Source organism: Geotrypetes seraphini, chromosome 6 (genome assembly GCF_902459505.1).
Source record: "Geotrypetes seraphini chromosome 6, aGeoSer1.1, whole genome shotgun sequence".
NCBI lineage: Eukaryota > Metazoa > Chordata > Amphibia > Gymnophiona > Dermophiidae > Geotrypetes > Geotrypetes seraphini.
In genome coordinates, this window is record NC_047089.1 from 248,021,272 (window position 1) to 249,025,314 (window position 1,004,043).

At 44.4% G+C, this 1,004,043-nt stretch overlaps 3 protein-coding genes and 1 pseudogene across 6 annotated transcripts; 2 read left to right on the forward strand and 2 right to left on the reverse strand.

Moving 5' to 3' along the window:
* The first annotated feature begins 14,640 nt into the window (after nt 1-14,640).
* On the forward strand, nt 14,641-86,706 carry ATP6AP2 (ATPase H+ transporting accessory protein 2). The gene is made up of 9 exons (XM_033949445.1): nt 14,641-14,803; nt 32,211-32,341; nt 42,513-42,641; nt 44,674-44,769; nt 46,067-46,204; nt 47,683-47,736; nt 51,999-52,148; nt 74,862-74,981; nt 84,595-86,706. Exons 1-9 carry the CDS (start codon nt 14,764-14,766, stop codon nt 84,787-84,789), a joined length of 1,053 nt encoding a protein of 350 aa, XP_033805336.1. The 5' UTR covers nt 14,641-14,763; the 3' UTR covers nt 84,790-86,706.
* A 2,982-nt stretch (nt 86,707-89,688) lies between these two features.
* On the reverse strand, nt 89,689-309,172 carry MED14 (mediator complex subunit 14). Its single transcript, XM_033948560.1, is given in 37 exon segments — nt 89,689-90,811; nt 94,503-94,692; nt 94,831-94,956; nt 107,121-107,228; nt 107,315-107,494; nt 116,036-116,271; nt 134,669-134,851; nt 135,394-135,525; nt 146,450-146,561; nt 149,720-149,872; nt 157,820-158,089; nt 168,161-168,313; nt 169,362-169,453; nt 169,538-169,684; nt 169,769-169,929; nt 184,868-184,944; nt 186,627-186,761; nt 199,277-199,471; nt 202,052-202,211; nt 215,497-215,575; nt 220,940-221,065; nt 229,647-229,667; nt 229,670-229,712; nt 229,714-229,758; nt 230,734-230,772; nt 230,774-230,830; nt 230,832-230,849; nt 230,851-230,886; nt 234,888; nt 236,955-237,087; nt 245,765-245,872; nt 247,644-247,772; nt 265,328-265,457; nt 267,777-267,950; nt 279,918-280,023; nt 281,056-281,082; nt 308,788-309,172. Coding segments are annotated over 37 exon segments (4,338 nt in total). The 5' UTR covers nt 308,970-309,172; the 3' UTR covers nt 89,689-90,737.
* Nucleotides 309,173-350,893: 41,721 nt separating this feature from the next.
* USP9X (ubiquitin specific peptidase 9 X-linked) lies at nt 350,894-940,633 on the forward strand. Of its 4 annotated transcripts, XM_033949377.1 has the most exons (47): nt 350,894-351,568; nt 369,145-369,398; nt 403,777-403,922; nt 442,113-442,192; nt 453,418-453,530; nt 473,802-474,020; nt 477,820-477,935; nt 479,044-479,295; nt 511,931-512,069; nt 528,520-528,672; nt 530,764-530,868; nt 540,586-540,792; nt 541,017-541,079; nt 562,765-562,901; nt 591,857-591,990; nt 605,850-605,937; nt 619,915-620,257; nt 643,848-643,943; nt 644,371-644,582; nt 663,048-663,288; nt 671,891-672,040; nt 674,658-674,778; nt 676,110-676,240; nt 710,435-710,716; nt 718,440-718,565; nt 719,105-719,230; nt 719,666-719,832; nt 746,991-747,099; nt 747,380-747,526; nt 747,649-747,795; nt 779,368-779,575; nt 789,226-789,446; nt 794,195-794,385; nt 794,981-795,154; nt 798,478-798,619; nt 803,205-803,955; nt 824,215-824,338; nt 830,441-830,666; nt 833,104-833,233; nt 846,280-846,465; nt 885,227-885,447; nt 885,855-885,943; nt 896,550-896,706; nt 904,797-905,009; nt 905,648-905,692; nt 929,738-929,833; nt 937,943-940,633. In XM_033949377.1, exons 2-47 carry the CDS (start codon nt 369,303-369,305, stop codon nt 938,075-938,077), a joined length of 7,755 nt encoding a protein of 2,584 aa, XP_033805268.1. In that variant the 5' UTR covers nt 350,894-351,568; nt 369,145-369,302; the 3' UTR covers nt 938,078-940,633. The 4 variants fall into 4 exon arrangements, with proteins under 4 accessions (XP_033805268.1, XP_033805269.1, XP_033805270.1 ...); XM_033949378.1 differs by lacking the exon at nt 905,648-905,692 and having other exon boundaries at nt 350,895-351,568; XM_033949379.1 differs by lacking the exon at nt 541,017-541,079 and having other exon boundaries at nt 350,895-351,568.
* LOC117363225 lies at nt 474,125-474,293 on the reverse strand (annotated as a pseudogene).
* Nucleotides 940,634-1,004,043: the final 63,410 nt, after the last annotated feature.

Here is a 1,004,043-nt window from a genome sequence, read left to right on the forward strand (position 1 = left end):
GTCTGTGTCTCTCCCTGGCCCCCTGTCTGTCTGTCTTTCTTTCTGTCTCTGTCTCCATGTTCCCCTGCCTGCCTGTATTTCTCTGTTGTGCCATGCCTGCCTGTCTCTCTGTGGCTCTCTTCCTATGTCCTTAGTGCCCTCAGTGCCTCCTTTCTATGTCCTTAGTGCCCCCCAGTGCCACCTTCCTATGTCCTTAGTGCCCTCATTGCCTTCTTCCTATGTCCTTAGTGCCCTCAGTGCCTCCTATGTCCTTAGTGCCCCCAGTGCCTCCTTCCTATGTCCCCCTCACTGCCTTTCACTTTGTCCCATCCCCACCTCCAAAGCCTCCCTCCCTCCCTCCCTCCCATCTCCCTGTGATGACATCATCAAGGACGCAGCAGAGGAAATCAGGGCAGTAGAAGGCCCCAAAACAGCGTATTTAGAATGCTGCGGACGCCGCTGGAGCCAGGTTTGTCAGTCATCTCGCAGTGGGAGGGTCGGATGGGAGGGTCAACGGGGGTTCGGATGCGGCAGGGAGGGGTGCGCGCCGGAGGGGGGGGTCGACGACGACGAACAGCGGGCCTTACAGTGAGTCAGGGCGGGAGGAGGGGAGTGGCCAGAGTGTTCCCCGCCACTGCGTTCTAAAATAGAATTTGGCCACGGATCAGAAAACACGGTGGCAGGGATCACGAAACCCTGAGTGCGCATGCGCGCTTAGGGTTTTATTATATAGGATTTCTATACTGTTCTCCCGGGGGAACTCAGAACGGTTTCCATAGATTTATTCAGGTACTCAAGCCATTTTCTTTGTCTGTCCCAGTAGGCTCACAATCTATCTAATGTACCTGGGGCAAGGAGGGGATTAAGTGCCCAGGGTCACAAGGAGCAGTGTGGCTTTGAACCCACAACTTCAGGGTGCTGAGGCTGTAGCTTTGACCACTACACCACCTCTCAAAGAACTCCTAATTAGCTAGAGAAGAAATACCTACATTTATAGTTAAGCGCACCTAAGAATGGAAACCCTGGTTGTAAACAAAGAGCCCCTAGTAACCTCAGTGTCTGTCTCGGGTTCTTGACCTGTCTATTACCTTCCCAGAAATCTGCAAACAGAGAGGGCAGACTGAAGGTTATCACGCACACAGCTGCTGAGAAGGGCCCTACCAGAAGCTGAGTTAGTAATCAGATATTTTTAAAAAAATGCCTGGCAGCTGGGTAGTAAACACCCCGCAGGATCACAGATGTGGATCCAGCCACACAACGACAATGTAAGAAAACTGGAAGCACTCTAGCGAGGAACTGCGGCAATCTATTTTTCGGGATATGCCTGCGGCCGATGTGCATGTGAAGATCCGATCCCCCCCCCCAAGCCTAGTCAAGTCCTTGTGTCCCTTTCTGATACATCCTTAAAATGTAGAACAAACACAAGTTTTATTATGGTAGATACACGGCCATCATAAATTGAAACCTTCTTTCCCTCCTGAAAGTAGGTTGGGGAAAAAAAAATCATTGGAGAAAGTTCCCATGAATTAAAGTAAAATTATTTATTAGGATTTATTCACCATCTTTTGGAAGGAATTCACTCAAGGTGGTAAACAGCAGTAAAAATATTTAAATAACAGTTCAAGGTAGGGCACAGTGTGTTAGAATGCACAATAAAACATTTTAATTGAGACAGACAGACCAAATTTTATTTATTTTGGTTTCGGATTTGGCACCAAAACCAATTTGAAATCCAGATTCGGGTTTTGACAGAAAATACTGATGCATTTTCAACTGAAAGCAAAACTCTTCACCCCCATCCCCACCGCCACTCCCTGGCTGGCCATCCAACCCCCAACTCAACTTCCACCTGAAGGGCCTTCCCAGCCAGGCCTACATTTAAATAGCCTGGTGGTCGAATGGCTTCATCTGGGCAAAAGCTCCTGCAGGTTCCTCAGCCATAATGGCTGCCAAGACTTCCTGGAGCAGCATTATGAAACTGCCGTGGGAGGTCCCAGGAGCCATTTTAGGATTAGAAGCAGCATAGACAGTCACTCCTGCCTATGCTGAGCTGCTAGGACTCCCTGAAGCTGTGGGGAGAGGCCTAAAGGTGCCAGAGCCAATCAGGACCTTAGGCCCCTCCTAATGCATCCCAGAATGCACCAGGAAGGGGAAGGCCAACCATTTTGAAGAGGTGGGCTGAGGCAGGAGGAGTGAACTTCAAGGAATGGAGGGGTCCTCAGGCAGAAGAGAGTGGGCAACCCTCCTGCCCAGGGCTGTCCAAGTCCGGTCCTCGAGATCTACTGGCAGTCCAGGTTTTCAGGATATCCACAATGAACATGCACGAGAGAGATTTGCATACCAAGAAGGCAGTGCAGGCTAATCTCTCTCGTGCATATTCATTGTGGATATCCTGAAAACCTGGACTGCCAATAGATCTCGAGGACCGGACTTGGGCAGCCCTGCTCCTACCTATCATTGGGGGGGAGGTCAGTCAGGGGGTGGGGTGTCCTCAGACAGGAAGGAGTAGGCATCCCTCCTGCCAATTGTAAGGTGTGTGGTGTGTTATTTTAATTAATTAATTAACTTTTGTATTTTATTTTATTTGGACCAGCTGTTATGCATTTGTTGTGTGCTCACACAATACGAGCGCAGCATCTACTGGGAACTCCGGAGCTGCTGGAAAATTTCAGCACCAACTCTTCGGTATGGGGGGGGGGGGGGGCATTCCCTTTAGTGCATCACAAGAAGAGCTCTTTAGACAACTAATGAGTGGCTGATATAATGATCAATGTGCATTGGCAGGAGAGCTTTCCGTGATAGTAAGACTGCTCTAACGAGTCTTACAGCCACAGAAAGCTTTTGAGCATCTGGGCCTGAATTTTGAAGACTATCAGGCTCATTAAAAAAAAGAAGAAAAAAAAAAAAAGATATCCAAAAGACAGCACGTGGACGTCTTACTAGTCAAAACGAGCAAGTGGGCATTCTCAAAACAGACGTTCTAGATGTCTTTCTGAACGTTTTGTCTCCATTGCATCCAAATCTTAAGAGGGCGTGTTAGAGGTGTATTTTGAGCGGGTTTAGGTCTTGGACCCTCTTCAGGTGTGATCAAACCTTTGACAATAGGTCCTGGACTTTTTTTTTTTAGACATTTGGAGCTAGACCTGTTAAAAGCATCTAAATGCTAAAAAGGTGCCCAAACTGACTATATGACCACTGGAGGGATTAAGGCATGACCCCCCCCCCTTACTCTCCCAGTGGTCACTGACCCCCCCCCCTCCCACCACCCAAAAATGTTTAAAAAACCCAGTACATTCTAGCCTGTATTAGGAAGGGGTGCTGAAAAGTTCTCAGCCCAAGCAGCTTCGGATGTTAACACAAACATTTGAGCCCGGAGAACAGAGGTTACTGCAGTGAATTTCACATTAAAAGTTTCAGGTACAGATGTCACCGCATCCTGCACTGTCCTACTGTCCCAATGGTCAATCCACCCTGGTCTTTAAAATATAACCTTGACATCAAGTTTATTAGTTTCTTGCTATACCATCAATCAAACTTATCGAAAAGGTTTACAATAAAAGTAATTACAAAAATTAATTAAAACCTTTTTTGTTTGTTTTTTTTTTTATAAAAATTAAAGGGGGTTCACAGACAATAGTACATAACTAATATGAAGCCAATAGGAGGAGGGTAAGGGGAATACATCGTTACATTTAGCAAAAAATAAAAAGGATGCTGAGCTGAATAAAGAGAGGTGTAACCAGTAGAAGGACGAAGGTGTTGATGCCCCTGTACAGGTCGTTGGTGAGGCCCCACTTGGAGTATTGTGTTCAATTTTGGAGACCGTATCTGGCGAAGGACACAAAAAGGCTTGAAGCAGTCCAGAGGAGGGCAACGAAAATGATAGGAGATTTGCGCCAAAAGACGTACGAGGAGAGACTGGAATCCCCTAGAGCAGGGGTAGGGAACTCCGGTCCTCGAGAGCCGTATTCCAGTTGGGTTTTCAGGATTTCCCCAATGAATATGCATGAGATCTATTTGCATGCACTGCTTTCAATGCATATTCACTGGGGAAATCCTGAAAACCCGACTGGATTACGGCTCTCGAGGACCGGAGTTCCCTACCCCTGCCCTAGAGGAAAGGAGGAACAGGGGAGATATGATTCAGACGTTCAAATACTTGAAGGGTATTAACATAGAATAAAATCTTTTCCAGAGAAAGGAAAATGGTAAAACCAGAGGACATAATTTGAGGTTGAGGGGTGGTAGATTCAGGGGCAATGTTAAGAAATTCTACTTTACGGAGAGGGTGGTGGATGCCTGGAATGCGCTCCCGAGAGAGGTGGTGGCGAGTAAAACTGTGACTGAGTTCAAAGAAGCGTGGGATGAACACAGAGGATCTAGAATCAGAAAATAATAGTAAATATTGAAGAACTAAGGCAGACTTGCACAGTCTGTGTTTGTATATGGCCGTTTGGGGGAGGATAGGCTGGGGAAGGCCTCTATGGCTGGGAGGGTGTAGATGGACTGGAGTTTGCTTTGACGGAGACTTCAGTAGTTGGAACCTAAGAACAGTACCAGGCAGAGCTTAGGATTCTTGCCCAGAAATAGCTAAGAAGAAGTAGAAATAAAAACCCCAACAAATTTTTAGATTGAATCAGGTTGGGCAGACTGGATGGACCATTCAGATCCTTTTATCTGCCATCATCTACTATGTTACTATGTAAGGCAGGGGTGTCAAAGTCCCTCCTCGAGGGCCGCAATCCAGTCGGGTTTTCAGGATTTCCCCAATGAATATGAATGAGATCTATTAGCATACAATGAAAGCAGTGCATGCAAATAGATCTCATGCATATTCATTGGGGAAATCCTGAAAACCCGATTGGATTGCGGCCCTCGAGGAGGGACTTTGACACCCCTGATGTAAGGGGAAAACATAATAGGTAGGAATAGAGTTGGTCATCCTCAAGTGAAGTGTTAATTCTCATGTATTGAATGCATCCTTGAACAGAAACGTTTTAAGTTGAGATTTGAATCTTGGCAGATCATGTTGTAGAATCAATATTAGTATTAGTTTTTAATGTCTAATTCCCAGCCTGAACAAGCATGTCAAGGCGGTTTACAAACTTAGTAGTATGTCTAAGCGTGAAATCTTTGGGTGGCGCTCCGAGCATTCTCGTGTTTACACTGTGGCCCTTTAAGGTTGGAGGTGGAGCCCACTGGACTAGCATATCAAAGAGGTTTAGAATACCAAACAACAAAGGTAGAAAAAGTACTTTATTTTGAATTTATTAACTGAAATGTGTATAGCAGATGTCTTTTTATTGTTTTCAGAAGAAAAGGAAATACTAGGGTTACCGCATTTCCATGGACATGTCCTCCTTCTGAAGACATGTCTGGGGATCCGGACAGCTTTTCAAAACCCGGCACTGAATTTCTGTGCAAAGCAATATCCCACAAACTTTTTTACAGTAAACTCTGGACCGCGGCTGGAGGGCACCCGGAGATGTGCGGATGTTGACGTTGACATCTGTGCATGCATGAAGGCCCTCCAGACAGGGCCCTGAGCCGCCAGTGAGGGGTGCTGGAGCAGGAGAGGCACCACAGAGGAGTGCTGGATGACTGCGTACAGGACATGCCGCTCGCCGTGAGAGGCATGTGCTGTAGGCAGTCAGCCAGTGCATTTCCTAATCGCTGGCATCTCACGACACACAGTTTGTAAAGGATTCCATATCTCTGAAGCATACATGGAAAATTCTTTAATTTTGATCTCGATTTAACCCACCTTTAAATCTATCGTGATACACAACGATGCTTCCTGAAAAGACTGTGTGTTTTGTGTGCTAATCTTTCTGTCTCTCCGTTGTTTGTGTCTTAGGTGTGTTTATATCTTTGCGTGTGTCTGTTTCATTTGTGTTTTGGGTATATGTTCTGAGTATGTGTACCTGACATAGCAAGAAGAGAAATTGTTCCTTTAGAGACCCTGAGCTAGTGAGAAGGAGAAGTTCTAAGTAGAGAATGACACGGTGACAAAATTCATCACCGTTCCCGTCCCCGCAGATAACCGCGGGAAACCATCTTCATGTCATTCTTTAAGGAAAGAGGGAAGAATCAGAGTATGAATGGCCACAACCACTGACCCGCAAGCTTTGCTCTGAAGAATGCTGGTGTAGAAGGACCGAGGTTGAAATAGACACTAGAAAATGACATGGGATTATTTCCCGCGGTTATCCGCGGGGACGGGAACGGTGATGAATTTTCTCACCGTGTCATTCTCTAGTTCTAAGCGAAAATATTACCGAAAAAGGATCTAGGTGTATAATCTTCTGCTCAATATGGAGTAGCTGCGAAGAAAGAAAATAGATGGTTAGGAATTATTAAGAATGGAATGGACAACAAAACTGGAACTAGAAGTCTGCACGGGAACGGGGATCACGGGAATCCTGCGGGTCCCACAGGAATCCCCCCCCTAACCCACGGGACTCCCACGGGTCCCCCCTCTAGCCAATGGGACTCCAATGGGGATGGAAGGCTTTGGAAGCAGGGTTTGTCCATAATATATAATGGACACGTCAGCCTTAGTAAAAGAGGGGGTTTATAAGTGAATTACCTGAACAGAAAACAAAAAAAGGGTTCCACCAAAGAGATTCCACAAGGAAAACAGCAGCGCAAACACAAAAGAAACTGTGGAATTGATGATCCTGTCAGAAGTAATTGCTGCTTTTTATGGGGACGGGCAGGGATGGAGGTAATTCCTTGCGGGGATGGGTGGGGACGGAGAGGATCCTGACGGGGACGGGTGGGGACGGAGAAGATCCTGGCGGGGACGGGTGGGGATGAAGAGGATCCTGGCGGGGACGGATGGGGACGGAGAGGATCCTGGCGGGGACGGGTGGGATTTCTGTCCCCACGCAACTCTCTAACTGGATCTATTATAATGCCTTTGTATCACTCCATGGTGAACCACACCTCGAGTGCTGTGTGCAGTTCTAATCACTGCATCTCATAAAAGGTATAGCGAAATTAGAAAAGGTACAGAGAAGGTCAACAAAATTGATAAAGGGGATGAGATGATTTCCCGATGAGGAAGGGCTAAAGCAGCTTAGAGAAGAAACGGCTAAGGGGAGATATGATAGAGGTCTATAAAATACTTATCCCCTCCCCCACCTCCCACTTTTACAAAACCATAGTGCGTTTTTTTAGTGCCGGCTGCGGTGGCAACAGGTCTGATGCTCATAGGAATTCTATAAGCATCGGAGCTGTTACCGCTACGGTTTTGTTCAGGGAGGGGAGCTTAGTGGAGTAGAATGGATAGATGTGAATCGCTTGTTTACTCTTTCCAAAAATACTAGGAATAGGAAGCATGCAATGAAACTACTACTAAGTAGTAAATTTAAAACAACCAGAGAAAGTATTTCTTCACTTAAGGTGTAATTAAACTCTGGAATTTGTCACCAAAGAATATGATAAAAGCAGTTAGCTTTAAAAAGGTTTGGCTAATATTCTAAAAGTCCATAAGCCACTATTAAAAATCCACTGCTTATTTCTAGGATGAGGCATAAAGTTTATTTTACGGTATGTGGGATCTTGCCAGGTACTTGTTATAAGAACATAAGAATTGCCGCTGCTGGGTCAAAGACCAGTGCCCGGATTGAGTCTAGCCTTACCTGCTACGTTTGGTTCAGCAGGAACCTGTCTTTATCTACTAAATCTATTCCCTTCATTATCTTGAGTGTTTCGATCATGTCCCCTCTCAGTCTCCTCTTTTCAAGGGAGAAGAGGCCCATTCTCCAATCTCTCACTGTACGGCAACTCCTCCAGCCCCTTAACCATTTTAGTCGCTCTTCTCTGGATCCTTTCGAGTAATACCGTGTCCTTCTTCATGTACGGCGACCAGTGCTGGACGCAGTATTCCAGGTGAGGGCGTACAACGGTATGATAACCTTCTCCGATCTGTTTGTGATCCCCTTCTTAATCATTCCTAGCATTCTGTTTGCCCTTTTCGCCGCCGCCACACATTGCGTGGACGGCTTCATTGACTTGTCAACCAGTACTCCCAAGTCTCTTTCCTGTGGGGTCTCTCCAAGTACTGATCTGAATAGGTAGGGTTACTATATGTCTGGAAAACCCTGGTTGACTTTTCAAAACCTGGCACTTTGTCCAGGGTTTGAAAAGCTTCCAGTTAGCAGTGACGTCGGGACAGCATCTGTGCATGCGTGGATGCATGTAATGAAATCATGTCATACCAGTGCATGCGCAGATGCCCTCCCGACAAGCGAACTGGGCATGACTCGGGCGGAATGGCCATGGCAGCTGGGCGGGCCTAGGGGCAGGGCCATGGGTCTGGATTTTATTCCAGAAAATGTAACCCTTTGAATAGGCTACTAATGGAAACAGTATACTGAACTTGATGGATTTTGGGTCTGTCCCAGTATGGCGAAGGCGATGCTTATGCTCTTATGCCTAAAGTCTGAACCAGGCAGGGCTGGCAAGGCAAACAAACCAGAGCTGCTCTGTAGCATCACTGAATCTCCTTGCGTTTCCCGGGAGAGATTGAAGAATGTGACAAGCTGCGGAGATGATGAAGCCACCAGTGATGTATTTCAACACAAGTGGAAGCACCTCCCCTCGCCCTTCTCCCTTTGAGCCCCTGCTCCGCTCCCCGTGCCGGCCCCTCCTACTTCCTTCCGACTTCTCTTTCCTTTCAGCTAGACCCCACCTCTCCTCACCCAGGCCCTCCTCACTCATTCCTCTCTAAGCCAGGCCCCGCCTCCTCTCTCTTCCTCTTCCCGCCTCTGAGACAGATCCCTCCTCTCCCCATTGCCAGCCAGACCCTAGGCCCTCCTCCTTCCTAACCTTTTGAATCAGGCCCTGCCTCTCTTCCTTTCTTTTAATCCCTTCCCTCCTCTGAGCCAGGCCCCGCCTCTCTCCACTCAGACAATCCTCATTTCTTCCTTTCTGAGCCAAGCCCCACCTTTCTCTCTCAATGGAACCTGCCTCTGAGCTAGACTCTTCCTCTCCTCTTTGCCAGCCAGGCCCTAGGCCCACCTCCTTCCGCCCCTTTTGAGCCAGGCCCCGCCTCTGTTCCTTTCTTTGATCCTCTCCCTCCACTGAGTCAGGCCTTGCCTCTCTCCACTCAGACCCTCCTCATTCCTTCCTTTCTGAGCCAAGCCCCGCCTTTATCACTGGAACCTGCCTCTGAGCTAGACTCCTCCTCTTCCCTTTGCCAGCCAGACTCTAGACCAGAGGTGTCCAACCTACGTCTCAAGGACCGCATGCGGCCCCATGAAGTATTTTGTGCAGCCCTGGTGGAGGACGATGCAGTGTTTTCCTCTGCTGCCCCCGAGTATTTACCGTCTTGCTGGATCCCTCCTCTATCTTGCTGCAGCGTTTGCATGTTTGTGTGGCCCCAGAAAATTTTTTTCAACCAATGAGGCCCAAGAAAGCCAAAAGGTTGGACACCCCTGCTCTAGGCCCTTCTCCTTTCGCCCATTTTGAGCCAGGGCCCGCCCCTCTGCCTTTCTTTTAATCCATTCCCTCCTCTGAGCCAGGCCCCACCTCTCCCCATTCAGATCTTCCTCATTCCTTCCTTTCTGAGCCAAGCCCCACATCTCTCTCTCTCTCTCTCACTCACTCACTGGAACCCGCCTCTGAGCTAGGCCCTCCTCCTTCTGCCCCTTTTGAGCCATGCCCCTCCTCTCTTCCTTTCTTTTATCCAATCCCTCATCTGAGCCAAGCCCTGCCTCTCTCTCTCTGGAACCCGCCTCTGAGCTAGACTCCTTCTCTCCCCTTTGCCAAATAGGCTCTAGGCCCTCCTCCTTCTGCCCCTTTTGAGCCAGCCCGCCTCTCTTCCTTTCTTTTATCCTCTCCTTCTCTGAGCCAAGCCCCGCCTCGCTCTCACTGGAACCCATCTCTCAGCTAGGCCCTCCTCCTTCCGCCCCTTTTGAGCCAGGCCACGCCTCTCTTCCTTTCTTTTATCCTCTCCCTCCTCTGAGCCAAGCCCCGTCTCTCTCTCTCTCTCTCTGGAATCCGCCTCTGAGCTAGACTCCTCCTCTCCCCTTTGCCAAATAGGCACTAGGCCCTCCTCGTTCTGCCCCTTTTAAGCCAGGACCTGCCTCTCTTCCTTTCTTTTATCCTCTCCTTCCTCCGAGCCAAGCCCCATCTCTCTCTGAAACTGGCCTCTGAGCTAGACTCTTCCTCTCCTCTTTGCCAAATAGGCTCTAGGCCCTCCTCCTTCCGCCCCTTTTAAGCCAGGACCCGCCTCTCTTCCTTTCTTTTATCCTCTCCCTCCTCTGAGCCAAGCCCCACCTCTATCTCATAATGGAACCCATCTCTGAGCTAGACCCTCCTCCTTCTGCCCCTTTTAAGCCAGGCCCCGCCTCTCTTCCTTTCTTTTATCATCTTCCTCCTCTGAGCCAAGCCCCGCCTCTCTCTCTCTCTCTCTCTCTCTCTCTCTGGAACCTGCCTCTGAGCTAGGCCCTCCTCCTTCTGCCCCTTTTGAGCCAGGAACCACCTCTCTTCCTTTCTTTTATCCTCTCCCTTCTCTGAGCCAAGCCCTGCCTCTCTCCCTCACTGGAACCCATCTCTGAGCTAGGCCCTCCTCCTTCCTCCCCTTTTGAGCCAGGCCCCACCTCTCTTCCTTTCTTTTATCCTCTCTCTCCTCTGAGCCAAGCCCCGCCTCTCTCTCTCTCTCTCTCTCTGGAACTTGCCTCTGAGCTAGACTCCTCCTCTCCCCTTTGCCAAATAGGCTCTAGGCCCTGCTCCTTCCGCCCCATTTGAGCACCGCCCGCTTCTCTTCCTTTCTTTTATCCTCTTCCTCCTCTGAGCCAAGCCCAACTCTCTCTCTCACTGGAACCCATCTCTGAGCTAGGCCCTCCTCCTTCTGCCCGTTTTAAGCCAGGCCCCGCCTCTCTTCCTTTCTTTTATCCTCTTCCTCCTCTGAGCCAAGCCCCGCCTCTCTCTCTCTCTCTGGAACCTGCCTCTGAGCTAGGCCTTCCTCCTTCCGTCCCTTTTGAGCCAGGACCCACCTCTCTTCCTTTCTTTTATTCTCTCCCTCTTCTGAGCCAAGCCCTGCCTCTCTCCCTCACTGGAACCCATCTCTGAGCTAGGCCCTCCTCCTTCCTCCCCTTTTGAGCCAGGCCCTGCCTCTCTTTCTTTCTTTTATCCTCTCCCTCCTCTAAGACAAGCCCCGCCTCTCTCTCTCTCTCTTTCATCTGCCTCTGAGCTAGACTCCTCCTCTCCCCTTTGCCAAGGCGTTCTGGGGAAAAAGCAAGTACTACAGAAAGGATGGACTACACCTCAACAAGGAAGGAGCAAGAGTATTGGCAGGCAACATGAAGAAGGCCATCGAGAAGGCTTTAAACTAATAAATAGGGGAAAGCCGACAGTCGATGGCACGGACGACAGGATGCCCCGATGAAGAAACCATGGGCTACTACTCATACACAGGAGGGGATGACCTCACAGCAAATAAGGAAGACAAGGCAGGAAGGGACAACTCAGACACAGGAGGGGGTGACCGTACAGCAAACAAGGGAGACAACACTGGAGCGGTTAAGGAAACCGTGAAAGAAACAGTAGAGACAGTAAAGAGTAGAAAGTCCAAAAAGGTAACACGAAGAGAACTCAAATGTATGTATACGAATGCTAGAAGTCTAGGAAACAAAATGGGGGAACTAGAGACAATAGCAAGACATGATAAGTTGGAAATCATTTGCATAACAGAAACATGGTGGAATGAAGAAAACAAATGGGACACAGTACTACAGGGATACAAACTATATAGAAGAGATCGAGTAGGGCAGAAAGGTGGAGGTATTGCCCTATATGTTCAGGAAGGAGTAGAATCTGTTGAAGTGGCTACGACGGAAACGAAAGAGAAGCTAGAGTCCCTCTGGATCAAGATTCCTGGCCAAAACAGCGCAGACACGAAAATTGGCCTTTACTATCGTCCCCCAGGACAGGCGGAGGAAACTGACTCAGAAATGTAGAGGAAATCAAACAAGAATGCAAGACGGGCAATGTAATAATATTGGGAGACTTCAATTTCCCGAGGATAGACTGGAAACTAGGAACCTCCAACTGTGGCAAGGAGGCCAAGTTCCTGGAGGCGCTAGGGGATTGCTTCCTGGAACAAATGGTAAAAGAGCCGACAAGAGGCAACGCCACCCTGGACTTGGTACTAAATGGCCTCATGGGTCCGACAAAAGAAGTAGAAGTTACGGTACCACTGGGGACGAGCGATCACAATGTGATCAGCTTTAAGCTTGACATCGGGAATAGAAAACGTGCCAAAACCTTAACCAAAACCTTAAACTTTAAAAAGGGCAAATACAATCACATGAGAGCCATGGTGAAACAACGACTCAAGAAAAAGGTGGACAAACTTGAAACGGTAGACCAGGCATGGTCCCTACTGAAAAATACTATCACAGAAGCACAAAATCTCCACATTCCGAGGATCTCCAAAGAGGGGAGAACAAAAGGTAAGGGAGAACCGGCATGGCTTACCAGACAGGTGAGGGAAGCCATAAAAGAAAAGAAGGACTCTTTCAAAAAATGGAAACACATGAAAACAACCGAAGCATGGAAAAAACATAAAGATGATCAGAAGAAATGTCACAAGGCGGTGAGGGATGCCAAAAAGGACTATGAGGAAAAAATAGCGCAAGAGGCCAAAAACTTCAAACCCTTCTTTAGATACGTGAAAGGGAAAAAACCCGCAAAAGAGGCGGTGGGACCCCTGGACGACCAGGGAAGAAAAGGGTACATCAAGGAAGATAAACAAATTGCAGACAAACTAAATTCCTTCTTTGCGTCCGTCTTTACGGAGGAGGATACCGCAAAAATACCAGAAGCAGAGAAAGTGTTTAGTGGAGTAATAGAAGACAGCCTCACCACAGTTGAAGTGGAGTTGGACCAGATATACTACCAGATCGACAAACTTAAAAGTGACAAATCCCCTGGACCGGATGGAATTCACCCGAGAGTTTTAAAGGAATTGAAGGTTGAAATCGGAGAGCTATTGCAAAAACTTGCCAATCTGACAATCAGAACTGGACAGATACCAGATGACTGGAAGATAGCGAACGTCACGCCAATTTTCAAAAAAGGATCGAGAGGGGAACCGGGCAACTACAGACCTGTGAGCCTTACATCTGTCCCTGGAAAGATGGTTGAAGCACTGATCAAGGATAGCATAGTCTGGCACCTAGATACACACGACTTGATGAAACCCAGTCAACATGGGTTCAGGAAAGGGAAATCATGTTTAATGAATTTACTTCAATTTTTTGAGACCGTGAACAAGCAAATTGATAGTGGAATGCCGGTGGACATAATATATTTGGACTTCCAGAAAGCATTCGACAAAGTTCCACATGAAAGACTTCTCGGGAAACTACAAATCCATGGAATAGAGGGAGATATACAAAGGTGGATAGGCAAATGGCTGGAAAACAGAAAGCAGAGAGTGGGCATAAATGGGAAGTTCTCAGACTGGGAGAAAGTGACTAGTGGTGTGCCCCAGGGCTCGGTACTTGGGCCGATCCTATTTAATATTTATATCAATGACCTGGAAGACGGAATATCCAGTGAGATCATTAAGTTTGCAGACGACACAAAGCTATGCCGGGCAATCAGATCGCAGGAGGATAGCGAGGAACTCCAGAGCGACTTGTATCAGTTAGAGAAATGGGCAGAGCAATGGCAGATGAAGTTCAACATGGAGAAATGCAAAGTAATGCGTTTAGGTAGTAAGAATAAGGAACACGAGTATAGAATGTCAGGCGCAACTCTGGGTAAGAGCGAACAAGAAAAGGACCTGGGTGTACTGATAGATAGGACCCTGAAGCCATCGGCACAATGCGCGGCAGCGGCAAAGAAAGCAAACAGAATGTTAGGCATGATAAAGAAAGGAATGACGAGTAGATCGGGGACAAATGCCAGGAAGTTCTGCTTTACACAGCGAGTGGTGGACACCTGGAATGCTCTCCCAAAGGAGGTTATTAAGGAATCCACTGTGCTGGGATTCAAAGGCAAATTAGATGCACATCTCCTTATGAGAGGCATAGAGGGATATGGGTGACTAAAACTACATCAGGTGTATACCTGACTGGGCCTCCGCGTGTGCGGATCGCCGGACTCGATGGACCATGGGTCTGATCGGGAGATGGCGCTTCTTATGTTCCGCCTCTTTTGAGCCAGGCCCCGCCTCTCTTCCTTTCTTTTATCCTCTCTGTCCTCTGAGGCAAGCCCCGCCTCTCTCTCTCACTGGAACCCGCCTCTGAGCTAGGCACTCCTCCTTCCGTCCCTTTTGACTCAATCCCTCCCTCCTCCGAGCCAGGCTCCGCCTCTCTCTCTCTCTCTCTCTCTCTCCTCTCTCTCTCTCCTCTCACTGGAACCCGCCTCTGAGCTAGGTCCTCCTCCTTCAGCCCCTTTTGAGCCAGGCCCCGCCTCTCTTCATTTCTTTTATCCTCCTTCCTCTGAGCCAAGCCCCGCCTCTCTCTCTCTCTCACTGGAACCCGCCTCTGAGCTAGGCCCTCCTCCTTCCGCCTCTTTTGATCCCATGCCCCGCCTCTCTTCCTTTCTTTTATCCTCTCCGTCCTCTGAGCCAAACCCCGCCTCTCTCTCTCACTGGAATCTCTGAGCTAGGCCCTCCTCCTTCTGCCCCTTATGAGCCAATCCCTCCCTCCTCCGTGCCAAGCTCCGCCTCCGCTTGTCAGCGTTCCGTTGTCTGTCTGTTGCGCTCGAGCTCGTCTCGTCTCTTCTCGTGCCGGGACAGGCGGCGCTTTGGGTGTGGGGGCGATGGAGCGGCTTCTCCTGCTGACGGCGGCCTGTGTGACGGGTGAGTCTGACGCTCGCTCGAACTTGATACCGGCCCGGAACGCGGTGGGGTCTGAGTTGGGCGGTTGGAGTGCGAGGCCGTCGGGCCAAAGCCGCCGCCTTTCCTGTCGGCTGCCCCCCGGAGAGCGCGTCAGGCGACGGCCAAGCCCCGGACTAAGCCGGCGCACGGGGGCTCCGTGGAGAAGGCGCCGAGTTAGAGCCGAGCCGATCACCTCCGTCATTGACTGGCCCCGGGTCATTTGCTAGTAAATGACGGCAGAGGAAAAGCTGGACGCTCCATCCAGTAAAAGACACGATTGGATTAACTCGTCAGTAGATGACGGCAGATAAAGACCCGAATGGTCCATCCAGTCTGCCCCTAAGTTATAGCCGGTAAAAAAGACACGATTGGATTAACTCAGTAGTAGATGACGGCAGATAAAGACCCGAATGGTCCATCCAGGCTGCCCCTAAGTTATAGCCGGTAAAAAAGACACGATTGGATTAACTCAGTAGTAGATGACGGCAGATAAAGACCCGAATGGTCCATCCAGTCTGCCTATAAGTTATGGCCAGTAAAAAAGACATGATTGGATTAACTCAGTGGTAGATGACGGCAGATAAAGACCCGAATGGTCCATCCAGTCTGCCCCTAAGTTATGGCCAGTAAAAAAGACACGATTGGATTAACTCAGTGGTAGATGACGGCAGATAAAGACCCGAATGGTCCATCCAGTCTGCCCCTAAGTTATGGCCAGTAAAAAAGACACGATTGGATTAACTCAGTGGTAGATGACGGCAGATAAAGACCCGAATGGTCCATCCAGTCTGCCTATAAGTTATGGCCAGTAAAAAAGACATGATTGGATTAACTCGGCAGTAGATGACGGCAGATAAAGACCCGAATGGTCCATCCAGTCTGCCTATAAGTTATGGCCAGTAAAAAAGACACAATTGGATTAACTCAGCAGTAGATGACGGCAGATAAAGACCCGAATGGTCCATCCAGGCTGCCCCTAAGTTATGGCCAGTAAAAAAGACACGATTGGATTAACTCGGTAGTAGATGACGGCAGATAAAGACCCGAATTGTCCATCCAGGTTACCCCTAAGTTTTGGCCAGTAAAAAAGACACGATTGGATTAACTCAGTAGTAGATGACGGCAGATAAAGACCTGAATGGTCCATCCAGGCTGCCCCTAAGTTATGGCCAGTAAAAAAGACATGATTGGATTAACTCAGTGGTAGATGACGGCAGATAAAGACCCGAATGGTCCATCCAGTCTGCCTATAAGTTATGGCCAGTAAAAAAGACACGATTGGATTAACTCGGTAGTAGATGACGGCAGATAAAGACCCGAATGGTCCATCTAGGTTACCCCTAAGTTTTGGCCAGTAAAAAAGACACGATTGGATTAACTCAGTAGTAGATGACGGCAGATAAAGACCCGAATGGTCCATCCAGTCTGCCTATAAATTATGGCCAGTAAAAAAGACACGATTGGATTAACTCGGTAGTAGATGACGGCAGATAAAGACCCGAATGGTCCATCCAGTCTGCCCCTAAGTTATAGCCGGTAAAAAAGACACGATTGGATTAACTCGTAGTAGATGACGGCAGATAAAGACCCGAATGGTCCATCCAGTCTGCCTATAAGTTATGGCCAGTAAAAAAGACACGATTGGATTAACTCGGTAGTAGATGACGGCAGATAAAGACCCGAATTGTCCATCTAGGTTACCCCTAAGTTTTGGCCAGTAAAAAAGACACGATTGGATTAACTCAGTAGTAGATAACGGCAGATAAAGACCCGAATGGTCCATTTAGGCTGCCCCTAACTTATGGCCAGTAAAAAAGACACGATTGGATTAACTCGGTAGTAGATGACGGCAGATAAAGACCCGAATGGTCCATCCAGTCTGCCCCTAAGTTATAGCCAGTAAAAAAGACACGATTGAATTAACTCGTAGTAGATGACGGCAGATAAAGACCCGAATGGTCCATCCAGTCTGCCTATAAGTTATGGCCAGTAAAAAAGACACGATTGGATTAACTCGGTAGTAGATGACGGCAGATAAAGACCCGAATTGTCCATCTAGGTTACCCCTAAGTTTTGGCCAGTAAAAAAGACACGATTGGATTAACTCAGTAGTAGATAACGGCAGATAAAGACCCGAATGGTCCATCCAGGCTGCCCCTAACTTATGGCCAGTAAAAAAGACACGATTGGATTAACTCGGTAGTAGATGACGGCAGATAAAGACCCGAATGGTCCATCCAGTCTGCCTATAAATTATGGCCAGTAAAAAAGACACGATTGGATTAACTCGGTAGTAGATGACGGCAGATAAAGACCCGAATGGTCCATCCAGTCTGCCCCTAAGTTATAGCCGGTAAAAAAGACACGATTGGGTTAACTCGGTAGTAGATGACGGCAGATAAAGACCCGAATGGGTCAAATTATGTATGAATTGATAGTTATGAGGAAGCCAATTTTAACCAAATAAATAAAGGAATTTATTAAATCCGGTAACCCTATTATTTCATTAACACACATGCGTGATGTCATCACGTCAATGCACGCGCAAAGGCCCTCCGGATGGGCCCTGAGATGTGAGAAGAGAGTCAGAGAGAAGTAGAGGCTGATTGTCTACAGGACGAGAGTCACGTCCTTGACGCCTCTCCTCCCCCTCTTCCCAGCGGCCCACCTGAAATCTCAGGAGGCACACAGTTTGCGATACGCTGGAATAACTTGTCTCTTCTTTGATATTTCATGGCCGGAGACTGTAAATTCCTGTATTGTTCTAGGTTCCAAATGTTGAAGTTCTTTTCTCCCTCCCCCACCCCCTGTTAATTTAGCAACTTCCTTCCCTGCCACCCCTGGGCTGCAAAGGTGACCTTCAGCATCACTGCATTCACAATATTATTGATTTATTTAATTCATTTTTTATCCTGCCTTGTCCAAAGAGCTTAGGATGGATTACAGGTTAACCAGTGGCGTAGTCCAGGGAGGGTGGGTCCGCTCCGGGTGCTGTTTTGCTAAGGGCGTGGCATCCCTCCTGCTCTCTGCTCTACCCCTCCCCCTTCTCCTTGCTTTGCTGCCCTCATCTGCGCTCTCTCTCTGATGTCACTTCTGGGACCCACACCTAAGAAGTGATGTCAGAAGGCGAGCCGACACCGACGTGGGACGGGAAAAGGGAAGGGGGGCACACAGCGGGGTGGGGGAGGGGTGTCATTGCCCTGGGCACCACGCACCCTTACTGCGCCACTGAGTTTAACATACATAATATACAGTTAACAGGTTACAATGTAACATAATAAATGACGGCAGATAAAGACCCAAGTGGTCCATCCAGTCTGCCCAACCAAACATGCTCCATGAATTAATTTTGTTTAAATGGTCCTTTTTCTTAGATATTTCTGGGCCAGAAACCCAGAGCCCTGCCCGGTAGTGTGCTTAGGTTCCATCTACTGGAGTCTCCATCAAAGCTCATTCCAGCCCATCTTAACCATCCCAGCCATCGAAACCCTCCCCATATACAGGACACAGGCCGTGTAAGCCTGCCCAGTACTGGCCTTAGTTCCTTCAATGTATACCCGTTATTTTCTGATTCGAGATCCTCTGTGTTCATCCCAGTACGAGTTTTTTTTCTAGTACAAGTTTTTATCCACATACCGAGGATCTTTTATCAATGTACATTTCTTTGTAATCTATCTGTCATAGGCGGGAAAGTTGGGTGAACAGTTATGTTTTTATTGCTTTCCGGCTACCCAAGAACTGTGATGATGCCAGGTTCTGCACCCTGTCCCATCTCCCTGTCCTGTACCCTGTCCCCCCTCTGGTGGTTTAGTGGTAGGCTGGGACAGAAGGAATCTGTCCCACCTGTGTAACAATTTTTTTAACCCCCCCCCCCCCCTGCTCATGCGTACCTTTTTTCGCCTTTTTTAATCCAGCGGTGTATCAGCAGGAGCAAGCTGGATGGCTGCCTCAGATCTCGTGTCCAGTGGCGCACAAGGTAGGAGTAAGCTTTTCACGCTCCCAGCCTGGGCCCGCGCCACTCCCAGGATGGCTACCGTCTGTTCTCACAAGACTTTGTCGTATTTTTACTTGCTAGACCCAGACTTGTCCCCATTACTGGTCCTCTTTATTCTCAACCATAATCTCCTCTCCTAGGCCCAGCCCTTCACCTCCATCAATGACTGCCCTAAACAAGACCTTAACTTAGCTCACTTTCTCCATTACAGCCTGACCAGTCTCTAACTCCAACCGTAATCTCATGTAATTTCATCCTTGTGTTGACTAGATTGATGCTTCTCTTTTTCTCAGTAGATATGTAACACCTTATCCCTTTCAAGAACTTTAAGATTTATTAAACAAAATGGTCTCTTAGTCCCCACGTTCAGGGAAATTTTCTTAGATCCTATTCGCAGCTCAATCTTCTCTGTACAGGGTCCTGAACTATGGAATCTACTGCCAATCCATCCTAGACTTCAGATTTTACTCAATCTGTTCAAAAAAGATCTTAAGTCTTTTTTATTTTCTGATGCTTATCCTTAACTTTCCCCATAATCCAGATTTTTACATCGTTCTAGGTTGATATTAGCTAATCAGCTAAAACTCTGAGATGTGCCCCTGCCTTTTGTCTCCCCTTCCCTAACTTTACCATTTTTATTGTAGTTCTTTCCTTTTCCCACACATTCATATTAGGTCTTTATACACTTTTTTCTTTATATGTATTGTAAGCCGCTTAGACATTTTAGCGATTGGCGGGATATCCAATTTTTAATTAAAAATGGAAACTTTGGAGCCATCTGGAAAGATCACAGGGATCCAGGAGGTATGGGATGTTCAGATTATTGTGGGACCTTTTATTTGGATGACAGGGATGTTGGCTTTGAATTTTTGCAGGCTGAGCACCTCCAAAGAGTTGCGTACAATGGAGAAAGCGAAGTTACTTACCTGTAATGGGTGTTCTCCATGGACAGCAGGATAAGTCAGCCACACTTAGGTGACGTCACTTAAGTGTGGCTGACTCATCCTGCTTGTCCATGGAGAAAGATAATACAATCTGTCTCAGATTAGAGATGAGATCTTCTTTGGGGCTGGCGGCAGAGATTTAGCATAGTTCTGCCTATGCAATGACTTTAAACCTTGGCTGTGTTGTGTTGGTTGCCTTAGTACTTACATTGTGCCAAAGAGAGCTTCTTTCTGGTGTTAAAGGCGTAAGTCAAAGTGTATTTGGAAATTATTTTTAATCAGACCAGTTGGTCCCAAAATAGTTGAATATTTCTTTATCTATCTGCATTGTTTTCTTGGCTTTATTTATCTACCACATTTCTTGGTGTTGGAAGGTCTTCTGTCTCACCATACATCATACAAGGTACTCACTTGGTACTGACACTTGTTCGGTTCTTAGGTGTCTCTCCTATGTATCAAGCGTGTCTCAAGCATGTAGAATGTCTCTAGTGATCAGAACATCTTCACTCTCTACAATTCTCTTAGGGTTGTGCTTTTGTGGTTCGGCAATGCTATAGTGATTACAGGTGTTCTGACGTCATTTCGTATCAGCCAACAAAAAAGATTCTAGTTCTGTCTTACAGAATCCGCATTAGTCTGTTTTTATTCTTGGTTGCATGGACAGGACGAGCCACCCAAGCTAAATGGCCAGATTTGTCTTTCTGCTGTCATCTACTGTTATGTAATTTTACGCTGTCTGACCATCTTATCTGCAGACCTAAACTTTAACCTTCTCGGTGGTCTGCGCCGCGCCTCTGTTCCTGACAAAACTGACTAACCCGGCATCAAACTGTCTGTTGCTAACTCTGCTGTCGACTTTAGTTCATGTAATGTATTCCAGACATGAGACTGATTAATCATCAGCCCTGTCTTATCCCTCACTTCTTCTTTCCTTTCTGTCTGTTCCTGATTTGAAATTGACTCATTTCGGAACTAACCCTTACAACAAACTGGCTGAAGTTTAACCCCTCCTGTGAGACTGTCTGACACCTAACTGAAACTATTGCTTCAGTTAATTCTGGCAAGGCACTTGGGGCTGGATTCACTAACCTGCTCGATTGGGCCCCGATCCTGGCAGATCTGACGAATTCAGCAAACGTGAACATGCAGATGAGGGCGATTGGAGGAATGCCCCCATCTGCCTGCACGGCTCACAAATGCTCGATCGGTGCGCAGGCCGCGTAGACCGTCCTAGCTGCAACTTTATTTATTTATTTATTTATTTTTAACTTTCAACTTTTGCAGCCCGTGGGTTTAACCAGGCAGGCAGGCATGTTCGGGGCCCGACTCTCCTGCTTCCATGTGGCGGCGGCAGCCTCTTCCCTTCAGTGCGAGTCCGCGGGTTTAAAGCGGGGCTGCACTGCGGCTTGCAGCCCCGCTTTAAACCTGCAGGCTCACACTGAAGGGAAGACGGCAGAGCTAGGGGGAGCAGCAAGGACATGTCAGGCCGTCAAGCCCAGGGGTACAGGACCGCGAGAGCCAGGGCAGGCAGATCAGGGCTTCAGGAGGTGTTTGGGGCTGACGGGGCAGAGAGCAGGGCTTCAATAGAACAGGAGAGTCGGAAAGACGTTTCCAACTGCTCCCCAGCAGTTGCTTCTTCCATTGATCGACCAGCCCTGTCGGATGCAAAATTTTGTGTAGTGAATTGCGTCGCTGTCCAATTTGCATGCCTTTCTCATTTGCATGCACGGATTCGAAGAGGATCGCAGGAGAGGTAAGTGAATCAGGCCGGAGGGAAATTTGCTCGTTAAGGGGTCGCAAACCGAACGGTACCCGATTGGTTTGCTTAGTGAATCTAGCCCTAACTGACCTGATCAAGCAAATTATGTCCTGGATTAAGATAGTTTGCTTGTGTCTGGCTTTCCAGAAGTCTGTCCAGTCTGTGTAGAAGGAGTCGGGGAAAGAGGGGAGAGTGTGGCGCAGTGGTTAAAAGCTACAGCCTCAGCACCCTATGGTTGTGGGTTCAAACCCACGCTGCTCCTGTGACCCTGGGTAAGTCACTTAATCCCCCCACTGGAACAGATAAGGTAAATGCTTGAGTATCTGAATCAATTCATGTAAACCCTTCTGAGATCCCCCTGGGAGAACAGCAGAGAAAACTAAATAATGTGAAAAGTTTCTGTCTCTGGTAACCAGAGCTGAGATTGTGACATCACAATGCCTCATTCCACCAATAAGAGCCAACCTCATCAGTGATGTCACAATGGCTGGATTGTCCTTTACTTGGCTCACTTTTGCTACATTTTGATTTCTAGAGTGGCGCAGTGGTTAAAGCTACAGCCTCAGCACCCTGAGGTTGTGGGTTCAAACCCATGCTGCTCCTTGTGACCCGGGGCAAGTCACTTAATCCCCCCCTAGCCCCAGGTACATTAGTTATCTGAGCCCACTGGGACAGATAAGGTAAATGCTTGAGTACCTGAATAAATTCATGTAAACCCTTCTGAGCTTCTCTGGGAGAACAGCAGAGAAAACTAAATAATGTGCAAAGTTTTTCTCTCTGAGCTGATACTGTGATGTCACAATGCTTCATTCCACCAATAAGAGCCAACCTCATCAGTGATGTCACAATGGTTTGATTGTCCTATACTTGGCTCACTTTTGCTACATTTTGATTTCTAGAGTGGCACAGTGGTTAGAGCTACAAGCTCCGCACCCTGAGGTTGTGGGTTCAAATCCCATGCTGCTCCTTGTGACCCTGAGCAAAGTCACTTAATCCCCCCAATGCCCCAGGTACATTAGATAGATTGTGAGCCCACCGGGAAACACAGGGAAAAAGCTTGTGTTCTTGAATAAATTCATGTAAGCTGTAAGGAGAATGGTAGAGAAAATTGATTGAACAAATAGGTGCTATTAAAGATACAGTGTAGTAGTGCAGACACCATACACATGCCCGGTGTTATAAAGTGACCCTGCAGGTGTGACCTTTCCATAAAATGGAGGGATTGTGAGTGGAATATAGCTTTCCTGTGTATACTGCGCCAGGTGAAGCACCAAGTTTGGGACATTAAGGCAAATCCATCAATATAATTTTGAACGATCGCAGGAGCAGCCTCAACTTGCAGGAAATTCTGCTTATCTAGGCTTGTAGAGAGAGGCGTATCGTCCTCATACCTCCAGCATTCTGCCGAGATAAGGGAGAGCTTCCCATAGCAGCACATTCTGGGTTCTGGTGCCTGGTTAGCTCATTAACAAGCAGAGTTCATAACCTTTTTTATTTCCACTATTTCTGTGGAAGTACGGGTCAGCAATTTGGAGGTGATGTCGCGTATCCTCTCTCCATCGGGTCCATTGTGTATTTCTGTGACGGTGTGCAGAAGGACATTGAAGGGCAGACCTTCACTTACATATTTGTCAAAGGCAGCTTTTACTGCCTCGGTTTGCTCGAGTTGAGCTTAGATTTGTCTAGCTGACACCAGTCAAGTACGTGGAATAGGCAACCTTAGTCCACTGTAAACAGATATCGTAATGGGCCTCTGCCTTGAACTGTTTTGGGGACAATAAAATCCTTTGAATCGGTGAAAAACACTGGCACCTTCTAAATACCTGAATTCGAAATTAAAATTCATGTACAGGGCCAGTGGTAGCCGTCACCAACCATATGTACAGCCCCCTGAATCTCTTCTGAAACGGATACCACTTCTCAGTGAACTGGAGCAGTTAATCTCCCATGCTAGTTTATCCTGGCTGTGACAGTTACATGGGGATTGGGGGGCCTTGTGGAGCCCCAGACAGCCAAACACACCAAGTCCTATCCCTGTTATCACAGGCCAGGGCCTCTATGGTGACCTGACAAACCGCTGTCAGACGAGGCAAACACCTGGCAAAAATCCCAGCCTCGTAAAAATCCTAATAAATTCACCAAAAGCAAACGCCATCGCAGCAGCCTTAATAAACGCCAGATCTGTAAACGGCAAAGACCTCATCCTATTAGATGCTATAACAGACGACAGATGGGACCATGGTTGAAGGACAGACAGGGCCACCCTAGGTGCCCTACAAGCACACGTGCCATGGGAGCTCTGTGTTAATCAGAGGGAAACAGAATGTGCGTGCCAGAGAGATGGGAAGAGCCAGCTTGGAGGGACTGGGCACAGGCTACGGGAGAGGTTGAGATTGGCTGATCTGGGATTGTGGGAGAAAAGGGAGAGAGAGCCCATAGGTAGACGAATAGGGTGGGCAACTGGGGCCATGACCGGGCCATAGTTTCCCCAACTGGAGAGCTTGAGGGTAGGGTTGGAATGGGCTTGTTTGGCCAGTTTTCAACCAAAAAGCGGATGGTCTGCCTCCGAGGGCAGCTGGCAGCCAGTTGAGAGCAGTAGAAATGCGGTCCAGTGAAAAGATATCCCCTCGAATTTGGACTTTGCAAGCAGCAGATTATAGCGCAGTGCTTGGCAGATTTTCTATCTTGAGTAGAAAATATTCGGGAATCCCTGAATTTCTCTTTAGGATTCTGACTAAGAAGCTTGAATAAACATGTCTTTGTAAAAAGCATCTTAGGATGTAAAATAGTCCTTGTTTACTGTCAGCAGTTCTGACTGTTGTGTATTCAAAAGACAAGGTTCTGACCTTCAGAAGCTTGAAATGGTCCCACTTTTGAAGAAACGCCGGAATTGTTTCCCCTGTCTGAGCTCTCCAGATTGTGATCCATTTAAATCAGTGGTCTCGCACTCAAACCCTTTGCAAGGCCACATTTTGGATTTGTAGGTTCTTGGAGGGCCTCAGAAAAAAATAGTTAATGTCTTATTAAAGAAACTAATGTTTAAGCCCGTTACATTAACGGGTGCTAGAGTAGATGTCTGTCTGTCTTTTTTTTTTTCTTCTTCTTTGTCTCTCTCTCCTTGGTCGCTGCCTGTCTTTCTGTCATTTTTTATGTCCTTAGTGCCCTCAGTACCTCCTGCCTATGTCCTTAGTGCCCCCAGTGCCTGCGTACTGTGTCCTTAGTGCCCCCAGTGCCTCCTTCCTGTGTCCTTAGTGTCCCTTCCTATGTCCTTAGTGCCCCCAGTACCTCCTTCCTGTGTCTATAATGCCCCCAGTGCCTCCTTCCCATGTCCTTAGTGCCCCCAGTGCCTCCGTACTGTGTCCTTAGTGGCCCAGTGCCTGCATACTGTGTCCTTAGTGCCCCCAGTGCCTCCTTCTCGTGTCCTTAGTGCCCCCAGTACCTCCTTCCTGTGTCCTTAGTGCCCTCAGTGCCCCTTTCTATGTCCTTAGTGCCCCCAGTGCCTCTGTCCTGTTTAGTGCCCCTTTCTATGTCCCCATCACTATCTTCCAGACTTTGCCCCCCCCCTGATGCCAGCCTGCCTGGTTGCCTCCCATCCCCCTGAGCAGCATGTTTCCATTTAACCCCCCCCCCTCGATGCCAGCCTGACTGCCTCCCATCCCCCTTAGCAGCATGTTTCCATTTAACCCCCCCCCAACATCGACCCTACCCGGCACACCCGAAACCCCCGTTGACTCTCCCAGCTGACCCTCCCACCACTAGATGGCCAACAAAGCTCCTAGCTCCATCAGCATCCGAGGCACAGTAAACATGCTGCTTCGTGTCCTTCTACTGCCCTAATTTCCTCTGCTGCGTCGAGGTTCGGCTGGAAGGGTCAACGGGGGTTTCAGGTGTGCCGGGTAGGGTCAGCGCCGGGGGAGAGAGTCGCGGTGTGTTACCTGCCGCTGGTCATTAGAATAGAACCCTAAGCGCGCATGCGTACTCTTACCTGCCACGGACATACAGATCCAGGGATCAGGGAACACGCAGATAAGAGTGCGTATGTGCGCTTAGCGTTTTATTATAGTAGATGACAATTTTGCATGAGGTAAAACACTTTATAGTTTATAAATCTTTCCTTTTGGCTAAGTCTTAATAATAATATTGTCATTTCTAGCTAAAGAGACATATGATCAAGAAACTGTTTTATTTTACTTTTGTGATTATGATAAACATACCGAGGGCCTCAAAATAGGACCTGGCGGGCCGCGAGTTTGAGACCACTGATTTAAATGAATACCGGTCGTTATGGCAAGCTTCTCGGTCGGTTTATTCGTAGCAGAGGCTAGGAACATGGCACTTAACTTCACCAAACCAAATCCAGTCACAGATATAAGGCGAGTGCATTGCACAGGTTTCCAGAGCAGATCCCCAGGTGCATCTTAAAGAATTGAGGATGTAGGATGTAGGAAGCGTGCCGGGCATGAGGCCTCCCCACCCACAAGGATGAGCAACCGGAATCAGCTGTTGTGTAAAGCTTGAAAGCAGAAGCATTAACTAGATTTTTTTTCCCTCTTTTGCTTCCTGCTTTAGATTTGATCCTTGACAGTTTCTTTCTCTAGCAAATCAATTTCATGATGTTTTTGGCTCTTAAAGGTGTGCACTAGAGTAATAATAATAATAATAACTTTTATTTTGTATACCGCCATACCCAGAGAGTTCTAGGCGGTTCACATCAGTTAAACAAAGTTACAAATGAAGAAGTCATTTGAGTTTGGAGAGAACAGTAAGAAGGAGTAGGCAGGGATTCCAGTACAAGGTGGGGGGGGGGCGGAAGGGGTTAAGGGTTCTGTTCATGGAATAAGTGTGTTTTGAGTTGTTTTCTGAAGGCGAGGTAGGTGGGGGCTTCGAGTATAATTCAAGCTAGCCAAGGGTTATGTTTGGCTGCCTGGAAGGAAAAGGTTCTGTCCAAGGACCTTTTGAAGTGACATGATTTTAGAGAGGGGTAGGTGAACAAGTGAATTCTGCGGGAGCTCTTGTTGTTGTACTTTAGATTGAAGTGAGGGTTGAGGTAGCTTGGTGATATGCCGAATACTGTTTTGTAGCAGAAGCATGCAAAAGCTTTAGAGTAACATCCCTGAGTTTGTCTACCCGTGCAGTCATCCTTTTGGTTTGCATTGTTCCTTTCTTCCAGTCAGGCCTTGGTACATCACAGAGAGAGAGAAGACTACTGCTAGACAAGTAACATGATGCCAATATGATGGCAGATGAAGGCGAAATGGCCCATCCAGTCTGCCCATCCGCAGCATCCACTATCCCCTCCTCTCCCTATTGGCTAAGGCTCTTTACCCCTGCATTGTGAGATCTTAGAGCTTTATGGTTATAGACACGGTTTAAAGACCTGTTTTCTCGGTTTTCATTGTTGCTGTTTTGCATTGTTAATATGAGCAGAATTTATTTGCGTGTTGGGGAATTCTCCCCGTTCCCCTCTCTCTTCTTGTCCTCTACAGATGTTCCTGGCTGCTTTTATACTGACTGAGGAGCTGGGGTACTTGCACAGTGATGAGGTATGATGGGGAGGGGGTTTAAGTCTCTGAAATTCTGAGGCTTCCTACAAAGTCCTGGCGGGTAGAGGGAAATAACCCACCGGTCCCGGAATAAAGTGTAGATTTGCAAGAGAGAAGATTAGCAAAGGTAAAGAACCTAATCTTTCATTCTACAACAAAGTACAACTGGTTTATATCTGTCTATATAAAAACATAGAAGCACGATGGCAGTTAAAGGCCAAATGGCCTAGCCAGTCTGCCCATCCACTGTCTCCTCCTCTCCCTAAGAGATCCCACGTGCCTGTCCTACACTTTCTTGAATTCATAAGAACATAAGATTTGCCGCTGCTGGGTCAGACCAGCGGTCCGCTCACTAGGCGGCCCTTAGGTCAAAGACTAGTGCCCTACTAGAGTCTAGCCTTACCTGCGTACATTCTGGTTCAGCAGGAACTTATCTAACCTTTTCTTGAATCCCTGGAGGGTGCTTTCCCCTATAACAGCTTCCAGAAGAGCGTTCCAGTTTTCCACCACTCTCTGGGTGAAGAACTTCCTTACGTTTGTACGGAATCTATCCCCTTTTTGTAATTTTAGCGAGTGCCTTCTCGTTCTCTTCACCTCGGAGAGGGTGAACAATCTGTCTTTATCTGCTAAGTCAATTCCCTTCAATATCTTGAATGTTTCGATCATGTCCCTTCTCAGTCTCCTCTTTTCAAGGGAGAAGAGGCCCAGTTTCGCTAACCTTTCACTGTACGACAACTCCTCCAGCCCCTTAACCATTTTTGTCGCTCTTCTCTGGACCCTTTTGAGTAGTACTATGTCCTTTTTCATGTACGGTGACCAGTGTTGGACGCAGCATTCCAGGTGCGTACCATGGCCCAGTATAACGGCATGGTAACCTTTTCAGATCTGTTTGTGATCCCCTTCTTAATCATTCCTAGCATTGTGTTTGCCATTTTTGCCTCTGCCGCGCATTGCGTGGACGGTTTCATTGACTTGTTTACAAGTACTCCCACATCTCTTTCCTGGGGGCTCTCTCCGAGTATAGCATCGGACATCCTGTATTCGTGCATATGATTTTTGTTTCCTAATTATCCATTGCTAATTTACAATATGGAGCTCTTTTAGATAATTTAAACTGTGACATTTTCATGTTTGTCTGAAAATATCAACTCCCAAGAAAGAGCGAGCTTGGGAAATTCACTATGCTGGGTAAAGTCTAAAGGAGTAGGTGGTGAAGTTGGCACTCAGATACATGTTGAAATGCATACTATTTAAATGGGTGGAGAATGGGGTACCCAATAGAGAATGGCATGGGTAAGTTTTCCCCATCCCTGCGGGATCTCTCCATTCCTGTCTCTGCCCCATTCCTGTAAGCTCCGTCCTCATCTGCACAAGTCTGGAACACTTTAAAATCCTATGTAGCAACATTCTAGAGCTCAGATCGTGATGTCATATTTCCTCATTCCACCAATGCCTGAGCTCCGTCCTCATCTGCACAAGCCTCAAACCCTTGAAAATCCTAAGTGGCAACATTCTAGAGCTCAGATTGTGATGTCATAATGCCTCATTCCACCAATGCCTGAGCTCCGTCCTCATCTGCACAAGCCTCAAACCCTTGAAAATCCTAAGTGGCAACATTCTAGAGCTCAGACTGTGATGTCATAATGCCTCATTCCACCAATGCCTTAGCTCCGCTGTCCTCATCTGCACAAGCCTCAAACACTTTAAAATCATAAGTGTTCGAGGCTTGTGTGGTTAAAGCAGATCTTGTAGGAATGAGTAGGGACAGGATGGGGATATTGAGATCCCAGGGGGATAGGGACAAATTTGACCCCATGTCATTCTCTAGCCACTTAAGTGATGTAAACAAATGTCAGGGCAATGTAAATAGATACAATTCATTTGCAGGTAAAGAATGATCAACAAGTGGATATGTTTATCCATAAATGGTACAATTTTATTGAACAGCTACTAGCTGAGAAGAAACAATTGATCAATACCACTTAAGGGCTCTGCTTGATGCTTAAATTTGGGCTCTGTCAGCTCCCATAGGAAAATGACGGTTTAAAAGGTTACAGGAGAGTCCTGACCAATTATAATTTAAGAGCAGGCTGAATGTGGAAGTTATTAAGGGCCTAATTCACTGAGCTTATCCGTCAGAGATACAGAACAGGAGAAGAGCTCTAGGTAATGACTGTATAACCATTGACGACCCTAATTTATTCATGCATATGCCATATTTTTATTTAACTAAACATCTTGTGTAGGATAATTTACTACTAATTTCTTTAATGCTTTTAGGCATGCAAGACATTCTATACACATACACGTGAAATGGTCCCTCCTCTGTGGACAAATAAGAGATTAGGGAATTTTTATTAAGGGAATTAGAGAGTTGCGCGGGGACAGAAATCCCGCCCGTCCCTGCCAGGATCCTCTCCATCCCCACCCGTCCCTGTCAGGATCCTCTCTGTCCCCACCCATCCCCGCAAGGAATTACCTCCATCCCCAGCCGCCCCCTAAAAAGCAGCAATTCCTTCTGACAGGATCATCAATTCCACAGTTTCTTTTGCTGTTTTCCTTGTGGAATCTCTTTGATGGAACCCTTTTTTGGTTTTCTGTTCAGGTAATTACTAAGGCTGACGTGTCCATTATATTATATGGACGAACCCTGCTTCCAAAGCCTTTCATTCAGGGGGGTTTCCGTGGGAGTCCCGTGGGCTAGAGGGGGGTCTCCGTGGGAGTCCCGTGGGTTGGGGGGATTCCCGCGATCCCTGTTCCCATGCAGACCTCTAAAGGGAATAATCAAATCAGCGTTCCTGTTTAAACAGGTACGTAACTAAGGGGGTTAAGATTTAAAAGCCACCTCAAAGCATGGCTTTGAATAGGACCAGAGGAGCATAGGAAGACTATTCCAGGCTTACGGCACAGCAAGGCGGAAGAAACAGGGTCTGAAATTTGGTGGCGAAGGAGAGCCCAGAGTAAAGTGACTTACCCAATGAGCCGAGTTCCCAAGGAGGGGTGTGAGGAGAGAGAACGGAGTAGCTGCAGAAATAGGAAGCTAATGGTTTGAGGAGAGGGGTTATGTGACTGTAGGACCACTGGTGAAATGTCATTTAACTGAGTTTTGAATAGATTGACTTTCTCAAGTTTATTTAAAAAATTTGATTAAATTGCAATATCTCAAGAACACTCAATACACACAAGACTTAGATAATATCAGATAGAGATGGGTCAGTGGGAGATCTGTGAGGTGGTGAGAGCATGGATAATGGTTTTGCTAATGTATTTAGAAAGGAACGGATATATTTTAATGCGAGAGAAAGAAACCCTTTTTAGCAGTGTGTTGGATATGTAGAGAGAGAGAGAGGACTCAAAGATGACACCATGGTTGCCAGCTGAAGGGACTGGGAAGATGCCAGTGTTATCCACGGAAGTAGAGATGGGGAGAAGTGGGTTTAGAAGGGAAAGCTAAGCCCCAATTTAAGTTTCAGATGGACGTGGGACAACTAGGTGGCAGTTGTCAGGCAAGCAAGCTGAGATTTGGGATTGGATTCCTAGTGAAATTCTGGTATCGAAAGCTAGATCTAGGTGTTATCAGTATAAAGATGGCACCGAAAGCCAGGAGAGGACATTAGAGCACCAAAAAGAAGAGGCCTCAAGACAGAGCGTGTCTTGGAGCCCCACCATCTTTGGGCTTCGGCAGGATACAGTGGGGATGCACAAGCCCCACAGCTGAAAAGATTTACTGGCTGCTTCAGTCCCACATACTAGCGCTTCCATGCATGCTTAGAACGAACCCAGCCAGATTAGGCGACTGAAGCACCCTGTTGGCTTCCTTTCTGCGGAGGCAGCATGGGTGGGGGCTCAGTCGGCAGACCGCTTGTGCTGGCAGGGCTCTGGCATCTCCACCAGCAAAGGTATGAATGGGGGAGCAGCCAAGAGAAAATGCTTGGGGGGCCCTTCCAGAAATGTGGCCGTCTAGCTACACCCCTGCCCTGAGGTAAACTGTCTGCAGTTCCTTTCTTTGTCCTCGATTTATCGTATCTTCACTGCAGATTTCTTGAATCTTCTTTTTCTTTATGTCCTCGCTTTCAAAACCTTCCATGAAACGATTCCGTACTAAGTGAAAACTAAACTACAAATCTACTTCCCAAAGCGACCGCTGAGGTCCCAAGGAGAAAAATGACTGACCAAACCTCCTGGCCGCTCCCTCAAAACTGGAACAGCCCGCAAACGCTCCTACTCACATTTCTTACCCAGATCACTAGACGGACTCTGGAACTTCAGGAAGGCCGTGAAAACCTTCCTCTTTACTAACCCAGCGCCTTAAAGTCCTTCATCCAGAAATGCCACTCAATCAACGCACCTACGCCACCTAATCTCACCAGACGCTACTTAGTGCATATGTTTTATTGTCATGTCTATATTGTAATTTATGTCATCTCTGTCCTGTCTCGATTCTTATGGATGTACAGTGCTCCCACACAAATTCACAGTCGGCGGTTTGCGGTCCCAGTCATTCGCGGTCAAAGCAGCTTCTGATTGGTGAGGCCCAACTTTAGTACAGGAAGAGGCGGTCGGAGAATATAGCAAGTGATTTCCTTCACTCGCTGGCGCTCCAGCTGCTCTCTCCTGTCTCCCCTGCCTAAAAACTTTGTTTGTGGTTTTTTGAAATTCGCGGGGGTTCCTGGAACGGAACCCCCGCGAATTTGGGGAGAGTACTGTACTTTGTAACCCGTTCTGGGCTCCTTTGGGAGGACGGGCTAAAAAATTGAATGAATAAATAAGTAAATATTACATTACATAAAAAATAATTTTACAAATTACCTCCCATTGAAAGGTTCGGATGCTGCATAATACGAGTTAATGCCAGTAATATCTAGCAGCAGGGTTTTAATTTATGGTTTTACTCAATTCTATTCTGTTTTTCTTTGAAATTGCAACTCCAGGGTTATAGATGCGTTGGAGTAAAACCAGGACTGCCACTGCCGGCTCTGGTGCCGCTGTCAGGGGAAGGTTTATTCTCATTTTAGGAAAAGTAAGAGGTGCAGAGATGCTGCTTGGAAGGGCGGCTTGCTAGTGATGCTTCAACTACTTAACTGAAAGGCATACGCAGTGCTGTACATTTTGACATTGTAGTTACTTGCTTTTCTGCTTTGAATTTCAGGTGTCCTGTCTGATGAATTCATTGTGCTGCGATGGCCTTCATACGTTACTTTCCGAACCGGCAGCTGGCCTCTCCCTGGGGAGCGCATACCGGACTTGACTGCTCTCTCCATGGGCTTCTCTGTGGAAGAGGTGTGGATCTGAGTAAAGTTAACATTAATTGCATATCTTTGTACAGACACACACAAAGCTTTAAAAAATAACAGTAAATTTTGGCAGCTAGGTGGTCCATCCAGTTTGCCCCACAAGGTGGCCAGAATTGAATATGGCAGTCTGTGCAGGTTACGCTTCTTCGTGGTTAAGTTCTGGCTTTATAAATTGGGCAGCCGGCAACTTGACACCTTGCCAAACTCATATGGGCAGTTACATGATGCTATTTTCCCAAAAGTTGTTCAGAGATCGAAATTTCTGCTGGCTGGCTTGAATTTTCCCACATGCAGGAGAGGCAGACTCACTCACTGAGGTTTACTGCGGCCATTAAGGCTGGGCCGGAGCCAGCTTCCGTAGAGTCAGGGTCTGCCACTTTGAGTACCTCACCCTCCTTGATAGCAACTTTGAGGTCTGGGGAGGCAATTCAGCCAGAAGTAGCTCTATTGGGGCACAATGTTGCTCCCTCCCCTAGGTGGCCCTTTTTTCGGGGTGGGGGATGGGGATTGCTCCTGAGTTGGTTTTATTATGGCAGCAACCTTAATATCACTCATTAGAGTATCGGACTAAAGATATGAACTCATAGATTAATAGCCTAAATTGGACAGCTGCGCCAGCCTCCCAGACGAGCTAACACAGTACCCACTGACAGCATGCAACAAGACCCTGCAGACCCTTCCTCCCCTCACCCCCTGAGCCCATCCCCTTTCCCAAACAAGCTCCCCCACTCCCAGCTAATCCACAGCCACACACCCTCATATCAAGAACCCCAAACTACCCCATCCACAAAAAGCACACACACACACAGACACTCCCACAAACCCCCCTCTGTAAAAATGATACCATAAACCAGTCCACAACCTGTGTCCCAGAAAACAAAGGAAAAAGAAACCAAAAACAAAGCGAGAAGATGTAAAAGCACCATCACCCACATATTCAAAGTGCACTGGTCCCAAAAACAACATCACCAAATTTGTTCACTGCACGGCCAACAGGGACACCCAACAAAAAGTCTGTAGACAGGATAGCCAAGCCTCAGGCCCCTTCTGGAAAAGAAAGGCAGGGGAAACTGGAAACCCCCATTACAGAGGCAGCAAAAATCCTCTCCAGGTCGGACCCAAGGCTGCAGTCTCACTCAGTACATCGCAAACTAGTCCGTCCCGCCGGGAGTAAGTGAGAAAGTAGTAGAGACGCCACTCTCCAGCGGTCCACTCTTCTCCTATGGGCATGGGGCAAGCAGCCAGTATAAGCAGGGCCCTGGCTGGCTCTCACCTATTACCCACTGGATAGGGAAGCCTGGTGTAGAGAGCCACCAACCACAGTCCGGGCCAGCGCTCCATAAACAAAAAGCTGCAATCCAAACCAAGAGTCGAGACAAGAGCCGCATCCCAGCCAAACAAGGCTCCAAAACCATCAGCCACCCAACTCCTCGACAGGGCTGGCAGCTGCTCAATCAACCGCTTCAGGTCCTCCACCTTTGCAAGGGTAATAGTTTTATTCTCATAAGTGAGGCGCACTTTGGCCGGGTATAAAAAGGCAAATCTGATACCTCAGGTTACCAGCTGGGAGCAATAAGGGGTGAAAGTGTGGCATTGCTCAGCCACCTTAACTGAGAAATCCTGAAAGATCATAAGCTTAGCACCCTCATATTCCAATGCTCTAGATTTTTTGAAGAGGTCATGAAGTGGGCCAACACTGGCCTCATCCGGCCATTGCTATTTCCTTCCTTCCGTGGCCCATCTTGATGGACGCATTCCACAACCACAGGCCCCATCTGGTCAGATAGGCCCAATTCTTTCGGCAGCCAACGCTCCACCAAAGTGAGAAGGTTGGAGTCAGTAGCTCCCTCTGGGACCCCCAACAATGTGAAGATTTTTCCACCGGGCCCAGTTTTCCTGATCTTCGACCCGGTCCATCAATTGGCACACTCGGATCTCCAGGGTGTCAAGCCGGGTGTCCGAGGCCACCATGTGGTCTTCTTGGGCCGAGATACATTCCTCCACTTGTTGAATCTGTGTAGCATGTCTGGCTAAAACGGCCTTTAATTCCTCCATCGAGATGTGCAGCTTTGCTAACTTATCGTCAAGCAGCTGCAAAAGGTGCCTCATAGACACCTGTAACATGTCGTCTGCCATGCGGTCCGTTGCTGCCTCCATCTGCGTCCCGGCTATCTTGCCTGAGTGAGCCCCAGTACTCTTGAGCACCTTGGGAGTTTTTGGCGGCATCCCCTGTGCCACCAGCAGAGAAAACACTGGTGAATAGCCAAATAAAACCACTGCGGTTAGAACAAGCTCTGCTAGTGATTTAGGAGGTTAGGCACAGGTTGGGATTAGAAAAAATAAGGTGGTTTTTTTTCAGGAGAGTTGGAGTGGAGCTCTATGCCCAGGCATCCGCTCAAGACCCAGCCATCACGTGACCCCCTCATATTACATTACATTGCATTAGTGATTTCTATTCCGCCATTACCTTGTGGTTCAAGGCGGATTACATAAGAAGTTATGTAGGCATTTCCAGAGGCATTACAGAGTGGAGAGCGGGTTGCTTCAGAGCAGTGGTCTCAAACTCAAACCCTTTGCAGAGCCACATTTTGGATTTGTAGGTACTTGGAGGGCCTCAGAAATAAATAGTTAATGTCTTATTAAAGAAACTAGTCTTTAAGCCCGTTACATTAACGGGTGCTAGAATATGTATGTGTGTGTGTATTTCTTTCTTTCTCTCTCTCTCTCCTTAGCCTGTTTCTGTATTTCTTTCTTTCTGTCTTTCTTTTTCCTCGGCGGTCCACCACCACCCCTTGCCTGCTCCCCCTGTCCATTCTCCCTTCCTTTTTCTTCCCCTGTGTCCACCACCACCCCTTCACTGGTCCCCTTATCCAGCAGCAGCCCTTCTCCCTTTGTTTTAACTCCCCCCCTGTCCAGCAGCACCTCTTTCTTTCTCCCCCTGTCCAGCAGTAGGCCTCCCTTCCTTTTTTTGCCCCCCCCCCCCCCGTCCATCAGCACCTCTTCCCCTGTCCAGCAGTACCTCTTTTATCCCAGGACAAGCAGGCAGCATATTCTTAACGCATGGGTGACGTCACCGACGGAGCCCCGGTACGGACACTTTTAACTAGAAAGTTCTAGTTGGACGCACCGCGCATGCGCGAGTGCCTTCCCGCCCGACGGAGGAGTGCGTGGTCCCCAGTTTCTTCGTTTCCGCGGAGCGAAGAAGACGCATGTGTTTTCAACGGCCGTTGAAAAACTAATTTTTGCCTTCCTGCTCGCGTATTTTTTCATTTTCTTCTATTTTTTCTCTTCGGATTACCTTTATTTTACTTTCAAAAAAAATAAAAAAACTCGACGAGTTTTCCTTATTTTTTTCAGGCCGGCCCCGGCAGGGCCTGTTGCCACCATACAGGCCTCCAGCTTCGATTTTGCGGAGGCCGTCTTTCCCTTCATGCCCCCTCAACCGGGCTTTAAGAAGTGCCAGCGGTGTGCACGCCCGATCTCTCTCACTGACCTGCACTATTGGTGCCTGCAGTGCTTGGGTCCGGAGCATCGGGCTGACACCTGCACCCGCTGTGCTACTCTTAAAAAGCGCACATTGAAAAATAGGCAGATCCAGCAAAATATTCTTTTCGGTACCGGATCTGCCATGGAATCTGCTGCGACGTCGACGGCACCCCAAAAGTCGGCACCGACTACTTCGACGCCACTGGATCCTTCTTCGGGACCGCTGGCCCCAGGTAAGCCGGCTAAGAAGCCTTCCACTTCCCTGGAGCGCCCTCCTGCCACAGTTGCAACTCCGGTCCTCCCGGCACCGCACCGACCCCGCAAACGCTCCGCTCCGATATTGGTGAGTGCCTCGTCATCGGCCTCCTCATCGCCGGAGTGTAGAGCGGCACCTATGGTACCGAAGAAGAAAAAAGCGGTACCGGTGCCTCCCCTGGACGACCGCATTGCGGCCATACTCCAAGCCCAATTACAAGAGCAGCTGCAGCAGCAACTCCAACAACTGTTGCCGGCGATGCTGGCCCCACACCTTCTGGTACAGGACTGGTCTGAGCCTCGCACGATCACATCGGTGTCGACCCCCTCGGTACCGCTTAACACTTCCATGCCGGTGCTCTCGGCTGAACCACACCGTTCCCAACCTACGGTGCAGGCCCGCTCTGATACCGACCCTTCCCGGTACCAGGAACGGCACCGGTCTTCCTCTCCCGGTACCGCCTCTGTACGCTCCGGCAAGTCTCTCTCCAAGACCCACCTTGCCGAGCACCCCACACTGATGTCCCGCCGTGCGCACCCCGACATCAGGGACCCGGACTTATGGGAAGAATCCCCGCACGGTACCGAGGAAGACGCTTCATCGACGGACGAGGAACCCTCGGTGGCTGATACCGTTTCAAAACCTGAACAGTCTTCTTTCACCAAATTCCTCAGGGAGATGTCGGTGGCTCTTTCCATTCCCTTAGAGTCCGATCTAAAAAGTCCCAGGCTTTTCTCGATGCCCTAGACTTTGAACAACTTCCCAAAGAATTCCTTAAGTTACCCGTCCACGACATCCTACGGGAAACTTTTTATAAAAACTGGGAGAACCCTCTCACTGTCCCTGGGGCCCCTCGCAAATTGGATAGCTTGTACCGGGTCATTCCCATCCCAGGGTTTGACAAGCCTCAGTTGCCCCATGAATCTCTCCTGGTGGAGTCCACCTTAAAGAAAACTCAGGGCTCCAGTGTCTATGCCTCCACCCCTCCTGGCAGAGAGGGTAAAACTATGGATAAGTTTGGCAAGCGCCTTTTCCAGAATGCCAACAGGGCAAATAATTACACCTTTCACTTCTCCTTCTACATGAAGCATCTGGTGCAACAACTCTCCTCCTTACAAAAATACATTCCTGAACGTAAGGTCCCTCTCTTTCAACAACAAATTTCCAGTCTGCTCCAACTCCGGAAATTCATGGTGCGCTCCATTTATGACTCCTTTGAGCTGACCTCTCGAGCATCTGCCATGGCTGTTGCCATGCGGCGTCTGGCCTGGCTGAGAGTTTCTGACCTCGACATTAACCACCAAGACCGCCTGGCTAACGCACCTTGTCTTGGTGACGAACTCTTCGGGGAGTCCCTGGACTCAACAACCCAGAAACTCTCAGCACACGAGACCAGGTGGGATACTCTGGTGAAACCTAAGAAGAAGACTCCGCCTGCTCGCCCCTACAGACAGCAGTCCTCCTACCAGCGCAGATTCTCGGCCAGACCTCTCAACCCGCCTCAACAGCAGCCTCGCCGTCCTCGTCACCAGCATCAAACTCAGGCTTGCTCCCAGTCTCATCAACCTGCCAAGCCTCTCCCTCCGTCAAAACCATCTCAACCCTTTTGACTCTTTTCTCCAGGGCATAGCCAGTCTCCCTCCATCATTGCCTCTTCCTCAGCCTATTGGAGGACGCCTTCAACTCTTCCTCAGCCGATGGGAGGTCATCACATCAGACCAGTGGGTCCTCAACATCATTCGCCACGGCTACTCTCTGAATTTTCAGATTCTTCTGCCAGACAATCCTCCCATAGAGTCTGCTTCCCACTCCTCCCAATCCTCCCTCCTCCTGAGGGAGGTCCACTCCCTCCTTCTTCTCAATGCCATCGAAGAAGTACCCTCAGACCAAAGGGGTCAGGGATTCTACTCCCACTACTTCCTGGTTCCCAAGAAGACAGGAGACCTCCGTCCCATCCTCGATCTCCGGGACCTCAACAAGTGTCTGGTCAAGGAAAAGTTCAGAATGCTGTCCCTTGCCACGCTTTACCCTCTTCTCTCTCAACACGACTGGCTATGTTCCCTAGACCTCAAAGAGGCCTACACTCACATTCCAATCAATCTGACTTCACGCTGCTACCTCCGATTTCAGATACAGCACCATCACTATCAGTACAAAATGCTACCCTTTGGCCTCGCATCATCACCCAGGGTGTTCACCAAGTGCCTCATTGTGGTGGCGGCCTTTCTCAGGTCTCACAACCTCCAAGTGTTCCCCTACTTGGACGATTGGTTGGTGAAAGCACCTACGTCTCCACTTGTGCTACAAGCCACTCAGCACACCATCTCCTTCCTCCACCTCCTGGGGTTCGAGATCAACTACCCCAAGTCGCATCTGCTTCCCACACAGCTTCATTGGAGCCGTCCTCGACACCACTCTGATGAGGGCGTTTCTCCCCTCAGACTGCCAACGGACCCTGCTCCAACTCTGCCGCCAGATGCTCCTTCGTCGCTCCATTCCAGCTCGACAAATGATGGTCCTCCTGGGCCACATGGCCTCGACGGTCCATGTGCTTCCACTGGCGCGACTCCACCTCAGGACACCTCAATGGACTCTAGCCGACCAATGGTCCCAGACCACGGACCCTCTTTCTCATCCCATCTCTGTGACATCGTCTCTTCAGCAATCTCTTCAATGGTGGTTGAACTCCTCCAATCTTTCCAGGGGTCTACTCTTCCATCTACCCCCTCACTCCATGATCATAACCACAGATGCCTCCCCCTATGCATGGGGAGCTCACCTGGCAGATCTTCGCACCCAGGGACTCTGACCCATCAGGAGCGTCAACATCACATCAATTTTCTGGAACTCAGGGCCATGTTCTATGCTCTCAAGGCCTTCCAGCACCTTCTCTATCCTCAGGTTCTTCTCCTGTGCACAGACAACCAAGTCGCCATGTACTACATAAACAAGCAAAGCGGCACTGGATCTCCCCTTCTCTGTCAGGGGGCCATCCGCATCTGGACCTGGGCCACGGCCCACAGTCTCTTCCTCAAGGCTGTCTATATCCAGGACGAACAGAACTCCCTGGCCGACAATCTCAGCCGCATCCTTCAACCTCACGAGTGGACTCTGGATCCTCCCACACTCCACTCCATCTTTGCTCGGTGGGGCACTCCTCAAGTGGAACTATTTGCAGCTCCTCACAACCATCAGCTGCCCCTTTTCTGTTCCAGACTCTTCTCTCCTCATCGTCTGGCCCCGGATGCATTCCTGCTCAACTGGACGGATCGGTTCCTCTATGCCTTTCCTCCACTACCTCTGATGTTGCGGACGTTATTCAAACTCCGCAGGGACAAAGCCACCATGATTCTCATCGCTCCTTGGTGGCCTCGCCAACATTGGTTCTCCCTCCTGCTCCAGCTAAGCTCCAGAGAACCCATCCCTCTGCCTGTGTTTCCTACTCTACTTACACAGCAGCATCAGTCTCTACTGCATCCCAATCTGTCCTCGCTCCACCTGACAGCTTGGTTTCTCTCGGGCTGACCTCTCCAGAGAATCTGTCTCAGCCTGTCCGTCGTATTTTGGATGCCTCCAGGAAACCGGCCACCCTCCAATGTTACCATCAGAAGTGGACCCGGTTCTCCTCTTGGTGTCCGCTACATCACCACGATCCCACCTCATTGGCTGTGGAAACTGTTCTGGACTATTTGCTCTCTCTGTCCGACGCTGGCCTCAAGTCTACCTCAATCAGAGTCCACCTCAGTGCCATCACTGCGTTTCATGAGCCTTTCCTCGGCAAACCTCTCACGGCTCACCCCCTGGTTTCCCGATTCATGAAAGGTCTCTTCAATGTCAAACCACCTCTGAAGCCTCCTCCAGTCGTCTGGGACCTGAATGTGGTTTTGTCAGCCCTCATGAAACCTCCATTTGAGCCTCTCGCCACAACTTCGCTCAAATTTCTTACATGGAAGGTGCTTTTCCTCATTGCCATCACCTCTGCCAGGAGGGTTAGTGAGCTGCATGCACTGGTTGCTGACCCACCTTTCACTGTTTTTCACCATGACAAGGTGGTTCTGCGTACCCATCCTAAATTCCTTCCCAAGGTGGTCTCGGAATTTCACCTCAACCAGTCCATTGTGTTGCCTGTCTTTTTCCCTAAACCCCATGCTCATCCTGGGAAACAGGCGTTGCACACGCTGGACTGTAAGCGTGCCCTTGCATACTACCTTGACCGTACCAGGGCTCACCGCTCCTCCCCTCAGCTCTTTTTGTCCTTCGACCCTAACCATCTAGGTCGTCCTGTCTCTAAACGGACGCTTTCCAACTGGCTTGCTGCCTGCATTGCGTTCTGTTATGCTCGGGCCGGTCTCTCACTGGAAGGTGCTGTCACGGCCCACAGGGTCAGAGCTATGGCTGCTTCTGTGGCTTTCCTCCGTTCCACGCCCATCGAGGAAATCTGCAAGGCTGCCACTTGGTCCTCAGTCCACACGTTCACTACTCACTACTGTCTGGACACCTTCTCCAGACGGGATGGACACTTCGGCCAATCTGTGTTACATAATTTATTTTCCTAATGGCCAACCATCCCTCCTCCCTCTCTGTTCGCTTGGAGGTCACCCATGCGTTAAGAATATGCTGCCTGCTTGTCCTGGGATAAAGCACAGTTACTTACCGTAACAGGTGTTATCCAGGGACAGCAGGCAGATATTCTTACTTCCCACCCTCCTCCCCGGGTTGGCTTCTTAGCTGGCTTATCTTAACTGGGGACCACGCACTCCTCCGTCGGGCGGGAAGGCACTCGCGCATGCGCGGTGCGGCCAACTAGAACTTTCTAGTTAAAAGTGTCCGTACCGGGGCTCCGTCGGTGACGTCACCCATGCGTTAAGAATATCTGCCTGCTGTCCCTGGATAACACCTGTTACGGTAAGTAACTGTGCTTTCTGTTCCCCCTGTCCAGCAGTAAGCCTCCCTTCCTTTTTTTTCCCCCCCCCCCCGTCCCTCCCCCGTCCATCAGCACCTCTTCCCCTGTCCAGCAGTACCTCTTTTCTGTTCCCCCTGTCCAGCAGTACCTCTTTTCTGTTCCCCCTGTCCAGCAGTAGGCCTTCCTTCCTTTCTCCCCCGTCCATCAGCACCTCTTCCCATGTCCAGCAGCAACCCTTACCTCCACCGACATCTGCCTAAAGCCGCCGTGGCCTGCAGGCACCGACAGCCTCTGCAGCCTGCTCCCACTCCTTCCTCGCCGTCCGTCTGTCCTCCCCTCCCCCCGGGAAGCTTCGTTTCCGGCTTCGGCAGCCTCCTGTCTTCGGGCCGGCCGCCCGCACCACAGCTCCTCTCTCAATCCCCGCCTGGTGCGATTCGAGAGAGGAGCCACGGCGGGTGGGTGAGGAGGGTGAGAAGATCCTGGCAGGTGCGCCTGTGCCCCCCCTCCCCCTCCGAATCAGCGGCAGACTGCAAACCGCCAAATGCGCCGAAGACGACCGCTGAGAAAGCTCCACAGTCGCGCGTCTCCAGCCCCCGTATGCGCCCTGAGGTTTAGGATGTTGCCACAGAAGCACACCTCAGGGCGCCAGCGCTCACGAATTTTCAAGAGCGCATGCGCCTCTAGCATTTTATTATTATTGATGACAATTTTGCATGAGGTAAAACTCTTTATAGTTTATAAATCTTTCCTTTTGGCTAAGTCTTAATAATAATATTGTTATTTATAGCTAAAGAGACATATAATCAAGAAACTGTTTTATTTTACTTTTGTGATTATGATAAACAGACCGAGGGCCTCAAAATAGTACCTGGCGGGCCGCATGTGGCCCCCGGGCCACATGTTTGAGACCACTGCTTCAGGGGATTGAGATGATTCTTGCAGTGTTAATTTGTCTTTAAGGATTTCTTGAATAGCATGGCTTTTATTTCTTTTCTGAAAGTTTTGTAGTCTGGGGTTGTGCTGTTAAATGCATCCATAAGCCCTATATATCTTGGTTTTTACGGCATTGCTTTGATCTGGTGTATGTAAGAACATAAGAATTGCCGCTGCTGGGTCAGACCAGTGGTCCATCCTGCCCAGCAGTCCACTCACGCGGCGGCCCCCAGGTCAAAGACCAGTGCTCTAAATGAGTCCAGCCTCACCTGCGTACGTTCCAGTTTAGCAGGAACTTGTCCAACTTTGTGTGAGGCTTTGGTTTGTATCAACTATCGGTCTTACAGTTCATCTCTTCTAGAATCCTGAAGTGCTTTTACCTTTCTTAGTATTTCCCCAAGGGCAGATCTGAAAGCTGAACAACCTTTTCTTAAACAGTTTCCTACATGTTAATGTGTGAGCTGGTTTATTATCGTAAGTGTGACTAGAATACCATATTCATCTCCCAGTCTCTTCATTTTGCCTCGGAAACATGGGGAATTTTAGTTGAAAGTAACATTGTGTTTGGAAATTCTGCAGGACCTTTCCTGGCCAGGGCTTACTGTGGGAAACCTATTTCACCGACCAACAGCCACCGTTCTTGTGACAGTGAGAGGGGTGGGCACGCTGCAACTGCCCAAGGCTGGAATGTCGTACCCTATAGAGAACGTGAGTATTGGCCAGACACTGGGATCCCTGCAGTGTTCTCTGCTGATTTGTGAAACATTATTTTTTTATTACAAAGAAAGGATTCCAATATTTTGAAGGCTTTGCCAGTTTGTAGCTTTCTTACCTTTTCCCAAGGAGCTGATGGTTGTGTACTAGCTGTGCTGTGAGAGCTGGACACGTCACCTTTAATACAGTGGTTGCCAAGCCTGGTCCTGGAGGCACCACAGCTGGTCAGGGTATCAGGATATCGACGATAAATATTCATGAGAGATTTGCATGCATTGCCTCCACTGCATGCAAATCTCTCTCATGAATATTCATTGTGGGATCGGTGATATCGATCCTGTTCTGGCAAGCGAGATAGGGCATTGAGCGGAGCCTGGTTTTAATATTAATGACCTCATTTGCATGCCAGAATCTGAGAATGTACAACCCCCTGGAATACCACGCAGTAAGCCGTTTTGTGCCAATCTGATCAGTCACTAAACCAATTTAGAATATTTAGAATATGATGTATTAGATACAAAAATGATATTGTGTATTTATTAATTGTAATTTAAAATTTTGTACATTTTATGTAAAAATTGAAAATTAAAAATATTATATTAAAGTAATAAAAGGGTGGGGGGAGGGGGAGGGGGAAAATCAAATTTAGATATATAATGTATTAGATATAAAAGTGATACTATGTATTTATCAATTGTATTTTAATATTTTGTACACTTTATGTAAAATTTAAAAATAAAAAATAATGGGAAAAAAAATATTGACAGGAGTCGCCATGCAACAAATCACTCAAAATTGGAAGGATTATACTAAATTGAATTATACGTTCTGGTGGAACTCTGTTTGTCACATCTACAAAATGGAAAAAGTATTAGCGTTACAACAAGGGAATCTTCACAATTTTGAGAAAATTTGGCAACCATTGACTAATTATTCTAATGATTAGACTTCTTAGCACATTGATAGTAATTATATAGGAATGGGGTGGGATATATATAATTTTTGGAAATATGAATTGGGAGAATGGGGAGGGATTTATAATTTATGATTATATATAATTTATAATATATAATGTTTATAAGTTAGGATGTATTGATGATAGATACAAAGATATATAGTATTTAATTATATTAATTGTGATTCAGTTGTTGTAAGAATGGAAAATTTAATAAATAAAATTAAAAAAAAAAAAAAAAAACCAATCAAACTGGTTTAGCAATGATCATTAGACGATCAGAGACTTTAGTGCATCTAGCCCAGTGGTCTCCAACTCCAGCCCTTTGCAGGGCCACATTTTGGGATTTGTAGTTACTTGGAGGGCCTCAGAAAAAAAGAGTTAATGTCTTATTAAAGAAATGACAATTTTGCATGAGGTAAAACTCTTTATAGTTTATAAATCTTTCCTTTTGGCTAAGTCTTAATAATAATCTTGTCATTTATAGCTAAAGAAACATATGATCAAGAAACTGTTTCATTTTACTTTTGTGATTATGATAAACATACCGAGGAGCCTCAAAATAGTACCTAGCGGGCCGCAAGTTTGAGACCACTGATCTAGCCCTAGGTGCTTGCTTAATTTCCTTCTATACAATAGGCTTCTACCAGGTCCTCAGTTCTGGAATTACCCCCTTATCTATTTTGAGAACCCTGGGTTCGAGATGCAACCTTTTCTTTAGTGAGTCTTTACCAAATAGGCTGCTTTCTTTGTTCAGTTTTGGTTGCCTGATTGCCACACATGGGTAATCATGTCAGAGGGCACAAGCTAGAAAAGCTGCAACGTTTTGAGTAATGAGCTAAGGTCGGTCTGCTCCCAAAGCACATCAACTCGCATTTCAAGAACGTTCTCTCTCTGTTAATACTCCTTGTTAAGTTTATGTATTATGAATTCCATTATTGTTAACCGAGTCAAGCTCCTCTTGGTTGATGACTTTGGCCTATAAAACTAAGTTTTAGTTTAGTTAAAAGAAAGAGGAAAGCAATAGACTCTGCTTTCTACTTAGAATCTTGTGTCTGGTTTATCCTTCAGGCTGTTCCATTTAGTCTGGACAGTGTTGCAGACGCGATTCACTCTTTGTTTCATGAGGACACGCCGGTGGTTCTGCAGCTGGCTCCCAGTGACGAGGTGAGTACCAACTGGCTGAGAGCTGACTAATGGTTTCTTTTTCCAAGTATCGCTTTGATTTATATTTTCTATCTTCTTTAACCTCTGTCCTAAAGAGCCTTGGATGGGGGTGTCGCAGTGTGTTTTATAAAGCCTTTCGAGACACTCCGCTAGGGGTCCCTGGGGTGGCTGACAAATTTATCCCTACTATGCAAGAGGCATCAGTTGGGCATTTCAACAGGATGATGGAGTTTGTCTCCTCGACATAGTTAATTTAAAAACCTGAACTTGTAAAAATCTGTAATGATTTTATGTGTTAAGGCTAGCATTTCATTCCATGCCTGAAACAGTCTATTATACCATTACATTACATTAGTGATTTCTATTCCGCCAATGCCTTGCGGTTCAAGGCGGATTACATCAAAGTTATCAAGAATCACATTAATAAATGGGACATCCACGTGGGATCCCTACGAAGGTCGAGCTAAGGAACTAAGTCATATGCACTCAGACTTAATGGGGTGGGTCAGTAGAGTGGGCAGACTTGATGGGCTGTAGCCCTTTTCTGCCGTCATCTTTCTATGTTTCTATGTTTAAAAGTTTGCGGGAATAGTATAAGCGATGTCATAATATTTACTTAAGAAGTACCAAAGAGTAGTCGAGATCTTAAGGTGATAAATGTTGGGCTTGATGGGATTTCAAATTTTCTATGACTGATTTAAGTTGTATTAAGAAATAATATTTCTATATTTTTTGTGTAAATTCCCATATCCTGTATACTTGTTTGGATACATTAATAAATTTCAATAAAAAAAAAAAAAGAATTACTAAAGAGAAGTTGAGATCTTAAGGTGATAAGTATTGGGTAAGTTAGAAGCATTTTAGACTTTGTTGGGTAGTTCGAAGCACATTAGAGAGTAATAAGGGTATAGAGGGGATTGGGTAGGGACCACTCTGTTTCGGAACTCATAACGCTGATCTTGTGGCCCAGCCTAAGCAGCATTTCCTGCAGATATTCTGTAACCTAATAATTTGATGTCTTGCAAGAGTATCTCAACAGGGTTTGGTCCTAACGAACATAAGAAGTTGCCTCCACTGGGTCAGACCACAGGTCCATCCTGCCCAGCGGTCCACTCCCGCGGCGGCCCATCAGGTCCATGACCTGTGAAGGGGTTCCTGACCATTTTTTATAACCTACCTCTGCTTCTATCTGTACCCCTCAATCAATTCAAGATTTATAATAGACTTCCTCTTAGAAGTCCTTTGTTCTAAGGACCCCTGTTAGCACTGACTGAACATGTGCCTCCTTTTCCTTCAGAGAGTTTACATGGTCGGGAAAGCGAATACAGTCTTCGAGGATCTTCCCATCACACTGAGGCAACTTCGCAGCCGACTTTTCCAGGAAAACTCAATTCTCAAATCCCTTCCCTTCAACTCTTTGAGCAAAAGCAATGAGGTAAGGAATGGCTGCCTTTGCCAAGTGTTAGCTCCTCTGCTATCTGCCTGTTCAGAATATCAGTTTCATGGTGTTTGCTGAAACCAAATAAGTTGCCTCCCCCAGGTTCATTTTCAGTCTCCTGGGATTTAGGGTGTCTCGGCCATAAGAGCCCGTTGAATGGTGTTGGACCTTGAGAAGAGACAGCCAGGAATGCAATTCTTCACGGTAGCTGTTGCTGTTCGAGAGGCAACATACACTATCCTTCTCAATACAGGGCATCACTTGTCAAACAGTGCCACCATGTCTTGGGTTAGGCCAGGGGTGGGCACCCACAGCTCACGAGGGCCATGACCGAGTTAGGTTTTCAGGGATTTCCACAATGAAAACATGAGATTGATTTGTGCATACTGCTTGCATGGTTTATAAATCCCTGAAAACCTAACTGGGTTGTGGCCCTCAAAGGCCGTTGTTTCATGAGTCTCTTTAGTAATGGGAGAACTACCTTTTCCCTTGTCTAAAAGGCTCAAAGAGTATGGTTATATTAGTGCAGGTGATTTTCTTGTGGCACTTGGATGTAAAGACTTTGTGTACTATAGAGCAGGAGAATAGCGATAAAGGAACACTTGGTATATGTGATGTAATATGGGAGGGAGATATATTGTAATATGGGAGGGAGAGATAATAGAGTATCTATTTATTCGATTTATAGACTGGGTCATCTTCATGTAATAAAGCTCGACTTGGTTTACATCAGTAAAAAAATATAAAAAAGAACATGAGTTTACAATTTAGAGAATGACCGTGATTTACGAAAAAGTTGAAATGAACCTAATTCTCTTAGCCTTAGAGGAATGTCATTCCATATTTCTGTTAGTTTGAAAGGATAGGATTTCCCTAATTTACCAGTAAAAGCAATTCCTTTAAGAGAAGGAAAAGGCAGTTTGAGTCTTTGAAAGTTCCAGGAAAGAAGAGCAAGTGAGGACCATATGCCAAATAGTTAAGCAGGAACATTTGAAAAGGATCTTGGAGAATATCGGAAGTCAACGAAGTTTGGCCAGTAGTGGAAATACATGTTCAAATTTAACCTAGCTGCGGGATTCTGAATCAACTGGAGCATCTTCAAGCTAGTTTTGGTTAGACTTAGATTGAATTACAATAATCTAACCGAGAATAGAGAAATGCTGCTGCTGAAAATAGGACCTGACTCTCCTCAAAATGTGAAGGCCGAAAAAGCAGAGAGTTAATTTGTTCATTGAATGACAGGGAAGAGAAAGTCTAGATGGGCTACCTTAGACTTACGGCTAAAGTTTGAAATAATTTTGTGCAATATTCCAGTTTGTTAGGATTATGTCTTCATGTATGTTCTCAGTGCTCCGCTTTGTATATAAATAAGAAACGCTACACAGAGCAGTCTCACGATCTGCGCTGCGTGTTTAGGCTTTGGTGGTACAAACAAGAAAAAAACCCAAAATTAACTGAGCTTGTGTGAATTCCAGGTCGACCTGCTCTTTCTCTCGGAGCTCCAGATGCTACACGATATTTCTGCCTTGGTAAGTACCAGAACTACTTCTGCAAGTTTGCTTTGAGTTTTCCTTCTGCTTGCAAAGAGGAGGCGGGGCTTAAAATCTTAAAAACTATAAGGTGACATCAGTTTACTGCAATGGCCTTGCTTAGGGCCTAAGGGAGAATGTGCTGTTTTGCTCAGACACATTTCCTTTTACCTCTGCTTAGCTAGACAGTTCTTTCACCAATACGAGTTATAGCTGATGCAAAAGGTGCTGTGCTTTTTCTCAAGGTATTACAGTGTGATGGTGCCTTTGGGGCTTTGCTGAGGGAAGAGGTTGTAAGGAGTTAAGGCTATTGGTGTGGACTGTCTGAAGAGGGCATGGAATTGTCTCAAGCTGATTTAAATTTGAAGCGGGCTGCTGGCGTTGTACAATAGAGACTGACACAGGGACAAATTTGTTCCCATCCCTACCGGAGATCAATTTCTCCATCCTGTCCCTTTGAGTTTTGTCGCTGTCCCATTCCTGTAAGCTCTGCCTTAACTGCACAAGCCTCAAACTCTTATGATTTTAAAGCGTTTGAGGCTTTTGCAGATGAGGACGGAGCTTGCAGGAATGGGGCAGGGACAGGAAAAGAACTTAAACATAGAAACATAGAAGATGACGGCAGATAAGGGCCATAGCCCATCAGGTCTGCCCACTCTACTGACCCACCCCCAAGTCTACTATCCTAGGGATCCCACTCCTGGTGACAGGTTCCCTTGGCTTAACCCTCTAAGGGATCCCACATGGGCATCCCATTTGCTCTTAAATTCTTGCACGCTGTTTGCCTCGATCACCTGCACCGGGAGCTCGTTCCAAGGATCAACCACTCTCTCGGTGAAGAAATATTTCCTGGTGTCGCCATGAAATTTCCCGCCCCTGAGTTTGAGCGGATGCCCTCTTGTGGCTGAGGGTCCTTTGGGAAAGAGAATCTCTTCTTCCATCTCGATACGGCCGGTAATAAACTTAAACGTCTCGATCATGTCTCCTCTCTCCCTACGTTCCTCGAGTGAGTACAGCCGCAAAGTTTTCAGCCTTTCCTTGTATGATAGATCCTTGAGCCCCAAGACCATCCTGGTGGCCATCCGTTGCACCGACTCTACTCTCAGCACATCTTTTCGGTAGTGTGGCCTCCAGAATTGCACACAGTATTCCAAATGAAGTCTCACCATGGTTTTGTATAATGGCATTATGACTTCAGGCTTCCGGCTGACGAAACTCCTGCGGATGCAACCTAACATCTGTCTTGCCTTAGATGAAGCCTTCTCCACATGATCAGCAGTTTTCGTGTCTGCGCTGATGATCACTCCCAAGTCTCGTTCTGTTGAAGTTCTAGCTAAGGTCTCACCATTCAAGGTGTAAGTTCTGCACGGATTTCTGCTGCCGAGGTGCATGATCTTGCATTTCTTAGCGTTGAAGCCTAGCTGCCAGGTCGAGGACCAAAACTCCAACAAATGTAGGTCCTGTGTCATACTATCGGGTGAATTGCCGTCTCTCACTATATTGCATAGTTTGGCGAGGACAAGATGGGAAAATGAGTTCCTGCAGGGATGGGAAAAAAATTTGTCCCCGTGTCATTCTCTACTTCAGAGAACAGTAAAGAAAACTGAATAAACAAATAGCGTGGAGAGTTTCAGCCTCTGATAATCAGAGCTGGTATTTTGACATCATAATGCCTCATTCCACCAATAAGAGCCAACCTCATCAGTGATGTCACAATGGCTTCATTGTCCTGTACTAGGCTCACTTTTGCTACTTTCTGATTTCTAGAGTGGTGCAGTGTAGAGACAAGTTTTTCCCCGTCTCCGCAGGAACTCAGTTTCCCCATCCCGTCCCCGTGTGTTTTGTCGCTGTCCCTGCCCCATTCCTGTAAGCTCCACCTTAACTGCACAAGCCTCGAACACTTATGATTTTAAAGTGTTTGAGGCTTGTGCAGATGAGGACAGAGCTTGCAGGAATGGGGCAGGGACATGAAAAGAATTTGCGTGCACGGGACGGGAAAATGAGTTCCCGCAGGGACAGGGAAAAATTTGTTCCCATGTCTTTCTCTAGTTATATAGCTGACAGTTGACTCAGTTGAGTGGGTATACAGAGAGAAAGAGGATGCGTGCCATTATGCATGAAAGGCTTGGTGAGAAAAGATTTAATTGGTCAGCGAGTGCCTGTTGTGGGTAGAATTAATATTGCAGAGCCCACAGACAGAATGTTTGGCTGTAAAGAATTTTACAGGAAGGCGTGGTGTGAAAGTCAAGAGAGAATGAGAAGTTATGTGACAGGCAATATAAATTTCAGTTAATAGCTCTCCAACTAAGGGCTCAGGCAGAAGCATTTGTTGAACATTTCAGAGGAAAATGTCTGAAGTTGAAAGGAGTTAATACTTCTTATTGTGACATCATTTGTTTGGTGTTAGAGGGGAAAACTGTAGTTAAAAAAAAAATTCATTCTTGGGAATGATAGACAAAGTTGTGAGGACAGACAAACATTTTACTCCTGGTGGAATTCAACACAATGCAGAATTCCCCAGGGATGCAGAATTATCTGAGATGTGTGCAGAATTTTGGGATTGGGTTGGCACTCCATCTTTGCAGCCCAAATTTCTGCTGGCAACTTCTTCGGGAAGCCTGCATGGGCTCTGCAGGCTTCTTTCTACCTCGGTCCTGCCCTCAATGATGTCATTTTCTCTTTCTTCGACAGAACCATAAGATTTGCCACTGCTGGGTCAGACCAGTGGTCCATCGTGCCCAGCAGTCCGCTCATGCGGCGGCCCTTAGGTGCCCTGTTTGAGTCTAGCCTTACTTGCGTATGTTCTGTTCCAGTAGGAACTTATCCAACCTTGTCTTGAATCCCTGAAGGGTGTTTTCCCCTATAACAGCCTCTGGAAGAGCATTCTAGATTTCTACCACTCTCTGGGTGAAGAAGAATTTCCTTACGTTTGTACGGAATCTTTTCCCTTCTAACTTTAGCGAGTGCTCTCTCGTTCTCTTCACCTTGGAGAGGGTGAACAATCTCTCTTTCTCTACTAAGTCAATTCCCTTCAATATCTTGAATGTTTTGATCATGTCCCCTCTCTTCTCTTCTCAAGTAGAGGGAAGCCGGCAGGTTGCTATTGACTGGAATCGGCTTCACTGAGGTAGTGGTACACGGGAATGCTGGACTAGGGACAAGGAGAAGACAGTGAGAGATGCTGGCTGGGGGGACAGGGGTGAGAGAGTTAGTGTTGACTGAGAGGGAAACAGGATTGAGGGGAGTGAGAGATGTTGGCTGGGGGGAACAGGGTGAGAGATGGCTGGTGGGTGGAATGGGTGAGAGATGTTGTCTGGGGGGGGAACAGGGGTGAGAAATGCTGGCTCGGAGATAGGGGAAGATAGCATGAGATACTGCCTCGGGGTGGGGGGAGAGTGATTCTGGCTTGGGATAGGATAGAGGAGAAGGAAGAGTGAGAGATGCAGACTTGATGAGGTAGGGGAGAGAGGCTGGCTCAGAGGTGAAAGATCCTGCACACCGAGAGGCATAGATACAGAGAGAAGTGATCCTAGATGGGAACTGAGCATAGAGACAGGGACACTGAAGCAATGCTGAGCATGGAGAGGGACAGACATGGAGAAGATTCATTGGGAAATCAACAGTGATAATAGTAACATCTATTATATATAATGTCATACCACACTTCACCACCAGGGTGTTCACATTTATTGTTAATATATGAGCAAAGAGAACAGTAATTAGATGTATGAATATCAAAATGATATCCCAGCCTCAAATTAGGGGCATATGCTGCCAAGACTACTTCATAGATAACCTTCAGTTTCAAGGGTTTAATCCATGTGTCATGAAACTCCCAGGTTTTTCCGTTTAATAAACACCATTGGAGACGTATCGATGTTGTAAATATCTTGGAAATATTGACTCTGTTCTGACTTTGTCCAATTCACCTTATAACTAAAGACTGAGCCATATAAACTTAACATATTTTAGATCAGGGGTAGACAAGGCCACAGGCAAGTCAGGTTTTCAGGATATCCACAATGAATATGTGTGAGATGGATTTGCATGCACTGCCTCCTTGAGATGCAAATCTATCTCATGCATATTTATTGTGGATATCCTGAAAACCTGACCTGGCTCCGGCTCTTGAGGACCGGAATTGCCTACCCCTGTTGTAGATATCTCTCCCCTTGTAAATGTGAAGATTAGGAGATGCTGAGCTGGTGAGAGAGAACTGACCTGTTTTTCTCATATTAGTTTCCTGTGCTTTCTCCCTTCAGCTGTCTAAACACAAACATCTGGCAAGGGATCACTCCCCTGATGTGTACTCTCTTGAGCTGGCTGGCCTGGAAGAGATTATGAAACACTATGGAGAGGTTTCTCAGCAGTTTCTGGATGCATCTCAGATCTTAGCAGAGTCTCTACAGAAGGTAAGATAGCATTCTTTAAAGCGTGCCACTTTGTTAGGCTAGAACCATCCATGCATTTTTAGGTCAGTCCAGTTTGGGCCATTTTTATCCATTTCATTTAAAAAGGAGATAGAGCAGCTTTTAAACTAGAAACTGGGGGAAGGCCGACAGTCACTCAAAAGAGGACAAGGTATCTTTAAAAGATATTATTATAGAAGAGAAGACAGGACATCCTGATAGTGAGATTGCAATACAGGCCACAGTAGACCAGGTTTCCTAAAATTCAGAGCAGGCTGATTTTAAAAGTTGCAAATTATCTATGCCAACTGCTGAGCAAATTGTAAATAGATATGACAGACACTGTTTGAAATGTCTGTATGCAAATGCCAGAAGCCTAAAAAACAAAATGGGAGAGTTAGAATATATTGCACTAAATGAAAAGATAAATATAATAAGCATCTCTGAAACCTGGTAGAAGGAAGCTAACCAATGGACACTGTCATACCAGGGTACAAGTTTTATCTTAGTGATAGGGTGGATCGAATTGGTGGAGGCGTATGTTAAAGAGGGCCTTGAATCGAACAGACTCAAAATTCTACAGAAATACACCTTGGAATCCCTATGGGTAGAAATTCCATGTGTAAGGGGGAGTAGGGATGCCAAGATATGTTTCTGCTTCTGTAGAATTTTGAGTCCGTTCGATTGCTATACCTTCACCGACCCAGATGAACGATCAAATGCTGAAATGTTATCAGAAATTAGGGAGGCTAATAAACTGGGTAACACAGTAATAATGGGTGATTTCAACTACCCCGATATTGACTGGACAAAAGTATCATCAGGGCATGCTAGGGAGATAAAATTCCTTGATGAAATCAAGGACTGCTTTATGGAGCAGCTGGTTCAGGAACTGACAAGAGGTGAAGCAATTCTAGATCTAGTTCTTAATGGAGCATGTGAATTGATGAGGGAGGTAATGATGCTGGGGCTGCTTGATAATAGTGATCATAACATGATCAGATTAAATATAATCTCTGGAATAAGTTTACACGGGAAATCCAATACAAAAGCATTTAACTTTAAAAAAGGAGACTATGATAACAAGAGGAGAATGGTAAAAAAGAAACTTAAAGGTCAAAACTATACATCAGGCATGGGTGTTGTTTAAAAATTCTATCCTGGAAGCCCAAAATAGATATATTCGATGTTTTTTTTTTTTAAATATTTTATTTATAAATTTTTCATTCTTACAATAAATTAATTTTACATAAACTTCAATTAATACATGAAAAATTGTGATTACAAGTAATTCATCTTATCACATAAAATATAACCCTCCCCTGTCTTCATTTCTTAAATCCATATAATATACATTATCCCAGGACAAGCAGGCAGCATATTCTTAACACATGGGTGACGTCACCGACGGAGCCCTCGGTACGGACCTTTTTAACTAGAAGTTTCTAGTTGGCCGCACCGCGCGTGCGCGAGTGCCTTCCCGCCCGACGTAGGAGTGCGTGGTCCCCAGTTTCTTCGTTTCCGCGGAGCGAAGAAGACGCGTGTGTTTTTTCAACGGCCGTTGAAACCACTTTTTGCCTTCCCGCTCGCGCTTTTTTCCTTATTTTTTCTTTCTTTACCTTCGGGTTTATTTTTTCTTTGATTTTCAAAAAAAAAAAAAAAAAACTTTGCTTTTTCCCTTTTTTTCTTTCGTTTTGCCCCGGCGGGGCCTGTTGCCAGTATACAGGCCTCGGGATTCGATTTTGCGGAGGCTATCTTCCCCTTCATGCCCCCGCAGGTCGGTTTTAAGAAGTGCCAGCGGTGTGCACGCCCGATCTCCTTAACTGACCCACACAATTGGTGTTTGCAGTGTCTGGGTCCGGAGCATCGGGCGGATTCCTGCACCCGCTGTGCCACTCTTAAAAAGAGAACTCTTAAAAACCGAAGAATCCAACAAACTCTTCTCTTCGGTACCGAGTCGGCGATGGACTCCTCACCTTCAACGGCGGTACCTCAAAAATCGGCACCGTCGACCTCAACACCGACCGACCCCGCATCGGCGCCGCTGGCGCCAGGTAAGCCGGCTAAGAAGCCTTCCTCTTCCCTCGAGCGCCCTCCAACTACGGTGGCGACACCGTCCTTACCGGCATCGCACCGGTCCCGCAAACGCTCCGCCCCGATCTCGGTGAGTGCCTCGTCATCGGCCTCCTCATCGCCGGGGCGTGGAGCGGCATCTAAGGAACCGAAGAAAAAGAAAGCGGTTCCGATGCCACCCCTCGATGACCGTATCTCGGCCATCTTAAAGGCTCAACTCCAGGAGCAGTTGAAGAAACAACTTGAACAACTGTTGCCCACTATCCTGGCACCGCTCCTTCCGGTACCAGACCGGCCCGAGCCCCGTACCGAGCCCCCGGTGTCCACCCCTTCGGTACCGGTGAACACCTCCATGCCGATCCTTTCGGCCCAACAACTTCATGGCGATCCAGTGGTTCATTCTCAGGCCACATTGGATCCTCCTCGGCACCAGGCGGTACGGCACTCTTCTCGGGACCGAGATAGACGCCGGTCGTCCTCCCCTGGTACCGTTTCGGTGCGCTCTGGAAAGTCTTTGTCCAAGACTCGCCATACCGCGCCCTCCACCCCGGTGTCTCGACATACACCAGAGGTCAGGGACCCTGACTTATGGGAGGACACTCCTCTCGGTACCGAGGAGGATCCCTCCTCATCTGATGAGGAACCATCGGCACCCGATGCCACCTCCAAACCAGAGCAGTCCTCTTTTTCTAAATTTCTGAGAGAAATGTCTGCTGCCCTGTCACTTCCTCTAGAATCTGACTCAAAAAAGTCTCAAGCCTTTCTAGAGGCCTTAGACTTTGAACAACCTCCTAAGGAGTTCCTCAAGCTTCCCGTGCATGACATCCTACGGGAAACGTTCTATAAAAACTTGGAAAATCCCCTCACGGTACCGGGAGCCCCCCGTAAACTGGACAACCTTTACCGTGTCATTCCTATTCCTGGATTTGACAAATCCCAATTGCCCCATGAGTCCCTTCTGGTGGAATCCACCTTAAAGAAGACTCAGGGCTCCAGTGTCTATGCCTCTACCCCTCCTGGCAGAGAAGGTAAGACCATGGACAAGTTTGGCAAGAGGCTTTACCAAAATGCCATGCTTGCCAACAGGGCAAACAACTATTCCTTCCATTTTTCTTTCTATCTGAAACATTTGGTCCAACAACTGTCTGCCCTCCAGAAGTACCTTCCTGAGCGCAAGGTCCCGTTATTCCAACAACACATCTCTGGTCTTCTCCAGATGCGAAAATATATGGTCCGCTCAATATACGACTCTTTCGAGCTCACCTCTCGAGCCTCTGCCATGGCCGTAGCCATGCGTCGATTAGCCTGGCTCAGAGTCTCCGACCTGGACATCAACCACCAGGATCGTTTGGCCAACGCCCCCTGTCTCGGGGATGAACTCTTTGGAGAGTCACTGGATTCCACCACCCAGAAACTCTCGGCCCATGAGACCAGGTGGGACACCCTAATCAAGCCGAAAAAGAAGGCTCCGCCTGCTCGACCCTATCAGCCTCAATCATCTTACCAGCGGAGGTTCTCAGCCAGGCCACTCAATCCGCCTCCTCAACAATCTCGGCGACCCCGTCAACAGCAGCACCATGCCCAGGCTCGATCTCAGGCCACTCAACCCTCTAAGCCTTCTCAGCCTGCTAAACAATCTCAGCCCTTTTGACTCTTCTCTCCAGGGCATAGCCAGTCATCCACCCTCGCTGCCTCTTCCACAGCCTATAGGGGGTCGTCTCACCATTTTCTCAAGCCGTTGGGAAGTCATCACGTCAGACCAGTGGGTCCTCAACATCATCCGCCACGGCTACTCTCTCAACTTCCAGACTCTTCCACCAGACAACCTTCCCGTAGAGTCTGCTTCTCACTCCTCTCAAACCCCCCCTCCTCCTGAGGGAGGTTCAATCCCTCCTCCTTCTCAATGCCATCGAAGAAGTACCTCCAGATCAAAGGGGTCAGGGATTCTACTCCCGCTACTTCCTTGTACCCAAAAAGACGGGAGACCTCCGTCCCATTCTCGATCTCAGGGACCTCAACAAGTGTCTGGTCAAGGAAAAGTTCAGGATGCTCTCCCTTGCCACACTTTACCCTCTTCTTTCTCAACACGACTGGCTATGTTCCCTGGACCTCAAGGAGGCCTACACTCACATCTCCATCCATCAGAACTCTCGCCGCTACCTGCGGTTCCAGGTACTACACCACCACTACCAGTACAAAGTACTACCATTTGGCCTCGCTTCCTCCCCCAGAGTCTTCACCAAATGCCTGATAGTGGTGGCGGCCTTCCTCAGGTCTCACAACCTCCAGGTGTTCCCCTACTTGGACGATTGGTTGGTGAAAGCACCTTCATCTCCACTCGTGCTACAAGCTACTCATCACACCATCTCTCTCCTCCACCTCCTGGGGTTCGAGATCAACTACCCCAAGTCGCATCTGCTTCCCACCCAGCGACTTCAATTCATCGGAGCAGTACTGGACACCACGCTGATGAGGGCCTTTCTCCCCTCAGATCGCAAGCAGACCCTGCTCCATCTCTGCCGTCAGGTACTCATGCATCCCTCCATTCCTGCCCGCCAGATGATGGTCCTCCTGGGTCACATGGCCTCGACGGTGCATGTCCTTCCCCTGGCGCGACTCCACCTCAGGACACCTCAATGGACTCTCGCCAACCAATGGTCACAGACTACAGATCTTCTTTCTCATCCCATCTCTGTGACATCATCTCTTCAGCAATCTCTCCAATGGTGGTTGAACTCCTCAAATCTTTCCAGGGGTCTACTCTTTCATCTGCCCCCTCACTCTATGATCATTACCACCGATGCGTCCCCCTACGCATGGGGAGCTCACCTAGGCGACCTACGCACCCAGGGACTTTGGACCCCACAGGAGCGTCGTCATCACATAAATTTCCTGGAACTCAGAGCCATGTTCTACGCCCTCAAGGCTTTCCAACATCTTCTCTGCCCTCAAGTCCTCCTCCTGTGCACAGACAATCAAGTCGCCATGTACTACATAAACAAGCAGGGCGGCACCGGATCTCGCCCCCTTTGTTTGGAGGCTCTGCGCATCTGGACCTGGGCCACGGACCGCAATCTCTTCCTCAGGGCGGTCTATATCCAGGGCGAACAGAACTCTCTGGCCGACAATCTCAGCCGCATCCTTCAACCTCACGAGTGGACGTTGGACCCTCCGACTCTGCTCTCCATCTTTGCTCGATGGGGCACTCCGCAGGTGGACCTCTTTGCAGCACCTCACAACCATCAGCTACCCCAATTCTGTTCCAGACTCTTTTCTCCTCACCGTCTGGCACCGGATGCATTCCTGCTCGACTGGAGGGATCGGTTCCTCTATGCCTTCCCTCCACTTCCTCTGATGTTGCGGACCTTGTCCAAACTCCGCAAGGACAACGCCACCATGATTCTCATCGCCCCTCGGTGGCCTCGCCAACACTGGTTCTCCCTCCTGCTCCAACTCAGCTCCAGGGAGCCCATTCCTCTTCCTGTGTTTCCTACTCTACTTACACAGCAGCATCAGTCTCTACTGCATCCCAATCTGTCTTCCCTCCACCTGACAGCTTGGTTTCTCTCGGGCTGACCTCTCCGGAGAATCTATCTCAACCGGTCCGCCTCATTTTGGACGCCTCCAGGAAACCGGCCACTCTCCAATGTTACCATCAGAAGTGGACCAGATTCTCCTCGTGGTGTCTCCGGCATCATCAAGAACCCACCTCTTTGGCGGTGGAAACTGTCTTGGAATATTTGCTCTCGCTGTCCAACGCTGGCCTCAAAACCACCTCCATCAGAGTCCACCTCAGTGCCATCACTGCGTTTCACGAGCCTATTCTCGGAAAACCCCTCACGGCTCATCCTCTGGTTTCCAGATTTATGAGAGGGCTCTTCAACATCAAACCGCCTCTCAAGCCTCCTCCTGTCGTCTGGGACCTGAATGTGGTTCTCTCAGCTCTCATGAAACCTCCGTTTGAGCCTCTTGCCACAACTTCTCTCAGGCTTCTTACCTGGAAGGTGCTTTTCCTAATTGCCATCACCTCTGCCAGGAGGGTTAGCGAACTGCATGCACTGGTTGCCGACCCACCTTTCACTGTTTTTCACCATGACAAGGTTGTTCTGCGTACCCACCCTAAATTCCTTCCCAAGGTGGTCTCAGCTTTTCACCTCAACCAGTCCATTGTGCTACCCGTCTTCTTCCCTAAGCCTCACTCGCATCCTGGGGAACAGGCGTTGCACACGCTGGATTGTAAGCGTGCCCTTGCTTATTATCTTGATCGTACCAGAGCTCACCGAACAGCCCCTCAGCTCTTTTTGTCTTTCGACCCCAACCGTTTGGGTCGTCCTGTCTCCAAACGGACACTTTCAAATTGGCTTGCTGCCTGCATTGCCTTCTGCTACGCTCGGGCCGGTCTCTCACTGGAAGGAACTGTCACGGCCCACAGAGTCCGAGCTATGGCTGCTTCTGTAGCTTTCCTCCGCTCCACGCCCATCGAGGAAATCTGCAAGGCGGCCACTTGGTCCTCAGTTCACACGTTCACTACTCACTACTGTCTGGATGCGTTCTCCAGACGGGATGGACACTTCGGCCAATCTGTGTTACAAAATTTATTTTCCTAATGGCCAACCATCCCACCTCCCTCTTTGTTAGCTTGGAGGTCACCCATGTGTTAAGAATATGCTGCCTGCTTGTCCTGGGATAAAGCACAGTTACTTACCGTAACAGGTGTTATCCAGGGACAGCAGGCAGATATTCTTACGTCCCACCCACCTCCCCGGGTTGGCTTCTTAGCTGGCTTATCCTAACTGGGGACCACGCACTCCTACGTCGGGCGGGAAGGCACTCGCGCACGCGCGGTGCGGCCAACTAGAAACTTCTAGTTAAAAAGGTCCGTACCGAGGGCTCCGTCGGTGACGTCACCCATGTGTTAAGAATATCTGCCTGCTGTCCCTGGATAACACCTGTTACGGTAAGTAACTGTGCTTTCCCACCCTTCCCCAATCTAATATATCCATTACTAATGTGCTATGAAACCTGATCATTGGAATATCGCGTCAATGGTTCCCAAATTTTCTTAAAATTATGAATATTTCCCTGTTGTAATACTATTGTTTTTTCCATTTTGTATATATGACAGACTGAATTCCACCAAAATGTAAAATTTAATTTGGTGTAATCCTTCTAATTTTGAGTTATTTGTTGCATGGCGACCCCTGTCAATATTAATAATAGTTTGTTATTGTTTGCTGAAATCGGACTCTGAGTTCTCATTGCTGTACCAAATAGTATAGTATCATTTGAGAGTCCTACATGATTTTCTAGTAGTTCATTAATTTGGGGCCAAATTAGTTTCCAAAGTGCATTTATACAGGGACAAAAAAAAATTAAATGATCTAATGTCCCGACTTCTACTCTGCAATGCCAGCATCTATTAGATCTAGTACTATCTATTTTTTGTAAACGCGTAGGGGTCCATAAAGTTCTATGTAACAAAAACAAATATTCGATGTATTAAAAAAGGAGGAATGAAGACCAAACGGCCGTCAGCGTGGTTAACGAGTGAGGTGAAGGAAACTATTAGAGCTAAAAGAGAATCTTTCAGGAAGTGGAAGAAGGATCCGACTAAAAATAATTGTAAACAACACAAGGAATGTCAAGTCAAATGCAAGGCGCTAATAAGGAAGGCGAAGAGAGATCTTGAAAAGAAGATTGCGCTGGAAGCAAAAACACACAGTAAAATCTTTTTTAGGTATATTAAAAACAAGAAGTCGGGAAGAGAATCGGTTGGACCGCTAGACAACCGAGGGATAAAAGGAGCTCTCAGGGAAGACAAAGACATAGCGTAGAGATAAATGAACTCTTTGCCTCGCTCTTCACTGAGGAAGATGTGGGGGAGATACCGGTGCCAGAAATTGTTTCTGTTGAATCGGAGAAACTCGTACAAATCTCTGTAACACTCGATGATGTAATGGGTCAATTTGACAAACTGAACAGTAGCAAATCACTTGGACCGGATGGTATACATCCCAGAGCGCTGATAGAATTGAAAAATGAATTTGCAGAGCTATTGTTAGTAATTTGTAATTTTTCTTTAAAAACCAGCAACTTAGAAAATTTTTAAAGACTAATCAGGGGGATGGTTTCAGAGCCACTGCTTGTCATCTTTTTTTTTTTTTTTTTTTTTTTTTTTTTTAATTTTTTTTAATTCATTTTCATATATCAACAAGTATAACATAGAAATTTAAAAAGATCACATAAAACATACACTTGAATTCCTTTCATGTATCACTGTAAATACAATATATTATTCTGTATTTATAAACAATAATATCTGTATTACCTAATATGTTTGGGGTTTTTTTTTTTAATTTCTTTATTCAGTTTTGCATATCACAACAAGTGTATCAGAAAAAGTCATATGATCTTATAAATACACACTTGATTTTCCTTCATGTAACACTTTAAGTACAACATATCATTCTTATATTCATCTTAAGAGATGGAATAATCATTTGCATCTCAGACAGGGAGGGAACAGAAAATGATGAACGGGTACTAAAAGATAGGGATTCAGATTTAATGGGAGAACAAACAAATTAGTGAAGCAAGATCTCCCTCGGCTGAACCCATGCTGACTCTGTCCCATTAAATCATGTTTGTCTATGTTCAATTTTATTTTTATTTTTTTATAATTGTGTCCACTAATTTGTCCCGCACTGAAGTCAGGTTTAAAGGTCTATAATTTCCTGGATCTCCCCTGGAATCCTTTTTAAAAATTGGCATAATATTGGCCACCCTCCAGTCTTCAGGTACTACAGACAATTTTAGCAACAGGTTACAGATCACTAACAGCAGGTCAACAATTTCAGTACCCTGGGATGTATACCATCTGGTCCAGGTTATTTATTACTTTTTAACTTGTCAATTTGTCTTGGTAAATCTTCCAGATTCACCAAGATTTCTTTCAGTTCCGCCACATCATCACCCTTGAAAACCAGTTCAGGTTCAGGTAGATCTCTTACACCTTCCATAAAGACCAAAGCAAAGAATTCATTCAGTCTCTCTGCTATGGCCTTATCCTCCCTAAGCACCTCTTTTGATCCTTGATCAGCCCATGGACCCACAAATTCCTTCACAGGTTTTCTGCTTCTGATGTACCTAAAAAAATTGTTATGAGTTTTTGCCTCTTTGGCAAGTTTCTCTTCATATTCTTTTGTAGCTTTCTTTATCAATACTTTGCATCTAATTTGCCAGTGCTTATGTCTCTTCTTATTTTCTTCATTTGGATCCTTTTTCCATTCTTTAAAGGATGGTTTTTTTTGGCTCTAATAGCCTCTTTCACTTCACCTTTTAACTGTGCCGGCTTTCGTTTCCTCTAGAGAATGACACGGTGACAAAATTCATCACCATTACCGTCCCCGCGGATAACCGCGGGAAATAAACCCATGTCATTTTCTAGAGTCTATTTCATCCTCTGTCCTTCTACACCAGCATTCTTCAAAGCAAAGCTTGCGGGTCAGTGGTTGTGGCCATTCATACTCTGATTCTTCCCTCTTTCCTTAAAGAATGACATGAAGATGGTTATCCGCGGGGACGGGAACGGTGATGAATTTTGTTACCGTGTCATTCTCTAGTTTCCTCCTCTTTCCACATGTGGTCTGGGCTTCCATGATGGTATTTTTAAATAACATCCATGCCTGGTTTACAGTCCTAACCTTTGCAACTGATCCTTTTAGTTTCTTTTTAACCATTTTCCTCATTTGATCATAGTTGCCTTTTCGAAAATTAAATGCTGCTACAGTAGATTTTTTTTTTTTTTTGCAATGTCACTCCAGGTATCAGCTCAAATTTGATCACCTTATGATCACTGTTTCCCAGTGGACCCAACACAGTCACCTCCTATGCTATGCCTTGCATTCCACCAAGGACCATATCTAAAATAGAAACATGATGGCAGATAAAGGCCTTCCAGTCTGCCCATCCGCAGTAAACTCTTGACGGATCCTGGACCAGTTGCTACAAGAAAGTCATTTAGGACATCTAGGAATTTTATCTCCCTAGCACTCCCTGATGTAACATTTAACTAGTCAATGTTGGGGTAATTGAAATAAACCATTATTATGATGAACCTTGCAAAACCCTATAATCCATCAGCCAGGAGATGTCACTGTAGAAACATCAGCAATGGAAGAAATACGGCCTGCCAAAAAATGGAGCTAACTAGAAGATGAAACATAGAAACATAGAAGATGACGGCAGAAAGGGGCCATGGCCCATCAAGTCTGCCCACTCTAATGACCCACCCCCCATGACATTACCCCCCCTAGAGTTCCCACATGTATATCCCATTCCATAGCAAAGCAGCAGATGAATCCAGAGACTAGTGGGTATAGCTCACATCGACCAGCAGGTGGAGATAGAGAACTGATTAACAGTTGGCCTTAAAGCCTGGTGTTCCTCCTGTTGATTCAGTTTTGCTCTATCTCCCAGCAGGGATGGAGCTTACTCGTTAGCTCCTGGATTCTGGCTGGGGCCGGTTTAAGTGTGTTCCTGTGGCTTCCTCTGTTGAGACTAGTTCTCTTCAGTAGGACAGGGGTGCCTGGCTGAGCGGTGCCGGCTTTGGGAGCTACACCTGGGCCCTCCCAGGTCCCTTCTCCACCCTCCCCTCCGTTTGTTTGAGCGGTTTCTTGGGCCACTGCAGGAGTGTTGTTCTTGGTTTCTTCATTCCAGTAAAAAAAACAAAAAAAAAACCACGACTTCCTGCTTGTGCTGAGCTGTTTTCGAGTGGCTTGCAGTACAATTACCAGCTGTAACCTGGCTTCAGTTTGAGCGGGGGACCGGTTGGTGAGTAACTTTTTTGGCTGTCTGCTTCATGCTTCAGTAGTCGGTTGTTCGTTTTCGTGGACCGCGGTAGCTGGGGGGCGGAGTCGGCGGTCGGCGGCGTGTCGCCGCGTGTGTAAAAAAAAAAAAAAAAAAGTTTTTGTGTTCACCGATTGAAGAGATGGCGGCGGAGGCTACTCTGCGGTGCTCGCGCTGTGGAAATCTTCTGGATCCGGGCGAGTGGGAGTTGTCTGCTCGAGCGTTCGGCATGCTAGTCCGTCGTTGGGGGTTGCCAGAGATGGATCTCATGGCCTCGTCCCGCAATGCGAAGTTGCCTCGGTTCTTCAGCAGACGCAAGGAAATGGGATCAGAGGGGGTGGACGCGTTAGCTCTCCCATGGCCTCCAAATTCCCTTCTGTATGTGTTCCCGCCTTGGCCCGCCGAGTGTTACAGCGCATCTCTCGCTTTCGCGGCAAAGTCATCCTGGTGGCTCCGGATTGGCCGCGTCGGCCGTGGTACGCAGATCTGATTCAGCTTTCGGTAGGCGAGCGGGTAACGTTCCAGGTAACCCCGGACTTACTGACTCAGGGTCCAATATTGATGGAAGATCCGGCCCGCTTTGGTCTTACGGCCTGGCTATTGAGCGGTCAAGGCTAAAAAAGAAGGGCTATTCAGAACGGGTGATTGCCACCCTGCCTAAAGCTAAGAAAATTTCGACTTCAGCCTCCTATGCGAGAGTCTGGAGAATTTTTGAGGCGTGGTGCGGCCGCCAGGGATTGGCGCCCTTCCAGGCATCTCTGCCGGCTATTCTTGCTTTCCTGCAGGAGGGCGTAGAGAAAGGGTTAGCCTATAACTCTTTAAAGGTTCAGGTGGCGGCTATTGCCTGTTACAGGGGCCGGGTGGCTTGCTCGTCGCTCACGTCACAGCCGGATGTGGTCCGTTTCCTCAAGGGGGTTCACCATATCCGGCCGCCGGTTAAGCGGATTTGTCCAACATGGAACCTTAAACTCGTCCTTGGGAAGTTGCAGGGGGCACCTTTTGAGCCCCCGTCGGCGGCCACTTTGAAAGATGTCACGCTGAAAACAGTGTTTTTGGTGGCGATGGCTTCAGTAAGGCGGGTATCGGAACTACAGGCGCTTTCTTGCAGAGAACCCTTTTTACGTTTTTTGGAAACTGGGGTGTCGGTGTGTACGGTGCCGTCCTTCCTCCCTAAGGTTATTTCTTCCTTTCATGTGAACCAGAGTTTGTTTCTCCCATCCTTCCGGAAGGAGGATTGGGGAAAACGATTTTTGTCTTTGCGTCTACTGGATGTACGACGTGTGCTTCTCCATTATTTGGGGGTGACGAATGATTTTCGTAGGTCGGACCATCTCTTCGTGTTGTTCGCGGGTACAAATAAGGGGATGGCGGCGTCTAAGGCGTCCATTGCGCGTTGGGTCAAGGAAACTATTGCTTCGGCTTATGTGTTGACAGGGAAGAAAGTACCGGAGCACCTTCATGCTCACTCCACTCGGGCTTTGGCTACGTCTTGGGCGGAGTCCGGGGGGATGTCTTTAGAGGAAATTTGCCGGGCGGCCACTTGGTCGTCGGGAAATACCTTTTCAAAGCATTACCGGTTAGACGTAGCGGCCCGTTCGGAGGCAAGTTTTGGCGCTGCAGTGCTAGCAGAGGCGGCATTGGCGTCCCACCCGGTTTGAGTTTGCTTTGCTACATCCCACTAGTCTCTGGATTCATCTGCTGCTTTGCTATGGAAGGTAAAATTATGGTCTTACCTGTTAATTTTCTTTCCTTTAGAAGCAGCAGATGAATCCAGAGCCCCTCCCCAAGTGCACTGTCTGTGTGTAGGGTGTTTGTTTAGTTGTTTGGTTAGGCTATGGTTGGTAATTGTATTATTTCATTGCTGAGGGGCACATTTTCTACTGGAATGAAGTTTTATGGATGCTCATTCTCCTTTCGTGATGCTTGGGCAAAGTGCATAACTGAATCAACAGGAGGAACACCAGGCTTTAAGGCCAACTGTTAATCAGTTCTCTATCTCCACCTGCTGGTCGATGTGAGCTATACCCACTAGTCTCTGGATTCATCTGCTGCTTCTAAAGGAAAGAAAATTAACAGGTAAGACCATAATTTTACCTTTCCTTTTAAAGTCTGGCACGCTGCTGGCCTCAATCACCTGAAGTGGAAGTTCGTTCCAGTGATCAACCACCCTTTCAGTGAAGAAATACTTCCTGGTGTCGCCATGAAATTTTCCACCCCTGATTTTCAGCGGATGCCCTCTTGTGGCAACACCTTCCTCCGAGCTCCAATTGAATATAATCTAGACATCAAAAGCTGGCAATTGAGGCAGATCAAGCAAAAAATGCTAACACCATCTAAATAGTAACACTCTATAACTAATTCCCCTTTCTCAACCCTCTTTAACAGCCCCCTCCCCTTCCCAATTTGTACTGAAGAACAGAGACAGCCTTAGGGCTAGATTCACTAAGGACACTGATCGTGTCCCGACCACTTTGCGACCCCCTAACCCGATTCACTAACCTTGCTCCTGATCCGCACATGCAAATGAGGGGGAATGGCATGCAAATATAGGAAGACAGCAATTCACTAAAAAATTTCATGAACACCAACTGGGCTGGCCGATCAAAAAATAAGCGACTGCTGAGGACCAGTTGCTCAGGTCCTCTCCGATTTGCCTTGCTATCTCTCACGACTCTCCTGCTCTCTGCCCTGACTCACCACTTGCCGCCCTGATATCTGCCCTGACTCACCACTTGCCGCCCTGATCTCTGCCCCAACTCGCCTCTTGCCGTCCTGCTCTCTACCCCGACTCACCTCTTGCCGGCCTGCTCTCTGCCCCGATTTGCCTCTTGCTCTTTGCCCTGACTCTCTTCTTGCCGCCCTGCTCTCTGCCCCGACTCACCTCTTGCCACCCTGCTCTCTGCCCTGACTCTCCTCTTGCTGCCCTGCTCTCTGCCCTGACTCTCCTCTTGCTGCCCTGCTCTCTGCCCTGACTCTCCTCTTTCCGCCCTGATCTCTGCCTCAACTCGCCTCTTGCCGTCCTGCTCTCTGCCCCGATTTGCCTCTTGCTCTTTGCCCTGACTCTCTTCTTGCCGCCTGCTCTCTACCCCGACTCGCCTCTTGCCACCCTGCTCTCTGCCCTGACTCTCCTCTTGCTGCCCTACTCTCTGCCCTGACTCTCCTCTTTCCGCCCTGATCTCTGCCCCAACTCGCCTCTTGCCGTCCTGCTCTCTACCCCGACTCACCTCTTGCCGGCCTGCTCTCTGCCCCGATTTGCCTCTTGCTCTTTGCCCTGACTCTCTTCTTGCCGCCCTGCTCTCTGCCCCGACTCGCCTCTTGCCACCCTGCCCTCTGCCCTGACTCTCCTCTTGCTGCCCTGCTCTCTGCCCTGACTCTCCTCTTTCCGCCCTGATCTCTGCCTCAACTTGCCTCTTGCCGTCCTGCTCTCTGCCCCGACTTGCCTCTTGCTCTTTGCCCTGACTCTCTTCTTGCCACCCTGCTCTCTGCCCCGACTCGCCTCTTGCCACCCTGCTCTCTGCCCTGACTCTCCTCTTGCCGCCCTGCTCTCTGCCCTGACTTGCTGGCCCTTCCCTGCAGTGCGAGCCCGTGGTTTTAACCCGCGGGTTTATTTATTTATTTTTTTTTATTTTTTCTTTATTCATTTTCATATTTTACATGAAGTGTACAAAATATTGAGTTACAACTAATGAATACACAATATCACTTTTATATCTATTACATAATATTCTGAACAAATTTTTTTTATCCCCTCTCCCACCCCCCACCCTTCAAGTACTTTCCAATCACCTTATACATATTGTATACCATATTATAACATATTATGTAAAATTATTTTCACTACCCCATTCAGCATATAACCTTAATTATACAACCCGTGGGTTTAAAGCAGGTTAAAACCATCGGCTCGCAAAGTAAAAAAGTTTAAAAAAAAGTTTGGTGTATGATATTGAAAATTTTTCAAGTGATGTTGTATTATATTTGGTTGATATTTACTGTACACTTGATGTAAGTTTAAAAATGAATAAAGAAATTATAAAAAAAAAGTTTCAAGCTCTGTAAGCATGCACAGACCATCTACACAGGCAAAGAAAATGGTCTGCGCATGTGTTGGGATCGCTCTTCAGCGATCCGTGTGGTCGGTTGGGGGCATGACTCCGATCGCCCCCATTTGCATAAGGACACTTCGTAAATCAGCCCCCTGGCCACGGATCAGATCGGATTGGATCCCTGGGCTTAGTGAATCTAGCCCTTAGTTCTTTAAGCCAGATAACATTCTAAAATACACAGTCAAAGCTTCCCCCCCCCCTCAGAATTTGTTGCGGCTTGTTCATTAATTATGCACAAGCCATTTAAGACAACACTCCTGGCTCTAGTTGATAAGACATGAATATAGTCCCTACCATTGTTTCATAAATCTCCATTAGTCTTCCACCCTCATTTTCTCATCACTATTAATTCTGATGCAATGAGGCCCTCCAGTGCCAAAAAGGAGGTGGTTCACAGTAATTCTTGCATGTAAGTCCTTTTGATTTACCCCATCACCTGCCCTTTTCCAGTCCACATCCTTCACCTCTTACCTTCGCGTTTAATAGCACTTGATATACCACTGTATGAGTAGCCCTTCAGAGTGGTTTACCATATCAAAATTCAATATGAAAGAGAAAATAAATACATCAGATATGAAAGGGAGAGTGGAGGTTGCTTAGCTAGAGACCCGCATTACCCCAAACAGTCCATCATGCAGCAAAGTCTAGTATTAAATGCATCCTTGAACAGAGAGGTTTTTAAACAGTCTTCCAAGCGTAAAGATATGAAAAGGATGGAGTCGTTCCAGAGGAAGGCTACAAAAATGGTGTGTGGTCTTCGTGATAAGGCGTATGGGGACAGACTTAAAGATCTCAATCTGTATACTTTGGAGGGGAGATATGACAGAGACGTTTAAATACCTACATAATGTAAATGCGCATGAGTCGAGTCTCTTTCATTTGAAAGGAAACTCTGCAATGAGAGGGCAACGGATGAAGTTAAGAGGTGACAGGCTCCGGAGTAATCGAAGGAAATACTTTTTTACAGAAAGGATGGTAGATAAGTAATGATAGATTTAATATTGGTAACGATTATAGTAGATTAAAGTAAATTTAATTGGATAGTATTAAATTTTAAGATGAATAGAATTCATTAGTAATACATATTAACTAAATGGTTTTATTGAAGGCATATTAAATTGGTGGGAATCTATTATTAAGTACTAGTCTTTAAGCCCGTTAACATTAATGGGTGCTAGAATAGATGTCTGTCTTTCTTTACCTCTCTCTCCTTGGCCGCTGTTTGTATCCTTCTGTCTCCCCCTCCCCCCCGAGCAAAGCTGTCTGCCCCCAGCACCCACCTCCCCCCCAAATGTCTCTCCATGGCCCTCTTCTGTCTTCCCCCCCAGAGCAAAGCTGTCTGTCCCCAGCACACCTCCCCCCTTCCCTATCTCTCCATGGCCCCTTCTGTCTCCCCCCAGCACACCCCTCCTCCCAAAGCAGCCCCCTTTCCCTCTCCCACTGACTCTCTGGCCCCCTTTCTCTGTCTGTCTTTCTGTCTCCCTCCCTCCCGCTGTCTGTCTGTCATTTTTCCCCATTTCCCTGTGCAGCTGCATTTCCATCCCACTTCCCTATGCAGCAGCAACAGCATTTCCCTCTTATCCCCACCTTTCCTGTGGAGAAGCAGTAGCAGCATTTTCCCCCACCCCCCTTTCCCTTCTCTTACCTGCTCCGTTCGGCCCCTCCCCCTTCTTTTATTGCTGTTGTCCTGCTCGATCTGGTCTGCTCCTGACCCTCCCACCGCCGACAAACCTCGGGGCTCCAGCCGCGTAGGCAGCACTTTAAACACGCTGCTTCGCGGCCTTCTACTGCCGATTTCCTCTGCCGCGTCTGTCTCCGACGATGTCATCAGAGACGCGGCAGAGGAACTCGGCAGAGAAGGGCGCAAAGCAGCGTGTTTATAGTGCTGCCTACGCCGCTGGAGCTGGGAGGTTTGTGGAGGGTCAATGGCCAGAGCAGGGCTGCTGTCCACCACTCGTTTGCTGCCACTGGTGCTGCCTACTCCGCTGGAGCCGGGAGGTTTGTAGAGAGCACAGTCACGCGCATTCGCCTCCAGCCCCTGCAAGCGCCATGAAGTGTCAATTAGAATGTTGCCACAGAAGCACACCTCACGGCGCCAGGACTCACGAATTTTTGAGAGCATATGCGTGCTCTAGCGTTTTATTATTATTGATAAGTAATAAGTAAAGAATATAAATAATGATTGATTGAGATATACATGATAACCTAATTAATAATAGAACAGAATAGAATAAGGAGAATTAAAAAGGGGTAATATAAAATTTTAGGGGGAATAGAATTGATATAAAGTTCATATTACTAAATATTTTATTAGATGATTTATTGAAAATATGGGATTTAATGAATTGAGAAGTTTTCTTTTTAATATATGATCTAGTTTATTGATATTAGAATTACACCTAAATATTTTATTAATTTTCCAAAGAATCCAGTTCTATATTGCTATAGGAAATAGTTGTAATTTAATAATACTTGTTATTTCAAGTATATAAAGTTACAGAAATATATTTTTATTTTTAGAATGAATGGATTCTTGAAGGTTTATATTATTTAAATGTTTACATTTATCAATAGCATAATTCAAAGGATGGGTATAAAAGTTAGATTAATAATATATAATTTATGTTTCAGATTATAGAATTCTTAGCTTATTATAATTGTATAATTAGTTTTTAAATTTAGCCTGTGAGGAGTTTTTTATCACCTGATTTCATATATGCGTTTCCAAGTTATCACTATTAATTTAGGAGGGTTGGGGATGTGGTTATGGAGGGAGGGAATGGGGGAAAATAGGGGTTTTTAAATTTGGGAGAAATGATTATTTAGTAAATAAGAACATAAGCAATGACTCTGCTGGGTCCAGACCTGGGGTCCGTCATGCCCAGCAGCCCGCTCACGCGGCGGCCCAACAGGTCCAGAACCTGTGCAGTAATCCTCTATCTATACCCCTCTATCCCCTTTTCCAGCAGGAAATTGTCCAATCCTTTCTTGAACCCCAGTACCGTACTCTGCCCTATTACGTCCTCTGGAAGCGCATTCCAGGTGTCCACCACACGTTGGGTAAAGAAGAACTTCCTGGCATTTGTTTTGAATCTGTCCCCTTTCAACTTTTCCGAATGCCCTCTTGTTCTTTTATTCTTTGAAAGTTTGAAGAATCGGTCCTTCTCTACTCTCTCTATGCCCTTCATGATCTTGTAAGACTCTATCATATCCCCTTTAAGTCTCCTCTTCTCCAGGGAAAAGAGACCCAGTTTCTCCAATCTCTCAGCGTATGAAAGGTTTTCCATCCCTTTTATCAGACGTGTCGCTCTCTAAACCCTCTCGAGTAACGCCATATCCTTCTTAAGGTATGGCGACCAATATTGTACGCAGTACTCCAGATGCGGGCGCACCATCGCCCGATACAACGGCAGGATAACTTCTTTCGTTCTGGTAGTACCCTTCTTGATTATACCTAGCATTCTATTTGCTCTCTTAGCGGCCGCTGCGCACTGTGTAATTTGAATTACGGGAAAATATTTGTATGCATTATGTATTAACTAGTATTTTAGCCCGTTATATTAACGGGTGCTAGAATATATGTCTGTGTCTTTTGTTTCTGTCTCTCTCCCTGGCCCCCTTTGTATGTCTGTCTTTCTGTGTCTCTCCCTGCCCCTGTGTCTTTCTTCTTTTCTTTTTATCTATCTGTCTCTCTCCCTGCCTCCTATGCAGCAGCATTTCTCTCCCACCACTTCCCTGTACAGCAGCCACAGCAGCATTCCCTCCCCCTCCATTTCCCTCCCCCCACACCACTTCCCTGTGCAGCAGCAGCGTTTCCCCAACCCCCCCCTTTCCCTTCCCGCGGTCTGGCCGGCTCCCTTAGTCCCTTCCCCCCCTTCCCTTCCCGCGGTCCCAACAAACCTTCCGATTCCAGCAGCGTCTGCAGCACTCTACACGGGTGCTAGAGTAGATGTCTGTCTGTCTGGGGAGGGGTTTCCTTTGTCTCTCTCTCCTTGCACGCTGCTTGTCTGTCATCTTTTCTGTCTGTCTCTCCCTATGTCCTTTGTGCCCTCAGTGCCTCCTTCCCATGTCCTTAGTATCTCTTCCTATGTCCTTAGTGTCCCCATTACCTCCTTCCTGTGTCCATGCCCCTAGTGCCTTCTTCCCATGTCCTTAGTGCCCCCAGTGCCTCTGTACTATGTCCTTAGTGCCCCAGTGCCTGCGTACTGTGTTCTTAGTGCCCCAGTGCCAGCGTACTGTGTCCTTAATGCCCCCAGTGCCTCCTTCCTATGGCCTTAGTGCCCCCAGTGCCTCCTTCCTGTGTCCTTAGTGCCCCCAATGCCTCTGTCCTGCTTAGTGCCCTCAGTGCCCATTTATATGTTCTTAGTGCCCCCAGTGCCTCCTTATGTCCTCATTATCTTCCAGACTTTGTCCCACCCCCACTCCCGATGTCAGCCTGCCTGCCTCCCATCCCCTTCCATTGACCCCCCCACCCCCATACCAGCCTGCCTGCCTCCCATCCCCCTGAGCAGCATGTTTCCATGAAACCACACCACCCCCCGATGCCAGCCTGCCTGCCTGCCTTCCATTGAAACCCCCCCCACCCCCCCCTCCGTTGCCATCCTGCCTTCCTCCCATCCCCCTTCCATTGAACCCGCCCCACCCCCATGCCAGCCTGCCTGCCTGCCTCCCATTGAAACCCAACCCCCCTCCGATGCCAGCCTGCCTGCCTGCCTCCCATCCCCCTTCCATTGAAACCCCCCCACCCCCCATGCCAGTCTGCCTGCCATCCCCCTGAGCACATGTTTTTAACCTACACACACACCTTCCCCCCCCCTCCGCCGACCCTACCCGGCATACCAGAAACCCCCGTTGACCCTCCCAGCCGACCCTCCCACCGCTACACAGCCGACAAACCTGGCAGCTCCAGCAGCGTCCCAGGCACACTAAACATGCTGCTTCGGCTCTTATACTGGCCTAATTTCCTCTGCTGCGTCCCTGATGATGGTGTGTTAGTGGTGTGGCGGGTAGGGTCGGCGGCCGGGGGGATGGAGGAGTGGAAGTCGCGGTGTGTTACCTGGCCGGTCCTTCGACGCTTCTTGGCGGCCGACAGCTCCGCATGCGCACTCCTACCTGCGGGTCCCTACATCGCAGGGAAAACGGGCACACGCAGGTGGGAGTGTGCATGCGAGCTTAGGGCTTTATTATAATAGATTAAATAGCAGCGGCCCGAGCACCGAGCCCTGAGGGACACCACTCGTGACCCTCCTCCAGTCTGAGTAGTGGCCCTTTACTCCTACCCTGTTTCCTGCCCGCCAACCAGTTTCTGATACATCTATGTACGTCTCCTTCCACACCATGGTTCTTCAGTTTCTGAAGTAGGCGTTCATGGGGTACCTTGTCAAAGGCTTTTTGGAAATCTAGATATATGATGTCTATGGGGTCTCCTCTGTCCATCTGTTTGTTAATTCCTTCGAAGAAGTGCAATAAGTTCGTTAGGCACGATCTCCCCTTGCAGAAACCATGTTGGCTGGTTATCAGAAGTTCGTTTCTTTCAATGTCAGCATTTATGAGACAAAGTTGTTTTTTTCTGTTGCATAGAGCATTCTGGACCCCTGTTCGTTTACAAAAATTGGATAGCTCTAAGTCTAATAGATGTTGGCATTGTCATCTTGAGGCAGGGACTCTAGATCAGTGTTTTTCAACCAACGTGCATCAGGCCCAAAACAGTGTTCTTCAACTGCCAGTCCACGGTGCGATCGATGCGGCGTTATCTTTGAGCCAGCTCCCTCTTCCTAACTGATTCAGTGCACAAAGCCATGGGCATTGGCTCCTACGCGCGTCCTGCGCCTGAACTGGAAGCCTTCCAGATGAGGCACGGGACTTGCAAGGTGCAATTAGTACTATTTTGGGGGTGGGGTTTGGGGTGGAGATTGGGTAGAGATGGGCGGGGTCTGGCCCACTACTTAGCTCAGTGTTCTTCAATCGCCGGTCCACAGAATAATTATTTTATTTCTGCCAGTCCATAGGTATAAAAAGGTTGAAAAACACTGCTCTAGATCATTTATTATTCTATTGTCCATTCATTTTGGCTTTTTGGAAATCGATATGGGGCCAAATAAATTGTTTATTAGAAAATCTGGTGGCTTTATCATATGATACTATATTATTTGGAATGTCAATGAGGAAAAAAAGTCAAATTTCTGCAAAAAATCATAAGTTATTACTTATTATGACAGGAGTAGCCATTCAACAAATTACATTTAATTGGAAAAATTGGAGTAGACTTAACTACAGTTTCTGGTGGAACTCTCTGTGTCATATATATAAGATGGAAAGAACGCTAGCCACACAAAAAGGAAATTCAATAAATTTCAGGAGGTTTGGGGTCCATTGATAGAATATTGTGATGAGTAAATATCATTTTTCCCTTATTGGTACAATTGTAAAGTGAGGGATGGGGAGGGAGGGACTTCTGATCTGATATTAAATGTTAGATTAATAGAAATATTATATAATATATGATATATGAAATAGTAGGGAGGGGAGGGTGAGTTTAAATATTATAATTTAAGTTGTATATGAAAACTCAAGTGTTAATGTATAAGTTCAAATGATATTTTCTGATACACTTGTTGTAAGATGTAAAAATGAAGAAAGAATTTTTAAAAAAAAAAGAAAGGATGGTAGATGCGTGGAACAGTCTCCCAGAAGAGGTGGTAGAGACAGAGACTGTGTCTGAATTCAATTCAAGAAAGCCACAACATCTGAGTGGCAGGAGGCTGCTTTGGGGCTTCCCCTGCCGCTCAGCTGTTCAGGCTTCCCCAAACCAGCTCTATGCACATGTAACAGCCTGTTTGTGAGCGAGCGATCAGATGAGATTATGGCTGGCCTCCACTAAACTCATTTGCATGAGCAGCTGTTTGAACATTGATCACTGTTTAGAAATCCACCAAAAAATTGGGTCACAGCGACTCCCACGGTCTTAGTGACTGTGTTTTGTGCATCTAGCCCTGAGAGGGCAAAGGATGAAATTAAGAGGTGATAAGCTCAGGAGTAATCTAAGGAAATACTTTTTTACAGAAAGGGTGGTAGATGCATGGAACAGTCTCCCAGTAGAGGCGGTGGAGACAGACTGTGTCTGAATTCAAGAAAGCATAGGACAGGCACATTGGATCTCTTAGAGAGAGGAGTGGATGGGCCATTTGGCCTTTATCTGCCATTATGTTTCTATAATCATAAAGCTCTATGACCTCACAATGCAGGTGTAGAGAGCCTTAGCCTATAGGAAGAGGAGATTCAAATGTTAAGAGCCTTAGCCAATAGGGAGAGGAGAAGATAGTGGATGCTGTGGATGGGCAGACTGGATGGGCCATTTGGCCTTCTTCTGATTTTAACTCACCTTGAGCTTGCATTTGGAAATAATTACATCTAAAATCCAGATGAATTGGGTAATGAAATCAAACAGCATTTTGAAAAAGGAAAATTGAAATACTTTTTCTGCCTGTGGTTATAGCTTGGAGAGAAACACGTGACTGTACCCTCAGATCATAGGGTTCACAGTGTTCTACTGTTATCTCTTTAAAGAGTTGCTATCTTTCACCCTTTCCATGTGGGCTGTAGCAGAATCCATATGGTTAAATAATTTGATTCCTAAAATGTTGAGTTCTTTGACTCGTATACTAATACGCTGATGTTGATCACCTTTCAGTTTGCAGATGAGATTTTCCACATCTATGCGGGGAATGCAATAGTGGAAGTAGTGACTGTGAAGAGCTTTGAGACACCCCTTGTGCGAAAGGCGCGCTCCATCCTCGAGGCAAAGCAGACTGTAAGTGTTAACTTAATCGTGCCCAAAATAATGGCTGAAAGAGGATTACAGTAGAAGTAAAAACAGACATTATCATCTTCGCTAAAAGTAAATTTGACCATGTCTCCCCGCTCCTGGCCAAGCTCCACTGCCTTCCGATAATCGCCAGGGTCCACTATAAATGCGCCTGTTTAGCTTTCAAAATCCTACACGGTATCCTCCCTCCCTTTATCCCTCTCTCTTGGAACTCCTCAAACCCTAATACCACCAGATCCTCCCACAAATTAAAACTATCCTTCCCCTCGCTAAAAGGCATTTCCCACACAGGAAAGCTAGGGACCTCCCTCCACTTCAAAATCACTGAGCTCTGGAACAACCTTACCTCCCCTCTTCGGAACTTGAGCTCTCTCCAAGTTTTCCGCAAGCTTCTGAAAACCTGGCTTTTCTCAAAAATGTAAGTCTCCCTCCAAATTAGGAATCAAGGAAACTCTTATATCTTGGCATCCCAAGTCCTCTAAATTTTCTTCACACTTCTACCTCTAACCCTCTGTTGTAGTCCCTTCCTGTTTCTCCTACTGTAAACCGTGCCGAGCTCTACGAACGTGGAGATGATGCGGTATGCAAACCTAAGGATTTGATTCGATTTAGATACAACACGTTGAAAGTAAGAATAACAAAAGCATAGTCAATAAGAAAATATTTGTGAAACAGCCATTTTTTCAGCAATCGGCAGCATCATAAATAGATTGATATTGCAATTCTAGGGCTTGAGCATTTCATAATTCTTGGCCAATACCAGTCATATAACATTTCTAAATGCATTACTAGTAGGCAGAATCACTCTATATAGAGCATCAAACGTAACTTCAATTCTGCTTATTCCAAATGACCCTTGAATCCATATCTATTGGGACCAGACCATGCAAAGTCTTAAACAAGGTGCGTAACAACAGTTTAAATTGGAGCCTTGCTTTTAATAGGTAACCAACATCATTTAACTGATCTAGTAGCATTAGGATTTGAAATGTTTGTTAAAACCTGGGGAATTGTGGGTTTTATATACCTGTTTTATGTTCTATTCGATATTGAATCACTTGAGTTTAAATGCCTTTTTGAAAACATACGAATAGCCTTACTGATTCAGACCAAAGGTCCATCAAGCCCAGTAGCCAATCCAGGTCACTAATACCTGGCAAAACCCCAAATAGTAGCAACATTCCATGCTACTGTTCCAGGGCACACAAATAGGGGCAATGAACTTAAATCATTCAAAAATCGAGTGATTAAAGAGAATATCGTAGATGCAGAAAAAAATCACTCTTAATGGTATTTATAAATGCACTGTATTGGTAATACATGAACTATTAGTAAACTCTATGCTCAGAATCATGGAGGCAATAACTGGGGAGAATCCCGACACTACTGCCTCACCGCCCAATCATCGCATATTCAAAAAGGAATTGGAAAGGACTTCAAATATATAAATTTATAAAGTCATGTGCCTCTGGAGCTAAACTTATCTACTTGTGTACGTCTATAGTTAGAATATGAACAGCAAACTTATCTTGTAGCTTGCAGGTTCCAACGTGCCACGTTTCGTTCCTGCTTCAGGGAACCAATGATGATTTACAAAAGGTTTCTAATAACGGGCGTGAATGATTCAAAAAATAGAATGGCTCTCACATATTTAGCGAAAAACAATTCACAAAGCTTCCTCCTGGTTTACATGAGCATAAAGTTTACTAATAGTTCATATATCCACTGATACAGGGCATTTATAAATACCATTAAGAGTGATTTTTCTGCATCCACTGTTTCAGGGCAGGCAGTGGCTTCCTCCATGTCTTTCTCAATAACATTCTATATGGACTTTTCTTCTAGGAAGTTGTCCAAAGCTTTCTTAAACAGACCAACAAAAAAGGCAAGGGAGGTGTCTTTTCAAACAATAATCAGTCTTTATTCCCACTGTTTTGAATAAAGACTGATCATTGATTGAAAAGACACCTCCCTTGCCTTTTTTGTTGGTCTGTGTTCTTCTGCCTGCCAAAACTTTCTTAAAACCAGCTACGCTATCTGCTCTTAACCCAGTTGTGTACCGCTCTCTGCGGTTTACTTAAATCTAGAGCGCAGATTAATTCACAGTTTCAGTGCTGATTCATTGGGTAAGGGTCATCCTAACTTTTTCACGCCCAAGGCAAACCTACATTAACAATGTGTGGCAGGTCAGTTTCTACATGAAAAGCATTCAAATGGCCCTCAGAAGAGTTGGGGGAAACACCAGTGTAAGACCAGATAGCATAGCTAGTTTTAAGAAAGGCTTGGACAATTTCCTGAAGGAAAGGTCCATAGTCTGTTATTGAGAAAGACATAGGGGAAACCACTGCTTGCCCTGGATCAATAGCATGGAATGTTGCTACACTTTGGCTAGGTACTAGTGACCTGGATTGGCCACCATGAGAATGGGCTACTGGGATTGATGGACCATTGGTCTGACCCAGTATGGCTGTTCTTAAGCCATTATATCATCACTGATGAGATTGGCTGTGAAGCACCGTGGAATGAGGTATTATGACATCACAATCTCAGCTCTGGAATGTTGCTCTCATTGGGGTTCTGGAATCTTGTTATTCTTTGAGATGCTGGAATGTTGCTACTCCTTGGGTTTTGGCCAGGAACTAGGACCTGAATCACGGTTGCAGGTTTCTATGGTCCACCTTGGGGGGATTAGTGCCCAAGAAAAGGATCTAGGTGTCATCATAGACAATACGATGAAATCTTCCGCCCAATGTGTGGTGGCAGCCAAAAAAGCAAATAGGATGCTAGGAATTATTTAAAAAGAGATGGTTAACAAGACTAAGAATGTTATAATGCCCCTGTATCGCTCCATGGTGTGACCTCATCTGGAGTATTGCGTTCAATTCTGTTCTCCTTATCTCAAGAAAGATATAGTGGCACTGAAAAAGATTCAAAGAAGAGCGACCAAGATAGTAAAGGGGATGGAATTCCTCTCGAATAAGGAAAGACTAAAACGGTTAGGGCTCTTCAGCTTGGAAAAGAGACAGCTGAAGGGAGATATGATTGAAGTCTACAAAATCCTGAGTGGAGTAGAATGGGTACAAGTGGATCGATTTTTCACTCCGTCAAAAATTACAAAGACTAGGGGACACTTGATGAAGTTACAGGGAAATACTTTTAAAACCAGTAGGAGGAAATTCTTTAGCACTCTCCAGACCAGTAGAGGTTAACTTTACGAATGGGTATATATCTAATCATGACCAGCAGGTGGAGACTGAAAACAAAACTTTGGGACAGTATATCCTAGCCCCTCCTCTCTATTTCCCTCAGTCTTCTTTCAGTCTCCAGCAGGTGTTGAGTGATCTGTACCCATCTCCCTTGGTAGGGCTGTTGGAATTTGTTTAGGGGGTTTATTGTCCCTGTTTTTAGCCGGACGGAGCTTGGGCGGACTCTGTTTGGGGGTTCGTCCGACCTCGGGGGTGTTAAACCTGGCGGGTCACGAGCGGGGTCCCTCCCCCCACTTCCTCCACCTCCCCACATTTTTTTAGAGGAGCCTCAGCAGTATCCCTTGCCCCCTAAATCAAGCAAGGCATATTGCTTTGAGAGCCTGTGGAGTCTGTTCTGTAAAAAAAAAAAAAAAAAATCCTGAGGTAGTGCTGGTCTGGAGGGTTGTATCCCTTTAAGAAAACAGTATTTTACTGTATTTTTTTCATGTAACCAGCACTTTTTTATAGCTAGGTCGCGTATGGAGCAATTGTGCCCTTCTCCGGGGGAGTAGGACACAATTTTAGTCCAGCCGCGAGGCACTCGCGGTCGGCCTGAACTCGGCGGTTTGGGTCGGTGAGGTGGTGGAGCTCCGTCGGCAGCGGCTGCAGGCGCCCAGAGCTCCCCGCCGATGGTGCCTCGCGAGTCGGCTTGGAGCAGTGGGGAAGCCCGGTCTTCCACAACCGCCCACGGAGGGATTCCCCGAAGGATTCCCTCTCAGCTGATTTTTTGACAGCTGATGCCGGCTTGCCTGCTTTAGCGGCTGAGACTATTCAGGTTTCTCAGCCGCTTCAGGCTATGGAGGGAGCTTTTTTGGCGGGAAAACCGCCATCTTCTCTGTCTGGCCCCTCCATTTTGTCTTCCACCTCAGGTGACCTTCCCCCTGTTTTGACTATGCAGGGGCAAGGTTCTGCTGGGTCCCCTGCTGTGGCAGGGAGTCCCTTGGGACCCTCGGGGGGTTTTTCTCCTGAATTTTTCTTTTCTTTATGCAGAGCCTATTTTCAGGCGGCTGGGGGTCCCGGTTGCGCCCAGGGGGTTTCGGGGGGTGGGTTTTCCTCCGCGCTCCCTGCGGCTTTGCCTCTTTCGTCTGGCGTGACGTCCCCTCCGCCGCCTCCCTTGTCCAAGCGTCCGCGGGTGTCGTGGGACGAGAATTTGTGGTCGGAGGAACGGGTCGGTCTGGAGGAGGACCTGGACCCTTCTGAGGAGTTCCAGGACTCTCTGGAGGGGACGGAAGCTGGCGGCGGGTTGTCGGATTTCCCGTTCTCCAGTGACGAGGCGTCCGTGGTGCGCCTTTTTCAGAAAGATGAGCTGCCTGACCTTATTCAGCAGGTTTCTTCGGTTTTGCGTTTTGAGGACGCGCCGCCGGAGACTCCGCGTGTGGGGGACCCCCTGTTACGGGGGATCCGTTCCGTTTCCCGCTCTTTTCCTATGCATCAGGATATTCGGGATATTATTCTGGAGCGGTGGAAAACGCCGGAGACGCTGTTTCGGCTGGCGCGCAGCATGGCTCGCCTGTATCCCATTCCGGAAGGGGATCGGGCTACGTTAGCTTCGCCAGTCGTGGATGCGGTGGTCTCGGCAATTTCCAAGCGGCATACCGTGCCTGTTGAGGGCGGTTCTGCCTTGCGGGACTCTGAGGAGCGCAAATTGGAGAGCATCCTTAAGCAAAATTTTCAGGTCTCTGCCTTTGGGGTCCAGGCGGCTATTTGTGGGGGACTGGTCGCTCGCGCCGTGTTTCGGTGGGCGGAGCGGGTCTTGGATCGAGAGTCTGACGACTGGTCTCTGGTGGATCAGGAGGTAGCGAAGATTGAGATGGCGGCCTCATTCCTCTCAGATGCTCTATATGACTTGGTGCGGATCTCGGCTAAGTCTATGGCTTTTGGCGTGGCCGCAAGGCGTGTGTTGTGGCTGCGCGCTTGGGCGGCGGATGCTGCGTCCAAAGCTAAGCTTACTAAATTTCCCTTTCGGGGGTCGTTTTTGTTTGGAGAGGACTTGGATAAGTTGATTCAGACTTTGTCGGACTCGAAAGTTCCCCGTCTGCCGGAGGACCGTGCCCGCCCGGCGTCTCGGGGGGGTGCGGCCCGGGGGCGTTTGCGGGATTTTCGCAAGTGTCGCCCTGGGCGTGGGGCTGCTTCTTTCCAGTCTCCGGGATTTTCCCGGGGTCGGTTCTTTCAGCGCATGCAGCCCTTTCGGGGGGCCCGTCGGGGGGCAGGGAATCCCTCCGCCGGTTCCCCCGCTTCCCGTCCTGCGCAATGACGCCTTGCCGGAGCCCCCTTTGGTTCCGGTGGGGGCCCGGCTGCGCGAATTTTTCCCCAAATGGGCCGAGATCACGTCCGATCAGTGGGTCCTGGAGGTGGTGCGGGACGGTTATGCCCTGGAGTTCGCCCGCTCTCTGCCGGATTTTTTCCTCGCTTCTCCGTGTCAGACTCCTGTGAAGACGCAGGCGTTTCGCCAGACCCTTCAGCGCTTGCTAGATCTCAGGGCAGTTGTACCTGTGCCCCCTCCGGAGTGGGGCACGGGCAGGTACTCCATTTACTTTGTGGTGCCCAAGAAGGAGGGGACCTTTCGGCCCATCCTCGATTTGAAAGGGGTCAACAGGGCTCTCAAGATTCCCTCTTTCCGTATGGAAACTCTGCGGTCGGTCATTCTGGCGGTTCAGCCGGGGGAGTTTCTCACTTCTCTCGATCTGACGGAGGCCTACTTGCATGTTCCCATTCGGGCCTCTCATCAGCGTTTCCTGCGCTTTGCGATCTTGGGTCGGCACTATCAGTTCTGTGCGCTTCCCTTTGGGCTGGCCACGGCTCCTCGAACGTTCACCAAGGTGATGGTGGTCGTCGCGGCAGCCTTGCGGTCGGAGGGCATCCTGGTACACCCCTACCTGGACGACTGGTTAATTCGGGCAAAGTCGTTGCAGGAAAGCTCCCGGGTTACTGCTCGGGTGGTGGAGTTTCTCCGGTCGCTGGGCTGGGTGGTCAACCTTTCCAAGAGTCGGTTGGTCCCGGCTCAGCGTCTGGAGTACCTAGGGGTGCTGTTCGACACCTCCTTGGGGAAGGTCTTCCTCCCAGAGGGCCGGGTGAGCAAATTGCAATCTCAGATTCGCCTGCTTTTGGCGTCCCGGTGTCCTCGGGCGCGAGATTTCCTCCAGGTCTTGGGGTCGATGGCGGCGTCCCTGGACGTGGTGAGGTGGGCGCGAGCCCACATGCGTCCTCTCCAGTATGCTCTGCTCCGGAGGTGGTCTCCCCAGAGGCACGGGATGGATGTTCCGGTTCCCCTGCGAGGCTTGGCGCGCTGCAGTCTGCGTTGGTGGCTCCAGACCCCTCACCTAGTTCAGGGGGTGGGTCTGGATCTCCCGCAGTGGACGGTGCTCCTGACGGATGCGAGTCTCCTGGGTTGGGGGGCTCAGTGTTTGGGTCACTCAGCTCAGGGCACCTGGTCCGCGGAGGAGGCCGCCTGGTCGATCAACGTGTTGGAGACCAGAGCGGTCCGTCTGGCGCTGTTGGCTTTCCACTCCCTGTTGCTGGGCAAGTCGGTCAGAGTACTGTCGGACAATGCCACAGCGGTGGCTTATGTCAATCGTCAGGGGGGCACCAAGAGCACTCAGGTGGCGCAGGAGGCGGCTCTGCTCATGGTTTGGGCGGAATCCCATCTGCTGGACCTCTCGGCCTCTCATATAGCCGGAGTAGAAAATGTTCAGGCAGACTTCCTCAGTCGTCACTTCCTAGATCCAGGAGAGTGGTGTCTCGGCGCCGAGGCGTTTCAGTTGATAGTGCAGGCTTGGGGGCAGCCCCTGATGGACCTGATGGCCACGGGTGGCAACGCCAAAGTGCCCCGCTTCTTCAGTCGTCGCAGGGACGGTCTGGCCGAGGGTCTGGATGCTCTGGTCCAGCAGTGGCCAACGGAGGGGCTGTTGTATGTGTTCCCTCCTTGGCCGCTGGTGGGCAGAGTGCTTCTTCGCATTGTTTACCATCCAGGTTTGGTGGTGCTGGTGGCGCCGGATTGGCCTCGCCGTCCGTGGTATGCGGATCTGGTGAGGCACCTGGTTGCGGATCCTCTTCCTCTGCCTCTCTCGGACGACCTTCTGATGCAGGGTCCCATTCCCATGTTCGACCCGTCTCCCTTCTGTCTTACGGCGTGGCTCTTGAAAGGGGTCGCCTTAGCAAGAAGGGATATTCAGACAAGGTGATCTCTACGCTGTTGGGGTCCCGGAGGCTTTCTACCTCTCGGGCTTATGTGCGGTTTTGGCGTCTATTTGAGGAATGGTGTCGGGCGCGGGGAGTGTCCTCTTTTCGCGCTTCTCTGCCTAACATTCTGGAGTTCTTGCAGGATGGCCTGGATAGAGGCCTGGCTTGGTCTTCTCTCCGGGTTCATCTTGCGGCCCTGTCGGCTTTTCGAGGGTTAGTGTCAGGTCAGCGTTTATCGGCTCTTCCTGATGTGATTCGGTTTTTGCGGGCGGCCAAGTTGCTTAGGCCTCCCCTACGGCCCTCGGTTCCCTCTTGGGATCTTAATCTGGTTCTCTCTGTTTTGGTGCGTCCGCCTTTCGAGCCTTTGGACGTCTGTTCTTTGAAGGACCTTACTTTGAAGGCGGTCTTTTTGGTGGCCATTACTTCTGCTAGACGTGTTTCTGAGCTGCAGGCTTTCTCTTGTAGGGCTCCCTTCTTGGAGTTTTCTAGGGAGCGGGTCGTCTTGCGGCCTGTTCCTTCCTTTCTGCCTAAGGTTGTTTCTCCTTTTCATGTCAATCAATCGGTGGTTCTCCCGGTCTTGGGTGGTCGGGAGGGCTCTTCTGAGCAACGGCAGCTGCGCAAGTTGGATGTCGGTCGGGTCCTTCGTTCTTATGTGCAGCGGACCCAGGAATTCCGGAAGTCCGATCATCTCTTTGTCCTCCTGGCGGGTCCTCGTCGGGGAGCTGGCGCTTCTAAGGCTACTATTGCGCGCTGGATCAAGGAGACGATTGCTTCCGCTTATCTTCTGAAACAGCAGCCTGTTCCGGAGTTTCTCAAGGCTCATTCCACTCGGGGTCAGGCGGCTTCTTGGGCTGAGTCGTCGCTCGTGCCTCCTGTGGATATTTGTAAGGCTGCTGTTTGGTCCTCCTTGCATTCCTTTGTTCGTCATTATCGGGTTGATGTGCAGGCGCGTCGGGACGCGGTGTTCGGTGAACGTGTACTGGTATCGGCCCTTCGGGGGTCCCGCCCGTGAGAGGGACTGCTTTGGTACGTCCCATTCGTAAAGTTAACCTCTACTGGTCTGGAGAGTGCTAAAGAAGGAGAAATTAGGTTCTTACCTGCTAATTTACTTTCTTTTAGCTTCTCCAGACCAGTAGAGGTCCCCACCCTGTCTGTTGTTGTTGTTGTTGGGGCTGTTGCGCGGGCAGTTTTTGGTTTTTGCTGCGGGTTCTAGTATTTTTCTAGGGCCGGGGAGAATTGAAGAACAGCGGCTGTGGCTCGGCTGGCTTAGCTGGCGAGCTGTGGGGACATTCTTCCTTCGGGAATTTCTCCTCTGCATTTTCCAACAGCATTTTGGGTTTGTTATTTGTTACTCCTTTCGGAGTATTGTTTTTTCTCTCTGTTGTTTTCCAGTTCTTGGTTCTGCTTGGCTATTCGGCAGACTGAGGGAAATAGAGAGGAGGGGCTAGGATATACTGTCCCAAAGTTTTGTTTTCAGTCTCCACCTGCTGGTCATGATTAGATATATACCCATTCGTAAAGTTAACCTCTACTGGTCTGGAGAAGCTAAAAGAAAGTAAATTAGCAGGTAAGAACCTAATTTCTCCTTTCTTTTCATTCAGAGAATAGTTAAGCTCTGGACCGCATTGCCAGAGAATGTGGTAAGAGCGGATAGCGTAGCTGGTTTTAAGAAAGGTTTGGACATGTTCCTGGAGGAAAAGACCATAGTCTGTAATTGAGAAAGACACGTTAGCATGGAATATTGCTACACCTTGGGTTTTGGCCAGGTACTAGTGACCTGGATTGGCCACCGTGAGAACGGGCTACTGGGCTTGATGTAACCATTGGTCTAACCCAGTAAGGCTATTCTTATGTTCTTAGTGGTTCACATGGATATAGGGCCCAAAATGTCAGCTGCAGGTTCCACTCTGCACAAACACAGAGGGTTTTGGAAATAAGGCCTTCAAGTCCAATGCAACTAATATGGACTTAGCAGGTTTTGGAAATAGTCTTTCAATTATGGTTGAGCTTTCTAGGGCTAAATATTTGTTTGAGATCTAAACAAACTTAATGATATCCTACTCTGTTATAACTGAGAGCCTGATGTGTACCTTTTATTGTGTGTTTAGCTTTTCTGTGACCCTAAATACATCAAAATTTTAATTTTTGCCTGTCTTTCCATTCCCACTGACTAGAATACTCCAGACAACTTGTATAACCTGGCCTACCCCTACAACTTCAACTATGCTGTAGTCTTTAACATTATTCTCTGGCTCATGATTGGCTTGGCCATCGCAGTGATTGTCATCTCGTACAACCTTTGGAACATGGATCCTGGCTATGACAGCATCATCTACAGGATGACCAATCAGAAGATCAGGATGGATTAAAGGGCTACAGAATCCCGATCAAACGCAATTCCTCAGGGCCCAGCAGAGGTCTGTCTTTACCCATGTGTTAGAGGAGTTATGGCTCTCACCAAAGCCCAAATGGTTGAATGAGGTCATTTGGGCTTTCCCAGCATGCAAAGTTCTTCCCTGGCTTGTTGAAATTTCAAATTGATGAAAATTTCATTGTGATCTAAGTAAACAGCAAAGCAAGTGCTCATCGTAGGCTTCCAGCTGTCCAAGCTCTGGTTTTTAATTTTTTTATTCTTTTTCTTGAGGTTTGACCACCTAATTCTTAACTGTTCCTTTTTTTGTGTGTACTTTCCCAGCTTTTGATAGCAGAGGTCTAAGGGACTTTATTTTATCATTCCTGCTTTATCCAGTGATGCGGCTCCTAATTCCATAAGTGGAAAAGACTTTAAGGCAGATTGAACTTCAGGCCCTGATGTGTATCCTGTGCAAACCTTCTAGTTTCTTTAGGTTTAATTTGGGAGATTTTCTAGACTAATGGTTATCGGATCGATCCTTGAGGGAGGTTGCTCACCCACCCCAGCCTCTAGTTTTTCAGAACATACTTAATGATAATTATTGGCAAGCATCCACCTTAAACACTGAAGGCCTGACTCTGGAAACGGTGCCTGCCGTGTGTGAATCATTTCCAGTATTGCGTCTGTTTTCTTCTACAGACTCCTTAAATGTAGGGCATCGTTTTTCAGGCCTACATTTAAGGCATGTGACTTGTACCTACAAGAAGTGCCTATGCCAGCCTCTGTACGTGCACAAACAATGCCTACAGTGTAGACGTCTTTTGCCCCTTCAATTTAAAAAAATATACAGTGCATCCCAATTGGTCTTTTAGATGGTGGTAGGACGCCCACCAATCGAGACACCGTTTTTAGAATCAGGCCCTGAGTGATTAATTTTTATAAAGTGTATTTGGTGTAGAGATCATATATTCTATGTGCAAATTAGCTCATAAAATTGGTTGGGGGGTGTCCTCCATAATAAGCAGACGCACTGCAACGCTGCATCTACTTACCCTCCTCTAAGCTGTGGTAGAGGTCTCTACCACAGCCCGGAGCGCTAAATGCTCTGACTCTCATAGAATTCCTAGCACTGGGAGCTGTGAAAGAAACCTCTACCATGGCTTAGTAAGTGGGCCTATTTGCAGTCGGTGTGTGTTCCCAGGCGCATAGTTTGCAGGGAATGGAGTGAAGCGGCACTGTCCATGTGTGCTTTTTCTAAAGTGTATGTACACCTGCTCCAAAGGTATAATTTGTACAGATGTTCTGCAATACTAGATTATTTTATAAAGGCACAGGGGTGCCAGTGTCGTCTTTGTAACATCGGAGCAGTTTTGGCCATTGTACTTATGGGTCCTGTTATGAAATAACCCCCTGAATTGAAAGCTATCTCCTGAGGGCAAATGGCATTGCCTTCGAGCACACACAGTATATAGAAGTAATGTACTGTATAAAAATGGCCTAATACTGTTTGGGCTTCTGTGTTGTACATTTGTTTTAATCTGAGGTGTCAATTTTTGTTCAAGCCGTGTATATATCTCCTATTTGGTGCTCTGTGATGAGAAATGTATATTAAGTTATATAGGCAGATCAACTTTACTATGTTCACTGCTGGGTGGGGGGGAACCTGTCCAGTTAAAACCAAACTCGTGACTATTTTCTTTTTTATGAGGCGCTTGGCTGTCATCCAAGGTAAACAGCAGGATGTGGAATTGGCAGGAACAGCGGCCGCTGTGAAGCTTTCCATCCTTCATTCCGAGATGTTGTCTCCTACCTTGTTGACTAGTGTTTCCTGTCCTGATCAGAAAGAAAACTGTCTTGTATTTTATTAGTGAAAGTGGACCAGTGATTGTATAATGAATTAGAACAAAAATAAAGAGATTGGGATTCAAAACAAGCTTGTTTGACACACACATTTTTTGAACCCATAAATATACTCAAAAAGGCAACAAGAAATAGCTGTTTCCTAAGTGTTTTTAATTTTGAGAGTATTTGGTGTATTGCTTCAGGGCAACAAAGTGCAACTATGCCCCACACATACATATCTATGAAACCGTTCTGTATTATTGATGGATGTTCTGGAAACAGACTTTGGGGTAAAGCAGACGTAACATTTTTCACACTTGGCTTTTGGATGCTTTTATAGCAAAATGTGAACCTGTCGGGCTCTTCTGATACGTTGGTCCCCACGGACCCTCTGGTCACTAGTGCTGCTCGATTCAGGGAAATAATTTTTGATTCGGCCTATTGAATTGATTTTTTAATTCTATTCAATTTGCTTTTCCCACCAGCGCTGTGATATAATCACAGTAAACAAATAAAGACTTTCCCTCTCTCTTTAAGTCCTAGTTCAAGCTTGCTGTCTTAACATCAGCTCTGGCAGGATACACATTTCAAATCTGACATATTGTAATCACAAAGTTAAAAAAAAAAATTTTCTACCTTTTGTTGTCTGGTCATTTTATTATTCAAATCATGTTGGTCCCAGGCTCTGGTTTCTGTTTGTCTTCTGTTAATTAGCTCATCAGAGTCTTCTGCCCATTTGATGTTTTCTTCTTTCTCCGTGCTCACCATCCATCTTCCCTCTCTGTACCTTCCCACTGTCTACCACAGGGGTGCCCAATAGGTCGATCGACCGGTAGCTCGCCAAGGCAAAGTGAGTCGATCATCCAGGACTCCCTTTGCCTTGGCGATCTATCGGGCCGATCAATCTTCCTCTCCGACAGCAGAATTGACCGGCCCGAAGCAGAGAGCATGGGGCGGCATCAGCTTTGGGGCCTGTTATCCATTGGTGGCGTTTGGGTCCTGTTTCCCGATGGCAGTGGCTTGAGGAAGGGCAGGGAGAGAGGAAGAAAAAGTTGGGGGAGGGAATGAGGTTTGAAGGAGAGGAAGCATACAGGCTGAAAGAAAGATTGGATGCACAGTCAGAAGAAGAAAGTGCAACCAGAGACTCATGAAATCACCAGACAAGGTAGGAAAAATGATTTTATTTTAAATTTAGTGATCAAAATGTGTTTGAATTTATATCTGCTGTCTATATTTTACAATATGGTCCCCTTTTACTAAACCGCAATAGTGGTTTTTAGCGCAGGGAGCCTATGAACATTGAGAGCAGCGCTGGGCATTCAGCGCAGTTCCCTGCGCTAAAAAATGCTATTGTGGTTTAGTAAAAAGGAAGGGGGGTGAGTATTTGTCTATTTTTGTATGGTAGGGACCCAAGGTAGATGATCTTAAGCCACACAGTTCACTGGATTTTCAAGAACAGCGCTATCAGGGTGGATCGGCAGCACTTGCTCAGGCTGTACTGCCCTCGGTGGGCAGCGGATGCAGCACTCTGCGGGGCATCCTACTGCACCACTGCCGTGAAGATCTCAGACAGCCAGCTCCTGCTGGAAAAAGGTGCTGGTGCTGGTGCCAGACACTGGACTGAGGTGAAGTCCAATCACAGGGAGCAATCCTCAGTACTTCCATCCAGGGCTCAGTGTCCGATCTCACCGTGGAAGCCAAGACTATGAATGCCTCATCTCAAGAAAGATATAGTGGCACTAGAAAAGGTTCAAAGAAGAGCGACCAAGATGATAAAGGGGATGGAACTCCTCTCGTTTGAGGAAAGACTAAAAAGGTTAGGGCTCTTCAGCTTGGAAAAGTCTACAAAATCCTGAGTGGAATAGAACGAGTACAAGTGGATTGATTTTTCACTCCGTCAAAAATGACAAAAACTAGGGGACACGTGATGAAGTTACAGGGAAATATTTTTAAAAACAACAGGGGAAAATATTTTTTCACTCAGAGAATAGTTAAGCTCTGGACCGCATTGCCAAAGATTATGTTAAGAGCAGGTAACATAGCTGGTTTTAAGAAGGCTTTGGACAATTTCCTGGAGGAAAGGACCATAGTCTGTTATTGAGAAAAACATGGGGGAAGCCACTTCTTGCTGTGGATCAGTAGCATGGAATGTTGCTACTCTTTCAGATTCTAGAATCTTGTTACTCTTTGGGATTCCGGAATCTTGCTATTTTTTTTGAGATTCAGTATGGAATGTTGCTGCTCTTTGGGTTTTGCCCAGGTACTAGGAACCTGGATTGGCCACCGTAAGAACGGGCTACTGAGCTTGATGGACCATTGGGCTGACCCAGTAAAGCTATTCTTATAATGAAAATTTGTCAGGATCTGTTGTACAGAGATACAGGGAAAAGAAGTGAGCAAACAAGTAGTAAGGTTATATGTAGTAAAAAGAGAGAAAAATAGCACATACAATCTGAATGGGGCAGTGCATGTTGTTATGAGCCAGACTGCACCTCCCCCCCCAAAAAAAAAAAAAAAGAAAATGTAGCACAAACTATGAATAAATGAGTAAAGTCAAGCAGAAACAGCAGGCTGGTTTAATTTGGCATACACAGGTGCCCCCTGAATTACAACTATCAGACTTACGAATGGGGGTTCTGCCTATCCCTTTGGTGTCCCAACATTCCCCTCTCCCTCCCTCCAGTCTGTGTCCCAAGTTTGTACCTCCCTCCTGCAGATAGTTACCTTTTGGCCTGCTCCCTCCTCCTCCTTCCAGCCACACTAGTTTCTCTTCACAAAGCCATGGGCAGCGTTTCCTACACATTGCCTGCAGCTGACCCAGAAGCCTTCTTTCGAATGTCAGAGAAAGCTCCCTCTGATGTCATAGAAAAGGCTTCCGGATCATCTGCAGGCCGCATGTAGGAAACGCTGCCCATAGCTTTGTGAAGAGAAACAAGATCCAAGTCCCATACAAATTCAACTTAAGAACAGTTTTAAAAACAGAACTCATTCTTAAGCCAGGGACTGCCTGTTCTGCCCCCATTAAAGGTGGTGTGGAAAAAATGAGAAGAAAAATTAAGCTCATGCTTTTGAATCATACACCCCAGATCTGGGTTGTATTTGAGAAACATCCTAGAGGTTTGTTTGTTTTTTAAAGTACAGAAAAGGTCATAATAAAGATAAACTATGGAAAGATGCTTACTGGTTTAAATGTATTGGGAGAAAAAATCCTATCCAAACATGTTCAAAGGGGAAGAGGAATTGAATTGCATTCTACCAGTATGTGGACAGAACCTGCCAGGCTGTGTATGAGCAGTCATTTTACCTAAAAGTAGACAACACACCGGGGAACTACCACTCCTGGATATAGCAGTGACATAGAAACTTTCTTGTTCTCCGAATGAAGGAGACTCCACTGTGGCTGTTCCCAGCAGCTCTCTTCAGTCTGTGGGAAAGGATGCCCATTTTTATCCAACTGAAATATCAGCCATTTTGAACCCTGAGCTCTAATAACCTTTAACATAGAAATTCAACTTTTTTAGGACACGATTGAGAATTTCACTTATAAATAGGATGGAAGAGGGAAGACAAAGTGAAAACAGTTTGTCCAATGAATGGTCACCTTCAGCAAGTATTGCTCAGATAAGGTGTACTTTAACGGACATTTAAGGTCAATATTTAAAAATAACTTTTTCCAATTGAGTTTATTAAATATTGCTCTTGAGACTTGTTAGGATTCAAAGCAATCATATTAAAATACAGCTTCATTTATAAAGTCTGTCACAGTTCCAAATGATAGACTTACTTTAAAAAAAGTACTATTACACAAAAACATAAGAAAACACTTAAATAAACCAGTTTGGCATTTTCATAATCTTTGCAGTATAAAACAGAATATTAAATGTCACTTTCAAGCTGATCCATAAATCTATACCCTAGTTTGCAATGTGTTCTAATAAAACACACTGTACAAGAGAACTATACAAAATTAGGGTTTAAACAATTATTTCATGAAAGAAGTGCATCCCTGAATGTATGTCCCAGTCATTAGCGCTTTAAAAAATAGTTTGATCTGATATAGAAATGTTCATGGCATTTTCACCTCCTCCTCGAGGTTTATAATTCACATTGATAAAGAACAGCTTATGCACGGCCACCAGAGGGCAGTGTAAGGTTAGCCATTAAATCACGCACAGCTGCAAATATTGTGCATTCACCTGCAAGAGAGAGAGAGACATTCTAAGCAACTCCAAATGGCCAATACGGATTTAAAAGCGAGAGAGCAAATATGTTCTAAAAAGGAACCAGTGGCAGCTTTCAGCTTTCACATTTGCAGTATAAGAGCATTAAGACTGTCAGCACAGTAGGTTCCTTACCAAAAGAGCTTACCATCTAAGTACATGCCTGTGGCAAAGGCCGTATAATCGCCTAAAATGTAGAGAAGAAAGAAAACAAACCAAACTAGAAAAGGCATAAAAATCAATTAAGTGGACCTGGCTCTGTGTTAAACTGGCAGAGTCACCAATATTTATTTATTCTGTTTCCAGTTTGAGATTTGCCATTTTTCTTTTAAGGACTGGAGAGTTTATTTTCAATTTTTTATAAGAGTCCTACTGAAAAACTGAAAGAAACAGAGGTCCATTTCTTAGGTTTTTGTCTGTCCCTGTATTGGCAAAACACAGACTTGCACCATCTGGTCCTTCTAATGTTTAAAATATATATTTTTGTTTTCCTCCGATTTGTTTTTTTTATTGTGTTGCAGTGCCTTGATATGGAGGTCGGTTCTTTAAAGCACTAGACTGCTTTGTTTTTCTAAGATGATCTGGCTGAATGCTGGGCAATTATTACAGTTTTTGGCGAGACTGATACCAGTCGGTCCTTTTCATTTCACCTGTACTTTGGCATAAACAATTTTGGAGCCTCAGGCTTTCCCCATGCCTGCCTTAATATCTAAGCTGTTTTTACCAGATGCTTTGGCAACAAATTCTAGAGTTTAACTATTTTCTCCTATTTGTTGTACACATACTTTTTTTAAGTTCATGGTATCTACCTGTTCTGCTTCACTCGGGTTTCTCCTCCATGCCGTGAAGCCCTAGCTTCTCCTGCCTCTCTCTTCAGAGTAGTTCCATTCTGGTCACTATTCTTTGTTCTTTTCCTAGAAATTCCCAACATTTTTTGCCTTACACTAAAGAAAAGATTTCCACATTTTGTTCATAATGCTGCCTAGATCCTTTTCCTGGATAGCGACTCCTACTGTGGAGGAGTTATTTTTTCCAGTTTGCATTAGAGAGCTGCACGGGAACGGGGATGACGGGAATCCCCTTTGGGTCACGGGGATCCCGTGGGGACCCCCCTAGGGTCGCGGGGATCCCGTGGGGACGCCTCAGAGGGTCGCAGGGTTCCTGCGGGGTTGGATCGCAGTGCACTCGAGCCGCGAGGGTAGTCTCCTTCTCCTTACCTGCCCTGTCGCAGCACACAGCCGAACAGAAATCTTCCCGATGTCAGCGCTGACGTCGGAGGGAGGGCTTAAGCAAAACCCTCCCTTCCTCCGACGTCAGCGCTGACATCAGGAAGACTTCCGGTCGGCTGTGTGCGGCAGGGCAGGTAGAGAGAAGGCAATGGCGTACGAAAGAGGGGGGAGGGGGTGGTCCGCCCCGGAGAATGTGCACAGCCGGTCAGGTCCCCCGATCGACCGACAACAGGCCCGGCCGACAAATCTCCCTGCCCTGTAGCCGCGAATCTAAATTACCTCTTACAGCAGCTTCACTACTCCAGCTGCTGTAAGAAGGTAATTTAGATTCGCGGCTACAGGACAGGGAGATTTGTCCGATCGGGCCTGTTCTGTTGTCGGTCGGGTGCAAAAGCGCCACAAAGGTGGAGGCAGGGAGGGAGGAAAGGTGGAGTGGAGAAGAAAAGACGCTTAAGGGGGGAGAAGGCCGCTGAAAGCACTGGGGAAGACAAAGGGGTGGAAAAGAACGCTGAAAGGACATGGGGTAAACGGGAGGAAGGGGGGGAAGGACCCTGAAAGCACTGGGGAAGACAAAGGGGTGGAGAAGGCCACTGAAAGGACATGGGGAAGACAGAGGGGGGAGAAGGCCGCTGAAAGGACATGGGGAAGACAGAGGGGGGAGAAGGACGCTGAAAGGACATGGGGAAGGCAGAGGGGGGAGAAGGATGCTGCCTGACAGGACATGGGGAAGATGGTGGGGGAGAAGGACACTGAAAGGAAATGGGGAAGAGGGAATGGGAAGAAGACGCTGGCAGGGAAGAAGACAGAGGTGCCAGACTATGGGGGGAGCGGAGGGAAAAAGATGGGTTCCAGACCAATTTGGGAGGGGGGAGAAAGGGAGAGGCACAGTAACAGAGCAAATGGAAGACATAGAGAGAAGAGAGGCAGTGGATGGAAGGAATTGAATGAGAACATGAAGAAAGCAGAAACCAGGCAATAAAGGTAGGAAAAAAATTCTTTTTTTTTTTTTTTTTTGCTTAAGGATAAAGTAGTATATTAGCTGTGTTGATAAAAATTTATAAACATTAGAGGCTCTGGTAGAAACCCGTTTACAAAGTATGTATTCTTCCCAATTAATATTTCCAAATTAATAAAGTCTTTTTGCTTATTTTTAAATGGGTTTCTACCAGAGCCTTTAATTCAGTAGCATAATTAAATGAAATAACTATTTCTGTAGTTTATAGGGACAGGCGGGGACGTAGGGGATTCCTCGCGGGGACGGGTGGGGACGGAGGGATTCCTCGTGGGGACGGGTGGGAGTCCTCGTGGGGACGGGTGGGACTTTGGCGGGGACGGGTGGGATTTCTATCCCCGCGCAACTCTCTAGTTTGCATTACTTTGCTTTTGTCTGCATTAAGTTTCAGCTACCATTTGGTTGCCCAGACTCTCAAGGTTATAGAAACATAGATGACGGCAGAAAAGGGCCACGGCCCAACAAACCTGCCACTCTAATGACCCACCCCCTAAATTCTTCCCTGAAGTGATCCCACATGCTTATCCCATTTTCTCTTAAAGTCCAGCGTGCTGGTGGTCTGAATTACCTGCAGTGGAAGACTATTCCAATGATCAACCACCCTTTTGGTGAAGAAGTATTTCCTGGTGTCACTATGAAATCTCCCACCCCTGAGTTTCAACAGATGTCCTCTTGTCGCCATAGGTTCTTTAAGAAAAAAGATATCCTCTTCTACCTCAATACGGCCCGTGACATATTTGAACGTCTCAATCATGTCTCCCCTCTCTCTACGCTCCTCGCGTGAGTATAGCTGCGACTTACCCAGCCTTTCCTCATACGGGAGATCCTTGAGTCCTGAGACCATCCTGCAATTTCTCACAATCCACATGTGATTTAACAACTTTGAATAATTTGGAATCCTCCTCAAATTTGACAACCTTACTTATTGTTCTATATTGAAGATTATTTATGATATGTTAAAAAAACCATTGGTTCCAGTATAGATCCCTGTAGCACTCCACTATTCACCTTCCTCTATTCAGAGAACTGGCCATTTAACCCTACTTTAAACACTTCCCAGTCCACAACCGGGCATCGCTTCTTGCCCTATGACTTTTCATTTCCCTCAGAGGTCTCAGAAAATCCAGACACATTACATTAACTGACTCACCTTCATCCACCAAACGTAGCAGATTGGTAAGGCAATACTTCCCTTGTCCTATGAACCTCATCTTTAAATGTTTTGATCTTTGAAGTCCTGCACTTTGCCTTAGCTAAAACAGGGAAACAAGGACCAAAACCTAACAAGGCCATCTAAACCCCAACTGACTGACTATGTCTCTGCTGGCTGGTGCCAGATCGCAGCTCAGAATAGTTGGGAGTAACAGACAGAATCTCGACAAAGAGCTGGATGGAGCAGGCAAGCTGCAGAGCTCAAGGGTGTTACCTGGTCGTGGCGAGTTCATCTCTGCAAACCTCTTCAGAATGCTGCTAACCATCATGGGTGCGGCGAGTGAAGAGTTCTGCTGCCGGGGAATGTCTGCCTGCTGGGTGGTACCTGAGGCCATGTCGTAAATGATCGGGACAATGATGCTGACAGCCTCTTGGGGTACCGACGTCCTCTGAGTGAGCTGAAGCTGAGGATAATAAATGGAAGAGATGATACTCATATACTAGGGTTTTGGACAGGAGCAAGAGTAAGGGTTAGCGGGGGCAGGGAGGAGCGTTTGACTTAACATGCCAATTCCACAGCCCTCACTCTAGGGGATACTTACAAAAAAGAGCATTTTGGATTTGAGCACCACAGCAGGGGTTCCTGGAGGCGCTATAGGTGGTGCACTGGGAGGAATGGTCAGACAAAATTGCACATTCCACTTCAGCTGCGTTGCTTGATCAGGGAACTGTAGCAGCAGAAGAAGAGCAAGGAACACCGTTAGTCAAACTAGCCCAATACAGCATAGTATACTTTAGGTCTGATACAACCCCCCCCCCCCCCCCCCCGAGCAACAGAGATTTTGAAATGGACATTTGATTGTTAAACAGCTAACTAGGCAACATACATAAATACAGGTCATTGCAACTAGCACACATGATCTGTTATATGCAACTGTTTGGCCTCATGCTAGGTGGTGTGTTTATTCTTTCAAACTGAGCTAAAATGAATAATGATATTTGGACGGGAACTATTTATAATAGCAGGAAAAAGAAAGATCTCCACAAAAAGTTGCCTCTAGTGAACAATCCAGTTGAATTTCTGAAATCAGATTGGTCATTATGGGCAGGTTGGGAAGGTGTTCTGTTTTGGGGTTTTTGGATTTTTTTTAAACAAATAGGTCCAATGAACCAAAGCACCTAACCATGCACACACCAAATTAAAAAGTAAAAAATGAATAACACGTACCAATGACACAAAAGAAACTGTCTTCAGAACATACAAGGGATGCAACCACAGTCACAAACTGAAAAGTGTCGACTTTCTTAATATAAGATGCGTTTACCGTTTTAATGGGAGCTCTGGGCTTTCTGGATAAAATAAGCATTCTGAATCTCTGTTTCAGTGTTCTGATTTTCACAATCGAGTCACTTTTCAGACCGAAGTGGTTTCTTATTTTACATCTGAGAACTATTAAGATGAGAGAAGTTGATTTCACATAAGTACGTTGAAGCAAAAGGAAGAAGTTCTGTAAGAGCCATTTTTGCTAGCTGGGGGTATTCCCTTTTCTGCATCTGCCAATAATGCAATACTTGCCAGGCTCTCATTTTGAAGTTTCAGGGCGGCAGAGAGAAGGTCCCAGAGTGGCAAAAGGATTGAAAAATGGGTTCCAAGATGATGCCTACAGACAGTCTTGCCCCCTCTCTCACATCTCATCTGCCTTCAGCCAGTCAGCTCTTTCTTTCTCTCTCGCCGACACACACACACACATACATATATTTCACCTGCTCTTAGCCTGTCTGCCCCCTCCCTCTCTTAGACAGCTTGTTGATTTTGCTGTCTCATGAGAATGGGAGTAACAAACCTCAACACTGATCTCCCTTGATAAATTTAAAGACCATTCTTTTCAAAGACACATATACTTAAATTCCACCCTACTGCTTGACTCTCCCATGGCAAAAGCTTGATGGATCACAACACAGATACCCTTCCTAATGTTTTGCCCACCCTCCTCTTTACTATAAAAGTTTTGGAGTTCGTTCCCTTTTCCATCACTGTCATGTTGTTGATTAGCACATTTCCCACTTCCCTTTTTCTTTTAGATATTGTAAGCCAAGAGGCAGAAAACATTCAATTGCTCGGTGAAAGACGCCTTGCTGTTGGTGCTAATGAGTGGGGGTTCGTATCAGTAGTGTTGGAAACAGATGCAACATGCAGTTTCCTGGATGAGAATTCTAGGAGGAGTGGGAACCAAACCAGACGTGACCGAGAGGTGCTATGAAGATCATGATGCCTCTATCTTGGCAAAGTTTGAGTAGAGGTCCTCTAAGTGTTTCCTCCAATACCTTACATCAGGAAATCTGTCCCTCCAATAAATGAGGAAGGCATCCAACACAATGCGATGGAGGTGGTATAGAGTCTGGAGCAGAAATGAAGAAGTTTGTTGTGGGGTGGGAAACAGAGATCTATATCTGGTGTTCCCCAAGCGGAGAAAATCTGATATAAGATGGCTATGCTGAGACACCATTCGTGCAGCTGAAGAAGTCTGCCCAATTTGTCTGCCAAGATGCTTTGCTTCCCTGTTAAGTAAACCGCTTTGAGAAGTATGCCACAAGCAACTGCTCAATTCCAAATCTGGATCACTTCATGTAAAGATGGCAAGAACCTGTGCCCCCTTGTTCAGATAGAACATGGCAACTTGGTTGTCTGTACAGACAAGGCCTACTTGATGAAGGAGATGGTTCTGGAATGTTTTTAGAGTACAGTACTCCCCCGGTCATTCGCAGTCGGCAAGTCGCGGTCTTTTCCAACCGCAAATGACCGGGCAGGAGGGTAGCCGGAGAGGCAGGAGAGAGCAGCTGGAGCACCGGCAAGTAAAGAAAATTACTCGCGGTATGCTCCGACCGCCTCTTCCTGCACTAAAGCCAGGCCTCACCAATCAGGAGCTGCGTGTCAAAGCAGCTCCTGATTGGTGAGACCCAACTTTAGTGCAGGAAGAGGCAGTCGTAGCATACTGCAAGTGGTAACCTTCACTCGCCGACACTCCGGCTGCCCTCTCCTGTCTCCCCCACTAAAAACCGTATTCGTGGTTTTTCAAGATTCGTAGGGGTTCCTGGAACGGAACCCCCCGCGAATATCGGGGGAGTACTGTATTGCCTATTGCTTGTAGTTCAAGAAGATTGATATTCGTGGTGAGATCATACTCCTTGAATGTGTAGACTGTCTAGATGAGCACCCTGTCCAAACATTGAAGCATCTGTAGATAGAAGCTTTGGATGGGAGGCTGCTGGAAAAGGAGACCTTTGTGAAGAACCCTCTGCCACTGGAGAGTGTGACGGAGGTCCAAAGTGACTTGAATAGGAGCATAGCTGTCCCATGACTCGAGACCAATGAGTAGATATGATGTGCACCGTTGACACCAAATGATCCAGAAGGCATAACAGTTAACAAGCAGAAATGCGTGGTAGGGTGAAGACTGTTTAGCCAGGTGAATGAGATCATCTGGTCTGTTTCAGCAGAAAAACTCAATCCTGAATAGCATCCAAAAGAGCCCTAATGAACTTGAGCACCAGAGAAAGGTTCAGATGTGATTTTTGGTAGCTGATGGCAAACCCAAGGAGCTCCACAAGACAAATTGTTGAGTTGATGGTATGCTGAGCTGTTTGTGATGATGAAGCCTTGATCAACCAGTCATCTAAACAGGCAAATATGTGCCCCCCCCCATGTGCGAAGGGCTGCTGCCACTACCATCAGGCATTTGTGAAGGCTCAAGGGGCCAAAGCAAGTCTGAAAGGCAAGATTTTGTATTGGAAATGTTAAGAACCAATGTGGAAGTGAAGATATTTAAGGTAGGATGGATATGTAAGTGTAGGCCTCTATTAGATCTAAAAAGCATAGCCAATTGCCTTCTTCCAGTAGACATAGAAAGGTTCCCAGACAGATGCAGCTAATGCTCTTGTAAATAAATGTCAGCCTGCAAAACTAGTTGCTTGAATATCTGACTATGTATACCGTGGAGGAAAGAAGGGATAGAGGAGATATGATACAGTTATTTAAATACTTGAAGGGTATTAATCTACAACAAATCTATTTCAGAGAAGGAGAAGCAGTAAAACTAGAGGACATAGTATGAGTTTGCAGGGTGGTAGACTTAGAAGTAATGTCAGGAAATACTTTTTCACAGAGAGGGTGGAGACAAAAACGCATGGGATAAACACAAAGGATCCCTAAATAAAAAATGGATAGTATCGACACAAAACCTGACAGATCGAAAACTATTTTCATTTATGATGCGCAGGAGTGATGCTTAAATAGAAGCCCAACAGTGGGGAAGGAAGATGGTGCCAGATGGACTTTTACGGTTTGTGTCCCATATATGGCAAGATGGATCAGGGAGGGGGGAAGTGCTAGAGTTAGCTGTTACAGCAACCCCAGCCATCGGGCAGTGTGGGGCGATGTAGCCAATGCCGGACAGACTTCTACGGTCCACGTCCCATATGCGGCAAAAAGGACCAGGAACAAATTGTCTTGAGTACAGGCCTAGAATATGATAAAGGCAGCTGATTGTAATGTCTAGAACAGGTCTAATGTAGAGATTGAATAATAGGGGGGATAGTAGAGCCCCCTGTGGAACACCATATTTGATTGGTTTTGGTTTTGATAGCGTGTCATTGAGCAGAACACTTTGGGATCTGTTTTCTAGGAACGAGGAGAACCATTGTAGCGCAATGTCTCTGATTCCAATTTCAGAGAGCCGTTCAATAGTGTTGAACGCCGCACTGAGATCTAGAAGCACCAAAAGGACATCATTACTTTTGTCCATAAGTTTCCAGCAGTCATCGATGATGTCTAAAAGAACAGTTTCAGTACTGTGGAATTTCTTGAATCCTGATTAGAAGGCGGATAGGGCTCCTTGTTCGTTGATGAAGGAGAGTAATTGGCTTAACACTGTTTTCTCCAGGATCTTGGAGACGAAGAGTAAGTTGCAGACAGGTCTAAAGTTGCCAGGCATATTAGGGTCGAGTGTTGGTTTTTTCAGGATTGTCCTGATAACTGCCAACTTCCAGTCTGAGGGCACTAAGCTTGTTTGTAGTGAGGTGTTGATGAGAGGAAGGATAGAGTCTGCAAAGGTGCCTTTCACCGCCATTAAGGGTCCTGGTTGGAGCCAGAAGAGTGAATTGTTTCTAGTATTTCAGCGATGTCATCATGGGAGACTGTTTTGAAGTTACTTAGACAAATCAATTAAAACCACAGCTGGAAACCTAAGTCAGGGGGGGGGGCAATGTTCTCAGTGTGGCAGAGTCAAGGTGAGACTGTATTTTGTCTACTTTGTCAGCAAAGTAGTCTGAGAGTGTTGCACTGTCGAGTTCAGTGTTAAAGTACCGATTGTCTTCTTGTGATGTTGTATCTTTTTTGTTAGTTTGAAAAGATTTTTTGATCTATTGCAGGTCCTTGATAGCTGTTCAGCATAGTACTTCTTTTTAACCTTTAGGGTGGCTTTTTTATATTCTTTGTGTAGTTCCTTCCATATGAACCTGTCACCGTTAAGTTTGGATTTGTACCATTTTCTTTCCGCTCACCTTAATTCTCTTTTCTTAGTTCTTAAACCAGGGGGAGGAATATTTATGGGGTAGTATTTGATTTCTTTGACAGGAACTAGCCCTTCTTATAGGTTTTTACCTCAGTGCGCCAGTCCATGGCAGCTTCGTCAACAGATTGAGAGTTTGATTTTGAAGATCCTGCTAGGTTAGAAAGGCCTGTGGAGAGATTTTCTAGGTTGATTGCGTTGGGGTTGCTTCCTGGTTGATGGTTACTTAGTTGTGTAGGTGTGAGATAATAAAATTTGCGGACGATACAAAACTATTTAGTGGAGCTGGGACTAAAGAGGAATGCGAAGAATTGCAAAGGGACTTGAACAAATTGGGGGAATGGGCGGCGAGATGGCAGATGAAGTTCAACGTTGAGAAATGTAAAGTATTGCATGTTGGAAACAGAAACCCGAGGTACAATTATACGATGGGAGGGATATTATTGAATGAGAGCAACCAAGAAAGGGACTTGGGGGTAATGGTGGACATGACAATGAAGCCGACGGCACAGTGCGCAACAGCCGCTAAGAAAGCAAATAGAATGCTAGGCATAATCAAGAAGGGTATTACAACAAGGACAAAAGAAGTTATCCTGCCATTGTATCGGGCGATGGTGCGCCCACATCTGGAATACTGCGTCCAATATTGGTCTCCGTACCTTAGGAAGGATATGGCGTTACTCGAGAGGGTTCAGAGGAGAGCGACACGCTTGATAAAAGGGATGGAAAACCTCTCATACGCTGAGATTGGAGAAACTGGGTCTCTTTTCCCTGGAGAAGAGGAGACTTAGAGGGGATATGATAGAGACTTATAAGATCATGAAGGGCATAGAGAGAGTAGAGAAGGACAGATTCTTCAAACTTTCGAAAAATAAAAGAACAAGAGGACACTTGGAAAAGTTGAAAGGGGACAGATTTAAAACGAATGCTAGGAAGTTCTTCTTTACCCAACGAGTGGTGGACACCTGGAATGCGCTTCCAGAGGGCGTAATAGGGCAGAGTACAGTACAGGGATTTAAGAAAGGATTGGACAATTTCCTGCTGGAAAAGGGGATAGAGGGGTATAAATAGAGGATTACTGCACAGGTCCTGGACCTATTGGGCCGCCGCGTGAGCGGACTGCTGGGCATGATGGACCTCAGGTCTGACCCAGCAGAGGCATTGCTTATGTTATGTTCTTATAGATGTATGGTAGAATGTGATCAAATGGTGATCAGACCAGGATACCATTTTTTTTGTTCTATAAGACGCACACTCCCCCTCCCCCCTACCCCCCATAGAGGAGGAGGAAAAAAAATTTGGTTCAGTTTTTTTTCTTGGTTTTCCCTCCTCTACAGGGGGATGCTTCTGATGGTCTGTTGCTGGGAAGCCCGAAGCAGCCTGCCCTTAGCCCGCCGTCCCCTGTATCTTTTTAAACTGGCAGTGGTCCAGCGTGGTCTCCTGCCTTTCGTTGCAGAGCAGTGCACAACGCAGGAGCGCAACCTTTGCACTTCCTGTCTGGTCCCGCACTGCTCCTTGATTGGCAGAGGTCTAAGCACTCTGCACAAATGTCAACGCCTGAGTCATAGGAGGATAGGTGTCAGGTTCCAAGTCTTCCATCAAGCTCAATGTTGATGCTGAAACAGTATCAAAAAGTTTTTCGAACTAAAGCTTTTGGGCTTTCAGTTACCTCTTTTGCATGCTCAGACAGAGGTCACAGCGAATGTCCCAATGCTCAGGTCCCAGAAACTGGATATACCAATTATGTGGGTCAGAGCCTGAAATGGTCCAATTACATCAAGAACATTTCTTAAACCCATTCTGTACCCTCTTTGACATGGAGAGGAAAACTGTAAATACCAGGTCAAAAGGCTCAATGGTCTTGGGAGGTAGAGTAACTAGAATACCGAAAAAGGTCAATGTTCCCGTAAGTTTAAAAAAGGGCTCAGAGTGGTTCAAAGGTGAAAAAATGAAAAACTGACAAAAATGAACTAAAGTAGGGTAAAATACCGGAACACAATAAAAACATGAAATTATGAGGAAAATACTGAAAAATAAGTATGGGAAGGCACTACAAAAGCAATAGTTTGACATGATGAAGAGAAAACTGAAAGCATAGCTTCTCAGCTTCATAGAAAACAAAGAACCAATGGCCCTGTGAGCCGACATGAGGCAGGAAGGTACTGGCACATGCACAGTACGAGCCCTGCCTAAAGATTTAAACTGACCGTGCACTTGGTGGTGGCCATACCAGGTTCCATTACCCACACGTGAGAATATTATATCTGCTTGTCCTCAGAGAAAATGCAGAGAAGAGATTACTGAGAGACACTATTCCTCTCCTCCCCCCAAGATAGCAGATGTCCTTGTCACATAACCTGAAACCGAAAGACAGCTGCTTCTGCTACCCAAACATCCCTCTAGACATGATCTTACTTTCCAAAAGTCCCTCTTATTCTACGGTCCTTTTTCTATAATTTCCTTAATTCTGTTCTACAATCATGCATTCAAGGATCCAAAGCAAACAGCACACTCACACCCTAGGAATGGAGACTAGAAATACCTAGAGCTATTCACATTCAGCATACAGTAAACACCATAGAGCTCTACAGAATTTCCAAATGGAATATGAGGGGGTGCTGATAAGTCCTTGGCTTTGTAAAAAAACAAGTTACGGGACTGAAAAAAACTATTTATCCTACATATTCACCAAGAGCCTCACACACTTACGACTTTGTTGTTCTAACTTCTTTAATCCATCCAAGAAAAATTATTTTGGTTCTGCTGCAAATCACTCATTCACTGCTAAGGTGCTATTCTCAATGCCTGAAAATGTTCTTCCCTTGAGGTGTTTCTTGAGGTTAGGAAAGCGGTAGTAATCTGAAGGGGCCAAATCAAGTGAGGAGAACGGGTGTTTCAGAACTTCAAAGTGAAGATTTGCCAATTTCTGCTCCATCGTGGCCTCCTTGTCAGGAGCGGCATTGTCTTGAAGAAACAAGATTCCTTTCAAAAGCTGCCTTGACGTTTGGAGACCAGTTGCTGCTTCAGTTTGTCATGAAGTGCAACGTTTACTTTGCCATGATCATTGCACCCTTTTCCAGGTAAGCTACAAGCAAAATTCCATCTTTGGCTCAGAAGACAGATGGCAGCACCTTGCTTGATAACTTCTGTGTCTAACTTTTTAGGATGTGCGGAGCCACATACATACAAGTTTCATCCATAGTTACGAGATGGTACAATATGGATTCAGAGGCAGCCCACTCGATCATAGAACATAATCTTTTCCAGAGAAAGGAAAATGGTAAAACCAGAGGACATAATTTGAGGTTGAGGGGTGGTAGATTCAGGGGCAATGTTAGGAAATTCTACTTTACGGAGAGGGTGGTGGATGCCTGGAATGTGCTCCTGAGAGAGGTGGTGGAGAGGAAAACGGTGACGGAGTTCAAAGAAGCGTGGGATGAACACAGAAGATTTAGAATCAGAAAATAATATTAAATATTGAACTAGGCCAGTTACTGGGCAGACTTGTACGGTCTGTGTCTGTGTATGGCCGTTTGGTGGAGAATGGGCAGGGGAGGGCTTCAATGGCTGGGAGGGTGTAGATGGGCTGGAGTAAGTCTTAACAGAGATTTCGGCAGTTGGAACCCAAGCACAGTACCGGGTAAAGCTTTGGATTCTCGCCCAGAAATAGCTAAGAAGAAAAAAATAAAATATAAAATAAAATAAAAAATTTAAATTGAATCAGGTTGGGCAGACTGGATGGACCATTCGGGTCTTTATCTGCCGTCATCTACTATGTTAGTATGTATGTTATCATGCTTCTGGTCAGCATTGAGTCATTTAGGACCCCATTTGGCTGAGAGCTCTCTCATGTTTAAGGGTGGTTTGAAAAGTCTGGAAAAAATCCCCAGTTATACTCTTCAATATAGTTTCCATTGCAACCTGTACACTTAGTCCAGTGAGCGTCAAGATTTCCATCCTGTTGTACAAATAGAATTTGTCAAACTTAAAAAATGTTTGTTTAACTTGGGTTTTTTTACCAAACTTTTCAAGCTGTCCTTGTATAGCCTACTCATTCTTGGGCTATCTATAGGGTCTCTGCTATCTTTTTAGCAGATATTCTTCGATCGTCCAGGATCATAGAATGAATGGCATCCAAGTCTTCTGGAACTGTCACTCGAGTTGGTCTCCCAGAATGGCCTTCGTCTTCCAGTGTTCCAACGTCCTGTTCTAAATACAGCAACTCAGTTCTTGACTGTGGAGCACGAATGACATGTATCCCCTAATGCAGGGGTAGGCAATTCTGGTCCTCAAGAGCTGGAACTAGATCAGGTTTTCAGGATCTCCACAATAAATGTGCATGAGATAGATTTGCATCTCAAGGAGGCAGTGCATGCAAATCCATCTCATACATATTCATTGTGGATATCCTGAAAACCTGACCTGGCTCCGGCTCTCGAGGACCGGAATTGCCTACCCCTGCTCTAATGCAACTGACATATGAATGTAAATTTATTTGGCCGAGTTCTCTTTTTGGAAAAGATATTTCATTACCACTCGGCACTCTTTTACAGTGAAATCTCCATTGATCTGCACATTTTAACTTCAGAAGTGCAAAAATTTAATAATCAGACTACAATTATGAAATTTAGATCAGACACAAGGGAAACAAACTTTGATGTGATGAAAGTATTCTTAGTCTAAAAGTAGGTGAAATAAGAAAAACCAAAAACATCAGCACCCCCTTGTAATGTCAGGTTTTTAATACTTTTGTAAGCAAAACCATGGCAGAATGTTATCAAAGAAATGAAACATGAACTTACAGTCTTGTCGAGGATAAGGTATCACCCACCAAGATCATCTTAACACAAACCAAAGGCATAGTAAGGGGGAGGACCACCCTGTGCATCACACCTCTCCACCCTCTCCCAGGAAGTGACATCAAAGGGAAAGCCTATGCCAGCGCAAGCAGCAGGTTGGAGAAGCTGCTTGCACTGGCGAAGATTTAAAGAGGTACGGGGGTGGAAAGGGAGGGTGTGAGTGTGGAAGGAGTGTGGGGGGCAGAGTGGAGGTTGCGGGGAGGGCGCCATCACCCCAGTTGCCTCCAACTCTTGATACACCATTGACACAAACCACCTAAGCATTACAACTCTGTGCACAGGGCACATCAGAGCTTATCTTGTAGACAAAAAGAAAGTGAAACTGTGGCGCCAGAGACAGAAGTAGGGAGTAGTGCTGACCAATTCACATCGGTGAATCAATTCGAATCAATTCATTTTCTTAAAAAATCAGGCTCCCCGATTCAGTGGCCAACCCTCCTCCCCACATACCTTCAGACCTCCTAAAGCAGGAGCAGCAGCGCTCTGGCAGCAAAAAGCCTGTCCTACGTGCTGCCTCTTGCTTGTCGTCCACTGATGTTGCTATTCCTCCTTTAGGATGTCCAATGTCAGAGCTCACGGTGACAGGGAAGGGGGTTGTTGGTTGAGAAATGTGGCATAGTGGCATAGACGCCAGCGCTGTGGGTGCCCGAGCACCACCAATATTTTGGAGATCTCACATGACACATTACCCTTGGTCCTGCAGCTTTAGGTGGCTCTCCGAAGGCCAGCATGTTTTCTCCTTCACTCCAACATCATCCAACTTCCCCCTGACCTCATCTTAAAAACTAATTATGGCCTGCAGAGCATCGCCTGTGTAGTAGCGATTCTAGCAGGCTGCCATCGGCCTCCGCTGCATGTTCCCTCTGCCATGGTCCATCCCAGACCAAAACAGGACATCACGTCAGAGGGGCAGGCCCGCAGCAGAGGGAACATATGGCGGAGGCTGCCGGCAGCATACTAAAATCACTACAGTACTGGCGATCCTCTGCAGGCCATAATTAGTTTTTAAAGTGAGACTGGGAGGCCAGGGAGAAACCGGACAACTGTGGAGAGAAGGGGAAAACATGCCGGCCTTTGAGGGGGGAAGATCATGCTTTAGCTATTAGATGTACACAGGAGGAAGGGAGAGAAGGAGGGGACCCAAAGAGAGAGAAATATGCTGGACTGAGGGTGGGGGCGGGAGATGAAGGGGAAGAAATAATGGGTCTGGAAAAAAAAAGAGGAGAAGAAGAGAGATGGTGGACAACGGGATGGAGGGAGGGAGAAAAAAGAAAGGGAAAGAGTTTGGACCAAAATGGTGGTATGGAGGGAGGGGGGATAGAAATACTGGATAAGAGAGTAGTGGGGAAGAGAAAGGGGGAGATGGTGGGGCCTGGGGTGATGGGGAAGGAGGGAGAAATGCTGGATGAAAGGGTTGTTTAAAAAAAGGAGAAATGGTGGATCTGGGGATGGTGAGATCCATTGCTGTAGTTGCTCTTTAATTCTTTGGGCTGCTGGAAGCATGAGTGAAGTAAACACACTGCCTTCCATGGCTGGAAGCTTTCCCTCTGCTACTGCTTCCTGGTCCCGCTTAGCAAAGCAGTAGCAGAGGGAAAGCTTCACCCATGTTGCTGGTGGCCCGAAGAGCACAAGTTTACTGCCTTATCGGGTCCCATGGAGGAGAGGAACATAGGGGGGGGGAGGAAGTGGTCATTAGAGAAATGCCAGGACTGTGGGGATGGAGACAAAAAAGGAAAAATGCCAGGCATCCGGGGAAGGGGAGGACAGAGATGGAAGGTGAGCATGGAGAAAGAAGAAAACGTAAAATGGGCGGAGACCTTGGCAAGTGAGTTAACAGAAGACAAACAGAAACCAGAGCCTGGGGCCAACATGATTTGAATATTGACCAAACAATAAAAGGTAGAAAAAATAATTTTATTTTCTGTTTTGTGGTTACAATATGTCAGCTTTTAAATGTGTTTCCTGCTAGAGCTGGTGTTAGATAGCGAGCATGAGCTAGTACCTAACAGAGAGGAAAAGTCTTTTTTGTTTATTTTGTTTACACCACAGTGCCAGTGTGGGTAGGAGAGGGCAAAGGGGGTGGGGTGGGTGAAGAGGCTACAAAATAAACCCGCCAGGACATTTGAAAAAACACACTCAATTGGGCAGGAAAATCCAATCGAACTGAATCGAAAAATCAGTTCAACAGGCTGAATCAAATCGAAACTCTTTTCCCTGAATCGGGCAGCACTAGTAGGGAGCAGAATGACTGTTCTCTGCTCCAGGTTCACCTCGTCCCCTTCTCTTCCCTGCAGGCTGCCTGGAAGGGAGGAGCTGGAGCAGAACATCCATACAGCTCTGGAGCTGGAAAAGTGGCTGGTCCCCCCAACTACATCTATAAACATTCACACAGAAACAGCTATTTTTGGGCCAATCCAGGGAGTTTGTTTTATGCTTTTGTTTCTAAATGAAAAGAATAATTCTTACCAGCTCCAGCTTCATTATGTGTACACAGTCTCGAAGGATGTGTGTAGGAGCCCCTAACAGCTTGGTAAAAGCTATCAGAGTGTTGGCTTTGAATGGTGGTCCTGCAACCTACAGTAATAGAACATCATGAGTACATTTTCCCCAGCTCTAAATAACGCAGATAAATATTGTTAAAACGGCAGCGGAATACACACTCTTGTTTCAAAGAACTTCTCCAGGACTTGCAGCTCCTCTGGTTTCCATTGACCTGCATTCTCTGGGGTCACCTTCAGCTGCAAAGTCTGGTTGGTGCTAGGATTCAGGGCAACACGACACTTCAGGGCATCCGTCTTGAACATTATTACACCTGGTTCATTGGAGTTTATGAGCTGCAGCTGGAGAGAAGATTTGTGATGTGAACCAAGAGATACCACTAGGCTTCCCTTTATAGCAGGGGTGTCAAATGTCGCTCCTCAATCCAGTCGGGTTTTCAGGAATTCCCCAATGAATATGCATGAGATCTAATAGCATACAGTAAAAGCAGTGCATGCAAGTTTCAAGTTTTATTTGAGTTTGATGAATCGCTTATTTAGTTTTACTAAGCAAGATACAACATTAATAAAAATATGAACATATATTTAGACTTACCATTTAAAATAATGGCTTAGACCAACAGACTTACAGACTAATCAATACACAGGGTAAGAAGGGACAGAACTACAATGTTTTAAAGTACAGAGGAGAGCCATAAATGGAAAGAACATTAGGGAGGGAAAAGTGGAAACCTGGAAGGAAACTAATATAAAATTTGAACATAATTTAAAGATTAAAAGCATCTTTAAAAAGGAAACTCTTTAAGTTACTTTTAAAACGACTAAAATAGATCTTCATGCATATTCATTGGGGAAATCCTGAAAACCTGACTGGATTGTGGCCCTCGAGGACCAATATTTGACACCCCTGCTCTATAGATTGCATTTCTTCCTGAAATGGCCAAGGGCGCTCTGTGAAGTTATTTCATAAGGTCTTCCTGCTCACTTTAAGCTTAACGGATGGGAGAGTTAGTCTCAAGGCCTAATAGTAGGAGGGGCTGGAAGAGAAATGGCCTGACAGCAACAAGTAACAGTATCCATGGACAAAGGAATACAAAAGTTCAAACATCTATTAAACCCTACAAAAGAACATAAAAAAATAAAACAACAAATAAAAGCACCGAGTCATCCACCTGTTCTTAATCTTTGAAAGTCATCACAACTAATTCAGCCTGCTTGGAAAGGGCTGATTTCCATGAAAAAGCACCTTACAGAAAGCATCAACAGTGCACCTTCACACTCCCTTCTAAAATCAGGAAATAATTGTGTCTGTGGACTTTGTTCCAGTATGGACAGTTTGTTAACTGTGTAGGCAATATTTACACAAAATAATAGCAGTACTGAAAAGCAATGAAAAGAGTGATTTGGTGAATGGTGTACTGTCAGCAGGGAGAGCATTTGGGCTGCAAAAACCAGAGGGAACGGTACAGTTTAGGGGGTGAAGAACTTTTGTGCACGACGGAAGAGCGGGACTTGGGTGGGATTGTATATGATGATCTTAAGGTGGCCAAACAGGTTGAAAAGGTGACGGCGAAAGCTAGAAGGATGCTAGGTTGCCTAGGGAGAGGTTTGGCCTGTAGGAAAAGGGAGGTACTGATGCCTCTGTATAAGACTCCGGTGAGACCTCATTTAGAATATTGTGTACAATTTTGGAGGCCGCACCTTCAAGATATAAAAAGGATGGAGTTGGTCCAGAGGAAGGCTACTAAAATGGTGCCTGGTCTTCGTGATAAGGCACCATGAGGTCAGACTTAAAGATCTCAATATGTATACAGGAAAGGCGGGAGAGGGAAGATGTGATAGAGACGTTTAAATACCTACATGGCGTAAATGCACATGAGTTGAGTCTCTTTCATTTGAAAGGAAGCTCTGGAATGAGAGGGCATTAAGAGGTGATAGGCTCCAGCGTAATCTAAGGAAATACTTTTTTACCGAAAGGGTGGTAGATGTGTGGAACAGTCTCCTGGTAGAGGTGGTGGAGAGGAAGACTGTGTCTGAATTCAAGGCCTGGGATAGGCACGTGGGATCTCTCAGAGAGAGAAAGAGATGATGGTTACTGCGGATGGGCAGACTGGATGGGCCATTTGGTCTTTATCTGTCTCTGTTTCCAAGGATTTCTGGGTTCTGTGCATGTGGTTTTAGGAAATCTTTGTTAACATACAGCTCTCCCTGCAGACTGTTCACCAAATCATGGCAGCAGTCACAATTTCAATAAGAGTGGCGCCACGAGTGCTGATGAGCGAGGATAGTATGACAGCATCAATGCCTCATGAGCAGGTGCTGGTGTGAGGCTTGGATGGGGTTCAGGTCAGGCAGTAGCAGACTGAGGAAAGCCACAATTCTTTGATGAATTTAAATTAGGTTTATCAGCTAAGTTTCTGAGGGGAGCAGCAATGTTTATGAGCCTGCTAGAAGGTAGTAGGTTACCTAAAACCAACTGAGCAGTATAGAGCACATGCACGGATTTCCAGAGCGTGCTGAAGTTGCAGCCACTTGGCCAGGGATTACCACAAAAGCAGACTGGTGGAAGAGAGGGTAGGATGGACTAAGTAATGGTTTGAGAGAAAGAAGCTAGTGTAAAAGTTTGAGGAACACATCATTCGACTGGTGATGTAGTGCCACGAGGGAATTTCCCCTCCCCTACTGTGTCTAGCAACTGAGGGTTTATGATGCCCAACAGGGCTACTAGAGTTTGAAGACCCAACACTGAGCAACAGTAAGCTACTGGACAATCAATGCACTCTTAAAACTAAAACCAGCAGGGTGAGGGAAAAGCAGCTGCTTCCTACAAGTCTAATGCAACATAAGAATACAACCGATTTTATAGACATTTGACCATGAAATACAGAATAATTTCTATACCAGTGCTTCCCAAACTTTTAACCAGTTTGACCCCATTTTAACAACTAAAAGGTGTTTCCAAAATGATGATGGAAACAAAATAGGATATCTTCATCCCTCATTCCCTTCTCTCTACTTATCTTAACATAAACGTAGAAGCAGTCAGCATAAGGTCCCAGATCTTAGTACTCTGTGTGGGTTTCAAATTCCTGAACGATAGGGGGATTGAAGGATACAGATAGAGGTAGAGATAGGTTTTAGACAGAGTATGGATAGAAGGATAAAAGGGATTAGAGAAGGATCACATTACAGGTCATGGGTCTGATGGGCCGCCGCGGGTGCGGACTGCTGGGCACGATGGACCTCGTGTCTGACCCAGCGGAGGCAACTTCTTATGTTCTTAACAGGAAGCCAACGCAGCAGGAGGAGGTCAGGACCTATGAACATTAACAAACTCAAAGATCCCATGCAAAAGGGCACGCCCACCAGCAGGGGGAGCAGCCCTGTTTCTGTAATCTCCTTTGGAGTCCTGACCAGAGAATGATATAGGGTCCTGTTTCCACAGTAAAACCGCAGGAACGGCAACAAATCCAGGACAATTACTGCAAGTGCAGGAGCAAAGCTTTTTACCACCCCAGGGAAGCAGTAAAAGCTTTCTCTCCATGGTGGAAAAAACCCCGCTGTTTACTGTGACTGAGTCCCAACCTGAGCAAGCTCTCCTACCTCCACTGGCGTTGGCCTCCTCCTCCTCCTCTCAACTCTCTCTCCAGTGCAGCATCACAAAGAAGAGGGACGACCAGTTAGCCTTGTCCTCCCTCCACCTCCCATGTGCCAGGGTTGGAGAAGAGAGCCCAATAGCAACCGCCACACACATTCAAAATCCCTGGGTGGGATTTGATTGCAGTGGTGATTAGAAGCAGGTTGGAGCCAGAGGTGAGGTAAGCAGAGACCAAAGATTGAAGTCTTTGTCAAGAGTTCTCACAGAAAGGCTTCTTTAAAAAAAAAAAACCCCACCAAAAAAACAACACCTTCTCTCCTATTGGTAATCAGCCGATCACAACACTTCTCCCCTGCCTGCTCAGCTGATCGCAGCTCCAGTGCTGGTTAGCTGATGTTGGCAGGGAAGAAGATGTTTTTGTTTTGTTTTTTTAAAGTGAGTTTGATAGGAGGTGGAAGAGCTGTGCTGCCATTGAAGAAGAACAGCCACTTTGGTTTGGGAGGAGGGGAAGAAGCATGCAAGCTGAAAGGGTGTAGGCCCTCTTTTTAAATTAAAGGAAGCCTTTTTACCTGTGCCTAGTGGTAGAGTTGCTATCTTAGCCACCTAATAATCCTCCAGTGCCCCAGGTACAAAATAAGTACCAGTGTGTGTGTGTGTGTGTATATATATATATATATATATATATATATAACTATATATATATATATATATATATATATATAACTATATATAAAACACTCCCCACAGATAAAGAATCAGTTGCAGCAGACAGAACTTGGTCCATACAATGGCCATACTTGATACAATGGGCAGACCTCAACAAACTCTATAATAAATACAGCCATGCAGCATGCAACCTCAACCACTGCCCCCCATACCTATTGAAATCCGCCAGTATGCTATTTCACACCCAGGTTTTACAATGGATCCAGACTCTACTCACAGACGGCATTTTCCCACAAGACCTCAGTGAAATCATCATCACCCCAATCCTAAAAGACCTCAAAGGAGCAATAGACCAACCGTCCAACTATAGACCCATAGCCTCAATACCGCTCAATGTCAAGCTAATGGAAGGCCTCGTAGCCAAAGCCCTAACCTCATACCTAGAAAACTACAACTTACTCCACCCTACACAGTCCGGATTCAGAACCAACTACAGCATAGAGACCCTCCTAGGTTCTCTCATGGACACCGCTAGACAACACCTCTCCACAGGCAAAAAAATGCTGATTATTCAACTAGATCTCTCATGTGTCCAGACCGACACAAGGCCTGCTAAGGTCCCAGTTAGGCCAGGGGTAAAAGTAAAGGGGAAAACCCGGAAGGCAAATCCCAAGGGCTTTCCAGACCAGGATTCTGATAATTTCTCCTTTAACCACCAGAGGGAGCCTGTTCTAGCTGAGAGTGAGGTAGATGAGTTGTATCCAGGTCACCACCGGGGGAGCCCAAGAGCCTCATTGCACACTGCTGACTCAGCCAGGGTAGGGCGTGTCCCTAGAGTATTTAAGCCAGCAGTGGAGAGCAGACAGGCAGGCCGGGTAGGGAGAAGGTTTAGGCCTTGTCTCCCTGAGGCACTCCCTGGGCCAAGCAGGTGCACTAACCCTACACCGATGGAAGTGGAGGAGTCGGGACCAGCTGAGGAGCTGTCTTTGTTGGATGCTGAACTGCCCATGGAATGCCAAGAGAGTTTTCTTGAAGGAGATACCAATTTTCCTGAGGCCATGCAGGTGGGCCTGACTTGCAGCTGCAAACAGTGAGTTTGGTTTTCAAGTGACTGTTTGCCTGTTTTGGACTATTTTGTTTTCTGTAAAGCTAAGAGTGTCAGTTTGGGGAGAGGTTTTGTTGTCACCCTGGGTGGGAGTTTTGAAAGCCATTCCTGAGGCTTTAATTTTGCAAAACCTAAGACACTCTCCTTTCCTGGCAGTGGACTAAATCTGCCAGAGGCTTTATTTTATTTTGCAAGCACTGTGAATTGCTGGAACCAGTGCACTGAACTGTATTGAACAACCTGCTTAGGAGCAGGCTTGTGCTGGCTCTGAGGAGAGCTGAAACCTCAGCTGCCATTTTGTCTTTATTTTGTGCTGCTTTATTTTCCTGCCTTTTTTGCATTTTGGCTTTGCTGTTTGTTTTGCCTACTGACATTTGCATTTTTATTTATGAACTGCTTATCTTTGTGTTTGGAACAGTAAAGCTGAATTATGTTCCTATAAACCTCATTTGTGAGACTCTGATTTGTGAACTTCTGATTGAGTTCAGTCCAGTCCTGCAGGGTGACTCCATTTCGGGTCACACGCTGGTGTAATTCATCTAGGTAACCACTTGGAGTGCTGTAAAGCCCTGGTCTGGGCTACAGTGTGGCTACACTCTGCAACTTTTGATCTGGTGGACCATGACATCCTTCTACAAATACTAGACTCGATAGGAATCACCGGCAAGGTACTATCATGGTTTAAAGGATTTCTACAATCCAGAACCTACAGAGTCAAAACAAACAATGAAAAATCTGAACCATGGTCCAACCCGTGCGGAGTACCCCAAGGATCACCTCTGTCAACCTATACATTGCCTCCCTCAGCTTCCACCTAGATAAACTAGACTTAATCTCTTACAGCTATGCAGGCGACATTACCATCCTCCTTCCTTTTGACCAACCAATACCCTCCATGACAGACACAATACACAGAACACTCGAAATAATAGCAACATGGATGAAAGAACACAAACTAAAACTAAATCCAGACAAAACAAACTTCATTCTACTAGAAAACAGCAAAACCACAACCATAACAAACCTAGTCATAAACTCTTTCTCATACCCCATTCAACCCACTAGCATATAATAATCTCTTCTCCTGATTACATCCCTCTTTTTATGCTTTGTAAACTCTTTCTCTTCTCTCTTCCCATATTTTTTAAACTCTGTAAACCGTGTCAAGCTCCACTTCAGTGGAGAAGATGCGGTATATAAACCTAAGGCTTAGTTTAGTTTAGTTTAGTTTAAAACTCCTGGGAGTACTGATAGATAGACGCTGTACCATGCTGCCACAAAATCAATAAAACACTAAAAAAATCATTTGCAGTTATGAGAAACCTAAGGCAAGTTTGAAAATTCTTCGACAGAAAACAGTTTCAACTTGTGGTACAATCCCTAGTCCTAGGACTAATAGATTACTGCAACATACTATATCTCCCATGCCCAGCAAACATGATAAAACAACTTCAAACAATACAAAACACAGCCCTAAGACTTATCTACTCGCTGAAGAAATATGACCATATCACAGAGGCATACCTCGAAATACACTGGCTCCCAGTACAAGCGAGAGTACTCTTCAAATTCTACTGCCTACTATTTAAATGGAGACAGCCCAGAATACTGGAATAATAGACTAATTCAATCCTCCTCAACCAGACACAGCAGAACCCACACACCATTCACGTACCCGCCGACAAAAAACGTCAAACGAAAGAAACTGTATGACAACCTCCTAGCTACTAAAGCTGCAAAACTGGACCACCAACTCTCCAACCTACTAATCACGACCACAGACTTCAAAACCTTCAAAAAAGAAACAAAAACCCTACTATTCAAAAAATACATTAAACTAAACTAACACAACCAGACTTGACCCAAGCACTACCTGTAACACTCCTGATCCTTACCATTTTAATAAAATTCCAGACTACTTCTTATGTATCTCCAATCGACCCAATACCTGTAAACTGTAATAATTATAATAATGTAATCCGCCTTGAACCGCAAGGTAATGGCGGAATAGAAATCACTAATGTAATATAATGTAATCTCTTATAATAAAACCCTAAGCGGCGCATGCGCACTCCTACCTGCGTGTTCCATATGTCTGTGGCAGGCAGGAGAGCGCATGCGTGCTTACAACGGGCCCACACTCGAGTGCTGTGGCCGACTGTTCAATTTATTAAGAGCGATACCGCTTCTCCTGCACATACCGGCAGAAACCTCCCTCCAGCGTTGGCAGTGACGCGGCAGAGGGACTCAACGGCAGGAGAAAGCCGCGAAGCAGCCTGTTTAGCATGCTGCGGCTGCCAATGCTGGAGGGAGGTTTGTTATTAAGGTCATCTCGCTGGGAGGGTCGCATGGGAAGGAGAGATAGCAGAGTCAGCGGGGGTTGGGCTGGGAGGGGAGAGAAGCAGTCTGCCTCGGGTGCTTCAAGGCCTGGCTTCTTCGGGCAGCAGCAGCGTTTATAATTCGCTGCTGTTGCCGGCTTCAGGCCTTCCTCTCTGGCGGGTCCTGCCTACTTCCTGTTTTCATGAAGACAGGACCCGCCAGAGAGGAAGACCTGAAGCCAGCAACAGCAATGAATTGTGAATGCCGCTGCCCGATGAAGTTCAAGGAGGAAAGGGAGCAGAGGGGGAGAGAATGGTTTGGAGGGAAGAAGAGATGGCAGGGCATGGAAGGAGGAAGGTATGCCAGACCAAGGGAAAAGGAAAGAGGAGATGCCATATGGAACAGAGAGAGAGAGGGCAGACACTGGATGGAAAGAGAAGAGAGGGCAGTGAATGGAAGGGGCAAGACAGAGGGTGAACAGTAGATGGAGGGAGAGAGACACTGAATGGAAGTGTGGAGGACAGGGGGAGCAGCCGTTGGAAGGAAGATGGGAGGACAAAGAAAAAAGGCCACATGCAGGATTGAGGGAAGATGATAGAGTTAGAAATAAAGATAGACAGACAGGGAGCCAGGGAGAGACATAGACAGAAAGAATGACAGCGTCCAAGGAGAGACAAATTAAAAAAAAACCCAGACAGACAGACATCTACTCTAGCACCCATTAATGTAATGGGCTAAAACACTAGTGTGTGTGTGAGTATATGTATATGTATATGTGTATATATATATATATATATATATATATATATATATATATATATATATATATGTAAACCACTTTGAATAAAAGTGGTATACAAGTCCCATTCCCCTAAAGAATGCTGTTCCCTTTTATACTTTAATAAAAAGGCAAATATATAAAGGTTTGTATGGATACTGGGGAAAGATCTTGTGGAGCCTGGACTGGGGATAGATCTTTTCCCCATGTCATTCTCTAGTCCTGACTCATCACAGTTTGGGAACCACAGCTCTGTACCTATCTCTATTAATGTTTCATCTCACTTCTGAGCTCATGTTCACGTGAAAAGCTTTAGATTAATACACACTGCTGCAGACCCTATCTCTCTATATGGCCAAATGGAAGAGGACTGCTGTGTGGCCCTCTGACCTCAGGAATGCAGGAAGAAGTCTGTACCGTTTCTTGCTGGATTATCCTCTGGAGATGCCGCCTCATATTAACCGATCCCAGGAAGCGCTCGAGTGGCGAACAGAGATAGCTGCCCGCTAACGCTGGCACTAAACCAGGCGTAGGGGAGGGCAGTAGAAGAACATGCAAGGCACCGTGGGTCAGGATAGTGGGGATGGAGGCCGCCCAGGAACGCTGAGGTAGTTTACGAGGTGGTGGCATGTTAGTGGGCATCATTTGGGAACCTGTCCAAAATGGAAACGGAACAGTCATTATATTGTCATAAAATCATCTAAAGAAAGATTAGGTTCTTTTCTTGTAGATGTGTCTAGTGGTCCTGAACACTAGGTCTTGTATCTGAACTAGCAATTTGCTTACAGAAAACCGTCAATCATGTTGTCCAATGCCACTTTCTTCCCAGGGAGCTGCTCCTGCCCCCTCAGTTTGTACAAAAGCAATCAAGTAGCACGTAATAAACAGGAAGGAGGAAAATGGGAAAAATCTCTGACACTACAATTTTGTTCTGCTCTGCAACAAATACTGTATAGGAAATAAAATTATAACATTCAAACTTCTGCAACTAGCACCAATTATGTATACAGCTCGTAGCTACTCATACGACAATGTGTCTAGTGGCCCTGAACGCTAGGAAAAGTACCAAAGCAGTCCCCAGAGTCTAGGGTAAGCCTGCTGTGCCTGCCTTTAAGACGGCGGCCCTCAAAAGCGGTGTCCTTCCCTGCTGCTACGTCTACCCTATAGAATCTGAAGGTATGAGGGGTAGCCCATGTAGCCCTCTACAAATCTCCTCGGGCAAGACAGCCCTAGTCTCCGCCCATAAGGCAGCAACTCGTCTAACACTCCACTAGTGTTTATCACAGCCCACATACGTGGAGGAAATGGCTATTTTAATCCATCTGGAAAATCAAGGCTTTAGTCCCAGAGTGAGAAGATCCACTTGGACCAGAAGTCTGAGGTCTTTGTCTCTCTGGGTCCACATACCATGGTTTGCGAGGCCAATTGGGCACCACTAGGACTACCAATCCCGGATGAATCGCAATCCTGCAAATGACTTGACCAAGCATGGACCACAGAGGAAACATGTACAACAGTTCATTCTCCAGCCGCAGTTCGACTAAGTGGAAATAAGGAAGAAGTAGGGAATTACAGGCCAGTAAGTCTGTCTGACTTCTGTGATAAGCAAATTAATGGAAACGCATATATTACTCAGCTACTTTGTAGTGTTTTTGTTGCCTGCTGCCTTTGGTTCCTTAATAAAAATTATTTACAAACAAAACAGAGAATGGTGACGTTTCTGGAATCCTGTGGATTACAGGACCGGAGGCAACATGGATTCACTAGAGGTAGGTATTAGTCAGACAAATCTGATCAATTTCTTTGACTGGGTGACCAGAGATTTGGATAGAGGAAGTGCACTAGATGTGGTGTATTTAGATTTTAACAAAGCCTTTGACATTGTTCCACATAAACGTCTAATAAATAAACTGAGTGCCTTTGGGATGGGCCCCAAAGTGACAGGCTGGGTCAAGAACTGGTTGAGTGGAGATCGCTGTGAGGAAAGGGATGTTACCAGTGGTGTGCCTCAAAGTTCTGTTCTTGGGTCTGTTGTTTAAAAATTTTTTTAAAGCAATATTGCTGCAGAGCTGTCAGGTAAGATTCACCTCTTTGCGGATGATACCAAAATCTGCAATAGAGTAGACACCCTGGATGGTGTGAATAACATGAAGAAAGACCTAGCGAAGCTTGAAGAATGGTCTGAAATTTTGCAGCTAAAATTTAATGTTATGAAATGCATGGCCATGCATTTGGGCTGCATAAACCCAAATTAATGGTACAGTTTAGGGGTTGAAGAACTAATGTGCACAACAGAAGAGCGGGACTTGGGTGTGATTGTATATGATGATCTTAAGGTGACCACCAAATAGGTGACGGTGAAAAAACAGCAGTTAAATTTATTTACAGAGAAAAAAATATGACCATGTAATCCCCCACTTCTCCAAAACGCTCACTGGTTGCCCATCACATATCGTATAACATTCAAAATTTTTCTGCTTACCTTCAAAACCAAACATCAACAAATATCTAATCCCCTACACTCTCTCTCGGACACTTAAATTTAACAACCAAAATTTACTTAACAATCCATCTATCCACGAGATATTCTCTGACACAACCCGCAAAGCCATCTTTTCAGTCGCAACACCCTCTCTTTGGAATGCTCTAGCATTAGACAGAGTAGAATCCTCCCTGGACAAATTTAAATTCAAAATTAAAACTTTCCTTTTTACAGATGCTTTTAGCTCCTGAGGCGAAACCCTGTACGCAGAAAATACCAAGATCACAGCTGAGAAAGACAAACGTTTCTTATGAGGCGACCTCCCCCTCCTACTGTGTTCCCCTCCCCCTTCTTTTATTTTCAATCTAGATGTATTTTTTCATTTCCCCTTCCTCCTCCACTCCTATTGGTTCTAGTATGTATTCTTTGGTTCATTATCCCCTATCATCATTTTTAATTGATATTTTTTTTTAAGTTTTTATAATATTGTAAACCATTTAGTTATCCATTGATAAGACGGTATATCAAGTGACAAACTTGGAAACTTAGGATGAGGTATGGTCAGTAGGAAAAAAGAGTTAATGATGCCCTAGGCGAAACCTCATTTAGAATATTGTGTACAGTTCTGGAGGTCACACCTTCAAAAAGATATAAAAAGGATGGAGTCGGTCCCGAGGAAGGCTACTAAAATGGTCAGTGGTCTTCATCATAAGACATATAAGAACAGACTTAAAGATCTCAATATGTATACTTTAGAGGAAAGGCGGGAGAGGGGAGATATGATAAGAGGCGTTTAAGTACCTACATAGTATAAATGTGCATAAGGAAGCTCTGGAATGAGAGGGCATTGGATGAAGTTAAGAGGTGATAGGTTCAGGAGTAATCTAAGGAAATACTTTTTACAAAAAGGGTGGTAGATGCATGAAACAGTCTCCCGGAAGAAATGGTGGAGACAGAGACTATCTGAATTCAAGAAGGCATGGGATCTCTTAGAGAGAGGAAGAGGTAATGGTTACTGCAGATGGGCTATTTGGCCTTTATCTGCTATCTTGTTTCTATGTTTCAGAGCCACATTGACTAGCTTGAGGTCTAGAATCGGTCTGCAGTTGTCTGAGCATTTCTTTGGCATGATGGAATATATGGCGTACCTGTCAAGCCCAAGTCTGCGTCCAGGCCTGAAGAGCCAGAAGCCTTTTCTCTGTAGCCTGAATTTTGAGAGCTCTCTCCGGCCATAGTGGTCTGGCAGGAGGGCACAAAACTCTATTTCGTACCCCTCCCGGATTACATTTATAACCCAGCAGTCTGCGCCAATCTGAGATCAGATCAACCAAAAGGCTGACAGCCTGCCCCCTATCTGGCCTCTTACCATTGTGCTTTCTTAGTGGCTGAGGGGTGAGACTGTAAGGCTTGCTGTCTCCTGCCACTGCTGAATCTCTGACGCAATATCTGAAAGGGTCTTTGCATCGAGAGCCTCAAAAATTGCCCCGACCTGAACTCTGGCCATCCGGGTTCTGCTGTCCAGAATTTGGGGCGACGGTCCATCACACTGGCCATCAGGTCATCTAGGTCCTTGCCAAATAGCATCTGCCTCTAAAATAAAAGCCTGCTTAGCATGGCTTTAGAGGTAGCATTCTCCTGACCACTCTCTGATCCAGAGTATCCATGGGGCGGAGATCACATAAGAACATAAGCAATGCCTCTGCTGGGTCAGACCTGAGGTCCATCGTGCCCAGCAGTCTCGCGGCGGCCCAACAGGTCCAGGACCTGTGCAGTAATCCTCTATCTATACATAGGCCAAAACCTTGCTCATAACTCTGTTAAGATCATACAGAGTATCATCAATAAAATTCACCCCCGAAAGATCTTCCCCATCTATCGAGCCAGAGGCCCAAAATAAGAGTGTGCCAAGCGCGTGCCATAAAAAAAGACACAACTACCACCTTAATCCCTAGAGCCAAAGCTTCAAATCAATGCTTGAGGTTCAAGTCATCTTTGCAGTCCTGAGGATCCTTTAATGTCACTCCTCCTTCACTAGAAAGGGAGGTTCATTTAGTGGCCTGTACCACCAGAGAATCCACTTTTGGATGAACAGCCACTGGAAATCTGGCGCCATAAGATACAGCTTGGTCATAATTTTAGCCACTCAAAGGGATCCCTCTCCCAGTGGTCAGTGACCAGCTTAATGATGTCCGAATGTGAGAGAAAGAATGTGGTTGAAGTCACAAACTTGCTTATAACTGATGATTGAGAAGAAGCAGCTGACGGGACTTCCAGCTTTAACTCTCGCAGAGAGGTAGAAATAATGCTCGAAAGCACAAGGGCCCTAAACAATAAGTACACTGTGGGGTCTTCCCCATGATCCAGTGTTGCCACCACCTCTTGACCGCTGTCCTCCTGCATGGAAGCAGACTCTGCCAGGGAGGCTTCATCCTAGGACAAAAGTGGAATGGAATCAGACTTGCAATCCTCCCAGTTCGTCCTTATCTGGGTGGGGTGCCTGTCGAGGGGGTAACCCCTGTGCTGCCACTTCTGGTGCGCTGTTAATAGCCACTGAGAACATAAGAAGCGCCATCTCCGGATCAGACCCTCAGTCCATCAAGTCCGGTGATCCGCACATGCGGAGGCCCCGCCAGGTGTACACCTGGCGTAATTTTTAGTCATATCCTTCTATGCCTCTCGTAAGGAGATGTGCATCTAGTTTGCTTTTGAAACTTAGGACGGTCGATTCCACAATAGCCTCCTCTGGGAGAGCATTCCAGGTGTCAACCACTCTCTGTATGAAGCAGAACTTCCTGATATTTGTCCTGAACTTGTCCCCCCCTTAGCTTCATTCCATGTCCTCTTGTCCGTGTCAAATTGGACAATGTAAATAATTTTTTCTGCTCTATTTTGTCAATTCCTTTCAGTATTTTGAAGGTCTCGATCATATCCCCTCATAGCTTCCTAAGGATGATATGTAGATGTTGAATAGGGTAGATGATAGTGTTGAACCTTGTGGTACTCCCAAGGGGTACTCAAACACCTGGAAAAACCCATCAGGAGTACCACAAGGTTCACCACTATCACCCACCCTATTCAACATCTATATATCATCCTTAGGTCACTTCCTGGAAAAGCTAAACCTAAACTATTATATATATGCAGATGACATTTCCATTTTAATCCTAGTGAACAGCATAACAAACGAGACCTCAGAATACATTTCTCATATTATGACCGAAATAGAACAGTGGACAATAAATTTCAAACTGAAACTAAACAAAGAAAAAACAAAAGTCTTCCTTGCAAGCCCAACAGACAAAATTACCAAAACAACGTTACGTGTAAAAGATCGCGACTACCCAATTACCAAAACAATAAAAATATTGGGAATCACATTAGACACTCATTTGACAATGGTTGAACACACGAACATAGTGGTAAAAAAGTGTTTCCTGACATTAAGGAAGTTAAAGACCATCAAAAAATACTTTGACCCATTATCATTTAGACTACTAGTGCAATCGCTAGTGCTTTCTACACTGGACTATTGCAATATCGTTTATATGGGTATACCCAAAAAAACAGTGAGGAAACTTAGAATTGTTCAAAACACAGCGGTCTGTTTGATATTTGGATTGAAAAAAAGCGACCATGTTAGCCCCTACTACAAACAGCTTCACATGGTCGGGTTGGGCCCATGTGCCTCAGGCCCCGCCCCCAGGAGGGACCTAAGGCTCCCGGGCCTATTCTGATTGGCCCAGGCGCCTTAGGCCCCACCAGTAGGCGGAGCTTTGGGACGGATGGGCCAATCCGGCCTCATTCCATCATTGGCTGCCTGCCGGACAGGCGGGTTTGGCTCCCATCTGTCCGGCCAACTACAGAAAAGTACGGGGAAGGGGGTTGGGGGTGTCGTGGGGGTCAGCCTGGGGGGTCGCGGGTCGGCTGGGGGGGCGGTCGGAGGTTCTTGGGGGGGACGGTCGTTGGGGGGGAGGCGGGTTTGCGTCGAGGGCAGGAGGGCCTGGGATCCCTCCTGCCCGTAATGTAGTGCAGGGTGGGGTTAGGGGGTCGCCGTGGCCAGGAGGGTTTGGGCTCCCTCCTGGCCCGAACAACTAGCGGGATGGGGGGGTCACCAGGGCCAGGAGGACTTGGGCTCCCTCCTGGCCCGATATTGTCGGGGAGTTGGGGAATCGGCGGGGCAAGAGGGCTTGGGCTCCTTTTTGCCCCGATCGTGTCAGGGAGTCGGGGAGTCAGCGGTCCTTCGGGGTGGGGGTGCGGGTGTGTGCGAGCGGTCCTGCGGGGGGTGAATCGGACGTCGGGGGGGGGGGAAACTATGTAAAAAAAATTTTGTACAACGCGCTCAAGCGTATAACGCGCAAGGGTATGCGCGGTACGTAAAAACCACGTATAACGCGCGCGTTATATGCGAGAAAATACGGTAACTTGTTCTATTGATCACTCTCTCCTCAAAAATGGATTTCCTGTCCTATTAACCCTCTTTCTTCCTCCCCTCTTAAAGTCAATCACTTTGTACCTTTGCTTAATCTTTGTAAACCGCATAGAACTTCACAGTATTGCGGTATATAAGCTGTTATTATTATTATTATTAACTGACACAAATCGCTCTGGAGTTCCTCGCTATCCTTCTGCGATCTGATTGCCAGGCATAGTTTTGTGTCATCTGCAAACTTGATGATCTCACTGGATGTTCCTTCTTCTAGGTTATTGATATAAATATTAAATAAGATTGTCCCAAGTACCAAGCCCTGGGGTACACCACTAGTCACTTTCTCCCAGTCGGAGAACTTCCCATTTATGCCCACTCTCTGTTTTCTGTTCTCTAGCCATTCGCCTTTCCATCTTTGTATATCCCCTTTTCATGGCTTTGTAGTTTCCTGAGAAGTCTTTTGTGTGGAACTTTGTCGAACGCTTTCTGGAAGTCTAAGTATATTATGTCCACCGGTTCTCCACTATCAATTTGTTTGTTCACGGTCTCAAAAAACTGAAGTAAATTCGTTAAACATGATTTCCCTTTCCTGAAGCCATGTTGACTGGCTCTCATCAGGTCATGTGTATCCAAGTGCCGGACTATGCTATCTTTAATCAGTGCTTCAACCACCTTTCTAGGGACAGACGTAAGGCTCACAGGTCTGTAGTGGCCCGGTTCTCCTCTCGATCCTTTTTTGAAAATTGGCGTGACATTCGCTATCTTCCAGTCATCCGGTATCTATCCAGTTCTAATTGTCAGGTTGGCAAGTTTTTGCAATAGCTCTCCGATTTCAATCTTCAATTCTTTTAAGATTCTTGGGTGAATTCCATCCGGTCCAGGGGATTTGTCACTTAAGTTTGTCGATCTGGTAGTATATCTAGTCCAAGTCCACTTCTACTGTGGTGAGGCTGTCTTCTATTACTCCTTTAAACATTTTCACTGCTTCTGGTATTGTTGCAGTGTCCTCCTTCGTAAAGACGGACGCAAAGAAGGAATTTAGTCTGTCTGAAATTTGTTTGTTTTCCTTGATGTACCCTTTTCTTCCCTGCAGCGGTCGTCCAGCGGTCCCACCGCCTCTTTTGGCAGTTCAAATAAGCTTTACACATAAGGCTCACAATATCCAGTGTGAAGCTTTGTACTGGGGGGTCTCTCCAACCCTGGCAGAAACCCCCTTGCTGGTCCTTCTTGGGTCCGCGGCCCCAACATGACTGATTCGGAGGGTCCTGGAAGAGGTCTTTTCCTCTGGGGATGCGCCTCCTACAGATCCCCCTCTCCCCCGCATGCTCCATTGTATGCGGGACATGGATGCTCCTTGGCTGGCCATCCAGAACAAGCCGGGCATGATATAGTGGTAAAAAGGCTTGAGGAGTCCACCCCAGTCGATTTTGAGCAAAATCAAAGGGTTTTGAGGCAAATGGAGATAAAAGAAAAAAAAAAAAATATCATTTAAAATCCAAGATTGGTGCCACCAAAAAAATCAGAGGACAAGAGGCTTTAGAGAAGGGAGAACTGGGCTCAGAAACCCTCAAATTCAACTTTTATTCCCCCCCTCCCCCCCTCCAGTTTTCCCCATAGGCTTCAATAGCCTTACTTACTGTTCTTTGTGGTGCATGCTTGCTTCAGGATAAGATTTCAGCAGGAATTAAAGGGAGAAGAAATCTGCCTCACAGAGTCACTGGATGAACCTAGTCTTCTGGCTGCCAGTCGGATCGAGATCAGACTGAACCTCAACCCCCGGAAAACCATGCCACAAAAGAGAAGACCACTCAACAGACCTACTGTTAGTCCCGTCCGAGCTGGGAAGGATCCCACTCGACCTGTGCTCAAGCTTCTGACTAAATCAGAGATGTGAACAGCTTCACAGGGGACGGCCCCTGAGCTCTAAAAATTCCAGCAGGCAGGCTAGCTAGGTGTCCCCAAGAGGCTGATCCCACTAGTAGCAGACTTCCACCGTGTGAGTCTGCATCTTCTCCCAGGCAGAGGTCCCACCAAGTGGGAATCTCCAGGCACCGAGCCTCCAAAGAACATTGAGTAAAAATTCTCCAAAATAATAAATCCGCAGAGCAGATTAAAGACATTTCTGAGCAATCTGATTGCAGAAAACAAACTGAGGGGGCAGGACCAGCTTGCTGGGAAGGAGGTGGAGTTGGAAAACATGATTGACTGTTTTCTGGAAGCCATTTGCTGGTTCAGATACAAGACCCTACGGTAAGGACCACTAGACACACTGCACTTAAATACATATTATCCGTCTTGGATTCCAATGGAAATGAATGCATAACTTCCATACATGCCTATATGTTTATGGATTCTTTTTTTTTCTGTCCTCCATTTTCTTGTTCCCTTCAGAGAAGCTACAGAATGAGTATGTCAAGTCACACCATGCCCACCATTTTGTGGTAATAAGAAAAACATCTAAGATAGCACCACCTTTATTGGACTAACTTATTTGCTGACTAGCTTTGAAGGCAGAACCTTCATAAAATTATACAGTACAGTCTCAGTTAACTGGGACTCTCACTCAACCTGCAATGGGGGGAAAAAAATGGCCCCCGAAGCACCAGCGGTCCTGAACCACAAACCCCCCTCCCTCCCTCAAACCACAAAGAACTACAAGTGGCTGCAATCCTGAACCGCAAACCCCACTTCCCTCCCGACCCGAAGCACCAGCACAGCAGTGCCCTGAGTCACAAATCCTCCCTCAAGCCCCGAAGCAGCCACGAACCCCCCACCTCCATCCTGAAGCACCAGTGCGAACCACAAAGCCCTCCAAGCAGTTAAGAATCCCCCTCCCGCCCTGAAGCACCAGTGCAGCAGCTGTTAATAGCCACTGAGGGCCCTTGGCAGTTCAAATAAGCATTACACATAAGGCTCACAATTATCCAGTGTGAAGCCTTGTACTGGGGGTCTCTCCAACCCCGGCAGAAATCCCCTGATGGTGCCCTGCTGCAAAGCCCTTCTCCCTCCCTCAACCTCAAACATCTTAGTGACAGTAGCAGGCGGTGGTCCTGAGCCGCGAACTCCCTTTCTCCCTCCCTCCCTCCTTCCCTCTCTCTCTTTCTTTTACCTGAAGTGCAGCCAGCCCCAGCAGGATCTGACCTCTTGACAGGTCATTTCTGATTCATCAGAGGAAAGACCCTGCCAGGGTTGGCCATGGGCAGCCTATTTTGAGGCTGCCTCCTGCTGACCACAGCGCTTCAGGTAAGGAAGAGGGAGCGAGCGAGCGAGCGAAGGAGTTTACAGCTTGGAACCGCTGTTTGCTTCTGCCACTTTGGGGCTTGAGGGAGGGAGAATAGCTTTGTGGCTCAGGACTGCTGCCACTCTGGTACTTCAGGGCGGGGGGGGGGTGGAATTGAAAATGTGTTAGACAAGGTTTCAAACACAATCTCAATTAACTAGAAAACCAGTTATCGAGTATTTACCAATCCCTATGGATGTCGGATAGCTGAGATTCTACAGTACTTATTTGTCTGCCATCTCTCCCTCTCCCTCACCTTACCCACCCCTTCCCTCTTCCATCGGAATGCCAACATTTCTTCATTTCTGATCTGAAGGTCGTGCTATTGCCTTCGAAAGCTAATCAAAAAATGTATTTAGTCAGTCCAATAAAAAGGTATCTTGTTTTCTTTCTATTTATTACATGTTGCCTAAAAGCCTTAAACCCGGAACCCCTGGCAAACCAATTATATCTGGTACTGGCACAAATACCTGGACTTAGAGGGGGGGATTCTTAAAGCCTTGGTGCACAAGACAAACTGCTCTATTTAAGACATCACAGAATTTCTGAACAAATTAAAAAAAAAAAACATCAAGCAGCTTTTTCTGGTCACAATGGATGTAGAAATCACTACACAGCAACATTTCCTATGCAGATGGCATAGCTGCGTGTGATAAATTCCTAAAAACATCTAGCCTGGACCATCAATACTTATGGAAGCTATTACAAAATTAATCACATTTAGCCTCCTTCTGATGTCAAAAACCAATGAAGTAATCACTCTTAATTGTATTCAAAATATACTATTTCAAGCATTTATGCTCGGAGTCATGGAGGCAATAACAGGAGAGAACCCCCAACACTACTGCCTCACTGCCCAACCATTGCATATTTAAGAAACTTTTGTAAGTAGTCCGGTTGTTTGAATTTCTAACATCATATGCCACTCAGGCTAAACTGTTTGCTCTATACGTTTATGATTTGAATCTGAACAGCAAACTTATCTTATGGCTTGCAGGTTCCGACGTGACACGTTTCGTTCCTGCTTCAGGGAACCAACAATATTTTGCAAAAGTTTTCTAATTATGGGCGACGTAGACTCAAAAGGGTAGATACGTCTTACATACTAGTCGAACAATGATAGGAGAAAGTTCAAAGCATTGTTCGGCTAGTATGCAAGACGTGTCTCCCCTTTTGAGTCTACATTGGATTTAGGATACTTTTCCTAATCACTCAACTCTAGGAAGTTTTGAGTTCTTTGTTCCTTCTGATGTCAGGCAGCCGTTTGAGTTTATCGGCTGGGTGCTGTATGTGCAGCATTGGTTCCTGAAGAAAGGGCTCGCTGCCCTGAAACCAGCTTGGTCGAACCATTTTCCATCTCGAGGTTTTCACTGTTTGAAGTAACCTCAATCATCAGCTACTACTGTTTAAATTCAGCTAAGTGTTTCTTTAATTATTGTTTCAACTTGGAGGGGGCCGAGTCTTGCTTAGAGCCACACATTTTTATGACTGACTGGTATTTAACCACCTTATTGATTTGGTGATTGTGGTTTACATTTAATTATTTTTATTCACTATGCACACAGGGCGTTTTCCCATGATGGTGTGCGGGTTCAGGAGAGGCTTCTGTCTCGCCTTAAGAGCCGCTAGTAAGCGCTGGAACAGTGAAGTCTCTCCGCTCCTTATGCTAGTTTAGTCACACTGAGGAAACACCTATATCTATTATATAAAAATTATTATATTTTTTCTTGTGATTATTTATCAATTTTGGTGGTTGTGTGGTTCTCAGTCAGCCCCGATTGGCACTGCTGCTTATTTTTGACATTTTCAAGTCTTCAGAATATGCCACTGTAAAATCTACTACACATCAGAAGTTACCATGTCAGAAGAAAAAAATCATGTTTCGTGTAACAGAAACAAACCAAGGAAGTGTAGACAGGTACAAGAAACAGCCCACTATGGGAAACCACAACACTGACTATGGTTCAAGGGTCTATAAAACATGAATCGGCATTTAAAAAATCCTTATTTTAGATACATAATAAATTTAGGCCCCTTTTATCAAGCCACGTTAGGGGTTCTTTTTATCACCGGCCGCTGCAGTAAATACCTATGGGCATTGGAGTTTTTATCGCAGTGGTCGGTGATAAAAAAAAACCCTAAGAGGGTCACGTGGTGTCATGAGCGCGTGAGGACGTCTCCTCGCTCGCTCCGGGGCTGCCCTGCCGAATTTTCCCCAATATATGCTGCCTAAACCCCGCTCTTCGCGCGCACGCCACGGATTGTGCTTGCGCTAACACATGGAACAGTACCTCACCAGATCCAGGGATTTAATGAACGCGAAATCTGCCCGCAGGGATCGGGATCGGGTGCGGCCGGGTGACCCCAAAATGGCGGCGAGTCCCGCGGCGGCGGTATCGAGCTTGACGGAAGCCGCATTGAGCGACATAAAGGAAGCTCTGGCCCAGGTCCTGGGACCGAAATTGGAGGTGCTGACCGCACAAATCACTAATATAGAAACGCTGCTGGAAACAGCGTCGGCGCGCACCACAGAACTTGAACAGCGGGTCTCTTCCCTGGAAGACACTGGTAACACTCAGAGTGCCGACCTTCTTGCATTACAGGCGCAGGTTCGAGCCCAAGCTGATAAATTAGATGACCTGGAAAACCGGTCTCGTCGCTCGAACCTGCGCCTGATGGGTGTCCCGGAAACGCTCCCGGATCGCTCGCTGCCGGAATTGATGGAGGGGTGGCTGCGAGAGGAGCTGCCGCTTTCCTCAGCTGCGGGGCCTGTGCGCATTGAAAGAGCGCACCGCTTGGGCCCTCGCCCTGGCTTGGAAGCCAGACCACGTGTGGTCATCTTAAAGCTCTTAAACTACCGACACAAAGTGGAGATTCTACAGCAGTACAGAATCAAGAAAGATGCTTTGAAATATGATGGCTCCCCGATTCGCATCAGTCAAGACTACTCTTTGGCCCTGCAGGAGAGGAGAAAGCCTTTCTATTCACTGTGTGCACAGTTGTCGGAGCTCAAGCAGAGGTTCCAATTCAACTACCCAGCTGTATTGCGGATCCAGCGAAATGGGATCTGGAAATCCTTTCACTCGCCAGATGAAGCGGCTGCATTTATCAAACTTCTTGGTAGCCCAGATTCGGGGGCTGACTGACTGAACTGTTCCTAGTCTTGCAGTGTGGTTTATTTGTGCTAGTGGCTAGTTCTGGTTCATTAGCGGGGGGATTGTGTCTTTTGATGGGGCGGGGCGGCCCTGGACGGGACGTCTTGGGTGACCTCTTAGCTCCCACATGTGGGGGATGATTGGGGCTGTTGGGGGGATTTGGGGAAAGGGGGGGTCCTGGGTGGCAGCGACATTGTTACTAGTTTATTTTGTTTTTCCTTTTCAGGGTTGTCCTGGGCTAATTTCTTTCAAAGTGGTGGGGGTGTCTACAAAGTGTGTGTGTGTGAGTCTTGGGGTGGGGCTGGGCACCCTGGGACTCTGTTTTCCAGAACTCATTGCTAGCTGTGGTAGGTCTGGTGTTGGCCCCTGATGGGTGACCGGAAGCTGCGTATACTTTCCTGGAATGTATCGGGCATTACTTCCCCCGCTAAACGCACAAAAATTTTGTCTCAACTGAAACATCACTCGGCAGACATAGCCTGTCTGCAAGAGACTAGACTTACGGATTTAGAACACCAGAAATTACGCCGGGGTTGGGTGGGGGACTTGCATTATGCCTCCTCCCCTGGAAAAAGGGCGGGGGTGGCGATTCTCTTTCGGAGAGGTCTGCAGTGTACAGTCCAGGTTCTGGGGCGTGACACTCAGGGTCGGTACCTTTTGGTGCGGGTGGTTGGATCTGGGGGGCCCTTTCGGCTTCTGGTGGGATATGGCCCTAACAAATATCAGCACTCATTTTTTCAAAACTTGGTTAATATTTGTTTGCGAGATTCAGACTGTCCCCTGATTGTAGTGGGTGATTTGAATCAGGTAATGGACCCGGGTGTAGATCGCTCTGGAGGAACGGGGTCATCGTCTGGGAGGCTGACTAGGGGGATCCCTTATCTTTGTCGAGCTCTGGGACTGGTGGATCCTTGGCGGCTATTACACCCCACGGAGAGAGATTACACTCATCAGTCCAGAGCCCATGGTTCTTTCTCCAGGATTGACTATGCACTTTTATCTGAAACGCTGTTTGCGCGGGTCTCGGAGGCCACCATTGGCCCTCTTGAGGTGTCGGACCATCACATGATTTGGTTAGATGTTGCAGTGGGGGGCCCTGCGAGTTTGGGGGCGGGATGGAGATTCCCTGCGTACTTGCATGAAGACGTTCATTTCCGGGAATTTTTAATGACCAAATGGGAGGCCTATTGTTCCTTTAATGCGCAACACATAGAACAACCTATTTTATTTTGGGACACAGCTAAAGCGGTGTTGCGTGGAGATATTATAGCTTACGTTGCCTCTAGGACCAGACGCATTGCACATCGCATAGTTCACCTTGAGCGTCATTCGCAGCAGTTGAAACGTGAACTGCTGAATTCCCCGTCGGTGGCTACTAATGACATGTATAAAACGGTTTTGGCTGAGCTGAATACTCTTATACATGAACGCACGAAGAAACTGTTATTTTATAGAAAGTTTCGATTCTATAAACATGGAAACAAGACGGGGAAATTGTTAGCATCAGTAACAAAAAGCTGGTCGGGTTCTAGATATATTCCTATGATCCGTGAGACCTCGGGAAACATATTGACCTCAGCAGTGGCAATTGCTGATTGTTTCAAAAATTATTTTGAGGCCTTTTATGCTTCCCCTGGTCCCTATATGGGTCCTGATGTGAGTGATTACCTAGAGGACGCGGGGATGCCTAAATTATCTCCTGCCCAGAAATCTAGACTAGATAGGCCTTTACACACACAAGAAGTGTTACGAGCAATACAAACATTGAAGACTTGTACGGCTCCGGGGCCGGACGGTTATTCTCCGGAATTCTATAAGATTTTATCTTCGGTCCTGGGGGAGCCCTTGCTAAATTATTATTCAGCAGTTCGCGACTGCGGTACATTTCCCTGCTATGCGAATGACGCTCTCATTACTTTGATTCCAAAGCCATCTAAACCGCCCACCGAGATTGAATCTTACAGGCCGATTTCGCTTTTGAATGTTGACATAAAAATTTTAGCTCGAGTACTGGCTGATAGGTTAGCGCCTTTGTTGCCTTCCATCATAGTGCCAGAGCAGGTGGGTTTTGTTCGGGAGCGGCACTCGGTTTTGAACGTACGGAGAGTGTTGATGGCGTTCTCGCGGGCACAGCATACTCAATGTCCGGGTCTGTTAGTTGGACTGGATGCGGCAAAGGCCTTTGACAAGGTTCAGTGGCAGTACCTCTTTCATGTATTACAGCATGTAGGACTCCCGGACAGTTACTTGGCCTTACTCCGACCGCTTTATTCAAGCCCCACCGCCTCGATATTAGTAAATGGAGTGCGCTCTACTGGCTTTGTTGTGGGTAGGGGGACTCGCCAGGGATGTCCTTTGTCTCCGCTGCTCTTCTTGTTGTACTTGGATCCTTTGTTGCGTACTCTACAGAGAGATGATGAGATTGTAGGATTGTCCGAGGGTTCTGCCCAGTTGCGGGTGTTGGCATTTGCCGACGACCTTTTACTCACTCTGGGGGACCCACATCGATCCCTGTCTCGAGCGTTGGACATCCTTGATGAGTTTCATCTTTACTCTGGCTTGACTCTTAATAAGCAGAAATCCCTGGCTTTGCCAACTTCAGATGTGGTACGTCGGGGTTGGCAGGGGGAATTCCCGTTGCAATGGGCTTCTTCTTCTTTGCGTTATTTGGGGGTGGTCATCCCTCGGGACCTGGATGGACTGTACACTGCAAACATCTTACCTCTGCTCCGTCGTACGGAGTCTACTCTTTCTAACTGGAGACGCCTTCCCCTGTCCCTTTCGGGCCGTGTTGCCCTCTACAACATGATGATCCTGCCCCAATGGCTTTATATCCTACAAATGCTCCCCCTCATGCTTTCCCCGGCACATGTATCTCAACACAATTCTCACCTTACCACATATCTATGGCAGGGGAAGCGGGCTAGGATTTCTTTATCCAAGTTGATGTTACCTCGTAGGAAAGGGGGGTTGGGTCTCCTGAGTGTTTCTAGATATAACCTTGCCTGCCAGTTACGACATATTCACGATTGGTTTTGTGATACTAACTATTTTTCCTTGCCGGAGATTGAATGCTATTGTTTTAAACCCTACCATTTTAGCTATTTATTACATGCTCTCCACTTGCCAGACCTGCCACAGCTTCGCTCGCATCCACTTCTGCCGGCCATGCGCAGAGCTTGGAAATCACTGTGCAGACTGTTGAAGATCAACTCCAGGGTGACGTCTTGCTTGCCCATTGCTGGTAATGGAGATTTCTCACCTGGTCTAGATTCTGGACCGTTTCATCGCTGGACTTCAATGGGACTTCAGTACGTCTCCCAGGCTGTACACCATACGGGACTTCCTATCTCCTTTCCCGATTTAACCACGCAATTCCACATTACCGCAGCTGACTGGTTTGCCTACAGACAATTACATCATTACTTGCGGAACTTGACGCCGGCGGCGCTGTGTGAGGAGACCTACACTAAATTACACGAAGTACTTGGACTGACCGCACAGGACCTGATACCCCTGAAAATGTATCATGGGTTACTGCTAGACTGCTTGGGAGATATAGACTTCCTGGCACTGGCCAGGAAATGGACGGAGGATTTGCGGGTGTCCATCACAGCTGAGATGATTCAAAAGGGACTTCGTTTGGGGAGTGCTTTACGCCTCTCTTCCATGGAGTGGGAACGTAATTATAAATTCATCTTGCGAGCCTTTTACCCCCCCAAGAGAGCTCATATAATGAGGATTAGTGCGGAGCACAGTTGTGGTAAATGCGAACAGCCCATGGCATCTTTTGGCCATATGTTCTGGACCTGCCCACTGGTGTCTGCCTTTTGGTTGCAATTGATATCTGCCGTGGCCCAGTTATGGGGGTGTTCTTGGAGACTACATCCGAGTTTCCTTATTACTTTACAAATTCGTTTCCATCCACCCAAGCCGGGCTGTTCAGCTTTTCTTAAGAGGACTATCCTGCTGGGGAGGAAGTGTGTTCTGTCGCAGTGGCTTTCTTCTCAGCCCCCGACTGTTCAGCAGTGGAGAGCATTAATGCTACAACAAATGTTGCTGGAGCGCAAAGACATTGTGGACTTGTCAGCCAAGTCTGGCAGACTTTTTCGTCAATGTTGGTATTCTTTTAGTTTGACCTTTACTCCCTGTATTCGTAGACAACTCTGGGATGCTTGAGATGCTTCTTGTTTCTTTCTCACTTTGGTTCTAGTCGCTGCTGCCTGGGTGGGGTGGGCGGGGGGTTTGGGGGGGGATTGGGAATTGAGATGGTATGGAGAAAAAGTTTTGTTTGCTGTATGCTGTCATTTTATTCTCTTGTTCAATAAATATATTTACACATATTTGTAAAACAGATATGGCCTATAAAAAAAACAAAAACAAAAAAAAAACCCTAACGTGGCCTGATAAAAGGGGGCCTTAAATAGCATGATAAAAACTATTTAAAAAAACACATTTACAATAATCAAAGCAAAATATAAATAAAGAAAATACATAAATGGAGACAAACTATAAACCACACACCAACTACCAATGGCAAATCAATCTATCAACAACCCAAAAATTAAAGACTAGATACAAATGTTGGTAATTCTGCGCAGTTCTAAGGCACATTAGGTTTTTGCACAATATTTTTTATTGTTGACTGTCCTCCTGTATTTGAAGTTTGCTAGAGTGGATGCAAATAAATCTTTACAAAATGGCATATTATTTACTCTAAACATTGTTTTTTGTTGTTGCTTCATTTTTACTGCTTCTCATTTTCGATCTTATGGTTTATGCATTGGTGCCATAAAAGGACGAATGTTTGTTTAATATATATAAAATGTGTGTATGTTGGAACTCAAAAAGATCTGTTTTTTGAGTATTCATTTTTATCTTTCTTGAATAAGCTCTTCCATAGTTATTTTTTCAGGTTGGCAACTCAACTTATTTCTCAAACCAATTTACCCTCCTTTTACAAAACCACGAAAGCAGTTATCAGCGCAGGCCGACACGCTAAATGCTCTGCGCTGCTCCCGACACTCATAGGAGTTCCTATGTGTATTGGGAGCAGTGGAGAGCATTCAGTGTGCTGGCCTGCGCTATAAACCGCTTTCACGGTTTTGTAATAAAGGGGGGGGGGTTAATTATAAAATACTTGTCCTATGTTGCGCCTTGTTCCTTTCATGTTTCATTTTTAGCTGTTTTTTTTCATTTGGATTTGTTGATAAATTCATTTGCCACAGAATTTTGAATTGTTTTGCCTATGTATTATTTGTCTCCATTTATGATTGTGTATTTTTTTAAATATTTTGATTATTGTACACCTAAAGTTTACTTTTATACAGTCTTCTTTTATAGTCTGTGCTTTAATCCATGTTAATTATGTTTTGATATTTCAATTATATTTACATCTATAATTTGAGGGGTTTTTTGTTTCTTGTTTTATAGATTCCTGAAACATGGTCCATGTCAGGTCCTACAAAAAATATTTGCAGTTTTTAATAGTGGACAGCTATACTCCCTTTGTCTGTCTTCTGTAATTGTCTTGCCGATTTCTGCTCTTTGTTGTCCTTATGTAATGGAAAGTCATCTTTCAGTCAATGAGGTACCCCCTCATACCCTGATTTCTGGGAAGGACAGCAACAAAAGCGGCTAAGGAAAAGGCTGCACATTTACAAGGTTTTATGGATACAGAACTACGGTGCTTTAACACGAAACCTACTTGATCCAGCCCGCGGGGAATGAGAAACATCAGGAACTGGAGAATGAAGAGACGGGTTGGCGGGTGACATTCCAGGCAAGCGCGCTGCTGGTGAGGGGCCTGACAGCTGTGGAGACCCTGGCCACGTTCCTGCACGCTGACTGGGTGACATCATTGTGTACGGTGAACTGGGGTCTATGGTACCTGTGCAAGTTTTAAAATGAGGTTCAGAGGCAGCCAATGACACAGTATGTTGCAAAATGGCAAAAACATCCTACATTTCAAAGACATTCGCTCATCTAAGACTAGCCATGCCACACACCAAGAAAGCCTATGACAGGCATGCACAGAACTCAGCGTGCCCTGAATTTGACCCCTGAGGTTCATGAATGCTTTAAGCCTTCACAGCTTCTGACCACAGCTGTAGCTCATCTGTACTCTGCTAGTGTAGCCTATTCAGGATGTACTCTGAGGCCTTGAGTATCTTGTGATGTTCATTCCCCATGCTCTCTTACAGATGACAAACAGATGCAGCCTCTTAATTTTATGGTTGGTAGGAAACCCAGTTATCAGCAAACCAATAGTATTGTGCTGGGCCTGAAAATCTGGGTAAGAGCACTTCAGCTAATCTACAGCTGACAGATTTATTTGTCTTATTATATAAAACCTACATTAGGCATAGAAACGACAGCGTAGTCAGCCTGTACTGATAAAGCAATAGCCATCCAACTATAGAAAGCGCTTACCATGTGGGCTGGCAAAGTTGGCTGTTTGCCCCATGCTGATTCCTAGGGAAGAGGGAGAAGGAGTAGGGCCAAATGCTGCTGGGGAGGGAGCTCTAAGGGCACCACTGGGTGAGCTGGCTGCATGCAGATTTCCTGAGACACAAGAGAGACAAATGAATTGCAAATCCACTCCAAGAGGAGTTCAAGGCTGAAAGTGAATTCACACACATTAAACAAACATAACTGTAGTTTGCTGAGTTTATGAGATTTTTGAAACAAGCAGACTATATGGCCCCTGGACACATTTCACAAAACATAAGACAAGCAAACATTGCAAATTTAATGTCACTTCTAACATGATTGTTACTAGGGCCTTTCTTCTATTCTGCCTCTTAACTGCTTTTTCATGGAAGGGCTGGTATATGGTTTAGAGGTGATTCGGGAAATTAGAGACTGGTGAGTGACGTCGGTGCCAGGCAAAACGGTCGACTATTATATAAATTGTAGTTCACTCTCAGTCCTTTTGTGCCATGTCAGTCCGTTCTGTCTTTGTATCGGATAATATGTATTTTTGTTGTGTATTTCCGATTTTAAATATTTTGCATAATTGCTTAGTATTACGATAGGCGACATATCAAATAACCATGAAACTTGAAACTTGAAATAAGCATGAATTGATGACATAAAGCCAACATGGATTTAGGTCAAGGGAAATTTTGCCTCACCAATCTACTGTATTTCTTTGAAGGGGTGAATAAACATGTGGATAAAGATAAGCCAGTTGATACTGTAACAAAGTAAATGACGGCAGATAAAGACCTGAACAGTCCATCCAGTCTGCCTATTAGTTATTCTCACTAAAAATACATGATTAAATTAACTTGTCTCTTCTTTGATATTTCTGGGCCAAATGTGTATTTGGATTTGACAAAGTACCTCATGAAAGACTTCTGAGAAAATTGGAACGTCATGGGATAGGAGGTAATGTTCTATTATGGATTAAGAACTGGTTGAAAGACAGAAAACAGAGAATAGGTTTAAATTTATTTATTTATTTTAAAAATTTCTTGTCATGGTCAATATTCTCAATGGAGAAGGGTAAATAGCGGAGGACTTTGTCTATTGACTTTCATTAATGGCCGTTAACATATCGCCCAAGACTGAAGGAATCATTTAAGGAATTATTTGAGATTTAAACAATATAAGAGAAGAATTATGAGATATATATACCATTTAAAAATAGGTCTTTAAAGGAGGAGGTTTTTATGCCAATGAGGTTTCTCCCTCAGCTATCTGCTTGAAGATTTACATTTTGCAACAGAATGGAGTCTGAGACTTTTTCCTCCCTTTTGTAATGACCTGATGATTGTAAGATTTCAAATCTCTTTGGTTTATTTTAACCCTTTCCTGGGCTGAGCCTATGAGGGAGTACATAAGGTAGGTATGTTGGTAGATAAATAGTGGGGTTCCCCAGAGGGGGGAGGGGGTCTGTGCTAGGACCACTGCTTTTTAATATATTTATCAATGGGGGGGCGTGGCTTAACGCGAGACACGAATGGAAGTGTAGTCGCAAAGCTCCTCACCATCTAGGCACAAAATATAAAAAAATATTTTTCCTTTTGAATAATTTCATCAAAGAAATAATTGATAAAGAAGAAGAACATAGTATAAATGAGATGACCTCTTTAGCTGAAGTTAAAAACGAAGCCTGAGGTAACTGAGAGCTGAGAAGGCAAAGTACCGTTTTCTATCTCTAACGATATTGTGAGAATTGAAATGCAGCGCTGAGGCAGCCTGTGAGTGAAAAGCCGAAAGAGAGGAATACCGGCTTTAGAAAAGTGAGTCGTTAAAAAAAAAAAGATAAAAATAACTCAAAGTTAATTGAAATAACAGATTACTTGAGTGAATTTCGCTCTCCTATATCACAGCTGCGATTGGGCTTGTGAGAGGAGAGCTGCAGGAGGATTGCCGATTTTTTTTTCCTAAGCATTGAAACGGCGTGATATTGAAGATAAGTGACGGATCGGTGCACCATCGGAGACAAATAAATGACAGAGGGAAAATAATATGGTGAGTGACTAACAGCGAAAGGAATTGGAGAGGGAGAGAGAGCTGGCAGTTTGAATCTACCCTCTTTTAAAACTGTGAAAAGACTCAAAACTGCAGATTTTATTTCACTGCTGAAACGGCAAGACATCGAAGAGCTGGAATGGTGAGGCAATAAAGAAGAAATGCTGATATTGAAAAGAATAGTAGCTAACTAAAGAAAAATTGCTGATTCTACCGAATTGTCTTTAAGCTAATGTGAAATGACTGTGAGGAAAGGCTGATATATTGAATTGGCAAACGGAAGGAAAAAGTTTCAATACAGTTTTAAAATTAATACTGTTAAAGCTATAATTATTAGAAGACTTGTTTAAAAGTAAAATACTAACTACAAAAAAAAAAAGTATAAGAAAGATTATACTCTTAATGTGGATGTTGTCAATAGAATTCTTAAGTGTGGCAGTTTGAAGCGGCCATTTTCAGCTTAATGAAGAAATGGAACACAGAGTAACTAACTGAACTTCTGCCTGAAACCTATCTATTTGTTTATTTTTCTTCAATAATAGATAGATATTGAGATAGATAACAAACAAGAAACTGCTGACACTGAAAAAAGACTGAGAAGAAAATAATTTTTAACAGCTTTTCTCTGACTGATACAGGGAGGTAGTGAAGTCAAGCTGGGGAAAAATTGACCAAAAAGAGGAAAGTTTTAAAGCGGTACTAAAATTAGTACTGTAAAAATTATAATTGTGTAAAAACTGAAACAATACAGATTATTGTGAATTCTGACCAAAAGAAATTATATAGTCTCCTGAAATTACAAAAAAAAACATTATGGCAAGTACCAGACAAAGCAAAAATGAGGTTGGAACGTCAGCGAAAAGACAAAAACAAGATCAAATAACACCAAGCAAGATCCCACTTCCAGCAGAGAAACCCGACATACTAAGTAAAGCTGAAGTTATGGAAGAACTAAGACAAATAAAGCAAATGCTTAAAGAAACAATAACAAATATGTCTGAAATGAAAGAAGAAATAATAAACATTCACAGACAAATGGAAAGTAACAACAAAAGAACAACTGAACTAGAATCAAAAATGGAAGTCTTAGAAATTGAAACAAATAGATGCAAAAATGATAGTATGGAATTAAACAAATTAAAAGATCAACTGGAAGATTATGAGAATAGAGGAAGAAGGAAAAACATTAAACTTTTTGGAATACAAGAAAACTTGGAGGGAAAAAATGTTATACTTTTTCTAGAAAATCTAATTCCAAAAATAATACAAATGGATCTGAAACAACCTCTAGAAATAGAAAGGGCGCATAGGATCCCAATCAAAAATACGGAAAACAAAAGCAGACCAAGACCAATAATTTTCAAAATGCTTAGATACCAACAAACATTGGAAATATTAAACGCTGCAAAGAAAGACAAAAATCTTAATTATAAAGGATCTAGAATATGGTTCCTACCGGACTTTGCCAAAAACACAGCAAATAAAAGAAAGAGACTATTAGATATGAGACCTCAACTAAAAGAAAAAGGTTTTAAATATGGTCTATATTATCCAGCGAAAATGAGAGTGTCATCTGGTGATAAATCCATATATTTCGAAGATCCTGAAAAACTGAAAGCTTTTCTTTCTAAACCAGAACCTATGATATTTTAATATAAATTCAAGATGTATAAGAAAGAAAGAACAATACATGGAAAAAGCATTAATAACATACTAAATATATGATTTAAGATGAAAACTTAATGATGTAAATAACAATACCAAGAAATATATAAATAAAAACTGTTAAATGGATAAATATATATTAATGAAATGATATGAAAATATGACTAAAGATATTAATGGTTAATATAAATAGATAAAAGGAGAATTTAATGAATAATAATTGCCTAGAGGGGAGGAGAATGTTTGGATTGCAATCCAATGTGTGTCCTTAAGCAGCTATTATATTGGGTGGGTAAGGGAGGGAAAAAGATAATATTTACTAGAATGTTTAAGGAAAAAATAAAAAAGGGAATATATATTTTAGGGGTAAATATGTGTGTCGTGAAAAACATTTATTGGATTTTAGAAATAGAAGAAGAGAGGAAAAAGATTATAATGAAAAATATTAAATTGTATAATGTCTTTTAAAATATATTCTATTAATGTCAATGGCCTGAATCACGTAATCAAGAGGAAAAAAGTATTAACATTTCTAAAACAGCAAAATGCGGATATTTACTGTCTGCAGGAGACCCATCTTAATATGAAGGAATCACAGAAATTATCAGGTGGGTGGGTAAAGGAATGTTTTTTTGCTCCAGCAGTGGGTAAAAAAGCAGGGGTTGCAATTCTTATAAATAAAAAATGTATGGCCAAGATTAAGGTAAAAAATTCAGATCCACATGGAAGATGGATACATATTGATATAAGTATGGGAAATGATACCCTGACGTTGTTCAATATATATGCCCCTAATTCGAATCAATCAGAATTTTTAAAAAAAATACAGAATATGTTATTACCACTGACTGCCTCTAATTTAGTGGTAGCTGGAGATTTTAATGCTGTAATGGATCCATTATTGGATAAAAAACCAGGTAAAAGTATTAAATCTTTAGGTCTAGATAATTTGGTTCAATCATGTGACTTGCAAGATATATGGCGTATTCTTCATTTTAATGATCAGGAATTTTCATTTTGTTCACAGGTTCATAAATCATTTTCAAGAATAGACTATATTTTTGTTTCAACAAATAAGGTGCAACAAGTGATTAAAGCTTCCATAGATCCTATTATTATTTCGGATCATGCGGGAGTATGGAAAGAATTACAATTAGATCAATTAGAGAATGGTAGACCTCTTTGGAGATTTGATAATGCATTGCTTGTGGATGACAAATTTTTGGAAAATTTTAAAACACAAATTAACGATTTCTTTCAAATAAATTTAGTAGAGGATACATCTATAGAGAATGTATGGGATGCATTTAAAGCAACTATGAGGGGTAATATTATATCATATTCAGCTTTTAGTAGGAAACAGATTAAAATGCAATATATAGAATTAGAAAAAGAAATAAAAATTTTAGAAGCTAAATTGGTAAGTAAATGGGAATATAATGTTTTGCAAGCTCTTTTGAAAGCAAAAGGTAAATATAATGAATTAACTTCAAAAATGATAAGAAGAGATTTGTTTTCCAAGCAAACAGTGTATTATGGAAGCTCTAATAAGGCGGGGAGACTATTGGCAAATTATCTTAAAGCAAAAAAAAGAAGAACTAATATTAATGGAATAAAAGATGAGAATGGTATAATAACAAATCAAACAAATATAATATTAAAACAATTTTTAAAATTTTATAAGGACCTATATTCGTCCGAGCCTTATTTGGAGAGACAAAAAGACGGAAAAAATTTTTTAGATTTAATTAATGGACCTAAGGTTCCTGATCATATAAAACGGAGTTTAGATGAACCTATATCATTAAAAGAATTAGAAACAGCATTGAGATCTCTTAGAGTTGGATCCGCTCCAGGTGGTGATGGTTATACAGTAGAATTTTATAAAACATTTCAAAATATCCTTTCCCCACATTTATTAAATTTATATCAGACACAACTTATAAAAGGTAATATTAAAGGTACTATGGCTGAATCAATAATAATTGTTTTGCCTAAGCCAAATAAAGATCCTACTTTGGTTTCAAACTACAGGCCTATATCTTTGATAAATGTTGATAATAAACTTTTGGCGAAAATTTTGGCTTTGAGATTAGCCAAAGCTCTCCCACATATTATAGATATGCATCAAACAGGTTTCGTTGCTAAAAGACATTCCTCTAATAACTCTAGACTATTATTTCACATGCTAAACTTATCAAAAAAATTGAATGAACCGGCTTTTACAGTTTCATTAGATGCTGAAAAAGCATTTGATAGGGTAGAATGGAATTTTATGTATCAAGCTTTAGAATGGTTTGATATAGGTTCTGGATTTATACAAATGGTAAAAACATTGTATAGCTTCCCAATTGCAAGACTAAATATTAATAATAAGATATCTGATGGTTTTCAATTACAGAGGGGAGTTAGACAAGGCTGTCCTTTATCTCCTTTGTTGTTTGATGTTGTATTAGAACCCTTATTGTTAGCAATACAGCAAACGAAGGAGATACAAGGTATTCCATATTCAGATATGGAATATAAAATTTCGGCTTATGCTGATGATATTTTGCTTTATTTGAGAAATCCAGAGTCAACCTTATCTTCTCTATTGGAATTAATTGATAAGTTTGGTAAATTTTCAGGTTATAAAATTAATTGGAATAAATCTGAAATTATACCCTTGAATGTTCATTGTGTAAAAGGATTATTTGATACTTTTCCATTCATATGGAAAGAAGAAGGATTTAAATATCTTGGCATTCAAGTTAAAAATACAATTGAAGATACTGTAAAAGAAAATGAAAAATATGTATTAAAAAAAGTTACGGAGTTATGTGAACAATGGAACCCATTACATATTTCTTGGTGGGGAAGAGTTCAAACTATTAAAATGATGATATTGCCTGTGGTTTGCTACCAAATGAGTATGATACCTATTTATTTTCAGGGGTCCTTTTATAAAAAACTTAATAGCATTTTAACAAAATTTCTTTGGCTTGGTAAAACACCTAGAATAGCTTTAGTAACTTTACAAAAATCAATTAAGGAGGGAGGGGTAAATTTTCCAAATTTCTATAGGTACCATCAAGCCTATATTTTACGTCAGGGTATGTATTGGATCCTCCCAGAACTTATAGATAATGCACCAGATTGGTTATATTTGAAATGGCGCCTTATGTTTCCCCTAAATTTAGTTCATTTGCCAAGTATTAATATACCCAGAAGATATAGAGAAAATAAAATAATAATGGATACTTGGAAAACGTTAAGATTTATTGATAAATTAACACCTATCCCAATATACAAATCAACTAATCAATCTATATGGATAAACTCCAAGATCAAAATTGGCGGAGCTCAAATCCTTTGGAAGAACTGGATTATTGCAGGCATTAGATCTTTAGATGATGTTATTTCAGAAGGTAAACTGCTGGATTTTTCACAATTGCAACATAGATTTGGTCTTAATAAAACACAAAGTTTTAAATGGTTGCAATTGAAGCAGGCCATTCAGGTAGGGTTCCCTGAATGGAAAACATTGAACAATCAATATAGTTTAAAATTCTTATGCTTTAAAGCAGACTTCCTAGGACATCAAGCCGCATTGTGGTATAAATTAATATCTGAATATTTGAATAAAAAACCAAAAAATGGTCTAAGAGACATTTGGAACATTGAGATTGGACATCAAATTAATGCATCTCAATGGCCACTAATTTGGTCTTGGAAAATGGGATGTACAGTGTCAGCATCTATGAGACAAACATGGTTCTTTTTACTACATAGAGCTTTTTGGACCCCAACACGTTTGCAAAAATTAGACAATTCTAAGTCCAATAAATGCTGGCACTGTAATCTAGAACCAGGGACATTAGATCATTTATTATATCATTGTCCCTATATTAAAACTTTTTGGAATTCAATTTGGCCACAAATTAACAAATTAATGGAAAATCATATTGCAATATCATATGATACAATTTTATTTGGAATGTTGATGAGAAAAAAAAGTCAAATTTCACCAGAAAATAATAAGCTTTTATTAATTATGACAGGGGTTGCCATTCAACATATAACTAATAACTGGAAAAATTATAACAACCTAAATTATACATTTTGGTGGAATACAATATGTCACATTTTTAAAATGGAAAGAACAATAGCAATACAAAGAGGGACATATACTAAATTTAAAAAAATATGGGGGCCATTGACAAAATACTATAATGAATAAATAATAGGATTTTTTTTTTTTCTTCTTTTCTTCTTTTAAGGAATTTTTTTTTTTTTATGACACACATAGAGGGGGGTAAGGAAAATAATTTATACAAAATAAGTTATAATATATTATACAAAATGTAACGTATGAATAAAAGGTAATAAAAGGATGGGGGGAGGGAAATGGGACAAAATTTGTTTAGAATATATTGTATTAGATATAAAAAAAGTTATTGAATATTTATCAATTGTATTCTAATATGTTGTATACTTTTTATAAAATTTGAAAATTAAAAATATTATATTAAAGTAATGAAAGGGTGGGGGGAGGGTGAGGGGGAAAATCAAATTTAAATATATAATGTATTAGATATAAAAGTGATACTATGCATTTATCAATTGTATTATATTATTATGTACACTTTATGTAAAATTTGAAAATAAAAAATAATGGAAAAAAAAAAATATATTTATCAATGATCTAGAGATGGGAATAACTAGCGAGATAATTAAATTTGTTGATGACACAAAATTCTTCAAAGTGGTTAAATTGCAAGAAGATTGTGAAAAATTACAAGAGGACCTTGTGAGACTGGATGTCAAAATGGCAGTTGAATTCCAACATGTTAGCCTTAAACATACAGAAAACAAAAGCTCTACTCTTTCCATAGAAGGGAATAAACTTGAGTGCCTCTGTTACTCTAGACAATATTCACTTGGATCTTGTAACTTCATTTAAAATACTTGGGAGTCATCATTGACGATAAACTCTCCTATCACGAACACTTAAGTAATATTATCAAATCCTGATTTTATAGGCTGCGAATGATTCGTTCAATTTCCAAGTTTCTGGAACCAAAATCGCTAAATATATTAATCCACTCTTTAATTATTGCAAAACTCAATTACTGTAACTCTTTATTGATAAGTATTACACAAAAAGAAAAAAAGCGCCTTCAGAACACTGTCATTAAACTCATCCACAATGGTAAAAAATATGATCATGTAATACCTTTTCAGATTAAATCTCTCTGGCTCCCAATTAACCATCGTATTATCTTCAAATTTTTACTTTTAGTATTCAAAAGCCTTTCCACTAATGAACCTCAATTCATTGATAAATTACTTATCCCTTATAGCACTTCGCGTTCTCTCCGGTCTACTAATCAAAAGCTTATAGTAGACCCTCTTTGAAAGTTCTTGGAACATGACGCCATGATATGTTTTCAGTAATGGCACCACAGCTTTGGAACGCCATGCCTCAACATTTAAGAGAGGAAAATGATTTGAGTCGTTTTAAAAGTAATTTAAATAGTTTTCTTTTTAAAGATGCTTTTAATCTTTAAATTTTGTTTAAACTTTATATTAGTTTTCTTCTTTGATTGCACTTTTCCCTCCCTATTGTTTTCTCCATGTATGGTTCTCCTTTGTACTTTAAAACACTCAATTGTAGTTCTGTTCCCTCTTATCTTGTGTATTAGTCGGTCTGTAAGTCTATTTGTCTAACCCATTATTTTAAATTTTAATTTGTATGTCTAAATATATGTTTATATTTTTATCAATTTTGTACCTCGCTTAGTAAAACGAAATAAGCGATTCATCAAACTCAAATAAAACTTGAAACTTGAGTAAGTGCAGAGTGATGCATGTGGGAAAGAGGAACCCGAACTATAGCTATGTGATGCTGGATTCTATGTTAGGAGTCACTGCCTAGGAAAAGGATCTAGGAAAGCAAATAGAATGTTAGGAGTTATCAGGAAAGGAATGGAAACAAAGATGAAAATGCTATTATGCCCTTGTATTGCTCTATAGTACGAGTGCACCTTGTGTGCAGTTCTGGTCGCCGTATCTCAAAAAAGATATAGTGGAATTAGAAAAGGCACAGAGAAGGGCGATGAAAATGATAAAAGGGATGGGATGACTTCCCTGTGAGGAAAGGCTAAAGCAGCTAGGGCTCTTCAGCTTGGAGAAGAGATGGCTCAGGTGTGATATGATAGAAGTCTGTAAGATAATAAGTGGAGTGGAAAGGGTAGATGTTAATCGCTTTTTCACTCTTTCCAAAAATACTAGGCGTAGGGGGCATGCGATGAAGCTACTAAGTAACAGATTTAAAACAAACTGGAGAAAATATTTCTTCACACAACGTGTAATTAAACTCTGGAATTTGTTGCTGGACAATGTGGTGAAATCAGTTAGCTTAGTGGGGTTTCAAAAAGGTTTGGATAATTTCCTAAAAGAGAAGTCCATAGGCTATTACTAAGCTGGTTTGGGGAAATCCACTGCTTATTCCTAAGATAAGCAGACTAAAATCTATTACTACTATTATTATTTCTATAGCGCTATCAGACACATGCAGTGCTGTACAGAGTCTCAAAGAGTAAAAAAAACAGTCCCTGCTCGAAAGAGCTTATGATCTAAACAGGCAAGACAGACAAACAGGATGTCATGGATACAGTTAAGGGGAAGGGTTAATCAGCTGGCTGGGTTGGAGGACAGAGGAGTTTTACTACTTGGGATCTGGCTAGGTACTTGGGACGTGGGTTGGCCACTGTTGGAAACAGGACACTGGGCTTGATGGACCTTCGGTCTGTCCCAGTATTGCAACCCTTATGTTCTTATGTCAGCCAAGTCTAGGACAATCAAGCCATTGTGACATCACTGCTGAGGTTGGATCTTAGGCATTGGTGGAATGAGGCATTATGACATCACAATCTCAGCTCTGGAATGTTGCTACTCTTTGGGTTTCTGCCAGGAACTTGGGACCTGGGTTGGCCACTGTTGGAAACAGGATACTGGGCCTGATGGACCTTTGGTCTGTCCCAGTGTGGCAATTCTTATGTTCTTAAGTGAGCCAAGTCTAGGACAATCAAGCCATTGTGACATCACTGCTGAGGTTGGCTCTTAAGTATTGGAGGAATGAGGCATTATGACATCACAATTTCAGCTCTGGAATGTTGCTATTCTTTGGGTTTCTGCCACTGTTGGAAACAGGATACTGGGCTTGATGGACCTTCGTTCTGTCACAGTATGGCAGTTCTTATGTTCTTAAATAAGCAGATATTTAGAAGAAACTTTACTCCAGTCTACACAGAAATAAGCTTGTTTCCAGCTGTTGCACAAACTTAAAAAAAACCCTTACCTGGAGACTGAGAGTACATAATGGAAGGAGAAGGAGTCACTGTGTTGTGATAGGATGTAGGAGGTGATGTCAGAGGATACGCTCCAGCTGTTCCCGTCTGCTTTGCAAACTGCTTGAAATGCAAAGAGCTTATTGTAATGACAATAAAATTCAATCCTGAATTAATAGGCAAGAACTTAGAGTCAAACTATAGAACACTTTAGTTAAACCTTTTCCCCCCCATCACCCTTTCTTCCAACTGCAAACATAAGCAGTAAGTTATGTAGTGGATTCTAGAAATTTTGCCATGGTGCCTGGAGAAGGATCTTAAGCCTGGCTTTTGGCTGGAGAATGAAAGCACAGGGTAATGGCTCAACGCACCTCAGTCAGGAAAATAAGAAAGGCTGATGCAGGAGATGAGGAAGGCGACTGGGTCATGCAGAAAAGATTTAGCCATTATTATGCATATCGGAAATATAGTTACATTCTCCTAGCTGATCAGATCTGATGAATTAAAAGTAACTAAGCAATTGTTTCCGAGATTAATCCAGTGCCATGATTCAGAAGTTCCTTATGCACTCTGGAAGCTCTGGAGGAGGTGACTTGTTAATTTATTTTATTATTCATTATTTTTATTTAGTCATTTATTTAGCCCGTCCTCCCAAAGGAGCCCAGAACGGGTTACCGGAGTATATTCATAGTATGGGTAGGACGAATTTTAGTGAGACATACAGACTTTATAGCATTTACAGCATGGACAAAGGGGTTTAGATTACAGCAATTACAGTATAGACATAACATGCAGACTTACAAATAGAGACTTAAGTGGATATAGGGTGATTTAAATTGCAGCATTTTCAGTGTAGGCATACTTGGAGGTGAAATAGCTTTTCTTTGCAGGTGGGTGCATCTTTGTTGTCAGAGAATATGGTAGTAATTCAGGTTATATTTGCGGTGGCATGCGAGTTTCCATGCGGTATATTAGGTGGTATCATCTTTGGGACGTGGGTCTTCAAGGAGCTGGGTTTGTAAAGAGGAAGGTTTTCACGGCTTTTCTGAAGTTCCAAAGACTGTCTAGTGATCTAATGGATGGGGGGGATGATGTGCCACATTCTGGGTACGTAGTGAGAATATGAGCGTATTCGGGCTGTCTCAGACGTGAGTGAGCGGCCTGGTGGCAGGACCAGCCGTTTTTCTGTTTGGGATCTCAGTGATCGGTTGGGGACGTAATTTTATAGTTTTGATGCTATGTAGTTTGGTGTCATTTTGTGGAAGGTCTTTAAAGCTAGCATTAAGGCCTTAAAGGCGCACTGTTTTTGGATAGGCAGCCAGTGCATGGATGTTAGTGCAGGGGGTAACATGGTCGCAGAAGCCTAAGCGGGATAGTACCAACGCGTATAAGTAGCTGGGCAAAATCGTTTTCTGAAAAGTAAGCACAGATGCATTTTAGTTGGCGGAGGTAATAGAAGGAAGAAGATATTAAATATGATACATGGTCTGAGAGCGACACATTTGAGTCAAGAATCACTCCTAGGCTGCGGATGTTGTCTTTGGCTGTAAGGGTGTCATTTCCCCAGGAAAGAGATGGGCGGGGGTATGCATAGGAGTCTTTATGTATCCAGAGAAGTTCTGTTTTTGACACATTGAGCTGTAGTTTATTTGCAGTCATCCAGTTTTTTATTTCTGGTAGGCAGCAGTGAAGTTTTTTCATTTGTACATCTCGATGTTGACCTAAGGGGAGGTATGTCATCTGCATACGAGTGTATTTTGATTTGGTATTTTTCTGTGATGTCGAGTACTGGTTTGACATAAAGGTTGAAGGGTTCATAGACAACAGCGCGAAAGACAAAAGCGCGCGCCGACAATTGAGCGCAGTGCGCGCCGCCGCGCCGCTCTAAATTACAGTTTTTAGGGGCTCCGACGGGGGTTTTTGTTGGGGAACCCCCCAGTTTACTTAATAGACATCGCGCCGGCGTTATGGGGGGTTTGGGGGATTGTAACCCTCCACATTTTACTGTAAACTGAACTTTTTCCCTAAAAACAGGGAAAAAGTGAAGTTTTCAGTAAAATGTGGGGGGTTACAACCCCCCACACCCCCCACAACGCGGCGCGATGTCTATTAAGTAAAGTGGGGGGGTTCCCCCCCCACACCCCCCCGTCGGAGCGCTAAAAACAGTAATTTAGAGCGGCGCGCGCTGCGCTCAATTGTCTGGGCGCGCCTTTGTCCCGGCACGCTTTTGACCTGACACCAGGTTGAAGAGGAGTAGGGATAGTAATGCACTCTGGGGCACTCTGTAGCAGAGAGGTTTTGGTTCTGATAAGGAGGATTCCAGTAGTACTTTCTGAGACCTTTCGTTCAAGAAGGAGGAAAACCATGCTAGTGTGATATTATGGATTCCGATTGAGTGTAGTCTGGTTAGGAGGAGTGAGTGATCGATAGTATCGAAGGCTGCACTCAGGTCTAATAGGACTAGTAGTGTGTCTTTCCCCTCATCAAGGATTTTCCAGCAGTCATCTATGATGTCTAGAAGCACTGTTTCTGTGCTGTGGTGCTTCCTGAATCCTGATTGGAAGTTGGAGAGGGTGGTGTTTGTTTCCATGAAGTCTCGTAGTTGGGTGAGTACTATCTGTTCTAGTATTTTTGAGACAAATGGGAGATTCGAGACTGGTCTATAGCTGCTTGGATTGTCTGGGTCCATGTTGGGGTTTTTTAGTAGTGGTCTTACTACAGCAGATTTCCAGCTCTGTGATATTATGCCTGATTGTAGGGACTCGTTAATTAGAGGTAAGATGGAGTTCAGGAAGGATTCACTGGTAGCTAGAAGTGTGGTGGATGGGCATGGGTCCAGGATTGATGTTTTGGGGTGTAGGGAGACTATTGTACTTTTTAACTCATCAATAGAAACTGGTTTGAAAAAGCTGTCTAGAGATTCTATCTTGTGTAGATTGTTATTTTGTATAGTTTTCGGGATGCTTGACAGAGCTTTGGCTTCTAAGTCTAAGGCTTCTTGTATCTTTGATATCTTATTATGGAAGAAATTTGAGAGAGATTCACTGTCTAAGTTTGATTGTTGGATGTGGTGAACAGGTTTTTCGACAGTGAGAAGATGGCCTTTGATCTGTTAGGGATTTTGGATATTAGGTTTGTGAAATATGCCTTTTTTGTTTCGAGTGTCACTAGTTTGTATTCTTTCAAGAGGCTTTTCCAGGTGGATTTGTCCTCGGCATTGTGTGTTTTGCACAAGGCTCCAAGCCTTCACAAAGGCCTCACTTTCCTCAGCTCCATCTTACCTGCTGCTGTGGCTGCACCTGCTGTTCGGGCTGAAGTTGTGATATCAACGAATCCATCATGTCCCCACCAATAGGAGAGGGAGGGTTGTCGTCCTCATTCGCAGAGGGTCTTCGTGCATCCTGATTGCTATCAACAAACATGTTCAGGAATGTCTGTAAAAAGAACAATTCGCATCTCATGAAGAGTCAAAAGAAAATCTTTTCATCCAAGAGCTTGAGAGTTGGGCAGAGAACTGGAAAAACCACCACTGCAAGACTGAAAATTCCTACCAGGTCTAGTGCTCATAGTGCAGTCAACCAGTTAAATAACTGGAGTGGCTGCCAGAACACTAGATCCTTTTCCTGGGCTATAATACTGTGATGTACTTTAGATTTGTGTGACTGATTCAGAATCCAACAGCACAACTTTGTTGTAAGCTTCATCGTATGCCAATGGTGTGGTGGCTGTGTTAGTCCACTTTCCAAGATAATACGATATAAAGGAAAAACCAAAGGAAATAAGGTAAGGGTTACCCTTCGAAAGCTCATCATAAAATGCATTGAGTTAGTCCAATAAAAAAGATATTACCTTATTTCCTTTGTTTTATTTGCATATATTACCTTGAAAAGAGTGAACAAGTGATTCACATCTACCCTTTCCACTCCACTCAGTATTTGATAGACCTCTAGCATATCACCCCTGAGCCATCTCTTCTCAAAGCTGAAGAGCCCTTCACAGGGAAGTTGTCTCATCTGCCTTTATCATTTCTATCACCGCTATATCTCCTCTTTTTTTAAGATGTGGTGGCCATGGAGCAATACAAAGGCTTTACATTCTCATTTTTGTTTTCCATTCCTTTCCTAATAATTCCTAATTTTCTATTTGCCTTCATATCCACCGCTGCATACTAAGAAGAGAGTTTCAATGTATCGTCAACGATGACACCTAGATTCTTTTCCTGGACTATATTACTGCACCACCACCATCAACTCCGAGTCAGAATGTTGTAAGCAACATGATCTCATCACACCAGGGCTAAATTTAAAAACTCTGTTTCTGATCTTCAAGGCCTTTAAAGGAAGTGGGCAGTGTCTCCCTCTATACACCTCCAAGATTGCTAAGGTCCTTGGAGACACTCCATACTCTCTCTAAAGGAAATCACATGATGTGACAACTGCCAACAGGCCATATCAGGAGCAACCCCCACACACTTAGAACACATACCCACAAACATTTCACTTAATGCAAGACTCTCTCCACTTCAGGAAACAATTATAAGGCTGGCTCTTCTCCCAAACTTCTAATGGAAAAGGCAATTAGCTAGCTAGTCACACACATATTGCTACAGAACTTGCTTACCACATGTGTTCTAGCTGAGATTAGTTGCATCTAATCTTTTCTGACTGCCTATGTAATACATCTAAAGTTAGCCACTCTTATCTAAAAAGAGATTATGTTCCTCCTACCTTGAAAATATATTTTCCAGCAGATAGGAGAGACATTCTAGACAAGTGGTACATACAAATATAGTCCCAAAGAACTAGGGCAGGCTGACTGCACAGGCCCTCAAGACCGAGGACCTGAAGGCGGAGTCCTGTCTTGCTGCCACATCAACTCTGTAAAATTTAGAAAACGTGTGCAAAGTAGACCATGTCGCTGCCCTGAAAATCTCCTCTGGAGAGCCCGGTCTAGATTCGGCCCATGAAGCTGCCACACTTCTGGTAGAATGCACCTTTATTACATTACATTACATTACATTAGGGACTTCTATTCCGCCTATACCTTGCAGTTCAAGGCGGATTACAAAAGAGCTAACTGGACATTTCCAGTGAAGTTACAACAGTTTGGGGTTTTTGTTTTTTGTTTTTTTTTGGTTACAAGGGAGGAGAGGTACCTGGATTAATTCTGGAAGAACTTGCAAATTGGATATTAAATTGACTGTACGTTACTGTGTGATATAACAAATAGATTACAGTTAGAGTACAAATAAGATTACGTTACATTTCAGGGATCTGAATACTTGGTTGGTGTTTTGGGGAGGAAGAGATTATTTAAGTGGAGGTTTTGGGGGAGAATTTATCTAGGAGGAGGGGGAAGGGTTGGGTTAAGATATCTGGATAAATATAGAAATGGGAGACTGTTTCCCAGAAAGAATATAGGCTGATGAAATGGCCTTTTGGATCCACCTGGAAATAGTGGCCTTGGAAGCAGAAGCGTCCCACTTGGAAGAATGAGTCAGCACAAACAGATGATCATAGAGACAAAACTCTTTAGTGACCCCCCCCACCCCGATAGAGTAGAAGAGCTCTGCGCTAGTCAGAATTTTCTCAAAATCTGATCCTGTATCTTTGAGCCAGAAGGCTGAAAAAAAGGTAAACACACCTTCAGCAGAAAGGAAGGAACCGTGTGCAGGGATATCCCAGTATCTGAGATCCTTAGGAAGGGCTTTGTAGTACTTGCAGGCCTGAAAGGGCTCAAGGGCCTGTAAGTCTAAGAACAGCATCGTACAGTTTCATGACTTGTTTGTCTCTTTTGACCATTGCTCTGGATGACTTATGACTTTAGGCAGTTCGTCCTGAGTTCTTGTCAGTATTACCTGGTATCTGTTGGTTGTTATGCAGAGAGAACAGATGTCCTCTCTGACCGTGTTTGAACCTTTATATATTGATAACAGCAGACCTTCGGACATGTGCTATCCTTTCTATGTTTGCAAGATAAACATTGCATATGACAGCCACTATAAAAGAAGCCATTCAATTTTGTTAAGCTCATAGCTCATCTGCGGAGTGAACACATACATTGCCCAGAAGCCTCTTCCATGGAAATGGCTCCTAGTCTGACCGTTGAGGGGCTACCCGATTTGTAAGAGACTAAAGGATGCAGTTTCTATCCATGGTGATGTATCTTTTCTTTACTAATAAATATTATATGTAGTTTTAATAGAATTTGGTGTGTGGCGTTCTATTCTCTTTATAGAAATTGGTGGGTTGTCAAAAGTTTTGCACTGGTCTGTTGTATGGTACGGCTAGGCAGAACAGGCTCTCGACAAGAAAGAGCCTAGAGTTCTGAGACACATCTCGCTGAAGTAATGGTGACCAGAAAAACAAACAGTCTTGAGCATCAACTCCAAGAGGAAAGCTTCTCAGAGGCTCAAATGGAGTTTTGGTAAGGCCAGACAGCACCAAGTTCAGGTAGCAAGAAGGGAACGGTGGTTTGATTGGTGGACCTAATACAAAGAGCACCCTTCAAAAATCTGGCGATATTAGGGCGAGACAAAAGCAAGGAAGAATGATCCCAGGCTTTGAAACAAGAAAGCCCAGCAACTTGGACCCAAAGAGACATCATAGTAAAGTCTTTATCAAGGTTCACCTGGAGGAAGGCAAGGCCCACCAAAATAAGAGCTCCATCTTCTCCTGGTTGCACCAATGTTAGAAAGTAGAGAATGACACGGTGGCGGTTTACCCGCGGCCACCGAATTTAAGCCGCGGGTCACCGCCGAAAACGGGGAAGAAAACTAGCAGTCGCTGCGGTGACGGGGACAAGGCCATTCACCGACCGCGGAAACGGTGACAAGGTTTGTCCCCGCGGGCCAATGTACCCCCTTCTAGGAACCGCTATTTACCTGTGTTTCACCGTGCTCCTAATCGCGGCAAAGATCTCCCTGCCGTGATTAGCATAGTGACCGCGGCTACGGCTGCAAGTCTCCCCTCCCCCCAGCGATCACGGCAGGAGGGCACCCAACCCCTCCTGTAGACCCCCCCAACGGCCCTCCCGACAATCGCAGCAGAAGGGTACCCAACCCCTTCTGCCGGTCCTCCCAATGGCCTCCCCTAAGATCGCCGGCAGGAGGGTACCCAACCCCTCCTGCTGGACCCCCCCCCAACGAACCCTCCCACCCCGGAACCCCCTTAGTCTTACTTTCCAAGTTGGACCGGACAGCTCCTCGCTCGTCTGGCCAGCAGGCCTGCCTCCGTCCAAATGAGGCGGGCCCGCCCCTCCCCTCCCCTGCCTAACCCACAGGATCCTAGGGCCTGATTGGCCCAAGCACCTAAGGCCCCTCCTATAGCGGGAGTGGCTTTAGGTGCCTAGACCAATCAGGCCCTAGGATCCTGTGGGTTGGGCAGGGTAGGGGCGGGCCCGCCTCATTTGGACGGAGGCAAGCCTGCTGGCCATACGTGTGAGGAGCCGTCCGGTCCAACTTGGAAAGTAAGACTAAGGGGGTTCCGGGGTGGGAGGGTTCGTTGGGGGGGGGGTCCAGCAGGAGGGGTTGGGTACCCTCCTGCCGGCGATCTTAGGGGAGGCCATTGGGAGGACCGGCAGGAGGGGTTGGGTACCCTTCTGCTGCGATTGTCGGGAGGGCCGTTGGGGGGGTCTACAGGAGGGGTTGGGTGCCCTCCTGCCGTGATCGCTGGGGGGAGGGGAGACTTGCAGCCGTAGCCGCGGTCACTATGCTAATCACGGCAGGGAGATCTTTGCCGCGATTAGGTACAGGATTGCAGTGGCGGTGACGGGGCGGTGAATGGGGTGGCAGTGGCGGTGCGGTGAAGAGGATGGTGAGACGGGGACGGGGATGGTGAGACGGGGACGGGGCGGTGACGGGGATGGTGAGACGGGGACGGGGCGGTGACGGGGACCAATTTTTTCACCGTGTCATTCTCTATTAGAAAGTATTCCTCGTCTTAGCGTATGAAGACACAGTAGTCGACTTCTTTTTTTTTAAAATTTATTTTATAATTCTTTATTCATTTTTGTATGTTACAACAAGTGTATCAATTAAACTCATATAAAACTTAAAGATACACACTTGATTAACTCACATATTAGCATCAAATTTAACATTTCATTAGGAAATTAGTATTCCATAATGTTAAAATATTATGTAAGAAATCTAAATTTATATCATTCTTATTGAATATAATAATCCCCCATCCCTCCCTCCCAATTCAATAATACATAAAATCATCTTTATTGTGAATTCATTCAAATATTGATATATTATGTAATAATCAGAAATAAAATCCCACTCCTTTTCCCCCCTAATCAAATATCTTATCATGGGAAAAGTTAATCATTCATTACAAAAATCTGTTAACGGTCCCCAGACTTTCTGAAATTTACTCACATAACCTTTTTGCGTTGCAATGGTGAGTTCCATTTTGTACATATGACATACAGAATTCCACCAGAAATTGTAATTTAACCTGTCATATTTTTTCCAATTGTATGTTATTTGTTGTATTGCTATTCCAGTTAAAATAAACAAAAGTTTGTTGTTATTTGACGAAATTTGACTTCTTAGACTTGAGCAGAGTAGCAATGACTACATCAGAATATCCTTTGCACACTAAGGCTGCGCACTCAATAACCATACCATAAGAGCAAAGTGATTCGGTTCCTCCATGCAGACCGGACCTTAAGTAAGAATGTCTGGATGTGTGTGGAACCACATGCCACGACCCTGATACAGACACATCAGATCTGTGTACCACGGTCTAAGAGGCCAGTCTGGAGCCACCAGAATGACCCATCCCTAAAGGGCCGCAATTCGCTGAATGACTCTGCCTAGCATAGGCCAGAGAAAAAAAACATACAGAAGGGAGAGCAGGACGGAAACACTCCTTCAGGCATGCATGCAGAAGGGAAAAAACTACAGGTGGAGCTAGAGCTCCCTTGAAGCAGAGAAGGATCACAGAAAAATTCCAGACTGGATTCCTTATATATATGGCACGCGGCTATTGGGAGATAACCCACTTGTCTAGAATGTCTCACCTATTGCACTGGAAACTTCAATTACTCTCTTATCTGTCTATATGTTGTAGTTTTGTTTGTCTCCTTTGCTGTCTATTAAGATGTTTTAAAGTGTATTGTGTCCACAATGGTGACGGGTCAAAACTGTGCGAGACATAGCCGCGTCAACAAACGCGTGCAGGATTTAAACAGTATTTTAAATTGCTCCGAAGAGGGGTGTGGGAGGAACCCCCTACACTTTTCTTAGAACTGTTGGTGCTCCTGTTGGGGGTGGGTGGGGGGGAACTCCCCCATTTTAGAGGAACTGTACTTTATCCCTAAAAAAACAGGGAAATAGGCTGTTTCCTCTATAATGGGGTGTTCCCCACCCCAACGGGAGCGCTACCAGTTCTAAGTAAAGTGGGGAGGTTCCTTGGCTACCCCCCCCTCGGAGTGCTTTAAAATACTGTTTAAATCCAGCGCACAGATGTCCTGCGCGCAATTGTCCGAGCTTCATTGTCCTTACGGCTTTGACTCACGTGGTTTTCTCTATGTACCAACCACACTGCAAGTAGCATACAATGCTATAGTGTGTGCTGTCATTTGAATATTTTACTATTGTAATTATTTATTGCCTATGTCCAAGATATATTTTGGTGAATTCAAAGACACGGTGAATATATCCTAACACACATGCATACTAAAAAGGATGGAAAAAGTTAAGAGGATTTGGGATAAAAACAGGAATAATCAAAATTTCAGAGAATGAGCTTTAAAATGCTAAAAACTGTAAAATTGCATCAAGCAGCTATGTATCGACAAAGGGTGACAAATCTTTTTGTGAGGCAAGTAAATAAAAGTCAAGGAAAAGAAGGCCGCTTTGGTTCTCAAAAGTAGTAGTTGAGAAAGTAAGGAATAAGAGGTTAGCTTTCTTAAACTACAAAAGATCGCAGAAAGAGGAAGACAGTCAAAAATATCTGGAAAAGTTAAGAGAGGCTGGTCAAGTAGTCAGGAAAGCAAAGATGCAAATGGAAGAAAAAATAGCTGACACGGTAAAACGGGGAGACCAGACATTTTTTAGATATATCAGTGATAGGAAGAAGTGCAAAAGTGGCATTGTGAGACTCAAAAGTGAAGGGCAAAAATATGTAAAAATTGATAAAGGTTGAATTGTTTAATAAATAGTTCTGTTCTGTGTTTATGGCTGAAGATTCAGGAGCGGAACTGCAGAAGACAAACATGAATAGGGATGAGGAGTGGTAGACCCTGATCGATTTTCAGAGGGTTGTATTTGTGAGGAGCTAGCTAAATTAAAGGTAGACAAAGCGATGGGATTGAAGGAACTTAGGGAAGTTCTGGTAGCTCCGCTGACTGATCTTTTCAATGCTTCTCTAGAGTCAGGAGTGGTATCGGAGGACTGGAGAAGAGCAGATGTGGTCCTTCTACACAAAAGTGAAAGTAAAGAAGTAGGGTAATACAGGCCAGTAAGTTTGACTTATGTGGTAAGCATATTAATGGAAATGCTTTTAAAACAGAGAATGGTGAAATTTCTGGAATCCAGTGGATTACAGGACCGGAGGCAACATGGATTCATTAGAAGTAGGTCTTGTCAGACAAATCTGATCAATTTCTTTGACTGGGTGATCAAAGAATTGGATAGAGGGTGTGCGCTAGATGTGGTGTTTTTAAGATTTTAGTAAAGCCTTTGACAGTGTTTCATACAGATGTCTAATAATTAAACTGAGTGCCCTCAAGATGGGCCCCAAAGTAATGGGCTGAGTCAGGAACTGGTTGAGTGGAAGACGACAGAGGGTAGTGGTCAATGGAGCCTAATCCCTTCACTTAACTGAGATAGCCAAGCCAAAACAGGAGCCTTATTGGACACGCTGAGCAGAGACGAAACCAGGAGCAGGAGAGAGACCATCCAGCCACCTGGATAGCATCTTAGCATACCATCCTATATATGACAAAGCTCAACTTGGTGCTCTAACTCTGCCTGCTGGTGGATGGGCATAACCCACTTGTCTCTGGATTCATCTGTTGCTGATGACAAGGAATTAATTTTTACTACACATTTTTAACTTGTACTGTGCCAGAAGATCAAGCTAGATCAGGGATCTCAAAGTCCCTCCAGTCAGGTTTTCAGGATTTTCCCAATGAATATGCATTGAAAGCATTAGCATTAGCATGCATAAAGATCTCATGCATATTCATTGGGGAAATCCTGAAAACCCGACTGGATTGCGGCCCTCAAGGAGGGACTTTGAGACCCCTGAGCTAGATCAATATGCTGAAGGAGCTACTTATATGCACAGCTGTCTTGGAGGAGCATCTTCTAACTCCTCAGGGAGTGCCTTACCTATCAGCAAAAGCAGTAACAAACTGCACATTACCTTTAGACCTGGTGCTGGATGAAATCCTTCAACTATTTTACTGTTGTCAAAGAGGCTGTAAGCTCCATCACGTATGGCCACAACACCCCGGCTCCGACAGTAAATATCAATGCAGTACATGTTCCTGAAGGCCAGCCTGATGTGCGTGGGTGACTGTGGGAGGATGGAGAAGCACTGGTATGCTGTGTTCGTTCTCTGCGTAAGACCCAGCATTGGCACCGTGGGAAGTTTGTTGATGGCGGTTAATGGACCCTGAGTATCAAACAACACCTGGAAAACAAAAAGGTATCTTGAAGTTCCAAGCCCTAATTCTGCATGGGGCATGCTCTCCTTTTCCTATAGTCGGCACATGTTTTTTAGCCTAATCACTAGGCCCTGTAATCTCACTTGTTTTCATGTTTGTATCAATAACCACCAACACTCCCATATTATTTTCACATCTTCCAGGTTCAAGGTACACAAATTTTCGGTGCCATTTTACTTTTCATTCATTTGGTTTATGCTTATTGGACGCTTCTATATTAATTGCTACTAATGACTGGGGAGTCAATTCAGAGCAGTTTACGTGAGCTTTGGTAATGGTGTTACAATACATGAGCTCTGTAAAGATGTTACAATATAGAGAGCATTTTTTGAGATGATTTTCAATACAGACACATTTATACCATAAAGCACAGTTACTTACCGTAACAGGTGTTATCCAGGGACAGCAGGCAGATATTCTTTACGCATGGGTGACGTCACCGACGGAGCCCACGGTACGGACCTTTTTACTAGAAAGTTCTAGTTGGCCGCACCGCGCGTGCGCGAGTGCCTTCCCGCCCGACGGAGGAGTGCGTGGTCCCCAGTTAGTATAAGCCAGCTAAGAAGCCAACCCGGGGAGGAGGGTGGGACGTAAGAATATCTGCCTGCTGTCCCTGGATAACACCTGTTACGGTAAGTAACTGTGCTTTATCCCAGGACAAGCAGGCAGCATATTCTTTACGCATGGGTGACCTCCAAGCTAACAAAGAGGGAGGAGGGATGGTTGGCCATTAGGAAAACAAATTCTGAAGTACAGATTGGCCGAAGTGCCCATCCCGTCTGGAGAAAGCATCCAGACAGTAGTGAGTAGTGAATGTGTGAACTGAGGACCAGGTGGCCGCCTTGCAGATTTCCTCAATGGGTGTGGAACGGAGGAAAGCAACAGAAGCGGCCATAGCTCTTACCCTGTGGGCCGTGACAGCACCGTCTAGTGACAGACCGGCCCGAGCGTAACAGAACGCAATGCAAGCTGCAAGCCAGTTGGATAGCGTTCGTTTAGAGACCGGTCGACCCAAACGATTCGGGTCGAAGGTCAGGAAGAGCTGAGGGGACAAGCGGTGAGCTCTTGTACGATCAAGATAGTAAGCCAGGGCACGCTTGCAGTCAAGACTGTGCAATGCCTGTTCTCCGGGATGTGAATGAGGTTTCGGGAAGAACACAGGCAAAACAATGGACTGGTTGAGGTGAAAAGCTGAGACCACCTTTGGAAGGAACTTAGGATGGGTGCGCAGAACCACCTTGTCATGGTGAAAAATAGTGAACGGTGGATCGGCAACCAGTGCATGAAGCTCACTAACCCTCCTGGCAGAGGTGATGGCAATGAGGAAAAGAACCTTCCATGTCAGAAATTTGAGCGAAGTTGTGGCAAGTGGCTCAAAGGGAGGTTTCATGAGGGCAGACAAAACCACATTCAGGTCCCAGACGACCGGAGGGGGCTTCAGAGGTGGTTTGATGTTGAAGAGGCCCCTCATGAATCGGGAAACCAGAGGGTGAGCCGTGAGAGGTTTTCCTAGGACAGGCTCATGAAATGCTGTGATGGCACTGAGATGGACTCTGATTGAGGTAGATTTGAGGCCTGCGTTGGACAGGGAGAGTAAGTAGTCCAGAACAGTTTCCACCGCTAAGGAGGTGGGATTGTGATGATGACGGAGGCACCAAGAGGAGAACCTGGTCCACTTCTGATGGTAACATTGGAGGGTGGCCGGTTTCCTGGAGGCGTCCAAAATGAGACGGACAGGCTGAGACAGATTTCCTGGAGAGGTCAGCCCGAGAGAAACCAAGCTGTCAGGTGGAGGGAAGACAGATTGGGATGTAGTAGAGACTGATGTTGCTGTGTAAGTAGAGTAGGAAACACAGGTAGAGGAATGGGCTCCCTGGAGCTGAGTTGAAGTAGAAGGGAGAACCAGTGTTGACGAGGCCACCGGGGAGCTATGAGGATCATGGTGGCTCCGTCCCTGCGGAGTTTGGATAAAGTCCGCAACATCAGAGGTAGAGGAGGAAAGGCATAGAGGAACCGATCCGTCCAGTCGAGAAGGAATGCATCCGGGGCCAGACGATGAGGAGAGAAGAGTCTGGAGCAGAACTGGGGCAGCTGATGGTTGTGAGGAGCTGCGAATAGGTCCACCTGCGGAGTGCCCCAGCGAGCAAAGATGGAGTGGAGCGTGGGAGGGTCCAAAGTCCACTCGTGAGGTTGAAGGATGCGGCTGAGATTGTCGGCCAGGGAGTTCTGCTCGCCCTGGATGTAGACAGCCTTGAGGAAGAGACTGCGGGCCGTGGCCCAGGTCCAAATGCGAAGAGCCTCCTGACAAAGGAGGCGAGATCCGGTGCCGCCCTGTTTGTTGATGTAGTACATGGCAACTTGGTTGTCCGTGCACAGGAGCAGAACCTGAGGGCAAAGAAGGTGCTGGAAGGCCTTGAGAGCATAGAACATGGCTCGTAGTTCCAGGAAGTTGATATGATGAAGACGCTCCTGCGGGGTCCAAAGACCCTGGGTGCGTAGGTCCCCCAGGTGAGCTCCCCATGCATAAGGGGAGGCATCCGTGGTGATGATCATGGAATGCGGGGGCAGATGAAAAAGAAGGCCCCTGGAAAGATTTGAGGAGTCCAACCACCATTGTAGAGATCGCTGAAGAGACGATGTTACAGAGATGGGATGAGAAAGAAGATTCGAGGTCTGTGACCACTGGTTGGCCAGAGTCCATTGAGGTGTCCTGAGGTGGAGTCGTGCCAGGGGAAGCCCATGCACCGTCGAGGCCATGTGGCCCAGGAGGACCATCATTTGTCTGGCAGAAATGGAGTGATGAAGGAGCACCTGACGACACAGGCGGAGCAGAGTTCGCTGACGATCGGAGGGGAGAAACGCCCTCATTAGGGTGGTGTCGAGAACGGCTCCGATGAACTGAAGTCGCTGTGTGGGAAGCAGATGTGACTTGGGGTAGTTGATCTCGAACCCCAGAAGATGGAGGAGAGAGATGGTATGATGAGTGGCTTGTAGCACAAGTGGAGACGTAGGTGCTTTCACCAACCAATCGTCCAAGTAGGGAAACACCTGGAGGTTGTGAGACCGGAGGAAGGCCGCCGCCACAATCAGGCATTTGGTGAACACTCTGGGTGATGAGGCCAGGCCAAAAGGTAGCACCTTGTACTGATAATGGCGATGGTGCACCTGGAATCGTAGGTAGCGACGTGAGGACGGATTGATTGGGATGTGAGTGTAGGCCTCCTTGAGGTCCAGGGAACATAGCCAGTCGTTCCGAGAGAGATGAGGATACAGTGTGGCAAGGGAGAGCATTCTGAACTTCTCCTTGACGAGACACTTGTTTAGGTCCCGGAGGTCGAGAATGGGACGCAGGTCTCCTGTCTTTTTTGGAACTAGAAAGTAACGGGAGTAGAATCCCCGGCCCCTTTGTTCCAGAGGTACTTCTTCGATGGCATTGAGAAGAAGGAGGGATTGGACCTCCCTCAGGAGGAGGGGGGTTTGAGCTGAAAGAGAAGCAGACTCTACGGGAGGATTGTCTGGTGGAAGAGTCTGGAAGTTGAGAGAGTAGCCGTGGCGGATGATGTTTAGGACCCACTGGTCCGATGTGATGACCTCCCAACGGCTGACGAAGATGCGGAGCCTGCCTCCGATTGGCTGAGGAAGAGGCAATGAGGGTGGAAGACTGGCTAAGCCCTGGAGAGAGGAGTCAAAAGGGCTGAGAGGGTTTGGCAGGAGGAAGAGCCTTGGCCGGTTGGTTAGACTGGGCCCGAGCCTGGGCGTGCTGGTGTTGGCGGGCCCGCCTAGGTTGTTGTGGAGGTGGATTGAGCGGCCTAGCGGAGAACCTGCGCTGGTATGAGGTCTGTGGCCTGTAAGGACGAGCAGGTGGAGCCTTTTTCTTAGGTTTAATAAGAGTGTCCCATCTGGTTTCGTGGGCAGAGAGTTTTTGCGTGGTGGTATCCAGGGACTCTCCGAACAATTCATCACCAAGGCATGGGGCGTTGGCTAATCGGTCTTGATGGTTTACATCCAGATCAGAGACCCTGAGCCAGGCCAGACGGCGCATAGCCACAGCGATGGCCGATGCACGGGAGGTGAGCTCAAAAGAGTCATAGATAGAGCGCACCATAAATTTTCTCAGTTGAAGCAGGCTGGAGACATGCTGTTGGAAAAGTGGAACTTTATGCTCTGGCATGTATTTTTGCATGGCGGAGAGTTGCATTACCAGATGTTTGAGGTAGAAAGAAAAATGGAACGAGTAGTTATTCGCCCTGTTGGCAAGCATGGCATTCTGATAGAGCCGCTTGCCAAACTTGTCCATAGTTTTGCCCTCTCTGCCAGGAGGGGTGGAGGCATAAACACTGGAGCCCTGAGTCTTTTTTAAAGTGGACTCCACCAGGAGAGACTCATGAGGGAGTTGGGGTTTATCAAATCCTGGGATTGGTATAACCCTATAGAGGCTGTCTAATTTACGGGGGGCCCCAGGCACAGTTAGCGGATTCTCCCAATTTTTATAAAAAGTTTCCCGTAAGATATCATGCACGGGCAACTTTAGGAACTCTTTGGGAGGTTGATCGAAATCTAATGCCTCCAGGAAAGCCTGTGACTTCTTAGAGTCAGATTCTAGAGGCAAAGACAAAGCACCCGACAACTCCCTGAGAAATTTTGAGAAGGAAGATTGTTCAGGTTTAGATGCGGTATCGGGTGCCGAAGGCTCCTCGTCCGACGACGATGCATCCTCCTCGGTACCGGTAGGGGATTGTTCCCATAGGTCCGGGTCTCTGACATCGGTATGTGCGTGTCGAGAGACTGGAGTGGAAGACTCGGCATGGTGAGTTTTAGACAAAGATTTGCCTGAGCGTACCGAGACGTTACCGGGTGATGCAGACCTGTGTCTGTCTCGGTCCCGGGAAGTACGGTGCCGGTCAGAGTCGTGGGGAGACCGGTGTCCTGCTCGGTCCCGAGGAGGATCGGTCGTCGTCAAGGCCATAGTCTCGGCATGGGAATGGAGATGCGGTGCCGAGAGAATTGGCATGGAGGAGTCCATAGGTACCGATGGAGTGGATACCGGTTGGACGGTGTGGGACTCGGGCCGGTCTGGTACCGAGAGCAGCGGTGCCAAGATAGAGGGTAAGAGCTGCTTAAGTTGCTTGTGGAGTTGGTCCTGCAACTGGTTCTGGAGGATGGCCGCAATGCGGTCATCCAGGGGAGGCACCGGAACCACTTTTTTCTTCTTTGGTTCCATGGGTGCCGCTCTACACTCCGGCGATGAGGGGGCCGATGACGAGGCACTCACCGAAATCGGAGTGGAGCGTTTTTTGGCTCGGCGTGGAGCCGAAAGGACTGGCGTCGTCCCCGAGGTGGGAGGGCGCTCAAGGGTGGAAGGCTTCTTAGCCGGCTTACCTGGCGCCGGAGGCGCCGATGTCGACTCAGGCGGTGTCGAAGTGGTCGGTGTCGATTTCGACGGTGCCGCAGATGAAGAGGTCGAATCCATAATCGGGCCGGTGCCGAACAGTAGATTTTGTTGGATTTGACGATTCTTTAAAGTGCGTTTTTTAAGAGTGGCACAGCGGGTGCAGGAATCCGCCCGATGTTCCGGTCCCAAGCACTGTAAGCACCAGTTGTGTGGATCAGTGAGGGAGATCGGGCGTGCACACCGCTGGCACTTCTTAAAACCGGGCTGCGGGGGCATGAATGGGAACACGGCCTCCGCAAAATCAAACCCCGAGGCCTGGATCGTGCCAACAGGCCCCGCCGGGGCAGAAACGAAAAATAAAGCAAAAAGAATGAAAATTTTTTTTTTTTTTTTTTGAAATGAAAGAAAAAAGCACCCGAAGGTGAAAAAACCGAAAAAAGAACGCGAGCGGGAAGGCAAAAGGAGGATTTCAACGACGTTGAAAAACACACGTCTTCTTCGCTCCGCGGAAACGAAGAAACTGGGGACCACGCACTCCTCCGTCGGGCGGGAAGGCACTCGCGCACGCGCGGTGCGGCCAACTAGAACTTTCTAGTAAAAAGGTCCGTACCGTGGGCTCCGTCGGTGACGTCACCCATGCGTAAAGAATATGCTGCCTGCTTGTCCTGGGATAATCAATCATCCTACATATATTTATACTATAGTTAATCATCTTACTTATACACACATATAATACTAGTATCATGTACTATGCTCATACTAAATTCTACTTATTTGCACACATAATACCTGTATCATGGTCTATGTTGTGTTCCTAATGGGGACTAGCCAGCTTTCTCCTCTATGCTGCTTTATTAATTAAAGTAGTCTGTGAATGGTCTTTATCCCTTTCTTGAACTTTCCGCTGTCCTTTTCTAGTTTTAATTCCTTCGGAAGTTCCACTACCTTGGAGCCATCACTGAGAACACTCTTGTCCTAACGCTTTTGTATCTGATGTCTCGAAAGGAAGGTACTGTATTTCCAACAGGTATTCTTGGCTTGAGCACAAGGCGCGTGCTGGTGTACGATAATATAGTCTGGCTGTTAGATATTGCAGTTCCGAGAGATGAACAATCAAAAACTTTGCACTTCACAGTTTACACACACCATAAGAACATAAGAAGCGCCATCTCCAGATCAGACCTTCAGTCCATCAAGTCTGGCGATCCGCACATGCGGAGGCCCAGCCAGGTGTACGTAATTTTAGTCACCCATATCCCTCTATGCCTCTCGTAAGGAAATGTGCATCTAGTTTGCTTTTAAATCCTAGAACGGTGGATTCCGCAATAACCTCCTCCGGGAGAGCATTCCAGCTGTCCACCACTTGTTGCGTGAAGCAGAACTTCCTGATATTTGTCCTGGATTTGTCCCCCCTTAGCTTCAGTCCATGTCCTCTTGTCCGCGTCACATTGGACTTCAATGCTTTGGATCAGTTGGCGCTAACAGCGTTCACTGCTCAGGGTTTGAGCTGTGAGCGCTATTAGTGCCAACTGATCCAGTGCATTGAAGCAACGGCGTATGTGAGCCGCACATTGACACGGAGTGTGTGACCGCAATGATTTTGAGCCAGTGCCTTGAAGTAGCAGCATGAGCCACGAAACGATGGCCACTGTTGGGGAATCTTATGTTGCTCAGATAAGCATTTCAGTTTACAGCACTTTTTTGGGCACTCTGTAGAGGTTCTACTGATTGCTGACTTACTTATGTTATACATATAGAAGGGACTGTCACAGACAAATGAAGGTTTTTTTGCCCATGATGTTTTGTTCAGAGTAGAGCTTTAGTGAGCTGTAATAGTGTGCTCACTCCGTGAGTGTGTCTGGAACCTGATACAGGCCACCTGAGGCTTTTTTCCTTCATCATGATTTAAGTGTTTGATATATATATTCATTTATTTGTTTGACTTTTGATACTCTCCTGGCTTAGTATATATAATAAATGTGGGTGTCTGGAATAGAAAATGACACAGGGACAAATTTGACCCCGTCCCCGCAGGAACTCAATTTCCCCGTCACTGCACTTTTGTCGCTGTCCCTGTCCCATTCCTGTAAGCTCATCTGCACAAGCCTCAAAACACTTATCTGCCGTATATTTCTATGTTTCTATGAGGCTTGTGCATATGAGGACGGAGCTTAGGCATTGGTGGAATGAGGCATTATGACATCACAATCTGAGCTCTAGAATGTTGCTACTCATGATTTTAAAGGGTTTGAGGCTTGTGCAGATGAAGGCGGAGCTTAGGCATTGGTGGAATGAGGCATTATGACATCACAGTCTGAGCTCTAGAATGTTGCTACTCATGATTTTAAAGGGTTTGAGGCTTGTGCAGATGAAGGCGGAGCTTAGGCATTGGTGGAATGAGGCATTATGACATCACAATCTGAGCTCTAGAATGTTGCTACTCATGATTTTAAAGGGTTTGAGGCTTGTGCAGATGAAGGCGGAGCTTAGGCATTGGTGGAATGAGGCATTATGACATCACAGTCTGAGCTCTAGAATGTTGCTACTCATGATTTTAAAGGGTTTGAGGCTTGTGCAGATGAAGGCGGAGCTTAGGCATTGGTGGAATGAGGCATTATGACATCACAAGCTGAGCTCTAGAATGTTGCTACTTTTGATTTTAAAGTGTTTGAGGCTTGTGCAGATGAGGACGGAGCTTGCAGGAATGGGGCAGGGTCAGGGAAAGAACTCTCGGGGAGGGGACGGGAAAATGAATTCCCGTGGGGACGGGGAAAAATTTGTCCCCGTGTCATTCTCTAGTCCCTATATGTAGAATGGCAACTATTAAACTGCTGAGATTATAATTAGAGTACAGTTTCTTAAGGCCTGAGCCACATGTGAGGTTGCAGTGCACGTCAATGGTCACATGTGCCACAGAAGAGAGCTACACAGGAACGGGGGCAATGGGGATCTCTTCCAGACCCTTTGTGATCCATCCGACAGGGATGGGAGAGATTAGTCCGGGACTCCCATAAATGTACAATCTTCCTCTGGGTCCTCTCTTTAGGCCTGCCAACAGCGTTCCTTTCTACATGCTGCCAGCGGCTAACATGGAAGCCTTTCCTCTGGAGCCCCCCCGATTCCACATTTTCAGGGGCAGTGAGAAGAAAAACTGATAATCCACCACTATATGCCACAAGAATATCATTGTGTGGGCATTTCCAGGGACAAAAACATAAAATATTCTATATGTTTAGGCTGACAATCCAGTTTTATGACCATCACCATGAAGTGGAGAGTGTAAAGTGACTGCTATAACCAAAATAGGGCAGAACAGAGCAGATTATGGAGCCCTTTCCTCACCATTACCAATCTATAAGGTGCCATCATATTTGATGCAGTTCACTTTATTTTAATGCATAATGTATAGGGGGAAAACAAAGTTACTTCCTGTACTCACTTCATTGGCTTTCCATCCTTTTCCGAATACAATTCAAACTCCTCCTACTGACCTACAAATGCATTCACTTAGCTGCCCCTCACTATCTCTCTTATCTGCCCCTGTGTCTCCCCCCCCCTCCCCGTGAGCTTCGCTCAACTGGTAAGTCCCTCCTGTCTGTGCCCTTCTCTTCCTCTGCCAACTCCAGACTCCATTCCTTCTACCTTTGCTTAATCAAATGCTTGGAACAAGATGCCCGAATCCCTATGGCGAGCTCCATCTCTCGCAGTGTTCAAGGCCCAGTTAAAAGCACCACCTCTTCAAGACTGCTTTCGACTCCTAACTCCTCTCACTTTGAGTTCTGCACCCTTAACCCTATATGTGATGTCTGTCCAAGTTAGATTATAAGCTCGTCTGAGCAGGGACCGTCTTAAATGCCTTTCAGTGCTATATAAGTGATAAATAGTAGCAGTTCTCCACAGGCAGCAGAATATAAATCCTTACTCGGGTGATATCAGCAAAGGAGCCTGGTTCAGAAAGCAGTCTCTTTCCACCTGCCATTGAGTCCATTACAAGACACAGAAATACAACTCCTTGGGAAGGTGGGAGGGTTTTGAGTATTTATGTCTCCTTGACCTCAGAGAACACCTGCTATAGTTAAACTTGCTTCATTTTCTAATCAAGCCTCATCCATGGGATTCCCCAGCTATAGGCTGCCTTCAGCAGAAAAAGGGAAAACAACCACCAGTGCTGCGACACTTTGGGATCTTGCCAGGGACTTGTGACCTGGGTTGGCCACTGTTGGAAAAAGGATACTGTGCATGATGGACTTTCGGTCTGTCCCAGTATGGCAGCTCTTTTGTTCTTATTTATTTATTTAAAACATTTATATACCGCTTAGAACTATGCGGTTAACATGTTGGTTCCATGCATAATACAGTCAAACCGCGGTTTGCGAGTGTTTTGCAAGACGAGCAAAACATTTTCGCAAATCGTGACTCGCAAACCGGGCGTTTGACTCGATTTGCGAGTCCCCGCCCCCCTGCCCAAACTGAAGCCTTACCCCAGCATCTCTACCTGTGTCAGGGGTCAGAAAGTCTTGAAGTTTAGTATAAAAGATCAAATAACTGAAGTCCCAATGAAAAATCTTTGCCCAATCAGTCTAACAGTTAAGCTACACCATACGTTCTGCTGTGCAATTCAAAAGTCAGTCCTTGGTTTCATTACCTGTAGAAGCTGTACCACATTGGGGGTTCTGTTGAACATCTCTTGGAGCTGATGTAGGATGATATTATGACAATTACTACACCCTGAGTTAGGGCCAACAGTTCCCAGGGAGATGTGAAATTTATGAAGAACAGAATTCCATTGAATAGTTATCTGTAACACATAGAAAGCAAAGCACTCAGTAATAAAGAAAGAACCCTACTTGCTCACATTACCAATACTGCTGCTAAGGACCTCTGTGTAACTAAATTTTACAGAGGGATGGATGGAAGCATAGTGTTTTCTCTGTTTAAACTATACTGCAAGGCAGAAAAATTCAAATATGATTTAAGGAAGCTAGATGCATCTTCAAGAGGCTGGAAAATAAGACAAAGCAAAATGAAAAAAGGTCAAGTCATGCATCTGGAACACAAAACATAAGGAAAGGCATTACATTCACCATAGAAACATGACGGCAGATAAAGGCCAAATGGCCCATCTAGTCTGCCCATCCGCAGTAACCATTATTTCTTTGTCTCTCTGAGAGATCCCACAGGCCTATCCCAGGCCCTCTTGAATACAGACACAGTCTCTGTTTCCACCACCTCTTCCGGGGGACTGGGGTGATCCCAACTAATGATTTCAAGGTTGCCAAATACCACAAAACGGTAATGAAAGTTGTGGGTATTCTAGGAGAAATTTTAGAAGAGATAAACATTCCATTGTACAGATCAATGGTGGGACCTCATCTACGGAATTATATCTGGAATCTCCATCTCAATTATAAAGTAGATGAGGACTACCAAAATAGTGAAGTCTTAAGAGGCCTTGCCAAATGTTTCTTTGAGACATTCCTCCCCTCCCCTTATCTCTACCAAAGTAGATGGGTGGGGGTAAAGGTGGGAAGAGGTGGTCTCCTCTACCACAACTCTTTAGGGCCTGAGTCACAGAGCTAAGTGAGAAAAGAGAACATGATAAATCAGGCTCTTCATGCACCCCAGCAGGCCACTGGCAGATATACACAGCCAACACAAAAATCATCCCCTACCCAGTCTGGACTAGGTTTTTGATATGTACTGTGTAAATATATATTTAATTATAAGAGCTTTAATGCCACCTCTGTTACAACTTGCCATGAGGAAAGAAAATCTTTTGGGTTGGATCCTTTGTATCTTTTTCTTCTGTGGGAAAAGCAAGCAGCACACTTTTGATCAGGACTTACTGAACTTCCCTTTGTCGTTCCATAACACAGGATAAGCTTGCGATAGTTGTAGAGACGAACCTCTGAGAAAATGTTCAAGTGAGGGGGAATTTCTGTTTCAACAAACAAGATTAAAAGGTGTATTCACTTCAAAGAAATAAAACCGCTTGGCATATATCCAAAGAAACATTTGCTACCTGGTAAGCACCGTGTAAACTCCAGGACACATTCATAGAGCCGAGCGATGCTGTTCCAATCACTGAGGAACATCTCTACAACTTTTCGCCCTCCCACGGGTTCAGACAGTGGGTTTTCATAAGTTAGATAGACGTGACGGGTCAGGCCTGTAGGGATGGATGTAGAGACACTATGAGTCCATATTCCATAGCAGGGGGGAGCAGCAAAGGCAGAAGCAATGAGCCTTTAACCTTGTTCTCTGGAAGAAGTGCTGTTCAGCGGACAGTTGGCAAATACCAGCTCTGCCACCCAAGTTCGATTGTTTCTGCCTTGCAGTCGGAAAGTGCAGTCAAGAAGGGATCGCTCCAGGGATTTCTGGGTTTCATCAGTTGTGCCTTTACAAGGGGGAATTCTGTGGGAGAGAGAACTGCTATAAAAATGCAAGTCTAAAAGTCAACCATAAAGGACCATTGTTCTACACAATTTGAAATGGCTTTCTTTTAGGAAATTGGAAATCATATTCCCCTACTCCCCAGACCTGTTCACTCACCCTCAAATTTTATAAAGTCCATCTAAAGTTAGGCGCCTAACATGCAAAGTGCAATTCTATAAAAAGGAGGCACCTAGTCCAAATCAAAGGAATGTTTTAGACTTAATAATAATAACTTTATTCTTGTATACCGCAATACCATGGAAGTTCAATGCGGTTAACAGTAGAAGAGACTGTACATTTACAGCGATGTTATATATTATAACGGTGTTACATTTACAGCGATGTTGAATATATGGCCATGAAAAGGCATATACTATGGAGGCCTGAAGGACCATTAGATCAAAACAGAGATTTGGGTAAGAGTGGCCATAAGTGGCTTGATAAGGAGGGCGAAGTCAGAGGGAATGGAGGCATATCGAGGTCGGGAGGGTGCAGGGAAGGAGGGAAGGCAGAGTTAGCGGAATTTGTCGAAGAGGTAGGTTTTTAGTGACTTCCTGAACAGGTGGTAGGGCGGAGAGTTGGAGATGAGGTCGCTACTGTGCGCTTAACTTAGACACAGGCATTTAGGCCGAGAAAACCCTGGCATAAATACTGGTGTGCCTAAACATTAGGATGCCAAGAGACGCTTAAGGCTGCTTTTGCAGTGCTAAGCGTGGTTCTACACAGTGGGCTAAATTTTTATAGAATCGTGCTTAGCGTCACACTAGTCTGCACCGATTTTTTTTTAGGCAACATATACAAATTTGGGGCCTTAGTGTAACATGTATGTTGAGTCTGACCAATTTATTTACACAGTCTTCTCTGCAATCACATCTTTTAGGATAGGACACTACTGAAAAAAGCCACCAGGATTTTATCATTACCTTTTCTTAAAGTGTGTGTGAATAAACATGTGGATAAAGGTGAGCCAGTTGATGTAGTGTATCTAGATTTTCAGAAAGCTTTTGACAATATTTGAGATATTTGGAGCATTGAGATTAAGCATCAAATTAGTGCATCTCAATGGCCACGTATTTGGTCCTGGAGGATGAAGTGTACAATGTCTGCATCTATGAGGCAAACATGGTTTTTCCTGTTGCATAGAGCACTCTGGACCCCTGTTCGTTTACAAAAATTGGATTGCTCTAAGTCTAATAGATGTTGGCATTGTCATCTCGAAGTTGGAACTTTAGATCATTTATTGTTTTATTTTCCATTCATTAAGGCTTTTTGGGTGTCTATTTGGGATCAAATAAATTGCCTGTTGGAGAATTTTATTTGGCATGACAATGAGAGCTAAATGTCAAATATCTGCTAATAATAACAAGCTTTTATTGATATTAACAGGAGTTGCCATCCAACAAATAATACATAATTTGGAAGGATTGTAGAAGACTGAATTATTGTTTTTGGTGGTCTTCAGTTTGTCATGTGTATAAAATGGAAAGAGCGTTGGCTGTTCAAAAAGGTTATTATAATAAATTTAAGGATGTGTGGGGACCTTTATTAACCTCCTGCTCAAGAGGAGGCAGTTGCGGCTAGCGCAGCCAGCAGTTTAGCGCGCGTTAAACCGCTACCGCGGCTTCGTAAAAGGAGCCCTAAATTTCTTTTCATCTTGGATACATTTGCAGCATCGCCTATGAGTAAACTGCGTACTAGACACATGATTTTTATTCATATTTTATTATAGCTTTTGCTGCTACTTCCTGTAAGTATTCTGTTGTATGTGCATTTCCTGTGGTATCAATTGTTTCTGAAAGAAAGAGACTCCCTTCTTTTGTTGTCATATAAGCACATACAAAAGAGTCATTGTGGACATTACTCCACCCATCAAAACTTACCAAAAAATTTAACATTGCATGAATATACAGCCTCATGCTACATAATTAAAAACGAATCCTTATTTCATGATGAATAACTTTTGGATTATAATGTATCTTAAATTGATAGATTTTTCCTCAAAAAAGCACTTTATTTTTTTAATTGGATTTTAAATTTTTATAAAATCATTGATTTTTATCCACCCTGTTCAAATCTAATACTAGGCGGTTTACAAAAGAAAATATACATAAAATATTCCACACACAAACATAAAACCAAAACAAACATAAAACTAATTCATAATACTAATATATGGTACCCCACCACTCTCAATGTAATCAGTTTGTAAAATAAACTCCCCCTTTACTTCTTCAATGTACCACCTTCAGTGTCTATTTAATTATTTTTGAGAATTCTACCCCATCTACAACTAAGCAGCTTACAAAACTAAAAATAAACATCTACAATTTTTACAAAAATACGGTAAAACTGGTGACAATAATGTCTGACCTTCTCAATCACTTGCTGAAAATACCATCTGTCTGTCCAAACAAAATATTTTACCTAGAGGTGAATGCCTGCAAAAACAAATAGGTCCTCAAATTTCTCTTAAACTGATGAAATACTGGACAGAATTCAAGGTGCCACAAAAGACAAATATCAGGAAGTTCTGTTTCACGCAGCGAGTGGTGGACACCTGGAATGCTCTCCCAGAGGAAGTAATTGCAGAATCCACCGTTCTAGGATTTAAGGGTAAACTAGATGCACATCTCCTTAAGAGTGGCAGAGTGTGATACGGGCAAGGGTAAATTAGATGCACATCTCCCTTGAGAAGCATACGGTGATATGGGGACTAAAACTAGGCCAGGGTACACCTGGTGGGGCCTCCGTGTATGCGGATCACCGGACTTGATGGACACAAGGTCTGATCCGGAGATAGCAATTCCTATGATTCCATAGATTGACCCAGCCATGGAAAAAGTTCCAGCCACCATATCAGCATAATGAATGGTGTTAAGAGCAGGAGCCACAAGATGTTTTTCAGCCAACAGATTACAAATTACATGAAGATACCAAGGGGCTTCCATCCCTGGCAATATTGAAGTCCATACTAAGGCCCTGATTCTCCAAAAGTGCGTCCCGATTTTAGGCAGCTGTAGGCGTCCTACAGCTGTCTAATCAGCCAATCGGGATGCACGTTTTTTTAAAAAAATGCTCCCCAGGCAGGCCTGAAGGCGCCTCCGGGAGCCTAGGGAGACCCGCAAGATGCCTAAACTCGCCTACAGGCCTTAGGCGGCCCTACGCGTCTCCCTAGTAGAGGAAGAGACGCTTAAAATGTAGGCCAGCAAAATGCTGGTCTACATTGTAAGTAGACGCGGCCGCTGTACTGATCGCGGCAAGGGATCTCCCTGCTGCAATAAGTATAGCGGCCACGGCCGCCTGTCCCATCACCGACAGGAGGATGCCTAACTCCTCCTGTCGGAACCCCGGAACCCCCTCACCCCCCCAAACTCGTAATCGCCGACAGGAGGATGCCCAACTCCTCCTGTCGGAACCCCGGAACCCCCTCCCCCCCCAAACTCGTAATCGCCGACAGGAGGATGCCCAACTCCTCCTGCCGGAAAGCCCAACAACCCCCCGCCCCAACTAATCTCCCTCCCCCAACTAACCTTTCAATGTTGGTCGGCTGGACGGGTCTTGCTGCCGTCCAGCCGACGGGCCCGCTTCATGGAAATGAGACGGGCCCGCCCCTTCCCGACCCATCCCCGCTAAATCTAAGGCCTGATTGGCCCAGGCTGTAGAAGCCTGGACCAATCAGGCCTTAAGCATAGCGGGTCCGCCCATCCCCACTAATCCTAAGACCTGATTGGCCAGGCGGCCAATCTGGGTCGGGAAGGGGCGGGCCCGTCTCATTTCCACGAGGCGGGCCCGTCGGCTGGAAGGCAGCAAGACCCGTCCAGCCGACCAACATTGAAAAGTTAGTTGGGGGAGGGAGATTAGTTGGGGTGGGGGGTCGTTGGGCTTTCCGGCAGGAGGAGTTGGGCATCCTCCTGTCGGCGATTACGAGTTTGGGGGGGAGGGGGTTCCGGGGTTTCGACAGGAGGAGTTGGGTATCCTCCTGTCGGCGATTACGAGTTTGGGGGGGAGGGGGTTCCGGGGTTCCGACAGGAGGAGTTGGGCATCCTCCTGTCGGCGATTACGAGTTTGGGGGGGAGGGGGTTCCGGGGTTCCGACAGGAGGAGTTGGGCATCCTCCTGTCGGCGATTACAAGTTTGGGGGGAGGGGGTTCAGGGGTTCCGACAGGAGGAGTTGGGCATCCTCCTGTCGGCGATTACGAGTTTGGGGGGGGAGGGGGTTCCGGGGTTCCGACAGGAGGAGTTGGGCATCCTCCTGTCGGCGATTACGAGTTTGGGGAGGGGGGTCCGGGGTTCCGACAGGAGGAGTTAGGCATCCTCCTGTCGGTGATGGGACAGGCGGCCACAACCGCGGCTGCTATACATATTGCAGCAGGGAGATCCCTTGCTGCCATAAGTATAGCGGCCGCGTCTAATTTAACCCGATTCTCTATCCGGCGTCTGTACCATGGACACCGGTTACAGAAGGAGAAATTAGGTTCTTACCTGCTAATTTACTTTCTTTTAGCTTCTCCAGACCAGTAGAGGTTAACTTTACGAATGGGTATATATCTAATCATGACCAGCAGGTGGAGACTGAAAACAAAACTTTGGGACAGTATATACTATCCTCCCTTCTCTATTTCCCTCAGTCTGCCGAATAGCCAAGCAGAACCAAGAACTGGAAAACAGGAAGAAAACAATACTCCGAACAGGAGTAACAAATAACATACCCAAATGCTGTTGGAAAATGCAGAGGAGAAATACCCGAAGGAAAATGTCCCCACAGCTCGCCAGCTAAGCCAGCCGAGCCACAGCCGCTGTTCTTTAATTCTCCCCGGCCCTAGAAAAATACTAGAACCCGCAGCAAAAAACAAAAACTGCCCGCGAAAACAGCCCCAACAACAACAACAACAACAGACAGGGTGGGGACCTCTACTGGTCTGGAGAAGCTAAAAGAAAGTAAATTAGCAGGTAAGAACCTAATTTCTCCTTCTTTAGCACTCTCCAGACCAGTAGAGGTTAACTTTACGAATGGGACGTACCAAAGCAGTCCCTCTCACGGGCGGGACCCCCGAAGGGCCGATACCAGAACACGCTCACCGAACACCGCGTCCCGACGCGCCTGAACATCTACCCGATAATGTCTAACAAAAGAATACAAGGAGGACCAAACCGCAGCCTTACAAATATCCACCGGAGGCACGAGCGACGACTCAGCCCAAGAAGCCGCCTGACCCCGAGTGGAATGAGCCTTGAGAAACTCCGGAACAGGCTGCTGTTTCAGAAGATAAGCGGAAGCAATCGTCTCCTTGATCCAGCGCGCAATAGTAGCCTTAGAAGCGCCAGCTCCCCGACGAGGACCAGCCAGGAGGACAAAGAGATGATCGGACTTCCGGAATTCCTGGGTCCGCTGCACATCAGAGCGAAGGACCCGACCGACATCCAACTTGCGCAGCTGCCGTTGCTCAGAAGAGCCCTCCCGACCACCCAAGACCGGGAGAACCACCGATTGATTGACATGAAAAGGAGAAACAACCTTCGGCAGAAAGGAAGGAACAGGCCGCAAGACGACCCGCTCCCTAGACAACTCCAAGAAGGGAGCCCTACAAGAGAAAGCCTGCAGCTCAGAAATACTCCTAGCAGAAGTAATGGCCACCAAAAAGACCGCCTTCAAAGTAAGGTCCTTCAAAGAACAGTCGTCCAAGGGCTCGAAAGGCGGGCGCACCAAAACAGAGAGAACCAGATTAAGATCCCAAGAGGGAACCGAGGGCCGTAGGGGAGGCCTAAGCAACTTGGCCGCCCGCAGAAACCGAATCACATCAGGAAGAGCCGATAAACGCTGACCTGACACCAACCCTCGAAAGGTCGACAGGGCCGCAAGATGAACCCGGAGAGAAGACCAAGCCAGGCCTCTATCCAGGCCATCCTGCAAGAACTCTAGAATGTTAGGCAGAGAAGCGCGAAAAGAGGTCACTCCCCGCGCCCGACACCATTCCTCAAAGAGACGCCAAACCCGCACATAAGCCCGAGAGGTAGAAAGCCTCCGGGACCCCAACAGTGTAGCGATCACCTTGTCTGAATATCCCTTCTTGCTAAGGCGACCCCTTTCAAGAGCCACGCCGTAAGACAGAAGAGAGACGGGTCGAACAAGGGAATGGGACCCTGCATCAGAAGGTCGTCCGAGAGAGGCAGAGGAAGAGGAACCGCCACCAGGTGTCTCACCAGATCCGCATACCACGGACGTCGAGGCCAATCCGGAGCCACCAGCACCACCAAACCCGGATGGTGAACAATGCGAAGAAGCACTCTGCCCACCAGCGGCTAAGGAGGGAACACATACAACAGCCCCTCCGTTGGCCACGGCTGGACCAGAGCATCCAGACCCTCGGCCAGCCCTTCCCTGCGACGACTGAAGAAGCGGGGCACTTTGGCGTTGCCACTCGTGGCCATCAGGTCCATCAGGGGCTGCCCCCAATCTTGCACTATCAACCGAAACGCTCCGGCGCCGAGAAACCACTCTCCTGGATCCAGGAAGTGACGACTGAGGAAGTCTGCCTGAACATTTTCTACCCCGGCTATATGAGAAGCCGAGAGGTCCAGAAGATGGGACTCCGCCCAAACCATGAGCCGAGCCGCCTCCTGCGCCACAGGAGTGCTCTTGGTGCCCCCCTGACGATTGACATAAGCCACCGCCGTGGCATTGTCCGACAGGACTCTGACCGACTTGCCCAGCAAAAGGGAGTGGAAAGCTAACAGCGCCAGCCTGACCGCTCTGGTCTCCAACTCGTTGATCGACCAGGAGGCCTCCTCCGCGGACCAGGTGCCCCGAGCTGAGTGGCCCATAAACTGAGCCCCCCAACCGAGGAGACTCGCATCCGTAAGGAGCACCGTCCACTGCGGGAGATCCAGACCCACCCCCTGAACCAGGTGAGGGGTCCGGAGCCACCAGCGCAGACTGCAGCGCGCCAAGCCTCGCAGGGGAACCGGAACATCCAAATCTTGCCTCCGGGGAGACCACCTCCGGAGCAGAGCATACTGAAGAGGACGCATGTGGGCCCGCGCCCACCTCACCACGTCCAGGGACGCCGCCATTGACCCCAGGACTTGGAGGAAATCTCGCGCCCGAGGACCCCGGGACGCCAAAAGCAGGCGAATCTGAGATTGCAATTTGCTCACCCGGGCCTCTGGAAGGAAGACCTTCCCCAAGGAGATGTCGAACATAACCCCAAGGCACTCCAGACGCTGAGCCGGGACCAACCGACTCTTGGAAAGGTTGACCACCCAGCCCAGCGACCGGAGAAACTCCACCACCCGAGCCGTAACCCGGGAGCTCTCCTGCAACGACTTTGCCCGAATCAACCAGTCGTCCAGGTAGGGGAGAACCAGGATGCCCACCGACCGCAAGGCTGCCGCGACGACCACCATTACCGTGGTGAACGTCCGAGGAGCCGTGGCCAGACCAAAGGGAAGCGCACAGAACTGAAAGTGCCGCCCCAAGATCGCAAAGCGAAGGAAGTGCTGATGAGAGGCCCGAATTGGAACCTGCAAGTAGGCCTCCGTCAGATCGAGAGACATCCAGGATGGGCCGAAAGGTCCCCTCCTTTATGGCCACCACAAAGTAAATGGAGTACCTGCCGGTGCCCCACTCCGTAGGGGACACCGGCACCACTGCCTCGAGATCTAGCAAACGCTGAAGGGTCTGACGAAAAGCCTGCGTCTTCCATGGAGTCTGACATGGAGAAGCGAGGAAAAGGTCCGGCAGAGAGCAGGTAAACTCCAGAGCGTAACCGTCCCGCACCACCTCAAGGACCCACTGATCGGACGCGATCTCGGCCCATTTGGGGAAAAATTTGCGCAGCCGGGCCCCCACCGGAACCAAAGGGGGCGCCGGCAAGGAGTCATTGCGCAGGACGGGAAGCGGGGGAACCGGCGGAGGGATTCCCTGCCCCCCGACGGGCCCCCCGAAAGGGCTGCATGCGCTGGAAGAACCGACCCCGGGAAAAACCCTGAGCCGGGAAAGAAGCAGCCCCACGCCCCGGGCGATACTTGCGAAATTCCCGCAAACGCCCCCGGGCAGCCCCACACCTAGACGCAGGGCGGGCACGGTCCTCAGGCAGACGGGGCACCTTCGAGTCCGTCAGAGTCTGAATCAACTCATCTAATTCCTCTCCAAACAAAAAGACCCCCTAAAGGGAACTTTAGTAAACTTAGCTTTGGACGCAGAATCCGCCGCCCAAGCGCGCAGCCACAAAATACGCCGCGCGGCCATGCCATAGACTTAGCCGAAATCCGCACCAAGTCATAAAGAGCATCTGAGAGGAACGAGGCAGCCATCGCAATCTTCGCTACCTCCTGATCCACTAGAGACCAGTCATCAGACTCCCGATCCAGGACACGCTCAGCCCACCGAAACACGGCGCGAGCGACTAGCTCCCCACAAACAGCCGCCTGGACCCCAAAGGCAGAGACATCAAAATCATACTTAAGAAGAGTCTCTAACGCACGCGCCTCCGAGACCCTAAGAGCAGAACCGTCCATAACAGGCACGGTATGCCGCTTAGGAAGTGCCGAGACCACCGCGTTCCCCATTGGCGAAATTAAGGTAGCCCTACCTCCCTCCGGGACGGGATACCCAAGAGCCAAGGCGCACACCAAACGAAACTGCGCCCATAGGCCACTGCGCCAACACAAAATCCCGCAAATCCTGACGCACAGGAAAAGAGCGGGAACCAGGACAGACCCCCTGAAGCAGAGGGGCCCCCATACGCGGGGTCTCCGGCGGCGCCACTGCAAAAATGCAGCACCAAGGAGACCTGCTACACAGGTCTAAAAGCTCATCCCTCTGAATAAAAAAGCGCACCACGGACGCATCTGCTCTGGAAGACGGGAAACCCGCCGCCCCGCTGCCAACAGGCGTCCCCTCTAGAGGATCCTGGAAGCCCGCCAAAGCAGCCAGGTCCTCAACCAGGCCAACACGCTCCTCCGCCCACCAATTCGCAATCCAAGCCCCCCCGCGGGCGCTTGGATGAGGGAGGAGGAAGAGGGGACGCCAAACGAAAAGAGGGAGGCAAAGCCATAGGGGGCGCGGAGGGAAACCCCCCCCCAAAACCCCCCAGGCGCACGTGGGACCCCCAAAAGTCCGCACAAAGAAAGAAAATAAATTGGGGGCAAAAAACCCCTGGGGGTCCCCAGGGACTCCCTGCCCCAGCAGGGGTCCATGCTGAAACCTGCCCCTGTGTTCGCCATACAGGGGGAAGGTCACCTGAGGTTGCAGACAAAATGGAGGGGCCAGACAAAGAAAATGGCGAAGTTCCCGCCAAAAATGCTCCCTCCATGGCCTGTAGCGGCTGAGAAGACTGAACAGTCCCAGCCGCTAAGACAGGCAAGTCGGCATCAGCTGTCAAAAAATCAGCTGAGAGGGAATCCTTCGGGGAATCCCTCCGTGGGCGGTTGTGGAAGACCGGGCTTCCCCACTGCTCCAAGCCGACTCGCGAGGCACCATCGGCGGGGAGCTCTGGGCGCCTGCAGCCGCTGCCGACGGAGCTCCACCACCTCACCGACCCAAACCGCCGAGTTCAGGCCGGCCGCGAGTGCCTCGCGGCTGGACTAAAATTGTGGCCTACTCCCCCGGAGAAGGGCACAATTGCTCCAGACGCGACCTAGCTATAAAAAAGTGCTGGTTACATGAAAAAAAAACAGTAAAATACAGTTTTCTTAAAGGGAAACAACCCTTCAGACCAGCACTACCTCAGGATTTTTTTTTTTTTTTTTTTTTTTTTTTTACAGAACAGACTCCACAGGCTCTCGAAGCAATATGCCTTGCTTGACTTAGGGGGCAAGGCTTACTGCTGAGGCTCCTCTAAAAAAATGTGGGGAGGTGGAGGAAGTGGGGGGAGGGACCCCGCTCGTGACCCGCCGGGTTTGACACCCCCGAGGTCGGACGGACCCCCAAACAGGGCCCGACCAAGCTCCGTCCGGCCAAAAACAGGGACAATAAACCCCTAAACAAATTCCAACAGCCCTACCAAGAGAGATGGGTACAGATCACTCAACACCTGCTGGAGACTGAAAGAAGACTGAGGGAAATAGAGAAGGGAGGATAGTATATACTGTCCCAAAGTTTTGTTTTCAGTCTCCACCTGCTGGTCATGATTAGATATATACCCATTCGTAAAGTTAACCTCTACTGGTCTGGAGAGTGCTAAAGAATCGGGGTTTAGTATAGGCCAATTCTGAATAGGACGCCTCTCCCGGGCGTCCTATACAGAATCAGGGCCTCGGTGTCTTGCGGGCCTCACCTTCAATATAGGCGGCCTGCCTGAGGAGCATTTTTTTTTTTAAAAACGTGCATCCCGATTGGCTGATTAGACAGCTGTAGGACGCCTACAGCTGCCTAAAATCGGGACACACTTTTGGAGAATCAGGGCCTAAAAGCCTACTTTTTCAAGGTTGCTTTTAACTCATAACTCCTCCATCCTAAAACACCCACTGTAGCCTCCTTGTGACCCTGGGCAGGTCACTTGGCACTCCACTGCTCTAGGTTCAAAGCTTAGATTGTGAGCCCACTAAGGACAGAGATAGAACCTGCATATAATGTGTGCAGTGCCAGAGAAATGATTAATTCTAGTAGTACTTGATAAGCTAAAGTCAACACTTCATTCTGAATGTCATAATGCACTTTTAGCAGAAAAAACAAAAGCTCTGATGAATGAGGTTCAAAAATTTCAGAAAATCTGTTTGTAAGTGAAACTACAAAGGGGGTCTACATCAAACATTTAAAAACACAACCCAGGCCTAAACAAACACTTAATGGCATGGCAGACAGACCTGAATTGTATCATTTTGAAAGATAATTGGGAAGCAGCACACAGAAAGGACAGACCAACTCTAATTTCCTCAGTGATCTTGGAAAACAGACAAGATCAGATAAATGGCACTTGACACCTCACAGACTGAATGCAAATGAATTGCTTTCCCCTGCCATCAGGCAATTGTTGGAAATCATTTGGCACGAAAGAGACTAGATACATATGGAGATAATGGCTGAAACTAGCACAGTTCTGGCAGCTTTATGTACAAGGCGAATAAAGCTGTACTGAAGTGGAAATAAATGTTATTCTTGCCAGGTCTCTTCTCAGGAGAACTAATTGATCACTTAAGAGCAGCAGAATTATTATAATAATATTCCTAGAATCACAGACTGGATCAAAAGATATTAGAGCATGTATTCTACAGAAAATAAAAACAAAAACTTATAAATTACCATATTTCCCCATGTATAGGCTGGAGGAAACACCGATTTAAGTTTTAAAACTCTTAGTTATCTGTTACTAGCCACAGCTTATCTAAGAGTTTTAAAACTTAAATCGGCCTATATATCATCCCCCCCTTAAATACCTTCCTTGCCGGTAATCCTGGACGGCCGTGCCTGCCTCCTCCAAACACGCTGTGCAGGGCAGGAGCGATGTTTGCGATTGCAAGCCTCGCTCCGCACCCTTCCTGATTGGCTGCCATCAGTTCTCATGACGGGAACCAACAAAAGACCTATCTGACAAACAAAGTTCTCATGGTGGAGTGTAGGGATAGATAAGCGAGGAAAACTACTGAAGAGATACAGAGTGAATACACTTATAGTGCAATAAGAGGAGTTTGAACCGTATGCGGAAATGGACAGGGAGCCAGTGAAGCAACTTGAGGAGAGGGGTAACATGAGCATAACGACCCTGGCGGAATACAAGATGTGCAGCAGTGTTCTGAACAGACTGAAGAGGGAGAGATAGCTTAGCAGATGACCTGCATGTTGCAATAATCTAGGAGAGAGGTGACAAGAGTGTGGATGAGGGTCTTGGTAGCATGCTCAGAAAGGAATGGCTCGATTTTAGCGATGTTGTAAAGAAAGAATAAACAAGTTTTGGCGGTCTGCTAGATATGCAAAGAGAAGAAAAGAGATGAGTCGAATATGACCCCGAGGTTAGAGAATGGAGGAAGGTCTAGGAAGAAAAATAGGAGCTCAGTCTTGGCCATGTTTAATTTTAGATGGCACCAAGATATCCAAGGTGGCGATGTCAGATAGACAGGCTGAAACTCAGGCCTGTGTTCCTGTAGAAATTTCAGGCACAGAGAGGTATATTTGTATGTCATCCGCATAGAGGTGGTACTGGAAGCTGTGAGAGATTAGAACACCAAGGGAAGAAATGTAAATAGAGAAGAGATCCTAGGACAGAACTTTCTTTTGAGGTACTCCAACTGGTAGCAGAATAGCAGCGGAGGAGGATCCTCTAGAGCTCACACTAAAAATGTGATGGGAAAGATAAGAACTACAATTTGATAACAGAACCCTGAAACCCAAGCAAGGACAGTATATCAATGAGGTGGTGATCTACAGTGTCGAATGCTGAAATAAATCCAGAAGAATGAGGATGGAATACAGGCCTTTAGCATTGGAGATTCTAGCAAGGGCAGTTTCAGTAGAACGAAAAGGGAGGAAGCCCAATTGAAGCAGGTCAAGGATAACTTGAGACAAAAGTCAATACAATGGTGGTGGATGGCACGTTCTAGTAGTTTGGATACAAAGGGAAGGAGGGAAATGGGGTGATAGCTGGAGGGGCAGGTAGGGACAACAATGGTTTTTTGAGGCGTGGAATAACCATAGCATGTTTGAAGGCATCAAGTACAGTTGCAGTTGAGAGATAGGTTGAGGATATGGCAGATAGAGGGGATGAAAGTAGGAGAGAAGGAATGGGATCAGAAGAGCAGGTTGTGAGTCTGGAGGAGAGAAAATGTGCAGGTTCCTCCTCCATGATTTTAGTGAAGGAAGATAAGGTGGCAGGGTGGACAGGAGGGGGGAGAGGCAGAGGTAATTCAGTTGAGAACTCAAGGTTGATCTTGTGAACCTTGTCACGAAGTATTCTGCCACAGTCCAGGGAGAAAGTAAAGGAGCAGTTGGAAGTGAGTGTGGATGATACCAAAATTGATACCAAAATCTGCAATAGAGCAGACACAACTAATCTAAACTAAACTAAACTAAACCTTGGGTTTGTATACCGCACCATCTCCATAGTTGTGGAGCTCGGCACGGTTTACAGGAATTGTAATGAGAAAGGAACTCAATGAAAGGGCTAGATGAAGATCAGAGGGGAGAAGAATGTTAGAGGGCTAGGATGTCAGAAGAGGGGGGAGTGTTAGGTTTTGGAGAAGAGCCAGGTTTTCAGATGTTTATGGAAGGGTTGAAGAGCACTCAGGTTTAGAAGAGGGGAGGTAAGGTTGTTCCAAAGCTCGATGAATCTGAAGGAGAGTCCCCAGTTTTCCTGGGTGGGAATTGCCTTTTAATGAGGGGAAGGATAATTTCGATTTTTGGGTAGGTCTGGTGGTATTAAGATTTGAGGAATTCCAAGAAAGTGGAATTAAAGGAGGAAGGATGCCGTGGAGGATCTTGAAAGTTAGGCAGATGCTTTTGAAGTAACTCTGGAAATTATTGGGAGCCAATGAAGCTTGGAAAGGAGCGGTGAGACGTGATCGAATTTACTTTTTGCAAAGATAAGCTTGGCCGCGGCATTTTGGATCCGTTGGAGTCTGTGAAGGTTTTTCTTTGTTAGGCTTATGAAGATAGAATTGCAGTAGTCCAGTCTGGAGAGGATGATGGATTGGATGAGAACGGCAAAATGTTTTTGGTGGAAGCAGGATCTTACTTTCCTCAGCATGTGTAGGCTGAAGTAGCATTTTTTTTACCAGGGAGTTGAGGTGGTCATTGAAGGACAATGTAGAGTCAATGATGACGCCCAGGACCTTGCTGGAGAATTCGAGCTGCAGAGTGGAGCCAGAGGGCAGTGGGATTGAGGTGGGTAGCTGAGCTAAATTTGGGCCAAGCCAGAGTAGTTTTGTCTTGGATTCATTCAATATCATTTGGACGGTGTGGGCCCAGGATTGGAGGTTCGAGATACAAGAGGATATGTTCTCTGAGAGATTAGTGAGGTTCGAGTCGGTCTCGAGAAGGACGAGGATGTCATCAGCATAGGTGTATATTGTTTCAAGGGGGGATAGATGGAGTCTTTTTTGGAGGTTAGAGATGGAACTAATGGAATGACCAACATGAGGAAAGACCTAGCAAAACTTGAGTAATGATCTGGAATTTAGCAGCTAAGATTTAATGCTAAGAAATGCAGTGGAAGCATAAGTCATCCCCCACTCCAAAAAGTTCAAGGCAGAAAAATCTGCAGGCAAAGTCATGGCATCTGTCTTCTGGGATAATGAAGGACTTTTGCTTCTGGAGTTCATGCCACACAAGACAACCATAACTGGCGAGAGTTACGCCAACACAATGATTGCTTTGTGGAAGTCAATCAAGGAGAAAAGATGAGGAAACTTCACAGCATGTGTGCTGCTTCTTCAAGACAATGCGCCAGTGCATATGTCATGACAATCATAGGCTACCATCTGAGAATGTGGGTTTCAGCAGCTGAACCATCCACCTTAGTCGTGACCCGGCTCTCTCGGATTATATCCTTTCCCAAGTTTTGAAGAAATCTCTCTGTGGACAGCGGTTTTCAAGTGATGAAGACATCAAGGAAACTGTGACATCCTGGTTTGAAGGTCGAACAGAAGAATTCTTTTCAAAGGGGTTAAAGTCATTTCAGGAAAAGTGGATTAAGTGTATGGAACTATCAGGGGACTATAATGAAAAATAAAAACATTTTTTTGAAAACTCTTTTCTTTCCTACTGAGGTAAATAAATTATTGAATGCCCCTGGTAATAATAAAAATTAAATAATGTCTTTAATTTTGTTGCCTTATAATAATTACAATTTCTAATGAATAGCTTTCCACTACACACAGTTGCATGTAAATTTGGTCAGTGGAAAGGTTTGCACAAGGGCTGAAAATTTTGCACACCAGCTGTTAAGAGAAAATAAACATTAGCACACACAACAGTATCTTCTTACTTTAACAAGCGTATAGCGTGGCTGAAACCGTCACCTTCCACTTGGACGCCTTGGTGTGGAATCTCCATGTTCGACAGCTACAAACAACAAAAGTAAGGCATCGTGTATTAACACAACCTCTCTCAAGAATTGGAATTCTGTCATGCTATGAATCTGCTCTCCAATGCAGAGTGCACTCGTTTCCTATCCCCCATTTGATGATTAAATGGACAACTCTGCAATTGAGAATTATACCCATTCTCATCCCTCCCAGAACACCTCTACTCAATCCAAATAAAGACAAGCAAGTTGACCCACATACCAGGCAGGCAGTTTTATAAAAGTCTCTCTTCCTGAAAAAAGGCACCATTTTACCCTCAGAAATGCTTCCGAATATTGCCTTCAGTGTTTCTTAAATGGTCCTCATTCATCTTTAGTGGTTCAACCAAGGCCTACCTGCTCTATAGCTTAAGTGTGAATCTAGGGCTTTTTTTTTTAAAGGTAGGTGGCCAATTTTGTCATGCAATTACTAACACTAAACACTTCTCTTCTATTTGTTTTAAACATACTCCGTCTTCTTTTTCAAGGGTCCCACGACAACAAGAGGGCATCCGTTGAAAATCAGGGGCGGGAAACTACGAGGTGACACCAGGAAATTCTTTTTCACTGAAAGAGTGGTTGATCGCTGGAATAGTCTTCCACTACAGGTGATTGAGGCCAGCAGCGTGCCTGATTTTAAGGCCAAATGGGATCGGCACATGGGATCTATTCACAGGGCAAAGGTAGGGGAGGGACATTAGGGTGGGCAGACTAGATGGGCCGTGGGCCCTTATCTGCCGTCTATTTCTATGTTTCTATGTTCTGTCGGAAGCCTTTCCTCTGCTGTCCCTTTCACCTCCCACCCAAGGTCTAGAGGCCCACCTGAGTCTCCATACCAAGTTTTCACATGCATTTCTCATTAACTTAGGAAATAACACTTTCATGAACCTCTGTCATTCCTCTCTCTACTACCTAACTCCAACATTTCTTAAAATGCAGCCACCAACATTACACTTTCTCTCATGATCACCATGAATGAAGAAACCAGACAATGTTACTGAGCATTTTAGGGAAAATCCATGTGCTTAATGAAAAGAATTGGTGGCTATGTTCAAAGGCCAAAAGAAATTTGTTTCAAAAACCCCCAATCTATTCTTCTGTACAATCTGTATCTGTAATAGAGAATGACACGGTGACAAAATTCATCACCGTTCCCATCCCCGCGGATAACCGCGGTAAACCATCTTCATGTAATTCTTTAAGGAGAGAGGGAAGAATCAGAGTATGAATGACCACAACCACTGACCCGCAAGCTTTGCTTTGAAGAATGCTGGTGTAGAAGGACTGAGGTTGAAATAGACACTAGAAAATGACATGGTATTATTTCCCGCGGTTATCCGCGGGGACAGGAACGGTGATGAATTTTGTCACCGTGTCATTCTCTAATCTGTAAGTCCTTTCCCACCTATGAAATTCATCACAAGGTCTAACAGTGCTCCTTTTCTCCCTGCTCATCTCATTCCTCAACAAATGTCGGAAAACAAAACCAGTTCATTTCCTCCCATTTCAGTTCAAACTCCACATTAGTACTCAGAATGCTTCTGAGAAAATTCAAGATCCTCCTGACCACCATGTCTCAAATCTGTCACCAGGAAAACCAAGCTTTATTGTTTTTTTAGCTAGGTAATTTGTACATAGTGCACCGAGTAGTAGGGCTTCAGAATACATTCATATCTTTTACCTCCAGGCGAAGTCCTATAAAGGGCATATTTGTATCGCACATGGCCACCAGGTGGGCTAGCACTTTATTGAAGGCACACATTTCTCCTGAGCGTTTGGGTTTCTTGGGTTCCACAGGACCCTGGTCACCAGACAACTGGAATTGAAACAAAGCATAAAAATGCAAAGATAACATATTTTGGGTTCTGAGAGGGAAAAAAAATTGATCATTTTCAAATGTATGTCCTGATGATCACAGCCATAATTGCTGCAGAAAGAACATTAGAGGTAAAATAGACCAGATACCCCAAGCTGCTTCCCCCCCTTAAAAACCAACAGAGCAGATGTGTGCAATACAGTGTCAGTTTGCAGATCAGCAGTGGCACTACAAAGAAAGTTTGCACTAGGGCAGAGGTACCTGACATCACCATATCATGTGCCTCCCCCCCCATATGCACCTTTCCCCGTGTCTCCTCTCCCACCCCTTCAGATCTATGCTGGTCGCAAGAAGTGATGTTAGAGAGCACTCTTTCACCAACAACACTTCTTTGTTTTGGTTCAATCAATCATTTTGTCAAGGTTGGATTACTGCAACTCAGTGTATTTGGGTCTTTCAAAGGTCAGTCTGCAGAGACTTCAATTAATACAGAACACTGCAGCTAAACTTATTTTCGGTAAGAGTAAATTTGACCACGTAACCCCTCTGTGCTCAAGGAATTCCATTGGTTCTCAGTGTATCTCAGAATTCAATTGAAGTGCATTTGTATCGCATTTACGATCCTATTTGGCATTTTAGACTGGAATGTTCATAGATCTCATCTTGCCAGAAGTTCCCAAAATTAAATCTTACATTTCCCTCTCTCAGTGGTAAAAACAGAACCTTTAAGAGATTTAGTCATTCTTTGGCTTTTAAATGAACCAAATTCTGGAATGCTTTACCACTTACATGAAGAAGTTTAGGTTCTTTTGCTTTATTCCGGAAAGTTCTGAAAGTTTGCAAAACATTTTGGAAATTAACTATTTCAGTCTACTTTTCCTTATCAAGGATATGTATTATGTATTACATTATTGCTAACCGAATCGAGCTCCTCTTGGTTGATGACTCGGTCTATAAAACTAAGTTTTAGTTTAGTTTAGAGAGAGAGGATGAGGACAGCATGAACAGTGGTTAAGAGATGCTGCTTGTATATGGGTGGTGGGGACACATGTAAGAATGCATGCGACCAGGTGGATGAGGAGAGGTGCCAGTGCCTCCCATGATAGTTGGCCTCTCCCCCTTACAATGCCAGTGTGGATAAGGCCTTCTACTGGTGACTCTGCACTAACAATAAGTAGAGAAAACCAAGTTAGAACATAATTAAAAACATAAGAATTGCTGTTATTGGGTCAGACCAGTGGTCCATCATGCCCAGCAGTCCGCTCACATGGCGGCCCTTTGGTCAAAGACCATGCCCTAACTGAGACTAGGCCTACCGGCATACGTCCTTGTTCAGCAGGAAATTGTCTAACTTTGTCTTGAATCCCTGGAGGGTGTTTTCCCTTATGACAGACTCTGGAAGAGCATTCCAGTTTTCTATGTTTGTACGATATCTATCCCCTTTCAACTTTAGAGAGTGCCCTCTCGTTCTCCCTACCTTGGAGAGGGTGAACAACCTGTCTTTATCTACTAAGTCTACAGGATCCTGGGACTTGAGGAGACTGAGCACTCCACAATGAGCTGCCTTCTCCTATCCATTTTCTTGTAACTATACTGACAGCTTACTCCTCATTTTTCTTTTTACCGTCTCCTATTACGCAGCGGTCCAATCTATTTCTGGTTTTGCTCTATTTCTGTATTTACCTCCGCTAGTTTTGATTGCAAGGGGAACAGCTTGAGTCACCTCCCTTTGTGTATTTTAAATACCCATCTAAGTAAGATTTGAAACAAAAAATAGAACCCTTCTTGGATGGATTTAAACCATCTTATTTGTCAATCTTTACCCTGTCAGGTACATCTCCCCGTCAACTTAACCAAACCTATTTCCCTGCAATGATCTTTCAGACATGAGCTTAATGTCTCCATGAGAGCAGTTTCTTCTACATCCCATCATAGACAGCTGTTTTTGTTTTTTTTTTTTAATCTTTATTAATTTTCAAAACTAATACAAAGTGCCAGGAAAGCAATGTTACTTACCGTAACAGTTGTTATCCAGGGACAGCAGGCAGCTATTCTCACTAGTGGGTGATGTCATCCGACAGAGCCCCGATGCGGACGTCTCACAAGCATACTTGCTTGAAGAAACTTCAGAAGTTTCGAGATGCCCGTACCGCGCATGCGCCAGTGCCTTCCCGCCCGATGGTCCGGGCGTGTCTCCTCAGTTCAGGTAGCTAGCAGAGAAGCCAACCCAGGGGAGGTGGGTAGGATGTGAGAATAGCTGCCTGCTGTCCCTGGATAACAACTGTTACGGTAAGTAACATTGCTTTATCCCAGGACAAGCAGGCAGGTATTCTCACTAGTGGGTGACCTCCAAGCTAACCTCAATGGGATGGAGGGAGAGTTGACAACTTAGGAGAATAAATTTTGTAATACTGTTTGGCCAAACTGTCCATCCCGTCTGGAGAAAGTATCCAGACAATAGTGAGAGGTGAAGGTATGAACCGAGGACCAAGTGGCAGCCTTACAAATCTCCTCAATCGGTGTCGATCTGAGGAAGGCTACAGAGGCCGCCATTGCTCTGACCTTATGGGCTGTGACCTTACAGGGAAGGGGTAATCCAGCCTGGGCATAGCAGAAAGAGATGCAAGCTGCCATCCAGTTGGAGATGGTGCGCTTCGAGACAGGGCGTCCCAACTTGTTCGGATCAAAGGAGACGAAAAGTTGAGGAGCAGTTCTGTGTGGTTTGGTGCGATCCAGGTAGAAAGCCAAAGCACGTTTACAGTCCAGAGTGTGAAGAGCTGATTCTCCAGGATGAGAATGAGGCTTTGTGAAAAACACAGGAAGAACTATGGATTGGTTGAGATGAAATTCAGAGACCACTTTAGGCAGGAATTTCAGATGAGTGCGAAGGACCACCTTGTCATGATGGAATACTGTGAAAGGTGGATCCGCCACTAAGGCCTGAAGCTCACTGACTCTGTGGGAAGAAGTGAGGGCAACAAAAAAAAGCACTTTCCAAGTGAGAAACTTCAGCGGAGCCTTGTTGAGAGGCTCAAAAGGAGGTTTCATAAGTTGAGAAAGGACAACATTGAGATCCCAAACCAATGGAGGAGGTTTGAGAGGAGGATTGACATGGGAAAGTCCTTTCATGAATCTGGAAACCACAGGATGAGCAGAGAGAGGTTTCACTTGCAGAGGCTGATGGAAAGCCGCAATGGCACTCAGATGGACTCGTATCGATGTAGACTTGAGGCCAGAATGAGACAGGTGTAGAAGATAGTCCAATACAGAAGATAAGGAGGCTCGTCGAGGCTCCGTACGATTAGAAACACACCAGGTAGAAAATCTAGTCCATTTCTGGGAGTAGCATTGTCTAGTAGCAGGCTTCCTGGAAGCCTCCAACACATCCCTCACCGCTTTGGAAAATTGGAGAGGAGTTACGTTGAGAGGAACCAAGCTGTCAGGTGGAGAGACTGCAGGTTGGGATGGAGCAGAGATCCTTGATGCTGAGTAAGCAGTGAAGGAAACACTGGAAGAAGGAATGGCTCCCTGCTGCTGAGTTGAAGTAGAAGGGAGTACCAAGGCTGTCTGGGCCACCGAGGAGCTATCAGAATCATGGTGGCATGGTCGGACTTCAGCTTGACCAGAGTCTTTTGAATGAGAGGAAACGGAGGAAACGCATACAGAAAGAGATTCCTCCAGTCCAGAAGAAAGGCATCTGCCTCGAGGCGATGAGGAGTGTAGATCCTGGAGCAGAATTGAGGCAGTTTGAAGTTGTGGGAAGCCGCAAAGAGTTCTATCTGAGGTGTCCCCCACTGAGAGAAGATCTGATGAAGGGACTTGGAATGGAGAGTCCATTCGTGAGGCTGGAGAAGACGACTCAAGTTTTCCACCAAGGCATTGTCCGCCCCCTGAATGTAGACAGCTTTGAGGAAGGTGTTGTGGCGAATCGCCCAATCCCAGACTCTGAGAGCTTTCTGGCAGAGGGAAGCCGATTCCATGCCCCCCTGCTTGTTGACATAATACATGGCGACCTGATTGTCTGTGCAAATGAGGACCAGGTCGTGAAGCAGATGTTGAAAAGCTTGAAGAGCATTGAAAATCGCCCTGAGTTCCAGAAGATTGATATGGCACAGCCGGTCCGCACTGGTCCAGAAGCCTTGAGTGCGAAGACCGTCCAGATGAGCCCCCCATGCATAGGTCGAGGAATCAGTCGTGAGAACCTTATGGTGGGGAGGAGTGTGAAACAGCAAACCTCTGGATAGATTTGAAGAGATCATCCACCAACGTAGAGACTGCTGAAGAGCAGGAGTGACCAGGATGTGACGAGTCAAAGGATCTGACACCTGTGTCCATTGAGAAGCCAGGGTCCACTGAGGAATTCTGAGGTGAAGTCTGGCAAAAGGAGTCACATGAACTCTCGAGGCCATGTAGCCCAGGAGAACCATCATGTGTCTCGCTGAGATGGATTGGCGAGAAGACACTGACTGGCAGAGATGAAGCAGAGCATCCAGGCGCTGAGGAGGAAGGAATGCTCTGAGCTGAACAGTATCGAGAACCGCCCCGATGAAGGGAAGAGACTGGGTTGGTTGCAGATGAGATTTGGGGAAGTTGATCTCGAACCCCAGACTCTGCAGGAACCAAATAGTCCGTCGGATCGCCGAGATGACCCCTGGAGCCGAGGCGGCTTTGATGAGCCAGTCGTCGAGGTAGGGAAACACCTGAAGACCATGGTTCCGGAGTGCAGCGGCCACCACCACGAGACACTTTGTGAAGACTCTGGGAGACGAGGACAGGCCGAAGGGAAGCACTCGATATTGCAAATGCAGATGTCCCACCCGAAATCTGAGGAATTTGCGAGAGGCCGGATGAATGGGAATGTGAGTGTAGGCCTCTTTTAGATCCAGAGAGCATAACCAGTCGTTCTGCTCGAGGAGGGGGTAGAGAGAAGCTAGGGTCAGCATACAAAATCTCTCCTTGACCAGAAACTTGTTGAGCACCCTGAGGTCCAGAATTGGACGCAGGTCGCCCGTCTTCTTCGGAACAAGGAAATACCGGGAGTAAAACCCCCGGTTGTGTTGGTCCACAGGGACCGGCTCGATGGCCCGTAGCTGGAGCAAAGCCTGAGCTTCCTGAAGAAGAAGGGCGGTCCGGGTCAAGTTTGAAGGATACTCTCTTGGAGGATGGTCCAGGGGGACCCGATGAAACTGAAGAGAGTATCCCTCTCTGATGATGGTAAGGACCCAAAGGTCGGTGGTTATAGCCATCCATCGATGGTAAAAATGATGGAGGCGACCCCAAATTGGAAAGAAAGGGGATAGCAGAACGGTGTTGGTTATGCTCCCGACAAGAGAATCAAAAAGGCTGAGGAGCCTTGGGAACAGCAGAAGGCTGAGGTTTTTGTTGAGACTTCTGCGGCGGCTGTCTCTTCGCTGGTTGCCTCGCAGCAGGAGCCTGCCGGGGAGTGTAATTCCGCTGATATATCAAGGGCGGTCGAGAAGGTCGAGACTGAGCAGGTTTAGGCTTGGGACGAAGGATGGATTGGAATGACTTTTCATGGTCCGACAGCTTCTTCGTCACGGTCTCAATAGACTCATCAAACAAATCCGCACCTGCACACGTGACGTTGGCAAGCCTGTCCTGGAGGTTCGGGTCCATGTCAATGGTTCGAAGCCACACCAAGCGACGCATGGCCACGGAACAGGCGGCAGCCTGTGCCGAGAGCTCAAATGCATCATAGGAGGATTGCATCAATTGAAGACGCAGCTGGGCTACGACCTTCTCAAATTCAAAACGAGCTTGAGATTCGATGTAAGGAATAAACTTCCGAAGTACTGGGAGGAAGAACTCCAAATAGGTGGCAAAATGGAAGGTGTAATTGAGAACTCGGGAAGCCATCGAGTTCTGGTAGATGCGCCTCCCGAACTTATCCATGGTCCTCCCCTCTCTGCCCGGTGGCATCAAGGCATACACCTGGGACGGATGAGATCGTTTGAGGGAAGACTCAACCAACAGTGACTGATGGGAGAGCTGGGAGCCCTCAAAGCCCTTATGATGCACCGTGCGGTACCTGGCATCCAGTTTGCCAGGAACGGCAGGGATGGAGTACGGTGTTTCAAAACATCGCATGAAGGTTTGGTCGAGGAGCTTGTGCAGATTTTTTACAAAATAACAAAACGACAGAAGAAAACACACGATTATGAGAAAATTAACTCAAAACCGCGGCACTAGAAGGCAAGAATACGGGTTCACTCAGCGCAGAGTTGAAGCAAACTTCTCAGCTCCGCGGAAAGAAAAGAACTGAGGAGACACGCCCGGTGCATCGGGCGGGAAGGCATGCGCGGTGCGGGCATCTCGAAACTTCTGAAGTTTCTTCAAGCAAGTATGCTTGTGAGACGTCCGCATCGGGGCTCTGTCGGATGACATCACCCACTAGTGAGAATACCTGCCTGCTTGTCCTGGGATAATTATATAGATATTAATAATCAAATCATAGACAGCTTTTTTTTTTTTTTTTTTTTTTTAAAAAGGCCACTAACTTTTCTACCAGTAAAACCACCCCTCTTCCACTCAGTAAACATTTAGAAACCGATTAAGAACCTGACATTTTCCAGTTCACTTGCACTCAGGTGTACAATGATATACAGGTCACCCATTTTTGTGTATTTCCCTAACAAATATAGAAAATGACAGCAGATAAAGCATCTGAGAACAAAAGTGAGCAAGTTCACTTTGCTGCTCCACAAGATTTATAATTAGAGGTGGGCAACGATTAAAAATTTCATCTGAAATTAATTGTGGGATTAAAACATTTAATTATACCATTAATCGCTGAAGACTATCAGCATCCCCCATATGGCATTTCTGCCCCCCACCAGGTGATCAGAAGCTCAACTCTCCCACCCTGCAACACCTCTGGACCCCTCCGAAATGTTCCAATTTTTTGCTGATAGAACGCAGCGATTCAAACCTGCTGCTGCTTGTGATGCGACTGCCTGTTTCTGCACAGGTAGAACCAGGACAGTTCGGACCCATTGTGAGCAGCAGCTGTCAACATAGAAAAAAAATGCGGGGGAAGGGGGGAGCAGAAGGAGACATTCTCATAGCCATCCACTTTAGGCTCGGACCCACCTGAACAAGCGCCTCATCCAAACCACTTCAACCAGGCACAGGAAAACTCACACCCCGTTCACACACCCTCCAATCAAAGAAGTGAAAAGGAAAAAACTATATGATGGCCTCCTGGCCACTCAAGCAGCAAAACTTGACAACCAAATCTCCAATCTACTGATAACGACCCCAGACTACAAAACATTCAGAAAAAAAATAAAGTCTATACTCTTTAAGAAATTCCTGAAAAAGACCTAACACCACAAGTCCTCTTCCTTCCCTCCACTAACTCCCCAACCCTCAGAAACAACCTACTCTACTCTTTATTCTCCCTTAAATTGACCTGACATCTTTTGTAACCGCGAGGTAATGGCAGAAAGCACAGTTACTTACCGTAACAGGTGTTATCCAGGGACAGCAGGCAGATATTCTTAACGCAAGTTCTAGTTGGCCGCACCGCGCATGCGCGAGTGCCTTCCCGCCCGACGGAGGAGTGTGTGGTCCCCAGTTAAGATAAGCCAGCTAAGAAGCCAACCCGGGGAGGAGGGTGGGACGTAAGAATATCTGCCTGCTGTCCCTGGATAACATCTGTTACGGTAAGTAACTGTGCTTTATCCCAGGACAAGCAGGCAGCATATTCTTAACGCATGGGTGACCTCCAAGCTAACAGAGAGGGAGGGGGATGGTTGGCCATTAGGAAAATAAATTTTGTAACACAGATTGGCCGAAGTGTCCATCCCGTCTGGAGAAGGCATCCAGGCAGTAGTGAGTAGTGAATGTGTGAAGAGAGGACAAAGTGGCAGCCTTGCAGATTTCCTCGATGGGCGTGGAACGGAGGAAAGCCACAGAAGCAGCCATAGCTCTGACCCTGTGGGCCGTGACAGCACCTTCCAGTGAGAGACCGGCCCGAGCATAACAGAATGCAATGCAGTCAGCAAGCCAGTTAGAAAGCGTCCGTTTAGAGACAGGGCGCCCCGGACGGTTAGGGTCAAAGGACAAAAAGAACTGAGGTGAAGAGCGGTGAGCCCTGGTACGGTCAAGGTAGTATGCAAGGGCCCGCTTACAGTCTAGCGTGTGTAACGCCAGTTCCCCAGGATGAGCATGGGGTTTAGGGAAAAAGACAGGCAATATAATGGACTGGTTGAGGTGGAAGTCCGAGACCACCTTGGGAAGAAATTTAGGATGGGTACACAGAACCACCTTGTCATGGTGAAAAACCGTGAAAGGTGGGTCGGCAACCAGTGCATGCAGCTCACTAACCCTCCTGGCAGAGGTGATGGCAATGAGGAAAAGCACCTTCCATGTGAGAAGTTTGAGCGAAGTTGTGGCAAGAGGCTCAAAAGGAGGTTTCATGAGGGCTGATAAAACCACATTCAGGTCCCAGACGACAGGAGGAGGCTTCAGAGGTGGTTTGACATTGAAGAGACCTCTCATGAACCGGGAAACCAGAGGATGAGCCGTGAGAGGTTTTCCGAGGATAGGCTCATGAAACGCAGTGATGGCACTGAGGTGGACTCTGATTGAGGTAGACTTGAGGCCAGCATCGGACAGAGAGAGCAAATAGTCCAGTACAGTTTTCACCGCCAATGAGGTGGGATCGTGATGATGCAGGAGACACCAAGAGGAGAACCTGGTCCACTTCTGATGATAACATTGGAGAGTGGCCGGTTTCCTGGAGGCATCCAAAATGCGAGGGACAGGCTGAGACAGATTCTCTGGAGAGGTCAGCCCGAGAGAAACCAAGCTGTCAGGTGGAGCGAAGATTGGGATGTAGTAGAGACTGATGCTGCTGTGTAAGTAGAGTAGGAAACACAGGAAGAGGAATGGGCTCCCTGGAGCTGAGCTGAAGCAGGAGGGAGAACCAGTGTTGGCGAGGCCACCGAGGAGCGATGAGAATCATGGTGGCTCTGTCCCTGCGGAGTTTGGATAATGTCCGCAACATCAGAGGGTGTGGAGGAAAGGCATAGAGGAACCGATCCGTCCAGTCGAGCAGGAATGCATCCGGGGCCAGACGGTGAGGAGAGAAGAGTCTAGAACAGAACTGGGGCAGCTGATGATTGTGAGGAGCTGCAAAGAGGTCTACCTGTGGAGTTCCCCAGCGAGCAAAGATGGAGCGGAGCGTGGGAGGATCCAGGGTCCACTCGTGAGGTTGAAGGATGCGGCTGAGATTGTCGGCCAGGGAGTTCTGTACGCCCTGGATGTAGACAGCTTTGAGGAAGAGACTGTGGGCCGTGGCCCAGGTCCAGATGCGGAGAGCCTCCTGACAGAGGAGGCGAAATCCGGTGCCGCCTTGCTTCTTTATGTAGTACATGGCAACTTGATTGTCTGTGCACAGGAGAAGAACCTGAGGGCAGAGAAGGTGCTGGAAGGCCTTGAGAGCGTAGAACATGGCTCTGAGTTCCAGGAAATTGATGTGATGTTGACGCTCCTGAGGGGTCCAGAGTCCCTGGGTGCGTAGATTTCCCAGGTGAGCTCCCCACGCATAGGGGGAGGCATCCGTGGTTATGATCATGGAGTGAGGGGGTAGATGAAAGAGTAGACCCCTGGAAAGATTGGAGGAGTTCAACCACCATTGAAGAGATTGCTGAAGAGACGATGTCACAAAGATGGGATGAGAAAGAGGATCCGTGGTCTGTGACCATTGGGTGGCTAGTGTACTGAGGTGTCCTGAGGTGGAGTCGTGCCAGAGGAAGTACATGGACCGTCGAGGCCATGTGGCCCAAGAGGACCATCATCTGTCAAGCTGGGATGGTTTGATGAAGGAGCACCTGACGACAGAGGTGGAGCAGGGTCCGGTGTCGGTCGGAGGGGAGAAACGCCCTCATCAGAGTGGTGTCGAGAACTGCTCCGATGAACTGAAGTCACTGTGTGGGAAGCAGATGCGACTTGGGGTAGTTGATCTCGAACCCCAAGAGATGGAGGAAAGAGATGGTGTGATGAGTGGCTTGCAGCACAAGTGGAGACGTAGTTGCTTTCACCAACCAATCGTCCAAGTAGGGGAACACCTGGAGGTTGTGAGACCTGAGGAAGGCCGCCACCACAATAAGGCACTTGGTGAACACCCTGGGCGATGATGCGAGGCCAAAGGGTAGCACCTTGTACTGATAGTGGCGGTGCTGAATCTGAAAGCGGAGGTAGCGACGTGAATTCAGATTGATGGGGATGTGAGTGTAGGCCTCTTTGAGGTCTAGGGAACATAGCCAGTCGTGTTGAGAGAGAAGAGGGTAAAGCGTGGCCAGGGAGAGCATTCTGAATTTCTATTTGACCAGACACTTGTTGAGGTCCCTGAGATCGAGGATGGGACGGAGGTCTCCTGTCTTCTTAGGAACCAGGAAGTTGCGGGAGTAGAATCCCTGACCCCTTTGGTCCGGGGGCACCTCTTCGATGGCATTGAGAAGAAGGAGGGATTGGACCTCCCTCAGGAGGAGGGGGGTTTGGGAGGAGTGAGAGAGCAGACTCTACGGGAGGATTGTCTGGTGGAAGAGTCTGGAAGTTGAGAGAGTAGCTGTGGCGAATGATGTTGAGGACCCATTGGTCTGATGTGATGACCTCCCAACGGCTGAGAAAAAGTTGGAGGCAACCTCCGATAGGCTGAGGAAGAGGCAATGATGTTGGGAGACTGGCTATGCCCTGGAGAAAAGAGTCAAAAGGGTTGAGATGGTTTTGACGGAGGTAGAGGCTTGGCAGGTTGGTGAGACTGAGAGCGAGCCTGAGTTTGATGTTGCTGCCGAGGTCGGCGCGGCTGCTGTTGAGGCGGGTTGAGAGGTCTGGCCGAGAACCTGCGCTGGTAGGAAGACTGCTGTCTGTATGTGCGAGCAGGTGGAGTCTTCTTTTTAGATTTAATCAGAGTGTCCCACCTGGTCTCATGTGCTGAGAGCTTCTGGGTTGTTGAGTCCAGGGACTCTCCGAAGAGTTCATCACCCAGACAAGGTGCGTTAGCCAGGCGGTCCTGGTGGTTAATGTCTAGGTCAGAGACTCTCAGCCATGCCAAAAGGCGCATGGCCACTGCCATGGCAGATGCGCGAGAGGTCAGCTCAAATGAGTCGTAGATGGAGCGAACCATGAATTTCCTGAGTTGGAGGAGGCTGGAAATATATTGCTGGAAAAGATATTTCTGTAAGGAGGAGAGCTGTTGCACCAGATGCTTCATGTAGAAGGAGAAGTGGAAGGTGTAGTTGTTGGCTCTATTGGCTAACATGGAATTTTGGAAAAGGCGCTTACCAAATTTATCCATGGTTTTTCCCTCTCTGCCAGGAGGGGTGGAGGCATAGACACTGGAACCCTGAGATTTTTTCAAAGTAGATTCCACCAGGAGGGACTCGTGGGGCAATTGAGGTTTGTCAAACCCTGGGATTGGAATAACCTGGTACAAGCTATCCAATTTACGAGGGGCTCCAGGAACCATGAGGGGAGCTTCCCAGTTTTTATAGAAAGTTTCCCGTAAGATGTCGTGGACGGGCAATGCCACTGCCCCTTCCCTTACCTCCCCTCCATGGGCACCGTGCTTTCAACAGACTCTTCTTCCCATTCCCCCCGACTGGCATATTTTTCTCTCTGGGTGCTCCTGCAGCTTTTTCCCCTGCCCCACCCTCCCCTTCCACTACCACGTCCTTTGTTACTTCCACTTCAGCAGCCTTTTGTCTCCTGCTGCCCGCATTTTTCGATATCTCATCCCCTTCCCCCTTGTGGTCTCTGATCTCTGTATTTCCTCTGAATATCTACTTATTGTATTTCGCTGAATGTCCAGCACTCTTGATTGTAAACCGCCTAGAAGTCGCAAGATTGTGGCGGTATAGAAGAATAAAGTTATTATTATTATTATTATTATCATCTTACCTGTATACAGGCTGCTCCATTCTAGCCAGAATCCTCCCATAGGAAATGGAAGTATCGTCAGAGGAGGCAGGACGCTAGAGAGGGCAGACCTTGGCTAGAGCAGAACAGTCCATATGAAGGCAAAATTGAGGGCTGCCAGGGGGAAGGGGATGAGATACTGGAGGAATGATCTGACGACATCAGGAAACAAAAGGCTACTGAAACAGATGTATGAGAGAATGTGGCAGAAGCTAAATGAGAGCCCGGGGCAGCGGTATGAGAGGAGGAAATGGGGCGAGAGCACCTTGATGTGATTAATGCGAGTTAGAATTTTTAGCGTGTTAAAACAAGTTGCATGCACAACCCTAGTTTGTCAAAAGTCTGTACATATCTGCAAAGTCCTCCCATCATCATCCCCAAGAATGCCGCTGTATAATTTAAGTAAATTACTCAGGTTCATGGCTGTATGCATGTAAATTTACATTTATATGAGCAACACAAGTTTATGAAAACTACTACACACAGTGCTGTTTGGCCTACAAAAATTCCTTTTAAATTATCCTCTCGATACTTCAGTTCAAGAAACTCTAATTCGGTTCAGGATCAGGTACCTTCCGCTTGGTTCCGGCCTTTGTTTGTTTTCCACTTTGTGTGTCCAAGGTCAGCTCCTCAATATTTGGTTTGAATTTCTGCAATAAGAGAGCTGTGGGAGGCCCATCCTCTGCCTCACCAGGATTCACAGACAGAAAGTGATACGTGTACTCCAGCTCGGTGGGGCAGCCGGGAATGTCAAACATTTCAACTACCTACAGAACACAAATAGAAAGCAGAACATTCTAGATCCAGCATATTTTTTAAAAGGTGTCAACTTTGCCCTGTCATGTACCTCTGACTACAAGATCTCTCACCCACTTTGAAGTGAAAAAGCATGATGATCCTCTGTGAACTTTCCTCTACACAAAGTCTGATAGTATTTGGCCCATCCATTTCAGTTATACAAGGAGGAACAAAAATGGGCACTATATATTCTCTCCTCGTCCCTCTATGAGCACCATCTCCTTCCTTCTCTTCCATTCCTCGCCATGGGTGCAGTGGTTAGAGCTACGGTCTTAGCATCCCGAGGTTGTGGGTTCAAATCCCTTGCTGCTCCTTGTGATCCAGGGCAGGTCACTTAATCCCCTCATTGCCCCAGGTACACTAGATAGTTTGAGCCAGCCGGGACAGATAGGGAAATATGATAAAGTACCTGAATGTAAACCACTTAGGACATAAGTGGTATATAAATAATGAAATAAAAATAAACTACATAAATTTCTTATGAACAAACTACTAGCCCAGCTCATCCCCTATACATCTCCAGGAGTGTGTGGCACAGTGGTTGAAGCTACAACCTCAGCACCCTGGGGTTGTGGGTTCAAACCCCGTGCTGCTCCACTGCCCCAGGTACATTAGAGAGATTGTGAGCCCACCAGGACAGATAGGGAAAATGCTTGCAGTACCTGTATGTAAACCGCTTTGAGTGTGGTTGTGTCCCAATCCCTTTCCCTGTCATAATGCCTCATTCCACCAATAAAAGTCAACTTCATCAGTGATGTCACAATGTCTTCATTGTTCTATACTTGGCTCATGTCTGATATTGTATTGGAGGAGAGTGTGGAGCAGTGGTTAGAGCTACGACCTCAGCACCCTGAGGTTGTGGGTTCAAGCCCTTCACTATTTCCTGTGACCCTGGGCAAGTCACTTAATCCTCCACTGCCCCAAGTACATTAGAGAGTTTGTGAGCCCACCAGGACAAATAGGGAAAATACTTGAGTGCCTGACTGTAAAACCGCTTAGATCAGGGGTGTCCAACCTGCAGCCCCATGAAGTATTTTGTGCGGCCCCGGTCGAGGGCGATGCAGTGTTTTCCTCTGCTGCCCCCAGATGTTTACCATCTTGCTGGCTCCCTCCTCTGTCTGTCTGCAGCTTTCGAAAGTTTGTGCGGCCCCAGAAACATTTTTTTTAGGCCAATGCGGCCCAGTGAAGCCAAAAGGTTGGATACCCCTGGCTTAGATAACCTTGATAGGCGGTATATAAAAAAAATCTTAATAAAACTCACAAACTTGGAAAAAAGTCACAATTTCCCACAAGGACCTAGCTCCACACAAAGTTTAGTGCAGTTCCCCAATTTGGCAAGGGCCTTTTGCAGTTCCTCACAGTCCACATATGAGGGTCAAGTAATTAGTGAGTGATAAAGCAGTATAATGTTATGGTGTATAATGTAATAGGAAAACCCAAAAACAAACTGCAAACAATGGTACAAGATGCAGGCGTGTCAACTTCTAAATGCAAACCAGGGGACCCGACACGGTCCGTGTTTCGGTTAACACGCCTTCATCAGGGTCCCTCATCAGAAAGGGATCAAATTGAACCGCAATAAACATTAAAAAAAGCCTGTTGAGAGAATAATTAATGTTTGTTACGGTTCAATTTGATCCCTTTCAGATCAGGGACCCTGATGAAGGCGTGTTAACCGAAACACGGACCGTGTCGGGTCCCCTGGTTTGCATTTAGAAGTTGACATTAACCACAACATAAACTCAGCCTGTATCTTGTACCATTATCTGCAGTTTGTTTTTGGGTTTTCCGATTGTTCTTTCACTGCAGATCAGTTGGATTGTGTTTTTGTTTTCGTATAATGTGATAGGAAATCTAGATCATTACTAAGTCTTGTCTAGTGGGTGTCACCTATCCATAGTGTGACCATATGGCTCCAGAAAAAAGGGGACGGATTGAAACATCCGGGTTTTACTTCCATTGAAAGCAATGAAAGTAAGGAGAACAGATTGAGACATCTTGGTTGCTTTCAATGGAAGTAAAACCCAGATGTCTCAATCCGTCCCCTTTTTTCTGGAGCCATATGGTCACACTACCTATCCATCTCTCCCTGTTTCAGACCCTTCATCCCCACCTCTACCCTTCCCCGTGAGACACTCACTGGAATGCTTTACTGTTTCATTAATATATTCTTTGTGTCATCTTTGGCTCATTTCTGACCAGAAGGAACTGTCTTCAAAAGCTAGTCAAAAAATGTATTGTTAGTTCAATAAAAAAAAGACAATATTTCAATTAAAGACCATAAAGGCCTGCAAATAAGCCACAACACACAAAAAGATTTCACATTGGCAGATGTACATTTATTTTTCTAGCTTACTTTCCTCAAGAATGTCTTAATTTGCTTAGCAAAGGAAAGGAAGCTGACAGGGTAAATACAGAGGGAAAACAGAAGTCTTCCTTCTGAAATTCCTTCCTATCTCTTAAGGTTCTACTTCAAAGGTAGAAAACTTATCAATTCCATCCCCAAAGTACAATGCTCAGAAAAAAAAACATGCTCTTTAATAACTTACGATATAATACTGTGGCAGCCGAGTGAGTTTGATAAATAACTTGTGCTTGGAAAGATTACCCACAGGATGCACAGCGGAATTAGTGAAGTGTAATGTCTCACTGACCACTGTAGGGAGATGCTTTATAGAATGTCTACACCTCTGCTGTCCCAGCCAAAACCTTTAGTGGAAGAAAAGTAGGAAACCATTTAAGCATGGGAAAACATCAGCAATGAGACTGGCATAGGGTTAAAAATAACCTGCCCAACTTCAACAGACATTCAGTGATGTAGGTTTACATAGAAATGCTTTAGATCTTTTGGAATCCAAAAAAATGCTCCCTCACCTTCTTCAGACCCTGCAAGACAAACTGTGAAGTCATCAGCCACTTAAGAGCAAAAATACTTTTTGGTAAGAGGGCACATGGCCAACACTGCAGGGATTATCATAAGAACATAAGAAGCGCCATCTCCGGATCAGACCTTCGGTCCATCAAGTCCAGCGATCCACACACGCAGAGGCCCTGCCAGGTCGTACACCTGGCGTAATTTTTAGTCAAAACCAACAGAAACAGGGACCCTTGGTTGGTAAAAAGGGTTTTATATTACTGCATTTTAATTTGGTACAATAAATCTTGCCTGCATCTTGTACATTGCCTGCAGTTTCTGTTGGTTTTTCCGTTTTGGTGATTTTTTACTGCAGTTTTAGTTGGATTTTTTTTGTTGTTGCTCTTTGTAATTTTTAGTCACCCATATCCTTCTATGCCTCTCGTATGGAGATGTGCATCTAGTTTGCTTTTGAATCCTAGGACGTACAGTGATTTTTCTGTGTGCTAAGGAAATGCGCTGAGTATAAATAACTCTGGCATCACCTCCAGAGAAGCAAACTTGATAGTATATAAGCTTTTCACAAGCTATATCAAGTTGAATCCAATTATATAAATGGCTGTAAATTCTAGCAAGCTCTACACATACAGTAGCAGATAAAGACCAACTGGCCCACCCAATCTGGCTAGTTGTCTCCACCTAAATACTAATTATAAGCTTCAGCACCTGTCTGAGGACAGCAGGCAGATATTCTCACATGTGGGTGACGTCATCCACGAAACCCAGTATAGACTGTGCAAAAATATATTGGCACTTTAAACTTTTTACAAGTCTTGAGAATGCCCGTACCGCACATGCGCCAGTGCCTTCCCCTCCGACATTGGCTAAAAGGTAATAGGAGAGGTGAGAGGGTTTTGAGAATATCTTCCTGCTGTCCTCGGATAACACCTGTTACAGGTAAGCTTTATCCTAGGACAAGCAGGCAGCATATTCTCACATGTGGGACTCCCTAGCCGGAAACAAAAGGTTTGGAGGGTAGTTGGCTTTTAAGCAGAGAATACATTTTGTAGAACTGCTTGGCCAAATCGGCTAGCTCATCTGGAATGGTTCTCCAGGCAGTAGTGTGATGTGAAGGTATGAACTAAGGTATCTTCAATGGGAGTGTAACGTAGATGAGCTACTGAAGTCGCCATAGCCCTAACTTTACATGCTTTGACACGACCTCCTAGTGTTAGCCCAGCCCAAGCATAGCAAAAGGTATCAGGCTCAGGAGTAATCTAAGGAAATACTTTTTTACAGAAAGGGTGGTAGATGTGTCTGAATTCAAGAAGGCATGGGATAGGCACGTGAGATCTCTTAGGGAGAGGAAGAAATAATGGTTACTGTGGATGGGCAGACTAGATGGGCCATTTGGCCTTTATCTGCCATTATATTTCTATGTAATACAGTCCGTAAGCCATGTAGAGATAGTTGTCTTGGTGACGGGGAGTCCAAGTCTCTTTGGATCAAATGAGAGGAAACGTTGAGTGGAAGTCTTGTGAGGTTTGGTTCTATGCAAATAGTAAGCAAGAGCACAATTTACAATCTAATATGTGCAGTGCAGCTTCACCAGGGTAAGAATGTGTCTAAGAAAGAACACAAGAAGAACTATAAACTGGTTCAAATGAAAATCCGAGATGACCATAGGAAAAAATTTCAGTTGTGTACAGAGAACTAACCTGTCATGGAAGAATGTTGTATGTGGTGGCTCTGAGACAAGCGCTTGTAGTTCACCGACTCAGCCTGCTGAAGAAATACAGATTAAGAATTCCACTTTCCACATAAGATGTCTGAGAGATGAAGACACCATTGGCTCAAAGGGAAGATTCTTCAGGGCTGCTAGTATAATATTAAGATTCCAAGCAACTGGAGGTTTGATTGGTGGTTTGGTATGAAAAAGGCCCTTCGTGAATCTTGAGATCAAAGGACGGGCATAGCAATTTTTTATCCAGAGGTGTATGAAAACCACTAATAGCACCAAGATGAACTCTGGCTGAAGTGATTCTAAGACCAGAATTTGAGAGGTATAGGAGAACATGCATCCAGATGTAACAAGTGGTGTTTTCACCAGAGCGAGAATTAACACATGGATGGACAAAGGGGACCCTATAGACATCGTATATTTAGATTTCTAAAAAGCCTTTGACAAGGTACCCCATGAACTCCTACTTCGGAAACTGAAGAACCATGGGGTGGAAGGAGACGTATATAGATGGATCAGGAATTGGTTGGCGGGAAGGAAGCAGAGGGTAGGAGTGAAGGGCCACTATTCGGACTGGAGGAGGGTCACGACTGGTGTTCTGCAGGGGTCGGTGCTTGGACTGCTGCTATTCAATATATTTATAAATGATTTAGAAACAGGGATGAAGTGCGAAATAATAAAATTTGCGGATGACACCAAACTATTTAGTGGTGCTCGGACTAAAGATGACTGCAAAGAATTACAAAGGGACCTGAACAAACTAGGGGAGTGGGCGACGAGATGGCAGATGAAGTTCAAGGTAGAGAAATGTAAGTATTGCATGTAGGAAGCAGAAACCAGAGGTACAGCTATACGATGGGAGGGATGTTATTGAGTGAGAGTACCCAAGAAAGGGACTTGGGGGTAATTGTGGACAAAACAATGAAGCCAACGACACAGTGCGCAGCGGCCGCTAAGAGAGCGAACAGAATGCTAGGTATAATCAAGAAGGGTATTACAACCAGAACGAAAGAAGTTATCCTGCCATTGTATCGGGCAATGGTGCGTCCGCATCTGGAGTACTGCATCCAATATTGATTGCCGTACCTTAAGAAGGATATGGCGATACTCGAGAGGGTTCAGAGGAGAGCGACACGTCTGATAAAAGGTATGGCAAAACCTTTCATACACTGAGAGACTGGAGAAACTGGGGCTCTTTTCTCTGGAGAAGAGGAGAATTAGAGGGGATATGATAGAGACTTACAAGATCATGAAAGGCATAGAGAAAGAGGAGAGGGACAGATTCTTCAAACTTTCGAAAACTACAAGAACAAGAGGGCATTCGGAAAAGTTGAAAGGGGACATATTCAAAACCAATACTAGGAAGTTTTTCTTCACCCAACGGGTGGTGGACACCTGGAATGCGCTTCCAGAGGGCGTGATAGGACAGAGTACGGTATTAGGGTTCAAGAAGGGATTGGACAATTTTCTGAAGGAAAAGGGGATAGAGGGGTATAGATAGAGGACTACTACACAGGTCCTGGATCTGTAGGGTCACCACGCGAGTGGACTGCTGGGCACGATGAACCTCTGGTCTGACCCAGCAGAGGCACTTCTTATGTTCACTTAAAGCAGTAACAACGTTGCGTGGAAGGTTTCCTGGAAGTCTCAATGATGGCTGATACCGGTGCAGACAGTGTAAATATATCTCCTCGCTGGGAGAGAGAAGCCACGCTGTAAGAGCCAATGAATGAAGATTGGGATGGAGAAGAAACCCCTCGTTCTGTTATTAAGGTTGGAAAGATTCGAAGTGGACAGGGTTTCTAGACACTGAGTTGAAGAAGAGGAAACTACTGTTGTCGCGGCCATCGATGTGCTACGAGGATCATGGTAGCTTGTTCTTGGCAAAGTCTGAACAAGGTTTTCCTTATTAATGGAATTGGAGGGAAAGCACACAAAACTTGTCGGTCCAGTCCAGAAAGAAGGCATCTAACTCCAAGCAGTTGGGCGTGTATATTCTGAAACAGAACACTGGCAGTTTGTGACTGTGAGAAGAAGCAAAGGAGTCTATCTCTGGAGTTCCCCAATAGGAAAATATCTGACATAGCACAGTTGAGAGACCATTGTAGGATCATTGTAGGACTCTGCTGAGCTTGTCTGCTAGAATGTTTTGTTTTCCTACTAGGTAAACAGCTTTGAGAAATATGTGCAAGGGATCACCCAGGCCTAGATATGTATGGCTTCTTGACAAAGGGGACGAGATCCTGTCCCTCCCTGTTTATTCACATATACTATGGTTACTTGGTTGTCTGTCCGAATAAGTACTACTTGATAGAAGAAGTGATCTTGAAAGGCATGGAAAGCATTGTGGATTGCTCGCAGTTCGAGAAGATTGTTGTGAAGAGATTTCTCTTGAAGAGTCCAGCTGCCTTGAATATGTATGTAGGCCATCAAGGTGGGTTCCCCAGGTGAACATGGAAGCATCTGTTGTTAATATCTTCTGACAAAGCAGAGTATGGGAGAGAAGGCCTGTTGAGAGATTGAGTCAGTTGTAACCACCATTGAAGGGATTGACAAAGTGATGAGGTCACTTGTAGTCTCTGGGATAATGGGTGTGAGGCTTGAAATCAATGAGTCGATAGTGCCCAATGAGGTTCTCTCAGATGCAGATGAGCAAATGGAGTTACATGACCTGTTGATGCCATGTGACCTAGAAAACACTTCATCTGATGTATTTTGATGTGTTTAAGAGTGGGCATCTTGTGGCAAATTTGAACCAAGATATTGAGACTCTGTTGAGGTAGGAATGCACGAGCTTGCATTGTGTCCAGAAAGGCTCCAATAAACTCCAGAGTTTGAGTTGGGTGGATGAAATTTCTGGTAACTGACTGCAAATCCTAGAAGCTCTAGAAGACATACTGTCAAATTGATGGTTAATTGAGCTGCTTGAGAGGAAGAAGCCTTGATCAACCAGTCATCTAGGTAAGGGAATACATGAAAGCCACAATAACAGAGCGTTGAAGCTACTACAAATAAACACTTTGTGAAAGCTCTGGGTGCTGAAGCTAGACCAAATGGAAGCACCCCGTATTGGAAGTGATGTGTGCCCATTCAAAAATGAAGATATTTCCTGTGGGCTGGGAGGATGGGAATATGAATGTAGGATTCCTTGAGATCTAGAGAGCAAAGTCAATAATTTTTCTCCAAAGTAGTCGCAAAGTTCCCAGAGAAACCATTCTGAACTTCTCCTTGTTGAGAAAATGGAGATCTAGGATTGGACAAAGACCTCCAGTCTTCTTCGGAATTAGTAAATACTTGGAATAGAACCTTCGGCCCCTCTCCTGCAGAGGAACTTGTTATATTGCATTGAGCTGGAGTCCATTGTTGTTTTGAGTGATTTTGAGGAGGAATTCTAGCAGAGGAAGACGATGGTACGTATCTGCACTTAGTGTAATAGGAAGAGCACTTAGGATTATAAAATAACTAGTGTTTAAGCCTGTTACATTAACAGGTGCTAGAATAGATGTGTAAACTTTTAGCACAATGGGGCGCTGAGGCCTTTCTTTCTCTCTTTGCTTCCTGCCCCCCTGTCCAGCAGTAGCCCTTCTCCCTTCCTTTTACCTCCCCCTGTCCAGCAGCACCCCTTCCCTGCTCCCCCTGTCCAGCAGGAGCCCTTCTCCCTTCCTTTTACCTCCCCCCTGTTCAGTAGTACCCCTTCTCCCTTCCCTGCTCCCCCTGTCCAGAATCTTGGGCATCCTCGGGGCTTTTGCTAGGCCGTCCCGCCTCACAATATCCAAGTGGGCCGGCCTAGCAAAGGCCCCGTGACTGCTTGATGAAATCACAGCTGTTGCCGCTGCTGGTCTGGGGGTGAGAAGAAGAGGCGTCCTGGCAGCATAGGCAGAAGGCAGGCGGCATCGGAGATCGGGGCAGAAAGCAGGAAATCAGCTGAGGTAGGTACAGGTGATCAGCAGCAGGCGAATTATTGTACTGTGCATGCGCAGCACGGAGGCACGGAGATTAAAGTGTGAATGCTCGCTAAGGGTTTTATTATGATAGATTTGGCAGGTTGAGATTTGGAAGACCTTGAGGCCGAGACAGTAGACATGGACTACTTATGATTTTTTGAGTGGCCTCCTCTATCTTGTCCCCAAAAAGCTCATCACCCAAATACGGAATGTTGGCCAAGAACTTCTGGATGTTGGCACCCAAATAGGAAACCCTTAGCCATGCTTGTTTCCTCATAGTGATGGATAATGCTGATGCTCTCAAGGTGACATCAAAGGCACTGAATACAGATCTTGCCATAAACTTTGTTTCCAACAAGTCATTAGAAATGCACTGAAAGTCAGGCAGTTGGTTGTCAGGAATATATCGATCATAATGAGATAGTTTCTGAACTAGAGACTTCATATAAAAAGATCGTATAGAAATTGTAACAATATTCTTCTATTTTGAAAAAGTCAACAGTCAAATCTGTCCAATGTTCTTCCTTCTCTGCTAGGAGGTGTGCTAATATAGGTTCTGGAACTGTCCTTCTTCAAGGCAGATTCTACAAGCAGTGATTGATGTTAGAGTCATGGTTTGACAAATTCTGGGCAATAATCTAGTTTAACTGAAGCCACAGGAACTAGAAGTGGTGCTTCCCAATTCTTAAACATAGTGTCTTTCGTTAAGTTGTGAAACGGAAGCTTTAGACAATCCGTTAGTATCTGTTTGTAGTCCAAAGCATCAAAAAGAGGTTTTGCTCTTGGTTCAAACTCTGACTCCATCTTGATCATGAGAACTTGACCTATTGTCTATTAAATCTTGTAAAAGGAGAGGCTCTCTGTTGGTGACCTCATGCAAGGAGGTGGAGGAGATGGATCTGGACACTCGGAGGAATGATGTGACAAACCAGAGCCATATTCCTTGATGTCATATGCTGATGACAGAGAATGTCGTGATAATAACATAGTAACATAGTAGATGACGGCAGATAAAGACCCGAATGGTCCATCCAGTCTGCCCAACCTGATTCAATTTAAATTTTTTAATTTTTTCTTCTTAGCTATTTCTGGGCAACAATCCAAAGCTTTACCCTGTACTGTGCTTGGGTTCCAACTGCCGAAATTTCTGTTAAGACTTACTCCAGCCCATCTACACCCTCCCAGCCATTGAAGCACTCCCCAGCCCATCCACCACCAAACGGCCATATACAGACACAGACCATGCAAGTCTGCCCAGTACTGGCCTTAGTTCAATATTTAATATTATTTTCTGATTCTAGATCCTTTGTGTTCATCCCACGCTTCTTTGAACTCAGTCACAGTTTTACTCTCCACCACCTCTCTCGGGAGCGCATTCCAGGCATCCACCACCCTCTCCGTAAAGTAGAATTTCCTAACATTGCCTTTGAATCTACCACCCCTCAACCTCAAATTATGTCCTCTGGTTTTACCATTTTCCTTTCTCTGAAAAAGATTTTGTTCTATGTTAATACCCTTCAAGTATTTGAACGTCTGAATCATATCTCCCCTGTCTCTCCTTTCCTCTAGGGTATACATATTCAGGGCTTCCAGTCTCTCCTCATACATCTTCTGGTGCAAGCCTCCTATCATTTTCATCGCCCTCCTCTGGACCGCCTCAAGTCTTCTTACGTCTTTCGCCAGATACGGTCTCCAAAACTGAACACAATACTCCAAGTGGGGCCTCACCAATGACCTGTACAGGGGCATCAATACCTTCTTCCTTCTACTGACTACGCCTCTCTTTATACAACCCAGCATCCTTCTGGCAGCAGCCACTGCCTTGTCACACTGTTTTTTCGCCTTTAGATCTTCGGACACTATCACCCCAAGGTCCCTCTCCCCGTCCGTGCATATCAGCTTCTCTCCTCCCAGCATATACGGTTCCTTCCTATTATTAATCCCCAAATGCATTACTCTGCATTTCTTTGCATTGAATTTTAGTTGCCAGGCATTAGACCATTCCTCTAACTTTTGAAGATCCTTTTTCATATTTTCCACTCCCTCTTCGGTGTCTACTCTGTTACAAATCTTGGTATTGTCAGTTTTGTTCGTGGGCCCCCCAATGTATGGTGGTAGGGATTAAGTTAAAGGCGTACTGACAAATGCTGGTCCCAGATTCAGTTCCCTCACTGAAGACTCACCAGGAAGTAGAATAAAGAAGGCACAGCCAGAGGTGATTGCATAAAGAATATATTATAGAAATAGGCTTACAGAAAAGCAATATTTATAATCATTACAATTAAGCAGAGAGCATTACAATTAAGCAGAGAGCAACGCAGTTTCCCTGCCTTACAGAGTCTAGAAGGAAGCGTGAAGTTTCAGGGAAAGGCAGAGAGAAAGAGAAAAGGGGGATGGTCTAAGCTTCGTGCTCCATAGATAAAGGGAAGGATAGACAGAGAGAGGGAGAGTCAAGAGAGAACCAGAGTGCCAAGCCAAGAGCCAAGAGATAGATAGATAGCTAGATTGATAGAGCAGAGAGGAGGCTTTTATACCTTGGCTGAATATAGAAACCTGTATGCCCCAGTATCTTTCTGTTTAGAACTTGCAAACTGTTTGAAACAATGGTTAATTTAATTGATAAAGGAGGGTGTAATACTTGCAGGCATGGTGATGAGATTAGTCTCTGGCTTCTTTGTTCCATGCACCTGGACCCATTGTCCTAAGCACCCTCTTAATTAGACATTAACACCTTTTAGCTAGTCATGATTCAATCAGGGCTACTTGAAACTTAAAACATATCAATCAGGGCTACTTAAAACCGTCTTCCTGCCCTCAGTGTCTATCTGCATTCCCATGCCAGAGTCAGATTGATATAATTTCCCATAGGCCTCGCTGACATAAGTAATGCCAACTAAAAATGCTGAATGGTTGCGATAGCTAGGCTGACAGGTATCATCTGCAAAAAGGCACACTTTTCCTTCTAACCCTTCAGCAATGTCACTCACAAACATATTTAACAGGATTGGCCCCAGCACTGAACCCTGAGGGACTCCATACTCACCTTTCCTTCCTTCGAGCGACTTCCATTAACTACCACCCTCTGGCGTCTGTCCGACAGCCAGTTTCTAACCCAGTTCATCACTTTGGGTCCTAACTTCAGCCCTTCAAGTTTGTTCAACAGCCTCCTTTGAGGAACTGTATCAAAGGCTTTGCTGAAATCCAAGTAAATTACATCTAGCATATGTCGTCGATCCAGCTCTCTGGTCACCCAATCAAAAAATTCATTTGGCACGATTTACCTTTTGTAAAGCCATGTTGCCTCGGATCCTGTAACCCATTAGATTCAAGGAAGTACACTATCCTTTCTTTCAGCAAAACTTCCATTATTTTTCCAACAACTGAAGTGAGACTCACCGGCCTGTAGTTTCCTGCTTCATCCCTGTGACCACTTTTATGAATAGAGACCACATCCGCTCTCCTCCAATCCCCAGGAATCACTCCCGTCTCCAGAGATTTGTTGAACAAGTCTTTAATAGGACTCGCCAGAACCTCTCTGAGCTCCCTTAGTATCCTGGGATGGATCCCGTCTGGTCCCATCGCTTTGTCCACCTTCAGAATCTACTCCATTTTCTCGTGTAACTTTGCTAGACAATCTCGGTCCTTCTCCAGGATTTTCTTCTGTGAACACAGAACAGAAGTATTTGTTTAGCACATTCGCTTTCCCCTCATCACTTTCCACATATTGGTTCCCAGCATCTTTTAGCCTAGCAATTCCATTTTTCATCTTCCTCCTTTCACTAATATATCTGAAAAAATTTTTGTCTCCTTTTTTTACATTTTTAGCCATTTGTTCTTCCGCCTGTGCTTTCGCCAGACATATCTCTCTCTTGGCTTCTTTCAGTTTCACCCTGTAGTCCTTTCTGCTCTCCTCTTCTTGGGTTTTTTTATATTTCACGAACACCAACTCTTTCGCCTTTATTTTCTCAGCCACTAGGTTGGAGAACCATTTCGGCTTCCTTTTTCTCTTGTTTTTATTGATTTTCTTCACATAAAGGTCCGTAGCCATTTTTATTGCTCCTTTCAGCTTAGACCACTGTCTTTCCACTTCTCTTATGTCCTCCCATCCTAACAGCTCTTTCTTTAGGTACTCTCCCATAGCATTAAAGTCCGTACATTTGAAATCTAGGACTTTAAGTATCGTGCGGCCGCTCTCCACTTTAGCCGTTATATCAAACCAAACCATTTGATGATCGCTACTTCCCAGGTTAGCACCCACTCGAACATTAGAGATACTCTCTCCATTTGTGAGGACCAGATCCAATATCGCTTTTCCCCTTGTGGGTCCCGTCACCATTTGTCTGAGCAGAGCCTCTTGAAAGGCATCCACAATCTCCCTACTTCAGACGGAACATTCCAGTCCGCATCCGGCAGGTTGAAATCTCCCAACAGCAGAACCTCCTCTTTCCTTCCAAACTTTTGGATATCCACAATCAGATCCTTATCAATTTGCTGCGATTGAGTTGGAGGTCTGTAGACTACATCCACATAGTTCCATCTTCTCTTTTCAGACGAGGAGGAGTGTTGAGGTCTTCAGTGGGATGGAGAAGAGCATCAGGATGTACTTTGAAATGCTTTACAACATCAATGTGATGAAGATCTAGAGGAAAAGCTTCAATGTCTTCCTCCTCAACCTCAAACAACATCAGTAGAGAGTAAAAGACCTGTCTCTCAATGTCTGCGTAGCGCATTGCTTGGGCTGGGCTGTACCGGTTGTTATTGTAGTGGTTTAAACTGCTTAAGACTAACATACCAGCCAACTCCCTTTGTAAGATATCTCTGATTTGATCTTGGAGGGAAGGCACTGGTACTGTGTTAGCCATCAGTACAGATGGTTCTGGATGTCAAGGCATTGATGACCTAAATGAAAAGGAACACTTTCTAGGAGACACTTGGATGACACTGATGCATGTTTGGAGGGAGAAGCATGCTTATGTTTCTTAGCCTTTTTACTGGTTCTCCCCCCCCAGTGGTTGTAAGAACATAAGAACATAAGAACATAAGAAGTTGCCTCCACTGGGTCAGACCAGAGGTCCATCTCGCCCAGCGGTCCGCACCCGCGGCGGCCCATCAGGTCCACGACCTGTGAAGTGGTTTCTGAACACCTCTACAACCTACCTCAAGTTCTATCTGTACCCCTCTATCCCCTTATCCTCCAGGAACCTATCCAAACCTTTCTTGAACCCTTGTACAGAGTTCTGGCTTATCACCTCCTCCGGAAGCTTGTTCCATGTGTCCACCACCCTCTGGGTAAAAAAGAACTTCCTAGCATTTGTTCTAAACCTGTCCCCTTTCAATTTCTTCGAGTGACCCCTAGTGTTTGTGGCCCCCCACAGTTTGAAGAATCTGTCCTTATTTACTCTCTCTATGCCCTTAAGGATTTTGAAGGTTTCTATCATGTCCCCTCTAAGTCTCCTCTTCTCCAGGGAGAACAGACCCAGCATTTTTAACCTGTCAGCGTATGAAAAATTTTCCATACCTTTTATCAGTTTAGTCATTGTAGCGGCAATGAGGTAAATGTCGAGTGAGGCATCGATACTGGTGCTGGCTTCAATGCTGAAAATGGAACTTGCATGTCGGCCTCAGAGGTTATAGATATCCTCGATGCTCCTGATGTTGTCCTGAAAGATTTTTCAAACTGGAGATATCTAGCCTTCGGTGACCTCTTCTGAAGTTTAGAGCAGCACTGACAAGTGTCTATATAGTGGTCAAGGCCAAGACACTGAACACACCAATTATGTGGATCAGTGACTGAAATTGTCCTGTTGCACTGAGTGCACCACCTGAAGGAAGGAAAGACCACTGACATGAGATCAAAGGACTCTATTGTCCAGGGAGGTCGAGTAAAAATGAAACCAAAAAAGGTTTGACGTTCCTGGACCGAGGGAAAGCTTGGGGTGGGCCCAAGGCCCCAAAAACAAACCTTGGAAAAAATTAAATTTTTCAAAGGAAAAGATTAAAATGGAGTAACTAATAAGGAAAAAGAACTGTGAATTCATAAAAATACGAGTTTGACGCACTTTTGGAAGAACTCCAAACAACACAGCTTCTTAGCTAAGCGAAAAACTAAGAACCGATGGTCCCGTGAGCCGCTGTCGGGCGGGAAGGCAGTACGCAATACAGGCAGCTTCAAGACTTGCAAAAAGTTTAAAGTAACAATACACTTTTGCACTGTTCGTACCGAGTTCAATGGATGATGTCACCCACATGACAATATACTGCATGCTTGCCCTAGAATAATAGCCAGATCAATTTGATCATTTCCCTTTTTTGGTTCCCTTGTAGCCACTCGTTTATTTTAAATAGAAGAATGATGGCAGATAAAGGCCAAATGGCCAAATGGCTAGTCAGCCCATTCACAGGATCCTCTATTTCCATCTCTCCCTAAGAGATCCCACGTGCCTGTCCCACACCTTCTTGAAGTCTCTCTCTATCATCTCTATCAGGAGACTATTCCAAGCATCTACCACCTTTCTGTAAAAAAGTATTTATTTAGATTACTCCGTAGCCTATCACCTCTTAACTTCAACCTATGTCCTCTCATTCCGGAGCTTCCTTTCAAATGAAAGCGACTTTGATAGGCAGACTGGATGGGTTATTTGGTCTTTATCTGTCATCATGTTTCTATATTTACAGTAAATAAATAGATACAAGCTGAATATATAAAACTCACTTCACCACACAAAATATATTCAGAAAATCCCACTGCATCAGAGGTTATCCAAGACAGTTTCCTATCATTAACGGAGAAAAGACCTCAGTTCTTTCCAGGGATAGTTGTCACCTAGAAAAACGCTGTTAGCTGTGCTCTGCCTTACAGCTACATAGGAAAACACATCCTTGGTCTACAAAAACTCCGTACAGTATTCAAAAGTTTTGACAGTTCATATCTTTTAACTGATATTTCATAGAAAAATAGGTAACTTATCTTCAAATGTGCTCTATCCTCTGGGCGTGATTCAAATCTTAGCAGTCCACGTTATTCTCCCAATGTTGCTGTCACTATATTTCACGGGAGAAAAAAACTATAGAATTCCCGACAAGCCCTGTTTTGCATTTCCTGCTGCATCAGGGGAAATTATTGAACAAACAAGCTGCCGCTTCAAAAATATATTTTGTGTGGTGAAGTGAGTCTATATTTACAGTACCATATAAAATCTGCATTCAAACTGGAAAAAAAAACCTCAAACAAAACATGTAAAAAAATTACTCTTATTTTTGTCTGTTCTTCCTCTAAGGTTTGAAGTAGTCTGTAGCCTATCCTTGTACATGCCCAAAATTTAACACTACAACCTTTTGTTTTGTACTCAGCATCCTGTCAATGCACAATAAATTAGCAGAAAGTGAAAGGCCAGGGTACACGTATGTGCTTACACTTAGTGGTGATAAAAAGGAAGATGTCTTTAAAAAACTTACTTAAGCTGCTGAAGACAAGGAATGATGCGTTTCATGTCATCATTTACAGATTTTTCAAGATCATCCAGTGTCGACTGATCTGAAAGAACACATAGTCAATGGAATTTTCTGCCCTCTTAGACTACACCTCATGGAAAAGTATGAAAGTTGATCTAGATGTGCCCAGTATTTGTACCCCGATACCAAAAACTCAGTGGGGCCAATATTAAGACCACAGGAGAGAGGCCAGGTAACTCCTGTGGTCAATGCTGAGCTCGGATATTCAACATCGGGCCATTTCCAGTGACTGGCTTTGAATATCCGAGTCTATTTTTGGCCAGTCAAACATAGCCAGCTAAGCCAATTTTAAGCGCTGGCCGGCTAAGTTATAGCAGTCAAAGACAGACCAGGTATTTGAGTGGCCCAATTTGGCAGTTAAACTTAGCCAGTCAACACTAAAAACTGGCAGCTTTCATGCAACATAGGAGCTAAGTTTTAACTGCTAATATTCAGTGGAGATAGCTTGGTGTCTCCCTCCCCTTTAGAACCACAGAGCTCTGGAATAACCTCACATCCCCGCTCAGAGTTTCAAGTTCCCTCCAATCCTTCCGCAAACATCTGAAAACTTGGCTCTTTTCAAAAATCTAACACTTCCCGCTTTTTGGTTCCCTGTCCCTCTTTATCTTCCTAGCTCCTTTCCTATAACCCTTCATTGTAGCTCCTTTTCAACCTAACCCTGTAAACCGTGCCGAGCTCTACGCTTGTGGAGATGGCGCAATATACAAACCTAAGGTTTAGTTTAGTTTAGTCTCCTGCGGAATATTAGTGGTTATCCAGCCAAACGCTATTTAACTGGTCAGTAGCCGTTCCTGGCTAGTTAAATAGCACTGAATATCAGGCAAAGTGTCTCCCCCAAGACAATACACTACTATATACAGCAAAACAGAATTGATGTATTCCTGCATATTTCATGAAAGGAGAAATTAAGTCTTACCTCCTAATTTGCTTTTCTTTAGACCCACCAGACCAGCCCAGGGTTATGCACTCCTACCAGCAGGTGGAGACTAGAATTCTAAATAAACCTGTGACTGCCTTGAGCAGTTCCTCTACAAGTCAATATTTCCATCCCAAAGCAGGTCTTGAAGGACTTCTAAAATGCTCCTTCACAATACCCCATTCAGACATCCTTCTTTGAGCTGTGCTTATGCTGAATGAGCCTCACTCAATGACATCAATACAAATGAAAACCACACCTCGCAGTACTGTCTATAAGAAAAACCCATCTGCTACCAGCTGCTGCACCAAGACCACCCTTGAAAAACCATAAGAACATAATAACCATACTGAAGCACAACAATGGTCAAGTTAGCTCAATTTCCTACTTTCAGCAGTGGCCAATCCAGGGTCGCAAGTAGCTGGCAGAAGCCCTAATAGTAGCAAGATTATATGCTACCAATCCCAAGGTCGTCAGGTAACTTACCCCATGTGTATCTCAATAGCAAACTATGGAATTTCCCCCAAATCTTTTTTAAACCCAGATATACTACTGTTAACTATTCATCATAGATAATAGACCATATGGCCCATTTAGTCTGCCTTCGGGCCATCTACTATCTTCTCCTCTCCCTTAGAGATCCAATGTACTTGACCCAAGCTTCCTTGAATTCAGATACACTTTTGTCTTCACCAACTCCACCAGGAAGCCGTTTCACACATTCACCACCCTTTCTGTGAAAAAGTATTTTCTGAAGTTACTTCTGAGCATATCCCTTTTCACCTTCATTCTATGTCCCCTTATTCCAGTTACCTCTCAATTGAAAGAGACTCGCCTCATGTACATTTAATAATAACTATTATTATTATTATGTATATTTATGACATGTAAGTATTTAAACAACACAGCTACTCATTTTGATAGTTGACTGCTGATGTTTATGAAATTTTGAGGCTTTTTCTCCACCGTTTTGTACAAAATGTTTTTTCGGGGGTGTTTAGCCCATGCCTGGTGAGTAATATATATTTTTTGTATTTTTGATTTAAACAACACTATCATATCTCCCTTCTCCCGCCTTTCCTCCAAAGTATACATATAAGAACATAAGAATTGCCGCTGCTGGTTCAGACCAGTGGTCCATCGTGCCCAGCAGTCCGCTCACGCAGGGGCCCTTAGGTCAAAGACCAGTGCCCTGAGTCCAGTCTCACCTGCGTACGTTCTGGTTCAGCATGAACTTTGTCTTGAATCTCTGGAGGGTGTTTTCCCCTATAACAGGCTCCAGAAGAGCATTCCAGTTTTCCACCACTCTCTGGGTGAAGAACTTCCTTACATTTGTACGGAATCTATCCCCTTTTAACTTTAGAGAGTGCCCTCTCGTTCTCTCTACCTTGGAGAGAGTGAACAACCTGTCTTTATCTACTCAGTCTATCCCCTTCAGTATCTTGAACGTTTTGATCATGTCCCCTCTCAGTCTCCCTCTTTTCAAGGGAGAAGAGGCCCAGTTTCTCATGATGAAGACCACCGACCATTTTAGTAGCCTTCCTCTGGACTAGTGCTGCCCAATTCAGAGAAAAAATTTTCGATTCGGACTACTAAATTGATTTTTCGATTAGATTTTCCTGCCCAATCAGGCATTTTTTTATTTTTTTTTTCAAATGTCTTGGCGGGTTTATTTTGTAGCTTTTCCACCCACTCCACCCCCTTTTCCTTCTCCAACCTCAAGCTGGTACTGTGATGAACAAAATAAACAAAAAAAGAATCTCGCTCTCTCTCTCTCTCTGTTAGGTCCTAGTTCAAGCTCGTTGTCTAACACCAGCTCTGGCACGATACACATTTCAAATCTGACATACTGTAATCACAAAATAGAAAATAAATTTTTTTTTTTCTACCTTCCACTACCATATCCAACATTTGTTTCTTTCCCACCGTCTACCATCTCTCTCTCTCTTCTTTGTGCCCTGGGTCAAACCTCTATATTCCCCTCCATACAGCATCTTTCCCTTCTTCCCCTCCATTATGATGTGCAACATTTCTTTCTCTATCCCTATGCACCATCTCTCCCTGCCCTCACCCTATGTCCAACATTTTTCCATCTCTCTTCTCCATGTATGTTTTCCTCCCCGCCACCATATGCAGGATTTCTCCCTCTCACCCCTTCCTACCTCTTCTCTCCCTTCCCGAGCAGCAGCTTTCCTCCCCTCCCATCCATTCCCCTGTGTAGAAGCTTTCCATCCCTTCCACCCTCCCATCCCCCTCTGTAGTATTTATTCATCCCTCCCATCCCCCTGTGCAGCAGCGCCCCACCAACTCTCCCTCCATGAAACTTGACATACCTCAGAGACCTCCTAAAGCAGCAGTGGTGGCGGGGCAGGGGTGGTCCGCAGTGGCATTACTCTGAATGGGCTACTCGCGGCCTGCCTCAGTGATGCCATCAGTGATATGGCAGAGGGAAGGCCCCGGCGGGTCAGGCCGTGACCAGCTTGTTCAGAACAATGTCGCTGCCTTAATTAAGAGGATCCTCGAGATCTCGGTCAGCGCATATCTTTATGGATGTCAATATCGGGCTCTCCATTGCGCGTACTTTACACAAATTTTCACAGGTCCATCACTCAGGATACACAATATCTCCCAACAGGTTCACTCATTTTTCCATGCCTTTTGGTCACGGGAAGGCCTGCAAGGCATTGGGAGGGAGGGAGAGTAGACAGTGTACAGAACAAGGAGGAAGGGGGAACAGAGTACAGAGCTTGGCAGGAAAGGAAGGGAGGGGAGGGGGACCAGGTGCAGAGCCTGGCAGGGCACTTGAATATTAACACACACACACGGTTTATATTAGAGTCAAACTTTTTTCCTCCTTTTTTGGGGGGGGGCGGAGGAAGTTACCTCGGTTTATAACATTACATGACATAAAATCAACTTATAGACCGTATAACCATAAGAATCTATGCGGTTCATAATAGATTAACCTTTATTACAAATAGAACTCTGAAGAAAATTAGTTACCCAAAAGTCTAGAGAATAGACAAGTCTTCAAATGTCTTCTGAACGCTAGGTATGACATAGATAATAAGAATAGTTGCTTAAAATCTTTATCCCAAAGAGCGGCCTGATATGACATAGTACGTTCGTGATATCTTCTAAACTTGCAACCCTTCACTGACGCGTAAGTAAAAAAAACACGGACTTTTCGGGAGTATTTTGGATTGGGAACTGTGAATACATCTAAAAGATATGAGGCTGCCTGACCTGTTAGGATTTATAATAAATACAGCCAACTTGAAGATGATGCAGGCCTCTATGGGCAGCCAATGCAATTCACAATAAAAGGGAGATATGTGATCATATTTTTCAAACCACAGATTAGTCTTCACTGCTGTGTTCTGTATGAGTCATAATCTGGAAATATTCTTCTTTAACCCTGCTAGTAATAGTCTAGATCAGTGGTTCTCAATCCTGTCCTGGAGGACCACCAGGCCAATCAGGTTTTCAGGATAACTCTAATGAATATGCATGGAGCAGATTTGCATGCCTGTCACTTCCATTATATGCAAATCTCTCTCATGCATATTCATTAGGGCTAGCCTGAAAACCCAATTGGCCTGGTGGTCCTCCAGGACAGGGTTGGGAACCACTGGTCAAGATGACCCAATACCAGTGATTGAACTAGTGACTTAAATGCAGTGATATCAAAATAAGCTCTGACAGTCCGCAATTTCCATAAAGTGTGGAAAGCCTTGCAAACTACCACGTCAACTTATTTCTGCATAGTCATATTCTGATCTAAAGTAACTCAATATTTTAACCGAAGAACAAACAGGATATTGCAGTCTTGATAGTAATAGAATCCTCATATAAGTTCTGACGGGGTGAAGCAAAAAAGAAATTTGTTTTTTTTCTGAATTCAGTTTTAATCTGAATTCCTACATCCAACCCTCGATTAATTCAATTACTTCAGTAATGATGTGAGTAATATTGGAGGGTAAAGAAGGGCATGGAATTATAACAGTGATGTCCTCAGCATAACTAAAAAGTGTCCCTCCTAATTTTTTCAGTCTGTTTCCTTAGCTTATTTTCGAGTATATACGGTATCTCTCCTTGTGTCCAGGGTACAGCTGAAAGCAAGGTATTTGTCTTAACTTAATTTGCAGGCCAGAAAAGCCAAATTACAATATAAATATATTTTTAAATTATTTCTACTATTATCTAGCACACTCAAGGGAGAGGGTGGATTTAGGGTGAAATTTAAAATGCTATGTTTATAATATATTACATAATATAATATAATGTTTTCTGGTTGAGAATTTGATGAAGGGTGGGTGGGGGAGGGGTTTTATACTATTAGATTTTATGTGTTAGATATTATAGTGCTATATTGGATTTAATTTATGATACATTTTTGTGCACTTGTTTGATTTAAAAATGAATAAAGATATTATAAAAAAAAAATTATTTCTACTATTCCAAACTTACCAATTCCATACAACATTAACTGAAATATTCCAGAATGAAGGTCAACAAACACGTGTAGACATTCCGAACGGCCACAAGGTTCCAAGATAGGAATGACAAGTGTGGGAAGAGCCGTTTCAACAAAAGCTGCAAAGAGATTGATAACTTTAGACTACAGTTGACTACTTATAATTAGGATCAACTAGACCTAAATGTATATTGCTTGCTAAGTTAAGTGGAGGAAGAAAACCAGTAGGGATTGTTTAGAAATTATCTCGAACTGGTATTAATAAAATCCAGTCCCTTTTAAATGTACCTGTTCTGTTAGGCACTGCAAACTTTTATCAAAAAACCCACTAAAGTGACAAAACAGAAGACAAATCCCATGATTACATTTTGGGCCACTACTTAAGGGCTCCTTTTACGAAGGTGCGCTAGCGTTTTTAGTGCACGCTAGCCTTTGTAAAAGGAGCCCCAAGTTAATTTAATTGTTTTGTAAACCACTTCGAATCCTTTGGAAGATTTAGGGGTATATAAGATACCACATTAAATTAAATTTGTCTACAGCATCTGGTAAGTCTTACTAGAAAATCACAAGACAGAAATCAGATTTGTGAAAACATCTCTGAAATTTAATCCTATGCCGCAAAAGATCATTTTGGACTTTCATTTTAAGAAAAAAATTACTAACTTGCATGAAAAATCTTATTAACAGCATTTCCTTGACAGTTAAGAATCAAGAGCCAATATATTATACTAGAGTGATATGTGTAATATGTCTGCTATCAGTAAATGGTTAACTCACTTTAACAGAACCATTAATATATTTAATCTACTGTAATTGTGAAAGAGAAAGAGGAACCAAGAGGCTGAACAGTCTGAGGTCTGTTTGGTTTTTTTGCATCCATTAAAATGTGAAAAATGCATCAGATTCATTCCCACAACTTTGTCCCTATTTTTCCATTATTATGATGGAGTATCTAGGAAGTTAATCAGTTCCCAGTAAGAACATTCCTTCACAGAGCCACCTTAAATCCTGCAGTACAGAGCAAAAACGAAGGGAAGTGTGCTTTAGGAAGTCAGATTTAAAAAACAGCTGAGCGCTGGCAAACCAGAAAGCCCAGAGAAGACGAGAGCAGCCCTTCAGCAGATGCCTCTCCCACATGCAGAAACTTAATTCAGGTAGGTCGTTTTACCTTGGACCTTTATAAACTGCTCCTCCTCAAGGCCAGGCCTGTTTTGATTGTGGTGCAGGACAATTACATAAAGTTAAGAGAGACTCTCGTTCTTAGTTTATCCAGCCTGTGAAGGAAACAGGCTTTGCATATATAGAAATATAAATAAAAGTTGTTTTGGTTTTACTTTCAACTCTGAGGGCCAAATTCTATAAACAGTGTCCCGATTGTAGGCGGGTGTAGGCGTCCTACCACTGTCTAACCACCCAATCGGGATGCACGTTTAAAAAAAAATAAAAACATCCCGAGGCAGGCCACCTACAATATAGGCGTCTGTCGCGGTCGACAGAGACGTGTAGGGACGCTTAAGCTCACCCAAGGCTGGGCGTGGTTTCGTCTGGAAGTGGCCTTGGGCGAGCTTAAACAGCCTTAGGCATCTCCCTAGGGCTGAGATAAGCATCTGAAATAGGCCATTAATCATTTCTAGGCTAGATTATTGCAATACTTTATACCATGACATAACCAATAAAGAAATAAGAAGGCTACAGATAATACAAAATACAGCAATAAAAATTATTACAAATTCAAAAAAATATGACCACGTTATACCACCTCTACAAGCTGCACATTGGCTACCAATCACACATAGAATAACTTTTAAAATCATACTGTTAACTTTTAAAATTTAACAATCACATGCGCCAATATTTCTGGATCGTCTTTTGATACCGTATTCTCCATTTAGGGCACTCAGATCAACACAACAACATTTATTAACTATTCCTTCTCTAAAAATAATAGGGACCAGGAGATCTACCATTTTCTCGGTCATAGCACCCCAGCTTTGGAACAATTTACCACTATACCTACGTAATGAACCTTCCTTAGAAAAATTCAAGCGCTCCTTAAAAAGCTTTCTGTATAAGGACGCATTCAAAACATAGACAGCATAACTTATCAATTACTAAATCTTTAGACCTTAATCAATCTTACAAGTAGGTCACCAAATTATCATTTATTTTATTTTATTTTCTTCTTAAGTGTTCCCACCATATGTGTTCTTCCCTAAATGTTTCTTTTCTTTCTTTAAAGATTGTAGTTCATCCACCCTTGCCTTTTGTACCAGTTTGTATTAGAACATATATAATTTGTATACAATGTCTTGTTTTGTCCTCCCCCTTTTTAAAAAAAAAAAAATAATAAATTGTTATATGCATTGAAATATATAATATTGCGTAGATAACAAATCTTAAACTTGAAACTTGCCATTGAAATGCTGACCTATATTTCAATTAGACATGGCCACTAAACTGATCGCAGCAAAGAAACCTCCCTACTGCGATTAACTGAGCAGCCATGGCAGGAAACCCGCCTTCAGCGGCAAAGACGGCTGGCAGGAGGGATGCCCACTCTCTCCTGCAGCAACCCCCTCCTGAAGCATCCCCCAACAGGAGGAGTGCCCAATTCCTCCTGCCACCCCCACTCCCCGAAGCATCCCCCAACCACCCAGCGACCCCCCCTTCCAGGGCCCCCCCCCACCCACCTGGAGACCCCACCCTGCATCCCTCCTAACAGGAAGACCACCACCCCCTTCTCCACTCCCCCATACCTTTTAAAATGAAGGTCCAGCTGGTGGGAGGCATACACCCTCCGGTTGGCAGGCCCGCCACTGCAAAATGGTGGCCTTCCCCTTTCCGGTGCATTCTGGGAGGCACCGGGGAGAAGCCTAAGGTCGATTGGCTCAGATGCTTAAGGCTCCTCCCATAGGGGAGGACTTAGGCACCTGGACCAACCGTAATCTTAAGCCTCCTTCCCAGTGCATCCTGGGTTGCCAGGGAATGCTTCGAGGGGGAGGGAATGCTTCAGGAGGGTGGTGGCAGGAGGACTTGGGCACTCCTCCTGCTGAGGGATGCTTTGGAGGGGGGTAATGCTTCGGGAGGGTAAGCCGTAGGAGGAATTGGACAGTCCTCCTGCCTTAGACAGTTTTTTGTTTTGGGGGGGTTTTTTTTGGGGGGGGGGTTCAGGGTTTCCAGCAGGAGGGAGTGGGCATCCCTACTGCCAGTCAATTTGCAGGGGGGGGAGGGGGTTCAGGGGCTGGAGCTGAACCTGGTCTAGGGGCTGAGTGGAAGGCAGATGGAGCTGAACCTGGTCTACGGAAAAAAATTAGAAACTTACCTTGACCTCCTCATTCTAATTCAAGCGTCTACTTTGACAATTCCTGCTTGAGAGCGGGGTTTATATCTGTGGCTGGTTGCACTGTGTATCATGGAGTTTTTTTTTCTGACGCATGATGGTGTTTTTGCCCCTGCCCTTTTATTTGGTAATGGGAGGGTGCAGTCATATCAGAGTCTTTTTTCTCCACTTTTTTCTTAACCAGAGCACCGGTTTCAGAATATCCCATTTGCTCGCTCTAAATAGTGTTATGTGATATGTGATACAGGCCTCCTCTTTTTGGTGGGTTTTTTTAAGGAGTAAAACAAGGCAGACTAATAACTCAAACAAAATTTTAATGTGTTCAATGGTTTTGCCTTTTATCAATCAGGTTTTCTGCTTCTGAATACCTTAACGGAAATGTTTGGACCAAAAGCTATACAATATCCTCATCAGTTTTCAAAAGTCTTTTCACAATGTGTTGCCTTCCCCACATTTCTTTTTTATATCATGATTTGAATACTTAGGTATTACACATTTTCAGCTTCGCGTATTTTCTCAAAAAAGGTTTTACAGTTTGGTTTTAAAAAAACACAAATAATTTGCAGTCTACATATACAGGACTCTGGCTAACATCAGTCACTGCAGATCCACCAGGAAGTGGGTTGAGATCATACCTTCTAAGGCTTAAGAACATAAGAATAGCCTTACTGGGTCAGACCAAAGGTCCATCTAGCCCAGTAGCCCATCCAGGTCACTAGTACATGGCAAAACCCCAAATTCAAGGGTCATATACTTCCCCCTCCCCATTTGTGGTTTCCACACTCACGGTTTCACATAGTCACAATTTTTTTTTTTTTTTTGGAGGGGGGGAACCCATAGTTTACTACATTCCCACCTCTCTCCAGCCTTCCTCCCGGGAATTCACGGCAGTCATTTCCTATTGGCGATCTGCACGGGGCAGGAGCGTAGGAAGATCGCTCCTGCCCCAAAAGCCTGCTAGACCACCAAGTAAGGCTGGGATGCTGGGGGAAAGGCGGGAGAGAGGCGGGGGTGGGTCAGAGCTGGACGAGAAGATATTTGCGGTTTTTCTCAATTCGCGGTCAGGCTCTGCCCCTATCCCCCGCGAATACCGAGGGAGAAGTGTATTGAAATTAATGAGCAATAATTGTTTAAAAGTCAGAATTTATTAATGTAGGATCACCTTAATGTACAAACTTTTTTTCACTTTTCAACACAGATGTCATTTCTCTGCACACATTTTTTCCATCATTCTGCAAGTTTGAAAATTCCCTTGCGGTAGAACTCCATTCCAGCTGCCTGAAGACACAGACGCACTGCTTTCTGGATGTCTCGTAGTGTTGATCTCGCATCTGTTCCTTCACAAAACCGAAAAGATGGCAGTCAGAGGATGCCAGGACTATAAGCAGGGTGCAGAAAATCATCTCCTTCATTTCGATATCTCTGAACGTCTTGAGTGATGGCTTTTCTCTGAACTTTGTGGTTTTCGGTCAACAAATGTGGGACCCAGAGGGCACAAACTTTTCAATAGCCTAAGCTTTCAATCATTTCCTGCACTGCACGGTGTCCTATTCCAAGTTTTGCTGTGATTTCATTCACTGTGACAGTCTGTATTCTTTAATGGTGTCATCAGCCCTTTCCTTGTTGTGTTCAGTGCAAGCAGTGCGAGGGCAACCGCTACGAGGCTGATCTTCGATGATCGCTTTTCCATTTTTGATATGTTTCACCCATCTCTTAATACTGCTACCACCCATGTGCATCTCCATATGAACGCTGAAGTCTTTGGAAAATTTCTGCAGCGGGAATTTCCTCTTTAACAAGGAATTCAATGACAGCACTTTGACTAAATGAAAAATCAATGTCAGCCAGCCATTTTGTATCTACTGCTTGCAGTCACGTGATACTGAGTGGAAAGGATAGATGTTAAACGCTTGTTCACTCTTTCCAAAAATACTAGGACTAGGGGACATGCGATGAAGCTACTAAGTAGTAGATTTAAAACAAACCAGAGAAAATATTTCTTCACACAATGCAATGTTCTTCCTAGCGCCTTTTAGCCGGGCGCTCCGCCCAGCTAATTTAGGTGAGCGCCCGGCTGTCATCTGTCGCGAATTCTGCTGCCGCCGCCGCTCAACATTGAAGAGCAGCCAAAAGTTCCCACCTGACTTTTTTTTTTTTTTTTTTTTTAAATGGCAGCAAGCAATTTGAACCCGTGCTCTGGGGCTCTAACAGTACCACTGCAATGTATAATTAAACAATGAATTCATTGCCGGAGAATGTGGTGAAATCAGTAAGCTTAGCGGGGTTTAAAAAAGGCTTGGATAATTTCCTAAAAGAGAAGTCCTTAGGCCATTATTGAGGTGGCTTGGGGAAATCCACTGCTTATTACTAGCATAAGCAGCATAAAATCTGTTTTACTACTTGGGATCTGGATTGGCCACTGCTGGAAACAGGATACTGGGCTTTATGGACCTTCGGTTTCTCCCAGTATGGCAAGTCTTATGTTCTTACTAGTCTTATAGCCCGTTACATTAACGGGTGCTAGAATATATGTGTGTGTGTCTGTCTATTTCTTTTTCTCTCTCTCCTCTCCTTAGCCGCTTTCTGTATTTCTCTTTTTTTCCTTGGCTGTCCACCACCACCCCTTGCCTGCTCCCCCTGTCCATTCTCCCTTCCTTTTACCTCCCCTGTGTCCACCACCATCCCTTACTGCTCCCCTTATCCAGCAGCAGCCCTTCTCCCTTTGTTTTACCTCCTTCCTGTCCATTCATCACCTCTTTCCTGCTCCCCCTGTCCAGCAGTAGGCCCCCCTTCCTTTACTGCCCCCCCGTCCATCAGCACCTCTTCCCCTGTCCATCAACCCCTCTTTCCTGCTCCCCCTGTCCAGCAGTACGCCTCCCTTCCTTTTACTGCCCCCCCTGTCCATCAGCACTTCTTCCCCTGTCCATCCCTGCTCCCCCTGTCCAGTAGTACGCCTCCCTTCCTTTTACTGCCACCCCTGTCCATCAGCACCTCTTCCCCTGTCCATCCCTGCTCCCCCTGTCCAGTAGTACGTATCCCTTCCTTTTACTGCCCCCCCTGTCCATCAGCACCTCTTCCCCTGTCTATCCCTATTCCCCCTGTCCAGTAGTACGCCTCCCTCCTTTTACTGCCCCCCCTATCCATCAGCACCTCATCCCCTGTCCATCCCTGCTCCCCCTGTCCAGTAGTACGCCCTCCCTTCCTTTTACTGCCCCCCCCTGTCCATCAGCACCTCTTCCCCTGTCTATCCCTGCTCCCCCTGTCCAGTAATAATAATAATAATAATAATTTTATTTCTTATATACAGCTATACCCTAAGTTCAAAGCGGTTTTCAATGGGAGTCATTCCGATGAGAGGAGTGCAATGTTTACAGCTAGAGGACAAATGTTTACAACCAGATACATATGTTTAGAACAGGGAAACAAGCTTTGGAACCGGGGATCTGAAAAAACATTAGCATTGGAGCAAGATGTCTAAGTTACATAACGAAGGGTTCAGAACAAGGTACAAGAGATCAGAGCTGTTTACCGGAAGATAATTACAAAGTGAATAAGATACAGGATATTACAATATGGGTAAGATATTGGAGGATATTTACAATATGATACAGGGTATTACAAAGTGAACAAGATACAAGAGATCAGCACTGTTTACAGGGTATTACAATGTGAACAAGATACAAGAGATCAGTACTGTTTACAGGGTATTACAATGTGAACAAGATACAAGAGATCAGCACTGTTTTACAGGGTATTACAAGTGAACAAGATACAAGAGATCAGCACTGTTTACAGGAAGATATTTACAATGAGGGTAAGAGAGCGTTACAGCAAAATACGTCGAAAGGGGAAGGGGAAAAGGAAGCAGATGGGCTTTCGGGGGTTACAATTGGTAGAGGAAAAACTAGCTGGCGTTGAAGAGACGGTCTTCAGTGATTTTCTGAAGTCAGCGTATGATGTGGCATCGAGAATTGGTTTTGCTAGCCATGTGTTCAGTTTAGCTGCCTGGAATGATAGCATTCTGTCTAGGTACTTCTTGTAGTGACATGATTTCAGAGATGGGTAGTTAAAGAGGTTTGTCTGCGGGAGGACTTATTCGGGCAGTTGGTGAGGAATTGGGAAGCTAGGTAAGTTGGTAGCATCCCGAAGATAGCTTTGAAGCTGATGCAGGCAAACTTGAAAAGTAGTCTGGATTCTACTGGCAGCCAGTGAAGTATTTGTAGGTATGGGGAGATATGTTCCCATTTTTTTAGTCCGAAGATGAGTCGGACTGCGGTGTTTTGGATTAATCTTAGTTTGTGTAGTGACTTTTTGTAAGCTCCCAGAAATATGATGTTGCAGTAGTCCAGAGTACTTAGGATGGAGGCTTGTACTAGTAGTCGAAAGGATGATTCGTCAAAGAAATTTTTGACGGTGCAGAGTTTCCATAGAGTAGAGATACATTTTTTGAATATTAGATCTGTATGTTTTTCTAGTGTTAGATATCAGTCAAGGGTAACCCCTAGTATTTTATAGATTGAGCAATTTCATAATCTCTGCCGTTCACGTGAATCTTGTTGTCTTTTATCTGTTCGTTGGGAGAGGCTAGGAAAAGTAGTACGCCTCTCCCTTCCTTTTAACTGCCCCCCCCCGTCCATCAGCACCTCTTCCCCTGTCCATCCCTGCTCCCCCTGTCCAGTAGTACGCCTCCCTTCCTTTTATCTGCCCCCCATGTCATCTCGCTCGTCGTCCCAATTCATTGAAACCAACTCTCACTCTACCTGTTCCATGCATAATAGGTTGTCAATGAAATAGGAAATGAAAAACACTGACCTCTTGACAAAAAAACCCCCAGTGGGTTACTGTCGTCACATTTTATAGTTCTGCAGTACAGAACATGAGAAACCCAAACAAATCTGACTTAAAGGATATCAACAATAAATGTTTATAACATATCTGTATATAGTTTGATGTGACGACCAGATTTTTGAGCTTGTTCTGTTATCTTGAAAACCAGACCTATCTTTAGCAGGGGGGGTGGAGAAGGATCTCAAGAACTAAGAACTGAGTACCACTGTCCTAAAAGAAACTGGCAAGAAAATTTTTTTATAGGATTATCTCATACAAATTTATCTCATCCTGCATGAAATGTTCACAGGTGTGGCTGGGCTCATTTAGAGCACTGGGGCTTTGACCTGGAGGCTGCCGCGGTGAGCGGACTGCTGGGCATGATGGACCACTGGTCTGACCCAGCAGCGGCAATTCTTATGTTCTTATGTTTCTAACACACTCTTAGAGGAATGGAACAAAGAGAGGGCAGGTTCACAGACCCTATGTAAGTTACAAACTGCTCCTTTATGAAATTAACATAAGCAACATACAGTTATCATTAGGATTGAACTCTTCAGAATGGCTTTCAGCTCCTGAAGTTTCTGATGAGATCGAGCCATGAACACTGTCTATCAATAGCTTCTCAACCGACAAATGATCAATCTGTTAAAATAAAACACACAGCAATTAAGATGGTCAGTTGACACATGCACACACACTATTCACAACCAGGTGTGCTGGATAAACACATGTGCTCTTAAAACTAATAGGATGAAATTTTTTTCCACTCAGAGAATAGTTAAGATCTGGAACGCATTGCCAGAGGTTGTGGTAGCTGGTTTTAAGAAAGGTTTGGACAAGTTCCTGGAGGAAAAGTCCATAGTCTGTTATTGAAAAAGACATGGGGAAGCCACTGCTTGCCCTGGATCGGTAGCATGGAATGTTGCTACTCTTTGAGGGTTCTAGAATCTTGTTACTCTCTGGGATTCCGGAATCTTGCTATTCTTTGGTATTCTGTATGGAATGTTGCTACTCCTTTGGGTTTTGGCCAGGTACTAGTGACCTGGATTGGCCACCGTGAGAACGGGCTACTGGGCTTGATGGACCATTGGCCTGATCCAGTAAGGCTATTCTGATGTTCTTATGACATACCTAAATGTTGGCATGTAAACACCAACTTATGCTAGTATTCTAAAACAAAATCTGGACCATTATAGAAGTCACACTCATTGGTCATATTTGTCACCTAAGTTTGGTGCTTAATTAGGAATGGCATCAACACACACTAGCACTTCTGGTTGGTGCAGAAGAAGGTAAAGGAGAGCCTGTTTCCACAGCACCTTTGACATACCCAAAGCACATTTGCATCAAAACTTTGACCCCCCACAAGCTACTAGGTACAGTGCAGGGGGCAGACTTGAAGATCTGATTACTCCTGGAATTGTCCAGACCTCTAATCTGTAATCCGCTTAGAACCGCAAGGCACAAGCGGAATATAAATCACTAATGTAATGTAATCTGGGATGAAACAGTAGCATTATGGACTTTAAAACTATATTCACAGTTGAAATCTGTAGAAGATCAGGTCCTTCCAAAAGAAAGAAAGAAAAAGAATGAACTTATGTTGAAATATGTTACCTTCATGGCCCGTTCCATTAGTTTAGATTCACAAGTCGGAAAGAGGAGGATCATGAGAAATCTGCAAAGGTTTTGAGCCATCTCTTTCATCAACCTTTTATGGTAACCTTGTGAACAGGATGCGGTTCCAGTTTTCCTTCCCAGGATCTGCTGCTTAAATAACATTATTACAATTTTAAAGAAACAATATGCCAAGATCTCGCGTATCACAGAAGATAACAAAATATCCTTTACTAAAATCAGTCTTGATTTCTTTTTGATTAACTTGGTTAAATCAGCCTGATCAAAATTTACACTATTAATCATGCATCATTTAACTCCAAAGGACCTGTAGACAGACACAAGCCAACTTGTATTCATACCACCGAAAACTAGGGTATAGTAGTAAGATGTAGTTAAGAACATAATAGTTGCCATAGTGGGACAGACCGAAGGTCCATCAAGCCCAGTATCCTGTTTCCAACAGTGGCCCAACCCAAAGTACCAAGTACCTGGCTAGATCCCAAGTAGCAAAACAGATTTTATGCTGCTTATCCTAGGAATAAGCAGTGGATTTTCCCAAGACATTTCAATAATGGCCAATGGACTTCTCTTTTAGGAAATTAGCCAAACCTTTTTTTTAAACCCTGCTAAGCTAACTGATTTCACCGCAATCTTCATGCCAAAATTGCTCTATTGTTCCATCCTTTACTTTGTGCTTAGGATCATTGACCAATAACTATCAAACATACTTTTAAATTTGAAAATTTAGACTCTAATTTATTGTTAGATAAACATGTTTCAGGTGTTGAAGCTCAATTCATTTAAAACTGGAAATGATGGGAAATGCCCACAGATCTTGGAGCCCTGTTTAAAAATTGGTATTACGTTGGCCACCTTCCAGTCTTCTGCTATCATGCCGGATTTTAAAGAAAAATTAGAAATTACTTTTTTTTTCTTTTTTTTCCAAATTCTTTATTCATTTTTCCATCTTACATCAAGAATACAATATTACATCATTTAAAAAAACTTATAAACATCACTTGTATTTCTTCTAACATCATCTTAAAAACATAAATTTATACCTTCCCCACAAATATTATATTCTTAACTATTTGATCATACCTTTAATATAACTTTATACCCTCCCCTCTCCCCTATGTATAAGAGTACTTTCAGTGGATAAGGGTGTCTAATCATTGCCAATAATTTGTCAATGGCCCCCAAATCTTTTTAAAATTGTTATAATTCCCTCTTTGTATGGCAATTGTTCTTTCCATTTTGTAAATGTGGCACAACAAATTTCACCAGAAGGTATAGATAAGATTGCTGTAATTTTTCCAATTACTGGTAATATGTTGTATGGCGACTCCTGTCATGATCAATAAAAGTTTATTATTACTTGATGAAATTTGACTTTTTGTTCTCATTGACATTCTGAACATTATTGTATCATATGATAATGCTACATGGTTTTCTAATAAACAATTAACTTGAGTCCAAATTCATTTCCAAAAATGCCATGATACAGGGACAATAGAATATTAAATGATCTAAAGTCCCTGCTTCCAGATTATAATGCCAGCATTCTTTTAGACTTAGAGCTATCTAACTTTTGTAATCGAACTGGGGTCCAAAATGCTCTATGTAAAAGAAAAAACCAAGTTTGTCTCATAGATGCAGACACCGTAGATCTCATTCTCCAAGACCAAATTCGTGGCCATTGAGCCCAGTAATTTGATGCTTTATTCTCAATGCTCCAGATGTCCCTAAGTCCATTTTTAGGTTTTTTATTTATAAATCCATTTATCAATTTATACCACTGTTGCGGCCTGGTGACCCAAGAAGTCCACCTGAAAGCATAAGAATTCCAGACTATACTGATTATTGAGATTTTGCCATTCAGGGAACCCCTCCTGAATAGCCTGCTTCAGTTTCAACCATCTAAAGCTTTGTGATTTTATTAAGACCATATTTATGCTGCAACTGTGAAAAGTCAAGCAGCTCACCATTTGAAATAACATCGCCCAAAATTCGTATACCTACAATCATCCAATGTTTCCAGATGACCTTAAATCCGCCAATTTGAATCTTGGAGTTTAATCATATAGTTTGATTTGCTGATTTAGATTGGAATAGGCGTTAAATTACTAACATATCAGAGAGTTTTCCATGTATCCATAAATATTCTGTTTTCTTTATATAATCTAGGCATTTTAATACTAAGTACATGACATAATCGTAAAAGGAACATGAGTCGCCATTCTAACTACAATCAATCTGGAGTATTATCGATGAGCTCTGGGAGGACCCAATACATACCCTGTCGCAAAATAAAGGCCTGATGATACCTATAGAAATTGGGAAAATTTACCCCACCCTCTGTAATTGATTTTTGTAGAGATACTAAAGCAATTCTAGGAGTTTTGCCCAACCAAACAAATTTTGTAAGAATACTGTTTAACTTTTTATAAAAGAACCCCTTAAAAAAAACTGGTAACATTCCCATCTAATAACAAACCACAGGCAATATCATCATTTTAATAGTTTGAACTCTCCCCCACCAAGACAAATGTAATGGATTCCATTACTCGCACATTTCTGATACCTTCTGCAATAAAAATTTTTCATTCTCTTTCATTGTGTCTTCCAGCGTGTTTTTTATCCAAATTCCCAAATATTTTAATCCATTTTCCTTCCATACAAAAGAAAATAAATCAAACAAGCCCTTTGTACTATACAAGTACAAGTACTTCAGATTTACTCCAATTTATCTTATACTCTGAAAATTTTCCAAATTTCTAAATCAATTCACACTGGCTACCAATACGAGCCTGAATCCAATTCAAATTTTACTATTTACTATTCAAAGCAATAAACGGAACTGCACCCACCTACCTAAATAACCCTCTAAACCGTAACCGCACATCCAGACTAAGAAGAACTCAGACCCCATTCTCCTATCCACCACTCAAGGGAACACAGTGTAAGAAGATGTACGACGGCCTCCTAGCGACGCAAGCAGCAAAGCTGGACCCCTCCATCTCCAACCTGCTGACAACTACAAGTGACTTTAAATCATTTCGAAAAGAAATCAAAACTCTGCTATTCAAAAAATCTATACAGCCTTCTTACCCCCCCTCGCATCCTCCCTCCTCCTTGCAAATTTCCAGCTGACCTCCTACCCCTCTACTAATATCTCCTCAATGACTCTATCAATTAACCAACCCCAAACTGCATCTTCCCTACAAGTATACCTCAATTCTCCATCCTTCCTTCGAGCTCTCACTAATGCCTCTACTATGTAACCGACCCTAAATTGTAACTTCCTGGAAATGTCCAGCTATCTTCTACTGTAATCCGCTTAGAACTGCAAAGTACAGGCGGAATAGAAGTCACTAATGTAATGTAATGTAATTCAAGTAAGCATGGAATGGTTGTTTCTGGATTTCTCAAATGAAGCAAAATATCATCTGCATATGCAGAGATTTTGTATTCCCGGTCTGAATAAGGAATACCCTGTATCTCCCTTACTTGCTGAATAGCTAACAAGGGTTCCAAAACAATATTAAAAAGCAAAGGAGATAGGGGACAACCTTGTCTAACCCCCCTCCACAAATTAAAGTGTTCTGAGAAATTATTATTAATATAAATATTTGCAACAGGGGAGCTATACAATGTTTGATCATTTGTATAAATCCTATTCCAAACCATTCCATAGCTTGATACATGGAGGTCCATTCCACCCGATCAAAGGCTTTCTCTGCATCTAAGGACACAGAAAAAGCCGGATCTTTCATGGCTTTTGTTACATTTAAAAGCCAATCTTGTGTTGTTAGATGAGTGTCTCCCAGCAACGAATCCAGTTTGGTGCATATCAGTAATAAAAGGGAGAGCCTTAGTTAATCGTAAAGCCAATGTCTTAGCCAAAAGTTTTCCATCTACATTAATTAAATGATATCAGCCTGAAATCTGAAACCAAAGTGGGATCTTTGTTTGGCTTTGGCAAAACTATAGTCAATGATTCTGCCATAGTACCTGTAATGCAACCCTTATTTAGTTGAAACTGATATAATTTATATAAATGAGATAATAGGGTAATTTGAAATGATTTATAAAATTCTACTGTGAAACCATCCCCACCTGGAGCGGATCCAACTCTAAGAGACTTCAACACTGTTTCCAATTCTTTTAATGATTTAGGCTCCTCTAAACTTTTTTTTATATCTCAGGAATTTCAGCCCCTCAATCTAAATTCAAAAATTCTATACCATCTTTTCCACTATTTTCATAAGGCTCAGAAGAATATAGGTCTTTATAAAAGTTTAGAAATTGACTTAAAATGCTTCCAATTTGAGTATGTGTCTGTTCCTTTCTCATCCTTTATTGCAATAATTTTTGTTCTTCTTTCTTCGCTTTAAGATATATTTGCCAATAATCTTCCCGCCTTATTTGAATTACCATAATACAAAGTTTGTTGAGAAAACAAATCTTTCCTTACAAATTTTGATGAAATCTCATATTTACCCTTTGCTTTTAATAAAGCCTGTAGGGTATCCTGCTCCCACTTATCAACCAATTTTGCTTCCAAATGTTTAATTTCTTTTTCCAAATCAGAAAATTGTTTTTTAAGTTGTTTTCTAATATATGCCGAATATGAGATAATATTACCTCTCATGGTAGCCTTAAATGCATCCCATAATGTTTCTATGTTAATTTCTTCCGAGGTATTAATCTGAAAAAATTCAATCATTTTTAATTTAAATTCTTCAAGGAAATTTGAATCCACAATCAATGTATTAACGAATCTCCAAACAGGCCTGCTATACTCTTGCTCTTGAAACTTAAACTCATATCCTTTACACCTCCATGATCAGACAAAATGATAGGGGCTATGGATGCTTTTGTCACTTGTTGTACTAATTGATTTGAGACAAAAATATAATCTATTTTGAAAAATATAATCTATTTTTGAAAAAGATTTATGAACTTGTGAACAAAAAGAAAATTCCCACTCTTAAAATGAAGTATCCGCCATATATCTTTCAAATCACAAGATTGTATCAAATTATCTAACCCTAAGGAAAAATTAGAAATTACTAACAATAGCTCTGCAAGTTCATTTTTCAATTCTATCAGCACTCTGGGATGTACACCATCTGGTCCAGGCAATTTGCTACTCTTCAAAGTCTCAAATTGTCCCATTAGGTGCACAATTAGAGAATGACACGGTGACAAAAATTCATCACCGTCCCCTGTCCCCGCGGATAACCGCGGGAAATAATCCCATTCATTTTTTAGTGTCTATTTCAACCTCGGTCCATCTACACCAGCATTCTTCAAAGCAAAGCTCAGTGGTTGTGGCCATTCATACTCTGATTCTTATGTGAGCCAAGGATAATGAAGCCATTATGACATCACTGATGTGATTGGTTCTTAGGCACTGGTGGAATGAGGCATTATGACATCACATCACATCTGGTATGCTCTGGATACCAGAGACTGTCATTCTTCAGTGTTTATCTCAACCTCAGTCCTTCTACACCAGCATTCTTCAAAGCAAAGCTTGAGGGTCAGTAGTTGTGGCCATTCATACTCTGATTCTTCCCTCTCTCCTTAAAGAATGACATGAAGATGGTTTCCTGCAGTTATCCGCGGGGACGGGAATGGTGATGAATTTTGTCACCGTGTCATTCTCTAGTGCACATATCTCTGTTGCTTAGGCCCTGCCACCTGCCCCTCCTGATTTAAATATTTCAAAGATAGAGGAAAGTTTGTCAGTTAGTCTCGACCCCAACCTGAAAGCAGCACATATACATGACATAAACATCAGTTGTGCATTGCTTAACCTATGGACTGGTGATTATATCTGAAATTTATCTACATCTTTCTTTCTATATATATTTGAAATCTTTGGAGGACTGATTCCACAGCTTCCCCATTTGCACACATCTCTGCTGTCTGGGCCCCCCCCACCCACCTCTAGGCTCACATTTTATTTATATTACTATGCATTACTACTTAATCCTCCAGCTGAATGACCACTGTTGAAAACAGGATACTGGGCTTGATGGGCCTTCAGTCTGTCCAAATATGGCAACTCTCATGTACTTATAAATACTCTAAGAAGATACACAGTTAGCACATCAATGAAAACACAAATCAGCAAAATCAAAGTAAGTTTCTGGATTTGGAATACATTTTGGAAGTGGTCACAAAATTTTTGTAATAACTGAACTTACTTCCAAACAGAGAGTGAGAGACACTTCCCTGTGTTATAGCGCTCCACTTGAACTAGATCACCCCAGCGCTCGCGGATCAACATTAGCGTCTGTGAGTGCAACACTTCCAACTGAAGTGATAAGCAGAAGGAATCTGAAGAACAGATTTAAGGAAGAAAACATTAAACTGATAGATGGTACCTTACAGGACAACCAATTTATTGAGGCAATTATAACTTACTATTATGCATGGGCTTTTGAAAACATGAAGATGCATATGGGGGGTGGGATGCTGAATACCAAGAAGGCATTGAAAAGTGTACGGCAGAGTACAGAAAGGGTGTGGTAATAGCAACACATTTCGATGGTTTCTTTCCTTGGATTCCTCCAGACTAGCCCAGAACAAGCCCTTGGGGAAGTGTGTGGCATAGTGGTTAGAGCACACATGTCATACACAAGGCTCGGGGGCCGAATCCAGCCCACTTGGCCGTTTTATGTGGCCTGCGGTGACTGTGCTGCATTTAAGCCCCAGACCCAGTGGCGCTTCAAGTGCCTGAATGCGCTTCCCCCACTCCCAGTGGCGCTCCAAGCTCCTCACCACGTTGCATCAGTATCCATATGCAGGCAGAAGACCCCAGTCCCAGTGTAAAAGCTAGGTGGAGCAAGGGCCTTCTCACAAGTGCCCAACTGCGCCACAGGTGTCTGAAGGTGAGGAAGGATTTAGACTTCTACTAAAACTAAGTATCTTAATAAAAAAATTTGGCCCGCAACTTAACCTGTGTTTTAGATTTCGGCCCCTTATGTGATTGAGTTTGACACCCTGGGTTAGAGTTACAACCCCAGCACCCTGAGGTTGTGGGTTCAAATCCCATTCCGCTCCTTCTGACCCTGGGCAAGACACTTAATCCTACGTCCAATATCTTGGCATAGGCACAAATTCATTGAACATTTTCCTGCACCAAACTTTTCAATATTCAAATTATAAGGGGAAAGCCTCAGATCCCCGTTCATTGCAGTTATTTACAACCGCACTAGAAAGGGAATAATTCCTCACCGGCTCTTAATCCCCCTCCTATCCCTGCAAGATGCTGCTCTGCTCAACTAAATCAAGCTACTTAGCTGAAGGTAGGGTAGGTTAGTAGTTTTAAGAATGTCACTGCATCCCCTTGTCATAAAACTACTAAAACTACCCTACCAGCAGCTAAGTAGCTTGATTTTTTTTATTTATTTTTTTTTTTTTGGGGGTGGGGGGTTGTTTTATTTTTTGTTGTTTCTAAGTTGAGCAGAGCTGCATCTTGCGGGATAAGAGGGGATTAAGAGCCGGTGAGGAATTATTCCCCTTTCTAGTGCAGTTGTAAATAATCTGCAACGCACAGGGATCTGAGACTCTCCCCTTATAATTTGAATATTGAAAAGTTTGGTGCAGGGAAAATGTTCAATGAATTTTGTGCCTATGCCAAGATTTTTGAAAATATTCTGAGAAGGTATTGGTCTTAGAATCTGATTGTTTTCTTTCTCATTTCCTATATATGTTTTGGGTTTTTTTGATGATTTCGAGTCACTTAATCCTCCATTTCCTCAGGTACATTAGATAAATTGTGAGCCCACCAGGACAGACAGGGAAAAATGCTTGAGTACCTGAATGTAAACTACTTAGGCTATAAGTGGTATATAAATACTAAAATAAAAAAAATATTCTATAGAACTGCGTTTAGTTTACTTTGTGATAAGTGAGGATGTGGTGGAAGAATTTTTTGAAAAAAATTAATTCTTTGATTTGCATCTGTAGCTGTCACAAACAGCTAAAATCTCTCTAAAAAAAACCAAAACCAAACATTTCACTTCAAAGCAGCATAAAAATAATGGCACAACTGCAAACTGAACTCTGAGGACTCCACAAGTGACCCTTGAGGAGAGGAATGCAGGCCTAGTGTCTAACCCTCAGTAAGCCTGGTTCATTGTATATAGGATTATCATTTTCTTCCGCCAAAACCCTGGACACATGACCCCGCCCCATTCCACCTCCAGCCCCACCCAGTTCCACCCTCTGCCCCACCTTCTCTCTTCCCCAATGAGCTCCAGCCATGTCTGGAGGGCCTGAAGCATGCGTGGGGGTATGCGACATCATCCACACATGCTCAGAGGCCCTCCAGATGCAGTTGGAACTAGAAAGCTGCACGGGAACAGGGATGACGGGAATCCCGCAGGACCTGCGGGTTCCCCCTCCAAGTCGCGGGGATCCCATGGGGTTGCCGCCTCGGGTTGCGGGGATCCCGTGGGGACACCCCTTATGGTCGCGGGGATCTCACTGAGTTGTACAGCTTGGATGATACGCATCTTTAACTGCCCTCCACGTTGTAGTCTTCTTTGCTGGTGTCAGAAGGAAGTCTTCCCATGAGCTATGTGCAGAGCCCGCTGCCCTGCGAAGAAGTGTGGCTGGAAATTGTGCTGCCCTTTAGCAGCTACGGTAATTAGGGCAGCCTGCAAAAAGATTGCTGGTGCACCTGAACTCTCGCTGCCAGTCATTGTGCTGATTCTAGGCTAATGGGGATCGGAGTTCAGGTGCAAAAGAGCCGAGTCTTGCCTTTCAGGTACACAGAAATGAAGGACAAGCGTGATAGGGGAGTGGCTAGTGCTTATAAGTCTGGCAAAGGGGGAATTTGGATCGGACTTCACCTTGAGAGCTATATCCAGGACTTCTGAGAGAAATAGAGAGGGCAGAGATCTCATCTGATCCAAAAATCCACATAATCGGGCATAAGAGAAAAAGTTCCCTTCAGAGGAGATGCCCAGGAAAAGGATCTAGGCTGCCATAATTAGCTGAAGGTGAGACTGGGAGGCCAGGGGGCAAACCGGAGGACGCTGCAAAAGGAGAGAGAGGGGGTGATTAAAAAAAAGAAGGGGGGTGTTAAAAAAGAGATTGTATTTTATTGTTGGTTTAAATAAACTAAGGCTTAAAAAAAAAATCAAAACTTTCTTTTTGTGATTTATATTTTTTATTCATTTTCAAATTTTACATAAAGTGTACAAAATATTAAAATACAATTGATGAATACACAATATCACTTTCTGAAGTAATTGCTGCTTTTTATGGGGACAGGTAACTTTTATGGGAGGATGGGATTCCTCACGGGGACCGATGGGAATGGAGGTATTCCTCGTGGGGACGGGTGGGATTTCTATTCCCGCACAACTCTCTAGTCGGAGCTCGTTGGGACTTTCCAAAACCTGGACAAACTGCCGGATTTTGGAAAGTCCATCCAGGAACCCAGACATCTGGTAACCCTAGTTGTAGAGGCTCTACATTAAAGATATAATTTGCATACATTTGCTTCAGGTTATTTCATTGTGACTCTCTTTTTTAGCTCAGGCAAAATCAGTTAGGCAATAGTGTAGCCTTAGAGTCTCTATTAGGGTTTCATACAAAAAAAGTCTTTTAGACTACATCGGTATTTTAGGTTGCATTTCAGGGCATAAGATCAGATTAGGCATAAATAGCTGTTGAAGAAAAGTCTCTATTTGGTGCTAAGTCCCTCCCACCCACCCCAAGGGCGTAGCTTTTTGATTTATAGGCTCCTTCAGTCAACCAGGAACAGGGCAATGCTTTGGTAGGATTTTTCAGCTCTTCTTTTTTCTTCTGCAACCACAGTATGGCTGGGAAATATGTCACCAAAGCTGCTGCTCGGGTTACAGCTTCGGCCTCTATGCAGACAGAAAATGTTACCCAGGCAGAGGGAGTGGTTCCATGTGCAAGCTGTCTTCAGATTGAATCTCTCAAGCAGGAAGTAAAGGAACTGAGAGAAGAGGTGGCAAGACTGAGAAGGAGAGGTACATCAATGAAATGGTTCATGAGGCATCAAAGATTTCCAGCAGTGAGGAAGAAGAGGCTGTGCGGAGGGGAGACAGCTGGACTCGGATTATGGAACCCTGCAAGACTGTTACTATGACTCCACCCGTCCTTGAGCCCTTGAACTGAAGAACCAGTGTGCTGCCCTGGAAGTGAAGGAGATGAGAGCATCCCAGGGGGAGGAAGGACCAAAGCTTGAAATCCCCCAAATTACTGGATCCATGACCACTAGGAGGCTTAAGGTAGTGATGGTTTGGTGGTTCCCTTCTGAGGGGTACAGAAGCATCCAACTGCAGACCAGACATGATGTCCCAGGAGGTAAGCAGTCTGCCTGGTGCCAAAAGCCAAGATGTTACAGAGAGCTTGCCCAGATTCATCAAGCCTGATGGGCTATTATCTGATGTTGCTCATCCACGTTGGCAATAATGATATTACCAGGTATTCCTGCGAACATATCAAAAGTGACTTCATGGCTCTGGGAGAGAAGGTGAAGCAGTCAGGTGCACATGTGGCATTCTTGTCCATCCTCCTTGTCAAGGGTAAAGGCCAAGGCAAAGAAGCTTGCATCCTAGAGATGAATGTGTGGCTACATGGAAGGTGTTGACAAGAGTGTTTTGTCTTCCTGGACCATGGGATAATTTTCCAAGGGCTGCTGAGCAGAGATGGTATGCAACTATCAAAGAAGGGAAGAAGTGTCTTCAGCAGCAGACTGGTTAATTTACTAAAGAGGGCTTTAAACTATACACAATGGAGCAGGGGTGATTAAAGCCCCCAGGTGAGTATAAGCCCATCAAATTAAGCAAATTACTGAATACCTCTACATGGATGGGAAAAGGGGGGCAATGTCTAGAAAGCAGTATAGACTAATGCTCGAAGTAATGGGAAATACTTTTTACAAAAAGGGTGGTAGATGCATGGAACAGTCTCCCAGAAGAAGTGGTGGAGACAGAGACTGTGTCTGAATTCAAGAAGGCATGGGATAGGCACATGGGATAGGCACATGGGATCTCTTAGAGAGAGGAAGAGATTAGGTTACTGCAGATGGGCCATTTGGCCTTTATCTGCTATCATGTTTCTGTTTCTAAGACTCTGGATCTAGAAGTTGTGATGGAAGAAGATGAGTTGGATATAGTGGCGATCACGGAAACATGATTCACAGAGACCTATGCCTTATGGTCTTCATCATAAGGTGTATGGGGATAGACTTAAATAACTCAATCTGTATACTTTGGAGGGAAAGGCGGGAGAGGGGAGATATGATAGAGACGTTTAAAATACCTACGTGGGGTAAATGCACATGTCGAGTCTTTAATTTGAAAGGAAACTCTGCAATGAGAGGGCATAGGATGAAGTTAAAAGGTAATCTAAGGAAATACTTTTATACACAAAGGGTGGTAGATGCATGTAACAGTCTCCCAGAAGAGGTGGTGGAGACAGACTGTGTCTGAATTCAAAAAGGCCTGGGATAGGCAAGTGGGATCTCTTGGAGAGAGAAAGAAATAATGGTTACTGCGGATGGGCAGACTAGATGGGCCATTTGGCCTTTATCTGCCATCATATTTCTATATAGAGAATGACATGGTGAGCAAACCCCGCGAGAAGCCATGGGTGGGCTGCGGTTTGCCCGCAGGACACGGAGAACGCTACAGCCTGAATCGCCAAAGACACGGGAACAAAACTTTTTACCGCCGGCAAAAACGGTGAAATGCTTTGTCCCCGTGGGCAAACACACCCCCTCCTTCATTACCGTAATTGCCATGGTGTCGCCATCGACTGGTCTTCAATTTCCGGCAGCCATGTTGTCTGTTCTCTGTTGTCTTCTCTTTATCCTGACTCGCGCTGTTCTGTCCTTGACTTCGACCCCTTTAGTGTACCGGCTCCTAATTGGGTCTTCTCCTCCTGCTCAAGCAGTGAGGGGACCAATCACTACTGCCACACACGATCTTGAAAACCCTAGTTAATGGGTTGTAGTGGTGTAGCAGTAGCGATTTGGACAAATTTTGGAGCAGTGAACAGGAGGACAGGTCATTGGAGTAAAGTCACCCACAGAGAAACTTTGGAGCTGGAAATTGAAAACTTCTAAGCTGGCAGCGAAATCCTAAGGTAAGGCGGGCCATGTCCCCACACTTTCCTTCTGCTTGCCAGGCCAGCTTTTGGTTGGGGGTGGGTTATTTCTAATTGCTCCAGAGTCCGGTTGAGCTGATCGCAAGGGAATCCACGATCAGTTGAGACAGCAAGACTTCACGAAGTTGCAAGTTCAGCTGTTTAGGGCTTCCAGAGCAAAGGGAAGCCCCAAACAGCTGAGCTTGCAGCTTCGCAAAATCTTGCCGGTTTAGCTGATCGTGGATTCCCTTGCGATCAGCTCAACCCAGACTCCGGAGAAAAGAGAAATAACACCCTCCCACCTAAATCCAACTCCCCCTCTTGATCTGTTATCTTTTTCCCCCCTCTCTCTCCCTCCCTCCACCCTGCATCCTACCTGGTCAGTGACTCACAAGTAAGACTGCCCGATTCATGATTGAATCAATTCACCAATTCAAATTGGCTGAACTGATTAAATTTGTTGAAAAAAATAAATAAATAAATAAAATCAGACTCCAATTCATGCTTCCTCTTGGGCTTTTCCTCTGCCACAGATGGGGAGACTGGGGAGAATGGAAGAGAGAGGAAAAGAATAGAGATGCCAGTCCCTGGAGAGGGGGAAGACAGAGTGAGAGAGAGAGAATCAGAAAGACCCCTGGAACAAAGATGGGAGAAACCATCCTGAAACAAAGGAGAGGCAGAAGAGTAGGGGACAGATGTTGAATTTGGGGGTGTCTAGAGAAGAGAGAGAAAGAGAATGCAGAAAGGTGGAAAGATTCTGGACCAAGAAAGAAGGAAGAAGAGAGAGAGGCAGAGAAAGACCTGGAAGAAAGAAGAACAAATGCTGGACATAATGGGGGGGGGTTGCTGGACTATGGGAGGAGCAGGCAGAGGGTAAGAGACCCTGAGGAAGATCATAACAGAGGAGGGGGAGACCTGGAGCAAAGTCTGGTGGTAGTTAGTACCTAGGTACAAAGGGGAAATGACACTGGATCTGGATCTTTAAGTTGTAAAGAATGTTGTTTCCTTTGGGTCACGGGGACAGGGCTGTGACGGGGACAAATTTTTCCCCCATGTCATTCTCTATTTCTATAGGCCGATTGTTGCAGAGGTTCTGTTCCAGAGGAAACAGGATATTGTGTTAGAGGGGAGATGGGATAGGGTCAGAGGTAGACTCTAGAGCAGGCATAGATACTGCTATGCTGCCACTTCTCTCTAAGCATCTTAGAAGGTCTAGGAAATGAAGGGGGGAAGAAATTCATACGAGAGAGAGAGGTTGGACACAGGTGTGTGAAGGGCAGCAGAGAGGGAAAGATGTTGGTCTGTAGAGGTCACAGATCAGGAAAAAAATGCTAGCAAGCATCTTTTAATCTCACAATTAATAGATTAATGAAGAATTTTATTTGTAATCACAATCAGAAATTTTAACTGAAGAAATGAAGCCCTAGTTGAAAGTACCTGGCAGTGAGGAATCAAGCAGCAGCCCAAATGGTCCTACAATCCTTCTTCCCAAGGGCATGTGCTAGAGAACTGCTTTATGTAATCCTCTGTCCAAATTCAATAAATGTTCACAAGCATTTAATTCAAAAAGAGAAATAAGAAATTGCATCCATTCAGAAACACATTCCATTTGATTGCCTTATGCACTAAATGGGACCTCTTGTTAGATGCTGCATGGGACCTAATCTGAGGTATATGGCATAACAAAAGCAAATAGAAAGCAAATAGAATGTTAGGCATGATAAAGAAAGGAATCACGAGTAGATCGGAGAAAGTTATAATGCCGCTTTATAGGGCAATGGTCAGACCACACTTGGAATACTGTGTCCAACATTGGTCTCCCAACCTAAAGAAGGATATAAAACTGCTGGAGAGGGTGCAGAGACAAGAAACGAAGCTAATAAAAGGTATGGAGAACTTGGAATACGAGGAACGACTTAGGAGACTGGGATTGTTCTCCCTTGGGAAGAGGAGGCTGCGAGGGGATATGATCGAGACTTTCAAAATACTGAAAGGAATCGACAAAATAGAGCAGGAAAAAAAATGATTTACAATGTCCAATGTGACACGGACAAAAGGACATGGACTGAAGCTAAGGGGGGACAAGTCCAGGACAAATATCAGGAAGTTCTGCTTCACGCAACGAATGCTCTCCCAGAGGAGGTTATTGCAGAATCCACCGTTCTAGGATTTAAAAGCAAACTAGATGCACATCTCCTTACGAGAAGCATAGAGGGATATGGGTGACTAAAATTACACCAGGTATACATCTGGCAGGGCCTCCACATGTGCGGATCGCCGGACTTGATGGATCGAAGGTCTGATCCAGAGATGGCAGTTCTTAAGTTATGTTATGTTATGAAATTCTGGAGCACAGGTTCTCATCCAAGGAATTCTGTGAAAGAGGAAGGATTGTAATTTCAATAAATCACTGTCCACATGTGACATGTTTGATGTGAACTGAACTCTATGATAGAGTGGGTTGGTATTCTCTTTCAATTTGATTACCACTGGCTCTATGGAGAGAGTTTATCCACTCAAGGCACAGAAGAGGGCAATTCTCCTTAAGCAATGTCCCTGATCTATGAATAAACTAAACTCACAGCATTGCAGACTCAGTTCAATTAGTTTTGTACCTTTCATACCCCCCCAGAAAAAATGATAAAAAATATACAAACTAAGAAAACTGAGCACAGAGCTAGTTTAAACTGCTGTTGAGACAGACATGGGGGAAGTCACTTCTTGTCCTGGATCGGTGGCATGGAATGCTGCTACTATTTGGGTTTTTGCAAGGTATTTGTGACTTGGATTGGCCTCCATGAAGACAGGATACTGGGATAGATGGACCACTGGTCTGACCCAGGTAGGCTATTCTTATGTTCTTAATGATAAAAAAGGATACGTAAGCAGTTGTACATGTCCTGAAGGGGTTTCTCATCTGCAAAAAGTCGGGACTGAACCAGTTGGTGGATGAAGTTGATCTGGATGCTATGAACTAATGCTCGACCATCTATAAAATGCATGCAACAAAAAATTAGTCTTGCAGAGAATCAAACATTACCTATACAGATTATTTCACTGGTTAATCTATATGGAAACTAATTATATAAAAAGGGAAAGTACACAGGTGCTCATGTTGCAATTATTTTATAAAAAGTAAAATATGCAATCCTGTTCCTTTTTATAAGTACCCCAGGGAAGGCAGGTGTAAACATTTGCATACCAGTAAGAATCAGAACATACACATTTATTTATTTGGTAACACATAGAACTAACCACTACTGCTACTAATCACTTATATAGCCCTGAAAGACGTATGCAGCGCTGTACATTTTGACATTTATAGACTGCCCTGCTCAGAAGAGCTTACAATCTAATTTGGACAGACAGTATAGGGTTGGAGATGCAGAATCTGAGGTGAGAGGAGTTAAGAGCTGAAAGCATTCTCAAAGAGGTGGGCTGAAATTTATAGATAGGCCCTTCTTGGAAGAGCTTAAAATCTATTTTGGACAGATATGACATATAGGGTTAAAGATGCAAAAACCCAAGGTGAGAGGGGGTTAGGAGTCAAAAGCATTCTCAAAGAGGTGGGCTTTTAACTGGGCCTTGAACTCTGCCTGAGACAGAGCCCACGGTAGGGATTCAGGCAACTTGTTCCAAGCATACGGCACAGCAAGGGAGAAGGGATGGAGTCTGGAGTTGGCAGTTGTTGAATCCTGTGAATCCTGCCCCAACTCCATCTGCATTATGTGAAACTGGCCCACTCTTTTCTGTCTGTAGAACCCCAGGACAACTTTATAGATCTGCTCATGTGTGTGTAGCAGCTCTGGTACATGCAGAAGTTGCTTACAAAGTTATCCTTTTCATGTGCAGCCAGAAGTATCCCTAGCTGTTAAACAGAGAATATAATACCAGACACATAGGCCCAGATTCTGTATAGGACGCCCGGTCTCAGAAGCCGACGGGCATCCTATATGCTAGAATCGAGCCTAAGGCTGCCTAAAATAAACCTAATTCTCTAACCAACAACCATGTTACAGACGCCGGTTAGAGAATTGGGTTATTGTAGACACGGCTGCTAAGCTTATCATGGCAAGGGATCTCTCTAAATTTAGCAGCCGCCAGTCCCCCCACCTCCCCAAACAAACACAGCAGGAGGGTTGCCCAATCACTCCTGCCCGGAACACCCCTCACTGTAGACATGCCCCCCCCCCCACACTATCCTTGAATGTTGGCCAGCCGGACAGGTCTTCTTACCATCCAGCCGGCAGGCCTGTCTCCATCAAAATGAGGTGGGGAATGCACTGGGGAGGGGCCTAAGGCCTGATTGGCCCAGGCACCTAAGGCCCCTCCTATGGGCGGGGCCTTAGGCACATGGGCCAACCTAAGATTCCTTAAGTAATTGATCAGTCCTAATGTGAACAGGTAGTTTATTCCAAATTGTAATAAGAGTTGAGCTGTCATTTATACCATACTCATTTAATCTGAGGAAAATGTATTAATACAGTACCACATAAGTTGGTGGAAAAATAATGCAAATAAGAAAAAAGCAAAATTGGATTATCTGAAGAGTCAGTCTGCAATATACGATGAACTGAACTATGCAAGCTGATTTAAACTTAATTTACCTCTCAACCATTAACCAATGAAGATTTTTATACTTTCATATCTTTTTAGAGCAAAAATTAATCTAATCGTAAATTGTATTAGGGGAATGCAAGACAGATCTCATTTTAACTGAATATTTATGATAAAAAGTGGGAAAAGTATTTGCTGTTTACCTCCAGTTTCTTTATCTTCTACCAGTATTTCCAGTTTAAGGAGGCGCCAAGGAATATCAGGATCATCTCCCATCACTGTCAATGTAGCTTCAAACTCACCTTCAACACGAAATTTCACACGTCCGTTAGCTGTAAAATGGATAACAGTCACTTCTTGCACCGCTCTGTGTGTGGATTCCAAGTTTTATTTAAAATTGAATTAAACACTTATATAGATTTCTAAGCAATTTACAATTAAAATCAGGGTTAAAATACATAGTTCATACAAGACTACCACTGAGAGGAACAGAGGGGAAGAAGGGTAGAACTAGAAATGTAATAGAAAAGGAACCAGATAAGGTAAAAACAGAAGGAGGGGTAAAGACTGAGTTGTCACTGTGGAAGAGTTAATTAAATCTGGAAAAGAGCTCTATGTTTGGCGCTAACTTAAGCTCTCAAACACATCATTAAACAATAAACTTTTTAAGAGAGCCCTTAAACTTATCTAACCGTGTTTCTGCTCTGATAAAAGAAGGCAGGTTATTCCAAGTTTGCGGAGCAGTTACTGAGAAGATTTCTGCTCTTCGTGTACTAATTATTTTTTTTTAGAGGGAATAGTCAAAAGATTTTGATCAGCCGATCTAAGGAATTTTGATGGTGTATAGGGAATGAGGAATTTGTCTAAGAGTGGTTGCTTCGTTTGGTGAATTTTGAACATTAATAGTGCCAGTTCAAACAAACATCAATTGAGGAAAATATACTAAACACTTTCAAGAAACAGCACAGCAAGGAAAAATCCAAAGAAGATAAAACAATGTACTCACTACTAGAGTTAATGCCCTACGCCATCTACAACCAAGAAGAAAAACTCTGTCCTACTGCCCCCTATTCTCAATGACAAAATAGCTATTAAACCACTTAAATTCTATTTTCTCCATTCTCCATATATACTTCCTTATATGAAGTTTCACATGTATTGATATTCTGCTACTAGACAACTATCATGGTGATATACACAAAGCAAGTCAACAGTGTATGTGTGATATCTGGACACATGACAACATTATGTCGTTATTATGTATGTTTTTTTTTATTGGCCATGGATTGTAGGTTGTGCGGTACATAAATTATTGACTACAATACAATAAAAACAAATTATAAGATAGAGGTCTATAAAATACTGAGTGAAGAGGAAAGGGTAGATGTGAAACACTTGTTCACACTTTCCAAAACTACTAGGACTAGGGGACATGCGATGAAGCTACTGAGAAGTAGATTTAAAATATTTCTTCACACAACATGTGATTAAGCTCTGGAATTTGTTACTGGAGAATATGGTGAAATCAGTTAGCTTAGTAGTCAATATATTTGGGAGGTGGGGGAGGGAAAAGAGAGGGGGGGTTGTTTAAATGGGGGCCTGGGTTAGTAAGGAAATATTTAACTTTAAAAATTTTTAAATTTGGGTAATGGTGTCTATTCATGGTAATTTAAATAAATCTAAATATTCATGTTGGATTATGTTTTTGGGAATAAAAATTTATAATGGAGATAACCATCAAATAAAAAGGAAAAAAAATGCTGGCCTTTTTGAAACAACAGAATGCTGACATATTATATACAGGAGACGTACCTATCAATGATAGAATAAAAAAGTTAGAGGGGGGTTGGGTGAAGCAATGTTTTTCTCCCTCTGCAATTGGGAAAAAAGCTGGGGTTGCCATACTAATAAACAAAAAATGTACAGCTAATTTTCAATTGATTGATGCTGATCTAATGGGTAGATGGATACATGTGAAAATGAGCATGGGAAATAATACCCTGGAATTGTTTAATGTATATGCCCCAAATTCGAGTCAAGGTGAATTTTTTAAAGAGTTGCAACAAATAATACTCCCACTGGCTGCTTCTAATTTAGTAGTGGCTGGAGATTTTAATGCTGTAATGGATCCATTATTGGATAAAAAACCAAGTAAAATTATGAAATCATTAGGATTAGATAATTTAGTGCAATCTTGTGATTTGAAAGATATATGGCGGATACTTCATTTTGATGATCGGGAATTTTCATTTTGCTCACAAGTTCATAAATCTTTTTCAAGAATAGATTATATTTTTATCTCAAATCAAATAGTACAAGTGACAAAAGCTTCCATAGATCCAATCATTTTATATGATCATGGTGGTGTATGGATTGAATTTAATTTCGATAAGCAGGATTATAGTAGGTCTGTATGGAGATTCGATAATACATTGATTGCGGATTCAAATTTCCTTGAAGAATTTAAATTAAAAATGATTGAATTTTTTCAAATTAACATTACAGAAGAAATTACAATAGAAACATAACGGGATGCATTTTAGGAAGCGCCTAAAAACACACCTGTTCTTGAAATACCTAAACAACTGACCTGCTCTTCTCTCTCTCCTCAATAACGGTCCTCCTGACCTCTTACCCTTTTCCTCTCTCCCCTCTTAAGTTCGCATAGAACTCTTGGTTCTGTGATATATATAAACTGTTATTATTATCATATCGTAATTTTCGCTGTACTTTTCAAATTGCACGGCCTTCTCCTAACAGGCCCACTTGGAAATTTCTTCCAATCTGTATACCTTATACTCTCACTCAGCAAATTGTATATCTATAATTTTGCTTCCTTAATGTTTCTGCACTCTATATTTCCTCTGACTATCTGCACATTGTAACTCGCTGAATGTCCAGCTCTCTTGATTGTAAACCGCCTAGAAGTCGCAAGATTATGGCGGTATAGAAGAATAAAGTTGTTATTATTATTATTATTATTATAAAGCTACAATGAGAGGTAATATTATTTCATATTCAGCATTTCTTAGAAAACAACTTAAAAAACAATTTTATAACTTGGAAAAAGAAATTAAACAGCTGGAATCTAAATTAATTGATAAATGGGAACAAAATACTCTACGGGCTCTTTTAAAAGCAAAGGGTAAATATAATGAGTTATCTTCAAAGTTGGTAAGGAAAGACTTGTTTTACCAACAAACTCCGTATTATGGAAGTTCAAATAAGGCGGGAAGACTATTGGCAAATTATCTTAAAGCAAAGAAAAGAAGAACAAAAATTGTTGCAATAAAGGACGAGAAAGCACAGTTACTTACCGTAACAGGTGTTATCCAGGGACAGCAGGCAGATATTCTTAACGCATGGGTGACGTCACCGACGGAGCCCCGGTACGGACACTTTTAACTAGAAAGTTCTAGTTGGCCGCACCGCGCATGCGCGAGTGCCTTCCCGCCCGACGGAGGAGTGCATAGTCCCCAGTTAAGATAAGCCAGCTAAGAAGCCAACCCGGGGAGGTGGGTGGGACGTAAGAATATCTGCCTGCTGTCCCTGGATAACACCTGTTACGGTAAGTAACTGTGCTTTATCCCAGGACAAGCAGGCAGCATATTCTTAACGCATGGGTGACCTCCAAGCTAACAGAGAGGGAGGAGGGATGGTTGGCCATTAGGAAAATAAATTTTGTAACACAGATTGGCCGAAGTGTCCATCTCGTCTGGAGAAGGCATCCAGACAGTAGTGGGTAGTGAACGTGTGAACTGAGGACCAAGTGGCAGCCTTGCAGATCTCTTCGATGGGCGTGGAGCGGAGGAAAGCCACAGAAGCAGCCATAGCTCTGACTCTGTGGGCCGTGACAGCACCTTCCAGTGAGAGACCGGCCCGAGCATAACAGAACGCAATGCAGGCAGCAAGCCAATTGGAAAGCGTCCGTTTAGAGACAGGACGACCTAGACGATTAGGGTCGAAGGACAAAAAGACGAGCGGTGACGAGCGGTGGGCCCTGGTACGGTCAAGGTAGTATGCAAGGGCGCGCTTACAATCCAGCGTGTGTAACGCCTGCTCCCCAGGATGAGAATGGGGCTTAGGGAAAAAGACAGGCAACACAATGGATTGGTTGAGGTGGAAGTCCGAGACCACCTTGGGAAGGAATTTAGGATGGGTACGCAGAACCACCTTGTCATGGTGAAAAACAGTGAAAGGTGGGTCGGCAACCAGTGCATGCAGCTCACTAACCCTCCTGGCAGAGGTGATGGCAATGAGGAAAAGCACCTTCCATGTCAGAAATTTGAGTGAAGTAGTGGCAAGAGGCTCAAACGGAGGTTTCATGAGGGCTGATAAAAAGCACAGTTACTTACCGTAACAGGTGTTATCCAGGGACAGCAGGCAGATATTCTCACATGTGGGTGACGTCAACTACGGAGCCCCAGCGCGGACAGCTTTTCAAGCAAACTTGATTGAAGTTTCAAGTTTGCTACACTGCACCACGCATGTGCATGCCTTCTTGCCCACTAGAGGGCGCATCCCCACCTCGTGGTCCTCAGTTCCATAACCAGCAAAGAAGCCATCCCCGGGGAGGAGGGCGGGTTGTGAGAATATATGCCTGCTGTCCCTGGATAACACCTGTTACGGTAAGTAACTGTGCTTTATCCCAGGACAAGCAGGCATGATATTCTCACATGTGGGTGACCTCCAAGCCAACCAAAAAAGGGCAGGTGGGAGGATGGCAATTTAGGAAAACAGGTTACGTAACACCGACTGGCCAAACCGGCCGTCGCTTCTGGACAAAGTGTCCAGACAGTAGTGGGAGGTGAACGTATGAACCGAAGACCAAGTGGCAGCTTTACATATGTCCTCCACAGGAGTAGACCGGAGGAAAGCAACAGAAGCTGCCATAGCCCTGACCTTATGCCCCGTGACTCGACCATGGAGCGTGAGACCAGCCTGAGCATAGCAAAAAGAAATACAAGCAGCCAACCAGTTGGACAAGGTGCGCTTGGAAACAGATGTCCCAACCGATTAGGATCAAAGGACAAAAACAATTGAGGAACCTTCCGATGAGACTTGGTACGTTGGAGATAAAAAGCCAACGCCCTCTTACAGTCAAGCGTGTGAAGCGCAGCCTCTCCAGGATGAGAGTGGGGCTTCGGGAAAAACACCGGAAGAACAATAGACTGATTGAGGTGGAAATCAGACACAACCTTAGGTAGAAATTTAGGATGGGTGCGAAGAACCACCTTGTCATGATGGAACACAGTAAAGGGCGGGTCCGCAACCAAAGCCTGAAGCTCACTAATCCGACGAGCCGACGTGAGCGCAAGTAAAAAGACCACCTTCCAAGTGAGAAACTTAAGAAGAGACTTATCAATCGGCTCAAAAGGAGGTTTCATCAGCTGAGCCAAGACCACATTAAGATCCCAAACCACAGGAGGAGGTTTCAGAGGAGGATTAACATTAACTAAACCCCTCATGAAACGAACCACCAGAGGATGAAGAGAGAGAGAACGTCCCTCTAGATGCCGATGGAAAGCGGCAATAGCACTGAGATGTACCCGGATGGAAGTCGTCTTCAGCCCAAACTTGGACAAATGCAACAAATATTCCAGAACCGAGGACACCGGAACCAAACTCGGATCCAGATGGTGCGAGGCACACCAGGATGAAAATCTGGTCCACTTCTGGGAATAACAAAGCCGAGTCGAGGCCTTGCGTGAGGCTTCCAACACCTCCCTGACCGCCGAAGTCAGGGGGAAAGAAACCAAGCCGTTAGATGTAATGACTGAAGATTGGGATGCAACAGCGAACCCCGACTCTGAGACAGCAGAGAGGGAAACGCAGGCAGAAGTAGAGGCTCCCTGGTACTGAGTTGAAGAAGCAGGGAGAACCAGTGCTGACGAGGCCAACGAGGCGCAATGAGAATCATAGTGGCTCTGGATGACTTGAGGTGAACCAACGTCCTCAAGATCAGAGGAAAAGGAGGAAACGCATAAAGGAATCTCCCCTCCCAGTCGAGAAGGAAGGCGTCTGCCTCAAGACGGTCCTGGGAGTAAATCCGTGAACAATAGAAGGGCAGTTTGCGAGTCTCCGGGGAGGCAAACAGATCCACCTGAGGAGTCCCCCAGCGGTGGAAGACCTCGCGCAGGACTCGGGAGTTCAGCGACCACTTGTGCGGCTGCAGAAGACGACTGAGTTTGTCGGCCAGGCAATTCTTCTCTCCCTGAATGTAAACCGCCCACAGGAAGATGTTCTGGGAAGTCGCCCATTCCCAAAGGCGCAAAGCTTCCCTGCACAGGGACCAAGAACCCGTCCCCCCTTGTTTGTTGACAAAATACATCGCCACTTGGTTGTCCGTCCGTACCAGGACCACCTGATTGCGCAGCAGATGACCGAACGCGCGAGCTGCCAGAAAAATGGCGCGAAGCTCCAAAACATTGATGTGACAAAGACGGTCCTCCGCCGACCATAGCGCTTGAGTCCGCAGACCATCAAGGTGAGCTCCCCACGCGTACTCCGAAGAGTCCGTGGTCAGGACCTTGCGATGTGGAGGGACGAGAAAGAGCAAACCCCCGGAAAGATTGGAAGAGTTGGTCCACCAATGGAGCGATCGTCTCAAGGAAGGAGTCACCGTTACAGGAAGGGAGAGCGGGTCTCGATCCTGACGCCACTGGGAGGCCAAGGTCCACTGAGGGAGTCTCAGATGCAATCGGGCAAACGGCGTGACATGAACTGTTGAAGCCATGTGGCCGAGCAGAATCATCAGCCTGTGTGCAGAAACGGAGCGCTGCCGCAAAATCTGACGGGCCAGGCAAAGCAGAGCCTCCAGTGTCGACGAGGGAAGGAACGCACGAAGGCGAACCGTGTCCAGCACGGCCCCGATAAACTGAAGGGATTGAGCCGGGCACAGCTGCGATTTGGGAAAATTTACCTCGAACCCCAGACGCTGAAGAAAAATGATAGTCTGTCGGGTTGCTGATAACCCCCTCCCGGGATGAAGCCTTGATCAGCCAATCGTCCAGGTAGGGGAAGACCTGCAGCCCCTGAGATCTCAGGGCAGCCGCGACTACCACCATACACTTCGTGAAGACCCGAGGAGACGAGGCCAGCCCGAAGGGAAGGACGCGATATTGGAGGTGCAACTCCCCCACCTGGAACCGTAAGAACTGGCGGAAGGCGGGATGCACCGGAACATGCGTATATGCTTCCTTTAGGTCCAGGGAGCACATCCAGTCCCCCGAGTCTAGCAGAGGGTACAGGACTGGAAGGGATAACATAAGGAACTTCTCCCGGACAAGGAACTTGTTGAGCCTCCGGAGGTCCAGAATGGGGCGTAAGTCCCCTGTCTTCTTCAGGACCAAAAATTAACGGGAGTAAAACCCCCGTCCCCTTTGGTTAGGGGGCACCGGCTCCACCGCCCGAAGGCCCAACAAGGACCTGGCCTCCGACAGGAGAAGAGGAAGCTGGTCTCGACAGCAAAGAGAAGACCCCGGCGGATGTTCCGGTGGCGTGGATAAGAAGTTCAGCGAGTAGCCCTCGGAGATGATCCGGAGCACCCAAGCGTCCGACGTGATCTCGGCCCAGGCTGGAAGAAAGGCCTGCAATCGGCCCCCAATAGGAAGGGGGTCTTTTGACAGTGCGGAGGGGGCCCGCCCCCAACCGCGCATCACGTCAAAAAGACGCTTTTACTCCTAATTGACCTAAGAATACTTTTTAATATTGGCTCAACCTTATTGTTTTATTCCTTTTAAATAAAAAAAAAAAAAACCAAAAAAAAAAACACTAACTTAAAGATCATCTTTAATCTCAAAGTGTTTATTTGCTTTAGAGATAGCCTTATCTTGTGTTTTGATAAAGTTAAACCCAGCCTTTTGTTTTTCCCTTTTTTCTAACCCAACATTGTAACTTTATTTTATTCCTTACCCCTCATGTATGTTTTGGATGAAATTTATAGTGTAATATGTCAATATTTGTTATATTTTAGTTTCTTGTATATTTCTACTCTGATTATGTACATCGCCTAGAAATTTTTTAATAGGCGATTCATCAAATATTTAATAAAACTTGAAACTTGAAGACGGAGCAGGTTTAGACGCTCCTTGCGCCAGAGGCTTTGGTTGGGACGCTCTGCCCTGCTGCTGGAGACGCCGGGGCGGAGGCCTGGAGAAGGCCGGCGTCGACTTCTGCGGGTACCGCCGCGGAGGAGGTCTAAACGACTTCTGCGGCGGAGCCCGGGGTTTAGGATGGACCAATGAAGCAATAGAGCGCTCGTGTTCAGACAAACGCTTGGTCGCCGCCTCCAAGGATTCATCAAACAGCTCTGAGCCAACACATGGAAGATTGGCCAGACGCTCCTGCAAGTTTGGGTCCATATCCAGGGTACGGAGCCTTGCCAGGCGGCGCATCGCCACCGCGAAGGCGGACACACAAGAGGCGAGCTCAAATGCGTCATACACAGCATGGAAGAGGTAGAGACGCAGCTGAGACAAATTGGACATAAAGGCCCCAAAATCCCCTTTATGGGAATCTGGCATGACTCCATGATACCTCGGCAACGACTTCACCATCTGTCTCAAATAAGACGAGAAGGTGAATGCGTAATTCAGGACCCTGGTCGCCATCAAAGAGTTGGAATAGAGGCGACGACCAAACTTGTCCAAGGTCCGTCCCTCCCGTCCGGGGGGAACCGCCGCAGAGACCCTGGAAGGCTGCGACTTCTTCAGAGCTGACTCCACCAGTAGGGACTGGTGGGACAGCTGTGCCTTATCAAAGCCCTTGCACTGGACAGTGCGATACTTGGACTCCATCTTAGAAGGCACCGCTGTGACTGTAAGAGGGGAGTCAAGGTTCCTCAAAAAGGTCTGGGTAAGAACCTTATTGAGAGGGAGCCGAGGCGTCTCTCGGGGGGGGGAGGGCAAATCCTGCTCCTCCAAAAACTCCTTGGTGTACTGCGATCCTGCTCCCAGATCAAGGTCCAAAGCCCGTCCCATATCCAGAACGAATCTAGAGAAAGAGGAGGGCTTTGAAGGCGGAGAGGGAGATCGAGACGAGCGCCTCGCCAAGAAGGAAGGAGAAGCCTCGCGTGAGTAACGAGGTTCCTTCCCCGTGCCAGACCCCGAACCCCAAGAAGCCGCACCGAGCGACCTGGACGGGGTCGGGGACCGCCCATGCCCCGAGGAACCCCTTCGGGAAGTCCCCGGGGTATGGGGGACCGAGGTACGCCCCTTCCGTCTTGGCGAAGAGTCCCTTCGAGCACTCAACCTCTGAAGAACGGAAAAGCCTCGGCACAGGGTCTCCGCCCCGGTCAGCGAGGAGCGACCGCGGCGTCGAGGAGAGGCCCGTTGGCGTTTGGGCTTCCTCGACCGACGCTTCGCCCGAAGCCGACCCGAGGGCGAGGAACCCCGGGAGGACCTCGACGAGGACGAAGAGGAAGAGATCCTCCGAACTCGCCGCACCTTGTCCCGAGGCCGCACACTCCGCTCAGGCTGGTCAACCGAGGGCGAGGGCAAGGTCGGGGCTGAGGCCGAAACCCCCCCCCCCCCCCCCCCGGGCCCGAAGCTGGGGCAGTCGAAGCCAAAGCCTGCTGAAGGTGCGCGAGGGCCCCGGACAGCTCCGAGGCGATGAGAGCCCGGAGCAAGTCCTGGAAGACGGGAACCCCCATCATAGTCGGCAGATCCGGGGCCGTCGGGTGCTCCCTCGAGGGCGACCTCGGTACCGAGTATTCCCGCGGGGCACCCGACTTTGGCGCTCGGGGCGGGGCCGAGGACGACCCAGCCGCCCCCGTCGAGGAACTCGAGAATGGCTTCTTCGAGGCTGAAACTGAAGAAGGAAGTGAGGACTTATCCTTCGCCGACTTCGGGGTCGAAGACACCGGCTTCGATGCCGCGGGCTCCCGGGGCGAGGACGAAGGAGTCGAGGCCGAGGTCAAGGCCGGGGCCGAAGCCGAGGCCGACGTCGAGGCCTTCCCCACCGCGGGGTCAACGGCAAAAAGCTCCGCCATCCGAGCCCGACGGCGCCGGAGAGCTCTCTGCTGGAAAGTAGAGCACCGGGAACAGGCGTCGGTTGGGTGCTCCGGGCCCAGGCAACGCAAGCACCACCGGTGAGGATCGGTGATCGAAAGGAGCCGATCGCACCGGGTGCACCTTTTAAAGCCCGTCACAGGACGGGACATGGGCCCAAAAACCGGCCGGGAACAAGCGAGGTCCCGCGGCCGCGGCTACCGGGAGCCCCCGGAGCCGAACGGAAAAGTTTTTTGTTTGTTTTTTTTTTTGACGAAAACTAAAGGAAATAAAAGAACAACAAAGAAAAACACAGCGACCGAGTCGAACAAGGACACAGCCGCGGTGACAGAAGGCAAATACTAAGAGCACAATTTCCACAGGGCTTCTGGCTCCGCGGAAGAGAATGAACTGAGGACCACGAGGTGGGGATGCGCCCTCTAGTGGGCAAGAAGGCATGCACATGCGTGGTGCAGTGTAGCAAACTTGAAACTTCAATCAAGTTTGCTTGAAAAGCTGTCCGCGCAGGGGCTCCGTAGATGACGTCACCCACATGTGAGAATATCATGCCTGCTTGTCCTGGGATAACCACATTCAGGTCCCAGACGACTGGAGGAGGCTTCAGAGGTGGTTTGACATTGAAGAGGCCTCTCATGAACCGGGAAACCAGGGGATGAGCCATAAGCGGTTTTCCGAGGATAGGCTCATGAAACGCAGTGATGGCACTGAGGTGGACTATTACCTGGCACCTTAGACCTCTGCTGCCTTGCCTCACCAATATTTTATGTTTAATTTTAAACTTTTAGCCTTATCCTGTTTTAATTGTTTTATTGTTTAACCTGAGCGACCCCCAAACGAACTCTGCCAGCCGAACCCCCCGAAAAATGCAACCAAAAAATCAAAATACACCATACAAAAGAAAAATAAATGAAATACTTATCTGCAAATGAAAAAGTCACAAAACTGCAACGCAGAAAACCGCGCCAAGAGACCTCAGCGTTTTTGTTTCCGTCGGGGGACAGGTTCCTGAAGAAGGGCTCCTCCCCGAAACCAGCGCGGTTGAACCTTCTCTCCTGGCGCGGTTTTCTGCGTTGCAGTTTTGTGACTTTTTCATTTGCAGATAAGTATTTAATTTATTTTTCTTTTGTATGGTTTATTTTGATTTTTTGGTTGCATTTTTCGGGGGGTTCGGCTGGCAGGGTTCGTTTGGGGGTCGCTCAGGTTACATTGACTTATTTACATTGATTTATTCAAATGCGTCTCATAGGGGTGACGCATTTCTTTACTGGGAGGCTGCTAAAGTGGTATTGCGGGGTGAGATCATCGCTTACTCTAGCCGAAAGAAAAAAAGGCGCGACCGTCAGGTGCTCCGGCTGGAACGCCAGGTTCAGGATGATCGTCGCCGCTATGGGGCTCATCCCACCGGAATCAATAGAGCGTTATTATTGGCTTCGCAGTTGTCGTTGCGGGAACTATTACATGATCGGGCTATGAAGTCTTTGGCATACTATAAATTTCAACTGTATTTGCATGCTAATAAGAGCGGTAAGCTTCTGGCAAATTTGATTCGACGTGCTAAGGGGTTTTCCCCAATTCTCCATCTCCGCCGGGCAGATGGTGGTTTGGTCCACAAAGATGAGGATATGGCGGCGGTGTTTCATCATTATTTCCAGGAGTTGTATGCTGCTCCACCGGTTTCTTCGTTGGCGGGTGATCTTTATTTGGATCAGGTCTCTCATCCGGTGGTGACAGAAGCTCAGAATGCGCGTTTGCAAGCTCCTTTTACAGTTGAAGAGCTATCGCTGGTTCTTGGTAGTTCTCCGCTGCAGAAGGCGGCGGGGCCCGATGGCTTTCGCAGTGAATTCTATAGACTTCTACTTGCGGACGTGGCCCCAGTTCTGGTTGATGTGTTTAACACTGCGGTACGCGAGGGGGCTCTTCCGCCTTCTCTTCGGGTTGCTCAGATTGTGGTTCTACTTAAGCCCGGCAAGGACCCATTACAGGCCTCCTCGTATCGCCCCATATCCCTGTTGAATGCTGAAGCTAAATTCTTTGCTAAATTGTTGGCCAACCGGTTGGCGGGTATTTTGCCCTCACTGGTGGCGGAGCCTCAAGTTGGGTTCGTCAAAGGTCGGTCGTCCACTCGCAATTTACGTACTATATTGGCTTCGCTGGAGTGGGTGGAGCGGGAGCAGGTTTCTTCTTTGCTGGTCAGTTTTGATGCCCATAAGGCCTTTGATAGGGTTTTGTGGGATTTTTTGTTTTGTACTCTTCAACATTATGGTATGGGAGGTTTCTTTAGTGATGCGGTGGCTGCGTTATATCATGATCCGCTGGCTAGGGTGCTGGTTAATGGAGTTTCTTCGGCGGTGTTTCCAATTCAGCGGGGTACTAGACAGGGTTGCCCCTTGTCTCCTCTTCTTTTTGTGCTCACCTTGGATCCCTTAATTCGCGAAATCTCTGCTAATCCGGCGGTTCGGGGTGTATCTCTTGGCGGCCGAGAGTTTAAGATTTCGGCATTTGCAGACGATTTGTTGGTTCATTTGACCTCCCCGTGGGAATCCTTTCCTGCTCTTATGTCGCTTTTTACGGAGTATGGCGATTTTTCGGGCTTCCAATTGAATTATGATAAATCTTTGGCATTAGCTACGGCCGAGGCGGTGCGCTTGGAGTGGCCGGGGCAGTTTCCTTTACGGTGGGCGGATGGCGTATTCAAATATTTGGGAGTGCAACTCACGAGCAGTGTGGGACGGTTATATCGTGCTAATGTAGATGTTTTGTTGGCCGCTACGGAGGGTTGTTTTGCAAAGTGGATGTCTCTACCTCTCTCTTTTTATGGAAGGGTTCAGTTGTATAAGATGGTTATTTTTCCCCGCTGGTTGTATGTACTCCAGTTGCTGCCTCTTTGTCTGCGTCGTAGCGATCTTCAACGGCTTCATAGGCAGCTGACCCGATTCCTCTGGCAGGGCAAGAAGTCTCAGATATCGATCTCTTATCTGTTCGGCTCGGGAAGGATCGGTGGTGTGGGGCTCCCGGATATTGGCCTCTATAATCTGGCTTGCTTGTTGCGATTTTTGGGTGACTGGTGCTTACAGAGTGATGACTATCTTTTTCGGGACTTTGAACATGCTCTTTTCTCTCCTTGGCACTTGTTTTCGCTGTCTCAGTTACCTGTTCGCCTCTTGCCTCCCGCGTTCCGTTCTAGTTTCATCCTTAGGTCGTGGCGTTTTTCTTGGAAGGCATTGGTAGGGTTACTGGGGGGGGACCATCAAGTTTCGGATCAGTTGACTATACGGGGGAATCCGCAGTTTCTGCCTGGCTGTGATAACTCGGTCTTTGTGCGATGGACTGGAGAGGGGTTTCTTCTTCTTGAGCATTTATTGGATGAGGAAGGGGCGATGAGACCTTGGGGAGATTTTCCCATGCTTCATTCTTTGGGTGTGGGAGGTCTGTTTGCGTACCGGCAAATTCATCATTATGTGGGATCCTTGGCGCGCCCGGGCTTACGGTTCCGATTGGGTAACCAATTTCGTCTATTTTTTGCCCAATTTTATGCTTGTGGCTTGACGGTGTCTGCGTTGCATGGGGCTTTGCGGCGGCTTACTCCTCAGAAGTCTTATACGGCTCTGGAGAACCGCTGGGGTAGAGATCTGGGCATACCTGGTGAGTCCCTGAACTTTCCTTCCCTTATTAGTCGTATCTCTTCTATTTCTATTAGTGCAGAACTGAGGGAATGCCAATTTCGAGTGGTGTATAGAGCGTATTTTTCCCAAGAGCGGGTCCACAAGGTTGGGGGCATTTCTTCTCCAATCTGCCCTAAGTGTACACTGGGTTGCAACTCCTTTTTTCATGCATTTTGGGGATGCCCTCGAGTGAAAGTCTTTTGGAGAGCCGTACTCCGCTTTTTGGAGTGGCTGGTTGGTCACGCTATTCCGATGTCTCCGGTAGGCTTGCTTTTGGATAGATATGAATCTTTGCGAGTGCCTGCTCGGAGACATCGGTTGCTGATCCGGAAGGGTGCTGTTATAGGAAAGAAGATCATTCTTAGCGTTTGGACGCAAGACATAGCGCCTGCTTACTGGGCTTGGAGGAATCGTTTTCATAATTTGATGCTCTTGGAGCAGCGCCATGCTCGATTATCTGTCCGGCGGTCGAAGATTTTCCTGCAGACCTGGGACCCCTACATTTCCTCGCTTTCCCCTAGGGCCAGAAGTATGGTCTTGAATTCACTCTGTTGTTGATACCTTATGCTCTCAGCTGTTTTCCCCGGGTTGGTGGGTGGATGTTTGGGAGAGTGTGGAAGATAGGTATGAGTGGTTGGACGTATGTGGAGTTCAGGGGGTAGGGTGGGATTACACATTGTGGGAGGGAGGATGGGAATTGGTTCTCTTGTTTTGTTTGATCTGTGCTGAGCGGCATAAGCAAACAGCTTGCTCAGCATAATCCTTTCTTGCTGGGGGGTTTTTGGGTATGGAATGGGTCTCATGGTGTGGGTTTGGGTTGGGGTGGGGGATTGGGATTTGGAGTGGGTGGGGAGCAGTGTTCCCGCTAAGGTGCGTTGGCCTGCGCGCGCGCACAAAATATTACATCGCAGCGCAAAGTTTCTCTTCACAGCGCACACACGCGTCGCAAAGGTAAGGGGAGGTAAGGTAAGGGGACGCATTGGGGGGATTGCACTTCCCCACAATTGCCATGCTTCGGTTCCTCTTCTTCCTTCCTTCCTCCCCCCCCCCCCCCGCGGGACCCTGCGGCACCATCAACTCTTACTCCCTCTAATGTCGGCCCTGCAGCTCCAGACTTCCTCGCACCTTCTCCCCTCCCCCTTTGGATCGCTATTATTTTAAATGTTATAGCCGCGGAGCTGTATCCATCAGTGGAGATGTCTAACCTCGGCCTGCCCCGGAACTCTTACTGCAACAGTGACTTCCTGTTCCTGCCTAGACGGGCGGCTGCTGCAGTAAGAGTTCCGGGGCAGGCCGAGGTTAGACATCTCCACTGATGGATACAGCTCCGCGGCTATAACATTTAAAATAATAGCGATCCAAAGGGGGAGGGGAGAAGGTGTTCGGAAGTCTGGAGCTGCAGGGCCGACATTAGAGGGAGTAAGAGTTGATGGTGCCGCAGGGTCCCGCGGGGGGGGGGGGGAGGAAGGAAGGAAGAAGAGGAACCGAAGCATGGCAATTGTGGGGAAGTGCAGAGCTGCAGGGAAGAGTGTTGCGGTACCCAGCTGGAGGGAGAAGGAAGATGAGGGAGGGAATTAAAGGAGATGCCAGGGCTTGGAGCATAGGAGGAAGGTATGCCAGTCTAAGGGAAAAGGAAGGGGGAGATGTGAGAGCATGGAGGGGGAACGAAAGATGGAAGAAAAGGAAAGGAGAGAGATGCCAGAGAATCAGGGAAGGGGAGATACCAGACTATGAGGAGAGGTGTGGGAGAGGGAAGGCGAGGAGAGAGATGCCAGACCAATGGGGTGAAAGGAGAGATGGAAGGGGGAGGCATACAGTTTCTGGAAGGGGCATAGAAGGAGAGAAGATGCCATATAGGGGAAGAGAGACGGCAGACAGTGAATGGAAGGAAGAGAGTTACAAGAAGATGAGGAAAGGAGAAACCACAGAAGACAAAGGTAGAAAAAAATTTCTATTTATTTATTGCTTTAGGAGACATGTGTCACTGTTTCTGTGAAGCATTGTATGCAGAGTCCAGCTTCTTGCTGGTTCAATTTAACCTTTGTCTATGTATTTTTATTTTATCCCCCCTTTTACAAAACTGTGAAGCGTTTTTAGCGGTAGCAGCTCTGATGCTCAGAATTTTATGAGCATCAGAGCTGTTACCTCCGTAGCTAAAATCCACACTACAGTTTTGTAAAAGAGGGAGGGGTTAGTTTGTGATTACATATTCCTTACTAGGCGAAGGTGTTTTCTGTGTTCTGTGTGTTCGAAAGACATGGTTTTCTGTTAGGATTGACGGTGTAGGATTGATCTGTGCTGGTCTGGCTTGTTTAGTTTTACAATGGGTGTATTGATGTACTGCTCACTGCAATATGTAAGATGCTGCCTTTTCCTAGGTACTCATGTGTGACGTGTGGTTTGTTACTAAAAATCATGTTTTTCTTACAGATGGGGGGGGGTGCCAAAAAATGATGGGCCCCGGATGTTACATATGCTAGGTACGCCACTGTATGTAAAGATACCAGAAAGCTGGCGTAGCAAAAACTTCTAAGTTTTGAGTATTTAACCCTCCCACAATCTCACGGGCACTCGTTTCAAGTTTATTGAGATTTTGATTTAAACGCAATATCAAATATTTTCAATGCATATAACAAAAATAAATTTGGGGAAATAAATAAAACCATTTGAACCAGTGTTCCCGCTAAGCTGCGCTGGCGTGCGCTGGCGCACAAAATATTACATCGCAGCGCACACGTTTCTCGTCACAGCGCACGATCGGAAGAGGCGTACGGCAGATGGCAGGGCGGCGAGAGGAGAATCGGGCGAGTTGGCTCATAACTTGCTGGCGCCCGATATTTTTGGCTCACGGTGAAAAAAGTTTGCTCACAACACCCGCCCGCTTAGAGGGAACACTGGTGGGGAGTGGGGGGATTCTTTGGTTGGGGTGAAAATGTGTTTGATGGTACATTTGATGTTCGCGACCTTGTTGTATGGTCGTGTTGTCTTGTGTGTTTCTTGATGTTGTGCCAATAAAACATGATTTATACTACATTGATTTATTCACTTGTGGATTTATTGGTTTAATTGGTGAAAGTTTTGCTTTGATTTCCAGCACACTCAGGGTGCTCCATGATGGTTTGCGGGTGGGGGCTTATCGCCTCTATCTAGAAGTGAAGTGTTGGAGCTAGACTCCTATCGCTGATGGTTCACACTGAGAGCACCCTTCACTTTGATCTCATTCACACGATACTGAACGTGGTTTGTGTGTATAGTCTGTGTTCCTGAGCGTCCTCCGAATGAACCTTGATGTGACTAGGTCTGCCTTTATGTGTTGTTGCTAGTTTAGGGTTTTGGCAGTATTGGAGTGTAATCCTTGTGTTTAATTTCTCTATTTTTTCAGCAGCAGTAAGTCACTGCTTCGGCTGACCCTGATCCAACTACAATACATCCTATCTGGCTGACACAATTTGGTTCAGAATGGGTTTTATTCTTGTTTTTCTCCTCTAAATCTAGGGTGCGTCTTATGGTGCAAAAAATACGGTAACTGCAGAAGCATATTTAGGTCTTTTTTAGATGGACTCAGTTGCTTTTTCTTGGTGTTCAAGGCTGGAAGACTCCAACAGAGCTGTAACCTCTACTGATTGCCAACTCCTCACAGGGAAAAGACACACCTCTTACAATGAAGGTGACAGGCATGCAAATCTGTCTTATTGCAGTGGAAATTAAGATCAGTGTGGGAAAAGTGGGAGCAAATCCCAATGCTAAAAGGAAAGCACAGCCTACTGCATTGGAACCTCTATGTATCACACGCTGGATGTGCTGAAGGGCACTCTGCTTTACCCAAATGATGATGAAATTAGCTTGCTTTTGGTTTCAGCGCCTGGGTTAGATATGTAGCCAGAAAAATAATATAGCTGCCTAGCCATTCTCTATCGTTGTTTGTTTGTTGGGACAGAGCAGACAAAGAGACCTACTACTACTATTAATTATTTCTATAGTGCTACCAGACATACGCAGCGCTATACAGTCCCTGCTCAAAAGAGCTTATAATCTAAACAGCCAAGACAGACAGGATGTCATGGGTATAGTTAGGGGGAATGATTAATCAGCTGGCTGGGTTGAAAATGAGTTCCAAAAAGAAACAAAACATTATAACAAGAGACCAAGGGCTGCATTAATTGAAAACTTAAAATATTTACAGAAACACAATGACTAGAAATTTCTAAGACATACCAACTGTGAGATTTGCCAACTGTGGTGGGAGATCTGTAGTTACCAGTCGATGTCGGAGTATTTGATTCAGCTGGTGAAGGGTGGCTTGCTTCTCACTTTTTGTTATTGGATCTGGAGGAATTATCTTATCCTGCCCAAAGTAAAACAGGCCACATCATTTAAGGCAATTCCAACTACAGAAATAACTTCCTAAAAGCCTCCTGGAGAACAAAATAGTTGTTTCAAGAAAAGATTCATCTGGATATAGCAATGGAATAGATGAACCTCTTTGTTCACCCAATGTGCCAGGATACCTCTGCCTCTATCTGTAAGACCCTACATTCTCTCTCGTGGTTGTTCTACAGAAAAGCAGTAGATCAAGAATCTAATAAAATAAAATAGTTATTTTCCTCTCTCACCACCTGTTCCAAGAATTTAGCCCTTAAGTCTGGTTATTTCCAGGTTTTCCTCTGAAACTTCCTCCTTCATATCAAGAACCCTTGTCCTTGAGCTTCCTTTTCTATGGAAACTTGCATCTTCTCTATTTTATGGAAAGTTCCCAGATATTTAACCCACCTTTCTTTTTATTTTCCTGAATGCACAAAGCATCTCTGTAGGGGGATATGGGACAGAATAAGGCAAAACTTCTAGTGAGTAACAGATAATACTGATTATGTTGTTACCCTAACCCAAGGGTAGGCAATTCCGGTCCTCGAGAGCCGGAGCCAGATCAGGTTTTCAGGATATCCACAATAAATATGCATGAGATAGATTTGCATCTCAAGGAGGCAGTGCATGCAAATCCATCTCATACATATTCATTGTGGATATCCTAAAAACCTGACCTGGCTCAGGCTCTCGAGGACCGGAATTGCCTATCTCTGCCCTAAACAAACAGTATTTAATTTTACCATTTAAAAAAAATGTGCCTGATGTCTTAGCCTCAGTTGTACCCATAAAGAGGCTTATGAGATTTTATAGATATGGTTCAGATTTGATATTTTGGGATCATAGAGGTTTAGTCAGGAATGTTGGGTTTTGCCTTTGGTATTGGGATAACTTATTTTACTGTAAATTGTTTTTATCTTTCCTTTATTGTAATTGGCCTTAAAGCCAATTTCGGGAGTAGAAGCAGAATGTAAAAGTCTACTTAAATCAAATCAAATCAGTAAAGGTAGTGTGTGGAAAAACATGAGCATGGGCAGACAGATCTGAGGCTCTTTGTAATGTAAATTTCTACTCTCTGCCATTAGCACTGCTATCAAAGCATTTCAGTTATCACTTCAGTACCAAGGTCATCATGAATAGAAGTTCAAATGTGCATGCATTATGAGAAGAACGAAATAGGAATTCTCTCCTTCTCAGCATTAAAGAAGTGGCAGCACATGGAGGAGTATCCAGCTTTCATTCTAACTGCAGTTCCTTGTAACTCTGGGCAAGTCACTTAAACCTCCACTGTCCCAGATACAAATTACCTGTTTCTAATATACAAGCTGCTTTGTCTATAACCACAGAATACCAATCCCAATTTGCTACAAGGCTCCTGGACTTCTGTCAAGCATCAGAGCAACTTCCATGCTCAGAATTCAAGCTAGCTCATTGTTCAACCAGTTGAAAGTGCCTGAAAACCAAAGAGCTACTTTGCTGTTGAAGGGATCATCGATATGGTGTCAATAGCAGCTACGGGGCACTGGAAACCGTCAATCCTAAAGTAATTGAGAGTCAAGGCAGCACAATCTGGCTTTCAGTACACCTGTCCTGAACTGGACGACGGGACATGCATTCTCCCAAAGGCCTCTTCCATGGCTCAGGATATCATCAATTCAGCAAAAGTAACCAACCAAATCAAGTGAATTATGTGCTCAATGCAGAGCCCTAATAGAAATTCATTTATCAGCCCAATTTCAATTATGTGCAGTGAATACCTAATGTCTGTAATCAATAAATTGGCATTTTGTAAAAACAAAACAAAAACAACTCCCAAGAACAAAGTTTGTATGTATAGAGAAGACACAGTGACAGAATTTGTCGCCGTCCCCATCCCTGTGTCATTCTTGAAGGAGAGAGGGAAGAATATGAATGGGCACAACCACTGACCCTCAAGCCTTGCACTGAAGAATATTGGTGTAGAACAGGGGTCTCAAAGTCCCTCCTTGAGGGCCGCAATCCAGTCGGGTTTTCAGGATTTCCCCAATGAATATGCATGAGATCTATGTGCATGCACTGCTTTCAATGCATATTCATTCAGGAAATCCTGAAAACCCGACTGGATTGCGGCCCTCAAGGAGGGACTTTGAGATCCCTGGTGTAGAAGGACCGAGGTTGAGAGAGACACTAAAGAATGACCCCAGATTGTTTCCCACGGTTATCCGCGGGGACAGGGACAAATTCTGTCACCGTGTGTCCTCTTCAAATCCTAAAATAGCCAAGCCCCCTTTTCAAACAATGTAAATAAACAAAGGTAACTCACTCGAATACAGGTTGGCAGGCGCGGGTAAGACCCTGTGGTAAGCACATCAATGGCATATGGAATAGCAAAACTGGGCAAGCGAGCGTGAACCAGGGCATCCCTGGCCAAGGAAGCCAAACGGTCAGCAGTGTCCACAAACAGAATAGCTTGCTGATCTAAAAAGCTCGATATCATCTGCAGAACAAAAGAGCAATGTACTTTGTTTTCACAACTCAAATTTTGAGAATATTTAACATAGTAGCACATTCAGATCCTAACTACAACACTAAGGGCTCCTTTTACAAAGGTGCGTGAGGGCCTTAATGCGCGGAATAGCACACGCTAGCCACTACTGCCTCCTCTTGAGCAGGCGGCAGTTTTTCAGGTAGCGTGCGCTAATCCGGTGCATGCACTAAAAACGCTAGCGCACCTTTGTAAAAAGGAGTCCTAAGTATGTTTGGTTCAAGCAATAAAAAAAATATCATATGACTAGGACCTGTTATAATATCCAAGATCTGGGAAACCTCAGTGGGAACCTTCTAGTCCAGCTTATTTAGACCAAATTCAGACCAGGTTTCAGGATAACATAGTAAATGATGGCAGATAAAGACCTGAACGGTCCATCCAGTCTGCCCATCCTATATAATAAAGAGCTAGCCGCGCATGCGCACTCCTTTTTGCGTGTTCTGTGCGCTGTAGGTCTGTGGCCACAGGAGTGCGCATGCGCAAGTCCCCAGCCTTGACCGCGGCTTGAGGCGGCCGACAGGAGCGGCGGATGGCGGGAGGAGGGCTCATGGTCCTGCTGCCGCTGCCGCTCCTGTTCACAGCAGCCTGCACGTCGCCGACTCCCCCGCTCCCGCAAAAACCGCTACCGCTCCTGTTCTTCCCCTCCCTCCAGTCACCGCTGCCATTCATATTTAAAATGGCCTGCTGAGGTTCGCGGCCGGCTGTAGTGAACCTCGCAGGCCGCTCTCCACATGGTAGCACGTTCCCTCTGACGCGATCGCGTCAGAGGGAACATGCTACTGAGGTGGACAGCGGCCTGCGAGGTTCACTACAGCCGGCCGCGAACCTCAGCAGGCCGTTTTAAATAGGAATGGCAGCGGTGACAGGAACCATGGATGGAGGGAGGGGAAGAGGAAAAAGAAGGGCCATGGAGCAGGCAGGAAAGGGGGCTGCTTTGGGGGGAGGGGTGTGCTGGAGGGGAAGAGGAAAAAGAAGGGCCATGGAACAGGCAGGAAAGAGGGCTGCTTTGGGGGGAGGGGTGTGCTGGAGGGGAAGAACTGGAGGGGAAGAGGAAAAAGAAGGGCCATGGAGCAGGCAGGAAAGGGGGCTGCTTTGGGGGGAGGGGTGTGCTAGAGGGGAAGAACTGGAGGGGAAGAGGAAAAAGAAGGGCCATGGATCAGGGGGGAAAGGGGGCTGTTTTGGTGGGAGGGTTGTGCTGAGTGCAGACAGCAATCATGGGGGGGGGGAGGAACAAAAGGGGGCCATGGAGCAGGTAGGCATTGCAGAACAGGGGGAGAGGGAAAGGGAGCTGATTTGGCAAGCAGGGGGGCCAGGGAGACAGACAGAAAGAAAGACGGACAGACAGGGGACCAGGGAGAAACACGGACACAAAAAATGACAGAAAGACAGCGTCCAAAAAGCACAGTTACTTACCGTAACAGGTGTTATCCAGGGACAGCAGGCAGATATTCTTGACTGATGGGTGACGGCACCGACGGAGCCCCGGTACGGACAATTTTAGAGTGATTGCACTCTAAGAACTTAGAAAGTTCTAGTTAGGCCGCACCACGCGTGCGCAAGTGCCTTCCCGCCCGACAAAGGCGCGCGGTCCCCAGTTAGGATAAGCCAGCTAAGAAGCCAACCCGGGGAGGTGGGAGGGATGCAAGAATATCTGCCTGCTGTCCCTGGATAACACCTGTTACGGTAAGTAACTGTGCTTTATCTCAGGACAAGCAGGCAGCATATTCTTGACTGATGGGTGACCTCCAAGCTAACAAAAAGAGGGACGGAGGGAAGGTTGGCCATTAGGAAAACAAATTTTGTAAAACAGATTGGCCGAAGTGTCCATCCCGTCTGGAGAATGCATCCAGACAATAGTGAGATGTAAGAGTATGAACTGAGGACCAAGTAGCAGCTTTGCAGATTTCCTCAATGGAAGTGGAACGGAGGAAAGCTACAGACGCTGCCATAGCTCTAATCTTGTGGCCCGTGACAGAACCTTCCAGTGTCAGGCCCGACTGAGCATAACAGAATGAAACGCAAGCAGCAAGCCAATTGGACAGGGTGCGTTTAGATACAGGATGACCCAACTTGTTAGGATCAAAGGACAAAAACAGTTGAGGAGATGATCTGTGAGGTTTGGTGCGTTCAAGATAGTAAGCCAGAGCACGTTTACAATCCAAGGTATGCAAAGCCTGTTCACCTGGATTAGAATGAGGCTTTGGAAAAAATACAGGTAGGACAATGGATTGGTTAAGATGAAAGTCAGACACAACCTTAGGGAGAAATTTTGGATGTGTACGGAGGACCACCTTATCATGGTGAAAAACAGTGAAAGGTGGATCGGCCACTAGTGCATGCAGCTCACTGACCCTCCTGGCAGAAGTGAGAGCTATAAGGAAGACCAGTTTCCAAGTAAGAAATTTGAAATGCGCTGTGGCCAAAGGTTCGAAAGGAGGCTTCATTAAAGCAGAAAGAACCACATTGAGATCCCAGACTACAGGAGGGGGCCTAAGAGGTGGTTTCACATTGAAAGGGCCCCTCATGAACCTAGAAACCAAAGGATGAGCCGAGAGGGGTTTTCCATGTACCGGCTCATGAAAAGCAGCAATTGCACTAAGGTGAACTCTGATAGAAGTAGATTTAAGGCCAGAGTCAGACAAGGAAAGAAGATAGTCCAACACCAGTCCCACTGCTAGAGACATGGGATTATGGTGATGTAAGAGGCACCAGGAAGAAAACAGAGACCACTTCTGTTGATAACACTGAAGAGTGGCTGGTTTCCTGGAAGCATCAATGATAGAACGGACAGGCTGAGAAAGGAGAGAATGAGCCGAAGTCAGCCCGAGAGAAACCAAGCTGTCAGGTGCAGAGACTGCAGGTTGGGATGCAGAAGGGACTGTTGATGCTGAGTAAGCAGAGAAGGAAACAGTGGAAGAGGTATGGGTTCCCTGGAACTGAGTTGAAGTAGAAGGGAGAACCAATGTTGCCTGGGCCACCGTGGAGCGATGAGAATCATGGTGGCCCGTTCCCTCTTGAGCTTGAACAATGTCCGCAGCAGGAACGGTAGAGGGGGAAATGCATATAGGAAGAGACTGGTCCAATCCAGGAGAAATGCATCGGGCGCCAGACGGTGAGAAGAGTAGAGTCTGGAGCAAAACAGGGGCAGTTGATGGTTGTGGGGAGCTGCAAAAAGGTCCACTTGAGGAGTGCCCCATTGAGAGAAAATGGACTGAAGAGTCATGGGATCGAGAGACCATTCGTGGGGTTGAAGAATTCTGCTGAGATTGTCTGTTAAGGAATTCAGTTCCCCTTGAATGTAGACAGCCTTCAGGAATAAGTGACGAGCTGTCGCCCAAGACCAAATCCTTTGGGCTTCCTGACACAACAGGCGGGAGCCCGTCCCTCCCTGTTTGTTGATGTAGTACATCGCAACTTGATTGTCTGTGCAAATGAGTAGTACTTGAGGGAAGAGAAGATGTTGAAATGCCTTGAGGGCATAAAACATCGCTCGGAGTTCCAGGAAATTGATGTGGTGTTTCTTTTCCTGGGTAGTCCAAAACCCCTGAGTTTGGAACTCGTTCAAGTGAGCTCCCCAGGCATAGGGGGAGGAATCCGTGGTGATGACTAGTTGATGAGGAGGTAGATGGAACAGCAGACCTCTGGATAGATTTGAGGATGTCAACCACCAAAGAAGCGACTGTCGAAGAGACGAGGTCACAGATATGTGTTGTGAAGAAGGATCCGTCGCTTGGGACCACTGGGTCGCTAAGGTCCATTGAGGAGTACGCAGGTGGAGACATGCGAAGGGTGTGACATGTACTGTGGAGGCCATGTGACCCAAGAGCACCATCATGTGATTTGCAGAGATGGAAGTTTGCTGAAACACCTGCTGACAGAGATGAAGGATGGTGTGAAGGCGGTTTGGAGGAAGAAACGCCCTCATCCGAATAGTATCCAGAATGGCTCCAATGAATTGAAGTCGCTGAGTTGGAATGAGGTGCGACTTGGGTAGATTGATTTCGAACCCCAACAGTCGAAGGAAGTGAATGGTCTGATTGGTGGCCATCTGAACGGCCAGAGGAGAATGAGCCTTGATCAGCCAGTCGTCCAGATAAGGGAAGACTTGAAAGTTGTGAGAGCGGAGATAGGCCGCAACCACAATCAGACATTTGGTGAACACCCTGGGAGAGGAGGCCAGGCCGAAGGGTAATACCTTGTACTGATAATGATGTTGGTTGATGAGAAAGCGTAGATATTGCCTGGACGTCAGATGGATAGGAATGTGTGTGTACGCCTCCTTGAGATCGAGGGAGCATAGCCAGTCGCCCTGAGAGAGAAGAGGGTATAGGGTGGCAAGAGATAGCATTTTGAACTTCTCCTTGACCACACATTTGTTGAGATCTCTGAGATCTAATATTGGTCTGAGGTCTCCGGCAGTGTTCCCTCTAAGCGGGCGGGTGTTGTGAGCAAACTTTTTTCACCGTGAGCCAAAAATATCGGGCGCCAGCAAGTTATGAGCCAACTCGCCCGATTCTCCTCTCGCCGCCCTGCCATCTGCCGTACGCCTCTTCCGATCGTGCGCTGTGACGAGAAACGTGTGCGCTGCGATGTAATATTTTGTGCGCCAGCGCACGCCAGCGCAGCTTAGCGGGAACACTGGTTCAAATGGTTTTATTTATTTCCCCAAATTTATTTTTGTTATACGCATTGAAAATATTTGATATTGCGTTTAAATCAAAATCTCAATAAACTTGAAACGAGTGCCCGTGAGATTGTGGGAGGGTTAAATACTCAAAACTTAGAAGTTTTTGCTACGCCAGCTTTCTGGTATCTTTACATACAGTGGCGTACCTAGCATATGTAACATCCGGGGCCCATCATTTTTTGGCACCCCCCCCCCATCTGTAAGAAAAACATGATTTTTAGTAACAAACCACACGTCACACATGAGTACCTAGGAAAAGGCAGCATCTTACATATTGCAGTGAGCAGTACATCAATACACCCATTGTAAAACTAAACAAGCCAGACCAGCACAGATCAATCCTACACCGTCAATCCTAACAGAAAACCATGTCTTTCGAACACACAGAACACAGAAAACACCTTCGCCTAGTAAGGAATATGTAATCACAAACTAACCCCTCCCTCTTTTACAAAACTGTAGTGTGGATTTTAGCTACGGAGGTAACAGCTCTGATGCTCATAAAATTCTGAGCATCAGAGCTGCTACCACCAAGGCTGGTGCTAAAAACGCTTCACAGTTTTGTAAAAGGGGGGATAAAATAAAAATACATAGACAAAGGTTAAATTGAACCAGCAAGAAGCTGGACTCTGCATACAATGCTTCACAGAAACAGTGACACATGTCTCCTAAAGCAATAAATAAATAGAAATTTTTTTCTACCTTTGTCTTCTGTGGTTTCTCCTTTCCTCATCTTCTTGTAACTCTCTTCCTTCCATCCACTGTCTGCCGTCTCTCTTCCCCTATATGGCATCTTCTCTCCTTCTATGCCCCTTCCAGAAACTGTATGCCTCCCCCTTCCATCTCTCCTTTCACCCCATTGGTCTGGCATCTCTCTCCTCGCCTTCCCTCTCCCACACCTCTCCTCATAGTCTGGTATCTCCCCTTCCCTGATTCTCTGGCATCTCTCTCCTTTCCTTTTCTTCCATCTTTCGCTCCCCCTCCATGCTCTCACATCTCCCCCTTCCTTTTCCCTTAGACTGGCATACCTTCCTCCTACGCTCCAAGCCCTGGCATCTCCTTTAATTCCCTCCCTCATCTTCCTTCTCCCTCCAGCTGGGTACCGCAACACTCTTCCCTGCAGCTCTGCACTTCCCCACAATTGCCATGCTTCGGTTCCTCTTCTTCCTTCCTTCCTCCCCCCCCCCCCGCGGGACCCTGCGGCACCATCAACTCTTACTCCCTCTAATGTCGGCCCTGCAGCTCCAGACTTCCTCGCACCTTCTCCCCTCCCCCTTTGGATCGCTATTATTTTAAATGTTATAGCCGCGGAGCTGTATCCATCAGTGGAGATGTCTAACCTCGGCCTGCCCCGGAACTCTTACTGCAACAGTGACTTCCTGTTCCTGCCTAGACGGGCGGCTGCTGCAGTAAGAGTTCCGGGGCAGGCCGAGGTTAGACATCTCCACTGATGGATACAGCTCCGCGGCTATAACATTTAAAATAATAGCGATCCAAAGGGGGAGGGGAGAAGGTGCGAGGAAGTCTGGAGCTGCAGGGCCGACATTAGAGGGAGTAAGAGTTGATGGTGCCGCAGGGTCCCGCGGGGGGGGGGGGGAGGAAGGAAGGAAGAAGAGGAACCGAAGCATGGCAATTGTGGGGAAGTGCAATCCCCCCAATGCGTCCCCTTACCTTACCGACGCGTGTGTGCGCTGTGAAGAGAAACTTTGCGCTGCGATGTAATATTTTGTGCGTGAGCGCAGGCCAACGCAGCTTAGCGGGAACACTGGTCTCCGGTCTTTTTGGGTACTAGAAAGTACCGAGAGTAAAATCCCTGGCCTCGCTGATCTTGAGGAACTTCTTCGATGGCGTTGAGAAGAAGGAGGGATTGAACTTCTTGAGCGAAAAGGAGGAACTGAGACTTGTTGGAAGCAGACTCTTTTGGTAGGCCTAACGGCGGAGGAGTCTGGAAGTTTAGGGAGTAGCCGTGGGCTATGATCGAGAGCACCCACTGGTCGGTGGTGATTACTTCCCATCGAGAGAGAAAAACGTGAAGTCGACCTCCTATGGGCTGTGGAAGAGGACAGGAAGGAGGAAGACTGGCAATGCCCTGGAGAAGGGAGTCAAAAGGGCTCCATCGGCTTAGTTTGAGGGGCAGGCTTTACGGTAGGCGGCTGTTGCTGACGAGCCTGTTGGTGCTGTTGGCGTTGCCTCCGAGGTTGAGGAGGATTAGGCTGAACCGGCCGAGCAGAAAACCTCCTCTGATACGATGGTTGTTGTCTAAATGGACGAGGAGGAGGAGGCTTCTTCTTATTTTTCAACAAGGTGTCCCACCGTGTTTCATGGGCAGAAAGCTTTTGCGTGGTGGTATCCATGGACTCCCCAAACAGCTCATCCCCTAGGCAGGGCGCATTGGCAAGCCGGTCCTGGTGGTTCACATCCAGGTCTGAGACTCGGAGCCATGCCAACCGTCTCATCGCTACAGACATAGCAGTGGCCCGTGAAGTCAGTTCAAAAGTATCATAAATTGAACGGACCATAAACTTCCTGAGTTGCAAAAGGCTGGAAGTGCATTGTTGAAATGCAGGAAGTTTTCGGTCCGGAATATACTTTTGAAAAGAGGCCACCTGTTGGATGAGATGTTTCAGGTAAAAAGAGAAGTGAAACACGTAATTACCTGAACGGTTGGCCAACATCGCATTTTGGTAAAGACGTTTCCCAAATTTATCCATGGCCTTGCCCTCTCTGCCAGGAGGGACAGAGGCATATACACTAGCTCCCGTAGATTTCTTCAGGGTCGACTCCACCAGCAGAGACTCATGGGGAAGTTGGTGTTTGTCAAACCCTGGAATAGGAATCACTTTATAAAGTGATTCCAGTTTTCTAGGGGCTCCTGGAATTGTTAGAGGAGTTTTCAAATTCTTGTAAAAAGTTTCCCTCAAGATGTCATGGAGGGGTAACTTCAAAAACTCTTTGAGAGGTTGGTCAAAATCCAAAGCATCGAGAAATGCCTTGGATTTTTTAGAGTCAGACTCTAGAGGAATTGAAAGGGTGTCTGACATCTCCTTTAGGAACTTGGTGAAGGAGGAGTGCTCTGGCTTACTAGCAGGATCCTGCACCGATGGATCATCCTCATCAGACGAATAATCTTCCTCGGTACCGAGGGGATCGTCAGAGTCATCCCACAAGTCAGGGTCCCGTACCGATTGAAGACGGCCCTGAGAAAGGGGAGTGGAGGATTCGGTATGCTTGGTCTTGCGTACCGATTTCCCTGAACGTGTCGATACCATACCTGGTGACTGCACAGCGGTACGGGTGTCAGAGAACGGTACCGGATCAGAAGCCGAGTAAGCAGTACGCCGAAGAGACTTCGGCTCTGCCGACCGAACAGGCATAGATATAGATTTTTGCGGTGCCGATAACATCGATGCCGATAAAAGGGGCTGGTCGACAATCGGCACCGAAGGCTCAGTAGGTACCGACACTGGAAGGTTCGGAGTCAGTAGAGCCGGGAGCAATTGTTGCAGTTGCTCCTTAAGTTGGACCTGTAGGATGGAGGCAATACGCTCATCCAGAGTCGGTCCCGATGGCACCAGTACCGCTTTTTTCTTGCTCGGTACCTGCGGTGCAGCTCGACGCTCAGGCGAAGTCGATGCCAATGAAGAGGCAGTAACTTCAATGGGAGCGGAGCGCTTACGGGGCCGGCACACAGTCTGCAGGACTTGGCTCACTGTATGCTCGACTGGCGGCCCGAGAACAGTAGGGGAAGGCTTCTTAGCCGGCTTACCTAAGGGGTGCGACACCGGTGATGGATCTTGCGGTGCCGACACTACCGGTGTCGACTTGGAGGAAGTTGCAGGAGTCGATACCGGTGGAACTTCCATAGCGGTACCGAAAAGGATCCGCTGCTGTATTTGATGATTTTTTAAAGTTCTCTTTTGAAGAGAACTACAGCGGGTGCACGTTTCTGCCCTATGGTCCGGACCCAGACACTGCAGGCACCACTTGTGCAGGTCGGATAATGATATAGGGCGCGCACACCGCTGACACTTTTTAAAACCCGGTGAAGGGGGCATGAAGGGAAAAACGGCCGTAGCAAAATCGAAGCCCGAGGCTTCGATGGTGCCAACAGGCCCCGCCGGGGCCGACCGAAAAAAAAAAAAATCGAAAAAAAGTGATTTTTTTTTTTTTTTTTTAACACAAACGAAATAAAATAAGAAAGAGAACAATTCTCGAAGAAAAAGAACGCGCGAGCGGGAAGGCGAGTAACAATGAAAAAAATTTCCAACAGCCGTTGGAAACACGCGTCTTCTTAGCTCCGCGGAAACTAAGAAACTGGGGACCGCGCGCCTTCGTCGGGCGGAAAGGCACTCGCGCAAGCGCGGTGCGGCCTAACTAGAACTTTCTAAGTTCTTAGAGTGCAATCACTCTAAAATTGTCCGTACTGGGGCTCCGTCGGTGCCGTCACCCATCAGTCAAGAATATGCTGCCTGCTTGTCCTGGGATAAAGAGAGAGAGACAAATTTAAAAACCTAGACGTACAGACATCTACTCTGGGCAGCGGAAGGAAGGCAGTACGGAGTGCTGCTGGAAGTGGCTGCTAGGAGGAGGGCTTCGAGACGCAGAAGACTGTCCCCAAAGCCCCTGCGGAGAGTTGGGCCAACCTCTCCTTCCTCACCGACGCCGAAGAAGCTGCAGGCCCCGCTTCTTCTCGCGCTCTGAGCACTCACAATTGGCTGAAGGGTGTCGTGCCAGTGCTGCAGGTACAGGGGGATGCTTTTGTTTGAGAGGTGTGCTGGGGGGTAGACGGCTTTGCTGGGGGGGAGGGGGAAGACACAAGGGGGTCAGGGAGAGGGAAAGGGGGCTGCTTTGGGGGAAGGGGTATGTTGGGGCCAGACAGCTTTGCTCTAGGGGGGGGGAATGACACAAGGACACAGACACAAACAATGACACACAGGGGGCCAGTGAGACAGACAGAAAGGAAGACATTCAGGCAGCGTCCAAGGAGAGACAGCCAGCGTCTAAGGAGAGACAGCCAGTGTCCAAGGAGAGAAAAACAAATAAACATAGACAGACAGACAGCGGCCAAGGGGAGAGAGAGAAAGAAAGAAAGACAGACACATACATCTATTCTAGCACCCGTTAATGTAACGGGCTTAAAGACTAGTTAGTTATAAATGATTAATAAGTCTAATGATTATGCTTGAAAGAGATGTGCATACATAGAAACAAAGAACAATGAACGCAGATGAATGGCGTATCCAGGATGGGCCTTATTCACTATATCAACACTTTCATATCTTTTCAGACCAAAAATTAATCTGACCATAAGCTGTATTATGGGACTGCAAGACAGATCTCATTTTAATTGAATATTTATGATAAAAAGTATTTGCCGTTTACCACCAGTTTCTTTATCTTCTACCAGTATTTCCAGTTTAAGCGGGTGCCAAGAGATAAGGCCTATCCAGTCTGTGTCTCCATGCCATCTATCATCCCTTCCTCTTCCTGGGCAAATCTTTCTCAAGCCATATTCATTAAGGATATCCTGAAAACCTGGCCTGTTTGCAGCCCTCGAGTGCTGAATTTGGACAAGGCTGATTTAGACCATTAGAAAAACTTTTCTAAATCAGATTTCTCTGGATTTACATACCTCTCCTCTGTGCAGCACTACATACTTTCCAGTTCTATATAAAGTTATCAACATGGGCTATTGTTAAGATTAAAACAAAAGGAATTGACCCCGAAATATCTACAAAGAAGAAAATCCAGAGAAAACAAAAAAAACTCTGTGGAGTGACGATGTTCCTAAATAGACTTTATTTGAAAATTATCAAAGTTCCAAAGGTACACCGAAATCATCCACATAAAATAATTCCATCCACATAACAATAAATCACCCACATAAGAGCCTTAAAGGACCTAGTCCGCTAGGGATACAGGACCCAACAAGGTCCCTGGGGGTCCTATAAAGGTGAGTACGTGAGAAACAATTGTGCAAATGCAAGCAGTGTCTCACTTTTGGCTCACCACACAATTGTTTCCCACATACTCACCTTTATAGGACCCCCAGGGACCCCTGAAGAAGACTTTTTGTCGAAACGCGAACCGTGTTTAAAAAAAGAGGGGATTGGGGAGGGGGGGAGGGGTTTGGAAGGTTCTGGATCTAGATACGGATAGGGTAAGGGAATTAGGTGGGGGAAGGGGGTGGAGTGGCATTTTGGGGCTTATAAGAGTCCAGGGCCTCGGAATGCCTTTCTGCTCTCCTTACTCTCGATCGCCCTCAGTAGAGTGGGCTGGGGGGGGAGTTTGGTTGATGTTCCTTTCCCTTTGTCTATGCTTGTTATGCTATTATATATGATGCATATTTGTTTGTATTGCGCACCTTGGGGTGCCTTGGCATTGTCTTTGATGTTGTTTGCATCAATAAAAATTGTTTGAACCTAATTTAAAAAAAGATTTACCATAAAAAAGGTTTGGACAAATTCCTGGAGGAAAAGTTCAAACATAGTCTGGATAGACATGGGGAAAGCCACTGCTTGCTCCCAGATTGGTAGTATGGAATGTTTCTCTCTGGGGGGGGGGGGGGGGGTTGCCAGGTACATTTGACCTGGATTGGCCACTATTGGAAACAGGATACTGGGCTACATGGACCATTGGTCTGACCCAGTATGGCTAGTCTTATTCTTATGCTCTAACATATACAGAATTAGGAAAAACAGCTCTTTCAAATCAGCCATCCATCATGAAAGCCACTTAAATTAATGTATATGAATAATAATAGGAGAGAGAGAAAACAATTCTTCAAGTCCATATACCCCAATTACACAGCCTTCCCAATGGATTGACAAAGCTCTTCATTCTCATTGTGATTGACAATGCATGGTTCCATGCCTCTATATCGATGCTTACCAATTGGTGTTCCTCTCCCCCCCCCACCTTCCTGAAGTGGATAATAATGATACATCTATGGAAAGCCCACCCAGGTTATGACCCCAGACATGGGTTTTGTGGTCCTGGCCTATAGTTTTAGAAACTCCACTACCAGGAAGGCCCAATGAAAACATTCATGCACCTGTGTTTTCTACCATGCACAGCCCTGTTTGTGCCTCAATATTAAACCTTCTATAGATGAAATTGATGCTAAAAGGTGGGATGAAGCTCTAAAGCAGCAAAATTATGTTCTCTACAAAAGTTATCATACCCGTTATTTGCAGACAAAAGTACTGTATAACTTTTTCATGACTTACTGCACATTTTTCCACCTTCCCCGCATTGTTAGCCCATTTGACCAAGGCTAACAAGCGAACAAAGAGCTGCCGTGTGCGGCTGGCAAACTGCACGATCTCGATCTTCCTAGAAAGTAAGCACAGGATGGCACCTCATCATCACAGCAAGAATGCAGAGATCAAAGTTCTACAGAGCTGTCTGGAAGGAGTTGAAAGGACTGTCCTGTAAAGCAGTGTCTCTCAGTCCGCGGTACACGTACCCTAGGGGGTACATGGGCTGCCAATTCCCACCCATCCATCCGCCGCTGCCCAGGATCTCGCGTTCCTGCCTTCCCCCACTGCTCCCGCAACAACCTTCTTGGAGCCGCACTCGCTCCTTCAGTCTTCGGTAGCGCTGCTTGCGGTGGGCGGCACATGCAGCAATTCAGGTACTGCATGCAAGTGGCTGATCCAGAAGTCTTCTCTCTGACATCAGAGTTGACGTCAGAGAGAAAGCTTCTGGGTCAGCCATGTGCAGCGTGTGGGTTGCTACTTGCGCCATCCATTGCAGGAGTGCTGCTGGAGGGCTGAGGCCCGAAGGAGGAGCGAGTACAGTTCAGACAATTAAGGGGGACATGATGTTTTGTGACCGTTTGGAGTCCGATAATAATTGACTTAGTACTACTACAAACAGATCTTTGTGTTACATTGCAGCTGAAGTGGTTTGCATATTTATATTACATACAGGTACTTCGTCTGTCGTTAGTGGACTTTCAATCCAAGATTTATATCTGGGACAATGGAGGGTTAAGTGTCTTGCTCAAAGTCACAAGGAGCCACAGTGGAAATCAAACCTGGTTCTGCTGTGGTTTAAGTGCCTTTTGTGTTAGGGGGGGCATAGCATGGGTGCGTAATTTGACAAGAAATTTAAACTAAGAAACCGCTTGTGTCCAGAAAGTGACCTGATTGTGGGAATCGATACATTGAAACCAAGATTCAAAATGCTTATTTCATCCAAATAAGCTCAGGTCTCCCATTAAAACTTTAATTACAAACGTGTTTGTTACAAACGTGTTAATTACAAACGTGTTTGTTTCTTGAACCCAGACTTTTCTAACACAGAGGTCAGTACATTACATTACATTACAATAGAGAACTGGACTGTTACTGCATAGCTTACCTCTCCATGTCTGTCTTCCTTGGTAGTCTGTAGAGAACAAGAGAGAGAAATTTAAAGTTTAGTAACATTTAATCATCACAAGTAACATAAGGCAAAACAGACAATGAGACACAAAGGGCTTCTTCTACTAAGCATTTTTAGCATGCGCTAAACCTGCGCTATGCAGCTAGAAATAATGCCAGCTCAATGCTGGCGTTAGCATCTAACGCGCGTGCTAAAACCGCTATTGCAGCTTAGTAAAAAGGATCCCAAAATGTGAAACCTGTGAGCAGTTAGAAAGAGGAATCAAGTTTCAAGTTTTATTAAAAATTTGATATAACACTTATAAAATTTCTAAGCGATTTCCATAATAAAAAATGGGGGGGGGGGGGGGGTGGAAGAACATATAAAACCAGACATTGACTCTTTTTCCTTCCTTTACTTATTCTTCTTTCTCCCTTCTTCCTATGGGGACTGTGAGTGTTACTTGCCTGTCACTGTTCTTCCCATGATTTCTGTTTTGCTGTCTTTTTTCCTTTTGTCCTTAAGCACCCAATGAATCGCACTGTTTTTGGCGTGAGTGTTTGCTTGCGTTTGTTTGGATGTTGGTATGCCTGATTGTGTCTGTTGCGTGTTTCTGGAGTGTGCATGTGTTTAGAATCGTTTGGGGATTCTGTATGATTGGTTTCTTCTCATCTTTAAAAATTGGCAGCGCCAGTTGGTGGTTCAGTTTCCTGTTCGGCATTTTATGGTTTTGCTTCAGGTGGCACTTTGTCATCTGCATGTACTTGATACATATACATTTCATTTCTCTTTTATCTCCTTACCTAGTTTCTGTGTCTGTATGCCAATGTTTTTGCTTGCTACTGTGTATTTACCTTTGGACATGTTCTGTATTATTGACTGGTTTCTGCTCCACTCCAATAAATATGATATTACAAAAGAAAAACAAACAACCCCAGCTACGCTATCCGCTCTTACCACATCCACTGGCAACATGTTTCAGAGCTTATACTATTCTGAGTGAAAAAAAATTTCCTCCTAATCTAATCTAATCTAATCCTTAGGTTTGTATACCGCATCATCTCCACGTTCGTAGAGCTCGACGCGGTTTGGTTTTAAAAGTATTTCCCTGTAACTTCAAGTGTCCCCTAGTCTTTGTAATTTTTGATAGAGTGAAAAATCAATCCACTTGCATCTGTTCTACTCCACTCAGGATTTTGTAGGCTTCAATCATATCTCCCCTCAGCCGTCTCTTTTCCAAGCTGAAGAGCCCTAACCACTTTATTATTTCCTCATACGAGAGGAGTACCATCCCTTTTATCATCTTGGTCGCTCTTCTTTGAACCTCTTCTAGTGCCATCTTTCTAGTGCTTATCTTTCTTGAGATAAGGAGACCAAAATTGAATGCTATACTCCAGATGAGATTGCACCATGGAGCGATACAGGGGCATTATAACATTCTTAGTCTTGTTAACCATCCCTTTTTTTAATAATTCTTAGAATCATTTGCTTTTTTGGCCGCCGCCACACATTGGGCGAAAGATTTCATCGTATTGTCTATGATGACACCCAGATCCTTTTCTTGGGTGCTAATCCCCAAGGTGGACCCTGTGATTCAAGTTATTCTTCCCTTTGCATTTGTCCACATTAAATTTCATCTGCCATTTGGATGCCCAGTCTTCCAATTTCCTAATGTCTGCCTGCAATTTTTCACAATCCACAAGCGTTAACAACTTTGAACAGTCTAGTGTCATCTGCAAATTTAATCACCTCACTCGTCGTTCCAATTTCCAGATCATTTATAAATAAGTTAAATAGCACCGGTCCTAATATAGACCCCTGCAGCACTCCACTGTTTACTCTCCTCCATTGAGAAAAATGACCATTTAACTCTTCCCTTTGTCTTCCATCCTATAACTAATTCCTAATCCACAACTGAAATTTGCCACCTATCCCATGACACTTAAATTTTCTCAGGAGTATTTGCCAAAGCCCAATTCATGTTCTAGAACAGGTTCCATGGCTCGGATGTCCAAAATGTGCTGCAGGGTAGTGTGGACCTTTGATTCCTTCTCCAGCCAAGCTACCAGTGAGCCCAGAAACAAATCCAGAGGCTGGCAAAAGAAATCTATCTTGTGCCCTTCCCGAATGACATCTAACACCCATTGATCCAAGAATATGCAAGTCCACTCCTGGTAAAACTGAGAAAAAGTCAGCCCCCGATATGAGGAAGCCCAGCCGCACTTCTGGCATCATTGGGCCTTTGTAGGAGCAGGAGTTGCTCGGGATCCATATCCCTGAGGAGGTTTGGAATTGGAATTGTTGTAATGGGAACGGTATCCCTGGGAATATCTCTAGAGGATGAGCCCAAGGATAACTGATGAAATCAACAGGAGGGACAAAAATTACTACAGTTCCCTCCCCAAGTTCGGTGAGACTTTTTCTTAGGAAGAGACTTAGAGCGACGATCCACAACACTGGTCATAAGGTCATCAAGACTTGTGCCAAAAAGAAGCTCACCCTTGAAAGGAAGTCTGCTTAAAGTGGCCTTGGAGGCAGCATCCCCAGCCCAATGATGGATTCAAAGAGTATGGCGCACAGACACCGCATAAGCTGAGACCTTATTAAGAACTCGAATGAGATCATAAAGGGCCTCCGCCACATAATCCATACCATCTATTACTAGCTATGGACAGGCATCCACGTCCACAGTGAGCACACTATGCAATCTATGCAGGCATGTTTTACAAATGAGGCGGCAGCAGCAGCCACCACCTTGATACTAGAAGAAGCCATTTCAAAAAGCTTTTTCAATATAACATCCACTCTGCGATCCCGGGAGTCCTTTAGCACTACTCCCCCATCGTTAAGAAAAGTTATGCATCAGGTAACCTGTGCCACAGCAGAATCCACCTTAGGTTGCTCAAAAATTGCTGAAAATCAGAAGCCAGGGGATAAAGCTTAGTCATAGCTTTAGAGAACATAAGAATTGCCGCTGCTGGGTCAGACCGGTGGCCCATCGTGCCCAGCAGTCTGCTCACGCGGCGACCCTCTTATCAAAAACCAGCGCCCTAACTGAGACTAGTTCTACCTGCGTATGTTCTGATTCAGCATAAAGAATTTTTGGGGGTATCCCATTGTTCTGTAACCAGACCAAGAAGCTGAGGATGGGATGGACAAAAAGGAGGACATCTCATTAGAACGGTCCATGACCGAACACTGAGACGTGGAAGATGGAGATTACAATTTGACCTCCTTCAGAACCTCAGCAATAAAATGGTAGACCGAGCCAGGCTTAAAAAGTCTGTGGATGAAGTGATCCTTGAAGGGACACGTATCAAGTCCTTAGGCCATGTTTTCAAGCTGTAAGAAAACCAGGCCCTGTTTGTCTTTCTTTAAATTATTTATAGAACCCCCTGCCCACTCTGTCATTTGTAAGGTTAAAACTTTTATAGAGTATAAGATTTTATTGTCTCTTATTACTGTACGTCGCTTATAAGGTAAGATAAGCGAATATTTTTGCATTGTTATATTGGTTTTATAATGAGTCATAAAGGCACTAAGGATACTCCTAGACAAATGAGACTTGTACGGCTGTGTGTATGTATGACATTTTTCCTTCAGCTCACATTAACAATCTTTAATACTGAGGTAGGACGTGCTGTTATTGGAATGAAGTGAAAGCGCTGTTTGAATCAGTCTAAGATCTTTCCTTCGCAGCTTGTATACAAGCAGCTTTCATTATCAGGATCCGTGTATGAATGCTTTTGCTCCTTCCCCCAGACTTCTCTGTTTGGGCTTCCACTGACCCCCTATAGTGTTTCTTTGAAGTTATTCATTCTTGTTTTTATCAAGCAGTAAGGTGAGATTCCACTGCTTGTCTCTTGACTTTTCTCCGGCATTATCTAAACCACCATCTCTTCTTATAATGCGCCCATCGCTCTTGTTGTCAAAGCTGATGGCATTCTCCGTTTCGTCCTAGATTTTAGGGCTGTTATGTTTTGGTAATTCTCATTGCACTTATGTTTCTTCCACCATTCCACCGGCAGCCAATGATTTTTTTTTCTGTCATTGTCCTAAAGAATGTTTTATTTTAGTCCCTGTTGGTGAGGCTTTTCAGCTCTTTTTTTTGCCTTCACCTTTAAGCAACAGTATACCTAGTGTGGAATGTCTTTCGGGCTATTCTACAAGTCATGCACTGCCCCTTATGGTCCTATTCTCATTTTGTACAACTTTTTGTGTTCCATAATTCAGGAGACCTGTCAGGCTGATAGTTTGCACCTTTTATAATGATTGTCTGTGTGTGGTCACAAGGTGTCACGAAATAAACTGCACTGGTGTACATCTGAAGTGAAATACCTGGGTTTTGTCCTGTCTCATGGTCAGAGGAAAATCTGCACTTTCCGCACTGCTGCTGTTCTGGGTCTGCCCCGCCCAGCTACCAAGAAAGACATGCTTACTTTTCTTGCTATGATTGGTCACTGCCGCCAATGGATCTCTGCTTGTTCCTTCTATGACTAGATTTTGAGACAGACCCTGGTTTCTGAAATGACTGCTCTTATCAGATGGACTTATGAAATGTGCTTTGGTTTCTAGCTCAGGTCTGGGTTCTCCTGCTTATGCCCACATGTTTTAACTCTTTGTTTGGGACTACTGTAACACCATGAAGGGAGAACATGGCGGTAAGTTACGCTCTGTTGCCTTTTTTTATAGTCACTCCTGTTCAAGTTCCCTGACTGCTTGTGCTATGGTGGTAGAGATGGTTACTTCTCTGACCCTAGGTCACCTCATTACCCATCACACTCTTCACGATGTCCAAGCCCTTCTTTTAAATGGGCTTCTGGGTCTCATGGGTGAACAGGATTCTCTTCCCTTCTAGTCCTTTGTTACCACCCCCCTTCTGAACTTGATGCCTGGCGTTTGGTAGGTGCCCAAAGCCGCCCTTTTGGACGGACTTTGGTGCAAAGAGGGGAAACCCTGGATACCAGCTGCTAGCTCTCCCTTATTCATTGCCCAATATCATGGTATTGGTTATCGTAGTGCTCGCTCGACATTTTAACTTCTTGCTAGTGATATTTTCATTCTTGACCTTTTACTCCTTGATACAGAGACGATAATTACAGCTGGCACGATTGTGAATTGAAAATAAATTGGAAAATACAATTCCTTTCTATTGTTTTAGCTGAAATTAGGATGTTGCTAATTTAAAATGTTTTTTCCGGATGTATACATAGCCATCCCAGATCAGTTTTGGCACAGATATTTCTAATGTTTTCCACGGGTCCTCTTTATCACTGCAGAGATAGAGATGCTCCAAAGAGACATTAGCTTTATGCCTTTTTTCAAATATGAGATGGTTATGATATACATTATTTGTAGTTTTGGTTTTTTTATATCAATGTGTTTATTTGCAGAGTTAAATTCAGCCCTGCACACTTGACAGATGGAGTAATAGCTCCACGCTTAAAAACTTTGTGTGTTGTCTGTGTCATGTCTACTTGTTTTAGTTTAGTGGGTACCCCAGGAAACATAATATTGGCCACTTCTAGAGCTCTTTTTCCACTTTTTACTAGCCTAACTGCGCAATGTTCTTTTACTTATAGCTTTTATATTCTGAATATAGTTTAGTTAAGGGTTATATGTTTAAGAAAAAAGTTTTACTTTATACAGCGTTTATTTCGTGGTGTTCCCTACATATGATCCATTCAGTATACATTTCTGAATACATTCAGTACATCAGTAAGGTCTCTCTGAGGTGCATAATAGTTATATGCAGCACGCAAAAACATATCTTTTTTGGATTGTTCAATTAAGAACCTTAAGTAACTGAGTATTGTCTCTCTTTTGCCATAGCTATGCTAAGTAAATGAATTGGTATTGTTACATGTTGCCACATTCAGTACAGGCAACATGGTTTCTTTCTCGTTTTCTATCTCTTATTTGGATCACATTGGAGTACATCTGTTGAATGATATTTGGAATGCTTTTCAAGCATTTCATTTCAAGTATCTCTTTCTGTATCCACAGACATCTGGCTGCTCTCCCTTTGAGATTCTCACGGGATGACCTTTCCCCGCCCCATGGGTGGACAAACCCTCAATAGTTGAGTAGTGATTTTCCCTTGATACAGGAGGAATACGTCCAAAAGCTAATTGAAATATTAGGGCTTGTTCAAAGAAACATGTCTTGCACTTCTCCTTTCTCTCCACAGATTCCTACCCATTTTTTCCAGCCTGGTGATTATCCAGCAGCTTTCCAAGGATTGGAAGCAGACGGATTTCCCCTTTGGCCTTCCCACTACTGTGATCGCTGTGACCAGGCCCGCTGCACTCACTGAGGAGTTTCCTGTTTGGATCCACGCAAGTCGCTTGAAGAGGGTTAACCTAAAACCCCAGAAGCAAGTCTTCCCTGCGCAGATTTCACCTCCTCCAGTGGAACAACATGATGATCTCATTGCAGCATTCTACCAACTTTATCATTCTCTTACTGGCAACGTTGCTGTTAGTTTTTCTCCCTGTATGGATCATTTTTAACTGGGTCTACAGGGATGATGTGTTCTGGGTCCATGACACTTTCTGCCCATACCCATCTGTAAATGACACTCCTGCTGTAAACAGCACCCCCGACACCTCTTTGCGAACACGACGTCAAGCTGGACTACTCCCTCGCAAAGGCTGTCCTTCAATTGGAATCCAGAAAAGACCGATAGTATGCTACCCTTTGGTATAATTCCAGCAGTGTGCAAGTTGCCACCTTCTCCTTTGACATTGTGGACTGTTCATCAATTGATATCCCAAGGCTGTGCCATTGGTCCTCAGAAATTCCTAAAACTAAGGACATATATATATATATATATATATATATATATATATATATATATATATATATATATATATATATATATATATATATATATATATATATATATATATATGTTACTGACTCACGTTGGGGGATAAGTGTGCATTCTGGGGAGTGGTATGGTGGAATATTGATACTGACTGGGTTTATAAACTAGAAAATACTCTGAAAAACAGTGGACCAAAATGGTAAATTACTGCTTACTTGTATGACCCTTCATAAGGTTGGAAACTGTTATAGGAAAAGTGTTCCTGCACAAATTATTAAGCTTTCTCTTACTATTGACAACCCTAGACCTACTGATGAAGGTATGTACATTATGGACATGTGGTTTAAGGGTGGGTCTAGCTATCCGACCCATCAGTTTTCTTACGGGATCTATCTACCTCCACTCATCCTCTCCCGCCATTTTGTGGGGGCCCCAAAAAATACTAACCCACTGGCCCCTACATTCAATAAACTTACTGACATGATGGCTATTGCCAATCCCACTTTTGAAGATATTGTGGCTGTTGAGGTAGGGTTTTTAGAACGTAACCTTTGGTTAGAGTGGATGAAATTCACTGCTGATCAACATAATAAGAGTAATTGTTACATATGTGCTCAAGCTAGACCCCATCTAGGAACCGTACCTCTGGACCTCCCTCCTGGTATCCAACCATGCTTTTTTGGGTTATTTACCAATATCTCCTCTAATTTTACCTATCCCCTTTGTGCACTGTAGTGTTCTAAATACCCTTTGTTGCCAGGACAGCAAAAGCTTGATATTGCCGTTACCATCTATAAGGGTAATTACACGTCATGTTTCTAATCTGACACAGGGTAGTTTTGTAGGTAATTTACCCCCAGGTTATTGTTCTGTCTTGGCTCATAGGTATGCCCCATTGTTGCTGCATCAGATTTGATATTTACTGGCTTTATGGAGACTTTTGGCTCCCTGTTAAGCTACCCAGCCAGTGGATAGGCCAGTGCACTTTAGTTAAGGTTACTATGCTTCTGCATATTCTTTCTGAAAGGCATCCTTCCTATTCACATGGTTTTTCCTTTTATTTGTCTTGATATAAATCTGATCACATGTATACATAGATGCTATAGGGGTCCCAAGAGGGGTCCCAGATGAATTTAAGGCCCGAGCTCAGGTTAAGGCTGGGTTTGAGTTCCTTATTCCCTTTATTACTATTAATAAGAATGTTGATCGGATTAGTTAAAATTATTATAATCAGCAACGCTTTGTGAACTATTCTAGGGACGCCTTGCAAGGTATTACTGATCAATTAGGCTCCACTTCTCAGATGGTTCTCAAAATCATATGGCCCTAGATATGATTCTAGCTGAGAATTCTGTTAAATTCTCCTCAGTATTTTATGCTGTTGTACTTTTCTTTCTGACAATATAGGTCCTACTATGGACATTCAGAAATTAGCAGACCTCTTTGCTGAGCTCAAATGTAACTCTGATTTATCTAATTCTTGGGATCAGCACTTTAGTTGAATGCAGGGTTGGGTAAAAGACCTTTTTATTGTTATAATCTCTTATTATTTGCACTCTTGTCTTGACTGCTCATGTACTGTGTTATTTGTATTACAGCTCCTAAAAAAACCCTCCTTGAGAGACATATCTAGAGTATCACTCCCTTCCAGCTCATGCTGTGTATTTATGACATCATTTTCATGACGTAAGAGGGGATTGAAGGGACACGTATCAAGTCCTTAGGCCATGTTTTCAAGCTGTAAGAAAACCAGGCCCTGTTTGTCTTTCTTTCTTTGAAGAGACTACAAGGACATGTATGTTTAAACAGAGATGTTGTGAAGTGAATTCAATTGTTTTGTTAAGCCGTATTTACAGACAGATTTAGATTAGGGGTTCTGCTGGTTAAGGCTTTTTCTGATCCTCTGTGGACTTCAGTCTCTAGATAGAAAAAATACTGATGTCTTTAAAGTTTCATGTGACCTGTGTCCATATATGGTTTGTGTTTACGTCACATGCTGACACATGCTGACAACACTGATTCATGTAGAATGATATAAAAAGAATGTGAAGCTGATATTAAAGCGGACATGTTTTGGAAGATGATTTCTGGTCTTTAAGATATGTCCCCAGGTACCTGACTTCCAAATGACAGAGACAGAGAAAGTATGGGGCAGGAATTGGGACCTAAATCCTTTTCAATCCTCACCCAAATCTGGACTCTCAGGGCGACCATGGTGACTAGTTCCAGAAAGGGTATCAGCTGGAACCAAAATAGATGCTGTCCGGAGACACAAGAGGCATAGTATCCATATGGCAACCAATGCAATTGAGCACTGCCATATCTGAACAAGGTGGCCCCTGAAAAGGGAGCTTCAGCCATGGGCGCAACCAGTTGAGAAGAAACTGACATGCCCGCAGGCTGCATCAAACGAGCTGGATCTGAAGAATATGGTTTTTAGAGGAGCTGAATAAAGTCCGGTGAAAATGCACACCCCTTGTCCATTGGAGGGCCTTGCTGAGATGCCCACACTGTGCCAAAAAAGTCCCCAGACTTGTAACGCCAGTGTTTGGTGCCAGACTCCGGTACGGCCTCTGGGCAGGATTTTTGTCCCCAAATCACAGAACCAGGTTGGCCCCTCCAGCCCTGGAGGACCCTAAGGAAGCAAAGCCTGAAGCTCTCCCCCCTCCTCCTCCAGCGAGCTGTGGCACGCGGTTCATGGTTAATGATCCGGCGCCAATTTGGCACAATCAATACACACAATTGACAGATTAGAGGCTGGGCAGTCCATCCCAAATAATTTTTAATCAAATCAAGGAGTTTTGAGGCAGAAATAAAATTTTGACAGAAAGACTGATAAAACTCCAAGATGGCTGCTGCAAGCAAATCTGCGCTAAAAACATCAAAAATAAAGAAAATCTGAAAATAAAAAATAGCGATTTAGGGTTTGGGAAGGTGGAAGACTTGAACCCTACACAGAATCTCAAAAATGAGTTTTAGAGAGTTTCACAGATCACCCCGAAGTTCCCATAGGAAATAATGGAGGTGTACTCACAGTCACTGAAGTGCCTTGCCTGTCTGCTCTTTTCACACATCTTAATGGAGGAAAAGGATTTTCTGCCTCAGAACAGCTTCAAAATGACCAGAGGATGTTTTGTTTTGGTTTTTTGGGGGGGGTTTTTTATTTGAATTTAATACATTTACAATATCATGAAGATATCAAGGAAAAAAAGGGTTACCATACAGGTTTTCAATACAACACATCATACAAGAAGACAATCCTTTACAAGCCCACTAAAGGGGAAACATATTGCTTATATCAACTCAATTTTTAAAAGAAATCCACAATCAGATCCTTATCAATTTGCTGCGATTGAGTCGAAGGTCTGTAGACTACACCCACGTAGATAGAAGTTCCATCTTCTCTTTTCAGAGCAATCCATATCGCTTCTTCCTTTCCCCAGGTCCCTTGCATTTCAGTCGCTTGGATATTGATCTTTACATAGAGAGCTACTCCTCCACCTTTATGACCATCTCTGTCCTTCCTAAAAAGATTATATCCCGGTATGTTTGCATCCCATCCATGTGATTCACTGAACCATGTCTCTGTGATAGCGACAATATCTAGATCTGCCTCTAACATCAGGGCTTGCAGATCATGAACTTTGTGCTTAGACTGCAAGCAAACTGAAGAGCCCTAACCTCTTTAGCCTTTCCTCATACAAGAGGAGTTCCATCTCCATTATCATTTTGCTCACTCTTCTTTGAATCTTTTCCAATTCTACTACATCTTATTTGAGATAAGGAGACCAGAATTCAATAAAATTCACAAGGTGAGATTGAACCATGGAGCGATACAGAGGCATTATAATATTTACCATCCCTTTCCTAATGATTCCTAGCATCCTATTTGCTTTTTTGGCAGATGTCACACATTGAACAAATGGCTTAGGAAGTCTCAAGGGACTTAAGCAGTGCGGTGCAGGAAACTGAAGAAGTCTTCCGGTTTCAAGTTCCGTGAAACTTTCCAAATCCCCTGCACCATGCAGCTCAACTACACTTCTCCCTCCAAATTCGCAGGTTTAGCATTCAGTTATTCGTGGGTTTTTTCTCCGATCCATCAACCGCCTCCCTCCTGTGTTACCCCAGACCTTACCTGGTAGTCTAGCGGTGACGCGGGGCAGAAGCAATCTTCCTACGCTCCTGCCCTGTGCAAAGCTGTCATCAAAAATGGTTGCCATGAGTTCCCATGGTCTCACTAGACTACAATGGGATCACACAACAGCCATTTTTGATGACGGCTCTGAACGGAGCAGGAGCGTAGGAAGATTGCTTCTGCCCTACTTCACCACTAGACCACCAGGTAAGGTCTGGAGGCAGGAGGGAGGCGGGGAAGAGGTCCAGGAGGAAGGAGGGGATGGGTCAGAGTCAGCCCTAAAAGTTATTCGCGTTTTTTCAATATTTGTGGGCCAGCTCTGTCCCTAACCCCCGTGTATATGGAGAGAGAAGTGTAAATGCAAAGCTTACTTACCATGCAGTTCCAAGCAGCGCTGCAGAAGGGGAAAAAAAAAAAATATTTCAAGAGTGTGATAGGGTGAAGTTCCTGTCACTGGCCAGCAGAGGGAGCTTGAGAAGCAAAAATAAACTATTTTGCATAACATCCTGCAAAGGCTGATGGGAGCTGTCCATTCACCTTGAGGGAACAGTGGTGCTGAAAAGGACAGGTCTAGAGCAGAAGGTTGGAAAAATCAGAAGCTCCTTTGGGAGCCAGGCAACCCTCGAGGGGAAGAATGCTGGTCTCTGACCTAACCCTCGGTAAGCCTGTTAGACAGGACTGCTTAGTAGAGCTGGGAGGGGACCGGACCAGACCAGACCCCAGGCTTGATGACTAGCAGGGGGCTGGGTGAATATGTGTGAGACCAGGGGAGTGACAGGAGAGTCCTCACAGAGCTAGAGGAGGAGCTGGAAGAAGTCCTCAGGAAGAATCCTGAGTGAGATACTGGCTGGGAAGGAGTCCTTAACATGTGCGTCTGGGAAAAGATGACTGAGGGACTATGAGAGGGCCTGGGAAAAGGAGTAGCTGGAGGGCTCCAATAGAGGCCAGGGAGCATAGGGACTGGCAGTGGCCCCACAAGAAGCAGCTATAAGTGTTACAGTCCAAGGCTGATGGCGGTCTGGGACCAGTAGCAGCTGGCAGGGAGATCGGTAATGGCACTAGAAGCTGCCAGAAGAGCCCAGGGAAGCAACCTGTTAGATCCAGGTGAGCACTGGCCAAAGGTCGGGCGAGCAACCAGAGGAGGGATTGGCGGGGCTGGTGACAACCGGCAAAGAGACCAGTAATGGCACAGGAAGCTGCCGGAAAAACTGGAGGGCCAATGAAAGGTCAGGAGAGGACCAGAAGACTATGGCATCCAGAGAAGACCTGGAGGGCAAGCGAAGGTCAAGGAGAACCCAGATATGACCAGAAGAGTCTAGAGCAGTGGTCTCACACTTGCGGCCCATGAGCCACATACAGCCCGCCAAATACTATTTTGAGGCCCTCAGTATGTTACCATTGTTCCGGAACATTGCCCACCTCACTACTATAACCTCATGCAAGCGCTTTCCTGCATCTGCACGCCATTGTGAGATGGAGTGGAGAGGATAATCACATACAGATGCAGGAAAGTGTTTGCGTAATGTTATGCCTACGTAATATGTCTCCTCAAGTCTGCTTATCTGATCAGGGTGTTGCCAAGACAACATCAAAAGGACAGTAAAGACCAGATGGGCAGCTGATTTCACACCTCCTTGACCTGAATGTTGTCCAAACAACATCAAAGGTTTCCGCAACAAGTATCTGCTATCTTGACCTTTTTGACCTGGGGGTTGCCCAAACAGCATCAAAAGGACAGTAAAACAAAACAACATCAAAGGGCTCTGCAACACCTCCTTGTTAACATCAAAAGGACAGTAAAGCCAGGACCGGGTGTGCCTGAATCGTAATAGCAGGACCAGCTGTTTTAACTCAGCAATTTTCATCTTATATAAGAATGTTAGGGGAATTCTGCCCCTAACATTAGAATCCAAGACGTCTCCAGGAACAGAATTAAAAGATATCTAAAGGGGCAGTCTCCCGTGTCTACTCGCCTATCAATTGAGGGATTCCCAATTGTGAAGGAAGAGTGTTTGCCTGAGATACGGTGATGCTATTTTATTCTTATATTCATCTATATATATAAGTATAATAAAGTGTTATTGTTTATGCTTTATATTGTCTGTGTGCTTTTCTGAGTGTCACTGATCATCCCATTTGACAGAAATAAGTGGCGGAACATATTGGTACCAGAAGTGGGGTGATCAATGTGGTCAGAAAAGCTACCTAGAAAACAAGGGGTTGAGGAGCAGGCTCCCAATCCCTCCATTCCGAATGGGAATGACAGTATAGGTAAATTAATGGCCACTGAGTGGTCTGTAGAAGCAGGATTATGTGAATCCTGTACTTTTGGAAATGGGGATCCACATGAATTATGTGCTTCCTTACAAAAGGTGAAAATCTCAAAAGGAGAAGAGCAAGAAGGAATTTCTAGACAAGGAAGGATGATTTTGTCAGACTGGAGGAATTTGCATGAAGCTAAACATGAATTACAATTGAAATTAGGAGAGCTGGAAAAGAGAAGGTGTAATCAACAGCATGCCATTAGAATGCTACAATGTCAGAATAAGTTGTTAATGGATAAGGTAGACACCTATCAAAATGTAACAGAAAAGACAGCTGTGCGATGTGCACGATATAAATACAAAAAACGGAGGTGGAAAGTGAGTTACAGAAAAGTTAAAATCTTAATTTATCATCTGCCGGATGATTGGAATCCAAACAAACGGGATGGGGATATTTGGGATTCAAATTCTAATAACAGTGAGGAGGATATAGGTGTTGAAGGAGAACAGGCAGAAAGTTTAGAAGCAAAGCCTGTGAGGAGACAAAGATTACAGGGAAATTTGCAGACAGGAGAAAATCTGACTAGAAATAATGTTATGGAGGATGTTACTCCACAGGAAGTCATGGATACGATGGCACGCTTTAAACAGCAGCCTGGGGAACCACTAATACAATGGGTAATTCGGGTGCAGGAGCTGGGTGCAGCAGGGATTATGTTGGATGCCACAGATGCCCCTAAATTTGTTCAAATTAGTCAAGAAGTAGCAGTACAAAAGGTGTTACGGGAGGATCCTTATCCTGCAAAAAATGCCCAATGGTCTTTATTAGAGATAAATAATAGGGGTGTCACGAAGCGATATCCACTTGAATCTGATTGGCCCTCAAATGATAAAATTTGGTATACATTAAAAGATGCTCAAATGAGAATTAAGGAGGAGGCTATGAAGGCAGCCTTAGTAATAGGTCACGCTGACACATATATGTCATTACCTTTTACTGTGTCCATGAGAAATAAAATTATTAAGTATGCTGCACCGGCATACAAACAGGTAATGATAACTTTGTTGATCAATCAAATAGACAGGACTATTTTGGAAGCCTTAGAAGCGGTCCGACAGTTAGGAGATTGGGGGGACTGGGGACCTCAAAATACTTTTGATAAAAAGAGAAAAGGACAATCCAATTCAAACAGGGCTAATCGGGTGTCTCGGAGGAATATGTTTTTGAAATTAATAAAAGATGGTGTAAAGGGGGAAGAAATAGATGGGAAAAATACAGGGACATTATGGGAAATGTACAAAAGTAGAGGACTGGAAAGAAATCTATGTCTCAAGCACAAGTGAACAAAAGAGAGAGGGAGGATATTTTGGTGCCAACAGCTCCCCCTGAGGAAACTGCTTCCATTCTTTATCCTGATTTAAAAGGGTGGAAGTGTTGGGAGGATCAATAATGTGAATGCCGAGCCTCAGTGTTTGCCTGGACCAAATTAGAACAGCGTCCGCAGGTAGAGATAAATATTTAGTAGAAATCTGGGGAGCAAAAGGTACAAGCTGTAGTGGACACTGGGGTGGAGGAATATAAATATCAGGATTGGGGGGGAAATACTATTGTTTCTGAAATACTGGCTGGCAAACAAGCATATTTTGGCTCCAGAGTAGCAGATGTATTTTGATAGGAAGGTGAATGGGTGCCAAATACTGTACATAATCATGAACTAACCCTACGATATGATCAGTTAATGTTACATGTCGTCAATGATATCACAAAGAATTAACTTTATCTCATTGATTTAAAACCACATCACATTCTGTACCCTTAGATAGAAAATGGTGTAATTTTGAAATGAACCTTTATACAAGAAATATCACATAAAAATGTTTTTGTTGCTAGCAGTACTGTTAAACTTGTGATTCGTGCTATTCAAGCTCCCTTTTCAGTATGTGTATATCAAATGTAAATATTAATTTTTCTTTTGCCGATGTAGTTTATTGCCATCTATAAAGAAAGCCATGCAAAATATAGCAATCCTAAATAAAGCAAATCAGCAATGTAATTGCATTCTGTGACAGATCACATTGAAGCTACCACTGCACACCCTTGGTGGGATGCTTTTACTAGAGGGAGGGCTACGGCACAAAAGGTGTTTCTTCATTCCTTACTCTATATTTTTATTTAACTATCCTTATGTTAACATTTCTTAATTGTGGGTTTACCTATTGTGTATACAAACGGACACTCTCTCCCTTTATGCGGATGATTTCTTATTGGGAGGTGCAGACTTGAGGATCCAGGGGTGGACTGTTATGCCTATGTAATATGTCTCCTCATCTGATCAGTGTGTTGCCAAGACAACATCACAAGGACAGTAAAGACCAGATGGGCAGCTGATTTCACATCTCCTTGACCTGAATGTTGTCCAAACAACATCAAAGGTTTCCGCAACAAGTATCTGCTATCTTGACCTTTTTGACCTGGGGGTTGCCCAAACAGCATCAAAAGGACAGTAAAACCAAACAACATCAAAGGGCTCTGCAACACCTCCTTGTTAACATCAAAAGGACAGTAAAGCCAGGACCAGGTGTGCCTGAATCATAATAGCAGGACCAGCTGTTTTAACTCAGCAATTTTCATCTTATATAAGAACGGAATTCTGCCCCTAACATTAGAATCCAAGATGTCTCCAGGAACAGAATTAAAAGATGTCTAAAGGGGCAGTCTCCCGTGTCTACTCGCCTATCAATTGAGGGATTCCCAATTGTGAAGGAAGAGTGTTTGCCTGAGATACGGTGATGCTATTTTATTCTTATATTCATCTATATATATAAGTATAATAAAGTGTTATTGTTTATGCTTTATATTGTCTGTGTGCTTTTCTGAGATGTCACTGATCATCCCATTTGACAGAAATAAGTGGCGGAACACATAAGGTTACAGCAATGAGGCAGACAACATTCCAGAATGTAAGGTAACCATTTGAGGCAGTGCAGCTTGTGCGTGCGTGCGTGCGTACATAATCTCATGAACGCTCGTGAAATTCGGCACCTCTCCTGGCGGGGACTGCTTGATGTAAGATGGCGGTTGTGTCCAGTGCTGGAGGTGAGAGTTGAAGGCGGTTAAGGACACGACCAACTTAAGGCACAAGTTTTCCAGGCACAAGCTGGATATTGATCCTCTCCTCTACAAAAAAGCCTAGAGGACTACACCAAAATCTTGTCTCTTGCAGCTGATACTTTAGAATCTAAATCACAATTTTGCATGAGGTAAAACTCTTTATAGTTTCTAAATCTTTCCTTAATTGCTTCTGATAATTTCAGCTATACACAGCTGAAACCAGTGCAACATGCAGAAAGTGAAAAACTATCTAAACTTCACTTTCTACATTTTGCACTGCTTTCAGCTGTGTATAGCTGAAATTATCAGAAGCAATTAAGGAAAGATTTAGAAACTATAACAAGTCCTAATTTTGTACATAAAGAAATAAATCTAAGATAAATCTATTTTACAGGCTATATATAGTGGGAGTCGACAATAGAAAGTACAGGAGTCAGTCAATAGCCCTGATCACCAGGATGTATTTATTTATACCGAATATTTCTTAAACTTCAAACAATACACTACGCCAGACAGTTTACAACAGAGAATATAATATACACTAATTGATTAATTGCCATCAAAGCCAATTCCTAGTTTCCATACAAAGCAACTTACTCCAGAACTTGACAAGGCATATTGTTAAAAATTAGGGCTGCATTTCAAGTAAAATGTTTGTGATTAACTACACAATTAAATGTATGGTTTATTTTCACACTGCAGCTAATTGTGATGCTGGGCAAATTACTTAATCTTCCACTACTCAGTCACAAGGAGCTGCAATAGGAAAAATAAATAACATATCTTTAATCATGGGGTTAATCATGATTACAAATTTTAATCAAAATGCTGTCCTAGAAAGATTAAAAAGAATTACTCCAGGCAGAATTCTGCACTACTGCACAATTTGTGCAGAATTCCCCAGGGATACATAATTACTCAAGGGCTGCGCAGAATTTTGGTAGTGGGTTGGCATTCTCTCTCTGTCGGCAGTGATTCAGACCACAAAATCTTCAGGCAGTTTGCGTGGGCTCTACGGGCTTCCCTTTACTACAGTTCCACCCTCAATGATGTCACTTCCTCTTTCTGCAGCAGGACTGCAGTAGAGGGAAGCATGCAAAGCCAGAGGCAAGCTGCCATTGATTGGAATAGGCATAGTGGAGGTAGTGAGAGATGCCAGGTGGGGACAGGGGTGCGAGATGCCGGCTGGGAGACAAGGGGAGATAGCAAGAGATGCTAGCTGTGGAGACAGGGGGAGACAGCAAGAGATTCTAGGGGTGGATAGGGGGAGATAGCAAGAGATGCTAGCAGTGGGTGTTGGGGGGGGAAATAAATTCTAGCTTGAAAGGGATGAATGAAAGATGCAGATGATGGGTTAGGGGAGAGAGGCTGGCTCAGGGGTGGAAGATCCTGGATACTGAGCATAGAAAAAGGAACATTGAAGCAATGCTGGGTATGAAGAGGAACAGACATGGAGTAGAATGCTTCGTGGCGAGAGGGCATTGAGGCAGGGGCATAGAAGAAATGCTAGACACAGGGATAATTCTTGAAAAGGAGTGATTCTGACAGACGAAGGGAAATAGAGTGGGACACAGAGAGGAGAAGCTCAGGATAGAGACGAGGGAACAGATGCTAGATAGGACAGATAGGAACAAAATGTAAAATGGATAGGCGATCCTGAGAAGATGGTTACAAAAAAACAAACAAACCCCAAAGGAAAGCAGAAAAAGGGACTCTGGGACCTAAGTGAATAGAAAAATTAATGGCTCATACAATAAAAGATAGAAAGTATTTTATTCTGAATTTATTGAAACATATTAGCTTTCATAATTGTTTTTCAACAACATAAAGGCAAAATGAAGTAAATGAAAACAAACTAACCAAACTTCACTATGGGCTCCTTTTATCAAGGTGCGGTAGGGGTTTAACGCGCAGAATACTGCGCATTAAACCGCCTGCCGCGCTAGTCGCTAACGCCTCCATTGACGAGACGTTAGTATTTTGGCTTGCCACGGGAGTTAGCGCGTGATGAAATGTCCAACACACTAACCCCCCTTAGCGCGCCTTGATAAAAGGAGCCCTATGTTTATTAAAATCTACTAAGGTGGGTTTTTAAAAAGGTGTGCTGCTAGAAGAAAGTCCGTGCAAACAGAGGAGGCAAAGACTCACCAGAACCCTGAAGGAGAAGTATCGAACCACACCAAAGATACAGACTTGAGACCGAAGAGAAAGCTGAGAGAGGGGAAATCAGCAATCGTAGTAGGAGACTCAATCCTGAGAGAAGTGGACAGTCACACAGCAGGAGGGAGAAAGGACCAGCTAGTGACATGTCTCCCAGGGGCAAGAACGAAGGACATCACCGACAGAATCGAGAGGATCCTGGAAGGAGCTGAGACGGAAGAGACGGCAGTGATAATCCACGTTGGAACAAACGATGTCAACAGAAGAAATTACAGTAGGACTACACTAACTGAGCAATTCAAGATCCTGGGAAGAAAACTGAACCTGAGGACGCAGAAGATAGCTTTCTCAGAGATCCTGCCAGTATTGAGGGCAGATGTAAAGAGGCAGACCGAGCTACAAGCAATAAACGCATGGCTGAGGAGATGGTGCAAAGAGGAAGGTTTCCACTTTGTGAGGAACTGGACAACTTTTTGGGGAAAGAACAAGCTCTACAGGAGGGACGGACTGCACCTGAGCACGGCAGGAACGAGACTGCTGGCAAATAACATCAAGAAAGAAATAGACAAGGCTTTAAACTAAGAAGAAGGGAAAAGCCAACAGTCGACTTGGCGACGACACATCGGAAAAGAGTATCAAATGAAGATACTCAGCGGGAAAAATGCGGGGAAGAATTAAAAGACAAACTACAGGGGTCCAAGGAACAAGTGAAACTAGAGAGCAATAAGAAGAGAAAACAACAGGAGCTAGAGGGACATGTGGAAATGAGGAAGCAGGCTGAGGGCGAAGAAGACGCACCACAGGAAGAGGAAGAACAAAACGGAACTCAGGGGCTGGCATCCTGCGAGGGGGAAGGCAAGAGAAACAAATCACAAAGAAAAACAGCAGGGAAAGAAAAAAACAGGGACTTAAAATTGCTTATATGCCAACGCAAGGAGTCTAAGGACCAAAATGGGAGAACTGGAAGTCATGGCCAGAAAAGAGGATCTAGACATAATTGGAATCACGGAAACATGGTGGACTGAGGACAACAAATGGGACGTAGTACTGCCAGGGTACAAACTCTATAGGAGAGACAGGAATAGCGCTATATATAAAGGACTCCATTCACTCGGCCAGGATGAATACGGCAGCAAGGGCGGAAGGATTGGAATCACTATGCCAGGAAGAAATTGCCAGGAAGAAATGGAGCTGACATAAAATTGGGACTGTACTATCTCCCACCTGGACAACTAGAAGCAAACGACCACAACCTGGAAGCAGAATTGAGGCGGGAATGCAAAAGCGGGAGTGTGATGGTGATGGGGGACGTCAACTACCCTGGGATAGACTGGAGTACTGGAAACTCCAACTGCACAAGGGAAACAGAATTCCTAGAGACTGTGAGGGACTGCTTCATGAAACAGCTAGTCAAGGAACCAACACGAGGGGATATCACTCTCGACCTAATCCTCAAAGGACTAGGGGGACCCGCAAAGGAAGTGGAAGTAGTAGGACCACTAGGAAATAGCGATTATAACATGATCCAGTACAAATTAGAGGTAGGAACATCAAAAGTGAAGAGAACCACAGCAACAACCTCAACTTTAGAAAAGGGAACTACGGTGCTACGAGAACAATGGTGAGAAAGAAACTCAGAAACAGCTCAAGGAAGATGGAGATCGTAGAGAAAGCCTGGTCCCTACTCAAGGACACAGTGCAAAAAGCACAAAACCTGTACATCCCCAGGTTTAAGAAAGGGTGCAAAAAAAAAAAAAAAAAAAAATCGAACAAAAAACCCGGTGTGGATTACAAATAAAGAGAAGAAAGCGATAGGTGACAAGAAAATATCGTTTTGAAAATGGAAAAAGGACCAAACTGAGGAAAACTGGAAGGAACACAAAAAACACCAAAAAGAATGCCACAGAGTGGTTAGGAAAGCAAAAAGAGAATACAAAGAGAGGTTGGCTGGGGAAGCAAGAAACTTCAAAACGTTCTTCCAATATGTGAAAGGGAAGCAACCGGTGAGGGAGAAAGTGGGACCGTTGGATGATGGAGACAGAAAGGGAGTGATAAAGGAGGAAAAAGAGGTAGCTGATAGGTTAAACAAGTTCTTCTCATTGGTCTTCACAAGTGAGAACACATCCAATATACCAGAACCCGAGGAGATCATAAGTGGGGATCAGGATGAAAAACTGGAACAAATAGTGGTAAGCCAGGAGGATGTCCTCCGACAGATAGATAGATTGAAAAGCGACAAATCACCGGGCCCGGACGAAATCCACCCAAGTATATTAAAAGAACTAAGAAACAAAATAGCGGAAACACTCCGGCAAATTTATAATCTATCCTTGAAAACTGGGGAGATCCCGGAGGACTGGAAAATAGCAAATGTCACACCTATCTTTAAGAAGGGATTGAGGGGTGACCCGGGGAACTACAGGCCGGTAAGCTTAACTTCGGTTCCGGGTAAGATAATGGAAGCACTGATAAAGGACAATACTGGTGAACACATAGAAAAAAATGGACAACTGAAAGCGAGCCAACATGGCTTCTGCAAGGGAAGGTCGTGCCTAACGAACTTACTGTACTTCTTTGAGGGGATAAACAGCCAGATGGACAAAGGGGAATCCATAGACATCATCTACCTCAACTTCCAAAAAGCAAGGTACCCCATGAGAGGCTGCTTAGGAAGCTGTGGAACCAAGGGGTGGAAGGGGATGTATACCGATGGATTAAACACTGGTTGGCAGGAAGAAAGCAAAGGGTTGGAGTAAAAGGCCAATACTCGGACTGGCAGTGGATCACGAGCGGTGTTCCGCAGGGGTCGGTGCTGGGACCGCTGCTGTTCAATATATTTATAAACGACCTGGAAACGGGGACGAAGTGTGAAGTTATTAAATTTGCGGATGACACCAAACTCTGCAGCAGGGTTAGAACTGTGGAAGAATGTGAAGACCTGCAAAGGGACCTAAAGAAACTGGAAGAGTGGGCAAAAAAGTGGCAAATACACTTTAATATAGAGAAATGCAAGGTCATGCATATAGGGAAAAAGAACCCGATGTTCAGCTACACAATGGGGGGATCATTGCTAGGGTAAAGTAACCTTGAAAAAGACTTGGGTGTGCTGGTGAATACAACAATGAAATCATCGGCACAGTGTGCGGCGGCCTCAAAGAAAGCAAACAGAATGTTGGGTATCATTAAGAAGGGTATCACGACCAGAACGAAGGAAGTCATCATGCCACTGTATCACGCAATGGTGCGCCCGCATCTGGAGTACTGTGTCCAGTATTGGTCGCCGTACCTCAAGAAGGACATAGCGATACTTGAAAGAGTCCAGAGAAGAATGACGAAAATGATAAGAGGGATGGAAAACTTTTCATACGCTGAGAGGTTAGAAAAGCTGAGGCTCTTCTCCCTGGAAAAGCGAAGACTTAGAGGAGACATGCTAGAAACTTTCAAAATCATGAAAGGCATAGAGAAGGTAGACAGGGACAGATTCTTCAGACTATGGGGAACCACAAGTACAAGGGGGCACTTGGAGAAACTGGAAGGGGACAAGTTTAGAACCAATGCCAGGAAGTTCTTCTTCACTCAGAGGGTGGTGGACACATGGAATGCGCTCCCGGAGGTTGTGATAGGGCAGAGTACGCTACGGGGATTCAAAGAAGGATAGGGGGATTGAGGGGTACAGATAAAAGTAGAGATAGGTTAGGAAGAGTATAGATAGAAGAAAAAGAGGGATTATAGGGCTAAGTCAAGGAACACCTGACAGGTCATAGACCTGATGGGCCGCCGCGGGTGCGAGTTGCTCTGGTCTGACCCAGCAGTCTCTGGTCCAGTCTGACCTCTGGTCTGACCCAGCGGAGGCAACTTCTTATGTTCTTACTATCACGGTCCAGCGAAGTAACTGCTCCAACACTCATAGGAATTATATGAGCATCAGAGTAGTTACCTCACTGGGCCGCAGCAGAAACCTCTATCATGGCTTAGTAAAACCCAGCATTAATTAAAATACTTTACTGTACTGAAATTCGGGATAATAAGCAAAAATTTGCAGAATTTTGAATTTTTTTTATGCAGAATTCCACCAGAAGTAAAGAATAAAAGGTAACAAAAATACAAAATTGAATTAACTACAAATTAAAGAATCTAAAACCACATGCAGAATAGCTAAGAACAGCCTTAGAGATTTCAAAGGCTACTTCAGAAAAGCAAGCCCATCAAAAATATAATACACACTCCACATTTGGTCCTGACACTTCAGAAATTAACAGTACAGTAGATGATGGCTGATAGTCCAAAGAGTCTGACCAACCCTCACATACATTATCAATTCATGATTAAAACCAATAATGAATGTGATGTAAAATACACATACTTGATCCTGATCTTTTTGCCATTTTTTGGCCACAGATCACATTAGTTCACCTAGCACTAGCCTCATGTCCCAACTACTGAAATTGCTGTCATACTTAAGGCGACCATACATCCCGTTTTGAACGGGACCATCCTATTTTTAGATCCCCTTTCTCATTGTCCCCACGCACAGCTTCGGGACGCCAAAATGTCCCATTTTCAGATTGCATGGGGACAACGGGACAAGCGATCGCTTCCCTGCCACGCCAAAGCCAGCCTGCCTGCCTCCCCCTCACGGATCGGCCCCCGCTGCTGCTTCCTGCCCACCGAAGCCTGGCCTACCGCCACTTCAAAACACACACACACACCCCCGGTCCACGCACCAGCCCACAAACCTTCCCGACGTCAATTCTGATGTCGGAGAGGAAGTTCTGGGCCAGCCAATCACTGCAGCAGAAGACCGAGGGGGGGGGGCAGGCATCGGCGGGCAGGAAGCAGCAGGGGGGGGTTGAATCGGTGTAGGCTTCAGCGCTGGAGGGAGGCAGACAAGCAAGCTGGCTTTAGCACAGCAGGGAGGGAGGTAGGCTGGCTGGCTTCATGGATGGGACAAAGGCTGGAAGGCAGTGAGGGGGACATAGGAAGGGGCACTAAGGACATAAGAAGGAGGCACTGGGGGCACCAAGAACATAGGAAGGAGCACTAAGGACATGGGAAGGAGGCACTGGGGGCACTAATGACATAGGAAGGAGGCACTGGGGGCACTAACGACATGGGAAGGGGCACTAAGGACATAGGAAGGAAGGAGGGAATAGAATGGGACAATTGCTGGGACTGAGTGCAGAAAGAAAGAAAGAAAGAAAGAAAGAAAGAAAGAAAGAAAGAAATGAGAGAAAGGATGCACAGTCAGAAGGAAACACAACCAGAGATTCATGAAATCACCAGACAGCAAAGGTAGGAAAAATGATTTTATTTTCAATTTAGTGATCAAAATGTGTCAGTTTTGAGAATTTATATCTGCTGTCTATATTTTGCACTATATTTGTCTATTTTTCTATAGTTACTGAGGTGACATTGCATATTTTAAAGTCATCTACCTTGACATATTTGAAAAAACCCCAAATATAAATGATAATTAACATTTTCCCTGCGTATATTGTGCTTTGTGGGTTTTTAAAAAAATTTTTATGGTTACTATTATGAATTAATAAGATATTATGTGTACATGAAAAATGAATGGAAGAAATTGGGGTGAGACTGACAATTAATAGCTGTCCCGTTTTGATGAAAAAATAAATGGTCACGTTAATCATACTCCATCCAGCCTATCCTGATCTGATATACAAGACAGCCTATATAACTCTGCAAAACAGCAGCCTTAGCTTCCTTTATCACTGAGTTGCTATATAATCGTAACGTCCATGAGGTGATTTAAGTTTTAGCTTTATTTTTATACCATTCTCTTTCTACTAGGGATCCTCTACTTTTATCTCAACACCTATTTTTGTACTTTACTCCTTTAACACAACTTGTACTTGAGGCAACAGAGAGTTAAGTGGCTTGCCAAAGAGAATCAGTAGGACTTGAGTGGGATTTTCCTAGTTCACAGCCTGTGTTCCAACCATTAGGCTACTCCCAGAAAACTACTACTACTACTTCTTAACATTTCTATAGTGCTGAGAGGCATATGCAGCACTGTACATTTAACATACAATAGACATAAGAATAGCCTTACTGGATCAGACCAATGATCCATCTAGGTCAGTATCCCATCTTCATGGAGGCCAATTCAAGTCACAAGTAGAGAGTTGCGCGGGGACAGAAATCCCACCCGTCCCCGCCAAAGTCTCACCCGTCCCCACCCTTCCCCGTGAGGAATCCCTCCGTCCCCACCCGTCCCCGTGAGGAATCCCCTCCGTCCCCACCCATCCCTATAAACTTCAGAAATAGTTATTTCATTTAATTATGCTACTGAATTAAAGGCTCTGGTAGAAACCCATTTATAAATAAGCAAAAAGACTTTATTAATTTGGAAATATTAATTGGGAAGAATACATACTTTGTAAACGGGTTTCTACCAGAGCCTCTTTTGTTTATAAATTTTTATCAACACAACTAATATACTACTTTGTCCTGAAGCAAAAAAAAAAGAAATAGAATTCTTTTCCTACCTTTGTTGCCTGGTTTCTGCTTTCCTCAAGCTCTCATTCAGTTCCTTCCATCCACTGTCTCTCTTCCTTCTGCGTCTTCCATTTGCTCTGTTACTGTGCCTCTCCCTTTCTCCCCCCTTCCAAATTGGTCTGGCACCCATCTTCTTCCCTCCGCTCCCCCCATAGTCTGGCATCTGTCTTCTTCCCTGCCAGCGTCTTCTCCCCATTCTCTCTTCCCCATTTCCTTTCAGCGTCCTTCTCCCCCCCCATCTTCCCCATGTCCTGTCAGCGTCCTTCTCCCCCCTCTGTCTTCCCCATGTCCTTTCAGTGTCCTTCTCCCCCCTCTGTCTTCCCCATATCCTTTCAGCGTCCTTCTCCCTCTCTGTCTTCCCCATGGCCTTTCAGCGTCCTTCTCCACACCCCCCCCCGTCTTCCCCATGGCCTTTCAGCGTCCTTCTTCACCCCCCCGTCTTCCCCATGTCCTTTCAGCATCCTTCTCCACCCCTTTGTCTTCCCCATGTGCTTTCAGCATCCTTCCCCCCCCCCGTCTTCCCCATGGCCTTTCAGCATCCTTCTCCACCCCTTTGTCTTCTCCAGTGCTTTCAGCGTCCTTCTCCCACCTCCTTCTCTCTCGCCCCGGGTGCAGCACAGCCGGCCAGGTCCCCTTACTTTTGTGGCGCTTCCCCGACCGACCGACCGACAACAGCCCCGGTCTGACAAACCTCCCTGTCCTTAACCGCGAATCTAAATTTCCTTCTTACAGCTGCTGTAAGAAGGTAATTTAGATTCGCGGTTAAGGGCAGGGAGGTTTGTCGGACCAGGGCTGTTGTCGGTCGGTCGGGGAAGCGCCACAAAAGTAAGGGGACCTGGCCAGCTGTGCTGCACCCGGGGCGGGGCAGACTGCCCCCCTCCCTTGGTAGCCACGCGAGCCGCGAGGCTACTCCTCCTTACCTACCCTGCCTGCAGCACAGAGCCAAACGGAAGTCTTCCCGACGTCAGCGCTGACGTCAGAGGGAGGGAGGGATTTGTTAAAGCCCTCCCTCCCCTCCGACGTCAGTGCTGACGTTGGGAAGACTTCCGTTCAGCTCTGTGCTGCAAGCAGAGCAGGTAGGGAGAAAAGCCGTGCGACTTAGTACACGGGATCCCCGCGACCCTAGGGGGTGTCCCCATGGGATTCCCACAATTCTAGGGGGCGTCCCCACGGGATCCCCGTGACCCGAAGGGGGAACCCACAGGTCCCGCGGGATTCCCGTCGTCCCCGTTCCCGTGCAGCTCTCTAGTCACAAGTACCTGGCAAAAGCCCAAAGAGTAACAGCATTCCATGCCAGCGATCCAGGGCAGCCCCTGCTCTGAATAGCTAATTTGGGCACACAGGACATACAAAACTTGGGAAGTTCCTTGCAGAAAGAATGATAGGTCAGAGATAGGTAATTTTAGGTGAGTGGGAGTTAGGAATTGAAAGCAGCCTTGAAAAAGAGGCGCCTTTAGCTTGGATTTGACCAGTGCTCGAGTACTGAAGAACAGATTTCTAAATCCTATCACATAAACTTAGACCAGCGCTTCATTTGCTTAGATTTAGGTGCTCAAGCGAGATGCCCAGCCTGGAGCTCTGGTGGACAGGAGGAAACGAGTCAGGAAACAAGTCTGAGGCTCCAGGTGGGGATGAGCAAGGCACATACCCTGTTTCCCCAAAAATAAGACCTAGCATGATTTTTAAAGATGCTCCTAACATAAGCCCTACCCCAAAAATAAGTCCTAGTTAAGACCGACCCCTGAAGTTCCCCCCTAATGTCCCCGACACTCCCTGACACTGGTGCTGCCTGATTCGCCGAAAAAAATCAGACTCGTTAATTCAGCAATCCCCACCCCGGTGAGACCTGACATACCTCTGCTCATAGTCCTCCAAAAACAGCTGCCGTCGCTGTTGTTTTGGAGGCCTTGGAGCGGAGGTATGTCAGTCTCACGGTGGGAGGGTCAGTGGGGGTCTGCTGCACAAGGGGGTGGGAGGGATAGAAAGATGCTGCACAAGGAGATGGGTGACAGGGGAGGAAAGATGCTGCACAAGGGGTGGGGGAGAGAGAGAAAGGAAAGAGGAAGAATTGGGGTGGAGAAGAGGAAGGGAGAGTTGATTGTTGTACATCAGGGATGTCAAAGTCCCTCCTCGAGGGCCACAATCCAGTCAGGTTTTCAGGATTTCCCCAATGAATATGCATGAGATCTATTTGCATGCACTGCTATCATTGTATTCTAATAGATCTCATGCATATTCATTGAGGAAATCTTGAAAACCCGACTGGATTCCGGCCCTTGTGGACCGGAGTTGCCCACCCCTGCTCTAGATCAGGGGTGTCAAAGTCCCATCCAGTCAGGTCTTCAGGATTTCCCCAATGAATATGCATGAGATCTATTTGCATGCACTGCTATCATTGTATTCTAATAGATCTCATGCATATTCATTGGGGGAAATCCTGAAAACCCGACTGGATTACGGCCCTGGAGGAGGGACTTTGAAGAAAAAAATAAAAAAGACATCCCCCGAAAATACATAGTAACATAGTAGATGACGGCAGATAAAGACCCGAATGGTCCATCCAGTCTGCCCAACCTGATGCAATTTAAATTTTTTCTTCTCAGCTATTTCTGGGCAAGAATCCAAAGCTCTACCCGGTACTAATGCGGTTTTTGGAGCCCAAATTAATATGCCACTGTTTTATTTGGGGGGGGGGGGACACGGTACTTACAGGTCAGCCAACACGTTGATCTCCTGGTACGTTCTCTGTAGCAGGAAATCGATGAGGGCACTGAGCCTGTAGCCAGGACTCGCGGCGGCGGCGTTGGCGGAGCCCGGAGGAGGCAGCGCAGGGGCGGACGCGGGGCCCCCCGCCGACACCTGCTGAACGCTCTCCAGCTGTACCGGCGCCATGTTCACCCGCGCAGCAGCAGCAGCAGCAGTCAAAAGCCGGCACGCGCCCGCCCAACAGCTACGAGCCGCCGAGCCCCTTTCCCATGGGAGTCCGACTCTAGCCCCGGCCTGGACTCGCCTCAGACGCCGCCATGATTCAGGCGCTTCAGGCGCCCAGACCGGAAGTGAGCGGTTACGCAAGAACGGCCGGAAACACTCCGAATCGGTCTCTAGGGTTTCCACGCCGCGGCGCTATGACATCACCGGCGTCAGAGACGGCGCTGGTCGTTAGAAGGGAACGCGCGATCGCGCGCTGAGGCTCGAGCGTAAGGGGGGGGGTGTACGACGTCGCGAGGCTTTTGCTGGCTGTCTGGGAGCGGAGCCGTGAGTGAGGTGGGGGAAGGGTTGAATAATAATGAAGAAAAAAGAAACCAACAAGGAAATGATGGGGAAAGGTTATGCAGGTGGTGGCTGGCATGCAGCACGTACGAAAATTTAGTATTTATTTACTTGGTGGCTTCTTTGAGGGTGCTAAATGCAAAACAAACCCTGGGCTTCTCAATTTTGAGATTTTAATCCACACGGTTGGGGCTCCTTTTACTAAGGTGCGCTAGGGCTTTTACGCGTGGAATAGCGCGCGCTACACCTTAACGCTACCATTGAGCTGGCATTAGTTCTAGAAGCGTAGCACGCGGTAATTGCCTGTGTGCGCTAAAAACAGCCAGAACACAGAAAACACCTTCACCTAGTATGGAATATGTCATCACAAACTAACCCCTCCTCCTTTTACAAAACTGTAATGTGGTTTTTAGCCACGGTGGTAACAGCTCAGACGCTCATAGAATTCTGAGCATCAGAGCTGTTACCACCATGGCCAGCGCTAAAAAACGCTATACAGTTTTGTAAAAGGAGGGCTAAAATAAAATTACATAGACAAAAGGTTAAACTAAACCACCAAGAAGCTGGGCTCTGCATACAATGCAACACCACAGAAACAGTTACGCTCCTCCCCTAAAGCAAGAAAATAAATAAATAGAATTTTTTTTTCTACCTGTCTTTGGTTTCTGCTTTCCTCATCTTCTTGTCACTCTCTTCCTTTCATCCCTCTCTCTGCACCTACTATCTGGCATCTTCTCTCCTATGCCCCTTCCAGAAACTCAATGCCTTGCCCTTCCATCTTTCCCTTCACCCCCATTGGTCTGGCATCCATCTTCTTCCATTCCCTCCTCCAATGGTCTAGCATCTCTCTCCTTCCCTTCCCTCTCCCACACCCCTATGGTCTGGCATTTCACTCCCTCCCTTTTCTTCCCTCATCTTCCTTCTCAATTTATTTTCTGCATCTGTCTAGATTACATTCTTACTACCCTATCATCAATTTTCCTTTTCACTATCTACCTACAGCTTGACATCTCTTTCCGTCACCCCTCCAGTATTTCACTAACTCAATCCTCTTCCCCCCATCATGTGCCCTCTTTTGATTTATCCCCTCCTTCCATCATGTGCCCTCACTTTCTATCCCTTCCATCCAGTATCATCTCCTCTCTCTCTCCACTTCCATCCAGCGTCTGCTCCCTCTCTCCACTTCCATTCAGTGTCTGCTCCCCTCTTTCTCTCCTCCCCACTTTTTTACTGCATCTGCTCCTATCTTTCTCACTAACCTCCCCACTTCCATCCAGCATCTGCTCCCTTCTCTCTCCCATCCAGACTTCCATCCAGCATAGGCTCCCCCTCTACCCTCCCTATTAACATCCAATGTCTGTCCTTTTTCTCTCTCCATCCACCCCTCTCATCAGCATCTGCCCCTTGTCTCTCCCTTCCCCCACTTCCATCAGCATTTGCCTCCTTTCCCTCCAACCCAATTCCATCCACTATCAAGGTTTCAAGGTTTATTAAAAATGTGTTATACCGCTTAACCTAAAATTCAAAGTGGTGTACAATAAAATTCATTATCCCAGGACAAGCAGGCAGCATATTCTCACATGTGGGTGACGTCATCTTAATAAAATTCATTATCACCATACAATGACACAAAAGCAAATGATTAAAAACAGAACATATTATTACTGGGGATTGGTCACTAAAAACAAAAACACATGCACCAGATAGGCAGAATAAAACAAGGGAAAAGGGGAGAACTACAATTCCACCAATTCCATCAGCATCTACCCCCTTTCTCTCCCTCCACCACCCTTCCACACCAATATCCTGCTCCTTTCTCTCTCCCTCCATCCCAATGCCATGATGACTGCAGCTGCCGGCTCTGCTCCGGAAGAAATAAGTGACGTTAGAGGGGGTGGAACAGCAGACGCAGGGAGTTGCTGCAAGGTCCCGCGATGACTGCGGCTGCCGGTCCACCCCCTCCGACGCCACATACTTCTTCCGGAACACAGCCAGCAGACGAAGTCATCGCGGGACCTTCCTGCACCTCAGCACAGCTGCCGATTCTGCTCTGGAACAAGTACATTGGAGGGGGTGGACCAGCAGCTATGCTGAGGTGCAGGTCCTGTGGCAGAGTAGGGCAAGAGTAGGGGCTGTGCACCCCCCAGGGCTTGCGCCCGGAGCAGTCCGCCCCTGCCCCGCCCTTGGTACTCCATTGGGTAGAGTCGTAGGTCAACATCATAAGTAGAGTTGCAAAAAAATCCCAATAACAAAATAATCACATATAAAGTGTAATCAGTATCAATTGAATCCTGGCTTTGGGTTTCTGTGCAAACAAGGGAAAAAGACCTCAAGATGCCCTTTATGTCATTTCAAGCAGACAGTGCTGATCAACTGAATAAGACATCAGGATTTTTTCAACCAAAGCTAAGTTATTTTGATTTTTGAAATTATAAGGTGTTTAGTTATTTACAATATTGCAAGAGGGTTTTTTTAATGACCAATGATTACATGGATGTCTTATTCAATTCCCTCTTGCTTGCACAGAAACCCAAAGCCAGGATTAAATTGATACTTATTGCACCTTATATGAGATTACTTTGTTGGAATTTTTTGCAACTCTACTTTTGATGTTTATCTTTAGATTATTTGCTTGTAGAGTTTTTTTTTGTCTGTTACGTAACATTAAAACTGCTGGAAAAAAAAGCATTTAAAAAATGAAAATATGGATAACCGTAATGTTTTCATACTAATGTATTGCTGCACAATGTTAAAATAGGTTCTTCTTTACATGCTCCAGATCAATGTTTGCAATTTGTGTTGTCTAATTATCCTGTTTACTATTCAGTTCATAAGGCTTGGCAATGGACTTGCACGTATTTGAAACTTTCTTCAGTCAGCTCTCCTTTATTGACGATCAGGGGAAAGCCACAATTCTGCCCTGGAATGGAGACGTCCCTGTTTGATTCTTGGTCAGTTAAAGGATTAGTCTACTTACACCATATACTTACCTCAGCTGGACAGATGCGTTCATATCCAAATTTGGTCCAGAGGTTTGGGCTTTCGCCTAATGATGTATTCCCTTATTTGCAGTTGCAACATTATGTACGCACCTTACCACCTGTAATCTTAACCAAGGTTGTTTTTTGACTCCTTGAAAGAAGCTTATTGTTTGGAGGCGCAGTCTATGATTCTTCTGCGCTTCCATCATAAATTTTTGTTGGAAGTGGCCCCTGGCTTTGATTTTGCTTCTTTGGGGGAGCGTTGGTCTGTTGATTTGGGGACCCCTATTTCTGCAGAATTGCTAAAAGGCACTTTGAAGTCTTTTAAGCAGTCCTTGATTGAATTACAATATAAACTGCTTATGCAGGTTTACATTTCCCCTGCAGGGCATATCATGCTGCTCTTCGTCTGGATTCTTGTTGTCCTAAATGTGTGTGTAGGGGGGAGGGGGTGAATGCAACTTTGGGGCATATGTTTTATTCTTGTCCAGTTTTGCGATTTTGGAAGATTCTTCATCATCACATTGCTCAGCTTTGGAAAACGCGTTGTTCGCCTCATCCAAAGATGCTCTTCACTACTTCAGCCTTGGCTCATCCTGTTCCAAGAGGCCTACGTACTTTTTTGTAGCGTGCCTTATTGTTTGGAAATAAATCTATTTTGGTACATTGGCTAGATGCGCATCCTCCTACCTTGTCACAATGGCGATCCTTGATGATTTATCAATTGAAGATGGAACATTGTGACATTCCTGAGATGGACTCTGTTAAGGGCCATCAATTAAAACTTACTTGGGAGCCTTTTTGGGCCTCTTTGACCAGGTATGCTCATAGCCATGTATTGAATATTTGACTAGGAAGTTATTTTCTGGTATTGTCTGTGACATTTGCTCTTCTGCTGCTCCATTCCTTTTATTTATTTATTTTTCTTTCTTTATATTTATTTATTTATTTTCATTTCTTTTGGGTGGGGGGAGGGGGAGGTTTTTATGGTTTTTAAAATTTGGTCTATGCTTTATTCTTATTTCTGGTTTTCGTTTGTGCTTTTGACCAATAAACAGTTTTGCAATAAAATAGTTTTTTCCTTCTTTAAAACAACTTTTGCTGTTCAAAAATGCTGGTTGGAACTTATAGAGTTACAGCTAATTAGCTGAATCACATCGGTTTTGTAAATTTTTTTTTCAATTAAAAATCGCTAAAAGTTTAGGGCCTCTTTTACAAAGCCACAGTAGCAATTCTTCTGCGGCACCAAAGCCCATTAAATTCCTATGGACTTCATTGCATTTGCTGTGGGAGAATCGTTACTATGGCTTTGTAAAAGGAGCCCTTAAAATGTTATATCCAATGACATCTTTATTGGGCTCATTTTCAAAGTACTGTAGGTTTCTATGGTAGTTTGTGTGTCTAAGCGCTTTGAAAATGAGCCCCTATACGTTCTAACCACGGAATAAAAGCTTGTATCAGTGACAGAAGGCTGGGAGCTGTCCAAAATAAAAGTTCTAAAGTGTTATTAAAAGCATTATTTTACCTCAACACATAATAATAATTTATTTTTCTTTTTTTACAAGTATTGTTCTGCAATTGTGTTTTATGATTGTAAACTGTATAGTTAATATACGGTATAACATTTTTAAATAAATAAATGAATGCATACAATTATATAAAAGCATAAGAAACATTATAGGTGAAATTAACAAATAAGTATAAAAGCAAGTAAATGGTCACTATTGAGAAAGATAGTTAAAAAAAAGCTACAATCTTAAAAAAATGCATATAAATAATTAAAGAAATTCTGGTGATGGATGTTCTTCATTTGGCCTGCTTTTTGTTTGTGCCATCTTGGCCCTTGCAGATCACTAGCCGCCTTGTTTCTTGGACCTTCATTGTTAGAAATAATGTCCTTTATCCCCATGGAAGGACATTTTGAGTTTTAATAATTTTTTTATTTTATTTTTATTCGATTTTCTATACCGTTCTCCCAGGGAGCTCAGAACGGTTTACATGCATTTATTCAGGTACTCAAGCAGTTTTCCCTGTCTATCCTGGCAGGCTCACAAACTATCTAATGATCAAGTTAACAGTCTACTTCCATTGGAACATTTTTTCCTGGAAATTGTGATTCGAGAACGACAGCGCTTTAAGCTGACTTTTTCTTTTCAACAAATCCACCACAAAAAAACTATTCACATCTACTTTCAAGGTCCCAATATCTGGAACAGCCTACTGTGCAACTTTCGTCAGCCCTCCACCCACTATCAATTCAGGAACCTGTTGAGAAGCTATCTCTTCTCACTGTAATTCTCATGGTTTATACTCCTTATAGTGTATGAATCTTATTGTAATTTCTTTTTTTTTATAATTAAAAAAAAAACATCTAAGCATTAAACATCTTGAACAGAAAGTTAGATTAAGACGACAATAGTTTTTAAATCAAAATTGATAATTAAATTAAATATGATAATTAAGAATTACAGGAAAATTAAACATCACTTAATCTATTTCAAGTCCTCTAAATTAAGATCCAAGATTAAAATGACAGTGAATTTTATAGGAAACATAAAAATTACTAATTATGAAGAAACAGAAGACTGTGCTGGGTATGAGTCCATTTCTATTCTTTAGACTAGAGGTTGTTGGAAGTTCTTCTTGACCAAGGCATTTTAGTGAAACAAAGCTGGATAATTGAAATGGATCTAGAAAGACATATTTTATAGACTAATATGTTATGATGCATTTACATGGATATCTTTTTTTTTTATCTTTATTGATTTTCCATCACTAACAAAAAGTGCAACACAATATTCATATCAGTAACAATAACAAATAAGCACTTAAATTAAATCAGTAGCAATGTAACAATATAAGCCCACAATTATATCAAGGAATCACACTAAAGATATATTCCCTCCCCTCCCTCTCCCCCTGGATGTGTCTGAATTATACCAACACAGAAGGATAAAAGAGCTATAACAATTGTACAAATGACATGGATATCTAAGGAAGAAAATTCTTCCAGGTTTAAGAATCAAGAACTGATGCCTCCTTCTTTGTGTTTCCTTAGAAACATCCAGAAAAACCTGTATTTTTTGTCCCAGGAACTCTTTAGATTTATTTTTGAAATATAATTTCATAATCCACTCTTTATCTGGTAGCAGTGCTACCATTAATAAGAGTGTCGCTGGGGTAGCAATACTCGCACCGGAGGCTTCTAACAAATCAGTGACGTCTAAGAGTTGTTCTTGTTGCTCTTCCACTCCATTCTGCTGCTCTTGTTTTTTAGTCAGATAGTGTATCCGAACAAAAGGAGGGATAGATTGTTCTGGAGCCTTTAAAATTTCCAGAAAGTACCTTTTTAACATTTCCATTGGAGTAACCATAGGAATTTTTGGGAAAGTTCAACAGACGTAAATTGTTAACACGATTCTGGTTTACCAAATGTTCCAATTTTCTTCTTAAATCAGTATTGTCTTTAATCAACACTTCTTGTATCTTTTTAATTGATATTAAATCTGTTGCCCTTTCCCGAGTTTCATTTTTAATTTTTGTCACATCTTATTTCAGCAAGAAAATTTCCTCTTTTTGTTCATTCACTTTTTTTCCCCAAATCATTTAACTGAGGAGTAATTGATTTCCCTAAATTAGCAACAAGGTCCCATAGGCATCCAGTGTAACCTCGGGAGGTTTATCTATTATGGACCACTGGTCTGACCCAGCAGCGGCAATTCTTATGTTCTTATTAGGGGAAAAGATCCAAATGTAACATTTGAGTTCTCAGTCACTGGCTTTGCCTCACCTGAACCTTGGCCCGTCTCCATAGCTTGCATTCCCGCTTCAGGCAGCTTCCCAGGACTAATAGGTTCTCAGGAAGAATCCAATAGCAAGCCCTCTTATCTACCAGCCTTCCACAATGTGAGCACCACCTCTTTGGACTTGCTCAGTTCAAGCGGTGAGCTTGATCTCTGAGGCGGGACTCTAGTGTTGTGGCTGAGAGTGGCATCTAGCCCTACGATTTCCTCCATGGCGTTGTTCCGCGTCAGGGTCTCCAGAGGGCAAATCTTCAGCAAATTGGGCTCTTTCTGAAGGCGCCTTAAGATCTCAATAGTCCCGAGAGAAGGGGTTTCTGGGCATTGAGAGGCTCCACCGGCACTCTTCCTCATTTTCAGCCTGGTATAGAATCAAAGCAGGAACGTTCTGTGGCGACTAACCAGCTAACATCTTGGATACCTCTAACTTCTTGGCTTGTAATTTCAATGAATGCTCAGAATTCTTATTGTAAACTACAATGAATCCTTGTTGAAAATTGCAGTGTATAAGAAACTGTATGGCATTTGAAGATCATATACAGGTACACAGAACCTCAATATTCGTGGGGGTTAGGGGCAGAGCCAGCCTGTGAATATTGAAAAATCGTGGCTAATTTTTAGGGCCAGCTCTGACCCATTCCGCCTCCCTCCTGTGTCCCAGACCTTCCCTGGCGACGTGGGGCAGGATCGATCAGAACCGTCATCAAAATGGCTGCTGTGAGTTCCCATTATAGTCTACTCACGGCAGCCATTTTGATGATGACTCTGCACGGGGCAGGAGCGTAGGACAATCGATCCTGCCCCGCGTTGCCACTAGACCACCAGGTAAGGTCTGGGGAAGGTCCGATGCAGAGTTTTGTTTTAAAAAAAAAAATCATGAATAACCAAATCTGCGGGTACTGAAACCACAGATTCAGAGGGGGAACTGTATCTCATTTTGAAGAGACTATTAAAATGAATAAATATGAGTTGAATGCAACTGCATGAGTCCACATTGCTGGGCTATTGAAGGTACTGTACAAAAGAACACTGAAAGGCTTACACATTACAAAGCCACCCACAATGTTTACCGATGATATTTTTTGTGAAAATGGGAGGCTATTCTTAATAAATGCTCTCTTCATCTGTGACTATCACTAATAATAAAACCCTAGAGCGCGCATGCGCTGTTGAAAATTTGTGATTCCTGGCGCCGTGAGGTATGCTTCTGTGGCAGTATTCTATTTCACACCTCACAGCGCTTGCAGGCGCTGGAGGCGCGTGCGTGGTGGCTGAAGGCGCGACTGTGCTCTCTCCAATCCTCCCAGCTCCAGCGTCGTAGGCAGCACCAGTGGTGGACAGCAGCCCCGCTCCGGCTGTTGACCCTCCCAGCTCCAGCGGCGTAGGCAGCACTATAAACACGCTGCTTCGCGCCCTTCTACTGCTGATTTCCTCTGCCGCGTCTCTGATGACATCATTGGAAACAGACGCGGCAGAGGAAATCGGCAGTAGAAGGCCGCAAAGCAGCATGTTTAAAGTGCTGCCTACGCGGCTGGAGCCCAGAGGTTTGTCGGCGGTGGGAGGGTCAGGAGCAGGCCAGATCGAGCAGGACAACGGCAGTAAAAGAAGGGGAAGGGGCCGAACGGAGCAGGGAAGGGTAAGGGAAGAGAAGGTAAGAGAAGGGAAAGGGGGGTGGGGGAAAATGCTGCTACTGCTTCTGCACAGGAAAGGAAGGGATAGGAGGGAAATGCTGTTGCTGCTGCATAGGGAAGTGGGATGAAAATGCTGCTGCACAGAGAAATGGGGAAAAATGACAGACAGACAGCAGGAGGGAGGGAGACAGAAAGAAAGAAAGACACAGGGGCAGGGAGAGGGACAGAAAGACAGACAGAGAAAGGGGGCCAGAGAGAGAGAATCAGCGGAAGAGGGAAAGGGGGCTGCTTTGGGGGGAGGGGTGTGCTTGGGGCAAACAGCTTTGCTCTGGGGGGGAAGACAGAAGGGGCCATGGATAGACAGGGAGAGGGAAAGGGGGCTGGTTTTGGGGGGGGGGTGCTGGGGGAGACAGAAGGGGCCATGGAGAGATAGGGAGAGGGAAAGGGGGCTGCTTTGGGGGGAGGTGTGCTGTGGACAGACAGCTTTGCTCTGGGGGGGAAGACAGAAGATAATAATAATAATAACTTTATTTTTCTATACCGCCATAGTCAGGCGACTTCTAGGCGGTTTACATTATAAGAAGGCTGGACATTCAGCGAATAGCAAAAATCTTAATACAATACGGTGTCATAGATCGACTTACGATACAATATAGTGAGTCTAAATACAATAACATATAATACAGTCTAAATTCAATAGTATAGAATACAGTGAGTCTAAATACAATAGCATATAAAAGTCTAAATATAATACCGTACAAGGAGTCTTAATGTAGTACGATAGTCTGGATGGGAAACTTGCGTTTGGGAAGAGCGCCATGGAGAGACATTTGGGGGGGAGGTGTGTGCTGGGGGCAGACAGCTTTGCTCAGGGGGGAGGGGGAGACAGAAGGATACAGACAGCGGCCAAGGAGAGAGAGATAAAGAAACACAGACAGACAGACACATCTATTCTAGCACCCGTTAGTGTAACGGGCTTAAAGACTAGTAAATAATAATGAGGCTGTTACATAGTAACATAGTAGATGACGGCAGATAAAGACCCGAATGGTCCATCCAGTCTGCCCAACCTGATTCAATTTAATATTTTAAAAATTATATTCTTCTTAGCTATTTCTGGGCAAGAATCCAAAGCTCTACCCAGTATTGTGCTTGGGTTCCAACTGCTGAAGTCTCCGTCAAAGTTCACTCCAGCCCATCTACACCCTTCCAGCCATTGAAGCCCTCCCCAGTCCATCCTCCACCAAACGGCCATATACAGACACAGACCAGGCAAATCTGCCCAGTTCTGGCCTTAGTTCTTCAATATTTACTATTATTTTCAGATTCTAGATCCTCTGTGTTCATCTCACGCTTCTTTTATAACCCCCCCCCCCCCCCATTTTTTACAAAACTGCAGAAGTGTTTTTAGCGCAGGCTGGCATGCCAAATGCTCTGCGCTGCTCCTGATGCTCATAGGAACTCTATGAACGTCTGAAGCAGCGCAGAGAATTCAGTTTTGTAAAAGGGGGGGGGGTAATTAGATCAAGGGCTATTATAAAGGGCTCTATGAATAAGAATGAAAACTTTAAAAAAATGTTCAAAATGAGCCAGTTCTGCCCTGACAGCAGTAGAAAGCATGGTCAAATCCTGCTTGGGAGAGGCCGAGAAACCTACCATCTTCTAACAGCTATCCCGCTACTGACTACCTCTGCCTTCTCTAGAATTCACACATTTGTCATTGGTCAGTTAGGCAAGATCTGCGGGGGGGGGGGGGGGGAGTTTCTCCAACAAAGTCCTAATTGTTCTCCAAGAAAAAAAATCCCCTCTCTAAGAGAAGCATTTATTAAACAATTTAGTGGACCAATCAACACTTCCTTAATACATTCTTTAGAAATTTAGGCAAAACAAAATGATTTCCTAAAGGTTTAGAAGATTCAAGAATTTTCTTTGCCGTAAAACAAAAATTAACTCGAAAGACGTTTTGGTTTGATATAACAGCTAAAGTGGAGAGCAGCCGCACAGTACTTAAAGTCCTAGATTTCAAATGTACGGACCTGAATAAAATGGAAGAGTACCTGAAGAAAGAGCTGTTGGGATGGGAGGATATAAGAGAAGTGGAAAGACAGTGGTCTAAGCTGAAAGGAGCAATAAAAATGGCTAAGGACCTTTATGTGAAGAAAATGAATAAAAACAAGAGAAAAAGGAAACCGATATGGTTCTCCAAACTAGTGGCGGAGAAAATAAAGGCAAAAGAGTTGGTGTTTGTGAAATATAAAAAAAAACCAAGAAGAAGAGTACAGAAAGGACTACAGCGTGAAACTGAAAGAAGCCAAGACAGAGATACATCTGGCGAAAGCACAGGCGGAAGAACAAATGGCTAAAAATGTTAAAAAGGGAGACAAAAATTTTTTCAGATATATCAGTGAAAGGAGGAAGATGAAAAATGGAATTGCTAAACTAAAAGATGCTAGGAACCGATATGTGAAGAGTGATGAGGAAAAAGCAAACATGCTAAACAAATACTTCTGTTTGGTGTTCACGGAAGAAAATCCTGGAGAAGGACCGAGATTGTCTGGCAAAGTTACACAACAAAATGGAGTAGATTCTGCGCCATTCATGGAGGACAGTGTTTATGAACAACTTGAAAAACTGAAGGTGGACAAAGCAATGGGACCGGACGGGATCCATTCCAGGATTCTGAGGGAGCTCAGAGAGGTTCTGGCGGGCCCTGTTAAAGACTTGTTCAACAAATCTCTGGAGACGGAAGTGGTTCTTGGAGATTGGAGAAGAGCAGATGTGGTCCCTGTTCACAAAAGTGGTCACAGGGATGAAGCAGGAAACTACAGGCCAGTAAGCCTCACTTTGGTTGTAGGAAAAATAATGGAAATGTTGCTGAAAGAAAGGATAGTGAACTTCCTAGAATCTAATGGGTTACAGGATCCAAGGCAACACGGCTCTACTAAAGGTAAATCGTGCCAAATGAATTTTTTGATTGGGTGACCAGAGAACTGGATCAAGGACATATGCTAGATGTAATTTACTTAAATTTCAGCAAAGCCTTTGACACAGTTCGTCATAGGAGGCTCTTGAACAAACTTGAAGGGCTGAAGTTAGGACCCAAAGTGGTGAACTGGGTTAGAAACTGGCTGTCAGACAGACGCCAGAGGGTGGTAGTTAATGGAAGTCGATCAGAGGAAGGAAAGGTGAGTAGTGGAGTCCCTCAGGGTTCGGCGCTGGGGACAATCCTGTTCAATGTGTTTGTGAGTGATATTTTTGAAGGGTTAGAAGGAAAGGTGTGCCTTTTTGCAGATGATACCAAGATTTGTAACAGAGTAGACACCAAGGAGGGAGTGGAAAACATGAAAAAGGATCTACAAAAGTTAGAGGAACGGTCTAATATCTGGCAACTAACATTCAGTGCAAAGAAATGAAGAGTAATGCATTTGAGGATTAATAATCGGAGGGAACTGTATGTGCTGGGAGGTGAGAGGCTGATATGCACGGATGGGGAGAGGGACCTTGGGGTGATAGTGTCCGAAGATCTAAAGGCGAAAAAACAATGTGGCGAGGCAGTGGCTGCTGCCAATTGTCCAACAAGCTCAGTTGCCCATTCTCATGGTGGCCAACCCAGGTCACTAGTACCTGGCCGAAACCCAAAGAGTAGCAACATTCCATGCTACCGATCCAAGGCAAACTGTGGCTTCCCCATGTCTTACTCATACTCTTTCCTTTTATATTTGTAGCAGAAATCACCTATTATTATATTGTTGTCCAATTTGCCAGCTTTACTAATATCTGAAAACATTTCTTCATATGTGTTCTCATTCTGTCCTGGCGGACAGTAGTATAACCCTACCCGTATATTTCTTCCCTTCACACATGAAATTTCTATCCATATGGATTCCACACCATTATCTGTGTATTGCAGAATGTTTATTTTGTTTGATTCAATTCCCTCTGTAACATATAGTGCACCCCCCCTCCATTTTGATCTACTCTATCATTGCAATATAATTTGTACCCAGGTAACACAGTGTCCCATTAATTGTCTTCGTTCCACCAGATCTCTGAGATGCCTATTATATTCAGCACTATATACTCTAACTCATCAGTGTTTCTCAACTTCTTCAAGCCAAATACCCCCTAAGTCTAACAAATATCAAACGAGTACTCCACCCAAGCTCTGCCCCAGACATGCCCAGGCTCCGCCATGACCCCACCTCCATAATAATAGTACTAATTGTAATGCAATTTCTTCCAACCATTTTTCATATACACACAATATAATCTTATTAACACATAATGGTAACCACAAAATTAAAAAACAACAACTAGAGTGTATGTAGATAAAATGTTAATTATCATTTATATTCAAGGGTTTGTTTGTTTTTTTCAAAGAAGTCAAGGGAGATGACTTTAAAATATGCAATGTTATCTCAGCAACCCAGAAAAATATAGACAGCAGATATAAATTCTCAAAACTGACACATTTGTAGTCTGCTGATTTCATGAGTCTCTGGTTGCACTGCCTTCTAACTGTGCATCCAATATTTCTTTCTGCCTCCTTCACGTTTCCTTTCCGAATCTCATTCCCTTCCCCAGCCAACATCTCTCTCTCTGTCCCTCCATGAGTCAAACATTTCTCCCTCTCTCATCCCTCGGATCATATGCAGCATTTATCACCACTGCCTACCAGCTCCATGCCCATTTCGCCTTCTATCTATCTAGTTATTTCCCACATCGATTACTGCAACGCCCTGTATCAGGGCATAACACAAAAGGCTTCATTTCTTACAAAATACTGCAGTTAAACTAATTTACAAAGCTAAGAAATTTGACTGTCACCCCCTCCCCCCTTTCTTCATAAAGCACACTGGCTACCAATTACTCACCGTCTCTCCTAAAAAATACTTCTATTAACATTCAAAACCAAACATTCCAACTCACCAGCGTTCATTGACAAACTTTTAATTCCTTATGCTCCTTCCCAGACTCTTCGTTCCAACAATCAAAATTTGCTTACCATCCCTTCTATCCGTGAACTATTTCATGACACAACCCGTAAAACCATCTTCTCGGTCACTGGCCCTGCTCTCTGAAGTGCACTTCCATTGGACCTCCGCTTAGAAAATTCTGTTGACAAATTCAAGTCAAAACTTTCCTTTTCAAAGATACTTACGACCTCTGACCTCATCTCTTTCAAATAGAATCCATGTAATTCATCTATGGACTTGTTAATATTAAATAAAAACGCTTCTTCCGAAGCAAACCCTATCATATTGTTTCTACCTCTTCCCTCACTTTCCTCCCTTATATGGTTTTATTTTTATCTAGATGTATTTCTCAACTTACCTGATCCCCTCTTTCCCTTATTTATTTCAGTATGTCAGTTTGTTATGCACTTCCCTTTTAATAATTTCTTTATTGGGAGGGGGTTATTTTTTATTTTTATCATTTTCATTTAATAAATATTTTTTTTATTGTAAACCATTTAGGTACCTGTTTGGTAAACGGTATATCATGAGGCCCAATAAAAATGATTTAAACATAAACGGTATATCAAAAAATAAAGAAACTTGGAAACTATCACTCCTCTCCAGCACCATGCCACATCTCTTCCTCCATCACTATGTCCAATATTCCTCCCGCTTGCATCCCCTTCAATCTGTCCCTCCATTCTCTCTCCACCAACATTTCTCCCTCTCATCCTTCTCTTCCCCATGCATCTTTACCTCTATGCCCAATATTCTTCTTTCTTCCTTTCCCCGTGTGCCACCATCTCTTTCCCTCTCACACACTCATGCCCAACAATTCTCCCTTTCTATTCCCTCCTTCCTATGTCCCAAGTTAGTGCCCCCTTCCTCCCTCCTTCTGTGTCCCATGTACATTCCACCTCCCTTCCTTCTGAGTCAAATTTGTGCCCCCTCTCTGCCTTCCAATCATTGTCTCAGAATTGTGCCCCTCCAATTCCCCAACATGCTCCCTCCCCCTCTTTTCTCCCTTTGTCCCAGAAAGATCGTGTCCCCGTACTCATTCGAGCTGCACTCGCTGCACTTGCCTTCAGTGGCTTGTTGGGAGTACGTGCAGGCAGCGATTCACACGCTGCATGTGGCTGACCCACAAACCTTACCTCCAATGTCAAAAATGGCAAATAAAGTTAACCATTCTGGCAGTCTAGACCAGTGATTCCCAACCCTGTCCTGGAGGAACACCAGGCCAATCGGGTTTTCAGGCTAGCCCTAATGAATATGCATGAGAGAGATTTGCATATGATGGAAGTGATAGGCATGCAAATTTGCTTCATGCATATTCATTAGGGCTAGCCTGAAAACCCAATTGGCCTGGTGTTCCTCCAGGACAGGGTTGGGAACCACTGGTCTAGACATTCCAGTGGCCAGGACATCCAAGTAGCCAATTAAAAAAAAAAAATGATTTGGATGCCAGTTCAAAAATGGCTGTTTCTCCACCCCCCAACTTTGGATGCTTTGCAGGAACAAAGTTGGGCAAAGACATTTTATTGAAATTGACCCTCAGAGAATTCATGAGGGAAGCAAGAGAGCACAAGGACTTCACTGGCTCCAGTACTTATGGTTGATGGAGAATCAGTGATGGCCATGGTTGTCTTCTTCCATCTGCTCAGTGGCGAAGCCATAGTGGTTGGGCTTCACTGACTTGCTCATAGAAACATGATGGCAGATAAAGGCCAAATGGCCTATCTAGTCTGCCCATCCACCATTATCTCTTTCTCTCTCCAAGAGATCCCATGTGCCTATCCCAGGGCCTGTTGAATTCAGACACAGTCTCTGTTTCCAACTTCCGGGAGACTGTTCCATGCATCTACCACCCTTTCTGTAAAAAAGTATTTCCTTAGATTACTCTGGAGCCTATCACCTCTTATCTTCATCCTATGCCTTCTCATTGCAGAGTTTCCTTTCAAATTAAAGAGACCCGACTCATGCACATTTATATTACTTAGGTATTTAAACGTCTCTAGCACATCTCCCCTCTCCTGCCTTTCCTCTAAAGTATACATATTGAGATCTTTAAGTCTGTCCCCATACGCCTTATGACAAAGACCACACACCATTTTAGTAGCCTTCCTCTGGACCAACTCCATCCTTTTTATATCTTTTTGAAGGTGCAGCCTCCAGAATTGTACACAATATTCTAAATGAGGTCTCACCAGAGTCTTATACAGGGGCATCAATACCTCCTTTTTCCTCCTGGACATACCTCTTCCTATGCACACTAACAAAATCTAGCTTTTGCCATCACCTTTTCAACCTGTTTGGTCACCTTAAGATCATCACATACAATCACACCCATGTCCCGCTCTTCTGTCGTGCACATAAGTTCTTCATCCCTTAAACTGTACTGTTCCCTCACGTTCTTGCAACCAAATATATAACCTTGCATTTCTTAGCATTAAATTCAAATTTGCCAGGTCTTTCTTCATGTCATTCACACCATCTGGAGTGTCTATTGCAGATTTTTGTATCAACCGCAAAGAGGCAAATCTTACCTGACAGCCCTTCAGCAATATAGCTTATAAAAATGTTAAAAAGAACAGGTCTAAGAACAGAACTTTGAGGCACACCACTAGTAACATCCCTTTCCTCAGAGCGATCTCCATTGACTACTACCCTCTATCGTCTTCCACTTAACCAGCCCAGCCCATCTCATCAAAGAGAGGAGGAGTTGGGTTAAGGGTGCTTTCTTTTCAACCCCCTACCTACTTGTTGGATGTAGAAAGAGATGTCACAGTCATCTGCCTTCACTCACCAAAGAAGATAGTTGAGTGGGATATGAGCACCCAGACTGACCCTTTGACCATACCATTTACCTGTCTCTGTAATATCATGCAGTACATCCCCTGCCAAATGAAACAGAAGAATGTTAATTTTATAGCCATTAAAGTTATAAATATTCTTGTCCTTTTCTAGTGAATCTCTGCTACTTTCCAATCTGCTAAGCACTGAAAACTACAGCAGTGTCCCTAGCTTGTAGACTTATTCCCCATTATGTAAATTGTTTTTCATTTTCTTCCCACATACTTCCTTCTCAGTCTCATATTTGTCACACCAGGATGCTATTAATCATGTGTGGTAGGTGGCTGTTCTTAGCAAGCAGCCTGGAATTATGATCTCTGGACTTCTAATCATTTCTGTTCCTGAATGACGTGTACGCCTTCTGGATCCAAATCCAATCTAACCTCATTCTAAGGACATGTCCACTGTATCTGAGAGTGCGACACAGTGGTTAAAGCTACAGCCTCAGCAGCCTGAGGTTGTGGGTTCAAACCCATGCTGCTCTTTGTGACCCTGGGCAAAGTCACTTAATCCCCCCATTGCCCCAGGTACATTAATAATAATAATAATAACTTTATTCTTATATACCGCCAACAATCTTGCGACTTCTAGGCGGTTTACAATAAAGAGAAGATAGATTGTGAGAGGGAAAAATGCTTGAGTACCTGAATAAATTAATGTAAACCATTCTAAGCTCCCTGAGAGAACAGTATAGAAAACGGAATAAATAAATAGTGTGAAAAGTAACCAGAGCTGATCCTGTGATGTCACAAAGCCTCATTCCACCAATAAGAGCCAACCTCATCAGTGATGTCACAATGGTTTCATTTTCCTTTACTTGGATCACTTTTGCTACATTTTGATTTCTAGAGTTATGCAGCGGTTAGAGCTACAGCCTCAGCACCCTGAGGTTGTGGGTTCAAACCCACGCTGCTCCTTGTGACCCTGGGCAAGTCACTTAATCCCCCCATTGCCCCAGGTACATTAGATAGATTGTGAACCCACTGGGACAGACAGGGAAAAATGCTTGAGTACCTGAATAAGTTCATATAAACCGTTCTGAGCTCCCTAGGGAGAACGGTATAGGAAAATGAATAAATAAATAAACTGTGCATTGTAAGTATGTACTAAACCTCATCCTGTCTACAGAAAATAAACATCTTGGATGTTAAATATGCACATTGACACTAGGGTCCCGGTCAGCCTGATATGTCATCAGGTGACATATATAACACACTGTTATACAGAGGGTCCCCAGTTCTCATCCTGTCTCGGGTTTTCTACTGTCCAGATCAGGTAGTGAAGAAGTCAAGGTTGAAACCAAAAGCTCCTACCAATCAAGCACTCAGGTGATTTCACAAACATTTCTACCTGTTTAAACAAAGCCCTCTCAGGGTGGCGTGAGCTGCTGATGCACAACAACCTAACGAAGGAGCATGTGCTCTTAGTGTGCTTCTTTGTGCGCCTCCCGATTCTCACTACCACACTTTTTTGTATGTTTCTGCTTCCTTTCTCTATTCATCTCCTGACGCTTCCAATTCACTTACTGCTTTTCATACTCACTCTCCCCAATTTTACTCCCTTTTCCTGAAAGACCAGGTAGACTCCCTGATTAGAAAGATCTTTCTCATCCTCTGGAAGCTTCAGTCCATTAGAGCTTACTTCGATGTCTCACCATTTAGAATTCTGGTACAATCCCTCATACTGAGTCAACTTGATTATTGTAACATCGCCTACTTGGCACTCTCCCAGAAGAACATGCGGCGATTGCAACTGGTACAAAATGCAGCAGTTAGATTTCTTTGTGGACTGAAGAAGTTTGATCACGTGACACCTTCCTATCGACTTCTGCACTGGCTGCCGATGGAAGCATGTGTGAAATTCAAGTTTGGTTGTTTTTGCTTCAAGATACTCTATGGCTTGGCCCCTAAATATATAACAGACCTTTTCTCCTTCACAACCAACAGATTCAGGAGAACCTCACATCCGAATTTTGTTTCTCCACCAGTTAGAGGTTGTAAATTTAAAAGTCATCACCAACATCTTCTCTCACATTAGAGAATGACATGGTGACAAAATTCATCACCGTCCCCGTCCCTGCGGATAACCGCGGGAAATAATCCCTTGTCATTTTCTAGTGTCTATTTCAACCTCGGTCCTTCTACACCAGCATTCTTCAAAGCAAAGCTTGTGGGTCAGTGGTTGTGCCCAATTATACTCTGATTCTTCCCTCTCTCCTTAAAGAATGACATGAAGATGGTTTCCCGCGGTTATCCACGGGGATGGGGACGGTGATGAATTTTGTCACCATGTCATTCTCTATCTCACATCAAGCAGCATTATGGGGTACTACTACTTATAGGGAATTCAGGAAATGCCTAAAAACACATCTGTTCCTGAAGTACTTAGGTAACTGATCTATACAATCTTAGTCCTCAACAAATGATCTTTAGAACTGTTATTTACCAACTCTGAACTTTGTTTATTCCACTCGATCTGTAATACCTTATAATCATTGTAAACCGCATAGAACTTCACGGTCCTGCGGAATATAAACTGTTATTATTATTATTATTCCCTTCCACTCCACAAGTCCTCACTATCCTTCTCCTTTTCCTATCCCTTCACCAGCCATTTTGTCATCTATCTTATTCTGTGCACTCAAGCTCAAACATTCTGTCCCTTCCATTCATCCATCTCCTTTCTCTTTGAGCACCTCCCATCTTCGTCATTGCCATCACTATTCCCCTTTGCTTTGACGCATTCTCCTAATCCTTCTTCTCTTTACTGTGGGGAATGTCAATCCCAACCCTATCCCTCCACACCATCTGCTTCCCCACATGGATAACTGTCCCAACCTTAGTCCTATTCCTCTCCTTCCATCCTCTCTTCCTTTCTCATGTGCCCTGTGGAATGTTCACTGTGTCTCCAATAAACTGCCCTATTATGATGGTTACGGTAATTTTACTCAAACCTTATACTCATAGCTATAAACATTCAACTTCAGCAAAGTTCTTTGAGTGGTAATATATATTGCTCTGAGCACAGGGAGAGTCGGATAACTATAGCGGCACTGGGAGTTCCTTGATAAAGCGGTAGCAAAACATGTTGGACTCCACATATCCCAGGTTGTAATGAAATAAACTATAAGTTAAGTAAAAAAGTTTTTCATATAAATACCAAGTACTGGAAATTATACAAGTCTATTATAAAAATTATGGCAGTTTGATAAAAAGCCGGTGAGGATTTATCACTCAAACTCCCAGCGAAACGTTGATGTAGTGAAGATAGGGGTGTAACTGAGGCTTTTTGATTGAAGGAAAGTTCTTTAAGCTGTCACAAATATATATTACCACTCATAGGACTTTGTTAAAGTCCAACAAACTGCCCTACATTCATGGCCTCTTTATCTCTCATTCCTTCCACCTGCTTCCTCTAACTGAGATGTAGATTCACCCTGAGGACTCCACCGTAGCTGCTGCCCTCTTCCATGGGGGGGGGGGGGGCTACCACTTCTCCCATACACCACACCTCACTGGTCGAGGTGGAGGTGTGGGGTTTCTCTCTCCTTGCAGATTTCAGCCTCTTCCCCCCATCTCATTTGCACCACCTTTCCTCATTTTAAATCCAATCCATCAACCCATTCACTCCTCTATCTCTCCGGATAGCAGTCATATACTGTCCCCCCGACAAGTCCCCTTCCTTCTTGTAGAACAGTAAGAGGAGTTTGAGCTGTATTCGGGACCGGACAGGGAGCCAGCAAAGTGACTCGAGGAGAGGGGTAATGTGAGTGTGGTGGCTCTCATGGAATATAAGTTGTGCTGCATAATTTTGCACGGATTGAAGTTTCTGACAGTGGCCAATGAATCCCAAACAGTAAATTTATTCCTTGATGTTTGTTCCCAGCAAAAAGCAGTGTTGCTCTCAAATCTGGTTAATTATGGTTTATGGGCTTTTGGCAGTAACTTGTCTAAACCCTGTTTCAAAACCAGCTATGCAGTTATGTTGTCCACATTGCGAAGGATATATCCCAGGTGACCACCTGCAAGATTTCTCTCTTTTCAGAAATAGTCTTTTTCCTTCTGAATTTAAACCACCGTACTGGCAACAGAACCTACAAGATCTCCACTTAGTTCCCTCCAAACCAGGGGTCTCAAAGTCCCTCCTTGAGGGCCGCAATCCAGTCGGGTTTTCAGGTTTTCCCTAATGAATATGCATGAGATCTATGAGCATGCACTGCTTTCGATGCATGTTCATTGGGGAAATCCTGAAAACCCGACTGGATTAAGGCCCTCAAGGAGGGACTTTGAGATCCCTGCTCCAAACCCTCTTCCATATCTAAACACAAAGGTCTACCATAATGCAGATATCTGAACATCTGACCTCCCATGTCCCCTGCCAGAGACAGCGTGTTCACGAATGCCCATATAACCCTTATTTTGCCCGGTCAGCATCAGGCTGGTTACTTTAGTACATTTTAATAGTTTGCATTTGAGTCAGAACCAGGACTAGCTTGAACTGGGAGGCTGATTGGCACAGTAAGTGTTACAATAATCCAAGAGACTAATTACAAAAGCATATACCAGAATCCTTATTCATTTTTTTTAGCACGTCCTCCCAAAGGACCTCAGAATGGGTTACAAATCAGGTACTCAAGCATTTTCTCTATCTGTCCCAGCAGTCTCACAGTCTATCTAATGTATCCACTGCTCTACTGGTACTCGCTGCACGACTGACTATACCTCCTGGCCGCTCCCTCAAAACTGAAACAGTCCTACTCAAACGCTCCTACTCACATTTCATACCCAGACTATGACACACTATCCCCCCATCTGTTAGAACACTAGATGGACTTTGGAGCTTCAGGAAGACCGTGAAAACCTTCCTCTTCACAAACCCAGTGCCTTAAGGACGTGCATCCAGAAATGCCATTCAGAGTCAACGCACCTACGCCACCTACTCTCACCAGAGCGGCTTAGTGGATATATTTTTTGTCATGTCTATATTGTAAATTAAGTCATCTCTGTCCTGTCTCGATTATATTGATGTACTTTGTAACCAGTTCTGGGCTCCTTTGGGAGGACAGGCTAAATAATTGAGCAAATAAATAAATAAATGTCTGTGTGGCCAGTCTACTAAAAGTGCTGGCTCCTCCTATGTTCAAATGGCTTGATTTTGGATGTTTTTAACATGGATAGCTTTTGTTTCTTTTTTTTTTAATAGACAAAAAATCTTTTGTAAATAGATGTCGCAAAGCAAAGAGTGGATATGTCCGAACAAGATTGGTGAACAATATTTATTATAAAAAGTCCTTTATTCATCAAATAATTGAACAAGTCAAACTCAATGACTCGACATGTACATGTTTCGGCCTCAACCGGCCTGCCTTAGGAGTCTTGAGAGTCTTGTGGGTGAAACAAACCCACAAATGCACAAACTTCCGTGATGCTGATAAATATGTTGATTCTATGAAACCTAACACACGCAGGGATCGAAACTTGTCCTCAGAGTAAAACCTAAGGGGCTCATAATCAAAACTTAAACACGTCTAAAAACCCACCCAAGTCAGTACTTAGATGACCTAAAAGAGAGGTCATCCAAGCGCTGATAATCAAACTGATTTTCTGGATGTGTCACAGGACATTTTAGGCCTCTGAATCCCACTGTGTGCCTAGAGTTAAAAGGGACATATCTGGAGAAGTGGTTATGGCAGTATGTGGGCCGACCTAGACATGGTCGTCCTGCAGGGATAGTCAAATGTTTTATTAAACAAAACTTAAATGTTATGAATTAGATAATATAAAACCAGGTATAAGTGGCAAAAAGATAACCAAAGTGACCAGAAAAACCACTGCAGAGTCAAAGTAAAGACCACCACACATTCCCCCAGTGTTCACTGACCCCCCTCACGCACCCACAAAGATCGGAATGAAAAGTACATACCTGTCTCTAGAACATCAGCACCTGGTATAGGAAATCTAGTAGAGCTGCACACAGGTGGTCTTTACTTTGACTCTGCAGTGGTTTTTCTGGTCACTTTGGTTATCAGTGAATCACATGGATGGGATGCAAACATACCGGGATATAATCTTTTTAGGAAGGACAGAGATGGTCATAAAGGTGGAGGAGTAGCTCTCTATGTAAAGATCAATATCCAAGCGACCGAAATGCAAGGGACCTGGGGAGAGGAAGAAGCGATATGGATTGCTCTGAAAAGAGAAGATGGAACTTCTATCTATGTGGGTGTAGTCTACAGACCTCCGACTCAATCGCAGCAAATTGATAAGGATCTGATTGTGGATATCCAAAAGTTAGGAAGGAAAGAGGAGGTTCTGCTGTTGGGAGATTTCAACCTGCCGGATGCGGACTGGAATGTTCCTTCTGCAGAATCGGAAAGAAGTAGGGAGATTGTGGATGCCTTTCAAGAGGCTCTGCTCAGACAAATGGTGACGGAACCCACAAGGGAAAAAGCGATATTGGATCTGGTCCTCACAAATGGAGAGAGTATCTCTAATGTTCGAGTGGGATGATCGCTCACCTGGGTAGTAGCGATCATCAAACGGTTTGGTTTGATATAACGGCTAAAGTGGAGAGCGGCCGCACGATACTTAAAGTCCTAGATTTCAAACGTACAGACTTTAATGCAATGGTAAAGTACCTGAAGAAAGAGCTGTTAGGATGGGAGGACATAAGAGAAGTGGAAAGACAGTGGTCTAAGCTGAAAGGAGCGATAAAAATGGCTACGGACCTTTATGTGAAGAAAATCAATAAAAACAAGAGAAAAAGGAAGCCGATATGGTTCTCCAACCTAGTGGCTGAGAAAATAAAGGCAAAAGAGTTAGCATTCATGAAATATAAAAAAACCCAAGAAGAGGAGAGCAGAAAGGATTACAGGGTGAAACTGAAAGAAGCCAAGAGAGAGATACGTTTGGCGAAGGCACAGGCGGAAGAACAAATGGCTAAAAATGTAAAAAAGGGAGATAAAAATTTTTTCAGATATATTAGTGAAAGGAGGAAGATAAAAAATGGAATTTCTAGGCTAAAAGATGCTGGGAACAAATATGTGGAGAGTGATGAGGAGAAAGCAAATGTGCTAAACAAATACTTCTGTTCTGTGTTCACAGAAGAAAATCCTGGAGAAGGACCGAGATTGTCTGGCAAAGTTACATGAGAAAATGGAGTAGATTCTGCGCCGTTCACGGAGGAGGGTATTTATGAGCAACTTGAAAAACTGAAGGTAGACAAAGCGATGGGACCAGACGGGATCCATCCCAGGATACTAAGGGAGCTCAGAGAGGTTCTGGCGAGTCCTATTAAAGATTTGTTCAACAAATCTCTGGAGACGGGAGTGATTCCTGGGGATTGGAGGAGAGCGGATGTGGTCCCTATTCATAAAAGTGGTCACAGGGATGAAGCAGGAAACTACAGGCCGGTGAGCCTCACTTCAGTTGTTGGAAAAATAATGGAAGTGTTGCTGAAAGAAAGGATAGTGTACTTCCTTGAATCTAATGGGTTACAGGATCCGAGGCAACATGGCTTTACAAAAGGTAAATCGTGCCAAACGAACCTGATTGAATTTTTTGATTGGGTGACCAGAGAGCTGGATCGAGGACATATGCTAGATGTAATTTACTTGGATTTCAGCAAAGCCTTTGATACAGTTCCTCATAGGAGATTGTTGAACAAACTTGAAGGGCTGAAGTTAGGACCCAAAGTGGTGAACTGGGTCAGAAACTGGCTGTCGGACAGACGCCAGAGGGTGGTGGTTAATGGAAGTCGCTCGAAGGAAGGAAAGGTGACTAGTGGAGTCCCTCAGGGTTCGGTGCTGGGGCCAATCCTGTTCAATATGTATGTGAGTGACATTGCTGAAGGGTTAGAAGGAAAAGTGTGCCTTTTTGCAGATGATACCAAGATTTGTAACAGAGTAGACACCGAAGAGGGAGTGGAAAATATGAAAAAGGATCTGCAAAAGTTAGAGGAATGGTCTAATGTCTGGCAACTAAAATTCAATGCAAAGAAATGCAGAGTAATGCATTTGGGGATTAATAATAGGAAGGAACCGTATATGCTGGGAGGAGAGAAGCTGATATGCACGGACGGGGAGAGGGACCTTGGGGTGATAGTGTCCAAAGATCTAAAGGCGAAAAAACAGTGTGACAAGGCAGTGGCTGCTGCCAGAAGGATGCTGGGCTGTATAAAGAGAGGCGTAGTCAGTAGAAGGAAGAAGGTGTTGATGCCCCTGTACAGGTCATTGGTGAGGCCCCACTTGGAGTATTGTGTTCAGTTTTGGAGACCGTATCTGGCGAAAGACGTAAGAAGACTTGAGGCAGTCCAAAGGAGGGCGACGAAAATGATAGGAGGCTTGCACCAGAAGATGTATGAGGAGAGACTGGAAGCCCTGAATATATATACCCTAGAGGAAAAGAGAGAGAGGGGAGATATGATTCAGACGTTCAAATACTTGAAGGGTATTAACGTAGAACAAAATCTTTTCCAGAGAAAGGAAAATGGTAAAACCAGAGGACATAATTTGAGGTTGAGGGGTGGTAGATTCAGGGGCAATGTTAGGAAATTCTACTTTACGGAGAGGGTAGTGGATGCCTGGAATGCGCTCCCGAGAGAGGTGGTGGAGAGTAAAACTGTGACTGAGTTTAAAGAAGCGTGGGATGAACACAGAAGATTTAGAATCAGAAAATAATATTAAATATTGAACTAGGCCAGTTACTGGGCAGACTTGCACGGTCTGTGTCTGTGTATGGCTATTTGGTGAAGGATGGGCAGGGGAGGGCTTCAATGGCTGGGAGGGTGTAGATGGGCTGGAGTAAGTCTTAACAGAGATTTTGGCAGTTGGAACCCAAGCACAGTACCGGGTAAAGCTTTGGATTCTTGCCCAGAAATAGCTAAGAAGAAAAATTAAAAAAAATAAAATAAAATAAAAATTTTTTTAAATTGAATCAGGTTGGGCAGACTGGATGGACCATTCGGGTCTTTATCTGCCGTCATCTACTATGTTACTATGTTAGGTCTTTTAAATAGCCTGGGGGGTGAGCTAGTGAACCAGAGAGAGTAGGACCCAGGCCCATAAGCCACTGTAACCACTACATTTATGGTAGAACATGTTCACCCACCAAAACCCTACTCTTCTGTAGGTGCCACTTGCTAGTGGGTTTGTAGCCCTTAGCCCTGCTAAGAGCTAGTGGGGTTGTAGAGAGGTGATGTTTAGGGGGGGGGGGGGCTCACTATAACCTTTAAGGGAGTTCTGGTGAAATGTTTATGTGGCTCCCTTTTTGTGAAGTTCACAGCAGTGCCCTGTAAGGTGCCCCACTGCTCTGTTGCCATGTCTGGGTGGCCAGTTCATTACAAGATTAGCCCCTCCCATATCCAAATGGTCTTGTTCTGGGCATTTGGAACTTGGATGAAATTTTGGTTGAAAATGTGGTGTAAAGATGGGCGTTCTGGAGGTCTGAGGTTTTGAAGTTTTTGATATTGCGTACATAACAAAAATTTAATAAACTTGAAACTTGTCTGGACGAACAATAGCCTAGGCGATAAAAAAAAAAAAAAAAAAAAAATTCTAGACGTATTAAAATACATTTTCCCGGGGGGCCACGTGATGTGTTTGCCTGGGTAGGACGTGTTTCCCTGAGCTCTTCGAGTCTGAGTCCCTAAAATCCGCTTAACTCCCTACATACCGCGGTTTGATGGTTTTCGCTTGCCCCGGACCCCTTTCTTAGGGTTGTGAGTGCTGCACAGAGCTCTGCGAAATCGCTGACTCCTGGGATGCCGGTAAAAACCGCGAAGACGCCAAAACCTAAGTCTGTTTTGTCTGGGAAGAAAATGGCGGCGCCCTCGACTCCCCCTGCTGCACCGGCTCAGTGGGGTGAATGGGCCCAGGAGATCTCGAGGATGGTCACTGCAGCCCTGGAGGATCGCCTGCATAAGCTGCAGTCCGCAGTGGAGGGCTTCCATGAGCGGTTTGAACACCACAGCACCCGGCTGGCGGCGGTGGAGCAGCGGGTTTCGGACAGGGAAGACGCGGCCCTCCAGGAGCGCACCAGTGTCTTGGCGTTGCAGGCTCAGGTGGCTACCCTGACGGGTCGGCTGGACGACCAGGAAAATCGCCAGCGCCGGAATAATATTCGAGTGGTGGGCCTGCCGGAGATGCGAGCTGATCAGGAGCTGTATGCATTCTTTCAGGTCTGGCTTCCCACGCGGCTGGGACTGGAGCCGCCGACGGCGGGCTTCCTGTGTGAGAGAGCGCATCGTCTGGGGCAGCGCACGGAAGATAAAAATCGAGCCCGAGCGGCAATAGCGCGATATCTAAACTGGAGGGAGAAGGAGTTAATACTCCAGGCTTACCGGAGGGCTGGTGTGCTGGAGTACGAGGGAAAGAAGCTACTGCTCTTTAATGATTACTCCCCCCACGTGGCTTCTCTACGAAGAGATATGGCGCCTCTCTGCACTGCTTTCCATCGGCGGGGAGTGCGCTTTGCGCTCGTCTATCCGGCGTCCCTGCGTGTCTGGCGAGAGGGGAAACCCCATACTTTCCCGGATCGGGCGGCTGCTCAGCGATATTTGGACTCTTTACCGGTGGGGGTCGATGGAGGAGTTCCAGCGGCAGATTGATCAGATGGCTGTGCGGTGCTGGTTTGGCTCTGTTGGCCCTGTTTGCACTACTCTGCTCTGGACAAGCTGTTTGCAGTCACTGCGGTGCCTTTGCAACTTTTCTCATCTGTGAGTACGACTGACCCCACTGGCTTGCTCTCCCTGCTCTTCGGGGTTGGGCTGTCTGCTGTATGCCGGTATGTGAGGGGCAGACTGGTAAACTCTGGACTTGGAGAGGCCTGAGGATTGGGCCGCGACCTGTCCATGCTGTTCAACCTGCGGCTGCTGCCTAGCCTGCCTCCAGGGGTTTCCGGAGCTCCCTCTTTCACTATCTTGTAATGGTGGTCTGTTCATTTTGGATTACTGGGGGGGGGGTCTCTTCCATATGCTGGTGGGGGGCTCCCTCTGGGGGCTGTTGGACAGCAGAACTGGCCTAGTGGGGCTCTGGACTTGGAGAGCTCAAACAAAGGACTTTAGTTGCTACACTCGTTGGGAGTGCTGTTTTCTGTATTTTTTCTTTTTTGTTTTTTCCTTGGGGGGGATGGGGTTTGTGGGGGGGCCACTGGAGATGGACTGCTCCGGGGGTGGGGGGGGGGCTGTTCTCCGTTTTCTGCTGGGTTGGGGAGACTGGGAGAGGGCTGGGGTGCTGAGTCTATTTGGGGTGGGGATGGGGATGGGGAGGGTTGGGAGAGGGTGGTTAGTGGGGGATGCATGGGGGTTTGTGTGGCTGTGGTGTGTATGGGTTTGGATGTGTTCAGTGTGGGTGATGGTGCAGCGCTCTGGGTCCAGACTTCAGTATTCTTGGATGGGAGGCCTAGCTGGGGGGCTACCCATCTCTGATATTTCGCTGTCTTTTGTCCTTATCTCTGAGAGTACCCTTTCTGCATGACTAGATTGACTATAACGACCCTCAATGTGGATGGGATCCATTCTCCTATTAAGAGAAAGAAGATATTGACCTGGCTTCGTCGGAGGGGGACGGATATTGCCTTTGTGCAAGAAACTCAGCTCTCCCAGGCGGAACATCTGAAGCTGAGGAGAGAGTGGGTGGGTGAGGTTTGCTCGTCTGCCTTCGGTACTCGGAAGCGGGGAGTGGCCATTCTTCTGCATAAACAGTTGCCCTTTCATATTCACAAGGTTCTCCAGGATGTGGAGGGCCGCTATGTTATCGTCCTGGGGGAATTGTGGGGGTTCAAATGGTTATTGTGTAATCTGTACGCTCCTAATGGGTATAATCATAAATTTTTTTCTGCTTTGCTCGCCAAGATAGCCATGTACCCTGATTACCAACCGCTGGTGGGAGGAGATTTTAACATTACTGCAGATCCTGCCCTGGACTGCAATCCGGCAAAGTCAGGGGCCAGGGACCATGGAGCTCGGGGGGTAAATTTTTTGTTAAGTCAGTTGCAGTTATTGGATACTTGGAGGATTTTGCATCCTACGGAACGCACTTACACATTTTACTCACATCCCCATAATGTATATGCTAGATTGGATTATCTGTTGGTTTCTCCCTCTCTGCTCCCTAGGGTGACGCGCATAGACATTGAAGAGGTTCCCCTGTCGGATCATTCGCCGGTCGTCCTGGAGCTCCAGTTTGCGTCGGAATCTGGGGAGCGGCATTGGAAATTTCCGTGTTACCTGTATAGAGATCTCGCCTTTCACAAATACATTCGGGAACAGTGGTTGGAGTATAGTTCTCATAATCTTACAGCTGATGTTCATCCGGTGACATACTGGGAGGCTTCTAAGGCGGTTCTGCGGGGGTTTATTATTGCTTATCTTTCTCGCAAGAGGAAGGCCATGGATGCGGAGCTTCTGACACTTTCCGGGGAGCTTCGGCAATTGCGGACGCGCCATTGTAACTCGCTCTCCTCGGCGGACAAAGGTCGCTTGTTGACTGTTAGGCGGCAGATAGATGCAATCTTGACACAGCGGGCCACTCGCGATGTATATTTTCAACGTTATAAACTGTATGCTTGGGGGGGGAAGACGGGGAGACTGTTGGCCAATTTGGTTAGGCCTCCGCGTACCCGCCAGGTTGTTTTGTCCATCCGGGATTCTAAGGGTACTAGTTACACGCAGGAACAGCAGATCCGGCAGCAATTTGTTCTTTTTTATGAATCTTTGTACGCTAACCGCCCATTCTCGGACACTGCTCGGGATACTTTCTTTCAGGGGCTCCAGCTCCCTCGGTTGACGGACGCTCAGTTGGAGCAGTTGAATGCCCCTATTAGCTCCGACGAAGTACTGCTAGGTATTAAACAGCTTAAGTTAACTAAGGCGCCGGGTCCGGATGGGTTTGGCTCCGAGTATTACAAGATTCTGTCGGATCAGATCTCTTCTGCTTTGGCGGGGGCATTTAATGCGCTTTCCGAGTCTCGAGGTTTGGGGACACCCAACATGGCACATGTGGTGTTGCTGCCTAAGCCGGGTAAGGATCCAGCCCTGGTGGGCTCTTATAGGCCTATTTCCCTTCTTAATCAGGATGCCAAGCTTTTTGCTGCCATATTGGCGCGTAGGCTGAATGTTTTTCTGCCACTCTTGATCCACGAGGATCAGGCTGGCTTTGTGCCGGGCAGATACGCGTCCATGAATCTTATTCGAGCTTTGATGGCCCTTCATTCCAGGCGGGGGTTGGTGAGCGACTCGGCTATTGTAGGCCTGGATATGGAGAAGGCCTTTGATAGTATTTCTTGGCAATATCTTTTCTGGGTTTTACGGCAGTTTGGCATTGACGGCTCTATTCATCAGTGGATCCGTAGCTTATATCTCTTGCCGCAGGCGAGGCTTTTGGTTAACGGTCAGTTTACAGCCCCTTTTGCTCTGGGACGGGGGACGCGACAGGGCTGCCCGTTATCCCCGTTACTTTTTGTACTTGCTATTGAACCTTTGGCGGCTAAGATTCGCGGGGATCCGGTTATTCAGGGTATTCGCATTGGGGATAAGGAGAGTCGCATTAACCTCTTTGCAGATGATATCCTACTTTATCTGGATCAACCTCGACGGGACTTGGACCGGGCCCTTGCACTGGTCCGTTCTTTTGGGGATATTTCTGGCCTGCGCGTTAACTGCGATAAGTCTGAACTTCTTCCCTTGCGGTCTCCTACTGTGGAACCCTGGCACGCGAGTCTCGCAATTCCGCCGGTGAGGGGGCCGATGCGTTATCTTGGTGTTTATTTAAGTCCGGACCTCTCACTTTTGTACCGTTCTAATGTGACTCGTCATCTGGAGGCGATTCGGCAATTGTGTGATAAATGGAGGGATCTTCCGTTGGGTGTATGGGGGCGGGTGGCCTTGACTAAGATGGTACTTCTCCCCAAGATTCTGTATCCATTGCAGGCTGTGCCCATTTGGGTTACGGATAAAGAGGTGCGTTTGTTTCGGTCGATTATCTCCACGTTCATCTGGCGGCATAAACGAGCCCGGATCAGTTATGCTACCCTAGCTTTGGATAAATATAGGGGTGGTTTGAATCTTCCCGATCTTCGGTATTATAATGTCGCAGCTTTGTTTCGCTTTATCCACGAAGGTTGGTCGGGCTGTTATAGATTCTCTTCAAGGGAATGGGTAGAGTCTTGGTGCGCCCCGCACTCCGTCTTGTCGCTCTTGCACGCTCCGTTGTCGGCTATACCGGGTGGGGGGGCTAAGTTTGCGTATCTTTTGCCCTTGCGGCGTGCATGGCGATGGTGGCGGAGGCGGCAGGGGAAATCTCCAGAGGCTTCTCTTTTGCTGCAGCTGTATGGCAATGTTGACTTTCCTCCGGGGGTGGGCCATGCTTGGTTTCGGCAATGGGAGCAGAGGGGGGGTAGAACTCTCCAGGATATCCTACAGGTGGGGGGGGGTCCTTTCCCGTCTTTTGCCCAGCTCCAGACTCAATGGCACCTCCCTCAGAATCATTTTTGGGCTTACCTCCAGGCCCGGCATTATTACTTGTCTTTAGGCCGGCGGTGGGGGGAGGCTTGGCTCTGTGGGCCCTTGGATGTTCAGTTTTTTCAGGTCTCTCCGGCCTCTAACAAGCTGGCTACTTGGTATCGGATTCTGAAGAATGCGTCGGCCCTGGACTCTGTTGATCGCTTGGCTTCCCGGTGGCAATCTGATCTTGGTACTCCTTTGGATCGTGGGACCTTCCTGGATCTCTTTGCCGCTGTGTATGCCTTGGGGGGGTCCACGGAGTTTAGGGAGATGCAGTTTAAAATCTTACACCGGGCGTATATTTCTCGAGCTCAGGGTGCTCGGATGGGGCTCTGGGAGGAGGCAGTCTGTATCAAATGCCATCGCTCTGTGGGCTCCCTTACTCACCAGTTCTTAGAGTGCCCTTCCACTGCTGTTTGGTTGCATGCTCTTCCCTTTTTGGAGAGTATTTTGCAACGAGCTGTGCCCTGGTCCTATGGCTTTTTGCTATTGGGGGATCAACGGGAATTGATTGAGGGGGGGCTTACATTCCCTCAGCGCAGGGTTCTTTACATGGCTGTCTTGGTGGTGAAAAAGCTCCTGTTACAGAACTGGGTGGGCGATTCTGTGGCCTCCTTCCCGCTCTGGCGGGCTCGGTTGGCTGAAGTGGGGCGTTATGAACTTCAGCGTGTTCCTCTGTCTGGGACCCTGACTCATCGTTGTTACCGAGATTTATGGCAGCGGGTGTTGAAGGGCTGTTCCAGCTTGGAGGCAGGGGATGTGCCCTCCTCCTCCCCTTGATTCTTGACTGCTTGACGTTTTGACTTCTTTCGTTCTCTCTTTCTTTTCCTTTTCCCCGCCCTTTTCTTGGGGGGGCTGCTGCTGGTGTTTTTGCTTTTGCCTTTCCTTTCTCCTTCTTTTCCCTTCTGTTTTTCGCTTTGTCCCCAGAGTAGCTGTATATGTGGTGGTGTGGGTGTGTGCGTGAGGGAGGGTGTCGACGGGCGGATGGTTGGCATGTGAGTGATGTGGCTGGTGAGATTTGTGGTGTGGGCTAGGAGATGGCAGGTGTGTGTTTGTTTGGGGTGGGGTATAACTTCAAAATGTCAATTGTGATGGGCATTCACCCATGGGGTTTTTGCATTATGTATTTCTCTTGTTGGCCATCTCTTTTATGCTGTTTCTGACTGTTGTCAATGGCTCTTATTGGCTGTTGTGCCCGTGGATGTTTGTTCCTTCGCAGTTGTTAATAAAGATATTGAAAAAAAAAAAAAAAAAATACATTTTCCCACTGCCAACTTTGGGCGTCTAGCACCATACGTCCGAATCGGACTTAGATGTTTGTTTTGATTATACCCCTCCACGTAATTGTAAGAAATAACATTGACTTGTAAGAGAGATTTGCTCCTTGAAGGTTAGGTGTTGGTCTAGTACTACTCCTAAAACTTATACAGATGTATTACAGGAAAGAGAACAACCTGCAATCAGTATATGTACAGGGAGCACAGGCATAGTTGTTCAAGCAAACAGTGCCCCCCCGTAATTTGGTAGGGTTTAATTTTGGCCTGTTAGTGGTCAACCACTGCTTGATTATAGTAAGCTTACAGAGAAAGGCTGCAATTTCCTGAGGATCATTGCAATCTAGTTCTAAGATAGAGTCACTAATGGTCTCAATAAAGAACCTTGTGGCCTCTGCACATACATTTTCACTACAAATTGTTATACAACTTGCAGCCTGTCAGATCCAGCTGCTTGTTTGATTCTAGCATCACCACAGGATCTAAATAAATTCTCTTTTTAAGAAGCCTCATAGGTTCTTTATGTAGTTAAAAAAAAAAAATATATATATATATACCTATAGCATGGTGTTAGGTAAGAAGAAAATAAGCAATAGCAAGTACAAACGTGGTTGGTGGGTATTAGATCAGGTGCCATGTTCAGTCAGTGAAGATGCTAAACAAAAACTCTTCCCATAGGCCCTGATTCTGGAAGTGGCACCAGAAGATACCTACTGCCCTACTGCTGCCTAACCTAATTGGTTTAATTGCTTTTAAGTGACACGGTAATTTACCACATCGCTTAAAAGCAATTAAAATCGTAGAAAACCAAAAAAGATAAGGCATCCACCGTCACCTACATTTCTGGCACCGGAATCTCATCTATGGAGGTGTTTACTGGTAGCTAAGGTTGACGGAGGTATGGTTAATGCCAGAAATTGTCAAAGCAGAAACCAGGAGAAAAACCTCCACACACAAATTCAGAACCAGCAAACCACAGTGGAGGTTCAAGACAATTGGTGTGCAATATTATTAGTCAAATCAAGGTGTTGAGCGGTGGCTCTACACGCACGTTGTTTCGGCCTCTGCAGCCTGCTTCAGGAGCCTTTGTAACTCACGACCACAATTTCTCAATTGAATAAGAAACTGGAGATTCAAAGTCACTAGGCAAATCAATCGCAGAAGTACAGACACACACTGCACAGTTCAAATATGAAAAAAAAAAAAGAAGTTACCATGGGCGCTGGTAGATGCAATTCATGTCAAAACATAGGTGCTAGAAATGTAGGCCTGAAAACCATGAAAAAAAAAGGAGACCCAATGATCCACAGTAAAAACAATCCAAAGATAAAAACAACAGACTGTGGATGTGGATGTCCTAAAAGATGATTTTTATTCGCTCTTCACAATAAAAATAGTAATACACGTATGATTGTCCTGACAGACCCTATACGGTCTGTGTTTTGGTGAGATCGCCTTCCTCAGATGATATAGGGTAGGGTGCAAAGATAGAAATATGAGCAAAACAATGTACGTGTCTTTGAGCATAAAACCTGTAAATGGCTTGAAACAAGCAGAGTGGCGCCTGAAAACCCTGGCCCACATTTCCGGCGCCTCTGCTTTTGGTCGTGATTCTGCAACCAGTGCCAGTGCTTGACTGGCATGCAAGTGGCGCCAGCTTTGGAGGTGCTGGCTGATACCAGCGTCATTTGCAAAATCTGGCCCATAATGCCCACATAGTACACATTGTACTGATTCAGTAAATGATGCTCAAATGTAGGCAATGTGAAAAAATCTGCTAGTTTGATTTGCACACACAAGTGCTGACACTATTTATCAATTTCGGAAACACCCATCTATACTATCTCTTTGTCTGTGATCTAAAATGTAATGTAACTCTTCTACTTTACACCCGATTTAAACGACCGAGTTGCCATGTATTACCTCTGCAAAATGCATTATCTTCTGTTATATGTAATAACTTCTGTGATAAGTATTATCTTCTGTGAACTTGAAGTATCATAACTCTTTACTGTTACTGTAATATACTCCTATCCTGAAATGTAATTCTACTGGAACTGCCCAGATATCTTCCATAATGTAATCCGCCTAGAACCGCAAGGCACAGGCGGAATAGAAATCCCTAATGTAATGTAATGTAATTTCTCACACAGTATAGGTGGTGACATTATACAGTATATGTTCTTATCAGTGTGCTATGATTAGAACATAAGGTAGCCTGCCCAGAATCCGCTCATAGTTGGCCTCTAACACGCCCTTTTACTGCTTAGATGTTCTGAAGGGAGAACGTCCTGCAAAACATCTTCACTTTTTTGTTTTGATTATTGGCACTTGGATTTTTAGCCAGAAAAACATCTAAGCGCCAATTTATTTATTTTTTATGTTTTGGAGTTTTGAAAATGCCCCTAATTATCAACTGGTTTACCTTTATCCACATGTTTATTCACCCCTTCAAAGAAATGTAGCAGATTGGTGAGGCAAAATTTCCCTTGACTAATCCATGTTTGCTTTGTCTCATTAATCCATATCTATGTATATTCTCAGTAATTTTATTCTTTGTAATAGTCTCTACTATTTTGCTCCATGTCGATGTCTGGCTCACTGGTCTATAATTTCCTGAGACACCTCTACAACCCTTTTCTGAAATTAGCATTACATTGGCCACTCTCTATTCTTCCAGTACCGTGCTGGATTTTAAAGAAAAATTACATACCTGTATTGCTAAAATAGCTGTGCATGGTTTGAGAGCGACTTGCATACTGCTGCTCATCCCCAGGGGGCAGAAGATCTCCAAAGGTGTGCTTGAAAAAATAAGTTCTTAAGCCCATATTTAAATTCTCTCTGTAGTTAATGGAGTAAACATATCACAAAAGGGGGAAAAAGGTAGGCCAAATGGGATAAAATGGCTGAGGTTAGAAGCACTAAATCGACATGCTGAGATTTCAGACGATTGGACACCATGGGGTCGATGCTCAAAACTACTACCAACTGTTAATGCTGAGAGGGTTGTGTGTTTCAACGACTCAGCAGGCTATGCTGAAGGGCCACCCAGTAATAATAATAATAATAACTTTATTCTTCTACTAGTATTTAAGCCCGTTACATTAACGGGTGCTAGAATAAATGTGTGTGTCCGTATTTATTTCTCTCCTTGGCCTTTTTTTTTAGCACACCCCTCCTCATAAAGCAGCCCCCTTTCTCTCTCTCCCTCCAATCCTCTTGATGCCTGACATCCAAGTAAGGGAAATCCACTCTCCCCACATCCTTGCTCCTGCTGCACTTCCTCCTCGGCTATACACACGCACACACACACTTACATACACCTCTCCGGCTCCTCGTGCCCCTCCTCCACCTTCCAACGTTTTCTTTATTTTCTTTTGTTTTCTTTTCGCCTGTTAGCCGTAGTGCCGTAGGAGCATGTCTTGGTGCGGGCCAGGCTCTGGGAGAACTCGTGCAGACCTCCATCACGGAAAAACAGCACTAACGGCCAAAGTTTATTTTAAAGTTTAAAGCCGCTGCGCACTCTCTCCCCCATCCAGTCCACTAAAAATGCTCAGCCTCGGCGGTTTCGCTTATGCCGTAGCGAGCGAGACAGGTTCCTCTCCTGGGGCAGGGCAGGGCCACGATGTGGCAGTAAAAAAAAAGTTTAGATTTTTGCACTGGAGCAGCGGACCCTTCCTAACATGGTTCCCGGGGCGGTCCGCCCCCTTACTATGCCACTGGTTATGATCCCCCGATGGTGGCTATCGTTTCATGGCGCCGCTCTGCACCGCCTTTGCCTTAGCGCGCATGCGCACTCAGTGCCGAGGCCGGGGCTCGCGGGATGGTGGGGAAGCCGGGGTTGCGCGAGCACTGAGCCGCACCGTGGGAGAGGCAGGAAAGGAAGGCCTCCGCTCTTCTTTGGCAGCTCCTGAACGAAGGCGAGTCGCGAGTGTGGGGCCGTTACTGCAGCGGCACGAGGTGGAGAGCAGGGAGGCTGTGGTGACGTACTAAGCGCACATGCGCACTCTCATGTCCGCAACGGATCAGAGAACACGACTTTAGAGTGCGCATGCGCGGCCTAGCATTTTATTATATTAGATACCGCCAACAATCAAATGACTTTTAGGTGGTTTACACAGAAGAGAAACTGGTCAATCAGAGAAGTACAAAGTATTAAGAATGTTATCTAAAGTACAGGCAGATTAAAAGTATTGTTATAATGAGACTTCCGTTAAGAAATTAATTTATCAAATAGAGAAGTCTTAATCCCTTTTCGAAATACGCTGTAAGATTGCATGGTTCCGTTGATATAATTGCCCAACCAGGATTGTTGTTTATTTGCTTGGAATGCTAGCATTCTGTCCAAAAAAGACTTGTATTTACAGCCAGTGATCCTGGGGTAGGTTAAATAAATTGCAGTTCCTGGTTGTCTTGGTAGGATTTAATAGCACCAAATGAGATAACAGGTAGTTAGGGGTCAGTCCCCAGACCAATTTAAAACAAATACAAGAGAACTTAAATATTACTCGCGCTTCTACTGGCAACCAGTGTAATAATCGATAATAGGGATTGACGTGATCATTTTTCCTCAGCCCAAATATCAGGCGGACAGCCGTATTTTGCACTATTCTCAGTTTTCTCAATAGTTTATTTGGTGCTCCCAGATACACTATGTTGCAATAGTCCAGTACAGATAATACTAGTGTTTGCATGAATAGTCTAAAGGATGGAGGGTCAAAATAATTTTTGATGGTTTTTAATTTCCATAGGGCAAAAAACCCCATTTTTTTTACCACTAAATTTGTGTGTTCTACCATAGTTAGGTGGGAGTCTAAAGTGACTCCTAAAATTTTGATCATTTTTGAAATTGGGAAATCATGACCATTTAAATGAAGCGATTGTGCAGTTATTTTATCGTTTGGACTTGCTAGAAAGATTTTTGTCTTTTCTGCATTTAATTTCAGTCTGAAATTGGTTGTCCATTGTTCTATTTCGGTCATAATTTGAGAGATTTGTTCTAAAATTTTGTTAGTTATGTTGTTTAGAGGAAGTAAAATGGAGATATCATCTGCACATATATATATAGGGTTAGTGGTGTAATAAAGATGGGGTTGGGAGAGCAGACCGCCCTGGGTGCTGTCTTGGTGAAGACACCAGCACCTCTCCTCACCCCCCACGCCTCATTAATGCCCTCCCTTCCCCACCCCCTACCTCTTTAAATCTTTCCAGCCTGCTGCTCATGTCAGCCTGGCTCCCCTCTGAAATCACTTCCAGATCACGGGGCCAGGAAGTGTCAGAGGGAAAGCTGGTGCAAGCAGCAGACTGGAGAAGCTGATCACGCTGATGAAGTTTTAAAGAGGTATGGGGGAACAAAGAGCGCAAGTGTGGTATGGGGGACAGGGAAGGAGCAAGAGGGGCAGAGAGGAGGGGGCATGGGGCTCCCTCCCTCCAGGTGGCTCCTACACTTGCTACGCTACTGCGGCCTCTGAGGAGACACTAGATGAAGAGGGATGGTTAACAAGACTAAGAATGTTATAATGCCCCTATATCGCTCCATGGTGCGACCTTATCTGTAGTATTGCATGCAATTCTGAAATCCTTATCTCAAGAAAGATATAGTGGCACTAGAAGAGCGACCAAAATGGTAAAGAGGATGGAATTCCTCTCGTATGAGGAAAGACTAAAACGGTTAGGGCTCTTCAGCTTGGTAAAGAGACGGCTGAGGGGAGATATGATTGAAGTCTACAAAATCCTGAGTGGAGTAGAACGGGTACAAGTGGATCGATTTTTCACTCCGTCAAAAATGACAAAGACTAGGGGGCACTCGATGAAGTTACAGGGAAATACTTTGAAAACCAATTGGAGGAATTATTTTTTTCATTCAGGGAATAGTTAAGCTCTGGAACGCATTGCCAGAGGTTGTGGTAAGAGCGGATAGCGTATCTGTTTTTAAGAAAGGTTTGGACAATTTCCTGGAGGAAAAGTCCATAGTCTGTTATTGAGAAAGAATTGTGGGAAGCCACTGCTTGCCCTGTATTGGTAGCATGGAATATTGCTACTCCTTGGGTTTTGGACAGGTACTAGTGACCTGGATTGGCCACCGTGATAGACCATTGGTCTGACCCAGTAAGGCTATTCTTATGTTCTTATGACCGCAGCAAGATAGCTGACTGAGCAGATGTATTTTTTCTTAGAGTGAGTGCAATTATCTTTCCTGTCAAAAATTGTAGCTCCTTTCTCTATTGATTTTACTATAGAATTGTAAACCACTTAGATATGTGTGTCATTGGAGGCGATATAGCAAATTTTAAATAAACTCTAGGGGCTCCTTGATAATCTGCTAGGTTAAAATCTGCAGGAATAACATGGGAAAAACACAAAGGGAAAATATGCACTTGTCCACCTGCGAAAGCATTACCTTAAAACTTGGTCCAGCAGACCCTGGAAAATTTTGTCATACTGGTTAGCAAAGAAGGAGCCAGAGCTGGATGAGGAAGAATCCATTCCAGCAGTGTGGAAATCTTGCCGAGAGCCCTGGCCCATGTGAGACTCCTCCAAGACCTGGAAGTAAGGGTGGGCTATGGTGGCAGAGAATTGTGATGGATACCAAAGAGTTTTCTCAAAGGTGGTGATGCTCGAATCGGCATTTTGCTCCCTGTGGGAAGAGATCTTTCTTTGATGGAAGGCTTAAATCAGTGGTCTCAAACTCAAACCCTTTGCAGGGCCACATTGTGGATTTATAGGTATTTGGAGGGCCTCAGAAAAAAAATAGTTAATGACTTATTAAAGAAATGATGATTTTGCATGAGGTAAAACTCTTTATAGTTTATAAATCTTTCCTTTTGGCTAAGTCTTAATAATAATAATATTGTAATTTATAGCTAAAGAGACATATGATCAAGAAATTGTTTTACTTTACTTTTGTGATTATGATAAACATACCGAGGGCCTCAAAATAGTAACTGGCGGGCCGTGAGTTTGTGACCACTGGCTTAGATGAACCAGCTGCTGTTCAGACTGAGTATTCTTGATGTTACTGGAGCTAGAGACGTACAATACCTGGACGGGCAACTTCAGCAGGTGATATTACTCTGAAGATGTTATGGTCATCATTTGATGCCTTTCAGTAGACTGTAGTGGAAAAACTTGATAACTTACTGGAAGGTCCACAATCTCTTCAAGCCCAGGCATGTTCTCGAACTGAACTTCACCCTCTTCCCCTTGCTCCTTCTGTGGCACCCCACGTCCTCATGCCACACTCGCGGCCTCCCTTCCCACCCCTGTACCTTTTTAAATCTCTGCCAGCACAAGCAGCTTCTCTGGCCTCTGCTCGCGCTGGCATTGACATTCCCTCTGACATCACTTTCTGGCCCTGCAACCTGGAAGGGATTTCAGAGGAGCCAGACCATTGCGAGCAGAAGGCTTAGAGTTGTTGCACAGGCTGGTGTAGAATTTAAAGAGGTACACGGGGTGGAGGAGGGGAGGGGGAGTCAGGGAAAGGAGGGCATGAGCGTGGCATGGGGGGGCGGAGAGGTGCCAGCATCCCCAATCTGGGTGGCTGCTCCCTCTCTGAACCCCTTTGCCATGACACTGGCTTTATGGCAGGGGTAGGTAATTCCAGTCCTCGAGAGCCGGAGCCAGGTCAGGTTTTCAGGATATCCACAATAAATATGCATGAGATAGATTTGTATCTCAAGGAGGCAGTGCATGCAAATCCATCTCATACATATTCATGGTGGAGATCCTGAAAACCTGACCAGGCTTCGGCTCGCAAGGACTGGAATTGCCTACCCCTGCTCTACGGGAACACAAACCCTCTTATCTCAACTGATGGATTTCCTTATAGACACTGGCTAGGTGACTTAGGCTCCTGCAAGATTTTAGGTTGTGCTCCTCTCATTTTACATGGGCACATTGGTCTGTCACAAAGGAAAGAGCATTTTTTCTGGTTAGCCCCAAATCCATGGAATGGGCTAGCAAAAGAAATTAGGGCAGAAACATGTTCTAAATAAGTTAAATCTATGCTGAAAGTCCATTTCCTTTGTATAGCCTTTAATCTGCCAGGCTTATAGCTTACCTCAATGTGGACGTGCTCCAGGGATATTTGAATGTAAATAATTTGCTTTTAGTTGTTATAGTGAGTATAATAGGTTGAAAGAGTTCTTGTGATGACTGTGACTAGGTCTTTTCTATTATACAAATGGAGTTATTTTCTCTCTTTTAAGATATAATTGCTAATTTTGTAAACTGCCTTGATCCAGAAAGGTTGGGCGGTATAGCAGGTGTTTTGAAATAAACGTAGACAGGATGCACCACGCAGGGCAGGGTGCTGCCATTTTCCAGATGGCGGAGCCTGGAAGCAGGAGCGAGTGGGCATCCACCCAAGCACAAGGCCTAGGCAAGGGAGGGAAGGGGCCAGGAGTCTACTGGAACACCATCTGGGGAGAGAGGGGGGCCATTGGACCACCAGGGCATTTTTTTTTTAGTTTGGAAATAAGGAAGGGATCGGGTAGGTGAGGCCTAGGTGGATGCTGCTATACACCAGGGATATGTTTGGGGGAAGGGCAGGAAGAGGTGTTGTGTTGTGGGTAAGGGGCTGATGTCAGCTTTCCTGTCAGTGACGCAGACACTGACAGGAAAGTTAGTGCACAATAGTGGTGTAGTAAGAGGGGGGCGGTGGCGGTCCGCCCCGAGTGCCATGTTGGTGGAAGCACTGGCACCCCTCCACCCGCTCCGCCTCTCACCACACGCATGCCCCTTTCCTTTCTCCCGTACCTCTGGTTGTTCACCGTCGTGAGCAACAACTTCAATGTGTTCCTCGTGACCACGTCAGCTCTCCCTCTGACGAGACTTTTGGGTGTCAAGGATAGGAAAAGACGTCAGAAGGAGAGCACATTGAAGTTGTTACTCACTGCTCTCAGATACCTAGACCCACTATAATCTCCCCAACCCTGAAATGTCCTGTCTAAATTAGATTGTAAGCTCTTCTGAGCAGGGACTGTCTATTGTATGTTACAATGTACAGCGATGTGTACACCATTCAGTGCTATAGAAATAATAAATAGTAGTAGGAGTAGGGAAGGTAAGGGAGGTGAGCACGGCAGGGGATATTGAAGACAGCCTGAGTCAGAAGGTTAAGCACCATCTGTGGCAGTTTTCAAATCTAGACTAAAAGCCCACTTTTCCGAGGCTGCTTTTAACTCTTAACTCATTTGCAATGTCTGTTTTGTGTGTGTGTGTAGGGGGGTTAATCATTCCCTCTGTGAGAAACTCCCTATTTGCCTGTGTTAATTAGATGGTAAACTCTTGCAAGCAGGAATTGTCTCTTTTTTTTACATGTTTAGCGTACTGCGCTGCGTACATCTGGCAGCGCTGTAGAAACGATAAGCTGAAGAAGGAAAAGTAAGCCATGTTTGCCGAGAGACCTTTTGCCTCCCCTCCCCTCCCCTCCCCCCCTCCCTCAACGCTGCCGATAGGCGGCCCTAGAACGCAGACGGAGCGGAAGCCACGCGCAGTTCCCGTCTCCGCCCTGACGTCATTATATTCGCGCGCTCTGCTTTGACTAATCGAGAAGCCGGACCGGTGGCGCGCAGCTGCTTTTCCTGTCAGAGTTTACGTACGGCGAACGCTAGGAAGAACCCCCTCTCCTCTCCCCTCCCCCGCCCCCGAAAAAAACCTCTGCGGCCTTCTCGCGCCGCCTCAGACTAGCCGCGCCGGCGGTCTCTAAAGCAAACACTCCCCCGCCCCCCCTCCTGCCAGAACACAGCTGTTCGCTGGCCGGCGCTACGTGCTCGTGCGTGGCGGCGCCCCGCCGCCGTCGTCGTCGTCTCGCGCCGGTGTCCGCCGCGGCCCTAGCGCCGCCTGTATGCGCCGGAGCCGCCATATTGAGGGGGGCGCCCCTAGGCAGCGACTGTGAAGGAAGACGTAAAAGCGGCCGCCGGGCGGGCGGGGGGACTCTCGGGAGAGCCGAAAGCGAAGCGTCCGCCGCCGAGCCTCCGCGCGCGGGCCGCCCACGCCCGGCCGTCGTCGGAGAGGACCGGGAGGAGCCGGTGACGCAGGAGGAGCGGGCAGCGCCGGCCGTGGAGGGCGACAGGCAGCCCCCCCGCCCCCCACCCCGCCATTCCGCGGAGCTCGAAGAGCCGACCCACCGCGTGGAAGCGCTCACGCCCGCCTGCGCCAGACCCGGGGCCGCTCCTGAGGCTCGGCGGAGGCGAGGGTGACAGGGCGGCTGCGCTGGCTTGCGGTGAGTACGGGGCGGTTGGAAGGCCGGGCCGGGGAGGCGCTTTACGGTTGGAGCCGGCGATTTCTTTCCGCCGAGGAAAATGGCTGGCGGCGGGGGAGCGACCTGCCCTCCGCGGCCCTTGACGCCGGCTTTTCCTGTCGCCGTCGCCTCCTGCTGCGGCCCAACGCCATTGCTGAGGTGGAACGAAGGAGGAGGAGGGGGGGGGACGTAGGCCCCGGCTCCAACTGGCAGTTAGGCCCCGGCCAGACTCGGGGAAAGAGGTGACTTCAGCCTTGGTCATAGCTCGACGGCTCTCTTCCGCCCTTTCCCTGTGTCTCTTTTGGTGGTCTTGAAATCCGTCACTCTTGTACCTATGCGGCGTTTGCTGCTTGTCAGGAGGGGGGGGTCAGTGGTGAGCCTTTCTGTTAGTTTGAAAGTGTGTTTCGATGCCGCTGTTGCTGCCTGCAATGGAGACAATATTTATTTAGACCTGTTTAGTGTTAGTGTCGAGGCCATCGGTGCAGTGGGTTGCATTACTTTGCAAAGCATTCACTGCTCGTGTCATAAGGTGTGGTATTCTTTCTAACCAAGGGCTACTCATTTCGTTCATAATATCAGTGAATGAATAATAGTGGGACTTCTAAGGAGAGGATAACAATGTTTGACAAGTTAACTATCTGTGTTCTTTAAAGCTTGCTAAATGTTAGACAATACAGTATTAGGATGCTTCACAGCTGCATAATATAAATTGTGCTGAGCAAAAAGTATCTTAAAATGAAACCAAAGAGCACTTTTGAAAATGGATGATGTTAATGTCTGAATTGGAGAATGACGCGGGGACAAATTTTTCCCCATCCCTGCGGCAACTCATTTTCCTGTCCCTGCCCCGTTCCCACAAGCTCTGTCCTCATTTGCACAAGCCTGAAACTTTAAAATCAGAAGTGTCCAAGGCCTGTGCGGCTAAGGCAGAACTTACAGGAATGGGACACTAACAGGGACAGCAACAAAACTCATGGGGACAAGATGGGAAAATTGAGTTCCTGCGGGGATGGGGAAAAATTTGTCCCCCATGTCATTCTCTAGTTTGAATGTCTGATAATTTAATATATTTTATTTTGTTCATATCCACTAGTTTAACAAAAAGGAAAGACTTATCTATGTAATTTCCTAACTGAAAATTAAACTGCATAATTTTTATTGGGGGTCCACATAAAAGTAGGAGCTTAGTGTACTTATACAGTACTAGAATCCATTCCCAGTTTTGATACCAGACACAGTGGTTGATCACATTATTGTGAAGCATCAGCATGTTAATGTTGATGAAGTGGTGTGGACTCTTATTAAAAGTTACTGAAATGTATTTGAAACAAGAATGCAATGAAAGAAAAGCACCGTGCCTTCAGATATGAGAACTACTGTAACAGCCTTTACTTGTCATGCCCTGCCTACACTTTAAAACAATTACAAATGGTGCAAAACACTGCTCTCAGACTGATATACTCACTGAAAAAATAGATCACATTACCACTATGTTCCAAGACTCACACAGTCTCCCAATACAAGCACGCATACAATACAAATTCTTCTGCACCCTCTTCAGAGCCCTAAATGGAACTGGTCCTAGCTATCTAAACAACCACCTAATCAGAAATAATACATCAGACCAAGGAGAACACAGGCTCTCTTCACCTGTCCCCCAGCAAAAGGCATACAAAGCAAAAAATAGTATATGACGAGCTACTAGCCACCAGAGCACTGAAAATAGACCTCCACCTCTCCAAGCTACTGACCAAGACGACCAACTAGAAAACATTCAGGAATCTTCAAAAAATTTGTCAAATGATCTAACTAGATCCCATCGCTCATGCTATCCATCAACTCTTGTAAGATCTATCAACTTTGTAAACTCCCTGAGAATGCCCAGACCAGTTCTTTTTTGTAAACTGCCTAGAACTGAAAGGTACTGGTGGGATGAAAAACAATAATGTAATGTAATATGCATACTTTTTGTCTGTGGTCTATTAAGAAATGCATTGTTTTATTGAAGAAAATGTTTACTGTAATTCCCCATATATAGGCCGTGGCCTATACATGCGTTTTACAAACCTGTGTATGGGGCATGGCCTAGTTAAATGGGGTGGCCTATCTATACATTTAAAATCATCCCCCCCACCTGTACCTTTATTTAAAACCCCCTCGCTAGACGCCTCGAATCTTCAGCGGTACAGGGCAGTTATGATCTCTTTAGCATCCAGCCTGGCCCTGCACCGCTTGCTGAATGGCCTGTACATGGGGGTGGCCTATATGCGGGAAAATACGGTACAAGTGTTTGAGCTGCAGCCTACCTATTTGGACAACTTCAGCATACTCCAAGAGAATCAGCCAGGTTTCCACTCAGGTTTTAGCACTGAAACGGTTATGGCCTCACTACTAGATCTCCTTCATAATTTATTCAGCCAAGGTTCTAGTGCACTAGTTCTACAACTAGAGCTAAGTAGTGCCTTTGACTTAGTTGATCACGACATCCTAATTAACTGTTTGGAGTGAATTGGTCTTTCTGGCAATGTGTTAAATTGGTTCCAGGGTTTCTTGAGTAAACAATCTTACCAAGTCCACAGTGATAATAATCAATCCTGCAGATGGACAAACACTTGCAGAGTCCTGCAGGGTTCCCCTCTAGCCTGTTTAACATCTACCTTTCCCCATTGGGGAATCTATTGCAAAGCTTAAAAGTCAAATTCTATATCTATACAGATGACATCACTATAGTTCTTCCCCTCACAAACCTAACCTCCGAGACAAAGAATCACCTGGCATTTGTCCTAAAAAAATCGAATTATGGATGACAGAATTCAAACTGAAACTTAACTCTGACAAAACCAAATTTTTTCTGGCGATCCCAAACTATAAAATCAAAGATTCAAAAATTTCCTTGAATGGTCAGGACTTCCCTATTGTCGATTCCATAAAAATTCTGGGAGTGACTTTCGACTGTTACCTTACTTTAGATGCTCACACGGACTTATTGACTAGAAAATGCAGCATACTTTGATGCAGCATCATTCCATCTACTGGTGCAATCTTCTATTCTAAGCATGCTGGATTATTGCAACATTATTTACTTGGGATCTTTCAAGAAAACCCTTCAAAGACTCCAAATTATTCAAAATTCGGCAGTAGGTCTGATCTTTGGTTTAAAAAAAATGGGAACACATAAATCCCTACTATCAAAAACTTAATTGGCTGCCCCTCGAGGCAAGAATTTTATTTTAGTTTTCTTCTCTGTTTCAAATAAGTCTTTGGTTTGGCCGCTTTGTACCTGGTTTCCCACTTCAGTTTGGGTTGTACTATTAGGCCCACACGTAGAATCCACATATTTACACACCCAACAATAAAGGCCTGCCGTTACAAAAGATTCCTAGACAGAACTCTAGCTTTCCAGGCAGGCAAACTGAACGATTGGCTGGGTAACATTATCATGCACTCCTCATCCTATTTTAGTTTTAGAAAATTAGTTAAAACGAAACTGTTCAACCGATTTGTCACCTAAGAATTTGTTGTTCATTATCTCTTCTATTCTGTATACTGAATTCATTGCTTCTACATTGTAACTATGTTGCTGATTGTCCAGCTCTTCTTATTGTAAACCGCCTCAAACTACCATGGCTTTGGCGGTATATAAAAAATAAAATTAATATTATTACCTTATAATTTGGGCCTAATTATCTATTGGTTATTTTCTTAGCAACAGCAGCAGATGAATCCAGAGACCAATGGGATAGCACACATCTACCAGCAGGTGGAGATAGAGAAACTGATTAACAGGTGGTCCTATTGGCTTGCACACCTCCTGCATCTTCAGTATGCTCTATCTCCCAGCAGCTGATGGTCGCTATTCAGAAAGCTCCTTGATTCTGGCTGTGACTGGATAGTTATTTTCTCCTGTTGAGGTTTCTCTTCAGTGAGACAGGGGTGACCAGCTGAATGTTGCTGGCTCTAGGGGTTACACCTAGCCCCCCCCCCAGGTCCTTGCCTCACCCTCCCTCCAATGATAGAGGGTCTGACTGGGCCTCAATTTTTCTTCTTTCCCTTCACTGTAAAAAAAAAAAAAAAAAGAGACCACAGTGACTATTAAACAATTCTGCCCTCATAATGCTGAGCAACCGGCATCTCCCGGCCTATCAACAAAGTTGTGAGTATATGTTTTATTTGAACTTCTTCTCTGGTTTCTGGTTGTGGTGGAGGTTCGGTGTGAGTCTACAGAAGGAATATGTTTTTTTTATCAAATGCCATATTTTGTAGAGTTGTGGAAATGGTTTAGTGACTGACATGTAAATTTACATTTGTATGAAGTTTATTCAGTAAAGGGCTTTGGGTGTATGGATAGAGCTCCGTTGACTGAACTAGTGCCTTCCCACGGTTTGTAGGCGTGTGCTTGTTTTCATACTCTGGCAGTAGCGCCACAGTGGTAGTGGGATTTCTTTCCGAGGCAGACTCTGCTTGGCAGTTACCGCAGTCGGGTGCAGGTAAATATTTGGATGGCTCCACGTATGTTCTTCACTTAGCTGGTTCCTGATTGAGCACAAGAGGCGTGCGCTTATTTTCCTAAGTTGAGAACGAAGCAGCATTCATTTATTTCTCTCCAACGTTCATTTTAAGCATTTTATACCATGACAGTGTGAAAAATATTTTAATGGTTGGCTCTGGGTATGTTTTTAATGCATTTTTGATAGAGCCAACTCATTTTGCCATTAAACGGGCACGTGCTTGAGTCTCCGGCGCTAGCGGGAGCACCGCAGCGTTCACGGAGTTTATTTTGCAGCTGACTTAGGTCACTATCCGCGGCTTCCCTGTTTTTGGGGTTCTACGCATCGGGAGTGTTTCAACAACTTTTGCCACTGTTGCAGTGATATACCTTGTGTGTGTGTATTTCCCCACTCTCTGCTTGAAAAGACTTAACTACTTTAATTGCGACTGTACTGTTACGCCTCATGGTGCTTAAGAAAGAGATTCTGCCCTATGCTCAGCCGCCCAATCTTAGTTTTTTGCCGTTATGGGTCGGCAGAAGGCAAATTGCTGCACAGTGATGTCAGCGGCATGAGAGAACCCTGTGTTTCATACGGGTATCTTTTTGTCTCTCTCGGTGTCCCTGAAGAGTGAGTCTATGGAAGTTTAGAGATTTTCCTCTTCTTTATGCCTCCGTGTAGCGCTGTGTGTGTCTGGTAGAACTAAAGCACTGTGTCTGTCTGGTAGCAGTATAGAATTGATTCCTGAACTGTCTTTTCTATTTCTAGGGTGCCAGGGACTGCAAGTTTCAAAGCTTCTTGCACAGATTTCTCAGGTTGCCATCTTCTCATGGCACCTGCTAGACAGTCCTTCAAACTGGCAGGAAGAGCTGTGTGGCTCCTTCTAACCAGGGACAAGTTTCCTATTATCCCAAACCCACAGAGTAGCAAATGCTATGTGGCTGTTGGAATCATCCCTGAAGCTCTCTTTAGGGATGTGAGCTTTGTCTGATAACAATTAGGGTGCAGATTATTTCCCATGGGGCGGTCAATGCAGCTTTTAGATTCCGTCTAGTACGTCTTCACTTTAAAGGCAGTAAGTTTTTGGCTAACATTGCATGGAGTTAGTACTGTTTTTACAATTCTGACATATTCTATCTTACATTGCAAAGCTGGATTTTTTGTGGGAAAGTTCCTTCTTTCAGAATTTACAGCTCTAGTCCAGCTGTTTCCAGACTGTCTGCTCTTCATTCTGAAAGGGTCTTCACTTCCTCTGGTAACTCTTTATGATTTCTCGTGAGGGGGGGAGACACTATGATGTCAGGTCAGGGGGTTTGGGCATTTTTCAGGATGCTTGCAACTTTGAATCCTCCTCCCATTTCAGATTCTTTCTTGGAGTCACCATGTATTGAGCTTCCAAAGGTTATGTTCGTGCGAGACCCCTTTTAAGTATTACTGGTACTTGGGGCAGTAGTTTTAGTTCTTCTGGAACTAAGGGACGTTATTCCATTTACTTCATAGTGCCTAAGATGGGGGAATTGGTCAGACGGGGGAATTGGATCTCATTCTGGTAAATTAGTTTCTCAGAGTTAGATATTTCCGGAGAAAAACTGAGAATATTTACAATTTCCCTATGACACCGAATTTGCACTATCTTTGCTTGGCTCTCATCGAGCAGCGCTATCAGTTTTGGCAGATGCCATTTGGCCTAGCCATGGCTCCATTAAAATTTTAGAAAATGAGGGCAGTAGTGGCGTTTTGATGCAAACAGGAGATTCAGGTACTTTCTTTCTTATATGACTGCTTGATTCGGATGTCTTCCAGCCAAGTCAATTTGTCAGACACAAACGGGTGATTTATTTTATTTGAACTTCTTCAATTCTTTGGATGTGAATCTTCAAATTTCCAAAGAGCTCTTTTCTCTTATACTAATTATTGGAATATCAGGGGATGTTGTTCACGTTGGAGAGGAATGTGTTTCTTCCCAGAGACTGGGGTGACAGGTTACAGTCTCAGGTTTGCCTTCTTCAGTCACCAAGAAAAAGAGTATAGTATTCTGTACAGGTTCTAGGATATAAGGTGGTGACTCCACTGGGAACTTCAACTCGCTTTCACGTGAGAATGCTACAGCAGTCGCTTTTGTTCCAGTGGTTCCCGGTATCTCAAGCCTCCAATTATAGTATCTAGTAGGCTCCTCAAGCATCGCTCAATATAATTTGGTGGCTCAGTGAGATTAATCTTTTCAAAGGCATGCCTCAGTGTTTGCTGGACTGGCTCAAAGTCGCCAAACATCCCAGGCTGTCTGGTTGGGGAGCTCAGTGCCTTCAATGCTTAGCGCAAGGAGTCAGTACTCGTTCATTCTCCTGGACTGAAACACGGTCAGGCTACCGTTTCAGGAGTTTCAGACCATTCTTCCGGAATGACGATAAAGGTCTTTTAGGACAGTGTTACGACGGTGGTATTTCTCTACAGCCAGGAAAGTACGTGATGTACTCAGTTGGCGAGTAAAGTAATGGTTCTACTTCAATGGGTAGAATCTCATTTTCCTCTTCTGTCAGCGCATCATTTTACAGGACAGGAAAAGGGTTTAGATAGACTTTCTCACCACAAAATCTCAGCATGGACCATATATTGTATGTTAAAATGTACAGCGCTGTGTACGCCTTTCAGCACTTTAGAAATAATAAATAGTAGTAGTAGTAAAATCTTCTACATCCTGGATATTGGGGACTATTTGCTCAGGTGTTCAGCTCTTTGTATAAAGGTGATATCTCCTAGAACTAGACCTAATGGCCTTGTCTCGAAATTCAAAGCTTCCTAGCTTCTTCAGCAGAAGCAGGGAGTGGCAGTCGGAGAGGGTAGCAGCGTTGTTTCTTTCTCGCCTTTTTTTTTTTTTTAAGTGTTTTCCCCTGGCTGATGATTGGATGGATTTGCCATCTCAAGCTCGCTTTCAGGGTACAGTAATTAGACAATCTCCGGATTGGCTATGCCATCCTTGCTATGCAGATCTGATGAATCTTTCGATGGCTGAACTGTTGAGATTCCTGGTATCTCTGGATTTACTCACCAAGGGTCCGATCAACATGGATATTCGTCCTATTTTGATATTATTATATTACATTACATTAGTGATTTCTATTCCGCCATTACCTTGCGGTTCAAGGCGGATTACATCCAAACTAAAACAAGAATTACATTTCAACTTGAAGTAATAGATTAAACGATGAGATAAAATTTTAAGGGAGAATTATGGGTTTTAGATAATGTTTGGTAACTAGAAAAATTAGAGAGTACTAAGGGTTTATAGAGTGTTGGATGTTGGGTTAGGATTGTTGTGCTGGATAGGTTTAACGTGTTTTTTTTAAGGGTATGGTTTTAATTTCTTTCTTGAAGGTTATGACCTAGCTTTTGAAAAGTCATGGTTGACGTGTAAGGGTTATACGAAGCAGATTATTTCTTCTCTTCTCCAGGCGATACAGACGTCTTCACCTGTGGTTTATGCTTCCTTTTGGAGGCTTTTCCTTTCTTGGGTACTTCTCAACATTGGCACCCTTCCACAGTTCTGTGTTTTATATTCATTCTTTTTTGGCCCAAGCGTACTGCCAAGGGCTTAGCGTTCAATTCCTTCAGTTTCAAGTGGCAATCTTAGCTTGTTACAAGGGCTAGGTATCTCACTCTTCGCTTACTTTTCAGCTTCATGTACTTCAGTTCCTAAAAGGAGTCCAGTATATTCGTACACCTCTTAAGAAGCCCTGTCCAGAATAGTCTTAAGGTGATACTTCGCAGTTTACAGAAGGCTTCGTTTCACCCTTATCTTTTGAGACTCTAAAAGGCTGTGATGTTGAACACGGTGTTTTTTGTGGCCATGGCTTCAGCTTGGTGGTTTTTTGAGTTGCAGGCCTTGTACAGCGGGGATTCTTATTTCTGATTTACAAATTCTGGGGTGTCAGTTCGGACAGTACCACAATTTTTTTCTAAGGTGTCATCCTTTCTTTTATGCCACTCTCACTTTTCCTTCCTTCTTCCTGGGAGGAGGAATGGGGAGGCGAGCTTTTCTTCACTGCGTTTTTTAAAAGTGTGTAGCATTCTCCGCAATCTATAGGTTTCTAACGACTTTTAGTCGTTTAGATCAGTGTTCTTTAACCACCGGTCCATGGACGAGTGCCGGTCCACAGAAATTTCTTGCTGGTCCACAGGGCCAGCACGTGCATCAGGCCCAAAATAGTGTTCTTCAACCACCGGTCCACGGTGCGATCGATGTGGCATTATCTTCGAGCCAACTCCCTCTTCCTAACTGATTCAGCACACAAAGCCACGGGCAGTAGCTCCTATGGGCATCCTGCGCCTGAACCGGAAGCCTTCTCTCTGACGTTGCAACGTCAGAGGGGAGGCTTCCAGATGAGGTATGGGACGTGCAAGGTCTAATTAATATTATTATGGGGGCGGTGTCTGGGGTGGAGATTGGGTAGAGATGGCCGGGGTCTGGCCCACGACTTAGCCCAATGTTCTTCAACCGCTGGTCCACGGACCGATACCGGTCCACAGAATAATTCTTTTATTTCTGCCGGTCCATAGGTGTAAAAAGGTTGAAAAACACTGGTTTAGATCACCTCTTTGTTTTCTTCAAGGGACGCGACAAACGTATGGCAGCATCCAAAGCCTCCATCGCTTGAAGGGTCCAGGAGGATATTCTTTACGCTTACTTGACCATTCAGCCAGAGCAATGGCGGCTACTTGGACTCAGTCCAGAGGTTTTTTCCTTGGAGGAGTTTTGTCACGCAGCTACTTGGTCTTCCAAGAATACTTTTTATCCCAGGATAAGCAGACAGGTATTCTCACATATGGGTGACGTCATCGACAGAGCCCGGATGCGGACGCCTCACAAGCAGACTTGCTTAAAGAAACTCGAAGTTTCGATTTGGCCGCACCGCGCATGCGCGAGTGCCTTCCCGCCCAGCACAGGGCGCGTCTCCTCAGTTTTCAGTTTTCTGCGGAGCCGAGAAGTCCGTCTTTGACTCTCTGCGTTTAACTTCGTTCACTTTGTGCCTTCTCTTAACCGCGGTTTGTGTTTTTTTCTTCACGAATCGCTTTTATTTCATTTTTTATTTTAATTAAAAAAAAAAAAAATTATTATTTTTTTCTTCTTCCATTCGTTTTTCGGGACAGGCCGCGCGGCTGCAGCCTGAGGGCTTCGACTTTGCGGCAGCTATTTTTCTGTCTGTGTCCCAGCCTGCTACAGGCTTTAAGAGGTGTAGCAAGTGTCGCGCGCGATCTCTCTCACGGATCCTCACAGACGCTGCCTCAAGTGCCTTGGGCCGAAACATCATCCTAGGTCGTGCCTGCCTTGCCAAACACTTCAGCCTCATGCTTTCAAGCATCGTTGCATTCTGGTGGACAAGCTTTTCGAGATGGAGTCTCCTACTGATCCCTCGACTTCGAAAGCGTCTTCCGCCTTGACTTCCATCAAGGCTCCGTCTGCGCCTACTGCTTCCACCTCGAACCTCATAAGACCTTCGTCGTTTGCAGTGGTTCTTGCTTCGACATCATCTGCTGTATCTTCCCCTGTTTCCTCAAGTCAGATAGCTAGCTCAGCAGTCGGTTCCACCGGTGGTGATTAAAGTGTCCAAGACTTCTAAGTCAAAACACACTCACACTACCTCGAAGGAACCTCCAGCCAAAGCAGGTGGTCCAGTTTCAGACGTGGATCCATCCTTGCCGGCTTCTTTTCAGACCATGTTAGAGAAGCAGTTTATTCAGTTCCTTACTAACATGGGACCTAAACTGCTTCCTCTTATCCAGCCTGAGCATTCAGCAGACTTCCGCGAGGTCGAGTCGCTTCCTTTGCCCCAGTCTGAGCTTCCACACTCTTTGCAGGGAGCAGAGTCTCTGCGAGTATCTGGTCTGGCATCCAAGCACGAAAAGCAAGGAGCAGATTCTTTGCGAGTGCCTCTAAGAGAATCCTCACACTCTAAACAAGGAGCAGAGTCTTTGAGAGTGCTTTGAGGTTCCTCCACCAAGCCTCTGGAGCTTCGATCTACAGCCTCTAGCCCTATTCATACATCGGCATCGGCTGCTTATGTCTCCGAGGCAAAATCTCCTCGATCCTCGAGATCTGGTTCCAGACACAGTTCTCACCACCATTCGAGGCCTTCATTGAGGCATCCTTCCAGGCATCGTTCTTCTTCTCAGGACAGACCATCTTCCTCGAAGCCTTGATCTACACCAACCTCGACAAGACCACCGACTCCTCATTCGAGGTCTCTGATGCCGGACCTCGAGGATGTTCCGGTCTCGATTGCCTCATCCAAGTCACCAGGTTCCTTTGATGCCTTTTTCCATGCCGAAGCTTCTTCTTCGACACAGGCTGCCTCGACATCCTCGAGTCCTTCTCGAAGCAAAGCATTGGCAGATCAGCTATCTTTCTCGTCTTTCCTGCGACAGATGGCTGTAGACATCCTACTACCAGAAGCTGCATTGGCTGCCAATGGAGGCGCGCGTAAAGTTTAAATTTGCCTGCTTCTGCTTCAAAGCACTACACGGACTTGCCCCTAAATATATAACTGACCTTTTCGTCTTCTCAGCCAACAGACACAAGAGAAGCTCATATTCCAACTTCGTTTCCCCCCCAGTGAGAGGTTGTAAACTGAAAAAACACCATGAACATGTTCTCTCGCACCAAGCAGCATCATGGGGTAAAGACCTAGAACAATTGCTTTCGCCCACTACTTATGAGGAATTTAGGAAACGTCTGAAAACACACCTGTTCCTAAAGTATCTAGACAACTGATCCTCTCTTCTCTCTCCCCTCTATAGCGATTAACTTGTTCTATTGATCATTCTCTCCTCAAAAATGGATTTCCTGTCCTATTAACCATCTTTCTTCCTCAATTTGTACTTTTGCTTAATCTTTGTAAACCGCATAGAACTTCACGGTATTGCGGTATATAAGCTGTTATTATTATTATTATTAGACTTGGATGTTCAATTGGATACTGGCTCCAAATATTCTAAGGAGTATCTAGAAGTCATGCATCTTCCTCAACCTCTGGCAGAGTGTCTTTAGCTTCCGCTTCATAAGCTTTTGAATCAGACTTTTGCTCGATGCATGGAGACAACTTTTTCCATACCAGCTGTTACAGGAAAATTGGACTCTAGGTATAAAACTTGTGCATCGCAAAGGGTTTGACAACTCAGTTATCTCATCAATCTCTGCTTGTTGAATCCTCCTTGAAGAGATCCCATCCTTCCAAGGTCTATGCCACAGTTCCTCCTGGAAGGGAGGGGAAAATTATGGACAAATTTGGACGTCGCATCTACCAGAATGCTATGATGTCCTCTAAAGTCCTCAATTATAATTTTTATTTCAGCACTTATTTTGAATTTCTTCTTTCTCTTCTACCAAAGTTTTTGGCTTATTTGGATAACCAAATGCATTTTGAGTTTCAAGAAGTCATTGCTTCTTTCTCTCAATTACGTCTGCATCTGCTCCAATCATCTTATGATGCCTTCGAGTTATCTGCCCGAGCGGCTGCTTGCTCTGTGGCTATGCGTCATCTTGCCTGTCTTCGTACCATTGACATGGACCCTAACCTTCAAGACCGCTTAGCTAACATTCCTTGTCAAGGCAACGACCTCTTTGATGAATCCATCAAGGCAGCCACAAAGAAATTATCTGACCATGAGAAATCTTTTGCTTCTATAGTCAGACCTAAACCAAAGCCAGCTCATGCCAAGCCTGCACACCCAGCTGTTATCTATCAAAGGCGTTTTGCTCCAAAGCCGGCTCCTTATACTCGCCGTCCTTTGAAAAAACAACAACCTCAGAAGCAACAGAAACCCCAGCCTTCTGCTGCACCTAAGGCTTCTCAGCCTTTTTGACTGTTTACAACACAGCATAACCTCCATCGTTCTCTGTCTCTTTTTCCCCCCTATAGGAGGTAGTCTCCATCATTTTTACAACCAATGGATAAGAATTACATCCGACCTCTGGGTGCTTACCATCATCAGGGAAGGATACTCTCTTCATTTCACTCAGGTTCCACCGGAGCTTCCTCCAAAAGAGTATCCTTCCAATCCATCCCAGACCACCCTTCTTCTTCAGGAAGCTCAAGCTCTGCTTCGTCTCCATGCCATCGAACCAGTTCCCTTGGAACAGCAGAACAGGGGGTTTTACTCCCGTTACTTCCTTGTTCCGAAGAAGACGGGCGATCTGCGACAAATTCTGGATCTCAGGGCTCAACAAATTTCTAGTCAAAGAAAAGTTTCGAATGTTGTCCCTGGCATCCCTTTATCACCTTCTCGAGCAGAACGACTGGTTATGCTCTCTGGATCTCAAGGAGGCCTACACTCATATCTCCATTCATCCGGCCTCCCGTCAATACCTCAGATTTCGGGTGGGGAACCTGCACTATCAATACAGAGTACTACCCTTCAGCCTGGCCTCGTCTCCCAGAGTGTTCACCAAGTGCCTGATAGTGGAAGCAGCAGCTCTAAGGAATTTCCCTACCTCAACAACTGGCTCATCAAAGATTCCACATCTCAAGGGGTTATTGTAGCGATCCAATGGACTACCTGGTTCCTACAAAGTTTGGGATTCGAAATCAACTTTCCCAAATCACAACTTCAGCCCTGTCAGAATCTACAATTCATTGGAGCTGTTCTAGACACTGTCCAACTCAGAGCATTCCTTCCACAACAACTTCACAATCCACAAGCTCTTCTTCAACTCTGTCACACAGTGTCTTCCCGCTCTTCCATCTCAGCGAGACACATGATGGTACTTCTGGGTCACATGGCCTCCACAGTACACGTGACTCCTTTTGCCAGACTTCACCTCAGAATTCCTCAGTGGACCCTGGCATCTCAATGGATGCAAGTTTGCAACCCTCTTTCTCGACACATTTCAGTCACTCCTTCCTTGAAGAAGTCTCTCCGTTGGTGTATGCTCTCTTCCAATCTTTCCAGAGGCTTGCTTTTTCAAACGCCCCCTCATCAGAAGGTCCTCACGACAGACTTTTCGACCTATGCTTGGGGCTCTCATCTCGATGGTCTCCGTACTCAAGGCCTCTGAACCAGTACGGATCGTCAGTGTCATATCAATCAGTTGGAAATCAGAGCGATCCTCAAAGCTCTCCATGCTTTTCAACATCTACTTCACGACACAATAGTCCTCGTTTGGACGGACAACCAAGTCGCTATGTATTATGTCAACAAACGGGGAGGGACAGGGTCTGCCTCCCTTTGTCAAGAAGCTCTGGAGGTTTGGGACTGGGCAATCCGCCACAACACCTTCCTCAAAGCTGTCAACATTCAAGGGGCAAAGAATTGCTTGGCGGACAACTTGAGTCGTCTACTGCAACCTCACGAATGGACTCTCCATTCTTCGCCACATTTTTTTTTTTACAGTGGGGAACGCCACAGATAGACCTCTTTGCAGCTCCCCACAACTACAAACTGCCTCAGTTCTGCTCCAGGATATACACTCCTCACTGCCTCGAGGCAGATGCTTTTCTTCTGGAATGGATGAATCTTTTCCTCTACGCATTTCCTCCATTCCCTCTCATTCTCAAGACTTTGGTCAAGTTGAAGAACGATCATGCCACCATGATTCTAATCGCTCCTCGGTGGCCGAGACAACCCTGGTTCTCCCTTCTACTTCAACTCAGCAGCAGGGAGCCATACCTTCTACCAGTTTTTCCTTCTCTGCTTACACAGAGTCAAGGATCTCTGCTTCATCCCAACCTGCAGTCTCTACACCTGACAGCCTGGTACCTCAACATAAACCCTCTTCAATTTTCTCAATCTGTAAGAGACGTATTAGAAGCTTCTAGAAAGCTTACAACTAGACAATGCTATCACCAAAAATGGACTAGATTTTTTACATGATGTTTTTCTCATCATAAGGAGCCTCAACATTCCTCCTTATCTTATGTTTTGGACTATCTTTTACACTTATCCAATTCTGGCCTCAAGTTTACATCTGTATGAGTCCATCTCAGTGCAATTACTGCTTTCCATCAGCCTATTGAAGGGAAACCCCTCTCTGCTCATCCGGTGGTTTCCGGATTCATGAAAGGACTTTTCAGTGTCAAACCTCCTCTCAAACTGCCTCCTGTGGTTTGGGACCTCAATGTTGTCCTTACTCATCTCATGAAGCCTCCCATTTGAGCCAATTGATAAGGCTCATCTCAAGTATCTCACTTGGAAAGTGGTGTTTCTCATTACCCTCACTTCTGCTCGATGGGTCAGTGAGCTGCAAGCTTTAGTTACTGACCCAGCATTCACGGTGTTCCATCATGACAAAGTTGTTCTTCGTACTCATCCGAAATTCCTACCTAAAGTAGTCTCAGAATTTCATCTCAACCAGTCCATCGTACTTCCAGTGTTTTTTCCAAAGCCTCATTCTCACTCTGGAGAATCAGCTCTTCATACTCTGGACTGTAATCGTGCTTTGGACTTCTATTTCGAACTCACCAAACCACACAGAACTGCTCCTCAACTTTTTGTTTCCTTCGATCCAAATAAGTTGGGCCATCCTATTTCTAAGCGTACCATCTCCAACTGGATGGCGTATTGAGGAAATTTGTAGAGTTGCTACTTGGTCCTTGGTTCATACTTTCACTTCTCACTATTGTCTGGATACTTTCTCCAGATGGGATGGACAGTTTGGCCAAACAGTATTACAAAATTTATTCTCCTAAATTGCCAACACTCCCACCATCCCATTCTGGTTAGCTTGGAGGTCACCCATATGTGAGAATACCTGCTTGCTTGTCCTGGGATAAAGCACAGTTACTTACCGTAACAGCAGGCAGCTATTCTCACAACCCACCCACCTCCCCTGGTTGGCTTCTCTGCTAGCTATCTGAACTGAGGAGACACGCCCTGTGCTGGGTGGGAAGGCACTCGTGCATGCGTGGTGCGGGCGATTCGAAACTTCGAATTTCTTCAAGCAAGTCTGCTTGTGAGGTGTCCGCATCCAGGCTTCGTCGATGACGTCGCCCATATGTGAGAATAGCTGCCTGCTGTCCCTGGATAACACCTGTTATGGTAAGTAACTGTCATCTCAGCATTCCCGGTTGGATGTGGGGGCGCATGCGGAGGCTGCGTTTAGTGTTTCGATTGTTGCAGAGGTGGCATTTGCTTCCCACCCAGATTGAGGATTGCTTTGCTACATCCCATTGGTCTCTGGATTCATCTGCTGCTGTTGCTAAGGAAGGAAAAATTATGTTCTTACCTGTTAATTTTCTTTCCTTTAGACGCAGCAGATGAATCCAGAGCCCCACCTTTCTGGATATTGACTGTCAGTTTTTTCTTTTGCAACTTTCGAAGTCTGTTATTATTGATAGTTGTATTCTGTGTTACCTTTTGAAATTTGTTATGGGAAAGAAGTTTTTTACATGCTAAGCATATTGATGGTTACGGATTCTTGGGCAAGGAGCAATACTGAAGATGCAGGAAGTGTGCCAGCCAATAGTTCCACCTGTTAATCAGTTTCTCTATCTGCATCTGCTGGTAGATGTGTGCTATCTCATTGGTCTCTGGATTCATCTGCTGCGTCTAAAGGAAAGAAAATTAACAGGTAAGAACATAATTTTTCCTTCTGAAGTGAGGTATATCATATATACTTGAATATAAGCCAAGGTTTTGTGTGTGTAAAAGGCCCAAAATGGGTGTTTCGGCATATATTCGGGCTATCGCCTACCTACCCCCTCACAGACCTATTGCAGGCCTCCACAGGACGTGCCACAAGACCCAGTGGTGGGCTGGGACATGAGAGATCCCTCCCCCCTCGACACCTCATCAGCCTTGGGGTGGACGGGACAGGAGGAATCCCTTCTGCTTCCTGTGCCTGCCGAAATTGACAGCCACACCTCCCTCCCACCTCCCCCACCTATTTTTCTGGTCGCTGGTAGGCAGCTGGTGCACGGAGCAGGAGTGATCTTTCTGCCTTCGAGGACTCGTAGCAGCCAATCAGCTAGCGGCCTTGAATCGAGGAGGAGGGCAGGATGATTGCTCCTGCTCTGTGCACCGGCTGGCTACTATGGACCCGACAGGTATAAGGGAGAGGTGGGAGAGAGGTGTGGTTGTCCATTTTGGCAGGCATTGGAGGCAGAAGAATTCCTCCTGTCCAGCCCACCGCAAGGCGGCCCATGAGTTGGGGGATGCGTGGGGGAGACCATGGGTGGTGCACAACAGTTTTTTTTTAAAAATTCAGCTGTGAAGGGAAACGGGGGATCTCTCATCCTGACTCACCGCTTCACCACCTGGTCCTGCGGCAGGCCTGGTGGAGGCCTGCAAGGCATTGGGAGGACAGGAGATGGTGCAGGGAGGGAGGGGGCAGAGGGTAGAGCCTGTCAGGGCAAAGAGGGAAGGAGTCTGGGTGCAGACCCTGGCAAGGAAGGGAGTGAAGGAGGGGGGCGCTTTGAGCAGATCCTGGCAAGGCACTTGAATAATGAGCTCCCGTCATATATGCAAGTCAACCATTTTTCCTTCTTTTTGAGGGGAAAAATGGCAGTCTCAACTTAGAGTATGTACGGTAATTTATGGCTCTTTGCTGAGAAATGTTTTTACTTTGGCAGGTTAATTTGTTGGGTTAGGGATAGATGGCTATAAAATGGGGTATGGTTCTGAGTAATTTGTGATTGAAGTATCAGGGTGCTTTATTTTTCATTCAGGTGTTATCCAAAGGGACAGGAGTAAACTGCTAATTTAAGTAATAAGAGCAGATAAGTATCAGATTACTTTCACTGATGTCTTTTATTCACTATGGGGTCCTTTTATCAAGCTACGCTAGTGGGGTTAGCGCGTCGGACATTTCATCACGTTCTAACCCCTGCGGCAAGCAAAAAAAACTAACGCCTGTTCAATAGAGTAGTTAGCGACTAGCGCGGCAGGCGGTTTAACGCGAGGTATTCTGCGTGTTAAACACCTACCGTGTCTTGATAAAAGGACCCCATGTGGTGATTAAGATTGAGAAAAACTTTTCACTTGATAGTTTTCAAGGAATCTAAGCAAATGCTATTTGTAAAATATCTGTTCTAGAAGGTATACATTTCAGTTGCTATATATTTTTTTTCTCTTCTTCTTCAGGTTATGCAATGGTCTCTACAAAACGATCTGTGCTTGAGGTGGAGCTTCATAAAACAGGCATATGCTGGTACTTTGTATTTATTAAGGGGACTATAGTTTCTTCTGACACGATAACTACATAAGCAGACAAAATTGCCAAGATCTGCCCTGTGTCGAGTATGACAGCCACGACCCGTGGCTCCCCTGTAGGAGGGAATGAAAGCCAGGGCCAGGCTCCTGATGGACAGTCCCAGCCTCCCCTTCAGCAGAATCAGGTAAGAAATTGAATGTCAGTAATACAAAAACTGTGTTTAATGTGTGATAAAAAGTGGATATGGTAAGCTAAACTGCTATAAACTTTTATAAAGAATCTATAATAATAAAACGCTAAGCACGCATGCGCACTCTTAAAACGTGTTCCCTGAGATCTGATCTGTCGGGATGTGGCCACAAGAGTGCGCATGCGCGCTTACTTCGTCACCAGGACTCCAGGACAGGGCGGCCTTCACTCCATCAGACCTCTGGCATTTGCCAACCACTTTGCCACATGGTGCAGCCGCGCAGAGGGACTGGCGCCGAGGGACAAGGCATCGCTGTCGAGCGCCCCCGAGGGCAGAGGCAGCCCGCGCGCATAGTGGACGGAGTGCGAGGACGGCCGCCCGCCCGCCCAACTGCAAATTGACAATTCCAATGGCTCCTGCTGCGGCCCCGACGCATGCGCTCGGCCCCCGAGGCGCAGTAGCCCTTCATTGACTGGCGGTGACCTGAGGAGGAGGTGGGAGCTCGCATGCAACCGTCCTCCCCCCCCCCAACCTCCTCCCCACCCCTGGATTCCGTTCCGTTTGCAGTTTGCTGTTAGGGAGGCGGCCAGGAAAGCGGGCCGGGGACCAGGGGGAGGGGAAAGATAGACAGCGGGAGAGAGAAAGAAAGGAAGAAGGACACAGGGGCAAGAAGAGAGACAGACAGATAAAGGGGGCCAGGGAGAGAGACAAAGAAAGATAGACAGCGGGAGGGAGAGAGACAGAAAGACACACACATATTCTACCATCCGTTAGAATGCACAGGGGGAGCAGGCAAGGGGTGGTGGTGGACAGCTGAGGAAAAAGAAAGACAGAAAGAGAGAAATACAGAAACAGGTTAAAGAGAGAGAGAAATAAATAAATACAGAAACACACACACATATTCTAGCACCCGTTAATGTAACGGGCTATAAGACTAGTTATTTATATTTGTCTTATTTAGAAAACGAATTTTGCCATTTGATTGTTGCAGTTGTCCGGGTTTCACTGCGTCTGGGTAGGTAGAACTAACGTTTCAGCCATCATGTTGTAGCTTTCTTCATGGTATGCTGTGAGATTTGCAGTTTAAAGATAAATTGCAGACCTTGCAGCATATTTATCTTTAAACTGCATTTAAATTGTGACCAACGGACTTTCCCTCCACAATTCAAGTTTGTGACCAGTGAACTTTCCTGCTTCAATCACCTCAAACCCCAGACAATCAGGTTATCTATATATATATATATTTATTATCTATCTATCTATATACACATATATATACACACACACACACATATATATATTTATCTCAGGACAAGCAGGCAGCATATTCTTAACTGATGGGTGATGGCACAGACGGAGCCCCATTACGGACAATTTTAGAGTGATTGCACTCTAAGAACTTAGAAAGTTCTAGTTAGGCCTCACCGCGCATGCGCGAGTGCCTTCCCGCCCGACGGAGGCACGCGGTCCCCAGTTTCTTAGTTTCCGCGGAGCTAAGAAGATGCGTTTTTTCAACGGCTGTTGAAAAGTTTTTCTTCACCTTCCCGCTCGCGTGTTTTTTCGTGAAATTGTTCACATTTTTTTCTCCCTTTTATTGTTTTCCATAACCAACTAAAAAAAAAAGTATATCTTTTTTTTCTTTATTTTTCAGTCGGTTTCTTTATTTTCCAGTCGGCCCTGGCGGGGCCTGTTGGCAACATCGAAGCCTCGACCTTCGATTTTGCAACTGCCGTTTTTCCTTTCATGCCCCCTTCACCGGGCTTTAAGAAGTGTCAGCGGTGTGCACGCCCTATATCTTTATCTGACCCACACAATTGGTGTCTTCAATGCTTGGGTCCGGATCATAGGGCTTTGACGTGCACCCGTTGCGCTTCTCTTCAAAAGCGAACTTTAAAAAATCGCTAAATTCAACAACAGCTTCTTTTCGGTACCACTATGGAGGGTCCACCAGCATCGACCCCAGCATCTGCGGCGTCCTCGAAATCGGCGCCGGCCCTTTCGACACCGCAGAACGTGTCTTCGGTGTCGCACCCCCCAGGTAAGCTGGCTAAGAAGCCATCCCCTACCGTCCTGGGCCCGCCAGTCGACCAAGCAGTGAGCCAAGTCCTGCAGACCGTGCGCCGGCCCCGTAAACGCTCCGCTCCTATTGAAGTCACTGCCTCGTCATCGGCATCTACTTCTCCTGAGCGTAGAGCTGCACCACAGGTACCGAAAAAGAGAAAAGCGATACCAGTGCCAACGGGACCATCATTGGATGACCGCATAGCGTCCATTCTCCAGGTCCAACTTAAAGAGCAGTTGCAACAACTCCTCCCGGCTCTTTTGACACCGAACCTTCCAGTGTCGGTACCCTCTGAGCCTTCGGTACCGGTTGTCGACTAGCCTATTTTGTCGGCATCGACTTTATCGGCATCGCTGCATTCTACCTCTTCGGTATCCATGCCTATTCTATCGGCGGAACCGAAAACCTTGCGTAGGGCGGTTCACTCGGTCTCTGAGCCGGTACCGCTCTCTGACCAGAACCTCATTACCGCTTTCCATACTTCCCCAGGTACGGTATTGATGCGATCAGGCAAATCGGTACGCAAAACCCGACATACGGAGGTCTCTACTGTTTCCCAGGGATGACTCCCTTCAGTGAGTGACCCTGATTTATGGGATGATTCCGATGATCCTCTCAGAACCAATGACGACCTTTCATTGGATGAGGCTGATCCATCTGTTCAGGAGCCTGATAGTAAGCCAGAGAAGACTTCCTTCACTAAATTTCTTAAAGAAATGTCAGACACCCTTTCTATTTCCTTGGAGTCTGATTCCAAAAAGTCCAAAGCATTCCTTGATGCTTTGGACTTTGATCAACCTCCGAGGGAATTCCTAAAATTACCCTTACATGACATCTTGAGGGAAACCTTTTTTAAAAATCTTGAGACTCCTCTAACCATTCCAGGAGCTCCTAGAAAGCTAGAGTCTTTTTATAAGGTTATCCCCATTCCAGGGTTTGACAAGCCTCAGCTCCCTCATGAGTCTTTGCTTGTAGAGTCAACCCTGAAGAAAACTGCGGGCTCTAGTGTGTACGCTTCTGTCCCTCCTGGCAGAGAGGTAAGGCCATGGATAAATTTGGCAAGCGATTATATCAGAACGCTATGTTGGCCAATCGTTCAGGTAACTATGCATTCCATTTTTCTTTCTACCTGAAACATCTCATTCAGCAGCTTACCACTTTTCAGAAGTACCTCGCGGAACGCAAGATACTGCTTTTCAACAATGTACTTCCAGTCTTTTTCCAGATCTGAAAGTTTATGGTCCGTTCCAGCTACGACATGTTTGAGCTCACATCCCGAGCTACAGCAATGGCTGTCGCTATGATACGTTTAGCTTGGCTCCGCGTCTCAGAACTTGATGTAAACCACCAGGACTGCCTTGCCAACGCTCCCTGCCTGGGTGATGAGCTGTTTGGTGAATCTCTGGATACCACCACCCAGAAACTATCTGCTCACGAGACTAGATGGGATACTTTATTGAAAACAAAAAAGAAACCCCCACCTGCTCGTCCTTTTAGACAGCAGACGTCTTACCAGCGTCGTTTCTCAGCTCGGCCTCTTCCTCCTCATCCTCCCCAGCCTTGGAGGCAGCAACAGCACCAGCAGGCTCATCAACAGCAGCAACCACCAGTAAAACCTGTTGCTCAGCCTAAGCCCATTCAGTCCTTTTGACTTCCTTCTCCAGGACATAGCCAGTCTTCCCTCTTCTTCTTCTCTACTGCAACCCATCGGGGGATGTTTCCAATTTTTTCTGAGCCATTGGGAAGTAATCACCGCAGATCAGTGGGTTCTGTCCATCATCCGTCACGGATACTCCCTCAACTTTCAGACTCTTCCACCACCAAGTCCTCCAAAGGAGTCTGCTTACTTGATGGCTGGAAAGCGGTTGCTGGAACAGCTTGGTGCACATTCCACCCGAGCAATGGCGACGTCTTGGGCCGAGTCCAGGGGTCTTTCCTTGGATGAGATTTGCTGTGCGGCTACTTAGTCTTCTAAGAATACTTTTTCTAAGCATTACTGGCTGGATGTGGCTGCCCGTGCGGAAGCTGACTTTTGCACTTTGGTTATTGCGGAGGTGGCGTTTGCTTCCCACCCAGTTTGAGGTGTGCTTTGCTACATCCCACTGGTCTCTGGATTCATCTGCTGCTGTGCTAAGGAAGGAAAAATTATGTTCTTACCTGTTAATTTTCTTTCCTTTAGCAGCAGCAAATGAATCCAGAGCCCCACCCTTTCTGCAGATGATCTGTCCGTTGTTGGTTGCAAGTTTCAGTTTGGTTATTGTTGGTAGTTGTATTCTGTATTTTACCCATTGCACTTGGTTGCTGGAAAGAAGTTTTTTAAATGCTCAATATTTCCTAGTTCCGGATGCTTGGGCAAGGAACGATACTGGATATACAGGAGGAATGCCAACCTATAAGACCACCTGTTAATCAGTTTCTCTATCTCCACCTGCTGGTCTATGTGTGCTATCCCACTGGTCTCTGGATTCATCTGCTGCTACTAAAGGAAAGAAAATTAACAGGTAAGAACATAATTTTTCCATATAGTGGGTCCTCTAACCTGATTGGCTGGGGTTTGAGGTGATTGAAGCAGGAAAGTTCGTTTGTCATGAGTTTGAATTTTGTTGGGAAAGTTCACTGGTCACAAACTTGAATTGTGGAGGGAAAGTCCATTGGTTACAAATTTAATAGGATATGAATGAAGAAATCTTCTATTAGATGGGATTCTTAGCAATGTGCTCTAATTTAGTTGTCTGGGTTGTTTTTTTTTTTTTTTTTTTGCTTCTGTATTCCTATATCTTTGTATACTTGATGGATACATATATAAAATTTTTCAATTAAAAAAAAAAATCTTCTATTATAGTCTTAAAACAACTCTGAGTCCTTTCTGGTTTACTTGCCAGGGACTAGATGTTTGCTTCATATGTTCACCAGTTTTCTATTAAATTTGAGAGAGTGCACGCCAAAGGAAGTATACGATTGAGTGCATGGCTTCCTTGGTGTATTACCTGTGTCAACATCTCACTTGATTCTGGTGCTGTCCTGTGTCTTTTTCTCCAGTCCCTTCCTTGCTACTGCAGTCCTCTCTTGCCCTGTTCCCTCAGCTCTTTCACTATTTATTCTCTTTTTAACTTTAGCTCTTCCTTGTTCTTACCCTCCCTATTCTTATTCTCCTGTTTTATTCCCAGCTCAGCTGCAGCCCTCTTTTTCTTTTTTTTTTGTGTCCTGATAGGAAGAAAGATTGATCCTATCCCTCTTGTCTGTATGGTTTTCATTAGGGCTGAAGATGTTTATTCCCTGGAAACTTTGGAAGGAACTTCTTCTTTTCTAATGGATACTGTTTTGCTAAGTAATGAAATATGAATTCTGGAGGATTGAAGTTTTAATGTAATTGTTTATCCATAGAATGAGGGGTTAAGTATTGTGAGCTGCACTGAATCCTTGTTGAAAATTTGCAAGATACCAGAAATAATACAGTATGGTATGAAGTTAATGAAAAATATTATTTGGTTCCCAGTTTCTAGACTTCCAACAACCACTTAACCTGACACAAAAACTCCTGAGGAGTAAATTAAAAACAAAATCCCAAATAAAAGAGAATGACACAAAGCTGTAGGACACTAGGATGAAAGTTTTATACCAGCGCATGGTAGAATGCTCTTTAGTTGTCTACATAGAAAGAAATTCATAAGACTCACCATTAGTGTAAATGATCTGATGCAAAAAATGTGATGAAGAGTACTGAGTTGGTGAAATAAGCTGAAATGTAAGCACACACATCAATCTTCATAGATGCTCCATAAACTTTTACAGAAAAAAGGTAGGGTAATAGCCATTAAGTAACCTGCTTCTCAAAAGATTACCCCTGAACAACCTTGCAGTTAAGAAATTTGAAGGAAAATTCAGAAAAAAATACAAATGGAAAACATTTGAAATCACTACAAATGGACATTGGCTTTCTCTTACACTGTCAGGTTATAGGACCTGTCAGCTGTAAAATGTTATCATCTCATCACTTGTCTCTCTGTCCTTTCACTCTGTTTTGAATTATAATGTCAAATGCAGACAGATTATTATTGTTTAAACAATTATTCCTAGTTGCCTGGGCTGTATAATTCTGAACATGTGGATGTTATTCGCTCTTACAGCAGATGGAGGTAGAGAAAAAAAGATCTTTCTATTCCTCCAGACTGGCACAGACATATCATTATGTACTCTCACCAGCAGATGGAGACTGAGAACTACTAAGTAGATTTATAAGTGGTTTAGAATGACATGGGGGGGACAAAGTTGAGCTCTGTCCCCATCCCTACAGACTCTGTCCTTATTTGCACAAGTCTCGAACACTTATGATTTTATATTTACTGTATATATTTGAATATAAACGGACCTGAATATAAATCAAGGTAACCTTCCCCCCCAAAAAAGGAGAAAAAAAGGTTGACTCAAAGAATATAAACTGGGGGTTATTATTCAAATGCAGTGCCTTTCCTTGCCCTGTCTGGCCAGGCTTTGCACCCTGTTCCCCCTTCTCTCCCTCCCTGCTCTGACAGGCTCTGCATCTAGCTCCCTCACTCCCTCCCCTGCTAATCAGCTAGTGGCTCAGCAGGAGCAAGGAAGGTTGCTCCTGCTGTAATTCACCTCGGGGATTCTAAAGGGGGGTGGGAGGGAGGTAATTCTTAGACTTGGTTGGGACAGGGGCGGGAGGTATCCCTGCCGTCCCAGCCCACCACTGGACCACCACGAATTTAAAAGGTACACAGGGGAGGGGAAGGGTGGTAAAAGTTAGTACACTTCTCCCTCTGGATTCGTGGGGGATAGGGGCAGAGCCGGACTGCGAATTGCGAAAAACAGTGAATATCCGGCTCTGACCCACTCCCACCTCCCTCCCGCCTTCCCGGCCTTACCTGGTGGTCTAGCGGGCTTTCGGGGCAGGAGCGATCTTCCTACGCTCCTGCCCCGTGCAGATCGCCATTAGGAAATGGCTGTTGTGAGTTCCCGTAGTTTCTCGAGGCAGGAGCGTAGGAAGATTGCTCCTGCCCCGAAAGCCCGCTAGACCACCAGGTAAGGCCGGGATGCCGGGGGGAAGACTTAACGATGGGTTTTTTTTTCTTTTTTCCCCCTCCCCAAAAAATCGCGAATATGTGAAACTGTGATTACCGAAACCGTGAATGGGGAGGGGGAAGTGTAGTGTTTTCTGGGACAGGAGATTGAAGGGGATACCTCCTGTCCTGGCCCACCAAGTCTCACGGCAGGCTTGGCAGAGGCCTGCTACAGGTTCAAGGGGGGGGGGGGTCAACACTGACCCGAATATAATCAGACACCCCCATTTTTGGGTCACTTTATTGGCCCCAAAATCTCAGTTTATATTCAAGTATATGCGGTAAAACTTTTTTATTAAAGTATAAAAAAGGACAATATTTCGTACAACTGTTTATAACTCACAAATAAAGCCTTGCGTTTCTATCTGGTTTTGGTGCAACCTTCCCAAAGATTCAGTTGCCTATGTATTTACACAATCTGGGAAGGTAATTGGATTGTCTTTTCAGACATGGGTAAAGAAGAGAACCTAAACTGTGTAGTGGATGAACAGGAAAACAAGTATCTATTAAATATTAGTTTCTTGATGCCAGTAAGGATGGATGAATTTGTTGCAGTAACAGATGCTAAAGCAGCTGGGCATTTGATGGAAGGACATTTCAGATGGCAGACAAGACACAAATGATGTCATTTAACTGTAGTTCATTGAAATTCAAAAGTAGCTCATGCAGGTTTTTTTAATCACTAAATTCAGTTGCCAGTTGTCTAAGATGTATTAAGTTTTTATATATTGATATTACTGTGTTTCCCCGAAAATACCTAGCATAATTTTCAAGATAGGTCCTAATATAAGCCCTACCCCCCAAATTTGCCCTTGTTAAGATCCCATCCCTCTGTGTTACACTTATCCCTCCCTCCCCTTTGTGCACCAGAACACTATCGACTGCTTTATATACCTCAGAAGCCTCAAAACCTGTGGCAGCTCTCTGAACGGGCTGCTTCGCATTCTTCTCCGCTGGGGCCTTCCCTCTGCTGCATCGCTGATGTTTCATCAGTGATGCGGCAGGGGGAAGGTTGCAAAGCAGCCCGTTCAGAGCGTTGCCACTGGTTTTGAAGCTTCGGAGGTATGTAAGGCGATCGATGGTTTTCCAGTGCACAAAGAGATGAGAGGGAGAGATAGGTATAATATGGAAAGTGTGAAGGGAAGATACTTTGTTTCCCTGAAAATAAGACATTCCACGAAAATAAGCCCTAGTGTGTGTTTTTGAGCACAAATTAATATAAGACCCTGTCTTATTTTCGGGGAAATATGGTAGTCTCAAGTGTTTTAGGGAATGACATGGGGATAAAGTTTGAACCTGTCCCCATATCATTCTCTACTGCACTGTTCCCTTAGAGCCAGCCTGTTCTCAGTTTCCAGCAGATGGATGTTGCAAACCTGTACAATCCCGGTCTGGAAGTTCAGCCTTGGGGGGGGGGGGTTAATCTCCTTCCTTTGAGGGGTGAGTCTTCTCTATCCAATGGTTTACTCAGCTATTCCCCATGGAACCTGAATCTGATGATTTGGTTAAAAAATAACAGTTGGTATATGCTTTACCTTTTGGTGCTGCTAGACTAATTAGTCTGCTGAATGGAGGCAGGAGCCCCTTGGGGATTCTAAACCCAGGAAGCTGGGCTTATCCCCTCTGGTGCCTTGGCTGATCTTGTCTACCTAGCAGCAGACAGGCATACTTGAGAGCCTGTGGGGTCTTTCTTTGCAGCTGGAATATTTGGGAGTTTGACTTGACATGCTTCTAGGCAGAGTTTCTTCCAGAGGCCGGGATACTGAAACTATTTGGTTGCTGTTGAATTTTTGGTGTCCATGGGCCCAGGATTACCTCCAGGTTTTGGAGTCCATGGTAGTGAATTTGGAAGTGGTGCAGTGGGTCAGGGCCCTGGTTGTTGCAGGAATCTCTCCTCTCATGGTAATCTCCCAGTCTCATGCCTTGAAGGCTCCCCTTTCACTTTGAAGACATGCACAATGCAGCTTGCACTAGTGGTTGGAACCTTGCAGTCTGTTACAGAGCATGGCCCTGGACCCGTCTAAGTAGATAGTGGTGGTGATGGATGCTGGTCTCGCGGGCTAGACAGCGCGTCTGAGTCAGGTAGTGCAGAGCTGTGGCCTCTGAGGAGGTTCTTTGGTTGCTCAACAGGTTGGAGAACAAAGAGATTCAAATAGCACTGCAGGCCTTCACCCCTTTGTTCTGCCCCTTTGTTGGCCTTCACCTCTGTGCAGCAGTTTCCCTTCAGCGCACACCTTGGTCGGGGTTACTGTCTCATGCTGTTTGGTATTGGCTGAGTTCAGCTCTATGAGTATGTTGGTTTGGTGCTATCAGTTAGGACATGGGAAGCGCGGCCATTTAGTTGTAGGGCACATCTCCCTTTCTCATGAAATCCATTTAGATTCTGCTGTTTACAGGATACCTTTATCCGTTCCCGCTCTGTCAGGTGGGAACGGACAACTTCATATACGAGGATGGGAGGTTTTTCTCCTGCTTTGTGTATGATGTGCAGTCCTTGTCTGATCTCAATTCTCAACACCATATGTGCCTGAAGGCCTCAGCTCCTTAAGGGAGCCCAGTTCATTTTCTTTGGTCTTGATATGGCTCATTCCTGGCATAGATGACTCGGTTTGTGAATTTTGTTGAGCATTGTCCCATGGGTGGGCTGTAGGACATTGCAGCCTGATCTGCTTTGCTGCATTTTCAGGTTTAGAGCCATAAGTCTGGATAGTGTGCAGCTACCTTTTTGCTTGGTAAGTGCAACTCAGCCTTGGTAAGTGTGCTCAGCCTTAGAAGTTTCTTTGTAAACAGTTTACTGCTTTGTCTATGCTTGTAGAGCTTTTCTCTGTATGTCTCAGTGGCTTCTCTGCTTGTCTGCTGGTGCTCTTTGTCTGGATGTTGAATACAGCTCACCCTAAGTGTGTAGAGCACTGTTCCATCTCTAAACATAGAGCTCTAGTAATATCCCAAGGAGTGAAACTGATTTTATGCTGCTTATCCTAGGAATAAGCAGTGGATTTTCCCAAGCCAGCTCAATAATGACTTCATGAACTTTTGTTTTAGGAAATTATCCAAACCTTTTTTTAAATCCTGCTAAGCTAACTGCTTTCACCATATTCTCCAGCAACAAATTCCAGAGTTTAATTACTCTGATTTGTTTTAAATCTACTACTTGTAGCTTCATCACATGCCCCCTAGTCCTAATATTTTTTTTTTTTTTTAAGAGTAAACAAGTTATTCACTCAACTCAGTATTTTATAGACTATCATATCTCCCCTGGCCGTCTCTTCTCCAAGCTGAAGAGCCCTAGCCACTTTAGCCTTTCCTTATAGGGATGTCATCCCAGCTCTTTTATCATTTTTGTCATCCATCTCTATACATTTTCTAATTCTGCTATATCTTTTGTGACATATGACCAGAATTACACATAGTATTCAAGGTGCCATTGTACCATAGAGTGATATAAAGGCATTATAACATTTTCATCTTTGTTTTCCATTCCTTTCTTGATTATTCCTAACATTCTATTCGTTTTCTTTGTCGCACACTGAACTAAGGTTTTCAATGTATCTTCAACGATGACACCTAGATTTTTTCCTCGGCACTGACTCCTAACCTAAAACCATGCGTCACGTAGTTATAGTTTGAGTTCCTCTTTCTGACGTGCATAACATTAAAAGTCATTTGCCATTTTGATGCTTAGTCTCACAAGGTTCTCTTGCAATTTTTTCACAATCCTCTTGTGGCTTAACTTTGAACAACTTTGTGACATCAGCAAATTTAATTATCTCACTAGTTATTCCCATCTCTAGATCATTGATAAATATGTTAAAAAGCAATGGTCCCAGCACAGTCCCTTGGGGAACCCCACTATTTATCCTCCATTGAGAATATTGACCATTTAAACCCACTCTCTGTTTTCTGTCTTTCAACCAGTTCTTAATCCATGATAGGACATTACTTCCTATCCCATGACTTTCCAATTTCCTCGGAAGTCTTTCATGAGGTTCGTTATTAAATGCCTTTTGAAAGTAACATAGAAACATAGAAATAGACGGCAGATAAGGGCCCACGGCCCATCTAGTCTGCCCACCCTAATGTCCCTCCCCTACCTTTGCCCTGTGAATAGATCCCATGTGCCGATCCCATTTGGCCTTAAAATCAGGCACGCTGCTGGCCTCAATCACCTGTAGTGGAAGACTATTCCAGCGATCAACCACTCTTTCAGTGAAAAAGAATTTCCTGGTGTCACCTCGTAGTTTCCCGCCCCTGATTTTCAACGGATGCCCTCTTGTTGTCATGGGACCCTTGAAAAAGAAGATATCTTCCTCTGCCTCGATGCGGCCCGTAAGATACTTGAACGTCTCGATCATGTCTCCCCTCTCTCTGCGCTCCTCGAGTGAGTATAGCTGTAATTTGTCAAGCCGTTTTTCGTATGGTAGATCCTTGAGTCCCGAGACCATCCGGGTGGCCATTCTTTGCACCGACTCCAGTCTCAGCACATCCTTGCGATAATGCGGCCTCCAGAATTGCACACAGTATTCCAGGTGGGGCCTCACCATGGATCTATACAATGGCATAATGACTTCCGCCTTACGACTGACGAAACCCATTCGTATGCAGCCCATGATTTGTCTTGCCTTGGACGAAGCTTGCTCCACTTGATTGGCAGACTTCATGTACACAATATCAACCAGTTCACCTTTATCTGCATGTTCATTGACCCCTTCAAAGAAATTCAGTGATTGGTGAGGCAAGATTTCCTGTGACTAAAACCTTGTTGGCTTTCTCTCATTAATCCATGCTTATGTATATGTTCTAATTATAGAATGACAAAATGGTGGCTATGCTACCAACTGGAACCTTCAATATATTATATAGCGAAAAAATTGTTCCAGGAAATATTAATCTCCAAAATTCATAAGGAGAACATAAGATACACGATCCTCAGAGGGTGAAATTACCCACAGGTTCAAGTGAGAGATACTCACTAAACCACGATCTTCACTGGATCACACCCGTATCTTCTTTTATCTTTTTTAGTTTTTTGTGCTTTTTACCAAATATACTTTTTAAAGTTCTTTTAATCCATAAATTAAATAGTTTAATAGTCTACTTAGCTTGCTGGTTTATAAAGGGGAGCGCCTCCACCAACATGCCATGTTTCACAACGCTTTCCTCAGGGTTGAGGCTCCCTAATTGTATCTGAAAAACATTTAAAAATCAAACATTACTCCTAAGCTCATATTGTAATAATACTAAAAAGTTTTTTATCACTAGGTATACTGTAACTAGGTAACAATGGCCAATCAAGACCTATACATTTTTCAACTTACTCATGTGCAAACTGAAACTCGCTCCATTCAATTAGATTTCATGTTGAACGAGAGCGTCTGTCGTCAGATCCAGTTTTAACCCCAAGGGGAGGGATCTCAAACAGAGAACCGTCATGTACTTTTACCGGACTAGATTCAAAGCCTTTAACGGAATTAGACTACTGACATCCAATCGATTTCTTCGTTCAATCCATGAGGAGATAAAGCATTTAAAACAAAGATCCATTTTTGTTCCTTGATATTAAGAGCTGATTTGTCATCTACATTATTCAGTGTCCGTGCAATTTGATTTATGTTGGAAGAACCCAGCGCTCTATTAGAGTACGGCTGAATGAACACAAATCTAGGGTTCATACAGAAACTGACACGGCACCTATTGTAAATCATTGGATAAAGAAACAACATTCCCGGCATGATATTAGATGGCGTATTATAGATTCTGTAAAAATAGGGAAGGAGGGTGGGAATTACAAATCAGCTCTTAATATCAAGGAACAAAAATGGATCTTTGTTTTAAATGCTTTATCTCCTCATGGATTGAACGAAGAAATCGATTGGATGTCAGTAGTCTAATTCCGTTAAAGGCTTTGAATCTAGTCCGGTAAAAGTACATGACGGTTCTCTGTTTGAGATCCCTCCCCTTGGGGTTAAAACCGGATCTGACGACAGACGCTCTCGTTCAACATGAAATCTAATTGAATGGAGCGAGTTTCAGTTTGCACATGAGTAAGTTGAAAAATGTATAGGTCTTGATTGGCCATTGTTACCTAGTTACAGTATACCTAGTGATAAAAAACTTTTTAGTATTATTACAATATGAGCTTAGGAGTAATGTTTGATTTTTAAATGTTTTTCAGATACAGTTAGGGAGCCTCAATCCTGAGGAAAGCGTTGTGAAACATGGCATGTTGGTGGAGGCGCTCCCCTTTATAAACCAGCAAGCTAAGTAGACTATTAAACTATTTAATTTATGGATTAAAAGAACTTTAAAAAGTATATTTGGTAAAAAACACAAAAAACTAAAAAAGATAAAAGAAGATACGGGTGTGATCCAGTGAAGATCGTGGTTTAGTGAGTATCTCTCACTTGAACCTGTGGGTAATTTCACCCTCTGAGGATCGTGTATCTTATGTTCTCCTTATGAATTTTGGAGATTAATATTTCCTGGAACAATTTTTTCGCTATATAATATGTATATGTTCTGGCATTCTTTATAATAGTCTGTACCATTTTGCCTGGCACCGACATCAGGCTCAGTCTATCATTTCCTGGGTCACCTCTGGAACCCTTTTAAAAAATCAGAGTTACTTTGGCCACCCTCCAGTCTTCTGGTACCATGCTGAATTTTAAAGATAAATTATGAATTACAGTACTAACAATAGCTCTGCATTCTAACAATAGCTCAGTTCTATTCTTACTCAGGGATGTATACCAATCTGGTCCAGGTGATTTGCTACTGTTCAATTTGTCAAATTGACCCAGTACATCTTCCAGTGTTAGAGATTTGTTTCCGTTTCCCTGGCTCATCAGAATTGAATATCAAGTAGCAAATGACAGTGTGGCTACAGTTTTGCAATACATTATAGACAATACTTAGAGAAGATAACTTCCACTGCGTGCCAGAGTGGATTTGATTTAAATCACAATTTGAATCACTAGTCAGCTAGACTTGATTTGAATCATGGTTTTCTCATAGTATTCATTGCTGCTCAGTTCTGCCCAAAAAAGGAATATTTGCTTGCTTCAACTCTTTATTTCTTCATAATAACTGTATCAAAATGATGGTAACATGCAATAACAAAAAATATATTTTTGCTCAAATATGACGGTTCCTCAAGGCAGTTTCTAAGAAATATGATGAAGACAAAACATTTACCAACCTGAAGACCCTGCCTTTTCAATCATATTCCTTTTGTCATCTTCATCAAACACTTCTTGTGATATTGTTTCTTTTGGTCCACCAGGCTTTGCATTATTATTATTATTATTACTAGTGTTACATTAACGGGTGCTAGAATAGATGTCTATCTTTCTTTCTCCTGCCCCCCTGTCTCTTTCTTCCTTTCTTTCTGTCTCTCTCCCTGCCCCGTTTATCTTTTTTCTTTCTGTCTCTCTCCTTCTATCTTTCTTTCTCCCTCCCGCTTTCTTTCTTTCTTTCTGTTGCTCTCCCTGCCCAGACCCTCACTGAAAAGGCCGTTACATTAACGGGTGCTAGAATATATATGTGTGTCTGTCTTTATTTATTTCTCTCTCTGTCTCCTTAGCCGCTTTCTGTCTTTCTGTCTTTCTTTCTTTTTGTCTTTCTTTTGGCTGTCCACCACGACCCCTTGCATGCTCCCCCTGTCCATTCTCCCTTCCTTTTATCTCCCCTGTGTCCACCACCACCCCTTCACTGCTCCCCTTATCCAGCAGCAGCCCTTCTCCCTTTGTTTTACCTCTCTCCTGTCCATCAGCACATTTTCCTGTTCCCCCTGTCCAGCAGTAGGCCTCCCTTCCTCCCCCCCCACCAAGCAGTCTGCAATAGTTACATTTGTGAACTTAAAAAAAGCTGAGAACATTGTTATCGAGAAATAAATGCTTCAAGTCAAGCAGACCTTGAAAATCCAGCCCTGTTCCATTTTTGCTGCCATGTTTGTGTTGGGGGTGGCTGCTCCCTGTCGCTTTCAGGCCTTTCCCGGGGCGAACGGCTCCAGCACCGGCTTCTTCACCCGGACCCTGGGCACGCGCTGCGCTCCGCCCCTTAGCTACTCGGAAGTACCGGGCTTCACTTGCCTGCTCCCGGAGAGTAGCCCGAGAGGGCGGGAGTGGCTGCCGTGGTGATCTTGCCGACTCCCTTGTCGGAGTTATTTTTCCAGTTTAAAGGTGCCACGGCGGCTCCTCTAACGATCCCCGCCTGCATTAGAAGTGTTTTCTGAAGCAGGTGCGGCTGGTGACAGGAGCCGCGGCGGCACCTTTAAACTGAAAAAATAACTGGCAAATGAGCCGGCCAACTGGCAGTTCAATTGGGAGCTTCAGTCTGGTCTTGTCTGCTTCCTGCTCGCCGCGGTGGCTCATCTCAGTAGCATGTTCCCTCTGACGCGATTGCGTCAGAGGGAACGTGCTACCACGTGGAGAGCGGCCTGTGAGGTTCGCTACAGCCGGCCGCGAACCTCAGCAGGCCGTTTTAATAGGAATGGCAGCGGTGACTGTAGGTAGGTGAAGAACGGGAGTGGAAGAGGAAAAAGAAGGGCCATGGAGCAGGCAGGAAAGGGGGCTGTTCTGGTGGGAGCGTTTTAAATAGGAATGGCAGCGGTGACTGGAAGGAGGGGAAGAACAGGAGTGGTAGCGGTTGTCACGGGAGGGGGTGAGTCGGAATGGCAGCGGTGACTGGAGGGGGGGAAGAACAGGAGCGGTAGCGGTTGTCGCGGGAGGGGGTGAGTCGGAATGGCAGCGGTGACTGGAGGGGGGAAGAACAGGAGCGGTAGCGGTTGTCACGGGAAGGGGTGAGTCGGAATGGCAGCGGTGACTGAAGGGGGGGAAGAACAGGAGCGGTAGCGGTTGTCGTGGGAGGGGGTGAGTCGGAATGGCAGCGGTGACTGGAGGGAGGGGAAGAACAAGAGCGGTAGCGGTTGTTGCGGGAGGGGGTGAGTCGGAATGGCAGCGGTGACTGGAGGGAGGGGAAGAACAGGAGCGGTAGCGGTTGTTGCGGGAGGGGGTAAGTCGGCGACGTGCAGGCTGCTGTGAACAGGAGCGGCAGCGGCAGCAGGACCATGAGCCCTCCTCCCGCCATCCGCTGCCAGAGCCGCTCCTGTCGCCCGATGCAGCTAACTGGCGCATACGCCTCAAGCCGCGGCCAAGGCTGGGGACTCGCGCATGCGCACTCCTGCGGCCACAGACCTACACCGCACAGAACACGCAAATAGGAGTGCGCATGTGCGGCTAGCTCTTTATTATATAGGATTATTTTTTATTTTTTGCAGTGTTTGCATTTTGCATGCATACCTGCCTTACCCATAGGTAGAGGAACTTCATTAAATTGTTCCCAAACTGGGTCTCTCTTATGGCCTGTTGCCCTTATAGGTTTTCTTCTCCAAGTTGAGAATAATATGATAAACCTCTGGCTATACACACAAAGATCCCAAGACTTGTGGAGTATTCGCAAAAGGTTTCACTTTAATTTTTTCTTCTTACCCCCCCTCCTCACAGTTGGCTCCTTGTGCAAATATATAAATTTAGCACTTAAGAGATAAGGAGTTGATTCTGTGTACATTGATTTGCAAAAGAACAATGGAGCTAAGATTTTTTTCTCAACTCTGTAGATTTCATAGCATTTTTTTGCTCTGAAGAAGCAGTGTGTGATCTCCGCAGACACACATTTACAGTTTTGAGAAATGCAAAAACAAACATTTGTGATATCTATCTAGATAGAAAAAATGCCCTTGTCATTATGAATGGATTAATGGAATTCATTTATTTAAAAAAATGCAAACGTTGCAAGAATATATAGCCTTGTGTTACATAATTAAAAACTAATCCTTATTTCATGATGAATAACTTTTTGGATTAAATATGTATCTTAAATAGAAAGCTAAGAGATTTTTTTTTTTTTCCTTCAATCCAATCTTTTTTTCCCCTTTTTTTAATCATTAATTTTTATCCACCCTGCATGCTGGGCTGCCTAGTACATATTGCATTAGCAGCAACCTTTCAACTTTGTATGCTCAATTGAACTGATGTCTCTTGAGCAACCAGATCTTATATCTTGGGAAAAGGTCACCATAACCTGACCACCTTCTCAGAATTCTGGGACTTTTCCTCAATTCCAAGTTTCTCTAAGAGTGAGAACATTGTAAGGAGCCTGTTTATTCCCACTAACAATGCCTTTCTGAATCCTATAAGAACACTGCTGGGAAGGGGTTTTCATTCTATCTGCCCTGATGTGCTGTTACACAGGCTTTGCCAGCCCTCTTCTCTGCTGTGATCTTCTGAGTGCCTGTCCTTCCTGCCTACAGACTCCTCACTTTCAGAAGAACTCTAAGATTGTATTTTCACCTGTTGTTACTAATAGGTTTAAGTAGCAGCCCTTCATTTTAGGGTTAGCTAGGATCAGTGTGCCTTCACTTTTACTAATTATCTGATAAGAATAAGTATTATTTACCTTTCTGAATCCAGTATAAATGTAAACAGTTCTAATGCTTGTGTTTTCATCTTTGATTGTTATACTTGCGTGTAAATATAGATTTACTATAAAAGAGCTTGTCTAACTGCTTGTCATTCTAGTTCAGGGGGAGAATTTGGATTCAATTACAGGGGACCATAACTAAAATAAGTGATAAATTTGAGTGCTGAAAACATTTTTTTACACACATTTTGTTCCTCTTGTAATATATCACTGTGGGCACTAGTGCTGCCCAATTCAGTGAAAAAATATTTCGATTCAATTTCAATGACACAGCTTTTTAAGTTTAAACATTTTATTTAAACAAGGCAATATCAAGGAAATCAGGCAGCACTACCATATTCCCCCGCCCCCAGCCCTAATTCTCAACTTCCCCAGAGCATCCCTAAAGAAATAGGCCCCATATTACCCCTCACCAATCCCCCGATTCTCAGCTTTCCTAGGCCCAGAGCATCCCTAAAGAAATAGGCCCCATATTACCCCTCCCCAGTCCCCCGATTTTCAGTTTTCCCAGGCCCAGAGCATCCCCAAAGAAATAGGCCCCATATGCCCCCTCCCCAATTCCCAAATTCCCCAGAGCATCCCCAAAGAGTCCCCATATTCCCCCTCCTCAACCCCCTGATTCTCAGCTACCCCAGGCCCAGAGCATCCCTAAAGAAATAGGCCCCATATTCCCCCTCCCCAGGCACCTCCCCGATTCTCAGCTTCCCCAGAGCATCCCCAAAGAAATAGGCCCCTCTCCCCGATTCTCAGCTTCCCTAAATAAAAGGGCCATTGCTTCCCCCTCCCCCCCAATTCCATGGTCTCAGGAAAAGAAGAGAGCACTGCAGCAGAGAGATCCTTTACTTACGCTGAAAGTTAGATGTGGGGACTCGGGAGGAGAGGAGAAATGTTTTTAGGAATGAGCCAGCCAAGAGCCAACAACTATTAAAAATTCAACGTGTTTGCAAGTTTCTGCTGACGCCGCCACGGATTGCACACTCGCACAGGCGCATGCCAACAACCTTTCTTCTGATGTAACTTCCCGTTTCGCAAAACCAGAAGTTACATTAGATGAAGGACTCCGGCGGCTGCAGCAGAGGGAAAGCCCGATTGTGAGCGGGTCTCAAGGGGGCCAACCTTGAATTGGTGAGTTCAATTTTTTTTTGTGCAAAATGAATCGATTTGAACCGATTCATGTGACATGAATCGATTTTGAATCGGGCAGCACTAGTGGGCACCCCTGAACATTCTTAAATAACCTTACCTGTCCAACAGATTTCTAAGGGAGGAGATTTAGCTCTTGCAGCTTCAGTTCCAAGGTTTATTAAAATTTGATATCCCGCCTTATCCAAATTCAAAGTGGTTTTACAGAATTAAAATAATAATTTTACAACATTTAATAAGTAAAAAAACGAGGGGAAAAAGTACAAAAACCTAACTCAGCAACGTAAAGACATAGACAGAATATCAAAGCATGGACTGACTGGAACAAGGCGAAAAAGGGAAAAGAACTACAATATTTAGATAGTAAAGAACAAATAGGGATCATACAAAAGGGGGGGAAACGAGAAACAAAAAAGTGCGACTTAAGGCCAGACCTAGTGAAGTCTTAACGCATCCTTAGAAGGGCAGTCAAGATTCAAAAACGTTCTTAAAGAGAAATGTCTTTAAATTGGATTTAAAAATATCTAAAGACGTAGCCTCTCTTGATATGGTGCCAAATTCCAGAGAGAGGGAGCAGTAATGGAGAATATAGTAGTTCCTATGGTATTAATGTGCCATAATGATGGGATGTGGGGAGCAAGTTTTGATTAGAAGATCGGAGCGAACGTTGCGTGTAATGAGGGATTTGGATCTTGTTGATAAATTCTGGTTGACCTGTGACTATGGTTTTGTATGTTAGCAGCATTATTTTATAAGTACTGTAATTTGATGTTTGATGGGTAACCAGTGCGTTATACAGGAGAGGAGTAACATATTTTTGTGCATTCTTAATAACCTTTCTAGCAGAGTTTTGTACAATTTATAAATACTTTATTTCTTTTTTTGTAATTCCTTTGTAGAGGGCTTTATTATTATCTTTGTAGAGGGCTTTATTATCTTTGAAGATAATTAAAGCAGTTATGAGCTTCTCACAGCAGAACAACACCTCTGAGTGATTCTGATTAAGAGTTTTTTTGAAGTCTTGAGAAGGGTATTTTTTTTAAAGATTATTTTGTTCTTTCTCAATCCTGTATATACTTTTGGTGAAGTTTAGTATTGCCCCAAATAAATTCATAAAGGATTATTACTCTTTGGAATATAATTTTCTACTTCTTTTTCTGTTACAAGATTATATCTTAGTTTGTAATTATAAATAAAAAAAAAAACTCCTCTGGAATTGCTAGAGAATGTGGTGAACCAAATATATATAAAGCTCCCCTTTATATTTTCTCACTCTTGGCAAGAATATAGTAAGTTCAATTATTTAAAGAAAAAGTATGCTCAGAAACACAGAGACCATTGTAGAGGACAAGCCCCAAATGTAGCCTCACATCCAATCATAGCATATAGTTCTTTGAATGTTGAGTACTAGTAGTCAGCAATCAAAAAGTATCGAGAGGAGTGCCAGGAAACTACAAACCTGTGAGCCTCATGTCTGTCCCTGGAAAGATGGTTGAAGCGCTGATTAAAGATTGCATAGTACGGCACTTAGACACACACGACCTGATGAGAGCCAGTAAACATGGATTCAGGAAAGGGAAATCATGTTTGACGAATTTACTTCAATTTTTTGAGACAGTGAACAGACAAATTGTTAGTGGAGAACCGGTGGATATTATATACTTGGACTTCCAGAAAGCGTTCGACAAGGTTCCACATGAGTCTTCTCAGGAAACTACAAAGCCATGGAATAGAGGGAGATATACTAAGATGGATACGCAAATGGCTGGAGAACAGAAAGAGAGTGGGCATAAATGGAAAGTTCTCAGACTGGGAGAAAGTGACTAGCGGTGTACCCCAGGGCTCGGTACTTGGGCCCATCTTATTTAATATTTTCATCAATGACCTAGAAGAGGAAACATCCCGACGCCGTTCAAGCAGGAGGACTCTGCTCTCTCTTAGAGCCCCTGCTTCTCCAGCCACCGGGGATCGCCGACGCAGCCCGACTTTGAGTCGGAATTTTTTCTTCAGCCCTTGAGGGCCACCGAAAGCCTCCCCCCCCAGCGACTTCCTAGGCAGAGGAAGGAGGAAGTTTCTGCCATCTTGTCCTTCCTTCCTCCGCCCGACGCCGTTCAAGCAGGAGGACTCTGCTCTCTCTTAGATCCTCTGCTTCTCCAGCCACCGGGGATCGCCGACGCAGCCCGACTTTTGAGTCTGATTTTTTTCTTCAGCCCTTGAGGGCCACCGAAAGCCTCCCCCCCCCCCAGCGACTCCCTAGGCAGAGGAAGGAGGAAGTTTCTGCCATCTTGTCCCTCCTTCCGACGCCGTTCAAGCAGGAGGACTCTGCTCTCTCTTAGAGCCCCTGCTTCTCCAGCCACTGGGGATCGCCGACGCAGCCCGACTTTTGAGTCGGATTTTTTTCTTCAGCCCTTGAGGGCCACCGAAAGCCTCCCCCCCCCCAGCGACTCCCTAGGCAGAGGAAGGAGGAAGTTTCTGCCATCTTGTCCCTCCTTCCTCCGCCCGACGCCGTTCAAGCAGGAGGACTCTGCTCTCTCTTAGAGCCCCTGCTTCTCCAGTCACCGGGGATTGCCGACGCAGCCCGACTTTTGAGTCTGATTTTTTTCTTCAGCCCTTGAGGGCCACCGAAAGCCTCCCCCCCCCCCCCCCCCAGCGACTCCCTAGGCAGAGGAAGGAGGAAGTTTCTGCCATCTTGTCCCTCCTTCCTCTGCCCGACGCCGTTCAAGCAGGAGGACTCTGCTCTCTCTTAGAGCCCCTGCTTCTCCAGTCACCGGGGATTGCCGACGCAGCCCGACTTTTGAGTCGGATTTTTTTCTTCAGCCCTTGAGGGCCACCGAAAGCCTCCCCCCCCCCCAGCGACTTCCTAGGCAGAGGAAGGAGGAAGTTTCTGCCATCTTGTCCCTCCTTCCTCCGCCCGACGCCGTTCAAGCAGGAGGACTCTGCTCTCTCTTAGAGCCCCTGCTTCCTCCACTCACCGGGGATCGCTGAAAGCCTCCTGCCAGTGCAGGTTACTTACCTGACTGCCTCTGCCCAACTTTTACTGGGTGTTGTGACCCAGTTCTGCCCCCCCCCCCCCCCCCCCAGATCACTGAAACCACGCGGATCTCACCCAGAGAAAGGCTACTGGCCGGTTTTCAACCGCCCTCAGTCCCAGCTCTCCCACAGCTCTCTTCTTTTGCTCCTGCATTGAACCTTTCAGTCACGCTCCAGCCGCTAACCAACAACATGTCACCCCCCACTACCAAACTCCTATGCACACTATTACTTCTCTCCCTACTCACAACAAACTGGAGAACAGCAGGCCACCACTTTTCACCAATACCAATAGTGACAACAACATACAGGCAGACACAATCACCCAAGAAACTTCACCAGACAAGAAACCTAATAGAATGCACAACAGCCTCACAAGAAAGCATCCCACCCACATGGGGACGAAAAGCACCCCATAACACAAAGAAGTCGGGTCACAAACTCCCCCATACACCCAAGAACCTCCTTCACCCACAGATTAGCCCCAGCTACCACAAACATCTTTTCTCAATCCCCTGTGCATACATGAACATAAGATCAATCAGCCCAAAGGCAGACCTAATAAAAGACTGGATAGTTAATTAACAACTAGGCTGCCTTTTCCTATCCGAAACCTTCTCTCATTATGCTTCTCTCATTATGGACTATCAAAGTTACTTAGCTGAACTCATAATGAAATGTCTTGCTGGCCTCTCTCAGTCCAACGAAATGCCCGTTTTGATTCTGTATCAGGGACTCTACGGCTCAAGCAGATTCTGTTTCCCATATTCTACAAAATAAAGTCTTCAGTTCAAGCTGGGGCCCCTACTGACATGTTACTGAACTTATCTCTCCCTGCATATCAGATTAGTTATTAGTCTTTTGGTCTCTGTCAGTACTTGGGTTCAAGAAGCATTTTTAGCCTGATATTTGAATATTGAGCCCAACATATCTTAACAGTAGTTGATAACTTACCCCCTAAAAGCACCATATTCAGGAGCTGCTTTAACTAGAAAAGGGAAATAGGAATAAAAACTGATAAAGTAATAACCCCTATTTCCTCACCCATATTGGGGATGAAGCCATACCCTGGATCCCTAGGGGAATTAGTGTCCCATACTGGCATTGAGAACTATAATTTTTCTATTTACAAAAAACTCAAATAGCTCATCCTATGAAGGACTTTTCTGGTCAGTGCCTAATAAACATTGTGCTGCTACAAATATTCAAAGGGCAAAAAGGAAGTTTTTCTCAGCAGCTGACCATCTCTGCTTCCTTTCACTGTTACAATGGACCTACTCGGACCCAAGCATTACAGAATTTTGCCCCAAGGGATACAAACTTGAATTAGTCTGCCGAGAAAAAAAGCGAGGGGGCGGTTTGGCCATCCTAGTAAAAAACAACCTTACCATCACTGTCCTAGACAAACACTCCTCCCCACAATCAGACTTGCTAGCCGTCCAACTTTCCAGTAACTCATTCAAAGACACCCTTACCTGCATCCTCTGCTACATAGCTCCAGGAAAATGGAACACCACAAAACACGATCTTGAAGATTTCATCTTCCGGAACTCATTAACCTCAACACACAACCTGCTCCTCGGAGATATAAATCTCCACCTAGAAGACACCTCCTCCAAACAAGCTTCTGGCATAATTTCATACCTCAACGCACTCTCTTACCAAATTCTACATCCTCAACCCACACATGAAAAAGGCCACCAACTTGATATTGCAGCCTACATGTCACAACACCCCCACGCACCGAACATTCATATCTCCAATGGGGCCTGGCATCCTTCCCTCTGGTCTGACCACTTCAAATTCACCTTCAACATCAACTGGACTCAAAGCACAAACAAGCACGAAACCCACAAAACCTCCTTCAAAACCCGACCAAAAATCGACCCTTCTACATTCTGGACCACAGTAGACCCATCAATCGTCTCCATAGACCACGATGTATTCATTCACCAGTGGTGCTCTCTGAGCGAAACAACCCTGAATGGTCTAGCCCCAGAAAAGACAAAACACAAACTCTGCAGATCTTCAGACAAATGGTTCGACACAGAACTTCTTCAACTAAAGAGACACTGCAGACAACTTGAAAGAGCATGGCAAAAAAAGAACCAAGAACCAACCAAAGTAGCTTGGAGAAACCTAATAAAACAATACAAGATCAAACTTAAGGAAAAACGAAGAGCTTATTACTCCAAACTAATAGGCACAGAATCCTTAGACACAAAGAAACTCTTCCAACTTGTGAAGAACCTCACCGACACTCAACCATTCCTAACCACTCAAGGAATCCACCCTCCAACGGCCACCCAACTAGCGGACCATTTCAAGAATAAGATCGCCAATATTAGAGCCTCCTTCAACAACTCACCGTCCCTCCTAGATGAGATCATAATAAACCCTACAACAGATGAAGCCACTGCAGCTGACAGGCACTGGTCCAACTTTACAAAGGTGCAATGGCTGGACATGAACCGACTCTACAGAAAATACAGTCGAGCGTCATGCGACCTGAACAACTGCCCGTCATATCTACTGACAAACGCATCCCCCAAATTTAGAGCTTGCCTCTTGCAATGGATCCAAACAACTCTCACGGAAGGCCAATTCCCACAAGACCTAGGGGAAATCATAATCACCCCAATACTGAAAGATCCCAAAGGACCAATAGACACCCCCTCCAACTACAGACCCATCGCCTCAATTCCATTATATGTTAAACTAATAGAAGGTCTGGTTGCCAAATACCTCACCAACTACCTTGAAGACCACAACCTACTCCACCCAACTCAATCGGGGTTCAGATCTAACCACAGCACAGAGACACTGCTAGCTTCCCTTCTAGATATAGCCAGACAGCACCTTAGCAAATGAAAAAGGATGCTGATAATTCAACTTGACCTCTCTGCCGCATTCGACCTGGTCGACCACACCATACTTCTTCAGATATTAGAAGCAATAGGGATCTCAGGTGAAGTATACAACTGGTTTCAAGGATTCCTTAAAACAAGAACATACAGAGTAAAAACAAACGATCTTATATCGGAGCCTTGGACCAACCCCTGCGGAGTACCCCAAGGTTCCCCACTGTCACCCATGCTCTTCAATCTTTACATTTCCTCCCTCGGTACCCTGTTAGACAAACTCAAAGTAATTTCATTCAGCTATGCAGACGATATCACCATACTCCTCCCCTTTGACACACAAGACCCCACCAAATCTGGCATCCTGGAAAAAACTCTAGAAGCAGTGGAAAAATGGATGACAGAACATAAACTGAAGCTCAACCCAGATAAAACTAAATTTCTACTGCTTGAAAAGGACAAAACCCCTTCTATAACAGAGCTAGAAATAAAAACCACCAAATATCCCCTACAACCCACTCTCAAACTCCTTGGAGTAACAGTAGACAGAGGTTGCACTCTTCAGGTGCAAATCAACAAAATCACACAAAAAGCTTTCTTCACCATGCGCAACCTTCGCAAAATCAGAAAATTCTTTGAAAAAGAACAATTCAGACTCATAGTTCAATACCTAGTCCTAAGTCTATTGGATTACTGCAATATCCTCTACCTTTCTTGTCCTACCTACCTAATAAAACAACTACAGACTGTGCAGAACACTGCCCTCAGAATGATCTATTCCCTTGGAAAATTTGACCACATCACCAACGCCTTCCTAGACTTACACTGGCTTCCAATACAAGCCCGCATCCAATTCAAACTATACTGTATGTTATTCAAAACCTTAAACGGAACGGCACCCACCCACCTAAACAACCGTCTAAACAGGAACCTTGGGTTCACTTTGGGTGAATCAATTCGAATCGATGTACCACGCAAAAAAATCGGCCTTCCGATTTGTTGAATGACCCTCGCCCCTAAAGCAGGAGCGGCAGCCATGCCTCTTGCTGGCCTGTCGCTCCTGCTTTAGAGGGCGAGTGAGGAGGGTCAGTCGGGAAGTGGCTTCCCCGCTAGTGCTGGCTTCCCCGCAGCAACTTATCTAAATTCAGCAGCCTGCCCTGCAGAAGAAGATCGCCACTGGCTCTACTGATCTTTGTAAGCTGCCATACGACGTCCGAGTCATCTTCTCTGCAGCGGTCCTGCCCCTTTTCTGATGTCAGAGAAGGGGGCGGGACCGCGGCAGAGAGAAGACGATTGGGACGTCGTATGGCAGCTTACAAAGATCGGTAGAGTCAGTGGCGATCTTCTTCTGCAGGGCAGGCTGCTGAATTTAGATAAGTTGACCAGGCAGGCCTTCCAGGGGATGGGGGTATAGTCCTTCGTGGGAGGGGGGGGTGTAGTCTTTTGGAGGGTGTCACCAACACTCCTCAGCGCAGAGCTATCGTGTGACAAACACTGGGATTCTGGCGTGTCCCCTCTAACCAGGGGTATCTTCAGGACTTTTCAGTTGTCCCTAGGCGACTGCCTAGGCCTGGGAGAGACAAGGTAAGTATGGGTTTTCAAAACACCACCAGTCAAACCACGTTCTTCAAGCAAGAATAAGATGTTTATTCTGACCTCAGCGGTCCAAACAGTGTAATACAAAGCACAGACACTGTAGTATTTCATCCAAACATAGTCATTTGCAAAAAAAAGAAAATTAAGAAAATACAAAAAGTCAAAAATCCCTATATAGGTTTGTTTTTGTCAAGGATCTTTTACTTTGTTTCAATCCTGTATTTTCAATGATATCCCAAACATGCTTTACATTTCTTCTCAGCAATATTTGTCAAAGGCATGAAACAGATACTTTCAGCAGTTAGGCAAAGTTCAGACCAAAACCTTGCTACAGGCAATATCATATGTTATCAGGCAGTAAGCCTCAGCACAGCCTTGCACAGCGCAGCTTTGCAAAAAAAAACCTCAGCGTTTCTTCAGTTATCTCATGGTAGGCAAAAACAGCTGTGAGAGATTAGCTAATTAGCTTCCAACGAACAGTAGCCACAGCAGGATTTCCACAATTCAAAAATAAACTCATTCATTACACTCTCAGGCTCTCTAGCCCAAACTTTACTTTAAGTAAATCCAGTGGCAGCATTCAGGTAAGTATTATACTTAAACCAAAAATAATATAGCCTAAAACACATAGAAATTCTTCAGGTTTTTTCTCACAGAAAGAAAGCATGAGAGACCAAAAAAAAACCCCACCAACTGTTTCCCAGTTACTCACTCTCTCTCATTCAATGTCCATGGATTCTGCCTGGATTTCTCTCACAGGACCAGCGGTTTGTACCTCCATGCTTTCCACACCATTAGGAAACTGGAAGTTTGAGGTGGGGAGGATTTCTTCCACCTCCTGCATGGGCCAATCTGGAACTTATGGCTCTCCTGCCTGGCTCCACAGCTCCTGCCCTGCCTTGGGCTGTGGGAGTAACTCACCCTGGTCACTCGCTCCTCCTCTCTGCTGCTTGCATCAGTCTGCTCTTCAGCAGCTCAGAGCCAATCCCCTTCAGCCTGTAGCAGGGGATGGGCTTTGGTTCCAAAGCAGCCTTTCTCTGCCTGGGTTTATTTGGTGCAGCTACATTCCTTCTGGCTTCTCTAACTGCCCTATAGCCCGGAGGCTGCTGTTGCCAGTCTGCCTGCCTCTGTTCCATAGCATTATTGCTCTGATTATAGGGGCAAGAGAGGTCAGCCTCAAGTTGACCGCCAGAATCAACCTGGTCAGCTCTTCTGCACCGGATCTTACCAGAGTCAAAACTAGAGCTGGTGCTGGGTTTGTCACAGGGGGTGCAGGCCTTCTGGGGGAGGGGGGTGTAGTCCTTTGTGGGGGGTGTAGTCCTTTGTGGGGGGTGTAGTCCTTCGTGGGGGGTGTATTCCTTCCGTGGGGAGGGGATGTATTCCTTCCGGGGGGGGGGGGGGTGCAACCTTCTAGTGGGGGTGCAGGCCTTCGGGGGGGTGGGTGCAGGCTGGCCTTCAGGGGTGGGGTGCAGGCCTTCAGGGGTGGACAGGCTGGCCTTCAGGGGTGGGGTGTAGGCCTTCAGAGGGGTGCAGACGTTCAGGGGAGTGGGCCCTGGTGTAGAAGTACACGGACAGACGGAGGGAAGAGGGGGGGTTTCAAAGAAACGTGCATATGCCGGACTTTGGGGGGGGAAGAAATAATGGGTCTAAAAACAGGAGAGGGAGAGAGATGGTGGACAATGGGATTTAGGGATGAAAGGAACAGAAAGGTAGATATGGTGGACCCTGGGATGGTGGGGAAGGAGGGAGAGATGCTGGATGAAAGGGTAGTTAAGAAAAGATGGCTCTGTGGAGGGAGACGAAAAGGAAAGATGCCAGACCTCCGGGGGAGAGAAGGGAAATTGAAGGGGAGGACAGAGATGGCAGATGGATGGATAGCATGGAGAAAGAAGAAAGAAGGAGACCCTGGCAAGCAAGTTATCAGAAGACAAACGGAGCCTGGGATCAACAAGATTTGAATAATGACCAGACAACAAAAGGTAGAAAAACTAATTGTATTTTCTGTTTTGCGATTACAATATGTCAGATTTGAAACGTGTATCCTGCCTGAGCTGGTGTTAGACCACAAATGTGAGCTAGGATTTAACAGAGAGTAAAAGTCTTCTTTGTTTCTTTATTTTGTTTACACCACGGTGCCAGTGTGGTTAGGAGAGGGCAAAGGGGGTGAGGAGACTATAAAATAAACTCACCAGGATGTTTTAAAAAAACACCCAATTGGGCAGGAAAATCGAATCAAAATTTTTTTTCCTGAATTGGGCAGCTCTAGTATGCAGCCCCTATGGTTAGTGTTTTGGCTAATGGCACGCAAACTCTGTCCTTTCTGATAGCAAGAGGGATGAGACAGGGTAGTCCTCTTTCCCCTCTGTTATTTTTGCTTTGTCTAGATCCCTTTTTGCGTACACTTCAGAGGGATGATGACTTGATGGGTCTTCCGGAAGGGGATTCACAATTGCATGTTCTGGCGTTTGCAAATGATATGTTGTTGACTTTGTTGGATCCCCAGCTGTCCTTGAATAGGGCCCTGGCTATTTAAATGAGTTTAGTATGTACTCTGGTTTAATCCTCAACTTTAAAAAAAATCTATGGTATTGCCCTTATCTCGGGACATCCCTTGTCATTGGAGGGGGAATTTTCCATTAAGATGGGCGTCTGACTACTTGACTTATTTGGAAATTAAGATACCCATGGACCTTAAACAATTGTATTCATTGAATGTCCTGCCACTCCTGACTCTTACCAAACAAAAGTTTCAATCTTGGAGGGAATTTCCACTGTCTTTGATGGGAAAAATAGCATTGTATAACATGGTGTTAGTGCCTCAATGGCTTTATGTTTTTCAAATGCTCCTTATTTTGTTGTCTGCTAAACATGATAAAGCAGTTGGGAAATGCTTGAATTCCTACTTGTGGAACGGGAAACGGGCAAGATTAGCTTTGTCATCTTTAATGTGCCCAAGAGATCAGGGGGGGGTTAGGGCTGCAAAGTCTTAAGTTGTTTTCACAGGCATGTCAAATGCGACATTTAAATGATTGGTTTTGGGGAACCCATCATTTTTCAGCAACCGCCTCGGAACTTATTCTTTGTGACCCGTACCATTTCAGCTATCTGTTACACACGCAGCGTCTTCCAAGTGGACCCACACCTGTAGGTGACATATTTTTTAAATCTCTCCGTCAGATGTGGAGGAGATTATATAAATCTTTGCATATTCCTCACACAGCAACGGCCTATTTGCCCTTTTTGGACAATAAGGACTGGCCACCAGGGACTTCACAGTTTCCTTTGTCGGTGTGGAGAACTACTAATACACAATATATTTTTCAGGTGGTTACTTCCCAGGGTGTCCTGCCTTCCTTTGCTGTGATGCAGACTGATTTCAATTGGACTTCTACTGACTGGTTGGCGTACTTACAGATGGCTTCTTATGTGTGGTCTATTCCAAGGGAAGGCCTTACTAACAAAAGCCAGGAGGCCCTTTCGGAAGCGTTATGTTTATCTGCTCAAACTCAGATCCCTCTGAAATTTCACCTTCGCTTTTTTTGTGAGAGTTTGGGGACCATTTCTTATGATTTTTTTGCAGCCAAATGTTCTGTGGACTTATCTTGTGTGGTTACTGGCTTGCATATTCAGAAAGGACTAAAGTGTACTTCTGGCATCTCACCTCAGGTTACTTTGATTGAAATGAACTATAAATTTTTTCTCAGACTCCATAGATCCCCAGCTTATCTTCATCGAGCCAAACTTAGTCTCACTGATACATGTCTTAAATGTAATCAACAAATGGCTACTTTAGGTCATCAATTCTGGGCCTGTCCTTTGGGATTTTGGACTCAGCTGGGGCAACATATTACCGTATTTGCCGGCGTATAAGACGACTGGGCGTATAAGACGACCCCCCAACTTTTACAGTTAAAATATAGAGTTTGTTATATACTCGCCATATAAGACTACCCCTTCTTCCGCACACCTTCTGCACAACAAATAAAACTTAAAAGAACATCAGAATTTATTTCAACAATTTTAATTAATTCACTAAAGCTGAATAGAACAATAAACCCATGGGAGCTGCCATGCTATTTGTTTTCTAAACTGTTAACCAAACTGAAACTGTCAATGATAGAAGGAAGATAACACATAGAGGGAGAGAGCAAGTGCCGGGCAAGTCCCTAGCAAGTTTGCTGGCATGACAGTTTCCCTTTAAAAGCCTTCAAAAGCCTCCTGTTCGCCCCTGCAACTTCCTTAAGGGCTAGACTCCACACACGGCCGCATGTGCGAGAGACGTAGTAAAGAGAAAAGGGGTGGGGCCAGAGCGCCGCTGCTTCCCGCTGCGCAGGATGAAGGAGCTGGCACCCTTGTCACACTGATGTCCCGCCATGGCCCCGCTGATGTCCCGGCAGGTTTACTAGTACCGTAAGCACCGTAAGGAGGTAAGGAAGGAGATGTTAGGGCATGTAAAGTAAGGGCATGTAAACCAGTGTTCTTCAACCTTTTTACACCCGTGGACCGGCAGAAATAAAAGAATTATTTTGTGGACCGGCAAACTACTAAGACCGAAATTTTAAAAAACACATTTTCGCCCCATCTCCGCAAGCTCGGTCCCCACAAACCATCTGATCCCATCTGCACAAGCCTCAGTTATGATTTTATATTGAACGTATTTTATTAAAGTATAAAAAGAAACAATATTCTGTACAATTGTCATTTTATAAATATAAATATTCAGAACAAGGACCAACAAAACCCCTGTCTCCCCTCCCCTTCACATATATCCCCTCTACTATCAAGAAAACTGAACAAGCCAAATTATTACAGAATGCTACACAGAAATATCATGCTAACAGAATACTGCAGTCACACATGACAGGAATAGTGTTAGGCTTTGCAGTCCACAGTTATGTCTCTAGCAGGATATATATTTCAAATCTGATATATTGTAATGACAAAATAGAAATAAAATGATTTTTTTCTACCTTTTGTGGTCTCTGCTTTCATCTTCTTTCCACTCTTCCTTCCAGCATCTGCCCATTCCATCCACTGTCTGGCCTCTCCCCCTTCCATATGTATCTGACTTCTTTCTATGCCCCTCTCCCCTTTCCATCCAGCCTGTGCCTCCTCTCTCCTTTTTACATCATTCCAGCTTCACTGCTTTCTTCATTTTTATCTCTCCTACACCAGATCTAGCATCTTTATCCCTCTCTCATTTCTCTGCTGACCCCATTTCCAGCATCAATCTCTCTCTACTTTCTCATTCCTGTCTCTCCCCTTTCCCTCCTCTAATCTCCCTGCCAGCTGTTTCCTTCCTTTTTACCTTCTCCCTTCCCTCCTCCCCCCTATCCAACAGTAGCTCTCTTCCCAACTCTTTCCCTCTTCCCCTCCCAGCAGCATCTCTCTTTCTACCTCTCTCCAGGTGCAGTAGCAGCTCTCCCTTTATCCATCAGTTTCCCAGCCTCCAACAGTGGCTTCCTCTCCTTCCAGCAGCTCTCAGTACTTGCCTGCAGCAGTGATTTCCTTAGGCAGCCTTGGGTCCGTTGCCGCCTCTGAGGAAAGGGGAAGTTGCCAAAGTGAATCACTGCCCTGGTAAGTACAGAGCTGCTAGGAGAGGAGACAGCCACTGTTGAAGGCTCCCCATGATCTTACTCCTGCTGTGCCCTGCACATTCGCGACCCCCCCCCCCCCAAGCCGGCAAAAACAGCTTTGCACCGCAGGCCCAGCCGCCCAAGACGAGTCGGAGGCCCCTACCCGCCGCATCCTGCACGTGGGCAGACTCAGCACAAACGCTGCTGATGGCCCCAATCGACACGCTGACCTCCCCGCACACGCTGACCATCTTCTCTCTGCCTGCACTTTCCCCGCGGCCCTCTTCGGCGACTCAGCAGGGGCAGCGATCAAGACAGGCTGCAAATGTCGGGACCTTCCCTCTCTGAGTCCCGCCTATTTTGTTTCAACTTCCTGTTTCCGCATAGGCGAGACTCACAGAGGGAATGACCGCCTGTCTTGATCGCCCGAGGCTGGGAGGAACAGAAGATTTCTGCAAACACCATCGGGGCAGAAAATTTAACGGGTCCATCTCGCCGGTCCTGTGCGGACCGGCAGGAATTTTCTGCGGACCGGCACCGGTCCGCGGACCGGCGGTTGAAGAACTGTGATGTAAACAGTACCCGGCGTATAAGACGACCCCCGACTTTGGGGAGGATTTTAAGGTACTGAAAAGTCGTCTTATACGCCGGCAAATACGGTACTTCCATGTGGCACCATGGCTATAATAACTGCCCAGAGATGCTCTTTACTTTGGAGCATCTTCCTCGTGTGTCCCCGAAGGGATCCAGGGTTTTTTTTTTTTTTTTTTAAGAAAACCATATTGCAGTGCTGGATTGTACCGGATTCCCCCACCTTGTCTCATTGGTGTACTCTCATGATACATCAGGCTTCGATGGAGCGGCTTTCCTTGACATCTTTGGATACACCACAGGGACGTTTTTGTTCTATTTGGGAGCCCTTTTGGCTCACATTGACTCATACAGCTCGTAGTCATTTATTGAACCCATGATTAGTCATGCATTCTGGAAGATGGATTGTTTTGTTTCTGTGGGAATTTTGTGTGGGGGGTTGGGGGGTGGATGGGAGGGTGGGGTGTTGCTGTATTTGTATTGTGAACTTTGGTTGTTTTTGATGTGCTTGCTTATTTGGAAACTTTTCAATAAAAATATTTCTACATAAACTGCTCTTGCTGAATTGCAATTACGTTATTTCTGTAGCTCCCTCATATCTCTCTTCACTTATCTCCCCCTATGCTCCTCCCTGTGATCTGTGTTTGTCAGACGAGCCCCTCTTACCTGTATCCTTCTCTTCCACTGCCAACTCCAGACTTCGTCCCTTCTTTCTTGCAGCGCCGTATGTCTGGAACAGGCTGCCTGAATCAATACGTTGTGCTCCTGCCCTAACAGCTTTCAAATCCAAGCTAAAAGCCGACTTTTTTTTTGAATCTGTTTTCAACTCCTAACTCCCACTCATGGCTGTCAAATACCTATACCTACTGTATCATTTCCTCTAATAATCTCCCCAACCGCGAAATGTCCAGTCTAAATTAGATTATAAGCTCTTCTGAGCAGGGACCATCTATTGTATGTTAAAATGTACAGTGCTGCGTACGCTTTCAGCGCTTTCAGCGCTTTAGAAATAATAAATAGTAGTAGTAGGCTATTATTGGGTGGATATTTCAGCTATAACAGTGTTGGTTATATTTGGGTTCCAGATGATGGGTTCCATTGGCAGTATCTTTCAGGCAGCTCCCTCTCTTCAGGAGGGTGGCTAGGACAAAAGATATGGTTGATAACCTTACATAAATGTTTGAAATCTTATTTTTAGATAGTTGGACTCTCGATTGGAGAACTTTACTTTGCTCTTGCTGTGGGATTTGAGAGCAGTGGGTGGCTGGTTTTGCCACTAGATTTAATTTAGTCTTGCATCCCTCTTATCGGCTTAGGGGCCTCCCCTTCCATTAACCTTTAGGTTTCAGTTATCTGTCGATATGTGTACTGTATTCAACTGTGTAGTCCAAGCTTTGGTTATAGTCAGAGTTCTTCAGGGGTGCAACCCTTTAGACTTTTTACTGGTCATTCAAGGTTGTCTTGTTTTCGTAGAATAAGAACATAAGCAATGCCTCTGCCGGGTCAGACCTGAGGTCCATCGTGCCCAGCAGTCCGCTCACCTTTAGTTTTGTGGCATGGGACTTATTCTCCATGTTCAGATTTCCTGTGCCTACACCACTCCTTGTGTTGGTGATGACAGTGTTGTAATGTCAATGTGTTCTGCCTCCATCTGCTTGATGGGAGCATAACCCACTTGTCAGGATTGGTCTAGCAGGGATGAATAAAAGGAAACTAGCTAGTAAGACCAAATTTCACCATTTTATTTGTTATGGCTGTTTGAAGTACTGTATTTGCTAATTTTGATCCTGCACATACTTAAGATTAACAGCATTGTGTCAGTGGAGCACAATTTTTGAAATAGCCAGAATTATCATCTTGTAGTTAATTTGTTCTCCTATTTAATGCATAAGCACACAGTAAATATTTACTACTGCATCAGAATAATTTAAATGTATTTTCTATTTTCATTTACAGACTTCGTCACCTGATTCTTCTAATGAGAATTCCCCTGTTAGTCCTCCTGATGAGCAGGGTCAAGGGGATGCTCCACCCCAGCTTGAAGATGAAGAGCCAACTTTTCCTCACACTGATCTGGCCAAGTTAGATGATATGATTAATAGGTAATTAACTTTGTTTACATGCCTGGCAGTTTGTTTAATAAAAATACTAATTTTCCTTTTCATTCATCTAAATGTGGAAAGTGTATTAAATGCAAAGAAAGAGATAAAATATCAATACCCCTTTTTCTCAAGCTGCGCTAGAGGTTTTTAGTTCAGGCCAGCAAGGTAAGTACTTTGACGCTCATAGGAATTTTTTTTTATTTTTTTATTTATTTATTTATCATTTTAATGCATCCTATACAAGATGTTTAAGAAATACAGAAATATATAATTCTCTTAGTCATTTTACATACCAAGAATTGAAATTTAAACATCCATATAAATCATATAATACAGTCCACAACTTGAGGAGAAGAGACAAGATGAAAGTAACACCCCTCGGGAAAGGGGAATATACAAAGGAAACAAAAAACTTTAAGAAATGGAGCAGTCAGATCTTACCTATCCAAAATAAAATTAACCGCAATATTATTAACCTGTATCATCCGGTCTGTGTAGAGATACCTTTACCTTCAAGGAAAAAACCTAATTGGGCAGGTTCAAAGAAAATATATTTACTTCCCTGATAAGAAATAAAACATTTACAAGGAAATCGCAACTGAAAACTTGCCCCCAAAGCAATCACCTTTGATCTATATAACAGAAATTCTTTCCTTCTGGACTGCGTCCACCTCGAAACATCAGGAAATATATATATCCTTTCCCCCAAATAGGAAATCTGCTTTAAATTGAAATATAATTTCAGCAACATCTCTTTATCCTGAAGAAATACCAATGAGACCAATAAAGTTGCTCTTCCCTGAATTTCAATATCAGAAGACTGCAGAATAGCAGAAACATCTAATTGAACATTTTCATCCGCTGTAGCTTTTTCTTTCTGCATTTGTTTTATATAGTAAATTCTTTGTATCGGGGGAAGACTTACTTCAGGTACCTTTAAAACATTCAACATAAAGTTCTTAAAGAGTTCTTGAGGAGACATAAACTTGACAACCGGAAAATTAAGAATCCTCAAATTTAAGTTTTTCTGCTGATTTTCCAGGTTTTCAATCTTCCTCAAAATCATTATCTTTTCTGTTGTTTGTTTGGTAATCAAATTCTTAGTCTCTATTGTTACTTTATCCAAATTTTTTAATTCAACTTGGTGTTGCTGGGTAATAGTCTCTAAGGAGCTTATCCTGGAGGTAGAATTCTGAGTCATAGTAACAAAGTTAGAACATACCAGGTGAAGATTCTCAATTGCAGACCAGATGGAGTCCAGGGTAACAGCCTGTGGTTTCACCAACGGTCCAAGGAGGGGGACATCAGCCGACCCAAGCACGGCTCCTGCTCCAGCGTTGGAAATCTGGGCTCCTGCAACCTCCCCACCGCTGGTCACCGACGGCTCCTCTCCCCCAGAACGCTGCCTTTCCAACGTCGGGATCAGCGTATCTGCTGCGTGTTCGACTTCCGGGTCAACTACAGAGAGAGAGCAAGCCTCACCCCACACTCCGGGGGAGCCCTCCCGCCAGCTCCGCTGCAACGCAGATTCTCCGGGAATAGGAGGGGTGTGCGGTCCTCGCGGGCTCAGAGAGAGCGACATCTCTCCGTCCAAGCTGTGGATTTCCCGTTCCACAGCAGCGGAAACACCCGATATGGAAGTAGGGACTGTGTAAGCTGTCATCACAGTCTGCCTCGGCGTCGAGAAGCCCGGGGTAGGTGGAGGGATACCCCTCGGTTTCCCTCTTCTTTTAGGCATAGAAATATCTTTATTAAGACGTGAAAATGAAGAAATTTTCCCTTCAGAACGGGAGTGCTTCTCTCAGCGTCCTGCTCCAGACCCATAGGAATTTTATGAGGGATACAGATAAATATTAAAAATAATATGCTTGAAAGAAAACTCTTTAAATCCAACATTGCTGACATTTTGGACCAAATATCTAACCAGAAAGAATAAACATTACATTCAGAAATTATGTCCCTTTATGACATTTACATGAGCAAATATGTTCAAGACCGTAAGGTGGACATGGTTTTGAAAAAGCAGTTTGAAGCATTTGCTCTGGGGATCAAGACTATTGCTTCTCAGGTCTGTCACACCAGACTGCGGCAGCAACCCTCTGCAGAGGAAGATTCCTGCCTCCAGCTTCTGCTGGAAGAGGTGGATTACGTGGCGGATGCCTTATATAAACTTTTATCAGTCATGAGCAAGGTGTCTGCTTGCAGGATGCTCTGGATCCAGCAATGGGCAAGCGACTCAGTGTCCAAGGTGACCTTGAGCAGGCTGATGTTCAAGGGACAAATGCTTTTCAGTAAGGGCTTTGATGACCTTATGGCCAGTATAGTAAATCAGTGTTTCTCCACTTCTTCAAACCCAAGTACCCCTAAGTCTTAACAAATATCAAACGATTACCCTTGGCCAACAACCACCCAAGCCCTGCCCCAAACCCTGCCCCATAATAGTTTTTCCAGTCATAATACATAATGGTAACCACAAAATTAAACTACACAAAGCAAGGTAGTAGTATCTGCGTAACTCAGATTGCTGATGGGTCTTCCACCTATTTTCACCATCTTCCTCATGATTACTTCTGCATAGAGGTTGAAAAGAAAAGGATGCATCCTTGTCTTGTACCCTTTTTGATCTTGAACCATTCTGTATCTGCATACCTGGTTTGCACTGTAGTTTCTTGATTGTAGTAGAGCAATCTGATTAATCTGATCAGGTGTGCTGGCATAATAATTTTATTCTTGTATACCGCCAAAGCCATAATAGTTCAAGGCAGTTTACAATAAGAAAAGCTGGACAATCAGCGATGATAGGCACAATGAAAAGTCAATTGAATACATGTAAGCAGGATACAGAGATAAGAGGAGCTGGAACAATCAGCGCACGATCAGTGAAAATAGGCACACTGTAAAGTCGTCAAGTATATGTAAGCAGAGTACTAAGAAGGCTTGAGAGTTCTTAAATACAAATCGGTTAGAGCAGGGGTAGGGAACTCCGGTCATCGAGAGCCGTATTCCAGTCGGGTTTTCAGGATTTCCCCAATGAATATGCATGAGATCTATGTGCATGCACTGCTTTCAATGCATATTCATTGGGGAAATCCTGAAAACCCGACTGGAATACGACTCGAGGACCGGAGTTCCCTACCCCTGGGTTAGAGTATAAAAGGGAAGGGCTTTAAGAGTTCTTAGGTTACAAATTTGTTGTACAAGTTTGTTTTTACTAGTTTTTCTAAAACTTAGATAGGATGAGGAGTGTGTAATAATGTTACCAAGCCAATTGTTCAGATGACCTGCTTGGAAAGCGAGTGTTCTGTCCAAGTATCTTTTATATCGGCAGGCCTTTATAGATGGATGGATAAACATGTGGACTTTGCGTGTAGGCCTGCGTGTAGTATGGCTCTTTGGACTGGTTTGAGCAGCTCTGAAGGGATTCCATCAATGCCAGGTGCTTTCTTGTTTGACAGCTGCCTCAGCGCCCAATTCTCTTCACTTTCCAATAGATCTGGTTCTGCTTCCTCTTGACCCTCAAGCTCATGGGGTGGTCTTCCGATAGTTAAAAGTGGTGCGCAGTGAGTTGGAACTGCTTGCTGTGGACAGGATGCAGTTTCATCTTCAGCTCTTGTGCCAAAAATACTTTGAAGGCAGTAATAAGGCGAGCAGGTTGGTGGCTCATAGACTACGGACGCGCTGCACTCGTAATAATATTTTGTTACTCTGTGGTAAAGGGGGAGGATTGTGAGGAGGAGATTCGAGCTCGTTTTGTGGATTTTTATCAGCACCTGTACACGCCAGAGACTGTTCTGGATAGTGATCGGGTTGCGGACTATTTGCATTCTGCTAATTTAGGGAAAATTGCTGTTCCTGATGCTTTGTGTTTGGATTGACCTATTTCACCTATTGAGGTGGTCCAGGCTCTTAAGACTATGAAGATTTGGAAGTCACCTGGCCTGTATGGCTTTACTGTAAAGTTTTACAAGTGTTTCAGTGATTTTGCTTTTTCTGCCACTGCTTCAACTTTTTAATATGTGGCAGCCTTGCCCTTCTTTATGAGATTGACAGATATAACCATCTTGCCTAAGGAGGGGAAGGATCCAACTTTGTGTGCCTCCTATCATCCCATTTTGCTTTTGGAAGTCATAAGATTTTAGTTGATTGTTTGAGCTGGATACTCAGATTGAATGATCCTGATCAATCGGGCTTTGTGGTAGGAGGGCAGGTGGGGGATAATGTTAGGCGGATGGTAGATTTGATGGAGCGGGTTCGTAGGTTGCGGCAGCCCATGGTATTCTTATCGATTGACGCAGAGAAGGCCTTCGACCGTGTGTCATGGCTGTTTCTCTTTAAGGTTTTAGAAGCTATTGGGCTGGGGCCTCGCATGTTAGCCTGGATTTGGGTGTTGTATACAAACCCCTTGGGGTTTATTAAGGTGAATGGGAGTTACTCTGCCCCCTTTCTTTTGTTTTGTGGAACTCGACAGGGTTGTCCCCTCTCTCCTCTCTTATTTGCTCTGGTGGTGGACTCTCAGGCGCAATGGGTTTGGGCACATCCAGGCTGGGGTTCGGATGGCTGCAGGGGAGTACAGATTGAGTTTGTTTGCTGATGATCTTCTCTTTATTCTTCAGGAGCCAGTGATATCTTTGGGAGCGGTGTTGGAGGAGCTTTCTACCTATGGGGCTGTTTCTGGCTTTACTGAAAGTCACTTTATCAGAGGTGGAGGTGGGGTCTTACGGGGGCTTTTCCCTTTTCCCTGGGTTAAAAAATGTATGCGCTATTTGGGGGGTCTGTTTTGCTCCAGTAGGAGGGGATCTTTGAGTTGAACTATGTCCCTCTGCTTCGTCAAATTCATATTGATTTGGATAGGTGGGAAGGGATGTATTTTTCTTGGCTAGGTTGCATGGAAGTAGTGAAGATGATGATACTCCCTTGTCGTCTTTTTCTTTTTCAGACTCTTCCTTTGTGGGTGCCTCGCTCTACTTTGGAGGGGGGTGCAGCGTAGATTGTCTTCCTTTATTTGGGCGCTTAGACAACAGCGGATGATCCTGCAGGTGCTCTGTTGGCTCCGGGGCAGGGGGGGCTGTCAGTGCAGAATGTGGCTAAATATTATCAGGCTGCCCAGTTGCGGGCTGTGCTTGAATAGCAGGCACAGGACTGTAAGTCTTGGTTGGCCATTGAGCAGAAGGAGTTGGCTTCTCTACTTCTCTTGCACCTGCTGTAGCTCCCAGGGAGCCGTCGCATGGCGGGAGCTCTTTTCTCAGTCTGTGTGACTCTGAGGATGTGGAAGATGGTTCAGGGTTTGTTGTTGGATGGTAGGAAATATTCGTGGTTTGCCCCCCTTTGCTATAATTCAGAGTTTCAGCCAGGAAAGGATGGGGGAGTGTTTGTGGCCTGGGAGGCAAAATGGTTGGTGTTTTGGACAATTTTGGGATCCTGATCGGAGGGACATTTGCCCATTTCCTGAGTTATGTGATCGCTATGGGTTGTTACCCTGGGATCTTTTCCCATATTTGCAGGTGAAGCATTATCTTCAGTCATCAGGCCTTCTCCGGGATTTGGCGGGGGAAAGACTATATTTGAACAGATGGTAGAGCCCTGTGCTCCGGAAGGGTGCTATATCCTCCTTGTATCGGTGCTTGGTTACTGGGTGTGGGTCTCTTCTCCCCTACGTGGTGGCTTGGGAGCATGATTTGGGGTGGGAGTGGATTTGGTCTCAAGGCTCTATGGGTATTGCTATTCCCCTTGTTGAGAATGGGTGTAAGATATTAATGCGTTGGTATTACACCCCGGTGCTGTTTGCGAAAATGGGGGGGGGGGGTGAGTGTTGGACGGGTTGTGGTATGATCGGCTCCTTTTTGCATATGTGGTAGGACTGCTCCTGGCTTTGAGAGTTTTGATCTGCTTGTATTAGCTTGTTGCATGCTATCTTGGAAAGTCAGACATGGATTGGGTGATAGATGGTGCTTCTTTGCATTTTTGACCCCTCTATGCCTAAGGGGGCAGTGAATTTTTGTAAATTATTTTTCAAAGCAGTCAGACTGGTGCTGGCTGCTTGCAAGAAGCGGCCTGATGAGCCTAATTGGAGACTGGTTGTTGACAAATTGCACCATTGGCATGTTTTGTACAAACTCACAGCCCTTAAGTGGGGTACTTTGCACAAATTCAATAGTATTTGGCGCTGGTTTGAATGCTGGCTGGGTTTTGAGGGAGATGGGAGCTCTGTTTTCTTTTTCTTTTCTACTTCTCTAGTTTTCCTGCCATTGTTGTTTGTTGGGGTTTCGTTTGCTGGGAGCCTGACTGGGAAGGTGGTGGGGTGGGTGCTGGGAGGGTTTGGTAGTTTAAGCTTTGCTGGTTCTTGTTTTCAGGGGATTGGATGGGGACTGTACTGTTTGGTGGTTCATTGCTTTGTGATGCCTACATGGTGGACTTGTTGTGCATTCGTATTGTACTGTTTTCATTGCAATTTGTAGTCTGTTGTTGTTTTTTTGTGTTTTTTTCCTTGCAATGTATCTTGGTATGATTTCTGGCCAATAAAAACTTTTCAAGTAAAAAAAAAAAAAGAATATTGCCCAAGTGCCTCTGGTTGGTCTTTAAGAGCATCTTGCTGGCATGGGGGATCAGGGCGATTGTTCTACAGTCTGTACAGTCCCTGGCGTCTCCTTTCTTCAACAGTGGGATAACTGATCTTTTCTAGTCCTTTGGACTTATGCAGGTCCTCCAGATCTTCTGGCATAGAGCTGTCTGTATGGCTCTTTGGACTGGTTTGAGCAGCTCTGCAGGGATTCCATCAATGCCAGGTGCTTTCTTGTTTGGCAGCTGCCTCAGCACCCAATTCCCTTCACTTTCCAATAGGTCTGGTTCTACTTCCTCTTGACCCTCAAGCTCTTCAGGGTAGTCAGGAGGCAGAAAGAGATACATTCTCAAAACAGACACATTTTAATCACTAAATTGAAAATAAAATCATTTCTCCTACCTCTGTTTGGTGATTTTTATTTTTCTAATCATCTTTTCCCAGTCTCTGGTTGCACTTTCTTCTGTCTGTCCTCTTAACTGTGTTTCCAGGGCTGCCTTATCCATTGGCTGTTTTTCTCTCCTTCACTTTCTGCCCTAAATCCATCTTTGATATCTTTTACAATTCAATTTTTTTTTCCAATTTTTCTGCTTTCTTCTCAAAATCTACTTTTCCATGTCTTATCTTTCTTTCTCTCTCCTCTCCCTTGCTCTGGCATATCTCTCTCCTTCCATCCCTCTTTCTGTGGTTCAACATCTCTCTCCTTCCCTCCCACCTTCAGTGGTCAGACATCTTTCTCCTTCCTTCCCCCCCTTCTAGCAGTCTGACATCTCTCTCTCCTTCCTGCAGTCTGGCATTTGGCATCTCTCTCCTCTCTCCCTTCCTGCAGTCTGGCATCTCTCTCCTCTCTCCCTTCCTACCTAGTAGTGGCATCCTGGAAGGTAAGGGTGGTAGGTCTGTTTTGTTTCAGAGCACATAAGTGGTTCCAGTTCACTTAAGGCTCATCCTAGTGTGACCAGGTTTTTCAGGGGTGCGCTTCATTTGTAGCTGCCCCTGTGTCAGTTTTTTCCAACATGGATCCTCAATGTGGTGCTCAAAGATCTTGCTGCAGCTCCTTTTGAGCTGCTCAAACATATTTCTCTTCTGGATCTTACAGTCAAGACAGTTCAGCCAGATGTGTATTGGAGTTGTGGGCGTGTTTTTTTTGTGTTTGTTTTTTTGTAAAGAACCCTTTCTCGGGATCTCAGAGGCTGGTGTATTCCCCTGGATCGTTACTTCCTTTCTTCCGAAAGTGGTTTCAAAATTTCATATCAGCCAGGAAGTTCTCTGCCTGCTTTTCATTCTACTCGATCAGATATAAGGATAGGATCTTGTGGAAACTAGATGTCTGCAGAGTTTTGCTACACTACTTGGAGAGGACCAGTGACTTCTGTTTTTCTGACCATCTGTTTATCTTTACTAGCCAGTCCAGGCGGGGTTGGCTGCCATCTAAGGCCTCTATTGCCAGATTAATTCGCATGGTGATTTTGTCGACTTGCATTGCCTATGGACGGCAACCGCTGGTATCTCTCAAACCTCATTCAACCAGAGATGTCACCACCTCATGGGTGGAGTCTCGAGCGATTAATCTGGCTGAAATTTGTAGAGTGGCCACTTGGTTGTCTCTTCATACCTTTACCAGATTTTACAGAGTGGAAGTGGCAGCTCGGTCTAAATTTGAATTTTGGGGCCTCAGTGTTGCAGGCAGTCTCTTCTGTCTCACCCTAGATGTTGCCATTGGTATTTCATCTTTTGTATGGATTCCGAAAGGGATGTAACAGAATGGACGATTAGGTTCTTACCTTTGTTAATCTTCTTTCTCTAAGTTCCTTATGGAATCAATATGTCCCGCCCTATGTCTTCTCTTTCTCAGTGTTGCCTGCTTGTTTCTGCCTTGGAATTTTCACTCTTTATGCTTCATTATCTTCCAGCCAGCAGACAAGCCCTGTGGGGGATTCTGCTGTATGAACGAATACGTGTCTCTCGAAGGCAGGTTTCAGTTTGTATTTGTAGCACACAACAGGTTGAATCCATGTTGTTAACCATGTCCTTTCCTATGTTTATTGTTGCCTGTTGACTGAATTCTTTTATTTTGCGGAGCAGAACAGAATGCTGTTGTATGGCAGGGTGCTTCCCTGTGCCTCCTTTCTATGCTTTGTTCCAGTAATTTTTAGTGGCTTTTGGAATTCACTACAGCACTGTTCTTCAACCACCGGTCCGTGGACCGGTGCCAGTCCGCAGAAAATTCCTGCCGGTCCGCACAGGGCCAGCAAGATCGAGCTACAGGGCTGGTGAGGAGATGGGGAGCCTCCAACAGTGGCTTTCTTCCCTCCCAGCAGCTGTCAGTACTTACCAGTGCAGCGATTCAGGAAGACAGCATTGGGGCTTTTGCTGAGTCGCGGCTGCCTCTGATGAGGCAACTTCCTCTTTCCTCAGAGGTGGCATGACCCATCAAAGGACACAAGGCTGCTTTAGTGAATCGCTGCTCTGGCAAGTACTGAGCTGCTGGGAGGGGAGAAAGCCACTGTTAGAGGCTGGGAAGCTGCTGGAGAAGGGGAAAAAAAGGGACAGCTGCTACTGGACCTGGAGAGAGGGAGAAGGAGAGATTGCTGCTGGGAGGGGAGGAGGGAAAGTAGTTTGGGAAGCTGCTGGACAAGAGGAAAAAATGGATAACTGCTACTGGATCTGGAGAGAGGGAGAAGGAGAGATGCTGCTGGGAGGGGAGGAGGGAAAGGGAAGGGAAGAGAGTTACTGCTGGATAGGGGGAGGAGGGAAGGGAGAAGGAAAAAGGAAGGAAACAGCTGGCAGGGAGATTAGAGGAGGGGAAGGGGAGAGACAGGAATGAGAAAGTAGAGAGATGGGAAGGGGTCAGCAGAGAAATAGAGAGGGACAAAGATGATAATAATAATAATAACAACAGTTTATATACCGTGAAGTTCTATGCGGTTTACAAAGATTAAAAGATGGTACAAATTGATTGAACTTAACAAAGGTGGAAGAAAGTGGTTAATAGGTCAAGAGAACCGTTATTGAAGAGAAAGAGTTGTATGGGTCAGTTGTCTAGATACTTCAGGAACAGATGTGTTTTTAGGCGCTTCCTGAATTCCTCATAAGTAGTGGGCGAAAGCAATTGTTCTAGATCTTTACCCCATAATGCTGCCTGATGTGAGAGAAGGTGTTGATGGTGTTTTTTGAGTTTACATCCTCTAACTGGGGTGAAACGAAGTTCGAATGTGAGCTTCTCTTATGCCTGTTGGCAGAGAAGGAAAAAAGGTCAGTTATGTATTTAGGGGCTAGTCCGTATAGTACTTTAAAGCAGAAGCAGGTGAACTTAAACTTTACGCGTGCCTCCATCAGTAACCAGTGTAGCTGTCGGTAGTAAGGTGTCACGTGATCAAACTTCCTCAGCCCGAAAATTAGTCTGACCGCTGCATTTTTCATTAATTGTAATCATCGCATATTCTTTTGAGAAATTGCTAAATAGGTGATGATACAGTAATCAAGTTGACTCAGTACGAGGGATTGTACCAGAATTCTGAATGTTGACATATCGAAATATGCTCTAATGCAGGGGTGCCCAACACGTCGATCGCGATCGACAGGTTGTTCGCTCAGGCGACCCCAGTCGATCGCAGAGCGGGTTCCCTTCTTCCCTTCTTTTTTTTTCCCATCCTGATTGGCCCGCCTCTTGAAGAACGCCGGCCAATCAGAGTGCTGGACGGGCGGGGTGAAGGGTCGGTGGGGGATGGAGCTCAGTGCACCACAAGAAATAGAAGCATCTGTAATGATTGAGGTAAGAGCCGAGGCCTAGTGCTGCCCGATATACAATTTAAAACCCCCCAAAATCGGCCTCCCAATCAGTGGCGTACCTGGGGGGGGGGGGGGGGGGCGTCCGCCCCCGCCCCGGGTGCACGGCTTGGAGGGATGCACAGCCGTCCGGTCCTCCTGCCCTTCCTTTCTCCCGGTCCGCGCTCGGGGCTCGCACCTGCCTGGTCCTGTTCCGCCACCCAAATGGTGCTGTTGGTTATCGCCAGACTCGCGGGAGTTGACGGCACCATTCGAGCGTCGGTGCGGGACCAGGCAGGCGCGAGCCCCGAGCGCGGACCGGGGGAAAGGAAGGGCAGGATGACCCGGACCTGGCCAGCTGTGCACCCCTTCTAAATCCATTGTACTTGTCTTTTATTCAGTTCCACTAATGAGCATTGTGACACATGGGGCAGTTCTTGGAGGTATGTCTCTTCTGCATTTCTTTGTTTTCCTGTGCCTAAGTATTCTATTAATTTAACTTCCTTGATCCTGTGGGGATCTCCAAAGGGGACGAATGGGAGACAGCCGGTGGCAGGTAGTACTTTAGCAATTCTTGCAGGTTGCCATAGGCCTCAGGTCTTCCCTTTGCCTGGTCCTGCCTCTCCTCTGAGTCAGAGACAGGATTGGGGCAGAGGGAAGACAGCTCCTGAGGCCTATGGCAACCTGCAAGGATCGCTAAAGTACCAGCGATCCTCTCTGCAGACTGCTCTCTGCTGGAATTAGGTAAATGGATGTGGGGAGGGCAGGCTTTCGGGAGAGGGGGGTGCAGTCCTTCAAGAGGTAGTGCAGGCCTTCAGGGGGGGGAGTCAACCTTTGGGGGGGAATGTGCAGACCTTCAAGGGGGGGGGTCAGGCCTTCGGGGGAGGAGGGTGTAAAGTGAAACACATGTACATTTCTTTTTCTGGGGGCCCTGGTGTAGAAGTACATGGAGGGAGGGAGAGAAGGGGTTCAAAGAGACGTACATATGCCGGACTTTGGGGAAAAGAAATAATGGGTCTTAAAAATAGAGGAGAGGGAGAGAGATGGTGGACAATGGGATTTAGGGAGGGAAGGAACAGACAGGGAAGAAGTTGGAAACAAGGGATGGTATGGAGGGAGGAATAGAGATACTGGATAGGAAGGTAATTGGGAAGAGAAAGGGAGAGATGGTGGACCCTGGGGGGTGGGGAAGGAGGGAGAGATGAAGGATGAAAGGGTAGTTGAGAACAGGTGGATCTGTGGATGGTGATGAAAAAAAAGGAAAGATGCCAGACTTGGGGGGAGGGAAGGGAAACAGAAGGGTTGGACAGAGATGGAAGATGGATGGTTAGCATGGTGAAAGAAGAAAACAACAAATGGGCAGGAGACCCTGGCAAGTGAGTTATCAGAAGACAACCAGAGCCTGAGACCAACAAGATTTGAATAATGTCCAGACAGCAAAGGTAGTAAAAATGATTTTATTTTCAATTTAGTGATCAAAATGTGGCCATTTTGAGAATTTAAATCTGCAGTCTATATTTTGCACTATGGCCCCCTTTTACTAAACCACAATAGCGTTTTTTAGCGCAGGGAGCCTATGAGCTTTGAGAGCAGCGCAGGGCATTCAGCGCAGCTCCCTGCGCTAAAACCCGCTATTGTCTATTTTTGTATGGTTGTTACTGAAGTGACATTGCATAAAGTCATCTGCCTTGATCTCTTTGAAAAAAACCCAGAATATAAATGATAATTAACATTTTCTCTGCGTACAGTGTGCTTTGTGTTTTTAAAAATTTTATTGTTGGTAGATCATTTTGACTTGGTCATTTTAAAAGTAGCTCGCAAGCCCAAAAAGTGTGGGCACCCCTGCTCTAATGGATCGAAGTTTCCAGAGAGTGAAAAAACACTTTCTGATTAAGGAGTCTACTTGGTCTTTAATGGTTAGGCATTGATCCAGAGTTACACCCAATACCTTCATAGTAGTTTGAATAGGGTAACTAAGTTTATTGATGCATAGTGGTGTTTTGGTGTCAAGCGGATGTAGCGAAGCAACGAAAAATTTCGGTTTTTCTGAATTAAGTTTTAGCTTGAAGTCAGTCATCCATTGCTCCATCAAATTTAGTGCTTTTGATGCCTTTGGGAGTAATTTCCGAGAGAGAATTAGCAAATAATAATAATAACTTTATTCTTATATACCGCCACAATCTTGCGAATGGGATGATGATCTTAAAGTCATCTGCGTAACTGAATAATTTTATCCTCAGTTGGGTTAGAACATAAGAACATAAGAAGTTGCCTCCGCTGAGGCAGACCCTAGGTCCATCCTGCTCAGCGGTCCGCTCCCGCGGCGGCCCATCAGGCCCATTTCCTGAGCAATGGTCTATACCTATCTATACCCCTCAATCCCTTTTTCTTCTAGGAATCTATCCAAACCTTCTTTGAAACCATTTAATGTTTTCTTGTCTACAACAGCCTCTGGAAGCGCGTTCCACGTATCCACCACCCTCTGAGTGAAAAAGAACTTCCTAGCGTTTGTTCTAAACCTGTCCCCTTTCAATTTCTCCGAGTGCCCCCTTGTACTTGTGGCGCCCCTTAATTTGAAAAATCTGTCCCTGTCTACTTTTTCTATGCCCTTCAGGATCTTGAAGGTTTCTATCATGTCTCCTCTAAGTCTTCGCTTCTCCAGGGAGAAAAGTCCCAACTGCTTCAATCTTTCGGTATATGGGAGTTTTTCCATTCCCTTTATCAGTCTAGTTGCTCTTCTTTGTACTCCCTCAAGTACCGCCATGTCTTTCTTGAGGTACGGCGACCAGTACTGGACGCAGTACTCCAGGTGCACCATTGCACGATATAGCGGCATGATGACTTCTTTCGTCCTGGTTGTAATACCCTTCTTAATGATACCCAACATTCTGTTTGCTTTCCTTGAGGCCGTGGCGCATTGTGCTGATGCCTTCAGTGTTTCATCTACCATCACTCCCAGGTCTCTCTCCAGGTTGCTGACCCCTAGTGATGTTCCTCCCATTTTGTATGTGAACATCGGGTTCTTTTTCCCCACGTGCATGACCTTGCATTTCCCCACGTTGAAGCTCATCTGCCATTTTTCGGCCCACTTTTCCAGCTGTGTTAGATCCTTTTGAAGATCTTCGCAGTCTTCCCTGGTTTGAGCCCTGCTGCATAGTTTGGTGTCATCTGCAAATTTAATGACCTCACACTTGATTCCCGCCTCTAGGTCGTTTATGTAGATATTGAACAGGAGCGGTCCCAGCACCGACCCCTGCGGAACTCCGCTCGTGACCCCTTTCCAGTCTGAGTAGTGGCCCTTTACGCCAACCCTCTGCTTCCTGTTTGCCAGCCAGACCTTGATCCATCGGTGGACCTCCCCTTGTACCCCGTGGTTCCATATCTTTTTAAGCAGTCTCTCGTGTGGCACCTTGTCGAAGGCTTTTTGGAAGTCAAGGTAAATGATGTCTATAGATTCCCCTTTATCCACCTGACTGCTCACCCCCTCAAAGAAGTACAATAAGTTAGTGAGGCATGACCTACCCTTGCAGAAGCCGTGTTGACTCGGTTTTAGCTGCCCATTTTTTTCGATGTGCTCACAGATGCTGTCTTTGATCAGTGCCTCCATCATCTTTCCCGGGACTGAGGTCAGGCTTACCGGCCTGTAGTTTCCCGGGTCTCCTCTTGCGCCCTTCTTGAAGATGGGCGTGACATTTGCTATTTTCCAATCCTCCGGGATCTCACCGGTTTTTAAAGATAGGTTGCATATCTGTCGAAATGGCTCCGCTATTTCGTTTTTTAGCTCCTTGAGTACCCTTGGGTGAATGCCATCCGGACCTGGCGATTTGTCGTTCTTTAGTCTGTCAATCTGCTTAAGTACATCCTCTTGGCTTATTTCTAAATCGACCAGCTTATCATCTTGGTCTCTTATTACGATCTCCTCGGGTTCCGGAATGTTGGTTATATTTTCCATTTTGAAGACTGACGTGAAGAACTCATTTAACCTGTCAGCTATCTCTTTCTCTTCTTTTACTACTCCCTTTCTGTCACCATCGTCCAATGGTCCCACTTCTTCTCTCGTCGGTTGCTTCCCCTTGACGTATCTGAAGAACGACTTGAAGTTTGTTGCTTCCTCTGCAAGTCTCTCTTCGTATTCTCTTTTTGCTTTTCTAACCACTCGGTGACACTCCTTCTGGTGTTGTTTGTGCACTCTTTGGTTCTCCTCTGTTTGGTCTTTTTTCCATTTCCTGAACGATGCCTTCTTGTCGCTTATTGCCTTCTTCACTGCATTTGTTATCCACACTGGATTTTTCGTTCTATTTTTTTTGCACCCTTTTCTGAACTTGGGGATGCATAGGTTTTGTGCTTCGTGCATAGTCTCCTTGAGTAAGGTCCAGGCTTGTTCTACGGATTCCGTCTTCCCTATGTTGCCTTTGAGTTTCTTTCCCACTATTTTCCTCATGGCATCATAATTTCCTTTTTTGAAATTGAGTGCCGTCGTTGTGGTTCTTTTCCCCTTTGATGATCCAATTTCAAGCCTGCACTGGATCGTGTTGTGATCGCTGTTACCTAGCGGGGGTAATACCGCCACCTCCTTTGCTGGCCCTCCTAGGCCGTTGAAGATTAGGTCAAGAGTGGCATCGCCCCGTGTTGGTTTCGTGACCAGTTGCTCCATGAAACAGTCCCTCGTGACCTCTATGAATTTGGTCTCTCTTGCGCAGTTTGAGTGCCCAATACTCCAGTCTATCCCAGGATAGTTGAAGTCCCCCATCACCACCACACTTCCGCTTTTGCATACCTGCCTCAGTTCAGCTTCCAGCTCCTGGTCGATTTCTTCCGGTTGTCCAGGTGGGCGGTAGTACAGACCCAATTTAATGTCTGCCCCTGCTCCTCCCTGTAGTTTAACCCATAGTGATTCCAAGCCATCCGCCCGTACTGTTGTTTCCATCTTGGCTGATGGTATGGAGTCTTTTATGTACAGCGCTATTCCTCCACCCTTTTTATGTGTCCTGTCTCTCCTGTACAGTTTGTACCCTGGTATGGCCACATCCCATTGATTTTCCTCAGTCCACCACGTTTCTGTGACTCCAATTATGTCTAGGTCCTTATTGCTGGCAGTGATTTCCAGTTCTCCCATTTTGGCCCTCAGGCTCCTAGCATTTGTGAATAGGCAGTTTAAGACCCTGTTTTTTGTCCTCTCATTTTGTTTCCCTCGTGCTTTGGTACACTTGCGGTTTTCTTCATGGTTTACCAGCCCCTGAGCTTCTTCCTCCTCCTGCTGTGTGTGTGTGACGTCCTCTGCCTGCTTCCCTTGCATCTCCTGCTCTCCTAATTCCCACTCAGTCCTGGGCTCTTTTACACAATGTCTTTGTCCCTCTGGTTCCTGTTGTTCTGTATTGGTGCCGCTTACCAGGTCCATTTGTACCCTCGATCCCTGCAAAGCATCTTTAGGTCCCTTTTCAAAACATAGACGCTCAGTCCCGAGTCCTCCTTTACAATGTCCCAGTTCAGTATCCTTGTCAGGTACTGATGTCCGATGTGTCGAGGTCAGGTCGACTATCGGCTTTCCCCTTCTCCTCAGTTTAAAGCCAAGTCTATGACGTTCTGGACGTTGCGTGCCAGCATCCTCGTCCCATCTGTGCTAAGGTGCAGTCCATCTCGTCTGTAGAGCTTGTTCTTCCCCAAGAAAGTAGTCCAGTTCCTAACAAAGTGGAAACCCTCCTCCTCGCACCATCTCCTCAGCCAAACGTTAATTGATTGTAGTTCGCTCTGTCTTTTTGTGTCCGCTCTCGGTACTGGCAGGATCTCTGAGAAGGCTATCTTCCTTGTCCTTAGTCTCAGTTTCCTCCCCAGGGTCCTGTACTGGTCAGTTAGTGTAGTCCTGTTGAAGTTTCTCCTGCTGATGTCGTTGGTTCCGATGTGGATCACTACTGCTGTCTCCTCCGTCTCGGCTCCCTCCAGGATCCTCTCGATATTGTCGATGATGTCCTTTGTTCTTGCCCCCGGGAGACATGTTACCAGTCTGTCCTCTCTCCCTCCGGCTATATGACTTTCTACTCCTCTCAGGATTGAGTCCCCAACCACGATAGCCGATCTCCCCTTCTTCAACTGCCTCTCTGGTCTCAGATCTGTGTCATATGTGAAGTCCATTTGTCCGTTCTCTGGGCTCTGCCGTGTCTCCGCCCCTGGTCTCAGGTCTGAGTCATCTGCGCGGTCTGCTAGTCCTTTCTCCTGACTCTGATGGATCTCCTCCTCCTCTGCTTGCCCAGGTCCTCCGCAAGGTCCTAGTTCCGTGGTGTCTGGTGGATCCTGTCGTCCAACTGTCGGTTCTCTCCTGGTGTGTTGGTGGTCCTGTGCCACCATCCTCCAGCAGGCCTCCTCAATGAATTTTTCGAGCTCCCTAACTTGTTCCGCGATGTGGCTCTCTCTGGTAGTGTCCTCGGTAGTCCAACACTGTTCTTCCATGGTGCACAGTCCCTCCAGTTCTTGTACTCGAACCCGCAGTCTCCCGACCTCCTTCTTCAGGCTATCCAGTTCCTGACATCGATTGCATATGTATGCCTGTCTCCCGGAGGGGAGGTAGTCATACATATGACACTCGACGCAGAAAACTGGGTAGCTCCCCTGGGTTCCTGTAGCCTCCATTCCTGCAACCTCAGTGATTTGGGAGTGGCTCCTGATGTGTAGTTAACTGGTGTTCTGGAGTCTTTGGCTGTCTTTGCTCGACCCTTCGAGGCCCTTCGCAAAGGCGCTCTCGCTAAGGCGAGCGCCTTTGCCGCTCGCCTTCGCTGCGCGCCGAACGGCCGTGCGCCGTTGGCTCCCTTCCTGTTAAGTTAATTGCGCACCTAGTGAGGACAGGTAGACATTGAAAAGCAATGGGGATAGCGGTGACCCTTGCAGTACGCCAGATGGATTGCTCCAGGTATCGGAGAGATCATAGTTGAAACGTACTTGATAGGTACGGGACATAAGGAAACCACAAAACCAGTTCAACACCTCTTCCCTGATACCAGTAGCATCTAGGCATTGTAGCATTTTCCCATGGTCTACTAGGTCAAAGGCAGAGCTCATATCAAATTGCATGATCAGGGCATTGAGGCCCTTGCTAAACAATAGACGCAGATTATCTAAGATAGCCGCAATTACTTTCCCTAGCAACAGCAGCAGATGAATCCAGAGACCAATGGGATAGCACACATCTACCAGCAGGTGGAGATAGAGAAACTGATTAACAGGTGGTCCCATTGGCTGGCACTCCTCCTGTATCTCCAGTATTCTCTATCTCCCAGCAGGAAATGGTCACTATTCAACTAGCTCCTGAATTCTGGCTGTGACTGGAACTTTAGTTGAGATTTTCTCTTCAGTGAGACAGGGGTGTCCGGCTAAACGGTGCCGGCTTTAGGGGTTACACCTGGGCCCCCCCAGGTCCCTGCCTCACCCTCCCTCCATTGCTAGAGGGTCTGACTGGGTCTCAATTTTTTTCTTCTTTCCCTTCTCTGTAAAAAAAAAAAAAAAAAAAAAGAGAGACCACAGTTGCTACGTTCTGCTCTGTTACTGCTGCTTAACCATCTTTAATTGGCTTCAACTGGCCTTAACAACAAGCTTGTGAGTATGTCTCTGTTCTTTACTGTTGGTTGAACTTCAGGTTCTGTTTGGGAGTCTTAGTAATGTGGGTTCGGTCAACGTATGTTTAAGGAATGGATATTTTATTGAGGCTAAGTTTTATGACTAGAAATCCGTGGAGGGAGCCGGGACTTCTCGCCCTTTGCATGCACGCACTTGGTTTCTTTGATTTCATGCTCGCACTTGTTCTCATTGTTGGGTTTCAGTGCAGCAGTAGTAGTCCTGTTTATTCTGAGGCTCTCTTTCATCGGTGTTTGTCATGGCCATGTGCAGCTGATTGTGCAGGTGATGGTTTATAGCAGCGCACATGAGATGGGACATGTTTTTCCGGCGCTGTGGTCCGTTCTTCTGGTTATTCCCCAAGTCTGATTTTCTTTCTATGCAAGCCGTGGCAGGGTGAATCTTGCGGGGCTTGAATCCGACTATGTTTCTATGAGCGTTGATGCATCGGCCACGTGTCAGCGAGAATCAGGCGTGCGCTTGGGTCTCCGGCGATGGCGGGAGAGCTGCAGCGTTCCGGTAGTTTGTTTCCAGCTGACTTTGGTCAGGATATGCCGAGGCTTCTCTCCTTTCCGGTTCAGACAAGTTGTATGCGTTTCACCAGCTTTGGGATAAGCTTGGGCAGATTTATATGTCTATATCTGTGTTCCTGCTGTACTCTCTTGAAGGAAGCTGCTTGTTTAATCGGACTCTGGGGTTAGCACTCAAGGGGTTTTCCAGAGAGACTCTGACCTGTGCTAGGTCACCCAGTCTTGGTTTGTCTCCGGACTGGGGCGACATACGGCAACTCACAACACGGTGAGATCAGCAGTAAAATAGTGCCCTGTATTTCACACAGGTATCTCATTGTCTCTCTTGGGGTCCCTGCAGATTGAGCCTTTGTCTGTTGGTAACTGTCCTTATTTGGGCTTCTGTGCTGAGCTGCATGTGTCTAGTAGTGGCACAGGATATATATGCCTAAAGGTAGTACAAACAGTTTCAAAGTTCGGGCTGTCTCTATAGGCATAATGACACTGTGCATCTTCCTGCAGCCAGGACTCTCTTTCTCTGTTTCTGAGGAGGCCTGGACTTCAGATTTCCATGCTTATCACGCTGGTTTCTCCTTTCGCCATTTTCTCATGGCACATGCTAGATGGGCCCCCCGACCAGACAGGAAGGGCTGTACAGCTCCTTTTAACCAGGAGCCAGTTACCTATTCTATCAAACCCGCGGAGGATCACGCGCTATGTGGCTGTTAGCCTCATCCCTGAAGCTCTCATTAGCGATATGAGCTTTGTCTGATACCTGTAAGGATGCTGTTGTTTTCCATGGGGCGGTAGATGCAGCATCTTGATTGAGTCTAGTACGTATTCACTTTAAAGGACATATGTTTATCCCAGGACAAGCAGGCAGCATATTCTCACATGTGGGTGACGTCATCTACGGAGCCCCAGCGTGGACAGCTTTTCAAGCAAACTTGATTGAAGTTTCAAGTTTACTACACTGCACCACGCATGTGCATGCCTTCTCGCCCACTAGAGGGCGCATCCCACCTCGTGGTCCTCAGTTCAGTTTTTTCCGCGGAGCCAGAAGCCCTGTGGAATTTGAGCTTTGCTATTTTGCCTTCTGTCGCCGCGTCCGGTGTATTTTATTCGGTCGTGGTACTTGATTTCTATTTTATTTCGTTTTCTACTTCTTTAAATCAAAAAAAAAAAAAAAAAGTTTTTCCTCCGTTCGGCTCCGGGGGCTCCCGTGAGCCGCGACCTGGCCTCCTTGTCGGTCGGTTCGGTTTTCATGTCCCGTCCCTTGACGGGTTTCAAAAAGTGCACCCGGTGTGAGAGGTTACTTTCCATCACTGACCCACACCGGTGGTGCTTACTCTGCCTTGGACCCGAGCATCCGACTGACTCCTGCGATCGGTGCTCCACCTTTCAGGCCAGAGCGCTCCGCCGACGCCGTGCCAGGATGGCGGAGCTTTTCGCGGTTGACTCCGCGCCCGGGAAGGCCTCGACGTCGGCTTCGGCCCCGGCCTTGACCTCGGCCTCGGGGTCCTCGGCTTCGCCTCGTCCCTCGACATCGAAGCCGACGCCTGCGACCAAACCTGCCTCGGGTAAGTCCTCTTTTCCATCCCCGACTCCAGGGTCAACAAAGAAGCCATCTTCGGGCTCCTCAACGGCCCCGGTCGTCCACGGCCCTGCCCAGGACTCCGGCCACTAATGCCCCGAGGGAATACTCGAGACCAAGGTCGCCCTCCAGGGAGCATCCCCCGGCCTCGGACCTGCCTACCATGGTCGGGATCCCGGCGTTCCAGGACCTGCTCCGAGCATTGATTGCCTCAGAGCTGTCTGGGGCCCTCGAACAATTGCAGCGGGTTTCGACCTCGACTGCTTTGACCTCGGGGGCGCCGACCTCGGCGACCTCGGTCTCGACTCCCTCGGTCTCGGGTACCGGGGCACCACCGACCTCGGCCTCGACCTTGCCCTCGACTTTGGCCTCGGGGGCCCCGCCTGAGAGCAGCATACGGCCCCGGGACAAGGTGCGTAGGGTGAGACGGATCTCCTCCTCCTCCTCCTCGAGGTCCTCCCGGGGCTCCTCGCCCTCGGGCCGGCCTCGGGCGAGGCGTCGCCCGAGGAAGCCTAAGCGTTCGCGAGGCTCTCCTCGACGACGTGGTCGCTCCTCGCTGCTCGGGCGCGAGGCCTTGCGGGTATCGGAGCTCCGCCTCGATAACCCGAGGCTTCTCCGTTCCCCCGCGAAAGGGGGTTCGCGTGACTCCTCGCCGAAGAGGAGGGGGCGTGCCTCGGTCCCTCGGACGCCTGGGACCTCTCCCAGGGGTTCTTCGAGACGGAGACGTTCCCCGACCCCCTCGAGGCCATTGGATCTGGCCTCTTGGGACTCGGGGTCCGGTAGGGAACCACAATATTCCCACGAGGCTTCCCCCTTCTGTTCGGCGGAGAGGTCGAGAACTCCCTCGCCGCCCGCCAGACCGTCCTCCTTCTCCAGCTTCGTGCAGGACATGGCACGTGCCTTTGGGTCTGGACCTCATGGCTGGATCTCAATACACAAGAGTTCCTCGAGGAGCAGGACCTTCCCACTCCCCCGAGGGAAACCCCTCGGCTACCCTTGAATAAGGTCCTTCATCAGACCTGGCTTAAGAACCTGACTTCCCCTCTTACAGTCACAGCGGTTCCGTCCAAGATGGAGTCCAAGTACAGGACGATACCACCCAAGGAATTCGAGAAGGCTCAACTCTCCCACCAGTCTTTGCTGGTCGAGTCTGCCCTCAAAAAGACACAACTCTCCCGAGTTTCTGCGGCGGTCCCGCCCGGCAGGGAAGGTCGGACCCTGGACAAGTTTGGTCGTCGCCTCTATTCGAATTCCCTCATGGCTACCAGGGTTTTAAATTATGCCTTTACCTTCTCCTCCTATCTGCGTGGCATGGTGAAGGATTTGCCCCAGTATCGCGAATCCTTGCCGGACTCCCGCAAGGAAGGGTTTGACAGGTTTGTGTCCAACCTGTCTCAATTGAGCTTGTACCTTTTTCACGCTGTGTACGATGTGTTTGAGCTGGTATTGAGGGTGTCGGCTTTGCGGTGGCTATGCGCCGATTGGCGTGGCTACGCACCCTCGATATGGACCCGAACCTGCAGGAACGCCTTGCAGACTTACCTTGCGTGGGGTCCGAATTATTTGATGAATCCCTGGAGGCGGCGACCAAACGGTTGTCGGAGCAGGAGCGCTCGTTGGCCTCCTTGGTCCGTCTGAAACCTCGGGCCACGCCGCAGAAACCCTTCCGGGCTCCCCCGAGGCGGTACCCTCAAAAGTCTACCCCGGCCTTTTCTAGGCCGCCGCCTCGGTGCCCGCCTCAGCAGGGAAGAGGGGGACAGGCGAAAGCTCGGGCGCAGGGCCCGTCCAAACCAGCGCCGTCCTTTTGACGGGCTATGCGGATGGGGCCGGCCCCCCTCCGCGATTGCGCCAGACCCTCTTCCCATAGGAGGTCGACTCCGGTCCTTTTATACGGCTTGGACCGAGATAACATCCGACGCTTGGGTGCTCCGGACCGTCTCCGAGGGCTACTCTCTCAACTTTTGGTCAGCACCGCCGGAACAGCCACCGGGGGCTTGCCCATACAATCGGACCCAGCTCCCCATCCTCATGGCCGAGGCCAGGGCCTTGTTGAAGCTTCGGGCGGTGGAACCGGTACCCCCCGATCAGCGGGGGCGGGGGTTTTACTCCCGTTACTTTTTGGTCCCAAAGAAGACTGGGGACTTACGCCCCATCCTAGACCTCAGAAAGCTCAACAAGTACCTGGTCCGGGAGAAGTTCCGGATGTTGTCTCTTCCGGTATTGTATCCACTCTTGGAGGAAGGGGACTGGATGTGCTCCCTGGACCTGAAGGAAGTGTACACCCATGTTCCGGTGCATCCCTCCTTCCGCAAATTCTTACGGTTCCAGGTGGGTGAGCTACACCTGCAGTACAGGGTCCTCCCCTTCGGCCTGGCTTCGTCCCCTCGAGTCTTCACGAAATGTATGGTGGTAGTCGCTGCCGCCCTGAGGTCTCGGTGGCTTCAGGTCTTCCCGTACCTGGACGATTGGCTGATCAAGGCCCCGACCAGGGAGGGGGTTATCTCAGTGACCCTACAGTCTATCATCTTCCTTCAGCGACTGGGGTTCGAAGTAAATTTTCCCAAGTCACAGTTGTGCCCGGGCCAATCACTTCAGTTTATAGGCGCAGTGCTGGACACTGTTTGCCTCCGTTCATTCCTCCCTCCTCGTTTGGAGGCTTTGGTTCGGTTGGGCCGTCTGATCTCTCAGCTACCTGTGGTGTCGGCTCAGCATGATGATGCTTCTGGGCCACATGGCGTCTACGGTCCACGTCACTCCGTTCGCCAGACTGCACCTGAGAATTCCTCAGTGGACTCTGGTCTCTCAGTGGCGCCAGGAGCGCGATCCTGTCTCTTGTCGCATAGCAGTGACTCCTTCTTTGAGTCGCTCGCTCCGTTGGTGGACCGACTCTTCGAATCTTTCCGGGGGTTTGCTCTTTCTCGTCCCTCCTCATCGCAAAGTTCTGACCACGGACTCCTCGGAGTACGCGTGGGGGGGCCCACCTCGACGGTCTGCGGACCCAGGGCCTGTGGTCGGCGGAGGATCGCCGCTGTCACATCAATGTGTTGGAGCTTCGTGCCATCTTTCTGGCGGCTCGAGCGTTCTGCCACCTACTCCGCGATCAGGTAGTCCTAGTGCGAACGGACAACCAGGTGGCCATGTATTATGTGAACAAGCAAGGTGGGGCGGGCTCTTGGTCCCTCTGCCGGGAAGCTCTGCGCCTTTGGGAATGGGCGATCTCCCAGAACATCTTCCTACAGGCTGTCTATATCCAGGGAGAACAGAACTGCTTGGCAGACAAACTCAGTCGGCTTCTTCAGCCGCACGAGTGGTCACTCAACTCCAGAGTCCTGCGCGAGGTCTTCCACCGCTGGGGGACTCCACAGGTGGATCTGTTTGCCTCCCCGGACACTCGCAAACTGTCCCTTTATTGTTCTCGGATGTTTTCCCCGGACCGTCTAGAAGCGGACGCCTTTCTTCTCGACTGGGGAGGGAGGTTCCTTTATGCGTTTCCTCCGTTTCCCCTGATCTTGAGGACGTTGATTCGTCTCAAATCATCCAGAGCCACTATGATTCTCATTGCGCCTCGGTGGCCGCGTCAACACTGGTTCTCCCTGCTTCTTCAACTCAGTGTCAGGGAGCCTCTGCTTCTGCCTGTGTTTCCCTCTCTGCTATCTCAGAGTCGGGGTTCGCTGTTGCATCCCAATCTTCAGTCGTTACACCTGACCGCTTGGTTCCTTTCCCTTTGACTTCGGTTCCTGTTTCTCAGTCGGTGAGGGAAGTTTTGGAAGCCTCGCGCAAGGTCTCAACAAGGCTTTGTTATTCCCAGAAATGGACCAGGTTTTCCTCCTGGTGTTCCTCGCGTCATCTGGATCCTGATTCGGTCCCGGTGTCTTCGGTTCTGGACTACTTGTTACATCTGTCTAATTCCGGCCTGAAGACGACATCTGTTCGGGTACATCTCAGTGCCATTTCTGCCTTCCATCGGCACTTGGACGGACGTTCTCTTTCGCTTCATCCTCTGGTGACGCGTTTCATGTAGGGTCTAATCAATGTTTGTCCCCCTCTGAAGCCTCCTCCCGTCGTTTGGGATTTGAATGTTGTCTTAGCTCAACTGATGAAACCTCCCTTTGAGCCTATCGACAAGTCTCTTCTGAAATTTCTTACTTGGAAGGTGGTTTTTCTGATTGCCCTCACATCTGCTCGACGGATTAGTGAGCTGCAAGCTTTGGTTGCGGACCCGCCTTTTACTGTGTTTCATCATGATAAGGTGGTTCTCCGCACCCATCCAAAATTTTTACCTAAAGTTGTGTCTGATTTCCACCTCAATCAGTCCATTGTCCTTCCTGTGTTCTTTCCTAAGCCCCACTCCCATCCTGGCGAGACGGCGCTACACACGCTTGACTGTAAGAGGGCGTTGGCTTTTTATCTCCAACGTACCAGGTCTCATAGGAAGGTTCCCCAATTGTTTTTGTCCTTTGATCCTAATCGTTTAGGACATCCTGTTTCCAAGCGCATCTTGTCCAACTGGTTGGCTGCTTGTATTTCTTTTTGCTACGCTCAGGCTGGTCTTACGCTCCCGGGTCGAGTCACGGGGCATAAGGTCCGGGCGATGGCAGCTTCGGTTGCTTTCCTCCGATCTACTCCGATGGAGGACATATGTAAAGCTGCCACTTGGTCTTCGGTTCATACGTTCACCTCCCACTACTGTCTGGACACTTTGTCCAGAAGCGACGGCCGGTTTGGCCAGTCGGTGTTACGTAATCTGTTTTCCTAAATTGCCATCCTCCCACCTGCCCTTTTTTGGTTGGCTTGGAGGTCACCCACATGTGAGAATATGCTGCCTGCTTGTCCTGGGATAAAGCACAGTTACTTACCGTAACAGGTGTTATCCAGGGACAGCAGGCAGATATTCTCACAACCCGCCCGCCTCCCCGGGGATGGCTTCTTTGCTAGTTATGGAACTGAGGACCACGAGGTGGGATGCGCCCTCTAGTGGGCAAGAAGGCATGCACATGCGTGGTGCAGTGTAGCAAACTTGAAACTTCAATCAAGTTTGCTTGAAAAGCTGTCCGCGCTGGGGCTCCGTAGATGACGTCACCCACATGTGAGAATATCTGCCTGCTGTCCCTGGATAATACCTGTTACGGTAAGTAACTGTGCTATATCGCTCATGTTGCATGGAGTTAGTACTGTTTTCATGGTTCCAGTATATTCCTCTTTACATTGTGAAACTTGATTTTTCCTTGGAGAATCTTCTTGCAGATCCTACAGTTCTCATCCTGCCATTCCCTGTCCTTCTGCACTTCATTCTGAGGGGATCTTGACTTCTTCCAATGACTCTTCAGGCTTTCTCATGAGGGAGAAGACACTATAATGTCAGGTCAGGGGGCTGTGAAGATTTTTCAGGATGCTTGCATCTTTGCATCCTCCTCAGGATTCCAGTTCGTTCTTGGAGTCTCTATGTTTTGTGTTTCCCTTTTCAGTGTTACTGGTCCTCAGGGCAGTTCTTGTAGTTCTTCGGGAACTAAGGGACATTGTTCCACTTACTGCATGGTGCCCAAGATGGGGGCATTGGGCTGGCTGGATCCCATACTGCTGAATTAGCTTCTCAGGGTTACACATTTCTGCAGAAAAACTGGGAGAATATTTACATTTTCCCTATGGACTCTGAATTGGCACTAGGTTTGCTTGCCTCTCTTTGAGCAGCGCTTTCTGTTTTGGCACATGCCATTTCACCTACCCAAGGCTTCAAGAACATTTTAGAAAATGTGAGCAGTGGTACCGTTGTGGCGCTACCAGGTGATTCACCTAATTTCTTCTTGACTGATTGCTTGATTCGGACGTCTTCCAGTCGGGCCATTTGACTGACACGAAAAGGGTGGGTTTTTTTCCTCAGTTCTTTGGACTTGAATCTTCGAATTTGCACATCGCTCTTTTCTCCTGTTCTATTTATAGGTATATCGGGGAGATGTTTTTATTCATATAGGAGAGAAATGTGTTTCTTCCCAGAGACTAGGGCGATTCTGTATAGGTTATAGGATCCATGTTGCTGACTCCACTGGGAACTTAGGCTTGCTTTCCTATTATAACGCTACAGCAGTCGCTTTTGTTCCAGTGGTTCCCAGTATCTCAGGGCTCCAATTATTTGGTAGGCTCCTCATGCATCGTTCTGTATGATTTGGTAGCTCAGCGAGATTTCTCTTTTCAAAGGCATGCCTCGGTCTTTGCTGGACTAGCTCATGGCCACCAAACATCTCGGGTTGGGGGGCTCGGTGCCTTCCATCCTCAGCTCCAGGAGTCTGGTCTTCAGAGGCGATTCAGTACTTGTTCATTCTTCTACTCTTGAGCATGGTCAGGCTATCTTTCTGGAGCTAAAGACCATTCTTCCGGAATGCCGCTGAGGGTCCTTTCAGTCAGTATTATGATGGGGGTATTTCTCTACAGCTTGGGCAGTAGGTGATGTACTCAGTTGCCAGGTATAGTTGTTGTTCTACTTCAATGGGTGGACCCTCATCTTCCTCTTCTGTTGGCAGATCATTTTAAGGGTCAGGAAAATAGTTTGGATAAACTTTCTCTCCGCGAAATCTGAGCATGGCCCATTTATTGTATGTTACAGTGTACAGCACTATGCACACTCTAGAAAGTATAAACGTTAGTAATAGTGAAATCTTCTACATCCTGGATATTGGGAATTTTGGCTCAGGCGTTCCAGCTCTTTTTATGGACGTGAGATCTCCTGGAACTAAACCTCATGGCCTCGTCTCACAATTCAATGCTTCCTAGTTTCTTTGGCGGGCACAGGGAGTGGGAGTTAGAGGGGGTAACTGCGTGGCTTCTTTCTCACCTCTGGTTTCTCTTTTTCAGTGTTTTCCCCTGGCTGATGATGGCTTGGATTTGCCATCTCAAGCTTGCTTTCTGGGCACAGTATTTGTAGAAATACTGCGCCATCCTTGCTATGCGGATCTGATGAGTCTTTCGACAGCTGGACTAAGAAGTTTCCTGGTATCTCCGGATTTGCTCACCTAGGGTCCGATCAACATGGATATTCGTACTACTTTGGTATTACGACCTAGCTTTTGAGAAGTCATGGCTGACGTATAAGGGTTATGCGAAGCAGGTTGTTTCTTCTCTTATCCAGGCGCTACAGATGTCTTCACCTGTGGCTTCTTCTTCCTTTTGGAGGTTTTTCCTTTCTTGGATACTTCTCAACATTTGCACCCTTCCAGAGCTCCTTTTTGGCATAGGTGTATTGCCGAGGGCTTAGCGTTCAATTCCCTTCAGCTTCAAGTGCCATTCTTAGCTTGTTACAGGGGCTAGGTATATTGCTCTTCGATTACTTCTCAGCTTCATGTAGTTCAGTTCCTAAACGGAGTATGGTATATTTGTATACCTCCCTGTCCGGAGTACAATCTTCAGGTACTTCTTCACAGTTTACCGAAGGCTTCATTTCCTCCTTGTGCCGTTGAACACGGGGTTTCTTGTGGCCATGGTTTCGGCTCTGCAGTTTTCCGAGTTCCAGGCTTTGTTCAGCAGGGATTCCTATTTCTGATTTCCAAAATCTGAGATATCAGTTTGGACGGTACCACAATTCTTTCTAAGGAGGTGTCATCCTTTCTTTTATGACACGCTCACTTTTCCTTCTTTCTTCCTGGGAGGAGAAATGGGGAGACGTGCTTTTATTCACTGCATGTTTTTGCAAGTGCGTAGCGTTCTCCGCGAGCAAGGTTTCTAATGACTTTTAGTTGTTTAGATCAGTGATTCCCAACCCTGTCCTGGAGGAACACCAGGCCAATCGGGTTTTCAGGCTAGCCCTAATGAATATGCATGAGAGAGATTTGCATATGATGGAAGTGATAGGCATGCAAATTTGCTTCATGCATATTCATTAGGGCTAGCCTGAAAACCCAATTGGCCTGGTGTTCCTCCAGGACAGGGTTGGGAATCACTGGTTTAGATCACCTTTTTGTATTCGTCAAGGGACGCCTCAAGCATATGGCGGCGTCCAAAGCCTCCATCGCTCGATGGGTCCAGAAGGACATTCTTTACGCTTGCTTGATGGCAGGGAAGCGGTTGGCAAAAGAACTTCATGACCATTCCATCAGAGTGATGGCTACTTCTTGGACTATGTCCAGAGGTTTTTTTTTCCTTGGAGGAGTTTTGTCTCGCGGCTACTTGGTCTTCCGAGAGTGCTTTCTCTCAGCATTACTGGTTGGATGTGGGGGCGCATGCGGTAGATGAGTTTAGTGCGTCGGTTGTTGCGGAGGCGGTGTTTGCTTCCCACCCAGATTGAGGATTACTTTGCTACATCCCATTGTTCTCTGGATTCATCTGCTACTGTTGCTAGGGAAGGAAAAATTATGTTCTTATCTGTTAATTTTCTTTCCCTTAGATGCAGCAGATGAATCCAGAGCCCCGCCCTTTCTGGATATTGTCTGTCGGTTTTTTCTTTTGCAACTTTCGAAGTTTGTTATTATTGAGGGTTGTATTCTGTGTTATTGCCTTTTGAGATTTGTTATGGGAAAGAAGTTTTTTTTTTTTTTTTTTCCCATGCTATGCCTATTGATGGTTACGGATGCTTGGGCAAGGAGCTATACTGGAGATACAGGAGGAGTGCCAGCCAATGGGACCACCTGTTAATCATTTTCTCTATCTCCGCCTGCTGGTAGATGTGTGCTATCCCATTGGTCTCTGGATTCATCTGCTGCGTCTAAGGGAAAGAAAATTAACAGGTAAGAACATAATTTTTCTGTCTCAGTACTGAACAAAAATCTAAAACCGGATTGAGTTTCATGTAAGAGAGAGAACTGATCAAGATATTCCATCAATTGGGTGTGTACCAATCCCTCTATGATTTTTACGCTAAATGTAATGGATGCTACTGGTCTATAGTTGGTTATCAGTGCTGATGATTCTTTACTATTTTTTGGAATTGGGGTTATTATTATGTGACCATTATTAGTGAGAAACTTTCCATTTTTTAGGGTATGGGTTAAGTAATTCAGCAAAGATAGTTTAAATTCTAATGGAGCCGCTTTCATAATTTCTGGGGGACATGAGTCCAGAACGCAGTATGATTTAGAGTATTTATTATATAGTTTGATATAATTATTCCATTCTAAATCTTGAAAGGAACTCCAGATCATGTGTGCTGGTATTTCATTTCCTTGTATGTTAACTATTTGATGATCACTAGGGTCATTTGTTGAACAGTTGTTTCTTATGGTTTTAATTTTTGAATCGAAATGCTGTGCTAAATCATTTGCAGAGGGTAGTTTAATATTATGCACGGGTTGAGTGTAGCGTGTGGTGTCAAATAAATTTGTTATCAAGTTGAACAGCTCTTTTGTATTGATTCCTTGTGAATCAGTGCAAGATAAGTTGATTTTAGTAGAGTAGAATGCTTTATCCTAGGACAAGCAGGCAGCATATTCTCAACATGTGGGTGACGTCACCGACAGAGCCCCTTAGTGGACGTTTTCGCAAGCAGACTTGCTCGAAGACCTTCATGCTTGCTATTGGCCTGTGCATGCGCGCGTGTCTCTCCCGCCCAGCCTAGGGCATGCGTCACCTCAGCGTGTCCTCAGTTCAATATTTTCAGCGGAGCCGGAAGCACTGCTCCCTTGCTGCACAATCTCGTTGTCCCTCTTGCACCGCGGCTTTCTTTATTATTTTCGTTTAAGTCGCTGTGCTCGCGTCTTTATTATTTTCCTTTTTTTTCTCCGTTCATATAATTTGACCGGATTCCCAGTCCTTCCGTGGCCGCCTGGCCTCGCGGGGCTGCGGCCGTGTTTTTTCTTATGTCCCGGCCTCGTTCCGGACTTAAAAACTGCACCCAGTGTAACCGGGTTATCTCTATCACCGTTCCCCATCGTTGGTGTGTTGAGTACTTGGGTGCAGAATACCGCGCTGAATCATGTCCCTGTTTGCGACTCTTGAACTGCGGGCTCTTCGTCGTCGGGTAGCCAAGATTCTTCAACTCTTTGGCCCCATGGATCCTGCGGGGCAGACCTCGAGCTTGGTCTTGGCACCCTCGTTGGGCGCCTCGACCTCAAAGTCATCAGCTTCAGCTCCCTCGTTGGGTGCTTCGGCCTCGAAGTCCCCGTTGGCCTCAAAGGCTCCGGCCTCGGCCTCTTCTGCTACTCCGTCCTCGGGTATGTCTCCTCTTTCCTCCTCAGGTGTGCCGGCAAAGAAGCCTTCCTCTGAGTCTCATGTCAGCGCCGCATCATCGGCATCTTCGAGACATCTTTCTAAGCGTGCCTCCTCACGTAGGGAATACTCATCCTCGAGGTCGCCTCTGAAGGAGTGCACTGCTGCACCCTCGACCCACCTTCCTTTGGTCTCGGTGCCTATGTTTGAGGACATGCTTAAGGCTATTATTACCACACAGCTTTCCTCGGTGGTCAGCCAACTAGGCCCTACCTCGACGCCTGTGGCCTCAGTCTCGACCCAGTCGCGGTCTGCCCAGCCTGAGCATCCCCTCGTTTCTCGAGGCATCACCCGCAAGACTCGTCGAGTTCCCTCGATCGATTCTTCCTACCCTGAGGTCCCGGCCAGGGGCCCGTGTTTCCCCCGCTACTGGGGCGAGGCTTGCCTCTTCTAAAGAGCCCTGGTCTTCCCCGCCCTGTCGGGGCAGGTCTCCGACCTCGAGACCATCTACGCACATGCTTGTCCTCGAATTGGACTCTAGTGTTTGTTCCCCATCGCGAAACTTGCCGGCGTCTAAGGGGCCTCCTTCGAAGCCAGTTGGGGATTTTTCCTATACCCTGTCTTCTCCGAAGCTTTCTCAGCACTTTTCCCAGACTCTGGGGTCTTCCCCGGTCCATTTGGTACGGGGCCATTCTTTGACGCCCCCTACACATCTTAGTCGAACCTCTTCCGTCTCCCATTCACGGGACTCTGAGGCTCCAGCTTACTATTCCAGAGAGGTTTCTCCCTCTTTCTCGGCTGCGCCCCAATCTCGGTCGGAGTCTCCTCTGGAGGATGAATCTTCTTCTAGGATCTCCTTCTTTTCTCGTTTCATCTCCAACATGGGCAGAGCTCTGAAATTGGATCTTCAGTCCAACTCCCGCTTTACACAGGAATACCTGGCGGAACTGGGAGTAGACAATGTGCCTCAGGAAGCACTTTGCCTTCCCTTGCATCAGGTTCTTCGGCAGACATTTCTCCGGAACCTGGAGACACCTTATGCTGTCACAGCTATTCCCTCCAAGTTGGAGTCCTGTTACTGGACTACCCCCGTTAAAGGATTTGAGGGTGCTCAGCTTTCCCACCAATCCTTGGTGGTCGAGTCTTCCTTGAAGAAGTCTAACCCCTCGAAGGTCTATGCTGCTGTCTCCCCTGGCAGGGAGGGCTTTATGATGGACAAATTTGGTCGTCGCCTTTATCAGAATTCGATGATGGCGAACCGTGTCCTCAACTACAGTTTCTTCTCGTCCTATGTTCGGTTCTGTATTGATGCCCTCCGCTCGTTCCGGGAGGTCTTGCCAGAGCCTTGGTGCCAGGAATTTCGTCTCCTTGTGGAGACCCTCTCTCAGCTCCGCCTTTATATGTTTCAGGCCTCTTACGACGCCTTTGAATTATCCTCGAGAGTCACAGCCTTTGCGATCGCTGTGCATCGCCTCGTTTGGTTCTGGCTTGTGGATATGGATCTGAATCTACAGGATCGTCTTGCCAATCTCCTGTGTGTGGTTCATGAGCTCTTCGATGATTCCATTGAGGCAGCCACGAAGTGCCTCTCGGACCACGAGCGGTACTTTACGTCTCTAGTGAAACTTAAACCTAAGGCCCCTCCAGCTCGCAAATATAAAATTCCTCTCCGGAGGTATCCACTTCTACTTTCTCTGGGCCTCCTTCAGAACGGCCTCCATGGCAGCAGCAGCAACGTCAACCTAAATCTCAGCAACCGGCGCTAGCCAAGTCCGGGCCGTCCTTTTGACAATTCTAGTTCGAGCCTTCGGGCTCCCTTCCTCATTTCCCATAAGGGGTCGTCTCTATCATTTCTTTGCCCAATGGGAAAATCTTACCACCGACAGTTGGGTACTGTCTATCATCAAGGAGGGGTACTCCCTCCACTTCCGTTGCGTACCCCTGGACCTGCCTCCAAGAGAGTTTCCTTCTGCTCAGTCTCAGCTTCCTCTCCTTCTGCAGGAAGCTCAGGCACTTCTTCACCTGCGGGCGGTCGAGGAGGTTCCCCAGCACAGTGGAACTCTGGATTTTACTCCCAGTACTTTCTGGTACCCAAGAAAACGGGGTATCTGTGTCTGATCCTGGACCTCCGTGCTCTGAACAAGTTTCTGGTACGGGAATGATTCAGAATGCTCACCCTTCCCACGTTGTATCCCCTCTTGGATGAGGGGGACTGGCTGTGCTCCATGGACCTCAAGGAGGCATACACGCACATTTCGATACATCCAGCCTCTCAACGGTATTTGAGATTCTGGGTGGGGAATCTCCATCTCCTGTATCGTGTTCTTCCCTTCGGCCTGGCGGCCTCTCCGAGGGTCTTCACGAAATGTCTGGTTGTGGTGGCTGCGGCCCTGCACCTCCGTGGCATCCAGGTGTTTCCCTATTTCGACAACTGGTTTATCAAAGCGTCCTCTTGCAACATAGTCCTGCGAGCGACGGAACAGACAATCTTGCACCTTCAGAGTCTCGGCTTCGAGGTGAACTTTCCCAAGTCCCACCTCTGTCCATCCCAGTCTCTCGAGTTTATTGGAGCAGTCCTGGACACGGTGCGTCTCCGCTCCTTCTTCCCTCGTCCTCGTCAGGAGGCCCTTATCCAGTTGTGCCGAATGGTGACCCATCTGCCCTCGGCGCCGGCTCGGCTCATGATGGTACTCCTAGGTCACATGGCCTCCATGGTTCACGTGACTCCTTTTGCCAGACTTCACCTCCGTATTCCTCAATGGACTCTGGCATCCCAGTAGAACCCGGTTCGGGATCCTCTCTCTCGACGCATTGTCGTAACTCCGTTGAGGAAGTCTTTCCGTTGGTGGATGCTCTCTTTCAATCTTTCCAGAGGTTTTCTATTCCATGCTCCTCCTCCGCAGAAGGTCCTCACGACACTCATCGAACTATGCTTGGGGGGCTCATCTGGACGGTCTGCGCACCCAGGGTCTTTGGTCCCGGGCCGACTGCCTATGTCACATCAATCTTCTGGAGCTTCGAGCGATTTTCCTCGCTCTAAAACCTTTTTGTCATCTACTTCGCGACCGAATAGTGCTGGTTCGCATGGACAACCAGGTTGCCATGTATTATAGCAACAAACAGGGGGGCACGGGGTCCATGTCCGTGTGCCAGGAGGCAATGCGGCTCTGGGATTGGGCCGTCCGCCGCAACATATTAATTTGAGCTGTCTACATTCAGGGCCAGCGGAATTGTCTGGCAGACAAGTTGAATCGTCTTCTGCAGCCTCACGAGTGGTCTCTCCACTTCATAACCATGCGTCAGGTGTTTGCTCGTTGGGGGACTCTGGACAGTAATATGTTCGCGTCCCCCCTCAATCAAGTTTCAAATTTATTGAGATTTTGATTTAAACGCAATATCAAGTATTTTCAATGCGTATAACAATAATTTTGGGGGACAAATAAAACAGTTTAAAACCATAAACATACAGTTTTATCCATAGTTACATTAAAGATTCGTAAGGAATGAAAGGTTAAATTACATTTGATTTAAAATAAACAATTAAAAATAAAATAACAGTTAGGGAAGAACAACTTTAGGAGTGGTATTAAAGAGAAAAGAAAAAAAAATTTTTTTTATGAAGACTTAGTCTAAAAGTAATTGTTTAGGTAAGACCTGATCTAAAAGTAAATAGGAGAGTCAAAAGGATTGTCTGATCTAAGATTCATAAGCATCTTTATAAAGATAGCTTTTTAGATTGCATTTAAATTTTTCTAAGGAGGTTTCAGCGCGCAAATAGATTGGAAGTTTGTTCCAAAGCTGGGGTCCCAAGATAGAAAAGGTTGTGGTTCTTCTGGTGCCAATTACTTTCAGTTGCCCCGCTTCTGCTCCAGGGTTTACACCCCTCTCAGGATCGAAGCGGATGCTTTCCTTCTAGATTGGATGAACGCATTCCTGTATGCGTTCCCTCCATTCCCCCTGATTCTGCAGACTCGTCAAGCTCAAGTCTTCGCATGCTAGCATGATTCTGATAGCTCCTCGGTGGCCCTGGCAACCTTGGTTCTCCCTTCTGTTGCAACTCAGTACCAGGGAGCAGCCTCTTCTACCTATATTTCCTTCTCTACTTATGCAGAGTCAGGGTTCGCTGCTTCATCCCAACCTCCAGTCTCTGCACTTAACAACTTGATTCCTCAAGACTTAATACCCTCGTTCCAGCTCTCCCAGCCTGTCCTGGATGTCCTGGAGGCGTCTCAGAAGGAGGTCACTCGCCAATGTTACCATCAGAAGTGGACTCGCTTTTCCTCCTGGTGTGCTGCTCAACAGCTGGAGCCTCTATCTGCCTCATTATCTACTGTCCTGGAATATCTGTTACACTTGTCTGGCGCTGGACTCCAGTCCTCTTTGGTTCAAGTCCACCTTAGTGCCATTGCTGCTTTTCATCAGCCGATTAACGGGAAGCCTATCTCTGTTCATCGTTTGGTCTCCCGTTTCATGAATGGACTTTTCCACGTTCATCCACCCCTTAAACCTCTTCCGGTGGTTTGGGACCTAAACGTGGTCCTTGCACAATTGATGAAACCCCCGTTTGAGCCACTGGCGCGTGCTCACTTGAAGTATCTTACTTGGAAGATTGTGTTCCTTATTGCTCTCACTTCTGTCCGTCGAGTCAGTGAGCTTCAATCCTTGGTTGCCGACCTACCTTTCATTGTCTTCCATCACGATAAGGTTGTCCTTCCTACCCATCCTAAGTTCTTGCCCTGGATTGTTTCTGATTTTTACATCAACCAATCCATTGTTCTTCCTGTGTTTTTTTCCGAAGCCCCATTCTCACCCTGGAGAAGCGGCTCTGCATTCTCTTGATTGTAAGCGTGCGCTGGCCTTCTACTTGAAGCGCACCTCTCCTCACCGTACTGCTCCCCAGCTGTTCATCTCCTTTGATCCCAATCGTTTGGATCGCTCTGTTTCTAAGTTGACCGCTTGTATCTCTTTCTGTTATGCTCAGGCTGGTCTCTCCCTGCCGGGTAGAGTCACAGACCACAAGGTCAGAGCGATGGTGGCATCCATTGATTTCCTCTGCTCGACTCCCATCGAGGAAATCTGTAAGGCTGCCACTTGGTCCTCAGTTCATACGTTCACCTCGCACTACTGTCTTGATGCTTTTTCCAGGCTCGACAACCGCTTTGGCCAGTCTGTTTTACGGCATCTGTTCTCCTAAATTGCCAACTTTCCCTCCATCCCATTGTAGTTAGCTTGGAGGTTACCCACATGTTGATAATATGCTGCCTGCTTGTCCTGGGATAAAGCACAGTTACTTACCGTAACAGGTGTTATCCAGGGACCGCAAGCAGATATTCTCGCAACCCACCACCTCCCCGTGGTTGGCTTCTTTGCTTGCTATCTGAACTGAGGACACACTGAGGAGATGCATGCCCTAGGCTGGGCGGGAGGGGCATGCGCGCATGTGCGGGCCAATCGCAAGCCTGAAGGTCTTCGAGCAAGTCTGCTTGTGAAAACGTCCGTAGGGGGCTCCGTCGGTGACGTCACTCACATGTTGAGAATATCTGCCTGCTGTCCCTGGATAACACCTGTTACGGTAAGTAACTGTGCTTTACGTTTGTCTTTTATCAGTTGTTTGTAGATTTTTATGTTAGATCTCCATTTGTTACGGTCTGCCAATTCTCCTGTTTTTTTTCTTTCCAGTCGTCTTACTAATTGTTTCATTTTTAGTTCGGTGTCAAACAATTTGTTATATTTATTTGCGCTGCTTTTGCTATTTTGTTTAGGGGCAATTTTATCTAAAATGAATGTGCTAGTTTTCATCCAGTGATCCCAAAAATCGACTCCTTCACCTATCTCCACTTGCAGTTCATATTGTGACCAATATTCTCCTGGATTAATATAACCTCTTGTGTGATGTTCTCTTTTTATCCTCGGATGTGTTTTAGATTTTAGATGAGTCCAGATTAACTTGAAATAATAAGTAAAATGGTCAGACCAGATATCGTGACACCAGGTGCCATCAGGTAGAGAGATAGCAGGGTCTAAAATTTCCTTTGTGGACATGGCTACCACATCTAAGTGATGGCTTTTTTCAAGTGTTTGTGTGGTTATAGGGAGATTGTAAAAAGATGCTAAATCTGGTGTAGGAAAGATTAAAATGAAGAGAGCAGTGAAGCTGGAATGAATCATGTAAAAAGGAGAGAGGGGGCACAGGTGGATGGAAAGGGGAGAGGGGCATAGAAAGAAGACAGATACCATATGGAAGGGGGAGAGGGCAGACAGTGGATGGAAGGGGCAGATGCTGGATTGAAGAGATAGAGAGGGTAGACGCTGGAAGGAAGAGAGTGAAAAGAAGATGAAAGCAGAAACCAGAGACCACAAAAGGTAGAAAAAAAAATTTATTTCTATTTTGTGATTAGAATATATCAGATTTGAAATATGTATCTTGCTAGAGCTGGTGTTACACATAACTGGGGACTGCAAAACCCAGGCAGTGCTTCTTTAGCTTCCAGCTGGCTTAGGGCTCTCTTTGACCAGGGGGCAGTTGCCCTAGTTGCACTCCCCTAACACTATTCCTGCTAAGTGTGACTACGGTATTCTGTTAGGATGATATTTCTGTGTAGCATTCTGTAATAATTTGGCCTATTCAGTTTTCTTGATAGTAGAGGGGATATATGTGAAAGGGGAGGGGAGACAGGGTTTTTTTGATCCTTGCTCTGTATTATTTTATTTATAAAATGACAATTGTACAGAATATTGTTCCTTTTTATACTTACTGCACTACAGGGGTCTCTCTACTCCTCAGCTAAGTGGGAGGAGCATGGAGAAAAGAATGTGTGACTTTCTCCAAGTCCCGGTTTGCGGGTTGAGGTGTATTAAGTGTCAGTATTAGGTGTTTTTTAAAAATATACTCTATCGAGGTTTTTATCTAAGCAGGTTTTCCAATCAGGTTTTCCAATCAGGTACTCAAGTATTTTCCCTATATGTCCCGGTGGGCTCACAATCTATCTAACGTACCTGGGGATATGAAGGACTGAGTGAATTGCCCAGGGTCACAAGGAGCAGTATGGGGTTTGAACCCACAACCCCAAGGTGCTGCGGCTGTAGATCCAACCACCGCACCATACACTTTTCATATTGATTTAGTAAGGGACTTACAGAAAGAAGATTAACAAGAGTAAGAACCTATTCTTCCAAAATAATAAAATATAGAATCAATCATTATTAAATGAGTTTTTATGTAGCTGCAACTTTATCTGATAGTTTCATTTCTTTTACCAGTCAGATTGAATGATCTTGCACAATGGAAACTTCAGGGAAGTTTATTGGACAATTGGTGTAAATTATGTGGCCAACTATTTCATGTAGCCTCTTGTTATCAGCTTCTATCACCCTTTAGAACAGGTTTCCCAAATACAACCTGAGATTTTCAGGATATCCACAGTGGGAAACCCAATAGTTAAGTGTATTAGCTTAATAATAATGCCCCTTGACAGAAACTAATTTCTTAGTCAAAGTAATTGTAAATATTGTGAAAAACAGACTGTATGTGGGCTCCCAGGTCAAGGTTAGGAATTTTCTGAATGTCCATAAGTTTACAAAGTATAAGTATGGTACAAAAATACACTAATCAATGAAACAAAAATAAAACTTGCAGGTGAAACATCTTTTCAGTTTAGAAATGTGTTTATATTTTTAAAATTGGCTATCTTGCCTTGTATTTGTTAAACTGTAGCTTCTGTCCTGTATAGTTAAAAATGTGGAAAATATTACACTTACATTTCTGCAAGAGATAGTTAGATATCTTTGTTAGCCCATACATCTGTTGTCCAACATGGGGAAAAATGGTGTGGATGGTTATTTCAGATATTAGATCATTTTTGTAGTCTTGGGATTTCATCTAACTTAGATGTTTGTGATTAAATATGTTCATCATTTTCTACATATATTTCATAGCACATAAAAAGGGAGCAGAACTGTTAGATGATGGGAAGGTGGGATAGATTGAAAAGAGATTTTTAAAATTGATTTTTACTAAATATGTTCTATTTTTATAGACCCCGTTGGGTTGTTCCAGTTTTGCCTAAAGGGGAATTAGAAGTTCTTCTAGAAGCTGCTATTGACCTTAGTAAAAAAGGTGAGTTAACTATTCCTGTACCCGAGTTTTAACTGCAGGTCATATATATTGGACATTGCATGTCCATTTAGCACAGTTACTTACCGTAACAGGTGTAGCAGGCAGATATTCTCATATGTGGGTGACGTCGTCCACGGAGCCCCGATATGGACAGATGCACAAGCAATCTTGCTTGAAGAACTTGAGAAAGTTCGTGACTGACCGCATCATGCATGCGCGAGTGCCTTCCTGCCCAATGTAGGGCACGTGTCTCTACAGTTTAGATAGCCAGCTAAGAAGCCAACCAGGGGAGGAGGGTGGGTTGTGAGAATATCTGCCTGCTGTCCCTGGATAACCTGTTAATGGTAAGTAACTGTGCTTTATCCCAGGACAAGAAGGCAGCATATTCTCAGATGTGGGTTTCCTCCAAGCTGACTAGAATGGGATGGTGGGAGTGTTAGCCTTGCAGAAATTTAAATGTGAAATATTGAGAGGCCGAAGGGCTCATCGTGTCTGAACAAAAGTTCCAGACAGTAATGAAAGGTGAAGATATGAACCGAGGAGAGAAATAGCAGCTTCATTCTGACACTTGAAATAGATTGAGAGAAAAATACTAAAACTGCCAAACTCGAACCACTGAAAAGCTGGGACTTGACTTCTAAGTGCAGTCCAACCCGAGTAGAGCAAAAAAAGGATCCAACTTGTTGAGTATCAAATCCCTGGAAACAGGATGTCTCAACTTGTTAATGTCGAAAGAGACACAAAGTTGGAGATATGATCTATATGATTCAGTCTTCTGCAAAGAAGCAGCCAGCTCTTGTATGATCATTCTATCTATCAACTTTGTAAGCTCCCTGGGAATGCCCAGACCAGGTCTTTTTTTGTAAACCGCCTAGAACTGAACGGTATTGGCGGGATAGAAAAACAATAATGTAATTCTCGTTTGCAGGCTATAGTGTGAAGAGTCAATTCTCCTAGATAAGAAGAAGACTTGGAAAAAATACTAATAGCACAATCGATTGATTGGAGTAGAAATCAATGATAATCCATGAAAAGAAGTTTAGATTTAGTGACAGCTATGACGAATAACTTTGAATGAGTGCGAAGCACAATGTCGCCGTGGAAGGAACGCTGAAAAAAGTGAATTCTTTACTTATGGTTCAAGTCCAGTCACTTGTCTGGCAGAAGTGATAGAGAGATGAGAAAAAGAAGCAGGAAAGCAGGAAAACCTAGAAGGCATAGATTCAAACTCAACTGCTGTAAGTGTACAGGAACCATATTAAGATCCCATACCACTGAGAGGTGGTTGCACTTTGAAAAAACTTTTCATAAGCTAGGAATGAAAGGATAAGCCAGTACTCCCCCAAAATTCACGGGGGCTCTGTTCCAGGAACACCTGTGAATTTTGAAAAACCGCAAATCTATAAAAAGGCAGGAGAGGGCAGCTGTGGCGCCGGCAGTAAATCATAGCTGGTATGCTTCGGGGGGGGGGGGGGGGGGGAAGAGGAGGAATCGGCTGTGCAGAAGGCTGATTCGCAGACTCATTCCCTGTATTTTCTGACTGGAAGAGGCAGGCAGAAAATACTGCGAATAACTGAGTCTGCAAATTCGCGGGGGAACACTGTACTATCTACTGGCTGATGAAAGACAGTAATAGTACTAAGACGGACACATAGAGGTGAGTGTGAGACCAGAATCCAACAAATGGAGGAGAGAGGTCAAAATTGGAGAAAAATACAGAGAGGATTTCAGAACCTAATTGTTGCTAGGAACACTGCGAAATGGCTGATGTTTTGTAAGCTGTTAATATCAATGAACTAGGGTGAGAGTAATGATGACTAGCTGAATAATGACTAGCCCGAGAAATACCAATCAGTCAGGAGCTAAGCTGAAGATGGAATGCAGATCGAATCTGAACTCTGCGTAAGAAAAGATGGAAAGAGAATCAGAGGTATTGGTATCAACTAAGTTGAGAAATAAAGAAAACAAGTTTGTCTGAGCCACTGAGGAGCTACCTGATTCATGGTGGTAATTTCCCACTTGAATTGGACAAGCGTTTGAAAAAGAAGAGGAAAACTGGACATCATCTGGAACTTGTTTATCTAGTTCAGGAGAACAGCATCCCTCTCTAGGAGATAAGGCACATGAGCCAGCAGTGAAAAGAGAGTAGTTGATCAGCGAGGAAAAGATGCAAGGAAATCTATTTGCGGAGTCTCCCATATAGAGGAAATGAAATGGAGAATTGCTGAATCTAGAGTTCAGTCATAAAGATGAAAAATGTTGTGGGGTGTTTTTTTTGAGTGTGTGCAACAGAAAAAAATTTCACTCCCTGAAATGAAAAACAGTTTTGAGAAAAACCTGCTGTGAAGAAATGTCTTATTCCAAACTATTCAAGGCTGTTAGTAAAAACAGAAAACTGCGCTCAACTTGGCTAGTTTGCCTATGCGTAGTTGGAGGTCTGTACGGACTATATCATCTGAGAGAATTAGAGACTTTGATGCAAAGAGCATGCCGATGAGCTCAGCAAGAATCGAGTGAGGAATCCTGGAATAGGATTGATTGAAGAACAACAACTCGCTGAACCGTAGAGGAAGCCTTGCAAAGAGTATCATATGGACTCTGAAGGCTACGTTTTCTATGTGGAGAGTAGAAACATTGAGCCAGAAAAGACCAAATGTAAATAGAATGTTCTAACAATGCTGAGTAATGAAACACTCTGAGTGAAGAGAGTCTCTTGTGCTGGTAAGAGCACACCCTGAATGAAGAGCATGCCGGGTTCAGAAGAAAGAAATAAACCCTGAGATCGAAAGAGAAAAGCAGTCAATCAAATAGGGAAGCAGAAGTTACACAGTAGAAACCTGTGTTCTATTTGTGAACAAAGAAAAGGGAAGTAACCCCTGGTGTTCAACCATAGAAATGAGGGAAAAAACATCCTAAAAAGATGTAGTGGCCTCCACCTCCCCTAGAGCCACTCCCAAACCTCAGGGATATGAGAACCAGGAGAAGAGGATATAGGAGAAAAAAATTTTGAGGTAATGGAATGCCTGTAGGAAACACAGGCTAACATGGGTGATACAGTGGAAGGCATGACGAAAGAAAACCCAGTTGATCCTGCATGATAGCAATATCTGTTGCAGGGTTTAAAAAATGGCAGAGAACTAGCTGACAGGCTCTCCACCCTAGTTAGTACCCGCCATATCATGCCCAAAGTAGGGAGCAGGTCTAATTGAAGAACATAAACGGCACCTAGAGGTGCAGGTAAGGTAGTTAAAAAAGTGGCATCTGGTACACGTTTTGAAAGTGATAAACAGGTGGAACATGGATGGAAACACTGCCACAGTGTAGAGAAACATTCTTGTTGAAAAGAAGCACAGACCAATCTTGATGCACAAGCTAACATTGGTGATATAGTGGTAGTCTAACTTTGATGTGGCGGAAGCCCATCTGACTGGCCGTTGCCCAACAATATTGATGGTGTAATGGCAAGCTGATATCGCAGTAAAGATGTAAAACAGGATAGCTGAATTTTTATTACTGGATGAAGTGAAATTAGAAATGTAAAACTCCATAGGTCAACATAGTTTTGCTATAACCAGCTCTCAAACAGCTTGCTGCTTGAAGACATTGGTGGTAGTATGATGTTGAAGAACTTGGAGTACCTCCGATAGAGACTTTGCTATAGTAAGATGCGTTGGGAGCTGAACCCATAACCTCTGAAAGATAAGCAGAGGGCTTTTACACAGTGAGCCACAACCACTTCCACTCTGGCCAGTTATTTGAAGATGGTAGCGGTACAATGGAAGTATGATGCTGAAGAAGTAGAGAGTTCCTTTAACAGGTGGTATACTGATGAGAGGCTCTGCTTTCATGCCTGAAAATAGTGGTTGAAGAAGCAGAGAGTTCCTCTGACATGTTGTACACTGATGGGAGGCTCTGCTATATTATGCCTGAAAACAGTGGTTGAAGAAGCAGAGTGTTCCTCCGACAGGTTGTATACTGAACAGAGGTCAAAGACCAGTGCCCTAACTGAGTCTAACCTTAGCTGCGTATGTTCTGGTTCAGTAGGAACTCGCCTAACTTTTCTTGAATCCCTGGAGGGTGTTTTACCCTATAACAGCCTCCAGAATAGTGTTCCAGTTTTCTACCACTCTGGGTGAAGAAGAACTTCCTTACATTTGTACGGAATCTATCCCATTTTAACTTTAGAAAGTGCCCTCTTGTTCTCCCTACCTTGGAAAGGGTGAACAACCTGTCTTTATCTACTGTCTATTCCCTTCATTATCTTGAATGCTTTGATCATGTCCCCTCTCAGTCTCCTCTTTTCAAGGGAGAAGAGGCCCAGTTTCTCTAATCTCTCACTGTACGGCAACTCCTCCAGCCCCTTAACCATTTTAGTCTCTCTTTGGACCCTTTTGAGTAGTACTGTTTCCTTAGCAACAGCAGCAGATGAATCCAGAGACCAATGGGATAGCCCACATCTACCAGCAGGCGGAGATAGAGAAACTGAATAACAGGTGGTCCTATTGGCTGGCACTCCTCCTGTAGCTCCAGTATTCTCTATCTCCCAGCAGGGGATGATCGCTATTCAACTAGCTCCTGGATTCTGGCTGTGGCTGGAACATTGTTTTCTCCTGTTGAGATTGTCTCTTCAGTGATCTGACATTTCTGTTTCTCCTGTTGAGATTTTCTCTTCAGTGAGCTGGGTTTCCATTTCTCCTGTTGAGGTTTCCTCTTCAGTGAGACAGGGGGTCCGGCTGAACGGTGCCGGCTTTAGGGGTTACACCTGGGCCCCTCCAGGTCCCTGCCTCACCCTCCCTCCATTGATAGAGGGTCTGAGTGGGTCTCCAATTTTTTTTCTTCTTTCCCTTCATTGTTAAAAAAAAAAAAAAAAGGAGACCCCAGGGTCAGTGGGGGTAGCAGCGTTTCTTCCTTCTCGCCTCTGATTTCTCTTTTTACATGTTTTCCCCTGGCTGATGATGGCTTGGATTTGTCATCTCGAGCTCGCTTTCAGGGCACAGTATTTGTAGCATCTCTGGATTGGCTGCGCCGTCCTTGCTATGCGGATCTGTTGTGTCTTTCGACAGCCGGACTGTTGAGTTTCCTGGTGTCTCCGGATTTGCTCACATAGGGTCCAATCAACTTGGATATTCGTACTACTTTGGGGTTGCGACCTAGCTTTGAAACGTCATGGCTGACGTGTACTGGTCCTGCGAGACAGGTTTCTTCTCTTATCCGGTCGATACAGACGTCTTCACCGGGGGCTTCTGTTTCCTTTTGAAGGTTTTTCCTTTCTTGGGTACTTCTCGACATTTGCACCCTTCCAGAGTTTCTTTTTTGGAACACGAGTATTGCCAAGGGCTTAGCGTTCAATTCATTTCAGCTTCAAGGGCCATTCTTAGCTTGTTACAAGGGCTAAGTTGATTGCTCTTCGCTTCCTTCTCGGCTTCATGTAGTTCAGTTCCTAAACGGCGTACGGTATATTCTTCCACCTCTTAGAAAGTGCTGTCCGGAGTACGGTCTTAGGGTACTTCTTTGCAGTTTACCAAAGGCTTCATTTCATACCTGTCTTTTGAGACTCTAGAGGGCTGTGCCGTTGCACATGGGGTTTCTTGTGGCCATGGCTTTAGCTCGGCGGTTTTCTGCGTTGCAGGCCTTGTTTAGTGAGGATTCCTATTTCTGTTTACGTTTCTGGGGTGGCGGTTCAGACGGTACCACCATTTCTTTTTAGGGAGGTGTCCGCTTTTCTTTTATGGCACTCTCACTTTTCCTTCCTTCCTCCTGTGAGGAGAAATGGGGAGACATGCTTTTATTTACTGCATTTTTTGAGTGTGCGTAGCGTTCTTCACGAGCTAGGTTACTAGCGACTTTTAGTTGTTTCTATCTCTTTTTTGTGTTCTTCAAGGGACGCCTCACACGTCTGGCGGCGTCCCTGGCCTCCTTCATTCTTTGGGCCCTGGATGACATTCTTTACGCTTGCTTGATGGCAGGGAAGTGGTTGGCGAAAGTGCTTCATGTCCATTCCGCCAGATCGATGGCTCTTTCTTGGGCTCAGTCCGGAGATTTTTTCTTGGAGGAGTTTTGTCTCACGTCTACTTGGTCTTCCATGTGTGCTTTCTCTTAGCATTACCAGTTGGATGAGAGGGCGCATTCGGTGGATGCGTTTCATGCTTCGATTGTTGCGGAGATGGTGTTTGCTTCCCACCCAGATTGAGGATTGCTTTGCTACATCCCATTGGTCTCTGCTGCTGTTGCTAAGGAAGGAAAAATTATGTTCTTACCTGTTAATTTTATTTCCTTTAGACGCAGCAGATAATCCAGAGCCCCACCCTTTCTGGATATTGTCTGTCGGTTTTTTCTTGTGCAACTTTCGTAGTTTGTTGTTGTTTATGGTTGTATTCTGTATTATTGCCTTTTGATTTTTGTTATGGGAAATACGTTTTTTTACATGCTATACCTATTGATGGTTATGGATGCTGGGGCAAGAAGCTATACTGGAGCTACAGGAGGAATGCCAGCCAATAGGACCACCTGTTATTCAGTTTCTCTATCTCCGCCTGCTGGTAGATGTGGGCTATCCCATTGGTCTCTGGATTCATCTGCTGCGTCTGAAGGAAAGAAAATTAACAGGTAAGAACATAATTTTTCCATCCTCCTTCATGTACGGTGACCAGTGCTGGATGCAGTATTCCAGGTGGAGACCCGGTACAGCGGCATGATAACCTTCTCTGATCTGTTTGTGATCCCCTTCTTAATCATTCCTAGCATTCTGTTCGCCCTTTTCGCCGCTGCTGCCACGCATTGCATGGACTGCATTACTGACTTGTCATCCAGTACTCCCAAGTCTCTTTCCTGGGTGGTCTCTCCGAGTACTGCACTGAATATTCTGTATTCATGTATAAGATTTTTGTTACTGACATGCATCACCTTACACTTACCCATGTTAAACCTCATTTGCCATGTCGCAGCCCATATCTTGATTGTATTTGTCACGTTGCAGGTCTTTTCCCAATCCTTCTGTGTCTTCACTACTCTGAATAACTTTGTATAGTCTGCAAATTTAATCACCTCACTCGTCATACCAATTTCCAGGTCGTTTATAAATATGTTGAGAGCACGGGTCCAAGCACTGAACCTTGCGGCACCACACTCGTGACACTTTTCCAGTCCGAGTATTGTCCATTTACCCCCACTCTCTGATCCTATCCGCCAGCCAGTTTTTAATCCACGTGAATATTTCACCCTCTATTCCATGGCTCTCAATTTTTCGAAGTAGTTGTTCATGCGGAGCCTTGTCGAACGCCTTCTGAAAATCCAAATATACAATGTCAACTGGGTCACCCTTGTCTATCTGCCTTTTACCCCCTCGAAGAAGTGTAACAAGTTCGTCAAGCAAGATCTTCCTTTGCTGAAGCCGTGCTGGCTGGTCCTCATCAGATTGTATCTGTCAAGGTGATCAATGATGCGGTCCTTTATTTGTGCCTCTACCATCTTTCCTGGCACCGAGTTCAGACTCACCAGCCTGTAGTTTCCTGGATCTCTCCTCGAACCTTTCTTGAAGATCGACGTAGCATTCGCCACTTTCCAGTTTTCTGGAATTCTTCCTGATTTGATCGACAGATTGGCTATTAGTTAGAGCAGTTCAGCTATAGCACCTTTTCAGTTCCTTGATTACCCTCGGATTGATGCCTTCCGGTCCCGGGAATTTATCAGTTTTAAGCCTATCAATCTGCCTGCATACCTCTTCTAGACTGACCATGGTTGAAGAAGCATAGAGTTCCTCCAACAGGCTGTACACAGATGGGAGGTTCTGTATATGTCTGTGGGTCTACCTTCACACCCTGGAGTACTTCAGGGTAGATGCTACTACCAGAGACTGGTATGATGTCGAGAAACATGGCTTGATGACAGTTAGTGGCGTCGAAGCCCACCCGCACTTGGTAAAGAACAACGCTGAGACTGGACTTGTACCAAAGGAGTCCACATGAGAGAGCCTGTGAAACAGGTTTCCAAACTCTAACTAAAAAATGGCACCAAGCTTGTCGTAAGAATAGAAAAAACACTGGAAGTGACCTCCCAACGCCGTAATTTACTCATATGAGGAAATAGTTGAAGTGCAATCTATAGCTTCTACAGTCATTGTAGATTTCCAAGTGCAGCCTTAGCAGCAGAGACAATCCAACATCTGCCAGACGAGGATTTGGACGTTACTGATTGTACACACATGATAAGTTCCATATTGAATCAGAAATGTGCAAGCAGTAGAAAGACAGAGCTTATTCATCTTGTGCTTTTTTTTTTTTTTTTTTTTTTGAGAAGGCCATTAATAGTCAAATGAAAATAGAATAGGAGGAATGGCAATGTAATCTGGTATCTGAAAACTCAAAGAGAAAATAGATATATAATATTTATTTTATTTTAATGTAGGTAATAAGCAGGTACTCAGGATTGTTAGAGGTACCTGCAGCATCAGCAGCCCGATATTTGAGACTTGAATGCTCGTCACAATGGTGTCGTCATCATGATCAGGAGCACTTGTAGTAAAGATGAACATTCTTCGGTACCGTTGATACCATAGGTACCACCGACAGCCTCGATACCATCGATACCTTCAATATTATTGACATCCAGAGGTACCATTGACACCATCGACACCTTCGACATCAACATCCAGAGTTACCATCGACACCTTTGATTTGGTCGATGCTGATGTCAGATGTAAGACACATACCTGTAAGGCTTGTCTGCTAGTATTCAAAATGTCGCATCTCGCCTAATGAGGAGCTAAGATTGAGATGCAACCCTTGTGAAATTAGGCGAAACTTCAGGTGGTTGCAATAGAGTCGGCACGAATGAACTCGATGCCATAATGACTTGCGATATAGTCCTCTATTGTTCTTGAAGACAGGTGAATATTCCCCCCCCCAAAAAAAAACAGGACATAGACGAGAGAATCGCTGCAGCCAAAATTTAATCCGAAGCTGAGGCGATGAAACTAGGCCCCGCCAACAAGAACCTGTGAGGGAAGTAAAAACTCAGTTTTGTGGTTTATTTGTTTTTTTTAAACCGAAAGAATAAAAGTAAAAAAATAGAATTAGTAAAGGAAAAATACACGTGAGCGGCAAGGCAAACCCCCCTCCCCCCCCAAAACGAAGAGCAGTTGAAAAGGCGACTTCTTAACTCAGCAGAAAAACAGAAACTGAGAAGACGTGCACCCTGCATTGGGCGGGAAGGCACTTGTGCAGTGCAGTCAGTTGCGAACTTTCTAAAGTTCTTCAAGCAAGATTGCTTGTGCAGTTGTCTGCATCGGGGCTCCATGGATGAAGTCACCCACATGTGATAATATGCTGCCTTCTTAAGAACATAAGAATTGCCGCTGCTGGGTCAGACCAGTGGTCCATCACGCCCAGCAGTCTGCTCACGTGGAGGCCCCCAGGTCAAAGACCTGTGCCCTAATCGAGACCAGCCCTACCTGCGTTCGTTCCGATTCGGCAGGAACTTGTCTTGAATCCCTGGAGCGTGTTTTTCCTTATAACAGACTCCGGAAGAGCATTCCAGTTCTCCACCACTCTCTGGGTGAAGAAGAACTTCCTTACGTTCGTACAGAATCTATCCCCTTTTAACTTCAGAGAGTGCCCTCTTGTTCTCTCTACCTTGGAGAGGGTGAACAACCTGTCTTTATCTATTAAGTCTATTCCCTTCATTATCTTGAATGTTTTGATCATGTCTCCTCTCAGTCTCCTCTTTTCTTGTCCTGGGATAAAACCTTGTATTGAATTAGAATGTTCTGATTTTTATAGAAAGCAATTTATAAGAACTGTTTTTTTCATCAGCAGATATGTTAGTGGGGTGGTCTACTGCAGTGGTCCCCAACCCTGTCCTGGAGGACCACCAGGCTAATCAGGTTTTCAGGCTAGCCCTAATGAATATGCATGAAGCTGATTTGCATGCCTGTCACTGTTGTTGTCAGTGTTTCGTGGGGCTATCTCAGATCCCCTGGGTCAGGGAATTTACTATGAACCAGATGACTCATGAAATCAGTGCATATCCTTACTCCTGATTTCAGGATTTAAGTAGTCTTACCCTTTTTCCTATGAGGAGGAAGAGACAATATGATATAGCAGAGGACAGAAATCTTTAAAAGTATGAAATAGGGAGAAATAAAGCAGGTATAATGCTAAAAATCAGTGTTAAGAGCAGAATATGAAATTCTGAGTAACCTTTCAGAAGTTTTCAAGGCAGTCTTATTCTCAGCACTGTCCTAGAAATAATGCTGTCACCTTAGTAAATCCAGGCCTATCCCTTCTAACACCTAATAGTACGGGGACTTAGTGCGCCTGCAAAGGGACGAGCAGGTGGGTCTCTTGTCTCAGGGTCAAGTTCCCCTAGAAAATCCAGACTGCTTTGGACGCCCTCATGAGCAAAGGCTATTTGCTCTAAGGAGGGTGGATAACCATCTCCAAAGAAACCAACTATTGCAGCATATGCTAAGCTAAGTCCTGGAGATTGGTTCAGCGGTGGTGCTTGAAGGGTTATTATGTTGATACATTGTATAAACAAATGTTGCTGTAGCTTGGAACATATATGTTCAATTTGGTTTCTAAACAAAGTGTTAATATATGATTTCTAATTTTAATTTTGAACTGATAAACACACATAAAATGCCTCCGATGCAAAATAATGGAAAAACACTACTTCTGGTATTGTTTTATTCCCCTTGGCTTGCGTTCAGTTTTTGTGCCTTTTTCTGTGCTTACATCTCCTATGTGGCAGAAACATGCATATTTGATTCCAGGAAAGCACCTGTGATATAAAAAGGCTGATTTAAAAAAAAAAAAAAATAGTATACTAAATTTATGATTCATAAACACCCAAGAACTGAAGCCCTAATAATTAAAATGTGATAAAATGCGGATGTTGCATCTAAATATATGAACTATTACTGGTACATGCTTCAGAGCAAATAAATTTTGCATTGTAACATTAAAGCAGTCCAAATTTTAGCTGATAACACCTAAAGTAAGTTGTTCATTGCGTGGATCAGCATGCAGCTACACACTTAAAATTCCTATATAAGGTTGTATATTTGAATAATTATATTGATGTATAGTCTACATTTAGAAAAAAAACTGTCACAAAATCAAATGTAAGATTTTTAATTGTGAAGTATAGATTTGATGGGTAAATGTTTGATAATTTTTTTAGCCCACCTTTCTCTAAATTGACCCAAATTATTTTTTCCTGTATAGGCCTTGATATTAAAAGTGAAGCATGCCAGAGATTTTTTCGAGATGGGCTAACGATATCTTTTACAAAGATCCTTACGGATGAGGCAGTTAGTGGCTGGAAGTTTGAGATTCATGTAAGTATAGGCTTGTGGTACTAGTAATTTCATCAAAACAAAAGGAGGGCCAAAAATATCCATGTCAGAGGAAACCAGAAGACAAAAAAGGGTGGTATAAATGGCACTCTAGTCTAGATCAATGTGTCGCAAACTTCCTAAGCTGCTGGCACACTAATCTCAGGGCTGAGGATGGAGGGCACCTGGAAAATTGTGGACATCGACATGTTGATGTCATGCGCCTGTGTGATGTCATCACATCGACGTTCGCGCATATGCAGATGTCCTCCAGCTGCGGCTCTGAGCCTCCTATTTCCGCCGGGGTGTGTTACTGCAGAAGGAGAGGTGAAGAGAAGGAGCAGAGGCACTGGCGAGGAGGAGAGGTGTAGGTGCAGGCGCCGGCTGACTACTGAACATGCCTCTCACCACGAGAGGCACATCCTATAAGCAGTAAACTAGTGCCTCTCCTCCTCGTGACATCTTGGGGCACACTAGTGTGCTGCAGCATACAGTTTGCAATACACTGGTCTAGATGATCTTAACACAGTCTGTGTCTCAGCACTCGGTGCCTTCCTCAAGAGTTCTCCAAAAGTCCTTTTAAACTTTTTAAAAGAAAGCTCCTCATGCACTACCAAAGAAAGTTTGTTTTAAAGCATAGGGCCCAGACAGAATAATGTACATTTTTGAAGGATAAGCAGGCATTGTATTTTCACATATGGCTGGTGACGTCATTCATGGAACCCAGTATGGACACTGCCAAGTGCCCTATCACTTTAAATCTTTAGGCAGTGCCCATAACGCATGTGCATGTAGGTGATGGAACCATTTCATGCTCTGACACACCCACCCTCCACTATAATTGGTGTGTTCAGTGTCTGGGTCCTGACCATCGGGACATTAGTTGTTAACTTGTATCTGTGTATGCAAAAGAGATTACTAAAAGCCAGACAAATCTGATGAGATAAAATTTTTTGTTTATCTAATTACAGTAATACACCCTTAGTGCTCACTCACTATTTCAAGCTAACGAAATCTTCTTTAGAACCTCAGAACACTACTGCAGACGCCTTGCAATCATTGCTTTAAATTTGATGTGCAGGTTAGTCACTTGTTCTAGATTTATTACTCTTCAATTATCCAAATTTAATATTTAATAATTTTATGGTTTAATTTAATTTTTATCATTCTTTAAAGTGCAAGTGCAAATAAGTTAAATCTTAGCTCATTTACAGACCATTTTCTCTCTTTGCAGGAGAGAATGTGGTCTGTAAAGCTGACGGGTTAAGCAAATTGGGATAACGCCTTGAAAAAGCTCCGGCGAAACATGTCGGCGGCCTGAGTATCCCAGTGGTTAAGACCACACTGTGAAAAAGCTAAGTACTTGTGTAATGGTTAAGTACTGGTTTAAACCTTCCAAGAAAAAATGAGCTAAGATTTAACTTATTTACACTTGCACTTTAAGGAATGATAAAAAAAAAATTAAATTAAATAATACATTTGGGTAATTGATGAGTAATAAATTTAGGACTGATGACGAACCTGCACGTTAAGCTTAAGGCAATGATTTCCTATAAATTTATCTCATGTTCTCAGTGTCAAGATGCCTAGAAAATATAAAGAGAACAGAATATTGATAGATACATGGAAAACATTACGTTATGTCAGTAATTTAACTCCTAACCCAATACACAAATCAACAAATCAATCTTTATGGCTAAACTCCAAGATTCAAATTGGCGGATTCAAAATCGTATAGAAGCATTGGATTATTGCAGGTATATGGACTATAGGTGATGTTATTTTAAATGATAAACAGCTTGATTTTTCACAGTTGCAACATAAATATGGTCTTAACAAATCACAAAGCTTTAAATGGTTGCAGCTGAAGCAGGCTATTCAGGAAGGATTCCCTGAATGGAAAAATCTTAATAATCAGTATAATCTGGAGTTCTTATGCTTTCAGGCAGATTTCTTGGGACACCAGGCTGCACAGTGGTATAAATTGATATCTGGATTTATGAATAAAAAACCAAAAACAGGTCTTAAAGACATTTGGAGCATTGAGATTAAGCATCAAATTTCTGCGTCTCAATGGCCATGAATTTGGTCTTGGAGAATGAGATGTACAGTGTCTGCATCTATTAGACAAACTTGGTTCTTTTTGTTACATAGAGCATTCTGGACCCCAGTTAGATTACAAAAATTGGATAGCTCTATAACTAATAGATGCTGGCACTGTAATCTGGAAGCAGGGACCCTGGATCACTTAATATTCTATTGTCTCTGCATCATAGTATTTTGGAAATCAATTTGGTCTCAAATTAACTGTTTATTAGAGAACCATGTAGCGCTATCATATGATACAATTCTATTCGGGACATCAATGAAAATAAAAAGTCAAATTTCATCAAGCAATAACAAACTTTTATTGATAATGACAGGAGTCGCCATTCAACATATCACCAAGAATTGGAAAAATTATACTAGACTTAATTATACCTTCTGGTAGAATTTGTTGTGTCATATATACAAAATGGAAAGAACAATTGCCATACAAAAAGGGAATTATAATAATTTTAAAAAGATTTGGGGACCATTGATAACTTATTGTAATGATTAGATGCCTTTTTACACTGAAAGTACATTTATAATTAGGGGAAGGGGGGTGGTATATATTATATATTAAAGGTTATATTAAAGGTTTAATCAATATTTATGAATACAATTTACTCAATATTTATGAATACAATTTAAATTCTACTGCCTATTATTTAAGACTTTATACGGAGACAGTCTAAACTACCTGAATAACCGCCTCATCCACAACACCGCAACCAGACATAGGAAAACTCACACCCCATTCTCATACCCCCCAATTAAGGAGGTCAAACGGAAAAAACTATATGATGGCCTCCTGGCCACTCAAGCAGCCAAACTGGGCAACCAAATCGCCAATTTACTGACGGCATCCCTCGACTACAAGGCTTTTAGAAAAGAAATAAAGACCATACTCTTCAAGAAAACTCTGAAAAAAGAAATAATACCGCAAGTCTCAAAATCCACCTCTCACTAAAGCCAACTACCCCAAACAAATAACCTTACCCATTTCGAAAATGACCAAATTTTTTTTTTTTTTTTTTGTAAGTTCTTGTTGTAATACATCTTGGATAATTCTTTTGTAATCCACCTTGAACTGCAAGGTAATGGCGGTATAGAAATCCCTAATGTAATGTAATGTTTATATGATATTTTTGATTACAATATCTGTGGGAAAGGTGGGTGGTGGAGGGAATAAATTTATGTATTTAGGATGATAATAGGAAGAAATTCAAGTGATGTGTATAAGTTCAATTGATGTAATATTGTGTACTTGATATATGATGAAAAAATGAATAAAGAATTGGAAAAACAAAAAAGAAAGGAGCCTGGAGTAGTGGTCCGAGGTTCTAAAGAAGTTTTCGTTAGCTTGAAATAGTGGCTGAGCACTAAGGGTGTATTACTTTAATTGGCTATAGTATGATTTTTTTTCAGGCTACAACATTGAGTGGTGCCGAATTAATTACTGTAAACTTTTTTTGTTTGGCATTGATAACAAGTATGGCAGGAGATTCAGGACCAGACGCTTGACCTGCATCAACACTTTCATCAGTATTGACACTGCCAAATAAAAATGTCAAACATCAGGATCTTTGCAGGGACAATGTTCAACATTATCTTTATCCATGCCTCGACCATCAGGGAAGGCATCACATAAGAAAGCTAAGAAACACGGAAGTGAATGGCTGACTAGCGTGGGAGTTGACCCGGACTCCACGCTGGTATGAAGAAAATTAGCAATTTACCCCACTGAATGCTAATACTAGGCCAACCAGCTATATCCGAGTCTGATAGGAGTCCTCTGAGGCATTTTCTTACCGCGGGTGCATGGGCTGCAGCGGAGAGTGTCTTCCTCCCATCGGTGCCTGAGCTCAACCAGGTCTGGGGAGAGCATGACAGCGGAGGTGTGGCACGAATGCTAGAAGGGCCGCCTGGATGCGAGGGTAGAGACCGCGGAGGAGAGGAAGTGGTGCGCTGCCTGCTGGGTAGTGTTTGAAGGACTGTGGACCAGAGAATTTCTATGCTGTCCCTGCCGTGAGTATACGGCAGAAGTGGAGACCGTTTTGTCCACCAACGGACTGGGGTGAGACCTTCCGGGAGAGGAGAAGAGCGATTTTTCGGCGGTGCTATTGCTGTGAGCATCTGGGCTGTGGAAGGGTATCCCTCCCCCCACCGATGGATGTAGCTGAGTACTGCCGGAGGCAAAGAGGAACTACAGCTCAGTGGGGCCGCTGATGTGATTGCGAACCTGGGACTTTGATATAGGTTCTGGGTCCTGAGAGACGCCGAGGAGTCGAGCAGCTGGTGGGTGTCTTGCCATAAGCCCTTATATCGTAATAGTAGAGGAGAGGAAGTGAAGACCTGTGCACGCTGGTTGGATCTGGATGAACCTTGTGGTTTAGAGATTTGGAGGTTTGAAACACTGTTTTTGCTATATATGGTGTCTATGATCTAATCTGAGATAAAAAAAGGCTTCTTTTCTGCTGAGACTTCGGGATGAGGCAATTAAATCCCTGCCTTCACCATGGGAAATTATTAATAACCATCAGTCAAGAAGTTAAATATATGATTTAGTCTTAGCCATCTCTAATTATTTGCTGCTGAACTAACTTTGGAAATATGGCTAATAAAAAAACAAGACCTGATCTTAAAATGTTTGCTTACCGTACAGAAGACTCGGAGGAAACTTCAACTCCAAAACAAAATTTAACACAAGAAGAAGCTGAGCCAAATGTACTTGGAAAAGTAATATTATGACCGATGAAAACAAAAACTGTGGATACAGATGTTCTGAAGATAATTTATTAAACACTGTTCTGGAGACTCAATTTTAGCCAGTAAAGGGGATTTACAGCATTGGATGGCTGATATTAAACTTTCACTAGCGATATTCAGCATCAAAGTAAATATTGATGGTTTAGATAAAAAAAATGGACGATATGACTCAGTCTCCAGGAATTTGAAGAACGGGTTATTTCACATGAACAGGAGATATTTGAAATTCAAAAACATTGTAAACAGATAGATGTATCAATAGAGGAATTACTTCTCAAAGTCGAAGACGGAGAAAATAGAGCAAGGCAAAATAATTTGAGATTCTGTGGAATCCCTGAATCAAGATTTTAAAGATCTGTCGGCCTTTATACAGTCTCTATGCCATAAGTTTCTGCAAACAGAAAATCCAGAAGTAGAACTACCAACTATAGACTTTGAGCAGATACACCGAGCTTCTGGGACCATGAAAATCAGAGAAACCAAGGGATATAATAGTGTGTTTTCTAAGACACCCACAGAAAGAGAGAGTGCTTACAAGCAGCACGGAAAAGTGGCCATCTGATGTGGAATAATATAAAAGTGAAAATCTTTGCAGATATCTCCTCAGCAATCCTGAAACGGTGACGAGATTGCCATGCAGTAACTAGATGTTTGCAACAAAATAACATCCGTTATAGATGGCATTATCCATTTGGGATTTCTTTTATGCTGGAAGGCAAGCAATATAAAGCTACATCAGCTTTAGAGGTTCAACAGTTACTTATACAAGCTAAAATCTGGCCCAGGAGAAAAACAGCAAGAGGAGCCACTACAACCTTCATCTACAGGATCGTCAAACCAGAGATGGCATGGAGCGGATCAAAAAAAGAGACTACAGAGACAACCAGAATAAGTGTTTATTTTAATAATGAGAAGAATTGATAATAAGGCCATGTAAAATTTTTTTTAAATTTAACATCTGTTAGATATAATAAAGAATAAAAATTAATTGGGATAGATAATAAATAAAGTTGTGGAGTACCGGTTTGGGATTAACTTTCTTTGAACCTGAGGTCTGGAAAAGGACCTGGCTCCTGGTCTCATTGACTGGCAGCTGGATCTGGGTCCAGAGAAAGGGGACAAGGAGGATCTGGATGGGTTGGGCGAGGGGGGCAGGGGACAATGGTTGGATTTGGGGGGAAGGGAAGGGATGGGGAGCTAAGGAGACCTGGCAAAAAAATTGTAAGATCTGTAAGTTAGAAAGAATAAATTGAAAAGGCTATTAAAGAATGAATGGAAGGAAGGAAGTAAGATAAGGTTGGGAAGTCTAAATATAAACAGACTTAATGTACCTCGAAAACATTAGCTCTTTTTAAAGGAAATGAGAAGGTTGAACTATGATATTTGTTATGTACAAGAAACGCATTTACAAAAAAATAGGAGAAAAGATGATTCATTTTAAAGATTATCCGATACGAGTTTGGGCTTCTAATAAGAAGGAGAAAAAGAAAGCAGGGGTGGGGATATTATTTGATAAAAATTGAAAGTTCTCACAAAGTCTGAGTGGAAGGATGATGAAGGGAGATGAATTATATGGGTGGGGGAACTGAATGGGGAAAAGATGACCTTGGTGTGAATCTTTATGCTCCTAATGTCAACCAAGGGAAATTTTTGAAGAATTCTTGAGTGTAATTCTGAAAAACCAAGAAGGAATATTATTGATGGGAGGGGATTTTAATTTGGTTTTAGATCCTCGTTGGGACTCTTAAGAGTAATAAAGGGGATAGAACTAAAAAAGATAGGAAACATTCATGGAAATATTAAATTTATTAGATGGATGGCGGGAATTTACACACATTAGGAAGAGATTATACTTATTACTCTTCTCCATATAAAGTTTATTCCCGTATTGATATGATTTGGCTGGATAAGACTTTGGGAGGTAAATTAATAGATGCAAAAATAGAGAAAATTAGTTGTGTAGACCATGCCCCAATATGGGTGGTTCTATTATGGGGACACTTAAGTTAGGGACACGGTACTGGAAACTAAATGATACTCTAGTAAAAGACCCTAAGGTGGTTCAGAAGATAGAACAGAGTATTAGATATTTTCTGGACAATAATATTGATCATCACTCACCCATTGCGATTTGGGAATCTTTAAAAACTGTTTTAAGGGGAGAGTTGATCTCTATAGCCTCTCATAAGAAAAAAATTAGAGAAAGGGAGGAAAAAAAATTAAGAGAAACACTGATGGGTTTGGTAATACAACATAAGAAGGGATTCGGGGTGGAGGAGGAGCAGCTCAGGACTCAAATAAAAGAGATCCGTATGCCACTGGGAAGAATGGAAGATGAAGCCATTCAATTTAACCTAAACCACCTAAGACTTAAACATTATGAATCTGGGAATCGGGCAGGGAAATTACTAGCGCACTGTAACATTATTAATATACGATCTAAACAGGGAGATATATTGATGAAAGAGAAGGATATATATGGTAGGTTTGTGGAATTCTATAAGGAACTATATACATCAGAATATCAGGGAAAAGAGGCTTTATTGATACAATACCTAACTCATTTAGAGTTGAAGAAATTGCAAGAATCAGACACTCAAAGATTAGACGAGGATATAACAGGATGAAGTTCGGGGAGTAATACATTGTATTAAGATAGGTAAATCACCAGGAATGGGTGGATTTACGGGTCTATTTTATAAAAAGTTTATATCCTTTGTAACCCCTCTTTTGGTAAGATTGTTTAATAATCTAAAGAATAGGGAAAAATTACCAAATTTTATGAGATAGCAGGAATTACAATTCTACCTAAATCCGGGTAAGACAATACAATGTGTGTTAGTTATAGACCTATCTCGTTATTGGAAATAGATACAAAAATTATGGCTAGATTTCTTGCTGATAGACTCTCACCGATTATGCCAACACTTTTTCACCCGGATCAAGTGGGTGTTATCAGTGGGAGACAGGCAGCTGATTGGATAAGGAAGGTGTTAGATCTGGTTTGGAGGGCTAAAAAGGAAGGTTCAGAATGGGTGGCTGTTTCGGTCGATACTGAGAAAGCATTTGACCGAGTTGAATGGAAATTTATGGAGGAAGTTTTGGAATATATGGGATTTGGAAAAAGATATGTATACTGGATATTCACAGTATATAATAGTCCATTAGCATGTGTTAAAATAAGTGGGCTTTACTTCTCCACATTTGAACTGCATTGATTATAATCAATAATTATTGAGCCCTTGGCACAGAAAATTAGACAATCTCAACAGATTAAAGGCATGAGGGTGGCTGGTAAAGAACAAAAATTATCTCTGTTTGCTGATGACATCTTGGCTATTGTTGAAGCTTCAGAGATGTCTTTGAATGCCCTAAAAGATGCTATGGGTGAATATGGCCAACTGTCAGGATTTAAGGCTAATTTAACTAAGACGGAAGTGATGAATATATCATCATCTACAGAAAAGGTTAAGTAATTGCAGAGATCAGTGTCTTTGAGATGTGTAAAGGGATCTATTCGCTATTTAGGAATAATAATGGGAGCAGATTGGACACTCTTGTTCCAGCAGAACTATATACCATTGGTAATAGATATCCATTAGGATTTGGAAAAGTGGAATAAGATGTTTTTCATGGTTAGAACGTATGGAGATGTTTAAGATGATGATCCTTCCTAGATTTTTGTACCTATTCCAAGTATTACCAATAGAAATTCCAAGATTGTACTTTCAAAAGTGGAATAGCATGTTATAGAGATTCATTTGGGGAGGAAAGAGTCCAAGGGTGGGAAGGTATGCAGTGCTTAAGTCTAAGGCGGAAGGAGGATTAGGCGTACCTTCTTTAGAGAATTATTATAGAGCAGCTCAATTAAGAGCGATAGTTGGCTGGCATTGGAATCCACCTAAATTATGGGTAAGGGTAGAACAGGGAATGTTGGATGGGATAGAGAGTATTGGAGATTTGAAATATTTACCATGGGTTTGGAGAGATAAAGGAATAATGAATATAAGTAACCCTTATAGTAGATGTTCTATGGGAATATGGAAAAGTGTGAAGAGAAAACTTTTAGGAAAAGAAAAAAGTATTTATTTTCCTATATTATATGTGCAAGATTTCATACCAGGAAGGGATGGGGGAATTTTTTTAAAGTAGGAGCTAAAAGGACTGAGATGTTTTGGCTAATTGATAGAGGAAGGAGAGGTTAAAATATTCATAGACCTTCAGGATCAATATCACTTGGAAGTAGGAGATCTTTTCCCCTACTTACAGGTGAAAAATTATATTATGACATACAAGGGGACAGGAAAAGAAGTTTTAAGGAAATCTGAATTTGAAAAAGTCTGGGGAGTGCGGTTGCTAAAGGGTGTATTTCCTGGTTATATAAAATTATACATGAGGATAAAATCACGAAAACATCGTATATGAAAGCAAGGGAAAAAGACGAGGAAGGAATGGTCAACTGACAAGTGGGGAATGATTGTATCCTATCTCTTCCATATAGCTTTGGTGGAAAATGCTATTAAACTCTTAGTAAGATGATATATCACGCCGATTCTAATTAGCAAATGTACTAAAGAGAAAAACGATGCTTGTTGGAAGGGATGTGGGGAAAGAGATACATTCTATCATATGTGATGGGAATGTAAAAAAATCCAGAAATATTGGGAGCAAGTATTTTGTTATGTGAGTAAATTAATCCAGATTCTTCTTGATATGAGTGCTGATAAGGCTCTATTGGGATTTGGTGTAGAGGGCTTATCACCCCCTCAACTCAAACTTATGGATTTGGTATTCATAGCTGCTCATTTAATACTGGCCCAGCAATGACGAACTCCAAATATACCCACTATAAGAGATATGAGAGATCACTTAGAAATGGTATACGAAAAATATAGATTGTCGGCTCTCTTAACAAATCAATGGGTGAAGTTTACAGATATATGATAAAATATATTGAATTGGAAAAAAGGTTTCTGAAAGATCTAAATTATTTACTTTATCATACTATCCTAATGGAATGAGATACCAGGCCTCCTGAAGGGGGGGGGGGTAGATAAGGGAAGGGGTGATTTTAAATGTTTAAATAAGATGTATTATCTCAATATATATTCATTTATGAAATATGCTAATTGTCAATGTAATTTATAAATTGTATTGAAATTATTATGAGCTATATTTTTCTGATAATTATTAAATTTTTAAAATAATTATAAAAAAAAGAAAGCTAAGAAACACAAACATTTCTCTCTTAGGTATGGCATAGTGTTGTCACAGACGTCCATCTCCTTGAAAGCATAGTAAGCGTGAACACACAGTGGACCGCTCTCCATCACTGCAGATCATGTCTCAACCAGGTGCACCTCAACATCAAAATCTCCCATGCCCAAGTAACATGCACTGCAGACTGCTTTCTAGTATAAATGTCGACTCTCCCAGAGGAGAGCTGGTTTAAGTTTTTGGCTTTTGGGACTACTGCAGATGCAGTCTACATAGGCTAAAGGCATCAATTGAGGATAAGAACAAGCACTCCCGCTCGATGTTGAGCACCGGAGTTAATACAAACTTATTCACCGCCTGCGTCATAATTGGCAGAGGATTTATCTTCTGGGTTAGAGCATTGACCCATGCCTCGATTCATATTGACTTAAAGTCAGTGTTTCTCTCAATGCACAATGATTCTCCTTGAAGGGAATATTTTGAGGAGTCCGATTTTGATATCTTCAATCACTGGGATGAAGATTTATCAGAATATTCAGCTGAAAAATTCTATGACTCTTCTCTGATCCTTCTCTGCCTCAAAGATGCAAGTCTCTGCCAGAGAGCATATCCTTTACAGGTTTTGTAACACAAATGGGTCAGGCTTTTCCCATTAAAATGGAGACAGAGGAAGAACCTTGCTCTAAGCTTTTTGAGCTTCTTGACTATGAATCACCACCAAATGACTGTGTCAAGGTGCCTTTACATAGGGTCATGAGAGAGAACCAAAACTGGGAGACCCTTCTTTCAGTCCAGGTAGCTCCTAAAAAAAAAAGTTGACACAATGTACAGAATTCAAAAGTATTCAGAGTTTGAGAGAATACAACTTCAGCATCACTCTCTAGTAGTTTAATTTACTCTAAAACATGTAGTTTAAGGTCCTATTCTTCTGCAGGAAGGGAAATCAGAACACTAGCCTCTTTTGGTGAATACATTTTTCAATCAATTCTCATAAATAGAATTATCCGAGGACAATCAGGTAGTATATTCTCACATGTGGGTGACATTATCCATGGAACTTGGCGTGGACAGTCAAAAAGTGTACTGTCACTTTAAAAACTTTGACTGCTTGTACCATGCACATGCTGGTGCCTTCCTGCCCAATGTTGGCTCATGGGACCATCAGTTTTCCATGGAGCTAAGAAGCTGCTCTTTAGAGTCTCTCTGAGCGCATCAGACTTGTAAAGTTTTTGTGCCTTCCCGTTTCACTTTTCTTTTTTAGTCATATTTTCATATTTCATTTCTTTTTATTTCATTCAGTTTAATATTTTTGATTTAACAATTTTGGCCTGTTTTCAGACTGGGAGTGTCGACATTTTTTTGATATTCCAACTACTCAACCTCCCAGGGCCATAGAGTCCTTTGACCTCATGTTGGTGGTTTTTCCATCGAAGTCCAAGGTTACTAGCAGCTTCAAGCAGTGCTTTCACAGCCACAGGGCCATCTCAGGTACAGACTCGCATAATTGGTATGTCCAGTGCCCAGGTCCTGACCATTGAGACATTTCCTTTATGCTCTGCTCTCATTGCAGAAGAGGTCGCTTAAAGCCAGGAAATTGTAATTTGAGAAACTTTTCAGTTCAATTTCGGGTACAATGACTGTGGCTGAAGACTTCGCTGATGCTCAACCTCAAGCTACTCCAGCATAGACACCAGCACCAACAGCATTGACCACCTATTCTATCATTTTGTCAGTTCTACCATTGTCAGGGGAGCCTCATAAGAAAACTAAGAAGCATAAACATGTTTCCTCCTTCAAGTATGGGCATCATATCAAGTAACACATGAAAAGAAAATCCAACGGAATCTGCAGTAAACAAACAGCAAGCAAAAACCAAATCAAAAACTGCAGACCATGTGCAAGATGTAGGCACTGTTTATTACAATATTAATGCAGTATGGTAAATATACCACCTTATTACCAACCAGTGGACCCAACACAGTCCATGTTTCAGACAACACCTTCCTCAGGTAAAAGGGTAAAGTTACATTGTATTAAAAAAAATAATAGAAAAGTAAGAGGGAGACACAGAAGGGAAAAGGTTAAAAAGAATGTTTCAGGTTAGCAGTCAGTTGAAGTTGGCTTATATATCAAAAGCATCTTTAAACATAAATTTTTAAGATTTGATTTAAATTTGGATAACCCAAATGATGCGTCTCGTAGGTCACATGGAATCCACGGGTCACATGACTCCATTTGCCTGTTAACATCTCGGGGAACCTCATTGGACACTCTCAAACCAATGGACTTCAGCCACTAGAGCATTGTGCCAACAGTTACAAGTGACCTCAGACCTTCTCCAGTCGTGTCAGTGATGGCTTTCACTAGCCAGTCTTTCTAGGGGCTTTCTATTCCACACTACATAACATAAAAAATATTGACAATGGATGCTTCCATGCTCGGTTGGGGAGCCCACCTGGACGGCCTCCGTACATAAGAACATAAGAATAGCCTTACTGGGTCAGACCAATGGTTCATCAAGCCCAGTAGCCTGTTCTCACATTGGCCAATCCAGGTCACTAGAACCTGGCCAAAACTCAAGGAGTAGAAATATTCCATGCTACTGATCCAGGGCAAGCAGTGGTTCCCCCCATGTCTTTCTTAATAACAGACTATGGACTTTTCCTCCAGGAAATTGTCCAAACCTTTCTTAAAACCAACTACACTATCAGCTCTTATCATAACCTTTGGCAATGTGTTCCAGAGCTTAACTATTCTTTGAGTGAAAAAAAATTTCTTCCTATTGGTTTTAAAAGTATTTCCCTGTAACTTCGAGTGTCCCCTAGTCTTTGTAATTTTTGACGGACTCGAGGCAGCTGGACTACTCACAAGAAAATGCTCTATTTCAATCTCCTTGATCTACGAACAATCCACAATGCTCTATGCACATTCCAAGATTGTTGCCTCATTCAGGTGGTACTCATTTGAGCAGACAACCATATTATGTGAATAAATGAGATATAGGGTCTCGTTCTATGTTTTCTCTAAGCTGACCACGTGAGTAATTGCTTATACATTCCAGAGTAACATTTGGATTTTATATGGTTTTATAGGGTCCCTCACAAAAATACTTGTAAATCTGGAAAATTGTTGGTTTTTAGAACTACTTGTTCACATACAAAAAAATTTTTTAAACTTGTTGCTCACATGAGAAATAATTTACATGCACCTGGCCAAAAGTGGAAGTAATGGAGAAGTAGGGAATTATAGGCTGGTAAGTCTGACTTTGGTGATAAGTTAATTAATGGAAATACTTTTAAAACAGAGAATAGTGACATTTCTGGAATCCAGTGGATTACAGGACCCATGGGAATATGGATTCACTAGAGGCAGGTCTTGTTGGACAAATCTGATCAATTTCTGTGACTGGGTGACCAGAGAATTAGATAGAGTGTGCTAGATGTCATATATTTAGATTTTAGCAAAGCCTTTGACGGTGCTCCACATGGGCGTCTAATAAATGAACTGAGCACCCTTTCTAAAAGTGATGGGCTTAAAAGTGATGGGCTGGGTCAGGAACTGGTTGAGTGGAAGGTGATAGTGGAGGTCAGTGGAGATCACTGAGGAAAGGGATGTACCAGTGGTGTGCCTTAAGGTTTGGTTCTTGGGCCTGTTAACATTTTTGTAAGCAATATTGCTGAAGCACTATCAAGCAAGATTTGCCTCTTTGCAGATGATACCAAAATCTGTAATATAGTGGACACCCCTGATGGTGTGAATAGCATGAGGAAAGGATTGAAGAATGGTCTGAAATTTGGCAGCTAAGATTTAATGCTAAGAAATGCAAAGTTACAAAAACCTGAGGGAATGGTACAGTGTAGGGCAGCACACTGATCTCGGGGCTGTGGCTGGAGAGCATCCAGAAATGTGCGGTCGTGACGTCGTCACATTGACATCCACACATGCGTAGATGCCCTCCAGCCATGGGCCTAAGCCTCCTAATACCACCGATGAGGGCTGCTGCAAAAGGAAAAGAGAGGAGCAGGAGCAGCGGCACTGCTGAGAAAGAGAGGCTGACTGACTACAGGATGTGCCTCTTGCCACGAGAGGCACGTCCTGTAAGTAGCCGGTGTCGGCGCCTCTCCTTGCTGGCATTTTGGGGCACACGGTTTGTGATACACTGGTATAGTGGGTGAAAAACTTTTGTGCATGAAAGAGGAGCGGGACTTGGGTGTGACAGTATTTGATGATCTTAGGTGGCCAAAAAGGTTGAAAAGATGACAGTGAAAGCTAGAAGGATGCTTGGGTGCATAGGGAGAGGTATGACCAGTAGGAAAATGAATTTATTGAAGCCCCTGTATAAGACTCTGGTTAGACCTCATTTAGAATATTGTGTACAATTCTGGAGACTGCACTTTCAAAAAGATATAAATAGAATGGAGTCGGTCTAGAGGAAAGCTACTAAAATAATAATAATAATAACAACTTTATTTTTCTATACCGCCATAGTCATAATGACTTCTAGGCAATTTACATTGAAAGAAGGCTGGACAGTCAGCGAAGGAGAGAAATGTTACATAAGAAATAGGAGTTGCATGAGGAATTACATCAGGTTTGCCAAGGGGAAATATCATAGTGAGAAAAGGTTATCTGTTTAGGCGATGAATTTGTCAAATAGAACGGTTTTTATTGATTTTCAGAATGCGCCCTAGGTCTGCCTGGCTCTATTTATGTAGTTTCCCAGCCAGGATTGCTGTCTGCTTGCTTGGAACATGAAGGTTCTGTCCAGAAAAGATTTGTATTTGCAGCCTGTGATCTTTGGATATGTAAAGATGTTTCTGTTTCTGGTTGTTCGTGTGGGGTTGTGAAGTGTGGTAGCAGGTAGGACAGTGCTAGTCCCCAGACCTGTTTGAAATAGATACATGCAAACTTGAACAGTATTCGCGCCTCCACTGGCAACCAGTGTAATTTTTTGTAGTAGGGGCTAATATGGTGTTTTTTCCTCAGTCCGAAGATTAAGCGAACTGCAGTGTTTTGCACTATTCTTAATTTTTGTGCTGTTTTTATTTTTGGGATACTCAGGTAGTCGATGTTGCAATAATCCAGGATAGATAGGATTAGCGACTGCACCAGTAATCTAAAGGATGTTGTGTCAAAGAATTTTTTAATAGTCCTTAGTTTCCACAGCGTGTAAAAACATTTCTTCACCAGTAAGTTTGTGTGGTCAGCCATGGTTAAGTGTGTGTCTAGTGTGATATCCAATATTTTTATGGTTTTGGAGATTGGGTATTTGTGGTCATTTATTTTTAGTGATGTTCTGGTTATTTTGTCATTGGGGCTTTCCAAAAAGACTTTTGTCTTTTCTGTGTTTAGTTTCAGTTTGAAGTTGGTAATCCATTTTTCGATTTCTATCATTGTGTGAGAGAGGTTATCTATAATTTCAGTTGAGCTATCATTTAAGGGGATTAGGATTGCTATATCGTTTGCGTATATGTAATGCTTTAAGTCTAATTTTTGTAGTAGGTGACCTAAGGATGCGATGTAGATGTTGAACAGTGTAGGAGATAGTGGGGAGCCTTGGGGTACCCCCGACGGGTTTTTCCATGAGTTGGAGTAATTTCCATTGCTGGCTACTCTGTAGGATCCATTTGTTAGGCATTCTTGGAACCATTTCTTTACTTTTCCTGAGAGTCCCATTGCATCTAGGCAAAGTAGCATGATTTTGTGGTCTACTAGGTCGAATGCACTGCTAAGGTCTAGTTGCAGAATCAGGGCGCTTTTGCCTTTGCTGAAAAGATCATAGAGGTGGTTTAGTATGGAAGCTATGACGGTTTCTGTGCTGTATCCTTTCCTGAAACCTGATTGGTGTTCACTGAGGATGTTAAATTTGTCTAGGTAGTTTACTAGTTGTAAGTTGACCAATCCTTCCTGTAGTTTTGTGAATAGTGGAATGCTTGCTATGGGTCTGTAGTTGGATGTCAGTGCTGTTGAGATTTTCTGATCTTTGGGGATAGGTGTAATCAGTATGTGTCCCATATCCTTGTTTAATGTTCCATTTGTTAGGCATATGGGGGACAGATTTAAATATCAGTATGTATACTTTGGAGGAAAGGCCGGAGAGGGGCGATAAGAATATAAGAATTGTCATACTGGGACTGACCGAAGGTCCATCAAGCCCGGTATCCATAGTCCATAGTCTGTTATTGTAAGACATGGGGTAAGCCACTGCTTTCCCTGGATCGGTAGCATGGAATGTTGCTACTCTGAGTTTTGGCCAGGTACTAGTGACCTAGATTGGCCACCGTGAGAACGGGCTACTGGGCTTGATGGACCATTGGTCAGACCCAGTAAGGCTATTCTTATGTTCTTACTCTGTTTCCATCAGTGGCCTACCCAGGCCTTAAGTCTCTAGCTAGGTCCCAAGTAGTAGAACAGATTTTATGCTGCTTATCCTAGGAATAAGCAGTGGATTTCCCCAAGTCATCTCAATATTATCCTATGGACTCCTCTTTTAGAAAATTATCCAAACTTTTTAAAACCCTGCTAAGCTCACTGATTTCACCACATTCTCTGGCAACAAGTTCCAGAGTTTAATTATATCTTGTATAAAGAAATATTTTCTCTGGTTTGTTTTAATCTACTACTAAATACTTCATCGCTTACCCATCAGTCCTAGTATTTTTGGAAAGAGTAAAACTTAACTACCGTATTTTCACTCATACCGCGCACCCGTATAAAATGCGCACACGGGTATAGCGCGCGGGAAACTGTAATTTATGTAAATAAATTTTTATATACCGCGCATGCCCGCCCGACTCTCCTTTCGCCCGCCCAGACTCTCCTCTGGCCGCCCCGACTCTCCTTTCGCCTGCCCTGACTCTCCTCTCCCCCTTGAAGTCCTGTCCCCACCCTGAAAGCCTAATGCCCCTCCCCCGATGTCCGATTCACCCCCTCCCACAGGACCGCTCGCACCCCCACCCCGAAGGACCGCTCGCACTCGCTCCCGCACCTCCACCCCGAAGGACCGCTCGCACCCCCACAGCCTTCCCACCCCCTCATCATGGAGAACCTGCCTACCGTTGTCCTGCTGCTTCCTCTGTCGGCGGTCCCGCCCCTTCTCTGAGCCCTGCGTCTGCGCTGCTTCCTCTTCCGGCGGTCTCGCCCTTTCTCTGTCAGAGACCGCCGGAAGAGGAAGCAGCACAGACGCAGGGCTCAGAGAAGGGGCGGGACCGCCGGCAGAGGAAACAGCAGGACAATGGTAGGCAGCTTCTCCATGATGGGGGGGGGAGGCTGTGGGGGTGCGAGCGGTCCTTCGGGGTGCGGGTGTGAGTGCGAGCGGTCCTTCGGGGTGGGGGTGCGAGCGGTCCTGCGGGGTGAATCCGACGTAGGGGGGGAACTATGTAAAAAAAAATGTGTACAACGCGCTCACGAATATAACGCGCATGGTTATACTCGGTTTGTAAAATCGTGTATAACGTGCGCGTTATATGTGTGAAAATACGGTAAACCTTTAGTTTATATACCGTATCCTCTCCATAATTATAGAGCTTGGCATGGTTTACAAAAGTTTAATAAAGGAAGGAGTAGCATAGAGGGGTTGGATGTTGAGTCCAGGGGGGAAGAGAACATTACAATTTTGTGAAGAGCTTAGTTTTCAGGTGCTTATGGAATAATTGGAAGGAGCCCAGATTCCATAGTGGAGCAGTAAGATTTTCCAGAGCTCTGTGATTCTGAAAAAGAGAGATTTGCCCAATTTTCCCGCATAGAGGATACCTTTTAGCAAGGGGAACGATAGTTTAAGTTTTTGGTGGCCTGGTGGTGTCAGGGCTCGGAGTTCCAAGAAAGCGGGATTAGTGGAGGGAGGATGCCGTGTATGATCTTAAAAGCTAGGCAGGCGCATTTGAAATGAACTCTGGAAATTATTGGGAGCTAGTGAAGTTTGGACAGAAGTGGGGAAACGTGATCGAATTTGCATTTTGCGAAGATCAGCTTGGCTGCAGTGTTCTGAATTAGCTGAAGTCTTTGAAGACTTTTTTTAGTTAGACTTAGATGGAATTGCAATAGTCTAGTCTGGAGAGGATGATAGATTGAACAAGGACGGCGAAATGTTGTTGGCGGAAGCAGGATTTCACTTTCCTCAGCATGTGGAGGCTAAACTAGCATGATTTTACCAGGGAGTTGTGGTGGTCGTTGAAGGAAAGAGAAGAGTCGATAATGATGCCTAAGACTTTGCTAGAGAACTCGAGCTGAAGTGTGGTTCCAGAGGGTAGTGAGAAGAGGGTAGGTAGCTGTTCTAATTGTGGGCCGAGCCAGAGTAGTTTCGTTTTGGATTCGTTCAATTTCATTTGCACTGAGAGGGACCAGGATTGGAGTTTCGTTATGCAGGCTGTGATGTTCTCAGAGAGGTTGGTAAGGTTCAAGTTTGTCTCGAGAAGGACAAGGATGTCATCAGCATATGCTGAAAGGTTGGACAAGCTGGGGCTCTTTACCCTGGAAAAGCGGAGACTGAGAGGGGACATGATAGAGACTTATAAAATCATGAAAAGCATAGAGAAGGTGGAGAGGGACAGATTCTTTAGACTAGCGGGGACAACAAAAACAAGAGGTCATACAGAAAAACTGAGAGGAGACAGATTCAAAACGAATGCAAGGAAGTTCTTCTTCACTCAGCAGGTGGTGGACACCTGGAACACGCTTCCAGGAGAGGTGATAGGACAGAGTACAATACTGGGGTTCAAAAAGGGACTGGATGATTTCCTGGAGGCGAAGGGAATTGCAGGGTACAGATAGAGGGTTACTTACAGGACATTAGGCGAATAGGGTATGAACGTTTTAGGTTAGAAGCACTTACAGGCCAAGGACCTGGGGGGCCGCCGTGGGAGCGGACTGCCGGGCACGATGGACCCCTGGTCTGACCCGGCAGAGGCAATGCTTATGTTCTTATGACATATAGATATTGAAGAGAATAGGGCAGGGGTAGGGAACTCCAGTCCTCGAGAGTCGTATTCCAGTTGGGTTTTTAGGATTCCTCCAATGAATATGCATTGAAAGCAGTGCATGCAAATAGATCTCATGCATATTCATTGGGGAAATCCTGAAAACCCGACTGGAATACAGCTCTCGAGGACTTGAGTTCCTTACCCCTGGAATAGGGGATAGGGTTGATCCCTGCAGGACTCCGCAAGTCGGTTTCCAAGGAGCGGATGTGGTGCCATTTGTGATAGTATAGGAGTGGGAACATAAGAAGTTTGAAAACCACTCTAAGACTGTGGAGTCGATGCCGATCTCAGAAAGTTGATAAATTAGAATATCGTGGTGGACGACATCAAAAGCTGCAGAGAGATCGAATTGTAATAGGACAGCAAATTTATTGCGAGAATGTAATTGTTGTACTTTTGAGATTAATGAGACCAGTAGAGATTCGGTGCTGAAGTTGGTCTGAAGCTGTGTTGGTAAGGTAAGAGAATGGAGAATCTCTCTAGGTATCATGAGAGCTGGGTAGATATGATGACCTCTAGCATTTTAGTCAGGAGAGGGATATTTGCTATGGAACGGTAGTTAGATGGTAAGGAAGGGTCAGGATTGGCTTTTTTCAGTAATGGGGACAAGGCAATATGTCCCATTTCTGCGGAGAATAGCCTGATAGTAAAGTAAGTCTGGTGAGGGATGAGATGGCCTGCGCGGGAATATTCTCGTATAGGTAGGAAGGGAATGGATCCAACGTACATTTTCAGGATTTCAGTTTGAGATCTGGGGTTTGGATACGAGTTCAAAAGCAGTCCAGGATCTGTCTGCTGGGATAGGGTTAGAGACTGCTGGTGGGAAAGAGCTCCTTATGGTAGTAATCTTTTCATTGAAGAATTTTGCTAGGTCGTCTGCTGATGGGGAGGAGGGGGGAATGGTGGAATCTTTTTTAGAAGTTAAGGTGTGCCAGATGTTAAACAGTGTACTATTCTAGTTTTTGGATCTAGATATTTTGTCACCATAGAAGTTCTTCCTTGTAAATAAGCGATTCACATCTACCCCTTCCACTCCACTCAGTATTTTATAGACCTCTATCATATCACCCCTGAGCTATCTCTTCTGCAAGCTGAAGAGCATATTTTCACCATTGGATAAGAAATAGTATTTTGGGGAAAACATGTTATTTATGTGAGTTGAGAATTTATTTATTGTAATTTATGTACATGTTTCTGAGCACAGCTTTGTATTCCTTGTAAACAGAGGTGTATAATCAACAACACGCATCGACTGGTGGAGCTGTGTGTAGCCAAACTTTCCCAAGATTGGTTTCCTCTTCTTGAGCTGCTTGCTATGGCCTTAAATCCTCATTGCAAATTTCATATCTACAATGGTACTCGCCCATCAGAGACTGTTCCTGCAGGGGTGCAGCTGGGTGAAGATGAACTTTATGCCCGTCCTCCAGATCCACGATCACCAAAAGTGAGTCTTTGATGTAATTTTTATTTGAGGAATTATAGGAGCATAATCAGTTTGGTATCTGTAATTGTCTAGCCATTAGTTAACCCTTTATTTATTTTTATTTTTTTGTGTGTACCATTCCTGGAGATACCTCAATACCAGGTTGATGCATGGAGTGGATGAAGCAAGCTTCTATTTCATCTCCCTGTTCCAAAAATCAATTTAATATATCGTCTCTAGATAAGAGACATATCAGATATTATGTAAATTAATTACAGTTGAGTTACCATCTAACATACACAATTGTGTACAAATTAATTTCATTTTCTCCTAGGACAAATAGGATAGCGAGTCCTCACAGTATACATCAGTGACGTCATCAATGGAGCCTATGTGTGAAAGCTGCTTTAGCTTAGTATCTTATTAGAAGCATTGCACTGTTTTTTCCCTGATGGTGTTTCAAGCCACCTCAGTCTGCTTTTCTTTGGGAGTAGTCACTCGTGCCACCAGTGCTTGCTTCACTTTTCTCTTTTTTTTTTTTTTGTTATAAATTGCATTTTGTAAGTTTTCTCATGTCCTGTCACTTTTATGTGGTTCTTTTTTCCTGTTCAGCATCTTATATTTACCGGCTGAATTGCTTCCAAAAAACAGAGGATATTAATATACCCTGAATTAAACATGTCTTTCATACTTCCCCTATTATTAAATTTGAATGTTTACCAGTACAGGGCAAGGATAGTAATACAACCAATACTAGAATTATCTTATTGATGATAAAAGCAATTATATTTGCTTTCCTTTTGACCAGTGTCTGCTAACCTGATTAGCAGGACTGGAGGGAACTTTCTAGGTGAACTTCCCCTCCAGTAGGAAAGGATTCTCAATCTGTAGTTACAAATTAATTAGACATAAAGACTGTAATATAATTCAGTATCTGATTTATTAATAAATGATGTGAAATAAACAAGAGAGTGTTTGTGTGAGAGTGTATGTAAGTGCTTTCTCTTCTATCATTACACTTTGGTGTTGAACTTTCAGGTCTTTACTTTAGGTTTCTTTTGTATCACATCCACAATTACATTTTTGGATAACACGATAGCAGAACAGAAGAGCTAACTGTTAGAAAAAAAACTCACTGCACTTCTTTTCATTACAGAATTAATTTCTACACATTTTCCTCGCTAACATTACAAAGCTCATATTTTATTGTATTTTACAACCATAAATCTCAATTGTCTTTACTTTTATAAGTTTTCATGCTAATTTGGCTTATTGTCCTAAATCATACTAGCATAATCCTTATTTAATTCTTTGGTAAGAAATGTCTTTTTAAATTGGTTCAATATTTTTATTTCCTTAAATCATCACAACTACATAACAAGATTATTTTGTATCTTAATTCTTAATCTGTCATCTACTAACAAGTGTGTGGCACAGTGGTTAAAGTTACAGCCTCAGCACCCTGGGGTTGTGGGTTCAAATCCACGCTGCACCTTGTGACCCTGGGCAAGACACTTAATCCCCCCCATTGCCCTAGGAACATTAGATAGATTGCGAGCCCACCGGGACAGGCAGGGAGAAATGCTTGAGTACCTGAATAAATTCATGTAAACCTTTCTGAGCTCCCTTGGGAGAACGGTATAGAAAATTACTTTAAGCTTTTAACACTAGATGGCAGTAGTAGTCTTCACAGTATTTTCTATTCTTGTTTTTCATATTGTTGTTCTGATCTATATGAAACATCCTGTTTTTCACTACTCACTTATCTGTTGAGCATTTTGGGGAAATATCTTTTAACACCTGGACCTTGTTTCCCTTTTAGCCAACAATCCTAGCCATATTTTATGAAACCTTTACTGTACTTGTTTTCTATGTCGTTCTCACCATAGAGCTCAGAACTTCTGTAAAATCTGTTTTTATAGAGACTACAGTTAGGCCTTTCCTCATAACTGACCCTAAATTTCATTATCCCCAGAATTACAAAAAAATCATGTGATTATTATGTTATTTCTTGTTCATGGCCTTGTGCAGCTTCTGTAACTCTATTTTTCCAGCATCACTAAAACAATATCAATTTAATTCAACAGCCTTTTACATCCTATAGTATAGGCTCAGGTGTGATAAAGGTGTGCCAAATTTATTCCCTCGCTCCATTATTCATATTTTCTTATAATCTCATTTTTCCCATATAATTTTAAAATTTTACAAGGTTTCTGCCTTCATGTTACTATCTCACACTTCTAATAATATAAAAAATAAATGCCACCATCTCACACTTCACCATTCCAGTGCAATTCTCCATTTTCAGCATGTTTTGCCTTACTGATACTCGCACATTTGTAATCTCATAAAGCGTCATCACTTCACACCAGAAACCCTGAGAGTCAGTTTTTGTACTTGATGTTTTGAGAGACAGAGATCTCTCAACCATCTGTTTAAATTGTATTGCTCGGTAATGGTACTGTGTGCTATTTAAGTGGAGATCACATTTGATCTAAAGGAGCTGAAGGGATCTCTCAACCATCTGTTTAAATTGTATTGCTCGGTAATGGTACTGTGTGCTATTTAAGTGGAGATCACATTTGATCTAAAGGAGCTGAAGGGAGAGCTAACAGTTTCTCATGTAATGCCACTTCACTGGTGTGTGCCAATGACATTTCCCTAACAGATTCCTCTAGTCCAGGACTACTCATTTCCAGTCCTCTAGGTCCACAGGCAGGCCAGGTTTTCAGGATATCTACAATGAATATGCATGAGAGAAATTTGCTATCATGGAGGCAGTACATAAAGATCTCTCATATGCATATTATTGTGGATATTCTGAAAACCTGGCCTGCATGTGGACTTCAAGGACTAGAATTGAGTAGCCCTTCTCTAGTCCCAGAGTCCTTTCTCCTCCCACAAACACAGAACCCCAATAAACAGGCATATTCCCTGGTGCGACTCCTCTTTAATACTAATCTTCCTACTCTGCTCTTCCATTCACCTTACTTGGGGGCTTAAAGGTCCACAGTTGCACAGACCAACAAACTAGTATGCCTCCATTCTTCTTCTGTCCTTTAGATAGATGCCACAGTGCAGCAGCTGGCTATCTGTATACACTGTATTTTCCACTTTGAATCCTGTTAACAATGTATTGTATATATTTTAATATAAACCAAGATACCATTTCCCCTAAATTCCGCCTGATTTTGATTGAAAGCAGAATTCACAGGCTGGCTTGTTATTATAAGACAAAGAGAGTACTTCCTCCCAACTGGAAATACGAATCATCCACGGCATCTGCTCTGGTTGCATAAGATTCATCATTTGTGAATAAAAAAAAAAAATACCTCCTCAGTTTATGTTCTTATCCATCCACCCACCCACCCTCCTTCCCAGTGGAGTCCCTCCTCTGCCCGCATTGGCAGTTCCCTGCTGTCAGCCTCTTCCCCCCCCCTCGATCTGACAATTTCCTCCTTCATCCCCCACCCCAAAGAGGCACAACCCACCCTCCTCCTGGGCCCAGTGGTAGGACCCCTAGGCGTACCGGGGCTTGGGGTAGAAGTGATTTTCACTTGTTCCTTCCTGTGCTCTTTCAGGGCTGAAAAGTGGTTGCCAAGACTTCCAGTGGCAGTCCTTGAACAGACAGCCTGCTAGCTTCCCTCCCTGTTGCAGTCAGATTTTTGACTTCTTGTCTGGAACTATCCCAGATTCTCACCTCCCCCCAAAAAAGTGGTCTTTGGTGGCTGCTAGAGAGTCCTTAGTTCCACTCTATAATGTTTTATATTGTTGTTACTGAACTATTTACTGGTGTGTGTATTTTTTTTTTTTTTTTTAGGGTTGGCTTGTAGATCTCATCAACAAATTTGGCACATTAAATGGGTTTCAGATCCTGCACGATCGCTTTATGAGTGGCTCAGCACTGAATGTTCAAATAATAGCAGCACTCATCAAGTATGATCTTTTATTTTATTACTATTTTTTTCTGATTCAGTACAAGCAGTCCCCTAGTTAAGAACGAGTTAACGTTTTTAAAACTGTTAAGTTGGGTTTGTATGTAACTCAGAACTTGAAGATTTTAAGATTCTTTCTACAGTACTTACCTCTGCTCCCAGCTGACAAAAGGGCCACCTGTCCCTTCCAGTGTTCCCTCTAAGGCAGTGGTCTCCAACTCAAACCCTTTGCAGGGCCACATTTTGGATTTGTCAGTACTTGGAGGGCCTCAGAAAACATAGTTAATGTTTTATTAAAGAAACGATAATTCTGCATGAGGTAACTCTTTATAGTTTATAAATCTTTCCTTTTGGCTAAGTCTTAATAATAATATTGTACTTTATAGCTAAAGAGTCATATGATCAAGAAACTGTTTTATTTTACTTTTGTGATTATGATAAACATACCGAGGGCCTCAAAACAGTACCTGGCGGGTCGCATGTGGCCCCCAAGCCGCGAGTTTGAGACCACTGCTCTAAGGTATAGCATGCACAACCACACATTGTTCTTAATATGACCATGCTTCATTCCTGAATCTGCTGCAGGAGAAGTGTAGGAGTCTATGCCACTGGAAATACTGCTCAGTGAAGTCAAATGAAACCATGACTGCTTTCTTAAGTATGAGTCGTACTTAAGTTGGGTGTTTGTAATTTGGGGACTGCCTGTACTTTGTTATAAATTATATTAAAAAAACCCACTTACAAAGTAGCAGTCTGTTCTATCCTTGTCTTGTTCCTTTTGCTCTCAGTGCTTCTTGGCCAGGGATTTGATCTGGTCAAATCTTAGAATGCCTAAAATACCTAAAATACATTTCCAATTTGATGGATGATTCAGGTTATAAAAATACATCCAGATTTGTATGAAGGACTGAAGGCCATGGAAAGTCTTTCCAGATTGGTCCTTGAATATTTTGCTGGCACAAAATTAGTTACCGTCATATGGTAAATGCTGTATTGTATCTTTACACTTTATTACCATCATTCCAGACATTGTCTGCTAAAGATCATTTACCTAGTTACCTGGAAATAGTACATTACAGTAATATCCTTTTCTGTTTACTCATTTGCAGACCATTTGGCCAATGCTATGATTTTTTAACACTGCACACAGTGAAGAAGTACTTCCTTCCAATTATAGAAATGGTTCCACAGTTTCTAGAGAATTTAACTGATGATGAACTGAAAAAAGAAGCAAAGAATGAAGCCAAAAATGATGCTCTTTCTATGATAATCAAATCTCTGAAGAACTTAGCTTCCAGAGTCCCAGGGCAAGAAGAAACTGTTAAGAACTTAGAAATATTCAGATTAAAAATGATTCTTAGGTAAGTTGTTACTTTTCTTAAGAGCACAATGTTTAGTCTATCTCAATAAAGCACTGCAGGAAAAAAAAGCAATGATGATGCACACACAAATTAAAAATAAACAGAACAATACATTCAGTTAAGAAATTATCAGACACCATTAAGAAATTAATTAACGTGGTAGTCCAGAATAACTTCAGCTGGTGACAAGTACCAAGCAAGAAGGCAACTGTGGAGGTAGGCTAATAAAAACCGAGTTTAGCAAGTAATTAGTCAGAAGTGTGTAGACCAGAGCTTCCTGTAGGGGTCGCAACATAGGTGGGCTCTCCGTAGGTATATCACTGCACCTCCAGAGGTCACATGGTTTTATTTGGCTGTAATCAGTGGGGTCAAAGCCACAAAAAGATTGGAAATTACTTTCCTAGGGAATTTGAAGTTTTCATTTCATTTTTGGGTTTTTTTTTTTCTTTTTTGCATTTCATTATGTATTTCTGTGGCTTTGCATGCAATGTACTGTGAACAGCTAGAAGAGAATTGCACATTCATAAATGCTATAGATTTCTATACTATTATCTGTTACGCCTCTTCCGAATTCAGTACGCTAGGTGTTCAATCCCTTCCCATAATCTGGGAGTTTCAGAAATCCAAACATGTTTCTGAGTATGCTCCTCCTACCTCAGAGAGTTAGAGCCCCCTACAGTTTCAGTTTCTGCAAGCAATCCATGCAGAAGTCTTCTGCTCTGCATCTTTTTCTTTTTTGCTTAAGATTTATGGTCTTTTGTGGCTTTAGTGCCATGAGGTCCCTTTATGGAGGTCCTCTGTCGGTGGAAAGGATGTAGACCGCCGAGCTGGACTGCTGTTTCACAGAGAAACTTCGATGGACCTATGGAGCCAGCCCTGCTGTGTGCGACACTTCTTGGACTCTGGGTCCATTCCCCTGGGAGTTTGCTTGCTCACTGACTTTGTCAAGGGTTTAAGCATAGGATATATGTGTCTTGAGTAAAAGTCCCTCCAGGTTTCAGGGCACAGGCTGCGTTTCCTGCTCCCTGCCGCATGAAGTGGTTTCATGGGGACAGAGGTTACAGAGTCTATTCAACTGGCAGTCCAAAGATCTTCAAATTTAGTCCTTTGCAGCAGTTTCTGATGCAGAAAATCTCTTCTTCCATTCAGCTGCAGTATAACAAAGCTGACAGGCAGGCACTGCACAGACTGTAAGCACACCTCCATTATTTCCTGTGGGAACTTCGGGGGTGGTCTGTGGAACATGGTAAGACTCATTTTTCAGAGTTTCTAAGGGTAAGGTCCAGGTCTCCCACTCCCCAAACTGCAATTTTTTACTTTCGGAATTTCTTTATTTTTGCTATTTTGGTGCAAATTTGCTGGCAGCGGCCATCTTGGATTCGGTTATTAGAAAAATAATAGAAAAGTTGCAGAAGGAAAGGATAATGAAATTCTTAGAAAATAATGGATTACAGGATCTGAGGTAACATGGTTTTACTAAAGGTAAATCGTGCCAAATGAATCTGATCAAATTCTTTGACTGGGTGACCAGAGAATTGGATCAAGGACATGCGCTAGATGTAATTTACTTAGATTTCTGCAAAGCCTTTGACACAGTTCCTCATAGGAGGCTCTTGAATAAACTCCATGGGCTAAAGTTAGGGCCCAAAGTGATAAACTGGATTAGAAACTGGTTGATGGCAGACACCAGAGGTTTGATAGTTAATGGAATTCGCTCGGAGGAGGAAAAAGTGACTAGTGGAATACCTTAAGTATTGGTGTTGGTCCGATTCTGTTAAATATGTCTGAGTGATATTGTTTAAGGGTTAGAAGGTAAGGTTGGTCTCTGCGGATGATAAGATTTGTAGCAGAGTGGATATCCCGGAGGGAGTGGAAAACATGAAGGATTTGCAAAAGTTAGAAGAATGGTCTAACGTCTGGCAACTAAATTCATTGTGAAGAAGTGCAGAGTGATGCATTTGGGGGATAGAAATCTGAGGAAACAGTATGAGCTGGGAGGTGAGAGGCTGATAAGCACAGATAGAGAGGGGGGTGATTGTGTCTGAGGATCTAAAAGTTCCTCTCTTCCTTCCTTCTTTCCCATTTACATGGATTTATTCAGGTACTCAAGCACTTTTCCCTGTCTGTTCCAGGCAGTGGCTGTAGCCAGAAGGATGCTAGGCTGTATAGAAAGAGGAATAACCATCTGACATCCTAGCTCTCTAACCCTCTTCTTTCCTCCGTTCTTCATCTAACCCTTTCCCTGGAGTTCCTTTCTCATTACAATCCCTGTAAACCATGCCGAGCTCTATGACCATGGAGATGGCGCGGTATACAAACCTAAGGTTTAGTTTAGTTTAGTTGATGCCCCAATATAGTTTATTGGTGAGACCACACTTGGTGTATTTCATCAAGAAAGGTATTACAACCAGAACGAAGGAAGTTATCTTGCCGTTGTATCGGGCGATGGTGCGCCCACATCAGGAGTACTGCGTCCAATACTGGTCGCCGTACCTTAAGGACATGGCGATACTCGAGAGGGTTCAGAAAAGAGCGACGAGATTGATAAAAGGTATGGAAAACCTTTCCTATGCTGAAAGATTGGAGAAACTGGGGCTCTTTTCCCTGGAAAAGCGGAGGCTTAAAGGGGACATGATAGAGGCTTACAAGATCATGAAGGGCATAAAGAAAGTGGAGAGGGACAGATTCTTCAAACCTTCAAAGACTACAAGAACGAGAGGGCATTCGGATAAATTAAAAGGGGACAAATTCAGAACCAATGCTAGGAAGTTCTTCACCCAGAGGGTGGTGGACACCTGGAATGCGCTTCCAGAGAGTGTGGTAGGACAGAGTATGGTATTGGGTTTCAAGAAAGGATTAGATATTTTCATGAAGGAAAAGGGGATTGAAGGGTATAGATAGAGGATTACTATACAGGTCCTGGACCTGATGGGCCGCCGCGTGAGCGGGCTGCTGGGCATGATGGACCTCTGGTCTGACCCAGCAGAGGCATTACTTATGTTCTTCTGTATTGTGTTCAATTTTGGAGGCCATATCTGGTGAAGGTTTTAAAAAGACTTGAAGCAGCCTAGAGGAAGGCGACGGATATGGTAAGGGGTTTGAACCAAAAGAAGTACAAGAAGAGACTTGAAGACCTAAACATGTATATTCTAGAGCAGTGGTCCCCCAACCCTGTCCTGGAGGACCACCAGGCCAATGAATATGCATGGAGCATATTTGCATGCCTGTCACCTCCATTATTCCAGGACAAGCAGGCAGCATATTCTCACACATGGGTGACGTCACCGACGGAGCCTCGGTATGGACACTTAAAAAGTGCATCGCCACTTTAAGTCTTTAGAAAGTTAATGATAGCCCGCACCGCGCATGCGCGAGTGTCTTCCCGCCTGAGTTTTAGTTTCTGCGGAGCTAAGAACAGCGTTTTTCAATGGCTGATTAAATTTTTTTCTATGCCTTCCCGCTCTCGTGCTTTGTGACTTTTTAGTCATTTCTTTTTTATATGATTATTATTTTTCTTCATTTAAAAACAAAAACAACAAAAAACTTTTCCTTCCAATTTTCTTGCATCGCATTGGTGGGTCTTTGGCCCGGCAGGGCTTCTTCGTCCACCTTGGCCACTGGTTTCAATTTGGCTGAGGCAGTGTTCCCACTGATGTCATGCCTGCTGAAGGGATTTAAAAAGTGCGGTCGCAGTGCTCAGTCTATTTCTATGACTGACTATCATCGCTGGTATCTTCAGTGTTTGGGACCCGAGCACTGCCCGGAAACCTGTTTCTGCTGCTCTTCCTTGCAGAAAAGAACTCTAAAGAAGCGTCATCTTCAGCAGCAAAAACTGTTCGGTGTCACTATGGAGGGGGAGCTGACATCGTCACTGGCATCGACCATATTGACCAAGACACCATAAGCATCGCCACCAGGAGATCCACTGATGCTGACTCTGGTGTCACAGTACACCATTCCTCTTGGTAAGCTGGCTAAGAAGCCTTCCCCTACCCGCTCCAGGATGCAGATCAAAGCTGCATTGAGCCAAGTTATGGTGACCTCACATATATCCCGTAAGTGCACAGGCCCCATTACAGTGAGTGCCTCTACATCGGCATCTTCCTCACCTGACCGTGTAGCGGCACCAGTAGTATCGGCAAAAAAGCCAAAGGTACTAGTGCTCTCCCTAAAGCAAAAAATTGCTTGCTTAGGGAAGAATTGGGGGAGCATTTCCAATTGTTGGTGCCGACTCGGCTCATGCCACTGTCAACATCGATTCTTACGATGCAGGTCCAGTCTCGGCAGCAGCTTATGACACCAACACCTGTCATGGATGCTCCAATGGTGTGGACACCTTTGATACGGGCATTGACCTGTCTACCATCAAGGCACCATTCTTTCTCATCTCAAATTTCCAGAAAGATTACTCCAGTGAGGTCAGGTAAAGTCTCACGTAAGTCTAAGCACTTCGAGACTTCGACTCTGAGCCATCGGTACTGACATTGATCATCTTCCTTGTTACAAGAGTCTGACTTGTTGGAAGATTTGGAACAGAAGCCACCATCCACTGCTGAGGAGGACTTCAGCTTCAGGGTCACCACGCCACTCTCCCACTAGAGCCTCTTCTCCTTCTGGAAAAGTGTTAATTTCCAAATTTCTCCGCCAAATGGGAACATATCTTGACATTTCTTTGGCAGCGGACTGTAAATATAGCAAAGAATATTTAGAGATGTTGAAGTTGCCACTCCATGCCATCTTGAGAGAAACTTTCTACAAGAACTTTGAAACTCCACTTTCCATTCTGGTGGCTCCTAACAAACTAGAGTCACTTTATAAGGTGCTGGCACTTCCAGGTTTTTTATTTTTTAATTAATTTTGAAAAATATCACAAGTAATACACTTGTTACAGAAATACAGAAAATGAAAAAACATCAAAAGGAAACAAAATTATAAATGTGGCGTTTCAGTTATTATCCTTCTTAGACCTCTATAAAGGAGAGGGAGATCTATAATTCCATGGAGAGAAAAATAAACAAACAATCTATTATTACATTACATTACATTACTGGCTTATATTCCGCCTGTACCTTTCAGTTCTAAGCGGATTACATCAGAACGATAACTGGACATTTCCAGGAAGAGAAATACAAATTACAATTAAGGCGTAAGGTCTAAAGCAATTTTGATGAGTGGGTTCTAAGAGGGGGAGAGAGGGGGAAAGGAAGGGATTAGGACATTTGGGTGAATTTCTTGAATAGTAGGGTCTTGATTTCTTTGCGGAAAGCCTTATTAGGAAAGCTGATTACGCTAAACAGCCCCAATTATTACTTCCAGCAGTTCTAATACATTATTTATCTCTAGAGATCTTTTTAAGGTCCAGAAAGGCTCTCAATTGTGATAGTAAAAAGAAAGTGTACTTAATTCCCAGGTAACGAATCAAACATTTACAAGAATATGCCAATAAAAAAGAAGCTCCCAAACTTTTTGTCTCATCACGCATAGCCAGGAATTCTTTTCTACGATCCTGTGTTATCTTGGATACATCAGGATAAATCCAAACTCTTTGTCCTGAGAAGTCTTGATGTAAATTCCGGAAGTAAAGTTTCATTATAAGGTTTAAATCTTGTTCAAACACTAAGGAGACTAATAGCGTCCCCCTTTCTTTAATGTCAGCAAAAGATTCTTCCAACATTACCGTCAAATTTTCTTCCACCACCAAATTCCCTCCCTCAGCAGGTTTAGTCGCAACACTAGGAATATAGTATATTTTGTTTATAGGAGGAATAGCTTGTTGAGGGATATTAAGAATTTCAATTAGGTGTTTTTTAAAGTAGTCAAGGGGACTTAAAGCCGGTGATTTAGAAAAATTTAATATCCGTAGATTTAGCCTCCTATTAAAATTCTCGAATTGTTCCAATTTTGAATGAACATAAGTCTTATCTTTATCCAACGTTGAAGTTATTTCCTTTAAATCTTTAACTTATCCCAGGACAAGCAGGCAGGTATTCTCACTAGTGGGTGATGTCATCCGACAGAGGCCCGATACGGACGTCTCACAAGCATGTCTTGCTTGCAGAAACTCAGAAGTTTCGAGATGTCCGCACCGCGCATGCGCCAGTGCCTTCCCGCCTGATGGTCCGGGCGTGTCTCCTCAGTTCTTTTTCTTCCGCGGAGCTGAGAAGTTCAACTTCAAGTCTGCGCCCATTGAATCTGTTTTTTGCCTTCTTTATTGCTGTGGGTTGGGTTTTTTTGGCTCTCCCGTGCGTTTGTTTCTTTCTTTGATTTCTTTAAAAAAAAAAATAAAAAAATTTTTCATCCGACACCGGGTCGGCCGCGTGGCTGGGGCCCCACGCCTTCGATCTTGCGGCGGAGCTTTTCCGGCCTATGTCCCGGCCGATAACCGGTTTTAAAAAGTGTAGCAAGTGCCAGCGCGCGATTTCGCTCACTGACCCGCATCGACGCTGCCTCCAGTGTCTGGGTCCGGATCACTTTCCGAAATCATGCTGGCCTTGCTCCATTTTGATGGCGCGAGCGTTTAAGCGCCGCTGCCTGCTGTGGGAGTCCATGTTCAAGATGGAAGCTTCGTTGGATTTTACAGCTTCGACATCGACTGGTGCTTCGACTTCGTCGACAAAGCCCTCTGCCTCCCCGGATGCTTCGGGCCTTCTGAAACCGGCCTCGTTCTCATCCTCGGCGCCGGTGCCTTCTTCTGTCTCCTCAGAACAGGTACCGACCCCCATGGTTCCACCGGTGGTGCTTAAAGTGCCGAAGGCTGGCAAGCAGAAGCACGCTGCACCGAAAGAGCGCTGAGACCGTGCGGAAGGGCCCCCGTTTGGTGCGGATCCCTCCTTATCGGCTTCGTTGAAGTCCCTTCTGGAGGCTCAGTTTGTGGAACTCATGCACACCATGGGTCCCCGGCTGATTGCCTCGATCCAGGGTGACCTCCTGGTTCCGGTCCCGAGGGGCGGGCCGCCCCCTCCCCCTCCTCCGCGCCGCTCGACCTCGTTGCTCGGCGTGGAGGAGCGGCGGGCGGTGTCCGGCTCATTGAGGTGGTCCTTGGTTAGTGACATGCCTCCCTTGGAGCCGATTCCATCGAAGAAGGCCCCTCTTGGAGAGATGCCTCCCTTGGAACCGATTCTCTCGAGAAAAGCCTCCCTTAGTGAACTGCCTCCTTTGGAGCCTATTACTCCACCCCATGACACAGTATGGCGTCCACCTTCGAGGCCTCCCAGTCCTGGGCATAGCAGGGGGCAGGACGAGTTCTTCCGGACCCCCTATCAAACCTGGGCGGCTTCTGGGGAGGCACCGACTCTTCCACCTCTTCGATCGACTGCCTCGAGTCCTATCTGCTCCTTGGAGGCTTCTGGGGACCAGTATTCTCACAGGCGGGCTCGATCCACGTCCAGACATCGTGAGGGGCATCGATCCAGACATTCCTCGAGGCATTCCTCTCGACACTCGACAGTCTCGCCTCAGAAGAAATTGCCCCGGATGGGATATTCTGCTTCGGCTGGGTCTCCTCCTCCGGGCCCGGAGTTCGCGGACCCTGAGGTTTTTTATTCGCCCTGTTGTTCACAGGCCTTGGTGGAGCCTGAAGCCTCGACTTCGTCGAGTCCTTCTCGAAGACCGGCGCTGGCGGACCAGCTATCCTTTTCCTCATTTCTAAGACAAATGGCGGATGACATGGACATTACTCTCGATGCAGGGTTTCGATACTCGAAGGAATATCTCGATACCTGCCTGCATGTCCTGGGATAAAGCAATGTTACTTAACATAACAGTTGTTATCCAGGGACAGCAGGCAGCTATTCTCACGTCCCACCCACCTCCCCTGGGTTGGCTTCTCTGCTAGCTACCTGAACTGAGGAGACACGCCCGGACCATCGGGCGGGAAGGCACTGGCGCATGCGCGGTGCAGGCATCTCGAAACTTCTGAGTTTCTTCAAGCAAGACATGCTTGTGAGAAGTCCGTATCGGGGCTCTGTCGGATGACATCACCCACTAGTGAGAATAGCTGCCTGCTGTCCCTGGATAACAACTGTTACGGTAAGTAACATTGCTTTCAGTTTTAACACAGGCTATTTGTTCAATAGATTCATGTTTGTTCTGTTCAATGATTTTAGTCAAGTTATCAACTTTTCCTGAGAGATTAAGTACCTCTGTTGAAGATTCAGTCATCTTACTATGGAGACTCTGCAAGGCCTGCCAAATGATCTCCAGTGTCACCACCGGAGGAGTCTGGAACAGCGGCAAGCTTGCTGGGACTCCCAAAGTCGATAGCTCGGCTGTCTTTCCCACGGGTGCTCCTTCCTCCAAACTCAGGTCCTGTTTGCGACTTCCGCCCCCAGAACCCCTGTCGGGGTAACCCGTGCCGATGTCGGACACGGCGGTGTGCTGGATACCGGAGGGGACAGCGATACTTCTTGCCCTAAGAAGCTTGTCGCTCCATCGTCCAAACTTTCAGCAGGACCCTCTTCTCTTGGTTCCGGGGTTGTGAGCTGGCTCAAAAACCTCTCGAGGGTTTGTTGCTGCACCGGCGTGGAGGTTCTGAGTTGGGAGGATACCGTTCTCAAACCCCTTTCCTTTTAGTATGCAGCATTAGGAGAGAAAATCTCTGTAGGGGGAACCACAATGTAGAAGAACAACAAGTTATTAGCCGGCCCCGCAGGAGAGGTAAGAAACACCAGAACTAACATGCAGCCATCTTGGATCTCCCTCCCTTCTTGACACTTCCAGGTTTTGACAAACCACAACTTCCTCATGAGTCCCTTGTGGTGGAATCTACTTTGAAAAAGTTTTCTGGCAGGGAGGGCAGGACAATGGATAAGTTTGGCAGACGCCTTTAAGCAGAATGCAATACTAGCAAACCGAGCAGGAAATTATAATTTCTACATCTGCTATCTGAAACACCTAGTCAAACAGTTTTCAGTATTTCAAAAATATATTCCTACAAGCAAGACCAAACATTTTCAGAATCTTGTCTCCACTGTTTTACAACTCGGAAAATATATGGTTTGTTCTACTTATGATACGTTTGAGCTCACCTCCCAGGCAGCAGCCATGTCGGTGGCTATGAGAAGTCTCGCGTGGCTGTGTGTCTCCGACCTGGATGTAAACCACCAGGACCATCTGGCAAATGCTCTTGTGTCTGGTGATGAACTTTTTGGAGACTCTACCAACACTGCCATACAGAAGCTTTCTGCCCATGAGACCAAGTGGGACACATTGGTAAAGCCTAAAAAGCCACAGGCCTCTCGACCTTTCAAGCCTGCTTCTTCTTTCCAGTGTAGATTTGCTGCTAAGGCTGCTACCCCTAATAATCCTTCACCTAGAAAGCAGATACAGCAGCCATGTCGTCAACCTAAGCAACCGGCTGCTCAACAAAAGCCCACACAGCCTTTTTGACGTGTTCCTCATGAGCATAGCCAAAGTTCCCATTCTGCAATCACTTCCTCAGCCGATAGGAGGCAGCTTCAGCATTACATCAATCATTGGGATCTCATCACCTCCGATCTCTGGGTGTTAAACATCATTCGTCAGGGTTACGTTCTTCACTTTCACACCCTCCCTTCAGATCATCCTCTGTCTTGACACGAGTGCAAACGTTCGGTGGAGACTATGATGTGGCTGCTATAGCATTTGGGTTTGATTGTCATCTTCAAGAAGAGCCAGTTGACGCTGTCACAGACTTTGGAGTATCTGGGCCTTCTCTTTGACACTGGTAGGGTTGTGTTTCTTCCCGAGCCACACAGACAGAAAATTCAGCAGCAGATCTGATATCTCCTGGATCTTCCAGCTCCCACACCCTGGCATTATCTGCAGGTACTGAGGTCCATGGCAGCCTCCTAGGAGGTAGTCTCCTGGGCCAGAGTGCACATGTTTCCAGTACAGGATTCCCGCCTCTCTCGGTGGTCTTTGTAGCGTTATCCAGCTCGCAGCAGCCTGCGCTGGTGGCTTTAGGGGGAGGGTCTCTGCTAGGACAAGCCTATTCAGATTTCAGAGTAAATCCCTCTTATGATGGATGCCAGACTGTCGAATTGAGTGCTCATTGTGGGGACCACTCGCTTCAGGGGCAGGAGACTCATCAGAGGCATTGGTCGATTGTCTAGAGCAGGGGTAGGGAACTCCGGTCCTCGAGAGCTGTATTCCAGTCAGGTTTCCAGGATTTTCCCAATGAATATGCATTGAAAGCAGTGCATGCAAATAGATCTCATACATATTCATTGGGGAAATCCTGAAAACCCGATTGGAATACGGCTCTCGAGGACCGGAGTTCCCTACCCCTGGTCTAGAGCTTTGGGTAATTCGGCTGGTGTTGCTCACTCTCCAGCACACTCTGGAAGGAAAAGCAGTGTGTGTGTTCTCAGACACCACCACTCCAGTTGGGTATGTCAGTTGTCAAGGGGGGCACAAGAGCTCCCTTGGGCCTTGAAGCTTGCATGCTGTTTTGCTGAGTGTAGTTAACATCTGTCTCTCGGAGGCGCATGTGACTGGAGTCGACAGACTGGTAGATTTTTTCAGTTGAGAAGTCCTGGACCTGGGGGAATAGTTCTTCTCATTGAAAGTGTTCTGTCTTATTGTACCAAGATTTAACAAAACTAGGTTGGTATGTTCAAAGGTGAATGGTTTTTTTTAAAATACCTCAGCCCCACCACTCCACCGCTATGTTTACTTCAAAACAGCGGGAGATTTACGTGGTAAGTCATCATAGGTATTGGTTTTCTAAATGCTGTGGCAATTTTACGATATTATTATCATTTTTGTAAACTAAAGTAATATATTTATATAAACTAAAATAGTATAGTATATGTACTTAGCTTTTACACACAGCTGGACCTGGGAGTCTGACCCGACATGTTTCGCACAAACAATGCTGTTTCAAGGGTCTCCCGAGGCCGCCGTTGTCATCCGACTCATAAGTACAACTTCTTTCACAGAAGTTTCACAGAAGTTGTACTTGTGAGTCGGATGACAACGGCGGCCTCGGGAGACCCTTGAAACAGCACTGTTTGTGCGAAACATTTCGGGTCAGACTCCCAGGTCCAGCTGTGTGTAAAAGCTAAGTACATATACTATACTATTTTAGTTTATATAAATATATTACTTTAGTTTACAAAAATGATAATAATATCGTAAAATTGCCACAGCATTTAGAAAACCAATACCTATGATGAGTTACCACGTAAATCTCCCGCTGTTTTGAAGTAAACATAGCAGTGGAGTGGTGGGGCTGAGGTATTTAAAAAAAAAACCATTCACCTTTGAACATACCAACCTAGTTTTGTTAAATCTTGTTACCATTGAAGAGGGTTGGTGTTAGAATTAATAATTAACACACTGGTATTGGACTAAAGTTGTCTTATTGTACAGCATTGGAGTCAGCCCCTGATGGACTTGTGGGCTTCAGCAGAGAACTTGATGGCCAGTCATTTCTTCAGTTGAAGAACAGAACACAGAATCTTAGGGCTGGATGCCTTGGCTCAGCTCTGGCCAGCTCATGAGTTCCTTTGTTCCCTCCATGGCCTTTGAACCGATCATCCACCGGATAGCAACACATCCTGGCCTTGTGACTCTAGTTGCTGTGGACTGGCCTTGTTGTTCGTGGTATGCAGATCTCATCCATCTTCAATGGGACAGGAAGCTCAAACTCTTTTCATTGCAACTTTTTCAGTCAGGGTCTGGTGCCTATGGCGAATCCATAGCACTTTGGTCTTACGGCATGGCTCTGGAGCGCTCAGCATTGATGAGACGGTTATTCAGATGTCATCTCAATGCTTTTGAATTCCAAGAAACCCTCTACTATGGCTTCTTATGCCAAGGGCTGGAAGGCTTTCCAATAGTGGTGTGCTAAGGTCCTAAGGGAGCCCAAGTGGGGATACCATTTCGGTGGTCCTGGCTTTTCTTCCCGAAGGTTAGGTAAGATTTAGTGATGGCCTCCCTTAAAGGCTTTTCGTGCTTCACACACACAGGGGTTCTAGTTCACTTCCTGCTCATCCCAATGTGACTAGAGGGGTGCTTCGCTTGTGACCTCCCTTATGTCATCCTTTCTCTGCATGGAATCTTACCATAGTTCTGCAGGGCCTTGTGGAAGCCCTATTCCAGCCACTGAAGGTTGCTTCTCTTCTGGATCTGACGATCAAGATTGTGTTTCTGGTTGCCATTGTGTCGACACAGCGTATTTCGGAGCATCAAACTCTTGTGCAGGGAACCGTCTCCGACTTATGGAAATATGAGTAGTTCTCCATGCTGTACCTTCCTTTCCGCTTTTCCATGTCAACCAGGAAGTTCATTCCACAGGCTCGGAGTGAAAGGATCAGATTTTATGCAAATTTGATGCCAAGAGAGTCTTGCTCTATTGTTTGATCTCTTTTTCAAGATTGCTCCGCCTTGGCATGGTAGGTCAGCATCTAAGATCTCTATTGGTTGTTGGATTCGTATGGCCATTTCTGCGACTTACGTTGCCCGCAGCATACAGTTACCAATTTTTCCTTAAGGCCCACTTGACTTGAAGTGTTGCTGCTTTGTGGGCGAGGTCTCGTGTGATTCATCTTGATGAAATTTGCAGGGTGCCTCATTGGTCTTCTCTTTGTACCTTTACCTGTTTTTCTGGATGATGTGGCAGCTCGCTATGATGCCGTTTTTGGGACCTCTGTGTTGTGGGCAGGCTCTTCTGTCCCTTCCTAGACACACTGCCATTCCTTTGGTACATCATCTAGAGTATGGAATCCGGAAGGGACGTAACAGAATGGAAGATTAGGGTGTCACCTTCTCACTTTCGATAATCTTCTTTCTGTTGGTCCCTGGAGGATTCAGTACAGCCCACCCTCTCTGTGTAAGCTCCGTTGTTCTGAATCGCCTACTTTGTTTGGTGTCTGTTATTCTCCTTACAGGCTTCTGGATCTTCCAGCCAGTAGATGAGTCCTGTGAGGTGTTCGCTCTTCTGTGAGTATGCATATTACCGAAGGCTGCTTCATGTGGGTGCTAGCTGCACACAGCAGGTTAGTTCTACATTGTTCTTCAATGTTTTTTCTGGGTTGCCTTTTGTCTGTTACTTATTTTCATGTTTTGCAGAGCAGCCCGGAACAGAAATTTATGTTACCAGGGAGGTTCCTCCATGCTCCCTTATTTTGTCATGAATTTGTTCTGGTATGTTGCTTGGCTTTGGGACTGAACTGTAGGGTGCTCTAACTCTCTCTCTGAGGTAGAATGAGCATGCTCAGAAAAGTGTTTGGATTTTTGCAACTCCCGGATTGCGGGAAGGGATTGAACACCTAGTGTACTGAATCCATAGGCTAGGTGTTCAATCCCAACCTGCAATCTGGGAGTTGCAGAAATCCACTTTCTGAGCACATGCTCCTCTCCCTTAGACTGAGAGCTAGAAACATATCCAGTTTCAATTTCTGCAAGCACGATGTAGAGGGCAGGCTCTTCTATCCCTCCCTAGCTGTTACCATTTCTTTGGTACGTCACCTAACGTATGGAATTCGGAAGGGACATAACAGAATGGAAGATTAGGTTTCTACCTTCGATAATCTTCTTTCTGTTAATCCATATTGGATTCCATACGACCTGCTCTGTCCGTATGCAGTTAGTTGTTGAATAGCCTGCCTCTTTCTGCCTCAGTTCTCATTGCAGGCTTTGAAGTCTTTCCAACCAGTTGACGGGTCCTGTGAGCAGTTTTCCACTTCTGTGAGTATGATTTACTGAAGGCTGTCTGATGTGGGTGCTCGTTGTATGCAGCAGGTTCTACATTGTTCCTCAATGATTTGCTGTATTGCCTTTGTGCCTGTTCATTACTATTTTCATATTTTGCAGAGCAGACTAGTTCAGAAATTGTTTGTGTTGTTGGGGATCTTCCCCCATACCCCTTTGTTATGGATTTGTTCAGGTATGTTACTTGGCTTTGGAACTCAACTGAAACTGGATATGTTTCTAGCTCTCAGTCTAAGGGGGGAGGAGCATGTGCTCGGAAAAATGTTGGATTTCTACAACTCCTAGATTGCGGATTGGGATTGAACACCTAGTGTATGGAATACTACAGGGACTAACAGAAGATTATTAAAGGTAGAAACCTAATCTTCCACTAGAAAATATGTCAGTTTCCAACATTTTAATTTTTATCCAAGCTGCTCCCTGGATTTGACTAGTAGTAAATTTTTATTTCAAACATTTTATTAGAATTGTCAAAAAAATCCAAAAACAGCATACAAAACTGTAATCATAGCTTTTGTTTGATTGTGAATTATAACACCCTTAATTCAACCCAATTATCTTCCCTTAACATAGTTTCAAACATTTTTTTCTAGTGCAATAGGTATGTCATTCTGGACAAGCAGGTTATATTCCCCGTGCTTGCGAGTTTTGCAGAAGGCATCCACTCTGGATTTTTTTCTCAATCCCTCCTATTTCAGAGGACTCTGCAGCCCCCTACAGTTTTTTACTTTTGCACTAGAGCCTGAAGGAGTATTTTTGATCTGCTCTGCATAATTCTTTATTTTTGGTTATTTTTTCATGTATTTTATTCCTTTGATGCTGGGAGCTCCCTTAGTCAAAGATCCAGCTCTTCCTTCATGGAGGAGAAGCAGACTGAGGTCTGCAGCTGACAGGTTAATCCGTTGTGGTATCTGATAGCATTGCTCACCTACTGCTCAGCAGGATCTCACAGTGGCCAGCTGTGTTTTGCCTATCCCTTTGCTTCCCCCCTCCCCAATTTTTGTGCATCTGTAGTTCTCGTAGGCTGGACACCGGACGGATACTGGTCAGACTGGCAACCTGAAGATTCATCATTGGAAGGATGTATGTTTGAGGTTGTGATTTCTCCTGCTTGATCCTGCTACTTTAGGAGCTGAGGCAGGCTGCTGCATATTGCCAGCACAGGTCAACAAGCTTGCTAGCCAAACCAGTTCTATTGGCATGGCACTATCTGCATGTACTGGGCTCCATGGTGGCCACAGCAGAGATATGGTGCCCTGGTCGAAAGCCCACATGTGTTCTCTACAAAACAGCATTGCTATTGTAGTGGTCTCCTTAGACGGACTCTTGAGGTCCATGCCCTGGACTTTGGAAACCCAGGCCAATATGGATTGGTAGCGCCTACCTCAGACACTAACCAAGTGTATACCCCTGTGCATAGCTTTCTGGGTAATTGTGATGACAGATGCCAGTCTCTTAGGCTGGAAGGGTCACTGCAACCATTGACTGATTCAGGGTCATTGATTGATCACCCAAAGAAAGTGATTGATTAACAGGCTAAAACTTTGAGCCATTCTGCTGGCCTTACAGAAGTTGCAGAAGACTCTGGAAGGTCAGGCAGTCCAAGTCTTCTCAGGCAGTGCTACTGTGGTGGAAGAGAATGACACAGTGGGTAATCTGCAGGAATGGGGGGAAAATTGGTTGCCGTGGGTACAGGGACAAGGCTATTCACCGTCACATGTAGCGGTGAATGGCCTTGTCCCTGCAGTAAAGGATCTGCCGCGAGTTGCCTCCCTTTCCACCCCTTCCTCGCCATGTGGGTCCAGCAACCCTCCATCGCGATCGCTGGTGCAGCAACAGCCCTCCTCATGAGTCTCGCAGACCCCTCCCTCGCACCCTCCCGATCATGGGCAGCAAAATATCTCCAAAACAACAAACCTACGACTCTCCTGGGTCAGCCACTTTGTGCCTACCAGCCTCTTAGAAGCTTCCTGCATAAAGGGCTGCTCCAATGGAAGGAGGGAATTGATGGCAAGTAGATTCCAGAGCAGCCCTGCATGCAGGAACCTTCTAAGAGGCTGGTAGGCCTGTCCCAGGAGGTGCGAAGGGGCCAACCCAGGAGTGTTGCAGGTTTGTTGTTTTGTGTGTTGGTTTTTTTTGATTTTGTGTTTTTGTTTGTTGTTTTTTTTTTTTTTTTTTGCCACCCTTGATTGAGAGGGAGGGAAGGTGGGAGGCTTTTGGACCCATGATAGGGAGGGAGGGAGGGGGGCCGCTGAACCACGAGGAAGGGCTGCTGCTGCACCCACAAAGAGGGAGGAGGTTACTTAGGCTGCTTAGCTAGCTAGAGCTGAAGGGAAATAGTTGCTGCATCTGGTCTGGGGATTGCGGGGAGAAGTAAAACAGGTGCTGGGCTCATGTGCTGGGTGTAGTGGAGCTGGAGGGAAGGGAGAGGTGCCAGACCCACATATGAAGGGAGGGGAGAGTGGTGTTGGACCCATGGGATAGGGGCTAGAGGGAAGGGAGAGAGGTGCATGACTTCTGGGAGGAAAAGAGAAGAAAAGGGAAAGAGAAAAGCTGAATCAAGGGGATGAAAGAAGAGTGAATGAAATATTGAACATAATGGAGGGAGGAAAGAAAGTGTGAGACGCATTGGTGTAAGGAAGTAAGAGAGGGGAAAAGCTGGACACAGGGAGATATACAAAAAGAGGGGGGATGGTGGGCATAGGACAGAAGGGAATGCTGCATGGGGTAGTATATGGACAGAGAAGATGGCTAGACATGGGGGAGAATAAGACCGCAGAAGTAGATGCTGGACAGGAGGCCCCTAGGGATATAGAGGCGTGATACTGTTCACAGGAGGAGGGGATCATAGAATGATGAGATGATGAAGGCAGAGAGATGGGCACAGGGGAAATACTAGAAAGGGATGTATAGGAGACATAGAAGTGAGATGCTGAACATGGGGAACAATACATACACAGAGATAGAAGATGGATGGTGAGCATGGAGAGAGAAGAAATATCAAATGGTCAGGAGACCCTTTGGAGGAAAGGCGGGAGAGGGGAGATATGATAGAGACATTTAAATACCTATGCAATATAAATGTGCATGAGTCGAGTCTTTCATTTGAAAGGAAACTCTGCAATGAGAGGGCATAGGATGAAGTTAAGAGATGATAGGCTTCGGAGTAATCTGAGGAAATACTTTTTTACGGAAACAGTGGTAGATGCATGGAAAAGTCTCCTGGAAGAGGTGGTGGAAACAGACTGTGTCTGAATTCAAGAGGGCCTGGGATAGGCACGTGGGATCTCTCGGAGAGAAAAAGAGATAATGGTTACTGCGGCTGGGCAGACTAGATGGGCCTTTATCTGACATCTTGTTTCTATGTTTCTAAGTGAGTTAAGAGAAGATAAAAGATAAGAGACGAGCGACTGAGACCAACATGATTTGAAGAATAAAATGACGAGACAACAAAAGATAGAAATAATAATTTTATTTTCTATTTTGTGATTAGAATATATCAGATTTGAAATATGTATCCTGCTAGAGCTGGTGTTAGACATAACTGGGGACTGCAAAGCCCAGTCAGTGCTTCTTTAGCTTCCAGCTGGCTTAGGGCTCTCTCTGACCAGGAGGCAGTTGCCCTAGTTGCACTCTTCTAACATTGTTCCTGTCACATGTGACTTAAGTATTCTGTTAGCATGATTTTTCTGTGTATCATTTTGTAATAATTTGGCTTATACAGTTTTCTCAATAGTGGAGGGGATATTTGTGAAGTGGAGGGGAGACGGGGGTTTTGTTGATTCTTGTTCTTTATTATTTGTGTTTTATAAAATGATAATTGTACAGAATATTATTTCTTTTTATACTTTAATAAAATATGCTCAATATAAAGTCATAACTATTTGAGGCTTGTGCGGATGGGATCAGAGGGTTTGCAGGGATGGGGCAGGGACCAAGCTCGCGGAGCGGGGACAAATTTTTTTCCCCTTGTCATTCTCTATGTGGTGGCCTGTGTTAATCACCAGGAAAGCACCAAGAGTGTCCAGCTGTGTCTGGAAGCCCACTTACTATTCAGATGGGCAGAACTTCATCTTCTGGTGCTCTCAGTGGTGCATGTAGTGAGAATGGACAATGTCCAAGCCAATTTCCTCAGCAGACAGACCTTGGATCCAGGTGAGTGGATGCTGTCAGTATCAGTCCTCCAATCCATTGTTTGCCCCTGGGGTCATCAGACATGCTTCCTCATGGCAACATCACAGAATAGGAAGGCAGACAAATTCTTCAGTTGAAGGTCCGAGCCTGGGACTAGACACTCTGGTCCAGCCATGGCCACAGAGCAAGCTGTTGTACGTGTTCTCTCCACAGGATTGCAAGCCATTGGGGCAAGGTCATTCTTGTGGCTCCAGACGGGCTGCATAGACCGTGATACGCATATCTGGTGCATCTTCAGACCTGTCCTGGTCTCAGGCTACAAGTGCAACCGTACTTTATTTCTCGGGGTCCAGTGTTCATAGACGATGCGAATCGCTTTGCTCTTATGGCACGGCTCTTGAGCACTACTCTTTATAATGGCTAAAGTGGAGAGCGGCCGCACGATACTTAGTCCTAGATTTCAAACGTACGGACTTTAATAAAATGGGAGAGTAAAGAAATAAAAAGAAAGAGCTGTTATGATGGGAGGACTTAAGAGAAGTGGAAAAACAGTGGTCTAAGCTGAAAGGAGCAATAAAAATGGCTACGTACCTTTATGTAAAGAAAGTAAATAAAAACGAACGAAAAAGGAAACCGATATGGTTCTCCAAATTAGTGGCGGAGAAAATAAAGGCAAGAGTTGGCATTCCTGAAATATAAACCCCCCCTCCCCCCCCCAAGAAGAGGAGTATAGAAAGGACTACCGGGTGAAACTGAAAGAAGCCAAGAGAGAGATAAATTTGCGAAGGTGCAGGCAGAAGAGCAAATGGCTAAAAATGTAAAAAAGGGAGACACAATTTTTTCCAGATATATTAGTGAAAGGAGGAAGATGAAAAATGGAATTGCTAAACTAAAAGATTCTGGGAACCAATATGTGGAGAGTGATGAGTAAAAACCAAACTTGCTAAACCAATACTTCTGTGTTCACGGAAGAAAATCCTGAAGAAGGACTGAGATTGTCTGGCAAAGTTACGCAAGAAAATGGAGTAGATTCTGCGCCGTTCACGGAGGAAAGTGTTTGAGCAACTTAAAAAACTGAAGGTGGACAAAGCGATGGGACCAGATGGAATCCATCCCAGGATGCTGAGGGAGCTCAGAGAGGTTCTGGTGGGTCCTATTAAAGACTTGTTCAACAAATCTCTGGAGACGAGAGTGGTTCCTGGGGATTGGAGAAGAGCAGATGTGGTTGCTATTCACAAAAGTGGTAACAGAGATGAAGCGGGAAACTACAGGCTGGTAAGCTTCACTTCGGTTGTTGGAAAAACAATGAAAGTGTTGCTGAAAGAAAGGATAGTGAACTTCCTAGAATCTAATGGGTTACAGTATATGAGGCAACATGGCTTTACTAAAGGTAAATCGTGCCAAACGATCCAGGTTGAATTTTTTTGATTGGGTGACCGGAGAACTGGATCGAGGACATATGCTAGATGTCATTTACTTAGATTTCAACAAAGCCTTTGACACGGTTCCTCATAGGAAGCTCTTGAACAAACTTGAAGGGCTGAAGTTAGGACGCAAAGTGGTGTACTGGATTAGAAACTGGTTGTTGGACAGATGCCAGAGGGTGGTGGTTAATGGAAGTCAGTCAGAGGAAGGAAAGATGAATAGTGGAGTCCCTCAGGGTTCGGTGCTGGGGCCGATCCTGTTCAATATATTTGTGAGTGACATTGCTGAAGGGATAGAAGATAAGGTTTGCCTTTCTACGGATGATACCAAGATTTGTAACAGAGTAGACACCGTGAAGGGAGTGGGAAAACATGAAAAAGGATCTACAAAAGTTAGAGGAATGGCAACTAATATTCAATGCAAAGAAATGCAGAGTAATGTATTTGGAGATTAATATTCGGAAGGAATCGTATATGCTGGGAGGGATAGGCTGATATGCATGGAGGGGAGAGGGAACTTGGGGTGATAGTGTCCGACAGGCGGTGGCTGCTGCCAGAAGGATGCTGGGCTGTATAAAGAGAGGCTGTTGATGCCCCTGTACAGGTCATTGGTGAGGCCCCATTTGGAGTATTGTGTTCTGTTTTGGAGATCGTATCTGGTGAAGGACATAAGTCTTGAATCAGTCCAGAGAAGGGCGACGAAAATGATAGGAGGTTTGAGCCAAAAGATGTATGAGAAGCGACTGGAAGCCCTGAATATGTATTCCCTAGAGCAGGGGTGTCAAAGTCCCTCTTCGAGGGCCACAAACCAGTCGGGTTTTCAGGATTTCCCCAATGAATATGCATGAGATCTATTTGCATGCACTGCTTTCATTGTATGCTAATAGATCTCATGCATATTCATTGGGGAAATCCTGAAAACCCGACTGGATTGCGGACCTCGAGGAGGGACTTTGACACCCCTGCCCTAGAGGAAAGGAGGGACAGGTGAGATATGATTCAGACTTTCAAATACTTGAAAGGTATTAACGTAGAACAAAATCTTTTCTAGAGAAAGGAAAATGGTAAAACCAAAGGGCATAATTTGAGGCTGAGGGGTGGGAGACTCAAGAGCAATGTAAGGAAATTCTTCTTTACGAAGAGGGTGGTGGATGCCTGGAATGTGCTCACGAGAGAGGTGGTGGATAGGAAAACGGTGACGGAGTTCAAAAAAGCTTGGGATGAACACAGAGGATCTTGAATCAGAAAATAATAGTAAATATTGAAGCACTAAGGCGAGTACTGGGAAGATTTGCACAGACTGTGTTTGTATATGGCCGTTTGGTTGAGGATGGGCTGGGGAGGGCTTCAATGGCTGGGAGGGTGTAGATGGGCTGGAGTGAATTTTGATGGAGACTTCAGTACTTGGAACCTAAGAACAGTACCGGGCAGAGCTTAGGATTCTTGCCCAGAAATAACTAAGAAGAAGTAGAAGCCCCCTCCCACCCAAATAAACAAATTTTTAGATTGAATCAGGTTGGGCAGACTGGATGGACCATTCAGGTCTTTATCTGCCGTCATCTACTGTGTTACTATGTGAGGCATTAGCACACATGGGGCACTCAGAGGTAGTTGTTACTACTTTGCTCAGGTCTAAAAAGCCAATTGTCTCTGCCTATTCTAAGGCTTGGGAAACTGTCCAGCGCTGGTGTGTCCAAGAAGAGGAGGAGCCCTTTCTGCTCTGGTCTCTGGTATTAGCCTTTCTCCAGGCTGGCCTTGACAAGGGACTTAACAGCGCCATTCTTTAGAGACTAAGTAGTAGGATTCTCTCTTGTTTTAGGGCTCAAGACCACAGATCTACGCTAGCGTCTCATCTGGACATAGGCAGATTTCTAAAGGGATCCTAATGTGGTTTTGTAGGATCTCAGCCAGGCTCCATATGAGCTGCTGAGGGAAGTGTCCTTGATGGACCTGACGCTCAAAATGGCTTTTCTGGTGATCATTACCTCAGTGAATCGGTCTTGGAGTTGAAGTCTCTTTCTTGCAGAGAGCCTTGCCTTAAATTTACCAAAGCTGGAGTCTCTGTTCACTGTTCCTTTCTACTGAAGATGGTTTCAGCGTTCCATATCAATCAGGAACTCACTTTAACAAAATTCCAGTCCACAGGTTTCAAGAGAAAGGACTGGATTCTGAAGAAGTTGAATGTTAAGAGGGTGCTTCTCTGATAGCTCAAGGTCATCAATGAGTTCAGGCTATCTGACCATCTTTTTGTGCTGACAAATCCAGCTAGGTGCAGTGCACTAGCTTCTGATGCCACAATTTCCATTTTGTCAGCATACATTGTAGGAAACGGTCCCTTGTTTCCATAAAGGTGCATTCGACCAGAAGTGTGGCTTTGTTGTGGGCTGAAGCTAGGGGCAGTCTCCCCGAGGAGATTTGCAGGGGGGCGAATTGGTCCACTCTACATACATTTGCTACGTTTTAAAGAATGAATGTGGCAGAAAGGGAGGACTCTTCCTTTGCGTCCTCAGTGTTAACGTGCTGGCACAGTTGTCCTGCCCTAGATTTCTGGGACTGCTTTTGTATGTCCTGCTTGTCCAGAATGACAAGCCTATTGTACTAGAAAAAGAGATTAGGTTCTTACCTTGCTAATATCTTTTCTAGTAGATAAGGGTGTTGTTCTGGACCCCTGCCCTATTATTTATTGCCTGTACCTGCCTACTGTCTCACTCAGAATTTTCTTATCCAAACTTGCAGGTTGAATGCCAGTCGGACTTTAAGCGTGTGAAGAGTAATTTATTGCTAGGATACTTTGGGGGGGGGGGGATTTGAGCTCCATTAGTGTTTCTGTTTGGCATGATTGTTTCACTATTTTGCTTGTTCAATGGTTAAAATGTTAAAATTTCAGAGCAGAACAGACTTTTTCTTTGGTGAGTTTCCCCTTACCCCTTCTTCACATCTGTTCTAAGAGAAGGCACTTGCCTGTTTGGAAGTAACTGGGGGGGGGGGGGGGGAGGGGGGAGCAGCAGAGCCCTCTGTGAAGTAGGAGGGATTCAGAAAAAAATCTGGAGTGGATTCCTTCTGCAAGGCTCATGAGCACTGGGATATAATCCGCTTGTCCAGAATGAGACACCTATCTACTAGAAAAGATATTAGCAAAGTAAGAACCTATTTTCTTTTAATGTCCCATGGACCATTGTTTATTATGAAATCCATGGTAGCTAGAATAGCATAGTATACCTTATTATCCCAGGACAAGCAGGCAGCATATTCTCATGTATGGGTGATGTCACCAACGGAGCCCCGGTACGGACCACTTTAAAAGTGCATTTCCACTTTAAAATCTTAGAAAGTTTGCGATAGCCCGAACCGCACATGTGCGAGTGCCTTCCCACCTGACATAGGGCTTGCGGTCCCTCAGTTTTTTAGTTTCCGCAGAGCTAAGAAGTGTTTTCAACGGCTGTTGATAAAATTTTCATTTCGCTGCCTTCCTGCTCTTGCAGCTTCAGACTTTTCAGTCAGTTTTCTATACTTTTATTTTTCTTCTTTCGTTTTATTAAAAAACAAACAAACAACAAACAAGACGAGATTATTTATTTATTTTTTGTTTTTCTTTTGCTGTTGTGGGCTTCGGTTCAGCAGGACTTTATGGCTAGCATTTGTTTTTCCTATGGCTGTCTTACCGTTCCTGGCCCTTCCGCTGATAATTCTCAATACGGGCAGTTGCTGTGCTCAGGCACTTGCAGTCACCGCCATCCACCGCTGCTTCTCGCAGTGTCGGGCCCTCGACCTTGCTGATTTTTGCTTCCTCTGCTTTTTTCTTCAGCTGTGCATTTCCACTCCACTTCAACAGCAGCTCCTGTTCCGCGCCGTCAGGAATCCAGTGTCCACTGCTTTTCTGACACTGAGCCATACTAATCAAGCCTACATCGATGCCGAGAGTGGATCTCCATATGCTATCTTCAGTGTCGCACCTCCAGTGGGTAAGTTGGCTTCCTAACTTTTCCCTGCTCCCTCTGGGCTTCAGGTCCTAGTAGCAGTGAGTCTAATCTTGCTGAACTCTAATAGCCCCACCTCTTGCTCCGCTTTGGTATCGATGAGTGTCTTGATACCGGCATTCTCATCTCCGGAGTGTAGAGTGGTGCCAAAGGTACCAGTTGAAAAAGGCCAATTGTACCTGTGCTTTTCTCTAATGTAGCACATAACACAATTGCTGCAAGAGGACTTACGGGAGGATTTTCGGCTGCTTATGCCGACTCCCATGTCGACATCGACTCGGTGCCGGTTCAGTCTGAGCCATTGCCTCCCATGGTACCTACCCAGGAGTTTTCAGTAGAGGCATCGATTCTGGTATCGGCACCTACATCAACGGTCTTCTGACACCGATCTTTTCTTCCATATCGGTATCGTCTAACAAAGCTCTCCGCAAGTCAAAGCATTTGGAGCTTTTGGTACCATCTGTTCAGATCTCTCGGGGGGTTTTGAACAGGAACTTTTGCTCTTTGATGTCGAAGTTCCTCAGGGAGTAATACTCGCCTTTCTTCTCAGGAAGCTCCTTTACCACATTTCTCCTGGAAATGTTGGGGCTTTATCCATTCCTTTAGTGGCGGATTCTATAACATCTAAACAAGTCTTAGATACTTTAGTTATCAGCTGCCCAGGGAGTTCATCCAACTTTGCAACTGCACTTACAGTACCGGTGTCTTCCTGCACTTTGAACTCACTTTGCAGGGTGGTTCCCTTTTCAGGTTTGATAAACCACCACTCCCTCATACATCTCTTCTCGGGAGTGAGTGTCTGTGCCTTTGTATCTCCTAGCGTAGAGGACAAGGCTCTGCATCAGTTTAACTCACATCTTTATCAGAATGCTATTTTGGCCAACTGGTCTGATATTTGCCTTTTCATTCTACCTGAAGCATTTGAAGCAACTAGCCACGTTCCAAAATATCTTCTGGAATGTAAACTCCTAGTTTTTTCAACTTTTTATATCAGACTTGCTTCACCTTCACAAGTGCATTGTTAGAGCAGCATATGCTGCCTTAACCTTTATTTCTCATGCGGCAGCAATGTCAGTTGCTATGAGGCACCTTGCCTGGCTTAGAGGATCTCAGCTGGGCATTACCCACAAGGACATGCTAGTAAATGCACCTTGTTTAGGGGACAAATTATTGCCCTTTCATGGTCAAGGCTACTCAGATGTTCTCTGCCATGAGCCCAGATAGGACACTCTGGGCATGTCCAACATGGAACCTCCTCCTTCTTGTCCTTTGACTCTGTTCCAGTCTCAATCCAGGAGACAAAGCCACAACAGCAACCACGTCAGCAACAACACAATCCATAGGCTGTTCCGTACACATTAATATAGCCTTTTTTGACGTGTTTCTTCAGAGCATAATCAATCTCCCCTTTTTTCCAGTTTATGCCTCAACCCATTGAAGGCTATCTTCAGTTTTTCATAGATCGTTGAGAGCTTCAGACCATCTCCCAAGTGAGCCTTCAGACCATCTCCCAAGTGAGTCTGTTTTGGACCTTTCACAATCCTCCCTTCTTCTTCAGGAGGCTCAATCTCTTTGCCTGCTTAATCCCATCGAGGAAGTTCCCTTCTTTCAGCGGGGTCAGGCATTTCCTCCCGTTACTTCTGGGTACCCAAGTCAAGGAGAAATTTAGGATGCTCTTTCTCACCCTGCTTTCTCCTCTCTCTATTGAAACGACTGGCTCTGCTATCTAGATTCCACGGAAGCCTACACGCATATCCCAATCCATCTGGCTTCCAAGGAGTACCTTTCAGTTAAATTGGTGTCATTACCAGTACGAGGTACTTCCTTCCGGCCTGGCATCTTCTGCCAGAGTCTTCATGAAATGCCTGAGTTTAGTGGCCGCATTTCCCTGATCTCAGGGCCTTCAAGTCTTTCCTTACTCAGACGACTGGTTGATGTAGGCTGTTTCATTTCTGGACATGATCCAAGTCACATCTCAGACCATTTCTTTTCTTCAGTCACTGGGATTCTAAGTCAGCTTCCCCGAATCGCATCTCTCTCCGACTCAACGTCTGCTATTCATTGGGATAATCCTAGACACCACTCTCATGAGAGCGTTTCTTCCTCCAGATTGCCTTCAGCTCTCATCCGTCTGTCAACAATTGCTTCCTCTTCAATCCATCTCTACCAGACACATGATGGTTCTTCTAGGCCACATGGCCTCAACTGTCCATGTAACACCATTGGCAAGGCTGCATTTTCACCCTTCTCAAGTGGTCTCAAGCGATGGCTTGTCTCTCACAACATTTATATGTGACATCATCTCTTCTGTAGTCGCTTTAATGCTGGATAACTCTTCCAACCTACTCTGCCCTCAAGTCCTCCTTCTTCGCACAGATAACCGAACAAGGAGGCACAGGCTCTCTCCTGTTATGTCAGGAGGCCCTCAAAAAAACATCTGGATTTGGGCGACAGCTCACAATCTATTCTTGAAAGCTGTCTACATTGAAGGGGAGAAAAATTCCCTGATGGACAACCTCAACAGATTTCTTCAGCTTCATGAATGGACTCTCAACTCTGCAATTCTCCAGTCCATCTTTGTTCAAAGGGGCACTCAAGTTGACTTGTTTGCCGTTCCTCACAATCACCGGTTGCCCCAGTTTTGCTCTCCTCTCCGTCCGGAAGCAGATGCCTTTCTCCTGGATTGGACGGGTCTGTCTGTATAAGCATTCCCTCCAGTTCTTCTCACGTTGAGAACTCTGTTCAAGCTCTAGAGAGAATCAGCCACCATGACTCTCTTTGCTCTGTGGTGGTCTGGGCAACATTGGTCCTCCTTTCTACTTCAATTCATAGAAACATAGAAAATGATGGCAGAAAAGGGCCATAGCCCATCAAGTCTGCCCACTCCAACAACCCTCCCCTAATCTACACTCTATCACTCGTCCCCAAGCTGCCCTCCTCTATGCTACCCTCGTAGGGATCCGACGTGGGCATCCCATTTATTCTTAAAATCTTGTATGCTGCTGGCCATGATCACCTGCTCCAGGAGCTCGTTCCAATGGTCCACCACTCTTTCAGTGAAGAAGTACTTCCTGGTATCCCCATGAAATTTCCCCCCCCCTGATTTTCAACGGATGTCCCCTTGTGGACGAGGGTCCTTTTAGAAGGAAAATGTTGTCTTCCACCTCTATTCGACCAGTGATGTACTTAAACGTCTCTATCATATCTCCCCTCTCCCTACATTCCTCGAGAGAGTATAGCCGCAACTTGTGCAGCCTGTCTTCATACGAGAGATCCTTGAGCCCCAGGATCATCCTGGTGGCCATTCGCTGAACCGACTCAACTCTCAGCACATCCTTACGGTAGTGCGGTCTCCAGAATTGCACACAGTACTCCAGATGAGGTCTCACCATGCTTCTGTACAGCGGCATAATGACCTCTGGCTTCCGGCTAACAAAGCCTCTACGGATACATCCCAGCATTTGTCTAGCCTTAGATGAAGCCTTCTCCACTTGATTGGCTGATTTCATGTCTCCACTAATGATTACCCCCAAATCCCGCTCTGCTGTAGTCCTGGACAAGGTTTCACCATTCAGTGTGTATGTCTTACACGGATTATTGTTACCAAGGTGCATGACCTTGCATTTTTTCACATTAAAGCCCAGCTGCCAGGTTGTGGACCAATGTTCCAGTAAAAGCAGGTCCTGCCTCAAGCTGTCGGACAAATCATTTTTACTTGCGGTGTCACTCAGTGTTACATAATTTGGCATCGTCGGCGAATAATGCTATTTTACCTTGAAGCCCCTGAGTCATGTCTCCTATAAATATGTTGAAAAGGATCGGGCCCAAGACTGATCCCTGCGGCACTCCACTGGTCACCCTCGACGTTTCAGAGAGGGTACCGTTAACCAACACCCTCTGAAGTCTCCCGCTTAGCCAGTCGCTGACCCATGCAGTTAGTGTATCACCCAATCCCATTGATTTCATCTTGCTCAGTAATCTACGGTGGGGGACGCTGTCAAAAGCTTTGCTGAAGTCCAAGTACACGATGTCTAGGGACTCTCCCAGGTCCAGCCTCCTAGTTACCCAGTCAAAGAAGCTGATAAGATTGGATTGGCATGACTTACCCTTGGTGAAACCGTGTTGGTGGGGGTTGCATAGGTTCTCCTTATCAAGGATCGTGTCTAGTTTGTGTTTGACTAGTGTTTCCATGAGCTTACTCACAATCGAAGTGAGACTCACCGGTCTGTAATTTGCAGCTTCTGCCTTGCAACCCTTTTTGTGCAGAGGAACGACGTTAGCTGTTTTCCAGTCCAATGGGACTTTTCCCGTACTGAGAGAGAGATTGAAGAGTACGGCTAACGGTTCCGCCAGAATGTCACACAGCTCTCTGAGCACCCTTGGGTGCAGATTGTCTGGTCCCATGGCTTTGTTCACCTTGAGTTTCGATAGTTCGTCGTAGACGTCGCTGGGTGTAAACTCGTGGTTCTGAAATGGGTCTCTCGAGTTATGCTTCACCTTTAACTTTGGACCTGACCCTGGCGCCTCGCAGGTGAAGACTGAGCAGAAGTACTTATTTAGTAGTTCGGCTTTATCTGTGTTCGATTCTGCATAATTTCCGTCAGGTTTTCTGAGGCGTACTATTCCATCTGTGTTTCTTTTTCTATCACTAATATACCTGAAGAAAGATTTGTCCCCCTTTTTAATGTTATTCGCTAAGTTTTCTTCTACTCGGAGCTTGGCTTCTTTGACTGCCAGTTTGACCGCTCATGACTTAGTCATATATTTTATTTTAGCCTCTTTACCCTTCGTGCATTTGTAGTGAATGAATGCTCGTTTCTTGTCTTTAACGAGGTCAGATGTCTCTGAGGTGAACCATTGAGGTCCGTTTTTTATTCGCCGTTTACTCACGGATTTTATGTAACGGTCTGTTGCTGCGTGTAGGGTTGATTTCAAGGTTGACCACATAGCCTCTACATCGTTGGTCACTGCTTTGTGACGCAGTGCTTGATGGACAAAATCCCCCATGCCTTTAAAGTCAGTACCTCGAAAGCTGAGAACTTTTGTTGTCATGTTAGATCTATTGAACCCTTTCTTGAGGTCGAACCATATCATGTTGTGGTCGTTGGAGGCTAGCTTGTCACCCACTGATACCTCCGAGACACTTCCTCCATTGGTGAGTACCAGATCCAGTATCGCCTGGGCCCTGGTAGGTTCCAACACCAATTGTTTGAGTTGTGCTCCCCTTATGGAGGACAATAGCCTTTTACTTCCGCTGGTAGATGCTGAAAGTGTGTTCCAGTCTGCATCGGGCATATTGAAGTCCCCTAGTAGTACCGTATCCCCCCGTAAAGTGATATTCTCAATGTCCTTGATTAGTTCTGTGTCTTTGTCTTCCAACTGTCTTGGAGGTCTGTATATTACACCAAGGTATAGGGATTTTTCGTTGCCTCTGGCTAGGTTAACCCAGAGGGATTCCCCGGTGTACCTGACATCTGTGATTCTCGTAAGTTTGATGCCTTCTCTGGTGTATAGTGCTACCCCTCCCCTTACCTATCCCTCTCTGTCTTGACGAAGCAAGTTGTAACCCGGTATAGCCATATCCCACCCATGAGAGTCCGTGAACCAAGTCTTAGAAATTGCTACCACATCTAGGTCAGCAGACATTATTTCAGTCTCTAATTCCAGAATTTTGTTGCCTAGACTGTGCGCATTAACATACATAGCCTTCCATACCCTGTGTTTGCTAGGCTCCCGAGGGGAGTTTCCCAACTGAACTAATGTGGTACCTAAAGAATTGTTTGCAAGGTGACTACATACCTTGGGTGTGGAATTGGAGTAGTGTCTCCCCTCCTCTGGATAGTTACTTACTATACTGGTACCCTCCCCCAACTTACCTAGTTTAAAGCCCTGCTTAGTAGTCGAGCCAATCGGTGTCCAAAGACATTCTTACCTCTGCTGGTTAGATGGAGTCCGTCTGATCCCTGAAGTCCCTGAAGTGACTCTCCGTGGTTTAGGAATCTGAAGTTCATCTCCCTGCACCAGCTGCGTAGCCACTCGTTGGTCCTCTGGATACGCTCATCCCTGGCTCTCCCCTTGCCTCTGACTGGGAGGATCGAGGAGAAGACCACCTGAGCTCCGGCACGCTTCAGCTTCTCACCCAGGGCTCCAAAGTTCCTAGGTATGTTCTCTGAGGTGTTCTTGGCAGTGTCGTTTGTTCCGATGTGGATGAGAAGCATAGGGAAGTGGTCCTGGGGCTTGAGGAGTCTATCTAGACAGGCGGTGACATCACGGATTCTGGCTCCAGGTAGGCAGCAAACTTCCCTTGCCTGCATGTCCGGTCTGCAGATTGGTCCCTCGGTGCCCCTCAGCATGGAATCCCCAATGACCACTACCCTTCGCCTCAGTGGAGGGAGTCGATCAGCTGTCCCTGGGGCTGGAGCCGTGGGTTGGACCTCATTCTCCTCCTCGTCGGCAGTCTCTTCCTGTAGGATTTGGAATCTGTTCTTCAGGGTGAGATGAGGAGTTGTTGTAAAGCTGCCCTGTTGGTGAAAAAGAGAAGAAGGTGAGGAATTTGAGAAAATGGGGAGGGGTCGCCTGCGTTTACCTGTGGAGGAGGTGACCAGCTGCCAGGAATTGGTGTCCACAGCCATTTCCTGTACCCCAAATGTTGGTTTTGCAGCTGAAGGTTCAGGCATTTCTAGGGTAGATATGTCCTGTGTCTGCTCGGTGATGAGGGATAGCTCCTGGATGACTCCGTCTATGAAGGTCTCGTCCTCACGGATGCTCCTCAAGCGTTTTACCTCCTCCCTTAGGTTCTTTAATTCCTGGAAAATGTCTCCGTCCGGCATGTCCTCTCCATCTGTCTGCGTGGAGACTGAAGTGTACTGCTGGGGGATGGCCTCGGTCTGCACAGAGGCTTCTGTCCACCGTCTTGGGTCCTCGTCCTGCAGCGCGCTGGTCGTAACCACCTCCTGAGTCCTCTTCTCGGTGGCTGGAATGCTGAGTTTGATAGTTGTCTTGGTGTTTCTCGTCCTCCCCGCCATGTTCAAGTTGTGCCGCGTGGGGGCTGCCTGTCTGTAAAAGATTAGACAATAGAGAAGATTAGATTAGTAACTCTGTCCTAACAGAAAACTCTGTCCTAACAGAGAAGTTTGACGCTTCTGCAATTAGGCTCTTCTTAAGGCTCTTCGCAAAGGCGCTCTCGCTAAGGCGAGCGCCTTTGCCGCTCGCCTTCGCCGCGCGCCGAACGGCTGCGCGCCGTTGGCTCGTCTCCCTTTATGGAGGAGCCCGGTCGCTGGCTGCTGATCTAATGGGGTGGGCGGAGCTACTCACGCCGCAGCCCCGAGGTCTCCGATGCTGTGCGGCGCTTCCCTCTCTCCCAGCGCCTCACACAGCTTGCCTCTGTCTCTGCACTCCCTCTCCCTGGCCTCTTGTAGAAGCGGTGGTGGTGGTTAAAGCGGTGGCAGCGCCCGTTGGCTCGTCTCCCTTTATGGAGGAGCCCGGTCGCTGGCTGCTGATCTAATGGGGTGGGCGGAGCTACTCACGCCGCAGCCCCGAGGTCTCCGATGCTGTGCGGCGCTTCCCTCTCTCCCAGCGCCTCACACAGCTTGCCTCTGTCTGCTCTCCCTCTCCCTGGCCTCTTGTAGAAGCGGTGGTGGTGGTTAAAGCAGTGGCAGCGCCCGTTGGCTCGTCTCCCTTTATGGAGGAGCCCGGTCGCTGGCTGCTGACCTAATGGGGTGGGCGGAGCTACTCACGCCGCAGCCCCGAGGTCTCCAGGGAGCCCATATCTCTTCCAGTTTTTCCTACTCTGCTTACTCAGAATCAGGAATCACTTCTACATCCAACCTGTAATCACTACACCTGACCACTTGGTTTCTCTCAGGCTGAATCCATCTCACTTGTCTCTTTCTCAGCCTATTCGTCAAATTCTTGATGCATCCAGGAAACCAGCCACTCAGCTATGTTATCAACAGAAGTGAACTAGGTTCTCTTCCTGGTTTCTTCATCATCATGATCCAACTTCATTATCAGTAGATTTGGTGTTGGATTATCTGCTTCATCTGTCTGATTTTGGCCTCAAATCTACATCTGTCTGAGTCCGTCTCAGCGCTATTACAGTTTTTCACATGCCAGTTGAGGGAAAACCTCTTACTGTTCATCCTTTGGTCTCCAGATTCATGGCAGGACTTTTCAATGTGAAACCACTTCTCAAACCTCCACTTGTCATCTGGGACCTTAATGTGGTCCTTTACAGTTTGATGAAGTCTCCATTTGAACCAATGGCCACAGCTCATCTTAAGTTTCTTCCCTGGAAAGTGTCTTCCTTATTGCTCTCACCTCTGCCAGGAGGGTCAGTGAGTTACAAGCATTAGTAGCAGATCTATCCTTCACTGGTTTTCATCATGGCACGATGGTTCTACTTACATGTCCAAAGTTTCTTCCACAAGTTGTCACTTTATTCCATCTTAATCAGTCCATTGTTCTACCACTGCTTTTCCCTAAGCCTCATTCTCATGCTGGAGTAATTGCTTTACGTACTTTGGACTGTAAACGAGCTTTGGCCTATTACACTGTCCGGACAAAGCCACATCGAACATCTCCCAACTGTTTCATCTCTTTTCATCCTAATAAGTTGGGGCATCCTGTTTCTTACAGAACGATTTCCCACTGGCTGGGCTGCCTGCATCTCGTTCTGCTATGCTCAGACTGGACTGACACTGAAGAGTCGTGTCACAGCCCCCAAATTAGAGCTATGGCAGCTTCTGTGGCTTTCCTCAGATCTTCTCCTATTGAGGAATTCTGTACAGCTGCCATCTGGTTCTCAGTTCATGCCTTCACTTCTTACTGTTGTCTGGAGTCTTTTTCCAGATGAGATGGGCACTTCGGCTAATCTGTATTATAAAAATTTCTTTTTTTAAGGCCAACTCTCCTACCATCCCATTTCTATTAGCTTGGAGGTCACCCATACGTGAGAATATGCTGCCTGCTTCTCCTGGGATAAAGCACAGTTACTTACCGTAACAGGTGTTATCCAGGGACAGCAGGCAGATATTCTCACAACCCACCCACCTCCCCGAGTTGGCTTCTTAGCTGGCTTATCTTAACTGAGGGACCATGCGCCCTACGTCAGGCAGGAAGGCACTCGCTCATGCGCGGTTCGGGCTATCGCGAACTTTCTAAGATCTTAAAGTGGCGATGCACTTTTAAAGTGGTTACTTACCGGGGCTCCTTCGGTGATGTCACCCATATGTGAGAATATCTGTCTGCTGTCCCTGGATAACACCTGTTACAGTAAGTAACTGTGCTTTTTCCCCCTATCCAGGAGTTTGGTTCAGCCTCAGATAGTAGTAATTTTGTTAAAGAAATTGTTTAGTGTTCATGCTTTAGTATTCTATTAATCTTTTTTTAAACTTTTTAATACAGGTTGTTGCAAATTTCTTCTTTCAATGGTAAAATGAATGCACTTAATGAAGTTAATAAAGTGATATCTAGTGTCTCTTATTACACACATCGGCATGGTAATCCTGAAGAGGAAGAATGGCTCACGGCAGAACGAATGGCAGTAAGTGTTTATTTACTTTTAGGTGGTAGATAACAATGATTTTGCTGTTTAACATTTTACAAGTATGTGACATTTTCCATGAGTCTGATGTTACCTTGTGTTATGACCTCTGTGGGCAGCCGATGAGTAATATTTGTTTTTAATACTAATGTCTAAGACTTGCTGATATACTTCTTTATTTTGAAATATTGTATTGGTAAGCGTAGTACATACAGGACAAACTGTCACAGTGATCAGAAACACAAGCAAAAAACACCTCAAAATCTAGCAAACATCTGTAAAGCCAGAAAATGTACTTTAGCACTATTTTATGTTTAAGCAACTCTTCCTTTCCTCATCCAAATCCTCTCCCTTCTCCACCCCTCCCAATCCCAAACGTAGCAGATTTGAACATGGGCAAATATGGACCATTATTAAAGAACTGACAAATATCAAACAAATATGTCCATGAAGCTTTAGCTCTTGAAGCCCCTAGGACAAGCACGCTCAGTCCAATGACAGATAATCATGTTTAACAAACGAAAAACACCCCACCTTCATCCATCCCTACCCATACCCCCATTACTTATTCCTTTATTTTAGAATTGGATACTCTTGGCAAGATTATTTTCCATCCATCTACGCTCCTCAACAGAATTATGGACTATTAATTTTATATGCCAATTTACTTCGTCTTCACTAAAACCATTGTTAGAATTTGAGGAAGTTCTCCCCCCCCCACAAGATTTAAAACAAATTTCAACAATCTAAGAACTTGTTCAGTGTTCTCCCTAGAGCCTTTTAGTGGGGCGCTCCACCCGGCTAATTTAGATGACCGCCCAGCTATCATCTCAGTCCCAAATCCTGCTACTGCTGCTGCTGCTCAAACATTAAAAAAAAAAAAACCCTCAACCCCCCCCCCCACCCTCTCACCGGTTTGGGAATTCCCCGGGCTGACTCGGCACAGCCTGAAGAGTCGTCAGAAGTTCAACGTTTGACTCCTGCCTCAGCCTGACTTTTTAATATTGCAGAGCGGTGCACAGACGGTGTACTGTGGCTTCAATCCCACAGCTGACTTCTTACATCTGGGCGCTTTCAGCGCGCAGGCCCCACACCAGTGTGCTCATCGGCGGGGCTACCGCACGCATTGGAGACCCCAGCGGACAGATAGGCTTACGTGAACCACTTAAGCAACTGGTGCAGAACATGTGCGGGCTGCGTGTGCGCGCCAACGGGGAGCTTTTGTGTGGGGGAAAGGCACTTGCAGTCTGAATATCCTGAACAACTCCTCCTTATATGAGGAGCGTAGAGCCGTGTAGTTTCTGGCCTCAGTGGGTCGCCATTTTCGCATGGGCATGCTGCTAAGCCGGCATAGTGTGCAGAACCCCGAGGGAACGAGCCTATGGCGGGAGATAGTGAAGTGAGGAGGGAAGCTTACAACTTGCTGCTTTTACTTGCTTTGGACCTTCCTCGCTGTTGGTTTCCGTGAAGGCAGGACCCGGCTGCGAGAAAGGCCCGAAGCTAGCAAGAGCAGCTAGTTGTAAGCTTCCCTCCTCACTACCCTATCTCCCGCCTTAGCCTGTAGCAGATTGTGAAGATCAGTGTGTTGCAAACTTTTCAAGCAGCGACACACTAATCTCAGGGATGTGGCTAGATGGTACCTAGAAATGCGCAGATGTCGATGCAAAAATCACATCGACTTTCACATATGTGTTGATGTCCTCCAGCCACAGCCCTGAGCCTCCTATTACCACTGGTGGAGAGTGCTGTAAAAGGAGATGTGAGAAGAGATGCAGGCACTGATTACAGGATGTGCTGCATATCGCGGTACTCCAGGAATCTGCCGGGACACATTAGTGTGTTATACACTGGCCTAGATCCACATCCTGACGTTAAGATCAGCTTCTTTGACTGGGTAACGGGGAAGCTGGATATTGGGGAGTCCCTGGACATCGTGTACCTGGACTTTAGCAAAGCATTCGATAGCGTACCACACCGCAGGTTACTGAGCAAGATGAGTTCTATAGGATTAGGTAACACATTGACGAAATGGGTTGGGAGCTGGCTTGGAGGTAGGCTCCAAAGGGTGGTGGTGAACGGCACCCCCTCCGAAATGACGGAGGTGATTAGTGGAGTACCACAGGGCTCAGTCTTGGGCCCAGTCTTATTCAACATCTTTATAAGAGACTTGGCAGAAGGGCTTCGAGGTAAAATAACATTATTCGCCGATGACGCCAAACTGAGTAATGTAGTGGGCAAATGCACAACAGACGAAGATTCAGTGCCCGACAACATGATGCACGACCTACTCCTACTGGAGCGATGGTCTAGGACATGGCAACTCAACTTCAATGCCAAAAAATGCAAAGTTATGCACCTGGGCAGCCAGAATCCATGCAAGTCTTATACCCTTAATGGCGAGATCCTAGCAAAAACGGTAGCAGAACGAGACTTGGGGGTAATCGTCAGTGAGGACATGAAGTCTGCCAATCAAGTGGAGCAGGCTTCGTCCAAGGCAAGACAAATCATGGGCTGCATATGAAGGGGTTTCGTCAGTCGTAAGGCGGAAGTCATTATGCCATTGTATAGATCCATGGTGAGGCCCCACCTGGAATACTGTGTGCAATTCTGGAGGCCGCATTATCGCAAGGATGTGCTGAGACTGGAGTCGGTGCAAAGAATGGCCACCCGGATGGTCTCGGGACTCAAGGATCTACCATACGAAAAATGGCTTGACAAATTACAGCTATACTCGCTCGAGGAGCGCAGAGAGAGGGGGGACATGATCGAGACGTTCAAGTATCTTACGGGCCGCATCGAGGCGGAGGAAGATATCTTCTTTTTCAAGGGTCCCACGACAACAAGAGGGCATCCGTTGAAAATCAGGGGTGGGAAACTACGAGGTGACACCAGGAAATTCTTTTTCACTGAAAGAGTGGTTGATCGCTGGAATAGTCTTCCACTACAGGTGATTGAGGCCAGCAGCGTGCCTGATTTTAAGGCCAAATGGGATCGGCACATGGGATCTCTTCACAGGGCAAAGGTAGGGGAGGGACATTAAGGTGGGCAGACTAGATGGGCCGTGGGCCCTTATCTGCCGTCTATTTCTATGTTTCTATGTAAGAACATAACATAAGAATTGCCATACTGGGACAGATTGAAGGTCCAAGTCCAGTATCCTGTTGTCAATAGTGACCAATCTCATAAAGAGTTCGTTCCCCCCAGCTATCTCCTATAACTCTCTTCTCCTGAAAGACTCCGACCCTATCCCTGCTGACAGATCATGGACCAAATTTGAACTTGTATCCAAGACCCAGATCTCTAAACTTTGCCTGAAACTTAAATCCTGCAAGTGCATCCTTGATCCCTTCCCATCCTATCTTTACGAAAACATCCCTGCGCAGGCCATCTCTTCTCTTACTAACCTTATAAATAAAGTTTTACTATCGGGCCTGTTCTCCACAGAAATGGGACACATTGCCTTATCCCCTCTTCTGAAAAAAGCCGATCTCGACCCTTCCTTACCATCGAACTACCGCCCCATAGCAAACATCCCTCTTTTAACAAAACTTTTAGAGACCATAGTCGCTACTCAGCTCTCCTCTTACCTAGAGAGATTCGCCATTCTCCAACACTACCAATACGGATTTAGGCCCAATTTCAGTACCGAGTCCCTCCTAGTTTCCTTAATTTCTAAGGTGCAACAACTACATGCCTGAAACAAATTTGCCGTTCTCCTACAGTTCGATCTCTCTGCGGCTTTCGACGTCGTGCACCATGACATACTAATCTACCAACTTTCTGAGATAGGAATAGACTCCTTTGTCCTAAAGTGGTTCTCAAACTTCCTTCGCGCTCGTTCCTACATTGTCAACACAAACGGCTCCAAATCTGCTTCGTGGACACCATCCTGTGGTGTCGCACAGGGCTCTCCCCTATCCCCTATTCTCTTCAACATGTATATGATCTCTCTCAAGCTCCTCAAACTATCCCCCCTTGAAACAATTTACACATATGCAGACGATATCCTTATCCTCCTCGAAACAGATCAAAACCTTACAAACCTCCAAGAGAACATCACTTCATGCATATCGAGACTTCACGCCTAGTCACTCTCTGTACAGATGAAACTAAATGAATCTAAAACAAAATTACTCTGGCTCGGCCCTAAATTAGCACACCTGCCCACCCTTTTAACTCTACCCACAGGCCCCGCTCTGCATCTTTAGTTCTCAAGCAAGGTCCTCAGCATCACTATCGACTCCTCCCTTTCCCTCAACGATCACCTGAATTCCTTGGCAAAATCTTGCTTTTTCAGCCTCCACATGCTGAGGAAAGTCAGATCCTATTTCAACCAAAAACATTTCACCGTCCTTGTACAATCCATCATCCTATCCAAACTCGATTATTGTAATGCCATCTATTTATGCCTAACAAAAAAAAGTCTTCGCAGACTCCAGCTCATCCAGAATACTGCGGCCAAGCTGATTTTTGCTAAACGCAAATCTGACCATGTCTCCCCACTACTTGCCAACCTTCACTGGCTCCCAGTACTTCCCAGAATTCATTTCAAATGCTCCTGCCTGGCTTTCAAGATCATTCACGACATCCTTCCGCCCCTAATCCCTCTATCCTTCCTCGCCCTGATGCCTGCTACCACCAGATCAGCCCACAGACACAAACTATCCTTCCCCTTTCTACACGGCATCCTCCACGCAGGCAAACTGGGAAGATCCCTCCTCTCCAAAATCACGGGCCTTTGGAACGATCTCACTGTCCCGCTGCGGAATCTGGGCTCCCTCCAACCATTCCGAAAACAGCTGAAAACCTGGCTTTTCTCTAGCATATAACTTCTCTTCCCCTGTTTACATCCCTCTTTTTTACATGCTTTGTATATCCTTCCCCTCTCTCTTCCTATTTTTTATCTTTATGCTTTGTAAACCGTGTCGAGCTCCACTTCCGTGGAGATGATGCGGTATATAAACCTAAGGCTTAGTTTAGTTTAGGTCATAAGAAAAACAGGTTGATTGTTGTTGGTTTGTTTGTTACATGGGGTACAATATCCTATTCTTTCTACTTTATAAAGGTTAGGAGTCCTCTTGGACAAAAGTCTTACTTTGTGAGCACAAGTGGATAATGTAAAAAAAAAAGATCACATTACTCCTTATTTTCTTAAATTACACTGACTTCCGATAGAGGTCAGGGTGGTTTTCAAATTTGACTACTTTTTTTTATAAGGCGTTTTATGGTCTACTGCCATGTTATCTGATGGATCAATTTGCTTTCAGTATATTGAGGTGCCCTTCACATTTTTCAGATTTTTTTTTTTAAATGTTTCCTACTATAAGTTTCTGCTCTAAAATTGAAGTATGTGGAAAAGATAGCTTTTCATGTTGCTAGTTGGGAGAGAAAACTAGGCCCCCTATAATACGAGCATCTGTATCTGAATTAATTCTTCCAATAAACTTATTAGATTATTCTAAGTTACATTTCTGGTTTCCTTTGTCAAATGCTAGGGTGGCATAATATATAAAAGATGATTTTCTGAATCTGGGAACAATTTCCTAACATTAGCTTAATAAAATAATACCGACCTTTGTTTGAAATATAGTCAAAAACGAAAAGTTCACACATTTGATAAATTGCTCAGTGCAATTTTACCATAACATTGTGTCACCAACAAGCATTACCTCTGGGCCTATGTCCTCTGTCATCAGTTCTGGACTATCTTTTACATCTCTCCAACTCTGGTCTAAAGACAACTTCAGTAAGGATATATCTCAGTGCTATCAGTGCTTTTCACATTCCTCTGAACAATAAATCTCTGGTTACATACTCATTGGTTTCCAAGCTCATGAAAGGTCTGCTTCATTCCAAACTTCCATTCAAACCTCCTCCAGTTGCTTGGGACCTCAATGTTGTACTCTCCACTTTGACAAAGCCTCCATTTGAGCCACTTGTGACTTCATCTCTCAAGCACCTCACTTATAATGTAGTTTTTTAAATCTGCATCACTTCTGCACACCGAGATAGTGAACTTCAAGCACTTGTTTTAGATTTGCCTATACAACAATCTATCATGGTAATTGTCCTGTGCACTCATCCCAAATTCATACTAAAAGTAATATCGGAATTTCATCTCAACCAGTCTGTAGTTCTACCAGTCTTCTTCTCAAGACCACATTCCCATCCTGGTGAAGCTACACTCCACACATTGGACTGTTTTGGCTTACTACCTGAATTGGACCAAGCCTCATACATCTTCCACTCAACTATTCCTGTTCTTTGATGCTAACAGGCTGGGAACTCCTGTAACCAAAAGAAAATATCTACTTCTTTATCGTCCCTCCAGACTGTCACAGAAACTGATGGGTAATAGCTCACCACGACCAGCAGGTGGAGACTGACGCACAAACTTCTGGCTGTTGTACAGGTGGGCTGTGCAGTCCCAAGTAGTGCTGCCCGATTTAGGAAAACAAATTTCGATTTAATTCATCCTATTGAATTGATTTTTCAATTCGATTTTCCTGCCCAAGTGTTGTTTTTTTTTTTTTTTTTCTTTTTCAAACATCCTGGTGAGTTTATTTTATAGACTCTTCACCCCCCTTTTCCCTCTCCTACCCACACTGACACTGTGGTGTAAACAAAAAAGACTTTTCCTCTCTCTGTTAAATCCTAGCTCACGTTTGTGGTATAACACTAGCTCTGGCAAGATACACATTTCAAATCTGACATATTGTAATCACAAAACAGAAAATAAAACTATTTTTTCTACCTTTAGTTGTCTGGTCATTATTCAAATCTTGTTGGTCCCAGGCTCTGGTTGTCTTCAGATAACTCGCTTGCCAGGGTCTCCTTTCTTTTTTCTCCGTGCTAACCATACATCTCTGTCCTCCCCTTCTGTTTCCCTTCCCTCCCCCGAAGATCTGGCATCTTCCCTGTTTTCATCTCCATTCATGCAGCTGCAGCAATGGACCCCACCATCCCCAGATCCACCATCTCTCCTTTTTTGAACTACCCTTTTCATCAAGAATCTCTCCCTCCTTCCCCAGTGTAACATTTATCTTGCCCTCCTTTCTGCCTCCCCATCCATCTCGCCCTCTCCATGAGTCCAGTACTTTCTGCCTCCTGCACATTTTCTCCCTGTCCTTGCCTCTTCTCTCGAGTAGCAACCTTCCTTCCCACCCCCAACCCAACATGCTCTTTCCCCATGCACCATCTTACCCTCTCCTGCTCCCCCTGTCCAGCAGTAACCTTTACCCTTTCCCTGCTCCCCCTGTCCAGCAATACCCCTTGCCCCTTCCTTTCCCTGCTCCCCCTGTCCATTAGTATCCCTTCCCCCTTTCTTCCCCTCCTCCCCATCCAGTAGTACCCCTTCCCTTCCCCCCTGTCCAGCAGTTCCCCTTCTCCCTTCACTCCCTCCATGTTCTTCTAGATCAAGGCCCCCCTCCCCCAAAGGCCTCCCCCCCCCTGAAGGCCTGCATGTTCTCTCCCACCTCTTCTTTGCAGGTCCTCCAGCTTCCTCCCGGGCCTCACGCTCTTACTGCAGCCTGCAGAGAGGATCGCTGTTGCTCTATGCAATCCTTGCAGGCTGTCACCATCCTCAGAAGCATGTTCCCTCTTACACGATCCTGCGCATGAGTTGAGTCTTTTTAATTTGAAAGGAAGCTCTGGAATGAGAGAGCATAGGATGAAGTTTAGGTGATAAGCTCTGGAGTAATCTAAGGAAATACTTTTTACAGAAAGGGTGGTAGATGCGTGGAATAGTCTCCCTAAAGAGGTGGTGGAGACGACTGTGTCTGAATTCAAGAGGGCCTGGGATAGGCACGTGGGATCTCCTATTTGGCTTTTATCTGCCATCAAGTTTCTATGTGAATCACTTTAACTCTTTCCAAAAATACTAGGACTAGGGGACATGTGATGAAGCTACTAAATAATAGATTTTAAACAAACTGGAGAAAATATTTGTAATTAAACTCTGGAATTTGTTGCTGGAGAATGTGGTGAAATCAGTTAGCTTAGCAGGGTTTAAAAAAAGATTTTGATAATTTCCTAAAAGAGAAGTCCATAGGCCATAATTGAAATTGCTTGGGGAAATCCACTGCTTATTCCTAGGATAAGCAGCATAAAATCCGTTTTACTACTTTGGATCTAGCTAGGTACCTGGGACCTGAATTGGCCACTGTTGGAAACAGGATACTGGGCTTGATGGATCTTCGAACTGTCCCATTATGGCAATTCGTATGTTATATTGGAAAAAAAAAAAGAAAGAAGTTCTGAGGCAGTGCCGGTCTGTAGCGAAGTGTTCAATTAAGGTAAACCTCACGGTTATTAGCGGTATATAAGAATTAAATTAAAATTAATTAATTTTTTTATTTAAGACATTTTTAATCTGCCTTTATCCATTCGGGTCTCTTCTCCCCAGAAATGGGCCATATTTCCTTAACCCCACTACTGAAAAAACCTGAGCTTGACCCCTGTACACCATCCAGCTACCGTCCAATAGCAACATCCATCCCCCTTCTTACCAAGATGGTAGAGTCCATCATATCCACTCAACTATCTTCCTACCTTGAGAAATTCACCATTCTTCAACCCTACCAATATGGCTTCCGTCCCAATTTCAGCACCGAATCCCTTCTGACCTCCTTAATCTCAAAAGTTCAATATTTCCATTCTTGCAACAAATTTGCCGTCCTTCTTCAATTCAACCTCTCTGCAGCTTTTGATGTCGTCCATCATGATATTCTAATTTACCAACTCACCGAGATAGGCATAAACTCCACAGTCCTTGACTGGTTCTCGAAGTTCTTACACTCCCGCTCCTACATAGTCAACACGAAGGGCACTTTTTCCTCCCCCTGGAACCCGATCTGTGGAGTCCCGAAGGCTCACCGCTCTCTTCTATCCTCTTCAACATTTATATGTCCTCCCTTAAACTCCTCCATCTCTCCCCCTTGAAACACTCTACACTTACGCAGACGACATCTTTGTCCTCCTCGAGACCGACCGGAACCTCACCAATCTCTCGGCGAACATATCCTCATGTATATCGAACCTTCAATCCTGGGCCCACACTGTGCAGATGAAACTGAACGAATCTAAAACAAAACTTCTCTGGCTCGGCCCAAAATTGGACCAACTGCCCACCTCCATCCCACTGTCCTCTGGCCCCACTCTGCATCTTGAATATTCTAGTAAAGTTCTGGGAGTCATCATTGACTCTACACTTTCCTTCAACGACCACCTCAACTCCCTAGTAAAAAAATGTTTCTTCAGCCTTCACATGCTGAGAAAAGTGAGATCCTGTTTCCATCAAAAACACTTTGCCGTCCTTGTCCAATCCACCATCCTTTCCAGACTGGACTACTGCAACTCTATCTACCTTAGCCTAACAAAGAAAAACCTTCAAAGACTCCAGCGGATTCAGAATACCGCTGCTAAGCTTATCTTCGCAAAAAGCAAATTCGACCATGTCTCACCGCTTTTATCCAAACTCCACTGGCTTCCGATTAATCTCCAGAGTCCACTTCAAATGTGCCTGCCTCACTTTCAAGCTACTACACGGTATTCTCCCTCCCTTTATTCCTCTTTCTTGGAACTCCTCTAACCCCAATTCTGTCAGATCCACCCAAAAATTGAAACTTTCCTTTCCCTCTCTAAAAGGCATTTCACTTGTAGGAAAACTAGGTTCTTCCCTCCCTTTCAGAATCACTCAGCTCTGGATCAACCTTACCTCCCCTCTTAGGAATCTGAGCTCCCTCCAACTCTTCCGTAAACATCTGAAAACCTGGTTATTCTCAAAAATGTAACTCCTCCTCTCTCTCTTGTTATTCTAGTCCTCTAAATTTTCTCTTCATTTTGCCTCTTCCCTCCACTGGAGTTCCTTTCTACCCTAACTCTTGTTAACCGTGTTGAGCTTTATGAATGTAGAGATGATGCGGTATACAAACCTAAGGTTTAGATTAGATTAGATTAGACTAGCTCTCAATGTTAGCAAGTTGAACGTAATGCTCTTTCCCTGGAAAGACTGCCTCAAACTCGACTCTCCAATCACTCTCAAGGGTAATACACTTCAGGCGGTCACCACTATCAAGATCTTGTGGGTCAGTCACATTGACCAGAATCTATCTTATGAGCATATCGGTAGTGTAGTAAAATCCACTTTTTTCAGATTACGTCAAATTCACTCTGTTTCTAAATTCGTAGAACCCAAATCACTTAACATACTGGTACACTCTCTGGTGATTTCCAGAATCGATTAATGTAATGCCCTATTCAAGGGAATTGCCCAAAAAGAAATAAGATGCTTACAAATCATCCAAAATGCTTCTATTAAACTTATCATGAAAGCTAAGAATTTGACCACGGTTCGCTGCTCCTTAATAAAGCTCACTGGCTCCCAGTGTCTCATCGAATTACCTATAAAATATGCCTGCTAACTTTCAAGTCTCTCCTTTATAAAGCCCCAGCCTTCATTGACAAGACTCTTGATTCCTTATACACCCGAACCAACATTTACTAACTATCCTCTCGATACATTTTTTCAGTCATGGCACCACAAACGTGGAATTCCCTCCCCAAAGGGAAGAACGTCTTATAGACAGATTTAAGAGCAAGTTAAAATGCTTTCAAGATGTTTTTGACTGTTAGCTCGCTAGATTTGAATAGCTCTATCAAAACTCTGACCTCTGATCCATCCTAATCCTTATGCTTTAATCCTTCCTGTTGTTTTATCCCCTATTTGTCTCATTTCCTATCAACTATTGTATTTCTTACCCTTCTTTATCCTTTCGTAGCATATGTCCTAAACATCAAGTCTACATTGCATGTATTGTTCCCCTGAAAGTTGTAATTTTAATTATGTACATCGCTTAGGATTAAGTGATTAATCAAATTTTTAATGAAACTTGATATAGTTTTATGCTTTGTATGCCTTTGACTGGGGGGTGGGTAAAGTGTGAATTTGTTCTTTTTAGTCTGAATGTGGTGTTCCTGATTAGGCAATTGTTTAGATTGCTTAGTCCATCTCCGTTCAGGGCTTTGTATAGGGTGCAGTAGAATTTGTATTGTATGCATGCTTGTACTGGGAGCCAGTGTGAGTCTTGAATTTAAAATATTTTTTATTAGAATTTTATCATCGCAAATTCAAGCATCATGCCAGTGTGAGTCTTGGATTGCGGAGGTATTTCTTCAGCGAGTATATCAGTCTGAGAGCTATATTTTGTACTGTTTGTAGTTGTTTTAATATATTAGCAGGGCATGACAGGTAAAGGATGTTACAGTAGTCCAGGAGTCCGAGGATTAGGTACTGGACCAGGAGTCTGAATTGTTCATTGTTGAAGTATTTTCAGATTTGCCTTAAGTTGCGCATGACTGCGAATGCTTTCTGGACTGTTTTGCTGATTTGAAGTTGCATGGTGCAGCCTTTGTCTAGCATTATTCCCAGCAGTTTTAGGTTGGGTGGTAGGGGTTTGTTATGGTTGGAGTTTTGTTTTTTTCTAGGAATTTGGTTTTGTCTTGGTTCAGCTTTAATTTGTAGTCTCTCATCCATTGTGACACTGTTTCTAGTGTTATGTGTAATTGGTACCATCTCAACTTACAAATTGCAATAATTTATAATTGATTTATATTACTAACTTAAACTTTGTTTTTTCCCTAGGAGCGGTTTGAGCACTTTTAAGATGAAAAAGTGCTCATTGTGCTCCAGGCGCATGGTCACCATATCTCTGGGTGTTACAGAAGGAACTTTAGGAAAAGTCAATAAATGTAAATTATTAGCATGGCTATTATTTTCTAGAGCTTCCAATCAACCTCTTCCAGCCTGGACACTGTAGGGATACAGTGTTCTCCCCAGAAATTTTTTCCAGCCGGGTGGCATGAAAAAGTAGCTGGGCGGGGTGGGGAAAATTAACCCCCTCTTTTACTAAGGTGTGCTAGCGTTTTTAGCACATTCAAACCCCCGCACTACGCAGGAAAACGCCAGCTCAATGCTGGTGTTAGTGTCTAGTGTGCATGGCAATTCTGCACACACTAAAACCGCTATTGCAGCTTAGTAAAAAGAGCCCTAAATGTGTACTATTTTTATTAGTTAATTATTATTTTCCAATGCTCAATATGACTTCCTTTTTTAAGGTTTGACACTTGTGCCAGAATATTTTTACTAAATTTAAGAAGGATCCAATTCTAGAAGGGAATAATTAGATATTTGCCCTCTTTCAAATGGTATAGAGGTTTAAAAAAAGGAAATGCGTTAATGAAGTCATTAGGTTTAGTCTAGCCATTTATTTCTGCATGAATTTAAACAACTAAAAAAAAAAGATAAATATAGCTCATCCAGTCATACAAGAAATGGCTCTACAGCACCTCTAATAATGTTTTGATCACTAGGTTCCTTCCTGAGGTCTCACTGAGGATATGAAATAGATGCGATCCCCACTTCCAGACCTCTTCCACATAATTTATGGAGAGGTGTTACTGAGCCTTGAAGGAGACCTGTGTGATTGATCTTTATCTGCTACTTTTTTTGCTGTACACTTCCCCCTCCGTATTCGCAGGGTTTAGGGGCCTGCAAATATTTTAAAAAATATGAATAATATTTGGACCAGTTCTGCCCCTAACCCCCACTTTCCCCAGCTTTATCATTCCTAGCATTCTGTTCTCCCTTTTCGCCACTGCCGCACATTGCGCGGACGACTTCATCGACTTGTCAATCAGAACTCCCAAGTCTCTTTCCTGGGAGGTCTTTCCAAGTACCGCCCAGGACATCCTGTATTCGTGCATACTTTCACAAAGTTCTACCAGCTTGATGTGGTGGCAAAGCATGATGCAGCTTTTGGGGGTTTCAGTCCTGGCAGCGAGCTCATCAGGGCCCCCCCCCTGATGTGTTGGGACTGCTTTGATATGTCCCTATTGTGTAGATTCCAGAGGTTATTGTACAAGAACGAAAGATTAGGTTACTTACGTCTGCTAATCTTCTTTCTTGTAAATAGCTTCTGGAATCTACACACCCGCCCATCTATTCTGTTTGATTCACAAGTCGTCTGCCAGTAACTGGTAAGCTGGATTGCGAGCTGTGGTTTTAACCCGTGGGTTAAAATCACAGGCTCACGAAGTATAAAAAAAGAAAAAAACTAGGAAAAAAAGCAGAAAAGTAGCTTGCATCTCTATAAGCATGCACAAACCATCTACAGACAAAGAAGATTGTCTGCGCATGCTTCTGGATCGCTCACTAGCGATCCATGTGTTCAGTGGTGGGTGTTCCTCCGATCGCTCCCATTAGCGTGAATTTGTCTGCCTGCTGCAGATCGACCACAGATCAGGCACGATCGGGTAGGTTAGTGAATTTTACCCATAATGTCTTTATCTATTTTTTGAATATCAGTTTTACAGGAAGCCAAATCCTGTTGTAAATTATTGATCTCTTATTTCTGTTCATTTAATTTTTTATCTAGGTCTTTTATTATTTGTGGATTAAGAGATTTTCTAAGATTTACTACCAAATCCCATAGGGCATCTAAAATATCCTCTGGAGGTTTAACAACCTAAAAAGAACCTCCAGGCACATTTCAGCCACCAGGTTTAACTCTTGTTTGCCTTGTACCTCCAATTTTTGCGATGTTCCCTCCGCAGGTTCCTTCCAGGGACTTAATAAGCCCTGAGAGAGATCTGTTGGCAAACTCTCTGAAATAATAGTCTCTTGGGGTGAGAACGCTTCCTCCTCGGGCGTGCTCTCATCTCATGGAGAGCTGGTCCCTGTGGCTGTGGAGGTGGGGCTCTAACTTCAGGGCTCAATGTGGCATCGAGCCCAAGGACGTCCACCATGGCCTTACTCTCTGCCGGCGTCTCCAGCGTGCGATTCCCCGACAATGTTCATCAATCGTGGCAAGAGGGGTAGCTTCCAAGTATCTGGAGGCTCTGCTGACGCTTTTTCTTATAAGAAGAAAGTAGGGAGGAATTCCAAGGCGTCTCTCCAGCAGTAAGATAGTGATGTCCATCTTGGATCCAGTAGTAAATTTTTTTTGGTTTAATTACTTTGTGGCTTACTTTCATTAAGTGTTGTCTAATTTATTAAAGATTGTATATGTCCTGTGTTGAAAATCACACCCTAAATATGGTATAGCTCAGCTCTTATTGCTCTAAATCTAGTTTATCGGCTAAAATAATTGAACAGACTTCATTGTGCCAGTGTCAGAACTTTGATACCCATGGATTGCTGGACTCCCAGCAGCATGGATTTTGAAATTTTGATGTGGAGACCTTGCTATATTCTGTATACTTTGATAAAGAGCCTGGAAGAGAAGGGTAAAGGCTTTATTTTAATTTTTGAAGATGTTGCAGTGTTTAATCTTGTAAACCATGTTATCCTTCTCTGTAGACTACAGTCTATGTGTTGGTGATGTGGTACTTTGGTGTTTCTTTTCTTTTTTTTTTGGTGGGAGGGGTTACTTTTAAATTTATTTAGATTCAAAACGAATGCTAGGAAGTTTTTCTTTACACAACGTGTGGTGAACACCTGGAATGCACTTCCAGAGGACGTTATAGGGCAGAGTACGGTACTGGGTTTTAAGAAAGGATTGGACAAATTCCTGCTGGAAAAGGGGATAGAGGGATATAGATAGAGGTTTACTGCACAGGTCCTGGACTTGTTGGGCCGCCGTGTGAGTGGACTGCTGGGCGCGATGGACCTCAGGTCTGACCCAGCGGAGGCATTTCTTATGTTCTTATGAAGTGGAGGGGGAGAGGGAAATACAGGCAGGCCAGTAGCCAGGGAGAGACACAGATAGGGCTACTAGCGAGGGACTGCTGAAAGGCTCTCAGCCCAACTTAGAAGAGATTGTTATAGAGCTATGAAACTTACAAGTTATGCCACACTTTTTTCTTGACACTTTTGGTTTCAATTATATGAAATGAAATGAAAAGTGTGAAATAACTTGTAAGTTTAAGGACTCCACATCATTCTCTTGGTTGGGCTGAGTACTTTTCAGTGGCCCCTTGTACAAGCGCTGCAGAGTTAACTCTGTACTGTTTCCTTTTCGGAAAGCTGTCTGATTTACATGTAATGCAGCCTTCAAGTTTACAAATTCAGTCAGTTGCTCAGTTACCTCTCTATCAACTTTGACATCCAAGGCTGCATATCCAGCATCTGTATGGATGACAGCAATACATACATAATTAAAACAAAACTCAACAAACCACAATACAATACACTATATAACTTACAGCCTGAAACTTGCTCCTTTAAAACAAATAAGGCCTGATAACTGCTAAAATTACATATTGCTCAGGTTTGAAAAGGCCAATCGGAGAAAAAGCTTTCAAACTTTTCTGGAATGCCAAAAAATGAGAAATTAGGCTAATAGGATCTGGAATTGAGTTCAACAATGAAGGTCTAACCACCGGAAACATTCAGGATCGATTTACAACCTTAGTGACCAAATGAAGCGGAGGGACAATCAAAAAGTCTCTAGCTTGCGATCTCAGAGTGCGACAAGGTACTTGCCTTTAATAAAAAAGCATTCACCTTGGGTAACAAGTCAAGAAACAGATTCAAATACCAAGGTCAATATCTTGAATTGTATTCACCATGCAACTGACAACCAATAAAGTTCAGCCAGTACAGGTGTAGCATGTGAGGTAATCTGGCTATTATCCTAGCAGCTGTGTTCTGTGCCACTTGTAGAGCCCTTAATGAATTCTATGGTAAGGCACATAGAAGTGAATTACAATATGTGTGGCAAAACATAGCTTGGTCTAACCAGGCTGAAATTCGCAGGTGACAACAGGTCTTGTAATTTTAAGACCACCCTGATCTTAAAAATTACAGTCTTAACAACTGAAGAGATATGACAATGGAATTTTAGAGAAGTATCTAAATTACTCCCAGACTTTTAATCTCCTGCATTGATGAACGGGGCAGGTCTTATTTAGACAATGTGTCTGGTACTAGTCACCTATGAGATCATGCCCAGGGCCAAAACTTCATCCTGATTAGTAAACGTGGTCCATACTGATGTCCTATTAGTAATATTATTCCAGATATTATTATCTTTGTGTATCTGGGTCCAATACCCCTTTGGCCTATTTCGTACTAGGAGAAAAAAAAGTTTGTTGCCAATTGTGTTTTTGCATTTAGAATTTGAATTGTGACACTGGTATACATAAAAATTTGGCAGGGCTTCTTCAGCCCCAGTATAAGAAAGCCACAAGACTTGTCTTTGAGACATTTAGCCTAAGGCAATTCATCATCATCCACAATTGGATATAGGATGAGAATGTGCATGTCGAAAATGATCTACATGTGGCTTTTCCAACATCAGATGCACCACTGCATGCTTTCAATTATCTGGTAGAAATTCCCACAACAGACTGTGATTAATTATTGTTAACGCCAATGGTTATATTGATGGAAGAGTATGATTGTATCCTTCAGCACCTTAATATAATGGAGCTTTGTCTAATTTAATTGTAGGAATGGATCCAGCAGAACAACATTTTGTCAATAGTGCTGCGAGATAGCCTTCATCAACCCCAGTATGTAGAAAAGCTAGAGAAGATCTTGCGTTTTGTCATAAAGGAGAAAGCACTCACCCTCCAAGATCTAGACAATATTTGGGCTGCACAGGTAATGTGGGAAAGTAGTAGTTGATGTTGATTTTTAATTACTGTATAAAAGTTAAGTGTGAAGCAGGATTAAACATGCTTAAGTATTTACCGTATTTTCACGCAAATAACGCGCACCCGTATAAAACGCGCACACGGGTATAGCGCGCAGAAATCACGATGATATGTACAAAAACTTTGGTATACCGCGCTCACGGGTATACCGCGCATGCTGCCCGACGCTCCTTTCGCCCGCCCTGACTTTCCGTGCGCTGTCCCGACTCTCCGTTCACCCCCCCTGACTTCCGTGCACTGTCCCCCCTTGAAGGTCTGTCCCCATCCTGAAAGCCTGATGCCCCCCCCCCCCGACGTCCGATACATCCCTCCCCCCCCGAAGGACCGCCGACTCCCCAACAATATCGGGCCAGGAGGGAGCCCAAATCCTCCTGGCCACGGCGACCCCCTAACCCCACCCCGCACTACATTACGGGCAGGAGGGATCCCAGGCCCTCCTGCCCTCGACGCAAACCCCCCTCCCCCCCCAACGACCACCCCCCCCAAGAACCTCCGACCGCCCCCCCAGCCGACCCGCGACCCCCCTGGCGACCCCCACGACCCCCCCACCCCCCTTCCCCGTACCTTTGGTAGTTGGCCGGACAGACGGGAGCCAACCCCGCCTGTCCGGCAGGCAGCCAACGAAGGAATGAGGCCGGATTGGCCCATCCATCTTAAAGCTCCGCCTACTGGTGGGGCCTAAGGCGCGTGGGCCAATCAGAATAGGCCCTGGAGCCTTAGGTCCCACCTGGGGGCGCGGCCTGAGGCACATGGTCGGGTTGGGCCCATGTGCCTCAGGCCGCGCCCCCAGGTGGGACCTAAGGCTCCAGGGCCTATTCTGATTGGCCCACGCGCCTTAGGCCCCACCAGTAGGCGGAGCTTTAGGATGGATGGGCCAATCCGGCCTCATTCCTTCGTTGGCTGCCTGCCGGACAGGCGGGTTTGGCTCCCGTCTGTCCGTCCAACTACCAAAGGTACGGGGAAGGGGGGTGGGGGGGTCGTGGGGGTCGCCAGGGGGATCGCGGGTCGGCTGGGGGGCGGTCGGAGGTTCCTGGGGGGGGCGGTCGTTGGGGGGGAGGGGGGTTTGCGTCGATGGCAGGAGGGCCTGGGATCCCTCCTGCCCGTAATGTAGTGCGGGGTGGGGTTAGGGGGTCGCCGTGGCCAGGAGGGTTTGGGCTCCCTTCTGGCCCAACTACCAAAGGTACGGGGAAGGGGGGTGGGGGGGTCGTGGGGGTCGCCAGGGGGGTCGCGGGTCGGCTGGGGGGGCGGTCGGAGGTTCTTGGGGGGGGGCGGTCGTTGGAGGGAGGGGGGTTAGCGTCGAGGGCAGGAGGGCCTGGGATCCCTCCTGCCCGTAATGTAGTGCGGGGTGGGGTTAGGGGGTCGCCGTGGCCAGGAGGGTTTGGGCTCCCTTCTGGCCCGATATTGTCGGGAAGTCGGCGGTCCTTCGGGGTGGGGGTGCGAGTGGTCCTGCCGGGGGGGGGGGGATGTATCGGACGTCGGGGAGTCGGCCGGGCAAGAGGGCTTGGGCTCCCTCTTGCTCCGATCGTGGATGCGGGTGCGGGTGGGAGCGCGTGCGAGCGGTCGTTCGGGGTGGGGGTGCGAGCGGTCTGGCCAGGAGGGTTTGGGCTCCCTTCTGGCCCGATATTGTCGGGAAGTCGGCGGTCCTTCGGGGTGGGGGTGCGAGTGGTCCTGCCGGGGGGGGATGTATCGGACGTCGGGGAGTCGGCCGGGTAAGAGGGCTTGGGCTCCCTCTTGCTCCGATCGTGGATGCGGGTGTGGGTGGGAGCGCGTGCGAGCGGTCGTTCGGGGTGGGGGTGCGAGCGGTCCTGCTGGGGGGGTGAATCGGGCGTCGGGCGGGGTGGGAACTATGTTTTAAAACTTTTGTATACCGCGCTCACGCATATAACGCGCGAGGGGTATGCGCGGTAGGTAAAAACGCGTATAACGCGCGCGTTATATGCGTGAAAATACGGTAAATCTTATAAACTCTTGTAATATAGGGGAACCCTACTTGTATTATAAAGCTTATGCAATTTAGAACAAATTATTTCTTTCCTAGGCAGGAAAACATGAAGCCATTGTGAAGAATGTTCATGATCTCCTGGCGAAGCTGGCTTGGGATTTCTCCCCAGAACAACTTGATCACCTTTTTGATTGTTTTAAGGTAATGTTAAGTTTGGTGAGGTAATGTACAAATTTAATAAAACAAGAGAAGTGGACACGGAAACCACATAAGCACGATAAAACTAATAAAAGGTTGCTCTGGTTGTTGAGAGAGCCCAATACATGAGACAAACCAACCATAATTCTAATCACCTTGGTACACAACGATGCAGTCTCTAAAACTGAAAAGTGGTAGTTGAAGCTGATAAATGCAAAGACCCTAACCTTATGAAGAAAATAAACTACAAAGAGTACAGGGTAATATTTATGTAAGGCAAGTAGTAAGCCACAACTTTTCTACCATAGGTAATGTTTTGTGATATTGGGGAGGTAGCAATAATAAATACTTCTGATCTACAGGTTGTTTTTTTTGTTACTTCTCATAGAAGATGTTTTGTAAAACTCATCCCTGAAATGAGTGAAATACATATACCGTATTTTTCACTCCATAAGACGCACTTTTCCCCCACCAAAAAAGTGGGTAGAAATAAGGGTGCGTCTTATGGAGCGAATGCCCCCCCCCCCCCCCCAGGTACCTTTTGTAATCCCACCAGTCCAGCGCTTCCACCGCCTTCCACACTCCCACAGTGCTGAGCGTGTAGGAGGACCACCCCCCATTTCGATTAGTTGCTCAGAGATCAGCAGAACTGCGATTGAGCCAGATCGCAGTTTGGAATAGCCCCTGTCTCTGCAGCCAGCTCCACCAGCCCGCCCGCCTGGCAGAGCCGTTTCCACCTCAAGCTCCTCGTCCGCCTGCCACAAGTCTCGGCTCTTTGCAACATGCTTTTCTCTTCCTGGTGGCTCCCATCATCCAGTCTTCGTCCGCTGCCTCCCCTGCACACGCATGACTGACGCTGATGCTCTAAGGTATTGGTGAGCGACGACAGTGACCGAGTGAGACCCGGGTGGAAGTTGCATGCAGCCGCCCCAGGATTTCACCTAGCTCGCTCTGCTCAGAGAAGGTTAGGATTAGGGCAGGTATGCTGTGGAACAGTGCACGGGCTGCTGGACTGCGGATCCTCTGAGCCCGCTCCTTCCTTCCATGCTGGATAGGAGAAAGACGTTGGAGACCCGTGGGAAAGTCACACATGGGCTGCTGGACTGCGGATCCCCTGAGCCCACTCCTTCCTTCCGTGTTGGATAGGAGAACGATACTGGAGATCTATGAAGAATCATACTGAGAGAATTGAGGGATGGGAAGCAACAGTGCGATATACTAATCCTGTGGGGTGGGGGGAGGGACAGGGAGACATAAGAGATGGTGGGCATGGAAGAAGAAGGGATAGAGACACAGAGGGGTAATGCTGATCAGTGGGGGAGAGGGAGAGACAGGGAGAAGGAGGATGAAATGCAGGACAGGACAAGACACACACACAGAAGGAAAATGCTGAATATGAGGGCAGATGTAGAAACAGGAGGGAGGAAAGGAACAGGATATAGAAGGGAGATGTTTGTTACACAGGACAGATAAGGCTGCAGGAGGAAGATGGTGGACATGGAGAGAGAAGTAATGTGAGATGGACAGAAGTTACTAAAAAGCCAAGAAAAAATAACGCTTTGGCAGCTGCTTTCATGGAGTGTCTGTTTATTTATGGTCATTTACCATATATCAGTTGTTACATAGTAATCACATGGCCCACAATATCTGACTGAATGTGTATCCCCCTATATTGTGCTTCAGAAGCTGGCTATACCATTGAGATGAGTTAAGGCTCCATACTGTGAGGGTGGGGTGTCCTGGCATCAGGGCGGCTTTTCAAAACCCGGCACTTTGTCTGGGTTTTGAAAAGCTTCCAGCTAGGAGCGATGTTGATACAGCGCTGGACCTACCACTAGGCCTGCCTGCCCTGTGCCCTGCCCCGGCCTACCACTAGACCACCAGAGGGGGGACAAGGTACAGAGCCTGGCAGGGAGGGGGTATAGAGTACAGAGCCTGGCAAGGAGTGTGGGGTTGGGTGCAGAGCATGACATGGAGAATTTGGTTCAGAATGTGTTTGGGGTTTTTTTTTTCCTTGTCTTCCTCCTCTAAATCTAGGGTGTGTCTTATTGTCAGGTGTGTCTTATGGAGTGAAAAATATGGGTACTTTGATTTCTATTATTCTAGTCTGTTTTTGCTAAATGATGAGGGCTCTTAACCTTTAGCCCATTGGTTCCTAAACCTGGTCCTGGAAGCACATTAGCCAGACAGGTTATCAGGATATCAAAGAAGAATATTAATGAGAGCGATTTGGATGCAATGGAGGCAGTGCATGCAAATCTCTCTCATGGATATTCACTGTGGATATCTTGAAAATCTGACTGACTAGGGTACTTCCAGGTTTGGGAACCACTGCCTTAGTGTTAAGAAATAGTAGTTGAATTTTTGTTCTCTCCTCCACCTCTTCTTCATCAGCCTTTGTGAGCAAATAATTACCACTTATTCTCTAGCAAGTTTAATATTATAAAGGCCATTCTTGTACAATAAACTCTGGAATCTTCACCAGTGGATTTGTGTGTCCTCTCTAGCTCTGAGCTGCAGATACTTCAAAACAAACCTTTAGCCCCTTCCTAGGTATATACATCCTTTCTTGTGCCTTAGAATTCCAGTCTGTTCCTGCAGCTCTGACTGCTGGTTTATCTTTTCTGCTCATGCTTCATATTACATTTCTAGTTCTTTTAATTTGTATTTTGGCATGGGTTTTGCCCTTGTGCTGTGGATTCACCCTTCAGGGACGTCCTTTGGCGAGAGATCGCAGACTTTGGTATTTACATCGTCTGCTTCTGGGGGGGGACACTATCAGCAGACCTGCAGTAAACCCCTCAGACAGCCTGCAGGTCAGATCGGGTCTCCTGGATTGGGAGTTAACTCACCCTGGGTTCGTCTGCGATAGGGTAGTGTGCAGGCTGCTGCGGTTCCGTGGAGGTACCCCAGGATCGGAACTGGACTGCATGTCCTTAGAGTACCTGTCTGGGGTGACTGGGAAGGTGAGGTGGTCAGAAGATCTGAAATCCAGTTTTTATCAGCTTCTGAGGTATGATCTCTCTGCTTGCTCTGTGTTAGCTGGCTGCCATTGATTTCTATTGCAGCACATGTCTCTGTGTGTGTCTGTGTACTCGCAAGTTTGGTGATTTTGAGGGTCCTAGGAAGGGGACATGCCCTAGCCCCCCCACCTGTAAAGTCTAAAAATTGCCATTGTTCCGGGTTTCCTGTGACTTTCCCAGGCCATTTTAAAGCAAAATTGGCACCTGCGGTGGCTATCTTAGATTTTCTTTAAAACTTTTAAAAGTATATTTTTTACCCTTAAAAGCTTTGTTTTTGCTCCAAACTTCACAGATGACCACCTGAGGACAGGATGCCATGGCTTCATGCCTCAATTGTGGTGGGGCTGGTGAATTCGTGGCCACAATTCATGTGCACTGTGGCCCGCGTGGGGGGCGAGACGTGTGCAGATTCTGCATTTTTCTCCTTTAGAGAGTCCCCCTTTGCCTCCAGTTCTACCAGAGACGCTTTTGGTGTGCATCTGGTCTCCCTCAAATGGGCGTGAACTGCACTGCATGGAAACGCAAGCGCAGCTTCGGTGGAGAATGTCTCATTCTTTGGCTAAGAGCACCAATACTGTGGCACGCAGAGTGGATTTCTATAATGTTAGATAATATGCTGGGCTTTTCTGGTTGAAAGAGGCTGTGCCTGCTTCTTCCACGTTGAATCCAGTGCTGCAGATGGGACCTGCCCTCCGTCTAGATGGCAGCATGTCTTTGTGTTTACTTTCAGTGACACCAGAGAGCAGACTTGCGGTTCTGCCATCGCTTCTGCCCCAGTCTCTGTCCCTTTGCTAGCGCATGTTTTTATCTACATCTTCCACTAGTGTGGCTTTTCTGGTGGATCTTCGGAATCCCACTGATGGGTACCCTGTACTTTGGGTTCTTCCGGTCTGTCCGCAGGTTCTTCCGGTCTGTCCGGTGACCTGCCCTTTTTTCTGAATCCTTAGGACCCTGAACCTGATTTCAGACCTCCAGCTGCTGGCAGGATGTTCTTCTTGAGTCATTAGTGCCCGCTGCTCGCTTCCTTTCTGGACTTTCTGAACTGGGATGGGATGCCTCTAGTGACTTGGGAGTCCCAGGAGGATCCCCTTAATTGTGCCGGGGTCTTAGCGCGCTTGCATCCCATGGACCCGGAATTCTTCAAGCGTATAGCTTTGCCGACGGTGGTTTCAGCTGTGGCACAAGTCACTAAATGCACTTTCTTTGTTACACCTGACAGCTTGGTTTCACTCGGCTGAGTACGTCTGGTCTGTCTCAGCCTGTCTGAGATATTATAGACGCTTCCAGGAAACCGGCCACTCAATAATGTTACCATCAGAATTGGACTCAGTTATTGGTTACAAATATACTATCGATTGATTTGATTATGGTAAGGTAATTGTAATTTGATTAATTTTATTTTACGACAATTATAAATAATAATATATATTTAATAATTAATTGATTTGGTTAGGGTAATCTTATTGTCTGGATTAATTTAACGTTATTGTCATTGGATTAATTTAATGTTAAGTGATATATACATACATAATTTATGATTATATATTTAATATTACTTGACTTGATTATGGTAATATTGTAATCTGATTAATTCTACGGCAATTACATACATTTAATAATATATATTTAATTATCTGATTTGGTTATGATCTTATTGCAGTTTGATTAATTTAATGTTAGGTGATATATGCATGCATTTCATCTTGTATTGGATGATATATATACGTATCGTATGATAATCATATATACTTAACAATATACCATATATACTCAAATATAGGATGAGATTTTTTGGGCCAAAAAAAGGTCTAAAAATGGGGTCTCGTCCTATATTCGGGCCATCAACCCAACCCCCCTCCCGGACGATAAGGTAAGCTGGGACAGGAAGGATGCCTCCTGTCTCCCGTCCCAGCCAACTAACATTTCTTTTTTTAACCCCCACCCCGGCGCGTGCTTACTTGCCATTTATAATCCCTGGTGGTCCAGTGGTGTACGTAGCTGAGCCTCTCCGTCCCTGTTCCCTTTTTACCCTCAGCAATGCACCCGACAGAGCCAAGCTCTTCCTGCTTGGCCCTGCGCTGCTCTATGAACGGCCACCGCCAGTTCTCATGGGACAGATCCATGTGTGGAGAGATCTGCATCCTTCCAGTAAAGAATTCACTTTTTACTCTGCACCTTATTGTTCATACTCGCATATAGATATGTATTTTACTAGCCATTCTCTCCGCCAGTTTATAAAAGATGCCATAATCGAAGAAATCTCTATTTTGGATCACGCTGCCATAACTCTTACCTTAAATAACATTACCTGAGTGTTTGCTCCTAAGCAGTGGAGATTCAATTCTAGCCTTCTTCATCAAGTAGAATTCAAGGATCAAGTCATCACTGCTATTAACTTCTTCAGTTTAACAATCCTAAAGATACCAATTGGATAACGACATAGGATGCCTTCAAGGTGTACATTCGTGGTGTGATCATTTCACTTAACTCCAAAAGTAAGAAATCACAGGCTGCGGAAATTAATGCCCTGGAGCATGACATTAAAAATAAGGAAGAGCAGCACCAACTGGATGTTAATAACATTAATATTCTTCAAAAATTTTGTTTCCAGTACAATTCCATTTTACGGAAAAATGCGGCTCATTCAGTCTTTATCACAGAGGCTGATTACTATTCTGATAACAATAAACCAGGTCATCTGCTTGCAACATATTTACAAAAGAAACCAATTAAGTTAGTTTCTGGTACTTGTGACACTATATCTACATCCCCTGAAATTCTACAGAAATTAAAAAATGATATGAAAAATTATATTCCTCTGAACTAGCTGACAAGAAAATCTCGCATACTTTCCTAGATGATCTTCCATCTTTACCTATCTCAGCTCAAGAACAACTCGCCTCTCCTATTACACGTGAGATTCTTGACACAATATCTGAAATGGCTAAGAATAAATCACCAGGCCCAGATGGGTTCACCACTGAATTTTATCAGTCCTTCAAAAACACACTTGCTCAATATATGCAACAGTTTTTCGCTTATTTGATATTGCAGGAATCAGCCTCAGGAACATTTACAGAAGCGACCATTGTCGTCCCTAAACCGGGAAAGGATCTGCAGCTTGTCACTAAATAGACCACTGTCTTTGATCAATGTGGACGCTAAGATCTTCGCCAAGGTACTTGCTACTAGATTACAGCGAGTCATACTGCACTTGATTTCTGCAGATCAAACTGGCTTCATTAATGGTAGATACTCATCTAATAACTCCCGCATACTATTGAATGTTATTGTAGTATGCCAAGCTTCCGCTCAGAAACTTGCACTAATAGGACTTGATGCCGAAAAGGTGTTTAATAGAGTGGAATGGCCCTTTTTTATGCCACTCTAAGTAAATTCAACATCTCTGATCAATTTATCAAGAACAAAATTCTCCATTAATGGTCACCTTTCAGATGCCTTTAAACCCACCAGGGGCAATTGTCAAGGATGCCCGCTTTCTCCATTACTTTTTAATTTAGTGCTGGAACCGCTACTGGCGGCTATAAGAGCACAATCTGATATTTGTGGATTTAAACACAAGGAATGTGAAATTAAACTTTCCACATATGCAGATGATATTCTTTATATAACATCTGAATTAGAGAATGACACGGAGAGAGCGAGACCAGAAGGCTTTGAGCATGCGCAAATACTCAAAGCCCAGTCCAGCCCGGCACAGGGAAGGAAGGAGGATCTCCCTCGCACTGCACAGCCCAGCCCAGCCCAACGAGGGAGGATCTTCGGGCACTGGCACGTCCTGTGCATTGGTGCTGGTGCTGGTGCCCAGTTGGGTAAGAGATGTTTTGCGGTGCTGGGGGGGGTTGTAGGATCGCGGGGGAGGGGGGGGTGACACGAGCGGGGGGGAGGATGCCAGTTCGCAGGCCAGAAGAGTAAGCGGGAGTGGGAGGAGGTTATAGCAGCATGCGCTGTATACGCGTGTGCATGCTATATAAATTTTTTTTTTTTTTTTTTTACAGACATGCTTTGGACCTGCGCACTATACGCGTATGCGTGTTATACACGCATGCGCGTTATATGCGTGAAAATACGGTAATCTTGCTCGTACCCTGTCAACATCTTCTCTAAAACAACAAGCTAATTGTATCTTTCGTTCAACATACAGTATGTGGTACTCCAGCAGTTTGACAGTCATGAAGATGAAATGGAAAGGCACCACTCTGATCTCCCTATGGAATAATGACACCTTCAAAATCCAAAATACTGCCCTGAACTAGACTATATGGCAAAAATACAAGATATGGACATTGCAGGATCTTCTTAGTAATAATTGTTGGCTGTCTTTTAATGAAATATGCGATAATTATAGTTTACCAGCTAACCAATATTTTAGATGGCTTCATCTAAAAACATTGCGTTGGTGCTTGAATACCAGATCTTCTAAAGTTAAACCTGATCTCCTTCAACAAATTATTACTACTGCCCCTCTTAAAGGGGTTGCCTCAAAATGGTACGCATTTCTGAGACAAGCGTCTCCTATGTCTTTATCTAAGCTGATGGAGTACTTGGCACCCTGACCTGGAAATTTCTGTAGATGATGATTTTGTGCAGGAAATGTACACCAGAGAATTTAAGTCTATTTGATCGGTTCCAGTACTCCAATCAGTATACTTTCTATTACATTGGTTCTACTAGACTCCACGGAAACTCTCTAAATTCTTGCGTGAAATTTCAAATTTATGCTGGTCCTGTGGGAAATCTGTGGGTTCATTGCCTCACATGATATATCAATGTTCACATCTAACAGTGTATTGGGATAAGGTTTGGAATACCATCTCTGCTATATTAAATATTCATGAACCTTTACTTCTTAAAATTACAGGGCCTTGTACATTCTCTGTCTGAATCCAATGCTCTCTTGCTCAATATTTTAATGTTTTTGGCTATCAAAAACATTTTGCATTGATGGAAAGATTTATCCAAGGTGAAGTTTAATGTATGGTGGAATACTGTTTGTATAACTAGCAAAAATGAAAGTGTAATCGCAGAAAAACATCATTCTTCCGGTATATTCTGTAGAGTATGGAGTCCTGTTCAATCGTATTGTGCTTTGGACTGTTGACATATAGTATCTCAGAGTATATTATATAAGTCGTGTCACAGCCCATAAAGTTAGAGCTATGGCAACTTCAGTAGCTTTCCTTAGATCTACCCCTATTGAGGAAATCTCAAAGCTGTCACCTGGTCCTCGGTTCACACTTTCACCTCACATTACTGTCTGGAATCTTTTTCCAGATAGGATGGACACTTTGGTCAGTCAGTATTACAAAATTTATTTTCCTAAAGGCCAACACACTCATCATCCCTTTCTGGTTAGCTTAGAGATCACCCACAGGTGAGAATATGCGGCCTGCTTGTCCTGGGATAAAGCTCAGTTACTTTGTAACATATGTTATCCAGGGACAGCAGGCAGATATTCTCACAATCCACCCACCCCCCCAGATTGGCTTCTTAGCTGGCTTACTTAACTGATGGACCGCTCACCTACATTGGGCGGGAAGGAACTTGCGCATGCGCAGTGCGGACTATTGCAAACTTTCTGAAAGTCTTAAGGTGGCGATGCACTTTTAAAGTGTCCGTACCGGGGTTCCGTCAGTGATGTCACCCACATGTGAGAATATCTGCATGCTGTCCCTGGATAACACCTGTTACAGTAAGTAACTACTATATGGTACATGTTACGATTAAAGGAGATGAGATCTGTAATTTTTTTCTTTTTTGTATTATATGCTTATTGAGAATCTTAGCCACTTTGTTTGGCATTTTGACTTGGATTCTCTAAACGGTGCTGTTGTCAGTGGCCACCTTAAAAGTGGTTGCTGATCGTGTGTTAAGTCACATTACAGTGCCATTTAGAGAGTCACGCCTCTTGTAAAACTAGGTGCCAGAAATGTAGGCCAGGGTTTTCAAGGCCTACATTTCTGGCGTCTACCGTTGATGTGAATCACGCCCACCACCACTTCCAGTGTTAGCCACACCTACAGTGGTGTTGGGCACTGGTAGGGGCCTACGGAGGCGTGATTCTGGCACCTGGAAATATTTTAAAAGAACTCTTAAAGGGTGTTTCCCTCTTAACTTAGGCACTGATAGGGTGCATACTTGTGCCTAAGTTAAGGGATTGTTTATAGAATATGAGCCTTCATCTTCTGTAGATCAAGTTTCAAGTTTTATTTTAATTTGATGAATCACTTATTCAGATTTACTAAGCGAGTTGCAATAAAAATATAAACATATATTTAGACATACCATTTAAAATTTAAAAATGATGGGTTAGATCGACAGACTTACAGACTAATCAATACACAAGGAATGGAGGGATAGAACTACAATTCAATGCTTTAAAGTACAGAAAAGAACCATAGATGGAAAAAACATTAGGGAGGGAAAAGTAGAAACCTGAAGGGTAAGATCTGTATGTATGCATGCATGCCTGTTCATTTTTTTTATAAACAGATTTAAACAGAAAACACTAAAATCCTGCATTTGTATGTACAGTAGAAATAAAATGAAATAATAATGTCATGACACTACATAGTCACATTTTTCTGGTGAACATTATGTAGTTGGCAGGCAAGAGTGTAAAATCTATAATGTGGGTTTATATTAATTTTTTTTATATTTAATATTTTATAAACAGGCAAGCTGGACAAATGCAAGCAAAAAGCAGCGGGAGAAGTTACTGGAGCTAATACGGCGTCTTGCAGAAGATGACAAGGACGGTGTGATGGCACACAAAGTTTTGAATCTTCTTTGGAATCTGGCACATAGTGATGACGTACCTGTAGATATCATGGACCAAGCTTTGAGTGCCCACATTAAGATTTTAGATTATAGTTGTTCTCAGGTTAGTAATAGCAGCTGGTCATCTCTGCTTGCACATTTTAATCAATGATTTCATTACAGTTTGTGAATTCCCTTTATGTGGTAGGAGGGTGTTAAGACTGCAATATGGCACCTGGCTGATGTGTGTGTGAACTAAATGAGTCCTGAGCTGTCTTGCTTTGCTGATACTAGTTGTATATATTTTATTCTGGAGGCAACACAGTAATCTGTGGCATCTCTCAGTAGGATGGATGTGTGGATGACAGCACACAATGTCTGCTGCTTGCAGCAACAGGAGTCCTTTTTGAGGTGAGCGAGCCAAGCACCCATGTGGACATAAAATGTTGTTTACACTATGCTGGCGTGGCCTAGTCTTAGGGAAGCTAATGTTCAAATCCCAGTTCTGTCCTTGATAGTGTTTATGATGTTGGGGAACATCATTTTTCTTCTGGTTTCTTAGGTACCCACTTATTTTAACACTTTTGGGGGCAGTGACTTTAGTAACTGAATTGTTGTAATCTGCCTTGAGCTTACTCTGGAAAGGTGGAACATGTGTATTAATATGTATATAAAATGTTAATACCTTTTTCAGGTATTCTCCCTTGACAAAACATTTGTTGACTGCATCCTTTAGTTACTACTATAAAAAAAAATCTTTAATTTTCATGGGACTCCATCAGTCCAAGAGTTATCTATTTTGATGATGGTGGTTTTGTTTTGATATTTCTTTTTAACTCCATGGGTTTTTGGAGAAAATACAAAACTGCTTTGAACTTCCGTTGCTCACTAAAATTTGAGTTAAAATATGTTTTTCCTTAGTTTTTATAAGAAAATGTAAATTAGTTAACTCTTTATTTTCTGGTTGAGTGTTTTCTCTTGTACTCAGGGCCTCCAAGTCAGTTTTAGTAGCTACCTGGGGTATTTTCCCCCCTAGTTTTTTAATGTTGTGTTAAAACTTGATATACTGCTAAACTTCTCCGGTACAAGACAGCGTACAAACTGGTATTAAAAGAACTCTGGGGTTTTTTTTCAGGTAGGAACTATTCATAATCACACAATAATATCTTTATCTCTGAACTTTTAAAGCCCATTATATGCTCCCCAGTTTGACAAGGTAAAGAATGACAAATTACCTCGTTTACATGGTATATTATAATGCCTCTGTATCGCGTTATGATGAGACCTCATCTTGAGTATTGCATTCAATTGTGGTCAGCAAAACAGAAGTGGGGAAGGAACTAAACACATCAACCTGTGATGATACAGAGTTTATTCTACACAATCATAAAAACAGAATTTAAAACATTTGTTAAAACATATAAAATGGTTTATCCCAGGACAAGCAGGCAGCTTATTCTCGACATGTGGGTGACGTCATCCATGGAGCCCCGACGCGGACTGCTTTTCAAGCAAACATGATTGAAGATCTCAAGTTTGCTGGTACTGCACCGCGCATGTTCGTGCCTTCCCGCTCAGCTGGAGGGCGCGTCTCCTCAACGTGATCTTCAGTTCTTAGTTTTCTGCGGAGCCAGAAAGCCCTGTCTCTCTTCTCTGCGATCCTAAGTACCTTTCTTGCACCGCGGCTTCGTTTCTTTGTTTTTCCAGTCAGAAGTTGCTGTGCGCTGCATTTCTTGTTTTCTTTGTTTTTCCAAACCAAAAAAAATATATATAAAGAACATAGATTTTCATTTTTTCCTCCATCGATCTGCAACCGGGGACTCCCGGTTCTTCGGTGGCTGCGCGGCCTCGTGTGGCCGCGGCTTGTTCTCTCTGCCCTATGTCCCGGCCTCTCATCGGGTTCAAGAAGTGTACACAGTGTGGTTGGGTTATTTCCATCACAGACCCGCACCGTTGGTGTATCCTTTGCCTGGGGGTTGATCACCCTACGGACTCTTGCCCTCGCTGTGCCACCCTTCAACCTCAGGCTCTCCGTCGGTGTCAGGCCAAAATTCTGGACCTCTTCACCATGGAAGCAGGTCCCACCTCGACCCCGGCCTCGGTCTCGACGTCAGCCTCGAAGACCTCGGTCCCAAGCAAGTCCCCCTTGACCTCGAAGCACTCGGGGGCTCCAGCTTCGAAGACCTCGACCTCGGGTAAGTCTCCTCTTCCTCCTTCAGGTTCAGCTCAGCTACTGAAGAAGCCATCCTCGGAGTCTCTGGCCTCCCAGGCAGTGAGTGTAGTCCTGCTGGCCTCGACAAGACCTCCTCCCAAACATGCCTCCACTTTATGGGAATACTCTACCTCGAGGTCGCCCTCATTGGAGTGCATGGGGGCGTCCGTATGTCTGAATCCCTTGGTCTCGATGCCGATGTTCGAGGATATGCTAAAGGCTATTCTAACCATGCAGATCTCCTCGGCTTTGGCCCAGCTTGCCCCAGCCTTGACCTCGCCCATTGTGTACCAGCCTGAGCGTCGCGCCGAGGGCCCTCGAGGCAGAAAGCGTCGGTCTCGACACCTCTCCTCGAGTGATTCCTTGCCTGTTCCCTTGAGGCGTATTTCTCCCGCTGCCCGTCCTTGTGCGAAGTACCAGTCGAGGTGTCTCTCTCCCTCGAGGCAGCGGTCTGTGAAGCGGCCCCGGGATTCTTCCCCGAAACGGGGCAGATCGCCAGGCCCTCGCACTATGGGGTCCGTTCAGCCTCGTGCGGTTGGACCCTACTCTCCTCCGCTCTCCTGTGCCGTCTCGGTCCCCGGACCGTGTGGCCCTGAGATCGAGAACCCCCTCCTCCTTTCCATGTCAGCGGGTTTCTTCTTCCCGGGGCTTACCGGGGCAGGCTCCTTGGATCTCTGTTCCTCGGACTCCCAGGTCCTCACCTGCCCGGGTTGCTAAATGCAAGCTGTCGTCGACCCCCCCCCTCGTTATTTTAGTGGGGCCTCCTTGACGTCCGTGCTAGTGGACACTGATGTGCCAGCGCAGTATTCAAGAGAGGCTGCCCCCTCATTTTCGGCTGCCCCAAAGTCTTGCTCAGCTTCCCTCCTGGAGGGCCCTTCCGCGGGTAGGCCGTCGTCCTTCACCAGGTTTGTGGTGGACATGGGCAAGGCGCTGCAGTTGGACCTCCAATCTGATTCCAGGTACACCCGGGAATATTTGGAGGAGATGGAGCTCCTTTATCCGCCGAAGGAATCCCTTTGTCTCCTTTTGAATCCGGTTTTACAGCAGATTTTCTTCCGGAATTTAGAGACGCCTTATGCTATCCCGGCCATTCCGTCCAAAATGGAATCCCGGTACCTGACCGTCCTCTGTAAGGGGTTTGAAAAGGCTCAACTCTTCCACCAGTCTCTGGTGGTGGAATCTACCCTGAAGAAGTCCAATCCTTCCCGTGTCTACGCGGCTGTCCCGCCGGGCTGAGAGGGCCGGACTATGGATAAGTTTGGCAGGCGCCTATATCAGAACTCGATGATGGCGAACAGGGTCCTGAACTACAATTTTACGTTCACTTTCTATCTTAAGAAGTGCATTAAGACTCTGCCCTCCTTCCTGGATGATTTGCCGGTCCATCACCAGGCGGAGTTTCGCCGGCTCCTGGATACGCTGTCGCAGATTTGGCTTTATATGTTTCAGGCGACAAATGATGCCATTGAACTCTCCTCCAGAGTCTCCGCCTTCATGGTAGCCATGCGCCACCTGACTTGGCTCCACATAGTCGATATGGATCCGAATCTGCAGGATCGGCTGGCAAATCTCCCTTGCTTGGGCAACGAACTCTTTGACTCTATCGAGGCGGCCACTAAACGCCTCTCCGAGCATGAGCTCTCCTTTGTCTCCTTGGTCTGACCCAAGGCGAAACCAAATCCTCCCAAGTCCTACAAGTTGCCTCCCTGGCACTATCCCCAGAAATCGACGCCGGCGTTTTCGAGACCTCCGCCTCTGGCGTCAGCAGCAGCAGCAGCAGCGATCCCCTCAAAAGCCTCAGGCCCCAGTGGCAGCTCAGCCTGCGCCGTCCTTTTGACTGTCTGGGTGGGAGCGGGCCGGCCCCCTCCGTCCTCGAACCTTCTCCTCTGCCTATAGGGGGCCGTCTCCGGACCTTTTATCCCCGCTGGGAAGTGCTGACGGCGGACGATTGGGTCCTCTCCATCATCAGAGAGGGGTATTCCCTGCTCTTCCGGACACCGTCTCCGGACCAGGCCCCAAGAGGGTATCCTTCCAGCAGAGAGAGCAGGAGAAAAGCAGTTACAGAGAGAGGCAGAGGGAAAGAGAAGCCAAAGGGAGGGGGGGGGGAAAGCAGATAAAACAGCAGGAGAGAAACAGAGGCAGGAGACCAAGAGGGGAATCGGTGAGAGTTAGCTCCACCCACCCACCCCTGACGTCCACCACCGAAGCTCCGCCTTAAAAGGGGAAGGGCCAACGGAGCAGAGTTGATCTGAGCAGGAGAAAAGCAGCTACAGAGAGAGAAAAAAGCAGATAAAAGAGCAGGCCCAACCACAGCAGACCCAGAAGGCATCCGCAGCAGACCGGCAGGCAGACAGCAATGGAAGCAGCAGACGGAAGCAAGATGTTGAGCTACCCAGTTTGCTGCATCATCTGGCATATGTATGATTACCTCCGCTCTGGGAGGCGGTCTTACTTATGCGCCCGATGCAGAGAACTGGAGACCTGAAGAGACAAGTCAGACTCCTGGAGGGCAGAATATTGGAATTGGAGGCACCTCAAGCAGGGGAGGAGGGAGACAGAGATGCAGAGAACGTCCAGACAGAAGAAGCAGAGATCAAGACAGAAGACACCATCGAAGAAGAAGTCCGAGAGTTGGAGAAGTTCATAGAGGAGGCATACAGGGAGGCCGTGGAAAATCACCAGCAACAGTGGAACTGCCGAAAGACACCTACAGAGAGTGTGGACCACCCGACAGACAACCACCAGGAAAAAATGGGTGATACAGTAGCGAGAACGAAGGATACGGAGCTGCGACAGGAGAGATGGACATACACCAGGGACACAGACCTGAGGCTGGAGAATCAGGAGAAGATAGAGAGGACAGCAATTGTCGTGGGTGACTACATCATCAGACAAGCTCAAGCTGGTCTCCCGCTGAAGGGTCGGGTCACGGGGCACAAGGTCAGAGCGATGGCGGCGTCTGTTGCTTTCCTCAGGTCTACGCCTATTGAGGAGATCTGCAAGGCTGCCACTTGGTCCTCGGTTCATACTTTCACCTCTCATTATTGTCTGGATGCCTTTTCCAGGCGCGACGGCCGGTTTGGCCAGTCGGTTTTGCGTAATCTGTTCTCCTAAATTGCTAACTTTCCCACCGTCCCTTCCTAGTTAGCTTGGAGGTCACCCACATGTAGAGAATATTCTGCCTGCGTGTCCTGGGATAAAGCACAGTTACTTACTGTAACGGGTGTTATCCAGGGACAGCAGGCTGATATTCTCGCAACCCTCCCACCTCCCCGGGTTGGCTTCTTTGCTAGCTATCTGAACTGAAGACCACGTTGAGGAGACGCGCCCTCTAGCTGAGCGGAAAGGCATGCACATGCGTGGTGCAGTACTAGCAAACTTGAGATCTTCAATCAAGTTTGCTTGAAAAGCTGTCTGCGTCGGGGCTCCGTGGATGACGTCACCCACATGTTGAGAATATCTGCCTTCTGTCCCTTGATAACACCTATTACGGTAAGTAACTGTGCTATATCAGTCTTATATGTCTTTCTAGACCTGACACGGTCTGTGTTTCGGATTGGGAACAGAAACCTGCTTCAGGGGTGATGATAGTCGATCTAAAAGGTACAAATATAAACATAACAATAATATTATACTAAAGTATCATAAATAACAGAAAATTTTTCTTTATTTTCTTTGATACTTTAGTATAAAATGCAGTGATTAAGAATGCTAGCAAAACATAAATTAATGAATAACAAAATGTGTCGTACTAGTGGAATGTAAAGGTAACTACAAATCAACAAAAGCGGTATTTCAAGGAACCATATACTGCGTAAAGATGATCAAAAATCATATTTGTGATATTCATAAAAAGAGTAGAATAAAAGATGATTTACATTAAGGAAATATTAAACCATTACTTAAAGAAATGATAATAAGAGAGCAAAAATGATATTTTAATACAGGATAAAACATAATGAAACAGCTTTCTTTTTTTTTTTAAACTTTATTCATTTTCAAATCAAACAATAAGTGCACAAAAATAAATCACACAAGTAATTTCCATATAGCAATATAATATCTAACACATAAAATCTAATAGTGTAAAATCCTCATCCACCCACCCTTCATCACATTCTCAAAAAAATATAATATACTATATTATACAACATATTCTCACATATTGTATTAAATTACATCCCAAATCCACCCTCCCCCTAAAATCAGCATCAAGTTAAAAAGAGCAAAATAAAAAAATACATACCCAGTAGATGACGTTCAAGAAAATCAAAGTGGTACTGAAGGACGAAATATGTGAGGATTGTTATAAGTCAATTGACTTGAGGAACACATAAGTTTCATGTGCCAAATATGGAGTATACCAATGGTGATAGAAACCAAACAGGCAAACTAGAAGGATAAAAACATGGACCGGAGCAGCAGTACCATTGGTAAGCCAGAAGAAAAGCATGCTGCTAGTGATGAAGGAAGAGAGAAAAGCAACCTCTGTGGAGAACTCATAGATCAAAGTAAAAACTAACAAACATATATATATTGGTCCAACGGTTATTATAATAATAATAATAATAACTTTATTTTTCTATATCACCATAATCTTGCGACTTCTAGGCGGTTCACAAAGAAGAAGAGCTGTACAATCAGCGAATTACAGTAGATGAATGCAAGGTGATTGAAAGGGAAATTATACATAGGTTGAATTATAAGAAATTAACTATTTTAAATTTTACATTGAAAGTAGTCGGACACCAGCGAGTATCAGGATACAATTATGAAGAGGGAATTTTAGCAGACAGGGAATGTGGATACCTCGTGTGAGGAAGAAATTCAGGGTAAGGTTTGGAAGTTATGTTCGCAGGAGAGTGTCTGGCTAGGACAAGAATTTCTTAAACAAAGTGGTCTTTAATTTTTTTCTGGAAGATGCTGTAGGTCAGCTTAGCGGTATCGATGAAATAGCCTAGCCATGATTGCTGTCTACCAGCTTGAAACTTGAAAGTTCTGTCCAGGAAGGTTCGATATCTGCAGCCAGCGATTTCCGGGTATGCAAACAGGTTGTGGTTTCTGGTAGATCTAATGGGGGAGTAGAATTCGAAGTGAGATAGAAGGTAGTTGGCCATTCCCCAGATTAATTTATAGCAAAAGCAGGAGAATTTGAATAGAATTCTTTCTTCGATTGGTAACCAGTGCAGCCGTTTGTAGAAGGATCTAACGTGATCACTTTTCTTTAGTCCGAATATTAAGCGGACGGCCGTGTTTTGAAGTATTCGCAGTTTTCTTACGGTTTTTTTAGGTATCCCCAAGTAGATGATGTTACAATAGTCCAGGGTGGATAGAATCAGCGACTGTACCAATAATCTGAAGGATAGAGGGTCGAAATATTTTTTTATGGTTTTCAGTTTCCAAAGAGTGGAGAAGCATTTTTTTGTATTTTTGTATTTTATAAATACCTTAGTTCCACAAAACATGAAAGGCAAACAGTAATAAAAGCCAACTCTGTAAAAACAAGGAAAAAAGGATTTTCAAACGCTTTGCCAACACAACAATAAAATGCATGTATCGCACTTAAAACTTGCGGTTCAACGAGAGAACTTTTATGCATAAAAATAGCAGAGAAGACTAAACTGAGAAGGTAAATCTTAACGCTCAAATGCTACATGGCTGGGAGCCGCATTAAAAAAGGAGGCAACACGCCCTAAGCAAAAGCATTTAAGCCCAAGCGAGGAAGACTTTGATGTCGGATCATGTTTGATGACGTGAAAAAACAGACACTATTATTATACTACTACTATTACTTATTTCTATAGAACTACCAGACGCACGCAGCCCTGCACAGAGTCACAAAGAAGGAGAAAACAGTCCCTGCTCGAAAGAACTTACTATCTAAACAGCTAAGACAGACAAACAGGATGTCATGGATACAATTAAGGGGAATAGTTAATCAGTTGGCTAGGTTGGAGGGCAGAGGAGTAGGGTTAAGGATTGAAGGCTATATCAAAAAGGTGGGTTTTCAGTCTGCTTTTAAAAACGGGAAGGGGCTTGACGGACAAACTCGGGTAATTTATTCCAGCATAGGGGGCAGCTAGATGAAAGGAACAAAGTCTTGAATTGGCAGTGGAGGAGAAGGCTAAAGCTAAGAGCAGCTTATCTGAGGAACGGAGAGAGAAGCAAGGACAGATATTGAGGGGCAGCAGAATGAACACTTGTAGGTCTGCAATAAGATCTTGAATTGTATGCGAAGGTAGATAGGAAGTCAGTGAAGTGCTTTGGGAGGGGTGACATGAGCATAGTGAGGTTGGTAGAAGATGAGTCGAGCAGCAGAGGTTTGCACAGATTGCAAGGGGGAGAGGTGACACTGCAGGAGACAGGAGTAGAGTGCAGTAATCTAAGCGTGAGGTTATGAGAGCATGGACAAAGGTCTGGGTAGTGTGCTCAAAGAGGGAGGGGCGAATTTTGGTGATTTTGAAGGGATAGATGCGACAGGTCTTAGTAGCTCGTTAGATATGCATAGAAAATGAGAGGTCGGAATCGAAGACCACTCCAAGGTTGTGAGCAGAGGAGACGGAACAATGACAGTATTAATTGAGATGGAGAAGGAGCAGAGAGTTTAGGAGGAAAGAGGAATAGCTCAGTCTTGGACATTTTTAGTTTCAGATGATGGCAAGGCCATCCAGGCATCAATGTCAGCCAAACAAGCAGAGACTGAACCAGAACGTACGCAGGTAAGGCTAGACTCGGAGGGTACTGGTCTTTGACCTAAGGGCCGCCGTGGGAGCAGACTGCTGGGCGCGATGGACCACTGGTCTGACCCAGCAGCGGCAATTCTTATGTTCTTTTGACTTTTTCTTGGATCTTAGGTATAATTTCAGGTGTAGAGAGGTAGCTCTGGGAGTCATCAGCATGCAGGTGATACTGGAAGCCATGGGAGGAGATGAGGGCACCGAGGGAAGAGGTCCTAAGACAGAGCCCTGGGGTATGCCAATTTCTAGTGGATTGATACAGCGCAAATGTGTCTTGATGGAACAAATATATTAGTATACAAAATATAATTTAGAAAAGTACTATGAAAAAAGGGGGAGGTATGAAATGTCTTGGTATACCAGAACATGAAAATTAAAAAAAAACCCAAACAAACCCTAAAATACCATTTTATTGGTAAAAATTGAGCACAAGTACTAGTGTACTGGCATGATTGGAAACCTGTATTATTTAAGAAAGATAAGGCAAACCGATTTCGAGGCATTGATTTATAGTAGAAATACCCTAGTATTTAAAATACTTGTGTTTCAGAAAGTCCAAATATGAAATGGAGCAAACGAAACATGGGACCTAAAACTGGTAAAAGGACCTTTCATTGCCTTGTAATGGGTAAAGAAACAGGGCACTTTCTTTTTGTTTTCTAACTGTCCACCTTGTTACTTTGCATTTTGTGCATCTAATTTTCTAGACATACGGGACGTAGAGTTCCCCCCCCCTTTTCCCCCCTTTATTCCAGTTTATTTGTAAATTTTAATGTGTTGGGCATTTGGACTATCTGAAACACAAGCATTTTTATATTAAGTTTTTCTACCATATATCAATGCCTCTACATCGGGGTTCCAGTCATATCAGTACACTATTTCTTGTGCTCAATTTTTACCAATAGTTTTTTGGTGGTTTTTTTTCTTCTTCATTTTTTGTGTTCTGGTACACTTCCCCCTCCGTATTCGCGGGGGTTAGGGGCAGAGCCAGCCCGCAAATATGGAAAAACCGCAAATAATATTCTGGCTGGTTCTGCCCTTATCCCCCGCTTCCCCCCGGCTATTTTTAGCCCTGAAAGCCCCCCCCTTAAGCCTTACCTGGTGGTCTAGCGGGTTTTCAGGCAGGAGCGATCTTCTCATGCTCCTGCCCCATGCAGATTGCTCACAGGAAATGGCTGCCTTGAGCTCCTGTTGTCTCTTGAGCCATTTCCTGTGAGCGATCTGCACAGGGCAGGAGCGTGGGAAGATCGCTCCTGCCTGAAAACCCACAAGATCACCAGGTAAGGCTTAAGGGGGGGGGGGGCTTACAGGGCTAAAAATAGCTGGAGGATAAGGGCAGAACCAGCCAGAATATTATTTGCGAATACGGAGGGGGAAGTGTAAAAACTAAGTTGTTTCATGATACCTCCTCCTTTTTCATAGTACTTTTCTAAATTGTATTTTGTATACTAATTTATTTGTTTCATCAAACATTTGTACTTTGTCAATCCATTTTTTGTAGTCTCCAATTTTTTATATCATCAAATGTGATCTGACGTCATCAGTCTCTTTCGCTTGGGCTTAAATGTTTTTGCCAATGGCGTGCTGCCTCCTTTTTTAATTTGGCTCCCAGCCACGTAGCATCTAAGTGGTAAGTTTCCCTTATCAGTTTAGCCCTCTGTGCTATTTTTATGCATAAAAATTGAAGATGAGAGATCGGGATGTCCTTCAACATCAAAAACCCAAGAGTATGTTGAAAGAGTAAGCGAAATGATTCGATTAAACATGTGATTGACTATAAGGAAAATTTCTGAGGATCTGAACATCTCTTATGATTCTGTTCAAAACATTTTAACAACAGATTTGAACTGAGGTGAGTGAGTTTGACTTGAGAAATGGGCAAATAGTTTCATCCTCCCATCATGACAGTGCTCCATGTCACACTTGCTTCTGGTATAACAATTTCTGTCAAATAAAAACATTACAGTGTGGCCTCATCCACCTTTTCACTGGATCTGGCACTGTGCGACTTCTGGCTCTTCCCCAAAGTCAAAATGACCATGAAAGGTAACTGTTTTGAATAGATTCAGGACATCGAGGTAGTCACGACAGTGCAACTAAAGAAACTCACAAAAGAGGGCTTCCAGAACTGCTTCAGAAAATGGCAGGAACGATGGGATAAGTGTGTTCAAAACGAGAGGGAGTATTTTGAGGGGGAGTAATGGCAATGTGTCTTACTGCAGTAATTTTTTTCTTTAAGCATTCAGTGTATTTTTTTGATCACATCTCATACATAATATACAGTTAACAGGTTACAATTTGTCATAATTACAGTGCAAGCTTTTTCAATACAAGTTTTTATCCTAACAACATACTAGGGATCTAATACCAATATACATAATATATAGTTTACAGGTTACAATTTGCCATAGTTACAGTGCAAAATTTTCAATACAAGTTTTTATTGTACAGGATAAATCAAACACAACTCTTATGTAATAAACCAGCACAGTACAAGATCTTATCCCAGGACAAGCAGGCAGCATATTCTCACACATGGATGATGTCATCGACGGAGCCCCGGTATGGACACTTGAAAAGTGAATCGCAACTTTAAGTTTTAGAAAGTTCGTGATCAGACTGTGCCTGTGCGAGTGCCTTCCTGCCTGACATAGGTGCAGTTTCTTAGTTTCCGCGGAGCTAAGAAGATGCGTTTCAACGGCCGTTGAAAACTTTTTTGCCTTTCCGTTCTCGCGTCAGTGACTTTTTAATAATTTTCGTGTTCTTTTATTCTTTTATATTTGTTCAAGTTACTTTTGGGGGGGGGGAAAAATCTATTATTTATTTAATTTTGCTGAGGCGGTCTTCCCATCGATGTCACACCTGCAGATGGGATTCAAGAAGTGCAGTCGTTGTGCTCAGCTCATTTCTGTGACTAACCCACATCGCTGGTGTCTCCATTGTCTAGGGCCCGAGCACCGTCCAGAAACCTGTACTCGTTCATCACTTCAAAAAAAGGACTTTGAAAAACCACATTCGTCCACAACAACATTTGTTTGCAGGCACCAACCAAGGCAGTGCCACACTCTTTGACACCGGAAAAAACATCGGTGTCACAACTTCCAGTGGGTAAGCCGGTTTTCCCCTACCTCATCTGGGACTTGGGCCAAAGTGACATTGAGTCAAGTCATGCCGACTTTGAAAAAGTTCCGTAAACGCCTGGTCCTGATTTTGGTGAGTGCCTCGACATCTGCCTCCTAATCACCAGATTGGAGCGCTGCACCAGTGGTATTGGCAAGAAATCCTGCGGTACTGGTACTCTCCCTCAAGCAAAAAGATCAACAATTTGCTTCAGGAAGAATTGGGTGAGCATTTTCAAATGTTAAGTGCCGACTCAAATTATGGTCTTGTCAACACCGACTATCCAGGCCACGTCGACACGATGTTCCAGGCGGTTCAGTCTGAGCATCGGACGACAGACCACACCTCAATCTGATGCCCCACTGGTGCGGAGACCATCGACACGGGAGTTGATTGATCCATCTCCACGGCACCAATCCTCGACTCAAACATCGAGAGAGGTTACTCTGGTGCAGTACCAGAAGCACTCTCATAAGACCAAGCATCTTGAAGCTTTGACACCGACACCGTTCTTATTCCATACAGGATTCGTATTTATTTGGAGACTCAGAACAGGAACCATTCTCTAAAGCAGATGAGGACTCTTCTGGTTCAGATTCACCTCAACAATCGCCTCAAAGACCTGCTGCTTTTTCTGAGCGGTCTTCTTTTTCTAAATTTCTCTGCCAGATGTCTGAGGATCTTTCCATCCTGCTAAAAGCGGATTCCAAGCATAGAAAGGAGTTTTTGGAGGCTTTGGATTATGACCAGCCTCCTAAAGACCTGCTGAAGCGCCTGCTCCATGACATTTTATGAGAGACTATCTCTATAAGAACCTCGAGACTCCTCTCTCTGGTGGCTCCTAAAAAACTGGATTCTTTGTATAGGGTGGTTCCTATTCCAGGTTTTGCTAAACTACAGCTCCTTCATGAATCTTTAGTGGTTGAATCCACTCTAAAGAAGAAATCGTTGGGTGCTAGTGTCTATGCATCTGTACCTCCTGGCAGAGAAGGTAGAGAAATGGACAAGTTTGGTAAGGTCTTTACCAGAATGCAATTCCAACAGAGCTAGTAATTATAATTTCCAATTTTCATTTTACCTGAAATATTTGGTCAAACAGCTTGCATTTTTTCCAAAAGTATATTCCATCCTGTAAGCAATCGAGATTCCAACAACTTATTGCTTCAACTTTTCAATTGCAGAAATACAGTAAAACCGTGGATTGCAAGTAACTTGGTTTGCAAGTGTTTTGCAAGACAAGCAAAACATTTTATTAAATTTTAACTTGATTAACTTTATATACATGCAATTGTACAGATGTGGCGTGTCTTAATTGAGTGACTGTTTTCACTTAGAACCCTGCTTTTCTTCAGAGCAGCTCAAATATTCTTACATGCAACACCCTAGCAAGCATATAATAGCAAATCATAGAATGCAAACTGGCACAGGTAACACTACAAAGACTTTTGATAGTAAAATCTCACCAAATATAAAACCCAAAATATTACTGAAACTTTTCACAAGTGTGTCATCCAGTCTAAAACAATGTAAGGGTTCCAGAAGGACTTTTGATTTCTATCTTAATCTGTCTATCATTCAAAAATACAAAGTCTATTGATAAATAAAATCTCACCAAGTATAAACCCCACAATATTACTGGAACTTTTCAACAGTGTGTCATCCAGTCTAACGTACAATCAATCTAAGGGTTTTCCAAGGTCTTTTGATTTCTATCTCTGTCTATACATTAAAAAACAACAACTGAATTCTACTTACCCAAATCATCAGGAAGGACCGAGACAAGCCCCCAAAATGTCAGGTTTGTTAGTGGCCCCCACAATATTAGGTGTAGGGGTTAAGTGAGAGGCGCCCTGACAAACGCCCAGTCCCAGGTTCAGTTCCCTCACTGAAGATTCACCAGGAAGTAGAATCAAAGAGGCACAGCCAGAGGTGATTGCATAAAGAATATATTATAGAAATAGGCTTACAGAAAAGCAATATTTATAAGCATTACAATTAAGCAGAGAGCAACGCAGTTTCCCTGCCTTACATAGTTCAGAGACAAAGAGACGGAGTCTGAAGTTCTAGGGAGAGCCAGAGAGAGAGAGAAAGAAAGAAAGGACAAGAGAGCCAAGAGATAGATAGATAGATAGATTGATAGAGCAGAGAGGAGGCTTTTATACCTTGGAATCTTATTCTGAATATAGAAATTATTGTATGTCCCAGTATCTTTCTGTTTAGAATTTGTAAACTGTTTGAAACAATGGTTAATTTAATTGATAAAGGAGGGTGTGATACTTGCAGGCATGGAGATGGGATTAGTCTCTGGCTTCTTTGTCCCATTCAAGCAGCCTATCTTCTTGATATGTGCACCTGGACCCATTGTCCTAAGCACCCTCTTAATCAGACATTAACACCTTTTAGCTAGTCTTGATTCAATCAGGGCTACTTAAAACAGTTTCCCTGCCCTCAGGGTCTATCTGCATTCACATGCCAGAGTCAGATTGATATAATTCCCCATAGGCCTTCGCTGACATAAGTAATGCCAACTAAAAATGCTGAATGGTAGCGATAGCTATGCTGACAGCAATGTCTTGCAATACAAGTACAAACAGTATACACACATCACAACTGAGCCAATGGTTCTTCTCTCTCTGACACTGCAAGAGTATAGTGACTGTTCTAAACAAGCAAAGTCTTGCAATACGAGTACATACAGTATACATGCGTCACATCATCACAACTGAGCCGATGGTTCTTCTCTCTCTGATGCTGTGGGAGTGTAGTGACTGTTCTAAATGAGTGAGGTCTTGCAATACAAGTATGTATAGTATTTTGTATTAAAGTTTTTGGGTTGTGGAACAAGTCATCTGAGTTTCCATTATTTCCTATGGGGAAATTCACTTTGATATAAGAGTGTCCTGGAATTCCTCAAATCCAACCTCCACTAGATCCACTCAAAAATTAAAACTATCCTACCCCTCCTTAAAAGGCATCTCCCTTGTTGGTAAACTTGGCTCTTCCCTCCCTTTCAGAATCACTCAGCTCTGGAACAGTCTCCCTTCCCCTCTCCGCAATTTGAGCCCCCTTCTACCATTCCGTAAGCATCTGAAGACCTGGCTCTTCTCCAGAACGTAACCCCGTCCCGCTCCTGGCACTCTCACACCAACCTCTCTTCTCTCATACTTATATAATTCCACTGTAGTTCCGTTCCTTCCCTAACCATGTAAACCGTGTCGAGCTCCATCTGCGGAGATGATACGGTATATAAACCCAAGATTTAGATTAGATTAGATTAGATTATAAGCATGCTTCTGGACCGAATTATGGTCGCAAACCAAGGTTTTACTGCATTTGGTTCGCATTACCTGTGTTACTTTTAAACTTACATCACGAGCTGCGGTCATATCGGTGGCCGTGAGGCGCCTTTGCCTGGATTCGTGTTTCTGAACTTGATGTAAATCACCAGGACCGCTTGGCCTATGCTGCCTGTCCAGGAGATGAGCTTTTTGGTCCATCAATGGATACGATTACTCGAAACGCTATCCACTCATGAGACCAGATGGGACAATTTGGTTAAACCAAAGAAGAAGTCTCAAGCACCCTGTACTTTCAAGCCAGCTTCTTCATATCAGCACAGGTTTTTGACTAAGCCTGCTCCTCCTGCTCCTTCTCAGCCTAGGAAGCAAAAGTAGCAACCACATCAGCAACCTAAACAGGGTGCTCAATAAAAGCCCATGCAGTCTTTTTGAAGTGTTCCTCAGGAGCATAGCCACAGTTCCCATTCTCCAACCGCTACCTCAGCCAGTCGGAGGGCGACTTCAACATTACGTAAATCATTGGGAGCTCATCACCATAGATCTCTAACTCTGGATCATCCTCCAAAAGAGTTGATTTCGGACCTGATACAGTCTTCTCTCATTCAGGAGTTTCAATCCCTCTTCCTTCTCAATGCAATCAAAGAGGTTCCTTTGTCTCAGCAGAATCATGGATTCTACTCCCGGTATTTTTTAATCCCAAAAAAGACCAGAGGTATACGACCCATTCTGGATCTCAGAGATCTCAACAAATTTCTAGTCAAAGAGAAATTCCGGATGCTCTCCCTTGCCCTTCTTTATCCACTTCTGGATCAGAACAACTGGCTGTGCTCTCTGGATCTCAAAGAAGCCTACATGCATATACCAATTCATCAGGCTTCCTGCAAATACCTTCATTTTCAAGTGAATGGATGTCATTACCAATACAAGGTTCTTCCTTTTGGCCTGGCATTTTCTCCCAGAGTCTTCACAAAGTGCCTGATTGTAGTGGCGGCATCTCTCCGATCCCACGAACTTCAAGCCTTTCCTTACCTGGGCGACTGTGTCATCTCAGGAGGTGGCTCTGGCAACATATCAGACCATTGCCTTCCTACAAGTTTTGGGATTCAAAATCAATTTCCCCAAATCTCATCTAATTCCGGCTCAACATCTTAAGTTCATTGGGGCTATCCTCGATACTACTCTGAGAGCATTTCTCCCTCCAGAGTGCCTGAACAATCTTCTCATTCTATGTCAACAGATGTTGAAGATGCACACCATCTCTTTGAGGCGTATGATGGTTCTCCTGGATCACATGACTTTCACAGTTCATGTAACTCTACTAGCAAGGCTACATCTTCGCATTCCTCAGTGGGCCCTTGCTTCGCAGTGGTCTCAAGCGACAGATTGTCTCTCTCAACATATTTCTGTTGAATCATCTCTTCAGCAGTCGCTTCAATGGTGGATGACCTCCTCCAATCTATCCAGAGGTCTCCTTTTTCACTTACCCCCCCCTCCCAAAAGGTGATAATGATGGATGCATCTCCTTATGCCTGGAGGGCCTTCAAACACAAGGTCATTGGTCTGCCAGGGAGTGTAAGTTTCACATCAATTTCCTTGAGCTCACAGCGATATATTATGCTCTCAAAGTTTTCTAGCACCTCCTCCTTCACACAGACAATCAAGTGGCAATGTACTACATAAACAAGCAAGGAGGCACGGGCTCTCTTCTGTTATGCCAGGAGGCTCAGAAAATCTGGCTTTGGGCAACGGCTCGCAGCATTTTCTTAAAGGCTGTCTATATTCAAGGGGAGAAGAATTCCCTGGCAGACAACCTCAGCAGAATTCTTCAGCCTCATGAATGGACTATCAACTCGGTGACTCTTCATCTCATCTTTACTCAATGGGGCACTCAGGCGGACTTATTTGCAGCTCCCCACAATCACAAGTTGTCCCAGTTTTGCTCCAGACTTTACTCTCCTCACCGTCTGGAAGCCGATGCATTTCTCCTGAATTGGATGGGCTTGTTTCTATATGCATTCCCTCCAACTCCTCTCCTGTTGAAGATTCTGTTCAAACTCAAATGAGAGTCAGCCACCATGATTCTCATTGCTCCTCGGTGGCCCCAGTAGCATTGGTTCTCCCTTCTACTTCAGCTCAGCACCAGGAAGCCAATTCCTCTACCAACAGCTTGGTTTCTCTGGGGCTGAATTCATATGAATTACATCTTTCTTAGCCTGTTCGCGATGATATTGATGCCTCCAGGAAGTCAGCCACTCAACAATGTTGTCAACAAAAGTGGACTCGATTTTTCTTCCTGGTGTCTCCATCATCATGATCCAACTTCCTTGTCAGTGGAATTGATAATGGATTATCTACTTCATCTGTCTGACTCTGGGCTCAAATCTACATCTATCAGAGTCCATCTCAATGCTATTAACAGCTTTTCACCTGTCAGTTTCATGAAAGGCTTTTCAAAGTGAAACCACCTCTTTAAACCTCCTCCAGTAGTCTGGGACCTTAATGTGGTTCTTTCCAGGGGAAAAGGAAGCCTCCATTTAAAGCAATGGCCACAGCTCATCTCAAGTTTCTCACCTGGAAAATTGTCTTTCTCATTTCTCTCACTTCGGCCAGGAGCGTCAGTGAGTTACAAGCGTTGGTAGCAGATCCACCCTTCACAGTTTTTCACCATGATAAAGTGGTTCTATGCACGCATCCTAAGTTTCTTCCTAAAGTTGTGACGGAGTTTCATCTTAACCAGTCGATTATTCTTCCAGTTTTTTTCACTAAGCCTCACTTACATACTGTGGACTGTAAGCATGCTTTGTCCTATTACATCGACAGGACAAAGCCTCAACTTTTTGTTTCATTTGATCCTAATAAATGGGGCATCCTGTTTCCAAGAGAACGGTTTCCAACTGGGTAGCAGCCTGTATATCGTTCTGCTATGCTCAGACTGAGGAAATCTATAAAGCTGCCACCTGGTCCTCAATTCATACATTCACCTCGCAATATGGTCTGGAGTCTTTCTCCAGATGGGATGGGCACTTCGGCCAGTCAGTATTACAGAATTTATTTTCTTAAAGGCCAACTTTCCTACCATTCCATTCTGGTTAGTTTGGAGGTCACCCACATGTGAGAATATGCTGCCTGCATGTTCTGGGATAAAGCACAGTTACTATAACAGGTGTTATCCAGGGACAGCAGGCAGATACTCTCACAACCCACCCACCTCTCTTGGTTGGCTTCTTAGCTGGCTTATCTTAACTGAAGGACCGCGTGCCTACGTTGGGCGGGAAGGCACTCGCGCATGAGTGGTATGGACTGATCGCCAACTTTCTCAAACTTAAAGTTTGGATACACTGTTAAAGTGTCCGTACTGGGGCTCCGTCAGTGACGTCACCCATGTATGAGAATATCTGCCTGTTGTCCCTGAATAACACCTGTTACGGTGAGTAACTGCTTTATCTACTATGCATTTTGATAACAAACAGCTCAGTGGAGTTCTCTTCATAAAGTTTTAGATAACATGGCTCCTCAATGCCAGATTTACTGTATTTTTCGCTCCATAAGATGTACTTTTCCACCCCAAAAAATGGTTGTAAATAAGGGTGCGTCTTATGGAGCAAATACCCAACCCCAACTCCACCGGTACCTTTTTTAAATTGCTGCTGTCCAGCTCTGTGTCCTGTTCTGCCCTTTCTTCTGGCTGACTCTTCCGTCAGCATCAGACACACCACCAAGTCATACGCACTGGCTACGTGCAAAATCTCACACATGCGACGTGGTGCCGGGGGGGGGGGGGGGGGTTTGACGTTGATAGGAGATTGCCATTTCCCTTCTGGTAGCTTGGCAAAGTGGCAAGGGCGGTGCTGTGTGGGCATTGGCGCTTTGCGTCGACAGAGAGGACGGCTCTGAGTGAACTCCATGTGCAGCCTAAGAGGGTGAAGACAGCCTGTCTTGGTGAGGGTCTGAATGAGGATCTGTACAAACTCCGGTGGAGGAGCAGCATACAACCCTTTCCGGGCTCTTGTCCAGCAGCAGAAGGGGGAAGCCATTGGTGCAATGCAGCACAACCCCAACATGGTCACCAGTGGTGGATTGATGCCGGCATTGGAGGATCTCCTGTGGCCTTCCCTCTCTCCGCCTCTCCTCGGCGGACTTGCACTCCTGCAGCCTCATTGTTGGATACATTGAAGGGAAACTGTACTTCACAGGGAGGAGCACACACCATCTGACATCCCTCCATCCCTCCCCTTCTTCCTTCACCCTCAGTTCAGCATCTGTGACTTGATGCCAGGGCCCTCCAAAGACAGTTTGAAGGTAGGAGGGGGGGGGGGTTGATAGGCTCAGGGGAAAATGCTGGACAGAGGGCGGCTGGGTCGGTTGTTCAACTTCTGCTGCCTCCTATTTGCCTATCATCACTCTTAAAGGTGTCCACGTGTTGGAGGTGGGGGTTGTCCCACCTGCCTGCCTCGGGGTGGGGGGCCCTGCCTGCCTGCCTGTCACTAGGTCCACTAGGCCTGCCCGTCCCTGCCTACCCTGTCCCTAACTGCCTGCCTGACCTGTGCTCTGTCCTGGCTTACCTCTAGACCACCAGAGGGAGAACAGGGTAAAGAGCCTGGCAGGGAGGGGGGACAGGGTGTAGAGCCTGGCAAGGATTGTGGGGTTGGGTTAAGAGCCTGAAAGGAAGAATTTGGTTCAGAATTTTTTTTCCCCCTTGGTTTCCTCCTCTAAATCTAGGGTACCTTTATGGTCAGGTGCGTCTTATGGAGCGAAAAATACGAAGCATCCTTGTACATTGCTGCCTTGATGTCAGAACATAAGTGAAAATGGAGAAGTAAAAACTAAATTTGAATGGGCTCTTGGTTTATAGAGATCAAATCAGAATTTTAAAAGAGGGTAGTCTGTGATGCTAAAATCATTTTGTCACAGCAGATTGTAATCCAATGTATAATTTCTCTAAAGTAGGTATGCTTCCTGCTGAAGCTTTTTATATCTTATTTAAGATTCATTATATCAGGGAATATTTGATTTTGTGGCAAGTCTCTTTTACCATCAGGAGCAACTCTGGAGGAGGAGGAGTTTGAAGTGGCTGGCTGCATTACCACTTCAATGAATCCTTCCTAGAGAAATAACCACAGACAGGCATTGTATATTCCAAAACAGACAATTCTTTTATTGTTAGTATTTTATTGTTAATCTCGATGTGCAATTGCTTTTCATCATTTGGCAATAGGAAAGGCTGTGTGGATCTGATCAGAGATGCAACATGTCTAAGGGATCCAATGCCAGTCTCTCTAGTTAAAAAGTTAACAAATATTTTAATACCTGCTCTTCTTTTGTGAATCCCTCTCTGATCACATTCCTAGGTATTAGAAGATTGCATGTATTTGAATACTGTTAAGACTTCTGCAGCCTCACAGACTTTCCTATCTACCAATCCATTTCTAAATTCCTCTTCTGTACCTATTAGTATTACCACGGATACTGTAGTTCTGTGTTGTAGGGTATACTACTGTTAACATAAGACAAATACAAACTCTTCAGAATACAGTTGTGATATCTGGAGCCAGGACCTCCCATCACCAAGTTTCAAGTTTTATTTGAGTTTGATGAATCACTTATTTAGTTTTACTAAGCGAGGTACAAAATCGATAAAAATATAAACATATATTTAGACATACAAATTAAAATTTAAAATAATGGGTTAGACAAATAGACTTACAGACCGACTAATACAAAAACTAAGAGGGAACTGAACTACAATTCAGTATTTAAGTACAGGAGGAGAACCATATATAGAAAAAACAATAGGAAGGGAAGAGTGCAATCAAAGAAAGCAATAAATATAAAGATTAAACATAATTTAAAGGTTAAAAGCGTCTTTAAAAAGAAAACTTTTTAAATTACTTTCAAAACAACTCAAATCATTTTCCACTCTGGGATCTGTTTTAAAGTTCTCATATTGAGCAATAGTGTGTGTGTGTGTGTGTGTGTGTGGGGGTTTCTTCACCAAGCTGCCTATTGACATTATCACAGCAGCATCTCTGAACCCTATCATTACCAAACATTTCTTTCAAATTGACTAGATTCACTTTTGTAATTATAGCTCCTACTTTATGGGACTGGCTTTACCTTTGACTCTATGATCAGAAACTTAAGAGCTTTTATCCTAATTTTTGTTCAGTTTCTAATTTAAAATTTTTATTTTGTGATTTATCTTATTTTGGTCATAACTTTGAAAGATGTATGTATACTATATGTTTTGTAGTTACTGTATTTTTATTGCAAACTGTTTAAATTATTATTGAGATAAAAAATATAGCTTAGTCTAAAGTACCAAATGCTAGATATTCAATTATTGAACTCTGCTTTGGATTTTTGAGCAATAGGGTTCATAGACCGCAAGAAACATCCACAAATTCAAGAAGGGAGGGTGATCATAGCCAAGACTGATAATCTGTGGATATGTTGATTAAAGATGAGTAGCTGAGTTTCCAAAGAGAAGCTGGTATCCATGTTTCTCAGATGATTCTGATTGCAGTGGCTTGATTAAGAGAGAGAGGTTTTAAAAATAAGGGGGGAAGATCTCAGATTGTTACAATGAAGGCTTATTTATTTAGTTGTTAACAAGCCTGAAGCTGGGGAAAAAAGCCTTCAGCTTGGCAAAACCCCTCAATAAAAATACATCACTGAAGAATTAAGTTTATATTCTGGTTTATAGTGAACTTTAAACTTTGCTCTTTAAGGACCGGGATACACAAAAGATCCAGTGGATAGATCGCTTTATAGAGGAGCTTCGTACGAATGACAAATGGGTCATTCCTGCACTGAAACAAATTAGAGAAATTTGTAGTTTGTTTGGTGAAGCACCACAGAATTTAAGGTAAGAATTTATTTTGCTCTCTTTTGGCTTAGATTTTAAAATTTTGTTTTGGTAGTGTGATTTAATAAAACTGTCATTAGGATAAGAGTAGGTAAATTTGTTGCTCTCAGGACTATATTACTGCCAGTTGAATTTAATTAGTGATCATAATGATATTATCTCAGCCACTCTAATGATTTGAGCATCTGTGCATGGATCATATTGATGGGGAAAGAAAACCAAAGGAGGGCTAGGAGTTATGGTAGTTAGCAGCACTTAACGGTGATACTAAATGATGTGGATTCACTGGATCTAAATAGTACCAAATGTAAATGACTAGTGTTTGGGATTATTAGGCCAAAGCTGCTGCTGCTGCCACATTATAAATTTGTGATTAGAACTCTTTTTTCAGCCTATTCTTGGCAAATATTTGATGTCAGTAGGACTGAGGTTGTCATATTTGCCATTAGAGATGTAAAACACTTTTTTTATTGTCCTTTATTTTTCTAAAATGTTTCTTGATTTTCATCATGCTTCTATGACTTTTAATATTTGATTCATCTACTGGATGAAGTCTCATCTGCTGTAAAAAGTTTAACCTGCTTCTCGACTATTCTAGTACATATTCTAATGCAATAGGTATGTCATTCTGGACGTATGCATAATATCCTCATGCTTGCAAGCCGTGCAGAAGAATCCATTCCAGGTTTTCAACTTCTACAGAGGGCTTTGCTGCCCGTTTCGGTTTATACTTCTGCTTCGAACTGAAAAGGAGTCTTTCTAATCTCTGTTCATTCCTTTTATTTTTATTTTTTTGTCTTTTTCACAAATTTTTGACTGCTTTCAGTGTTCAGAGCTCCCCTTGGTGAGGGTTTGGCTCTGCCTGCGTGAAGGAGAAGCAAACTGAGGTCTGCAGCTTACAGGCCAATCCCTCTTTGGTACCTGTTGGTCAGCCTGCAGAAACTTTTGGAGCTTGGAGTCTGTTCCCTTTGTACCATTGCATGTCTATTATATCACAGGGGCTTGAGTGCAGGCTGACAGGCATTTGTAGGGGATTCAGCGGGGCTTCGCAGGGTCCTGAGTGCATTTTTCCTCTCCTCGGGTCTGCGGGGGTTAAAGGCTCAGTCGGATTCTAGTCCGACTGGCAGCCTGAAGATTCAGTATTGGAGGAGTGGTCAGTTTGAGGCAATGATTTATTCCTCAGTTAGAATATACATTTTTGTGGATATCTTTTGTTTCATGAGTATATTGAGGAAAACTTTCTAGTAGGTCATTCCAGGCCAGATAAGTTAGCATAGAGTGGAGTTATTTTATGGATGGCAGGTTTAATTGAATTCTGTTATGGATTCTTTTTGATGTCGATTAAACATTAGAGAATAATTGGATGACAGGGCTGCTGAGCTTCCGTATAAAATCTGATGATTTGAAAATTATTCAGGATGATATTGGGAGCCAGTGAAGTTGCCTGATGAAGGTTGTGATTGAGTCAAATTTCTTTAATTTGTAGATTATTCTAATGGCTGTGTTCTGGATTGTAGATTGTGGATAAGAGTGGTGTTGATGCCAAGGTAGGCGGAGTTGCAATAGTCTAATTGAGGTAGGACCATCATCTGAATGATCAGAGCAAAGTGGTGTGGATGGAAGTATGGTCTAGTGCAGGGGTAGGGAACTCCGGTCCTCGAGAGCCGTATTCCAGTCGGGTTTTCAGGATTTCCCCAATGAATATGCATTGAAAGCAGTGCATGCAAATAGATCTCATGCATATTCATTGGGGAAATCCTGAAAACCCAACTGGAATACGGCTCTCAAGGACCGGAATTCCCTACCCCTGGTCTAGTGAGTCGCAGTTGACACATAGTGTAGATGATCTTTTTCCGAAGGTTAAATATTTGTGGTTCCATTGTGAGAGTGTTGTCTATGATGCAGCCTAATACCTTGGTGGATATTTCCATTATGAGAGTGATGCCTGATGAAAGAGTGAGGTTAGTTATGGCATTCTGTTATGCGGTGGGGAAACCAATGGCTTTGGTTTTTGCAGTGTTCAGTTTCAACTTGTTGTTCGTTGCCCAGGTTTTAATTTTATCTATATTATTTGAGATTTTTTCTGCAATATTAGGATGGTTATGGGGATGAGGCGTAGGATGTCGTCGGCATATGATAATACAGTTTCATCTTCCATTTTTATATGTCCCAGCGAGCTCATGAATAAATTGAATAGGATTGGGGATAATGGGGAGCCTTGTAGGACACCACAGAATGCCTTCCAAGGGTTGGAGTATGATTCTTGCCTTTTGACCATGTATTAGCGATTTTGTAGGGAAGTCGGTGAACCATTTCAGTACAGTTCCTGTTATTCTGATTTCCGAGAGTTTGGTTAGGAGTGATCTCAACCCTCTTGGGGTCACGAAGACTTTCCACTTCTCGTGCTTATGTGCGGGTTTGGCATATATTTGAGGAGTGGTGTGCTGCGCGTGGTGTGGTCTCTTTTCGTGATTCCCTGCCTAACATCTTAGAGTCCTTGCCTGGACAAGTGCCTGGCTTGGTCTTCTCTCTGGGTTAAGCTTACTGCCTTGTCAGCCTTTTGTGAGTTCCCAGGTCAGCGTTTGACTGCCATTCCTGATGTCGTTCACTTCTGGTGGGCGGCCAAATTGTTCAAGCCCCCCATGCTATCATCTGTTCCATCTTGGGATCTTAATCTGGTCTTGTCCGTGCTGGTGCGCCCATCTTTTGAGCCTTTGGGTGCCTGCTTATTGAAGGACCTTATCCTTAAAGTGGTGGTCTTAGTGGCTATCACTTCTGCTAGACATGTTTCTGAGCTGCAGGCTTTTTCTTGTAGGTCTCCCTTCTTGGAGTTCTCTATGGAGCGGGTTGTGTTGCGGTCTGTTCCTTCCTTTCTTCCCCAGGGAGTTTCTCCTTTTCATATCAATCAGTTAGTGGTCCTCCCAGTGTTGGGTAGTCTAGAGTGATCTTCTGAGCAGAAACCATTGCGCAAGTTGGATGTCAGTCGGGTCCTTCGCTCTGATGTGCAGAGGATCCAGGAGCTTAGGAAACCAGATCATCTTTGTTCTTCTAGCGCAGGGGTAGGGAACTCCGGTCCTCGAGAGCCGTATTCCAGTCGGGTTTTCAGGATTTCCCCAATGAATATGCATTGAAAGCAGTGCATGCAAATAGATCTCATGCATATTCATTGGGGAAATCCTGAAAACCCGACTGGAATATGGCTCTCGAGGACCGGAGTTCCCTACCCCTGTTCTAGCGGGTCCTTGTAAGGGAGATGGTGCTTCCAAGGCTGCCATTTCATGCTATATCAAGGAGACTATTGCTTCTGTTTATCTTCTTCAGGAAAAGCCTGTTCCTGAATTTCTGAAGGCTCATTTCACTCGGGGTCAGGCAGCTTCTTGGGTTGAGTGTTCTCTAGAGTTTCCAGTTGATATTTGCAAGGCTGCAGTTTGGTCTTCTCTGCATTCCTTGGTCAGACACTACCGTGTGGATGTTCGCACAGGTAGGGATGTGGTATTCAGTGAGCATGTTCTGGTGTCGGCCCTTCGAGGGTCTCACCCTTGATGGGTACTGCTTTGGAATGTCCCATCCGTAAAGAACTATACTAGTCTATCGGGCGACACAGAAGGATAAATTAGGTTCTTACCTGCTAATTTTCTTTCTGTTAGCCTGTAGACCAGTATAGTTCCCCACCCTTTCTGTCTTTATGCGGTGATTGCGGGTTTTGCTTGTCTGCAGATTTTGATTTTTCTGCGGGTTCTAGTATATCTCTAGGGTTGGTGAGATATAAGAACTGCGGCTATGGCTTAGCTGGTGAGCTGTTGGGACTTTTTCACTGCAGGATTTTAGTTCTGTACATGTTCCAATAGTTATTACCATGTGTTTGTTGGTTTTAACTTCCTGTTCGGAGTGTTTTTACTGTTCTCAGTTAGTATTTTCCTAGGTTCTGCTTGGCTTTTTGGCAGACTGGGATGGTAGAGGGAGCCTCAGCTAATATACTACATCCAAGTTTTGGTCTCAGTCTCCACATGCTGGTCACAGTGAGCTATAACCCAGCCGTAAAGAACTATACTGGTCTACAGGTTAACAGAAAGAAAATTAGCAGGTAAAAACCTAATTTCTCCTTTTTTTCCAGTATTTTTCATGGTTTTTGCAGCTATCGGTGAACCTGAGCTTCTAGTGCAGGGAAACGTTCTGCCTGTGTGGAATAGAAGCAGACTCAATGGGTCTGCAGCCATCAGGTTAATCCCTTGGGGACCTGTTTGAACAGCCTGCTACTGAATAGCAGGGGCTCACCTGCTGAATAGAAGGGGTTTGAGTGCAAGCAGTTAGGCATCTGCAGGGGGATCAGTGAGGCTCTTCAGAGTGCTGGCTGCAATTTTGCCTCCCCCCTCTTCACATGCTGGTTCCACAGGGGTTGATGATCAGCCCGAAGATCTCAGCATGATTGAGGTAGGGATTCTTTTCCCAGATTCAGCTACTTCTTAGAGTTGAGGCAGGCAGCACCACCTTCATAGCATATAAGAACATAAGAACATAAGCAATGCCTCCGCTGGGTCAGACCTGAGGTTCATCGTGCCCAGCAGTCCGCTCACGCGGCGGCCCAACAGGTCCAGGACCTGTGTAGTAATCCTCTATACCCCTCTATCCCTTTTCCTGCAAGAAATTGTCCAATCCTTTCTTGAACCCCAGTACCGTACTCTGCCCTATTACACCCTCTGGAAGTGCATTCCAGGTGTCCACCACAGTGAATAAGACTATGGGCAAACTCAGGTGGGCAGGATCAGAAAACCTATTTTGAAGATTTCTTCCACATCTCTGTTGAAACTCTTCTATGCGTTTAATGATTTAGCAGGAGCTCTTCTGATTGATGTTCTTAGGCAACTCCAGTCTAACTGGGGGGGTGGGGATGACTGCCTACTGTATTCAATTAAAATGATGGGCATATCTTGTTGTATTGTTTCTGCCTCTACGTTAGATATGCAGGAAGGAGGACGTATGTAACTGGTCCTTCTTTGTTTTGTACTTGATCATTGTATGTATTCTGTATTCTAATGTTCGTTTCTGTATGGCATATTTTGTCAATAAAATAGTTTGCACATGAATTCGAAATTGGATTATTGTAATGTGATCTATGCTGGTTTGCCCAAATCACAATTAAAACATCTTCAGAAATTACAAAATACGACAGTGAGAGTATTAAGTAATGCTAGTAAATACGATCATGTAACAATATCTGTTCATTTTCGGATACAGTTTAAAATCCTAACTTTGACCCATAAAACATTATATTTGGGTGTTCCTGATTATCTGGCAACTTTAATTATTCCATACTAGTCTTTAAGCCCGTTACATTAACGGGTGCTAGAACATATGTGTGTGTGTCTGTCTTTCTTTTTCTCTCTCTCCTTAGCCACTTTCTTTCTTTCTGCCTTTCTTTTTCCTTGGCTGTCCATCACCACCCCTTGCCTGCTCCCCCTGTCCATTTTCCCTTCCTTTTACCTCCACTGTGTCCACCACCACCCCTTCACTGCTCTCCTTATGCAGCAGCAGCCCTTCTCCCTTTGTTTTATCTCCCCCCTGTCCAGCAGCACCTCTTTCCTTCTCCCCCTGTCCAACATTAGTCCTCCGTTCCTTTTTCTTCACCTCCCCTGTCCATCAGCATCTCTTTCCTTCTCCCCCTGTCCAGCAGTAGGCATCCCTTCCTTTTTTATCCTCCCTCCTCCTTCTTATCCCTATGATACTCTTACCTTGCTCTGCCCCTGATCAGAGGTTCCCGACAGCCGCCCAGTTGCACCCATTGGAAAAGTTCCCACTGCCGCATCCCGCACCCCTCCTGACGCGGCTCCCGCTGTCCTTTCTGTCTGTCTCTGTCCCTGGCCCCCTTTGCCTGTCTGTCTTTCTGTGTATCTCCCTGCCCCTGTGTCTTTCTTCTTTTCTTTCTGTCTCCCTTCCTCCCTCTGTCTGTCTGTTCAAAGCAGCATTCCCTTCCCCTCCATTTCCCTCCCCCCCCACCAGTTCCCAGTGCAGCAGCATTAGCGTTTCCTCTACCTCCCCCCCTTTCCCTTCCCGCGGTCCGGACTACAAAGGTGGTGATTCCAGCAGCACTTGCATCAGTCTCCACACGCTGCTTCGGGCCCTTCTACTGCCCTGATTTACTCTGGCATGTCCCTGATGACATCATCAGAGACGCGGCAGAACAAATCAGGGCAGTAGAAGGGCCCGAAGCAGCGTGTGAAGACTGATGCACATGCTGCTGGAATCGCCATTCGGGCCCGCGGGAAGAGAAGGGGGTGGGTGGCAAAGGAGAAACGGAGATTGGCAGCGGCAGGAGGAACGGAGATCGTCGTCTGGCTGCGGTCCGGCTTGTGGAGGCGAGAGGCTGGTGACGTATTAGCGCGCATGCGCACTCCTTCGGCCACAGACCTACAGCGCACAGAACACGCAAATAGGAGTGCGCATGCGCGGCTAGCTCTTTATTATATTAGATTCTCCATCAAGGGCTCTCCAATCTTTAATAATAGACTAATGATTTCGCACCCTTCAAAAATGAAGTGGGAGAGAACCTAAAATTGAACAATTTTTCCATTATTTATTTATTCCATTATGCCATCACTATGGAATTCTTTACCTGCAAGTTTACGTTTAGAATCTTCATATACTTGGTTTTGTGTATTTCTGAAAACTTACCTCTTTGAATGAGCTTTTGCCTAATTGTGAAAACTAACGGAGAGCACATTTTTGCAGTGATGGACTTTGAATGTTTTTGTTTCTTTTGTATGAATGTAGTATACTATCCTATTTTTAATGGCATTCTATTTTCATTCTATTGATGCATTTTATTGTAAACCGCTTTGAATTTTGTTTGCAACTAAGGTGGTATATCAAGTTTAATAAATGATCCTCTAGGTTAGTGTTTCTCAACCTTTTTACACCAATCGACTGGCAGAAATAAAATAATTATTTCGTGGACCGGCAAACTACTAAGACTGAAATTTCTAAAAAACCATCTCTGCCTCGTTCCTGAGAGCTTGGTCCCCGCACAAACCTCACAAACATTTATGATTTATATTGAACGTATTTTATTAAGGTATAAAAAGAAACAATTGTCATTTTATAAATACAAATAATACAGAGCAAGGAACAACAAAACCCCTGTTTCCCCTCCCCTTCACATATATCCCCTCTACTATCAAGAAAACTGAATAAGCCAAATTATTACAGAATGGATATCATGCTAAAAGAATACCGCAGTCACATTTGACAGGAATAGTGTTAGGATAGTGCATCTAGGGCAACTGCCCCCTGCTCAGAGAGAGCCTTAAGCCAGCTGGAAGCTAAAGAAGCACTGCCTGGTCTTTGCAGTCCTCAGTTATGTCGAACACCAGCTCTAGCAGGATGCATATTTCAAATCTGATATATTCTAATCAAAAAAATAGAAATAGAATTATTTTTTTTCTACCTTTTGTTGTCTCTGGTTTCTGCTTTCATTGTCTCTTCACTTTCTTCCTTCCAGTGTCTGTCTCTTCAGTACAGCATCTGCCCCTTCCATCCAGTGTCTGCCCTCTCCCCCTTCCATATGGTATCTGCCTTCTTTCTATGCCCCTCTCTCCTTTCCATCCAGCCTGCACCCCCTCTTTCCTTTTTACATGATTCATTCTGCTCTCTTCATTTTTATCTATCCTACACCAGATCTATTATTTTTGTGTCTCTCTCCATATTTCTCTGCTGACCCCCCTTCCCAGCATCTATCTCTCTACTTTCTCATTCTTCTGACTCTCTCCTTTCCCTCATCTGATCTCTCCATTCCATCCTGACCCCTTCCCCTCCTCTAATCTCCCTGCCAGCTGTTTCCTTCCTATTTTCCTTCTCCCCTGTCCAGTAGTACCCCTTCTCCCTTTCCTCCTCCCCTTATCCAATAGTAACTTTTCCCTTCCCCTCCTCTCCTGTCCAGCAGTACCCCTTCTCCCTTCCCTCCTTCCCTTATTAAGTAGTAACTCTCTTCCCTTCCCTTATCCAGTAGTAACGCTCTTCCCTTCCCCTCCTCACGGTCCAGCAGTACCCCTTCTCCCTTCCCTCCTCCCTCTTATCCAATAGTAACGCTCTTCCCTTTCCCTCCTCCCTGTCTAATGATATTTTTAGGACCTCATGATATTTATCATCTATCCTCAAGTCGTCCTTCCTTGCACAGTCAATTCAGGGTTTTTACACTACATGTAATTGAGCAAGAAGTCTAGGGCTCTCTCCTGTTATGTCAAGAGACCCTATTTTTGTGACCTTGGAGGCAATTGGCCATCTGCTCTTGCTGCTGTTCATGGGGAGCTGAATTTTCTTGCAGCCATTTTCAGCAGGATTCTTTAATCCTTTTACTCCAGGATTTTTCTTCGTCTGGCAATGGTTCTTTTTGTCCTGGATTGGGCAAGCATATTTTTATATGCATTCCTTTCACTTCTTCTCCTGTTGGGCTTTTTCATCAAGCTCATGAGAGCTGTTATCACCATGATGCATGGTGACCCAGTCAACATGGGTTCTCCCTTCTTAGTCCACTCAAATTTTGGGAGCCCTTTCTTCGTCTCTTTTTCCTGCTTGGTTCACTCCGACTCAGGACTTTGATTTCTTCCAATCTTCATTGGTTTTTTCTTTGGGGCTGCGTCCGTTTCATTTACATCTTTTTCAGCCCGTTTGTTAATTTCTGCCAGGACAACAGCCACTTGCCCTTGATGATATCAAAAGTGGTTTCGTTTTCTTTTTTGGTGTCTTTTTCTCTGCCTGTTTCCACCTTCCTAACCGGTGGTATTTTTTCTTGGTTTGATTCTAGTCTCGAGTCTATAGCTCTCAGACTTCTTTTTAATGCTATTGCATTTTTTCCCTTGATCTGTCGAAGAGTAACCTCTTTCTGATTTCTTCTCTGGTTCCCAGGCTCATGACAGGGGTTTTTTCATGTGTGTAACCACACCTCATTCCTCCTTCTGTCGTCTCGACTATTCCTGTGGTTCTTTCCTGGTTGTTGATGCTACCAAATCTCCACTTGAGTTTATTACCTGGAAAATGGTTTTTCCTTTTGTCTCTCACTTCTTCCAGGGGGATCGGTGAGTGTTCATGCCCTGCTAGCAGCTTCATTCTTATCAGTCTTTCATCAAGCCAAGGTGATTCTGTGTTCATGTCCACAGTACCTTCTACTATTTTTATTTCGCTCAGCCAGTTATTCTGTCTGCGTTATTTCCTGCACCTTGTTTTTCCCTACGAGGATCCTGACTTTATATGTTTTGTCCTATAAGCGTTTTTTTTGTCCTCCTTGTTACGCAGGTCGGAGCCACGATGATTTTATTCCAACCTTTTCTTTTGATTCAACTCAGTTTGGATATTCTATATTCATGGGAATGATTTTCGTTTGGCTGATTGCCTCCCTCTCGTTCTTCTTTACTCAGACTGGTCTAGCACGGGGATATCATGTCCCAGACCCCAAGTTTGCGTCCTGGCAGCTTTTGTTGTTTTCCTTATAGTTACATTACTGGAATTCTGTTCAGCTGCCACCTGGTCCTCAGTTCATTCCTTCACTTCTCACTATTGTCTGGTTTTTTCTCCAGACGGGATGGGCACTTCGGCCATTATGTTTTCCAATTGTATTTCTTTGGCGAACTCTCCCACCATCCCATCTCTGTCAGCTTGAAGGTCACCCATCAGTGAGAATATGCTGCCTGCTTGTCCTGGGATAAAGCACAGTTACTTACCGTAACAGGTGTTATCCAGGGACAGCAGGCATATATTCTCACAACCCATTCACCTCCCTGGGTTAGCTTCTTAGCTGGCTTATCTTAACTGAGGGACCGCGCGCCTACATCGGGCGGGAAGGCACTTGCCCATGCGCGGTGCGGGCGTCAAGAGCTTTTTCAAGTTCTTAAAGTGTCCGTACCGGGGCTCCGTTGGTGCCGTCGCCCATCAGTGAGAATATCTGCCTGCTGTCCTGGATAACACCTGTTACAGTAAGTAACAGTGCTTTTCGATCCGGCCATTCAAATTAGTAAAACCCCATGCACAATAGCCAAGCGATCGATTCATTTACATTGCTTGGTTATTTTGCATCAGGTTTTATGATCCTAACACCTGACTGCTGTAGATCTGTTGGTAACTGTGTTACTTTGAATAGAGCAAAAGGGTATAAGATGATTCAACAATTTTATACCAAAACAAATGTAAATAATTTCTTATAAACCCAAATCAACATTAAGGGTCACTACTTTTTACTTCAACTGGGCAAAGTACTGATCTTCAGTTGTACTTAATATTGTTAATTATATATTGACCTCCATAGCTTCCCTATAAACACTTTATTTCTACCAGGAAAGAACATATCATAAGATACTTAGTGACAGATCATAGGACTTCTTGTGATCTATATATCATTTCAGGTCCACATCTTGTATTACCTTTTTCATAATCATTTATGTTCAATCCTCCTACGCATCCTTTAATATGTTTATAACAAATTTTTCTTTTTATGTGTGTGATAATACCTCAATCCTATTTCCCTCCCCTCCTAATGTCCTTGAAAATTTAAACCAGCGTTGACTGTGGCAGGATCCACCTAAGATAAGTGTTGCCACGTTTCGCAAGGACATCATCAGTCATGAGCAAAGTTTCAACTTATTCCATTCCGCTTAATGCTCTGGATCAAGCAGTGGGCAGGAGATTCCAGAGTCCACCTCCAAGGCTACTCTCAGCAGATTCCCTTTCAAGATATAGATGTTGTTTGCAAGGAGTCTAGACAATCTGATGGCCAGCATGGCAGTTTGCTGATCAAAATCCCTGCTGGATAGCGGTCTAATTTTCATAATTTCAGACACTTTTGATAGTGCTCAGTAGGAGTCTCATTTCAGAAATCCTATTAGTAATCAAAACAGAGATTCACAGGATCTAGGCAAAGCCAAGCCCTCAGGTCCTCATCCCTCTTCAACCTCCAAGAAGACGCAATGACACCATGGTTGAAGTCTTCCCCCTGAGGATATGAGGAAGGCTCTTGGCATTTGCCGGTTTGGGAGCAATTTCATCAGACCATCAGGTGCTTGAGATCATTCAAGGAGTGTACGAGCTTGAGTTTGCTTATCTCCTAACAGACTAGTTTGTAGACTCCCTCGTGGGAGGGGGGGGGGGGCACCCAGAAAAAGCATGCATTCTTGGCAACAGTGCAAAGACTTGTAGAAATTCAGGCCATAGAGCCAGTGCCAGCAGAAGAATCTGATTTTGGGTCAGTTAGCAGCGATCGTTGATAAACCTGCGACAATCGCTGACTTTAGTGAATTGCGGCCTCAGTGACAGTTTACTTTTAACACTGTCCGTACTGGGCTCCATGGATGATGTCACCCACATATGTTGTCCCCAGATAACACCTGTTTAAAGTAAGTAACTGTGCTTTATGAGCCTGTTCAAGATGTGTCCTTGTCCATGCAATCATTTTTGACATTGCTGCCTGGATAGCTCACCTCCATCTAAAATTGAATATGACCAAAACAGAGTTGCTCATCTTTCTGCTTAAACCCACCTCTCGCACTTCCCTCATTCTCCGTCTCTGTGAACAACACTCTCACCCTTCCTATTTTGTCTGCTCGTAATCTACGAGTCATCTTTTACTCATCTCCCTCCTTCACCGCCCAGATACAACATATTGCTAAAACTTGCCTTTTCTTCCTCTATTATAATACCAAAATCTGACCCTTCTTCACTACCAAATCACTTATCCACACCCTTATCACCTCACGCTTAGACTACTGCAACTTGCTACTCTCAGGTCTTCCACTTGGCCATCTTACTTCTCTCCAGTCCATCCTGAATTTGGCTGCATGACTCATATTCTAGGAGAGCCACTTTACTCACGTTACTCCTCTGCTAAAGTCACTTCATTGGCTTCCCATCTGTTTCTGAATACAATTCAAACTACTTACTGACCTACAAATGCACTCACTCAGCTACCTCTCTCTCTCTCTTCACTTATCTCCCCTTATGATCCCCCTGTGAGCTCTGCTCAGCTGGTAAGTCCCTCCTATCTGTGCCCTTCTCTTGAACTGCCAACTCCAGACTCCATCCCTTCTGCCTTGCTGCACCATATGCTTGGAACAAGCTGCCCAAATCCCTATGGCGGGCTCCGTCTCTGGCAGTGTTCAAGGCCCATTTAAAAGCCCACCTCCTTGAAAGTGCTTTTGACTCCTAACTCCTTTTACATTGGGTTCTGCATCCCCTATCCTCTGTCATGTCTGTTTGTCCAAGTTAGATTGTAAGCTCTTCCAAGCAGGGACCGTCTATAAATGTCAAAATGTACAAAATAAGCCTTTCAGTGCTATATAAATAAGTAGTAGTAGTAGTGGTCAATTACAGATGCGAAAGCTGGACACTACAGAAACAAGACAGAAAGAAGATCGACTCTTTGAGCTTTGGTGCTGGAGAAGGATTTTATGCGTGCTGTGGAGCACCAGAAGAACTAACAAATCGATTCTGGAAGAGATCAAAACCAGCTATTTCATTCAAAGCCCAAACAATGAAGTTATGACTGTCTTATTTTGGTCACACTATTAGAAGAGAAAGATCATTGGAGAAGGACATCTTGTTTGGGAAAATTGAAGGAACCAGGTGAAGAGGGCGACCTACAACCAGATGGTTGAAACAACCATGGGGTTGATGCTGGAGGGACCTTATCAGACTAGCACAAACCAATTGCTTTTTAAACCTGTAATTCATCAAGATGCTAGAACATGAAGGCTAGTCGATGGCATCTAACTAAATAACCTAACTTGTTGAATCTTACCGTCAAGACCATTTTCCTCGTGGCCATTACGTTAGTAAGACAAGTCTCGGAACTGCAGGCCCTATCATGCAGGGAGCCCTTCCTCAAGATCATTGAGGTGAGAGTTTCCTTGCGCACTGTCCTGTCCTTTTTATTGAAGGTTGTTCTGGCATTTCATATCAATCATGAAGTAAGATTGCCAGTATTCCAGACCAGAGGGTCAAAGAAAAAAGACCAGATTCTGAGAAATCTTGATGTGAGGAGAGTCCTTAAGTGATCTGGAGGTCACCAATGAGTTCTGACTGTTGGACTATATATGTGCGCTCACCAGTCAGACTAGACATGGTAAACTGACTTCTAAGTCAACCATCTGAAGATGGATACAGATGGCTATCTCATCAACATATATTGTCTGTGGCAAGCAATCGCTGGTCTCCTTAAAAGCACATTCCACAAGAAGTGTGGCTTCAACATGTGTGGAAGCTCAGGTGATTTCGCTTGGGGAGATTTGTTGTTCAGTGACATGGTCCTCTCTGCATACATTCTCTAAGTTCTACAAAGTGGATGTAGAAGCATGGAAGAACACCATTTTTTGGGTCCTCTGAGGAGGCGCAGAGCTCCTACTTTAGATTTCCGGGACTGCTTTTGTATGTTCCTTCTATCCAGAATGACACATCTGTTGCTCTAGAAAAAGAGATTGGGTTCTTACCGTACTAATATCTTTTCTAGTAGATAGATATGTCATTCTAGAACCCTGCCCTGTCGCCTACTGTATCAGTCAGGAAGTTAGAGTCAAAACTGAGATTTTGATGTCTGTCAGTCTTCAGGGTATGAAGCATAATTCTGAATGGTATGGTTATTTCAACATTTCAGTTGTTCAATTAATATATTTAACATGTTTGTTATACTTTCAGAACAGAACAGATTTGTAGTTCAGGGTGTCTCCCTACACCTCTCCTGCTTTGGTACAAACTGAAGTAGGTAGCAGAGACCTCTAGTGAAGGAGGTGGAGTTGAAAACCTGGAATGGATTCCTGTATGGCTTGCAAGCGTGAGGAAAATATTCTACTATCAAGGCTGGCACACCTATCTACTAAAAAAAATAAAAGGTAAAAACCTAATCTGTATATTTTACTAGTAATTTGTGCTATTTTAGCATAGGTTCCATTTTATACAGAGACCTTGGGGAAGATTCTCAAATGTTCATGATAAAACCAATGGGCAGCTGTTGAGGACGCTACTGTAATGATTTTGAAAAGGCTAGTCATTCTTTAAAAAACCGCATATGCAAATGAGGTTCGCAGAAAGTTGTGAAGGGTCGCTAAATTTGTATGTGCCAATTGCTCATGATAGCAATCAGCACATGCGCAGAATAAGCATGCAAAAAAACACAAACCAGTCCACAATCGAAGATTGGCAGGAGGGATGCATGCTTACTCCCGATGCCGCCCTCAAGCAATTCCCACCCCACCATGCAACATACCACAACACCCACCCGGCAGTAGGAGAGATTCCCATTCCCTTCAGCTGCCAAGCAGCCCCCTCCCCACGACATTCCCATTAGCTGGAGAAATGCCCACTCCATCCCGCCTACCCTCCGATGACCCTCCCCCATGTTTATGAAGGCCTGCCAGAGGGATTCCTAAGCAACCTGGGCCAGTCAGAGCCCTAGGATCCCAGGATACACCTGAGAGGAGAAAGCCTGCCATTTTGAAGAGGCAGTGCTGCTGGCCAGAGAGTGTAGGCATACCTTCATCCAGACTTCATAAATAAGGTAAGTGGGAGTGGAGGGGGACATCAGAGGCACATGGGGGGTTGTCATTGGGGGCACTGTGGTAGGAAGGAGTGTGCATCTCCCCTGCTGCCGGGGAGTGTCTGGGATTGTTGCATGGCTGCGGGGGGAGAGGGGGGGGGGGGTGTTTCATGGTGGCTGGAGAGTTGTGGGCATCACTCCCACTGTCTGGGGTTATGCCTGAGGTTGTTGCATGGCGGTGGGAGGGAGTGGGCATCTCTCCTGCCGCTGCCTCTGGCAGGTCTCAGCTGTCAAACCTTACTTTTCTGTCAATGCCTGAGCCAATCAGCGACTGAGACCTACTGGAAAATTTTGCTCGCAAATGTAGAACAGTGATGTTAGGGATTCGAGAATCGCCCCGGAGTGCTCCTTTAAATTTTAATGACCTACTTGTAATACATTTGCATGGAAGAGTCAGAGACTGCTAGGAAGCTCGGAAAAGACCACGATAAGTCATTTTGATAATATGTTGCTAAAATATATGAACACTAAACCAGGAATCGGTTTAGCGACCACGTTAATGTTTTGAGAATCTTCCTCCTATGGTAAACTGTTAAATAACACATTGTAACAGTAGCTAATGTTGCTATTTCATCCCCACCGGGTTTTTGTTTTTTGTTTGTAAATCAGACTTAATTTGACAGTCCAGTTTCAGCACTGAAAGCAGAAACAGCAGTGCTGACCAGCGTTGTACCTTGCTTGGTAGCTACCTCCAGGTAGTTGAGGGGTGCGTGGAAGATTTGTGAGGCTGTTGTCTGCATGTGCATGGTTGTAAGAACAGAACAGGAAGTTGATGTCTGAGGGGGTGGGGGCTAGCAGAGCCAATGGCTGCACACATGGACCGCAGTCACGTGACCTCTCCAAGCAAACCTCTGCACCTGAAGCAGCCTGCCCCTGTTACTTGCCTTTGGTATGCTAGAGGAAGTGACATTAGGAAAAATATCTTGCAGATCATATTTTAAGTGAAGATAAAATAATATGAATGAAGAGCTACAGAGTATAAAGCATTATCCCAGGACAAGCAGGCAGCATATTCTTGACTGATGGGTGACGGCACCGACGGAGCCCCGGTACGGACAATTTTAGAGTGATTGCACTCTAAGAACTTTAGAAAGTTCTAGCTAGGCCGCACCGCGCGTGCGCGAGTGCCTTCCCACCCGACAGAGGCGCGCGGTCCCCAGTTTTCTTAATTCCGCGGAGCTAAGAAGACGCGTGTTTCCAACGGCTGTTGGAAGTTTTTTTCTATTTCACTTGCCTTCCCGCTCGCGCGTAATTTTCTCTTCATATTTTATTTCTCTCCTTCTTTTTTACCTTTTGTGTAAAAAAAAAAAAAAAAATTCTTATTTTTCATTTTTTTGTCGATTCTGACCCGGCGGGGCCTGTTGGCACCATCGAAGCCTCGGGCTTCGATTTTGCTACAGCAGTATTTCCCTTCATGCCCCCGTCACCGGGTTTCAAAAAGTGTCAGCGGTGTGCACGCCCTATCTCCCTTTCCGACCCACACAAGTGGTGCCTCCAGTGTCTGGGTCCGGACCATAGGGCTGAAACCTGCACCCGCTGTAGTTCTTTACAAAAAAGAACTTTAAAAAATAGACAAATTCAGCAGCGGATCCTTTTCGGTACCGCTATGGAAGTTGCACCGGTATCGACGTCGACGACTTCCTCCAAATCGACTCCGACTACCTCGGCACCGCCAGATCCATCGTCGGTGTCGACTCCTGTAGGTAAGCCGGCTAAGAAGCCTTCCCCTACTGTTCTAGGCCAGCCAGTCGAGAATGCAGTGAGCCAAGTCCTGCAGACTGAGCGCCGGCCCCGTAAACGCTCCTCTCCCATTGAAGTCTCAGCCTCTTCATCGGCATCGACTTCACCCGAACGTCGAGCGGCACCGAAGGTACCGAGCAAGAAAAAACCGGTACCGGTGCCATCGGGACCAACGTTGGATGAGCGCATTGCCTCTATCCTCCAGGTCCAGCTTAAGCAGCAACTCCAACAGTTGCTCCCGGCTCTGTTATCTCCGAACCTTCCAGTGTCGGTACCGACTGAGCCTTCGGTGCCGTCTGTCGAACAGCCTCTGTTATTGGCATCGACTGTTTCGGCACCACAAAAATCTTTGTCCATGCCTGTTCTGTCAGCAGAACCAAAACGGCGTGCTACTCCTACGGGGTCGGAACCGGTACTGTTCTCTGAACCCCGTACCGTACTACATTCCCCTGGTACCGTCTCCACTCGGTCTGGTAAATCGGTACGCAAGACTAAACATACTGATACATCGACTCCACTTTCCCAGGGCCGTTTACAATCGGTACGGGACCCTGACTTGTGGGACGATTCGGATGATCCCCTCGGTACCGAGGAGGATTACACATCTGATGAGGAGGAACCATCGGTGCAGGATACTACTGCTAAGCCAGAGCACTCCTCCTTCACAAAATTTTTAAAGGAGATGTCAGACACCCTGTCTATTCCTTTAGAATCTGACTCTAAAAAATCCAAGGCATTTTTGGATGCCTTGGATTTTGACCAACCTCCTAAAGAGTTTTTAAAGTTACCCCTCCATGACATCTTGAGGGAAACTTTTTATAAGAATCTTGAAACTCCTTTAACAATCCCAGGAGCCCCAAGAAAACTAGAATCTCTATATAAAGTGATTCCAATCCCTGGATTTGACAAACCCCAACTTCCCCATGAATCCCTGTTGGTAGAGTCAACCCTAAAGAAGACTGCAGGAGCCAGTATGTATGCCTCTGTCCCTCCTGGTAGGGAAGGAAAGGCCATGGACAAATTTGGAAAGCGTCTTTACCAAAATGCCATGCTGGCCAACCGTTCAAGCAATTACGCTTTCCACTTCTCGTTTTACCTGAAGCACCTCATTCAACAGGTGACCTCTTTTCAAAAGTATATTCCGGACCGTAAACTTCCTGCTTTTCAGCAATGTACCTCTAGTCTTCTGCAACTCAGGAAGTTTATGGTCCGTTCTATTTATGATACTTTTGAACTGACATCTCGAGCTACTGCTATCTCTGTAGCAATGAGAAGGTTGGCATGGCTATGGGCCTCAGAACTGGACGTAAACCATCAGGACCGGCTTGCCAATGCTCCTTGCCTAGGGGATGAGCTGTTTGGGGAGTCCATGGATACCACCACACAAAAGCTCTCCGCCCATGAAACTAGATGGGACACCTTGTTGAAAAACAAGAAGAAACCTCCTCCTCCTCGTCCATTCAGGCAACAACCTTCATATCAAAGGAGGTTTTCTGCTCGACCGGCTCAGCCTCATCCTCCTCAACCTCGCAGACAGCGTCAGCAGCTACAACAGGCTCGTCAACAACAGCAGCCTGCTGTCAAACCGGCTACTCAACCTAAGTCGACACAGCCCTTTTGACTCCTTTCTCCAGGACATTGCCAGTCTTCCTCCCTCGTGTCCTCTACCTCAGCCCATAGGAGGTCGACTACAAGTTTTTCTATCTCGATGGGAAGCAATCACCTCCGACCAGTGGGTACTTGCTATCATCGCCCACGGCTACTCCCTAAATTTTCAGACTCCTCCACCTGTAAGTCTGCCAAAAGAGTCTGCTTCCACCAAGGCTCAGTCCCTCCTCCTCGCTCAGGAGGTTCACTCCCTCCTTCTTCTCAATGCCATCGAACCAGTTCCTCTGGACCAGCAAGGCCTGGGATTTTACTCCCGGTACTTTCTTGTACCCAAAAAGACCGGGGATCTCAGACCAATATTAGATCTCAGAGATCTCAACAAATGTCTGGTCAAGGAGAAGTTCAAGATGTTATCTCTTGCCACCCTATACCCTCTTCTCTCTCAGGAAGACTGGCTATGTTCCCTCGATCTCAAGGAGGTGTATACTCACATTCCAATTCATCTGATGTCCAGACAATATCTTCGCTTTCTTGTCAACCAACATCATTACCAATACAAGGTGCTACCCTTCGGCCTAGCCTCCTCGCCCAGGGTATTCACCAAATGTCTGATTGTGGTCGCAGCTTATCTCCGCTCCCACAACTTTCAAGTCTTCCCTTACCTGGACGACTGGCTCATCAAGGCTCCTTCTCCTCAGTCCGTCCACAAAGCCACGGATCAGACCATTTACTTCCTTCGACTGTTGGGGTTCGAAATCAATCTACCCAAGTCGCACCTCATTCCAACTCAGCGACTTCAATTCATTGGAGCCATTCTGGATACTGTTCAGATGAGGGCTTTTCTTCCTCCAAACCGCCTTCACACCATCCTTCATCTCTGTCAGCAGGTGTTCCAGCAACCTTCCATCTCTGCGAATCACATGATGGTGCTCTTGGGTCACATGGCCTCCACAGTACATGTCACTCCCTTCGCACGTCTCCACCTGCGTACTCCTCAATGGACCCTAGCGACTCAGTGGTCACAAGCGACGGATCCTTGTTCACAACACATATCTGTGACCTCGTCTCTTCGACAGTCGCTTCTTTGGTGGTTGAAATCATCAAATCTATCCAGAGGTCTACTGTTCCATCTACCTCCTCATCAACTGGTCATCACCACGGATTCCTCCCCCTATGCATGGGGAGCTCACTTGAACGAGTTCCAAACTCAGGGATTTTGGACCACACAGGAAAAGAAACACCACATCAATTTCCTGGAACTCAGAGCGATGTTTTACGCCCTCAAAGCTTTCCAACATCTCCTGTTTCCTCAGGTTCTTCTCATTTGCACAGACAACCAAGTTGCAATGTACTACATCAACAAACAGGGAGGGACGGGATCCCATCCCTTATGTCAGGAAGCTCTAAGGATTTGGACCTGGGCGACTGCTCGTCACTTATTCCTGAAGGCAGTCTACATCCAAGGGGAACAGAATTGCTTAGCAGACAATCTCAGCAGAATTCTTCAACCTCACGAATGGACTCTCGACCCCTCGACTCTCCAGTCCATTTTCTCCCAATGGGGCACACCTCAAGTGGATCTTTTTGCAGCTCCCCACAACCATCAACTGCCCCTGTTTTGCTCCAGACTTTACTCTCCTCACCGTCTGGAACCCGATGCATTTCTCCTGGATTGGACCAATCTCTTCCTTTATGCATTCCCTCCTCTTCCGCTCATGCTGCGCACCTTATTCAAGCTCAAGAGGGAACAAGCCACCATGATTCTCATCGCTCCACGGTGGCCCAGACAGCATTGGTTTTCCCTTCTACTTCAACTCAGTTCCAGGGAACCCATACCTCTTCCTCTGTTTCCTTCACTGCTTACACAGCATCAGCAAACACTGCTTCATCCCAACTTACAGTCTCTGCACCTGACAGCTTGGTATCTCTCGGGCTGACTTCGGCTCACGCTCTCCTTTCTCAGCCTGTCCGTTCTATTATTGATGCCTCCAGGAAACCGTCTACTCTTCAATGTTACCAACAAAAGTGGTCTCGGTTTTCTTCCTGGTGCCTGTTACATCACCATAATCCCATGTCTACAGCAGTGGGACTGGTGTTGGACTATCTGTTGTCCTTATCTGACTCTGGTCTTAAATCCTCTTCGATAAGGGTCCACCTTAGTGCTATTGCAGCTTTTCATGAGCCGATTCATGGTAAACCCCTCTCAGCTCATCCCTTAGTTTCAAGGTTCATGAAGGGCCTTTTCAATGTGAAGCCACCTCTTAAGGCCCCTCCTGTTGTATGGGATCTTAATGTGGTTCTTTCTGCGTTAATGAAGCCTCCTTTCGAGCCTTTGGCCACAACGCATTTTAAATTTCTAACTTGGAAAGTGGTCTTTCTTATAGCTCTCACTTCTGCCAGGAGGGTCAGTGAGCTCCATGCACTGGTGGCTGATCCACCTTTCACTGTTTTTCACCATGATAAGGTCGTTCTCCGTACACATCCAAAATTCCTTCCTAAGGTTGTGTCTGAGTTTCATCTTAACCAATCCATCGTTCTACCTGTTTTTTTCCCAAAGCCTCATTCTAATCCAGGTGAACAGGCTTTGCATACCTTGGATTGTAAACGTGCTCTGGCTTACTATCTTGATCGCACCAAACCTCACAGATCATCTCCTCAACTGTTTTTGTCCTTTGATCCTAACAAGTTGGGTCATCCTGTATCTAAACGCACCCTGTCCAATTGGCTTGCCGCTTGCGTTTCCTTCTGTTATGCTCAGTCGGGCCTGACTCTGGAAGGTTCTGTCACAGGCCACAAGATTAGAGCTATGGCAGCGTCTGTAGCTTTCCTCCGTTCCACTCCTATTGAGGAAATCTGCAAGGCTGCTACTTGGTCCTCAGTTCATACTTTTACATCTCACTATTGTCTGGATGCATTCTCCAGACGGGATGGACACTTCGGCCAATCTGTTTTACAAAATTTGTTTTCCTAATGGCCAACCTTCCCTCCATCCCTCTTTTTGTTAGCTTGGAGGTCACCCATCAGTCAAGAATATGCTGCCTGCTTGTCCTGGGATAAAGCACAGTTACTTACCGTAACAGGTGTTATCCAGGGACAGCAGGCAGATATTCTTGCGTCCCACCCACCTCCCCGGGTTGGCTTCTTAGCTGGCTTATCCTAACTGGGGACCGCGCGCCTCTGTCAGGCGGGAAGGCGCACGCGCGGTGCGGCCTAGCTAGAACTTTCTAAAGTTCTTAGAGTGCAATCACTCTAAAATTGTCCGTACCGGGGCTCCGTCGGTGCCGTCACCCATCAGTCAAGAATATCTGCCTGCTGTCCCTGGATAACACCTGTTACGGTAAGTAACTGTGCTTTTTGGCAGTTTAGAAATGGGAGGAGTAGGCTTGAAGAAGTGGGTGGTGAAAAATAATTGGTTATGGTTAGATATCAAGATATGCAGAATGAGAAGAACTTCATTTTAGAGAATGACATGGGGAAAAAATTTGTCCCCGTCTCCACCCCGTCCCATCCCCGTGAGTTCCGTCCCTGCTCCATCCCCATGAGCTCAGTTCCCGTCCAGTCCCCGCAAACCATCTGATCCCATGTGCTCCCTACTTTCCAAACAAGGAAATGTACCAAATAGGCACTCCCCCATTGGAAAAACCTATTACTATCCCTCAGATGGGAGAGGCACCTTACTGGATTACCTCCCACCCCTCATAAAATATGTAAAAAAGTATGCAAATGTGCTATTGAATTGTTACAGAATTTTCTAAATCTTGCTGCAGAAATACCAAAGATCTACCTCATGAAAAAAGGCCATGCAGGTAGTTCTACAATAAAAATGGATTTATGCCTGGAGAAAGAAAATTTAAAAACACCTTCTCCCACCTCACCCCCCGTCCTCTTATAGTATTTAATAATAATTTATTTCTTATATACCGCTATACCGTGAAGTTCGAAGCGGTTTACAATAAAGATACATTTGACAGTACATGGGATAGAAACGGTTTACAATAAAGATACATTTTGTCAGTACATGGGATGCAAGTGGGTTACAGTAAAGATATATTTTGTCAGTACATGGGATGCAAGTGGGTTACAATACAAGTGGTTTACTATCAAGGTGCATTTTGTCAGTGTAAGGGATACAGGTGGGTTACCATAAAGATACATTTAGTCAGTACATGGGTTACAATAAAGATATGTTTTGTCAGTACATGGGGTGCAGGTGCAGTCTTCCTAAATTTTTCTGCCATAGAAAGGCTCATTTGTGCAAGGGTTGGATTCCTGCACAGATGTTACTTCATATTTTGCCTGTCCTAGAACCTGTACAGCGATCAATAGCACGCGTTTGGCAAGCGGTTTTAAGTGATATGCAATTAAAAATCAGTATTGATTTCTGTAAAAGAGGTCTGAAATGGTAAAAACCTTTGTAAGGAAAAATAAATTTGAGTTTCAAGCCTTGAAACTCAAATTTCTTTTTCCTTACAAAGGATCAAGTGGTCCAGGAGCCCCCTCCCACCCGATCGCCGCATCCTGCCATTTCTCTCCCTCCCTCATCTTATGTGCCGAATTGTTCTTCTCCCAGTGGCACGCTTTCAACAAGTCGCACGTGCGCAGCTGCGTCAGTTGAGTCTTCTCTCTGACACAACATCCTGTTTCCGGTTGTGTTATAGGAGGATTCAACTGAAGCAGCTGCGCCTGTGCGCGACTTGTTGAAAGCATGCCGCTGGGAGAAGAACAATTCGGTACATAAGGTGAGGGAGGGAGAGAAATGGCAGGATGCGGCAATTGGGCAGGAGGGGGCTCCTGGACTGCTCAATCTGTGACCGCACGTCGTGTTCCCTTCACGGAGATAAGACCATTCACCGCTCCATGGGGCGGTGAATGGCCTTGTCCCCTTGGCGACTACTATTTTCTCGCTTCCCGTTTCGGCGGGTACCCGTGGCTTGCCGTGAGTATCAACCACCGTGTCATTCTCTACTTCATTTCTGTATGGACCTTTTAAATTGAAAGCATCAGAGATGCACTATAGTTGTATCGCTAAACAAATTTGTACCCTATGTTTTATCTTCTCAATCCAAACATTGCAAAATATATTTTTAAAATCATCATTATATGATTGCAGTAATCGATAAACAGTTGGTAAGTTATAGGTAGGTTATAGGAAGGTTATAGGAATAGTCAGGGACCACTTCACAGGTCATGGACCTGATGGGTTGCCGCGGAAGCGGACCGCTGGGCACGATGGACCTCTGGTCTGACCCAGTGGAGGCAATTTCTTATGTTCTTATGTTCTTAAGTTTAAATAAAGATCAGTGTTTCATTGAGTGCAACCTTTAATTCTTTATGAGCGCAGTGCAAAAATACTAAACAAAGTAAGGATGATTAATTTTTTGCCAGTTATGTAGTATAGAGTTTGTCAAACGTCAAATATCCAATGTCAAATCCCCCTTCCTGTGGATCAGAGACCAGATTCTATCTATCGGTCTTTTCTATACAAATACATGACTGTTGGATGAGTACTATCCTAGTTATAATTGCCCTTTTCCTGATACTACAGAACTTAAGTGCCCCAAAAAGGCACTTAAATGCTGTAGGATCAGAAGATACCCCTTTTGTTTTGCTTTTTGAATAAAAAAATTCTTATGGGATCCCCTTGGTGTATTTGTTCAAAGTAACCCTCCTTCCTGCTCTGGTATTCTGTTTTACACTTTCATGTATATTTTATTTCCATCTTAACTGTTTCTTTGAATTTTTTTTAAAATAAAGGAATATTGAAAATTGAACTAAATATTACAAAAATCTTTGCAAAGGACACTAGGCAATGAAAGTATAATACTATGCTTTCAAATTGTAGTTGATGTTGCCAACATGCCCATGTGTGGCTTGTCTGACATTGCTCAACTACTCTATGCCTTAGTACTCTCCCACATGGATTACTGCAATGTGTTATTCAATGTTCTCATGTTAAAGAATGTACAACGTCTCCAGCATGTTCAAAACAAGGCAGTCAGGCTTTTGAAAAACCTCCCTGTCTCCCAGGCTCTAGTGTCAACTCACTGACTGCCCGTAGCTAAATATTGCACGACATGGCGCCGGGCTACTTGACGACTAAGCTTCCTTCATATGTACTGAACTGGTTCCTCCACTCCCAAGACAAAATAGCCTCAAATGGCCCCTGGCCATGCCCTTCAACTGCAAACCGCAAAGCAATGATCCTACTCCCTCTTCATACTGCTTGAGTACCTGAATGTACACCACTTAGGTTATAAGTGGTCTATAAATACTAAAAATAATAATACCGAGCCACTGGAATTGACTGCCCCCACAGATGAGATCCTTTGAAGGACTGCTCAGCTTTAGAAAAGCAATAAAAACATATCTCTTCACCTAAACCACTGCCGTTGTCCGATAGACTACAAAGAAATGCATATTGGTACCAGAACTAGTGCTGCGTGATTCAGGAGAAAAAAGTTTTGATTTGATTCATCCCCTTCCCTTTTAACTTTTCTTCTGTTCTAAATTTTTTTCCCCTCACCTTCCTAATGTACTACCACATTTTGGTTATTTTATTTTAAAATTGTATTTTTTCTTTCTTTCCTACCGTTTCATGTGGCATGTCACCCCAGTTTGTTTTTTACTTTTTAAAGTAGTCATTTTTAATTTTAATGTATTTGTGATTTTATTGCCTTTGTAAAACGCTTTGTAATCTGAAAAGCGTTTAATCAAATATCATAATAAACTTGAAACTTGATTCAATTCAGCCTATTGAATTGATTTTTCGATTTGATTTTCCTGCCCAATTGGGTGTTTTTTTTTGGGGGTTTTTTTTTTGTTTTTTTCAAACGTCCTGGTGGATTTATTTTGTAGCCTCTTCATCCACCACTCTCCTTTTGCCCTCTCCAACCCCACACTGGCGCTGTGGTATAAACAAAAAAGACTTTTCATCTCTCTGTTAGGTCCTAGCTCACATTCACTGTCTAACACTTCAAATCAGATATATAGGAATCGGAAAACAGAAAATAAAATTATTTTTTCTACCTTTTGTTGTTTGGTCATTTTATTATTCAAATCATGTTGGTCCCAGGCTCTGGTATCTGTTTGTCTTCTATTAACTCGCTTGCCAGGGTCTCCTGCCCATTTGACGTTTTCATCTTTCTCCATGCTCACCATCCATTTTCCATCTCAGTCCTCCGCTTCCATTTCCTTTCCCTCCCCCGGAGGTTTGGCACCTCCATCTCCGCAGTCTAGCATTTCTCTAATGACTACTCCCCCCGTCTAGTATTTCTATCCCCCCTCCCTCCACACCAATCCTTGGCTTCAGCTTCTCTCCCTTTCTTTTCCCTCCCTCCCTCCATTCCATTGCCCACCATCTTTCTCCCTCTCTTCAGTTTTAAGACCCATTATTTCTTCCCCTTCCTCCCCCCCCTTAGTCCGGCATATGCTCTTCTCTTTGGACCCCCTCCCTCCATGTACTTCTAATAGCTACACCAGGATGCCCCCCAAAGGGCCTGCATGTTTCCCCCTTCTCTCCACCGTCGTCTGGCTTCCCTCTTGCCTCCCGGTCTCACTTTCAAAACTAATTACAGCCTGCACAGGATTGTCGGTAATGTAGCGATTCTAGCAGGCTGCCTTCGGCCTCCGCTGCATCATTATCGATTCTTCTCTCTCCCTCGATGACCACCTCAACTCCTTGGCTAAATCATGCTTTTTCAGTCTCCACATGCTGAGGAAAGTAAGATCCTATTTTCGCCAACAACATTTCGCCGTCCTTGTCCAATCCATCATCCTCTCCAAATTAGACTAATGCAATGCCATCTACTTAAGCCTATCAAAAAAAAGTCTTCAAAGACTCCAGCTAATCCAGAATACTGCAGCCAAGTTGATCTTTGCAAAACGCAAGTCTGACCATGTTTCCCCACTCCTAGCCAAACTTCACTGGTTTCCAGTGATTTCCAGAATCCATTTTAAATGCTCCTGCCTGGCTTTTAAGATCATTCAAGGCATCCTTCCTCCCTTAATCCCACTATTTTATAACTCCTCGAGTCCTGACTCTACCAGACCCGCCCAAAGGTATAAATTATCCTTCCTCTCTCTACACGGTATTCGCTTTGCAGGCAAACTGGGAAAATCCCTTCTCTTCAGAATCACAGATCTTTGGAACGACCTTACTACCCCGCTGCGGAACCTGGGCTCCCTCCAATTATTCCGCAAGCAACTGAAAACCTGGCTTTTCACTAAAATGTAATTCTATCCCCCCTTACTCTTCTTTTCTATATATAAGTTCATGTAAACCTTTTTTTCCTTCTCTTCCTATATTTTAAGTTCTTGTAAACTGTGCCGAGCTCCACAACATCCGTGGAGATGATGTGGTATATAAACTTAAGGTTTAGTTTAGTTTAGAATCAGTGAATCGGACAGCACTAACCAGAAACCAGTATGTGTCACATAAGGTTAACTTGTATCATACACTGTAAATATCTGTATGTCAAATTAGGATAAAACTAGTACTGAAAACTTTGCTCCGTAAGGATAACTATGGCAAATTGTAACCAGTAAATTGTATATTATGTACTGTATATACTCGAATATAGGATGAGATTTTTGGACCAATAAAAGGCCCCAAAATGGGGATCTCATCCTATATTCGGGTCATCACCAAGTGACCACCCTCTCGGACTTGCCACAGGCCTGCCGTTAGACTGGGGCAGGAGGGAAACCTCCCATTTCCTATCTCGGCCAATATTAACAATTTCCCCCCCTCCCCTGCGTATCTTTTTTCGCATCCCTTGTGTATAGGCAGTGTATAGGCAGGAGTGAGCTTCCGCACTCCGATCTCGCAGCCAGCGCCGCACCCAGCTTTTCTAGCTCACACCGAGCACTGCGCCACTCCCTGAATGGCTGCCGCCAGTTCTCGCGAGTCCTGCAAGAACTGGCAGCAGCCATTCAGGGAGCGGCACAGGGCCGGGCGGGAGCTTGTAAAGCTCGCTCCTGAGTGCCAGCTTGGCCATGAGATCAGAAGGAGGGGCTCAGCGTGGGACAGGAGCTTGTACATACACTGCTGGACCACAAAGGGATGTGAAAAAAGGTACGTGGTGGGTGTGTGTTTAAAAAATTGTTAGTAGTGGCTGGGACGGGAGATGGGAGGGATCCCTCCTGTCCCAACCTACCACTAGATAACTAGAAGGGGGAGAGGGTACAGGGGAAGGAAGGTTGGGACAAAGTGCAGAGCCTGGCAGGGAGGGGGGCAATATTGGCAGCATGGAATAGTGCTACACCTTGGGTTTTGGCCAAGTACTAGTGACCTGGATTGGCCACCATGAGAACGGGTTACTGGGCTTGATGGACCATTGGTCTGACCCAGTAAGGCTATTCTTATGTTCTTATGAGTTTAGAGCCTTGTAGGGCAGGGAGAGAAGGGTGGCTGAGTACAGATCCTGGCAGGCATGGCACTTGAATATTAAGCCCCTGTCTTATATTCGAATCAACCATTTTTCCTCCTTTTGGGGGAGAAATGGGGGTCTCAGCTTATATTTGGATTGACTTATATTCAAGTATATACTGTATATTAATATTCAACCCTAGTATATATCAAGTTAGGATAAAAACTGGTATCGTAAACGTGCTGAAATTATGTATGTTAAACCTGTAACCCGTTCTGAGCTCTTTGGGTACAACAGGATAGAAAATGAATTAAATAAATAAATAAATACTAGTACTGATTTGGCTTTGAGCAATCATACCCAGTTTATCATCAACTACAGTATTTATATTTTATTAAAAAAAACAAACAAACTTATAACCCACTTAAAAACCTAAACGGGTTCCATTGCAAACATACATAATAAAAGCCAACATAAAACATTAAGCATTCTTCACATTAAAACAAATAAAGCCACATCCTTTTTCTCATTAATTTAGTAAATTTGTATGAGTCAAGGTATTGTAACTACCTGTGATTATGCCCATAATGTATTTTCCTTGCCATAGTGCTTATTGAGTGTCATCTACCTAGCCGTGTTTTGACTTTAACCAGTGTTATCTCAAATCTGTCCTAGAGATCCTTTGCAGTCTGTGCCCACCTCTTTTTCTCCCCTCAGCCTGATTGCGTATTTGAGTCATGCAGGACACACATTATAGCCACTTTGTTCAAACCGGCAATCAGATTCTGGGCAGCAAGGAAGGAAGCAGCTCAATGTGTTTCTCCGGTTGTCCTCTTGTAATGATCAACATGGTTGGGAGCGATTGCTGGAGTTTAGGGTTAATAGCTGGAGTTTTTGCTGGGAGGGTTATGGGAAGAGAAAAATGGGAGAAGGGAGCTGGGGTTAGAAAGAGAGAGAAACATTAGAGAGGAAACAAGAACTGGGTGCAGGGACAGAAGGAGAAGGCTTGGGAAATGTCTGCTCTAGGGAAGAGGTACAAAGAAAGCTGTGGGTTGACCAAAATCAGGTGTTTCAGTTGAAACTGAATCTGTGGCCAAAATGAAAGCTGAAACAGATCAAAAGTGGGCCACAAAACCCCTCCTAGCAGAAAGTGGGGCTCCCCTGACAAACCTGCTGCTCTCCCTCCATCCATAAGTCTTTGGGCCTACCTTAGAAACCCTGATGGTCATCTGGTCTAGCCAGGGCAGAAGACAGAAGTGATTCCCAGTCACTTCTGCCCATGCTGACTCCAGTCTTAAAACGGCTGCTACTACCTCCAGTAGTAGCCCCATGAGACGATGTGGCAGCCATTTTGAATGCAGAACTGACAAGGGCAGGAGCAACTATGGATTGCTTCTGCCTTGACTATAGGCCAGTAGACCACCAGGACTTCTAAAGTAGGCCTGAGGTGGGCCTACCAATGCAGGGAGGATGATGATTGTATACATCTTTCCACTGAAACTTCAGTGTACCTTGTAAAACAGTTTTGTTTAACTTGATTATAATGTAATGTAAATTTTAAATACTGTTTACACCAAAAAAAGAAGGTGAATGTATGTTTGCGTTTATACAGCTGATTTTAAGTTTATTTTTATCTATAGTATGTAATGTGCAATTTGTATTTTGAATTTCAGTCAAACACAGCGTAGCCCTCATGTTTTTTACCGACATGATTTGATCAATCAACTTCAACATAATCATGCTCTAGTTACTTTGGTGGCAGAAAACCTCTCTTCCTATATGGAGAACATGCGGCAATATGCTAAAGGTAAGCGCAGCATTACTTAGCCTTCATTAAACTATATTTTGGAGGTAACATGCACAACAGGATGAAGGCGTGGCCTAGTGGTTAGAGATATTGGTTGGAGTCCAAAGGACCATGGTTCTGATTGTTCCTTTTATACTCAAATATAAACCTATTCAAATAATAAACCTTTTTAGGGGAAAAATGGTAACTCGAATATAAACCAAGGGTTTGTATTGTACCATTCCTCCCTTGTGATGCCCTATCACCCTCTCTCCTAGTAGGTCTTACCCCTCCACTGCCGCTGCGATCAGGGCATGCCCGAACCCCGCTCATGCCCCAACCCCACCGGAACGTCAGCTAGTTCTCCCTCCCAAGTGAAACACCTGTGCCTGCAACCTTGCCTATGCCCCACTGGAACATCAGCTAGTGCTCCTTCTCGAGAGAACGCCTGCAAAAGTAATGCCTGTATCACTGCCCATGCCCCTACCCCCACCGGATTGTCAGCTAATGCTTCCTCCTTCATTCCCAAGCAAAAGTAATATCCACACCCCTGCCTGTACCCTAACCATCAACTAATACTCCCTCCCAAGCCAGAGGAACACCCACACCCGCACCACTGTCTGTGCACCATTGGAATGTCAGCTAACGCTCCTTTTTTCCCTCCCTAGCAAGCGAGACTGACATCCCCTCCAAGCCTACCGTGATCTCCTGGTGGTCTAGTGGCGTGTTGGGGCACAAGCGATTCCCACTTGCTTTTGCCCGTTCTTCCTCCACAATAAAAATGGCTACTGGGCTTGAGGGGAACACGCCAGACTACTCTATCTGGCGGTGCCGGATGATTACTCTCTTGATGTGGGAACGCAGAGATATGATTGACTTTTCCTCTCTCTCAGGGCGTTTTTCACCGCACCTGGGAACCTTTTTAGACCACCATGACCCCCTTGACTCGTAGCTGATTGCTTAACTGTTGATCCTATGTCTTTCTGTATCACTCTGTTACCGTTGGTATGCTTGTGTTGCTTTATGGTAACCCATTGCTTATGTTGGATTTGTTTTGGGAGGAGGACCTGGGGATGGGGGAGGTATGGGGGAAGGGGAGTTCAGTGTGAGGTATTATACAAAATTTTGAGCTTGTTTGTAGATCCTGTTGTGTATTTGTTTGCTTTCTGGATGAGTTCTGCTGTTGGGAGATTTCAACCTGCCGGATGCGGACTGGAATGTTGCGTCTGCGGAATCGGAAAGAAGTAGGGAAATTGTGGATGCCTTTCAAGAGGCTCTGCTCAGACAAATGGTGACAGAACCCACAAGGGAAAAAGCGATATTGGATCTGGTACTCACAAATGGAGAGAGTATCTCTAATGTTCGAGTGTGTGCTCACCTGGGAAGTAGCGATCATCAAACGGTTTGGTTTGATATAATGGCTAAAGTGGAGAGAGGCCGCACGATACTTAAAGTCCTAGATTTCAAACGTACGGACTTTAATGCAATGGTAAAGTACCTGAAGAAAGAGCTGTTAGGATGGGAGGACATAAGAGAAGTGGAAAGACAGTGGTCTAAGCTGAAAGGAGCGATAAAAATGGCTACGGACCTTTATGTGAAGAAAATCAATAAAAACAAGAGAAAAAGGAAGCCGATATGGTTCTCCAACCTAGTGGCTGAGAAAATAAAGGCGAAAAAGTTAGCGTTCATGAAATATAAAAAAACCCAAGAAGAGGAGAGCAGAAAGGACTACAGGGTGAAACTGAAAGAAGCCAAGAGAGAGATACGTTTGGCGAAGGCACAGGCGGAAGAACAAATGGCTAAAAATGTAAAAAAGGGAGCTAAAAATTTTTTCAGATATATTAGTGAAAGGAGGAAGATAAAAAATGGAATTGCTAGGCTAAAAGATGCTGGGAACAAATATGTGGAGAGTGATGAGGAGAAAGCAAATGTGCTAAACAAATACTTCTGTTCTGTGTTCACAGAAGAAAATCCTGGAGAAGGACCGAGAAAATGGAGTAGATTCTGTGCCGTTCACGGAGGAGGGTATTTTTGAGCAACTTGAAAAACTGAAGGTGGACAAAACGATGGGACCAGACGGGATCCATCCCAGGATACTAAGGGAGCTCAGAGAGGTTCTGGCGAGTCCTATTAAAGACTTGTTCAACAAATCTCTGGAGACGGGAGTGATTCCTGGGGATTGGAGGAGAGCGGACGTGGTCCCTATTCATAAAAGTGGTCACAGGGATGAAGCAGGAAACTACAGGCCGGTGAGCCTCACTTCAGTTGTTGGAAAAATAATGGAAGTGTTGCTGAAAGAAAGGATAGTGTACTTCCTTGAATCTAATGGGTTACAGGATCCGAGGCAACATGGCTTTACAAAAGGTAAATCGTGCCAAACGAACCTGATTGAATTTTTTGATTGGGTGACCAGAGAGCTGGATCGAGGACATATGCTAGATGTAATTTACTTGGATTTCAGCAAAGCCTTTGATACAGTTCCTCATAGGAGGCTGTTGAACAAACTTGAAGGGCTGAAGTTAGGACCCAACGTGGTGAACTGGGTCAGAAACTGGCTGTCGGACAGACGCCAGAGGGTGGTGGTTAATGGAAGTCGCTCGAAGGAAGGAAAGGTGACTAGTGGAGTCCCTCAGGGTTCGGTGCTGGGGGCCAATCCTGTTCAATATGTTTGTGAGTGACATTGCTGTAGGGTTAGAAGGAAAAGTGTGCCTTTTTGCAGATGATACCAAGATTTGTAACAGAGTAGACACCGAAGAGGGAATGGAAAATATGAAAAAGAATCTGCAAAAGTTAGAGGAATGGTCTAATGCCTGGCAACTAAAATTCAATGCAAAGAAATGCAGAGTAATGCATTTCGGGATTAATAATAGGAAGGAACCGTATATGCTGGGAGGAGAGAAGCTGATATGCACGGACGGGGAGAGGGACCTTGGGGTTATAGTGTCCGAAGATCTAAAGGCGAAAAAACAGTGTGACAAGGCAGTGGCTGCTGCCAGAAGGATGCTGGGCTGTATAAAGAGAGGCGTAGTCAGTAGAAGGAAGAAGGTGTTGACGCCCCTGTACAGGTCATTGGTAAGGCCCCACTTGGAGTATTGTGTTCAGTTTTGGAGACCGTATCTGGCGAAAGACGTAAGAAGACTTGAGGTGGTCCAGAGGAGGGCGACGAAAATGATAGGAGGCTTGCGCCAGAAGACGTATGAGGAGAGACTGGAAGCCCTGAATATGTATACCCTAGAGGAAAGGAGAGACAGGGGAGATATGATTCAGACGTTCAAATACTTGAAGGGTATTAACGTAGAACAAAATCTTTTCCAGAGAAAGGAAAATGGTAAAACCAGAGGACATAATTTGAGGTTGAGGGGTGGTAGATTCAGGGGCAATGTTAGGAAATTCTACTTTACGGAGAGGGTAGTGGATGCCTGGAATGCGCTTCCGAGAGAGGTGGTAGAGAGTAAAACTGTGACTGAGTTCAAAGAAGCGTGGGATGAACACAGAAGATTTAGAATCGGAAAATAATATTAAATATTGAACTAGGCCAGTTACTGGGCAGACTTGCATGGTCTGTGTCTATGTATGGCCGTTTGGTGGAGGATGGGCAGGGGAGGGCTTCAATGGCTGGGAGGGTGTAGATGGGCTGAAGTAAGCTTTAACAGAGATTTCGGCAGTTGGGAACCCAAGCACAGTACCGGGTAAAGCTTTGGATTCTTGCCCAGAAATAGCTAAGAAGAAAAAATTAAAAAAAAAAAAATAATAATAATTTTAAATTGAATCAGGTTGGGCAGACTGGATGGACCATTCGGGTCTTTATCTGCCATCATCTACTATGTTACTATGTAACACCTAACTGGAATGCTCTTCCGGAGTATGTTATAGGGGAAAACACCCTCCAGGGATTCAAGACAAAGTTGGACAAGTTTCTTCTAAATTGGAAGTACGCAGATGAGGCTGGACTCATTTAGAGCACTGGTCTTTGACCTGGGAGCCACCGCGTGAACGGACTGCTGGGCATGATGGACCACTGGTCTGACCCAGCAGCAGCAATTATTATGTTCTTATGTGATACTTTTTAAATCAGAGAGTAATTTTTTACCCATCAACAAGCAGGATGATGTCAATGCATAGTGCCAGGATGGATCAACACTCTCAGAGCATATAATGGTAAAGTATGTAGCATGTATGGCCTTTTCACGTGCAACTGTTTCCGTAGTCTGTTTTTTTCCACTCTGCTGATCAGATGCATAAACAAAAATCTCTTTATTAGTGAGGAGTTTCTTCTGTCTTGGGATATCATTTTCCATCGTTTAAAAAAAAAGTCTAATTTGTTTTTCCTGTAGAAGACTGTTACAGATAGGGTTGGAACCCTTACATCATTATCTTCAGTGCAGTAGAAAGATCCAGAAGTTTAACACACTCCAGATGCTTCATTTGTGTTGGCACTGATTAATAAAGCTGAGTTTAAGCACTTTGGAAGAATGTCTCAGCAAATTGAAAAGCATCATCTCAATCAAGAGGTGGAGACGTGTCCTTGCACAAAAGGAAAACAGAAACAAATAGTATGTGCAGAGAACCTCTGACTTTGCACACTCCACTTAAGGGTGCTTCAGCTTTGAGAAAAAATGACAGGGAGATGTGGTAGAGATGTAAAAAAAAAAAAAAAAATCTTGAATAGGTAGAACCATTAAATAGGGAATGACTTCTAACAGAACATCCTATATAATAAAACGCTAGCCACGCATGCGCACTCAGACCTGCATGATCTGTGATCCCAGATCTGTGATCCGTAGGTCCGTGGTCACAGTGCGTATGCGGCGGCCAGATCGGGAAAGCACAGCACAGCCGGCGACTCCCCCCTCCCACCCTCACTCACTGCCAAAACCACCACCTCCTCCTTTCACCGGCTTACCCGCCTTTAAATGGAGAGAAAAGCGCTGCACCGCGCTAACGCTGGCTTTGCCGTCTTCTGTCCACTGTGGCCCGCCCTCTGACTATTTCCTGTTTCCGCTGGGGTGTCATCAGAGACGTGCCAGAGTAAATCAGGGCAGTAGAAGGACCCGAAGCAGCGTGTGAAGACTGCTGCACACGCTGCTTCAATCGCCATGTGTAGTCGGGCCCGCAGGAAGGGGGGGCGGCAAAGGACTCGGGACCACGTTTGTAGTCGCAACCGCAGGAAGGGAAAGGGGGGTAGAGGAAACGCTAATGCTGCTGCACAGGGAACTGGTGTGGGGGGAGGGAAATGGAAGGGGGAGGGAATGCTGCTTTGGAAAGACAGACAGAGGGAGGAAAGGAGACAGAAAGAAAAGAAAAAAGACACAGGGGCAGGTGCCAGGGAACTGGTGTGGGGGTAGGGAAATGGAGGGGGAGGGAATGCTGCTTTGGACAGACAGACAGAGGGAGGAAGGGAGACAGAAAGAAAAGAAGAAAGACACAGGGGCAGGTGCACTGGGAACTGGTGTGAGGGGAGGGAAATGGAGGGGGAGGGAATGCTGCTTCGGACAGACAGATACACAGAAAGACAGACAAACAAAGAGGGACAGAGACAGACAGAAATTAAGACAGCGGGAGTCGCGTCAGGAGGAGTGCAGGATGCGGCAGAGGGAACTTTTCTAATGGGTGCAACTGGGTGGCTGTCGGGAACCTCTGATCAGGGGCAGAACAAGGTAAGTGTATCATAGGGATAAGAAGGAGGAGGGGGGGAGAAAAAGGAAGGGACGCCTACTGCTGGACAGGGGGAGAAGGAAAGAGGTGCTGATGGACAGGGGGGGTGAAGAAAAAGGAATGGAGGCCTAATGTCTGACAGGGGGAGAAGGAAAGAGGTGCTGGACAGGGGGGAAGTAAAACAAAGGGAGAAGGGCTGCTGCAGCATAAGGAGAGCAGTGAAGGGGTGGTGGTTGACACAGGGGAGGTAAAAGGAAGGGAGAATGGACAGGGGGAGCAGGCAAGGGGTGGCGATGGACAGCCAAGGAAAAAGAAGGACAAAGAAAGAAAGTGGCTAAGGAGAGAGAAAAAAATAGAGAGACACATACACATATATTCTGGCACCCGTTAATGTAATGGGCAGACTAGTACAGCATAAAAATGAATGGAGAAAGATCGGAAGAATGGTCAGCATCAATGGAGTACCCCAATGCTCACCACTCGCCCCAATACTTTTCAGCGTACTAATGTCAACATTAGGACATTCTTAGATAAGAATGATCTCACTCATTTCTCCTACACAGATGATATTACAATATGCATTTCTTTCTACATAAAAGAAAATAAGATTAACAGCAGAGGAAGTCACTCGTCTAGTTACCGACTGGTCTAACAAAACTAAAACTAAATAAAGAATAAAACTAATTTTTACTGATAAGCTCACCCAGAATCACCAATGACGACACTCAATAACACTGTGTAACACCCCACTGAAACTGGAATCGGAACTGAAAATTCTAGGGGTGAAGAACTTATGTGCATGACGGAAGAGCGGGACTTTGGTGTGATTGTATGTGATGATCTTAAGGTGGTCAAACAGGTTGAAAACGTGACTGCGAAAGCTAGAAGGATGCTAGGTTGCATAGGGAGAGGTATGGCCAGTAGGAAAAAGGAGGTATTGATATCCCTGTATAAGACTGTGGTGAGACCTCATTTAGAATATTGCATATAATTCTGAAGGCCACACCTTCAAAAAGATATAAAAAGGATGGAGTCAGTTCAGTGGAAGGCTACTAAAATGGTGTGTAGTCTTCGTGATAAGGCGTATGGGGACAGACTTAAAGATCTCAATTTGTATACTTTGGAGGAAAGGTGTGTGAGGGGAGATGTGATAGAGATGTTTAAATACCTACTTAATATAAATGTGCATGAGTTGAGTCTCTTTCATTTGAAAGGAAACTCTGCAATGAGAGTGCTTAGGTAGAAGTTAAGAGGTGATAGACTCCGGAATAATCTGCGGAAATACTTTTTTACAGAAAGGGTGGTAGATGCGTGGAACAGTCTCCCAAAAGAGGTGGTGGAGACAAAGACTGTCTGAATTCAGAAGAGCCTGGCATAGGCACGTGGGATCTCTGAGAGAGAAAGAGATAATGGTTACTGCGGATGGGCAGACTAGATGGGCAGTTTGGCCTTTTTTCTGCTATCCCGAGAGGCACAAACATAAACCTTAACCATGAAAATATTCACAACATTGAGAAAAGTGAGACAAATTTTTTATGTAGCATGCAAAGAACATTTACAAAAAAACCCTACAAACCATTCAAAATGTATTCTCTCAGCAACTAGATATGACTTGTGACACTGCTATACCTCAAACTACACAGGTTCCCCTTCAAAACAAGGTGTATTTTTAAACTGTGTACACTGATTTTTAATCTTCCATGGCGAAACACCAGAATACATGTTGAATTTAATAGAAATACCACCCAATGACAAATACAACCTGACCAGCAACCATATAAGAATAAGATTCCCAAATCCTAGAGGAATCAAATACAAAGCTATTTACCTGGCAGCAAAATGGTGGAATCCTTTATCAGCATAATTAAGGAATGCCCCTTCCTACCAAAACTTTCATAAAGGCCTGAAAACTTATCTGTTTGGAAAATATCTTACTCCCTCTCCCTGCAAACAGGCTATAACCAACAGAAACCAAACCAGACACAAACCACCTCTCCCATATTGGTAAATGATTAAGCTCTGCATATACTCATCATCCTACAAACCAAGAAAGTGACACTCATACTAGAACATTTAATATCAAGATTATAACACCAGATATTGCCAATCTTCTCTCCAAACATGTACCATAATCATATGCCTACATGAACACAAACCAAGATATCTGTCTTGAACCCTAATGAAATAATGTCAATCTTGGACATAGTCAGGTTCTTCTAAATTGTAAATTGCATTGAAATACTACTGGAGCATATTAGCAATCCATAAATGCTAATGTAAGCTAGAAGACAGCAAATCGGCTATGTCACTCAAAACCCAAATGATGAAGTTACGACTGTGGTCACACTGTCAGAAGAGAGAGATCATTGGAGAAGGACATTATGTTTGGGAAGATCATTGGAACCAGGTGAAGAGGATGACCTGCAATCAGATGGTTATACATGTTGAAACCAACCATGGGGAATGACTCTGGAGGACCTTAACAGACTAGCATAAGAACATAAACAGTGCCTCTGCTGGATCAGATTAGAGGTCCATCATGCCCAGCAGTCCGCTCACGTGGCGGCCCATCAGGTCTAGTACCTGTATAGTAATCTTCTATCTATACCCTTCTATCCCCTTTTCCTTCAGGAAATCATCCAATCCCTTTTTGAACCCCAATACTGTACTCTATCCTATCATATCCTCTGGAAGCTCATTCCAGGTGTCCACCACCCTTTGGGTGAAGAAGAACTTCCTAGCATTGGTTCTGAATCTGTCCCCTCTTAATTTTTCTGAATGTCCTCTCGCTCTTGTAGTTTTCGAAAGTTTGAAGAATCTGTCCCTCTCCACTTTCTCTATGCCTTTCTTGATCTTGTAAGTCTCTATTATGTCACCTCTAGGCCTCCGCTTTTCCAGGGAAAAGAGCCCCAGTTTCTCTAATCTTTCAGCATATTTTATTAGTAATGTAATGTTTTAATATTAATCACTTGTTTGTCAGTTTTAAAATGAATAAAGAATTTAAAAAAAACCCCACAACTTTCAGCATATGAAAGGTTTTCCATGCCTTTTATCAATCGCGTTGATCTTTTCTAAACCCTCTCGAGTATCGCTATATCCTTCTAAAGGTTCGGCGACCAATATTGGACGCAGTATTCCAGATGCGGGCGCACCATCGCCCAATACAACGGCAGGATAACTTCTTTCATTCTGGTTGTAATACCTTTCTTGATAATACCTAGCATTCTATTTGCCTATTTAGAGTCTGCTGTGCACTGTGCTGATGGCTTCATTGTCTTGTCATTGACTATTACCTCCAAGTCCTTTTCTAGGGTACTTTCACCCATTACCAGCCCTCCTATCGTATAGCTGTACTTCGGGTTTCTGTTTCCTACATGCAAGACTTTACATTTCTCTACATTAAACTTCATCTGCCATCTCTTCGCCCACTCTTCTAGTTTGTTCAGGTCCCTTTGTAAATCCTCACAGTCCTCTTTAGTCCCAACTCCACTAAATAGTTTGGTGTCATCTGCGAATTTTATTACTTTGTACTTTGTCCCTGTTTCTAGATCATTTATGAATACATTGAACAGCAGCAGTCAGAGTACCGACCCCTGCGGAACACCACTCGTGACCCTCCTCCAGTCAGAGTAGTGGCCCTTCACTCCTACCCATTGCTTCCTACCCGCCAACCAATTTTTGATCCATCTATGTACGTCTCCTTCCACCCCATGGTTCTTCAGTTTCCATAGTAGGCGTTCATGGGGTACCTTGTCAAAGGATTTTTGTGAAATCTAAATGTAAGATGTCTATGGGGTCCCCTTTGTCCATTCACTTGTTAATTCCTTCGAAGAAATGCAATAAGTTCCTTTGCAGAAGCCATGTTGGCTTGTTTTCATCAGTTTATTCCTTTCTAGATGCTCATCAATGCTGTCTTATCAGGGCTTCTGCCATCTTTCCTGGAACCGAAGTCAAACTTACCGGTCTGTAGTTCCCTGGGTCCCCTCTCAAACCTTTTTTAAAGATGGGTGTAACATTTGCTATCTTTCAATCCTCTGGGATCACACCTGTTTTCAGGGATAGATTGCAAACCTGCTGTAGTAGTTCTGCTATTTCCTCCTTTAGTTCTTTCAATACCCTAGGGTGGATTCCATCCGGGCCCGGAGATTTGTCAGTTTTTAATCTATCTGCTTGTGTACATCTTCAAGGCTTACTTCCATGAATGTTAATTTTTCTGCTTGATCTCCTTTGAAGATTTTTTCAGGTTCCGGCATGTTGGATGTGTCCTCTTGTAAATACTGACAAAAAGAACATGTTTAGTCTATCCACCACTTCTTTTTCCTCCTTCACCACTCCTTTTCTATCTCCGTCGTCCAGCGGTCCCACCTCCTCCCTTGCCGGCTGCTTCCCTTTAACATATCTGAAGAACGGTTTGAAATTTCGTGCTTCCCTGGCTAGCCTCTCTTCATATTCTCTTTTTGCTCTTCTAACCACATTGTGACATTCTTTTTGATGCTTCCTGTGTTCTTTCCAGTTCTCTTCGGTTTTGTCCTTTTTCCATTTCCGGAATTATTTTTTTTGTTATTTCCTATCGCTTTCTTCACTACTTTAGTTATCCACGCTGGGTCTTTTGTTCGGCTGTTTTTGCATCCTTTTCTGGGGATAGCACAAAACCAATCTCTTTTTAAAGCTGTAATGCATCAAGTTACTAGTACTTGAACACTAGTCAATGTTACTTAACCAACTAATGTTTAATGTTTCATACACAAAAGCACTGTCAATTGCCGAGGAAGATGTTACTAGAAACAAGAAACATTATTTTAAGTGCCTGTATATGAACATTAGAAGTCAGGGGGGAAAAACGAGGAGAAAGTTGGAATATATAGCGTTAAATGAAAGAGTAGATATTTCACGTTTCATATTTCTGAGACTAATAGGACACTTTCATACCAGGGTACAAATTACATCAGTGACAGGGTGAATCAGATTGGTGGTGGGGTAAGCGCTATTTGTAAAAGATGGTCATGTTTCTTACAGAACTTTAATTTTGTTTGATTCAAAATACACTTTGGAATCAGTATGCAGAAAGGGGAAAAGAATAGTGATGAAAAGAATGTGACAGTTTCTACTCTTTAACATCCTCGTATTCTTCCAGCATTATCCGATACTTTTCCTATTTTCTCCACCTATCTGGTACCCTCTTCTCAAAACTTTATTATGAACCAGCTCCTTAATTGTACAATGTATCCAGCTCCTTAATTGTAACTTTTTCCTGGAAATGTCCAGTTCTCTTAATTGTAACTTTTGTTCCTGGAAATATCCAGCTATCTTCTGATGTAATCCGCTTGGAACTGCAAGGTACAGGCGGAATAGAAGTCAGTAATGTAATGTAATATACTGCCTTCCATGGGGAGCTAACAAACTAGTCAACACAATGAGTGATTTCAGTTACCATATTAATATTAAAATCCAACTTTAATAGTTCTTTACTTGGAATACAGTCAAATTATCACAGAAATTTGGAGAGAGAGATCTGAGTGAGCACTTCAAATAACCTAAAGCTCAATCACTTGAAGTATTAGGAAAAAAATCACCATAATTAGTCAAAAAACCACAGAAAATATAATAAACAAATGCAAAAAGGTCCTAGTAACTTTTCAAAACGTTAATTTCTATGAGCCAAATGAATCAATTGTTAAAAAAAAATTGAAAATCGATATATTCTGACACATTCCATTGTTGTACTAAGAGCTTAGAACAGGCAACATATGTATTAGTTCTTAAATTTTTATACAGTTTAGTAGTTCCAGCAAAATATAGAGAGTTTCTGGTTAAATAGCTCTAATAATCAAGGAATCCTGGTAAGGCCCCCTATTTCACTAAGCAGGCTGCTTCAAGGGAGTTTAATATATTCAAAAACTGCATTCAAGAAAATTGATAAACTTGGATTAGCAAATCACCTGGATCAGATGGATATACACCAGAGTACTTATAGAGCTAAAAAAATGAAATAGCAGATTCAGTGCATGCTGTAAGACACTGATATCTTCTGCAAGAGAATGCCACATAAAAGGATGTTGAATTATGAAAACCCTCTTAGAACTAGTATTGGGGTCAGTTTCCATCACTTACCTCTTACCTTCTAGAGGAAAAAGTAGTGCATCATTGCACCTAGCCCGAGCTGTGTGCTACAAACCAGTGTGGCAGGTCCAAATGTTGCCAAATACTTATAACTCGCTTAGAGGGACATTTTCAATTAGATGTCAAAGTCCGATTTTGGATGTTTCCACAAAAGTAAAAAAGTTGGGTTGTTTGCGAAACCGTAAGATGTCTGGGTTCTCCCCCCCCCCCCCCAAAAAAAAAAAAAAAATGACTCATTTAGAAGTTCTGGCCCTTAGGACATCTTAGCTTTTTTGGCTGTTTTTGAAAATCAAAACGTCCAAATGCAAAATGTTGAAAACAAGCCCATTTGGATGTAGGAGGGGCCAGAATTGTAATGGACTGGCCATACAGACTTGCCAAAAGAGCAGTGGGGCACTGCTGTGAACTTCACATAAAGGGTTCCATTTCACCATAACCCCCTTATAGGGGAATGTGGGAGTGTGTGTGCAGTGGTTAGAGCTCCAGCCCAAGCACCCTGGGGTTCTGGATTCAAATCCTGCCTGCTACTTGTGACCTTGGGCCAGTCACTTAATCCCCCCAGTGCCCCAGGTACATTAGATAGAGTGTGAGCCTGCCGGGACAGATAGGGAAAAATGCTTGAGTACCTGAATAATTGTAGGAAAATCAGTGTCTATCATGGAAGAGGGAAATCTGGTAGAGTATATAAAAGAATTATCAGAAAAATTGATCAGATGAAAAGAGCATTTTATGTGGTCTTGAAAATGTGTCTGTGTTCTGCCATTACTTGTATAAATGATAGATCTGTTTCATTTATATATTTGCATTGACTTTCAGGTTATAAGCAGGGATCTCAAAGTCCCTCATTGAGGGTCGCAATCCAGTCGGGTTTTCATGATTTCCCCAATGAATAAGCATTGAAAGCAGTGCATGCACATAGATCTCATGCATATTCATTGGGGAAATCATGAAAACCCGACTGGATTGTGGCCCTCAAGGAGGGACTTTGAGACCCCTGTATTAGAGGGTCACTATTCAGCATATGGAGATAGGCAGTTTGTAAGTCACTTATAGCTCTGAGCTGAACTGTAGTACTGTAAGTCTGGCTATTCAATGGCAGGCCATGTTCAGGCACAGGCATTGAATATCTAGGTTAAAGCAGTTACCCAGAAGCTAACTGTACACAAGCCAATATTTAGACTGGTGTGTGATTAGCTTGATTGATAAAATTAGAACAGCCTTTTTGCTGAACATTGCTGCTAACTGGTCGAGTGCTAGTTCCACCCAAGCTCTGCCCCCAAGCTGCACAGCACTAACCAGACAGTACCTAGGTGGCCACAGGCAATATACAGTGACACTGCATGCCACTGAATGTTGCTCAGTGGGGTTTAGCTGGGTAGGTGCCTCTCTTTCCGAGTTAAACTCTTTTGAATATTGACTACTAAAGTTTCCTAGATTGTGGAGATTTAATTTGTTTTAAATCTTTTTGTTTTGTTGCCCATGAAGAAACCCAGGTTTAAGTGAATGTGTCCTCACTGAGCAGCAACTGGGAAAAAAATCTATATATCTCTCATAAAATTTTTATTAGAGATGTGGCCTTAAAAGGTGCTGTACTTTGGGACATGTATGGATTTCTGGCTTTAAGCACTGTAGGTAAATTAAGATCACATGCTATAACTTTTTTTGAGAGCCAAGGTGTTATATATTTAGATTGTATTTTGATCTTAATACAGTTTTCTTCCTTCCCCTTACTATATCAGTTCTTTTTCATACTCATTGAGGAAAGTTTGGCTTTTTTTAAATCATTGGTGTTTTTGCACTATTTGAGTGATAGAATGCACAAATGTTTCTTGGTTGTTTTTTTTTTTGTTTATATGTGTAATAATTTTGTTTCTACTTATTTTAATTTATGTATATGTTTACTTTTACTAATCTTGGATTGCAGATAGTGCAGGCTATAATTTTTGTTTATAAGTAAGTGATGTCTAACAGATAACCCTCTGTGAAATGCCATTATTTTTTAATAAATGTTCATCAAATCAATTTTACAGTTGGGTAATTAGTGTATATTTTTACTTTTTGCCTATAAATATTTTACAGTTTTCTTTTTTGTTTTTTCATTTCAGAGCATGGAGAATATGATCCACAGACTGTAAGACCAGGAAGTCGATATAGCCATGTACAGGAGGTCCAGGAGCGACTTAACTTTCTAAGGTTGGTGGCACTCGGGAGAGTACAGGTCATAGTATAAAGGTGAATTTTATCTGTGTATTAAATGGTGGCATTGAACTGTAATATAGTAAACCAAACTAGTATAGTAATAAAATAAGATGGTAAACCAAAAACAGACCTCATATTCTGCAATTAGAAAAATAACTAATCCTCCAAGGACAAGCAGTCATAATATTCCCACATGTGGGCAATGCCAGACAGCTTTATCTCCGAAGAATCTCTCATGGACGTGCTCAATTACTGTTACTGTGGAAAACCTCTCCTGAGTTGCATGTTGCAGGATCCACAGAGTTAAGTGTTGCCTTTCATATAGAAAACCTTTTAGTCATAGGCTTATTTATTTCTCTCTACTTCTCTTTACTTTTTTTTCAAGATGGCATCAGGCTAGGTTGTGTGCTGTTGTGCCCCCTGCCATCTTTTTGTCTTTTTTGTTTATTTTTGTTCTTTTTTTGCTTTTAATTAGATTACTGTTACTTTGGTTTATTTTTTTCAATTTTTTAAATCTCATCTTCATGGATAAAGACTTTAAGTAGTATGCAAATGGTGCTCCAAACCTACCCAGGAAAACTTAGACAATTATAATAAACATTCACAGCACTATCGGCAATCAATTAATATTACTAAGAAACAATTCTATGCTAGGAAACTTTCTAATACTAATAACTCATCTACCTTGTTCAAAATTCTTAAGCAATTAACAGTTTTTAAAAATGAAAAATTCAGCCTAACTGAAGAATCTCCAACAGCTCAAGCATTAGCAAATTATTTTCAAGAAAAAATTACATTGATCAGATCCAAAATCACTAACAAAATATCTACCGTTACAAACTTAGCTAGTCCTTCTGAAAATGACAATATAATAACTAGGACCCAGACATTTCACGCTACACTATCCAATTTCCTCCTTCCATCTTTAAAAGCTATTGAAAACATTTTACACTGTATTAACATTAAAGGCTCCAAACTAGAGCCCATTCCTCCATTTTTTTTTAAATGACATTTTACAGTATTTGGGCCATATATTCTTCAAATTATCCATATTTGCTTATCTACAGCCAATATCCCACCAAACTGGAAACATTCTATCATCTCTCCAATCATAAAAGATCCAAAAAATAATCTTGACAATTGCTCTAACTACCGTCCAATAGCAAATCTACCTTTTCTATCCAAGCTAACTGAAAAAATCGTGTTTCAACAATTGGCTGATTATGTTGAAAAAACGCATGTACTCCATCCTAATCAAACTGGTTTCCGAATAAACCATTCTACAGAATACTTTTTACTTAGTCTCACTACATCTATAAATTACTATCGTGACCATCATAAATCCGTTCTACTAATCTCCTTAGATCTTGCTGCAGTGTTTGACACCATCGATCATCCTCTCTTATTGCAACGCCTTTCTTCTATAGGTGTAGCTGATCAAGCCCTTGAATGGTTTCGCTCTTATTTTCTTGACAGAGCCTCTACAGTACATTTCAATAACTCAGTTTCAAAATCCTATCATTCTAACTTTGGTATTCCACAAGGCTCCATTTTATCACCTCTTTTATGTAATATCTATTTGGCCCCTCTTCTGACCCTCTGCCAATCAATAGGGTTTACTGTTTACGGCTATGCCGATGATCTTCAATTATTGCACCCCATTGATCCAAATAGCCAAACTGAGATTCAGTCAATTAATCATAAATTAAGTAAAGTTCATGACTGGTTAAATACTAATAAGCTTTCTCTAAACATTTCAAAAACTAATATTCTCCTCTTCCCTGGGAAAGAGGGAGCACAATTAATTTCTGCAGTCATCATCGAAAAATCTTAGGTGTCCTTATAGACAATAAGCTAACATTTCGACCACAAATTAGTGCATTGGTTAAAAATTGTTTCTATAAATTAAGAATGATTTGATCATTGGCCCCTCTTCTTGATATTAGTTCCCTGAACGTTCTGATCCATGCACTTGTAATATCAAAAATGGACTATTGTAACTCATTATTAAAAGGGATCTATCATAAAGACTTAAAACGCATGCAGCTTATTCAAAACACGGCCATTAAGATAATCTCGGGCGCAAAGAAATTTGATCATGTTACCCCTTTGCTTCAAAATGCCCACTGGTTGCCTGTCCCACACAGGGTAACTTATAAAATCGCCCTTCTGACATTCAAAACTTTGCAGACCAATACACCAGCATTCATAGACAGACTTTTGATTCCATATGACCCTCCGAGAGCTTTAAGATCTATTTCTCAATACAATCTTAACATTCCTTCTTTAAAAATTATTGGCACACGTCGCACCTCCACTTTTTCTGTGACAGCCCCTATGATCTGGAATGCTCTTCCTTTATACCTAAAAATGTAAAAAATTTTAAAAGCAATTTAAAGTGCTTTCTTTTTAAAGACGCTTTTAATTGATCTACTGTATTTTAGAGATAACCCATACTTGGTTTTTTTTACATTTACTTTCCCAGTCCCTTTTGTGTTTACCTTAAATGTTCCTCACATTTTCTATATCAATTGTATTTCCCCCCCTTTCCCTATTTGTGTCCAGGGGCCTGTTGGTCCGTATTTACCCAATATGTAATTGCTGTCAGTCTTGTAGTTTTCATAGAAAAGTATGTTTTAATTGTTATATTTTTGTTTAAATGTTATTTTAAACCTTGTACAACGCTTTGTAGTTTCGAAAAAGCGTTTAATCAAAAAACTGAATAAACAAACTTAATTTGCTGGTCCTTCCTGTCTGACCATTAACAGCAGAATCCTCCAACTGCCTACCTGTTGTCGGTTTCAGTGGAGATTGATGTTCATCGCTCTTCCGGTGTGGCGATGCAGTGTGTGGGATGTGTACTTGTTTCCCTGCTGTTAATGTTGGTGTATCACAGTGACTGAATTTGTTTTGGCGATAGCCCATGTTCGGGAGTCCGGTGCTGCGGCGGAGGGAAGTCGGTCTGCTGCGACCTCCTGCATCAGCTTGTATGAGGATTGAGGTGTGCTGAAATGGGTGATCGTTCCCTGCATCCTGAGTTCCTGCTGTGCCACATTTTTAGGAAGACCGCAGCCACCTCTACTGGGATTAATTGGAAGCAGTTTGGTCATTGCGTTCTGTGAGGCATCAAGGGGTTAATGCTGTATATCTGTGCAGATCTGATTGCCTAGACGCCAGGACAGAGTTATTCAGGCGGTATCTAATGATGTGCTACAGCCCAAAACGGTGAAGGAGTCTGAATATCCATGATCCTGCCTGCCATTTTATTCCTACTTCGAGGTCCGAGAGCCCTGATAGCCTACATTGAGTTTTGTCCTCCCTACTCATCCACATTAACTGTCTGGACTTTATTATTTCATTTTATTTTAACCTTAGTTTGTTTTATTTCTGTTGGGTTTATGTTCATTCAACTTTATCTACTGTTTTGTTTTTTTTAACTTGAAAATTTTTTATTGGACAGAAATCATACCAAGATATATTACAATGAAAAAACAACAACAAACTTCAAATGGCAATGAAAACAGTGCAATACGAATGCACAAGTCCACCATGTAGGCATCACAAAGCGATGAACCACCAAACAGTATAATCCCCATCCAAACCCCTGAAAACCAGAACCAGCAAAGCTTAAACTACCAAAACCTCCCACCCCACCCCACTCCCCTCCCCTCCCAGATAGGCTCCCAGCAACAAAACCTCGACCAACAGTGGCAGGAAAACTGGAGGCGTTCATGAAATATAAAAAAAAACCAAGAAGAGGAGAGCAGAAAGGACTACAGGGTGAAACTGAAAGAAGCCAAGAGAGAGATACGTTTGGCGAAGGCACAGGCAGAAGAACAAATGGCTAAAAATGTAAAAAAGGGAGATAAAAATTTTTTCAGATATATTAGTGAAAGGAGGAAGATAAAAAATGGAATTGCTAGGCTAAAAGATGCTGGGAACAAATATGTGGAGAGTGATGAGGAGAAAGCAAATGTGCTAAACAAATACTTCTGTTCTGTGTTCACAGAAGAAAATCCTGGAGAAGGACCGAGATTGTCTGGCAAAGTTACACGAGAAAATGAAGTAGATTCTGCGCCGTTCACGGAGGAGGGTGTTTATGAGCAACTTGAAAAACTGAAGGTGGACAAAGCGATGGGACCAGACGGGATCCATCCCAGGATACTAAGGGAGCTCAGAGAGGTTCTGGCGAGTCCTATTAAAGATTTGTTCAACAAATCTCTGGAGACGGGAGTGATTCCTGGGGATTGGAGGAGAGCGGATGTGGTCCCTATTCATAAAAGTGGTCACAGGGATGAAGCAGGAAACTACAGGCCGGTGAGCCTCACTTCAGTTGTTGGAAAAATAATGGAAGTGTTGCTGAAAGAAAGGATAGTGTACTTCCTTGAATCTAATGGGTTACAGGATCCGAGGCAACATGGCTTTACAAAAGGTAAATCGTGCCAAACGAACCTGATTGAATTTTTTGATTGGGTGACCAGAGAGCTGGATCGAGGACATATGCTAGATGTAATTTACTTGGATTTCAGCAAAGCCTTTGATACAGTTCCTCTCATAGGAGGCTGTTGAACAAACTTGAAGGGCTGAAGTTAGGACCCAAAGTGGTGAACTGGGTCAGAAACTGGCTGTCGGACAGACGCCAGAGGGTGGTGGTTAATGGAAGTCGCTCGAAGGAAGGAAAGGTGACTAGTGAAGTCCCTCAGGGTTCGGTGCTGGGGCCAATCCTGTTCAATATGTTTGTGAGTGACATTGCTGAAGGGTTAGAAGGAAAAGTGTGCCTTTTTGCAGATGATACCAAGATTTGTAACAGAGTAGACACCGAAGAGGGAGTGGAAAATATGAAAAAGGATCTGCAAAAGTTAGAGGAATGGTCTAATGCCTGGCAACTAAAATTATATGCAAAGAAATGCAGAGTAATGCATTTGGGGATTAATAATAGGAAGGAACCGTATATGCTGGGAGGAGAGAAGCTGATATGCACGGACGAGGAGAGGGACCTTGGGGTTATAGTGTCCGAAGATCTAAAGGTGAAAAAACAGTGTGACAAGGCAGTGGCTGCTGCCAGAAGGATGCTGGGCTGTATAAAGAGAGGCGTAGTCAGTAGAAGGAAGAAGGTGTTGATGCCCCTGTACAGGTCATTGGTGAGGCCCCACTTGGAATATTGTGTTCAGTTTTGGAGACCGTATCTGGCGAAAGACGTAAGAAGACTTGAGGCGGTCCAGAGGAGGGCGACGAAAATGATAGGAGGCTTGCGCCAGAAGACGTATGAGGAGAGACTGGAAGCCCTGAATATGTATACCCTAGAGGAAAGGAGAGACAGGGGAGATATGATTCAGACGTTCAAATACTTGAAGGGTATTAACGTAGAACAAAATCTTTTCCAGAGAAAGGAAAATGGTAAAACCAGAGGACATAATTTGAGGTTTAGGGGTGGTAGATTCAGGGGCAATGTTAGGAAATTCTACTTTACGGAGAGGGTAGTGGATGCCTGGAATGCGCTCCCAAGAGAGGTGGTGGAGAGTAAAACTGTGACCGAGTTCAAAGAAGCGTGGGATGAACACAAAAGATTTAGAATCAGAAAATAATATTAAATATTGAACTAGGCCAGTTACTGGGCAGACTTGCACGGTCTGTGTCTGTGTATGGCTGTTTGGTGGAGGATGGGCAGGGCTTCAATGGCTGGGAGGGTGTAGATGGGCTGGAGTAAGTCTTAACAGAGATTTCGGCAGTTGGAACCCAAGCACAGTACCGGGTAAAGCTTTGGATTCTTGCCCAGAAATAACTAAGAAAAAAAATTTAAAACAAAATAAATAAATAAATAAATAAATCTAAATTGAATCAGGTTGGGCAGACTGGATGGACCATTCGGGTCTTTATCTGCCGTCATCTACTATGTTACTATGTTAGGAGTGGAAAAGAAAAAGAGCGCTCCCACCTCCCTCAATACCCAGGCCAGCGTTCAAACCGGCGCCAAATACTATTGAATTTATGCAAAGTACCCTGCTTATGGGCAGTGAGTTTGTACAAAACATGCCAATGATGCAATTTGTCAGCAACCAGCCTCCAATTAGGCTCATCAGGCCGCTTCCAGCAAGCAGCCAGCACCAGTCTGGCAGCTGTGAAAAATAATTTACAAAAACTCACTGCCCCCTCAGGCAGGCATAGAGGGGTCAAAGATGCAAAGAAGTACCATCTCCCATCCAATCTGTGTCTGACTTCCCAAGATAGCATGCAACAAGCAGACCAAAACTCTCGAACCCAGGGACAGTCCCACCACATATGCATAAAGGAACCGAGCATGCCACAACCCCTCCAACACACCCCCTCCCCCTGTCCCATTTTTGTAAACAGCACCGGGGTGTAATACCAACACAAGAGCACCTTGTACCCATTCTCAACAAGGGGAGTAGTGATACCCATAGAGCCCATCTGAGACCAAATCCCCTCCCATTCAGAAGGAGAAAGCTTCCGCCCCAAATCACGCTCCCAAGCAACCACGTAGGGGAGAGGAGACCCACGCCCAGTAACCAAGCACCGATACAAGGAGGATATAGCACCCTTCCGGAGCACAGGGCCTACCATCTGTTCAAATATAGTCTTTCCCCCCACCAAATCCCGGAGAAGGCCAGATTGAAGATAATGCTTGACCTGCAAATATGGGAAGAGATCCCGGGGCAACAACCCATAACGATCACATAACTCAGGAAATGGGCGAATGTCCCTCTGAACCAGGGTCCCAAAAATGTCCAACACACACCAACCATTTTGCCTTCCAGGCCTCACACTCCCTCCATCCCATACTGGCTGAAACTCCAAATTATAGCGAAGGGGGGATGAACCAAGAATATTTCCTACCATCCAACAAAAAACCCTGAACCATCTTCCATACTCTCAGAGTCACACAGACTGAGGAAAGAGCTCCCACCACACGACAGCTCCCTGGGAGCGAAGGCAGATGCAAGAGAGAGGCACAGAAGCCAACTCCTCCTGTTCAATGGCCACCCAAGACTTAAATTCCTGCGCCTTCCATTCAACCACAGCCCGCAACTGGGTAGCCTGATAATATTTACCCACATTCGGCACGGACAGCCTCCCTCCCCGTGGAGCCAACAGAGCACCTGTAGGCTCACCTGCGGTTGTCTGTGTGCCCAAATAAAGGAAGACAATCTACACTGCACCCCTTCCAAAGTAGAACGAGGCACCCACAGAGGAAGAGTCTGAAAAAAAAGACGTGGGAGTTTCATCATCTTCACTACTTCCATGTGACCTAGCCAAGAAAAGTACATCCCTTCCCACCTATCCAAATCAATATAATAATAATAATAACAGCTTATATACCGCAATACCGTGAAGTTCTATGCGGTTTACAAAAGATTAAGCAAAGGTACAAATTGACTGACGTTCAAAAGGGGAAGAAGAAAGAGAAGTAATTAGACAGGAATGATGAAAGATGATGATGATGATGATGGAGGCGCTGATTAAGGACAGCATCTGTGATCATATCGAAAAAAATGGACAGCTAAGGTCGAGCCAGCATGGGTTCTGCAAGGGTAGGTCGTGCCTCACAAACTTGTTGTACTTCTTTGAGGGGGTAAATAGCCAGGTGGACAAAGGTGAACCCATAGACATAATTTACCTAGACTTCCAGAAAGCCTTCGATAAGGTACCACATGAGCGGTTGCTCAGGAAGCTATGGAATCACGGGGTGCGAGGGGAGGTTCACCGATGGATCAAAAACTGGCTGGCAGACAGGAAGCAGAGGGTTGGTGTAAAGGGCCACTACTCGGACTGGCAAGGGGTCACGAGCGGGGTTCCTCAAGGGTCAGTGCTGGGACCGCTCCTGTTTAACATATTCATTGACGACCTGGAGGCGGGAACAAAATGTGAGGTCATCAAATTTGCAGATGACACCAAACTATTCAGCAAGGTTGAAACCACGGTAGATTGCGAGGATCTCCAAAGGGATCTTACGACACTGGAAGAATGGGCGAAAAAGTGGCAAATGAGCTTCAACGTAGGGAAATGCAAGGTCATGCATATAGGGAGAAGGAACCCGATGTTCACTTACAAAATGGGGGGATCAATGCTAGGGGTCAGTAAGCTGGAAAGAGACCTGGGAGTGATGGTAGACACAACATTGAAGGCGTCGGCACAGTGCGCCACAGCCTCGAGGAAAGCAAACCAAATGTTAGGTATCATTAAGAAGGGTATCTCGACCAGAACGAAGGAAGTCATCCTGCCACTGTACCGGGCTATGGTGCGCCTGCATCTGGAATACTGTGTACAGTACTGGTCACCGTACCTCAAAAAGGACATGGCAATGCTTGAGGGAGTCCAGAGAAGAGCAACTAAACCGATTAAGGGTATGGAAAACCTTACATACACTGACAGACTGAAGAAGCTGGGGCTGTTCTCCCTGGAAAAGCGGAGACTCAGAGGAGATATGATAGAGACCTTCAAGATCCTGAGGGGCATCGAAAAGGTTGACAAGGACAGATTTTTCAATTTGAAAGAAACCACAAGAACAAGGGGTCACTCGATGAAATTGAAGGGGGACAGGTTTAGAACAAACGCAAGGAAATTCTTTTTCACACAGAGGATGGTGGACACATGGAACACCCTTCCGGAGGCCGTGATAGGAAATAGCACAGTACAGGGTTTCAAGGAAGACCTGGATAGGTTCCTGGAGGACAAAGGGATTGAGGGGTACAGATAAGAGCAGTGGAAGGTTTAGAGATAAGTGTAGAGGTAGGTATAAAATTAGTCAGGGACCGCTGCTCAGGCAATATGCCTGATGGGCCGCCGCGTGAGCGGATTGCTGGGCAGGATGGACCTCTGGTCTGCCCCGGCGGAGGCGACTACTTATGTACTTAGGAAATTCATTGTTGAGGAGAAAAGAAAAGAAAATGAATTTGATGAAACAGAGGAACATAATTCAACTCATAAAGATCCCCTCCCTCCGGACCAAACAGACCCCCAAACAGCGCATAGATTTTTTAACCCAGCGAAAAGGGAAGAGCCCCTGTAAGACCCCCCCACTTCTGATAAAGTGACATTCAGCAATTCCGACTTAGTAAGATTAACTTTAAAGCCTGAAACCACCCCATAGGTAGGGAGCTCCTCCAACACCGCTCCCAAAGACATCACCGACTCCTGAAGGGTAAAGAGAAGATCGTCGACAAACAAACTCAATTTGTACTCCCCCGAAATCATCCGAGCACCAGTAATTCCCTGATGTGCCCGAACCCGTTGCGCCAGAGGTTCCACCACTAGAGCAAATAAAAAAGGAGAGAGGGGATAAGCCTGTCTAGTTCCACGAGACAAAAGAAAGGGGGCAGAATAACTGCCATTCACCTTAATACACCCCAAGAGGTTCATATACAAGCCAAATCCATGCTAACATGCGAGGCCATAGCCCAATAGCTTCTAAGACCTTAAAGAGAAAAGGCCACGACATGCGGCCGAAGGCCTCCTCAGCTTCAATCGATAAGAATACCATGGGCTGCTGCAACCTACGAATCTGCACCATCAAATCCACCACCTGCCTAACATTATCCCCCACCTGCCTTCCTACCACAAATCCCGATTGATCAGGATGAATCAATCTAGGTATCCAGCTCATCAAACGATCAACCATAATCCTAGTAAAAATCTTGGTGTCGACCCCCAAAAGCGAAATGGGATGATAGGAGGCACACAAAGTTGGATCCTTTCCCTCCTTAGGCAAGATGGTTATACCCGCCAGTCTCATAAATAAGGACAACTGGCTGCCCGACTGCCACGTATTAAAAGTTGAAGAAGTGGCGGGAAAAGCAAATCACTGAAACACTTGTAAAACTTTACAGTAAAGCCATCCAGACCAGGTGACTTCCCAATCTTCATAGTCTTAAGAACCTGGACCGCCACAATAAGTGAAATAGGTCAGTCCAAACGCAAAGCATCAGGAAAGTAATTTTCCCTAAATTAACCGAATACACATAGTCCACACCCTGATCAATATCTGGAACCGTCTCCGGCGTGTACAGGTGCTGATAGTAATCCACAAAATGAGCTTGAATCTCCTCCTCACCCTGACAATCCTCCCTCTGTCACCACATAACAACAAAATATTATTACGAATGCTGTGAGTCCGCAGTCTATGAGCCACCAATCTGCTCACCTTATTACCGCCCTCAAAGTATTTTTGGCGCAAGATCTGAAGATGAAACTGCATCCTGTCCACAGTAAACAGTTCCAACTCACTTGGAAGACCACTCCCATCCCACAGCTGCCGCTTATGGATGCTGTCCCCACCCGCGTAGATTGAGATGAGTATTACTATCTATTCTGTATGAGATAATTTAAAATAAAAATCTCTACTACTAATCTCTGTGAGCCATTGGTCTGTATGAAAGAAAGTTTGCTTCATGCAGTAGGCACCACCGAGGCTAGTGAAACGTTTAATAAAACATGATGAAAATATATCTATAGAGACCAGATATATAAGAACATTTGTTGGAATAACAGGTCTTTGGACATACAATTTTGAGTGATTTGGCTTGTACTCTAAAGAACCCAGCAACCTCAACAGACGCTCTTCCTTTGCTCTCTGTAAACGTTTCCGAGAAGACGCCAACGCAATAAGTCTACCCCACAATGTCGTTTTCAGGCCCTCCCATAACGCCTCACCATTCACATTGTCCTCCAAATATTCCTATAGCCAGCCCTCCACCTGCTTTAACACCACCGGATCATCCAACAACCCATCATTCAGGCACCAGCTTTTCTGTCCCACACCAGGTCGCGTCCCTTCCAATTGATGCCACAACAGAGCCTGATCCGACCAGGTGAGGGGCTCAATATGAGCCTCCCAGACATTTCACAAGAGCGCTCAATCCACAAAGATGTAATCAATTCTCAAATAGGATCCATGGACAGAAGTGTAATGGATATAGTCCTGAACCCGAGGACACAACCACCATCCTCCAAATGAAGCTCCCTCAAAAATGCCCGAAACAACTTCCTAACCCGCCATCCATAACCACCCGCACTGCCAGAGTTAACAATCGAGGGGGCCACAGTCAAGTTAAAGTCACCACCCACCAGGAGGGGTCCCTCCCCATGTTGAAGTACAATAGGCATATAATGTGTTTAAAACAGAGCAAAAAGGACCTCAAAAAACCCCTAGATCACAATTAATAAAGTTATGAACAATAGGGGTTAGGTTTTCATCACTGGTCCAAAAACTCTGTATAGTTATTTTAAATCCCCACCCCACTCCGCTTAGAGGAACCCACCCTGGAGGCCCAATAAGAAAGTGGGAATTTAGGATGACACATCAAATGTTCATGCTGATGAAGCAAATGCGTCTCTTGGATCAAACCTGTAGACACCATCACTCTCCCCAATTCCCGGTATAGAGCTGAATGCTTACTCGGCGAATTAAGCTCTCAAACATTAATAGTGACTACATGCAGTCTATCCCCAGCAATCCCTGCCAAAAAGAAACCCAACACCCAGGTGGAGCCCATCCCCCACCCATCCAACCTAACCCTCCCCCTTCCACACCTCCCCTCCCCCACCCTAAACCCAACAGTAGGAATATCGCCACCTTCCACTACTATAGAAGTAAACATCCCCCATGCCCATGACACTTCAAAAGGAGCCACATCTTCCCAATTCCCTCCAGAAGTAAAAATCCACCCACAAGAACAACCATACACCCCAACCAGTTTCCAAGACAAGTTTCAAGTTTAAGTTTTATTTATATTTGATTAATCGCTTAATTAAAATTATTTCTAAGCGAATTACAATGTATAAAAGTAACATATGAATAAACATAATACTAAAATAGGAAATAACATATAAGACCACTCAAAACACCGACAGAAATCACTCCCCAATGTATAGACAGTCCATCCCTACAAACAAAGCCCACAACACATGCACACTACAAAGCAAGCCCCCCATACATCCCTCCCAACACAATCAAACCTGCCCAACATAACCCACCACCCCTGCATACATACACCCCATCAGGCAAACCCCTCAGAGAAGACAAAGGATAGACAATAGCACATCCAGGCCGAAGCCTGGTCCAGTTGAGTCCCAAAACCAGCCCAAAGGCAAGTTAAATGCAATAAACAGATGACACTTTGACCCCTGACAGTCGTAGCCGAATATTGAACAGACTCCACCTGTGAGTCCGTGCCTCTCCTTACCATTGATGTTCCCTGCTTGAGAGTTGTATGTTCATTGGGGGTGTGGGGTGGGGTGGGTGTGTGTGGGGGTTCTCTCTGTGGGGTGGGGGTGGCGTTCGATCGTGGGGGACATCAGAGTCCAGTCCTCCGCGGTTGTTCTTGGGTGACATTGTAAACCATGTTTTCTACTGCTGTTGTACTTCCTGTTGTTATTGCTTAATAAAACAGATTTAGAAACATAGAAACATAGAAAGATGATGGCAGATAAGGGCCATAGCCCATCAAGTCTGCCCACACTATTTACCCACCCTCTTAAATCTACTGACCCCCTAAAGAATAATTGTAATTATACTGTCACTCTACTGACCCGCTGAACATAAACAGATGAGAAAGCCAAGTCTTAACTAGCCAAGTCCACATGATGCCACTGATAACTGGCATGGCGCTGCCAGGCCACGCTGGACACGGCTGGTGATTGCTCCATTGCAGGAACCTCAATGCTCTCTTTCAACAGCAAATCCATAGAACTTAACGGTATTGCGGTATATAAACTGTTGTTATTATTATTATCCCGAGCCTCCTTCAAAGTGGCGACCCGAGTATGGATGCTATTAAAGGTAATGAGGATCCCAAAAGGGAAGGTTCACCGGTACCGGATGTTCGCCTTCTGCAGTGCCTGGGTAACCGACAGCTTGGCGAGGCCCCAAGGCGTGGTGAGCATGCTCAATGCTCTGGTCCAGGCCTTCTTCATGCAGCATTGAGCGGAGCAACTGAATGGTCACATCTCTGGCATCTCAGTTCTGCTCTGTATCCGGTATTCCCCGCACCCGTAAATTGTTACGACGGGAGTGGTTATCCAAGTCCTCCATCTTGTCCAGCAGACCCTGGAGCTCCCCACGTACATCTTCCAGACTGCGACTGGTACCAGCTGCCGTTGCCTCACATGAGTCCAGCTGGAGCTCCACTGTATCAGTCCAGCTTCCCATCTCCGTCAGGTCAGCTCTGATCTCCTTTAAATCGTCCCACCACTGCAATCTCTGTTTTCACCTCTGTAAACCACATCCGAATATCAGCTTTGATAAGCGCCTCATGGTCCGGGGAGCTCTGATTCCGGGCTCCCCTGAGTATCTAGCCCAGGCATTTTCCGGCGCTGTTCGTCCTTGGCCAATCCCGCATTCTCACCAGCTTGTCTCCGGCACGGGAAGTTCGTACCCTCACCAACTTGACGTTTTTTGGTAACCATCTGAAACGCGGCCAATCCTCCAACATTCCACGTATGTTCAGGCACCCTGCACCACCGCCAAACCGATAGTAATCAGGGAATATCCTTAGGCTAAGATCAGAGCTCAATGTTTAAGCTCCCATCTCATCCGGTGACCCTCTTTTGTTTTATTTTGATTTAATTTTTGTTATTTGGGGGGGGGGGTTTCCTTTCAGTCTGATGATTTTTTTTTTTTTGTACTTTTAGTATGTAAGTAATTGTTTTGTTTGTTCAGGTGCTTTAGTTAGATTGTGAACCTTTTTGTCAGTTAGGAATATTTTCTAAGCACCTAATATTGGATGCTTTATTGTTTGTGAACCGCTGTGAACTTCGAACAGGCATTGGCGGTATACAAATAAAAATTGTATTGTATTCCTTTCATTTCTTATTACTACTTTTTTTTTTTTTTTTTTTTTTTTTTTTTTACATAACCATACTGTTTAGATATTATGAAATACACTTTTTTTTTTCCCTATAGCTTAGTAAAATCACTAATGAATTGTCTTAAATGTTTGTTTTGTTTTTGTTTAGGTTTTTATTGAAGGATGGCCAGCTGTGGCTCTGTGCTCCTCAGGCAAAACAGATCTGGAAGTGTTTAGCTGAAAATGCAGTCTATCTTTGTGACCGAGAGGCCTGCTTTAAGTGGTATTCCAAGCTAATGGGGGATGAGCCAGACTTGGACCCGGACATTAATAAAGACTTTTTTGAAAATAATGTGCTGCAGCTTGATCCATCCTTATTGACAGAGAACGGAATGAAATGTTTTGAGCGTTTCTTCAAAGCTGTGAACTGCAGAGAAGGGAAACTTGTAGCAAAAAGACGAGCATACATGATGGATGACTTGGAATTAATAGGACTTGATTATCTTTGGAGGGTAAGCAGGAAAAAAAAGGTGCAAGAACAAGAGTTGTACCTTTTATAAGTGCTTGGAATGTATCATTTTTCGGTGGTGATATGTATGTTAAGTTTACTAAAATATTCTGTCTTCAATACCAGGTCTGGCATCCATCTCCCCTCTTCCCCCCATACTTGCAATCCAGGATCCATGTCCTCTCCTCTTCCCCCCCCCTTTCAGTTTAGCATCCATGTCTCCTCCCTCTGCAGGTCTGGCATCCATGTCCTTCCCTCCCCCCCTTGCAGTGCAGCATCCATGACCCCTCCCCTCTCCTACTCCTCCTGCAGGTCTGCAATCCATGTCCCTTCCTCTCTCTCTTCCCCCCTCACTTGCAGTGCAACATCTATGACCCCATCCCTCACCTCTCCTCTTCCCCCTGCAAGTCTGGCATCCATGTCCCCCTCCTCTCTTACTCTACTTGCAATCCAGGATCCATGTCCCCTCCTCTCCCCCCCCCCCCTTTCAGTCCAGCATAAATGTTGAGGATAAAGGCTAAAGAGAGCCTGTGATCTATGTGTTGCACCGCATTTGATGGGGGAGGGGAGCCACTGGCTTAGTCTCCTCTAGTTCCTTGGGGGGGTGTTTGTTTGTTTTTTAAAATTTATATCCCGCTACATCCACAGTTCTGAGCGGTTTCCAAATAAAACCCCATTAATGCCCAGATGATGTGAGGGCCAAGCAAAAACTCCAGGTTTGAGCCAGGGAGCAGCGAAAATGCTATTTCCTCCGGCAGGATGCTGTGGATCAGACAGTGGGTGAGGGACTCATCTTCAAAGTTGACCGTGAGTAAATTACTCTTTAAAGGCCAATTACTCTTTGGGAAAGGTCCAGACAATTTTATGGCCAGTGTGCAGGATCAAAAGCTGAAGACTATCAGACAGCAGACCTCAAACACCTAGAAGGTCAGGGCACATTAATTTTGGGCCTCAAAACGGTATCACAAGTTCTTAGGAAGGCCTTCAGACCAGAGATCACTTCAAAGTTCGCGGCAAAGTTTCAGAGGAGCAAGACGCTCACAATCTTCAGGATCCCTCTCTGCCACAACTCCTAAGAACATAAGAATTGCTGCTGCTGGGTCAGACCAGTGGTCCATCATGCCCAGCAGTCCGCTCACCCGGCGGCCTTCTGATCTAAGACCAGCACCCTAATCAAGACTAGCCCTACCAGCGCACGTTCTTGTTCAGCAGGAACTTGTCTAACGTTGTCTTGAATCCCTGGAGGGTGTTTTCCCATATAACAGCCTCCGGAAGAGCGTTCCTGCTTTCTACCACTCTCTGGGTGAATAAGAACTTCCTTACATTTGTACAGAATCTATTCCCTTTCAACTTTAGAGAGTGCCCTCTCATTCTCTACCTTGGAGAGGGTGAGCATCCTGTCTTTATCTACTAAGTCTATCCCCTCTCAATCTCCTCTGTTTGAGGGAGAAGAGGCCCAGTTTCTCTAATCTTTCACTGTACGGCAGCTCCTCCAACTCCTTAACCATCAGTCGCTCTTTTCTGGACCCTTTTGAGTAGTACCGTGTCCTTCATGTACGGCGACCAGTGCTGGACGCAGTAGTCCAGGTGAGGTCGCACCATGGCCCGGTACAGCGGCATGATAACCACTTCTGATCTGTTCGTGATCCCCTTCTTTATCATTCCTAGCATTCTGTTTGCCCTTTTTGTCGCCACCGCACATTGTGTGGACGGCTTCATCGACTTGTCGATTAGTTATGACGCCAAACCGGCAGCCATCTCTCCACGCTTAGGAAGGAGGTTATCAGCCTGTAGGGGAGCATGGGTGCTGGACATTATATAGAAGGAGTGCAAGCTTCTATTCTTCCAGCTCCTTCCAGGTCTTTTCTAGGCTCTCCAGCTAGGAAGCCAGAAAAAACAGCCAAAGTCTGAGCAACAGTACAAAGGCTGCTGGGTTTGGAAGCCAAAGATTCTGTACCAGAAGAAGTATCGGGCTCTGGCAGATACTTGATATACTTTATAATGCCCAAGAGAGACTCAGAAGAATGGAAGCCAATTCTAGACCTCAAACCAGTAAATGCAGCCCTCAAGTTAACCCGTTTCCAGGTGGAGACTGTGCAGTTGGTGATTGCTTCAGTGATGCTGGGAGAATTTCTTTTCTCCCTGGATTTGACGGAGGCCCTTCTGCATATTCCCATTTTCCAGAGCACAGGAAGTTTTGCATTTCCATGAGCTAGACCAGTGTTCTTCAACCTTTTTACACCTATGGACCGGTGGAAATAAAATAATTATTTCGTGGACCGGCAAACTACTAAGACTGAAATTTTTTTTAAAAACCATTGCCACCCCGCCCCCGCGAGCTCGGTCCCACAAACCATCTGATCCCATCCGCACAATCCTCAAATAGTTATGATTTTATATTGAACATATTTTATTAAAGTATAAAAAGAAACAATATTCTATACAATTGTCATTTTATAAATACAAATAATACAGGGCAAAGATCAACAAAACCCCTGTCTCCCCTCCCCTTCACATATATCCCCTCTACTATCAAGAAAACTGAATAAGCCAAATTATTACAGAATGTTACACAAATATCATGTAACAGAATACCACAGTCACACATGACAGTAATGGTGTTAGGGGAGTGGAACTAGGGCAACTGCCCCCTGGTCAGAGAGAGCCCTAAGCCAGCTGTAAGCTAAAGAGGCACTGCCTGGGCTTTGCACTCCCCAGTTATGTCTAGCAAGATACATATTTCAAATCTGATATATTTGAATCACAAGATAGAAATAAATTTTTTTTTTTCTACCTTTTGTCGTCTCTGGTTTCTGCTTTCATTGCCTTTTCACTCTCTTCCATCCAGCGTCTGCCCTAAGAACATAAGAATTGCCACTGCTGGGTCAGACCAGTGGTCCATCATGCCCAGCAGTCCGCTCACGCGGCGGCCCTCTGGTCTAAGACCAGCACCCTAACTGAAGCTAACCCTACCAGCGCATGTTCTTGTTCAGCAGGAACTTGTCTAACTTTGTCTTGAATCCTTGGAGGGTGTTTTCCCCTATAACAGCCTCTGGAAGAGCGTTCCAGCTTTCTACCACTCTCTGGGTGAAGAAGAACTTCCTTACGTTTGTACGGAATCTATCCCATTTCAACTTTAGAGAGTGCCCTCTCATTCTCCCTACCTTGAATAGTATCTTTCTCTACTAAGTCTATTCCCTTCAGTATCTTGAATGTTTCGATTATGTCCCGTCTTAATCTCCTCTGTTCGAGGGAGAAGAGGCCCAGTTTCTCTAATCTTTCGCTGTACGGCAGCTCCTCCAACCTCTTAACCATCTTAGTCGCTCTTCTCTGGACCCTTTCGAGTAGTACCGTGACCTTCTTCATGTACGGTGCCCAGTGCTGGACGCAGTACTCCAGGTGAGGGCGTACCATGGCCCGGTACAGCGGCATAATAACCTTCTCTGTCTCTTCAGTCCAGCATCTGCCCCTTCCATTCACTGTCTGTCTTTCCCTGCCATCTCTCCTCCTGCCCCCCCCCCCCAATTTGGTCTGGCATCCATCATCTTCCTTCTGTTCCCCTCATGGTCTGGCATCTCTGTCCTTCCCTCCCCCCTGTGGTTTTTAGCATCTCTCTCTTCTCATTTCCTCCACTCAGATCTGATATCGTTCTCTCTTCCCTTTTCTTCTCTGGTCTTCCTTCTCTATTTTCTGCCTCCATCTAAATTAAATTCTTTCTTACTATTTAGTCCTGTTTCCCTCTTTTCACTGTGTCTACCCACAGCTTGTCACCCCTTTCCCTCACCCCTCCATTATCTTACTATTTTCTTCCCCCTTTATTTATCTCCTCCTTCCATCCAGTATGTGTTCTTTCCCCACTTCCATTCAACATCTGCTCTCCCCTCTCAACTGACATCCATCTGCCTTCTGCTCTCTCTCCCTTCTTCTCACTTCCATCATCTGTCCCCTTCTCTCTCTCATCTCCTCCATTCCATCATCTGCCCCTTCTCTCTCCCCCCCAACTTCCATCATCTGCCCCCCTTCCCCTCACCTTTGCGGGTCACTTTCTTTCCCCTGAGGGTGGCTCATGTCAGAAGGGAAGCTTTGGCCGAGCAGAACCGCTTGCAAGGAACAGTGGAACTTACTTGATGTCAATGCTGGGGCCCGTTGCTGTTTCCGTTGCTGTTTGAAGAAAAAAAAAAAAAAGGTGGAAAAAAGGGACCTGCAAAGTTGAGAGGAAGGGAAACCTCCAGGACAGCTGCTCTTTGCCCTCCTTCAGTGGCCCAAGAGTCTTTAGGCAAGCGGCAGCTCTGTGCGCTTTTAACTTTGGCACAGAGCTGCCCCTAAGCAGTAGTTTAGCGTGGTTTCATGAGGCAGCCTCGGGGCCTTTGCTAGGCCAGCCCACATCGCATCATCGAAGCGGGCCGACCTAGCAAAGGCCCTGAGGCTGCCTCATGAAACCGCGCTAAACTACTGCTTAGGGGCAGCTCTGTGCCGAAATTAAAAGCACACAGAGCTGCCATTGCTTGTCGGGAGGTGCAGAGACAAGGCAGGAAGCATACGCTGCAGGAGTCCCGGCACAGCGACGGCAACAGGAAGTTGCAAGTCAGCTGACGCCGGCACCTTTCGTTGCGGCAGGGACCTGAATCCTTTGCGGACCGGCAAGATTTTTTTGCGGACCGGCGGTTGAAGAACTGTGTGCTAGACCACAGTTCTTCAACCGCCGGTCCGCGGACCGGTGTCGGTCCGCAAAAAAATCTTGCCGGTCCGCGAAGGATTCGGTCCCCGCCACAACGAAAGGCCGGCGTCAGCTGACTTGCAACTTCCTGTTGCAGTCGCGGTGCAGGGACTCCTTCCTTCGCCGGGACTCCTGCCTTCCACCGCGTTTGCCTCCTGCCTTGTCTCCGCACCTCCAGACCAGCAGCAGCAGCTCTGTATATTTTTAACTTCGGCACAGAGCTGCCCCTAATCAATAGTTTAGCGCGGTTTCATGAGGCAGCTTCGGGGCCTTTGCTAGGCCGGCCCGCTTCGATTTTCCAAGTACCTTTCTTATTTCTAATCTTAATGTATATTTTCTGTAAACCGCTTAGAACCTAACGGATGTAGCGGTATATAAGAAATAAATTACATTACATTACATTACATATTACATGATATTTGTGTAGCATTCTGTAATAATTTAGCTTATTCAGTTTTCTTGATAGTAGAGGGGATATATGTGAAGGGGAGGGGAGACAGGGTTTTTGTTGATCTTTGCCCTGTATTATTTGTATTTATAAAATGACAATTGTATAGAATATTGTTTCTTTTTATACTTTAATAAAATATGTTCAATATAAAATCATAACTATTTGAGGCTTGTGCAGATGGGATCAGATGGTTTGTGGGACCGAGCTCGCGGGGATGGGGCGGCGATGGTTTTTAAAAAAATTTCAGTCTTAGTAGTTTGCCGGTCCACGAAATAATTATTTTATTTCCGCCGGTCCACAGGTGTAAAAAGGTTGAAGAACACTGTGCTAGACCAACACTTCCAATTTGCGGTCTTGCCCTTTGGGTGGGCCCTGATGCCACAGACCTTCACCATGGTGGTTGTTGTAGCACATTTGCAAAGAGTTGGCATACAACTACATTTGTATATGAACAATTAGCTACTAAGAGTCCAGTCCGAATCCGAAGGCAGACTTAACAGTTCAAAGAGCGATTCAACTACTACAGAACTTGGATGGTCTACTTTCAGGAAAACTACCTGGAACCAATGCAGATCTTGGAGTATCTGAGAATCCGGTTCAACATAAGGGAGAAAAAAGAGTTCCTCCAGGATGCCCACAGAGAGAAGCTACTGTGTCAGATATGGGAGTTTTGGAGCAAGACAGCTGGGATCAGTGGTGGTGACCATATATGTCATTCCCTGGGCAAGGACACACTTAAGTCCCCTTCAAAATGCGCTCCTCTCTCCGATGGTGCCCGCAGAGGGATGCGCTATAGCAGCAGTTACCTTGGACAACAGAAGTAAGTCACAGTTTAGCCTGGTGGTTGGAGCCACAGTCTCTAGCCAGAGGAGTTCCCCATCGCATCTCCACATGTATGATACAATGGATGCCATCCTATTCGACTGGGGTACACATTGCAGAGGATGTCCGGTTCAGGGACGCTGTCCTCTTTTCAGAGGAAGTGGTCTATCAACCACTTGGAACTTCGAACCATCTTCCTGGCGCTTCAGGGATTTGGGAGCATGCTGCAGAGTTTTCAGGAACAGCTTGTCAAGAAAAATACGATAGGAAATGCAATTCTGGACTTAATTCTAAATGGACTACGTGGACTGGTGCAAGGTGTAGAAGTAGAAGGGACACTGGGAAGCAGTGATCACAATATGATCCACTTCAACCTTGACACAGGGGCAAAACATCGATCCAGAACGACGGCCACGGCACTGAACTTCCAAAAAGGGAATTACGAAGGGATGAGACTCATGGTGGGGAAGAAAATTAAAAAGAGGATAAGCACTGTAAAAAATCTAAAGCAAGCATCAAAGCAGGTGCCATAAGGCGGTAAGAGAGGCCAAAAGAGACTACGAGGAAAAAATAGCCAAGGAAGCAAAAAACATCAAGCTGTTCTTTTGATATATTAAGGGGAAATGACTTGCGAAGGAAGCAGTGGGGGCCGTTGGATGACCATGGAATAAAGGGAGTACTAAAGGAGGACAAAGCCATCGCTGACAAACTGAACACATTTTTTGCATCTGCATTTACCGAAGAGGATATACACAACATACCGGAAGCTGACAGGCTATATGCAGGAAACGAAGATGGGAAACTGACAGGGTTGACGGTCAGTCTAGAAGAGGTATTGCAGGCAGATTGATAAGCTTAAAAATGATAAATCCCCGGGACCAGATGGCATCCATTTGAGGGTAATCGAGGAACTGAAAGGGGCTATAGCTGAACTGCTTCAACTAATAGCCAATCTGTCAATCAAATCAGGAAGGATTCCGTAAGACTAGAAAGTAGCAAATGTTACACCAATCTTCAAAAAAGGTTCGAGAGAGAGATCTGGGAAACTACAGACCGGTAAGTCTGACCTCGCTACCGGGAAAGATGGTAGAGGCGCTTATAAAGGACCACATCATTGATTACCTTGACGGACACAATCTGATGAGGACCAGCCAGCACGTCTTCAGCAAAGGAAAATCTTGCTTGATGAACTTGCTGCACTTCTTTGAGGGAGTAAACAGGCAGATAGACAAGGGTGACTTGGTCGACATTGTATATCTGGATTTTCATAAGGCGTTTGACAAGGTCCTGCATGAACGACTACTTCAAAAAAAATTGCGAGCCATGGAATCAAGGGTGAAATATTCATGTGGATTAAAAACTGGGTGGCGGATAGGAAATAGAGTGGGGGTAAATGGACAATACTCGGTTTGGTGCTTGGACCCGTGCTCGTCAACTTATTTATAAACAACCTGGAAATTGGTATGAAGAACGAGGTGATTAAATTTGTAGACAATACGAAGTTATTCAGAGTAGTGAAGACACAAAAGGATTGTGAAGACCTGCAACGTGACATAAACACACTCGAGAAATGGGCCCAACATGGCAAATGAGGTTTAACGTGGATAAGTGTAAAATGATCCATAATGGTAACAAAAATCTTATACACGAATACAGGATGTCCGGTGCAGTACTCGAAAAGACCCCCCCAGGAAAGAGACTTGTGAGTACTGGTAGACAAGTCAATGAAGCCATCGTGGTGGCGGCGAAAAGAATGCTAGGAATGATTAAGAAGGCCGCTGGTGCCATTAGCAGCACACTTTTTCATTGAGGCAGGCAGCCCCCTTATATCCCAACCCTTACCAACGTTAAGGAGAGGAGTCTTTGGACTCCTTTTAATTTCATCCAATTGCAGCAGGAACAGGTGCCGGTGCCGCCAGCAGCACAACTTTTCTGTCGGGGCAGGCAGCCCCTGCAGCAGCTCTACGCTTGTCAGCATGAAGGAGGAGAACTCCTTTGAAAGTCCATCTAACCGTGGCATGCAGTCGCATGTCTGGGGCCGTGAGCCTGAAGGGGCAGGACACGTCCCTTTTGAGTCCCTTCAGAGCCCCTTGAGGAGTCGGGAGAGAACTGATACAATTTCCTTCCACCATGGGTAAAAGGCTAAAATTCATCCTTTACCTTCAGTAGTGGATCAATTGGATCAGTACCTTTTGGCTCCTTCTTCACCACAGTTGGAAGAGCAGATAACTTTAAGTATGCAGTCCACTTCCCTCTCCTCGGGAGAGCCGTCACCACCTCCCCAGCCATCTGCTTTTGTTGGAAGGATAGAGACACCTTCTAAAGTACAGGTTGCTTCCTCTTCCTTACAAACTTGTGACAATACTGGACTTAATATATTAGATCAGTCTGGGGGTGCGAGAACAAAAGGATTGGCTCTTGTCCAAATGGTTATGGAGCCAACTCTTGATATTCTCCCCATGGACAAAGTTATCACTTTAAATGACATATGGCTTTCTGTTAATAGAATTGAATCTTCATTGCAGAATACAGTTTTGATATTGTATAAGTTCTCCACAGATACTTCAGTTAAAGTAAATAAGCATGAAAATCAAATAACAGAGCTAGGAAATAAATTAGATAAAGTGAATCAATCTGTGGATAATTTACCGAGTACTGCTCTTTCTAATGTTAAAGATAGCATATTGTTTCATGCTAAGGTGGAAAGAATGGAGAACTATGTAAGAGTCAGGAATCTTCGTTTCCTAAATTTCCCTATTACATACTTCCTATCTCCATTGGAACTAGTACGAATGTATATGAGGGAGATTTTGCAGTATGCTAAGGTGGACACACTTGAACCTGATAACCTCTGTTAGATTCCAAAAGCCAGTGGCGTACCAAGGGGGGGGGGGGGGCGGTCCGCCCCGGGTGCAAGGCCCAAGGGAGGGCACAGCTGGCCACTCACCGGGGAATAGGCTGCCGGCGAGGGAAGGCTGCCATTGCCATCATCAGGAACAAGCCGGCGCCGAGTTCTCCCTCCCTACTTCTCTTCCCCGCGAGCCGACCTACTCTAGCCGTCCAACGTCAATTCTGACGTCGGGGAGGACGTTCTGGGCCAGCCAATCACTGCCTGGCTGGCCCGGAACGTCCTCTAATACGTTAGAATTGATGTCGGGCAGCGAGAGTTTGTCGGCCCGCGGGAAAGAGAAGCAGGGCGAACTCGGCGCTGGCCTGTGTCCAATGGCCAGTGGCAGCCTTTCCCTGGCGGTGGTGGCAGCAGCATGTTTCCCAATGGCGGTGGCATGGGGGAGGGCAGGAAGAAAGAAAGAAGGGGGGGGAGACGGATCCAGAAAGAAAGAAAGGGTGCAGGGTGAAAGAAAGAAAAAAAAAATATGGGGCATGAGGAGAGAGAGAGAGAGGCAAAAAGAGAAAGGGGGCATGGAGATAGAAAGAAGGGGGCAGGGTGAAAGAAAGAAATGGGGCACGGAGAGAGAGAGAGAAAGACAGATATACAGAAAGAAAGGGGGCATGGAGAGAGAAAGAAGGGGCAGGGTGAAACAAAGAAAAGTTGGGGGAAGGAATGAGGTCTGGAGGAGAGGAAGCATACAGGAGGCTGAAAGAAGGGAAGAAATATTGGATGCACAGTCAGAATAATAAAGTGCAACCAGAGACTGATGAAATTACCAAACAAAGGTAGGAAAAATGATTTTATTTTCAATTTAGTGATCAAAATGTGTCCGTTTTGAGAATTTATATATGTTGTCTATATTTTGCACTATGGCCCCCTTTTACTAAACTGCAATAGCAGTTTTTAGCGCAGGGAGCCTATGAGTGTCGAAAGCAGCGTGGGGCATTCAGCGCAGCTCCCTGCACTAAAAAACGCTATCACGGTTTAGTAAAAAGGGAGGGGGTATATTTGTCTATTTTTGTATAGTTGTTACTGAGGTGACTTTGCATAAAGTCATCTGCCTTGACCTCTTTGAAAACCCGCGGAATATAAATGATTAACATTTTCTCTGCGTACAGTGTGCTTTGTGTTTTTAAAATTTTATTGTTGGTAGATCATTTTGACTTGACCACAAAGGTAAGGGGGATGGAGGGAGGGGAGCTGCTGAAAGACATCTAGTAATCCTTGCAGGCTTGACTGTGCAGGGAATTATTTTTGTAAAATCATGTTTTGTTATGTGACGGCATTATTTAGACTTTAATTTCTATGAATGAATAGAATGAAAATGATATAAAATTACTTGCTTGTTTTTATGTGCGTGCGCTTAAGGAAAGTGGAGAGAGAGTGGGCTGAGGACGCTGAAGGGAAATGGGGAAGAGAGAGTGGGGAGAAGACGCTGATTTATAAATTGACAATTGTACTGAATATTGTTTCTTTTTATACTTTAATATAATAATTTCAATATAAAACAATTCAAGGCTTGTGTGGATGGAATCAGGTGGTTTGTGGGGATGAGGACCGAGCTTACGGGGATTAGTCCAAAAAAATGGCATTTTCTTATTTCTCATTTGTTTTATTTTTATTTGTTAATTTGTAAAGTGGTGATTGTTATGTATCAGATTTTTTAAATTTACATCTACTGTCTTTATATTTTGCACAGTATTAGAGGACATGTATTACTGTTTTTGTGGTGTGGTGTGCTGTTGCATTGTATGCAGAGTATGGTTTCTTGGCAGTTCAGTTTAACTTTTGTTTACATATTTCTATTTTTAGTTTGTGATTATTCCATATTGGGCAAGGGTATATATCTGTGTGTATGGAAGGGACATGGCTTTGTGATAACATCGACTGTACAGAATCAATTGACTGTGTAGGATCTGGTTTGTTTAGTTTTACAATGTATATGTTGGTGTTCTAGTGCTCACTGCAGTTCAGTTTAACTTTTGTTTACATATTTCTATTTTTAGTTTGTGATTATTCCATATTGGGCAAGGGTATATATCTGTGTGTATGGAAGGGACATGGCTTTGTGATAACATCGACTGTACAGAATCAATTGACTGTGTAGGATCTGGTTTGTTTAGTTTTACAATGTATATGTTGGTGTTCTAGTGCTCACTGCATTGTTTAAAATGCTGCCTTTTCCTAGGTGCGATATGTAGATTGTCACTAAAAATCATATTTTTCATATAGATGGGGGGGCGGTGTCAAAAAATGATGGGCCCCGGGTGTCACATATGCTAGGTACGCCATTGCCGAAAGCTTCTAAGGAAGAGGCAGATGAGGGGGAAATTGATAAATTAGTTTCACCTAATAGTTTTTGTCTCAATTTTTAGAATCATCAAAAGACACAAGTACAATACGAGCTACACTCTTGGTAGTTTTCAAAACGGAGCTAGAGAAGCAAACTATTTTGAAGCTACACTTCTCCCTCGTTATTCGCGGGGGATAGGGGCAGAGCCAAACTGCAAATATCCGACTCTGAGACCCACCCCCACCTCCCTTCCGCCTTCCCCTGGCATCCCGGCCTTACCCGGTGGCCTCGAGAGACTACGGAAACTCCCCACAGCCATTTCCTAATGGCTATTTGCACGGGGCAGGAGCGTAGGAAGATCGCTCCTGCCCTGAAAACCAGCTAGACCACCACGATTATGTGAAATCGCGAGTAGGGAAACCGTGAATGGGGAAGGGGAAGTGTATATTTTACTAAAAAACAAGCTCTGTTTTGTGGCCAGCGAATGATGATTTTTCCTGATGTCTGTAAACAGACTCAATTTAGAAGGAAGCAATTCCTAGTGCTTAGGCCCAAGGCTTTAGCGGTGGGTATGACTTTTTTTTAAAAAATTTCCCTGTAAATGCCTTATTTCATATGTAAGCAATAAATGTCTTCTCAGACCCAGTCCAGTTGGATAGTTTCTTAAAAGGTAAAACTGTGCAGATAGAATCTTAGGTTTCTTATTTTGCTTTTCGTGCTAGGGAGGATAATTGACGACAGTAAAGGTTTAAGCCACATATTGTCTACTAAAGTTAAAAAGTTTTTATTTACTAAATTTAATCTGCTAAAGTTGGTATTTGCAGCCAAGTAATGTGGGCTAGATCGTTGAATTATTTTGTTTCCTTGTTATATTGAGCATTTTTTATGCTGATGGCTGTAATTGACATTCCTTTTATTTTGTTATATAATTTGTAACAAATTAATAAAGAAAAACAAGGAATGATTAAAAAGGGGATCACGAACAAATCAGAGATGGTTATCATGCTACTATACCGGGCCATGGTATGCCTCCACCTGGAATACTGTGTCCAGCACTGATCGCCGTACATAAAGGAGGACACAGTACTACTCGAAAGGGTCTAGAGAAGAGCGACTAAAATGGTTAAGGGGCTGGAGGAGTTGCCATACAGTGAAAGATTAGAGAAACTGGGCCTCTTCTCCCTTGAAAAGAGGAGACTGAGAGGGGACATGATCAAAATATTCAAGATAATGAAAAGGAATAGACTTAGTAGATAAAGACAGGTTGTTCACCCTCTCCAAGGTAGAGAGAACGAGAGGGCACTCTCTAAAGTTAAAAGGGGATAGATTCCGTACAAATGTAAGGAAGTTCTTCACCCAGAGAGTGGTAGAAAACTGGAATGCTCTTCCAGGGGTCTGTTATAGGGGAAAACACCCTCCAGAGATTCAAGACAAAGTTAAACTGTTCTTTAACCTAAGGGCTGCCGCGGGAGCAGACTGCTGGGCACGATGGACCACTGGTATGAGTTTTCTCAACAACACAATGGTGGTATCCTATGTCAATTGCCAGGGGTGGCATCAAATGTGCTCTTTTATGCTTGGAGGCCTATATGGCTGTTTTGGTGGGCAGAATTCCATCTCTTGGCGCACTCAATGGCACATGTTGCAGGAGTGGACAGTTTGCAAGTGGATTTCCTCAGCTGGAAGTCTCTAGTCTAGTAGTCACGGTCTCAGGAAGCCTTCACCTGATTTTCGATCTAATGGCCTCAGTGAGCTACAAGAAAGTGGCTTTGTTTTTCAGTTGAAGATATGAGCCAGGAGGCAAAGGTTTGGATGCCTTTGTGCAACCTTGGCCAAAGGTAGGACTTCTTTACAACTTCCCTCCGTGGCCTATGATAGGCTGACTTCTGTGCAGAATTATGATGGATCAAGGACTGGTGATTCTAGTAGCACCAGACTGGCTAAGGTGACCATAGACTTCCATGTCATCTGAGACTCCTCACACTTAGCCCCCCCCCCCCCCCCCCCGATCCAGCCGGAGGACACCATCTTTAAAAATGACCCAGCACACCTCACATACAAAGACCAGCCAGATCGGGCCGGCGTGGGAGCCCTGCTCCGCCCCCCCCGATCCAGCCGGAGGACACCTTCTTTAAAAACGACCCAGCGCACCTCACATACAAAGACCAGCCAGATCGGGCCGGCGTGGGAGCCCTGTTCCGCCCCCCCCGATCCGCCGGAGGACACCTTCTTTAAAAACGACCCAGCGCACCTCACATACAAAGACCAGCCAGATCGGGCCGGCGTGGGAGCCCCGCTCCGCCCCCCCCGATCCGCCGGAGGACACCTTCTTTAAAAACGACCCAGCGCACCTCACATACAAAGACCAGCCAGATCGGGCTGGCGTGGGAGCCCTGCTCCGCCCCCCCCCGATCCAGCTGGAGGACATCTTCTTTAAAAACGCTGACGTTCGGCGCACCGACGAAGGCGAGCACCTGAGGGGAGCACTTGGGGAACTCGGAACACTACCACCCCAAAGACCGCTCCACTGAATCTCCTGCCTATTCCCCGCTCCTCCCCGCTCTCCCGCTTATTGCCACCCCACTCAAACCCTCCACAGTCCTACAACAATATATTCGCAATCCTTTGCAAGTGTACCATTGATAAAGTCAGAAAACCTGCGGGGACAGATAACCAACATAAGTAGATACTAGAAGGATTTCAAAAACCAGCAAACATGAAGCTCTTATCAATCCTACTATTATATTTACTATGCAATAACGTTAAAAACGTTATATCACTATATCCAAAGCTTCACTCCGTTCACGAACCCGACACACCCATTAAGCTCCTAATCAACCAACAGGAAGACAGAGTAAATCATATTAAAATAATCACAAGTAATAATAGACCTCACCGTACCCTCAAAAAAAGACCAAGGGAGATAAAACTCATCAAAATCACCACACCCACCATACCCATCACAACTACCTCCATTCCCTGCGCCTACCTCAACACTAGATCAGTGAGGAACAAAGCGTTCTTAATCAAAGACTGGATCATCTGCAAGAAGCTAGCCTGCCTCTTTCTAACGGAAACATGGCTACTGTCAGAAGAGGATCCAATACTAAATGACCTAATACCAGATAATTACAAAATCCACATGTTAAACAGAGAAGACCGGAGAGGGGGAGGACTAGCAGTCATCCTCAAGGAAGAACTCAAACTTGAATTAGTGGACTCCAAGATAACCAACCAATTAGAAACACTAGCATGCAAAATTAGCAATAAGGACCTAGAAGATTACCTCTCCTGTATTCTAGTTTATGTTCCGCCAAAATGCTGGTCAAAGGCCAGAGAAGACCTCTACGAATTCATCCTTCACAACACAATCACTCCGTCTTACAATATTATAGCAGGAGACGTAAACCTACATCTAGAGAACGAGGACAATTCCGACACAAAAGACTTTAAAAACTTCCTATCCTCACTCAACTTCATTCTCCCTTCAACCACACAAACCCATGAAAAAGGCCACCAACTAGATTTGGTAACTATGTCCTCAAAAGAAACCCTAAATCCCACTATCTCCATATCAAATGGCATCTGGAACCATGACGTCTGGTCCGATCATTTCACTTACTACTTTAATTTAATCTGGAACCAACCAAAAGAAAAAACTCACCCAAAGATAAGAAAAAAAGAACATCTCACAAGAGGCCACATTAACCCAGAGGAATACTGGGCCCACTATGAAGCGCGAGAGGAGACAAACGAAGAGGATGAATTCTGGGAACAGTGGTCGAAAACAAGCACAACCATCTTAGACAAAATAGCTCCTAAACAAAACAGAACAAACCGCTCAAATAAATATAATAACTGGTTCGACTCCGAACTACTAAAAATGAAACAATCAATACGACGTCTAGAAAGGATCTGGAACAAAACAGGTGAAACATCTGATAGGAACAATTGGAGATCAAACATAAAGGAATACAAACAACTGATAAAAGAAAAAAGGAAAACTTTCTACTCATCCAAAATATACATATCCAACACAAGTTCAAAAGGAGTCAACACTCATGAAATGTTCAATCTAGTTAAAAATTTATTCGACACCACACGCCACAGTCAATCCACGCACGACACAAAACTTCCATCAGCAGACGACCTAGCACAATACTTTGATTCAAAAATTGCGAACCTAAAGAACAACTGCCCAGCAAACAACACAGATGAGCAGCAAATAGCCAACACACATGTAAATGAAATACCAGCGGACATGTTTTGGAACTCCTTCCAGGACCTAGAATGGAACAACTTCTTAAAACTCTACAACAAATACACTAAATCAAACTGCATCCTAGACCCCTGTCCCCCCAACATAATGAAAGCAGCCCCATTAGACTTTAAAATAACACTATTGACTCACATGTCCAATAACTTCAAAAACGGAAAATTCCTATCAAAAAATGGTCACATTATAATCACCCCAATTCCAAAAAATCATAAACTACCCCTAACATCAGCAACCAACTATAGACCGGTAGCATCCATCCCATTTTTCGTAAAAATAATGGAAGGCTTGGTACAAACCCAATTGATGAACTACCTAGATCAGTTCTCACTACTAAATGAAACCCAGTCTGGCTTCAGACCTTTGTTTAGTACTGAGATGGTGATTGCAGCGATCCTAGAATACCTACGTAACTTATTCAGCAAGGGCCATAAAGCCTTAGTCATGCAATTTGACATGAGCTCAGACTTCGACTTGGTGGATCACGAAAAGTTACTACAATGCCTAGACGCAATCGGCATTGGAGGCGAGGTGCTGGACTGGTTCCGAGGATTCCTTACAACCCGCACCTATCAAGTTTGCTTCAATTGCAATCTCTCTAAAATCTGGACAAACCCATCAGGCGTGCCACAGGGGTCCCCACTATCCCCACTACTCTTCAACGTTTATATAGCTTCACTAGGTACGCAGCTGACCCAGCGAGGCATAAAAGTATTTAGTTATGCAGATGACTTCACAATCATTATCCCGTTTATTTCATCTCCCTCTGAAATCACCCCAACAGCAACTGAAGCGCTAAACACGGAACAATGGACCTCAGAGTTCAAACTGAAGCTCAATCCGGATAAAACTAAACTCTTTATAGCCTCGCCACACGCACATAAAACGACAAAATCACTACACATAAACAATCTCAACTACCCCATTCAACCAACGATGAAGATCCTAGGAGTAGTACTAGACCAAGGTCTAACCATGAAAGACCATATAGACTCCCTAATCAAAAAAGAGTTTTTCACTCTCTGGAAACTTAGGTCCATCAAGGCGTACTTCCACACTTCAGCTTTCAGAATTTTAGTACAATCCCTAATACTAAGCCATCTGGATTACTGCAACATCACCCATCTGACAATCACCCAGAAGCAAATGCATAGACTACAACTGATACAAAATACAGCAGTCAGGATGATTTTCGGGCTGAAGAAGTCCGACCACATAACCCCTTCCTACAAACTCCTACACTGGCTGCCGATGGGGGCACGTACGAAGTTCAAGCTAGGATGTCTCTGCTTCAAGGTATTAAATGGACTAGCCCCCAAATACATTACAGACCTCTTCTCATTCCCAACCAACAGACATGAAAGAAAAACACACCTGAAATTTGCCTCCCCTCCGGCCAGAGGGTGCAAATATAAGAAATACCATCAACAACTGCTATCGTACCAAGCAGCCACATGGGGTAAAGAATTAGAAAAACTAATTGCACACACAAACAACTATGGAGAATTTAGGAAACACCTAAAAACCTACCTGTTCTTAAAATACCTAGATAACGAACCAGGACATCAACCCTTGTAACACCATCACAAACCTGATCTTGTAAACTGCTACCCCTAATCACCAACTACGATCACTCCATTTAATATTTCTACTTCTCTGTAAGCAGCATGACACTTCTTGGCCTTGCAGCCCACAAACTGTCGTTACTACTATTAATGTTGATACTATCAGATGTACACAGCAATACTCCTTAATTCGTTGTATGTACAGCTTCTATTTATTGTATTTACAGTTTCCCTTTATTGTTAACCGCCTGGAAGTCGCAAGATTGTTGGCGGTATATAAGAATAAAGTTATTATTATTATTATTATTGCCCTAGGGGGTGTCAAACATAAATCACATAAGGGGCCGAAATCTAAAACACAGGCTAAGTAGAAGTATAGGGATTCTACCTCTCCAACCTCTCTTTTAGGTCCTAGTTCATGGTCCTAGTTCACGCTTGCTGTCTAACACTAGCTCTGACAGGATATACATTTCAAATACAACATATTGTAATCACAAAATAGAAACTAAATTATTTTTCTACCTTTTAATTGGTCATTTTGCTTTTTAATGATCTTGGTCCCAGTTTCTCTTTCTGCTTTTTGTCTGTCTTCTACTAATTTTCTTTCATTTTTCTCCTCTTCTCTCTTGTTCCATTCCCTCCTTTTTTTTCCCCTATTCTGCTTTCTTAACTTTTTCTTTTCTTTTTTGCCTCTGTCCACTCAAATCTTGCACTCTTTCTCACCCTTCTTTTTAAATTTTCAGCTACCTCTCAATTCTCCATCTCCTCTCAGTCCCTAGTTCTCCCATTTCCCATCTCACTCTTTTCCCAGCCTCCTATTTCCTTCTATCTACTCCCCATTACCACATCTCTCCTCTTCTTTCCCTTTGGTCCAACATTTCTCTATTTTCTATTGTTGTTCTGCCCTCCCCCCCTTGATGCTGAACAATGAGATGGAAGGAAAAAAAAAGATTCTGCATCTCTCACTCTCCCTTCCATCCCCAGGCATAACATTTCTCCCTCCCATCCCCAGATCCAACTTCTCTCCCTTTCTCTTCCCAGCTGCCCCCCCCCCCCCATCCCATCTCTCCCCCTGCCGGCCTGCCTTCACCCCCCAGGTCCACCATTTCTCCCTTCAAGCATTTCTTTCCCTCTTCCTCCACACCACCCCAGGTCCAACCTGTCTCCCTTCATCTATCTCTCTCTCTCTACAGCCCAGCATGTCTTCCCTCCTGCGCTGGTCCCTCTCTCCTCACAGTCCAGTATGTGTGTTCTCTTTGCGCCAGTCTGATGTCACCATCAAGCTGAAAAATATGCCGGCTTCGGCAGTGATTCAGCCGCGGTTCCCCTTCCTGCTTTCCATCTGCTGTGGTCTTTCTCCAATGAAGCGCAACTTCCTGTTTCTGCCCGGGTGAACCACGGCAGATGGAAAGCAGGAAGGGGAGCCACAGACAAAATTGCTGTTGAGGGCCGGCAGATTTTTCAGCATGATTGTGACATCGGAATGGCACGGGAGAGAAGACATGCTGAGCTGTGAGAAGGAGAAGTTCAGGAGCACTTCCACAAGCCACATAAAATGGCCAGGCGAGCCGGATTTGGCCCTCAGGACTTGTGTTTGACACATGTGCCCTAGAGGAACCAGAAGGCTTTGATCTTATGGCATGACTTTTGAGTGCATGGTGCTAGCACACAAAGGATATTCAGACAGAGTGATGTCCACCCTTCTAAGATGTAGAAAGAAAGTGAATCTAGCCGTATATGCAAAAGCCTAGAAGTGTTTCCAAGCCTGTCATGCTCAGAGAAGTGAGAACCTGAACTCGGCTCCAATATCGGTGGTGCTTGCCTTCCTGCAGAAAGAACTGGAAAAGGGCCTAGCGATTGGGTCCCTGAAAGTCCAGATTGTGGGGCTCGTGTTTTGGGTCTAAGGTTAATAAGAGCACTGTAGCCGCACATCCAGATGTGATTAGGATTTTGAAGGGCGCTTTGTACCTATGTCCTCCTGTACGATGGCCTTTTCCAGCATGGAGTCTTAATCTGGTCCTATGGTGCTAGCTAGAGCACCCTATGAAGAGCAAATTTCACTGTGAAAACGGTGTTTTTGGTGGCAATCACTTCAGCTTGAAGGGTTTCAGAATTGCAGGCAGTGTCATGAAGACATCCCTTTCTCAGATTCTGGCATAGTGCTGCTTACGGTGCCATCTTTCTTACTGAAAGTTGTCTCTAGCTTTTAGATCAATCAGGAAGTGTGGTTTCCTGCCTTCAGGTTCATGAAAGTGTGATACTGAAATTATTGGATATGTTGCTGCAGTATTTGGAGATTACGAACAAATTTCGACTGTCGGATCATCTTTGTACTGGCCTGTGCTGCCTGTAAAGACTGACCAGCCTCGAAAATGACCATTTCAAGATAGATCCGTATGGCCATTTCTTCAGTCTGTATCGGAAGTGGAAAGCAACCACCTATATCCGTAAAGGCAGAATCTTCAGTGGTGTCCCTAGAAGAAATTTGTAGAGCGGCCACATGTGCCTCTCTCCATACATTCACAAAGTTTTACAGGGTAGACGTAACGGCTAAAATGGACTCTGTATTCAGATCATCTTTATTGTTATAAGGCTCATCTATTGTGCCCTAGACTCTGGGAACTGCTTTGATACATCCTGAAGGTTCAGGAATAATGTTTGTCGCACTAGAAGGAAAGATTAGGTTCTTACTTTGGTAATCTTCTTTGTAGTAAACACATTTCTGAAGCCTGCCATGTCAAGTGTTCCTTTGCCTGCTTACTGCTTCAAACATGCCGGGGAATCTGGACATTTTATTTCTTTCCCTAATCCAGCATTGAAAAAGATAGAAAATGCGAATACTGCTTTAAATAATCTAGGGGGTATCTGACGAATCTCCCACATTCTTAGTGCAGGATGCACTCTAATAACATAGTAACATAGTAGATGACGGCAGATAAAGACCCGAATGGTCCATCCAGTCTGCCCAACCTGATTCAATTTAAAAGATTTTTTTATTTTATTTTATTTTTTTTAATTTTTCTTCTTAGCTATTTCTGGGCAAGAATCCAAAGCTTTACCCGGTACTGTGCTTGGGTTCCAACTGCCAAAATCTCTGTTAAGACTTACTCCAGCCCATCTACACCCTCCCAGCCATTGAAGCCCTCCCCTGCCCATCCTCCACCAAACGGCCATACACCGACACAGACCGTGCAAGTCTGCCCAGTAACTGGCCTAGTTCAATATTTAATATTATTTTCTGATTCTAAATCTTCTCTGTTCATCCCACGCTTCTTTGAACTCAGTCACAGTTTTACTCTCCACCACCTCTCTCGGGAGCGCATTCCAGGCATCCACTACCCTCTCCGTAAAGTAGAATTTCCTAACATTGCCCCTGAATCTACCACCCCACAACCTCAAATTATGTCCTCTGGTTTTACCATTTTCCTTTCTCTGGAAAAGATTTTGTTCTACGTTAATACCCTTCAAGTATTTGAACGTCTGAATCATATCTCCCCTGTCTCTCCTTTCCTCTAGGGTATACATATTCAGGGCTTCCAGTCTCTCCTCGTACGTCTTCTGGTGCAAGCCTCCTATCATTTTCATTGCCCTCCTCTGGACCGCCTCAAGTCTTCTTACGTCTTTCGCCAGACATGGTCTCCAAAACTGAACACAATACTCCAAGTGGGGCCTCACCAATGACCTGTACAGGGGCATCAACACCTTCTTCCTTCTACTGACTACGCCTCTCTTTATACAGCCCAGCATCCTTCTGGCAGCAGCCACTGCCTTGTCACACTGTTTTTTCGCCTTTAGATCTTCGGACACTATCACCCCAAGGTCCCTCTCCCCGTCCGTGCATATCAGCTTCTCTTCTCCCAGCATATACGGTTCCTTCCTATTATTAATCCCCAAATGCATTACTCTGCATTTCTTTGCATTGAATTTTAGTTGCCAGGCATTAGACCATTCCTCTAACTTTTGCAGATCCTTTTTCATATTTTCCACTCCCTCTTCGATGTCTACTCTGTTACATATCTTGGTATCATCTGCAAAAAGGCACACTTTTCCTTCTAACCCTTCAGCAATGTCACTCACAAACATATTGAACAGGATTGGCCCCAGCACCGAACCCTGAGGGACTTCACTAGTCACCTTTCCTTCCTTCGAGCGACTTCCATTAACCACCACTCTCTGGCGTCTGTCCGACAGCCAGTTTCTGACCCAGTTCACCACTTTGGGTCCTAACTTCAGGCCTTCAAGTTTGTTCAACAGCCTCCTATGAGGAACTGTATCAAAGGCTTTGCTGAAATCCAAGTAAATTACATCTAGCATATGTCCTCGATCCAGCTCTCTGGTCACCCAATCAAAAAATTCAATCAGGTTCGTTTGGCACGATTTACCTTTTGTAAAGCCATGTTGCCTCGGATCCTGTAACCCATTAGATTCAAGGAAGTACACTATCCTTTCTTTCAGCAACTCTTCCATTATTTTTCCAACAACTAAAGTGAGGCTCACCGGCCTGTAGTTTCCTGCTTCATCCCTGTGACCACTTTTATGAATAGGGACCACGTCCGCTCTCCTCCAATCCCCAGGAATCACTCCCATCTCCAGAGATTTGTTGAACAAATCTTTAATAGGACTCGCCAGAACCTCTCTGAGCTACCTTAGTATCCTGGGATGGTTCCCGTCTAGTCCCATCGCTTTGTCCACCTTCAGTTTTTCAAGTTGCTCATAAACACCCTCCTCCGTGAACGGCGCAGAATCTACTCCATTTTCTCGTGTAACTTTGCCAGACAATCTCGGTCCTTCTCCAAGATTTTCTACTGTGAACACAGAACAGAAGTATTTGTTTAGCACATTTGCTTTCTCCTCATCACTCTCCACATATTTGTTCCCAGCATCTTTTAGCCTAGCAATTCCATTTTTTATCTTCCTCCTTTCACTAATATATCTGAAAAAATTTTTATCTCCCTTTTTTACATTTTTAGCCATTTGTTCTTCCGCCTGTGCCTTCGCCAAACATATCTCTCTCTTGGCTTCTTTCAGTTGCACCCTGTAGTCCTTTCTGCTCTCCTCTTCTTGGGTTTTTTTTATATTTCATGAACGCCAACTCTTTCGCCTTTATTTTCTCAGCCACTAGGTTGGAGAACCATATCGGCTTCCTTTTTCTCTTGTTTTTATTGATTTTCTTCACATAAAGGTCCGTAGCCATTTTTATCGCTCCTTTCAGCTTAGACCACTGTCTTTCCACTTCTCTTATGTCCTCCCATCCTAACTGCTCTTTCTTCAGGTACTTTCCCATTGCATTAAAGTTTGTACGTTTGAAATCTAGGACTTTAAGTATCGTGTGGCCGCTCTCCACTTTAGCCGTTATATCAAACCAAACCGTTTGATGATCGCTACTACCCAGGTGAGCACCCACTCGAACATTAGAGATACTCTCTCCTTTTGTGAGGACCAGATCCAATATCTCTTTTTCCCTTGTTGGTTCCGTCACCATTTGTCTGAGCAGAGCCTCTTGAAAGGCATCCACAATCTCCCTACTTCTTTCCGATTCCGCAGACGGAACATTCCAGTCCGCAACCGGCAGGTTGAAATCTCCCAACAGCAGAACCTCCTCTTTCCTTCCAAACTTTTGGATATCCACAATCAGATCCTTATCAATTTGCTGCGATTGAGTCGGAGGTCTGTAGACTACACCCACATAGATAGAAGTTCCATCTTCTCTTTTCAGAGCAATCCATATCGCTTCTTCCTCTCCCCAGGTCCCTTGCATTTCGGTCGCTTGGATATTGATCTTTACATAGAGAGCTACTCCTCCACCTTTATGACCATCTCTGTCCTTCCTAAAAAGACTATATCCCGGTATGTTTGCATCCCATCCATGTGATTCACTGAACCATGTCTCTGTGATAGCAACAATATCTAGATCTGCCTCTAACATCAGGGCTTGCAGATCATGAACTTTGTTGCTTAGACTGCGGGCATTTGTGGTCATCGCTTTCCAGCTATTTTTCAGCGATAATCTCCTTTTTCGTATGGATTTTTGTGTCGTTTCACTTTCCGTTGCAATACTAAGAAATGAGTTGCTGATAATAGGTGACTTATTTGTTTTCACCTTATGTATTGCAAATGGTTGGTTGTTTCATCTGTGGGACGTTAATGATATGAGCACAACAGACATGTTTCTCAGGAAGTGTTCCCATACCCCCTCCATGTTCTGTTTTTTCTCGAGGGCTGATACAGTTCACAAAAAACAAGGAAAACAACCCCATATAAATTATACCAGAACAAGAAAACAAGTGGGGAAGGGACTGTACACATCAGCCTTAGAAACAAAGTTTATTAAATGACTATACATTAAAACATATCTCATGTAGAAACAGAGTACATTTCCTTTGTTGCTGGATCCTAGGGTTGACCATCTGCTTTGGTATGAGCTGAGGAATTGGAAGACAGCCCAGAGAGATGGGAGGCAGAACAAAAGAATGCTAATGAATTGTCACGGGAATAGATTGACTACCTGAAGGTTCAAGAATAATGTCTTCTAGAAGGATTACCGAGGTAAGAAACTAATCTTTTTTCTTTTCTGTTGTAGGTTGTGATTCAAGGAAGTGATGATATTGCCAGCAGGGCCATTGATCTTCTCAAAGAAATTTACACAAATCTTGGACCAAGATTACAGGTCAATCAGGTAAAAGAAAAAAAGTTGGATGTTGTTCTAACACATAGGCCGCCCTCTCTGCCAAGTCTGCAACAGCAAATACACCAAAGCTTGCCTTTTTAAAAAATGGTTTGCCTTACTCTGTTTATGCTCATTTCTGGCTTCAGCTCTGGTATTGAGTAATTCATTAAAATGGATAAAAATATTCTATTTTTGATCTGTTACAAGGTATTCATGAAGCTGTCAATTCCACCTTTACCTTATACAGTACATTTTTAAACATTTCAAAAAAGAGAGCAAAAGAATAGTAGTTGTGTCTTAAATGTTGTTGATCTTTATTAAAGCTAAAGGAATTTTATACTATCCTTTCTGTCCCAAAAAATATTTTGAATGCTGCTGCATGATCTGGTTACATGGTAACTAGAAAAGTTGATTCAAGATTTTACCTTTTGTATAGGTAGAGATCCATGAAGACTTCATTCAGTCTTGCTTTGATCGTTTGAAGGCCTCCTATGACACACTATGTGTGTTGGATGGTGATAAAGACAGTATTAATTGTGCAAGGCAAGAAGCAATACGAATGGTGCGGGTGTTGACTGTGTTACGAGAATACATAACAGAATGTGACAGTGATTATCATGAAGAGCGAACAATTCTACCTATGTCCAGGTTTGTAAAAACAAAAATATTAAAGTTTACTTTGATCAGGAAGGAGTCTAATATTGTGCTTCCAGCTACCACTATTAAGTAGTATCACATAGGAAGAGTATGTTTCCACATAATATTGTGATTTTGTAATCATGGACTCAAAAGCCTGTCTCTGTGATTAGATATCAGCTAATAGACTAGGTCATAGTCAAAAGATGATTTTCCAGCCGGTCTGTTTATAGCTATTGTTACAACTCAAGCTTTTCTTTTGCAGCATTTTTGTCATCAAATAACTTTTCTACTTTTCTTCCCTTACCAGTTCAGCATATCTTGGATCCCACTGGATTCCAGGAATTTCACTATTCATCCTTTCAACAGAGCTTCCATTACTTCTATTTCATTCACCAAAGTGAGGTTTATAGTTTCACACTTCTATGTCACCACTTTTGTGAAAAAGAATCACATCCACTCTTCTCCATTGCTGTGGAACCTCTTTTATCTCCAAGGATCTGTTAAATCTCTAAGAGGACCCACCAGAACATTCAACACCCTTTTAACATACTTTGCTACAAGAGCCTGGAATGCCCTTCCAACATCCAGAACAGAACCGAACAACCTGACCTTCAAGAAAAAACTGAAAATACCTATTTGATAAATTCCTTTCATCTCAGTAACTCTGCTCTCTCTCCATGACAATGTAACAGTCCTCCTCAATGTGATGTAACTACTTCCCCTCTTGCAGCAATGCAACCTTCCTCTATAATGTTTTGCAACATTTTCTCCTATTATAACAGTGTAACTTTCCTCTACGACATGATGTAACCTTTTCCCCATGATGTTGCATGGGCCTCTTATCTTGTAAATCACCTTAAAACCTGACCTGAATAAGTGCGATTAAGAAATCCTGATTAGATTAGAACCTCTCGCAGCTCCTTTAGGATTCTGTGATGGACACATCTGCCCATTTTCAGTTGTTCATAAACATGTTCTGTGAACGATGTGATAACTAACCCCTTTCCCATATATTTATCTTTGTCAACTAACTGAGGTTTCTAGAGGATTTTCTTCCGTGAACAGAAATATTTGATTGTTGCAGTTGTCCAGGTCTCTTTGCATCTGGGTGGGTAAAACCGACATTCCAGCCATCATGCTGTGGCTTTCTTCAGGGTGTACTGCAGACCCCACAGCATGATGGTTGAAATGTCAGTTCTACATACTCAGATGCAGTGAGACCTGAACAACTGCAGTATTCATGACACCAACCGTAGAAGCCTATGAGAACAGAAAACAGAAGTATTTACATAGAAACATGATGGCAGATAAAGTCCAAATGGCCCATTTTGTCTGCCCATCCACAGTAACCATTATTTCGTTCTCGCTCAGAGAGATCCCAGACCCTCTTGAATTCAGACAGTCTCTGTTTCTACCGCCTCTTCCAGGAGACTGTTCACGCATCTACCACCCTTTCTGTAAAAAAGTATTTCCTCAGATTACTCTGGAGCCTACCACCTGTTAACTTCATCCTATGCCCTCTCATTGCAGAGTTTTCTTTCAAATGAAAGAGACTCGACTTATGCACATTTATATTATGTAGGTATTTAAATGATCTTTCCCTCTCATGCCTTTCCTCCAAAGTATACAGTTTGAGATCTTTAAGTCTGTCCCCATACGCCTTATCACGAAGACCACACACCATTTTAATAGCCTTTCAATAGCAATAGTTACCGGAGCCTCGAAATCTTTCTGTGTCTCCAGGACCATACTCGCTATTTGCTGTACTACACGTTCACAATCTTTATACTCGGCATCTAAGGGAGCCCCAGGATCCTCAAATTAGTTCGGCGACTCCGGTTCTCCAAGTCTTCCAGCTTATCTAAAATAGTGGCTTGCTGCAGTTGTAAGTCTTTGCAGCGCACATCAAAATGTCCCAACACCTCCTGCTGTGCATCAACAGGAGCTTGTGATAGGCCAGAGCACACTACAGGGTTTCAAGGAAGGTTTAGATAGGTTTCTAAAGGATGAGGGTTTGAGGGTTACAGATAGATGTAGAGGTAGGTTACAGAAATGGTCAGGAACCACTTCACAGGTCACAGACCTGATGGGCCTCTGCGGGAGCGGACCGCTGGGCGTGATGGACCTCTGGTCTGACCCAGTGGTGGCAACTTCTTATGTTCTTATGTGTTCCCACGTCACTTACCCGGGTGCCTATCTCAGTAATTTTGCCTCGCAATTCAGTCGCTAAGGTGGTAAAATCGCCCCTCATTTCTTTCATCTCCCGGCGAATTTCAACGCATAGCTCTAACCTCTGTCAGGGGATCAGTACTTCCTGACTGAATGTACTCTTCGAGATCTCCGCCGTAGTAATCTTAGGCGTGGGTTCAGGTGTTGAGGCAGGGACTTGTAGTGGAGCAGGCCCTGGAGGTTCGAGGGCAAAATCGCGCAACATTTTACACGGCTGGTGAGTCATCAGGCCCGCAATCACAGAAAGCTCCCCTTATCCTAGCCAAAAATGTTCAGAATAGGCACTTTGACACAAGAAGGGACGAATCCAGCTTAAAAATTACATGGAGGACATGCGGAGCTAAATGTTCAAACGTCCATCTTAGATGGTGACGTCACTTGCTCCCTCTCAGGGTAATTTCAATCCTTAGTCAAATCCAAATTTTTTGACCACAAAATGGAACATGAGAATTTCAAAAAATCAATTTCATCACTGTGTTTAGATCTTGTTTGAAGACAAAGGATAGCAAAAGTGTTGCTTGATCGGATACCTCTGATAATGAATCCTCCAAAATAGACTATATATCTTTTTTTTTTTTAATCTTTATTCATTTTATTTTCAACATCAAGTGTACAAAAATTTCAACAATAAAATATCACATCACATGAATATTTCAATAATTATTAAAATGAGCTTTATCCCCCCTCCCACCTATTTCATTTTATATCCCATATGTTAAAATATACAATAATAATATCCAATTTTTAATATTAAAGTATCCTAACCCCCCCTTTCTTCCATTAATATCCCATAAGGAAAAGAAACAAGAAATCATTAATCATTATAATATCTTATTAATATCCCCCACACATCCTTAAACTTATTAAAATAACCATTTTGTACTGCAAGCAATCTTTCCATTTTATATAAATGGCATACGGAATTCCACCAGAAACTATAATTTAATCTAGAACAATTCTTCCAATTATACGTTATCTGTTGGATAGCCACTCCCGTAAGGATCATCAAAAGCTTATTGTTAGCAGCAGAAATTTGACACTTAGCCCTCATACTCATTCCAAATAAAACCGTATCATAAGATAGTGCCACATGATTTTCCATCATAAGATTAACTTGGTCCCAAATTGAATACCAAAAGGCCTTAATGAATGGACAATGAAATAATAGATGATCTAAAGTTCCAATTTCTATATGACAAAATGCCAACATCTATTAGACTTAGAGCAATCCAATTTTTGTAAACGAACAGGGGTCCAGAATGCTCTATGCAACAGGAAAAACCATGTTTGCCTCATAGATGTAGACACTGTACATTTCATTCTCCAAGACCAAATACGTGGCCATTGAGACGCATTAATCTGATGCTTAATCTCAATGCTCCAAATATCCCTAATTCCATTTTTGGGTTTTTTATTCATATAATCTAATATAATAAAATGATAGGCCGCGCATGCGCACTAAAAAAAAAACGTGTTCCCTGGTCCTTCGGGAAAATACGAGTGCGCATGCGCGCCTACAACGTCAGCACAGCCTGCTCTCCGTCTCCACCTCGCGCCGCTGCAGGCCCCACACTCGCAATTCACACATCCGCTGCAGCTTAGCAACTCCGACCACAACCTTCCACCCTCAACCGCCTATGCCGGCTCAGGCTGGCGCGTTGAGGAGTCGGAATGCAGACCCGGAAGAGCGAAGGAAGCCTCACACTGTATTTACACTGTGCAACGAGCCTCTGCCACGGTCCCGGGTTCCTCTCAGCCTACCCTTCTCGCGGTCTGGTCGGCTACCTTAGTCCTTTGCCGCCGCCGCCACCCCCTTCCCTTCCCTACCCGTGGTCGACAAAACTCTTGCCTCCAGCAGCCGCCGCAGCACTGTAAACACGCTGCTTCGCGGCCTCTACTGCCTTCATTTGCTCTTCCGTTTCTCTGATGACGTCATCAGGGACATGGAAGAGCAAATCGGGGCAGTAGAGGCCGCAAAGCAACGTGTTTACAGTGCTGCAGCGGCTGCTGGAGGCAAGAGGTTTGTCGACCGCGGGAAAGGAAGGGGGTGGCGGCGGTGGCGGCGGTGGCAAGGGACTAGGGGAGCTGGCCAGACCGCGAGAAGAGAAAATCGCGTGGGCCACGAAGAGACAGGGAGGAACTGGGAAGAAGGAAGAGGGAAAGGGGCCTGCTTTGGGGTAAGGGTGTGCTTGGAGGCACACAGCTTTGCTTGGGGGGGAGACAGAAGGGGGGCCACGGAGAGACAGGGAGGAACTGGAGCTGGAGAGGGAAAGGGGCCTGCTTTGGGGAAGGGCTGTGCTTGGAGGCAAGACAGCTTTGCTTGGGGGGGAGACAGAAGGGGGACCACAGAGAGACAGGGAGGAACTGGAGCGGGAGAGGGAAAGGGGCCTGCTTTGGGGGAGGGGTGTGCTTGGAGGCAGACAGCTTTGCTTGGGGGGGAGACAGAAGGGGGGGCCACGGAGACACAGTCAGGGAGGAACTGGAGGGCCAGAGGGAAAGGGGTCTGCTTTGGGGGAGGGGTGTGCTGGGAGGTAGATAGCTTTGCTTGGGGGGGAGAAAAAATGGGGGGCCACGGAGAGACAGTCAGGGAGGAATTGGAGGGGTAGAGGGAAAGGGGTCTGCTTTGGGGGGGAGGGGTGTGCTGGGAGGCAGACAGCTTTGCTTGGGAGGGGAGACAGAAGGGGGACCACGGAGACACTGTCAGGGAGGAATTGGCAGGGTAGAGGGAAAGGGAGCTGCTTCGGGGGGGAGGGGTGTGCTGGGAGGCAGATCATTTTGCTTAGGGGGGGAAGACAGAAGGGGGGCTACGGAGAGACAGGGAGGAACTGGAGGGGGAGAGGGAAAGGGGGCTGCTTTCTAGCACCCGTTAATGTAACGGGCTTAAAGACTAGTTAGATAATACTTTATACCACTGTGCGGCCTGGTGTCCCAGAAAGTCTGCCTGAAAACATAGGAATTCTAAACTAAATTGATTATTTAGAGATTTCCATTCAGGGAACCCTGCCTGAATAGCCTGCTTCAATTGCAACCATTTATGTTGCAATTGTGAAAAATCAAGCAGCTTACCATTAGAAATAACATCATTTAAGGAACGTATATCTGCTTTAATCCAATCTTTCCAGACAATCTTAAAACCGCCTATTTGAATCTTGGAGTTTACCCAAATAGTTTGATGTGTAGATTTTCCAATAAGAACAGGAGTAAATTTATCAACAAATCTTATAGTTTTCCAAGTGTCCATTAATATTCTATTATCTTTACGTATTCTAGGTATTTTGATACTAAGAAGAAGACCGAGTCTAAGTGGAAACATGAGCGATCTTTCAATCCATAACCAGTCCGGAAGCTGTTCCAAAAGCTCTGGGAGGACCCAATACATACCTTGGCACATAATATAGGATTGGTGATATCTATAAAAGTTGGGGAAATTTACCCACCCTCCTTAATTGGCTTTTGTAAAGACACTAGAGCAATTCTTGCAATTTTACCCAGCCAAATAAATTTGACCAGAATACTATTTAATTTTTTATAAAAAGACCCCTGAAAAAACACTGGTATCATACCCATTACTATATATCTTGAAAAATAGCCCCTCTCTTCTGGGCCTGGGGCTTTGTAAAAAAATGGCAAGAAGTGTATCTTATTTAAAGGTGGAATTGAAGTAGAGGAAAATTTCAATACATCTATAAGATGCTTTTTAAATAAGTCCAAAGGAAATACTCCCACAGGTTTAGGAAAGTTCAGAACCCGAAGATTAAGTTTTCTATTGAAGTTTTCAATTTTTTCCATTTTCTGGTACAAAGTTATATTATCCTTAATTACAGTTGTTACATTACCCTTAAGTTCTGCAATTTCCTTTTTTGTTAGATCAATATCCGAAGAATATTCTTGTTTTAAACGTTCCAGCGATTGGGAAAGGAGATCGACTTTACTCACAATTAGGGATGTTTCCTGGGCAGATTTTATTAGTGTCTCATCTAGCTTTTGAATGGCTTCCAGATAGTATCTAGAGTCACCCCCTCAGGACTAGGAAGATCTGATGAGGATCCTTTTTTTATTTTCTCGGCATTCGATGCATCAGGTCTTGCTCCGCTGCCTGAGATTTCATCTCCCGCAGTAAATGTCATCAGGAATCCACCAGCTCCACTTCGAGTTGACGCTGGACACAATGGAGATGTGCTTCCCGGAGGAGATAGTGAAATTTCTTGGCCCAAGAATGATGCAGCTCCTTCAGCTTCGCTCAATGTAGGCACACCGTTCCAGGATCTAAAGGTGGGGCTCTAACGGCGAATCTGTCCAAGGTTTGCTGCATCGGGGAGGAAGTTTGGGCAGACAACAGTAATGCCTTCATGCTCCCCTTACATTTAGTATGGGGCATATTCAATCAGAAGCAGCAAGAAAAATCACTGCAGCACTTCTCCTAGGTCAGCAAAACACCGTCAGAGACTCAGTCCGCCATCTTGCCCTGTCAGCCTTTATTTTTTTAGGTACTTTTTTTGGAGAGCTGTATCGTTTCTTTTTTTTTCTTCTTCTTCCTTTTGTAAGTAAATAGTTCTTCAAAATGTTTCTGCACTCATATTTTCATAGGAAATGGTTGTGGCGGGAGAAGTAGTAAGAGGGTGTATCATAGAATATCATGCAACTAGTTAGGCAAGCCAGTTCACCTTGTAAGAACATAAGAATTGCCACTGCTGGGTCAGACCAGTGGTCCATCGTGCCCAGCAGTCCGCTCATGCGGTGGCCCTCTGGTCAAAGACCAACACCCTACAAGTGACTCTTATAGGTAGTGGGAGAGCTGTTACACTGCAGTGAAGATGGCTGCTAATCTTACAATGTGCACCAAAGAGGATCAGTGATCTGTCATACTTTTTTTTGTGGACAAGATGACACCATGTGTGCTCAGTATGGGGACAAAGTTCTCTCTTGAGTCATCTAAGTGGATAGAAATGTTTGAAATGGCCATACGAATGTTACTGATGCAGAGCGTTCTGGACGTCCAGCGACAGCCGAAGAATGCAGAATGAAGAAAGAGCCCTGGAATTGATTTGTGAAAACAGAAGAATTTGGTTGATCAGATTGCAGAAAAGCTCAATGTCAATGTTGGATATGTGTATTCCCTGATTCATGACAGCCTTAGCGTCCATAAAGTGTGTGCCAGGTGGGTTCCTAAGGAACATAAGCACTTAGACATTTGTTCCCAACACTTGGTATAAAAAGGTGAAAACTTTCTGCAGTAGATAGTCACCAGTGATGAAACATGGGTTCACCAGTATGAACCAGAAAGCAAGCAGCAGAGTATGCAATGGAAGCATCCATCATCTCTTGTGGCAAAGAAATTCAAGACACAGCCATCAGCAGGCAAGTTGATGTTGACAGTCTTCTGGGATTCTCAAGGGCCTATTCTTGAAACCTGCCATGAAAGAGGAACAACTGTCACAAGTGCAACCTATTGTGACATGCTTCAAAGAGAGCTGAAACCCGCTATCTTCTCTAAAAGAAGAGTAACGCTGTCAAAAGGTGTCGTATTATTACATGACAATTCACGCCCCCACACTGCAGCCTGCACATCAGAAACACTCAGAAAATTGAAATGGGAAGTCATAGAACATCCAGCATATAGTTCCAATTTAGCGCCATCTGATTTTCACCTTTTTGGATCAAGCAAAGAAGCTTTAAAGGTCAAAAGATTCTCCTGTGACGGTGAAAGCAGCGAATTATCAGTGGTTACACGCTCAACCCAAAGCATTTTTTTATGATGGCATTAAGAAATTAATAGGATGCTTGGAAAAAATGTATCGCAAAACAGGGTGATTATGTGGAAAAGTGATGTAATTTGCTTTTGAGATATTTAATAGTGTTTAAAAAATAAAAGTGCAGAAACTTTTTTGAAGATTCCTCATACATTTTCCTTATAAAAAGATGTCATTTTTATAGATGCTTTTAGCATAGGGATTTCTTGACAGACTTAGCGTGGTGATTTCCCACTTCCTTCTCCAGCTATCTTTACCCCCAGCTAAGGCCAGATACTAATTTACTAACAAAAAGTGGATAGATGACTGAGTTGGCCAGAGGCTGGCTACCTGATAGAAATCACAGTACAGAATACAGACTTAAGTTATGGGCACAGTAGGTAAGTGACCTACTGATTGTGTTGTAAGACCTCAAAAGCTGTGTATTGGAGGTCATTGCCGTCACATTTTCACCATCAAGCAAATTCTGGGCTCCACACATCCATCCATGTTATGCATACCTTTTCCAGCCCCCATGTCACAACCTATCCAAGCACTGCTTAACCCTTGCTCATCATTTACTCACCCATATTCTCCCTCAATGGGCCTCACCAGAAGGGGTGACTCAATCTTATCTGGCATGTGAAAGGAACCTTAACAATTTGTTTAAATAAAATATGATTTAAATACGTTGTTGATTCATTTTGGCTGTCAAATTTCAATTTCTAACTTATGATACTCTTTAAAAAAAAAAAAAAAAAAGTTATCCACTATTATAGCTAGCTATTTTCTATGGTCATCTTTGACTCCTCTCTTTTTCTCTGCACAAATTCAACAGACTGGACAAGTTTTCAGGTCATCTTTGTGTACATCAAGAATGGCTGGAGACTCTGATGCCAACGCTCAACATCCAACAATTCCAGCATCGTCACTGGTAACCCATTTCACCTCTGCTTTGTTGGTGGTGCCTTTCTCGGGGGAACCTTGTAAGAAAGCTAAGAAGCATAAACATGTTTTTCCCTCCAGGTATGCTTCAGCATTGTTTCAGGCATCTTCACTATCGACATACTCCCAAGTATCATTGCATCGAGACCAGATCACCATCGCTGCAATTGGTGTCTTCTCTGAGGCATCAAGATCACAAATACCTCAACACCTGACACAGACTGAGCCTATTTGTATCTTTGACAACATCGATACTGGTGCCATCTCTGCAAAATCAGCTGAGATGCTGTAGATGCATCCAATGCAAATACCTACTACAATGCATCTAGTCTCGGTCCAATCTGAGCAACACCCAAGGACTCTTCGTTGCATTCTTGACGCTCCTCTCGACAGTCTCATTGATCATTCTCAGCACTCGCCTCGACACTTTCCTCAACAGATTTTAGTGTCTACCCCATAGTTTTCAACCTCGACACTTTCCTCAACAGATTTTAGTGTCTACCCCATAGTTTTCAGGCTCACTGAGATGAATACTCAGCATAACTCTGAAATGCATGGAGAGATTTCAACCAAACTTGGTACACTTATGACTTAATATCTGGGGAAAAATACTGTGGGGGTGGGGAGGAGGTAACATGTAAACATTATCGAAAATGACAGATAGTGTCTAATACACAAACGCCTGGAGAGATTTCAACCAAACTTGGTATACATATGACTTGCTATTTGGGGAAAAATATTGTGGGGGTGGGAAGGGGGTATCTAATCCATAGTTTTTGAGCTCGCTGAGATGACACTTCCAATGCCGTTTAAGTCCAAGTTCCAGCCGTAATCTTGTTTAATCGCCAATCTTGTTTAATTGTTCTCTGAAAAATTTTTGACTTTCATCAGCAGAGACTATATTTACCTATGCAGAAGATATTTTCATTTTATTAGAAGTTGATCCTGATCTTAACAACCTGGCCCCTGGTATAGACTGCTGCATTTCTAAACTTCAGTTGTGAGCTTTGTCTATTCAAATGAAACTGAATGCTACTAAAACCAAATTGCTTTGGATTGGGCCAAGATTAGAAAACCCCTCCCTTCCTCTGTCACATTAAAAACAGGTATCTCACTACATATAGATTTTTCATCTAGAGTCCTGGGTGTCATCTTGGACTCATCACTTACATTTCATGAACAAATAAATTCCTTGACAAAAAAGTAGTTTTTTCAGTCTGTGCATGTTGAGAAAGGTCGAATCACTATTCCATCAAGAACATTTCTCAGTGTTGGTATAATCCACTGTGCTTTCTCAGCTAGATTATTGTAACTCGGTTTATCTGGGCATTAAGCAGGGCAGTCTAAAACTACTTCAATTAATACAGAATACTGCAGCTAAGCTCATTTTTGGGAAACGAAAGTATGATCATGTTTTCCCTTTGTTGATAAATCTTCACTGGCTCCCAGTTCGCTTTAGGATCCAGTTTAAATGTGCATGCATAATCTTCATGCGTCTCTATGGAATATTTGATCCTTTTGTCCCCTTATGTTGGATGGAATACCCTTAGACTTTGCCATTTGAAAAACACACAAAGATTTAAGTTAGCCTTGCCTTCCTTTAAGGGAATTAAATCTGCTGGGAAGCTCAGTCGATCTTTTGTTTCCAAGTTTGTAGAGATCTGGAATGAACTTCCTGACTCCATTAGGCTTTTAGGCCAGCTGCAATTATTTTGTAAATTCCTGAAAACTTTGTTGTTCTCACAATTTTTAAATGGTTTAACTACAGTCTCAACAAAATGATAATATTATAGTTATTTTTCTTATGCTTTTATATACTTTAGTTTTTAATTAGTTTTTCCTTCTCCTATGTTTTCTGCTCTGTACTCTAGTCTTAATTATATGTGAACTGAGTCGAGCTCCAATGGGAGATAACCCGGTATATAAACCAAAGATTAGATTAATCACTGAATACAAATCTATCAATACTGGAAGATTGGGATAAATAAATATCCGGGCAACGCTGGGTGATCAGCTAGTCCAGTGATTCCCAACCCTGTCCTGGAGGAACACCAGGCCAATTGGGTTTTCAGGCTAGCCCTAATGAATATGCATGAGAGAGATTTGCATATGATGGAAGTGATAGACATGCAAATTTGCTTCATGCATATTCATTAGGGCTAGCCTGAAAACCCAATTGGCCTGGTGTTCCTCCAGGACAGGGTTGGGAACCAATGAGCTAGTCAATAATAAAACAATCTTTCCTTGTGATAGTCCTGCTGCCTGACATCAGATAGGAAAACACCAACACATGTGTGGTACGGTGATCTTAAAGTTTAAGTGACAGTCCTCTTTTTGATTGTCCATTTTGGGTTCTATGGATGATATCACCCATATCTGAGAATATTTGCTTGCTGTCCTTGAATAACTCTTGCTATAGGTGAGTAACTATGCTGTATCTGTTTGCTCTTGGTTTTGCATATGTCCAAAACCAACTCCATAGCATTGGAGAACTCTGGGATCCCTCTAAAGTTGAGATTGCCTGTGATCTGTTCTCCAATTTCTGCAGTTTATAGTCTAGTGGATATTCATTGGGGAAATCCTGAAAACTCGACTGGATTGCGGCCCTCGAGGACCAACTTTGACACCCCTGCGTCCTTATTGCTTGTTGTACTTCACCAGTGAATTCCTGCTGATCTTTAGTTTGGTTCTTGATCTTCTCCAACAAGTTTCAATTTGTGCCATTTCTACTTTTTAGCTCTTCCACTATGGCAGTGGTCTCAAACTCAAACCCTTTGCAGGGCCATATTTTGGATTTGTAGGTACTTGGAGGGCCTCAGAAAAAATAGTTAATGTCTTATTAAAGAAATTACAATTTTGCATGAGGTAAAACTCTTTATAGTTTATAAATCTTTCCTTTTGGCTAAGTCAATAATAATATTGTAATTTATAGCTAAAGAGACATATGATCAAGAAACTGTTTTATTTTACTTTTGTGATTATGATAAACATACAGAGGGCCTCAAAATAGTACCTGGCGGGGCCGCATGTGGCCCCCGGGCCACAAATTTGAGACCACTGCACTATGGCCACAAGCTTTAATTTCAGATCTGGAAAGATTATAATTCTCATCGTTACCTAGTGTTTTCTTTGAGCATCAGAGAAGCTGATTGTCTCTGCCTTATTTAGTTGCTTCCACATAGGCCAGATCCCATATATAAAACTTGTTCAAGTCAGTTATTTTCCAGTTTGCTACCAAGGGACTTTATGCACCAGAAAATTGGCAAGATCTGCAAATAATTAATTATGACCTTCACTAAGATTATAATTACACTAGTCTTATAGCCCGTTACATTAACGGTGCTAGAATATATGTGTGTGTGTGTGTCTTTATTTCTTTCTCTCTCTCCTTAGCCACTTTCTTTCTTTCTGTCTTTCTTTTTCCTTGGCTGTCCATCACCACCCCTTGCCTGCACCCCCTGTCCATTCTCCCTTCCTTTTATCTCCCCTGTGTCCACCACCACCCCTTCACTGCTCTCCTTATGCTGCAGCAGCCCTTCTCCCTTTGTTTTACCTCCCCCCTGTCCAGCAGCACCTCTTTCCTTCTCCCCCTGTCCAGCAGTAGGCGTCCCTTCCTTTTTCTCCCCCCCTCCTCCTTCTTATCCCTATGATATACTTAACCTTGCTCTGCCCCTGATCAGAGGTTCCCGACAGCTGCCCAATTGCACCCATTGGAAAAGTTCCCTCTGCCGCATCCCGCACCCCTCCTGATGCGACTCTCGCTGTCTCTTTCTGTCTGTCTCTGTCCCTGTCCCCCTTTGTCTGTCTATCTTTCTGTGTATCTCCCTGCCCCTGTGTCTTTCTAATTTTCTTTCTGTCTCCCTTCCTCCCTCTGTCTATCCAAAGCAGCATTCCCTCCCTTTCCATTTCCCTCCCCCCACACCCTGTGCACCTGCCCCTGTGTCTTTCTTCTTTTCTTTCTGTCTCCCTTCCTCCCTCTGTTTGTCTGTCCAAAGCAGCATTCTCTCCCCTTACACCAGTTCCCTGTGCAGCAGCATTAGCGTTTCCTCTATCCCCCTTTCCCTTCCCGCGGTCCCGACTACAAACCTGGTGATTCCAGCAGCGTGTGCAGCAGTCTCCACATGCTGCTTCGGATCCTTCTACTGCCCTGATTTACTCTGGCACGTCCCTGATGAACTCTTCAGAGATGCGGCAGAGCAAATCATGGCAGTAGAAGGGTCCGAAGCAGCATGTGAAGACTGCTGCACACGCTGCTTGAATCGCCAGGTTTGTAGTCGGGCCCACGAGAAGGGAAGAGGGGGTGGCAAAGGACTCGGGCCCCAGGCAGCGGGGTCAGTTTAAGAGCCGGGGCAGAAAGTTGCTGGGCTCCTCGGTGGGGGCGCTGAGCAGTCGCGATCCCTCTCCTCTGAGACTCCCCCCCCCCTCCGCTGGAGGAGTGGAGATCAGCGGCTGGCTGCTGTCCCAGCTTGTGGAGGCGATCGGCGGCTGGTGACATACAAGCGTGCATGCGCACTCCTGCGGCCACAGACCTACTGATCACGGAAGCACGCAAATAGGAGTGCGCATGCGTGGCTAGTGTATAGGATACAAGATTATATGTATTCTGGGAGCTCCTCTCTCAAATTGTCATTCAGTTAGATGAAGCCACTTTCTGTCCAGGAAGTTTTTTAGCAGTCAGTTCAGCTATTCATTTGGTGATCTGTGAGCTCCAGGCCCTATTGACGTCTATCTTAACTATATTTCATAAAAATAGTTACCAGTATTGGGGGTCTACCTTTCGGTTTCCACAACTCAGCTTTATTCGCTTAATATTCCTAAGCTTTTGGCTGCTACTAAGGTCCAGCTGGAGGCCTGGGAGGGCCTCCCTCTGACCTTGTTGGGACGCATCTCTTTGGTTCGCATGGTGATTTTTCCGAGATGGCTGTATGTGTTCCAGACTTTGCCGCTTTGTTTGTTGAAAAAGGATCTTAACAGTTTACATCATTTGCTGTCCTGTTTCTGTTGGAATTCGCGCAAACCGAAGGTTCGTTTTCCCTATTTGGTGGGTGGCTGGCAACAGGGAGGACTAGGACTTCCTGATTTTGGCCTTTATAATGAGGCCTGTTTACTGCGCCATTTGAAAGACTGGCTCCTGGGTGAACATCAGTATACTCCGTTGGATTTTGAACGGGCCTTCTATGCTCCTCATACCTTGAACAGTCTCTTACACTTGCCCACTAAGGATCTTCCCCCTGAGTTCCGTGCGTGTGTTTCTTTGAAGTCTATGCGTGCTGTATGGGGGAGCTTGGCCGGCAGACTGGGAGGGGACCCGAGTGTGTCGAATCAACTTCCCCTACGGGGGAACTTGGCCTTTCCTCCGGGCCGGGATAGCCCTGCTTTTCTCGACTGGGCGGCCCGCGGTTTTCATCTTTTGGAACATCTGTTGATGGAGGAGGGCGGTTTGCAGCCTCTGGATGCTTTGAGGGATCGATTGGGTGGGGGCTGGGGTGATATTTTTGCCTATTGTCAGGTTAAGCATTATATTCTTTCTCTTCCGCAGGATCGCCTTGCTTTCCCGATGGGGGTGCGTCTTCGGCTTTTTTTTGACGGGGTGGCAGTTTCTTTTACTTCGGTGTCGGCATTATATAGGGCCTTGTTGGAGCTTATGGATACTAAAGAGCTGTCGCAGCTTAGTCGAAGCTGGGGTCGTGAACTTGGCCTGGATCTTGGTGCTTGGGATGTTTTGCGAGCGGTGCGTGGGGTCCCACATCTGATCACGGGGGCGGAGTATCTTGAGTGTTATGTTAGAGTGATTTATAGGGCCTATCTTACTCAAGTCCAATTGCATAAAATGGGAGGTATTGACTCCCCTTTGTGCTTGAAATATGGCAGGGACCCCAATACTTTCGCTCACTCTTTTTGGGATTGTTGGCCTATACAGGTTTTTTGGAAGGCTATGGTTCGATATTTCCGTGGGTTATTTTTGAGCGCCATTGTGGGTACTGTGGAACAGTTGGTTCTTGATCTTCCTGGGGCCTTTCGCGGTCTTCCTAAAGGGGGTACCCTTTGGTGTCGTAAGGTGTGTCACCTTCCTCGCAAATGCATTTTGAAATCTTGGACTGTTTCGGAGCCTCCCTCTTTTTGGACCTGGAGAGCGCTGGTGCATAATTTGGCCATGTGGGAGGCCCGTGAGGCCGTTGGCCGCCCTCGTCGTATTTTGCTTGTGTGGGGAGTTTATTTGGACTCCTTAACTCCTAGAGGGCGTAGTCTCCTGTTGAATCCTCTGGCTTAGCTGGGTTGTGGTTCTTGGCATCTTCTCCTGGGATCGGACACCGCACTTTCATTTTTTTTTTTCTTTCTTCAGGGTTGTTGAGGGGGGGATGGGTTTTTCATTGGGTCTGCCGGGGGCCACCAGAACACGGGCCTTTGGTTTTTTGGAGTTACGTCTTTTAGCTTCTGTTAGTTGGTGGGGGTGGGGGTGGGGTGTTGGTACGGGGGGAATGGGCTGTTTGGAGGGGGAGGTTGGGGCTGGGGGGTTGTTTATTCTGTTTGTCTCTACACTGCACGGACTTGTGTTTTTTGGAAGATTAGCCCTTGCCATTGTTGTATTTGTTATTGGCTGTTTTCCTATTCATTCTAATAAAAAGATTTGAACATAAAACTGTAAAAAAAAAAAAAAAAAAAATAGTTACCAGTAAGTACTTTGCATGTAACCCAATTTGCTACCTAAGATATTTGAGACATTTGCTTTATTTGTCCTAGGATTCTTCCTGAAACTGTCTCCCTGTAACTGTAAAGCAGCTCTCCATACTTTCGATTCTAAGAGTTGCCTTATTTCAAGAGTCAGATTAAAGTGCTTAGAAAGTTCACCTGGCCTTTTTTTTTTTTTTCTCTCCATGTACATGGCAATTAAAGTGTCAAATTTGGATAGCACCAGATTGCTTTTCTGCTATACCCAGACAGTGTCACCATAGAGGGGCATATTAAGTAGTGCTGCCCAATTCGTGATTCGAATCAATTCTCCGATTCACTTTGGATGAATTGATTCTTTTCTTTTTTTTAAATTCTTTATTCATTTTACATCTTACATCAAGTGTATAAATAATTTACATTTATAATGGAATACCTCACTTGAATTTCTATCATTTTTCATTAATACATAAGATTTAATCCCTTCCCTCCCTCTCTCCATTTACATATGCAATTAAATATATATATTTTCATTTCTATCATTTAATGGAATTCAGAACCCTCCCCATCCCTTATTTGCATTTGTTTTTATAATGGAAAAATGGTATCTATTCATTGCAATAATTTGTCAATGGCCCCCAAATCTCTTTAAATTTATTATATTTAATATATATTATATATTAAATATAAAATATATATTAAAAATGAAATATATTAAATTAAACTGGAAGTTACATCGAAGCAAGGACTCCGGTGGCAGAGGGAAATCCTGAATGGATCTCTGGTGCAGATCGGGGCAGCAAGGCTCTGTCCTCTCCTCCCTGGCCAGGCAAAGCTGCGGTAGCGAATACAATTCACTACTCTGCCGCTACTCTGGGTGTCTTCTCTACATTCAGCCGCCTAAGCGGAAACAGGAAGTTTTTACTGAGGGCGGGCTGCAGTGGAGAGAAGACGCAAGGAGTAGTGGCAAGAGTGGATCACTACCGCCACCGGCAGACCTCTTCCGGACTCGCTTTGGGAAAGGTGCGGGAGTGTGATGGTGGGGGCTTAAGGGTTCCATAAAAAAAGGTAGATGGAGGGAGAAAGGAGATGGGGAGTTGGTGGACTGGAGGAGAGATGGGAAGAAGATAGATGGGAGAAATGAACTTGGGGGAGGGGGGAGATGGACTTGGGGGAGATTATGGATAGGGGAGATGGGGGAAGGATAGAAGAAATAAGGATCTAAAAACAGGAGAGGAAGAGAGATGGTGGACAATGGGATTTAGGGAGGGAAGGAACAGAAAAGGAGAGAAGTTGGACACAAGGGATGGTGTGTGGGGAGGGATACAGATACTGGGTAGGAGGGTAGTTAGAAAGAGAAAGGGAGACATGGTGGATCCTGGGGTGGTGGGGAAGGAGAGAGAGATGAAGGATGAAAGGGTAATTCAGAAAAGGTGGATCTGTGGATGGAGACAAAAAAAAGGAAAGATACCAGACCTCTGGGGGAGGGAAGGGAAATAGAAGGGGAGGACAGAGATAGAAGATGGATGGTTAGCACGGAGAAAGAAGGAAACCCTGCAAAGCAAGTTATCAGAAGACAACCGGAGCTGGGGACCGATAAGAAGGTAGAAAAAATAATTTTATTTTCTATTTTGTGGTGTTAGACCACTAACGTGAGCTAGGATTTAAGAGAGAGAGGAAAAGTCTTTTTTTGTTTGTTTATTTTGTTTACACCACAGCGCCAGTGTGGGTATGAGAGGGCAAAGTGGGTGAAGAGGCTATAAAATAAACCCACCAGGATATTTTAAAAAAACATCCACTTTGGCAGGAAAATCAAATCGGAAAATCGATTCAATAGGCTGAATCGAATTGAATTTTTTCCCCCTGAATCGGGCAGCACTAATATTAAGGTCCACCATGTCAGGCTGAGATAATTAGTTTCTGCTGTCTAGCCTCCAAGTCATGCCCAACACTTTTTTTTAAGGCCTACTTTATAGGATTTTTGGTTGTCTTCCCTTTAGGAAGTATCTGAATAATATATACTGCCCATTTTATTAAATAAAAATTTTTTTTCCATGCTGTAGTAATTCTTATACTCCCCCCCCCCCTTTTTTTTCTTTTTATTTGAAGACTGTTCTAACTATATGGCTGGTGAACTTGTTTATCTATGACAAGTATGTTTTGAGGAAAATAATTCATCAGTTACACACATCAACTTAATTCCCTTTATGAGTGGTTGTCTCCCTTTTGTAAACTGAAAGAGAGTAAAGCATGGAAACAGGGGAGACTGTCTTGTCTTTCTCTGAAAGGATAAGAATGTTTTTCACTTAGCACCATTCATGATAAAGTGAGAAATCTTTTGAACATACTGTTGGATTAGGATGGTAAAATCATTGTAAGTACTTTAACCCAGTGGTTCTCAATCCTATCCTGGAGGACCACCAGCCAGTCTGGTTTTCAGGGTAGCCCTAATGAATATGCATTGGACAGATTTGCATGCCTGTCACCTCTATGATATGCAAATCTCTCTTATGCATATTCATTAGAGCTGTCCCAAAAACTTGACTGGTGGTCTTCCAGCACAGGGTTTGGAACCACTGCTTTAACCCATACCTTAAAAAATGCTGCTTTTAATCAGGGCCAGCCTTACCACTAAGGCAGCACAATTTTTAGTTCATGAGTAACCTACACAGGTTTAGATTATTTGGCTTTTGTTTCTCAGATTAGGTGCTTGAACATTTGGAGAAAAAGAAATTATCACTCTTGATATTTCAAGTACCACAAAAAGATTTAACTTGAGAGGTAGCTTAACTTCATACATTTGACCAATAAAAAGAGCTGAGGCCACTAGATGGTCTTCCTAGGAAGGTGAGTGGGATTGAGGAAGGAAATGAAACATTTTTGTGCTTTGTTTTTTTTCCAGAGCTTTTCGTGGTAAGCACATCACACTGGTAGTTCGTTTTCCAAATCAAGGTCGTCAGGTAGAAGATTTGGATATATGGTCTCACACGAATGACACAATTGGTTCTGTGCGACGGTGTATTCTGAACCGGATTAAAGCCAACAGCGCACATACAAAAGTTGAATTATTTATTGGTGGAGAATTGGTAGATCCTGCAGATGACAGAAAGTTAATTGGACAATTAAATCTCAAAGATAAAACGGTAAGTACTGCATTTGCTTTATTATGTAATATATTTTTCTAGTCTTGTAGAAGATAAATGAAACATTCCTGAAATGATCACAAAATGAACAGAAATTATATGACGCTGATATGGTGGGAACCTTTAGCTGCTTCTTCCCCCAAAAGACCTATGTGGCCACCACAGTCTAAGAACATAAGAATTGCTGCTGCTGGGTCAGACCAGTGGTCCATCGTGCCCAGCAGTCCACTCCCGCGGCGGCCCCTAGGTCAAAGACCAGTGCCCTAACTGAGACCAGCCCTACCTGCATACGTTCCGGTTCGGCAAGAACTTGGTCATGACAGCATCGAGTCCCTCAATGTAGGCTAAAAAGTGACATCACCGCTCTCTATCTCCACAGGTGTTGTCTCCTTCAGGTGTGCACCCTCACTGAGTTTACCCACCACTAAACACCCTGCAGCACCGATGGTACCGGCTGTTGAGCCAAGGGTACTGGTGCAGCTCTTCAATGAGCAACTTAATGAGTTCTTTAAGAGGGAGCTCGGTGAAATGTTTGTTGCATTCAACACTTACTGTTTTGATGAATCGTACTTTACAAAGGGTGGGGAGGGTGGTTCCTGAAATTTTAAAGATTGTGACAGTTAAGCCAGTTGTGAAGGACAAAAAGGAGTACAAGAAATTAGTAATTTTTGTCCAATATCCTCATTGTCTGATTTGGCAAAAATGTTGGAAAAATTGGTATATAGACAATTAGATCAGTTCATCCAAGATCAGTGTATTTTTTTTATAGACACCAATATGCATTCCTTCGCCACCATAGCACTGAGATCGTAATGGTCTCGGTGTTAGATGAGTTGCAAAAAGGATTGGATAGTGGAGAACAATATTTAGCTATCTTTTTAGATATTTCGTTGGCGTTTGATACGCTGGATCATCGGATTTTATTAAATCATCTTGAGGCATGTGGAATTACTGGATTGATGCTTGCCTGGTTTCAGTCATTTTTGTCAAATAGGCAGCAGGAAGTGGGAGTGAATGGTGAGGTTCCCCTTTTTGATCTGTACCTTCTCCCTCTTTGTAGGCTACTGCAGCATTCCAAAATCAGCTACCGGCTGTATGCCGATAATATTCTCCTTGTTAAAGAGAATTGGAAAGAAATGGAGGAACAACTACATGTAGTGATGACGAGTGTGAAGGAATGGATGGAGAGAAGTAGTTTGAAACTAAATGTTCAAAAAATGAAAATGTTAGTCCAGAGGCCACAGGTGCAGGAAACTCCACGGGTTGTACAGTTCTGGAACAACCCAATACAGCTTTCTGATGAATTAAAGTATTTAGAGGGGGTGGAGGTCCCGCGGGGCTGAGCGAGACTTCGCTCCCGAGAGCCAAAATCTCTCTCCGATTCGGCTCAGCCGGTATGCCCTGAGGCGAAGATGTCGGGAAGCGGGTTATTTCCTCCTGTCTCGTTGAGGCTGATCCTGGCTGCCGGGCTGAAACACCGCTCTGCCTCGTCTTTTTGGCATGTCGCCAGCAAAATCTAACCTGAAATCGGGCAGGAAACTTTAAGTCCGCAGGAGAGCACAACTCAGCGTCCGCTCTACAGCGTGGCCATCTTGTTTCTCTCTTCTAGCTCTTTATTGCTGATTTTACAGGCTAATATTTCTAATTGATTGGTCATTTTGGAATCCAGTAGTTCGAATTCAAATCCTTCTTTAAGAATAATTGCTAAACCTCCCCCCTTTCTTCCATCACGATTTAGCATAAGAATTCTAAAATTATCTGGTAGATCATTTATTATTGGCTCTTCTTCAGACATAGCCATGTTTCTGTTAGAAAAAGACAGGCTATTTGCTTGCTAATGATCCAGTCTTTAATTACAAAGGGCTTTTATTTCTAACAGATCTAGTATTAAGATAAGCACAAGGAACAGAGGCGGATGTGATAGGTTTGGTAGATGTAGTAGTTCTGATAGATTTTACATTCCTTATCCTGTTTTAAGGTTAGGTTGATGTCTTCCGTTATTTGAGATTACCTTAATATGATTTACCCTATCTTCTTGTGGGTCAATTATGTGCCTAATAGATAGGTTGGGATAGTCACTTAAGTGTAGTTGTGGATATAGTGAATTAACGTGCTTGATGCTACCGCTTATTAAATAGAATAATAGAATCAATAGGAAATTCATGTTTGCAGAGTAATATGTCTCCTTCTTGAAGTAGCTATATTGGTTTACCTATCACTCCCAATTTCTAGATTGTTTAGTGCAGTGTTTTTCAACCTTTTTACACCTATGGACCGGCAGAAATAAAAGAATTATCTATGGACCGGTGGTTGAAGAACACTGGGCTTTCATGGGCCAGACCCTGCCATCTCTACCCAATCTCCACCCCAGACATAATAGTACTAATTGCACGTCCCATGCCTCATCTGGAAGCCTTCCCTCTGACGTTGCAACATCAGAGAGAAGACTTCTGGTTCAGGCGCAGGATGCCCATAGGAGCCACTGCCCATGGCTTTGTGCACTGAATCAGTTAGGAAGAGGGAGCTGGCTCGAAAATAATGCCGCATCAATCGCACCGTGGACCGGCGGTTGAAGAACACTGTTTTGGGCCTGATGCATGTGCTGGCCCTATGGACCGGCACTAGTCCATGGACCGGTGGTTGAAGAACATTGGTTTAGTGGATACCAATCAGAGTACTCAGTTCTAACAATGTAGTCAGTTCCTGATAGTAATGATTATGTTGGGGGTTATCTCTCACAACCTAAATCATATATGCATCTAACACATGCATCTAGTCTGAACCACAGCCTCAGATTTCACAGCCTAAATTAATACCTAAGCTCTCACAACCTAAATCACACACATGTCTAATCTAAATCACAACTGTGTCTAATAATCCAGTAAGTAGAGTGCAAAGTGCAGGAAACCTAAATCACACACATGTTTAACATTCCAAAAGGTAAAGTGCAGAGTGCAGCAAACCTTAGCTTAAATTTCTCATCCAACTCGCAGTTCAGTGCAGTGATGTGAAGCGTGTAGGGGCCTGAATATTGTCTCTTCTGAGATTGATGTCCAACAGATGAAGAGCAAAGTCTCTTGTTTTTAGGTTCCGCACTGCTTTCCGCAAAGGTGTACCGTTCGGCTCTGCCTTTTCAAAGGGCTGAAGATTGATATGCAGTCCTTGGGGGCAGAGTCAAGGCCCCCATGCTGGCTGCTGTGGTCGGGTCAGCAGGGCAGGAGAGAGAAGATGGCGGAGCTTTCCTCTCTGTTCTGCCGGCTGAAAAATGTTAAAGGGTGTGGCGCATTCGGACGTTCAGAGTGTGCGTGCATGATGGTTTGCTAGGAGTGCACGCGTGGCGGTTTACTATATCCAGCAGGGGTTACTATATGCCAGTTGCCTTTTCTACTGTATACAACACAACGCATGATTAAAAAAAAAAAAAAAAAAAAAGTAGGTGGGAGAAGGGGCACGATAAATAGACAGGCAGTGGGCAGGGACATTGACAGACAGACAAAAATAGAGACACACACACTGAAAGACAGGTAGATGGGTGTGAAAGACACACAGAGAAGGACAGGGGGCCGGGGAGAGAGAGAGAAAGAAAAAAAAACAACAGGCAGTGAACAAGGAGAGAGAGACACACACAGAAAAAAGACAGACAGATAGCAAAAAAAGACACAGACAGACAGCGGCCAAGGAGAGAGAGTGACAGAAATAAAGAAAGACAGACGGAGGCCAAGGAGACAGACAGCAAAAAAAGACAGACATGCAAACAGCGGCCAAGGAGAGAGAGAGAGAGACAGAAATAAAGAGAGACAGACAGCGGCCAAGGAGACAAACAGACATACCTGGAAATCAACCGTAAAAATGATATTAAAGCTCACACGGTAAGTTTTCAGTACACTTTTTTTAACTGTTAAGTCTACACATCTATTCTAGCACCCGTTAATCTAACGGGCTTAAACACTAGTGATATATAAACCGCTTTGATTGTAACCACTGAAAAGTGGTATATCAAATTCATCCCCTTCCCCCTGTCTCCATTTGCTGGTTGAGAATTATAACTATTTAGATTGGTTTAGTGAAAATCAAGGAAAGGAAATTAGCAGTCAAGAAAACTTTTTATCTTATCTTTGACATTAAGAACATAAGAATTGCCACTGCTGGGTCAGACCAGTGGTCCTTCATGCCCAGCAGCCTGCTCACACGGCGGCCCTCTGGTCAAAGACCAGCACCCTAACTGAGACTAGTCCTACCTGCGAACATTCTTGTTCAGCAGGAATTTGTCTAACTTTGTCTTGAATCCCTGGAGGGTGTTTTCCCCTTTGACAGATTCCGGAAGAGCATTCGTTTTCTACCACTCTCTGGGTGAAGAAGAACTTCCTCACGTTTGTACGGAATCTATCCCCTTTCAACTTTAGAGAGTGCCCTCTCATTCTTCCTACCTTGGAGAGGGTGAACAACCTGTCCTTATCTACTAAGTTTATTCCCTTCAGTACCTTGAATGTTTCGATCATGTCCCCTCTCAATCTCCTCTGTTCGAGGGAGAAGAGACCCAGTTTCTCTAATCTTTCGCTGTACGGTAGAGGTCTGCACGGGAACGGGGATTGCGGGAATCCTGCGGGTCCCGCGGGAATCCCGCAGGTTCCCCCCCTGACCCATGGGACTCCCACGGGGATGCCCCCCTGACCCACGGGACTCCCACGGGGATGAAAACAGGCCTACCTAAATTCTGGCGATGCAGGTATGCAGCTTACAAGTCCAGCGTCGCGGCGGAAACAGCCATGCTGAGCAGTGAGCTCAGCACATACACAGCTGAAAGCCTTGCTTGCTGATTGGTACGGCGGGACGGGGCCACCGGACCAATCAGCAAGCAAGGCTTTCAGCTTTGTATGTGCTGAACTCACTGCTCAGCATGGCTGTTTCCCGCCGCGACGCTGGACTTGTATTTAAGCTGCATGCCTGCATCGCCAGAATTTAGGCCCATCCGCAGCATACGTTAACTAAAGTACAGGTATGTAAAATGAGAGGAGCGAGAACATGGTAAACAGAAGCAGGTATTTTACCTGTAAATCAGGCAAACTCTTATTGGAAATCAATAAAACCCAAAACCATGCAGAGGAGCTATTGTTAATGTACAGCGGCGCACGGATCCAATGAATGAACATCAAATATGTCACACGTGAGCTTCCTGAATAATTAAGGATCTTCACAACACCTTTTCTTTTCCCGCACTTCAGTTATCGTAAAAAAACAGCAATTGTTCTTGATGTTTTATTTCCCTGAAAGTGCTGAAAAGTGGAAATGACAAAAATGAATGCTCCAGAGCAGGGCTGCCTAAGTCTGGTCCCGTGCTCTGTGGCTGCAAGTCTCCTTACTCTGGGGCACCAGACCTCCCTCATACAAAGGCCGGAAATGCAGAATTGGTTCCGTTCTCGGTAGGGGATGCAGATCTATCTCCGCTCTTCCTCCTTTCTGCCCCCTCTGTCATCCCATCCATCATCCACCCTTCTTTCTCCCCCTTCCATCCAGCATCTGCCCATCTTTCCCCCCTTTCAGCCCAGCATCTGCTTCATTTCTCTTTCTCCCCCTTCTATTCAGCGTCTGCTCCATCTTTCTCTTTCCTCCCTTCCATCTGTATCCTCCCCCTCTCCTCCTTTCCTATCAATGTCTTCTTCCCCTCTCCTTTTCTTTACATCCATCATCTCTTTTTCTCTCTCCCTAGGCATTCCAGCTTGTCTTATCTTTCCCCTTTCATCCAGTGTGTCTGATCCCTCCCCCTTTCTATCTACAGTCTGTCTCCTCTCACCTCCTACCTCCAGTATCTACCCCCTCCCACCTGAAACCTCAGCCGCCGCCAGACTGATGCAAAGCCTTCCCTCTGATGTCAGCTCTGACTTCGGGGGAAGACTTCTGGGTCGGCTACATATGGCGTGCTGCAGGCTGAAGTGGTGGAAGAGAGTGCATTTTTGGACACAGAAGTCATGAACTGGGGAGAGAGGAAGGGAGGCAAAGAGATGCTGAGTTGGGGGAGGGAATAGAAAGGGAGAATTGGGTGTGGGTGTGTCAATGAGCGGGAAAGAGAGATGGTTGTGTACACACAGCAAATGGAAGAAAGAGGAGAATTTTTGGTCGTAGGGAGGGAGGTACAGAATATGATAGGGAAGAAAAAGATGAGAGTGACAAATGTGGCAAGGGAACAATGGGACAGATTGAAAGGGATGCAAGAGGGAGGAATGTTGGACAGTGGTGAAGGAAATGGAGGGAGAGATGTGGCATGGTGCTGGAGAGGGGTGATAGAAGGAGAAATGTTGGGCATGGGGCTGGTGGGCAGGCACGAAAGATGAGAAAGAGATAAATGCTGGACCATGGTAGGGGGAACCAATGGACAGCAACAGAAGAATTTACAGAAGATGATGGGAAAGTGGAAAAAAGAAACTGGGACCAACTTTATGGAAAAATAAGTCTCCAGACAACAAAGGTAAAAAACGGAATTTATTGACTAAAATATGTTAGCTTTGGGAAATGTTTTGTGTTCAAAAGAAAAGGAAATGCATTTCTGGTTTTATTTCTACAGTGTTGAAGTACTTGCTGACCCTTGCTGTGACTGGTGGGGATCCCCAAGCACCACCAGCAGAGGACCTCCTCTAGAGATGGCCAGAACTCCCCTCCACCAAGTGCAGCAGTCGCTGGCAGCATCCATGAGCCACTGAGATGCCAGCATCTGTGACTCAGGGACGCTACTGCTGCCTGCCAAGCTTGGCAAAAGGGACCCCCAGCCAACTGCAAAGGAAGTCCTCAGCTGACAGCTTGTGGGTTCTCATCAGCTGAGTATTTATATTTTATATTTACATTAGAGGTTCTGGTAGAAACCCATTTACAAAGTATATATTCTTCCCAATTAATATTTCCAAATTAATAAAGTCTCTTTGCTTATTTGTAAATGGGTCTCTACCAGAGCCTTTAATTCAGTAGCATAATTAAATAAAATAACTATTTTTGAAGTTTATAGGGAAGGGTGGGGATGGAGGGGATTCCTCGCGGGGACGGGTGAGGACGGAGGGGATTCCTCACGGGGACGGGTGGGGATGGAGGGATTCCTCGAGAGGACGTGTGGGGACGGGTGGGATTTTGGCGGGGACGGGTGCAATTTCTCTCCTCGCGCAACTCTCTACTGTACGGTAGCTCCTCCAACCCCTTAACCATCTTAGTCGCTCTTCTCTGGACCCTTTCGAGTAGTACCGTGTCCTTCTTCATGTGTGGCGACCAGTGCTGTACGCAGTACTCCAGGTGAGGGTGCTCCATGGCCTGGTACAACGGCATGATAACCTTTCTAATCTTACTTGCATCTGGGGATCCTCCGTTCTTATCTCAGATGCTATTGGATTTTGATTTAGCTCACATTTTTTTACTTGTAGCTCCCTATAAGTTACACTATTTCTTTACAGAAAGGGTGGTGGATCACTGGAACAAACTACCGGTGCAGGTGATCAAGGCCACTAGCGTGCTCGACTTTAAGAATAAATGGGACATCCACGTGGGATCTCTACGTGGGTCGAGCAGCACTCTGACTTAATGGGGTGGGACAGTAGAGTGGGCAGACTTGATGGGCTATAGCCCTTTTCTGCCGTTATCTTTCTATGTTTCTATGTTTCTATTAAGTATGTCAAATATTTTCCTGCCTCTAGGGGGCTCACAATCTCTACTTGAGACAATGGGGAGGGGTAAATGACTTGCTCACGACTATAAAGAACATCAGTGAGATTTGAACCAGGCTTCCTTGATTCTCAGCCAGCTGCTTTAACCATTAGGCTACTATTTTATTCCCCATTATTGTTTTGTCTATACTAATTCCACTGAAAGGTGAATTTATTTTAAATCCTTTTACAAGGCTGCTTTTTTTTTCTACCCTCCATCTTCTGTGTCTGTTGTTAGTATTTAGAAATACACTTTTTACATTTATTTTTATATAGATTTTATGTTAAACAGCTCTATCTGAAGAGCATACTTCACTCAGCATTTTACAAAATCTTAATTGTTAAGTATTCAGATATATAGCATAAGGAGATATGAAGCAGAGATTTTAAGCATCTCATGTGACTGCTTTCATTTACATGGTTTTCTAGACCTTTCCTGACTGACGTGATCTGTGGCTGTTTACAGCTGTCTTTTTAAAAATATATCCACGATGCTTGGACTAGACCAGGGGTAGGCAATTCTGGTCCTCGAGAGCCAGAGCCAGGTCAGGTTTTCAGGACCTCCATCATAAATATGTATGAGATGGATTTGCATGCACTGCCTCCTTGAGATGCAAATCTATCTCCTGCATATTTATTGTGGATATCCTGAAAACCTGACCTGGCTCCGGCTCTCAAGGACCAGAATTGCCTATCCTGGACTAGACAGTTTTTAGCAGATGAATGATGGGTTGGCAGTTTCCTGGATTGTTTCTTTGTATATCTCTAACTCAAATGGGGTCAGAGTTTGGGCATTATTGACAAAGCCCAAATACAGGTCTGCTGAGCTGAGATACTTATTAATATCCTTTGCGGTAAATCAGAATTTAGTTTAAAAAAAAAAAAAATTGTGCTGCTTTATTAATTGGATCATTCATTTTCAGCTAATTACAGCCAAGCTGACACAGATAAGTTCCAATATGCCTTCAAGCCCTGATAGTTCTTCTGATTCCTCAACTGGTTCTCCTGGCAATCATGGCAATCATTACAGTGATGGTCCTAATCCAGAAGTTGAAAGCTGTCTGCCTGGAGTGGTTAGTATTTTGTCATTCTATTTTTCCTTTCAGAAGAAATCTCAAGAAATATGTTCTTTATATATTTGTAATAAATCTGTTTCATTCAATTATTTAATGGGTGATTTTTAAACAAATTATATAGAATAAGTATAATTTTTTTTTATTTTTTTAATGGTAAGGACTGAAATAGCACAATTTTAGATGTGCATGTACAAGTCTCATCGGCTCGCAACCTTGGGGTAATCTTTGCCTCATCTCTCTCCCTTCTCTTCACATAGCCAACAGACTGCCAAAACCTGTCATTTCTTTCTCTACAATAGCACTAAAATCATACCCTTCCTTTCTGAGTGCATCCATCATCTCTCGCCTAGACTACTGCAACCTGTTTCTCACTGGCATTCTGCTAAACCATTTCTCTCCCCTTCAATCTGTTCAAAACTCTGCTGCACGCCTCATATTCCGCCAGTATTGCTATGTTCTTTACATTATCCCCTCCTCAAGTCACTTCATTGACCTGCCCATCCATTTCCACATATAGTTCAAATTCTTCCTACTGACCTACAAATATATTCACTCCGGAACTCCTCAGTAACTCTCATCTTTCCCCATACTCCCCTCTCCCCCTCCCTCCTCTCCCTCCCCCGGGGTTCTTCACTCATTGGTTAAGTCTCTTACCTGTACACTTCTCTTCTACAGCTAGTTCCAGACTCCTTCCCTTCTATTTTGCTGCACCACTTACTTGGAACAAACTTCCTGAGTCGGTACGTCAAGCTCTGTATGTGGCAGTTTTCAAATCCAGACTCAAAGCCCACTTCTTTGAAGCTACTTTCAATTCCATGCTCCATAATATCTGTCCTGTGTAGCTCCCCTACCTGCTAAGCACCAATATCTGTCTTGTCTTATTCTGTCTGTAATCCCTTACCTGAGCACTGTATAGACACACTTTCTTGTTCCAATTTGTCTGCCTTGACTAGATTGTAAGCTCTTTTGAGCAGGGACTCTCTCTTCTGTGTTTTGATGTACAGCACTAGTAGTAAACATTAACACACAGCATTAATGGTCAAGAACTAGAAAATTACTTCCTAGACAAGATTATACAAAAATAAATAAATAATATATCAAACACCACAAACCCAAAGACCCAATCTGACTCATTACTACTGACCCCTGCATAGTAGATCAAATATGGAACTTTGAACCACTTACCCAAGATGTGATGCTCCCCCTACTAAAACAATTGTCCACCAGAAGATGCATTCTGGACAGATGCTCTCCACACCTATATTCCCACATACCAAATGAACTTAGCCCTTGGCTGGTTTTACTGCTAAGCCATCTCTTAAAGGCAGGCCAGCTGTCTGCACAAATGGGTCACATTGCACTCACTCCTATTCCAAAAAAATCAAGGACCTGACCTAACCACACCATTCAATTACACACCCATAGCAGGAATACCTTGACTCACTAAACTACTCAAAATGTTAGTTTGTATGAAACTCACAGCCTACATAGACAATTCTTGCCTACAGCCTTCTCAGTATGACTTCAGAGCTCAATGCAGCACAGAAATGCTATTGCTAACACTAACCATCAAAATCAAACAGATGTTGAGCACTGGGCAACAATCAGTTCTGCTCCAATTTGACATAACAGCTGCATTTGACTCTATTGATCACAAACGCATACTGACTAAGCTCAATGACCTAGGTCTGACCAGAACTATCTACAACTGATTCAAATAGTTCCTGACAGAGAATACTTTGTATTGAAAAATGGCACTTTCTTTCAAAGCTGGAAAGAGTTCTGTGTGTATTTATGATCTCCCTAGGCGAATGTCTGCTATCCTACACAGACATCTTTCTCTCAGTTCCACTCAATACAGATGTTAAGGAAGCTTTCATAAAAGTCTCTAAATGCATTGATAAAATTATTTTCTTGGGCATTATCCAACAAACTAAACTTAAACACCACCAGAGCCAAATGGTTCCACAATGCCACACAAACTGTCCCCGTGAGTCTATCATTACCCTCAGGCACAACACTAAACAGAGAAAAAAACTTCCAAGGTACTTGGAATTTTGCTAGATACCACATTATCTTACAAATCCCAAATCGCCATCGTTTGAGGAATAAAACTTTCTACAGTTTAAATCAGTGTATTGCAAACTGTGTGCCCCAGAGGATTCCAGATGTGCCCTGAGATGCTGCTTACTGGACGTGCCTCTCAGTGAATGTTGGTTGCAATGATGATGCTGGGAAAGTGGTGGGTGGTGATACTGGAACGTTACTTTTGGGAGGCAGGACAATGTTACCGCCACAGCCTTCATTCTCTTTGTTCAGCAGAAGCCAATATTAAGCTAAGGTAAAGCAATACTATTAAATTTACAGTTAAAATGTATAGAAGATCAGCATCTTTTGACTTCTACTGAATTGCCTTACAAAAATATTGTCTTGAAATACACCAGGGCTTAGGGCTAAGTATATTAAGTGTACCTACTTACAGGTAAAAAAAATAGGTAAAGAATAATTGACCTTTAACAAATAACTTGAATTTTGGATTATTAAAATGACCCTCGATTCTTGCATTGGTTTGCCTTGTTAAATGTATCTTTTTTTTTTTTTTTTTTCTTTCTAGATTATGTCATTGCATCCTAGGTATATCTCTTTCCTTTGGCAAGTTGCAGATTTAGGCAGCAGCTTAAATATGCCACCACTCAGGGATGGTGCACGTGTCCTCATGAAGCTTATGCCACCTGGTAAGAACTTAAATTTAACCCATTTGTCCTATTTCATATTGAAGGAAATTATTAGTTCATAGTTTCAAATGGATGATCACATCAGTTATGGTTTTACATATACCTAGATCAACTTAGTACTGTGTTTGAGAAAGTGTTTTAGGTAAGAAAGTAGCTGATGATCTCTAATGTGATTAATAGGCTGTATCTCATTGGGTGTTTTGTTTTTTTTTTGGAGGGGAGTTATTTAGTAATTTCAATTATACATATCAAGTATAAACAAGAAAAGAATAGCATTGATGAAACATTTTACAAGAAATATTACAAAAAGAAAAAATTATTTCTAAAGTCCACTTCAAGGAGAGATTTGTGAGGATAAACTAAAAGTAAATAATTCCTCATAGAAATCCAGTTAGCATCCTAGCTATAAATATTGAGATCATTTCCTTTCTTTTGATCCTTTCTGATTTTAATTGCCCTTTTTTCCATATTCCAATAGAAACTTCTCCAAATGGGAATGATCAAAAAATATAAATTGTTTACCCTGATAATGTAAAGTACATCTACAGGGAAAACGCTGGAAAAAAGTTGTTCCAATAGCCAAAACTCTGGACAAGGGCCAAGAACTGTTCCCTACCTTCCTGAGTGGCTCTCATTACATCTGGAAAAATTTGAATTGGCTACCCACAAAAAAAACCTTTTTTTATATTTAAATTAATTCTTTAAAACTAGCAATTTGTCTCTCTCTCAGAGTTACCAACAAATTTGAACGAGTGGAAATTATATTTTGTGTGTCCTCTAAGAAGGCAGTGAGTTCCCCAGCTGCTAATGCTGAGGCTACATCCACTGTTCCTTTAGTTGACATTGCTAGTGCTGACGGCAGGCGCATAACTTTCTGAAATACAATTGACTCAGATGCTTCCAGTTTTAAAATATCCCCAAGATATTTTCTAAGCAATATTTCAGCAGCTATATCATATTATTTAACGTTTTTACCTATTTATGTTTACTGGAGTTGGTGGGGCAAAACTTGAAGCTTTGGCTTAGATTTTGGAGTGTACCAGTGGTCTTACAGCAAAAAACAATGACACTATTTGATTGAATTTTGTTGCAGAAATCAGGGACAACTGAAATATTGGCTCTTATTGTACATATTCAAGTGGACTAACACAGCAACCAAAATATTAGGATTTTTAGTATCTTGGCTTGAGCCTTGTGCTTTCCATTTAAGGAATTAAATATAATTTGCATGTGTAGAAAAAGATGAGCAAAGACAGAATGATATGGGTAATAATAATCTAAATGCTTGGTATTGTCTCTAGCAAAAGCATGATACAATACTTTCTTTACAGATAACACAATGGTGGAAAAATTAAGGGCAATTTGCTTAGACCATGCAAAGCTTGGAGATAGCAGCCTTAGTCCATCCCTTGATTCACTTTTCTTTGGCCCTTCTGCCTCACAAGTGCTATATCTAACAGAGGTTTGTAATACTTTCCTTTTTCATTTTATGAAGTTTTATTAAAATATTTTATTCAACAGCTTTGCATTACAGTAAAAGGGCAACAATGTGGTTCTCTGGCTTGCTGGAACTGCTAGGGCAGTTCTCATAGGTGACACTTTTGTTCTCATTGAGAGGAAGTTGTGGTCTTCATTGCCATTGGTCTGAGAGATGGCATTGGTGTCTTTTTATAGAAGTCATCTGTTGCATTTCTCTGATTGTAGATAAAAAAAAAACCAGAGTTACTATACTGAGAATTGTACTTGGTGTTAAATGGTGGTTCTGAACAGATTTTGGTCTCCTAGAAATTACTAAAATATACCAATTGCTCAAACAGTTGGATACCACTTTTAGATCATTCTATGCCTATAGGAAATAACTACCTGTATTCTTAGAGACATTTAGTTTTGAAGCAGCAACAAAACCCACATTTTAGTGTTGACTCCTTTGTGACTTCAAACCATTTCAACAAGTCTTCCTAGGTTAAATACAAGGTAAAAATTAATTTTTTTAAAATATTCTTTATTCATTTTTAAAACTTACAATAAGTGCAACAGCATATAACATCAATTTATATTTAAATATATCACTTAATATCCTATTAAAATTTAATTCAGATCCCATATCCCTCCCTCTCCCACATACAATGACTTTCATCAAACATAAGAAGACATATAATAACCCTCCCCTCTCCACATTATTTGCACTTATAAGAAAACCAAAATAACCCCCATCCTTCTCCCCCCCCCACATTGGATGTGCATATTTAAAGGGGGAAAATGATATTCATTCATTACAATATTTTGTTATTGGATCCCAAATATCCTGAAATTTCCTAAAATTCTCCTGCTGCATGGCAATTACTCTTTCCATTTTAAATATATGACATAGGGAGTTCCACCTAAAGCTATAATTCAATCTATCCCAATTTTTCAGGATCTCATGATTAATTTTGAAAGAACAAGTATTATTGAAATAATGAAAAGTGATCTTAAGAAACCAAGTCTGACTGGATAAGCTTTCATTACAAATCCAAATCAGCAAAAATTGTTTTAATGCCCAAAGTTTGTTTTCTTTACAACCCAAAAGAAATTGGAAAGAATTAGACATTCCCAAAAATTTAACAAAATGAAATAAGCCTTGGCATATGGTGGAGAAAAAAATTACAAGTTTGAAAATGGGCCTCATCAGACAGGGTTTTTAGAGAAATACCCCCACCCCCACCCAATGAAAAAAAAAATCAGTACATTTCTGAGTAGAGGAATTCAGTTTCTGTAGCACAGAAACATACATACAATAGAATACAACAGTAGGTAATCCCTCCTTTCTGTTTGCCTCTCCCTGATTCTCTTCTTTCCTCTGCAACTCCCATAGAAATGTATCGAGTTATTTTTTGAAGGGAGGGTGCTGTTATTTCTCTAGAATCCCCAGTCCAATCTGGCTCATTTTCAAACTTCTTGATTTTAATTGCTTTATTTCACATGCAAAGTTCTATCCCATTTTATTACATTTTTGCAGTTACAGTATTTTCCTCCCAAATAAAAATATGTTTCTCTATTCTTTTGCATAATTCTTTCTACTCTCTGTTATGTTGGAAAGAATATGAATAAAATAACCAATTTCAGCCAAGTCAATGAGAGAAATTCAGATGGTGTTAGCTAACTAAGTCATCACTTTCACCTGTGTCTTCCTGTTTGATCGTAGTCTGGAAAAGAGAGAACAGTTTTTTTTCTGCTTTTTTACTTTCCAGTGTGTTTCTGAATTCAGAATGAATTGTTCTAGAAGTAAAAAGTCTTTCTGTATCTGCAGAAGCTACTGATGTTGAAATCTGGAGTACCATTCCAGTGGTCCTTGAATCTAAGTGGTTACAGATTCATGAACAAACACTTATTGAATGGGTCACCCTTAGGTCTGAAATTTTATATAGTTTGTGTTATAGAAGAATGATTGCTGGATGTCCATATCATAGCAACCAACTCTTCTTCTGCAGTTAAGGATTGTCCCTGGTAATGAGCATTGCGAATATGAGCAAGAAAGCAAACTGTTTTCTTTAATGCTGGTAATTTAACTCTCCTCATAAATGGACTAATCATGCAAAAACAACAATCGTGGCAACTGTGGTTAGAAGACAAGAATCCAAAAGGTGATGATAAATTTGCTAAAAATGTTAAAAAATGAAATGGAGATAACTGTATAACTTAAACTCCAACACATACTGATGTTTCCTCTCATGGGTAAATCAAGAGTAGCTGTGTATAAAACATAAACACAAAACCAGAATGCTTATATTCAGAAAATGTATCTTTTAAAAACCCACTCTTAGAATTGTATATAATGGCAGAGTTTTAATGAAAACTTTAAAGAAAGAGCAATGCGATCCATTGATTCTGCTTAGGAAGGTTGTTGGGATTGTACCTGCTGCACAATTCAAGTGACTTTCCCCATGCTTGTTTTGTTGGAGTTGCACTTGGCTGTATTGTGCAGGTTATGATATGTACCCCATGATTTCTTAGAGCTGTGGAAGTTGTTATATAACCGAAATGATCTATATTTTGTTTACCTCCTCCTGCCATTTAGAGATCCACTATGAATATTCACTCCTTTGTTGATGTCTAGCTCTGTTTCTGCTTGCACCACCTTTTTTCAGGAGGGCATTCCATGCATCCATTAACTTTTCTGTGAAAAAGTTTGCTGGACTTGCTTTTGATCCTCTCTGTAGCTTCCTATCTTGTGCTGCGGTTCTAGAGCTATTTCCACTTTTGAAAAAGGCTTATTTGTTCAGTAATTCCTTCCAAGAATTTCAAGGTCTGTATCATACTCCTTCTGCTGCTCCTCTCATCTAGGGTATATACACTGTGAACTGGAAAAAAAACACACCAAAATGTTTTTTGTAGTATCTGCCACAGAACTCGGCCAATTCATATGAAATTTAGTGTATCATGTCCTGAATGAAATTAATGTAAAATATAAATATTTCCTACCGCACCATAACACTACCTTGTAAAAAGGCATTGTGAACTGAATTAAAACACATCAAAAAGTTTAATGGCAGGAAATGAGGATGTGTTTTTAACAACAACTTATCATGCAGAATTTTTGTATAAGGAGAATGGTAAACCAACACTTGTGTTTCTCTAATTCTAGCTGAAGTTATAGTAAGTAAAAATAAAATTTTCCAAGTTACAATATTTTTTATTGTGCCAGCTGTAGGGACTTAAAAGGTGGTTCAGTAAGAGAATTCAAAATTAGATGGAGTCTCACAAGTCCTTTTTTTTTTTTTGTTTTATTTGTTTATTCAATTTTATCAATACAAACAAGCAATACATTACTTGTATTTCAGATTAACATAAATTATTAAAAAGAAAACTTATAAACCAATTCCACTTAAATCAGTGTTTTGGTTATTCATTTATACTTCCAATATATTTAGTCCACAATTTTTAAAAGAGATTCTTAGCAAAGAAAATTAACAATAGAAACAATCTTATCCAACCTAGAAAGCGGCAATTATCTGCGGTGCTACAGCCATTCATGGCAGGTTATACATTCTCAGTCATAGGCACTACTTGCTCTTTGGATTCTATAAATCCTACTAGTTGTTTAGGTTCAAAAAACAAGTAATTCTTATTCTGATAAGAGACAAAGCATTTTACAGGAAATTTCAATAGAAAATTTGCCCCCAAGGCAAGGACTCTTGGCCTTAATGCCAAGAATTCTTTCCTACGCCTCTGGGATCTTAAAGACATATCAGGAAATATTCGAACATTAGAACCTAAAAACTGATCATTGATATGACGAAAATACAAACGCAATATATATTCTCTATCACTTTCCAAAGCGAGAGTTATTAACAGGGTTCCTTTCCGTTATAACCTCCAAGGAGTTTTCCAGAAAAGTTAAGTTCATATTTTCATTATTGGTCCCTTGAATCTCATTAGGAGTGGAAACTTCCACAGATCTCTTGATTTGAAAATAATTAGCTCTAACAATAGGTGGCAAACTTTCAATAGGAATAAGCAAAATTTCCTTGAAATACTTTCTTGCCATCTCCATTGGTGAAATTAAGGGACATTTTGGAAAATTTAGGAGTCTCAAGTTATTTTTCCTTAATTGGTTCTCGAAACTTTCCATTTTTCTAGCAATAAATGTTCTTTCTTTTACTAATTCCAAGTCCAATGTTTCCATTCCACAAATTCTTGACTCCTGTTTTTCTATTTTCTCATTTAAATCTTTAAGGGCCAAACCCTGTTGCTCCACTTTAGAGTGGATAGTCCCATAGTCAGTATTTAAAGTGGAAAAAGACATTTTGAGGTTAGCGTCCATAACTGAAATAGCCTGCCATAAAGCCTCCATATCAATTACCTTAGGCTTCTCCAACACCCCAAAAGTGATCTTACTTCCTCCCGAAGCTCCTCTCTCCTCTCCTGCAGTGTGGGTAAGCTGTCGGTGTACTGCAGCTTCTTCTTCGGCTCCAGATGAACTTGGAGTTACCAGCCCTCCTTCACTGAGGATCAAAGACTCCTCCCGGGTCCATGATGCATCAGGAACTCCCAGTACTGCACTGCTTCCAGGTTGTGGGGGTGGATGCCTCTGTTCCGGGCTTAACATCGCCCGAAACTGCTGGCTGAGTTCGCCCGACGAATTCGGGCTCACCCCTGAAGTAGCCACCGCCGATTCGCCCGATCGGGCCAAAGCCTCCTCAATTGTGCTCTGCACCAGACGCGGTGCCGCTACCGCCGCTGGAGGGTTGCCGCGGAGGGCTCCTTTTCTCTTACCCATGTTAAGGTAAGAGAACTGCTAGTTCCACAGAAATAGCAACGCCGGCCGAGAACAAGAGAGGGAGCCTCACTCTCAGGCGTCCGCTCTCATCGCCATCTTGAATCTCCAGTCCCTCACAAGTCCTTTGAAAAAACTTTTTGATAACAGGATGTTGAGAGCGGAAGAGATTATTGATGCTATCATGATATAGCAGCTAAATGCGCCTTTACAGAGTTAAAAGCAAGACCAACTGAGGAAAGATATGCTAAATATTGGAGCACTTGTGAAAGTGTCAAGGATATAGGAGAAATTTTTCAAACTCTATACCATTAGGTAAAATGATTCCATTTATAAGAAATGCCTTCTTAGTAGATTCTAAATGAGAAAATTGTAGAATGTGTAGGACCTCAGAAGTAAATAATGGCAAAGTATTTACATTGGAAGAAGAAGCCAAGCCGCAAGGTTGAGTGACTGCAGATTCAGATGAAGCAGAGTACCTTGGTCCTGTGTTATCAAGTTTGAAACCATGGGTTAAAAAAGAGGTTGGTGCTGTATTCTGTTGCGGAGAGCAGAAAACCATGCCTGTCTTGGCCAGTATGGAGCGATGAGTATTAAGTGAGCATTGTCCGAAATGGCCTTTTGGATAGTTTTGCTGAGTAGAGGTATTGGAGGATAAGCATAGAAAAGATGTTTCATCCATGGAATTTGAAAGGCATCTAGTGCTATTCTGTCTGGAGCATAAAGCTTTGAACAGTATTTTTGTCGCATTTGTGATTGAGAGGGGGGCGCAAAGATGTTCATGTATGGAGTCCACAGAATGTCGAAGAGGACTCGAATAATTCTGTTCTTTAGAGACAACTCGTGCAGCTTCAGTTGTCTGCTGAATTTGTCGGCTAGATGATTGTATGCCTGGAATGTATACTGCCACTATGTGTGCGCCTAGAGATGTTATCAATTTCCAGATGTTCAGATCTTCCTGACAAAGCAAGCGGGAACCTGTGCTTCCCTGCTTATTGACGTAAAACATATCTACATGATTGTCTGTCTGTACTCAAATGTGGTGATTTTGTAATTGAGATTGGGAAGCTGTGATTGCCAGTAATATTCCAGATACCATGTTTCCCCGAAAATAAGTGTCCTATATTAATTTTAGTCGTTCTGTGGAGTTGGGTACTGTTATTTAAAATGCTGAGCTTGCTTGTATTTGTTTATTTCCTGTTTGTGCTTTGTTGAGCTCAATAAAATATATTTGAACATATTATTTTTAGTCCCAAAAAACGCACTAACTCTTATTTTCGGGGTATGTACATGATCATCTCTCCCTTCCTCTCCTTCACCCCAATTCTTCCTCCTTCCTTTCTCTCCCCTACATGTGCAGCATCTTTCATCCCCTCCATCTCATCCCCCTGTACAGCAGAACCCTTGCCCAGCTTCTGTCCTTCCCTCCCATCCCTCGTGCAGCAGAATCCTTGCCCAGCTTCTATCCTTCCCTCTCATCCCCCTGTGCAGCAGAACCCTTGTCCAGCTTCTATCCTTCCTTCTCTCTCATCCCTTGTGCAGCAGAACCCTTGAGCACCCCCACTGACCCTCCATCCTTCCCTCCCATCCAAATCCCGTCGACCACGAGCGAGCCCTACATAAGAACATAAGAACATAAGCAGTGCCTCCGCCGGGTCAGACCATAGGTCCATCCTGCCCGGCAGTCCGCTCCCGCGGTGGCCCGAACAGGTCACGGCCTGTCTGAGTCACCAGAAGGGGCCCCCTTGCCACCTTGGTTTCCCATTGAGTTCTATCTTCCCATCGAAGTCCTAACCCTCCGGTCTTGCACATGCACGACCAGAGCAGGCCGCGACCCCTGGTTAGCTTTCTATACCTGTGTTACATCTCAGCACCTCTCTCAGTATCCCACGATCCCCCTATCCCTCAGGAATCCGTCCAATCCCTGTTTGAATCCTTGTACCGTACTCTGCCTGATCACTTTCTCCGGTAGCGCATTCCAAGTGTCCACGACCCTTTGGGTGAAAAAAAACTTCCTTGCATTTGTTCTGAACCTATCTCCCTTCAGTTTCTCCGAATGCCCCCTCGTGCCTGTTGACCCCTTCAGCCTGAAGAATCTGTCCCTATCCACCCTCTCTATGCCCCTCATGATCTTGAAGGTCTCTATCATATCTCCCCTGAGCCTCCTTTTTTCCAGAGAGAAGAGCCCCAGCCTATCCAACCTCTCGGCGTACGGGCAGTGTTCCAGCCCTCTTACCAGCTTCGTTGCTCTCCTTTGGACTCTCTCAAGTACCGCCATGTCCTTCTTGAGGTACGGCGACCAATATTGAACACAGTATTCCAGATGTGGACGCACCATCGCTCGATACAATGGCATGATGACTTCCCGCGTCCTGGTTGTTATGCCCCTCTTTATGATGCCCAGCATTCTGTTGGCTTTTTTCGAGGCTGCCGCGCACTGTGCAGATGGCTTCAGTGATGCATCCACCAGCACACCCAAGTCTCTCTCAAGACTGCTGTCTCCCAACATTGCCCCCCCCAATTTGTAGTTGAACAACGGGTTCTTTTTCCCTATATGCATGACCTTGCATTTTTCCACGTTAAAGCTCATTTGCCATTTGTTTGCCCAGTCTTCCAGCTTGTCCAGGTCCCTTTGCAGGTCCTCACACTCCTCCCTGGACCTAACTCTGCCGCACAGTTTGGTATCGTCTGCAAATTTTATAACCTCGCACTTTGCCTCCTTTTCCAGGTCCTTCATCCTTCCCTCCCATCTGAATTCCGCTGACCCCTACATACCTTCATCCAAAGCAGCGTTAGGCCGGCAGCACTCTAAACAGGCTGTTTCGGCCTTGTCCACCAAGGAATTCCCTATGCTGCGTTATTGATGACATCAGTAATGCGGCAGAGTGAATTTTCCAGCAGAGAAGGCCGAACCAGCCTGTTTAGAGTGCTGCCGGCCTAACGCTGCTTTGGATGAAGGTATGTAGGGGTCAGCGGAATTCAGATGGGAGGGAAGGATGAAGGATCGGCAGGAGTTCGGGGGGGGAGGGGGGTTTGAAGAGTTGCTGACGGTAAATCCCCGGACTAGGGCTTACTTTTGGGGTAGGGCTTATATTAAGACCTACCCCAAAAATCATGCTAGGACTTATTTTGGGGTAGGTCTTATTTTCGGGGAAACATGGTAGTTGATGCTGATATTTGGTGGGCCAAACACCTTACATTGCTAATGTCCCCAGATGGGCTTCCCAACCCTGCTTGGAGGCATCAGTTGTGAGAAGTATAATATGAGGAGCAAGTTGAAATGGTAGTCCCTACTTGGTTGCAGATGTCCACCATTGGAGATTGCGGCACAGAGAGAGTGTTAGTCTTAGACGAGTTGACATGGACTGTGTATATTGGTTTCAGTGATCTTTGAGGTACCATTGTTAGTTTCTCATATGTAATCCCATGTAGTCCCGTGGTTGGACATAGGAATAGAATTAACAACAGCTCTTGAACATTGGTGATTCTCATGACCTCCAGTGTTTGATCGATTACAACAGAGTTTGATTCGGCTAAGTACCTGGAGTGACTATTTCTATTATTACTATTTTTGCATTGTCTTGGGTCTGTGGATTTGGTGATATTGGGGTATTACATGCCATGTGAGTTATAATTTTGATTTTGGCTTTTTATTGATTATTTTGCACAAATATGCCCACACGAGCGCTCCAATGCTGGTGTGTGGCTGGCCCATTTAGTGTTGCTGGCTCTGCTTCATGTGAGAATTAGGACTGCTCATTGAGTAGTTCTTCTGAGCTTACAACCCCACACTGAAGGCACTCATTCACCATTTAAATAATTTTGAAAGGAACTTTATATATTTAAATTTGAGTAGCCAGGATCATTACATGACATGTAATACCTAAGGCACACCCTGCCCTTTGCAATTGTGTCTTTCAAGTATTGAGTAATTCCTTTTGGGACCCTTTTTTGCTCTCTAAATGAGGTGACATTAATGATAATACCTTTTGAGGTTGTACAGGCTGCTGAAGTGGATATGGTTGTTTCTGCAACAGCTGATGTAGTAGCAGAATTTTTCAGCATAGAGAATGACACAGGGACAATTTTATCCCTGTCCCTCAAGAACTCAATTTCCCCATCCCGTCCTGGTGAGTTTTCTCGCTGTCACTATCACTGTCCTGCCCTATTCCTGTAAGCTCTGCCTTAACTGTAAAGCTGAGTGCGGGTAAGGGAAGGTTACTATATATACAGTAGGTACATTAGGCAAGAAGCCTGGGGCATGCGCGGAAAGCTCTTCTAGAGCTTTCTGCACTTGGAATTGACTGGGATTGGGTGCCAACAGGGTAATAACACCAACTGTGGGGCTGAATGAATCAGCTGTCCAGGGAGAACAATACCCATCACAGTAAAATGACTTCAAAAATCTACCATAACTGGACTACTGCAACTCCATCTACATGGGAATCAACACTGCTCAGATTCACAAACTGCAACTTATCCAAAACACTGCCATAAGACTTATTTTCAACCTAAGAAAATACGACTTAGTCATATCCTTCATCAAACAATTGCACTGGCTACCTATCTCATCAAGAACAACATTCAAAATATCTTGCATTATTATTAATATTGACAGGGGTCGCCATGCAACAAATAACTCAAAATTGGAAGGATTATACCAAATTAAATTATACATTTTGGTGGAATTCAGTCTGTCATATATACAAAATGGAAAAAATAATAGCATTATAACAGGGAAATATTCATAATTTTAAGAAAATTTGGGAACCATTGACTCGCTATTCCAATGATCAGATTTCATAGCACATTAGTAATAGTTATATTAGAGTGGGGAGGGGAATGTATATTATGTGAAAATAAGAAATGAAAAAAGGGGAGGGTTATATTTTATATGATAAGATGAATTATTTGTAATCACAATTTTCATGTATTAATTGAATATAATATGTACAATTCAAATATTGTAAGAATGCAAAAATCTATAAATAAATAAAAAAAAAACAAACAACAAAATAAATTGCATCATTCACCGCATACTTTATGGAAACTCTGCGGCCCCACTCATCCAGCTCTTCTCAATAGCATGGTCTACTTCACGCAGAACTCTCAACCGGATGCTGCTAAATCTCCCATCCACAAAAGATCTTCGCTATAAAAGTTTTCCACTCCATGCTTACTTTTCTAGGAGTAAAAACTTGGAATGGCCTTACAGAAAGGACCAGAACTGAACCTTGCCACGTCATCTTCTGAAGAAAACTGAAAACCCATCTGTTCTATACTTAATCTCCTTCACCCTCTCCTCTCTTCCCTTTCCCCTTCCCTCCCACCTATTCCACCTCCCCTCTCTCTCCTCCTCTTCCTCTCCTTATAGTCACCTTGAGCCTGTATAGGTATGAGTGATGCACAAATAGAAGATTAGATTGCCAAATTATTTTCCATTTAAGGTGTAGGACTCGTGGCTAGAATGACATTTTTCTAAAAATACTAACATAAACCGAAAATGTCATTAGGAAGTGCAAACCATGCTTTGATTATAAATTTGATATGCTTTGCTTCTCTAATCAAACTTTATTTGCATGTTTGTTTGGAATCTAATACGCTGCCTTTTGTGCAAGAGCACAAAAAAATATTTCCTCCTATTGGTTTTAAAAGTATTTCCCTGCAGTTTCATTGAGTGTCCCCTAGTCAAGGTTGTTTGTTTTCAATACTTTATTTATTTACAGTGCTTGATATATTACAAGGGGTCCCATAGTGGTGACTATGCAGTTTACAAATGAAATCAGCAATGTGGAGAAGCAGTAGGGAGGGACAGACACTTAAGAAGTTGTGGCATTGAAAGTTTCAGACAAGGGTTCCATACAGATATGGGGTGGGAGAGCATTTCAAAGTTTAGAGCCAAAGTAGCTGAATGTGTTTTCTTGTGAAATGATCAAATGAAATGCAGTCAAAGGGAGTGTGAGCAGGTTAGAGGTTGTGGAGTGGAGGAAGAACACTAGGATATAAGGGATTAGACAGTTGAGGTAAGCCAGGGCAGTGGGAAGGTGACCTCAAGGCAAAGGAAATAATTTTAAATTTTAGGTGAGTGGAAACTCAGAGAGCTAGTGGTTCAGAAAGAAGAAGGGGAGTGACATGGTTGAAGCAGTGAGAGAAATGGAGGATCTTAAGCAGTTGATTGTATGAGCTTGGAGGCCTTTAATTAAGTAGAGAGAAATTCTGATATAGAGGGTATTGCAGTAGTCAAGGTGAGAAATAACTGTGGCCAAAAGAATGGTGCAAATTAAAGAAGGTTCAAGGACAGACGAATATGTGTAGTGCTAAGAAAGCAGAATGGATCATGGAGTCAGACTACTTTGAAGGCCAACTTGATATCAAAAATGACACCCAGAATTTTGATAGAGTCAGAAAATGGGGAGAAGATGATTGTCAAGGGAAGGGAGAGACAAATGGAGATTGGGGGAAACAATGGATTCACATTTAGAGATGTTCAAAAAGAGATGGTTATTTTTTTAAGTAGGTGAAAACCTGATTGAGACCAGGTGTTGAGAGTTGAACACCATGTAAAAAGACTCTTTAAGTAACAGCTGAAAAAATATGTATAAAAGAGAAACACATAGGGGCCAATATTCTGCACTATATAGTTGGCTGGGAATAACTCCCGGCCGGCTAAATAGCATGTAACTGGCTATCTGACAATATTCAGTGGGAGGTAACCGGCTATCCTCCTCCTAAATATCCAGGTATACAGATTGGCTGGAACATAACTGGTCACTCTCAGTATTCACTGATTGGCTGGCTAAGTTCAGTGGCCACATAGACCCGCCTAAAAATGTATGCTTTGACCAGCCAAATCTAAGCTGGAGATTCAATGCTGATCGCTGGAGATGATGCTGGCATTGAATTTCTGGTTTCACTGTGTACCGTAAGAGCAAGCCGGCTCTCTCGTGCACTCTGAATATCATCTGGATAATCTTTATTTTATGGTATGCTTCACCCAAAAAAAAAAAAAAAAGCCTGATTAAAAAAATAAATAAATGTTTCCCATAAAACTCTTCTCATGCAACCTCTAAAAATAAATAAATAAATAACAATTGGGAATTAAATGCCTTTTTAAAATAGTCATTTATTTATTTACCTTTATAAAAAAAATTTCCTGCCTAGCACCACCATGTTTTCAATTTCATATTAAATAGTAGGAAAGAAGGTTGGCGATGTAACGCTAAATGGAGGTCTTCAAGTGGATGTTGAAATAAATCATTAAAGCTTTTTGCAAGGAATAGAGTTCTGCTTGATTTGTATCAGAACAGTAAACTAGTAAAGTGCATAGGACTCTCTTGCCATAAAGTACTGCATGCCAAACATAATTTTAAATTAAATCCAATAAGCTATCAGGAGCCAATGTAATTTGGCCAAGACTGAAGTAATATGGTCTATTGCATAGGTACCAGCTCTGTGAGTGCTTAAGCAGCCCAATATTGATGAAACTCCTTGGTATCTATTGCGCTTTGATTGTATAGTACTGTTTATACTTTTCAGCGCTATAGAAATGATAGTAGTAGTAGTGTCCAAGAAGGAGTGATTTCCATTGGGTTTAGCACCCTCAATTATTTGAAAAGTTGATCCCTATTGTCTGTTGACCTTAGATTAAGAAGCAGCTTTTTTAAATGTATTGACTTGGTCTCCTCAATTGATATTTAGGGAGATCCCAGAAAATACTATTAACAGCAAAGGGAGGGTGATTCAGAGACGATGCAATGTAGACATGGTCATGTTTTATACCATTCTACATCAATGCCATGCCATTAATTCTGGTCTTCTTATCTCAAGAAAGATATAGAAGCGCTAGAAAAGGTTCACAGAAGAGCAACCAAGATGATAAAGGGGATTGAGCACCTCTCGTATGAAGAAAGACTAAAAAGGTTAGGGCTCTTCAGCTTGGAAAAGAGATGGCTGAGGGGAGATATGATTGAAGTTTACAAAATCCTGAGTGAGGTAGAACGGGTAAAAGTGGATCGATTTTTCACTGTCAAAAATTACAAAGACTAGGGGACACTCAATGAAACTACAGGGAAATACTTTTAAAACCAATAGGAGGAAATATTTTTTCACTCTGAGAATAGTTAAGCTCTGGAATGCATTGCCAGAGAAGAGTGGATAGCATAGCTAGATTTAAGAAAGGTTTGGACAAATTCCTGGGGGAAAAGTCCATAGTCTGTTATTGAGAGAGACATGGTGGGAAGCCACTGCTTGACCTGGATCGGTAGCAAGGAATGTTGCTAGTCCTTGGGTTTTGTCCAGGTACTAGGGACCTGGATTGGCCCCCGTGAGAACGGGCTACTGGACTTGATGGCTTGGTCTGACCCAGTAAGACTATTCTTATGTTCTTATGTTTGAAATGAAGATAGAGCAGCTTTTAAACTAAGTGGGGGGGGGAACCAAAGGTTTCTCGGGAGCAGATGGTTCAGTGTGGAGTATCCTTGAAGGATACTATTGAAATAGGATATTTAGGGAATCCCAATAGAGAGGTTTCAATAATGATGAAAGAAAGCCAGGAGTGCTTAAGAGGAAGGCAGAGTAAAGGACTCAAATTATCCCTGACATCTCAGCAGCCTGTAGATACAAGGAGAAAACAATTCGAAGTGTCTATAGAAATGCTAGAAGCCTAAAAAATAAAATAGAGCAAGAGTATATAGCACTGAATAATGAGGTAGATAAAATAGGCATCTTAGAGACCTGGTGGAAAGAGGACAATCAATGGGACGCTGTATTACCTGGGTACAAATTATATCGTAAGGATAGAGTAGATCAAATTGAAGGGGAGGTTACGCTATATGTTAGAGAGAGAATTGAATCAAACAAAATAAGCATTCTGAATGACATAGTGTGGATTCCATATTGTTAGAAATTTCATGTGTGAAGGGAAGGAAAATAAAGGTAGGGTTATACTACGTTCCCTAGGACAGAATGAGCAGACAGATGAAGAAATGTTTTCAGAGATTAGGGAAGGTGGCAAATTGGGCAACAGTACTGTATAATAATGAGTGATTTCAATTACCCACTATACTAACGAGAGAGTATAAATAATCAACCATGCAAACCCTACATACTGTATTTAATACATTGGGAATCCTCCTACTAATTATTGTTCCTCCAACAACCAAAAATTAGTGCCAGGAATCAAGTCACAGGCAGGATGCTAAAAGAAATGAAGTTGAGAAAAAAATCTCAGATGAGCTTCATAGGTTTAAAAAAAACACACCACTCCATTCAAAGTTTACAACTTCTTCAACAGTTCTCATGCAGCATAATGTTGTATGGAACAACACTGTAGGCACAGGGAGAATATACTTTGTATCTTCAATTGTAGGCACAGTTCATAATCCGCAAAACATATTGCACAAAGCTTCAATAGAATTCAGGTGTGCAATACTCAATTGAAAGTACCAGGAAAGAGAAATTCTTAGCTGCTATCCATGCTCCTCAGAGTTGCTCGAAACTTGCCAACATCCATTCTTCAATTCAGGAGCGCTCCTGGAATAAGCTATTTTCAAAGTTGTGTTATGAAAAGGTTGTTCAGTGGATAAAACATCTAAAATGTTCTTTCAAAATCCATACTACTCACCGAGTCCCTGTAGAGTGGTTTAAAACAGCCGTAGGTTTCCAATAAATGTCAGTTGCTGCGTGAGGAATAAATAATAAATCTTGATTTGTGAATTTTGCCCTGCAGTAGGCTGTTGAGACTACTTCATTGGGATAACCTCTCTTCAATAGAAGCTTCTTCAAATCCTTGGCTTTAATTTTAAAATCATTGCTATCAGAACAAATTCTCCAATATCGCAGAAACTGGCTAAAGGGAAGACTTCTTCAAAGGAAGAGGATGGGAACTATTAACTCTCAAAAAAAAAGTGTTTGTTGGTGGCTTTCCTATAAATTGTAGTTGTAAACTAATCATTACTTTTAGTTATCTGAATATCCAAAAAGGCCAATAGATGGGTATCTGCTGTTCAACCATTGCACAAAATTATTCAGAAGTTCAGTAGAACCCAACCATAATACAAATATGTCATCAATAAACTGGACCCAAAGTTCAATAGATATTGAAAAGGCATTGTTTCTCACCCATTTATTTTCAAAATTACTCATAAATAAATTGGCAATGGAGGGCCCCACTGTGGCCCCCATAGCTATTCCATTGTTTGCCCTGGATCATTAGCATGGAATGTTGCTACTATTTGGATTTTGCAGGTACTTGTGACCTGGATTGGCCACCGTGAAGATGGGATACTGGGTTAGAAGGACCATTGATGTGACCCAGTAAAGCTATTCTTTTGTTCTTATTTCAGTGCTTCATTTTGTTCCTTCCTGACTTCAGTACAAAATGATACAGTATGATGGCACATTTAGTGACGAAGATCCTGCTTGTTTAGACATTCCTCTTTCAGTGTTTTTAATTCCCTCTGCAGTTGCCCCACCTGAGCACAGTGTATAGATGCACATTCTTGTCGTTTGTCTGTTTTGATTAGATTCTAAGTTCTCTTGAGCAGGAATTGTCTTCTATGGTTTATGTTTTTTATTTATATCCTGCTTTATACAAAGCGGGTTCCAAAAGGACAAAAAAAAACACATTACAAAACACATACATGCAGGCACGTCCTTATCCTACATAAAATACACATCAGAAACAATCCACTCGGGGGGCACGTGATGCCGGGAGAGTGACCGGACGTGCCTTCGCGCAGCTCCGGGCCACGCCGCCATTCTTTTCAAATAACACTGCTTTAATCTGACCGGCGGCGAATCCGAAACTGCAGACCCGACTCCTCTCGCAGTGCAGCATCTGCCGCTTTGCTTCCGCTCCGACGGGGACGGACTCCATGGCAACAAAACCTGCCCGGGCCATGAGGGACAAGAATAGGGGAGCCGAAGTCAAGATGGCGGAACACCACGAGGCGTCTATTTTCACGCTGGAGGCGGCGGCGGCGGTACAAGAGCTCACCCGCTCCCTAACGTTAGTTATGGAAGATAAACTGGCCACTATACATACCTTCATGGAAGGTATAAAGGAAAGCTTGGACTCCCAAGCAGGCAGGATTCAGTGGGCTGAAGATCGTATAGCCCAGCAGGAGGATGTCACTGCTAACTTTGAGGAACGCATTCGCACGCTGGAATCGGCGAATAGGGCCATGGCGGACCGCCTTGAGGACCAGGAGAACAGGGGCCGTCGTAATAATTTAAGGTTTGTGGGGATCCCTTCCAGCATTCGGGATGTCGACCTGCGCCAGTGGCTGGAGGACTGGCTGCCTAAAGCTGTAGCACTGCCTGACCCTTTGGCACCGTTTTCTATAGAATGAGCTCACAGGTTAGGCGCTCGACGTGAGGAGGATTCCCGGCCCCGGCCAGTTATTGCACGGTTCCTTAATTATGCCCTAAAGGAAAGAGTCCTGGCCCATTATCGTAGAGGACGGGATCTTAACCTGCAACTGGAGGGACACAAGGTGCTCATCTTTCAGGATTTCTCGCCTCAGGTATCATCGCGGCGTCGAGCTATGGCACCCCATTGCAGTGAGTTATTCAAGCGTAACATCAGATTCTCGCTGCTGTATCCCGCGAGGGCAAGGGTGACCTACAACAACACCACCACTATTTACACCTCGCCTGCGGAGTTGGAGGGGTTCCTCAAATCTCTCCCTGTCATGGCACCGGGGGACCGGCGTGCCTCCTGACTGAGTCCTGAATGAGCTTTTCACTGAGGCACTGTTCTCCTTCCATGGTTTGGCACTATCTGCATTGGGTCGCTGAGGAGGTGGTGCGAGGGCTCCGTTTGACACCAGTTTTCTGCTTGACTGCACTGGATGAGCTGGGCGCTCATCATCGTGGCCGTTGCTTTCTTCTTGGAGATGTGCGCCAGTACTTACACTAAGCAACTCCGCTGCACAGACCAGGTGGATCTTCTACAGTGTATTCTTTTGTAACCCTGGCTTTGCTGTCCCGTGGGCTATCCGATCCTGGAGAAGCCTCCGGGGGTTCTTTCCTCTGCAGTGCCTTGCTAGCCCATGGTGTGAGGATGTGCCATATACTTGAATGTTTGGTTCCGTTGTTTTGTTACCTTTCGAAGACTGATCTCCTCATTTGTGATACACCTTGATTCCTATGTTATTTTATTTACTTATTTATTTCCTTTTGGACACTGCTGTTCCGTTTTGCATAGGTTTATGTACCATATGTACTTTTATGCACTTCACTGTTTTCTATTCTGAGCTTTCTCCTGGCTTTGCCACTACATGTCTGTTCACTTTGCCAGGTCGGACTGCTGTTTAATGTGGTGTGGTCCGGAGCTGCATGGTAGGAGAGTTCTAGGGGTTGGGGACTTGCAGGGTGTTCTCCATGCTTTGTTTGGGTTCTGGGTTTGAAGGGGTGGAGAGAGAGGGGGAGGGGGGTGTCAGTATGTTTGGAATGTATGTGGTGGTGTGCTTGGGGTTGTATGTTTGTTTTCTCTGCCGGGGAGTCGTCCTCAGTCGGAGCTTCTCTGGGTTGGAGCCTATCATCTGGTTGTTGTCTATGTTCAGGGGGGAGGGATACAGCTGGGATGTCCCACCCTCTTTTTGCTGTATGTTCTATACTTGGTTATTCATGCTCTGTGACATTTTTGAGTTATGACCTCCTTGAATGTGAAGTCACTCAATGTGGACGGGATCCACTCCCCCATCAAACGTACAAAGATACTAGCTTACCTTAAGAGGGAATGCACTGACATCGCCTTTTTGCAGGAGACCCATCTGACCCCTCTAGAACATAATAAACTACGCAGGGACTGGGTGGGTCAGGTGAGCTATGCCTCCTTCACAGCTCGGAAATGCGGGGTGGCTATCTTAATTCACAAGAATATACCCTTCCACATTCATAGCCAAATTGCTGATCCTAATGGGCGTTACATTATCCTGGTGGGGGAACTCTGGGGAAACCCTTTAGTATTGTGTAATGTTTATGCTCCTAATATCTACAATCAGGCCTTTTTTTCTTCTTTGGTTGGTCATCTGGTCCCCCATATGCCTCAACCGATAATCATGGGAGGGGATTTCAATTTTGTAGCCCACCCTCAGTGGGATCATAAACCAGCGCTGGCAGTTCCGAAGGGACACTTTACTAAGGGGGTGCACTTCCTCCTGAAGGAGTTGGGTCTCTTAGACTCCTGGCGCACCGTGCACCCGGATGAATATGACTACTCTTTCTATTCCCATCCGCATTCATCATACTCACGCATTGATTACATACTCATCTCTGCTTCCCTATTCCCTTCCTTGTCGGCCGCTACTATCTCAGCGCCCCTGGTTTCTGATCACGCTCTCTTGGGCCTTGGCTTACAATTTGGCTCTCCTTCAGTGGGCCGAGTGTGGCGCATGTCACCCCACCTCTTTACGGATCCTTCATTTCGTGAGTTCTTTCTGAAGAAATGGGAGGATTTTACTCTATCGAATTCTGTGGAGGATGTGGGCCCAGTTATTTATTGGGAGGCCGCCAAGGCAGTTATGAGAGGGCACATTTTGGCATATTCGGCTTCTTTGAAGAAGCGACGGGATGGGGAACTCCTTTCTTTATCGCGGGACCTGGCTGCCTATCGGTCCCTGCACATCTCTTATCTCGATGCCGATACCAAACAGACTATCAATATTATTAAAGCTAAACTTAACCGTCTCTTAGATCAGCGGGCTAGTCGCAATATTTACTGTTACAAATATAAACTCCACCGCTGGGGCGACAAAACGGGCCGGCTGCTAGCTAATCTTGTGCGCCCTCATAAAGCGCGGCACATAATTACTTCTATCAAAGACAAACAGGGAGCACTCCACGTTACCCACCAGGCTATTACGCACCAATTTGTGAACTTTTACTCAGACCTTTACGCTGCCCAACCTTTTGATGTGTCTGCTAGTGAACAGTTCTTCCAGGATATTTCCCTTCCCCGGTTGACTCCCGACCAATGCACAGCTCTTAACGGTCCCATCACAGGCACGGAGCTGCAAGTGGCTATTAAGAAACTTAAACTGGCTAAGACGCCGGGACCAGATGGCCTAGGCCCTGAGTTTTATAAACTTTTGGACCCTTCGGGTTTATTGTCTTTACGGGACTTCTTTATGGGCTTGCGCACTACCACCCCTCCGGGGGATACCCATAACAGAGCTCATGTTATCATTCTTCCTAAGCCTGGGCGACCTCTGGATGCTCTGGGGTCTTACCGACCCATCTCTCTCCTCAATCAAGACGTCAAAATTCTGGCTAGTATACTTGCGGCACGGCTTAATGTATTCCTGCCCTCTCTTATTCATGAAGACCAAGTGGGCTTTGTACCAGGTAGGCATGCCTCCATGAATCTCTTGAAGGTGCTCACGGTGTTACAATCTCCCCGCGACCCTGTGGACAAAGCGCTCATAACCAGTTTGGATGTTGAGAAAGCGTTTGACATGGTCTCCTGGGACCATCTCTTCCAGACCCTTGAGCGCTTCGGCGTGCATGGAGACTTCCTTGCCTGGTTATCCGCGTTGTATCATAATCCTCAATCCCAGTTACTGGTGAACGGTGGAGTATCTGATCCTTTTCCCCTCGGAAGAGGCACAAGGCAGGGTTGCCTTCTTTCGCCACTTCTTTTTCTCCTTTCCTTGGAACCTCTCGCTTCCCGATTGAGACAGAATACTACATTGGAGGGGCTACGGGTAGGTAGTAGGGAATTTCGCATCAGTATGTTCGCAGATGATATGTTGTTATATGTAAACCACGCAGACCGTAACATGCCCACCTTGATGTCCATTATTCGGTCCTATGGTGTTTTTTCTGGTCTTAAAATTAACTTCGACAAGCCAGAGGCCCTTCTGTTAGGGGCCCGGGCTGCGGAACCTTGGTGTCAGGGATTGGGTGTGGGCATCGCACCAGGGAAGTTAAAGTATTTAGGTATCATGCTTTATAGAGACCCCCGCAAATTGTATGCTGCCAACATCACGGCTACTATTGGACGGATTAAAACTCTATGTTTGAAGTGGCAATCGCTTCCACTGTCCCTGATGGGTCGCGTGGCCTTAGTGAAAATGGTGCTCTTCCCGAAACTGCTTTACCCCTTGCAAACAATACCTGTATGGATCTCAAGCGCGGATGAACACTCTTACCAGGCTATTGTCCGCTCCTTTGTTTGGAGGGGAAAGGTGGCACGTATAAATCTTCTTAAACTGTCACAGAGTAGGGATAGGGGGGGGTTTGGGCTTACCTGCCCTTCGCGTTTACAACGTGGCGGCGCTTCTCCGTTGGATTCATGAACATTTGGTATCTTCCCGCCGCTACTCCCCTGCGGCTCTGATTGAGGACTGTTGTACGCCCTGGTCTTTTTCGTCCTTTCTACATGGGTCGGGTGGGGGTGCCGGGACGTCTGGTTTCCATACTCTCCCATTGCTATTTCCCTTTCGCAGGGCATGGCGTTGGTGGCGCATGCACCAGGGTCGACTGCCTTGGGTTTCCCCCTTTCTCTCTCTTATCCATAATCCTGATTTTGTTCCTGGGGTGGGTGGTTTGGCGGGCTTGAGAGGACGCTTGGGGAGGGACACGACTCTGGGTGCTGCCTTAGATTTGGGGGGCGGAGTGTTCCCCTCTTTTGCCCAAATGCAAGCCTCGTGGCATTTACCTTCCGCCAATCTATACACTTATATCCAAATACATCATTATTACCACTCATTGGTGCGCGCTCATGGGGACAAATGGGGTTATGGGACTATGGACTTGATTTTTCTCTCTACTCCCACAGACGCTAACAAAACCTCTACTTGGTACAGAGCGGGGAGGGATGGGGTGGGGGAGAGATGTCTCGTTGCTTTGGTGGGGGAGTGGACCAATGAACTCGGACAGGAGGTCACCATTCATGACATTCGGTTCTTTTTCCAAACTCTCTACTGTCATGTGAAGGCGGTGCCTTTGCAGGAGACACAATACAAAATTTTGCACCGCTTTTACATTACGAGAGCCAGAGGACACGTTATGGGGTTATGGTCTGACGACAAATGTCTTAAATGTAAAACCCATAGAGGCACACTTCTTCACTCCTTTTTTGACTGCCTACACTTGACTCTTTGGGAATCTGTGCGGAGCTGCTTGGACCTCCTCTTGCACTGTACAGTGCCTTGGAATACACCTGCCTTGTTACTAGGAGATGTCCATGACCTCCAGAATCACGGACTGGACTTCCCCTCTCAGAAATTTGTTTTACATGCGATTCTGGTGGGGAAAAAGCTCATCTTGAACTTTTGGATCTCAGAGGAGGCCCCCTCATATGCTCTGTGGGTTGCCATGATGAAACAGCAGGCTCGTTTTGAGTTGGACACCTACTTGCCTCGCCCACAGGAGCAATGGAAATACTATTGCACCATTTGGCAGCAGTTCTTGGACCTTGATACATAATTGTTGCAGGTGGTGTGGCCCCTGGACGGGCCTGAGTGGTTTCTCCATCCTGTTTATTATTTATCTTGTCTAATTATTTTCCTAATTCACTTTCTATTGTCTACTGTGTGGCGCTCTCCGGCAGGGCGAATGTGTTTGCATGTGTTTGAATGGGTTTGCATCTGTTTGATTGTGTGTATGTTTTGTGTGTGTGTGGGTGTCTGCAGGTGTCCCGTAACGTATGGGGGTGTTTTGATGCGTGGGGGTGGTATTAGGGGGCTGACTGCTTGTGTTGCATGTTTGGGGATTGGGGATGCTCTTCTATATTTCAAAATGGACGGGGGGCACTGACTGGCGAGGGGTTTCCGCACTGCGCTTGATCCTGTTGAGCCTCTGCTGTATCTCACCTGTTCTTTTGCGGGCTTCATTCCTGCCTGTGTTGATTGATTGTTTCATTATGATCTTTTGTGATATACTGTATGTATTGTTGCCTAATGTTGGGCTCTCGTTGTCTAGTTGCCTCTTGTCTCAATAAATATGATATTTAAAAAAAAAAAAAGAAACAATCCACCCAACCCTCACATACAATACTCACCCACATGCCACAAATACCCACCCATGTCTCTTTATATCATTTATACATTCAAGTTGTAAAACTATACTGTCTTCTCTCTTAGCACACATATTTCATCTGACAGAACAGATAATGTTTCAACAAACGTTTAAATGAAGTAAGATGCCCTTGATGACATATGTAAGCCGGGAGTTTATTCCACTGTGCTGGACCTGCACATGAAAATGTTGCAGCCCTCATGGTTTGCAACCTCAACTCCTTTCTAGATGGTATCGCCAAATCACTTTTACCAGCAGAACGAGTTAAAATCTGGTATGTGATTGTCTCTGACAGGTACAGAGGTGACATTCTATGTGGTGCTAAATAGGTTAGCAACAACAATTTATACCTCACTCTCTACTCTACCTTAGCCAGTACAGCTTAAAATAAACTCTGATACATGATCACATCTTGATAACCTAAATAATGTGCGGATATCAGAATTCTGTGCAACCTGTAATGCTGTTAACACAATGGACGGAACACCCAATAGCACAATATTGCAGTAGTCTAAACTTCAGAGCACATTTGACTGAAGGACCTTTTTAAAGTTACCACCTGATAGATAATAGTACAGATTGCTTACAAGTTGCAGCTTGAAGTACATTTTTCTTATCAACATCTGCACGTGTTCAAAATGTTAGTTAAGAATCAGGTATTACTCCAAGAAAACGTATCTCCACAGAAAATTGCAAAACATTGCCCAGAATTTGAACTGGGGCCAATGACAAATCATTTGAGTTCCTGGGTAACATCATCACTTTCGTTTTTGTTATGTTGATCCTCAGTTTGTTCATGTCAATGTACAGTGTAGAGAATGACACGGGGACAGATTTTTCCTGTCCTCGCAGGAACTCATTTTCCCGTCAGTTGAGTGCAAAAGAATCACTAAGGAAAAACGGCGTACCTTCTACTCTAACAAAATAGGATCCTACACAACTAATAGCAAAGAACTCTTCAGATTAATTAACACCCTATTTGAGATAGACCACCTCAAAGATCCTCCTCCTCCCAACTACCATCTTCAGAGAACTTTGCTTCTTACTTCAAAACAAAAGTTCTCAAACTTAGAACCTCCTTCCAAAACCCCCCACTAAACTACCCCCTATTGACCACACACACGCACACAGAACCAACCCCAGTAGACAGGTACTGGAATCACTTTGAAAACCCCAACTGGTTCCAATTTCTCAAGCTTTACAAAAAAATATGCCAGTTCTTACTGTCTCCTAGACAACTGTCCACCAATAATCATGAAATCAGCTCCCACCTCCTTCAAGGCCATGCTCTTCAATTGGATTTCACTTCTAATGTCTAATGGTGAATTTCCGACCGACCTCGGCCACATCCTTATCACGCCTATCGTAAAAAACCATAAAGATCCCATATCGACAATCACCAACTACAGACCCGTAGCCAACATCCCCTTCTTTACTAATGATGGAAGGGCTAATCAACACCTATCTGACGACCTACCTGGAAAAATTCTCAATACTGCACAAATATCATTCAGGATTCCATACACACTACATAAGAACATAAGCAGTGCCTCTGCCGGGTCAGACCACAGGTCCATCCTGCCCAGCAGTCCGCTCCCGCGGTGGCCAAAAACAGGTCAAGGCCTGTCTGAATCATCAGAAGGGGCTCCCCTGCCACCTTGGTTTCCCATTTAAGTTCTGCCCTCCTATCGAAGTCCTAGCCCTCCGGTCTTGCACATGCACGACCAGGTTGGTTTACTCAGTACCCCACGATCCCTCTATCCCTCAGGAATCCATCCAATCCCTGCTTGAATCCCTGTACCGTACTCTGCCTGATCACTTCCTCCGGTAGCGCATTCCAAGTGTCCACGACCCTTTGGGTGAAAAAAAACTTCCACGACCCTTTGGGTGAAAAAAAACTACAGCACCGAAACAGCCATAGCCTCCATTGTGGATTACATTTCCCGCATACTCAGCTCAGGGAACTTTGTACTAGTTCTCCAGTTTGACCTGAGCAATGCATTCGACCTGGTAGACCACGACATACTACTAAACTATCTAGATGTCATAGACATCTACGGACTTTAATGCAATGGGAAAGTACCTGAAGAAAGAGCTGTTAGGATGGGAGGACATAAGAGAAGTGGAAAGACAGTGGTCTAAGCTGAAAGGAGCGATAAAAATGGCTACGGACCTTTATGTGAAGAAAATCAATAAAAACAAGAGAAAAAGGAAGCCGATATGGTTCTCCAACCTAGTGGCTGAGAAAATAAAGGCGAAAGAGTTGGCGTTCATGAAATATAAAAAAACCCAAGAAGAGGAGAGCAGAAAAGACTACAGGGTGAAACTGAAAGAAGCCAAGAGAGAGATACGTTTGGCGAAGGCACAGGCGGAAGAACAAATGGCTAAAAATGTAAAAAAGGGAGATAAAAATTTTTTCAGATATATTAGTGAAAGGAGGAAGATAAAAAATGGAATTGCTAGGCTAAAAGATGCTGGGAACAAATATGTGGAGAGTGATGAGGAGAAAGCAAATGTGCTAAACAAATACTTCTGTTCTGTGTTCACAGAAGAAAATCCTGGAGAAGGACCGAGAAAATGGAGTAGATTCTGCGCCGTTCACGGAGGAGGGTATTTTTGAGCAACTTGAAAAACTGAAGGTGGACAAAACGATGGGACCAGACGGGATCCATCCCAGGATACTAAGGGAGCTCAGAGAGGTTCTGGCGAGTCCTATTAAAGACTTGTTCAACAAATCTCTGGAGACGGGAGTGATTCCTGGGGATTGGAGGAGAGCGGATGTGATCCCTATTCATAAAAGTGGTCACAGGGATGAAGCAGGAAACTACAGGCCGGTGAGCCTCACTTCAGTTGTTGGAAAAATAATGGAAGTGTTGCTGAAAGAAAGGATAGTGTATTTCCTTGAATCTAATGGGTTACAGGATCCGAGGCAACATGGCTTTACAAAAGGTAAATCGTGCCAAACAAACCTGATTGAATTTTTTGATTGGGTAACCAGAGAGCTGGATCGAGGACATATGCTAGATGTAATTTACTTGGATTTCAGCAAAGCCTTTGATACTGTTCCTCATAGGAGGCTGTTGAACAAACTTGAAGGGCTGAAGTTAGGACCCAAAGTGGTGAACTGGGTCAGAAACTGGCTGTCGGACAGACGCCAGAGGGTGGTGGTTAATGGAAGTCACTCGAAGGAAGGAAAGGTGACTAGTAGAGTCCCTCAGGGTTCGGTGCTGGGGCCAATCCTGTTCAATATGTTTGTGAGTGACATTGCTGAAGGGTTAGAAGGAAAAGTGTGCCTTTTTGCAGATGATACCAAGATTTGTAACAGAGTAGACACCGAAGAGGGAGTGGAAAATATGAAAAAGGATCTGCAAAAGTTAGAGGAATGGTCTAATGCCTGGCAACTAAAATTCAATGCAAAGAAATGCAGAGTAATGCATTTGGGGATTAATAATAGGAAGGAACCGTATATGCTGGGAGGAGAGGAGAGAAGCTGATATGCACGGACGGGGAGAGGGACCTTGGGGTTATAGTGTCCGAAGATCTAAAGGCGAAAAAACAGTGTGACAAGGCAGTGGCTGCTGCCAGAAGGATGCTGGGCTGTATAAAGAGAGGCGTAGTCAGTAGAAGGAAGAAGGTGTTGATGCCCCTGTACAGGTCATTGGTGAGGGCCCCACTTGGAGTATTGTGTAGTTTTGGAGACCGTATCTGGCGAAAGACGTAAGAAGACTTGAGGCGGTCCAGAGGAGGGCGACGAAAATGATAGAAGGCTTGCACCAGAAGACGTATGAGGAGAGACTGGAAGCCCTGAATATGTATACCCTAGAGGAAAGGAGAGACAGGGGAGATATGATTCAGACGTTCAAATACTTGAAGGGTATTAACGTAGAACAAAATCTTTTCCAGAGAAAGGAAAATGGTAAAACCAGAGGACATAATTTGAGGTTGAGGGGTGGTAGATTCAGGGGCAATGTTAGAAAATTCTACTTTACGGAGAGGGTAGTGGATGCCTGGAATGCACTCCCGAGAGAGGTGGTGGAGAGTAAAACTATGACCGAGTTCAAAGAAGCGTGGGATGAACACAGAAGATTTAGAATCAGAAAATAATATTAAATATTGAACTAGGCCAGTTACTGGGCAGACTTGCAGGTCTGTGTCTGTGTATGGCCGTTTGTGGAGGATGGGCAGGGGAGGGCTTCAATGGCTGGGAGGGTGTAGATGGGCTGGAGTAAGTCTTAACAGAGATTTCGGCAGGTGGAACCCAAGCACAGTACCGGGTAAAGTTTTGGATTCTTGCCCAGAAATAGCTAAGAAGAAAAAAATTAAAAAAAAAAAAAAATTTTAATTGAATCAGGTTGGGCAGACTGGATGGACCATTCGGGTCTATCTGCCGTCATCTACTATGTTACTATGTTACTATGACATCTCTGGCCACATGTTAAATTGGTTCAAAGACTTCCTGAAAAGCCGATCCTACCAAGTCATCAGTGAGCAAGTCTATTCCTAATCTTGGACCAACTCCTGTGGTGTCCCACAAGGCTCCCCACTATCACCAACCCTGTTCAATCTATACATGTCTTCACTAGGCCATGAACTATCCAAACGTACATTTACGCTGATGACATCACGATCATCATCCCCTTCTCTACACTATTGACTGAAACCGACACTTCATTTCATCTGTCATTGATCACATAGAACAATGGACAAAAATCTTCAAACTAAAACTTAATCCTGAGAAAAACAAAATATTCATGGCCACCCCAATGAACAAATACAAAGTACCATCAATCAGTTTATAAGGGAGAAACTTTCCTGTTAACCCCACCATAAAAATCCTAGGAGTGATCTTAGACATTCAACACCCACACTGTCATCTTAGTAAAAAAATGCTTCTGCCTTTTATGGAAACTACGTACAATAAAACCATATTTCAATTTTGCATTGTTCAGACCAGTGGTTCCCAAACCCTGTCCTGGGGGGGACCCCCAGCCAGTCGAGTTTTCAAGATATCCCTAATGAATATGCATGAGAGAGATTTGCATATAATGTCACTTCCATTATATGCAAATCTCTCTCATGCATATTCATTAGGGATATCTTGAAAAACCCGACTGGCTGGGGGTCCCCAAGGACAGGGTTTGGGAACCACTGGTTCAGACTGTTAGTACAATCACTAATCCTAAGCTTACTGGACTATTGCAACATCATTTACCTAGGATCCTACAAAAGAACCTACCTAAAGATTGAGAACAATCCAAAACACATACGACTGATTTTTGACCTGAAAAAATCCAAACACATCACTCCATATTTCAAAAAACTGCACTAGCTACCAGTAGAGGCCAGAATAATTTCCAAATTCAGTTGTCTATGCTTCAAAACACTATTCAGTACTGCACCCACCTACCATATTTTTTTACTCCATAAGATGCACCTGACGATAAGACGCACCCTAGATTTAAAGGGGGAAAATAAGAAAAAAAACCATTCTGAACCAAATTCTCCCTGCCAGGCTCTGCACCCAACCCCACACTCCTTGCCAGGCTCTGCACCCTGTCCCCCCCTCTCTGCCAGGCTCTGTACCCTGTCCCCCCTCTGGTGGTCTAGTGGTAGGCCGGGACAGGGAACAGGGCACAGGGCAGGCAGGTCCCATACCCCCCAGTACCTTAAATCATCCCCGTACCTTAAATCATCCCCCCTACCCTCATGTATCCCACCAGTACCTTAAATCATCCCCCAATTCCCCCCTTGTAGCTTCTCAGTACCTTAAATCATACCCCATATCCCTTTAAACACCTTCATACCTTTTAAATCATATCCCCCGTACCTTTTTTTTTTTTTAACCACCTGTACCTTTTTTTTTTTAAGTTAATAAATTATTTCTATTTGAAGTACAACTATGGCACAACATAAGACATATGGTAACATATATACCACATATTTCAGTTCAATATAAAAATTACACAAAGTTACTTTATTTTACATGCTTTTAACAAAAACATTCACCGGTTTTTTTCAAGCAGCAGTAGAGAGTTACCCATCCTACCCCGTACTTTTTCAAATCCCTCCCTCCCTCCCTCTAGACCAGTGTTTTTCAACCGCTGTTCCGCGGCACACTAGTGTGCCGCGAGATGTTGCCTGGTGTGCCGTACGGTCAGGGCCGCCATCAGGGCAGTACCACCAGTCTAGGGAGAGGGGCGGTCCGCCCCACGTGGACGGGAGAGAGCTGGACGGGGGACCCGCAGAATTCAATACATCTCGAGCCGCGAGGCTCGTCTTCTGTTCCTGCCTGCCCTGCAGCTAACATATAGCCGATCGCAAGCGTTCCCCGATGTCAGCGCTGACGTCGGAGGGAGGGCTTAAGCAAAGCCTGCCCTCCGACGTCAGCGCTGACGTCGGAGAATACTTCCGTTCGGCTATTTGTGTGCGGCAGGGCAGACAGGAAGCAGAAGACAAGCCTCGCGGCTTGAGCTTCGTTTTGCTGAGAAAGTTGCAAAGATGGGCTGGGAGGCAAACACGGAACACAAAAGGGGGGAGGGAGTGCGTTTTGGACACAAGGCATGAACTTGGGAGAGAGGAAGGGAGGGAAAGATGCTGAGGTGGGGGAGGGAATGGGTTTTTGGACACAGAAGGCATGAACTTGGGAGAGAGGAAGGGAGGGAAAGAGATGCTGAGGTGGGGGAGGGAATGCGTTTTTGGACACAGAAGAAATGGACTTGGGAGAGAGGAAGGGAGGGAAAGAGATGCTGAGGTGGGGGAGGGAATGCGTTTTTGGACACAGAAGAAATGGACTTGGGAGAGAGGAAGGGAGGGAAAGAGATGCTGAGGTGGGGGAGGGAATGAGTGTTTGGACACAGAAGGCATGGACTTTGGAGAGAGGAAGGGAGGGAAAGAGATGGTTGTGTACACGGGGAATAGGAGAAAGGAGAATTTTTGGTCATAGGGAGGAAGTGAGGTACAGATAGTGGCATACCAGGGTGGGGGGGGGGCGGTCTGCCCCACCCCGGGTTTACGTCCCAAGGGGGTGCACAGCTGGCCACCCTCCAGTGTTGTCCCTAGGCCGGCAAACTGCGGCTCTTTAGCCACTTGAGTGCCACCGCCGCCAACGGTGATGTTGGCGGTGGCAGCATTATAAAATACTTTCTTTGTGTTTATTTGATTCCTATTCAAGAGAATTACTTTATATATAGTCAATATAGGCACAGAGTTAAATTTTTTAACATTTTCTAATGGTGGTGTGCCTCGTGATTTTTTTCATGAAACAAGTGTGCCTTTGCCCAAAAAAGGTTGAAAAACACTGCTCTAGACGGATCTCAAATTCAGGTCAGGAGCGCGGATGTCAGGAGCAAGCATTATGCACTCCTGCTTGGGCCCGCCTTTGCATTCTGAATGGCTGGCGTCAGCTATCGCGAGTCCCGCGAGAACTGACGCCACCATTCAGAAAGCAGCAGCGGGCCCAAGCGGGAGCGCATAACACTTGGTCCTGACTTGGAGAGCCATCTAGCAAGAGAGGGATACCGCTGGACCACCAGGGTGTTTAAAAAAGGTACCAACAACAGCGGAAGTGCTGAGAGGCTGGAGGGGTGTTTTGAAAAGTTGCGGCAGCGGTGCTGAGAGAGGGGGTGTTTTGAAAAGTTGCGGCAGCGGTGCTGAGAGAGGGGGTGTTTTGAAAAGGTGCGGCAGGGGGGTGTTTTGAAAAGGTGTGGTGGCAGTGCAGAGAGAGGGGGTGTTTTGAAAAGGTGCCGCGGTAGCGGGAGGGTTTACAAATTCTGTATATTCACTACATAAGACGCACCATGATTTCCACCCTCTTTTGGGTGGAAAAAATGTGCGCCTTATGGAGTGAAAAATATGGTACCTTCTGAAACACTTTGTTCTCCAAAACAAACTCCACCTCTCATGCAGAACACTATTATTTGCCTTTCCGAAACCCAAAGGATGCCAATTCAAAAGATTCCTCGACAAGACACTTTCCTTCCAATCAGGAAAGAGGAACAGTACTCTTAAGTGACTTACTGCTTAACTCATCGTCATACCAATCATTCAGAAAATCACTGAAAACCCATTTATTTGATAAATTCAATTAAACTTCCTCAAACGTTTTCCTCTGTCTACTTGCATGCTTCTGCCTTCTGATATATATAATTGTTACACGCTATTTGTTTACTCCTAGTTCATGCTCTTGATGTAACTTTGCTGCATTCCTGCAGCCTCTCTTGTTGTAAACCATCCTCATCTGCATAAGCCAAGCTCTATCCTCATCTGCATAAGCCTCAAACACTAAAATCATAAGTGTTGCAGTTAAGGCTGAGTTTACTGGAATGGGGCAGGTCCAGCAACAAAACTTGTGGGGAAGGGAACATAGAGTTCCTGCAGAGACAGGGAAAAATTTATCCCCGTGTCATTCTCTAGTATAGCGCTGCTTATGTCTGGTAGCACTATAGACATGATAAATAGTAGTAGAACAATTCTCTTCGTGCTTATTCATTCAGGCAAGGGTACCTTGCATTTTTTGTGGCATTAATACTACTACTACTACTATTACTACTACTACTAGTTCACCCTCTCCAAGGTAGAGAGAACGAGAGGGCACTCTAAAAAGGGATAGATTCCGTACAAACGTAAGGAAGTTTTTCACCCAGAGAGTGGTAGAAAACCGGAATGCTCTTCTGGAGGCTTTTATAGGAGAAAACACCCTTCAGGGATTCAAGACAAAGTTGGACAAGTTCCTGCTGAACCAGAATGTACACAGGTAAGGCTAGTATCAGTTAGGGCAAGTGGTCTTTGACCTAAGGGCCGTGGCGTGAGTGAACTGCTGGGGCACGATGACCCAGCAGCGGCAATTCTTCTGTTCTTATATTTACAGCTTGCTGCCATGAAAAGTTTTACTTCTATGTTTCTTGGTAGACCTCAAAATTTAGTGGAGGGTACATTCAGAACTTATTCCTCAAGATTGTAAGATTGTTGTGTTGCTTGTGTTTTTTGTTCTGTTTTCTTTACCTACTTCATGCTGATGCTTCTTACCTAAATCTGATTCATGACCTCCAGCTGTCGGTGCTGCATAGTCTTTTTGTTTTGCATAGTGATTTCTTTTTCTTTTTTAAAATCGTAAGTGTTTAAAAACATATTTTAAACCCATATACTTAATTATGCACTTTAGGGGTTAATCAGAGGTGGAGAGTAGACATATTAAGCCTGTTTCTTAGCTTTATAATTTGTAATTTTACTTTATCTCCCTGCAATTTAGTTTGTTCCTCTAAATTCAGGTCTATGAAGGAGTTACAACCATTAAGAATTGGTTTTGCTTCCGATAGGGATGTGAATATTTCTTGTTTTGTCTCTTTTTGCATGATGGATTATGACTGTATTGCTTTAACAAGTTGTATTGCTTGTGAATAATATGATAATGAATAAAAATAAATTTTTTTAAAAAAAATTGTAAGTGTTCGAGGCTTGTGCAGATGAGGACAGAGTTCATGAAGATGGGACAGGGATTGAGATAGATCCCACAGGGATGGGGACAAATATGTCCCATGTCATTCTCGAAGCTGATACTTTTTGAGGTTTAAAGTTGAGAGCTCAGGAAAGTATAATTTTTAAAAACAAACATTTATAACATTACCTGCCTTTCTAGTTCCGATTATTGCAATTAATTGCCAAAAGGTGCTCCAAGAGATTTATCTACAATTTGGATAAACTTGTGTAGTATTACACATAACTTGAACATAAACACAACTCAAACTCCATAGGAATAACATAGATTTCAACAAATAATAACATAAAGCTGAAGTGCATTTCCCTATAACAACTTTTCCTAAAGGATGTATCTAAAATAGGCTTATCTAGATTTCCTGTAAGGTCATTATAATACAAGTTTCAAATAGTCAGCTTTCTAGAAGTTTTCAAGTTGATTTAAAAAAAATTTTTATATCGCTTAATCAAATTTCTAGGCGGTGTACCATGTAAAAATTACGTAAAACAAATTAAAATTAGAAGTACTAGACAAAACAAGGATAAGGTAATAAAACACATAACAAAACAGACTAATTTCACACGGTTGGGGAAGAAGGGCAAGAACTACAATCTGTGAGGAAAAGAGCACATAAAAGGGGAGAAACGATAGGTATGGGTAAAAAGCAATAAAGCTTGTTTTGTTCCTTAAAAGGACAGTTATTGTCCAAAAGCATCCTAATTTCGATTTAAATTGGTTTAATACAGTTTCGATGCGTAAATGATTAGGTAGTAAATTCCAAAGAGAATTGGCAAAATTATTGGATCTCAATTGTGACCGGCAAGCTCCAGGCCGAGGGTCTGGGATCACCGGTGACAAGTAAACTCTTGTGAGCTGCACAAGGATGTAATAATTCAGCTTTTAATGTAAGGAACACCATCAAAAGTACAAGGCCCAGTGTCAATGAAATGAATACTTTTAATTGTCCAAAACAGAAAAAAACAGCAACTTGCTTGTCAGGATCATAATATGGAAGCCAGCGGGCTTCTTATCCACATTTCAAACAATATTTAGTAAATAGTTTTTGATACAAAAACCCCCCAAAAGAGTCCAAATTCAAATAACCAAAAATCTCTCTTTCTCAGAGGTAAGTTTTCTTTCAACTTGAAGTCCAGCAATAGTTCATCACAAAAGAAAAGAAAACTTTTTGAACAAAACTTTTTGAACAACTCCAAGTCAGTGTAACAATACTGGCTTCTTCAGCAACCGGGGCTGGAAAGACAGTGTGCTCCGTGTGGTCTTTGACTGCCAATATGAGGCCCACTATCCCACCACGTAACACAGGGCAAACCCCACTGCCTCAGCGTACTACAGTTCACTTTCCTCACAGGGAAAAGGCGATTACATTTCCAAAAAAAAAACAAACTTCAAAATAGAAGTCCTTACTCAGTTTCAACATAGAGAAAATTCCCTCATTTGCAAGAGATAGAGTTATTCAGTTCTTGAAATAAAGCAGGCAAAAAAAACTTCCATTAATCTTATCCAACCTTCAGATACTTGCTTTCATGGTGCAAACTTCCGTGAGAGTAGCTTCAGGTGTCAGCTCAACACTTTCCTCGGGGCTCATTTCTAGTTCCGTGGCCAGCAGTTCCTCTACCAGAGTGAGAGGTACTTTTTCTCCAGCCTCAGCAAACTCCATTGACTCAGGAGTTTGGCTGCTATCAGGAGCTCCCAGCCCTAAGCGCTCTGACCTATCCTGCTGCTGTTCCTCCCTCTTCTGATTCTCTAGAAGCCTAGTTCTCAGAGATAGCAGCTTGCAGCCCCGCCCCCCAACCCTCAGGTGGAAAGGATTTCCAGTTAATCACCTTGAGACACAGAGGGGGATGGGAACCTACCACTGCTGCTCTCCTACTCCCTCTACAGGCCCTAGAAGGCAATTCAGTTTCAGAGACAGAAAATGGTTGACATGGAAGAATATGGGAAGGGTCAAGATTAGAACTGTGACCTGCACTAGGGACACTCCTAGCAGGCATAGTCTGCTTATCACACAACGTGTTGATTGATTTTAGAGATGGCACGACAAGGAGATTCTGTGACACTGAACGAAGCGATTTAGAAGGACTGCAGGTATGTTTTCAGGAACAACTAGCAAATAACTGGGGAATTTCTTCCATAATTTAGGGTGAGCAGATTAAATTGCCAAAAAGACATCTGACGCTTACAATTAATACAAAACACTGCAATAAAAATTATAACAAAAAAAGAAAAAATTTGATCACGTTACTCCTCTGTTAAAAATTCACATTGGTTGCCAATTCACCACTGAATAACCTATAAAATTGCCTTAATCTCCTTTAAAACTATGAACACCAAAGAACCTGCTTTTATTCATAAGTATCTTATTCCTCACGAACCTTTGAGAACTTTAAGATCCGCATCACAGCACCTTCTTCATGTCCCATCCCTAAAAATCATTAGTACCTGTAGGGCCTCTTCATTTGCGACTTTAGCCCTTACAATATGGAATTCGTTACTATCATATTTAAGGGCGGAGCAAAATCTAGATAAATTTAAGGGCAACCTTAAAAGCTTCTTATTTAAAGACGCTTATGATAGCTAATCGATCTCTGGCTCCTTTCTCACCACATTCTGTTTTTGCTCATATTCAATATGATTTCTCCTATTTCCTTTTGTTTTTAACCTTAATTGTACTCTCTCCTTTTAAAATTGTATTTTTCCCCACTTTCCTGTTGTTTTCATGTAAGTAAAGTTGTGTCTTAAGTCCTTTGATTGTTCCCCATTTTAACTTTTATTGTCAAACACTTAGTATTTAGAATTAGTGTTATCAAATTTTAATAAACTTGAACTTGACATTTTGAAGACTTGATAGAACTGTATTTAAACTGTATTTTATTTTTATACAGGTTGTCTATGCTTTGTTAATGCCTGCCAATGCACCTCTGGGAGAGGATGCTAGTGATTTTCAATACAACTTCTTGAAGAGTGGTGGGTTGCCTCTTGTACTGAGTATGCTTACAAGGAATAATTTCCTGCCAAATTCTGATATGGAGACACGGCGGGGTGCCTACCTTAATGCTCTGAAAATAGCCAAATTGCTCCTGACAGCAATTGGCTTTGGCCACGTCCGAGCTGTGGCGGAAGCTTGTCAGCCAGTTGTTGAAGGCACCACGAGCCCCATGTCACCGGTAACCCATTTTCATTAAAATAGTTTTCTTTGAATTGGTAGTAATTTTAAAATATTGTTGATGCAAGTTCAACTTATCATTTTAGGAAACATAGAAACATGACAGCAGATAAAGGCCAAATGGCCCATCTAGTCTGCCCATCCACAGTAAACATTATCTCTTTCTCTGAGAGATCCCATATGCCTATCCCAGACCCTCTTGAATTCAGACACAGTCTATTTCCACCACCTCTTCTGGGAGACTGTTCCACGCATCTACCACCCTTTCCTTAAAAATTTGTTTCCTCAGATTATTCCAGAGCCCATCACTTCTTTAACTTCATCCTATGTCCTCTCATTGCAGAGTTTTCTTTCAAATGAAAGAGACTCGACATTTATATTATGTAGGTATTTAAATGTCTCTCAAGAATCCAAATCGCAATAAAAACAATTTTTTTGCTGATTGTATTTAAATGTCTCTATCATATCTCCCCTCTCCTGCCTTTCCTCCAAAGTATACAGATTGAGATCTTTAAGGCTGTCCCCATATGCCTGATCACGAAGACCACACACCATTTTAGTAGCCTTCCTCTGGACCGACTCCATCTTTTTTATATCTTTTTGAAGGTGCGGCCTTCAGCATTGTATACACTTCCCCCTCCGAATCCGTGGTTTCAGCGTCTGCGGTTTCGGTTATTTGCGATTTTAAAACAAAAAAACCATTTAAATTTTTTGGGCTATTTTAAGCACTGTGAGCCCCCCCCCTTAAGCCTTACCTGGTGGTCTAGCGGGTATTCGGGGCAGGAGCAATCTTCCCATGCTCCTGCCCCTTGCAGATTGTTCAAAGGAAATGGCTGCCTTGAGCTCCCGTCATAGTCTCGTGAGACTACGGGAGCTCAAGGCAGCCATTTCCTGTGAGCGATCTGCATGGGGCAGGAGCGTGGGAAGATTGCTCCTGCCCCGAAAACCCGCTAGACCACCAGTTAAGGCTTAAGGGGGGGCTTACAGGACTTAAAATAGCCAGGGGGAAGCGGGGGTTAGGGACAGAACCGGCCTGAATATTATTCACATTTTTTTTTATATTCGCAGGCCGGCTCTGCCCCTAACCCCTGTGGATATGGAGGGAGAAGTGTACAATATTATAAATGAGGTCTCACCAGAGTCTTATACAGGGATATCAATATCTCCTTTTATCCCAGGACAAGCAGGTAACCTATTCTCAACATGTGGGTGACGTCATCCATGGAGCCCTGTTGCGGACAGGTTCGCAAGCTGATTTGCTTACAGAACTTAGAAAATTTACGACTGCCGCTCCGCACATGCACGAGTGCCTTCCTGCCCATGAAAGGCGCGCGTCTCCTCAGTTCTCTGTTTCCACAGAGCCGAGAAGTTGTGTTTTTGATGATCTGCGCTAGACTCGGTTCTAAACTCGTGCCTTCTCTCACAGCAGCTCGTGTTTTGTTATTTTTCAGGGTCGCTGTATTTTTTCTTTGCAAGTTTTTAAATAAATAAAAGACTTTACTTATATTTCTTTTGTCACGGCGGGCCTGCTTTGTGGTATCCGCCGTCGGGTTTCGATTTTGCTGAGGCCATCTTTCCGTTTATGTCCGGGCAGGTTACAGGCTTCAAGAAGTGTTGCCATTGCCAGCGCGCAATCTCCCTCACTGACCCACATAGGTGGTGTATTCAGTGTTTGGGACCTGACCATCGTCCGGAGTTGTGTCCCTGCTGTGCTACCCTTCAGCCTCGAGCCCGCAAGCATCGTCGAGTTCAGGTGGAGAAACTCTTTGGCAGTATGGATCCGCTTGCCCTGGTCTCGACCTCGTATCTGGTCAAGCTTCTCACCGGGGTTCTGCCTTGACCTCATCTTTGATCAAGCCTGCTTCATTCGGGATCTCATCTTCGAGTAAATCTGCTAAGTCCTTCTCCTGTCGCTTGCCTCGCTACTTCCTCGGGTCAGGTGCCAGCAGTAGTTATCAAGCTGCTTAAGAAGCATGTCTCCAAGTCAAAGAGTCGCTCTTCCTCGGAGACTGTTCCTGCACCAAAAGTACCAGATCTTCCAGTTTCGGCGTCGCGTTTGAAGGCTCTGATCCATTTTGGATTGTCAGTTGGGCAATATCCTTGTCAAACATACTTCTGCCTCGACTCTGCTTCCTGCAGTCCAGCCTGAGCACTCAGCAGTAACACCTGGAGTCGAGTCCTTGGCTGAGCCTTGAGTTCAATCTCCTCACTCTATACAAGGAGTCGAGTCCTTGGGAGTGCCTCGAGAGGATTCCACACACTGTATGCAAGGAGTTGATTTTTTGCGAATGTCTCATCTGGAGCATAAGCACACTATTCAAGGAGCCGAGTCCTTGTCAGTGCCTTGAGATGCCTTGACCCAGGAGTTCAATGTCTTGTGGTGTCTCGATCGCCAGCCTCCAGCCCTCGTTCCTCGCATAAGGCATTGTCCTTCCCGAGGACTCATCAACTTTCTTCTCAGCGAGACCTGCCTGGTTCGAGGCACAGTTCTCTATACCAGTCGAGGCATCCATTGAGGCACAGATCCTCTTCTCGAGACATGCCTCATCTCTACATATCGAAGCCATTCGAGGTTTTTTACTCCGAAGTCGAGGACGCCTCCTCCATCTGCTTCTCCTACGAGGGATTCTTCTCCCAGTAAGTCTTCTATTCCTGCATATTCAGGTCTCGGGTGTGAGTACTCCAGGGAAGCTTTGCCCTCATTCTTTGCTCTTCGAGGCGCTTCGAGGTCAGCCTACCTTGGAACAGATATCCTTCTCTTCCTTTCTACGTCAGATGAGTAAGGAACTCAAGATTAATTTGGACTCTGATTCCAAATACACTGAGTATTTAGAAGAGATGGGCATGTCTCAATCTCCTCCGGAGTCTCTTAAAATACCTATTAATAGACTTCTTTCTCAAACTTTCAAGAGGAACCTTGTAACACCTTATTCTATTCCTGCTGTTCTAAGCAAGCTGGAATCCCGTTATAGAATGGTTCATTGCAAGGGCTTCGAGAAGTCTCAATTATCACATCAGTCCCTTCTCGTGGAGTCCTCTTTGAAAAGGAACAACCCTTCCAAGGTTTATGCCACTGTCCCTCCTGGAAGAGAAAGCAGGACCATGGACAAGAATTTTCTGATGGCAACCAGGGTTTTGAATTACAATTTTATCTTCATTTCTTATTTCAAGCATTTGGTGGACACACTACCTGCATATTTCAAGTATGTTCCTCAACATACAGGTTTTCAGAATACCATTACTACTCTTGAATCAACTCCACATGCATCTCCTTCAATCTTCCTATGATGCATTTGAGCTTTCCTCGAGGGTTACCACCTTCTTAGTGGCCATGCACCGGCTTGCCTGGCTTCGCACTGTCGACATGGACCCTAATCTACAGGGTCTACATTCCTTATCAAGGCGATGACTCCATCGCGGAGGTCACTAAGAAGTCTAAACATGAGAAGTCATTTGCTTCCATCATTCATTCTAAGCCTTCCACCTCTAAGGGGTTCAGTCCTCTACCATCTTACCAGTGGCGTTTCCCACAGAGGGCATCTCCTTATACCAGGATGCCTCCTAAGAAACAACCACAGCAATAGAGGCATCAGAAACCTCAGATTTCTGCTGCGCCTAAAGCCTCTCAGCCTTTTTGACCATCTACTGCAGAGCATAACCTCAATCATTCTGCCTTTGTCCTCTCCTCTTCCCATTGGAAGTGGTCTCCGTCTTTTTTACCTACGCTGGGAGATCTTTTTTACCAACGATGGGAGATCATTACATCAGACCTCTGGGTGTTGCCATCATCAGGGACGGCTACTCTCTTCATTTCATCCAGGTTCCTCCAGATCTGCCTGCAAGAGAGTATCCTTCCAGTTCATCCCAGACCGCCCTTATTCTTCAGGAAACTCAAGCTCTGCTTTGTTTCTGTGCCATCGAGGAGGTTCCACTAGAACAGCAGAGCAAGGGGTTTTACTCCCGTTACTTCCTAGTTCCAAAGAAGACGGGCGCTCTGCGACCCATTTTGGATCTCAGAGCCCTCAACAAATTTCTTGTCAGGAAGAAATTTTGAATGCTCTGTCTAGCATCATTATACCCCCTTCTAGATCAGAACGATTGGTTATGTTCTCTAGATCTCAAAGAGGCTTACACTCACATTCCCATTCATCCAGCCTCTCAACAATTCCTCAGATTTTGGGTGGGAAATCTGCATTTTCAGTACAGAGTGCTGCCTTTCGGCCTGGCTTCATCTCCAAGAGTGTTCACCAATTGCCTAGTTGTAGTAGCAGCAGCTCTGCGGAACCATGGCCTCCAGGTGTTCCCATACCTGGACAACTGGCTCATCAAAGACTCAACATCTCAAGGGGTTATTGTAGTGACCCAAAGGACTACGTGGTTCCTCCAAAGTTTAGGGTTCGAAATCAAATTTCCCAAATCTCAGCAACAACCCTCTCAGACTTTACAGTTCATCGGAGCTGTCCTGGACACTATCCAACTTGGAGCATTCCTTCCTGAACAACGTCAGGATACTCTCATTCATCTCTGCCACAAAGTGCCTTCCTTGGCTACAATTTCAGCAAGACACATGATGGCTCTCCTAGGTCACATGGCCTCTACAGTTCACGTGATTCCTTTTGCCAGACTTCACCTCAGAATTCCTCAGTGGATCCTGGCATCTCAGTGGGCGCAGGCCTGCGACCCACTCTCTCCAACACATTACAGTAACTCCTTCGTTGAGATAGTCTCTACACTGGTGGGTGCTCTCTTCCAATCTCTCCAGAGGTTTACTGTTTCAAAAGCCCCCCTCATCAGAAGGTCCTCAAGACAGATTCCTCAACCTACGCTTGGGGGGGCTTATCTAGACAGTCTCCATACTCAAGGCCATTGGTCCACCACAGACCATCAGTGTTGCATCAATCTGTTGGAACTCAGAGCGATCTTTAATGCTCTCAAAGCTTTTCACCATCTTCTTCATGACCAGGTAGTCTTCATTCGGACAGACAACCAAGGAGCCATGTACTATGTCAACAAACAGGGAGGAACAGGATTTCTCCTTCTTTGTCAGGAAGTTCAAAAGGTGTGGGCCTGGACAATCCATCACAACATCTTCCTGAAAGCTGTCTACATTCAAGGAGAGAAAAACTGTTCGGCGGACAAATTGAGTCATCTTCTGCAACCTCACGAAAGGACACTCAATTCCTTCCTCGCTGCTCCATCACATTTTTTCTCACTGTGGGACCCCTCAGATAGATCTCTTTGCATCTCCTCACAACCACAAACTGCCTCAGTTCAGCTCCAGGATATACTTTCCTCATCGCCTCGAGGCAGATGCTTTCCTTCTGGAATGGACGAATCACTTCCTCTATGCATTCCCTCCATTTCCTCTGATTCTCAAGACTCTTGTCAAACTCAAACAGGAGCATACCACTATGATTCTGATCGCTTCTCGGTGGCCCATGCAACCTTGGTTCTCCCTTCTACTTCAACTCAGCAGCAGGAAGCCACTACTTCTACCAGTTTTTCCCTCTCTGCTTACACAGAGTTAGGGGTCTCTACTACATCCCAACCTGCAGTCTCTGCATCTGACAGCTTGGTACCTCTCAACCTAACGGCCACTCTACAGTTTTCTCAATTTGTACAGGACATTTCAAAGGCTTCTAGGAAGCCTACCACTAGACAATGCTGCAATCAGAAATGGACTAGATTTTCTGTTTGATGCACCATTCATCACAAGGAGCCCCAATCTACCTCCTTGTCTTCAGTTTTGGATTACCTGTTCCACTTATTACAATCGGGCCTCAAATCCACATCCATTCGAGTCCACCTCAGTGCAATTGCTGCTTTTCATCAACCTATCAAAGGGAAACCCCTTTCTGTTCATCCTGTGGTTTCCAGATTTATAAGGTCTTTTCAATGTCAAACCACTTTCAGTGGTTTGGGATCTCAATGCTGTTCTTGTTCAATTTATGAAGCCTCCTTTCAAACCAATTGATTTGGCTCATCTTAAATATCTCACTTGGAAAGTGTTTTTTCTCATTGCTCTTACTTCCGCTCGCAGGATCAGCGAGCTCCAAGCTTTAGTTGCAGATCCACCTTTCACAGTATTCCATCATGACCAGGTGGCCCTCCGCACTCAACCTAAATTCTTACCTAAAGTGGTTTCAGAATTTCATCTCAACCAGTCAATTGTACTTCCAGTGTTTTTTCCAAAGCCTCATTCTCATCCTGGAGAAACAGCTCTTCATACTCTGGACTGTAAGCATTGCCTAGGCTTTCTACTTGCAATGCACTCAACCACATAGATCTGCACCTCAATTTTTTGTCTCCTTCAATCCAAACAAGTTGGGACATCTGATTTACAAGCGCACCATCTCCAACTGGTTAGCATCTTGCATCTCTTTCTGCTATGCTCAGGCTGGACTACATCTATAGAATCGAGTCACAGCCCATAAAGTCAGAGCCATGGCGGCATCAGTACTTTCCTTAGATCTACACCTATTGAGGAAATTTGCAAGGCTGCTACTTGGTCCTCGGTTCATACTTTCACCTCTCATTATTGTCTGGATGCTTTTTCCAGACGGGATGACCATTTCGGCCAGGCACTATTACAAAATTTATTCTCCTGAATTGCCAACTCTCCCACCATCCCATTCGGATTAGCTTGGAGGTCACCCACCTGTTGAGAATATGCTGCCTGCTTGTCCTGGGATAAAGCACAGTTACTTAACGTAACAGGTGTTATACAGTGACAGCAGGCAGCTATTCTCACAACCCACCCACCTCCCCTGGTTGGCTTCTCTGCTAGCTATCTGAACTGAGGAGACACGCGCCCTTGCATGGGCAGGAAGGCACTCGCGCAGGGCGTCATTCGCGAACTTTCAAAGTTCTGCAAGCAAATCAGCTTGCCGAAGCTGTCCGCATCAGGGCTCCATGGATGACATCACCCACATGTTGAGAATAGCTGCCTACTGTCCCTGGATAACACCTGTTATGGCAAGTAACTGTGCTTTTCTTACTGGCCATACCTCTCCCTATGCAATCTAGCATCCTTTTAGCTTTTGCCGTCACCTTTTCAACCTGTTCGGCCACCTTAAGATCAACGTATACAATCGCACCTGCTCTTCTGTCGTGCACATAAGCTCTTCACTCCCTAATCTGTTCCGTTCCCTCGGGTTTTTGCAGCCCAAATGCATGACCTTGCATTTCTTAGCATTAAATTTTAGCTGCCAAATTTCAGACCATTCTTCAAGCTTCGCTAGATCTTTCTTCATGTTATTCACACCATCCGGCGTATCTACTCTATTGCAGATTTTGGTATCATCCGCAAAGAGGCAAATCTTACCCAACAACCCTTCAGCAATATCGTTTATAAAAATGTTAAAAAGAACAGGCCCAAGAACAGAACCTTGAGGCACACCACTGGTAACATCCCTTTCCTCAGAACGATCTCCATTGATCACTACCCTCTGTTGCCTTCCACTCAACCAGTTCCTGACCCAGCCTGTCACTTTGGGACCCATCCCAAGGGCACTCAGTTTATTTATTACACATCTGTGTGGAACACTGTCAAAGGACAACACGAAAGTACTATTTCACTCTATATTTTTTTTAGTACTTTACTGATTTGTTTATGCTTAAAATGAAACTTTTTGTTAATTTTGCAAATGTTAATAATGCCGTTTCATTTGAATTTTTGGATTTATAAGTTTTTTCATATAAGTAATAAAAATCATAAATTCCAGATAAACCAGGCTACCCATGACCAAGCCGTAGTGCTACAGAGTGCCCTGCAGAACATTCCCAATCCAACATCTGAATGTATGTTAAGAAATGTTGCAATTCGTCTAGCCCAGCAAATATCCGATGAGGTTAGTATTATCTGTATAGGGTTTTAAGTACTTTAAATAGCAAGTATTTCAGTTTTCTTTCATTGTAATATTGGTTTTGTACTTATAAAGAATTACCTAAGATAAATGTACTATGTAATCCTTCTGAAGGAGTAAATACTCTTCATTCATTAATGGCCACATTTGAGGATGTTACATGTATAAATTTGGTCCAGTATATGAATGTACCAACTTGGTGTTAACAAATGACATAACAAAATACATGAACTAATAAGATACAAATGTGTATTACACATATCATGGTACGTTTCCACATATGGCCAACCAATAGAATTGGGAGACTTAAAAAGTTCTTAATTTCAAAATTGAAGTCTCTGTCATTGAAATATAGTCCAATCAAAGTCATGTTTCTGTTTTAATTATCATATATTTTGAGAAATACTATATCTAAAATGTAGAGATATAGTATTGGTTACTTAAGTAAAGATGAAGAAGTTTAATGTTTTAGGGCAGTTGTTGATAGTTAATAGTAGTGTGCTTGGTTTTCCAATTGTTTTTAGGCCTCGAAATACATCCCTGATGTTTGTGTGATCAGAGCAATACAAAAAATGATTTGGGCATCGGGATGTGGATCAGTGCAACTGATATTCAGCTCTAATGAAGAGATAAGTAAAATTTATGAAAAGGTAAGACCTTTTTGTCTCAATCTCCTTATTCTAAACTAGTTGAAGTTTTCAAAAACACAACTGAGAATTAATGCTTTGGCTTTAAACTTCAGCCCAAGCTTCAACCTTGCAGCCTATGACTAATCTCAAATTTCATAATTCATTGTGAAGCTTAAGCTAGTTAATAATAAAATTGTAGCTTGATGTCTAAAGTGTCTTTACTGGTATGTTGGGAGGCATTAAAAGAAGTATCTTTGGTTGTACTGAAATGCAGAAAAATCACAGGATGTTTTCTTTTGTTCTTACTAAATGACACCATTGTATAATGGCAAGATCTGGTGTGAAAAATTGACATTAAAATGAAAGTGCCATTATATGTGGGACAAATATAAAGAAGACAGATTTAGTACCTTAGGACAAACTATGCCCATGCTAATAACTTTCTTTTATTCACAGACAAATGCGGGGAATGAACCAGATCTAGAAGATGAACAAGTATGCTGTGAAGCTTTGGAGGCAATGACGCTCTGTTTTGCATTGATTCCAACAGCATTGGATGCACTTAGTAAAGAAAAGGCATGGCAGACTTTTATCATTGACATGTTATTGCACTGTCACAGCAAGTAAGTTTGCTTTGGTTTGGGTTTTGTCTTTCTCTAGGAACACATACTACAAAAGAAAAAATGCTTTTCAAATACTTTATAGAAATAAATGATAAATATTTGCTAACGATGCAATATCATTTCAGTACATATGTAAACAGACAATATATTGTAGTGAAACTATTCTAAATTAATATATTTCAGATCAAGGAGGTTTTAACTTCTGTAAGCTAGTCAAAAAAGGTATTCCAATTAAAAGCATATTTTTTTAAAAAATTTCTCTTTCTTAACCTTTAAAGTAGTCTAACACAGGAACCATACTACTTTATCCATTCTGCATGTCTTCAGATTTTAAATGGTAAAATAATCACTTGCCTTTCTTTGGTTTCCTTTGTGGTTTTTATTTTGGGGTTTGTGGTTTTTGGTTTTTTGCTTCCAACAATTTATTCCCAACCTATCAATAGTAATTCTACAAAGAAAAGGCAATAAATAGTCATAGGGAGTGAGTATTTAAAAAAAAAAAAAGTTGCAGTATACATTGTATGCTAGAACTGTAAAATTTGAGGAAGGCACATTTACTTCCTTGACTTGCCACTTGGAATGAATGGTTTGTATGATATTGATAACTAAATCTAATTAAATGCTGTACATAAGAACATAAGAAATGCCTCTACTGGGTCAGACCTGAGGTCCATCGTGCCCAGCAGTCCGCTCACGCGGTGGCCCAACAGGTCTAGGACCTGTGCAGTAATCCTCTATCTATACCCCTCTATTCCCTTTTCCAGCAGAAAGTTGTCCAATTCCCTCTTGAACCCCAGTACCGTACTCTGCCCTATCACGCCCTCTGGAAGCGCATTCCAGGTGTCCACCACACGCTGGGTAAAGAAGAACTTCCTAGCATTCATTCTGAATCTGTCCCCTTTCAACTTTTCTGAATGCCCTCTTGTTCTTTTATTTTTTGAAAGTGTGAAGAATCTGTCCCTCTCTACTCTCTCTATGCCCTTCATGATCTTGTAAGTCTCTATCATATCCCCTCTAAGTCTTCTCTTCTCCAGGGTAAAAAGTCCCAGTTTTTCCAATCTCTCAGCGTATGAAAGGTTTTCCATCCCTTTTATCAGACGTGTCGCTCTCCTCTGAACCCTTTCGAGTATCGCCATATCCTTCCTAAGGTACGGCGACCAATATTGGACGCAGTACTCCAGATGCGGACGCACCATCGCTCGATACAATGGCAAGATGACTTCTTTCGTTCTGGTTGTAATACCCTTTTTGATGATGCCTAGCATTCTATTTGCCTTCTTAGCAGCCGCTGCGCACTGTGCCGACGGCTTCATTGTCAAGTCCACTATCACTCCCAGGTCCCTTTCTTGAGTACTCTCATTTAAAAACATCCCTCCCATCGTATAGTTGTACCTCGGGTTTCTGTTTCCCACATGTAACACTTTACATTTCTCAACATTGAACTTCATCTGCCATCTCGTTGCCCATTCCTCCAGTTTGTTCAAGTCCCCTTGCAGTTTTTCACAGTCTTCTTTAGTCCGAGCTCTACTAAATAGTTTAGTGTCATCTGCAAATTTTATTATCTCACACTTCGTCCCTGTTTCTAGATCATTTATGAATACATTAAATAGCAGCGGCCCTAGTACTGAGCCCTGTGGGACCCCACTCGTGACCTTCCTCCAGTCCGAGTAGTGGCCCTTCACTCCCACCCTCTGTCTCCTACCCGCCAACCAGCTTCTGATCCATTTATGTACATCTCCTTCCACCCCATGGTTCTTCAGTTTCCGGAGTAGGCGTTCATGGGGCACCTTGTCAAAGGCTTTTTGGAAATCAAGATATATGATGTCTATGGGGTCTCCATTGTCCATCCGTTTGTTAATTCCTTCGAAGAAGTGCAATAAGTTAGTTAGGCATGATCTTCCCTTGCAGAACCCGTGTTGGCTGGTCATCAGCAATTCGTTTTTTTCAAAATGTTCATCAATTTTTTCTTTTATCAGTGTTTCTGCCATTTTCCCCGGTACCGAGGTCAGACTCACCGGTCTGTAATTTCCTGGGTCACCTTTTGATCCCTTTTTAAAGATGGGCGTAACATTGGCTATCTTCCAGTCCTCCGGGATCACGCCTGTTTTCAGGGATAGATTGCAAATTTGCTGCAGTAGTTCCGCTATCTCCTCTTTTAATTCCTTCAGAACCCTTGGATGGATTCCGTCTGGACCCGGGGATTTGTCTGTTTTTAATTTATCTATCTGCCTGTGTACATCTTCAAGGCTCACTTCCATGGTTGTCAACTTTTCTGCCCGATCTCCATTGAAGAATTGTTCAGGTTCCGGAATGTTGGATGTGTCTTCGTTTGTAAATACAGATGAAAAGAACGCGTTAAGTCTTTCTGCCACTTCTTTCTCCTCCTTCACCACTCCCTTCCTGTCACCATCGTCCAGCGGTCCCACATCCTCCCTAGCCGGTTGCTTCCCTTTAACATATCTAAAGAACGGTTTGAAATTTTTTGCTTCCCTGGCTAGCCTCTCTTCATACTCTCTTTTGGCTTTTCGAACCACTCGGTGACATTCTTTTTGATACTTCCTGTTCTCATTCCAGTTCCCCTCAGTTTTGTCCTTTTTCCATTTCCTGAATGAATTTTTCTTATTGCCTATCGCTTCCTTCACTGTTTTGGTTATCCACGCCGCGTCCTTTATTCGACTCTTTTTGCACCCCTTTCTGAATCTGGGGATATATAGATTTTGCGCCTCGCTCACCGTGTTCTTGAGAAAAGACCAGGCAAGTTCTACCTTTTGCCATTTTTTTGAAGTGTTCCTAAGTTTCTTCCTTACCATTTCCCTCATTGCTTCGTAGTTTCCTTTCCTGAAGTTTAAAGTTGTCGCTATGGTTCTCTTTCCTTTCGGTATTCCTACCTCAACCTTGAACTTGATCACATTATGATCGCTGTTTCCCAACGGTCCCACTACCTCTACTTCTTTAGCAGGTCCCCTTAGCCCATTTAGGATTAGGTCCAGAGTGGCATTTCCTCTCGTCGGTTCTCTGACAAGCTGCTCCATGAAACAATCTTGTATAACCTCTAAGAATTTTGTCTCCCTAGTGCAATTTGAGCTTCCAAGACTCCAGTCTATTCCGGGGTAGTTGAAGTCTCCCATAATAACCGCGTTACCGCTTTTGGATTCTCGCTTTATCTCGGCTTCCAATTCTTCATCAATATCTCCTGATTGCCCGGGCGGACGATAGTATAAGCCCATCTTTATTTCAAGCCCTTTCCTTCCAGGTATTTTAACCCATAGCGATTCTAGCTTGTTGGTCGTTTCTGCTGTGTCCATTTTTGTCGATTGTATGCTTTCTTTTATGTAAAGGGCTATTCCACCTCCTTTTTGTCCTGACCTGTCCTGGCGATAGAGCTTGTACCCCGGCAGTGCTGTATCCCATTTGTTTTCTTCATTCCACCATGTTTCAGAGACTCCAATGATATCTATGTCCTCTGCATTGGTCATGGCTTCTAATTCCCCCATTTTGTTTCTTAGGCTCCTTGCATTTGTATATATGCACTTTAGATCCTTGTATATCCTTGTCTTTATTTCCTTTCCCTGTGTTTCGTTCTTTAGTTTCTTCCCTGTAGTTACAATCCTTATAACCTCCTCTTCTGGGTTTGTCAACTCCTGTGATTTGTCCATTGTTTCTTCCCAGCCTTTTTTCCCCTCGGTATCTTCACGGGATACCGTCTTCCGAATCATCGACGCTTGGTCAACTGTCGGCTTTCCCCTTCTTCTTAGTTTAAAGCCTGTTCTATTCCTCTCTTGACGTTGTTCGCTAGAAGTTTTGGTATTCAACTAATAAACAGCTAATCTTTCTTGCTAGCTGTTCCACTGTTTCTCTTCAGCAAGGCCAGCCCAACCATTAGAAAAGACTAGTTGGTTGTCTAAGCATCAGCAAAAGCTTCTGGGGTGGGGTGCAGCAAAACAAAACAATAGATCTGACAGCCACACAAAGTCAAAGAACCATCTGCACATATTTTAACCTACATTTTTATAAAATATTTGTGTGATGATTGTGATTGCTGAGCTTATCAAAATCATGGGAGGGCTGCAGACTATAGTCTTGAAAGTTAATTGAGGGGTTCTGTAAGGCTGAAGGTTGGCCTAAGCCATCCACCACCTTTTTTTTGGGGGGCCAAGTAGTTCTCTATCAAGAAGCAGAAAGAATTGACTACACAGGTGATGTCATATTAGAGCGCTGACATGGTCTATCTGTATGAAGTTTCAAAGTTTATTAAGATTTTGATATACTACCCATTGGAAATTTTGTGGGTGGTTTACAATAAAATAGGAAGGAAGGAAGAAAATCAAGGGAGATGAAAAAGGAAATAGGAATGGGATAAAGAGGAACTACAAATTAAAGATAGGAAAGTGGAATAAGAGATGGGAAGTAAAGAAGGGAGCTACTCTGTAGCTGCAACAGGTCTTAGTCGGGTCCCATAGGGTCTTGTGAGGGATACAGAACTAATATTTAGAGAAAAAACATTTAAAAATGTAAGAAGTTAATGAATAAAAGAACATTGATTGAAAGCATCATTGAAAAGGAATGCACATAAGCACATAAGCATTGCCTCTGCCAAGTCAGACAATAAGTCCATCATGCCCAGCAGTTCGCTCCCGCAACAGCCCCCCAGGTCAATGACCTGTAGTGATCTATTATTCTAAAGCATTTTGTACTGTATAGTAACCTTCTAATTGTACCCCTGGATCCCCTTTTCCTTCAGGAACTCGTCCAGTCCCTTTTTGAAACCCAAAGTCGTACTCTGCTCTACCACCTCCTCTGGAAGCGCATTCCAGGTGTCCACCACCCTCTGAGTGAAGAAGAACTTCCTAGCATTTGTTCTGAACCTATCTCCCTTCAATTTTTTTGAGTGCCCTCTAGTTTTTGTTGCCCCCGCCAGTCTGAAGAATCTGTCCCTCTCTACCTTCACTATACCCTTCATGATCTTATAAGTTTCTATCATATCCCCTCTAAGTCTCTTTTTCAGGGAAAAAAGCCCCAGCTTCTCCAGCCTCTCAGCATATGAGAGGTTTTCCATGCCCTTTATCATCCCAGGAGAGGAGTGTGGGAGCCCTTACTCCGCCCCTCTCCCGGACCGAAACCAGTCTTTGGGAGCATTGAAAAAGGACTCCCCAACGAAGTGCAGCCTTTTTCAGCTGCCCAGCACCCAGGAGAGGAGCGTGGGAGCCCTTGCTCCGCCCCTCCCCCGGACCGAAACCAGTCTTCGGGAGCATTGAAAAAGGACTCCCCAACGAAGTGCAGCCTTTTTCAGCTGCCCAGCACCCAGGAGAGGAGCGTTGGAGCCCTTGCTCCGCCCCTCCCCCGGACCGAAAACTGTCTTCGGGAGCCTTGAAAAAGGACTCCCCAACGGCGCATGCGCCTTAGTGAGCGCCTTTGTGAAGCGCCGACACAGGAAGCGCCCAAACGCAGCACAGGGTGACCAGTGAATCTCCACCACAGTAACCAGCCACCACAGTAACCAGTCTCAGCAGGACTCCCAACAGCCTCAAAAGTCTCCTAGCAATAAGTATAACCAAATAACTATTAACCTCAATAATTTATACTGACTTAACATGACCATACATGACACTGCTTGGCTAGATTTAACTGCATGACTACACGAACCTCCATGCTACTGCCAACCTGCATGATTTTTGCCTGAATATTGTGAAGTTTAATAATTGCCTAAGAGTCACGTGATGCCATGAGCATGTGAGGACGTTTCCTTGCTTGCTCCGGGGCTACCCTGCTTACCAGTCAATAACTGACGATTTTTCGCTACCTTTGCTGCACTATTCCTGCTTCTGAGCTCGGTTTGGGTGCATGGAAAGATACCTCACGAGATCGAAGGAGTCTATGCAGCCTAAATCCGCCCGAAAAGATCGAGACCGAGCGCGGCCCGTGGTAAACAAAATGGCGACGAGCCCCGCGGCGGCGGTCTCGAATCTCACCGAGACCGCCCTGAGTGACATCAAGGAAGCACTGGCGCAGGTATTGGGGCCTAAACTTGAAATAATGGCGCAAATTACGAACGTTGAAACTCTGCTGGCGGCGGCAGCGGCTCGCACGAACGAGCTGGAGCAACGGGTCTCCACTTTGGAAGACACATCCTCGACTCAGGGCACTGAATTGGGGGAGCTGCGGGCGCAGGTTCGGGCGCAGACTGAGAAACTGGATGGTTTGGAAAATCGTTCCAGACGCTCGAACCTGCGCTTGCTGGGAATCCCGGAGACGATCCCTGACCGCGACCTATTGGAGGTCCTGGAGAAGTGGCTGAGGGAGGAACTGCCTCTGCACCCCTCACTGGGGCCTCTCCGTATTGAACGGGCACACCGCTTGTGCCGTCGCCCTGATTTGGAGGCCCGTCCACGTGTAGTCATCATGAAGTTGCTCAACTTTCGCCATAAGGTGGAACTGTTACAACTCTATCGTAATAAACGTGATGCCTTGAAATATGATGGCACTCTGATCAGAATTAGCCAAGATTTCTCGCTGGCTTTACAGGAACGGAGGCGACCATTTTATTCACTTTGCACACAACTGTCTGAGCTTAAAATAAGATTCCAGTTCAACTACCTGGCTCAATTACGGATCCTTCATAATGGTGTCTGGAAGTCCTTCCAATCATCTGAGGCGGCTGCTGAATTTATTACCTTGCTTAAACGGCCTGATCCAAGACAGGTTTGACACTGGGGTTTGTGCCCCTTTCCGGGACTGACTTATGTGGTTTGACTGTTGCTGTTACTGTGTATTTTACATAGGTAGACCATGTTTTGGAACTCTCCTGAGCTCTTCTTTTTGCAGGCCGGGGTGGCCCTGGGAGAGGCATCTGTCGTGACTCATTCTTCTCCCACACGATGGGGGTTGTGGGGAGTGTTGGGGGGCTTCGGGGGGTGGGATATTCCTGGGTGGCAACAGCGGTACTTATAGGGCAAATTATGTTTTTCTATCAGTGTTCTCTATGGTTGATGTACCTTTTGGGATATTGTGCATGGTGTGAGTGAAGTGTGTCTGTGCAGTCTTGGGGTGAGGCTGGGCGCCCCTGGACTCCCATTATAGGATGGTTTCTTTGCTATGACATGAGTAGTGGGGAGAACCATGGGTGATAGGAACTTCCGTATACTTTCCTGGAATGTATCCGGCATTACCTCGCCTGCCAAGCGTACAAAGATTCTGTCACAGTTGAAACATCATTCAGTTGACATAGCCTGCCTCCAGGAAACTAGACTTACTGACACAGAACACCAAAAACTTAAGAGAGGTTGGGTTGGGGACCTATACTATGCATCTTCATCAGGGAGGAGGGCGGGGGTGGCTATATTGATCAGAAAGGGTTTACCATGCACTGTCCAGGTCCTGAGACGAGACACCCACGGTCGATACTTGCTGGTGAGGGTGACAGGTCCGGGTGGGTCGTTCCGGTTACTAGTGGGATATGGCCCTAACGGATACCAACACTCTTTCTTCCAAAATCTGGTTAATATATGTTTGCAGAATTCAGGTGACCCGCTGATATTAGTGGGTGACTTGAACCAAGTTCTGGATCCTGGTGTGGATCGCTCTGGAGGGTTGGGACCCACGAAGGCGAGACAGACAAAGGGTGTTCCCTATCTATGTCGGACTTTGGGGTTGGTGGATCCCTGGCGGTTGCTCCACCCCACCGACAGAGATTATACACACCAATCCAGGGCCCATGGAACCTTTTCCAGAATTGATTACACTTTGATTTCTGAACACAAATTTGCCTGGGTTTCAGAGGCAACAATAGGCCCCCTTGAAATTTCTGATCACCATATGATTTGGCTAGACGTAGCGGTGGGGGATTCGGTGGGTGTTGGGTCTGGATGGAGATTTCCCTCTTATTTACATTCTGATCCCCACTTCCGGGAGTTTTTATCTGGTAAATGGGAGGAATACTGTGCTTTTAATGCCCAACATTTAGATCAACCCATATTATTTTGGGACGCTGCTAAGGCGGTACTGCGCGGGGATGTGATTGCTTATGTGGCCACTAGGACCCGGAGAATTGCTCACCGTATAGTATTGCTTGAGAGACAGTCGACTCAATTGAAACGGGAGTTACTGCATTCCCCCTCTGTGACTGCTAGGGAGGCATACTCCGCCGCTCTGGCTGAATTAAACTCTCTTATTCATGAGCGAACAAAGAAATTATTATTTTTTCGCAAATATCAATTCCATAAATATGGTAACAAAACCGGGAAGTTGTTAGCTTCCATCGCTAAAAGTTGGAAGGGATCTCGATATATCGCTATGCTGAAGGAGAAGTCGGGGAAAATACTGACGTCCGCGGAAGATATATCCACCTGTTTTAAAAATTATTTTGAAGCCTTTTACTCATCCCCTGGTCCCTATACAGGCCCGGACGTGGGGGATTATTTAGAGGATGCTGGGATGCCCAAATTATCGGCGGTTCAAATATCTCGGTTGGATAAACCATTGCAGCTTCCGGAAGTGCTACAGGCGATTAAAACCCTGAAACCGTGTACAGCTCCGGGTCCGGACGGCTTTTCTCCGGAGTTTTATAAGATCTTATCGTCCTCAATAGGGGGGTCTCTCTTAAACTATTACTCTGAGGTACAGAACTCCGGCGCCCTCCCGAGGTATGCAAACGATGCTTTGATAACTCTGATCCCGAAACCGTCTAAACCGCCGACGGATATTGAATCATATCGACCGATATCATTGTTGAATGTTGACCTGAAAATCTTGGCTCGTATTTTGGCAGAAAGGCTGGCCCCCCTGCTCCCTGCCGTGATTGTGCCGGAACAGGTGGGCTTTGTACGATCTCGTCAATCGGTAATTAATGTGCGCCGGGTGCTTCTAGCCTTCTCTCGAGCCCAGCGGGCCCAGTCTCCAGGGTTGCTGGTAGGGTTAGATGCGGCAAAAGCTTTTGATAAAGTCCACTGGCATTACCTTTTCCAGGTGTTACATTACATGGGGTTCCCTGATAGTTACCTGGCGTTGATTCGTTCGCTTTACTTGAGACCCAAGGCATCGGTTTTGGTTAATGGAGTGCGCTCTCCCTCTTTCGTGGTGGGCAGGGGGACGCGACAGGGATGCCCACTATCACCCCTCCTTTTCCTTTTATATTTAGATCCTCTACTACGCACACTACAGAGGGACGACGAAATTGTGGGGTTGCCTGAGGGCTCCTCTCAGCTGAGGGTGCTGGCATTCGCGGATGATCTTCTGCTTACATTGGGCGTTCCACACCATTCTTTGCCCCGAGCTCTGGAACTTCTGGATGAATTTAATCTTTATTCAGGTCTGGTGCTTAATAAGCAGAAGTCCTTGGTGTTGCCAACATCACCTGGGGTGCGTTTGGGTTGGCAGGGAGATTTTCCTTTACAGTGGGCTCCATCTCAGCTGACCTATTTGGGGGTGGTGATCCCTCAGGACCTGGACAGGCTGTATTCCATTAATGTCGCACCCTTATTTCAGCGCACCCTGACCACTCTAACGGGTTGGAGGACGCTCCCCTTGTCCCTCTCTGGCCGAATAGCATTATACAATATGATGCTTTTGCCGCAATGGCTCTATATTATGCAAATGCTGCCCATTATGCTTACACCACAACACTTAGCACGACTCAACTCTCACCTCTCTGCTTATTTGTGGCAGGGTAGGCGGGCTAGGATAGCATTGTCCAAGTTGATGCTGCCAAGACACCGGGGGGGGATGGGCTTACTGGATATTTCCCGATTTGCCCTTGCATGTCAACTTAGACATCTACACGATTGGTTTTGTAATACCACATGGTTTTCCCAGCCTGAGAATGAATGCTTTGAGTTCGGACCGTATCATTTTAGTTACCTCTTACATGTTAGACAGTTACCTGACTTGCCATCACTATACTGCCACCCCTTTTTGCAGGTCATGCGAACAGCTTGGAAAAAGTTATGTAGGTTATTGAAAATCTCCTCTGAAACAACGCCCTATCTCCCTGTGGCGGGCAGCGGAGACTTCCCGCCAGGCTTGGACTCTGCTGTTTTTAGACGCTGGACTTCTATGGGTCTTCATTACCTGTTCCAGGTGGTGCAAGATACGGGTATTCCGACTCCACTTACTGATCTGCAGACTCAGTTTACTTTTTTAACTGGGGACTGGTTCGCTCATCGACAACTGTGCCACTACGTACAGTCTTTGACCCCTGTACTGCTGAGAGAAGAGGTTCAATCTAGCTTACGGGAAGCACTTGATCTCACGGCCCAAGACCATGTACCTCTGAAATTTTATCATAAATTCTTGCAAGACCTACCTGGAGAGTTGGACTTCATTTCTCTCGCCCAGAAATGGTCAGCTGACCTGCAAGTGCCTATATCTGATGATATGCTACGAAAGGGCCTTCGCGTGGGGCACGATCCTACCTTGTCTTCGGCGGAGAAGGAGCGTAATTACAAATTTCTGCTGCGAGCGTTCTATCCACCCAAGAGGGCTATGATAATGGGGATTAGTACGTCCCCTGGTTGTGGAAAATGCTCCTATCCTATGGCATCCTTTGGACACATGTTTTGGACATGCCCCCTGGTGTCTACTTTTTGGTTGACTTTAGTGTCTGCGGTGGCCGCGCTTTGGGGATGCTCGTGGAGGTTGCACCCTAGTTTTCTTTTTACTTTACAAATCCGTTTTCATCCACCTAAACCGGGGTGTGCGCCTTTTCTCCGAAAGACTGTACTTATGGGCAGGAAATGCATTCTGACACAGTGGCTTTCACCTCAGCCTCCTTCTCTACAACAGTGGCGCTCACTCATGTTACAACAAATGTTGTTGGAAAGAAGGGACATTGTGGACTTGACAGCAAAAAAGGGCAGGCTGTTCCGCCAATGCTGGTACCTATTTAGTTTAACCTTTGTCACACCTATTCAACAACAACTATGGACAGTATGATTGCATACCACTTTGACGTTGTAGGTTTCCTTATATTATGTTTCACTCCGCTGTTGCTGCCCGGGTGGGATGGGGTGGGGAGGGGGGGGGAGGATTGGGTGGGTCGGGGATTTGGGAAAGTTTGGTTTTATCATAAAATGTTTTTGATGCTCATATTTTTGTCTTGCCAGGCTGTTTAATAAACATTACTTCTATAATTGCCTAAATACTGTGAAGTCTATAACTGCACTGCCTGACTAGATGAGAGCGCAAGACTACAAGAACATACACGATATTGTGATCCTGCTTGTCACTGCATGAATACCGTGAAGTTGCATGAATATTGTGAAGTTTTATCATTATTATTATTGTAAAGTTTTATAATTCCTCATATTCATATTTGTACTGCGTCTCTACTATCACCAAGGCCATATCTGTTTCACCCATAGCCAAAATGAGGACATCAAATACCACACAGATAGTATTATGCATCATCTACCTAACTTACTATAGATGCCAGTGTAACGACGAAAGACCCCCTGAACAAATCCCAATCCACATCTCCTGGCAAAGGCCACTCAAACAGACAAAGCCAACTCCCTCTCCTCAAACCCTTTTTAACTGCTCAGAACTCGGTCCTTTTCAAATACCCGCAGTAAACCCTAAATATAAAGCATCCAAACAACACAGAAACAAGATCAAAAACAAAAAAAACTTAAAACAACTGAAACATATTGAAACCCTCACCCCAAACAATACAGGAATTTCAAAGGATACTATCTCAACGCCCGGTCGGTGAGAAATAAGGCACACATCATACATGACTGGATCGAACACAAAAACCCGGACATCATATTCCTAACCGAAACATGGATGATCTCAGACACAGATGTCATTATGAAGGAAATGTTACCGCAGGGCTATAAAATCGTCCCAATAACTAGAAGCTGGAAAAGAGGAGGGGGCCTAGCGATAATCCTTAAATGCTACTTTGACTTCACCAGAATGGACTCAAAAATCACTGAAGATCTGGAAATCATCACCTGCAAGATCACCAACCCCGAACTGGAAGAATCTCTAATAGCCACACTATTCTACATCCCCCCCATAAATGGTCAAGTGCAAAAGAAGAATCCTTGGAATACCTTTCATCCAATACCATAAAAGGCCCATTCAACTTACTTCTGGGAGACATAAATGTTCACCTAGAGAAAAAAGAAAAACCGGAAGTGACAGAAATCGACTTGTTCCTAAATACCCTGGGCTTTGAAATTCCTGACAAAGAGGAAACACATGAAAAAGGACACCAACTGGACATCGTCACTTTTTCCCACAAAGACCCAGACGCAAAAAAAATACAATACCATGCAGGAAAATGGGTTAAGAACATATGGTCAGATCACTATACTTTCAATTTTGAATTATGTTTTCAAAAGAAACACTCAACAGCAAAACATATAAACAAAACCAGTTTGAAAAAAACAGTCACCTGCAGAAACATCACCAATCCAACAGAATTCTGGATCCATTATGAACTACACCCCAAAATAGAGGAAGAACAAGACTTCCTCACTAGATGGGGACAAATTCACAAAAGACACACTAAATCAAATAGCTCCTGTTCAATCATACAAAAAGAACACAAGGGCATCAAAAGAATGGTATGACGCCGAATTATTAGCCCTCAAACAAGATCTCAGAAAAATGGAAAGAGTATGGCAAAAAACAGACAAAGTGGAAGATAAAATTAAATGGAAACAAAAAATGAAAAATTACAAGAATCGGATCAAAGAAAAGCGTTATAACTGTTATGCACAGAAAATAGGAACAACCAATACAAACAGGGAAGAATGTCCTTGGACACCGCCTAGCCCGCCTACTCCACAGGGCTTTAAACTAGGTAAGTCGGGGGAGGGTACAAGCACAAACAACATACCAGGCGAACTAAAATGCCAATACATTTATGAGGCTGAGGAAAGTAGACACCGAAATTCTGGGTCAGGGGTGAGTGCACACACTTTTGAGTCGGGAGTAGGGTCACATCAAATTTATGGGTCACATTGTAATTCCGGGTCTAGGGGGAGTACACACTGTAGTTCTGGGTATATGGGGAGTACACATTGTGGTTCTGAGCCTCAGGAAAGCACAAATAACACAAACAATGCTAAAGGTGTTCAAATAGCTCAAACAGGAATATCCCCACTGAGACATAACAAAAATATAACATGGAGGGCTATGTACGTCAACGCACACAGTTTAGGAAACAAGATCCTGGAATTGGAAACAGAAATAAGGAATGCCGACCTGGATGTGGTGGCGATATCCGAAACCTGGCTCACAGACTCCCACGGGTGGGACATGGTCATACCGGGTTACAACTTGCTTCGCCGGGACAGAGAGGGTAGGAAGGGAGGGGGTGTAGCATTATATACTAAAGATGACATTAAGGTCACGAGAATCTCAGATGTCCAGTATACTGTGGAATCCCTTTGGGTTAATTTGGCCAGAGGGAAGGACAAATGCTTGTATCTTGGTGTAATTTACAGACCCCCAAGACAACAGGATGACCTGGATATGGAAATAATCGAAGATATAGAAAATATCACCTTGCGTGGGGACACAGTATTGCTAGGTGACTTCAACATGCCTGATGTGGATTGGGTTACACTTACCTCTGCTTCCGGCAGCAGCAGGAGGCTATTAAACTCTATGAAAGGAGCAAGCCTCAGGCAACTGGTGTTGGAACCGACAAGGGATCAGGCAATACTGGACCTGATACTTACCAATGGAGAAAGTGTCACAGAGGTCTCGGTGGGCGACACATTGGCCTCCAGTGACCACAACATGGTATGGTTCAATATCAGGAAAGGTTTCACTAAATCTACTACACTAACCAAAGTCCTCAAATTCAAGGACACAAATTTCAAAGAAATGGGAGACTTCGTTCACCAGGCGCTACAAAGCCAAGAAGAAACCGATAACGTGGAAGACATGTGGTCGACTTTGAAAGCAACCATACAAGAAGCAACAAACCGCTATGTAAAATCAGTAAGTAAACAGCGAAGGAACAATAAGCCACAGTGGTTTACTGCGGAGATCTCAGACCTGATCAAGGAGAAGAAAAAAGCATTCATCTCTTACAAACAATCAGGGAAGCAGGACTCTAAAGCAGACTACCTGGCCAAATCAAAAGCCGTCAAAACAGCAGTCAGGGAGGCTAAATTTCTCATGGAGGAGTCTCTAGCAAAGAACATCCAGAAGGGAGATAAATCCTTCTTCAGGTATATCAGTGATAGAAGAAAAAACTCAGGCGGGATTGTACGTCTTAGGAAACCAGACGGAGACTATGTGGAAAAGGATTCGGAAAAAGCCCAACTATTAAATGAATACTTCTGCTCAGTCTTCACCCGAGAAGCGCCAGGGCTCAGCCCTCAGCTACAGACAAGGGTTGGCTCAGTTGACCCGTTTAGTAACTTTGAGTTTACGCCCAGCAGTGTCTACGGTGAGCTGTCAAAGCTCAAGGTTAACAAAGCAATGGGGCCGGACAACCTGCACCCCAGGGTGCTTAGGGAGCTGAGTGATGTCTTGGCGGAGCCATTGTCCGCGCTCTTCAACCTCTCCCTTAGTACAGGCAGCGTCCCGTTGGACTGGAGGACGGCTAACGTCATTCCACTCCACAAGAAAGGCTCAAAGATGGAGACAGCAAACTACAGACCAGTGAGTCTAACATCGATAGTGAGCAAACTAATGGAAACTCTAATCAAACACCAATTAGATAAGATCCTGGATGAAGAGAATCTACGGGATCCCCGACAACATGGATTTACTAAGGGGAGATCCTGCCAATCCAACCTGATCAGCTTCTTTGACTGGGTAACGGGGAAGCTGGATATTGGGGAGTCCCTGGACATCGTGTACCTGGACTTTAGCAAAGCATTCGATAGCGTACCACACCGCAGGTTACTGAGCAAGATGAGTTCTATAGGATTAGGTAACACATTGACGAAATGGGTTTGGGAGCTGGCTTGGAGGTAGGCTCCAAAGGGTGGTGGTGAACGGCACCCCCTCCGAAATGACGGAGGTGATTAGTGGAGTACCACAGGGCTCAGTCTTGGGCCCAATCCTATTCAACATCTTTATAAGAGACTTGGCAGAAGGGCTTCGAGGTAAAATAACATTATTCGCCGATGACGCCAAACTGAGTAATGTAGTGGGCAAATGCACAACAGACGAAGATTCAGTGCCCGACAACATGATGCACGACCTACTCCTACTGGAGCGATGGTCTAGGACATGGCAACTCAACTTCAATGCCAAAAAATGCAAAGTTATGCACCTGGGCAACCAGAATCCATGCAAGTCTTATACCCTTAATGGCGAGATCCTAGCAAAAACGGTAGCAGAACGAGACTTGGGGGTAATCGTCAGTGAGAACATGAAGTCTGCCAATCAAGTGGAGCAGGCTTCGTCCAAGGCAAGACAAATCATGGGCTGCATACGAAGGGGTTTCGTCAGTCGTAAGGCGGAAGTCATTATGCCATTGTATAGATCCATGGTGAGGCCCCACCTGGAATACTGTGTGCAATTCTGGAGGCCGCATTATCGCAAGGATGTGCTGAGACTGGAGTCGGTGCAAAGAATGGCCACCCGGATGGTCTCGGGACTCAAGGATCTACCATACGAAAAACGGCTTGACAAATTACAGCTATACTCGCTCGAGGAGCGCAGAGAGAGGGGGGACATGATCGAGACGTTCAAGTATCTTACGGGCCGCATCGAGGCAGAGGAAGATATCTTCTTTTTCAAGGGTCCCACGACAACAAGAGGGCATCCGTTGAAAATCAGGGGCGGGAAGCTACGAGGTGACACCAGGAAATTCTTTTTCACTGAAAGAGTGGTTGATCGCTGGAATAGTCTTCCACTACAGGTGATTGAGGCCAGCAGCGTGCCTGATTTTAAGGCCAAATGGGATCGGCACATGGGATCTCTTCACAGGGCAAAGGTAGGGGAGGAACATTAAGGTGGGCAGACTAGATGGGCCGTGGGCCCTTATCTGCCGTCTATTTCTATGTTTCTATGTATTCAAACTAGTAAGCAAAATAAGACACCACACAGATACTACAGAACCATCACGATCAAATCCCAGAGGTCTCCACCCTAGCCAACCACTTTAGGAAAAAAATCACCGACCTCAGAGCCTCAATACCCCCTCCTCCACCCAATCTTGAATTCAACCTCAAAACGCAGAATAGTGAATCCAAAGGCGATATGAGCCCCCAGATTGGAATAACTTCCTTGCACTCTTCAACAAATACTCCAAATCAAATTGTCTACTAGATGAATGTCCGTCTAAGATCATGCAAGATGCAATACCAGAATTTAAGAGGGACCTATTTAACTGGGCAACTTACTCTCTCAAAAACGGAACCTACCTGGAAAATATGGGACACATCCTAATCACACCCATACCCAAAGACCAGAAGATCTCGCTCACACTGGCGTCCAACTACAGACCCATAGCGAGCACCCCCTTTTTCACCAAAATGCTGGAAGGGCTGGTCAACTTGGAATTAGTAAATCACTTAGATAAGTACTCTCTCCTAAATGACCACCAATCTGGATTCAGAAAAGGATTCAGCACCGAGACAGTCCTAGGCTCTCTCCTTAACCACCTATATGACCTTTTCAATCAAGGTTCCAGTGCCTTGATCCTACAGTTAGACTTCAGCAGTGCCTTCGATCTCGTGGACCACGAAACTATGCTTAGGTGCCTCGACGAAATGGGAATATCAGGAAGAGTGTGGACCTGGTTCCAAGGTTTCCTAACCAAACGATCTTATCAAGTGGTCCATGAAGGAAATTACTCTGAACCCTGGAAAAGCCTCTCGGGAGTCCCACAAGGATCCCCCCTATCTCCCACCTTGTTCAATATATACATCTCTTCTCTAGGCCACCTTTTACAAAAGCTTAACCTAACTTATTATATATATGCAGACGACATCTCCATACTAATACCAATAACAAATGTGACCTCAGCCAACTCAAAACATATCTCCTCCATCATGCTTGCAATAGAAAAATGGACTTTAAACTTCAAACTGAAATTAAACTCAGAAAAGACAAAGATTTTCCTTGCTAGCCCAAACGAGAAAATCTCCGCAACTACAATATATGTAAACGGCCATGATCACCCAATACTAAAAACCATAAAAATACTGGGAGTCACCCTGGATACCCACCTGACCCTGACCGAGCACATAAACTCGGTGACTAAAAAATGCTTCTTCATCCTTTGGAAACTGAAAACCATAAAAAAATACTTCGACCCGCTATCCTTCAGAATATTGGTACAATCACTGATTTTATCCACCCTGGACTACTGTAACATTGTCTACTTGGGAATATCTAAAAAAAAATGTGAGAAAACTGAGAATAGTTCAAAATACGGCCATCCGTCTAATATTCGGACTAAAGAAGAGCGATCATGTTAGTCCATTCTACAAACTCCTTCATTGGTTACCAATTGAAGCACGAATTCTATTCAAATTCTCCTGCCTCTGCTATAAACTAATCTGGGGACTGGCCCCCAGCTACCTACTACCTCACTTCGAATTCCACTCCTCTATTAGGCCTACCAGAAACCGTAACCTCTTTACCTACCCAAATATCATAGGCTGTAGATATCGCACCTTCTTTGATAGAACATTCAAATTCCAAGCAGGTAGACTGCAAACTTGGATAGGCTACTTCACTGATGCCGCCAGAGAATCATATAGTATCTTTAGGAAAGAACTAAAAACCACCTTGTTTAAGAAATTTATAACCTAACCAGACTTCTCCCCTAAAATCGGAGCCTCCTCCCATCCCAAGGAGTCCGTCTACCCTCTTCTGCCAAAATTTCTATCTTTAATTGTTACCAGTTTTTCCCACTGGTGCCCGTCCTTCGTTCAAATGTACCAAGTTAACAACTTACTTCTCATCAACATCTTATGTTATCTTTTTCACCTTTGCAGTCTTGTAACTCAAAGCGCAATCTCCTTTCTCTTCTCCTACTTATGCTCTGAATATCGTCGACTGTATAATGCTACTCATTGTGAAACCGTGTAATATACAGACCCTGTAACTCTCCTGTTACTATCACTAGATGTTCAATGCTATACTCTGTAATTCGCTGTCTGTACAGTTTCTCTTCATTGTAAACCGCCTAGAAGTCGCAAGATTGTTGGCGGTATATAAGAATAAAGTTATTATTATTATTATTATCCTTGTTGCTCTTCTCTGGACCCTCTCGAGCATCGCCATATCCTTCTTAAGGTACGGCGACCAGTACTGAACGCAGTACTCCAGATGCGGTTGCACCATCACCCTATACAGCGAGAAGATAACTTCCTTGGTTCTGGTAGTGATACCTTTTTTGATAATGCCCAGCATTCTGTTCGCCTTTTTTGAGGTCATTCCACATTGTGCCACCAGTTTCATTGTTTTATCCACCAAAACCCCCAAGTCCTTTTCTAGGTTGCCTTCCCCCAATATTATCCCCCCCATCGTGTAACTGTACATCTGGTTCCCTTTCCCTATGTGCATAACTTTACATTTCTCTACATTGAAGCCCATCTGCCATTTATTTTCCCACTCACTCAGTTTGTTCAGGTCCCTTTGAAGTTCTTTACATTCCTCTACAGATCTAACCTTGCCGGAGAGTTTTGTGTCATCCGCGAATTTTATAACTTCGCACTTTGTCCCTGTTTCCAAGTCATTAATAAATATATTGAATAGCAGTGGCCCCAGCACTGACCCTCGTGGGATGCCACTCGTGACCCCTTTCCAGTCAAAATAATGTCCCTTTATTCCTACCCTCTGTTTCCTGTTCACCAGCCAGTTTCTGATCCATCTGTGTATGTCCCCTTCCACCCCTTGGTCTACAGCAGAGTGCTGAATAAAGTATTTTATAATTTTTCACTATTCTGTTTACTTAATATTTCATAATAAAGTAATTATAAAATACTTTCTTTGTGTTTATTTGATTCCTATTCAAGAGAATTACTTTATATATAGTCAATATAGGCACAGAGTTAAATTTTTTAACATTTTCTAATGGTGTTGTGCCTCGTGATTTTTTTCATGAAACAAGTGTGCCTTTGCCCAAAAAAGGTTGAAAAACACTGGTCTACAGTTTCCTTAGTAGGTGCTCGTGAGGTACCTTGTCGAAGGCTTTCTGGAAGTCCAGGTATACTATGTCTATGGGGTCACCTTTGTCCAAATGTTCGCTTATCCCCTCGAAGAATTGCAGCAGGTTTCGTTTGGCAAGATCTTCCAGTACAGAAACCATGCTGGCTTGTTCTCATCAGCTTATTGTTTTCTATATGCTCATTGATACTGTCCTTGATTAATGATTCGGCCATCTTATTTTTATTTTTCCTCTAACTCTACTTTTCACTTCACTATTACTCTCCAGGTACTTTAGTTAGATTGTGAGCCTTCTGGACAGTAAGGGAATTTTCCAAGTACCTTTCTTATTTCTAATCTTAATGTATATTTTCTGTAAACCGCTTAGAACCTAACGGATGTAGCGGTATATAAGAAATAAATTACATTACATTACATTACATCTTCCCTGGAACTGAGGTTAAGCTGACCAGTCTATAATTCCCCGGGTCGCCTCTGGATCCCTTCTTGAAGATAGGTTAACATTCGCTATCCTCTAGTCTTCCGGTATTACCCCTGTTTTCAAGGATAGGTTGCAAATCTGCTGCAATAATTCCGCTATTTCGTCTCTAAGTTCTTTTAGTATTCTTGGGTGGATTCCATCTGGGCCCGGAGATTTGTCAGTTTTTAGCCTATCTATCTGCTTGAGTACGTCTTCGTGGCTTACCTCAATGCATGATAATTTTTCCTCTTGGTCCCCCTTGAAGAATTTTTCCGGTTCCGGAACATTGGATGTGTTCTCTTTCATAAAGACCGACGAGAATAACGTGTTTAATCTGTCTGCTACTTCCTTTTCCTCCTTTACCACTCCTTTCCTGTCACCCTCATCCAGGGGTCCCACCTCCTCCCTCGCCGGCTGCTTTCCTTTCACATATTGAAAGAAGGGTTTAAAGTTCCGTGCCTCCTTTGCAAGTCTCTCTTCATACTTTCTCTTTGCTGTTCTGACCACGTGGTGAATGTTTTAAGTTGATTTTTTAATTTGTCGAGTGATGTGTCTATCCTGATATGGGGTGGAGGTTTATTCCAGAAGAATGGTCCTGCAACTGAAAAGATACTAATGTATGAAATCTTATTGGAAGGTAGGGGATAAGGTAGTGATCAAGAAATAAAGGCGTATGAGTCAACTTGATTTTAAACACTAGAAGAAGAATTTTGTATACCTGTCTGTTTTATCTGTAACCAGTGTGCTGTGTATAGTAATGGGGTTATATGAGCAAATTTATGAGCACCTGTTATCAGTTTGATTGAGGTACTTTGTGGCTTCCTGTTGCTCACCGCATTATATATAAACTGTCTCCTTACTTTTAAATCTCTGGTATTTAAAACCCCAGCCTTTATTTATAGGGTTTTAATTTCATATACATCACCTAGACTCTTGAGGTCAAGTGACCAAAATTAGTTGGTCATCCCTTCTCTTAAAGTTATTAATACGCGGCGGCAGACTATTTTTTCTGTTAGGGCTCCCCAATCCTGGAATTCTCTTCCAATTCATCTGAGAGATGAAAAGAATCTTGAAAAATTTAAGAACAAACTAGAGTCTTCTTTTTCAAGATGCATTCAATGTTTAATTGAACTGCTTTTGGCTCTTAATCCATTTTAACTACTTTGATTGTTTTTTATTCCCCTTCCTATTGTTTTTAACCTTAATTGTTCTACTTTTATAACTAGATTGTATTTCATCCTGAGTTTTCCCTATGTTTTTATTAATGTACGTATAATTTAATTTATTATTATGTATTAGTAGTTATGAAACTTGTCGTTTATGCTTGTAATTTTATTTACTACAATGTATTAGTAGTTATAGTACATCTCTTTTATGTTTGTCTTCCTATATTTTGTAATTTTATCACTTTGTACATCGCTTAGAATTCGGAATAAGTGATTAATCAAATGTTATAATAAACTTGAAACTTAAACTTGAATTGTAGCTGCTGAAGCTCCCTTAGTGGTAGATCTTAAATATAGAGAATTACGGTAATCCAAATGGGTAATGACTAGTGAATGTATCAGAATATTGAAAACACTAGTGTTTAAGTCTGTTACATTAACGGGTGCTAGAATAGATGTGTAAACTTTTAGCACAATGGGGCACTGAGGCCTTTCTTTTTCTCTTTCTTTCTTTGCTTCCTGCTCCCCTTGTCCAGCAGTAGCCCTTCTCCCTTCATTTTACCTCCCCCCGTCCAGCTGCACCCCTTTCCTGCTCCCCCTGTCCAGCAGTAGCCCTTCTCCCTTACTTTTACCTCACTCCTATCCAGCAACACCCTGTCCCTGCTCCCCCTGCTCACAAAAGCAGGTGATTAAATGCTCGACTAACCCGGTGGGGCGGCCTCCATTGCTTTTGGGGCTCAGCACAGCTGGTTCTTTGGTCAGCCAGGCTGCGGACCTTCTGAAGCCTAAGAAGTGCAAATTTAGATCATCTAAGAGTGCCTCTATGCCCCAACCAAATACTTTCTCTGACTTTATAAAGTTTTTGTGGTCAGAATTTCAAAGTAAGTGTTCTGCTGCTGGGTGGTCTCCGTCCCCTCCCCCTCCAAAGACATTTTTAGGCAGTGTGGTACCCTTGGGGATGTCCTTGCCTCTGCCCGCTCCGGCTGTTGCTCTACCTGCTCATGTTCTGGGGGATCCATACGCTGATCCTGACTTCTCTGATCCATTGTTTGACAGTGCTGCCCTTCCTGGATCAGGGGATCCAGACTTGTGTACTGGATCTGCAGATCCCATGGGGGCTCCAGATTCTAGTGGTGATCCTACTGTCCTGTGCTTATTTGAGTTTGTGGCTCTGCCTGATCTTATTGCTGAATCTTTGCAAGAATTGAACTTAGTGATTCAGCCTATTTATGCTTCTCCAATCTGGTTCTTGGAGGCTGGTCAGCCCTTTGGAGTTGAGAAGAATTTGTACATATGCTCAACTTGTTGGGGGAGTAGTTTCTGGGCTCCTTTGAAGCCTGTGTTGGCAGTTAACGGTACTGTGTAGTTATATTTGAGCAGAACAATGGTTTAGCCTGTTAACAGGTGCCTCTACATCACACATGTGGGTGCCTCTCGGTGTTTGGGTACTGACTGTAGAGGGCACTAAACTGGTATGTGAAGTACACTGGAGGCAGAGTGAAAAATCCGGTGTGGATTCCTTCTGCAGCATGCGAGTATGGGGAAATAACCCTATTGTCTAGAACAGCAGTCTCAAACTCGTGGCCCACCAGGTACCTTCGGTCTATACACGATTGTCCACTCCACAAGTGTCTGGCAGTCACAGTAACCACATGCTAACGCTTTCCTGCATCTGTACGCGATTGTAAGATGGAGTCCAATTGCGTGCTGACACTGGAAAGCGCTTGCATGAGGTTACAGCAATGAGGCGGACAACATTCCAAAATGCAAGGTAATCATTGGAGCAATGGTTGGAGGCAGTGCAGCTTGTGTTTGTGTCTGGTGCTGGAGGAGGTGAGAGCTGAAGGCGATTGCGAAAGCCTGTCATAACTATTATAATCTTTTGTTACTTCAAAGGAAAAGGAAATATGTTAAACTTCTAACTGTGAGTACCGCAGAAAAAAATAGTTAATGTCTTATTAAAGAAATGACAATTTTGCATGAGGTAAAATCTTTATAGTTTATAAATCTTTCCTTTAACAGTTAAATGAAACTATAAAGAATTTTACCTCATGCAAAATTGTCATTTCTTTAATAAGACAACTATTTTTTCTGCAGCTCTCTAAGTACCTACAAATCCAAAATGTGGCCCTGCAAAGGGTTTGAGTTTGAGACCACTGGTCTAAAATGTCTCACCATCTACTGGAAAGGAGCTTACCAAGGTAAGTACATAACCTTTTTTTCTTAGAACTTTTAATGTGGGTGCTGGTGGAACTGCAATGTTGTCGAGATGGATGGGGGTTACTAAGCATTGATAGTCGGTGTGCATAAAAGAAGGGTTTTAGATTTAGACGGATTAAGTGAAAGTTTATTATCTTTTAACCAGGAAGATATTTGAATGAGTGATTGATTAGTAGCAGCAATTCCTGAGTGGTTAGAGGGATCAAGAAATTGTATATCATCAGTGTAAACGAATGTTGTAAATCCTAATGACTGGGCAAGTGTCAAAAGAGGAGCCAGGAAAATACGAGGGCTGTTCAAAAGTATCAGAGCTTTATTCATTTAAAATACTCATATTCAGATACAACAATATTATACTAATCTCCTTTAAAGTAGTCCTCTTGGGCTGTCACACACTTCTTCCAACGGTTCTGCCACTGCAGCGCTGGAATGCCTCTTTTGAGATTGCTCGCAACTCGTTCATCGTATTCTGCATGATGTCTTCTCTTGACTGAAATCTGGTCCCTTTCAGGGGTATTTTCAGCTTGGGGAAAAACCAGAAGCCACACACAGCCACGTTGGGAGAGTAGGGAGCCTGAGGAATCACAGATGTGTTTGGCCAGAAAACTTCGTATTAAATGTGAAGAATGGGCAGGTGCATTATCGTGATGCAGCTGCCCACTGCCCACAGGTCCGGCTGTTTGCATCTCACAGCGTTACGAAGATGACGCAGAACATCTTGGTAGTACCCCTTGGTGATGGTTGTGCCATGTGGTGTGTACTTATGATGAACCACGCCACTGGAGTCAAAGAAGACGGTCAGAATGACTTTGACATTGCTGCGGACCTGCCTTGCTTTTTTTTGGCCTTGAGGATGTTGAATGCTTCCATTGTGATGACATCAACTTGGTTTCTGGGTCATAGCCAGTGATTACTGTACTGAGGAAGTTGGGATCACTGTTCACAGTCTCCAGCATGTCCTGTGTGATCTCCAAAGGGAGTTCCTTCTGCGCAATCGTTAGCAGCTTTGGCACAAATTTCGTTGCAATCCTTCTGAAGCCCAAATCCTCAGTCAAAATGGAATGAACAGATCCAACTCTGATGCTTGCCTCATCTGCAAGTTCTCTGATTGTGATTCGACAATCCTACATCACCAGGGACCTCACTTGGTCAATGACTATCTCATTTCTGGATGTTGACATACTAGAACGTGCTTCACTCTCCACTGATGTGCATTCATCTCTGAAGCGGTTGTACAACTCCTTTATCTGTGTGGTGCCCATTGCTTTGTCCCCGAAGGCCTGTTGAATCTTGCAGATCGTTTCCACTTTGGAATCGCCAAGCTTTACACAAAATTTAATGCAGTAGCGTTGTTAAACTTTTTCTGTTTTGTCAAAACAGAAAATTTGACGATGCTACTTACACTTCTCACTCATCGGCGGTCTGCCAGCGACAGACAGCTTCTGTAGGCGGGAAAAAATTCAAACATGCGCATTAGGGTCGCCTACATATGTGCACCAAACCATGCCTCCCTAGCTTTATTTGTTTACGCAAGAAAAATTAAGGTCTGATACTTTTTGAACAGCCCTCGTATTAAATAACATTGGGGACAAGATGGAGCCTTGTGGTACTCCATATGGAAAGGAGAGAGTCTGAGTAGGTATTATTGAACAGTACTCGATGTATGCGATTATTGAAGCATGAGACAAACGATTCATATACTGTATCTGAGATACCTGGGTTTTTAAGACGTTAAAAGTTCATGGTCTATCAAACGCAGCACCGAGATCTAGTGAAATAAGAACTGACTGGTGATCAAGTTGATAGAGGATTAATGTGAGTAAGCATAATAAAGACAGTTCAGTTGAATGGTGGTGGCTAAAACCAGTCTGAGGGTGGAGAGAACTGTTTTTTCCAACTACTCTGCTAGATGATTAAAGACTCTTTTCTCTACAATTTTGGCTTAGAAACTAAGATTAGCTATTGGATGGTAATGGTCATTAATACTTATTGTTTAGTATCTTTGATTTTTGGTCAAATACTAGCCTCTTTTCAGCTCAGGCACCTAGGATTTAAGCATGCATAAGGCTTCTTGGGTAAACATTACCTGGTGAATCATCCATCTGCTTAAGTATGAGCTATTGCCATTGTGGTGGTTTGCTCTCTTTCCCTTTAAGCCTTTTTGATACCCATCCCCCAGTTTCAAAAAGTGACAGCTCTTCAAGAGAGAATGGAAAGGTATTACATCATAGACACAATTGTAAAGATGAACATCTATTCCTCCCCCCCAAAAAAAAAAAATAAAAAAAAAAAATAATATATATATATATATATATATATACACACACACACACATATATAAATAAATAAAAGAGGGTTTGTTACAGAAACACTGCAGGTCATTCCATAGAAATCCTCTGTGCAGCTTACAACAGCAAAATCGAATAGACTCCAAGCACAGAAATCTAAGATGTCTACTGCACAGTAGGTAACCATGCCGAAGGATTTGATACCAAAATCCTATTCTGTGCATGAAGTGACATTGGCATAGAAAAATTATTAATCCTCTTGACAGTATGGTTCAAAAATAAAGGGCTCACAGCAAAAGCAAAGTACACAGCTATGCAAAAAGCAATAAATAGAAATGCTAAATACATAAGATGCAATCAGTAAAAGATGCAGTCAGTACCAGAGTTACTGCCAAGTATCTTCACATGTGGTCACTCTAGAGCAGGGATCTCAAAGTCCCTCCTTGAGGGCCACAATCCAGTCGGGTTTTCAGGACTTCCCCAATGAATATGCATTGAAAGCAGTGCATGCACATAGATCTCATGCATATTCTTTGGGGAAATCCTGAAAACACGACTGGATTGCGGCCCTCAAGGAGGGACTTTGAGACCCTGGCTTTAGAGGCAGATGATTCTCTATGGTGGTTTTGTTTGTGAGCTATTAAGATTAAGGAAGGTATGAAGAAATGCTTTTTGTGCCAAACTTCTGCCTTATGGAGATCCGTTCTTAAAGTTCTTCAAGATCAATGCACCAGAGCGCATTTATGGGATGCTTTCACCAGCCTGAGCTCTCCAACTTGTATAGAAAGTAATCTGCCTTCATGGCTAGACTGGCCAGGAATTCCTGATTTCATTGTGATAAACTTAGGGGTGACACCATAGGGGTGTCAAAGTCCCTCCTCGACCGCAATCCAGTCAGGTTTTCAGGATTTCCCCAATGAATATGCATGAGATCTATTAGCATACCATGAAAGCAGTGTATGCAAATAGATCTCATGCATATTCATTGGGGAAATCCTGAAAACCCAACTGGATTGCGGCCTTCGAGGAGGGGACTTTGACACCCCTGAAATAACAGCTATCGACCTAGTCGGGCAATCCAAGATGGAGATTCTGTCCCATTAAGGCCACTTTTTCTGTTTTGGTTTTTTCACTGTGATAAACATCTAGCAACTATAGACCTGATCAGGACAATCCAAGATATAGATCCTGTCCTATTAAGGCCACTTTTTCCTGTTTTGGCTTTGTTTTCTGAGTTTGATGGAGAGGCTGAGAGAACAGAGAAGCAGAGAGGCTCTCAGAGAATCTCCAGAACTAATTATACTCGCTTAATCTGTGGAGATGTTCAGTACCATTCCTTTCTTCACACCATGGTCTTGAAAATAAGCAGCATCTGGTTCTTGGCATGATGTGTTGGAATGCACTGCTAGGGTTCAGTCTACTAAATGAGTTTTTTCCTTATTTTAGAAGCCTCTACTTATATCCCTGATGATTGTGTAATTGGAGCAATACAGATAAGCAACTTTGCTTTTCTCCTTTCTCTCTATTCTTCCATTTCATGCAAAGCTATAAGCCATCATTCCCAACTAGCTATAGATTTTTCCCCCTATTTTAAGACTCTCCTACTTATTTCAAATATAGTCATGTAGCAACAGTCCTGAGGCTGTACCGGGGCTCCTTTTGGAGCCTTGTATCATGGGCTCCAAGTCTAGCCATTAGCTATAACTTTAGCAGTTACCATGGCGTTACCATCACCACAAATGGCACTATTTCTATTCCCAGCTGACCAGGGATGAAGATAATGTTCAAGAATCTACCTAGGGGAATATTGTTCAGGGGGTCTTAATCTGTGTTCTGTCTTGTTTTTCTCCTGTTAATTTTGTGCTGTGACATATTAATTTACAAAAACACAATATAAAATATTGAAACATGTACATTTTTGCATATTTTCAGAATTGTTCGGCAAATGGCACAAGAACAGTTTTTCCTTATGGCTACAAGGTGTTGCATGGGACACAGGCCTTTGCTCTTCTTCATTACTCTGCTGTTCACTGTGTTGGGGGTAAAGTCTTATTTTAATATTCTTGTATATCAATTCTAGTTTATATGCATATATACATTTGCTTGAGGATATATATATATATATATATATATATATATATATATATATATATATATATATATATCATAATTACCACTTCAAGCAAATGTAGAAGCAGTCTGTAAATGTAAAGAATCATGGCTAAGTTTATCTAGTGCTAGATTTAGCTTATAGCAGTCTTGTATTTGAACATTCTATTCTGTGAAATGCATTTTAATGTGCAAATAATGTTTTGTTATAGAGCACTGCTAAAGAAAGAGCCAAACATGCTGGAGACTATTTCACGCTATTAAGACACCTGCTTAATTATGCTTACATAAGTAGCATTAATATGCCCAATGCAGAGGTTCTGTTGAATAATGAAATTGACTGGCTCAAAAGGATAAAGGTAAGATGTAATGCTTAGTCATTTTGCCTTTATTAAATCTATTTATTGTTGCTTCTTGTTCTCTTTTTTTTTTTTTTTAACAAACTGACCTGCGACGTTATTGATTTCCTTTTCATTGGTAGGATGAGGTGAAAAGAACAGGTGAAACTGGTATGGAAGAGACCATTTTGGAAGGGCATCTTGGTGTGACAAAAGAATTGTTGGCATTTCAAACTCCAGAAAAGAAATACCATATTGGCTGTGAGAAAGGAGGTGCTAATATAATTAAAGTATGTTTTGTGTTTTCCTTGTGAGTTTACTAATTTGAAATGAAAGTGTCTTGAACAAACTAATCATTGCTGACTTTTGTTTAGGAGCTGCATGTATTGGGGATTTCTAATTTGAATAGATTTTTTTTTTTTTTTTTTGTAGCATGTTACTCTTAAGGATTTTTTTTCTTTGACCCATCAATTGCTATCTTTTTAAGGCAGGGATCTGATACCATTCATTCATATATCACTGGCAGTAACAGATCCTAGTCAGGCTACAGACTGACCTCCTCCTAAGCCCTACCAGCATGGGTCTAAAATCTAGCTACAATTTGTTGTGCAATTACTGATTAACTCCCCTATAGATTTGATGGATTTTCTGTCAGAGCCAGTATAACAATTCTTATGTCTTTCACAGTGGCCAGTCCAGATCACATGTGCCCAGCAAGATCCTAAGTAGCAGATCTGTTCCTTCTAGCTCAGTGTATCTCAAAATGTGCCGTAGCATACTAGTGTGCCTCCTGAAATTTAAGGTGTGCCATGGCACACTGGGGAGGAGGAGAGACACCGGTTGACTGCCTACAGGACATGCCTCACAGTGAGACTCGCATCCTGTAGGCAATCGGTGGGCATCAGCGCCTTTCCTCTCTGGCCCTCTTTCCTTCTGGCACCTCCCATTGGCATCTCAGGGCCTGTCTGGAGGGCCATCACGCACTCGTGGATAGGGCCTTCACGCACTCTTGGATGTCAACATGATGACATCACGTGTGTGATGTCATCACAGGTACATCCGTGCACTTCTGGGTGCCTTGAGCTGTGACCATTACCTTTAGTGCAATGGTCTTAAACTCAAACCCTTTGCAAAGCCACATTTTGGATTTGTAGGTACTTGGAAGGCCTCAGAAAAAATAGTTAATGTCTTATTAAAGAAATGACAATTTTGCATGAGGTAAAACTCTTTATAGTTTATAAATCTTTCCTTTTGGCCAAGTCTTAATAATAATATTGTCATTTATAGCTAAAGAGACGTATGATCAAGAAACTGTTTTATTTTACTTTTGTGATTATGATAAACATACCGAGGGCCTCAAAATAGTACCTGGCAGGCTGAATGTGGCTCCCGGGCCGCAAGTTTGAGACCACTGCTTTAGTGCGTCTTGGCTCAAGAAAGTTTGCAGGACACTGTTCTAGCTGACACCAAAAGATACGTAGTGGTGACTCCTAAGATTACATGACTGGTAATAGTTAATGGATATTTCTTCCAGAAACCTGTCTAAACTCTCTTTTTAAGCCCACTTATTTCAACTGCCTTGGTCATATCTTTTAGTACAAGTTCCACAGTTTGATTGTATGTTGAGTAAAAAAATAATTTTACATGTTCTACCTATTTTCAGTCATTTCCCCTTGTCTTAGTACCACTGATAGGATGAACACATGATTTCTATTTTCCTTTTGTGCCCTACTCCATGATTTTATAGACCTCCTATCAAATTTGTTCTCAGCTGACACTTCTCCAGGTTTAAAATCTCTTACCTTTTTAGGGTTTTTTAGTGTAATAGTTGCATCTTTCATAGTTTTGGATGGCCTTTTTTGTACTTCATACTACATACATCTTTTTTCTGGGTTTTTTTAGAAATGCATGCAGTAATCGAGGAGAAATGCAAAAAACTAATCACCCTTTACAACTACATAAACCCAAGCAACACATTTTGAAGACATTATTTATTTAATAGGATGGCCTTCAGAATACAGAGTTGAAACCACAGTACAAAACTGTCAAACTACCGTGTTTCCCCCAAAATAAGCCCTAGCATGATTTTCGGGGTAGGTCTTAATATAAGCCGTAGTCGCCGGCAGCAGCGCCCCTTGTCCCCCGCCGACCCTTCAATCTCTCCCTCCTATCCAAACCCCGACCGCAAGCCGAAATACCTGGAAACAGACGGCAGCACAGGCTGAATCGTGGCCTGCCCTTCTGGCCATTCTGTGCCGCGTTGCTGATGACATCATCAGTGATGCAGCAGAGGAACGCCCAAACGTGAGAAGGGCAGGCTGTGATTCAGCCTGTGCTGCCGTTTGTTTCTAGGTATTTCGGCTCGTGGTCAGGGTTCGGATGGGAAGGATAGAAAGGGAGATGGGAGAAAGGGAGGGATAGAAGCTGCAAGGGTTCTGCACAGGGAGATGGGAGAAAGGGAGGGATAGAAAGATACTGCACAAGGGGATGGGTGAGAGGGGAGGAAAATGCTGCACATGGGAGAGAGAAAGGAAATAGGAAGAATTGGGGTGGAGGAGAGAAGGGAGAGATAATCATTGTATATGAAAAAAAATAATACCTTCCCGAAAATAAGACCTAGTGCCTTTTTTGGGCCCAAAATTAATATAAGACAGTGTCTTATTTTCGGGGAAACACGATATCAGTTCACTCTTTAATGAATCATTGATTCAGTCCATGTGCTTGTGAAAGACCTTAATTCACAAAATCAAATTAGTACTATATAGCATGTACTCTATGCTGACAAAATTTGTTCTCATTCTAAATTAATTAATGAAGTGTTCAACAATATGTCTACACTTAGTCACCTGACTCAAGTTTGGGCAAACTGCATTAGGGACTGGTTATCCATTAATGCAATTTAATCTTCATTACAGAATTCACAGTGTGAGAAACAGTTTTTGCACAGAGTCGGCATGTAGTCCAAAGCTACCATTGTCTTAATATGGTCCTATCTAACAGAAAATAAATTGTATCTAAAACTTTTGCAAAGGAAAATGCAGCAAGCATTCCACACTTATGTGCATAAATTAAAACTATTTTTCAGGAGCTAAAACTCCCTTTCCCAAGTTGGAAAGTTGTGAGCAAAAAGTGGCAATAGTAGAAATAATTGTATCATAAAATAAATCAAATGACAGTGTTAAGGGGAAGAGATTAGAGAGAGGGGGAGGAAGAGCTGAGTAATCAGAAAGTGTATTTCTCTACATTCAAGAGGACTAATATGGCAGCCACTATACTTTAGCTAAGATAATTCCTTTTTTTTTTACTTTTACTTTTATTTTTAATTTTATTTATTTATTTTTTTACAAAATGGGTTCCAGAGAATTTTAAAAGGCAACATTGCTTATATGTAGAAATCAGAAAGAGTCAAGTTTATGAAAGCACTGAAGTTGGAATATAAATATTTGAGAAAGCATAAATTTTATAATAGTGTTCCAAAAATTAAAATGTAAAAATGCTGAATCTGTGTGACATGGGGAATAATGGATCCCTACCCTCCACTGTGCGACATTAAAGGTTCCTATACAACCCAGTTTGAGCATACTATACTGCTTCGCCCTACTTGCAAAGAAGTTGTCAGTCAAGGAGATTATTAAACTGAATGATGGCATTGTCACAATCTTGTTCTTTGCTTTGTTGGAATGCAGTATACCAGATTTAATTTGCAATACTTCTCACTTAACAGTGAACCTATGTAATATTTTCTTTCCTTTTCGGAATAGGAGGCATTCAGGGAAAGTCAAGACTTTTAATATAATGTTGGAAAGCTTTTGAGCCTGTAGAGAGATTTCATGTGTTCAACTGAATGAGCTAAGATAATTCCTAAAGTTCTAATTGCTTTTTTGGCTGTTCCTACATAAACCTGCTACTCGACAACAAACCAACCCCGCTGACAAACTTTCAGGTCCCTTGGACTTACCACCACATAATCTCATTCAACCTATATATTAAAACCAAAGGACGTGTAGAAAAAACAGCATCTCACAAAACAACCACACTCGACCCAAAGTTGATCAATCTTCACGATTTATCCATTGGCATCTCAACCTAAACACAGGCCCCACAACCAACCCACTAGAAGAAAAGGCACAGGCTTGGCACTCTGGCATAAAGTCCATACAAAAAATTAGCTAAAGTCAAAACAAACACAAGATCTTTCTCATCACCCTGATTCACAGAAAGCCTGAGAGAACAGAAAGTCAGGAAAGCTGAAAAAACCTGGTTCAAAACACACAGCGCTGAAGATAAGCCTCTTGAAAGAATACAACTTAGCAACACTCAAAACAAAAAAAGGCACACTCCACAAACTTAATATCCAAGATACCAAGCAGATCAAAGGCCATCTTCTCACTGTCCAAAAATTTGTTTTACTCCTCCCAAGGATCATACCACAACCAAAAATCAAGCTTAGACAGTGAATCCCTCTCAAACCTCTTCCACAATAAGATATCTAAATCGTGATGGAAGAAAGGGAGGAGGATTAGCAATTCTTAAAGAAGAATTTGAATTTTAACTACTGGATTCCAAAATGACCAATCAATTAGAAATATTAGCCTGTAAAATCAGCAATAAGGAACTAGAAGAATCCCTTTCTTGCATATTATTTTATGTCCTGCCGAAAAGCTGGCCAAAAGCCAGAGAGAATTTTTGTGAATCTGTCCTACATAATACAATTACTCCTTCATACAATATCATCGCAGGAGACATTAAACTTACATCTAGATGAAGAGGACAATCCAGATGCGAAAGACTTTAAAAACTTTCTATCTTTGCTTAATTATACTCTCCCTGTACCCACACAAACACATGAAAAAGACCATCACTTAGACGTGGTAGCTATGTCCACAAAGGAGATTTTAGACCCTTCCATCTCTCTACCTGACGGTACTTGGTGCCACGATATCTGGTCTGACCATTTTACTTATTATTTCAAGTTAAACTGGACTCATTTAAAATCTAAAACACATCCAAGGATAAAAAGAGAACATCTCACAAGGTGTCCTATCATACCAGAGGAATATTGGTCAGAATATGAACTACAAACGGAGATAGGAGAAGGTGTCGAGTTTTGGGATCACTGGATGAAAACTAGCACATCCATTTTAGATAAAATTGCCCCTAAACGAAACAGCAAAAGCTGTTCGAATAAATATAACAAATGGTTTGACACCGAACTTCTAAACATAAAACAACTAGTCAGATGACTGGAAAGAATTTGGAAAAAAACAGGAAAATTGACAGACCAGAACAATTGGATATCCAACATAAAAATCTATGAACAACTGATAAAAGAAAAACGTAAAGCATTTTACTTTTCCACAATCGACTTATCTAATACTAGCCCAAATGGAATCAATACAAAAGAACTGTTTAACTTGGTTACGAATTTATTTAACACCACACACCACACTCAACTCGTGCATAATATCAAACTACCTTCAGCAAATGATTTAGCACAGCATTTCGATTCAAAAATTAAAAACCTAAGAAATAACTGTTCTACAAATGACACATATGAACATCAAATAGTCAACAAACAAGGAAATGATATACCAGCTGACATGATTTGGAGTTCCTTTCAAGATTTAGAATGGAATAACTATATCAAATTATATAATAAGTACTCAAAATCATACTGTGTTTTGGACTCATGTCCCCCAGAAATTTGAAAGCAGCTCCATTAGACTTTAAACTATCTTTGAAAAAATGGAAAATTCCTCACTAACAATGGCCACATAATAATAACCCCAATTCCAAAATATAGTAAAGAATCTTCAGCACTAGTCACCAACTATAGACCAGTAGCATCAATTTCATTTATTGTAAAACTCATGAAAGGATTGGTATGTACCCAATTAATAGAATATCTTAATCAGTTCTCTCTCTTACATGAAACTCAATCTGGTTTTAGACCGTTGTTCAGCACCGAGACAGTAATTGCGGCTATCTTGGATAACTTATACCTCCTGTTCAGTAAGGGGCTTAACGCCCTGATCATGCAATTCGATATGAGCTCTGCGTTTGACTTAGTAGACCAAGGGAAACTGCTACAATGCTTAGATGCAATTGGTATCAGAGAAGAGGTGTTAGACTGGTTTCGAGGTTTCCTTATGTCTCACACCTATTAAGTACGTTTCAATTACGATCTCTCTGATACCTGGAGCAATCCATCTGGCGTGCCGCAAGGGTCACCACTATCCCCATTTCTTTTCAATGTCTACATGTCTTCATTAGGTGCGCAATTGTCCCAGCTGGAGATAAAATTATTTAGCTACGCAGATGGCTTCACGATCATTATCCCATTCACTAACTCTGTCTCGGAAGTCACTCCCAAAGCAACAGAAGTACTAAATTTGATGGAGCAATAGATGACAGAATTCAGACTGAAACTTAACTCAGAAATTTTTTGTTGCTTCGCCACACCCGGTTGATACCAAAACATCACTATGCATCAATAAACTCAGTTATCCTATTCAATCTACTATGAAGGTACTGGGTGTAACACTGGACCAGAGCCTAACCATGAAAGACCAGGTGGACTCCATTATCAGAAAGGGTTTCTTCACTCTCTGGAAGCTTCGGTCCATTAGAGCATATTTTGATGTCGTCATTCAGAATTCTGGTACAATCCCTCATACTGATTACTGTAATATCGCCTACTTGGCAATTTCCCTGAAGAATATGCGTCGACTACAACTAGTGCAAAATACAGCGATCAGACTGATCTTCGGGTTGAAGAAGTTTGACCGTGTTACACCTTCCTACCGACTTCTGCATTGTCTGCCGATGGAGGCACGTGTGAAGTTCAAGTTTGGTTGTTTCTGTTTTAAGGTACTATTCGGTTTAGCCCCTAAATACATAACTGGCCTTTTCTCTTTCTCAGCCAACAGACATAAGAAAAGCTCACACTTAATTTTGTTTCCCCTCTGGTTAGAGGATGTAAATTTAAAAGACATCATCAACATCTCCTCTCACATCAGGCAGCATTATGGGGTAAAGATCTAGAACAATTGCTTACATCTACTACTTATGGGGAATTTAGGAAACGCCTAAAAACATATCTGTTCCTAAAGTACTTAGGCAACTAACCTGCACAATCTCATTCCACAATAATTGATCCCTAGAGCTGTTAATCACTAGCTTTTAACTTTGTTAAATCTACTCAATTTGGAGCATCTTTCAATCAATGTTAACCAGCAGAACATTGTTAAATCCACTCAATCTGTAACATCTTTTAATTATTGTAAACTGCATAGAACTTCACGGTCCTGCAGTATATAAACTGTTATATTATTATTATCTAAGATACAAGAAACCCTAGATGTAGAAGCCAAAGCCCTGCCAAGCATCCCAAAAACTATGCAACACAACAACCCATACAAGTTAGAAACTCTAAACGGCTTTAAACCCGTATCCATTGATAACCTTAAAGGTACAAAAGTCTCCCTACACCCCACACCTCAATCTTGGACCAGTGCCCATTCACCACACTGCTGGCTACCAACGAGTCTTTCCTGAACTCCATTTTACCTCTAATTAATGAGTCCCTATAATCAGGCATAATACCTCAGAGCTGAAAATCTGCCGTAGTAAGGCCACTCTTGAAAAAACCAACCATGAACCAGGAGAATCCAAGCAGCTATAGACCAGTCTCAAACCTCCCATTTGTCTCAAAAGTATTAGAAAAGATAGTACTCGCACAACTGCAAGACTTCATGTAAACAAACACCACCCTCTTCAAATTCCAATCCGGATTCAGGAAGCACACAGCACCAAAACAGTGCTTCTAGACATTGAAGATGACAGCTGGAAAATCCTCAATGAGGGTAAAGACGCATTGCTGGTACTATTAGACCTGAGTGCTGCCTTCGATACTATTGATCACTCACTTCTCCTATCCAGACTACACTCTATCGGAATCCATGATGTCGCACTGGCATGGTTCTCCTTCTTAGAAGAAAGATTTCAGAAAGTACTACTAGGACCTTCCTTATCCAAAACCTCTGCTACAGAGTACCCCAGGGTGCATTGCTATTCCCACTCCTCTTCAACTTGTACATCAAACCAATACTCGACATCGCAGAAAAATATTAAATCAAAATCCACTCTTACACAGATGACAAACAGCCCTATCTCCCCCTAGGTCAACCCTGAGATGCACAAATCAAAAAAACTTCATTGCTACCTAACTGAAATAAAGAACTGGATGATTGCAAACAAACTACAGCTCAACACGTCAAAAAATGAATTTCTCTGGATACACAAGATTTTCTGCACGTACTCCCGCCCATCCCTTTCCTGAGGAAATGATACCCTTATAGCCAAAGACAACGACCGTAGCTTGGGAGTGATTCTCAACTCAAACCTGTCGCTCTGACCGTGTATCAAAATTAGTGTCCTCATGTTTCTATTACCTATGCCAGCTAAAGTGCATCCATGCTTACTTTTCAGAGAACGATTTTGCTCAGCTACTAAATGCGTTTGTTTTATCCCACTTAGATTACTGCAACGCGCTACTAGTAGGCTTACCCGCAAAAACCATCTCCCGTCTCCAAGGCATGCAAAACGCTGCAATCTGACTCCTGAAAAACCTGGGCTTTCACGACCACATCACCCCTGCACTAATATCCATGCACTGGCTACCTATCTGAAAATGATGCGCCTTTAAAACCCTGGTTCTAGCTTTCAAGACATTCCACAAGATACCAAGCTACATGGCATCAAAACTACAAATTTATGTCCCAACCGATCACTGAGATCCCAAGCAGAGAAACGGCTAGCCATTCTACCTGGATGCTCACTCATGTCTGAAACAGCCCGCAAACGCTGTTATTCACATTTCATACCCAGATTATGGCACATCATCCCCCCATCTATCTGATCGTTAAACAGTCTATGGAACTTCAGGAAGGCCGTGAAAATCTTCCTCTTTACAAATCCAGCTTACGTCTGCATCCCTGACCACCCCTTTTGTCTGACCACCGGACCAAAAACTCACCACACTTCAATGATGCACAAATCTGCAAAGCTATTTTACCTTTGTTAGGTTGTCCATATGGAAACTGATGTAATTTAAACCACCATATGTCTCTTTGGAAAATGCTGCAATTTTAAAACACCCTATGTCCACTAAGTCTGTATTTCCAAATCTGTATGTTATGACTTTTCTGTAAAAGCTGAAATTTATACTTCTATGTCCACCAAGTTTGTATTTCCCACCATAGTTTGTCCTGCTTATACTATGAATGTACGCTTGTAACCTGTTCTGGGCTCCTTTGGGAGAACGGGCTAAACAAATGAATAAATAAAATAAATAAGCTGTGGATGTCAAGATATCGTCCACAGTAGTGACTTCTAATGGAGAAGCTAGCATCATTTACCTATAGATATGTTTTTTCCATAAATTCATAGTTTTGCTTTTGTCAACATCAAATTTCATCAGCTATTATGAGGTGATCCTCTTGCAGCTCCTCATGGTTCACTAATAATTTAAAGAAGGCAATCCCAATAGACCTTATATATCTAGTCAAATCAAGCCATTTGAAATTTCAGATGCCACCCAAGTAAACCAGCACTTTAAGGATTCTCTATCCTGGTAGTTGGTCCAGCCAAATCTGACCATACTCTCCTTTCAAATTTCTCAAGGCTCAAATTATCTTTATGATATGGGACTCGGGTAGAGGGACTCCAAACTAAGCCTTTTGGTCCACTGAGTTAAGTCGTACAACCACACAACCGGTACATGTCAGTAGGATAGCAAACGAATATTCCTTGCTTGGGAAACAACAGCTGCAGATTAGTTTGCAGCTCCTTTAAATCAGGCAGGTTCTTCCATTCTATTAGAGAACATGAGCACCAAACAAATTGACTTTTTGATGGCTTTCTTATATACCTATTTTGTGCATTAACATTCTTCAAAAACTCCGAAGGGTCTGGGGAATTGTAATAGTGTGCCTTGTAAAAATAGTACTTGGTGGAAATTCCTTCTATAGCAGTAATGACCATGAGTCATTTAAGATAAACGTCTATTAACTTTGTACACTTGGATGGCACAGCTTTTGCCTGTTCTTAACAGAATAGGTTAGGCTTTTTCAGATTGTCTGGGGACCATCTGTGGACTACAGTCTTCAGATCTTGCTACAAAGTTTTCATTGGATTGAGATCTAGGCTTTGACTGGACCACTTGGATATTCACTTTCTTCCCACTGGGATACTCTTTTTGCATATCTGAAAACATCCGAAACATGGTTCACTGACTCTCATGGGTGGGATATAACTATACCAGGATATAACCTGCTTCGCCAAGATAGAGAGGGTAAGTTGGGAGGTGGGGTAGCACTTTACATCAAAGAGAACATCAAGACAACTAGGATCACAGATGTCAAGTACACTGGGGAATCCATCTGGGTAAACCTGGCCAGAGGCGGAGAGAAATGCCTATACCTCGGTGTGGTATACAGACCTCCAAGACAATCGGAGGACAAAGACAAAGAATTAATTGAAGACATTGAGAATATCACCTTACGGGGGGACGTTGTCCTGTTAGGGGACTTCAACATGCCTGATGTAGACTGGAACACATTCTCAGCAACAACTTGTAGTAGCAAGAGGATATTAACATCCATGAAGGGAGTACAGCTCAAACAAATGGTACTAGAGCCCACTAGGGCCCAGGCCATCCGGGATCTGATACTTACGAACGAGGAAAGCGTCACGGAAGTCTTGGTGGGAGAAACACTGGCAACCAGTGACCGTAACATGGTATGGTTCAACCTTAGAAAGGGCTTCCCTAGATCACAAACAAAAACGAAGGTACTCAATTTCCGGGGCACTGACTTCGCAAGCATGGGTGATTTCGTCCATCAGACGCTACAGGCTCAAGAAACAACGGATGATGTGGAAGCTATGTGGTCAACACTGAAAAGGACACTACACGAAGCAACTATCCGCTACATAAAATCGGTAAATAAACAACAAAGAAAGAAGAAACCCGTTGGTTCACTGATGAGATCTCACACCTAGTCAAGGACAAGAAAAGAGCATTTCTTTCATACAAACGCACTGGGGAGAAAGAAGCTAAAATTGAATACAAGACAAGGTCTGCAGCGGTCAAAACAGCAGTCAGGGAGGCCAAACTTCGAGTGGAAGAAACTCTAGCAAAGAACATTAAGAAAGGGGACAAATCCTTCTTCAGGTATATTAGTGACAGGCAGAAGAACACAAACGGGATAGTACGTCTTAGAACAGCAGATGGGATTTATGTGGAAACAGATTCCGAAAAAGCCAAACTACTGAACGATTACTTCTGCTCAGTCTTTACCTGCGAGCCTGGACACGGGCCACAGCTGGAAGCAAAGCCAAGCAAGGAAGACCCATTTCAGAATTTTGGGTTCTCACCAGCTGATGTTTACAGCGAACTGTCAAGACTCAAGGTAAGCAAAGCCATGGGACCAGACAAATTGCACCCACGAGTACTCAGGGAGCTGTGCGATGTCATGGCGGAACCATTAACCATGCTCTTCAATCTCTCCCTAAGTACAGGGAGAGTCCCCCTGGACTGGAAAACAGCTAACGTCGTTCCTCTGCACAAAAAAGGTTGCAGAGCAGAGGCTGCAAATTACAGACCAGTGAGTCTCACATCAATAGTGTGTAAACTCATGGAAACACTACTTAAATGTAAATTAGACACGATTTTGGATGAGGGGAATCTAAGGGATCCTAGTCAACATGGATTCACTAGGGATAGGTCATGCCAATCCAATCTTATCAGCTTCTTTGATTGGGTAACAGGAAAGCTGGACTCGGGAGAGTCTCTGGACATAGTGTACTTAGATTTCAGCAAAGCTTTCGACAGCGTCCCACACCGTAGACTATTAAACAAGATGAAATCAATGGGGTTAGGTGAGACACTAATTGCATGGGTCAAAGATTGGCTGAGTGGAAGACGTCAGAGGGTGGTGGTCAACGGCACCCTCTCTGAGACATCGGAGGTGACCAGCGGAGTGCCACAGGGCTCGGTCCTGGGTCCACTCCTTTTTAACATATTCATAAGAGACTTGACCCAAGGGCTTCAGGGTAAAGTAACTCTATTCGCTGATGACGCCAAACTATGTAATATAGTAAGTGAAAGCAATCTGCAGGATAGTATGACGCAAGATCTGCTTACGTTGGAAAACTGGTCCTCGACATTGCGGCTGGGCTTCAACGCTAAGAAATGTAAGGTTATGCATCTCGGTAGCAGAAATCCATGCAAACCTTACACCTTAAATGGAGAAACACTAGCTAGGACTTCAGAAGAAAGAGACTTGGGAATAATCATCAGTGCAGACATGAAGGCCGCCAAACAAGTAGAGAAGGCCTCATCCAAAGCAAAGCAACTTATGGGATGTATCAATAGAAGCTTTGTTAGCCGCAAATCTGAAGTCATAATGCCACTGTACTGAACCATGGTGAGACCTCATCTGGAATACTGTGTGCAATTCTGGAGGCCACATTACCGTAAAGACGTGCTTAGAGTTGAGTCGGTTCAGCGGATGGCCACTAGGATGATCTCGGGGCTCAAGGGTCTCTCGTACGAAGAAAGACTAAACAAATTGCAGCTCTACACTCTAGAGGAGCGCAGGGAGAGGGGGGACATGATTGAGACATTTAAATACATCACGGGACGTGTCGAGGTGGAAGAAGACATCTTCTTTCTCAGGGGACCCTCGGTCACAAGGGGGCATCCATTCAAACTCAGAGGAGGGAAATTCGATAGTGACATAAGGAAGTATTTCTTCACAGAAAGGGTTGTAGATCACTGGAACAAGCTTCCAGAGCAGGTGATCAAGGCCACCAGCGTTATTGACTTTAAGAATAAATGGGATGCCCTAGTAGGATCCTTACGAGGGTCGAGTTAAGGAACTAAGTCATTAGTACTCAGACTTAATGGGGTGGGTCAGTAGAGTGGGCAGACTTGATGGGCTATAGCCCTTTTCTGCCGTCATCTTTCTATGTTTCTATGTTAATTGCTATGACTTCTCAGCAGTCCAGATTTGTAGAAGACTGAAAAAGTTTCTCTCCAGAATCTGCCTATGTTTTGCATTATCCATCTCCTTCAATCTACATGAGCCTCCCTTTCACCACTGCTGTAAATGATCCCTACAGTGTGCTGGGTGTGTTATGTAACATGTGTCACTTTGCATTAAGATACACAATTTCCATTTGAGTCATATCAGACTACAACTCTTACTCAAGTATGCAGTGTCTCGTGAGGATTGTTTTGTTCTGTTTTTGGCAAATGCTATATGGCATATTATACGACTTCAAAATGGCTTCTTTCTACCCTTCCATACAGGCCACATTTATAGAATCATCTTTAAATTGTTGGAACAGTCAACATTTTCCCTAACCGCCACCAGATACCTCTGTAAAGTAATCTTAGTTTGCAAAGTGACTTTCCACAGTGGACTTTCCATAGTGGTTTTCTTGACTCATGGCTTCAGAGGAACTTCCTGATTGAGGCAGTATGTTGGTACCGGATTGTTTTGACTCTAAATATGTAGTAATCCTCTCATACTGAGAAGAGGGAAGGCCCAGAGGTGTATATAAAGCACTAGAAGAACACACAATGTAAGGGTTTCTGATAGTGGAAGTCTCAAGGCCTTCGCTGGATGATAGACACAACTTCCAATTCGTTCCATAGCCCTACAGAAAAAGCAAGTTCACACCAAGCAGGTATTTTAAGTAAATTACCTTTATTTGATGGTCCCTCAAATTAAAATATTTACAGAATAAAAATATTGATAAAACAATTAGGAAAGTCACACATGTTCTCGATCTCAAGAACCTGTTGTTCTTCCTTTAGAATTCTACATGGGCCTTGAATCCTTGTATGGACTCCTCTTCTCTTTTCAGGGTACCAGGTTGGGTACCCAGACTTGTTGAGATTATTCTGTAACGCATTCATGGGAAACAGCCCTTTATAACATTCAGATTGACTAGTCAACATTTTAGGTAAGTTCTGGAAGTAATGTACTAAAGTGGTTTAAATCTTTTTTGAGTAATAGATCTTTTTGTGTGGTCACTGGAAATGATCGTTCTACATTTCTTCCTTTAAGATGTGGAATGTCATAGGGTTCATCGCTATCAGCAGTGTTATTTAACCTGTTTTTGTCACCAATTGGGAAGTTATTCTCGGAGTTTGGTCTACATTACTGAATTTATGCAGATCTTCAATTTTTGTTCGAATTTCCAGCTGATTGGACACAGGGTTACCAGTCACTATCAAATTATATGGATAAGATCCAATTATGGATGTCAGTGAACGATCTTAGCCTAAATGTCTCAAAGACAAGAGTCTATGGCTTTCTTCCTCTGCTTATGAAGGGGCTCCGTTGAAGTTTGTATACACTGGTGTTTCAATTTTAATTCAACAGGAAATTAAGAGTTTGGGAGTAAACTTAGATACTTAAATTTTCGTAGTCACATCTCTTCAGTTGTGAAAACTGTTGTTTGTTTGTTTGTTTTTTTAAAGATCAGGATGGTTCTAAAAATACGGGATTTGTTGTCTGCTGCAAACTTTAGATTAGTTATGCGGAGGTACATTCTGCCACACTTAGATTATTGTTATTCTTTTCTGTGTGGCTTACCGAAGACATCACTTAGAGTACTTCAAATAGCTCAGAACGCTGCAGCTAGGGTGATAGCAAGATTACCTCACTACTCCCATGTTACACCTGTACTAGCTGAACTTCACTGGTTGCTGGTCACTTGGAGAATACAATTCAAGATATTAACGTGGATGCCTGGAATGCGCTCCCAAGAGAGGTGGTGGAGAGTAAAACTGTGACAGAGTTCAAAGAAGCATGGGATGAACACAGAGGATCTAGAATCGGAAAATAATATTAAAAATTGAACTAAGGCCAGTACTGGGCAGACTTCCACGGTCTGTGTCTGTATATGGCCATTTGGTGGAGGATGGGCTGGGGAGGGCTTCAGTGGCTGGGAGGGTGTAGATGGGCTGGAGTAGGTTTTAACGGAGATTTCGACAGTAGGAACCCAAGCACAGTACAGGGTAAAGCTTTGGATTCTTGCCCAGAATTAGCTAAGAAGAAAAAATTTAAAAAAAAAATTTAAATTGAATCAGGTTGGGCAGACTAGATGGACCATTCGGGTCTTTATCTGCTGTCATCTACTATGTTACGTTACTGATTGCCTAAGGTGATTGCTTCTTTTTTGCAGCTACGTGCTCCTTCTTGTTCTTTAAGATCACAAGGCAGAGACTATTTGGTTATTCCTTCAATCCACTTTGTGACCAAAATTGCAACTCATGCTTGCATTTTTCAATTAGCTGGACCATCGTTGTGGAACTCAGTCCCAGATTATGTTCGTTTGAACGCTAACTTTTTGGCCTTTCGAAAAAGTTGAAAGCCCACTTTTTTCGACTGGCATTTTCAGATTTTGGGTATTTTTTAGTTTTGCTGCTATTTATTTATTTGCAGATGCTTTTGAATTGTATATTGTATGTGGTGATTTATTTTGATCTGTCTAGTTTTATTATGCATGTAATGGTGTTATCTGAATATGCAGACTACAAATGTTTTAAATAAATAGTATCCATGCTCTTTGACTTCAATACAAAAATCCCTCCAAATTTCACTAGAAATACTTCATTTTGAAGAGAGAGGAAAATAGGGAACAATAACTCTTCCCTTAGAATTCCTTAATACTTCTATATAGTACTGTAATATGATACACCAGGGAGCTTAGTCTATCCAAGGGAGCATGGACTTCCAAGGGATTGAGATGGCTTGTATCTAGTAAGTCTTGTCACATCCTGACAATCATTTCCTGCAGCTAGACTTCTTTTGGACACTTGGGATGAATCTCCTTAGTCTTAGCTGCTTCCAAAAATCTCTCTCAGGTGAAGGGCAGGATTAAAGGATAGGCCAAGTAAGCTCATGCCTTGGCCCCGAAGAGTTCAGGAGGGCTCAGTGTGCTGTACCTGCCTCTGGGCCAGGCTCCAGGAATCCAAGTACTTCTTCCTCCTGTTGCCTTCACTATTCAGTGCAGCTGAACTTGCAGCCTTCAAAAGATTGTAGGCAGTGGTTCCTACATGTTGCTTGTGGCTGGCCTGGAAATCTTTCCTCTCATGCTGGGGTTTTGCATCAGAGGGATGTTTTCTGGGTCGGCCATGGGCATTGTGTAAGAATCGCTGCCAGCAGCTTTTTGAAGACCGTGAGTTAAGAGAACTTGGAAAAATCCACTGCTTATTTTTAGGATTCTTTAATCAATCTGTAATAGTGTCTAACCGATGATCATGGATCTTATTACAGTTGACTTATGCATAAGTTTTAGTTGTGAAATTTTGTTTGATGCTGGGATGTAATTTTTGTTATTTCTAAGATAAGCAGCATAAAATTTGTTTTACTCTTTTGGCGATCTTGCCAGGTACTTGTGACCTGGATTGGCTGCTGTTGGAAATAGGATACTGGGCTTGATGGACATTTGATCTGTTGCAGATGGCAACACCTATGGTCTTATGAGCTTCCCATATATCTACTAGCCTGCCAACTTTCATGCACCACACTAAAAGGATCCATAACCTGCATGCTCTGCTATATAACACCAGGGAATTGGAACACAGCAAGACCAGAATTCGAAGATTTTATATACTGAAACTCACTAACGGCAACTTACAACCTAATCCTAGGAGATCTAAACCTCCATCTCAAAGACCATACCTCTAAGCAAGTAGAAAACATACTAACTTACCTCAAAGCCTTAATCTACAAGTTCTTAGACCCACAAACCACACACGAGAAAGGTCACCAACTAGACATTGCAGCCTTCATGACCCAACAGCCCATTCTACCAGAGATTCAGACCTCAAATGGAAAATGGTCCAAATCCATCTGTTCAGACCATTACACATACACCTTCAATATCATCTGGGCCAAAGGCAAAACCAAACCAAAATCCCAAAGCTTAACCTACAAATCATGTATATATATCGACCCCTCAAAATTCTGGAATAAAACATACGCTACAATCCAAGAATGTGACCCCCAAAGACTTCATCTCACAATGGTGCAATATAAGTACAACTACCCTAGACAAGCTAGCCCCAGTACAAACAAAAACCAGAATCAGCAGACGATCAGACAAATGGTTTAACAATACAAACTAAAACTAAAAGAAAAAAGAAAGATACTACACAAACCAAATAGGCACAGAAGCTCAAGACACAAAAAAACTATTCCAATTATTATAAGAACTCAAGACACCAAACCCTACCTAGCCAAAATGACAATCCTCCCCCTTCAGCCACCCTTTTAGCTGAATACTTTAAAAAACAAAATTACAACTGCCAGGACAAACTTCGCAGGAACTCCAACCCACCTAGAAGAGATCACAATGCCCCCCACAGAATCAGCTGCAGGAGATAGAACCTAGTCCCACTTCTCCATAATACAATGGTCCGACCTTAACAAACTCTATAAAAAATACAGCCATGCAGCTTGCAACCTCAACCAATGCCATCCATACCTATTAAAAACCTCCAGCCTTAAATTCCGCACTCTCCTCATGCAGTGGATACAAACCATGCTCACAGATGGCCTTTTCCCACAAGACCTCTCCGAAATCATCGTCACCCTGATCTTAAAAGACCCAAAATAATGATTTTGCCTGTGGTTTGCTATCAATTGGGAATGATACCAGTGTTTTTTCAGGGGTCTTTCTATAAAAAATTAAATAGTATTCTGGTTAAATTTATTTGGCTGGGTAAAATTGCAAGAGTGGCTTTAGTGTCTTTGCAAAGACCAATTGAGGAAGGTGGGGTAAATTTTTCCAATTTTTATAGGTATCATCAGGCCTATATCATGCGCCAAGGTATGTATTGGGTCCTCCCAGAGCTTTTGGAACAATTACCAGAGTGGTTAAGGGTGGAGAGATCACTTATCTTTCCACTTAGGCTTGATCTTTTGCTTGGTATAAAAGTGCCTAGAATACGTAAGGACAATAGAGTATTAATGGATACTTGGAAAACATTAAGGTTTATAGACAAATTAACTACTGATTCTATTTTAAAATCGAAACAACAGACTATTTGGGTAAACTCCAAGATACAAATAGGCGGGTTTAAGGTTGTCTGGAAAGATTGGATTAAAGCAGGTATAAGATCATTAACGGAAGTAATTGATAATGGTAAGATGCTTGAATTTTCACAATTGCAACATAAATATGGTCTGAATAAAAAACAAAATTATAAGTGGTTGCAATTGAAGCAGGCTATTCAGGTGGGGTTCCCTGAATGGAAATCTTTAAATGATCATTACAGCTTAGAATTCTTATGTTTCCAGGCAGATTTTCTGGGTCACCAGGCCGCAAAGTGGTATAAAATTATATCTAATTATTTGAATAAAAAGCCTAAAAATGGATTAAGAGATATTTGGAGCATTGAGATTAATCATCAGATTAATGCATCTCAATGGCCACGTATTTGGTCTTGGAGAATTAAAGGTACGATGTCAGCATCTATTAGGCAAACATGGTTCTTTTTGTTGCATAGAGCATTCTGGACCCCTACTAGATTACAAAAATTAGATTGCTCTAAGTCTAATAGATGCTGGCATTGTAAAATTGAAGTTGGAACTCTAGACCATCTTTTATTTTATTGTCCATGTATTCAGGCATTTTGGATATCAATATGGGATCAAGTTAATATGTTGATGGAGAGTCATGGGCTTTATTACATTACATTACATTACATTAGGGATTTCTATTCCGCCATTACCTTGCGGTTCAAGGCGGATTACAAAAGGTTAATTTAAAAACAGAGTTACAATGATTAGTTAGAGAGGTAGGTTGTAGATCTTATAGACATTTAGCGAGTTGTTGAGGGTGAGGTGGTTTGTAAGAGAGTTGATAGGTGGTCATAGTGGAGGTTCTTTTTGTTATTATTAGTGCAGTAATGGGTAGATCGAGCGTCAGTTTTAGAGTTACTAAGAGGTCGTGATGTTATTGCTGCTTTAGGAATTTCTTGAAAAGTGTGGTCTTTATTTCCTTTCTGAATGTCCTATAGTCTAGGGTGGTCATCAGAAGGTTGGAGATCTGGTTGTTCAGTCTTGCGGCTTGAGTGGCTAGTAGGCCGTCGTGTAGTTTTGTTCTTTTTACTTCCTTGATTGGGGGGGGTATGAATGGGGAGTGCGTTTTTCTGTGTCAGGTAGTGGGTGCTTGGATGAGGCGATTGTTCAAGTATGATGGGCTGTCTCCGTGTAGGGTTTTAAATAATATGCAGTAGAATTTGAATTGGATTCTTTCTTGGATTGGAAGCCAATGTGAGTTGATGAAGGCCTCTGTAATGTGGTCATGTTTTTTCAATGAGTAGATGAGTCTCAAAGCTGTATTTTGGATTGTTTGGAGTTGTCTAATCGTAGTTGCAGGGCAATGAAGGAAGAGGATGTTGCAGTAGTCCAATATACCCAGTATTAGGGATTGTACTATAAGTTGAAATTGTGTTCTTTCAAAGAATTTTCGGACTTGTCTCAGGTTTCTCATGATTGCGAATGATTTCTGAATTGTTTTATCCTATGACACAGTGATTTTTGGAATGTGTATGAGGGCCAAATGCCAAATATCTGCAGCAAACAATAAATTATTGTTGATTCTTACGGGAGTGGGAATTCAACAGATAACAACTAATTGGAAAGACTGTTCTAGATTGAATTGTAATTTTTGATGGAACTCAGTTTGTCATATGTATAAGATGGAAAGATTTCTTGCGATACAGAGGGGGTATTTTAAAAGATTTCAAGAGGTGTGGAGGCCATTAATTGAATATTATAACGAGTAAAGTTTATTCTTTTTCCTTAGGGGATAATATATAGAAATGGGATGGGATGGGAGGGATAGGGAGGGAAAAATATTGGAAATATGTTGTTATGAAAAATAAGGAGATATATGTAATAGGATGGGATATTTATTGTTGTGCATTACTGGGTATAATAAAATGTTTAAAGTGTTTGAGGAAGAAGGATGGGGGGAGGGACAGATTTCATGTCAGATTAATTGTATTATAAAAAAGGGATGTATAATTATATATAAATTTGGAAGGAATATTTTATTGATATGGAAAAGGGTGGGAGGTGGGGGGGAATAAAAACATGTATAATAATATTGTTTAAGAATGTCAAGTGTGTTATGTAAATTAATTGTAATAATGCTGTACACTTGTTGAAAGAAATAAAAAGGAATAAAGATTTATAAAAAAAAAAAAAAAAGACCCAAAAGGAGCAACAGATCAGCCATCCAACTACAGACCCATGGCCTCAATTCCACTATATGTGAAGCTAATGGACGGCCTCATAGCTAAACTCCTCACCAGCTACCTAGAAAACCACAATTTGCTCTACCAACTTCAGCACTGAGACACTACTAGGCTCCCTTCTGGACACAGACAACACCTCAGCACAGGCAAAAAAAATGCTGATTATTCAACTAGATCTCACCACAGCATTTGACCTGGTAGACTGTGACATCCTGCTACAAGTACTAGATACACTAGGAATCACAGGCCAAGTACACACATGGTTTCAAGGATTCCTACAATCCAGGACCTACAGAGTAAAGACAAACAAAGAAAAATCAGAACCATGGTCCAACCCCTGTGGCGTACCTCAGGGATCGCCGTTATCCCTCAATACTCTTCAATCTCTACATTGCATCCCTCGGCACCTGCCTAGACACAATAGGCTTAACCTCCTATAGCTATGCAGAAGACATCACCATTCTCCTTCCTTTTGATCAGCCAACGCCCACCATGACAGACACACTACACAGAACTCTAGAAACAGTGGCAACATGGATGAAAGGCCACAAACTAAAACTGAACCCAGACAAAACAAAATTCATACTTCTCGAAAAAAAAATAAAACCCCAACCATAACAAACCTAGTAATAAACTCAGTCACATACCCCATTCAACCCACTCTAAAACTTCTGGGAATGACGATAGACAGATGATGCACCGTGCTACCACAGATAACAAAACAATACAGAAATCATTTGCTGTCATGAGAAATCTAAGGCAAGTTTGAAAATTCTTCATCGGAAAACAATTCCAGCTCATGGTCCATTCCCTAGTCCTAGGTCTCCTTGACTACTGCAACATCCTATATCTCCCCAGACCCACAACAATGATAAAACAACTACAAACAGTACAAAACACATCCCTGAAACTAATCTATTCACTAAGAAAACACGACCACATCACCTAGGCATACCTCGACTCGCACTGGCTCCCAATTCAAGCAAGAATACTATTTAAATTCTACTGTGATGCATATGGTGGAGGAGGAGCTTAACCAAGATGACAACCTGAAGCTCTTGGGCTGAACGCAGAATGCCGTCGAGCCCAATTTTTTCCCTTTACTTACCATATCTATGGTGAAGCGCAAATCCAAGACCCGGGTCCATTCTTTGGAACCCAGGCCACGGTCAGTATCTGGTCCGATGGACACGTTCGTCCAATGAGGACTCCAAGAGGAACCGGGAGGAAAGTCCTCGACATGAGGTGGGGGCATGTCGGAAAGCCCGACACCTCTTTCGAGGCAACTACTCTCTTACCGGAAGAGAGAAACACGCCGGCGCAGCCACTTCCCCGAACTATGTTGCAGGACACGGGAAGCAAGGGGAGTTATGCAGCTCCCTCCAAGAGCTGTGAAGAAGAGGAGGATGAAGATCTCGCGGTCCGGAGTGTCTCTGCTGCTTCAGTATCATCATTGCTGCCCAGCAGAGTCCAGGAATTGGCAGGGGAACTGCAAGAGTTAACCTTCGACGAGTAAAACAACAGGTACTGTGTCCCTTAAAGACTTGAAGATTAACTTTTCACTAACTCCCTTGGAAAAGCCACCAGTAATTGATATGAATTCTATTTGGGATGCGATTTCATCTTTACAAATTTCCCTGGGAACTCAAATTCAAACTTTATCCACACATTGTGCCGGGATATTATCTGAAATTATGGCTCTACAACAAAGAGTGGGCAAATTGGAGAAAAAAATCAATTGATCAAGAAAAGAAATTGGAAATCTTAGCACAGAATCAGCTCCTTATAAAAGATAGTTGAAATATTAACTTTAAAATAGAAATTTTGGAAAATTTAGCAAGGAGACAAAACCTGAGATTAATTACCGTATTTTCGCGGATATAACGCGCGCGTTATACGTGTTTTTACGTACCGCGCATACCCTTCGCGCGTTATATGCCTGAGCGCGGTATACAAATTTTTTTTTACATATTTCACACTCCGCCCGACGCCCGATTCATCATCCGGAAGGACGCTCGCACCCCCACCGCTCGCACCCCCACCCCGAAGGACCGCCGACTCCCCGACAATATCGGGCCAGGAGGTAGCCCAAACCCTCCTGGCCACGGTGACCCCCTACCCCCATCTCGCACTACATTACGGGCAGGAGGGATCCTAGGCCCTCCTGCCCTCGACGCAAACCCCCCTCCCCCCAACGACCGCCCCCCCCAAGAACCTCCGACCGCCCCCCCAGCCGACCCGCGATCCCCCTGGCGACCCCCACGACCCCCCCACCCCCCTTCCCCGTACCTTTGGTAGTTGGCCGGACAGACGGGAGCCAAACCCGCCTGTCCGGCAGGCAGCCAACGAAGGAATGAGGCCGGATTGGCCCATCCATCCTAAAGCTCCGCCTACTGGTGGGGCCTAAGGCGCGTGGGCCAATCAGAATAGGCCCTGGAGCCTTAGGTCCCACCTGGGGGCGCGGCCTGAGGCACATGGGCCCAACCCGACCATGTGCCTCAGGCCATGCCCCCAGGTGGGACCTAAGGCTCCAGGGCCTATTCTGATTGGCCCACGTGCCTTAGGCCCCACCAGTAGGCGGAGCTTTAGGATGGATGGGCCAATCCGGCCTCATTCCTTCGTTGGCTGCCTGCCGGACAGGTGGGTTTGGCTCCCGTCTGTCCGGCCAACTACCAAAGGTACGGGGAAGGGGGGTGGGGGGGTCGTGGGGGTCGCCAGGGGGATCGCGGGTCGGCTGGGGGGGCGGTCGGAGGTTCTTGGGGGGGGCGGTCGTTGGGGGGGAGGGGGGTTTGCGTCGAGGGCAGGAGGGCCTGGGATCCCTCCTGCCCGTAATGTAGTGCGGGGTGGGGTTAGGGGGTCGCCTTGGCCAGGAGGATTTGGGCTCCCTCCTGGCCCGATATTGTCGGGGAGTCGGCGGTCCTTCGGGGTGGGGGTGCGAGTGGTCCTGCCGAGGGGGGAGAAGAATCGGACGTCGAGGGGGGGCATCAGGCTTTCAGGATGGGGACAGACCTTCAAGGGGGGACAGGACTTCAAGGGGGACAGGCAGACCTTCAAGGGGGACAGGCGGGGCAGTGCACGGAAAGTCAGGGCAGGTGAACGGAGAGTCGGGACAGCGCACGGAGAGGCGGGGCAGTGCACCGAAAGTCAGGGCGGGTGAACGGTGAGTCGGGGCAACCAGAGGAGAGTCGGGGAGGGCGAAAGGAGAGTCGGGGTGGCCAGAGGAGAGTCGGGCAGCATGCGCGGTATACCCATGAGCGCTGTATACAAAAGTTTCCGTACATACAAGTGTGGTTTCTGCGCGCTATACCCGTGTGCGCGTTTTACACGGGTGCGCGTTATATCCGCGAAAATACGGTAATTTTCCGAAATCAATGATTACCTCAACATTGGATATGTTTTAAGAGATATTTATCGGAGGTACTGAAAGTCCCACAAAACTCTTTTCCTCCTATTTCAAAAATTTACTACATTTCCTTGGGAAAGAAGAAACCTCCGGAAGATCATCAGGAATTACCAATAGATGTCTTAGATTTAACAAATATATTAGAGAAGACAGAATCAGAACAGTTAACTTCTGCTACACTCTTTGTTCAATTAGCTATAGATTCACATAGAGAGTGGTTGTTAAAGTTGTTCTTTAAATATAAAGATGTTTTGTTTCTGAATCAGAAAATAAGAATGTACCCAGATGTCTCCAGGCAAACACAAAAAAAGAGAAAACAATTCCTACTGGTGAGACCCCAAGTATTAAAAATGGGTGCTACATTTGTACTAAGATTCCCATGCAAGTGTTTTGTAAATTACAAGGGAGCCAGATATATATTTTTTGATTCCACACAGTTGTCGATTTATTTTGGATAAAGAGGTGACAACTGCAAGTACCCCAATCAGTATCCAGGAATAATGCTCATACATAGATACTTGGGTTCAACTCAGGTTGCCTGACTTTAGTTTCCTTTAAAGTTATTATGGTGTAAATCAGTCTTCGATTTTATTGATACTCTTTCCTCAAAGTTTGTGGACTAATTAACAGTTGAAGGACGTATGTTTAATTTTCTTGTTATACTAATTATTTTATGATATTGGTTATATCTTGGAAACTGTTTATTTTCATTATGATTTTATTGTCTTTAAAAAAATGGAAATCTATAAATTCTACTGTCTATTATTTAAATCCATAAATGGTGACAGCCCAGCCTACTTTAACAACCACCTAATCCAAACTACCACAACCAGATACAGGAGAGCCAGACACTATTCACGCACCCTCCAAAAACATCAAAAGGACATCAAAAGGAAAAAACTGTACTGGCAATTCAGAGAGACCATAATTCTGTACTGAATGTATATATATAAAAAAAAATTATGTCAGAAATGTGTACTGAATCTAATGAGGATCATAGAATAAACACAGTATAAAAAGTGAAACTTTTACTTAAAAATATAACCCTAACTAAACTACATTTAGGATATGAAACAATAGGTAAAAAGAACATTGCGCAATTGGGCTGGGTAAAAAAAAAAAAAAAAATGGGGGAAAGAGCTCTAGAAATGGCCAATGTTATGTATCCTGGGGTACCCCCTAAACTAAAACAAATAGACAAAAGGCAGACCACATGGCACAGACAACATAAAACACAAATTTTTAGGCTATTCTTCCATCTGTCAAGTGTTCAGGGCTGAATTTAACTCTGCAAATAAACACATTGTTATAGAAAAACACAGCAAAGATGAACACCTGAGTAGTACAAATAATGCATATCATAACCATCTCATATTCAGAAAAGGCACAAAGCTAATATCTTCTTTGGAACGTCTTTAACTCTGCAGTGATAAAGAGGAACCTTGGAATCTTTGTGGCAAAACTGGTCTGGGATGGCTATGTATATATCCGAAGTGCTGCTAAGAAAAAGAAAAAACATTTTAAATTAGCAGCATCCTCAAGGTCACTTAGAGCAAACTTTATCCCTGTTCCATTCCGGCCGACCTTGACCACATGTCTGCCACCTGGATCCCACTGCACTCGGAGGAGTGGGCACTGCGGTGCAGAAGTCAGGTGCAGGTTAGATGTGTCTTCTTTTGTCGTGTCCTGGCATTCAGAGGCAAGGGGCAAATTCTGAAAATCATTAGTCATGTCTAGGAGAGAGAAAAATGCACATTTAGGGTTAAATTTCACAGTAATGTCAGAGTAAGAGGCAGCCACTGGTACTACAGGCTTTGAAATCTTAGTTAGGGCCTGAGAGTGTATAGTGAGCCTAACAGAGCCCTCTGGTTTAGCATCTGACCAAGCTGGAGAGCCACATGCTAAAGAGATAGGTCCATTCAGACCCCTCTCCTCCATCTTAGACACCAGTTCTGTTGCTGGAGGAAGTACTGGATGCTGTGTTTGTGGTTCAGGATCTTTGCCCTCAAACAAAAATTCTGTGTACCTTTTCCCACAATCTTGTGCCCAAACTGAAAGATCTGTAGCCTCTGAGTGAGTTACACTACGATCATGCTTCTGCACTGGCAGGCAACATTGTGTGGCTAACTGCACAGGAATAACCTCGTGAACCAAAGGTTTAGAAGCATTTAGAATTCCTGTACCCAATGCAAGACCAGCCACCTCAACTATTTCTTTGCCTGTATTCTCACTCGTGCTGGCATTAGTTTCTACAATGTCTTTCATTTGTTCCTTTTGTGGGATAGACACACACTTTGAAGCTGTGTCATTTAGACCCTGAATCTCACAAATTTCCATATTTTTCTGATCTCCAGTAGGAGGCGCTCTATCTGTAAAACTGATTCTAGCCCCTGTATCAATCACAGTTAATTTATCCTGACCCTTTATGGTAGTATAACATTGGGGCGGCCGCAAGTGTCCAAAATCAAAGGTGCCACATACCTCAAGCTGAATTCTGAGTCTGACTTCTTTGCCTTATCCTGCGTCTCCAAAAGTGAGTCCACAGGTAAGTGAAAGGAGTCTGGCTGGGCTGTAAAGGCCTGAGTCACCTTGGCATTCGGACACAGAGAGTCAGGACATCCCTGTGGACTAGCACTGTTGTTCCTAGCTGTCAAATCACTTTTTACCCTGTCCAATTCTATCTGCATTGTGTGCCGATCCTGTTCCCATTTCCTTTTCTCTTTCTCTAATGCTTCTGTCTGTGCTCTGAGCTCATGGAAAGGAATGTAAGTGGAGGAATTTCTGTAACTACCTCTGCCATGCCCTCTATTTCCTGTGTGTGGTGTGTTCTTGTATTGGGGTGCTCCCTCAGCACGCCACCTTCTAGCTTCTGAGACTGAAATAATTTGAGCTGGCTGGGTCTTCCACACAGACCCAATCCTGAGCAGTAAAGTGTCAAAAGGCATAGTTTTAGGGTCCTCCGAGAACAACAGAAGGTGTTTAGTAATCTCGGGAGATAATAATTCTAATAGTAATTCTTTATGTTCTCTCTGACCATAATCTGAGGAAATGGGCCAGTGTTCATTCTCTTTAAGTACAGCGTGTATTACCCACACTCTATATGCAAACTGCTCTAGTGTATCGGTTGGCAGGGGTGAAAGAGTTCTAAGTACTTGCAAAGAGGTGCAGCGAAATAGTTGTTCGATGCCCATCTTTACAAATTGGTATGGATGAACAAGAGATCCAAATTTATAATAATGTAGACCCAGGGCTAGGTGCATAAGCTTATCAAAATCTGCATTGTTCTTTTTGTATTTCCCTAGACCCCAGTGAATCAGTATGTCAGTAGCCCATTTGCACCATTCATTGATGTTAAAAGGCATAGGGCCCACTTTCTCCATTAATCTTTCAATGTCACTATCTTTCATATGTCCCTGCAGCACTATAGTTACTGGAGCTGTGTCACTTATAGGGGTACTATTGGTATTGCTCTGGCCTGGTAATGAATTTTCCTCACTTTCGTTTGTCGGTTCTTCTTCCTGTTCTACATCTGTAGCTAGTTTACCTTTTCGCTGGCCTGCTACAAAAACGGTTTTCTGACTACATGGATTATATGGCGAGAGTGGCAATGGTGCAGACGGCAGAATCTGTGAGGAGACAGCATTAACCAGGTCCCAGATTCAGTTCCCTCACAGATGACTCACTAGGAAGTAGAATCAAAGAGGCACAGCCAGTGGTGATTGCATAAAGAATATATTATAGAAATAGTCTTACAGAAAAGCAATATTCTGAAGCATTACAATGAAGCATTACAATTAAGTAGAGAGCAAAGCAGTTTCCCTGCCTTACAGAGTCCAGAAGGAAGCGTGAAGTTCCAGGGAAAGGCAGAGAGAGAGAGAAAAGGGGGATGGGGTGATGGTCCAAGCTTCAGGTTCCAGAGATCGGCCAGAGAGAGAGAGAAAGAGAGCCAAGACCCAAGAGCCCAGAGATAGATTGATAGATATTTGTGTTTTGCAGAGAAGAGGCTTTTATAGCTTGGAATCTTATTCTGAATATAGAAATTATTGTATGTCCCAGTATCTTTCTGTTTAGAATTTGTGAACTGTTTGAAACAATGGTTAATTTAATTGATAAAGGAGGGTGTGATACTTGCAGGCATGGTATATGGGATTAGTCTCTGGCTTCTTTGTCCCATTCAAGCAGCCTATCTTCTTGATCTGTGCACCTGGACCCATTGTCCTAAGCACCCTCTTAATCAGACATTAACACCTTTTAGCTAGTCATGATTCAATCAGGGCTACTTAAAACATATCAATCAGGGATACTTAAAACAGTCTCCCTGCCCTCAGGGTCTATCTGCATTCACATGCCAGAGTCAGATTGATATAATTTCCCATAGGCCTTCGCTGACATAAGTAATGTCAACTAAAAATGCTGAATGGTAGCGATAGCTATGCTGACAATGGCCTTCTAGCCACGCAGGCAGCAAAACTAGACTAATCGCGACCCCAGACTACAAAACTTTCAGAAAAGAAATAAAAACCCTGCTATTCAAGAAATCCATGAAGACTAACTAACATTTCAATCCTCTGAAGCAACCCGCTCTACTCTGTAACACCTCTGGACATGTCCAGAAATCCTCTTCTGTAATCCGCCTTGAACCGCAAGGTAATGGCGGAATAAAAATAGAATATATGAAGGTGTATGCAACAAAGACTTCTATTTGTAATTTATAAAGCCATTACATCATCCAGTATAGAAAATGCATTGTCATCTACTTATTTATACACACTACTTGTTTCTGTAGCACTACTAGATGTACACAATGCTGTATGCATTATATGCAGATATTTTCTCTATCCCTAGTGAGCTCACAGTCTAAGGTGTTTTTTGTATCTGGGGCCGTGGAGGGTTAAATGACTTGCCCAGGGTCACAAGGAGTTGTGGTAATCGAACCCAGGATCTCAGCTCACTGCACTAACCATTAGGCGACTTCTCCACACAACAAACACCTACCTCTTGTCCCCAAACTTGCATTATCCATCTGTCCCCCCTTCCCCCCTAAAAAAAATAAACCTGGTCTGGTGCTGCTTTAAAACAGGGTAATTGAGTTAATAAATCTTCAAAAATACAGACACCCCAAGTAATTGTAGAGTAAAGACAACAAGAATCATATCAAACAGGAAGAGAAAAAGCCATGCGCTAAATGAATTGTGCTTTGTGCCTTCCAAAATAAATAATTAGAAAGAATAGTAAAATCTTAATACAAACTTAAAAATATTCACCATGCTCCAAAATAATTCAATCAAAAAATCTTTATTCAGAATCTGATGATGGCCAGTGTATCAATTGATTGCACCAGAACAAATGCTTAACTTTCATGGCTGCTTCAACCAGTTTCTTATTCTCTTGGATTTTGGCTTGCCTTCAAATCTTCCACCATACTTTGAAAGGCTTCCATAGACTTTCATGTTGCTGCAGTTTAACATGTAACATATAGAGGGTCATTTTCAAAGCCCCTAGACACACAAAGTACCATAGGTGTGTCTAAGGGCTTTGAAAATGAGCCCCATAATGATGTGGCAAATATTGGTAGATAAAGTTCTGTATAGTCCATCCAGTCTGCCCAACAAGGTAGCCAGAGTTGTCTGGCACTCTGCACAGGTTCCACTTCTTCATTAATAAACTAGCATCATAAAACAGGGCAGTGGGTAGCTTGCCTCACCAACCTCATATAGGCAGTTATAGGATATATTATGTTATAGGATCTGTTCTATGTATTACCTCTTTCCCTGCCATGCCGGTATTTTCTGCATTATATTATAAATGCTTTTCAAGTATATTAGGTTTTTATATACCGCCTATCAAGGTTGTCTAAGCGGTTTTACAATCAGGGACTCTGTGTATCTGTTTTTAAGTCCATTATTCTAATTTGTATTTTATCTGTATCCCATGTATTAGCTCACCTTGTTGTGAACCGCCTAGAACTTTTTCGGTATGGTGGTATATAAGAATAAAATTATTATTATATAATCTTGGCATGTAATATTACAATACTGTTGCTTTCAACTCTTAAGAATATCTTCCCTTTCCCCGCTGTTTATTTTTAGTATTTATATACTACTTATAGCCTATTAACTAGTATCATAGCTAATATCAACTTTAAGAGTTCTATTCCTCCCCTTCATAGAGATATATGTTTTAAAAGTATTCCCATCGTTTATTTCTTTGTGTTCCCTGGTTTTTGTGCATTTTGAAAGGGTGAAAAATTTATTTCACTCTTAATTGTACTTCATCACACAGGATTTTATAGACTTCAATCATATTCCTCTTCAGACATCTCTTTTTCAAGCTGAAGAGCTCCAACCTCTTTAGTCTTTCTTCATATGAGAGGCATTCCTTCCCCTTTATCATTTTGGTCACTCTTCTTTGAACCTTTTCTAATTCCACATGCTCTTACAGAACGAAAAACCCGTAGGCAGCACAGGCATCTTCCTCCCCTCCTGTAGACAGAGGCAGGCACCCCCCTGTAAGCAGCACAGGCACCTCCCCTCCCCTGGTACCTTTTTAGAAGTCTGTTGGAGCTTTCCCTTCTCCTGCCTGTCTCCCTCGCTGGACAGCTCTTCTGTTCAGGTATAGCGGTGCAGAAGGCAGATGCGTGCTGTTCGCGTTCCTGCCTGGTCTGGTATTGCTCCCCAATTGGCTGCTGTCCTCATGGCGCAAGTCGCGAGAACTGACGACAGCCATGCAGAAAGCGGTGCTTGCCTTGTATGCCACTCTGCCACAAGACATGGAGGCAGCCGTCCAGCAAGGGAGGGACAGGAACATGGAAAGCTCCTGCCGATACAACGCTGAACCAACAGATTTTTAAAAAGTTACAGGGGGGCTGCCTAAGGGGGGGCTCTGCCTACAGGGAGACTCCCCTGTCCCAACCTACCATTAGACCTCCAGAGGGGGGACAGGGCATACCATTTGGTTAAGAATTCTTTTTTCTTGGTTTTTCCTCCTGTAGAGGTGGGTGCATCTTATAGAGCGAAAAATACGGTATATTGAATTGAATCAGCTCCAGTACTGATGCTTAAGGTAGCATGTGCTTTCCAAACATACTAAGCTATAAGTTCTCAACATCATCCTACCTTGAGTATTGTATTCAGTTCTGGTCACTGCATCTCAAAAAAAAAAAAAGATATAGCAGAATTAGAAAAAGTTCAAAGAAGAGCAACCAGAATGGTAAAAGGGATGAAAAGCCTCTGATATGAGGATAGTTAGGAAAGAAGTTAGGACTCTTCAGTTTGGAAGAGATAACTGAGGAGAGATATGATTGAGAAGTACAAAATCCTGAGTGGTATGGAATGGGTAATTTTGTTTTAATCTTTCAAGATTTACAAGACTAGGGTACATTTGAAATTGCAAGGAAATATCTTTAAAACAAATAGGAAGAAATATTTTTCCACTCAAAGAATAGTTAAGCTCTGGAACTTGTCTGAAAATGTGGTTAACAGTAGTTAGTGTAACTGGATTTAAAAAAGGTTTGGATAAGTTCCTGGAGGAAAAGTCCATAGTCTGCTATTGAGACAGACATGCTTTCCCTGGAATTGGTAGCATGGAATGTTGCTACTACTTGGGTTTCTGCCAAGTACTTGTGACCTGGATGGGCCACTGTAGAAACAGGATACTGGGCTAGATGGACTGTTGGTCTGATCCTGTATGGCTATTCTTATGTTGAAAGTTGGGTTGTACTAATTTTAAAATTAGGGAAGGAACTGAGAAAGAATTATGTAGAGCCCCAACACAGGTATGCTTGCACGTGTGCAGTTCTAGAAAGTTGGAGATTTGCAGTTACACTTTTTTTTTTGTACCTGGCTCCATTGTATGACAGCATCCATATGTGAAAATTTATATCCTACTGGTTTCAGAACTCCTGATACAAGTAACTTCATTGTACTATTAGTGCATTGCTTGCGTCTTGTCTTGTACGGGACAGAGACTGTTTATGTGGAAGCTATACTGAAGCCAAAATAAGTGGGCCTTCACCAATTTATAATATATAGGTAATTACATTTTAGAGTTATTTTTTGGTACTTAAATATATAATATCTTGATTGATGATTTTTTTTTCTTATTTTTCAGGAATTGATAGATGATTTTATCTTCCCTGCTTCTAACGTATATTTGCAGTACATGAAAAGTGGAGAATTACCAGCAGAGCAAGCCATACCAGTCTGCAGTTCACCAGCTACCATCAATGCTGGATTTGAACTACTAGTAGCCTTAGCAGTGGGATGTGTCAGGAACCTCAAACAGATTGTAGACACATTGACTGACATGTATTACTTAGGTAATAGCTGAATTGTGATATTTCTACCCATTTTCAGTGGCTTGCACTAATTTAAAAAATGGAAGAAGAATAATACCAAATCTCTCACTGCTTTTAATCATACTTTTGTACAAGGCCTGCTAGATAGGTAAAGGTCAGCCCAAATGTGATCACTTTTTCTGAAAATGCTATGAAAACTGCATTACTTTTAGTCCCCAGTTTATTTGGTGGGAGGATAATAGAAACTCTTAAGAACCAGGATTGTGAGACATGGTTGATTTAGCATCACAAGTGTGCATCTTTGTGACTCCCACATTTTTAATCTGAAGAAACATAGGCCATGTCGGATCGTTTATATATATATATATATATATATATATTGTGCTCCTTTTGTTGTACTGTATGTTAGGTGCTTTTTGTTATCCCTTTACATTATTAGCTCTAACCAAGACTTTATCCTTTACATATGGAATATCTTTGAAGGTTGAGACTCCCTCTAGGATTCTAGGGATGCTTCTCAATTCTTGCGTGAGCATGGAATTTCAGATCAACATAATCATTCAAAAGGGTTTCTTTAAACTTAAGCAATTGAAATCAGTATGTTCAAGACAATTTTAGGTTGATGGTGCAGATGGTAATTTTGTCCTCTTTAGATTTTTACTACTCCTTATATTTAGGAATTTTGTTTAAGAATATATTTTATTTTTTCTGCCTAACTTTACCTTTCTGTACAAGTGAATACTTGATATGTTATTGAAAAATGATAAATAATTAAAAAAAAAAAAAAGAATATAAGATTTGCCGCTGCTGGGTCAGACCAGTAGTCCATCGTGCCCAGCAGTCTGCTCACGTGGCGGCACTTAGGTCAAAGACCAGTGCCCTATTTGAATCTAGCCAACCTTTTCTTTAAATTGTAAAAGACACTACACTTCAGAATGACTGCAAGATTGATATTTGGTAAGATGGAATTTGATTGTTACAACTTTACATAATGAAGTTTTGTTATCTTCTGTGGCAGTGCGAGTTGAGTTTAAGATAGCATGGAATATTGCTACTCCTTGGGTTTTGGCCAGGTACTAGTGACCTGGATTGGCCATCGTGAGGACAGGCTACTGGGCTTGATGGATCATTGGTCTGACCCAATAAGGCTATTTTTAAGTTCTTAAGATTTGTTGCTTGGTGCATAAATCTCTATTTGGCCAAATTCTTGAGGTTTTTGATTCTTGGGTTTCATTACTAGGATCTTTGTTGAGCAGAAATTCTGCCTGGCTGCTTTTGACTCTTTCTACTACCAAAGGACTAAGATAAAGATCCATATATGATAAATCTTTACCATTTTATGCATTGAAAATTTGGAATTGTTTGTCTTGCTCCTAAATGTATTAGTTTTGGGAAGTTACTCTGTAGAAGAAATTTTATGGAGTTATAGCATGATAATTTGGGGGATGGCATTATTTATTATTTCTTTTCTTGTCTTTTTATGTATCTGTAATATTTACCTGCCGTGAACCTACTATGGTAGAGATAGGATGGGCTAGAAGTATTTTAATATAGTATAGTATGCCTTGACTATTTCATAGCACACACACACTGATCCATTGAGGTTTGCAAAAGAAGCAGATACTCCATATACTTCATAGTGCCCAAGAAAAACACTGAAGATAAGAAACCTATCCTGGATCTGAAGTCCGTAAATGTGGTACTGAGAGTTCTACATTTATTCATGGAGAAGGTCCAGTCAGTCATTGCAGTGGTGGCTCCAGGGGAATTCTTAGCCTAACTGGATTTAATGAAGGCCTATCTTCACATTCCCATTTTTTTCAGATCACAGGAAATATCAGAGATTCCATGTTCTCCAGAGAGACTTCCAGTTTGTGATGCTTCCTTTTGGATTGGCCATGGCCCCATGCACCTTCACCAAGGTGATGGTGGTGGTAGCGGCTGACCTTCTCAGGATGGGCATATAGGTTCACCCATACCTGGCGACTGGCTAATCGGAGCCCCTTCAAGACAGGAAGATGAGCACGCAGTGAAGCAAGTGGTGGATTACTGTAACATAGTTCATCTGGCAGGATATCATAAAAATCTACACAGATTATGAATAATACAAAACACTGCTGTTCATTTAATTTTTAACCTGAAGATAGATCATGTGACAAGTTTGTTACAGGGAGTTACATTGACTTCTTGTGAAGGCTAGAATATATTTTTTTTTTTTTAAATTTGAATGCTGATGTTACAAAGCCTCACATGGTCTTGCACCAAGTTACCTAGTGGATCCTCTGCTCTTGGAAATTCAGTATCCCAGCTTGGGGGTGAGGGGGGGTGCTGACTACGATCAAGTGGCAGCCCTGGATTTTGGAGATGATCCGAGGGTGCAAAGGTTGTTCAAACCCTTCGGCCTAGAAATTTTAATTGCAGAGGCGCTACAGAAATTAAAATTGGAGCTGCCTCGAGCCTCCATGGCTCAGTGTTCGCTCATGGGCAGCACCAAGGAATAGAATACCCATTTTCCCTTGCATCTGCAGATCACTAAAATGTTAACAGATCAATGGGATATTCCCGAAGGGCACTTAGGGGTAGCTAAAATCGTGGCTAAGCTTTACCTGATGGATGCTGAGTTCTAGCAGTAGTTTGCTATGCCTAAAGTGGATTCACTTGTGGCGCAGGTTATAAAGCAAACTTCACTTCCTAGTGAAGGGGTGTAGTCCTCAAGGACACACAGGACCGCAGGATAGACTTTGTCCTCAAAAGACAATCTGAGGCTGCTGCACTGGGACCGAAAGTGACAGCAGTGGCATCTTATATTGCTTTAGTTAAGCAGGGCTTCATATCAGGACAGCAACTCTAACTCTCAGTTCCTCTTGGAGGAGATTGACTATGTTGCAGATGCTGTCTATGACATTTTCAGGGTCCTGAGGAAGGTCTTGGCTTATTTAGTCTCTGCCTGCAGAATTCTCTGGATTAGGCGGTGGTCGGGCTGCTTCCAAGGTGACCCTGAGCAAACTCCCCTTTCAAGGACAGTTGCTCTTTGGAAAGGACCTGGATGAGATCTTGTGGCTTGTGTGGGGGATCGTAAGCTGAAATCCATACCAGATAGTAGACCCCAAAATACGAGGGGGTCTAGCAGGCGAAATGTTTATGGCTCCAAGCAGTTTACCAGTCTGAGGACATTCCAGGGCCAGAGACAGGTTCAGAAGCACCAGCATCCTCAAGCATCCAGATCCCATTCCTCTGCGGCTTCCAAGAAACAGCAATGATGCCAGGACAGCGGCCATTCCTCCGAGGGTGTGAGGCAGGCTGACAGAGTACTAACAGGCTTGAACACATTTCTTCAGATTGGTGGGTGCTGGAAGTCATTCGGGAGGGGTACAAACTAGAATTCTACCAGCCTTTCCCGGACCTCTTTCTCACTTCTCCGGCAGGGAAGCCAGTAAAGGAGGCCTGGATAAGGGCAAGGATTCAGACATTCATTGCTCTAGGAGCTGTAGAGCCTGTACTGTAAGGAGAATGGGGCTTGGGGGCAGATACTCAATATACTTCATCATGCCCAAAAGAGAAGACTGGAGACTGATTCTGGTTCTAAAGTCGGTCAATGTAGCCCTCAAGATCCCCTGCTTCCACTTGGATATGGTACGGTCAGTCATTGCCTCGTTTGCGCCAGGGGAATACCTTGCCTCTTTGGATATAACAGAGGCATATTCCCATATTTCTGACTTACAGAAAGTTCTTGAGGGTACCATATTCTGGACAAGCATTGCCAATTCTCTGCTCTTCCCATTACCATACCATACATTTTTCTTCTATAGGATTCAATGCAGTTTACAACAAGATTAAGAACAAGACATGAACGTTGAATGAGGATAGGAGATAGGCTCCTGAGATTTTGTTATAGGTCCAAGGAGAAGAGGTGGGTCTTAAGTTTCTTTCTGAAGATGTTATATTGGCATAGTTGTAGGTAGAAAAGGAGGCCATTCCAAATCTTGGCTCTCTGGTATGTGAATGTTGATTCATGCAGCTTCTTCCTACATACGCATGAAGGGAGGGTGGGAAGGCCTAGTAACCTCACCACTAACCTTTACCGAGGTAATGGTTGTGGTAGAAGCACACCTCTGGAAGGCTGGAACCCAGGTGCATGCTTACTTGGACAATTGGCTCATAAGAGCACCCTTGAGTGAAAAGGGAGCGATAGCTGTGGATCAAGTGACCCAGCTCCTACAGACATTGGGTTGGGTAGTCAACTTCAGGAAAAGTCACTTGATCTCAACTCAGTCCCTGGATTACCTGGAAGTCCATTTCGAGACAGCACAGAATGGGGTCGTCCTCCCAGAAGCATGAGAAAGAAAGCTCGTGAGGTAAATTTGAGAGATTTGTGACTTGTCCCCACAGCTTGGCAGTATCTGCAACTGCTGGGATCCATGGTAGCCACAGTAGATATGGTACCCTGGGCAAAAGCACACTTGTGCCTTCTTCGTGAGTCACTCCTTTCAAGGTAGTCTCCACAGTCGGATGCCCTGGACCTCCTGCTGCTGTGATCAGGCAAGGCATGGAGCAGCCTGGACTGGTGGCTGGAGCCTCAGTCCTTGTCCGGAGGAATGCCACTGCATATCTCCTAGTGAGCAGTTCTGAGAACAGATGTCAGTCTATTCAAAATCTACCCTTACTACACCAGCAATAACAATTATGCTACCAATGTAAACACCATTTACACACTTCTTGTGAGCTGTATTAATCCTTGCCCCGAAACTGTCAAAAGATCTACATAAGAACATAAGCGTTGCCTCTGCCGGGTCAGACCAGGGGTCCATCGTGCCCAGCAGTCCGCTCCCGCGGCGGCCCCCCAGGTCCATGACCTGAAAGTGTTCCCTACCTAACCTAAAATATCCATACCCTATTCGCTCAATGTCCTGTACGGTAAACCTCTATCTGTACCCTGTTATCCCCTTCGCTTCCAGGAAGTCATCCAGTCCCTTTTTGAACCCCAGAATTGTACTCTGTCTTATTACCTCTCCGGGAAGCGCGTTCCAGGTGTCCACCACCCTCTGAGTGAAGAAGAACCTCCTTGCATTCATTATGAATCTGTCTCCTCTCAGTTTTTCTGAATGACCTCTTGTTTTAGTTGTCCCTGCTAGTCTAAAGAATCTGTCCCTCTCCACCTTCTCTATGCCTTTCATGATTTTATAAGTTTCTATCATGTCCCCTCTCAGTCTCCGCTTCTCCAGGGTAAAGAGCCCCAGCCTGTCTAACCGTTCGGCATATGAAAGGTTCTCCATACCCTTTATCATCCTCGTTGCCCTTCTCTGGACCCTTTCGAGTATTGCCATGTCCTTCTTGAGGTATGGCGACCAGTATTGGACGCAGTATTCCAGATGTGGGCGCACCATTGCTCGATACAGTGGCAGGATAACTTCTTTTGTTCTGGTAGTGATACCTTTTTTGATAATGCCCAACATTCTGTTCGCTTTTTTTGAGGCCGCTGCACATTGTGCCGCCGGCTTCATTGTGTTATCTACCAATACCCCCAGATCTTTTTCTTGGCTGCCTTTCCCGAGTACCCTCCCTCCCATCGTATAGCTGTACATGGAGTTCCCCTTCCCTATGTGCAAGACCTTACATTTCTCATCTACTATTTACCACTCTAGTATATCAACCGTTCTTCCATTGTAACCCCTGTTTATAAATCTTTTGTAAGCCGCCTTGAACCGCAAGGTAATGGTGGAATAGAAATCCCTAATGTAATGTAATGTAATTACAAGGGACGTCGGCTGCAAGGGCAGTGGTCCCCATCTCGGAGGACTTAGTCGATCAAACGCTTGGAGCCGAGAGCAATACGGTTAGCTCTGCAGGCCCTGGGCAGCACCTTGGAGGCAAAGGCAGTCTGAGTCTTCTCAGACAATGCGACTACAATGACCTATGTAAACAGGCAAGGAGGCACCAGGAGTGCACCACTGAGTTTGGAAGCTCACCTGCTCTTTCAGTTGGCAGAAGCCCAACTCTTGGCCATCTTGGCAGCTCACATAGCCAGGGTGGAGAATGTGCAGGTGGACTTCCTAGGTTGACAGGTCTTGGATCCAGAGCACTTTGGTCTTACAGCATGGCTCCTGAGTGTAAAGCCTTAGGGTGTAAAGGCTATTCAGCTGAAGTTACTATTACGCACCTCAGATCTAAGTAGTAGTCCACATTAGTGGCCTGCATGAAAGCTTGAAAGTGTTTTAGAAACTGGTGCAAGTGACAGTACTTGGACCCAGTGACTGCACCAGTTTCAGTGGTGCTGGACTTCCTGCAGCAAGGTCTGAAGAAAGGCCTGGCAGTTGGCTTTCTCAAAGTATAGATAGCCAGACTTTCCTGCTTCAGAGCACAATCCAGCAAGCACTCGTTGGCTTTACATCTGGATGTATCCAGATTTTTGAAGGGAGCCTTACATCTTCGCCCTCTAGTGCGCCAGCCCTTTCCATCTTGGAACCTTAATCTGGTCCTGAGGGCCCTTACAAAATCTCAGTAAGAGCCTTTGGAGGAGGCATCCCTGATATATCTGACTGTTAAAACAGTTTTTTTAGTGGCTGTGACATCAGCGAAAAGAGAGTCAGAGCTGCTGGCTTTGTCCTACAGGGAGCCCTTTCTTCGCATCTCGGAGGCGAGCATTTCGATTCAAACAGTCCCTTCCTTCCTACCGAAGGTCGTGCCCAGTTTTCACGTAAACTAGGTGGTGCAACTCCCAGCCTTCACACCTACTGGAATGAAGAAAGCAGTTTAGTGTTTTGAAAGTTCTTTATTTGTTCAGAATTTTAATTCATTATTTGGTGACCAACGAGTTTAGCTGTCTGGTCACCTCTTCATGCTAATGAATGCAGAGCGTCGGGAGAAACAGGCATCTATAATGACCATATCTAGCCTATATTCGAAGTAGAAAGCAGTCTCCATTGGTGGTAAAGGCAATTCTCTCCAGTCTCACCGCAGAGATTTGCAGGGTGGCTACTTGGTCCAATCTCCACGTGTCGGTAAGTTTTATAGGGTGGATGTAGCAGCCAGGCTGGACACCATTTTTGGGTCTTCAGTACTGGCAGCAGGCTCATCTGAACTGGAGACTACTCTGATATGTCTCACTGAGCAAGATTACCAGTCCTGTTGCACAAGAAGGCAAGATTAGGTTCTTACCTTGCTAATCTTTCTTGTAAATAGAAATGGTAGTCTTGATACCCTCCCAGTCAGATGTATACTAGTCTGCTTTCTGTTTGACATGCCTGCTTAGTCAGATGTCTTTTTTTTTTTTTTTTCTATCGCTTGCCTGGTAGAGTCAGGAATGAAGAGGAATTTACTCATAAGAACAGAACTATTGGTTCAGATGGCACACCGGTAAGTGGTTCATTTTATTTTCACCTTGTTTTTCATTTAGTAGTGGTTTAAAAGCATTGCTAATGTTTGTGTTTAGAGCAGAACAGACTTAGGTAGTTTTGGGGGGTTTCCCTGCAGTCCTCTCATATTTGCATTCTAGCTTTGGTACTGACTGACGGGGTAGAGCTCATCCCAGTGATGAGAAGTGAAACATGAAAACAAAACAGTGGGCTCTCTAAACCCTCATGGCTAATTAGGGTTTAACCTGCTGGTCAAGGCTACCATTCCTGTTTACAAGAAAGAAGATTAGCAAGGTAAGGGCCTAATCTTTCCATTTAAAAGGTATTAAAACTCTCAATACCATGTTTGATTCCACATCTTAAAACAAGATCAGAATTGATTTTATATAATAAGAAAACAAAGAAAAGACACCTTGCTATTTATTTGTTTTTAAACTTTTAAAACTTATTTATTCTCTGAAGTAACCAATTGGTAGGTGCTTAGTGATCATTGAGAACATATGCTGGGTTACCGTATATACTCGAATAGAAGTTGAGACCCCCATTTTTCTTCCCAAAAAGGAGGAAAAATGGTTCACTCTAATATAAGATGGGGGCTTAATATTCAAGTGCCATGCCCTGCCAGGATCTGCACCCAGTGTCCCCTCTATCACGCCCTCCCATGCCAGGCTCTGCACTCATCACCCCTCCCTGCCAGGTTCTGCACCCAGCCCCTTTCCCTCCCTTTCAAGGCTCTGAACCCAGCCCTCCAAACTGCCAGGCTCTGCACCATGTCCCACCTACCTTCCTCTTCTCTGTACCCTTGAATTGCTTCCCATAATACATCTAACATTACCATAGCTGGTCTATCCAATTTAACCTCGGCAGAACAGAAGCAGTTTTTGGGTCTTAAACAAGCCACTCGCGGTTTCCTTTGCCAAGATCCTAGAGACAGCTTGCCTCTCTTATTCTTTATTGCTCAGGATATCTTCAGGAGGTGTCTGACCCCTTCCAGCTTCAGTGAACCAACCACCTACTGGATAACTCCAATGCTTTACTATCCAAGTCCTGAGTTGATTCCTGGCTGAGGTGCATTCATCCATGAAAGGGAGTCATGGTCTGTCTTAGCAACCTCCCAAAACCCCCTCCATTTGTGTGGTAGGCCGGGACAGGAGGGATCCCTCCTGTGTCCCGGCCCATACTAACTATTTTTTTTACCCCTCCCCTGCGTACCTTTTCCCTGGAGGCACGAGTACTATTCAGATTTTCTTGTATATGTTTTAAGTTTATTTGGTGAATTGCCCCTACTTACCTTTTAACTCATTTCGCATTATATAGTCCAATGGGGATAACTAGGAGTTCTAATTTATTTGTCTATACAAAAATTATTGGCTGCAGATAACAAGACTTTTTTAGATAGGACTCTTGCATTCCAAGCAAGTAAGCAGCAGTCCTGGTGGGGTAATTACATCGGTGGAGTCATGATGTCTTATGGTTCATTTTGAAAAGTAATCAAATCAGCATTGTTTGATAAATTCATTTCCTAAAGTGAATATCAGGGTTAACAAAAATTTTATATTGAATATTGTTAAGTAAGGTGTAGTATTTGTAACTATCTGTATTTCGCTGATTATCCAGCCTTCTGGGTAAACCGCCTAGAAATTGTTTGATTATGGCGGTATAGAAGAATAAAGTTATGTTATGGTTGTCCAGCGGTGTACCCCACACTGAGCCCCTCCTGCTGATTTCATGGTCAGCAGCGCACCTGGGCAAGCATGCACAGGAGCGAGGTTTTGGAGCTCCCATTTGACCCTGCGCAGCTCTCTGGCTGCCGCGAGAACTGGTGGTAGCGTTTCTGTGAGCGGCGCAGGGCGGGAGCTCCAAAAGTTCACTCCTGTGTGTGTTGGCCTGTATGTGCCACTGGCTTCTGACAGGAGGGGCTCAGTACGGGATACACTGCTGGACCACCAGGGAAAAAGTACACAGGGGAGGGGAGAGGTAAAAAAAATAGTTTGGGACGGGAGAGATCCTTCCTGTCCCGGCCTAATGGCAGGCCTGCAGCAAGTCCAGGAGGGTGTTGGGTGGTCACTGGGTGATGACCTGTTTATAGGACGAGACCCCCGTTTTAGGGCCATTTTTTTGGTCCAAAAATCTCATCCTGTATTCAAGTATATACAGTATATGTTCCTGGAAAATAAATAAATATATATATATATATATATAATTTTTTTTTTTTTAACATAACTGTGTTTAACAGTTCTGTAGTCTCTCTTAAAAAGTAATATAATAAAAGCAGTTCTGACTTTGTATCAATCATTAATGTTTTTAATCATTTTTAAGGTGGTGAAGCACTTACAGAGTGGGAGTACCTGCCTCCTGTTGGACCACGACCATCTAAAGGTTTTGTGGGGTTGAAAAATGCTGGTGCCACCTGTTATATGAATTCTGTGATTCAACAGTTATACATGATTCCTGCTATTAGGAATGGCATTTTAGCAACAGAAGGCACAGGCAGTGATGTGGATGATGACATGTCTGGAGATGAAAAGCCAGAAAATGAGGTAAGGAAGGCTTGGAGAAAATAATGGAGGCACTGTAATTATAAATGTGTTCTAAGGTTGTTGAAATTTTACAATAATCTTGACAGCTGACGGCAATATTTTTTATGAAAGATAGAATACTTTCCCAGAGATCTTCAACTAATGGAATTATTTTTTGAACATTTTTGTCTTTCAAAATGTTCTTTCCAATTTTTGCATGTTGTGCTCTGACAGTGAAATTTCATCGGTAGTGTAAATTTGATATTGTGTGTCAAGTGCTTAATTGACTTTCTGGGTGATTGTTTTAAAGTAAGGTTTAAACTGATGTACAGGGTATGATTTACATAGTAACATAGTAGATGATGGCAAATAAAGACCTGGGTGGTCCATCCAATCTGCCAAATAAGATAAACTCCATAGCATATGATGCAATAAAGTAAAGGCAAAATACATTTAACGGCTTTAATAGAAATAATTGTGAGCAATTGAACGCATCACTTTTCCATTTGTTGTATCATTCAACTAGCTTCTGCATTCTTGCAGAGTTTTTCAGCTTCTCCCGAAGCTAGGTGAACACCGCTTCCTTTACTTCATCATCAGAAGTGAATCTGAGATCTCGCAGCATATCCAAAGGGTGTATGTTTTGCCTTCCCAGTTTCATAAAATGGGTTAAGCCCAGTCCCCTCTATGTTTGAAATGTGATCTAGACAAGGCTACTTTCTCCATGCTTTTTGGCTTTGCCCTGTCATTCGCTCCTTTTGGAAGAGGGCAGGTGCATGCATCAGACGTGTCTTGGGTCAGGCTTTTGTTTTGTGATTCGGGGATGTGGCCCTAGACTTTGGGTCCATAAGGCTTGCATTTTGGGTCAGAAAACCATTTTGAAAGAATGGACCATGGATGTCTCTCCCTCTTATTGGGGGTGGAGATCCTCGATCCGTGAACTGCTGGGATGGGAGGCCAAGGATGTTAAGGGGTCCTACAGAAGACGGAAACATTTTTAGCCATTTGGGTTCTTATTGTGACACTCTTATTACCTCGTTTATGCAACCAAACTTTAAATCAGCTCTGAATACCTCTAGTTTTTGTGGTAATTGCCTCTGTGCTATCGGGTGGGGGTGGGGTTCGGTTTGGGGAGGGGTGTGTAGGAAGGGTTGGTGAATGTGTGGGTGCGATAGCTTTCTCTCGGGGGGGGGGGGGGGGGAGGATCCTGCAGAATACATCTTTTTTGATGACCTTATTTGGTTTTTTCCCATGTTGCTGGACCTGCATTGTATTTCAGCTATTTTATGGTGTTTCGGAGTTGAGTATTTGCCTTGGTTTGGCACTTATTATATTGTTTTCCTTCTAACCCCTGGAGGGGGGGCGGAGGGTTGTTATTAGGGACCATAAGAGTCCAGGTCCCTGATGGGGTTGATTATAGCTTTAAAATACCAGGGGTTTGGGAGGGGAAAGAAGCACTTTCTGTATAGAACAAAAGTCTGATGGTTCTTTCATTACATTGACATTGTTGCTTTTTGGTTCATTGTTGTTTTGCAAGATATTTGGCTTTGAGATTATCTGTTTTTTATTACCATCAATAAAACTGTTTATACATAAAAACCTTTCAAGAGAGTCTTTCCAATCAAGTTTTCCGTGTTCGAATGGACAATCAAGTAGCAATGTACTACATCAACAAACAAGAAGGAACAGGCTCTCTTCCTCTTTGTCAGGAGCCAAACACATTTTGAACTGGGCAGTTGCTCAAAACATATTCCTCAAAGCCATATATGTTCAAGGGAAACAGAATACTCTAGCCAACAAGCTCAGCAGATTTTTTTCGACCACACAAGTGAACTCTCAACTGCAAATGCACCACATTTTCTCACTATGGGGGACTCCTCAGACCTGTTTGCATATCCCTATAACCACAAATTGCCTCAATTCTGCTCAAGACAGTACTCTCCTCATCATCTTGATGCAGATGTATTTCTTCTGGATTGGACGAACAAGTTCCTCTATGCATTTCTGCCAATCTCTCTCATTCTCAAGACTTTAGTCAAGCTCAAGTGCAAATCGGCCACCACAATCCTGATAGCTCTTTGGTGGCTCAGGCAGCGTTGGTTTTCCTTCCTACTTCAGCTGAGTTCCATGGATCCAATTCCTTTACAACTCTTTACTTTTCTGCTCACTCAGAGTCAAGGATCTCTTTTACATCCCAATCTGCAATCTCTGCACCTAACAACTTGGTACCTCTCAGTCTGAAATAAACAGATTTTAATCTTTTTGACTCGGTACAAGCCACCATAGCTGCTGCCAGAAAACCACCTACTCAGCAATGCTATCAGCAGAAGTGGACACGCTTCGATTTCTGGTATAATCTCCATGACCTGGATACTTCCTCCTCTTTTCCTCCTTCAGTGTTGGATTATCTTCTCCATTTATCCAAATCTGGACTGAAAACCACTTCGGTCAGAGTTCATTTCAATGTTATTAGTGCTTTCCATGTTCCTGTCAACAATAAATCTCTGGCCACTCATCCTCTTGTTTCCAGGTTTATGAAAGGACTTTTCAACTCCAAACCTCTGCTCAAGCCACCTCCAGTTGTCTGGGATCTTAATGTAGTTCTCACCAGTTTGATGATACCACCATTTGAACCACTGGCATCTACTCGTCTTAAGTTTCTCACTTGGAAAGTGGTGGTCTTGATCTCTGTCATTTCTGCTCATCAAGTGAGTGAGCTTCAAGCATTAGTTTCCACCGTACACAGTATTTCATCATGATAAGGTGGCTCTAAATTCCTCCCAAAAGTAGTTATAGAATTTCACCTGAATCAATCCATTGTGCTTCCATTTTTTCCCCCCAAAGCTTTATTCTCATCCTGGAGAAACAGCTCTTCATACTTTGGATTGCATGCGTGCCTTGGGTTACTACATACAAAGGACTAAGCCACACAGGACTTCACCGCAACTGTTCATCTCTTTTGATCCTAAGATTAGGTCAGCCTGTATCCAAGCAAAATATTTCCACTTGGCTAGCAACCTGTATTTCCTTCTGCTATGCTCAAGCTGGGCTTCAGCTTGAGGGATGTGTTACATCACACAAGGTCCAAGCTATGGCAGCATCAGTAGCTTTCTTACATTCCACTCCCATTGATGAAATTTGTAAAGCAGCTACTTGGTTATCGATTCACACATTCACATCTCACTACTGTCTAGAATCCTATTCCAAATGAGATGGTTGTTTTGGCCAAGCATTATTACACAATTTATTTTCTTGTTAATGGCCAACTCTCTCTCTCTCTCTCTCTCTATCTATCTATCTATCCAATTATGGTAAGCTAGGGAGTCTCACATGTGAGAATATGCTGCCTGCTGGTCCTAGGATAAAACACAGTTACATACCATAACAGGTGTTACCCGGGGATAGCAGGCAGATATTCTCACATCCCTCCCATCTCTCCTGATTGACTTCTTAGCTTGCTTACGGAACTGAGGTATCACAAGCCAGCGTCTGGAGGGAAGGCACTTGTGCATATGCGGTGTGGACAGTCGCAAAGTTTCTAAAAACTTAAAAGTGCAAGTATACTTTTACCACTTTATGTACCAGGCTTTGTGGATGACGTCACCCACATGTGAGTATATCTGCCTGCTGTCTCCGGATAACACCTGTTATGGTAAGTAACTGCTTTTTATGATCACAAATAACATCTATCACAGCCACAAGATCCAAAACCTTATTTCCCATACTTCAGGCATTGGTATATACTGCTTTCTAGGTGTTGTCCCCTTTTATTTAATGCTATACTTACCTGGTGACTTTGATCACCCAGCCCCAATGATTGTAGTTTAAAGCTTTCTTCAGTTATTTTTAGGGGCGTATATATACTTTTTAAATTTGTATGTCCTCAAGAACCTATATCACACCCAACTTTTGTAGGCTACCATGAAACTTAGAGGCTCCTTTTATGATAGAAAATGGACAATTCTGGAGAATGCTAGAATTTTGCTTAATTTAATGATTACCTTGTGGTTGTACAGTATGACAAGATGCTCCTCCCATCCAAGAAAACTAGTGTGCCAGCTCAGCTACTTTTGGCTGGATCAGAAATAAGATACTGTTGAAAGATTCTGCTGCTGCAATCATCTGGTGCCAGACATCATCACAAGGCTATGGACCTAATGGTAGGAAAAACATTGCCGTGCTGTCTCTTCTTTCCCAGTCTATGGCAGTAAATCTCACCATTGAACTCAAATTCTCATCCCTACACCCCTACCTCCAAACAGCCCCAGAAGCATTGAGAAGGATCTGCTTGCAGTTTCTTGGGGGGAGCAGAGTCCACTAAGGCAACCGAGACTTGAAGCCAAGAAGAGAGACTTCGAAAAAGAACTGGATTTCAGTTCATCAAGAGATCAACCCAAAAGTGGGAGTGATTATGTTGGTTGACCTGATCAAGATAGGGAACTGTAAATCTCGTGATAAATGAAGGATGCTGTTGATTTCAACCCTAACAAGACTGTAGCTAGGAAGGCAATGTCTTAAGGATTCAATAACAAGAATTGACCTGCTTGGTCTTTATTTCAGTTCCGCCCCTTTCAGCTAATGTTGAAAGACCCATTAAATGCAAAGCTTAAAGCTTGTCAATTTGTTGTAAGTTTGTGGTGATATGTCACAAAATCTACATGCAAAGAAAAATAGAACATAAATTGTATGGAAGATATATGATCAACTACTTCCAGCTTTCTTTTTGATATTTCACTCATAATTACCTCAATGGTGTTTTTTCTTTGCAGACCAATGTTGATCCACGCGATGATGTGTTTGGTTTTCCTCATCAGTACGAAGACAAACCAGCATTGAATAAAACAGAAGATAGGAAAGAGTACAATATTGGAGTTCTGAGACATCTACAAGTTATCTTTGGTCACCTGGCAGCCTCTAGACTACAATATTATGTGCCACGAGGTTTTTGGAAACAGTTCAGGTCAGATGTGTAACTTGTGGTTAATGTTCATTGCTCAGCTTTGAAAAGCTTCTCATTCACATCTAGATCAGATGTGTAACTTGTGGTTAATGTTCATTGCTCAGCTTTGAAAAGCTTCTCATTCACATCTAGAGCATTAGCTTCAGAGGGCTGTGATTTAGTCTGTCTCCAGTTGTTATGTGAGTGATGAGGCTCAGTTCAGTTTTATGAATTTGACTGGCCATAATAGTCAGGAAAATATGAAGTCTTTTGAAATTTAAGCATTTGGTGCTTTAGAAAAGGAAGGTCAGAAAGTAAATTGCCCATAAGGAGAAAAACTCATGTTTTAGAGTTTGGTTCCTTTCCTTTAAGGAAACTATTTAGTTAATGGGACTTTGGAGCCTGCCCATTGATGATGCACATCCTTGCTCAGGGTTCTGTGCCTGAAAATGTAGCCATCTCCTATCCCAGTGCTGTGTAAGCACAGATCAGGAGCTGAGGGCATGCAAATATATCTGGTATGATGATTGCATTTTCACAGTAAGCACTGATATATAGCTAATAATATTTTGCTCAAGCATTTTGTCAACTTAAATATTTGGGGTTTTCTTGGTAGACTCTGGGGTGAACCTGTCAATCTACGTGAACAGCATGATGCTTTAGAATTTTTCAATTCCTTGGTGGACAGTCTAGATGAAGCTTTAAAAGCTTTGGGCAATCCAGCAATGCTGAGTAAAGTCTTAGGTGGATCCTTCGCAGATCAAAAAATTTGTCAAGGATGCCCACATAGGTAAGTATGAATACATACTTTATCAGAAGTTTTGCTGTTTAATTCATTAATGTATGTTTGTTCAATATTTATTGTAGTATGGCATACAAAATATTTAATTTGTTGTTAAAATTTTCAGTTTTCAATCTTCAACCCAAATAAGTTGTCATGACTGTGGTATACTTTACTAGTCTTTGATCATATTTATCAGCAAAATGCTCACTCGTATAAACAAAATCTTAGTAAAAGGCTTCTATCTATTTGAGATATAGCTCTCCAAAAGTCTTCCAGCTCTCTCTCCAGGTCTGTAGTGAAGAATATGGCTCCCTCTGATTTCATTAGAAGCCAAATAAGTCAGAGTGGGATCTCCTGACTCTTACTCTAAAATTAACCATGACTGTCAGAGAAGAGGAGGCTGCCTTGTTCATGAGAAACCTCATGTTTAGAGGGGCTGGGAGTAAAGATGAGTTACTTATCTCAGCCATAGATTCTGTCTCTGAAAAGCATTTACTGACGAGAGTTGCATACTCAGTATATAAATAAAAATCTGTAAAATCATTTTTTAATAGTTAACATTCTGTGTATCATTCAGTATGATTTATTATTTGCTATTTTTATTTAGAGAAACAGAACTAGTACATACTTAGTAATTGTAATTGGTAAAATCTATCATCATCTGTTTCTTAAGATGTATTAAATGTTTTGAAAGCTGCTACATACTAACTTCTGCATGCATGAATCAAAGCTGTTGTGCTAAATCTCATCAGTGATCCATTTAGACAGCAGTGATTTTATAACAGATAAAGGGGGGGAGTTAAGTGGGAGGGTTATATACTACCCTGTTTCCCTGAAAATAAGACCTATCCCGAAAATAAGCCCTAGCATGATTTTTAAAGATGCTCCTAATATAAGCCCTACCCCAAAAATAAGCCCTAGTTAAGATCAACCCCTGAAGCCCCCCCCCAAAAAAAATGTCCCCCGACACTCTCCAACTCCATCCCTGACACTAATGCTGCCCAATTCGCCGAAATAAATCAAACTCGTCAATTCAGTGACCCCCCCCCACCCCAGTGAAACCTGACATACCTCTGTTCCAAGGCCTCCTAAAGCAGCGGCAGCACTCTGAATGGGCTGCTTTGGGGTCTTCCCTCTGCCGTGTCACAATGGGAGGGTTAGAGGGATTCTGCTGCACAAGGGGATGGGAGTGATAGATAGATGCTACAGAGGGAAGACCCGGCCCAGGCAGGGAAGACCACGGAGCAGCCCGTTCACAGCGCTGCCGCTTTGGGATGCCTCAGAGTGGACGTATGTCAGTCTCACGGTGGGAGGGCAGTGGGGTTCTTCTGCACAGAGAGATGGGAGGGAGGGATAGAAAGATGCAGCACAAGAGGATGGGTGATAGGGGAGGAAAGATGCTGCAAATGAGGGGGTGAGAAAGAAAAGAGGAAGAATAAGGGTGGAAGAGAAAGATGATTGTTGTATATGAAAAAAGACATCCCCTGAAAATAAGCCCTAATGCGTTTTTTTGGAACCAAAATTAATATAAGACACTGCCTTATTTTCGGGGAAACATGGTACTATCCATTCAGTCGTGGCCAACTCTTGAATACTCTGTAGACCAGTCTTTACCATGCTTACCTGTTTTCATTGATTATACTAAGGCTTTTGACTGTTGAGCAAGACAAACTTTGGAAAGCACTGAGTGAGGTAGGAGTGCCAGGCACCTAATCAGGTTAATCAGATCACTCTACTACAATCAAGAAGCTACAGTGCGAACCAGGTATGGCGATGGCAGAATGGTTCAAGATCAAAAAGGGTACAAGACAAGGATGCATCCTCTCTCCTTTTCTTTTCAATCTCCAGGCAGAAGTAATCATGAGGAAGCTGGACAAAATAGGCAGAAGAACCATCAGCAATCTGAGATATGCAGATGATGCTACCCTGCTTGCAGAGTGTGTGAAGGATCTCAAGAAGGTGATACTGAAGCTGAAAAAAGAAAGCAAGAAGATGGGACTTTACCTGAACATCAAGAAGACCAAAATCATGACTACCACCACCAAGAAAGTTCACATAAAGATAAACAATGAAGAAATAGAAGTGATTGACGGCTTCATTTTTCTTGTCCCTCAATCATAGTGGCGGTTTGATAGCAGAGATCAGATGGACCATTCGGGTCTTTATCTGCTGTCATCTACTACGTTACTATGTATCAAGCATCGATTAGTACTGGGGTGTGCAGCCATGTTGAGTATGGACCAAATATGGAAGTGCAAGGACGTCTCGATCACCATCAAATAAAGACTAATCACTGCCATTGTGTTCCCAATCTTGACAAATGACTGTAAGAGACATGGACACTCATGAAAGCAGATAGAAGAAAAATTGATGCCTTCGAGCTGTGGTGCTGGAGAAGACTTCTATGAATCCCATGGACAACTAGGATCACCAACAAAGATGTTCTTGATCATATAAACCCAGTGTTGTTCCTCGAACACAAGATTACCAGACAGAAACTGACCTATTTTGGGGCTTGTGATGAGGGTAAATTCACTAGAAAAAGATATTCTTCTTGGAATGGTCAGTGGTGAAAGGAAACAGGGGAGACCAAGAGATCACATCAAGAATGACATGGGAATTAACATCAAGCAATTGAAAGAGTTATATATAGTATACCATATTATCTTAAGTAATTGCCTACCCCTCTGCTTCAGGACCCAAAACCCCCCAGAAAATTTTGTTTTAAAACCAAATCATGATTCTCCCAATAATTGCCTTCCAGCATTGCTGATCTTCCCCACTCCCAAAATGTCCAGATCTCATCTCAGGGTTATGGTGCTTGGCCAGTGCAGGGTCTTAAGGATCTGTGTGGGCTCAAGACCCAACACCAGTGCAGTACCATAACCTCAAGATGAGGTAAGAAGAGAGATCTGGTCATCATGGGGAGAAGGTAGAAAAAAGCAATGGTAATTATTGCAGGAGGCAGGATAGAAGACAGAAATGGTGGTTGTCATGGGGGGGGGCAAGATGGAGGAGAGAATTGGTCATCATGCTGAGGAGGGCTAAAGGAGATGAATGATACATCTGTTAATCTCACACCGTAGACTTCAGAAAACCTGGTGTTTCTAATAGCCTGCCCAATTAGAAAGAATATGGCATAGATAAACTTGGTGTGACTGGAAAATGTAAGTTTTAAGAAATAAAATGGAGGAAGAAGGGAGAGTTTCATGAGAATATAAAAAGATGAAGGGAGTCTAGAAAAATTCTGGTTAACATTTAGAAAAATATAGGTAATACTTTAGAACTTGCTAGCTATGCAAGGTTAAGATTTCTAACTTTTCCTGCAGGTATGAATGTGAAGAATCTTTTACAACCCTGAATGTAGATATTCGAAACCATCAAAACCTCCTGGACTCTCTGGAACAATATGTAAAAGGGGACTTGTTGGAAGGTGCAAATGCATATCATTGTGAAAAATGTAACAAAAAGGTACTCGCTAGGATTTATTCTATTCCTGTAGCCTTAAATATAGAGAATTTTCACCATTTTTGTAAGTATTCTTCCTGCTTACACATATGGTTGTCAACAGTGTGAACAGATAATTTTTAAATTAACAAACAAGCTAATACTTGGTAATAGGATGACAAAATTAGCTAGAATTTTCAACCTATTATCTTGGTATGTGCTTTATTGGTTTATCACTTGTAAATATGAACTTGATCTCGTACAGCTTTTTGTGAGGAGAAAGTTTAACACTTCTATAATATTTCCTTTATTATTTACATTTGATTGTCTGCTTTTCACTATAACACCTCAGAGGTTTACAGTTGAATTTCATTCAATATCTACATTCTAACAATAGTGTCTCTCCCCACCTCAAAACCCAGCATCTTTACAATTCCCAATGATGATAAATATACCCATCCTTACCTTCCAAACCAAAGATTCCTGAACTGATCTTATAGTTTACTACTGTATTAAAGCTTATTAAAATGCTGTAATCTGGTTTTAGCAGCTGTTAAGAAATGCATTATTGCATAATATCAAACAATAGATTTCCACATCCATCTCGTAGATGAATTGGATACAAAGTATACCAAAAATAATGACCTATATTGAATGCATAGCAGCTCATTAATGTTCAAATAATAAACACAGATCCCAATATATAATGCAATCCTTGTTAAACCATGGAAATCTAGAATATCTCAAGCTGTGTGGGTAATGTGTACTGTCAATGGAGAGAGAAAGTAGCCTAAAGCAGTGGGCTAAGAACCAAGAAAGCCAGGTTGAAATCCCTTTGTCATTTCTTGTGATCTTGAGCAAGTCACTTAGGGCTAGATTCACTAAAGGTAGTGACTCACTCGCTGTTGGCCGATTCTCTGGCCAATTTTCCAACAGCGATTGAATTACTATCAAGTTTGTATACAAATGATTTGTACGGAAATGCAAATCATGTGCATGCAAACCCACCTACTCAATCGCTCAGTGAGTGATTGACGCATGCGTAGAGCCCTAACAGTAGCAACAGGGGAAGCAGCCTCCTGTCACTGCTGTCAGGGCTTCTGCAGGGTTTTTTAATGTAACATGTTCTGCGTGTCTTAAACATGTACCATCTTTCCCATTAAAAAGCCCCCCCCCTCGAACCCCAAAAGGATGGCAGGAGGGATTCCCACTCCCTCCTGCCAGGAAAGACCTCTCCCTATCCCACCAGAGGCCCCCATCCCCCTCCAGGCCCCCTTGCCTTAAAGTTGGGAGCAGGAGATATTGAAAGCACCTCCTCTTTTCGTGACGACAGAATAGGCAGCGCCAGATGTCGAGTCTTGGATTGATAAGTCTATGGTGTGCACTTTTCATGTGCCTGATGAGATCAAGGAGGCATTGAAGTTGCCTTAGGAAAATGCCCTTGTCACCATCGCTATGAAGGAGGAACCACATTAAAGGATCCTCAGGATATGCTTTTGAAGCAAGTCTTTGATATTTCATCTCAGGGGTTGCAGGCAACCAATTGCAGTAGCTGTGTGGCTAGAGCCACACAGCTACTGGATTAAGTATGTTCTGGATTAAGTATGTTCTGAATGCCCCGTTGGGTCTTTCATTTCAGGCTTCTGAGGTCTGCAAGTTTGAAATTGGCTCATCCTTTTTGGTAGACTCTTCCTATGACTTTGCATCAGGCTTTCTCTGAGCATTGCAGGTCCCTCTGGTTAAGGAATTGGTCAGTGGATTTGGCTTCTAAGAACAAGCTGCAGAGGCTTCCCTTTCAGGGCAACTTCTTTGGGGAAGAGCTTCAGGGACTCAAGATCCCCAGGTTGCCAGGAGACAAGCCCAATGGGATCTGTTGCTTTTTGTTGCATGGCAGGTTTTGGGAAGCAAGTGATACTGTACAGGTCTTGCAAGTACTTCCCAGTGCCCTAGATACTTAGAGGGTTCAGGCATTTTTGGAGTGGCTGTAGAGGAGGCCAGGATGCAGGGGGCCATCCCTCCAGGGCAAGCTTATGATCCACAAAAAAGGAGTTGGGCCCTTTCTCTGGTGGGTTCTATCAGAGGCTGACCCAAATCACAGAGGGCCAGTGGGTTCTGGAGGTCATTAGGGACAGCTATACTCTTGAGTTTGCCTGGCTGCTGAAGGACTCTTTTCAGGTGCCCCCTCCTGCTCTTAGCAGAGGTGGTCATTGACCTCACAGAGACTAGCACAGCTTTAGGCTGTGCTTCTGGTTCATCAGCAAGAAAGAGGTACCAGATAATACTCCATCTACAGTGTGTGAGGCCTTATTGCAAGGAGTTTGAACAGCATTGCAGGCTTTATCCTATCTCAAGAAGACTGAATGCTTGAGTGTTTGGAACTCAGAAATTTGTGCAATCTAAATCTTTACTGACCACCAAATGGGTCTTAATACAGAAATTACCAATAATAGATACCACTATATTTAAACTTTTATAAAGTGCTCAGAGATCTGATGAGACTATCAGCGGTTTTACCCACCGGTAAAGTGGCTTACTTTTCAATTGTTGCACAAGCACTTAAATTTCTATTGAATGTAATGCTGTAACATATATACTTTTTCTAAACTTTTCACTTATGTAACTATAAATGGAATTATTTGGATAGTTCACACTTAGCTTGTTGTGAAAGTTCTTCTGTTCAAGTTGTCAAGGTTCTGGGGTTCTGACGCATTACACATAAAGATGCTGATTCAGAGAACCCTTTCCAACACTATCAAATTTCTCATCAAGGCAGATGTCTCTACTAGCTTTTCAGCAATGAAAATGGCTGCTGAGACTTCAGTCATGGCAGCCATTTTCATCACTGAAAGAGTATGGGCAGGAGCGAGTGGGAATTGCTCCTGCCCCAACATGCTGCTAAACCACCAAGGAATCAAGGTAGGTCTGGAATCCTTCCTCTGAGTCTGGAAAGGGGAGATGTTGGGGGGGGGAGAGGGGGAACGCTCTCTTTTCTTATAAAGGGGGGGGTGCTGATGGCGGGGGAAGTCTCCCAATTCAGAGAGGGACTGATGGAAGCAGCAGCGGAGAAGGAACACTAGTGGGAGGGTGATTCATAGAAATGAGATTTTAGGGGAGAACTCGAGTATAAACTGAGACCCTTGAAGCTGTCCAGATACCATATATACTTGAATATAGGATGAGATTTTTGGGCCAAAAAAGGCCCCAAAATGGGGGTCTCATCCTATATTTGCATCATCACCCGGTGACTAACCGACACGTGCTCTAGGCCTGCTGTTAGGCCGGGACAGGAGAGTACCACCTGTCCCAGCCAATACAATTTTTTTACCCCCCCTCCCCCACGTACCTTTTCTCTGGTGGTCCAGTGGTGTATGGGCAGGAGGAGCAAGCTTTCTGCACTCAAAACTCCTCCTTCCGATCTCGCAACCAGTGGCGCACCTGGGCCATCAGGCAGGAGTGAGTTTTTCAAGCGGCGCAAGGCCATGCGGGAGCTCGAAAAGCTCTCTCCTGCCTGCTGGCCCGGGTACACTGCTGGCCGTGAGATCCGAAGGAGGGGTTCGAGCGCAGAAAGCTCGCTCCTTCTGCCCATACACCGCTTGACCACCAGGGAAAAGGTACAAGGGGGAGGGGTAAAAAATTGTTTGTATTGACGTGATACAGGAGGAATCCCTCCTGTCCCAGCCTACACAACTAGAGGGGGAAGAGGGTACAGGGAAAGAAGGTGGGACAGGGTGCAAAGCATGGGAGGGAAGGGGGCTGGATGCAGAGCCTGGCAGGGAGTGAGGGGGGCTGGGTTCAGAACTGGCAGGAAAGAGGACTGGGTTCAGAGCCTAGTAGGGGAGGGAAGGGGGCTGGGTGCAGAGCCTGCTAGGGCAGGGAAGGAAGGGGGATGGGTGCAGAACTTGGCAAGGAGGGGAGCTGAGTGCAGAGCCTGACGGGCAGGTGTGAGGGAGGGGACACTGGGTGCAGATCCTACAGGGCATGGCACTTGAATATTAAGCCCCCATTTTTATATTTGAGTCAACTATTTTTCCTCCTTTTGGGGGGAAAAATGGGGGTCTCGACTTATATTCAGATCAACTTATGTTAGAGTATATATGGCAAATGGACATCCAGATAATCAGCGTTCAACTGTAATACCAAAGAATAATAGCAAATTTTAAGAAAAACAGAGCTTTATATAATCAATGATTTTGAGCGACCCCCAAGATGAGCTTTTAAAAAAAAAATTTATCATTATTTTCTGATCAAACACAATGAAATTCATGGTAAAAACTTCAGTTCACACAGTTACTCCAACTTTAGGTTTTTCTGGACAACCCTATTCCTGGTTATACATCTGGCTTTGTTATTGCAATACTGGCCAGAGATAGACTGCAAAGGTTCTTAAATGCTCACTTTGAGGCTAATGGCCCCAAAATGGGGGGCTGGTGGGAGTGCATAACCCACTGGTCTGGAGGAACTAAAGGAAAAAAAATTAAAAGGTAAGATCTAAATTTTTCCTTTGCTGACAGGTTCCTCAGCATGATCTGAATTTCCATTGTTTAATCATGTTTAAGAATATTTTTTACTTTTATTTGTTATTGAATTTTTGCTGTTTTCTTTTTTAAAGGTTGATACAGTGAAGCGTTTGCTCATTAAGAAGTTACCTCCAGTACTTGCAATCCAACTGAAAAGATTTGACTATGACTGGGAAAGGGAATGTGCAATCAAATTCAATGACTATTTTGAGTTTCCACGAGAACTAGATATGGAGCCTTATACAGTGGCAGGTGTAGCAAAGTTGGAAGGAGATGAAGTAACCCCTGAAAATCAGGTGATACCTAATGAACAAACAGAGAGCGAGCAGTCTGGGAGTACTAAATACAGGCTAGTTGGTGTGTTAGTGCACAGTGGCCAGGCCAGCGGCGGTCATTATTACTCATACATCATTCAGAGGAATGGTGGAGATGGTGAGAAGAATCGTTGGTATAAGTTTGATGATGGAGATGTAACAGAGTGTAAAATGGATGATGATGAAGAAATGAAGAACCAGTGTTTTGGTGGCGAGTACATGGGGGAAGTGTTTGATCATATGATGAAGCGCATGTCTTACAGACGTCAAAAGAGATGGTGGAATGCTTACATTCTTTTTTATGAACGTATGGACACACATGAGAGAGACAATGAACTAATAAAATATATTACAGAACTTGTGGTCACCTCTAAACCTCACCAGATTAAGATGCCTTCTGCCATAGAACGTAGTGTCCGAAAACAAAATGTCCAGTTTATGCACAATCGCATGCAGTACAGCTTAGAATATTTCCAATTTGTAAAGAAACTGCTAACCTGTAACAGCGTGTATTTGAATCCTCCCCCAGGTCAGTATAAAAAAAAACTTAATCTATATATTTTTTAGGTGCTGGATTGATTTCTAGGAACAGCAGATCAGATCTTGTTAGTGGTTTTCCTAATTATAATGACCTCTTCCTTAAACTCTTTCCTTCTAGAGCTGTGGTAGTGATTAACACTGCTGGACATTGTAGGTGATTTTAATGGATTTTTTTAAGCTGAGTTTTTTCACAGTTAAAGTGCATTATTTGCTATTACATGACATTAATATGAATGCAGTGCATGTTTTTTCAGATATAGTGAATTCTGTTATTCAGCAGCCTGGTAGATGCCAGATAACTTTAGTTTCTGGTTGAGAGTTACTGTAAAAATAGTTTTCTCTCCCACCCCCACTTATGGGTCCATCAGCCATCAATCTCCCCTCCCCTGTCCTTCACCCAACTGGACCCTTCCCTCCCACACACTTCTGGTGCACATCCCCGGGTCTTCCTTCCTCCATGAGGGTCTGACCTCCTGTACTCCCCCCCCCTCTCAATTACACAAAGCAGCAGTGGCAGCTGGTCAACAGAGACAGTGCTATAAACAGGCTGCTCGTGGCCAGCCCCAGCAGGTCCTTTCCTTTTCCGCACCAGAAGTGACACTGCAGAGGAAAGGTCCTGCCGGGGCTAGACACAAGCAGCCTATTTACAGCTATGTCTCTGCTAACAGGCTGCTTTGGGAAAGGGAGGGAGAGGGGTTGGCGGGTCAGGACCACAGCTACTGTTGTTTTGGGGCTTGGAGAGAGGGGGATTAGGTTAGGACCCCACTGCTTCTGCTTCAGGTAAAGAGGGGAAGGGGGGTTGGCGAGTCAGGACTGCTACCGCTGCTGCTTTGGGGGCTGTAAGGAGGGACGGAGGGGAAGATGTCTGGCCAGAACCACTGCCACTGCAGTTTTGGGGGCTGCAGGGAGGGATGAAGGGGGAGTTGTCAGGTCTGGACTGCTGCCGCTTCAGGGAAGGAGGGAGAGAGGACTTTTTCTTTTTAGCCGGTTGGGTGAGAATACCGGTTGCTTGAGTACTTGATAATTGGGATTTTATTGTAATTTGTTGTATTTACTCAAATTTCTTGTTTAGGTTAACCTCTGCTCAATAGATTGTACTGAGGCCTATGTTTTGTTTCCCTTCCCCTCAATCTATAGCTTTTGAACAGCTTGTGCTAGCTGAGCAAAACTTGGTATAAAGCTTGCTGATTGATCATTAGACCAAGGGTGTTCAACCTTTTGGCTTCCCTGGGCCGCATTGGATGAAAAAAAAAAATTCTGGGGCCGCACAAACACTAGCTGATGAGCAAAAAAAAAGGTTGAGCAGGTCCAAAATTTGCAATCACTAATATAGAAGATGTACGTATCTAATAATAAACCTTCATTAAAGGGTCACTGTGGAGAGGAACCCAAAAAAGCAGTCCCAACTCTGAGGCATCCCAACTCTGATGCTCCTGGTTCTCCCATTCACTTCTATTACAGCTAAGGTGAGTCTCTTCAGAGGTGAGCCTCATCAGAGCGGGGATGCTGAATCAGCTGTCAGCGGTGCATGTGGAGGATCGTTCAGTCAGGGTAAATATTACTGCTTTTTTGGGCCTCCCAATTTGAGCTTAGGCTCCGTCAAAATGAAAATCTCCCCTGCTGTAGCTAGTAGGGATCCCCAAGCCTCCCCAACTAATGGCAACCTCCTCTCCCTCCAACTTCCCAAGCTCTGCAGCTGGCAGCAATATTGCAGAGCTGCTGCCTTCCCTCCTCCCTGCCCCCTACCCCCTTGGCTTTCATGTATGCATGAAAGCAGTGGCAGCTTGAGGATATTGCCATTGACTGCAAAGCTTGGAGATCTTGGGTTGCCAGACTGGAAGAAGATGTCTTCAGTTGGCAGGGCTTGGGAATCCTCACTAGCTCAAGTATTTATAAATGCACTCAGACAGGGAGAAACTTTGGTGCCCATCCACTAATTTTAGGCTCCAGTCCCTCCCCCAAATCAGCTGTATATGACTACGCCACTGAATACAAAAATAATTGTGATGCAAATATCCCAAAGCTAGCATATTCCAGTTAATAGATTAAAAAAATTTTTTTTTCTACCTTCTCTGGATGTTTTGCTTTTCCATCATCTTGGTCCCAGTTTCTCTTTCTGCTTTTTGTCTATAAGAACATAAGAATTTGCCTCCGCTGAGGTAGACCAGAGGTCCATCTCGCCCAGCGGTCCGCTCCCGCGGCGGCCCATCAGGCCCTTTTGCCTGAGCAGTGGTCCCTGACTAGCTCTATAACCTGTCTCTACTCCTATTCCTATAACTTACCTCTACTCCTATCCCTTTAGCCCATCTCTACTCTTATCTATACCCCTCAATCCCTTTGTCCTCTAGGAACCTATCCAAACCTTCCTTGAAGCCTTTACGGTGCTCCTGTCTACCACAGTCTCTGGAAGCACATTCCATGTATCCACCACCCTCTGGGTGAAAAAGAACTTCTTAGCGTTTGTTCTAAACCTGTCCCCTTTCAATTTTTCCGAGTGCCCCCTTGTACTTTTCCAACTCTCTGAGATAGGCATTAGCTCCATAGTTCTTGATTGGTTCTCCAAATTCTTGCGCTCCCGCTCTTACATGGTTAACATGAGCGGCACCTCATCCTCCCCCTGGACCCCAACTTGTGGTGTCCCACAAGGCTCACCCCTCTCCCCAATCCTCTTTAACATTTACATGTCCTCCCTGAAACTACTCCAATTATCCCCCCTTGAAACTCTTTACACTTACGCTGATGACATCCTCGTCCTCCTTGAGACCGACTCGAACCTCACTAACCTCTCCACGAACATATCCTCATGCATAAAGAACCTCCAATCCTGGGCATTCACAATGCATATGAAACTAAACGAGTCCAAAACAAAACTCCTTTGGCTCGGCCCAAAATTAGACCATCTACCTTCTTCCATCCCATTGACCTCCGGCCCCCCATTACGGCTCGAGTTCTCAAGCAAAGTTCTGGGTGTCACCTTAGACTCTTCTCTATCCTTCAACGAACATCTCCAATCCCTGGTGAAGAAATGCTTCTTCAGCCTTCACATGCTAAGGAAAGTCAGACCCTATTTTCACCAAAAACACTTCGCAGTCCTAGTACAATCCATCATCCTCTCCAGATTGGATTACTGCAATTCTATCTACCTCAGCCTAACCAAGAAAAGCCTCCACAGACTTCAGTGGATTCAGAACGCCGCAGCTAAGCTTGTTTTCGCGAAAAGCAAATTTGATCACGTCTCACCACTCCTGTCTAAGCTCCATTGGCTCCCAGTAATCCCCAGGATCCACTTCAAATGTGCGTGTCTGGCCTACAAGATCCTACATGGCATCCTTCCTGCCGTTATCCCTCTATCCTGGAACTCCCCAACCCCTACTTCCTCCAGATCCTCCCAAATTTTTAAACTATCCTTACCTTCCATAAAAGGTATTTCCCATGTAGGCAAACTTGGGTCATCCCTCCCCTTTAGAATCACTGAGATCTGGAATAACCTCACCTCCCCTCTCCGAACCTCAAGCTCCCTCCAACTCTTCCGCAAACACCTAAAAACCTGGCTATTCTCAAAACTGTAACACTTCCCCCCTCTTAGGCCTCTCACCTTCCCCCTTTACACCTAACTCTTTAATCTCTCCACTGTAGTTCCTCTCTCATCCTTCTTCCTGTAAACCGTGCTGAGCTCCGCATTCGTGGAGATGGTGCGGTATATAAACCCAAGGTTTAGTTTAGTTTAGTTTAGTTTACTTGTGGTTCCCCTTAGTTTGAAAAATCTGTCCCTGTCTACTTTCTCTATGCCTTTCAGGATCTTGAAGGTTTCTATCATGTCTCCCCTTAGTCTCCGCTTCTCCAGGGAGAACAGTCCTAACTGTTTCAATCTGTCAGTATATGAGAGATTTTCCATACCCTTTATCAGTTTAGTTGCTCTTCTCTGGACTCCCTCAAGTACTGCCATGTCCTTCTTGAGGTACGGCGACCAGTACTGGACACAGTATTCCAGATGCGGCCGCACCATTGCACGATACAGTGGCATGATGACTTCCTTCGACCTGGTCGTGATACCCTTTTTAATGATACCCAACATTTTGTTTGCTTTACTCGAGGCTGTGGCGCACTGCGCCGAAGCCTTCAGTGTTGTGTCTACCATCACTCCCAGGTCTCTATCTTCAACTAATTCTCTTTCCAGTGTCTGCTGTCCATTTTTTTCTCCTCTTCTCTCTTGTTCCATTTCCTCCTTATGCCTTGTCTCCAACGTATTGATTTTTCCTTTTCACCTTTCTTAACTTTTTTCTTTTTTGCCTCTGTCCACTCAAATCTAGCCTTCTTTCTCACCCTTCTTCTTTTTAAATGTTCAGCTACCTCTCAATTCTCCATCTTCTCTCAGTCCCTAGCTCTCCCATTTCCCATCTCACTCCTTTTCCAGCCTCCTATTTCCTTCTATCTACTCCCCATTACCACATTTCTACCACTGTACTCACTGTTCTCTCACTCATCTTATCTCCTTTTTGACCTCATCCACATGACTCACCACTTTCAGAATCCCCTCCCTCTCTTCACTGGTCAGGCTATAACTCCTGTCCCTTTCTTTCCATCCCTTGCCTAGCATCTTCTTATCTCAGCTCGCTTCCCTCCTGCTCTCCCATGGATCCATCTCTCCTCCTCTATCCCTATGGTCTAACATTTTGCTCCCTCTCTTTTCTGTTTATCTTCTTCCCTCTCCCTTTGATGCTGAACAATGAAATGGAGAAAAAAAAAGAGAAATGCATCTCTCTGCCTTCCATCCACAGGCCTAACATTTCTCCTTCCCTCCCTTCCATCCCCAGATCCAACTTCTCTCCCGTTCTCTTCCCATCTGTCCCCCATCTCATCTCTCCCTCTGCCTGCCTGCCTCCCTCCCCCCCAGGTCTACCATTTTTACTTTTCTCTTCCCAACAGTTCTCCCTTCAAATATCTCTTTCCCTCTTCCTTCACACCACCCCAGGTCTAACTTCTCTCCCTTCAAACCATTGCCCATCATCTTTCTCTCTGTCCTCTGTCTCTGGTCCAATCAGGCATTTCTTTTAATACCCTCCCCCTTTGTACTTAAAAAAAACAAACAACAAAAAAAACTAGTTCAGGAGGCTTCCTCAGCCCAACATGTTCTCCCCTTCTCTCTGCGCCCATGCATCCTCTACCTCACTCCTCTACCATTACCATGTCCAATAATTCTCTCTCCCTCCTTCCCTCCTCTCTCTTCCCAACAGTTCTCTTCTTTCTTCATCTCCCCATGTGCACCATCTCTTTCCCTCTCTCTGACACCCAATTCTCCCTTTTTATTCCCTCCCTCACCTCAGCATCTCTTTCCCTCACTCCCTTCATTCTTCCATCCTATGGCTCATGTTCCCATCCCTCTTTCCCTTCATTCTGTGCCCTAAGTTTGTGCTCCCTCCCTCCCTTCTGTGCCACAGGTGTTTACCTTCAGGCCAGATCCCTCCTCACTGCTACAGTCATTTTTCAGCTTAAAGTCACAGGCAGCGGCTCCCGTGGCTGATCTGGAAGCCTTCTCTCTGATGCCTGCAGCTTTGAGCAGAAAAACACTGCAGCAAGACGGAGGAGGGAGGCAGCCAGAAAGTAAACACCTGGGGGCAGCAGAGGAAAACGTTGCATCGCCCTTGAGTTGGGCTGCACAAAACGTGCATCGCCCTTGAGCTGGGCTGTGCAAAATACCTTGCTGGGCCGCATGTGGCCTGCAGGTTGGACACCCCTGCATTAGACCATTTTTGTTTTCAAAATTGAGGAATGGGTGTGGTAAAGTTGCATAGTTTGGAATTTTATCATGGGAAATGCACTAAGAATTTTACTGCTTACTCTTCAGATTATGTTCCCTGATGGAATTATGTGCATCTGACTTAAGAATTCCAAAATTCTTCACTTTGTGCTGTACTAATTTTTTTATTTATATTAGTTAACCTTGTATATATAGCATATTTTTCATATGTATCATCTAACAAAATGTCCCCCCATTTCCTCAACCTCCCCCCAATTTTTCTAGAGGTGCCTCAGCTGTAAGCCTTGCCACCAATACCAGCAAGACATATGGCTTAGAGAGCCAGTGGAGTCTGTTCAAAGGAAAAAAACAAAAAAATCCTGAGGCAGTGCCTTTCTGAAGGGAGTCTTTAATTGATTGTAATTAAGTTTTTATTGTTAACAGAAACTTTTCTGTTAGCTAGGTCAAGTATTGCGTAATGAGCACTTTTAAAGGGAAAAAGTGCTCCAGATATTAGGTCGATGTACAGCAGACTGTGGGGAAGCCTGGACTTCGCTTGCCACCCACACAGGGATTTCCCCAAGGGAAATAAGGTTTCCCTTACTGCTGATGTTGCTGGGGACTCACTTACAGCCACTGCCAGCTTGCCTACTTTAGCAGCAGGGGCGGTTCAGGCCTCTCAGCCGCTGCAGGTCTTGGGGGAGGTTTTTTTCAGCAGGTTATACACCGATTTTGGCGGGAAGCGCCTCTATTTTGTCTGCAGCCTTGGGTGACCTTCCCCATGGAGAAACAGGGGCAGGTTTCTGCTGGGTCCACAGTGAGTCCCATTGGGCCACCAGGAGTTTTTTTCCCCCTGATTTTGTTTTAGCTTTGTGCAAGGCTTAACTTCAGGTGGCCGGGGTCCTTCTTCCGCCACAGGGGTCTTGGGGGGGAGATTTTTCCCTCTGCGTCCACCCCTGTTCGGCCTCCCTCATCGCTGGTTTTGATCTCGTCCGTCCCCCCCCCTTTTCATCCAAGCGGCCAAGGGTCTTTTGGGACGAGTATGTTTTGTATGGGGAACAGTTTTTGCTTGAGGAGGACTTGGACCCCTTGGTTGACCTCCAGGATCCTCTCGGGGGGATTGATGCCACTGGCAGAGGTTTTTCGGTTCCACCAGCTGGCGAGGATGCGTCTGTGGTGGGCATTTTTCAGCGGGAAGAGCTCCAGGAGCTTATTCTTCAGGTTTTCTCAGTTTTGTGCTTCGAGGTGGATGCGAAGGAGCTCCCGCGTGTTGTGGATCCCCTGCTTTGGCGGATCCGCTCAGCCTCCTGTTCTTTTTTCCTATGCATCAGGATAGTCGGGATATTGTGCTGGTGCAGTGGAAGGCGCTGGAGATGCCCTTTCGTTTTGCTTGACCTATGGTGCGCCTGTATCCCATCCTGGAGGGAGATAGTGATACTTTGAATTGCTGGTGGTGAACACAGTGGTTTCAACCATCACAAAATGGCATAAGGTGCTGGTAGAGGGCAGCTCAGCTTTGAGGGACTCTGAGGAGCTTAGGTTGGAGTTTCTTCGTAAAGTTTTAATGTCACTGCCCTAGCGGTCCAGGCGGCGATGTGTGGCAGTCTAGTGGCTCGGGCTTGTTTTCAGTGGGCCAAGCATGTCCTTGACTGGGAGTCTGATGACTGGTCCTTGGTGGAACAGGAGGTAGATAAGCTTGAGAAGGGTGCTTCTTATCTCTCGGATGCATGTATGATCTGTTTCAAGCATCGGCAAAGTCCATGGCTCTCGGGGAGGCCATTCGTCCATACCCTGTGGCTCCAAGCTTGGTCGGCGGATGTAGCATCTAAGGCTAAGCTTACAAAATTTCTCTTTCGAGGGTCTTTCTTGTTTGGCGAGGATTTGGACAAGTTGTTCAGACCTTGACTGACTCTAAAGTGCCCCATCTTCCTGAAGATCAGGCTCACCAGCCTGCACAGAGTGGCGTTTGTGTGATTTTCGCAGATAAAGCCCTGGTTGAGGGGAGACGTCTTTTCCTTACACCGGGTCTCCCTGGGGTTGTTTCTTTCAGCACATGCTGTCCTTTCAGGGGGCTCATCGGGGAGTGTGATTCTTCTGCCGGCCCCTCCACCGCCCATCCTGCCCAATGACTCCTTGCTGGTTCTTCCCCTGGTGCCAGTGGGTGCCCATCTGCGGGAGTTTTACCAGGTGTGGGCCAAGATCAGTGAGTCCTGGAGGTGATTCGTGACGGTTATGCTCTGGAGTTTTCCCAGCCCTTGCCAGATCGTTTTCTCATTTCTCTTTGTCAGGCAGCATGGAAGAAGTGGGCTTTTCGTCAGACGCTGCAAAGGTTGCTAGATCTCAAAGCAGTTCCAGTGCCGCCTCAGGAGTGTTCCATTTACTTCATAGTGCTCAAGAAAGAGGGATCTTTTCAGCCCATCTTGGATCCTGAAGGGGGTCAACAGGGCTCCGTCTGGGTTCCGTCTTTTAGTATGGAAACCCTGAGATCTATCATTCTGGCGGTTCAGCCAAGGGAATTCTTGACCTCTCTCTGTCTGATGGAGTCCTATTTGCATATTGCGATTCGCGCTTCCCATCAGCGGTTTCTTAACTTTGCGATCTTGGGACAGCACTATCAGTTTTGTATGCTGCCATTTGGTCTGGCCGCGGCTCCACGGACATTCACCAAGATTATGGTGGTGGAGGCGGCCTTGTACAAAGAGGGCATTCTGGTTCAAAACCTTTCTGGACGACTGGTTGATCTGAGCAAAGTCATTTCAGGAGAGCTCCTAAGTATGGCTCGGGTTGTGGAGTTCCTGCAGTCGTTGGGCTGGGTGGTCAACCTGTCCAAGAGCCAGTTGGTCCCGTCTCAGCGCCTGGAATACATCTGGGTTCTATTCAACACCAGCTTGGAGAAGGTCTTTCTTACAGAGGCCCGGGTGGAAAAGTTGCAGTCGCAGATTTGTCTTCCGATGACTTCCCAGTGTCCTTGGGCGCAGGGCTTTCTCCAGGTCCTGGGGTTGATGGTAGCCTCCTTGGGCATGGTTTTGTGGGCCCAGGCTCACATGCGGCCACTTCAGGGTGCTCTGCTTCAGTAGTGTTCACTCCAATTGCACGATAAGGTCTCTCCCGTTGCTCTTCGAGTGTTAATTTGTCACAGTCTCCATTGGTGGCTACAGTCTTCCAATCTGGTGCTGGGAGTGAATCTGTATTAACCCCAGTGAATAGTGCTTTTTATGAACGCTAGTCTCCTCAGTTGGGGGAGCTTAGGTGGGAGTGTCCAGAGAGATGACCTAGCAGAGGGGGATGGATTTATTTGTAAGTTCTGCAGCCAAGGCTGGAATAGATGCAGAACCCTAAGGTGAAGCTTCCAGAGGCTATTTACAAAAAATAAGATTAACAGAGGTGAGTAACCTAAACTTTCTTTATTAGTGGTGTACCTCAAGGTTCTGTTCTTAAGCCTGTTCTTTTTAACATTTTTATAAACGATATTGCTGAAGGGTTGTTGGGCTAGATTTACCTCTTGCGGATGATACCAAAATCTGCAATAGAGTAGACAAGTGGGATGGTGTGATAACATGAAGAAAGACCTGGTGAAGCTTAATGAATGGTCTGAAATTTGGCAGCTAAAATTTAATACTAAGAATTGCAAGGTCATGCATTTGGGCTGCAAAACCCCGAGAGAATGGTAGAGTTTAGGAGGTGAAGAACTTATGTGCAAGACAGAAGAGCGGGTCTTGGGTGTGATTGCATGTGATGATCTTAAGGTGGCCAAACAGGTTGAAAAGGTGATAATGAAAGCTAGAAGGATGCTAGGTTGCATAGGGAGAGGTATGGCCAGTAGGAAAATGGAGATATTGATGCCCCTGTTATAAGACTTTGGTGAGACCTCATTTAGAATATTGTGTACAATTTTGGAGGGAGCACCTTGAAAAAGATATAAAAAGGATGGAGTCTATCCAGAGGAAGGCTACTAAAATGGTATATGGTCTTCATCATAAGATGTATGAGGACAGACTTAAAAATCTCAATCTGTATACTATGGAGGAAAGGCAGGAGAGGGGAGATATGCGTATTTACATTACGTAGGTATTTAAACATCTCTATCATGAGTCGAGTCTCTTTCATTTGAAAGAAAACGGCAATGAGAGGGCATAGGATGAAGTTAAGAGGTGATAAGCTCCGGAGTAATCTAAGGAAATACTTTTTTTTACAAAAAGGGTGGTAGATGCATGGAAAAGTCTCCCAGAAGAGGTGGTGGAAACAGAGACTTTGAATTCAAAAGGGCCTAGGATAGGCATCTGGGATCTCTCGGTGAGAGAAAGAGATAATGGTTACTGCAGATGGACATACTAGATGGGCCATTTGGCCTTTATCTGCTATCATGTTTCTATGTTTATGAACATAGGTCCACTACCTATGCACCAAACAGGTAAGTTACCATGTCATGCTCATACCAACCGGCTACTCAGTTACCTGGTAACTGAGTCGCCAGTGATTATGGTATTACCAGTTCTTCCCACCTTAACACGCATTCTTAGGGACAACACTCTTGCATGCAAGAAGATAACTCATCATCTAGAGCAGGCATGTCCAACAGGTACACCGCAGCCAAACTTATCTTCTCAAAAAGCAAATTTGACCATGTCTCTCCGCTCCTGTCCAAGCTGCACTGGCTTCCTGTCATCTCCAGGGTCCATTTTAAATGTGCCTGCTTAACCTTCAAGATGCTCCACGGCATCCTTCCACCTCTTATTCCTCTATCCTGGAATTCCTCAATTCCATTCTCCACCAGATCCACGCAAAAATTAAAACTATCCTTCCCCTCCTCAAAGGGTATCTCCCTCGTCGGTAAACTCGGGTCCTCCCTCCACTTCAGAATCGCTCAGCTCTGGAATAAGTCTCCCTTCCCCTCTCCGCAACTTGAGCCCCCTTCTACCATTCCGTAAGCTTCTGAAGACTTGGCTCTTCTCCAAAACGTAACCCGTCCCCTCCCTATTATTATCACACCTAACCACTCTGTTACTTACTTCTATAAATCCACTGGAGTTCCGTTGCTTTCCTAATCATGTAAACCGTGTCGAGCTCCACCTGTGGAGATGATGCGGTATATAAACCCAAGATTTAGTTTAGTTTAGGTAGATCGCGATCTACCTGTAGATAGCGGAGGGGTCAGAGGTAGATCACCAGCCCCACTTGGCTCCATGTCTCCAACAGCTCGCCCCGTCACTAGGAGAGAGTACATGTCGGCAGGTCATCTGCCAAGGACTTGCCGCCGCTGCTGATCCTTTGCCTGTCTTTTTCCCCTGCCTGCGGGAATCATGCCTGCGGGTGTATTAGGGGTGCTTGTTGTTTTTGTGCCAGTAGTTTGTGGGTACCCCAGTGGGCCACCGCCCGCACCCCGCAATGATATGCCACAGGTCCGGCGTCATATCTGGTCTCCTGTCTCTCAGACTAGAGAGTTGCGCAGGGACAGAAATCCCACCCATCCCCGCCAGGATCCTTTCTGTCCCCGCCAGGATCCTTTCCGTCCCCGCAAGGAATTACCTCCATCCCCGCCCGTCCCCATAAAAAGCAGCAATTACTTGTGACAGGATCATCAATTTCACAGTTTCTTTTGTGTTTGCGCTGCTGTTTTCCTTGTGGAATCTCTTTGGTGGAACCCTTTTTTTGTTTTCTGTTCAGGTAATTAACTTATAAACCCCCTCTTTTACTAAGGCTGACGTGTCCATTATATTATATGGACGAACCCTGCTTCCAAAGCCTTCTATCCCCGTGGGAGTCCCGTTGGCTAGTGGGGGGTCCCCGTGGGAGTCCAGTGGGCCAGAAGGGGGTCCCTGTGGGAGTCCCGTGGGTTAGGGAGGGATTCCCGCTATCCCCGTTCAGACCTCTGTCTCAGACTCTTAGAAGTGTGTTATATACCTGGCGATATCCATTCGCCCGGGCTTTACCTGAATACACTTACCATATTAGTTGTGTCGTATGCTGGTCGTTGGTCGCTTTATGGTTCGCTTTCATTAAACATTTTCGGGCTGACACAACAAAGTGTCAATAATTTGGTGATTTTTGGCGGGCTTTTCCAATTTTGTTCTAATTTGCCTTGCCTTTGAATTGGTTCAAACCACTGTGACTTTTGCTTGCCTCTGCAATTTTATTTTGCCTTGCCTTTGCGTTGATTCTACACTGTGTGCAGAATTTATTAAATCACGTGTAGTGGTATTTGAACTTGTTTTGGCAGTATTTTATTTTATCTGGTTTGCCGAACAGATATTTGAGGGTTTTTTATGATTGTTTGGTGGTATTTGATTATTGGTGCCAGTATGATGAATTCTTATTTTTCCAGTCCTTGTATTGCACATCATCCAGAGGTCTTCAGCTCCTGTTGATCTTTAATACTTTGGGACAGTGACAGCTTTAGACCAGATTCAGCCAGTGTTTATACTAACTTAGCAGATTTGGCCGTCTTACATTCAGCCACCCCAGTATAACGAAGATGAGTGTTCCAAAGAAGAGCAAAACCTACCACTTTCATGATGAATGGGAAATGAACTACTTCTTCATCATGGTGAAAGACAAGTGTTGTCTAATTTGTAACACCCCAGTATCCTTGCCCAAAAAGGGTAATCTGGAACGTCGTCATAAGGCTCTGCATAGCAATAAGTTTGATGTTGATTTTCCACCCAATGGTGAAATTCATAAATTGAAGCGCAAAGAACTTAAATTGATGGCGAAGCCAAGGTCGCATTTAGTCAGTGCAACCATAGCATCCTTCAAGGTCAGCAACCTGATCGCAAAGAAATGCAAACCTTTCACTGAAGGGAAATTTGTAAAAGATTGTTTTCTTGAAGCAGCTGACAGTCTTTTTGAAGGATTTAAAAATAAGAAAGAGATCATAGCTGCTATTCAAGATGTACAATTGTCAAGAAACACCGTAATGCAGCGAATAGAAAAGATATGTGGAAACACAACTGAACAATTGTTGGAGGATATTTCAAATTGTGTTGCTTTCTCACTCCAATTAGATGAATCTACAGACATAAGAGACATAGCCCAGTTACTAGACTTTATCCGGATGGTTTTTGAAGACTAGTGTTAAAGAAGAACTACTTGGAATGATTTCTTTAAAAGGGAGAACTACTGGTCAAGAAATATTCAGTTCTTTCCATTCTTTTGTGACAAAGTGTAATCTTCCATTACATAGACTTGTTTCTATCACTACTGATGGAACAAGAGCAATGACAGGTGAGGTTAAGAGTTTCATAGCCCTCTGTGGACAGCATGACGACTTCCCAGATTTCCTTTGTTACCACTGCATCATACACCAGCAAGTTTTGGCAAGGAAGAGACTCAATACAAAGCATGTCATGGACATCACTTTCAAAATTGTAAATTCAGTTCATGGAAGATCACTTCAAATATGGCTTTTCAATCTTACTCTTGATGAAAGGGCAGCGGAAATCATTTTGCACACCGATATAAAGTGGTTAGGCACAAATTTCTGCAAAGATTTTGTGATTTGCTGAATGAAATAAGACGTTGTTTGAAGGAGAGGGGAGCTAACCAAGCAGAGTTGGACGATGAGGAGTGGTTATGTGATCTGGCATTTCTCGCTGACTTTATAAGCAAACTAAGTGATATGAACCTTGAACCACAAGGTAAAAACAAATGCATTGGCGAGATGAGTACAGTTCCATCCTACAAGAGCAAATTTGAGCTAATGATGACTTTTGATCATTTTCCTAATATGCAGGACCATCTGGGACAATATCCAAATTTTGTTTTTCAGAACAAGAAGTATGTGACAGAAATCTGTTCTGTTATCCAGGAATTCGAAAATAGATTCTGTGACTTCTTAAAAATTGGAACAGTTGTGGAGTACTTGTCATATCTATTCAAAGTAGATGTGGACATTAAAGAAACTGCAGCTGCTATCAGTAAAAATTACTCATTGAAAAAGCCATCTCTTGAAAACGAAATATTAACCCTTAAAAATGACATTTTTCTCAAGACCTGTTCTGAGCAAGAATTGTTTTGGAAGACAAATTTCCCAACTTGAGAAGATGCAGTGAATCTGTACACTCCTGTTTGGTTCAACTTATTTGTGTGAATCTACATTATCCCATCTGAAAATGACGGCGTACACAACGTTCCAACATGACAGATGAACATCTCCAGGATTCCCTGAGACTGGCCCTCACGCAATATTCACCCAACTTCAAAAAGCTGGTGGATGAAATGCAGGCTCAGACGTCTCACTAATGAGCAAGAGCGAAATATTAAAGATTGTGCAAGATCTTTATTCAACCTAAATTTATTCAACCTAAATTTAACACAAACTACTCAATAAAAGTTAAAGAAAAAATTTACTTTCCAATTCCCTTCGCAGTTCTTATTGGATCTTCGTATCTCTGTTTTGTTTTTGCCTAATTTGCTTAACAGCTGATCACATGCAAGTAAATGACAGAAGATTCATTAAAAAAGGGGAGGGCAGGAAAATCCTTCAACTTTATTGGGTTAAAATTTCTTTGAAACTTAATTTTCATGGTGATAAATCACCGGCACTTTTGGCCAGAAAAAGTAGATCACGACCTGTTTGAAGTTAGACATGCCTGATCTAGAGCAGTGTTACACAACTCTGTCCAGGAGTACTCCCTTGCCAGTCAGGTTGCTAGTATATCCACAATGAATATGCATGAACTTGATTTGCATACACTGCCTCCATTATATGCAAATTTCTTTCATGCATATTCATTGTGGATATCCTGAAAACCTGACTGGCAAGGGGGTATTCCAGGACCGAATTGAGAAACACTGATCTAGAGAACAGGTCCTGGCTACTGGATCACTTTCTAACACACCAAAATGATGATGCTCTTCCAAAACATCACAAAGGCTGTTAGAGTGGATGTTCTTTGTCCCTAGAGGTTTCTATATATGTATCTGCTGCAGATGTTTCATGCTACAGCTCATTCTCTCTGTTACAAGCTTTGCATCAGACGCATACATGACCATAACTTTCATTAACAGGCAGATATTCTGTGCAGATATCGAGGTAGCTCCTGCTGGACTGCTGAGTACATCTTTTTGTTTTAGCTGTGACTATAAATGACTACCTGTGTGTTGTTTGAAGGGGGGGAGGTGGTTTAATTTTTGTATGTGCATGTATTTGTGTAAGATGACCAATCACACTGGACAACAAATTTTTCCAAAAGTTTTGCTTCCTTAAAACAAACTAGTTTTAGAATCAAAATTAATAGAAAAATGGGAATATTCTACCCAACAGGATCTTTTAAAAGCTAAAGGTAAATTTAATGAGATTTCGTCTAAATTAGTAAGGAAAGATTTATTTTCTCAGCAAGCTTTGTATTATGGATACTCAAATAAGGCGGGAAGAATATTGGCAAATTATCTAAAAGCAAAAAAAAGGAAAACAAAAATAATTGCCATTAAGGATGAAAATAGTGATATGCATACTCAAATTGAACCTATTTTAAAACAATTTTTAAAGTTTTATATATCTCTTTATTCTTCTGAGACTTATTTAGATAGAGAAAAAGATGGTTTAGAGTTTTTGAAACTGTTAGAGGGACCTAAAATTCCTGAACATATAAAAAGAAGTTTGGAAGAGCCAATATCATTAAAAGAATTGGAATCAGCTTTGCAGTCCCTTAGAGTTGGATCCGCTCCAGGTGGAGATGGTTATACAGTAGAGTTTTATAAATCATTTCAAAATACCCTATTGCCTTATTTATTACATTTATATCAGGCTCAACTAATGAAGGGTTGTATTACAGGCACTATGGCAGAATCTTTAACTATAGTTTTACCAAAGCCAAATAAAGATCCCACTTTGGTTTCAAATTATAGGCCTATTTCTTTAATCAATGTAGATGGTAAACTTTTAGCTAAGACATTGGCTTTAAGATTGGCTAAAGCTCTCCCTTTCATTATAGGATTCGTTGCTCAAAGACATTCTTCTAATAATACTAGGTTGGCGTTTCATATGCTGTATTTAACAAAAGCCATGAAAGAGCCGGCTTTTTATGTGTCCTTGGATGCAGAGAAGGCCTTTGACCGAGTAGAATGGTCCTTCATGTATCAAGCAATGGAATGGTTTGGTATAGGTTCAGGATTTATACAAATAATACAAACGTTGTATAGCTCCCCTGCTGCTAGGTTGTATATTAATAATAATTTTCAGAACGTTTTAATTTGCAGAGGGGAGTTAGACAAGGTTGTCCCTTATCTTCTTTGCTTTTTGAAATTGTTTTGGAACCCTTGTTATTAGCTATTCAACAGGTGAAGGAGATAGAGGGTATTCCGCGTTCAGATAGATAGAGAATATAAACTATCTGCATATGCGGATGATATCTTGCTTTATTTGAGAAATCCAGAAACAACCATTCCATGCTTGCTTGAGTTGATTGTGAAATTTGGAAAGTTTTCAGGTTATAAGATAAATTGGAATAAATCAGAAGTTCTTCCACTTAATGTACATTGTACAAAAGGTTTATTTGATGCATTTTCTTTTGTATGGAAGGAAGATGGTGTAAAATATTTAGGAGTTTGGATCAAAAATACAGTGGATGATACAATGAAAGTAAATGAAAAATGTTTGTTACAGAAGGTAACAGAAATGTGTGAGCAATGGAATCCTCTGCACTTATCTTGGTGGGGGAGAGTACAAACTGTTAAAATGATGATTTTACCTGTGGTTTGTTACCAAATGGGAATGTTACCAGTTTGTTTTTTTTTCAGGGGTCTTTTTATAAAAAGTTAAATAGTATTCTAACAATTTATTTGGCTGGGTAAAATTCCTAGAATTGCTTTAGTGTCTTTGCAAAAGCCAATTATGGAGGGGGGATAAATTTTCCTAATTTCTATAGGTATCATCAGGCCTATATTTTGCGTCAAGATATGTATTGGGTCCTCCCAGAGCCCATTGATAATATCCCAGACTGGTTTTGGTTAGAATGACGACTCATGTTTCCTTTGCGACTTGGTCATGTACTTAGTATCAAAATGCCTAGGCTATATAAAGAACATAGAATATTAGTTGATACATGGAAAACTCTACGATATGTAAATAGTCTTAACTCAGTGGTCTCAAACTCAAAACCCTTTGCAGGGCCACATTTGGATTTGTAGGTACATGGAGGGCCACAGAAAAAAAAAAGTTAATGTCTTATTATAGAAATGACAATTTTGCATGAGGTAAAACTCTTTATAGTTTATAAATCTTCCTCCCCCCCAAAGGCCTGCATGTTTCCCCCTTCTTTGCAGCGTCCTCCAGCTTCTCCCCTGGCCTTCCGGTCTTAGTTTCAGCTAATTACCATGCCTGCAGAGAGGAATACCAGTGCTTTAACATTCCTTGCAGGCTGCCATCGGCCTCCGCAGCACATTCCCTCTACCGCGGTCCCGCCCCTCCTCTGGAGGCCAGGGGGGAAGCCAGAGGACACTGCAAAGAGCGGACAGCACTAGTATAGACCGCGAGCTGCAAAATAGTACCTGGCGGGCCATGAGTTTGAGACCACTGGTCTAACTCCTATTCCAATAAAAAAAATCAACAAATCAAACGATTTGGCTTAACTCCAAGATCAAAATTGGCGGTTTTAAAATTATCTGGAAGCATTGGATGCTGGCAGGAATACATACATTGGAAGATGTAATATCTAATGGTAAGCTGCTTGAGTTTTCACAATTGCAACATAAATTTGGTCTCAACAAATCACAAAGTTTTAGATGGTTACAATTGAAGCAGGCCATTCAGGCGGGGTTCCCTGAATGGAAAACTCTTAATAATCAATATAGTTTGGAATTCTTATGCTTTCAGGTAGATTTCATGGGTCACCAGGCCACACAGTGGTATAAATTAATATCTGGATTTGTGAATAAAAAAACCAAAAACTGGTCTTCGGGACATTTGGAGCATTGAGATTAAGCATCAAATTAATGCGTCTCAATGGCCACGAATTTGGTCTTGGAGGATGAGATGTACAGTGTCTGCATCTATGAGACAAACTTGGCTCTTTCTTTTGCATAGAGCTTTTTGGACCCCTGTTCATTTACAAAAACTAGATAGCTCTAAGTCTAATAGATGTTGGCACTGTCATCTTGAGGCTGGGACATTAGATCGCCTTTTATTCTATTGTCCATTTATATTAGTATTTTGGAAATCAATTTGGCCTCAAATCAATAGGATGTTAGAGAATCCGGTAGCCTTGACATATGATACTATTTTATTTGGCATGTCATTGAGAGCGAAGAGTCAGATTTCATCAAATAATAACAAACTTTTATTTATATTGACTGGAGTTGCCATTCAACAGATTACAATCAATTGGAAAAATCATAGCAGATTAAATTACAATTTCTGGTGGAATTCTGTGTGTCATATATATAAAATGGAGCGCACAATAGCAACACAAAGAGGATATTTTGGTAAATTTCAGAAGATTTGGGGACCAATAACAGATTTTTGTAATGAGTAATAACATTTTCTCAAAGTAAGATATTTGACATGGAGGGGTGTAGGTGGGTAATAAATATTAAATCCTATAATGTGTAAGAGTATTTAACTGTTTTTGATGTATTGGGAATGGAACTTTTGTAAGGGGAGGGAGGGGTTGGGAGGGTTTTCTAATTTGATATCAATTGTTTAGATACTAGGAATAGTTCATAATATTCAAAATATTATAGAATATAGGTATTAGCTGAAAAGTTATATTTTTAATGATATATGAAAGTTAATCAAGTGTATATTTATAAGTTCAAATTATTTTTCTTATACACTTGTTCTAATATGTAAAAATGAATAAAGAATTTAAAAAAAAAACAAACAACAACTGGTGATTATGATAGGCCCTTACCATATCATACTACATTGGTTCTTAAACCCCACAAATGTCAACTGGAAATGATTGTGGCTTACAGAAGATTAATAAAGTTAGTAACATAGACATTATGAATCATAGCAAGACTATTTCTCTGGTGGCTTCAGTACCGGAAGACTCGTCATGAGGCACTGGTCTCTTGGCTGAGGGAAGATTGGGGTATTCAATTGATTTCTTATTTTTACCAGAGAAACCAGATACAGTATATTTGTCAGACAGAAGTAACAGTCTGTCAAGTGATCCTTCTGTTCTCGCCATATCATTGGGATAGCAAATGGCATTGATTTCCGAGTACCTTGGAGCTTAATGGCACATCTTGCACAACAAATGTGAAGAGCCTATGGTTTGTCTTGATCACCAATCTTATCACCAATCTTGCAACCAAAGTACAAGTCATATGCTTTCTTAACAAGTCGAGTTATGGTGCATCTTTGAGGCTTAAGCGTGTGTGTAGCAGAATGTATCACAGCTGTTGTGACATCGGTGAGACATTTCTGCTGTCACAAATTGTCCTAGAGCAATTAATAATTAACTGGCTTACTAACTGAGTTACTTTCATAGACAATACTATGCCTTGAAGCTTCAAAATACACCTGAACTGACAAGACACGTAATGAAGATTATCCCTGTATGTGAACTGCTTTTATATAGACTTTTCAAGCAGCATTCCTTAAGCCCATGTACAACAAGTATGCCCAGGCAAGCCCAGACTGCATCAGTTCCATGGATGTAATGCAATCTGCCCTGAATATACGCCTGGACATACCCACACTATATCCAGTAAGGTATCACATGAGCAATAGGCCTATATTAAGAATTAGGCTAAGAATTAATTGCATTAGCCTAAAAGTATAACAAATTGTAAAAATGTACTTTTTTTGTTAAAACGGTATATGCTACATAATTTTAAATGCGATTTTCATGATCAGCAGCCAAAAATCTGTAAGATACACCCAAAATTGTTGAAGAAGCAAAAACTTTGTTGTCCAGTGTCATCTCTTTTGCACATTTTTTCCCCAGCCTCTTAATTGGGCAGTCATCCACTGTACAAGGTTTAAGGTTTGGGGTAGGTGGATGAGTGGGAAAATTATACTTTGTACCAACAATCTACTCTACAGCTGAAGCTTGCTTTTCTTAGCAACCAAAATAGTCCTTGAGTACAGAAGAATCCCAACACTCACCCAGTGGAAACACCAGTTCTCATCATAGGATGACCTGATCTCTCAAACTGCCAGTATTTGTCAAAATGTTATGTATTCCAGTGGACGTTTAAAAATGTTAAGGTATCATATTTGTTATTTACAATTTTTCCTGGCATAAAATTTGTGACAATTTATATTAAAAGTATTAGAAGCTCTTTATTTAATTACTTCGGTTTTCTGAATCTTAAGTAAATAAGGTAGATGCTATGCTGATCCTTAGGCAGCCCATTCTGCTAGCTTTGTAATTTATGAAAAGAATAAATATGGTAGAGTTAAGCTAAGATTTTTAAATTGCAACATGACTAATTAAAGGCATGTGATTCTAAAAATAAGAATGTGAAATGTGTCTAGGCAAAAAGAAAGAAGCTGTAGAGTAAGACTGAGTCTAAAAGAGCAAAGGAAAGCTCAAAGATGTGTTGCTGCTTATATTTTTGCAGGACAAGATCATCTGTTGCCTGAAGCAGAAGAAATAACTATGATTAGTATACAGCTTGCTGCTAGATTCCTGTTCACCACAGGATTTCACACAAAGAAGATAGTCCGAGGCCCTGCCAGTGACTGGTATATTTATTCTGTTTTTGAGAGTTATAAATGATTTCTCATCTATGCTTTTGATTCTAAGAACATAAGAGTTACCATACTTGGACAGACCAAAGTTCATTAAGACCAGTATCCTGTTTCCAGGTCACAAGTATCTGACAAGATGCCAAAAGAGTTGAAACAAACTTTAGCCCAGGACAAGCAGGTAGCATATTCTCACACATGGGTGACGTCACCGACGGAGCCCCGGTTTGAACACAAGTGCATCACCATTTTAAGAGTTCAGAAAAATGCCCATGTGCGAGTGCCTTCCCACCCAACATAGGCATGCGGTTCCTCAGTTTATTAGTTTCCATGGAGCTAAGAAGACGTGGCAGTTTAATTTTTTTGCTGCCTTTCTGCTCTCGCAGTCTGTGACTTTTTAATCATATCCTCTTTATATCTTTTTTCTTTCTTTAATCTTTATCAAATAAATGTTAAAAAAAAAGCAACAAAAATCTTTTTCACTCTTTTGCCGTCTGTGGATTTTTGACCCAGCAGGGCCTTCTTGCCCCCTCATCATTGAGTTTGTCTGAAGCGGTATTCCCATCCATTTCACACCCTCCGATAGTTTTTAAAAAGTACGGTGGCTGCGCTCGGCACATTTCAGTTACCGACCCGCATTCCTGATACCTTCAGTGTCTCGGGCCCGAGCACTGTATTGAAAAGTGCAAGCACTGTTCCTCCTTACAGAAGAGAACTCTTCATAATCGTCTTCTACAGCATTAAAAGTTATTCGGTGCTACCATGGAAGCAGAGCCAACATCTACACCGATCGCTTCTTCAACTAAATCGACACTGAAGACTCCGACATCGGCAACAGAGGCACCGGCGCTGACACCAGTGTTGCAATACACCATCCCATTGGGTAAGCTGGCTAAGAAGCCTTCCCCTTCCCCCTCCGGATCGCAGATCAAAACTGCATTGAGTCAAGTCATGCCGACCTCGCAAAAGTCCCAGAAGTGCACGGTCCTGATGTCAGTGAGTGCCTCTACATCGGCATCTTCCTCACAGGACCGTGTCGCCACGCCAGGTACCAATGCTTTCCTTGAAGCAAAAGATTGATTGCATTGCTTCGGGAGGAACTAGGGGAGCATTAAATGTTGGTACCGACACAATTGCTTCCCGTGTCAACACCGACTCTTCCAGTACAGGTCCTGTCTGAGCATGTCACAACACCGATCGCACGCACCACTGATGCTCCACCAGTACACACTAAGAATTTTCTTGACGTTACAGGTCTTCGACACAGGGGTTGAAACATTTTCCTGACACTGGTCTCCATCATCAAAGTCTTCCAGACCAGTGACTCTCCCGTACCATCTCGTAAGTAAGCATATTGAGGCTTTGACATCGGATCGTCAGCACCTCTCCCAATGTCGATCTCCTTCAATATTGCAGGATTCGGATTTGTTTGGAGATTCTGACCCTCCTTCACCATCCTCTACTGAGGCTGACTCTTCTGCATTAGGATCTCCACAACGGACTCCCACCAGGGCTTCTCCTTCAGAACAAATTTCATTTTCAAAATTCATTTGTCAGATAGAAACATGATGACAGATAAAGGCTAAATGGCCCATCTAGTCTGCCTATCCACAGTAACCATTATCTCTCTCTCTCTGATAGATCCCACATGCCTATCCCAGGCACTCTTGGATTCAGACACAGTCTCTGTTTCCACCACCTCTTCTGGGAGACTGTTCCACGCATCTACCACCCTTTCTGTAAAAAAAAAAAAGCATTTCCTCAGATTACTCCGGATCCTATCACCTCTAACTTCATCCTATGCCCTCTTAATGCACAGTTTCCTTTCAAATGAAAGAGACTCGACTCATGCACATTTATATTACGTAGGTATTTAAACATCTCTATCATAACTCCCCTCTCCTGCCTTTTCTCCAAAGTATACAGATTGAACGGAGACAGCCCAACCTACTGGAATAATCGACTAATTCAATCCACCTCAACCAGACACAGGAAAACCTACACATTATTCACATACCCACCAACCAAAAATATCAAATGAAGAAAACTGTATGACAATCTACTGGCCTCCAGAGCAGCGAAACTGGACAAACAACTCACCAATCTGCTGATTTCTACCACAGATTACAAAACCTTCAAAAAAAAACAAAAACCCTACTCTTCAAAAAATACATAAAACCAATATAACACAAACAGATATGTCCCAAGCTTCACCTGCACTACTATCTACTCCTTAGCAAATTAGAAAATGTACAGACTATTCCTTATCTACTTCTTAATATCATAATAATTCTTATGTAATCCGCCTTGAACCGCAAGATAATGGCGGAATAGAAATCGCTGATGTAATGTAACCTTTAAGTCTGTCCCCATACGCCTTATCACGAAGACCACACACCATTTTAGTAGCCTTCCTGTGGACCAACTCCATCTTTTTTATATCTTTTTGAAGGTGCAGCCTCCAGAATTGTACACAACATTCTAAAAGGTCTCACCAGAGTCTTATACAGAGGCATCAGTACCTCCTTTTTCCTATTGGCCATACCTCTCCCTATGTAACCTAGCATCCTTCAGAAAGATCTTTCCATCCCTTTAGAAGCTGGTTCTAAATACAGTAGAAAGTTTTTAGAAACCCTGGACTATGACCAACCTCCCAAAGAAATGCTTAAGTTATCTCTCCATGGCATTTTAAGGGAGACTTTTTATAAAAACTTTGAGACTCCTCTTTCTATCCCGATGACACCTAAAAAGCTTGAGTCTCTTTATATAATAGTGGCACTACTGGGTTTTGACAAATCACAGTTTCCATATGAGTCACTAGTTGTGGAATCCACTTTGAAGAAGTCATCCTCAACTAGTGTCTATGCTTCCGTCCCCCCCTGGAAGAGGGACGCACCATGGATAAATTTGGTAGGCGTTTCTACCAAAACTCAGTGCTTGCCAACAGGTGTGGAAACTACAATTTCTTCTTTTCCTGTTACTTGAAACACCTTGTTAAGCAATTTTCTGCTTACCAGCAAACATTCCTGCTCGCAAGACAAAGTGATTCCAACATCTTATCTCCACCGTCCTCCAATTGCGAAAGTATTTGTTGTGTTCTGCTTATGATACTCAACAAATTTCTGGTCAGGGAGAAATTCTGCGTGCTATCTAGCCACACTCTATCCTCTCTTGGCTCAAAGCAATTGGCTATGCTCTCTGGATCTCAAGGAAAACTATACTCCTATACCGATTCATCTGGTTTCCCGCAAATACCTTCGTTTTAAAGTGAATCAGTGTCACTACCATTACAAAGTACTTCCGTTCGACCTGGGGACTTCACAAAGTCTCTAGGGGACTTCACAAAGTTCCCGATTGTGGTAGCGGCATCCTTATGCTCTCACGGTCTTCAGGTCTTCCCTTATCCGGACGATTGGTTGGTCAAGTCCCACTCATCTCAGGATGTTGCTCTTGCGAAGACTCCCACCATCTCATTTCTTCAAACTTTGGATTTCAAAATCAATTTCCCCAAATCAAACCTTCAACTGACTCAACGCCTCCAGTTCATTGGAGCCATTCTCGATACTACCATTATGAGGGCATTCCTTCCTCCAGATCGTCAAAACGCTCTTCTTCACCTGTGTCATCAGATGCTTCGCATCAACACAATCTATGTGAGACGCATGATGGTTCTCCTTGTTGACATGGCTTCCACAGTAGTGCTGTCTGATTCAGGAAAAAAAATTTTGATTCACTTTTCCCACCCAAGCAGGCATTTTTTCAAATGGCTGGGGGGGATTTATTTTTTGTAGCCTCTTTACCCACCCCACCCCCCTTTGCCCCCTCCAATCCCATGCTGGTGCTATGGTGTAAACAAAACAAAAAAGATGACTTCTCTCTCTGTTAGGTTCTAGCTCAAGCTCGCTGTCTAACACTAGCTCTGGCAGATACTTATTTCAAATCTGACACACATTGTAATCACAAAACAAAATTATTTTTCTTCCTTGTCTGGTCCATTTTATTATTCAAATCATGTTTGTCCCAGACTCTGGTTTCTGTTTGTCTTCTGTTAACTCGCTCACTATGGTTTCCTTGTCTTCTGTTAACTCGCTCACTATGGTCTCCTGCCCATTTGACATTTTCTTCTTTCTCTGTGCTCACCATCTATCTTCCATCTCTATACCTTCCCTTCCATTGCCATATCCAACTGTTCTTTCCCACTGTCTACCATCTTTCTCTCCCTGCCTTGTGCCCTGGGTCAAACCTCTCTATTCCCCTCCATGCAGCATCTCTCCCTTCCTCCCCTCCATTATCATATGCAACATTTCTTTGTCTCCCAATGTACCATCTTTCCCTGTCCTCCACTTTATGTCTAACATTTCTTCCTCTCTCTCTTCTCCATGCATGTCTCCTTTCCCTCCACCATATGCAGGATTTCTCCCTTACCCCTTTGTTGCATCTCTCCCTTCATATCCTGTATCCCATGTCCAACAATTCTTCCTTTCTCCTCTTTCCTCTCTGCCCCCATGTGCAGCAGCTTTCCATCCTTCCCATTCCCTTGTGTATCAGCTTTCCCTCCCTCCCTCCCATTCCTTGATGCAATAGTTTTCCATCTCTTATACCCCCCCAACACCACCATGAGAACTCAACTTTCAGGCCTCCTAAAGTAGCAGCAGTGGTGGAGACAGGCCCTCCTGGGCTTTCCTCTGCTGCGTCATCAGTGACATGACAGAGGGAAGGCCCTGGTGGGGTTGGCCAGGAGCAGCCTGTTCACTGCCTGTGTATGCCCACTGGCTTCCGCCACTGCTTCCTTAGGAGACCCGGATGTGTCAGGAGACTCGGAACGCACTAAATGGGTGAGTCCAATTTAGAAAGTGAATTGATTCAAATCAATTTACCGAAGTGAATCAATGTGAATTGGGCAGCACTAGTATATACCCCAGAATATTGATAGAACTAAAAAATGAATTTGCAGATCTATTAGTAATTTATGATTTATCTTTAAACTCAAGTGTGGTACCAGAAGATTGGAGGGTGAAATTTTATAAAAAGCGTTCCAGAGGTTACTTGGGAAATTACAAACTCACACAACATATGCACAACAGCTCTGAAAATTTTCAACACCGATTATTTGATGTTGGGGTGTGTTCTGTTAGTGCATCACAAGAAAAGCTCATTATCATACTAATGAGCTCCATGTAATGCATTAGCTTAGGATTTTAGGTGGTCTCTATGAGGATTGTTAGCAGCCACAGAGAACTCTTTTGTGCGTTGGTAGGGAGCTTTTGTGCCAGTAAGACAGCTTTTGAGCTTCAGGGCCAGAGTCAGTAAAAATGTGCTGACTCTGACTCAGCTTCAGAATTTAAAATGTATATATCAAAAGTTATATTTACCTCTTTCTTTAGATTCAGAACAAAAAATTTAAAGCCTAACATCAGTAGGAGTCAGAGCTAGAGTCAGTGTCAGTAGAAAAATAGAGGAGCTGGAGTTGAAGGTGTCTGGTACCATCTCATTCCTTACCTCGGGCAGCAGATTGCTTTTAGCCATCACTAGTGGTGTGGGGGGGCCCAAATCTCAATGTTTATCTAGTGTTTAGGGTATCCTTGGTCTGGCTTTGGGAGGATGGGAGAGAGAAAAATATATGTGTGTGATGGCAATGCTAGTATGTGATAAAGTTTTGGGGTATTTGGAGATGGTGTCCATATTTGAGCAAATTACATTAGCGCCACATTTGAACTTATTGGGCCTTTATGAAGGGGGTGAGCTTCCTATAAGTTGAAAAAAGCTGGTTTTGTAACTTTTTAGAGTGCTGCAATAATGATCATGATTCTGGAGGAACAGATCAAGTTTGCAGCCTAGTGGCACAAGAGTGACCAAATTACAATACTGGAGAAACTTAGTATGCAGCATATGTAGTGGAGAACTGTGATTAAGTTTGATTATACTGGCAGCATTGCTAAGCAATGTTGGTCTAGAGAATGTATTATATTTAGAATGAGCCATATGGCGAGAACTATCTGTGTAGGTTTTGCTCTATCCCAGTTAATTTGTATTACTCCACAAGTGAAATGTTGTGTCTGCTGGTTCCCTGTTAAATAGTTTATATTTCCTTTCTTACAGGTATGATGCATTGTGTATCCTTCTTCGTCACAGTAAGAATGTGCGCTGTTGGTTTGCTCACAATGTTCTTTTTGCCTATGCAAACCGCTTCTCAGAGTATCTTCTGGAGTGCCCAAGTGCAGAAGTGAGAGGTGCATTTGCAAAGCTTATAGTATTTATTGCACATTTCTCATTGCAAGATGGTCCATGTTCCTCACCTTTCACATCTCCTGGTCCGTCAAGTCAGGTATTCATCCAGTTACCTATTTTTCATGTTTGTGAATATCCAAACTGCAACTGTTTCTACATTAAGAACATGTAGACAGAATTTAATTTGAGTATTTCAGCTATCAGGTAAAATGATGTACTTTTTGGGAGTTTGTAATACGTGTTATGCTCATGAGATTTGAAACAAAATTATAAATATACCATTACTCAGAATATAGGTCAAAATTAATTTCTAGATGTAATTAAGATTTATTCTTTTGACAGATAGTATTCAATCAGGCACATAAGTGGGTAATATTGCATAGGGCAGGGAAGAGCAACTTGCTTAGCATTCAAAAATAAGTGTAAAATTCTGAGCATGCAGAGCTGTTCGGGTGAGCAGCACATAAGAACATAAGCCTTACCTGGTCAGACTAGTGGTCTTATCTAGTCCAGTAGCCTGTCTTCATGGTGGCCATTCCTGGTTCCCTACACCTAGCAAAACCCCAAAGAGAGCAGCAACATTCCATGCTACTGATCCAGGGTAAGCAGTGGCTTCCCCCATGTCTGACTCAATATCAGAGTATGGACTTTTCCTCCAGGAAATTGTCCAAACCTTTCTTAAAACCAGCTATATTAACCGCTCTTATCACAATCTCTGACAATGCGCGTTCCAGAACTATTTTCTTAAGTATAAAAATATTTTCTCCTGAGATAATCGGGGGAAATGCAGGCACACTTGCTGGTGAAGTCCTTTGACTGAACCTGAGTGCCGATGCTCTCCCCTAGGTATAGTAAGGTGAGGGTTTCTTCTTTCTTTCTTTTTTCTTAACTTACCAAGCATGTGCCTTCTGAGCTCCACCCCCTGCTTAGTCAGTTTTTTCAAGTGGGCTCCTGACAGTTTGCAGCTCTTCCTCTACTTGCCTTCTTAAAAAAAGAGGGGGGATAGGTTACCACTTCTTAAAAAAAAAAAATCCTTCACCGACAACTTTTTCGCTTCACAGGACTTGACTAAAAAAAGGAAACAATTCTTTTCTTATCTTAGTGGCAAACACCAGACTGTTTCACATGGCGGTCACTAGGACCGTGAAGTCTTTCAAAAAAATCTATCTCTATGTAGAAGGGGCTTCCTCACAGTGGCTCTAGAAAATCACCAAGGCTGCAACCAGCACCGTTTGCTCCTCCCCTTCAGAAACCTCAATCATCACAGCTTGCTCCTCCTACTCAGGGCCCAGGTTTGGTACCTGTGGCTAAAATCGTCTGTAGTACCTGAAGATTGGAGGGTAGCCAATGTTATGCCAACTTTTAAAAAGGGCTCCAGGGGATATCCGGGAAATTACAGACCGGTAAGCCTCACTTCATTGCCGGGCATAGTCTTTAATATGTTTTGCAAGGTTGAGTTTTTACCGTTTGTTTTGTTGCCCCCTAAAAAATTTGTAATTTTATTGATGTGTGCATCACTTAGAATTTTGAATAAGCGATCGATCAAATTTATAATAAACTTGAAAGACTAAAACGGTTAGGGCTCTTCAGCTTGGAAAAGAGACAGCTGAGGGGAGAAATGATTGAAGTTTACAAAATCCTGAGTGGAATAGAAATGACAAAGACTAGGGGACACTCAAAGTTACAGAGAAATACTTTTAAAACCAATTGGAGGAAAAAAATTTTCACTCGGAGAATAGTTAAGCTCTGGAATGCGTTGCCAGAGGATGTGACAAGAACAGATAGCGTAGCTGGTTTTAAGAAAGCTTTGGACAAGTTCCTGGAGGAAAAGTCCATAGTCTGCTTGCCCTGGATCGGTAGCATTGAATGTTGCTACTCTTTGGGATTCCAGAATTTTGTTACTCTCTGGGATTCCGGAATCTTGCTATTTTAGAATTCTGAATGGAATGTTGCTACTCCTTGTGTTTTGGCCAGGTACTAGTGACCTGGATTGGCCACTGTGAGAATGGGCTACTGGACTTGATGGACAATTGGTCTGACCCAGTAAGGCTATTCTTATGTTCTTAAGATCCAGTTGGTATTAACAATTATGTGCATCCAGGCATATGACCAGAATCCTGTGGTGCATTATGTTGTATAGTGATGGAGCTCCATAGTTATATTAATAATAAGTCTCTTACTTCAGTTTAGCAGGAGCTAGTACCTGGACTTGATATAATATTGATTAAGGACAATATATTATTTTGAGTTGAAATATCATAAAAGTCATGTATAACATCTATTAGTGACTGAAGCATGGCAGTGATAGTCTTTTTTAGTGTAGAGGTCATAGTTTTTAGTCATTTTAAAATACTTTTTATGAAGTAGAAAATCATATCTTTCATTAAAAATTTTTTCCCAATTCTTTATTCATTTTAAAAAACTTACAATAAGTGTAACAGCATTTATAGCATTTAAATCCTGATCCAAGATATCTGTTTTCAGCATAAGCATGTTATTGCTTTCACTGAATTGTTTTCTTTTTTTATATTTAGGCCTACGATAACCTAAGTTTGAGTGATCACTTGCTGAGAGCAGTACTGAACCTTCTCCGGAGGGAAGTGTCGGAGCATGGACGCCATTTACAACAATATTTCAATCTGTTTGTGATGTATGCCAACCTCGGTAGGAAGAAAACCACCTGCCTATATATACTGTTAAAATATACTACTTTGTTTAATATTGAAGCCTAATTTATATTACAAAGCATATTTTACATCAAATGCAAGTTAGATTATCAATTTGCTCAATGCTGGGAGTAACAAAGGCCATTTTTTGCAGATTTTTTCTGTTTATTCTTATAACATTGTCAAAATTGGTTTAATAGGAGATAAATCATTTTCAGGCGGAAGATCCTGGTGGTGGTGTCAGTATTCATGTTTTATATTTCTCTTCACAGTATGTTTTCATGTAAGTTTGAAGGACCTTGTCTTGGTGCCATATTTACAATAGCTGACATTTGTTTATAGTTTAAGAACATTATTAGAGCTGAATAGACTGGACCAAACCCATTGCCAGTCTGAGTATTGGCCCTTTACTCCAATCCTCTGTTTCCTGCCCTCCAACCAGTGTTTAATCAATCGGTAGACATCCCCTTCCACCCCGTGGTTCCACAACTTCTTAAGCAGCCGTTCGTGGGGTACCTTGTCGAAGGCTTTTTGGAAGTCAAGGTAAATGATGTCAATGGATTCCCCTTTGTCCATCTGGCTGTTTATCCCTTTGAAGAAGTACGGTAAGTTCGTAAGGCACGACCTTCCTTTGCAGAAGCTGTGCTGGCTCGCCCTCAGTTGTCCATTGCTTTCCATGTGCTCACAGATGCTGTCCTTGACCAGTGCTTCCATCATCTTTCCCGGAACCGAGGCCAGTGAGCTTGACCTCAGTTCCGGGAAAGATGATGGAAGCATCTGCGAGCACATGGAAAGCAATGGACAACTGAGGGCGAGCCAGCACGGCTTCTGCAAAGGAAGGTCGTGCCTTACGAACTTAACTGCACTTCTTCGAAGGGATAAACAGCCAGATGGACAAAGGGGAATCCATTGACATCATTTACCTTGACTTCCAAAAAGCCTTCGACAAGGTACCCCACAAACGGCTGCTTAAGAAGTTGTGGAACCACGGGGTGGAAGGGGATGTCTACCGATGAATTAAACACTGGTTGGAGGGCAGGAAACAGAGGGTTGGAGTAAAGGGCCAATACTCAGACTGGCAATGGGTCACGAGTGGAGTTCCGCAGGGGTCGGTACTGGGACCGCTCCTGTTCAATATATTATAAACGACCTGGAGACGGGGACAAATTGTGAGGTTATTAAATTTGCAGATGACACCAAACTCTGCAGCAGAGTTAGAACCACGGAAGGCTGTGAGGACCTGCAAAGGGACCTGACGAAACTGGAAGAATGGGCAAAGATGAGCTTTAATGTGGAGAAATGCAAGGTCATGCACGTAGGGAAAAAGAACCCGATGTTCAGCTACAAAATGGGGGGATCATTGCTAGGGGTAAGTAACCTTGAAAGAGACCTAGGTGTGTTGGTGGATACAATTTTGAAAGCATCGGCACAATGTGCGACAGCCTCAAAGAAATCAAACAGAATGTTGGGTATCATCAAAAAGGGTATCACGACCAGGACGAAGGAAGTCATCATGCCGCTGTATCGTGCAATGGTGCGCCCGCATCTGGAGTACTGTGTCCAGTACTGGTCACCGTACCTCAAGAAAGACATGGCAATACTTGAGGGAGTCCAGAGAAGAGCAACTAAATTGGTAAGAGGTATGGAAAACCTTTCATATGCTGACAGGTTAGAAAAGCTGGGGCTCTTCTCCCTGGAAAAGCGGAGACTTAGAGGAGACATGATAGAAACCTTCAAAATCCTGAAAGGCATAGAGAAGGTAGACGGGGACAGATTCTTCAAACTGAAGGGAGCCACAAATACAAGGGGGCACTCAGAGAAATTGAAAGGGGACAGGTTTAGAACAAATGCTAGGAAGTTCTTCTTTACTCAGAGGGTGGTGGACACATGGAACACGCTTCCGGAGGCTGTGGTAGGGCAGGTAACGCTATAGGGGTTCAAAGAAGGTTTGGATAGATACCTACAGGACAAGGGGATTGAGGGGTACAGATAGACTTAGAGATAGGTATAGGAAAGACAGGGACAGTAGACATAGAGATAGGTATAGGAAAGGCAGGGACACTTAACAGGTCATGGACCTGACGGGCCGCCACGGGTGCGGGCTGCTGGGTGTGATGGACCTCTGGTCTGACCCGGCGGAGGTAACTCTTATGTTCTTATGTTATGTTCAATCCTATTTTTTAAATTCATTTTCTATCCCATCTTCCCCAAAGAGCTCAGGACAGGTTACAGGTTAACATACATAATATACAGTTAACAAGTTACAATTTGCCATAGTTACAGTACAAGGTGTTTTTTTTTCTAGTACAAGTTTTTATCCTAACTTGACAAATACTAGGGATATAATACCAATATCCATAATACACAGTTTACAGGTTAAATTTGTCATAGTTACAGTGCAAGATTTTTCAATACAAGTTTTTATCCTAACGTGACATATACCCAGGATCTTATATATACATTTTTTGTAATCTATCGGGCGGGGGAGTTAGGTGAACAGGTATGTTTTTATTGCTTTCCTAATGTTGAGGAGTCCTTCAAGGAATCTAATCTGTGGGGGCAGTTGATTCCACTGGGTTGGTATGAAGTGGAAGTAGGAATGTCATTCTCAACAGAACTAAGTATCCAAATTTCAAGTTTCAAGTTTATTATGTAATTTGATTAATCGCCTAATCTACATTCTAGGCGATGTACAAACAATAACGAATAAATAAAAACTTGGGGTAATTATTAAAAAACAAATAATATTACATAATTACAAAAACTTACAGTCATGAAACATTCGGAAAACTATATTTAAAGGGTTACATTCTGGTTCAAATTTTATATTTCAGGATTAAACAACAGGGAGGGAATAAAAGCACAAATATGAAAATGAGAGGATAGGAAGGAATATAAAGTTATTTAATTAACTAAAAGCATCATTGAAAAAAAAACTTTTAAGCTTAATCTTAAAATTAACTAAATTCTTTTCTTCTCTAATATAAATAGGAAGATTATTCCAGGTTCGTGGAGCAGTCACTGAAAAAATAGTAAGCCGTCTAGTGTTGATGACTTTCAATGACGGGATAACCAATAGATGTTGATCCTGTGATCTAAGTGTTCTTGAAGTTATATACGGAATTAGAACTCTAAAAATAAAGGCTGGGGTTTGAGACATTATTGATTTGAACGTAAGCAAACATATTTTATATAAAATACGGTGTGCAACGGGAAGCCAGTGAGATTCTTTAAGTAAAGGAGTGACGTGGTCGAATTTCTTTGCTTTATGAATTATTTTTATGGAAGCGTTCTGTATGATTTGTAGGCGTCTGATTTCTTTTTGGGATATGCCCATGTACAAAGCATTACAATAATCTAATTTGGAAATGATTAGGGAATGTATTAAGATATTTAATGATTTTGGGCATAAGAATTTTGCAATAGAACGAATTTGACGTAATCTATAAAAGGTAGATTTAACCACATTGCTTATATGATCGTGGTATGATAATTTAGCGTCGAACGTTATACCTAAGATCTTAATATTTTGGTGAATCAACAGAGGAGTATGATTAATAGAAATTGGGACAATCGGATTACTCCTGTCTTTCAAATATTCTGGGAAAAATAGAACAATGGATGTTGCAGTCAAAATTGAAACTCAACCCTGAGAAAACTAAGATCTTTCTAGCTAGCCCCAATGATAAACTAAGGAAACTTCCATTCAACTTAATGGTCAAAAATTCAACATAGTAAGTCACATCAAAATCTTGGGAGTTACTCTAGACCGACACCTAACGTTTGAGAAACACACTGACCTACTGACTAAAAAAACACTTTGCTATTTTATGGAAACTAAGAACCATAAAAAAAATTTTGACATGGTGTCCTTTAGGATACTAGTTCAATCCACCATCCTGTCTACCTACTATTGTAATATTACATACCTAGGGTCAACCAAGAAAATATTGCTAAGACTTTTCACCTGGTTCAAAATACGGCTGTATGCCTGATCTTTGGATTAAACATGTTTGACCATGTAAGCCCTTTTTATGTGCAACTTCATTAGCTCCCTTTTGAAGCTAGAGTTATTTTTAAATTCGGCTGCATTTGTTATAAAGCACTCTTCGGGCTACCATCATACTTATCCACCCAACTAAAATTATTCATATCCAATAAGAAAACAAGAAACTCGGGCATGTTTATGTACCCTGCTCTGAAAACCTGTCATCTTACAAGTTTTCTAGACAAAACTCTGGCTTTTCAAGCGGGGAAAATGAACTTTGGATGTGCTTTCTAATCGCCCAATCCCAATCGTACTATGAGTTCAGAAAATCGATGAAAACCTATTTGGTAAATTTAAGCGATGATTTTACATTGTATTTTATTGTATTACATTGTATTATATTGTACTATATTATATTCCACTGAATCCTACTGGTATTTTGTATCTTCGCTGATATGTATCAGCTCTCTTGCTGTGACCTGCCCGGAACTTCTGGTTTGGCGATATATAAGAAATTTATTATTATTATTTGGCGGTTTGCAGTTGAGGGGTACGACCAGGAGGCATTTTGAGTCATATTTCATCCTGGGAGCAAAGGGACCTGTACGGCATATATGAAGGAAGCCCGGCATGTAGTCCGGTGCCATGTCGTGCAAGGATTTGAATGCCAGCATCAGTCCCTTAAAGACACAATGTTAGGCTACGGGCAGCCAGTGAGCCGACAATAGAGCCTTGGAGAAAGGGTCGTGTGGATGGAGGTTTTTTTAGAAGCCTGATTGCCACGTTTTGTACACACTGGAGGCATATATTCTTCGCCATAAGACAGTTGAATAGCACGTTGCGGTAGTCCATGCAGGAGAGGAATAAGGCATAGAGTAGCAGGGTGAAGTTGGACTCGGAAAGTTCCCTATTTTTTTGGAGTTGACACAGGTAGTAAAATGAGGAAGATATCATCTGAGAGATGTGGTTGGAAAGCAATACGTTGGAGTCAAGGAGTATTTCTAGGTTATGTGCAGTTATGGTAGCTGAGTCCCAGCAAAGAGAGGTATGGATGTAGTTGCAGAGTTCTTTGCGAATCCAAAGGAGTTCCGTTTTGGAGGCATTTAGTTGTAATTTGTTGATTAACATCCAGTTTTTGATTTCCGAGAGGCAGTTTAGAAGTTTTGTGATCTGGGCATCATGGGTTTCTCCTAGTGGTAGGAATAGTTGGATGTCATCTGTGAAGGAGTGAATCTGTATTTGGTATTTGTGGGCTATGTTTAGGACAAGCCTAATGTAGAGATTGAATAATAAGGGAGATAGTAGAAACCCTGTGGAATGCTGAATTTGATCGGTTTCAATAGTGCATCGTTGAGCAGTATGCTTTGGGATCTATTATTCAAGAAGGAGGCGAACTATCATAACGCAATGTCTTGGCTACCAGTTTCACATAATTGTGCAGGTAGGAGAAGGATGGTCAGTAGTGTTGAATGCCGTGCTGAGATCCAGTAGCACCAGAAGGATATCATTACCCTTATTCGTGAGTTTCCAGTAGCCATCTACGATGTTGAGAAGGATAATTTCAGTACTGTGGAACTTTCTGAATCTCGATTGGAAGGCGGATAGGGCTCCTTGTTTTGATTTAAATCTTGTTCCCAAAAGTATAAAATGAAAGAATTGCTGAACTAAATACAGTCTTTAAACACGATCACTATAGAAGTCTGAGATTTAGATAAAGGGAGTGTGCTAGATGTGGTGTATTTAGATTTTAGCAAAGCCTTTGACAGTGTTCCACACAGACTTCGAATAAATAAACTGAGTGCTCTCGGGATGGGTCCCAAAGTGACAGGCGGGTACAGGAACTGGTTGAGTGGAAGACGACAGAGGGTAATTATCAATGGAGATCGCTCAGAGGATAGGGATGTTACCAGTGGTGTGCCTCAAGGTTCTGTTCTTAGGCGTGTTCTTTTAACATTTTTGTGAATGATATTGCTGAAGGGCTGTCGGGTAAGATTTGCCTCTTTGCTGATGATACCAAAATGTGCAATAGAGTGGACATCCCAGATGGTGTCAATAACATGAAGAAAGACCTGGCAAAGCTTGAAGAATGGTCTGAAATTTAGCAGCTAAGATTTAATACTAAGAAATGCAAGGTCATGCATATGGGCTACAAAAACCCAAGGGAATGGTACAGTTTAGGGCAGGGCTGTCCAATCCGCGGCCCCGCCAGATATTTCATGCGGCCCCCTCAAGGGCGATGCGGCATTTCGTGCGGCCCTGATCAAGAGTGATGCGGCATTATCCTCTGGCATCCCTGGGGGTTTACTTTCTGGCTAGCTCCCTCCTACATCTTGCTCCAGTGTTTTTCTGTTCAAAGCCAAGGGCAGCGGCTCCTATGCGCCTCCCACGGCTGACCTGGAAGCATTCCCAGTGATATTGCAATGTCATAGAGAAGGCATCCAGATCAGCCACTGCCCACGGCTTTGAGCAGAAAAATTACTGTAGCTGTGAGAAGGAAGCCGGCCGGGAGGGAGGGAGAAGGGCGTGTTGGGACTTGAGAGGAAGCACAAACATAGGACAAATGATGGAAGGAAGGAGGAAGGGGCATGAACTTAGAACACAGAATAAAGGGGAAGGGGAGCATGAGCCATAGGGAGTGAGGGAAAGAGATGCTGAGGTGAGGGAGGGAACAGAAAAGGGAGAATTGGATGTCTGAGAGCGGGAAAGAGATGGTGCACATGGGGAGATGAAGAAAAAGGAGAACTGTTGGGCAGGGAGAGGAGGGAGAGAGAATTATTGGACATCGTGGTGGAAGAGGAGTGAGATAGAGGATGCATGGGCGCGAAGGGGAGAACATGCTGGGCTGAGGAAGCCGCCTGGACTGGTTGGGTTTTTTGTTGTTGTTTTTTTAAGTACAGAGAGGGAAGGTATTAAAAGAATTGCCAGATTGGGTGTGGGGGGGGAGAGCTTTTGGGGCCAGCAACAGAGGACAGAGAGAGAGATGGTGGGCAATGGTCTGAAGTTAGACCTGGGGTGGTGTGGAGGAAGAGGGAAAGAGATACTTTAAGTGAGAACTGTTGGGAAGAGGAAAGGAGAAATGGTGGACCTGTGGATGGAAAGGATGGGAGAAATGTTAGGCCTGTGGATGGCAGGCAGAGAGATGCATCTCTCTTTTTTCCCTTCATTTCATTGTTCAGCATGAAGGGGGGAGGGAAGAAGATTAACAGAAAAGAGAGGGAGCAAAATGTTGGACCTTGGGAATAGAGGAGGAGATGGACCCATGGGAGGGCAGGAGGGAAGAGAGCTTGGATAAGAAGATGCTAGGCAGGGGATGGAAAGAAAGGGACAGGGAGTTATAGCCTGACCAGTGGAGAGAGGGAGGGGGATTCTGAAAGTGGTGAGCCATGTGGATGAGGTCAAAAGTGAGATGACAAGATGAGTGAGAAAGCAGTGAGTACAGTGGTAGAAATGTGGTAATGGAGGGTAGATTGAAGAGAATAAGAGACTGGGAAAGGAATGAGATGGAAAATGGGAGAGCTAGAGAGACTGAGAGAAGATGGAGAATTGAGAGATAACTGAACATTTAAAAAGAAGGGTGAGAAAGAAGGCAAGATTTGAGTGGACAGAGGCAAAAAAGAAAAGTTAAGAAAGGTGAAAGGGAAAAATCAATACGTTGGAGACAGGCATAAGGAGGAAATGGAACAAGAGAGAAGAGGAGAAAAAAAAATGGACAGCAGACACTGGAAAGATAATTAGTTGAAGATAGACAAAAAGCAGAAAGAGAAACTGGGACCAAGATGATGGAAAAACAAAACATCCAGACAAGGTAGAAAAAAATCTTTATTTTGAATTTATTAACTGAAATTTGTTAGCTTTGGGATATGTGCATCACAATTATTTTTGTATTTAGTGGCGTAGTCATACACAGCTGATTTGGGGGAGGAACTGGAGCCCAAAATTAGTGGATGGGCACCAAAGTTTCTTCCCACCTGAGTGCAATTTATAAATACTTTAGCTAGTGGGGATTCCCAAGCCCTGCCAACTAAAGACATCTTCCTCCAGTCTGGCAGCCCAAAATCTCCAAGCTTTGCAGCCAATGGCAATATCTTCAAGCTGCCACTGCTTTCATGCATGCATGAAAGCCGGAGGGGCAGGGAGTAGGAAAGGCAGCAGCTCTGCAATTTTGCTGCCAGCTGCAGAGCTTGGGAAGTTAGAGGGGGAGGAGGTGGCTGTCAGTTGGTGAGGCTTGGGAATCCCTACTAGCTACAGTAGGAGAGATGTTCATTTTGAGGGAGCCTAAGCTTAAAGTGGGAGGCCCAAAAAACAGTATTATTTATCCTGACTGAACGATCCTCCTTGTGCGCCACTGAAAGCTGATTCAGCATCCCCGTTCTGATGAGGCTCACCTCTGAAGAGGCTCACCGTAGTTTTAATAGAAGTGAATGGGAGAACCATCAGAGTGAGGATCCGGAAGCCTATAGCTCCTCCCACTGTCAGCGGTGCATGTGGAGGATCACTCAGTCAGATTAAGTATTACTGTTTTTTTGGGTTCCTCTCCACAGTGTCCCTTTAATGAAGATTTATTTTTAGATAACGTACATCTTCTATATTTGTGATTGCAAATTTTGGACCTGCTCAACCTTTTTCGCTCATCAGCTAGTGTTAGTATTAGTGCAGCTCCAGAAAAAAAATTTTCGTCTAATGCAGCCCAGTGAAGCCAAAAGGTTGGACACCCCTGGTTTAGGGGGTGAACAACTTATGTTGTCACGTAGTGGGTGCTGGGCCCTGAGGCTGGTACTCTCGCTGAACGCTATGTATGACCTTGGTGCGCCTTCAAAAGGTGAAGGTCCTGCTGGGGAAAAATAATGGTCAGAATGGCAAAGCTCCCCAAATTCACAACAAGGCCACAGTCTAGCCATTGTTCAAACAAAGTAGGCTTTATTTGGTACTTAGCCAATGTTCAAACATGTATTAAAAAAAAACTATCATTAGTCCATTGGCCTGGCAATACCCTCGCTTCAGGGTAAGTCCAGTAATTCAAACAGCTGACATTTTGCAAGTGAAATCCAAAATCAAAAAATACAAAACAGGTATTTTACAGTTCATTGAGTCACAAAACTTTTCCCTACAAAACTCACTGTGCTGCCTAAATGTAGTCAGGCTTTCCCTACCAACTCTAGTAAGTTGGTGGGGGATGGGGAATTGCTGAATCCACTTTAAAGAAATAGCCTTTTAGGCCATGCAATCCCAATCCTTTGGTTCTCACGTGGACTCTGCCCCCACAACCCCCACTATAGCAATCAGTGGCTTGTACCTTCCAAACAGGGGGAAAAAATCACAATACAATGTCCTGCAGATAGCACGGACAACTGCTCTCAAAGTTCAGCAGTGTTCCAAGGCAGCAGTGATAACAGCCTTTGTATTTTCTTAAATAAACTTGGAAAAACAAGAATCCTTTGCCCTTGCAAACTTTCAAATTAGTTTCAAGCTGCTGGGAACAAAACTAGCCAGCAAAACACAATCCTTTTATCACACAAACACTAAACAGTATCAGCTTCTTTACTCCAGCCAAAAAGTAGTCCAAAAAGCTAGCTTTAACTCATATCCATTTGTTCACTGGCTGGTGGCAGAGCAATCTTCATTACATCCTGTGGTCCCAGGCATGACAGCTGATTAACAGGTAAGGAGTCCTCTCAATCCAACATCTCTACCTCATTTCCTTGCCTGGTCTCTGGAGCACCTAATCATGGGTCTAACTCCTCTCCTGGTTAAGCTCTGTCTCTCCCTTGCTTGCACTGCTCAAACTGCCTTTCTTTGTGAGAGCCAGACTTCAGCTCTCACTGGGCTTTCTCCTGCTCTGCAATTAACCTGAGAAGGTATGTGCCTAAAGGAGTCAGTGCCTGTTTCTTAGACTGTGTCCTAATAGTTCATGGCTTAGGACTAGGACTACAGGTGTATTTACCCCAATAATGTCCTGAATCCTTCCAGGGCTCCTGCTCATGGGAAATCTCAGAATCTGAGTCCTGGTCTATGTTAGTAGTAGAGCTGCTGCACTGATTAGCTGTCCAGCTTCAGGGCTATGTTTCTAGGCTTTTTACCTGGCACAAGGCTAGCTGTAGTGCTGGGCTTGTGACAATATGCACGACAGAAGAACAGGACTTGGGTGTGATTTTATGTGATGATATTAAAGTGGCCACACGGGTTGAAAAGGTGATGGTGAAAGCTAGAAGGATGTTAGGCATAGGGAAAGGTATGTCAAGTAGGAAAAAAGAGGTATTGATGCTTCTGTATAAGACTCTGGTAAAATTTCATTTAGAATATTGTGTACCTTCAAATAGATATAAAAAAGATAGTCAGTCCAGAGGAAGGCTACTAAAATGGTACATGGTCTTTGTCATAAGGTATATGGGGACAGACTTAAAGATCTCAATATGTATACTTTGGAAAGGCAGGAGAGGGGAGATAAGATAGATACATTTAAATACCTACGTGGCATAAATGCGCATGAGTCAAATCTTTCATTTGAAAGGAAGCTCTGGGCATAGGATGAAGGTAAGAGGTGATAAGCTCAGGAGTATTTCCTTTTTTTTTATTTCTTTTTTTAATTTCATATTGTACACCATTTAGACACTAGTTTTGTTAAAGAAACTTGAAGCTAGAAACTTGGTCTAAAGAAATACTTTTTGACAGGAAGGGTGGTAGATGCATGGAATACTCTCCCAGAAGAGGTGGTGAAGACAGAGACTGTGTCTAAATTTATTTTATTTCTTTTTATTTTATTTATTCAATTTTCTATACCATTCTCCCAAGGGAGCTCACAACGGTTTACATGAATTGATTCAGGTACTCAAGCATTTTCCCTGTTTGTCCCGATGGGCTCACAATCTATCTAATGTACCTGGGGCAATAAGCTTGGGATAAGCACGTGGGATCTCTTAGAGAGAGGAAGAGAGAACAGTTACTGTGGAAGGGCAGACTGGATGGGCCATTTGGCCTTTATCTGCCATCATATTTCTATGTTACTTTTTTTTGTTAATCACATTTGAAATTTTTATAGAAATTCTGTATAAATAAGCAAATGATTTTATACATTTGCCTGAATAGCCACCTATAGATTTATTTTCTTTTGAGGTACTTCAATAATAATATAGCAGCTTCTTTCTGCGAAGACAGTTAAAGCTATGTTTTAAATAATGATTCTTATGCAATTTTAGATGGAATTTTGATTTATTTGATCCTCGTGTGACTGCAAATAAGTGTTGTGGATAATGAAAGTAAAATTTTACCAATTTCTTCTATTGAAAAAAAGTATACATTTTAAAATGCCAGCCAGCCAGCCTCAAAACCAGCTTAAATATTTTGGCCAACTTTATTACTTTAGTAAATTAATGAACTTAGCCTCCTACTTTAGGGCCAAATTGAGTTACTGAAAAACTGGAAAGTTATGATTAGAGAGAAACTGAAGTTGTATCAGGAAACATTAGGGGAGATAGAAGAAGAAAAAAGCCTATATCTTTTGCTCTTCCAGTCAGATGAAAGTTTCCCTTTTATTTTGCAAAATGTAAACTCATGGCTCCTGTATAGATGAGATGAGAGAGATTTAGAGGGCAGGTTAGAATTTATTAGGACCTAAATCTCTTATATATAGCCACAGTGAAAGGTTTGTACTAAATAATAAAGTCACAGTGTTTGTCTGATGTCAGTGTCAACTTGTGGATGCATCTAGTGAAGTACAAGATGGGTTGACATCAAAATAGGTGCTAACACAGCACAGAGAGACTCCTGCATGTTAGAGTTAACAATCCCGTAAATTTGTTGGTTTTATAGTTAAGAACATAAAAGTAGCCATACTAGGATATCTGATGGTCCATCTAGCCCAGTATCCTGCTTCCAGCACTGGTCAGGTCACAAGTACCTGGCAGAATCCCCAATGGTAGTAAGATTTCATGCTACCAATCCCAAATACAGCAGAGACTTCCCCGTTTTGGTCTCAATAGCAGACTATGGTCTTTTCCTCCAGGAACTTGTTCAAACTTTTTTTAAACCCAGATATATAACCACTTTTACTACCATCCTCTGGTAACAAGTTCCAAGGCTTAACTATTAATTGAATGCTATTGTATAGATAATGTACTGATCATGACTCCTAGATTAGTGGGCAGAATATATTTTAATCCAGCTGCCCCTCTCACACAAAGTAAACTTCCAGGTATGTAAAATTAGAAGTTGGTTCTTGTTTGGGCTGGAGGTGTTATTATGACAGATTCTAAAGAAAAGGAAAATACAACCAGATAAATCTCCAGACCAGTTGCTCTGTTCTCTGTAGCAAGCAGTTACTTTTGTTAAGATTTCTGTGCTGAGTTTTCCATGGAAGGTCCAATATTGCAATTGAACCCCATCTGGATTGCTAGATTTCAAAGTATTTGGCCTTTAATATGGATTTTGAATTGGGAAAAGTGGAGTAGAAAGGGTACAAGCGGATCGATTTTTCGCTCCGTCAAAAATTGCAAAGACATGGGGACACTCGATTAAGTTACGGGGAAATACTTTTAAAACCAATTGGAGGAAATTTTTTTTCACTCAGAATAGTTAAGCTCTGGAACGTTGCCAGAGGATGTGGTAAGAGTGGATAGCATAGCTGTTTTTAAAAAAGTTTTGGAGAAGTTCCTGGAGGAAAAGTCCATAGTCTGTTATTGAGAAAGACATGGGGGAAGCCACTGCTTGCCCTGTATTGGTAGCATGGAATGTTGCTACTCCTTGGGTTTTGGCCAGGTACTAGTGACCTGGATTGGCCACCGTGAGAGCGGGCTACTGGGCTTGGTGGACCATTGGTCTGACCCAGTAAGGCTATTCTTATGTACTGTGAGCCATGGAATGAGAGAGCCCAGTACACATGCATAAGCAAGAGCTAAAAGCCCTTTTTAAGTTGCTTTTTTATTCACACACACTGTTTTGATCCCAGGTAAACAGAAGTTGCATAATGAAAGAAAAAGAGTGAATTGGACAGTAATATTTGGATAAAGCTGTGAAACTTTCATTTTAGTCCTTAATCCATTTCTTTTTTCCTCCTTTTGAAGGTGTATCAGAAAAAACTCAGCTGTTGAAACTAAACGTGCCTGCAACATTTATGCTAGTAGCTCTGGATGAAGGCCCTGGTCCTCCAATCAAATACCAGTATGCTGAGCTGGGCAAATTGTATACTGTAGTATCACAGCTAATCCGTTGTTGCGATGTATCATCGCGTATGCAGTCCTCGATCAATGGTATAGTAAATGTTGAATTATGAACGTTAAACTGTCTTTGTCCACAGCATGTCTGATGACTTCTGCCCTATTTGACTTAGGTGGTGTTGACTATTGAGAACTTGATATTGTTATAGGGAAAATTGTTCCAGACCCCCTGAGGCAAATGGTATAGTTGAGCCTTTCTTTTTGGACTGAGATGTACAAATTGTCCTTACTATTGTAATGTAAAGGTCAAAGCCAGAAATACACAACAAGGTATGGAAATCCCAATGGTTGTTAAGACTCACAATACCACAATGTTTCGGTAAGTGAGCAACTGGAATAGCAGAAAAGGGAGGAAAGACCTCAAGTGCTCACAGGTGCCAGATATAGAAAAATCTTGTCTGGTCCTTTTATGAAACCCCTTTCCTTAAATATGTACTGCTAATAATTTTTCAGCTACAAACTAACATTTAGAAATTACTTGGCTTTTAAAGCACCTCTAGTGTAGAATGATATAAAAGCCAGTAAATTGAGTTGAAAGGGAGACGAGGGGCGCAAAAAAACATTCTTTAAGGCAGTATTACAATAAGAATAATGCACAACATTTTTTGATTTACAGTAATTGTGTTCAGATATATATTGTGTACCTTTTTTTTTTTTTTTTTTTACTGATGTTTTGTTAATAGAAGTAGCCTAGTAGGCTGAGAAACAGGGAAGCCAGAGTTCAAATCCTACTGATTCTTCTTGTAACCATTTGGTCATCACTTAATCCTTCATTGTCTCAGGGGCTCTTCTACTAAAGCTCACACACATGCTAAAGAACATTGACATGTGCTAAATATTTTGTAACAGTGGGCCACCACATGGCACATAACACACGCTAATGTCTATTAGCAAACACTAAGCTTTAATAAAAGGGCCCCTTAGATTGTAATAATAATTTATTTCTTATATATGTAATGTAATGTAATTTATTTCTTATATACCGCTACATCCGTTAGGTTCTAAGCGGTTTACAGAAAATATACATTAAGATTAGAAATAAGAAAGGTACTTGAAAAATTCCCTTACTGTCCCGAAGGCTCACAATCTAACTAAAGTACCTGGAGTGAAAAGTAGAGTTAGAGGAAAAATAAAAATAAAATAAACATTTTAATAAGACAGCATTGATCTAAATACTTTGGAAGGTAGAAGAGAGGAGAGAAAGGAATAGAAGCAGAAGGGGGAAATTTAAATGATAGAAATAGAACAAAACAAAGACAAAAGGCAAAACAATAGATAAGATTAAAGATAAATCATAAGCTGGAAAGAAAAATAAAATAAAACTTTGTCTTCAATCCACGGTTTCGGCGTCAGTGATGAAGTGGAGCAAGTAAGTTTAGGAGGAGCGATTGACGTTTCCAGAAAGGGCTTCTTCAGGGAAGAGACTTGGCAGACAGTCCCAGGATGCCTATGTCTCCTCCCCTGCGATGTTCTCCCATCCATGCATTCCCTCCCAGACACACTGCCCGTGCCCCAGCCGCTCCAAGGAGGCTGCCCCAGATGAGGCCCACGGTGAATGCAGGATTCTCTCCTCTGCGGGAAAGCCGCCCGGAGCCGACAGTCGATCTTCATAGCGGATTGCAGGGGGGGAAGAGTTCACACTCTTGGTAGGATCGGGTCTGTGTGCTCTCGGTGGTTGTGGCTGGTCTCGTTGCTGCTTAGGTGTAAAAGCAGTTGATCTCCCACTGTTGCTGATATTTAAAAGCAGGCAGATTGATCTCTCCAATGGACTGCAGGGGGAGGAGTTCACACTCCTGGCAGGATCGAGTCTGTGGGCTCTTGGTGGTTGCGGTAGGTCTCGCTGCTGCTTGTATGTAAAAGCAGTTGTTTTTCTACTGCTGCTGATATTTAAAGCAGGTAGATTGATCTCTTAAATGGGATATAGGGGGAGGAGCTCACATGCCTGGTTGGATCGGGGCAAGGGCTCCTATTATAGGCAGCTGGTCTTGCTGCTACTTAGGTGTTAAAGCAGTTGATCTTCCTAGCGGACTGCAGGAGGTGTGGAGCTCACACTCCTGTCATGATCTGGTCTATGGGCTCTTGGTAGTTGCGGTTGGTCCCAATGCTGCTTAGGTGTAAAAGCAGTTGTTCTCCCACTGCTGCTGATATACCGCTATACCGTGAAGTTCGAAGCGGTTTACAATAAAGATACATTTGACAGTACATGGGATAGAAACGGTTTACAATAAAGATACATTTAGTCAGTACATGGGATGCAAGTGGTTTACATTAAAGATTCATTTTGTCAGTACATGGGATACAAGTTACAGTAAAGATATATTTTGTCAGTACATGGGATACAAGTGGGTTACAATACAAGTGGTTTACTATCAAGGTGCATTTTGTCAGTGTAAGGGATACAGGTGGGTTACCATAAAGATACATTTAGTCAGTACATGGGTTACAATAAAGATATGTTTTGTCAGTACATGGGGTGCAGGTGGGTTACAATAAAGATACATTATGTCAGTACATGAGATTCAAGGTGGAAAGTATAATTAGTTTTGGGCCTTGGAATTAGGGGGGCGAGGTGGAAGGGTCATGGTGAGGAAGAGTAAGCTTTGTCATACCATCATCAGTCTGAAAAAATGTGCTTGATTGATTGTTGTGGCTTATACTACACTGCTGTTCATGTAAGATGTCCAAACAGTTTACACTTAAAAATAGCAGAAAAGCTATTTTTAAAGGGAAGAAAGGAAACATGCTGCACCATCACTTACAAAAGAATCTGGGATTATGAGACAGAATGAAAGCACAAACAAATCAACTTCACCAGAGCCCAAAACTGGCAATTAAATACCAGTTTTTAGTCCTGACCTAAATTTTTTGTAAGATGATTTGGTTCAGAAAAGGAGAGGCAATGAATGCCATAAGGAGGGCGCTGCAAAGAAGGTGGCACCTTCGATTAGGCACGCTGATGCAATTGTGACAGTTGTATAGCAGGCCTAAACAGATGCACTAATTGCACCCTGCAATGTGGGTAAGTAAGGTTTATAGTATTCTGTAAGTTAAACATATAAGCTGGAAACATGACCGTGCTTGCCCATGTATTTGCCCCCCTTCTCATTTACATGCTGCCTTATGGAATAGTGCACTTATGTGTGTGTAACTGCAGGTATAGAATTCTCCTTACAATGCCTAATTGACACCAATTTTGCACAAGTTGTTGAGAGTAGCACTAACTGATGTTAACATAGAAACATAGAATATGACGGCAGAAAAGGGCTGTAGCCCATCAAGTCTGCCCACGCTAATGACTCACCCCCAGACTTCACCCGGCTAGAGATCCCACATACATATCCCATTTCTTTTTGAAATCGAGCACGCTGCTGGCGTTAATCACCTGCAATGGAAGTTCATTCCAATGATCAACTACCCTTTCGGTGAAGAAATACTTCCTGGTGTCGCCATGAAATTGCCCACCTTTGATTTTCAGCGGATGACCTCTTGTGGTTGAAGGTCCTTTAAGAAAGAAGATATCATCTTCCACCTCGATGCGGCCCGTGATATATTTAAAAGTCTCAATCATGTCCCCCCTCTTTCTATGTTCTTCGAGCGAGTATAGTTGCAGTTTATTCAGTCTTTCCTCATATGGGAGGTTCTTGAGTCCCGAGACCATCCTGGTGGTAATTCGCTGAACCGACTCGATTCTCCGCACATCTTTTTGATAATGTGGTCTCCAGAATTGAACACAATATTCAAGATGAGGTCTCACCATGGATCTGTACAGGGGCATTATGACTTCGGGCCTCCGGCTGACGAAACCTCTACGGATGCATCCCACCATTTGTCTAGCCTTGGATGCAGCTTTCTCCACCTGCTTGGCAGTTTTCATGTCTGCACTAATGATTACTCCCAAATCACGTTCTGCCCTAGTCCTAGCTAAGGTCTCACCATTCAGAGTGTAAGTTCTGCATGGGTTTTTGCTGCCAAGGTGCATGAACTTACATTTTTTGGCATTAAAGCCCAGCTGCCAAGTCGAGGACCAATGATCCAATAAGAGCAGGTCCTGCTCCATACTGTCGGGTAAGGTGCTGTTATCTACTATGTTGCATAGTTTGGCGGCGTCGGCGAATAGTGTTATTTTACCTTGAAGCCCTTGAGTCAGGTCTCTTATGTATATTTTGAAAAGGATCGGTCCCAAGACCGATCCCTGTGGCACTCCACTGGTCACCTCCGATGTATTAGAGGGGTACCGTTAACCACCACCCTCTGGATTCTACCGCTTAACCAGTCATTGACCCATGTCGTCAATATCACTCCCAATCCCATCAAAGTCATCTTGCTCAACAATCTGCGGTGCGGGACATTATCAAAAGCTTTGCTGAAGTCCAAGTACACGACATCTAGAGACTTCCCCATATCCAGTTTCCTTGTAACCCAGTCAAAGAAGCTGATCAGATTGGATTGACAGGACCTTCCCTTTGTGAATCCATGCTGCTGGGGATCCTGTAGATTCTCCTCGGTCAGGATCGTATCTAATTCTTGTTTAATAAGTCTTTCCATGAGTTTGCTCACTATTGAGGTGAGACTGACCAGCCTGTAATTCGCAGCCTCCGTTCTGCAACCTTTTTTGTGCAATGGAATGACGTTAGCTGTTTTCCAGTCCATGGGGACTTTTCCGGTACTTAGGGAAAGATTGAACAGCACGGATAGCGGTTCCGCCAGGACATCACACAACTCCCTAAGAATCCTGGGGTGTAGATTGTCCGGTCCCATGGCTTTGTTCACCTTGAGTTTTGATAGTTCGCCATGGACGCTGCTGGGTGTAAACTTGAAGTTTTGAAACGGGTCTTCCGAGGTTTGCCTTGCCTGCAGTTGTGGACCGGTCCCCGGCGCCTCACAAGTAAAGACTGAGCAAAAGTATTCATTTAGTAGTTTGGCTTTATCAGAATCCATTTCTGCATAGGTCCCGTCTGTTTTCCTGAGACGTACTATCCCATCTGTGTTTCGTTTCCTGTCGCTAATGTATCTGAAGAAGGATTTATCCCCTTTTTTAATGTTTTTCGCTAGTTGTTCTTCTGTTTGAATCTTGGCCTCTGACTGCCGCTTTGACTGCTTTAGACCTGGTCAGATAGCCTTCTTTTGTCACCCTGTTTCCTGTATGCTTGTAGGAAATAAAAGCTTTTTTTTTTCCTTGACAAGATCCGAGATCTCTGCAGAGAACCACTGGGGCTTGTTCTTTCTCCGTCGTTTGCTTACTGTTTTTATATAGCGGTTTGTTGCCTCATGCAAGGTGCATTTCAGGATTGACCACATAGCCTCTACATTATTGGTTTCAGCTTGGTTTTGTAGCGCCTGATGGACGAAGTCTCCCATGCGTTTAAAGTCAGTGCCCTGAAAGTCGAGGACCTTTGTTGCTGTGTTTGATCTAGTGAAGCCTATCTTGATGTTGAACCATACCATGTTGTGGTCGCTGGAGGCTAGTGTATCGCCTACCGAAACTTCTGAAACGCTTTCTCCGTTGGTGAGTATCAGGTCCAGTGTCGCCTGATCTCTGGTGGGCTCCAGCACCATTTGTTTGAGTCGCGCCCCTTTTATGGAGGTTAAAAGCCTTCTGCTGCCGCTGGTAGTAGCGGAAAGTGTCTTCCAATCAGCATCCGGGCATATTGAAGTCCCCTAGCAGAACCGTGTCCCCGCGTAAAGTGATGTTCTCAATGTCTTTGATTAGTTCCATATCCCTGTCTTCCTGCTGTTTTGGGGGCCTGTATACTACACCCAGATACAAGCATTTTTCGTTTCACACAATGAGTGAAGAAGATGAGATTGTTTTATAATTTATTACAAATTTACTATACTGCCAAATTAAAGAGTCATAACAGTTTACAATCACACTTTAATAAAGAAAGACAAGAACTTCATAATCAGGATAGGAAAGTAAGACCATTCATACAAGGGAACCATATACATAAAAAGAAGACACCTGAAAACTATACTTCTTAATAGCACATAAACACCCAATCCTGGCAAAGTATGAATGACTGGTACTTACATTCTTGATCTCAAGTCAGACCTGCATCCTGGGATGATCACTGGAACCAAGACTAAAATCTGCAAAATCCTCAAGTGCACTAAAATCCAATTGTGCATAGCATGATTGACTTGATGTGCCCAGCATAATATGCTAATGGCTGTGGTTTGGAGAGACTGAAGGCATTTGATTTCAGAAGTAGCATGAACTAGGGAGTGTTGAGTTCTCATCCAGATCAGATTGAGGAAACTGAGCTGTTAGCAAGTATTTGGTTTAGTTGTATAATCAATTATACTTTCTGAACTTGAATATTGTAACATAGTATATGGGCTGGCCTCTCAGTACCTAACGGATTTAATTACTTTACTTATAAGCAGTTCAGGTTATAATTTTTGTAGATAATTTTATCCCAGGACAAGCAGGCAGCATATTCTTGACTGATGGGTGACGGCACCAACGGAGCCCCGGTACGGACAATTTTAGAGTGATTGCACTCTAAGAACTTGGAAAGTTCTAGTAGGCCGCACCGCGCACACGCGAGTACCTTCCCGCCCGACAGAGGCGCGCGGTCCCCAGTTTCTTAGTTTCCGCGGAGCTAAGAAGACGCACTTTCAACGGCTGTTGAAAACTTTTTCCTCATTCGCCTTCCCGCTCGCGTAAACCTTTCTGGAAATTGTATTTCCTTTTTTTCTATTTTCTTATTTTCTTATTTTTTTTTTTTTAAAAAAGAAATTTCTTTTTTTTCTTCTTTTTTCGGTTTTGCCCCGGCAGGGCCTGCTGCCACCATCGAGGCCTCAGCCTTCGATTTGGCAGAAGCCGTTTTTACGTTCATGCTCCCCCAACCCGGGTTTAAGAAGTGCCAGCAGTGCGCGAGGCCCATTTCTCTCACCGACCCGCACAACTGGTGCTTACAGTGCCTGGGTCCTGACCATCGGGCATCCACCTGCACCTGCTATGCCACTCTAAAAAAAAGAACCTTAAAATACCGACAGATCCAGCAGCGGTTGTTGTTTGGTACGGATATGTCGGATTCGGCGGCATCGGCCCCGACGCAGTCGGCACCTACCTCGTCAACGTCGCATCCTCCAGGTAAGCCGACTAAGAAGCCTTCCCCGCTGGAGTGTCCTCCGGTCTCAGTAGCAGCGAGCCCAGTCCTGCCGACCTCGAGGCGCCCGCGGAAGCGCTCCGCACCGATTGAGGTGAGCCCCTCGACCTCGGGTTCCTCTTCGGAGTGTAGAGCGGCACCGAAGGTACCGCAGAAGAAAAAAGCGGCGCCGGTGCCTTCGCTGGACGAGCGAATTGCCGCCGTCCTGCAGGTGCAGCTCAAGGAGCAATTACAGCAGCTCCTTCCTGCTCTTTTGAAACCAAGCCTTCCAGTCCCGGTCCGGTCTGAGCCACCGGTACCGGCAGTGGAGCAACCTCTTTTATCTGCATCCACTCTGTCGGTACCGGTTCATTCGGCTTCGTCGGTATCCATGCTGATCTTAGCGCCGGAACCGAGGTCCTTACACCAGGCTGTGCAAACTTCGGCACCGGCACAACCCATAACATCTCCCGGTACCGTTTCCCAGAGGTCGGGTAAGTCGACACACAAAACTCGATACCTGGAACCCTCCACACCGGAGTCCCGAGACCGCAGCTTCCAAGTAAGGGAACCTGATCTGTGGGGTGACTCCGAAGAGCCTCTTCTCTCTGAGGGGGAGTGTTCATCGGCAGACGAGGATCCTTCTGTTTTAGATCCGTCCTCTAAGTCTGATGCAACCTCTTTCACCTCTTTTCTCAAAGAGATGTGTGACTCTCTCTCTATTCCCTTGGAGGCTGAATCCAAAAAATCCAAGGCGTTTCTCGATGCACTGGATTTTGAACAGCCTCCAAGGGAATTTCTAAAATTGCCTCTCCATGATATATTAAGAGAGACTTTTTACAAAAATCTGGAGACGCCTTTGACCATCCCAGGAGCCCCTCGCAAACTGGACTCCTTATATAAGGTCATCCCCATTCCTGGCTTTGACAAACCACAACTCCCTCATGAGTCTCTCTTGGTGGAATCCACTTTGAAGAAATCCACGGGAGCTAGTGTGTACGCCTCGGTCCCTCCTGGCAGAGAAGGTAAGGCCATGGATAAGTTTGGCAAGAGGTTGTATCAGAATGCGATGCTAGCTAATAGATCAGGGAATTATGCTTTCCATTTTTCATTCTATCTTAAGCATCTCATTCAGAATTTGTCAGTTTTTGAAAAGTACCTCCCTGACCGCAAAATATCTGCCTTTCGCCAAACTTCTTCATCACTTTTACAACTTTGTAAATTCATGGTCAGGTCTATCTATGACTCCTTTGAGCTGACCTCTCGAGCCACGGCTATGTCGGTGGCCATGCGTCGTCTGGCATGGCTCAGGGTTTCAGAACTTGATATCAATCATCAAGATCGACTGGCTAATGCGCCTTGCCTGGGTGATGAGCTGTTTGGAGAATCCATGGACTCCACTACCCAAAAGCTCTCAGTTCATGAGACTAGGTGGGATACTCTCCTCAAAACAAAAAAGAAGACCCCACCTACCAGGCCTTTTCAGCAGCAATCGGCCTACCAACACCAATTTGTGGCTCGTCCTTTGCCACCGGCCCCTCAACAGCCCCGGCATCAGCGGCAACAACAGAGGCAAAACCCTAGACCAGTGCAACAGCAACAACAGGTGAAGCCTCCTCCGCCACAAAAGTCCTCCCAACCCTTTTGACTTAGTTCTCCAGGACATAGCCAGTATTCTACCATCTGCCCATCTTCCGCAGCCCATAGGAGGACGCCTTGCTCATTACATAAGCCGTTGGGAAAATATCACCTCGGATCAGGGGGTCCTCAACATCATCCCCCACGGCTACTCTTTCAACTTTCAGACTCTGCCTACCCAAAGTTTGCCAAAAGAGTCTGCTTTGAACACTCCTCAGTCTTCCCTCCTTCTTCAAGAGGTTCAATCCCTCCTCCTTCTGAACGCCATAGAGGAGGTTCCTCTAGATCAGCAGGGACAGGGATTCTACTCTTGTTATTTTCTAGTCCCCAAAAAAAAAGGAGATCTCAGACCCATCCTAGATCTTCGCGATCTCAACAAATGCTTGGTCAAAGAGAAATTCAGAATGCTTTCTCTGGCCACTCTTTACCCTCTTCTCAATCAGGGCGACTGGCTATGCTCCCTCGATCTCAAAGAGGCATATACTCACATACCGGTCAATCTGGCCTCCAGACAGTACCTCCGCTTCATGATCCATCATTGTCATTACCAATACAAAATTTCTGATTGTGGTGGCTGCCTTTCTACGCTCTCACCACCTTCAAGTCTTTCCTTACCTGGACGATTGGTTAATCAAGGCCAATTCATCTCAGACAGTACTTCTGGCCACCAACCAAACCATCCTGTTTCTACAACTTCTGGGGTTCGAGATCAATCTACCCAAATCTCATCTCATCCCCACTCAGCGACTTCAATTCATTGGAGCGGTGCTGGACACAGTCCTCATGAGAGCGTTCCTGCCGTCCAACCGTCTTCAAATTCTTCAGTCTCTATGTCAGCAGGTACTTCCACAACGTTCCATCTCTGCCAAGCAAATGATGATACTCTTGGGTCACATGGCCTCCACAGTTCATGTCACACCCTTCGCACGTCTTCACCTGCGCACTCCTCAATGGACCCTAGCTACCCAGTGGTCCCAAGCGACGGATCCCTGCTCACGACATATATCTGTGACATCGTCTCTTCGTCAGTCTCTGCAATGGTGGTTGATATCCTCAAATCTCTCCAGAGGTCTTCTGTTCCATCTACCTCCTCATCAACTTATCATCACCACCGACGCCTCCCCTTACGCCTGGGGAGCTCATTTGAACGAATTCCAAACTCAAGGTCTTTGGACAGCCCAGGAAATGAAACATCACATCAATTTCCTGGAACTCAGAGCGATGTTTTATGCCCTCAAGGCCTTCCAACATCTTCTCTTTCCTCAAGTCCTCCTGCTGTGCACAGACAATCAAGTTGCAATGTACTACATCAACAAGCAGGGTGGGACAGGCTCTCGCCTCTTGTGAAAGGAAGCCCAGAAGATTTGGGCTTGGGCCACAGATCACCAACTCCTCCTGAAGGCGATCTACATTCAGGGAGAACAGAATTCCTTGGCGGACAAACTCAGCAGAATTCTCCAGCCTCACGAGTGGACTCTCGATCCTTTAACTCTACAGTCCATCTTCGCTCAGTGGGGCACTCCTCAGATAGACCTCTTTGCAGCTCCTCACAATCACCAGCTGCCCCTCTTCTGCTCCAGACTCTACTCTCCTCACCGTCTGGCAGCAGATGCATTTCTCCTGGATTGGTCCAATCTGTTCCTGTATGCTTTCCCTCCGCTACCTCTCATGTTGCGAACCTTGTTCAAGCTCAAGAGGGAACAGGCCACCATGATTCTCATCGCTCCACGATGGCTCAGGCAACATTGGTTCTCCCTTCTACTTCAACTCAGTTCCAGGGAGCCTATTCTTCTTCCATTGTTTCCTTCTCTGCTTACACAGCATCGGGGAGACCCTTCTGCATCCCAACCTCCAGTCTCTGCACCTGACAGCTTGGTATCTCTCGGGCTGACTTCGAATGATACTCTGTTGTCTCAGCCCGTTCGTTCTATTGTGGATGCCTCCAGGAAGCCTGCAACTCTGCAATGTTACCATCAGAAGTGGACAAGATTTTCTTCCTGGTGTCTTCTTCATCATCATAATCCTACGTCCCTTGCAGTGGAGACTTTGTTGGATTACCTTCTTTCTTTGTCGGACTCTGGGCTCAAGTCTACTTCCATCAGAGTCCACCTCAGTGCTATTGCTGCTTTTCATGAGCCAGTTCATGGGAAACTCCTTTCAGCTCATCCCTTGGTTTCCAGATTCATGCGGGGACTTTTCAATGTGAAACCACCTCTTAAAGCACCCCCTGTAGTCTGGGATCTCAATGTGGTTTTTTCCGCCTTAATGAAGCCTCTGTTTGAACCTTTGGCTACGACTCCTTTCAATTTTCTCACTTGGAAAGTGGTCTTCCTTATTGCTCTAACCTCTGCCAGGAGGGTCAGTGAGCTACATGCACTAGTTGCGGATCCACCTTTTACTGTCTTTCATCATGACAAGGTGGTTTTGCGTACACATCCAAAGTTTCTCCCTAAGGTTGTCTCGGATTTCCATCTCAACCAATCCATTGTTCTGCCTGTCTTCTTTCCGAAACCTCACTCTCATTCTGGAGAACAGGCTCTGCATACTTTGGACTGTAAGCGAGCTCTAGCTTACTATTTAGAGCGTACTAAGCCCCACAGATCATCTCCCCAGCTTTTTCTGTCTTTTGATCCGAATAAATGGGGACGTCCTGTTTCTAAACGTACGTTGTCAAATTGGCTTGCAGCGTGCATTTCATTTTGTTATGCTCAGTCCGGACTGACACTGGAAGGTTCTGTCACGGCCCATAGAGTTCGAGCTATGGCAGCATCTGTAGCTTTCCTCCGTTCCACTCCTATTGAGGAAATCTGCAAAGCTGCTACTTGGTCCTCAGTTCATACTTTTACATCTCATTATTGTCTGGATGCATTCTCCAGACGGGATGGACACTTCGGCCAATCTGTTTTGCAAAATTTGTTTTCCTAATGGCCAACCTTCCCTCCATCCCTCTTTTTGTTAGCTTGGAGGTCACCCATCAGTCAAGAATATGCTGCCTGCTTGTCCTGGGATAAAGCACAGTTACTTACCGTAACAGGTGTTATCCAAGGACAGCAGGCAGATATTCTTGCGTCCCACCCACCTCCCCGGGTTGGCTTCTTAGCTGGCTTATCTTAACTGGGGACTGCGCGCCTCTGTCGGGCAGGAAGGCACTCGCGCGTGCGCGGTGCGGCCTACTAGAACTTTCCAAGTTCTTAGAGTGCAATCACTCTAAAATTGTCCGTACCGGGGCTCCGTCGGTGCCGTCACCCATCAGTCAAGAATATCTGCCTGCTGTCCCTGGATAACACCTGTTACGGTAAGTAACTGTGCTTTACCTTTGCTGTCCATCTCCAAAGGTAATTAAGTTGTTTAATCAATGGAACACCTCCTTTAATTGTCAAGCACCTCTTGTGTAGAATGATCTACCTGTTTTCTTAAGATCAGAACTAGTTTCATTATATTTAGGAAGCTTTTAAAAACATGTCTTTTTTTTTTTTTAATTCTTTATTCATTTTTGTATGTTACAACAAGTATATCAATTAAACTCATATAAAACTTAAAGATACACACTTGATTAACTCACTTATTAGCATCAAAACATGTCTTTTTAGGAAATTTATTACTTCAAAATAACAAGGATTTTATGTTTATTTATTTAAAAATTTATTGCCCACAGCATCCAACAGGGTACAATAAAACATAATAAAATTAAAACTGACAAAACAAAAAGCCAATGGTGCATAGCAAGATCAAATTGATGTGTTTATTAAAAGAATTAAGTGTTCTAGAACAAATTATGAATGGTTAACTGGGACTATTCACAGTAGTTTGTATTCTTATTGTAATCCATCTTGAACTCTTTGGGTATAGACGGTCTATAAATTTTAATGTAGTCATAGTGGATTGAGCCAGATTCAACCTTCAGGTGTCTGCTGCTGTTAAAAGAGAGTTGATAATTAATAATTTCCAATTATACCAAAGCATCTGTCCTGATTGGAGAACAGAGAATTAGAGGTGCACTTAAAATTTAGATAATGATCCATTTAGCTATTGTTTTAGAGCAGTGGCCTCAAACTCAAATCCTTTGCAGGGCCACATTTTGGATTTGTAGGTACTTGGATGTCTTATTAAAGAAATGACAATTTTGCATGAGGTAAAACTCTTTATAGTTTATAAATCTTTCCTTTCGGGGAGAAGGTGAGTGCTGGACGCCTCTCTACCTGTCTTCTTTCTCTCTCTTTTCTTCTTTGTGCTCTGGTGTGTGTTGGGTGGGTGGGAGAGTTTGGGTGGAGAGGTTGTTATTGAAAAACTGTTTGAGCCGGCGAATTGTTGTTTTCTGTCCCCGTGCATCTCTACCTCACTCCTCTCTCTCTTTGCCCAATTTTCCTTTCCCCACATGCGCCATCTCTCATTCACATGCTTATGCCCATCAAATTTCCCTTTTCTTTAGCACTCTCCAGACCAGTAGAGGTTAATCTTTACGAATGGGTATATATCCAATCATGACCAGCAGGTGGAGACTGAAAACAAAACTGTGGGACAGTATATAATATACTCCCTTCTCTATTTACATCATTCTTCTTTCAGTCTCCAGCAGGTGTTGAGTGATATGTACCCATCTCCCTTGGTAGGGCTGTGGGAATTTGTTTAGGGGGTTTCTAGTCCCTGTTTTTGGCCGTACAGAGCTTGGGCGGGCCCTGTTTGGGGGTCCGTCTGACCTCGGGGGGTGTCAAACCCGGCGGGTCTCGAGTGGGGTCCCTCCCCCCACTTCCTCCACTTCCCCACATTTTTTTAGAGGAGCCTCAGCGATAAGCCTTGCCCCCTAAATCAAGCAAGGCATATTGCTTTGAGAGCCTGTGGAGTCTGTTCTAAAAAAATAATAAAATCCTGAGGTAGTACCGGTCTGCAGGGTTGCTTCCCTGTCAGTTTACTGTATTTAACTGTATTTTTGCACTAACTGGCACTTTTCTTCTAGCTAGGTCGCCTATGGAGCAATTGTGCCCTTCTCCGGGGGAGTGGGACACAAGCCGCGAGGCACTTGCAGCCGGCCTGAACTCGGCGGTTTGGGTCGGTGTGGTCATGGAGCTCTGTCGGCAGCGGCTGCAGGCATCCAGAGCTCCCCAGCCTTAGTGCCTCGTGAGCCGGCTGAAGGCAGTGAGGCAGCCCGGTCTGCTCTCACTACCTCCGGAGGGATTCCCCGACAGTAGGGGAAAAAGGATTCCCTCTCAGCTGATTTTTCAACAGCTGATGCCTGCTTGCCTGCTTTAGCGTCTGGGACAGTTTAGGTTTCCCAGCCGCTACAGGCCCTGGAGGGGTTATTTTTGGCAGGATCTTCACTATTTTGACAGACAGTTCCCTCCATTTTGTTGCAATCTCAGGTGACCTTCCCCCCTGTATTGCAAACACAGGGGCAGGTTTCAGCAGGGACCTCTGATGGGGCAGGGAGTCCCTGGGGACCCCCAGGATTTTTTTGCCCCCAATTTAATTTCTTTCTTTGTGCAGACAATTGGGGGTCCCACGTGCACCTGGGGGGTTTCGGGGGTGGTTTCCCTCCGCGCCCCCTGTGGCTTTGCCTCCCTCTTTTCGTTTGGCGTCCCCTCTTCCTCCTCCCTCATCCAAGCTCCCGTGGGGGGCTTGGATTGCAAATTGGTGGTTGGAGGAGCGTGTTGGCGTAATTGAGGACCTGGCCGCTTTGGCAGGCTTTCAGGATCCTCTAGAGGGGACGGCCGCTGGCAGCGGGACGTCGGGTTATCCCAGGACAAGCAGGCATGATATTCTCACATGTGGGTGACGTCATCTACGGAGCCCCAGCGCGGACAGCTTTTCAAGCAAACTTGATTGACGTTTCAAGTTTGCTACACTGCACCACGTATGTGCATGCCTTCTTGCCCACTAGAGGGCGCATCCCCACCTCGTGGTCCTCAGTTCATTCTCTTCCGCGGAGCCAGAAGCCCTGTGGAAATTGTGCTCTTAGTTTTGCCTTCTGTCACCGCGGCTGTGTCTCTTTTTTGACTCGGTCGCTGTGTTTCTCTCTTTTGTTCCTTTTATTTCTTTCAGTTTTCGTCGAAAAAAAAACCTTTTTCATTCGGCTCCTGGGGCTCCCGGTAGCCGCGGCCGCGGGACCTCGCTTGTTCCCGGCCGGTTTTTGGGCCCATGTCCCGTCCTGTGACAGGCTTCAAAAAGTGCACCCGGTGCGATCAGCTCCTTTCTATTACCGATCCTCACCGGTGGTGCTTGCGTTGTCTGGGCCCTGAGCACCCCACCGACACTTGTTCCCGGTGCTCCACTTTTCAGAGGAGAGCTCTCCGCCGCCGTCAGGCTCGTATGGCAGAGCTCTTTGCAGTGGACCCCGTGGCGGGGAAGGCCTCGATGTCGGCCTCGGCTTCGGCCCCGGCCTTGACCTCGGCCTCGACTCCTTCGTCCTCGCCCCGGGAGCCCTCGACGTCGAAGCCGGTGTCTTCGACTCCGAAGTCGGCGAAGGGTAAGTCCTCACTTCCTTCTTCATTTTCAGCTTCAAAGAAGCCATCCTCGAGTTCCTCGGCGGGAGCGGGTGGGTCGTCCTTGGCTCCGCCCCGAGAGCCGAAGTCGGGTGCCCCGCGGGAATACTCGGTACCGAGGTCGCCCTCAAGGGAGCACCCGATGGCCCCGGATCTGCCGGCTATGATGGGGGTACCCGTCTTCCAGGACTTGCTCCGGGCTCTCATCGCCTCGGAGCTGTCCAGGGCCCTCACGCACCTTCAGCAGGCTTCGGCCTCGGCTGCCCCGGCGTCGGTGACCTCGGTCTCGGTGCCCTCGACTTTGGGCCCGGGGGGGGGGGGGGGTTTCGGCCCCGACCTTGCCCTCGACCTCGGCGGACCAGCCTAAGCGGAGTGTGCGGCCTCGGGACAAGGTGTGGCGAGTTCGGAGGATCTCTTCCTCTTCGTCCTCGTCGAGGTCCTCCCGGGGTTCCTCGCCCTCAGGTCGGCCTCGGACGAAGCGTCGATCGAGGAAGCCCAAACGCCAACGGGCTTCTCCTCGACGCCGCGGTCACTCCTCGACGACCGGGGCGGAGACCCTGCAGGTCTCCGAACTACGCCTCGATAGTCTGAGGTTGAGTGCTCGAGGGACTCTTCGCCAAGACGAAAGGGGCGTGCCTCGGTGCCCCATACCCTGGGGACTTCCTGAAGGGGTTCCTCGGGGCATGGGCGGTCCCCAACCCCGCCTAGATCGCTCGGTGCGGCTTCTTGGGGTTCGGGGTCTGGCACGGGAAGGGAACCTCGTTACTCACGCGAGGCTTCTCCTTCCTTCTTGGCGAGGCGCTCGTCTCGATCTCCATCTCTGCCTTCAAAGCCTTCCTCTTTCTCTAGATTCGTTCTAGATATGGGAAGGGCTTTGGACCTTGATCTGGGAGCAGGATCACAGTACACCAAGGAGTTTTTGGAGGAGCAGGATTTACCCTCTCCCCCCAGAGAGACGCCTCGGCTCCCTCTTAATAAGGTTCTTAGCCAGACCTTTTTGAGGAACCTTGACTCCCCTCTTACAGTCACAGCGGTGCCTTCTAAGATGGAGTCCAAGTATCGCACTGTTCCGTGCAAGGGCTTTGATAAGGCACAGCTGTCCCACCAGTCCCTACTGGTGGAGTCGGCTTTGAAGAAGTCGCAGCCTTCCAGGGTCTCTGCGGCGGTTCCCCCCGGACGGGAGGGACGGACCTTGGACAAGTTTGGTCGTCGCCTCTATTCCAACTCTTTGATGGCGACCAGGGTCCTAAATTACGCATTCACCTTCTCGTCTTATTTGAGACAGATGGTGAAGTCGTTGCCGAGGTTTTATGGAGTCATGCCGGATTCCCATAAAGAGGATTTTGGGGCTTTTATGTCCAATTTGTCCCAACTGCGTCTCTACCTCTTCCATACTGTGTATGACGCATTTGAGCTTGCCTCTCGCTTGTCCGCCTTCGCGGTGGCCATGCGACGCCTGGCATGGCTCCGTACCCTGGATATGGACCCGAATTTGCAAGAACGTCTGGCCAATCTGGCCAATGTGTTGGCTCAGAGCTGTTTGACGAGTCCTTGGAGGTGGCGACCAAGCGTTTGTCTGAGCACGAGCGCTCTATTGCCTCGTTGGTCCGTCCCAAACCCCGGGCTCCGCCGCAGAAGCCGTTTAGACCCCCTCCGCGGCGGTACCCGCAGAAGTCGACGCCGGCCTTCTCCAGGCCATCGCCCCGACGTCCCCAGCAGCAGGGCAGGGCGTCCCAACCAAAGCCTCTAGCGCAAGGAGCGTCTAAACCCGCTCCGTCTTTTTGACGTGATGTGCGGTTGGGGGCGGGCCCCCTCCGCACTGTCAAAAGACCCCCTTCCTATCGGGGGCCGATTGCAGGCCTTTCTTCCAGCCTGGGCCGAGATCACGTCGGACGCTTGGGTGCTCCGGATCATCTCCGAGGGTTACTCACTAAACTTCTTAGCCATGCCGCCAGAACATCCGCCGGGGGCTTCTCCTGGCTGTCGACACCTGCTTCCTATTCTCCTGGCGGAAGCCAGGTCCTTGTTGAGCCTTCGGGCGGTGGAGCCCGTGCCCCCGAACCAAAGGGGACGGGGGTTTTACTCCCGTTACTTTTTGGTCCCGAAGAAGACAGGGGACTTACGCCCCATTCTGGACCTCAGGAGGCTCAACAAGTTCCTGGTCCGGGAGAAGTTCCGTATGTTGTCCCTTCCAGTCCTGTACCCTCTGTTAGAATCGGGGGACTGGATGTGCTCCCTGGACCTGAAGGAAGCATATACTCATGTTCCGGTGCATCCCGCCTTCCGCCAGTACTTACGGTTCCAGGTGGGGGAGTTGCACCTCCAATATCGCGTCCTTCCCTTCGGGCTGGCCTCGTCTCCTCGGGTCTTTACAAAGTGTATGGTGGTGGTCGCGGCTGCCCTAAGATCTCAGGGACTGCAGGTCTTCCCCTACCTGGACGATTGGCTGATCAAGGCTTCGTCCCGGGAGGGGGTTATCTCAGCGACCCGACAGACTATCATTTTTCTCCAACGTCTGGGGTTCGAGGTAAATTTTCCCAAGTCGCAGTTGTGCCCGGCTCAATCCCTTCAGTTTATCGGGGCCGTGCTGGACACGGTTCGCCTTCGTGCGTTCCTTCCCTCGTCGAGACTGGAGGCTCTGCTTCGCCTAGCCCGCCAGATTCTGCGGTAGCGCTCCGTCTCTGCGCACAGGCTGATGATTCTACTAGGCCACATGGCTTCGACAGTTCATGTCACGCCGTTTGCCAGATTGCATCTGAGAATTCTTCAGTGGACCTTGGCCTCCCAGTGGCATCAGGATCGAGACCCGCTCTCCCTCCCTGTAGCAGTCACTCCTTCCTTGAGACGATCGCTCCGTTGGTGGACCAACTCTTCCAATCTTTCCGGGGGTTTGCTCTTTCTCGTCCCTCCACATCACAAGGTCCTGACCACGGACTCTTCGGAGTATGCGTGGGGGGCTCACCTCGACGGTCTGCGGACTCAAGCGCTATGGTCGGCGGAGGACCGTCTGTGTCACATCAATGTGTTGGAGCTTCGTGCCATCTTTCTGGCAGTTCGGGCGTTCGGTCATCTGCTGCGCAATCAGGTGGTCCTGGTACGGACGGACAACCAAGTGGCAATGTATTATGTAAACAAGCAAGGGGGAACGGGCTCCTGGTCCCTGTGCCAGGAGGCCTTGCGCCTTTGGGAATGGGCGACTTCCCAGAACATCTTCCTGCGCGCGGTTTACATTCAGGGAGAGAAGAATTGTCTGGCCGACAAACTCAGTCGTCTTCTCCAGCCGCACGAGTGGTCGCTAAACTCCCGAGTTCTGCGCGAGGTCTTCGACCGCTGGGGAACGCCTCAGGTGGATCTGTTTGCCTCCCCGGAGACTCACAAACTGCCCCTCTATTGTTCACGAATTTACTCCCAGGACCGTCTCGAGGCAGATGCCTTCCTTCTCGACTGGGGAGGGAGATTCCTTTATGCGTTTCCTCCTTTTCCTCTGATCTTGAGGACGTTGGTTCACCTCAAGTCGTCCGGAGCCACTATGATTCTCATCGCGCCTCGTTGGCCTCGTCAGCACTGGTTCTCCCTGCTCCTTCAACTCAGTGTCAGGGAGCCTCTACTTCTGCCTGTGTTTCCCTCTCTGCTGTCTCAGAGTCGGGGTTCGCTGTTGCATCCCAATCTTCAGTCACTACATCTGACGGCGTGGTTCCTTTCCCCCTGACTTCGGCGGTCAGGGAGGTGTTGGAAGCCTCGCGCAAGGCCTCGATTCGGCTTTGTTATTCCCAGAAGTGGACCAGATTTTCGTCCTGGTGTACCTCACACCATCTGGATCCATGTTTGGTTCTGGTGTCCTCGGTTCTGGAATATTTGTTGCATTTGTCTGAGTCTGGGCTGAAGACAACTTCCATCCGGGTGCATCTCAGTGCTATTGCTGCTTTCCATCGGCATTTGGAGGGACGTTCCCTCTCTCTTCATCCTCTGGTGGTTCGCTTCATGAGGGGTTTAGTCAATATTAACCCTCCTCTGAAACCTCCTCCTGTAGTTTGGGATCTTAATGTGGTCTTGGCTCAGCTGATGAAACCTCCTTTTGAGCCGATTGACAAGTCTCTTCTTAAGTTTCTCACTTGGAAGGTGGTCTTTTTACTTGCGCTCACGTCTGCTCGTCGAATTAGTGAGCTACAGGCTTTGGTTGCGGACCCGCCCTTTACTGTATTCCATCATGACAAGGTGGTTCTTCGCACCCATCCTAAATTTCTACCTAAGGTTGTGTCTGATTTCCACCTCAATCAGTCTATTGTTCTTCCGGTGTTCTTTCCGAAGCCCCACTCTCATCCTGGTGAGGCGGCGCTTCACACGCTGGACTGTAAGAGGGCGTTGGCTTTTTATCTCCAACGTACCAAGTCTCATCGGAAGGTTCCTCAATTGTTTTTGTCCTTTGATCCTAATCGGCTGGGACATCCTATTTCCAAGCGCACCTTGTCCAGCTGGTAGCTGCTTGAATTTCTTTTTGCTACGCTCAGGCTGGCCTCACGCTCCATGGTCGAGTCACGGGGCATAAGGTCCGGGCGATGGCAGCTTCTGTTGCTTTCCTCCGGTCTACTCCTGTGGAGGACATATGTAAAGCTGCCACTTGGTCTTCGGTTCATACGTTCACCTCCCACTACTGTCTGGACACTTTGTCCAGAAGCGACGGCCGGTTTGGCCAGTCGGTGTTACGTAACCTGTTTTCCTAAGTTGCCATCCTCCCACCTGCCCTTTTTGGTTGGCTTGGAGGTCACCCACATGTGAGAATATCATGCCTGCTTGTCCTGGGATAAAGCACAGTTACTTACCGTAACAGGTGTTATCCAGGGACAGCAGGCATATATTCTCACAACCCACCCTCCTCCCCGGGGATGGCTTCTTTGCTGGTTATGGAACTGAGGACCACGAGGTGGGGATGCGCCCTCTAGTGGGCAAGAAGGCATGCACATGCGTGGTGCAGTGTAGCAAACTTGAAACTTCAATCAAGTTTGCTTGAAAAGCTGTCCGCGCTGGGGCTCCGTAGATGACGTCACCCACATGTGAGAATATATGCCTGCTGTCCCTGGATAACACCTGTTACGGTAAGTAACTGTGCTTTTCCCATCTTCCAGAGCAGATGCGTCCGTGGTGCGCTTTTTATTTAGAGTTATGAGCTTTTAGACCTGATTTAGTAGGTCTCTTCGGTGCTGCATTTTTGAAGTTGCGCCACCAGAGACCCCGCGTATGGGGGCCTCTCTGCTTCAGGGGATCTGTCCTGTTTCCTGCTCTTTTCCTGTGCGTCAGGATTTTCGTGATTTTGTGCTGGCGCAGTGGACTATGGGCGCTGTTTTGGTTGGTGCGTGCCTTGGCTCATGGGTATCCCATCCCGGATGGGGATAGGGCTACCTTAATTTCGCCGTTGGTGGACGCGGTGGTCTCGGCACTTACTAAGCGACATACCGTGCCTGTTACGGATGGTTCTGCTCTTAGGGTCTCTGAGGAGCGTATGTTAGAGACACTTCTTAAGCATAATTTTGATGTCTCTGCCTTGGTGGTCCAGGTGGCTATTTGTGTGGGGCTGGTGGCTCGCACCGTGTTTCAGTGGTGTGAGTGTTCCTGGATCGTGAGTCTGATGACTGGTCCTTAGTGGATCAGGAGGTGGTGAAGATTGAGATGACTGCCTTGTTCCTCTCAGTTGTTCTTTGTGACTTGGTGCGGCTAGGTCTAGGGCTTTTGGTGGCCGCGTGCCGTACCTTGTTGCTTCGCGCTTGGTCGGCAGTTGCCGCGTCCATAAGAACATATAAGAACATAAGCAATGCCTCTGCTGGGTCAGACCAGAGGTCCATCGTGCCCAGCAGTCCGCACACGCGGTGGCCCAACAGGTCCAGGACCTGTGCAGTAATCCTCTATCTATACCCTTCTATCCCCTTTTCCAGCAGGAAAATGTCCAATCCTTTCTTAAACCCCTGTACTGTACTCTGCCCTATTACGCCCTCTGGAAGTGCATTCCAGGTGTCCACCACTCGTTGGGTAAAGAAGAACTTCCTAGCATTCATTTTAAATCTGTCCCCTTTCAACTTTTCCAAGTGTCCTCTTGTTCTTTTATTTTTCGAAAGTTTGAAGAATCTGTCCTTCTCTACTCTCTCTATGCCCTTCATGATCTTATAAGTCTCTATCATATCCCCTCTAAGTCTCCTCTTCTCCAGGGAAAAGAGACCCAGTTTCTCCAATCTCTCAGCGTATGAGAGGTTTTCCATCCCTTTTATCAAGCGTGTCGCTCTCCTCTGAACCCTCTCGAGTAACGCCATATCCTTCCTAAGGTACGGAGACCAATATTGGACGCAGTATTCCAGATGCGGGCGCACCATCGCCCGATACAATGGCAGGATAACTTCTTTTGTCCTTGTTGTAATACCCTTCTTGATTATGCCTAGCATTCTATTTGCTTTCTTAGCGGCTGTTGCGCACTGTGCCGTCGGCTTCATTGTCATGTCCACCATTACCCCCAAGTCCCTTTCTTGGTTGCTCTCATTCAATAATATCCCTCCCATCGTATAGTTGTACCTCGGGTTTCTGTTTCCAACATGCAATACTTTACATTTCTCAACGTTGAACTTCATCTGCCATCTCGCCGCCCATTCCCCCAATTTGTTCAAGTCCCTTTGCAATTCTTCACATTCCTCTTTAGTCCCAGCTCCACTAAATAGTTTTGTATCGTCCGCAAATTTTATTATCTCACACTTCGTGCCTGTTTCTAGATCATTTATGAATATATTAAATAACAGCGGCCCGAGCCCTGAGCCCTGCGGAACACCACTCGTGACCCTCATCCAGTCCGAGTAGTGGCCTTTCACCCCTACCCTCTGTTTCCTACCCGCCAACCAGTTTCTGATCCATCTATGTACGTCTCCGTCCACTCCATGGTTCTTCAGTTTCCGGAGTAGACGTTCGTGAGGCACCTTGTCAAAGGCTTTTTGGAAATCAAGGTATATAATGTCTATGGGGTCTCCTCTGTCCATCCGTTTGTTAATACCTTCCCCAAATTTCCCTTTCGGGGGTTGTTTTTGTTTGGAGAGGACTTAGATATGGTGGTTCAGACTCTGACGGACTCTAAGGTGCCCCTTCTGCCTGAGGACCGTGCCCGCCCGGCGTCTCGGGTTGGCATTGCCCGGGGGCGTCTGCGGGAATTTTGCAAGTTTCGCCTGGGGCGTGGGACTGCTTCTTTCCAGGCTTCCGGTTTTTCCCCGGGGTCGGTTGGCTTAGTGCATGCAGTCCTTTCAGGGGGCCCGTCGGGGGCCTGGGAGTTCCCCTCCCCCCTGTTCCCCTGCTGCCTGTCCTGCACGATGGCTCTTTGTCGGCACCCCCTTTGGTTCCCGTGGGCGCCCAGCTGCGCAACTTGTTTCCCAAGTGGGCCGAGATCACGTTCGATCGGTGGGTCCTCGTGGTGGTGCGGAACGGTTATGTTCTTGAATTTTGCCCGCTCTCTGCTGGATCATATCTAGCCTCTCCATGTCAGGTGGCATGGGAGACGCTAGCCTTTCGCCAGACCCTTCAGCGCATGGACACACTGCAGTCTATCCTTCTGGCGGTTCAGCCGGGGGAGTTCCTGACTTCTCTGGCGGAGGCCTACTTGCCTGTTTCCATTCGGGCCTCTCATCAGCTCTTTCTTCACTTTGCGATATTGGGTCAGCACTATCAGTTCTGTGTGCTTCCCTTGGGCCTGGCCACGACTCCCCAGACGTTCACCAAGGTGATGGTGGTCGTCGTGGTGGCATTGCAGTCGGAGGGCATTCTGGTGCACCCCTACTGGGATGACTGGTTGATTCGGGTGAAGTCGTTGCAGGAGAGCACCCGAGTTGCGGCTCAGGTGGTTGAGTTTCTCCGGTCTCTGGGCTGGGTAGTCAACCTTTCCAAGAGTCGGTTGGTCCCAGCTCAGTATCTGGAGTACCTTGGGGTTCTGTTCAACACCTCCTTGGGGAAGGTCTTCCTTCCAGAGGCCCGGGTAAGCAAATTGCAATCTCAGATTCGCCATCTTTTGGCGTCCCAGTGTGCTCGGGCGCAGGATTTCCTCCAAGTCTTGGGGTCGATGGCAGTGTTCCTGGACGTGGTAAGGCGGGCACTGGCCCACATATGACCTCTTCAGTATGCTCTGCTCCGGAGGTGGTCATCCCAGAGGCACAGTTTGGATATCCCTGTCCCTCTGCGAGGCTTGGCGTGCTGCAGTCTTCATTGGTGGCTCCAGACCTCTCATCTGGTCCAGAGGGTGAGTCTGGATCTATCGCAGTGGACGGTGCTTCTCACGGATGCCAGTCTCCTCGGTTGGGAGGGGCTCAGTGTCTAGGTCACTCAGCTCAGGGCACCTGGTCCATGGAGGAGGCGTCCTGGTCGATCAACGTGTTAGAGACTAGAGCCGTCCGTCTGGCGCTGTTAGCCTTCCGCTCCCTCTTGATGGGCAAGTCTGACAATGCCATGGCGGTGGCTTATGTCAATCGGGGCACCAAGAGCGCTCAGGTGGCACAGGAGGCGGCTCGGCTCATGCTTTGGGCGGAGTCACACCTTCTGGACCTCTCAGTCTCTCACATAGCAGGGGTGGAGTATGTTCAGGCGGACTTCCTCAGTCATCACATCTTAGATACCAGAGAGTGGTGTCTCAGCCCCGTGGCTTTTTAGTTGATAGTGCAGGCTTGGGGTCAGCCCCTGATGGACCTGATGGCCACGAGAGGCAATGCCGAGGTGTTCCGCTTCTTCAGTCGTCGAGGGTCTGGATGCTCTGGTTCAACCATGGCCAACAGAGGGGCTGTTGTGCATGTTCCCTCCGTGGCCATTAGTGGGCAGAGTTCTTCTCTGCATTGTTCGCCATCCGGGTCTTGTGGTTCTGGTGGCTCCGGATTGGCCTCTACATCCGTGGTATGCGGATCTGGTGACACTCTGGTTGCGGATCCTCTTCCTCTGCCTCTCTTGGACGACCTTCTGGTCCCATTCCCATGTTCGACCCGTCTCCCTTCTGTCTTACGGCTTGGCTTTTGAAAGGGGTCGCCTTGGTAAGAAGGGGTATTCAGATAGGTGATCTCTACACTCTTGGGGTCCTGGAGGCTTTCTACCTCTCAGGCTTATGTGTGGGTTTGGTGCCTCTTTGAGGGGTGGTGCCAGGCACACGGGGAGTGGTCTCTTTTCGCGCTTCTCTGCCTAACATCCTAGAGTTCTTGCAAGATGGCCTGGATAGAGGCCTGGCTTGGTCTTCTCTCCGGGCTCAGCTTGTGGCCTTGTCAGTCTTTCTGGGGTTTGTGACAGGTCATCGTTTGACAGCCATTCCTGATGTGCTTCGCTTTTTGCGGGCTGCCAAGTTACTCAGGCCTCCCATGCGGCCCTCTGTTCCCTCTTGGAATCTCAATCTGGTTCTCTCTATTCTGGTGCAACCGCCCTTCGAACCGTTGGGCGGCTGCTCTTTGAAGAACCTTACTCTGAAGGCGGTCTTTTTGGTCGACATTTCTTCTGCTAGGCGTGTTTTCAGAGCTACAGGTTTTCTCTTGTAGGACTCCCTTCTTGGAGTTTTCTAGGGAGCAGGTTGTCATGAGGCCTGTTCCTTCTTTTTCTGCCGAAAGTAGTTTCTTCTTTTCATGTCAATCAATCTGATCCTCCCGGTCTTGGGTAGTCGGGAGGGCTCTTCTGAGCAAAGACAGCTGCACAGGTTGGATGTTGGTCGGGTCCTTCGCTCTTAATGTGCAGCGGACCTAGGAGATCAGGAAATAAGATCATTTTTGGTGGAATTCATTATGTCACATATATAGAATGGAAAGATCAATAGCGATACAAAATGGAAATTATAAAAATTTTATTAAAATTTGGGAGCATTAACGTCTTTTTGTCATGATTAAATGCCATTTTTCTATTAGTTATACACCATATAGTATTGGGAGGGGTGAGGGATACAAATATAGGTTTCTTATTATGAATGAAGGGCTTTGAGGGAGGGTGGGGAGAGGGTTACATTTGTATGTTTAGATTATGATAAGATATGCAAGTGCTCTGATTAATTGTGTTTATTATGATTGTTGTACACTTGATGAAAGTTTTAAAAATGAATAAAGAATTATAAAAAAAAAAAAGGAAATAAGATCATCTCTCTGTCCTTCTGACTGGTCCTCATAGGGGTGCTGGTGCTTCTAAGGCTGCTGTTGCACGCTGGATCAAGGAGACTATTGCTTCCGCTTCTCTTTTAAGGCAGAAGCCCATTCCGGAGTTTCTCAAAGCTCATTCCACTTGGGCTAAGTCGTCGCGTGTGCCTCCAGTGGACATTTGTAAGGCTGCGGTTTGGTCTTCCTTTGTCAGACACTTTCGGGTAGATGATCAGGCGCTTCAGGACGCGGTGTTCGGTGTGCGTGTTCTGGTGTCAGCCCTTCGGGGGTCCCGGCCGTGTGAGGGACTGCTTTAGTACGTCCCATTCGTAAAGATTAACCTCTACTGGTCTGGAGAGTGCTAAAGAAGGAGAAATTAGGTTCTTACCTGCTAATTTACTTTCTTTTAGCTTCTCCAGACCAGTAGATGACCCCATCCTGTCTGTTATTGGTGCTGTTGCGCGGGCAGTTTTGTTTTTTGCTACGGGTTCTAGTATTTTTCTAGGGCCGGGGAGAATTAAAGAACAGCGGCTGTGGCTCGGCTGGCTTAGCTGGCGAGCTGTGGGGACATTTTCCTTCTGGTATTTCTTCTCTGCATTTTCCAACAGCATTTGGGTATGCTAGTTGTTACTCCTGTTCGGAGTATTGTTTATTTCTGTTTCCAGTTCTTAGTTCTGCTTGGCTATTTGGCAGACTGTTGTAAATAGAGAAGGGAGTATATTATATACAGTTTTGTTTTCAGTCTCCACCTACTGGTCATGATTGGATATATACCCATTCGTAAAGATTAACCTCTACTGGTCTGGAGAAGCTAAAAGAAAGTAAATTAGCAGGTAAGAACCTAATTTCTCCTTCCCTGACTGTAGAGACTGGACTGCTCTAATGGGGGTTAATCATACTGAAGGGTAAAGTAGAATGACCCAGTAATCTCAAGCAATTCCCTTGGGATTCAGAGGCTAGCCCAGTTATTCTGGCTCCATGTTTTGAAGTTCCCCCTGGTAAAAAACCAGCTGACAAGAGTGAGATGAATTGAAAGACTCTTGCTAACTAGAAAAAGGAAACTGCCCTGGAGGAGTCTATGAATGTTTTCCTCACTGAAGAACAAAGGAATAAACTGTGAGTGTTGATATCATTCTCTCTCAAACAAAAGATTCCTCTTGGAGTGAATTCTTGGCTGTGCAATTAAAAAGGGAAAGGAATTCAAAGGGGTAAAGGGAGGAGGGTCTTTAGTGAGAGTCATAATACTTGGAAGACAAGAGAACTTTTGAGTTTAGTGAAACTAGAACTGTATAAGGGCCTTTTAAGTTCCAAATCAGCCAGACACTGGGAAAAAGACTGGAAGGGGGTAAGTGAAACACTCACTGATTAATATTACTAGAGACTGACAGGCTACAGGTTGTTAATTACTTATTTGTTGCAAAAAGGAACCTTGGCATCTGACAGGATGAGGCTGTCTTATCAAGTTTTTTGGTGGTTGTTTTTTTTTTTTGTTTACTCGGACTGGAGATTAGTTTGAGTAGCTTAGGGGACTACAGCTGATTGAACTAGAACTGGTGAGTTTGCTGTTCAAGAGATGCCTTCAATGACTTCTGGTTCATTGAAGAGAACATAAGAGCTGCCATACTGGATCAAATTAAAGGTTCCAGTATCCTGTTTCCAACAGTGGCCAACCCAGGTCACAAGTACCTAGCTAGGATTTTATGTTGCTTATCCTAGAAATAAGCAGTGGATTTCCCCAAGCCACCTCAATAATGGCCTATGGACTTCTCTTTTAGGAAGTTATCCAACCCTTTTTTTTTTAAACCCCCACTAAGCTAACTGATTTCACCACATTCTCTGGCAACGAAATCCAGAGTTTAGGTTTAGAATTTTTAAACCTAATTAAGGGACCAAAAATCCTGAACATATAAAAAAGTTTAGAAAAGCCAATATCATTAAAAGAATTACAAACAGCGTTGAAGTCTCTTAGAGTTGGATCCGTTGCAGGTGGGGATGGTTTCACGGTAGAGTTTTATAAATCATTTCAAAATACCCTTTTACCATATTTGTTAAATTTATATCAGGTTCAACTAACTAAAGGTTGCAGCACAGGTGCTATGGCAAAATCGTTAACTATAGTTTTGCCAAAGCCAAATAAAGATCCCACATTGGTTTCAAACTACAGGCCTATTTCTTTAATCAATGTAGATGAAAAACTTTTGGCTAAGACATTGGCTTTGCGCTTGGCTAAGGCTCTCCCCTTTATTATTGGTATGCACCAAACATGGTTTGTTGCTCAGAGACATTCTTCAGGTTGGCTTTACATATGTTAAATTTATCAACATCCTTGGATTTAGAGAAGGCCTTTGATCGAGTGGAATGGACCTTCATGTATCAAGCAATGGGAATGGTTTGGTATAGGTTTAGGATTTATACAAATGATTCAAACATTGTTTAGCTCCTCTGCTGCTAGATTGTATATTAATAATAATTTCTTGGAAAGTTTTAGTCTACAGAAGGGGGTTAGACAAGGCTGTCATTATCTCCTCTGCTTTTTGATATTGTATTAGAACCCTTGTTATTAGCTATTCAGCAAGTGAAGGAGATACAGGGTATTCCTTATTCAGATCGGGAATATAAGGTTTCTGCTTATGCAGATGATATACTGCTTCATTTGAGAAAAGCAGAAACAACCATTCCAAGCTTACTAGAATGGATAGAGAAATTTGGAGAATTTTCAGGATACAAGATAAATTGGAGTAAATCAGAAGTTCTTCCACTTAATGTGCATTGTACAAAAGATTTGTTTGATTCATTCCCCTTTCTATGGAAGGAGGATGGAATAAAATATTTAGGCTTTTGAATAAAAAGAATGCTGGAAGACACAATGAAAGTGAATGAAAATTTTTTATTACAGAAGGTAACAGAAGTGTGTGAGCAATGGAATCCTTTACATCTTTCGTGGTGAGGGAGAGTCCAAACTATTAAAATGATGATTTTGCCTTTGGTTTGTTAGTAAATGGGTATGTTACCGGTTTTTTTCCAAGGGTCCTTTTATAAAAAATTAAATAGTATTCTTACAAAATTTATTTGGCTAGGTAAAACTCCTAGAATTGCTTTAGTATCTCTACAAAAGCCAATTACAGAGGGAGGGGTAAATTTTCCCAATTTTTATAGGTATCATCAATCCTATATTAAGCACCAGGGTATGTATTGGGTCTTCCCAGAGCTCATTGAAAATATCCCAGATTGGTTATGGTTGGAATGGCGACTCATGTTTCCTCTACGATTGTGCCATGTTCTCAGTATCAAAATGCCTAGATTATATAAAGATAATAGAATATTAGTAGACACATGGAAAACATTAAGATATGTGTGTAATTTAACACCTATTCCAATTCACAAATCAACAAATCAAACTATGTGGCTGAACTCCAAGATTCAAATTGGCGGATTTAAGGTCATCTGGAAGTATTGGATGATAGCAGGTATACGTATATTAGATGATGTTATTTCTAATGGTAAGCTGCTTGATTTTTCACGGTTGCAACATAAATATGGCCTCAATAAATCACAAAGTTTTAGATGGATGCAACTAAAGCAGGCCATTCAGGTGGGGTTCCCTGAATGGAAAAATCTTAATAATCAATATAGTTTAGAGTTCTTATGCTTTCAGGTGGACTTCCTAGGACACCAGGCTGCCCAGTGGTATAAATTGTTAACTGGATTTATTAAAAAGAAAACAAAAACCGATCTGAGAGACATTTGGAGCATTGAGATTAAGCATCAAATTTCTGCATCTCAATGGCCACGAATTGGACTTGGAGGATGAGATGTACAGTGTCTGCATCTATGAGACAAACTTGTTTTTTTCTGTTACATAGAGCATTATGGACCCCTGTTTGGTTACAAAAGTTAGATAGCTCTAAGTCTAATAGATGTTGGCATTGTCATCTTGAAGCAGGGATTTTAGATAATTTATTATTCTATTGTCCATTTATTATGACTTTTTGGAAATCAATTTGGGGCCAAATTAATTGTTTATTAGAAAACCCGGTGGCATTGACCTATGATACTATATTATTTGGCATGTCAATGAGGGCAAAGAGTCATATATCTTCAAATAATAACAAGCTTTTACTTATGACAGGGGTCGCCATACAATAAATTACATGTAATTGGAAAAACTGGAGTAGATTGAACTATAATTTTTGGTGAAACTCGTTATGCCATATATATAAAATGGAAAAAGCAATATCTACACAGAAGGGGTATTTAAGGAAATTTCAAGATGTTAACAAAATATTGTACTGAATAGATACCATTTTTCCCTTAAATTTATAAATTCAATACTGGGGGAGGGGGGGTAATATTTAGTTTATTATTTAACACTATAAGAATGATAGGGGAAAATTTTTATCATATGATACTTATATTTTTATATTTGCTATGGAAAGGTGGGGAGGGAGGGAGATAAGTTATATGATTTGTATTATTGCTGATTATTAAGTGTTCTATTTAATGTTAAAATGTTTTAACTCACTGTCACACTTATTGTAAGTTTTAAAATGAATAAAGATTTTATTAAAAAAAAGAAAAAAAAAAGAAATGCAGAGTTTAATTACTGTATTTCCCCATGTATAGGCCTATACAGGGTTTTGCAAACCGGCCTAGTTGGTGTAGCTTGTATAACTGGAGTGGCCTATACATCCCCCCCACCCCCTAAATATTTCCCTAACTGGTAGTAAGATTAGGCATGTTTTCATGTGCAAGCCTTGTTGAGTGGAACACATGTCCTGGACGACTACCTCCTCCACGCTGTGCAAGGCGGGAGCGATGTTTGCTATCTCAAGCCTCTGTTCTGCACTGATTCCTGATTGGCTGCCATAAGTTCTCGATGGCAGCCAATCAGGAATTGGCACGGGACAGAGGCTTGAGATAGCAAATAGAGAATGACACGGGGAAATAATCTGTCCCCGTCACCGGCCCACCATCCTCTGCACCGCCCCATCACCGCCGTTCCCTTCACCGCCCCGTCACCGTCACCGCCATCCCTTTCACCGCCCCGTCACCGCCACTGCCATCCCACTCACCGCCCCGTCACCGTCCCCGCTGCATCCATATAAGCCTTAGTACTGTAATATTTAGCTTATTCCTTTCTTATAAATCAAAGTTCCTGCTGCTGAACTAGAGAAAGAGATGTTCAGCTGGCAGGGCTTTGTTTATAAATTTTTATCAACACAACTAATATACTATTTTATCCTAAAGCAAAAAATAAATAAATAAATATAATTTTTTTTTCTACCTTTGTTGTCTGGTTTCTGCTTTCCACATCTTCTCATTGAATTCCTTCCATCCACTGTGTGTCTTCTCTCTGCGTCTTCCATTTGCTGTTACTGTGCCTCTCCCTTAACCCCCCCCCCAATTGGTCTAGCACCCATCTTCTTCCCTCCGCTCCCGCATAGTCTGGCATCTGTCTTCTTCCCACTCTGTCTTCCACATTTCCCTTGGGGGTCTGTTCCTCTCCACCCTCCTTCAATGTCTGTTCTATTCCTTTCCACCACCACCCTTCCCTCCCTCCTTTACCATCTGTTCCTTTCTACTACCCTTCAGCTCCTCTCGCGTGGCCTATCTACCTTCCTTCCTCTTATTTTCATGGCACGTTACAATGTAATTTGTGCAAGCCACTGGAGCCTGCAAGCTCGGTCCCTGTCCCATCCCCACAAACCATCTCGCTTCTGTGCTCCTATTTTCTCCATTTCTAATATCTCCCCTATGTATCTGTTATTGCCTCCCCTGTGTCCATATACCATCCCCATGGCATGTCCCCTTTATGTCTCTGTCCCTATGCCCCATGCACATAATTTCCCCTCTTTCTGTTACCTTCCTGTGTCCAGATTTCCCCTATCTTCCTCTTCCATACCAGTGTGTCTCTTCTTTTCAACCCCATCTAGCTTTTTTCCCTCTTTCTTCCCCCCCCCTGCTTCTAGCATCTGGCTCACCTGCCAGTCCTTCCCTTTCTTTCCTACTGTGGGTTTTTCTTTCCGACTTCATCCCCTTGGCCCAGAATCCTTTTCCCTTTCACTCCCTCCTTCCAATTTGAGCCGGGAACACTAGCGATCGCACGGTCCCCGCAGCCACTACCTGTCTGCCCAATCGATCCTAGTGTTTAGCCAGCTCTCTCCCTTCTCCTCACCTTAGTTTATAGGTTTTCTTTTTCGGCGACCTGCACGCTTTCCCAAAGAGCCGCGCACGCGTGGCTGCTCAGTGTTCAATCTTCTGCTCTGCTGCAACTTCCTGTTTCCGGTTGCATCAGAGCGGAAGATCGAAACTGAGCAGCAGCGGGTGCGCGGCTCTCTGATAGCGTGCGGGTCGCCGAAAAAGAAAATCTACAAACTAAGGTGAGGAGAAGGGAGAGAGCTGGCTAAACACTAGAATCGATTGGGCAGGCGGGTGTGAGCTGCGGGGACCGCGTGATCCTTCATGCCTCACTGCGGGGACAAGACCATTCACCGCCCCGCGGGCGGTGAATGGCCTTGTCCCCGTCGCCGCAGCGACTGCTAGTTTTCTTCCCCGTTTTCGGCGGATGACCCGCGGCTAAAATGTGGTGGCCGCGGGTAAACCGCCACCGTGTCATTCTCTAATAGCAAACTTCGCTCCTGCCCTGCACAACGTGGAGGAGGTAGCCATCCAGGATGTTTGTTCCACTCAAGGCCTGCACATGAAAACACGCCTGATCGTACTACTGGCGAGGGAGATATTTAAGGGGGGGTGATGTATAGGCCGATTTACTTTTTCAATCTCTTAGTTAAGCCGCGGCTAGTAACATGGGGCAGCTTATCTAAGAGTTTTAAAACTTAAATCGGCGTTTCCTGCGGCCTATACATAGAGGCGACCTATACAAAGGAGTAGCCTATACATGGGAAATACGGTACACATGTGAAGAAATATTTTCTGTTTTAAATCTACTACTTAGTAGCTTCATTGCATGCCCCCTAGTCTCAGTATGTTTGGAAAGAGTGAACAAGCAATTCACATCTGCCCTTTCTACACAACTCATTATTTTATAGACCTCTATCATATCACCCCTGAGCCATATCTTCTCCAAGCTGAAAAGCCCTAGCCACTTTAGCCTTTCCCTCTGCTACATATTCCTGCCGTCCCATCCCTTTTAGCATTTTTGTCGCCCTTCTCTACCTTTTCTAATTCCATTACATCTTTTTTGAAATATAGCAACAAGAATTGCACACAGTATTTGAGGTGCGGCCATACCATAGAGACTTTTAGTGCTGTACCAGCCTCTGAAGAAATTACTTCGGCTTCACTATAATAAATTGTCTTGCTCATTTTTGGACTAATTTATTCGCTATAAAATTTGATTAAGCATAGACTCTCCAGAAAAAAGTGTAGTCACATGAAACAGATTCACGGGAGCACTTCACAATGCTTAAGTGCAGTAAAAAGTGCCACTTAACGTGCTATGACTGGACAATAACCTCCGCAAGGGAGGCAAACACCTCCCAAAAGAGCTTAACTACTCATAACATATTGGAGTGATATCAATCAGTGCACTGTTTTCATTTTCTCTTCTCAACAGTAGGAGATAGGTTATTATGATTGAAGCAATTGGTATACAAACATAGCATACTGTTTCATATCTCCATTAGTTTAATGATTAGTACCCTGTTCTGACAAAGATGGATGTAGGGCAGAAAGTGAAGGAAGGAAAAACAGCAAATGGATAAGAAGGTCCTGGAAACAGTTAACAGCACAGACAGAAGGAAGTGCATCCAGAGCCTGGGAAAAGATGATTAGAAAAATAAAATAACCAGACATCCAAGGTTGGAAAAATGATTTTATTTTCAATCCGGTGATTGAAATATGTCAGTTTTGAGAATTTACATCACTGTTCAGGAAGAAATGCATTTATTCTCTGTTTCTCGGTGGTGTACTGCATGCAGAGTCTGGCAGCATGATTTTCAGTTGTGTATATTAGGACTTTTAGTTTGTGGTCCTGTATTTGCATAGGGTTCATTGTGTGACCAAGGCCAGGTGTAGCAAAGATATTTGTTGGCTCTCCTTCAGCCCTTTTGGATTTAAAACAGCTCTCGCTTAAAAATTAGCAAAGACCACTGATTTAGATCTTTATTTGGCATCATTTAGTGTTTAATTGCACTCTAATTGCCTAGGTTCAAGTTATTCTTACTGTATACTGTTTTTGGTGAATTTTTTTTCAAAAAGGCAATAAATAAATCCTGGTAAATAAAATATGTCAATTAAAATTGGCATTTCTAATGTATGAAGTCCCAAAATAGAAGATTCAGGCACATAGAAATTGTGATTTTTTTCAAGACAATAGTTGCACATGTGAGTCACATGATTGTAGTTGACTCCAAATGGATGAGTTCTTCCAGAGTTAAGGGTTCCTTTCAGGGTTTTGTTTTTTTTTGGGGGGGGATATCTGCCAAGTCCATCAGACCATAATCTTCCAGAAGGAAGGCTTCCAGCAGCATGGAAGAAGTAACCACTGCCGGCAGCCTGAAGAGAGGGGCTGTAGCTGGATACAACCCGGCACCAGAGAAAGGTGTACAGTCTCGTGGGAGCTCTGGATGAACCACTTCCATCCTGTGGACCTGGAGGGGATCCTTATAGGATTGCCGTTGTCCACATTCCCATGCAGCTGTCTAGCATACAGTTCAAACCCCTTTTATTGACCTACAAGTGCGTTCACTCTGCAGCTTCTCTGTATCTTTCCTCTCTCCTTATACTCCTCACTGGGAACTTTCTTATCTGTACCATTCTCCACTACTGCCAACTCCAGTCTCCGTCCACTGTATCCCTGAAACAGACTGCCTTTGTCAGTACATCAAGCTCCCATCTCTGGCATTATTTAAATCTAGGCTAAAAGCCCACTTTTTTGAGGTTGCTTTTAACTCCTAACTCCCACTCACTAATAAAGTACCCATGTATATCATTCCCCCTGTGATAAGTTTCCTAACCTCTACTTTGTTTTGTTTGTCTGTTTTTGTTAGATTGTGAGTTCTATTGAACAGGGTTTCTCTTAAGAACATAAGAATAATAATAATAATAATAACTTTATTTTTTTATACCGCAATACCACAAAACAGTTCAGAGCGGTTTACAGGATAAGAGACTGTACATTTACAGCGAAGTTACAGCTTAGTTATAGCGAAGTTACATCGAGGTTACAGCATATCGAAAAACAGTTCAGAGCGATTTAAACAATGTAGGTGCAGAGAATTGGTTAACAATTATATGGCATAAACCAGTGACAATTACAAAAAGATCCAATAATTGTTGCATGGGGAGAGGGGAAGGGTAGGGAGGGAGGCAAGGGATTATTAGTTTGGTCGGGGGGACGGGGGTTAGAGGAATTTATCAAAGAGGTATGTTTTTAGAGATTTCCTGAAGGATTGATAAGTTGGGGCAAGAGAGATGAGAGTGGACAGGCAATCATTCCATTTGCCAGCTTGGAAAGAGAGGGTTTTATCGAAGAATCTTTTGTGGATGCATCCTTTTGGGGAGGGGTAGGCAAACAGGTGTGCATTGCGTGTACGGTTAGAGCCTGGGAAGGTGAAGTGGCGTGAAAGATATATCGGGGCTGAGCCAGTTAGGGTTTTGAAGCAGAGGCAGGCGAATTTGAAGATGATCCTTGCTTCGAACGGTAGCCAGTGAAGTTTCCTGTAGAAAGGGCTGATGTGGTCTGATTTTTTGAGCCCGTAGATGAGGCGGACTGCGGTATTCTGAATAAGTCGTAGTCGTTTAATGGTTTTCTTGTAGGAGCCCAGATATATGATATTGCAGTAATCCAGGGAGTTTAGAATTAGGGATTGGACCAGCAATCTGAAGGTGGGAAAATCAAAGTAATGTTTGATGGAGTGGGTCAGACCAATGGTCCATCAAGCCCAGTAGCCCGTTCTAACAGTGGCCAATCCAGGTCTCTAGTACCTGGCCAAAACCCAAGGTGTAGCAATATTCCATGCTACCAATAAAGGGCAAGCAGTGGCTTCGCTCATCTTTCTCAATAACAGACTATGGACTTTTCCTCCAGAAACTTGTACAAACCTGTCTTTCATGTTTAATGTACAGCACAGTGTACATGTGACAGCACTATAGAAATAAGTAGTAGTAGTAGTAATAAGCCCCTCTAGTAAAGCATCTCTATGCTGCTACTATATTCTCAATATTTAAGAATTATATATTTATCCTTCACTGATTAAGTCTTCAATTCAGTTTTATTCACCGTTCTCTCTTTGCAGCAAGGGCACTAAAGCAAAAAGTTCCAGGAAAATAGTTTCACAAATAACTCAATCTCCCTAGTCAAAGAGAATGTTTTATTCAAGAATCTTTTACCTTTTTGGTAAAAGAGAATCAGAATTCACTCACCAACCAATCAGATGGCTTTTAGCTGTCTCCAGGACTGCTGGGATTGTCATGCAGATTCCTGCAGGCATGCCTTCATGCATTGCTCAGCACAAACATTTAACCAACCAGAATATTTACAGATTTTAGACAATCACTGTTTACTTTTTATCACTTCCCAGTTTTACTTACACATCTTTTCCAAACCTCTTCTGTAATTTAACACTGTACAAGCTCACCCTGATATATAGCATTGGTTCTGTTCTCTAAAACAATTTCAACACAGCCAGAGCCTGTCTCGATACCAAATCTGTTGAACTGAAGAAAAGTTGAATTACAGGGTTCAACCATAGCTGCAGTTCAAGCCTGGATAATTGGTATTAACATAAGAACATAAGCAGTGCCTCTGCCGGGTCAGACCAGAGGTCCATCCCGCCCAGCAGTCCGCCCCCGCGGCGGCCCAACAGGTCTTGACCTGCCTTAATCACCAGAAGGGGCCCCCTTGCCCCCTAGGTTTCTCATCGAAGTCCTATCTTCCCATCAATGTCCTAACCCTCCGGCCTTGCACCTGCACGACCTGGTGAGCTGTCTATACTTATGCAACACCCCAGCACCTCCCTCAGTACCCCACGATCCCCTTTTCCCTCAGGAATCTGTCCAATCCCTGTTTGAATCCCTGTACTGTACTCTGCCGGATCACTTCCTCCGGGAGCGCATTCCATTTGTCCACGACCCTTTGGGTGAAGAAAAACTTCCTTGCATTTGATTTGAACCTATCTCCCTTCAGTTTCTCTGAGTGCCCCCTCGTACCTGTCGTCCCTTTTAGTCTGAAGAACCTGTCCCTGTCCACCCTCTCTATGCCCCTAAGTATTTTGAAGGTCTCTATCATATCCCCCCTGAGCCTCCTCTTTTCCAGAGAGAAGAGCCCCAGTTTATCCAGCCTCTCAGCATATTACTGCTTATAAGTTTGAAACTGATATTAATTCAGTCCTTTTGTGTGTCTGTTACCATGTGTCCATTATACAGGGTGCCCACAAAAGCACTCCTTGATTTTAAATAGTTACAAATCCAAAATTTCTTAGAATATTCTTTCACCTTTGAGGCTACAGTTTCATCAGCTCATAAAGTTTCATATGGTATCTGTTGATTACACTTGATGTGTGCCCCACCGGTTACTCGGCAAACATCGATGCGATAATCGAGCTCGGACCAGACTCTCCGAAGCATATCCGGTGTGATCATGTTTATATAGCTTCAGTGATGCATTCCTGCAGACCATCCATAGTTGCAGGTAGTGGAGGTACATACCTCCAAAGGAAAAAGTCACAAACAGTAATGTCCGGTGATCTCGGGGGCCACTTGAGGAACACCTGGTCATTTTGTTGCGTTGCATTGTCTGAAGGTTGTAACTGCACCAATTGCAGCTTATAAGAGTGAAAGTGCAAGCGATTGTGTAAGATCTTGCTAACCGTGCTTTTTGGGGCTTGTATTTGCTGTCATCTTATTTATAAACATATTCCAGTAAGTTTTGATTTTGTAACCATTTAAAATCAAGGAGTGTTTTTCTGGGCATCTTGTGAAAATGTTAGGTTCCACGTACAGGACAAAGTGACAGCAAACAATTTTTAAAGTAATACATGCAAGTTAGTGATGCGAGTATTTTAAATTTTTTTTTTTTTTTAATAATTTCTTTATTCATTTGTAAACTTACATCAAGTGTACAGTAAATATCAACCAAATATAATACAACATCACTTGAAAAATTTTCAATGTCATACACCAAGAAGATTTAACCCCACCCCCTCCCAAATTCATATACAACTAATATATACCACATGAAAATAATCTTATGACAATCATCTATATATTCTTAATGGGAAAACAAGAAATCCCCCCCCCCACCAAATCCACATGTGTATTAAGATTGGGAAAAGTGTAACTTATTCATTACTATAATTTAATAAAGGTCCCCACACATCCCGTAACCTTTTTGAACAGCCAACGCTCTTTCCATTTTATACACATGACAAACTGAAGACCACCAAAAACAATAATTCAGTCTTTTACAGTCCTTCCAATTATGTGTTATTTGTTGGATGGCAACTCCTGTTAATATCAATAAAAGCTTGTTATTATTAGCAGATATTTGACATTTAGCTCTCATAGACATGCCAAATAAAATTGTGTCATATGACAATGCTAAATGTCAAATATCTGCTAATAATAACAAGCTTTTTTATTGATATTTTAAATGTTTTAAGTTTTGCACATGTCTGCTTAATTTAAAGTTGCTTTTCTGCTCTCCCAGTTCATGCCACTGTTACCAAATGATGTCAGCTGATAAGGGAATGTTCAACTTTTAAAGTTTTGCATTTTATAGTAAGGAGATTATTTTGCAAGGTTTATAAAGAATCCAGATTTGATATACCATCCTTTTATTAGTATGGAGGTTTGTTCAGGTGGTTTACTTACATAATAATTAAGCTACAGTATAATCTCGTTATAACGGACTTCAAGGGACCTGGAAAAACAGTCTGTTATATCCAGAGTCCGTTATATCAAGAGTATGCATTTTTTTTTTTAACTTTATTTAGGTCAACTTGAAACAATGTTCAATCAATGAACAACAGTCACTGCACAAGCATATCAGCAACATCAATAACAAAACTCAGCAAAACATTGGTTTGGCACGAAATGATTGCAAAACCAGAACACTAAAAGATGTTCTAAAGCATTATGTCATACTGTACTGGAAAGAAAAATACTCTTGTCATTTTCTTCTTGGCTGCATTTTGATACTATATCACCGGCATGCCATGTGCCTTGTAGGCAGAGCCTGCATGTCTGTTATAGCCGAAGAAAACTACAGCTAAAAGCGGCTCTGGGGACCAAATTGGTTGTCCGTTATATCCGAAAGTCCGTTATATGCGATGATTTTCTGTATGTTTATAATGGCGCACAGCTGGGACCAGTGGACCTTGTCCGCTATAGGCAAGGTTCCGTTATAAGTGAGTCCGTTATAACGAGATTATACTTTATATGCATATAAATCATTACATTCTACAATGCAAAAGTACAAATGATTGTTGTTCTAGTAATTCATTATAATTCATTCTAGGTAATCCGCCACTTACAAACCCTTATGGAGAGGCTAACTTATCTCAACCAATAATGGCTCTTCAGCAGAATGTGGCAGATATTTTGTTTGTGCGAACAAGTTATGTGAAGAAAATTATTGAAGACTGCAGTAACTCAGAAGAGACCATCAAACTGCTTCGATTCTGCTGTTGGGAGAATCCACAGTTCTCATCTACTGTCCTGAGTGAACTATTGTGGCAGGTACAAGATGATAAAGTAGTAAAAAAAAATTCTTGTTGGAGAAGAGCGTTAGTTTTCAATTTAGTGCTTGTCTCAAGGTTGCGTGCTTTTATCTTTACAGTAAATTTCTATACTAAAATGACTAGAAAGTCATTTAAAAGCAGTGTACAATAACAAAAAGCAGTGTACTAATAATAAAACCAAAACAGTACATAAAACGGTATCATAGATAATACAAAATAAATATAACCCAACGGTGTATAGTGAACAACATAATATGAATGTCCCTCTCATGCATTTTTTTTGTAAGCTACTCTTTTTATGCTATTAGTTATATGGAAGAATCAAGTTTTTGTGTTCAAGCACAAGGATCTGGTTTTCAAATAACTTAAAACAGTTAATTAGATTTTAAAATTTTGTTTCTCAAGGTTGCATATTCTTATACATATGAACTCCGACCATACCTGGATCTCCTTTTACAAATTTTGCTGATTGAGGATTCTTGGCAAACCCACAGGTTAGTACTCTGCTGTGTTCAATATTCAAGATCATAAGTCTTTCACACATATGACTATATGGAGTATAGTCTTTGCTGCTGGAATAATAGGGAAGTGTAAAAAAAAATTATCATTGGGAAAACAGTGACATTTGTGCTAATGAATGACTTCAGAGATGATGCCTTTTACTGTTCACTGATTTCCCCCTTTCTCATCTTTCCCTCACTTCAGTTTTTCTGAATATTGAGATTTATATACCATAGACTACTGATGAATTTATAAAGTATTTCACAGTAAAGTAAAACTTGAAAATAAATGTTACATAAACATAGCTTCATAATTCCTTTCTATGTAGTGGTCATTGTATGGGATATATTTACATTACATGAGAGATTTCTATTCTGCCATTACCTTGCGGTTCAAAGCGGATTACAAAAGATTTATAGTAGGTGTGTTACAAAAGGAGATCAGTGGTCATGACTAGTGAAGGTAAAGAATAGATCAAGGTAGTCTCAGAGTCAAGAAAAAAATAGGAAGAAGGAAGGTATTCGTGATAAGACATTTTCAGTGATTTCTTGAAGAGTATGGTTTTTATTTCTTTTCTTAACAACTTGTAGTCAGTGGTTGTTAGCAGAAGATTGGAGATTTGGTTATTTAGTTTTGTTGCTTGAGTGGCTAGGAGGCCGTCGTAAAGTTTTTTCCGTTTAACTTCTTTGATTGGAGGGTGTATGAATGGGGTATGCTTTTTTCTATGTCTGGTTGAGGTAGTATGGATGAGTCGGTTGTTCAGGTAGGTTGGGCTGTCTCCATTTATAGTTTTAAATAGTATGCAGTAGAATTTGAATAGTATTCGTTCCTGGATTGGGAGCAATGAGAGTTGATGAATGCTTCAGTAATGTGGTCGTGATTCCTTAAAGAGTAGACGAGTCTTAGGGCTGTGTTTAGAATTGTTTGTAATTGTTTGATCATTGTTGCAGGGCATGGGAGGTAGAGGATGTTGCAATAATCTAATATACCTAGGATTAGGGATTGTACTATGAGCTGGAATTGTGTTCTTTAAGCACTTATATCCATATATAATTGTGTTTTTTAAGCACTTATATCCATATACTTGTAGAATGTCTTGGTTTTAGACTTTAAGGAGCAAAAGGTTTTCATTGGCCTTTAGGCTAACGGGCATATCACTGTAAGCAAATTTCCCATCAAGAGATGCTTAGAGAGAAATATATTATTAAAATTGTTCTAATTGGATTGAAGCAGACTTGATTGCCTCAAAATGTGGTGTCATAAGTATCTTCGGAACATTATTGAAGTCTCATGTTATACAAACCAAAAAAATGATATGATATTGGAAATTGGAAACTAGAGCACAATAGGCTAAGAAAGCTCTGTACTCAGATGAAGAACATCTAGAATTCCTAGTTGATGCTCTAGGTGGAGGCAGTCAAGGTAGGGAGAATCTAGATGACTTTGCTTGTGTAGATGAGCAGTTGACATTACTAAACTATTGGTACAGACTCTGAAGGCCAAAAGAAGGATTTGTATTGATACAGATCTGCATAGAAGAGGAATTGGAATAAATCTTTCTGATGAGGATCTTTGATGTCCAATGTTTACAGGCGGTCTCCTCTCTTCAACAACATAGAGCATGATTCATTCTGAACTTCTCCTTACAAAGAAAGAGAATGAGGTTTCTGAGGTGCCAGATGGGACAGGATTTTCCATCTTTGGGGGGAGATTTCAGAGTAGAAGCCTTGGATGAGGAGATTGACTTCTTCCTGAAGCAAAGGGTTTTGAGTAATTGAGTCTCATGAAGAACTGATTTGATGTCTATCTGAGATACCTCAAGATATAGCCTAGGTTGAGTATGCTGAGAACCCAAGAATTGATGTTGATCTATTCCAAGTGCCTAAGGAAGAAGTGACCCTGATCTTCTACAGGTAGGACAGTTCTAAGTTCTGCAAAACATTGGCTGCTAAAATAGGGAACTATCAAAAGGATGTTGATCAAGTGTAGTCTGCTTCAGTTGTTTTGTTTTGTTGCCAGTGCACATACTAAGATTGCCTTTCGTAGAGCAAGAAGACTCTTTTACAATAGCATTAAATTAGCAGTATTAAGAAGTAATTACTACTGCTTCTACTAATTATTATTTCTATAGTGCTACCAGACACACACAGCACTGTACAACAAACTTGCAAAAAACAGTCCCTTCTCAAAGAGCTTATAATTTAAATACGACAGACATACAGGTTAGAAGTGATTTATACATACAACTCAGGGTGCATAATAGAGGGGGAAGGGATTGGGACTTGTATACCACCTTTTTGTTATTTTACAACCACACAAAACAGTTTACACAGGAACTTCAAGCATTTTCCATATCTGTCCCGGTGGGCTCACAATTTATCTAATGTATCTGGGATAGTGGAGGATTGAGTGACTTGCCCAGGGTCACAAGGAATAGCCTGGGGTTTGAACCCACAACTTCAGGGTGATAAGGCTGTAGCCACACACTCCTTTTTATACTTTCCATTATGTATTGTTTATTTCACATCCCAGTATGTCATCTCTGGTTAATGAAACATCTGTCGATGTGATGTGGAGGTAGACAGCTAAGAACAGTGTTGTCATGGCAGAAGATAAATTTCTAGTGGAAGTTCCCAATACATCATGGACTGTACATATAAGAAAGGTATCAGACTGCCCAGCCTCTACTGAGATAGTTGCCAGTTTAGGCTAAATGTACCACAAGCAGCAAATCTTTTGGAATGTTAAGCATATATTGCATGCTGAAATTATTTAATATGGTGTAAGACAGCGTTGCCCTCTAGTGTCTGGCTCAGATAGCATGAGAACTGTTAGAGATATAGGGGTCTACTCCGCTATTATCTATGCTGCTGGGGTACAGAAAATACCTATCCAGAAATCCTTATTCCTAATTGGGGGGGGGGGCAAGAACAGTGATGAATTCCTGTATTTTCAGTTCTCCAAGGACAAGCAGTATTTCCTGTTATATTTAGGTAGCATCACCTTATAGAGCCAGCTCAGAAATGCTCCCCAACTGATTTTTCAGAAACTTTTAGAGGTGTTGCTTTGTACATGCATGTGCCTTCCCACCTGCCAGTGGTACAGGTGAGTAACTTTGCTATCCAAGCCACAGACAGTATCTAACATTTCGAGTAGAAACATGATTTCAGATAAAGGCCTAATCTAATCTAATCTTCTATTTGTGCGTCGCACATACCTATTCAGGCTCAAGGTGACTTACAAGGGAAGGAAAGAGAGAGAGGGCGGAGGAGGGAGAGGAAAGGCAAGGAGGAGAGAGTGGGGAATGGAAGAGAAGGAGGGATATCAGGACCTCTGTACCATTGCACTGCTTTAGTACACCTTATAACTATTTTAAACTAATTTTAGAGTTTTATCTTTGTTTTAACTGTTTTACTGTTTAATTTTTTTCTTTGTCTTTGTTACCTCTTCTGCCGCCGCAAAGTGGCAGCGCACCGGAAACCTCCCCCACCAGGTCAGCTGATGCCCTTCATAACCAGGCCTGCTGCGGCGCACGCCGAAGGAGCGCGCAAAAGGAGCAGGCCCTGCTCCTTTGTGCGCTCCTTCGTGCGCAAACGGAGGGCACTACAATACCTAGACTTTTATCACATCTATATCCATACAAACGGGTCTCCATTAGCTATAAACACGGGCCCACAATTTTCTTTTTCTTTTCTCTCGGCTTTTTTCTCACAGGAACCCAAAACTTTGGCTTGAACTATTCTACAAAAGTCAATATGCCTATCAATAACATTCCAACCTATTGGGGCCATCGCCCCCTAATCATAGAACTATTGCTTCACATCATCCCTTCCTCTTAGAAATCCCAACTCCTACTTCTCTTCATAATATTAAACCAATAACCACTGCCTCAATACCTTTGACAAAAGTTGTCCTCAAAAATAATAGTTTGAAATTAAGGCTTGTTAACGCAAGATCAATCAAAAACAAATATCACCTCTTAAAAGATGATATTGTACATCATGATCTACACATTCTCTTTATCACAGAAACCTGGCTCTCTGAAGGTGACGAAGCATACCTTTCTTACTGCTGTCCCCCTAACTATGATTTCCTTTTTAATCACCGCCATAACCGCAAAGGCGGAGGACTAGCAGTCATATTTCAAAATAATCTTGTAAATCTCTCTGATTCCTCTTCAAAAAATGCTACTATCGAATATCTCCACCTTAAACTTAATTTCAACATTAAACTCAATTTTTTATTACTTTATGTTCCTCCCCCGTTAGGACAAAACAAATTCTCTCTCCTTCAGGATATTCTATTTGACTTCTGCTCTTCTACAACTCTTCCCCTTATCTTAGGGGACTTCAACATCCATTTTGACGATCTATCTAATGTATTTACCAAGGACCTATTAAACATCCTAAAACCTCTTAACATACACCGTAAAATAACTGAACCAACCCATATAGCAAATCACACTATAGATATGATTTTCTCTCCATCATCTCATTATCTCACTCTCTCTAATATTTTAGTTACACCCGTCCCTTGGTCTGATCACCATTTTATATCCTTTTCTCTTGATCTGTACAAACTAAAATTACCACAGCCAGCCTCCAAAACTAAACTTATCTCATTCCGAGACTATTCCAAACTAGATACGACAGATATCATTCCCTTCCTTGACCCATCTATTTTAACATCTTCTCTATTTCCATTGAAGACCAACTATCTTCTTGGAATTCTTCCTTGTTATCTCTTCTAGACACCAAAGCTCCAATAATAAATAAAACTTCATCTTTTCGTAAATTTACAAACAGCTACATTCTTTAGAACGAAAATGGCGACATACTAAAACACAAACTATCCTTCAAATTTATAGAGACAATGTCTCATCTTATAAAATCAAAATCAATCGGGCAAAAAAAACATACTATTCTAAAAAAATTGACAAAGCTAAAAATTCCTCTACTTTATATAACATTTTAAAATCAATTGATCCAAAAAACAAAATAAACAATATTACCCAGAAGTCTACTTTAAAAGCACAGGAATTAGCAGACGCATTTAATCAAAAGATCATTAACATCCGAAGTTCTTTTCCTTCTATCACAACCTGCAATCCAACGAATATTAATCAAACTGAATTTATTCCTAAAGCAAGGTGCTCCAATTTCAAAATTCCTTCCATTAAAGATATAGAATCCCTCTTTCAACAAATCAATTTAAAAGATTCCGGTTCCGACATTATTCCACCATTTTACTTAAAAAAAACATTTTTCCTGCTTTGGACCTTTCATTCACTCACTTATTCTAAAAAGTTTACTCACTGCCACCTTCCCATCCCTATGGAAAACTGCTATTATTACCCCTATACTCAAAGATCATAAAATTAGTACCAATGAATTATCAAATTATCGCCCAATAGCTAATTTACCATTTCTGGCAAAATTAACAGAAAAACTTATATTTAATCAAATTTCCGATTTCATTGAAAATACTAACGCTTTACATACTAACCAAACAGGCTTTCGAAAATTTCATAGTATGGAATATTCTATGATTGGACTAACAACTAATATTCAATACTTCTTAGACCACCATAAATCTGTGGTCCTATTCTCACTAGACATTTCAGCAGCTTTTGACACAATAGTCCATGATCTACTTTTAAATAGGTTAGAATCGATAGGTATAAACGACTAAGTACTTTCTTGGTTTACTTCGTATCTCGCTAATCGTACCTCGCTAGTCGGGTTTAATAATGAACCCTCTGGAACGTATTCTTCTTCTTTCGGAATTCCTCAAGGATTTATTTTGTCCCCTCTCCAGTTCAACATCTTTCTTTCTCCACTACTAAGTATCTGTCAGTCTATTGGTTTCACTTCATTCTCTTACGCTGACGATATTTAACTCATTCACCCATTGGATCCAGAAAACGATAATGATATTTCATCTATTAATAAAAAACTAGAAACAATTCAAAACTGGCTTACTTCAAATAAATTGGCATTAAATATAAATAAGACCAAATCAATGCTCTTCACTTGGAAAAAAGATATAGCCCTGAAGACCTCATTTGTTCTTAACAATATTCCTCTAAACTTAGTCTCTACTGTTAAAATTCTTGGGGTCACAATTGACGATAAACTACTTTATCACGACCATATTTCTCTCACTGTCAAAAATTGCTTTTTTAAGTTACTCTTGATCCGATCAATCGCTAAATTTCTAAGCCCAAAATCTATCAAAATACTGATCCACTCTTTAATTATAGCAAAACTAGTCTATTGCAATGCTCTCCTACTTAATATTTCCCAAAAAGAAAAAAGAAGACTTCAGATCATACAAAACACTGCGATCAAACTATTATACAATGCTAGGAAATATGACCATGTCTCGCCGATGCTGATTGATGCCCATTGGCTTCCAATTGGCCATCGCATCTTTTTTAAAATAATGTTGCTTATATTTAAAACTTTAGCATTCAATGAACCCCAATTTATATCAAGATTGTTAATCCTATATAATAAAACGCTAGCCGCGCATGCGCACTCAGACCTGCGTGATCTGTAATCCCTGATCCGTAGGTCCGTGGCCAGAGTGCGTATGCGGCGGCCAGATCGGGAAAGCACAGCAGAGCCGGCAACTACCCCCTCCAGCCCTCACTCACTGCCAAAACCACCACCTCCTCCTTCTCGCCGGCTCACCCGCGTTTAAATGGAGATAAAAGCGCTGCACCGCTGTTTTCCTTCTGATTTGGTTTCCTTGCTGACTCGGACTGCTGCTTCTTCACGTCATCACCAGTGTTGCTGTCACTATCACTGTCCTGCCCTTTTTCAATCTGTTCTCCGGAACTGCCACACGTGCCATAAACTGCCACAGGCTCCACCACTGTACGCATCGCAGAAGCAGCGTTGCGAGAAAAGCGCTGCACCGCGCTACCGCTGGCTTCGGCATCTTCTGTCCACTGCGGCCAACCCTAGCGGAAACAGGAAGTAGTCAGAGAGGGCGGGCCGCAGTGGACAGAAGACGGCAAAGCCAGCGGTAGCGCGGTGCAGCGCTTTTCTCTCTTCTCTCAATGCTGCTTCTGCGATGCGTACAGTGGTGGAGCCTGTGGCAGTTTATGGCACGTGCGGCAGTTCCGGAGAACAGATGGAAAAAGGGCAGGACAGTGATAGTGACAGCAACACTGGTGATGATGTGAAGAAGCAGCAGTCCGAGTCAGCAAGGAAACCAAATCAGAAGGAAAACAAAGCCCGTGCTGAGGGGGCCACTTCAGAAAACAAACAAAAACAGCATGATGAACGTTGAGAAGCTAACAGGAGAGGAAGCTACGAATGAGACAGAGAGGAAGGAGCCCTGTGCAGATGTTTCTGCCCCAGTGAATGGCGAATTTGCAGCCCAGCAGAATGAGAATGGTGAAGACAAGAACCGGGAAGAAGACCACAGTTTGGGTAGTGTAAAGCAAGAGGTGCCGACTGAATATACACACAATGACACACACATTGATGCTAAAATGGAAAAGTTAGGCAGTGACAGAGAGAGAGACAGATAGAAAAAAAGACAGAAAGCTGCCAAGGAGAGAGAGAAAGAAAGACAGACAAACAGACAGACAGTGGCCAAGGAGAGATAGAGAAAGAAAGACAGAAGGCGACCAAGAATAGAGACAGAAAGAAAGAAAGAAAGACAGTGGCCAATGAGAGAGAGAGACAGAAAGAAAAAAAGACAGACAGACAGGCAGTGACCAAGGAGAGAGAGACAGACAGACAGACACATCTATTCTAGCACCCATTAATGTAACGGGCTTAAAAACTAGTACCACATAATACTCTACGCCCACTTCAGTCTTCAAGCCAAAATTTACTTTCAGTTCCATCTTTGAAAATAATAGGCACGAGACGATCGGACATGTTTTCAGTGATGGGCCCTCAATGGTGGAACTCTTTGCCACAATACATTAGAAATGAGAAAGATCTTACATTGTTCAAAAAATCTTAAAAATCTTATCTTTTTAATGACGCTTTTAATACTTAAACCTACAATAAAAATCTCAAAATGTACCAAAATTTTAACTACCCCCCTTCCCTTTTGTTTTTTTCCTTCTTGTTCTTTCTACTAAGACAAAAATTGTAACTATTCCTCTTTCCCTCCCTACTCGTATATGTATTATATGATAGAATTTTGTTAATATGTTTGCCCTTTTGTAATATACCCTATTTTTAATTTTGTTCATCGCTTAGTAATTCTAATAAGCGATTCATCAAATACTAATAAACTTGAACTTGAGACTAGGCGTCGAAGAGGTGGGTTTTCAGTTTTTTCTGGAATATAGTGTAGCTGGGTTCCGTTCTGGTTGTTTCAGTGAGGTCATTCCAGGTTTTTACTCCTAGAAAGGTAAGCATGGAGTGGAAGACAGGTTTGTACTGTAGATTTTTTGTGGAAGGGAGGTTTAGTAGTATCCTGTCAAGGGTTCTGCGAGAGGTGGACCATGCCATCGAGAAGATCTGGATGAGAGGAGCTGCTGAGTTTTCATAGAGGATGTGGTGGATGATGCATGATATTTTGAATGAGATTCTTGATGTGATGGGTAGCCAGTGCAGTTGTTTTCTTTGGTTGAAGATTAGTCTTACAGCAGTGTTTCCCATATAGGTGGAGTTGCAGTAGTCCAGTTGAGGTAGTAACAGTTGTACAATCAGGGCAAAGTGGTGTTGGTGAAAGTACGGTCTTATTAGTGTTAGTTGTCTCAAGGTGAAGAGGGATTTCTTTGGAGGTTGGAGATTTGAGGTTCCATGGTGAGGGAGGAGTCTAGAATACAACCTAGGATTCCTCTACAGTGAAGGTATTGCCTGAACAAAGGGTGATGTGAGTTGGTGCCATTTGTTGGGTAGTGTGGAAATATAGGACTTTGTTTTTTGCTGTGTTTAGTTTTATTGATTGTTGCGCAGTTTTCTATTTTATCAATATTGATCGAAACTTTTGTTGGTAATGTCCGTTTGGTTGTGGGGATGAGGAGGAAAATGTCATCTGCATAGGACATTATGCTTTCATTTCCGAGAGAGCTCATGAAGAGGTTGAAAAGGATGGGGAAGGGTGGAGAGCTATGAGGAACACCACAGAAGGTCTTCCAGGGGTTGGAGATTTCTCTGTTCTTTCAGACAGTGTATTCTCTGTTTTGAGGAAATCTGAGAGCCATAGATAGAAACATAGAAGATGACGGCAGATAAGGGCCATAGCCCATCAGGTCTGCCCACTCTACTGACCCACCCCCAAGTCTACTATCCTAGGGATCCCACTCCCGGTGACATTGTATCACTGTGCCTGTGATACCAATCTCTGACAATATTGTTATTAGCAGGTGGTGGTCTACTGAATCAAAGGCAGCAGAGATGTCATATTGGAGGAGTATCCTCTCTTCTCTCTCCCCTCTATAGCGATTAACTTGTTCTATTGATCACTCTCTCCTCAAAAATGGATTTCCTGTCCTATTAACCCTCTTTCTTCCTCCCCTCTTTAAAGTCAATCAATTTGTACCTTTGCTTAATCTTTGTAAACGCATAGAACTTCACGGTATTGCGGTATATAAGCTGTTATTATTATTATTAATGGACTCTTGTTCCTGTACCAAGAGAATTCTTATCTTTAGTGCTGAGTAGAAGACGTCTTCCCTTTCATCTGATTCTGTGCTAAGGCCTAATCGGATGGTGAAATAAGGAAATTATCTATCTTATCAGCTGGGGGCTAGATAAAAGTATTCCATTGTTGTATAGGATATGGAGATGTAAAGTTACTCAGGTGATAAACTATATTTTTTGTTGCTGCTAATCAGGAATTATTATTATAAGGAATTATTTAGTGTGTAAGAATTAGTTTTACTCATTTATCTAGCAAGTGTGGTGTGATAATTATGTATTGAGTTTCATATATGTATTCGGATATTCTGTGAACAATAATTAGTTATTTGCTGCTGGCTTATGAATTATATTTTTCTATTTTCATAATAAAGTATTTCATAAAACCTGGGTCTCTGTGTCGTGTAAGTAGGCAAAGCTTGCTGAACCTGGATGAGGTATTATGGTTTTCCCTAGCACCTGAATAAGACAGGCACGTAATTTGTTTATGTAACTGATTAGTCATCCATAAATCTAACTACAGGTAGATAAGGATTCCCAGCCATAAGAATATATCATCCTGCTTGTCCTGAGAGAAAACAAATTTACTCACCTGTAGAAATGTATTCTATGAGGACAGCAGTACCCGCCCACCTCCCATTAGAGCTGAGTTCTTTATATATTAGACTTACCAAGTCCTGTGCATCAGCGGCAAACAGAAAGGTATGCACATGCATAGTAACATTTTCTAAAGCTGCTGTAAAATGAGCTGGAGAGTGTTCCCATGTAGACTCTGTTGGGTGATGTCATTCAGCTATAAAAATATGCATCCTGCTTGTCCTTGGAGAACACCTGCGACAGGTGAGTAACTTAATTTTACCCATGCATCAAAAACGTAAATATTATTTCTGTCAAGTGCTCTTAGTTTGGATTTCATATAAGAGAGGTTTTATAAAAAATTTGAATTTTTTTTCTGCCCCCATCTCCCCACTCCTCCATCCAGGATTCACAATGCACTTAAAGGAATACCAGATGACAGGGATGGTTTATTCGACACTGTTCAGCGCTCAAAGAACCACTATCAGAAAAGAGCTTATCAGTGTATAAAGTGCATGGTAGCACTCTTCAGCAGTTGTCCTGTAGCTTACCAAATCCTACAGGTAAGGATTTAACTTGATAAACTAGATCAATCTTAAAATCCTTTTCTTTCTTTATATTCTGTTTTTAAACTGATGGTTCCATTCTCCTTTTCATCAGGTAATGACTATTTGTCAATGATCACAAAGGTCATTTTCTTTCCTACACATGATAATTATAATATTTTTATGAAAATTCTGTAATTTTGATAGGTTAAGCATTATTTTGAACTGACTTAAAAGCTAAAGATATTCTAAATGTGTACTAGTTGAATAAAGACCCAATACATTTAAAACTGGGAACATCTACAAAATTGCTGCAGCTTTGCTCCTCTTTCATCAAGTTTATTGTGGAATTTTTGTTACCATGTTTTTAAAGTATCCGGACTCAATCGGTATTTCGGGAAATGTTAGTAAATGGTTTCAGGGGTTTTTTAAAAATAGATCCTATCAGGTATATAGTGCTGGTAAATATTCTGTTTCTTGGAGTAATCCTTGTGGGGTCCTACAAGGTTCTCCATTATCAACAACTTTGTTAAACATTTACCTAGTTGCGTAGGGTAATTTATTGCAAAATCTGAAGGTTAAATGTTACATCTATGCTGATGATATTACAAAGAAATGAAATACCAGCGGATATGATTTGGAACTCCTTTCAAGATTTAGAATGGAATAATTACATCAAATTATATAACAATACACTAAATCATTCTGCGTCATGGACTCCTGTCCCCCAGAAAATATGAAAGCAGCCCCATTAGGCTTTAAACTAACTTTGTTGAATTATTTGACCAACAATTTAAAAAATGGAAAATTCCTTACTAAAAATTGCCACATCATAATAACCCCAATTCCAAAAAATCGTAAAGAATCACTAGCTTTAGTAACCAACTATAGACCAGTAGCATCCATTCCACTCTTTGTAAAAATCATGGAAGGACTGGCACTCACCCAATTGATGGAATATCTTGATCAATTCTCTCTTACATGAAACTCAATCTGGTTTCAGACATCTATTCAGTACTGAGACAGTAATCGCGGTCATCTTGGATAATTTATGTTGTAGAGGCCTTAATGCCCTGATTATGCAATTTGATATGAGCTCTGCCTTCGACTTAGTGAACCATGGGAAACTGTTACAATGCTTAATGCAATTGGTATCAAAGGCGTGGTGTTAGACTGATTCCGAGGTTTCCTTACATCCCGCACCTATCAAGTACGCTTCAACTACAATCTATCTGACACTTGGAGTAATCCATCTGGCGTTCCACAGGGGTCCCCGTTGCTTTTCAATGTTTAAATGTCATCACTAGGCGTGCAACTGTCCCAACTAGTGATAAAAAATTTTTAATTACGCAGATGACTTCACGATCATTATCCCATTTACTACCTCTCTCTCCAAAGTCACTCCTATGGCAACAGAAGTATTAAATGTAATGGAACAATGGACAACTGAATTTAGACTGAAGCTAAATTCAAAAAAACAAAATTCTTCATAGCCTCGCCACACTCACTTGATACTAATATATTGCTAAACATTAACAAACTTAGTTACCCTATCCAACCTACTTGAAAATATTGGGAGTAATACTAGATCAGGGCCTAACCATGAAAGACCAGGTGAACTCTTTGGTTAGAAAGGGTTTTTTCATTCTCTGGAAGCTTCGGTCCATTAGAGCATTTTTTGATGCTTCATCATTCAGAATTATGGTACAATCCCTTATACTAAACCAACTTGACAATTGCAATATCGCATATCTGGCAGTTACCTAGAAGAACTTGCAGCAATTACAACTGGTGCAAAATGCGGCAGTCAGGCTGATTTTTGGGCTGAAGAAGTTCGATCATGTAACTCCTTCCTACCGACTCCTGCACTGGCTGCCAATGGAGGCACGTGTAAAGTTTAAGTTTGGATATTTCTGCTTTAAGGTACTTTTCGGCCTAGCCCCCAGATATATTACTGACCTTTTCTCTTTTTCAACCAATCAACATATGAGAAGCTCAAACTCTAATCTCATTTCCCCACAGGTTAAAGCAGGGGTGCCCACACTTTTTGGGCTTGCGAGCTACTTTTAAAATGACCAAGTCAAAATGATCTACCAACAATAAAATTTTAAAAAAACACAAAGCACACTGTACGCATAGAAAATGTTAATTATCATTCCTATTCCAGAGTTTTTCAAAGAGGTCAAAGCATATAACTCTATGCACTATCACCTCAGTAACAACCATACAAAAATAGACAAATATACCCTCCTCCCTTTTTACTAAACCACGATAGCAGTTTTTAGCGCAGGGAGCTGTGCTGAATGCCCAGCGCTGCTCTCGACGCTCATAGGCTCCCTGCGCTAAAAACCTCTATTGCGGTTTAGTAAAAGGGGACCTTAGTGTAAAATATAGACAGCAGATATAAATTCAGACACATTTTGATCACTAAATTTAAAATAAAATAATTTTTCCTACCTTGTCTGGTGATTTCATGAGTCTCTGGTTGCACTTTCTTCTTCTGACTGTGCATCCAATCTTTCTTCCCTTCTTTTAGCCTGTATGCTTCCTCTCCTCCAGACCTCATTCCCTCCCCCAACTTTTCCTTCCTCTCTCCCTGCCCTTTCTTTCTCTCTGCCTCCCTTTCTTTTTTTTCTGTTTCTCTTCTTTCCTTCTGTCTCCCTGCCTACCCTTTTTCTTTCTTTCTCCCTGCCCTCCCCCAAGCCACTGTCACTGCCATCGGGGACCAGGACCCAAACTGCCATCGGGGACCAAGACCCAAACCGCCACCAATAACAGGCCCGAAAGCTGACGCCGCCCCAAGCTCTCCCTGCTTCGGCTGACCAGCATCGCGATCGACCTATTGGGGGATAGGCTGCCGGGTCCTGCCTTCGCGGAAACAGAAAGTAGGCAGGACCCGGCAGCAAGAAGAGGAAATGCTTCACTAACCTGTCTCCCGCCTTAGCCCATAGCGAACGCTTGCTTCAGGGCTCTCAACATGTGCGTGCCGGCTTCCCTTCTCCCCCCTCTCGCCCCCCCGGGACATAACTTCCGGTTTCGGAGGGAAGAGAAGAAAAGCCGGCACGCACATATTAGAGCCGGAGCATAAGTTCGCTACGGGCTGAAATCTCCAAGCCGGGTTTTTTTTTAATGTTCAGCGGCGGCAGCAGCAGATGACAGCTGGGCTCTAGGGAGAACACAGAGGAAGGCTGATGGGCCCAGTAGATCAGGACGGCAACACGAGTCTAGCGATCGACTTGCGTTGCCTTCCTGAGCTACCGGTCGATCGCGATCGACGTATTGGGCACCCCTGGGTTAAAGGATGTAAATTCAAAAGACATCATCAACATCTCCTCTCATATCAGGCAGCATTAAGCGGTAAAGATCTGAAACAATTACTCATGCTTGCGAATACTTACGGGGAATTTAAGAAACACCTAAAAACATATCTGTTCCTAAAGAACATAGGCAGCAGCACTGCACAATCGATCCCCACAACAACTGACCGGTAAACTTTAACTCTGTTACTACCACTCAATTTGTAACATTTTTTAATCATTGTAAACCGCATAGAACTTCATGGTCCTGCGGTATATAAACTGTTATTATTATTATATTACTATACTTGTCCCAATGATATCATTTGCAGCAGATATAAAACATCAGGTTTCAGTAATTCTGGCACAAATAGAGAAATGGACCATTAATTTTAAAATCAGACTTAACCCCGAAAAAAACAAAATTCTTTTTAGCTTGTACTTCATTCAGCTTAATGGACATAATTTCCCAATATCTAATACTATTAAAATATTAGGTGTTGTGTTTATATCATCATCTTACCTTAGAAGTTCAGATGGATTTAATGATAAAGAAATGGTTTTCTGTCCTTTGGAAATTGTGTATGATTAAGAAATATTTTTATTTAGAGTCATTTAAGCTATTGGTTCAGTCTTCAGTCCTGTCTGTCTTGGATATTGTAACATAATTTATTTGGGATTGCATAAAAAAATTCTTAACAGATTAAGAATAAGACAAAACTCAGCGGTTTGTTTAATCTTTGGTCTGAAAAAACATGATCATGTTAGCTCTTATTATAAACAGCTTCACTGGCTACCTTTGATACTACCTTTTATTAAAATTTGGTTGCATCTGCTTTAAAGTATTATTTGGTTTAGCTCCATCTTATCTTCTCTCATTTTGAATTTCATAGAACAAATGTGAATATACACAAATCTTACTGGTTTGCATTTCCATCACCTAAAGCTTGTCTTTATACAAGATTTTTTGATCAAACTTTAGCATTCCAGGCTAGTAAATTGAACACCTGGTGGCCTCAAGCTCAATCTTACCATGCTTTTAGAAAAATATTGAAAACCTCCTTGTTTGATAAATTCATAACTTAATTGTTTTAGTATTGTATTTATGATATGTCATGTGGTGCATTTATAAGATTCACTGATTATCCAGCTTTTCTTGATGTAAACCGCCTAGAACTCATTGGTATGGCAGTATACAAAAATAGTTATACAAAAATAAAGTTTATTATTATTTTTTTATTACTTAATAAGATTTTCAATTTTTCAAACAAGCATTACACTTTACTACTTGCTACAGATCAAGAAAAATGCATGTAATATAACATAAAGAAAAAACATATTTTAACTCTTACTTAGCCCACAATAATGAGGATCAAGAAAAGAAATAAACTTCCACTAAGAATTAATAAACTAAGGGCTCCTTTTACAAAGCCACGCTAGCAGGTTCAATGACGCTAACCCCCGAGCTGGCTGAAAAACTACTGCCTGCTCAAGAGGAGGCAGTAGCGGCTAGCACAGTCGGAGGTTTAGTGCGCGGCTTTGTAAAAGGAGCCCTAAATTTAAGGTCACGGCACTAGATATCCCAAACTACAGCTGGATGGGCAGTCATACATCATTAGACATGGTTACCAATCTTTCTGTAGATCCAATAAATTCTAAAAGTTGTTTAGGCTCAAAGAAAAGAAAATTCTTATCTTGATAAGATACATAACACTTTGCAGGAAATTTGACAAGAAATGTAGCCCCCAGAGCCAGAACTCCTGGCTTTAAGGCCAAGAATTCTTTCCTACACCTCTGGATTTTCTGAGCAAGATCTGGGAAAATACAAACATTAGAGCCTAAAAACTAATCATTTATATGACAAAAATACAGACAAAGGATAAATTCCCTATCACTTTCCAAGGCTAGAGTTAACAGCATGTTAGTTCTGTCTGTCACCATCTCAAGGGAATTTTCCAGAAATGAAGACAAGTTCGTGTCCACCACTTTATCTACAGGAATTTAGTTAGTAGTAGATTCCCCTTGTGGGTTTTTTATATTCAGATAATAAGCCCTAACAATTGGAGGTATATTTTCTGATGGAATGGCCAGAGTCTCTCGGAAATATTTTCTGACCATCTCAACTGGTGATATAATAGGACACTTTGAGAAATTCAAAAATCTTAAATTATTTTTCCTCAGTTGGGTTTCAAAGCTTTCCATCTTACGAGAAACATAAGATCTCTCTTTGACCAGTTCTATTTATACTATCTTCACTTCATTCAAGTTAACTTCTTGCTTCTACAATTTTTCACTAAAATTAGTTATCACTAAATGAAACACTTACCTGATGTGTTTTAGCTATCTGTTTCTTCCTATGAAACCCAAGTACTACAATGACCTACAAAATGACTGAAGAAAAAAGGAATACAGCTTCTCTAATAACTGCCTTGGCTCTTTTGACCAACCTTAGTTGTCACTATAAGAGCAATAATTTGGTCTTTCTTGCCCACAGACCGTGTACTTTATGCACAAGTGAGCGTACTCTCCCAGAACTGGATCAAGTATATTTCACAGTGAAGACAGTTCTGGAGTGTATAAATTTCTTGGTGAATAAATTACAAGGACTATTTTTTGAGGGGAAGGGAAGGCAATGGAGTGAAGGCAAGCAAAACACATAGAAAGCAACTTTAACATAAATAAGGGAAAGTAACCGTCTTAGCAGAAAATGTATGTTGCTTGTGTCAGCCGGTCTTTGTGCCATTTCAACCATTTTTCTTTGAAAGGGATACTACCAAAGAACCACAAATCTCCGTATATAGTATGGGAAACATTGTCAAGTTGATTGCAATGCAGATAACTTATTAGCACTATTCCAAAACAGATTTTTAGTCAAATTCATCTCTCCTGTTATTCTTACAGAGCTGCTTTAATTTGATAGTCCATCCTATTTTTATTTAAAATTTAAAAATAAAAAAAACTTTTTCAAATATTTGATAAATACTAAAGGGGTTTTTTTTTTCTTGTTTTGTCTTTATAGAATAGGCATCCTGTTATAAAATAGCCCCTTTCTAATATAATACCCTTAGCGCGCATGCCGCACTCTTACCTGCATGTTCCGTTTTCTGTGAGCTGTAGGGCCCCGCCAGCAAGAGTGCGCATGCGCGCTTCTACTCCCTCCCTCACTGTAATTTCACCGCCGTTGTGGCCCCCCGGTGCACCCTTTCCCGGCGCACATGAACCCCCATTGACCCTCCCACCGCGAGTCGCACAAACCTCCCGGCTCCAGCAGCGGCCGCATTACACTAAAGACGCTGCTTCGTGGCCTTCCCATGCTCTGATTTCCTTTGCTGCTTCTCGTATTTAGTGTGATGCGGCCGCTGCTGGAGCCAGTAGGTTTAACGGTCGTCTTTAAATGTGCCTGCTTAGCCTTCAAGATTCTACACGGCATCCTTCCTCCTGTTATTGCACTCCTTTGGAACTCCTCTAACCCTAACTCAACCAGATCTTCCCAAAAACTGAAACTATCATTCCCTTCTACAAAAGGTATATCCCGCGCAGGAAAACTAGGAACATCCCTCCCCTTTAGAACCACAGAACTCTGGAACAACCTCACATCCCCGCTCAGAAATTCAAACTCCCTCCAATTCTTCCGCAAACACCTGAAAACTTGGCTCTTTTCAAAAATCTAACACCTCCTGCTCTCTGGACCCTTGTCCCTCTCTTTCTTCTTGTTTCTTTCCTATAACCCTTCATTGGAGTTCCTTTCTATCCTAACTCTGTAAACCGTGCCGAGCTCTATGCTTGTGGAGATGGCGCGGTATACAAACCTAAGGTTTAGTTTAGGTTAGTCTCACTGTGGGAGGGTCAGTGGGGTCGGCTGTATGGCGCAATAATGGCAGGGGGAGAGGGTTCTACTGCACAGGGGGATGGTTGGCAGGCAGGCTGGCTTCGGAGGGTGGGAGTGGGACAAAGTCTGGAAGGCAGTGAAGGGGAGCAGGGAAGAGGTGCTGCTGGACCGGGGGAGCAAGGAAGAGGGACAGGGGAGCAGGGAAGAGGTGCTGCTGGACAGGGGGAGCAGGGATTAGTATGTTTATTTTATATTTTACTGTAATTCGCTTAGTAAATTCTGAATAAGCAATTCATCAAATTTATAATAAAACTTGGGAAGAGGGGCACGGGAAGTACGGAAGAGGTGCTGCTGGACAGGGGGAGCAGGGAAGAGGAACCGGGGGAGCAGGGAAGAGGTGCTGCTAGACCGGGAGAGCAGGGAAGAGGGACAGGGAGAGCACGGAAGAGGTGTTGCTGCACAGAGAGGTGGGTTGGGGGAGGGAGCTGCTGCTGCTGCTGCACAGGAAAATGGAGGGGGAGGGTATGTTTTGCTGCTACTGCACAGGGAAGTGGAGTGGGAAGGGAAATGCTGCTGGTGAGAAAAGGGGGTGGGGCTGAAAGGGAAAAGATGGGAGAAGGGGGCTGGGGGGATAAAAAATGGGTTTGGAGCTGGGGCTGAAAATAGGGGACATGTGAGGGAAGGAGGCTTTACTAGCACCCGTTAATGTAACAGACTTAAACACTAGTATAATAATAAAACAAGTGTGTCAATTTTACTGGTGTCCAAGAATTAATAGTTACAGATTAAATGTATGGAAAATACAGAGGACTCTTGTTAGAATATTTCTGTGAAGTAGTAAACATTTTCATTAAACATAGTAGGTTTTCTTGGGAGAAAAGGAGCTCAAAAGAGGTAGTTTCATGTTCAAACATGAGGATATAGGTATATTACTCTTCATAGAAATTGTTTAATGGGGAAAATTGCTGTTTTTCTTTTTGTAGAGTAATGGAGATTTGAAGAGAAAGTGGACCTGGGCAGTAGAGTGGCTTGGAGATGAATTGGAACGTAGGCCATACACTGGCAATCCACAATACACGTATAACAATTGGTCTCCACCAGTGCAAAGCAATGAAACATCAAATGGCTACTTTCTGGAGAGGTCACATAGTGCTAGGATGACCCTTGCAAAGGCTTGTGAACTCTGCCCAGAGGAGGTAAAGTATTGTGTTTGGAAGTAAATGCATTTAATATCCCAAATGGTTGCTGCTGTAAACATTCCATCATTTGTAATGTTTTAATCAATTTAACTTACTTCTGAAAAACATTCTAAATGTTCAGCTGGGAGCATTTTATTGATGAACAAAAAAGGTTTCTTAAAAAAAAAAAAGGAGCTGCTGCATATGCTTCCACTCTGCTACAAGAGTTATTCACCTGTAGAATTTACCCCTTTTAATTGCCTCAGTCAAGAATGTATTTAACTCAGCCCAAGGGAAGAGCTGCTTTGGGTCGCCCTTACAGCAGCCACAATGGCTCCCCTCATACTTTTTTTTTTTTTTTTTAGGGGGGTCATATTGTCACTTATTTTTTTATTTATGGATAAACAGCAAACCTGGTTGAAAAAAGGCATGCCATGAGAGAGGAAGGTAACAAAAGCTGCCCACTGGCTGCCCCTTCTGATGGTATAGACAGTTTTAAATATATTAAACAATTTTCTCCACAGCAGATAATGGCATGCGTTTTAAAAGCCATGTATTTTATAATTTGCCAACCTTGTACATTATACAGCCATTCTAACACTCCTTTATCATCTATGTTTCTCACTTCTAAACTAAACTAAAACTTAATTTTATAGACCGGGTCTTCAACCAAAAAGGTGCTCAACTCGGTTTACAATAATGTAAGTATAGTACATAAGTATAGAAGAAGAATGTAATCTAGAATGCCTTAATTTCCAAAGTGTTTAGTAAACAAGAAAGTTTTCAGAGCTTTCTGAAATAAAATGAAGGGGCCTAGACTTCTAAGTGAAAGCGATAACTCATTCCAGAGCTCAGTTAGTTTGAAAATGGAAAGAGTGGCTGAATCTCTTGAAAGTTCTATTTTTACCCCTAATGGAAGGAAATGTAAGTTTTAATTTATTTGAACTAGCAAGATTAGATCTGTATAGATTCCAGTCTAAAGGAACCAAAGTAATAAAAATGCCAAAGAGAATTTTAAATGCAATACAAACACACTTAAATTGAATTCTAAGATATACTGAAGCCAATGTAATTCCTTGAGCAATGGGGTTACGTGATCAAAAATGAGCTTGGCAGCGGTACTCTGTATCAATTGAAGTCTCTGCAGACTGACCTTTGAGAGACCCAGGTACATAGAGTTGCAATAATCCAACCTTGACAAGATAATTGACTGAACCAATACAGAGAACTGTTGCTGATGAAAGAGCGCTCTCACTCTTCTCAGTATACAGAGGCTAAAGAAACACTTTTTAACAAGAGACTTTAGTTGATCCTTTAATGTAAGAGATGAATCAATAACAATGCCCAATATTAAAAGGAAAACTTAATTTTCAGAGATTCTCCTGAGTCTAAGGTCACAGCTGTGGGAAGAGAATCAAACTTTGGACCGATCCATAAGAGTTTGGTCTTAGCAGCTTTCATAATCTTCACATATCCACTTGTCAAACATTTGCAGTATATACCTTGTATGCAAACAGCCCCTCTAAAAAAGGATGCCAAGCATGTTTGTTCATAAATCTTATACCTAAAAGCGATCATGAAATAAAATTAATTTTTTAGTTGCTGTTTCTGAAAGTGAGAGTCTACATATGGGAGATACAAAGTACATAGTACATAGGGAAATGCAAGGTCATGCATGTAGGGAAAAAGAACCCGATGTTCATTTACAAAATGGGGGGATCACTGCTAGGGGTAAGTAACCTTGAAAGAGACCTGGGAGTGATGGTAGACACAACATTGAAGTCGTCGGCACAGTGCGCCACAGCCTCAAGGAAAGCAAACAAAATGTTGGGTATCATTAAAAAGGGTATCACGACCAGGACGAATTAAGTCATCCTGCCACTGTATCGTGCAATGGTGCGCCCGCATCTGGAATACTGTGTCCAGTACTGGTCGCCGTACCTCAAGAAGGACATGGCAGTACTTGAGGGAGTCCAGAGAAGAGCAACTAAGCTGATAAAGGGTATGGAAAATCTCTCATATACTGACAGACTAAAAAAGTTGGGGCTGTTCTCCCTGGAGAAGCGGAGACTTAGAGGAGACATGATAGAAACCTTCAAGATCCTGAAGGGCATGGAAAAAGTAGACAGGGACAGATTTTTCAAATTATGGGGAACCACAAGTACAAGGGGGCACTCGGAGAAATTGAAAGGGGACAGGTTTAGAACAAACGCTAGGAAGTTCTTTTTCACTCAGAGGGTGGTGGATACATGGAATCGCTTCCGGAGGCTGTGGTAGGTAGGAGCACGTTATAGGGCTTCAAAGAAGGTTTGGATAGGTTCCTAGAGAACAAAGGGATTGAGGGGTACAGATAGGAGTAGAGGTAGGTTATAGGGATAGGAGTAGAGGTAGGTTATAGAACTAGTCAGGGACCACTGCTCAGGCAATAGGCCTGATGGGCCGCCGCAGGAGCGGACCGCTGGGCGAGATGGACCTCTGGTCTGCCTCAGCGGAGGCAACTTCTTATGTTCTTATGTTCTTCTTCTTACTTATTTTCTGCATCTCTTGGGTATGGGGTGGTAGAGTTAGGTGATTAATTTTATTCTCCTTCATCTGAGCCTCCTATCATATGATTTGCGTGCCATCAGGAGAAAAAGAAAAAAATTAGAGTGCTTCACAAACAAAGCAGAACCCAGGAAGTATGTTTACACTTCTTATGCCCAAGATGGCTATCATTTTTATTCTATAACAAACCCTAGCATATGCATCCATAAGTTAAAAATCTGAACAGAAGGATTCTGGTCTTTAAGAGGTACTTCATAGTCTGTGGGCATTAAAATAAATATATAATGAACAATAGACCCGGGGTTTGCGAGAACTGATGATAGCCAATCAGGGAGCAGCGAAGGGCCAAGCTGGAGCGCGAAAAGCTCGCTCCTGCCTTGTGCACCGCTGGCCCCGAGATAATGAGGCAGCCGTCCAGCGAGGGAGGGGCAGGAGCGCGGAAAGCTTGCTCCTGCTGATACACCGCCTGGACCACCAGGATTTAAGGGGTTTTTAAAAAGGTGCGGGGGTATAAAACATTGTTAATCAGCTGGGACAGATCCCTCCTGTCCCGGCCTACCACTGGGTCACCAGAGGGTGGACAGGAGACAGGATGGTGGGACAGGTTTCAGAGCCTGGCAGGGAGTGGGGGGTTGGATAGAGAACCTGGTATATTTTAGTACAACATTTGGCTCAGAATATTTTTATTTTTTCCTCCTCTAAACCTAGGTGCGTCTTATAGTGCGAAAATTAAGTCATCATAACAGAAACAAAATATAAATTAAAAGGTACAGCCTGGTTTTACACAACCAAATTGAAAAGATAGATTTCAACAGTGGGACATCACAAGTAATACTAAAAGATAATAAATTTTAGCTGCCAAATTTCAGACCATTCTTCAAGCTTCTCCAGGTCTATCTTCATGTTGTTCACACCATCTGCGGTGTCTAATCTTTTGTAGATTTTGGTATCATTTGCAAAGAGGCAAATCTTATCCAACAGCACCTTCAGCAATATCGCTTATAAAAATGTTAAAAGAACAGGCCCAAGAACAGAATCTTGAGGCACACCACTGGTAACATCCCTTTCCTCAAAGCGATCTTCATTAACCACTACCCTCTGTCATCTTCCACTCAACCAGTTCTTGATCCAGCCTGTCACTTTGGGGCCCATCCTGAGGGCACTCAGTTTATTTATGTTCAAATATATTTTATTGAGCCGAAGAAAAACAACATAGCAAACAGAACAATACAGGCTCTCAGATTTAGTATAAACCCCGCAAACTAGCTGTTACCCACCCCCCCATCCATACCAAACCCCCCACCCCCGAGTCCTCCTTCACCCAGTTACAAACACAAGAAGCAAGACACAGAATAGAAAACAGGTTAACAGTTCAATAATTGGCTACGCGCCACAGGGGTCATGGTAGCACAAAACGGTCCCAGGTACGCTGAAAGATTCTCTCATGCAAGGAAGATAAATCTTGCACATCCCGACGCTCCCACATCAGAAGTGTAATCATGCGGCAATGCCACAAGGAGTAGTCTGGAGCATCCACATCCAACCACTTCAGTAAGATACACTTCAATGCAATCAGAACAGTCAATCGGAGAAAAGCATCCGCCCCAGAGCGCTAGGGATGAAAGTGCAAAGAGGCTCCAAACAAAAAGAGAGGTGAATGTTGCGTAGTAATGTTCCAAATAGTGTCCACAAAGGGGAAAATAGCCTCCCAAAAGGAATGGATGGAGGGGCATGTCCAGAACATGTGCCCCAATCCAGCGACAGGTGCAGTACAACATGGGCAACCAAGAGATGCTCGAATCCCTGCCAGGTGCGCTCACTTAGGAGAGATGTATAAATGAAGAACCAGCTTATAATGTTGCTCCCAAAAAGTCGTGTATTTACTGAGAGCAGGTAAACGTTTAATTGCCTTCAGAATAACATCCTCAGGCAATGTAACATTAAGGTCACATTCCCAGGCCTCCCCTCAAATGATCAAGCAGTGGGGACTCATCTTTAAGATGCCTATGGTGGAATTTCAGTGGAACAGACAATTGGGAACCAAGTATAAAAGCAGAGGACAACAGCTTTCGACAAGAAGCTGTAAGATGAGCACGGGGTAAAGAAGCAATAGAGTGACGAATCTGCATGTAAGCAAAACCATCAGTAGAAGGGATAGTAAATTCCTCGCACAGCTGAGCAAAGGACTTAAGGGTCTCATCATCCTCCACCAGATGAAACAAATAATGAATCCTCCCTGCTTCGCAGCCTACAAAGCTAGCCCCATCCACCCCCGGGAGAAAGTTCGGATTAAAACGAGCAGGTAAGAAGGGGGAAACAGTAGGACTAAGCGAGTGATATTTGCAGACCCAATGCCAAACCCTCCGTAGGGGACAGTGTAACACTTTACAAGGAAGAAGGCTCAGCTTAGTGAGAAGAGAAGAGTGAAGGAAAGCACTAAAGTGGGTTGTAGGAAAACAGGATAGTTCAAGGGAGGTGTTAGTAAAATAAGAAGTGCCCCTAAAAAGTCATTTATGTGTCTCATACCACAGCCAATAGTCAAAAAACGAAGGTTTAACAGGCCTAAGCCTCCCTTATACCACGGAGAGGCATGCGAGCTTGTTTCCCCCGCCCATAAAAACAGCTGAACCAGACACTCAAGCCTCTTTTCATCCCTCAGTGTCAAATACAAGGGGAGAACCTGAAAAATGTAGAGCCAACAAGGAACAATAAACATATTATACAGGCTTACGTGACCCAAGAGTGAAAGAGGAAGACCCCTCCAGAGCTGTAGCTGGTTCACTAAGGCCCGAAATAATGGGACCACATTCAAGGCGTACAAACTAGAAAGGTCAATGGGAATGTAGACCCCCAAATATTTCAGTGCAGACTCCGCCCACCTCAGAGGAAACCGGCCCCTCCATTCAGTACGAATCGCAGGACAAGAGGGCAGGGCCATAGATTTATCTAGATTTAGAGAAAGACCAGAATAAAATCCAAATTCAGAGATCAGGTCCAACGCCGCTAACAAAGAGGACTCCAGATCCGTAAGAATTAAAAACATATCATCCGCAAAAGCTAGTGTCTTCAAGTCAACACCCGCTATTCGGAGACCCCGCACCTCATCAAAAAGGCGAAGCTTGCAAAGCAAAGGTTCTAGAGAAAGCAAGAAGAGCAATGGAGAGAGAGGACAACCCTGTCTCGTCCCCCGAAGTATGGGAAAAGAGTCAGTGCTGGTACCATTAATCAACAGAGAGGCTTAAGGATTAGAGTATAAAGAACGAATTGCCTGAAGATAGAGCCCCCCAAGCTCAATATATTCAAGAGTGGAAAACAAAAAAGACCAATGCACACTATCAAAGGCCTTAGAGGCATCCAGACTTACAAACAGGGCAGGAATCTCATGATGTTGACAGTGAGCGAGTGCAAAGAGAACCTTTCGCACATTACAAACCGACTGACGGCCACGGACAAAACCAACTTGATCGGTGTGAACAATAGTTAGAAGATGGGGAGCAAGACGATCAGCCAACAGACGTGAGAAGATTTTAAGATCAACATTGATCAAGGAGATCGGACGATAAGATCCAGGGTCGTCAGCCTCCTTACCCGGCTTCGGCAGCAACATGATAAGGGCCTCATTAGCGTAGCGAGGAAAGGAGCCCTTAGTTATAGCAGCATTATAATAGTCCAACAAGGGGCCACAAAGATGGGGTAACAGCATACGATAGAATTCTCCCGAGAAATCATCAGGACCAGGGGCCTTGCCCGGACAAAGAGATTTAATCGCAGCTTGCAGTTCCGACACATGAAATGGACTATTAAGACTGAACACGACATCCTCCGGAAGACAGGGCATCCCAGACACCTGAAGGCAATCTTTCACCATTTCCTCAGAGGCATCATCAGCCAGGGCTGAATATAATTTGGCGAAAAAATCATAAAGAGCCTCAGACACTCCTACAGTGTGAGACACCCTACCCCCCTTCCCCCCCCCAGAGTTTTGATCGTTAAAATCGGTTTATGACTCGTCCTGACCTCAACAAAACGTGCCAGTAAATGCCCAGGTTTGTTACCAAACCAATTAAAGTGATGCTTATGGTAAACTGCCCACTTTTGAGAACGAGAATGTAGTAAAGAGTTAAGCACTTCCTGGGCTGACAAGTACCGTTCCCGAGTGACAGCTGAGGGAGTAGTGTGAAAGTGCCACTTAGCCCCCCTGAGCACACGCTCCAAAGTTATAATGCCCTGCGTAATACATTTATTTCTGGCACTAAGAAAAGAAATAATATGGCCTCGCAACACAGTCTTAGCAGCCTCCCAAAATAAAATAGAATCGTCCTGATGTTGAGCATTAGTGGTAAGATAATCGTCCCATTGGGTTTGCAGAAAGGTTAGAAACTCAGTATCTTTTGCAAGATAAAAAGGAAACCACCATGAAATAGTGCGGGTATAAGCTGGATCCAAGTGGACATCGATCCAAATCGGAGTATGATCAGATATACTAATTGGACCAATCTCCGCCAGGGTCACCAAGAGAAACAATGCGGGGGACACACAGATATAGTCAATACGAGACCAGGTGTTATGAGCTTGGGAAAGATGGATATAATCCCGAACTTCAGGATGGAGAAGACGCCAAGGATCAATCACTGAGACTATCACAAAAATCAGAAAGAAGACGGCCTCTGGCCCCCAAAGAGGGTGGCAACGGTCCAGACTTGTCACAATCCGGGTCCCTTACCAAATTAAAATCACCCTCTAAGAGAAGGGGATCCCCAGAATAAAGAGTAGAGAGTAACCAACTGTCGGAGAAATGAGGACTCAGAGGAATTAGGGCCATATACGACCAACAACAAATATCGTTTGGCCCCCAACGCAAGAGTAGATGACGTCCCTTGGGGGACTTATCAAGAACCTGAACCCCCAAAGGCGAGAACTTACAGACCAACACCGCAACTCCCCCATGTCTCCCAGAGGAAGAGGCAAAATGGACCTCTCCCACCCAGGAGCGACACAATTTAAGATGTGTCTCCTGTAAACAAACTATGTCAGAGTGATAACGTTGGAGAGCCACCAAGATCTTAGACCGTTTAACAGGAGAAGTGATACCCCCTACATTCAGGAGGTGATCTGAAAAGGGGTACTCATATCAACTCAGCAGAAAAGATAAACAACCAATATACTAGAATACAGCCAGAAGCAAACCCCCAGGAGCCCAGCCTCCCCCAGGGGTACGAGATATGAAAAAGCCCGCAGCCGAAACAAACCAGCAAAAGAGAACAAAATCGAGACTCTACAAGGGAGGCTGGAAAAAGAAACTCATAGACAATAGAAAGAGGAAAATGAGAGAACTAAAAACCCCCTCTACACAACAAAGACCCCTAAAATACCCACAAGTACCATGTACATAAGAACCAAAATTCCCAAGTACCAACCAGACCCACACGTGAAGGAGGACCAACCCACCCCCCAAAACCCAACCCCACCCCTCCCAAATCCCCAACCCCCAAAACTAACCCCTACCCTATCTTCCCAACGAAGAATGTACGCCCCTGTCCACCAAGGCGGGCAGGAATGATGGAGTCACGTACAAAAGTGAGCAGGACCCCCAGCCCCCCCACTCAACCCCACCTAGAAAAACTTAAATTCCCAATGCGGACCTCATAGACAATCCCACACGCGCTGGAACCCAACCTGCACAACCTCCAACACACTCAACCTCTAACCCGGAATCCAACATTCACAACCTCCAACCTGGAACCCAACATTCACAACCGAAATACCCCAAGACAGTTGAACATACCACTGCAAAATAAAAACATTAGAGAGGTGCACCCCCAGTTCCCCGCAAGGAGGAACCCCAAAACTGACCCAGATTCGATGCAAACTCCAGTCCCCCACAAGCGAGCCCCCCCAAGGAGCACAACCACATGCATACTGTACCCAAGCATTCAAATCCTCAGACACACTAAAAAACCCTCAGGCTTGCCACAAGCGGCAAAAATCCACCAAACAGAAAGAGCAGGGAGATCCAAGTAGAGCTAGAACAAACTCTCCACCGGTAGAAACTCCCTCAAGCGATCCATCAGGCAGGATCCCCAGGCACCCAGAATCAGCCCCATCACTCCTGCTGACTCAGGGAGCCGAGGAAGAACCAGGCTTCGCGGGCAAGGCATCCAAGTAGGCTTGGGCAGCCTCAACAGAATCGTAGCTCTTCCACCCGGCGCTCGTCCAGATTTTCAAGAGCGCCGGGTAGAGCAGCATAAAACGCTGCCTCCGTTCAAACAACACGAAACACACCCTGGAGAATCGCCAACGACGTTCCTGAAGTGCAGGGGAGTAGTCCTGGAAAAGCTTAATCGGGGCTTCCTTGTAGCAAAGGGTGTTCTGTTTCAGCTTGTAATGCCTCATCAATTCTGCCTTGTGGGCAGAATTATGCACCTTAAGTATGGTCACTCTGGCGCGGGTGTGATCCTCAGCTCTCCTGCCAAGACGGTGCACCCGGTTGAGGCGCAGCGTCCCCATTCCCTCCGGCAACGGAAGCTCCTTCTATAACCAGGACTCGAGGGTAGAGAGAAGATGAGCATTGGGGATCGCCTCAGGGAGGCCCACTAGCCTCAGATTATCCCTCCGAGAGCGATTCTCCAGATCCTCGATTTTTTCGGCCTGACGCTGTAACTGCTCTTTGAGGGAAAGAAGATCTGCTGATGAGGCAGTGTGCGCGTCCTCAACCAGCGTCACCCGTGTCTCCAATTCACCAGTGCGCTGTGTTTCGGTAAGGAACGTCTCCAAAGAGGTAAGTTGGCCCGAAAGGTGCTCAAATCAGGAATCTAGAGCACGCACCACTGATGCTGACAGAGCCTCAATATGCGCTTCTGAGAGAGGGAGCGCGGAACCCGGGTCTGCCGCCGCCATCTTGGGGGTCAGATTTTTGAGCCCTTGTGTCCTTTTCTTTATCTTTTCTTGTTGATTTTCCGCTCATGCCCAGGCTATAATGCTGAACAAACCTTTCCATACAATGCTCCAACCATAATCCCTGAGGCACAAACACCGATGTAGACCAGGCAGGGTGGGAAAGGACCCGGGGCCCCAGAGCTCAAACAAGACACATCTTGCCCTGCTCAACACATCACGTGACCCTCCACTCAGTTTATTTATTAGACATCTGTGTGGAATACTGTCAAAGGCTTTGGTGTATTTAGATTTTAGCAAAGCCTTCCCTCTATCCAATTCTCTGGTCACCCAGTCAAACAAACATTGAAAAGATCAGTTGGGGGAGCCACCAGAACTTCCCTAAGTTCCTTCAGCACCCTCGGATGTACACCATCCAACCCCATCACTTTGGCTACCTTCAATTTAGCTATCTCCTCACAATCCCAACCCTCTGAAAATTGATCACATCCCTATTCGCCTTTGTCTTCTGTGGTCCCACTCCCTGCACTTCAGCCATGAACACAGAACAAAAATATTTGTTAAGCAATTCAGCCTTTTCTTTAACGGCTTCTACATATTCCTCCCCTTCACTTTTGATTCTCAGAATGCCACTTTTGCACTTCTTCCCATCACTGTAGCCAAATTCTGGATGGATTGAAGGGAAGCGAGATAGCTACTCCCCCCCTCCTTTTCTTCTTACCCTGTCTTTCCTGAACAGATTATAGCCTGGTATAACTACATCCCAGAAAGGGGCACAAAAACAAACAACGAAGGAGACCAGATGGTGCTCAATCCTATTTATTAAACAAACTCGATACGATTGTGTTTCGGCTCAAAAAGGCCTGCCTCAGGAGTCTTGTTATCGAATGATAAATCCTATGGTGTATGGATCCAAATATCCAAGTATCACAATGAAAACATTGAGAAAAACCAGGATGATAGCTGGCAACAATTGCCACAAACACCGTGCAAACAATAGAATTGAGACAACTAAGAAAGAATATAAAGAGAAACTTGCAAAAGAGGCAAAAACTCATAAGGTTTTTTTCGGTACATCAGAAGCCAAGTATGGGAAGTTGATACGGAGGCTTTGAAACTCATGTTGATGCTGACATGGGACTCAAGGATTTTAGTGAGGATCGGAATGCCAGCAATCGGTCTGTAGTTGGATGCTATGGAGAGGTCTGCTTGGGCTGTTTTCGGATAGGGGTTAGGGCTATTTTACCCATTTCTTTGGGTAGGTGCCCTTGGTTCAAGGAACTATTTAGCAGGTTAGTGAGCCAGTTAATGATGTGATGTGGAGCTGCTGAAAGAAGGTAAGGAGGACAGTTGTCAAGGGGACTGCTTCATAAGGCTAGTTTTGATATTAGTCTATTGGTATCAGGGAGGGAAAGGTTATTGAATGAAGACCAGATCTGGTCTGCATTTATGGGTTCAGTGTATTCCATATAGTTGTGTTGGAACGAGTTTGATGAGGCTGTCTTGGCAACTTCCGATTGGACCAATTTGACCTTGTTGATGAAGAAATCTGCAAGTTCTTGAGCTGAGATTTTGTTGGAGAAGGTTGCAGATTCTTTGTTTGGGGGGCTGTCAGTTGTCGTACTAGGCAGAACAATTTTTTTGCTGTTGGTTGCGTTGCCTCCTATTTTACTGGCATAGTAATTTTTCTTTGTTTTGGATATGTTGTCCTTATATTGTTTATGGCTGCTCTCCATTGTGTTCTGTGTTCTAGTCTCATGTTTTTCCTCCATTTCCCCTCTAGACGACTGCATAGTTGTTTGTCTAGTCTTAAGGACTCCGTAAACCAGGGCAAAGTTCGGTTTGGTTTTATTTTGCACGGGTGGAGGGGGGATACAGTATCTAGGGTTTTGGCTATGATTTTGTTCCAGTTGGTTATCATTGAGGAGGTGGTGGTGTTCAAGGGGGAAGGAAGTGATTTTGACACTTTGTTCCAGAAGAGATCAGGTCTTGTTTTCCTGCAGACTAGTCTAGCGTCTTTGGTGGCTTTGGAGTTCAGGTATATGTCAGTTAGGTTTTCTAGGAGAAAGTGATCTGTCCACGGGTCAGGAAACCATTTAGCCTTAATGACTATGTTAGGGGGAGAAGATGCAAATAGATCTAGGGTATGGCTTTTTCTTGGGTGGGGCCTGAGGGTATGATAGTGATTTGGCAGTCCTCAAGTAGAGTCTTGAGTTTAGTGACTTGTTTATTTTCTGCAGATTCAAGGAGTAGGTTGATATCGAGTATGATTAGGTTGTCATGTTGGCAAATGAGGTTTGTTATTATTTCCATCGTTTATGTGAGGGAGTCTGAGTTAGTGCTAGGGGGTCTGTAGAGTAGGAAGATTCTGACATTCTTGTGTGTGGAGTTGTGTTCACTTTTGAGCTTGCAGGTGATGTATTCTAGGTTGGGTTGGGAGCTTGAGTCTGTTTCGGCGATGACATATGAGTTTTTGCAGATTATCGCCAGACCGCCTCCTCACTTGAGTTTTCTGGGATGAAGAATGTTGTGACCCTGTGGGCAGAGGTGTGAGAGTTCTGTGATGAATGACGAGCAATGTCATTGGATGTGATTAGGTCATTTAAGATGAAAAGCTTGTTTACCACTGATCGAGCGTTAGCGCATATGCAAGGGATGGTGATTTTGTTTGGTTTTGTTGAGCATTTTGTAGGTAGTGGGTTGTTGAGGGGTTTAGGATTCATTTGTTTTCTGTGTTTGTTGTGATTATGTTTGTTCCAGAGTATAGGGAGGATTTGCCGAGGTTGTCCAATGTATTCCATCAATTGGTTTTCGGGTTCTGGAGGATTGGGTCTTTGTTGCTTGTAGTTCCTAGGGGGATTGATATTATTGTGTAAGGCTGTGAGGGTGGTGAGGCATAGAAGAGGGAAATATTGGAATAAGAGGGGGCTTCATCATGAGGGTAGGGTGAGTTACTGATTGGATGGGACTTAAGGCATTGTGTGACTCTTATAGCTTGTGATATTTGATACTCCGTAGGAGTGGGTTTGGTTGATGAAAGTATTTGTGGATCCGATGGTTTGTAAGGTGAGCGTGCAGCTGTGTTTGTATGGAGGTGCATGTGTGGCTGTTTGGCTTCTTTTGGTTTCGCACTTCTGTATTAAGTATTTTCTGTGGTGGTTGTTTGTTTTTTGTCTGTATCTGTTGTTTGCTTGATTTGTCCAATTTTGTTGATTGTTTTAGTTGTCTGTTTTTGTTGTTTTGACTATGTTTGTTGTCTTTGTAGTTTTGTCTGTATTGATGTTTGTATTCCTGACTATTTGAGCTCTATTTGATTATGTTTGTCACAAGGGGCATCAGGTAAGAACATAAGCAATGCCTTCGCTGGGTCAGACCTGAGGTCCATCGTGCCCAGCAGTCCACTCATGCTCTTCCCTTCTGCCTCCCCTGCAGTCGCTGGGCTGGGGCAGTTCCCAACAACAGCGGAGCTGCCCTGAAAGAATGTAGAGAATCAAAAGTTTGCGCTGTAGGGGGTGTCAGGGGGTGGAGTTTGTCTCCCACGCTCTTCCCTTTTGCCTCCCCTGCACTGGTCTGGGTAGGGCTGGGGCAGCTCCCGGCAACAACAGAGCTGCCCTGAAAGAATGTAGAGAATCAAAAGTTGGTGTTGCAAGGGGCGTTGGGGGCAGAGTTCATCTCCCACACTCTTTCCCTTCTGCCTCCCCTGCTGTCACTGGGCTGGGACAGCTCTTGGCAACTACAGAGCTGCTCTCCTCCTCTACCCCGTGGGAGAGAAAGGATGTCTGTGCTCCTGGTAAAGGAGGGGGAGGAGAGCCTCCTTTCTCCAACACTGCACACACACGCGCACAAATCAAATGTATGGGGGAGGGAGAGAGAAATTCAGTAGAATAGTCTTTCCTTGGAAGATACCCAAGCAGGAGCAGATTAGTGAAAACCTAATTCTTTTTTCCTCCAATCCCGAGGTGGAGCGGTGAAAGGCAGGAAGACCGTTTATCCCAGGACAAGCAGGCAGCATATTCTCACATGTGGGTGACGTCATCTACGGAGCCCCAGCGCGGACAGCTTTTCAAGCAAACTTGATTGAAGTTTCAAGTTTGCTACACTGCACCACGCATGTGCATGCCTTCTTGCCCACTAGAGGGCGCATCCCACCTCGTGGTCCTCAGTTCAGTTTTTTCCGCGGAGCCAGAAGCCCTGTGGAAATTGAGCTCCTATTTTTCTGCCTTCTGACACCGCGTCTGGGTTGTTTAGCTCGGTCGCTGTGCTTTATTTGTTGTTTTTTCCTTCTTAGCCGTCGTTTTTCGTCAAAAAAAAAAAAAAGGTTTGTTTCTTCCATTCGGCTCCGGGGGCTCCCAGGAGCCGCGGCCGCGGGACATCGTTCGTTCCCGGCCCCTTTCTTTTTCATGTCCCGTCCCTCGACGGGCTTTAAGAAATGCACCCGGTGTGAGCGGTTACTATCCATCACTGACCCCCACCGGTGGTGCTTGCTCTGCCTTGGACCCGAGCATCCGACTAATTCCTGCGATCGGTGTTCCACTCTTCAGGCCAGAGCGCTCCGTCGACGCCGCGCCAGGATGGCGGAGCTTTTCGCAGTTGACTCCGCGCCCGGGAAGGCCTCGACGTCGGCCTCTGCCCCGGCCTTGACCTCGGCGCCTTCGGCTTCGCCGCTTCCCTCGACCTCAAAGCCGACGCCTGCGACCAAACCTGCCTCGGGTAAGTCCTCTTTTCCATCCCCGACTCCAGGGTCATCGAAGAAGCCATCCTCGAGCTCCTCTGCGGCGGGTGGGTCGTCCTCGGCCCCGCCCAGGACTCCGGCCACTAATGCCCCGAGGGAATACTCGAGACCGAGGTCGCCCTCCAGGGAGCATCCCCTGGCCTCGGACCTGCCTACCATGGTCGGGATCCCGGCGTTCCAGGACCTGCTCCGAGCATTGATTTCCTCGGAGCTGTCTGGCGCCCTCGAACAACTTCAGCGGGCTGCGACCTCGACTGCTTTGACCTCGGGGGCACCGACCTCGGCGACCTCGGTCTCGGCTACCGGGGCACCACCGACCTCGGCCTCGACCTTGCCCTCGACCTCGGGGGCCCCGCCTGAGAGCAGCGTTCGGCCCCGGGACAAGGTACGCAGAGTGAGACGGATTTCCTCCTCCTCCTCCTCCTCGAGGTCCTCCCGGGGTTCCTCGCCCTTGGGCGAGGCGTCGCCCGAGGAAGCCGAAGCGTTCGCGAGGCTCTCCTCGGCGACGTGGTCGCTGCTCGGGGGCGAGGCCTTGCGGGTTTCGGAGCTTCGTCTCGATAACCCGAGGCTTCTCCGTTCCCCTGCGAGAGGGGGTTCTCGTGACTCCTCGCCGAGGAAAAGGGGGCGTGCCTCGGTCCCTCGGACGCCTGGGATGTCTCCCAGGGGTTCTTCGAGGCGGAGACGTTCCCCGACCCCCTCGAGACCATTAGATCTGGCCTCATGGGGCTCGGGGTCCGGTAGGGAGCCACGTTATTCTCACGAGGCGTCCCCCTTTTGTTCGGCGGAGAGGTCGAGAACTCCCTCCCCGCCTGCCAGGCCGTCCTCCTTCTCCAGCTTTGTGCAGGACATGGCGCGTGCCTTGGGCCTGGACCTCATGGCAGGGTCGCAATATACTAAAGAGTTCCTCGAGGAGCAGGACCTTCCTGCTCCCCCAAGGGAATCCCCTCGGCTACCCCTGAATAAGGTCCTTCATCAGACCTTGCTTAAGAACCTGACTTCACCTCTTACAGTCGCAGCGGTGCCGTCTAAGATGGAGTCAAAGTACAGGACGATACCACCCAAGGGGTTTGAGAAGGCTCAACTCTCCCACCAGTCTCTACTGGTCGAGTCTGCGCTCAAAAAGACGCAACCCTCCCGGGTTTCTGCGGCGGTTCTGCCCGGCAGGGAGGGTCGGACCCTTGACAAGTTTGGTCGTCGCCTCTATGCCAATTCCTTCATGGCAACCAGGGCGTTGAATTATGCCTTTACCTTTTCCTCCTATCTACGTGGCATGGTAAAGGATCTGCCCCAATATCGTGAGGCCTTGCCGGACTCCCGCAAGGAAGGGTTCGACAGGTTTATGTCCAACCTGTCTCAATTGCGTTTGTACCTTTTTCATGCGGTGTACGATACGTTTGAGCTGGTATCGAGGGTGTCGGCCTTTGCGGTAGCTATGCGCCGGTTGGCGTGGCTACGCACCCTCGATATGGACCCAAACCTGCAGGAACGCCTTGCGGACTTGCCTTGCGTGGGGTCCGAATTATTCGATGAATCCCTGGAGGCGGTGACCAAATGGCTCTCGGAACAGGAGCGCTCGTTAGCCTCCTTGGTCCATCCGAAATCTCGAGCCACGCTGCAGAAACCCTTCCGGCCTCCCCCGAGGAGGTACCCCCAAAAGTCGACCCCGGCTTTTTCAAGGCCACCGCCTCGGCGCCCCCCTCGACAGGGCAGAGGGGGACAAACCAAAACTCCAGCGCAGGGTCCTGCCAAGCCAGCGCCGTCCTTTTGACGGGATAGGTGGATGGGGCCGTCCCCCCTCCGCCATTGCGCCGGACCCCCTTCCCATAGGGGGTCGACTCCGGTCCTTTTACGCGGCCTGGACCGAGATAACATCCGACGCTTGGGTGCTCCGGACCATCTCCGAGGGCTACTCTCTCAACTTTTGCTCTGCGCCGCCGGAACATTCACCGGGGGCTTGCCCATACAACCGGACCCAGCTCCCCGTCCTCATGGCCGAGGCCAGGGCCTTGTTGAGGCTTCGGGCGGTGGAACCTGTACCCTCCGACCAGCGGGGGCGGGGGTTTTACTCCCGTTACTTTTTGGTCCCAAAGAAGACCGGGGACTTGCGCCCCATTATATCCTCTCTTGGAGGAAGGGGACTGGATGTGCTCCCTGGACCTGAAGGAAGCGTACACCCATGTTCCGGTGCATCCCGCTTTCCGCAAATTCTTACGGTTCCAGGTGGGCGAGCTGCACCTGCAGTACAGAGTCCTCCCCTTCGGCCTGGCCTCGTCCCCTCGAGTCTTCACGAAGTGTATGGTGGTAGTCGCTGCAGCACTAAGGTCTCGGGGGTTTCAGGTCTTCCCTTACCTGGACGATTGGCTGATCAAGGCCCCGACCAGGGAAGGGGTTATCTCAGCGACCCTACAGTCTATCGCCTTCCTTCAACGACTAGGGTTCGAAGTGAACTTTCCCAAGTCCCAATTATGCCCGACCCAATCACTTCAGTTTATAGGCGCAGTGCTGGACACTGTTCGCCTCCGTTCATTCCTTCCTCCTCCGCGGTTGGAGGCTTTGGTTCGGTTGGGTCGTCTGATCCTTCAGCTGCCGATGGTGTCGGCTCAGCGCATGATGATGCTTCTGGGCTACATGGCTTCTACGGTCCACGTCACGCCGTTCGCCAGACTGCACATGAGAATTCCTCAGTGGACTCTGGCCTCTCAGTGGCGCCAGGAGTGCGATCCTGTCTCTTCTCACATAACGGTGACTCCTTCTTTGAGACGCTCGCTCCGTTGGTGGACCGACTCTTCGAATCTTTCCGGGGGTTTGCTCTTTCTCGTCCCTCCGCATTGCAAGGTTCTGACCACGGACTCCTCGGAGTACGCGTGGGGGGCCCATCTCGACAGTCTGCGGACCCAAGGCCTGTGGTCGGTGGAGGACCGACGCTGTCACATCAATGTGTTGGAGCTTCGCGCCATCTTTCTGGCGGCTCAAGCTTTCTGCCACCTGCTCCGCGATCAGGTAGTCCTCGTGCGAACGGACAACCAGGTGGCCATGTATTATGTGAACAAGCAAGGTGGGACAGGCTCTTGGTCCCTTTGCCGGGAAGCTCTGCGCCTTTGGGAATGGGCGATCTCCCAGAACATCTTCCTACAGGCGGTCTATATACAGGGGGAACAGAACTGCTTGGCAGACAAACTCAGTCGGCTTCTCCAGCCGCACGAGTGGTCACTCAACTCCAGAGTCCTGCGCGAGGTCTTCGACCGCTGGGGGACTCCACAAGTGGATCTGTTTGCCTCCCCGGAGACTCGCAAACTACCCCTGTATTGTTCTCGGATGTACTCCCCGGACCGTCTGGAAGCGGACGCCTTCCTTCTCGACTGGGGAGGGAGGTTCCTTTATGCGTTTCCTCCTTTTCCCCTGATCTTGAGGACGTTGGTTCGTCTCAAATCATCCAGAGCCACTTTGATTCTCATTGCGCCTCGGTGGCCTCGTCAACACTGGTTCTCCCTGCTTCTTCAACTCAGTGTCAGGGAGCCTCTGCTTCTGCCTGTGTTTCCCTCTCTGCTATCTCAGAGTCGGGGTTCGCTGTTACATCCCAATCTTCAGTCGTTACACCTGACCGCTTGGTTCCTTTCCCCTTGACTTCGGTTCCGGTTTCACAGTCGGTGCGGGAAGTTTTGGAAGCCTCGCGCAAGGTCTCGACCAGGCTTTGTTATTCCCAGAAGTGGACCAGGTTTTCCTCCTGGTGTTCCTCGCGTCATCTGGATTCGGATTCGGTCCCGGTGTCTTCGGTACTGGACTATTTGTTACATTTGTCTAATTCCGGCCTGAAGACGACATCTGTCCGGGTACATCTCAGTGCCATTTCGGCTTTCCATCGGCACTTGGATGGACGTTCTCTTTCACTTCATCCTCTGGTGACGCGTTTCATGAAGAGTCTAATCAATGTTTGTCCCCCTCTGAAGCCCCCTCCTGTCGTTTGGGATTTGAATGTTGTCTTAGCTCAACTGATGAAACCTCCCTTTGAGCATATCGACAAGTCTCTCCTGAAATTCCTTACTTGGAAGGTGGTATTTCTGATTGCCCTCACATCTGCTCGACGGATTAGTGAGTTGCAAGCTTTGGTTGCGGACCCGCCTTTCACTGTGTTCCATCATGACAAGGTGGTTCTCCGCACCCATCCTAAATTTTTACCTAAAGTTGTGTCTGATTTCCACCTCAATCAGTCCATTGTCCTTCCTGTGTTCTTTCCTAAGCCCCACTCCCATCCTGGCGAGACGGCGCTCCACACGCTTGACTGTAAGAGGGCGTTGGCATTTTATCTCCAACGTACCAGGTCTCATTGGAAGGTTCCTCAATTGTTTTTGTCCTTTGATCCTAATCGTTTAGGACACCCTGTTTCCAAGCGCACCTTGTCCAACTGGTTGGCTGCTTGTATTTCTTTTTGCTACGCTCAGGCTGGTCTTACGCTCCCGGGTCGAGTCATGGGGCATAAGGTCCGGGCGATGGCAGCTTCGGTTGCTTTCCTCCGATCTACTCCTATGGAGGACATATGTAAAGCTGCCACTTGGTCTTCGGTTCATACGTTCACCTCCCACTATTGTCTGGACACTTTGTCCAGAAACGACGGCCGGTTTGGCCAGTCGGTGTTACGTAATCTGTTTTCCTAAATTGCCATCCTCCCACCTGCCCTTTTTTGGTTGGCTTGGAGGTCACCCACATGTGAGAATATGCTGCCTGCTTGTCCTGGGATAAAGCACAGTTACTTACCGTAACAGGTGTTATCCAGGGACAGCAGGCAGATATTCTCACAACCCGCCCGCCTCCCCGAGGATGGCTTCTTTGCTAGTTATGGAACTGAGGACCACGAGGTGGGATGCGCCCTCTAGTGGGCAAGAAGGCATGCACATGCGTGGTGCAGTGTAGCAAACTTGAAACTTCAATCAAGTTTGCTTGAAAAGCTGTCCGCGCTGGGGCTCCGTAGATGACGTCACCCACATGTGAGAATATCTGCCTGCTGTCCCTGGATAACACCTGTTACGGTAAGTAACTGTGCTTTCCATGCACTTCACTGCCGTCTTCCAGGAAGGCAGTACCTACAGCTCCTTCGGCTTCATGTAGTCCATATAGAGAGATTCAGTCATTTATTTACCCGGGGTTTTGAACACTGTGTCACATCACTTCTAGTTTAGAGCCCTCTTCAGTAGATTAGCCAGCCTGCTGCTCAAAACATTTCATCCCTTCTTTGATAGATGTATACCATCCCTGCTAAGCAGCCCTTGAAAAATCATCCCATGGCCCAGGAAACCAAAATGCTCTTGACGACACCATCCACATAGCCACGCATTCATCTCCAGGATGTTTGCTTCTCTCACCTGGCCCTTACCCTCAACAGGGAGAATGGATGAGAATACCACCTGCACACCTGACTGCTTTACCTTCTCTCCCAGAACCACAAAGTCACTTTTGATACGTTCGCAGGAGTACATTGCTATATCAATGCCAACGTGGATGAGCAGCATTGGATAACAGTCATCAGGCTTGATGAGTCTTAGCAGTTTCTCCGTAACGTCTCAAATTTTGGCACCAGTCAGACAGCATATCTCCAGGGACATCATGTCTGGTCTGCAAATGTACCTCTCAAAAAGGGAATCATCAACCACCACTACCTTATGCCTCCTAGTGGTCATGGATCCAGCAATTTGGGGGATTTGAAGCTTTGGTCCTCCTCTCCTTGGAATGCTCTCATCTCCTCCACTTCCAGGGCAGCATACCAATTCTTCAGTTCAAGGGTGGGTGGAGTCACAGTACCAATCTTGCTGTGTTCCGTATTCTAAGTCCAGCTGTCTTCCCTCATCACAGCCTCTTCTCCAGTGCTGGAAATCTTTGATGCCTCATGAACCATTTCATTGATGTACTTCTCTTTCTCACGGATGCTTCTCAGTCTTGCCACCTCCTCTCTCAGTTCCTTTACTTCCTTCATGAGGGATCAAGATGAAGACAGCTTGCACAAGGAACCACTCCCTCTGCCTCACTAACATTTTCTGTCTGCAAAGAGACAGAAGCTGTAACCTTAGCAGTTGCATGGATGATATAAACATAACATAAAAATCCATTTCTAGACTACATTACCTTTAAGTTCTATGCGGTTTACAAAAGATTAGCCAGGAATACATTGTGGATGTAAGCTTGAAACTAGAAACCTAAGAACTTTGAGAATAAGTAAATCTTCAGTTGTCTCCTAAAATGTAAATATGAAACAGACGTCAATAGTAAAGTTTTAAATTCCTTATCCCAAATTGCAGCCTGGTATGAAAGCATCTGATCATGATATCTTTTCAATTTACAACCTTTCACAGATTGAAAAATCAGAAGGGCTTTAGAACTTTGAGTTGATTTTTGAGTAGTACAACAGAATATTTCGATCAAGTAAGAAGGAGCATTGACAGTTAGAACTTTGTAATATATACAGCCCATTCTGTGGTTGCAGAAGTACTTACACCTAGATGAAAAAGAAAGAACAGAAAAATCCTACCAAAGCAATGCCCTGTTCCTGGTTGGCTGAAAAGCTAAAAAAGCTCCACCTTGGGGTGGGCTGGAGGGAATCTGATCTCAAGTATCATCTGTGGAATCTGATATCTAAGAAAGTCCTCAGTGTTCAGTCTCAAACTAAGAGGCTGAAACCAGCCAGAAGTCTCTCCTCAAGGAGTGCTTTTCAGTTAGGGTGAGAGGATTCACACCTCCATGAAATATAGCACACGTGGCCCAACTTGTAAGAGTTTTCCAGGCCTCTCTCCTACTTACTACTTCCCAAAGTCTCAAAAAGGTCCTAAACAGATCCAAAGAAGTCTTTTAGTCAACAGCGCGCACTCAAGCAAATATATGCAGATTATATATGCAATTCACAGGTTGCTGTGTAAACTATCTTTAATGCTGAGCCTCTACAATCTCTCTCTTAGAACCAGGCTTACTAAGGATTAGGCACTAGGCAAGCATTCCTCCCCTCAAGGGTCACCTGTGGAGTCTGATATCTAAGAAAGTCCTCAGAGTTCAGTCTTGAGTATCTGTATCTTATGATCATAGGAAAATGTTAAAAACTTACTTGTTTAAGCAATTTCAAAGAGGAATAATGTGGATGTAATGTATGTTTCCGTTGTTATTTTGTAATTCTCTGTGAATGCACAGTTCTCTTTATGTTAACCACATAGATCTGTGAGATGTTTGTGGTATACAAATGGAGGGTTATGTTATGGGCTTTGTTGCATTTGCCACACTGGCTTTGTCCCTTGACTTGGAAAAGCACATTTTAAAACTTATTTTTGTTTACAATAATTGAACAAGTATATCCCTTGATTAAAAAATGACACAATGAAAAAATACAAAAACGAAAGTCCACATTTTCAAGGCAAGGAGCTCAACGAAGAAGGGAAAATAGTTTTAAAAAATAAAGAAAAAAAAAAGATTCCTGTGTGAAGTTATACACTTATCTTATAGAAAGAAGGCAAAATAGAACTGTAAAGTCTCAATATCTTTAAATACCTGTAGTTAATAACATGGGAATTTGAGGAAATAAAATTCGCTAATTTGAAGTACTCTAGTTCTCAAGAGGAGGAATTGTTGCTGCTTTTGCATGGTCTCTGCAGGAACAGAGAAAACCATTCATTTAACTTAGAAAAAATAAACACTCCTATACTTAAAATACAGTCTTAATACTAGTTGGCAATCAGACTCTTAGGCTATTCCAGGAAACTACATTGCTTGGAGACTTCATTTAAAAAAAAAAAAAAAAAAAAGAGTTCTAAATTGTCTGATGCTATAAGAGTTGCCAGTTTGATCTTTCTATATATACATTTTTCTTCTGGTTTCTAGTAAGGAGACATTTTTGGTATGTCCACCATCTACTGTTTCAGCAATTAACATATGGATAATATCTTCAGAAAACTAAGAAACCTTAAAGTTTTAGACTTGAAAGATTTTTTGGGCATCCAGTTTCCTAAGGAAAACAGGTTTATCATTCATTAAACCAACCCCTTCCAACTCCAGTTTTGTAGGCCTCTGTGTCAGCATAGCTATTGCTAGCAATAAGCATTTTTGGTTGCCCTAACCAATGTCAGCAAAGGCTTATGGGAAATTATATCAATCTGACTCTGGGGTGTGGATGCAGATAGACCCTGAGTGCTCATGCACAGAATTCACATACAGAAAGCATCCAGGCAGACTGTTTCAAACAGCCCTAATTAAATCATGCCTAAAAGGTAACAAACCAACTTGCAGCTAAGAGGTGCTAAGATGTGTTAATGTCTGATGCTTAGGATGGACAGCTTAGGATATACAATGGATCCAGGTGCACAGTCATTGTCAGAGGCATACTGGAAATTACATTTGACTTCAGTCTATTCTTCTCCTGTCTAGCACAGTTTACTAAAGACGGGGATGCTTAAATTCTATTGAAGTTCAGTAGATTCTATATTTAGAATAAGTTTCCAAGCTATAAAAGGCTTCTCTTGCATCACCCCCCCCCTCTCTTTTGCCTATCTCTGGAACCTGAAGCTTAGACCATCACCCCCATCCTCTTTTCTCTCTCTTCCTCTCCCTGGAACTTCACGCTTCTCTCTGGACTCTAAGGCAGGGAAACTACTTTGCTCTCTCTTTAATTGTAATGCTTATGAATATTGCTTTTCTGTAAGCCTATTTCTATAATATATTCTTTATGCCATCACTTCTGGCTGTGCTTCTTATTTGATTCTACTCCTCGTGGATCTTCTGTGAAGGTATTGAAATCGGGACCTGGCATTTGTAAGGGCGCCTCACATAACCCCTACAACCTAATATTGTGGGGGCGCTACCAACCTTACACTCTGCTTAGTAGATTAAATTTTTGTGGTCAAACTAACAAGTTTCGTAACATGTGCTAAGCTACTTGTGTAATTAACAATTTAATTTGAGCAAAGAGAATGCTACCTAAATTCTTAATAGCTGGCCTAATATACTTATAATGTAATAAGCTACGGTTTCTCAAAAACTAGAGTTCTCAAATGCAGAAACCGTAAACTAGTAAATCAGGACTTCACTCATCCAAGTCGCTAATCAGGATCAAATGCAGTGCTGGGAAGTAAAGCGGCACTGTCTCTTCTAGAGAAGAAAAACTTGACTCCTCTATTAGAGTTGCACTGACAGCATCATCAGCATGTGCCCTTCAGCTTGACCCATCAGTCAGAGGAGGGTCTGGGGGTGCCTTTAGTCCTTGGGGTTCAAGGTGGCCTCCAAAGTCGAGGAAGATTCTAAACCTTCCTCATTCAACAGTTCTGCTAGTAAGATGCCACACTGAGGCTTCTCATAACAAGGCACCATGAGTAACAACTTTTACAGTCTGTGTCCCATACATGCCAAGATAGATCAGGAATGGCTGGAGTAGATTTTGATTGCAATTCAGATCGCTGGGAAATAGGGCCAATTCAGGGCAGGCTTTTTTATGGACTGAGCCCTGAGGAGCGTGTGGTGCGGTGGTTGGATCTACAGCCTCAGTACCCTGGGGTTGTGGGTTCAAACCCCGCGTTGCTCCTTGTGACCCTGGGCAAGTCACTCAGTCCTCCATAGCCCCAGGTGCATTAGATAGATTGTGAGCCCATCGGGAAAGATAGGGAAAATACTTGAGTGCCTGATTGTAAAACCGCTTAGATAAATCTTAATAGGTGGTATCTAAATACCTAATAATAAAATGGAAGGATGGATCAAGAGCAAGTATGTGGTGCAGTGGTTAGAGCTACAACCTTAGCACCCTGAGGTTGTGGGTTCAAATCCCTTGCTTGCTCCTTGTGACCCTGGGCAAGTCACTTAACCCACTCATTGCCCCAGGTACACTAGATAGAGTTTGAGCCCACCAGGACAGATAGGGAAATATGATAAAGTACCTGAATGTAAAATATAAGTGGTATATAAATAAATAAAATTAATTAATTAAAATAAATAATATGCAAACCTGAAATACCTGAGTACCTGAATAAATTAATGTAAAACCTTCAGAGCTCCCTTGGGAGAACAGTAGAGAAAATTGAATAGTGTGAAAAGTTTCTGTCTCTGGTAACCAGAGCTGAGACTGTGATGTCACAATGCCTCATTCCACCAATAAGAGCCAACCTCATCAGTGATGTCACAATGGCTTCATTGTCCTAGACTACATTTGGATTTCTAGAGTGGTGCAGTGGTTAAAGCTACAGTCTCAGCACCCTGAGGTTGTGGGTTCAAATCCCTCGCTTGCTCCTTGTGACCCTGGGCAAGTCACTTAATCCTCTCATTGCCCCAGGTTCACTAGATAGAGTTTGAGCCCACCAGGACAGATCGGGAAATATGATAAAGTACCTGAATGTAAAACCACTTAGCATATAAGTGGTATATAAATTAAATAAATAAATACCACAATATTTCAAAACCACTAACTAGGGCTGTATATCGCGCTGCAGCACTATAGAAATGTTATAGTAGATGATAAACTTTTGCCTGTAGTTTATCCTTGATTTTGCTACATTGTTTTAATGATGAATTGTTTGAGGAGAACCTGGATATATTCACAAGCATGACCTGATCTGATTTGTAGGAGCCAGATGACCCAGATGCCCCAGATGAGCATGAGTCTTCCCCACCAGAAGATGCCCCATTGTATCCCCATTCACCTGGCTCCCAGTATCAGCAGGTAAATAGCAGATGAGGTTTTCTCTTGCAAGCTTCTATTCCTGCCTTTTTGTGTTTGCACAGCCTCATTAAGTAGGTAAGAAAGAATATGTATCTGTGTGTGTATAGATATAGATGTAGATATATATTACCATATACATTCAAAATATAAACCAAGATTTGGGGGCCAAAAAAATGACCCAAAAATGGGTGGTCGGTTTATATTAGAGTCTACTTCCTTAGTTTTTAAAAATATCCAAATTGGAGAATGGCGTTGCGGGTCATGGGCAGGCCTGACATGTGAGGTAGGCAGCTGATGCCTCCCAGCCAATACATGTGAGGCAGGCAGCTGATTCCTCCATGCTGTTTTCTGGCCGCCGGGAGGAAGGGGGGAGTGAGGAGTCAGCAGCACATCTGGATTGTGAGCAGCCCTGCCTTTGGTCTTGTCCCAGTCCCCATCCTGCTAAACCAGCTGGCAATAACGAATCCAGACGCCACGGGGGCCTTCCCTCTTTCCAAATTGCTAAAGATTCTGCCAGTCTTGATCCCATCCCCCTTTGAAGTTTTTCCTGATTTTGAGGGGAAGGATCGAGACCGGCAGAGCCTATAGCGATTTAGCAAGAGAGAAGGCCCCCATGGTGTCTGGTTTCATTAATGCCAGCCAGTTTAGCGGGACTGGGACAGGACCAAATACAGGGCTGCTCACAATCCAGATGTGCCGCTGACTCCTCCTGGTGGCCAGCAAACAGCATGGAGGACTGCCATGGCCGCCGCTAGGAGGAATCAGCTGCCTGCCTCGCATGTCGGGCCTGCCCCTGACCCACGACTCTGTTTGAAGAAGCAAAGGGTAAAAGGTGATGGGGAGAGTTCTTGGATGTAGAGAGAGAGAGAGAGATAGAAATGAGTAAAGGGAGAGGATATGCTGGATGGAGGGGGCAAGACAGTAGACACTGGTTAGAAGAGTGAAAATAAAGGGGGAAAGAGAAGATGCTGGAAGTGGGGAGAGAAGGAAGAGTTAGTAAAAAAAACAAAAAACCTGAAGAAATAGAAGCAGATAGAGATGCAGAAACATAAATGGAGGAAAACTGAAAGGAAATGGTTAAAGTCAGAGATGGATGTAGGAAATGAAGACAGGAATGAGAGAAGAGGCAGATAGATTGCAGACCCTGGAAAGAAAACTAAGAAAAGCCAAAATAAAGCAGAAACTGGGATAAACATGAATAAAATGGCCAGACAGCAAAGGTAGAAAAAAATAATTTTATTTTTAATTTCATCTAGAGAATGACATGGGGACAAATTTTTTTCTCATTCCTGCAGGAACTTATTGTCATGTCCCGGCGAGTTCTCATTGTCCTGTCCCTGCCCCATTCCTGCAAACTCTGCTATTATCTGCACAAGCCTCGAACACTTTAAAATCATAAGTATTTGAGGCTGTGCGGTTAAGGCAGATCTTACAGGAATGGGATAGGGACAGCGACAAAACGCATGGGGATGGAACTGGGTAATTGAGTTCCTTCGGGGACAGGGACAAATTTGTTCCCGTGTCATTCTCTAATTTCATGAACAGAAAATGCAGTTTTACTGTAAAGTTGCACTGCTTTCTTTTTATATTCCAAATTGTAGAGTTCTCTGGCTTCTTGAGGTTTAAGTTTTGATTTCTGTCTACATTTATTTATGTTTGTGGTTGCTTGTAGTTGTGTTTTCCTATGTAGGGACCTTGTTGTGAATATGTTGGCTTTGGGATATGCATCACAGATATTTGTATTATGTTTAGTGACTTACGACATAGCTGAGGGGGAGGGAGGGTGAACAGTCTTTATAGATTGGCTCTCCATGATAACCCAAATATCTAATCTCTGTTTATATTCAAGTCAACCTTTCTTCCCCCTTTTTTGGAGGGAATAAAGGATACCTCAGTTTATATTCAGATCGGTTTATATTTGAGTATATACAGTAAGCACATTTATGGAAAGATTCACCCAGTCCATAATGATGGAAAACCCTTTATAAGTTCTTAGCCTTAAATCAATTTACATTCCAGAATGAATTTGTTACATAAAGACCCTATATTAAAACATCACCTACATTCTCCACTCAGCATTCAAAGGTGCCTTTGTTGCTGGTTGTAAGCAAGACAAGCCATTTGCAGCAACCCATACTTCTATTGCAACCCTTTGTAATTTTTGCCAGCAGATTTGGAAGTTACCAAATTGTAATAGAGGGATTTTATGTGTTTGTTTCAGTAATTCAGAGCACTGTGTGCAGTGTTATTAATTGCACTGACTGTTACAAACCGGCAAAATCTGTTCTGCCTTATTAGTCTGAGTTACATGGTGGAATGACTATTAGAAATACAAGTTTAACTTCTCAGAATTTTAAGTTTGTGCTAGAACATGTCAGTTTTAGCCTAACATACCAGTAATATGTATAAACATGTTTTACTCTTGGTGTGTTTCACCTGCTGGCATTGCTTCTAGTATAAAGGTCCTAAGTTAATTACCGTTTTTGTTACCATGTTATCCTCAAACCCATTTTTTACATATCCTTAATCTGCTAATTTAATTCCCTTTCCTGCCCAACCCCATTCTCCCTTCATTCTGCTTTCCTTACTGATGTTCTCAGCAGAGCAGTTGGTAAATGATTTAGCTGTTTCCCCTTGGGAGTTCAGCCACAATTCCTCACAAACTCACTGATTTAACCCATTTCCTGTGTGATGTAACATTTTCACTGGCTTTTTAAACATAAAATATATTTTCCTAATGGCAGTTGGGACAATTAAACCACAAGCCTTCTACTCTTGAAATGTGCAGGAAGATCGTCAGAGTTTAATGCTGCCTGCCTTCGCTTTGATAGATCTGTATGGGAAAGTAATAATGCATTTGACGTCTTTAATTTAGTAAAGTAAGGATTGCATTATGAAATGAACATGCTAAATTTCAACAAAATTGCCTTAATAGTAAATTTTATAGAAATAACTCCCATGCAGTTTCTATTTTTAATTAAGCTTTACACATCACATAGCATAGACTACTTTCCTTTCCTTCCATCATCTTCTTTTCCTGATGCTGCTTAATGCTTTGCATGAAAATGGTTTGGAATTTGTGGCTATTTGGAACTGTTCAGTGCATTATTTGGTTTACTGACTTTAAATTGAGGCATTTTATATAACTTAAAAAATTTTAATGGGCTGCTTTCGGCCCCTTTTGACATTCAGCAGGGCACTCGACAGGGGTGCCCTTTGTCCCCCCTGCTGTTTGTTCTTACCTTAGACCCTTTGGTGCGTGATGTTCTGCGTAATCCGGACATTCCTGGGGTTTCCATTGGTGCGGTGGACTTTAAGTTGTCCGTGTTTGCGGATGATCTTCTGGTACATCTTACTCGTCCTGTCCAAGCTCTGCCGGCCCTTCTGATGGTGATGGCTGAATATGGGGACTTTTCGGGGTTTCGGCTGAATCTGGAGAAGTCCTTGGCCCTTCCTACCATCCCCGAGCTTTAGGACACCTTACCGGGGATCTTCCCACTGAAATGGGCTGACCGGGCATTTCGCTATCTTGGCATTCAATTGACTCCTTCGGTTTCCTCCATTAAACAGGCATAATTTGCATTTGCTATTTGACACAACACGTCGCCGCCTGGAGGGCTGGCGATTCTTTCTCCTCTCGGTGCACGGTCGCATTCATATTTTTAATATGGTTGTTTTCCCTCAATGGCTTTACGTTCTTCAGGTGTTGCCCATCCGTCTTCTGCAGAAGGATCTCCGTGCGTTGCATCAGCTTCTTTCTCGGTTTATTTGGGGGGGGGGAAGCCTCGCTTGGCTTTTCGTTATTTTTTAGGTTGTTGGTCAAGAGGCGGCATGGGGGTTCCCGATTTGAAGAACTATAATCAGGCTTGCTTGCTTCGTTACTTGGGGGATTGGATCCTGGAGCAACACTCCTATACTTGTTTTGCCTATGAATTTGCCTTCTATCATCCTTGGCATCTTGTCTTCTTTGTTACATGCTCCTCGATCTTCTCTCCCGTCCCACTTGCGATCAAGTCTTCTGCTGGGCTCTTTACATGATTGTTGGAGGGCTTTGGTGCTTGGTCTGGGGGGAAACCCGGGAGTGTCTGATTTGTTACCTCTGCAGGGGAACCTTCAGTTCTTACCTGGCCGGATGTCTGTATCCTTTCGACATTGGACTCAGTTGGGCTTCACTGTGTTGGAGCATGTCCTTACCCCAGAGGGCCTGCTTCTACCTTGGTGCACTTTTCGGCTTCGCGATGGGATTCACACCACTGATTTCTTTCCTTATTTACAATTAGATCATTATGTATGCTCTTTGGCGGTGGAGGGTTTGCAATTGGGTTTGGGTAATAAGCTTCGTGCCTTTTTTGCTCCCTTCTTGGAGGCTGGCCTGTCGGTCTCAGCGTTACATCAGGCGCTACATGCTGTTGTTTCACCTCCGCGATGGGACTCCTTGTGTGCTCGTTGGGCTCCGGACTTGGGCTTACAGCCCACTGATCTGGATGTGGCCTGCCTTATTAAGCGTATTCCGACCCTCTCAGTTTCGGCTGGACTCTGGGAGTGTCAGTTTCGGGTGTTACATCGTGCTTATTTTACGCGAGTCCAACTTTTCCATTCGGGCTTAGCGGAATCGCTGCAATGTGAGAAATGTTCTTGTGCCCCTAAGTCCTTTTTCCATGCCTTTTGGAGCTGTTCTTTGGTCCGGGCCTTCTGGAGACGGGTGATCTGTTACTTGGAGCTTTTGCTGGGCTGATCCATTCCTCTTACTCCGGCGTGGTTTTTGTTGGACAAATATGAGGCTTTTTGTTTTCCCCCGGGGGTGAGTCGGTTATTTTTGCGGAAGGCTGGCTTAGAGGCTAAGAAGATTATTCTGGGGGAATGGGTTTCGATCGGGCTCCTTCTTATTGGGCTTGGCGTAATCGTCTGCATGCTCTGATGCTGCTTGAGAGGGGTCGAGTGCGTCATTCTTTGCGCCAATCAAAGTATTTTTTGCAGGTATGGGGTCCTTATATTTATTCTCTGTCCCCTCGGGCCTACAGTTTGATTGTTAATACTCTACCTATTTGATTCCTGAGTGGTAGGGGGTTTGCGGCCTTGGGGTGGCCTCCTCCCGGCTTTTCTCCATTTCCCCCCCTTTTTTTTCCCCCTTTCCTTTTTTTCTTTTCCCTTCTTTCTTTCTTCATCAGGGGGTTCATTTTCTGATCCTTCGGAGCCCATCAAGAGTCCAGGGCCCTGATTGTTCTGCTTCTGTTTAGTGTTTGTTTTGCCCTCCCACCTTGGCTGTGCTAGTTTTATGGGTTTTTTTCTTCCCCTTCTCTTTCTCTGTTTTTGTTGTTGGGGGGGTAGGGGGCTGGTTGGGGGGGAGGTCTGGGGTTTGTGATATCTTTGCTATTTTGCATTTGGTACACCAGTGTATTCTTTGTTGTACTCATTGCTTTTTCTGCCTTTACTGTGCTCTGTATACTAATTGTTTCTAGTACACATGTTCACCAGCTTACGGGTGCTATGCTTTGTACTTTTTCCTACCATGTTTATCATCTTTATCTTTTGATATTTTGTGTGTTTGACCTTCTTTAATAAAAAACAGTTTTCCACTAACTTTAAAAATTTGATCAAGAAGTGCAAAGGACTCAAAACCTTGGAATGTATACCAATAAACATAGGCCATAGTTTATTGCATACTAGTGCTGCCCGATTCAGGAAAAAAATTTTGATTCGATTCAGCCTATTGAATTGGTTTTTGATTCGATTCGATTTTCCTGCCCAATTGGGTGGGTTTTTTTCAAACATCCTTGTGGGGGGGGGTTTATAGCCTCTTCACCCCCTTTGCCTTCTCCTAACCACACTGGCGCTGTGGTGTAAACAAAATAAACAAAAAAGACTTTTCCTCTCTCTGTTAAATCCTAGCTCAAGTTTGCGGTCTAACACCAGCTCTGGCAGGATACACATTTTAAATCTGACATATTGTAATCACAAAACAGAAAATAAAATTAGTTTTTCTACCTTTTGTTGTCTGGTCATTATTCAAATTTTTTTGGTCTCAGGCTCTGGTTGTCTTCTGATAACTTGCTTGCCAGGGTCTCCTTCTTTCTCCCTGCTAACCATCCATCTTCTCTCTGTCCTCCCCTTCCGTTTCCTTCCCTCCCCCGGAGGTCTGGCATCTTTCCTTTTTTTCATCTCCCTCCTCAGATCCACCTTTTCTCAACTACCCTTTCATCCAGAATCTCTCCTTCCTTCCCCACCACCCCAGGGTCCACCATCTCTCCCTTTCTTTTCCCAACTACCCTCCTATCCAGTACCTCTATCCCTCCTCCACACCATCCCTTGTGTCTGACGTCAGAGGAGGGGTGGGACCGCAACAGAGGAAACAGCTCCGAAGCAGTACAAAGATTGCTAGCACTGCAATCTTGTTTGCAGGCTGTTCCTCGAAGGTAAAAAGAGTGCAGGGAGGCCAGGGGGGGAAGTGGGAGGCCAGGGAGGTGGAAGCCAGATGCGGGGGGAGGGGGAAGCCGACAGCAGCACTTCCTGACTGACCTTCCCCCCTCCCCCTCTAAAGCAGGTGTGGCAGTGGCCAGCCAGCAAGAGCAACGCTGCCGCTCCTGCTTTAGGAGGGGAGGGGGGAGGGTCAGGCGAATCGGGAAGCCGATTTTTTTGTTTTGTTTTGTTTTGAATCGATTCGAACCGTGAATCGGGCAGCACTACTGTTAACACACAATACCATAAAAGCTCTTCCAAGCCTCAAAATAGCAACAATCCAACCTATAAAAAAAGGCAGCTCTGCAACTATTATACCAGAATATAGAACTGCAATACATCTCCTACTGGGACAACAGCATAAATTGGGCTGCCACAGATTCCTACACTAAAATTATGTGCTAGCAGAATCACTCGCCTCAATCAATACACGGAACACGCAAAATACAAAGATGCCCATAGTTAACGGAAGCTGCAGGTTTATTTTTCTTAAATTATAGGCTGAAGAGTTAGGTCTTAAGTCTATATCCGTTCCTACTGGCTGGGGTCAGTAAATCCTCCACTTATCACAGCCCTAGACCCAGCAAGCAAAAAGCAGAGGAATGCAGTGCTCATAATAACTCACAATCTAGAACTTCAACAACTTGATATAAACTTGCAACAAATTTGTCTTAAGTTATGATCCGTTCCCCTCCTTTGCAAACCACAGGGTCATCAAGCACTGGCATACACGTTTTTAGACCACTGAGTCAGAGTGTTACTTGATGTCATAAAACTGTTCTTTTGTTTTCTATTACCTCAGCATAGCTGGATAGTATGACTTGCTCATCATTTCATGGAAGAGAGGAGTTAAAGCAAACCTCGGCAGCCTTTTTATTCTTTTCCTGTGCACCCAATGAACTGTTACAAACAGGAAGTGTTAGGCTGTTACCGAGGGCTGGTGCCACCACGTAACAAAACACTGTGCAATCCAGAACAAGACTATTTAGTTCCCTGCTAAGTGTTTGTGGAACAGTACTGACAGAATTTAAAAAAAAAAAACAACCACCAGCAAGAGGGGGCGTGCCCTGTGTGACAGAGAACAGATGAATTGCAATCACACTAGTGTGGGAAGAAAAAGGTTATCTAAGCCGGGAGACGAGCTGAAACAAATGGCATAGAGAAGCAGCAGGGAAAACAATTTGTGCATCTTTGTTCCCAATGTAATCAGGGCCAGGGTATGATTTTTAATTGGTGAGCCGATTCCCCCCCCACCCCCAATAAAACACCACCTTCTGTTTTAAAAAAAGGTGACTCGAGAAACTGAACGTCTGCCAGCGAATTCTGCTGCCTTTTTTTTCCTCTCGACAATTTACTTTTAAGGGGGATTTTGAACCTTGGTGTGGATGGAGAATTTTGTGACTGTAAAATAATTTTTGGAAAGGGCCTTTTCTCCATCAGCAAAAGTGAGGGGAGGGGGGAGGGTCAGGTGAATCGAGAAGCCGATTTTTTTTTTTGTTTTGTACCAATTCAAATCGTGAATCGGGCAGCACTATTGCATACTGCCTTATCTGAGCAAGAAGAATTTAAGATGTACTGGTTCAAAATGTATGTACTTAAACCTTCTAATGAATGCTACATATTTACAGTAAATACTTTTATATCTGTTTTCAGAATAACCATGTGCATGGACAGCCATATACAGGCCCTGCAGCACACCATATGAACAACCCTCAACGAACAGGCCAACGAGCACAAGAAAATTTTGAAGGCAATGAAGAAGTTCCCCCAGCTCAGACTAAAGATTAGTGAAATGCACATAATCCTTTAACTTGCCCCATGAAGACTGTGAACCCAGGCCTTACGAGTTCAACCATTCTCTGTGTCTGGCTAATAGTTAAACCTAGAAAACTATTCCTAATCAACTTGGGAGCGGAGAGTCTATTCACTGTCTTATCTGCAGAAAATTTGCTGTCAATATATAACCCGCCTGCAGTGGAAAGTGTATAGTGTTTTGTAATAAATGGCCTGATGCTAATGTGTAAATGGCAAAGGTGTATATAGTATATTAATGTTTGACTGTTAATTCTTTAAGCAAGACTTTTTTTTCGGCTTAATGAGACTCGGATTGAAAGAAAACCAGTGTAATTTTTGATGTATCCGCTATGCTCTACAAGGAGGATTGCCTGCCTGGCGGCCATCGGATCTGCTCCTTTCCAACAGAAACCCGAGCCATGTCAACCACAGAAATCATTTCATGTTAATTCTTTGCCACTGGAGTCAATTTTACTATGAGCAACTTAATAGCTGGTAACCTTTTAATTATTTGGTTGATGTGGACAAGTGGTGATGTAACATTGTTTCTAGATCTCTTTTCATTGCCTTTTTCATTCTGGTATTAGTTTATTCATTTTGAAGCTCTAGTTATGCTGTTACATATAGCATGGCTTCATACTGGGTTAGTGTTACCAGTGATGGGGGAAAATGACCTTGAGGATTAGCCGTTGACCCTCCAATAACAACTGCACTGTTCAGATCTGCTCTTTCCCGTTACACTTTAGATAGTAACGTGAGGCAGAGAAACATGACAAAGAAATGGCTTTCAGTTGCACATGTATTCCTCACATCTGATATTGGCAAGTCTTTCTCTGGGTGGGATAAAAAAAAAAAACACTTAGTTTTCAGTAATAGGAATTTACAAGATTTAAAAACAAATATGCAAAAATTTGCTATGCCAGGATGCCTGGAGCATAATAGACTGTATTTGGTATGCTTGTTTTCTTTCTTTGGTAGAACTTATTAGGTAAACTTGTAATACTTTCCTTCTACTGCAGCCCAGTGAAGAGGAAGTCGCCAAAATTACACAATACTTGTGAGCAACATTGTTCCAGGAAAGACTCGCTGGTATTCACTCGTTCACAGTTCTACTTATAAGCAAGAATTGTGTTAGCTCTTAACCCATGATACAAGAAATCATAATGCTAGATGCAGGGTTCCATTCTAAAGGAAACTACTGGTTAGTGAAATACAATTCCGAAGTATCTTGATTCCAGAATAAACATTTCTTTTAAAGATTTTGAGAAAAGCATCAGTAAATACTGTATTTAAAAGAAAATTGATAACTTGAATGTGTGTAATTTTTTTGGAACCTGTCTAAAAACCAAATACCCCGGCAAAACAGATATGGCCCACCCTTATAATATTTAAATATTTTGCTGTTTTATTTTATAGAAATTATTTTGCTGAATTCACAAATAGAATTTGATTTAAGAAGAATATTTTGTCCTGTTATTTTTTTAAGTGAATCATACACAGCATCGAATTCTGTTCTGAGAGCACAGTGCAGAATTCTGGAAGTAGAGTTTATTCACAGAAAAAAAAAATCCAACCCTTGACAAAGAATAAGAATTTTAAAAAATTAGGATAGTAGCACTGTGTTAAACTTTTTATTTCTTATGTGATTTGTTATATTTGTATATGTAATTAGGGAATGCACAACAGGGTGTACAGTAATGAAAGATCTATTGCAAATATGTGACATTTTGTTAAAAAGCTGCTACAGTAGAATACGAAGTAAGAAAAACAATCATTGTTCCATAGAAGAGCAATGAGGGATTTTATTCCGTTTTATGTCTTAGCATACTATGTAATGTATCATGTAAAACTGATGTGTATTGCTGCTGTCGGGTTCCAAAAACCAAGGAAACCTACTTAGGCCTGAAGATCCCACGATTCATGAAGTCAGTTCATAACAGTTTTATTTTGAGGGAAGAATACTTTGGAGCATTTATCAAAGACACGAATTCTAACTCACAGAAGAGGCTCCTTGAATTCAATAAGTTGCTGTCCATTCCGTGTATGGTTGTAGAGATATAGGGTATCAGGAGACATGTTAGCTTGCAAAAAGTTGAATTAGTCCAATAATCATTTTAATGACCATATTGGTCTATCAAAATTTCAACTATCTGAATAAGTTGTGAGAAATTTCAGAAAATGTGTTCATCTGTCTACAGTCGACTGAAATGACTTTAGAACTGTTTATCTTGGCCTGGTCTGTTTTGGATAGGTAGCTGGCTTCCAAACATAGTAGAAAGATACTTCTTCTGTGTTGTGTGTTTAATAAATGTGTAACAGCAGTTGCAGTAGGAGTTTGAAACTGCTGCTTTATATGTAAACCAAGATAGTAAAACTGGCTAGGCTGATACATCTCAAACCTTAACTCCACAGTCAGTTGGGTTGTCGGAGTATCTGCTAGTTTATCTCATGAATGTTTGTGGGTGATCTGAAAACCTGACTGCCATGTACATTCAGTAAGAAAAGTTTGGGAAACACTGATCTAGGCTGCATAAAGTATTGATTTGCTTATTTCTTTGCTTGTTACTTCCTTTTCATTTTATTCACAAAAGCATAATTTGAGCCTAGAATCCGTCTCCAGTTGTAGCTAGCCTCATTGGCCGACCCTAAAAAGTTGGTCACATAGCTAATTTCAAGTGGTATATGACGTCTTATGAGGGTGTTTGGAGTGAGAGATGTTGGTGGCAGACTCCTCCTGATTTGGGCTTAGTTTGTCAGTCAACCAAAGCTGAGATTTATCACCATAAGCCTTCATCATTAACACACAACCACTGGAATTTTTTTTTCCTTATTTTACATTTTTTTGGCAGTTCTTTCAATCCTGTTGTTACAGCAACAGCCTTCAGCCAGGAGCCACCTGAGATGATTCCAAAATTGTGTAATAAAAACCTAGCAAAATGAAGGCAGAAAAAGACCACATGGACTATTCAGTCTGCTCATCCGTGCCATCTTCTATCCCTTCCTTTCCCTTAGAGTTCCTAAGTACTTGGCTGATGCTTTCTTGAATTCAGTTTTCATCTCCACTGGGAAGGCTATTCACTAATTTACTACCTTTTCTGTGAAAAAGTTTCTCCTCAGGTTACTTCTGAGTCTATCTCCTTTCATTTTCATCTTATATAATGCATGTGAAGCAAGATATTTTGGGTAATAGAAGCATGAGAAATCACTAGGAAATTGAGAGTGAAGCTGGAGATTTAGTAATTATGGAAAATGGGCAAACTAGATAGACATGAAGCTCTTAATTGGCTATAATTTTCTTTCCACAAAATGAAAACTAACAAATTTAGGTAAAAAAATGATTTAACAGCTGATGTAATAGCTCAGTGAGTCATGCAAAAGATACAAGTTAAGTCTTCCCACTTTCTCAGACTTGGATACTGTGCAGTCACTTTTCACAGCCCTTGGGAAAAAGGAATCCCAGCCATTATACAACAGTAGCACCTAGTGGCTTAGTTTAGGATCCATTCTTTAAAGACCAGCAGTTTACCATAGTTGCACAAGTGGTCTATCAAATAGAAATAAACATGAAAGACTTGAAGGTTCCATGAATCCCAGGAAGAGACGATTCATCAAACTAGATTGAAGGTCTTCTCAAACAGATTATGAAAGGGCTTTAAATTTTTGATAGGTGTGTTTCAGTCTTTTATAAGAAGAAAGAGAATTCCATAAGGAAACTGCAGTGTAAAGAAAGCACTATTTCTTGTAACTTGATAAGTGTGCCTTTTGTAATGATGAGAATTTAGATGCAAATCATTGAGAGAACAAAGGGCTAGATTCACAAAGCAAACCGATCGTGTACCGATGGGTTTGCGACCCCTTGGCGACCAAATTCTCCTCTAGCCTGATTCACTTTACATCTCTGCTGACCATCCTCCGATCCGTGCATGCAAATGAGGGGAGGGACATTCAAAAGTAAGGAAGGCAGCGATTCACAACACAATCTGATCTGACTGGGCTGGCTGATCAACTCCAAAAGCGACTGCTGGGGACCAGTCATTCAGTGGTTTCCAACTGCATATCCTGCTCTCTGCCCCAACTCAAGCACAAATCTCCTCTCTGCCCCGAAGTCCTGCCGCTCTGCACTGCCCCGAATCTCCCCGAAGTCCTGCCACCCTGCACTGCCCTGAATCTCCTGCTCTCTGCCCCGAAGTCCTGCCGCCTTGCACTGCCCTTCCCCGCCCTGCAAGCCCGTGGTTTTAACCCGCAGGTTTAAAGCGGGTTAAAACCACGGGCTCACAGGGCTCAAAACTACTAAAAAAAAAATTGCGGCTCCAATGGGCATGCGCAGACCATCTACAGATGGTCTGGTCTGTGCATGCGTGTGGATCGCACATGCACAATCCATGCAGGCAGATGGGGTCGTTCCTCTTTACTTTTGTGAATTCGTCGGACCTGCCCAGATCGGTGAATCCGTCCCAAAGAGTTCTAGACTGTGTGTAATGCTGAATCAGTATCTGTACTGATTCAGCATTACACACAATCAAACTCTTTGTTCTCTCAATGATTTGCATCTAAATTCTCATCATTACAACAGGCACACTTATAAAGTTATAAGAAATAGGGCTTTAGTAAGAGAGCATCAGAGTAGCTAGCTTTGTGAGTGAATGTGAAAGAAGGTAGCCAATAATGATGTATAAGTAGGGCTTGTCAATTTTATGGGTAGATTTTTATTTTTACAAACTACTAGTGACCAAATTATACAGTTTTGCCTGTTGAATCTAAACCCATCTTCAGTTGAAATACAGTATGTAGAAATTAAGTAATATTTGACTATATAAATAATGAATTACAATTATAGCCACAATTGTCTTTAAAATATAATTTATGCAGTTAATTTAATGTTATTTAACAAATTCCAGTAAAAGAGACCATGTTTTGTTTGCTTCTATTTTGGCTCATGAGCTCGCTGTTGACCATCTGACCCCTAATATAATGTTCCCTCTTCTCCTGATTTTACACATGACCAGTAGCTTTAGTTGCTGTTTTTACATTCCTTTTTATGCACTTGGTATGTGATGGTGAGTCTGGAACCAACACTGGCTTGCTCAGAAATGTCTTGATCTCTGCTGATGTCATGATATAGGTAAGAGGAGGCTCAGAGACTAGAGCTCCAGTCAAGTAATTGGGTGAGGTTGATGGATGGTGTTTTCCTGGGTCCTCACTCTGCTGTCTCCAAGCTCTGTGTCATCTCCTTCACCTCTGATCTTCAGTATCTTCACTGCAGCTCTTCTATCAACTGCACAACGTAGCTTACTGAACAGTCTTGCTGTAACCATACCAAGTTGACCTCCGCACTATAGACATAACTATCTTCCTTACCTCTTCACACTGTTATTTCAACAGTTGCAGCTGGAAGAGGAAATGCCTGGGACCTTGTATTCAATTGCTGTTTGTTTTTATATTTAACCAATTTATCATGTAAATCCCAACACAGAACTCTTCAGTCATTTTTAAGTTTTTCAGATTCTTTCCTTTCGGATTGTGCTTGAAAATCCATATTCTCATGAAGTCATCTGCTTTGTCCTATTTCCAACAGCGCCAGATCCTTTTGCAAGACATCTATTCTAATGGTAGTTGCAGTTCTATAGCCATCTGTGCTTAAATATTTGCTTAGCTGAGGAAGATCAGGGTCAACAGAGATCTTAGTAAAATCAGGATTTTTTTCCTGTTCAGTAGCAGAATCCAACATTGTGTTGTTGCTTAATGTCTTGCCATCTAAAGCAGTCACCAAGAGAGAAATTCTGAAAGGGCTGCCTAAAGTTACTACTACTACTATTTATCATTTCTATAGCGCTGAAAGTTGTACGCAGTGCTGTACATTTAACATTCAATATTCGGTTCTTGCTCAGAAGAGCTTATACTCTAATTTAGACAGACAGGACATATCGGTATTGGAGTGTTTCTGTCAGAAATAATGATAAGATGGGTATACATTGTTAACATGAATGGCACCTCATCCTCCCCCCGCAAGGCTCTCCACTATCCCCTATCCTTTTCAACATCTATATGTCCTCCCTAAAACTCCTCCACCTATCCCCCCTTGAAATAATTTACACTTATGCTGACGACATCCTCGTCCTCCTCAAGACCGATTCGAACCTCACCGACCTGTCTAAGAACATATCCTCTTGTATAATGAACCTACAATCCTGGGCCCACATTGTGCAAATGAAATTGAATGAGTCCAAAACAAGACTTCTTTGGCTCGATCCAAAACTAGATCACCTACCCACCTCCATCCCACTACCCTCTGGCTCCTCTCTGCAGCTTGAGTTCTCGAGCAAGGTCTTGGGCATCATCATTGATTCCACATTGTCCTTCAATGACCACCTCCAATCCTTGGTAAAAAAAAATGCTTTTTCAGCCTCCACATGCTGAGGAAAGTTAGATCCTGCTTCCATCAAAAACATTTTACCCTCCTTGTCCAATCCATCATCCTCTCCAGATTGGACTATTGCAACTCTATCTACTTAAGCCTAACTAAGAAAAACCTCCACAGACTCCAACGGATTCAGAATGCCGCGGCCAAGCTCATCTTCGCTAAAAGTAAATTTGACCATGTCTCCCCGCTCCTGGCCAAGCTCCACTGGCTTCCGATAATCGCCAGGGTCCACTATAAATGTGCCTGTTTAACTTTCAAAATCCTATATGGTATCCTCCCTCCCTTTATTCCTCTTTCTTGGAATTCCTCAAATCCTAATACCACCAGATCCTCCCACAAATTAAAATTATCCTTCCCCTCGCTAAAAGGCATTTCCCACACAGGAAAGCTAGGGACCTCCCTCCACTTCAAAATCACTGAGCTCTGGAACAACCTTACCTCCCCTCTTTGGAACTTGAGCTCTCTCCAAGTTTTCCGCAAACATCTGAAAACCTGGCTTTTCTCAAAAAATGTAAGTCTCCCTCCAACTTAGGAATCAAGGAAACTCTTATATCTTGGCATCCCAAGTCCTCTAAATTTTCTTCACACTTCTACCTCTAACCCTCTGTTGTAGTTCCTTCCTATTTCTCCTACTGTAAACCGCGTCGAGCTCTACGAACGTGGAGATGATGCGTTATACAAACCTAAGGATTAGATTAGATTATAGGTATCTAATGGTGAGTGGGAGTTAAGAGTTGAAAGCAGCTTCAAAGAAGTGGGCTTTTAGCTTGGATTTAAATACTGCTAGAGATGGAGCATTCTGGCAACCTGTTCCAGGCATACGGTGTGGCAAGAAAGAAGGGACGGTGTCTCGAGTAGGCAGTGGAGAAGGGTACAGATAGGAGTTTACAGAGGGGGAGATAAGTGAGGAGAGAGATTGAGGGGCTACAGTCAGTAAGAGAAATTTGAACTGTATTCAGAAACAGATGGGGAGCCAATGAAGTGACTTGAGAGGGATGTGAGCGCGGCGACTCACAGAATGAGTCGTACATCAGCATTTTGAATGAATTGAAGGGGAAGCAGACGAGCGCAATACCAGAAAGAAGTATGAGGTCTGACAAGTTTGCAAATTTGCCTCTGTGCACTTGCGTTGGCAGCACTATACAAACAACTCAGTAAGGTTTCATAAATTTGGTATATTAGTGTCTCATAGCTGTGTTCATGTCGATGTGTGGCAGTGTCTTGCTGAGTGGAGTTCATTATTGCGTGTTTTTGTAGGCCGTCGCAAAAATGTCAGAGCTTGAATTAGAGCAGTGAATAAACATTAAATTTATTGTTAAACTGGGCAAGACGAAGTAAAATCTGGAACGTGTTAGCCCGAGTTTATAGGGATAATGCCATGAAGAAAACAGCAGTGTACAAATGGATTAAATGTTTTTCTGAGGGGAGAGAAAGCATCACTGATGATGAAATATCAGGGTGGTCAATAACAAGCAGAACTGATGAAAACATTGCAAAAATTTGTCGTATTGTGCCTCAAAATCGGCTGACTGAGAAGCATAGCAGATCAAGTAAACATTGATTTAGACAGGAAAATCTGAACTGAAAATCTTGGCATGAGAAAGGTGTGTGCAAAAATGGTCCCAAAATAGCTCACCCATGAACACAAGCAAAGAATAATCAAAGTTTTCCAAGACCTTATGAAGAGTCAACATGATGTTTTGGGCCATGTTATCACTGGTGATGAAACATGGGTGTACCAATACAACCCTGAAACAAAGTGTCAAAGTGCACAATGGAAGTCATCCAATTCTCCATGACCAAAATTCCACCAGTCCAAATCAAGAGTCAAAATGATGTTGCTAACCATTTTTTATATCAGAGGGATTGTTCATTATTAATTTGTACCAACTGGACAAACAGTTAACCAGGTTTACTATTTGGAAATGCTGAATAGGCTGCGTGAAAAAATTAGACAAAAACGACCTGAACTTTTCACCAACAACTCATGGCTTTTGCATCACGACAGTGCAGCAGTTCACATGACACTGTCTGTGAAAGAGTTTTTAGCCCCCCCCAAAAAAAAAAAAGACAAATAATTGTATTGGAACACCTTCCCTATTCACCTGATCTGGCCCCCCTATTACTTTTTTTTAACCCGAAGATAAAGGAAATCTTGAAATGAAGACATTTTGATGACATTCAGGACATCAAGCTCAGAAAGAGTTCCAAAAATGCTTTGAAGAGTGGACTAGGCGCTGGCATCGGTGTATGGGGAGTACTTCAAAGGTGACCGTAGTGATATTCAGCAGTGAAGTATGTAGCACTTTTTGTAGAATGAGATCACAAACTTTTTTTTTCAGTTCAAATATTTTATTGGTTTTTCAAAATAAATAAAATATACTAATATTAAGTGAAATCATCTAGTTGTACAAATCACAATTAATATAAAGGAAAAGATTAATGATTATAAAATAATACAACCAATATCTCATGTCAAACATATAGAGCAAGGCCAGTACATATAATTTAGCAAAGAATATGCATGCGAAGCATAGAAGAGTTCCCAACGAGCATCACAAAATGGCTTAAATTAAAATATGAGGAAATTACTCAATATATAACTTATGTATTTTGCTCTGAAATACTATATGTCAACGGTCCAAAGCACAATAAAATTTGCAAACTTAATTGTCAGACCTTTGTTATTCGCTGAATGTCCAGCCTTCTTACAATGTAAACCGCCTAGAAGTCGCCTGACTATGGCGGTATAGAAAAATAAAGTTATTATTATTATTATTATATGTTACAATAGTCTAAGTGAGAGGTGATGAGAGGATGGATAAGGGTTTTGGTAGTGTGCTTAGAGAGGAGAGGTTGAATTTTAATAATATAGAGGTGGAAGTGACAAGTGTTAGCAGTTTATTGGATCTGAGCAGAGAAGGAGATAGATGAGTCAAAGATTACCCCGAGGTTGCGAGCAAACAAGACAGGGAGGATGAGAGGGTTGTCCACAGAAATAAAGAATGGGGGGGGGGGGGTTAAGTGGAAAGATAAGGAGTTTGGTGTTAGCCATATTCAGTATTAGATGGCAGTGAGACATCCAAGCAGCAATGATAGGCAGGCTGAGACTTGGGCCTGAATTCCTGTATAGATAACTGGTGTGGAGAGGTAGATCTGGGAGTCGTCAGCATAGAGGTGATATTGAAAACCATGGGAGGAGATCAGTGTACCAAGAGAGCGGGTATATATGAAGAAGAAGAGAGGGCCCAAGACAGAGCCTTGAGGTAGTCCGATAGTGGGATAGCAGTGGAGGAGGATCCACAGTTACATACACTTAAAGTACAATGGGAGAGATGGGAAGAAAACCAAGAGAGAACAGAACCCTGGAATCCCAGCAAGGACAGCATATCGAGGAGTATGTGGTGATCAACTATTGAAAACAGTAGATTGAGAAGGATGAGGCTAGAGTAGAGATAGAAACATAGAAGATGACGGCAGAAAAGGGCTATAGCCCATCAAGTCTGCCCACCCTACTGACCCATCCTCTTAAGTCTATACCTAGCGACCGATATTCCAGTTCGACCCTCGTAGGGATCCCACATAGGTATCCCATTTATTCTTAAAGTCCAGCACGCTGCTGGCCTCGATCACCTGCGCTGGAAGCTCATTCCAACGGTCAACCACTCTTTCTGTGAAGAAATACTTCCTGATGTCGCTATGAAATTTCCCGCCTCTGAGTTTGAGCGGATGCCCTCTAGTGGCAGAGGGTCCCCTGAGAAAGAAGATATCTTCCACCTCGATACGTCCCGTGATGTATTTAAATGTCTCAATCATGTCTCCCCTCTCCCTACGTTCTTCTAGAGTGTAGAGCTGTAGATTGTTTAGTCTCTCCTCGTACGAGAGACCCTTTAGCCCCGAGATCCTCCTGGTGGCCATCCGTTGAACCGATTCGATTCTAAGCACATCTTTACGGTAATGTGGCCTCCAGAATTGTACACAGTATTCCAGATGAGGTCTCACCATGGTTCTGTACAATGGCATTATGACTTCAGGCTTCTTGCTGACAAAGCTTCTACTGATACATCCCATCATCTGCCTTGCTTTAGATCATTGGATCTGGCCAGGAACAGGTTGTTAGAGACTTTAGCAAAGGCAGTTTCTGTAGAATGGAGAGGGCAAAAGCTCGATTGAAGTGGGTCAAGAATATCTTGAGAAGAAAGGAAGTCCAGACAGCGGTAGTGAACAGCATGCTCTCCCAGAGGAAGTAATTGCAGAATCCACCGTTCTAGGATTTAAGGATAAACTAGATGCACATCTCCTTAAGAGTGGCAGAGTGATACGGGTAAGGCTAAATTAGATGCACATCTCCCTTGAGAAGCATACAGTGATATGGGGACTAAAACTATGCCAGGGTACACCTGGCGGGGCCTCTGCGTGTGCGGATCACCAGACTTGATGGACCCAGGGTCTGATCCGGAGATGGCAATTCTTATGTTTGAGTAGTTAAGAAAGGAAGGGGGAGAAGGTAGATGGGTCGATGGTTGGAGGGGATTCGGGGTCTAGTGAGGGTTTTTTGAGGAGAGGTATAACTACGGCATGTTTGAAGACATCAGGAACTGTTGCAATGGAGAGTGATAGGTTGAGGATGTGACAGATGGGAGAGGATGACAGTGGGAGTTATAGTTCAGATCAGAGGAACAGGTGGTGGGTTTGGAAGAGGAGAGAAGGTGAACAGTTTTCTCTTCAGTGACTTATGAAAAGGTGGCAGGGGTTGAAGGGAGGTTGACAGAAAGGACAGCTGAAAGGGGTGATGGGGAAGGTGACTTGGTTGAGAATTCAAGATGGTTCTTGTGAATCTTATAGGAAAACTCTATTGTCTGGGAGAAAGTAAGGAGGGGATAGGATGTGGAAGTACTTTTGAGTAGAGAGAAGTGTGGCAGAGACCACAAGGGTTGGCACTAAGAGTTGGTTGTAGTAGTCTTGTTTGTAGTAGTCTTGGAAGAGCATCAGCATGAATTTAAAATGTATGAAATCAGCATGTTTGCAGGATTTAAGCCAAAAATGTTCAGCAGCTCAAACACAGGAGCACAGGTAACGCATTTGGGGGGTCAGCCAGGGCAGGCATTTGACCTGTCTTACAGGACATTAAATGGGAGGGGTGAGAGTATCAATAGCAGAAGAGAGAATGGAGTTATAGGAGAGGACAGCTTCGACAGTTTTGTGCGACATAGTTGAAAGGGATGAGACAATGGTGGAGAGGATATCTGGGTCAATAGCCTGAAGGTTAGTGATCAACTGGGTTTGATAGGGAGGGTAATGAGTTGTGAAGTAGAGAACGACACAGTGACAAAATTCATCACCGTTCCCGTCCCCACGGATAACCGCGGGAAACCATCTTCATGTCATTCTTTAGGGAGAGAGGGAAGAATCAGAGTACGAATGGCCACAATCACTGACCCTCAAGCTTTGCTTTGAAGAATGCTGGTGTAGAAGGACTAAGGTTGAAATAGACACTAGAAAATGACATGGGATTATTTCCCGTGGTTATCCGTGGGGACGGAAAAGGTGATGAATTTTGTCACCGTGTCATTCTCTATTGTGAAGGTTAGCAAATGATAGAGAGGAAGAGTTGAGGTATAGAACTTGGTGGAAGAGCAGTTAATCGGAGAAGAGGTCCAGGCAGTAGCCTTTCTGTTGCATAAGGGTGGTGGAGCACAACTTAAGATTGTATGTGGATGTTAGAGCTAGAAGCCTGGATGTATAGGACTCGGGTGGATGTTGAAGTCACCGAGGATGAGAGCTCAAGAAAGGAGGAGAGCCAGGAGTCAGAGGAGGAAATAGACTTCAAAGGAAGAACAGTGAGTTTGAGGCAGAAGAAGGGGTAGATACTTACAAGATGGTGGAGTAAGGTCCAACACCGCCTCCATGACCATCTGGGTGATGTGTGAATGAGAACACCACCTCCATGACATCGGGTGGCAGCTGAAGCAGAGTTTTAGCAGATCCAGGTCTTAGCACTAACAGGTGGAGATTTCTAGAGATGAAGAGGTCATGGATGAAGGTTTCTTGGAGATAGAATAGGCATTCCGCTGGGTGCATGAGAAGGACAGGGTGGAAGGAGGAAGAGGAACAGAAATAAGATTGGTTACATTTCAGTGTGATCCTTATGAGTAGGCTGATTGGTTAGGTTTATATCACCCCTGCTGGCACCTAACTTGTTTTAATCAGCTTTAAGTGCCATGATTGATTGTGCCATTAAAAGCTGATTTTAAAAAAAATTATTAATTTTTTAAAAACCTAGGTGCTGCTAGGTCAGGGGTGGGCAACAAGGGCCGCAATCCAGTGGGGTTTTCAGGATTTCCCCAAGGAATATGCATGAGATCTATTTGCATGCACTGTCTCCATTGTATGCAAATGGATCTCAAGCATATTCATTGGGGAACTCCTAAAAATCCAACTGGATTGCGGCCCTCGTTGCCCACCCCTGCAATAGGTGCTTCCTGGGACTGGCAGCTTACACCCAGGCTCTTAGCAATGCTTAGTGATGCTGCAAACCTAAGTAGGTGTGTTTAGGGGCAGAGTTGGCCTTTGGTGTCACTAAGCACTGCTAGGTACAATTCTACAATGAACCTAAGTGCCAGAAATGGCCTTTAAAATTCTGGCCTACATTACCAATGCCTAAGCTCATCACTAGGTGCCGGTTGCTGTGATTCTCTAAGCGGTGCCTGAACGTGATTGACATGCAACAGACACCATTTTTATCCCAGGACAAGCAGGCAGCATATTCTCAACATGTGGGTGACATCACCTACAGAGCCCCCTAGCAGACGTTTTCGCAAGCAGACTTGCTTGACCTTCAAGCTTGCAAGTGGACCGCACATGTGTGAGCGCCACTTCTGCCCCATCTAGGGCATGCATCTCCTCAGCGTGTCCTCAGTTTTAAAGTTTCCACGGAGCCGGAAGCCCTGCTCCCTTGCTTCACGCAAAATCGTTGTTCCTCTTTGCACCCCGGCTTGCTTTATTTGTTTTCAGGTTAGTCGCTATGCTCGTGTCTTTTGTTTTTCACTTCATGTCTTTGCGCCGGGTAACCAGTCTTAGGCCTCGCAGGGCCACGGCTGTGCTTTTTCTTATGTCCTGGCCTCGTTCCAGGTTTAAAAACTGCACCCAGTGCAACTGGGTGATCTCCATCACTGACCCACATCATTGGTGTGTGGAGTGCCTCGGGGTGTACCACCGTGCTGAGTCCTGCCCGCGTTGTGCAACCTTGCACCCACGGGCGCTTCGTCGGAGGGTAGCCAAAATTCTTCAACTGTTTGGCCCCATGGAACCTGCGGGACAGGCTTCGAGCTCGGCCCCGGCATTGGGGGCCTCGGCCTCGAAGTCCCCCTCGGTCTCGGCTCCTCCTGCTATCCTGGTCTCAGGTAAGTCTCCTCTTGCCTCCTCAGGTGTGCCGGCAAAGAAGCCTACCTCGGAGTCTCATGTGAGTGCCGCTTAGTCGGCCTCTTCGAGACATCATTCAAAGCGTACCTCCTCACGTAGTGAATACTCTTCCTCGAGGTCGCCCCCAAAAGAGCGCAGTGCTGCACCTCCGACCCAAACAGCCTCTGGTCTCGGTGCCTATGTTTGAGGACATGCTTAAGGCTATCCTTATCACTCAGCTTTCCTCGGTGGTGAGCCAACTGGTCCTGGCCTCGAGTCAACTGGCCTTGACCTCGACCCAGTCCTGGTCTGACCAGCCTGGGCATTCTTCCCTTGTGTCTTGGGGCCGTGCTCGGAAGTCTCGCAGACTGCCCTCAAGTGACTCCTCCTCCCTGGAGTCAGGCGTGTGGCCTTTCGGGTGTCTTAGAAGGGAATCCACTCCTCGCCTTCGGCCTCGTTGAGGCTCGCTCCTTCTAAGAAACTTTGGTCTTCTCCGCCCCTCCAGGGTTGATCTCCGACCTCGAGACCATGGGGCCTCTGTTGTCTTCGGCTTTGGAGGCGGGTCTTCGTTTGACACCGTCCTCCGCTTTCCCCGGGCAAACGGATGGATGTTGCCCAAATGGTTGCCTTGAGCCATGAAGGGGAGTTTTCCTTTGCTCCGTCCTCGCCAAGGCTTCGCAAACTGGTGCCCCAGACGCTAGGATCCTCCCCGAATCACTTTCCGTGGGACCGCTCTTCCTCGCTCACGAGGCGTTTCAGTAGTCTCCTCAGTCTCTCGTTCTCATGACTCCGAGGCTCCAGCTTATTATTCGAGGGAAGTTTCTCCCTCTTTCTCTGCTGCTCCCAGATCTCGTTCTGGGTTCCCTCTGGAAGATGAATCTTCTCCTCGAAACGCCTCCTTCACTCACTTTATTTCTGATATGGGTAAGGCCTTGCAGCTGGATCTCCAGTCTGAGTCCCGCTATACCCAGGAATACTTGGTGGAGATGGGGGTTCCTCATCGGCCCCATGAGGCGTTGCGCTTGCCGCTGCATCAGGTTCTTCGGCAGACCTTCCTCCAGAACCTGGAGACACCGTATGCTGTTACTGCCATCCCCTCCAAATTGGAGTCCCGTTACCGGACAGTCCCAGTCAAGGGGTTTGAGAATGCTTAGCTTTCCCACCAGTCCTTGAAGGTGGAGTCGTCCTTGAAAAAGTCCAACCCCTCGAAGGTGTACGCTGCGGTCCCTCCCACATGTTGAGAATATCTGCCTGCTGTCCCTGGATAACACCTGTTACAGTAAGTAACTATGCTTTCTAGGCGCCTGTCATTTCAGCCCCCAAATGCCTGAATGGTAGTTTGCCTGTGTGCAGGTTACATACAATCCACACCAACTTCCTTTGTAGCTTCTCCTCAACATATTGTACCACTTTCTCTCCCAACCAATGTTTACATTACAAGAATCACCTCCAATAGCTTGAAGAGTTTTATATGCTTTTTCTCTCAGCCATGCAACCAAATTGTCAGCAATTATTTCTGCATGAGTCTTCTCTTTAAAGTTGCTTTTGCAGGAACAAAATACCACAGATATCTCCATACAAACTGTGTAATGTTCCTCTTTCACCATACCTGGATTCATTTTGCCATTCTCTTCTGCCCTAACATGACCTGGTATCACATGACCTGGTATCACTAAAAAAAAAAAAATGCAACTGATTCCATTTTGATTCAGTTCCTCCTCACACTACATCCAAATTTTTCATGATTCTCACCCACGCCCTTTTCATCTTGTGATCAATCACCAGAATAGTGTCCAAGTGAGTAGCGAGTCCTGTATCAATATAGACAGCAGTAGCAATCTCTGCTGTCTCATCTAGTATGGTGTCTTTAACTGGCAAGCAATATGTTGGTTATATCCTTAGTATTATATTTTGGCCTCTTCCTAGTTTTCTCTAGTGCAACAGTAGCTTCCTCCATTGGTTCTTCCACCACGTCATCCAAATCTCCCTGTCCCACTTCAAGCACAATCCCTCCATCATCTCTTGCTCTGCTGCTATTTGGTGTGTTGTTGTTTTCACTCTTCATTCTCATTCCTTTTTGCCTACTTTGTCTTCTGGTCTCAGTGAGGTCAACTGGTCCAATACTCCCAACTTTCTCTCTTTAACTTGGCATAAAGGCTAACTCAATCACAGGAATCTTCTCTCTGCTGCAGTCACAAAGTGTGTATATTCATTCACAAAGACGCTTTATTTCACACTGAAAGGTAAGTACACTGAACAACAACAACAAAAAATCACCAAAATGTTTTTTGTTGTATCTTCCACAGAACTTGGCTGTTTCTTATGAAATTTAGTGCATCATGTGAATGAAGTTGATGTAAAATGTAAATATACCACACCAAACCACAACCCTACCTTGTGAAAATGAATTGTTGCTATGGAATATGCGCAGAAGCAGATAATAGTTTGTAAACAGTGTCTGTATGAAAAGTTTTCACTGCAGAAGACTGAATTCGGATAAATAAACTTTATAGTACTTAAAGGTTACAACAGTCTGCAATGGTTGAAAGAGTTCCCACAGAAGGGTTGGAACAAAAACGGTCTTGATGTGCTGCTATGCAAGATCCGAGCAACAGACACTGTGGATCATAAGCCAAGCAGCAGATAAACATGCTCAATTCGCACACGAGCACATTGATATTGAACGCAATCTTGTACTGAGCAAACACTAAACAACTCGCCAAATAGCAAGAGAAGCAGCAATATGCCAGACAACTATAGTTAGGATAATTCATGACTATCTGAAATTAAAGTGTCTTAAAAAGCGTTGTGTACAAGAGTTGACATTACACAACAAAGATACATTCCTGAAATGGTGCAAGCAGCTTTTGACCAAGTACTCAGAGCACAGTGTCAGCTTCATCTGGTTTACAGATGAAAAGATATTTACAGTAGATCTACCGAGTAACACACAGAATGATCACCTGTACGTGCCTTCAACAACACACTGAAGCATGAGGTTAATGCCAGACGACTACTATGGACCCAACCAACCTTAAGCAAATCAGTCATGGTCTCGGTTGCAATTTTGAAACTCAAATTCAAAGATCTGTGTATCATTGATCCTGAGGTTAAGATCCAACGGCACATACTACTGGGACATCCTCTTGACGCAAAAGCTTTTGGGAGACTACTTTATCTTCCAACAGAATAAATGCCCCAGCACATCAGGCAAAAGATACTAGAACTGCTACATTGGGAGATCCCAGACTTCATTGGTCCAGATCTCTGGCCTGCCTTTTCACCAGAACTAAACCCAGTTGACTACTGGATCTGGGGGCTGACAGGAACACATCTACCAGACAGTGATATCTGGTATTGAAGACCTTAAACTGTGCCTCATCTCTCTTTGGGCTGAGCTCTGAAGCAGAGCGTCATTGACAAGTCCATAGATCAGTAGCTGCCAAGGGTGAGGGTGTGCCTTCATACATAGGAAGCATGCACTTTGAACATCTGCTTAATTGAAACATTATGTTTTGACTTTACATTTTTCTGCAGCATACACCATAAAACTTTTTGATGTTTTTATTCTGTTCAAAATTCATTAGCACAAGGTAGAGTTGTGCGGTGGGAAATATTTACATTTTACATCAACTTCAATCAGGACATGCACTAGATTTCATAAGAATCGGCTGAGTTCTGTGGAAGATGACAAATAACATTTTGGTGTGATTTTTGTTTGTTTACAGTGTATGTCCATCAGTGTAGAGGTTCTCCATAAATCTTTCACCTCCAGTTTTCCTCTGCCCACAGAAGCTTTGCTAGCTTATTTCCATATGGATTTCAACTTTGCTTTAATCTTAACATAGCTGTTTATAAAGGACCACAAAATTTTGGATTTATTTTGTACCACTGAGCAAGTTAATCCAGTAAAGTCATTGACCAGTCAGTGCTGTAATTTCATCTGACTTGATCACTGATGTCTCTCAAATGCAACCCATATATATTGAGATCCCTGGCAGTTGGTAGCTCTCTGCTTGATCCCACCAAATGATGTAAATGAGTCCAAACTTGCAGTCTTATTTTTCTTTTGGTCATATTCACTATTAGATTATTGCTATAATGACACTATGTTGAAAACATTGAATAAGAAAATTAAAATAATATGTTAGTGTCAATATGGGTAAATAAGATAAATTTGATAATTGACGCACATAAGGTATTACTAAGCAATGCAAACACATTAAAACTATTATCCCAGGACAAGCAGGCAGCCTATTCTCACGTATGGGTGACGTCACCGACGGAGCCTCAGTACGGACCATTTTAAAAGTGCATCGCCACTTTAAGAGTTTAGAAAGTTTGCAATAGCCTGAACTGCGCATGTGCTAGTACCTTCCCGCCCGACGTAGGGTGCGCAGTCCCTCAGTTTCCGTGAAGCTGAGAAGTTTTAGTTTCGTAGAGCTGAGAAGTCATGTTTTCAACAGCTGTTGGAAAAAAATTTTGTTTCACTGCCTTCCCTCTCTTGTGGCTTCTGACTTATCAGTCAGTTCTCTTTTCTTTTCATTTTTCCATTTTAGTAAAAAAAAAAAAGTTATATATAATTTTCTATTTCTTTTGTGAGCTTGGGTTCGGTGGGCCCTTATGGATCGCCCTAGCATTCATTTTTCCTATGGCTTTCTTACTGTTACTGTCCCTCCCGCCAATAGTTCTCAACACGGGCAGTTGCTATGCTCAGGCACTTGTGGTCACCGCCATCCACTGCTGCTTCTTGCAGTGTCTGGCCCTCGACCTTGCCGATTTCTGTTCCTCTGCTCTTTTCTTCAGCAGCGCATTCCTACTCCACTTCAGCAGCAGCTCCTGTTCTGCGCTGTCGGGAATCCAGCACCCACTGCATTTCCAACATCAGCCTTACTAATCAAGCCCACACCAACCACATGAGAGTGGATCTCCCGATGCTGTCTGGTGTCGCACCTCACAGTGGGTAAGCCAGCTGCCAATCTTTTCCCTGCTCCCTCTGGGCTTCCGGTCATAGCAGTGAGCCTAGTCCTGCTGACCTCTAGCAGCCCCAACTATAGCTCCACTCCGGTATTGATGAGTGCCTCGATACCGGCATTCTCATCTCTGGAGCTTAGAGTGGCGCTAAAGATACTGGCTAAAAGGCCAACGGTACCTGTTCTTTTCTCTAATGTAGCGAATTCCAGAATTACTGCAAGAAGACTTACCTTTGGTTGCTTATGCTGACTCCCATGTCGACATTGACACTCTCAGTGCAAGTTCAGTCTGAGCCATCGATTCCAGTTGTTCCTACCCAGGAGTCTCCAGTAGCGGCACCAATTCTGGTACAGGAACCAACATTGATGGCCTCCCGAGGCCGATCCTCTTCTCCACAGATATCACCAGACTATATCAGTGCCGTCAACCAAGGTTCTCTGCAAGTCAAAGCATTTGGAGCCTTCAGTACTGTCTGTTCGACACCACCCCGCACTGCTAGAGATTCAGATCTCTAGGTGGTTCTGAACAGGAACTTTTGCTCTCCGACTCCGAGGGTTCCTCAGGGGGTAATTCTATTTGCCTTTCTTCTCAGGCAGCTTCTTTACCACATTTCTCCAGGAGATGTCTGGGGCTTTATCCATTCCTTTAGAGGCGGATTCTAAAACATCTAAACTATTTTTAGATGCTTTAGTTTATGATCAGCCACCAAAGGAGTTCCTCAACCTTTGAAACACCACTTAAAGTACCGGTGGCTCCCCGCAATTTGGACTCGCCATATAGGGTGGTCCTCTTTCCAGGTTTGATAAACCACTCCTCTCCAGAGTGAGTGTATGTGCCTCTGTACCTCCTGGCAGAGAGGGCAAGGCTATGGATCAGTTCGGCACACATCTATATCAGAATTCTATGTTGGCCAACCAGTCTGGTATTTACATTTTCCATTTTTCCTTCTACCTGAAGCATTTGGTGAAACTGGCCACATTCCAAAATATCTTCTGTAACGTAAGGTCCCGGCTTTCCAACATAACATATATCAGACTTGCTTCAACTCCACAAGTGCATGGTCAGATTAGCATATGTCACCCTTGAATTGACCTCTTGTACGGCAGTACTGTCAGTTGCTATGAGGCGCCTTGCCTAGCTTAGAGGGTCTCAGCTCGACATTAACCACCAGGACAGGCTAGCAAATGCACCTTGTTTGGGAGACAAACCCTTGGTCCTTCCATGGATATGGCTATTCAGAAGTTGTCTGCTCACGAGACCAGGTGGGACACTGGTCAAATCCAAAATGAATCCTCCACCTTCTCATCCCTTCACACTACAATCTTCTTCTCAACAAAGATTTCCTGCAAAACCTTTGACTCCGTTCCAGTCAATCCAGGAGACAAAGGCCACAACAGCAACCACAGTAACAATCAGCACAGCCTTTTTTGATGCGTTTCTTCAGAGCATAGTCAACGTCCCCATTCTCCAGTCTATGCCTCAACCCATTGAAGGCTGTCTTCAGTTCTTCATAGATCGCTGGGAGCTAACCACCTCAGATTTCTGGGTTCTCACCATCATACAGCAGGGTCACACAGTCAATTTTCACACCCTGTCATCTGACCATCTTCCAAGCGAGTCTGGACCCTGCAGTCCTCCCTTTTTCAGGAGGTTCAATCTCTTCTGCTGAATTACATCGAGGAAGTTCCCTTCGATCAGCAGGGTCAGGTATTCTACTCCCATTATTTCTTGGTACCTAAGCAGACTGGAGGCCTGAGACCATCCTGGATCTCAGAGCTCTCAACAAATTTCTAGTCAAGGAGAAATTCAGGTTGCTATCCCTCGCCCTGCTATATCCTCTTCTCAATCGGAAAGACTGGCTCTGCTATCTGGATCTCAAGGAAGCCTACATGCATATCCCAATCCATCCGGCTTCCAGAAAGTACCTTTCAACTCAATTGGTGTCATTACCAGTACAAGGTACTTCCTTTGGGCTGGGCATCTTCTCCCAGACTCTTCACGAAGTGCCTGAGTTTAGTGGTCGCATCTCTCCGATCTCAGGGCCTTCAAGTCTTTCCTGGATGACTGATTGATGCAGGCTGTTTCATCTCTGGAAGTGGTCCAAGTAACATCTCAGACCATTTTCTTCAGTCACTAGGATTCAAAGTCAACTTCCCAGAATTGCATCTTTTTTTCTGACTCAACGTCTGCAGTTCATTGGGGCAATCCTAGACACCACTCTCATGAGAGCGTTTCTACCTCTAGTTTCTCTTCTGGCTCTCATACGTCTGTGTCAACAACTGCTTCCTCTTCAAACCATTTCTGCCAGACACGTGGTTCTTCTAGGACACATGGTTTCCACTGTCTATGTAACACCACTGGCAAGACTACATCTTCACACTCCTCAGTGGCCCTTGCGTCTCAGTGGTCTCAAGCGACCGATCATCTCTCACAACATATATCTGTGACATCATCTCTTCTACAGTCGCTTCAATGGTGAATGACCTCCAATCTATCCAGAGGTCTCCTTTTCCATTTACCCCCTCATCACCAGGTCATCACGACGGATGCATCCCCATATATCTGGGGGGGCTCATATGGACGATCTTCAGACTCGAGGTCTTTGGACCGCCAGGGAGTGAAAATTTCACATCAATTTCCTAGAATTCAGAGCAATGTTTTATGCCTTCAAAGTTTTTCATCATCTTCTCTGCCCTCAAGTCCTCCTCCTTTGCACGGACAATCAAATAGCAATGTACTATATAAACAAGCAAGGAGGCATGGTTTCTTTCCTGTTGTGTCAGGAGGCTCAAAAAATCCGGACTTGGGTGACGGCTCACAATCTATTCTTAAAGGTTGTCTATATTCAGGGGAGTAGAATTCCCTAGCGGACAACTTCAGCAGTATTCTTCAGTCTCACGAATGGACTCTTGACTCTGCAACTCTCCAGTCCATCTTTGCTCAATGGGGCACTCCTCAAGTGGCCTTGTTTACGGCTCCTCACAATCACCAATTGCCCCAGTTTTGCTCCAGACTTTCCTCTCCGTCTGGCAGCAGTTGCTTTTGTTCTGGATTGGACGGGTCTGTTTCTATATGCATTCCCTCCACTTCCTGTCATGTTGAGAACTCTACTCAAGTGAGAAGCTGCCACCATGATTCTCATTGCTCCACAGTGGCCAAGGCAACATTGGTTCTCCCTTCTACTTCAACTCAGCTCCAGAGAGCCTATACCTTTTCCTATCACTAATATATCTAAAAAAATGTCTTGTCTCCCCATTTTACCATATTGGCTATTTTTTCTTCCATTTGCATCTTTGCTTTCCTGACTACAAGACCAGCCTCTCTTAACTTTTCCAGATACTTTTGCCTGTCTTCCTCTTTCTGTGATCTTTTTTTTTTTTTACTTTATTTATCAGTTTTAAATTTTAACAAAATCAAACATTTTGTACAGAAAGATTGTCTGATTATACTTTTTTTTTAAAAAAAAAAAAAGAAAAATAATTTTTCACAATAGATTCTCTATTCAAACAGTCTCAAGTCCTCATATTGGATCCAAGAATTTTATGAGTGAACTTTAAGGAAATTCAAATAATAAATCCTATACAAGAAAAAGTGTCTGGGTTAAGGAGCTTGTATTCTATTAGTCAAGTCCACTGTTGTCCTTCCTTTTCCAGGCGTTTCAGCGTCAAGAAAGCTGTAAGTTGGGCCGGTTCAAAAAACACATTTATTATCACGATACCTTACTCTACATTTACATGGAAAGCGCAAGAAGAAAATACTGTCCAACTGCGCAACTCCTGATTTCAACAAAAGTAATTGTCTACGATTCTGAGTTTCTTTACTAACATCTGGGAATACTTGAATTTTCAAACCCAGGAACTCCTTGTTTTTATTTTTAAAAAACATTTTTAATATCCATTCTTTATCTGGCAATAATGCCACAGATAATAGAAGAGTTGCTGGTTTAGCCAAATCTTTATCAGATACTTTCAAAATTGCTGTTAAATCTAATTGAGGTTCCTGTTCAACCTGTTTCTGATCCTCCGCTTGCTGATCCATTATTTTAGTGGGCAAATAGTACACCCGAGTGAGAGGAGGTATTGAGTCCTTGGGGATATTTAATCTAATCTAATCCTTAGGTTTGTATACCGCATCATCTCCACGTTCGTAGAGCTCGACGCGGTTTACAGTAGGAGAAATAGGAAGGAACTACAACAGAGGGTTAGAGGTAGAAGTGTGAAGAAAATTTAGAGGACTTGGGATGCCAAGATATAAGAGTTTCCTTGATTCCTAAGTTGGAGGGAGACTTACATTTTTTGAGAAAAGCCAGGTTTTCAGATGTTTGCGGAAAACTTGGAGAGAGCTCAAGTTCCAAAGAGGGGAGGTAAGGTTGTTCCAGAGCTCAGTGATTTTGAAGTGGAGGGAGGTCCCTAGCTTTCCTGTGTGGGAAATGCCTTTTAGCGAGGGGAAGGATAATTTTAATTTGTGGGAGGATCTGGTGGTATTAGGATTTGAGGAATTCCAAGAAAGAGGGATAAAGGGAGGGAGGATACCATATAGGATTTTGAAAGTTAAACAGGCACATTTATAGTGGACCCTGGCGATTATCGGAAGCCAGTGGAGCTTGGCCAGGAGCGGGGAGACATGGTCAAATTTACTTTTAGCGAAGATGAGCTTGGCCGCGGCATTCTGAATCCGTTGGAGTCTGTGGAGGTTTTTCTTAGTTAGGCTTAAGTAGATAGAGTTGCAATAGTCCAATCTGGAGAGGATGATGGATTGGACAAGGAGGGTAAAATGTTTTTGATGGAAGCAGGATCTAACTTTCCTCAGCATGTGAAGGCTGAAAAAGCATTTTTTTTTACCAAGGATTGGAGGTGGTCATTGAAGGACAATGTGGAATCAATGATGATTTAATATCTCTATGAAGTACCTTTTTATCATTTCCCTACTTTCTGCAATCTTTTATAGTTTATGAAAGCTAACTTCTTATTCCTTACCTTCTCAGCTACTACTTTTAAGAACCAGAGTGGCCTTCTTTTCCTCTTACTTTTACTTACTTGCCAAACTGGAGATAACACTAGAAGCTGGTTGTGATTAATGTTTGTTTATTGAAAGATTCCATACCTCTACTAATGACTGGGGAATTAATTCAGAGCACTCAAAACTGACAGTGAGGTGAAGGGATGCTAGTAATGTGATGTCATCTTTATTCAAAGTGAAATAGGGGTAAGTATGGTTTCGCAATTATGGCCTGGCCTAAAGCCCGATTGACAAGGATGCAGGATATGAGTGTAGTCAACATATTCTATCAGTTGTTTAAAATTCATTGGCTCTAAACAAAGGGCAAGTTAGAGAATTTGGATCCAGTGAGAGGTTTTTTTTGATCAGTGCTTATACTATGCTGTCTCCTCAAGACACAGCTTCTCTTCTGCATCAGCTGCTCTAAAAAGCATGTCGGCTGCAGTCCCCAGTTTATCTAAATTCACCCTATTTCTCACATTCTCTTTCATCAATAATGGATAATTTTCCCATGCAAGAGTTTCATCTGTCCATATTGCTGAGTTCTACTCCAGCCCATTCCTGTTACCAGCATTCACCCAATCATTCAATTGAACTCCTTCAGAAATGGAGGGTAAACAGTTTACTACTACCGAGGTTTGTCCAGATCCCTCAGTTCTTAAAAACCCACCACAAAATGACCCTACCTTGTTGAAACAAGATATGTCACAGATGTCTGCTATAACAAGTTCATACAAGATTTTTTTTTTAAAGACCTTGTGCTTGGAACTGCAACCACCTTCATGAATAGGAAATCCAGCCTGTACTTGGACATAAGCCACAATTACTTAACCGCTCCATGCCAATACTAGGTACATTTAAAGCATCAAAATTGCATTCCTTCTATCCTCCACCCAGGACCTGAAGCCTATGGAGCTCATAAAACAAAAAATGTCTAAAAACCTGTCCAATTTGGCACTTGGATGACCTAAAAGACAGGTCGTCTAAGTGACGATAATTGAAATGGATTTTTAGATGTGTCCAGAGACTTTTTAGGCTTCTGACTCCTGTTGTGTGCCCAGAGCTAAAAGGGGCGTTTTTGAAGGAGTGGTGAGGGCAGGATCTAGGCAGACCTACGCTTAGTCGTACTGCAGGGATAATTGAAAGTTTTACAAGGCTGCCTGGACAGAACTTATATATGGTGACTTAGATGATGTAAAACCAGGTCTAAGGGCCAGATTCTGTATAGGACACCCAGTCTCAGAAGCCGCCTAAGTGGCTTTTGAGATTCGCGCATAGGCATCCTCTAAACACAATTATTATCTAAGAGCCGGTTAGAGATTTGGGTTGCCGCTGAGCTGATTGCAGCAAGGGAATCGCCCTGCCATTATTAGTTTTGCAGCAGGGAACCCATCCTCCCTGTGAGGACTACTGGAAGGAGCGATGCCCAGTCCCTCCTGTCACCCCCCCCCCCCCTCAAGGCATCCTCTGGCTGGAGGGATGCCCAGTCCCTCCACATGTAACCCCCCCTCCCTCCCAAGCCCACCCAGACACCATAGTATCTTTTTTTTAAGTTAGCCAGCTGTAGGCTCGCCTCCACTGTGTGGCGGGCCTGCCTCGGTGCATTGTAGGATGCACTGGGGCAGGGCCTAAGGCCCTGATTGGCCCAGGTGGTTAAGTCCCCTCGGTCAACTGAACTTAGGCTTCCCAGTGCATTCTGGGATGTGTGGGGTGTGGCCTAAGACTCAGATTGACCAGATCCCTTAGGCATTCATTAGTATTCTAATGTGCACTCTAATGTACAACAGGAAACTGCATTGTTTCCTGTGCAAACTTTAACAGCAGGGTCTGAGCTGTTGTACCCTTGCTTTCCTTTCAGTGATTGAGCGCTTATTGGCTCAGGCACTGACAAGAAAAGCTTGACAGCTCAGACTCCCCCCCCCCCCAATAAAAAAATACTCCCAATCTCTCTCTCCCTCTGATTCCCCCCTTCCCCAGGCTGGGACTCAACCACAGCACACAGCCTCGACGCCCTAGAGCTTAAAAATGCCCACTCCCTCCTGCCACAGGATCAAGCTCCCACTAGGCCAGGACCTATGACAATCCCCTTACATACCTTAAAATTGAAATTCAGTAAGAGGATGCTCATTCTCCAGCCAGCAGGCCCACCCCTTCAAAAGAGCAGGCTTTCCCCCTTCCTGGTGCATCCTGGGATTCACTTGAAGGATCCTAAGGCCCTGATTGGCTCAGGTGCCTAATGCCCCTCCCCTTGGATAGCTGGTGATTCTGTTGATGGATTTTGTGGATTGCAATTGATTTGAAGTCTGTATAAGAGACTGTGCTGGTGAAAGATATGGCAGTTGTTTTTTATAAGTCATCATTGCAGTTTTTGGATCATACAGATTTTTCCTTCTGCAAAAAGCTGCAGTTTTTTATTGTCTTGCGCCCTGTAGTGAGTTGTTTCATATGGAAATATGTATGGCATTTGACAGTAGATTGAAGGCAGCTTATTACCATGTATCTTTATGATTGCTGCTACATAAGTTTGAGGCTTTATTTTTTTCTCCACTGTATATTTAAAAGCCAGTTACCATCTTGAGACTTCCTCCTACCACTAAAGCTTTTTATATCCCTATGGGTGAGGATGTTAGGAGATGGGAGCCACTCCTTAGGAATACTCAAGGGGATTTGGATATAACAGCTTTGCTGGAAGGCTAATTTAGAAAGTGTTGGCCAAGGGACCTGCCTGGTGACTTATGCACTGGAACATGAGAAAATTTGTGCCTTACTGTTTTATTTGGGGGGTCAATAATTTTTGTTTTTCTTGGCAATGAGACAAAGTTATTTCCTCCGGAGCATCTTTTTTTGTTTGTTTCCGTTTCAATGCTTGTGTGCTGTCAATTATACTAATTTTAATACATTTTTTTATGATCCTGTTCAACTGAAGAACTTTTTCCTAGCTGTACCTTCTACCATTTTAGGAGTCATAAAGGGATAGAGAATTTCTATTCACAGTAGCTTAACCTTATGCCTTTACATAATTTTTTTAATAGCTAAAATTTTGTTCAATTTCTAGGTTTTGCCACTAATATCGGGATCTTCTAAACAAACTGGATTTCCTAAAAAAAAAAAAAGAAAAATTCTTATTTGATGTTTTTCTTTTATTAGTTTGGTGATATTTCCTAAGCTAGAATTTGTTTTGTCGTGTATAAATAATTTTTTTAAACCCATTGTCAAAAACATACTCTCATGTGACTGCCCGGTGCTCTTGAAGCTTTTGTGTACTGCATCCCAACTGTGCTATCGCTTGGTTTAGTCCAGTGTATCACAAAGTGTGTGCCGTGAGATGCTGAGGAGGAGGAGGGGTGCCGGTTGGCTGCCTACAGGACGTACCGCTTGTGGCAATCAGCCAGCATCTCTCCGCGCATCTTCCCTGCTGGCACCCTGGCCCTGTCTGGAGGGCCTTTGTGCATGCACGAACGTCAACGTGATGCCAGCCACACACTTCCAGATAGCCAGCCCGGAAGTGTAAAGAGTGACAGAAATCTTCCTGCTTAGCTAACATAATCTCCAACTGACTGGTGGAATTATACACCTGCAAGCTATCAATTTTAAAGAGGCAAGTCCTGGCTGTGACAGAAAAATTCTGAGCTCACGGAAGCCCAGACTTTGATTGTTCTGTGCTCATAATAATAGTTCATGGGCCAGCAGAGCCTTTCAATTCAGCTATGCTAAATTAAAAAAAAAAACCTCTGGTTTAAAAATAATATTTGAGAGAGAGAGTTTCTTTAAACCCACAAATGAACTGGGCTTGATATTGCTCCTTTAAATTGCCTCCAGTCTGTAAAATGGCTAAAATTGTTTGAAAGCTCACTGTTTTCTATCTGCAGTGGGCAGTGAACTCTTTCTGACTGCAGTTCAATGTTTGCTTGTTATTCCTGGCTTACATGTCCTTTCCTCCTCCATGCATCCAATTTCCTGTTGTTATTTTACTGTATTTATTTAAAAGTGAATATATTCCAAAAATTAATTTGTTCAAACTGGGGAACAACTGCAAAGTATGAATATTAGCTTTTACAGAAAACAAAAAAATTAAATGGTTCATGCAAAGGAACTATGAGAAAAGAATGCATATGAAATTCCTACAAAAGGAGATAAGACACTGAATGCTTAGTTACATATAGGTTAATCCCTATAGTTGAAGGAGCTGCATTTGTAACCTGCAGGTACTTAAGGGAAAACATTATTAGACCAAAGGGTCTTAACCCAGTCCTAGAGAATGACACAGGGACAAACCAGGAAGAGAAATAATGTGATGGGGCTGCCTTGCATTTGAGGAGGGGGCGGGGAAAATTAATTTTGCCAGAGGGCACTAGTGACAATGGAACTGTTTTCCCCTGAATCTGGATTTTATCATACATGGATTTCATAACTCAAATGGAGAGAAGAGCTTTTATGCTGACAGATGATTCCAGAGTGGTGTTTGTAACAGTGCCTGCAGCAAGGAGTTATTTTGGGCTACTGCTTTTGCAATGGTTCACTAACCCTGCTGGGATATTTGGGAAGTGTTTTGAGTAAGAGCCAGACAGGGAGCAGTCAGGGAGGTTTGGGTTTCCCTACGTAATCTGAAAGCCGCTGGTACAACTGGTTTTTTGCATATATGGTAGGAAAGGGATTTTCGATTTAGTTCACTCCCATTAGTTGCTGTTGAAGGTGAGTTACATTCAAATACAGTCGGTATTTTCCTGGCCCTGAAGGTCTTGCAGTCTAACTTTGTAGTCGAGGCAATGAAGGGTTAAGTGACTTCTGGGTGGCCCTGGTTCTCTGAATCCTCTACTCCAAAGAACATAAGCTGTGCATCTTTGAACTTTCCTTTCACAGCATTGTAGCTGATGTTTGAATACACCTCTCTCCCAGAATGTCAAATAAAGGCTGGAAACTGGGGATCAGGAAAATACAAGTCTGTCAAAGGTAGCAAGAATGTGACAACATTATCTATAGATGTTGGAATGACGTGGGACAAAAATAAAAACATCTGGTAAAAACTTCCTCTTTAAATACCTCCCCCTTTGCCCTAAACTTCCTCTAGAGGAGACCTACTGGATGGATCACTGTCTACTACTGTTAATTATTTCTATAGCACGACCAGACGTATGCAGCACTGTACAGAGTCATGAAGAAGACAGTCCCTGCTCTAAAGAGCTTACAATCTAAACAGAATGTCATGATATAGTTAAGAGGAATGGTTAATCTGCTGCCTGGGTTGGTGGGCAGAGATAAAATTGTGAGTGGATTGCACAGGTAGATGTGAATGTTTTTTTTGTTTTACTCTGTCAAAAAGTACAAAGACCAGGGGATACACATTGAAATTACTAAATAGTACACTTAAAACACATAGGATAATTTTTTCACTCGATGCGTACTTAAGATCTGGAATTCTTTGCCAGCAGGTTTAATATAAGCAGTTGGTGTAAATAGGTTTGAAAAAGAAGACCACTGCAGTGTATTCTTTACGATCCCTGCTGATTGAGCGTGAGGTTATAACGCTGAGTGTGGAGAGTCCCTTGGCCTGACGCAGTCTACCGGCAAAATGCCCAGCTAGTGACCGTCGGCAGAGGGGACACGGCAGCGGTATTCAGCAGGAACCAACTAGAAGACCCAGTGCCAATTTAAGCAGAGAGAAGTGGGGGTTTTTCAAATTTTCACAGCATTGATTTATCGATTTATTTTTTTTTAAGAGACGCTAAAAGTATTACTGTCTATAATAGCTGTTAAGAATAATATCTGCTTAATCAGGAGGTTTTTGAGCCGATGAGGTTCCTTCCCTTTCTAGTATGCTTCCTTCTGTCATGTTTTAGCAGCATACGAGGATCTGAGGCTTTTCCTCCTTGAACTGTGGTTTTTGACTATGTGAGTTTTAGGACAATAATACAAAAATCAGTAACAGAATAACAGGGTTGAGCACTGCCAAACACATCTGGATGTGATTTAAATTTTTTGCTGAGCTGTAGAGCAAACGAGAAAGAGAGAGAGATTTTTGTGGATTAAGTGACTTGCCCAGGGTCACAAGGAGCAGTGGGATTTGAACCCATAACCTCAGGGTGCTGAGACTGTAGCTCCAACCACTGTGCCACACACCCCTACAGGTCTTATTAAAATAGGGAGATCATTCCAAATGAAAGAAGCTTGAATTTTTGATCAAGTTCTATCCCCACCCCCACTCTCTTTTATAAAACCGTAGCGCAGTTTTTAGCACCAGCCAGAATTCCTATGAATGTCGCAGCTCTTACCCTGACCTACACATGTTACTTTTCTACAACCTGTCTAAACTGGGGCAACACATGTTTCTGTTCCTAGATAAATAGATAGATGTATGCCTTGTTGAATGTGTGACTCATCAAGCCAAGTCTCCGTCAGAGCAAACAACAGAATAGCAACAATATCTAAGTCAAGGACGTGCAGGTCTACGACTTTCTTGTTTAGACTGCAAATATTTGTGCTCACTGCTTTACAGCTACTGTATTTTGCGTTAACTTCCTTGTGTTTTGTCTAATCTTGTGCCTGGTCTCTTCAAATCAGCTAAAAATGGTTTCTTTTCTTATTTCCCCTGGTACCATCATGCGTTTGCGAGAGGTGAGGCTCCAAATTCATCCTCTTCAATGTGTCATCCCCGTTTTAGCTTAAACGTTCGACAGCATCTTGTCTGAATTTTTTTCACTTAGGATCCTTTGTCCTGGCACAGGAAGGTGTTGGCCATAATTATAGCATAACCTTTGTTTTTCCATGTATTTCCTCAGTCATCTGTGGAGGTCATTTCAGAAGCAGCAACACTTAGAAATGGCAGTTTCAGAAAACCGATATTTACCCGTATTTTCCATTCTATTATGGACACACACACATTTTTTCAATATTCTCTCTCGGCTAAGGTAAGAAAATAAGAACAGCCTTACTGGGTGAGACCAATAGTCCATCTAGCCCAGTATCCTCTCTTCACGGTGACCAATCCAGGTCATAAGTACCTGGCAAAAACCCAAATAGTAGCCACATCCCATGCTACCGATCCAGTGCAAGCAGCAGCTTCCCCCATGTCTGTCTCAATAGCAGACTATGGACTTTTCTTCCAGGAACTTGTCAAAACCTTTTTTTTTTTTTAACCAACTATCTCTACCTTTCCGCTCTCCTTACCCTCGCTCGCCCTCAGTAGAGTGGGCTGGGGGAGTTTGGTTGATGTTCCTTTTCTTTTGTCCATGTTTGTTATACTATTATATATGATGCATATTTGTTTGTACTGAGCACCTTGGGGGTGCCTTGGCATTGTATTTGTTGTTGTTCGCATCAATAAAAATTGTTTGAACCTAACCAACTATGTTAACCACTCTTACCTCATACGCTGGTTCCAGAGCTTAACCATTCTCTGAGTGAAAAAAATATTTCCTCCTTTTGGTTTTAAAACTATTTCCCTGTAATTTAATTGAGTGTTCCCTAGGCCGAGTCGCTAAACTGGTTTCCAACGGTTTAGCTTGCACGCATTTTAGCGGTGGATTATCGAAACGGCTTATCTCGGTCTTTAGCGAGCTTTCTAGCAGTCTCCAACACTGCCACACTGCCATGCAAATAGGCTCTTCAATAATGAAATGAGCACTCTGGTGGATTCTTAAAAATCACTGAGCCATTCTTCAAGAGTAGCGTTGGCTTTTGGCAACAAGAATCAGCGACTGGTCTGGGGGTGCTGGTACAGTGCCAGCACTGTTAAAAGTGCATTTTGTGACGTGTTTTGACTGGCTAATGAAAAAAAAATTAAAAATTACATGAAGAATCCAAAATTGTAGCTTTTTTGTAGTGGGAGTAGTAAAAGCACGCTTCTTGGTAGCGGGGGAGATGCCCAGTCTCTCCCACCCAACCAACACCCCCCACCAGGACAGTGGGAGAGATGCCCAATGTCTCCCTCCACTAACCAACACCTCCCCAACCCTCTCCCCCTTAGCAGAATAGTTGCCCACGCTCTCCCACAACCACGCACCCCCTGCCATGCCACAGATGACACCCACCCTCTCCCCCTTACCTTATTTTCAGATGGCTGGCCAGAGGGATCTTCAAAATACCAGGCCTTTCTCTTCCTGGTGCATCCTGGGGTGCACCAGGAAGAGGCATGACGTTCTGATTGGCCCAGGTTGTCTAAGGACCCTCCTACAGGTGGAGTCTTATGCATCTGGGCCAATCAGAGCCCCAGTTGCATCTGGGGCGGGGCCTAAGGCTCTAATTGGCCCAGACACATAAGGCCCCACCCATAGGAGGGTCCTTAAACAACCTGGGCCAATCGGAGCGTCAGGCCCCTTCCTGGCGCATCCCAGGTTGCACCAGGGAGGGGAAGTCACATCATTTTGAAGAGGTGGGCCTGCTGGCTGCAGGGAGTAGGCATCTCTCCTGCTGCTGAGGGGGTTTGGGGGGGTTGTTGGTTGGTGGCGGGAGACATTGACATCTCTCCCGCTGTTGTGCTGGGGTTTGGTTGGTTTTTTTAAAATTTACTTTGCGCATGTGCCCATCACTATAACTAGCGATGGGCACACGCTAATTTAGCAAATTTTCGCTACTCTCTGCCAACCTTATATGCATTAGTGTTTTTTGGAGAAAGACAGCCCATTGTTTTTTTACGTGTTTTTTTTTTTAATCTAGCCTCTAGTCTTTGTAATTTTTGATGCAGTAAAGAGTAAACAATCGATCCACTTGTACCCATTCTACTCCACTCAGGATTTTGAAGACTTCAATCATATCTCCCTTCAGCCGTATGTTTTCCCTAACTGTTTTAGTCTTTCCTCATATGAGAGGAGTTCCATCCCTTTTATCATTTTCATCGCCCTTCTCTGTACCTTTTCTAATTCTGCTATATCTTTTTTTTAGATAAGGCGACTAGAATTGAATGTAATACTCAAGGTGAGGTCACAGCATGGAGCGATACAGAGGCATTATAACATTAGTCTTATTAACCATTCCTTTTCTAATAATTCCTAGCATCTTGTTTGCTTTTTTTGGCTGCCGCCGCACATTGGTCAGAAAGTTTCAGCAAACTGTCTACAATGACGCCTAGATCTTTTTCTTGGGTATTGACCCCCAAGGTGGACCCTAGCATCTGATAACTATGACTTGGGTTATTCTTCCCAATGTGCATCACTGTATTTGTCCACATTAAATTTAATCTGCCATTTGGATGTCCAGTTTTCCAATTTCCTAAGGTTTGCTTGTAATTTTTCACAATCTGCATGCATTTTAACAGCTTTGAACAGTTTAGTGTCATCTGAAAACTGAATTACCTTACTCGTCATTGCAATTAAAGATAATTTATAAATAAGTTAAATAGCACCGATCCCAGTACAGATCCCTGTGGCACTCCACTATTTACCCTCCTCCATTGAGAACAATGGTCATTTATCAGTTTGATAAGCAATTCCTAATCCATAACTGAACATTGCCTTCTATCTCATGACTCTCTAATTTTCTCAGGAGCCTCTCATGAGAAACTTTGTCAAAAGCTTTCTGAAAACCTACATACACTACATCAACCAGCTCACCTGTATCCACATATTTATTCACACTCAAATCACTCAAGCTAATTGGTGAGGTGAGGCAAGGTCTCATGGCTGAACCCATGTTGACTCTGTCCCATTATATCATGTTTGTCTATGTGATACAGAATTATTTTTTTTTTATAATTGTTTCCACTATTTTGCCCAGCACTGTAGTCAAGTTTACCAGTCTGTAATTTCCTGGCTCTCTCCTGAACCCCTTTTTAAAAATCGTCATAACATTGGCCACCCTCCAGTCTTCAGGTACTACAGACAAATCTAGCAACAGGTTACAGATCACTAACAGCAGATCAGCAGTTTAATGTTTGATTTCTTTCAGTACCCTGAGATGTATATCATCTGCTCCAGGTGATTTATCACTTTTTAACTTGTCAATTTGGGTTAGTATGTCTTTCAACTTCACTGAGATTTTTCAGTTTCTCTGCAACATCACCTTTGAAAACCATTTCCGGTTTAGGTAGGTCTCATACATCTTCGGTGAAGGCCAAAGCAAAGAATTTACTCAGTTCACTTATCTTCTGACGATGGCACAAACAGCAGCGAGTAGATCTTCCTGCTATAGCACTTCTCATGCTGACAAAAGACAAGGAACTGGAAGTATAAATTCCTGCGCCATTCTGAGCCGTGTGTGGATGGAGCAGGAGAGAATGTGATTGCCCTGACGCAGCTGTTGTTCGGCGAAACTAGAGCCTTGTTGGTGACATCCAGGTCCTTGTCTTTTGTTAGCGTGAGAAGTGCTATAGCAGGAAGATCTACTCGCTGTTGTTGTTGCCATCGTCAGAAGACAAGTGAACTGTTTTGTTCTTTTTCTGGCTCCCTGTGCACAGTGGTGGCTTTGGTCCCATTTTGAAAAATTACATTTTGAAACGTGTGGAGTTTTTTTGCCTATGATACAGAGCAGGACTGGCTTAAGAACTCATTGGGTTGCCGTCCGTACATTGTTGATAAGTTGAGGCTTTTTCTCCACCTATTATAAATGTACTTTCATGGGGTATCTCCACCACTAGGCTAATAACAATTTTTTGCTGATTCTATTTAAACGTCTCTATCATATCTCCCCTCTCCTGTCTTTCCTCCAACGTATACAGATTGAGCTCTTTAAGTCTGTTCTCATACGCCCTATGACAAAGACCACACACCATTTTAGTAGCCTTCCTCTGGACCGATGCCATCGTTTTTATATCTTTCTGAAGGTGCGGCCTCCAGAATTGTACACAATATTATAAACAAGGAAGTTTTATACGTAACCTCCTGGACAGTTTTATTTATTTATTTGGAATTCAAAATGTTTAGTGTCATCTTTTAGGGCTTTAGATATGATTTTCACAAAAATCTAAAAACATGGCTTTAAAAAAATCCCTACCAGGGGTCCAAAGAGACTTTGATTAAAAATACATTACCCCCCCCAAAAAAAAAAAAAACAAAAAAAAAAAACCCTCCTTTACAAAGCAGTGCTAGCGTTTCTAGCACTGGCCATCATGGTAGCAGCTTTGACGCTCATAGAATTCCTATGAACGTCTGAGCTGTTACCGCCGCGGCCGGCGCTAAAGGAGGGGGAATGTTAATGGTCAGCTGCTATTTATGATACATTACTCCAGACTGTATAATTTGATAACTTTATGTAGCCTATATTCTTTGTAGCATATTTAACTCTACAAAATTCTATGCAACAAATCTGTTGCCAGTAACCCTCTAAAACTCTAATTAATGAGGATTTGATGGGATATAAGATTGCAAATTAATAAAGATGTCTATCAACTATTGGTGTCTCAGAACACCACTCGAGGGATTACATGAGCTTTCACCTCATTTATCAAGTTTCAAGTTTAATAGAAATTTGATTGATCGCTTATTCAAAATTCTAAACGATGTACACATCAATAAAATTACAAAATTTAGGGGACAACAAAGCAGATGACAAAAGCTAAATCTTGTAGGACATATTAAAAACTAACATTACAAACAGATTAAAACAAAAGGAAAGAGAAATACAAGTTGTTTTATAGATCTTTAATAAGATATTTATGGGGAAAAACAATGGGAAGGGAGAGATCCATGTACTTCAGAGAAATTATGAAATGCAATTATCAGTGGTTCTGGTTGTCTTTCATTGACCAAAACTTCATTTTACTATCTACTCTTATGCAGTTTAATTAATAATTGAAATTTTGCAATGAATTTTAAAATGTTTTCTTTAAATGTCAATGGCCTCAATCATCCTGTTAAGAGGGGAAAAAACACTCAATTTTTTAAAGCAGCAAGATGCAAATATATATATATAAATATATATATATATTTGCATCTTGCTGCTTTATATATATATATATATATATATATATATATATATATATATATATATATAATACAGGAAACTCACTTGTCTGCTGGGGAATCAATTAAGTTGGAAGTGGGGTGGGTGCAGCAGTGTTTCTTTGCACCAGCTGTAGGAAAGAAAGTGGGGATGGCTATTTTAATGCATAGGAAATGTTCAGCTGTATTTAATTTTATTTCTGCAGATCCTTCAGGAAGGTGGGTTCAGGTGAATATGACCTTGGGGAAACATGCTCCGACACTGTTTAATATCTATGCCCCTAATTCAAATCCAGCAGAATTTTTCAAAACTCTTCAACAGGTACTTCTGCCGCTAGCTGCCTCTAATTTAGTGGTAGCTGGGGACTTCAATGCTGTTATGGATCCATTGCTGGATAAACAACCCAGTAAACTTTTGAAATCAATGGGATTGGATAATTTAGTTCAATCCTGTGGATTAAAAGATATCTGGCAGATTCTCCATTTTAATGCTCGGGAGTTTTCTTTTTGTTCCCATGTTCATAAATAATTTTCAAGAATAGAATATGTATTTGTATCAGATCAGTTATTCAACAGATAACCAAAGCTGGCATAGACCCAATTGTTTTATCAGATCATGCTAGAGTTTGGATTGAAAATTTAGGAACAAGATTGTAACAGACCTGTTTGGAGATTCAATAATACATTGCTTGCAGATTCAAACTTTATTGAGGAATTTAAATTAAAAATGAATGAATATTTTCAAATCAATGCCTCAGAGGAAATCTCTACCATGAGAGGGCAAATAATCTCATATTCAGCGTATGTTAGGAAACAGCTTAAAATAGAATATTCTAATTTGGAACAAAATATTAAGGTTTTGGAGTCCCAATTGGCCTTGAAATGGGAACAAACTACTTTTCAGACCCTCTTAAAAACTAAATATAAATATAATTCGATTTCCTCTCAAATGGCTAGGAAAGAGCTATTCTCTCAGCAGGCTCTGTATTATGGAAACTTGAATAAAGCATGAAGAGTATTAGCTAATTATCTTAAAGCTAAAAAAAGAAAAGTAAAAATTGTGGCTATCATAGATGAGATGGGGAATCTCATTCTCAAATTGGAAATATCTTCAAACAATTTTAGAAATATTATAAAGCTTTATATTCTGAGTTTTATTCAAATAAAGAACTTGAGGGTTTAGAGTTCTTGAAGTTAATTAAGGGGCCTAAAATTCCTGAGCATATAAAAGGAATTCTTCACGCGCCTATATCAATGAAAGAACTACAAGCAGCGTTGAAGTCCCTTAGAGTTGGATCCACTCCAGGTGGTGATGGTTTCACTGTAGTTTTATAAATCATTCCAAATTACCCTATTACCTCATCTTTTAAATTTATATCAGGCTCAGCTAACTAAAAGTTGCATTACAGGTACTATGGCAGAATCTATTGTTCTGCCAAAGCCAAATAAAGATCCCATGTTGGTTTCAAATTACAGGCCTATTTCTTTGATTAATGTAGATGGAAAACTGGCTAAGTTATTGGCTTTACGCTTTGCTAAGGCTCTCCCTTATATTATCGGTATGCATCAAACGGGGTTCGTTGCTCAAAGACATTCTTCAAACAACACCAGACTGGCTTTCCATATTTAACAAAAGCCATGGAAGATCCGGCCTTCTCTGTATCTTTGGATGCAGAGAAGGCCTTTGAGCGAGTGGAGTGGACCTTCATGTATCAAGCAATTGATTGGTTTGGTATTGGTTCCGGATTTATACAAATGATTCAAACCTTGTATAGTTCTCCTTCTGCCAGATTATATATTAATAATACTTTTTCAGAACGTTTTCGTCTGGAGAGGGGGAGTTAGACAAGGGTGTCCGTTATCTCCTTTGCTTTTTGACATTGTACTGGAACCCTTGATATTGGCTATTCAACAGGCAAAGGAGATACAGGGTATTCCTTATGCAGGTCAGGTATATAAAGTCTCTGCATATGCAGATGATATTTTGCTTCATTTGAGGAATCCTGAAACTTCCATCCTGCATTTATTGGATTTGATTGACCGATTTGGCAAATTTTCTGGATATAAAATAAATTGGAGTAAATTGGAGGTTCTTCCGCTAAATGTACATTGTCCAAAAGGATTATTTGATACATTCCCTTTTCTTTGGAAGGAAGAGGGTATAAAATATTTAGGTATTTGGATAAAAAAACGTTGGAAGAAAAAATGAAAGTAAATCTTTATTGCTGAAGGTCACAGAAATGTGTGAGCAATGCTCTCCCAGAGGAGGTTATTGCAGAATCCACCGTTCTAGGATTCAAAAGCAAATTAGACGCACATCTCCTTATGAGAGGCATAGAGGGATATAGGTGACTAAAATTACACCAGGTGAACACCTGACTGGGCCTCCGCGTGTGCGGATCACCGGACTCAAAGGACCGTAGGTCTGATCCAGAGATGGTAGTTCTTATGTTCAATGGAATCCTTTACATCTGTCTTGGTGGGAGAGAGTCCAAATGGTTAAGATGATTTTGCCTGTGGATTGTTACCAAATGGGCATGTTACCAGTGTTTTTTCAGGAGTCCTTTTACAATAAATTAAATAGTATTCTTACTAAATTTATTTGGCTGGGTAAAACTGCGAGAATTGCTTTAGTATCTTTACAAAAATCAATCAGGGGGGAGGGGTAAATTGTCCCAATTTTTATAAGTACCATCAAGCCTATATAATGCGTCAGGGTATGTATTGGATCCTCCCCGAGCTCATGGAAAATCTTCCAGACTTATTATGGTTGGAATGGCAAATCCTGTCTCCATTAAGATTGTGTCACATTTTAAGTATCAAGTTACCTAGGATGTATAAGGACAATAGAATTTTATTAGACACTTTTAACGCCTTTTCTGATTCATAAATCCACGTGTCAGTTCCTTTGGCTGAACACCAAGATTCAAATTGGCGAGTCTAAGATCCTCTGGAAGCATTGGATGCAGGCAGGCATATGTACTCTGGATGATGTAGTATCAGATGGAAGGATGCTTTACATGACTGCAACAAACATTTGGTATTTCAAAGTCTCAAGCATTTAGATGGTTGCAGTTGAAGCAGGTCATTCAGAAGGGCAAAATCTAAAAAATCAGAATAGCTTGCCGGTCCTATGCTTCCAGATAGATTTCCAAGGGTATCAGGCTGCCCAGTGGTATAAATTAATATCTGAATTTTTGAAAAAGAAACCAAAAACTGGTCTTCGAGACATTTGGAGTATTGAGATTAAGCAGCAGATTTCTGCGTTTCAATGGTCACGAATTTGGACTTGCAGGATGAGATGTACGGTGTCTGCATCTATGAGACAAACATGGTTTTTTTCAGTGGCGTACCTAGCATAAGTGACGTCGGAGGGGGTTGGGCTGGCAGCCGCATTTAGTTGCGGAAAGATCCCGCGATGACTGCAGCTGCCGGTCCCTGCTCTCCTCCCCCCCCCCCCCCTGACGTCACTTACTTCTTCCCAATCATCGCGGGACTTTCTTCACTTCAGCGCGGCTGCCGACTCTAAGTACGGCAGCTGTGCTGAAGTGCCGTTTGAAGTGAAAGTATGTCCCATGTCATAGTGTCGGGTACGGTACCTCTGCCCACTATGTTGCATAATTTAGCATAATCGGCAAATAATGCAATTTTACCCCGAAGTCCCTGAGGCAGATCTCGTATGAAGATATTAAATAGGATTGGACCCAGGACTGAGCCCTGCGGTACTCCACTGTGCACTTCCAAGTTTTCAGAGGGAGTACCATTTACCACCACCCTTTGATGTCTGCCACTGAGCCAGTCTTTAACCCATGCAGTTAATATTTCTCCTAGTCCCAACGAACTCATCTTGTTCAAAAGTCTACGGTGTGGGACGCTATCAAACGCCTTACTGAAGTCCAGATACACTACATCTAGGGACTCTCCCTTATCTAGTTTTTTTCTTACCCAGTCAAAGAAGCTGATCAGGTTGGATTGGCAGGATCTCCCCCTTGTAAATCCATGCTGGGGGGGATCCCTTATTCTTTCATCATCCAGAACGTATCTAATTTGTGTTTAATCAATGTTTCCATAAGTTTACACACTATTGACGTGAGACTTACCGGTCTGTAATTTGCAGTCTCTAACCTGCATCCCATTTTGTGGAGCGGAATGACGTTAGCTGTTTTCCAGTCTAATGGAACTTTTCCCGTGCTCAGAGAAAGATTGAAGAGCACAGCTAACGGCTCTGCCAGGACATCTCTCAATTCCCTAAGCACTCTGGGGTGCAATTTATCTGGTCCCATGGCTTTATTCACTTTGAGCCTTGACAATTCTTGGTAGATGCTGCTGGTGGAAAATTCAAAATTCCTGAACTGGTCTTCTGAGCTCTCCCTTGTTTGTAGCTGTGGACCGGATCCTGGTGCCTTAAAGGTAAAGACTGAGCAGAAGTATTTGTTCAGTAGTTCGGCTTTATCGGAGTCCGATTCTGCAAAGTTGCCGTTGAGTTTCCTCAGGCGCATTATCCCGTCTGTATTCCTTTTTCTATCACTAACGTACCTGAAAAAGGATTTATCCCCTTTTTTAATATTCCTAGCTAAATTTTCTTCCATCCGGAGTTTGGCGTTTCTGACCGCTGTTTTAACAATTCTAGATTTCTCTAGATAAGGTTCTTTGGCTTCTGGTCGTTGTGATTGTTTGTAGGATACAAATGCTCTTTTCTTCTGTTTTACGAGTTCCGAGATCTCCACAGAGAACCATTGGGGTTTGTTATTTCTCCGCCGTTTACTCACGGTTCTTATAAAGAGGTTAGTTGTTTCCTTTAGGGTAGATTTCAGAGCTGACCACATTACCTCCACATCATCTGTTGTGTCTTGGTTTTGCAGCATCTCAGAGACAAAATCTCCCATGCTCTCGAAGTCAGTGCCCTTAAAGTTAAGGACCTTCATTGACGTGTTCAACCTCGTGGATCCCTTCCTGAGGTGAAACCACACCATGTTGTGGTCGCTGGAAGCCAATGCCTCACCTACTGAAACCTCTGTTATGCTATCTCCATTGGTGAGTATCAGGTCCAGAATCGCCTGATCCATAGTTTGAGTCTTGCTCGCCGTATAGAGGTTAGTAGCCTTCTGCTGCTGCTGGTCGTAGCTGAAAGTTTGTTCCAGTTTATATCTGGCATGTTGAAGTCCCCTAACAGTACAGTGTCTCCACACAGAGTGATGGTCTCGATGTCTTCAATTAGTTCTTTGTCTATGTCGTCTTGTTTCAGAATGGGGCGGTTCTGAGGTATCCCTGGGTGGGGTAGGACTAGGGAGGTTTGGGGTCTCCTTGGGGTGAGTTAGGACTGAGTGTGGTTCTGTGGACCCCTTGGGAGGAGCAGTCTCCCTGGGGGAAACTGGATGAGGTAGGTTGGGGGTTCCTCTGGAATTGGCCTAGGTGGGTTGAGGGGCCCCGGAGGTGCTAGTAGCCTGCCGGTGGCAGGTGCGGTTTGTGTGGCGGCTGTCAGGGCACCACAGGTTTGCAGTGCCTTCCCCCTACTGGCTGGGGTGGTTCTATAGCTGCAGCTGTTGGCTGGACCGGTCTGTGGTTGTCACGGATGTGGGCGGCTGTCAGGGCACCTCAGGTTGTGGTGCCCGACTGGTTGGGGCGGTTCTATGGCCATGTCGTGATTGTCATGGGCGGGGCCGGTTGCTCCTGGTTTCGTGGGAGTATCGTGGTTCAGTGGGTATCTGGGGGAGGGGCGGATTTTCGGGTGCCATGGGCTTCTGCTTCTCTCTTCGTCTGCTACGGGGTGGCCTGCCGCTGATCATGGGGCAAATTTTGCAGGGGCAGCGGTGGCGGGTTGTGGAAGGACTGGGTGGTTCGAGGGGCTCTTGGAGGAGGGAAATCAGGTGGTGTGGGAGCACACAGGCAGTCGACTTGAGTTGGGGGTTGCGGTCAGGGTGCTCAGGTTAGCGACGCCCACCCCACTTAGTGACTTGCTTGCTGCAGAACGTGGGGGCTGGGCTGTGGCTATGTCTGGTAGTGAAGGACCAGGTGGTTCTGCTGATCCTTCGGGGACTGGGCAGTGTGAGGACATGCTGGTGTGGATGTTGTGGGGTGCCGGCCAGGTGTCTTGATCTGCGCCACTGAATACGAGAGGCTGTTCTGTGACTGCAGTGGATCTGCTGGGCTGGGATGGTCCTGCAGTCTCTTGTGTTAAGTCCCGGTAATTCTGTCGGTTATGTGCTGGGGCACGTGAGAGTAGGCTTGCTGTGGGTCTGCTGTCCGGGTGCAATGAGTTTGTGGGGTGATATTCCATTGCGCCATAGTTTGGATGGGTTGTTCAATGCATGCCTTCGTGGGGTTGTGGTTGGGGCTGTGTCGGGGGCAGCTGTGTTTTTGGATTTGGTAGATGGCAGCTGGTCCTTTCTAGCCGTCATTGTGTAAATCTCGCTTACGGGATATGGGGACTGATAGGGGCATAGTATTTCTTGAAGGCCCTCTGGTGTGTAGATGCTGGGCAGTGTGTGGACCTGCCTAGATGTCAAGGTTGAGGGTGGTGGCATGCCTTTTCCACGTGGTTTAGGTCCCCTTTTTTCACCTCGTGTCTTTGAGGTGGGTGTGACTGGGAGTCTCCGCGGTGCTGTACGGAGATGGACAGATGGGGTGGAGCGGTTCGGTTGGTCGGGGGTACTAGGGGTGCTGACTGGGGTTTGTCATGCTTGGGCTTAGTTGAATGTCCCGGGTGGGTTCTCGTTGGGGCCTACAGGTGCATCATGGGGTTGCAACTTGTCCACAGGGGTTTGATTCTGTGAAGTGCCGTGAGTTTCGGTGCGGGTTTTCCTATGGGGTTTAGTTAGGTTTGGAGCCAATGGGCGGTGAGCGGGTTCCTTGGGATTTGGCAGCTCCCTCCGGGGGATTTTCCAGGGGAACAGGCCTGTCGGAGTGCGAGTTGGCGGGTGCTGTGCAGCTGCGGTTCAGTACGGGGTGCCATGGGTTAGTCTGTCTTGGGGGTTGGGGATGCTTTTGATCATTTGGGTGACTGTTCTAGTGGGTTAGTGTTCCTTCCAGGCCCTGGGAAGCATGGGGTCTGGGTGTCCTGCCCCAGATTCGGTGGTGGACACGGGTGGGCAGTGCTCTCACGGTAGGTTCAATGGGTGCAGTTGGGCTTGCCTGCTGTCGTATAGTATAGTTGGATGCACCTTTCTGAGGGGTGATTATTAGCGAGTTGCTTCGTTGCAGAGCTGGGATGGGGGCATGTCATTGCTTTGAGCACTTAAGGTCGCAGCTTTGTTTTGGGTTTTTTTTTTTTGGGGGGGGCCTGTATGCTACAGGCCTATGGCGGTGATCCTGAGCTACAAGGTTTGGCTCATCAGTTGAGCGGTTATGTGGTAGTGTGATCAGCTGAGGGGTGGGGTCATGTGACCCGGCATGGAGGTACATGCCTACTCCCCCGCAGGCTCATCCGGGGATGAGTTGTTAGGGGTAAGTGAGCTCAGGGGAGCTAATAGGCTTCTAGGCATGTATCATGGAAAAGGGGCATGGAGGTCCATGTCACCCCCTAGGCTCTTGCTCTTATGGCGGGGTCAGGTGGAATATAATTGTGATTTGTCAAATTGCATTGTTTTTGTAGCTCGGGAAGTGAAGCAATTGTTAATTGCTTATTTACTGTCCCAATAAACAAGTTGCGGCCTGGTTATTGCCGTCAATAAAGAGTCTGTGGTTATTTATGGTTGTCATTATTGTTGAGGTTATATGAAATGGGATAAACAGGAGGGTGAGGAGTTTTGGTGAACAAGAAGGTAAGGGGGGGTGATGGGGGAGGCAGGGCGAGATCTGGGCTATTCCAGATCCATAGGTTAACATTCATGTTTATGTCCTCTCTATTACTTTGTATCAAACTAGGCCTGTGTATAATGGATTAATGTGCAACATTTTACACACTGTTGCTAGTTTGTGAGACGAACATCATGGGCCACTGCATTCTGGTTCACATTGTTCACAGAGTTTGTAAATCCTCTGTTGTATTTACATTTTAAAACCAAACATGTCTGCAACGCTAGCTATACTTTGAATCTGACTTAGTTACCATTGGGATATTTTGTTTGGGATCTTTTTATTCTAACCTTTGCCCTTTTGTCATGGTGAAAAGACATGAGCTAAGACCTGATAAAGAAATGAATTAATTAAAGCCCCAGGAATGTGCTCCAGTGGTTGCCACAAGCTTTCAGGGTAGAGCTGTGGCCTAGTGCTTAGAGCAGCTGCCTCAGCACCTTGAGGTTCTGAGTTCAATTCCCACTGCAGCTCCCTTGGGACTTTGGGCGAGTCACTTAAAACTTCATCGCCCCATTTACAAAAGAAGCACCTATCTACATAGTAACATAGTAGATGACGACAGATAAAGACCCGAATCGTCCATCCAGTCTGCCCAACCTGATTCAATTTAAATTTTTTTAAATTTTTTCTTCTTAGCTATTTCTGGGCAAGAATCCAAAGCTTTACCCGGTACTGTGCTTGGGTTCCAACTGCTGAAATCTCTGTTAAGACTTACTCCAGCCCATCTACACCCTCCCAGCCATTGAAGCCCTCCCCAGCCCATCCCCCACCAAACGGCCATACACAGACATAGACCATGCAAATCTGCCCAATACTGGCCTTAGTTCAATATTTAATATTCTTTTCTGATTCTAGATCCTCTGTGTTCATCCCACGCTTCTTTGAACTCCGTCACCATTTTCCTCTCCACCACCTCTCTTGGGAGCGCATTCCAGGCATCCATCACCCTCTCCATAAAGTAGAATTTCCTAACATTGCTCTTGAATCTACCACCCCTCAACCTCAAGTTATGTCCTGCCCTCATCTGCGCTCTCTCTCTGACGTCACTTCTGGGACCCGCTCTAAGTCTAATAGATATTGGCATTGTCATCTTGAAGCAGGGATTTTAGATCATTTATTGTTCTATTGTCCATTTATTATGGCTTTCTGGAAATCAATTTGAGGCCAAATAAATAGTTTGTTAGAAAATCATGTGGCATTATCGTATAATACAGTATTATTTGGCATGTCTATGAGGGCTAAGAGCCAAATAGCTTCCAAAAATAATAAACTCTTACTTATTTTAACAGGAGTCGCCATACAACAAATAACATGCAATTGGAAAAATTGGAATAGATTAAACTACAGTTTTTGGTGAATTCAGTGTGTCATATTTATAAAATGGAAAGAACATTAGCTCTTCAGAAAGGAAATTTTAATACATTTCAAGATGTGTGGGGGCCATTAACAAATTATTACAATGAATAAATATCATTTCCCTGGTTAGAACAAATGAAATAATGGGGAGGGGGAGTATTTTTTTTAATTTTCACTAGTGCTTTGAATGAAAGGAAGTCTTTATTATATGATATATGTGTTATGATATATTGAAGAGTTGGGAGGGAATGGGATAAAATATATTGAGTATGATTAATTATAGAATTTCAAATGATATATTTAAGTTAAAATTATGTTACTTTTTGTTACACTTGATGTAAGTTATAAAATGAATAAAGAATTTAATAATACCCTTCAAGTATTTGAACGTCTGAATCATATCTCCCCTGTCTCTCCTTTCCTCTAGGGTATACATATTCAGGGCTTCCAGTCTCTCCTCATACGTCTTCTGGCGCAAGCCTCCTATCATTTTTGTCGCCCTCCTCTGGACCGCCTCAAGTCTTCTTACGTCTTTCGCCAGATATGGTCTCCAAAACTGAACACAATACTCCAAGTGGGGGCCTCACCAATGACCTGTACAGGGGCATCAACACCTTCTTCCTTCTACTGGCTACGCCTCTCTTTATACAGCCCAGCATCCTTCTGGCAGCAGCCACTGCCTTGTCACACTGTTTCTTTGCCTTTAGATCTTCAGACACTATCACCCCAAGGTCCCTCTCCCCGTCCGTGCATATCAGCTTCTCACCTCCCAGCATATACGGTTCCTTCTGATTATTAATCCCCAAATGCATTACTCTGCATTTCTTTGTATTGAATTTTAGTTGCCAGGCATTAGACCATTCCTCTAACTTTTGCAGATCCTTTTTCATATTTTCCACTCCCTCTTCGGTGTCTACTCTGTTACAAATCTTGGTATCATCTGCTAAAAGGCACACTTTTCCTTCTAACCCTTCAACAATGTCACTCACAAACATATTGAAAAGGATCAGCCCCAGCACCAAACCCTGAGGGACTCCACTACTCACCTTTCCTTCCTCTGAGCGACTTCCATTAACCACCACCCTCTGGCGTCTGTCCGACAGCCAGTTTCTAACCCAGTTCACCACTTTGGGTCCTAACTTCAGCCCTTCAAGTCTGTTCAACAGCCTTCTATGAGGAACTGTATCAAAGGCTTTGCTGAAATCTAAGTAAATTACATCTAGCATATGTCCTCGATTCAGCTCTCTGGTCACCCAATCAAAAAATTCAAGCAGGTTCATTTGGCACGATTTACCTTTTGTAAAGCCATGTTGCCTCGGATCCTGTAACCCATTAGATTCAAGCACTATCCTTTCTTTCAGCAACACTTTCATTATTTTTCCAACAACCGAAGTGAGGCTCACCAGCCTGTAGTTTCCTGCTTCATCCCTGTGACCACTTTTATGAATAGGGACCACATCCGCTCTCCTCCAATCCCCGGGAACCACTCTCATCTCCAGAGATTTGTTGAACAAGTCTTTAATAGGACCCGCCAGAACCTCTCTGAGCTCCCTCAGTATCCTGGGATGGATCCCGTCTGGTCCCATCACTTTGTCCACCTTTTAAAAAAAAGTAAACTGTTCTGATTGTAACCACACAGAAAAAGCAGTAGAGCAAGTCCTTTACAACCATGCTATTGTGACATAATTGATGAGGATGACTCTTATTGGTGGAATGAGGCATTATGATATCACAATCTCAGTTCTGTTTATCAGAGACTGAAACTCTTCACACTAAGTCCCTTAACACTTCATTGCCCCAGCTACAAAATAAGTACCTATCTAAAAAAAACATGTAAACTGCTTTGATTGTAACACAGAAAAAGCAGTATATGACGTCTTTTACAATCAAGCTATTGTGACATCATTGATGAGGTTGACTCTTATTGGTGGAATGAGGCATTATGACATCATAATCTCAGTTCTGGTTATCAGAGACTGAAACTCTTCACACTAAGGGGGAAAGTTAGCAACATAGGCCACTGGGAGTAGAGTGGTCTAGTGGTTGGAGCAGCTGTCTCGGCACCCTGAGGTTGTGAGTTCAATTCCCACTGCACCTCCTTGTGACTCAGGGCAAGTCCCTAAACACTTCATTTCCCCAGCTACAAAATAAGCACCTATTGAAAACAAAACAAAACATGTAAACTGCTTTGATTGTAACCACACAGAAAAAGCAGTATATGAAGTCCCATCCCCCTTGTGGGAAGAATATAGAGCCATGAACCTTGTGCAGGGCAGTGAGGCTGAAAGAAGCGTGAGGAGAATGGTAGGAAGGACTTTTCCATGTGCAGTTTACAAAAGAGATGTTTGACTCAATGCCACGTCGGATATTAAAGAAACAAGAGATGCACGCTTTTCCTTAGCTCTCTCTCTGCTAGAAGCCAGGCAATACCACACCTCTCAGACTGGATACTCCCTGTTATGACTATTGCTCTCCTTGCCCAGTTAGGGAAACCTTGACACACAAAAACTGCAAGAACTGGAGCAAGAGGAACTCGGTCTCAACTGAGAGCAGAAAAATGTCTTTTGAAAGTATTTGATGCATGATTGTGTAGTCTATTCTGTTCTCAGGCTCCCAAAAACAGTACAAAACAGTGTACATATGATTGCTACCATCTATAAAACACAGTTACCGTATTTGCCGGCGTATAAGACGACCCCCCAACTTTTAGTTAAAATATAGTTTTGTTATATACTCGCCGTATAAGACTACCCCTTCTTCCACACACCTTCTCTACCGCCCCGGGTGCAGCACAGCCGGCCAGGTCCCCTTACTTTTGTGGCACTTCCCCGACCGACCGATAACAGCCCGGGTCCGACAAACCTCCCTGCCCTTAACCGCGAATCTAAATTACCTTCTTACAGCTGCTGTAAGAAGGTAATTTAGATTCGCGGCTACAGGGCAAGGAGGATTGTCGGACCTGGGCTGTTATCGGTCGGTCGGGGAAGTGCCACAAAAGTAAGGGAACCTGGCCGGCTGTGCTGCAACCGGGGCGGGGCGGGTCGCTCCTCTCCTTTGGTAGCCACTCGAACCGCGAGGCTACTCTCCTTCTCCTTATCTGCCCTGCCTGCAGCACAGAGCCGAACGGAAGTCTTCCCGGCGTCAGCGCTGACGTCGGAGGGAGGGAGGGCTTTGTTTAAGCTTTGTTTAAGCCCTCCCTCCCCTCCGACGTCAGCGCTGACGTCGGGAAGACTTCCGTTCAGCTCTGTGCTGCAAGCAGAGAAGGTAGGGAGAAGAAGAGCCGCGTACATCCAGAAGACTGAGCATCCAGCCCCGCAGGAGCCCCCGCGACCCTCGGAGGCGTCCCCATGGGATCCCCGCGACCCTAGGGGGCGTCCCCACGGGATCCCCGCGACCCTAGGGGCGTCCCCGTGCAGCTCTCTAAACAGTACCCGGCGTATAAGACGACCCCCGACTTTGGGGAGGATTTTAAGGTACTGAAAAGTCGTCTTATATGCCGGCAAATACGGTACTTACCATAACAGGTATTATCCAGAGACAGCAGGCAGCTATTCTCACATATGGGTGACGTCATCAGCGGAGTCCGGGTGCGGAAGCTCGCAAGCAGACTTGCTTGAAGAAACTCGAAGTTTTGAGTCGACGGCACCACACATGCGCGAGTGCCTTCCCGCCCATCGTAGGGCACATCTCCTCAGTTCAGATAGCTAGCAGAGAAGACAACCAGGGGAGGAGAGTGGGTTGTGAGAATAGCTGCCTGCTGTCCCTGGATAACACCTGTTACGGTAAGTAACTGTGCTTTATCCCAGGACAAGCAGGCAGGCTATTCTCACATATGGATGACCTCCTAGCTAACCAAAATGGGATGGTGGGAAAGTTGGCAATTTAGGAGAATAAATTTTTTAATACTGTTTGGCCAAACTGTCCATCCTGTCTGGAGAAAGTATCCAGACAATAGTGAGAAGTGAAAGTATGAACCGAGGACCAAGTAGCAGACTTGCAAATTTCCTCAATAGGTGTAGATCTGAGGAAAGCTACTGAAGCTGCCATTTCTCTGACCTTATGGGCTGTGACTCTACTCTGTAGGGGTAATCCAGCCTGGGCATAGCAGAAGGAGATACAAGCAGCCATCCAGTTGGAGATGGTATGCTTAGAGATAGGATGTCCCAACTTATTTGGATCAAAGGATATAAAAAGTTGAGCAGTTCTGTGTGGTTTGGTGCGTTCCAGATAGAAGGCCAAAGCACGCTTACAGTCCAGAGTATCAAGAGCTATTTCTCCAGGATGAGAATGAGGCTTTGGAAAGAACACTGGAAGAACAATGGATTGGTTGAGATGAAATTCCGATACCACTTTAGGGAGGAATTTAGGATGAGTGCGAAAGACCACTTTGTCATGATGAAACATTGTGAAAGATGGATCAGCTACTAAAGCTTGCAGTTCACTGACTCTTCGAGTAGAAGTGAGGGCATTGAGAAACACCACTTTCCAAGTGAGATACTTCAGATGAGCCTTGTCAATTGGTTCAAATGGAGGCTTCATCAGTTGAGCGAGTACAACATTGATGTCCCAAACCACAGGAGGCGGTTTGAGAGGAAGTTTGACATTGAAAAGACCTTTCGTGAATCTGGAAACCACCGGATGAGCAGAGAGGAGTTTCCCATCAATAAGCTGATGGAAAGCCGCAATTTCACTGCGATGGACTCGGATCGATGTAGACTTGAGGCCAGAAGTGGATAAGTGCAAAAGGTAATCCAAAACAGAAGATAAGGAGGAATGTTGAGGCTCCTTATCATGAGAAAAACACCATATAGAAAATCTAGTCCATTTTTGGTGATAGCATTGTCTAGTGGTAGGTTTCCTAGAAGCCTCTAAAACGTCACTTACAGATTGAGAAAACTGAAGAGGAGTCATGTTGAGAGGTACCAAGCTGTCAGGTGTAGAGACTGCAGGTTGGGATGAAGCAGAGATCCCTAACTCTGTGTAAGCAGAGATGGAAAAACTGGTAGAAGGTATGGCTCCCTGCAGATGAGTTGAAGTAGAAGGGGGTACCAAGGTTGTCTCGGCCACCGAGGAGCAATCAGAATCATGGTGGCATGGTCATTCTTTAACTTGACAAGAGTCTTGAGAATGAGAGGGAATGGAGGGAATGTATACAGGAAGAGATTTGTCCATTCCAGAAGAAAAGCATCTGCCTCGAGGCGATGAGGAGAGTATATCCTGGAGCAGAATTGAGGCAGTTTGTAGTTGTGGGGAGCTGCAAAGAGGTCTATCTGAGGCGTTCCTCACTGTGAAAAAATGTGATGAAGAGGCGAGGAATAGAGTGTCAATTCGTGAGGTTGCAGAAGACAACGCAAGTTGTCCGCCAAGCAATTCTTCGCCCCTTGGATGTAGACAACTTTAAGGAAGGTATTGTGGCAAATTGCCCAGTCCCAAACCTTCAGAGCTTCTTGACAAAGGGAGGCAGATCCCATCCCTCCCTGTTTGTTGACCTAATACATAGTGACTTGGTTGTCCGTCCGAATGAGGACTACCTGGTCGTGAAGATGATGTTGAAAAGCGTTGAGAACCTTGAGGATTGCTCTGAGTTCCAACAGATTGATATGACACTGACGATCCGTACTGGTCCAGTGGCCTTGTGTATGGAGACCATCGAGATGAGCGCCCCAAGCGAAGGTAGAAGAATCTGTCTTGAGGACCTTCTGATTGGGGGGCGTTTGAAAAAGCAAGCCTCTGGAGAGATTGGAAGAGAGCATCCACCAACGGAGAGACTGCTTCAATGAAGGAGTGACTATTATGTGTTGAGAAAGTGGGTCGCAAACCTGCGTCCATTGAGATACCAGGGTCCACTGAGGAATTCTGAGGTGAAGTCTGGCAAAAGGAATCCCGTGTACTGTGGAGGCCATGTGACCCAGGAATACCATCATGTGTCTCGCTGAGATGGAAGAGCGGGAAGACACTGTATGACAGAGTTGAAAAAGAGCTTCCAGACGCTGTTGTGGAAGAAATGCTCTGAGTTGGATAGTATCCAGAACAGCTCCGATGAATTGTAGATTCTGTGAGGGCTGAAGTTGGGATTTGGGAAAATTGATTTCGAATCCCAAACTTTGTAGGAACCAGGTAGTCCATTGGGTCACTACAATAACCCCCTGAGATGTTGGAATCTTTGATGAGCCAGTCGTCAAGGTAGGGAAATACCTGAAGACTATGGTTCCTTAGAGCTGCTGCTACCACTACCAGGCACTTGGTGAACACTCTGGGCGATGAAGCCAGGCCGAAGGGAAGCACTCTGTATTGATAATGCAGATTCCCCACCCGAAATCTGAGATAGTGACGGGAGGCCGGATGAATGGGAATATGAGTGTAGGCCACCTTGAGATCCAGAGAGCATAACCAGTCGTTCTGCTCGAGAAGGGGATAAAGGGATGCAATGGACAACATTCGAAATTTTTTTTTTACCAAAAATGGTTGAGAGCCCTGAGATCCAGAATGGGCTGCAGATCTCCCGTCGTCTTCGGAACAAGGAAGTAACGGAAGTAAAAACCCCTGTTCTGCTGTTCCAGAGGAACTGGTTCGATAGCATGGAGACGAAGCAGAGCTTGAGCTTCCTGAAGAAGAAGGGCGGTCTGGGAAGGATACTCTCTTGGAGGAAGCTCTGGTGGAACCTGAGTGAAATGAAGAGAGTATCCTTCTCTGATGATGGTCAGTACCCAGAGGGATGTAATTATCATCCATTGATGGAGACGACCTCCTATAGGGGGAAGAGAAGTCAGAGACAGAACAATGTAGGTTATGCTCTGTTTGAGACAGTCAAAAAGGTTGTGAAGTCTTAGGTGCAGCAGAAGGTTGAGATTTTTGTTGCTTCTGAGGCTGCTGTTTCTTAGGTGGAGGGCGATTGTAAGGAGCCGCCCTTGAAGCAAAACGCCTCTGATATATAGGAGGAGGACGTGTAGTTTTGGCAGGAGCTGGCTTTGGCTTAGGTCTGACAATAGAAGCAAAGGATTTTTCATGTTCAGGACAATTTATTGGTGGCTGCCTCGATAGATTCATGAAAGAGGTCATTGCCTGCACAAGGAATATTGGCCAAGCGGTCCTGAAGATTAGGGTCCATGTCAATGGTACGAAGCCATGCAAGGCGAAGCATGGCTACAGAGCAAGCAGCTGCCCAGGCAGACAACTCGAAGGCATCATAAGACGACTGAAGTAGATGTAGTCTGAGTTATGATAAAGAAGCAATGATTTGAAATTCAAAGTGTTTTGAGTATCCAAATAACTCAGAAATTTAGGTAAAAGAGTTATGAAGAATTCAAAATAAGTAATAAAATGAAAGTTATAATTGAGGACTCTAGAGGACATCATAGAATTTTGATAGATGCGATGTCCAAATTTGTCCATAGTTTTCCTTCCCTTCCAGGAGGAATGGTGGCATAAACCTGGAAGGATGGGATCTCTTCAAGGAGGACCTCACAAGAAGGGATTATGAGATAACTGTGAGTTGTCAAACCCTTTGCGATGTACAGTTTTATACCTAAAGTCCAATTTGCCTGGAACAGCTGGTATGGTATAAGAGGTCTCCAGGCATCTGGCAAAAGTCTGAGACAAAAGCTTGTGAAGAGGAAGCTTAAGTGACTCTGCCGGAGGATGAGGTAGATGCATGACTTCAAGGTACTCCTTAGAGTATTTGGAACCAGCATCTAATTGAAGATCCAAGTCAACACCCATCTGACGAAGAAAAGATGAGAAAGATAACTGATCTGCCAATGCTTTGCCTCGAGCAGGACTCGAGGACGTCGAAGCAGCCTGGGTCGAAGATGAAGCTTCGGCAGGAAAAAAGAATATGGAGACTTGGACGAAGCAATCAAAACCGCTGCATCCTTGAGGTGTGGAAGTGGAGACCTCGATTGAGGAATCGGTGGTTTAGTCGAAGTAGGATTAGATCGAGGCTTAGTGGAAGAGGGACATTCTTTAGAACTATGCCTGGAAGTATGCCTCGATGAAGGCCTTGATGGTCGATGAGAATGGTGCTTGGAAGCAGATCTCGAAGATCGAGGAGACTTCGTCTCGGAGACAGAAGCAGCTGATGCTACCAAAGAATGGATAGGACTGGAGGCTGTAGATCGAAGCTCCAGAGGCTTGATGGAGGAGTGTGAGGATTCCTGCCAAGGCACTTGCAAAGATTCTGCTCCTTGCTTCACATGCTTAGATGCCAGACCAGACACTTGCAGAGACTCTGCTCCCTGCAAAGAGTGTGCAAGCTCAGACTGAGACAAAGGAAGCGACTCGACCTCGCGGGAGTCTGCAGAATGCCCAAGCTGGATGAGAGGAAGAAGCTTCGGTCCCATATTGGTAAGGAATTGAATGAATTGCTTCTCCAACATGGTCTGGAAAGAAGCCGGCAAGGATGGATCCGGGTCTGAAACCAGACCCCCTGCTTTGGCTGGAGGTTCCACCGAGGCAGTATAAATGTGCTTCGACTTGGAAGTCTTAGGCACTTTGAGCACCACCGCTGGAACTTTCTGCTGAGCTATCTGACCTGAGGCAACAGGGGAAGATACAGCAGATGTCGTCGAAGAGAGAGCCGCTGCAAATGACGAAGGTCTGATGAGGCTTGAGGTGGAAGCAGTAGAAGCAGGAGGAGTCTCGGTCGAAGGTGAGGCCGAGGTTGCCTTCGAAGTCGAGGGATCGGAGGAAGAATCCATCCCGAAAAGCTTCTCTACCAAAAGACGATGACGTTTAAGGGCTCAAAGTTGAAGAGTAGCACAGCGCTCGCACGATTGGACATGACAAAAAGGGAACCAGGACCCCAAAATCACATCTCTTCTCTGTGTGTCTGCTTTTACCCCACACCTGATGCCCACATACTGTGGGGCAGATTCTCAAAATGAAAATCTGCCTTTAATGTGCTTGCTAAACCAGTTCCAGCCGGGCCAATCAGAATCTTAGGCCCCTCCATGGTGCATCCCAGGATGCCCTGTAGAGGGAAAGGCCTGCCATTTTGAAGAGGCGGACCAGCTGGCCGGAGGGAGTAGACATCTCTCCGGCCAGCCATTGTATGTAAGGTAAGGGGTCGTGAGCAGGGTTTGTCGGAGGCACGAGGGGATTGCATGGCTGCAGGAGGGAGTGGCCATCTCTCCCACTGCTGGGTGGGGTGTCGGGGTGTGTGTTACTTGGCAGAATGAGAGAGAGGGCATTTCTCTGCTGTCGGGGTCGGGTGGGGAGGTCGCTTAAATTTGGCGTCTCAATTTTTTTTGCATTAATTCTGCACATGTGTTCATCTCCTATCACCAGCAATGGGCACATGAAAATTTAGTGAACCTTTGCTACTTTCCACCAACCTCATTTGCATGAGCGTTGTTTGGAGAATGACTTGTTTTTTTTAAATTGCTACAATAATGGCTGTGACAGTGGCCCATTGGTTTTTAATGTAAATGTTTGAGAATCTAGCCCTATATGTTTTGTTTTCATGAAGGGGACTTTCAGTGCAGTGAAATCAGTAGCATGACCAGTCTCAGATCCAGGAATTCATAACTCTGTGGTCTGGATTATAGAATCCATATAACTTAGGGACTAATCATATTCTCAATAACTATCTATTAAGTCGCAGATTAAATCCAATAACTACTGTGACTAATTAAGATAATGCTCAGACCCACAACCCTGTATTTGCTCGTGAAATGAACTGAACATGGGCTGCCCTCAGACCATCATCGCACTATCGATGTCTTACCGCCTAGATCTCATAAACATAGCAAACAGCAATACTTATCTGCTCATTAGAGCGGATACAGTGCTGGTTACGTAACAGGATTATAGAATGACACGGGGACAAATTTTTCCCTGTCCCCGTGGGAACTAATTTTTCCTGTCCAGTCCCCGCAAGTTCTTTTCCTGTCCCTGCCCCATTCCTGCAAGCTCCATCCTCATCTGCACAAGCCTCAAACGCTTTAAAATCATAAGCGTTCGAGGCTTGTGCAGTTAAGGCAGAACTTCATAATTGATTTGTTAGTTCTTCTGGCAGTCCTTGGCATGCATAAAATCCTTCTCCAGCACCAAAGCTATCCTGAAATCCAGACTAGAGAATGACGCGGGGACAAATTTGTCCCTGTCCCCGGAAGAACTCAATTTTCCCGTCCCTATCCCATTCCTGTAAGCACCAACTGGGCAGGGCTGGGGACAGGTCAGGGTGGGGTCCAGATTTTGCTTTAGTAAAATCTGGCAACCTTACCTAGGACACGGCTTCAAGGATTGAAATAGGCCTGTAGTGATATCTCTCCTTTAGTACTGGATTTTTCCTTTCGAGGAAGTAGCACACCATCCAAGTGCCTGGTTCTGCTAAGAAGAGAATTATTATTGGCATTGGGCCTGAATAGACCTCACAGTGGGTTGAATTCCTCACCAAAAAATTTATTTTTAAATACTAGAAGGCTTTCAAAGATTTTCTGGCTGAATGGTCCAGAAGTAGGAGTGAGGCTCTATCTGCTGGGATATGGGGGGGGGGGGGGGGGCCAAGCCCCTCTGGCGTTTTTGCACTCCCTTTCACCCATAGCGCCAGGTACCTACAATGTTGATTTCATATTGAAGAAGCAAGACTACATATCCCACAATGCACTGATTGAAAAACCAGGCATGGACTGCAGTTTAGCTGGGTTGCCTGGTACTAGCAAAACTGTCCGACAAATTCTTCCAGGGACTTGGGAATCTTGAATGGCCTCTGGTGCTGAAAACCAAAGGGACATAGCAGAGGATATGCCCCCCTCCCCCTGGACACCCCAACAGTAATGCTATTCCCTCCCTGGCTCTTTCTGGACCTTTGGGGTACTGAAAGTGCTTCTGCTGCTGGCTGCCCTCAGTCCCTCTGTTGGAAACACATACTCCAGCTCGCCCGCTTCCGGAGGTTTCTTACTGTGTTATGGGTGGGAGTTCAGATTTTTTTCTTCCCATTAGCTAAATCCTCCTGTGATTTTCCGGACTCTTAAGTGTTGCTGGGCAGATTCTAGCTGTCACTTCTGAGCATGCTTCAAAGTACATCTCCTCTGCTACAAGGAACATTTGCATCTCCTTGTCAGCCAGATTTTCTCTCTCCCTTTCTCTTCCTCTCTCTCTCTCCCTGAAGTCCATTCAGTTGTCACAAATACCTGTGGCTGCCTTGAACAGATTTGTCCTGCTTTGGTTGCAGGATAAAAACATCTTTAATGGCAATGTTTCTTGTTTCCTTCCCGATTATAGCCGGGCTTTTCCCATCTATTCTCTATGGGAAGTTTGATTCTCTCTTTTCTCCTTGTACCCTGTGGAGCACGGGAGGACTTCTCTCCTGCCTTCGTTTCTCCGGTGGTGTGCTGCTTGCTGAATCTGGCTTCTTGAGGGTTTCCATGTCACTTTTCGTGCGCATATTTCTAATTCGTACTCATGAAGAAATAAAGGTCAAGAAGTCGTAGGTAGGCTTCAACGCAAAGAAGTGTAAGGTGATGCATCTCGGCAGCAGAAATCCATGCAGAACATACACCCTGAATGGAGAAACACTAGCTACGACTTCAGAAGAACGGGACTTGGGAGTAATCCTCAGTGGCAGACATGAAGGCTGCCAAACAGCTAGAGAAGGCCTCATCCAAGGCAAGGCGAATGATGGGATGTATCAATAGAAGCTTTGTCAGCCGTAAATCTGAAGTCATAATGCCACTGTACAGAACCATGGTGAGACCTCATCTGGAGTACTGTGTGCAATTCTGGAGGCCACATTACCGTAAAGATGTACTTCGAGCTGAGTCAGTCCAGCGAATGGCCACTAGATGGTCACCGGACTCAAGGGTCTCTCATACGATGAAAGACTGGGCAAGTTGCAGCTCTACTCTCTAGAGGAGCGCAGGGAGAGGGGTGACATGATTGAGACATTTAAGTACGTCACAGGTCGTGTCGAGGTAGAAAACGACATATTCTTTCCTAAGGGACCTTCAGTCACAAGGGGGCACCCCGCTCAAACTCAGAGGAGGGAGATTGGTGGTGACACCAGGAAGTATTTCTTTACAGAAAGGGTGGTGGATCACTGGAACAAACTACCAGTGCAGGTGATCAAGGCCACTAGCGTGCTCGACTTTAAGAATAAATGGGACATCCACGTGGGATCTCTACGTGGGTCGAGCAGCACTCTGACTTAATGGGGTGGGACAGTAGAGTGGGCAGACTTGATTGGCTATAGCCCTTTTCTGCCGTTATCTTTCTATGTTTCTACTTCTTGGCCCTCTCCTGGAGCAACACCGAGACACTTGAGTTTTCAGCATAAGATATATTTGCATATATTGGAGATCAGTTCTATGCAACTCTCTCATGCATGTTCACGGGGGGGGGGGGGGGGGGCGTATTCTGAAAATCTGACTGGTTGGGGTGTGTCTGCAGGAAAGGATTGAGAAGTACTTGTACCATAAGAGCATAAAGAATTGCTGTACTGGATAGACTGAAGGTCCATTAAGCCCAGTATCCTGTTTCCAACGGTGGCCAACCCATGTCATAAGTACCTGGCAAGATCCCAAGAAGTACAACAGATTTGATGCTGCTCATCCTAGGATTAAGCAGTGGATTTCCCCAAGTCCTTCTTAATAATGGCTTAGGGACTTTGGTTTTAGGAAATTATATATATATACTATTTTTTTAGCCCGTTACATTAACGGGTGCTAGAATAGATGTGTAGACTTAGGCTTTTCTTTCTTTCTTTCTCTCCCCCCTGTCCAGTGGCACCCCCCTTCCCTGCTCCCCCCTGTCCAGCAGTAGACCTTCTCTCTTCCTTTTACCTAACCATATTCAAGATCCCATTTCCCCTTTACCTTATCTATTTCCATCTGGCGTTGGTGGGATTTGGGCTGTGGGGGAGCTGACTTCTGCATCGGTTGCCGACGCACTCTGGCGCGGGGCCTCTGCTGGCCGCGGGGAGCTGGTTTGACCACACTGCATCTGTGGAGCTTGGTGTCCGGGCCGCGGGAGGAGTAGAAACATAAAAACATAGAAAGATGACGGCAGAAAAGGGCTATAGCCCATCAAGTCTGCCCACTCTACTGTCCCACCCCATTAAGTCAGAGTGCTGCTCGACCCACGTAGAGAATCCCACGTGGATTGTCCCATTTATTCTTAAAGTCGAGCACGCTAGTGGCCTTGATCACCTGCACCAGTAGTTTGTTCCAATGATCCACCACCCTTTCTGTAAAGAAATACTTCCTGGTGTCGCCACCAAATCTCCCTCCTCTGAGTTTGAGCGGGTGCCCCCTTGTGACTGAAGGTCCCTTAGGAAAGAATATGTCGTTTTCCACCTCGACACGACCTGTGACATACTTAAATGTCTCAATCATGTCACCCCTCTCCCTGCCTTCCTCTAGAGAGTAGAGCTGCAATTGCCCAGTCGTTCTCGTATGAGAGACCCTTGAGTCCGGAGACCATCCTAGTGGCCATTCGCTGGACCGACTCAGCTCGAAGTACATCTTTACGGTAATGTGGCCTCCAGAATTGCACACAGTACTCCAGATGAAGTCTCACCATGGTTCTGTACAGCGGCATTATGACTTCAGGTTTACGGCTGATGAAGCTTCTATTGATACATCCCATCATTCGCCTTGCCTTGGATGAGGCCTTCTCTACCTGTTTGGCAGCCTTCATGTCTGCACTGATGATTACTCCCAAGTCCCGTTCTTCTGAAGTCGTAGCTAGTGTTTCTCCATTCAAGGTGTATGTAGGTTGTGTATGTAGGTTGCGTCTCGGAGCCGACAGGATAGCGCCGTGGCTCCCTTAGTCCCTTGCCGCCCCCCCCCTTCCTGCGGTCCTGTTGACACATTTAAGCTTCCTAGGTCGGATGTTATTTTTGGGTTTGAGGGTGCCGGGTGGCTTCTCATGATCGCGCCTGTGTCGGAAGCCTTCTCCGATGCAGGAGCGGCTTGTGGGAGGAGCCGTCGTGGCGTCTTTTGAGTTGAAAATAAACTTTCAGGCTGGAGGCATTATTTCCGGACTGCGCGAGGTGGAGAGCAGGCAGACCACTGGCACAGCTAGGCGTGCATGCGTACACCTACCTGCAAGAGTCCTACAGCTCACGGAAAATGGGAGCACGCAGGTAAGAATGCGCATGCGCGGCTTAGGGTTTTATAAACACTGCTAAGCTAATTGCTTTCACCAAGTTTCCAAGTTTATTATTAATTTGATATACTACCTTATCATATATTTCAAGGTATAGCGAGGGTGGGAGGCACCCAGGGTGGTGGTGCCCCATTCACCCTCTTCTCCACCCCCCCTGCCACACACGCACCCTTTCTCTTCCCCTCTATGTCTTTAGCTCCCCGGTACGAGCAGCATCTCCAAGTTGCTGCCTGCACCAGCATTGACACTCCCTCTGACATCACTTGCTAGTCATGGGACCAGGAAATAGCGTCAGAGGGAGTGGTGAGGACGGTGCAAGCAGCAGGTTGGAGCTGTTGCTTACACTGGCAAGGAGCTAGAGCTATGTGGGGGGGGAGGGGCAGAGAGGAGGAGAGGTACTGGCACTTCTACCAAGATGGTGCCTGGGGTTGTGTACCCCCTACACACCTTTACTAGGCCACTGGTTTTCACCACATTCTCCAACAACATATTACAGAGTTTAATTACCAGGAGTTCTCAACCCAGTCCATGGGACTCACTCAGCCAGTCAGGATTTCAGGATACCCACAAAGACTATGAATTAGATAGAATGGAGGTAGAATGTGCAAATCGATCTCATGTCTATTCATTGGAGGAGAGTGTTTAGAGCCACAGCTATGGCATCCTAAGGTTATGGTTCAAATCCTGGGCAAATCACTTCATCCTCCACTGGCCCCAGGTACATTAGACAGATTGTGAGCCCCCCTGGGAAAATGCTTGCAATACCTGGTCGCTGTACATGAAGATGGACATGTTACTACTCAAAAGGGTCCAGAGAAGAGTGACTAAAATTGTTAAGGGGCTGGAGGAGTTGCCGTACAGTGAGAGATTAGAGAAACTGGGCCTCTTCTCCCTTGAAAAGAGGAGACAGAGGGGACATGATCGAAACATGATCGAAAATACTGAAGGGAAGATAAAGACAGATTGTTCACCCTCTCCAAGGTAGGAGGAACGAAAGAGCACTCTCCATACAAACATAAGGAAGTTCTTCTTCACTCAGAGAGTGGTGGAAAACTGCAACGCTCTTCCGGAGTCTGTTATAGGGGTAAACACCCTCTAGGGTTTCAAGACAAAGTTGGAAAGTTCATGCTAAAATGGTGAGACTGGACTCATTTGGAGCACTGGTCTTGACCTAGGGGCCGCTGCGTGAGCGGACTGCTGGCAGGATGGCAATTCTTATGTTCTTATGGATGTCAACTGCTTTGAGAGTGGTTGTAAGAGTACAAAAGGGCAGCATACAAGTCCCATTACCTTTCCCTGATGTCATAATGATATCTTACTCAGCTGCCTGGATGCTATTGGTATCACGGGCAAGTACTAAAATGGTTCAATGGCTTCCTGAAAGAACATTCATATTAAATCGTCAGTGACCAAGTCTACTCACAATCCACTACTCAGGTCTGCTACACCTTTAAATTATCAGTAAGCTCACTAATAATTTAAAGGTATACCAGACCTGAGTACTAAATAAATACAAGATTACATATTATTCATATTGATTATCTACCCTTGAGGGTTAATATTTACATAATTTATTACCCTATGCTCAGAGACTCGGTGAAAGCTGGTATACAGTGCAGACGTGTTTACACTTGTCTGTGGTCAACCCCTAATGTACAGCTCTCTAACCATAAAAGTGTGCTACTAGAATATTAATTTAAAAGATAGGTCTCCTCTGGAGTCTTTTCAAAGAAGGGAACACCTGAGCAGTTAATGTAGCTACCGTAGTTAAAAAAAAGGTTTGGACAAGTTCTTGGAGGAAAAGTTCATAGTATATTATTGAGACAGACATGGGGGAAGCCATTGCTTGCTCTGGATTGGTGGCATGGAATTCTGCTACTATTTGGGTTTCTGCCAGGTACTAGTGTCCTGGATTGGCCACTGTGATGATGACAGGCCACTGGGCTAGATGGTCTGACCCAGCAAGACTATTCTAATGTCACTATACTGCTCACATCCTTGGGCAGGATGACCAAGATAAATGCAGAAACACAGAAAGATGACAATGAAGAAAGGCCGTTTGTCAAAATGTTGTATGCCTAATTTGCCTTTGATCTGATGAGGACCAGCCAGCACAGTTTCAGTAAAGGCAGATCTTGCCTGACGAACTTACTGCACTTCTTCGAGGGAGTAAACAGGCGGATAGACAAGGGTGACCCGGTCGATATTGTATATCTGGATTTTCAGAAGGTGTCCAACAAAGTTCCACTTGAACAACTACTTCAGAAAATTCCATGCCATGGAATCGAGGGTAAAATACTCATGTGAATTAAAAACTAGCAAGAGCATAGGAACAGAGAGTGGGAGGTAAATGGACAATTCTCAGACTGGAAGAGCGTCACCAGTGGGGTGCCGCAGGGCTTGGTGCTTGGACCTGTGCTCTTCAATATCTTTATAAACGATCTGCACATTGGTACGACGACTGAGGTGATTAAATTTGTGGATGATACAAAGTTATACAGGGTAGTGAAGACACAGGGGGATTGTGAAGGTCTGCAACATGACATAATCAAGCTCGAGAAATGGGCATCGACATAGCAGATGAGGTTCAATGTGGATAAGTGCAAAGTGATGCATGTCGGGAACAAAAATCTCATGCACAAATACAGGATGTCCGGGGCAATACTTGGAGAGACCTCCCAGGAAAGGGACTTGGGATTGACAAGTCCATGAAGCCATCTACACAATGTGCTGTGGCGGCGAAAAGGGCGAATAGAATACTAGGCATGATCAAGAAGGGGATCACAAACAGATCAGAGGTTATCATGCTGCTGTACCGGGCCATTGTGCGACCTCACCTGAATACTGCATCTAGCACTGGTCGCCTTACATGAAGAATGACACGGTACTACTCGAAAGGGTCCAGAGAAGAGCAACTAAAATGGTTAAGAGGATGGAGGATTTGCCGTACAGTGAGAGATTGGAGAAATTGGGCCTCTTCTCTCTTGAAAAAAGGAGACTGCGAGGGGACATGATCGAAACATTCAAGATAATGAAGGGAACAGACTTAGTAGATAAAGACAGGTTGTTCACCCTTTCCAAGGTAGGGAGAACGAGAGGGGCACTCTCTAAAGTTAAAAAGGGATAGATTCCGTACAAATGTAAGGAAATTCTTCTTCACCCAGAGAGTGGTAGAAAACTGGAACGCTTTTCCAGAGTCTGTCATAGGGGAAAACACCCTCCAGGGTTTCAAGACAAAGTTGGACAAGTTCCTGTTAAACTGGTGAGACTGGACTCGTTTGGAGCACTGGTCTTGACCTAGGGGCTGCCGCATGAGTGGACCGCTGGGCAGGATGGACCACTGGTCTGACCTAGCAGTGGCAATTCTTATGTTCTTAGCCTCTGGGGAAAGGCAAGTTATAAAAATGGAGTTAGGATTAAAACCAACAAATCCTCTTATAAAAATGTAAACAGGACATTGTGAAGAGGTGAGTATATCATGTAGAAAGATAAGAGAAGTTTCCAAATGTATTAATTATCTATATACTACCTATCAATGGGTTGCTAAGCTGTTTTTAAATTCAGGTACTCAAGCATTTCAGTGGTAGTTGAAGGCATAGAGGGGCATAATAAAAAAAATGTCTAAGTCCCCTTTTGGCCTAAGGCCTTAAACGTTGAAAGTAGAAGCAGGGAAAATGTCCATTATCAAAAAAAAAACATCCAAAAGGAGGGATTTTTTGATAATGGCCTGCCTCTACGTTCAGCTGTTTAAATGCCCAGACCACCACTACGTCTAAATATACACCATATAATCAACCTAAAAAAGCCTAACTCCCAAACGCCCAAAACAAGAGCTTTTAGGCGAAGGAAGAGACAGTCCTTTGCCTAAAAGCTGGATTCTGTAACCGGTGTCTGTCAAAAGCAATACCGGTTACAGAATCTCCCCCCCCCCCACAATGATCTGGGCAGGAGGAGCCCAAGCCCTCCTGCCCTGCAGCACCCCTGAACCCTGCGACATGATCAGGGTAGGAGGGAGCCCAAGCCCTCCTGCCCCGCGATCCCCAACGTCCCACCCCCCCCGCCGAGTCTGATGGGGCCAGGAGGGAGCCTTTTAACACTTTCTCTTGGCAGCACTGGTATTGAGAGGGGCTATGGGTCTGGGATTGAACCGAGGGGGAATGGAGAGTAGCAGTGTTCCAATTCCTCACAAAAATAAAAATATTCCCCATTATATGAGGGCGAATCAAAAATTAAAAGCAATTGTTAAATTACGTGATAACTGGAATAGAGCGAGCAAAATGCAACATATGGACTCGTACATTGCCTGTTGGATAGTTCGCCCACACACAGTGCAGTGCTCAGCCACAAGGTCAGAAACATGTAAGATTGCACCATCGAAGATCAACGTGCAGTAGTGCACTTTCTTTGGACAGGGAGTGAAACCTGTAGAAACTCACCTGCAGATGTTGACTGAGTACGGATATAGCACCATGAATCAACGAAAGGTTTATGAGTGGGTGAAAAAAAGGTTTGTTTGTTTTTTTAATTTATTGAGTTTGAAATAACATATAAGTATTACAACTTGAGCAGGAAAAACGGAGAAAACCAGTTAACAATTAACTATCTCAAAATTGATTACATTACATTAGTGATTTCTATTCCGCCATTACCTTGCGGTTCAAGGTAATTACATAAGAGTTGTCATGAAGTTACAAGATATATAGGCGGATTACATAAGAATTGTCGTGAAATTAGGTAATACATATTGGGTAATTTGAACATTTTAGATTTGATAAGGAGTAGACAGTGTAGTAGGTGGAGCTTGGGATGGATCTGGTCTTGTTAAATAGGTTTTATGTATTTTTTGAAGAGTAGAGTTTTAGTTTCATTTTTGAAGGTTTTGTCCAGACAGCAGATTAGTGAGTTGTCTGTCTAGTTTTGCTGCTCTGGTGGCCATTAGGTTGTCATATAGTTTTCTTCGTTTGACATTTTAAGTTGGCGGGTGTGTGAATAGTGAGCGAGTTCTCCTGTGTCTGGTTGAGGTGGATTGAGTAAGTCGGTTGTTCCAGTAGGTTGGGCTGTCTCTGTTTATAGCTTTGAATAGTAGGCAATAGAATTTGAAGGGTACTCTTGCTTGTATTGGGAGCCAGTGTGAGTCATTAAGGAAACAAATTCTATCCTTCTTAGACCTCAACAATCTGTAGAGGGAGTGGTCTTAAAACAAGGGACCAAATTATAAAGAAGAAAACCAAAAGAAAAAAACTAAAGGCTTAATGGTGGCTCCTACAATCTTATTACTTCCTTTTGTCCTCTAGAGATCTTGTTTAAATCTAGAAAAAACCACAAATGGTCAGGAACAAAAAACCCCGTATATTTTATCCCTGCATATTTAATGAGGCACTTGCATGGATACATCCGTTGAAAAGTAGCTCCAGTCTCTTTGATTTCTTGCCTCATCACAAGGAAAAGTTTTCTTCTTTGTTCACATCAGGGAATATCCATAATCGCTGCCCAAAAAATGGAGTTTGTGATTTACAGAAATAAAGTTTTAAAACAGAATTTAAATCTTGCTGAAAAATAAAAGAAACAAGCAGAGTAGCTCTGTCTTCAATTGTAGATATTGTCGATTCCAAAATCTCTGAGATATTTTCCAAGTCCATTATAGTTTGTTGTGTTTGATTCTCCATTCCTGACTTGCTGCCTGGCTTTTTTTGTGGCAGGCAGGTAATAAATCTTATTTAAAGGAGGTATAGCTTCGGGAGCATAGCCAAGATTTTGCATTAAATATTTTCTGAGCAATTCTACTGCAGAAATTTCCACAGACTTCAGGAAATAAGAACATAAGAATTGCCACTGCTGGGTCAGAGCAGTGGTCCATCGTTCCCTGCAGTCCGCTCCCACAGTGGCCCTTAGGTCAAAGACCAGTGCCCTAACTGAGTCTAGATCAGACATGGGCAACTCCGGTCGAGGGCTGGAATCCAATCGGGTTTTCAGGATTTCCCCAATGAATATGCATGAGATCTATTTGCATGCACTGCTTTCAATGCATATTCATTGGGGAAATCCTGAAAACCCGATTGGATTCCGACCCTTGAGGACCGGAGTTGCCCATGTTCTGTTTCAGCAGGAACTTTGTCTTGAATCCCTGGAGGGTGTTTTCCCCAATAACAGCCTCCAGAAGAGCGTTCCAGTTTTCTACCAGTCTGAGATTGAACCTTCTGTTAAAATTTTCTTTTTTGTAATTCTTTATTCATTTTTATAACTTACATCAAGTTAAGTTTAAGTTTAAGTTTATTAGGATTTTATATACCGCCTATCAAGGTTATCTAAGCGGTTTTTTTACAATCAGGTACTCAAGCATTTTCCCTCTCTGTCCCGGTGGGCTCACAATCTATCTAACGTACCTGGGGCTATGGAGGACTGAGTGACTTGCCCAGGGTCACAAGGAGCAGCGCGGGGTTTGAACCCACAACCCCAGGGTGCTGAGGCTGTAGATCCAACCACTGCGCCACACACTCCTCCATTTTAACTTAAATATATCACTTGAAATTCTACAATTTTTCGTATTAATAAATTATCCCTTTCCTTCCCATCCTTTCAACATCTCATAACGCTTATACTATATAATAAAATCCCCCCTCCCCCCATTTTTACATTTGTACAAATCAGGGAAAATAATACTTATTCATTGTAATAATTTGTTAATACATCTTGAAATGTATTAAAATTTCCTTTCTGAAGAGCTAATGTTCTTTCCATTTTATAAATATGACACACTGAATTCCACCAAAAACTATAGTTTAATCTACTCCAATTTTTCCAATTGCATGTTATTTGTTGTATGGCGACTCCTGTTAAAATAAGTAAGAGTTTATTATTTTTGGAAGCTATTTGGCTCTTAGCCCTCATAGACATGCCAAATAATACTGTATCATACGATAATGCCACATAATTTTCTAACAAACTATTAATTTGGCCCCAAATTGATTTCCAGAAAGCCAATCGAACAATAAATGGTCTAAAATTTTCTAATTGCTCTATTTTTTCTGTGTGTCATTAGT

Coding starts and splice junctions, on each gene's coding strand:
- ATP6AP2 (XM_033949445.1), top strand. CDS start 14,764: ATGGAGCGGCTTCTCCTGCTGACGGCGGCCTGTGTGACGG. Junction 32,342..42,512: donor TGGGCTTCTCTGTGGAAGAG/GTGTGGATCTGA, acceptor GAAATTCTGCAG/GACCTTTCCTGGCCAGGGCT. Junction 47,737..51,998: donor TACACGATATTTCTGCCTTG/GTAAGTACCAGA, acceptor TTCTCCCTTCAG/CTGTCTAAACACAAACATCT.
- USP9X (XM_033949377.1), top strand. CDS start 369,303: ATGACAGCCACGACCCGTGGCTCCCCTGTAGGAGGGAATGAAAGCCAG. Junction 643,944..644,370: donor CAAGATTACAGGTCAATCAG/GTAAAAGAAAAA, acceptor CCTTTTGTATAG/GTAGAGATCCATGAAGACTT. Junction 833,234..846,279: donor TGTGATGTATGCCAACCTCG/GTAGGAAGAAAA, acceptor CTCCTTTTGAAG/GTGTATCAGAAAAAACTCAG.